The 1,125,117-nt window shown below is 57.6% G+C and overlaps 14 protein-coding genes and 6 long non-coding RNA genes across 39 annotated transcripts in view; 11 read left to right on the top strand and 9 right to left on the bottom strand.

The window, feature by feature from the left end:
• The window catches only part of RBBP8NL (RBBP8 N-terminal like), a 14,925-nt gene extending 7,879 nt beyond the window's left edge, over positions 1-7,046 (top strand). Inside the window, exons 6-14 of the mRNA XM_086702656.1 lie at positions 303-375; positions 768-898; positions 1,045-1,127; positions 1,344-1,510; positions 1,898-2,582; positions 2,834-2,960; positions 3,435-3,505; positions 3,891-4,020; positions 5,657-7,046. Coding sequence (XP_086558782.1) covers positions 303-375; positions 768-898; positions 1,045-1,127; positions 1,344-1,510; positions 1,898-2,582; positions 2,834-2,960; positions 3,435-3,505; positions 3,891-4,020; positions 5,657-5,787 — 1,598 coding nt within the window. The 3' untranslated portion in view covers positions 5,788-7,046. The remainder of the gene's footprint in view (positions 1-302; positions 376-767; positions 899-1,044; positions 1,128-1,343; positions 1,511-1,897; positions 2,583-2,833; positions 2,961-3,434; positions 3,506-3,890; positions 4,021-5,656) is intronic.
• Positions 7,047-8,880: 1,834 nt separating this feature from the next.
• CABLES2 (Cdk5 and Abl enzyme substrate 2) lies at positions 8,881-22,776 on the top strand. Of its 2 annotated transcripts, XM_086702653.1 has the most exons (11): positions 8,881-9,377; positions 13,139-13,183; positions 16,769-16,840; positions 16,945-17,037; positions 18,227-18,304; positions 18,902-19,010; positions 19,550-19,715; positions 20,108-20,211; positions 20,572-20,678; positions 21,477-21,681; positions 21,836-22,776. In XM_086702653.1, exons 1-11 carry the CDS (start codon positions 8,896-8,898, stop codon positions 21,974-21,976), a joined length of 1,602 nt encoding a protein of 533 aa, XP_086558779.1. In that variant the 5' UTR covers positions 8,881-8,895; the 3' UTR covers positions 21,977-22,776. The 2 variants fall into 2 exon arrangements, with proteins under 2 accessions (XP_086558779.1, XP_086558780.1); XM_086702654.1 differs by lacking the exon at positions 13,139-13,183.
• Positions 22,777-24,091: 1,315 nt separating this feature from the next.
• RPS21 (ribosomal protein S21) lies at positions 24,092-25,256 on the bottom strand. Of its 2 annotated transcripts, XM_025932258.2 has the most exons (6): positions 25,167-25,254; positions 24,953-25,015; positions 24,812-24,875; positions 24,604-24,675; positions 24,246-24,301; positions 24,092-24,159 (listed from the first exon to the last, which is right to left on the bottom strand). In XM_025932258.2, the coding sequence occupies exons 2-6, from the start codon at positions 25,000-25,002 to the stop codon at positions 24,150-24,152; spliced, it is 252 nt and encodes an 83-aa protein (XP_025788043.1). In that variant the 5' UTR covers positions 25,003-25,015; positions 25,167-25,254; the 3' UTR covers positions 24,092-24,149. The 2 variants fall into 2 exon arrangements, with proteins under 2 accessions (XP_025788043.1, XP_086558781.1); XM_086702655.1 differs by lacking the exon at positions 24,092-24,159 and having other exon boundaries at positions 24,242-24,301; positions 25,167-25,256.
• Positions 25,257-42,520: 17,264 nt separating this feature from the next.
• LAMA5 (laminin subunit alpha 5) lies at positions 42,521-93,111 on the top strand. Its single transcript, XM_086702652.1, has 80 exons — positions 42,521-43,079; positions 47,364-47,516; positions 56,939-57,056; positions 57,757-57,875; positions 57,964-58,134; positions 58,225-58,322; positions 62,467-62,582; positions 62,793-62,911; positions 63,052-63,142; positions 63,324-63,458; positions 63,626-63,685; positions 67,594-67,734; positions 67,819-67,956; positions 68,053-68,187; positions 68,273-68,407; positions 68,482-68,619; positions 69,094-69,146; positions 69,380-69,485; positions 69,602-69,654; positions 69,744-69,849; positions 70,172-70,271; positions 70,374-70,530; positions 70,669-70,807; positions 71,127-71,269; positions 71,347-71,453; positions 71,555-71,708; positions 72,239-72,399; positions 72,488-72,596; positions 73,791-73,888; positions 73,971-74,172; positions 74,260-74,386; positions 74,915-75,054; positions 75,714-75,829; positions 75,904-76,115; positions 76,454-76,658; positions 76,856-77,000; positions 77,215-77,355; positions 77,498-77,659; positions 77,870-77,971; positions 78,076-78,159; positions 78,822-79,052; positions 79,524-79,637; positions 79,878-80,005; positions 80,197-80,277; positions 80,417-80,631; positions 80,828-80,928; positions 81,041-81,221; positions 81,306-81,455; positions 81,990-82,141; positions 82,210-82,320; positions 82,504-82,615; positions 83,248-83,418; positions 83,598-83,794; positions 83,909-84,025; positions 84,164-84,318; positions 84,615-84,756; positions 84,861-84,963; positions 85,546-85,656; positions 86,391-86,570; positions 86,662-86,810; positions 86,891-87,061; positions 87,192-87,328; positions 87,403-87,556; positions 87,693-87,826; positions 87,902-88,064; positions 88,955-89,089; positions 89,380-89,528; positions 89,598-89,730; positions 89,817-89,960; positions 90,064-90,194; positions 90,297-90,467; positions 90,564-90,702; positions 90,814-90,959; positions 91,029-91,221; positions 91,298-91,462; positions 91,592-91,748; positions 91,838-91,971; positions 92,069-92,162; positions 92,323-92,445; positions 92,627-93,111. The coding sequence occupies exons 1-80, from the start codon at positions 42,774-42,776 to the stop codon at positions 92,764-92,766; spliced, it is 11,109 nt and encodes a 3,702-aa protein (XP_086558778.1). The 5' UTR covers positions 42,521-42,773; the 3' UTR covers positions 92,767-93,111.
• Positions 59,072-62,460, top strand: LOC147582865 (uncharacterized). Its single transcript, XM_086699884.1, has 3 exons — positions 59,072-59,128; positions 59,227-59,869; positions 59,928-62,460. Exons 1-3 carry the CDS (start codon positions 59,072-59,074, stop codon positions 60,335-60,337), a joined length of 1,110 nt encoding a protein of 369 aa, XP_086556010.1. The 3' UTR covers positions 60,338-62,460.
• A 202-nt stretch (positions 93,112-93,313) lies between the features above and the next one.
• On the bottom strand, positions 93,314-99,655 carry ADRM1 (ADRM1 26S proteasome ubiquitin receptor). The gene is made up of 10 exons (XM_086702651.1): positions 99,525-99,655; positions 98,595-98,808; positions 97,884-98,000; positions 95,804-95,927; positions 95,398-95,484; positions 94,877-94,958; positions 94,398-94,630; positions 94,009-94,166; positions 93,748-93,850; positions 93,314-93,542 (listed from the first exon to the last, which is right to left on the bottom strand). The coding sequence occupies exons 2-10, from the start codon at positions 98,805-98,807 to the stop codon at positions 93,439-93,441; spliced, it is 1,221 nt and encodes a 406-aa protein (XP_086558777.1). The 5' UTR covers position 98,808; positions 99,525-99,655; the 3' UTR covers positions 93,314-93,438.
• Positions 99,656-99,768: 113 nt separating this feature from the next.
• LOC147582863 (uncharacterized) lies at positions 99,769-106,483 on the top strand. Its single transcript, XR_015249584.1, has 2 exons — positions 99,769-99,964; positions 100,933-106,483. It is a non-coding gene; the product is annotated as an uncharacterized LOC147582863 (long non-coding RNA).
• Positions 105,875-143,238, bottom strand: OSBPL2 (oxysterol binding protein like 2). Of its 7 annotated transcripts, XR_015249582.1 has the most exons (15): positions 143,118-143,237; positions 130,154-130,326; positions 126,694-126,838; positions 124,885-124,960; positions 120,969-121,103; positions 120,409-120,506; positions 117,543-117,725; positions 115,829-115,936; positions 115,127-115,216; positions 112,709-112,832; positions 111,170-111,298; positions 110,053-110,176; positions 109,055-109,145; positions 106,692-107,083; positions 105,875-106,042 (listed from the first exon to the last, which is right to left on the bottom strand). XR_015249582.1 is itself a non-coding variant. In XM_086702644.1 (14 exons), exons 2-14 carry the CDS (start codon positions 130,188-130,190, stop codon positions 106,981-106,983), a joined length of 1,443 nt encoding a protein of 480 aa, XP_086558770.1. In that variant the 5' UTR covers positions 130,191-130,326; positions 143,118-143,237; the 3' UTR covers positions 105,875-106,980. The 7 variants fall into 7 exon arrangements, 6 of the variants coding, with proteins under 6 accessions (XP_086558770.1, XP_086558771.1, XP_086558772.1 ...); XM_086702644.1 differs by having other exon boundaries at positions 105,875-107,083; XM_086702645.1 differs by lacking the exon at positions 143,118-143,237 and adding an exon at positions 142,566-142,754 and having other exon boundaries at positions 105,875-107,083.
• Positions 141,897-145,265, top strand: LOC147582862 (uncharacterized). Its single transcript, XR_015249583.1, has 2 exons — positions 141,897-142,515; positions 144,110-145,265. It is a non-coding gene; the product is annotated as an uncharacterized LOC147582862 (long non-coding RNA).
• Positions 145,266-161,244: 15,979 nt separating this feature from the next.
• Positions 161,245-165,920, top strand: HRH3 (histamine receptor H3). 2 transcript variants are annotated; one of them, XM_086702642.1, is made up of 4 exons: positions 161,245-161,509; positions 162,587-162,753; positions 163,913-164,829; positions 165,470-165,920. In XM_086702642.1, the coding sequence occupies exons 1-4, from the start codon at positions 161,260-161,262 to the stop codon at positions 165,495-165,497; spliced, it is 1,362 nt and encodes a 453-aa protein (XP_086558768.1). In that variant the 5' UTR covers positions 161,245-161,259; the 3' UTR covers positions 165,498-165,920. The 2 variants fall into 2 exon arrangements, with proteins under 2 accessions (XP_086558768.1, XP_086558769.1); XM_086702643.1 differs by lacking the exon at positions 165,470-165,920 and having other exon boundaries at positions 163,913-164,833.
• A 10,204-nt stretch (positions 165,921-176,124) lies between these two features.
• On the bottom strand, positions 176,125-191,135 carry MTG2 (mitochondrial ribosome associated GTPase 2). 3 transcript variants are annotated; one of them, XM_086702638.1, is made up of 7 exons: positions 191,018-191,135; positions 182,827-183,017; positions 180,769-180,916; positions 179,762-179,877; positions 178,820-179,038; positions 178,557-178,695; positions 176,125-177,964 (listed from the first exon to the last, which is right to left on the bottom strand). In XM_086702638.1, exons 2-7 carry the CDS (start codon positions 183,010-183,012, stop codon positions 177,570-177,572), a joined length of 1,203 nt encoding a protein of 400 aa, XP_086558764.1. In that variant the 5' UTR covers positions 183,013-183,017; positions 191,018-191,135; the 3' UTR covers positions 176,125-177,569. The 3 variants fall into 3 exon arrangements, with proteins under 3 accessions (XP_086558764.1, XP_086558767.1, XP_086558765.1); XM_086702641.1 differs by lacking the exon at positions 191,018-191,135 and adding an exon at positions 190,467-190,809; XM_086702639.1 differs by lacking the exon at positions 191,018-191,135 and adding an exon at positions 190,461-190,587.
• Positions 191,136-192,221: 1,086 nt separating this feature from the next.
• Positions 192,222-221,934, bottom strand: SS18L1 (SS18L1 subunit of BAF chromatin remodeling complex). Of its 5 annotated transcripts, XM_086702634.1 has the most exons (12): positions 221,754-221,911; positions 221,302-221,374; positions 212,446-212,522; positions 211,660-211,744; positions 210,181-210,325; positions 209,489-209,686; positions 208,140-208,304; positions 207,703-207,807; positions 206,708-206,797; positions 198,653-198,772; positions 195,627-195,754; positions 192,222-195,080 (listed from the first exon to the last, which is right to left on the bottom strand). In XM_086702634.1, exons 3-12 carry the CDS (start codon positions 212,520-212,522, stop codon positions 195,054-195,056), a joined length of 1,140 nt encoding a protein of 379 aa, XP_086558760.1. In that variant the 5' UTR covers positions 221,302-221,374; positions 221,754-221,911; the 3' UTR covers positions 192,222-195,053. The 5 variants fall into 5 exon arrangements, with proteins under 5 accessions (XP_086558760.1, XP_086558758.1, XP_086558759.1 ...); XM_086702632.1 differs by lacking the exon at positions 221,302-221,374 and having other exon boundaries at positions 221,754-221,932; XM_086702633.1 differs by lacking the exons at positions 221,302-221,374; positions 221,754-221,911 and adding an exon at positions 212,838-215,195.
• Positions 221,935-222,210: 276 nt separating this feature from the next.
• Positions 222,211-228,048, top strand: PSMA7 (proteasome 20S subunit alpha 7). Its single transcript, XM_086702637.1, has 7 exons — positions 222,211-222,437; positions 224,595-224,721; positions 225,274-225,398; positions 226,109-226,231; positions 226,691-226,810; positions 227,366-227,428; positions 227,838-228,048. Exons 1-7 carry the CDS (start codon positions 222,342-222,344, stop codon positions 227,928-227,930), a joined length of 747 nt encoding a protein of 248 aa, XP_086558763.1. The 5' UTR covers positions 222,211-222,341; the 3' UTR covers positions 227,931-228,048.
• A 2,645-nt stretch (positions 228,049-230,693) lies between these two features.
• LSM14B (LSM family member 14B) lies at positions 230,694-241,007 on the bottom strand. 3 transcript variants are annotated; one of them, XM_086702629.1, is made up of 10 exons: positions 240,690-241,004; positions 238,805-238,968; positions 237,590-237,725; positions 236,716-236,832; positions 234,582-234,749; positions 234,255-234,332; positions 233,871-234,032; positions 233,390-233,540; positions 231,432-231,617; positions 230,694-230,831 (listed from the first exon to the last, which is right to left on the bottom strand). In XM_086702629.1, the coding sequence occupies exons 1-9, from the start codon at positions 240,814-240,816 to the stop codon at positions 231,446-231,448; spliced, it is 1,275 nt and encodes a 424-aa protein (XP_086558755.1). In that variant the 5' UTR covers positions 240,817-241,004; the 3' UTR covers positions 230,694-230,831; positions 231,432-231,445. The 3 variants fall into 3 exon arrangements, with proteins under 3 accessions (XP_086558755.1, XP_086558757.1, XP_086558756.1); XM_086702631.1 differs by lacking the exon at positions 236,716-236,832 and having other exon boundaries at positions 240,690-241,007; XM_086702630.1 differs by lacking the exon at positions 234,255-234,332 and having other exon boundaries at positions 240,690-241,006.
• A 316-nt stretch (positions 241,008-241,323) lies between these two features.
• LOC147582860 (uncharacterized) lies at positions 241,324-255,736 on the top strand. Its single transcript, XR_015249581.1, has 4 exons — positions 241,324-249,975; positions 251,188-251,278; positions 251,922-251,994; positions 252,958-255,736. It is a non-coding gene; the product is annotated as an uncharacterized LOC147582860 (long non-coding RNA).
• Positions 255,737-265,929: 10,193 nt separating this feature from the next.
• Positions 265,930-267,778, bottom strand: LOC147582859 (uncharacterized). The gene is made up of 2 exons (XR_015249580.1): positions 266,942-267,778; positions 265,930-266,362 (listed from the first exon to the last, which is right to left on the bottom strand). It is a non-coding gene; the product is annotated as an uncharacterized LOC147582859 (long non-coding RNA).
• Positions 267,779-267,931: 153 nt separating this feature from the next.
• On the top strand, positions 267,932-334,409 carry TAF4 (TATA-box binding protein associated factor 4). 2 transcript variants are annotated; one of them, XM_086702626.1, is made up of 16 exons: positions 267,933-268,216; positions 268,298-269,293; positions 304,502-304,668; positions 305,877-305,996; positions 309,312-309,431; positions 310,198-310,320; positions 311,749-311,838; positions 312,409-312,654; positions 314,890-315,037; positions 315,449-315,563; positions 317,697-317,866; positions 318,191-318,321; positions 318,987-319,112; positions 319,548-319,604; positions 320,028-320,147; positions 332,924-334,409. In XM_086702626.1, the coding sequence occupies exons 1-16, from the start codon at positions 267,967-267,969 to the stop codon at positions 333,089-333,091; spliced, it is 3,147 nt and encodes a 1,048-aa protein (XP_086558752.1). In that variant the 5' UTR covers positions 267,933-267,966; the 3' UTR covers positions 333,092-334,409. The 2 variants fall into 2 exon arrangements, with proteins under 2 accessions (XP_086558751.1, XP_086558752.1); XM_086702625.1 differs by having other exon boundaries at positions 267,932-269,293.
• A 13,643-nt stretch (positions 334,410-348,052) lies between these two features.
• Positions 348,053-888,978, bottom strand: CDH4 (cadherin 4). Of its 2 annotated transcripts, none has more exons than XM_086702623.1 (17): positions 888,666-888,978; positions 886,000-886,111; positions 499,615-499,841; positions 477,877-478,050; positions 414,235-414,390; positions 406,841-406,985; positions 396,289-396,461; positions 376,244-376,381; positions 363,732-363,917; positions 357,575-357,828; positions 356,958-357,100; positions 353,481-353,714; positions 352,153-352,386; positions 351,930-352,069; positions 351,381-351,545; positions 349,938-350,119; positions 348,053-349,161 (listed from the first exon to the last, which is right to left on the bottom strand). In XM_086702623.1, the coding sequence occupies exons 1-17, from the start codon at positions 888,720-888,722 to the stop codon at positions 348,969-348,971; spliced, it is 2,913 nt and encodes a 970-aa protein (XP_086558749.1). In that variant the 5' UTR covers positions 888,723-888,978; the 3' UTR covers positions 348,053-348,968. The 2 variants fall into 2 exon arrangements, with proteins under 2 accessions (XP_086558749.1, XP_086558750.1); XM_086702624.1 differs by having other exon boundaries at positions 349,056-349,161; positions 349,849-350,119.
• On the bottom strand, positions 770,733-771,757 carry LOC147582858 (uncharacterized). The gene is made up of 2 exons (XR_015249579.1): positions 771,539-771,757; positions 770,733-771,238 (listed from the first exon to the last, which is right to left on the bottom strand). It is a non-coding gene; the product is annotated as an uncharacterized LOC147582858 (long non-coding RNA).
• Positions 888,979-1,117,858: 228,880 nt separating the features above from the next.
• Positions 1,117,859-1,123,713, top strand: LOC147582857 (uncharacterized). Its single transcript, XR_015249578.1, has 2 exons — positions 1,117,859-1,118,158; positions 1,118,605-1,123,713. It is a non-coding gene; the product is annotated as an uncharacterized LOC147582857 (long non-coding RNA).
• Positions 1,123,714-1,125,117: the final 1,404 nt, after the last annotated feature.

Below are 1,125,117 nucleotides of genomic sequence, written 5' to 3'. Positions count from 1 at the left end.
GACAAGCCGCCTGTCCCCCAGGGGGCGCCCCAGGGACAAGCTTCGTTGCGGGGGGCGGGAGGGGGGGTCCCCAGCACTTTTGACGGCCTCCACAGCCTGGTGCTGTTTACTCAGTAGCGTGCAACCACGCACTCACACAGCAAGCACTTACGGGGCGCCTGTGGGCTGCCAGACCCCGGGCCGAGTGCTGGAGTCACAGCTGGGAGACAGGCCAAGGAGGGGGACTTCCCTGGTGTTGTGGGGACCCTGCCTCTGCCCTGCCTCTCCTCCCCCAGTTCTTCACCGATAAACGCATTTTGCAGCCAACGAGTTGAACCGGCTGCAGGGGGAAAACGAGACGTTGAAGGAGGAGATAAAGCGGCTTCGGGGCCCACGGTGAGTGGGGGAGGTGAGCACCCACACTCCCCAACCCCCCCATGGGAGGCCCCCGCCACTGGTGCAGAGAGGAGGGCACAGGACCCCGGGGGGTCCCCACAGGCCATCCCCACGGCACAGACTTCTAACCTCTCACAGTCCAACAAGTGGGGGCCTGGGGGACACCCTAGAAACTGAGCTGGGTCCCCAACACCCGCGGCAGCCATCAAGGTCTTAGCCCTGCGGAGCCACGGACGGCGGAGTCTCAGGCAATGTCAAGAGTGAGGGCTTTCCTGGCCACCTGAGCGTCCCCGCAGGGGTGGCTTGTCCCCCAGGAGGGTGCGCCCTGGCCTTCCTGGTCCTGGCACCGCCCTTGCTCACCCTCCCTGTCTTTGCCTCCCCTCCGGAGTCAGGCTCAAGCCCCAATACAGGGAGGGCGCCTCAGACCCCCCCTCGCCCCTACTACTCCCCTCCCCGGGCGCTCGGAAGGCCGCCATCGAGAAGACATCGGGAGGCCACGAGGAGGCCGAGGACGACCATCCAGGTGGGAGTCCCCAGAGGGGAGGTGCTGTGAGGGACAAGAGGCCAGAAAGTTGGGCACCACTGGGGAGCCCTCTGGCCGGAGGACGGAGCTGCCCACCCCTCTGAGTGCCTCCTAACCGGCCCTGCCCACTGCTTCTCCTCCCACAGAAAAGTCCACGGGGTACAGGACGCCTCCAGTAGCCAAAATCTCCCCAAGCGTCAGCCTGCCCGAGACGCGGGCCCCAGACACGGTGAGCACGAAGGCCCCCGAGCCTGCTCCCTCTTCCAGGCAGCCCCAGGCTCTGTGCCGGGCACGGCGCCCAGCCGCACGCGGCAGGTGGGCCAGCCAGGGACTGCCGGGTGGAGGCGAGGCTCAGAGCGGGCGGCTAACTTGCCCAAAGTCACAGAGAACAAGGGCAGAGGCTGGCAGCCGCCCCCGCCCAGGCTGACGCGTCCACCCGGCGCAGAGCCCCCAGCGGATCTCCAACCAGCTGCACGGGACCATTGCCGTGGTGCGGCCTGGGTCCCAGGCATGCTCCGCCGACCGGGGCTCCACCAACGGGACACCCGCACTGCCGCTCACCGGGAGCAGCCCCCCCAGCCCACCCAACGAGCACAGCCTCCCCCTGGACAGGTGAGGCCCTGCCCGCCACCGCCACCCCAGCAGAGCGCCCGGTCTCCAAATCTGGTCCCGCTTTTCAGGAGGCGGCCAGGGCAAGGGGAGGGGGGTGTGGGGGTAGCAGATGGGGACTGAGCCGCGGGAACCCTCTCGGAAGTGGTCTAAGACCGACCATCCTCAGTGTGTGAGAGCATCGTGTGGTCGGGACACAGGGGCTGGGGCCGGAGCAGGCAGCTAAGGCCGGGAAGAGAGAAAGATCTCCGTGTGCAGCTCCTTCCTCAGAGCCCCGGGCCCCAGGTCACTTCTGGCCCCTCCACGACCGTGCGCGCGGGCCTGCCCTGCGAGCTGGGGCAGCTGGGCTGTGAAATGGGGGCTAACCCAGGGCTTCTCCTCTCCCTGCAGCTTTCTGCGGGCCGCCCGGCACCCGGTCACGACCTACGAGTCCCTGAAGCGCTCCCTCCGGGCTGACCGCCTCTGCCTCCTGAACCGCCACCTGGCCCTGCACCTTCAGAGCCCCCACGGCGGCCCCCAAGTCCCCGCCTCAGCCCCCAGCGGCCCCCGGACCCAGGGCCTGAAGGCTGGAGAGGCAGAGGCCTGGGAGGAGCCCATGGGCCCGCTGGGCCTCCCGGGGGGCCCAGTGGACATGCGACACCCTCGGCTGGAGGGACAGCAGCTGCGGGCGCAGGGGCGGATGGGCGGTGCCAGGCTGAGGGGCCCGGCCCCGCCGGGGGGCACCCCACCCTCCCCACCAGTCAGCTCTGACTCAGAAGGCCCCCAGGGCAAGGCAGCCCTGTGCGGAGGGGGACACACACAGCCCACCGGCCCAGGTAGCCCCAGGGGAAAGGAAGCCACAGCCACACAGGACTATGTCCCAGACAAGCCCCTGGACCTCTCGGAGCGCGGCCGGGGCCGGGATGCCCCCAAGCCTCCTGACCAGCCGGGGTCACTCAGCCCCCCAGCTGCCCACACTCCCAGCCCAGAGCCGCCCCACGGAGCGGAGCCTCCTGCCCAGCCTGTACCCTGGGGACTCAGCAATGGCACCAAGGGAGCCAGAGCTCCAGAGGCAGAAGGACCCCCAAGTCCTGCGGTAAGGGGCCCACCCCTGTTCTCGGCTTCCACGCGCCTCCAACCCAGGCCCGGCATCCAGCCAGGCCCAGGCCGTGCTCCCCCCTCTTTCCGTCAGGTCGGTCCCCAGTGGCACAGCCTGGCTGCCTGATTCACGCTTAGAGGCGATGCTACCCTCCAGCTGCCGTCAGCCAGAGCCTGCTGGGCTGTGCCCAAGGCTGGGCTGGGGGCAGGGCTCAGATGAACTCAGCTGCTTCCTCGCTTCCCCCCCAGGATCCCTCCCAAGCTCTTCCAGGGCCCCACCCCAACGTGCCCTCTCCAAGCGGGACGGGAGATGAAGCTAGGGGGAGACCAAAACCTCCCCCCCACCCACACGGGCCCGATGCTGATGGCCACCCAGGTAGGATGAGTGCCTGGGGTCAGGAGCACCTGGGCGCGGTAGTGGGACGGGAGGGGCCGTGGTCAGTGGCCGCCGAGGAAGCCCGTCCTAGGGCCCAGCTCAGCCCCCTGGACCTGCTCTGCCAAACCCTGGGTCTAGGGCTTGGCACCCCAGCTGCAGTCCCAGAAAAGAGTTGGGGGCCCAGGGCAGGCACATCTCTGATCATAGGCAGTGAAGGGAAGACCATCCTAGCAATTAGGGCTGCAGGGCAGTTTCCAAGCTCCCCGTCACACAGCTACCAAGCCTGGGGATAGCCCAGCAGGTGGGGCCGCGGCAGAGGGTCCCGGAGACGCTGGGAAGGTTACTCGGCCCCTCGGTGCCTCAGTGTCCTCGTCTGCAGTTGCCACTCTTAGTCTGGCCTGCTAGAAAGGCCTGTGCATCCGCTAGACTCCAGGGCCCCCCACCCCGGCCTGACCCACACCCTGCGTCCTGCAGAGCTCAGCAAGGCCCAAGTGCAGTGGCTGGAGTCGGACGACCTGGACGAGTCAGACACCTCGGACGATGAGGTGAGGTGGATCCCCAGCCGCACGCTCCGTGGGGCGGGGCCGCTGAGCCGCCTGGGCTGCCCCAGGCTCGGGGGAGGGCCCTCGTCCTGACCACACCCCCAGGCCCTCAGGTGCGCCCAGGCTCGGGGGAGGGCCCTCGTCCTGACCACACCCCCAGGCCCTCAGGTGCGCCCAGGCTCGGGGGAGGGCCCTCGTCCTGACCACACCCCCAGGCCCTCAGGTGCGCCCAGGCTCGGGGGAGGGCCCTCGTCCTGACCACACCCCCAGGCCCTCAGGTGCGCCCAGGCTCGGGGGAGGGCCCTCGTCCTGACCACACCCCCAGGCCCTCAGGTGCACCCAGGATCGGGGGAGGGCCCTCGTCCTGACCACACCCCCACACCCCTAGGTGGGCCGGAGCTGCGAGGTGGGGGCCAAGCCGAGCACACCGCGGGAGGGGCCCAGGTGCTTCTGCACCAAGGAGCGCGGGCAGAGCCTGCAGCAGAAGAGGAAGCGAGCCGCGGGCCCCTGGTGCAGAGGTACCGCGGGGACCGGGCCGTCGGGACGGGGTGGGGGGCAGCCGAAGCACAGCGCCCCCATCCCACCTTTGTGGCCGCTCAGAACAGAAACCAGCCCTGGCACCTCCCCCTGGCACAGGCCCCTTTGAGCAGGGACCCAGGTCAGGACAGTGTGGATCCTGGCTCTTCTCGGCCTCACTGTCCCGCCTGAGCCAGTCCCGTCACCCCGAACCTCAGTTTCCCCCCAGAACCGGCAGTTGTTGGGGGGGGGGGGTGTGGCAGTAGCAGAGTGAGTGTGAGACTTCCGTGGGATAAGGCTGAGGACAGTTGTTATCACCGTCTTTGGCATCAGGGCGAAGGGGCTTCCTGGGCCACAGCAGCCCCCAAGCCCGGTGGCCCGGAAGTCCTGCTCCTCTCCTGGCCCCTCATGGCGGGGGTCTCCCGGACCCTCCTGTCCACCTTCAGAGAGGGGCATCACAGAGGGTGCGGGCCTCTGGGTGCGGAGTGTGTCTGTTCCCACTGAGGCGGTGGGGGCTGCTGGAATGTTTGCCGGGGGCGGTGCTGGGGGCCCCTCCCAGGAGAGCGCCGGAGCCGGCCGGAGGGTATCAGAATGACCTTTCACTTCCTGCTCGGGCCACAAAGGCAGCTGGGCTGAGAGCCTGTGAAAGCCTGAGCTAATAACACAGGCCGCCCTGGTGTTTGTGCAAGCAGACCGGCAGTAGGCAGGCTGGGCTGTGGCGGCCACAATGTGCCATTGTTGCCTGGAAAGTGACAGTGGCCTGTGTTTGCTCGGGCGAGCCATGGAGGAGGCCAGCACACCTGTCATATTCCAAGGCACTTCCTGCTCGGCATATTCGGAGACTGTCCTGGTGGCCACAGTCCACAGGGGTTCTTGGGTATCCACCGCGCCCTCCGCTCTGAGCCAAGTCCCATCCCCGGTCTCCTCCCTGGGCGAACCCAGGGGCTCCCAAGCCGACACCCACCCAAACCCTGCAACGCACACACTGCCCGTCAGCGAGAACGGCGGCGTCGCCCAGCTTGTGGCGGGCACCGCTTGGCTCCAGGGGCAGCGCCCTTGGGTCCCGTGCCCACGCGGAGGTTCAAGGTGGCAGATGGAATCGACTGCCTGGGGGCCTCACCACCCCGCCCAGTGACGGGGCATCACTGTTGCACAGGTGGGAAAACCAAGACCCCCAAGAGTTAATCTGCCCAAGGCCACAGGGCTGGTACGTGGGGCCAGGATTCCAACGTGGCCTATCCAACCCAGAGCCCTCGTTCCCTTAGGGCCCAGCATCTTGGCAGGACCTACCTGCGAGGGTCCCGAGGAGAGACCAACTGCGCCCTAGGCCCATGGAGGCACCCCACCAGTGTCTCGGGGATTCTGAGAGCATTTCCCGAGAAGCAGGATTTCTCTAGAAGGTCCTGGGCCTTCAGCAAGGCATCGAGGCACTGGGGCCAAATGGTCTTGAGTCACACGCCTGGGGGGAGAGCCCGCCCTCCAATCAGACCAGCCCCGCGCCGGTGTCTGGTGCCTCCAGGAACGCATCAGCTCCCCTTGCCCAAACGCTGCCCACAGGGCCCTGGGCAAGAAGCCAGCATCACTGCGAGGGGGACACAGACTGCTGCCTGCCGCCTAACCTCGGTCTACTCTCCACAGCCTCCAAGAAGCCACCCCCAGGGAGAAGGAATCCGGGGGAGCCCCTGACAGCACATGAGGGGTCCGGGAGCCCAAGGGACCCTGAGGACGGCAGCCCCCCACCAAGCAACGGCAGCTGGGAGGAGACTTAGCTGCTCCCGGGGGCACCACACCCAACTGACAGCCCAGCACAGGGCAGGAGGGGACCGGGACCTGGACCATCTCCACAGGGGCTGGAAAGGCCAAGAGGGGGTCTTTGGCTGGCCACTTGCACCCCTCCATCTCCACCCATCTCAGAAATGACCAGCTAGTCCTGGCGCTCGACCCTCACCCCAGCATCTGCTCCTTTGGGGGGCAGTAGGGTTCTCAGAGGCAGGGGAGGTAGGGGTGACTCAGACTCCGGCCCAGCGCAGTCCCCACCCCTGCTGCACGTAGGCAACCCTTCCTGGGCAGTGCCCCCACTTCTGACGGTCTCAGACTCCACTGGCATCCCTGACCCCCAGGGCCCTGCGCGCCCGGCCACCCCCTCCCTGACTGGGCGGAGTGCGAGTGGTGGTCTCGGGCGCCCCCTTGTGGAAGCCTGCAAACGTGCCGGCAGTCAGGGTGTCGGGAGGCCAGCGGGCGGCAGTGGGCGCCCCACTGGAGAGGGTAACCAAGAACAAAGGTGTAAGGGATGGCATGTGCCGCTGGCTGAGTCAGGGGGTCAGCTGGGTCTCCAACTGCCTGGGCTCTTGAATGCATCCAGGCCTGGGAACAAAACCAGCCCCGTTTGCAGAGGGTACAGGGACCAGGGCAAACTCTGGGGAGGGCTGCAGGGAACAGAACAGAAAATGTGCCCCAGCCCCCACACAGAGTACCCTCCTCACTGACCGACTACTCCTGTGTCCCCAAACCACACCTGCAGGACCCCAGGGCGGCTGGGCCAGGATTGCACCCTTAGCCCTCAGGGGTACCCTGCTCCTTCAGCCATTGTCACTTTCGGAGGGTGTGTCTCAGTACCCTCTGGGGGAGGAGCTTAAACAGGCTCCCAGGCCCCATCCCAGACCCACTGAACTGGGGTCTTGGGAGCAGGCCTGCACGCGAAGTCTGAGAAGTTTGAGAGCTGCTCATTCTGGGCAAAGGCAGGATACAGGGCAATGGCTGGGCCGGGTAAGGCCTGCGACAAATTGAGGGTGCAGGTCTGACAACGGGGGCACCACTCCCCCTCACTCACTGGCCTTCCCGCCTGCTGGCCCCAGAGACCAGAGGGACTAAATGCCCAAGAGGGAAGCTGGGGCGGGAGGTGCACGTCTGTGTGTGTGTGTGCGTGTGTGTGCGTGTGTGCGTGTGTGTGTGTGTGTGAAAACTCCTATTGTTAAAAGTTGCTCTGATCTGTCTGACATCAAATAAAAGCTGTGTGCAGACAAGCATGGATGGGGCTGGGGAGCAAAAGATAACAGTCCTCCATCGCTCCGCCCCCCCATCACCCCCTTCTCATCTTCCTCGTCTGACATCAGCTCAACTGTTAGCTACCCGTTTGTCAGCTGCCCACCTGCCAGGGCCCCCCCTCTAGTACCACCTGGGCAGGACTGAGGGTCCACTCTGTGTCTAGGCACACCACTTCACAGCTCTGGTCTCACTCCTTCCAGGAGCCCCGCCAGTCACACACAGCGCCCCCACTTTACAGACAGAGGGGCTGAAGGTCGGGGAGGGTAAGCAGCTGACCCAGGGTGGCCCAGCTGGCAGGTGGCAGAGGAGGCCGAATCCGGAGCTCAGCCTCTTGGCTGCCCCAGTCGCCATGCTGCCCACTCCCCGCGCACCGGCAGGCAGCAGCAGCAGTGGGCACCACCCATGGGCACAGGGACTCCCCAAGAGGGACCTTCACAGGGCAGTTCTGCTGCCCGTGAGTGCCTGGCGGCCCGCGTTCGGTCCTCATTACACATTTGGTCAAGCCCCACTTTCTGCCTGACGGGAAACTGTCCGCTCCCTCCCAAGCACAGGAGAGGCCTTGAAGGCCAACTTGGTAGGGCATCGGGAAGAGGAAAGAGGACAGGCCGGATGCTGGGAGAGCCTACCTGTGATGGCAAATGAAAATCAGTGGGAGGGGACACGGCCACGGTGGGAGGTGGGTACGGGGACTGAAGGGGGAGTGGCCGTGCAGCAGGCCCCGGCTGGGACAGGAGACTCCCTCACTCATCCTGCCCTCACACAGAAGCGCACAGCCAGGTTGCGTCTGCCCCGCCCCGCCCCTCGCCCTCCCCAGCAGGGGCTCAGAAGATTCCCTGGATCAGGGTGTGTGCCCAGCAGCTACACGCAGAGGCACTACTGGGCCAACCCACCAGCAGGTGCCCGGATCTGCAGCAGCACTGCTGACCCCGTGCTGGGATGTCCGTCGCTGAGCCTGAGTAATCCTGACAAGTACCCTGAAGTCGTTGTCCCAGGCAGAAAGTTGGACAGAGCAGACGAGGTGGTGGCGGGACCCTGTCCCCCCGCCTCAAAGACACAGATGGGCTCCTGGGGGCTCCAGAGGGCAGTACCCGAGCACGAAGCCACCTGCTCTGAGGTCAGGGGCACCTGGGTACAGAATGGGAAAGTGAGGCCGAGGCACCACGAAGGCTCAGGTCACGTTGCTGCTGAGGGAACTGCAAGACCCTGCCTGAGACTGAAGGCCCAGCACTGCCCCCATCTGCGCGTGATCCCAGGCAAGTGCCTTCTCCCTTCAGACCCTCAGTGTCTTCCTCAGTCAGTGAGGGAAGCCAGGTGGCACCACCTGCCATTCCAAGGAGCCTTGGGGCTCCTCGAGGAGATGACCCTTTGCAAGCTGAAGCCCCCTCTCCTGCAGAGGGCAGGCGGCACAGCTTCGGCCCCCAGACCCCAGCTCCCAGCACCGACACACACCCCAGAGGAGACAAGCGCTGGAGCCTAAAGACTCAGGCTCAACGGAGGCTGACCACGAAATCCGCAACCCAGCAAGAAGAACAGGGCGCCAGCGCCCCGAAGCTCCTGCTTCCGAAGCGGGGATTCGAACCTTAGGTGACACGGCTGCCTTGCCCGCCGCAGCAGAATTGCCTCTAGGACCCAGGGGAGCCGCCCACCGTCCTCCTCCCCCTCCCCCCAAGCCAGAGAACTCCGCGGTCCGCCCACCACGCCGTGCGGGCCAATGAAAAAGCACGACAGCGGCTCATTTGCATGCGGGGCGCCTCGGCCAATGGGCGGCGTTCGCGGGCGCGTGCGCGCAGGTGGGGCGGCAGCGGCGGGCGGCCGGCGGGCTCAGTCCGAGGATGGCCGCGGCCGCGGCGGGTGGAGCCCCGGGCCCGGCCCCCGGCCCCGCCAGGGCCCCGCCGCCCGCCGGCCCCGGCCCCGCCGCCAGGGTCCCGCCGCAGGCGCCCCGGAGGCGCGGGGACTCGCGGCGCCGCCAGGCCGCGCTCTTCTTCCTCAACAACATCTCCCTGGACGGCCGGCCCCCGAGCCTGGGCCCGGGCGGAGAGAAAGCCCCGCCGCCGCCGCCCCCGCCGCCGCCGCCGCCCGCCGAGGCCCACGAGCCGCCCGCGCCGCCGCCGGGACCCCCGGGACCCGAGCCCTCCTCCCGCGGGGCCCCGCCGCCTCCGCCGCCGCCGCCCGCGCCCCCCGCCAGCCTGCCCGGGCTGCCCGGGATCGCGGGCAGGGCGTCGGCGCCCCAGGGCCTGCTCAGCCCCGCGCCCGCCCCCGCACCCGCCGGCCTCGGCCTCGGCCTGGGGCTCGGGCTGGACGGGCAACGCCAGAGGTGAGTGCGGGCCCTGAGCTGCAGCAGCGCGGGGCTGGGGTGACCTGGGGACGTCGACCCAGGAGTGGAGGTGGGCCGGCGACCTGACAGCCCAGGACACTGGGTCAGGGTGACCTGGGCGGGGAGCGTCGGTCCAAGGCATGGGGGCACAGTGGGCCAGGCCCCCTCTGCACAGGACTTGGGGATCGGAGTCACCTGGGGCCCTGTCGGCACAGGACTTGGGGATCAGAAGGTGACCCTGATCTCCTGTGAGCCGCAGACACAGGGTTGGGGTGCCCTGGTTTTGCCAGCCTGAGAAAGAGTCTTGCTTGGGCCTGGTCAGTCTAAGATGTGGGGGTCAGCGTCCTCGGGGCTTGTCCCCAGACACCGGGGCCACGGTCCCCTTAATTCTTCCAGCTCCTCAGCCCTCATCAGCCCCCAGACACACAGCCCTGCCAGCTCTGGACACGCCCCTCCCCAGCCCGCCTTTATCCTGGACTCTGGATTCTGGAGCACTCTTGTGTGGCCCCTTGCATTCCCTAGCTGGGCGACCCCTCCATGTGGGCCAGGGTTCTTCCTGCACCGGGACATCCAGTTTCTGAGTCTTCTGTACCAGGGCCAATCTCCCAGCCTGCCATCCCACAGCTCCCGCTCCCTGGTACCCCCCCTACCTCTGTGCAGACTCCCAGCCCTCCCCCCCTCCCCGGTCCCCTCTGGGTTCAGTGTCCCTGGCCCTGTCACACCCCAGCTTGCACTCACTCCGCCTGCTCGAATTCCATTTCTAGGAAGCCCTCGGCTCATTTCGAGGAAGCCAGATCAGCCCCCACCCTTGAGCCCTGCCCCTCCAGTGTGCCTGTGCCCAGAAAGGCCTGGCTGCCAGACGCCCTGCCTCCTGCCCCGGAGACCCTTGCCCAGCCTCCTGCATAGCTGCAGCTTTGGGTGCCCCTTCAGTACTGCTGCCACTACCCTGCCTCCTCGCCCCTTCCTCCAGGTTCCGGGGCTATCCCATGCCCTCCCACTGCCCACCTGCACCTTGAGGACCCATTTGGGGCCTGGCACTGAGGATGGGCTGCGGTCACAGTCCCTCTGGAAGGCCACTGTGTGCAGGACAGAGCTGCGGGGTGTGCGGAAGGGCCCCAGTGCGGAGCCCCGCAGCCCAGGGCCCTGCAGAGGCGGGCCACTCCTGGGGTCCAGAGGCGGCTCTTCTCAGCTGGGGGTCATCACAGCTGCGCACGCCATGGTGCCTCCCACCCCCGGCCCTCAGACGGGGGTCACGGCATCGGGGTCTTTTCTAGCACTGTTTTGGTTGGGAAGGTTCAGTCCAGAATACAACGCTTGGCTCTCACTTTAGGGTCAGAGCTCTTGTGTGTGGCCCGTGGAGAAGCGCTTGCTGAGGTCACTGTCCCACCACAGACGGAAGTATTTCTAACCATACAGAGGAGCGGCTGCCTCCTGGGCAGGCCGGAAGGACACCCTGGACCCCTTCCACAAACAAGCCTGGCTGCGCTCCGGAGGCGCTTGGGGGGCTGACTGGGGCCAGGGGATCAGAATCCCCAACACGCGGCAGCTCGGCAGCCCACGTCCGGTCCCCTGGGGGGTGACATGGGGGTGCTTGTGCGAGAGGAGGCTGACACCGAGAACCAGCTAGTTCCCTAGCAGGAGTCCGTCCGTTTTAAAAACAGAGCCCCGAAGCACACTTGCCCTCGGCCTCGAAGTGGTCGAGGACGGTCCCCCCTTGCGCCGGGCGGATGGCAAAGCCCGTCTGTCGTGGGAGGAGTCGTGGGGTTTCGGGGGGGAAAGCGGCTCACCTGGAGACGGGCCCCAGCTGGAGAGCGATGCGTGTGCTCCCCGCCGTGTGACGCCGGCCGCCCCCTGCCCCTTCCGTGTGCGTGTGCATGTGCGGACCACGTGTCTGCTCAGCAAGCAGGCCACCCTGCTGTGGGCCAGGCCCTGCGAACCAGCCTGGCCAGCAGCCTGCCAGGGAGGGGCTTGGGGGCCGTGGATGCTGGATGCGACGCCATAATCAGGAGCCCTGTGAGGCCGTGTGGCCCGTGGTGTCACCGCGTGGCCCATTCCTGCGGCGGGGGGGGCGGGCGGGGGGTGCAGGGGCCTGAGCTCAGGAGAAGGCTGGCTCGGGATGGGGTATGGTGTAGGCCCGGGTGCCCTTCGGTCTTCCTGCTGCGTCCACCCCCGTCCCGTGTCCCTTCACCCCTGGCGTGAGCCCGGGCCGTGAACTCACTGTCCCTCCCAGCGGACAGATAGCGGGCCCCCCGTGTGGGGACTGTCCATGTCACTCTGAGTTCCCCAGGCCCAGAGACGGGCCCACAGAGGGAGTCGCTGCGGAGTGCGTGAGGGGCGGCCGGCCTAGCAAAGGGGGCTCCTGGCTGCAGACTCAGTCGAGAATCTGTTGTTTTCCAGGAGCAGGAGGGGGGAGGGCCTCTTCCAGAAGTCTGTACCAGTGTGGTGCTTCGACCCAGGCCTGCAGAACAGACCTGTGCCCGTCAGGGGCTCTGTGACCACTGGCAGGAAGCACGGCCCCACTGAGCCTCAGTTTACTCCTCTGTGAAGTGCTTCTGCCGTACATACTATGAACCCGAGGGGCTGTGTGAGGCCAGGGGAGGTCACGGGCTCGGCGAGGGGAGGCAGTGGCCAGGGCCAGGCGAGCAGACGCTTGTCACAACCAGGTTACCAGCGAGTGCTCACACGCAGTCCACAGCAGGAAAGCTGTGTTTCACACTCAGGGTTGAGTCTGGCGTGGTTTTTCCTGCTAAGCCGGTGAGCAAGTCACTGGAATCCCTGTTCCTCTCGAGCCCCCAACTTGGCATTTATTTTCATTTCAACACTGCAGTCGCTTACCACGAGCAGGCAGGACGCTGGGCTCCTCCAGCCGGCAGAAACAGGTGGCCCCCGCCGGGCCCTGCGCCCTCCTCTCTGGCTGCCAAAACAAAGCACCGTCAGCTGGGCGGCTTTGAACAACACAGGGCTTCCTCGCACCGTCTCAGAGCTCATAGGTCTGAGGTCCCGTCTGGAGGCTCCAGGGAAGGGGCCTTCCTGCCTCCCGCAGCTCCTGGTGGCCCCAGGCGTCCCTTGGCTCGTGCGTGGCCTCAGCCCCCCAGTGTCGGCCTCCATCTGCACGTGGCTTCTCCTGGGTGTCTCTGTCTGCACCTGGCGTTTTCCCCTCCTTAGAGGGACACCAGTCATTGCCCGCCCTAATGGCCATATCTTAACTTGGTCACATCTGCAAAGATCCTACTTCCAAATATGGTCACGGTCACAGATATCAGGGGTTAGGACTTCAATGTAACTTTTGGGGAGCCCAGCTGAGCCCACCACAGTCCACGTTAGTGTCCAAGGCACTCGTGACCAGGAAGGTGAGCCGGGGCACGGGGGAGCCCAAGGACATTGCTGTGTCAGCTGGGAACGCAGACTCTCGCGATCCTGGAGGGTTCACGACGGAACGGTCCTGAGAAGGGGCTGAGCATTTTAGCCGCCATGTTGGCCAGGAGCCACCTCGTGTTCCAGAAGCTGCCAAGCTCCTGTCCAAATTGAGCCAATTTCAGTGGCGCATCTGGCAGTGTGCTTACAACTCTGATTCGGGGGCTTCTTGCTGGAGGACAGCCAGAGGTGGCAGCCAAGGTTAGAGCCTAGAGGCGCTGCCCCAGGGTGGCTCAGAGGCCTGAGACCTGAACCCCAGAGACCACACCCTGGGTCCCATGGCCAAGGGGTCTTCAAGCCTCCCTGAGCGGTTGGCTGGAATTTGGGGTTTGTGCTTTGCCTGGCAGGGACTTGGCGAGATGGGGCACCCAGGACCACCACTCCCTGGACAGGTGTGCACCAAGGGTCTGCGAGGTCGGCCGCTGCGCTCGGATGGGCACGGAGCAGGAGAGCGTCTCAGGTCATTGGCACTGGTACCTGTCAGCAGCCTGCTCTCAGCTGGCCTGACCCCTTCCCTGGGCCCCTCGCTCGGTTTGGGTGGTCCTCGGCCCTCAAACAGACCTCAGGTGGGCACCCCTGCTCCGTTGGGCATTTCTGTAGTTACAAAGTAAAGGACGTCCATCAGGTGCTAGAAACTAACCAATAGCAATTTCTCTTCCTGTTTGTGTTCCACGTTTTGTGTTTCGGGGGCAGGTGGGGGGTAATTCTGAGAGCAAGCCGGAGAGCGAGCAAGCCGTGGTCAGTGCGGTGGGCACCTGTGCCCTCGACAGCCTCTCCCACACCCCTGACCTCTGGCCCCTTCTTCCCCAGAGAGTCAGATGGCGAGTGGACACCATCCCGCATACACTGACCTGGGCGCCACGGAGAGGCTTCTGGGCAGGGGAGACCCGTGTTTGCCCGGACATCCAGGGCTGGGGGGTGAGGCACTGCAGGGGGCAGAAAGCCCGAGCTGTGTTCTCTGTAGCTTGTTCGTGGGTGGTGTTTTTCAATGGGGTGTAAAATGCAGGCCCAGCTCTGGGGGCAGCACACGCCCCCCCCCCCCCCCCCGCCCAGAAGCTCTCGGCAGCCAGTACCCCTCGCACACCAAGACCCCCACTTTGTCACCGCCATCACGGCAGCATGTGATGTGCAGGCACAGGGAGGCGACCGCACGCGGTGAGCACGGCCTCCTGCTGACCGCGCCCGCTGCCCCCAGCGGGGAGTGTGCTTCCGCTCGAGCTGCCACAGGGCTTCTGTCCTGCCTGCTGGCCAGACGGACGCCTTTCTGGGTGGCTGTGTCCAGAGAGGCTGAGCCGGAGCACCCTCGGCCAGAACCCGCCCATACTGGGTGGCCCATCCTGCCGGAGCTGTGTGTGAGACCCTGGTGGTCTCACCTTGGGAGTCCCCGGAGGGCTCCACATTCCTCCAGAGGAAGCCACCAAAAGACCGGCCAGCAGGTTCTTTGAAAGGGGGCGCTGCGTAACGGACGGCTGGCGCTGCTCCGTGTCCTGGGAAGGGCGAGCCCCTCCTGACCACCAGGGGAGGCCCTGGGAAGGTCCTCCGTGTCCACCACCAGGGCTCTGGCCTCGCCTGTGGCTTGACCTCCGGCTGTCCTGCTGCCTTTGCCGCCCACGACGCGGTCACCTCCACACCCAAGGATGTTGAGATCCCTGGGAGCCTGCAGGCTGCTCCTCTCCTGCCCACAGACTCACTTGCGGAACGTTCTGCAGCTCACTCCGCCCCCTGCGGACAGATGCGCCCAGTAACACCGGGGAAGCCGGAAGCGGCACACCCGGGCCTCCCGTGTCCCAGGTGCCCACCCAGACCCACGGCTCGGGGTGCCCTGATCGGGGGCCACAGGTGTTCATCCACGCGCTAATGGCATCTCTGGAATGGAGGCCAAGTTCAGCAAGGGAGCACCTGAGGAAATGTCTGGGGGGGCGGCCTCGATTCCAGCCACCCCGGCCAGCGCTGCAGCGGTAGTGGTCGCACAGACCGCCTGCGGGGGTGCAGGGCCCAGTACCGCCTTACAAGCTGCGTGATCTCGGGCAAGTGGCTCGCCGGCTCTGTGCCTCCGTTTCCCCACCTGAGAACTGAGAGTGAGGGCACGGCCCGTCACGTGCCGTTGTTGCGAGGACCGAGCTTATATGTAAAATGCTCACGAGGAGAGACGAGTGGAAGAAAACCACAGATGTCTGCAAAAGCAACTGGGAACAGATCTTAACAGCTTGGTGAGCTGACTGCCTCAACCCGGAACCCACGGGAGGAGTGAGCCAGGCAGCAGAGCGCCGTGACGCGCCTGCCGCTCCAACGGGCACCGGGCCAGAGGCCGCGTGTGGGGCCGGCGTCCACGGAGATGGCTGTTGGCTCCGGGCACGCGAGCTCCCAGGCGTGCAGGAGCCACTGGAGCATCGCCTGGGAAATTAGCCGAGGAAATGAGTCTGAGGAAGCCACACGGGGCTGCTCCGTGGGGCCTCTGAGCCAGCCCTGCAAAGCAGCACACAGACACCCCCGGGGACGGTCGGGCTGTGCCTAAGCCGGTAGGTCCCGCACATCCACCTGCTCACCTGGCGCGGGGACGGTGCTCACCTGCACCCACCCCAGGCTTCTCGGGACGCCGGGTTATGCCCAACACACCCCTCCTGCTGCCTCGTGAGCAGTCAGCGCACCTGCCTGCGGAGGCCCCTGCCGCACATCCCCCCGCCACCCTGGGCAGGCCTCAGCCCCCCCCCCCCCACCGGACTCCCCTCGCACTGACGTCCCCCACCCCGGGCACTCTCCTCCGGCAGGCGGGTGTCCTCCACCGCCACCAGCCCCGTCTCCGGAGGTGGGGCCGCTCTGGGACACCCGGCGTTTCACCGGAGTTTCCACTGTGTTCAATTCTCATTTCTTTTCAATAAGCTTCTGCTGTCTTTGTCATTGTAAAGAAGTAAGTGGAGTGTGGGCTGTGGCTTCGTGGTGACAGCCTTGGGGCCCCCCAGACTGCCCTGCTCGTGTGACCTCGGGCAGGTGCCGAGTTGCCGCAGGCGCTCGATCCGGCACTCGATCCGTGGCAGGCGGGGGTGGCTGAGCCCCTAGGGCCCGACGGCTCCCCGGGGACTCACGGGCTCATAGCGACCTGGATTCCAGGCTGGCTCCACCTGGTGAGGTGGCCTGACCACACCGGGCCTGGATCGTAAGCCAGGGGTCCTGCCGGGGGACCGTGTTGCTCCCAGGCAGGCTGCAGCTCCCAGGAGTGGCGTCCTCTGCCCTGTGCCGCCCCCCACACCGGTCCCCTCCCCAGGAGCCCGCCCTCAGCTCACGTTTGGAGTGAAATAGTGCCACGGACACCGGGGCACCCACCCGACACGTGCCGGCCCAGGCTGAGCTCAGGACCCGTGTAGCTTCATTTCACAGAACACACGGCCTCGGCCCCCCGGAGCCTCCCTCTTTTGGGGAGGTGTGGGGGCTCGGGGCTCACCTGTGAGATGTGCTTGTGACCCCCACGAGGACTAGGAAGTCGACGAGTGACCAGGTGGTGGTCTTGGTGCCAGTAACCCGGGTGCATGATCTTGACCTGGAGGTGCAGCCCACACAGGGTCTGAACCTTCCCCCTCGAGAAGCCCCCTGACGTGGGGGAGGGGGGAGGTTGGGAGCCCTCCAGGAGTGATTCCTCCAATCCTGGAAGACTTCCAGAAGCCCCTCCCTGCCTTCAGCCTGCTGTGGCTGAGCGGGAGCTGCCGTGCCCGTCCTGGGCCAGAGAGGGCTCTCAGGACCTGCTGGCCTGAGCTCCGGGAGGCAGTGGGCAGCGGTGGACCAGGGTGCTGGTCCCCCTTGCGTTGTTCTGGCACAGTCTGGTCCTGAGTCTTGCCCGAGACTCAGAGGTGGCCACAGACGGGCTCCTGACACCGTGGCTGTGCGCTGCTGTCCAGCGGGGAGAAGGCCGCCAGCGCGCCTCCAGGTCCGACAGCAGCCGTCTCCCCGGTCTGTTGCTGAGGCCCTGCCCTGTCTTTTTACAGACGGCGAGTTGCCTCCCAGCGCTGCTCTCTCGAGTTCCTGGAAGATGCTGTGGGATGTGCCTCCGTTCAGAGGTGAGGGTCCGCTGGCTCTGAGACCCCGCGCGCCCCAGCCACCAGGCTCTGGGGCCAGAGGGGCTCTAGAGGGAGGGGAGAGTGACCTGGGGTTTACATTGCAGAACCAAACACATATCTGGCTCCCCAAGACATAAAGGCCTAAAGAAGACTCACTTCATCAAGAACATGCGACAGTACGACACGAGGAACAGCAGGTACGCATGTGCCACGGGAGCAAGCGTGTGGCCGCCCAGAGGCAGAGCTGGAGTCCGATCCCCGGCCCACGCGTGCAGCCGCGGCGCTGCCCGGCACGTCCACCCTCGAACCCCATGTCGGCGAGTGGCTCCTGCTTCCCCCAGTGTTCAAGCTCGGGTCCACCGCCCCCTTCCTCTCCGGTGTCCCAGGTGAAGGGCCACCTGGTGGACACCAGCTTGAGTAGGAGCGCTGAAGTGAAGGGACATCGGAAACAGAGCAGGTGTGGCGACGGAACGTGGCCGGGAGAGGAGGGCAGCGGCCGGGAGGTTACACTAAAAGCCGAGATCTGGCTGCCCCAGACCAGGGTGTAGACGGGCAGCCGGGAGGAGGTCCTGGGTCTGTGGGTGCTGTGTGGGTGCCCTGAAGGCGTTCCCGTCGCCCGTCCCTCATGCCCTGTCCTGCCAACCCTGGGGCATCTGAGCTCAGCGCCCTTCCTGTTGGAGGCCGTGCTGCCTGGCATCCACCCAGTGGCCTTGTCGGGGAGCTCTGTGTTCTAGCAGTGGCCTGGACCCCCCAGCGTGAACCCCAGTGTGACAGGCCCGTGCTGGTGCTGAGGAACAGGCCCAAGCGCTGGGCTGGCTCCCGGGAGCCCAGGGGGGCCAGCAGTCACAGCCAGAAAAGAGGGGAGTCTCCTGCTGCTGGAGCCAGGCCGGGCCGGGCAGGGTAGATCCCAGCCCAGAGTGGGGGGAAGGGCTGGCCTTCCTGCCACACGCCCCACGTGGGGCGCCTCCTGGCCAGCTTGGCTCAGGACGTAGAAGTAGGTGCTTCTTGGCTCTATCAGCCCCTCCAGGTAGGCTGAGGACAGGCCCCCTGAGCGGGACAGTCCTCTGGGTACACACCTCTGCTCTCGTGTCCTCCAAAGCCTGGCCTCTCCTGGGTGAGCAGCCCCGACCACTGGCCTCCCGCTGCCTGCACGGGCCAGGCCAGACCTTCCTGTGCTGCACATCCTGTGGAGGGGACGCACCTGCCAGCGGGACCGAGCACCCTCGCTAAGCACCTGCAGGGAACGGGCGAGAGCTGGGACAGCCAGACCGACTGGCTCTCCTGTCCCCTGGACACCCCAGGCAGTTTGCGTGACCCAAGTCTAGGCGGGAAGGAACTTTCTCCTGGAAACACCTGCCACCTGCTCTGACCAACCCTTCCCCCCAGGATCGTGCTGATCTGTGCCAAGCGGTCCCTGTGTGCAGCCTTCTCGGTCCTGCCCTATGGAGAAGGCCTGCGGGTCAGGTGAGTGACCAGGGGGCCATGGGCTAGGCCCCCCCGCCCCCCGGCTTGCAGTGGCCTCACGCCGAGGCCAGCAGACCCGCTTCTGCCAGAGCGCCTCGGGAGCACTGAAGGCCATTTGGGTCCTGGTTCCCTGGGAGGGGTGTGTCCGCATGTTACTTACACGCAGTTGCCTTGGGACGGTCCTCCTCATGGGGATGCGTCCTGTGGCCGACCCTGGCGAGTGCATCCGGCATAGCTCCAGGAAGGTGACCGTCAGGGCGGAGATAGCACCACAGGACCTGCCGTGAAACAGCAGTAGAGAAACCTGCCAGGCGAGGGGCCTGGGTGAAGCTGGCCCAGGGGGAGGCCTAGGGAGAGGCTGGTGCCACCCCATTACTGCCAGCCTGCAGGTGTTCTCACAGGAAGTATGTGGGGCTGGGAAGGGGCAGGACTGGGCAGCGCGGGGCCCGGGGTCCTTCCCCTGTGCCCGAGGCAGTGCTGGTACCGTTCCCGTCCCCCAGCTCTGGGCCTGGCGGGCGCAGAGCGGGGGCCCCTGCTCCCCTGCCACCTCTGGGGACAGAGGAAGGCCCGGCAGCCGCCTCCCCCCGTGCATTGCAGTGACCTGCGGGTGGACGGCCAGAAGCAGAGGCATCCGTCAGGCGGCGTCTCCGTGTCTTCCGAGATGGTCTTTGAGCTGGAGGGCGTCGAGCTGGGAGCAGATGGGAAGGCAAGAGTGGAGGCCGTGCTCAGTCCGGGCTGGTGGGTGGGCTGGGAGCTTGTGCTCGCCCAGGCGATCGACACGGAGCTGGGTTTTTCTTGACTCCTAAAGTGCAAGGTGTCGGGAGGAAGCCACACAGCCCTGTGAAGATAGGCCCCTCACCTCGCTCAGCAGCGAGCTGATGGGAAATGGCGTGAGTTGGGCGGGGGCCCAGGTGCTGCCTCCGTGCTGGAAGTCAGAGGTCAAGGGCTTCAGAGGCAGCAAGAAGGTTCCTGTGCTGCAGATCCCACGTGGGGGATGGCGCAGGTGGCATTCTGGGACGTTCTTGTTACTGATAACACTAGCGTCAAGTGTTGGTGTAACAGGGAGGGATGCCCGGGAGCGTTAGCTCTCAGTGGGTCCTTCCTTGTCCCCATGAGGGTGGCGTTCGTGTGGGGGCTGCCTGCAGCAGAAGGAGTAAGGCACAGCTTGCTTGGACTTCTGGTCTTACGAGGGGCTGTGGACCTGGGGATGACTGGGACTGAGCCCTGACACCCATTCCCCTCCAGGTGGTGTCTTATGCCAAGTTCTTGTACCCTACCAACGCCCTGGTCACTCACAAGACAGACAGCCACGGCCTGCCACCCCAGCCCCGGCCCAGCATCCCCCGGGCTCTGCCAGGGTCAAGATACAAACCTACCCCAGCCAAGTCAGCACCAGCCGGCACGGATCTAGGTACCCCACGTGCCCTAACCGGGTGCCGGGCAGGCAGCCACACCAGCTGGGCAAGGGACACACTGTGGCGGGCAGACCAGAATCACACTGAAGCCCATAGCCCCTGGTCCAGACGGGGAGCCAGGCTTGGGAGAAGGGAGCAGACGGCCTGTGCTTCATCCACCCAGGAACTGGAGAGATCCCGTGTCCACACACGGCTCCGGGGCAGGGGCAGGGATCTCTCGGTCAGGACATCCTTCCACCCAGCCCTCAGGGACAGGGAACCGTGGCCTAGAGTCCCTCCCAGACCCCAGAAGCATTGTTCCCCAGGGGCTAGTCCAGGGTTCCAGCTGAGGCTTGGGTTGGCCAGAGCCCTGGGCTCATGGTCGGTCAGGGCTGTCCTCTGCACACAGGGACTGACGCAGGGGACACGCTGGAGTATAACCCCAACCTCCTGGACGACCCACAATGGCCCTGTGGCAAGCACAAGCGGGTCCTCATCTTCGCGTCTTACATGGTACGGGGGGCACCGGCGCAGGCCCGGTCCACACGCCTCTGGGTGTTCGGGGGCAGGCTGAGGGCGAGCCGCCGGGGCAGGGCCACTGGGCCCCCCACCCCAGGGCACCAGCACCTTGGGGCAGCAGGGGGTGTGCAGCAGGCCAGAGGCTGCGCTGACCACACCGCCCTGGCAGCCTGGGTCACCACTCTGCATCCCAGGCTCTGGGACCCTCTGTCCTGAGACGTGTCCTCCTCTGATCTGCTGCCTGAAGCCATTTGCAGACCCAGGCCAGCGTGAAATCAGCCCCCAGGGTCTCGGGTGGGTGGCCCCCAGGGCTGTGCGGGGCCGACCCCTACCCTGCGGCCTTCTCGCACACAGACCACGGTAATAGAGTACGTGAAGCCCTCTGACCTCAAGAAGGACATGAATGAGACCTTCCGGGAGAAGTTCCCACACATCAAACTGACACTGAGCAAAATCAGGAGGTAAGGGGACTGAGGAGAGATCTCTGGGCCCCGCCACCGTGATGAGGCCGTTCCTCTCCTCTCCTGTTTCTAGTAGGTTCTTGAGCTTGATAAATCCAGATGTGCCCTGCCCAAGTCCCCTCCTGCTATCTGACCAGGCCAATGTCAGCAGTTCCCCACCCCCCCCACCGCCCGCCACCTCCATGGGTCAGGCCGCCTCAGTGCTGCTTGCACCCACACCTGCTAGCCCTGCTCCCTGATGCCCGTAACCACACAGGAGGTGGGCACTGTGGTGACCCCATCTGACAGACGGGATCGAGGGCCGAGGAGGTTTGCCCAAGACCTCAGCGAGTTAAGTGGTGGACCGCCCAGAGCCCAGGCAGCCTGGCCTAGTTGGGACTCCTGGGGATCACCCTTCCCTGGGCCCTCCTCGCCCCACTGTCTCACTGTCCCCCCTCACCAGCACCAACGGGCTTCGCTGAAGGTCCGGACACTGCTCCAGGGCCTTTCCACGGTGCTATTTCTCCCCACATCGTCCCTTTTGCAGCCACAGGGGAGCAGGGACTCTGTCCTCTGTGGTGGCCCCTGGAGGGCAGCATGGGCTACCCAGTACACTTCGGGGGGGGGGGGGGAGGGGGCACGGCCCGGCCCGAGGGGCAAGGGGAAGCCAACATCCGCCTGCTTGTCCAGCAAGCTGCGGACCCTAGCGCCAGCCGTGCCCACCTGGAGGAAATGGTGCCCTCCGGGCCACTCTGGAGCAGGGAGAGGTGCGGCCACTTCCACTGCCCGTCAGCACCCGGCTTCCGTGTAAACCCGCAGTTTAAAACGGGAGATGCGGAACCTCTCTGAGGAGTGCAGCCTGGAGCCTGTGACGGTGTCCATGGCCTACGTGTACTTCGAGAAGCTCGTCCTGCAGGGCAAACTCAACAAGCAGAACCGCAAGCTATGCGCCGGGGCGTGCGTGCTGCTCGCCGCCAAGATCAGCAGCGACCTCCGCAGGAGCGAGGTGAAGCAGCTCATCGACGTGAGTGCGCCCAGCCCCGCCCCGGCTCCGCCCCCGACCTGCTCTGGACCAGGGTGGGGGGTGGCTTGTGCAGAACCCGGTTGGGGCGGAGCGGCTGGTGCAGAGCTGGGGCTCCACATAACCTCCCTCCTCCCTCCTCCCTCCTCCCGTGCAGAAGCTGGAGGAAAGGTTTCGGTTCAACAGAAGGGATCTGATCGGGTTTGAGTTCACGGTGCTGGTGGCCTTGGAACTCGCGCTCTACCTTCCCGAGGGCCAGGTGTTACCTCACTACAGACGCCTCACGCAGCAGTTCTAGCCCAGCCTGGCCTCTGCCCGGAGGGCGGCCACCCCTCCCACACCGCCCAGACGCCCTGGCGCTCAGGGCCCCAGGGATGTGTCCGGGTGAGCAGCCGCCCGGCAGGGACGCGCCTGCCCCTCAACTGATGCCGCTGTCCCTGCACACCTGCTCCCTTGGAGGGACACCGCTTTCATTCCAAAGCACACCACCCGCCATGGTACATTCCTGAGAATCTTCTCGCATTTTTACGCGAGCGAAACGTGAGGTTTTACTTTTTTCATGTGCCTGAGACCGACCCGATCCTCAAGTGGTCATTTCGGCATCTTTCCTTTGCACCGCCTGGTCTTCCGCAAACCACCACAGCCACTGCGCTCGCATCGCAGAGATCTGGGTTTCTGGAGCCTGCCGAACACTCTGGAATTGCAGAAGTTGGCGTATCGAAACATTAGTCTTGGCTCTTTCCGGTTTCCGTTGGTGGACACAGCTCCCTCCCGGCCCAGCTGAGCCCCTCGGGGATGCCCACTGGCCTCCCCCGGCATCCTTCCACAGGCGGAGCTCTGGCATCAGTGCAACTAGGGCAGACTCCGGTTTCTCTCACTTTTTACTCCAAGCATCGTGTCACTGTGAAATCCTGATGCCCGAGCGTCACACGTGCCAGCAGGCCTCCGCGCAGACACTAGCCCACCCCAGGGGGGACCCACCCTTCACCTCTCACCGGGAACCCCTGCTTGCCTGCGACACTCTGGACCTTCAGGATGTTTGTTGGACTGCTTGCTCCTGGCTCTTGATCTTTCTAAGCAATATCGTGATGGAGAAAACCGGTGTATTTATTGTTACTTGGGATTTGGTTTGATGGGTCTTAAGGGAACAAAATCTGGTCGGGAGCAGTTGAGGCCGTGACTTGGAACACCACACTTGACTCTCAAGCAGGCGGGAGGGGGACGGCCCCATCTCCCTGGAAGGTGGGTGCACACGCCTTTCTTCGTAGGCAGGACGCAGTCTTGGCTGTCACACGAAGCCCAGGGAGTGGTGGTTGTCACCTGTGTGCGGGCCTGTGCCCCTTCTCTCAACAGGGCCCGTGTTCGGCTTTCCCAGGTCTGCGTGTCCTTCCTGCACGTTCTGTGACCCGGTTCTCCAGCTCACTGTCCCGTCAAACACTGAAGAACCAAGGATGATTTCCCTCCCTGGGTCAGCTGGGGTTAAAAATGACCACGTTGGCTGGGCCATTAAGCTGCTTCCCTGCCGTCCTACAAACCTGTCAGTCTCTGCGACAGCCCCACCCTGTATTGTGTGTAAACTGATGCTTTTGCCAAAAGGAGACACCGGTTCTGCTCATCACAACGCTCAGGCACCAGCGGCTCAGCCTGGACCCCAGCACCCGTGTCTGCGTGCAGGCCAGCTGTTCCTCTTCCCCCGGGGGATGGAGCCCAAGCCTGTATTCCAACCCTATTTATTGCGGGATAAACTCCCTGTCCCCCTCGACGGCCCCTAATGCACATGTGTCCCAGACGGACGAGGGTGGGAGGGAGCTGAGATACAGGTGCTTTTCTCCTGGACAGCAACGTGTGCAACCCTCGTATCTCAAGGACACTCTAGTGTTCCAAGCACTGGAAGGGACGGGTTCCCAGACTTCACCTCAAGAGGGCATGCGTCCTGGTCCTCGACAATTTCCACACAGGTGTTCGAACAGCTGACAGCAGTTTAGGTTTCTGTGTTCCCATAGTAAGATTTAGTCCTTCACAGACCTGTAACTCTCCCTTTGGTGTGTCCTGTCCTCGACGCCAAAAGCTGCTCGTGTGGCGGTCAGTGATCACTGCAGCAAAGCCAGTATTGAAGCCAAACGTGTCTGAGCCCCTCACTCTCTAGATCGAGCCCAGACATCTAAGAGGCGGCTCCGAAAGCAGCTGTGCATTTAAAAGTGCGCTAAGCGACTATCTGACCTCAATGTCAAGTCACATGTCATTTGTTTGCAAACGGTAATGTATTTGTGGTTCAAAGTAAAATGTGATTTTGCAAAGTGTGCCACAGGTTGCCTCCTTTCAGCTGACCGGCCGCGTCCAGCTTTACAGCAGCCCTCACACTGATGCCCAGAGGAACGCATCCACACTCCCAGAATGAACCAACACAGGTGGCTTTTGCTATTTTTGTTATTTATTTACGACAAACATCTCACATCTGTAATCCTCTCTGGTCAGAAGTTCCTAGGACAAAAGTAAAGACGACGTTAAAACCTCATTTCAGGAAAGGTCCCGGGCCTCTGTGCCCAAACACAGGCCATCTTACTTACTTTGAAACGATGCCATCGGCCTTGGCCAGTCGTAGAATGGAGTCATCAGACTCACCCTGGAAAAAAGTGCTCGACTATCACCCCTGCTAAACCCGGCTGGCAGGAGGTCCAGTGGAGAGGCCTGGCATAGGGCCTCATACCTGATTATGGGGGGCGGGGGGGGGGTACCTGAGTGCTTTCTCGGGGGTTCCTATCTTGGGCCCCTTAGCACCCCTATTCCGCGGCAGGAAGGGGCAGGCGGCTAGCACAGCCCCACAAGTTCACCCACTCTGCCCACGAATCTACTCGAGCCTCCAGAAAGAAAGACCCCCTTCCCCACTCGACCGCCCACCCGGTGCGCAAGGCCAGGGAAACTCACCATCCTCCGGATAGCCCCGCAGATCGCATAGGTTTTAAACTGGCCGTTAAACCTACCCGTCACCTTGTCAACCTGCAAATCGTCAACGCGAATCATAAAGATGTGGGGTCCGGGAGTGCTCAGCCCGCTAGGCCACCCCGACCTGGCTTCGGCCGCCCTGGGGGCTTTCCCCCGGGCGGGACGGGCCCGTTGCCTCCGCCCGGCTCACCTCGGCCACGTTCATCTGGATGGACGCGTGGTCCTTGGCGCCGATGATGCGGTTGCTGGCGGAGCTGCGGGGGGGGGGGGGGGGGCGGTAAGCGCAGTGAGCGGGAGGGGGGAGCGGGGGCGGGTGGAAGGGCTCGCTCACCATTTCCGCGGCACGTACAGGTCCACGAACTCTCCGGCGTCGTTCTGCATGTCGACGGCAAGCCTGCGAGACCCCGAGGCGCCGTGAGGCCGGGCTGCGTCTCCGCTGCAGCCGCCCCGGCCCCCGCGCCGTCTCCCCAAGCCGCCCCGGCCCTCGGGTGTCGGCTCCCGCCCGGAGACCCCTCCCGAAGCCCCCGCCCGGCCGCGCGACCCACCTGCTGCTACCACCACCACGAGCGCGAGCGCAGAAAGGAAGCACTTCCTCCGCCGGCGGCGGTATTGGAGGACGGGGCGGGGCCTCGGCGAGTGCTTCCGGGTCCCGACGCGACGCGGGGCGCCGCCTGTTGCCCTGACGCACTTCCGCTTCCGGCGGACGGGGCGGGACCTGCGGGTGGCGGCGCCCGGCGGATTCGGCGGGATCCGGTGGCGGGCCCAGGCAGGCGTCGCCGGGCTGGGGGACGCCCGGGCCTCCGCGGCTTCTGCTTCCGCTGTCAGCCCCGCGTGGGCGGGCGGGGGCCGTGCAGACCCCTCCTGGGACTTCGTCCGCGACAGTGGCCGAGCGGGAGGAAGCCTCGAACAGGCTGGGAGGCGGCGGGCGGACTTGGGGTCCTCTCTAGGGCGCGGGGACACCGCTGTCGGGAAATCGAGGTCGGGGCAGGGAGGGGACGCTGCCAAGCTCCCGGGGCAGGACCCGCTGAGACCTGCCTGTGTCTGCATGTGGGTCAACCCAGCTAGTCCTGGTGATCAAAAGATTCTGTAGCTGGAAGGTGGGAGAGGCAGCTAGACTACCAGAGTGCCAGGAAGGAGAGAGTAGCAGAGAGAGGTCTGCAGAGGGATCTTCCTCGAGTGGTCAGCGGAATAAGGACCCCGGAAATAAACCACATATGTGGTCAAATGATGTTCTGCAAGGCTGCCAAGACCACTGTTGGGGGGGGGGGGGGGGAAGGACTGTCTTTTCCACAAACGGTGCTGGGAAAATGGGATATCTGCATACAAAAGAAGGAAGCTGAACCCTTACCTCAACACCTTATGTAAAAACGATGTGGATCAAGGACCTAAAACAAAATTCTTTTTTTTTTTTTAATTTTTTTTAACGTTTATTTATTTTTGAGATAGAGACAGCATGAATGGGGGAGGGTCAGAGAGAGGGAGACACAGAATCCGAAACAGGCTCAGGCTCTGAGCTGTCAGCACAGAGCCCGACGCGGGGCTCGAACTCACAGACCGCGAGATCATGACCTGAGCCGAAGTCGGCCGCCCAACCGACTGAGCCACCCAGGCGCCCCTAAAACAAAATTCTTAGAAGAAAACCTAGGGCACAGGCTTTACGACATTGGACCCGCCATGATTTTGAAATGAGACCAAAGGCATGGACAAAAACGACAAATCGCGCCTCATGAAAATGTTTAGGATTTGTGCATCAAAAGACACCATCAGCAGGGTAAAAAAGCAACCTGCAGAATGGGAGAATATGTTGCAAATCATACACCTGGTGAGGGATCAATATCAGGATATAGAGAGAACTAAAACTAAACAAAACCTGTTTTAAAAGTAGGCAAAGGACCCCAGTAGACATTTCTCCAAAGACGTATAAATGGTCGGTAAGTACATTTAAAAGATGCTCAACAGCACTAGTCCTTAAGGAAATGCAAATCAGGGGCGCCTGGGTGGCTCAGTTGGTTGAGCGTCTGACTCGATTTGGGCTCAGGTCATGATGTCCGTGCTGACAGCACAGAGCCTGCTTGGGATTCTCTCTCTTCTCAGTTTCTCTCTCTGTGCCTCTCTTTCTCAAGATGAATGTATCAACTAAAAAGAAGGAGGAGGCGAAGAGGGAGAGAAAGAAGTAGAAAAGAGGAGGAAGAAGAGAAAACTTTAAAAAGAGGCAACTGTTGGCATGGTTGTGGGAAATTGGAGCTTTTGCTCATTGTTGGTAGAAATCTGAACCGTGCAGCCATCGTGGGAGAGAGTATAGTGGTTCCTCAATTAAAGATAGAATTCCCGTATCCAATAACTCCACTCCTGAGTGGAGTTTCAAAAGAATTGAAAACGGTGTCTCCAACAGATACTCGCACACCCATCTGCAGCCGTATTATCTACAACAGCCAAACGGCAGAAGCGACCCGTATGTCCGTCGGTGGATGAACGGGTGAACGAAATGGTCTACACGTACAAGGGAATGTTATTCGGCCTTAAAAAGGACGTTCTGACACAACGGGTATAGTTAAACCTTGAGGACATTATGCTGAGAGAAATTAGCCAATCGCACGAAGACAAATGCTACACAATGACACACGAGGTACCTAGAGTCGTGGAAATCCGAGAATACGATGGTAGTTGCCATTGTGTGGGAGAGGGAACCAGAGCTGGCGTTGAATAGGGAGAGTTTCAGTTTTGCAAAGTGAGTTCTGGAGTTGGATGGTGGTGATGCTAATGCATTACTAGAGTATTTAATACCATCGAGCTGTACGCTTGCAGATGGTTAAAGTGGTGGGTTTTACATCTGCGTGTGTGTTTTAATGTTTGTTTTTGAGGAAGAGAGAGTGTGAGTGGGGGAGGGGCAGGCGGAGGGAGGGGGAGAAAGAATCTTAAGCAGTCTTCACGCTCAGCTTGGAGATATCCAGATATCTTTATTTATTTTAGTGTTTATTAATTTTTGAGAGAGAAACAGAGCAGGGGAGGGACAGGGAGAGAGGGAGACAGAATCAGAACCAGGCTCTGGGCTCCAAGCTGTCAGCACAGAGCCCAATGCAGGGCTCGAACCCACGAACCGTGAGATCGTGACCTGAGCCAAAGTCGCACACTTAGCTGACTGAGCTACTCAGGCGTCCCAATATTTATTTATTTTAAAGACTTTATTTTTAAGTAATCTCTACACCCAACATGGGTCTCAAACGCACAGCCCCAAGACCGAGAGTTGCATGGCTCCACCAACGAGCCAGCCAGGTGCCCCATGTTACGTGTATTTTAACACAATATTTACACATTTTTTTAATGTTTATGTAATTATTTTGAGAGAGTGAGCAAGCGGGGGAGGGGCAGAGAGAGAGAAGGAGAGAGAATCCCAGGCAGGCTCCACACAGAGCCTGAGGGTGGGGCTCGATGTCATGAACTGTGAGATCATGACCTGAGCTGAAATCAAGAGTCAGACGCTCAACTGATGGAGCCCCCCAGGCACCCCCAAAACAATTTTTAAAAATGTAAGATGATAGGATGCACACACATGGGTGTGCACATCCTTTCCTCTAGGGCAGAGTCTCAAGGCCAAGTTCTTCAAGGGGAAGAAACTTGTGCCCCCCACCCTGTGGCCCAGGAAATCTGGATCTTACTCTCTTAAGAAACGTTGCCGTCCAAGGTCCCAGGTCCCACTTTGGAGCAAGTCCCTGACGGCAGCCAGGTACCGGGGGAGGGAGGGCTGCAGACAAGATCCTAGGTAGGGATGGCCTCGTTGTGCCTGTGCTGTCACCGGCAGCCACTATGGGGCGTCCGAGAGCTGTGTCTGCACTGCCTACAGCTGCGCTGGGGCCCTAGGGCAGAGGCTCACCTGTTTGTTCCCGGCCCACTTCTCTGGAACTGAAGGGGGCTGAGTCATCTCCCTCAGGCCCCTGGTCCCTTGTCCGCGGGGTAAATTGTTTACTGAGCTTCCTCTGGGGTCTCCAGGTTGGGCAAGGGCCAGAGGCCGGGTGGAACAAAGGCAGTGGGGGGCAGGAGGACCTGGCACTTGAAGACAATCAGGCTGAGCCCTTTTTGTAGATCCCAAGGCAGCCTCTAGGAAGGAGCTCAGCAGCAGCTGTCCGGCAGGGTGGTGCCGTCCAGGGTTCCTGAGTGCACCCGTTTCTACTCAAGAGTATATGCCTGTGGGGTGCCTGGGTGGCTCTGTTGAGTGTCTGACTTCGGCTCAGGTCGTGATCTCATGGTTTGTGAGTTCGAGCCCCGCATCGGGCTGAGAACCTGGAGCCTGCTTTGGATTCTGTGTCTCTGTCTCTCTCTGCCCCTCCCCTACTCACGACCTCTCTCTCTCTCTCTCTCTCTCTCTCTCAAAAATAAACATTTAAAAAAATTGATAAGAAAATTAAAAGAAAAAAGTATACACCTGTGCTCTCGATAACCTTGACTTGTCAATATCACATCAGGATCACAAGTCAAGCTTGCACTGTCCCTCTAAATTACTCAGCTGCCTCCTTCTGGCCATGAAGTAGGGACAACGGTAGAGCCACCCCACAGGGCTGGGGTGGTCTGCATTCAACTAGTTAACACATGCAGTGCTCAGAACGAGTGCGGCACTCAGGAAACCCCCAGCCTGCTAGTGTTCATCACCATCACCATCATCACCACTACTGTTGTCATAATGTGGTTCCAGGTCATACGGTTGGGTTTGAATCGTAGGCTGGTGACTGGCAGCTTGCACCAAAGACAGCCCGATCTCATACGGGTCCCCGTTCAGGCTGCCCGGGGAGGGCGATGGCAGCCAACAGCAGCTGGTTGGTGTCTGTGCAGCAGCCAAGTCCTGCAGGCACCCCCCCCCCCCCCGCCCCCCGCATGCACAGGTAAACGAGGCCCTGAGATGTGGGGCAGCTCAACCTTCCAGGGGAGCCTCCCCCTCCTCCTCCCAGAGCAGCTGTTTCTGGGCCAGGCGCGGCCAGGCCGGTCTGAAATGCATTGTGTGTGGAAGGGAACCGGCCAGAACCAGGAAACCCTCCTTCCGGGCCCGGGGCGGGGGCCAGGGTGAGCGGCAGGTCAGGGCCGACCAGACCTGCCCAGGAGTTACAGCCACCAGCCCCTCCGGCCTGCCCTCCATTCCCTTGAGAGCAGGCCTGTCCCTGGGGCTTGGGGGGGGGGGGGGCAGGGAGTGTGCAAGCCAGTGAGCCACCAACCAGGGCCTGGCCCCACAGCCTCCCAGGCTTTGGGATCATCGTCTGACCTCAGAGAGACACAGGCAGTCACCGGCTCTCCCTGGTCTTGATGAGGGTTAAGGGAGGTCACAGTGGGTGTGCGGCACCCCCCATATGGGTCAACATAACTGGCCCAGAGCTTAGGGCATCTGGCATCGTTACTCAGCCTATCGGGGCCCCAGGGAGCGTGGAGGGGCCAGGCCAGCGCCCCGTCCGTTCTATTTTACCTTGTTTTATTTTTTCATTTTGTCATTTACTATTTCGCTTTCTTTTACGTATGTGTCATTTTGTTTTTCTATTTGATTTTTTTCATTCGCTCTGCTGTTCACCTAGGCAGGCAGAGCTCCCCATGACCATGCAGGATGGAGTCAGGCTCTGGGTGGGGCCAGTCCCCTTCCCCCCCCCCCCCACCGCCCCCACCGCCCCTGCCCCGGCTCCCAGGAGGCTCATGCAGGCCTTCTCAGGACACAGGTGATGTGCTGGGGAGTCCAGTGGGGGCTGAGCTAGGCGCTTGGGGCGCATCTGTGCACTGGGTCCACCTGGAGGGGCCAGCTGACAGCAGGGGGGTACTGAGGTCGGACACCCAAGACTGTCCCGCCTCCTGGCCCCACCCCTCCTGTGGGGGCTGGCCACAGAGGTCTGAGCCAAGTGACAGGAAAGGAGGCCCTTCCGTCCGAAGCACACACAGGGCGTCCAGCTGGCTCGTCCCCGCGGACACACAGGGTTTTCCAGGCTGGCCGGAGGCCAGTGCGTCCCAGCCCAACCGGGTGGGGATCCAGATTCAATGGGAAAGCACGGCAAAGCGCAGGCAGCAGAGCCCCCCGGGGCCCAGGCCAGGGTCCGACCCCAGGCACAGACGGAGCCCCCACGTCCAGGCAGTGACTCGGGCGGGGGGACCTGGGAAAGGCCTGGGTTCTGGCGCCATCCCCCTGCCCCTAGGCCTTCTCCCCTTCTGCTTCCCCATCAGGAGGTTGGAGCTATTGTCCCCACACCCATGGGTGGAGGTCAGGGCTCAACAGGAAAGGGGCGGCTGGGAGCCCGGTGAGCGGGGCAGAGATGGAACGGTGCCACACCTGGGGCAGCACTCTGGTCAGGGAGATGGAGAGCTGCTGTCCCCGTGGGAAGTGGGCCCGAGGGTGACCCTGCAGCACTGCCCAGGTCCCAGCCCGCCTGTGCCCAGGCTCCGCAGGAGTGGGTGTCCCCGGCGCCCGGCCAGGCAGCCAGGACAGGGAGCTCTCGGCCTGGCACTTTTGAGGGAGGTTCACGCTTCCTGCCTGTGAACCAGCAGCTGGGGAAGGCCCCACAGAAGCCCCATGACAATCCTGTGAGCCCATTTTACAGAGCAGGAAGCTGAGACCGAGGGAGAGGACGTTTCCCCCACCCCCAGCGTCACATGGCTGGGGCCACGCGGGCTGACGGGTGAGATGATCACAGCCAGGACCCGGCCTCTGTGCTGGAGAGGAGCTTGGACAGTGGGGTCTCAGGCGCAGGCACCTTCAGAACATCCCTTACCTTCGTCTGTGCCCCAGCGACACGCCCCGTGGGCCTGAGCTGGACGAGACAGGTAGATGGGCAGGTCCCCTGCCCTGGGCGCTGAGCTGGGCCCTGCCCCCAGCAGGGCGCATCAGCAGCTGCCGAAACAGGCCCAGAGGCAAGGTGGAAAGTGACGGAATCCAAATTCCTGTCCCAGGCATGTGGGTCTGGCCCGGGCTTGTCCGGCTGGCTTGGCCAGCCGCCAGCTCCCGCCCCTCCCCACCCCCAGCTCAGCAGGCGCTCTGGGCCTCTGCGGCCCCTCCACCCGCCAGGACCTCCACCCGCCAGGACCTCGTGTGAGTGGCAGTGGGAAGGCAGTGGTGCCGGGAGCTGTCCTGGGCCCAGGCTGGGCACTGGGCACTACAGTGTGCGAGACCGATGGTCCCTGTCCCCAGAGAGCTCGTGACCCAAGGAAGAAGGCCATAAGCATCTCATCTCAGGTGTAGGACAGTGGGTCCCACCCAGGAGCTGTCCCCCCCACCAGGATCCCTGCCAGGACATCACACCTGGGGGAGGAGAGGTGCTCCTGGCCACCAGTGGGTGCGGGCCAGGGGCGCTGCTCAGCCAGCCGCCTGTGGTGCCCACGACGGCCCCTTCGGGAGGCCTCGGGCCAGAATGCCTGGTCTAGGGTTTTGAAGGGCTACATAGGCTGGGCGGTCAGGGAAGGGATGTCCGAGGAGGGACAGTGCCACGTAGTGACCAGCCCTGAGAGGTGCCGCGCCTTTAACACCGGTCACCCCAGTGCCCCTGCGGACAAGGACTGAGTGATGGGCGCCCTGGAGTGGGGGCGGGAAGAGGTGCTGGGCTGGGGAATTCCAGAAGGCAGAGGCTCTCCTGCCAGGTTCTCAGCTCCCTGCAGCCCCTGCCACGTTCCTCCCCTGGGTGGGCAGGCGATGGGGCTCAGTGCACTCCCGGCAGAGATACAGCGGGCCCGGGAGCAGCCCGCACCAGCCTCCTGAGTGACCCAGATCACCGTGCAGGCCCCAGGGGCCTGCTTCCTGGGGCTGGGGCCACAGGGCCTTGCCAGGACTCAGGTTTGCCGTCGCTGGAGAGCAGCGGGCCATACCGTCTGCCGTGAGCAAACCTCCCAGGTGGGGAATGAGTCCCTTGCAGACAGGGTCAGGACTTACCAGCGTGGTGTGGTCAGCGGGGCCCGAGCCTCAACAGGCAGGGTCACACATGGCCTCTCCGATCGTTGGTGCCCCCCCTCTGTAAAATGGGCTTTTGTGGGCATCAGATCAGATGGCGCACGTTAGGCACTTGCCCGGCACCAGGCACGAGGGCACCAGCCAGCAGCTGCCTAATGGCCCCCTGGGTGCTGGGCGCAGGGTGGCTTGGTGCTGCTGAGGGGCTGGCCCGACAACAAGGCAGGAAAACACAATCGGCCCCATTTACACAGGAGTCCGGTGGGGCGGGGACGCCTCTGACCTCAGGGCGCACCGCAAGCTCAGGACAGAGCTAGGAGGGTGGGCTGCGGGAGACCTGGGCCCCGAGGGAGGGGTGGCTCTTAGCTCCCAGCCTTCACCCCCCTCACTGCCACTCGCAGGTTCCAAGAGGGGGCCCAGACCGCTTTCGAGGAGACTGGACTCCCAGTGGATACCCCCCACCCCCCCACCCCCGCCCTGCAGTGGCCTGACGGGAGCCCCGCACGTCTCCCTGTGTTTACATTCCCCCAGAGGAGCAGGACACATGTTTGTAAATGTCTGCCGGAGGCAGACAGGCCTGGAGCTGAGCCCAGCCACCTTCATTTCACCCCTGGGGCAGAGGACAGCCCCAGAGGATCCTGGAGGGGCTCTCAGCAGCCCACCCCTCTCTGCCAGGCCAGACCCGAGCCGGAGGCTTCAGACACTGGCTGGGTGTGCACCTCCAAGCCTCCCCCACCTACTGGGCATCCTGGAGGGCCCCCTGAATGAGATCAGGATGACAGTGGAGGGACGCGGTTGGGGGTCAGCTGCATTTGAAACACTGGTGACCCTAGGGGAGCCCCGGGTCAGGCCACCTATAGGATGTGCAGGGGTGAGGCCCAGTGCCTCTGGGGCGCCAGCCCACAGGCCCCCTGCACGGTGACCAAGGCCTGCACAGGGGACAGGGCAGGAGGGGCTGTGACTCAGCATCTCTGCAGACGGGACCCAGTGGCATCACACACTCAGGCTGAGTCAGTCCACTGTTTGGGGTTGGTGTCTCTGGTTCACCGCGGCCCTAAACACGGGCCCGCGTGTCACCAGAAGCACGGGACCGGCAGGCCATGCGGTGGCGGGTCCGCAGGCACCCTGACGCATCCCTGCCCCCACCATCTCTGCTGGAGGCCCGATGGGCGCTGTTCCTGCGTATGCTGTGCCTTCATGGCCCCCACTTGGCATCCACGCTCCTCCTGATGCCTGGGAAAGGCCAGCCGTCAAGCCATGCCCCAAGCCCTCTCCCAGTCCCTGCGCAGCCCCTGCAAAGAAGCCATCTCCCAGGAATCATCCGTGGTGTAGCAGCACCGAGACTTTGCGCCTCTCTGGGCTGATGCGTGCGCCACAGCACGTGGAGCCACACCTGGTCCCCCACTCGCCACGCGTGGACGTCGGGACTGTCGTGCACAGCGCGGCCCTCGATGTTTGTGGACAGGAGCTGTGTAGATTCGTGCCGGCATCCCTCCTGGCACATCTGCGCAACGGAAGGGCCGGGTCACCCGGTGGCTGCACTGCCACCGTCTGGTGTTTCCGTTCTGCGTGGTGGCCGTAGAGCAGGGACTGCTGGAGACGTGCGTCAGGTCAGGTGCTGAGCCCTGACCCCCTTGGCCTGCCTGCTGCGGGGCCTCCAGGCCAGAGTGAAGGCTGTGGCCACAGGGTCACCTGCTCAGCACGGGACTCCAGACACAAGATAAATAACAAAATGATGAAATGAAAGAAATAAAATTTTTTTAAAGAGTTGAGTGAACAAAGGAAAAATGTGCAACAGAAAGGGGCGGGTCCTGGGGCCGTGGTCTGCAGGTGGGTGAGAGCGGGTGGGGAGAGGCGCTCCTGGCCGCAGGAACTCCTTCGTCACAGCGGCTGGGGTGCTGGGGGTCATGTGGGGTGGCTTGAGGTGGGGCCGTGGTACAGGGCCATGGTGCAGAGCGCGGTGCAGGGGCTGTGGTTCAGGGGCGTGGTGCAGGGGTGTGGTGCAGGGGCTGTGGTTCAGGGGCGTGGTGCAGGGGCGTGGTGCAGGGGCATGGTGCAGGGGTGTGGCACAGGGTGTGGTGCAGGGGCGTGGTGCAAGGTGTGGTGCAGGGGTGTGGTACAGGGTATGGTGCAGGGGCGTGGTGCAAGGTGTGGTGCAGGGGTGTGGTGCAGGGGTGTGGTGCAGGGTGTGGTGCAGGGGTGTGGCGCAGGGGCGTGGTGCAGGGACCATGGTGCAGGGGCGTGTTGCAGGAACCATGGTGCAGGGGTGTGGTGCAGGGCGTGGTGCAGGGGTGTGGTGCAGGGACATGGTGCAGGGGTGTGGTAGAGGGTGTGGTGCAGGGGCGTGGTGCAAGGTGTGGTGCAGGGGTGTGGTGCAGGGGCGTGGTGCAGGGGTGTGGTACAGGGTGTGGTGCAGGGGCGTGGTGCAAGGTGTGGTGCAGGGGCGTGGTGCAGGGGTCATGGTGCAGGGGTGTGGTGCAGGAACCATGGTGCAGGGGTGTGGTGCAGGGTGTGGTGCAGGGGCGTGTTGCAGGGACCATGGTGCAGGGGTGTGGTGCAGGGGCCGTGGTGCAGGGGTGTGGTGCAAGGTGTGGTGCAGGGGTGTGGTGCAGGGACCATGGTGCAGGGGTGTGGTGCAGGGTGTGGTGCAGGGGCGTGTTGCAGGGACCATGGTGCAGGGGTGTGGTGCGGGGTGTGGTGCAGGGGCGTGGTGCAGGGGCTGTGGTGCAGGGACCATGGTGCAGGGACCATGGTGCAGGGGTGTGGTGCAGGGGCCATGGTGCAGGGGTGTGGTGCAGGGGTGTGGTGCAGGGGTGTGGTGCAGGGGCATGGGGCAGGGGCATGGTGCAGGGGCCATGGTGCAGGGGCCGTGGTGCAGGGGCGTGGTGAAGGGGCCGGCTCCAGGCTTGAGGGCTGATGGCTTCCCAACAGGGGCCACAGGGCTGCTCGCCTCTGAAAAGCCACCTGAGCTGACAGGCCCAGAGGCCTCTCGGTGGAGGCGGGCAGAGAGGGGACCCCGTTTCTCAGTGGGGGCCACAGGGCAGGTGGGCCTGAGCCCCCGGACAGCGCCCAGGCCAGGGCTCCCCGATGTCTGAGAGGCACCAGGACAGATGGGCACGTACCGCCCAAGGCCTCCCACCGCTGCACCGACCCCGGCCAGCCCGTGGCCCTGCCGCTGCGACCCCTTCAGAGCACCTCCCAGACGGACGGCTGTCGACACCGCGGGTGTGCGCCTCTCCGGCCCTTCCTGGCTCCTTTCCTCCCCAAGCCTCGGTTTCCCTTCTGGGAAACGGAACGGTGATTCCCAGCGGCCACCCCAGAGCCTGCCTGCGAGGTGCAGGCACTTGGCGGACCCAGGGGCCCCCCCATCATTCTCAGGAAACGCACCCAAGTCAGTGACTTGGGGGAGGCCTAGAGGTGCCGTGGCTCCGGGTCCCTGCCTCGGTCAGCTTACCCAGACAGCAGGGGAGGGGACAAGAGTCCCGGTCTCCACAGCCGGCCCGGAAAATGGCTGCCGCCAAACACAGCGGTGGGTGCCATTACCACCGGTCTCCCTCTGCCCTCGGCCCAGGGCCTCCCTGGGGGTCTGCCCTGTGGGCTGGCAGGTGGCCTGCGGGTGGGAGATGACAAGGTGGAAATCGCCCCTACTTGTTGCGTCCTGGGGCCGCATGGGGGCGTGGGGTCTGTCAGCTCAGGGTCCCAGGGGAGCCGTGACCTTGGCAGCCAGCTGCTGGGACCCTGTGACTAGAGCTGCGCAGGCAGGCAGGAGTGGCCCTGTCACCACCACTGCTGTCCCTTGTTAGAAACGAGCCCTCTCCAAAGGCTTCAGGAGACCCCAGCACTCTGAGACCAGACATGGGGGTGGGAGTGCCCAGGGCTGCCCGAGTGGCTGAGCTTGGCCGACCTAGGGCATCGGGCGGGGAGGAGAGAGAGACAGAGACAGATAGTGACAGAGGAAGGGACAGAGACACAGAGAGCTCAGCCACAGCCTGGGAATGAGAAGCCTGGAGAGGGAGAAAAGACAGAGGAGCGGGCCATGATGAGGAAAGGGATGGAGGGTGAGGGAGGTGAGGCCTGGCTCCGGGGTGGGGGGTGGGGGGCCCACTGCTCTGAGAGGGGCCGGGCCCAGGCCGGGCCGGAGGAGGGGGCTGGGGGGGGCGGGGGGCGTGTGCCTGGCTGGTCGAGGCCTGGGGCAGGGCTGCTGGTCCCAGGCCAGTCCCTCGAAGGGAGAGGGCCCCACCTGTCGGGGGCTGCTGTGGTTTCTGCCCCAGGAGGGGTGCAGACCCAGAGGGGTTCAGGGGACTCTGCTTCCTGCCTGTGACCAGACGCCATGGGGAGCTGCAGGTGCGCCCCTCTATCTCTGGGCCCCCGACCAGATGTTGCAAAGTTGGGAAGGCATCCGGGCGAATCTGGCTCCCTTCGAAGGCTCACGGGCCCAGGAGGCTGGGGTCTGGGGGCTGCTGGAGGCGCTCCCAGCCGTTGGCTCACGGCAGCCCTGGCCCTGCCCTTCCCGGGGGATCAGATTCCTCCTGGGCTGAGGACTCCTGGCCATATAAGGCCGTCTGCGGGCACCTCCTGGAGAAGCGGCAGAGCCCTCACCCTCGCCCGCCCCCCATGGGAACCAGAGCTTGGCCAGGCCCCCAAGGATGGAGGGGGGAAGGAGCTTGCCGGAGTCCGGTCCTGCGAGGGAGGGGGGCAGGGGCAGGCCCCGTCCTGGGCTGGGGCTCGGGGCCCCCGGGCGCCACCCTTCCCTCCGTGCCCCTCACCTGTTCCCCCGGGGCTGCCCAGTCTGCGCTGTGAAGGAGGGAGGTGGTGCGGATGGGGTGGCGGAGCACTGGGGCCAAAGGTCAGATAGGATAAAAACGGCCCCACGGAAGTGTTGGCGCCCTGGGTGCCCGATGTGGCCGCTGCGGTGGTCTGTGCTCCCCACGGCCTGGACCCCAACCTCACACCCCAGCAAGGTGCTAGGAGGTGCCCTGATGGGGGCCCCCCCGGAGAAAGCTGCACGGGGCTGGGGTGCCAAGAGCAACCTCATCACCGGCCCAGGCTCTTGTTTCGCCTCCCAGACAGTGATGCTGGGGCTCAGCCCTGTCCTCCCCTTCCCCCGAGGCTGGGGCCTGGGGCTTGTTGTAGAAGCTCGTTCTGCAGGCCAAGGGGGGTCCTCAAGTGGAGGGGTGTCTTGCCAAGATGCAGACTCCTGGCCCATCACAGGTGCCACCCTCCCCTACTAGCCCTGGCTTCCGGCTCACAGACCCCGGGCCTCGAGGGGGTGCAGGACGGGGGGCAGGAGTGCGGTCACTGGAGCCATGAGGGGTTCTTCCCAGGAGCCTGAGCCTTCCGCTGGGAGCCGCAGCCTGGCCGGCTCGGGGGAGGCAAACCCGAGAGGGCAGTTCATGCCGTGGCCGCTCTCTGGCACCTGCCCTCTGCCAGGCCTGGAGATACGGCTGGACTGACAGGCAGGACACAGCTGCGATTTAATTTAATAAAATGAACGAGTCCAAGAAATGAGACGGGGCCAACGCCCACTGGCTCTCTGGGGTGGTGCCTGGAGGGGCCAGACCCGAGGCCAGACAAAGGGGTGGGGGGGGGGTTCTGTGGTGTCCCAGGTGGAGGTAACGAGGCCAAAGTCCCACGAGAGGGGCGAGGACCAAGGACGGCTGGACGGAGGGGCGTAGCCGGGAGGCTCCTGGCTCCACAGGGCCCGGTGGGCTGTGGTGAGGGGGGGACGGGTACAGCGCAGGGCCAGCCCAGGGCCCAGCACCCAGCGGCCAGCAGGCGCCTGGAGCCTATAGACGTCATCACAAGAGTTCCAACCCACGAAAAGCGGCCTCTGACAACGCTGACCTTTCTGGTTCCTTCCAGCTCTCGGTGCATTTCACAAAACCAGGCAGCTCCACGTCGTTGTGGGAAGGGCTCTCCCACACCCACCCAGAGTCACTAAGGCTGCGGGAGGGGGACGTCCAGGCTAGACCCCGGACTCTGACCCCCTGGTCCAGGACTCTCTGTACACTGAATGTACATCATTCTGCGGAGAGCCACGAAGTCCCTGATTTGAGCAGCCCCGGCCAGCAAGTTTTTTATAGGGCAGCCTGCCTGTCCAGGGCACCAGCTGGGGAGAAGGCAAGCCTAATTGGGGACGCTCCTGGGGGAGCCCAGGATGGGGGGGACTGGCCGGCCCTGGTCTCCTGGCCCCTGGGCACACCCTAGCCTGTCTGTGCCCCCTCCGGGGCACCTCCCACCTCCCACCATGAGGACGCCTGCAGGTCAGGCCTGCAGTGGGCAGTGTGAGGGGCATGGCCTGAGGGCTGGGCACACAGCAGGCAGAGAGGGACCCCTCCTGGAGATCTGGGGTCAGAAGGCTCCCGGAGTAGGGGCCTTGGCCGGGCAGCCCAGGGTGATCGATCCCAGAACCACGTGTCCTCAAAGCCAGGGAGAGCAAAGCGATGGCCGGCTGGGGCCACAGGCTGGGAGGACAGGGTACCACTCCTTCTGGAACAACCAGAGGCGTGCCCCGGGCCCTCCTCCCGCCAGGAATGCCAGGGCTGTCACCTGGCTCTGTCCTTCGGGGAGGGGTTGGACCCAGGTGGTAGCCCAGGAGGTAAGCGGTGCCCCTAGCTAAGGGGAGGGGCTCAGCTGCGGCTCTGGCCCTCTCTCCAGCCCCCCGGGGTCCTGGCCCCCACGCCTCCAGGCCTGTCCTCTGCCCACTGGCCTTCAACGCCCCAAGCTCTGGGCCCGCTGCCACTGTGACAGCCAAAGGCCACGGGAAGGCTCTGGGCTGAGCAATGGCCAAGAGGGCACCGGGAACTCTCCCAGTCCTGCTGGGTCTACAACCCTCCGCCGAGGCCTTCTCCCAGCTGGGAGTCCTCAGAATGCCCATCTGGTCTGCGTCCCTCCTCCCACTCGACTGGGTTCGACCAGGGCCGACGGTGGCCATTCAGCTCGGTGCCTGCGCCCAGCCTCTCTGCCCGAGGACGGGGTGCACGTTCTCGCCAGCTGGGCTCCCTGGAAGGGCCTCAGAGCAGGCCTCCCAAGGCAGCGCCCCGCGACATTCCCGACCACAGCGCCGGCTGCTCCAGGAGCCCTCTTCCTGCTGAGACAAACTCTCCCAGCGACGGAGCAGAGCCTGGCCGCCTGGCCGCCTCCTCCTCACACAGCGAGGCGGGGACACCCCTCGGTGCAGCTTCTTCCAAGGGTGCAGGGCCCAGTGGGTACTGGCAGGGGGGCGTCCAGCACCGCCGTCTGTTAGTGATTGTGGCCACGATGATGCGGCCTGCATGAGGAGCCAGTGGGCACCCGGGGCCCCTGCTTCCCGGAGAGGCTTCCTGAGTTTACTAGGCTCAGGTTGAGTCAGGTGTGCCCGGCCTGCCCCTCCCCTCCCCCACAGCTGCTCTGCGGATGGGGCTGAGCAGGGGGCTCTGTGTGGGGGAGGGGCTCGGGTGGGGCAATTCGGCCCAGGGAGGAGGAGGAGTCTGCCGGGCCGGACATACCCCCTCCGGCTGCCACCTGCCCCCACCTCCCCGCCAGGGCCCAGTTACCGCACAGTTGGGGGCTGGGTGGGGAGGGCTCTGGTTTGGGACCTCCCATCCGGTGGTGGCCAGAATCTCTCGCAGGAGGAGGAAGACAGGCTGCGTCCGTCTGTGCCCCTCCAGCCTGAAGCGCACCCTGGGATGCCCACCCTGGACTGAGTGACACAATGCTAGGGCAGTGGGACAAGGGGGCACTTCGTTAGGGACTAGTGCCCAAAAGGTGCCCAGTAAACGGGGGGGCAGAAAATGAATGACCAAATTCCTCCTCCTTGCTAACTTGCCCTCCTGGCTGACCCCCGGACTTTTTGGGCTCAGTTTCCCCACTCGTAAGTAGGAAAAGTGGCTGGCTGGCCTGCGAGTCAGAGGAAGACGGGAGACATGGGTGGGCCACCTGGGGGTGACTTGCCAGAAGCGTGACATGGGTATCAGAGGTAGAGGCGGGTAGAGGTGGGCAGAGCTGGACCTCCCCTCCCCTGCCCTGCCCACCTCCCCCCAGAGGTGCCCTGGAAGAAGCCAGTGTGTAGCCTGGCGGGGGTGACACCTCCATCCTCCGTGCTGCTCCCCTCCCTGGGCACACCAGCTGGCACACGGTGGGGGCAGAGGGTGGGCACCTCCCCCAGCCCCTTTCACCACATTCTCCTCCGCCCACGTCACCCCCGACCCTCCCAGCCACCAGATGCTCCCGGGGCAGCTGTCTGCCGGGAAGCAGCTAGCCCCGGGTTAACCCTCCCTGCGCTGGGTGCCTTGGCTGACTCAGCACATTCTCTGGCAGCCACCCTCCGGGCTGCTCGATGCCCTCGGACTGGGAGGCCCGGCCGCTAGGCTCAGAGGGCTCCCACTCACCACCTCTGCCCGCCGGCCCCTCCAGCGACGTTGGGAAGCTGACCTGGGGTGGGGGTGGGTTCCCAGCCTCCCGCGCCCAGACCACCAGGACCCCCAGCTATCGAGGGGGTGCCACGGGCCAGGGTGCGGTGCAGTGATGTCTGCAATGGGGGGTGGACCCGGGGTGGGGGCAGCTCAAATTCCCCATCTGGGAACTCTGCTACTGCCCGGGGGTGGCTTTCTGTCCTTCACAACGGACCAGAAATTAGCTCATGAGCTGGCCTGCCTGCTTGGGGACCCCAGAAATCTCCGCATACCCCCGCCCACCCGGCCGCCCTCTGGGCCGGCTCCTCCCCCACTCAGAATTTCTCCTACAAAGGTACCCGCCTCTTCTTACCCTCCCCCAGGTGGAAGGACAAAACTATGGCGGACTGAGGGGGCGGAGGAGGCTCATCCCCCTTGCCTGTTTCCCAACTTGGAAGACAAGGGGCCTCCCAGCTCCCTTGGGATACAGGGTCTGCGGGAGGCCGGGGACAGCTAGAAAGATGTGGATGATAGTGCGACCTTCCGGAACAGCTGTGGCTGCAGGACCCCCACGAGGACCGGCTGCCCGCCACCGAGGACCGTCCAGGGGGTCCCACGTGGGACATACACCCAGCTGGCGTGGCTCAGAGAATGGGGGGAGCTGCCAGCTCAGCAGCTGCGCAACACCCCCCCCCCCAATCCCCCAGGCTCCCCATGAGGCCGATTTGGGCCAGGAGCCCGAGGGGAGGAGACCCAGCGGCCACAGCCACCCAAACCCAGAAACAGCTGGGACCGAAACTGAGTTCTGGCCTCTAGACCCCGTCTCATTTCCCAGGCATCTTCCAGAGAGCGAGCGCCTGCCCAGCGCGAGGGAGTGGCCCCGAGCAGAAGATGGCGGAGGCCACAGGCACCTCCCGGGCACAAGGGTGGGATCGCAGCCGGCCCGGGACACCACAGGTGCTCAATACATGTCCTTTACAGCCAATCTTCGCCGCACCCTCAGGGCTCTGAGCACCCTCCCTTTGCCACAGGGGCCCACAGTGGGCACCTGTGCCCTGTGCCTCTTGGTCCATTTCCCTATTCCAGAATATCTCGAAGCCAAGCCTGGTGCAGGTGGGAGCTAGCCAGGGGCGCCTGGGGTCTCCGGTCCGGGTCTTCCTATCCCTCTCTGCAGTTGGGACTTCCTTACGGCCCCCACTCATGGCCAGTCATGGCCGGTAAGAGCGCACTTTCTCCACCTGCAGAATGACGCAGACACGGGGGGCAGTAGGAGGGGAGAAAAGCCAAAACTCCAGCGACAGAGGGTGAGGTTGCAAGGGGTCTCAGGGGAACCAAGAGTCCGGGCTCCTGCGGGGCAGTCGCTCTGGACGGTGTGCCGGTTCTGGGGTGGGGGGCGTGGACGGGCTGGGCCGCTGTTGGGACAGACCGCGAGGGCTGGCCGCTGGGCGAGCGCGCCTGACTCTCCGCGCAGCGCCTGCCCCCGGTCCGCCGGGGGCGCTCGGCCGCCAAGAGGTGCCCAAAGTTAGGGAAACCAAGAGCGGAGCCGCCGGGCTGGGAGGAGCGGGCCGGGCGCCGCGGCCGAGGGGGCGCCGCTCGGGACCGGGAGCCAGGCCCCGGGGCGGGTGGGGGTGGAGCCGCGGTCGGGCCGCGTCCCCACGGCCTGGCCCCGGGCCAGCAGGTGCCCCTTCCGGGAGGCCGGCCGGGCCGGGGTCCGAAGGGTTAAGGCCACCGGCCGCCCCTCCCCCGCCCCTTCCCCGGGGCGCGGGACGCGGGCGCCCGGGCGGGCCGGGGCGGGGCCTGACGTCCGCGGGCGGGGCGAGCCGCCGGCCGCCGCCGCACTCCCGCCGGGCTCCCGCGGCGCCGTGGTCCCCCGGAGCTGGAAGATGGCGAGGCCGGACGCGCGGCTCTGCGCGGGGTGCGCACGGGGGCCCCGGGGGTCCCGGGGCCCCGTGCCGCTGCTCCTGGCCGGGCTGGCGCTGCTGGGCGCAGCGCGGGCGCGGGAGGCGGCGGGCGGCGGCTTCAGCCTGCACCCGCCCTACTTCAACCTGGCCGAGGGAGCCCGCATCACCGCGTCGGCCACCTGCGGCGAGGAGGCCCCAGCGCGCGGCGCCCCGCGCCCCACCGAGGACCTCTACTGCAAGCTGGTGGGCGGCCCCGTGGCCGGCGGAGACCCTAACCAGACCATCCAGGTGCGCGCGGGCCGGGACTGGGTCGCCGCCGGGCGGCGCGGGGTGGCGGGGGCCCGGGCGCCGGGGCGGGCTTGGCGGGGAGCGCCCAGGTGCGGACCGAAGCCCGCACGTCTAGTACGGACGCCCAGGTTCCGCATTTCGGGAAACGGAAGGGACCCCAGCTCGGCCATTCGGGCCCGGCCAGAGAAGTGTGCGTCCCTCTCCGTCAAGGCGGGACGCAGCGTGCCCGGGGCGGGCCGTGGCAGGGCGGGAGGGGGCCCGGTGCCCGGTCCCCGGTGTCCCCAAGTCCCGGGATCCCGGCGAGGGCGGGACTTGGCCTCCACAGCGGCTGCCTGTGGGGAGGGGGTGGGCCCGCTCTGCCTTCCCCCAGGACAGGCTGGAACCTGCTGGGTGGGGGTGGGGCTGGGGTGCGGGTGGATCGGCGGGTGTTCCTAGAGTTTGGGGCCAGACCCAGGAGGCCATCACTGCGGATTACAGAGGGTTGAAGTTCTCTCTGGGGGTCTAGGGACTTGGTGGGACCCTTGGCGGGGGCGGGGGGGGGGGGCGGGCAAGCAAACAATGGTATTTGGAGCTGAGCATGGGAAATGCAGACTCAATCCGGGGCAGCGTCCCTGCCCTGCAGGTGCTGAGTCTGTGGGCTTCGGTCTCCCTGGGGAGACGTGGCCTCAACCCTGAAGACCCCCTGGAGGCATGCCCACCCCGCCACAAGTGTGTAGGTGGAAAATGGGCCAAGCGGTTCCACCTGACCAGGGAAGCAGGGCCGTTAAGACGCTCTGGACTTCAGCTGAGGGCTGGGGTCCTGGGTTACCCTTGCGGGGGCGGGGGCGGGTAGGGTCTGCTCCTGGGGCCCCTTGACACCCCTGCTGAACCTTAGGGAGAGTGGGGGCCCGGGGCTGGTGTAACCTGAGTCGTTCAGTCCGGGGAGGAGAGGTTGGGGGAGGGGAGGAGGGCAGTTGGAGAGTGGATTAGCTGGGGTGGGTGATGAATGGAGGAGCCTCAGCTGGGCCCCCTGCACTTCCTGCCTGCCCACTGCCCTTGGCCCAGGGGAGGGAGGGGCTGAGAGGGGGCTCTGGTGCCACAGAGCCCTCCTGGGACAGAAGCGTCACCTCCCTTGGGCTCCTGGGCTCACCTTGTGCTCTCCTCTGAGCCCAGCACAGCTGATATAAGAGATGTCAAGCCCACATTTCAGGTAGGGAAACTGAGGCCTGGAAAACCTGCTGGAAGCCCCACAGCCAGGCCAGGATCGGGCTGGGGTGGGCAGTGGAAACCTGGGTCCCTGCTGCAGCGCCCCCACCCCCCCGCCCCTGCCACATCCGGTTGATGTCAAAGAGGCTGGGTCTCAGGGAGCTTGTGTGTGGATCTCCAGAGCTGCCCCAGAGTGCCTGGCTGAGCCCTCGCTGCTGTCCCTCTAGAGCATCTGCCTGCCCCCTTACAACTCCTCGCTGCGCACCTGGGGGTGGGGGGGGGCGGCAGAGTGGCAGCTGCCAGACCCCTGAAGGGAGGGGCCTTTATTGCTTAAAGGAGCAGCTTGGGGGCCCCTGGTCAAAGCCTCTTTCCTCTGCTTCTCTTAGCTGTGCAGTTTCTCTCCCTGGGCCTCAGGCTTCTCATCTGCAAAATGGGCACAGTGCGAGAGCCTTCTTCACCTGAGTTTGTGAGCTTAGCCTGAGGACCCTGGGAAGCCATCAGTTACGGTGACTTCTGACAAACGTGGTGTCACACGGGAGGGAGCAGGCCCTGAATGAGCCCCCACAGTGCATGGTCAGGCGAGAAAGAGGAGGAAGCTTCTCTTTGAACGACCGTGGCACTTGTTGGTTAGCGTCCCGGTTCTGAGGCTGCCAGGTGCACTGGGAAGATCACTTGGCCTGGCAGACACAGGCTGAACAGCCGTGTGGCCTTGGACCAGTCCCCGGCCCGGCCGGTGCCTCTGCCCTCTCCTCTAAGGGCAGAGGGTCTGCTCACCTCCCTGGCCTTCAAACGGGCTGGTGATAGGGCCTCGCCCACAGGCCCCAACTGGAGCCGAGGGCCTGGGGTAGGAGGTGCCAGGGAGGCGACCCCCACCTTCTGTCCATCCCGAGAGCTCAGTCTTGTGCCAGCATGGGTGCTGGGTCACGGAGGACGTGAGGCCCGAGGATGGGGGCTGGCTGGCAGCCCCCAGGGCCCCTGGTGGGGGCGTCCCATCTGGGGCCCGGGGTGGGGGCTGCTGTCCGGGCAGGACGGGCACTGGGGCGGGCAGAGGGCAACTTGGCATTCAGGCCCTTGTGGCCTCAGGTGGGCATTGCAGGGATTCCGGGCTGGCCCTGGGCCCCGCAGGGGAAGTCGGGGGCTCAGCTGCCGGCGTGGTGACTCACGGGGAGGGGCGTGTTACTCCTGTTTCCTCACTGTGTTCCCGGCAGGACCCTCCGTGGGAGGGAGCCTGGTTTCCCCAGCGCTGCCCACTGTGAGCCAGAGCTGGGCTGGCAGGCCGGCCGGGAGAGCCTCTTGTGGGGACTAGAGAGAGTCAGCTCTCCTTGACCCTCTGGGTGGGCCTGAGCAGAAACTTTCCTCACCTGCCTTGACCCTTGACCCAGCTTCCACATGGTGCTCCCAGGCTTGGTTGGGGGCGGGGGGTCTAACCACAGGCAGCCTTCTCTGGGAGGCCCACCGACCCACCAGGTGGCCCTGCCCACCTCCCTGGCTTCGGGTGTGGGGTCACCACGTGAGCTTGGCGGTGGAGCCACCCACAGACATGACACCCACCGTTCTGGGTGGCCGCTGCTCCAGCCCCTAGGTGTGGCCGCTCTGGGCGGCGGGCTCAGGGGCACAGTCAAGAGCTGGGCGGTGGTCCCGCCACCACTGAGCTCTGGGCCCCTGAGCAGGGGACAGTGACCAGAGAGTCGCTAGTAGCCAGAGAATTTCAGGCCCTGCGATAGGACGAAGAGGCGGGTGATGTACGGGGCTTGGCTGGTTGGCTGCCTGGGTGGTCTAGAGCTCTGGGGCCCTGCAGAGGGGGCGACATCTGAGCTGAGACAGGACAGGAGATGAGGGTCCAGAGCCCACAGGCGGGAACAAGGTCTGAGACAGGGTGACCTGGAGCACCTGGCACCGGGGGTCCTGGAGGCTGCTGGGTAGAAGGCTGGGTGCCCAGGCTCCGTTGCATTTTGGTCTCACTGTCCCGGGCCCGGGGCAGACGGGTCCAGGAGAGGCAGGGGCCCGCCTTGAATTTGTGGAGGCTTGGGGGCTCTCTTGGCTGCCAGGCCTGGGAGTGGGGGAGCTGGGGATCTCCCACGCTCCTACCTCCAACTCCTAGGACAAGGTCTGGCCCCCGGGGAGGTTGGGAGGGGTGGGGCAGCCACATTTCCCAGACACAGCCTCTGGGGCCTCAGTCAATGCCAAGTCCCAGAGGGCGGCCTTTGTGTGCGGAGGGATGGCAGGTCTGGTTTCCTCTGGGGTGGGGGTTGGGTCTCCACTCGGCCTGAGGCCAGTGCCTAGCTGCCCCCCCCCCCCCCGCACCCCCAGGCTCCCAGCACCTGCTCCTCCCTGACAGGGACGCCTCTGTCCCCCCCCAGAGGATAGGCCCCCGGCAGGTGGCTGGGCCGTGGCAGAAGCAGCTGCTGGGCCCCACGTGGGATCCGTTAATCGTGCTGTGGCCGAGGCAGGTGCTAGTGTTATCCCCACTCTTCGGATGGGGACACTGAGGCTCACGGTGCTGTGACCTGGCTTCGTCCCAGGGGCTCAGAGGCGGCAGAGCCTGGAGGTCTAGGCCTCTCCTGCCGGCTGCCCACACGCCTCCACTCTGGGCCTCTCCCCACAGGCCGCCGGAATGGCTTAATTCCGTCTCTCTGGAGACCCTAATCCAGGCTCTGGGTGAGAGCCCGACTTGGGGGGAGCTGCTGACAGAGCCGGGGAGGCAGCCTGAGTCTGGCCATCCTGGCCACCTGGACCCCTGCCTCCCTGCTGTGGGGGGAGGTAGTGGTGACATCCCCCGCCTGGCCTTCTTTCCCCTCGGCTCTGGCCGCGTCCTCCTTTTTTGTCCTCCTTTTTCCCGTTTCTCCTTGCTTCTTCCCGGCCTGGGGCCTGGGGCGCACACTCCACTCGCCTCCTCGGGGAGGCCCACGCTGGTTTTCCCACCTCAGGAGGGTGCCGCTCTCCCGCTTCCTCCGGGAGGGGTGTGACCGTGTCTCGACGAGCCAGGTGCCCTGAGTCCAGCCCATCGCAGGCGCTCCGTGTGTGTTTGCCGGGCGGACGAGGGTTGGCAGGTCGGTGGGCGGGAGGGAGACCGGCCGTCTGAGCACCCCGTCCCCGCAGGGCCAGTACTGCGACATCTGCACCGCCGCACACAGCAACAGGGCACACCCGGTGAGCAACGCCATCGACGGCACGGAGCGCTGGTGGCAGAGTCCGCCGCTGTCCCGGGGACTGCACTACAATGAGGTCAACGTCACCCTGGACCTGGGCCAGGTAGGGCCCCTCTTTTGCCCCCGCAACCCCCACCGCTGCAGCTGCGGCTGGAGAACTCACCGTGGGGCCCCGGGAGAGCCCTGGGGACCGGGGGGGGGGGGGGGGGGGGGGAGGGGCTGGGCACAGGTGGCTGCTGGCCACAGGCCCCTTGCCGACGGAGGCGTGGGGTGGGGGTGGGGGCCTTCTGTGTGTTTGTCAACATCCCTGCTGCACTCCTGCACTCCGGGAGGGAGGAGGGGGGAGGGGGCTCACCAGGGGTCATGGGGTGAGGGGACAGCTCGGAGGAGGGCCTGGTGTTTACTCAGAGGAATTCCTCTGCCTGGAGCCTGGCTCCGGCTGGCGGCTGTGGGAGGAGGCCCTGGAAGTGGACATTCCTGGAATAGCTGCGTTGCAGTGAGGCCACCTTGGGGTTAGGTGTGCGTGCTCAGGCCAGGCCCTGTGCTCTCCTTGGCCTTTGAGGTCTCTGTGCAGGAGGAAGGGTGGGGCCGGGCATTTCTCAGTGACACACGAACCCCACTTGCTGGCTCTGGGCTGCGTCAGACTCCCCCAGGCTGCGTCCTGCTCTACGTGTGGCTTTGCCAGGTGCCTGGCCTTGGGGTCCTGCCTGTGAAATGGGCCAGCAGTCCTGTTGCCTCTGCCGCTGGGACTTCAGTGGGGGCAGGTGGATGAGCCCAAGCCCGGAAGCAGCCAACACTGGGTCTTCTTGGGGTCTGGGTCCCAAGGCCGATCCTGCCAGACCCCTGCCTGTTCACGGCGGTGGCTTGGCCACCGTCCTGGTGTGTGACCTGGTGGGTCTCTGCTCCAGGTTGAGCCTCCGTCCCGCTGTCACCCTGATGGTGTTCGGAGAGGTGGTGAGGTGGCCAGAAGGGCGGGCCCCATGGGCAGATTTAGGGTACGTTGTTGGGATACCTTCTGCCCCTAGCCGGGAGGCCTGCAGGCCCGGCCCAGGGGAAGGTGGGCAGCGAAGGGGTGGGTTCAGGCCCCAACATGTGGCCTGGCATTTCCAGTGGGAGAAGCAGCCGACGTGCAGGGGCAGGAGTTGGGCCGGAACAGGGGTGGGTTGGGGGCGGCCGCCTTTAATGGGCTCCCTGCCAGGGTCTCCTCTGGGCTGGTGGTGGTAGCCGGCCCGAGTCTGCAGGGGGCTTGCTCTGTTTCCCTTCAGCTCACTGGGTTTTTACCACATCTGTGCTCTCCTGTCCTCTGGAAGGGGTCTGGGAGGGGCCTGTGGGACCCTGGGGTCCTCCTCTCTCTGGCACCGCCTTGGGGGTTCATGGGAGGGAGGGCGGGTGGGGAAGTGGAGCCCACTCCTGCTCCGCTCCGCGGTCAGCCGGGGGGACCTGTGCTGAGCTGGCATACTCTTGCCTCCTCACCTCCTCCGGGGGATAAGCTCGGCCGCGGGGGGGAGGGAGGGAGGCCCCTAGCTGGGTGCACAGTGGCCCAGTCTCCATGGCCACCCCAGGGTGGCCGCAGAGCAGGTGGGCACGATGTCTACCTGAGGCGCAGTGAGTGGGGCCAAGGAGGAACTTGGACGGTGCCCCACACCCTGCAGCTCTGGCCCCTTTGGGCTCCGTGGCCCCTGAGCCGTGGCCTCCATATCTGTGAAACGGGCCAGAGTTGATGAGGCTGGTGGTACATTTGCTTTGTGGACTGGCTCCAGGCCAGCAAGAGGGTTTGCCGCATGTGTATCCGGACCCTCCAAACCTCGGTTTCCCCAACTGTAAAGTGACGCAGAGGGGAGAGGGGTCATTTCTAGCTGTGTTTGGGGGAGATTGACTCACCCATCCACCTAGCCATTCTTCTCTCTCTTTCTCTCCTCCCCTTCCTTCCTATTTTCTACCCATCCATCCATCCACCCGCCCGCCCACCACCCACCCATCACCAACCCATCCATCCATTCACCCACTAATATCTCTTCTTATCCACTCATTCTTCCCTCCTTCCTCCCTCCTTCCTCCCCCCGACTTTACTGACTGCAGACAGATCCCCCAAAGCCCCAGTCTCGGTTGGGCCAAAGGGCTGCCAGCCTGGATTGGGTTGGGGGACAGAGGAGGACAGATGCTGCCTGATAAAGTGCTTTGGAGTTGGATGGGGCACACGGACCCAGTTTCTAACTTTGTGGGGAAGAGAGATGTCTTTCCTGGGGATACTTCCCAGTCATGATGGAATTCTGGAGGAAATTCCCGAGTTCGCCACCTTCCCTCTTGGAAAGGGAGCTCATTGCTTGTTCTTCCCTGAGCCACTGAGCAGTGACTGGGTCCCTCCGGGGTGCCCTGCTTGCTGGGGCTGGGGATGGAAAGCAGGTCCTGACATCAGGGAGGGGGGAGTTCAGCGAGGGCTCGGAGGGCGGAGCAACAGCGGCCGCGCATGGTGGGGAGGTGTTTTAGGGAGTGGCCCTAGAACGCGGCCCTCACAGTGACCTAGGTCTGAGCCCTCGAGGCCCCCCCTGGCCTGGTGATGGAGTGGCTGATGCCCAGTCAGACTGGGGATGTCCCCAGGGCAGGGCCCTCCGAGCGCACTCCCTGGGGCGGATGGGGTGACAGGCTCGGCCCGAGGGGCAGCCGCTTCCAGGTTTTCCGCCGTGGGGGCTAGGCGGTCCCGCGAGGCGTGGGCCCTGGGGTGGGGCTGGGCTTCTGTCAGGAAGCCGGGCTGAGCGGGCAGTGGGGCTGGGCACACCCCCCGTGGCGGGCTGCCAGCAGCCTTTGTTCTGGGATCTGGAGCGGATACCCTGGGAAGGGGGAGGGGGCAGCTGGCATCGGGCATCGGAGGCCTTCCTGCCTCTGGAGAACTGGGCAAGGGGGCGGGCGGGCACAGGACAGCTCCTAGCCATGGTGGGTGGGCCCGGGGCTGGTGGGGCTTGATCCCTGCAGCGTCTGTGTGTCTGGAGGCAGTGGGGCCCGTGGGGCCTCATGAGCCTGACCCTTCTTTTTCTGAGTCACTCACATCCTTGTGTGGTCTTTCCCGTCTCACAGTGGAGGGGGAGCCGTTGGACCCTCCTCCTTCCCGTTTTGCAGATGGAGAAACTGAGGCTATGAGAGCCCAGCCCTGGCTGCAAAGGGCATGGGGAGCCCAGGCCTTGGCTCCCTGCCCTGCTCGCCTTGTGGACCTTGGCTGGGAACCCTCAGACCTGAGAGAGCCAAGCTGCTGGTCTGACCAGCCTCAGAACTGGGCCTCCTCCGGAGGGGTACAGGAAGACTCTACAGCTGGCACTTTCCTGGGTCCCAGTGACCGGCCTGGGGGTCTTCCCGGGAGCCTCCTGCCAGCCTGAGGCTCCCCCTTCCCCCAGGGCAGGGTGGGTGTTGTTCTGACTGCCCTGGCTCAGGCCCGCACCGCAGGGTAGGTCCTGGCTCAGATGACCTGCCCCCTTCAGGGGTTCGGCTGTGGGGTCCCGGCCTTCCCCCTGAGCCCAGTGGTGTTTTTTTTTGCTTGTTTTTTTTTTTAATGTTTATTATTTTTCTTCAGAGAGACAGAGACAGAATGAGAGTGGGTTAGGGGCAGAGAGAGAGGGAGACGGAATAAGCAGGCTCCAGGCTCCGAGCTGTCAGCACAGAGCCCGACACGGGGTTCGAACCCACAAACTATGAGATCATGACCTGGGCTGAAGTCGGATGCTCAACCGACTGAGCCACCCGGGTGCCCCCAAGCCCAGTGGTCTTAAGGAGCTGGGCACAGATAGCTGGGGCTCGCTGTGGGGTGGACCCCCTCCCTTTCCAGACACCCCCTGGGGCCTGGCCACGGAGGAGGGGCTCCCCTCAGTGGTGCTCTCCCTTACCTGCCCACTGCCACCAACTCCCCAGCTCATCCCCTCCCAGCTGCGTTCTTGCCCTGTGGCAGGGGCAGGTCAGCCCTTTGTCCCAGCCCTGCGAGGTATGGCCAGGTCACGGTACAGAGGGACCGGGGCCAGCATCAGGGTGTGAGGCCAGGGTGAGGAGTCTGCCCTCCGCGGGGGACAGTGGGGAGACAGGGCGCCAGCAGCCACCCCCCACCCGATGAGGGTGCCGAGGAACAAAGCCTTGGCACAGCTGGTAGCCACTGGTGGGTGAGCCCCCCGTGGGCCCTTGGGGAAACTGAGCCAGTGTGGACGGACCAGGACCCTGGTACTGGTTTCTAGATGAGTTGTCGGGCTTGGTCCCAGCTGGGCCACGTGGCCTCTGTGCCTCCTGGGCTGTTCCCTCCTCTAGAGTGGGGACAAGAGCACCTCCCTGTGGACTTTGGGCCCCAGAACCCACTGGCTGCTTTAGCTGTTGGGGTCCCCCGTGTGGCTCTGCCCTGCCAGCCCCGGTTCTGGGCAGAATGCCCTCAGAGGCCGGCCGGCTCGGGGCTCCCCTGGCAGGCCTCCTGGTCCCCGGGTGCCTGCTGGCCTGGCTTTCTGGCCCAGCTGGGCACTCGGCCATGCGGCCAGCACCCTGGGAGTGTCATCGGGGTTGTTCAAGGGAAGTGGCAGGAAGTATGACTGAGGCTGGTGGCCGGGCTCTGGTTACGGAGCCCAGCAGCCAGGACAGGTGCGGGGGCTGGTCCGGACATGGCCCCTTGAGCTGGGCTCCCTGGGGGAGGACAGTGAGGGGGTCCTGGTGGCATCCCTGGCGTAGACATCCCCCCTCTCCCGAGAATGAGCGAGACCCTTTACTCAGAGGACACAGGGCCAGAGGGGCCACCATGCTCACACGAGCCACCCAGCACAAGGCACACACACCTCCCTGCCACCTCACAGGCCTCCCCTCCCAGGCCCCGATGGCCCCCAAAGCCTCCTGTTTTCTGTCTGTAAACAAACCCCATGCATCGGTGACTAGCAGCCCCACTCACCGAGACTAAACTGTTTAGGTTTGGGCACCCCCCCGCCAGGATAAACTCTACTTCCTGTGGCTCGGGATTGACCATCTGGCCTGACCTGGGCCAGGCTGCAGGGAGGAGGGGACGGGGGGCAGTGAGCTTTGGGCTGGGGCTGGGCCCGAAACCCTCCTTCAAGGCCTCGGTGGTTGGGGTCTCTGAACACCCCCGGGGCCGAGCTCTGTCGGGGTGCCGACCCACGTGGGACACTCCATTCTAGCCGTTGGGCTCCTACACACCTGTCGGAGGCCCTTCCACGCCCCCCGTTCCCTGAAAGTCTCCCCGTGCCGCTCTGCCCACCGGGTGCCCTGACCAGCCGTGTTGAGGCCCTGACGCCTCTGCGTATCCTCCGTTTCCGTGTCCTGCCTCCGTCCCGACAGTGGCTTTCCAGTCCTTGCCTCTCCTGGAACTGGTCCACGTGTAGCCTGTTTTCAGGCTCCCTGTTCCCGCTGTGTGGACGGCCATGCTTATTTACCCAGCTGGGGGCTTGGGTAGACACGCCCGGCCCAGCCTCGCCGGCCCGTGCCGCGGCATTGATCGTCATGGATGTTTCCAGATGGGGTCCCTGCTTAGAGGGGTGCAGACCCGGGGGTGCTGGGCCCTGAAGGTGGGGGGATCCAGGAGGTCAGGGAGCTAGCCCGGACGCCTGGTCTAGGAGGGACTTCCTGCCTCCACCGGGCCACAGTTTGGGACCCTGGCCCATCCCGGGAATGTCCCAGGCATCGGCCTGGGGCCTTGCTTCCTTCAGGGCCAGGGCTGAGTCACACACTGAGGGGTGATTCACACCGCCCAGCCCAGCAGGGGAGGAGGGGGCTGGGCTTCCCCCCCCGCCCCCCCATGGACCCTGGTACTGGTTTCTAGATGAGTTATCGGGCTTGGTCCCAGCCAGGCCCAGCCGGGCCCACGCCACACAGGGACGTGAGGGCCGGCCTGGGTCTTTCCAGCTCCGAGATGAGCCGCGACGGAGGTGGCCACGCTGGCCGTGAGCACCTCGCACTCCCATGTTCCAGCCGTGGCCCTGCCTTTAGTGATATGGGCGCTTTAACCGAAGAGGTGGCTGACCAGCTGTCACCCTCTGCCCCCCTCCCATCCCTGGGGGTGTCAGGGGCCCCTGGTGGGGTCTGGAGTCCCTCCCTATGTTGTCCGGACCCCAGCCCTGGCCCCTGCACATTCCCCTCCCCCCACCGCTGCCTTGGCACCGAGCATGTGTTGGGCACCGGGTGCCCTGTGCACCCTCCCCGCCACCTCCAGGGACAGGTGGTGTCTTCCCGTTCGGAGCTTTTGGAGAGACACCGCGCCCTGACCCGCACCTTTGCCATGGTTGTCTTCCGACTGTGCTGTGTCCAGGGAGGGGACGCACAGCCACCGCGGTCTCTAGGCCTCCTGTCCTGGCCCCAGCCCCCCTCAGGCAGTGGTCACCACCGGGGCACGTGCCCTCCCGGGTCAGGAGGGCGTGGGGGCCGGGGGGTGCGGCGGCCGAGAGGCAGGTCTGGCTGCCGTCCTGGAGACGTGCCTGCCCCGGAATAGCCAGATTTTTAAAAATAACTCGGAGGCTTTTGTTTGGCTCTCGCTTTAAAAGACATTTTTTTCCTTTTGCACAGAACTTCGCGGCAGCGGGAAAGGTCAGCCCCAGCTGGCAGCGGAGCCCCGCAGGCGGGTGGGCGGGGGGAGGGCCGTGTCCAGGGAGGCCAGGGGTCTGCTCCTGCTCCCAGGTCACATCCAGGGCAGCTGTGCGGTCCTGGCAGCCGGAACCGGTTGGGGACAGATGGGGAAGGCTGGGTGCACGGCTACGTCCCCTCCAGCCTGGGGCCGTGGGCACAGCTGTCTGGGGCCCCCTGGGTGACAGGCTGGTGACGAGGTGGCAAACAGACGGAGGCAGGGGTCTTGCTCGCGTCTGGGGCGCTGCGCACGGGGTGGAAGTTTCCGTGCTGCCCTCGTCCCGCCTGCTCCGTGCGTTCGAATCAATATTTGTGCAAGTGCCCTCAGCTGGGAAAAATGCGACCGGCCGCCGACCTGGGGGAGGGACAGAGCCGGCCAGCGGAGGGCGCAGCCTGGTGGCCTCGCTCAGGGAAAGGCGGGGGTGGGTCCCAGGGGGCTTGGCGGGAACCTTTCATTTCCTCGGGGCCTCTGCTGGGGGCCGAGCTGCCGCCCCCACCCAAGAGCAGCCTGTGGGCACCTTACATACACCCAGGGCCCCCCCTCCACCTGCCATGCCCCCCTCCTCCCTCACAAAGACCCCTCCTGCAGTAGGGGCCATTTGAGGTCCCCGGGGCTTCCTGGAGTGCCTGAGGGCTGGCCAAGGTGTCAGTCTGGGTGTGGGGTCTGTGCCCCAGAGACTCAGCCCCTCCCCCGCGGGCGGCACTGAACGGACGATGACCTCAGAGCCCGGCTGTGGGTGAAGAAGCCCGCGCCCCCACCCCCCTCCCCAGGGAAAGGTGGCTCTTGGCTTCAGCTGGGCCTGTCTCTGAAAACTCCAGGCCTTCTGGGAATGACAGGACTCGGAACGGGTGTGTCCCAGGGGCCTGGGACTTTCCCGTCCCCCTCCCCCCATCCTTAGCGGCCCGTGCCCACCTTCCCTCACAGGATCACCACAGCGGCCTCAGTTGATGGGGGTTGACTGTGGGCCTTGGGCAGCCTTGAAGTGGCCCCTGCCTCGTCGTGGGGCCCCAGTGCTCTGTTCCGGGGCAACAGGCGCTGGCGGGGCCCTGTTGAGGGCACGGTGGGGGGCCTGATGGGTGACGTCACCTCTGAGGCTGGTGCGCCGTCCACTGCCTACCTGGGGGGGCCCTGGGAGTGCGGCGGGGGTGGGGATGTGGGCGCCCCACGCGGCCTGTCTGCACACTCTGCTCTTGTGTGGGACCCCCCGCCCCTCCTGAGTGCCCAGCCTTCCCTGTGCAGATTAGGGGCCGTCCGAGTCCCACTGCCCGCCCTGCCCATGTCTCCTTGGAGCCCAAACACACCCTGCACGGGCAGAGCCTGCACAGTGGCCCTGCCGGCTTTGTTGTTCCCTTAGCGGCGGGGCAGAGGGCTGGGGGAGGGGGAGGCGCTCACTGGCCCTCAGAGCTTCGAGGCCTGGAAAACACTGTCCCTCCCCCATCCCGTCAGCACATAGGGGAGGCTGAGGCCGGGTGGGTGCGGGGACACCACCCCCCCAGAAGCGTGTGTGCAGGGGCGGGGCAGTCACGCCCGGCTGGTGTGCGAGGGTGGGCATCCTCAGCCACCCTTGCCTCTCAGGGGTCTCGGTGGCCCAGCCTTGTCATCCAGGCCACGGCCGGGCAGGTGCCTGAGCCTCCTGGCTGTTCTCAGTGAACCAGAGCCCTTTCCTGGGAACTGTGGCCCAGAGTTGGGGGCTCTGGATGCTGATGTGGGGACCCCCTGCCATGCGCCGCACCCCCAAGGAGCTGGGTCCACAACCTGTAAGGGTCCTCCAGCCTCCGTGGGGCGCTGCCTCTTGAAAGGGGCTCCTTCATTACCTCGCCCTATGTGTCTGCATACCGGGGGCTCTGGAGCCAGCATGGGTGGACTGCAGTCAGGAGGGCTTCCCCGAGGAGGTGTCCCGATTGCCCTGTGGATCCCGTGTCGGATGGGGCTGGGGGATCAAGGCTAACACCTGCTAGGCTGCAGGGCCGGGGAAGCAGTCGACAGAGGAGGGACCCCACCAAGCCCCTGGAGGCACAAGACATTTAGGGACATCCAGGGATGCTGTCCTCCGGTGAGGAAGAGGTGAGAGGCATACCTCCCTGGAATGAGGTTGTGCTGGGGCAGAGCAGGAGAGGTGCCCCTGTGCTGCCTGCCGGCGCTTGAGGGATTCTAGGTGCCTCTGCGGGAACAGCTTTGCCCTTCCCGGGCTGGGTGCCGCCCTGACGTGCCCCGGGCCCTGTGAAGTACCAGCTCCTGGGCTGGCGAGGCTTCCTTGGCCCAGATCTGAGAGGGCTTATGGTCCAGCCCCTCTGCCCCACTGGGGTCTCCTGATGAGCACAGGGACCTGCCGTCGGGGCCTCTGGGGCCGTGGGCCGGTCAGTGGGAGAGGGAGCTGGTCCTGAGTCAGCTCTGAGAGTGCCATGGGGGTGACCGGGGTGAGGCTGGAGAGGGGCCCCGTTCCGGGAGCTGCTGGCTGTTTGAGGAGGCCAGGCTCATTTGGGAGCTGGGGCTACTGTCTGGCCACCTGCCCAGGCCGGCCACCAGAGCCTTGGGGACAGTGGAATGAGCACCTGACTTGGCCGGCCAGCCTCGCTGCCTGGGCACTGTGGACAGACTGCCCCTGTGCCCCTTCTACCCCGGCCCCCAGGCCTGCCTGCAGACTCTGAGCCTGACCCATGTGCCGCTGGGGCAGAGGTGGAGGGAGGCACCCCAGGCCCAGGAGGGGAGATGTCAGAAATGGGGGTTCCCACCCTCAGTCTCTGTGTCCCCGGCATGGGCCTCGGCAGCCACAGGCCTGAGCCAAGGGGCTGTGCCCCGAGCCGGCTGGCCCTCGTGGGCCAAGCCCACAGACGTCCAGCGTGGGAAAAGAGAGCCCCCCCTTACGGGGTGGGGTGGCCGTCCAGGCCCTGAGCTGAGGGGAGGGGGCCTGGGGGCGTCAACACCTCACCCTCCCGCAGGTTTTCCACGTGGCCTATGTGCTCATCAAGTTCGCCAACTCGCCGAGACCGGACCTCTGGGTGCTGGAGCGGTCCACGGACTTCGGCCACACCTACCAGCCGTGGCAGTTCTTCGCCTGTGAGTCTCCCGGCCGGGGCTGGCCAGGGGCGTCCCCTGGGGTGGGCCGCCATCCCCGTGCTCTCTCAGGGGCCCCGAGTGCCAGGCCTGCCCTCACGCCCGGCTTCCGCGCATCAGGGCCGTCGGGCGTGAGGTCCCAAGTGCAGGTGCGTGTTCAGCAGTTCCTTTCCCTGACGTGGGCCCGGGCTGGGTCCAGGCGCTGGTGCTGCCAGGATCTCTGGTGCCACATCTTGGCCCTCACGAGACCGGCTTCGTGGCCCAGCAGCTCCAGGAGCAACAAGGGGAGCCGGTCAGGAGCCCTGACGTCTCCCTGGCGCACCTGTCCAGCACCACCGTGACCGGCCACGTTGATGGGGACGCTCCTGCTGGGTGGGCCTGGGCCACGGGTCCCTCAGAACTCCGGGGGCGAGAGTGAGGGCGGGGAGTCCTCCACAGGGCAGTTGGGAATGGTCCCCCAAGCACGGGATGAGGAGGGCCACTGCGGGGGGGGGGGGGGGGGGGGCGGGTACTTGTTCTCTGCAGAGAGAGGCCGGCGTGGCGAGGGCCACACCCTCCTGGGGCAGCTCCCTTCTCAGCAGGTGCCTCGCTCCTTCAGCAACTCCCTGTGGGGCCGGCGGGGCGGCCCCTCGAGGCGCAGCAGTGTCGGGGAGTGCCGCTGGGGCCCCGCGCCCTCACCTTCCCGCCCGGTTCCCACACACAGCCTCCAAGAGGGACTGCTTTGAGCGGTTCGGGCCACAGACGCTGGAGCGCATCACGCGGGACGACCACGTCGTTTGCTCCACCGAGTACTCCCGGATCGTGCCCCTGGAGAACGGCGAGGTGGGCTCTGGGGCAGCACGGTGGCCGGTCCCTGCTGGTCTGGTGGAGGCGGCCCACACCCTGGCCTGACCCTTTGCCCTGTGTGCAGATTGTGGTCTCCCTGGTGAACGGGCGCCCGGGGGCCATGAACTTCTCCTACTCACCCCTGCTGCGTGACTTCACCAAAGCTACCAACATCCGTCTGCGCTTCCTGCGCACAAACACGCTGCTGGGCCACCTCATGGGCAAGGCGCTGCGGGACCCCACCGTCACCCGCCGGGTGAGACGCCGACCGGTGGGCCCCAGGGGCGGTCTGGCCGGGCTGGGGCTGGTGTGGGTGGGCCGTGGCGCTCACCGCCCGCGGGTGCAGTATTATTATAGCATCAAGGACATCAGCATCGGTGGCCGCTGCGTCTGCCATGGCCACGCGGACGTCTGTGACGCCCAAGACCCCACGGACCCCTTCAGGTGAGGCCCGCCTCTCCCCGCCAGTCCTCATCCCCTTCCCAGCTCCGGGGCTTGGAGACCCGGTGCCGCTGCCCGCCGCGTCCCGGATGACGCGCCCTGGCTGCCGTCCCACGGCCTCGGTTTGCTCACATGCGCGGCGAAGCAGGGGGCAGCGTGCGTGCGGCTCCCCGGGGGGCCCTGGGCCTGGCTCGCACCCGTCTGCCCAGAGGCCGGCAGCGAGGGGGTTCTTGTCCGGCCCTCCGGGCTGGCTGCTTCTCCCACCCCAGCAGGGGAGTCGGGCGGGCGTGGGGACATGCCTGACACTGCACGTCCTTGTTCTCTAGTCCCCTCCCTTCCCTCGGGACACAAATAATACCTGCTCTGCTGTCCCCGTGCCTGACCTCGTCCCCCACCACAGGCACGGGCCCAGGAGCATCTGTTCTGGGGAGACCGGAACGTGCGAACCTGTACCCAGTGTGGGGTCCCTGCGGGGCTGATGCTGCAGGGCCAGGCGGGTCTGGGGCGGACAGAGGTGCCAAGAGATGTAGCCGAGTCTGGATGGGGGTGCCCGTGGAGACCCCTGCCCGCTACGGGGAGCTAGCAGGCCGCCCCTGCCGCTTCCCTGGCCTTGAAATCCTGCAGCCCCCACCTCATGCATTTGGGGTGGGGGCCTGCACTGTGCTCTCTGCAGGCCATTGTCCACACCCCCACTTATGGGGGGGGGCAGATGAAGCCCGGACAGCAGGGGAGGTCACCCCGTTCGTGGCCTCATGAGCGGCGAGCCCCAGGCCTCCTCAGATACGGCCGATGGGTCTGAGGAGGGAAGGGTACGTTCACCTGGCCGGAGGACGCAGGCTGGCTGCCCGCCTCCCGGTGGCCCTCCGGACCCATCCGGCCCGTCCTGAGGCCCTGTGGCCCCGACTAGGGCCTTGGCCGGCAGCGTCGGCTGCTGAGCTCGGGCCCCGCTAGTTGCTCTGGGAGATCGGGTGCCAAGCCAAGTGGGAACACGTGCCAGCTGGCAGAGGCGCCTGCTGGGCGCCAGACCGGCCTCAGAGGAGACGCAGGCCTGCCCTTGCCTGCCGGGAAGGCGTCGGTATCTGCTCTGACTCACCTGCACACGGGTGTGGACGGGGCTCAACTCACCCTGTGGGGCACGAGGGGTGGTGCCCACGGGGCGGCTGCCCCAGACCACAGACGCCGACCCCCCCCATGCCACGTCCCAGAGCTCCAGCTTGCCCTGCTCTCCCTGTTCCCATCTCCCACACCTCTGCCCTCCTCCGGGGGGGGCTCTGCCCCTTACAGCCCCCGACCCACCATCTCCCGTGGGTCTCTGCCTCCTCCCCCGCCTTGGCCTGCACCATCCCCACCTCCTCCACCTGGAGCACCCTCACCTCCTCCTTCACCTGGAGCACCCACACCTCCTCCTCCTCCTTCACCTGGAGCACCCGCACTTCCTCCTCCTCCATCTGGAGCACCCGCACCTCCTCCACCTCCACCTGGAACACCTACACCTCCTCCTCCTCCACCTGGAACACCCTCACTCCTCCTCCTCCTCCACCTGGAGCACCCTCACCTCCTCCTTCACCTGCAGCACCTGCACTTCCTCCTCCTTTCCACCTGGAATACCCTCACTCCTCCTCCTCCACCTGGAGTACCCACACCTCCTCCTCCTCCACCTGGAGCACTCTCACCTCCTCCTCCTCCTTCACCTGGAGCACCTGCACCTCCTCCTCCTCCTCCACCTGGAGCACCTGCACCTCCTCCTCTTCTTCCACCTGGAGTACCCGCACCTCCTCCTCCTCTACCTGGAGCACCCGCACCTCCTCCTTCTCCACCTGCACCACCACCATCACCACTATCTCCAAGCCCCCTGCACCCTCTCCCCCATCTCCGTCACCACCACCACTACCCGCCTGGCTCTGTTCAGAACCCCTCACTCACTCTCCTGCTTTCCTTTGATTTGGAAGTTACACGTTTTCTTTCTGTTGCTGTGTCACTGTGTCAGTCGCCTGGGTCGCTGTGACGAGATACCATAGACACGTGGCTTATCAACAACAGAAACACACTTCTCACTGTTCTGGAGGCCACGACGGCCCACTTCCTGGTTCTTGGTGTGTCTTCACATGACGGGGGGGTGATGGAGGTCCTTTCATAAGGACACTAATCCCACTAACGGGGGCTCCACCCTCAAGACCTAATCACCCCCCGAAGGCCCCACCTCCCAGTACTGTCACCTTGGCCGCTAGGTTCCGTGCGTGAGTTCTGGGGGGACGCAGACATTCGGCCGGTGGCCGTGCTGTTCACTGTAGCGGTGAGACCCTTGCTTAGCGTCGGGCATACGTGACCAGATCGAAGCGTAACCAGCTGCTCTGTGGCCCTGATGACACAGCGCCCAAGAGCTCTGACCCCGTGCATGGTGCTTCCATCCAACGGGAATGTGTGGTCTGTGATGACGGCTGTTGTCTGTGGCTGTTCTGTCCCCGCTCTTGGGTGGGGGGGGGTAGCTTGGCCGACTAGAATTCTGGTTGATGGCTGTGTCTCTCACACTTCAGAGAAAGCATTTCGCTGTCACTTGGTGTCCTCAGTGGGTGGGAGAGTCACTGTCACATGCACTGTTGCCCCTCTGTTTGTCTGCCCCTTCTGGATGGTTCTGTGACCTTCTCTGCAGAATATCTCTGGTGTCAAGGAGTGGTTCTGTCTTCTCTTGCTCAAACTCATGCTTTCTGAATCTGAGAGAGTGTTTTTGTTGGTTCGGGACCATTCCTGGCCATCGGCTCTGACCTTGCCCCTGACACCTCTTTCCTTTTTCCCGAATTCTCTTCCATAGACGGGAACTTCTTACGGTTTCCTTCTGTCTCCGGACTTCACCTGTGCTTCCCTATCAGTTTTCTGAGCTGCCTTTAGGTGATTAGTTTAGGTCACTGAACCTCCAGCTGAGAGTAGCCTGTCCATTATCTGGAATTTTGGTGATTGAATTTTTTGTTTATAGAAGTTCTGATTGGTTCTTTGGCTACACCTGCCTGGTTTTCATAGCGTTGCAGTTTTGTTTTAGGTTCCTTTGGTTGTAACTTTAAACGTTTGTGTTTTTGGTTTCTTCCCATTTGCCCCCAAGTTGCTGGGGTCGTGTCCTGCTGATCTGCTGTGTTGGCTGCGTGTTGTGTCGCTGCTGGGCCCCAGCCTGGGAACGATCACTCCAGAGTAGTTTTGTGAGGGCCTTTGCCAAACACCCAGGGTATCACTAGCCCAGTACCACTTTTTACATTAATTTTTGGTGCCCTGACCGTGTAGACCATGGAAGAACCAAACAACAGGTGTGGACTCTACGTTACGGACCCTCAGAGCTGGGGTGGAGACAGACCGGCTTCCTGGGGCCACCTCTCTGTGGCAGCCACTCCTGCTTCCTCTTCCACGGAGGCTTCCCAGACGTCCCCTGGCCCTGAGGGCGAGCAGTGTTGATTCCCAAGGCCCTGCAGACACTCTGGGGGGAGGGGCTGGATCCGTGTGATCTGAGGCCTGGGTCTCCGTGGACCAGCTTCTGAGGTCCTGCTCAGGACACGCACAGTGCCTGCAGCTGCGGTGCTGGCCCGGGACCAGAGTCAGCAGCCCCGAGCTGTGGTTCCTGCCCCCGCCTCGGTTGAGTGACGGAGGTGTGTGTCGGGTGGGGCTTGGGCATGGGTGTTCTGCAAACTCAGTCCTCAGCTGCGGCCAGCTGTCCCCCTGACCACTGAGCCAACAGGAGCTGCTCTCCAGCACAGCAGGCAGGCTTCCAGCCGTCTGGTGTCCACCCCCGCTGGAAGAGGAAGCAGTTCCTGGCCACTTGCCCCTGGGGCGGCGCCCTGGATGCCTGGGGGTATCTGGCTGAGTTCATACTGCTGAGTGAGACCTGGGCCTTGGAGCTGGCCCAGGGAGGCTGTGGGCTCGGCCTGAGGGCCCGGCCACAGGGAGGAGGGCTTAGCTCCATCAAGAAGGACCCGGGGCTCCAGGCTGACCTGAAGGCAGGGGCCACCTACACTGGCCACTGAGTGCCCTGTCCCAGCCGCCCTGACACGCATCCTGGGCCCTCCTCCCATCCTCCGTGGGGGCTGTGCACAGCCCCTGCCATCTTTCTCCTCGTGTCCCTTTGGGTCCATGGTGGGGCCCCTCCTGTCTCACGTGTCCCCCACAGGCTTCAGTGTGCCTGTCAGCACAACACATGTGGGGGCTCCTGTGACCGCTGCTGCCCAGGCTTCAACCAGCAGCCGTGGAAGCCGGCAACCACCGAAAGCGCCAACGAGTGCCAGTGTGAGTGCCCTGCACGTGCCTGCGTGTGCACACACACGTGCTCACACGCCTTTTCCGTCGGCGTGCTCTGGCCACGTGGCGGGCTCCCCCCCACCCCCACCCCAGCCGGGCCACACCCGGGGTCACCCGTGTTCTGTGAGGTATGCCCTGGGGGTTCCCGCGAGAGGGGGTCAGGGAGGGCCTGTGAACAGCCACGCCCCTTCTCTCCAGCCTGCAACTGCCACGGCCACGCCCACGACTGCTTCTACGACCCGGAGGTGGACCGGCGCAACGCCAGCCAGAACCTGGACGGCGCGTACCAGGGCGGGGGCGTGTGCATCGACTGCCAGGTGGGATGGGGGCGTGATGGGAACTAGGGCGTGGGCGGGGCTGTAGGGGGCTGTGCGCAGGGCCCCACGCAGTCTGCTCACCCAGGGCGGGGGGCGGGGGAGCACGCCCGGGCTCAGGGGCCCCGTATCCGCCACCCCAGCATCACACGACCGGCATCAACTGTGAACGCTGCCTGCCCGGCTTCTTCCGTGCCCCGGACCAGCCCCTTGACTCTCCCCACGCTTGCCGCCGTGAGTGGGGTTGGCCCGGGTGGGGCCTTCCGGGGGCGGGGGCGTCCGGGGTCTCCGGCCCCTTGCTCCGCTGGGGTCCCCGCTCCGCCGTGGGAGGCCCGGCCGGGGTCTCGCCCGGCTTCCCCGGGGCCGGCCCAGTGGCCCCGGGCCTGCCGTCTCACGACGCCTCGGCCCCGTCCAGGCTGCAACTGCGAGTCGGACTTCACGGACGGGACGTGCGAAGATCTGACCGGCCGCTGCTACTGCCGGCCCAACTTCACCGGGGAGCGCTGCGACGCGTGTGCCGAGGGCTTCGCCGGCTTCCCGCGCTGCTACCGTGAGGAAGCACGGGCTGCGTCTGCGTGGGGAGGGGGGCGGGGGGGACCAGGGCTCGGTCCCCAGAGCCCTGGGAGGTGGGGGGACCCAGGGTGGAGTCTCTGGTCCTGCCTGCGTGGCCAGTGGTGCTGAGCCGACCTGGCTGACCCGCAGCGTGTCCTCCCTCAGCAGCGTCCTCCTCCCCCAACCACACCGGGGAACAGGTGCTGCCAGCCGGACAGATCGTGAGTAAGTGTCGCCCGAGGTCCCTGTCCTGCCCTGGGCTCCGCTAGAGCAGTGGGGCGGGGGGAGCCCCGTGAAGGACCCCACGGGAGTGGGGGTTCACTGTGCTCACCTTACTTTTGGTTCTTGTGTATTTTTTAAGTTTATTTTGAGAGACAGAGTGGAGCAGAGGAGGGGCAGAGAGAGGGGGAGAGGATCCAAGCAGGCTCCACGTGGTCAGTGCTCAGAGCCTGACCTGGGACTTGAACCCACGAACTGTGAGATTGTGACCTGAGATGGAATCAGAGGTCAGACACTTAACTGACCGAGCCACCCGGGTGCCCTTTGGTTCTTGTATTTTTATGCAAATAATGCATATTCGTGCTAAAAAAAAAAAAAAAAAAAAAACAACAAAACTTTCCAGAAGGATGGGTAAGTATAAAGCAGAAAAAAAAAGATAACCGAGATTGCGCCGTTTACAAATAAGCCCTCTTCCTACAGCCAGGACCTCTCTGTGTGCCTGCACACTTCTGCAGACAGCCACGTGTACATGAGCTTTGTAACTGTGTTTCCACCCGCTGTGGCCGCTGTGGTCCTGCAGACGTGTCCCTCCGTGTTCCGTGTCATCCCAACAGATGTAGCGTTTACTTCACTCCCAATTGTTAGAAATTTAGGTTCTTTCCAATTAAAAAAAAAAATGCTACGATAAACATCCCTGTAGCTAAAACTTTCCATGAATTCTCAATCATTTCTGCAGAACGATTTCCTAGAAGGTTCTGAGTCACTAGACATGCATGTTCGGGGACATTTTTGGCTGCAGGTTGCCAAACCGCTCTCTGAAACGAAATAGTGTCCGGTGCGGTCACGTTAGCGGCATCAGCGGCCGCTCAGGGCATCACCGCAGCGACACAAGCTGCTTGCGACCGTCAGCCCAGCTGGCAGGACACTCACCTGTCAGAGATTGCCTCCCCCTTGTCTTTCTGGAATCAGGCGCGCCTTTCAGCAGATGGTGTGTCCCAGTCTGATGGGCAGGCGTTTTTCTTCCGTAACGGCATCCACGTTGCTGGCGGGGCTGAGCTCTCTGCACGCTCAGCAAATGATGTGTGGCTCACATGCCGGTGTCTCCACCGGCAGGGTCCTCTGCCTTGTGTCTTGGGGACTCTTCTCTCCTGTGCTGCCGTTTCAACCCTCCGGTGGTTCTGTCGACACTTCTTGCCTCTGACTCAGTCGTATGGAGGTGGTGCGCCCTAAACTCACTTATTCTTGTGTCGCTTGGTCTTTGACGGTCCCTTCTTTACATTTAAATGTCTGTTCTTCGTCAGTGGCATAAACAGCGGTCAACAGACTTCTTCCAGAAAGGACCAGACAGGGCCTGCCTTTGATTTTGAGGGCCAGGTGTCCTTTCGTGACTCGTGAACCCCGCTGTCGTGTGCCATAGCTGGAAAGCGGTGTGGACTGTGTGAACGTGAATGGGCCTGGCTGTGTTCCAATAAAGCTTTATTTGCAAAGCAGGCAGGGGAGCCAAGCCCTTGGACTACAGTTTGCTGAGCCCCAGCATAACTCCCAAAAGCCCTCCGGTCCCTGTGGCCCAGGGTTGGTGCTCCATGAAGGCCATGCTGGTGGGGTATTCAGGGCAGTCTGCTCCTTGTCCAAGGAATTCCGTTGTGTCTTTCCTAAATTTTTTTTTAACGTTTATTTATTATCGAGAGAGAGCGTGAGACAGGGGAAGGGCAGAGAGAGAGGGAGACAGAATCCAAAGCCGTCTCCAGGCTCCGAGCTGTCAGCACAGAGCCCGACGCGGGGCTCGAACTCACAGAGTGTGAGATCATGACCTGAGCCGAAGTCGGACGCTTGACCCGACTGAGTCACCCAGGCGCCCCTATTGTGTCTTTCCTAACGCAGACCTTTGTGTCTGTATCTGTCGGGGAGACCGGTTGAGGGTTTTCTTGGTGTTTTTCTCTGGTGTGTGTGCCATCTTGTTTTCATTTTGTAATTCATTTTGTAAAATACTTGGGAAATGACCCTCGCTTGGGCGGTTTAAATATCACGGGAATTACCCATTTCTTAAAAGTTTGATAGGGCTTCTGAGAGCACGGGCCCTGACACCTGTTGTTTACTGGAAGTCTTCGACTGTGGTTCTTGTTCCTCCCGTGGTTTTGTATCTGTTGATTTCCTGCCTCAGCCTAAGTCCATTCTGGTCATTTATATTTCTTAGCAAATTGCTTATGTCATTTGGTTTTGTTTTGTTTTTTATTAAAGATGTTTTAAGTTTATTTTTTTTTGAGAGAGACAGACTGTGAGCAGGGGAGGGGCAGAGAGAGACAGAAAGAGAATCCCAAGCACGATCAGCACTGTCAGTATAGACCTGAGCCGAAATCAAGAGTTGGATGCTTAACCAACTGAGCCACCCAGGTGCCCCTGGATTTTAAAACGTAGTGGTATAGAGCCACACACAGCGGTCTGTCATGATTTCTACCTTCCCTTTCGTTTCTCTCATTGTCTGTTTTCATTTTCTTTCTTTTCCTTTCTTCCTCTCCTGGAAGTTTGCTTAATTTATTGGCGTTTCCAAAACACAGCTTAAGATTCCACCTATGAGACCTGCTGGAGTTTTTTTCTTTGTAGTTTGGGGGAGAGATTTTGTTTCCTAATATTGAAAACCTTGAATTAAAATCTTTCGTTCCTTCTACTTCTTTTTAAAAAAAAATTGAAGTGTAGTTAATGTTCAACATCCGGGGAGTTTCAGGTGGACAACGTCTTCGTTTGATATTTGCACATATTGCGAAACGATGACCACGGTAAGCGTGCTTAGCGTCTTGTCACTACACAATTACAGAATTACTTTTTCCTCATGATGAGACCTTTTCAGATCTTTTAGCAAATTTCCAATATGCCATCCAGCACAGTGAACTGCACATCACAGCCCCACAGCTTTGTCATTTTCACACCTGGAAGCTTATGCCTTTGGACACCTTCACACCTTTCTCCCACCCCTGGCCCGGCAGCCGCCATCGTGTTCTCCGTATCTGTGAGCTTGGTTTTTTGTTTCTGTTCTAGATTCCACGTATAAGTGAGATCACACGGTATTTTGGTTTTTTTTTACTTTCTTTTGTTGCTGTTTGAATCACTTCTTGAACTTCTTATTTTCATTCTGTCTTAGTTACAGCAAGATGTGCAGCATTGGGTCTCAACCAGGGGTGGTTTTGATTCACGGGAACGCGTCTAGGGCAGGCTGTTGCTGCGACTGCACTGTGCCAGTGGCCCTTGGCTTTATTCAGGAGCCGAACGGAGGCCTCTGAGCTTTATCTCGTGAAAGGAGACGTGGCCGGCAGGGACGTGGCCTCGGTCGGGGCTGCTGCTCTTGGCTGTGTCCCCTCTCCTCCCGCGGGGTCTTTCCTTCCCGCGTTTGGCCAGATTGGGCAACAGAACGTGTTTTGGTTTTGCACGGTTTGTGTTTCCTTCTCGGGGGTCACAAGCTCCGTTTTTGTCTCCTCATCTGGCCCGGGGTCACCCTTCCATTTCTGACAAGTATCAAACTATTATCTTCTACAAGCGACAAAAATTAAATAGTATTTACGACCTTTTCTCAGACGTAAGTTGAGACGTTTGGCTCACTTTTCTTCCTTCTCTCCAACCCACAGAGTTACTTATAAAGACTACAGCGTTCTCTATGATTTTGTTTGTACGTTTTCTCTGGTGGGGCGAATGCCTGCGGTTGACTTAGCTGTGTCAGCGACGACTACTTACCCGGACTACAGCCGTCCTGATCTCCTTGCTTGCAGTTTTCCAGAAACGTGGGCTTTGCCTTCTTGGGATTTTTGTCCTTTCGTTCTTGTATGAGCGCATGAGGCGTAAGGAGAGTTTGCTGAGAGAAGAGGTTTTCCGGCGGGGAGGGGTGGGGTCTGCGAGGCGCCTGAGACTCCCCTCTCACCCCCCAGACTGTGACTGCAGCGCCGCCGGGACCCAGGGCAACGCCTGCCGGAAGGACCCGCGGGTGGGACGCTGCGTGTGCAAACCCGCCTTCCAGGGCGTCCACTGCGAGCTCTGTGCCCCGGGGTTCTACGGCCCGAGCTGCCAGCGTGAGTGTGGCCCCGTGTCTGTCCTCGTGCGGGCCCCCGGAGCCTGCGCCCTCTCTGACTGAGTGTGGCCACCCCTCCCTGCAGCCTGCCGGTGTTCCAGCCCCGGAGTGGTGAATGGGGACTGCGACCCTGACTCGGGCCACTGCGTGTGCCGGGAGGGCTTCGAGGGGGCCGCGTGTGACCGCTGTGCCCCGGGATACTTCCACTTTCCTCTCTGCCAGCGTGAGCGAGGCCACCCCAGCGGGCGCGGGGGTGTGTGGGGCCCAGGGTGTGGCCTGCCTGGCTCAGGGGGCCCCCATGTGCTCCTTCCCTCTATAGTGTGTGGCTGCAGCCCCGTGGGGACCCTGCCGGAGGGCTGTGATGAGGCCGGCCGCTGCCCGTGCCGGCCAGGGTTCGACGGCCCTCACTGTGACCGCTGCAGCCCGGGCCACCATGGCTACCCCGACTGCCACGGTGAGCGGAGGGCCAGGGCGGGGCCCCGGGTGGAGCGGGAGGGCCACCCGCAGGCGCCCCGGGCCTAACCCCGTGTCACCTGCAGCCTGCACCTGCGACCCCCGGGGTGCCCTGGACCAGCTCTGCGGGGCAGGGGGCGTGTGCCTCTGTCGCCCCGGCTACACGGGCGCTACCTGCCAGGAATGCAGCCCCGGCTTCCACGGCTTCCCCCACTGTGCCCGTGAGTGTCCTCGCGGGGGGAGGGTGGGCGGCCACGTCCCTCCTGCCCGCCCACACCCTGCCTTTCTCACCCAGCCTGCCGCTGCTCCGCCGAGGGCTCCCTGCACGTGGCCTGTGACCCCCGCAGCGGGCAGTGCAGCTGCCGGCCCCACGTGACGGGGCTGCGATGTGACGCCTGCGTGCCCGGCGCCTACAACTTCCCCTCCTGTGAAGGTGAGGCCGGCGCGGGTGCGTGGTCCGTGCAGTTGCCCCTTCGTTCCTGCGTGCCCACGCCCGTCCACGCGCTGTGTGTGTTCACGCGTGCGTTCGTGTGGCCGTTCACGCACTGTGCTCACGTCGGGGCCCGCGTGCCACGTATGTGCGTCTGTGGGCCTCGTGAGTGCGCGCACACGTTTTCACGTGATTGTTCTTGGAAGCGCGTGCTCCCTCACCGTGTTCACGTGCTCTGTGCGCCTACAGCGTGTGTTCACACGTTTGCATGTTCCCTGTGGCAGGGGAGGGCACGTGTCTTTGTAGCCGAGGGAACCAGAGCACAGAGGCACCCTGCACGTGTTTGCACGCCTGTTCACATGAGTGGGAGGCACGTGTGCTGGCTCCCACGGAGCCGTGGGTCCTGGCCGGGCCCGGGGAAGCCCTCGGCCCTGAGTCAGTGACTGAGAAGTGACCAGAGCCCGTGTCTCCCCACAGCCGGGTCCTGCCACCCTGCCGGCCTGGCCCCGGCCGATCACACTCGTCCTGAGGTGAGCCCAGGTCAGCCCTCAGTGGAGTTCAGCCTGTCACCTCCAGGGAGACCGTCGCTTCCCCTGCTGCCCTGTCGCCTTGGCAACCTCAGGGCCCGTTTGTTCCCTTGGCTGGTCCTCAGTCTGCATCCCAGGGACATGCCCGAGATGGGGCAGGGTCGGGGCTCCAGGGCCAAGGGTTTCGGGTAGAAGGGCAGGGACCCATTCCGACCCTCAGTCTCATCTTCTCCCAGGCACAGGCCCCTTGCACGTGCCGGGCTCATGTGGAGGGGCCGAGCTGCGATCGCTGTAAACCCGGGTTCTGGGGGCTGAGTCCCAGCAACCCCGAGGGCTGCACCCGTGAGTCTGGGGGTGGGTGGGTGTCGGAGTGTTGGGGAGGCTCTGGGGCACGGGAGCGGTGTAGGGAGGCGAGTGCTAGCCCCGCAGGGTCCAGGCCCGCTCTGCCTCTCCCCTAGGCTGCAGCTGTGATCCCCGGGGCACGCTGGGTGGAGTCGCCGAATGCCGGCCGGTGAGTCTGGGGGCCGAGGTGCCTGGGGGCTGTGGGGCAGGCGCATCCCGACCCTCCCTGCTCGGTCTCACCTTTTCGCCCGGCCACAGGGCGACGGCCAGTGCTCCTGCAAGCCTCACGTGTGTGGCCAGGCCTGCGCAGCGTGCCGGGACGGCTTCTTCGGGCTGGACCGAGCTGACTACTTTGGCTGCCGCAGTGAGTGACTGCGTCCCGCGGGGAGGGCCTGGCTGTCGTGCGGGCACTTGTCGGGCAGCCTCCGAAAGCCTGGCCAGGCCTGTGCTGGGCACGGGGGCCGCCCTCTCTCTCCTGTGCCCCTGGCAGAAGTCACTAGTCGGCCCCAGGGTCTCATCACTGTCCGGAGCCCCAGGCGACCCCTGTGGGTCGTGGGAGTGGACTTTGTGGCCCCGTTGCTCTCTGCAGATGGTAGACCGAGCCCCAGGGGCCCGGGCCCCGTGTGGGAAAAGCGCCAAGGCCGGCTGGGGGTGGGCAGCACTGACTTGGCTCCCTCCCATCGCAGGCTGCCGGTGTGACGTTGGCGGTGCGCTGGGACAGGGCTGTGACTCGCGGACGGGCGCCTGCCGGTGCCGCCCCAACACCCAGGGCCTCACCTGTGCCGAGTGGGTGCCCCACCCCGGGGGCTGGAGGGCAGGGGGCCGGAGAGGCAGCTCGTCCGGTAGGGGCCCCGGGGGACTGCCCTTGACCGCCCCTGTCGTGGCCAGGCCGGCGCGGGACCACTACCTCCCTGACCTACATGACCTACGCCTGGAGCTGGAGGAGGCAGCCACGCCCGAGGGCCGCACCGCGCGCTTCGGCTTCAACCCCCTCGAGTTCGAGAGCTTCGGCTGGAGGGGCTACGCGCAAATGTCGCCCATCCAGGTGGGTGGGGAGCTGCCCGGCCCAGGTCTCAGCGTCGAGTCCTCACTGCAGCCGGCAGACGGGGTCGGGGGGGGGGGACCAGGCTGGGAATGGCCAGGGTGGGGCGACCCCGACTCTCCGTGCCCTCGTTCCCCCCAGCCCAGGATCGTGGTGAGGCTGAACGTGACCTCCCCCGACCTCTTCCGGCTCGTCTTCCGGTTCGTCAACCGCGGGCCCAGCAGTGTGAGCGGGCGAGTCTCTGTGCAGGAGGAGGGCAAGTTTGCCACCTGCACCAACTGTGAGTGCCTGGGGGCCTCTCGCCGCCTGTCCCGCTGCCCGCCCCGCCCCAGCCCCGCTGCCTGCCCCACCCCAGCCCCGCTGCCTGCCCCACCCCAGCCCTGTTGCTCACTCCGCTGCCCCCCCCCCCCCCCCCCCCCCCCGCCAGCCCTGCCCAGCCCCGCCCCAGCTGCTCCTGCCCCACCCCCTACCCTCCCACTTCTGCTCCAGCCCCACTGGGGGCCCATGTGTGGGTGGGGGGCCGGTCTGTGCCCTGGAGGAGCTGCAGCCCGGGGTGGCCCGTGGGCTGAGACTAGGAGTCTCACGGTCCACGTCCCCAGGTACGGAGCAGAGCCAGCCTGTCACCTTCCCACCCAGCACGGAGCCTGCCTTTGTCACCGTGCCCCAGAGGGGCTTTGGGGAGCCCTTTGTGCTGAACCCCGGCGCCTGGGCCCTGCTCGTGGAGGCTGAGGGGGTGCTCCTGGTGAGGCGGGGGCTGAGCGGGGTGGATCAGGGCCCGCGGACGGGGCCCTAGTACCTACCTCTCCCCCCGCCCGCCAGGACTATGTGGTCCTTCTACCCAGCACCTACTACGAGGCGGCCGTCCTGCAGCTGCGGGTGACCGAGGCCTGCACGTTCCGGCCTGCTGAGCAGCGCTTCAGGGAGAAGTGAGGGCCGGCCTGGTGGGGGTGGAGGCCTGACCCTCACTGTGCCCACTGCGTGTCCCTGCTGACGGCATTCTGTGTCCCCCGCCCTCCTCCCAATCCAGCTGCCTCCTCTACACGCACCTGCCCCTGGATGGCTTCCCCTCAGCTGCAGGAACCGAGGCCCTGTGTCGCCGTGACAACAGCTTGCCCTGGCCGTGCCCCACGGAGCAGCTCAGCCCTTCGCACCCGCCCCTGGCCGCCTGCCTGGGCAGTGACGTGCGTGTCCCTGGGACCCCACAGAGGGGCAGGCAGGGTCAAGATCCGGGGAAGGCGTGCCCTTGGCTGGAGGTTGGGGGAGGGAGGGCCCGTGCCGCGGTGACGGCACACAGGTGCAGGCAAGGCCACAGGTTTGACGTCGGGAGTCAGAACAGCCTTGGAGCCTCATTTGTAAATGGGGTGTCGCTGACCCCCCCACCCCCCCACCCCTCCAGCTTATCGCGAGGAGGCAGAGAGTCATTTGTTCTCTCTGAAGACCCAGGCTGGGCCTCCGGGCAGCAAGCACTCAGCAGCACTGAGGCCAAGAGGCCTTGGGAAGGCAGGGGAGGCTTGGAGTGAGCAGAGGTTGGAGGCCAAGTGGCCATGGGGGTGTCTTGGGAGGAGTGCCCCGGGCAAGGACAGCAGGTGCAGACTCAGACCTGGGGGGGGGGGGGGAGGCTGTAAGGGCTGTGCCCAGGGGTGTCCAGGGAGTGCACGGGGTCTCGTTCTGCCGGTGGGGCCTCTGATCCCTCTGTTCCCCCCACTCCCAGGTGGACGTTCAGCTTCAGGTGGCTGTGCCACAGCCGGGCCGCTACGTCCTGGTGGTGGAGTATGCCAATGAGGACGCCCGCCAGGAGGTGGGCGTAGGCGTGCACGTCCCGCGGCGGGCCCCTCAGCAGGGGGCACTCACTTTGCACCCCTGCCTCTACAGGTCTGTGGGAGTGGGAGAGGATTCGGGTCTGGGGGGGACGTGTGGGAGGGCTTGGGCCCCCCGCTGACCACCCCGCCCCCGTCCCCAGCACCCTGTGCCGGGGCGCCGCCCTGGACACGCAGCACCACCTGGCGGTCTTCCACCTGGACACGGAGGCCAGCGTCCGGCTCACGGCCAAGCAGGCACGCTTCTTCCTGGTGAGGCCCTGACCCCTGACCTGCATAGGCCCCAGGGCCCCCCTGTGGCTTCAGGCCTTTCGGAAGATTTCAGACGGCATAGAAGTAGAAGAGTGTGGGGAGCCCAGGTGCCCAGCAGCCGCCCCACCGTTAGTGCGCGCACGGCTCGTGGGGAGGGGGTGCGTGGGGGGATTGGAGAGGAGGAGAAAGTAACTATGTTAACAAAAAACCGCCTCCTGGTATGATTTGCAAGAACATCGCGGTGTGAAGGGGTCTGTTCGGCGGGGTCATTGGCTCCTGGTCGTCCTCCGTGCTCTGAGAACGAGGACGACCTTGCCGCGACACGGGCCCCTGCACCTGCCTGGGCACGAAGCATCACGCTGTGCTAACGTCGCGGACGCCCAGGAGCGAGCGGAGACGTGCCCTCGATAAAGCTCAGGGCGGGTGACGCTCGCTCTCCCAAGACCAGTGTTACGTTTCCCGCCCTTTAGAAAATGGATCTTCTCCTGCACGTGCTGTTGTAAAAGCGTCGCATGTCGGGAAAGACTCACAAAGGGAAAGGGAGCCCCGTGGCTGCCCGCCGCACCCCCTCCGTGCGCTTTCTGGGGCTGGTGTGTTTCATGCGTGTTGCTGAAGACACGGCCGCAGGGCTCCCGCCGGACCAGCTGACGTCAGGGCGCCTGCGTCTATGCTCAGCCCTGTGGCGGGGACCCAGACCTGCCTCGCGTGCACAGCCCAGCGTGGCTCTCCCTCACCCCCCACACCCAGGCCGGGAAGCAGCACGCCCCCCGCCCTGACGCCCCTCGGCCCCCGTGGCCACCCCCCCGGCACTGACCGCGCCATCCCATCAGTGCGTTCTGGAGCTTTGTTACCGGAATCGCACAGGGCAGGTGTCCCCGCCTCCGCTGTGGGGTTTCCTGGGCAGCTTTGGTGTCTCGCGTTTGTTGTATTTGCCACACAAAATACTGTCGCTGGAGCTGAGGGGGAGGTCGCGGTCGAGGAGCCGCAGAGAGTGACAGGATGGATGGCGGAGGGGAGACAGGAGGGTGGCCCCGAGGAGAGCTGAGAAGGGCTCTGGTCTAGACTGTGCAGTCGAGGGCCAGTGTTCGTGCAGCCAGAGGAACCAGGGACTAGGCGCGGAGAGCGGGACGCGGGGCCGACGCGGGGTGTGGGAGGGTCCCACGCGCACGTCCACGCCTGGCTCTCTGTCCACAGCACAGCGTCACCCTGGTGCCCGCGGAGACATTCAGCTTGGAGTTCGTGGAGCCCCGGGTCCGCTGTGTCAGCAGCCACGGAGCCTTCGAGCCCAGCAGGTGGCGGGGCCGGGAGGGGCCGGGACCGCTGGCGGGGCACACCGGCCGGCCCGCAGGGACTCACTCCCACGCCCCCCTCCAGTGCCACCTGCCTGCCGTCGCGCTTCCCGAAGCCGCCCCAGCCCATCATCCTGCGGGACTGCCGCGTGCTGCCGCTGCCTCCCGGCCTCCCCCTGGCCCGCTCACAGGACTTCACGCCCGGCGCGCTCCCGCCAGGGCCCCAGCCTCGGCCCTCCACTGCCGTGGACCCCGACGTGGAGCCCACCCTGCTGCGCCACCCCCAGGTGAGGGCCCAGGCCGGGAGGACTCCACCCTCCAGCCCGGCTCGCACTCCTACCCCCGCGCCCGCTCAGCGGAGCCTCTCCCTGCAGGGGACTGTGGTCTTCACCACCCACGTGCCTGTGCTGGGCCGCTATGCCTTCCTGCTGCATGGCTACCAGCCGGCGCACCCCACCTTCACCGTGGAAGTCCTCGTCAGCGGGGGCCGAGTCTGGCAGGGTGAGTGGCAGGGGCGGGCCATGGGGGCGGACCCCCGGACGAGGAGCCAGCCCGTCGGGGGTATCTTCACACGGCCCCTCGTGCGGTCATCGCGAGAGGTGTCCGCTCTCAGAGGAAGGGCCCAGGGCCCAGGGCAGGCGGCAGCCCCAGCCTCCGGGCCCCCTTCCCGGATTCCCTTGATTCACTTCCAGAGTCGGGGCTCGCCCTGTCACATAGGCGGGTAATCCCGGGTTCACTGTGGGACACGTGTCGACGGCACCTGTGTTCTCACACGTGTGTCTGCTTCGTTTTTGCTCGGCCGAGCTCGGGCCCCGTGCCTAGAGGCCCAGCCAGAGAGGCCTGACGCGCGGTCACATGTCCGCCTTGTGCATCGCAGATGCACGCCCCTTGGTGGGCAGGGCGCTGTCCCGTGGCCATCTCTTCCTCCCTGGTGGCTCCGGGAGCGACTCCGGAATGAGGCCACGGGGCCACGGCCGGTCTGTGGGGCGTGGAGGGTGTGCGCCGACCTGCCTTTTCATCCCCCTCCAGGCCACGCCAACGCCAGCTTCTGCCCACACGGCTACGGCTGCCGCATCCTGGTGGTGTGTGAGGGCCAGACCGTCCTGGATGTGACCGACAGCGAGCTCACCGTGACCGTGCGTGTGCCCGAGGGCCGGTGGCTCTGGCTGGTGAGTCCTGAGGACGCCACGTCTGCACGTAGATGTCTTGGGGCCTGACGTGGGGCTAGCGTCTCCGGGTATGGATGTCCTGAACGCGTCACACCATCGGTCACCTCAGGCTCAGGCAGGGTGTGTCCATCTGCGTGGCCCAGCCCCACGCCAGGTGCCAGGGAGAGCGGGCTCCACGGACCTCCGGGCCAGGCTGTGAGGCTGGTGGAGGTGGGAGGGTATCTAAGAGCCAAGACGTTGCCTGCTATCCCCCTGGAGCCCTGCTGGTCAGGGTGGCCTTCTTGGAGGAGGAGGCCTAGAGGGATGGAGAGGGAGGGCAGAGGCATGTCTGGCAGACAAGGATGGGAGGGGGGCACCAAGAGGCTGGACGTTTCTTTATCGCTGAGCGTCACAACCCCAAGCGTCCATTAGGCCCCAGAAGCCGACCTCCCTTCAGAGCAGCCCACTGGGCACCCAACACCTGCCAGCCTTGCTGGGGCCCGGGTTGGGTGTGGTGCGGCCACTACTGTGTTAGCTGCCTGGCTGGACCCTGGCCGGTCACAGAGACCCCCCCCCCACCCCCCTTCGTGATGTGCTGCTTCCGGCAGGCTCTGGTATACTTCCCCAACCTGGGTCCTCCCCTGGGCCCACGGGAAGGTGACCAGGCCTTGGTGCTCTAGGAGTATGTGCTGGTGGTCCCCGAGGAGGCCTACAGCTCCAGCTACCTCCGAGAGGAGCCCCTGGACAAATCCTACGACTTCATCAGCCAGTGTGCCAGCCAGGGATACCACATCAGGTGGGCTGGGCGGGGCTGGGGCCGGGGCGGGGCTGGGGCGGGGACTTGGCCTCATCACCTGATTCTCACCCCAGCCCCAGCAGCTCGTCCCAGTTCTGTCGTGATGCAGCCTCCTCTCTCTCTCTCTTCTATAACAACGGGGCTCGGCCTTGTGGCTGCCATGAAATGGGAGCCACGGGCCCCACATGTGAGCCCTTTGGGGGCCAGTGTCCCTGCCGTGCCCATGTCATCGGCCGTGACTGCTCCCGTTGTGCCACTGGCTACTGGGGCTTCCCCAGCTGCAGGCGTGAGTAATTGAGCCCCCGGGGGTGCCGGCGAAGGAGGGTCCTAATCCCAAGGAGGCTTCCCAGTGGAAGGAAGTGTGGGTATGGTGGCCAGGAGAAAGTTCTAGAGCTCTGCTGCCCCGTCTGTAGGACCTCAGGCAGCCCGTGGCTTGGCTGTCAGGCAGGGTCCGGGGACCGGACAGCGATTCTGCGCAACTGACCGCACATCAGAGGAGCCGCCTGGGCCAGGCGGCCTGGAGCTTGGCGAAACCGGGCCAGGGTGGGGTGGGGTGGGGTGTCCTCGGGCCCGGACCCCCGGCCTCTGATGGGGCAGAGGGTTCACCACGCCCGTGCTCTGCAGCCTGTGACTGCCGAGGCCGCCTGTGTGATGAGCTCACCGGCCGCTGTGTCTGCCCGCCTCGCACCGTCCCGCCCGACTGCATCGTCTGTCAGCCCCAGACCTTTGGCTGCCACCCCCTGGTTGGCTGTGAGGAGTGTAACTGCTCGGGGCCTGGTGTCCAGGAGCTCACGGATCCCACCTGTGACATGGACAGTGGCCAGTGCAAGTGAGCTGGGCAGTGGTGCTGTCACCACGGCCCGGGGTCGGTCCTGGGTCAGGGATGGATGGCATTGCCACTGAGAGCACCCCCTGCCAGGTCTGGAGAGGGGGTTACACCTTGGGGATCCGCTGCCTTGGGAGCCACCTGTGGTCTCAGTAAGCGTGGAGGGGAGGCCCGGCCAGCGTCTGAACTTCCTCTGGCAGGTGCAGACCCAATGTGGCCGGGCGCCGCTGTGACACCTGTGCCCCTGGCTTCCACGGCTACCCCAGCTGTCGCCCCTGTGACTGCCACGAAGCGGGCTCCACGCCCGGCGTGTGCGACCCCCTCACGGGCCAGTGCTACTGCAAGGTGAGGGGCCGGGGGGTGGGGCCTACGTGGCCTCCATGGCCTGATGCTCCACCTCCTGTGTTGCCTCAGCCGCTGAAACTCCTCCTCTGGGGGCACTGGGGGCTTCCCGGCCGCTTCTGGGGACTCAGCCCGTCAGCGAGCGGGTGACGGCGAGCCAGGGTGGTCGAGCCCACAGCACGTGGCCGACCGACCTGCCCTGTCCACCCGCCCCCAGGAGAACGTGCAGGGCCTGAGGTGTGACCAGTGCCGCCTGGGGACCTTCTTCCTGGACGCTGCCAACCCAAAAGGCTGCACCCGCTGTTTCTGCTTCGGGGCCACCGAGCGCTGCGGGAGCTCGGCCCACACCCGCCGGGAGGTGTGCAGTCAGCAGGACCTGGACTGGGGCAGGGCCGCCTCTCAGAGGGGACACGTGACCCCCAACCGGCAGGCCCCGGGTGCGGGACGGGCCCCGTGGCACGTGAGGGTGCTCACCCCGCGCCCCTCCTGTGTGCCCACAGCTTGTGGACATGGAGGGCTGGACGCTGCTGAGCAGCGACCGGCAGGTGGTGCCTCACGAGCTGCGGGCGGCCTCGGAGCTGCTCTACGCCGACTTGCGGCTCGGGGCCGAGGCCTTCCCTGAGCTGTACTGGCAGGCCCCACCCTCCTACCTGGGGGACAAGGTGAGCGAGCGAGGTCGGCCCTGGGCACGGCACTGTGAGGGTGTCCAGGAACCCCCTGGAGGCTGGGGGAGGACAGCGGTGAGGTGCCCACGTCCAGGGCGGGATAGGGGCTCTGTGAGGGTGCCCGGGGCCCAGCCCAGCCCCGTTGCTGGTGACCCTGGGCCCGCGGTCAGGGTCTGGCCGGGTCACGTCTCTCTGCCCTGCCTCCAGGTGTCATCCTATGGCGGGACCCTCCGCTACGAACTTCACTCGGAGACCCAGCGGGGAGACGTGTTCATCCCCATGGAAAGCAGGCCGGACGTAGTGCTGCAGGTAGCCGGACGGGGTGGGTGTGGCCGCGCGGGCTGGAGGGCACCGCCGAGCGGGACGGCGGGCGGCCCGGCTGCCGGCCCTCATCTGCCCGTGCGCCTCCCCAGGGCAACCAGATGAGCATCATGTTCCTGGAGCCGGCGTACCCGGCGCCCGGCCACGTCCACCGCGGGCAGCTGCAGCTGGTGGAGGTGAGCAGAGCTGGTCCGGGCACCCGGGGCCATCCTGGATCCTGGCACGGCCCGGGGGAGCCCAGGGGGCCCGAGGCTGCCGTGCCCGCTCTCCGGGACAGAAAACGGGGCCTGGGAGCGGGAGCTCGGCCCCTCCCCCGCACGCATCGCCACCCGCTGCTCTGGCCGCCCGTGCCCGTGGCGCTCCTGGCCGCCTGCCGGCCCGCGGGGCCCTGACCCCCAATGGCCGAGCAGCTGCTGGGGCGCCCGGCGGCCCTGCGGGTCCAACTGCCTTTTGCCCCGCCCCCCCCCCCCCGTGTCTACCTCGGGAGCAGCGGCTCTCTTCCCAGCTCGTGGCCTGTCTGGGTCTCTATCTGAGGTGTCTCCGGGTGAACGGAAATTCAGATGTTTAACGGATTCAGAGTTCTTGATTTTTCACGTGTGGTTAGTGTTTTTGTGTCTCGTTCACGTGTCAGTCTCTGGAATCAGAAAGCGCTCATCTACATTTTGTTCTAAAATTCAAAGCATCTCCTCCATGTGTTTGAATCCTTACCACGTCTGGAGGCGGTGTCTGTGCTCCGTGGGAGGTGGGGGGCCGGGGGCCGGTCCCCCCACGGGTGGTTGGGCTGTTCTGGCCCCGAAGTCACCCGTCCTGCCCCGCTGAGCACCGTCACGGCCCACAGGGGAACTTCCGGCACACGGAGACCCACAGCGCCGTGTCCCGCGAGGAGCTCATGATGGTACTGGCGGGCCTGGAGGAGCTGCACATTCGCGCGCTCTTCTCCCAGACCTCCTCGGCCGTCTCCCTGCGCAGGGTGGCGCTGGAGGTGGCCGGCGAGGCGGGCGGGGGGCCTCCAGCCAGCAACGTGGAGTCGTGCATGTGCCCTGCCAACTACCTTGGGGATTCTTGCCAGGTGAGGTGGGGGCAGGCGGCCACCTTCCGTCTCCCTGTTCACCTCCCTCCCGCCGGCTGATCTGTCTGCCCCTCCCCTGTCACCCGTGTCCCTGCCTGGCCCTCCGTACGCACGGCTGCGCCGTATCCCTTCACTGCCTGGTCCGCCTGCGTCCGCGGGTCCACCCCGGCGTCGCCGCGTCCCACGCCTGCCCTCCCTCCTCCCCTTCACGCATTCGTCCACCTGCTTGTCTGTCCGAGGGGTTCGTCACTGAGCACCCGCCCACTCAGGCATCTGGAGGAGAGAGAGGCGGCCCAGCCCACGTTGGGGGGCTGCTCACCGGAGTCAGGGCGTCCATATGCCTTTGGGGATCTGACTTCATGGCTCCAGCCGGTCGGCGCAGGGTTCCTGAGGGCCTGAGAGCGTGGTCCCTTGTCTGCGCTCTGGGGCTGGCTCTGCTTCCTTTCCTGACCGCTGTGCCTCTGCCCTCAGGAGTGTGCCCCCGGCTATTACCGGGACGTCAAAGGTCTCTTCTTGGGTCGCTGTGTCCCCTGTCAGTGCCACGGCCACTCAGACCGCTGCCTCCCTGGCTCGGGCGTCTGCGAGGTGAGTAGGGCCCAGCAGAGGCCGGGCAGCCCACCGAGACACAAACTCGGGGAGACCAGGGCCCTTGGATCAGCGGTTGTGGCCACACTGGGGTGCGGGTGGAGGGAGGTGTCCTGGGCGGGGCACTGGCTGGTCTTGGGCACAGAGTCCCTAGCACGGCTGGCGGGAGGGCTGGTCAGACCCTGCTGTGAGGAGCAGGGCCTGTGTCGTCAGCGCCCCCACCTGTGCCTTCCGCCCCAGGGCTGCCAGCACAACACCGAGGGCGACCGCTGCGAGCACTGCCAGGCTGGCTTTGTTCGCAGTGGGTCCGAGGACCCGACGGCCCCCTGTGTCAGCTGCCCCTGCCCCCTTGCCGTGCCTTCCAACAAGTAAGCTGGGCCAGCCGGTCCAGGGTCCCCCCAAAGGGCGGCTGGTGGCCACGCTCCCTTACAGCCCAGTGTGGAAGGTCACCATCCCCTACCCGGTTGGGTCAGCACTGCTGGGACAGCTGAGGTGGGCTTTCCCGGTCGGGGCCCCTGGTGGGTGCACCGCGGTAACAAGACCATCTCCGTCCCCACAGCTTCGCAGTGGGCTGCGTCCTGCGAGGTGGCCGCACACAGTGTCTCTGCAAACCCGGCTATGCGGGCGCCTCCTGCGAGCGGTGAGCTAGCTGGGCGTGGGGGCGGGGGCTGTGGGGGGCGCGCGCGAGTCGGCATGCATATGGGTGGGAGTGCGTGTAGGTGGGCATGCGTGCGGGTGGGCGGAGGGACACAGGCTGCTCACCTTGCCACCGTCCCCAGGTGCGCACCGGGCTTCTTCGGGAACCCTATGGTGCTGGGCAGCTCATGCCAGCCGTGCGACTGCAGTGGCAACGGTGACCCCAACCTGCTCTTCAGCGACTGCGACCCCCTGACGGGCGCCTGCCGCGGCTGCCTGCGCCACACCGCTGGGCCCCGCTGCGAGAGCTGCGCCCCCGGCTTCTACGGCAACGCTCTGCTGCCCGGCAACTGCACCCGTAGGCGCGGGGGCCGCGGGGGAGGGCGGGGGGCGGCGAGCAGGCCCCCGCGGGGGCCGCCGTGGGATTGGGGCGGGGGGGGGGGGGGGGGGGACGGCCGGGCGGAGTGAGGGGCTCAGGTCCGAGTGCAGTGGCGAGGAGGAGCCCGGTGAGGGAGGGGGGCTTCAGGGCTCTTGCCGCGGCACTCCTTCTGCAGGGTGTGACTGCTCCCCGTGCGGGACGGAGACCTGTGACCCCCACAGCGGGCACTGCGTGTGCAAGCCAGGCGTGACAGGCCCGCGCTGTGACCGCTGTCAGGTAGGGCTGCCTGGGGGGCGGGGCCTGCGGCTGGGGGCGGGGCCTGCGGCTGAGGGGCGGGGCCTCCCAGCTGGCGGGGGGTGCCCCGCCGTCAAGGTGGTCTGTGCCGCAGGAAGGACACTTCGGCTTCCAGAGCTGTGGGGGCTGCCGCCCGTGTGCCTGCGGACCAGCCGCGGAGGGCTCTGAGTGCCACCCCCAGAGTGGGCAGTGCCACTGCCGGCCAGGGGCGGGAGGGCCCCAGTGCCGTGAGTGCGCCCCCGGCCACTGGGGGCGCCCCGAGCAGGGCTGCAGGCGTGAGTACCAGGGAGCCGTGGGGTGGCCGCCCCCCCCCCCCCCGGGACCTTTTGCCAGCGCTCACCCCGCCCCTCTGTACCTAGGCTGCCGGTGCCAAGGGGGCCACTGTGACCTGCACACCGGCCGCTGCACGTGCCCCCCCGGGCTCAGCGGGGAGCGCTGTGACACCTGCAGTCACCAGCACCAGGTGCCGGTGCCCGACGGGCCTGGGGACCGCGGCGTCCACTGCGAAGGTGCGCCCCTGCGCTCTGGCCCTGCTCCGCCAGCCACGCCCGTCCCCGCATCCTCCCGGGTCTGCCTGTGGGCGTGTGGGTCCCAGCCCCTCGTGACCTGGCAGTCCCTATGCTAACTTCAACTTCCAGAGAAATGCTGTGACCCCAACTCTCTCTCAGTTTTCCAAGGGGTCCCTGAACTTCATGCTGACCCACTGCTTCCTTCTGATCCCCAAGTCCTGGACTCCCCAACCGGCACTTAGCACCCCTGGGCCCACCCTGGCCTTCTACCCAGTTCCTGGCACCTGCCCAGTTCCCCGCTGACTTTCTGAGTCCGCGCCGACCTCTCGGGTGGTCCTGTGATTCCCGTGCTCGCCTCTGACCCTTACTGACTGCGTCACTTTCAGCGTAGCTCAACATTCCTGTGCCAGTTCTGTGATCCTTGGCTGACCCGTCCCCACCACGCCATCCCCCCGATTCCTTCCCTGGCCCCCCGCCAACCCCCGACCCCATACTGACTCCCCCTCCACCGCCCCCCACCCGTGCTGCCTGCAGTGTGTGACCACTGTGTGGTGCTGCTCCTGGACGACCTAGAGCAGGCCGGCGCCCTCCTCCCTGCCATCCGGGAGCAGTTGCACGGAATCAGCGCCAGCTCGGCGGCCTGGGCCCGGCTGCACAGGCTGAATGCCTCCATCACTGACCTGAAGGTACGTGTCAGTCCGGCCTCCCAGCCTGTCCTCCCGGGGCGCAGGTTCTCACTTTCTCTCCTCCCCAGAGCCAGCTCCGGAGTCCGCCGGGCCCCCGCCATGAGACAGCACAGCAGCTGGAGGCCCTGGAACGACAGAGTTCAGGCCTCGGACGGGACACGCAGAGGCTGGACGGCCAGGCAGGACCCTGGGGAACGCCTGCGGGGAGGCCCCTCCCCCAACGCTCCCGGGGATGCTCCTCCCCTGGCACACCCCTTCCCACAGCGGCCTGGACCTCCAAAGGTCCTCCCCCAGGGCCCCCGACTGTCTGCTCTCAGCCCTGATGCTCCGTGCCGTGTTCTGACGGGACGCTGTGTCCACAGGCCACAAGAGCCCTAGCCCGGGCTAGCCGGCTCCTGGACGGCACTGAGGCCTCGCTGGGCCGGGCGCAGACACTGCTGGCATCCATCAGGGCCGTGGACCGCATCCTGAGTGGTAGGGGCGAACCCAGCTGGGCAGGGGATGGCGGGCAAGCAGAATGGTGCTCAGGGTCCGAGCCGGAAGTGCTGCCTCCAGGGGGCTTGGTGCCGAAGAGCCCCGCAGGGTTGGCTGTGTCGACGGGGAGATGGTGCCATGCCTGAGTGGGCCGCAGGGGGCAGGAGGGGATGCAGGTGTGGCCGGAGAGGAGCGGGCAGGTGGATGCTGTGGGGCGTGCCCGCGCTCTCTCTGGGGATACCATGCCGCCTTCTGGCGGTGCCCCATTCCCTGGAAAAACTTACAGACAGATCAGTCACCACAAGAAGAGACTGGGGGGCGCAGGCCTGGCCCAGGGGTCAGGGAGGAGGGGAGATTTCAGCCCACTGCTGTCCTGGAGCAGGAGCTGGCCCGGCAAGGAAGCCGAGGGGACGGGCTGAGCAGATGGGCGGCAGGGTTTGGGGTGGGGGTGAGGAGGTCAGGCGGCCCAGCAGCCGAGCACAGCCGTGGCTTGGAGCCAGGGTCTTTCGACTCATCCAGGGCGTTTCTGGGTCATGTGCTGGTGCCCTGAGCGTGCTCAGGCGGGGTCTAGTGGGCAGAGGTCGGCCTGGGACGCGGGCTGGCCTTGACAGACCCCACCCCTGCCCCTGTAGAGGTTGAGTCCCAGACAGGCCACCTGTTCCCGGCCAACGTCTCAGCCCCGTCGGGTGAGCTCGTGCGCCGGACGCTGGCCGAGGTGGAGCGACTGCTTGGGGAGATGCGGGCCCGAGACCTGGGCGCCCCGAGAGCAGCGGCTGAGGCTGAGCTGGACAAAGCCCGGAGACGTGAGTGGTGTGGGCCCCAGAGAAGGAGGGATGGGGAGGGACTGGTCCGGGAGCCCCAGGGGGTGATGGTCAGCCCAGAATGGCTGAGATCGGCTTGAGATGGGGCATTGGGGACTGGGCGGGACCTGGGCCTCGGGAGTTCCGCCTGAACCCCCGTCCCTGTGTGGGGTCTTGGCCAGTGCTGGCCCGCGTACAGGAACAACTGACCAGCCGCTGGGAGGGGAACCAGGCACTGGCCGAGCGCACCCGAGACCAGCTGGCCCGGCACGAGGCCGGCCTCATGGACCTTCGAGGGGCCCTGAATCGGGCGGTGGGCACCACTCGGGAGGCGGAGGAGCTCAACAGCCAAAATCAGGAGCGCCTGGAGGAGGTCCTGGTGAGGGGCCCTCCTCTCCTTTCCTGTCCCGCTCACCTTCCTGCCCTGCAAGCTCCTTGTTACGTTGTCTCATCTTTTTGTCCCTGCTACCCTCTTCTTCCCCGTGTTCTCCAGCAACGGAAGCAGGAGCTGTCCAGGGACAATGCCACTCTGAGTGCCACCCTGCAGGCGGCCCGGAACATCCTGGCCCAGCTCTCGGAGCGCCTGCACGGCATGGACCAGGCCAGGGAGGTGAGTGCCACTCCTGGGGGCACCCAGGCAGGTCCGGGTGGGGCTTTGCGTGTAGGACACGCCTTTGGGTTCCCACATCACATGAGAGCCAGTAGGGGGTCGGGTTGAAGGTCCCATTTAGCCCTCCCCTCCCCCCAGGAGTACGAGCACCTGGCCGCAAACCTGGACGGGGCCCGGACCCCACTGCTGGAGAAGATGCGGGCCTTCTCCCCGGCGAGCAGCAAGGTGGATCTGGTGGAGGCTGCCGAGGCGCACGCGCGGCAGCTGGACCAGCTGGCCCTCAACCTGACCAGGTGCGAGGCCCGAGAAGCGCCTCGGGCGCTCGCCAGGTCCTCTCTGGGACACGGCGAGTCTGGGAGGGCTCTTGGAGAGGCTGCTGTTTCCCACAAGGTCTGGGCAGAAGCCCTGACCCCAACTGGCCATAAGCTACAGGGAGGGCACACCTGGCAGGGAGCAGGGAAGGGATGAAGGGTGGGGGGCTGGAGGAGGCGGGCGGGCGGGCCTGGCAGCTGTGATGGCAGGAGGGAGGGCCCGAGGATGTCTGGGTCCCCCGGCCGCACAGCCAGTGTCCCTCTCCCACCCCCCACAGCATCATCCAAGGAGTCAACCGGGACCGTTTCATCCAGCGGGCCATCGAGGCCGCTAACGCCTACGGCAGCATCCTCCAAGCTGTGCAGGCCGCGGAGGGCGCTGCTGGCCAGGCGCTGCAGGAGGCGAGCCGCACGTGGGCGGTGAGGCCCCGCCCCTCCCCACAGCCCCGCAGGAGCCCCTGCCCTCCCCCTGCCCCGGCTCCCGCCAGGCAGGTGTGACCCGGGTCCCGTCCCCGTGTCTGCAGACGGTGGTGCAGCGGGGCCTGGAGCCCCGAGCCCGGCAGCTGTTGGCCAACAGCAGCGCCCTGGTGGAGGCCGTCCTCCGGGAGGAGCAGAGGTTGGGCCGTGGTGAGTGCTGGGGGGGGGGGGGGGGGGCGGGGGGACGGGGGCGGCCCTTTGTGCCCGCTCACGTTTGGGGAGCCCGCTCACGTAGGTGACGGCGTGAGGGAGGGGGAGGGCTGCCTGTGGGGGAATCCTGGTCACCGTCCGCGTGCTGCCCTGGCAGCCATGCAGAGGGCCACCACTCCCCTGACCTTGTAACGGGCCCGGGAAGGGTCTTTGCTACTGTCCCGATTTGGGGGCCGTGTGCACACCAGCCTGTGGCATGACAAAAGGTGGCAGGAACACTCCCTCTGCTGCCAGAACCTTGGGGTGTGGGCAGCCCCCAGGCGGTGGCCCGGCTCTTCCGAGGTTCCGTTATCTTATGTACGAGATGGGGATAATTACGCCTGTGGAGGGACCGGGTGGCTGCCACGAGCCCATCACTCCAGCACCTGCCCAAGCTGGGGGCCCTCGTGTCCAGAATTCCCCGTCTGTGTGCATGTCGGCCTGGGTCCATCCCTGCTGGTTGGGCCGGCAGAGAGGGCTGGGCCTGCGTGCCAGGAGTGGGGGAGGAGGGGCTCCCGGGGCTGAGGCTGCCTTCCGCCACAGCGCGGGCTACCCTCCAGGGCACCGGGACCCCGCTCCGAGATGCCCAGGCCAAGAAGGAGCAGCTGGCAGCCCGAGTCCGGGAGGTACAGGCCATGTTGGCCATGGACACAGGTAGGTTGGTCTCCGTCTGGCCTCACCTTCCGCTTGTCCTGGGGTGAACAGACCCCTCCCCCACACGGGCGTCGTGCTGGTCCGTGCTCCCCAGTGGGCCCTGACAGGGGACGTGTTTACACTTGGGTAGCCCCAGCCCTGGGACCCTGCCTCTGGGGCTACCCAAGTGTAACTTGGCTGCATGGGGAGTGTGTAGTGGGGACATTTCACCCCCAGGGGTTTGGGGCATTGGGCAGGACCTGGTTCTCGGGAAAGATGTCCAAGGGAGGACAGGGGTGGTTGGAGGCCATGAGGTGTAGGTGGGACCGACGCGGCCGTTGTGGCCGGAGCCAAGGACGCAGGCAAGGCCTCTGGGCAAGGACCGGTGTGCCCCACCCAGGTCCAACCGTGTGGCTGCCCGCTCGAGGGTAGAACGTGCCAGCAAGCTTGCAAATGGGGGCCGTGGAGACTTACGCAGGGCCCCGGGACAAAGGACGGTGGCCATGGGGAGGCAGGGCCCTGGGACGGAGGACGGTGGCCATGGGGAGTGGGCGTTAGGGTGACCGGGCCGTGGTCTGAGAAGCTGGCGTAAAAGGAACCATCTGGTGGAGGACAGGACAGGACAGACAGTGGTGTTTCCAGTGCTTGTTCTCGTGAGCTCTGGGGGGAGCTGGCGGTCTCCCCGGATGGGAGGTGAAGCCAGGGTGGTCCTTGCCTGCATTGCTCTGAACGTACCTGTCCGCTGCCCACCACAGACGAGACGAGCAGGAAGATCGCTCATGCCAAAGCCGTGGCCGCTGGAGCCCAGGACACGGCCGCCCGTGTGCAGTCCCGGATTCGGAACATGCAGCAGAACTTGGAGCGGTGGCAGGGCCAGTACGGGGACCTGCGGAGCCAGGACCTGGGCCAGGTGGTCCTGGACGCGGGCCGCTCAGGTGGGCGCCTGGGGTGCGGTGCCCCCGACGGGGGGTGGCCCGGGAGCCTGTGAGACGGGGCCATCAGGGTCACCCCCTCTGCTCCCCGCAGTGTCCACCCTGGAGAAGACGCTGCCACGGCTGCTGGCCAAGCTGAGCCTCCTGGAAAACCGTGGGGCGCACAACGCCAGCCTGGCCTTGTCCACCAACATTGGCCGCGTGCGGGAGCTCATTGCCCAAGCCCGGGGGGCTGCCAGCAAGGTGGGCACGAGTGCCGGGGGAGAGCGGGCGTCCGGGGGTTGAGACGGTGGACGCTGATGAGCCACGTACCCCCCGCGTAGGTCAAGGTGCCCATGAAGTTCAATGGGCGCTCGGGGGTGCAGCTGCGTGCCCCTCGGGACCTCTCCGACCTCGCCGCCTACACCGCTCTCAAGTTCTACCTCCAGAGTCCAAAGATGGCGTCTGGCCAGGTCACCGGGGACCGCTTCGTGCTGTACATGGGCAGCCGCCAGGTACTGGGTGGGCACAGCGGGCACGGCGGTCTGGGCGGAGCCAGGCACCAGGTTGGCGGTGGGGGTGGGGTGGGGGGGTGGTGGTGCTGTGCTGGGACCCCCTCCTGCTGATCTCCCGCCACCTCCGCAGGCTGTTGGCGACTACATGGGCGTGGCTCTGCGCGACCAGAAGGTGCACTGGGTGTACCGCCTGGGGGAGGCGGGCCCCGCCACCCTGAGCGTGGACGAGAACATAGGGGAGCAGTTCGCCGCAGTCAGCATCGACAGGTGGGTGGCCGGGCCCCCCGCGCTTCCCCGGCCACCTGGCGGGGTCCACTCCTCACCACCCCCTCTGCCCTCAGGACCCTCCAGTTCGGCCACATGTCCGTCACGGTGGAGAAGCAGACGGTCCATGAGACCAAGGCCGATACGGTGGCCCCTGGGGCCCAGGGGCTGCTTAGCCTGCATCCTGACAACTTCGTCTTCTACGTGGGGGGCTACCCCAGCGACTTCGCGGTGAGCCTGGGCCCGCGCTCCGTCCCGCCAGGCCCTGCTCCGTGTGTGGCTGCGGTCCCGCGTGCTACACCGTGGGCGCCGCAACTGGGGTCTGCGCTGGGTGAGGGGCGCCCTGACTTGTGCCCTGTGCCCACAGCCCCCGGAGCCCCTCCGCTTTCCCGGCTACCTTGGTTGTATCGAGATGGACACGCTCAACGAGGAGGTTTTCAGTCTCTATAACTTCGAGGAGACCTTCCAGCTGGACACGGCCGCGGACAAGCCTTGTGCCCGGTACGTGCAGCAAGGGCCTGGCCCTCCCCTGCGCTCGGCCCACTCTGGGCCGACCCTGTGACCTCTGACCTGCAGCTCCAAGGCGACCGGGGACCCGTGGCTCACTGATGGCTCCTACCTGGACGGCTCGGGCTTCGCTCGCATCAGCGTGGGCAGTCAGATAGGCCACACGAAGCGTTTCGAGCAGGAGCTCCGGCTTGTGTCCTCCAACGGGATCATCTTTTTCCTGCAGCACCAGGCACGTCCGCGGCCCGGCCCCAGCGCGCCCCCTCCCCCCACCACCCTGTACCGACCTTGCGCCCCCGCTCCGTAGTGCCCCCCTGTGTACCGACCCTGCTCTGCTTTCCCTAGCCCCCCCATACCGACCCTGCTCCCCTCTCCCTAGCCCCGCCCCATACCAACCTTTCTCCCCACTCCCTAGCCCCCCACCACACCGACCCTGCTCCCCCCCAGTGCCCCCCCCGTACCAACCCTGCTCCCCCCCAGCGCCCCCCCCGTACCAACCCTGCTCCCCCCCAGTGCCCCCCACCCCGTACCGACCCTGCTCCCCCCCAGCGCCCCCCCCGTACCAACCCTGCTCCCCCCCAGCGCCCCCCCGTACCAACCCTGCTCCCCCCCAGTGCCCCCCACCCCGTACCAACCCTGCTCCCCCCCAGCGCCCCCCCGTACCAACCCTGCTCCCCCCCAGCGCCCCCCCCCGTACCAACCCTGCTCCCCCCCAGCGCCCCCCACCCCGTACCAACCCTGCTCCCCCCCAGCGCCCCCCCCCGTACCAACCCTGCTCCCCCCCAGCGCCCCCCCCGTACCAACCCTGCTCCCCCCCCAGTGCCCCCCACCCCGTACCGACCCTGCTCCCCCCCAGCGCCCCCCCCGTACCAACCCTGCTCCCCCCCAGTGCCCCCCACCCCGTACCGACCCTGCTCCCTGCTCCCTAGCACTCCCACCCCCCACCCCATACTGACCCTGACCCCCCTCCCCAGCCCCGCCCACTTCCTCAACCCTATATGGACTCTGCTCGCCCTCCCCACCCCATACTGACCCCGCTCCTCCTTCCCGGCACCCCCAGCCCATACGGACCCTGCCCCCACCACCCCATACCGACCCTGCCCGTCCCCCCCCACCCCCCAGGACCAGTTCCTGTGCCTGGCAGTGCAGAAGGGCAACCTCACCCTCCTCTATGACTTTGGCACCGGCCTGCAGGAGGCACAACCACCCCACAACCTGGCGCACAAGCTGCAGGCCCTGACCTCCGCCAGCAAGGCGGTGAGGCTGGGGGAGGGCCGGCGGGGGCCCGGGGGTCACCCTCGGCGGTGAGGCTGGGGGAGGGCCGGCGGGGCCCCGGGGTCGCCCTCGCCGGTGAGGCTGGGGGGGCCCCGGGGTCGCCCTCGCCGGTGAGGCTGGGGGAGGGCCGGCGGGGGCCCAGGGGTCGCCCTCACCGGTGAGGCTGGGGGAGGGCCGGCGGGGCCCTGGGGTCGCCCTGGGCGGTGAGGCTGGGGGAGGGCCGGCGGGGCCCCGGGGTCGCCCTGAAGCCCCCGCACGCGGGCGCCTCGCAGATCCAGGTGTTCCTGCTGGCGGAAAACCGCAAGCGCGTGCTGGTGCGCGTGGAGAGGAGCTCCGTGTTCAGCGTGGACCAGGACAACACGCTGGAGCTGGCGGACGCCTACTACCTGGGGGGCGTGCCGCCTGACCAGCTGCCCCCCAGGTGAGCCCGCGGTGCCGGGGCGGGCGGGGCCTCCAGCCGGGCGGTGGCCCTGACACCCCTCCCCCGCAGCCTGCGGCAGCTCTTCCCCTCCGGAGGCTCCATCCGCGGCTGCATCAAGGGCATCAAGGCTCTGGGCAAGTACGTGGACCTCAAGAGGCTGAACACGACCGGCGTGAGCGCGGGCTGCACCGCCGACCTGCTGGTGAGCCCGCCCCCGCCCTGGCCGGCGGCGGCACCCTCTCCGGGCCCGTGTCCAGGGCCCTCACCGTCACCGTCCTCCTCCCGTAGATGCAACGGTCCGTGACTTTCCACGGCGACGGCTTCCTGTCCCTGGAGCTCCCTCACGTTGCTCCCCTCACGGGCCACGTCTACTCGGGATTCGGCTTCCGCAGCACGCGGGACAGCGGTCTGCTCTACCACCGAGGATCCGAGGTGCGTCAGCCCCCGCTCCCGGCAGCGGCCGCATGGGGCTCGGGCGGCTGGAGGGCAGGAGGCGTGCCCCGGCCTGGTCCACTGACCTGGCCGCTGTCCCCAGGATGAGCTATGCCAGGTGTCCCTGAAGCAGGGCCACGTGACGCTCCGGCTGTTGAGGACGGAGGTGAAAACTCGCGACGGCTTTGCTGACGGTGCCCCCCATTATGTCGCTTTCTACAGCAATGACACAGGGTGAGCCCAGCCCGCGGGGCCTCTGGCTGCGGTGTTCGGGGACAGGGTGGCGGCAGGGCCACTGGCAGGGCAGGGTGGGGGAAACGCTGCTGTCCCCTGCAGGGTCTGGCTCTATGTGGATGACCAACTTCAGCAGATGAAGCCCCACCAGGGGCCGTCCCCTGGGCCCCAGCCCCAGCCCCAGCCCCCTCAAGCCCCTGAGCTGTCCTTGGGAGGCAGGCCGGAGCCTGGCGACTTCTTCAGTGGCTGCATCAGCAATGTCTTCGTGCTGCGGTGAGCCTCGGGCGGGGGTGTGGGGCCGCCACCCATCCCCCCCCCGCCCCCCCCCCACCCCCCCCCCCCCGACGCTGACCACACTGCCCCCCTCAGGCTCCTGGGGCCGCAGCGTGTGTTCGACCTGCAGCAGTACTCCAAAAGCGTCAACGTGACCGCAGACTGCGCTCCTGCGCCACGTGCCCAGACCCTTGGGCGGGCACCTCAAGGACCGGGGGCTGCGGCGCTGCGGAAGGTAGGGCGCGGGGAGGGCGGCGTGAGCGAGGCGGAGCTGGGGACTGTCGGAAGGCGGCCCCCACGCATTCCTGCGTCCCATCTGACCACCCCGCCACCCCCCCCCCCCCAGGCTTCCCGACGCAGCCGCCAGCCCCCCCGGGACCCTGCCTGCACACCGCCCCGGCCCCTCAGGAGCCCCCGAGATGCCTACCAGTTTGGGGGGCCCTTGCCCAGTCACCTAGAGTTTGCCCACGTCCCGGCCCCCCCGGGGGACTGGTAAGTCTGGGCCAGGTCGGGTGGGTGTGGGGGGGGCCGCCCAGGCTGATGGCGCCGCTTGGCTTCCAGGTCCCAGGTCTCGATGCTGGTCCGCCCTCGCGCCCCCCGAGGACTCCTGCTCCTCGCCGCCCCTCTCACGGCCGGCGGCCCCTCCCTCCTCCTCCTCCTGAGCCACGGACGCTTTGTCGCTCAGACGGAAGGTCCCGGGCCCCGGCTCCGTGTCCAGAGCCGCCGGCGTTCACGGGCTGGCCGGTGGCACATGGTGAGGCACTGAGGACAGGGGACACGGGCAGGGCCCTGGGAGCTCCCACTCTGACACGCCCCCCTCCCGCCCCCAGGTGTCTGTGCGGTGGGAAAAGACTCGGATCCAGCTGGTGATAGATGGGGTCCGGGCCCAGGACCGGGAGCAGCCTGGCCAGCAGCGCCGGGAGCCAGGGAGCCCCCGGCCCCGAACTCTCTTCGTGGGGGGCCTTCCTGCCAGTGGCTTCAGCCCTAGGCCCCCAGTGAGAAGCACCTCAGTGCCCCCCCCCACACCCCCGAGAACCACCTTGCTCCCCATCCCACCCCCCCAGCTGAACTCCCCTCCCGGGGCTCCGGGGCCCTCCCCACACCAGCCCGTCTGTGCCCCACAGGTGGCCGTCAGCGGCTTCAGCGGCTGTGTGAGGAGACTGAGGCTGGATGGGCGGCCTCTGGGGCCCCCCACACGGGTGGTGGGGGTCACGCCATGCTTCTCAGGCCCCCTGGAGAAGGGCCTATTCTTCGCAGAGAGCGGGGGAGTCGTCACCGCAGGTCTGTAGGGCATCAGTGCGCCCCCAGCCCTCTGGGGCGGGGGGAGGCCAGGCAGCGCTGCCTCTCTCCCTCACAGTGCCTCCCCACAGACACCCTGGGAGTCACCCTTCCTGACGTGAGCCTGGAGCTGGAGGTACGGCCCCGGGCAGCTTCCGGCCTCCTCTTCCACCTGGGCCGGGGCCGGGCGCCCCCCTACCTGCAGCTGCAGCTGCGGGAGAAGGAGGTAGGTCGGGCGGGGGGGCGGTGTGGGGGCACTGTTCCCACACCGCAGTGTGGACCTGGGTTAGCGACGCTCTCCTGACTCACCCGCCCCGCCCCAGGTCCTGCTGCGGGCGGACGACGGTGGCGGGGAGTTCTCCACGTGGGTGACGTGCCCTGCAGCCCTGTGTGACGGGCAGTGGCACCGACTGGCAGGTGAGCCGCCCCCCCCCCCCCCCCCACGGCCGAGCTCCCACCCCGCGCCTTTGTGCTTGGGGGAGTGCCCAGGAGGGGCAGCCGCGGACCCCCAGTGGGACCCCCTGGGCAAACAGCCTGGGCCCCTCCCAGCCCAGTTACAAGGACCCTGTGCCCGCAGTGACCAAAGGTGGGAATACCCTCCGGCTGACGGTGGACACACAGACCAACGGCACCCGAGGCCCCACGGTGGCAGTGGCCTCAGGGGACGCCCTGGCCCCTCTGCACCTTGGCGGCCTGCCCGGTGAGTGTGGCCTCTGCCTGGGGGTGGGAGCGGCCTCTGAAGGACCAGGTGCTGGGATCCCCCCGCTTCCACCCCACCTTCTGGGATGGGGCAGCCGGGGAGACAGGTTTCGGGGGAGGGGGCGCTGCTGGTGGGACATTGGCCTCTGTTCCAACCTGTCCATCTTCCTTTGTGCCCCCAGGGCCCACGAACACACAGGCTGGGCCTCTGGCCTACCATGGCTGCATGAGGAACCTGGTGGTGAACCGGTCCCCCGTCACCTGGCCTCGCTCTGTGGGTGTTCAGGGGGCAGTGGGGGCCAGCGGCTGCCCCACCACCTAGCGCGGCTGCCCCTCCAGTGGCCGTGCAGGACATTCTTCAGGGGCCCGGGCCTGGAGTCCACGGGAGGGCCGCCCCAGGCAGGCGGGCTCTCACCTCGGAGCCCGCAGGCCCTGCCCCCTGCTGTTTCAAAGTCTGTGTCTGGATTCTAGGCTCTAGGGGTGATGAATCTTCTTTCTGGAAATGGCTTTAAGTTATATCTCTTTAAACAAAAGGATAAAATTCTGTAAACTGGGGTTTTTAATACGTTTTATCTTTCAGTTTCGTTGAGATTTTCCTCCACCAATTTTTAGTAACGGGAGAAATCTGCCCTGCTTCTGAAATTAAAAAGTTACTATTTCTGTTTAACGGAGCGTTGACTTTAATTGTGAAAGGAGAAAACCAGTCAGAGGCAATCTAGCCTCCGGATGTGCTCACGGGGGCAGCGCCGGCCCGGGGGCTCCCCTCGCCTGGAGTGGCTGTCCCCCCACCCCCCGAGTCAGAACTGCCAGGGCTGGAGGGGTAGCGCTCAGCCTGGCTCCCTCCTGGGCACACGGGAAGACCAGAGGTGGCAGGTAAAAGACAAGACCTTTATTTCTCAGCAAGCGGAACGGAGGTGAGGGCGCGCTCGGCGCCACAGGCGCCATCGCAGAGGCCGCCGGCCGCGAATCCCGACCCCTTGGGGACAGCGGATGATTAATCTAAGCTCATGTCCTCCTCTTCGTCCTTCTTGTCCTTCCCGTCGCCCTCCTGCTCGGATCTGGCACTGTTCTGCATGGCTTTGGCAAATGCTTCCACATCTAAAATACATTTAAAAACGTGAGGCACCCTTCCTAGACCCCGGCCTGAGACTGCTAACTGGAGGGCACAGGAGATGAAAACATCAACACCAAGGCCCAGGGCCACAGAACCTCCAGGGCCCAGCCGGTCAGCCCTGTGCCGTGCAAACTACAAGGAGAAAAACAAACCCTGCCCTGGGCGCAGGGTGGGGGCGCGGGCACTTACCGCCTTTGTTGGCCGCCTCCACGGCCTCTGCAGGCAGGCCAAACTGGCACATGAGGGGGCCCAGCTGCCCAGAGGCCAGGGCTGCACTGAACATGCCCAGGGCCTGCGAAAGAAAGCCAGACGCCCCCTGAGCACACGCTATTGGTGAAAGCCCGGGAGGGGGGCGGGGACGCTCCGTGACCGGGAGCCACGCTGAAGCTCGGTGAGCTGTGCCCCCTTCCACCGAGCACATGGCAGGGGCACCCAGGCCACAGCGTCTACCTGCTGGAACTGGGGCGAGGTCAGCGTGTTCTGGATCTCCTCTGCCGTCTGTGGCAGTGACTCCCCAGAGGGCAGGTAGGGCAAGAGGCGCTCCTGGACGTCCGCGTTGGCGAGGATAGGGGCCATGATCTCGGGCGTCAGAACACTGGCCAGGTCAACTAAGACATAAGCGCAGGGCCGTCAGCGGCTCGAGGCCGACACAGACACCCACGTAGGAAGCCAGCCGCGGACGCCCAAGCCGCGAAATTGGCGGGTGTGGCAAGGTGAGGGGGGCAGCGGCTCAGCCCGGGGACCCGCTCGGCCCCACGCCTCGGAAAGCCAGCAAGCGAGCAGGCAGGGGGCGGCAGGCACCTTCACCCCCCAGCCTGGACCCGAGGAGCACGTGTTACCTTGCTGGCCGCCTCCTGGCCCTGCCGGCACGTTCATAGTAGCTAGAATGCTCTGAAGGTCGCTCAGCTGGATGGGCTGGGTTGGGCTGGCTGCCGTGCTGGTTCCATTACCTGAACTGGGTGCGGGGCTGGGGCTGGTCACCGAGGCAGCTGCTGGAGCGGAAGGGGCGGGGGTGGCTCGGGTAGAAGAGGTGGTGGAGGACGGGGTGACTGCTGCCGACTGGCTCCGCGAGCTGGGGAGAGCGAGGGCAGCGATGGGACGGCCTCACACCCTGAGGGTGCCCGCATCGGTCCTGCCCCCAACGTCCCGGACGGAACTGCTGGGACTCCGGAAGAGTCTAGGCCCCAAAGGACCCTCCCCGGGGGTGGGGTGATGGGGGGGGGTTCTCTGTCCTTCGCCATCTCCTATGTCCGGTCTCCTTCGAACGAGGGGACGCCTGGGGGCACACAGGCATGGTGGGGCGGAGCACAGGGCTCACCTGGACGAAGAGCTGCTCGCCGGAGGCCCTCCACTCCCCAGTAAGCTGGCCAGGCCCGGCCCGGTCAGGGCCCCCAGTCCCCCTGCGAGCAAAGAGACGTGAGCTCAGATGCCACACCCTCCCGAAGAGCCCACCTCTCCCGGCCAAGCATCCTGCACGAAACCCAAGGGATGAGGGGAAAGCAGTGGCCACAGCGGGCTGAGGTGCCGGACTAGCGACTGCCTCACTCCATTAGGTCCGGGCACCTCCGTCCCGGTCTGCAGACGACGCACTTAGCGCACACTAACACGCGCTGCAAACCTGGCGGAGCAGCGAGTGCTTCCCAGGCGTGCGCGACACACACCCGCCCCGGCACAACAGCAGGGGCAGCAGGGAACGGGGGGCCCTTCCCAGGGAAGCCGGCATGAGGGACACGTGTTCACAGAGACCACTCGGAGCCAACGAGGAACTAAAGGAAGAACTCGAATGGCAAAGCGATCCTAACTACAGCCGTCCGCCCCTAGCGCAGGCCGCAGGGTTACCCAGTCCTCCAAGGCCGGCGGGTCCAATGAGCTGCATGAGCTGGCTGTGGCTCATGTTCCCCAGCAGACTCTGCAAGCCGCCCTCGCCTGTTAAGACAGGAGGTGCTCAGACTCGGGCCTGTCGCCGGGTCAACACCCACGGGGCCCCGGGGAGGCTGGGGGACTCGGGCTGACGCTGAGACGGAGCGCGCGCTGGGACCTCTCCCTCGGCTCTCCCCCAAACCACAAGTGCCACGAGCCGACAGGGTGGAGCTCAGACGTTTTCGCCCCTGGAAGGTGGGGCTGGGGACTGATGGGAACTGGGACGCCTCCGTGTCCCTTTAAAACAACCAGCCTGCGCCATCAGGGATCCAAGACCTCGCCACGTGCTCGGACACCCCAGCGTGTTCTGGGAGGTGACCGTTACCGCCCAGTGCAGAGAGCTCGTGGCCTCCACTCCCACTCGCCCCCAGCGCTCCAGGCATCGGGGGGTTGTTCAGATACTCGTTGACCTTGCGGCAGTGCTCCTCGTCCTGGTCCGTCTTGGGCTCCTGTGGGGGGAGGGGGTACAACCGGAGCTGCCACAGGAGAGCCCACCTGCCACCGAAGGGGCTCACACACGAGGGTGAGGGGCTCAGACAGGTGATGTTTCCTGTCCACAGTCACACAGCACTGAGGACAGGGCCCAGCAGGGCGGACAAGGACAGCAGTCCCACAAGATCGCCGGTGCCGTGGCAACGCTGGTTCTCAGGGTAGCGACACTGAAGCACTAAAAGCGCCCTACGTGCACCCGCAAGGCCCTCTGACCCTCCAGGACCAGACCCTTTACACAACAGTCTAAGAGCCACGAAACCTTCCGGTGACTCGCGTGAAGCCACAAAACCACCGGTTGTGACCCCACGACACACAGAGCAGCCCCAGCCGTGGCCCCTCGGGTCCGCTGGGAGCTCCATAAAGAGGCTCGCAGGCGCTCACCAGCCACAACCTCCCGAAGTGCCCCCCGGCCCACGAGCCAGAGTGCCCACGACCCATTCTTCCGTCCCTGAGCATGCACTGTGGGCCTGCAGGGTGCTAGGGACACAGAAGGGACAGAACAGAGCTCCTCCCCTCCAAGGCAGAAGGGCAAATTCGGGAGAAACAAAAACAGTAGAGCTGGTGAAACGATTTTTTTTTTATTACTCTTACAAGTTTCTATTTTTAAGCGAGCACGCATGTGGTGGAGGAGTGGGGGGTGGGGACAGGATTCCAAGCAGGCTCCCAGCTGTCAGCACAGAGCCGGACACGGGGCTCGAACTCACGGACCGTGAGTTCATGACCTGAGCCGAAGTCGGACGCTTAAGCGACTGAGCCCCCCAGGCACCCTCTGGGGAAACATTTCTCGGCAAAACCGGGGAAACAAGCTCATGGCCCCAGCTCTGTCTGCAGACGAAGTTTTAGCGGAACAGGGCTGCACCCATTCATTCACTTCTCGTCCACAGCGGCTTTCACGCTCCTTTGGCAGAAGCACAGCCTGTCCAGCCCACGGAGAGGAAAACCTTTTCTGCCTTGTTCCGGAAAGTGCTGGGGGGAGGGCAATAGGTTCACCTCTGGGGAAGGAAAGTGGCAACATCTGTCAAAACTGCAAAACCGGGGCCACCTGGGCGGCTCAGTCGACAAAGCGTGGGACTCTCGATGTCAGCTCAGGCCGCAATCTCATGGTCCCCCACTAAGTGTGGAGCCCGCTTGGGATTCTCTCTCCCTTTCTCTCTGCTCCTCCCCTGCTCATGCACACACCTGCGAGCTCGCTCAAGATGTTAAGAAACCCAAAAAGCAAACAAACCCTGCAAATGCACTTGTTTACCCACTTCTACCAAGTCCGCTTCTGGATTAAAACACGGCTATCACCACCACCCCCTGTACGGGAAACAAACCTGGTGGAAAATCACTCTTTCACACGCCGCCTGCAACAAATCGGAGACGCAAACAGGCCCAACGGCCGACAGGTGGGAGAAGGCTGGGCGGCTGTTACGCCCAGTGGGATGCTGCCTGCCGCCGTGGGCACCAGGACGCCCTGCCGCGCTGACCCAAACACCCCAAAGCACACAACTGGGGGGAGGGCGAGGCAGGGCTCAGAAAAGCCTGGGAAAGAACACTCCGGTTCTGTACAAATACACAGCAAGGAGAAAGCGTGTGGTCAACCTTGCTTCCGCCGTGCGTGCTCACAGCCCAGGGGGGCGGGGGGGAAGAGTGTGTGACAAGCACATCATGGGCCAGGTGCCCGTCGACGCATCAAGACCGGGGCCCAGTCCAGAAACCGCTCTGCGTGCCAGGGAGTTCCGGGTCATGAAAGGGCACCGGGAGCCCAGCCACGAGCGTGTGCCCTCTGCAAAGGTCCCCTGCTCCGCTGCCTTTGGCGCTAGGAGCTCCACGGAAATTCTCAGGTTCCGCGGCAGTCACCTTCGGCCAGCACCAGCTCTACCGCCCGGTGAGCCACGCGGGAAGACAACAGGCCAACAAAACCTACCCACCTGCATCCAGAAGAAGAGCCGTTTGGACCCTGCCTTAAACTTGAGCACGTAGACCCTCCCGCTGGGGCACTGCGGCACGCGCTTGAACTCACAGTCGTCAGGAAAGATGATCAAATCCTTCAGAAAGCCACAAGGGAGGAGTTAGCGTCACACAAATACTGCCTCCGCGGGAAACACGCTGGGTCCCGTGGCGGGGGAGGGGCCGGGGTACAGGATGCACCACCGGGTGGAGAGGCCAGGGTCACAGGCACCCCCCCAAGGGCATGAGGGCCGGGAGAGGGGTTCGATGCTCAACGGGGAAGGGGGCCTTTCGGCTTTTCAAGGATTTTGAACAGAGACGTCTTGGGAACGACGTTCCCAGGTGGGTTCAAAGCGGGTCTGCGCTGCTCTCAACAAGGAACACACGAGCCTGGAGAGCAGACAGCGCTAAAAAGGAGAGCTGGTGGAGCGCAGCGTTTACACGGCACCCAAATCCCAGGCACAATGATGGGAGCAGTCTACAGATCCGGGGCGGGAGACCCGAATGCCCGTGAGCAAAGCAGAACAGCTGGTGTGGGCCCCGGGAGCAGCGGCGCCCACATATCCCAGCAGCACACCCCCACCGTAACAGGGCAGCTGCGTGTCCAGAGCCAAGTGAGAGCAGCTACGCGTGCTTCTGGAGAACCGGACGGTCCTGACGACCAGGCGGGCTTCCTAGGACCAGACACTTACGTCCTCCACGTTCCCAGATGTCCTGTCCTTCCAGCAGAAGTGAATGAGGGAGTCATCCGTCTGCTGAATGTACACGAGCCCTTTCCGTTTATCTGGGGTGACAGTAGTTCCTTTTAGCGACATCTTTCCTGCACGAAACTCCACCAGATACTTGTTGGAGGAGCCTCGGGAGCCTGGCACCAGGCTTGGAAACAGAGCGCCTGAAGTCGTCATCCTGGAAGAGCGACCAGCAAGCAAACCCGGTCAGGATCATGAAAGTCCCAGCTTCCTCGTCCAATGTGACACTGGCGGGACAGAGCGAAAGGCCGCCACCAGGCCGGGAGAGAGGGGGCCCCCGCGGCGGCGCAGTCTCCCTGGAGCGCGCAGCCAGCAGGTGCCGGGGCGCGGCCGCAGCTGCTTCTCAGGTTTCTCCACGATCGGAATTAACCTGTGCACCCCAACCGCGCCCCGCTTCCCGCCGAGAACCCCGCTCAGCGCCACTTCTGCGGCCCTGGGCCCCGAACAAGCTCAGCAACGTGAGCTAGGCGGAGACGGCGCCGACACCTCGGACAGGACCGAGACTCCGGCCGGGCTCCGTCGGGGCACGCCCGTTAAGCTGCGACTCGGCAGACCGGCGCCCTTGCACAAACGAGCGCGGTGGGAGGGTGGGGGAGGAGACGGGACAAGCCCCAGGACCGGGGTCGCGCCGCGCCGACCAGGCTCCTCCGCGCGGGGCCCACGGGCCCACCCCGACCTCGCGGCCCCCGCGGCCCCCGCGTCGCGCGGGGCGGTCGGGCCGGCCCGGCCGCCGCCGGCCCGAGCGCCCGAGGCCCCCACAGCCGTCGCCCCGCGCACGGCCCCTGGCCTCCGCCGACCCGACCCCGGCTCGGGGACCCCAACGGCGCAGGCTCCGCCCCCGCAGCCGTCCCCGCCCCCCGGCGACCCCCGCACCTGGCCCGCGCCGCGACTCGGCCGAGAGGCGCCGTCCGGGCTCGCTCTTCCTCCTCAGCGCCTGCCGGGCCCCGCCGGAAGTTCTTTCTCGTTCCGCCCCCTCCCGCCGCTCTCGCCGCCGACTGGGCCGTGTCAGGGGCGGGGCCGACGCTGAACCGCCAGCGATTGGAAAGGGCAGCCGTCCATCGACCCGCCCCGCCCCGCCCCGCGCCCCCTTCCGGCGGAAGCGCGGGCGGGCGGCGCGCGGGCCAGAGCGGCCCCTATTGTTGCTGTGTCATAGGGGTGCGGCGGCGGCCCCTGGCGGCGGCGACCGGAGTGGCGTGGCAGGCGCCGACCCAGCGGTGGGCGTTGGAGCCCACATCCCCACCGTCGCCGGAGAGCGGCGGCACCTGCGAGGCGCGAGGGGGCGTCTCAGGTTCACGGCCAGCGCTGCAAGCCAGGTCCCAGGACGTGGAGGAAACAGTCCCCGAGTCAGGGGAAGGGCGTCTTAGGACCCGGGGGTTGGGGAGGGCCGGCTTCACGACCACAGGGGTATGCGACCGAACCGAAGCCCAGGACTCCGGGGCCTGGACGCAGAGCCCACGACATCAACGATGGTCCTCGGGGGCGACAGAAGTCCCGTGCGGTACCCCCGGCCCCGTTTCCCCCGTAATGGTGCTAAGATGGGTACCCCCTGTTCTCCCCCAGGGGCCCCCCAGTCCAGTGAGGACAGTGCTGGCGTGGCTGCCTCCCTTCTCCTTGGGGGGGCGGGGGGGCGGGGTGCCCCTACTGACCCCATTCTTGTCCAGCCCCCCCCCCCATACCAGCGAAGACAGTGCTGGCACGGCTGTCCCCCACACTCCTCCTGTGCCTGGAGTCCCCAGAGGCTGATGTGTGTGCTCAGAGTGGAGGGCAAGAAGCCCCGTCCTCCATACTCACAATGAGTGACGGGTGGCCCTCCTGCTGGTCTTTGAGCCGCCGTTTCCATCCTGCACTTTGCTTCGAGGCTCCAAGCAGTTAGCAAGGGGGCGCACACGGAGCCCTGCACCCTCCGTGCCCCATGCTAGACCCCCGTCCGCCACCAAAGCAAGGCCACTGTGCGAGCTGCCTGACGATTTACCAGCTAGATGTGTATACACAGGCTTTGTTTGAAAGCTTTTTGTAAAAAGTGTAAAAGTGGAAAGTAGTTTTGTTTTGAAGATCTATTCACGCTGGGACGTGTGGGTCTGGTGCATTATTTTAATTCCTGTATAACCTGTGTAATAATAGTCTGAAGGACAACCGCTTCTGTGTCCATTGTCTTGAGATCTAAAGACTCACCAATTTTGTTTTGGAAAATAGAGCTGCTTTTCATTAAAAATTGTTATTTATGTTAATAATGAGTTATTTTTTTATTAAATACCTTTACTTTTCTTCATTTCGTTTCTAGTAGGGTGAATCCCAACAGATAAGAGCCCCCACACAAACTCCACGGACCTTGATAATTCCTGAGACCACAGGGGAGAGGGGCGCAGCTGTAAGCCTGTGACCGTGACCGCCCTCTCGGAGCTCAGGGGAAGCCAGAAAAGACAACAACGGGAAGATCCGCTCCGGGTGCCCCGAAGATGGGCCAGCGGGCAGGCGGCACTTGTTCAAAGTCAGGAAAAGTTAAAAAGCTGCCACAGGAAGCTGCAGGGAGACCAGCGAACTTTCCAGACCCTGCAGAGCATGGGGCCTCAAAGGGCACTAACCAGAGCGTCTCCTCAAGCAGGGGGTGGAGCCTGGGCCGGCCCGGTGACATGTGAATGAGAAACAGGCATGGCCCAGGCCCCCGCCGCGGGGCGCCGTGGGGAGCACGGCACTGGGGTGTGCCCTGGCAGCCCCAGCAGAGCCGGAAGCCCCCGTGGCTCCTCCTGCGCCAGGCGGCAGGGCCTGGGCACAGCAGCTAGAGAGGGGGCAGGACGTGCCCAGATGCGTCACCAGAGAGGGCACGGCCGGCAAGACACACAGGAAGAGAGCCACACCGTTGTTCCCGCGAGTGCAATTCAAACACGCAGAGTAGAACCGTCAGAGCAGAGGACAGACGGTGCGGCGATAGCAGGCGCCACCGGAGAACACTGTTTGGCGAGTGGGTTTTTGTTTTTCTCTTTCCTTTGAGTGACATGTGCCTTTTCAGAGCAATCACAGGTTCTCACCAAAATGGAGCCCGTCGCTCTCCACATATGCACGGCCTCCTTGCCACGAGCACCCCGCAGAGGGTGTGCCGTGACAGCCCGCGGCCCCCACGGACATGCGGCGTCGCCAAGAGCCCATCTCGGTGCACACAGCCCGCGGGTTTGGACAAACGTATGGTGTGGACCCACCATCTCCCTGCCCGGAAGTGCCCCGCGCCCTCCTGGCCACCGCTCCCTCTTCCCTAAGCCCTGGACGCCACTGGTAACTTTTCTCCAATCTTGTTATATTGTGATAAGATACACGGGACATACGATCTATCTGAACATTTTTGAGTATGCTGTTCGGTGGTGGTAAATACATCGTGATGTTGTAACGTCTCACCACCGTCCACCTCCAGAGCCCCCGTCACCTTGTGAAACACCAGCTGCCCGTCCCGTGTCCCCTGCTCCAGCAGCCACCACCCTACTGCCTCCAGCATTTTGACGACTCTGCCTAATGCGATCAATGGAATCAGACAGCGTCCGTCTTTCTGTGGCTGATTTCAGTGAGCACAACATCCTCAAGGTGGACCCGTGTGGCAGCAGGCGTCAGAACGTCCCTCCTTTTCAAGGCGGAGTAACAGCCCCTGGTCCGGGCGGACTGCATCTTGCTCGTCCGTTCGTCCAATGGGGGGACACGAGGGCTGCTCGCAGGCTTCAGCGATGCTGCCTCACGCTGCTGTCGACATGAATGTCCAAGTCTCTCTCCCAGACCTTGCTTTTAAGTCTTTTGGGCCCGTAACCACAGCGGAATTGCTGGATCATCTGGTAATTCTATTTTTAATTTTTTGAGGAGCTGTTATACCGTCTTCCACAGCAGCTGCCCCGTTTTCTGTTCCCACAGACAGCGCACGAGGGTTCCGATTTCTCCACATTCTCGCCAACACTTGGTTTTTGCTTGTTCTCGACAGCTGCCACCGTAATGGGTGTGAGGCGGGACCTCCGTGTCGTCGTGAGTTGCATTTCCCACAAGATTAGCGATGTTGAGCGTGTTCCCACGGGCTTATTGGCCACTTGTGCGTCTTTGGAGAAATGTCTAGTTTTGAATCAGGTTGTTTTCTGTTTGCCCAGTTTTAGGGCCTGGCTCTGGCAGCACTGAGTGTTCCGTGGTCCCCATCATCAGATACGGCAGAGGCTGGTGGAGCCCCTTGTCCGTGCACCTGGGCATCCTGAAGGCACTGCCATCCTGTGGACCATCTGTCCCTCTGACCAGAGCCACCATGGCTATTTGGATGACCATCTCCACTCAGCTTCTCCTCCTGCGAAGTACGTAGCTGCTGGGCACCTAGGCCAGCAGCCAGGCAGCACGGACCTTCCGGTCAAACTCACACCACATTCTGGGCATTCTGTTGTTGTCACTGGGGGCTCTGATCCCCAGGAGAGAAGAGAGATGGTCAGTCAGAGCTCCCCACTTCCCAGAGAACGCAAGCCCCTTCACCTACCCATTGTGCCCACACAATGGTGTCACGGTGTCCCCGAGCCCCCACCACCATGACAAAGTTTTCTGAAGCAATCTGTGTGCGGGGCCAATCCTACAGAGTGAACAGTCCAATCCGACACCCGTGCGCGGGGACTCGTCTGTAGCCGATCTGCAGTCCTTTCCAGAGAGGCCAGAATGACTGGGACAGTGAAAAATTGCTCAGTGCAGAGCAAGTGTCAGCCACCACCCACTTCCAAGGAAATCTGTATTTGGAGCTGGGGTTGAACATTCATCTTCACGGATCTGCTCGGTCCTCCAAGAAGAACCTCCAAGAGTAGTGGATGCTGTTTACACGGATGGGTACTGACAGTTATGACCTATCATAAAAATAAATCCGTCTCACCAGCCATACTCTTGCTTGACATTTTCGAGCTACACTGACACAGGATAAACAGCGTGGCAGGCCAGCCAAGCACGTGCACAGCACGGAAGGAAGGGCCCGTGTCTGTGTGTCGTCGCCTGCTGCAGAGACCACAGGGCCTTTACGAATTGCCTGACACAGGACCGTTAGGTTCTCAGAGGGGCGACGGAGCTGTGCAGCCAGGGAAGGGCTGACTGTCCAGTAAACTCACACAAGAGACACGAAAAACAGTTTTTACTTTGCAAAACCCTCCCACCACGCACGCAAAAGACAGTGAGGCCCAAAGTAATACAGGTGGAGGGAAGACCACCGGTGTGCCTTGGGTCTGGTTACATGCTCTGATCCGGGACCCCAATCTCTGCACCACTGTGGACCTGAGAAAGTCCTCGGGAAGACGTCTGAAAGTGCAGACATTGAGACGGGAGAAACCAGGACCAGCGGGAACCTCGTGCCGACTGAACTCTCCTCGCCGCCCAGCCCTCCCCTCGGAACGCAGGGGTGATCAGAAGAAGGGCCACTGGTGCTTCCCAACTGGGAACTTTATCAGCACGTCCATGCTCTGTGCTCCTCGTGCGTACGTGAGCCTGGGAAAGCCGGTGAGTCACCAACTCTGTTGGGGAGCACTCTTTCCCAAAGAGCCAGTGTCCCGAGAGGAGGCTTGTGGCCAGGGCCGCCTGGAGGGCTGCCTGCACCTTGGGGAGCCTCCTGGCATTCCTCTCCTGTTCTGATTTCCTGACTCCATGTTCCGACCAGAACCCAGCAAGCAGACGGCACGGCCTCCGCTTCACCGGACGCGCCTCCCCAGCGGGTCGGCGTCACGCTTGGTCAGACACGCGGCCAGCGGCACCGGGCCTGGGCCTGCCCAGTGCCCCCAGAGGCCACCAAGGCTGCACTTGATGCCTCCCCCAGTGCCAGGCCCGCTTGGTCTGACACGGGTCCCCACAGCAGGTCGCGTGTCTGGCAGACCGGTGGGCTGACACTTCCACGCGCTTTGCGGAAGGAGTCTGAAAGGGACGCAGTGGCCAAGCCCTCGGAGCTGCTCCTCAGGGGCGCCCTCCCTGCGGCCGCTCCAGCTCTCCACGCCAACACTCCCACGCGGCTGCTACCCTCCTAGGGCCCGGTGTCTGTGCAGAGCCGTCTGGGCCCTCACGCGTCCCTCCCACCCGTGCCGGGAAGTGGCAACCCGGGGTGGCAAAATGCCGTGATGTCCCCGAGGGCCCGGGGCCTGCTTCTCCGCGGCCTCCTCCTGAGCAGGAGCCACAACCAGGTGCCAGTGACGTCCTGACCCTGGCCGCTTGGGGACAGATTCGTGCCAGCCGCCCCCCGCCCCCAAACAGACAGGACCGTCGGTCTCCAACACCAGGTGGCCTATGAAACCTAGTCAGCGCCAGGGGCCCCGTGACATTAGGTTATATCGCACACGAGACATATTCCAACGTGGTGTCTCTCTGTCCCTGGCTGAACCTCCAGCGGCTCCTGACAACTGTGTGCCCAGTCAAGGACGCGAGACTGGATCCTCACCTCAGAGGGGAGCAAACTCGTCACATCAAGTGCTTAGGGGAGAGTATGCTCCACTGTCCCTGCTGCATGGACGGTCGAAGTTACAAAATTACTCTAGAAAGCCCCTGGGTCCTTACGGCAAAGCCATAATGACATCAACGTGTGGCTGAGAAGCCACCACTTTCCACACAGGCCAAAAGCATCGGTAGCAGGTGCCTGCGTTTTAAGATGCATTTTCTAGTGAAAAAAATCTTTAGTAGAGACAAACCTCTGGCATCTGAAATGACCAAGGGAGACGAAGTTGAGGCAGTCACTTTACACGCTGGCATTTGCAGAGACCGAAGTTTAAAAACCATAAGCCAAGTGAGGACGGCCCCACAAACGCGTATGTTCTGGTGTCCACCGTCCTGCCCTCCTCCTCTGGGGCCTGGGCCCGGTGCGTGCTGAAAACCGGCCTCCCCAGCAGACTCAAAAGTGCAAACCTCGTTGGCCTGTTATCAGTGGCAGCGAGAAACGGCTTCATCTGCAAGAAGTTGTTAAACTGCCCGAAATACTATCCTTTTAAACGTGTCCTAGGACTGTGCCCTTCGACATTTTCAGCTCGCCCTCCCTCATGGACAGCGAACCCGCCCCCGGCCGCAGGTGCATGAGGTCCCCATTCGGACGACCAGATGCGCCACGACCCCGTCTCAGAACAGCGTCAGAACCGTAAAGCCTCGCACACCTCTGCCCGTCGCCAGTGGCTCCGCTCCCGTCTCCGTGGAGCAGACGCTCGGTTGCACCCAGCACCTTGACTTCCGGTTTCCAAAGCTACAGAATCAAGGCTGCAGAACAACTATTCGCTTTTAAAAGTGTTTTAATGACAGATGTGACGTCGAAGCCCGGACACACAATGACGACAGCCTGCCACCGAGAACCCAGCACTCCATGCGGCCGCGTGAGTGCGTGCACGCTCAGCAGACGCTCTCCGTTCAGAGCTCCACTGAGGCCTGTGGTGTTGACACTTCTACAGAAAGACAAGAGCCACCAGAAGGGATGTGTCTAGGATGGACACGCACCTACTTTTTGTTAAGTAGCTTTAATGACACGGCCGTAGCGGCTGCTGCTTCGGAGCCTCCCGCAGGGCGCACCTGCCGTAGGCACGGCGACCCTCTGTGACGCGGGCCTGGCCTGCAGAGGCCACGAAGCCCCGGTGACAGAGGCGGGGCCCCTTTCGAGGCTGGCAGCAGCCTGGGGAGGTCCGTCACGACTCTCGAGGTTTCCGGCCGCCCCAGGCTGTCACGGTAATGCTTCGTTTCGGACAGTATACGATTGGTGATTAATGCAAACCTTGCTCTCCGGCAAAATACTATTCAAGTAGTTTTAACTTAAATATTTTAAAAGTAATCTTTACATTATTGAAGACTGGTAAAAAATACAGAATCTGACAGCTTTTCATTTCATTCCATCTGGCGCTCTGAAAGTCTTCACTTTTGCATTACCGTAATCTAGGAAGCAACCCCTGGCCCCGTAAAGCTCCTCGAAGGGTTACTTTCAAGATCCGTCTTCCCCTGTTACTGGTTCAAATGCACGACAGTCTCAGAAACCCTTTGCCGCTGCGTTAGGAGGAGGGACACGGGGGGGACTTAGAACTAAGACCCTTCCTGGTTACTTACTTCCGTTATGAGCTTTACAATGAAGAGGGCGCTGTAACAAGCCGGGCTGATTCCCGTCACGTGAAGGGACGGCAGAGGATTGTCCTTTTCCGCCCTTAATGAAAACATGATGATCCCATGTGAAGCTTGATGAACAGTAGTAAAATGTTTGGCGATCAGAAGTTAATTAGAATCAAATCCTTGACCGGGGATGGTGCTGTCTCCACGGACACAGTCGCTGGAAAAGCTGGTTTCTGCCGTGACTGCTTGACGGAGTCCGGTCTCCGGTCCTGGGGGCCACTCCGGCCCCTCAGTAGATATCTGGGCAGCGGGAGAAATTCCGCTCAAAGTAGCCCCCCGCATACAACCAGTCGGGAGCCCCCGTGTGCGGGTTGCTGCCTTGATGAAACCACCTGGAACACAGAGGACATGGTCAGGAAGCACGTGGACACAACCTGGCTCGTGTTCCCTGCAGGGAGGCATCACCGCATCAGCACGCGGATTTTTTTTTTTTTTTTTTTTGGGACAGAGAGAGAGCATGAATGGGGGAGGGGCACAGAGAGAGGGAGACACAGAATCGGAAACAGGCTCCAGGCTCCGAGCCATCAGCCCAGAGCCTGACGCGGGGCTCGAACTCACGGACCACGAGATCGTGACCTGGCTGAAGTCGGGCGCTTAACCGACTGCGCCACCCAGGCGCCCCAGCACGCGGCTTTAGATGCAGCCCAGGGCAGCAGCCGCGGCTGAGAGTTATTAACCACGTTTTCTCTCGAACACTGTCCCTGCGAACAGCCCAGAGAGGGCTTCGCCAGCAGACCCTCAAGGCCTTCACAGAAACACGCTAGGCTGTTAGCGGAGAACGGCCACTATCCCTTCCGAGGGAAGGACGGGCACAGTGCTGGTTCCTTCCCTGGAAGCAGGCCTGGCGTGTCTAACTGGAGAAGGGGACGACCTGTGGGCAGGGAGGCAATGGGGCCGCCACCGCGGGCACGTGTGTGGCACGTGCCCTGGGAAGCCCCCCGGACCCTCGACTGCCGGCGCGCATCCTGAAGGCGACGAAGGACCCGGGGCTCACAAAGTAGGAGGAGTCATCTGAAGACCAGATACCGCTACTTCTGCAATGTATTTTTTAAATCGATTCCTTAAAGACAATGAAGGAGGGTGGATGCTTTTCAAGCTTTTTCTGGAATGAAGCCAATTCCAAATATTGGAAAGACTGAAAGCGCAAACTTAAATCAGGTCAGAAGCCCAAGCACAAAGAAATGGTTTTAAAAATGTCAGTCACAAAACAGCCACAGGAGGCGACCGTGACCAGGCCTAAAAAACAATGCCTACAGTGCATCAAGCTTGACTGGAAAAAACACTCAGTGAACAGCTCAAAGCCACCCCAAGATTTTTTTTTTAATTGTTTATGTTTTTTTTTAATTTATTTTCGAGACAGAGAGAGACAGAGCATGAGTGGGGATGGGGCAGAGAGAGGGGGAGACACAGAGTCAGAAGCAGGTTCCAGGCTCTGAGCTGGCAGCACAGAGCCCGATGTGGGGCTTGAACTCACAGAGTGTGAGATCATGACCTGGGCCGAAGTCAGATGCTCCACCGACTGAGCCACCCAGGTGCCCCATGCACCCCAAGATTTTGCTAGGACTAACATTTTAACGGACATATGTTTTTAATTATGCCCAAGTATTACGGTACTTACCCGACTGAATCCTCACCGAATGGGCTGTTTTCACGTAATTACGACCGACCACTGACAAACCAACCGCGCTTTTCCAGTGAGACAGCAGGAGGCCCCGGGCCCACAGGGTCTGCTCCCTGTCTCTATCTGTCTCTGTCTGTCTCTGTGTGTCTGTGACCCTCTCACCTGGTCTGAACACAGGTGTGTCCCCACCTGCGATGCCCCCGGGCGCCGCTCTCCACACCCTCCCTCTCCACGCTACCACGTGGGGCCGGCCGGGGCCTATCCGGCCACCCGTGCCACGTGGCAGGTGACGTGGACAAGAGCAACCTGCAGCAGTGCCAAAGGGCGATGGCTGAACACACCATTCCTTCCACAGCACTGCCTTTCCACAAGCTGTGTCGTCCTCCAGCTGGTGGCCTGGTTCAGACTACGGTTTGTTTTAAACTGTGTCCTATTTGAGAGGAATGCTCAGGGTCAGATGCGCTGTGGGCAGGACTGCCAGGCCCGGGTCGGAGGGGACCTGTCCCTGCACTGGCAGGGTGCCTACTCACCTTCGGGGACACTCGGCCCGTCTGTGTCACGGAACCCGCGCCAGACCCGGGGCTGCGGCCCCACGTTAATGGGACCCCAAAATAGCTTCTGCTCAGCCACAGGTGCACGTGGGGCCCTGGCCACTGCCCTCTCCCAGCCACCGAGGCCTCACCTGGTCTGCCACTCGGCCTCCTGCTTGGCCCGTTCCCTCCGGGCCTCCCGCTGCTTCTCTTCCAGCCGCTCCTTCTCCTGGCTCGCCAGATCTGGGGGCCAAGCACACGGCGTGGGTAAGGACTCAGAGTTGACGGTGAGGCTCCCGGCTTACAACCAACGGAGGCGAGGGTGGAAGGAAACAGACAGATGCGGCAGCGCCCCCACCCCCAGACCCTAGGTGAGAAGTCACGCTGGTCAGAAACGTCGTCGTCTGCAAACCACACCCGGTCACGAGGCTACAGCAGAGCCCCGACCCCAGTGTGGCTGCGGGGAGAGGCAGGCCTTTCCCCCGCACCGCAGGAGGGCGCAGCAGGGCTCGGAAAGGAGCACCATGCAAGGGCAAGCTCAGGCTCACGGGCGACTTGACCCTCAGGGCAGGGCCGGGGCCAGAGGGGGCCGCTTCCCACAGAGGACCGTCCCGCGTAACCTGACCCTCGGGGCTCTGTGGCCCGGTCCCGGGTTTAGGTGCAGACACTGGTCCTGGAGAGTGGGGGTCTCCCTGCCCTGTGCAGTCCCTCCACTCGACACCGACCGTGTCCACAAAACCCAGGACCGCTTGGGACGGCCCTCTGGCCAGTGGCCCACCGCACGGCTGACGTGGACGGGTGAGCCGGCGTGCGGCCGCTCCCTCGTCACGCGGAGACATCCACGGTGCGCGAGCAGCCTGGGCCTGGGATGCGGTCCTACACTGACTTTGGACGGAGAACACGTCCAACCTTGGAAACGTTACCCCAATTTCGCTGGTAAGAAGAACCGGGGGACTCGTGTTTCGCACGCATTGTCCTTCATTTTTCTAGTAACTTAATCGTATCCTACCCACAAGGGGACTGGTCTGCAGCAGGCTGGGATTTCTAAACCTCTTCCACCTCGGAGAGTGCGAGATGCACTGTCCTCGGTCTCCCTGTCTGTCCACCTGCAGCACGGGCGCCCCCCGCCCCCACCGGCCCACGAGCGCACCCATGTCGCCGTTCTCCATGCCGCGGATGTCGGGGCGCAGGCGGCAGTCCGTGGGAGCCAGGGTCTTCTCCATGCCGCTCTGTAGCTCGTTGAGACTGACGGTGAAGCTGGTAAAATTGTACATCTGGGGGGAGAGGCGCGGAGACCCGTCACCACGCTGGCATGTTTCCGCGCTCCGCTCAGCTAGGCCACTCGGGGCGGCTGGGTCCTGGCCACTCCTGCCGGTCCACGCTCTGCCCCACAGTCTGTGCGGACGCAGCCCCACAGCCGCCCCCCCCCCGCCCCGTCAGGTTCTGGGAAGGCCCCCAGCGCCTCCTCACTGTCCCGCACCTGCCGGCCCTCCAGCTCCACTCCTGGGTCCACAGACACGAACCACAGGGAGGAGGAACAAGTGTTGTTTGTAAGAGGAATTTCCTGGCAAGAAGTACACCTTTGCCCTGTTGGGTCGGACTATTTTACACTCTGCTGGGAGCCAGCAGTGGCTGCGTCGAGATGACGTCCGTGTAGGTGGGGGTTCTGTCTCCTTTTTACTGTGGTCTGGTAGGGTGACAGGAGTGAAGGTATACTTCACATGTACTCCGTATTGTTTTACGTATGAACGAGATATTAAAATAAAAGTTACTACACAAAATTATTACATTTATACAGTCACTCTCTATACTGCACCCTATCACACAGGATGTAATAAGCTTATCATGTGCAATATAAATTATAAGCGTATTTTCAAACATAAGTACCAAAAGGCATTTAAGCATCTAAACCGACAAGTCGGGAAAATAATCTCTCAAAAGCAGTCTGGAAGCCCCTTTCAGTGAGACCCAGTCGGTGCAGGCCACCTAGAGAAGGTACCGTGTGCACGCGGGGCACCTGTCTCACCGCGTGTCGGGCACGGCAGCACACCCACACGACATGTTGGTGGAGCACTGCCTTTGCCCCGGGGAGGCCAGGCCGTGGCCAAGGCTTGACTGGGGCTCCGGGAGGGCGGGGAGCCCTCGGAGGCTCACTCTGCGGAAGCAAGATCCTAGGCGGCGCGGACACGGGGCCGGGGAACCGCTGAGGGGTCTGGCCTGGCCAGGGGTCAGGGGTGTGGAGAGGGGCGGGGGTCGGGGGTACGGACCTGGGCAGAGTTGGGGGGCCGAGTGTTGACCCTCCAGAGTAGCTTGCTGCCTGGAATGACCTGCACAGTCTCCTGAACCTCGGGCACGGCATCCGCCACGTCGCCGTCAGCTTTCTGGGAGCTGTCGTCCTGAAACACAGAACACCGTGGGCCGGCCGGCCAGGTGGGACAGCTACTCTCGGAGTGACTGTCATGCAGGGCAAGATGGGCTCTCTGGTAAGGGAGAAGATGCCGTGATGCTCTCTTTGCAGGGGCTCCCCGTGCTGGGGCTCCCCCAGAGGGCAGGAAGTCAGCAGCACGGGAGTGCACCCCCCCCCCGCTCCCCCCCCCCCCCCCGGGGAGAGCACACACCGACACCTAGGGAGCCGCCGCTGGCAGGTGGGGCTGGGGGGCTGGGCCTTCTACAGCGGCGGCCAGGCAGGGTGCGGCCCTCCCCGGCCGGAGCCAGTCCCCACACGCCGCAGCTCGGCCCTCCGCCAGAACCGCTCACGCCGGGCGACCTCATGGACCCTTAGCACCTCTAGACCGAACCCCGCCTGCAGACCACATCTGAAGACGAAACGCAACCACCCTCACATTTCCCAAGCAGCGGGACCCGGAGAAGGAAGCAGTGGCCACCCCCGCAGCTGCTGCGGGAGAACGCGGGGACATGACGACGCGGCCTCGGGACCCTCCCGGCCGACGTCCAACGGGGCTCGGTATTGCTGGCCGCAGGCTACGGGGTTTGGTGCCAGGAGCTACAGAAGGCTGCTCCCGGGCAAGTGCTCACACAAGTCTGTCTCATGTCGAGTCACCCAGAGGACAACGAAGCTAAACTAAGGCACCAAAAGCCACCCCTCCGGGCATTTCACATTCCAAGTCTGTGTGGTCTTCACATGGAACGTTCCTTTTGCTTCTTAAAGTCAAAGAGCACGTTGGAAGGTGTCCAGCAGCACTCAGGCGATGCCACAGGGCCGGACCACTGACACCCTGGGGGAGGCTGGACGCCTTGGGCCCGGCCCACTCTCTCTTCTGACCTCGAACAACCTGACCCTTCCTTTGAGCTACCACTTCTAGTTTTAGCCCTGAGATCATCAGTATTCCAAAGCTCTGGGGGGGAAGTATCCTTGCCAAAACTTCCCAACTGTGGAATATATTACCTGGTGCTCAGAACTGAAAACACAGACATGACAGTCTTGATTTTTTAATAGGTCTAAGCTAACGAGGTGCTGGGAGACAGGAGGTTTACAAAGAAGAACCCGGAGCACGGCGTTCCCAGAAAGAAACGTAGGTGCACTTGGGCTCTGCCAGGCCCGGGGGACATGGCGTACCAAGTGGCCCCCGAGCCCGGCTGACGGCAGCAGCCTCTGCACACAGAGACGCAGGTAAACTGAGGCCCCCCGAGCAGCACACAGACGGACGGGCGGATTCCAGGCCTTCATCCTCTCCAGCTGGGACCCCACAGGCCCAGCAGAGGGAAGGCAGACTCCCCCCACACTCGACTCTGAAGCCCTCCCCGCCTCGGGCCCCCACCCCCCCACCCCGGGGGCAGCACCTTACCGGCTGTGGTTTGCTCAGGTGGTCGCCTCTCCTCTCCTGCTTCTTGAAGGACTCGTACGCAGCAGGGTCTATTCCCCACAAACACTCTGTCCATTTTCCATAGATCATAAAGAGCTTCTTTTTGCTGTAGTCAAAGGGAATTTTTATTTTGCTTAGGTTTTTTTATTTACCTTTAGCAATCTCTACACCCAACGTGGGCTCAAACTCACGACCTGGAGATCAAGAGCCGTGTGCTCTTCTGACTGAGCCAGCCAGGCGTCCCATCAAAGGGAATTTTTAAAACCATGTTTACAGCAATTATAAACCCTTCATCTAAACAGGCAGCACCTCGATTGTGACCGTGACCGTGGAGTACATTCCCATTCTGGTTTGTCTCCTCGTAAATTTTAGAACCTCTCTGGACAGAGGTGCGAAGAGGAAAATCTGCCTTTGAGGGTCCCCCCTTGGGCCTAATTTGCCAAAGCAGAAAGAAGATAAGGGCACAAGCCCCCACGAGTGTGGACAAGAAAAGGTGAGAAAAAGGGAAGGTTTCACTGGAACCCACGTGCTGGTCCGGCCACTGCCCTTGAAATACATGAACCTCCAAGACCGTGTCCTTCCCTTTCCTACAAATCACATCACCAGCCCTCGCGATTTCAGCTGGCATCGTCTGCTTTATCTTCATATCCACAGATCGGATGCCCACATCAGTACCCGTCTGCTTGCTTCATTTCCTAACGACCTCTGGAAACTGTCCAGATCAACCACCAGAGCGCTCTGCCGGACTCCAAAAGGAACAACGCCAACAGCGCTGGGCTGTTTTTTGTTTTTCCTTTTTGTCTTTTTTGTGTCTTCCTGCGGGGAGAGCACGGTGGCCACGCACCCCCTGGAGATGCTGTTCTGCCAGGCGTGTGACATTTCTGGGAGGGCGGGCACCCCTGCCTCGGGCTCAGCCCGGAAAGTGGCCACGCGGGGACTGGTGGGGGACACTCGGCCAGTTCTCACTCAGGACTTAGTCACCTTGGCCGACATATTCTGTCCCCAAGAGGCACGGCGTTAGGCAAGAGCTCACTCCAGTTTGGGATGGAAAATCAAAAAATCAGAACAGGGTTTGCAGACCCTCCGGGACGGTGCGCGTGGCAGTGAGGAGTGGCCCGTTTCTGCAGGCCCGTTTCACGCGGACCACGGTCTCTCTCTGGGTTGTTTCCACCACCAGGGACGGGCTGCTCGGGGCACTGGCCGGTGCCCTTGTCCTGAAGAGGGCTGCTGTTCTGCAAGGTCTCCGAGCTGAGCCCCGGCTCACTTCAGTGGGCACGGCGGTCAGAGTCTAAAGTCTAAAAGCATCTGACAGGCTGTTTGAACAGGTGACTTTCTGGTACTCAGCAGAAGAAGAAACAGCACCCACCGTTTTACACTGGAAACTTGTTTCTAATTAAAACGTAGGTGGGGCACCTGGCTGGCTCAGTGGGTAGAGCACCTGACTCTCGATGTCAGGGTGGTGAGTTCAGGCCCCATGTTCGCATGGAGGCTACTTCAAAAAAAGAAAAAAAGAAGAAGAAGAAGAAAGAAAGAAAGAAAGAAAGAAAATGTCTAGTTTTTAGGAGGTGGAAGGGGTTTCATGACATTATACAAATCCCAATTTCCTGACTGGGGAATAAAAAGTGAGAAATCTGAGGCCAAAAACGTAAGATAAAACAACCCAAAGGTCGGGGCGCCTGGGCGGCTCGGTCGGTCAAGCATCCAACTTCGGCTCAGGTCACGGTCTCGCAGCCCCGAGTCGGGCTCTGTGCTGACAGCTCGCAGCCTGGAGCCTGCTTCGGATTCTGTGTCCCCGCCCGACCCTCCGCCTCTCTTTGCCCCTCCCCTACTCACGCTCTGTCTCTCTCTCAAAAATAAGTAAACATTACAAAAAATGTTTTTTGAAATAACCCAAAGGAGAGAGAACCCCGGAAAATCTACTGGGAACTTCTGACCGTGTCTCTGGTCCAACACTTAAAAAGTCTCTAACTCACAGAGTGCCACGAGCCGGCCCGTGGAACGGAGGCTCCCACCACGGTCTGAGTTGTGTCTGCAACACGAGGCAGACACCGCCACGGAGGAGACGCGTGGTCACGTCTTCCACCTCAGTTCTGTTGGCAAAAGCGCAGCGTTTCCTCCCAGTGAGAGCACCTCATCTCCTCACATCCATTTTAGCAAAAGGAGTCAGACCCAGACCTCTCCCCCTCCGGAGAGGGCGAGACGGACCCCGATCACTCACCGCCCGGAAACGACACTTAAAACTAACCCTTTGTCTCTCTGTATACCCAGCGAGGGAGCGTCTTCTCTAAACCAAACAGAGTCATAATCTTTTCTAGTGTGAACAAACGTCACTGGCACGACTACATCGCCATCAAGGGGCGCACGCGCCGCCCACGGTGAGCCACCCGGACGCAGACCTACTTTTTGTCCTGGATGTGCCCCTCCACTTTGTGAAGTTCTTTTCCAAACAGTCCACATGGTTTAAAATGAAGCACACACTTATCTCCAGTTCTGCGGGAAAAACAAACACAGGCTTCCGTCGTACGACGCGAAATCTCTGGGAAAGGTGGACCGAGACCCCCGGGGTGGCCGGGGCTGGGGCGTCAGGCAGTGACCGCGATGGGCGCGGGGCACCTTTCTGGGGTGACGGAGATGCTCTGACACTGCCTGGGGGCAACGGTACAGTTCAGTAGATACACCGAAACTCACTTAAATGCGTGAATTTTACGGTATGCAAATTGTATCTCAATAAAGCTGCTGCAAAACAAAGCCGCTATGTCACGAACTTCCAGGAGGAAGGTTCGAGGGTGGACGGAGGTCAGTATTTGAGGATGTTTCACGTGGGAAGGAATCCCATCATTCTTTAGTGTCATTTACAATTTCAAAATCAATTCACTCTTGCGACTGAAACCAAAACAAGAGGTAAGCAGGGGCACAAAGATGATGCCACCACCGACCGGCACCGTGGCGGCCACCCCCAGGCCTGGCTCTTCCCACAGGCGCGCCGAACCCCGACAGCCTGAATGGCAGCCCGGAGCAGGCCGGAAGCGTGTCCCCGAGCTCACGGCAAGCGCGTCTAGAGCTCGGCGCGGTGTCCGACTGGCGCACGGCCGGTGCCGTTACCTGTGGTTTACAATCTCCACCGTCCCGTACTGCTCTATCCAGAGCTTCCCGATAATCACGTTGTGCACACAGCAGGTAGGGTTGGTCCAGGTGTAAGCCTCATCGTGTCTGTGAAAGATGCCAGAAAACACGAAGTCAGACGCCAGCAAACAAAAGCACTGCGTGACCCTAAAAAGCAAAATACCAGACAGAATTAAGCCGTAATTGCCTTAAAAGCTGTGCCGGAGCAGAATATCGCTTTGAACTCCCTCGAACAGCGGCTATTTACTTAGCATTTGTTTGAAATTTATTTCTGCTTTCCTTTGTAGCATCAACAAAGCTTTCTACTTAAATGTCAAGACAAGTTAATAAGCAACAGGAGACCACCGAGACAAAGAGAAAAGGCTGTCCCGGGAAGCTGTCCACACAATGGCCTCTTCAGCCGGCGCCTGCGGGAGCCGCACGGCCCGCACCCCGCCCGAGGTCCAGGGAGCAGCTCCGTTCGGAATGCCTTCCCAGACGCCTTTGCTCATATCCCTCATCCTCCCCCAGTGGCCTGACCCAAGGAGAAAAGAACCCCCACGGATGTGATGCAAGTTCATGAGACCCGTGTCTCGAGGGAGGCCGTGTCAAAGAGCCATGATCAAGGGCAGAGACTAGCTCAGAGCAGAAGTATTTCAGGACAAGTATTCGGGGCCCCTCAAATTTCCAGGGGAAACTCAAATGCGTTAATCAATAAGATTTGCCACTTTTCAATTCTGCATGCCCCGCCCCAAGAAAGCACGGACCGCCGCAAGACACACATGCTCCCCAGAAATGGGGTGCCCTCACTGCACCTGGTGACCCCATCAGCCCTGAGGTACACGGGGGTCAGGGGCTGGTATTCTCCGGCAACCAGCCAGGCTGGGCCAACGTGAAACAAAAATCATACCCCGTGCTTCATCACGGCGGGCCACGGTTAGCAAGACGTGCATCTCAGGGAGCCTGCGGCACGCCGTGGCCTAGACCGGGTCTACGCTGGTTTTGCAACGTCCACGCGACTGCTAGAGATTGGGCTTTTGCTTTGCAAGGGGTCCGAACAACACCGCACTGGGGAGCGTTTGGACTGAGATTTCATGGGTGTGCGGGCAGCCTCCACGACGCCCCTCAAAGTCCCCCACCTCCCAGGTTTCATCCGTGTCTCCCTCCCACCCTCAAGCAGCGTGGTCCTCGTGACCAACGAGGGTTTAAGGTCAGGGTGAGGCCACTTCTGCGATGAGGTCCTAAGAGACACCGCGGCTCCATCCCCCCTGGGTCCCCAGCTCTGGTGGATGCCAGCACCCCGCTGTGAGCACCCCCAGGCCTCCCGCCAACGGCCACGGAAGGGGGCCTACAAGCAGATGTCCCACCAGCCGCCTTCGGCCCGCGTCCTGCCCGCCACCTCACGGGACCCTGAGCCAGAGCGCCCGCCACGCCGCCCCCCAGCCCGGCCCTAGCCCTCGGAAACCACGTGGCAGAGGAGAGAGTGGCTGTTGTAAGGTGCTACGTGCGGCTCGTCACCAAGTGGCAGGACCACCACAGGCAGTGACTAAAGCCATCCAGGTCCTCGGGGGCTGTCCCAGACGCCCACATCACACCCAGTCCCGAAGAGGGGTCTGGGGGGCGTTGCCTGTTCGAAAGAGTGTCTGCCGGGGGAAAGACCCTTCCGCTGGAACTTAAGAAAGGCGCCCGCCAGGCCCCCGGCCTCCGCACTCACTTGAGCAGCTCCAGCGTGATGGTGCCCCGGGGCTCGGCCTCCACGCTCTTGCCCCAGAACTTCAGCTTCGGGTAGATGGAGCCGTGAAACAAGAAGTCCTGGTGGAGGCCCTCTGAATAAAATGCACTGATCGGGGGGTGGTGGCTCACCTGCTCGGATATAAATCTGAACCCTAAATCCTCCCTAGGCACAAAAACAAGAGGGAGAGAGCACATCAGTGACAGCGAAATCCGACAAAGGTTGGCTCGGCACACCTCCTGGGGGAGCCCCGCAGCCCCTGGCCACCCTGAGTGACAGAAATATTCAACACTCGCTCTCTGACGCCACCCTTGGCCTGACACTGACCGCACCCCCCGCCACACAGACACTTGCATGTGCACCCACCGCCTCTGGGCAAATCTGAACCCCACATGGAAGGAGGAGAGTGTGAGGGGCCTCCACTCACGCTGCCCCCAGCACGTGCAGGCCTAGAAGAAAACTCCTAGAGCCAGTGATTTAGATGTGGCCACCTCAGCCCTCAAGGGGCACCCAGCGCCCAAGACCCGCGAGAGTGGGGAGCTCGCGGCCTTCCCGAAGGGGGCCCTCCTCTAGTCCCTGCTAGGGCTCCTGGAAGTTCTGTGACATGCCATGTCTGATGCCCCAAGATACTCCTGGGCCAGGAAACAGGATTTTTAGTATATGCTCTTTTTCAATAAAAATGTCAGTTTTTAATTGTTCCGGAACTGTGAATACACCTACAGTTGTAGTCGTTAAAAATTATAAAAGCTAAACCACATAATTACTAACTTAACTGGAATCAGAATTTCCAATCGTTACAGAGGAAGGAAAGTTGAAAAATTAGATTTTAAAAGGTTGCCAACCAAGGTATGTAATTTACAAAATGAATACTTGTCTAAGAAAAGAAAGTGCTATTTTTAGCCGTTGAGGAGCAATCTGTAGGGAAGAAGACACTGGAGAACGACTTGGTTTAGTTACAAAGCTCCTCAGACCGGAAGGGCCCTCGGGGCCCCGCGTGCAGCAGACGCGGCCGCAGTGCGACCTGGACCCGAAGACGGGCCTGCACGCCCGGGAAGATGCTCGTTTCTCGGTCAGTCCGGGGCTTCGCCTCAACCCCTCAGCCGAATCCTGGAAGTGACTGATGATCAGGGGTGGCCGTCAGCACCACGGGTCGTGGATCGTGGGTCATGCTGTCTGTGAACCCACGTGCTCACTTCCCGTCGTCTGGAACTTCTTTCGTATCAGCTTTAATTCCTCTTTTCAAGATATGTTAATGGTGCTTTTTAATAACGAAAACGCCAATAATTTCCTGGTGGCTAGACAAGGTCAGAGCCACCCACCCCAGCACCAGGACACATGCACCGTGGGGAGGCAGCAGAGGCGTGGCTGATAAAGAAAGCGTTCTCTGGGAACTCACAACAAAAGTTCCTCTGAACAGTGAGTCCCGGGGCAGGTCTTTCCCTCACCTGGGCCTCAGGTCCCCCATCTCTGGACTGAAGAAGCAGGGACTTGCCACGGTCACCCAGGGTCGCCTGCACGGACCCCCACGGCAGCACCGTGCCTCTAACCCGCCCGGCTGCCTCAAAGGCAGCGGGGTTCCGAAAGCAGGTGCCCGTGCACCGAGCGGCAGCCAACATCTCCGTCCGTGAGAAAACCAGGCCAGCGGCACGCAGAGGGGCCAGCGGCAGGGCCGCCCCGGGCGGCCAGAAACAGGTCAGAGCCTGGACCCGGACATCTGTGCCACCGTCCCGAGTGGGAGGTGATTTACGCCTGTGTTGCTAACACTGCCGACTCCTCCCGCAAAGGTGTGAAAACAGTGCTGACACACACACCCTGGCACACGCTTCCCTGAGCCGCACGCGCCCGGCGCGCTGACTCAGGCAGACCCACCCCCACCCCCCGTCCACAACCACTTACTCACCTTTGAGAAACTCTCATCATGAACAACTCGGCCATTAAGGGCAATAAACAGCCCGAGAAGCACAACCCGCAGGGCTCCCTCAGATCAAGACGCCGTGACGACACAGCACGCCGCCACGACTCCGCGGCGCAAGGGGGCGGTGCGTGCGTCAAGCTGGGGCGCACGCAAACGCCAGACACAAAACGTGGCAGCGTAACTTAGCAAAAGCCTGTGACACCGTGGGGAAATGACGATGGCACGATGCTAAATGACAGACCACACACGTGCATGCCTCGAGGAAATCGACCACAACCTTCACGGTCTCCCGTGGGATGACATCTCCCTTTTCGCTTTTCTCAACTCACGCGTCTTCTAAAAAGGGTGTGCTCTTATCGCTGAAGTTACGCTTTCATTTACTAAGACACCCCCACAGACTCTCTACAGGACCCGGAGGGAGCCCCGAACGGCCCCGCAGAGGAGCCCCAGCCGGGCTGAGCAGACGGCGGGGAGCACAGCGCCTCCGTCCGCTGATTTACTTGCTGGTCTGGGTGGGCGCCTCACGCGGGCAGCGGGGTCGGGAAAGAGCACCCCAAACAGGCCCGGTCCACCCTCGTGGGGCCCCCGCCAGGACCGCCACAGGCCGTGCCGTTTCTGGGGCGTGCGCGGGGCTCAAAGACCAGGTCAGAAGACCAGGTCGGGGGGACAGCACGGGGAGCCACCCGGCAGAAACCCCACCCGGCCCCTCGCCAGCACACGGGAGCTACTGCCCGCAGCTGCACCTGCCCTGGCGACAGTCACCAGATGCCCTGCTGACGTGGACCGGCCTCACGCACGAGGGCCTGTGTCCACGTGGGTTCCAGGCGAGCCAGCGCCCCTCCGTCACCTGTCGCCTCCCCTCCTCTCCGGAGCCCGGCGCTCCGCTTCACCCCTGCGCAGCCGTGCCGGGCACCCGCGGCCCCGACCCCTTACCTGATCAGCTCGTACGTCTCTCCCAGGAGCGGGTTGAAGGGCTTGCCGGTCCTCTCCCACTGGGAAGCCACCGCCGACACCGCAAAGGCAGCAACGCACTGGGAACAGCGCACAGGACGGTGAGTGGGGGGCCACGGGGTGGGGGGGGACGTGCAGCCTCTCCGCGCCAGATGTGCTCCTGGTGGCACGAGTCTCCCTTGTCACGTGTTTTGAGATATTACAGAACTTCCGGGGAAACGCCCTTCAGCACGAGCACTTCCTCAAACCACACGGGCAGGAACCGTGTGCCCCCCTTCCCCAGCCCGGGCAGCCCCGAGGCCCCGCGCCAGGTCGGCCGGGGTGGCCGCACCCACACGCGGTGGGGGGGAACCGGGGGGGTGGGGGGGCAGGGGGGCCGGTCCCGAGCGGACCTAGGAGGAGCCGAGGCACAGGGCAGGACGGCACCCAGGAGTCAGCGGGAGCCACGCGGGCCGATCACCACGGGGCCACTCACGGGGCGTCATGCTCACTGAACACCACGGTCTCGTGTCTGGCGCCCCCAGAAGGGGCCCACCGCCCACCTGCATCCTTTCCAGGGCCTGGGGCTGGCAGGAGGCTCTGTGAATGAGGTCCACGTGCTCCATGTACTCCGTGATCCGCTGGAGGAAACTCAGAGGCTCGTTGAAGGCGATGGGCATGGTGATCTTGGACAGCTCCTGGAAGGAGCCAGTGAAGACTCGTCACCACGGGACTGTCCCCAGGAACCCGAGCCCACGCCCGCCCCGCTCTGAGCGCAGGGAAGATGCTCGTCTAGCTCGTCAGGAGAAAGGAAGTCAACCCCGTGGAGACCCGGCCCGCTCGCCTGTTCGAGCAGCAGCACTGCACACGGGCCACGGGCAGGGCAGGGCAGGACAGAGAGAGGCCCCCACAGCCGGTGGGGGCGCAGAAGGGGGCCGCCTGGAGACGGGGCACCACGGCAGAAGCGCGTGTGCACCTGCCCTTTGGTCCCGCGGCCCCGTTTCCGGGAGCCCGCCCCACAGATGCTCTGGCAAACACACAGCAGACATCTGACAGGGATAGGCGGCCAGAAGGCACGGCACTGCGAGGTGACCGTAAGCCTAAGCAGTGGCTCCACGTGGCTGTGGCACCACGCAGCGAAACAGAGGCGGAAAAGCCTCTGGTTCGTCTGAAGAAAGAGGGAAGAGATGACACACGGTCCCCTCACGAGGCACGGGAAGACAGACCACGGAGGGTGGAAATGGTCTCCTCGAGGGGAAGGGCCAGTGCAGCGCGAGGGCAGGGACAGGAAGGGAGATTCTTGGAACCTCAGCCCAGAGATCTGACTTTAGGTTTACGATTTTGAACAAAAGTAATTTAGAAAACCAATGTCTAAACATCGAGAACAAAAGAAGCAAATGAGTGCACGCAAGCTCTGGGGGCCCAGCCACGTGGACGGGGACCACGGCAGGTAACTCCAAGCACGGTGACCGGAGACACGCCCTCCGGACAAAACGACCCACAAAAGGCAACCAACTCCCACGTGTCAGCACACACGCTGGTGGCGGCAGAAGTGGTCCTGTCCTCCGGAACCGTCGTGTGTGTGGGATAGAGCAGGTGAGTCATTAATTGAGTGCTGGTCTAAATCGGTCACCTGCACTGTCGTTAGAAACTGGGATCGTCGGCGTGGGGGGGGAAGAGGCACAGACATTCGACCGAGGGGGCTGGAGTAATCCCGTCATCCCAGATTTCAACCGTCGTTGAAACAAATCCAAACAGCTCCTAGCTCTCCCCCCAGAAAGACCTAGAACAGCAATTCATAGCCCACCCCCTACCCCTAGGGCCCAGCTGTGGTCCTGAGTCCTCTCTCTCCCTGCACAAGCGGCCGACTCCAGATCCTGGACGAGAAAGGGACAGAATGAGCCAGAGCTTCGTCTATAAGGGATCACGGCCAAGCCGAAGAGGCTATTAACAGCCAAAGAGGGAGTGGCTCGGGGGCTGGAATGCACCGGGGAGGTCTGACTCCGTGAGTTTGAAAAAAAAGAAACACAGACAAGCTAGTTGGTTACACTGGCCATGCTGGGTCATGCTAGTGAATCACATCACGTGGTGACCGTGATAAAGTGAGAATCACTCACTGACCCTGACTTTCTTCTGCAAACCGCACTGGCGGCCGTAGAAGGGCACGTTCTCGGCACAGAAACGTCCCAGGAAATAAAGGAAGAGTGACAGCACCGGCCCGAGCGCCACGAGCTCTTAGTCGGGAGGGAGGTAACACCACAGACGGCAGAAGCACAGACAGAATGGTGCTCGGACAGCCGGGGACTGGACCCGGTGGGTAGCGGATGGTGCTAACGCGTGGCCTTCTGAAGTGTGAGGGTGGCCGTGCTGGTGGTAAAGAGAATCTGTATCCTTCAGCAACACGAAAAGTATTCACGAGTGGGGTCTGCTTCAAAATACGAGGAGAGGGGCGCCTGGGTGGCGCAGTCGGTTAAGCGTCCGACTTCAGCCAGGTCACGATCTCGCGGTCCGTGAGTTCGAGCCCCGCGTCGGGCTCTGGGCTGATGGCTCAGAGCCTGGAGCCTGTTTCCGATTCTGTGTCTCCCTCTCTCTCTGCCCCTGCCCCATTCATGCTCTGTCTCTCTCTGTCCCAAAATAAATAAACGTTGAAAAAAAATTTAAAAAAAAAAAAAAAAAAAACAAAACAAAATACGAGGAGAGGCGGGCAGTGGCGAGGCGCGGCGGTGTTCCCTGGCCCTGCCTGCCTCAGCGGCCCGTTGGCCAGCCCGGGGCCGCCGTCCCAGTGGGCGAAGGAGGAAGAGGGCCGTGTGCCACCCCAGAGGCGAAGCCCGTGGGTGCCGAGCCGGTGTAGCCCGGGGACGCGCCGACCCACGTGTTAATCCGAATCCACCCTACGGCGGGTCCTTGGGGAAGGCAATGTGATGGTGTCGCTTTATGACAAGAAGCTGCAGGACCAAGGAGCTAGTCAGTGTTTATTATTTGAGAGAGAGAGACAGACAGACAGACAGAACCCGAGCCGGGAAGGGGCAGAGACAGAGGGAGACACAGAATCCGAAGAAGGCTCCGGGCTCCGAGCTGTCAGCACAGAGCCCGATGCGGGGCTCAAACTCACGGACCGTGAGATCATGACCTGAGCCAAAGTTGGACGCTTCACCGACAGAGCCCCCCAGGCGCCCGACCAAGGAGCTAGTCAAGTTCGACACCTATCTTCAGACAGATACACCCGCCTAGACCTGACCTGCTCACACAGCCAGAAATGTAGGAGAAAACACTGCTAAGAGAAAAGAATCCCAAGCGTGCCATTTTAGAAGACAAGAGACGTGTGGGGCGCCTAGCTGGAGTGACTCTTAGTCTCGGGTTGTGAGTTGGAGCCCCATTGCTGGGTGCAGAGGTTACTTGAAAATAAAAATCTTAAAAAATTAAAACATAAAAAAAGCCAAACAGGTGTGTACACGAACCCGTGTGTGCAGAAGCAGGGTCAGAAGGCACGCCTGGGCTTTCCAGCTCTGTCTGCCGAGAGGCCTGGGGCAGGGTCACCCCAGGAGCGCCAAGCACATCCCGCGCCAGCCCTTGGTGCCTAAACACCAGCCGCCAGTACGAAGACAGCAGGGGGTACTAGGAAAGCCAAGTCAAGTGCATGGTGAGCAGTGACGCTCCGACAGGAACGCTGGCGTCTCGCTCACCGAGCCCCGGCTGCTACATGAGACGTCACCACAACGGGAAGCCGGGTGGAGGGCAAACAGCTCAAAGTACCACCCGCAGCCGTCTAGAAGTCCAAAGTTACTTCAAAATAAAAAGTGGGAGAAAAGAAGCAGTTTCCTCTGGGAAAGGGGCTGAAAGAGACGAGGGCAGAAATAAACGGCGGTGGCAGCACGCGTGGGAGGCACGGGGGACAGGGCCGCGTGCCTGTCAACACAACGCTGTTGGTACAACCCACGGCCTGCGGTGCGCCCTGCCCTCCCGAGGGGGGCACAGCTCACATTCCCAGACGGTGACAGTCCCGTCACGCAGGACCACGAGAAAAGAAGCCTGCGGCCCCGGGACACAGATTAGCCAACCACCTCCTCTGAGCAAACCCTGATGCAAACCCTGAGCATCTGAGCTGTGCCCCCGGTCCCGCACTCCTGCCTGTGGCTCGCCCTCAGCCTGTGTCGAGCAGCCCGCGGAAGCTCCCCATGTCGTGCGGACCGTCCAAAGCCAACTGTGAGCCCGTCACAGAACGCCAGGGTCAACGTAAACCCCTGTGATGCGTCTCACATCAGGAGGCTTGCCTGTGGGATCACGTTCCCGCTGGCTGTGAACACCTTAGCCTTCGCGCCTTTTCTCTCCCCCACCCCACGTCTGTCCCTGTCCTCTCTGATCGTCCTCGTGCTACAAATGTGCAGAGCACGTCTCCCTAAACTATCAGCAGTGCAACAGATACCCAGGAATTGAAAATGTTTCAGCTTCAGGCCCTGAAATGAGTCCCTCTGAACTTACCAGGCCGATGCATTTCTTTAATATACTCCACACGCTGAAGTCACTTCTGGTAAACATCGGGGCAGGCAATGACGTCCTATGAAGGAACGACCAGAGTGACACGGGTTGGTCCCTCCAGCACCAGGTTCACTTACAACTGATGATTTTGCCCAGTGACCATTTTTTTTTTTAGTTTTTAGATGCAAACACCGGCCACGTGTCTGCTCTGGCAGCCTGAGTGCTGTTAAGTCCTAAAGAAAGGTTTCTGCACAGGCATCCTGGAGGGTCTCCCGGGAAAGGACGGTGACCACGGCAGAGGCCGGGCCAGGAAGGCACAAGACAGAGCCGCGTTAACAAAACCTTTCGGAAGTCTGCCGGGAGCCTGCCGGGAGTCCCTTTCAAACACAAGTTTGTTCTCCTGAGGCTCATTCCTTTCCAGGCTCTCTTCCTGCCAGCTTCCCGGGGAGGCCTGGCAGTCTCCCTCCCAGGAATTGGGCTGGGATGAGACACTATTCCACCTGGGAGAGAGGGGTGCCTGAGCGGGCCGTGAAGCTAGCGTTGGGGGGAGGTGTGCTGGACCCATGGGCAAGGGTCAGGAGGGAAGAGCAGGAGGAGGGGGCCGGGGGCCAAGGTAGCAGGGCAGATGGGGCTCCACTGTGGGAATGGGCTGGATGCACCTGAGGACTCCAAAGAGGCCCCTGTAGGCTGGGACCAGTGACAACGGGCCCGGGGCCGGAGCCAGAGCAACACAGAGGGCCGGCCCTCATCCCAAGAGGAGAGTGACCCTGCGGTCCCCTCTCCCAGCCAAGGCGCTCTGTTCACCATCACTGGGGACCACGCAGACACTGGCCGAGAGGCAGAGGCAGTGCATTCAGACCTGTCTAGTGCCCGCAGGGTGGAGAGGAGATGGGAGGGTGTGGAGGCAGTTACGGGCGCTACAGGGGCGCAGGAGAGGCGGCCGGACTGGGATGTGACACAGGAGCCGGGAAGGCTGAGGAGCCCAGACGTGCGTAACGGGACCACATGTCAGAGCTGGGCGACGATGTGCGGGGGCAGGAGGTCGGTGTTAGGCCGACGCGCGAACCAGATTCATGGGGCACTGAGCGGAGGACAGCAGAGCATGACCCACTCTAGGACAGGCCATCGGAGCACACGTGCAGAGGTGCTCCGACGCCTGCCGGGAGAACGAGCCGACAGGCAGGGGCGGGACGCCCGAGTCCCCCGCTGCGTGCATCTAGCAGGCGCTGGGGTCTAGGGCCCAGAGCAGGGGCTGCGGTAAGGCTGCAGGGCTCCCTCAAGCTGCAAAGCAAGTCAGTGTGGTGGGGGACAGAGGCCGCCTGCCCACCGCCACCGCCTCGCGGGGCCTGTCTTGCCCTTGTCCTCACTTCTGCTGGGGAAGACTTAGGTCACTGTCTCCAGAATCTAACTCGGAAGGAAAAGGAAATGTGGGGAAAAGGAAAGAGGGATTTGCTGCTCTAAACACCCATTTCCAAACCGTAGGGCAGACAGGCAGTGTGACATTGAGAGGCAGGTGGTCTGCAGGGGGCAACAGGAGGGCGGCCCTCCCCCCGGTCCACCCCGCAAGTCCTGGGGCGGGGACCGGAATCAGCAGTCAAGGAAGTGCCATCACTGACCTCCAGGAGCCAAGGAGAGTGGCGTCGGGTCTCAGAATCTGTGGCTGAACAGGGCACCAGGGGATGCTGTCCGGGGGCACCACGGCTGGGTCACCCCTGGCCTCGGGACTCAGGAGAGCTGAAGGAGCACCCTGTGGCACGGCCAGGGCGTCACAGATACAGCGGAAGATTCTAAAACGCGCGCACGATGACGTACCTGTGCTTCTGAATTCCATTTTCTCGAGGGGGCCTCTCCCCGGCCTTTCCGACCCCGTTACTTCTGCCGGAGTCCACACACATCACCGCAGCGACTCTCTGACTTGCCTCTGAAAATCCCCCGGAAGAGCTCTCAGAATCGAAGCCTGCACACAAGCAGAGTGGTAGTTTTTGCAGGGCCGGGGGGACACGGAAGCCCAGCTCCAGGAGCTCTGAGCGCGGAATACCGGAAGCTCTACTTCATTCCTAACGGGCGCATTTTGCCACAATTCGCTCTGGTCCCCAAGAACCCGAGGCAGAGGCGGAGGTAGGAATGCTTCTGGGGGCTTCCCCAGGAGCTCAGACAGCACGGGTGCCCTGTGCACCCGGTGCAGCCTGGCCGCCACCTGAGGTCTGGCTGGGAGGCCGGGGAGCACGGTGTGCCCGGGTCTCAGGCCGGGCTCACGCCCTTCGGGGCAGGCCGCCTCTCCGGCACTCAGACCCGCCTCTAGGCTGCAGAATGTCCTGTCTCTGCATAAGGTCTGCAGTCAGCCCCGCCTCTTCTAAATGCAAGCCGTGGGGGCGCCTGGGGGGCTCAGTTGGTTAAATGTCCCACTCTTGATTTCAGATCACGTCACGATCTCATGGTTCCGTTCATGAGATCGAGCCTCACACGGGACTCCATCCTGGCAGCGCAGAGCCCGCTTGGGATTCTCTCTCCCTCTTCCTCTGCCCTTCTCCAGCTTGCGAGCCACCGCCCCCCGCCAAAATAAACTTTAAAAATAAAATAAAATACAAGCCACAGCACTGATGGTACAAGAACCTGCGCCACGCAAACACACCGCCACACTCTCACACCCATGAGCAAGAACCCAAGCACGGAACCAGCTGGAGCTCAGAGCACACCCCACGTCCACGTCCACAAAGAGCCACAAAGAGCTCAGTGAGCCGCAGCCACCAGGGAGGGGCTCCTGGACCACGGCGCTTGGCCATGACAGTGACTGTTTCCGGGAGGACGCAGGCTCACAGGGAGCTCGGTGCTCCCGCTGGCCCCTCACTTCACAGACCAGGGGGAGGCCCAGGGCATAAGGCCAGGCGGGTTGAGCACGCCGTCAGGCCCGAAATATAAAGAAACCTGCCGCGACACTTTCCTGAGGATACACAAAAAAGTCCTGTCTTGTACTTTTCCATATTGACAGGTTCCCAAGATGGAGTGTCCACACTCATCACATGGTGGCTTTGAGAGGATACATTAAAAAACAAGCCTCTTTAACGATCAACATTTTCTGAAACAGCCTGTCACCTCTGATCTCACTGAGACAAAAGCAACATCTACTTAATCCCCAGTCCAAACTTGGCTTCTTAAGGAGACCCCCGTGCTGCAGGGCCTGCCCGCCCTCCTCTGTGTGTCCCTGTCCCCACGGACCCCCCCCCCCACCCCCCGTCAACGCTAAGAGGCTGCAGGCGGTAGCTGTGAAGGAAAACATTCACCTAAATCACTGCCCGAACCTGCGCCCGGGAAAACACGGCGACACGTCACTGAGAACCCTGCTGAAGTCTTTTCTCACATTAAGCCGGCGCGACATAAACGGTTTAAACATTTTAACGTACAACACGTGTTTATTACAGAAAAAAATACAGATAAACAAAGGAGAAACTTGAAATCACCTGTCATCTGATCACTCAGAGGTACACGCTATTAACAGGTCTGTTTCCGTAGCCCTTAATCTGTACAAGTTTTCCATGTACTTTGAAAACTTTCCTCTTAATAGTGCCGGTTCTTGGAGGAAGTAACTGCCCACGAAGCCATTCCTCTAAAAACTGCCGGGCGTAGACACTTCCCCTTAGATTACACAGGAAGGTGAGTCCTGTGGCGAAGTGATCGGGATTCTGCGTCCTCCACGGTGCCTCCCTGGGGCCCTGCTGCTTGTCTCCCACTATTTGGTTTAGACCAAAGAGCTGAAGTGAGCCATCATTTCCGTGGACAGCTGCGTCCCGGGTCTCAGAGACGTGCAGAGAAGTGCAGCTGTGCGGGGAGGCGGGGGCAGGGGGAGGGGGGGCGCTTCTCTAAACGGCGGGCTACACAAAGCTCAGGTCCAATCTGGGGAAAAGTCTCCAGGCAGAGTCTGGAGACGCTCAGGGGTCCAGGTCCACTGGTCCCAAGCAGAAGGAAGCTGCCCACAAGAGTCCTAAGGGAAGGGCACGCCAAGGCCGGCTCTCTTGATTAGAGGCCTGGTCGCCCCACAAGGGCCAGGAGGCCCACAGAGCATGTCTCGGACGACGCAAGCGGTCACTGAGGACCGTGCAGGTTAGGCGGACAAGCGCATTTCCTAGGCGCACAGTCTCGAGGAAGACCGCAGCTACGAGACCAGGAAAGACGACTCAAGTAACTGAGCTCGGCCCCTCCTGCTGCCTGCATCTCAAACAAGAATAAGTCAACAGTCGGGCTGTCGGTCCATCAACCTGGTCTGGGAGGAGGTGCCAGTCTGGCCGGTGAGTGACGAACGCCCCGGGCACACTGACCGGGCTCCAGGAGACAGACATTCACACAGCAAAGCGTGTCCAGAGGGGACAGTCACAGCAGTCACTACGGAAGTAGCCCCTTTGGCCACACCTGAAAGACCGTCACTAAAAACCTGGTCTGGAGAAATATTTCAAAGTTGCTATTTTTATACTCCTCCACCTGAGGAGGAGGGAATTGGACTAGAATAGTTTCTCGAAGTCCCTTTCCACCAGTAAGAGTCCTCAACAGATGACAAAGGACGTTCCAATTGTTGACCACAGAGAATGGAGGGCCATCTTGAACTTGAAGAGTCTTCGGGCCCATACGGCTACTTGTCACTTTCCTGCAGGTGCTCAGGGCTCCTTCCCGGTGATGGCGAGCAGCCAAGCTGAGCCAGTGCGGGCTGACCCAGCCCAGCCTCCCCTCCCCTGCCCCTCCCGCCCCCCGCACCCGCACAAATCCCCATGCCCTCAACACACTGTTTTCTGTCAGGCATACACTATCGTCTTTCAGACTACAGGCTGCGCAGCAGTCCTTAAAATGGTCACAGGAAAAGCGAAACGTAGCTGAACTCTGAAACGGTAAGAGGCATCGCGGAAGCACGCACACTCACGAGCCTTGGAACACTTCACGCAGCACTAAACAAGATGTGGTTAGAACAGAGGACAGCGAGGCTTTGATCGTTACGTATAAATAACATAAGAGAACTGCCCGGCTCACTTAGGATCCAAATAACAGTATTTACGCTCCAGGGCAACTCTTTTAAAGACTAAAACCCAGTTGCCCTTTCTTGTTATCACCTGTGGCCCAAAGCTGAGCTTCTCCCCCGCAGCCGGGATAGGGTACATGCGAGTCAACGCCGGGGGACACGTCGGGTCTCTCTCCTGCATGGCCTCACATCCCAAGGCCAAGTCCAGGACCCGGACCCAAGCCCCTGCGCACACACCGTGGCCTCTGAGTCACTTCCTGCCCCGCTCACCTGTGACAGCATCAAAGAATTCTTCCTCGCTGTTCATCCTGCCGTAGCCCGGCTCCCTCGCCACCCAGTCTTGGCTCTTCTACTGAACCATTGTACTGGACCTACGTCGACAGCGTAAGTAATCGTGCGCCGTGAACTTTCCTTCTGGTAAAAACCCAACAGGCACTCAGGCACTGGAAATCTAAGGGGAGAAAACATTTCAGTACACTTAGCTTTCAGAAGTTTTATGGTTCAGAAACATTTAGAAAATACCCATTCACCATTCTTGAAATCAATCTCAATTACAACGTAAGCAAAGAAATAAAATGCGTGATCTAACAAATGCAGGATTTCAAAAAGTATGAAAACATCCATAATATAAATATCCATCAATGAATAATAGATCAAGAAGTAATCATTATTTGAAGTTATTAGTGTTTTTTTAATGTTTATTTATTTTTGAGAGAGAGACAGAGTAAGAGCGGGCAGGGGAGGGGCAGAGAGAGAGGGAGACGCAGGATCCGAAGCAGGCTCCAGGCTCCGAGCTGTCGGCACAGAGCCCGACACGGGGCTCGAACCCACGAACCGTGAGATCGTGACCTGAGCCGAGATCAAGAGTCACACACTTAACCAACTGAGCCACCCAGGCGCCCTTATACAGTACTTCCATTTTTTAAAGATAATTACAAATTTTTAAAAAGAAAACAATGAAATGATAGATTCGGAGAGAGTTACTGTACAGGTGGAAAGGCGGGTCAGTTTCGCTGGGTGTTCACTCACATGTCTGGGGCTCAAACCTGCCCCCAGACGTCCCACTGAAGGTCACCACATACCCACACGGAAGCTACAACAGGTGGTTATAGGCAAATGTGCAGAATGATTTTCAAGTATTTGTTTCATGCCAACTTAAACAATTTTTTTAATGTTTATTTATTTTTGAGAGGAGGGGGAGGGGCAGAGAGAGAGGGAGACACAGAATCCGGAGCAGGCTCCAGGCTCCGAACCGTCAGCACAGAGCCCGACGCGAGGCTGGAACTCACGAACCGCGAGATCGTGACCTGAGCCGAAGTCAGACGCTCAACTGACTGAGCCCCCCAGGCGCCCGGAAGAACAGGATTTTATAAATGGAAGAGACTGAGCAAAAGATTAGCCTTGTCCCAGAAGGTTTGACTTTTTACAAAAACAAGCTGAGTCCATCTCACTATGTTAGTAACACAGATCTGGGCCCCCAGAGCCCTCCTGCGAGTTCTGAGGGTGGTGAAGGAGCAGCCAGTCCCGAGGGAGGGACATGCCCTCTGTCCTTGGAGTGGAGACACAGCACTGGGTGACGTCCCCAGAGCGACTCATCTCTGGCCCCGTCCGGTGCTACACGAGCTCCCACACTAGAAAACAAACTGGCATTAAGTTCCTCCATTCTTCCTGCCTTGAAGGGCTCTCTCAGAGACGCCTTTTCCCTTCCCACCGGCGGAACCAGGCACCAGGCGGCTTCTGGAAACACCCATACAAAGCCTCGCTCACAAGTCCGGGATTCGTTGCCTGTGCACATTAGAGAAGTTATTACTTACTTCCAGTTCCTCTGGGACAAAATGTGTCCCCTCTACAACACGTAGCAACTTGCTCTGCCCCGCTAGAAGCCACCCAAAGGACCCAGGGTCCCTCGAGGAGAAATGGCTGAATCCAGGACTGGGAACCAACCCTCCAGGGCAGCAAGAAGCTGGGGGTCCCGGCACAAGACGCAGGATGGGCCTGCAGAGGCTCCGTCTGCAACAGGAGAACCGTCTGAGCACCAGGATGCTCCAAGACACTGAGACACATCGGGTACAGCTGGGTCCTCGCTCGCGAAGATGCCGGAAGGAGACAGGGCGGCCGTCCCGGATGATGCCGGCTCACCCGGTCGTCCTGGAGCAGGGGCCACGCCGATCTCCTCAGTGTCGCTCTGATGTCGTGCCCGTGCTGCCGCAGCGAGCACAGCCGACTTGCTCTGAAAAACCAGTCAACGACGGGAGCACCAGGAGTCCTCCTGTCTCCTCTTGGGCGCAGCCTCTCTGCACCGCTGGCGGGGGGGGGGGGGGGGGCAGGTAACCAGGGTGGGCGCTGCTACAGAGCAGTTTCCAGCGGGTCCATGGGATGGGATGAGGGTGTGTGAGAGGCGAAGGGGCCGGGAGTCCTGACCCGTCCGTGCGGTGATCCCCCACCACGGGCTGCAGTGGATAGTCACTCCCGGCCTCTCCGGGGGGGACACCAGCCTGGGAGACACCACCAGTCCTCCCGGCTTCCCACAAAACGCCTCCCCTCATTGAGAGGAGTCTCATCCAGCTCTCTCCGAGGGGCGCCCTCTGACTGCCGTCCGTGCATGCAGGACCCCGGCTCAAAACGCAAAATGTTCCTCCACCACTCGTACAAGTACCTGTGCCTAAGCCTTACACATCCATCTGCACGATTCTCTCAGGAAAACAGATCTGCTCGTCTAGGACTGAGTGAGTGGCTAAGGGACCCTGGAGGTTACTCTCCAGGGTCAACTCAAGAGGAGAACTGTGAGTTATCTCTCTTTCTCTATAAACACCAGGCAAGGCCACCCAGAGGTGATCTTCACAGGGAAAGACAGGGACACGAGTAAATGAAAGTGCTGAATCTACTTCTGCAGTTAAATTACAATTCTGGATTTTTAGATTGTTCAAACTAACATAAGTCCTATCTAACACTTTAAAAACGTGCTGGCAGGCACCAACCAGATGGAAGGGAAGGAAGGAAACAGAGGACCTTCCTGACACAGTAAACCAAGCAAAAATACGGCACACACCTGGAACACGCCCCGAAGCAGCAACAGGACACACGGTCTCCAGCAGCGACCGGATGTCAGGCCACAGATTACATCTCAACAGATTTTACCAAAAACTCTCGCGCAAATCACCTCCTCTGCCCATAAGGCAACGAGTTAGAAATCAAGAACAGAAGGAAAACTGGAATACTCACAAACTGTGGAAATCCAACGGCAGGCTCTTAAGCAAGCAACGGGTCAAAGAAGAAATCACAAGGGAAATGAGAAAATACTTAGAAACAAATGAAAATGAAGACACAATATACCCACACGTAGGAGACGCAGTGAAAGTAAATGCTGAGGTGAGGGAAACTTATAGCTGCCAACACCAGCATCAAAAACTCTCAACCTAACTCAAATCAACAACCCGACTTTACAAGCTGAGGAAAAAGAACAACTACCAGGGTTAGCAGAAAGAAGGAACTAACGACAGAAAAACAGAGAAAATCAATGAAACTAAAAGTTGGTTCCCTGATAACATCAACAAAATGATCACCTTCAGCTAGGTAGACTAAGAAAAAGAGAGAGAATACGCAACTAAAATTGGACATTCTTACCGATTCGACATAAATACAAAGGACTCGTAAGAGCCTACGAACTATGAGCAATGATACGCCAACCACCTGGATACCCTAGATTGAAACGGACAAATTCCCAGAAACACAAGACTCACCAAGACGAACTCACAAAGAAACACAAAATCTGTGACTAGTAAGGAGACTGAACCAAGGATCAACTCTCACAGCAGGGGCGCCTGGGTGGCTCAGTCAGTCACGCGTCCAACTCTTGATTTTGGCCCAGGTGATGATCTCCTGGTTCGTGAGATCAAGGCCCGCATCAGGCTCCTCACGGACAGCATGGAGGCTGCTCGGGATTCTCTCTCTCTCTGCCCCTCTCCCTGCTCACATTCTCTCTCTGTCTCTCTCAAAATAAATTTAAAAATTTCACTTAAAAAAATCTCACAGCCAAGAAAAGCCCTAGGCCCGATGGCTTCCCTGGTGTATTCTACCAAACATCCAAGGAAGAACTAAGACCAATTCCTCTCAAACTTTTCCAAAAATTGAAGAGGAGGGAGCATTTCCTAACTCATTCTATGAGGTCAGCATGACCCTGAACCAAGGCCAAACAAAGACACTACAAGAGGAGAAAACTACACTGCAATGTCCCTTAAGAACACAGAGGCAAAAGTCCTCAACAAAATAACAGTAAAATAAACACATTAAAACGCATTCAGCAACACATTAAACGGACCACACACAACGACCAGATGGGATTTCTTCCTGGAGTGCAAGGATGGTTCAACATATGAAAACTGATTGATATAATAGGTCACATCAACAGAATCATGGGGAAAACACACATGACCTTCTCAGTCGATGCATAAAAATCATCTGAGAAAATTCAACACATTTTCGTGATAAAAACTCTAAAAGCTAGCAATAGAAGGACAGTAGCACCCCCTAGGCAGAGCCAAATATGAAACCCAACGGCAAATACGGTCAAAGGCGAAAGACTGAAAGCTTTTCCTCTAAGATCAGGAACGAGGCAAGGATAGCAGTTCCTCAAAAATTAAACACAGAATTATCACATGAGCCAGCAATCCCACCTATAGGCATTTGCCCAAAAGAACGGAACGCAAGGTCCTGGAGAGATGTTTGCACACGCAGGCTGACAGCAGAATTATGCACAACAGCTAAAACGTGGAAGCGAGCCGGTACCCGCTGGCGGGTGAACAGAGAAACCAAGTGTGGTTTATACGTGCAATGGACCATCCCGGCCTCGGAAAGGAGGGAAAGGCTGATACCCGCCACCACGTGGAGGGACCTTGAGGACACTGTGTTCGGTGAAGTGAGCCAGGCACAAAAAGCAAATACTGTCCGATTCCACTTACATGAGGACTTAAGGAGTGGTTAAATTCACAGACACAGATGATGGCTGCCAGGAGCCGGAGGCAGGGGAATGGGGATTAGTGTTTAATGGGGACAGAGTTTCAATTTTACAAGATGACAACGGTGCCAGCGAGGGGTGGCAATCAGGGTTCCACACAGTTATGAATGATTTACTACCACTGAAACGCACGCTTGGAAGAACGGTTAAGATGGGGGCGCCTGGCTGGCTCAGTCAGTGGGACGCGCGACTTTTGATCTTGGGGTTGTGAGTTCCAGCCCCACCGTGGGTATAGAGATTATTTTTTTTAATGGTTAGGATGGTAGATTTTATGTTATTCTACCACAACTGTAAAAATTGCAAAAAGTACATTAGCACTGCAAACAAAAAATAAACGATTATGGACAGAGCTCAAACGCACTGGCTGCTAAGCTTACTCAGCTTTACGCTAAAAGGGAAAAGCTGCCATTATCTGTTTCTCCTTCTGACGGCTCAAAGTGGTGGCTCATTCTCACCAGGAAACCGTGTGGCCGTGTGAAATCGGGGACCTGCAGAGCAAGGTCGGGCGCTGGCACGGGGAGGGAGGTGGACGCGGACCCCAGGCCGGAACGCAGGGCGGTCCCAGAAGATCGCCGGGGCGACTCGGGAGGCCCTGCACGGAGAGCAGCCTCGGGAACTGGGCCCGCGCTCAAGGCGCCGACTGCCTACGGCTGGGTTTCCATCCAGCACAAGTCAGAAGCTGTACCTTCTAGAGCACAGTTCATGGCAAGGCTCTCATGGCCCCAGCTCTTAAGGTCAAGGCCAAACGATCTAGAAACAGATGCCCCGTCCACAGTGCAGAGAACTCGGTGAGCCTCAGGCTAGGGAGGCGACAAACCAAAGCCCCCCCTCTCCCCCTCCCCCGGGTCCCCGTGGGCGTGAGACCCCTGGAGAGACATTACAGTAACACTGAAAGTTACCAGAGTGCTCGGCGGTTCCCCAGGAGCCCCGGAGCAGGAAACACTGTCACTTCCGAGCGTGGAAGCCGCACGGCTCAGCACACACTGGACAATTAGCCGTGGGCGGGAAGTGAGGAACAGGGTGGCAGAGATGGGAGCGAGAAATCAGGAACAGGGAAGCCAAGGCTTCTCGGTGACGCTAACGCGTGGCAAGGGGGACGCTGGCCCTGGCGGAGGGGCGGCCCCCGGCTCGCGGGCTCTCTCCACCAGGCAGCTCCACAGGCTCGAGTGAGGGGCCCCGAGCCACCCCGTCCTGTGCCTCTGGAGACCTCGCCCCTGTGGGGGGACACCGTGCTTGGGGCCGCTCGTGCTTTTCGTGCCTCGAAGCCCACTTTGTGCACGAGGCCCACCTGTCACCGGATGCCTGCAGACCCTTGCCCTACGGATGCCCACTATGCCACAGCCCCACTTCCCTCCTTCGTAAAGCCTCAAAAATTCATGCAGGCACACACCCCACCCGCACAGGCTCCAGCCCGCCAGAAACGCACTCGCGGGCTCCGTCGGGCGCGGGGCCGCTGGCTGCCGGGGACTCTGAGCCCCCAGAATGGGGCTGAGACCACGGGGCAGGGGCCTTTCCCGCTGCCCACCCGGCAGCCCCGGCCAGCTCCCGGGATCCCGCCACACACAAGGAGGCGGTTGGCAGAGCAGGGAGGCGCCGAAGCACCGGGGCCGGTCGGAGCGGCAGGACCTTCCCGAGACCCAGCCGCCGGGTGCGACCCAGTAAGGGTATCAGGCCGAGCCCTCCGTTCGCTCTCCTTTCCAAAACCGCCTGCACCGCTCAACTCGCAGTCACGGAAACACGCCTCGGGCCACCCGCCGAGGGACCCTCCGGCCCGCCCGTTCCCACAGCCGCACAGCCGGGGCGGTCAGTGACCTGCTCGGGGCGCACACAGCCTGTCTCACAAGGTGAGCCTCGCCGACTGTCTGCCTCCCTCCCGGGGAGCGCCGCGCACTCGGGCCTCCGGGACCAGGGGCGGGAGCAGGGACTGACCGCTGGGCTCTGCGTCCTTCCACCCGTGCGGGATGTGATTCCATCCGGTTGTACGCGACGCTCCACCGAGTGCCGTTTCCAGGCCACGGCGGGTGAGCCGTGTGTCCCTGTGTGTGTCCCTGCCCGGGTCTGCGTCATCTTCATCGCAAAAGCCGGCCTCCTGACACTGCAGAATTTACAGCTTCTCCCCCGACGGCCAGCTGTGGGCTCTTTCCAACACACTGGCGCCACCCTCAGAAGGCACCACCTCGCTTCCAGACCGGCCAAGCCGGTTTACCAGCCACTGTGCAAAGGCTGGTGGGTGGGGTTAGGAGTCCACTCAAGAAACGGAGGGCTTCTGGGCTTGAGGAAGGTACACGAACCTCTCATGCTCTGTCAATCGCTAACTGTTTACCACTCTCCGGGCCAACAGGGTGGCCTTGAGAGGCAGGCAGAGGGTGAAGCTGCCTGGCCCGGAGGAGGAGAGCAGGGGACCACACTTCCTGGTGGGACTGGGCCAGCCGGCCGGCCGGCCGGCTCGGCAAGTGGGAGTGAAGCACTCCGCCACCCAGGAGCGCTCCTGGCGCCCTGTGCCCCCTCCAGATCCCCGCCTCCATTGAACCAAACTCCTTCTCATTCAACGAGTGCCAGGAATACATCACACACTTCAAGGAACAAGAGCTTAGAACCCAGCACCAAGTGTTTCCAAACATGCACGAGATGAACGCAAGCTTTTTCACGTACACAAGTTTGTTTTAATCGACCTCGTCATTGCGGAACAGAAAAAAAGCGGTTCCAACGCAGCTCGAGAGAATGCGTGAGAACACTCGGGAACTCTGTCCACGGCCTGTGGTCTGTGTTCACAGAAGACTGCCGAGCAGCCACCACGCCAGAGGGTGCCGTGCAGAACCCTGAGAGTCCGCAGGGCCAGCCCCCCCGCGCTGCCTGGTAGCCTTTGATGAGAACCAAATGCCGCGGACCAGCAAGCAGCGACCGTGGCAGCTGGGATGCGGGGTGCGGGAGCAGCGAAAGGGGGTGCCCCGGCCATCCTCAGGGCCCCCACTCCCACAGAGCCTGCTGCCGGCCTCCGTCCGGCAGGATGCTTCAGATGCCATCTCCGTCACGGCACAGAGTCCCGTCTGCCATACCTGCCCTTCCGTCTGCCTGCTGCCCTTCCCTGTCCCATGTCCTTCCCGCTCATCTCCAGGTATGCCCTTCTCACTGCGCTGATATCAGACCTGCTGGTTACTCCCAGCTACACTTCCTGAACACTAATGGTGGGGACGGGCGGTGTCAGGGATGAATTTGTAACCAACGTCCCAAATACGAGAGAGAAACAAAAAGGGAAAAATCGTAAAACTCTGTGTTCGTTGTTTTTCTTCAGGAAGGTAACTAGGTTCTCCACTAAGTTCTCCAAAGGGCTCTGGACCCAAAACTGGGCTATGACCCCACGCGTGGGCCCCACGTGCCAGTGAGCACACCAGGCACCTGAGAACAATGGGAGCGGGTCACACACACACCCCGGAAGCCCAGATCCAGTAGATCTGGGGCTGGGCCTGGAACCTGCACTTCTCAGAAAATTCCCCAGGTTTTTCTGATGAGAAGCCAGGGTTAAAATCCCTCCGTCGCTAACCAAAGAGCCTTCCGCCCTGACAGGCATCGGCATTCAACCCAAAGCACAGCCAGCACAGACAAGCACCTACAGCACCACTGAGAGGCTGGCTCCCCGCACGGGGACCCCTCCCCCACCCTGCTCCGTCCTGGGGACCTGCCCTGCTCCCCCAACCCGGTCAAGGACTCTGGAAGACAGGTCCTTGGTCCTAACTTATACAGGATTATACAGCATGGCTCCGGCCCTTCTCTCCCCTGTCCAGTGTGTGACAGTGTGACATCTGTCACCACTGTCCTTTTTCCTGGTGCTTCTCTACACACCAAAGGGTTCCAGTGTGGACATCAAATCATACCGTCACCCTGGTTTTAAGGCAATGGCAGAAGTCACTTTCTGGCCAACACAGTGGCTCAATGTGTCAGACTTCAGCTGATCTTTTCTCGCGATCAGCCTTTTGTTTGTCCAATAAAACTCACAGCCTTCCCTGCCCCGTGGCTGCCACAGTTTTTTCCAGAATCTGGATTCAGTACAGCTTCCCTACAGACCATTCTCGTGTATGTCATGCTCTCTCCCAAGAACCTCTGCACCAGCCTGGACCAAGATTTTCTCCGGGCACCTTTTAAGGCCAGTGCCCATCCACCGCTCACCATCAGACAGGCCTGGCCACCCAGGAGCGGCCCAGATGGTTTCCACCGCTGACGGGCCTCAACCCTGGGGACAGCCCCAGACCCTAGCACCCAGGGACCCAGGGTTTCTTGAACAGACTCCCAGGCACGGTGGGATGAGGCCCAGAAGAGCGCCACGCACACGCCCACCCCCCACCCCCATCAGGCCCCAAGGCTGTGGAGCCAGGGGCCGCTCAGCCAGGATTGATCCCAAAGTCTGGGTCTCCAAACAGCGCCTGCAGGCAGTGCCGCCCGGCTCTCAGACGTCTGCTTCTTCAAGACAATCCTTGTTATTTTTTTACTTGTAAGTCTTCTCTACCCCCAATGTGGGGCTCAAACTTACAACCCAAGATGAAGAGTCGCAACGCCCTACCGGCTGGCTCAGTCCAGCCGGGCGCCCCAAGACAGCCCTTTGTAAAGGCTTACTTCTGCTCTGGCTCAACACAAAGATCACGACATTTGCATAACCTGAAGGTCCAGGTGAGAGACCTGGTTTGGGGTTCCGCCCAACGGCCCCAAGTTCTTTTCTGAGTTTGGAAGGGAGAGCAAGAAATGCCGTCAAGTTCGCAGGCCTGCCCGAGTGGCCATCGATCGCACAGTCCCCAAGGAGAGCTGCGGGTACGGGCCGCACTCCACACCGCGTCTCCCAGTCCGGGCTCGACCCGACCCAGGCGTGACGCGGCTGTCGCACCAAGCACTTTGAGAGAAAGAAATGACGGCAGGGACACAAGTTAATCACCGCGCGCGGAAAGCGCATTTCAAGTATCCAAGTGCAACCCAAGATACTAGTGCTTTTTATTGATCAGTCAAGTTCACATACTAACTTCCTTTCGGTCTCACTCCGCTACGACTCAACTGTAAAGTGCGCCAAGCTCAGGGGGAAGCTGCACACGTGACAGCGTGCCAGGCACTAAGTCAGGAGTCAGCCTCCACCGGGAGGACATGGCAGTGGCCCCGACCACGCGCTGGGTGTCCCCACGCCCAGGGCCCTGGGCGGAGGTACGGCGTCTCTGTAAGCACAGGACAACCCGACGCGAACAGTCGGAACTTGAAGGCATCCCCGTGACTCACCTCAGCAGAAGGCAGAGCTGCCCACCAAAGACGTCCTGGCTTCGCTTCGAAACCGCATCTGCGCCTGTCTGCGTCACGGCCAACTTCGGCGCTCTCTGGCCGGGACGGAAGGGGCAGCCGAGGGGCACCCGGCACCCGTCGTGACACTGGACACTCTCCGTCACCTCTGCACAGATAGTCCTCACAGGAGCCTGTGCTGCAGCCACAGACCCCGCACGCGAGAAGAGAGAAGTAACTCTGCCCCCGTCGAAGTCAAGGGGCGGCGGCTGCGGCCTGAGGGCCCCTGCCCGCGCTCTCCCTACTGCCCCCACCGCCTGCGGAACGATTCTTCAACTCTGGAGCACGTCAGCCACCTGGAGCACCGTCCTCCCGGCTCTCACTCCGTGTAAGCCCTACGTGCCTCGTTTCCGCCGCAGCCAAACTCCCAGGAAAAGACGAGGCCGTGGCTTTTCAAAGAAGTACTAAAGAAACCATTTGTACGAGACAGCTAGCCCCGTTTGAAGACAGTACTGAGAGCCTAAGAGGTTGGAAAACCTCCCCACTAAAAAACCAGATGTCCTTCCGTAATCAGCTGAATGTAACAAAGTGTTAAAAGTCCAGCCAGCTTTAAGTGCGCGTCCAAGCCTCATTTGCTAGCATTTTCTGGAGGGCATGGCTGAGGGCACTAGGATGAAAGTCAAGTGGCACTTTTTAAACATTACAATAACCCCATCGGTCAAAACGCTAGACAAAACGGGAGTCTGATGCCCCGAAACGCCTCCGAGACAAGGAATGCCCTGGGCGTGCTTCGCGGTAATGCAGCGAGTCTGCTCAGAACTGAATTGCGAGCCACAACGTCAGACCTGCATGGACCTCCATCATCGCCCCGCTCCTACAATTCAGCCTTCCGCACGGTGAACATCAACCACCTTGCTGCCAACGAAGCAACTGGGCAGCAGGTGGGATATTTCAGGAAAAGCTGGGATAGCCAGATGGAGAATTCCTTTATTTCAGTAGGAATAAAATGGTTCTATGAACACTCGTGCTCACAAAAAAATGAAAATCTCTCAGGTGCATATGCTGTAAGAAATACAATTCTGACACATTGTAATACAGCACATGTAGAATGTTCCAGAAGAAAACGTGAAGGGGCTATTGTAAACAATAATTTTGGTTTTAAAAGGCCATAGGGAGAGGCGCCTGGGTGGCTCAGTCGTTTGAGCGTCCGACTTCGGCTCAGGTCATGATCTCATGGTTGATGAGTTCCAGCCCCGAGTCAGGCTCTGTGCTGACAGCTCAGAGCCTGGAACCTGTTTCAGATTCTGTGTGTGCCTCTCTGTCTGCCCCTCCCCCACTCATGCTCTGTCTCTCTCTCTCTCTCTCTGTCAAAAATAAACAAACATTAAAAAAAAATTTTTTTTTTTTTAAAAGGCCATAGGGAGAGGCACTTTAAGAGTGTAAACTCTGAAGCCAGCCTACTTGGGTTCAAATCCCTGCTCTATCATCCACTACTGTGGGACTCAGAGTTAGTTACCCACCTCTCCGCTCCTCGGCTCACTCATGAACACATTAAGGATGTCAAACACAGGAATAAAGTGAATATAATAGGCTCGCTGCAGTCCTGGGAAGACAACTGTCACACAGTATCACCACCCGAGGTAGGAGCTGTTATTAACATTAAGGGCATGTGACGCAGACAGGAAAAGCAAATCTACCCAGGAGAGTCAGTCCCTGCATGGTCATGTTTTCAGTGACAACACCATGCCAGGCCCCGCGCTGGACAAGGAGGAAGTGGAGCCGGTAAGGTTCCTGTTCTCAACAAGAGGAAAGGGAACTAATAATCTGGAGCACCTACTATGTGCCGGGGACTTGGGGGTGATGGGGTCGTCTGCTCCTCAGCCCTGCAGGTAAATGACATGTGGCACAGAGGAAGGAGCTGAGGCTGGGGGAGATGGGAAAACACCACCCAGCAGACGGTCAGCAAGAGCCTTCTACAAGAGCGTCTACGGACGCCCTCGGGGACACCGTCCTTGCACCAGCCCCCAGGGCTGTCCCTCCCACATCCCCAGTGGGTTGGAGGGGTCAGGCAGCTTGCTGCCTGCATTCCAGAGATGAACGAAGCGAGCGAGGCCAGGTCTCCAGATGTGCCCAGGCAGGCAGTCCCAGAAAAGGGGCTAATGCTGCCGCAGCTGCGGGCCCAGGTGGGCAGCTGGTCCCGGACTGACACTCAGGATACAGACCCGGGACGTGAGCACGGCTTCCCGGGAGGTGACCCTCACACTCAGGAGCACCGGGAACACCGGGCCAGCACCTGGTTTCTCCTCCCGCACACGTGGGGGTACCGACCGGAGACCGCCCCAGGCCCCGTTCGGCGAGGCTGCGCTCGGTAAGTCCGACGGCTTGCGCGGGAGCGGGGAAAGAGGAAACACGTCCGACCTGTGCGACATCGGTGTCCGGTCCAGGGCGCCCCACGGCACGACGGGCAGCGACGGCTGACACACGGACGGCGAGCCAGGCGCGGGCGCACCAGCCCTCTCACAGGTGGTCGCCCGGGGCGGCGGGGTCCCCGGCGGGGACGCTGCCCCTCCGCGCGGCCCGCGTGTGCGACCCGGGGCCGCAGCCCAGCCCGCCCCGGCCCGCAGCCCGCGCCCCCGGCCCTCCCGCCGCCCGGCGGGGCGGGCAGGCGAGCCCAGGCCTCCCAGCCCACCCGACTTCCGGCGCCGCGGTTGCCCGGCGACGCGGGGCCTCCGCCGCCGCCCCCCGCCCGCCGCCGCCAACTTTCCTCCCAAGTTTCCCCGGGGCCGCAGGGCTGACGGGCGGGCGGGCGGCGGGGGTCGGGCCGGGGTCGGGCCGGGTCCAGGCCTGGCCGGCGGGTCGGTGAGCACGGGGCTCCCTCTCCCCACCACCACCCCGCCCCGCCGGGCCTCCCGCCCGCCCGACGCCCGCCCGAGCCCCCGGCGACGCGGGGCCGGGGTCCGGGCCGCTCACCTGGACGGCGGTCCCTCCGGCGCCGGCCGAGCCTCGCCGCCCACCCCGCCCCCGCCCCACAGGCCCGCGACCCGCTGACACCGAGGCGGAAGTGCGGCCGGCCGCCAGGCAGACTGACAGCCGGCGCTCTCCACTCGCCGCGCCCGGCGCCGGAGCGTCAGCGGCCGTCCGCCCAATCCGCGCCCGGCCCGAGGGCCGCGCCGGGAGGCGGGACTATGCTAATCATTTGCGGGAGCGGCAACCCCCGTTGCCCCTCGGGAGTCCCGCCCGCGCGGAGGAGTGACGCCACGGACAGCCAGTCACAGCAGGCAGAGGCGGGGTTATGCAGATATTGACCCTAGGTGGGTGGGAGAGAGGGAGGAAGGGGCGTGGCTGGACGGGTTGAGTTTACAAACAGCGAGTCAGGTGGCGGGGGTGCTGGGCGGTTGGTGGCTCTGCGCTCCGCTGTTCCCGACCCCCAGGGGACGGGCGGCGGCGGGAGTCCTCCTCTCAAAGCTGTCTTCCTCAGTTCAAACATGTTGCGGGCTCCCCCGTGTCCACCCTCCTTGGCATACCATTCATCGCTCACCAGAATCCTGCGCCAATTTACCCTCCGGCCGTATCCCTGGCAGTTAATTCCCCTGTTTAAAACTCACTAATCTGTAGTGGCTCCGCGATTGAGCCCAGAAGCTCTGGAGTCAGACCCCGAGCTTGCATCCTTATCAGCTGTGTGGTCTTGGGCAAGTTAAGTAACCTCTCTGAGCCTATGAGCACCCAGCTTTTCCTTTGCAAACTAGGTTTCTCCCACCCTCATCCCATTTGAATCACAGGTCTGGGTTTGGGTGAGTGGAGTAACAGGAACCAGGCTGGTTGCTCAGAAAGTGATTGATTCAGGGGTGAGCAAGTGACCCTGTCCTGGCCAATGAGGGTCCGCCCTGAGACTTCCGCTGGGGGTCGGAGAGCTCAGGCCAGAAGGAAGGCTGAGGCCAAATGACTCTCCCATCTGCCCGCAGACCTCTCCAGAACTGGGCCGGCTGAGAGAAAGACGCTGTCTGGAGCTACTTACTGGGCGTCTGGCCACCGTGAGGGATGTGGCGCCCGGGAATGAGGCCAGCCCAGAGGGAAGCGAGAGCACACGTCCTGGGTCACCTGGAACAGCTACACCCTAAGCAAGCTCTGTCCTAGACTTTTCAGTTACAGGAGCTACTGTATTTTCTTTTCTGCTGAAGCCAGTTTGAGTACAAAGGAATACTGGGTCTTGCACCCCCAACAGTACTGACAGAGTAGTCGTGACCACATGGCACATGGAGACAGTCCCGCTCACGGCCGCCTCTTCCACAAAGCCGGACCCTAGCCCCACCGTGCCCCACCCGGCCTCCTGTCCCCCAATGCTGGTCTCCGTGCTGCCGCCTCAGAATGTGATTCCCCGTCTCTAGCAAGGAGGAGGTACTGACAGGTCACCCCAGCAGGACTAAGGGTGCCTTGAGGGCAGGGGCCGGCCTCGACTGAGTGGATGGGGTCTCCGGCAGGGGTGGGGCCGGATGACGGGGGATCCCGTCATCCCCCATCCTAGAGACTGGCCCAGCTCACTGGTGGGCCCTGTCACTGCCGCCCGCCGACGTGCTGGGACTGAAAAGGAGCTCTCCCAACCTCTGCTGTAGAGAGAAACCAGGAGGGGGTGGGGCCAAGCCTCCGAAACAAAGGCGTTGCCATGGTTACCCCTGAAGAAACCGACCCCAGCAGAAGAGGGAGGTGTGTGCAGGCCCCCAAGCCAGGACAAGGACAAGGCCTGTTGCCATGGAGATGCTCCAAAGCTTCCCTTGTGGGCCTGGCCAAAGTCCAGTGCAGGGTCCCGAAACCACCACCCCTCATTCGAAGACGGGGCTTTGCGATTCTGACCTAGGGCAAAGGACACGCCCCGAGGGATTCAACCTGCCGGCCCACCCCGTGGCCATGACCTCTGGGGTGAGTGCGGTATCGGGGAGCTAGGGCCAGAGGAGAGGCTGGAATGGACAGAGTCTCCTGTCTGCCCACGGGCCACACCAGGGCTGAGCTTGACCACCTCTGCCCTGGCCTTGGAGTGGGGTAGGGCCTGACCCCAGGTGGGCCCTGCGGCTGGGATATCAGTTTACCCCCTTTTAACAGATGCAATAAACTGAGCTCCAAGGATCAGGTGCTGGTCCTTCCTGGTCCCCGAGGCCAGGACTGAGTGAGAATCCCCTCTTGGCTGATGGCTGGGAAGACGGCACCTGGGACCCAACACAGGAGCATTTTTCCTGATCTTCAGTAGGTCAAGAGGCCGATTCCAGAGGCAAAATTCTCTAAGAATGGGACAGAAGATGGGAGCGGAAAAGGAGACAGAGGGTTTGGGGCCATGCGATGATGGTGGTGGTGGCTGACATCATCCAGTGGGTGACATGTCTTGTCCAGTTTCATGCCTGCGACGGCCAACCGAGTAGATACTATGTGTGATTCCCACTGTGCAGATGAGCAGACTGAGCCTGTGCTGAGGAAGCGGCCCAGGAGCTTGTCAGAAAGACAGAGACCTGCCCAGACCTCCCCACCGGGTCTGCCCCTGAACCAGATGCCCAGCTGTTCCTGGGTGGCTGGGGCCCTGTGGGACTCCATATGGGTCACCATATCAACTACTGTTGACCTACCCACTGGCGGGGGATTGTCACAGAGTCTCCTCCATCCTGAGCGCTCAGGCCTGGCTTGGCTCCCAGGGTCCCCTCGGGATCCCGGGGGTCCATCCACGTATGCTGGGCTGGTACGTAACTTTCAGGGTGCCTGCTCCTGCAGGAACTGCTCTCCGACCAGGCCAACCCCAAGAGTGTCTGTGTGTCCCTCACCGCCCCAGAATTAGAACCTCCCTGTCCCACGTCCCGCACGAGGCTCAGTTGATATCGTGACCCAGCAGCCCTGTGGGTGGCTGCCCAGCCTCCCCTCAGCAGCTGGCCGACCTGTGGGCCCGGTGCCCGGAAGCCCCAAATGTGTGGGAACGCGTGCCCCTGCTGTGCCGTCCGGAGGCACATTCACACGCACTACCCTCCTGGCTGTCTCCCCGAGAGGACGCAGAACACGGATGATGCCTCCTTCAGATGGGGAAACTGAGGCTCAGGCAGCAGAGCAGGCTGTCCGCTCGCTGCAGAGCCGGCCGGCAGCCAGAGCCACCCCGTAAGCCCAACCGGGCTGGGCGTCCAGGAGTGCCGATGCCCGCACTGCTGGCCTGGCCTTTGCCTTGGAAGGGGGCGGGGCGGGGCCCGAGGCTCAGCCCTCTCCCTGCCACCCACGGGCCTTTGCAGAGACACTTTCCGCTCTCTTCTGTGGGATGCTGGGGCGTCTCCTCTGAGGATGCCACCTGGGTGGCCGGAGAGCGCTGGCCACCGCGGCCTGGCCCTGGCCCTCACGTGGCCCAAGCGGATCCTTCCCCATGCAACCTTCTCGTCTCCTCTGCAACGTGACAGCGCTCGGCTTCCCCGTCGTCGGAGGAGGGTATTTTTAGTTTTGAACCCACCACGTGAAGAGAGACAAGTTATCAATAGCAGCGGCAAAGGGCTTTTTCTTTTTTTTCCCCATGGCTTTGGGGCCTGAGCAATCTGCACCCGTTAAATTCTGCCAAAGAAAAAGCAGTGCCTTCCTCTTACCCACTTTCCACTCCGCTGCGGCTCTGCCAGCCAGCTCCTCCCGGCGCGACCCCGCCTGACTCAGCGGCACCCCCATCCCTGGGGGAGGGAGTTGGCCCTGAGGTCAGCGTGTCCCCTGGAGGAACGGGCGGGGGGGGGTGAGCTGACCCCGGGGGCCGAGAGAGAGGGCAAGGCAGGCACGCGGGGGTTGGCGGGGCCCCGCCTTCCACACCCACAGAGGTCACATAGGCCCCACTTCTAGCTTCAGTAGCAGCCCTAGCATTTATTGAGCACTTACTGTGTACCCAGCAGTGGGCTGAGCATCTTTGAGGGCGCTTTCCCAAACCAGGTGCCATGCAATCCCCAGTCCCTTGTGGCTGTTATTAGGTGTTTCTGGAAGAAAGGGTTTCGTGGCCAAGTAGGTTTGTGAAAGCTATGTAAATGAAGCCGACGAGGGGGCACCCAGGTGGCTCAGTCAGTTAAGCGTCTTGATCTCGGCTCAGGTCATGATCTCACGGTCCGTGAGCCCTAAGACCCATGTGGAGCTCAGTGCAGAGAGCAGAGCACAGAGCGTGGAGCCCGCTGGGAACTCTCTCTCCCTCCCTCCCTCTCTCTGCCCCTCCCCTGCTCGTTCGTGTGCGTGTGCACATGCGCACGCATGCTCTCTCTCTCTCAAAATAAATAAATAAATGAAATCATAACTAAATAAATAAACTAGGCCAACAAGTGTCCTCTCCGATGCAGGGCTTCCCAGGGCCCTGCTCACTCTGGTATATGTGGGAGCCTCTGGGATACGGAGGACCCGCCTACAGACCCAGGATTTGCTGGAACTGGGAGCTTTTCTTCCATGGAGTGTCCTGCAAGATGCTGGAGGGACCCCTACCTTGCTGGGGGCAGGGACGTTCGGACCAACGCAGCTGCCTTCCCTTCAGGGTCAGCTGGAGCTGCGTGTATAGAAACTCAGAACGGGGCGCCTGGGTGGCGCAGTCGGTTAAGCGTCCGACTTCAGCCAGGTCACGATCTCGCGGTCCGTGAGTTCGAGCCCCGCGTCGGGCTCTGGGCTGATGGCTCAGAGCCTGGAGCCTGTTTCCGATTCTGTGTCTCCCTCTCTCTCTGACCCTCCCCCGTTCATGCTCTGTCTCTCTCTGTCCCAAAAATAAATAAACGTTGAAAAAAAAAAATTTAAAAAAAAATAAAAAAAAAAGAAACTCAGAACAATAGAGCCTTCCGCAAGGCAGAAGTGTCCTGTCTCACGGGACACAGCCTGAGCTGTCCAGGGCTGGCGGGGAGCCATGGGTCATCGAGGACCACGCCCCGGCCTATCGTGTCGCCGTTCTAGAGTCAGCCTCCGTTCTCAGGTTCACCTCATGGCCCAAGATGGCTGCTGCTACTCCAGGCATCACATGCATACCTGGCCAGGAAGAAGGAGGCAGAGAAGGGCAGAGGTGCTGCCCCACAGTGAGTCGGCCCCATTTGAGGATCGGCCCCTGAAAGCTCCGGGCACTTCTGCTCACTCTTCACTGGCCAGAACTGCGTCCCACGCCATTCTTGGTGGGACAGCAGCATTTTAGCGGAGGGCATGGCCAGCCTGAACAAAACAGAGGACCCATGGCCTGTGCCTGTGCCTGTGCCTGGCGGGATGCTCAGCGTCCCCGGACACCGAAGCGCTCAGCGTGGGCCTGTGGGCTCCCCCTTCCTGGCGGTGCCCTGACTTCAGGCCGGAGGTTCCTTGTGGTACCTGTCGACCACCTGCTGTGCTGGCTCCGTGGTGCCACTGGGAGGCCCTGATTCCAGGAGGCCAGAGGGGACCGCGGGCAAGGGGAGGGGTGGCTGGGCCCTGCCCCTTCTCTCTCCACCCCTCCTAGGGGCCCACGTGGGGCAGGAGGGGTGTGGTGCGTCTGCGTGCGGGGCATCAGCAGGGTGGGCAGAAGCAGGAGAAAGGGGCACCAGCAGCAGGTGGGGGTGGGGGTGTTGGGTAGGAAACACTGGGCATTTGAGGTTCTTCTGGGGGTCAGCGTGCCCCCTCCATGCCATCCCCGGGAAATGAAGGCAGGAGAGGGGAGAGGAGGGGACAGCTGGCCACAGTGTGCCAGGCACGCCCCAGGCCTGCCTTCGTGGCTCATGGAGGACTGTGCCCTGTGCGACCTGTGCAGTCAGGCGGGGCTCCGTGCTCAATTCACTGCCCCGCTGTTGCCGCCTTGAAATTCTTCATTACTGGGGAGGGGCCCACATTTTTCTCTTGCGCGAGGCCCCACAAATTCTGCAGCTGCCCTAGATAAGGTACAGGAATCAGGGCCCACAGGTGCTGCCTCTCCAGTTCATGCACACAGCAGGCTGGGTGGCTCTGTCCCCTCCAGGCAGGGTGGCAGGCTGGGTGAGCAGGTCGGGCTTGTTCTGGGGAAGAGGCAAAGGTGCTGAGAAGAGGCTTCGTGCTGGGGACTTAGCCAGACCTGCCCCAGCTCGGGGAGGGCGGTCTGCCCGCGAGTCCCACAGCCAGGGCACCACCAGAGACAAAGCCATCGGGCACCTCCAGCCACTCACTGGCTACAGGAGTAACATTGCTTTCTGGGCTCCTAGCCGAGCTACGCACAGTAGGTGCTCAATAAATGCCCCTGGATGCTGGCAGGAGGTGGGTGCAGGTGGTCTTGGCAGGCAGCCAGGGTTGCGATGGAGCCTGGAGCCCCCTGCAGTTTGCAAACAGGGGTTCTTTCCAAGCCCGCTTCCCCAGAGCAGGGTGGAGCCCAGAGGAGACAGAGTCGTGCGAAAAGCACCTGTGAAGGCAGGACACAGGCGTGGCCCCAGAGCCGAACAGCCAGCGCTCTCCCCAGCGGCCACCCCTCCCTCCTAGGAGTGGCCAGATTCTCCTGAGGGGCCTCCACCCCGAGGCTGGCCCGATCCCGTACCCCGGGCAGGGCACGGGATGGGACCTGGGGCATCACTGTGTCACTCTGGGGTAATCAGGCAGGCGGGGGGCTCGGTCTCAAGGGCGCACGTTGTGCCACAGGGAGGGGAGCAGAGCTGAACCCGGGGCGGGGAACGCGGGTTCTGAGGAGAAGCCTCCAAGCCCGCTTCTCCACACAGGGAGTCCAGGCCTCTGGAGCGCTCCTCTCCCCATCAGGGCATCACAGGCTGGGACCACCCTTCCGGATGGCGCACTGGTGAGTCACTCAAGACAGACTCCAAGGAGCTCCGAATGTTTCTGGGGGCATTTAGCCACTGGCTTCTCCAGTATTGCACCATTGTACAGATGGGAAAACAGAGCCCAGGGAAGGGATCATTACTTGTCATATGGGTGTTTCCGGCTCTGCATGAGTCAGCAGAGCAAATCTGGAAATGTGAGAGGACTATGTGATGCCAGGGAAAGGTAGATCCAGGCTGGATCTGGCAAGGGCATGAGGAGAGGGCAGGGGCTGGGGGAGAGGGCAGGGACATGGGGGAGAGGGCAGGGGCTGGGGGAGAGGGCAGGAGCATGGGGGAGAGGGCAGGGGCTGGGGGAGAGGGCAGGGGCTGGGGGAGAGGGCAGGAGCATGGGGGAGAGGGCAGGGGCTGGGGGAGAGGGCAGGGGCTGGGGGAGAGGGCAGGGCTGGGGGAGAGGGCAGGGGCATGGGGGAGAGGGCAGGGGCTGGGGGAGAGGGCAGGGGCTGGGGGAGAGGGCAGGGGCTGGGGGAGAGGGCAGGGCTGGGGGAGAGGGCAGGGGCTGGGGGAGAGGGCAGGGGCTGGGGGAGAGGGCAGGAGCATGGGGGAGAGGGCAGGGGCTGGGGGAGAGGGCAGGGCTGGGGGAGAGGGCAGGGGCATGGGGGAGAGGGCAGGGGCTGGGGGAGAGGGCAGGGGCTGGGGGAGAGGGCAGGGGCTGGGGGAGAGGGCAGGAGCATGGGGGAGAGGGCAGGGGCTGGGGGAGAGGGCAGGGGCTGGGGGAGAGGGCAGGGGCATGGGGGAGAGGGCAGGGGCTGGGGGAGAGGGCAGAGGCATGGGGGAGAGGGCAGGGGCTGGGGGAGAGGGCAGGGGCTGGGGGAGAGGGCAGGGGCTGGGGGAGAGGGCAGGGGCATGGGGGAGAGGGCAGGGACATGGGAAGAGGGCAGGGGCATGGGGAGAGGGCAGGGCTGGGGGAGAGGGCAGGGGCATGGGGGAGAGGGCAGGGGCTGGGGGAGAGGGCAGGGGCTGGGGGAGAGGGCAGGGGCTGGGGGAGAGGGCAGGGCTGGGGGAGAGGGCAGGGGCATGGGGGAGAGGGCAGGGGCTGGGGGAGAGGGCAGGAGCATGGGGGAGAGGGCAGGGGCTGGGGGAGAGGGCAGGGCTGGGGGAGAGGGCAGGGACATGGGGGAGAGGGCAGGGGCTGGGGGAGAGGGCAGGGGCTGGGGGAGAGGGCAGGGGCTGGGGGAGAGGGCAGGAGCATGGGGGAGAGGGCAGGGGCTGGGGGAGAGGGCAGGGGCTGGGGGAGAGGGCAGGGGCTGGGGGAGAGGGCAGGGGCATGGGGGAGAGGGCAGGGGCATGGGGGAGAGGGCAGGGACATGGGAAGAGGGCAGGGGCATGGGGAGAGGGCAGGGCTGGGGGAGAGGGCAGGGGCATGGGGGAGAGGGCAGGGGCTGGGGGAGAGGGCAGGAGCATGGGGGAGAGGGCAGGGGCTGGGGGAGAGGGCAGGGCTGGGGGAGAGGGCAGGGACATGGGGGAGAGGGCAGGGGCTGGGGGAGAGGGCAGGGGCTGGGGGAGAGGGCAGGGGCTGGGGGAGAGGGCAGGAGCATGGGGGAGAGGGCAGGGGCTGGGGGAGAGGGCAGGGGCTGGGGGAGAGGGCAGGGGCATGGGGGAGAGGGCAGGGGCTGGGGGAGAGGGCAGAGGCATGGGGGAGAGGGCAGGGGCTGGGGGAGAGGGCAGGGGCTGGGGGAGAGGGCAGGGGCATGGGGGAGAGGGCAGGGACATGGGAAGAGGGCAGGGGCATGGGGAGAGGGCAGGGCTGGGGGAGAGGGCAGGGGCATGGGGGAGAGGGCAGGGGCTGGGGGAGAGGGCTAGGGCTGGGGGAGAGGGCAGGGTGTGGGGGAGAAGGCAGGTGCGTGGTGGAGAGAGCAGGGGCTGGGGGAGAGGGCAGGGGCATGGGGAGAGGGCAAGGGCTGGGGGAGAGGGCAGGGCATCTCCCCGGGTAAGAAGCAGCCCTTCCCCCAGGGCCCTGGGGAGAACTCAGGTGCCCCGTGTGTCCCTGCAGAAGGCAAGTCTCTAGTCTGGGTCTGGGCACTGGGACTTCATTGTCCTCAGTCAAAGCTGAGCCGGCCTCTTTCTGCTGTAGCCTGGGTCACGCCGCTGTTGGAAGCAATCTCCCTCAAGGACTTGGGGACATCTCCCTTATTGGGTCCGGCGCCCCGGCACTGAAGGGACATTGCTATTATTGGGTCCAGCGCCCCCAGCACCGCAGTTGGCTCACTGGTTATCTTCCTGACAGACACAGGCCCCACAAGGAGCCCCCCTGAGCCCCGGGGTTCCCGGAGCACACAGAGGCGCCTCGCCAGGGCCGGGCCCCGTCTCCTCCTGCAGGAGGCAGCTCCGGGTGGTGTGGGCCCCGCGTGCAGGCCCCGTGGGGCCCCCCTGAAGGCCGGCCACCTCAGGGGGGAAGCGGGGCCCGGGGCTGCAGGCAGGGGCAGGGTGACGCTGGTGTGCTGGGGGCTGGGACCGGGCTCACGCGTGCTCGCACCCTCGGGGCCCAGGATCCGCATAGGCAAGATGAGGGCTTCGGGGTGGGGAGGGGGACACGGGGACCCGTGGGGGGTCAGGTGATGGGTCAGGTGTGGGGGTAGGAACAGAAGCTCGGCCAGGCTTCAGGCACCAGGGCCAGGGCTCGGCCTTGGGGGCCCTCACGAGGCCCGAGGCCCGAGATGGGGACCGTTGACCTCTCGGCCTCACCCCTGGAGCAGAGCAGGGCAGCAGCCAGTCAGGGGGAGTGGCCTGCACACAGCAATCAATGTCCCAGGACAGCCCCCAGTGTGCCCAGCCCCGTCCCCTACCCCCGACAGACTCCTCTACCTGTACCGTGCTGACCTCAATGGTGCCGTCCAGGGGCAAGGGCATTGTCGGCCCGTGTGCGGAGCACGTGGCCCCTGCCCAGCCTCAAACCCCAGGCCTGGGGGTCTGCAAATGGACTGCGGTCACCAGGCCCACCCCGCCCGATCATCATAGGAGGGGCCCAGTGGGGGACAGGCACATCGAAGGGAGGGGAAGGTCGGCCCCGGATGACGCACTAGGGAGCTAAGGCGCTGTGGCCGTGCTGCTGCTGGGCAGAGGGCACCGAGCAGAAACACGCTCCGGTCAGGGCAGGGCCTCCAAGGGCAGGCAGCAACTGGCCAGCTGCCAGCCAGGAGTCCAGACAAAGGAGCGGCTCAGGGCAGGGAGTGTTGGGGCCGGAGCGCGGCTTTCAGCGTGGGACAGGACCCTGGGCACCGTCCCCCGCTCACGCAGGCCCACCCCTCCCCACTAGCCCACTGCCACAAGCCCTGGGACTGGGCCCCGGGTCAGCGTGGCCTGTCCCCACCTCTGTCCGGGCTGACGACCCCCAAGTTCTGACATTTACAGGAAAGAGGGAGCTCTGGTCGGTCCGAAGGCCCCAGAGCAGTGGCGGCTGGGGAACCGCGGAGTATGCTCAGCCCAGGTCCCCAGGCCCAGGTGACCTGTGGCAGGGCTGGGTCACCCAACCAAATACTCTTGGGGGTGGCCGGGTCCCGTCCCCCACAAGCCGGATTCAGGTTCAGAGCCCTCCAGCCTCTCACCAGGCCCCGCGACAGCCCCCACGCAGCCTGACCCAGGGCCCTGGAGGAGACACAGCGGATGAGAGCAGAGTTCTCTGTTTTCTCCACGGAGCGTCCAGGCTTTGCCCATGGGGGGAAGCTGCACAGATAAAACACGCCCCATTCTGGGGCGACTGGCGGCTCAGTCGGTTGAGCGTCTGACTTCGGCTCAGGTCATGATCTCACGGCTCGTGGGTTCGAGCCCCGTGTCGGGCTCTGTGCTGACAGCTCGGAGCCTGGAGCCTGCTTCCGATTCTGTGTCTCCTTTTCTCTGTGCCCCTCCCCTGCTAGCGCTCTGTCTGTCTCTCTCAAAAATAAACATTAAAAAAATTAAAAAACAGGCCTCATTCACTCACGGAGTACTCGTCAGCCAGCCGGGGGGTGGGCACAACCAGAGAGAGAGCCTGGGTCTTGCAGAGGGACTTTCTGGAGGTACAGGTGCCTCTTTCCTCAGAGAAGGGCATTTGCTACCCCTCTGGGCCCTCAGCCGTCCCCGCCCTTCCCCCAGGCAGCTGTCCCCATGCCCCTCAGACCACACCTCTCCCAGGCTGCGCCTCTTCCGGGGAGCCCACCAGAGATTACCCTTCTTTTGTGTTTGATAACTCCACCCAGCCCCACCCTTGGGGGAAAGAACCCAAGGTGAGGACGTTTCAGACCCAAGTCAGGTGCCGACTCCCTCTCCACACTCACTGTGCTCTTGGCGGCCTCAGCCTCTGCCCTCGGCCTCTCGTTCCCCCCAGTGGAGACCAAGGCCCCGGAGGGGGTCTCTCCAGCGAGGACGAGGCGGGAGGGGCTGAAGTGGGGTGTGAGCTTTTCTGGGGCCCGCTGACCGGGCTGTGGGCCGGGCTGACCCAGCCTCCGAGCCTGCAGCACCGGCTCCCGGCGAGCAAGAAGTAGGCCAGGAAGGGCTGCGGGCTTCCTTCCCGCCGGCCGAGCCGGAGGCGGCCTCCAGAGCCGCCCTGCCCGGGCTCTTTGCGGTCTGCCGGGCCCGAGCCGCCCTCGCCCCTCACGCCCCTGCACGCTCTTCTCCCCCTGTGCCCCGTGCTCGCAGCGGACGCTCGGGAAGAAGGCGGTCTCGCAGTCCCAGCTGCCCCCAGGGACCCCCACCCAGGGGCTTTGTCCCCGAGGGCCTCCCACCGAGCTCCCGGGGCCCAGGCCCACCCCCAGGAGCATGCCCGGGCTCCCTGGGCCCTGCCGACGAAGGCCGTGCTGGGGGAAGGGCCAGGGGCCCCCCACGGGACCCCCCCCACCCCGCGGCGGGTGCGGGGGGCGACCTCGGCTCGCCGCCTACCACCCTTCCCCCTCCATCCTTCCCCTACCCTCCACAGGGGTGGGGTTCTAATGATGTCAGCCCACGCTGCCGCAAGCTCAGGCACGGCTGCCAGCCACCAGGATTAGGTCTGAGCCAGGCCAGTGGCACTAATTCTGGGTTTCTGTTGGCAGCCCCTCCTTCCTCCCGGGGAGTGAATGAGAGCACAGGAGGGCAGCCCAGCCGCAGGCAGCGATCTCAGGGACACATCCCCTGCTGGGAATGGTGAATACAGGGAAAAGACAGATGGCAAGAAGCTGCTGTTCTTTGAGCTCCTGGATACAGCCGTGTCTGAAACCTACCCCCTGGACCTTCCAGCCACAGGCCACAATCAGTACCCCCTCCCTTAGGGGTATCGAGTCGGTTTTGTCATTTGCAGCCACACTTCAGCAACTATATCCCTGGTCCTCCCGTCCCCTCTCTCCTTCCTGCCACCTGGGCCCTGGGCCCAATTCAGCTCTGTCCCTAAAGGCAGGGAAATCAGACCCAGCTTTTATTCCAAATTGGTGGCGTCCAGAGCCATTCTGGTCACACCCGGACCCTGAACTCATCAGGACGCACCAGGAGCTGGCTCAGAATGTCACCAAGAGAAAAAAAAGAAAAAAAAAAAAAAAAAAGACAAGGAACAAAAAAAGAAAACTCTGCATTCCCCGTATTCAAATGAGCTCCTGCAGAAAGAGAGAAAGCAAACAGCAGTGGTTCCTCTGAAGAAGTGTCACCGCGCTGGACCCAGAGGCCTGACGAGTGCTCTGGCAAATGTGCCGGGGCCGTCACCAGCAGGACAATCGCCCCGCAGCTGGGCCCGGGCAGTTCCACGCCTCCATTATTCCTCATTAGTGGGCACGTCCCACGCGGCAGGGCAGCGCGCTGCGGGAACAGCCGCGGGCACGCGGTTGGTTGAAGGAGAAAGGTTTTTCCAGCACAACGAGGGTGGCTAATGGCAGAGCCCGGTGACAGCGTAGGACGCAAGGGACAGCGGCCTGCTGGTCTGACACGGGCAACACCCAACTTTGTTTCTCCGGCGCGGAGCTCCTCTAACCCAGGACCCAGGAGGAGGGGGGCGGGCTGCCGCGGGGCCCGGCTTCTGATTCCAGAGCTGGGGCTGGGCCCTGGGGGCTTGTCGACGTCTGTTCCAGAATGTCCAACGGGCAGTTGAATCTCGGGCACCCCATTGGCCCCAGTCTGCCCCTCCTGCATGCTCCCTGCCCACCGGTGCCACACCTTCCTCCGAGCCGCTTGAACCCAAAGCCTGAAGTCAGCCTTGACCTCTGCCTTTGTGTCACACGCCTCACGGGTCAGCTTCAAAAGACACCCAGAATCCGGCCAGGTCTTCCGCCCACACTGCCATGCAGGGCGGGGCCACATCACCCTCACCGGGGGCACCTCCCCCGGCCCTGGGCCTCTGCCCTCCACCCCGCCAGACTCTGTGCACCGAGGAGGGGGGCCCGGCACAGCCCGGAGCCCTGCGGGGCCTCCGCCTCCAGGCAGCACGTCTGCCCTCTCCCACGCCGTCCCCTTGCTCTGTGCCCCAGCCACAGACACATGCTCCCACGTCCTGGTCCTCTGCTCCCGCAGTTCCCCCTGCCTGGAAGGCCCTTCCCTCCAGACACCAACCGGGCTGCCCCCTCCCTCCCCAGTCCTCGGTGGGAGGGACAGCTGAGCCCCTCTGAGTGCTGCAGGTGCTGTCCCCTGCACGTGGGGGCCCCCCCGGGGTTGCCCCAGCCTCTCTCCTGAGGGGACAATTGGAGGACAGGGATGGCGGGTGAGGCCCTTTGCCATGGCTGGTCTCGGGGCTCAGCTGGGGCTCAGCCCCTCCCTCCTCCACGGTCCAGCCTACCCGGCCAGCCTCATCCCACCTCTGTGTCACTCTGCAGGTCTTGGGGGCCTGCCTGGGAGGGTGACCCACACTCTCACCCCTGAGGGTCTGAGTCCCTGGTTGCTGTGCCTTCTCAGGCTGGGACAGCTGCCCTGTCCACGCACATGATAGTCACACGGGGGCCCCACGGTGCCAGGAGGGCCCTGCACTCCACACGTGTCCCCACGGCCGCTTTAGGTCCCAGCAGCCCCACCCCTCCTGCTGACGGAGCCCTGACTGCTCCTCCTGTCTGGGCCCAAGGGGCTCGAAGTGCCAGGGAGGCTGAGTTCACCAGGCCCTTGCCCGTGTGTCCGGGTGCCAGTGTGCCTGTGGGAGGGGGCCTGTGACCCTGCAGAGCCCCGGGGGTGGGGGTAAAATTCCTCCGTGGGCCACGGCGTCCGGGCGTTCGTCCTCCCGCCGGGCATGCAGTGCCGCGTACAGACCGGTTCGTTCCGCTGGGTCCCGTGGGGCGGCGCCCGCCCTCTCGGCCGGTTCGTTCCGCTGGGTCCCGTGGGGCGGCGCCCGCCCTCTCGGCCATTGCCCTGCTGTGGTGCCTTGGAAGGCTGTCCCCGTCTGCGTCCTGCGAAGCGCCCCAGTCCAGGCTGGTGCGGCAGGCCGAGCAGGCAGCGGACTCCACGCTGATGGGCCCTGACAAGGCGCCGCCCGGCATGGGTTTCCCTGTCCTCGGGTCAGGCTTCCATGAGGCCCTGGGTCACGGTGACGCGCCCACACCCGAGCCCGTCTGTGAAGACCGGCCAGTGTGGAAGGGGCCCAACGTATCCAATTCGCCACCAGGTGGCGATTTGTTCTCCAGAAGAATGTGCCATTTTGGGGACTCGGCGCTGGTCTCTGTTGCCGGCGGGTCGGACGTTCAGAGGAGGCGGTAGCCAGGTCGTCCTGGGCAGGTGGGAGCCCGTGCTCCTGGCTCACGCGTGGCCCCTGGCGCGACCGCTCTGTGCCATCACGCCATTCCCGGGGAACACTGGGGCCCATAGTCACACGTCCATCCACACGGCCCCAGACCAGAGTCCTTGTCCCCACCTCTGACCTGACCGACCAGCCCCGCAGGCTTTGGACCCTGCCCCTGAACCCACGGATGTTGTCACCTGAGCCGTGTTCTGGCTCACGCGGCACCTGCCACCAGGGGCTGGGAGTCCCACCCACTGGGAAGACGTGCGCCTCGCCTCAGCTCCAGTTCAGCAGCAGACCCCTGTGCCCCACTCTCTTGAAAGGAGAGCTGAGTGGCACACGCCGTGGCCACCCCAGGCCTGTGCCCTGACACCGTCTGTCCCCTGCTTTGCTTCATGTCCTACAACCGTCGGACGGAGGCATTTACTCAGTCACCGCCTTATGCCGGCCTCCCTCCGTTAGGAGAACTTGGCGCGGTGCCTGATATGTAGCAGGTGCTCAGGAAAACCTTGTTGCATGGATGAATGAACGAATCGATCGATCCATCGGTGGGTGAATGATCTCCTCTGTGTGGGGTTTGCAGGAGATTCTGGCTGGAGTTTGTGTGAGTGGGGTGCTTGCTCTATGGCCCCTTTGTGAGACTGGACGTCCGGCACACCAAATGGAGAAACTGGGGCACGAGCCACTCTGCGAGGGTCTCGGTGAGCCAGAGTAGGGCCCTGCTCCTGTCCCCCAACCATCAACCCGACTGTCCCGGGGTCTTGGAGGGTCCATGCCATCCAGGGACCTGGATACTCACTTCTTGGGACAGAACCCCTCGGGCAAGATGTCCTGTGCACAGCCGTATGAGGACCTGCCTCATTCACCCCAAATTGCCTCGGCCCAGTTGGGCCCAGCCCAGCGGACATCAGGCTTCTGTCCAACCAAAGTCAAAACTGGCCTCAAGGGCCTTGATGTCAGAGCCGGGCCAAGAGTGTGGCTGTTAAGTGAGGGGCCTCTGGCCTCGTGTGACCTTGGGCAGGTGGCTTTCCCACTCTGCACAGGGACCTTCGGTCCTATCCACCTTTGAGGGCAAATGGGAGTTAATGAGGTCATGCATGTAAATGCCAGGAGGAGGTGCTCACCAGTCTTGGCCATGGTCACCCTCAAACTTGTGGGTCAGCCCTGGCCCTCCCTCTCCTGATGGCCTCAACTTACAGAGGCCGTCTCCACCTCAGGAAAACACATGACTCCTTTGAGTCATAGAGCTGGCCCCCCGGTGCCAGGGTCTAACTGAGTCCATGACCCCTCCAGCTGCTGTGGGGACAAAGACTGCCAGGGAAGGCTCCAGAATATTGATAGCCACAAGGACAACCACGGCCAGCTTCACCGAGACTTCAGAGGGGCTGCCCTCTACACAGACCTCCCCTTGACTTGTCCCTCCATCCCGTACAGTAAGCAACACGTAGTCCTCATCCCAGGGGGGACACCGAGGCTGGAAAAGGGGCTCCCAGCTAGTGAGAGAGAGCCAAAGCCCCCCTCCAGTCCCCCATCAAACTCCATCTCCCAAGGCCAGGGGTGAAGGGCACCCCCACAGCACCGTCCGGCCAAGGCCAGCCTTGGGCGACTGGGAAAGAGCAGGGCCTGGGGGACCCGCTCAGCAGGGAGCTGCTGGCAGACAGAGCGTGGGGCGCAGAGTCCCGACCCAGGACCAAAGGTGCGGGACAACTTGGGGGATGGCAGTGATGGGGTCCAGCGGCTCTCTGCTCCTCCAGAAACTCTCTGCGTGGCTCGCCTCACCACCAATTAGCTGCCTGGTCCTGGCACAGCCCTGCCCGCCAGGCACACTGGGGTACGGTGAGGAGAAGCCGGGGAGCCTGCAAGAGGAACGGGGCTCGCTGGTGGAGGGGAGTATAGCCAGGTGCTCAGAGAGGGCTTCTGGGAGCACGAGCTGGAGCCCCGCACTCCTCCTCCAGCACGGGCCGGGCCGTGAGAGGCCTCGGAACAGTGGGCCCCCTGGGGCGAAGGTCCGGGGTCTCCTGCTGCACAGCCAGCTCTGAGGAAGGGTTAGAGGGAGCCTAGCCTCCTCCACTTCCCAAAGTTTCTGAAGTTATCTCTTGGGGCTAGGGCCAGAGACGGTCCCCGCGTGCTGAGGAAGCTACGGTAAGTATGGGAGCGCCTGTGTGTGCCGGCGGGACAGCAGCCCCTCCCCCCAGCCTCGCTGCCCCCACCCCCCACATGCAGACTCGCCCATTTCTGTCCTCCTGGAGGCTTCCGCAGATGCGCGCCGCTGGAGACAGAGCAGAGAGAGTCGCTGCTTTTCTCTCCCTCGGGCGCTGTTCCCTGGCTGTCTGCTGTCTGCTGTGTGTGTGTCTAACTGCCGTTCGTGGGTCCCCAGCCTGACGCTGGGTGGCTGTTTCCTTGGTCTGTGGGTGTCTGTGTGTCTGAGTGTGGGCGCATCTGTCTGTCTCGCTGTGTCTCCTGCCGAATCTGTCCTTGACCCTGTCTATCTGAGCATGTGTGTCTGGGGGGGAGGGGGTGCTCCTTCCCGCCGCCTCTCCTCCCACCCCCCCCCCCTGCAGGCGCTAACGCAGCCGCGGCAGCTGCTGCCTTGGCTGCGCCCTCAGCGCAGTGACCTCGCCTGTCCCTGCAGCGGTGACCGCCTCACTCTGCTGTCAGCAGGGGGAGGGGGCCATGGCCAGGCTCTGAACCTCTGGCCTCTCCCTGCTCAACCTGGGGCCGCCGGAGCCCCGGGGGGGTGTGCTCCCTTCCCGGCTGGGCCCACTGGCCCCCTATCTTCCCTTATGTAACTCCACAACCGTCTGCGCCTTGCAGGTCACCCTAGACCCTGCGCTGGGCTCTGCCCAGAGTCCCACGCATATGGGGGCTGGAGCGGACCCCTGGTCGGGGCCCCTGCTCTCGGAGACCCCTCCCCCTCCTTTCTCCTTGGGACGTTCCTTCCCCTGAGACCCGCTTGCCTGAAGCATGACAGGAGGAGGGGTCCCGCGGGGCAAGTTCCCCTGGGCGCAGGAGCAGGTGCACCCCTCCCTGCATTTCAGGTCCCCACAATCGTCCCGACTCCCGACGAGGGCCCGCCAGGGTCGCCGGGGTTGAGGGCGCGGGTTCAGGCCCGGCGGCGCAGGTACCGGCTCCTGTGCGCGCGGGCCGGCTGGCAGCAGGCGCGCCCCCCGCCCCGGCGCCCGCCTGCTCGGGCCGGGCTCTCCGCCAGCCGCCGAGCGCTCCTGGCTGGGGCTCCGGCGGCCCGGCGGGCACGCGGCGCTGTCCGTGGTGCTGCCGGCGCCGGGCGGGGCGGGGGCGGGGCGGGGGCGGGGCGCGGGCGGCAGCCAATGGCGGGGGCGCTGCGCGGGGCGCGGGGGGCGGCGGGCTGCGCGCGGGGCGCACTCGGCTGCGCGCTGCACTCGGGGCGCACCGGCGCTCTGGCGGCGGCTCGGGCTCCCGCTCCGCTCCGGGTCCGCCCGGGCTGCAGCGGTCGTGCCGCTGGCCCCGTTCGGCTCGGATTCCGGCCCGAGCCCCCTCGGCGCCGCCAGCCCCGGCCCCGTCCCGGGTCTCGGCGCCCGCGGACCATGCGCCGGGCACCCCCCGGGGAAGCCGGCCGGGCCGAGAGCCCGCAGACACCAGGCTCCCGGGCCGGGGCCCCTCCCGGCCGCCCGGCCGGCGGTCCGCGCCCTGCCCCGCGCCCCGGCGCCGCCTGAGCCGGCGGGTCATGGAGCGCACGCCGCCCGACGGGCCGCTGAACGCGTCGGGGGCGCTGGCGGGCGAGGCGGCGGCTGCGGGCGGGGCGCGCGGCTTCTCCGCCGCCTGGACCGCGGTGCTGGCCGCGCTCATGGCGCTGCTTATCGTGGCCACGGTGCTCGGCAACGCGCTGGTCATGCTCGCCTTCGTGGCCGACTCGAGCCTCCGCACCCAGAACAACTTCTTTCTGCTCAACCTCGCCATCTCCGACTTCCTCGTGGGTAAAGCCCCCAGCCCCCGCCCGAGCCCAGGAGTGTCCAGCCTGGCCCGGCCAGCAGGGATTGGAGCGTGGACCTAGGGAGCCTTTCTGTTGGGGCACACGGCCCCGCCAGGGAGCCCTGTTTGGGGAGGGGGCGTCCGGGACCCGGGGGAGGGCGGGGGGCGCGGGCGAAGTTCCTTGCCTCCCCCCCCCCCGAGACCGGGGCTGGGGGGTGGGGGGGATGTTCCTCGGGAAGGGGCCCCGGCGGGCGGGCGGGCGCTTGGCCAGGCGCAAGGCGCAGCGGCCGCGAGTGCACCGCTGGCTCCTGCGCCGTAGCCAAACAAAGGCTGCTGGCGGACTCAGGACGTGCGGAGGGCGCTGGGAGAGGTTTGGGGGAGGGGACATGGAAGGGAGTTTTTAGAGCCGTGTTGGGGGAGGGGGGCGTGGGGGAAGCGGGGTGGGGGTGGGGGAGATGCTCGGAGGAGCGCGCGTGAGAACGTGTGCGTGCACTGCTGCCGGCTTGGGGGCGGGGCGCGCAGAGGGGGCCCGAGCGCCAGACACCTGTTGGGGCTGCTAAGTGCGTCTGCCAGACCCTGGGCCGTGGGAGCGGCTGGCGTGGTGGCAGCCAAATGCCCTTTGGGTCGGGAGAAAGGCGTTCTCTCTTTCTGAGCTGAGGAGGAAGGGCTGTCCAAAGGCTGGGTTAGGGGCTGGGGTCCAGCAGGTGGAAGAGGAGGGAGGAAATTTTCCTGCCTCCCTTTGGGGCCTGGGAGGACTGCACAGAAATGTGGACGTACCGAATCAAGGCTTGGGGGGGGGTCTCATCGTGCCCGGAGGTCCCCACCCCTGGATCTTCCCTCCTACCTCCAAGTCCAGGGGACGCCAGCGGGACTGGAAGCTAGGCAGGGGCTGAAGGCCAGTCGCAGGGTAGAGGGTGTGCCTAAGAGACAGGGCGGAGGCAAGGGCAAGGTCAGGGTTCCTGGTCCCAGGAAAGGGGCCGTTGCGCCACCCCCAGGTCCTGCCTGTCTCTCCACTGGGGTGGGTTTGACCCCAGGCCCCTGTCCAGCCATGGCCCACCGTGGCCCTACTCTCTCTCCTACAGGGGCTTTCTGCATCCCACTATATGTGCCCTATGTGCTGACTGGCCGCTGGCCCTTTAGCCGTGGTCTCTGCAAGCTGTGGCTGGTGGTGGACTACCTACTCTGCACCTCGTCCGTTTTCAACATCGTGCTCATCAGCTATGACCGCTTCCTGTCAGTCACCCGCGCTGTGAGTCTGGGAAGCCGGTGCCCCATGTTCGCTCCTGGGAGGGGGGTGGTCAGGAAGTGGCCACAGCAGAGGATGGCCACTTCCAAGTTGTGGGCAGTACCAGGTGGGCTTGGTCTCTGCTGGCCTCACCCCGGACACACTGGGTACTCTATGGCCAGCCGCCCACTCAGTAGCCATTTGCTGCCAGTAGGACGGGTCCTGGGACAGGCAGGAGGCACGTCTGGACCCGGCATCGGGTGTTCCTGAAGGAACTGGGGGGGGGGGGGGGGGCAATTCAGCCTCCGCCCTGGAGCAGGTCCAAAGTCTGGAGGGCTGAGGGAGGATCTGGGCCAGAGGTCGTCGGTGGTACCCTCCCCACCGTGCGCTCGTGTGTGTGTGTGTGTGTGTGTGTGTGTGTGTGTGTGTGTGTATGTGCGCACAAGCGTGCGTGCATGTGTGCACGAGTGTGCCCCCGGAAGTCAGTCATCAGCTTCTGGCTCCACGAGCTTTTCCTGGTGTGAGTAGTCACCGTGAGCCAGGGACGCTGGGCGGCCTGGGCTTCCTGCATCAGGGCCAGGCGGGCACAGGGGCAGCAGCCGGAGTCCCGGTTGGCCCTCTTCTTTGAGATGACTCTGCCAGTCACTCTGAGCGCCCTCTGCTGGGGGCCCCACGTGTCCCCGCCTGGAGAGGCCAGGAGACAGTGCAGAGCAGGGGCTCAGGGTCCCCTTGAGCCAATCCACCTGTGGCCTCCGCCTCTCTCCCTGACCCACCAGGGAAGGGAGGACAACTTCCACCGTGAAGATTGCACGAGACACCCAGCAGGTGCTGGGGGCACGGAGCTCGGCACGGGGGGCGCTCGGTGGGCAGGGGAGGGTGACAGGACCTCCCCCACCCCCCGGGTGCCCACGGCCAGCAGGGGTAGCACCCAAGCAGCCTGGCATGAAGTTAGCGTTTGGGGCTGATCTGAGGGAGGTTGCATGACCGCGGGAGAGTGTGCTGGGGCCTCAGCCGGCCAGACCCACGTGGGGAGCGGGGGAGGGGAGGGAGGCCACGCGCAGAGGCCCAGAGGCTGCGGCGGTGGGGGGGCGGGGGCGCGCGGCGCGGGGTGTTGGGGGAGCTCCCAGTCCCCTGTTGCTGCTGCCCGGGCCCCTTCCCTCCTGACCCAGCGTGTCCCGGGCAGGTCTCCTACCGGGCCCAGCAGGGCGACACGCGGCGGGCGGTGCAGAAGATGGTGATGGTGTGGGTGCTGGCCTTCCTCCTGTACGGGCCGGCCATCCTGAGCTGGGAGTACCTGTCCGGCGGCAGCTCCATCCCGGAGGGCCACTGCTACGCCGAGTTCTTCTACAACTGGTACTTCCTCATCACGGCCTCCACACTCGAGTTCTTCACGCCCTTCCTCAGCGTCACCTTCTTCAACCTCAGCATCTACCTGAACATCCAGAGGCGCACCCGCGTCCGGCTGGACGGGGCGCGGGACCCCGAGCCCCCGCCGGAGGCCCAGCCCTCCCCGCCGCCCGCCGCGCCCGGCTGCTGGGGCTGCTGGCAGAAGGGGCGCGGGGAGGCCGTGCCGCTGCACAGGTACGGGGTCGGGGTGGGCGAGGCGGCCCCTGGCGCCGAGGCGGGGGAGGCGGCCCCCGGGGGCGGCAGCGGTGGGGGCGCCGCGGCCTCGCCCACCTCCAGCTCCGGCAGCTCCTCGCGGGGCACCGAGCGGCCTCGCTCGCTCAAGCGGGGCTCCAAGCCCTCGGCGTCCTCCGCGTCGCTGGAGAAGCGCATGAAGATGGCGTCCCAGAGCATCACCCAGCGCTTCCGGCTGTCCCGGGACAAGAAGGTGGCCAAGTCGCTGGCCGTCATCGTGAGCATCTTCGGGCTCTGCTGGGCCCCGTACACACTCTTGATGATCATCCGGGCCGCCTGCCACGGCCACTGCGTCCCTGACTACTGGTACGAGACGTCCTTCTGGCTGCTGTGGGCCAACTCGGCCGTCAACCCCGTCCTGTACCCGCTGTGCCACTACAGTTTCCGCCGAGCCTTCACCAAGCTGCTCTGCCCCCAGAAGCTCAAGATCCAGCCGCACAGCTCCCTGGAGCACTGCTGGAAGTGAGCCGGCCCTTGGCGGGCACCCGGGGTGCCGGAGGGTGGGGGGAAGGGGGCCTCCCACCGCCGCCCCCACCAGGCTCCGGTTTCCTGGGCAGCCGGCCACACCGCCCCCGACCTGGCCGCCCCCGGGCGTGAGCCACGCCTCGTCTCCAGCCCGCCCTAAATGCCACGGCAGAATCTCTCAGACCGTCCGCCTGCCGCGGGGGCAGCTCGCTGGGCCGGCCAGAGCGGCCCCTGCTGCCTGAACCGGAGCCTGGTCGCCCACCCCGCCGCTCAAACCCTAGCTTCACCCCGGGAGGAACAATCCCAGCCACGCCGCCCGCGCCCCACAGACGGTCCGGTGGCCGGTGGCGTCCACCCTTTTGCCCAAGTGCTGCTTGGTGTCCTTGCCAAAGCGAGTGATCGGCGTGCGCTCCGGGCCTCGTGAGCAGTCTGCCGCTGCACGTGCACACACCTGCGCACACCTGCACACGCCCCGCCCCCCTGCCCTCCCCACAAGCCAGGGCCATGGGCTCTGCTGCTGTCTGTCCCCTGCTTGAGCCCAGGCCCCGGCCCCCTCCAAGTCCCTACGCCCCCAAAGTGCCAAGTGCCCCCCAGGAACCCGCGGCCGTCCTCTGCCCTTCCGTTCTGGGTGTTTCAGGAAGACGAAGAAGAAAACACGTCCGTGAACTCCATGTTCCTTGGCTGTTTAATCAAGAGAGACAAAATTGCTGAGGAGCTCAGGGCTGGATTGGCAGGTGTGGGCTCCCACGCCCTCCTTCCTCGCGCTGCTGCTTCCGGCTGAGCTGCGCCAGCTGCTTCTGCCCACCCCGCCCCCGGGCTCGGGGTGCTGGGCCCTGCCTGGCGGCTCCGAGCACGGCCGGGGCCCCGGACGCGCCTGCTCGTTGGGAAGGCCGCCTCTCTTGCTTCATCCGCTCCGGCCGAGGGGTGGGAGGGGGCCCCCGGGGCTCGCAGGGGCAGCCCCAGGACACCGGGGCCGTCGGCCACGTCCCGTGCACCCCGTCGGCGCTGTGCATGCCCCGCTCCCCGCCTGCCCGCTGCCCTGCAGACTTCGAGGTCCACAGTAAAGTGTATTTTTTTATTGGTGCTGATTCCTGAGGCCTTCCTGGGGGCGGGCTGAGCTCCCCGTACTTTGGTCGGGACCCCAGGGAGACGCAAGGCCACGCGGCAGGGGATGAGGGGCAGGGGGGAGATAAGGCTGGTCTGGCCCGTCCTACGGGTCCGATCCCGATCAGAGACACCGTGCCCCCAGCCACGCACCCCTGTTCAGGAAGGCGGCATGGAGCGAGGAGGGCCTCGCTCCAGCCTCAAGAATATGACCCACGGCCCCGCCCCCTGTGCCACCTGCCCACCACCCAGGACCGGAGTTCTCCTGTGTCACAGGATCTTCCACCTGGGGAGCTGCCAGGGGACCGGCTGAACTCCAGGGGTGGAGGGGAAGGGATGGCCCTGAGGAGGGGAGCCACCTTGGATAGAAGAGGGGCTCCCGGGCAGAGGCGTGGAGGCGGGACTGAGGGTGGCACGTGGGGACGGGGAGAAGAAGAGGGTGGTGCTGGGTGAGCCTGGGTCCAATGAACAATCAGTCCCTGCGTGCTCCACGGAGGGGGCAGACCTTGTTCCCGCCCCAGGGGCTCAGAGTCCCCTGGGAAAGGGGGCGAGGCCAGCACAGCTTAGGGGAGATACAAACTTGGGCGGGCGGTCGGAAGCCACCTCCTCCAGGAAGCCCGCCTTCCTTTCCAGCCACTAGAGCGCTCCCTCCCCCGACCTCATGCTCTCTCCCCACCACGTGGGTTCTACTTGCACAGCACTTCTGACCCCTTCCTTCCTTCCCCACTGCAGGCACGGCCTGTCTCTTACGGCCACGTGCCACCGGGCCCTCGGCACCGGTCAGCAAGCTCTGATTCTCTCCACTGCAGAGCGAGGTTTTTCATAGCAACATTTCAAAGCCTTCCTCCCCCAGACACCTCTCACCCCGCAGCTATACCTGCACCTTCATTTCCCAAATGCCCCAGAAAACTTTCCCAGAGCCCTAAGCTGGCGCCCCTTTCCTCCACACTCTCGAGAGACCCCCCTCCGGCCCAGGCAGGATGCTCTTCTTTCACCCCCTCCTTGGTGCCAGAGGGAGGGCCGAGCCTGGGGGCTGGGCGCTGTCTTGAGCAGAGGTCGGGGCGGGGGGGTGGGGGGTAGGGGGGGCTGCAGGGGGAGTGGTGGCAGAGGCGGTAGGCGCCACCCTCTGCGGGGCCCGGAGCTCAGGGAAGCCCTCGTGCTCTGGGGGCCCCGTGCACTGCCAGCCAAGTGGCCTCCCTGCTGGCCCCGCAGGACCTGCCTGCCAACCCCCCACGGCGGGGGTCTGTCCCTGCAGCCCAGAGCTGTCCGGGGAAAGACAAAGCACCTGTCCTCTGCAGCGGTGGGCGCCTCCGTGCCAGCAGCACAGCCAGAGCCCTCACTGCCCCTCCGCCCAGCCCTGCTAAATGGCTACAAATTGGAGGATAAAAGCGCAGGCTTTCAAGCAATTTTGTCTTCAATCTCTGGAAACTGCTGCTCCCCGAGCTCCTGCGTGAGGCTGGAGGAGGAGAGAAGAAAGACACCGACTTTATTGGGCCTGAGTCCTGCAGCAAACAAACACGCCAAGGGGGCCTTTCTCCTTGGAAGCAGGCGCACCGGGAGGGGACACAAAGCCGGCGGGCCCGGGGCGGGAGAGGCAGCCTCTGCAGGGGCTCGCCCACACCAGCAGCTGTTGTTTATTGAGTACCTACTGTGTGCCAGGCACCGTAAGGGGTGCTGGTCGGCTGGGAGGTGGACAACCAACTAATGGCCATTTCCACGGGGACTGAGGACTGCAGGGGACATCAACAGGGCAGGGGCTGGAGAGGAGGGGCCGCCAGCTCACTAGCCAGGGGCTGGGAGCCTGTGTGAAGGGTGGCGGTTCCCGCGCTCACAACATTGACTGACCCCGGTGGCGGGGCGCTCCAAGACGCCGCAGGGACCAAGCCTGGGGCCCGAAAGAAGGGCGTGCAGGCAAAGGGGTGCCCCTGGGAACAGGCTCCAGGCACCGTCCCTCCCAGGCTGGTGTGGACCCTATGTTTTCAGGGTGCCATGCGGGCACCCCCCACCTTTCTACAAAAGGGAAAGTTACCCGGTGTTTCCTCTGGGGAGCCGGGGCCACGGCAGGGATGGCTGGGGCCCCTCCGGCTCTGGAGCCCTGCCGTTTGGGGGAGCCACGTGGCCGTCTGTCCTCCGCCCCCACCCATCCTCACACCCACGGCTGGGCTTGTGGGTGCAAAGAACCTTTTCCAGCAACACTTGCTGGAGCCCCTCTGTCCTCACAGCCAGCCCACGAGGGGTGCTCACATTCTCCACTCTGCAGATGTGGGAGCCAGGGCTCTGGGTTCCGGGAGACTCACCCCACATCACAAACCCAGTACACATCGGGGGCCAGGACTCCACACTCCCATTCCACTGGGGTCTCCCCTGTGCTCCCCTGAGCACCAGGGGCCTCCGTGTTGTCCAGGAGGGGGCTCTGGGGAGCCTTGGAACCAGAGCTCAGCGCTGTTGATCTTAACACAAGCACGTGTTGGTTATCGGCTGTTTGTGCTCTGTTGTGTTGTGCACAAGGAGCCGGGAAAAGTCACCCCTCCTGAGCCAGCAAGTAGAGGAGAGAAGGGGGAAGAGGCAAGGTGGGCTATGGAGTGGGAAGCCCCAATATCCAATGCCCAGGTCAGGCAGGGAGTGTGTTTGGAGAGGAAACTGAGGCCTGGAAGAGCGGACTGCCCCACCTGCCCAGCAGGTCTGTGGGGAGGCTGCGACTGAAGCCAGGTATCCTAGGGGAACATCTAGCCCTTTCTCCTTCCTGTCCCAGTAAGTCTCAGGGGCCAGGCAGGGGCTCCTGGGCCTCAGTTTCTTCCTCCACAGAATGCGGTCCTGGCTCGGCAGGGTGATGCGGGGGCAGGGATCCCTGAGGCTCTCTCCTGGGCCCCCAGGGGCCGGGGGCGCTGGCTCGGCCCGCCCATCATTACAGAAATGGCCCCGTCGTCCACGCTGTCTGCCCTGTACCCAGCGGGTAGCTTTGTGCTGACCTGTGCCTCCCGCCTGGCAGCAGGCAGGCTGGCTGGCGGGGCTCCAGGAGTCCCCTCTGCACTGGCACCTGGAGGGCTCACCTCTGCCCTGCTTTCCTTCCTTTCTGTGGAAATGAGCATGGGATCTGGGCGTGGCTGGACGGGCAGGTGGTCTGGGCTGTGCCACCTTCCAGCCTCGGCCCCTGCAGATCTCACAGCGTCCTCACAGGGGCTGCAGGTGGCAAAGGACCCCTTGTGCCTGATACTTGGGGGACCGGGCCCGGCCCTCCAGTCCTCAGGGCACATCCGGTGACGGTGACCCACACTGGCGGGGGCCATCCGGGAGCTGGGGATCCTACAGGAGGGGTCGGGGTCAGGGCTCAGGGTCAAGCCCCACAGGAAGAAGGCAGGGACTCGGGTCCAGCAGGTCAGGACCGGGGAAGGGGCGAGGAAGCATGGCCGTGGAACCTGGCACAGGGAATGTTCTCCGGGCAGGAACAACTCCCGGTGTCTAACACTCACTGAGCCCCAGGCCCCATCGTGAACCCGCTTCCCATCTACACTCATCTGGTCGTCAGACAGATGAGGTGCTGCTGTTCCGTTTGACAGGTGAGGACACTGAGGCACAGAGGTTGAATAATGACCTGCTCAAGGTCCCACAGCCAATGAGTGGCTGAATTGGTGCTGGTTCCTCCTGTGACCGCTTTCCCAGCACCCCAGCCCCCAGGGGCCACCTTCTCCGGCTGGTCCCGAGCCCGACACCCCGGGCACCTGGAGCCCCTCGGAAATGCACACAGGCGTCTGGCCCCCTGCCCCTTCTTTGGGGAACCACTCCCCCTTCACTCCAGCGGGTCCGGGGGGCCGGCCCCACCCACAGGCTTCAGGACCGGTGCAGGTCCCAGGCGTGGCTGGTCAGAATCCCCGTGACAGGTTGGGGTAGCGCACACCCCGGGCCCAGCCGGAGAGCAGGAGTGCTGGGACCTTGGCTGGGACTCTGGGAAGCCCGCGTCGCCCTGCAGCTGGTGGCCCCCAGCGCCGCCCTCACCGAGGCTGCCCCCTGGCGGGAGCACAGCTCTGCGGCCAAGGCAGAGGAAGGCCGGTCAAACCCTGGGAAGAGGCAGCTTCCTGGTGCCATTGTCCGAGCGCCTGGATCCAGCCCTGCCTAAAGCTAGCGTCTGGATCTTTCTGTTTCATGAGTCACCAAATACCCTTTTCTTCCTACGGCTGACACAAGATGGGGTTTTGCAGTGTGAGGTGCTGAAAATGTCCTATCCAGCAATACTTGGCCTGGGCTGGCATCCCTCTGTCTCGGGGGGCAACAGAGCCTTCCTGCCCACGGGAGGTCTGTGTCTTTGATTAAGAAAAAATGGGTAAGTGAATCAGCTATTTAGTAAAATAATAATTAGCTGTTTGTAATGGTCATGGGTAGGAAAGCAATCTTTTCTTTTTTTTTTTTTTTTTATTTTTGGGGAGAGAGAGAGTGTGTGTGCACAAGTGGAAAGAAGGGCAGACAGAGAGTGAGAATCCCAAGCCCTGACTTGGGGCTCAATCCCATGACCCTGGGATCATGACCCGAGCTGAAATCAAGAGTCTGATGCTCAACCGACCACCCGAGCCACCCAGGCAGGCGCTCCAGAAAGCAATCTTTTAACGCATTAGACTCTGAGGGTAGAAAAGTCAGGAGGCTGAGGCCACATGCCTGTGACATCTGTCCTGTCCACAGGGTGCCATGCAGGGACCTGACCAGGGCATCCTGTCCGCCCCCCCCCCGCCCCGAGGGAAACAGGCAGCTTGCTGTGAAATCTGCTCAGAAGGGCCCCAAAATACAAGAGCCCCCCCCCCTTACCTGTGGGGACCTCGCTTCAAGACCCCCACGGAAGCCCGAAGGCGTGGGGGCACCAAGCCCTACACGCACCAAGTGTTTTCCTCGACACACACCCGCCCTCGGTCGAGCGCGGTTTATAAACCCTAACCGGGCGCAGCGGGAGATTAACAATAACGGTGAAACAGAACGGTTGTGACAATGTGCTGTGACACACGTCGTGTGACTGTGGTCTCTCTCCGGGGTACCTTCTTGTCCTGGGCTCACCCTCCTCGTGCCCAGGTGACGGGACGAGATGCCCGCGCTGGGGATGGACGTCACGTGAAGGACGCGGCACGTGACGCAGAGCCAGGCTGCACCTGACCTTCCGACCTCGAGTCAAGGGGAGTCAAGTCCTCTGCTTCCCGTGGGGAGCCCGATGGCGGGTTAGGAGGGACTACTGTCTCCTTCAAAAGAAAAAGAGAAGGGAGAGAGGAGATGCTTTTGGGCGTAAGGAGGGGAGGTGACGAACTGTGCTGGGCTGCAAACGCATCTGTGACACACCAAAGTCACACCAGTTTCCAAATTCAAACATGACAAATTTCATGATCTTTAAATGCTTCTACTTTAAATGCTGATGATCTTTAAAGAGTCCAGCAAACCCTGGTTCCTAGCTGCGGTGTAGGAGTTGGGGCAACTCAGTGCATGGGGGAGAGCCTGCCTTTTGCCCTCCTTCCCAGGCCCCGGCCTCGGCTGGCTCCCCAGCTTGGCGGAACCCTGTGCTCCTGGGAAGCCAGGGGGCTGGGCAGGTGGGCAAGCTCCCCCTGGTGCCCCCAGGGCCCACAAGCTTTCTTTGTCAGCTGAGGTTCTGCTCGGTCCTGCTCCTAGGCCCACGAATCTATTAATTCATGCTAAAGTGTGATGGACTACTCAGGGAAAGATGGAGATTCCCACTTGAACAGAGGGCATTCTTTAAGTCCAAGTGAGTCACATTCTAATGCAGGGATTTCAGACAGGGACATACCATGGGTGCATGCAGGGATGGTATCAGTGAACCTTCTCGAGCCCCTGCTACCTGCTGGGCCTTATGCTACACACTGATTTGGTCAAGGGTTCCAGATCTATCCAGCTGGGAGGTCAGAGCCCTTGGACAAAGCCCCTCTGGTGGTGCAGTGGTTCTGTGGGGTCACCAGGCTACAGGAATCTACTGGGGCCACGAGGATATTTCCTGGGATCAGAACTGGGCCCTTTGAGATGCCCCCTTTGGTCATCTGTGGATCCCAGACATTCCTCAGTGGTCCCCGTGAGCCAGCTGGCACTGGGGCAGGCCCAGGCTGGCTCCTCTGAGTCACTTGGGGAAGGCGTCCACTATCTCTGGGAGGGGGTGGCTTCTGCTGGGGCCACCCCGAGTACACCAGGGGGAAGCTGGTTAGAAGTGGTCGGTTAGGGCTGTCCTAACACAGGTGGAGTGCGGAAGTGACTTAGAACACGTGCTTTTGGGGTGGGGGTCCGGGCTACTGGGGGAATTTTCTGACTCTACCCTCCCAACCTGGGGGCCTCCCCTGGATTTTGTCAGCTGAAGGCCTGTCCCTGGGGTTGAAGGGGGCCTCCCTGGAGGACAGTGCGACAGCAGAGTGTGAGCGAGGCAGGCCTGGGGCAGCGTGGGCAGGGCTGAGGCCCGGGGCGGGGTGGGTGGGGGTGCAGTAGGTGAGGGAATCACATGGGGGCGGGGGGTTTGCACCTGCGTCTGGCCCTGGCTGCAAGCCTGCAGCCTCACTCCGCCTGCCAGGGGCTTCCCTCTAAGGGGTTGGAAGAAGGCGGTGCCCTAGGCCAGGGGGTGCCCCCACTCCCCTCCAGCCCTCCCTCCAGGCACTGAGCTTTGTGTTTCCCCGACCCCCCTTCCCACACCTCCTCACTTGAGGCAGGCAGATAAAAGACAGGAGCCCATGCTATCTGGATTTCAGATTTGCAACAGCTAATGCTTTAGCGTAAGTGTGCAGAGCTCTTTGTTGTGGATCTGAAATTCAAATCAACACATCCGGCAACCCTCCCTGTCCCTTCCCAGGGACATGACTCTGTGGGGGAGGGGGTCCAGGGGAGGGCCCAGCTCTAAGAAGCCACCCAGCTGTGTGGAAAGGACAGGGTGGTTGGGTGGGGGCGCTGGAGGGGTGTCGGCCCGAGGCCTGGACCCCTGGGTGTGTTCCCTGGAGTATCCTGGGTGGGGCCGACGTGAACAAGCATAAGACGCCCAGGCCAGGCCAGGGGTGACCCTGCTCCCCCGGCCTTACTGTCCCCACCGTACAGACGAGGGAGACCAGGCTGGAGGCGGGGTTAGCACAACTCCCAGTGCTGAATGTAACAGGCATAGCATACGGGTGTAGTAATGGACCACGGCCAAGGCAGAAATCAGAGTGATTTCCCGGCTCTGGGGGAAATATTGAGCCATTGGTACCCATCAATTTTGGTACCCATCAATTTTTTGCAAAGACTTTTTCTTTAAGGAACCAAATGATCACAGGACGGACACTACCCCTCAGTGCCCCATCTGTGGCCCCCATGGCCCCCAGGAAGCCCTGGCTGTGCCCCGGAAGTTTAGAGGCCTGTGGACTGTGGAATCACTAGGTACTGCGACTCCCCTTAGCCTGTGTGGCACTGTGCACTCTGGGCCAGGTGGCCTGGGGGTCCCCCTGCCCCATCTGGCCTTTCAGAAGCCTGGAGCGATGCTGACATCAGAGCCCCAGTGCAGGCCGTGAGGAGCAGACTGTGCCCGGCGGGTCTCGAGGAATTTCTGCCCACACCCATTCACCCCCATGGTGCCCTGGACTCAGGAAGGATATTCCCTGCAGAAGCCTGATGCGCAGGGGTTGCTTTGTGTCCTTTCAACCTTATGTGTCTGCTTTTAACATTTATCAGGAACGCCAGGCTTGGTGACAGAGGGGACGACGCAGGCCCAATCTCCCCGTCTCCACGGAGTTCATCCCAGAGCAGCGGCTTCTCTGGTGTCTTTCCTGCTTTTCCTTCTCTTTGGAGGCTGTCGTAGATTCACACGCAATCGTAAGAGACAACGCGGACCCCATGCTCCTCACCCAGTTTCCCCGTGGGAGCCGCGTACAGGACCCACAGCGGGACCACAGCACAGGGGCCGCCTGCACTCGCGTGCGAGCGTGGGGCGGGTGCCTAGTTAACGTTCTCATCGCAGTCAAATACACAGAATCTCCCCTTTGACCTTAAGTGACACCAGGCACGGTCACGCTGTGCACCTGTCACTGCCGTCCAGCTCTACCCCTTCACCTTCCCAAACTGAGCTGTGCAACCCGAGAAACACGAAGTTCTAGGAGATTTTACCTAGACACACATACCGTCCTGGCACAGCGCACATCACAGGTGCCTGTTGTCAGAGAACCCCGTGGGGGCAGGAGTCGCTGCACAAGCCAGGTGGCTGCAGGAGCCGAGACAGGCTGACAAGGCCCACAGTGGGCCCCGCGGGGAGGCCTCCCCAATTTCACGGGGTACCTGGGGAAGGGCACGCGGACCACAGGGAGCGCTTAGTGTGGCCCAGAAACAGCTGGCGCGGGGGAGGGGCAGCGCGAGCGGCCAGGCCAGGGGAGGAGGGGCCTTTGCTCCAAGGGAGCAGGTGGCCCGGAGCGGGGAGGGAGGATCTGGGATGTGCAGGGGCCACACCACGCATGCTGCTGGCTGGAGAGAGGAGGGGACTGGCACCCTGCAAAACATACATGATGTCGAGGTAAAAAGGGGGCTATCCTGGCTTGACTGGCCGCTCCCCCGTTCATATACAGCAGAACCTCAGGATGTGACCTTATTTCGACTTGGAAATAGGTCCTTTGCAGATAGAATTAAAGATCTCAGAATGAGGTCGTCCTGGCTCAGCGTGGGCCCAAAGTCCAGTGACTGGTGTCCTCGTAGGATGAGGGGATGCACAGAGAAGCCACGTGACCGTGGAGGCAGACCGGAGGGGCATGGTGCGAGCCCAGGACCCCTGGGGGAGACAGGATCCCCCGACGCCTCCCGAGGGGGCACTGCCCTGCCCGCACCGTGATGCTGGACTTGGGGCCTCCAGAGCTGGGACGGAATGAGGTTCTCGTTGTAAGCCCCCAGCGTATGGACTTTGTCACGGGAACCAACTCTCCCCGTCACGTCCCTGGCCTGCTCCCCTCTCAGGAGGGCACTCGTGTCTGGGTGGAGCAGGTCTGCTGTGGCGCTGCAGGGCCACAGGGAGGGCCTCCGGGCCCCACCACACCTGGGCTGCCTGCCAAGGAGCCTGAGGCCGTTGGCCCCAGATAGCTGAGCTGGGCGCATAGGAGAGATCAGGGTCTCGAGGCGCCCGGATGGAGAAGCCCCATCCCCAGCTCACTCTGCACCTGAGCTACACACCGACATGGACCCCAGCCCCACATTCCTGGCTTGAACCCACAGTGTGGCCCGGACCCTGTGCGGACAGTGTGGACAGCGTGTTTTTGCCTCACCCGGGCCTGGGGAGCTGCAGGCTGGAGGCCTGTCGGTCCCCACCCTACATTCTGCAGGTTAGGACAGGTCACCGGTCAGCCCGGGCTAAAGGCAGGGACAGAGTCACCTCTAGCAGGACAGGACGGGACAGGACAGGCAGCACAAAGCTGTGGTCATCTGCGGTTACCCTCGCATCTCAGGGCAGGTGGCCGACCTCCCCGTCCTCCTCCTGGAACTGCCATGTCCACTCGCACCCACCAGGCTGGGAAAGGCGTGGGGGACAGACAGGCCTCTGCAAAGACAAAGGGAGGGCAGCCAGCTTCCCCAGAGGCCAGCAGAGCAGGGCCACCTCTTGGGGTCGGGTGGGGACAGAGCTGAGGGCAGGGGTGCTGAAGGCACCCTCAGGAGCCATGCCGGAGCCTGGAGATTTGTTCTTTGGAGCAAGTGGGTGCAGGCGCTCTGGAAGTGGGGGTGCCAGGCCTTAGGGCCAAAAGTGAGCGGATTTGGGGAGCGCAGCATCCTGAGGCTCAGGCCCCTGTCGTCACAGCCACTTCCAGAAAGGCCATGAGGAACCAAGTGACAGCCACCTCGACGGGAGGGACTGCAGCAAGGGGCAGAGCCTGGGGGGCAGCCTGCACAGGCCACATGGGAACCGCAGGCGGAGAGCACGGGAGAGGGAATCCTCAGGGCAGAGGGGGACCGGGGGCTAGAGCATCTGGGGAAAGAACCGACAGGGAGGGACAGGGGTTAGTTAGGACAGACAAGGGCAAGTGGCCCAAAGCAGAGGTAAGCTCCAAGGAAAGGATGGGCCACACAGAGGGCTGGACGCCTTGTGTAGGTCCCAGACGGCACGCATCTCCCCTATCCACAATCATGAGAGGTGGCCCTGGTGTGGGGCTGGCACGGGAGGGGGATGGCACCGGGGCCTTGGCCACTCAGCGAGCCCTCCCGCCAACCACGTGCCTTTACGAGATATATTTTTCTTAAACGTCCGTTTATTTTGAGAGTGTGTGCACATAGAAAGGGGAGGGCCAGAAACAGAAGGAGAGAGAACCTCGAGCAGGCTCCTTGCTGTCAGTGCAGAGTCCGATGCTGGGCTCGATCTCGTGACTGTGAGATCGTGGCCTGAGCTGAGATCAAGTCAGATGCTCAAACCCATTGAGCCACCCAGGCGCCCCTCAAGATATTTTCAAACTAAAAGAAACTTAAATGTACCTAACATCGGACACCATTCCTTTCTTCGTTCCATAAATATTTATCAGAGCGTCTTCTGGGTCAGGCCCTGAGGCTGCCGGGGGCCCGGCCGAGAGCAGAGCAGACGCGGGGAGGCAGCCAGTGTCGCCCCTGTGCAGAGTACCGCGTGCCGGGGCCCAGCCAGAGATGAAAGGCCTTGATAATTAATGCCGCTCTACGAAAGCCTTTGTGGTGGCCCCAGAGAGAGCAAAGAGATCGCAAAACCCATCTGTGTTTCCAGAACACAAGGACCTCGGAAATTATCAGACATTAAAATAAAGCTGCAGGCCAAGGACTCTGGTTCCAGCGCAGATGTGACGGAAGTTCAGAACGGAGCTGCTCCTGAGGGCTCAGGTCAAGTTTATCATCTGAGGGGGCGCCCGGAACCCAGCCCCCCAGGTCCAGCAGCCGGCGGCGGGGACCCCCGTGGCTAGTCCCCACAGGATCCAGGGCCCCCTGCTCCCCATCCACTTTGTCCCTAAAGGGTCCTCAGGGCCGTGCCCCAAGCGTCAGACTTTATCTGGGGGGAACACAAGTCTGAGCCCTGAGTTAATAAGCCGCACGCGGCCGGGAGCCAGCCGCGTCCCCGGGTCGGATATTGGGTGCATTCAGTCGTGACGCAAGCGGCTCCGCGCAGCACAGCTCCGTCTGGGAACAACCGGGGAGGCGTCGCCCTTCCTGCTGCTCTCAGACGGGGGCATTCGAGAAGAGCCTCGCGCCTGCAGGCGCACCCGGTCCCCGCGCCCTCCTGTCCCCTCCTAGGGAGTGCGGGCCTCGGGGGCGGCTGCCGGCACTGACGGTTCCGGTGTGGGGGCTCCTGGGCCCGCGCCTCCCGCTCGGGCCCGGGGTGCGGTTTTCCGCTCAGCTCATCCAAGTTCGGGCCGCTCGGCCGCATGTGACGGCCACGGGGTCCTCGCCGATGAGGGCACCGAGCGACACGCATGAGACCCCCTCCGCCCGCCGGCGGGTACGGGAGGCGCGGAGTCTGCCGGAGGGGCGGAGGGGGAGCCCCGGAGGGCGCGGCACCAACGCTGCCGTTTCTTCGCAAGCGACTCTCGTCTCTGCGCCGAGCGGGGGGGGGGGGGGGGGGGGGGGGGGGGGGGGGAGGGGGGGGAGGGGGAGGGGGGGGGGGGGGGGAGGGGGGGGAGGGGGAGGGGGGAGGGGGGGAGGGGGGGGATGGGGGGCGCCTACCACCTGAGCGGCTGGCGGCCGCGCTGCAGCTCGGTGGCCACGTGCTGGCGGTGGAGCTCCTGCAGACGCAGCAGCAGCGCCTCCACGTTCTCCCCGGTGGCCGCCGACAGGGCGACGGCGCTCGGGCCCAGGCGCGCCCGCAGCCGGGGCACGGCAGCCCTGGCCTCGGGGAGGTCGACCTTATTTGCCACGACCACGTGGGGTCGCTGGGACAGGCCGGCCTCGTGCTGCTCCAGCTCCCACTTCAGGTCCTCAAGCTGAGTCCACGGCTCTGGCTCCGAGAGATCCACCACGAACAGGAGGAAGCGGCAGCGCTCGATGTGCCTGAGGAAGGCGCTCCCCAGGCCCCTGTTCCGGTGCGCGCCCCGGACGATGCCCGGGATGTCCGCCACTGCAGGGGGAGACAGAGCAAGGGGGCTGCCTCCGGATTTCCCGCCGGAGCGACCCATCGGGCCTGCTGCCGTCCCGGGCACCGTGGCTCTGAGCTGCCAGAGGCTGAGGTATGCGGGGACAGGCTGGTGGGGGGGGGGGGGGGGGGCGGCGCCCGGTAAGGAACAGTGAACACACGCCAGCCTCTGGCTGTAAAAATGATTCAGAAAAGGGGAAAACGGCCTCCTGTAAACTGTTAGGAACCGGATTGCTGACAAATTATTATAGAGCACTCTGCAGATGCAAAGTGCTATGCGAGTAACGTGAGCGGCGGGCTCACTGCGTTTAATGGGCACCTTCCCTCCAGGGGAAAAAGTTTTCTTCCCTCGAAATGGCACGGGGAAAGCTCTGAGGTCACGTGTCACCTCCGCGACAAATGCCGAGGGGGGAGGCAGGCCTTCCTCGGGCCCGAAAGGAGCACACGACTCTCGAGTGCACTTTGACAGGGGCTGCAGCAAGGCCGCATCTGGGGGGGCGGCTCTGAAGGCCGACAGAAGCACGGCTCCGAAGGACACTGTCTACACCCAACCTCGGAGAGGACTATGAAGTTCCACCTGCTATCTGTTGGTGATCGTCACAGCGAACAATCCCAACGTGGGGCTTTAAGGTGGTGAACGGGTAGGACGCCACGGCAGGCCTCGCGTTCGAAATGGCCCGGAGAAGCGAGGACTTCCCGGCATTGGGGAACCCAACCTGGAAGAGAGGCAGAGATGGGGCGTCACCGCGGGGCGCCTGTGGCAGCACCGGGGACAGAGCGTCTATCGGTCGGCAGTGCCCACACCCCCTCCTCCTGCCTGGGGCCCCACACGATACTCACCATCCCGGCGTGGGCCACCGTCTGGAGCTCCAGGAAGAGGACACGTTCCTGACCGGGCTGCCCGGGGGTACAGGTCACCGGTGCACGGTTGTCATTGGCCAGGAAAAAGCGGTTGCCTTTTCCTCCCGCACCTCCCCGAGCGGCGACGTACTCCGCGCCCGGGCGGGACAGGTCAGCCACGACTTCACTGCCCTCCTTCACTAAGGTGCCCACAGGGACCTGAAAATAATGAAGCACTTGCGGGGCTGGAGGGCAGAAACGTTGAGTGGACCAGACCCCATGCATCTGTCCGTGTCTAGAAGAGGGGGGTGTAGCAGAGGGAGGGAGCACCACTAGGTCCCCCTTCACAGAGCTACGAAGCACCAAGAGAAAAGTCCCGACCTTCACAGGGACTTTATGGGGCTGTCATAATCCCTGCACGGCATTCAGATGGCTTCTTCAGTGTTTCTAAAACATTAGGGTGGATGGAAGCATCCGGAAAACACTGGGATAATCTGAGAGAGAGATGGCCTGGGTCAGGACAGAGGAAGAGCGGACCCCTGGAGTCCCGCTATTTAAAAAAAAAAAAAAAAATTTTTTTTAACGTTTATTTATTTTTGAGACAGAGAGAGACAGAGCATGAACGGGGGAGGGTCAGAGAGAGGCAGACACAGAATCCGAAACAGGCTCCAGGCTCCGAGCTTATTAGCACAGAGCCCGACGCAGGGCTCGAACTCATGGACTGTGAGATCATGACCTGAGCCGAAGTCGGCCGCTCAACCGACTGAGCCACCCAGGCGCCCCTGGAGTCCCACTTTTTAAATACAATAATTTTGTGATTTTTGAGAACGGGTCATACACACGTGTGAGATAAAATTAGGACCAAGTCTCGGTCTCGGGCAGCTGTGTGTCCGAGCCAAGGGGACCCCTGTGAGGCACCCCCCGAGGCCACGACAGGCTTACCCGGATGTAGAGGACAGCGCCGCCTCGCCCGGAGCAGTTCTTCCGGCCGCCGGCTTGCCCGTGGAAACCCTGGTACCGCGACAACACAGAGGACAGCGACTTGACTTGCTGGTCAGCTACAAGTCAGAGCAACGACCTTCACCATTGTTGGCTTAAAAGCAGAATTCTCTGCACACTGTCCACTTCCTCTGGTTGGGTTTAAGGACATTAAGAATGCTCGCGCACGGAAACATGGAATGAAGTCATGGCACAAGTTACCGAGCGAGCAATGGGATATTTTAATTTTTTTTTTTAAACATTTCTTTCTTTTTGAGAGACAGAGTGCGAGCAGGGGAGGGGCAGAGAGAGATGGAGACACAGAATCGGAAGCAGGCTCCAGGCTCTGAGCTGTCAGCACAGAGCCCGATGTAGGGCTTGAATTCACGAACCGTGAGATCATGACCTGAGCCGAAGTTGGACGCCCAACCGACTGAGCCACCCAGGCGCCCCGCAATGTGACATTTTAAAAAGCTAAATTCTCACTTCCTTTCAAAAAAATACAATTTCTGAAAATTCAAAATCACCTATAATACCATCATCGATGTAAAAATAGTTCCACTTTCGGGTTTGCCTGGGCGGCTCCGTCAGTTAAGTGTCTGACCCTTGGTATCGGCTCAGGTCACGATCTCAAGGGTTCATGAGCTCGAGCCCCACAATGTGGTCAACGCAGCCCACAGCCTCCCGGCACGTACCGAGACAGCAACACCGACCTTGTTGTTACGTGCTGGACTAGAACGCTATACTCCCTGAGAGTAAACGCACTTTGTACCTCCTCAAATTTAGAAAAATCCACCACTGAAGTTGGTTCAGGGGCATTAAGTACGGACACACATATAATTTAATAAAAATGATGTCCACACGTCAACATTTGAATTCAAATTCCCACGCGGATAAGAAGCTGGAGACGCTCCGCCCCAAAGAGGAGCAGACACCCCGATCCTTCCCACACGGCCCCTGGGGACACGTGCCTTTCAGGATGACATGGCCACCGTCACCTCCATCACCACCGTCGGGGCCTCCGAACTCCTTCCGGGGCTCACTGTGGAAACAGCTCACCCCATCGCCTCCACATCCCCCTCGGATGAGCACTCGGCGATGGTCCACAAAATGCCTCTTCTGCAGAGAGCACAGCGAGCCGGCTCGTTACTCCCTCCGCGATCCTCGCGAGGACCAGGCAGCCATGTGGAATGTGCCTTTTGTATCTATGACAGGTTTTAAGACTAGAGGTAAATGACGCTAAGGTTACTAATCTCGCCTCCAGTGCAAAAATAGGAAAAGGTTCCCACGAGCCCCGACTACTTGTAGGCCCACGTCAGTCAAGGCACATGTAAAAAGTGGTCAGCACAGAACTCAGTTGGATAACAAAGTCAACATTCCCGAACTAAAGAAAATGAGAGTTGTTTAGAGAACATTCCTTAAACAAAGCATCTTTCCATGTTTTTTCAAATAGAAATACGTTACTGAAATAACAGGTCTTTACTAATGGAAAGACACCATAATGAATGCGAGAGTCCTTGGTGGATTACCAGGCTTCTAACTTTAAAGAAAGAATGTTTTCTGCAGCCCAACTGAAAAGGGCTTATGTTTATTTATTTTTTAATTTTTTAAAAAAAATCTTTATTTTTGAGAGAGAGAGACAGAGAGAGAGAGAGAGACAGAGTGCGAGTGGGGGAGAAAGAGAGAGAGGGAGACACAGAATCTGAAGCAGGCTCCAGGCTGTCAGCACAGAGCCCGACACGGGGCTCGAACTCAAGGACTGCAAGATCATGGAGTGAGCTGATGTCGGACACTTGACCGACTGAGCCACCCAGGCGCCCCTGAAGAGGGCTTAGGTTTAAATGTAGCAATACAAACAGAACTCCTGACCTGAGAGTAAGTGTTGCTCTAGGCCCCTAAGGGAGGCACAATCTAAGAGAAGAACTAGAACTAACTAACTAGGTTCACATTTGATAAACATTAGCTCATCCTGGCCAGCTCTCCAAGGTGCCAGGGCACAGCGCCGGTGTCCCACTAGCGGGGAACCTGCCGCCCTCCTGCACGCGTGTGCGGGTGGACGCAGCCATCCACAAGGCCCCTCCACCAGGACCCAGGGCATCTGCATTTCTGTCCGCTACTGCATAAGCAGATCTTTTTTTTTTTTTTTTTTTTAATACCCAAGTATTTTAAGATTCTCTGGCACCACCACGTGGAAAAACCACGAATTACTATTTCAAAAACTTTGCTGTAGGCCAACATAATCAAGATCAACGTGATGGGAAAAAAGCACAACTGATGAACATTCTAGGGAAAATAAAACTTAGATTCAATTTGTACATTCAGCTACGACCATGCAAAGCTGAGGTATGTGGTAAGTTGTCCAGAGAAAACACTGTTGGCCCAGGTGATGCTTATCTGCCCACACCCCTTTAGGAGGAAACAAAGTGGGTCGTAAGCACCTATCTTCTTAAATTTAATCAAAGGTCATTCACGTTCTTAGTAGGTCTTGAATTTAGAACAAAAACCAGGTAAGGCTTAAAGAAGTATAAAGCTAAAGGCATGCCCCTTCCCCCCCCAGATGTTTTAAACGAAGAACTACTCGTACATACTTAAGAACGTACCTAGTACACACGTCCCAGGGGCGCCTGGGGGCCCAGTCTATGGAGCGTCCGACTCTCGACTCCGGCTCAGGTACTGAGCTCACGGTGGAGGCGGTTTGAGCCCCACGTCGGGCTCCGTGCTGGCCTGCCTGGAATTCTCTCTCCCTCTCTCTGCCCCTCCCCTGTTAGTGTGCACCCTCCCTCCCGGCTGCAGGGAAGGAGCACGGCGCTCCGGCAGCACCCACGCGCCTTCCCCGCTCTTCGTAGTTTCCACGAGCGCAGGACTCGGCGCACACAGACCTTCTTTCCATCTCATCGTGTTCAAGGTGCCACATGTGTAGCATCACACACATCAGAATGAATGAACAGGAAAATGAGATCTCAAAACAGTGTGCCTTGCTTCTGAGAGAGGGAACTGCAGGCAACCTCCTTCAAGGTCAGAAATCTCACCAGCTTCTTCTCGGAGAGCGGTTTCTTTCCGGGGGGCTCCTGGTGCTTGGAGAGGTCCGCACAGCTGGCCGAGAGCAGCCTGGGGGGAGCGTGCCACGGGAGCTGGCCGGGTGCGACCCGAGTCCAGCGCCCCACGCCCCCAAACACGGTCCGCGGTCCTACTGAGAGAAGCCTCGAAGGCACCATGGCTCCTTAACAAAAATCAAATTGGCAAAATCAGACGCCTGGTTTAAACCTGCAAACCGAGGGGCGCCCGGGTGGCTCAGTCGGTTAAGCATCCGACTCTTGATTTCGGTCATGATCTCATAGTTGTGGGATGGAGCCCCAAGTCGGGTTCTGAGCGGACAGAGCGGAGCCTGCTTGGGACTCTCTCTCTCAAAATAAATAAACTTAAAAAAAAAAAAAAAAACAAAAACCCACAACCCTGCAAACTGAAACTAAAGAAAAGGCCTGTGCACAGCAGTTATCTCCACATGTGGTTTTGAAACACGTAAACAAACTCGCTAACAGGACTGTCTTCCATCACCACTGTCAGCTCCGAGCCAGGAAGGGTCACCTGCCCTTCTCAGCCTCTGTCTTACTTGGAGCAAGATGTGTGTACAAAGGATTTAAATTGTTAAACCTCCCGCAGCACTGGATGCACTCCTCTACAGGTTATCAAATATCTGCTCGGTGAGAACATTAAGAAGAAAACCTGAGCCTCAAATAAAAAGTTCTTAAAACACCCAGGGGTGGCTCAGTCAGTTGGTTTCAGCTCAGGTCACGGTGTCACGGTTTGTGGGATCGAGCCCTACGTCAGCACGGGGTCTGCTTGGGATTCTATCTTCCTGCCCCTTCCCCACTTGTGTGTGCACCCTCTCAAAATAAATATTAAAAAATATAATAAAACACTCAATTACTCAAATATTAGTGGGTTATCCTGTGCAGTTCAAAAATAGCCAAACTGGACCAGTGAGAATACGGGCTATGGAGCGTGGTGGTTATGCCCCCAGACTGGAAGCAAATGTCCCCTCTGCCCCTTGTCCCCAGTGTGGACCCGGAAGCACTCTTCCCTGTGCGGCCTCACTCTGTGCATCTGTCAGTGGGACGGGGCTGGCAGGACAGGCCAAGTTAATCCCCGTGAACAGGCTGCCCACGTGCATGCTCAGTGTGAGCCACCTGTCCATAACTGGGGGCTGCTCACACCCTTACCAGTGCCCACACATCCGTAGGTGCCAAGGCCACATGTGAGGCTGCCTGGGACCTGGCCCTCTAGGGGTGACAGCCCCTTCTCCCTTTGCTGTGAGGGCCTGATACCCACCCACTCTCAGATGTCCCTGATGCGTGGGCACGTGTGCGCCACGTAAAAGAAAACTCAGAAAGCTTTCCTCCCGTTTCTAAGTATGAAATATATACGCAAATAGGAAAAGAAATGTACACGTAATGTTTAAAATATAATTAGAGGGGCACCTGGGGGGCTCAGTCGGTTAAGCATCCGACTTCGGCTCAGGTCATGATCTCACAGCTCGTGGGTTCTAGCCCCGCGTCGGGCTGTGCTGACAGCTCAGAGCCTGGAGCCTGCTTGGGATCCTGTGTCTTCCTCTCTCTCTGCCCCTCCCCTGTTCACGGTCTCAAAACTAAATAAATATTAAAAAAAAAAAAAAAATTAGAAAGCCACCAAGTGTGTAACACAGCAGGAGAAGAGACAGAATTTGCTTGGACCTTAGAAGCCCCTCCCGTGAGCCTCCAGCTCCACATTCGGGCTCCGCAGGGAAGGGATACATTCTTTGTAGGAATTCTTCTCCTAGCAAGGCACTGAAGAGTTTTGCTTCTCATTTGGAAACTGTCACAGTCATGGAAAAGGCAGAGTCGGGGGTGAAGGACCCTTTCCTTCCTGAATCGCCTGCGGGGAAGCTGCCGACCTGACGCCCCACACCCCGGATCACCCCACGCGTGCTACCCGTGGAGCCGGCGTCCCCCGCGAGCAGGCCGCCAGCCACACGCACGGCCCTCCCTTCAGCCTCCCTAGCCTGGGACGCTCCTCAGCCTCGCCTTGGCTCTCGTGCCAGTGACGCTTCGAGGCCACGGGCCAGGTGTCCTGCAGCAGGTGTGTGTCCCCCGTCTGACTGACGTCCCCTCCCCTCGTGACAAGAATGTCACACAAGCCCCGCAGAGGGCCAGGTCTCCTTGGTCCTTTCCCGATGCGCTCTGAGCTCCAGCCCTCTGGGGTCCCTGCCGGCTTCCCCCTCGTCATTAGCTCCCCATTTATTCACCGTCATGGGCTCGTGCTTTTCTGTTTTAGTGAGCTACACTTGGATATGCATGCGTTTACTTATTTATGATTTATTTACGTATTTATTGATCTACCTACATACCTATCGTGTTCAAACGGTCCCCAGTTCGGCCAGTGGCGGCCCATCCATCTTTGAGGACTTCCCTGCTTCCGGGTACAAAACGTTCTGGGCTCACTGCGTATTCTCCCTGGACGACCCTGAGATCAGCCTTTACTCAAGAAGCCCCAGTTGCTGTGAGTGGAGAACAGGATCCAGAAGCCCCTGTGCCCGCTGGGCAGGCTGGGGTTTCGCAGCTTGCGGGCTCTCAGGGGGCACCCGGAGGGCAGACGAAGGTACGCACACCCACACACCCACCTGTGCATCGCTGCTACGCCTGTCCACCCACAGCTAGCGAGCAGCGTCTGTCCAAATCCAGGAATTCACACCTACGTGCCCAGTTGCACACCGCAGGACGCACACTCATTTCCTCTTTCTGTCTCGACAACTCCATTCTCTGACTGCCACGTCCCCGCTTCCAGCGTCCTGGACATGTCTGTTCACTGGCTCAATCCTCATGGCAGCCAAACCCTCCCCTCCTCCACCCCCCATGCTGGGCTGAACCCCAACCCCCCCCGCCCCGGGGATACCCTCCTGTTACCTTTCTGTAAGTGCATACTGTTTTTACAAGGAACTTTTATTTGGGAATGATTTTAGACTTACAAGAAAAAGGTGAAAGATACTCCCACATACCTCTTGGCCGGTCTCCCCTAACGTTGGCGTCTTACGTGACCGGGATACGTTTGCCAAAACTAAAAACCCAACTTGGGTTAAACTCCAGGTGGCGTTCGGAGGGCACCGGTTTTTCCACCAACAGCTCCTTCTCTTTTCCAGGGCCAGAGCCAGGGTCCCACACCTCGTGAAGCCATCCTGGAGTGCTACCTTTAAGGCAAGGGCTGTCCGCCCGGCATCACGGGCCCAGCAAGAACGCCCTTCGGGAGGGGAGATCAGACGAGACGGTCTCAGACGGTGAAAAAGCATCTCTGCAAGAGATGCTCGAGAGTTCCTGAGGTGAAGGAAAACGGCGCTAGAGGGACACCCAGATCTTCGGCAACGGGAGGCGGCAACAGAAAAGGTAAATGAGTTACGAGCACAGCCAATTTTCCTGGGAAGATCAGACACGTAAGGTCACAGCAAGACTTACTTATAACACCGTCCAGTGGGTTTTCAATGCAGGCAAAGGTCCTACACCTGACGGCGTCAGATCGCGGGGAGATGAAAGGGACCGTGGGGGGCAAGAGGCCCGCACCAGCCTCAGCGCCGAACAGGCGAGGACAGGCTGGGCATGTGCACCGTGTCCCCCAGAGCCGCCGCTGACACGCAACACAGAGACGGCCCGAGAGCCAACCGACAGGGACAGGGGACGCTTCAAAACGCGCCAACGGTTCAGAAGAACAGGGCTAACGGAAACAGAGAGGACACACAGAAAATAAACAATAGAAGAGTTTAGTTTAACCTAACCAGACGCGTAACTGAGGTAAGACAGACGTCCAGAAACAGCATCACCGGACGCGAGGGAAGACATCTGATAGTGACCCAAGGGCACCGAGCCGCTACAGATGTGCACAAGGACAACTTCAAAACACGTGAAGCAAAATCTGAAAGAACTGAAGCGGGAAACAGACCGCTGCACAGCCATCGTGGGGAATTTTAATACTGCTCTCGCTCTCTCAGGAAGTGATAAAAAGAAAAAAAAAGTAGCTGAAGAGAAAACAAGCAAACAACCGAAAACAGCGACGAAGATGCAGAAAATCTGAGCGATCTTATCAACAGGGTCGATCTGACATGCACAGAGCAGTTCATCCAACGACTACAGAGCAGACGCTATTTTCAGGCGTCTGGAACACTCACTAGACAGACCATCGGACGGGACGCAAAGCGTGAAGCATTGATGCAAGAGGATGGAAACCACGGAGGGTGTGGTGTGTTCTCTGGCTACAAGAAGAGCGAAGTCAGTAAGCATACAGTACTAAGGAAACCCCGATTACCCGGAAGTTATACGGCACGCTTCCATTTTGAAAGGAACGGCAAGGACAGCACAACGTGCCCAGTTCAGGGGACCCTCGGGGCTCTGCGTGCTCACCCTGGCAAAGAAGAACAATCTAAAACCAGCTAAGATCAAGAAACCACAAAGTGCAAAGTGGAAGGAAGGAAATAATAAAGAGTAGAAATAAACCCTAGCAGACGACAGAAAAACACCACAGCCACTGAAAAGATACACTGAAAAGATTCATGGCGCTAACAAAGCTCTCATCAGACTGATCAAGAGTGAACGCAGATCCCCAATGTCAGGAATTTAAAAGGGGTTCTCAGTACCAACTGTCCAGATACGAAAAGGGTAAGAGAATGCTATGAACAAGTTTTTGCCAGCAAATTCAGCAACTTACATGAAATGGACAATTTTTGAAAAATGCAACTTACCCAACTAATACAACAAGTAGAAAATCTAAATAGCTCTGTGTCTACTAAAAAAAGTTAAACTGCTCATAAGAAACATCCCCCAAAAGACTCTAGACTCAGACGATCTTACTGGGAGATTCTAAAGAACATTCAAGGAAGACATAACAGCAATCTTACAGAAACTTTCTCAGAAAAAGGAAGTGAGATCACTACCTAACTCATTTTACAAGGCCAGTGAAACTCTAGTACCAAAGCCTCATATTACAGAGAAAATTACAGTCCAACATCCCTCATGAACACAGACACAAAGAATCCCTAACAACACAGGGTCCAGTTGAGTCTACCGCGTACCAGGGCCAAGCGGGATGACTCCTGGAACACAGGCTTTATTAGCAGTTACAACCCCACCCCCCTTCCCCACTGGCAATCACACACACCTGACCCAAGTCAACAGCCATTTGTGATCAGGAAAAGGAAACGCTGCAGCAAATGAGGAACGGGAGGGTACATCTCCAAGCTGACAAAGGGCATCTGGCCCACGCGGCCATCACACGGGATGGAGAAAGACTGGACTGTTACCCACGATGGAGAAAAAGCCGCTATGCTCACCACTGCTACGCAACACTGTGTTTCAAACACTGCAATAAAGAATTAAAACAAAACAAAAAAGGAGAGGTGACAGCACAGAAGATACGATTGTTTCCACAGAGAGTCCCAGGAAAACCTATAAAACAATGACTAAAATTAGTAAAACGATTAACCAAGTTTGCAGATTACAAGGTTAACGCACAAAAACCAACTGTACTCATACACTAGCGGCAAACAACTGGAAAATGAAGAAAACAGTCTCATCCACGGTAGCGCCATACATAAAAAGTGCCTAGAAATAAGCGTTAACTATCAACATTCAAGACGTCTACCGCGCTGCAAAATACTGAGCTGAGTATTTTTAGGGATCGCCTTATCTGGGCCTCACAACTACTCTGTAAGCAAAGTACTTTCAGTCCCCCGACTGGCAGATGAAGAGGGAAAGTGGCTCACCCGAGGTCTGAGTGGTCAGGCGGCAGCGGCGGAGCGAGGAAACTGGTAAAGGGACAAGTCCTCCAGCATTGCTACCAGCACATCCACGGCAAAGCCCGCTGCAGGGCTGTACCGTGCACCCAGCCCCGGCCGACACCAGGTACAGGGCACCGGTGACACGAAACCCGGAGACCTGTGGCAGAGAAGGTCATCGGCTACAGGGCCAGCCAGAGACCTGCGCTCTGAATCTTGCCTACTGGGCTTACTTCCTCCTTCCGGCCCGTCCAGCGCCGGGTGGAAAAGCCTGCTGATTGCATGCCTGAGTGACAGGGCTTCCCTCGATAAGTAACAAATTCAACTTTGTTTCACACTGCTGTTTGCTGTTTTCCTTCTAATGCCATCCCTGCACCGCCCAATGAGCCAACCACATGGGGCTATTCAACTTAAATTAGTTAAAAATTTAAAAACGGGGCACCTGGGTGGCCTGGTCAGCTGCGTATCCGACTTTGACTCAGATCACGATCTCACCCTTTGTGAGTTCAAGTCCTGCATCGGGCTCCGTGCTGACGGCGCAGAACCGGCTTCAGATCCTCTGTCCCCGTCTCTGCCCCTCCTTTGCTCTCTCTCAAAAACATTTAAAATAAATAAATAAAAATGTAAAAATACTGTCCCTCAGTTACACAAGGCACATTTCAAGTGCTGACAGCCACGTGTGGTCAGCGGGCCCCATACTGGACATCCCACTTCCACTATTACAGAGAGTCCTTCTGGAGAGTGTTGGTCTCTACTGTGGGAACTCAGGAAGTGAGCTCAGATCCCTCCTGGGAGCATCTGTCTACTGGGCCCGTTCAGCAGGTAAAGGCCAGACAGTGATGAAACTCAGGGTCCAGAGTCCAGTGGATGTTATGATTACAGGATGGGGCTTTTACAATTGCTGGAAAGGTACTCAGCACATGGCAAGGGCTCCACTTTATTATTTCTTTAATATTTACTTTTTTTTTTTTTAATTTTTTTTTTCAACGTTTATTTATTTTTGGGACAGAGAGAGACAGAGCATGAATGGCGGAGGGGCAGAGAGAGAGGGAGACACAGAATCGGAAACAGGCTCCAGGCTCTGAGCCATCAGCCCAGAGCCTGATGCGGGGCTCGAACTCCCAGACCGCGAGATCGTGACCTGGCTGAAGTCGGACGCTTAACCGACTGCGCCACCCAGGCGCCCCTTTAATATTTACTTTTGAGAGAGAAAGAGAGCGCGCACGCTGCAGGGTAGGAGGAGAGACAGAAAGGGAGACACAGAATCTGAAGCAGGCTCCAGGCTCTGAGCTACCAGCACAGAGCCGGACGTGGGGCTGGAACCCAGGAGTCTTGAGATCATGACCTGAGCCAAAGTCGGACGATCAACCGACTGAGCCACCCAGGTGTCCCTCCAGTTTGTTTAAAAAAAAATTTTTTTTTAAACGTTTATTTATTTTTGAGACAGAGAGAGACAGAGCATGAACGGGGGAGGGGCAGAGAAAGAGGGAGACACAGAATCGGAAGAAGGCTCCAGGTTCTGAGCCATCAGCCCAGAGCCGGACGCGGGGCTCGAACTCACGGACTGTGAGATCGTGACCTGAGCCGAAGTCGGCCGCCCAACCCAGCCATCCAGGCGCCCCTCCAGTTTGTTTCTTAAATTACTTATTATTGTTTTCCTTCAAGTAGGCTCCCCGTCCAACGTGGGGCTATGAACTCCCCACCCCAGATCAAGAGTCGGATCCTCTACCGACCAACCGAGCCAGCAGGGCCTTGGACACTACTACTTCGCCCTATAAAGCGTTAAGCTCAGTTGTACTGCTGCGCAGAAGTTATTCTTTGCCAGGAACCTCTTCTAAACCTTCTACAGCAATTTCAAAATTCATTCCTTACAACCACCTAAGAGCGTGCGTGCTGTTTGCAGAGCCGGCCTGGAGGCACTTGCTCTCCCTGCCGTCGAGGAAGCTGGTTCCGGGCCGCTCCCGTCTGGTTCTGGTGGCGGCACCCTCCCCACTAAATCCTCTGGGTCCAGGGGCAAAAGCAACTCCACCGTCGCAGCTCCAGGTCGGCGTCCCGACTGTACGGTCTCCGCACACGTTCGCTCCTCGACGGCGCCGTGGCAGTGCCGCCCGCCCCGGACCCGGGAGCACGCCTGCTCGGGGGCCGCAGAGACACCCGCCACACCGGGAGCGCCCGGCGCGGGAAAGCGGGGCAGAGAGCCGCGTTTGCTGCAGCGCTCCGTCTACACGCGCTCCGACATGTTTCGCAGGACGTGTGAGCGCTCGCGCCCTTTCGCGCGGCCGTGCGTCCCCGGCGGTTACGCAGACACGCACGGAAGGACGCGGGGGCGCCCGGGACCCAAGGCCGCTCTCACAAGGCGTGCCCGCCGTCGCCGTCCCCGCGCCCCCGTCCCCCGGGCCGCCCCGACGCCCGCCAGCGCCCGCACTCACCGCTCCTGGACACGTCACTTCCGGGGCCGGACCCGGGCTGTCAGATCACTTCCGGAGCCGGACCCGCCCCCGGCAGGCTGCGCCTGCGCAGGGCCTGCCCAGCGAGCGTGAGCGGAAGATAGGACCCACTCCGGCCCACGTCCTTGGGCTCAGTCCGCGTTGGCTGTGTCGCGGTTGGAGGGGCCCCGGCTGGCGGGCACCCGGCCACTGCGTCAGACACCCGGAGCCCCGTCCGACTGACGCGGGTCATCCCCATCAGAGACCCGCCTCCTCCGTCAGGCACCGGCTGCCCCCTTCGGACAGACATCTGTTTTCCCCGTCATGCAGACATCTGCCTCCGCCTTCAGATGCCGGCCACCCCCATCAGAGACCCGTCTCCCCCGTCAGACACCTGCCTCCCCCGACAGCCACGGGCCGCTCCTGTTAGACCCCTGCCTCCCCCGTCAGACCCCTGTCTCCCCCATCAGACACCCGGTGCCCCTGTCAGACACCGGCCTCCCCCGCGAGGCACCGGCTGCCCCCATCAGACACTCCCCCACCCCGGTCAGGCACCGGCCACCCCCATCAGAGACCTGTTGCCCTGCTCACCCACCCACCTCCCTCTTCAGACACCAGCCGCCCCCATCAGACATCTGCCTCCCCCGACAGCCACGCCCCCCCTCTACCCCTCCCCCCCCCCCTTCCCCGGGACACCTGGCACTCCTGTCCGGCACTGGCTTCCCGGGTCAGACATCTGCCTCCCTCTTCAGACACTGGCTGCCCCCATCAGACACTGCCGCCCCGTCCAACTGATGGCTGTCTGCCTCAGAGACCTGCCTCCCCCATCAGACACCCGCTGCCTCTATCAGGCACTGGCTTCCCCAGTCAGACATCTGCCTGCCTCCCTCTTCAGACACTGGCTGCCCATCAGACACCATCGCCCCGTCCAACTGACGTCAGCAGTCTGCATCAGAGATCCACCTCCCCCACCAGACACCAGCCTCCCCCGTCAGACACCCGCTGCCCCTGTCAGACACCTGCCGCCCCCAACGGCCATGGGCCGCTCCTGCCGGACAGACACTTGCCTCCCTCATCAGACACCAGCTAGCCGGGTCAGACGCCTGTCTCCCGTCAGACAGCTGCCTCCCCCGGCAGTTACCCACCGCCCCTCCCCCATGACCAGGTGCTGGTCCACTGGGTCCGAACACAGAGAGAAACTGCCCTGTTAGGGTGGTTTTGAAGAACCAGTTTATTCATACATTACACCAAATCATAGGCAATTTATACGCACCAAACTCCCGACTGGAAAAAACTGAACTGACAGGATGTTTTTCAGAAAATGTACCGTGCTCACAAATAAGACGAATTTGACCTGTTCCGTTACTAGAAATGAAGTAACAGCGCAACAAATCGAAAGGGGAACAGAAGCATCTTCCTCCTGTGCGGCTCTGAACAGACGCCCGCACTCAGACCACCTGTTCCCGCAAACACCGGCGGCCCTGAGGCTTGGGCCCTCGCAGCCCAGCGGTCCTGAGGCTGCCCCCCCCCCCCCGGAACCTTCCAGCAGCCCAGGTCCCCACCAGCCAGGGGTTGCACGGCAAACTCTAACGGGGGTGAGGTTCTGCGTGCCGCTGTGTTCGCGTGCGCTTCTGGACGCTGCGGGCGTCTCTCGGGTCCGAGACCTGCTGTGGCTCGGGGACAATTGGGAGGAAGAGTGAGCATCACGTTCCAAGCGTCCTTTGCATCGTCACTGGCCTTCTGTGGAAGGAGTCATAAAAAACAAAGCACCATCGACCACACTGCACGAACAACTCACTTTAGCCTAAGCTTTGCAAACATGTTACAGAAGAGAAGATGTAATAGGTTTAATGAAACAGAACTGCTGGCACCACCCCTTCCCCACAACAGCACATAAAAACGGACGAGACGTTAAATAAACATTCTGTTATTAATCATTAAATATATTAATACCCCAAATCATGTATAAATTAGGAAATAAATGTACAAACTATTTCACAAAGTGCTTTTTAAAATATATACACAACATTCAAGCAATTCTTAATGTAAGACATTTCAGATTGAAGTTCTGGGATAAGTGTAAGTGTCCTTTCCTTTCAAAAAGTATTAATACAGCACTTAAAAAACACACACACACATAAAAGGCATATGCGCAGATTGGCAAGGAAGAAAAATGAAACCACTTTCACAGTTATCTAAAATGTGTAACGTTTTCAGTGGGAAATTTTAGTTCCCGATGGAGTTTGCAAATTAGTTCTATGAAAACTGTCAGGGAAGAACAGGACAAAATCGAGGGAGACACCTCCCTAAATGAAATTACTAATGTCTGTGTCGTTTAGCAACTAAGAACTCTCTTTCAGTAATTTAATAGAGTACGTATCTTTAAGCCCTTACCAGCGTTAAGAGTTTTTAAAACCCATATGCCTATAAAATAGACACTCCTATCCCAATGTACGTGTGATTCTGTCCCCACAGAAGAGGGGCAATATGCTAGAACAGGACTGGTACTCATCTGGGGCAATCTTTAATCTGCACCTCAGTTCTTTCTTCATCTGTAAAATGGGAGCAGTAATTGCCTCCGTATTTCCCAGTGTGGACTGTCACGATTCATTCAAGCAACAAAACAAAAGAAAACAAAACAAAAACAGCATAAAATGCCTTGTAAACTGTAAGCCATTCAACACCTCTGGATGAAGGACTATTGTAGACTTCTAAAACGCGAAACTTATCAATTTAAAAACACCATCTTCAGTAGACCTGGTATGTAAAGAATTGGATATTTTCTTGAATTTTCTTGGTTGTTCTTGGAAGTATGTCAGCATTTATCCAAATATGTTTTTAAAGTACTCACATGGATACTATTATCCAGGTAAAAGCTGACAGAATGTTTGTATTACTAATTAGTGAAACAGAGGTTTCCTTTTACTATGCTTTTCCAAGTAAGCTGTGTATAATGCTTGAGAACTTAAATGGGATTTGATGTTCTAGGAATGTAAAATTTACTCAAATTTCCCTACATAAATCCTTTTCCTTGGGAAGAACACAGTCAAATTTGTGGGGTTCTTTTTGAAAATAAGGTGTGAGTTTCAGATATCTCTAAAAGAAAAGGAACACTTGCTTAGAGACCTGGATAAGCAGGTCCTGGAAGAAAAGAATATAAAAGAAAATACTTGCCAACCGTTTGGAAATTTTGGTATAAATATTTTAAATTCTCAATTCGGAATAGGGCAATATCAAATATCCAAATCCCAGAACTGACCGTCAGATAAATAAGGGCCAAGGCCAGTCATTTTAAAGAACTACCCCCTCTCCTTCCCTGGGTCAGGCTAATCGTACGTTTATCTGGAATACACTCGTTGATCCCTCTTTACTCTTTATACAAAAACATAAAACATTTTGGATAAACACAATTGGCGAGAGACACAGGGAGCGCACGAGCCTGGAAAGGGCTATTCGCAGCCTCCCCAGACGAAGCATGTTTATACTTTCCGCTGTGTACCAGAAACTGACCCAAAACACAGAAGATGCCCTCCCCTGCCATCGAGGCACAGGGAGAGGCTGCCACCCAGGGGCTGTGCGCGCGTGTCCGGCTGTGGTGCGGCCAGTGAAAGACAAGTTTACAACCCACATTACGACAACTGCGTGAGGAGGAGCAGACCCGAGGCCTGCTTACGTGAACACACGGACTATGGCATCTGGTAGATGTGTCCCATCGCTGGGCACAGAATACTCTGGTGACAACAGGACCCCTAAAGCTAGCTAGAAACATCAAGGGGGAGGGGGACAAAAGAGACAACCTCCCCGTCGTATGGACGTACAATACTATACACAGCACCGAATATGTCACACCATCAAAGCGCCGTCTCTCGCCAGCGGTGCACCCTTGGCATCGTACCCAGATGAAATGTGCACGCTTCACATGCAGACGCTGCGTGGGGCAGAGGGGCAGTCAAGAGGTCAGAGTTCACCAGAACTGCCACCGGCCCAACCATCCCCAGGGGACATGCCACCACAAGGCTCTACCAAGAACACTTGTCCCTTACTGCTGGTAATTTCCATACTGGCCCTGTAAGAGACCGAGACACGTGTTACACTTCCGTAGTTGAGACAGACCTCCCACCCCGCGCCCCGCAGCCCACACCCAGGACTAGGGACGGAAGCAGGGATGGGAAGCAGGCAAGCAAACAGCTCTCTGCCTAGATCTCGGGCGGGCAACACGATCGCTGGCTTTCTGAAGGCCGTCCATCCAAGCCTGCGGCCAATGATTTAGATCAGAGGGTCAGCGAGGCTCACCCTTACCAGCTGCCCCCCAGTAAGACCCCCCCAAGGGGCCAAGCTCCCACAGGTGACTGGTCAGCAGCAGGGCTGGCTACAAACTTGGGCTGGGACCCAGACGCAGAGCCACTCGGCCAGCCGTGTCTGACCGAGTGAGGGTATGCTATGCGTACAGTAATTCGCAAAAGCCTTAGCAGACCAGAGAAATCACATTCTGGAAGAGACCCTGGCCGCCAATTCCTTCCTCTCCTTATTCCTCACGACCATAAGAGAAACCTTTGTCACGTTTCCACAGACACGACGGATCTGCGCATCTGGAGGCATCCCCAAATCTTGCCTGCTCATAGCCATAAGGCCGCTGCTGCTGGGCGGACGGGCCCGTCTGAGATGCCCTGTAGCTTCCGTACTGCTGGCCTTGTCCTTGTTGGTACCCGGAGTACTGCGAGGCGGCTCCCTGGGCAGGCCCTGTGAGGATACACACCCGAGCCATGAGAACGACCCAACGCCCTCCCCAGCCCTCCGGAAGTGTCTGCCACACCGCTGGATCCAGCGGTGGAAGCTCAGCTGAGTGCTCGAGCAAGGCTGCCGTCGGCTCCTGCGCGGCCCCCCCGGCCGGGGCTAGCGGGCCGCTCCCCGGCGCACCTGCACCGGCTTCCCGGCAGCAGCGTGTCTGCCAGGGTGGTCGCCACAAACCCACGAGTTAAGCACCACAGCAGCTGTTGAAGACTCGCGTGCGAGAGGAAGGAGGTAGGCGTTCCCGTGGAAACTAAGGCAAAAGCTTTGGAAAGAACCGATAAAGGCCAAGGGGGCACCTGGGTGGCTCAGTCCGTTAAGCGCCAACTTCGGCTCGGGTCATGATCTCTCAGTTCGTGAGTTTGAACCCTGAGTCAGGCTCTGTGCTTTCAGCAGGGAGCCCGCTTTGGATCTTCGGTCTCTGCCCCTCTCCCCACTCGCATGTGCTCTCTCTCTCAAAGATAAACCCTTAACAAAAAAATAGATTTTAAGGCCAAATAATTTTTCAAAAAATTGTTATTTAGTCAGTCGTGGCTATAAAAGGTTGAACAAAAATCTTCAACTGGGGCTTACCTTCCTCACCGTGTGCCACGGTCACCTGTGAGCTCAGGAAGACACCTCACGCAAGGGCCCCGCCTGGCAGGTGATCCTGAGGTGCAGCGAAGGCCGAGTCCCGCGGCCTGGACGGGTTCCCTCAGGGAGGCACACGGTTTATGGAGGGGACGGGGCCCAGCTCTGGCTGGATGAGCGAGTGGGGGCTCCTGACTACAGTAAACGAAGACATTTCGGTACAGACGGAGGTTTTATAAAGACTCGCAGACTCACTCTTAAGGAGATAATCACCCACTCATTCAGGTGGCGAGGCCGGTTTTCACTGTATTTTATCTCATTGTATGTATTTATTTATTTAAATGTTTATTTTTGAGAGAGACAGAGCGTGAGCAGGGGAGGGCCAGAGAGACAAGGAGACACAGGATCTGAAGCAGGCTCCAGGCTCCGAGCTGTCAGCACAGAGCCTGACATGGGGCTCGAACTCACGAACTGCGAGATCATGACCTAAGCCTAAGTCGGACGCCCAACCAACGCAGCCACCCAGGTGCCCCTCACGGTGCATTTTACATACTGACGGTTTGCCGGGCCATCACGTGGTGGCCATGTCAGGCAGTGGTCCTCCTGTGACAGCAGCACCTGGGCTCTGGGGAGGGTGGTCCAGATGCGCCTTGGGAGCAGGCAGGGATCCTGGAAGAGCGTCGTGCGGCCTCGGGCTCTTGGCAGACATGACCCGCAGGCAAGAGGCCAGGCCTGCCCTGTTTCAGGTGTACCTGCCTCAGAGGCCGAGGCCCATAGAGGGCTGGGCAGATGGGCGGGCTATGCTCCCGGCAGGACGCTCTGCTGTGCCGGACGGCCTGACCTTGGGGAGACTCCGCTGACCTCCAGTGGACAGGGTGTCTCCCCTTTGTGGCTGCTGCAGCTCAAAAAGCCCACGTTTCTGTCCGACGGGCCTGGAGACCAATGCTTGCCGGCGGGCTCCAAGGCAGAGTGCCCCACCCGGGCCCCTTCGCCGTCTGGGGAACGCTTGTGGGGCGAGCAAAAGCTGACGAACGGGCGAGCCCCTCCGGGAGCTGCTGCGGGACTGACCCACACGTGGAGAGGCTCAGAAGATGCCCACGTGCCCCTGGCTCTCAGTCCCTAACAACGTTCTCTCGTCAGGGAACCAGAGCTCCTGTGAGACCTGGCTACGTCTAGGGCTAGTGCAGGGAGAGCATCACGGTCCCAGAGAATAAGGAAATGCTCAGAAACAAAAGGACGGGGACATGTCAAAGGGACTGGAAGAGCTCCCACGAGGCAAACTGGACATGCTGAACCAAACAGAGAAGTACTGGAATACAACCCAGCGTATAAAACTAATATCCACAGATACACACTAATAAATGATTAAAAGTGGAGTGCGCCTTACAGAGGAACTCCAAACAGTCTACGGTAGACAATCCCCCCCTTGAGTATGGGCTGGACTCAGGGGCTTGCTTCCAATGATTGGGGGAAGGAGAGGAAGATGGGACAGCTCGATGGCGGGGGCACCGGGTGGATGCCTCTAACCAAGCGACCACACCCAGCATCAGAGGCACATCACGTTGATGTGGGATGAGAAGTGTCTTTCGCCCCTGCGAGCTTTCCAAACCCCACAGCCCACGGTCATCCTGAGAAAAAGCTCAGACAAAGCTCACCAAGGCTGTCCAACAAAGCACCCGTCCAGTCTCCCTCACGACTGTCAAGGTCCAGAAAGACCGGGATTTCTGAGACTCTGTCCCAGCCTAAGGAGCCGTGAGACTCAATGTCCTGTGGGACTCCAGAGGGGTCCCAGGACGGAATAGGATACTGGGGGAAACCCCGTGAGATCTGGATAAGCCGGGAGTTCCGTCCACAGCAACGCGCCAGCGGAGTTTCTTAGTCGTGACGATCACGCTGTGCTCGGACGAGGTGAACAAGAGGGGAACTCTGTGCACTAGCCACACAGCTTCGCTGGAAATCTAAAACTATTCCAAAATGGGGCGCCTGGGAGGCTCAGCCGGTTGAGCGTCAGCCTTCGGCTCAGGTCGTGATCTCACGGATCATGGGTCCGAGCCCCACATTGGGCTCTCTGCTGACAGTGTGGAGCCTGCTTTGGATCCCACGTTCCCCTCGTTCTCTGCCCCTCCCCTGCTTGCGCTCTCTCTCTCAGAAATAAATAAAACATTAAAATATAGATAAAACTATTCCCGAATGAGTGTACTAAGTGTCACTGAACGAACAGCAGCGTTACCGCGTGTGGGGCCCGGGTTGGAAGGCATGCCCTCCCCCCGACCCCCTTACCGTAGCCCGGCTGCTGCCCGGGATAACTCTGCTGGTTGGGGTACTGCTGCTGGTACCCGGCCTGCTGCTGGGCTGCGCCCTGCTGGTACCCCGCCTGCTGCTGGCTGTACTGCGAGTTCCCTGTGGGGGGAAGGAGACACGCGGGTCATTCCCAGGGACAAAGGCAGCCCTTCCCGCCACTCAGGACGTGGACGCCTCGGAAAACCCTGGGCCACCTCGACTACCTCGGAATCTTCTCTTTCCCACAAATCTTTTACGACATTTTCTCTTCTTGTTTTAGAAGATTACGAATAAACACCCAAAACGAAAGTGAACCGAAAGCAAAGGTTAATGCAAGTGTTTTGGGTTGAACCGTGTCCCCCCAAAAGGTACGTTGGAGTCCTTACCCACACACCTGTGCACGTGGTCTTATCTGGAATTAGGGTCTCTGCACATGTGATCAGTGAGGGGCAGGCTGGCTGGACTAGAATGAGCCCTAATCCAATGACGGGTGCTGTCGTAAGAGGGAGTGTGGACACAGACGCAGGGAGAGCCATGTGCTGACAGCAGCGTGGAGTGACATGCCTACGAGCAAGGACACCCAGGACGGCCGGAGCCACCGCAAGCGGGGACGGAGGCCGGGGACACACCCCGCGTCGGCTCTCGGACCCCTGGCCCGTTTCGGCAGCACCTGGTCACGGCGGTCCTGGGCCACCACGACAGCCAGAGGCGGCGAGTTGGGACAGTCCATCCCAGCAGCCGCTCAGCTGTGGTGCCGGTTGTGGGAAGGACAAAGCACGAGGACTCGCACAGGCAACTGAACGCACTGCTGCCGATGCAGCCACACGGCGGCCAGTGGGGAGGAAACGGAGAAACTCTAACGGTCTTGGGCGGAGAATCAGTACCGGTCAGTGAGCCTTCGGAATGTTCTACACACGTCCCCCTCCCTTGCTGTCTCTTCTCACCGGTAAGGTGTGTGGGACGGGGCCGCGGGCCAGAGTGGGTCCCAAGCAGGCTACACGGACTACCCCACGTGCTTCCTGTGACACTGGGAGGGGGACACCACCACACCCCCATTTCACACACGGGGCACAGAGAAGGGAGATTCAGAGACGGTCGCTCCTGTGGCTGATGGGAGACGCTGAGGTGAGCGGCAGCTCTAAGGCTGTGTCTCCACGCGGCTCGGAAGGAGCCCTGATGTTTCGGGACACCTTCGGCATGGAGGCGCACGTCCGCGGTGCTGGCTCAGATCCACATTGGGTTTTTCCCTTGACGTTAGGAAATCAGTGCCACAGAGCATTTTTTTTAAGGCAGATATATACTTGTATATATGTATATTTTTTTAACGTTTTTTTCTTTATTCTTGAGACAGAGAGAGAGCGTGAACAGGGGAGGGGCAGAGAGAAAGGGAGACAGAATCTGAAACAGGCTCCAGGCTCCGAACTGTCAGCACAGAGCCCGACATGGGGCTCGAAATCACGGACCACGAGATCATGAGCTGAGCTGAACTCGGATGCTCAACCGACTGAGCCACCCAGGCACCCCAAATACCTATATATTTTTAAACGTTTATTTATTTAACTAATCTACGCCCGACGTGGGGCTCGAAGTCACAGCCCCGAGATCATGAGCTGCACGCTCCCCCGACCGAGCCGGCCTGTATGTTTTTATCTTCACGTTGGTAAAGTCCAAGCACTATTTCAGATTCACTTTTTCTGTTTTTCAGAGAAAATGCCTTAACTCTCATTTTCAAGATTTACCAGGCAGTGTCCACGCTAAAAGCCTCGTTGCAGAAGGAAGCTTGCAGTGAGAAAAGTGAGGGTCCCAGTGAGCGCCTCGCCGGACGTGGGCCGAGAGTTAGATGCAAATCTTCCTAGAGCCTTCCCGCCGCAGGGTCTCCAGAGCTGCCCGTTCAGATTCAGGCTGGAGACGAAATTCCATTCACGGGTCTCCGGATGCTTTTATAAAAAGACCAGCATAGGGGCGCCTGGGTGGCTCAGTCGGTTGAGCGTCCGACTTCAGCTCAGGTCACGATCTCGCGGTCCGTGAGTTCGAGCCCCGCGTCGGGCTCTGGGCTGATGGCTCAGAGCCTGGAGCCTGCTTCCGATTCTGTGTCTCCTTCTCTCTCTGCCCCTCCCCCATTCATGCTCTGTCTCTCTCTGTCTCAAAAATAAATAAAAATGTTTAAAAAAAAAAAATTAAAAAAAAAAAGACCAGCATAAGTGTGGTTCTGTCGTGTTCTTTTGAGGTAGGGCTTCGCTCTTCAAAACCACGCAGAGCGTGCAGCCTTCGTAGTGCGTTCGGTCCTGAGTCTGCAGCGGGGGCTCAGGAGACCCCGGCCCTCACTCGCCAGCGACACCTGCCAGCAGACGAATGGCTGGCCCGGAGAGGATGTGGCAGCCCCCACCTACCCGTGGGGACCCTGCTCCAAGACCCCCATGGACGCCCGAAGGCGTGGGGGCGCCAAGCTCTACACACCCCAAGCGTTTTCCTCGACACACACCCCAAGTGCGGTTTATGAACTCGGCACAATGGGAGATTAACGGTAACGATGAAACAGACCGAGCGTCAGGGAGGGGATCGGCCCCGTCACTGAGACGGCAGGGAGACTGTGGGTGGGGGGAGGGAGGGACTACTGTAGTTGCCTGTTCCTTTTCTTTATAAACAAAACGTGTCCCAGAAAGAAGAAAATAGAGGCCAGATTATGAAAACCCGTATTTGTCGAATCCTGTTTTCTGCTTTATTTTCCCAATTAAAAGTAAGTTTTCCTTTTCTAGGAGCCGTAAAATACAAGTATTTAAAAACCAGATCCTGGTGGCATATTTTTCTAAGCAGCAGCTTTCCCGAGAGCCAATTCACCCCGCGAGGGTGTTAAAACTGTCCGCGGGGACGTCAACAGCAGCCACCAAAGCAGCGTGCTCCAACCCCAGGGCGAGTCCCCCCTACAGGGGCCCTGCAAACCCACCGCATCTGCTCTGACAGCTCCTTCCCCGAGGCCGGCAGGCTGGACAGCCACGGGTGGGCAGCCACGGGGCAGATGCAGGGCAGGACGTGGGGCGGGACGTGGCGGGCTCCACACCTCGCCTCGCTCACCCTGGAAGCACATCTGAGACACGGCGGGTCCTCCACAGGGCTTGAAGTTTTTGCTCAGTCTGCATACCTCAGCCTCACAGCCCCTTCTTACTGGATGGTAACGGAGGAGTTCACTCACAGGCTATCCGGCTGCGGCCTGGCACCCAGTAAGTGCGCCACAAACGTTAGCAGGGACGCCTCTGGGAAGCACACATCCGCCCTCCCACGCCCGGAAAACCTTCCCTCCTCTGGAGTCAAGCCCAGTAGGAAAGGGGCCTGGCTGAGCGTCGTGGACACAAAACCACCACCAGGAACCAGTGACCCATCAGCTCAGTGACGCAGTCTATAAAAACTACGGAGCAAGGGCGCCTGGGTGGCTCAGTCGGTTAAGCGTCCGACCTCGGCTCAGGTCATGATCTCGCAGTCCCTGAGTTTGAGCCGTCAGGCTCTGTGCTGACAGCTCAGAGCCCGGAGCCTGCTTCCGATTCTGTGTCTCCCTCTCTCTGACCCTCCCCTATTCATGCTCTCTGTCTCAAAAATAAATAAACATTAAAAACAACAACAACAAAAACCAGGGAGCAAGGGTGTGCCTCGGGGACACGCATGGGCCACTCTGGGTCTCCTCGGGGCAAGACCCTGAGGACACCCAGGATAACAGCGCCGTGACCATGGGACCAGGGGTGCGATGGGTCTGGACGGCCACAGGGTTGGGCTGCTTTGATTTTCGGAGATAGTCACGTTTAATATTTGTAAATTCACCTTCCGCACAGGCGGATACGTTCGCGAGATCCACAAATGTGAACACGAAGCTAGCCCACCTTCAAGAGGTTCAGGGAAAAAGGCCACCCGCAGCCTGCCCGGTCGCCACCCGGTCCCCTCGCAGCCACTTCTATCGGTGTCCTGACCGTCTTTCCAGAGTTTGTCCGTGGGGTGTGTGTGCATGTGCAAACACGTACCGTGTTCCGCAGAAGGCGGCACCCCAGACACCCTGGTCCTCGGCACCCGGCCTGAGCACCCGGCACCACCCGGATTTTCCACCACGGCAGCCACAGAGGCTTTGCTTCCTTTAATAGCCACTGTTTAACAGACACATGGACCGGTCACAGGGCCACAGACCCTGGCTCTGTCTGCTCTCCGCCACTGCAGATCTCAGTGACAGGGTGCAGCAGGACTTCAAGGCTTCCGTGGACTGCTCGGCGGGGGCCCTGATGGCGCTGTGTCCACCTGGCTCGGCCGAACCCACATCCCCTCATCCCGCTTGGCCTGGAACCAGCCCTCTGCACGTTAGCGCCCTCTCATTGTACGGGACCACCCGGGGCTCCTGTCCCGTGCCACCTCCTGTGAACCCCAGGACCAGCCGCCGCGCCCCACAAGGCTCCCCATCACATGGAATAATGTAATGACTGGAAGACTCTTCATTTTGGCTTCAACCTACCCCCTCATTGCTTCCACTCGGTGCCCTCCGCCTGCACGGGGCCACGGGCCACTCACGCACATCCAGTCTCCTCAGAGCAGAACGCCGCCTGCCTCTCACACCACACCCGGCACTGCCACCCACCGTGGGGTGACCTGGGCCCTGTGACACAAGTACGGGTAGTGCTGGGTCGAGGTCCAGTTAACAAGACGGAACGAAAAGCTTCCAGATTCAGGAGGAAACCATTCCGTCTGCCACACCTGCCTTAAAAAAAGTGACCGTTCTAGCAAACGTCCTGCGGATTATGGGAGGCGAGAACCCGTGAGCCAAACGTAAGGGTATAAAAACGTGCGCTTCGAAGTTCCCAAGGCTGAGCGGCACGTCCTGAACTTGTCTTTGGAGCAGTCATTTCTGCCGGAAGGTTCTTTCCTGAGCACTCTCACCGGGACGCCGCAGAGCAGGCGGTGAGCAGAGGGCCCTCCCAGTGGAGAGGGCCGAGCGCCGGCGTCCCGGGAGGCGGACGGAGGGCCCACGGCCGCGGCCTCTGCGGACAGGCCCCAGTGCTGGCAGAGGAGAGCGTGCAGGGATGAGCCCCAGGTGGCCCCGGGAGCTCACCTCTTCCCGGCAGGCGGAGACCCAGCGGCGCAGACACCTGAGTGCGCCAAACTCGACTTTTTACGCGTCAAGTTGTTTCTATAATGGCCCAAACACGTGGAGTTTTAGCCGTGTAGAGCCCACCAGCTGGTGTACCCTGTGAAGTGTCACCAGCAGCTGCTACCTGGAGGCAGGTCAGTGCTCACAGCTGTCGGCCCCTGGCCCGGAGCCGTGCTGCTGGGCACAGGAACCCTCTCCCCGGGACCCCCGTCTGCAGTGTGGCCTCTGGCCGCGGCCTGTCTGCGGGTCTCCCGCTGCGAGGGGCTCCCCCTCCAGCACCCTGTCCAAGCGCCTCCCGGCGAGGCTGCGTGGGCGCGACTGCCCAGTGTGGGCCCATCTGTTCCCCTGTCAGCCCGCGATCCCTCCACCCTCCCATACCCGTGCCAGTGCCAGTGACACGGGCCGGCCGCCACGGTCAGGAGCCCGCAGAGCTGTCGCTGGGCCAGCGTGCGTCTTGGAAACGTCCAAGGTGAGGGGCATGTGGTGCGCCCCGAGAACGCTCACTCACACCCGCCTTCAACTGGAAGCGAAGAGAAGCAGCTGAGCTTCCGCTGCAGAACAGCGCTTGGGGCGACCGTGTGGATGAGGGGACCGCCTCGGTGGTCTCGGGTGGCGAGTTTACTGTGGTCGTAACGGAAGGCACGACCAAGCGCGACACAGGAACCACCTGAGTTGTGGTGAGGAGGCAGGATAAAGGTGTTGCCCGCAGGGCGCCTGCGTGGCTCAGCCAGCTAAGCGTGCGGCTCAGGTTGGTGAGTTGCTCGTGGCTCAGGTTGGTGAGTTCGAGCCCTGTGTCAGGTCCGCTGCTGTCAGCGCAGAGCCTGCTTTGGATCCTGTCTCCCCCCGCTCTCGGCCCCTCCCCCATTCTCTCTCTCTCAAAAATAAACAAACATTAAAACAAATTTTTTTTAAAAAAGCGTCACCCTTTCCCCATCAATGGCCAACACTCAATCACTTGACTGGTTCGTAAAAACAACGGGGAACATGAAGTTGTCCATAAATAATTTTACTTCAAGGTGGTTGGGATGTTTTGTTCTCTTGTTCTACAACCATCATCAGGTTTCAGATCCAGCCAGGGGTGATGGCCAGGTCACAGCACCTGCTTTGGGAACAGGTGGGGCACCTGCCGGGGTAGGGGTGAGGACCTGCCTGGCTGTGTGATGCACAGGCACGGGCCATCACGGGGCCTGGGGAGCCAGCCTCGCCAGGACAAGAAGGCTGGGTCTGACCCGTGTTCGCAAGCAACACCCAAACGTGGGGACAGGGGGAATCGCTGCGGGGAAGTCCTTCCAACTGGGCGATTCTCCCGTATTCTCCACATGTCCTATAATCTCCTACCGCCGTAACTAAGAAACAAGATCGCGCCACAGAAGACAGAATGCAGTTCTTCAAAAAATTAAACACAGAATTACCGGACCACCCCTCATTCTACTTCTGGGCATAAATGCAAAGGAAAAGAAAGCAGGGACTCAAAGAGACATCTGCACGCTGACGTTCACAGCAGCGTTACTCACGACAGCTGAGAGACGGAGACAACTCAAAAGCGTCCATCGATCGGGGCGCCTGGGGGGTCAGTCGGTCAAGTGGCTGATTTTGGCCCAGGTCACGATCTCACCGTCCACGGGTTCGAGTCCCGCGTCGGGCTCTGGGCTGACAGCTCAGAGCCCAGAGCCCGCTTGGAATTCTGTGTCTCCCTCACTCTCCGCCCCTCCCCCACTCACGTCGTGTCTTTCTCTCCTCCCCTCTCTCAAAAATAGACGTTAAAAAAATTTTAAAACATCGACCGTGAAATGGACGAACAAGATGCTGTGCCCACACACTAGAAAACGATTCCGCCTTTAAAAGGAAGGACGCTCCGATAGCTGCTAACACACGTATGAACCCTGAGGACATTATGCTGACCGAAGTGAGCCACTCACAGAAGGACAAGTGCTGTATGATCCTGCATGATGGACGCAGTCACACGCAGAGACAGAAAGTGGGCGCCGGGGGCTGGGGGCAGGAGATGGGAACCAGTGTCTGATGGGGGCAGAAAATCAGTCTGGAAGATGAACAAGTTCGGGGACGGACGGTCGGGACGGCCGCCCAATGTAAATGTGTTGAACGTCACTGAACTACGCTCAGAAATGGTTCAAGCGGTAAATACTGTTGTGTTTTTAGCTTAATTCTTTTAAAAAGCCACTGTAAACACCTGGACTTGCAAACTGCCTGTTTCATGGTTATAGCTGTGTTTCCTTCCCCAGGGGCCCTGCTACGAAACCTCACGCTGTCTCCCCTTCTGATGTCCTGACCGGGAAGCCTAGGCTATAAACGGGCTGATGTCCCAGTGCCCTGTGGCCTCACGGTTTTCTCTTCCCCTGGGGTCTCGCAAGGGCAGCGAGGTACCTTCACTCTATAGGGGCCCCATCTGAGAGGTTAACGTGCAAATTTCTTCCTAGTTGTGTTTGGTGACACCACATTGGTGGCTGGAAGTCAGTGTGAGTGGGAGTATTCACAGCAGGAAAACGGGTGCGTGCTGCTACTTGGCTCTGTGTTGTCAGAGTCTGCTTCTAGAACGTCACTGCCTCACCCCACCTCTGCGGACAGCTCCCAGCCCAAGCTGCACTTGATCTGGCCAGCAGGTGTTTCAAGAAACGCCCAGGCCAAACCCAAGGAAGCCACGCACCCCATGTGCATTGCCTGCCTGGCTCGGGAGGGACACAGGGTGCCCGGACCCCCCCGACCGAGCCGGCAACTCTTAAGGGAGCCCGTCTGAGCTCCCCCTGCACAGATGGTAGGGTCTGTTCCCCCACAACTCCAGAGCGACCACTCCAACCACCCCGCCCGCGTCATGAGCGCAGCGCCCGCAGCGGCCACAGGTACCCTTGGCCTCACAGAGTGCAGCGCCACCCGGCATAGCACGTGTCTGACTGAAGCGTGGGCCCCGCGCAGCTTACCGCCCTCGTAGTAGTGCTGCGTGGACTCCTCGAAGGACCGGTCGTAGCTCTGCTCCGTGTACGACTGCTGGTAGGCGTAGTCTCCGTGTCCTGCGGGAAAACCCACATGGACCACAGTCAGTGGGGGGTCCAGGCCGCCTGGGCTCGGGGTTCAGTCGTGAACTGAACGGGCAACACGTGGGGTCAGGAGTGCCCGGAGTCAGGCCCGATCCGTCTTTTTCCCGCAGGTTAAGTCTGTGAAGCAGTTTCCCGCCACCTCCTGGCCTCTGTTCCCTTGAGACGCAGGCAGCCACCCTGCTTGGAGGTGAGCGTGAGGAGTCCATCTGTCACAGTTTACAGAGAGGAGACCGTGTACTCAGTGCCCGACACGTGACAAGGCCCAGCGGCCCCTCATCCCGGGCACCGTGAGCCCTCAGGAGGCCTTGTCACCATCATGTGGCGGCGACACAGCTCGCCCTGCCCTGGCCTCGGCCGCCTCCCCACCACCCACCCCACGCGTGCTCCGTGCCCAGGGTCCTTCCCCCTGCAAATCCCACCAATCCTAGGTGACCGCTTTCCACACCACCTCCACAAATCCTGAGACTGTTCAAACGTGACCGAAAGGCGGCACCAAGGGAAAAGAATCCGCAGAAACTGAGCAGCAGATACAAACCGCCGCCTTCGGAAGGCATTTCGTAAGGGCTCCCGTGTCCACCTTCCAAAACAATTACATGCCCTGACTGAGGGGACGGCACATCTCAGCCTCAACCCCCTGCTGCCGTTTGGGAAGGGAGAGAGGAGCCTCAAGTAGGTGAGTGGCTGTGGCCTGAACCGGAAGCTTCTCTCAGCAGAGACCAGACGTGCCCTCACCCCAGTTCCCAAAGGCACTCGGGCGAGGGGGACTCCGGGTGCCCTGCCGGCAGAGGCCGGGGGCGACGGGTCTGCGCCGGGGGCGACCGGAGCACGGCGGTGGGCAGCCACCCCACGGCCGGTGCCGGGGCGGGCGCGGGCCTCACCGTCAGGGTAGTACTGCTGGCTCATGGGCTCCGAGGCGGCCTGGCCGTGTCCGTACTGCTCGCCTCCGTAGTACTCCTCCTGGCCCAGGTACTGCTGGGACGAGCCTGGGGGCAGGACGGTAACTCAGCAACGGTTCTCCCGTGACGTGACAGCCTCCTCGACGGCCTGGTCGGGACCCCCCGCATCCAGCCCCCAGTCCCCGGGACCACACTTACAAACCTGACCGCCCCAGCACCTGCTGTGGACCCTGCGCCTGACTTAACCCCCTACAGCCCCTCAAGCCCGTCCACCTCCAGGAGCGGCACCGGCCCTTGTCCTTCCGTATTTCGTTAGCCCCACGAGGCTCCGGACCATCCACGATCCTTGCTCAATACTAAAGAACTAAAGCCTCACGCCCCCCAGCTTCCCAGGCAGAAAGACGCGGTGCGGGCATTACCTTGCTGGGAGGGCCGGTAGGGCGCCAGGGGCCGCTGCCCCATCATGCTGCTCCCCTGCCCGCCCTGGCCCATCATGGCGATGGACGACTGGCCCTGGTAGTGCTGGCTCCCGCCCTGCGCCGAGTTGTAGTGGGACGAGGCCGCCTGCTGGTGCATCATGGACACTGGGCGACACGACAGACCCGAATAACCCCGAGAAGCTCCCCAGGCGGGCGTCCTCACCCTCACCCCAGACCCCGGCCGCATCCCTGTCTGACTCCAGCTCCCGGGCCACCTCCACGCACAGAGAAACACGAGTCCTGTCCTGTCATCCCTCGTCCCCTGGGCTGGTTGCGAAGGAGCCATGCCCGTGCCCCCGGATGCTCAGGCCTGTGCCCCCTGGCCTGTCCAGTCGTGCCGCCCCTGCTCAGAGCCCGCTAGAGCAGCACTGCCCAGGAGGACGGGAAGTGAGCCATGCCACGACAGTAAAACAAACAGGTGAGATCTATTTTAGTAATATATCTTGGCTCGATATGTCCAGAACATCCTCATCTTGGGGCACCTGGGTGGCTCAGTTAAGTGTCTGACTGTTGATTTCGGCTCGGATCATGATCTCACCGTTTGTAGGTCCGAGCCCCGTGTTGGGCTCTGCGCTGACAGCGTGGAGCCTGCTTAGGTTTCTCTCTTTCTCTGCCCCTCCCCTGCTTGCTCATTCTCCCTCTCTCTCTCTCTCTCTCTCTCTCTCAAAAAAAAAAAAAAAAAAAAAAGGTGTCTGGATGGCTCAGTTGGTTGAGCATCTGACTGGCTCAGGTCGTGATCTCACGGTTTGTGAATTTGAGCCCTGTGTCGGGCTCTGCTCCCCCACCCCCGCCCCTCCCCCTGCTCATGCTCTCCCCCTCCCAAAGAAGCCAGACATTACAAGACGTGAAAGTAAACTAGGGAGAGAGCTCATGATCTCCCTGTCCGTACCAAGCCTCTGAAATTCAGTGTCTGACACTCTGGGACAGCTCGATGGGGACCCAACGTTTCCCAGTGCTCGGCACCCCACTCCCAGCCCACGGGGCTCCCTTGGCCCAGCGTCTATGGCCCTGCTCGCTGCCCACTTCTGCGCTCTGGCCACACCGCCCCCGACCCCGCGTGAGCCTGGTCCCGTCCTCAGATAGGGCACGGACCGCCCCTCGGCACGGCCTCGCCTGACGCTCCCGCGGGGACTGGTGGAAACCCCCTCTCCACAGAGCCAGACCTCACGTGGTCTGTTCCCACGGCCCCCACCCCTTCAGAAGCCCCACAGGACCGCGTGCACGGTCTGCACATATTTCGAAGGGTCACGGGGGCCGGAGGGGTGTCCCAGGGCCGAGCAGGGCGGTACCTGGGTTGGACTGCATGTTGATGTTGGCCCGGGACACGTAGTTGCCGATGGCGCCCTGGCCCTGCAGGGGCACGCTCTGCGAGGCGGGTCCCGAGTGGCTGTAGCCGGGCCCCGTGCCGTGGCCGCTGCCCGACATACTCATGGAGGTGGTGGGCAGTGTGCTCTGTGCCGTCTGCTGCATGGACACGTGGTTCGGACCTGCCAGGAGCACAGGGAGGGGACCTTAAACCCACCAGGGACCGCGTCTGATGGCAGGCCTGGCCCTGCCGCCAGACACCCCACGTTTCCTTCGAGCGATCGTGCGGAGGGAGGCCAGCCCGTGGTCGGCAGCGCCGATGAAGGAAACAAACCGAGCGCGGGAATCGCACGTTAGCTGTGACGGTGACGGTTCCCGGTGGCCAGAGATCGAGCTCTTGATCCGGAGATAACCTTTTTGCTCTCGTTTAAAAAACCCACCCGGAACCCGTGTGGATGTGAAGTCAAAGCAGAGCAGGGGACCTGAAGCGCTTTATCCCCTTTGCATGTTACCCTGCGCACGCGCACCCGGGCACAGCGGCGCCCCCGCAGCCGGGGCCTCTGGGAGGAGGGACGTCCCACGCTCAGCTCTGCAGGGCATGGGGTGCTCTGCCGAGACAGCCAGGCACCGGGGAGCCCGAGGCGGTGACCCTGTCGCCAGTGCTCCGGGTACTCACCGTTGCCGATCTGGCCCTGCATGAGGGAGGACGGGGGCAGGCCCGTGCCAATGGCATCACTGAGGCTGCCCTGGGAGTGCAGGCCCTGGCTGGAGCCGCTCTGGGACAGCGCTCCGGGGCCCAGGTTCATGTTCTGGGTGGGCGGCTGCAGGCGACAAGAAAGTAACAGGAGGCTGGTTAACCCAGAGACGAAGCACCCGAAGCCCTCCAGGGACTCGGCGGTTCGAGAGAGCTACCTCGACGGCTCACGGCCACCTGGCAGATGTCTGTGACCGACTGCCGCTCACACACGTGATCGGTGACTGCGGACTACGAGGCCCAAACACCTCAGGCCAGGAGACGGTACACCGAGCATTCTTGTGAGCGTTCAGACCTTAAGCGAGTACCAAGCTAACCAGCACATACCGGAGGTTCAAAGATGGGCCCTCCTCACTGGGGATGCAAGGGACCACCTCACCGGTCCACCACACTGCCCCTGCCCCTGCCCCTGCACCCTGGCCTCAGCTGGCCAGGATTCGCTGTGTCCCTCATCCACACCACCCCATGCCCCGGGCCTTTGCACAGACTGCCCTGTGCCCTAGCCCTGGCCCTCTCATTGCTCCTCCCGTGCGTGTGCCCTGCCCCGCAGCAAGCCCAACCGTGATCAGGATGTAGAAGGCGACGGGACACACGAGGGACCCCTGCACCCTCACCTCCCGGATCCAGACCAAACAGCAGCTCCGAAGGTTCGGAGGCAGATGCTGTCTACACCTGGCCAAGAAAATGAAGTTCCCCGCAGGATCCACTGCTGTCTCCAGAGCGAGGAATCCCGATTTCATAGACCAATCAATGTCCATTTAACAATTTCGTTGGTAAGACACCCTGGCACCTAGGACATCACTTTCCAGGGCACCAGGGGGCATCGCGTGTGTCCCAGAACGTCCCTGCCCACCACGGTCTACACGGGCGGGTCCTTCTCGCGGCTCTGCCTTCTGGTCCACCTGCGGGAGGCGGCCACTGCTGGACCTTGCCTTTGCAGCAATTATTTGATTTGGGGAAAACGGATTTTAAAAAGTTAAGCAGAAAACAAAGTATGTTAACACTTAAAACCTTCACTGCACCGGCGGCATCTCACAGTTCTGTTGCCGAACCGGAGCGCCGTTTATTCCTGGGCAGCATCTTCAGACTCGCTCAGAAGGGCTCACGATAAAGAGCGAGAATCCCCCACACCACCTCCTGTTCCCCACGGAGACCTGCCGCCCACCGTTTCTAGGTTTGCTTCCTCAGGGTCACCTCCCTTTGCTACAGAAACTGATGTCACAATTCTGACCAGTCCACTTCCGACTCGGGCCAACTGGCCTCCTGCCCCTTTGCGGGCTCCTGTCTGTTCCTTGGCTACTCCACGTAACACGCTCCGACGGCTGCTCCCCGGATCGCAGCAGGCAACTGCACTGGGCGAGGGTGGCCCACTGTCCCCCCCTGCCCCCCGCGGGCACTCACGGCGGGCAGCAGGGACTGCATGTTCTGGTTAGAATCCGCGATCGTGGCCAGGTAGACCAGGTTCCGGTGCAGGATCTGCTGGTACCTGCAGGGGAGGGACACACAGTGAGGCAGCGCCCACGGGCCAGTTGGAAGAAACGAAGTCCACCTGGGACAGCCTCGCAGCCGGGCCCCAGGGGGACACTGACCTTCGGGGACGGGGCAGGCAACACAGCGCTCTGTGCTCTAGCACAGGGCCGGGCAGGGAATAGGACCCGGCCTGAGTCGTGAGCGGGATCCTGTCTGACGAAAACATGCTGAAAGGCCCCCGAGGCGGTGGCCCAAGGGCACGCGCCACCAGGTCTGTTCAGAGCGGCGGGAGGAGGCAGAAGACTGAGGGAGACACCGGAGCGGACGCCAGAGGACAAGCCCTCCTCCATCTGACCGTGACACGCGGCAGACTTGATCTCTCTGCCCCCTGGAAGCGGCCCCCCAAACAGGCCGGGAGGACGTGGGGAAGCCCGGTTCAACCCAGGAAAAGCCCCCAGGCACCTGGCGACCGCTCACACATGCCAGGCCTCCGGTGGCTCTGACAGCCAGCCCCTGCACCTACTCCGCGTCCAGCCCCGGGGGTCACACGAGGTCCCGCCCAGGGGCGCTCATCGTCCCCTGGTGTGTCCCCCAGCAGCCCCCTCCGCCCACCCTTCATTTCCCTCCACGTCGTCTCCCCCTCCTCGGGGAGCGCCCCGGGGTGGGGGGACGAGGCCGTCCTCTGAGGGTGACCTCCGCAGCCCGACGGCCACTTACTGGGTGCACTCGGCCGTCTTGCCCTTGCTCTGGTAGTCCAGGATACACTGGATCAGGTGGTGGTTCTCGTCCAGCATCTGAAGGGGAAGCAGATGGGAACAGGGACACAGATGTGTCTCCGGCGCCCGGCTGGAGGGTCACGGGGCGGAGCTGGAGTCGCTCCATTAGGTGCGCGACAGTAACCATCACCCGTGTGCAGGCGTTCTACGCGCAGAACTGCCACTCTTGCGCATCGCGCCACTCGGCAGAACTGAATACTCTCCACGTCCCTGTGCTAGGCATGTGGCCCTCCATGTGCTAGGGTCAACCCCCCGCCCCCCTGCCCACCAAACCCAGGGGCGGGTCCCAGGACCTCTCACCCGGCAGATGAAGACCCACAGCCGCCAGCTCACCATTTTCTAGGGCCCGTGACCACAGCGCATCTGTCCAGCTAGGGTGGGCCCAGAGTCTACGGTAGGGATGCTGGGCCGCCGGGTCTCTGTCTGGAGAGGCCAGGCAGGCAGTCCCGCCCGGGGGAGGCAGCTCGCAGCCCTGCAGGGCACCACAAAGGCCTACCACAGCCAGCTTTTCAGGACGGCCACGTCGGGGGCAGCGCCCGGGAGAGTCTGGGGAGACCCGGGAGGAGGCGATGGAAGGAAGCACAAGGGGGAGGAGGGCCTAGTGGGAGCAGGGAGGGGTGCGCCGGAGCCGGCGGGGAGGGGAGGGCAGGGCAATGTGCACGGGGCGGTGCCCGCCAAGGTGAGGCCTCCTCCAGCCAGCTGTGAAGAGAAGATCCCGGCTTATTCACCGGGTGCACCCTCGGAAGGAGGGGCAGGACCGCGCCCAAGGCCAACGCTGCTTTCCACGGAAAGGTCTTTACTCGGAAACTCGGCCGAAAGAAAGCTCTGTGACTTTTGTCCTCAACGACTACCGGTCACCACCGGTCACCACGGTGCGGGCTCTTCTGGAGGGCTCAGCGCCACAGGCCCCTGAGCCAGAGGAGGCGCCCCCTGCTCGCCACCGCCCAGAAGGCAGCTCACCTTCCTCCCTGCGCAACGTGGGCTCCTCCCTGCACTCTGACCACGGAGTCCTCCTCCAGAGCTCGGGGCCCGAGCCCGTCCACGGAGGGGAGGCCAAGGCGGCACAAAGGGCCTGACTGGGCCACGCCGCAAGGCCGAGTCGGCCCCGCGGCCCTGCAGCCCTGCTAGGCGACCGTCCCCCAGCCTCTGCGACCTCGGGGTCGGTCTCTCCTGCTCGGTCTTAGTTTACAGCTCTGTCCTGTCTACCCTCCGCCGTTTTCTCCCACGTGGGGGCAGTGGAGGCAGGCACTGCGGGCCCAGGAGCCGCCAGGGGGCTTGCTGAGGGCAGGTGGCGGTGGCTGGGCCCACCACCCTGAGGGCAATCGGGACTCGGCGTCCAGGTTGATTAAGGTAAACGACTAGAATGACCTTCCTCTCCCTCTGAGAGCCACCCCTCTACGGCTTCAGCTTCCTGCCTGAAACTGCCGGGCAGGGATTCTCTCCCAAGGACACACGCCACAGAGCTGAAGTGCTATCAGGAGGTCTGTTTTAGCATCGTCCTTTTTTTTTTTTTTTTTTTTTTTAAATTTACTTCTTTTGAGACGGGCAGTGACGGAGAGAATACCCCAAGAAGGCTACGTGCTGACAGCGCAGAGCCCGACGCAGAACCCGATGTGGGACTTGAGCTGACGAACCGGGAGATCGTGACCTGAGCCGAAACCAAGAGTCGGAGGCTTAGCCGACCGAGCCGCCCAGGCGCCCCACCACATCGTCCTTAACGTTCCAAAAGGGACAGAAGCTAAAGAGTCAAGGCCAGCAACACTTCAGCAGACCGTAGCGTAAGCAGCCATCGCGAACAGTTCGCAGTTTTCCTGCACACGAGGAAACGTACCGTTAAGGGGATCGAGGAAAAGGACACGAAATGGATCACCATCTCAGTTAAGTTACGAACACTTGGGAAAAAAGGCCAGGCCAAAGTGGGTGACAGATGGCGGACTGGAGGCCCCTGACCTCTAAACCCTGACGACCCGGTGAGCAAGGGACGTGAACAGAGCAGAGCTGAGACAGCAGTGCCAGAGTTCTAGAACCGGAGAGCAGATCCTGGAGTGCCGGATGTGACACAGCCACACCGGGAGCCCGGAGACCAGGAAGGCGGAGGCCCCAGGACCTTCCCCACTGCTCAACGGTAGGCTGGGAGGCGGAGAAGGGGGACGAGGCAGAGGGGTAGCACCAGGGCACCGGAGGCAGGGGCGCACCCCCCAGTGTCACCACAGACCAACCTGCCCCGGGCCCTGGCCCTGAGCAAGAGTACTCCCGGGAAGCCTGCCACCTAGAAAGATCTGGACGATCTAGACGATCTAGACAAGCCGAGGCTAGCTGCAGACGCCGAACCTGGGGAAGACGAAGACCATGCAAAAAGGAAGCTTAGAAAAACAAAAGGAGAGAAAAGCGCAACTGTTATCCCCAAAAGACAAAAAAACCGTATTCGTTAAAATATTTTTTTATGTTTGTTTATTTTTGAAAGACAGAGACAAAGCACGAGCAGGGGAGGGGCAGAGAGAGGGAGACAGAATCTAAAGCAGGCTCCAGGCTCTGAGCTGTCAGCACAGAATCCGACGTGGGGCTCAACCTCACAGACTGCAAAATCACGACCTGAGCCGAAGTCGGACGCTCAACCGACTGAGCCACCCAGGTGCCCCAAAAGACTGTACTCGTTAATAAAAGATGCCCTTAAACAAGGCAAAAAGAGCTCTGGAATATCTCTGTATTGACCAGCGCAAAAAAAAATTAACGCAAGGTTGGAACATAACAAAGTATTTTCTCAGAATTGAAAGATGTGAATATCCATATCAGAAGGTTCTCCAAGGGGCCGACTTGCCAAATACATCAAGGACAACACAGAGATCCTAAAAACGAACCAACTGAAAAACTACGGCAGTGAGTTTCTCCACACAGGCCAGAAGTTGGTGGACAGTGGAGAACAACTACCCGATCCCGAGTGAGGCTTCCTGAGGCGGGGCGACCGGATCCCGAGTGAGGCTGAAGAGGGATGACCAGATCCAGAGACTTTCTGAGGAGGGACGACCAGATTCCCAAGTGAGGCTTCCTAAGGAGGGGTGACCGGATCCCGAGTGAGGCTTCCCGAGGAGGGACGACCAGATCCAAAGACTTCCTGAGGAGGGATGACCAGATCCAAGTGAGACTTTCTGAAGGGGGATGATTGGATCCTGAGGGGAGACTTCCTGAGGAGGGACGACCAGATCCCGAGTGAGACTTTCTGAGGAGAAATGATTGGATCCTGAGGGAAGACTTCCTGAGGCGGGGCGACCAGATCCCGAGTGAGGCTGAAGAGGGATGACAATATCCGGAGACTTTCTGAGGAGGGACGACCAGATCCCAAGTGAGGCTTCCTGAGGAGGGACGACCAGATCCAAGTGAGACTTTCTGAAGGGGGATGATTGGATCCCGAGGGGAGGCTTCCCGAGGAGGGATGACCGGATCCCGAGTGAGACTTTCTGAGGAGAGATGATCGGATCCTGAGGGAAGACTTCCTGAGGCGGGGCGACCGGATCCTGAGTGAGGCAGAAGAGGGATGACCAGATCCGGAGACTTTCTGAGGAGGAACGACCAGATCCCGAGTGAGACTTTTTGAGGAGAGATGATTGGATCCTGAGGGGAGACTTCCTGAGGAGGGACGGCCAGATCCCGAGTGAGGCTTCCTAAGGAGGGACGACCAGATCCGAAGACTTCCTGAGGAGGGATGACCAGATCCAAGTGAGACTTTCTGAGGAGAGATGATTGGATCCTGAGGGGAGACTTCCTGAGGAGGGACGACCAAATCCCGAGTGAGACTTTCTGAGGAGAGATGACTGGATCCTGAGGGAAGACTTCCTGAGGCGGGGCGACCGGATCCCAAGTGAGGCTGAAGAGGGATGACAATATCCGGAGACTTTCTGAGGAGGGACGACCAGATCCCAAGTGAGGCTTCCTGAGGAGGGACGACCAGATCCAAGTGAGACTTTCTGAGGAGAGATGATCGGATCCTGAGGGAAGACTTCCCGAGGAGGGACGACCGGATCCCGAGTGAGACTTTCTGAGGAGAGATGATCGGATCCTGAGGGAAGACTTCCTGAGGCGGGGCGACCGGATCCCGAGTGAGGCAGAAGAGGGATGACCAGATCCGGAGACTTTCTGAGGAGGGACGACCAGATCCCGAGTGAGACTTTCTGAAGGGGGATGATTAGATCCTGAGGGGAGACTTCCTGAGGAGGGACGGCCAGATCCCAAGTGAGGCTTCCTAAGGAGGGACGACTAGATCCGAAGACTTCCTGAGGAGGGATGACCAGATCCAAGTGAGACTTTCTGAGGAGAGATGATTGGATCCTGAGGGGAGGCTTCCCGAGGAGAGACAACCGGATCCCGAGTGAGACTTTCCGAGGAGAGATGATTGGATCCTGAGGGGAAGCTTCCTGAGGAGGAACGACCAGATCCCGAGTGAGGCTTCCTGAGGAGGGACGACCAGATCCGGAGACTTCCTGAGGAGGGATGACCGGATCCCAGGTGAGGCTTCCCGAGGAGGGACGACTGGATCCCGAGTGAGACTTTCTGAAGGGGGATGATTGGATCCTGAGGGGAGGCTTCCCGAGGAGAGACGACCGGATCCCGAATGAGACTTCCGAGGAGAGATGATCAGATCCTGAGGGGAAGCTTCCTGAGGAGGGACGACCAGACCCAAGCGAGGCTTCCCGAGGAGGGACGACTCGAAAGGCTGGCAATACCATCGGGACGAGCCGAGGTCAAGGTGGAGCCGTGGCCGGCGAGCCGTGGCGAGACCCTCCGGAGCCGCTCTCCACCCCCCCCCCCCCCCCCCGCCAGCAGGGTGACCGGCCCCCCGCTGTGCGTGCCCGGGGGACACCCGCCTCCTGCCGGCCTCCGCGGTCCCTCCGCACCCCTCTCCGCGGCTCCCGGCTTCCTGAGGCCTCCGCCGGCGCCGCAGCCGGGCCCGCACGCACCGAGAGCCCGCAGCAGGCCGGCCCGTCGTGGGTGGGGGGAAGGGCCCTGGCTCCCCGGACGGGAGCCGAGCCGGTGCCCGTCCGCCGCCGCCTCCTGCTCCGGCCTCGGGTGGGTGGGTGGGGGGGGGGCCGCCGGGGAGTGCGGTCACTCTCCGCACCGACATCCGTCACCTCCTCCCCGGAGCCTCTGGCTTCTGTCACGTCGGCGCCGCAAACGTCACGGTGCCCGCCGCGGCTCGGGCGGGAAAAGACCGGCCCGATCTCTTCACGGGCCCTGAGGGACTCGGGGACATTGGCGCCGGGTCCCCCCACTCCCGCAGCTCGGGCGGGGGGCGGCACTGCCTCGGTCACAGCCCGGGGATCCCGGGACAACCGGCCTCTGACTCCACGCACGCGGGCCAGGTGCTCGGGCCCCGGCCCGCTGGCCGGGGGACAGGTTAGGGGCACGGGGCCAGGGCCACCAGAACGTCCGTGGAGACACCTGCTGGTGTCACGTGGCAGACCCCGGCTGCTGCCCCGTCCCCGGGTCCCGGGCTGCACCGCGAGGGTGGGAGGCCGGCGCGTGCCGGGGGGAGCGCCCGGATGCTTCCTCACCCTCCGGCCCGAGGGGGCCCCCGCGGAGCCCGGGCGGCACCTTCTCCGGAGGAGGGCCCGTGGCCTCGTGTCACGGGGCAGGGGGCCCGGGCCCGGCTCTTCCCTCCCGGAGACGGTGCTTCCTCACACTTCCCCCACGGGGGCGGCACTCAGGGCCTCACGAGCGGACCCACGGCACCCCGCGCCCCGGCCGCCCGCAGCCCCCCGGGGTCCACCGGCCCCGGGACCGGAGGCAGGAGGCATCGCCCCCTCCCGTCCCCGGGGATGGAAAGAGAGACAGGTTCGCTGCCTCCCTTGCCCGGGACCGTGCTCACCGGGGAGAAGGCCTTCGGTGACGACTGCCCAAGACAGTCAATTAGGCAAGTTGGGGGTGGGGGGCTCGGCGTCCGCAAGCCGCTGGCAGCGGTAGGACGGCGAATTGTTAAAAAGGCCGGTTTTACCTTCTCTGCCGAGTCAGCTCACGTGCTTGAAGACGAGTTCCGGGCCTGAGAACGTACGGCACCCACCCCCAACCCAGACAGCCGTCCTTCACCTCTGTGCCCCTGCCCCCCAGCCCCCGGGCACGAAGGGCGGTGGCGCAGGGCTGGTCTGGTGCCGCCCCCTCCCTGACGCGCAGATCCCGAGCATGGCACCTGCCCTCGGGGGTCTCGCTCGTCTGCACTGGACCCGCGCCGGCAGACACGCCAGGTGCCCAGCTCCCGCAGAGCCCGTCTCCCCCCGGACAACGTGCCGGGGGCACAGGGGGACAAGACCCCGTTCCCACCCTCCGGCCCAGAAAACGAATTAAGGAGAACGACACAAGCAGGGACGGTAAAACTCACGTTTATTAAGCGACTACCGTGTGCCAAGAAACTAAGAGGTGCCTGGCCAGCAGCCAAGGCCTGGTGTCCGGGGCCCCCTCCGATGTGCCCAAGCCCAGCCACACGGCCCACGGACGCGACTGCCACGCCACCCTGCGAGCGCAGTGGGAGCGCGGCACTGGGCGGCGGGGATCCCCTGGTCCCGAACCAGCAGAGAGCAGCCCACGCGGGTCCCAGCCTGCAGGCCAGCTAGCCAGCCGCGGGGACACTGCCCGTCTCCACCTCAGGGTCCCTGGCAAAGTCACATTCCCTACGGTCCCCCCCCAAGTGCCGTGCTGCCCTCTGCCCCGGCACCGAAACGGTTTGGTCACCACCGGAGAAACCTCCCGAGCGCTCAGCGCAGGCTTCCCCCAGGCTGGCTCTCCCCGCCCTTCCGGTTTGGGCCCCATGACCTGCTCCGTGTAGACCACCGGCAGGACCGCCCTCGACTCCTTCGATCTCCCGCATCCTTCTGTGCAGACCACGTGCGGGACCACCGCAACTCCCTGGATCTTCCAGAGCCTTCCTAGCCTCGCTCCTTGGTTTTCCTTGTCTGGAATCTCTCTCCCAGACACGTCTTCTGTTACGAGTTAAACCGTGTTCCTCAAAATATTCAATTCGAGTCCCAACCCCCAGAGCCTGCCAACGCAGCCAGATTTGAAAACGACGTCTTTACACCGTATTCGAGTCCAGGCGAGGTCAGACCGCGGTCGAGGGAGCCCTAAATCCTACGAACGGCGTCCTTAGAAGAAAAGGGCGATTCGGACACAGAGATACACGCGGAGAAGAACACCCCGGAAAGGCCGAGACAGGGGTGGGGTGAGGCGTCGACAAGCCCGCAGCACCAGGAGCTCAGAGAAAAACAGCAGAGCCTCCCCGAGAGCCCCCAGAAAGTCACCAGCCCTGCCCACGGCTTCATTTTGGACCTTCTGGCCTCCAGAGGACGAAAAGTAAATTTCTACCGTTCTAAACCACCGAGTTTACGACAACGTCACGGCAGCCACAGGAAACGAACACGTCTGCTTCTCCCCGACGCTTCCACCGGCGGAACCAGGGTCACAGACGCTCTAGTACGTACCGAGCACTAGCTGTGCCAGGCAGCGTGCCAGGCTAGGGACACAGCGAAGAATAATTCGGTAACGTGCAAACTCAGGAGCCCCGGCAACCTGTCAAAGCGCTGCAGTTACCACAGGACTGCCAAGAGAGAACGGGGGAGGGGATGTCTGAGTGGGCCTTGAAGGCCGAGCAGAAGTTTGCCGGGCAAAGTCCTGCTCAAATAGATGCTGAGGGCAAGCCGTGTACTTCCTGCTCTCTCGCCTCCCTCAACGCTCCGAGCGTGGGTGTAAGACCCGCACCTCTCAGCCCCTCACAGCCAGCCAGCAAGACCCCCACCTGTTCCCTGCCACAGCGCCAAGGTAATACGCGCACTGCCAATCCCGTCAGTACAAATCAGGCAAGGGCCTAAACGGAAGACCCGTTTTCCACGGTCAGCGAGTTTCCCTCTTTGCGACCTGATGCCTGGGGACATCAGGCGCTCTGGCACGCGGTTTTGCCCGAAGACTTCCGGGAGCTTTAACGGGGCATGAGCGCAAAGTGCAGATAGCTAGATGGATGCTAAGCCAAAAGAGGCTTTGGAAACAGTGTCTGCGCTCATCACATTCGAGCTCCAAAAAGGCAAGGTGCCAGGAAACCCCCCTGGATTGCCCGAGGGTGCCTCTGAGCCAATCGTTTGACCCCGTGTTTAGCCAGGTGCTCCCAGGGCGACAGTCACTGGCGACAGGTGACCCTGGAGCCACTGTGCGGGTCTGTCTCCCCGAAAGCCACTTAACAGCAACCACGCTTGTCTTCACTATGCCTCAAGTTTCCCTATCTGTAAAACGAACACAGTACCTGCCTGCCACAAAGAGTTAAGATCCGCAAAGCCCGGGCGAGCAGGCAATGCAAAAAGTGCTCGGTGTTTACTAAACAAACGCAAACGTCGCACTTCTGCCCCTTCTCAGGCGCTCTTTCCCGTTCGCAGCTCGCTGACGTCCACTCGCCAAAACCGGCCGCAGCAAAGGCAGTCTGCAGACAGGCAAGAGGCAGAGGACAAGGTCCACAAGGTCCTGGCGAGCCCCTAGGCAAGAGGGGCCGCGGTCGTGAAGGCGAACCCCGCCGGCGAGAAGCAGCCAGTGGGGAACCGAGGCGCACCGATGACCCGAGACTCCCCAGGGCGAAAAAGAAACCAGGGCAGCTGCCAGAGACGCCGAGAAAATGCAAACGGGAATGGCTAACACCGATTTTCTTCTGAACTTGCCTTCTACGGAGAAACAGAAGACTTAAAATCCCAGACCCAAAGCGTAAGGCTTCTGGTAAAGGTGCCCCCACACCCACGTGAGCGTGATCTCGGTAAAACCACAAGGCCAAACTTACAGGACGCGGGGAAAGGCTGTAAAGCGAATCGGTAAAGTTTCTGTTAGGTGAGGAGGCTGGCCGGGGTGTCAGGCTGAAAAACAATGTGACACGCGAGTAAGGGCCGCGGCGCGCGGCGGGCGGGTCGGCCCCGGGGCTGCCGCGCTCCGGGCCGGGCTCCGGGGCCGCGCGGGCTCGGCGTCCCGCGCTCCACGCGCCCCCGCGGGCCTCGCAGGGCCGGGCCCCCGTGCGCCCGGGGCCCCGCCGCCGCCCGCGCCGCCCCGGCCGCCGCCGGCCCGGCCCGGCCGGGCGGGCCCGGGTCCCGTCCCCCCGCCGAGCGGGGCGCGGGCGGCGCGGGGGGCGGCGGGGTCGCGGCCGTCGGCTGCGCCCCGGCTTTGTTCGCGCCCCGCGCCCGCCGGCAGCCCGCGCCTCGGCCCCGCGCGCCCCGGCCCCGCGCGCCCGCCCCGGCCCACCTTCTGGATGGTTTGCTGCGTGACCTCCCCTTTGCCTCGCGGCCGGGCGGACGCGAAGGCCACCGACATGGTCGCGCGCGGGATCTGCCCGAGCTCCTCGGGGCTTCTGCTCCGGCGGCGCTCGGCGGCCCCGGGCGCTCATTCTCCGCAGTCGCTGGGGGGGGGGGCGGGGGCCGCGGGGGGCGCCGCGCCGTGGGCTCGCCCGCCCCGCCGGCCCCTGCGTCGCCCCCGGGCCCGACGCGCCGCCGCCCCCGCGCGCCGTCCGCCCCCCCAGGCCGAGCCCCCGGCGGCGCCCCGCGTCGGCCGCTCTGCGCCCCGCGCCCGGCCCTCCACCACCGAGCCGCCCCCCGCTCTCTGTCGCCGGTGGTTCGGCCCGGCCCCGCCCCGACGCGCGCGCACGTCAGCCGGACGCCGCCTGACGCCGCCCGACGCCGCCGTAAGGCGCCGGACGCCAGCAGCGCAGTGCGCGGCGGCGGGGGCGGGCAGGCGCGCGACGCGGGAGCAGAGGCGTCGTGAATCGCGGGCCGCGCGGCCGTGAGTGTGCGCTTTTCCCCGGCTCCGCCGCCGCCGCCGCGCCGCGCCGCCGGCATGAGCTACGACCGCGCCATCACCGTCTTCTCGCCCGACGGCCACCTTTTCCAAGTGGAGTACGCGCAGGAGGCCGTGAAGAAGGGCTCGACCGCGGTGAGCGGCGGCCGGCGGGGCCTGGCGTGCGGGGCGGGTGGCGAGAGCGGGGCGGCGGAGGCTGGTGCGCGCCGGGCTCCCGGGGTCGGCCCGGCTTCGCCCGTGCTCACGGCCTCCGCCGTAGGGATGCGCTTTGTTCGGGCGGCTCTCGTGGAGCCCCGGGATCGTTGGTGTCGCTGAAGGAAGCGGGGCGGGGGCCAGTCTGGGACCTGCGGATGCTGGGACGGCCGCGCAGGCGGGCGCAGGAGAGTCTGGGGCCACTGCCCTCCTGCCGGTGGGTTCTCACCGAAGGGTGGCAGTGCTACATGTGTGCCAGTGACTTCGCACGGGCGCTCGCGAGGCCGGCGCGCTCGGTGTGAGCGCTGAGCCTTGGAGTACCGGTTTCTCTTTCCCTCGGGCGTCTCCAGGGTGTATGAGCGGCCGTGGGACGGCCATTTTGGCGGGTCACCCTGCAGGGCCCTGCTTGGGCCCTGGGCCGTGGGCGCGGGTGCGGGCGCCTAGCAGCAGGGCTGGGTCGTTGTTGGCTCGATGACTCCTTCACGTCCGTAAGCAACTTAGGTGAGCCGCACCCCTGCGGTCCCGGCCGGGGGACTTCCCCACTGGGGACGGCAGTGGTCCTGGAAGCCCAGGTGCGCTTCAGGAACAAAGGGAAGCAGGCTCTCAGGGGCGGCGGTGCCACCGGGAGCCCTCCACCGGGTCGGGCAGCTTGGCGATCGTTCTCCTGCTGCCATCTGAGCACAGATCTGACGTTTGGGCCACCATTTGAATTTTGGATGGGGGATGCGTTTGAGACACCTGTGGGTCTGTTTCCTGGTGTTACTGGTTTTCCTCTTACCTGCTGCCGTCTCGGAGGTTCGCGGGCACAGAGAAAAAGGACACAGTTCTGGGCGATGAAGTGCTTTCATTTCCTGAATCTCTTCTGAAATTCAGGTCCAAAATCCATCTTCTGGCCCAACTCGGGTTAAAGAGCACTGGGAGAGGAGCTGCTTGGACACTCCCCGGCCCCCGTACTCCCTCGGGCCAGCCAGGGTGGCTTTGCTTAATCCTCCCAGCATCTCTGAGCCTGGCTCCCTTCTCCCAGGGGAACCTGGAGGGTCACCTAAGAGCATGAAGAGCCTTGAAGTCAGAAACACAGATCAGTGTTTTTCCACCATGGCCTGGGGCTGGGGTGGGGGTGGGGGGGCGCAGGCTGGGATTTTGCGCCCCAAGGGGTGTTTGCCAACCGGTGCAGACCTGTTTCTTTGCCTGTGAAGTGCTGCCAGTTGACATCTAGGGGTAGAGGTGGGCAGGGCAGCCCCAGGGCCCGCAGTGCCTCGGCTGAGAGATCTCTGGGCTGAGACGTGTTGCTCCTTGGAGCATTGCCCCATTTCTATCCGCTCCTGCCCTGACGGGGTCGAGGGATCACTTGGCCAGTGGGAGATTTTTCCATGTTTCCGATACGCTCTCTCTCCTGTACAGTATCTGCTATATGCAGAGAGCAAGCTAATTCCTGGGAAGAGTTGCTAAGAGTTGTCCTTCCACTTGAGGGCAAACCAGACCTTCCCCAGAGCTGTGCACAGGTGTGCCATGGTGCGGGGGGGGGGGGGGGGGTGTTGTCGTTTCAATGTTTTTTTACTTTGAGAGAGAGGGAGCATGTGCACACGTGAGCAGGGCAAGGGCAGAATCTCGAGCAGGCTCTGCACTGCCAGCGCAGAGCCCGACTCGGGGGCTCGATCTCACAAGCCACTGGGAGATCATGACCTGAGTGGAAACCAAGAACTGGATGCTTAACTGACTGAGCCACCCAGGTGCCCCCAGCATGGGTTTTAACATGCTTCACAGCTACAGAAACATTGCTTTCGGGGCACTTGTCTCGAATGTCAGGATCTCAGGCTTAAAAGCCTCGCATGTGTCTCTGTGATTCTCCCGGTTGAAGGTATATACACAACAGTTACTGTGTTGTAATTGAGACTTCACGTTCAGTGCACAGGAGTGGGCGCCCAGGTCGTGACACTTGGGCCAGCTCTGCCAGAAATGGGTCAGTATCTGTGATCTGTGAAGCGTGGGGCCCCCACCCCCAGGGTGTTCGCAGGTCCCGGTTACCATCTGCTAAGCGCCCTGAGCCTGATGGCAAAACTCTCGTTGCTTTCTTAAGCACCGTGTTGATTTTTATTGAAGGTCGGCGTGCGAGGGAAGGACATCGTTGTTCTGGGCGTGGAGAAGAAATCAGTGGCCAAACTGCAGGATGAGAGAACCGTCCGCAAGATCTGCGCGTTGGATGACAACGTCTGCATGGCGTTCGCAGGTGAGTGGGGCCGGTGCCCTGGTCCTCAGAGGCCCTTATTAGCACTTTGGAGGCCGTCTCAGTGGGTTGGCTTTTGGAAGATCTAGAAAGTGGGGAAACTAAAGTCATTTAAAAGGAGTCGATTGGGACCTTTGCCAGCTTCACCAAAGCTTTCAGGGGTGGGAGGCTTTGCTGTTGCTGGCGCATGACTGGATCACAGTTACAGTCTGGAGACAGGCTTGGTGAGCCTGGTTTTCCCCGACCACAGTTCCCTGCTGTGGGGCATGCTGTGTGCCCCGGGCACTCTCGTGGCTTCCCGAGCTCCTCCGTGCGGGTCCACTCTAGCAAGATCCCAATTCATGTAAACTAACCTAGGGACTGACGTGTCTTGTCCGAGGCCTCTGTGCACAGCCAGAGGATGATCACCCCGGCGTCCATCACCCAGATGACCTGAGAGCTGGGTTTCAGAGGACTGGCTGGAGTATGTAACTGCCGTGTGGTCGTGTGACCTGTGCCGTCCCCGATGGGAGCCGATGAGGCGTGGCTCCGGTGGCAGTCTTTCTGCTCTTGCAGGGCTCACTGCGGACGCGAGGATAGTCATCAACAGGGCCCGGGTGGAGTGCCAGAGCCACCGGCTGACCGTGGAGGACCCAGTCACCGTGGAGTACATCACCCGCTACATCGCCAGTCTGAAGCAGGTGGGCATCCCCCCACAGTAGTTCATGGTACCTGTGTGTACCTGTTTGCAGAGGTCCCTTCAGGGGAATCAAAAAACTGCTCTAATTCCACGCACAGTCCCGATCTTTGTGCAAATGTAACTTACCGTAGGTTATCCACTTTCGTGGCATTGTTTGCGTTTAGTGGTGTGGGACGGTCCAAATTCACGTTTCTGAAGGGACGTGATAGTCTCTGTCTTGATGTCCTGAACGGTTGGCTTCCAAGCATTTGGGAGGAGCTGAGAGCCACCTCCACCCTCTGGTGACGTGCCGGTCATTTTAAAGTCAAGTGTGTAGCCAAAGCGCGTGTGTTGTCAGAGTGGTTCCAGCGGTCTCAGTTGTGCTCTACGATGCGTTCGGTCGCGGGCAGGTCTTGCACACCTTTCTGAGCCAAACTGCACAAGAGGAGGAGGACCGCTGAGTAGTCCGGGCTCACGTCCCTCATTGTTGGAACTGCAGATAACTTGAATGTCTCCATTCCTTCAGCGAAGGCTCAGCTGTTGGGAACGCCGTGTGTGTGTGTGTGTGTGTGTGTGTGTGTGTGTGTGTGTGTGTGTGTGTGTGTGTGTGTGTGTGTGTGTGTGTGTGTGTGTGAGAGAGAGAGAGAGAGAGAGAGAGAGAGAGAGAGGACTTAGGGTGGGTTCCACGGGGCCTTTCGTGCTGAGGCATTAACGTGTTCCTTCTCCCGCCAGCGCTACACGCAGAGCAATGGGCGCAGGCCGTTCGGCATCTCCGCCCTCATTGTGGGTTTCGACTTTGACGGCACCCCCAGACTCTATCAGACGGACCCCTCGGGGACGTACCATGCCTGGAAGGTGAGGCCCTGACAAAACAGAGGGTCTTCGGGCGGTCTCGCCAGTAAAAAGTTGCAGAGGCCACTGGAAGGTACCGGGTCTCCTGCTGGTGTAAGGAGGCCGTGTCTTGCGGGTGCGCGTGCACGCGTACTCACTACCTGTTTGTTCTGTGACGCTCTTGCTGATAGAGCGAAGGAGTCATTAGACGTTGCTGTTTGAGACCATGTCCAAGGATAGGGAGCAATGGGGGTATGTGGCACGAAGCACAGTCACCCGTGTGTCTTTCAGTAACAAAGGAGAATCCCACTCGTGGCTAAGGATCAGCACCAGTTCCAAATAGCTCTTTGGGAAAGGAGTCCATAGGGCAGGACCAAGGGGCCAGGCTGCCTCTGACACGGCTGGCCCAGGCAGCTGCGGTCTTGTCCTCGGGCCGGTTCTGGATTGTCGTGCCCCGCACTGTAGAACACATTCCTCTTTCAGGCTAATGCTATAGGCCGGGGCGCCAAGTCCGTGCGTGAGTTTCTGGAGAAGAATTACACTGACGAAGCCATCGAGACAGACGACCTGACCATTAAGTTGGTTATCAAGGCCCTCCTGGAAGTACGTTTGCATTTGAAATCTGGTGCTTGGGCTGGGCAGAATGGACAGCACAGAAGTGGGCGGCTGTGTGCAGGCAGCAGGAGCGGGGGCGGTGAGGCCGCCGGCGGTAATGCTGGGCGCCCCAGGGCTTGCTCGGCCGGGCCCTGCCCCGGTGCTGTCAGCTCCCTCATGCGGCTGGGGCTATCAAGGACCGAGTTGCTGGTCCGAGGGCACGCTCAGGTGAGGAGCTGCAGAGGCAGGACGGGAGCCAGCAGGTGTGGAACTTTCCACTCAGAGCACACCGCTGCTAAGATTGGGGGATGAGGAGAATGGGGACTAGTGGCTGGGAGCTGTGGCCTTGGGCTTTGTCAGCACTTGGGAGATGCTGGCAGGTAAAGCCAAAGAGGCAGGGGAGTGGCCAGAAGGCCAGGCTGGCGTCCAGCTGTTGGGCTTTGGGGGGAGGGGGGGCGGGCAGGGGGGCTGGGAGCCTAGCTGCTGTGTGGAAGCAGGGGTGGCGGGGCGGGTGGTGCTGGTGCCATGCAGGTAGGCACCTGGCCTTATTCTTTGCTTTCCAAGGTGGTTCAGTCTGGCGGCAAAAACATTGAATTGGCTGTCATGAGACGTGATCAACCCCTCAAGGTAATCACTGAGGTCGTCTGGTGTCCTTTGCTCTGGAGCATCCCCAGGGATGGGGTGGGGGCGGGGGGGGGGGTGGGAACAGGGACCCTACTCCTGTGGCGCTTGTGCTCCAGGAGATTTCTTCCCAAGGCTCCCCACAAACAAGTGGAAGAGTAAGCATCATCGTGTGGGTCTCCGGGGGAGGCTGGGGCTCGCGTGGCTGCTGGGCACATTGAAAAGCTGCTGCAGACCTGTGGCAAGCTGACCGGTGTCACCCGGATCAGGCGCGCACACCCTAGTTTTTCTGTTAGAAGCTGCTGTGAGGTGCATGTGGCCGGAGCCCCAGAGCTTTCCTCCCCAGGGGAGAGGGGGTGCTGGTTCCCTGGTGCCTTGTGCGCTTTGGAGGCTAACTGTAAACTTTCTTTGGTAGATTTTAAATCCTGAAGAAATTGAGAAGTATGTTGCTGAAATTGAGAAAGAGAAGGAGGAAAACGAAAAGAAGAAACAGAAGAAAGCATCATGATGATGAAATCTTGAATTGATTTTTAAATTCAAATCATGGATTTTCAAAGTGATACATAGGCATTTCCCTCCACTCATCTACTGTCCAAGGGTCCTGCAATAAACTTCCTATTTGTTAACCTTTTCTTCAGAGCGTGTGTCTCTTGGGTGCAATCAGGACGGCTCTGTAGAAAGGGGGTCTTCCCCTCGCTGCGTCTGAGCGCTCTCCTTAGTGTGCGCTCTCCTCTGTGCTCTTGTCGCCAAGCTACTGGTGGCGGGCCAGGGGTGTCCAACTTTTTGGTTTGGGAGTCCAGCAGCGCTAGGAGCGCACGCCAAACGTGACGGCTGCTGTAGACAGGCGCGCGGCATTAGAGACAGACGCCGAGACTCCCGAGTTTCTCTTCCCAGAGGGGCTAGCAGACGGACCTTGTTCCTTCCTGACAGACACACGTGAGGGAACACGTGGCGCCCAGTTGGTTTTCACTCAGAATCCCACAGAGCAGCAGCCGTGTTCAGAACGAGTCGTTTCTGGTTTCCCTAGATCAAGTCTTCGCACTTGTGTGTTCTCCCTTGAGTTCCTGGTGCTGATTGTCCCCTGTGCTTGCTCTCCCGCCAGAGATGGCCCTTCCAGGTTCCAGCCAGCAGCGGCCTCGCCCTCACCCCTGCAGCTTCACAGCTTCACAGGAAGCTCTGCCACCAGTCCCGGTGACAGGACCACCATCGGGCACCCCTGCCCCACTGGGTAATGGCACAAAGGGCTCTTTGAGTCCCTGGGCCGGCTGCCCTGCCAGCTGTACCCTTGGGATTCCAGGGCGCTGCTCCCACCTCCGTCTGCAGCTTCCCTCACTGGGTTCTCACTGAATGGCACGTATATATTCGATCTAGAAAGGAGTAAAAACGCCCAGATACGTTTTGAGCTCGGTGTAAAATGTAGAATTGTCAAAACGTCAGCATAGAGCGTCAGTAGTGAAGTTAGTCATTGTGGTAAACTGTGACGGGACTATATTTAGATCGCCTAAAGGAAATACCTGCCTAGTGCGACCGCTGAGTCACCTACTTCGTGGAGGATTCGTGTTTTGGCTACCTGCATCTGACTATGGAAGATTTTAACTTTTTATTGGCCAAGGATGTTAGTTGTTTTCCCCAAAAAGGAAGGTTGCTGAGAACTTGTTGAAATTGTGAAACTGACCACGGTGCGTGCCGTTGCAGGCCAGCCCCCTGCTGCTTGGGCCTGCTCTGGGCCCAGCGGAACCACAGGCAGGCACCGAGGGAGCAGTGACACGGTGGATGGGGCGGGCCTTTCAAAGACCCCCAGAAACCCATTTCAGTGATGCGGGGCGCTTTCGGTCCAAACAGCCACGTCTGCTGTTCTGGATGGTGCGGGGTCCAGCCCTGGAACAGGGCACAGAGGACACAGGAGGAGCTCCAAGCAGCCTGGGGTGGGGGACAGGCATCTCCCAAGCAGGTTTACTGTGGACAGAGCTTTTAGAACCAGCTCTTGTCCCATGTCTGGAGAGCAGAGCCCCTTGTTCTGGGAAGCTGGCCCGCTGCACACTCGGGCTGGCTCATGCCCTTTACCCAGACCAACCGGGTCAACGTCACTCGAGAGCAGATGTCGCCAAGGAGCCTATTAGCGCGAGGCCTGAACAGCTCCTGCCTCGGGACGGGCACGGCAGACAGGATAGGACTCCAGCAGCACAACCAACAGAACGATTTTACTCTCAGAGCAGAGAAGAAAGTTTTAAAGGTTTGCACGTTTATTTATAATTACAATTTACATTACTCCAACAGAGCAACCCATTGCTAGGTTCTAATTCTTAGCCATTAAGTCCTACAAAAATAAACCCAAGCTTTTACAGTAACTGAATCAATACAGAACTAAAACCTTTATAGCTATTTAAAGGGGTTTAGTTACCAAGGTGCTTATGTTCAACACAATGCCCTGTCCATCAGAAGGGCGCATGCTTATACTAAAGGTCTGACCCATTTACTCATGCAACAAATTTATATTCCCCACCCTCCCTCCACCCACCTGTAAAACAAAAACACAGAACTATTTACAATCAAGAAGAAATATGTTCTCGGTCAACCGACCTTGCAAAAAAGACTGGCTCGTTTCCAAGTGGATGAGACACTGAACGGTGGCCAGAGTCCAACAGTGACTGGCCTGGGTCAGGGGATGGCAGGGACGGGGCAGGAAGGGTAGGGACACCACAGGGCTTTGGTCCCCAACCCTGATTCGTATGGAAGCCAGGCTCTGAGCAACAGTTCCTAGCTCACGTTCAGGACCCCTTCCTAAGCCTCCGGGACTTAGCCCCCACCACCCACCAGCCCTCAACCTTGACATCACGGCTCTGGATGTAAGGGTTGTCTGGTTTGCTTCTACAACATGATCCGTGGGACACCCCCACTCTCCCTGCCCAGGCCCACCCACCCCCGCACGTCCCCAGGCTGGCCCTGCCTGACTCCTGAGACCCCAACCTACGGCACTGGGGGGTGCCAGGCCAGCAGCACCAGAGGCCAGTTGGGTTATAAAGATGCAACTGGCTGCCACGTTTGCCGAATGAGATTTGGCTCCACTTTAAAAAAGTCAAAGCTGTCACACAAAAAAAGTCACAAAGTGAGGATCAAGCTTTTGCTCTAGAAACCTTTTTCCAAAATACCAAAACCTTAGAATTAGGCTGTGTGCAACTAAAGAGGAAAGACAGGCCAAGATACCTCAAAGAGGTTACCCACGAATACTTCCCCCAAACAAGTGGTTCTAACTCAGACCACGTCCAAGTTCAATTAAGTCCAAAACGTAAGTAGTAGTACGGGAATTTTCCAAACTCGGTAAACAAAGTGACCCACGTCTCCCAAGTAAGTGCAGCGTTTTCCGATAACCTCAGACACAGCTTCGTTTCTGTGCTGCTTCCGCAGGCACCTGTGAGAAAGGCACAGGACACTACGTGAGCACGCTCAGCACGTCCCACTCGGCAGCCCCTGCCCCCCCCCCCCCCCCCCCCCCCCCGGCAGGAGCCAGGCACACAGGGTCCTGGGGAGAACGAGGGTGCTCAGCCTCCCTCCCACCCCAGTCAGCCCAGGGCTCCCCAGACTTTCCAGTCCCCATCAACCATGAAAATCACCTTTGTACACACTGGGCACACCTGTAGCCCACTGCCCACCCAGACCCACGGGGCACACAGGTGGATGGGACCTTTTTCATGCGCACCTGGGGGTCCCTGCGGGGCAGGGAGGCCAGCTGGTGACGGCAGTCCTTGCCGACCACACTGCAGTAGCACGCGCCCAGCCCCCACACCCGGACCCGCACTTCAGGGGGCCTGCCGTCCCTAGGAGCCCCCCAGGTGATTCAGAGGGCCAGGGCCCTCATCTCGGCCCCAATTCCTGCAGGCTCCTCCTCTTGCTGGAAGCCAGGGCCGCCAGCTCCAGGGCTCCTAAGCTCTTCCCGAGGAGGGTGCCCACAGGCAGTGCCACCCCAACGCCCTCCCACCACCGGGTCCAGAAGCCCCCTTCCGTCACTCACCTGCGGCCCCATCCTCACACCCTGCCGGTCCCAGCTCGGTGGGAAGTTGGGTTGCGGCGGGTTGTACCGTTGCCCCTGCCCCCTCGAAATCCACCCCTGAAGCTACGGCCACGAAGAAACCTTCCCGATACCCCGAAAGTCTCCGTGTTGAGCTTCCGCTCTTCGGCCCACGTAGTCCGCCTAGAACTGGATCACAGACAGGCGCGTGAGACCGACTGCAGCCGGCATCCGGTCACAGCTTCCTGAGCCAGCACAGGGAGGGGGTGTGGGGAAAGGACCGGCAGGTGGAGCCATCAGAGGGGGTGACCCAGTCAGGACCCCGCAGCCAGAGAGCCCACCCTGCGGGTGCTCCCGGCCACACTGCCAACGGGGTCTGCTGCTCACCGGGCGGGGCTGCCCAGCATGAACTCTCGTGCCTTTATCGACAGGTGAGTGCGTGACACCAGGCAGTGCCCAGGCAGGTTCCGAGACCTGGGGTGTACCACAGACCCCTCCCTCCACAGAGAAGTTTCTAGTATGTGAGGAGGGGGCTGGGCTAGATGGAGTGGGATCTCCAAGAATATGAGGCTTACACCCTGGGGACGGTGGGGCCACGGCAATGACACCACGCACCACCCAGCGCCCTTCGTACTGAGGATGTGGCCAGCACCCACCTCTGTGTCCCAGGTGAGGGCCCCACGTCCGCTTACAGGCACAGAGCTCCCGCTCCACTGCCCTCCTGGCCTCGCTTAGAGAGCCAGCAGCTGCACCCTCCACCCGCCCAGCCCGACAACCCCGACGGTCGTCGTGGTTCCCCTCACAACCTGTCAGCAAACCCGGTCCGCTCCCCCTGCAAAGCAGAGTCAGCAGCCGAGCTCTCCTCCGCCGCCGCCACCCGATTCCGAGGCCCCAGGACTACCGCACAGGCCTCCAGGTGGGCCACCGGCCCCTCTGCCTGCCTTTGGCATCCTCAGCCGAGACAGGGTAGAGGTCAACCGGCACCGCCCCCAGCTCCAACCTGGACAGCCGCCCACAGCTCCCGGCACCCAAGCTGGTCGTCACCGTGACCTACTCGCCCTGCTCGCACGCGCCCCCTTCATCCCTGACCGCCTCTCTTGGGACTCTGGTCCGGCGTGCAGCAGACGCCTGGCAGGCGGCCCGTGTGCGGAAGCTTCCTCCGTCCACCCACGAGCGCTCCCAGCACCACACGGTGTGACACCTCCGTACTCGGTTTACCTTTACCTCCCCCCCCCCCCCCCCCACCAGGCCCTGCCCAGCCTCCTCCTGCCCGTGCCCGGACGCGTTTCTATCCTATCCGCACACGTACTCTCTACTTTCCCTGCCGGGATTGAAACACAGGACAGCAGGGCCCTAGCGTGTGCTGTGCCCTTGATGCCCAGCAGCGTGTCTGGCACTCCATTTGCGGAATGACTGCACACGGGTTTCTGTGCCTGCCCCTTCTATACCGTCTAGCTCGCAGGGTAACCTCTGAGCACCAGTCTCCAGGGGCTCTAACTGCACGCCCAGGTCCCCAGTCTCAAGCAGTCGGGAGCCGAACACGCAGGCCAGCTGCTGCAGGCAGCAAGGGCCTCAGGCCACCGGGTCGGCTGCCAGGACAAGGCGGCGTGTGACCGAACGACCCATCACTCAGCTGGGGAGCATGGTGCCGAACTCAGCCTCAGTGGACAGAAGAGTAGCAGAGCCAAGATGGAAGCGGAGGCCGGACCTCAGTCCGACCCTCAGGTGCCTGTGACTGTCAGGGGTTCCGCGCTGCCACCTGCTGGCGCCACCGGGACCGGTGTACTCACACGGCAGAAACAAGAGGAGGATCTTAGGTTTGTCCTGAACTTAGATGGGAGTCTGGTCTTCAAGAGAGCATGGCCCAGGCTCCGGAGTTTTGAGGCAGAATGAGTTTCTTCCTGCCAGCTCATCCAGGCCTCGCCAGCCCCGAGCCCGGCCCCCTCACCAGGCCCCCTGACCTGGTCTTGAGCTCAGAAGAGATGTTGTCGAAGAAGGACTTGGACTTGTCATAGTAGCAGTTGGGCCCCAGGTGGTCTTCCTCAGCAGGAGCCTCGTCACTCTGGGTCACCACCGCTGGGTCCTTCTCGTCCCCCTTCTCAGCTTTGTCATCTGCAGAGAGAAGCAGAGTACACGGTGATGCCTCCCTCGGCCAGGGCGGGCCCCTGGTCAGCTGTCCTCAGGCCAAGCACATGGGGGGGGGGGGGGGGGGGGAGATGGCTCGTCGTCTGTGTCAGAAGGGCCCCTCCCCGCACCCCCCCGGCCGTGTAGCTTGCTCCTCACCCACGAGCAGTTTGCACATTACCCCAAGCCTCGTCCTCACTCAGGAATTCCTTAGATGGCGCCGCTTCCACACCTGCCCCGCCCCCACCCATCTGTCTTGCACCTGCAGCTACAGACACTCCTTGGTGGGGAGGGCACCCTCTGCATAACGCCAAACACCTTTAAAATTCAGTTTCTTCTTAAACTCTTTGTCCAGCTCCTCTCTGTTGAACTGGGCGTTTGCACTCTCAAAATCAAAGTCGCCTTCAAACTTGATCGTGTTCTCTTTGACGTTAGTCGGGCGGTTTTGCCCTCTGGAGCGATTCCTCGTTCGTCTGTTCCCTGGGGGAAGGAAGGAAAGCCGTGACTGGTGAGCCGCCGAGCTGACATTACTCCAGTGAGACGGGTGACGAAGAGGGGACAAGGCACACGGAAGCGGACACTGAGCCCCAGCACCCCAAAGCCGTCACCCACAGAGGCCAAGCAGAGGGGCGAGCAGAGAAGCGGAGCACAGCCGGGTGGCCCGCGGCTCCCCGGAACTCAGGTGGCAACAACAGCCGTTACCTGATCTCCTCCTCTGAGGTCTTCTGTTCTCGTCGTTCACCTGCCCTTGACTCTGCACGGCTGTCGGCTGAACTACATCTAAGGCGCAAAAGGAAAGAGTAAGGCAAGCGCCCACCGAAGCAGAGCCCAGCGACGGAAGCGGGGTGGCGCTAGCACAGGGGCCACGCAGCAAGGGCAGGCCCTGCGAGAACACGCGGGGTTTACGATGGGGGGCAGGGGGTGCGGGCTTTTGAATGAAAAAGGAAGAAGACAGAAAAGAGAACCCCAGGAAGCAGGGCGCCACTCTGAGGCGCTGAAGCGGACACCAGGACGGGAAGGGACAAGTACCGCTGGTGGTCTTGCCGCCCGGCTGGGCCGGGCGCCCGTTCAGCTGCATCCCCACGGTGGCCTTGCCAGGTAACAGCTTTTTGGCATTCGGGTTATCGACAGAACCAGTCTGGACGGCCTGCTCCACCATGGGGCTCTTGCCGACTGGGACGGATGGAAAACCAGCTCCTGAGATGGGAAGGGAAGGAGCGCTGAAGACCAGAGAGGAGAAAACCTCACGGCCCTCCAGCCCCTCCCTCGGGGTGGCAGGCCGGGCAGTTGAAGGCACCACCTCGAGACTCTCCCAAGTCTGGCAGAGCCTCCCGGACCGTCCCCTCCCGTGACTAGCCCGGCGGCCACAAGGCCAGCTCACCAGGGAGCCCTGAGCCCCCGATCCCCAACCTAGGTAACCCCGAGGAGACAAAAACACCCTGCCAGAAACGAACACTTCCCAGGTGGTTTAGAAAACAGCTTTCCAAAAACCACACAAGCTCTAAGCCCGAGGGGGCTCCTTGGTTCCAAGATGCTGGCAAATTCACGGTCTGGGAATTTGTTCTGTTCTGGTCCACGCTGGACAAGAACCATCCCAGTCTGGGATCTTCTAGTAAACGGTCATTCTTTAAAGTTAAACTCTAGAACGCGGTCGTTTCTGCTTGAGGCATAACAAAACCAAAAAGAATGATGTGATAAGACCCGACTATAGAAAAGCAGTGCATCTTGAAGAAACGAAGGCTCCCAGGCTGCCCTTGGTGGTGGGGCCGTACCAGAGTCTGTCCCTACAACACTGCAGTCTCAGCCCTCGGCGGAGGTCCCAGCTCCCGAGGTGTCCTCTGAGGCAGGAAGGGGGAGAGGGCACGCCACCCACACTGGTCCGTCCCCCTCCCCCCCCCCCCGCCGGTACCGTCTAAACGGGGCACTGTGGGGCTGGGCAGAGGCATACGGAGCTCTGAGGCACAAAACCTGGGCCCTGGGCACGGAGGTCACCATCAGGAGAGACGGCCCATTACGCGTGAAAATTGGCTGTTTCAGCTTTCTGGTTTTTCACGTGAGACAGAAACTAAGGCAGTTACTGTGAAACCTTCCTCACGACCAGATCAAGAGAAGAGCTCCCAAGGCAAGCTGGACGGCCTCGCATACTGGCGCGCGCAGGTGTCCTGTGACGGAACCACGCTGGAGCCCCCTCCCCGGCCTGCCACCTTGCCCAGCAGGGCCCTCCCGGGAACGCAGCCCGGCTGCTCCTGCCACACTCTAACTCGATGGGGGTGAGACTCAGGCTCACCCGTTCTTGATAAAACAAAACCATCAACAAACTACCCTCCCCTGAGAGCAGCTTTACACCAACAATTCAAAGAACGAACCGTCTAACGTAAACTTTAACTGGGCAAAAACACCACTGCTTCTACATCAGGGACACACTGGCATCCGTGTGGGAACGGAAAGCAACACGTGCAAAATAACAGACTGGCACGGATGCTCTGGGTGCGACCCTGGACCGAGCCTCCGCAGCGGGGAGGGCAGGGCATGGCGCTCTACCCAGTCAGGCACGTGAACCTCAGCTCTCAGAGAAACGAGAAGAACATCATGAAAGACCAAGAAGCCCCAACAGGTGCCACGGCCCAGCTGAGACAGGCAGTGCACCCCGGCATTAACAAGCTGGTCACTTGGCCCACGCCGTTCACCTGCTCGAGCGAATCTCCCAATTCTAACGGGGCTTCACGTTAGAAAGACACCCGAGGCCTCTCGGAAGGGTGACGAATATGCCACGCAGCTCCCAGAACAGCATGTGAGTTTCTTAGGGACGCTCCCCTGCAGTGTCACCCAGCAATCTAGAACACATTCTGGGCCAGCTGAAGCCCCAGGGAAAGGCTTTCTGTGCAAAGCTTCCCACATTTGGTAGTCTCGATCCAGGTCCAAGCAGACCCTGGACCCAGGGGGGAGTGAACAAGTTCCGGGTCAGTTCTTTCTAACGCCTTCTTTAAAACCGTGCGAGCTCGTTAGTAAGTCACGACTACGTATTGAACCACATGGAAGCAGCTGAATTGACCCTCGGGCTTGGCAAAGCATCTACTACAGCCACTGTCGCTCTGGGCTACTGGTTTACCCCCTTGCTCTCAGGACGGCAAGACAGCATGCAGCTCTCCCCGACTGCGGTTACCCTTGGAGGTGAGCTGATGTGGCTCTGAGGACACGTCAAGCTCTGAGGCGGGCTGTGGAGACGGAGAAGAGCTAGGGCTGGAAGCTGCGGCCGAGGCTGGAGGGCTCACCAGCTTCTCTAAAGGAAGACAGAGGAGAGCAAAAGAGAAAGTACGCAAGTAAGTAACGAGACACCGGTCCCGTGTCCAGCAAGCTCGGAAGAGCCAAGCAACCTCTCACGGGACACGTGGCTCACACAAACCTATTCTAGAAACACCGTGAGCCAGGCAGAGCAGCAGTCCGGACAGCGTGACTCAGGAGCGGCCCAAGAGCAGGTCTGCAGGGCCTGCCCACAGCCCCAGGCTGGGGTAGGAGCCTGCCGACTCCAGGGTTTGAACGCCTCGCAAAGCTGCGTCCGGGGCCAGGCAGACTGTCACGCTACACGTGCAGAAGAGAACCTCATTCCAGGATCGACCCACCTCGGGGGACGGAACTTTTGAGCAAACCAGGGACAGCAAAATGCCTAACGGATGGGTATCGATTCAGCTTTTTGCGTTTACGGGCTTCCAAGGTGTCAATAGTTAGAGCCCATCCGTAATCACAAAACCAGTTGTTTCTTATTGAAGCAAACGTGCCGTGACTTCCACCCAGACCCAGGCTGACGTTTCAAATGAATTTTGATTTGACTCATCTGTCCCCAAAGTCAGACGAACTCTTTTACTCTCAATTGAAGAGTTAGCCGGCGTTCTAACTGGTTCAAGTTGCACTGAGTGCTGTGTTGAGCGTGCGGAACAAGCAGAACAAGCCAGGAGCAGGGTGTCCCCACGATCAGGGTCTGCGGCCCCGCCTCCTGGAGATCACAGCGCGAGTTTAGCAGACAGAAACAGGTTACTCACCTAGACCCAAGGAAGCGGCGTACTGCTGGCTAAGCAGAGAGCTGGCAGCCAGCTGGCTGTAGGGCGGCATCCCTCTGAAGGGGCTGTAAGGCACGTGTGGCTGGAAGGAGGAGGCCGAGCCCGAGCCCAGGGAAGACTGACCAACGAGACACACAGATGAGAGCAGCACAGAGCAGTCAGACTTGTCTGCCTGTGTTCCTGGAGGCCCGGGGTCGTGGGGCAGAGCCTCCAGAACCACCTAAGCGAGCTCAGAGCTGCCTTTCCCACATCCCGTAGCCAGGTCCGCCCGTCCGGGTCACTCTAACCGGAATTTCCCCTAACTCAGTTAACCCCTCAGATGGCTCCCCACCGGCTGTCGTCCCCTAGTTTAGCCTCTGTAAGCGGGCAGACTTGCCATCCGAGATTTGGCCCTGCCCCCAACACGCAGCAGCCCAGCCACACAGTTCCCACACGTGCGACACCTCTCCGGTCCCCATACCCTCAGGGACGCTGCTGCCTGTTGCTCCCCAAAGACCTCTTTGTGCCCCGAGGCCTGACTCAGGTACTTGCCTCTTCTGAAGTCTCTGAGAAGTCTCCCTCCAGACCTTTCATAGGTCTAGCCCGGGGCTTCTCCACATGTCCCCAGAGCCCCCCCAAGCATGCTACCTTCCAGGGAGCGCCCTCAGTCCCAGAGCCTCCCGCAGAAGCAGCCTCGGAGCGACCAATGAATATTCAGATGTGCAAGTCAAGAAACTATTAAGCTAGGCTCCCCGGTAATCCTGGGCAAATTCTGCCCTAACGCAGGAGGCGCGTATACGGCATAAGAACCGCAAGGTCCATGTCCCACGACACTGGGGTTTAAAATCCAGACGACATCAGGAGAGCAAGTCCTGCTGTCTCGACCCAACAGTAAGGACAAACGTGATTCCCCAAGCCTCCCCAGAAGACTAGAAGCACCACCCCCTTTCCTCTCTCTCTCTCTCTCTCACTCACACACACACACACACACACACACACACTCGCACACACGGAGAGTCTCACTCTACAACACACGACACCGCAAGCTGAGGTTAAGACTTTCTGCAGCAACGGCCTGCGCAGAAATTAAACCACTTTTCATTGAAAGGCTATTCCTCGAGTCGAGCGCTCCCGCCAGACAGAGGACACCAAGTTCCACTTGGAAAGCGGCACCTCTCGGAAAGCGTGCCCACGTCGGGAGGAGGGCAGCACACTTACTTGGACGATAGCAGGGTCCTGCGGGAGCGTGTGCTGGGCTTTCGGAGGCTCACACACGGTGATATCTTTGATATCACTTCCCCGGAAAATGATGTACTCATAGATCTCCTCTCGCGGGGGGGCCGGCCTATCTGTGGGACGGTCTTCGGTACCGAAAGACCTCACTTGGGAGTTGAGAGAGAGAAGGGTTAGGTTGTCGTCCTCGGCCAAGGGCGTTCAATCCATCCTCCTGCACTGCAGCCCTCGGGCACTCTGTGCCCGGCCCTGCCCTGCACACCACCTTCGGTCCACCTCCCAAAGGCTACTCCGCCCCCCAGTTTCCAGAGCACAATGCCTACAAGACCCCGGCTGGCAACGCTCCAGAAGGTTCGGGGCCCAAAGACAAGTTAACAAGTTCTGAGGCCCACGGTCCCCCGAAGTTGACGGTTCTCAAGTGTGAGCACAGGAGGGCCAGCGCCCTGAGCAAACAGTCCACTTTGCAGAACACCCCTCTACACCCGACTTCCGAGATTAAACAGCCCGCCAGCTGCTCTTTGCCTGAAACCTCCCCGCACGTCACCCCTGGGAGTTTGTTTTGTTAGGCGAGAAGCCTGTGGGCTTGTTACCCGCACCCTCCCCGGGAGGGGCTCTCACAGAAACAACGGGAGAATGAGCTCAGAGCCTGGACCCACACCACCGCCAGCCTGGGTCTGCCCGAAGGCCTTCTTGGGGTATGCACCCTTCCCGGCAGGGTTCAGGCTCTGGGGGCAGAGCTGGGCTCGAAGCAGCCTCTATCTAATCTGAGCACAACTCCTGCTAAGGACCAGAGGCTCTGGGCCTCAGTTTCTCCAACGGGGATGGCATGCCAGATACACTCAAGTGCCAAGGGTATACGTCAACACATAACCTTGCAACTCTGGATTCTCTCCTGGAGCCACGCAATTGGTCTCTCCCAGAACTCGGGCGCCAGACTTTAGGAGGTATGCCCGGAGTTTGGAATGACTGCGTCCTGAAGGCCCAAGGCTCCCTCTGACGTGGGAAACAGGGACGCCGTGCCCTGACCCTCACAGGCCCAACGACACCCATCAGACACCCAGGGTTTCTGCAGCCCTGGCTGCACCCGGCACTTCTCTCCAAGAGGCAAGGGAAGGACACTCGCCATCTTCCCCCGGGAGGATGAAGACAAAGAAACTTTGAGCCACCTCCTCCTGCCTCTACAAGCCTGGAAAAGATTCTGGACTCCCCTAGAGCCACATTCCAGCCTCCTGCCTCTACGTCTGGCGGGGGCTTCAGGGTGCTCACGGTGCCTCCAGGGAAGGGTCGGCCACAAAAGGGGAAAGCCACAGACTGAACGTCTGCATTAGGGCAGGAGAGCGCTTTAAGTGGGGGCACCTAGCAGCCGACCGATGCTCCTCTCCCGGCAGGAGGCTCCATTAAGACGTGGTGTTTGTTCAGGCTCAAGGCCCCAGCTGCTTAATAGGTTCCAGAAGGGCTCACAGGAGTAGCGTTCTGGGGAGGCCCCGGGGAGCCTCAGGCCCCTCGCCCCGCCCCTCCTCCGCAGGGACCGGGATCTCGGCGCCCGCCGCCCCCTCCGCCCAGCCCAGCAGCACCGGCCCGCCACCTGCAGAGGTGGGCTGCGCGGAGGAGGGGGCGGCGCAGTGGGAGCTGGACCCGCCCCCACCTCCCCTCCCCACCCTCGGGCTGGGCGGGCCGGCCGCGCACAATAACCAGCCGCCGGGGCCGGGGGAGACCATTGTGCCGGCCGAGCCCGGCGGGGGAGGGGGGGCTTCGCGGGGGAGGAAGCGTCCGAGGAGGTGGGGGGCGCCCGGAGGGGGGGGGGCGACGGCGCCCACCGGCTGTTGGCGCCCGGGGGCCGGGGCGGTTGGGGCGGCCGCGGGGCCGCTACCTTTGGCGAGCGCCACGGTGGAGTTGTCCGTGTCGATGGTGTAGAGGATGCCCTCGTAGCGGATCTGCGCCTTGGAGATGAGGCTGATTTTGCTGCCCAGGTACGGGGTGCCCGAGGAGCCGCTCATGGCGGCGGCCGCCCGGCTGGGCCTGGCCCGCTCGCCTCCGCGCGGTCGCCTCGCCGCCGCCGCCCGCTCCTCCGCCTCGGCGCCTCCTCACCGTCGCCCGACGGGCCTGCGCGGGGACCAGCAAGCAAGCGGCGGCGCGCGGCCGGGGGCTCTGAGGGGAGCGCGGGGGAGGAGGGGCCGCAGCAGCCACATCCGGGGCCTCGCGCCGCCACGCCCCGCCCCCGCACGCTCGCCGCCCATTGGATAGCCGCGCCTGCCTCCCTTTAAATATGGCCGCGCCGCTTGCCTGGGGGCGGGCCCGCTCTCCGCGCCTGCGCAGCACGCGCTGTGAGCCCGGGCGGGCTTCCCCCGGCTCTCCGCCCCCTCCTCGGCCAACTCCCGGCGGGCCCCGCGCGGGGTGGGAGCACGAGACCTGGCTGGCAGGCTCGGGGGGAGGGGTGGGAATCGGGAGGGGCGGAGCGCGCGTGCGCAGGCAGGGGGCGGAGGCCATGCTGGAGGGGCGGGGCCGGGGGCGGAGCGCGGCGACGAAGCCCTGGGCGCCAGTTCCTGAGAGCAGTCTCCAGAGCTCCATAGCGTCTCTGCCGAAGAGACCAGAAGAGCTTCCCGTGTCCTGGGCTGGAAGGCCGCCCGGCCGGGGTGCGCCCCGTCCCTCCCGTTCTAAAGCACCGGCGGGCCGGAGTCCCTGCCCGAGGGGGGGGGGGGGCGGGCGGAGGCGAGGGCCGCGGGTTTCTGCCCGCGACGTGGAGGCGGGGTGCGGGGCCGAGGTCCCTAACCGTGATGTGGAGGCAGGGGCCAGGTTTCCCTGTCCAGCGAGGTGAAGGCGGGGTTCAGGGTCCCTGCCCGGGAGGCGAAGGCGAGGTTTGGGTCCCTGCCTACGAGTGGAGGCGGGGAGACGGGAGTCCCTGTCTCGGAAGGTGAAGGCGGAGTTCAGGGTGTCTGTCCCGCGGGGTGAAGGGGGGGGGGGGTTCGGGGTCCCTGCCTGCGACGTGGAGGCGGGAGCTCGGGAGTCCCTGCCCAGGGAGTTGAAGGCGGGGTTCTGGGTCCCTGCCTGCGACGTGGAGGCGGGGGCTCAGGAGTCCCTGCTCAGGGAGTTGAAGGCGGGGTTCGGGGTCCCTGCCCCAGACGCGGAGGCGGGGGCTGCCCTCTGGGCGCAGTGGCAGCTGCGGGTAACGAGCGCTTCCGGCGCGTCAGCCGCTAAATATAAAGTGCTGAGCGCATCTTCTCTTTTAATCCCTCCCCTCCCCCAAACCTGCGGTAGCTTCGTGTCCCTTAAAATAAATCCCAGCCCGCTACCAGCGCCTCAAAGCCCCGCCTGGCTTGGCCTGGCCCGCCCGGCTCCAGCCCGGAGGCCTCCTGGGCGTCCTCGGTGAGAGGCGGAGAGGGGGGCTCCGACTGTCCCTGCGCGGTCAGCCATTCAGAGCGCGCACGTGTGCGCTGGCTTTTTGTCCGTCTCTCCCTCTGGCCCGGCCCATCAGATCAGGGATTAGTGCTGGGCCCTGGAAGAAACTTGGTGCATGGTGACCAGCATTTTATAAAAATGAAACAGAATAAGACGGAAACTATCAGGGCATCCCACATAGAATATTGTTTTGTGTTGAGGCCATTTACATGTGTGAATATTTATGTGGGTACTGGGTCAAATGTGGGATGTGTTTCTTACCAGAGTGCCAAACAAACGAATGAAAGCCACTGCAGAGAACAACTTGAGCCACCCCACAGACCAGGCGTTCTGACTCCCCTGGTCTTACAGAGGAGGACTGAGATCCAGCACAGGATAGAGGAGCTGCTGGCAGGACAGGTGTCTGCCCGTCACAGAACACTCTGGTCCCACTGGCACTCAGCCATGGCCAGTACCAGAATTTGAGAAAAGGGAGCGGAAGAGATGGAAAAGTCTTCAAAATGTATCTGCCAAGAGCTACCTGTACATTTTAGACCTGGTTCTTGACTTGTGGAAAATTGCAGTGGTGAGGAGAGCAAGGACAGGACGGCCATGGAATTAGTGTAGCCCCACTGAGAGAGATCTCTGGGGATCCGGGCCTCCTGCTCCTGGGACAGAGGTAGGGCTCTCCCTTGCTGTGGCACAGCCTTTCCCTGGGAGCGCACCTGTCTGGAGTAGCTGTCGTCCCCTGTCCCCTGATCATCGCTGCAACCATCTGGCCTGGTTGTCCCCGCATGCAGCCATGCAGCCGCAGCCCTCCCCTCCACTTTCCAGCTCTAGAACATGACTTGCCCAATGTTACAGATTCTGTGCCTCCCAGATCCTGGTTTCTGGGCCACAGGCCTCTGTGTTGGAGGTGGGGAAGGACTCTTCACTAACAGGAGTTGGTTCTGTCTTGGAAAAGAGAGTTAGACCCGAAGCCTCAGGACCAGGGTGTGGTGTCATTCCTGGAGACCTCCAAGAGCCTGCTAGGCTTCTTGGTGTGCAGCTAGGTGGTTCCCTGAGGACATTAGCCACGGGGCAAATGCCCAGGCAGGGCAGAGGCTAAAAATATATGGGGCACACAGGCCCAGGAATGCCAGTCCTACCACCCATTCCTTGGTGTCCTGCCCAGAGCGGAGGGTACTTTGCAGAAGGTTTGAGAAGAGGAACGGTTGTGGCAGTACCTAAACTTGACTCTGGAGGTCATCGGCGTGGTCTGTGTTCCAAGCTGGGGCACACCCATCCAGCACGTCCACCCTAGACAGCTCTTCACGGAGCCTATCTATCGCCAAGCCTTAGACTCCTGGGGTGGGGATGGGGGCGGGGTGGACGGAGAGACTGCTGAGGAGCTGGGAAACCCTGAGCAGTTCGGACTCCCTCTCTCAGTTTCTCCGTTTGTCCAACAGAGATTATAGCTGTGCTGCCCATCTCGTCAGTGCTGGTGAGGAGCCTGGAAGACCGTGCCCGTGGGGGCCTTGGCAGGGGCCAGGAGCCCACCGCCTGGGCCCACCCAATGGGAAGCTGGCTGTGCCGAGGACCACCCACTGCAAACATGAGCCGCTTACCTAAGCACCTGCTGTGTGTATGGAGAAGAGTGAAGCGGGCCCTCATGAGGACAGGTGTGAATATGTGGACGTGGGACGCCTCCCGGGTCCCATCACAGGCTGGCAGCATCACACGGCCAGCGTCCTGCAAGAGGAGGGCACGTTGCCACAGCATATCACCGTGACTCTGATGTCCCCCTGAGGAAGTATGGGCCACGTGACCGTGGGTATGCTAGGTATCACTGCTTGCTAGGAGCAAAACGTAACAGGTGAGTTGATTCAAAGACACGTCAGTGATGGGTGATATACAGAGCAAGTCAAGTCAGTGGCCTGAAGCGTGGGAGCATGCCAGCGGGGCAGGACCTCACCCGTCTCCTGAGGCTGGCACAAGGGAGGCGGGTGCTCGCTTCTGGGGAAGCCCTGGCCCAGCTGCAGGTAGCGCCGCCCGGAGGCAGCCGAGAGTACAGGCGGGCTGGGCGCAGAGATCAGGGCTGGCTTTGAAGGTGCCACCTACTAGGCCTTCCCAGCAGGGAAAGGGGCTGGAGGCCCGGGGTGTTGGGGGTGTTCGGTGGCCGGAGGAGCCGGGAGGGAAAAGACTGGAAGGGGATCTTGTTGTTCTTCCGGAGCCAAGAATTCTGAGGTCTGACCTGCTCTCTGTGAATCCTGTTGAAATCCATTTCCTCCTGCCCAGGGCCCTACAGGGCTGTTTTCCTTAGAGACACGAGGAGCACCAGTAGGTGAGGGCCTGAGGTTCATGCATCTTGTTCCCCCTCTCCCCTCCCCTCCCCCTGCCCTCTCCCCTCCCTCTCCACCCTTTCCCAGTTAAGCACTCTGGTGTGAGGGAGCTAGGGAGTGAGAAGTCCAAGAAAAACATTAGGGCCCCGACCCCAGCAAGCCACAGCCACCTTTCCCGGCTTCCCGCTGGGCAGAGGGCTGAGCAGAGTTGGCTCCCCGAGGGGAGCTGCCCCTCAGAAGTTCAGAGGGAAACGCTTCGAGATTCTGGAAATAGGAGAGGGCACCAGAGGAGGCCCGAGGGGCTTCTCTCCTGATGGCGGTCAACTCCGCTGCTGCTCCCCAAAGCTTGAAGAGTGGGGACAGTGTGGGGGTACATGTTCTTGGGCCTCACCGCTGGAACCCGGCCCGGGGCCTCCTGGCTGTGGGCTCTCCCAGCGTCCGAGACGTCTAGACCCCACCTCAGAGAGACGAGCACTGAATGTGCAAGGAGCTGCTCACGCGGGACCAGCGCACAGAAGAACCCAGTCATGCCCCGTCCCGGATCCCTGCCTGCGGGGCCCTGGCGGTGAGGGTGACAGCCTGGGTGGGGTACGGGCGGCCTCAGGACCGCCGCCGGAGCCATCCTCAGCCACAGGGCCCTGCCACCTCTTCCCTCTGCCTGGGGCCCCTCTCGGCCTTTCCAGGGAAGAAGAGACATCCAGGCCGAGAGGGGCCCGGAGGGACAGCCTCCCGGCAGGTGAGGGGGTGGTTGGGGGTGGCCTGCTGAGGACAGAGCTGGACAGCAAAGTGGCAGATGGCCTGGGGGTGGCTCCTGGTTCCCCCTCCCCTGCTAGTTGGTGGGGGCCCCTGATGGTGTCACCCTGCCCCCCACCAGCCTGAGAGCCCTTGCACGGCCGGCCTGGCTCGAGGGGAGCGTGCCATTGTTGTCTGTCGGGCTCAGCTTACAGGGACCGTGAGAGCAGCCAGCACAGCGAGTCGGTCCGGGCCGCCTGCCGGCCACCTGGACCTTGTCCCCTGACAGTTCCCGAGGGAAGAGGGAAAGGACGACCAAGTGACCAAGGCCACAGCTGAGGGTGAGGAGAGGGGATGTGACGAGCAGGGAAGGGGGGGTGTATGGCCCCGTGCCCCTAAAAGATGGCTCTGAGGACCCAGTGACGGTGCGTCTGCTCACCAGCAGTTGTGCCCCAGAATGCTTTCGCAGTGAAACCGGAAACCCCCGGGCCCGCTGGCAGCAGATTGGACCTTTGATGGCAGCGTGTGCCCTGCTGGAAGATTCTGGGGCACTGAGTGTGAGTGGAACTGGGCTGCAGGGACAGGGTGGCAAGAGAAAGAGATGGAAAACGATGGCCTGAGCCCCTGCACGTAGGCTCAGGGAAGCACGCCCGTGCTGTTACGGTGGCGGTCACTAGGGGCCTAAGGGCTCGAAGGAGCCCCCGTGGCTTTGGGAGCCAGCCACGCATGGGTACTGGTTACACAGGTGCATTACATTTGTGGATATCCGTGGAGCTGAACACACGTGACCTGAGCACTTCTGTGCACATGTCTATCACGCTTGGAAAGAAAGTAAACGGAGAGCCTTGTTGCAGGGCAACCCACTATGCTTTTACTAAGTGCCCACAACGGCCAGTGTTTACTGAGCTGCCCCGTGCCGGCACCGATGCCCGCCCGGTCGTGTGTTCCCCTCCCCTGACCCCGGTCCCGGGCCTCGGATGTGTGACACCGCACCTTCAGTGGGGAGGCGGCCAGCCAGGTGCTCGGCCAGAGGCACACGACCAGCAGATAGCAGGGCCGGGATTCCCTTTGGAGCGTCAGGCTGCTGGCCTGCGCGCCGTGCCCCACAGCCCTCAGCCCTGGGGGTCAGGGACCAGAAGTGACTTTTGTGCTCAAGGAGCTCACCCTTCCAAGGTGTCCCGGATGGGGGCTGCCCTGAGGCTGGAGCTGGGCATTTGGGGAAGCAGTTACTTCTTCAAGGCTCTGTCCTCACCGCACATCCTCGGTAGTTGCCATGGAAACCCACAGGCTTACCCGGAGCGTCCTAGGATGCCTGCTCCGAGTCGACTCCAAGGCTGGGCCCTGTGTGCCGGTGGGGCAGAACTGCAGCCCCAAGAACGAAGTAAAGAGGGAGTGGGAGAGACCGCCCAGGCTCCCAAAGCCTGGACTCCGCTGACAGCGCTCCGTAAGCCAACCTGAGTGCCCCTTGTACACTTACTAAGACATTCTCACGGCCCAGTAAAAGGCTGCAGCACGCGGATGAGCCAGGCACACGGGTATTTTCACTTGCGTTAAGGTCTGGGGTGTTAACCCAATAAGCCTTCCCTTCTGCTGCTGCCTTAAACATCCTGAATGCAAAGGCTGGATTCATGCACCGGGTGGAAAGAAATAATGTGCATGAGGAGCCTGTAGGTGCCCAGGTGGACACAAGGCAGCACGTGGGCCGGGCTGGGAAGAGGGCTCGTACCCCAGGAAGATGGCTCCTCAGTACAAGACCGCTTCCAGCTTTTCCAGTGGGTACCAGCGGCTACACAGAGAGGACGGCGCCGGAAACCACAGCCTGTGGCCCATCTGGTTCCTACAGGCCATCACAGACCTACGTGAATACATACTTGCCTTTCTCAAGCTCTGGGCCAGGAGAGCCACGTTTGCCTTGGGACTCTTGCTGGGTTTGGGGGCAGAGTGTTTTCACAGACAGCATTCAGCATGAACTGCGGGACCTCAGGATGATCACTCCAGAGTCTGGTGTCTCCACCATGGGCTGGACTGGAATTCATGCCTTATTCACTTCCTTATTTAAAAGTTTTATGGACGGGCATCTGGGTAGCTCAGTGGTTGAGCGTCCGTCTTGGCTCAGGTCATGATCTCACGGTTCGTGAGTTCAAGCCCCACATTGGGCTCGCTGCTGTCAGCACAGAGCGTGCTTGGGATCTTCTGTCCCTCTCTCTCTCTCTGCCTCTCCCCTGTGTGTGCATGCACGTGTGCTCGCTCGCTCACTCTCTCTCAAAATAAATCAACAACAAAAAAAATGAAACTAAAAATAAAAATTTTGAAATATTACATATCATAATATTCACCCATTTACAGCATACACTTTAGGGGCGCTTGGGTGGCTCAGTTGGTTAAGAGTCTGACTTAGGCTCAGGTCATGATCTCACAGTTTGTGAATTCTAGTCCCACGTTGGATTCTGTGCTGATAGCTCAGAGCCTGGCACCTGCTTTGGATTGTGTCTTTCTCTCTACCCTCCCCCACTTGTTCTCTCTTTCTCTCTCTCTCAAAAATAAACATAAAAAAATTTTTTTTAACGTACAGTTTAGGGACACGAGGGTGGCTCAGTCAGTTAAGCATCCAACTTCAACCTGGGTTGTGATCTCACAGTCCGTGGATTTGAGCCCCACGTCTGGCTCTGTGCTGACAGTTTGGAGCCTGGAGCCTGCTTCGGATTCTGTGTCTCCCTCCCTCTCTGCCCCTCCCCCACTCATGCTCTGTTTGTCTCTCTCTCAAAAATAAACATTAAGAAAATTCAAAGCATACAGTTTAGTGGGGTTTAGCATAGCACCAGAGGCGTAAAGCCACCTCCAGTGAATTCCTGGATCACTTCATCCAAAACCTCTAGCCACTAGTAATCACTCTACGCTCCACTCTCCCTGAGACTTAGGCAACTACTGTGGGTTTGCCTGTTCTAGAAATTTCACTGCAATGAGATTCTATACTATGTGATCCTTTTTTTTGTTTTGTTTTTGGCTTTTATTTCAGAGAGAGAGAGAGAGAGAGAGCATGCGTGCACGCATGAGCGGGGGAGGGGAGAAAGAATATCAAGCAGGCTCCATGTTCAGCACAGACCCCAATGCAGGGCTCGATCCCACAACCCTAGGATCATGACCTGAGCCAAAATCAAGAGTTGGACTCTCAACCGACTGAGCCAACCAGGTGCCCCTACACTACGTGGTCTTATGTGACGGCTTCTTTCACCTGGCATCCTTTATACACGTTTTCAAGGCTTATCCACATTGCAGTGTTGATTGGTGCTTTCTTGTTATGGCCGAGTCACATTCCACTGTACGAAGTTGCTTGTGTTTTCTCAGGTGATGGCCGTTTGGGTCGTTTCTAATTTTCAGCTACCACGAATAACACGGCTGTGAACATTTGTGTGCAAGTTTTTGTGTGGACTTAATGTTTTTATCTCTCCCAGGTATATACCTAGAAGTAGAATTGCCTGGTCACGTCATCATTCCATATTTAACATTGTGAGAAACGGCCAGACTGTTTTCCAAAGTGGCCTTACCACTCTATATTCCCACAGCAGCATGTGAGGTCAACCGGCCCCGGCCTGATGTTATCTGGGGACAGGGTGTCCGCGTGTCAGTGGTGCTGCTGCTCCATCCGGGAATGAGACTCATTTCCCTGCTTGGGCGAGTGCCTCGGCACCAAGTGTCCACTCCCTGCCAGCATTTGCCTGAGGGGCAGACTTCTGTGCTCAGATGAGCAGGGCAGATAGAACTTTCTTCAAAGCTTGGCATTGGGAGGCGACTGGCCACCCCTGGGAGAAGCCTCTTAGCCTGGCTGGTCACGCAGCACAGTGGACACCGGCATGCAGCCCAGAGACCCTGATCTCCAGTTCCAGGTCTTCAAGCCTGTTGTTTCCATCCCCATCCTGATGCACGCAGACCACGCGTTTTCATTTCTCGGAAAAATAAGGCCCACACGGTAAATACTTTGCAGCAAGTGCTCGAAGGAGAAACCATAGCAGTTGAGATTTGTAATTGTTGAGCGTGTTCCGGGCATCCTGCTAAGCAGCCTGACAGGCACAGCAATGCTCCAGAGTGGTCTCACAAACAGGAGACTGAGGACAAGGACAGGTGGGGAGCGTGCCCACCGTCCGAGCAGAGCCCGAGTGCACACCCAGGCTGGGAAAGCCACGGTCTCCAGTGTGCCGTTACACATCCACCCCACACGTTTGCCGAGTGAATCGATGAGCTGTCCCGGCTGCCCTGCCTGTCATCACACAAAGTCCAAGCGAGAGGGTCCCAGGCTGGCTTCTCCGGCAAGCAGGTGCCGAGACGAGGGATGGTATGGATTATTGGGAGTACACCCATGGGGGAGGTCGGGGAAGTCAGGCTGGGCTGGGAGCTGTCAGCCACTCTGCAGGCCTGGCCAACTCTCTGCCCACCCAGCGGGAGCTGCTGCTGAGGAGAGAGAGTTTGGGGGAGGAGCCCCACACTGGGCAGAAATGGCCAGGCCCTGGTGCCACTGCCTCCCACCATCTCTGCTGGGCTCAACAAAGGCGAGTCAGAGCCTCAGGCCACAGGTGCTCAGCCTCTCACAGTTGGACTGTAAGTTCCTTTAGGAAAAGAGATCTGTGTGGCCGCAGTTCCCTCCTTGTGCCCACAGGTGCCGTCCCCTTGCACGTGGCCGTTCCTCCAGGGCTGCCCCAGCCTCTCTTCCTGGAGGGAGATCTCATAGAGGAGGTAGGCAAACCAGCCTAGTTGGTACATCTGGTCTCGGGGCTCAGCTGGTGCTCACCCCCTCCCTCCTCCGCTGTCCAGCCTTCCCGGCCAGGCCAGCCTCACCCCACCTCTGCTGTCACCTCTGCAGGTCTTGGGGTCCTACCTGGGGCTGTGACCCACATCCTCATTCCTGAGGGGCTCGAAATGCCAGGGACGTTGGTCTTCCACTTGCGGTTTCCACTTCCTTGATGCTCTTCCTCTGGGCTTCCTATGGACCAGCCCTCCCTTCTCTTTCTGATGTCATCCAATCAGACGGGCCATCTGCAGCCACCAGCCACCCTGTGAAAATGGCCAAGCAGCCCCCCCCCCCGCATCCCCTGCATCCCTCCCTGCTTTACCCCCCACATCCTATCTCTATAGGTGCCCTTGGCTCTGCCCCCTAGGATGCCAGCCCTGTGAGGGCAGCCTTGGTCCCCAGTGCCTGCAGCAGGTGTGAGCACCTAGTCCAGATGTGCAGGGCAGACTGCTGCCAGGTGGGTGAAGACAGTCCAAGGCCCTGGTCCCGCCCACTGCTGCCCTACTCTCCAGGCCCGGGGCTCGCACACTCACTGGTGGGGAGAGCTGTGTGGTGGCGGGCGGGGTTTGGACGTCATGTTTCTTGGGGGGGAGGGACGGCCATCGCCCCAGGTGGTTTGTCAAAAGTTTAAAGTCAATTTTTATTTGACAGATAAATACATAGAAACTCAGGAAAATTAAGTGGCCTGTCAAGCACACTTGGCTTTAAGTGCCCGATGCAGTGCTGCCTCCAGAGCTTCCAGGCCCGCCGGTTTTCAAGAGGAGTTAGAAATCTAGATTTTTTTAAATGTTTGTTTATTTTTGAGAGAGAGGGAGCATGCGAGCAGGGTCGGGGGTCAGAAAGAGGGGGAGAGAGAATCCCTCCCTCCAGCAGGGCTGGAACTCACAAACTGTGAGATCATGACCTGAGCTGAGATCAAGAGTCAGATGCTTCATCGACTGAGCCACCCAGGCGCCCCTAGAAATCTGGATTTCATGAGAAACCTGGTTTTATTTGTCAGCAACTCATGTAATTGTGCTATGACACTGTGCCCAGATTCTTCCTGAAGCGGCAGGGTGGGGTGGGGGGGGAGCTGGCAGGTGCTCTTGGCCCCTTCACCACAACCCCTCAGCTTTCAGCTCTTGGGTCAGACACGGCTTTTCTTCCTTCTCTCGCAGACAGGCATTCAAGTGACATTTCTTGATGTTTCCAGAAGACTTCCCCCCCACTGGCCCACCTCTGGCCAGTGTTTCTACTGAGTAGTTGGAGGTACGTATGGTGGTCGTGGGAGATGAGGGACAGCAACAGTGAGAGCTCCTTCCAAAAGTGCCTTTCAGACAAATCCAAATGTAAGGGGGTGACTTCCAGTTCAACCTAGCTTAGCGGGCACACGTACCGTTATCCCCTCCCAGGACCCAGCAGGGACCACAGAAGGACGCTGTGGCACCTCCTCTCCCTCATCTGGAAGACAGGTGCCGCGGAGGCCCTGGCAGTCGGACCAGGGAAAGCCACAGAGGCTCCAGCACGCCAGGGGGCTCTGAGGGTGGGGCGTGGAGGGGGGTTTAGAACAAGCACGAGCAGTTATGACCCCAGACCCAGGCTGCAGAGGCTGGCAGAAGACCGGAGGCCCCGGGTTCTCTCTCGGGGGTCAGGGCCAGGAGGCTCTGGGCTCAGGGGGCCCAGGCACAACCACATGCACCTGCCAGGAGGAACAGGGAGATGAGTTGACAGGCACATCTTGAGAGGCGACCTTGGCCCTGACTCTGCTAATTCCCAGAGTTCTGGCAGCCAGGCTTGCCTCCTGTGCAGGAGATGGGGGGATTCTGCAGAATTGGCCTGGCTTCCCGAGATTTCTGGCCGAGTGTCTGGACCCTGCTGCTTAACTTTAGTGGTCTACCCTCACCCCACCCAGCCACGCTGCTCGTATTAGCACCTAGTGCCTCTCATGAAGACCAGCAAACCTCCAGGATCACCAGCCTCTCGAGGTAAGAGCATCTAACACGAAAGACAGATTCCATACCTACCAAAATAAAGGAGCCCTAAGGAAACAGAAACAATAAGAGTAGCAAAAGATCATATAAAAAAGAAAAAAATCTCTAAGAGAAAATACCACACCCATGACCTAAGAACAAGATGTTATGAAAAAGGAACAGGCAGAGAATAAGTAAGAGCTCATTTGGGGGGCATCTGGGTGGCTCAGTTGGTTAAGTGTCCAGCTTTTGATTTCAGCTCAGGTTGTGATCTCAGGGTTTGTGAGATCGAGCCCTGAATTGGGCTCTGTGCTGACACCATGGAGCCTGCTTGGGATTCTCTCTCTCCCTCTCTGCCCTTTCCCTGCTTGTGCGTGTGTGCGCTCTTTCTCTCTCTCAAAATAAATAAATTTTTTTTTTTAATTTTTTTTTTCAACGTTTATTTATTTTTGGGACAGAGAGAGACAGAGCATGAACGGGCGAGGGGCAGAGAGAGAGGGAGACACAGAATCGGAAACATGCTCCAGGCTCTGAGCCATCAGCCCAGAGCCTGACGCGGGGCTCAAACTCACGGACCGCGAGATCGTGACCTGGCTGAAGTCGGACGCTTAACCGACTGCGCCACCCAGGCGCCCCAAAATAAATAAATTTTTAAAAAGAGCTCTTTTTTAAATTAAAATATAAATAGCAAAAGTGAAAACTCGAAGATAAGTTTCCCGCAAATTAGAAAAAAGCAAAATGAAAAAATACAAGAGAAAATATAAAATTAGACCACTGGTTTAGGCACAATCTAACGTATAATTAGTGAATTAGGAGAACACAGAAGGGAGAGATTCATCAAGGCAGTCATCCACCAGAAAATGTCCTAGAACAGGAGGACGTGAGGCTCTAGGCCAAAGGAATGAAAACCCACCCCAGACAGGGTGTTGCAACATTTCTAGAACCAGGGCACATCAAATTGACTCTTAAATCTTCCAGAGAGCAGGCCAGGTCCCCTGTGAAGAGCCCCGGATCTGACTGGCCCTGGATCTGGCAGCCATCACACATGGGCCCAGGTGACAGCAGCACGGCCTTCGAAGTTCTGAAGAAGCTGCGTTTGGAATCCCAGAAGCTCTACGCAGTGAATCTTGAAAGAGGGCTGCAGAGGGCCACCTGCAGGTGACAAGGGGCCCCACGCACCTGTCCCAGGAAGCTGCCAGAGGATGCACGAAGAGTGGGCAGGGGGCCCGTGGAGGGGTGCACGGAAGCCAAGCAGGGCTCGCTGACACCGGGAGAGCTGGGGCATGGGGTCCCCTTCCAGCACAGGGACATGCACCCCCGGGTGGCCAGTGGAGGAAATGGGGGGTGGAAGGCCCTGGAAAGGGGCAGAGCCCCCACACTCTTGTGTCAACTCCATAAGTAGACGTTAGGAAATTGCCACAGGCAGGCCGCAGATGGGGGTCCTGCCGGGGTGGGAAGGAGGGGGAGGTGGGCTATGCTTCCTTAAGACCGACTTTGCTCCGATGCTAAGTCCGTCCTAAGAGAACTGGGGAGACGGCCTTCTGCCCGCGCCCTGCCCCCACCCGGGAGAGCGGTCGGTGTGTCTGAGGGGAGGCAGTGCTGACGGGACACGCAGGGATGGGTGGGCTGTGCTGTCCAGACATGGCCAGGTGGTGAGAATGGGCCCTCCCGAGGCTGTCACAACCGGTGGCCCTGGACCCTCGGGTCACCACACCATCGATTCTTTCATTAACTGCTTGATTGATTAATCCCCTGGTCACTGATGCATTTGTGCCACCGACGTCCGCTGGGGGCCTTCCACATGTGAGACCCTTGCTGGGTGCCAGGATGGAGCCGGGATCGACACCGGACAGCCACAGGCTGGCCGGAAGGTGGCCTTGGGGGCGGAAGCTGGGAAGCGGGCCAGTGTCCCCAGCAGGGTGTCAGGTCGGTGAGGAAGCCCAGAGAGGCCTTGCGGCAACCGTGCTTTTTGCTCAGGCTCCAAGAGATGCCCATTGCTTCCCCTCCCCCGGGTGGCACGGGCGGGGACGCATGCCATGCCACCGCTGTCAGCGGGCCTGGGCCTAGCAGTGTCCTTGTTGCTGGGACGTTCTCACCCTCCTGACAGGAGGGCGGATTGAGAGCCCTGCAGTCTGCCGGTCGGCCTGGGGGGCCCTGACTCCACACGCCGCTGGCACTGTGTGCCCCGAGGCACCTCGTCCTTGGCCGTGCCGCCCAGGACATTTGCACAGCTGTCCCGCACAGGCTCTGTGTCTCTTTTCACGTGTCCCTCCCGCTCTGTGGATCAGGCCAGGCTGGCTCCTCCCCACGCCCTGGTCCTTGCACACAGAGTGAAGGGCGCAGAGGTGACAAACTTGAGCCCCAGGCCAGCCCGAGGCCATGCAGCAGGAGGGGACAGAGGAGGGACCAAATCCATTCTGGGTGACCATTACCTGCCTGGCCCTGTGTCTACACCACTAGCCAGTGGGACAGTGAGGAGACCAGCCCAGCACAGGTAATACCTAGTGCCCAGCTGCCCTGCCTTTGCAGGAGAACCCCTTGCTGGGCCCTCACCTTGCCATGCCTGAGTAGGCCTGCTCCCACGACACTGCCTCCTGGAAGCCCTCCTGGCTCCCTTCCAAAGCAGCACTTCTGTATCACCCTGCTGACTGTCCTTGTGCTACTCTGGCTCTGACTCCCTGACTCACGGCCTTTCTGATTTCCTGTCACCCTCCCGTGCCGGCACGTGTCCCCGGAGCCCAGCACAGGCCTGGCGCACGGTGGCGTCCGGGAGGCGTCGGCCAAGGAATCGAGGAACACTCTCCCCTCCCCACATCGTGGAAGGAGACGCCTGCGTGTGGAGTCCCTGCCCTGTGGAAGTCTGTCCCTGGACCCATTTCTCTCCTCCCCCCACGTCCGCCCGGGAGGCCCCTGGTGGCCCCTGCCGCAGGCCCCCAGGGCACGGGCTGCGCGCCTGCGTGCCAGCGTCCGCAGCTAGCCGCGTTCCCGGGAGAAGCGTGCGTTTCTGCCCCGCTGTCCGGCAGGGAGTGTTCGCGGCAGCTTTCTTCACTGTGGCCCTGCCACTTGAAGGGCGGGTATCCAGCCGGTGGAGAACCGTCTGCGCACGCGGGCCTCACCTGCCCGGGGAAGGGTTCCCGACACCAAAGAGAAGTCTGGGGCTCCGGGAGCCTGACCCAGCGTCGCCCCACAACCCTGGCGCTCCCCTCCGAGGGGGGTGCCCAAGACAGGCGACAACGAGTGCGCACAGCGGCACCGTTCCAGAGATCGAACAACCCAACATCCGCCAGCCAACGGACGGGTCCAGCAAACGTGGTCTCTCCACCGGCAGAGTGTCACTCGGTCTCAACAAGGAGCGAGGCATGGACACTGCTGCGTGGACGAGCCTTAAAAACACAGTGCAGAGTGAGAGAGGCCGGGCCCGAGAGGACACACGTCATATGATCCCATTTGCAGGAAAATCCACAGGGACAGAAAGCGGCCTCATGGTTGCCAGAGACTGGGGAGACAGTGGGGTAAGGACTGACTGTTTCCAAGTCTCCTTTGGAACGATGGAATGTTCCGGACTGAGAGGGGACAGCTGCACAACAGTGCCAATGTACTCAATGCCACTAAGTCTCATACTTTGACGTGGTTACGGTGGTGGATTTCAGGTGGTGTGCGTTGTATCACAATACAAATCAACCCCTCACAAAAATAAAACATTGGGAGTGGAAGAGTGTGAACTCTGCCTAGTTCCACTGACCAAGTTTCTGTATGAGCTCTAAAAACAGCATATGGGTTCTCAGGGCAGGACCTTAATTTTGCACTGTTTCCGAGTTGAACAACCCCCTTTGATAGACTGGGAATATCAAAACGCCTATTGGCATGGATTTGGGGAAAGGTTTTAACGTGTGAGAAGACAAGCCTTCCTCCCCTAAAGAAGAGATCCACTGGCTTGTCCATGACTTCCAACCTCATACTTTGGACACATGCTACTCTCTTTGGCTTCCCGAGAGAAGGGCAAGTGACTCATCCCAACCATTCCCCCACTTCAGGAATCCTGATGGAAAAGATCGGGAGTGTGGGCATCTCTTGTGTTAGAGCACAGAGTCTTAACCTCAGGGGATGGGCGACTCATCTGAATGAGCTTTTCAGAATGCAGGTAACTGGGTCCCTCTGAAACCTGTGGGTAGAACTCCGAGAGAGGCTGGGTGCACCTGCGTGCCTACCTGTGCGGGAACACACAGCACCTGAGTCTGTGTGTGTTTTTATTTGACTTCTTAGGTGCTTAATGTCTCATGTATATACAAGAATGTATACATCATGGTGTGCCTTTCATAATAAGGAAGCAGGAGCCCACGTGCCCACCTCCCAACCCAAGAAGTAGAGTTTAACCAGCACCTCCGAGCCCTAGAAACCTTCCTTAATGGTGTCCTTCAATGGAGAGACCATCGCTCAGTCCCCTTCCACTGCCGCCTTGCTTGGCTCCTGCCGTTGAGTCTGGGTGTCTTTGGTTTATGCTCTCCAGGGGTGGGGGTAGTGTTGCCTGGCTGTGTGGGATGGGGCTTGGGTAGCAACACGGGGTCCAGCTACACTGGGGACTTCCAGTGCCTTCTTGGTCCGTACACCAAGGAAACTGGCAAATGTTATAAATCAAGGCTCCCCCACCCACTTGGGAAGACAGTTATCAAACATTCACCAACGCCTAACTGGGTAGTTGATCCCTGACTTCTAGGACCTCAAGTTCAGTGCAAGCGGTAAAACCTACAAGCATAAGATAACTTAAGAATGTTGACGAGAACCCCTCTGGGTATATCCCCTAAAGAACCGAGATCGGGGGTCTCGAAGAGACATCTGCACACCCACGTTCACAGAAGCATTATTTACAACGGCCAAGAGAGGGGAGTAACCCAGGTACCCATTGACAGATGAATGGATAAATAAAATGTAGTCCCTCCATACACTGGAGTATGATTCAGCCTTAAAAAGGAAGGACGTTCTGACACCTGCTACAACATGAATGAACTTGAGGACATTATGCTCAGTGAAGTAAGCCCGTCACAAAAGAGACAAACCCTGTATGATTCTACTCACATGAGCGACGCAGAGTCAAGATCATGAAGACAGAACGCAGACTGGTGGTTGCGGGGGGCCAGGGGGAGGGGAAACGGGAAGCTGTTTAATGGGTGTAGAGTTTCAGTTTGAAAAGGTGAAAAAGTTCTGGAGATCTGTTGCACAACAATGCAAATAATTCATTTTTTAATTTTAATGTTTATTTATTTTTGAGAGAGAGAGAGGAAGGGAGGGAGGGAGGGTGAGCAGGGGAGGGGCAGAGAGAGAGGGAGACAGAGGATACGAAGCAGGCTCCAGGCTCTGAGCTGGCAGCACGGAGCCCGACACGGGGCTCGAACTCACCAGCAGTGAGATCGTGACCCGAGCCCGAGCTGGGTGCTTAACCGACTGAGACACCCAGGCGCCCCAACAGTGTAAATAATTCTTAACAGCACTGAACGGTACAGTTAACAATGGTGAAGATGGCAAATTTTATGTTGTTGTCGTTGTTATTGTTTAACCACGACCAGAGAGGAGGAAAGAAGGCATTTTGATGGCAGCAGATTGCTGGTGGGGACAGCCCTGGCTGGGGACGCAGGACACTTGGGTTTGGGTCCGTGTTCTCCTATTTCCTGGTGGCCTTACGCAAGTCACTCACCATCTCCGAGCCCTGACGTCCTTGTCTTACGGGACGAGGGGTTTGTTTTAGGCTTTCCAGCTTAGAAAGCTGAGCATGCACAAATGAGTCTGACACGTTCCCTCATTGACTTTCACTCAAGTGTGACATTTACAAAAAAACTACACGCATCAACACATTCTCTCAAACCGAACACACCCGTTTCATGCCATTGTGTGACTAGACTGCTGTTTATTTACCCATTTTACTGTTGATGGAAATTTGGGTTGTTTCCAGCTTGGGGTGACCATGAACAGTGCTGCTTGGGCCCCTGCAGCACCTTCCGCTGGTGCACACGGGGCCCTGCTGTGGGGCACGTGTGCGGGAGGCCTGCTGGGGGTGCTGAGGCTGCTCAGAGCTCTGTGGAAGTTGCCCAGGATCTTCGCATCGGCAGGTGCTCCTTCTCCTGGCCAACTAGGTAGCGTCAGCCCTTCCGAGTTTGGTCTCTCGGGGTGGGGGAGGTCTGTAGCGGGCCTAACTTGCATTTCCCTGGTGACCGATGAGTCTGAGCACCTCTCATGCCCCAGTTATCCTCTCTGTGAGAGGTGATGTCTTCTGTCCATTTTCCCGTGTTGTTCAGATCTTCTCCCATTCGGTGGGCTGCTTCCCGTTCTTCTGCTGGTGCCTTTTCGTGAGAAATTCTTAACGTGGTCCAATTTATCATTTTTTTCCTTTATAGGTTTTAGTGCTTTTTGCACTTATTAAAAAAAAACCAAAACCGTACTCCAAGATCATAAATATGTTTCCTTCTTTTTAGAATTAAAAACAATATTTATTGAGAGAGAGAGAGCGCGCGCGCACACATGAGCAGGGGAGGGGCGGAGAGAGAGGGACAGGATCCCAGGCAGGCTCCCAGCTGTCAGCACAGAGCACAACTGGGGGCTCGAACTCAGGAACCCTGAGCCAAAGTTGGACACTTACCCGACTGAGCCCCTCAGGCACCCCTAAACATGTTTCATTCCAGAAGTTTTATTTTACCTTTTACATGTAGCTCTTCCAGTTCAGCTGGACTTGATTTTTCTGTATGGTGTGAGGTTTGGATCAAAACTTTTGAATCAAAATTTAAAAAGAAAATTCATTTTTCTTGCTTGTGGGTAGCCAACTGACGAAGTGCTAATTATTGGAAACCAAAAACCATCGTTTCCTCACTGTGGGTGGTTGTCCATTTTGCCGTGAGTAGGCTGACTACGTGCGAGGGTTTTCCTGGACCGTCTATTCCGTTCAGTTGGCCTGTTCAGCCATTGTACCAATACCCCACTGTCTTAAATGCTCCAGTTACAGTGGCTGAATATGTGGTGGGGTAACCCTCCAGCTTTGCTCTTTTTTTTTATAATGATTTTTTAATGTTTTTATTTATTTTTGAGACAGAGAGAGACAGAGCATGAGCAGGGAAGGGGCAGAGAGAGAGGGAGACACAGAATCTGAAGCAGGCTCTGGGCTCTGAGCTGTCCGCACAGAGCCCGACGTGGGGCTCAAACTCACAGACTGTGAGATCATGACCTGGGCTGAAGTCGGATGCTTAACCAACTGAGCCACCCAGGTGCCCCCCCCCCTTTTTTTTCAGCTTTTCTCTTTTTTGCAATTATCTTAGCTATGTTTGACCTTTTGCATTTCTGCATGAATTTTAGAACTAATGTGTCCGTTTCTTTTTTTTATGTTTATTTATTTATTTTTTGAGAGAGAGAGAGAGAGAGCAGCGGAGGGGCAGAGAGGACACAGAGGATCTGAGCCTGATGAGGGGCTCGAACTCATGCAAAGTCAGCCACTCAGCCAACTGAGCTACCCATATTTGAGAGAGAGAGAGAGAGAGAGTGAGAGAGAGAGACAGTGTCTGAGTGGAGGAAAGGCAGAGAGAGAGGGAGACAGAATCTGAAGTAGGCTCCAGGCTCTGAGCTGTCAGCACAGAGCCCGACACAGGACTCGGACTCACGAGCTGTGAGATCGTGACCTGAGCCGAACTGGGAGCTTAACCAACTGAGTCACCCAGGGGTCCCTAACGTGTTAATTTCTTTTTTTTTTTTTTTTTTAAATTTTTTTTCAACGTTTATTTATTTTTGGGACAGAGAGAGACAGAGCATGAACGGGCGAGGGGCAGAGAGAGAGGGAGACACAGAATCGGAAACAGGCTCCAGGCTCTGAGCCATCAGCCCAGAGCCCGACGCGGGGCTCGAACTCACGGACCGCAAGATCGTGACCTGGCTGAAGTCGGATGCTTAACCGACTGTGCCACCCAGGCGCCCCTCTAACGTGTTAATTTCTAATACAAGGATATTATAAATGAAAACCCCCTCTGTGCTTTGCTTTTGTTTGCAACCCACACACTTTGGTAGGTGGTATTTTCAGTAGCATTCAGTTCAAAATATTTTCTTTTTTTTTTTTTAATATATATTCTCTTCTAATTATTTTTTCAACTTTTTTTTATTTTTTTTTTAGTTTTGGGACAGAGAGAGACAGAGCATGAACGGGGGAGGGGCAGAGAGAGAGGGAGACACAGAATCGGAAACAGGCTCCAGGCTCCGAGCCATCAGCCCAGAGCCTGACGCGGGGCTCGAGCTCACGGACCGTGAGATCGTGACCTGGCTGAAGTCGGACGCTTAACCGACTGCGCCACCCAGGCGCCCCTCAAAATATTTTCAAATTTCCCTTGTGATTTTTTTTTCACCCTGGGATTAGTTGGATATTTCCAAATATTTGGGGTTTTTATAGCTATCTTGTTGTTATTGGTTTTAATTTAATTCCAGTATAATCAGAGAACATATTCTGTATGATTTGAGTCCTTTTATATTTATTGAGACTTGTCTTATAGCTCAGCATTTGGTTTATCTTGCTAAACATACTGTATACATGAGAAAAGAATGTGTTAGGTGTGTTTGAAAAATACTAGCTCAAGATAGTTTATATAGTGTTCAGATCAGTTGTGTCCTTCATGAGTTTTTTAGTTCATCTGTTCTATGCAGTGCTGCGAGACCCATGTTAAAATCTGCAACAATGATTGCTGAATTATCTGTTCTCTTCTTAATTTTGTCAATTTTTTCTTTATGTATTTTGAAGCTGTTATGAGGTACATACCGATTTACGATTTTTGTCTTTTTGATAAAGTCACCATTTTTCATGAGGCGGCCTCTCTGTTTATCTCTGACAGTATTCTGTGAAAGCCCATTTTATGTGATGTTAACACGGCTCCTCCAGCGTTGGCAGGCTTACTGTTGGCATGATAGATTTTTAAATTTATGCCTCCTGTGAAAATAGCATATGGTAGAGTCTTGCTTTTATATCCTTTTCATCGAGGTGCTTAATGCCTTACACTTAATATGATTGATTTGGTGGGCTTTAGGTCTCTAATCTATTTGTTTTGTTTGTTTCTTCTAAAATGTCCTCTTCCGCTTTCTTTTGGGTGATCTGAATATTTTTTTTTACTTTTCTGCTTTAGTTATTCGTTGGATTTCGAGGTGTACTCCTTTGTGGTTTGTTTTTTAGTAATGGCTTTGGCGATTGCAGTGCACAGTGTCTGGGAGCCAATATAGCAGAATGTACCCCAGATGTAGAGCCTTCCAATGTCACAGGCCCATTGTCTGCGGTCGTTGTGTGCCTCGCAGCTACATACAGTAAGATCCCCACAATGCAATGTTACAATTGTTGCTTTACACAGACGTATGGATTTTAGAGGAATGAAGAGGAAAGTACTCTTGTATGTGTATTATGTATCCTTTTCATTCTTTCCTGATGATCGAGTTTCTAGCTGGTATCATTTTCCTTCAGCCCGAAGAATTTCCTGTTTAGCATGTCCGGTAATACAGGTCTGCTGGTGAGGATTTCTTTTAATATTCTTTTATGTTAAAATATATTTACGTACTCTCATTCTTGAAAGCTGGTTTGACGTCCTGCAAATGTGTTGACAGGCTTTCTTTCAGCTCTTTGTACATGTAGTTCCACTCTCTTCTGGCATCCATAGTTTCTGATGAGAAGTCATTAGACTCCATGTGTCGTTCCCTGGATGGCTGTGACCGCGTGGCTACTTGTAAGAGTTTTCTCTTTACATGTGCCTTCCAGCAATTTGACTATGCTGGGCCTATGCATGGTTTTCTCTGTGTTTATCTTGGTTGGGGATCATGGAACTTCAAGTATGTAGATTCATGTCTTTTACCACGTATAGAAGATTCTAGAAATTATTTTTTTCAAATACTTTTTCCTGCCCCATTCTTTCTCTCCTCTCGTTTTGTAATTTCAATTACACGTATGTAGACCTTTTGAAATGGTCTCACAGATCCTTGGTCTCTTTTATTTATTCCCCACTCTTTCAGATTGAATAAAGTCTATGGATAGATCTTCAAGCTCACTGATTATTCCTCTGTCATTCACTCTTCTGTTAGGCCCATTTAGTTAACTTTATATTTATGATATTTTAATTTTCAGTTCTACAATTTCCATTTTCTAAAAAGAGTTTCTAAGGGCACCAGGGAGGCTCAGTTGGTTAGGCGTCCAACTTTGGCTCAGGTCATGGTCCTGCAGTCTGTGGGTTCAAGCCCCGCGTCGGGCTCTGTGCTGACAGCTCGGAGCCTGGGGCCTGCTTCAGATTCTGTGTCACCCCCCCCCGCCCCTCCCCCACTCGCACTCGGTCTCTCTCTCACAAATAAACATTAAAACAAATAAAAATAAATAAATAAAAATATACATATAGTTTCTAGTTCTCACTTGTGGTTTTTAAAAAATATTTTCCCCCATTAAAAGCATATTTTTCTTTACATCAGTGATTACAGTTATAACAGTTACTTTAAAATCCTTGTTTGCTAATTCTGCAATACGGGTCACGTCAGGGATCAATCTCCATTACTTACCCTTTTTGGTTTGAGAATGGCTCTGACATTCTCCTTTTCTTTGTATATCAAGTAAATTTGGATTGTATCCTAGACACATTGTTATTTTCTGTTGACTTTGGAGTCATATGTACACATCCCCAGAGTTGGTTTTATTTTGTGTTCGTGTTGTTGTGACGCTAAGACTCGGCAGTGCTCGGGCTACAAACAACGACCCGTGGGCAGCAGCTCTGATCTCATGTTAGACCTCATCTTGGTTCTTTTGTTCTCAGCCTACCTGCCTGGAGTCGGCCCCATGCGTGTGGTCCAGTGTCACCTGGGGATTTAGGCCCTGTTTATAAACAGAACTCAGGCCCCTGCTTCTCTTACTCCTTCCCTTCTGGGATGTCCCTGCATCTCCCAGAGGGTGTCATTGGCCCGGTTCCGTCTCCTAGCCCCTTAGGCAGAAGGACTATAGGTGTTTTGTTGGTGCTTTTTTTTTTATTTTTAATTTTTTAAAATTTACATCCAAATTAGTTAGCGTATAGTGCAACAGCGATTTCAGGAGTATGTTGGTGCTTTATCTGGTCGGTGTGGCATGGGCTGCAGCCTGGCCTTAGGCCAGGAGTGTTGAGACAGGCAGCCCCCCTCCCCAGCATCTGCCTGCCTTTGCTCACTCTGGCGACTCCAGGAAAAGGTGTTTTGTAATTTGTCCCGAGCTCAGAGTGCTGTCTGTGGGAAGGTGAGTTCAATAGGAGGTTACTATTCTACCACACTGGAAATGGAAGCCCAGCTTTCAATTTCTGTGAAAAAAAACCCTGCTGGGATCTTAAAACCTGTTTTGTATTGAATCTGTAGATCACGTTGGGAAGAAAGGACAGGCTCCTAATTCTTGAGCTTTGTATATCCCTCCACATACTTATTTTTTCTGTAATTTCTCTCAATCATGTTTTACAATTTCCTCTTGTTTTTTGTTTGTTTTGTTTTGAGAGAGAGAGTGTGAGAGAGAGTGAAAGAGAGCAAGAGAGAGCACGTGTGCGTGCATGAGCGGAGGAGGGTCCAGGGGGAGGTGAAGAGAGAGAAAGAATCTTAAAACAGGCTCCAAACCCAGCTCGGAGCCTGACATGGGGCTTGATCTTACAACTGTGAGATCTCATAACCGTGAGATCAAGACCTGAGCTGAAATCAAGAGTTGGACGCTGAACTGACTGAGTCACCCAGGTGCCCCTCTGTCTGTCGGTCTTTTGCTTTGTTTTGTTAGTTTTACATTGAGGTGTTTTGTTGGTTGATGCTTTTGTAAATGGTCTAACTTTCAAAGTTTAAATTTTTACATTCTCACTGGCATTTAATGGTCAGTGCCTAAAACCTTAGCTTTACGTATCTTGTGCAAACAGTTAATGCTAATGACACAGGTTCCAGCGACAAAACCTATGGTTTGGTCCATCTCCCAGAGCACCTGCAATGAAGTTTTCAAGAAGGTAACTTTTCAGGAATGGAAGTTGGGGCATTGAGCATTTAAGCTGAATGAGGGGCAAGCTGTGTTAGGAATTAACCAAAGCAATAGGCAGTTCTACCTGAAAAAACCCTCTGAGGGGCCTCATACTCAGAAAATGGAGTTCGGCAGCCTCACCTTTCCAGGGAACGGGGACTCAAGACACCAGCAGACTCCTCGGACTTGATAAGGAAGGCTGTTTCTTGCTTGTACTCTGACGTGGAGAGGGAGACGGCCCAGGAAGGCTGACCTATCGGAGTTCCCACCTAAACTTCGAAATAAGCCCCTCCCTGAGCTAAACTAGTAAAATCCATCCGTGACAGCTGTAGTTAGCTATTTGTGGGAGTCAGCCAAGACACCGTCGTAAATGAGTCATTTGAGAGCTTGTAGACAGCCTGCATCCAGCAGATCCAGGTCAAGCTCCGAGAGGAGGCAGGCCCGACTCTAACTTCAGAGCAGACATCTAATCAGTGTACCGAGGGCTCGGTCCACCTTGCCAGTCTAAAAGGAGCATTGCCAGTGTCTGTCAGCTCTGGGGTCCCAGTCCCAGGTTTCTGTCTACACCGGGAGAGACCTTGGGCTACTAATGACATCCTTCCTGAGCGTCAGTCCCCTCATCTGCCACACAGGCGTGGCCTGGCATGGAGGGAGAGCTCAGTGTGTTGGTGTCGCTTACCTGTGGCCACGGAGCAGACTTCAGCACCACACTTTCTTTCCGAGGCAGGACAGGGAGGGGTGGCCTTGGCTAGTGGATTCCACTCCAGATGCACCAACTCTCAGGCTACCGTTCTGGGGCAAAGGGGCCGGTCGGGCTGATGACGGCCTTCTGATTGATCTGAAATTTCGGTCTTCTTTCCATAAGTGAACAAACTAGTCATCTGTTATATTGGGTTGAAGTGTTCCCCCCCAAATTCACATCCACCCAGAACCTCAGCACATGACAATCTGGAAATGGGGTCTTTGCATATGTAATTGCTTAACAGTGTTGAGATGAAACCATTTTGAATTTATGGTGGGCCCTAAATTCAGTTAGTAGTATCCTCTAAAGATGAAAGGAGGGGCACCTGGGTGGCTCAGTCAGTTGGGCGTCCAACTTTGACTCAGGTCACGAGCTCACAGTTTGTGAGTTCAAGCCCTGCGTTGGGCTCTGTGCTGACATCTTAGAGCCGGGAGTCTGCTTCGGATTCTGTCTCCCTCTCTCTCTGCCCCTCTCCTGCTCATGCTGTCACTCTCAAAAATAAATAAAAATGTTAAAAAATTAAAAAATAAAAAAGATGAAAGAATACACAGGTGCCTGAATGGCTCAGTTGGGTGAGTGTCCAACTTTGGCTCAGGTCATAATCTCACGGTTCGTGAGTTTGAGCCCCACTTCTGGCTCTCTGCTGTCAGAACAGAGCCTGCTTAAGACCCTCTGACCACCCCCCCCATCAAAAACAAATAAACATAAAAAAAAAAAAAAAAAGATGAGAAGACACAGAGATGCAGAGAAGCCGTGTGACCACAGAGGCACAGATTGGTGCAAGCCCAGGGGCCACCAGAGGCAGGAGGTGGGAAGGACCCTGTGCACTTTAATGTTGGACTCCTGGCTTCTGGAACTGTGAGAATGAATTTCTGTCGTTTCTGTAAGTCCCTGTTTATGATGATGCTGACAGCCCTAAGAAGCGGATGTGTCTACATCTATGGGTCAGTTAGGTGTTCCCGCACTTGACCCCGGGTCAGGGATCCATTCTTGATGACCGGCACACCCTGCCAGATCCACGGGGCTGAGGAGCACCATCCGCTGGGGTGGGGAGGTCCCCCAGGTGAATGGGACTCTGGTAGCCTAGGCCTGGGTCTTTAAAAAATGTTTTCTTATGTAGTATTGCAGGTAGACAACAGAAGCAAAGGGAATACAACCAACATCGCGTACCTTTCACACGGCCAGAGCAACGCGGAAATGATTTACTCTCGTGTTTGAGTGTGTCTGATGCTTTCTCTATTTTATTGAAGAGACACTGAAAAGGCGCACAAGGTGGCCCCATGGCTTCCTCACTGCCCCTGTTCACTCTCAAGGTGGGCAGTGCTCCAGGGAGCACTGTGGCTCCCATCTTCCCTGGGGTGGGGGCAGGGGACGGGGACTCCCCCGGCAGGGAAATGGGACCACAGGGGGTGAGGTGGGGTGCAGACTTAACCGCCCACACTTCCTGTAGGACAGTGCCCTGGAGCAGTCTGCGGGTGAGATCAGCGCCCCTGCAGGGCGCAGGCCAGATGCAGAGGAGAGCAGCCATGCTGGCCTGCGTCCAAGAGTGCAGGCTGACGGGAGGCTGGGGGAGGGGGGTCCCGTCAGAGAACGCAGGAAGCCACGGCTGTGTGGAGAAGCAGGGGTGCCCTGAGATGGCACCACCAACCTTCCTTCAGGGAAGACGACACTAATGTAGCAGGGGCGACCTGAGAGTGGGGATCCCCCCTCCCCCGCAGTCACACCGGCCCTCCAGGGTGCAGCGGAACAGAACAGTGGGCTTCACTTTCTACCCCCACCCCAATCGTAATGCTTTGAGGGTGTGGACGATGGCTCACATCTGTTTCCCGGTACAGATGTCCTCACACGGGGCCTGAAATCAGCCTGCCAATGCTGTTGCTTGGCCTACTTTAAGCTTTTCTAATTATTTGTTAGCGTTTAGAGATTACGATTTTATACAGAATTCCACATTTCCGCCATTTGAAAGCCAGACCCCAGCCCGGGCCGGGCTCCAGGGGCTGGAGGAGATGGGCACGGGAGCCGCGGGTCCCAGCCCCCCGCCCCCCGCCCCCACACCCGGCGCGTCCCGTTCCTCCTGCGCGCGGAGGTGCAGGTGCACGGGTCCCCCGCCCCCAGGCGCGCGGGGCTGGGTCACGCTGCCCGGAGACCGCGGTTGTCCTCGCCAAGCGTCCCGGAACACCGTCTGTTGGTAAAAAGCAAACAAGCAAAACCCGGCACGAAGAGCACTGTACCTGAGCTAGTCAGTTCTACAGCGGAGATGCTCGTGCACAGTGTTTAGGTCACGCACTTTGTCAAAGGGAACAGAGCAAACAGGAAGAGGCCGTCCACACAGGACCGCTCCCGACTCGGGACTGCCGGTCGCCACAAGCGCTGTCGGCTCCCCCAGTGATTTATGGATACCCGTGTGCGGGAGCCGTGCCGCCCCAGGCCGGGCGCCACTCCCTCCGGGGAAGCTCGGGCCGCGGCGGGGGGACGGGGACGGGGACGGGGTCGGGGACGCGCGGGGCCCAGGACGCACCGCCTCGCCCGGCAGTCGCGCAACCGACGCCGCGAGGCCAGTCCTCGGCCAGGCCCGGCCCGCCCGCAGCCGTGGCGCCGCCGCCGCCCGCCTGTCCCGGCTCCGGCCCCGCGAAGGCAGCGGCGGACGGGCCTCGGGAGCACGGCCTCCCTCCCATCCTCCCTCCCTCCCTCGACCGCCCGGCGCTCCCGTCAGCTCCGGCCGCAGCCATTTTGGAACGAGTGCAGACAAAGAGCGAGTCACCGTCGTTGCCCCCAGCAGGCCCGGGGTGCGGACCCCGCCTGCCGCGCCTAGCCGTCCGTCTGCCCCAGTCCCTGGCCCTCCCGGCCGCCCGCACCCCCACAGCCCGCCGGCCCGAGGCCGCCCGCTCGCCCACCGAGCCCAGGCCGCCCGCCCGCGCCCCGGCCTCTGCCGCTAGCAGCCATTGGCCGCGCCTTTTAAGCGCGCGCCGCGGCCAATGACGAGGCGCCGAGCGGCCGGGCGGGGGGCGCCGTGACCAATGGCAACGCGCCGGGCGGCGGGCGGGGGCGGGCGCGCCGCCGCGCCTGCGCACCGCGCCGTCACCGCCCTCTACACCCCCCCTACGCCGGCCGCCCCCCGCCCGCCCGGCCGCCGCCCCCGCCCCGCAGGCGCGCGCCGCCCCCCGCCCGCGCCTGCCCGCCCGCCCGCCCGCCCGCGCGGAGCCTCCTCCCCGCCCAGCGCCGGCGAGCGGCGGCGGCGGCGGGCCGAGGAGGAAAGATGGCGGCGGGCTCGGATCTGCTGGACGAGGTCTTCTTCAACAGCGAGGTGGACGAGAAAGTGGTGAGCGACCTGGTGGGCTCGCTCGAGTCGCAGCTGGCGGCCAGCGCGGCCCACCACCACCACCTCGCGCCCCGCGCGCCCGAGGCGCGGGCCGCGGCCGCCGGCGCGCTCGGGAACCATGTCGGAGCCGGAGCGGCCGTGCCGGCCGAGGGCGCGCCCGCAGCGGCGCCGGAGCCGCCCCCCGCAGGTAGAGCGCGGCGCGGCCTGAGCGCGGGCGGGCGCCGGCCGGGCCCGCGTCCTCACCGCGCCATCCCGCTTGTCCCCGCAGGGCCCGCCGCGAAGCTGAGCGCGCTCGAGGCCGGCGCCGGCGCCGGGGCCGGGCCCGGGGCCGGGGCCTGCGCGCCGGGGGCCGCGGCCGCGCCCGCCGCCCAGCCCGCCGCCCGCAACGGCCCGCCCGGCGGCCCCGGCGCCGCGCAAACTTTGAATGGGAGCGCCGCGCTGGGGACCTCGCTCCGCGCCGCCGCCGCACCTGCTGTCAGCCTGCTCCACAACGGGCCCGCGCCCGCGCCGCCGCCCAAGCCCGCCGCTGCCGCCGCCACTGTCATCCAGACGCCGCCCTTCCTCGGCGCCCCCGCCGCGCCCGCGCCCCGCGCCCCCTCGCCGCCCGCGCCCCCCGCGCCCGCCGCGCCCCCCGCCGCCGCCGCCGCCCCGCCGCCTCCGCCGCCGCCGGCCGCCGCCAGCCTGGCCCGGCCGCCCGGCCCCCCGGCCGGAGCCCCGGCGGCGGCGCAGAACGGGGGCAGCGCCGCGCCCGCGCCCGCCCTCGCGCCCGCCCCGGCCCCCGCGCCCGCCCCGGCCCCTGCCCCGGCCCCGGCCCCCGCGCCCGCCCCGACCCCTGCTCCCGCGCCCGCCCCGCCGCCCGCCGCCAACAGTCAGCCCGGGCCCGCCGCCGCCGCCGCCGCCGCCGCGCCCGCGCAGGTGGCCAAGGCCGACTCGCCCAAGACGGCGGTGCAGCCGGCGCCCGCGCCGCCGCAGGCCCTGGCGGCCAGCTGCCCGGCCGGCGCGGGGGCCGGCATGATCCTCGGGCCAACTATGCAAGGGGCGCTGCCCGCCGCCGCCGCCGCCGGACTGCCGCCGCCGCCGGCCCCCGGCACCCCCACCGGGCTGCCCAAAGGCTCGGCCAGCGCGGGGCCCCAGAGCCTGCCCAGGACGCCCTCGGCCACCACCGGCGGGATCCGGGCCACGCTGACGCCCACGGTCCTCGCCCCTCGCCTGCCGCAGCCGCCTCAGAACCCGACCAACATCCAGAACTTCCAGCTGCCCCCAGGTGAGTGGCCGCGCCGGGCGGGCCTGGCTGCCCCCGCGGGGAGTCCAGGAAGTTGTGGGGCTGGCAGGGCGCTGAGGTCACGGGTCTTGCGCGGGCCTGCAGCGAACGAGCCAGGGCGCTCCCCTGCCGGTGCGGGAGAGCTCTCTGCCATGCGTGTGTGTGTGTGTGTGTGTGTGTGTGTGTGTGTGTGTGTCTGCGGGCACGGCCCCCCGGTGCTGTGGCAACAGGGGTCCCCTTTCCTGGGGCATCGCTTGGCCTCAGCCTGCTGTTTGCATTGCAAAGTTTCTGGGCTCCCACCGTGCAGCAGCGGCTCTTCTGCTCTCCCGGCTCCCTGTGCCCCTGTCCCGCTCCTCCCCTCCCCCCGCCGTGCAGCGCTCTGGCTGCCGGCCTCCGCTGGAACGGCTTACTGGGTTATGCAGCCTGGGTCCATGGCTTTCCTGGGTCTGCTGCTTTCCCCTTCTGGTTTTGGGGATCGGTTGTGTTAGGGCTTGTGAACGGAACTCGTCTGCTCCTCTGTTACTCTGGGCTGTGATGGAGGGCTGGGCACTCCCCCCAGCTGGTGAGGTCAGGCAGAGTAGGGACGCCCCTTCCTTGTGGCCGGGCAAGCGTGCATGGAAAGCTTCCGCTTCCCTGCTAGCGGCAGGATGGCAGAGATCCCAGGTGAGCCCTGGAGGGATCCTTGGGCACACACACCCTTCCTGGTCCACGTCCCTGCCTCCCACTGTGTCGTGCACTGCTTCGGCCACAGCGTCCAGCAGTGCCGTGCTGCGGGTTAAAGGATGCTCGGTCGCTCTGGTTAGGGCCATCCGGTGAGATCAGCGGGTCTCTCAGAGGTGCACACGGTGGTGCGTAGTGAGGGGGAGCGGTCGCGGCCACAGCCTGTGCATTTCCCGGGTCTCTTGGGTCATCCCTGGCAGTCGGTTGGGGTTCTTCAGGTCTGACAGTGAAAGGTGCCCCACAGCGTCCCAGCTCATGCTGCTGTGTTTTGGGATTCTTGAGCAGAGAGAAACTTGAGTACTGAGAAGCCCTGTCTCCTCTCGCATCCCCTCCGCCTCGCCCGCGAGGATCGGGAGCTTCTGGAGAGCTCCTCCCTGGCTGTGTAGTAACATGTGCTGCTGTAGCGGCCAACGCGGTGGCGGGAGCGGAAACAGCACCTCCCGTGTCCCCGCGTGCTTTCTGGGAAAGAGCCGTTGGTCACCTTGACAGAATTTCAGCGTCTTAACAAGGGAGGGTTTTCTTGTCAGAGCCCGTGAGGGTGTTCTTAGGCCGGCAGGGGCGGGGGAAGTGGGCAGCCCAGACCCACGTCTCCGGGGTGGGAGTGGGGCTTGCCGTGCTCGGAGGGGACAAGGTGACGCAGAAGAAGTTGCTGGAGAGGTGTCGAGATGCCCCTTAGGACGCGTCTGGTTTGTTTTTTGAGTTTGTAGTGGGCGCTTATTTGAAGGTTCTGCTTTGCTCGTTGTGTGTGTTTTGACTTTTCGGTGGAGAATAGGGCTGATCTTTTAGTAACCTTTGAAAAAGGGAATTCGGGGTTGTGGTGCATTATGTAAAACGTGGGAATATCCTTTCCCTATGTATAAAACTCCCTTTCTGGGGGTCCTGCACAGCTCAGCACCTGCCTTACTCCTGCCAGAGACCATTCCCGTGCCGCACTCGTGTTGTTGGGAACTGGTGTGAGCTGGTCAGTAGTTGGCGAGGCAGGCGCTCGGCCTGACCGGCAGGGCCCGTGTGACGCCTGCAGGTGCGGTGGTCTGGGGATGGCTGGGTCTCCTTGGTCTGCGCCTTGGCGCAGGCGAAACCCCTTCCTTATTTTTGTGCCGGGGGAGGAAGCCATGGTTGGGAAAGGGCGTCTCTGCCACGAGTGACCCTGGACTCACTTTCATCTTTGGTTTTGACGTCGCTGTCACAGAGGTCTTCGTGTGCCAGTGGACCAGTCCTTGAAAAAAGCTGTAAGAGTTGTCACGAGCGTTTGCGTTAAGTCCCCGGGATTTGAGAGCAGAGAGCAGCCCGTGTTGACATTGGGGTGACACATGTCTTCTAGAATATAAAAGATGTGTGTCCGTGTTTTCTTTGACGCTCCCCACACCCCGGCCCCCACCGATTGGGAACTCTGAATAGTTACATCGCCTCCTTTTTACAACAGCGGGAGCAAAAAAAAGTATCACCCCGAAAGAAAGTTCTCGCTTTTAAGTAGTGCAATTTTGTAAACCAAAATGACAGGTTATGAATATTCTAGTTATATAATCGATCAGGAAATACTAAACTCTCTTCCTTGATGTTCCCTCTTCGTTGAAATCTCTCATCCCAAAGACGTATACAGCGGAGGTAGAAGTGACTTATACAAATAACCGTGCTCGGCTAATAGCTCGTTCTTGCTACAACTCAGAGACGCAGACACTTGGGAAGGGATCAGGGGCGGGAGGCCTTTCTAGGCTGCACACAGGTGTCAAGTGAGCGTGTATGAACGAGGCTGGCCCGTCAGCTCCTCCCCTTCCTGCAGGTCGAGCTCCAGATGGGGAGAGGAGGTACGGGGGTCTCACCGGGGCCCCAGGCCTTCTCATCGTGCGCTGGAACCCAGGTGGATTTTGGCTTTAGCGAGTTCCATTTTGATCTTCTTTGTTAGGACAATTTTGTAAAGAAACGCTTACGTTGTTGTAATCGATTTGCTCGTTTGAAGGTACCGGAGTGTCGGTTTTGTCCGCTATGGGGATAGCAAGAACAGATAAGAGATTTTTGCCGCAAAGGCACTTCTCCAAGAACTGCGAAAAGCGCTCGTTTCATACAGCTTGTTAGTCGTAACATCCCGGTAATGTTATGATCATCGTTGAGAGAAGAAAAAGTGATACGACACCAAAATTAGCATGTGCGTAAATGGTTTTAAAAGAGCTTTTCAGGTAGATGCTCATTTCCAAAGGTTATCTCTTGGCGTGGCAAGTTAGTGTTTTTTGCAGTGGACGTCTGTTTGTCCTGCTTTTGCAGAGAATGCTCTCCTGTCACCTGAAGGTTTGGCCAGGGCGTAGGTTCTCATTCCGGGACGTAGCACCGTTTCCTCTCCATCGGCGTAGTTGCTTTGGCCTGGAAACATTTGCGTGCTCCTTACTGGAAGTGAATATTATCACTGTTAATATCCTTGCTCGTAAAAACATGGCTCCCACCACGATGAACGCAGTTATTTGCTGGTAGGGAAGGGAAGAACCCAGCGGTAGCCGACTGGGCTGTTGGGCCGGGTTATTTCCCGGAGGGCTGACCCTGAGCCAGGCGGTAGGGTGTGGAGAGCCCAGCACTGAAGTAAAAGGAACTGGACATTCTGGTGGCCGGTCTTGCCCGCAAGTGCTGTGGCCCGAGGGGTGCGTTTGCACCTTTAGATTTTGTTACTTGAGGGCACTCTTGCCTTCTCTGCTTGGAGTCCCAGTTGCCCCAGCTAGAAAGTGCCGCTGACCATTTTGCAAAGCATTGTGGAATCCTGTCGGGACGAATGGGACACGCCTCCATCGTGTAACGTCTGTTATTTATGTGCTGTCCCAGTGACGTTACGGTTTTTGCGGGTCTTAAGCATTATGTTGCTGTAGATGGTGCCAGGTCTAAAGACAGCTTTATTCTCATCAAAGCCATAGCAGCCTTGGACGCGTTTTCAGTCACCGGGGAACCTGGTGCGGTGGCTGACTCTGGTTGTGTGAGTGGGAAAGTTGCCGGGCTGTCACAGGCCGGTCACAGACCCGGCGGACGTGTCCTGCTGCCGTGGGGGCAGTGGGCGCGGCTGCCTGCTCGGAGTGGGCTTTGGCATGGGGTTTGCTTTAGCCCAAAGGCCTTGGGGTTTTGCTTTTGATGTACTTGTGTAATGGTGATGTTCGTAAAGAGAAAGGGAGAAGAACTCCCGGAGAGCCACATGCGGCCGGCACTGGACAGCTCTGCTTGGCGGGGACAGAGGTAGCTTCTCTGAGCTTCCACACCGTGGGCTTGGAGGGGAGGCCATCCTCTGTCTGCACCTCGCCCCTGACTGTCACCACTACCTTAAGGGAGGACATAGCCGTCTTGGCGCCTGGGGGTGGGGTGGCGTTTCAGGCATACGTGGGGGTCTTTTGGAGCTGGCGGTTCTCACCTTTTGGCAATAACCAGGAAAGGGGTCCCTTAGACCCTCCTGGGGCATCTGTTCTCTCCTGCTGCCTACCGTGCCGGAGGGCAGCGCGTGCTGTGTGCATACGGCACAATTACTGGAGTTTGAAAAGTCAAGACTTCCCGAGTCCTTTGCGTTTGCCGGTCCAGGGTAGATCCGTATTTCTTAGCGCCCCACGAGGAAGTGGTTAGCAAGCGGGATCTTGCTACCTGGGTGGCCGATGAACCCAGGGGCCAAAGGGCCCGACTCCCAGGAGTTCTGTCACCTCCGGGCCATGGCGAGTGAGTGCCCTCGCTTGTGCTGTAGGAGTTGCTGACAAGTGGGCACTGGGTCCCCTCGGGCAGTGGTGTTTGATCAGAACGGGACTGACCCAGTTCAGACCCTGCCCTAGAAACGAAGCAGGTTGGTGGGGCAGAGCAGCGGGGCGCGCACGTGGCTGTTTCCTTGAAATCAAAATAAAGGTAGTTCCTGGTGTGCTCCTAACCCTGACTTCGGCATCGGTGTGTAAACGTAAGCTTTCCTCATCTGAAATGATACATTTGAAGAAAGCTTTTCGGGAAATAGCTGGTCGTGTGTGAGTTGATCAAGACAGAATTAACTGGTTTTAAAATTTTGAAGCAGAGATTTAAAAGGACTCTGGAGCAACTTGCCTTAGGTTTGGGGAGTTTGCAAAGTTCTCAAAAGCACTTTTACTTTTCCTCATGTTGATGATAAGCAGGAGTCTCAGGTTTTCTTGATCGTCCTGGGAAATAGTTACTGTTTAGGGTTCTCATCTCTGAAACTTGTCTTTGACTGGAGGCTGGCAGTCTTTTATGTGATCAGGTCTTTGATAGTAAGAAGACTGAAGGAGAGAGGTCCTTTCTCACCACTGGAGCCTCCGTCCTGGGTGCCGTGCCCCAGCGTGTGAGGGACAGTTGTTTCCAGCTGGGGGTGAGATTGCCACGGCGTGGGGCACTATAGGTTAGAAACACGCGGACTTCAGGGCAGTAGATTGCTGACCAGTGCCTCTTAACACCCTGTGTAGTAGATCAAGTGCTGTAGCCTCGTTTGGAAATTGAGAACTTTATGTTTCTATGCTAGAACCGGGAACCCTTTCGAGTACAATGTTTGATTCTTACACATCCTTAGATGTCTGCACTAAGGGAACGAAATCTTCAAAACACAAAGAGGTATAAACATTGTCCACAATTTAGGCACCCGCCCCCACATTTGAAAAGTGCATGGATACCCCCTCCCTTTTTTTTTTTTTTTTAAGAGAGAGAGAGTGCAGATGAGCGAGGGGGGGGGAGAGAGAGAGAGAGAGAGAGAGAGAGAGAAAGAAAGAGAGAAGCGGGGCTCACCTGAAGCAGGTCTTGAGCTCACCCGAAGCGGGGCTCAAACTCATGAACTGTGAGATCATGACTTGAGTCAAAGTCTGATGCTTAACCGACTGAGCCACCCAGCCGCCTGCCCCCTTCTTGTCCAGCTTTCCTCTGCTTTCCTCTGTGGCCACTTGCCTGGCCACATCCCCCTGCATGTGAGTGGACAGAGGCCCTCCCAGTGTGGGCGTGTGAGTGAGTATAGATTGGGCTGGAGGCTCAGAGCCCCTCTGCAGGCCTTCTCAGCTGGGTCGTCTTTTTTTTTTTAGTTTTTTTTTTTTTTTAACATTTATTTATTTTTGAGACAGAGAGAGAGCATGAGCAGGGGAGGGTCAGAGAAAGAGGGAGTCACAGAATTTGAAACAGGCTCCAGGCTCTGAGCCGCCAGCACAGGGCCCGACGCGGGGCTCGAACCCACGGACCGCGAGATCATGACCTGAGCCGAAGTCGGACGCTTAACCGACTGAGCCACCCAGGCGCCCCTCAGCTGGGTCTTTTATCCCGAAGTTGGAGTCTAATGGGACCTCTTTGCCTCTTGCATGTGGCCTGGGAAGGGGGTGATGGACGTGTGTGGTTCTTTGACCACTGAGCTCCTGAGGAGGGTGTGACCAGGTGGTATGGGACCTCCTCACTGACATCGGGGAACTTGTATCCCGAGGGCATATTTTGAAATGTTTTCCAGCTCTTAAGGTTGGGGAAATCCTAAAACAGGTCTTTATGACCGCGTCGCATTGGACAGCAGATTTTAGCTGAGGAGCAAGCAGTGAGAAGGTTCTGTCGCTGTGCAGTGACTTGTTTTGGGCAGTCAGCGGTCAGAGTGGACACGGAGTGGACAGAGCAGGACACTAGGAGCCAGAACAGCAAGGCCCTCGTCCTCAGTGCTGCACCCTCTGCACTCAGAGTGGCCAGCGTTGGCCTGGACACTGCAGAGGGCAGAGAGGGGCCTTGTGGGGTCAGCGATGAGGCCCGGCGCTTTGGGGAGGGGGGAGGTGCTGGGGCGTGGGGTGGCTATACTGTGTGGACCGTCTTGTGTTGCCACCGCAGCTGGAAGGGGACGGAAGGCAGCGTTTCCACCTCAGTCTTTGTGCCACGGTGTGGGGGCAAGTGCGTCAGGGGAGCTCTCCAAGGGGCCGTCACGCCTTTCACAGAGGAGCTTTGTCGAGTGCTTTTTAATATAATCTGTGTACGGATTTGCGTAGACCGACGCCATGGGTTAGTGAACACAGCAGGTCACGGGCCAGGCCTGGCGTGGTTTGATCTTGTCAGGGCACCCCCGGCGCCCCCACGTCGGGGAAGGGGAGAGGCGGGTGCTGCCGGTGGGTGTTGTAGCAGAACCACAGCGTCGTAACACTACTAGTCCTTTGAAAGGGACTCCTTTCCCACGTTTTTCCTTCTGATACAAAGTTTTATTCATTATGGGAAGTGTGGGCAGAAAAGAAAACCGTGAGGGAGAAAATAAAGTTCCTCATAATCTCGCCTTGCCCGGCTGGTCACCACCTGTATCCGCCTGCATGAAGCACGTGCAGGGGGAGACCTTCGGTCACCCAGGTCCTGCCGCGCCTCCTGCCTTAGCCTGTGTGGGGAGTGCCCCCGCCCTGGTGGCCTTTGAAGTCCCCTCCTTCGGAGCTTCCCCATAGGCCCCTGGGAGGGGCTGCTGTGGCTCACGTCCCGTCCCCTGGTCGGCTGTGAATGACCCTCAGGTGAATGTCTTTGTGCACAGCTCTGCGGGCGTCTGATGGGTCGAGCATTCATGAGTCTTTGATACAAATTGCCTTCTTGAGGACTCGACCATTTACGCTTTTAAAACCGTGGTTTTGAGAGCCATGGCCAAAATGATGACTTTTTAGAAATTGCTACCATTCTACAGGTTTCGTTTAGAAGGTCGTGTCTGGTTCTAGGGTGTATTTCTTTGACCAAGTGAAGGTGAGCCTTTTCCCGTGGATGTGGATGGAGACCGAGGTCCTTTGCTCTAGGATGTACGTCGGCCGGGGAGCCGATCCACGGCGCTGCGAGGACAGGGCATCACGGGGTGGCTGAGATCGAGGACTGCAGTGAAGGGGGACGGGGGCGGAGGGCCGTGGGCCTGTCTGGAATGTGAAGCGTGTGGTGCCGTTTCCGAGGAGGCATCAGGGGTAGTTGAGCGTGAGGTGTGGGCTGGGGGCAGAGGCCGCGAGGGGTCAGAATTTGGGAGTCCCGTGGCATTTGATGGAAGTTTTGGCCGTGAGGGTGAGGCCGCCTCCTGGGGGACTGTCTTGGAGCAGGGGGAGGGCGGCCGGGAGAGCAGGCGGGCCCCCCTGCTGCAGGTAGGGGGGGCGGAGGAGGCCTACGAAGGAGGGGCGACCCTGAACGCCACCTGCCTTTCACCTGCCCTTTGGGGAAGCGGACACGGGGCAGTTGTTGTTTTAGGAGCTTTTTATGAAGTAGGAGTGTTTGTCATTAAGGCAGCAAATTCCCTCCGGCTTCTTTGCCTTTTTATGTGTGGAAATGGCTGGGGAGGGACATTAGCACTTCCGACGAGGTGACGAGGTGCTGCGGTCGAGCAGCCCACGTGGTTTTGCACTTGTGTGCCCGCCCCGGGCTTCCTGCCGTGTGCCGATGGATTCTAGAGCCGGGTGGTCCCAGTGAAGATGCCGAGACCCAAGGAGGTGAGTGGCTTTTCAGAGCCTCCTCAGCCCCTTACCCGAGGGGCTGGGCCCAGAGAGAGGCCAGCCAGGTGGGAGGCCTGGGGCGATCACTCCTTCCTGCCGCATCTCGTCTTCGTGCCTACTTGAGGCAGCTGACACAGGGCCGGGCCTTCTCGCGAGAAGATCCACAGCCTGGCGAGTCCCGAGCACACGGCAAGAGGCTGGCTGACCCCAGGGGCCGACACGCCGCTGGTGCCGTCTGTTCCAGAGACCCGGCTGTAGGAAGGCAGGGGTGTGTCCAGCCGCCGCCGACTCCTGGGGTCAGCGGGGGCTTGTGCCTCGTGCTACCAGACGGCCCCCCGGCCTCCTCTCCGAGTGGCTGCGGGCATTAAGGTTGGGGCCATCCCGACGGCGGGAAGGGGTGAGTGGTCGGGAGGTCCCCTGGTCTCCAGGTGCAAGGCCCTTTCTCCTGACTGCAGAGCTGTGCCCGGGCGGCCACCCATCAGCCCTGCTCGTGGCCTCGGAGGGCAGAGCCACGCTTCGTGAGTTTGATTAGTCGGTCGATGAGCAGACATTGGGCACCAACTTCAGATCAGACTTGTGCTAGAGTAGGGCAGTCCCCGTCCTCAGGAATTACTTTCTGATGGGGCTGTTGGTGGGCCACGGAAGATGGGTTTGCAAGGGGAGGAGGTGGGGATAAATGCAGCATCGTTTCTGAAATGGAATCTCATTAGCCTCTCCTTTTCCTGCAGTAATTGCTGAAAATAAGCTTTCTGTCTGTTATAGTCCATTTTGGACACTCCAGCATTTTCTCTGCTGCTCTGGACTGATTAGATAACAAGTCAGGGTTGCTGCCACTTTGGTACGTATTTAACAGTTGAGAAACTTTGTTCAGAGCGTCTCCCAAGCTCTAGGTGACGTAGTAAAGACAGCCTCCAAGTGGGCCGTGGGAGCCCGGCGCGGAGCTCACTGGGAGTCCTGCGAGTCTGGGCCAGGGTCCCGACCGCTCTGGGCCGGGTGCCCGGTGGGCCAGCCCTGGCTTGCGTTTCATGCTGAGTGGTTTGGACACCGCTCCCTGGGGTCCCGATCCTGGAACTGATGGTGGAGCCAGCCCCTCTCCGACTCTGGGGGCTCCATGGTCCAGACACACCTCCGTAGGGGTCTCTGACCGTACTTGGCTTGGTGACCGCCGGGACAGCTGGCCGTCTCCTGGCGTGGGTAGGGCTGCCGACCTGCTGGGGACACGCCACCCTCGAGGACACTGTTGTGCCGTCAGCTCGGGGAGTTTGCTGGCCTGGCCTTCTTGAGACCGTCAGCCTCAGTCCCTCGGAGGCCCGGTCATGAGCAGCCGCGTGTGACGGTGTGCGGCGGGGGCAGAAGCACGCTCCGTGCTCAGTGCTGGCATGTTGGACGGCAGAGGTGCGCTGTGCACGGAAGGCAGGTTAGGGGTGGCGGAAGGGGGCGCACGCTCTTCAGGTCTGCGTGTCGCGGGCATGTGTGTGTCCAAGTGTGGGAGGTGGCTGGAGGGAGTCCCCTCGTTCCCTGCAGGTGGCTGCTTCTGGGGCGGTGGGGGTACGGGCCTGTGCACGGGACCTCCACTTTTCTCTGTAACGTTTTATTTCTCTTAAAGAGACCCGAGGCCACTATGAGAATTTTTAGTGACTGTTTGTTCTGGGGGGTGGACCCCTAGAGCGTTTCCTCTTGCAGTTGTGTGTAGTTTAGAACTTTCCAGGCAGCTCCTGGATGTCCTCATCAGTAGATGCCCAGTGTGGGGTCGTGGGCAGGCGCCAGGTGGGGCTGCAGGCACGGGAGGGTGTAGTGTCGGTCACTTGGGTGCCTCACTGTCCCCGCCCTGTCGCATTACCTGTTAGTCGCGCCTCGTCATTCCTCACTACGTCCCCTCTGCTTGGGCTGCTGCACACAAGGACCTCCACAGGTCCCTCGTTACTTCTAGAACAAAGCCGGACTCCTGACGGTGGTCTGGCCGTGGGGCGTTCACAACCTCCCCGCCCGCTCTGGCCCCCCCCCCCCGCTTGCTTCCACAGTGGGCAGCGCGCCAGGTCGCGGCTGCACCTCACAGCATTATTTTCTGGGTGCTTCTGCGTGTCGTTCAGGCCCAGGCTGCCGCAGTGCTTCTGGGCGCCGGCCTCATGGACCCCGTGGTAGAGCGGGGCGCTTCCTCGGGACTGGCGTGTCCCACCGAGGCCCGTCTCCGCGGGGCCTGGCAGTGGGCGGGTGGCCGTGAGTCGGTCCAGGCGAGGCTGTACCTGCCGGCGAAGCGGGAGCACCTGAGGTCGGAGAGCGTGGCTTGTGCCGCGTTCATTTTTGAAGCTCGGCATCAGCGCGGCGCTCGTGTGGCGGGGATGCCTGTGGCGTGAGTCAGGGAGTCTTCTGGAGGCGTTTGTGGTCTGTCCGCTTGGTGGACGGGCCACGACTTTGAAAAGCCATTAACTGAGACAGAAGACTAGTGCGGGACAGGATGTTTTGGATCTTAGACGCGCAGAGTTGAGTTAGTCACAGTCTCCGGTCCCCGCGTGACCTGCTGTATGTGACGAGCACCTGCAAACTCCACCCCACAGAACAGCTGGGAGCCTGCCAGCATCCCACGGGACCGTCCAACCCCCGCCGCCCCCAGCCTGTGGCCGCCGTCGTCCTGACCCCACGGCCTCCACGCCTTTGCTTCTCTTTTCCTAACTGCCCGTGGCCTCCCTGAGCATCGTTAAGTGTGTGGGGTTTTTCAGCTTCAAGCGTGTGGAAAGGGTACCGTGCTGTGAGGCGTCCTTTGGGACCTTGGCCGTAAGTGATGCTTCCGTCCTGTGCCGTGTGGTATTTTGTCACGTGGAGACAAGCAGGACTCCTTCATCCTCTCTTGTGTTGTTTGTGAGAAGGGCCCTCACACTGCGCCTGGGTCTCCTGCCTGGGGAGGGGTGGCCAGCCCAGGGGGCACTGGCAGACTCTCGTCGACAGAGCCGCACACAGGAGAGATCTTGAGAACAGGCCGGGTCTCTTTACGGAGATTCACGTTCTTGGTTCTACATGTGTACGCGGGGGTCGTGCACTGGAGGTCCGGGAGGGGGTCAGGGAGACCTGAGATTTGCGTGTGAAATTCAGAGGTGGGTTCCGGGCTGGGGATCGGTGGCGGGGGCCCTGATGATATTTCAGGAGACATGTCTGGCTCAGCTGGTGAGACTCTTGATCTCGGGGTCGTGAGTTCAAGCCCCACATTGGGTGTAGAGTTTACTTTGAAAAAAAAAAAAAAGACTGATGTCATCTTAAACCACGAGGGTGGTGTGCTCACCGGTTTGGAGGAGGGACAGTACAGCCCAGAGAAGAGAAGACAGGCCAGAGACCTGTTGGGGGACATCTGACACCTAGAGGTGGAACAGAGGAGGAACCAGCAGAGGGGAACAGGCCCAAGCAGGGGGCCCATGGGGGGCCCGCGGGGGGGTGGGGCGCAGGGTGCCAGGTCATGGGGTCAGGGGCGTGTCAGGGCGGTGAGTGTCTACCTGTTGTGTGTCGGTGGCCAGCTTAGGAGGTTAGGGGCAGACCTGCTTTTGGATCTGCCCCTGGAGGCCGGGACAGGCCGGGCCTCGGGGGGAAGGTGGGGAGGGGACAGCCTTTGGGGATGCTGGTTTCAGAGGGGGAAGGAACAGAGCCATGTGCTTGGAGTGTAGGGACAGTTCCTTTTGTTGTTTCTGGACTTGTTTCCCGAAGACGGGAGATTGGGAGCTGTGCTCTCCAGGAGGAGTGTGATGCGGGCCACACACAGAGTGTGACGTTTCTGGTAGCGCCTTCAAAAGGACAAGGGATGTGAAAGCGCAACAAGGTGAAGTCCGTGTTAACGCATCGGGTTCAACCCGCCTCCCAGGTGTTGCCAGGTCGACATGCTGCCCCTGGGCACGGTGTCCAGAGCCACTGGCGTCCCGCTTCCTCTGGATGCTGTGCCTGCACGTTGGCTCGCTCAGGTGCCTGCTGGCCGCCCGCGGCTCGTGGCTGCTCTGTATGTACCTGCGCACGGGTCAGCGGTTGCCACAGAGAGAGAAAGTGGGGGGCAGGGCCCAAGGGGCAGCCAGCAGGCTGCAGAGAAGGGGGCTGGTGCCAGCCGCTGGGGGATGCCAGGTGTCCGGTCAGGCATCCGGGGGGGTGGCCGAATGAGAGGACAGGAGCTGGGGAGGAGGGACGCTGAGCCAGCCTCTTGGATGAGGGAGGGTGAGGGGCTGAAGTGGCCCAGCCCCACTTCCACTGGGGGGTGAGAGGGAGAGCTTGCCCTGGTGGGGGCAGCAGGTACAGGTGGGGGCCGCTGGGTGGCAGGGAGGGGACACGCCAGAGGTGGCCTTCCTGCCTCCTTCCTCTGGAGGGCCGGGGGCACGCAGGAGGCTGTCCCCAGGCTTTGTGCTGGGCGGTGTGCCCTGTGGCCCGACCGCCACACAGCACTGCGTGCTCCTGAGAAATCGGCGTCCTGTATCAAACCAGAAGTGGGGTTCTCTTGGAGGAGGGGCACACTTGCCTGATCAGCAGGGCTGGTTGGAGAGTGAAGGGCGGATGTGGGATCACGGAGCCGGGACGGTGTGTAAATGGCTTGTTCTGGCACCGTGGCCCTGGGGCCAGAGGGTGCAGCCGGCAGGCTGGGGAGGCCTCCCGCGGTGCCCCCAAGCCTCCCGCAGCCTGCCTTCCGGGTGCCGACCTGTGCCCGAGCGCTGTCCGTGCGTGGCGAGCACGTGTCCCCATGCCCGAGACACCTGCACCGGCTGGAAAGGAGGCACCTGCGGAGCCCGGCGTTGCCGGGTCCGGTCTGTGCCAGAGGTCCTTTCCTCACCTGATGTTCCAGGTCCCCTCTGGGGGGGTTTCCTCCCTTCTAAGTAATGTCCTGCTGTTCTCTTTCTGAAATTCCTTTGAGTTTGTCAATTTTCTTGTGTCTGGGGGGCTTGTCTCCATGCCCCCCCCCCCCAATCTTGGCACTTTCAGCTCTTCCCCAGGCTGCTTCCTGAGGGAGGAGCCCCACGGATGCCTGGTGCCCAGGATGGTGCCGGTCACACAGCAGTGTGCAGGTCTCTGTCTTGCTGGAGCGTGTTATGAAGGGTCTGCCAGTTCTGGCTCATGTGAGCGCTGTACGGATGGAGAGCCATCGTGGTGCCCTGGCTCCCCTCGTAGCGGTCAGGCGGGACTGGACAGGGGACCCTTGACGCAGGGATGTCCTCTGTTTCTGAGGAAAGGACCTCGTGGCCAAAAATTCTTCTGCCTAGAGCGTGGACATCCTGCCTGAGCCCTGGGGGGTGCCAGAAAGACCCCTCCCGTTCTCTCAGAGTCCGCGTCTCTCTTTCTGCCTCTGTGGGCATCTCGTCCTTCTGTTGGCTCCTCCTGTCGGGGGTGTGGGGCCACGTCCATTCCTTGACTCTCGGCTTAGTGGGCTCTTGGCGGGGGAAGAGGTGTGGCAGATGGGAGAGCTCTGCTGGTCAGCCAGCTGTCCACAGGCCACTTGGACAGGGGTTTGGGGTACCGCGCTTGAGTCTCCAGGTACCAACAAAAGCAGATGAAAAGTGTTTTTTGGGTTTTGTTTTGTTGTTGGTAAAGAGCTTAATTTTTTTTTTTTTTTAAGCGCAGTTTGAAGTTCACAGCAAAATTAGGAGGAAAATACAGAGATTTCCCATATGTCCCCTCCTCCCCCCCAGCACAGCCTCCCCACTGTGGCCGTCTCCCACCGGAGGGTACCTTTGTCACAGGGCATGAGCTGCACTGACACGCATCCCTTAGGGAGCTTACATGAGCTTCATCTCAGAGGTTTGGACACACGGAGAAAGACACGTATCCGCCTTTATGGTGTCAAACAGTATTTTCACTACCCTTAAAATCTTTTGTGCTCCACCTGTTCACCCCTCCCCACCTCCCGACTCCATCTTTTTAATGTCTGTAGTTGTGCCTTTTCCAGAAGGCCCTACAGTTGGTGTCACACAGTGCGGAGCCTTTCAGATTGGTTTCTCTCACTTAGTGATGTGCATTGATGATTCTCCTCCATCTTTTCGTGGTTTGAGAGCTCGTTTCTCCCTATCACTGACTGACAGTCCATATTCTGGATCTACCACAGTTTATTTATCTGTCACCTTTGAGGGACGCCGTGGTCACTCCCAAGCTTTGGCAGCCGCAAGCACAGCCGCGGTAAAAATCCGTGAGCAGGTTTTTGTGTGGACACGAGTTTTCGACTCGTGTAGATAAATCGCAAGGAACACGATTGCCGGCTCGTCCGGTCAGAGTATGGTTCGTTTTGTAGCAAAACACCAAACTCGCCTCCAAAGCGGCCGCGCCGTCCTGCGTTCCCACTGGCAACGACCGAGCGCTCCTGCCGCTCCGCGCCCTCGCCAGCGTCTGGGGTCATCAGGGTCGTGGGTTTGGGCCCTGGTGACAGGCGTGCGTGGTGCCTCGCTGTTGTGATTTGCGTCTCCCTGACGACCTGTGATGCGGAGCGTCTGTCCCCGCGCCCGTCTGCATCTGTGCGTCTTCTCCGGTGAGGGGCCTGCTCGGGTCTCCGGCCCGTTTCTAATTGGGTTGTTTTCTTACTGTGGAGTTTTAAGAGCTCTTTGTATATTTAGGATGACTGTCTTTTATCAAATGTCGTTTGTACCTATTTTCTCCGAGTCTGTGGCTCCTGACAGTCTTTCCGAGAGCAGACGTCTTTAATTCTACCCCAGTCCAGCTTGCCAGCTTTCCTTCTCGGATCCTGTCTGGGTGTTGTGTCTGAAAGCTCATCGCCATCCCCAGGGTCACCGAGACTTTCTCCCGGGTTGTCATCGAGGAGATCAGGGTTCGCATTTTACTTTAAGTCTGTGACCCACTTTGAGTGAATTTTCGGGAAGGGGGTAAGGTCCGTGTCTGGATGCGTTTTTCTGCAGGCGGCCGGCCGGCGGGTTCGGCCCCGGTTGTTGAAGAGACGGTCTCTGCTCCGTCGTGTCGCCTCCGCTCCTTCGTCAGACGTCCGTCGACTGGGTTTCTGGGGCCTGTTTCTGGGCTCTGTTCTGTCCCACGGTCTGTGCCTTCTTCCGCCGGGACACGGCGGCGTGATTGCTGTGGCTTCGCGGTGGGCTTGATGTCGGGCAGTCCCCCTCCAGCTCTTGCGTTGGCTCCTCTGGGTCCGTGGCCTCCCGTCCATTGTCAATATCCATAAAGTGACTTCCTGAGATTTGAGTGGGATTGCAGTGAAGCTACCGACCAAGCTGGCAAGAACTGACATCCCGACGATATCGAGTCTTCCTGTCTGTGAACATGGACTGTCCCTCCATTTATCTGGTTCTTTGATTTAATTCATCAGAGTTTTTAGTTGGCTTTATTTGGTCTTGTATTTCGTTAGATTTATAACTAAGTATTTCATGTTTTTTGGGTGCTAACGTAAATGATAACGTGTTTTAATTCTACTCATTGTTGGTTTATGGGAAAGTGATTGGCTTTTGTAAGTTAACTTTATATGTGGCAACTTTATTGTAATCATTTTTAGTTCCAGGAGTTTATTTTGTCATTAAAAAGAAAAAGCGGGGGCGCCTGGGTGGCGCAGTCGGTTAAGCGTCCGACTTCAGCCAGGTCACGATCTCGCGGTCCGTGAGTTCGAGCCCCGCATCAGGCTCTGGGCTGATGGCTCGGAGCCTGGAGCCTGTTTCCAATTCTGTGTCTCCCTCTCTCTCTGCCCCTCCCCCATTCATGCTCTGTCTCTCTCTGTCCCAAAAATAAATAAAAAAAAAAAAAAAAAAAAGAAAAGAAAAAGCGTACTTAGTTTTTGAGAGAGAGAGAGTGCGGGAGAGAGCAAGCACGTGCAAGTGGGGAGGTGCGGGGGGTGGGGGGTGGGGGCAGAGGATCCGAAGCAGGCTCCGCGCTGACAGCAGCATGCCCAGTGTGGGCTCAAACTCCCAAACCAGAAGATGGTGACCTGAGCCGAAGTCAGGTGCTCAACCAAGTGAGCCATCCAGGCGCCCCTTCTGTCATTTGGGGGGGGGGGTTCTACGTAGATGATCCTGTGAACAAAGACAGTTTTTTATTTTTTCCTTCCCAGTCTGTGTACCTTTTATCTCATCATCTGTGTTGCACCGGCTGGGATGCCTGGTGCCATGTTGACGTGCAGCAGTGAGAAGAGAGACCTCCTTGCCTTGTTCCCTTTTTAGGGAAGCTTTGAGTCTCTCGTCGTGAAGTAGGATGTTAGCTGTAGGTTTTTTGCGGACAGTCTTTATCAGGTCGGGGGAGTTGCCTTTATTCCTAGTTTACTAAGAGTTTTTCTCACGAATGGAGGTATTTTGGGAACAGTTGTCAGTGAGCATCTTCCCTGGGAGGTCAAAGGGGGAGTCAGGCAGGGAGACCTTAGGAGGTTCCTGCCATATCCTGGTCTCAGGAAATGCGTCTTGGTCTAGCCAGGTGGGAATGGGGGCAGTAAGAGACATTGCCTTTGTGAGGGCAGGTGACAGATAAGGGGACAGGGCACAGGAGGAGGATAGGATCGACCCAGAAGGGCGCCCATGAGTTCTCTGCCCACCGGGGGCAGGACGTAGAAGTCAGGCGCCGTGCACGTCTCCTGCACCCCCACTGCCCCCTCGCAGATGGGTGGCTGAGGCTCGGGTTGGTGAGGCACGCTGCTCGGGGCCTCCCTGATCCTGAGCCCGCTTGCCCCTCCCTGGCCTGGGGACCGGTCATGGTGGTGGCCCGATGGGGGTTTGCGTTAGCCCTGCCGTGTCCAGAGGAGCAGCAGCTGTGTCCGGCCTGGTGGGTGGCACAGGTGCGGAGGTGGAGGTCGGACCTGCCGTAGCGGGAGCCGGTGCGATGAGTGTGTGCGGGGCCGAAGAGCCGGCTGCCTGGGGAGGGGGAGTGCGGGAGGGGGACGAGCCCTGGGAACCCTGGGCGGGGGGACGTCCCCTTCGACTCTGCAGGTGGTTCTGGATGTTGCTGTCCTCCCGAGCCAGGGTCAGGCGGGCCCACGCAGCGACAACCAGTAGTGGGACTCCGTGCAGCCAGGCTCCACTGCTGACTGGCTGTGCAGGTCCCCTCGACCCTTGAGTGCCAGCTCTCGGAGCCATAACACGGATGGTTAGCAGCGCCCCTCAGGGGGACAAGGAGGTGTGCCCCAGGGAGTCTTGGTATGGCAACAGATGTCACTCTGCTCAGCCCCCACGCACGATTCAGTGTTTCTACAAAAGCATTTTCGGTACACCAGACTCCTCAAAGGCAAGCCCCCTCTTTGGTCTGGGGTTCAGGTGAACAGGCCCCCGTGTGCTCCAGTACCTGGGAGGAGTTGGCCGTGTCACTGCAGGAGGGAACCCGCTCAGCCCAAGACCTCCTGGGGCTTTAGGGGACTTTCAGGGGTGATTTTTGGTACTTGTGTTGGAAAGCAGCCCGCCGCAGTGAGGGGGCACCTTGGTGGTGGAACAGAGTGGGCGTGGTGATGAGTGCACGTCGGGGTGGTCGGGGTGGACGGGAGACCAGCCTTGGCAGAAAAGGGCGCACGTAGGAGGGAAAAAGGTTTGGGGGCCACCCTGGCCGTGGGGGATCCCGAGGGAACAGCGTCCTGGCTGATGCTTGCTCGCCAGGCAGCCCCTCTGTCTGAGTGTCCTGGCAGGGAGAGGTCTGGGAGCCGGCATTGACACAGGAGATCTCAGGCTCCCTCGGCTGTGTCGTCTTCTACGTGATTGAAACGGGGCAGCATGGGTTTGTAGGTTGTAGGGTACTGCGTTTGTACCGTGGGAACCAGGGGTCGCTTTTCTCACGGCGAAGCCGGACTTGTTCTAAAGCAGAGTGAAGCACTCTGGGGGCGGCTGGCGTGCTCCGTTTTCAGCACAGGATTTAAGATTTTACCCCCCACACTTGTGAGTCAGTTCCCTTAGAACGAGCCTGGCCCTGGCGCTCTGTGGGTGTGGCTTCAGACCGAGTCCGGCCAAGACATGGCCCTGCTCTGCTTTGGTTGGTCCTCACTGTTCTTGCTTCCAGCATCCACCCGCCCCCTTGCGCTTGTAGGGTGCCAGTTTCGGGGGGGGGGGGGAGGTAAGGCGAAGCACAGTGGGTCTCTGCCGAGCAGTCTCACAGACAGACTGTCAGGTGGGAGCGAATAGCGCCCAGCTTCCGTGCGCGCTCCATCACACCTGGTGTGCCGCTCCGGAGAGAAAGGATGTCAGCAGAAGTGGATCATGCATTCTGGGATCGTCCTCTGTCGGGTGCAGACGCTGGCCGCAGAGTTCCCAGAAGTGGCAGTGTGGCCCTCTGGCCGTGACACTGAAATCTCAGGTGGTGATCTTTATGACCGCGGGTTAAGTTAGTATGAAATTTCGTAGGACACAGGTAGCCCCAACCACAGTGGAAAAGATCGATACACCAGACTTCAGAATCAGAAGGAAACTTTTGCTAGGTGATAGTCGTCGTTGATAAACTGGAAGGCAGGCTTCGGAGTGGGGTGGTGCATCTGACGGAGAACTTATGTAGAGCACAGGGAGGCAGGTCAGAGCAGTGGTCAGAAGACCGTTAAGAATGGGCAGAAGAGGGGCGCCTGAGTGGCTCAGTCAGTTAAGTGTCCGACTTCAGCTCAGGTCACGATCTCACGGTTCGTGGGTTCAAGCCCTGCCATCGGGCTCCGTGCTGACAGCTCGGAGCCTGGAGCCTGCTTTAGATTCTGTGTCTCCCTCTCTCTCTGTCCCTCCCCCACTCGTGCTCTGTCTCTCTCTCAAAAATAAATAAAAATACTTAAAATAAAAAAAAAAGGATGGGCAGAAGGTCTGAACAGACACAATAGAAGGTATAAAAATGGCCCTCAAGCATATGAGAAGATGCTCACGTCGTTGGTTATCAGAGAAAGACACGTTAGAGTCCAGTGGGTACCCCATCGCTTCCACGCCCACTAACAGGCTGCATCCCAGCCGGTGGGTGTGGGGGTCATGGAGCCTGCAGGTTGCTGGGGGTGAGTGCCCAGTAGGAGGAAACAGCATGTGGCAGGTGCTCGAACAGCCCTGGGTCCTTGCTGTGTCCAGCAGCCTGTCCAGGAGGAGTGAGGTGAACGTCCGCGAGGGACTCCCTGGCAGTGTTTGCAGCAGCCCTACTCACCAGAGCCCAACTTGGAAATAACCTAAATGTCCGTGAGGTGCACGGCGTGTGGCCCGTCCGCAGTCGGTACTTGGTGACGTGGAGGAAAGGGTGCTGACACCTGCAGCCTTGTGGAGGGGCTCACAGCACTCTGCCGGGTGCAAGAAACCAGGCCCCGGGGACCGGCCGTTGCACGATCCCAGGTCTCTGAGACCCCAGGAGAAGCCGCGTGGTGCCCACAGCGGTGGCCTGCTCTGGGGAGCCTGCCACGTGGTGCCGGGGTGCTTTGTAACTTGATGGAAATGTTTCAGGTCTCGACTGCAGGAGTGACTACTCAAGTGTGTTTATTTGCCCGAGCTCCCAGATTGTGCACTTAAAACAGGTGGACTTTATTCTTTGTAAACTAGATTTCAGTAAAGCTGCACCTAAAAGGTTATGGTGCCTCTTTCTCTGTCTGCCTCGGTGCTGCATCATGTTCTGGAAGGGAGGGTAGTTGTCATTTGTATAAAGTGCCAGCGTCTGCGGTCTCCTGAGGCCAAGAAGCTGGCTCTGGTGTTCAGGGGCTTGTTTGAAATGGCTTCGTTAACGGTCGATCGGGTCTGATATGCGTACACACTTTTTTTATGGCTAAAACAGAGCGCTTGGAAGCGTCTGCATGCGGTGAGGAGAGGTTTGTTGGCTGTGCCTGGAGAAGGGCCGCTGCCCCCCCCCCGGGCACCTGTGTGAGCAGTTACGTGCTGGGGGCCGTGGGCACCACCCGAGTCGGGTCCATCTTGGCTTTGTTCAAACGGAAGCGTCGCGTGGTCTTCGTTAGAGAAAGTTGAGTGTCCGTCAGGGGCTGGCTGTGCACTGAACCCCACGGATGCGTCTGGGGCTTCCCTCCAGGCCTGGCCGTTTCCGTAGTGGCCGCTAGAAGGTGCAGCTCCCCTTGTCCGTAGTTACAAACAACATCTGGTTTTTAAACAGATGTAAATACAGAACGTATTTCCATGTAAATACAGCAGCCCCCCCCCCCGCCCTTATTTGCAGGGGGATCCGCTTCAAGACCCCCAAGGAAGCCCGAAAGCGTGGGGGCACCAAGCCCTACACGCACCAAGTGTTTTCCTCGACACACACTCCGCCCTCGGTCGAGCGCGGTTTATAAACCCTAACCGGGCGCAGCGGGAGATTAACAATAACGGTGAAACAGAACGGTTGTGACAATGTGCTGTGACACACGTCGTGTGACTGTGGTCTCTCTCCGGGGCACCTTCTTGTCCTGGGCTCACCCTCCTCGTGCCCAGGTGACGGGACGAGGTGCCCGCGCCAGGGGATGGACGTCACGTGAAGGACGCGGCACGTGACGCAGAGCCAGGCTGCACCTGACCTTCCGACCTCGAGTCAAGGGGAGGGTCCTCTGCTTCCCACGCGGAAGCGGCGGGAGCCCAGCGTGGATGAGGGGGTAACTGCCGTGATGTATGCTCATCCTGCAAGATTTGATAAGGACAAAAAAATACGGGAAAGATGTGAAGGGTGATCCATATTCTTGTCACCAGGCGATCATTGTGGCTGTCCCTGACGCACCGTTTCCTTTCTAAAAGTTCCCCGGTCCTCCACTACTGTGGGGAGTTACAGACTCCGTGGTTTTAATGGCCATGTCCTTACCGAGTGCCAGCTCTGTGCCGGCACATTACATGTGATGGGGGTCCTTCCGGAAGGGGTGACGGGCCGCGTGCGCCACACGAAGTTCCAGCACGCACACATCGGGGTCTGCTGCACAAGTGAGGCGGGGTAGGAGGTGCTGTTCAGACGGGTGCTCAGGGAGGCCACTCCGAGGAGGGACAGGACAGGGGGCCCCTAGAGCGCCTGCGGAACTTTCCAGACAGCGGGCTGAGCCTGCATTCTGGGAGCAGCCGGTGGGGAGTGGGGTCCCAGGGGTGTGGCTGTGGCAGGTGGCGGGCGCGAGCATGCTGGGTCGCTTGCACGGCGGGCTTACGTGTCGTCCGCGCTGCTCTGCAGTCTCTGTGCCTGTGTGGCTGGGCATGGTCCCCGCCTGCCTGTCCCCAGGTGCTCTCTTGTGTCTTCCTCCACGTGCCCCGAGCATCCTTTTCCTCCCGGCCTCTGCCTGAACCTGGAGTTAACTTCTGTGTGCCGGCGGCGTGGCTGTCAGCGTGCGGGGTTTGTGGACGTGGGAGGAGGCGTTGGGGGATGGCCCCGCGCTGTTGCTCTGTCCCCGTTGGCAGTGAGCGCCCCCTTCCTTCAGCCGGAGAAGTGTCAGCACGTGGCTTGGGCAGGGCCCCGCATCTGGGGTCAGGGAGCCAACCGCAGGGTACTTCCGATTCAGGTTGCTAACCCAGCAGGGGTCCCTTAAATTCTTTGAAATTGTGTTTGTAGCTCTTCCCTGGCTCGGAAAATCACAGGTCTGATAATGCAATCCTGTTTACTCACTTGGCGTATCGTACCATATACTTAGAGCTTCACAATTAAACAGTAAAAGTGGAGTTTAAGGTTTCTTGCAGTTCCTGTGTGTTCAAACTCCATTGAAATAATTCCTTTTTCTGTGTGTTTTGTTACCAGTTTGATGATACACGCTTTAGTTCTCTGCCCGCGGCAGGAGAGCTGGGTCTGCAGAAGCCTTTCCTCTGTCCCCTCTCTCTTGCCTGTCCCCAGAGACAGTTTAAAGTTTTTATTTTCATTGGTTTCTGGGCCATTCATTCAGTTTCTTTCTCTCTCTCTCTTTCTTTCTTTCTTTCTTTCTTTCTTTCTTTCTTTCTTTCTTTCTTTCTTTCTTCCTCTTTCAACAGGCTTTTTTATGGGGAAGGGACTGAAGAAAGAGAATTGGATGAGAACTGATTTATTTTTATTTACTTTACAGCTTTTTATTTTTATTTTGTTTTTTAACGTTTATTTATTTTTTGAGAGACAGAGAGACACAGAGCATGAGCAGGGGAGGGACAGAGAGAGAGGGAGACACAGAATCCGAAGCAGGCTCCGGGCTCCGAGCGGTCAGCACAGAGAGTCCCGTGTGAGGCTGGAATCCACAAACTGCGAGATGATGACCTGAGCCAAAGTCAGACGCTTAACTGACTGAGCCACCCGGGCGCCCCAGTGTTTCTTTTTGTAAGAATAAGCATGTTCATGTTCACACCTGAAGTGCACGTGTGCGGAGTTGCACCCTGTTTTCCTTGATGATGTTACCCTGGAGATCATCTTGTGCTGGCATTCTGTGTTAACTGAGAAACGGACTTTTATATCTGGCCCACTCAGAGAAAAATTACTTTTCCTAGCGACACCTTCCTGCACGGTGCAGGCACTAAAACCTTCAGAATACCTCTGGAAGGAATGGTCCAGAAGGACACCTGAGCTCCTCCTGCCACAGCGACGAGGCCCAGCAGCCCACGCGGCCGAGCCGGGGAGCTCCGGGCTGCAGGTGGGGGCCTGCCGGGCGGTCCCGCCGGCCGAGGTGAGAGGCAGCTCCCCCCGGGCTGCTGTGCTGTCGCCAGCGGGTGACTCAGCCTCCTGGCCACGCGCCAGCCGGGTGTGAGGAGGCTGTCCTTTAAATAGAGCTCAGCACGCGTAAGGCTTTTCTTGGGGGTTAGACGCCCATAAGACACATGCAGCACAGTGCACCCGCTTTGAGAAGTGCGTGCATCTGTCCGGCCCCCTCACACTCCGGACGCACATGCTCCATTCACCCCCAAGGGCCTCTCCTGCCCTCTCGTTGACAGGCACGCGCCCCGCTTCGCGTCTCTGTAGTTTTGTTTGCCGTGTCACGATTTGCGGAAACGTACTTGCACATCGCGATCGTGTCTGGCTGCTTCACGCGGGGTGTTCTGGGTTCGCCCTGGTCGCGCACACACCGTATCCGTCAGTCCACCGGGCGCCGGCGGTTCGGTTTCCTGGTTTGGGCAGTAATGAATCAAGCGTCTCTGAGCGTTCATGGACAGGGCTCGGTGTGGACGTACGCGTGCGTGTTCTTTTCTCCAGGGTAAATACCGGGAGCGGAATTGCTGAGTCACAGGGGAAACCTGTGTTCAGGCTCCTCAGGCTCAGGCCAGACTTTTCCTAAGTGGTTGTGGGAATGTGCTGTTCATCCAACAGGAGAGTTCCTGTCCCCGCACGCCTGTGCTGGCACGTGGCAGGGTCGGCCTCTTGCGTTCTAACTGCCGGTGGGTGTGTGGTGGCGCCCCACCCATCTGGCTTCACGGTCCTTTCTTGAGACTTAGTCTGCATATCGTGACGTCAACCCCGTTGAGCGTCTGACATTGAGTTTTAACAAACACATACGTTACGTGTGACTGCCACCACGGTCAAGGTGTGGACTCCTCCCCAGGCCTGTTGGTGGTTACCCCCGGCGGCCCCTCACTGGCCCTGGCACCCTGTCACTATGATTTGCCTTGTCCGGAGTTCCGTAAATGTGAGCTTGCACAGTGGTGGTCTTGTGTGTCTGGCCTCCTGCACTTAGTGGGACGCTCCTGAGGCTTAGCGGGGTGTCGCACGCACCCCTTTCATCGTGGACGACTGTTCCATGCCGTGGATTTGCTGCATTCTAGCCGTGCTCTGAATCGTCTCTCTCTAATTGGTAAGAGTTAACCTCTATCCCGGTTACGATTCCTTGGAGGTCACGTATGTGGCCGGTGTGCTCCTCGGCTGACGGCCAGCCTTTGCACTTTTCTTCGTGGCGACGAGTGGGTTTCTTGGTTTTCCTGTAGCAGCATTTGTCTGTCTTGTCTTCGTGGTAAACACCTTTGAGTCATGTTTAATACCTTCTTCCTAACCCCAAGGTCCCAGGGATATTCTCCTGTATTTTCTTCTGACATCTTGACATTGGCTTCCGTCCCACAGGATCAGCTGTGTGTGTGTGTGTGTGTGTGTGTGTGTGTGTGTGTGTGTGTGGTGCAGTAGAGCTCGGGGTCACTCTCTCCTCTTTCTCCAGCAGACAGTTGTCCCAGCACTGTTTCTTTGTTCCTTACCCCACTGGTCTGCATGTCCCTCTGCAGTATTTCAAGTTTGTATTGCATAGGGGTCAGTTTCTGGGCTCTCGGTGGCTCTCACTTGGTTTATCTGCCTTTTCCTCGGTAGCATCGTGTCCATAGTGTAGCTCTGTGCTGACACTGGGGCAGTACCTCATTCGTTTCTTCCAGAGAAATTGTCTGTTTTTTGGTATTTTGATCTTGCTTATACATTTTTCAGCCAAATCTTTGAAGCTTGTGAAAGTCCCCAGAGTTGCTTTGATTGGGATTGTATTGGTCCGTGGGTCAGTTCGGGGAGGATTGACATCTACGGTATAGTGCCTATGTATTCATGAATTTGGTTTATCACTCTTTAGATCTTCTGTAAGATCTTTCATTCAAGTGTATGTATTTTTTTCCATGTAGGTCTTGTTAGATTCTTTCTAGGATTCTCTAAATAGTAGTTTTTAAGAATTGCATTTTCTAGTTTTTGGTGATGGTACATTGGATTGTAGTTGAGATTTGGACATTGACCTTGTGTCTACCAATCTTATCAAATGCTTTCATTAAAAAATGTGTGTGCCATTAAAAAAATTTTATTTATTTTGAGATAGAGAGTGAGAGTGTGTGGAAGGATCAGAGAGAGAGAGAGGGGAAGAGAGAGAATCCCAAGCAGGCTCTGCTCTATCAGTGTGGAGCGTGATGTGGGGCTTGAACCCATGAGAACCATGAGATCATGACCTGAGCCGAAGTCAGATGCTCAACCGACTGAGCCACACAGGCACCCCTGTGGGTGCTGGTTTTTTTGGGTGTTACATGTGAAGAATCCAGTTCTGTACAATTAATGACAATTTCATTTCATCAGAGCCTTATGCTCCCACTCCCTGACCTGTCCTCTGGGCTGTCGGCTTGCTGGGACCTTGGGTACGGTGTTGGGTAAAAGAGGTGATGGCTGGCCTCTTTGAATTATTCCTGATTTCAAAGGAAATGCTCCTAAAGATCTGCCATTGGAGATGATAGTTTGTAGATTCCCTTCATCAAGTTAAGGAAGCTCCTTCCCACTGCTAATTCTCCGAAGTTGTTTGCTTTTTTTGGCGGGGATATTTATTCTGTAGTCATGAGTGGATGTTGAGTTTATCAGATGCTTTTTCTGCCAACTGTGGGAATTGCCTTCATGTTACTGAAAACTGCACAGTGTCTCTTGTCAGCACCTTCTTCCTCCCACCTACGCTCTCCTTCCTCGTTCTCCGGCTTTTCCAGCCGCACCCCCACACCCACACTTCCGGAGAGTTCCGAAGCCACCAGCTAGGAGCCCCCGGCTTCTCCTTCCCGAGTGCCGGCCCCTCCTGCCTGGGCCCTTGGGGCCTCGCTCTCCTGTGCTTGGACCTCAGCCTCCTGGGTCCCCTCTCTGTGCCCTTCCCAGCTGTCCCTCGCGGTGTCCTCGCCTGCGTCTCTGGGACAAGGTGTGTTCTCCCTCACCCTCCCGGCAGCGAGGCCCCACTCCTTCCCGCGTCTTTACCGTGTCGCTTCCTCCGTGAAGCCCGTTAGGCCCCTCAGATGAGGTGCGGAGGCCCCCTGGCTCCGGGCTCCTGCGGTGCTGCGTGGCCCCCCTCCACGGCCTGGGTGGACGCGCGCGGGTCCGCTGCTCGGCTCGTGCCCTCCCCCCACCACGCGGGAGGCCCCAGGAGCGGGTGCCGCCTCGTGCCCCTGGTTTTCGTTGGTGCGTGTTGCATGCTGGCACGTAGTAGGTCCTCCGTGGGTGAGTTGCTGGCTGACTGCGGGAAGGGATGGGCTCGGGCCCCTGCTTTGCTTCCTCGACTCCAGTGTTCTGAGAAGCGGGGTTGCCCGGGGCTGACGTTCTGCTGTAAATCACGTAAAGTCACGGCCTCTGCCACCTGACCTCCGTTTCCTTGAACTTGTGCAGCGTTTGCACGAAAACTTCCACAAGAGGCAGGGTGTCCAGGGTTCAGTGTAGCTGCTACGGCCCCAGGCGCTGGACGGGCCTCCAGTCTGGCTCCCCCCGAGTCCGGTCCCGCGGCACGGGCGGCTCTGACTGTTACGGCGCCTTTGACACTTTGAGGTCAGTCCCTCTCCTGCGGCCTCTGTGGCTCACCGGCCAGCTGGACACGTGCGAGGGCACAGACGCTCACCTCAGGGTGGCCAAGTATGCGGATTTGAGGGTACAGTAGATGATACTGACTGTGCGAGGACGTAGACCTTGCTGAGTAGAAGGCCATGGGGATGACCCTGCAAGGGATAGTGCCTTTCTCTCTGCTTACGGATCCTGACAGAGACCCAGAATGTTCTTCCAGAGCATCCTGCGCATTCTCCGCCTCGGTGTTCGTGCAGAGCCACCTGTCCTATTTCCAGAGCTGCTCTTGGGACCCTGGACATCAGCACAGCTTTGTGAGAGAGGCGGTGCAGAGGCGGCTGCTTCGGCACCTGCCTGGGGCTGCTCTGCACGTCTGCTTTGGGACTGCGTTCCTGAGGTTTTGCCGGGAGCATGTGCGCGTTTACTCTTGTCTACGCACGGTTTACACTAGGAAGCACTTAGGGTGAATAACAGCAGTATCCCTCACGGGAGAAGACAAAGTCCAGAGAAGGGGGGTAGCGGAAATGAAGGAAAGGCAGGATGGACTGGGGGCGAGGGCACGAGGGGCCGCGGGCTGTTCCGCTGCTGTGGGAGCGCTGGGGGCACAGGTGGGGAGCAGAGCCTCCCCCGGTCAAGGCTGAGGGAGCACCAGAGGAGTGCATGAACCGCACCCGGAAGAGCGTGGTAACGTGTGTGTGCAGAGGCTCTCGGGTGATGCAGGGCGTTTAGGATTTCAGCCTGAAGAGTAAGAGGTAACTGCGCTCCGTCTCGATCCTGAGAGTTCAGGGAGGTTGAGGGGTTGACCTGGGCCAGTGGGGGTGCTCGCTGCCCACACGGGGAGGCTGCCCGGAGCAGGAGTGCAGGCAAGTCGCCGACGCCCCTGATTTCAGGGGTTTTAGAGAAGTGAGAACATGAGAAGGTGGCACTGGCCGAGCAGAGGAAGGGCCAGGGCGCAGAGCCCACGACTCCTCTCCCAAGCGCCGTGCCCTCCCAGGCAGGGGCAGGGACAGGGACACTGGGTGAAGTGCGGTGGGCAGGTGCTTGTCCACCAGCCAGGCAGGTCGGGCCGCGGCCCCTTGAGAGTGGGGAGGCCTGGGGCCATGATGTCGGAGGGCAGCCTGGCCCTCGGTTAGGGAGGCTGTGTCCTCCATCCTGCCCTGTTGTTGGAGAGCCGGCCGTGTCTTTTCTGGGGACGGTGTCTTCTCTCCACCTTCCGGAAGAGCGGTGACATGTAGACAGTGCTGGAGCCGCAGGGCGGGGCCGCCTGGACCCTCTGGCGCGTTGGTGTTTAGTAAGTGTCTGTTGAGTGCGAGGCCCCGGCCACCCCCGGACACGTGCAGCATGGAGTGTCTGGGACCGGGCTGGGCAGACGTCCATGGGAGAGAGCACCTCGGCTCCCAGGGTTGCAATGGGGCCACAGGGATGGGGACGGTGCGTGGGTCCCGGGGTGAAGTGGTGGTGGACCTTGGGGGGGGGGGCAGAGGTGGCGGCAGGCAGCCCTCCTCACAGCCCATCACCCAGCACTCGCCGGCCCTGTTTTTCTCGCTGTGGATTTAAGTGACGCGGGGACTGTAACACTGACGTAAAGGGCCGTAGATGGTGGGGCACCGTGCAGACACCCTGAGCCGTGTGCAGACCGTGGTTTTCGGCTCTCAGCACACCGCTGAGCACGCCCGCGGCACTGTCACCCGGGTCGGCCCCCTGTGTTGCTCCGCAGGTGTATTTTTACGTCACACATCAAGGACATGCGTCTCTCCCGGCACACAGTCGGAGCACATTCCTCTGGATGATGTGCGGTTCTCGGTGCGCACGTGGCCCGCTGGCTGCACTTGTGCCTCCCGGGCGAGGGACGCGCCTTCCAGCACTGGTGCTGTGAGAAGAGACCCTTGCCCAGAATTTAAGCCCTGCATCCACCCCAGGCTGTGATAGATGTAGGTGAAGAGAGTCATCTAGTAATTTGCCCGTCTTCGTTAGTGAGGCTGAGCTCCTTGCTGCCTGGCCCTTTGTGTTGCTTTTGGGAATCACTTGATACATTTTTTGGCCACTGATATTTACTTAAAAAATGTTTTTAGATTTTATTTTTAAGTAATCTCTATACCCACTGTGGGGCTCGAACTCACAACCCTGAGATCAAGAGTCACATGCTGGATGGACTGAGCCAGCCAGGCGCCCCTTGGGCACTTTCTAAAGTAGATAAGACAGCTGTGATTACGACAATTTAGTCAAGATTTGGACAGAATTTTGTTTTCAGAAATTGTGCTTTAAACACATTCATTACAAAATTTCGACCTGTATGGAAATGTTTGATCCACCCCACCCCCCACCCATGGCCTCTTCCACCGGCCCAGCCCGTGGCAGATGGTTTTGCAGGGTGTGTGTGTGTGTGTGTGTGTGTGTGTGTGCGCGCGCGCGCACGCGCGTGTACATGTGTGTATGTGTGTCTAAAACACAGTGTCTGAAGAGTTCTGGGGACATGCTACTTTAAACTGTTAACGTCCTAAGTTTCATCAGGACTTGGAAAATCCAAGGATGCTGTGAGGAGAGGGAAACGTGATGGGTTGTGGAGTCCTGACTCTGTCTCAGGCCGCCATCCGCTTTGAACCCTGAACTGGCGGGGGATCCACCTGCCCTGAGGCTTTTTTGTGTTTCTTTTTTATTGAAGCGCCGGGGACCCGCAGCGGTATGTTGGTTTCAGTGCATCATGCACGACGTATGACGTGGCGATTGGCATGTCTGTCATGGTCATCCCGAGTTTGGTGTTTTGTTTTCATCAAACATTTCAGATATTTTTTCTAATTTTTCGCATTTGAAAGCATTGACAGCATGGGAAAACAGTTCCCTTTTTTTTTAATATTTATTTTTGAGAGAGAGAGAGAGGGAGAGAGCATGAGCAGGGGAGGGGCAAAGAGAGAGGGGGACACAGAATCCGAAGCAGGCTCCAGGCTCTGAGCCGTCAGCACAGAGCCTGACGTGGGGCTCGAACCCATGGACCGCAAGACCATGACTTGAGCCGAAGTCGGAAACGTAACCCACTGAGCCACCCAGGTGCCCCAGGAAAACAGCTCTTCACATGCATGTCCACCAGATAGCACACTAGCCACTGGTTGTATTTTTCTTGGCTCCTTGTCCTTACGATGGTTGGGCTTGTTTGCAGCTGGCCCGTGGAGTGCGGCTGGAGGTTGTGTTCTCTTTGTCTGCCTCTCCATGCAGACGTTTGAGGGTGTCATTCCTGCACCCAGGGAGCTTGTGCTGAGGGAGGCACCATCCGGGAGCCACAGTCGTAGGATGTGGGCCTCGAGCTGGCTCTGGAGGCAGCAGAGCAGAAGGAATGTTCTAGAACAAGGCCCTATGGTAGGCGGGGGCTCTGTGGCTGGCGTCTTCGAGGTGAGGCTACAGAGGGAGGGCCACCTTATCCCAAAAGCTGTGGGAAGCCCCTGCAGGCTCTTTGGTAGGAGGGTTTCCGAACCATCGCTCCATGGTGAAGGGAGGTTGACCATGCTGCTGGGTGCCAGTAGCTCATCCCTGGTCACCTGTACTTTTCTGTTTTATGGATATTCCAGAGTCACTTGTCCTTTTATGTGCTGGTGTACTTCTGGTTTGTTCCCACCTTGTTACACACAAAGCTGCTGCGGGTGATGTGTGTGTGGGTCTGTGTGTTGAGGTGTCGCCCTGGGGACCTGATGTGCGCTCCCTGATGACTGGTGTGGCGCACCCTCACGTGTGCTCACTCGCCATCTGGTGTCTTTGGTGAGCGGTCTCTTCAAATGTGTTGTTTCTTATGTGTTTTCTTGAATTCTGTGTGTGTTGTGGATGCAGGCCTTTCCTTGTGTGTGGGCCCTGCGAGGACTCCATTCTGCGGCCTCTATTTTCATTCTGAGTGTGGTTTCCAAAGAGCAGAAGTGTTTAGTTTTGATAAAGTCCAGTTTACCAATTTGTTTTTATGGGTTGTATTTCTGGTGTTGTGTCTAGACTATCTTTGCCTAACTCAGGGTCACAAAGATTCCCCTTCCCCCCCCCACATTGTCTTCCAGAAACTTAGAGTGTTAGGGCTCACGTTTAGGTCTGGGATCTGCTTGGAGTTGCTCTTGGTGTATGGTGTGAGGCATGGATCCAAGTGCATGCTTTTTGCGTGTGGATGTCCGCTGGTTCCCCATTTGTCGAAAGGCTGCCCTTCTCCCATCCAGTTGCCTTTGTAGCCACCACTGGTCCGTGTTTGTGCAGGCCTATTTCTGGACTGTTTTGTTCCTTGATCTGTTCGACTTTGCCTCAGTGACCGCAGCTTTCTGATGCCTCTGGAAAAGGTCAGTGTTAGCCTCGACTCGGTCCTTACCCCCGCTTGTTTGGGTTACTCTAGGACCTTGTGTTTGTGGATTGTAGAATCAGCTTGTCTGTTTGCACACAAAAGCCTGCGGGGGTTCGGGTGGGTTTTGTGTTACGTCTGCAGATGGCGTTTGCGGGGAGTTGACATCCTAACCACGCTGGCCTGGTGAAGCTCTTCACGTCACGTGTTCCTTAACGTTTCTCGGCCGTGTTTGTAGCTGGCAGTGTATGCTCAGATGAACTAAAGTTCATGATGAAGGCATGTGTGTTGTGCAGGGAGCTGCACAAGCTGGAACATGAATCGGGTCAGAAGCTTCATCTCCAGCTAAATATTCAGAAATGCGGTGATGCCACTGCTCCCTCCCCCGGAGCAGCAGTGTTTCCTCCTGTGCTGCTCTTGCTTCCAGCCTTGAACTGCCCCCCTGTGCAGATGAAAAAGAAAATATTGAACTTTGCAACAGTAAACAGGTCTTAAAAGAAAGGTGCCCTCGGTGCGCGCTGTTAAACACCGATGCCCCCCGGAAGACGCAGGATGAGCCTTGACGAACAGGGCCCCGCACTCTGGTGGGGACTTCTTCACCCCCGAGCTGGCGCCCCAGCTCAGCTGGCCGGTGGGTCCTGCACCACTGTCTGCTGGCACTTCAGGGGCCCGGGGGGAGTTTTCCAGAAACTGGAAGTTTGCAGTTTATGGACGAGCGTGGTGAGATGTGACATTGACCAGCTGCTCGTGAAGGGTTGAAACCCTGGGACCAGGGCCACGTGTCTGGCCTCACGTGTGAGTCGGGTGTGGATTGGGCTCAGCAGCACCGTTTGGTACAGTTGGTGCGCTGCCCCCTCCCTGCTTGGGCCTGCGTGGCGGGGTGTGGTGCCAGGACACGGGAGCCCCGCCCACGCGCTTGTCTGACCCTGTGCCCCGAATCCTCGTCCCTGTGCGTTTAAGAGGCGGACAGCCATAAGAGTAAAAGGAACACTTGGGCCTTAATTTCCACCAGCTTTACCGGTGTCCCCGTTAGCATCTTGCTTGGTCTGCTGCTCCTCCTGGCGGGGCTGTGGGTGGCGGTGTGGTGGGAGGGCCCCAGGGACGGTCTCCCTTCTACCCCGGCCCTCCCGGCCCTCCCCCTCCGCGGTCTCCTCCTCTTGGCGCGGGAGCGTGGGGTGTGCGGCACTCAGAACTGAACCATCCAGCGAGGTGCAGACAGACTGCGCCCTTTTCTTGGGCTCGTCCTGACTCTGGCTTCTTCAGCATCAGCGTCGGGGCTCGGGGCACAGTCTCATTCTGCACGTGTGTGATCGCGGACGGCTTTGCCTTTCGTGCCGCTGTCTGTGTTGACTCTCACCACGGCCCGGTGGAGACCTCGTGGCGGAAGTCTGGTCCCCCTGACCCCGGCTGCTACTCCCTGCTCCTGTCACTCCAGCTCCCGCTGTTCCCTCGGGGAGGTGCCCCCTATTCCAGGCCTGCGTGTGAAGGGCCGTGGCCCGAGCCCCCTGGCTTCCCCAGAATTGAAACAAATTTGTTTTGCTTTTAAATTTCAGCATGGTTTATTATGAAAGGGACGCTTTGGAGGGAAGCTTACTTAATGGGCAGGTGGGGTTCCCGGCGGAATCCAAAAGTGCCTGTTTAATTTGTAGTGTAGCTTTGACCTACGTTTTGGTTAAAAATACGATAAGGAATGTTGTAGGAGAGGGATCATGACAGCTAACATTGGGTGAAAACCTTGAGTTTATCCTGAACTCTGGTGCTCGAGGAGGGGTCGGATCCGTTCTTAGGAACTGGCGGTCCGCGCAATACTGGGATACTGTGTGTGTGCTCCGCTCTGCTGTGTGGGGCGCCCTGCCTCCCAGGGAGGGGCGGGGTCAGGGTCTCGTGCGGCGAGCACAGGGAGGCCGGTCACTGCTGCATGGCACGGACCTTGGAACTACCGGCAGGGTGTTCATGCCGTGCGCTGTCATTTTAAAATCTGAGCTTTCACAGCAGCAAAAGATAGAGAATAGTCCAGTATCCTCACCAATAAAGAAATCCTAAATACGCTTTGGATGGAATATTACGTAGCTACTGAAAATTGTGTTTTTGAGGAATGTTGAATGACACGGAAACAACTTACGCTACAAGAAGTGAGAAGACGACGCGGGCTGAGTAGCAACGCCATAGCCTCAGTTGTGTTCACAGTGGCCTTGGCGTGTTTTCCACGCACACGGTCACCAGAGGACGCGGGATTTCAGGAGATTTGTTTTCCGTGTGCGTCTCTGAGTTCCTCAAGTTTCCCGTACAAACTCTACTCTGGGAAAGATATTAAAATTGTTAAAAAAAAAAAAAACCCAAGTTCTTTTCTGTCTGCCCGATCAGGGTTGTGGCTTCCGTGGACTGGCTGGTTTTGGCTTTAATGTGTCTGGAGTAGAGGGGAGGCAGCGGCTCCCGGGTGAGGGAGGGGCCGGGCTCCATCAGGAGGCCTGGAAGGCCGGTCCGGGGCTCCCGGCTTGCCTGGTGACTGCCTGTAGGGCTCGGCTGCATGGGCCAGACAGGCTCTGAAGGGTCTCCTGAAGTGGGCGTTGTGTTTTCCGTGTCAGGGCTTTGCCGGGTGGCCCGGGTGTGCGGGGGGCCTTTGGCGGCGTCTGTGGGTGGGGGAGGGGCCCACCTTGCCCCTGCAGAGGGTGGGGAGGGGCGGCCTCCCGGTGTGACTGTGGGCCAGGCCTGTGTGTCTCAGCGTTGGCAGGAGTAGACTCTGTACAGCTGCTTATCTGTTTGAGATGAGTGGTCACAGCCAGAGTTGACGAGATCCAGGGCTGCGATAACGTCATTAAGACGGGGTGTTCGACGCAGCGGTCAGTGTGGTGACCATCCTCGGGCTATTCTGCCTATTGCCCGATCAGTGACCATAGCTGGGGAGACTGGGCGTGAAGTGCGGCCCCAGGACAGCGCCTGCCCTCCTGTGCGCGTAGCCTTCCCTCCGCCTCAGGAGCGAGTGGCTGTTCTCGGGTTCGCGGTCAGTGGGGGTCCCGGGGTCTACGAGCAGCCCGCCTCCCTCGTGTCCAGCTGTGTCCGTCAATCTCACTGCTCCATTTACATTCCCACTTGGACGTGTTTGTAATGCCCGAGTCCAGTTACGTTACCTGCTTAAAGTTACATGGTCACTTCTCCAAATTTTGTTCAAACCACAGGCCTGCTGCGTGGCTCATGGTACCTTTTCTTACGGGTCTGTGGGGCCAGGGCACCACTTCTGTTTTGTTAGCATCTTAACCACGTCACTGGTTCATACATGTCTATCCTTTAAATATTCCTCTAAGTTTCTGTAGGTGTGATTTCTTAAGCAGAAAAGCAGCTGATAGTCAAAGCGCGTTCATGCACTGCCACGTTAACAGGTTTAAAGTTGGGGCACTAAGTCACGGGTGCTGGCGGGCCCTTTACGTGGCTAGGGGCCTGGCCATCCCTCCTCGCTGCTCGGCGACATCAGCAAGTGGCTTCCCAGAACCCTAACGAGGGGGAGGGGGTCTCTAGTGACTAGTGACAGGGGATGGTGGGCTTGAGAGACTGGCATTGGGAGGAGGGCCAGGTTTCCTCTTTTGGGGTCCCCAGTGTGCTAACAGGCTCCAGGGTCTGGGAGAGTTCAGCAGAGTGTTATTTCAGCAGCTGGTTTTTGTTTTGTTTTTACATTTCAGCACGGTTTATTATAACGGGGATGTTTTGGAAGGAAGCTTACTACTTAATGGGGATGAATGTGGTTCTTTGAAATGAGGGATTATAGCTGTGAGCCCGGGAGAGGCCTGTTACTTCTGGATGTCATGCTGGGTGTCGAAGGAGCCGGGACCCGGGGGTTCAGGGGCTCCTCTGGGAGTTACTGGGGTCACTCGAGCTCCCGTTTGGTTCGGGAGGGAAAGCCCTGATGCTGCTCGTTGTGAGGCCGGCCGGCCGTTTCTTCTCGGAGAGGCCACCTTGCGTGCAGCCTGGAAGAGGCCGGGCCGCGCCAGGGTGGCCTCCTGTCCCGGAGCGCCAGGCACCGGGCCTCGTGCGAAGCAGAGCGTTTCTTCCTCGCCCTGTCCCACCGAGTGGGAGACTTATCCCCAGGTGGGGATAGGCTGCTGTTTCTGGTGGAATCGACGACGTAAGTGCTTTGTGGTTCTTGAAGCTACAGTTAATGCTGCGTCTGGCTGATGGCACTTGCTTCCTGGTGATGGAGCTCTGGAGCTGCCAAGCACGGGTGGCCGTCCCTGTCCCTGCGTGTGTGTCGCGGGCGCCCCAGGTTAGCCGCGGGCGTGGCACGGCCCCCGCACCCGAGAGCAGTCCCGGGAGTTGTGTTCCCGAGAGGAGTGCCTGCTTCGGGCCCCCAGGACCCCAGGCCTCCCTCCTCCGAGACGGCCGGTGGGGCTGGGGGCGGTGGCGAGCGCCGGGCCGCCTCGTGGGGCTGGCGTGTGGCCGTGCAGGCGGCCGCGGGGCAGGTGCCGTGGCCGCGGGAGCTTCGCCGCCTGGCTTCCTTTCCAAGACTCAGTTGCTGCTTGAATCCCACGAGGAAAACCTCGTACGTCTTTCTGTCCCGGACGCCGTCTTTCCGTCCCGGACGCCGTCTTTCCGTCCCGAACGCCGTCTTTCCTGGCGAGCGTGCGACCCTGCACTCTCGCAGCTTCTCCTTTTTCCTTCTCAGAGCCGACCGGCTCCCCTCTGGTAGGGTCAGCACCTTCCCCGGCTGTGGCGGAGGGAGGGCGGGGGCGGGCACGTCTCCTGACGCCAGGTCTCCTCTATCCCCAGGTATGGTCCTCGTGCGGAGCGAGAACGGGCAGTTGTTAATGATTCCTCAGCAGGCCTTGGCCCAGATGCAGGCCCAGGCCCACGTGCAGACCCAGCCTCAGACCACCATGGCGCCCCGCCCTGCAACCCCCACAAGTGCCCCTCCCGTCCAGATCTCTACCGTACAGGTGAGTGCACGCGCGCCAGGTGGCAGCAGCCCGAGGGACGTCCTTCCGGCAGGTGTCCCGCGAGGGCGGAGAGGGGCGGCCACGCGCGGCCACCCTCGGGAGGCTCAGGGGAGCCAGCTCCGCGTCCATGCTCAGCGAAACTCTGCCTGGACTCCGTCCTGTCTGTTCCCTCCCCTCCCGTGACTCCACCCCCGGTGCCTCAGTCTCCTCTTCTGCAGAGTGAACCCTGCGTGCGTTAGTGTTATTGTCAGGGAGGCGCGTGAGAGCGTCAGGAGATTGCGTTGAACGGCACCCCCGCCCCACGTGCTTGGGGGTTAGCACCCTGGGCCCGGAGGTTGGCTGGAGGGGGGACGGGACCCCCGTGCTGGCGTGTCTTGTCCGCATCCTGACTTCCGTTCAGCGCGTGCCAGCACGCTACCCGCGTCTTGTCTCCCGATGCCTTTCTGCCCGGTGCCGTGACCCTGCCGTCCTGACTGGCTGGCTGGTTAGTAACTCAAGTGGAGGCTGGAAGGGGCTTGAGGTCTCTTCCTCCTGTGATTTCAGCCGCGTTCCCTCGGGAGGTGAAGGCCTGCACTGTAGACGGAGGACTTGGCTGTGCAGGGAGACACCGTGCCCCTCATCGAATGTCCAGGGCGGCTCAGAGCAGTGTTGTCAAGGCCCGTGGGGCCGTGTGAAGCGAGATGCAGGCAGATGACACCCGTGCTGTCACTGTCACGCGTGCATGTTACCGTCTGGCCGCCAGCGTGGCCGCTGTCAGCCCGCGTCTGCACCAGTGTGCTCAGGACTGGCCCCGTCTTTCTATCCGGATTAGTGTCAGTGGGCCGCTCGGACCGCTGTCTCCTTTACTTCCTGTTCCGCAGCAACGTGACCCATCTTTAGACCCAGGGGACGCACGCTTCTTACCGTTTCAGTGCTTACGAACAAGATGACCAGAAATCCACACAAGGACTGATTTCCCAGATACTCGCGTTCTTTAAAGTCCACGTTTGGTAGACCGGGGTGAAGGAGCCCGGTGGTGGTGTTACCACCGTACGCACAGATTCCGGTCACACGCTCCCCCCTTGAAGTGGGGTGGCTCTGTTGACTGTAGCTCGCGGCCCGATGCGCCCGAGCCCCCCCTTCTGCGGTAGCGGGCGGTTCGGCTGTGTTTGGGGCGGGGAACCGTGTCAGTTGTTGCTCCTTTTAGATGATGCCTGCTTATTTTTCAGGCACCTGGGACCCCTATTATTGCACGGCAGGTGACCCCAACAACCATAATCAAGCAAGTGTCTCAGGCCCAGACGACGGTACAGCCCGCCACGGCACTGCAGCGCTCGCCCGGAGTGCAGGTGAGGAGGCCGTGGGAGCAGCGCCCTCTGCGTGGAGGTCGGGCCTCGCGGGCTGGGAGGTCGGATGCAAAGGTGGGCTTCGGGAGGAAGTGTCCTGAGGACTGTTTTGTCTCTGATGGCCTACCCAGGCTAGGTCAGGCTTTTCTTTTTTTTTTTTTTTTTTTTTTTTTTTTTTTTTTTTTTTTAAATTTTTTTTTTTTCAACGTTTATTTTTTGGGGGGACAGAGAGAGACAGAGCATGAACGGGGGAGGGGCAGAGAGAGAGGGAGACACAGAATCAGAAACAGGCTCCAGGCTCTGAGCCATCAGCCCAGAGCCCGACGCGGGGCTCGAACTCACGGACCGCGAGATCGTGACCTGGCTGAAGTCGGACGCTTAACCGACTGCGCCACCCAGGCGCCCCGGTCAGGCTTTTCTTTAAACCGCATGGGATTGAACACCAGCGGTGGGTTTTTTTTTTTTTTTTTAAATATTTATTTATTTTTGAGAGAGAAACAGAGCATGAGCAGGGGAGGAGCAGAGAGAGGGAGATACACACTCTGAAGCAGGCTCCAGGCTCTGAGCTCTCTGCACAGAGCCCGACGAGGGCTCGAACTCGTCAATCGCGAAATCGTGACCTGAGCCGAAGTCGGTCGCTCAACCAAGCGAGCCACTCAGGCGCCCTGACACCAGCTGTGTTTTTAAAACGTCCCCCTGGGGCGCCTGCCTGGGTGGCTCACTCGGCTGAGCGTCTGACTCTTGGTTTCAGCTTCGATTATGATCTTGTGGTTTACGGGAGCGAGCCCTGTGTCGGACTCTGTGTTGATAGTGTGGAGCCTACTTGGGATTCTCTCTCTCTCTTAAAATAAGTAAATACACTTAAAAAAAAAAAAAAAGCTTCTCCCTGTGCCAGAAGCATAATTACAAATAATCACCTTAATTAAAAAAAAATTTTTTTTTTAATTGAGAGAGAGAGTGCATGCGAGCGGGGGAGGGCAGAGGGAGAGAGAGAATCCTACAACCTCTGGGATCATGACCTGAGCCGAAATCAAGAGTCAGAAGCTCAACCGACTGAACCACCCAGGTGCCCCCCCGCCTTGTTTTTTAAAAAATGTTTATTTATTTTGGGGGAGGATGGGCAGGGAGAGAGAGGGAGAGAGAGAATCCCAAGCAGGCTCCGCACTGTCAGCACAGAGCCAGACACAGGCTCGAACTCAAGATCTGTGAGATCATGACTTGAGCTGAAATTAAGAGTCAGCCGTTTGACCGACTGGGCCACACAGGCGCCCCGGAAACAATCGCCTTATTACTATTTGACCGTAAAGCAGAGGAATCTGTAGCGTGGACGGTTTGGGCGTGGTGCCCGCCGACCTGTAAGTGCGGGGGCGAGGATGCGCGTCTCGTCTGGGAGTGGGGCTCCTGCTGCTCGTGTGCGCTGATGGGTGTGATCTCCACAACCCTCTCCTCCTGGTGAGGCACTGACAGGTGAGGGGTCGGGGGCTTCTGGAACGCACCCCTGGGCCCGTGTGCGGCTGCCCAGCTGCCCTGCGTCCCCGAGGCCTGTGCCCTTTGCCAGGAACCAAGCCCGGTCCCAGAAACGTTCCCCATCAGCCTTCTGGGGTTGGTGTGTGTGTGTGTGTTCTTTCCCGGGTGTCCGAGGCTGTGGTGGGGAGAGTGCCCTGGTGACCCTCCCCTGTCAGCCTGCCTCTGGTCAGTCAAGCCGAGGGCAGGCTGGCCCCTTCCGTCAGCCGGGAGGAAGCCCCCTGGGCAGGGTGGCGGCTGGCGCTGGGCGGCCAGGCTGGGAAGCCGGAAGCAGAGGGGTTCAGAGCTGTTCGGTCCTGAGGTGTTTCGAGCGTCCGTCACGATGCAGGTTGTGCGGCGTTGGCCACTTTGTGTCGGGCGTCTGCCGCGTGCGGGGACCGCGTTTCCGTCGTTGCTGGTTGTCGTGTGACTCCCCCCTGTGCTGCTGTGGGGCGGGCGCTGTTCCGGTTTCCCAGATGAGGAAGCCGAGGCAAGAGTGGTGTGGACGGTTGGCGGGGGGAGGCCCAGGAGCCTCCTGGCGCCGGGCGCCCTGCCCTCTGGCTGCACCTCGTCGTCTTTCCTTCTGCGTCTGCGGCAGGGAGGTTGTTCCTCGAAGCAGCTGGACAGGTGGGAGCAGAGCGGCAGACTCGTGTCCTCGGAGCGCCCGTGAGAGGGTGGCTGTCCTGGGACTCGCTCTCCGCCTGGGTTCATTCCGGTGGGCGTGTTAGAGTTCTGCTCACAGTGAGCGGAGCTGTCCTGAGAAGGCCCTGAAGCTGGCGGGTCAGGTGGAAGGCAGACGCGGTGTCGGCACCACGGGGTGACCTATGCACGCGTCAGGCCCGCAGAAGGGAACGTGGGGAGTGTGGCTTGAGGTGCAGGGGACTTGCACGGGGTGACAAGTGCCCTGGCCGTTTCTGGGCATCCGGAAGCCTCTGAGCGGTCCCCCCAGCTGCCCCGAGACGGTGGCTCCGTGTGTCCTTCCCCGCGGCCTTCCTTCCAAGGGTCATGTGATGTTCTCAGTAATCCCTGTGAGCGAACCTTAGGAGTGAGCGAGCACACTCGGGTTGTAAGGAGAGGGCCCGCCGTCTCTAGCTCCGTCCCCTCGCGGGGTGGGGGGTTGGGGGCTGAGCGAGCCACCGGCATAGCCGCAGATGCTCAGGGGAGGCCTCCCGGCGCGCCGGGCCACAGACAGCAAGGTCTGGAAAACCGGAGAGGGAATGTCGAAGGCTAGACGCATCAACTGGGAGAATGTAATACACAGAGCAGTAACTGTTTGTCGCGACGGTTCGTGTGGAGCCAGGCTCCGGGAGCCCCCAGGGGCTGCCGTGGGGGTCTCCGGCCCCTCCCCACTCACACCCACTCCCTACGGATTGCTCAAATCTGCTCGGAAAGCCCTCGTTTTGTGATGTTTCTCGATGAGGCTTGCTCGTGGAGAGCAGGGAGAGGCTGGCCTGGTGGCGGGGGCGCAGCTGGGGCCCCTGCCAGAGGTGATGTGGGTGGAGACCCTGCGGGAGGACGGTGCTTTCCCGTCACTGGCTTCTGCACAAGCCAGGTGACACGTTTTCAGCTGTAGTTTCTCCGTTTTGCTTCTCATTTCTGGGAGGACAGACACTTCACACTGGTGGCCGTGGGACTCCTGGCTCCGGCCTCCGCCGGCCAGGCTCTGCCCTGCCCAGGCTCCCTGTCCCCAGTTTTCGGCCAGGCTCGCTGTCCGCGGGGTCCAGGGCTCCGCCTGCTGTGGGTCTCGTTCTTTTTGGGGGATGTGAGGGCCGTCTCTGCAGACCCTCTGTTTACCTTGCCTTTGGACTCTCTTAGCCTCAGCTGGTTCTGGGTGGCGCTGCCCAGACAACTTCCCTCGGGACGGCCACGACTGTTCAGACGGGGACACCTCAGCGAACGGTGCCAGGGGCCACCACCACCTCCACGGCTGCCACGGTGAGTGCCACCCGTGGGTGGGAGACGGAAGCCTCGAGGGGCCCTCCGCCCGCCCGCAGCCCTCCTTCCTGCAGGGTAGAGCTGCGCGGGGCAAGCATGGCCTGGGGACCTCGGCCTCTCCCAGGCGGGCTGTGAGCCAGCGGGCTCTGCAGGGCGGCGGGAAGGCCCTGTCCCCCTGCTTGAGGCTCCAGGCCGCACAGAAGTCCACGGTGACAGAAGCCCAAAAGGTGGCATTTGAGGCCGCGGCCTGTGCAGCATACAGGAGCGACTGTCCCCAGAGCAGAGCCACGTCCCTGCTAGGCTTCCAGTGGCTCCCCGCGCACGTGCGCGTCGGTCACCTGCCGGGGTCCTGCTTTATTTAGACTCCCTCTCACGCTGCTCTGCTCAGGCTTTTCCTCACCTCTCGTAGCTGGGTCATAGTTTAATTCCTTTTGTTGCGTGTTTACGTAGACGCCAGCTTTTCTTTATGGTAAAGCCACGTCATGGGGGACGTGCCACAGGTTCCTCACGGTCACGCGTATGGTTGTTCGCCCGGGGACGTAACCCGGCAGTTGAGCTGCTGGCTGAGTCAGGGTGAGCTCTGCTGTGCCCCTCGCTTGGTGTGGCCACATGGCACACGTCCCGGCTTCCACCCCTCAGCAGCCCTGAGAGTCGCTGCATTTTCTGCAAAGGAGTTTCTTGTAGACGTTCCGGTGAACCCAGAGGCTCTGACGGAAACCTGCTTTTTTAAGACTTTTTCACTTGTATCTTTTTAACTTGAATCCAGGAAACCATGGAAAACGTGAAGAAATGTAAAAACTTTCTATCTACATTAATAAAACTGGCCTCATCTGGTAAACAGTCTACAGAGACAGCCGCTAACGTGAAAGAGCTGGTCCAGAACCTACTGGTAAGAGGATGCGGCTCTGAGCACTTGTTTGACACGCGGGGAGGTCCCGCCAGAGGCGCGCGCGGCCTGTGGTGGCCTCCTGGGGACTGACCTGCACCCTTGGGTGGAGGCCGGCGCCCGGCCCGTCCTGCTTCCCACGGCACTCACACGAAGGCCACTTGAAAGCGTTCTGTCCACCTCAGGAGCGTTTGTAAACACACCTGATTGAGAGCGTTTTTGAGGCTTTTTCTTGCATCTCTCTGCGGGCACGGCCGTCTTCTCTGCATCTCCTTTGGTCTCAGGTCCCTCCTCCTTGCCCTTCGCTTTCCTTTTGGTTTCTTTGTTGAGGAAGCCTGGTGGTTTGACATCTGGGCTCTTGGATGCTTTCCGTCCTTCCGCTGGAGGGATGTGTCTGCCCGGGGCCTCCGTTCTCGACGCAGGCAGCCGGGTTGGGGGGAGAGGGGGGACCCCTCCCCCGGGGTGACGGGTGGCGGGACAGCCACTCTCGGAGCCGCCGTCTCCTCCCCAGGGGGCTGGCTCTTGCCCCCCTTGCAGGCCACCCTGGTTTTGGTCTGGAAAGGACAGAAGTCGTGCTCCCGCAGGCAAGCAGTTGCTTGGACCATGCACTTAAGTATTTTCAGGGAGCGTAGAGATTGAAAAACGATCTCCCCTCTCGTGGGAAGCAACAATTCCTAGCTTTTTGTTTTAATTGTAACAGTTCCGCCTTCTCGTGAAAATTGCTGACGAAGTAAATGCCTCTTCTGTTCATCCCCGTGGTCCCTTGTCTGTGGTCTGTCCCTTCTTGCCGAAGGAGCCACTCGGCGCTACGTCCCTCGCTCCCCAAGTGATCTGGCCATACCCCTGCCCCCGCCTGGCTGTGCTCTCGGCAGGGCACCGGGGCCCCTGTTCCACCTTCTCATGGGCCCTCCTGGTCCCCTGGACGCTGTTGCCGCTTCCTCTTTGAACCTGGCATTAGTTAGGGCCTGGCTGCTGGTAACACCCCAAACGAGAGGGCACAGGTTGGACAGGTTGGGCGGAAGCTCGGGTTCCCCTGCGGGATCCCAGACGTCGGCAGCCCTGGCTGAGAGCGCTCCCTCTTAGGGCTTCCTCTCGAGGATGGCCCGTGACATCCCGTCCCTGCCCGCCTCTCTTTGCCTCCCCTACCCTGAGACCACACATGCTTCAGTTTCCAGAACAGGGTTGTGCCCCCTTCTAGTCTGGGTTCTCACTTCCCACCCCGGGCTTCCTCCTGGAGGCTTGGGGGTCTCAATGTGGGTCGCCTCTTCTTGTAAAGGCGTCCCTGACTTGCCCCATGCTGTCACCTGTGCCCCATGCAAGACCTGGCGGAAAGGACGCTGATTCCAACAGGGCACCAGAGCAGTGCTGAATAACCAGAGGAGTGTTAACTTGTGTTCACGAGAGAATTTTTTTGTGGTTTTCGTTTTTAAGGATGGAAAAATCGAAGCGGAAGATTTCACCAGTAGGTTATACCGAGAACTTAATTCTTCACCTCAACCTTACCTTGTGCCTTTCCTGAAGGTAAATGTGGAGACCCCCTGCGGCACTGCACGCCGGCAGCCTGCCGTGGGCCTGGTGGAGGGGAGAGGGGGGCGCCCAGGTGGCCCCGTGGGCTTGTGGGTTTCAGGTACCCTGTGACGCTCCTCACGTTCCCTGTCAGGGGATTTTTCTCTGAGCCCTGAGGCCCCTGGCCTGTGGCCTGGCCGCTGGCACAGAGCAGACAGAAGCACCGGCCGGAAGGCCGATGGACGGGGCTCGCCCGTTGGCGGTGGAGTTCAAAGGCATCAGGCCGGCCCTCTTAAGTAACTTTTGCTGCCGTGACATTCTTAAGAGCCTTTCAGAAATACCGCCCTTTTCTTTTTTCTGAACAAATTCTAGCCGGTTCTTTCGGAGAATAATCCTGCTCGGTGACGGTGGGGCTGCGGGTTAGTGCGCCCGGCTGCCCGCGCCGACGCCCAGAGGCGTGAAGGCGCTGAGACCCGCGCGGTTGAGCTTGAGGGACTTGCTCCTCTGAGCGGGAGGTTTCTGGGTTTGTGAGGAGGGAGCCCGGCCGCGTGCCGCTGCCGACCCTGTGTCTGTCTTCCCGCCCAGAGAAGCTTGCCCGCCTTGAGACAGCTGACCCCCGACTCCGCGGCCTTCATCCAGCAGAGCCAGCAGCAGCCGCCGCCCGCCTCGCAGGCCACCACCGCGCTCACGGCCGTGGTGCTGAGCAGCTCGGTCCAGCGCACGGCCGGGAAGACGGCGGCCACCGTGACCAGCGCTCTCCAGCCCCCTGTCATCAGCCTCACGCAGCCCACACAGGTTGGCGTTGGCAAGCGGGGGCAGCCCACGCCGCTGGTATGAAGGCGAGAGCCTCGCCCGTCACCCCCGTGCCCACCTCTCACGCAGATCGGCCACGGCTCAGGGACGCGTCCCCGCAGGCAGGCGGCAGGGCTCCCGCTGGGGGAGGCCGGGGCGCTAACAGAGTTCAGGCGTGAACTGGGGCCGAGGCCCCGCACGCGTGTTTCCTGGGAAGACGGGATAAGCCCGTTGGCTCTTACCCAGCGGCCTGTCCATTCCCGGTATCGGCCGGGGGTGTTCGTGCCCCCAGTTGAACACCGGGCATTTGTAGTGAATCTTCAGTGGGACGTTATCTTTGATCAGGAGCAGCGGCCCCGGGACAGGAAACTGTGTGCCTGGCGATGGACACATCAGGCAGGCGGTCGGTGGGCCTTTTGTCTCACGGCCTTGAGCCCAGCTCTGCAGCCCCAGTTTGGGTCTCGGTGACACAAAGCTGCAGGCTACCGATTGTTCATTTAAGGTGTGGATCCAGTTTTCTGAGTTCCGTGGCTAGACGAGGGCTGTCTTTGCTGGGAAGGGTTGCATTTCAAATTTTTTTTTTTTTTAAGTTAATTTTGAGAGTGAGACCGCGTGAGTGGGAGAGGGGTAGAGAGAGAGGGAGAGAGAGAATCCCAAGCTGGCTCCGTGCTGTCAGTGCAGAGTCCGATGTGGGCTCAAACTCATGAACTGTGGGATCATGACCTGAGCTGAGATCATGAGTTGGACGCTTAACTGACTGAGTCACCCAGGCGCCCCAGGAGTTGCATTTTAAATGTGCTCCCCAAACCTGGAAGGGCAGTTGGCTTTTTTAATTTCAGAGGGATTTTGTTGCTTTACAGACCATTAAAGCTCCCCCACGGTGCAGGTTCCCTTGTCACCTGATAGTGGGTCGTAGAGTGTGTTTTGTCACAGCGGCCACATAGTAACTGAGTGAGCCACCAGAGTCCGTGGGGCTGTTTGCCCACCTGCTCAGGGAAGCCTTTGTCTCCCGCATTGACCGCTGGTGAGGAAGGTGTGCTGAGATGGTGGGTGAGAGCGTCTGGTCTGCCGGACTGGGCACTGTGCGGTGCTGCGGGCTGAGGGTGCGTGCGAGAGGAGGGCTTTTCGTGCCGAGGGTGCAGGTCTGTACGTACAGGGCCGTCCTACCCCCCTGGCCTAATTTGTGCTAAAGGGGCGTTCCCTTGAGGAGAACCTCGTGGGTCCCAGTCTTTCCTGGAAAGGTCTGACTTGTGGTGCGTAGTTGTGACCTGACCTGTGTTCCTGGTTTGTGGTCAGAGGCTGTGGTGACCCACGGGGTCACTTCTGCACTGCGTTTCCCAGTCCCGCTGGGGGAGGGGGGTGTGTGTGGGGGAGCAGCAGTGGGGTCAGGCCTGAGTCCGGTCCATTCCTGGATCCTGGAAGCCTATGGAGATGAAAACCGTGGCTTTTCCCTTAGTTCGTGGCAAAACCTGACTCTGACTCTAATCACCCTGAGGCAGTTGTTGTCTTGACTCTTCCTTTAGAGGGTGAATTTTCATGGGTTTATTGCAGAAACAGTTTGGTTGTAGGGCACCACCCCGTGTCCCCACCAAGTGTCTCGTAATACCGGGCACGCCCATCAGGTCACCTACGTAATAACCTTCTGGGCTGGGCAGTGTGTCTCCGGCACAGGGAGTGCCACTGTGCGTGGGGCGGGGCGCTGGGCTGGGCCCAGGGTTAGACGGGGCGGGGTGGCGGGGGGGGGGGGGGGGGGCCCTGGAGCAAAGGCAGAGGCAGGAGCTCGCTCTGGCTGATGGAGCTCCAGGCAGTGCAGCCCTGAGCAGGCCTGGGGGCAGCAGGGGACACAGCTGGGGCTGGACTCAGCTCTGGGGTGTCTCCCCAGCTCAGCTTCGGGTGGTGGGCACGGGCAGGCCCCCACGGGGAGGCCCCAGGAGAGGCTCTTCCCTGGAGGCCGAGGGCTGAGTTAAGGGCAGGATGCGGGGAAATCTGCCCGCCCCCGGGGTGGAAGGCGGCGCATCTCTTAGAGACCCTGTGCGGGAGGGAAAACGGCCCTGCAGTCGCTAGCAGCCGTATCCCCTTCTGAGATTTGGGGGGAAGGCACGTGTTCCATGCCGGACCGCCGGGTCAGCCTGCCTCGTCCTGGCACTGACCTCAGGCCCCACGTGCAGATCTGCCCCCAGAGCTCACCTCTTTTGTGGCGCGGACGTGGGCGTCCAGGTCCCGGCAGGGCCCCGGCTGGGCGTGGGTGCTCATGGGCCCGTGGCTCTGCCCCAGGTCATCCAGCAGCCGCCCAAGCCCGGAGCACTGATCCGCCCGCCGCAGGTGACGTTGACGCAGACGCCCATGGTCGCTCTCCGGCAGCCTCACAGCCGCATCGTGCTCACCGCGCCTCAGCAGATCCAGCTGAACCAGCTGCAGCCAGGTGAGGGCCGTGGGCCGCACACCCGGGGCTCCCCGCCACCGCCCCCCAAACGTCCGGGTGCCCTCTGCTGCGTTCACAGCGCCGTGCGGCCATTGCCGCGTCAGGGTGATTTCAGGGGCAACGGGTCCAGTTCGCGCTGCTGGGTTCTCTGTCCCGAGCCCCTCCTGCACCTGACAGGTGCGCTCGTGCCTTTGCCCAGGATTTCGGGCGAGGGGTCCCGCGTGTTGACGGGCGTCACCATGGTGGGTCGGCAGTGATGCCCTGCCCTCAGCCGCCAGGCTCCCGAGCGGTTGGGCCCATGTGTGTGGCGGGGGAGCGGGGGCACGCCCGCATGTCCCGCGGGGAGGGTGCGGTGGGGGGGCGCGCAGGGCACACGTGCAGCGCGTGGACCGCTGCTGTCTTGTGTTGCAGTGCCCGTGGTGAAGCCCGCCGTGCTACCTGGAACCAAAGCGCTCTCTGCCGTCTCGGCTCAAGCAGCTGCCGTGCAGAAAAACAAACTCAAGGAGCCCGGGGGAGGCTCGTTTCGGTACGGGGCGCACTGTCCGCGCTGAGCAGGTGGCGGGGCCAAGGCCTGGGCCTGTGGCAGCCTCGCCCGCGGGGCACCGGCGCTGTGGTTTTGGGACCGCTTTCTTTCCATGCCTTTGACCCCCATGTACGCGTTTTCCCGCAAAGTTAGCGCAGGGAGATTTGCTGCAAACGCATAGCAGGAAGTAAATGAGCAGCTGTTTTCTGTATGAACTGACGGAAAAGCCATCGTTGTGACGCTAGGTCTTGGTGTTCCGAGTGCGTCGTGACCATCACGTAGGACGCCTCACCTGCCCTTCTTTTAACTTCAGACTTTTGGAAATAAATGCTGTGGTTTGGGCTCTTGAGCAGCTGGGTAAAAAGCTGCGTGTCAGGGACGCGCAGCGGGAAGGCCGTGGCGTTGACGTGGATCACGATGAAGCAGCGGGAAAGGACACGTGTCCTCGGGGTGTTCACAGGCCCGCCCCCACCAGACTTCGTCCCTGACACCGTTGGCCGCTGGAGCGGGGCTGGCGTCAGCGGTGCCGAGCCGGGGTCGGCGCCCGAGCGGGGTGAGGAGGGCGCTGTGCCTGGATGGCCCGGTGTGGAGGGCCTGCGTCCGGTGGGGGCGGGGAGGACCGCCCCGAGGGAGGGGCCCGCCTGTACAGCAGAGAAGCGAGGGAATGAGGGCCACGGGGAATCCGGGTATGTCCCACGGAAGGAAACTTTCCTGCGGGCACCAGGCGAGCTAGAAAGGCCCCGTGGTGCCAGGTTAGCTCGTGGGGTCCGTGTCCGTGTCCACGTACAGATTGCGGGGGCTCCTTGCTGTGTGCACCAGAGGCACCTTGGAGTAGCGCCTGGATGGCAGGGAGCCCGCCCAGTGCTCGGACCACGGCTTCCGAAAACCATTGTGGCGCCGTGACCCAGGTGCCCGAGAAAGGCTGGTTTTGGGGTCTTTGCAGGGCAAGCTAGCACATCTCATCAGGTCAGAGAGCGGTGCTGGGGTGGATGGACTCCCTCCCACTGTGCGTGTCTGTAGTGACAGACCGTGTGCCCTGGGTGAGACAGGAAAGCCCGAGCCCGTGACGGTGAATAAATGGGGAGCTAATGACGAGGGGGAAGCCGGCAGGGACCCCAGAGGGGTCAGATGCTCAGAGCGCATCAGGAGAGGACCAAGGAGACCCGGCCCTCTGCGGGGCTTGTGTGACATTCTTGTCACGAGGGGAGGGGACGTCAGTCAGACGGGGGACACACACCTGCTGCAGGACACCTGGCCCGTGGCCTCGAAGCGTCACTGGCACGAGAGCCAAGGCGAGGCTGAGGAGCGTCCCAGGCCAGGGAGGCTGAAGGGAGGGCCGTGCGTGTGGCTGGCGGCCTGCTCGCGGGGGACGCCGGCTCCACGGGGGACACGCGTGGGGTGATCTGGGGCGTGGGGCGTCAGGTCGGCAGCTTCCCCGCAGGCGATTCAGGAAGGAAAGGGCCTTCACCCCCGACTCTGCCTTTTCCACAATTGTGGGACCGTTTTAAGAAAAGAATGCTGTTTGATTTTCTAAGCCAAGTTTCACTGGGAACAAACTCCTTGAAGCCGTGGGTCCTGTGTGGCTGGGTTTGCTCTCTGAGCTTAGTCCTGACCGTGGGGGAGCCCTCTACACGCATCCTCGTGCTGGGACTCCTGTGCAGCTTTAACGCTTAGCTGGTCTTCCTTTAAAAGAACGGACTCCCAGGGCGCCTGGGGGCTCAGTCGGTTGAGCGTCCTACTTTGGCTCCGGTCATGATCTCACGGTTCGTGGGTTCAAGCCCCGCTTCGGGCTCTGTGCCGACAGCTCGGAGCCTGGAGCCTGCTTCGGATTCCGTCTCTCCCTCTCTCTCTGCCCCTCCCCTGCTCGTGCTCTGTCTCTGTCTCTCTCAAAAAATAAACATTCAAAGAAATTAAAAGAAGAAAAAAAAACCAGACTCTTTTTCAAAGAAGACCGCTGGGCTTCCTCGATCAGGTGACGGTGCAGGGCCGGAGGGCGCCGGCGGGACGCTCGCCTGGAGGGGCGTCCGTGCGCTCTCTGCACGGGGTCCCCTGCCCCGCTTGTGGACCGCTGGGTCAGGCCCCCCGAGCGTCTCCCGACGCGCCCCTCGCTCAGTCAGCTTATCTTCCTCTCTGAAGGGATGACGACGACATCAACGACGTGGCCTCGATGGCGGGAGTAAACCTGTCGGAAGAAAGTGCACGAATATTAGCCACGAACTCTGACTTAGTGGGCACCCTGACGCGATCCTGTAAGGATGAAACCTTTCTCCTACCAGCGCCTTTACAGAGAAGAATCCTAGAGATCGGTACGTGGGTGCCGCCGTCACTGGGGGCCCCCGGTGCACACGCGACTCTAGCCCCGCATAGGGCCGTCTTCTGCCCAGCTCCCCGGCGGAGCGCGCTCGGTACCTCGTCCTGCCTGTCACCGGTGCGGTGCTTTCCCCGAGCTCGATGCCGGTGGTTCTCAGGTAGTTGCAGCGGGTGTAGACCGACCCCCCACCCCCACCCCCGCCCCGAGGGCCTGTCCAGGCCGCCCTCCGGTCGCTCTGAGCGGTGAGTCGTGGAAGACAGAACGGTGACTCGGAGAGGAGAGAAGGAGCTTCGGCGGCTAAAGCGTTGCCTACCCCCAGGTAAAAAACACGGCATCACGGAGTTGCATCCGGACGTGGTGAGTTACGTATCACACGCCACGCAGCAGAGGCTACAGAATCTCGTGGAGAAAATATCAGAGACGGCCCAGCAGAAGAACTTCTCGTACAAGGTAACACGCTGCCGTCCTGAAGAGGCCGAGCTGGCCGTGGACTCCGGGTCGGTCCTGCCGGGAAGCCTCTTCCTGCCCCGGGCGCGCGGGGCCGCACAGGTGTCGCGTTGGCTCCGAATTCTCCACGGAGCTGCCTCAGCGCCGTGCGCCCGGCCGGAGGAGGAGGGCAGGCCGGGCCTGCATGAGGCACGGGGCCGGGGCCAGGGTGGGGGTCCCGGAGCCCCTGCCAGTGCCACCGTGGCATGCCCACGGCCCCGAGCCAGCCCTGCTCCCGTGACTCGGGCCGCTGCCCCGTTTGTGTCGTGGAGGGTCACCTGCACCGAGGTCCTGCCTTCAGGGGCAGGTTGCAGGGTGGGATCTGCCTTCCTCTGTCCTCACGTGGGAGCTGTGCAGAGGGGCCCAGCCGCGTGAGGCCCGTGCCCTCGGAGTGGCAGTGAAAATCAAATGATGCACGAGCGTTTGAGGTGGAAACCCCTCATGAGCCCCAGCACGGCTCACTGAGACTCCGTCTGCATGCTGGCCTGCAGACCCGTCCCACGCAGGCCATCCGGGCCGGGGGCGGGTGTGCGGGGCTCCGTAGGACTCGCTCTGGGGAAGCGGGGTGTGCGCAGCCCGTCCAGCCCGGTCCCCAGGTTTATTATGACCGTGTTCTTGCCTTTCTGTAGGATGATGACAGATACGAGCAGGCAAGTGATGTCCGGGCTCAGCTCAAATTTTTTGAGCAGCTTGATCAAATTGAAAAGCAGAGGAAAGACGAGCAAGAGAGAGAGATCCTCATGCGGGCGGCCAAGGCAAGTGTGTGCGCTTCTCGCGGCCGGCCGCTCCCACCCCAGGCCCCGGGAGGCCAGCGTGCTGCTGGGGCCGGCCCGGGCCCGAAGGCGTAATGCATTTGATTTGGAAGGGGGCCTCGGGTGGGCTGCAGACCTGAGCCAGAGCCCCTTGGGCCGACCTGGCCCACCGTCCGTCAGAGCCCTTGACCGGCGGGCATGGTGAAAGCCACGTGTGAGCTCTTCTCCAGGGGGACTGACCTTCGTGATGGCTGTTTTTTTCCCCATGGTGTGCAGCCTAAATTGTTACGTTTGGGCCGTAAAAAAGCATTGAAAAGTGTAACATACGTCCCGTCGTACAATCTGGATGTTATCATATCATGAGTAAGATAGCGTGTCTGTCAGACGATGAACACTTAGGTCCGAGCTTATTTTTCTTTTTACCTCTTTAAAAAATAGTCTCGATCCAGACAAGAAGACCCAGAACAGCTAAGGTTGAAACAGAAGGCAAAAGAGGTAAGTGTCTTCAGCCAGAGAATCTTTGCTCTACACTTGAAAATAGACTCTTACGTAACCTGCTCGTGCCACACAAGAAAGGGTGAGGAAGGGGCGGTGTTTCTGTATGACGGGCACCGACACAGCCGCTCGAGACGGCTGCAGACAGCCCGCGTCCCGCTCCCAGATGCGGCGGTGTTTCCCCCTGGGTGTGCCGTAGCCTTTGTACTTTCAACTTGTTACGTCCTCTGGGCTTTGAGAGGCGCGCATCTGCTTCTGCTTCATTTTTCTGATTGCGGGATAAGCTTACAGTTGAAGCCAAACGTGAGAGAAATTTTAACTTTGACGGTTTCCGAAGACCCGCTGCCGCCTCTGTTTTTTTCGTAGCAAAGCGAGAGCCACGCGTGTGACCTGATGGTCCTTGTTTTCCTTTTCTCAACAAAGATGCAGCAGCAGGAACTGGCGCAGATGAGGCAGCGGGACGCCAACCTCACCGCGCTCGCTGCCATCGGGCCCCGGAAGAAGCGGAAGGTGGACTCTCCGGGACCAGGGTCGGGGACGGAGGTACGGTACCGTGGCGGCGGCGGCGAGGAGGGCTGGAGGGGCCCCGGGGGCGTCTCCGCTGTGTGCGCCAGGTCGGGCAGGTGCCCAGGATCCTCGACCGCCCTGCGTGCCCCCACCCCGCGGGCCTCCCTGGAGTACTTGTGCGCCTGACACCTCACGCTCACGTCAGCTTGTCGTGGACGCTGCGGGAGCCCGGGTTCTCGCCACACGGAGGCTTGGTCCGCGTGCGTGGACGCGGTGAGCGTCGGGCCGCCCGCGGAAGGAGCTGTTGGAAGAGGCCCGTGTGTGGGGCGGGCGAGGAGCCGGGCCGGGAGTCCGGGTGCCGGGGAGAGGGACCCGTGCCGCTTTCCGTGTGTCCAGATTTTGTTGGTTTCTCGTGTTGTTTGTTGTGATACCTTCACACACGGTTATAAACCCAACCTTAGGATTTTGTTATCTTGGTTTACCGTCCGTTGTGTTTTAAGTTACGAGAAGAAAGAGAGCCTGGCGTTTCCCGTTGGCGTGTGTAGTTTCTGCTTCTGGAGGCCACGGTCCGGGCCTGCACGAGCAGCGTTTCCCTCGGCCCACAGGACCTCATCCGGCATTTCTAGTGGGCGGTGCGCTGGTGGGGGCGGGGCGGGGCGGGGTTCGCTCAGCTTCTGTTTACTCGAAAGGGATGGCGTTCCCCCCCCTCAACTTTGAATAGTACTTTCCCTGAATGCAAAAGTCTGGGTAGACAGCCTTTTTTTTTTTTGCATTCTACGCTCCTGAAGGAGCTGAGCGTGTCCAGATGGGTGCCGTGTACTTTAGGTGAGGACGTGCTAAGAGGGATGTGGGAGCCCCACGACCAGGCACCCCTTACGCCCCTGCTCCCCGAGCCCCTCTGTTTCACGGCTGGAGTCCTTCACGCTGCAGAGGGCATCCCCATCCCAATGCTGTGCTGTCTCGTTCCGGATCACAAAAAAGGTGGGAGGTTTCCTGGCGTGTTTTGCAAAATGACAGAACCCTTTTTCCTAACCTGATCAGCAGCTGCGATGGATGTGTGACCGTCTCTCTCCCGTGGAACACGTGGTTCCGGTGTCTTTGGGCCCCACGTGGTTTACGCTTGTGCCGTGCACCTGACGTATCTCCCTTCTCTGGCTGCTTTGACGTTTTCATTGTAAACTTGAGAAGTTTGTCTCGGTTCTTTTTAGGCTTGGTTCTCTTGACATTTGGCCTGCTTGGGGTTCTTTGATCCGTAGAAGAAGTTCCTCAAATTGGGGACGTGGTGGCCTTTATTTCTTCAAAATTTTTTCCGGTTCCGGTTTGCTTTTCCTCTTGGACTTGCCAGCGACACGTGCGCGAGACCTGGTGACGTTGCCCGTGGGTGTCTGGGACTGCTCAGTTTTCTTTCATCTTCAGGCGGGATGATTTCCCCTGTTTGTCCTCAGGCCCCCTGACCACATGGAGCCATGTCACCCGCAGGCAGCCGTGGAGCCCACCCACTGAAGCTCGCGCCCGCCGATGTGTTCACAGTTCTGGGGTTTTCAGTCTTTCGTACGGTTTCTGATTCTTTGCTGAAGTTCCCTGTCTGCTCACGTGTTGAGAGAGACCACAGCCCCCGGGACATCCTGCCTTTGGCCTGTTCATAAAAGCTGCTTTATGGGGCGCCTGGGTGGCTCAGTCGGGTAAGCGTCCGACTTCGGCTCAGGTCACGATCTCGCGGTCCGTGAGTTCGAGCCCCGCATCGGGCTCTGTGCTGACAGCTCAGGGCCTGGAGCCTGTTCGGATTCTGTGTCTCCCTCTCTCTGCCCCTCCCCCGTTCATGCTCTGTCTCTCTCTGTCCCAAAAATAAATAAACGTTAAGAAAAAAAAAATGAAGAAAAAAAAAGCCTGCTTTAACGCCTGTGCGGGTCCAGGGTCTGGGCTCAGGCCGTCTCTGCTGGCTGCCCTTCTCCTCACCTGCGGGTCCCACTTTCCTGTTTCTCTGCGTGTCTAGCGATTGCCACTCGGTGCTGGAGATTGTGGGCGGCAGATGGACTCCCTTCCAGGAGTGCGGGTTCTCGCTTAGCAGACGGTTCATCCTGACTCGGTCGGGCGCTTTGTTTTTCCCTTTGGCGTCAGTAAGGGTCTGTGGAACGCTCCTCTGACCTAGTGCGCCCCCCGTAGACACTGCCTCCCCCGTCCAGGTGGCTCCCAGGGAAGGGCAGGTGGCCTCGCCGCTGGGTGCTGGGGTGGGAGCAGGGTCTTCCCGCTCGGGCAGGCGGGGCTCTGGCCGGGAGCGTCCTGTCGTGCGTGTCGAGCGTGTAGCGGCCTCGCTCGCTGCAGCAGTGCATCGCCCCGCGGTCCCTCTCGTCCTCCCGCAGGGTTCCTCGAGGGACCGTGTGCGTCACACTGATGATTCATCTTGATGTTGGTGTCTGTGTGGTCGTTTCGGTTTTCTGTGATTCCTCTGCCGGGTTGTTTTGGGATGGTTCGTGGGGAGGGCGTCTGCAGGTGCCTACACGCGGAAGCAGCTCGTGCCCTGTGTACTTGAAGGCCCGTTTGCGTAGCTGTGAGATCCTTGTCTCCCATTTGCTTCCCTCGAGAATCTTGAACGTGTTACTCCGGATATTTATTCCTGGCATGAAGTGTTGCTGTTCAGGCCTGATGATAGTCTAATTTTATTTCTCTTATACGTCATGTGTTCTTTTAGCCCAAGTTACCCAAAGAATTTGTTTTTTTTTTCTTACGAGCCTTTAATTTTCCTTGGAACCGGTTGTCTGGGTTGGCGGTCTCGGGTATGGGTGGCGTTCACGCAGCTTCAAGTCTGTTTTCGTTCGGGAACATCTTTGGTGGCTTGTTTCCCCGGCTTCCTCCTTGGAGACCCCGACGGGGACCGTTGTGTCGTCCTTGCCTCTTGAACCCTCTGTCGGCCTCACTTGCGCTCACGTTCTTGTGCTCGTGGTTTCTTGAGTTTTCTGTCTAATGTTTTCTCAACTCTGGCGCCTCGTTTCTGCTAATTCCGGCTTCTCTTGTTCTTTACGACTGTCGTCAGCGTCTCTTAGCTTGTTTTGAGGTAGACCGTTACAGTTTTGGTCTGTTTGTTGATTCCGTCTTCTCGGTGTTTTTCACTGTCTGCAAGGATGTTACCCGTCTTCGTTTTCTCTCTTCCCTGTAGCAACTTGGGGGGGAGGGGTTCAATCCTCGTGCTGTCCGTTGGCTCTTTTCACGTGACTTTCGTTTCCTCGAACTCGATGGGCGTGTGTGTCTGAGGTAGCCTGCGAACCTGGCGGAGCCCCTGTCTCGTGGCCTTCGTGTGCTGGACGCTTGCTCTCAGCATCCACGGCTCCCCTCCCCGCCTCGCCCCTGGGCCATCCCTGTCTCCACCGCCCCGTCCTGCCCACCTCGTTTCCCACCTCCCGACCTCGTCCGCGGGATGCTTCTCTGTGGCCGCTGCCCCCTGAGGCCTCCAGTCCGGCGGTAGCCCGGCCTGCACGGTTCTGGGGGTCCCGTTCGGGCTTGTGGCCGCCTGCGGCTCATCTTCGCGGGGTTTGCTCTAAATAGCTGTTGCTGGTCTTGGGTTTGGCCGCTCAGTTGCCGTGAGTCATACACGGGCCTTTGGGAAGATGAAACTGCTGCCCCCGTTGCTGTCTTCCCAGCAGACGGTGCTTATGTAAAAATACACTTTCTTTTAATTGAAAATCGTTTCCAACCTACAGAAGAGTCGTAGGAGGAGTGCACGCAGCTCTTTGTTTATGCTCTCAGTTCTGAGTGTTGCATGACCCTGACCCCGTCACGGTGTCTCGTGTGTGTGTGTGTGTGTGTTACACATGTGTGTGTATACGTTCCTCTGATGGAGTGTTTTGCACCCCTAGTGCTGCTACCGCCGGGCCCTGTCTGGCACGAGGCTGCACAGACTCCAGGCGGGATGTCTGCCTGTCCTCCGGCCTGCCCCCATGTCACCAGTGGCCCCAGTAGCATCTCCACATCTGTGCAGGGACGTGGGGCATCTGATTGGCTTGCACGTGAGCCTGTTAACGGATCCCTCGTTCTCAACAGCGCTCAGGGGACGGCACTTCCGTCCACGGGATGAGCCTCGGCCTAGGTCTGTGTGACTCTGGCAGAAACGCCTCCATCTCGATGGCACTGTGTCCAGTCTGTCACATGAGGAAGCACCCCGTGTGGTGACCTTCCTACTGATACGGACCGTGGTCACCAGGTTCGGCCACACTGTCCGGCGTGTAGTCACCGCCGTTCGGTTAGTATTTGTTCGCCTTGAGCGAGGAGGTGTTCCAGGACTCCGCGGGCCACCCCAGCCTCAGCGCCATCGCGGCTGCAGGCCGTGACGTCTGTCCCCTTCACGCCTTCTGCTGCAGGAAGACCTTTCCCTGCGTCCTCCGTCCGCCCATTTGTTCGTGCGTTTGTTCGCCACCGTGGCCGGGGCCGTGGTCTCCCGTGGTCTTCAGTGGGTTGTAATCAATCTCTCGTTATTTCTAGATTGGGCAGTGGAAGCTCCTTCAAGCTGTTTCTATATCCTTTTGAAATGTCACCCTTGTTGACACGTCGCGGTTTTACCGGTGGGAGAGGCATCCGGAGCCTCCAGTACTCCTGCGTCCTCGGGCTCCCGGCCAGGAGCCCCGGTCCCCCACGGGGGGCGGCGTGTGGAGGCCGGTTCTGAGCTCTGCGCGCCGGTTCCAGGCCCCTCTGCAGTCCACGCGGGGGAAGGTGCGTGCAGGCACAGCCCTTCTGCATCTGAAGCGGTCCCCGCGCTCCGGCGGTCACCCCGCTTCTGGTCCTCACCCAGGGGCGGCTTCCCGGCCTCCTCCCTGTCCTCACCTGTGAGTCCGAGTCTGTGGGAGATCGAGTGCCGTCATTGCCGATGTGTTTGGTCCTTCGCTCAGCACACCCAGCCTCCCAGACGCTCTGGCTGCCGAGGCCCCGGCGCTGGGGGGAGGGGCGGGCAGGTGGGCAAGGCCCGTGGGTGAAGGTCCGACTGGGTTCAGATGTGTCTGGAGGACATGCCAAGGAGCGGGACGAGCGTGTGTTTCCAAACCCCACGGGGAGGGCCGGGCACGAGGTGGCTGCTTGCGGTGAGCGCGGGGACCCTGAGCGACACGGTGGAGAGACGCAGGTCGCCAGACACTGTTCTGGGAGGTTCTTTCATGCGTTGTTGCTTTTGTCTGTTTTTGAACTTCAGAGGGAGGCTTATGTGTCACATATATAACAATTAACATAAAATCCGTACTTTAAAAAGTTCTCCATATGCCTCTCCGCATCAGTGGTAATGCTTAGTTCTTTTTCTTTTTTAGTTTGGGATTATTTCCTTGGGATATGTCTTTTTAAAGTAACTTTTTTTTTAACTGATTTTGTTTATTCATTTATTTTAAATGTTTATTTTTGAGAGAGAGAGAGAGAGAGAGAGAGAGAGAGAGCGCGCGCGCACGCGCAGGAGCGTGTGAGCGGGGGAAGGGCAGAGGGAGAGCAGGACAGAGGCTCTGAGAGGGGCTCCACGGTGTCAGCACGAACTCACAAACCGTGAGATCATGACCTGAGCCGAAGTCAGATGCTTAACCGGCTGAGCCCCACCGGCGCCCCTGAACTAATTTTAGACCCGTGGAAAAGTTAGGTAAATATTGGAGTATTTCTTTTTTTTAATTTTTTTTTTTTTCAACGTTTATTTATTTTTGGGACAGAGAGAGACAGAGCATGAACGGGGGAGGGGCAGAGAGAGAGGGAGACACAGAATCGGAAACAGGCTCCAGGCTCTGAGCCATCAGCCCAGAGCCCGACGCGGGGCTCGAACTCACAGACCGCGAGATCGTGACCTGGCTGAAGTCGGATGCTTAACCGACTGCGCCACCCAGGCGCCCCATTATTGGAGTATTTCTATACACTCCTCACCCAGCTTCCTGTAGTGAGCCGTCAGTGTGCTTAGATGGTTCATAAGACCTTATTTGATTTGGTTTTTCAGAATTTAATTTTTTAAAATTATAACACACCTTGTTTTTTGGAGGAGTTTTAGGTTCATAGCAAAACTGACTGAAAGTACAGAGATTTCCCGCGTGCTGCCTGCCCCCGAACACGCACAGCCTCCCCACTGTCAATACCCACCGGAGGCTACATTTACGAAAACTGATGAGCCTCCACGGATGCGTCATCACCACTGAGTCCACGTGCGCCTTGGGGTCACTCTCGGCGTCGTGCGTTCTGCGGGTCTGGACAAACGTGCGGTGACGTGCACCTGCCTTCACAGCATCGCGCGCTCTAGTTCCACGGCCCCGAGACCCCCCGAGCTGCGCGTGTTCATCTCCCCGCTGCCGTCACCCCCACCTGCCGCCGCCCCGACGGCCACTGACCCTTTACGTGTCCACGGCTGTGCTTTTCCAGGAAGTCGTGTGGCTGGACTCACGTGTGGGGGCTCCTCAGATCGGCCTCCTGCCTTAGTGACGAGCGTCGGAGCCTCCTCCCTGCGTTTTCGCGGCCGAGAGCTCGTTTCTTGTGAGCACGGAGTCATGGTCCACGTTGTGGATCTGCCACAGTTTATCCGTCACCTTCTGAAGGATGCCGTGGTCGCTCCCAAGCTTTGGCAGCCGCGAGCACAGCCGCTGTAAAAATCCGTGGGCAGGTTTTCGTGTGGACACGAGTTTTCGACTCGTGTAGATAAATTGCAAGGAACACGATTGCCGGCTCGTCCGGTGAGACTATGATTCGTTTTGTAGCAAAACACCAGACTCGCCTCCAAAGCGGCCGCGCCGTCCTGCGTTCCCGCCGGCAACGGCCGAGCGCTCCTGCCGCTCCGCGCCCTCGCCAGCGTCTGGGGTCGTCAGGGTCGTGGGTTTGGGCCCTGGTGACAGGCGTGCGTGGTGCCTCGCTGTTGTGATTTGCGTCTCCCTGACGACCTGTGATGCGGAGCGTCTGTCCCCGCGCCCGTCTGCATCGTGCGTCTTCTCCGGTGAGGGGCCTGCTCGGGTGTCTGGCCCGTTTTTCATTCAGGTTTATTATTGTTGAGTTTTGTGAGTTGTGTGCACAGTTTGTTTGGGGTGATGGTCCCTGACCAGATGTTTCTTTTGCAAATATTTTATCTGTGTTTGATTGTCCCCATCGTCCCCCTGAGGACCTTTTCCTGTTGTCACTCAGGACCCTCTTTGCTCCTTCCTCCGTCGCTCCTTGTTCCCTCCTGATCTCAACACTCACGAAGTGTGGGGGTCACTTATTTGGTGCAGAGTCCCTCAAGTTGGGTTCATCCTGGGTTTCCTCACGATTAAGTGCACGTTCCATAATTTTAGCTAGAATTCATAAAAGGGATAAGGCGCCCTTCTGAGCGCATCACGTTGTGGCCTTTGGCTAAAGTGGCACCTGCCGGGCGATCACGCTGTAAGCCCCTACTTTTCCCGTGTGGCTTGTCTCCTGCAGTGGCGGTGGTGCTGTCTGCCCTCCGTCCTTCCCCCCCCGCCCCGCTTATTCCTTCATTTAACGATGACTTGTGTGCCATTGTGCCATGCCGGATGACCTTGTGCCCGAAGGTCTTTGTGTTCTGGGGCGCACCGCTGAGGGCGCAGCAAAGTTGCCAGGAGGTCTTGTTAGGAATAGCCGGGCTCCCCTCCCGAAGATGGGGTCGCTTTGCCTTCCCCCGTCTCACCAGCACTGCGGGAGATTGTTCAGGATTGTTTAAAATTGTGCCAGTCCGGTGGTGACACGGGGAATCTTGGTGACTGTGCTGTGGGTGCCTGAGAACAGGCCTATTCTCCCGAACGGCGTAGAGCTTAATAGATTTCCACAACATGCACCTGCTGCTCAAGCTGACCAGTCTTCTGAATCCTTGCTTATTCTTGTCCATTCGATGGGTCTCGTACAGACTGTGGCGATGTAAAGTCTGTGTCACTCGTGCGTTTCTGTCTTTGTCTCCTGTGTCTTCTGCAGCTGATGCTTTGTAGCTGGGCTGTGTGTGCCACGTTGTTGGGTACGGAAGTATTCAGAAGTGTCACATCTTCTGTGAATTGGCACTTTTAGCGTTAAAAAATGTCTGCCGTTGTCCAGTGGGCTTGAGCTCTGCTGTGTCCTGAGTTAGGACCATCATTCACCCCGCTCTGTGCACTTCCCTCACCAGAGAGAATCTCTGTCCCTGCTTTGGTCTTATACTTCCTGATTTCAGGTGTGGCTCACATCTATAGCACGTGCCTACGTCTTGTTTTCTGAGCCGAATCGAAAAGCTTTCCCTCTATTAGGTGAATTGAGCCCATTCGCCTTCTTCTGATATGATCAACACGCTTGGTCTCTTCTGTCTCACAGTGTTTTATAACTATGCCTATTTCTTACGTTTGCTACGATTCTTTTCCTCTGAAGTGCATATTCTTTGCTCTTTAATTAAAATGTTTGTATTTAGGAAGGCTTACGGTTGTATTCTGGTGGTTATTTTTGCACATAAACCTTGTTAAATGTCCCCTGGTTTTTCTTAGCTGTTCAGCTTCTTAGTTCCCATAGGGCTTGAGCCCCGCCCACTTTCTCGCAGCAGCCAGTGCACATGCCCCTTGCTCTCCGCCCTCCCGCCGGGCCCCTCCTCAGCTTCAGTAAGCGGTGTGGTTTCCTTACAAGTGCTTCTGCCCGCCCCAGCACCGCGCGTGTCCCTCCCCATTCCTGGCTTGGATGACGACTGCACTGTGGCCCAGCCCGCGGAGGCCTCCATGCAGAATCCCCGACACTTGCATGTTGCAAAAGGTCTTTCTGTGGCTTCGATAGGGAGGATGGTCTGGCTTGGATATAAGATCCTTGGCTCGCACTTTCTTTCAGTCCTTCTGTGAATGAGCGTCCGTGGTCATCCTGCTTTGGAAGCTGGTTTTGAAAAGCCCCGATGCCAGGCTGATTCACTTGCCTTTGTCATTTATTGTCTCTTTTACACGAGGCCTTGTCTTGATCTTTGAAAACTAGCAATTTCACGAGGAGATGTCAGAGTCGGTTTTCATGGGAACTTTCAGTGTGTAGATTTGGTCTTTCTGGTTCCTGGACTCTGGCTTCTGTGTCTGTTGTGTTCTGTCTGCTTCCTTCTTCGGAGGCTCTGTTAACACAGGCCTTTGCCCGCCACCTGCCCTTCCCCAGACCTTCCGCGGCTGCGCCCCTCACGAGCCTGCCTTTCCTCGCGGGTCTGCCCTCGGTGCCTTGCAGTTAATTCATGCACTTCTGAGAGATCTCTGTGTCTCCTTCCCATTTTTTTCTTGCATTTACTCCACTCTCATCCCTTCTGTTTTTTAATCTACTTCTCTTAACGTTAGGGATTTTTCTTTCAGGGCACTTCTCATGTCCTCAAATGTTTCAGGACATCTTTTGGTTGTTGGAAGTGTTGTCTTAATGGTTTTCTTGTTTTTCCAGACAGTCTCCGATGTGCGTGGAATTCTGTTTTCTGATTTTTGCAGTAGATCTTGACGGACTTGCTAATCTTGGGTCACTTTTGCCAGGTTTGGGTGTCTCATCAGACTTGCGGTCTGATGGCGCCCTCTTCTGACCGCGCTGAGCAGTCGGGTAGTGTGGCCGGTTTTCTGTTTGCGTTGCTTGTAGGAGGGTCCTGGAGGGTCCTGTGTCCTTTGGCGGTGACGTCCCGGTCTTGCAGGAGCCTCAGTGTCCCTTTAGTTCCTTCCCTTGTCGGAGGCTCTGTGTTCTGAGGACTCTGGACGCTAGACTGGGGTGGACCGGCCGTTCTGGGTGGCCTCTGTCAGACCGCGGCCCCTTGCTGTCTCCATCCTCTGCCTTTGCCACGTCACCTTGTGGGTTCAGGAGGACCTGCCAGGTGTTCTCATCTGGAGTCTTTCTGGAGCAGGGCGCTCCGTGCCGCCACGTCTGCCGATGGAGCGATGCCTGGGTAGATTGGTGCCTTCTTGTTCTGAGTTGGTTTTGGGGAGACGGAGGGAGGTGTCGGGGTGACTGAGTGGTATGTGTCCTCCTGAGGAGAGTGCCTGCGTGTCTTTGCCGCCGCGTGTACTCCCGGCCGCCTGTCTGCACCGGGTGCTCTGTTGCGTGGACAGGGAAGGCGCAGAGACGGGTGCAGGCGAGTTGGGGAACTGAGGGGAGCGGGGCGAGCCGGTCGGAGGCTGTGCCATTGGGTTCGCTGGAACCGGTTCGGCCCAGGCTCCTGGCTGTCCAGCTGAACGCGGGGCGGGGGCGCAGCCTTGAGGGGCCCCTCGCTCGGGAGCCGCTTGGCCATGCTTCTGGGGGCCCGTGAGTGCAGGGCTCTTGGCTGCTGTGGCCCCGAGGTGGACATTTCCCTGAGACCGTGCCCAAGGGCCCGTGGCACTGGGGCTCACGTGTCGGCACGCATGGCGAGCATCCAGCCACGCTGGGGGCTTCTCTCCCTGTGAGCATTGGCCCCCAACTGAGGTGGCCCCACGAGCCGGGATTTGGACGGAAAGTGGGGTTTTTCCCATTCGGTTTTACATCAGGTGCTCATTGCCTGTCAGATCGATTGTGGCATTTTGCCAATGGCAAGGTTGCCTTCAAAAGAAATAGCTCTTTTTTTTGTCTTGGACCAGTCCCGTGACCGGGCTGACAGGTGTGCGACGTGCCGTTTTCAGGGGAGGACCTGCTGTGTGCAAGCGATACATCCAGGGTCGCCTTGCTCTTAGCCCAGCGCCTGCAGAGCCTGCAGAGACCGGGCAAAGCAGCCCTTTGATGGGGTGTGGGCGTCACCGCTCCCCCTGGGGGCCATCCCCACCCCCACCGGTTGTTCCGTGATTCTGGGCTGGGCGCGGTGTCGGTAGGCTGGTGGTCACGGCCGTCCTCTCTCCCGGGCTCCGGGCTCCTGCGACCCCTCCCGCAGCCAGAATACCCGACGAGCAGTATGACCAGGACCCTGGAGGGAGGACGGTGAACTGCGCCCTTCCGTTTTGGCATGAGATGGGGAAACGGTGCTCGGCCCGTGTAATTAGAAGTAATGTGAGTGTTAAGTAGGATATCTTTGAACATCGGCTTTTTACAACATCCATAGAAACACCAGGAATTGAAGTTTCTCGCTGGCCCTCAGAGCGTGCCGCCTGCACCTGGGGGCGGCACTCCACCGGCTCACTTGCCCGTTAACGCTTTGAGACCAGTTGTGGTTTCTAAGAAATATTGGAATAATATCGCAAGTATTATTTGTCTTGAGTTCTGACCCGGTAATTTCCACCTGAAGTGGGGGCCCTGTCCTACCTGTTTTTGGCTGTTGGCTTTCTGTTTGGAAAGTAGAAACATCAGACCTGGTCCAGAATTGGTCACGCGTGTTGCAGAGATGTTTCGGTCCATTACGTAGGCAGTGCCTTTGCTCTCTGCGTGGCTGCGCCTGTCCCCGTGAGTCTTGGCGTCTGCAGGGGAGGTGCAGAGGGCAGGCCACCGTCCGCGGGCAGCTGTCTTTCCAGAAACTGGCCTCTGCTTGGGCGTGCTGGGCTCTCCCCATGGTGTCTGGGGTGCAGAGCGGCGGGCCCCCGACGGGCCCCCGGGCTCCTGCTGCTCCAACGTCCTCACAAGCCTCTGCAGGGGCGGGGGGGGGGGGTGGCGCGGTGTGTGTCTTGCACAAAATGCTCCTTTAGGGCTGTTACCGAGGCTCAGGAAAGCACGGAGAAACCAGAATTGTTCTTCCAAACAAGGAAAAGTAGCTGCCACGCAACCTGGCCTGGAGGAGGGACCTCAGCCGTGAAGGGTGGTGGAGGGGGTGCAAATTGTAATTGAGGTCAGAGATGGGTGCGTGTGCACAGGGACTCCCCTGGGGGAAAGGGCTCAGGTGGCAGAGGGACCTGGTGCCCGGAGCGTGCCTGGGCCTCGCCCGCCACCTGCTGGCCGGCTCCCGGAACTGCGGCCTGGTCAGGGCAGGGCTCTTCTTCAGCTGTCGGGGAACCCTTTCCTCCCACCTTCCTAAGCTGTGAGAACATGCAGTAAAAATACCCTGTGTTATGTTTGCACTTGAAATATGCACGAGCAACTTTAACCACCAGAACACAGATGCTTAGTTTTCATTCTGAACGGAGAACCAGGCACCACGCAGTTGGGAGTTGTGTGGTCGGACGGAGATGCGGTGCTGGAACCCCAGGACCCAACACGACGCATCCGGGAACACCGCCCCCAGTGACTCCTTGTCCACGTGCAGGCGTCAGAGACTCGCAGAAACTCGGCTGTTCCCCAGCGGTGCAGGCCCTGAGCCCAGTTGCTGCTGTCGGCCCGGAGGTGGCAGTGTCCCGCTGAGACTGGCTGGGAGCAGGGTGCCCCCTGTTGGCCGCGGACGACCGCGGTGACCCCAGAGCTCTGTGGTCCAGCCCACTAACCCGCCCGCCCAGCCTGGGAGTTTAGACTTTGCAGCATTGGGAAAGTGCCTTTGCCGGCGACATGGGGACGACATGATTGCCCCGGGTGTGGCATTGGTCCCACCTGGCCGCCTGGACACATGGAGGTCGGGGACACCAGCTTCAAGCCCAGGAGCTGTCTTGCCATCCCCCTGGGGCAGGAGCCTCCGCCTGTGCCTTCTGCAGGCCCCGAGGGCCGGAGTCTGAGCCCTGGGAATTGCAGGGGTTAGTGCCCATATGGGTGCTTGAGACCACCGGTCCCGGAGGTCAGCGTGGGGGCCGTGCCCCCTGCTCGCACCCCCTCCCTGTTAGGGACCCGTAAAGCACTTCAGCTCCAGGAGCAGGTCTGCAGGAAGGAGCCTGTCCCACATGTGGCTTCCTCCAGCTTCAGGGTTCCTTGGCACACCTGTAGGGAAACTCGAGTGGCTGTGGGCACGTAGCCCTGGGGCCAGCACCTGGCCCTGCCCCTTCCTGCCAGCGCCTTGGGTCCCGCCCACCCGTGCACACCACTAACTCGGCTGTCTTCTTTCTCGTCACCAGGGGTCGGGCCCAGGCTCGGCGGTCCCAGGCAGCTCCGGCGTCGGAACCCCCAGACAGTTCACGCGACAAAGGATCACGCGGGTCAACCTCAGGGACCTCATATTTTGTTTAGAGAATGAGCGTGAGACAAGCCATTCACTGTTGCTCTACAAAGCATTCCTCAAGTAGCACAGGGCGGGCGCGGCGTCGCGGATGGAGACGCCTGGGACGCTTTTATATATTTGCAGATGACGCCTTTTGTAACAAGCAAATGGGATATTGTTTAAAAAACAGCCACCTCTTTACAACGGAACAGTTTTATATTCCTGTTTCTAAGTCAACTCTTCAGTGCGGAAGAAAACACGTTTCTGTAACAGAGAACACAGAGGCCCGTGGGCCCTCTTAAAGGACAATTAACTCTTAACTCATCTTTGATTGAGTGGCCTTCTTGCCAAACAAGCCATATATAAAAACTGATGGAATCGTTTAGCAAATAATTAGTTGCCCTCTGTCACCTCGTAGCGGTTTCTACATTATTTGTGCGTTTTGGTTCATTCAACCCGACTTACTGCGTAGGTGTGTGTCTACAGCGATGACCTCATTTCATTTATTTTATTTTTGTATTAGTCAGTTGGCAAAGCAAACTGATTTTTTAGACTATTTATCTGCCCGTCCCCTCCCTCGCCAGAGTCCCCGAGGAGCCCGGAGCCCACGGCGCGCCCGCGCGGAGCGGAGCCACCTTCCTGCTCAGGAGAGGCCGTGCCGCCGGCTCCTCCCGAGCGCGTGGTCGGCACCTGTACAGACGCAGTTTATTTGCTGTAGTTTGTAAAGCTGTAAAGTTAAAAGAAATGAAAACCTTTTCAGCATAAATATATTTTACTTGCACTGTGTTTTTTAGCTAAAAGTGGAAACTTAGATGAAATAAAATCAAAGTTGAGAAGAATCATCAAAAGACTGTTTCTCAGTGTGAATCAAGTGTTGAAAAATGGTTGGTGTATTTTGTCAGTAATTGTACATAATTTTTGGCACATAACATAAAAATGGCTATGTAAACTATAATTATTTTGCTAAGAGACTGTAAGCAAGCTGTGGGCCGACTTCGCAGATGTCCAGAGCAAAGCCCCTTCTTTGTACCTATTTTTTTATTACAAATATACTAATTGGTTCTTTATATTTTCAGAGGTTATTGTATTAAATTGTCTATTGATAGTACTTTTATGACTGTAAATACTTGGGCTTTCTCCGTGTGAATCCTCACGTCAGACTTTAATTCGCGCGAGTGTGAACCGAATGCTGATCAGTATTTTTTATCGACGCCCGAAAACTGTTACGCCTTTTATTTTGTCTTTTAGGAAATCCCTGTCTTTCCATTTTTTCATGTAAATTTTGCACAGTTACTTGTTCATATGTAAATATTTTACTTTCAAAAATGAAGTTTTTAATTGCTATTGTTTTATATAGGATTGAAAGAAAATTAACTCCTTTATTAAAAACAAATTTATCTGTATCTGTTTTGCCCGTTTTTCCCGGTTTTCCAGTTTTAGATCTGCCGCCAGAGACTCAGCTCTGGTTCCGCTGAGGTGTTTGTTTAGGGGCTCCTTGTTAGCATCAGTGTGTAAACCCCAGCCACTCTGGGAGGAATAGCCTGACCTCCGCAGACGGGACCTCCGCGCTGCAGAGTGAGGCCTGGCAGGAGGGCCCGAAGCCGAGTTGCCTCCCTGCATGCTCGGGCCGTCCAGGCCACCCCGCCTGCCTTCCGTTGCCGGACCGCCCCACCTCGACACAGGTACGCTGGGCACCTGTCCTCGCAGCTGGGCACCTTGGGGAGAGGCGAGGTGAGGCCCTTGTGGGCCCGGGGGGGTTCTGAGCACAGACTCGTGCCCTGGAGAGCCCGGTGCGGACACAGAGTGGCGGAGCCGGATGGGGTCTCCAGGACGCCCGCCTCCTTTCTGCCAGCCAGCGTGGTGGACCGGCCAGCGCCCTGCCTCCCGAGCGCTGCTGGAGCCGGCCGTGGCGCACTCGGGGCTGGCGCCCAGTTTTCACGTTAATTGTAACTAGTCTGACGACACGCAGCGACGTGTGGGCTTCCGTACAAGTTACACTGGAGAACACCGCTCACGTCGGGGTGCCCGTTCCGTGGTCTCCGGGGGTTGCCAGCTGTGTCCCCGAGGCCTGTGTCCCCGTTCTGGAGGCCAGAAACGTGAGGTCAGGGTTTGGCAGGGTTGGGGTTCCCCCGAGGCCGCGAGGGAGTCCGTGCCAGGGCTCTCGCCCAGCTCTGGTCGTTGCTGGCACCTTGGCCGCAACGTTTGTGTGGCGGTTTCCCTGGGCGTGTCCCTCTTCGTGTCTGAATCGCCCCTTGCCACGGGACCACGAGTGACCTCATTTTAACTTGACCTCCGTAAAGACCCTGCCTCCAAGTAAGGTCATGTTCTGAGGTGCCGGGGGTTAGCCTCCACTGATCTCTCTTGGGGGGACACACTTGCCTGTCACACCTGTGGTGGCCGAGGACAGAGCCCGTGCAGGAAGTGCTTTCAGGGTTTCTAAGTCTCCCGCCCATGGGAACAGGCCCGAGGTGACTTAGCGGGCAGGTCACACTGGTGCTTTCTAACCACGACCTCTTTGTTTTCGTGAAGCTGTTGGCCTGAAATAAATCAGGTCAGTCGGTAGAGGACGGTCGTGCTCAGATTTCTATGGGTGTGACTGACTTCCAGCTTGTCTGCACGTCCTACTGGGTCGGGGACGGTCGCAGCCACAGCCGTGACGCCACCAGGAGGCCGCGCACGGCCGAGGTGCTGCCGGCAGCCACGAGGCACAGGTCTGCCCGTCATTTTCCCTCACCAGACCGGTAGCTGTGGGTCGGCGCCCACCATGACACGTTGTTAGTTGCCCGAGGTCGGGTTTGGGTACGTGGGCGGGCTCGAGGGCAGAGGGCTGGCTGGCGTCGTCTGGGACGCCGGCTCTCACCGCTCCACTGCAGCAGAAAGGCAGGAAAAGGAAGTCAGGCATCACGTTTGGAAAGGAGGAAGATGGAGGAAGAATCCCAGATGGCGCCATTGTGCGCACGCACAAGACTCGGACACACGCTGCCCAGATTCGGATTTGGTGAGATTGTAGGAGGGGGGTCAGTGTCCTAAGTGAACCGTGATTCTGCGTCCCAGCAACCCGCGGCCACCAACGACACGACCAAGGTCAGGATACCTAGGGATGCATGCAAGGAACTACAGGGGAGACCCTCGCACCCAGGCGAGAGAGACGAAAGCAGGTCTGAGTGGAGAAGGTGCCACGTTTACGGAGCGGACGGGGTGTTGCGGGGAGTGCTGCCGCGCTCAGAGCCCCAGCGGATGGTCTGCCACGGGACGGTCTGAGTCTGGAGACCTGTACGGAGCTGTAGATGACTTGGAATAGCCAAGGCGGCCTAGAGCGGAATCAAAATGCTCACGCTCCCAGGTTTCAAGACTTGGCGTAAAGCCATGCTAATCGAGCCGGGGTGGTATTGGCGTGTGCGGGCAGACCCGGTCAGCGAACACCACAGAGTCCGGAAGTGGATCCGCGTGTTACAGCCACTGGGTTTTGGACAAAGACACCAACACAGCGAAGGGAGGCCGGACGTTAGTGCAACTCGGGGCCTGAGGGCGGAGGGTGAGTCTTGACCCCGTCCTCACGCACACGCAGCCTCATTTGAGATGGACCGCGGGCCTGAATGTGGAAGCTGAGACTCCAGATCTTCTAGAAGACTGGAGTGGGCAAGGACCCTTATGGACACGGAAGGCACAAGCCATAAAGAGAAAAACGGCAAAGCGCACTTAAGTTCTGCCTGTCAGAAGATGCCCAGTGAAGGCAGACGGGAGGCCATAGGCCGGGAGAGAGCGTGCACGGGGTGTAAACCCGATAGGAACCCGCATGCAAAGTGGTAAAGAGTTCCACAGCTCAGTAAAAAATGTCGGAGACACTTGAATGGGTCCTTTATGAAAGACCTACAGGTGGCCGATGAGTGAAAGAAAAGTTGCCCATCATGACTGGTCATCAGAGAAATGGAAACCAAAACCATGGCGAGACCCGCCACACGCCCACCGTGGTGGCTCAGACTGAAAGAGGCTGACACGAGGCCCCCCGGGGCCTCAGTCAGTTGAGCGTCGGAGACTTTGGCCAGGTCATGATCTCGCGGTTCGTGGGTTCGAGCCCTGCGTCGGGCTCTGTGCTGACAGCTTGGAGCCTGGATCTTGCTTTGGATTCTGTGTCTCCCTCTCTCTCTCTGCCCCTCCCCTGCTTGCATTCTCACTCTCTCAAAAATAAATAAACGTTAAACAAGTTAAAAAAACAAACAAACAAATGGAGTGGGGTGCCTGGGTGGCTCAGTCGGTTAAGCATCCGACTTCACAGTTCGTGAGTTCAAGCCCCGTGTAGGGCTCTGTACTGATGGCTCAGAGCCTGGAGCCTGCTTTGGATTCTGTGTCTCCTTCTCTCTCTGCCCCTCCCCCATCCACGCTCTGTCTCTGTGTCTCTCAAAAATGAATAAACGTTAATAAAAGTTTTTTTAAAAAGAAAGAGGCTGACAGAATCACGTTGAGGGGCAGGACGCCGTTGTGAAACAGTCCAGCCACTTTGGAAAACTGTTGCCCCTTTTTTTTTTTTAATGTTTATTTTTGAGAGAGCGAGCGTGAGTGGGGGAGGGGCAGAGATGGGTGGACAGAGGATGTGAAGCAGGCTCCATGCTGTGAGTGCAGAGCCCCACGCGGGGCTCAAAGTCACCAACTGCGAGATATGACCTGAGCCGAAATCAAGCGTCGGATGCTTATGTGACTGAGCCACAAATGGAGCGCGTGTCTCCCCGTGATCTCGCGGTTCCTGCCTCCGTCGTACCTGTTTGAGAGAACTGAATGCCTTTGTCTGTCAGAGACCGAAGGCGAACGTTCATCGTGGCACCGCTCGCTCATGGGCTGAGGTGGAAACAAGCCGCCGTCCGTCAGGTGGTGAGTGGATCCCAACCGTAGTGTAATTGTCGATGCGATACTGCCCCGGAGGAAAGAGGGATAAACCGCTGATGCTCTCAGCAGTGGAGCTGAATCTCCAAAGAATCATGAAGAAAGAGGCCAGCCCCTCTGGTTCCATTTGGGGGAAGCTCAAGGCCAGGAGAATCCCGGAGGTGATAGGCGTCCGCGTGGTTACCCCGGTGGCTGGCGCGAGGGGCACCAGGACCCTTTGGGCCGGTGGGAATGTTCTGTCTCCACCCGGGTAGCGGTCATGTAGGGGTGCACAGATGTAAACAGGCTGACAGGTGAGGTCTGTGCATTTTGACCCATGCAAAGTGCACCTCAGTGAAGCCTGGGGACACCCCCCTGGGCCGGACCTCAGCTCCACCTGGACAGGTGACCTGGCCCCACGTGATCTGGTGCCGGATGAAGAGGAAGGTGTGTGGATGTCTCGGGACAGGTGACGACTTGTGATCTTGTGGTTGTCCATACTCATTGATCGACTAGTTGATCGTTAACTAGTTTATCCTTCTCTCAGACTGTGATCTCCAAATGTGAGTTTTATCTTAAAAAAAAAAAGTCTACCCGGCCTCCCTCCGTCCCTGAGCTCAGAGCCCCAGCTTGCCCCGGACCTGAGCCTGCCCCTGCCCACCTCGCACAGCCGAGGCCGCCAGGCTGTTCTGGTCTCCTGCTGCGTCTGAGCTGCTTTGGGGACCCACCTGCCACCCGAAGCCTCTGTATCCTTCGTGCCTCGCATACAGCAAGCGCACCACCAGTGCACGCTCTCAGGGTGGAGGCTATGCAGTTAGAAAGACCACAGTCCGCGGGGAGCCTTTCCAAACCCTCCTGTTCCAGCGACGGGCTGGCAGCCTCGTCTGGGCCGTTCTGGGCCATGCCCAGGGCGCGTTTGCCCCAGGAAGACCAGCCCCAGGGAACTTGTCCCTTCTCCTTGAGAGATAAATGACACCTATTTTCCAAGAATCTAATTGTCGGTGCAGGTTGCTTTATCAGGCTTTGTTGTAACTGCAGGATTTCTGTATTTTTGAGAATGGGCACCCACTTAACCTTTATTTCCTAAAACGTATTTAGCAAAGGGGAGCCTGGGTGGCTCAGGTCATGATCTCACGGTTGGGGGGTTCACGGTTGGTGGGTTTGAACCCCACATAGAGGTCACTGCTGGGATTCTGTCTTCCTGTCTCCCTCCCTCTCTGACTGCCCCCCCCCGTGTCTCTCTCAAATAAATATTAAAAATAGAATAAAACGTGTTTGGCGAGTATCAATGAGCACGTCTCCCGCAAGGACGGCTTTTGCAGGGACTGGGGGGTGCGGTCGAGGCCCAGTCCGCAGGGGCGCTCACACAGGGCTCTGGCTGGGAGAAGTGGCCTGGGCACTGGTGGCCACCGAGCGCCATGGAAGAGTGGGGCTCTCTCCTGGACATGTCGGGGGAGGAAGTTGGGAGCGACTTTTCAGGCGCTCGTTTGGAAGTTAAAGCAGGAAGATGCCCGCACACGGCGTCGAACGGGGCGCACCTGCCCCCCCCCCCCCCCGCAGCAGGTCCCTGAGAGTGTGGGCGCCTCATCCTGTCCAGCCCCGTCATCCACGTGCTCCCGTACACACTTCTCCGGGAGACACGGGAGATTCGGCCACGCAAAGACGCGGACACAGGTATTCACAGCCGTTTTATCTGAAGTCGCCAAGACCTGGAAAAGCCCCGGTCGTCCGAGAGCAGGTGACGGACACCCCTCGGTCCGCTCGGCCTGCTCACACAGCGCTCCCGGGGGCTGCGAGAAGCGCCGGACGTGGGCGCCCTGGGCACCGTGGGCACCGTGAAGGGGTCTCCGCGTGAGTGCCACAAGTCTGCGGACTGCGCCTGCGCAGGGGCGAGGAAACTCGGGGTTATCTTGGTTGTGGGGCCGGCTTCGTGCGCGCGTACCAGTGCCGGAAGTTTCCAGATGGCGCGCTGTAAGCATGTGCAGGGTGCCAGACATCAGCGATAGCTCAGAGATGCCAAAATGGGTGGATGAGGATAAAAAGCAAGTTGACGTTCCAGTGCAGACTGGCTTGGCCCGGAAGTGGCCCAGAGGAAGGCACAGGCGGAAGGCACAGGCGGGCGGCGGGTGGCCTTGGAGGGGGCAGTGGAGGTGGTCGTGGCTGGGCCGACCGGATGTGAGGCCGAGGGGCCCCTGGTTCTGGGCCGGATGGGGGGGGGTGAGGCAGAGGGGCTCCCCGGTTCCGGACCAGATGTGAGGCCGAGGGGCCCCTGGTTCTGGGCTGGATGTGTGTGTGTGGGGGGGGGGGGGGTGAGGCAGAGGGGCTCTCCGGTTGTGGACCGGATGTGAGGGGGTGATGCGGAAGGGTCCCCGGTTCTGGCGTTGGCACAGGGTGAACAAAAGGGGGTTTGTGGACTGAAGGGGGAGGTCCAGGCTGCGGCTGTGGCCATGGGGGTCTCTGGGGGTGCCAGGCAACAGGCAAGGGCCAGGACAAGGACTAATGGTGACAGATGGGGACCAGGAACCTGAGAGGTGGGAGGGAATCTGGGGGGCAGCTGCCCGGGGAAGCCAGGGGCACTAGGGTGGGGAGGGTGGTGGGCGTGGCCAGGGCCTGAGGTTGTGGGCTGGAATGTGCCCCTGGTGAGGACCCAGTGGGCTGTTTGAAGGCGGAGATGCCGGAGTCCGTTTGTATCTCGGGGGACAGATCCCGGGATGTGGCAGGGGGGTGGTAGCAGGGCAGGTGTGCTAGGAAGGAGAGCCGTGCAGGGCAGAGAGGGGGTGCAGGCATGGCTCAGAGGGAGCGCCTCGTGGTTGGGGCTGGTAGGACCGGTTGTCTTGTGGGGAGCTGGACTGAGACTCAGCCAGTGCAGAGGCAGGGTGGAGAGTCTTTCTTGCTGGTGTTACTGGAGCACCTGGATACAGCTGTGCCTGCAGGCCCAGCACTGATCCTTTTCTGGAGGTGCGGGGGCAGGCAGTGACTAGATCTTCATCTGTCATTTCAGTTGGGCCTGCACATCCAGCCCAGCCCTGAGAGCTGACTCCTATGGCTCCCCCACATCCCTCTCTCTGGGAAGGGAACCTGCCCAAGTACTGCTCACCCCACCCCGGAAGAACAGGGCCGATGCAGCCAGGCAGGCGGACCGCCACCATGTGGGGAGGGCAGAGGGTAGGGCGGCGTCAGACATAAGAGACAGCGGGGAAGGAGGGAGATGCCGGGCCGTGCGGTCCACGGCTGAGGTTATGTCTGCATGGCCCTGGGGTGCCCGGGCTGAGGGGGACATGACCGGACTGAGGCCCCTCATTTGGGCACCGGCAGGTGGGGAGGGGACCCTCAGCCTGCACCTACCCCGAAGCACCTTGCCGGGTTCCTGCCCAGCTGCCCAGGGTCCCCTGTGCACCCAGGGCCGAATCAGGGCTCACGCCCCCTCCTCTGGGCACATGTGACCTCACCCTCGGAGCCTGTTTCCTCGTGTCTGAAACGGGGACGATGGCAGCATCCCCCTCCCCAAACCCCACCATGGCTTACAGGTTAACCAGAGCCTGCGCAGGGAGCCTGGCCCCGCCCACACTTGGGTATCAGCCCAGGGATACGAGTGTGGGACTTCTGGCTTCCAGATCTGTGAGAAAATCAACCTGAGACCAGCCACCCAGTCTGTGGTCCTCTGTTACGGCAGCCACGGGACACTGGTGCGTCAGTTGAGCATTTTACAGCAAGCCGTGCGGGTCAAACCACTTCTGAAGCTGGGTCGACCTGGGTCTCAGTGCGGACCCTCCAGAGAAGGGGCTCAGGGGTCCTCACCACTGCCGGGAGCCCCACTGTCCGAGCTGGCGTTTCCTCTCCGACACAGCCCCTCCCTCGCGGTGACCTTGGCTACAGGGACTTCCAAGGCCACCAAGGAGCAGGGCTTTGTGTGGCTGGTCATGGCGCAGGCAGCCGGGACAGCAGAAGGGAGGGTGCCGAGAAGGATGTCCACCGGTCTGTGACTGTCCCCACCTGACCCTCCCCGCAGGCCCCATGACCTGTGCCCCCTGCCTCTTCCGCCTGCTCCAGACCTGCTCCTGACCGCCAGCCTCTTGGTTTCCATGACGACCATCCCAGAGATTGAAAGGGAGGGAAAAGCAGGGTGGCGGCTGGCACAGGAGCCTGCTCCGGGTTCGGGGAGCTCACCCCTGCCTGGTCACTTGGCATGCTGCACTGCCACACCCCTTCCTCGGGGGTCTGCCCTGCCCCTCCCTGGGGGCTGCTCTTCCAGGGCCCCTACCAGCTCCGGGTGGGCGTCCCCTCCAAGGGGGCCCGTCAGCCTTGTGCAGTGGGAGGGGGGGAGGCAAGGTCACTCTCCGTGGGATGCGGGTCTAGGGGCCTTGGTGGCCGTACGAAGAGGGAGGGATGGTTTGGGTGGGTGTGGGCCGGCCGGGCTCAACACCGTGGGCAGAAGTCAACGCCAGCCTGCCCTCTGCTGAGCCAACGAAAGCCCTAACCATCCGAGCCAGTCGATGTGGCTTCTCTGCCTCCACCTCGGCCAGTTTCTGCACCCCGAGAGCGGAGATTGATGCCTCCTTCCCGGTGGTGGTGGGTGGAGGTCTGGGCAAAGAAGACCAGCCCCTTCGCAGCTGCCCCCCATGGCCCAGGAGGAACATCCCCACTGGCTACCTGGGGGTTGGGGGGTGTGTGCTCTCTGCACCTCACGCCGCGCACATGCTCTGCTCCTTTGGTAACAGGAGCACACGGCCCTGGACGCCGGGCCATGCGGCTGGGCTCCCAGCCCCCACATACTCCCTGGGCTGTCCTGAGTGCTCGGGGGCGCTTGGCCTCTGTCGCATCTCACTTCGTCTCCCCACCTGCCCACAGTGCAGCTGGTGTGGCCCCGGAGACCTTCAGGGACCTGCCCAGGGTCACGAGCTTCAGGAAGGACAGAACTGGACGAAACCCCGGGTCTTAACTCCAGCCGGGCTCTGGCCACACTCCCGCTGCTGCCCCTGGGTCTTCTCAGCTGGGCCGGGGGCGGGAGGGGGGGTCTCCTCCCAGCCACGCCCTGACAGGTGCTGGGAACTTCTCAGGGACAGCCAGGGAGGTCGCTGCCCTGCTAACGTGGGGGGACAGGCCACAGCATGTAAATGTTAAGTCACTAAGTTGTTGTAAAGACCGAAATACAGACCGTGAGGAGAGACTGAGGGCACAGGAGGAGGGTCCCGCGTGGGAGAGCTTTTCCCACAGAGAAGTCTGAAGATTCAGGGCCACGTGGGCCTTCCCGGGAGGCTGTGCAGATGGAGCCCCCGGGAGCCCACTGCCCGGCACACCAGGGTCCCTGTGGCTGCAGCTCAGGGGGTGGACCTCACCCCTCCCTGTCCCCACGGTGGTCTCTGAGGTAAATGTCCAAGCAGACAGTTCATTCCTAGAATGCGGAATTTCCTACGGACATTTCCAGAAGCCACGCAGCAGGAGTGCCGCCAGTCGGAGGGTCAGCACTGCGGACAGCGCCCTGCGGGAGCCCGGGGACGTGCCTGTGCAGGTGAGGGTGTGGGCCTGGGGGCTCGGCCGGTGAGCTGGTGGGCGTTTGGGGGTGTATGAGGGAGCGTGCGTGTCGGGAGGGTGGAAAAAGAAGCCGGCGACTCAGGCCTGCATGAGCGACCCCTGCCACCCGGCCACATACCACTCCCTCTGCCCTTCAGTGGGCACCCAGAGCCCATGCTCCCTGTCAGTCCCGAGGACCCATATTTGGTGGGGCCTGATGCTGCTGTCCTGATGGCTCACGTGGCCATCGGTCCCCAACGTGCCCCCCCATTCCGATGTGACCCGAGGGCCTCAGGACAAGGTTACTGCCACCCCAGCCTCAGGAGTCCACTGGTCAGGACAGCAGGTGCGGCGCTGTGGGCATTGTGGGACGGGCCCTCTGTGGGAGCCTCTGGGCCTAGGTCCCACTTAAGGAGGGACCCTGCCCCCCACCCAGCGGCTGAGGCCCCTTCCATCTCCGGTGAGGCTGCTGAAAGCCGCAGACTGGAGGGTGTTGAGCCACCACCGTTTGTGCCCACGCACTGGCCCTGGGTCTCAGGTGCCGCAGGGCTGTGCGCAGAGAGGGGCCCTGAGCGCCAAGGGGCAAGGCCCGGGTTAGCTGGCCAGCACTCCCGCTCACGGGGAGGTGCCCGAGAAGGCAGTTAGTTGCCCAAGGCTTGGTGGCATGTGGGAGCAGGGCTCACAGCCCTTCAGGGCCGTTGTGGGGGCACAGGGGACAGTGGGGTCCGTGCTCTGTATGTTCTTTGCTAACAGTAACAGGACTGAAGTGGCCTCATAAGTCAGCCATTGTCGTCCTCCGCGGAGTTGCGCGTCAGAGCGTTTCCTGCACTTCTTACCGTGAGAAGCTGTGTCGAGGCATCTGGCGCCTTGTGAGAGCCCAGCGCCTTCCTCCCGCCCCCAGCCTGGCCTTGGGCTGTCAGGGCACAGGGCAGCTCCTGGGGACACCAGCTTGGACATCAGGTGGGCGGATCGGGGGACCGACTGATCGGGGGACACAAGGAATGTGTGGGAGGAGAGAAGGGTGACCTTTCCCCGGGCTACTCAGGGTCTGGGGTCAGAGGGGAGAGGAGTTGGGGACACCTGCTCTGCACTCCCACGAGGCAGAGCCCAGTCTGTGTTCGTCTGTTAAAATCAGGTTCAGATTAGACGTCTATTTCTCAGGTAAAACAGCTCTAAGGTGGACGTTCCGGGACAGAGGTAATGGTCCCATCGGCCACTGGTCTGTCCGTCAGTGGTATTGTCACTGGGAGGCAGGCAATGGCTCGTGGCACCTTGACCTGGAACGTGAGGGCTTCTCGTTTTGTCCTGCATCTCACGGGCTCTCCCTTCCCCCTTAGGACACACGCCCCAGGGTCCACTCGCAGCCCTGATTACACCCTAGACCCACTCCTGCTGGCCTCATCTTGAGCTCTAGACTGTCCACGTGTGGCTGTGCCACGGGCACAGCCAGCAACATGGCCAGAGCCGAGAGCAAGTCCTCCCCACGCCTGGGGCAGATCCGGGATAGGGGCCCCCACGAGCCCTAGGCTCCTCAGTCCACCATCTGCTCCTGCCCCCTCCCCCCCCGCCGCGTCCATCCTCAAGCCCTGGCCCTAATCGGATCAAGGAGCGTTTCTGCTGCCCTCCCCCAGGCCACAGCATTGACCTCTTGCCAGGAGGGCGGGCTTCGGGTTGGTGGCTGACTGCCCCTGAGGCCGTGGCCCTGTGATGTCCTGGGGGAGGGGGCCTCTCATGGGGCCTCTGGGCAGCTGCCTGTGGCGCCTCTGCCCGTCCCAGGGTCCCCGGCCCTCAGGGTGGGCTGTCAGTGGGGGAGCCAAGACCCCTGGGGCTCTGCCAGTGCACCGTGTGAAGTGACCGAATGCCCCTCCTGGGCCTCCAGGGAAGGGGCCTCCTGGCTTCCCAGAGGCCCCAAGCTGGACTCCTCCGGGATGACCAGCCCTGTGCTGGGGAGCCGGGTGTGGGAGGCTGTTCTTTAGCACAGTCTCCCCCCACCTCCACCCCCCAGGGCCTCACTCCGGGGGTCTGATTATAAGGAGTTTGTGCCCTCCCACCCCCCACTGCCTGTCCCAGGCCCAAAACACTAGCCTAATTATGCATGTAATTAGCTGCTTGCTTGGCACCCTCAAAATTAGCAAGTGGCTAATTGTGCCTGTAATTATGAACTGCACCCGTAATTAACCGTGTGACTTTTTGTTATGCATGTTATTGTGGATGCAAATTTGTGCCTAAGTAAAGGCCGGAGGGAGGTCGGGAGAGTCAGCTCTGCCAGGGGCTGGGGTGCAGGGAGCAGCCCCCTTGGCTCAGGTCTGGCTGGACCACTTGGTAGCAGGCGAGCAGGGTGGCCCCTCGGGCTTTCTGAACTCAGTTTCCTTGAGGAGGGCGGGGCGTCTGCCGGCCCAGCCTGGTCGGGCTGGGGTGCGTGGCCTCTGCCAGCCAGCACTGCGCTAGAGGCCTGGCTGCGGGGCAGGGGAGGTGTGAGCCACCCCTGGGGCAGTGGCAAGCCGGGAGGCAAGGCGCAGGTCATGTGACTGAGCTGGGCCAATCAGAGCGCTTCTGAGGCCCACGCGGCCTGGCTGGGTTCCCAGCAGACGGAGAGCCTCCACGGCGGGGAGGTGGCCAGGGCCTTGAGACGACCCATGGGGCATGAGGACTCTCAAGGTGACCCTGGCCGTCCGTGGCATCACGAAGGCAGGAGAACCTGCGGGCTCGACGTAGAACTTCTAGAACCTGGAAACGTTGGCACCTGCGGCCTGTGGGCTTTCGTTTGTATGCTTTCCCTGGCCTCACAGATGGGAGGATCGTGCCTGGTTTTGTTCACGCGCGTGCTCCCGGAGCCCAGAACCATGCCTGGGACACAGCAGGGGCCCCAGAAACGTCTGCCGGATGAACAGACCCCACTCTCGACACCGAAGCCCCGTATCCGGCCACCTGCTGTCCGGGGGCACCACTGGCTTCTCGAATGCTCGGAGAAACACAAGCCAGGTTGAGCCGACTATTTAAAACGGGGACTTTATTTACTCGTCTGGAGCAGTGCGCCAGGGCCCCGACTCCGCTCCAGCACAGGGCGGCTCCGCAAAGCCGCTACTCAGTTTGGAACCAAGACTGCCGGGCACTAAAAACACATTGAGAAAACATCGACGCTCTTCCCTTTTTTTTTCCCTTGGCTTTTTTTGTTTTTGTTTTTGTTTTTGCTTTTTTGGTACAAAATGATACAAACAACAATACAAAATAGTTGTGCTGTTGACGGTTACAAAAAAAGTTGGGGCGTCTGCCTAACTCCACGGTGCTCAGAGTTGCAGTGGGGACACGTCATACTCTGGTATCTTTCCCCAAAACAACCACAGTCATGCGGGCTGCTACACATTTTGTCCATTTTCAAAAAGAAACATGCAAAAAACAAAAATCAGAATGGAAAAAGGAGAGAAAGGAAAAGCAAAACGCGTTCCAATTATACACAGAGGAGGCTCCCCGCTGGGCAGAACCTGTCTTACGTGCGCGCCGGGCCGTGCGAGCGCTTCCGCAGGACGTGCTGGGTGTGGCGCTGTCTACGCGAGACCTTGCGGGTTTTTTGGTGCCTTTTCTAGCACTGACAAAGAGTGAGACTCCCCTCCCCTAACTTTGTACCTTGGAGAGGACAGAGGCGCCCCGTGCATCAGCCGGTGCTCACGCTAGGGAAACTGAGGCATCGCGAGGCCCTGACGTTTGGCTGTCTGTCTGGGGGGCCCAGACAGATGCGGGGGTCCTCGGCCGGGGTGCCCGCTGACCACGGCCGCGTTCTCACCTCCACCCTACGGTGCAGGTGTGTCCTGTTCCCAGAACGAAATTCCCTACAGAAACGAAACTGTGCCCTGGCACTTTGCCAGTGCCGAGTCTGGGCCTCCGTGGCCCCGATCACGGGCACGTGGGGTCCGTGAGAGAGGCGTCTGACGCTGCTTGCACGCTTAGCTAATGCTAGCTTGACCTCGGAACCTGTTCCGAGGCGGATGTGGGAGGGCAGGGGAACCCCATCTTTCTCTGGCCCCCGAGGACTGCAGGGGCGAGCGAGAGGGGCAGCTGTCTAGACATTTGGAAGCAGGGATGGGTGTGAGAAGTCCCCCATCAACATCCGCCCAGCTGGCGGCCACAGCCTCAGCCTGCAGGATTTAGGCAAACTGCATCAGGGGCCGGGTGGCAGTGAGGGGCAGGGGTGTGGGGCGAGGAGGCAGGGGAGACAGGCACCTGTGCTGGGGTCTACGGGACCGGTGTGCAGGAGGCCGGGTCCTGGGCCAGGCCTGGCACGTCCGTCCCTGAGGAAGCCCAGGGCCCCGGAAACCCGAGAGAGTCGGGATTTCAGAGGAGAATCCACAGCTGCCTCAGTGCCCGGACCGTGTTCACACTTAGTTCAACAGGTGGATGAACTTTCCAAAAACAACAAAACACACAAGATTCCAACTTGCCTCCATCAGTCCTGACCCCACCAGCAATCCCTCGAATGGCCACGTCCCCAGACACAGGGACAGTCCTTGCCTGGCCCCGAGGCATCTGCATAGCTCGGCTTTGGACAGGGGTCCTAGTCCCCCTTTACAGACCCCCCCCCCCCGAGATTGCCGTCTGCATAGACGGGGCTTCCAGCGTGTGACACAGTGACTGTCTTTGTCCCTCCCTTCCTCCCCAGGCAGGGGGAGGGGGTCAGGTCCCTCCCTTCCTCCCCAGGCAGGGGGAGGGGGTCAGGGGCAGAACCCACTTCAGCCTCACCACCAGCCGGCCACACACCAGTGCTCATGGGCCCAGCTCAGCTCTGGGAGAACGGCGGAGTTGGCAAAGAGTTTGGCACGTGGAGGAAGCCTGCCGTCCAGTGGGGACAAACCCAGACCCATTGCACACACACACACACACACACACACACGCCCCCATGTACACCTCTGAGGCCAAAGCTGTTTGGAAAAGAGGGTGACCACAGGCAGGGGGACAGGCCATAGGCTGAGACTGCATCAAAGACAACCAGACGGACAGCACGGACAGCAAGCTGAGCCCTAGCCCTCCCCACCTCCCCAAGCCCTTGAAGCTTTTCCTCGAGGCTCCAGGGTGGGAAACCGAGGCAAGCCATCTTCCCCTAGGGCACCCCAGTGCCAAGTCCCGCCCACAGCCAGTGAACCCTTCGGCCCCTTTCTTAGGGAGCCTGTGAATAGACCAGGGTTCTGCCGCGAGGCTGTCTTCTCCCACTGGGGACCAAGGAGCCTCTTCTCACCCAGAGAACAAACGCGGTGGGGTCTCCCCAGTGGGCCCCGGGGACACGGCGCCTTTCACGTCCTGCGGAACTGACCGAGTCTGGTGTATACGTCGGACCTGCCTGTGCAAAGGGCTGTTGCAACTCTCGGGAGTCTGAGCAGCTGCTCGGGGCTGAGCTGGGTCCAAAGGAAAGGAGATGGGCTGCTGTTTCAGGTGGGTGCCATCCAGACACATCTGCGGGACCCATGGCACAGCAATGTCAGGGCAGCCTGGCCACTTGGAGCAGGTCTTTGCTGTGCACGTGAGCTCAGGAGCATCGGAGACTCCGATGCAGAAGGGCTGTGGCTTGTGCGGGTTCCCGGCCCTGCCTGCCATCCGCACGGCCCTCACGGATGTGTCCGGTTCTCGGGGGCTGGGCCTCTGACGGGGTCCTTCGGGAATCCAGTCGCGAGGGGCGGAGGGCTCATGGCAGGGTTTTCGGGGATGCTGGCTGGTTCGGGCTGTGGCTTCTTGGGACGCTGTATTCTTCCGGACCAAAGGCAACGGGGACTTGGGTGGAGTTTGGGGTGACAGTTGTCTCTGGGGAGGGACCCGGGGACAGCCGAGGGAAGAGATGGTGAGCATCAGAGAAGCCCCTGGGAACCCCACCCGCCCCAGCTATTTACAGCGTCTAGAGTCGGGAGGGCAGCCAAAGACGCGTTGAAAGCCAAGTGCACACAGCGGTGCGTCTGGTGGACAGGCCTGGCCCGCCCCCGGGGAACTTTCTGCGGCTGGGTCTCCTGCAGCCCTCCAGCCTCAAGGACACCTGAGGGCCCAGGAGACCCCCACCGTGTAGAGCAACGCTGGAGGGCTCGGAAGGGCCGTTGGGATTTGGACCCCAAACTGGGTTTTCTTTGTAAATTTTGTGAAGCAAATCACCCACTTAAAAAAAAAAAAAAAAAAAAAAAGGACACTTTCTCCCCGATTCCTTAATTGGTGCCTTCAGAGCTGGGACTGGCTGGGGCTGGGGGGGTTGCTCAGGACTGGGGTTGGGGGGCCGTACGTGGTCTGTCTGCTTGCTTTTAGTCACTCCTGAGTTTGAGGGAATCTGATACATGTACCAAAAGGCACTTTTCTTTTTTTTGTTTTTAAAAACAGTGCTTCTGTTCTAGGAAATTCAAGTTAAGACAGAGTGCCTCGCGCTCTCCTCCAGCGCCAGCCAGCTACTGCGGTGGGCGACGCGCGCCTGTTGGGGGGGCTGGGGCGGGGAGGGACCCCCTAACACACCACTCAAGGACACGTCCGCAGGGAGCCGGGCAGCCCGGCGCCTCCCACAGGCCCCCTCTGCGGCTCAGTCCTCCTCGCCGCCTCCGTACATGTCCGCCAGCTTCTTGAACCTGGGCCCCCAGTCGTTCAGGTAATCGTAGTCTTGGTCCCCGGAGCTGGACGAGTTGAGGGAGCTGACGGAACCCGCGGTGGAGCCGCTGCCTTCGTAGTCGAAGACCAGCAGGGAGTCGTAGGGGGGAGCTGTGGGGTCATTGTCGGCGGCTCGGAGGCCCTGGGTCACAGAGACACGGGGTGAGGGGTGGGGGACACGGGGGCGCCTGGGAGCGTTGGGGAGCAGGCCAGGAGGCTGAGCTTTGCATAGAGTAGGTTCTCAGTTAAGTGCGGCCTTGTCTAACTGAGGGGCCTCAGAGAACGGAGTGGGGCTGGGGTGTAGGGAAGGGGGAACAGGTGGCACGCTAGATGCTGGAGGCCACACCGATACCGTGAGGCGAGAGGGCTGGGTGGGGCCTGCGCCTGGGAGCAGCCCCTCCCCAGGGGGCAGACGGGTCGCGATCCCGTGTCTCTGCCACTTGGAATGTGGCCCTGAGGTGGCCACAAGTCAGAAGTCTCAAGTTGCGCCACGGTCACCGTCCCCGTGAACAAAACCGGGGACGCCCCAGGTGTTGCCAGAGCCCCTCCCCGTGCGCCCTGGCCCTCTCTCCTCCCGCCAGCAGCTGCGCTCTCCGCCCGAGGGGTCCTGTGGCCTCCTCCGGGACCGTGGGGGTGGTGGGTGCACACCCCCGCTCCTGAGCCCGTGGGGAGGGGCTCCCGCTGGCCCCGGGCGGTCCCCTCCCCGTGGGGAAAGGCTCCCGCTGGCCCCGCCCCGGGCCGTCCCCGTGGGGAGGGGCTCCCGCTGGCCCCGGGCGGTCACTGCGGGGTGGCCTGGGTGCCCACAGCGTCCGCTGGCTGCGACACACCTCACTGCCCAGCCCTGTCCTGGGAAGGGCACCCGTATTCACCCCTCCGTAAGGATGGTTTGAAGTTTCCATGTTTACTTTTCTCTAAGAATTATCCGAAATGGGCTTTTAATCCCAGATCAGGGGTTTTGAAATTTCATCACGTCCCGGGGAGTAAGTGCCGCCTGAGGCAGATCAGCTCTGGGGCAGTTAAAGAAATCTGACCTGCGGCTGGGACGTGACGCGTCTCAGGAGCGTCCTGAGACACCTTTGTGTCTCTGCGGAACCACCCCCTGGGCTGCGATCTGTGTAAGTCAGTTATTTGACGGTTAGATTCTGACACGGGCGGGGTACACACGTCGCCGGCCCCCCTTGAGGCGTCAGCGTTAGAGAGCAGACGGGGGGACACGCGGGGCCCCTGCGGTCACAGGGGCGCTGAGGACAGGGTGACTCCTGAGCCCCGGTCTGGATCTGTCCCCTCAGCCCGGCCTGGCCGCCCCACGCGGCGAGGGGCTGCGGCCTGTGCGCGGTGCCGGGGCCTTTTGCTCAGCGGAGCGGCCCTGCTCGGGCGGCCTCGCCCCCGTGCGGAGCACCCACCTCGGTGATGAAGTCCCCGATGTCTCCCGGGTGCGGCACCACGGGCCTGACCGGGTACTGAGGCTCGGCGCCCACGGGCCGCTCGTCCACCCGCCGCACCCCCGGGGCCTTGCTCAGCACGTGCTCCATGGACTCCGGCTGCTGCAGCTGGCTGAGGTCGTAGTCCTGGGGAGGGGCCGGGCGGGGGTACCAGCGGGGGCCGCGGGCAGGGGCGCCCAGCGCGCCTGCCGCCCCGACCCGTCACCCGGCCTGCCCTCCCCGCGAAGCCCGCTCCCCGAATTCATCCCAGTCCTGCCCGTGACCCCAGGCTGCCCTCGCCGGTCTGACGCTCCCCCAGGGCCCCGGGGACCGCACCCCGCCCCTGCCAGGACGCGCCTCCTTTGTTCCCGGGAACAGCCCGGGGCTGGGGCTCCCGTTCACCTGTCTTAAGGGGCCACTGAGCTCTAGTGGGGTGCACAGCCGCCCCAAGTTCCCCACGGCCAGCTCAGACCCAGAGTCCAGCCGGGCAGCTCCCTGGAGTCCACGCTCCCGGGCGCCCACGCGCCTCACCTGGTCCTCCTCGCCGCCCCCTTCCTCGTCGTACTTGAGGATGTTGTCACGCACGTCGTCCTCGGGGTCGATGAGCAGCTGCTTGGTGTGGCGTTCCTTCTCCCTCCGCTTCATCCACACCACGAACAGCAGGACCATGGCTGTGGGGGCAGGGGCCGCGCCGTGAGCAGGGGCGCATGCGCGTGTGAGCACGGGTGCGCATGCGTGGCTCAGCCGTACTCACTGAGCAGGATGGCGACGCAGATGAGGATGGCCACGATGGCGCTGGTGCCCAGACCGGCCGCCGCCACGGCGCCAACCGTGGTGCAGTCGCCGTTCTCGTCGCACGGGCACACCTTGACCTTGATAACGGACGTGTTGGACAGCGGAGGGTTCCCCGAGTCTGTGACGATGATGGGGACATCGTACATTCCAGCCTCCAGGTAGAGGATACGCAGGCTCAGCTGAGCATAGTCACCTGGCAGAGGGACAGGACAGGCTTCGTTCAGTCTGCAGCCAGCACTCCTTTACCCCAGGACTTCGAGGGGACAGAGAGTCCGACAGCACGAAAATCTAAAATATATTTGGTCCATGCACGCACGCACACACGTGCTAGATCGTTCCGTAGAGTGAAAAGATATTGGCAGTTCAAGAAAAGAGCAATTGCAACATGTAGGATGAAGAAATCACTTCCTTAATATATAAAGAGTTCTGCCAAATCAATTAGAAAAAAACCTCAAAGAAAATTAGGCAAGGGCATTGAACAATTAACGGAAGAAACAGCAAATGGCCAATGAATAGATGAAAAGAGGGCACTGGTAGTTAAGACATGAAAACGGAGACAATGATTTTGGCTAATATTGGGAAAATGCTCTTTAAAACTGACATTCGGGGCTCCCGGGTGGCTCAGTCAGTTAAGCGTTCGACTCTTGATTTCGGCTCAGGTCGTGATCTCATGGTTCATGGGATTGAGCCCTGGATTGGGGTCCTTGCTGACAGCATGGAGCCTGCTTGGGATTCTCTCTCTCTCCTCTCTCTCTCTCTCTCTCTGCCCCTCTCCCTATTGACACACTCTCTCTTTCAAAATAAACATAAAACATTTTCTAAAAACCAAAAAATAATGACATTCAGTGTTGGTGAGGGCTTGGGTAAGCAGGTGTTCTCTTGTACTCCTGGTCAAACTACAAATTGGTGTGACTTTTCCAGATGCATCCTCGGTGCTAGAAAATTTCCGAACCTGGATACCCCTTTATACAACAAATCCACGCCTAGGAAACTGCCCTCAGGAAATAGATTGGTCAGGGTCCCGCCAGTCAGTGCCGCGTGCAGGAAGCAGTCACAGACATGAGTGGCTGGGGCTGCAGGATGTTGATGGCCGTGCTCGTTCTAAGAGTGGGACTGCCTTCATGGCCCCCTCAGGGACGGACTGGAGCACGGCCAGCGTCCCCTGCCTCATGGGGGTCCGGTGGGGGGGGGCAGGGCTCCCGTCTCCACCGCTCACTCTTCCGTGGGCCCCCTTGGGGTGCTGCGCCCCAGATGTGTCCACTCTGCTGGTGCCGGAGGCGGGCTCACCGTTCAGGCGGGTGATGGTCCAGTTCTTCCGCACGGCAGCCGGGGCAAAGGGCAGCTCGAAGACATAGGGGCCAATGTTGGGGTCAACGTCGGCATCGGCCGCGGTGATGTTGATGGCGTTCAGGCTGGGCTTCTCACAGATCTGTGCCTCCTTGGGCAGCAGCTCGGGGGCGTTGTCATTGATGTCGATTAGATAGATCTGGAGGGTCCCGGTGCCGCTAGCAGGGGGGATCCCTGTGGGACAGGCACAGGGTGACTGTGCGGGGTTGCTCCTGATTCTCCACGACCACGGGCACACGATGATACACGTGGGACCCGCCCCAACCCCACCGCCCTACCCAGGGATGGATCCCCGGCCACATCCACAGCCCTGAACCTGCACCAACACCTGCTGTACAACACACACAACCACTCAGCTGTGGAGCTGCCAGTGTGTGCGTGCACACACGCAACACGTGTGCGCATGCACACACACGTGTGCACACATGCACGTGCAGTCGCCCACAGTACACACGCGCACGCAACACAACGTGTACACATGCACACGAACACATGCGCACATGCATGCACGCACATGCACACATGCAAACACACCCGTGCACACGTGCAACATGCACGCGCACACGTGTGCACACATGCATGTGCAGTCGCCCACAGCACACATGTGCACGCAACATGTACACATGCACACGCACACATGTGCACGCATGCACACATGCATGCACGTGCACACATGCAAACACACCCGTGCACACGCGCACGCACACACGCAACACGCACGCACACACACACGTATGCACACATGCATGTGCACAGTCGCCCACAGCACACACATGCACGCAACACATGTACACATGCACACACACATGCGCAATGCATGCACGATGTGCACGCGTGCACACACATGCACGTGCACACATGCAAACACCCGTGCACACGCGCTCACACACGCAACACGCATGCGCGCACACACGTGTGCACGCATGCATGTGCACAGTCGCCCACAGCACACAGCTGCATGCACACGCGTCCATGCACGCAACACAACGTGTACACATGTGCACACAACGCATACACGTGCACTCATGGATGCGCACACATGCAAATACACACGCCCATGCACACGTGCACGCACACACACACGTACGCGCACACACAAGTTGCCCACAGCGCTCACGCGCACGCACATGCCTGCACGCGCACGCGCGCGCGCACAGTTGCCCACAGCACTCACACAGTTGTCCACAGCACTCAACACGCACGCACGCGTGCACACGCACACGCGCAATGTGCACACACGCACATGCCCACCGTTGCCCACAGCGCTCACGCAGGGCTCTCCTGATGCGCGGCTGCAGACGGCGCTCACCAGCCGGGACCCACCCCTTCCGGGCCCCGTGCCGCCGGCACCCGCCTTCTCTCTCCCGAGCCTGGGCTCCTTGCGGCCAAGCCCGTCCTCCGTCCTAGGAGGCTGGGTGCAGCCTCCCCTTTTCGGGCTGCCCTCTACTTTCTGCTGCTTTGGCCGCGGGTTCATTTAAAACCACTTTCTAATCCGGCAGCTTGAGCTGCTGGAGGAGGGGCACCACCCCCAGCAGCGGGGCTGGCGCACCTCACGGTCAGCTTCCAGGGCCGGGCTTTCGCAGACCCCGAGGGTCAGGGAAGCCAGGAGGGAGGCCAGCAGGTGGTGACCGGGCCCCAGCTTTCACTTGCTGTGGGACGAGCCTTTGTGCGAGGGCTACTCTCGCTCCTGAAGCCTCAGCGGCACCACCGTCCTAGGACCCACCGGGCGTAGGTCTGCCTCAGGACCTTTGCACATGCTGCTGCCTAACTCTGGGACTCCCCTGAGACCCCATCTTCCCTTGGCTTGTTCCTTCTGGTCCCACAGGTCTTGGCCCCACGGCTCGGGAGCACAGCTGGAAGCCCTGGCCCCTCCCTCCCATGCCCTGCTTTGTTTTCTTCCAGAACTTGCTCCCTGAAATTCTCTGGCTGACTTGTTTCTCATTCGTCTCGTGAGGGCAAGAGACTGCTAAGTTGTCCACTAATATCCACTTCCCTGTTTGTCTTTAAAAGACCTGGAGCCCCAGATTTTATCTGGGATCGTCACTGCCCAGCCAGAAGACATATTTCTCAACATCCCTTGCAATGAAACGTGGCTTCGTGGCTAAGTCCTGGCCTTTACGAGCTGGGGGTGGAAGTCCTTAGAAGGGCAGAAATGTGTCCCTGCCTTTCTTGGTCTTCCTCCTGTCTGCCGGCATGTGGTCGTGACGGCTGGAGCACGGCAGCCATTGTGGACCGTGCTGTAGCTCGCTGAAGACACACAGGTGGCCAGAGTGAGCCTGCTTTCTCAAACCAGACCCCAGACCCACGGCTGCCGGCCTGCCTCCAGTCTTCTTTCACGTGGGAGAAAAGAAACCTCACTCACGCTGCGATTTCTATCACCGTTACGCGGCTGGACCTGGTTCTAGCTGACACACGGGCCCCTGGAATGTCAGCCTTGTCTGTTCGGTCGGCTGACGAGCGCCTGGCACACAGCAGGAGCTCGTGGCAATGTCAGCACTGGCAGTGGCGCTGACCTGGGCTGGGTCCTGTTCCCAGTGCTTCAGGGGGCACCAGCTCATCAATTCTCACAGCCCCAGTGGAGGCGGGAGGGTTATCCCCACTTTGCAGAGGAGGAAACTGGGGCACGGAGCAGTCAGGTCTCTCCCCACCACTAAGTGGTGCCGGACTGATTCCTGGCTCTGGGATCTTTCCTCTCCCCTCCTGTGCAGAGTCGGGTAGACACCCTGGGCTCTGGGCCTTGCCGGCTCCTGGGTGCCCTGGATCCGGGGCGGGGTGGCCACGGGGCCTGGAGTCCCAGCACCCATCTGTCCACACCCCTGGGAGGCCCCAGTGCTCGTGAACCTTCTTCCTGCCCCATCCTGGCTCCACTGCTGCCGCCTTTGCTCAGCCCTCCCTCCCTCACCCCTGCCCAACCCTCCTGCCTCAGCCCAGTTCACCTTCACCCCTACCCGAGGCCCCTTGGGGTTCCCCAGTCTGGCTCAGGGGCCTCGCCGTCACCCTCTCCGGGCTCCCAGGGCTCACGCGGTTGGCATGTGGCTCCTCACGGGTGTCTGCCCTGCCTCTGGGGCCCCTCGTGGGCCCCTGCTCGGACTGAGGCTGCCGGGGTCCGGGTCAGGGGTGGTCAGAGTCACGAGGGGCGGCAGCCCCGGGGCTGCTTGGAGGAGGCCCTTCCCCGGCCCCCTCTGGTGGTCAGGCAGCCCAGAGCTCTGAACGCATCCACAGAGGGGCCTGCCCGAGGGCACTGTAGGACGATGAGGTCCCCTTGCGCCTCCGCACAAGACACCTGGCGTGGCGGGTGCCCCCCTGCTCCCCTCCTCCACCTTCTCCGGGTGCTGGACGGGCCTCACTCGGTCTGCCTGCCATAAAGCGCACGGCAGGGGTGAGCACCCGACAGTCGCCCCCTGGAGTGGGACGCACCGTTGTCAGCTGCCAGGAAGGTGGCCTCATAGACGTTGTTTTTGATGTAGAGGGATTCGCGGTCAAGGACGGCTGCCGTGGTGATCTGACCGTTGGTGGCATTAATGTGCAGCCAGTTTGCTGGGTCCGACAGTTTGGAGTATCTGAGGAGGGAGGAGGTGAGGAGGTGAGGAGGTGAAGGGGGGAGTGACCCCGAGCCCCCGGCCTGCCCTGGCCACCGGGCCCGCCAGCCTGCACTTGGCAGGACGCGGCCCTCGCGGGGTGCCCGCCTGGACCCCGGGGCTTTCCCTGCCGCCCGGGATGGGGTCCCCCCTCAACAGTGGCTCACGGTCGCCGTGGCGGACGGGTTCCCGATCCTCACAAGGACCCCCGGAGGCAGAGACTCTCATTGTCCCCTCTTTACAGACGGGGAGACTGAGGAACTAAGACGGAGAGGCCAGGGGACCCGCAGCGACCTGGACCAGGACCGACCTGACTCGAGATACTGCTGAACGTGTTGAAAACTTTCCACCTTCTTGGGTGAGCGCCTGTATCACACGGGCCGGGTGATCCCCGCCGTCCCCAGCCCGGAGCTCCTGGTGCCCCTGCCCGGACGCACAAGACGGGTCGGGACCCACCTCACGGCCTGCTGCATGAACCGGTCGGGGTCCACTGCCGAAAACGTGGTCAGTACGGTACCGGTGGGCACACCCTCCTCCAGGCGGATCAGCTTGTGGTTCGAGGGGAAGTAGGGCGCCTCGTTGATGTCCACGACGGAGATGGTCACCCCTGCCGTAGACTGGAAGGACATCTGGATCCCACTGGCCAGGGGCGCCTGGTTGGACACCATCACGGTCAGCATGAAGGCTCTGTTCAGCTCGTAGTCGACTGCCTGGAACAAGGGAGGCCCCAGGGGTGAGCCGGCACAGGCACCCACGGGGCCGGCTCAGAGGGTGGGGGCCGTGGGCTGGTTGGTCTGCACCCGCCGCCCCAGTCTGTGCCTGCGCCTCCCGCCCGCTCTGTGCCCGGGAGGCCGGTCCCTAGGGAGGCCGGCCCCTCGTCTCTGGCTTCCCGTGGAGTTTGCCAGTGGGGGGAGAAAGAGTTTGGGGAAAAACTCTTTGGGGCAGAGAGGGAGGGAGACACAGAATCCAAAGCCGGCTCCAGGCTCCCAGCTGTCAGCACAGAGCCCGACACGGGCTTGAACCCATGAACCATGAGATCATGACCTGAGCCGAAGTCAGACGCTCAACTGACTGAGACACCGAGGTGGCCCCTGGGCTTATTTTTAAAGCCTCTGATGTATATTCCAGGATAAGGTAAATAAACGCGTGTAATAACGTGGTTTAGGAAATAAGATTTTCCGGGTACGAGAAAGGAAAGACGAGCATGAAGTCACTGAAGTTAAGTAAAAATCCTCCAGTGTTAAATTCGAATAAAATGGCCATCGGAGTCCGTGAAGTGAATGGAGCCGGGCAGGGTGGGCTCGTGAAGGGTTGTTCCTCGCTCTGCCCCCTGGAACCCCGAGGAGAAACGGCAGGCAGGCAGCAGCGAGCCCCTCCGCCGTCCGGATGCTGGCTTCTAAGTACCCTTCTCACTGGAGAAATGGCCGACCCAGACGGGAGGCAGGCCGGGCCGCGAGATGAACTGGGGGCGTCCGGTTGGGCCACGGTGCAAGGAAGCACTCGGGAAGGGACCCAGGAACCAGCCAGGGGAGTTCCCACCAGCCAGAACCGATCATGACTGCAGCTGACCACACACACATTTTGTTTATTGCTCTGGTGGGATGATTAGTGGTCTCCAAAGACGTCCAGGTCCTGATGTCTGGAATCTGTGACCATGTCGCCCTCCACGGCACAGGGACTTTGTGGACATGATGAAGTTAGGGGTCTTGCAGTGGGAGATGGCCCAGGACTCCCCAGGGGGCCTGAAATGCCATCCAAGGGTCTTTACAAGGGGAGACAGAGGGACACAGCATCAGCTGTGTGAGCACCGAGGTTCTGGCTCTGAGGAGGCAGGAAGGGCCACAGTGTAGGGATGTGGTTTCTAAACTGGAAAAAGCAAATGGAATCCCCAGGGGGAGCCCAGCCTTGCCGGCTCCTCGGTTCCGGCCCAGTGAAGCTGATTTTGGACATCCGACTACCAGACGTGGGAGAGAATAGCGTGTGTGTTGAGCGCCTCCCCCGGGCCGGATGTGATTTGTTACGGCAGCACCAGAAACTCGGAGGGACCGCGGCCAGCCGCCAGGCTGAGAACGGACGAAGAGAAGTAACGCGTACAGGATTGATCTCGCGTGTCCTGTCGGGCCCCGTCCTGGTTTCGTGTTCCTATTTAGTGGCTTCGGGCAACACGATTTGTTATCTTACAGTTCTGGAGGTCGGAAGTCAAAACTCAGCATCGCCGGGCTGAGGTCAAGGTGTGGGCGGGGCCGCGCCCTCCCGGACACTTGCCTTCTGCAGCCCCCGGAGCCCCCGTGCTCCTGGCCCCTCCTCCCCCTTCCGAGCAGCAACCTGCCCCTTGAGGAGCCGTCTGAGCTCTGCCTCCTCCCCAGGGCTCCTCCGAAGCTCACCTCCTGCCCCCATCTCGCAAAGAGGCTGAGTCCAGGGGGCTCACCTGGACTTCCCAGGGAAGCGTCCTCTCCCAGAGCCCCTAGCTGACTGCTATGCACTGGCAGGTTCCGGGGACTCGGGCCCGGGCATCTCTGGGGGGCCGCTGCTCTGACCACCGCGACCTGCCTTTCACCTAAGTGCACAGCCCTTGCTGCTGAGGGCAAGCTCTTTAGTACTGACTCTCGCAGCCAGGGAACGACTGATTCTTAAAAGCACCGTTTTGTACGAGTGGAGACACGTATCCGGACAAGGGCCACCAGCAGATGATAAGACCAGCGGAGGCGGACCGACGGAGGACTGCACGTTTGCGGGTACGAAGCGTCATGCCGCAGCCCGTGTGCTGGTCATAAGGCGGGGGGGGGGGGGGGGAAGAGTCAGGTCTACAAGGACGGAAGGGGCTGTCAGCGCCCGAGCCCAGTGGGCAGGCTTACGTGGCCAGAGAGGGACGGCCAGGGGCTTCCTGATGGGACTTCTCCGCTCCAGCCGCAAAGCTCGTCCCCACGGAGGGACCCTGCAGGTCTAAATCCCAGGGCACAGGAATTGTGGGAGAAGAGGAGCAAGACAGGTCGTGACGAAGTGACTGGACAAATCCGCCACGCGAGGCCAGATTCCGTCGGCCATCCGCCGCTGTGTCTACGACAGGTGGATGGTGGACGGGACGGTGGAATCCTCTAGAGTATGAGAGGTTCGAGAGATGCTACGACCAAAGGCATGCAGGGACCCCGTTCAGATCCAGGTCTGAAAAACCACCGCAGACAGACACTTTCAGGAAGGTTAAGGGGAACGGAGCACAGATTTTGACCGCAGACTCTGAAGGAAACACGGCCCGGGTCTGGTACGTGGTACCGTAAGCGGAACGCGTGTCTGAGGGCGATGCATCCTGACATACTTAGGGGTGGAGAATCACGAGGCCGGGGAGTGAAAAACGCATTTCAGCCACAAGTGTGGATGGCGGGGATACGGAACAGGCTCACTGGAGTCCGCGACTCCTGCCAGTTTCCACGGAAAGCAGTCGAACGCGCTTCTGCTTGGAGAGGAATGTATGTGCTGTGTCAGTTTTCGCTGCGGACCCCCTACTTGCTGGTGGCGGGGCCGCCCGCTGGTCCGACCTGAGCCCCCTCCCCCCCACCCAGGTCCATCCCCAGCAGCTCGTTTGTGAGCATTAGAAACCTTACACGCACTGCATCAAAGCCACGCCTTCTCAGCTACTGCGACAGAGGGGGTATGAAGTAGGACACGAAGGAATTTAAGAGCAGTGAATAATATTACGGGGTGGGCGTGGGGCTTCACGAGACCCCGGGGCCGGCCCCACGGCAGAGACCGGGGCTCTGGCCTGATGTCCCCATCGCCCTCTCCAGGCGTGGTCCCCGCGGGCCTCCGGGAGCCCCGCCCCACCCCCACCACGAGACGCCACGTCGTTCCGTGGCACAGGCCGTGTCACGACTGCCGTCTTCCCCTGCCCCTCACAGCCCTTCGAGGAGGGGCTTCACCTTGTGTCTCAGCACAGAGCCAGCGTGGGTCGGCCTGGGGCAGCGGGGGATGGTCTGACGCCTCCCTGGTCGCCCACCGCTGCCCATCACCTGGCATGCGATGCTGGGTGCTGCGAGGCGTGTGTTTGCGGGAGGGCCTTGATGTCACCCGGGCAGGACCCTCACCGGCCCCAGCGGGCGGCCAGTGTGGTGAGGCACGCTGGCCCGAACCATACCGGGGGACTTCAGGCCAGAGGCCACGAGCCCCTGTCCCTCCCAGGTGTGGGCTTGGTTCCTCTGTCCTGATGTCCAATCGCCTCCAGGCCCACAGCACACACCTGCACCCACGCTGTGTCCAGGGCCCTCCGGGGCCAAACGGCAGCTGGTGTCCTAGTGCCTCCCCCAGGGCCCCCCGAGAGCCGTCTGGGGACGGGGCGACGCCACTTAAGTGTGATGGTTTTGTCCGCGAACGAGCCACCACAGGAAGTAATCTTTCTCCCTGTTTATTGGTTCATGTCCCCGGGGGACACGGAATAACGCTGCGTGTAATGCATTAAGATAGTGTCACCGGTCTGAGTGAGAACGCCTTCTAGAAACACTGTTATGGCCAGTAACCGTCTGTAGGAGGGCGAAATAAAACACACTTGTAATGGGGAAATCGATAGGTAATCTGCCCCTCCAGCTTCCATCAGGGCGGCTGTGTGTGCTCCCTGGTCTCACCGTGGCTGCCTCCCCGGACGTGGCCAAGACCCTTCGCTGAGAGGCGAGGGGCTGGGGGCACCCTGCTGAGGGGGGATTCGCTTCTGGGCGGGAGCTGTCACCTGCAGGGCTGCGGGGCTGGTGGAGGGAGGGGCTTGTGGGGGCCGCACGCCCTGTTCCCCCCGACCCCTGGTCCCCTGCCCCCCTGCGACCCCGCTTCGGCCTCTGGGAGCCTTACTGCTGCCGAGGGGGGGGGGGACAGAAGAGGCCAATTCTTGGCTTTTCTGCTTCAAAAGCTGAGGTCCAGGTGAGGCAGGAGAAAAGGCCTGTGATTGGTCTGCGCCTGTGGTTTTCTCCTTGGAAGAGATTGTGGTTTCATGGTTGGAGGAGGGACAGGAGGGGGACGTGTGGGGAGAGGCCGGGGGCTCTCGAGGAGGCTGGGGATGGTGACAGATGCCCACCGGGGCTGGGGGCCTGGGAGCAGAGCGGCTGTGCCCCAGCTTGGCTACAGCCTGAGAGATAGCAGGCCCAGTGGGGGGCAGGGCAAGACCTGCCCGAGGGGACGGTGTATTTCCTCAGACTTCAGGGCCGAGGGACAACGCAGCCAGCCTGGGCCAGGGGGCTGAGGGCCAGGCTGGCCACACACATCTCTGCAGTGGCCCAGGGATGCTCTCGTCCCCTACCCGGCACCTGGTCAGCCCCGAAGGCAGAGGAGGTCCCAGGACTCTGGGGGGCACAGGGGCTGGAGACAGCAGGTGGGTGGTGTGACAGAAGGCAGGCACACCTGCGGCAAGAACGTCTCCGTGGCTCCTTCTCACGCCCCCCTGCAGACTGTCAACTCCGCAGGCCGGGCAGTGATGTGTACCCAACACAGGGCCCGATGCCTCCAAGGGACCTGGGGACCCCGGTGGGATTGAGGTGACTTTCCTTGAACACTGGGGGATGGGTGGGGAGGCAGCCAGTCCGTGTCATGACAGCAGCTGTTCCTGTCAGGTGAGCTCTCACTGCCTTCCAGGTGCTGTTCCAGGCGCCGCCCTGCCCTTCTCTGTCCAGGATCTACTGCGGGGTCAGCGACAGCCCTGCGCGTCCGGGGCACAGCGAGGGCGACTGGCCCGTGCCCGCGGTAAGGGAGCCAAGAGCCAGCCGCCTCCCCTGACTGCCCCCCACCGCCCGCGCCCCCTCCTGGCCACCCTCCTCTGCAAGACAACGCCTGAAAGGATGCCGTCTTTACCAAAGAACGCAAAATTAAATTAACCCGAACGTGCTTTCCAACACCCATCTTGCCTTAAAAAGACTTTGAACCGGGAGTCTGGAGGAAAGCCCCGGGTGGGTAGCAACGCAAAGAAGGAAAAACGGAGAAGTGTGGTGCGGGTGACGGATGCCATCTGCACACGCGGTCCGGGCTCCGTGGGGACGGTGCGGCTGCCTGTGCGCCCGGCGTTAAGGGCCGTGAAACTCAGTCTTAGGTACACATGTGGTAGGACTCACGTGTGACTTCTGACGAGCGCGCAGTCCTCTCTCCCGGACCGCGCTGGGGACGCAGGAGTCCCCCCAAGCCCCTCACTCTGCCCCCCCAGTCGTCACACCCCCATCCCTAACACCGTTCTTGACATTTGTCTATAAATCGCGACACCAAATCCTGGATCAACACAGCACGGGGAAGGGAAGGCACAGGCCTCAGCTGTTCAGAAAGGTACATGACAAATCTTCAGACATTAGACAAACAAGTCCCGCCATAACGGACGAGGAAACACTCCTTCGTGGCTGAGCTGGATTTATCTCTGGGATCCAGGGATGGGGTTCACCCATTCCTGGACTGAGGCAGCGATGTGGCCTTCAGGGAGGGGACAGGAGAGTGGTCTCTGGGGGGTGGGGGGGGGTGGCAGGTCAGGCCGCCCAGTCCCTGGAGGTCACACGACCAGGTCCTCGGGAGCCCGCCTCCGGTCCAGCAGGTGGGTCCCAGGGTCGCGGCCCCGGGGCAGAGCTCGCCACGGCTGGCAGGAAGCGAGGAGGGCACCCACCTTGACCACGGTGACCATGCCCTCGTTGGTGACGGGGTCCGTGCGGATGCTGAAGTGCCCCGAGGGGTCCCCGCTGATGATGCGGTAGAAGGCATTCCAGTTTGGCGAGTGGGGCTGGTCTCGGTCCATCACAGTCAGGTTTGCAACCACCACCTCCACCTGGTTTTCGGGTACCTCCCCTGCGTACTGCAGAACACAAGGAGACAGTGTTCTCACCCTGTGGGGCCTCTCGACCAGCCCCGGGGATGCACCCCTGTCGCCCGCAAGTGGGCCCATTTGGCGCGCACGGTGGCTGCTGAGAGCCCTCCGGGCCCCCGCCTCCGGCTGGCCCGGGACTCAGAGCCGTACCCACCACCTTCAGACCAAGGCTCACGGGCACCTGCACACACGTGTGCACCGGCCTCCCTCCTGAACCCCCTTCAGACCTTCCCCGTGTGCCCGGAGGCCCGTGTGACAGCTGGGCACACGAGACACCACAGCACGTGCTCGCAGCGTGCAGGGCTTCCCGGGAGAATCCTGCCCGGGCTCCCCGCCCCCCGCCCCCGGTCCCGGCACCGTGCCGGGCGCTGCCCATGCCGTCTCCTCAGGGTAACCCTGTTCTCACCCCCATTTTACAGATGAAGCAAGAGAGGCTGAGAGACCCTGAGGCACCACAAAGTGGGGTGCAGAGTGCCAGTCCTGAGGACCAGCCCCCTGTCACCGTGGGCCGGGTCACCGGCCGGGGAGGAAGGAATCCAGAGACAGTCTTGGGAGTGGCCCCAGGCAGCCTGGCTCCCAGCCCTCGTCCTCCCGGGCCCCCTCCGTGCCTGCCTAGTTTCAGAAGTGGTGCCCGAGCCTCACAGGACTCCCCGTCACCACCACCTCCCGGCCACGCTGCCCTGTGCCCACCCGGGGGCCGCGGCCCCAAAACGCCCTTTCGCCCCCCAGGACAGGCATGGCGCCGCTTTACGCGGAGGACGGTCTTCCTGTGCACCCAGGGAGCGGCGGGCTTTGGCCTCTGCTCCAGAACGAACTCACCACCCCGAGTGCGTTTTGAAACGCCCGGCGGGGGGTGTCAGGCAGCCGGTCACGCGTCCTCCACCACCTGAGTGCGTTCACGGCTCGGACTCTGCAGCTACCATCTGGGTTCTTTGACACTCTGCGTCCGGGGCTGACGGCAGCCCAAGGGCCAGGCCCCTACACACGGCGCCCCCGTGCGGGGCTGGCTGGCTGGCTCTGAGGGGACCCCCTCCCCCCGGGCGACGGACGCCAGCTGGTGGGTGTGGCATCCGGCCTCCTGTTCTCTCCCTCGGGAGCTTGGGTCATCCTGGGAGAGACTGGGCCCCTCCAGCCCGGCTCTGGGCCTGGATTGCCGCACTGGTTTCTGCCCCGGGCACTCGAAGATTCGGGCCTCAGCCGGTCGTTGGCGAGGGGGTTCTGGGTGCAAAGAACAGAAAATTGGGCCACAGTGCCTTGAACACAGGGGTTGACTTCCCAGAACCGGGAGCCTGAAGGCCGAGGGTGGCCATCGGTGGTTCTGTGGGTCAGTGACGTCGGGGCTGGTGGCTCTGCTCTTTCTGGCTTCCTGGAGGTCAGAACCCTGCAGCTCGGCCAGTGTGTGCTTGGTGTGCGGCTCCGGGGACCTGGGGCCTCAGGCCCAGCGAAGGAGGAACTGGAGCCCCGGCAAGGTCGGCTGCCTCCGGGGCTGCAAAGGGCTCTGTTCAACCCAAGGCAAGAGCACAGACCTTCACCTGCACTTCACAGGCTCAGGAGAGGCTCCTGTGTCAGCCTCCTGGACTTTGGGCATCGACGTCCTGCGGGGAACACCACAACCCAGCCGCTCAGGCGCGCACAAAGGGCCCTCGTCACCTGGTCCTCGCAAGTCTTCAAACCCTGATAGCATCACCTTGTCAGCAAGAACAATTGTGAATTTATCCAAGAAGGATCTCTCCCACCAGGCCCTCAGATGCCGTCCCACGCAGCAGCACGAGATCCTATCGTGGGATTCGGGGGTGCTGGCGCCCGTGACCATTCCGAGCTAATGGCCTGCGGCCGCTCCCGTTCCTCCAGCAGGTCCCGGTCGCCGCTGCCCTCCCGAGCCTGCCTCCACCAGCGGGAGCTGCGGCCCCGGAGGCCGGCCTCCGGGAGGCGCACTGGTGGGCGTTCTTCCCTCCATCCCCAGGGCCCCAGGGACTCAGCCCAGAGCAGGGGGGCCGGCCCCTACCCTCGTGGGACTGTGGGGTGCCACAGTGCACAGCATCAAGGTCCTGGCAAGGGACAGCAGGGCTAGTCAGCCCAGTGGCCAGAGACCCAACGTGGAGGGGGGAGGCGGAGCCCTGCCTGACTGGGGTCCCAGGCACTTGTTGTCGGGGAGGGAGCGGCCCTGCCATCGCTGTGGGTGGGGCGGGGTCCTGGGGCGGAGAGGCCTCAGGTAGAGGACCATGGGGGCAGGGCATTCAGAGGGCACTTTGCCGAGGCTTGGCCACGAGGCCTGGAGAGTGCAAGGGAGGGTTGGGGGGCTGGGGGCCAGGAGGCGGGTCGTCCTGGGGGGGCACAGGGCTGCTTCGGGCAGTGTGTGCGTGCGTGTATGCATGCGGGGTGCCCTGGTCCCTGGAGCTCTCAGGAGGAGCACAGGTGTGGGGTGACGTCCCCCAGTGGTCCTCAGGGAGGTGGGAGCCAGGCAGAGGAAGGAGCGGAAGGCCTGGAGCCGGCACAGTGGCCCCCCTGCATTCGTGGGGGGGCGGTGGGGGGAGGGAGACTCAAGGGCCCCTGCTGGGGCCAGTCTGCTAACCGCACTGAGCCAGCAGGCCTAGGTCCCACCGCCTGGTGTCGCTTGAGCCTCCGGAGACACACCTCCCACTGGTGGACGCTCGCCCGGCCTCCCTGCTGCACCCAGGGCCACGCCCTCTGCCGGATGTCACCGTGTCCCCAGTGCAGGAGGCACTCTTGGAGGCTGTGACCACCCGGGGGCTGCCGACCTGGGCTGAATGAGAACCGAGTTTGTCGTCCACAAAACGGGCATGCCGCCTCCCGCGAGGCTCGGGGATGGAGATCGGGCACGAAGGGCCTGGCACACTGCCCGGCCCGGCTCCGGGCCCTGAGCACAGCTCCCTGGCCGCAGAGGGAGGGCCCAGCTCCCCGGGAGCGGCAAAGAGCACCTACCACACCGGGCGAAGCCACTGCCCGAGGGAGCCCGTCCGGGTGGGCGCAGGCCTGGCTTGGCCTCAAGCAGCCGTGGAAGCTTAAGGGGGTCCCTCGGCCCCTCTGAGCGGGTTTCCTCTACTGAAGACCGGGGCCAGGGACGCCCGCTGCCCACCTCCCAGGCGGCGGGGGGGAGCCGGCGAGCAACGTGTGCCCTCCCCGGAACGTCTAGGAATTCAGAGGTAGGGATGACCCAGAGCATCTGTGGTCCTGGGGCCTCGGCGCCCGGACTCTCGTGAGGGGCTTGGTGGGAATGGAGGCCTGGCAAACGACAGGGCCAAGTTCAGGCCATAGCCCGTCTTGTTAATAAAGTTTGATCGGCACACAGCCACGTCCCTTCATTTACACGTTGCGTGTGGCGGAGTCCACTGATTGTGACCTGGAGCTCCCAGACTTGGAAGTGATGGCTTTATTACGCCCTTTACAGAAAAGATCGCGGACCCCTCTCGAGGCCGCGATGCTCCCCACCTCGGTGGTTCAGAAATGGGCACGTGGCCTCCACCAGCCAACCGGGGCTCACCGAGTTCTGGTGCCGTCTCTGGCCTGGGTGTCGCGCCCACACCCGCCTGAAAGCGTCGGGTGCGGTGGGGCCGCCATCGGCAGCCTGAGGATGCCAAGCCCAGAGGAGGCGTGTCCCGAGGGAGGCTCCCGGCGGCTCGTGGGGCCTGGGTCCAGCCGTGCCTGAAGTCAGTGCTTGGTTTTTGGCCTCTGAGACCCGAGGAGTTTTCCTTTCGGTTAAGTCGCCAGAGTCAGTCGCTTTTTGGCTAAGACTGTTAGGCTGCCTGGCTGTCTGGCGCCTTCCGAATCCGTTTTTCTTTATTTCCTACAAACTTGCTTTCGCAGCTTCCTCTACAGCCACGAGCTGGTCAGGTGGCCTAGGACCTGCCGGTCGCATGCGCCTGCCTGGCTGATTCCGAAGCGAGACGGAGAGGCCCCGTGCGCTGGCCCCTACGGGGATGGCACCCAGTTCAGCGTGGGCACCAGGAGGGGCTGCTCCGGCTGGAGCCTCTGTGCCCGACACGGCAGGCCCTCGGGTCTTGTGACCGCTCATGGCCTCTAGCAGCTTCCCTCTCTGTTTAGGTGACTGGGGTGGCTCCGGGCACTGTCACCTAAGAGCCGGGCTTTGGGTGTGCCCCCGCGGGTCACCACAGCTGGCCCGATGGGCACCTCTGTCTGCCCTGCTCTGCCTCTGTCTCCGGGGTGTGGGGTCCGTCCCAGAGCTTCACGGCACAGGCGAGACCTGTGTGTCCCGGAGCCCGATTCCTCCCAGACTCTGGGTGAAGTTTATTCCAAGAGTCTATTTTAATTCATGCGAGTTTAATAAAGGTTCACAAAGAAGGGCCTTAAGCTGATAAATCTGGCTTAGGATTTTCTTATTAACCTTCCCCTAGCCATAATGAGTTTTTAATTTAATTTTTTCAGGTTTTCGGGCACAGGGAAAGCCTCTCCCATGCCTCATGGGATGCGAAGGCAGATATTTGGGAAAGAAGGGATTTTAAGATCACTGGAACACAGTGTCTCGCCTAGATGGTAATCCAGAATTCAAATGTAGCCCCATCCCCGGGGGCGGGGAGGATTTCATCTAGCACAAACACAGCTCCGAGGCAGAAATCCGCGGGGCTCCCAGGGGAAGGTCACATTAGCATAGAGGAGGATTTGGGTGGGGACAGTGAAGCCCAGCAGGATTCAGAGAGGACGGAGAATGCCAGCCTGTCCACACCCCACAGCATAACCCGTGAGGCTGTGTTTTTGTTTCTGTTCCAATCACTTGGAACCACGGCTGGTCCTAAAAGTCCTAAAAGACGCGTGCGTGGGCCGGAGGACTTGACCCTCCCCCAGCCGCCTCTTGGGATGCAGGACACCCCCTCCTCTCCAGTCCGCACCCCCTGCATTGGTGGGGCATCTAACCGGGAAGGAGGGGTGCCCTCCCTGACCTGGAACTCAGGGACGTGCCACAGTCACGAGCAGAGCCTGGAGAGCCGGCCCCGGGAGTCCCCGTCTGGCCAGGACGGGGCTGTGGGTGCTGGGTGGGCACCTGGGGAGGGTTCTCCGTGGACCCCCCCCCCCCCCCCCCCGGGCACACACCAGCACTGCCCCTCCATTTGTCCTTGGCTTCTGCTGGCATATGTAACTACGGATGCGCCTCTGGACATTCCAATGGTTTTATTGTTTAGAATTTACTTTTGTATCCAGTAAAATCATGATGGTTTCTGCTGGGTTCTGAGTTCAGATCAGAATCAGATTGGAGGACCAGTGGCCCTGATCCAGAAGCAACCTGAAGGCTGTCTTTATTCACCCTGCACATCACAGGGGAGGGACTGAGGTCTGGGGGCCAGGATGCCCCCCTGAGCCTCTGTCCCCACCCCGAGGAGCCGTCCCCAGAGAAGGCGGATAGCGCACGGGGGTGCGCCCCACCCCACAAGGGAGGAAGCGGGCGCGGGGCCTCCCGGACCCTGAGGTCAGCGACCTGAGGTCAGCGACTGGTCTGTGTGGGAGACCGGTTAGCAGCCGGGACTCTGGCCCCAGCCTCCGACCCCCACGTCTGCCTGCAGTCCGGCTGGGCGGGGACCCAGGGGGTCGAAGAACGTGTCATCTTTGGGAAGCGGACACCGGCATGGCAGGAAGGGCTTGTGGTGGGATGTGATGTCGGGTGGGGACGGGCGCTCCCGCCTGCCGTCTCTCGGTGCTCGGAGGAGATCCGAGTAACTATTTACGGCAGAACTTTGCACCGAGTGCCCTTGCGCAGTTAAGGGTGTTGAGTCCGTGCCCGTTTTGAGATGCCAAATTCTGATTCTCAGGAACTCACGCTGAGTTGAAATCTCTCCCTTCTCCTGGGTTTGTGGACATAAGTCGAAAAGCTGAGGAGACCTGGGATTCACAGGACCTGGGGGGCCAGAGCGGGCCCACTTTCAGGCGGTGCGGGCCCAGCCAGCCCTGGGGAGGGCGGAGTTCGCTCGGGGCCAAGTGCTGCCTCCACACTCGCTGTCCTCCTGTCCCATCTCCAGAGAACGGGGCGGCGGGGGTGGGGGGGGGGGACCGCCATGATCACATGCCCTTTTGTTTTTAACACTGACTCGAATTTAACTAAATTACTTAATTTAACCACATTAATTGTTTTCACATGTAATCTCATCCATGCTTCTCTGGGGACGGGAAGCAGGCCATGCGGTCACCACGTACAGCGGGGGCGCCGGGGGGGGGGCGGGGCTCAGTCGGTTGAGCATCCGACTCCTGACTTCGGCTCAGGTCATGATATCCCAGGGTCATGGGATCGAGCCCCGAGTCAGGCTCTGTGCCAAGAGTGTGGAGTCTGCTCAGGATTCTCTGTCTCTCCCACTCTCTCTGCCCCTCTCCTGCTCTCTCTCTCAAATAAAGAGAAAAGAGGAAACGCGTCTTAGCTGTCAGGTTTTAAACTGCCATGATAGTGCATCTTAATGGCTTCTATCCACCCCCCCTCCCCCGCCAACAGATGAGGAAACTGGGCTGACAGGGAGAGTTCTAGTGACTTCGCTGTGAGTCCCTCGCCTGCAGAGTGAGAGCTGGGGCAGGACTCCAGCGTGTGAAGGCGGGGGCCTGCTTGTGCTGCCGTGACGGGCTGGCGGCCGCCCGTGGCACGTTCAGAGCGCAGCACGGTTCCAGGCGTAAACCTTCACGGACACCAGTGGATGCTCCTGACATCCCCTTGGGACCGATGACACTTTTGTGTAAAGTGGGGACATTGAGAGAGGTCCGGCTGTCAGCCCAGGTTACAGGGCTAGGAGGGACCAGGCGGGGGGCTCGTGAGGGGCCTCCTGACTCCAGGCGAGTCAGGGGGAGGGTGGCTGAGCTGGTGGCAGGGGCCTGGGACCCCGGCTATCCAGGCTCCACTCCGGGACCTGAGGACGAAGCCAGCAGGAGGTCCTCGGGGCTGAGTGCGTCCTGGGGACCACCAGCCCCCCACCCAGCTGACCCCCACGCTCACCCTCGAGGGGTGCTGAGTGTCCAATGGCCGTACAACCCGCCAGCCCTGCGGCGGGGGCACCAGGCGGCAGCACACGCACAGGGAAAATGACTTTTAATTAACATTTAAGGGTAGGAACTGGATCATGCAAATCCCCCCCCCATCTCCTCAGCTTGTGCTGATTGTTCTTGATTAAGCTTGATAAAAATAGCCTGGCTGTGCGGGGATGCGGCTGGCCCTCGGCCCCGCCCATCACCCCTGTGCCAAGCAGTGTCCTGGGCCCCGCCTGTCACCCGTCTCCAGGGACACACCATGGGCCACCCTGACCCCCGAATCTAACCCACGATTGCCATGTGACCCAGTTACCAGGACGCTGGCACATGGGTGGGTGGGGGGCGCGCACTCCTGCCTGGAAACTGGTTTCCCCCCCACCCCCCGCCGCAGCGGCCTTCGGGTCTGACCATAGCGAGGCCGCCCCCTGAGCGCTGTCCTGGCGGACGTCAGGACCCGAGGTACCGCTGAAGCACTCCGCCTTGACTCTCGGACCCTGCGCCCACTCCAGGCCTGGGGCCTGCCCGAGGCCGGCCGGGGCACAGGAGGGGCAGGCGGGACGTCCCAGGGAGCCAGGCTGTGCCCACCTGCCCTTTGCCTGGACGGGGGTCACGTCTGGGGTCAGATGCACCTTCTCTCCAGGGTCTCCGTGCGCTTCCGTGGCGCCCGCTTCTCAGAGGTGTGTGCGGATCAAGGGGTGCCCTCCTCCTGGTGCGTCCCCCCTCCTGGTGCCCCACACAGCGCTCCCTCCCCTCGCTCCCTCCCCAGCCCTCCCAGGACTGGCACTTGGGGGAGCCCGCGGGGGTTTCAGTGCGGCTGCGTGTGGAGGGGAAGACGGGGTTCCGGCTGGCAGAGCTGGGCTGGGGCTGGGCCGGGGGGGGGGGCAGAGGTGGTCCCCCCGCAGGCCTGCCCGCAGGAGCGGGTGTGGGGCAGCCGGGGGCCCTCGCTGTGGCCGCTGAACGCGCTCCGCCTCAGGAGGGGACAGGACAGCCACGTGGCAGAGGCGGGGCCCGAGGCAGCAGGCGCTCTGGGTTTGACTGTCTCGCTGTGTGACCTCGGGCAGCCCGGAACTAGCCCTCTGGGCCTCAGTCGTCTCTGGTGGAAGAAGGGGCAATGGCCATGTATGTGATGACCACCGTGGCCAGGTCAGGGAAAACCTCTCAGGAAACACAGAAGCTTCTAGGCGTGACCACCAAGGCCACGTCGCGGGGAAAGTCCTCTCAGGAAACACAGAAGCTTCTAGGCATGACCACCGTGGCCACGTCAGGGGTGGGGGGGAATCCTCTTAGGAAACACACAGAAGCTTCTAGGCGTGACAGCCATGATGCTACGGCTCCGTCCCCGGTCCGGGCGGCCATCTGCAGACACAGCAGTGGCACGGGGACATGGAGGACACGTGATGGTGGCCAGTGCACGTGGCTGTTCCGTGTCTCCTTCCCGCTCCGACGACTCTGTGTGAGCCTGACGTTATCCCCAAACGAGCACTGAAAACATCCCAAGGCCACTCAGAATCTACGAACACGGGAGGGTCTCCGAGACACATCGTGAGTGAAAGAACACAAGTCGGAGGACACCAGGTACGGAGCGGGGCGCAAGGTGGAGGCGGCGTGGGGCGGAAGGGGACGCCTTCGTCACGGTGGCTCCCTTGGTAGCTTTTCGGTTGCGCTACCGTGTGTGCGAACTACCTGATTGGAAGCTCAGCCTGGTCTCCACTCTGCCTAGAACTCGTTTGTGGGCCTTGTGCGTAGAGCCGCACACGCAGTCATGGCGGCTCGCTTGGCTCACGCTCCGTATCTGGACTTGGGATCAGAACGGACCCCTCTGTTCCTGACGCCAAGAGGGTTAACTGCCTCGCCTCCTGGAGCCGGACCGGGCTGGCCGCCTGGACTGCATCACGGAGGGAAGAAGGATGCGCAGCCGCCCAGGTTCCTGGGATAGTGATGCCGTAAGAGAAGCAGAGAAGACCCAGCTGGCTGGGGACGGCACCGAGACAAACTTCGTGACCAACCAGGGACCACACACGGGCGGTGTATCCGTCGCCCTGGCGGGAAGAGCTAGCTGGAAGCCTCCCCCGAGGGGAGGACGCTCTGCCCAGGACCCTCAATCGGGACCCCACCCGGGCCGTTCACCGTGGGGCCTCCCCAGCCGGGAGGCTGGATGGGGTGAGCACCCGATGTGATGCGTGAACCCTTCTCCCTCCTTCTCCGTACTCTCTCCCCCTTTATGTTTACTCTGTTTACTTCCATACATTCCCTTTCCCTTATAATCGATACAGTTTTCCTCCATGAAACAGAAAGTTTAGCTGTGGTGAACTACTGTCATTCAGAACAAGCTTTAAAACAGAGAAAACGATTAAACGAAGGAGGGCATCCACGGACGGGGTGCTCACAGATGGTCCAAAGATCTGAGCTGGCCACGGGGGACCCCCAGGGACGCGGGAGATTGTCCGACCGTGCGGGTGCAACCACAGACGTGGGCTCCACGGGCGTTCTGTTGGATGAGAGAAGCCTGGCTCCGCAGAACTGCGCGGCCCGTGTGACTCCATCCACGTGATGTCGTAGGACAAGCAAAGGTCACCTTGGCGATGGACGCAGGGGTGGGGGCTGCCTCTGGGGACGGGCACGGGCCTGTGCTCCTGGCCGGTGGGAACGTTTCCCGGAAGGTCCGTGCGTTATGCCGCATTCCCGTCACACCTCAATAGCATCGGCAAGATCTCCATCCGACTCGAAGCCGGAGACCAAGAGGTCTCTCTGGGAGCGCTTGTCTGGAGCCGATGGGCTGCGTCTACTTTGGCTCCTGGTGTATTAGGCGGCGGCCGACCATCTTGGGCGTAAAAGAATCAGGCTGTTTGGGGGCAGGAGGGTGGGCGCAGGCTCTGGTCTGCCCCATGCCGGAGCCCTCTGCCTTTCCGCCTGCCGCTGCAGCCACCGGTCTGTGCCATCGCCTGCCCTCCCCGGGTGGCGACACCTTCTCCAGGGCACCCGGGTGCAAGTGAGGACCGGGATCTCGAGGCAGGTGGGGGCTCTGAGCACCCTGTCCGGTCTCTGGGAGCTTTTGCCAAACCCCGTGGTGGCTGGAGGTGACCAGGAGGGCTGGGCTGAGTCCTTGACTCCCCGGGTCGCTATGGTGGCCCATGCCCGGAAGCACATCCTTCACTACCAACAGGGACAGCTGGCTTGGTTTCCTTCTGCCCTGTTCCCATGGCGACAGTGGAGGTCCCGAGGCTGTTTCCTGGGGGTCCTGGCGGTCACGAGGGCTGGTGCCACCGCCCCAGCAGACAACAAGGGTTCGCAGTTGGCACCAGGACACGAGCGTATCCCCGGGAACAGTGTCCTCTTGCCTGGGCACCCGCCCGGGACCACCTGAGACCCCTGAGGCGGCAGGTGGGTTCTGAGTGTCCAAGGTGCCCACCCACTCGGCGCAACCGCCAGGGTCGATGTCAGATGCCTGGCGTGGTGCTGGCTCCACTCCTCACTACAAGGTCACCTCTGGGAGGCGTCCTGCTCCCGAGGGTGCTGTGGTCACAGGCGCTAGCGCGGGCCTGGCATGTCCAGAAGACAGGTCTGCCCGGCCAGGTGTGCGCCAGGCCCTACTGGGGCCTGCACCCTGGGCATTATTCTCCTTCCAGGGTCGCTCGGGGCCGCTTCACCCATGTCCAGACTCCCCGGGACATTGGCCCAGGGCCTTTCCCGCCATTGCCCACTGGCCCAGGAGAGCAGGTGGCCGCGGAAGCCAGCCCGCTCCTCGCCAGGTGGGCTGTGTGGATCAGCAGCTCCGCCCGCGTGCAAGCTACCGTCCGCCCGCTAGATGGCGCTGCGCCCCCACAGGCAAGGCCACCCCGCCGGTTCCGGGATGTGGGAAGTTGGGGAGGGGGGTGGAGGTACAGGGGTGTGGGGTCTGGGGACTCTGTGGTTCGGGGACAGGAGCGCTCGGGGCGTGGGGCGTGGGGAAGCAGGAGGAGAGGACGCTTGGACCCCAGGGAGGCTCTCGTCTCTCAGACTCTGGCCTGTGAGATGTCTTCCTGGCGCTGACCGGCCTTCTCGGGGAGGAGGGGTCTCCTCTCTGTTTCCCCACCGCCTTCCCCTCCCCCCCCCCCTCGCTGCACAGCAGGTGCAGCTTCTGGGCTCCAATCCCAGCTGCTCCCACTTATGGGCTAGCAGTGAGGGTCTGGGCAAGTGACTTCGTGTCTCTGAGCCTCTGTCACTGAGGGACTGTCAGGCGAGGGCCCTGACCCTCACAAGGTTGGGGGACCAGAGCCTGGCAGGGGAAGGCTCCCCGCGTGGCTTGTGCTGTCGCCATTACTGTCACTGTTATTGCCGTGGCCCCCTCACCCAGTCGGCCCTCCGGGAGCCTGGACCCCAGCAGAGGCGGTGGCTCTGAGAGGCCATCCTGAGACCTTGGGGTGGCAGCCGCCAGCCAGTACCACTCTGGGGGCCCTTGCTGACCTGACCCTCCCATCCTGGCCCCTGCACCCGCCACACCTGAGGACGGGCGCCTGCCCTCGCGGGGGGGGGGGGGGCACAGCGCTGCTCGCCAAGGACCTGGGCAGTCATCCGGGGAGGGTGTGGACCAGTGAGTGGGGAGAGAGCAGGGCCGGCCCCTGAAGACGGCTGGGTGGCACAGGAGGGGGTCACCAAACGTGCCGGGCACTGAGTGGGCCGGGAGGATTTCCTGGGGAGGGGCTCCTGGCCGGGCAGCGCTGTTGAATCTGTGACCCCGGGGCCCCGCCCCCGGGACGTGCCGGCATGAGCGCAGCTGGTCTCTGTGACTCGTGGGCTTTAGACGCAGAACGGAGGTGCGCGAATGCCCACCAAGTGCATTTGGGCACTCAGGCCGGGAGCAGCCTGGTGTGGGCAGCTCTGCCTGAGGGGGAGGAACGCCCGGCGTGTCCCCACCCTCCACGACGTTCTGCTCACGGCAACGTTCTGCTCCTGCAGGAGCCCCCCCCCCCCCCCCAGCCCCAGGAGGTCGCGTTGCATACACGGCCACACGCAGCCGCACGCGTGCCTCCCAAAGCGACCGGGCCCCAAAACCACAGGTCAACTCCGGAGAGAGTGTCCAGCCCAGTCTGTCCCGGGCACTTCTCAGAGCGTCAGCTGCGGCTCAACATCGGGCCTCGCGGTGCCGGACTGGAGCACACGTCCCCCCGCACCCACCCCCGGAGGCAGAGCCTTGGCAGGCCCTCCCGCCTGTCTCCCGCCGCAGACCCCGGGGAGGCCCCCTCCGCGTCGGCCTCCCGCTGCCCAGGGCCGTGGCGGCCCCGCTGTCCGTCCCTCCATCACACTCAGGGAGGGCAGAAGCGGCACGAGCCGCGCCCGACGGCCGTGAGCTGCGTACTCACCGTGCTCGTGGTGAACTCCGGCGGGTTGTCGTTCACGTCCGTCACCGAGATGATGGCCGTGGCCGTGTTCGACAGGCCGTAGTTGAGGTTCCCTTCCATGTCTGTGGCCTGGACAATGACTGTGTACTGCTGCACTTTCTGGAGGGACAGGGGCGGGAGGGAACAGGCATCAGTTTGGGTTTCGGCCCGTCCTTTCCATCAACACGCACGCTCCCCGTGGCCGGCCCCTGCCGGGTGGGACGCTGCCCGCAGGGGCCCTGGCCGCTCTCCGCTCCTGAGCCGCTGGGAGAACGCCCTCCTCTGCTTGCTGTGGGGCCACCGCGCGGCCCGGAGCGGCCTGGCTGCTCTCGTCTCGGCGTTCCCGGCCTCGGGAGGCGCGGATCATCGGTGCCGGCGCAGCAGGGAGAACGGGGGGCCGAGAGCACCGTGTTGCGTGGGGTTCGGGAAACCAGGGATGGACACTTTGCAGAGAGAGGGGCAATCCCACGGACACGCCAGGGCTCCATGAGCCGCCCTCAGACCGGCCTCCCACATCCGCGGCTCAGAACAGGGTTCTGAGTTTACGGTTTTGTGCCATCGTTTCATCGTTGTCTGTGCTCACCAAACGGAGCTCTGGGAGGCCACGGCTGTCTTACTCGCCACCGTGTCCCCAAAGCCGACTGCAGTGCCCAACACATAGAGCATTAAATGTTCCTAAGCGACCGTTGGTGACAACAGAGATGCTGAGGAGCAGTGAGCTTGTCCACTGAGGTCCCTTGGTGCCTGATAAGGCGTCTGGATATTTGTGGACAGCTGGGAGTCGCTGAGGAGCCTGGAGAGAAATCACGTGATCCAAGAAGCGTATACAGGGGGTCAGCAAACTATGGCCCTCGGGCCAAATCTCCCTACCACTGCTTATTTAATCTGTAAATAAAGTTGTACTGACACAGGGCCACGTCCACTCATTAGCGCGCTGTCTGTGGCTTGTTTCTGCACGACAACAGCTGAGTGGCTGTGACAGAGATCATGTGGCCGGAAAAGCCTACAACGGTCACTGGCCCTTGACAGAAGGCGTGCGTCAGCCCTGGGCTCTGACACCAGACAACATGAGCCGGGTACCCCCGGGGCAGGCTGGGCAGGGACACCACAAGCTTCTCCGGGAGCCAGGGCGGGGGAAACCGGGGGAGGCTTCTGGAAGAGGAGGGATGTGCTGCCCGGAGGTGACAGCGTGGCAGCCCCTCCCCAAGCTGGGAGGAGCGTGTCTGGGCTCACGACGTCCATCTGGCTGGGCCCTGGACTGGGGTGGGGGCTCTGGGGGCTCGGGAGCGTCCACACACTGTTTCCCACCTAGAACCTGCCCTGTCCTCCCACCAGTCAAGGCCACTGTCCCATGCGACCGTGGCCTGGGGGCCCGGTGCAGCCCACTCCAGGGTCAGGACGCGTGTGGGGGTGGGGGTGTGCTGGCTCCTGGCCCCCATCCTCCCCCCACTTCCTCCTCCTGGCTGTCACTCCAGGTGGTGACAGGAGCCCCTGGAGGAGCAGGAAACCGCTCCTCTGTGCACGCCTGGGTCACTCCTTCTAGGGGACAGATCCGTTGGATGGGGGGTGGGGAGGCACAATCAGGGCTCCTCAACAGGCCTTCCAGGGCAACAGGCACGAGGGGAGGGGCCGAGAGGCGCGGCGGCACGGGGGGCCGGCCTGCCAGGCCTCAGTCCCCATCTGTGAGAGGCTGTGTGCCTGGACTCCAGCCTAGTGCCTGGTACACAGCAGACCCTCGATCAGTGTTTGTTAAGTGAATTGAGGAAATGCCTAAAACAGCTGACACCTGTGAAAATGGATAGAACTTGCAACCAAGGAGACGTAAAAAAATAACAGAAATAGCTTCACTCTGGTGCTGTGCCACGTTCGAAAGTTTTCTCACAAAAGATAAACCTTTACTTCCTTCCCTTCTTCCTCTCTGTCATCCATTGACCCATCCACCCACCCACCCATCTCTCCATCATCCATCCCTCCCTTCCTCCCTCCCTCCACCCATTCATCCCTCCATCCCCCCGTCCCACCATCCACCTATCCATCCAGCCCTCCACCCATCTACTCACCCATCCATCCATCCACCCACCCGTCCACCCACCCATCCCTCCATCATCCCTCCCTCCCTCCATCCATCCCTCCATCCACACACCCCATCCCTCCATCCCCCTGTCCCACCATCCACCTATCCATCCAGCCCTCCACCCATCTACTCACCCATCCATCCATCCACCCACCCGTCCACCCACCCGTCCACCCACCCATCCCTCCATCATCCCTCCCTCCCTCCATCCATCCCTCCATCCACACACCCCATCCCTCCATCCCCCTGTCCCACCATCCACCTATCCATCCAGCCCTCCACCCATCTACTCACCCATTCATCCATCCACCCACCCGTCCACCCACCCGTCCACCCACCCATCCCTCCGTCCACACCCCCATTCATCCCTCCACCCACCCATCCATCTATCCCCCATCCATCTATCCCTCATCATCCATCCTGCCCCCTTCCCTCTCTCCTTCTAACCACCTGTCATTCATGTCAGGAGAACCACAACCACCCCATGAGGTGGCTGACATCTTCTCCTCTGTGCTGGGCACAAGGGAACTCTAGAAAGAGGGAGAGGCTTCCCCTTGGAGGTGCATCAGAGATGGTTCTTGAACGAGGAGTGTAGGGCTCACCGGAGAGGGAAGCTTGGACAGGCAGTGTGAACAGCAGGGGCAGGAGGCCCAGTGAAATCAGCCCAGCGCGTGGCCCTGCCCACGCGGCCCTGCGTCTTCTCACAGCTGGGACCACCGAGCGCACCAGGGGCAGGTGGACGTGCCGGTGGGGATTCCGGATACCCGTCGTTGCCTTCTGGCTTTTGTCGTGGACAGAATGCATGTGGAGCCAACGGTGCCCACACGGCAACATCAGAGAAGACACCTAGCGGTCTCTTTCTGAACGGACGGTACACGGAGAGCGTGGCCGGCGCCATCCTCCACGGACTGCCCGCGACAGCAGCACGGTCAGGATTCACCTTCACTGGCGCGGACAAGGCACACGCAGAAACCCGCCAGGCCTGGCCTCGTGGCTCTGCCCGCGGCAGAGGCCGCGTCCCCAGGGCAGAAGGAAGACGCCCTTCCTTCCCGTCCATCAGAGGGGCCACCTGTCTCAGGCAACAGCTCTGCCTTGGCGAGGACTAGGACGCTGGTGCTGGAGGCGGTGCCCGTGCCGGGGGAAGGCCGGCAAACCGATCCTGAATCCCCACACGCTTGAGCCTTGGTCCCTCTGCACCCCACCCCGCGTGCTCCCTGCCCCACCAGGACGCGGGCGCAAAACCCGGTTTCCCGCAGCCTCGCTTTGGAAGGTTCTCTGGTTTAATCTGACTTTCTCCTCCCCCCTGCCTCCGCAGGACCGACTTCCAAGCCGCACAGAATCTCGGCGGAATCCACCCGTGATGGGCAGGGGACACCTCGGGCCTTCCTGCACGCCGGTGTCCCTCATCACGGGGCAGCCCGGCCACCCGGCTGGGTCGGCGTCCCTCTGCCAGTCCTGCCATGTGGCCACACGTGCCCAGGTTGGTGCACACTGACTGTCACATCGCCCCCCATGGCTGGCCTGGCGCTCGGGCTCCGTGGCGAGCACCCTGTGGGCGCCATCGGGGGGAGCAGTGAACGAGTAAGTGGGGCCTAGCAAGCCAGCGCCCGGCGCACGAGTGGGCAAGTGACGTGATGCCTGCAGGATGCGGGTGTGCAGGACCACATCCACCCCGCCCCGGGTTGCTGGCTGCACTCTTCCCCTGGAGCATCATGGAGCCCTGGACTCTGAGACAGCCGGCACGTCCCCGCCCCTGTGCTGGCCTTGCTCAGGGCACACGGCAGCGTCCCCTTCAGTGAGGCTTCCCCCACGACCTCTGCCACTGGGGCTTTGACTGTCTGACCCCCGGGGTGGGAAGGAAGGGGGCCCGGTGGAGCAGACACGGAACGACCAAACCTCCTGCCCCACCTTGCTTCCCAGGGCCACCACCACAAGGGGCCAGAGCAGAGGACCCGAGAGGGCACAGGCTGGAGGCCGAGGGAGAGATCTGGCCAGAGAAGAGAGGAAAAAAGTCTGATTGGAATGTGAAGTCTCTTTTCCACACCGTCCTGTGTCCTCGGTCATTGACTCGCAAGCGACACGGGACCACCTGGGCTACTGGCCTCAGAGACACAGCGACACACATGCATGTGCACGTACGTGTGTACGTGAACGTGCGTGCCTGGTACCTGTATGCGGACGTATGTATGCACGTATATAGATATGTGAATGTGTACAGTTGTGTGCAAGTGTATTTGTGTGTGCACGTGTGCACGTATCCATGTGTACATCCGTGTGTGCATATTTGTATATGCACACGCACGCCCACATATAGGTACATGTACACATAGTGCACACGTGCATGTATCCACATGTACATCCATGTATGTTTGTGCACGCACACATGTGCACACACACAAGTATATGTATGAGTATGCATGATGCACGTATCCATGTGTATATCTGCGTGTATGCACACACACGCATAGAGGTATGTGTACACATATGTGCACACACACATGTATCCATGTGTACATCCATGTGCGCACGTTTGTGTCTGTACACGCGTGCATATAGATATATGTGCATGCGTGTGCACGCGTGAAGGTATCCGTGTGTACATCCATGTGTGTGTGTACGTGTGTGCAGCCCACCACCACTAGAGGGTGTGCTGGTCTTGCTTTTGGAGGGTGGGTGGGGGACTCTCTGGGCCCTGAGTGGGTGGGGGGGAAGACCACCCCCCCCAAGGAAGAAATGTGGGCAAGGCCCCAGCAGAGCTGGGCCTCCCGGTGGGCGGGGCTCTGAGACCCGGGCCAGCTCAGCCCTGATCAGGGTTTGCATCGCTGTGAGGCTCCCCGGCTTGCAGGGGGTGGGAGGCACTCAGCTACTATGCTGCTGCTTATGTTTTAGAAAGGACATTCTCAGACCCAGGAATGTCGTCTTTTTGCGGCACCAAATCCCCTTCTGGAACGGCATTCAGAGGCTGAGGAAGGCGGCCAGTCACCTGGCGTCCTTGGACACGATACCCTTACATAACCATCCCGTCGTTACTTACGGGAAGGCTTTGGCATGGTTAGCGGGTTGATGTATTCATTAAATAAGGCTTCGTGTCATCGTTTCCGTGAGGCCTGGTGTGGGAGCCCTGACACGGCAAGGGACGTTTTTCAGGGCTGTTCTAGTGCCTCCGGCTGGCGACGCCACAGACCACATTTGCCGCGAGGCGCCTACGTTCCAGCGGCCCTGGGGAGCAGGGGTGAAACCCTCCCTACTTTGCAGTGGATCAAACTGAGTCCCGGGAGGGGGGTGCACATGGCTGGTGGATGGTGTGGCCGGGCTCTGGCCGTCTGGAGCCCCCAAAACCTGCCGCCCGGGTCTCCTGGGACAAAGAGATGACCCTGGACCCACAGTGGTCCTTCTCCACGGGCTGAGCTGTGCAGCGGGCCTCTGATCTCCATATCGGCCCCTGATGGAGCTGCAGGGAGGTGGCCGGTGGGGAGTGGGCGGGCCTGGGCCTCCTGAGTCTCCCACCAACCCCCGCCTCTGCTGCCCAGGGGGACCCCTCCTCCTCCGGTGCAGTGAATTCGCTGAAATGGGATCTGGCCATTTTCAAGTTCGAGACGAGGTAAGAAAATCGAAAGTGGGGGGTCCCGGGGGTTTTTGCTTAAGATCCCCATAGCTCAGCATTTAAATTTTGCAGAACATCCGTCAATAATGCCGCTGGCTGACCTGCCCGAGAAAAGCATCAAAGCTTCCTGCGGGCCCCGTGTTACCCACTCCCCGTGCCGGCCACCAGGACTGCACCCTGACCCACGTCAGGCCTGGGCTTGGACCCCCACGTGCCGGAGGGGCCCGGGCCGCCCCCCCCCCCCGGCCCGAGAATGGCCCGTGTCACCCCCCACGCTTGTGTCTGCTGCAGGTGCTCTGCGACGGGCTGGCAGCCGGGGTGCAGGTGTAAGTTCAGGCTGAGAGCCCGGCGTCCACCAGGCAAGCCACAGACCCTCCCAGCATCCCTCCTCCCTGAATGAGGCTGGGGTTCTCCTGCTGTCTGGTCACCGCTGGTGCCCTGATGCTCCCACCCTGGGCCACAGGCCCCCTCGTGCTTCCCTGCCTATCACTGCAGTCACTGCTGGAACTGCCATCCCTCAGACGCTGACCTACGAGTACACTGGGAGCTGGGCCTCCTCCCTGCGCCTGGGGCTTACGTTGCTTAGCACCTGGGTGTCGGATCAGGCCCTGAGGACCAGGCAGGAGAGCTCACGGGATGGACACTGTGGGAGGAGGGCTCACGGGAGGGACGCCGGGGGAGGAGGGGACACGGGAGGGACGCCGGGGGAGGAGGGGACACGGGAGGGACGCCGGGGGAGGAGGGGACACGGGAGGGACGCCGGGGGAGGAGGGGACACGGGAGGGACGCCGGGGGAGGAGGGGACACGGGAGGGACGCCGGGGGAGGAGGGGACACGGGAGGGACGCCGGGGGAGGAGGGGACACGGGAGGGACGCCGGGGGAGGAGGGGACACGGGAGGGACGCCGGGGGAGGAGGGGACACGGGAGGGACGCCGGGGGAGGAGGGGACACGGGAGGGACGCCGGGGGAGGAGGGGACACGGGAGGGACGCCGGGGGAGGAGGGGACACGGGAGGGACGCCGGGGGAGGAGGGGACACGGGAGGGACGCCGGGGGAGGAGGGGACACGGGAGGGACGCCGGGGGAGGAGGGGACACGGGAGGGACGCCGGGGGAGGAGGGGACACGGGAGGGACGCCGGGGGAGGAGGGGACACGGGAGGGACGCCGGGGGAGGAGGGGACACGGGAGGGACGCCGGGGGAGGAGGGGACACGGGAGGGACGCCGGGGGAGGAGGGGACACGGGAGGGACGCCGGGGGAGGAGGGGACACGGGAGGGACGCCGGGGGAGGAGGGGACACGGGAGGGACGCCGGGGGAGGAGGGGACACGGGAGGGACGCCGGGGGAGGAGGGGACACGGGAGGGACGCCGGGGGAGGAGGGGACACGGGAGGGACGCCGGGGGAGGAGGGGACACGGGAGGGACGCCGGGGGAGGAGGGGACACGGGAGGGACGCCGGGGGAGGAGGGGACACGGGAGGGACACTGTGGGAGGTGGCACGGGAGGGACACCACGGGAGGAGGGGACACAGGAGGGACACTGCGGGAAGAGGGGGCACGGGGGGGGGAAGGGGGCACAGGAGGCAGGGGAGGTGGCACGGGCTGCTGCTCCTGTTCACTGGGACTCGTCCCAAGGGGTGCGGGGAGTGTGACCGCCAAGGAACATGGGCTGCGGGTCCTTGAAAGCTCTGTCACCCCACGAGCAGCGATCTCGCGCCTCGGCACATGCCCGGGGGGCTGGGAAGAGTCCAACACAAACGCTTGTCCAGGGCTCGCAGCTGCACTGGCCACGCGGCCACAGGTGGAAACAACCCGGACGCCCATCCACCCGTGATGAATGACCGGCTGCGGTCCACGCACACGCTGCAATATGACTTTGGCAGCTCCGGGAGGAACGGAGCACGGACACGTGCTGCCCCAGGGGCGAATCTTGACGGCACGGCACTGGGCGAAGGGAGCAGAGGCCGCCTGCTCTCGGGCCCCGCTGACGTGACACGTCCTGCCAGGGCCAGCCAGTTGAGACAGACATCGGAACAGTGGCCGCTGGGGGCTGGGGGGCAGGAGGGGCTGCCGGCGGGGACAGCGTTTTGGGGGGGATGACCAGGCGGGGGGGCGTCTCCACTGCCCTCCGCACCCTCGGGGTGTGTGGGGCCGGCCGCCTCCCCCCCAGGCTGTGGCGATGCTGTGGCCGCGACAAGCCTCACCCGGCCCCCGTCTCCTCCCTCTGCACTGCCAAGTTACTCTCTGCAAACGAGAGAACGTTCCAGCACTTCAGGGACGGCGTCCTCCCTCGGCCGCATGGGGAGTGGCCACGCAGTCCCCAGCAGCGGATGAGCAGGGTGCCTGGCTGTGTCCCCATCTCCCTCTGTGGGACCGAGGGGAGAAGAGCTCTCAGGAACGACCACCGAGGATTTCGGGGGTCTGAGACCCTGGGAAGACACAAGCCAGTGGCAGGGGGCGGGGTGGGGGGGCTGTCCCATCCTAGGAGATGCCTTGGTCCCTGAGTCCTGGAGTTTCTCCTCCTCGGGGCCCCTCCCGGCCACCCGCCTGGGTCACAGACACAAGCACCTGCACTGGCGGGAGGTGGGGCAGCCACGGCCACGCACACACAGCTCACGCCTGATCACGGAGGGGCCACGTGCCCTAGCTCCGCAAGTCCAGGATTCCGCGGGGCCTGCAGGGCCCGTGCCCTCCTGCACTGATGCTCTGGGCGTTTCCCACTTGGTGTTGCTGCCATCTGGGGCCACGTCATTCTCTGAGGGGGGGCCGTCCCCAAGTCGCGACGATCAGAACTGTTCGCAGACGTGGGGGAGGGAATCACCCTGGCTGGGAACCATCACTCCAGGGGAGGAGACAGCTGATACGTGAGCAAAACGTGCCACGTCAGGTACTGACAAGGGCTGTAGGAGAATGAAGGGGAAGCAGGCCGAGAGTGGGGGGGGGGGTTCGTGGGGCGCTAGCTTACGCGGGCTGGCCAGACAGGGCTTCTTTGTGAAGGAGTCACTCGATCGGCCAACTGGTGGGTGTCCTGGGGAGGGATGTTTTAGGCAGCGGGAACAGCCAGTGCAAAGGCCCCGAGGAAGGCACTCTGGCGTGGCTGGGAAGGGAGGCCAGCGAGCAGGGGCAAGGTGGACCAGAGGGTGCAGAGGATACAGAAGCTACATTTGGATTTTACTCTGGGGGAGACAGGAAGCCACAGGAAGGTCTGAGAAGGCAGCGGTGGTCGGATCCAGTGTGGACTGGATCCCCTGGCTGTTGAGTGAGGACAGAAGTAGGGCAGGAGCAGAGGCCAGGAGACCAGCTGGGAAGGTGCCATCGAGGTCTGGCGGGCGGAGCAAGCAGGGGTGGGTGAGACAGACTGGAGGGGCCGTGGGGGCAGGGGCCCTGGCTGCCGAGGGCGTGGGGACACAGGCCAGGTGGGGGCGGGGAGGGGGCCGACATGCGTGGTCGGCACAGTGACCACGTCCCTCCCTCTGCCTGGAGACGCTGGCTCTTCCCCCCTCTCTCTTGGGATGGGGTTGCTCTCCCTTCTGCCCCTCACTCTTGCTGGCGGCTTCGTGTGAGAGAACACAGGCACCTGCCTGGGGCCTGTGGCTGCCGGACGATGGGGCTGCAGGGACCCCCGGGCAGAGGCCAGCCTCCCGGCGCCTTGGGAGAGCAGGACCCAGGATCCAGAGCCTCCCAATTTTCAGAGAATCCAGAAACTGGGACATTTGTACAAAAATCTCCCGCTTAAATGCCGTTTTAAAACAACAAACCCTCACTTCTGTGGCCAAACCTGTCTCTGGGCTGCTCGAGACCCTGGATTGGCTGACAAGGTGCCTCGAAGCCGAGGGCACGGGTGAGATCCCTGTTCCACCCCAAGGAACGCGCCAGCTAGGAGTCACCTGAGGTGGGAGCAGCTTTGGGGCCGCCCGGTGTCTGCCCTCGTGCCGGGAGGGCAGCCGCCTACGTAGACGAGTGAGCACGGCTGCCACGCCGGTGCAACTTTAATTACAAAGTTGGATTTATTCACAGGCTGGGTCTGGCCGAGCCCCGGCCAGCACCGCCCTGACATCGCCCTCCTCCGGAGCCCGGGCGAGGGCGAGGGCGAGGGCGGGCCCTGCCCCGCCATCCCGTCAAACCGCACACCTCCAGGAAGAGGGTGGCCTCCCTGCACCCCTGCCCTCCAGCCAGCCTCTGAGGAGGAGGCAGAGATGGGAGATGCCTGTCAGGGCTGAGAAGGCGGGGAGGGCTTCCTGGAGGAGTTGGCAGGTGGTCCTGCCACGACTCCCATCCCAGGGCTGGGACACGGGGCCCGGGCTGTTCCCGTGGGAGGCCCGGGTCCTTGACCTGCCTCCTCTTGCCCCGCACTCACACCTCGGCTCAACAAAAAGATCAAAACCAATGAAAGGTCCACAGCGGGGTACAAGTCGTGCAGATCCCAACGACAGAAAGCGGGGAGGCCGTGGCGGGTGATGCACCGCCAGGCGCCACCGGGGGCCACACCCTTCGGCCGTCGGGACGGCTCTGCTGCAACTGAGGACACAGCGGCCACGGCGAGCGCAGGGAAGGGCACGCGGGTGCGCCCTGGTGTTCGCGTCTCTTCCAGAGCGAGGGTGGCGGACCGCTCTTTTCTTCTTGGTGCTTATTTGTGTTTTCTTTAAAAACATGTTTCTAGGGGCGCCTGGGTGGCTCCGTCGGTTAAGCGGCCGGCTTCGGCTCAGGTCAAGATCTCGAGATCCGTGAGTTCGAGCCCCGCGTCGGGCCCTGGGCTGATGGCTCGGAGGCTGGAGCCTGCTTCCGATTCTGTGTCTCCCTCTCTCTCTGCCCCTCCCCTGTTCATGCTCTGTCTCTCTCTGTCTCAAAAATAAATAAACGTTAAAAAAAATAAAAAAAACCCCATGTTTCTAAATACTTATTTATTTTGAGAGAGAGCGTGGGTGGGGAGGAGCAGAGAGCGAGGGAGAGAGAATCCCAAGCAGGCTCCGAGCTGCCAACACAGAGCCGGACGTGGGGCTCAAGCTCACAAACCGTGAGATCACGACCTGAGCCGAAAGCAAGAGTGTGACACGTAACCGACTGGGCCCCCAGGGGCCCCCTTACTTGCGTTTTCTACCACGGACATGTTGCTTTTGTGATAAGAGAGACCACGAGGCGTTATCGTGGAGAAAGGCCCCAAAGGCTCCAGCCTGGGCTGCGGGGCAGGAGTGGCTGTGACGTCCAGCGCTGGACCCCGTGGCCAGAAACGTGGCTCTGAGGGTTCACAGCATGCGTGGACGGGCCACCGTGTCGGGAGCGGGCAGGGGCGGGCGGCAGGGTCTGGGGTGCAGATCAAAAGCCCCATGACGAGAGCACCTTTGTGTCTCCTCTCCTCCCCTTTCCGGCGAGGAGAGGGGAGGACTTCCCGGGCGACATCCAGGCCACGCGGGGTGAACTTACCCAGGGCTCCATAAACATGCCTGAACACCGGCCGGCGAGGAACGCCCACCTCCACCCCGCCCGGCCCCGCCACTGCCTCCCCTGCAGTGGGCATCTTTGGAGGGCTTACAAGGGGCTCATTTTCTAGGAAAACACAGTTTTGGAATTTCCCGTGTGGCCTGCCACCAGGCTTGTCATGAAGCAAAGGGGACACGCCGACCCTGTGACCACAGGATGCTCCCCCCCGAATCCGAGTAACGGGACGGCGTGGACTGCGGTCGATGGCGGTGATCCACGAGGGTCATCACGCTGGAGCAAAGCTGCGTGGACCCTCCTCCACGAAATCTCTTCGTGTGCCGACAACGCAGGTGCGGCATCCCGGGAACCCCGGGCAGGCGCTGGCTTCGCGTCCCTGCAAGTCCCGTGAGGCCACGAGAGAAATTCCTGGGCCCACCCTCGTGCGGGGAGACACCGCGAATTGGTGAAGGTGACCGGCGAGGGTCAGCACGCGTGGGGACGGAGAGCCTGGGTGGGGTCCGTGGTGACCGAGTGACCTCGCCCAGGGGTAGGTGAAAGCGAGTCCCAGGATGTCCGGGGCTCGGCACCAGCCACACGACACAGCCGTCAGAACAGAAAGCCACCCTTGCCTTTGGAACGGGGCCCGAGTGTCACGTTCGCCGTCCCGTCCGGCCACGGACACTCTAACCGGGGAGGTTCAGGTGAGCGGTGCCTCCCGCTGGGCACACGGGAGACGCTGGGGCCTCTCACACCTTACGAGGCCTCTGCTGACATTTTAATCATGTAAAAACGCTCAATTTACATAGCTCTGCCTAATTAGACACAGTGGCAATTATGTTTGTGGATTTTCCCGTCCATAAAGATGGCTCGCTCTGCCACACGGGAAGCTGGCTCCGAGCGGCGTCTGCGGGGTTTCTCTCCCCAGGATGCTGCCGCTCCCGGGGTGGGGGGACCAATACCCTCACGGAGAGAGAAGGAAAAGGCAGATTTGTGTAGGTGTCTCGTGGAGAAACCACGTCATGTGGCCTGCGTGCCGCCCAAGGGGCAGGGGGAGGGCGCCCTGGCCGGGCAGGGGCGCGGGAGTCACCTGGGGTCCCCGGCCCCTGCCAGCAGCTGCCCGCCGCTGTTACAAAAGCCTGGAAATGGAGCTGTGTTACTGTTTGCCACCGAGCAGCCCGGACCAGGGCGTCCGCTCGACTGCGGGCCTTTAGTCACACTCTCCCGGAGGCCAGCGGGGGAAGCTCAGGGCAGCTGGGACCGAAGCACAAGCAGGAGCTGGGAACATCAGTGAGGGGAGGACCCTCCCGCGGCCACCCCCACCGCGTCCTCTACCCGGAGGCAAAGGCAGACCCCGCGGGGAGCGCCTGTGGGCAAAGCGGGAGTGGGGATCTGGTGCGGGCCACCTGCCACGTCTCACCAAGCGGCTGACGGGAGCCAGGCAGAGCCACAGTCCTGGCATCTCCCCGGGGCACAGAGTCACAAACTCAGAGTGAGCTCCCCCAGGGGGACAGACACGGCGCCCTGAATCCTGACGGCTGGTATCTCACGGTCATCCTCGGAACGTCCCTCTTTCAGCTCCAGGCCCTACTCTCTGATGAAGTGCAAATGCCACCTTGTCCTGCCTCTTATCAACCATTCCCACTTTAGTATAAAGCTCTGGGTACCGTCTCTCGTGGACCGAGTCCAGTAAAAGAGGCCCCAAAGAGCGAGGACGCATAGGTTGGAGCGCTTGGTAGCTGGGAAACAAAAAAGTCCAGGCAAGTACTGATCTCTCCGAGCTTCAGTCAGAGGCAACAGGTGAGAGAGATGGGCTCGCACGGATCCAAGGTCTGACAGCAGGCAGGGATAAGGGTGGGCTGGCTGCAGCCCCGAGGGGTATGGGGCAGGCCGCACAGGGCTCAGGTGGCAGGGGTGACAGATTGCTCAGACCGTGTCGCCGTGGGTCTGCCTCCCTGCTGGTCCCGCCCTCGCCACGTCCACCTTGCTGACGCTTCTACACGTTTCTTGAGCAACCGCAGTGCCCGAGGCACCCAGCCGATCGCCGGGCGGTCAGACCGGGCCTGCCATCCAGAGCTCGTCGGGCAGGGGACTCGCTGTAAAGGAGCCAACAAGCTTGCGCAGTCTCCCTCGAGGGGGGGCCTTGAAGGAAACGCCCGGTTCAGGGGGAGGCGGAGGTCGGGCGCCAGCCCTGTGCAGACTGGTCAGAGACGCCTCCCTGGGGGCGACGTCTGTGGAGACAGGAAGAACCGGGGCCTCAGGTCCCCGGGGACAGGGGAGGGCGTGGTGGGGGGTGAGCCATGAGGCGGCGGTGGAGGGGTGGGCCAGCCCTCAGCACCTGGGGAGTGGGAAGCTAGGCGGGGGCTGTGGGCAGCATGGGCACAGAGGCGGCTCCTGGCACGTCTCAGGCGCCGGCTCCTTCCTCCAGACCCCCTGACGTCCCTTCTGTCCGGGGACCTCCCCCCTTCCCCTACAGAGCTCCCGGGCTTGCCTGGCATCACCACGGCGCCTCGCCCCGCGACGCCGAAGGAGGCAGGGAGTGTCCACCAGCCGCCTCGGGACCACGGCAGCCCGTGGTCTGTGGATGTGCTCATCAGTGCAGACGGCTTGTGTCTAATTATTTCGCTTGACTCGCTTAAGATTCAGAGACCACCTGCTCTGGGCGGGGGGATGGGAAGGGCAGCTGGAGAGGGGCGCTCGGCCGCTGAGCGGACACCCGAGGCGGCCTCCCCAAAGGAGAGGCCCAGCCTCCCGGCGGGACGGGGCCGAGGGGCAGCGGAGGCCGGCGGACCCGGCACGGCCACACTCTACCCAGGCCGAGCGATGTGCGGGCTGGTGCGTTCCCAGCGTCTCCGAGAACACAGGGCAGAGGCCGGACGGCAGCGCCCTCGGCGGTCCCTACGCCAGGGGCACAGTGCCGGCAGCAGGTGCACGGCAGGGGTGTGGAGGATGGGGCCCACGCGGTGCAGGGGCTGAGACAGGACAGGAGGGTTCCTGGGTGGGCCGTCTCCACTCGGGTACAGGGGCTCTCCCCGCTGGACAACACAGCCTTTCTGGGGGGGGCCTTTGCATCTGCAAAGTCGGCTCGAAGATCTGAAGCGTGAGGTCAGGTGGGGGAGGACTTGACTGCAGGGCTTTGTGCCGAAGGCCGGACGACCGTCCAGCACAGGATGTGGACGTGGCTGTAGTGTGTGGGGGTGGGGGGGTCAGGCCAGCACGTCACCGCACGGGACGCTTGTGGGAAGAGCTCGGCTGAGTGGACGGTGAAGACAGAGGGGCCCGGAGACCCTGGGAAAGACTGGATTTTGTCCTGAGAAAGGAGGCCATGGAGGGTGTTCATCTGGAGGGCGACGGGTGACTGGAGACTCAGGGCAGAGGGTCACGGGGCACGGAGGTCATTGTGCTTCACGGTGTTGGGTCACCGGTCACTCTCTCACCAGCCCCCCTGCTCTGCACCCCTCGGCCGTGTCTGTCAAAGGGTGCCCTCCCGGCCTCTGGGCCCCGCGTACAAGGAGCCACCCCCGGTTCGGCCGGTGTCCCTTTAAGGGCGGGCGCGGCTGTCACCGGCTGACGGACGGGGCATCTCACGTCTCCCAGGCAGCGGCGGTCGGTGGAGCTGGGAAGGCCCTGAGCCGTGGGACACACGTCCAGCCCCACTCGAGGGTGCGTCCTGCCACCGGGCTGCCTGTGTCCTCAGAGGTCACGTCCTCTTCCTGTCCCGCCTCTCCTGATCGGCCAAACCCGACTCTCGAGGACCCTGTCGCCTGTCACGGCCGCTCCAGTCCCCCCTCTGTCAGATGTCACCGTGGTGCCCACTGAGGGCGGGAGGTGCGTGAGTGGGCTTCTCAGAGAGCCCTTCCCACGGACTCAACACCGGCCTGCTCGGCCCCCCACCTTGGGCCCAGAACAGGGGTTCGAGGGGGGATGGCCGGTTACTTCAGGGTGGGGTTGTTAGAAAAAGCAAATAAAAATACGGACATACCACCCACTTAAATTGGAACTTCAGACAAATGACTAACTTAGCATAAGTATGTCCCATGCGGTATTCGGGACATACTTACACTAAAAAGGACTTGTTTTTCTGGAGCTCAGGTCTAACTGGGTGTCCTGTGCTCCGTCTGGCAGGGTGGAGCACAGCCCCTCCGCTTGGCTCAGGAGCGTCCCCGGAGTGTCCCCTGGAAGGGCTGGGGGCCAGGCTGGGGTGGGCAGGCACCAGATGAAGACACGCACTTCAGGGGTACCGTCCTCCCTCAGGGCAGCACGAGCCCCCACCCAGGGAGCCCTCACGTTCCCGTTTCTCAGGGGAGGAGAGCAAGGTCCTTGTGACCGGCAGCGCTGGCCGTCATGGGGCTGGGGTGCCCAGAGCTGCCCTAAGGCTGGACGTGGCCCGTACACGTGTTCCGTCTGCCTCGCCTGGGATTTTGAAAAAGGTCGAACCTGGGGCGCCCGGTGGCTCCTCCCGTTAAGCGTCCGACTTCCGCTCAGGTCATGATCCCGAGGTTCGTGGGCTCGAGCCCCGCGTCGGGCTCTGTGCTGACAGCCCGGAGCCTGGCGCCTGCTTCGGATTCTGTGTCTCCCCCGCTCTCTGCCCCTCCCCTGCTTGCATCTGTCTCTCAAAAATAAACATTAAAAAAGAAAAAGAGAAAAATCGAACCTGGAGCCTTCCCTGCTCGAGGTTCCAGTAAGGTCTGGGGTGTGGCAGGTCGTCCCCAGGCCTCTGGCACCCTCCCCCATGCCCCATGTGACCTCCCAGCCCCCTGGGGCAGAGCCTCTCTCCTGCTCTTTGACCTGCGGCCTGAGACCTCCCCCCGCCCCCAGGAACCGTGAGCCGCTCTAGCCTCGCCTCCCTCACTTGGGAAGAAACACGACTGCTGCACCCCTCCTTCTGCTCTCCCACCCCAGGCTGTTTTGAGGACGAAGCGGTGCTGTGTGCACTGCCCGGCCGCGTGCAGCTTCCGTGGGGCCCCCGGAGGGGCCCTGGTGTCCACAGCAGGTGCCGGGTATCTGTTTGCTGGAAGCAAGGACGGGGCCGGAAACGTCCACGCGTCGGCAGTGATCCCTAACTCCCGCCGTCAGGGGGCCTGGCCAGCGTGTCCTTCCCTCCCTGAGCGGGCCTGTTGGTCCACACACAAATTAAAGCCGGGAACAGAGGCCCCGTTCCTCCAGCACGGCAAGGCTGGCCTGGGGAAACGGTAGCACGGTATCCAGAGCCTTCCTCGCGCGGCCTCCCGGAAGGGTCCTCTGGAAAGAGGCTCCGTAGATGCCTCTTTCCTTCCGGAAGAGCCGACCCCGCCAGCCGGAGCTCCCGGTAGGGCCTGTGGTGAGCAGCTCTTGTTATCTGGGGAGGAGCTGAGGGCAGCCGGGCGGGCGGGATGCTCGGCTGGCTGGAGGGCACCAGCCCTCCCGCCCCTCTGTCCCCTGTGCCTCAAGCCCACACCCATCAAATACTGAACAGAACTCCGTGGAGAAGGTCGTGGGACGGCGGGGCCGGGGTCTGCCCGTGTGAGAAATCGACGTGCCCCAGAGCGGGCGCCCCTCCGCCCTGTCGCGGTGGGGGTCTGGGGCGGGGGAGCGGATAGGGCCACCTGCACAGGAACCTGGGGATAGCTCACAGCAGCAGGGCCGAGGCGGTGTGGCCCGGAGCTCTGAGACACAGGGCTGGTGAGAGAGCCCACCCCCACCTCCCGCCCCCTGCAGGCCGCGGACAACACCAAGATGGGGAGCGGGCCTCCTTCGGCCTCTGCGCCGTGGTTTAGGTCAGCTGACGGACGCCTATGTCTCTGGGGGACTGGATGAGGCAGAGGGGCCACGGCGTCTGCCCATGGACACAGGGAGGTCACGGGCGGGCATGAGGGCGGAGCCCGAGATGGGGCTGGCAGCAGTAAGGACCCGGATGCTGCATTCTATTTGGCGTTAAGGATGTCAGTTTCAACGCCGCATGTGGCTGGTGGCTACCTGCAGCCCGCCCTTGGAGGGCCACTTCCTTCCCATCCTTGAGTTCAAAGGACACCTGTTAGGATTTAGGAATCCCAAGAAGAGCAGGTCAGGCCTCAAGAGTCTCTCCCCCAAATTCCTGTCCACCTGGAGGCTCAGAATGTGACCTTATCAGGAAGGAGGGTCTTTGTGGGTGTAACTGGTTCAGATGAGGTCACACTGGATTAGGGTGGGCCTCAAATCCAATGACGGCGTCCTCGTAAGAAGAGGAGACACAGAGAGACACACACAGAAGCCACGTGACCGGAGGCAGAGCCTGGAGCAACGGGGCCACCAGCCAAGCAGTGTCCGCAGCTGCCAGGGGCTGTGACAGGCAGGAAGGGTCCTCCCCTCGGGCCTCCAGAGGGGGCCATGGCCTGTCCACACCGTGGCCGCGGGCTCCTGGCCCCTCGAAGTGTGACACGGGAGTTTTCGGAACTTTGTTACAACATCCCTGGGAGACTCCTCCGATGCCCTTCCCGGAGGCAGCGATGGGGCAGGCCCTGGGGGGGCTTCCTGCCCTCGGCGGAGGCACGTGGGGTTCTCCCTCTATAACCCGTGCCGCTTCCTGGACGTATTTGTTCACTTGGTGATTTCTTCCTTGCCGGCTTCTCCTTCCCGCAAAGCGAGCCCCACACGTGCCGGGAGGCCGCCTGCCCTGGTCACGGCTGTCTCCCCAGCGTCTCTGATAGTTTTTAGCACATACGAGGTACTCAAAGTTTTTGACCAAATGAAGGAACGTGCCTAGTGGGATCTATGATTTCTTGAGGCAAGTTAGCTGTGTGATGCGTAGCATTCAGGAGAAGCGAGTGCTGGTCATTCGTCCCAGAGAGCAGAAAATGTGATTGGTTCTACCAGACCCCAGGGTCCGGAGCAAGGTCACCTCCTCTGAGAAGCCTCCCCGGATTTCTCCATTGTGAGAGCACCTCATCCATACAAGATACTTTGTGCATGCGATCCCTGGCACCCTCCTGCAGCATACTCATTTATTTAGTCCCCCACTCCGCAACCCCCCCCCCACACCTTTGGGGACAGGCCTAATGAGCTCTCCATCCCCTGCGCCTCACCCAGCACCTCTGTCCAAATCTGCTACACAAGAAAGGAAAAGACTGTGTGAATCTCTCCAATGGCCTTCCCATCGGGAATCACCGTCACAGCCTGAGGCTCCACCTCCCCGGCTAATGACAGCAGCCTCCTGGGGGCCGGGGAACAGTCCCTCCCCCCAGTCCCTGACTCCACGGCCTGGTGTGGACGGAGCCGGCGCCTGTCTTGGTCCCTGGGAGGGTGGTGGGGTCTTGACGGGTCCCCCAGTGCACACATCTCCACCGACGCCGGGACAAGAAAACTCTGAACCCGTGCCTCTGCAGCCCCACGAGTCTCCCTGCCAGTTCTCGTCCCGCCGCCACGGCCCGCGCCTCCCCTCCCTGCCCACCAGGCTGGCGTCACTGTGTCCGTGTCTCAGAGGGAGGGCACTGTGGCTGGCGCTCAGGGCTGTCCGCCGACACGCTCACGGCCGTGCGGCTGCGAGGGCCACCCTGCATCCTGCTGAGCCCCGATGCTGCACAAATGACCTCTCGCGTGACCTCTCCGCCCCAGTCCCCCAACCCCACTACGATTTAGGAATTCCAAGGAAGGCGCCTCATGCCTTCCCGGGAGGCGGGGGGCACCTTCCATGCTACAACCTGGCATTCATTGATTAGGAAGGTGCAGGTGGGGTGGCCCGGCTGGACAGGTTCTGTAGCTTTGTCGGGAGGAGGTCTATACTCTAGGTGTTAGGTGTCCCCTCTCCAAACCTGCAGGCTCACCACGTGTGGGGGTCAGTCTGGGACGGGAGAACCTGCTGGGAGAAGCTTGGCCCTGAAAATTGACACTCGGCAGGGCCGCGGCTCACTGTCCCAGTTCAAGATGAGGTCCCCCGGACCCAGAGAACAGGCCCGTGACACTTCCGGGGAGGGGGAGCCATTGGCCACCGAGATGGATGTGGCCAGGAAGCCGTTAATACAGGCAGCGAGCCAGGACCGAGGAGCACAGCCCTGTTTGCTCTGAGCTCAGCCAGGGTCTCCTCCCAGTCCTGGGAGCCGAATGCTTTAGAGGATAAACTGAGTCACGTATCCTTTAGAGGGCATGCCGGCCTGTGGTCACAGAGCGAACAGGAGGTTGTCATCGAGCCCAGAGGCAGGACAAGCAGGTGACAATCCTCTGAGAAGCTTGGAGTACCCGCGGCTGCCACCCGGGGACTTTCAGCCAGGAGCAGCTGCCGAATCTGCCCGGGGCCCCAGAGCCAGGTGACTGGGGCAGTGCCGTCTGTCCACACGGGAACGTGCGGCCCAGCGCCTGCAGACGCACCCGAGTGTGATGGGAAAGTGCCTCTCCGGCGGCAGCAGCAAAGGCTCCTTTTCCCATCCTGTCCTGAGGTGGCCTCCCTCCGGGGTCCGGCCCTTGGCGGGGTCCACACAGTGGGGTGAGGGAGTCTGGGTGTAACCCAGGTGCCAGCCTCGCGGGGTCCCGGGAGGGGCGGGGAAGGTGAGAAGGACCCAGCATTGGCTCTGATTGTGCCTGGCCCGCGCGAAGGGTGCCGCCCCCTCTGTGCGCCTCACTTCATCGCGGGGTACAGCGGATGGCCTGCCACCTGGACGCCAGGGTCAGACGCGGGAGGGAGTTCCAGGTGTGTACGTGCCAGTCCCCAGACCCGGGGACCCGCTGTGCGGCATCCTGAGACCCACAGAGGTTCACCCCCGCTTTTTGGAGCCTGGGCCCCTCGGCCCCACACATCCAGCTGGGCCTGTTCTGGAAACCGCACGTGGGCCCAGCTCCACGATCTACTGGGAACTGCTTTGTGGAGACCCCGGTCCTCCCACCCCCCCCCACCAGGCGCAGTAGGAGATGAGTCTTCTGGGGACACGACCGGGGCCAGGGCGGCCTCTCCCACACGGACTCCCCGGCCCCGCGACGCCCACCTCACCTCTCGGTCCAGGCCAGCTGCCACCGTCACAATGTCCCCCGTCTCGCTGTTGATGGTGAACATGTTCTGGGATGGGCTTTGTGGGGTCTGGGTCACGATCCGGTACCGCACCATCCCGTTGGCCGTGGTGCTGTCGTCAGCGTCATTGGCCGTGACCGTCATCACATAGGTGCCTGCGACGGAGAAAGCATCTCAGGTGGAAATTGCTGGCGACACGTGCGGCTGCGTCCTCGCACACACCCAGGGCAGACATCACCAGCTGATCGCAGATCCGCGTGGAGGCCTCCGGAGCCGCCCATCCCCCCCCCTCCCCCCCCCCCCCCCCCCCCCCCCGCCACGTGCCGGACGCCGGCCAATCGCGGGAGATGGTGCTAGAAGGAAACCTGCTCCCGCACTTCCGCACAGAGACCCTCTGCAGGATTTCTGCTCGAGCTCAAGGCTCAGCCCTTCCTTCTCTCTCAGCTGCGGGAGGGCCGGGGCCCAGAGACCACGCTTCTCATGCTCCGAGCCCAGCGCTCTCCGCCCGCTCGGCTCTCAGCCTCTGCAGGGGCGCGGGCGCGGTGCAGCGGGGCGTGGGGGCGCAGAGTGGCGGGGACCGGGGCGCGGTGGGGACGTGGGGCGCGGCGGGGACCTGCGGCACATAGAGAAGGAACGGGGTCTGGGCGGTCTGCGGAAGGCATGGAAAAGCGCTTGTGGGGCGCAGGGAAAGCGAGCCGAGGGGAGACCCCGCAGGGGGCTGTGCACGCGGGGGTGGAGGTGGGGTGTACGTGCAGGGGTGCCTGCGGGACACGCGGCTGTCTGCGTTTCAGATCCAAGCGGTTGGGGAGCCGCCCCCGCGGCCCCTCGTCTCAGTGCTGGCAGGGAATGGCCCGACCCTGCCTGGTGACTGCAGGTCCTTTTGGTGTCCACCCTCCCCGGGTTGGATCAGCGCATCCCGCCCCCTGGCCACTGTGATGGGTTCAGCCGTGGGCACCTCACCCATCAGAGCCAAAGGCAATAGTTTCCTTTGCTGGGGTTTCTGGGAAACCAAAAGTTGTCCCTGACCCTGGAGCTGCTGGCTCAGTGAGTGAGGTTGGGGGCTATGGGCACTTTGTGGCCACAGAAGGCCAGGGCCATCTCAGGTGACAACTTCTCCCTAGGAAGCCCCTGGATCAAGCTGCACCTGAACCTATCACCTAAAGACTTTTTCGACATCAAGACGTTAAGGAACAGTAGCTTTAGGTTCACAGCAAGACCTGACTAGTCCTTCCGTGTCACTGAGCTCATGCATTTCCATTCTTGTGCCATTTCAGTTTGAGTCTGTGTCACGTGCAGCTGAGTTCCGAGTAGCACCACCCCCAGCCTCGTGCCTGCCACTGGAGCCCTGGGCCCAGTGGCCCCTGTCTTGAGCCGCATGTGTGGACTTCAGTTCCCCACTCCCAGGTTGGGAACAGCGTGCTGTCCAGGGCCCTGCAGGGCAAGGAGGAAGGGGGAAGGGCAAGGAGAGAGGGGCTCTACACCCAGAAGGCCCGTCAGCCGGGCCTCCGTTTCCTCATGAGCTCCTTGACGAGGTCCCTGCTCCCAACACGGCCCCTGACTGGTGACCCGGGGAATCAGTTTCAGGGACCGAGGCGTTCCCAAACCTTTAAAATCCCAGGCTCAGAGTCAAATTTGGTGCCTCGTGAGAGACAGTTCTGGAGGCAGAGGGTGTGCGGGCCGGATGCTGCTAAGGCTCTCGCTGTCTGGGACCCGCCCGGTCAGTCCGTGCCCTCTGGCTGTGCCCCGGCAGCCGCTGGGTGTGGAGCACTCGGTCTGGCTTGTCAGTAGCAAGAGCTGCCCTTTAGTTTGGGCTCGTTATAACACTGTGTTAGATTCAGCAGCCGCATGTTTGCTAAACCCAGGAGCCTGCTCTTTAAACAGATGATATGCTTCTGACAGTTCTTCTCTGACTGCAGAAGGAAAGCCCATCCGGTAACCAGTGCATGTTCTCTGGAAGATATCAGATGGTTCAAGGTAGGAAAAGCCCACCCATGACCCAGTCCCCGACACAACTGCCTAGCACCTGGCTTAGAGTCTCTGGTCAAGGAGCCTGAATTTCACATCTTCACCACCGAGAGCCTTTCTGCCCTTCCTTTTTTTTTTTTTTTTTTTTTTTTAAAGCAACTTTATTACTGATTAAGGAAATGAAAGGAAGGCATTTTTCACATACCAAAAAGGCAAACGCTATTTAAAAATAACGATGACACAGGGACGCCTGGGTGGCTCAGTGGGTGAAGCGTCCGACTTCAGCTCAGGATCTCACGGTTTGTGAGTTTGAGCCCCGCCTTGGGCTCTGTGCCAGCAGCTCCGAGCCTGGAGCCTGTTTTGGATTCTGTGTCTCCCTCTCTCTCTCTCTCTCTTCCAAAAATAAGTAAACATAAAAAAAATATAACGATGATACAGAATAGCAGTGATATATAGAGGACCTGGGACTCCTGCGTCCCCTTCCCTCCAGGGAGCAGACGGCCTCAGCTTCCGGAGGCAGTTCCACTGTCTGTATGCATCCAAATGCCTTTAAAACGTGTCCAGTCAAGGGGCGCCTGGGTGGTGCAGTCGGTTGAGCGTCCGACTTCAGCTCAGGTCACGATCTCGCGGTCCGTGAGTTCGAGCCCCGCGTCGGGCTCTGGGCTGACGGCTCAGAGCCTGGAGCCTGTTTCCGATTCTGTGTCTCCCTCTCTCTCTGCCCCTCCCCCGTTCATGCTCTGTCTCTCTCTGTCCCAAAAATAAATAAACGTTGAAAAAAAAATTAAAAAAAAAAAAAAAGTGTCCAGTCAAGAAATCCACTTGTAGGAATTTGTCCCAAGGGGAAAATCACTGATGTTCAAGAGATGATTGATCCGTGTCCTCGGCTGTCCGTGTGGACATGGCTCCCGATGGCCAAGTGTGAAAATCCTCGACGAAGACTTACCAAACACCCACTACGTGCCAAGCACCGTGTTTGGCATTGCACGTTAGTGAGCAAAACGGGACAAAATCCCTGATGCACAGGGGTGGGTGTGACTATCAAATCCCCCACATGAGGACCCTCGTAGGGATGCAGTGTTCCATACCTTGACTGTAGGGACCCCCAAGTCCTGGCTGTGATATTGTGCTGAGGTTCTGCAAGACTGAACACACAAGCATATGCCAGCCGACCGGACACGAAAATAGAGCTCTAACCCGCCACCCTCAGGGACCAGCCCGGTGGGGGACATGACCCGGCACCTGCAGGGACCAGCCCTGCAAGTACAGCTCTCTACAGGTCAGCATGGAGGAGGTGAGACCCTCTATCTCTGGTGACAATCCAGGAAGCCACACATGAGCCCAGCAGCAAAGAGCCCAGAACGGCCGGGACTTGATCAATACCTGACAACTTCCCAGTTTAAGTCCCCCTGCTTCTGACTCAGGGCTGACCAGGGTATGTCCCCAGTGACACAGGACCCCCCCCCACCCCATCCCCAGGCCCGCAGTCCCATCAGGGACACGTGGACGCTCTCTTAGGTGCACGTTGCACGTGGCTCTACAGCGATCTCCAGTAAAAGTCCAAGTGGTAAGACCCCTGACCCGTGAAGCTCACGTCCAGTGGTGCAGACAAGCAAAGAGCATAATCGATACGTAAATGATATTAGCTGTAGGACAGCAGGGTGCTGGTTAAATAAATCATGATGTTCTTATAATAACATTCCTACGGTGGACTAGCTCAGAGCCATTAAAATGTTGTAGAAGAATATTTAATGATATCTGAAATTTTCATGATACACGTACGGCTCCCTGGAGAAGAATGAGGTTTCTCAACTCTTCAGTATGACCCCGGTCTTTAAAATCTCGTGTTTATGCGAAGGAGAGAAGGCCAGAGGGTGTATGTCAAATGCTCTCGACAGCAATCTCTTGAGTGTGGGACCGCACATGTAATTTGATTTTTGCTTTCTGAGTTTCTCTGTATCTTCCAAGTTTCCTTCAAAGAGTTGATTATCAGAAAATAAAATGTTACTAAAAAAAGCAAAACAGAAAAAGAAATACTCAGCCGAGAAACAGAATATGGGACTGCTTTTTTTTTTAAACCTAAATCACAATTTGGTTTCTCTCAAAAAAAGAGAGATTCTGAAAAATCTGCTGGGTCTGTGGTCACCACTGCACAGTCAGGTGACGGGTGCATGTCACCGGAAAACCCTGCCAAAGGTCGGAAAGGGGCCGGGTTGCTGGGGAACAGAGGAGATGGGGGTAAACCCGGGGCCTTTGGGGCCGCGGAGCTGAGTAGGGTCCAGGAGGTGGGAAGAGGCAGGAGGAATCCCTTTTCGAGAGCTTGGAGGGCCCTCTGGGGGAGGCGGCCTCCCTCCCTGTCTGGGCGTGTTCTCCACCCCAGGTGAGCTTGCCCACCCGGTGGGCACCGGGACTCTGCTGACCCGGGGGCAGGCTCTGACCTGCCACCGTCTACTCCCGACACACGAGGGCTTCTCCTTTCAAACCCTGCCTCCTACCTTGGTCTCGGCTTTCTTTCCCCGAGGCCTGCAGTGAACGCTGTGGCCTGTGGCCTCCTCCGTGTCCTTCTGTCCTGGGGTTTGGAGGGGTGAGCCCGACAGGCAGTGGCTAGTGGCCATGACCTCACTCCCTCCTGCAAGGCTCTGGCAAGGTGGGTGTTCTGGCAAACCTCCACCAGGGAGCTCGAGGCCTTTCCTCGGGCACAGACAAGGTGCTGGGGGGTGGGGGGCTGAGACGGTGCTCCGGCAAACTGGACGGTTTGGAGCAAGAGAACTTTATTATCCCCCAGAAGTGCAAAAACAAAGTGTCGGCAGGGCGGTGCCCCTCTGAAGGTGCTGGGAACAGAGGGGGTCCTTCCTGCCTCTGCCGGCTCTGGGGGCCGCCAGCCACCCTTGGCATTGCTTGGCTCCAAGCTCTCCCCTGCCGTCATGTGGCCTCCTCCTCTGTGCCTCAGTCCTAATCTCCCCTTCTTACAAGGGACTCCAGCCCCAGTGGATCAGGACGCATCCTAATGAATTATGTCTGCAAAGATCGTGTTTCCCAAGAAGGCCACATTCCGAGCTTCCGGGGTGACCCCGGTTTGGGGGGACACCATTCCATCCGGAGCAGGGACTGGGGTGGGGCTGAGGCGGGCAGTTAAGCCGGGCAGTCGGGCTGACCCCTGGGTAACAAGGCACTGGAAGAGAGACCTTTCCAACCAATCGCCTGTGGCCTCGGGCCAAGCTGGGCTCAGGGTCAGACTGTACTCCATCCGGATCAGACCCCGGCCCTGCCGCTCCCGGGGCCTGGTTCTGAACCTCACTGAGCCTCTTGGAGCCTGGGGGTCCTCTTCTGGAAGCTGGACGTTCCTCGTGGGGTCCCGAGGGCATGTGCCGGTGCCTGGGGCGTGAGCAGGGCCGTCCCCATGCGTCTGGAGGCTGTGGCTGCCGGCCTCCAGCCGGGCGGGTCTGAGTCCACGCACAACCACGAGCCCCAGCTACCCCAAGGACAGGCCACGGCCCGGGCATGCCCTCCTCTAAGGAAGCGTTTACACCAGCAGCATCTGCGGTAACGCGGGGAGACGGTGCGTCCTTGTTCCCGGGGCCCAGAGGACGAGAAACGAAGCATCCTTCCAGGGTTTTCTGGGCGCCTCCTTGGGCCTCTCTCCCCGGTAGAAAGGCTTCCATTTTTCTTGGCGAATGAAACAGAACAACGGGATTGTATTTTCATCTACGCGGGGCCGCTGCCTGCTGCCGGGGTGGGGAGCATTTCTCACTGATCGCACCGGCAGGGAAAGGGGAGAAAGCAGAGGGTCGGCTCTTGCAAGAAATTCGTGTACAAACGCGGCCGTCCGCCTTAAAGGATTAATTTCACAAGCCTTAAATTGAAGTTTAATTTGAAAACTAATTCAGCCCCATAATTGGCTTTCTGCTCAAATCACTGAGGCTAAAGATTTAAATTCTTAATATTCAGATGACTTTCAAGTATCTGGTACCATCTGTGCATCAGTCCGTGGCATTAATCTCAGGGAGCCCTCCGCCGGCACAGAAATAAAATAAATAAATAAACGGGCCACTAATAGAATAATCTATTTAAGCAAAAACTCTGCGTTATCAAGATGAGGGTTTCTTTGACTTCATTGGCAGCGTATAGATTTCTCTGCTATTTAATATTTTAAGGCGACATTAATTTCAAAATTTATAATATAGGCCTTCACACAGTTACGAGGGGTTAGGGAAATCAGGAATTCCAATTAAAGCCTTTCTTAGTTAAAAGATAATCACCGCGGAGGCATCTTTTCTTGTGAGGGTCTCGAAGCCTGCCTCGCAGAACTGTCAGCCGAGCAGCTCCGAGCTCCAGGAAGGAGGCCCCGGGCGTGTCCTGAGCCCTGGTTAGCCTCCAGGGCTCCCGGGTAGGGGGGCTGTCGGGCTGGGGCTGGGGTTCACGGCGTCCCACCCTCACCTGGGTGCACAGCGGTGAAGAGAACAGATAGGATCTCTGCCCAGCGCTGTAAGTAAGCCAGCAACAAAGTAAGTAACTCCGTGAGTAATGGAGTATTAATGGAAAGCGGGGGGGCAGACGAGCCCCCCTCACGTGGGCTGAAGAAGCGCCATGTGAGCTGAGGGAGGAAAAGGGGCCAGTGTCACAGCGACTGGGGGCAGGACACCCAGGCTGAGGGCACAGCATGTGCAAAGGCCCCGAGGGAGGAAACTGCTTCCTTTTCCCGAAGGCCTCGGTCCAGGTGAGCATCTCGTACCACTCGTTAGCACGTACATAGCATATAGATTTCGGGGTCCCTCAACTGGACAATGGACACCTTGAGGGTGGGGTTTATATCTTCCTATCCTGGAGAAAGGCACTCTCACGTACAACATGTGTTTTCAGCGGGGGGGTGGTGGGGTAGGGGGGTGGGTGGGAAAATTGCCCACGCTACATTCTGCCCTTCTCCTGTTTCTTTCTCGTCTTTTTGCCTGATAGTGGATGTGATGCTTCGAGGCACGGCAGCCATTTTGTGACCATGTGGCAAGAAACAAGAAGGGGAGGCAAATACTGTGTGCACGGATGGCTTCAAGCTCTCCCCCAAACCCCCACTGGTCCTAGCTGGGTTTTCTGTGACTTGTGGCCAAATGTGTTCCTGACAGAGACCCGGGGAGGGGAAGCAGTCTGTACAATGGTTAGCACTGTGGCTCAGGAGTCAGACTGCCTGGGTTTAAATCTTGCCTCTGCCTGCACTAGCTGTGTGTCCTTATTCACCTCATCTCAAAAGTGGGGAAAACGAAAGTGCCTGTCCCGTAGGGCTGTTGTGGGGAGGTCTTGGAGAGCTGCCTGCGGACATGTGCGTGAGGTCCGTGCACTGCACGAGCGTCAACATCCTGGAGTGATCTCGCACGACAGTTCTGTGAACCGTCCCCCTGGGGGAGACAGCTGGAGGGTTTGTGGGGTATCTCTGTATTCTTACAGCTGCGTAAACCATCTGCTTTTCCTTCGGGGATTCACACCCGCCACCTGCTCAGACCCTATGACTTGAGGGCTCCAGAACCAGACCCTGTCTGTGCCTGCAACACGCTCTCAGTGCACGCCCTGGCCGCGGGGGCTGCCTCAGGCCCGGCACACGACCCCAGCCAGGGCCCGGGGATCTGCTAGGGCTCCTGCTGGACTCCCTCTCCCGGGGCCGCCCGAAGCTCAGAGACGCCTGCAGCTGCTGGGGTGGCTTGTCCACGGGAAGAGAGAGCCTCCCTGGGAGCGAGCAAGCACCGGGGAGGGGACAGTCGGACAGTGGCCAGCAGGGCTCCGGCCGGTCCCACCCTGGACACAGTATCTCGGCATCTGAGGCTGCTGCCCGTCTCTGGACTCTGCAGTTAGATGAGCCGGTGAATCCCCTTCCAGGGGGGCCTCTGAGGTGGGCTTTGGATACCCAGAGATCTAACAGCTGTGATCAGAGCAGAAGACCCTCTTGACCTCAGACCACGATAAGCACTGCTCCAGCCTGCAGGACGGGCCATCCCAAGACCTCCACGCCCTCCCAGCCTGTCTGACCCAGCGATTCCAGGGAGCATTTCATGAATCGAGGGGGCGCCCGGGCTGGGGAAAGAACGCGGGGTGAACGTGGGGCCCGGCTGGGACCCTGGTCCGGAGTCAGCTTGCTAACGTCCTCAAGTGAACTACCCAAACCTTAAAAGGTTTTTACCTAGCTGAGTCAATATTTCATACATTCTTCCGTTTGTTTTCCCTGGCACGTACACCTGAAGCCCTTCATTAGCCCATCACGGCAGAGAATCGTGACGAATTTCCAGTGGTGGTTTTCCTTACCCCACAAAGGCACCGTGGGAAAACTGCCTGTTACCGTGATTCCCTGACGTAAGGGGAGGCATCGCAGAGGCCATTTCCAAGTTCCGCCCGCCTCGGCGATGCGACGGCTTTGTTTGGTGTCAGCCTGCCCTTGACCAGGCGCGTGAGGGCGTCAAGCTGGTCCTTCGCATCGCGGCACCGATGCTCCGCCCCGGGCTTCGCTCTGGGACGTGGTGTCCCCGCTCCCCTCTGAGGGCTGTTCTGCGGTCAGGGACGGACGCTGGGTCCCCCAGGGACTCTGAAAGTCAGCCAACACCTCGTGTAGACAGACTGAGAGGCACGGGAGTGGCCAAAGAGGACCAGTCTTGGGATCCACACCGGCCTCCGGTCTTCCCGGCCACGCTTGGCACGCCACGTGGCCCCGAGGGGCTGGGCTGATGGAGGGGCCGCTCCAGTCTCCAGGCTTAAAGGCTTATTGCCCGTTTGTTATCCTAATGGGTAAAGCCGGTCACACATTTGGGAAGACTGTCTCTATCGATTTAAAAGAAGGCACGGGAGGTTTGAGCTGTGATATCCGGGCACCTTTACAGAGCGTTCTGGGTCTTGGGGCGAGAGGCCCACCGTGTCTGTGGTAACGAGAAAGCCCCCCAGCCCGGCACCCAGTCCCCTGCCTCCGGCTGCATAAGGAGCTGGCGGCTGGCGGCTTTCGTCCGGTCTCTGGCTGCTTGGAGCTGATGTGCCCGTCGGCCGCCTTCCCCTGCCTCTCCAGGGACTGTCCCCTGCCTCTCCAGGGGAGGAGCCGCCCCGGGTGCCGGCAGAAATGACGTCACACCCCGTCCCCTTCACTGACACCAGGCTGGTCTGCGTCTTGAGGTTCTGAGACAATCAATCGAAAATGGCATTCGCCTTGTGGAAACAGCAGCCCCGGGAGACGGAGCTGCGACAACGTCCTCGGGCGGGGAAGGGATGATAAATGCTCGCCCTCGCCGCCCCGTGGTGGCATGCCACCGGCCCCTCCCGGGAGGCCGCCTCCGCTCCGGGCTCCTTGTGCCCGGGCTTCCGCTTGCCCAGGGCCAGGGGCCCCGGAAGGGCCCGGAAGCCCTCCCGGGACGGGGCGTCGCCCACTAACTTACAGACGCCAGTCACGCTGAAGTTCAGATCGGCAAGGCGGCCTCTGGCCCTGGAAGCATGTTCCGACGTTGCGTGGGGCACACGCGTGACAATGGCTACCCTCACACGCAGCTGGGCGTCCTGTGTTTTCGTGGCTACTCCCGGCTCAGCTCCACCCGCCCTGACCCCGCAGGCAGGTGTCCCGGGGACGACACTCCATCCTCGGAGGAGGCAGCGGTTTAGGGCCCCGCCTCTCAAACTTGGGCCTGCGCACAAACCACCGGGGGTTGGGGGGTGGGGCATCGTGCCGAGACTCCAGGCCCCACCTGCAGAGCCTGAATCAGGGGTGCGTGCTGAGAGGTTCTGCATTGCCAGCGTGTTCCCAGCGATGCCGCTGGTCCCCAGGCAAGGTTCCGGAGTCGGCTGGGGATTCCGGCCCGCTACGCTCAGGAGGGCTGCTCGCTTCACCTCCTCGGACCCTGAGCCGTGTCTTTGCTAAAGGGGAGAAGGAGGGCACCCGCTTCTTGGGGGATGCGGATCCAGAGACATATCACATGCTTCGCCAGGGGCCCGGCCCATGATGAAGTCAACATCATTGACGCCAAACTGAAGTCTGTGGGAAGACTGGCTCTTGGGTCAACTCTGAGGGGTGCTGGGCCTCGGGCATGCAACTCTCGGGGCTGGGGGCGTCTGGCCTTCTCGTGGGTTTCCCACGGGGCTTGGAATAAAATGCAAAGTGTGGCGTGGGAGACCTCGAATGGCAGGTCTCCTCTCTGAGCTCGCCTCCTGCGCCGGGACCTTTGCCCGTGCCTTTTCCCTCCCCAGGCCCCCTTTGCCCACACACAGACCGCAGACCTCCTGTCCAGGCGGCTCCTGCTCCGGCTTCAGCTCTCAGCCTATAAGTCACCTCCACAGAGGGGCCCTCCCTGATCTGCAGCCACCTCCAGGACTCTCAGCGCCCCATGGCTTCCTTCTGAGCCTTATCATCAGTGCAATGGCCATATTCACCTGTGGTAGCCTGTCTTGTCTGCACCCCTCTCTGGACCGCTCCCAGACACGCTGTGGGACACGCAGGAGGTGATAAATGGACGCATCAGCAGAAGGGTCCCGTGGGGGCCGCACGGCCTCCCCGGAGCGCGGGGCCTCCTTGCCCACTGGCTCCTGCTGGCCCGCCGGTCGTCAGGGGCTGGGGGCTCACCTGGCTTGGAGCCTTCGTCCACAGAGCCGTTGTAGACCTGGTTGACGAACTCGGGACGGTTGTCATTCATGTCGATGACGTAGATGTACAGGTCGATGGGGTTCTCCACCTTGTTGCCGTTCATGTCCACGGCGTGGGCTCTGAGCTGGAAAGCAACACAGACACCGTCAGCCGTGGGGAACTGCCGGGAGCAGGTTCCCGCAGGCCCTCGGCAGCAGGCCGGGGGTGATGTGAGGGCCTGGGCCCCTCAAGGGAGAGTCTAGGCAGGGGTGTGCAATTGGGACACGTCATGAAACTTCTCTGAGCCTCGGCTCTCGCCTCCGTGGAAACGGGGAAGGGTTGTCAGGAACCCTTAGTTTTTGGATGAGTTCATTCATTCACTCACCGTTCACTCATTAATTTATTCACTCAACCAGTATCTGTCACGGGACTCTGTGCACCAGGCACGGGCTGGACCCGAGATTATTGCCCAGTGGAATAGACGTGGCCCAGCCCTGGGGCTTCTCATCTGGAAGGGAGAGGGACGTCAAGAAGGAAGAGAAGACAGGTAACTTGGGTGTACTGTTAGCGGCTGGCTGGGGTTGGGAGGAGGCCAGGCAGGCTTCCCAGAGGAGGTGATGTTGGAGCTGAGGCCTGACGAAGGAGATGGAGAGGAGAGCAAGGGTGGAGGTCCCCATGGGGGTCCCAGAGTGGCTGAGGCCAGCCGAGGGGGCCGGAGAGGGGCCGTGTGGGGCCTGGGATGTGGGGGAGAACCGGGTCTGCCCAAGGTCTCTCTTCACCAAGGCTCTGAGTGTCACATGTGTCTCTGTGGAAACCGCATCACCCTGCAAGCTGGACACGTCGGACCCCACCATCTTTGCAACAGGACGGCACCAGGCCAAGGGCGTGAGAAGAGCCGTGCTGGAAGCCTGTTGGAGTGTGTGGGGGGTGTCCCCGAGCTGGGCGGGGGGCACACGATCCTCTCCATGGCCTCCTTGGGGCCCCACGCCAGCTTCTGGGAAGGAGGACGCTGTGTGCATTCCACACCTGCCCCACGGAGGCTCGGTTCATCGCGACGGCCCCGAGTGGAATTTCACCCTTGAAGTGTTTAAGGAGCCGGGCGGTGGCCGCAGCCTCTGGGGCGGATGTGAGTCCCCAGCACCCTGGTTAAGGGACGTGAAGCCCCCTTGCCGTGTTAGCCCCCCGCCGGCCCATCCTGCTGCGGAAGCTCTGGGCGGCAGCCAGGTGACCCTCCGCCTCGTCGAACGCGGCCCTGAGCAGCGCACGGGGTCAAGGGTCAGGAAGCCTCTGGACAAGGTAATCCTGAGCTCCGGTTAATGCTGGCATCTCTCAACAGAAGTGGCGGTGCCCGCTTTGGCGCGGGCCTGTAGCAGAAGCGGCCCCCGGCTGTGAGGCCCAGGGTCCTCCTGGTCTCCCCCCATCCCGCCCCCCCAAATGTCCGTCGCATCGCTAGCTTCTGCGGGGGTGTCCGAGGCCCCCTCACCGCTCAGGGGGCCTGTCCTCCTGCGGAGACAGGGAAGCCGTCCGCGCCTTCGGCGACCTGCAACCCCAAGCGTCTCGTCTCGCGTGGAGGGAAGATCCCGCTCCTGCGATGTCGTGTGTGGGACGTGTGTCTCTTCTCGCCATGGGAGGGGGACAGGGAGACGACAACTTGTGAGCTTGGTCTCAGGCCCCAGAGGGGACGGGACGAGGGCGGTGGGTACGATGGGCGCCTGCTGCCTCTCCGGGGCTCGCGCTGCGTCTCCCGCTGGAGCACGGACCACGGAGCACCCCACGTGGGCCCTGAAGTCGCCTGCGGGTGGGCGCTGGGGTGGCACTGGCCGCGCGCCTGCTCAGGTCCGGGCAGAGCCCCAGGAGCCCCACACGGGTCACTCACGCCTCGGGTTTCACAAGAACCCGAGAGACTGCCTGGTCCCGACCGCTAGTTTACGGACGGGGAAAGCGAGGCTCAGGAAGATGGCGGTAGTGGCGGGACTCAGCAGTGGGTCTTACGTGCGGAGCCCTCGAAGGAATCTTCTGGAGAACCATCTTGCAAAGCAAACACGACCCCTCTTCGTTTCGTGCGTTTGAACGCTCGCGTCAGTGACCCGTGGCCACGGACGATCAGCCGGCTCTCAGGTGGGAGGTGTGGCCGAAGGTGCCCGAGGATGGGGTGTGTGGATCCCCAGCTGAGGGAGCGATGGCAGGTCGCCCCCTCGACGGGGCGACGTTTTGTGGCACGGCTGACCGCTACGCAGGGACGCCGTCTGGGCGGGACGCGGTGGCCTCGTGGCTCTGGGATCACGGTGCTTCCCTGGCGGGTGGCCTCAAGGGAGCCGGACGCTAGACAGCGGGATAACGTGCACAGCTTGAAAGTGGAGGGGGCCACGCGCCGAGGGATGCAGGGGCCTTTAGGGGGCGAGAGGGGCCCCGGCTGCCAGCCAGAAGGAAGTGGGGACCTGGGCCCGGCACGGCCTGAACGGGCAGGAAGCAGACACTTGTAGGCCGGCTTCACCTCGACCTGCACCTGGTGAGACCCTGGGGCACAGCTGCCAACTTCTGACCTCCAGAGTGTGAGCCAGGAAGCGGGTGTTATTTGAAGCCACCGAGTTTGTGCTCGTGCTGGGGGGCACCCCGTAAGGTAGGAGTGCCGGGAGGGGCTCGTGCTGGAGCCTTATGGGGGTGTGAGGGCCGCCAGGACCCTGACCTCGGGGGGGACAGCAGAGGGCTTCACGCGGTGGGACAGAGAGTTGAAAAACGGGATGTGAGGGTTCAGTCCAGAATTTGGCAAATGGATCTGGCCGCCCTCCGGTCCGGGTCCCATTGTCTCCGGCCCACTTGTCACCCCGCAGGGAGCAGGGCTGACACTGCTGGAGGTGGCTGCCAGGGGTGGCCCTGGGAGCCCCAGGGCGAGGGCCCACATTGCCCACTTGTGAGATGGGGTCTGAGGAGACTGAAGTCAGCAGCCCCGTGGGGCACATTTCCTAGTTGATGACGAGCGGGAAACAATCATTTCTCCGTCTCCCAAGACGGGACGTCAGGGCCGTGGCCGGAGACGGAAGAGAATATGGGCAAAGTGTCTGGAGGCGAGTGAGTCACCCAGAGACCCGGACACCGAGCCGAGTGTGTGGGGACGGGTGGATGGTCTCCCCCCAGAGTTGCCGGCTTCCTCTCAGCCGGCTTCGGAGAGGAGGGGGTGTGGCGTGGCCTGCCTGCAGGTGTCCTTGGAAAGGACCAAGGGCCCTCGGGGGCATCTCCGCTTCCTCTCGCCCAGCAGCCATCCCGGGGAGCCCAGAATTCCAGGGCTGACTTTGGTGTGAGCTGCAGGGGAGAAACAGTGAACTGGAAACACCAAGAGCGGGTCTTCATTTTGAGCTCAAGGTTTCCAACGTAATTAAAATAAAATGCAAGGGAGAGCCTCCCCGCACGGCGTGTGTTCTCCCAGGAGCGGCTGTGCAGTCGGCAGGCGCTGGGGCCCGCGTCCTCCGGAGCGGGCTTGGCGGACAGCCCCCGGCACAGTCCCCAAGCCCCGCCCACTGCACCTGCTGGCCGCGCCGTGGTGAGAATCTGAGAGAGAGAGATGCGAGCTGTGCCCACGTTTGCATCTGCGGGGCTGGGGCTCTGCTGCTGGCAGGTCGCGCCCCCCCCCCCCCGTCTCTCCCTCTCCCCCTTGTCTCTCTATTTCTGTGTCTCTGTTTCTCCCTCTTGCTCTGTCTCTGGGTCTAGCTGCGTTGTCGGCACGTGAGGGGAGCTGACTCTCCATCTCGAGCCGGGCCACAGATGTGTGTGGACGGCCTGTGCAGCCCGTGGGGGAGTCCACGGGTGCGTGAAGGGGATGCGTCTCGGGCGGCATGGCTGCATGAGTGCCCGTGCTGGCCGAGTGTCGGTTGGCGCTGAGGACCTGCCGCGTAGCGAGCGGTGCACCAAGAACTCGAGAGGAGGTCCCAGGCCGTCGTCGGTCCACCTCCTTTCCCAGATCCCGCCGTCCCAGGGCCCAGCCTGGGGTGTCCACGTGGGGGAGTGCGTGGGCGAAGGTGCTGGCAACACTCGGCCGTGGGAGAAACACAGGTCAACGCGCAGGGGGCAGCTTGCACTGGGGCTGACAGGGCTTGGGAGGCCCAGACAACGACAGGCTGTGAGACCCACCCCTCACAAGCCTCAGTCTCCGTGAAATGGCCTCGCCGTCGATCCCACCTCAGACAGGACCCCAAGCCTGGAGGCTGGCCACGCGGGGTGGGCTCCGTGGCCTGAGACCACGCAGCCTACGGGCCCCGAGCTCAGGAGGACCCACGTGTGGCTGAACGCCCTGCCGTCACTGTCTTGAAATCCTTAGTCCAGATGAGGGTCCCCCATTTCGTTCTACACTGGGACCCGGGATGTGTGGCCATCCTGGACGTCAGAGCTGAGCAGGACCTTGCCCGGGGTGGCCCCTCCCCACCAGGCCAGCCAGGGCTGTGGTCACAGAGCAGCCGTGGGGGGCAGCCGGTCCAGGGCCTATGACAAAGGCTTTCTTTCAGCGGTCTGGACGGTCCGTAAGAAACAGCCAGAGAAGACACCTGCGCTGGGGACAGCAGGGGTCGCTGGAGCCCCAAGGAAGGCAGGAGAGGTGCCCCACAGGGAGCTCCCCCTCCCCAAACCACGAAGCAACCGCGGCCGATGGCTGCAGTACAGAGAGGAGTGACGTTTCAGGGGACACTGAAGAGCCACATGGCGCCAGCCCTACGGTCAGGAGAGGGGTCGCCTGGGGCCAACCCTACCGTCAGGCCTCAAGAGAAGGGTCTGGCACCTCAGGCCCGGGGGAGGGGCTTTCTCTAAGCCAATCTGTCTAATCTTGAAGGAGGTCAGCATGATCACCAGCACGTGGCCTCTTTGTGGGGCTGTTTGGAGACAAAGCTCTCCCATGTCGGCCGAGGCCCTGGATGTCATTGGCCAATCCGGGACGAGGGCCGCAGGGCAGAGGGACACCTGACCAGGTGGGCGACGTAGCGAGCAAGCAGCAACCCCCTGCCTTCTCTTCTCACTCACTGGGAACGCTCACCGGTCCCCGACCACTGGCTGCACATCCCTTTAGACTCGGGGGCACAGACGCCCGGAACAGCGCATTCAGAAGGGGCATGTGCCTCTGGGAGGGTGGACAGACCACAAGGGAGGAGGGAGGGGGGCAGGGAGGAGGGGTGGCGCATCCCCAGCGTCCGGCCCCCGCTGCGTGTTGGGTGTGGGAACAGCCACGCCTTGCTTTTACCAGGGCCTCGGGGGAGCCCCCTGCAAGCCCCTCCCGGGGGAAGGCACCCCTGAAACGGCCTGCCCAGACGCCAGCAGCAAAATGGGCCCGAGTGTCAGCGGCCACCTGCTTCAGGGCTTTCAAGTCTGTGTTTCTGCCTCCACATTCCCTAGCCCCGGGGACGGAATGACCGGTCTGGCTCAGAAAAGATGTAGTGATTTTCTTTGTACCTGCTTCTTCTCCCTGACCCTGGCCCCCACCGTCCGAGGGGCAGTCAGGATGACACCCGGATGCCCATGCCCGGTGGCATCTCCGGGCAGGACACACCCACTCCGTCAAGACCTGTGGTCTGATTGCTGAAGAATCTGGGCACGTGGTCTTTCTCAGGGGTTTCAGGCCAAAAGGCTTTGATGCCTTTTAATCCCAGTGGTATAAGCTCCCCCTGCCCGGGGCCATGTTTGTTCATGTTATCACTGTAGGCCCACTGTCAACCACAAGGCCTAACATGTACTAGGCACTTGAGAACTGTTCCCTGGATGGGTAGATGGATGGATGGAACATATGTATATATGGATGGATGGATGGATGGATGGATCAGTGGATGGTGGGTGGCTGAGTGGGTGTGTAGATGGATGGATGAGTAGATGGATGGATGGATGGATGGGTGGATGGACACATGGGTGGATGGATGGATGGATGGATGGATGGATGGGAGATGAAGTGGTGTACCCAAAGGGAAGAGTCTGGAAGCATGAGCCAAGGTTTCTCTTGGAAGCTTCTCTGAAGAGGGATGTCTGGGTCTAGTGAACTGGGGATTTCTGGAGCCGGGAGCCTGACTTTGATTCCACACCTGTCTCTACTCATGGGCGAAGACCCATGAGTAGAGAGGAACCTTCTCTTCCATGTTGACTAGCTCTGTGAAGCTGAACCCACCTGGGACTTGGGCAGCCAGTCTGAGACCGTGGCTAAGAAGGATGGACCAACCTCCCAACCTGGCTTCCCCAGGTCCAGTCAGCCTCGCACCCTACTTCTCATGCGGCGTCAGGGGTCCCTCGGGGGAGGCCACCATTGTCAATGACAGAGTTAACCTCTCCCACCAATTCCTTCTCTCTGCAAGTGGTTCCTGTGCATCCCCTGAGGGCCAGGCTCTGTTTTCGGGCCTGGCGACGTGGTGTGGATAGCTTGATGGCTCTTTGCCACGTGGAGCCTTCCTGCTAGTGCCAGGAGGTGGACAGTGGGCCCCAAGCAGATAACCAGAGAGTGGCGGCGGTGTTTCGCCATATTCGGCACTGGGGGCTGAAGCCAAGTGAAATCTGGGCTGATTACGTCCACATCAGGGCAAAAGGCTGCGAATACGATGCTCTCCAACGATGGTCTTCATTTCCAAGTTACAAGCGAGGACCTGGACATTCGGACATCGTGATGACAACTACAATGTGCACACCGGCCGTATCGTGCGCGGGGCTCTGTTCTCCGGGCTTCACACATGTGAACCCTGCATCCTCCCACCTGGTGAGGGGCCCGGGGTCCTCACCTCTGCCTCCAGCTCACACTGCCTCCAGCTGGTGCAAACCTGCATCTTGCAGGTGAGGAGGGGGTCCGGACGGGGGACTGGCCATTAGGGTGGAGGCCACGAGACGCTGCTGCTTTCACCTGAGCTCCGGGGTCCCTCCCCTGAGCTACCACGTCAGGGAGGCCAAGCAGGAGAGGAGCCAACAGCCCCCAGAAGCCCGAGCCCTGCAACGTTTGTGGTCACGTCCGTTTCCCCTCTGCGTGCCCCGCTCCGAGGTGGCACCAGCACAGCACTCATCCCGGACCCGCTGCCGGCTCTCAGAGAAGCAGGTGTGTTATTCTAGGGCTGGACAGGATGGAACTGCTCACAGAGGCGCTCCAGAAAAAGGGCCCCACGGTGCCCAGCAGCCACGTGTCCCCTCCCTCCACCAGAACTAATGAGCTCCTGGGAGCACACGTGGATCCAGAGCTTCTACACCAGGGGTCCTTCCAAGGTGGTCCCAGACCTTCCTGTCTTCCCCTGGGAATGTGGCAGAGGTGTCCACCCCGGGCCCGCTGAATGAGAAACCCCAGGGTGGTGCCCAGCGCCGTGGGCTTTACACAGCCCTGCGGGCAATTCCAGCACAGGCTCAGGCTGACAGTCTCCTTCCCAAGTTAGGAACCCAAGGCCCGAGGTACTCACGTGGTAGGAGGCTCGCTCCTCCCGGTCCATGGGCCTAGTGACATACATGCGTCCAGACATGGAGTCGATGCTGAAGACCTCCATGGGGGGCTGGTCGGCACCCACCCCCGTGATGCTGTACCGGATGGGGATGTCGTTGTCTTTGTCGGACCGGATCTGGAAACAGGAGCAAAAGCAGAGGAGAGTCAGCCTGCGGCGGGGGGCAGGGGCCACGCTTCTTAAACGTCCATTCATCCCACCCCTGATTTGCTTGCACTTGGCCAACTCGGGGAACATCAGGTATCCACTCTGGGAACTGGGAGGGCAGCCAGTGATGAGGGGGTCATGGAGTGCCACCAACCACACGTCCGGTGGCCCAGCAGGGGACGGGGAAAGACGAGACCACGGAGCAGCCGCTACAGAGTCCAGAGGGGAGAAAGGCTGGGACACAGCACACACACCTGCTACGTGTTCGTCCGTGTCCCAATATCTTGCGCCTTTGACGGAGGCACCAGAGAACAGGGTCCGGTCCCTGAAGGTGGGAGGCTGTGAGGATGGGTCGGGGCAGAGAGGACCCGCAACCGGGAGGTAGACACAGATTTCACACTGAGGACTGTTGTCACAATGGCTATAGGCTACATGTGAACGTAAAAGTATTTTCACGGAGAACTGTGAACTCTTTCATTTAGAGGAAGCAAAAGCTCTTGTAATGGTAAGGGGCACCTGACGGGAACGGGGGTGCCCGCTGGAAGGTAACTGGTTTCTCTGAGCCCCCGAGACTGAAAAGGTATAATTGATAAGGTCAAAGTAACAGATTGGAATTCAACTTTGAATACAGTTGACTCTTGACCACGGGGTTGAACTGCGCTGGTCCATTTATATAGGGAATTCTTTTGGATAAATACAGTACAGGACTGTAGACGTATTTTCTGTTCCTATGGTTTTCCTAATAACGTTGTCTTTTCTCTGGCTTACTTTATTGTAAGCACACGGCACATAATACACTCAACATAGAAAATATGTGTTAATGGACTGTATGTTGTTGGTGAGGCTGCTGGTGGACGGTAGGCTATGAGTAGTTAAGTTTTTGGAGGTCAAGTTATATGTGGATTCCAGGCGGTGCTGGGGGTGGGTGCTCCAATAACCCTTCATCGTTCACGGGTCCCCAGTATACCTTTACAAAATGCAGTTTTTTCCCTGTAAATCAAAGCTCAGGGATCATAACAACATTTTATAACAAAACGGACACAATGGAAACCTCCAGTTCTACAGAGCAGGGTCGGCTTTGTTGCAAGACTGCAAATAAAATTCATTGCAGAAAAAAAAAAACAACCCCTGAGCTCATGGACACGGAGGACAGGCAGGTAGCTGCCAGAGGTGGGGGCGTAGGGCGGGCGACACGAGCGAAGGCGTCCAGGGTGCACACTTCCTGGTCTAGAATAAGGCAGTCACGGGATGGGGAGGTAGTTAACGGTCCTCTCCCGCCCATGTGCCGGCTGCTACGTCTCCACGTCCTCACGACAAGAGTCGTTTTTGTACCAGGTAGCGACAGATGTTAAGTAGATTTCTCGGGTGGTTGTTTGGGAATGTACCCCCCGCCCCAAATACTCCTGTCCTCCACCCTGTACCCTCCCCCCTCCTCCACAACTCCTCTTCCAACCCCAAAACTCTCGCCTCCCCAGCCCCTCCCCCCTCCACAAACCCCTCCCTGACACCCCGCTCCGTCCCCCTCCACATACCTCTCCCCACCCCTCCCCTCTCTCCACATCTCTCTCTCCCACCCTGCCCTCCCCTCCCCCCCCTCAAACCCCTATCCCACCCCCACCCCCCATTCCTCCCCTCAGTCTACGAGGACTGTCTTTGTTTCCATCTCCCACCTCCTGGCTCTGCCCTGAGCAGCACACACCCGGCAGGGCTCAGGCCAGGCCACGGAAAGAATGGCCGGGGCCAGGGCTGGGGATGCATGTCACCCTGTGCCGTCCCTTGGGCCGTGGGGGTGTCGGAGCTCTGCTGTGCTCATCTTGGCCACAGCCACCCCTGCCTCCCTCCAGGGATGAACACATTGGGTCCCGGGCCTGCCGCCTTCTGCCCGCTCATCGCTCACAGCGCTGGGCGCCCCAGGACACGTGTGTACCCTGTGTTCATCATGGGCCCTCTGCTGCCCACCGAGTAACGTCCTTCAGCCAGGACAGCCGTGTGCGAGCAGCCCAGTGCACAGCCGTGTCCAGGGAGATGAGCCTGTACGGAGGACAGAGGACAGAGGACGGACGCCTTCCTGGCCACCTGGCTCCTTCCCCAGGGCTCCTTTCACAGGACAGCGGCCCTGGCCCTCCGTGGCCGTGAGCCACCTCTTCTCCCCCGAGGGAGTTTGCGCCAAGGTGCCGTCGCCAGGGAAATGGGGCGGCAGTTGCCAGTCTGGGTCCCAGAGAGGAAGACCCCTCTGGCCATCTGCACCTGCGCTGTTTGTCCGCATGTGGGGAACCCGTTAGAGCAGATCAGACCCCGTTGGGGAACTGTGTGATTAGTGTAGAAAGCCCCAGGCTGGCTGCTTATGAAGCACAAGTTCTGTCTTCTGGGAGCCCGGAAAGTTCTAGAAAGTTCTGAGTTCGGCACTTGAGCACACAGAGGGCCCTAGAGAAGCGGCTGAGCTGCGCTGGATGGAGGGGTCGCTGGGTTCGGGCCAGGCAGTCCTCCAGAGGTGGGGGCTCCGGCAGCCGGCCGGCGAGCACAGCGGACGGCCTGGCACGCTTCTACCGCGTTCTCTGGGCCAGACTGCCCATCCTTCATGGGGAAATTTAATTATAAAACCACTGAAAAGAACCCACCACATATTTAAAGAGGTTTTATTTTTTGCAAAGGAATCTCATTACAGTTTGACCACTGGGTGCCTTTGCTTAATTCCCCAGCTGCCGCTCTGTGTGCGCGCCCGGGACTCAGTGCCGGCTCGGGGATGCTCCGCACAGTTTACCACATTAAGAAGAAATACTGTACAAATGAATTCACCAGATCAGGGGAGAGCAGTTTCCCCTTGATTTGTGTCTGGAAAATGAGGAAAACATCACGGCAGCATACGATAGGGCCATGAATAAAGAACACAGACAGGCGTTTCTATCACCACCTCACTTTTACGACGCCACGGAGAATTAGGCTCTTTTGCATTTGTTATTAAAGGACAGAACAGATGGTGAAAGGTTAGTTTAAAGTGACGTCTACATTAAAATAACTTATGGTGCCGGGCGATTGTTTTCACCCAGGGACTTGTGCGTGGAAGGCGGGCTCGCGTCCTTAGGAAAGGCCGGATGAAATGAAGGATTCTGGCAGAATCTTCCCCAAGGAGGAGGTATTTGCCTAATCTCAAATGAACTTGAAACCGGAGAAAAGTCACCATGTGTGGGTTTGAATCGCAAACACCTCGGAAGTTTATTCCCAAAGCATCGAACGGGAGAGAATCACGTCCAGACTCCAGCGGAGAAAGCATCACCCCAGGAGAGGAAGACACCCCAACAAGGAGAGAGGACCTTCAGCTTCAGGCTGGTCCCCTGCTCCCGCCCCGCGTCACTTCAACACCTCCACGTGCCATGGGCCGGGCCCTGCTCTGGGCGGACCCTGCCCTGCCCTCACGTGGCTCGCGTGCCCGGGGAATCAGACACACCTGAAAAAGTGACACCCTCTTAGTCCACAATTAAAAAGCGTGGTAACGACTGGCAGGGAAGGAACAGGGTCCTTGAGAGGCCCCAGGGGAAGAACTCAGGGACAGGTTTGAACTCCACTGCCTTGTATAGTTTCTCCGCACGCACCACGCACGCTCGCACACACACGCACACATGGCTGGATCTCCCCTCCCCTTTTGCACCCAGCGTCCTGGAAGGTGCGGGTTCCGTGTCCTCAGGGTTTCCTTGCCCGCTATGAGGTGTCCCCGGGACCTCCTGCCCTGACATTTGCAAGCTGCTCTCAGGTTCTGAGGACCAAGTTCTTCTGCGAGGATGCAAATAATTCTTCTGTGGCGCCTTCCGGGTGTTCCTCCTCGCCGGGTATTAAGCCTGGAGACCTTCCCAGCAAACAGACTACACACCCTCGTTTTTGTTACCTCCTGGGACTGCTGAGGTGCAGCGGCCGCCGCTCGCCCCCCTCCCGGCCCGGGACCATCGGGACGCAGGACGCGGGTGGACACGCGGCCGTGGCTGCAGCCAGCCAAGAGAGGCAATTTTCTTTCAAACCCTTGACCCCCAGCAGAGCCCAGAGGTAAGAGAAGGGTTTCACCGGACACATTTGTAGCTCCCCTGTGGCCGCAGCGGGGCCCCAGCTCTGACCGCTGGGGCTTCTTGGTTTTCTCAGCGTCACCTCAGGCTTTCTCTGTCTGCTGTCCTGTCTGTGCAAATGCCCGCCTGTCCTCCCTTCTCCCTCCCGCGTGAGCACTAACATGCTCAGCTCCCTTTTCTGGGCCCCAGGAGCACAAGCACCACAGGCTGTGTCTGCAGGGATGGCACGTGCAGTTGTGGGTGAACACAGGAACCATGGACACATGGCCTGGGGACGGGAGCCACGGACACTCGGCCCGGGGACGGGAGCCACGGACACACGGCCCGGGGACGGGAGCCACGGACACTCGGCCCGGGGACGGGAGCCACGGACACTCGGCCCGGGGACGGGAACCACGGACACACGGCCCGGGGACGGGAGCCACGGACACACGGCCCGGGGACGGGAGCCACGGACACTCGGCCCGGGGACGGGAGCCACGGACACACGGCCCGGGGACGGGAGCCACGGACACTCGGCCCGGGGACGGGAGCCACGGACACACGGCCCGGGGACGGGAGCCACGGACACTCGGCCCGGGGACGGGAGCCACGGACACACGGCCCGGGGACGGGAGCCACGGACACTCGGCCCGGGGACGGGAACCACGGACACTCGGCCTGGGGCAGGAACGGGGGGCGGGGCAGGCAGACAGCAAGCAGATGGCCAGTGTCACTTCCACAGCCGCAGGAAAGCCTAAGGCAGTGGGGCTGGGGGGGTGGGCGGCACCAAGGGCTTCTCTGAGCCCTGTGGGAGGAGGAAGTACACAGGGAGAGAAATGTGGGGAGCAGCCAGAGGTGGGAGGAAGCAGGTGCACTCAGAGCCTCACGGGCTGCTGTGTGAGTGAGGAAGTGAACAGAGAAATGAGAAGGGGGAGGGGAGTCGGGGAGAGAAGCAAGGTCTGGCCACCCCTCACCTCCCCCGACGTGGATCCCACAGCAGGAGAGGAGGGGGGTGCTCCTGGGAAGTTCTGCTCCCACCTCTCCTGCCCGTGCAGAGACCTCTGAGGGTCAGAGTAGGGGAGTGGCCTTTGGCAGGAGAGGAAGGGACCGCGGAGGCCGGTGGGCCCTCTCCTCAAGCGCCAGCAGGCCGGACGGGACCCCCCCCCCTCGCGCGCCAGATGGGGCTGGCAAAGGGAAGGCCGGTCCCCCACCCGTTCCGCCCCTGTTGGTCTTGGGCCTCTTTGTCCAAATTGGGGTTTCCTCCTATGTGTCCTCATGCCTCAGAAGCCTCTGTTAGCTCTGAAGGAATCTCCACCCCGTCCCGGAACTCCTTGGGGACCACTAAAGGGGAGCCCCAGAATGTCCAGCCCCACCCCACCACCTTGTCCGGTCCATCTGCATATACGGGCGTGGGGACCAGAGGGGCAAGGAGGGGACAAGTCGTACAAGTAACTGGGGACCGAGAGTGGAGTCACCTGTCTTCCGAAGAAGGCTTTTATACACAGACAGGGAGGCCGAGGACACGGGGCCCCTTGCACAGTCACACCGGGGACAGCCCAGAGGGTCTCTGTGTCCCCCAGAGCGGCTCCCTGGTCGCCACTGTCACTCGGTGTGCGGGGACTGTGGAAGCGCCATGTTTTAAAAAGCCACCACGACTCTGAGCTCTGGGACCAGAGCTTCAGTTCAGCTGCTTTTGAGAGCAGCTGTGACATCGTGACCAGTGTCTGCGTGCGTCCCTTCCAGCTTGCCGCACTCTGAGAGCCCTTTGCCACCGTGCTGAGAACAGCGAGACCCGGTGACGATCAAACTGCTCTCATCGAATTAACGGGCTCAACTTGGGGCCGCGGGCGAGCCAGGGTTCTTCCCTCTCCCAACCCTTGCTGCTCTCTCCCACATCACCGCGAGGGGCTTGACGATGTTTGCCCGTCTTGCATTTTATCCAGTATTTTCCATGGGACAAAATCCAGCCCTCAATTATTTTCAATTAGGTTCTTGTAATGACCAGGAAACCCCAGAATGTGATAGGAAGAGGCATTTGTTGTGTAACATTCACACTGTTACACATTACCATTCACAATTACTTTGAGTTTTAGAAATCATGAAAAAATCCTCAAAGTCATATGAATACTAATGAAAGCCATGAATATGTTCTTCCAGAATTTGCCTGGTGGGGAAGAGTGAATTAGATGCTTCTCAGAAATGGCCTTCGGGCTGCACCGAATTAACAAAGACAGGTAGCTACTTAATTTGTGGTTTGGGATTACAGGCTGCACGACGGCTGGCGGTGGGGGTGACTCAGCACCCGTTCCTGGCTCTTCTAGTAACGGAGGCCCGATTTCCTTTGGGGGGTCATCGTTCCCCATCGTGAGTGGTCTTGGGGAGACAGTCCACACCCCCTGCACCCCCCCGCACCCCTACCAGCCACCAGGCAGGCCTACCAGCCAGGCTGGGCCAATCAGCTTCTCTTTTCCAAACGTGGATCTTGAATCAAGAATGAGACAGGGCCTCAGCCGCAGCAATTTCTTACTCGACCCGGCTCCATAGGCAAGGGAATTAAAAGTAAAAATGAACTATTGGGACCTCATCGAGATAAAAAGCTTCTGCACTGCAAAGGAAACAATCAACAAAACTAAAAGGCGACCGACGGAATGGGAAAAGATATTTGCAAATGACCTATCGGACAAAGGGCCAGTATCCAAAACTTATAAAGAACTCACCAAACTCCACACCCGATAAACAAATAATCCAGTGAAGAAATGGGCAGAAGACATGAATAGACACTTCTCCAAAGAAGACATCCAGATGGCCAACAGGCACATGAAAAGATGCTCAACATCACTCCTCATCAGGGAAATACAAATCAAAACCACACCGAGGTACCACCTCACGCCGGCCAGAGTGGCCAAAGTGAACAAATCAGGAGACTCTAGATGCTGGTGAGGATGTGGAGAAACGGGAACCCTCTCGCACTGCTCGTGGGAATGCAAACTGGTGCAGCTGCTCTGGAAAACAGTGTGGAGGTTCCTCAAAAAATTAAAAATAGAACTACCCTACAACCTAGCAATTGCACTGCTAGGAATTGACCCAAGGGATACAGGAGTGCTGATGCACAGGGGCACTTGTAACCCAATGTTTATAGCAGCACTTTCAACAACAGCCAAATTATGGAAAGAGCCTAAATGTCTACCAACTGATGAATGGATAAAGAAATTGTGGTTTATATACACAATGGAATACTACTTGGCAATGAGAAAGAATGAAATCCTGCCATTTGCAGCAAGGTGGATGGAACCGGAGGGTATTATGCTAAGTGAAATAAGTCAGGCAGAGAAAGACAGATATCGTATGTTTTCACTCATATGTGGATCCTGAGAAACTTAACAGAAGACCATGGGGGAGGGGGAGGGGGAGGGGAGAAAACAGTTCCAGAGAGGGAGAGAGGCAAACCATGAGACTCTTAAATACCGAGAGCACACTGAGGGTTGATGGGGGTGGGGGAGAGGGGAAAGTGGGTGACGGGCCCTGAGGAGGGCGCCTGTTGCGTTGAGCACTGGGTGTTGTATGGAAGCCGATCTGACAATAAATTATGTTACAAAAAGAAAAAGACTGAGTCAGGGTGGAAAATTCTGGCCGGGGTCCCTCCACTAGTACAGAGCCACCTCCTGGGCAAGACCCGGAGCCCGGGCCCCCCCTCCCCGGCTGGCCTGCCCTCCCCTTCCCGTCCGTGGGAGCCCAGGACCCTCCTGGGCACGTTCTTTCCGCTTCGGTAGCTGGACAGCTTCCCACGGCCTTAGGTCAAACCTCCTGACCCCGTGCGGGCCGCAGAGCCCGAGCACAGCGCTGGGCAGGCACGTGCGAAGCACAGGAGAGGTCACTGGGGTGCTCACGTATCTGCGCCTGGCACCTCCCTGCAGAGGCCCCACCCCGACCTCTGGATCCCGGGGTCAGAGTGGCGCTCCCTGTGAGCAGAGCCCGACACAAAGATGCTTCTGGGGGGCGGGGCGGCTGAGCGGGAAAAGGAGAAGACACAAGAGGGAAAAGAGACGTGTTGCCCGGGGTCTGGCTTTAGTCTCATCCCACGGTGGCGGGGGGAGTCCCGGGGTGTGACCTGTGGCAGAGAAGTCCGGCCTTGGGGCGAGGAGGCTGGTTTTTGTGGGCCAGCCCAGGGCGAGGGGGGTCCTCCCGGGCACCTGCCACTGGGGCACGGTCAGCCCTCTGCGGGGGTGTCCGACTCTGAACCGCCAGCAAGACCCCGAGCGGGCGGGGACGGTGCGCCGGCCCCTGGGGACCTGATGGTACCAACGGCACCGGCTGCACCCCGCTTACTTGTCTCCACGGTCCTTGTCACTGCCAGCTTTTTCTGGCCTTTTCTGTGTCGACTGCCTTCTTTCCATCCCCCACTGGGCTGCGCGCTCAGGAGAGAGGGGCACACGGTCACTCACACAGCACGCGGCCTGGAGCGGTGTTCGTTCGGCAGTAGGTACCTGGGAAGCCTGCTGGAGGGACACGGGACCCTGAGCAGAGCAGCCTGGGGCAGCTGTGCGAACATGGTCGCTAACGAGGGCCGTCGTCCGCAGACAAGCCAGAGCGGGCCCACTTCCCCCGTCCAGGACCCGAGCTAGGAATACCCGTGTCCCTCAGGGAGCCCAAGACAGGAAGCTGAGTCCACGGGTGCACTTCCTGCCTCGGTCTGATCAAGTAGGGATCAACGGACCGGATGACGTGACACGGGAGCTTGTGGGCTGAGTGTTCCCTCAGGGTTGTCGTCCACACCCTGGTGGCTGGCATCCTGCTCCTCCAGATGAACAGCGGGGGTCTGGCCGGGAGCTCTGCCTCGTCGGTGTTCGACACGCGTTCCCTGCCTGTGTCTGGAAGGCCCTGCCCACACGGCCTCGGTTTTAACACAACAGCTCCAGTCTGCCATTGCCGTGTGCTGGCCCGGGCTGGGGGTGAGGGATGACACCGGACGGGATCTAGTCCTTGGGAACGTGGGGCAGGGTGGGGGAGACAGAGGCTGTGGTGGCCAGGCCATAGCTCGGGCTGGGGGGAGGCCGCGGGAGGGAGCCCCGAGGGGCAGGACCCGGCGCTGGGATGAGCCCCCAGCCCCTGAGGGACAGGAATGGTGGGGGTGTGGTGTGAGCAGGCATTTGGGGACAGCGAGGGGGGGTGAGGCTGCGAGCAGGGCCGAAATGGGGCACCCAGGCAGCCACCAGCCCTGCTGTGTCTGCTGAGGACCCCCCCCCCCCGCCCACCTTCAGAAACCACTGCCCCCCATGCTTTGCACGGGCCGGTGGGGAGGACCGTCCGTGGGCACCAGGAGCACGTCCCCCAGCCCAGTGACTGGCTCAGGGAGGGGCATGTGACCCAAGCTGGGCCCATGGGGGTGTTTCCTTTTGGGATGAAGGTCTCCTCCTCATTCTCTTGGGAAGGGCACCCCAGGGACTCAGGACAGGTGCCCTCACCTCCTCTCTAGCTCCCCTCCTGGGTCAGGTCACCTGCCGTCTTGCTTCCTCGTCACCACCTGGAAATGGGATCTAATGCCAATCCCTCAGAGCTGTTGTCAAGAGCGCGGGACAGACTGCAGTGGATGGTCTGCAGCATGTCTGAGGGCTGAGTCTTTGGTTTAGTCGGTACCAAGGGCTGAGCACTGTGCTTAGTCAGTACCGAGTACCGTGTTAGTACCAAGGGGTGAGTACTATGCTTAGTCAGTAATGAGTACTGTGCTTAGTACTATGCTGAGTACGTGGCTTAGTCAGCAACGAGGGATAAGTGCTGTGCTTTCTCAGTACTGAGTACTGTGCTTCGTCAGTAGAAAGCAGTATGTTTAGTCAGTACTGAGGGATGAATAGCGAACTCCTTCAGTAAACGATAGCTGAGTATTGCACTTTGTGAACTGCGGGCTGAGTATGACTTAGCGAGGGCCAAGGACTGAGCCTTGCTGAGTTTATGCATTGCCAATAGTGGGGACCGAATACTTTGCTTTGTCATAAGTCTGAGCAGAGTATTCGACTCTGCAGTAACGATGCCTGGGTGCTTTGCTTTGACGTCTCCTCCAGAGAGCCCAGTGTCCCAGTAGATGCACAGAAAATGCTCTGCAAACCAGACGTGGATGACTGAACAAACAAGGGACAGGAGGACACAGAAATACCAGATGAGGCTGAGGTTCCGGGCCACAGTGCAGGGGATCCAGTCTGCCCCCTCGCTACCACAGGGCATTTGACCCCTGTCCTTTGTCAAGTGTCAGAAATCACGCTCACTGGCTCGAGCAAAGAGGCAACGTACTGGCTCTCGTGTGGGAATGGTGTGGGTTGCAGGCACAGCTGGATCATGGCTCAGGTGATGCTCTCAGCACGTGTTCTCTCCCTCTGTGGCCCTTCTCACTTCCGTGGTTACACCCTATCTGCCTAGCAACCAGCAGCCACGGGACAGACCGACAGTCACCGCAGCGCAGCAGTCACACAGCCGCTGTATCCGTGGCACGGACACAGGGGCAACGCAAATGTAATCACGGCCACGACAGCTCACGCTTCTGTACCCAGTCTGCTGGTGCCACGGGTGTTATCTGCCCACCCGCACGGGCTCAGTTACCGCTCAAACTCTACAAGCAGCGTCAAAGCCCCATTACAGACAAAGAAACCGAGGCACAGGGAATGCAGCCACTTTGTCAGGCCAGCTGGTTCCCAAGCACCCGAGCGGGGTCCACACCTAGGCGTCCTCCCCAGAGCCGGCGCTGGCGCCCTGCGCGCTCCGACCCGGGAGATGCCGCCCTCCCGGGGGCTCCATGCAGCTGCCGTCCCGTCCTGGACCCAGCAGCCGCGGCTGGAGACCGGACAGGCAGATTCGCCGGGCGCGGGGATGGTGGCCGAGCCCGGCCTCTCCGTCCGTGCCGCCGAGAGTGGGTGAGGAGGTCCCCCCAGCGAGGTCGAGGTGGGCGGAGGAGAGGGGTGCCAGGCGTGTGCCGGCCCCTGCTGCCAGGCCGGCGGCTCCCAGGCCGGCCCTGCCTGTCGGGGGCTGCATCTCAGTGACCGTCCGGAAGCCACCGCACCCCCAGCCTTCGTGGGGATCGTGATGGCAGAAGCCCGAGGGGCCACAGGGCTCGGGACGGGTGGCACCATGCGCGTCGACACTCTGCTCCCGTTACTGGTGGAGTCCCGGCTACCGCTGTGGCGCAGCAGGACGATGGTTCTCCTTAGTTTTGCTTTGCTCCAGGAGCCTGGAGAGGGGCCATGCTGGGGAGCAGGGGTGGGTGCCGGGTGAGCAGGTGGTCCTGAGGAGGGGGAGGGGAGGGGTGCAGAGTGGGCTGGGGTCCCGAGGAGGGAGGGAAGGTGGGGGGCGATATGGGGTGGGCTGGGGTCCAGAGGTGGGGAGCACGCTGCTGTGGGAGCCCCAGGGATGCCTGCTGTGCGGATGCCCCCAGTGTAAGGAGCGGTGACACGTGAGGTCATTGAGGCACAGGCTGGTAGGACGGGGGAGCAGGTGAGAAGCTGGTATTAATAAAAGTTGCCATGCTGGGAGCCCTGCGACTCGGCTGGCACAGCCCGTTCGGGAGCGTCGGCCTGGCTGCAGGAATGGGGGCAGCCGTTTCTAGAAAGGGGGGCGGCCTCCTCAGATCCAGGGATTTGAGCACAGGTGCTGGAAGCAGGTGCCCTGGGACTCCCCCCCGCCCCCACAAGTTTTTCCTGCCCCCTAAGAGCTGCCAGCCTTTGAACGAGATGCCTGTTACTGGGAATTCAGCCTGAAACGGACGCCAGATCTCCACTGTTCCTAGAAGGGATCCATCACCACGATGCGTCCTTTCAACTGAAGTCCCGCTTTCTCTCTACGCTCGGTTACACGAGGGCAAACATTCCTTGGGGCCACTGGGGCAGGCGATCAGGCCACAGGAAAGAAGTGGCCGGCAGACAGGTTTGTTCGGTGATGTGAGGCCCTGGCAGGGATGGGGAGGATGGGTGTGAAGCGAACCTCATCCACAGAGAGGTCCCCAGAAGAGTGACAACTGCGTCTCTGGAAAGCTCGAGCCTCGATGTCCCTCCCAAGGCTCCTCCCCTCCTGCCCTTCGAAGCCTTCGGGTCTCCCATCAACGCCATGTCCCCAAGCAGCCCTCCAGGACTGCCCTGCCTGAGTGGCCCTATTCAACGGCCGCTTTCAAAGTCCTCTCTCGACGCTCGTGTATGAGCTGGGGTGTGTGTTGGCACCGATGGCCGGTCTCCCCTCCGCTGGTGCCCAACGCGGCCTGGGCCGCAGCCCCTGGGGGAGCTCCCGAGGCAGCCGGAGCTCGGGGAACGCGCGCTGGCTGGGTGGGTGGGCAGTGCCGCAGAGACCCCCTTCCTCCCTCCTCTGGTCCCCAGAGACCCACTCTGTGGACAGGAGCAGGTGCCGGTCCCCAAGGTGATCCTCCGTCCGTGTATGCTGGTGCACCTGGGGTGGCGACTCTGCACCCGGCCCCGCCCTGAGCACCGCACCCGGCCTCCCTGACTCCCCGACTCCCGCTACAGCCCCCAGGCGGACGGTGCCAGCCCCGTGTCAGGTGACGACACCGAGGGTCAGGGAGGCGGGGCTGGGCTGCGGGTCCAGGGCCAACCCCTTCTCCGCTTCGTCTCCACCTGACCACGCCTGGGCTCTCTGGGGCGCTGGACGAATGGGAAGCACTGACATCGGGTCTCGGGGATCCCGGGAAGGCTTTAGTTTCCAGGCCTTCGTCTCCTTGGGGCCACACCCCGTAAGCAGACACGGGTTCTCTGATGTGTGCTTGGCAGGACCAACAGCGAGGAACCTGAGGGCCCCCAGGCAGGATGGCCGGTGACACAAACGGGCCCGTGCCCAGAGGAACACGTGGCCGAGAGTTCCTGGGGAACCGTCCTTCCTGCCGGAAGGGGCCCCGGGGAGCATGGGAGTCTCCATCCTAGAGCAAAGGAGCCCCGTGTCCAAACACATTCTCGGGAGCAAGTGGCCAACATGTTGGTGGCTGAGGAGTGGGGGGGGTCCCCCAAGCCCCAGGGGACGTTTGTTCCTCTCTGGCCCAGTTAACGCTGCCATGAGTCCCTGATCCATGTTCCGAGCCAGGGCCCATGCCTTAGGCATATTTGTACGCTGTTCCCTGCACCGTGTGCCCTGGATCTGCTGACTCCTGCCAGCACATAGGAGAGGCTCAGGGGAGCACACGGGAGCTCAGGGGGAGCACACAGGAGAGGCTCAGGGGAGCACACGGGAGTGGTTCAGGGGAGCACACAGGAGAGGCTCAGGGGAGCACACGGGAACTCAGGGGGAGCACACAGGAGAGGCTCAGGGGAGCACACGGGAGTGGTTCAGGGGAGCACACAGGAGAGGCTCAGGGGAGCACACGGGAACTCAGGGGGAGCACACAGGAGAGGCTCAGGGGAGTACACAGGAGTGGTTCAGGGGAGCACACAGGAGAGGCTCAGGGGAGCACACAGGAGTGGTTCAGGGGAGCACACAAGAGAGGCTCAGGGGAGCACACAGGAGCTCAGGGGGAGCACACAAGAGAGGCTCAGGGGAGCACACAGGAGTGGCCCTCCTCCTGCCCTGCATGTGTGGGACAGAAGCTTTAGAGCCCAGGACTCAGGGCGCCCAGGAGCATGTAGTGGGACTTGTGGTCTGTTTGCCTACCACACGGATCGCCCGGGTGCTCACCGCACCCCTGCCTCGTAGCCCAGGGCGCCCTGTCTCCCCCTCCCCAGCTGGAGCCTGCAGAGAAGGTGGGTTCTGCCCCTGGCCCGACAGAACTGGGTGCAGGGAGAAGGTCATGCTGAGCCCCTGAAGGGCAGAGCCATCAGTCCCCAAACCCGTGAGCATGGCCACTCTCACGGCAGGAGCAAGGCGCCCCTCTCATCCCGCAGCGCATCTGCCGATGGCTGTCCACACTGAGGGCGCTTCCTTGGAGCTCCTGGAGCCCAAGCCCTACCCCGGCGGTTTGTTCACAGAACACGCTTGGTGGCGAAGCACTCACTCAAATGCCATCTCAAGGGGATGCCCACGGACCACCTCCTCAAATGTGAGAGTCACCATGGGACCCAGACTGCACTGGGCACGTGCCCGAGGGACCTAAAAACAGGTGGTCAAGGAGCACTTGGACACGGATGCTCACGGCAGCACCGTGCCCCGTGGCCCAGCAGACACAGCCCTGCTGCCCAAGCGCTGACGACAAGATTAACGAGGTGTGGCCTCTCCACACAAGGAATATTATTTGGCCATAGCAAGCAATGAACACGATTCCTGCTGTAACGCGATGAACCGCACAACCGCGGGGCTCAGGGAAAGACACCAGACACGGGAGCCCACGTGCTGTGTATGTCCGCTTACACAAAAACGTCCCGAATAGGCGAATCCATAGGCACGGAAAGAGGCTTTGTGGTTCCCAGGGACTGGGGGAGGGGAGCGGGGACCGAGTGCTTGAAGAGCGATGGAATGTTCTGGAACTAGGTAGAGTGATGCCTGCATGACATTGCGAACGTATTAAATGCCACTAAAGGTAAATTGTATGTGGTGTGTAAGTCACCACAGTAAAAAAGGGGGGCGGTGTGAGGGCCAGAGAGACCGTTAATGATTCAGAAGCGCTAGCACGGCTCCCTGATTATGTACAAGTCCCCAAACTTCGGGACACCAGGTGGCCTGAGAGCAGGACGGGGGACGCCGACCTGTGAGGAAACCTCCTGTTCACGTACCGAGGGCCAGGGAGGCAGCATGGCCCGTGTCACTTGCCACGCCGTTGGCTGTGAGCACCTGGTGGATGATGGTGACAAGGACCAGATTCCGGCTCGGCATCTCTAGGTTTAAGGCAAAGAGCGGAAGCTGTGCCTTGCCCCTCCAGGGACTCGGTGGTGAAAACTAAGGACCGTCCTGAGGTGCCGCAGGACCTCCCATTTGGACCAGGACCTACCACCCAGGCACTGGATCATTCTCCATTGCAGGGCGGGGTGGGGGTGCGTCCTGGGCACTCAGGGTGCTGAGCAGCGTCCCTGGCTTCCGCCCACTAGATGCCGGTACCCGCTCCCCCTCCCCCCTGAGGTGTGACAACCAAATGTGCCTCCAGATACAGCTCCATGTCCCGGGGGACAGATCTGCCCCTGGTTAGCTCCTGACTTAGCTCATTTTGCACGAGGCTGTCCCACCCCTGAGCTCCCCTGCTCTGCCTGGAGGGGGAGAAGGAAGGGCTCAGGAGCGTCCCCTTTCTCATGTGAGTCGGGGACCCTGATGAGCTGGAGGCGAGGACCGGAGCTATCCCGAAGCCACCTCCGGAAGCCCTGAGAGTGGCTTCTCTGCTCAGGGTGACACGGGGCGGAGACCAGGGTGTGAGCCAGGCTGAGCTCTTGTCTGGATGCTCCGGGAGAGTCGGCTTCCGAGCTCCCATTTTGCTGGTGGGACTCAGTTTCCCGAGGCTGGAGGACGGAGGTTCCCTTTCCCGGCTGACCATCCACCAGGGAAGCTGTCAGCTCCTGGGGGGCACCCGCGCGCCCTCCCACCTGGCCCTCCCCATCTGCAAGCCAGCCGCCACATGTCCCGCCCCCCCGCGCTCCGATTCTCGGACCTCCTCTCCTGTTGGAGAAGGGGCCCTCCTACACGGTCTCCCCGTCCTAAAGCCGCTGGGCCGCGCAGAGTAACGTGACCAGGACGTCCACTATATTCACAGCAGTGTGCACACCAGGGGGCAGGATCCCTGGTCACCTTAGCAGTCTGTCTACACCCACCTTTAGCACACGTGTGACGGGCTGAAGGGTGACGGGTACTGATGTGGGAGGCAGCAGGGGCCGTACTGGGTGGACCCCGGGGCGGGGTAAATAGCAGAGGTTCTGAGGGCCCCAGCCTGAGGGCTACTTCAGCCCCAGGGCAGGCGACCCGGGGGACGGCCGTCCCAGGGCTCCACGTGGGGATGCAGCCCTTGCTGGGGAAAGACAGGAGTGGAGCGTAAGGCTTTGCGTTGAAGAAAAACTGGGCCAAGCTATCGTCACCTCGACAGGGGAGCCCAGTGAAGAAACCTGTCAGGGGACAAGAAAGAAAGGGCAGATGTTCCCTTGAGGCGTAGGGGCCCGCACCCCCACGGCATCACCCGAGGGGGAGGCGTGTCCCCCAGGAAAGGACACTGCTGAGGTCCGCCACCCGCGGAGGGGCCCCAGAGCTGGGCGGGCATGATTTGGGAAGCGGGGCAGGGGCGCGGTTTTCTGGCTGCTGGCTGCCAGGCACCGACCCGTCCACGTGCGAGGGACAGATGGCCCCGGGTGGCCGAGCTCAGGCCCTGGGGGTGCTCCCCTTCCGCAGACTAGTAAGCGGACAGCCCTTCTCTGTTCTCTTGATTCTCTTGCTTGAAGAATACTAAGAAGGCAAAACAGAACTAAGGGATCCACAATGTCACCTGTACAAGGGTCCATGAACAGGGTGGCTTCAAACAACGGTCACTTATCTTCTCACAGATCCGGAGGCCTGAAGTCCCCAACCAGCCCCGCGGGGCTCAGGTCAAGGTGCCGGCGGCTCGTGGGGGTATCTCTTCCTCACCTCCGCCTCTGCTGCCTGTGGCCACGAGGCCACGGGAGTGTCGCCACCTTCCCTCCTGCTCTGTAGCAAATCTCCCTCCTCCTCCCCCTGCTGAGGCGACAGCTGTGTTGAGGGCCCGCCCGGTGATGCTCTCATTCATCCACATGGTCCCTCGTCACCGTGAAGGTGACCCTTCTGGGTTGGGGGGTTGGGACGGGGAGGTTGTCTGGGTGGGGCACTGTTCTGGAGCCCATCGCGCCATCCTTTATAAACGAGAAGCCAGGGGCGCCTGGGTGGCGCAGTCGGTTAAGCGTCCGACTTCAGCCAGGTCACGATCTCGCGGTCCGGGAGTTCGAGCCCCGCGTCAGGCTCTGGGCTGATGGCTCAGAGCCTGGAGCCTGTTTCCGATTCTGTGTCTCCCTCTCTCTCTGCCCCTCCCCCGTTCATGCTCTGTCTCTCTCTGTCCCAAAAATAAATAAACGTTGAAAAAAAAAAAAAAAAATTTAAAAAAAAAAATAAACGAGAAGCCAAAGTTCCCCTTTTACAATAAAAACTGTGTCTCCGTTGTGGAAAAAAATCTTTAATGGCAAAGCCTGCCTTTTCCTGTCTGTCTTAAGTTGAAAAACCTACCCATGTTCATGGAAAACCTTAAAGCCGTGGGATAGGGACCAGGGCGAGTGGCGAAGGGTGGCTTTGACTCCCTTTTTTCCTCTTAGCCCCTCTCCCAGAGACAGGCACAGGTACAGGTGTGAGTGCGGGGACAGGATGGGATGGGTGCACAAGTGCAAGTACATTGCGGGCCGGGTGTAGGCGAGGTGCAGGTGCACATACAGGTGGGGGCGTAGGTGGGCCTCATTCTTTCAAGAGGCACACAGCATTTCGTCGCACGGTTACACTCTGATGTACGTAACCAGGCCGAGAGGACTTGTAAATACAGTCTCTTCACGCCTTCTAGGAGACGTTTTGCCAGGCGAGAGGCAGGCATTCGGGCGGTGCCTTGTTTTCCACAGGGAGAAGCCCTGACGGGGAGGGGCTGCTGCGACTCAGAGTTGGGGTCAGAGGGGGGACATCAAAGTGCCTGCGAGGACTGGCACGCCAGATTTCACTGCGGAGTCCTCCCGGGTGTTTCCCCCTTACTCTGAGTTTATTCTGAGCTCGGAAACAACCGTGGGTGACCAACAGAGGATTATCCTTCGTAGCAATAACGGCCTTGACCCGAATTGGGAGGAGGGAACGAAGTTCTGGAGAGTAACTGTCCTATTTCTGGACGGCGTCACAGGGTTTGCTAGGCCGTGGACGGGATGCTGACTGCCAGGAACCCGCCTGTGCTGCGCTTCCAGCGGGCTGGCCATCACGTACCCCAGCCTCTGCACTCAGGCCCAGACAGGACACGCCGGCCGTCCCCGGCCTCTGCAGGCACAGGGCAGTGCCCCTCACTGGCTGCCTCGGGCCAGCTTTGGCTCTAGGACTGGCCCCTGGCCCCGGCCAGGGGAGCTTGCTTCTTTCTCCGGGACTCGTGTTGGCTGTGAGAACCTAGTGCTGGCTGGGAGGAGGTGGGCAGACCTGAGATTGCCAACAAAGGTTTTCTCACCCTGAACCTGACGCCAACCTGGTTCTGCTTCCTGGACTTGCCGTCCAGCCCACACCGAGTAACTCTGCTCCCCGGCCTCTGCAGATGCCCCACCAGGCCCTCTCGCCTCAGCCTTTCCCACACCCGCCTCCTTCACTCTTTCTGGACACACATCTCAGAGACGCACACTAGGCGGGGGCACGCTACAGGCCTGGAGAAGTCCCACGGGAGGGAGGCCGGCTTCACCGTGGTCAGCCCGGCATCTGCCAAAGCCCTCTGACCAGCCAACATCCCGCCGACCCCACAAAAGCGCCATTACCGTACAGAGCACTGGTGAGATACACTTTCACAGAAAGTGGTCTGTTAGAAATCAGCACGATGCAGTCCCAAATCAAATGTCTATGCATTTTTCCTTATTCACTTTTCCAGTTCTCTGATACTCTCAAAGAGCTGAGAATTGCTTGTATTTCCGTTCTACATAAGCTATTTTAAAAATTTTAATCTTTGTGCTGGCGGTTGTGCATAAAACAAGAAGGTAGACCAATTCCTTTTCCTCCAGACAGTACGAAGACTCATAGAAACGGTGCCTTGTTTAGCCTGTTTATTACTTATGGTAGTGATGATGGCGACGGTGTTGATGGTGTTGATGGTGATGACGATGGTGACGTTGCTTATGGAGATGGTGGTGATGACGGTGGTGACGGTGATAATCGTGGTGATGCTGGTCATGATGATGGTAATTGTGATGGCGGTGACGTTGGTGACGTTGGTGATGGTGCTGGTGATGGTGGGGACAGTGATAATGGTGGTGGCGATGATGGAGATAGCGATACATCAGTATCATGATGATAGAAAAGGTATGTTTGAAAACCAAGTGGGCAGCTGACAATATAATGGAGATGCCACAGAGCGAGTTGGGTAAGAGTCAATTCTGGGTCCAGACCACTTGGGGCTAATTCCTAGGCCTACTATTTCCTCCCTTCTGATCTCGGCCTCGGTTTCCCCATTGGTAAAACAGAGATCCATGTAGTACCTACCACCAAAGTTTGGGTAACTTGGGTAACTTTTAAATGAGGTCTTGTATGTGAAGCACTGTGTCTCGTCCACAGTAAGTGCTCAATAGAATTCTTATCAGTGAGCCCGGAGTTGAGGCGAGAGTCAGAGGCTGGGTTCTACAAATTTTAATGTCAGTATCATCAAAGAGAGAATTTGGGGGGTAAGTCATGGGGTAAAGGAATGAAAGAAGGAAGAAAGGAAAAAGGATTCACCAACTCCAGGATCTGCAGGTCAAGTGATAAAAATCAGCTGTTATGCCATAAACTCAAACACTGTAAGTGCAGCTCCTGGGTAAGAAAATGGCCATGGGGTTCAAGGAGAGTGTGGGGCTTGGAGAGACCCAACCTTTATTTATTTATTTATTTATTTATTTATTTATTTATTTTTAACGTTTATTTATTTTTGAGACAGAGAGAGACAGAGCATGAATGGGGGAGGGTCAGAGAGAGGAGACACAGAATCTGAAACAGGCTCCAGGCCCTGAGCTGTCAGCACAGAGCCCGACGCGGGGCTCGAACTCACAGACCGCGAGATCGTGACCCGAGCCGAAGTCGGCCGCTTAACCGACTGAGCCACCCAGGCGCCCCGAGACCCAACCTTTAAACGTCCTGTTCGAAGAAGCCTCGTGGTTCAACTGCCAACACTCAGAAAATTTAACTCCATCTTGTCACCTTAGGAGGACTAGGCCTGTTTTTATAACGCACGCGGTCCCAGTGACATCGGACGATGCAATGGTTCCTTTACAGAGTAAGTGGGAAAAAGGCTGTAGATGAAAGAAGTCTTCAAATGAAAGGGTTCTTTCCCCCTTCGAAATCTCCCTACAACTGGATTAAACATGACCTGATCCCTTGTTTGGCACCGGCTTACTATTTCTCATCAAGACCTCTTTTCTCCCAAGTTTTCATGCTGGTTAATTCCAAATACATTGACGAGGTCAGTATTAGAAATACGAACACGTGCACACACAGGCTCTCAGAGCAGAGGCAGCTCAGCGTCCGGAAGAAAACGATGGGACACTCCCCTCCTCAGGTAGGACCTGTGGTCTACAATGATATTCCCCAGGAGTCTGTCTGTTTTAAGGCCATCCGGCCTCTCCACCATCATCAATTCACTTAATGCACACGGTGGGAGGTGGGGGGGGGGGGGGGAGACGTCTTTTCTGTATCTTTAGCCATCTCTGTAGGATTCAATGGCCACTACTCATGTCAAGCCATACACGTTATGCACGAATCCAGTTACCCAGCAGCACCCGGCATTTAGCAAGTAGTAGCAGACATGCCTTTGGAGAGCCGGACTTGATGAGACCACCCTGAGGTCTGACGGGAAGCTGGTGTGGAGTAGAGCTGTGATCTTAGAGCCACGGAGGCCGGTGAGATTCTCTCCCTGGGGGAGCTGTTGCTCTAGATATCTGGTGGGAAATTACAATGAAAAGAGAGAAGGAGCCGATGTGTTTAACTACGGCAAACACAAGAGTGGTCCTTAGAGACTCGCCTTCCTCCAGCAATTTCTTCCCTACCCTAAAGACATTGTCTTTTGCAATCTTCTCAACAAAACACACTTTTTACACCTAAGAAAGCTGGCCCCCTACATGGCTTTACTGCAAAGTATTTATCGATTGAGCCATGCTTTGGTGTAAAATTTACTTAGCGGAGAAAAGCATGCCTTACTTTTAAAGACCTTACGTGAACTGGCAACGTAAGTGTGTTACGTTCATTTATTCTTTGCTGCCAAATATTTCAGTGGACAAGGGGTTTAGCAATTCAATTGAGCGCAAACACACAAATGCATGGTGAAGATACCATGTCAGTGACCATGAGCATAGGTTTGGGAAGCAGACAGTTCTGGCTTCGAACCCTCCCCCTGCCACGTGTTAGTACACCGTTGGATAACCTTGACCTGTCTAGCTCTCAGTCCCCTCGTCTATAAAGGGACGTTGATTCCTGCTGCATAAAAACCGTCAAGAGGATCGAAACAAAGATGCTTATAACTCGGAAGACTCCTAGAAATTGCTCAAGACAGGGTGATCACACCTTCCTCCTCCTCTATGACCATCACCGTCACCATCATCATCAAGCTCACCACCGTCATCACCATCACATTCATCACTGCCGTCATTATCGTCACCGTCACTGTCACCGTCACCACCACCATCACCGTCGTCACGAACACCATCCCCAGCATCACCGCCAACATCATCGCTTTCGTTAACCCTATCGGCAGTTGCATCAAGCATCGACATCACCATCAGATTCATCACTGCCATTGTCACCATCACGGTCACCGTCATCATTAGTGCCAGTGCCATCATCACGGTCCAAGGGGCTCGCTTGCCCAGAAGGAGGGAGAGCAAGAGACACAAAAAACATGTCATCTACCCACACTGAAGAAACGGACGAAACCCGAAACAGACATACCCAAGAGTACTTAGGGGGCAGCTCAGAGCATCTGAACATTTCCAGGGCTTCAGCCTTTGCATCTCTCAAGGATTCTAGACATCGTGTCTGATATCACAGGGGGTGCATGTGTGACCCTCCTGCGGTGAATTAAAATTTCCCTTATTTAATACCTTGGGGCAGCGTGTTTGCAACTAGGGGAGCGTCAGGTGGTCCAGAGGAGGAATCCCCCGGGGGGTTGGTTCAGCCAACTGGACTGGACGCCCAGCAGCTCCCTCCCACTTCACTAGGGTCTCACACAAGTGGCAACGAGCCCCAGGAGGTGTCCCTGGATCCATCAGGAGGCCGTGTGGGCTGGGGTCCAAGGCCACGATGCTCACCCACTAACACCTGCCGGGTGACCTGGGCTCACCTTCCTGGGCCCTTCATTTCCTGGCCTGTAAAAGGAGGCTTTGGACCAAACAACCTCTGAACCGCCTCTCCTGCCTCGAAAGCCTGCTTTTATGACGACACAAAGTGCAAAACGCCAAGTGTGTGTTTCTGAAGCAGGAAGTTGAAGACCTGCTTTATTTCTCCCGGTGTCCAAGCGACAGTGTAATCGGGAGTGACCTTCACCGGCTTTAACTCAGACGGCCCGGCCGTAAACCACGTGTGTCACAGAGAGAGACTCCACTCACCCTTTGGGGGAGGTGGTGAGACACAGGCCTTCTCGGGGAGGCGGAGGGACCGAAACCCTACAGAGGACAGCGGTGCGACCGCGCTGGGCTCTCGGCACCTGCTGAGGGGAAGCTGGGCAGACGCTGGCTTCGGAGTCGGGGCGGGTCTGAGGGGAACGCGGCGCCGTGACTGTCCCGAGTGTGTGCCCTATCTCCTGCCTCCCGGGGGGCAGAGCTGTGAAGATCTCAACAGACCCAGCGCTTGGGACACTCCCGTTTCCTGTGGAGGGAAGCCCGGCGCAACACGGGGCCTTCCCACGGGTCTGGCTGCCCACCGCTTTCACCGAAGAATCCGGATTTTCAGCGCCTCTTTAAAAAACTGGGACATCCGGTCATGCCGGGCTCATGGTGACATTCAGGGGGCCTGAGACGGTACTCTCTTTACGGGGGCACCTGCTGTCTTGTCCACTGTGGTCCCCACCACGCGCTCTTGTCTCCTACCCTCACATGACCTCACGACAGGAAGCCCGCAGCCACCTCGGAGCCCCCACGGCACCCGCTCAGGGTCTCGGGTCTTATGGTTCCATCCCAGACCGGTGGCTGCTTCTGTGTGGGAGGCGGGCCTTGAAGGAACTTGTCACACGGGGCCGGTTCCCCGCAAACGCACAACCACCACTGACCCAGCTCCGCTCCCTCTCAAGTTTGGAGGAGCCGTGGGACACACCCCACCCCTCCCGCCCCTGGTGCTCTCGGCTGTGATGCGTCTGAGCCTCAGGATGGGGAGGGGAGAGTGTCTGCGCGGGGCGTCAGGACGGCCGGGTCGCGGCGGCCTTGGCAGGTGCGTCCGACCCCCTGCCCTGCACGCACACCCCTGGACGCTGTCCCTGCCCAGGGTGGCCTGTGTGCCCCACTTGGTCCCTAGAGACAGCCCTTTGCTTCTGCAGACAGCCCGGCCGTCAGGGCCTTGGCCTCCACTTCCTTTCTGCTGATAGCCTGTCAGATGGCGCAGGCGACACCCCGTGACCCCGCCTCCCTTCCACTTGGACCAGCGGCCTCTTTGGGGCTGTGCTGTCACGTCTGACTCCCTCCTGCCCGAGCCCTTCCAGACAGACACCCTCAGCTTACCAGGATCCCCCGACTTGGGCCACACTTGTGTAGGGCCGAGCAGGACAGGCCAGTCGTGGGCTGTCGGGCCAGACGAGGAGGGACGCTCGCCTCCCTCGTTCTAGACCTCATGCCTTTATTAAGGCGGTCTCTGGCGATGTTCAGTTTCCCCAGCACACCGCAGAGCTCTGGGTCAACCGAAACCTCGCGTGTGTTTTATGCCAAACTAGCGGGGCAGGGGTGAGCGACCCAGGGCGGGCTGCTGGAGCCAGCTTCCCGGAGCCTGGGACTCTGCTCCCCACCTGTGATGGCTGATTTCGTGCATCAGCTGGCCTGGGCCACGGGGTGCCCAGTTACGTGGCCCCACATTCTTCTGGGTGAGACTGCCGTTTAAGTCAGTGGACTTCGGGCCGAGCAGACCGTCCTCCCTGAAGCGGGGAGCCTTCCTCAACGGCCTTCCCCAGGCACGGCAGAGTCCCCGCAGGTGGCCCTCAGACCGTGTCTGTGCCATCGAGTCCCCAGCCTGCAGTCCTTATAATCCTGCTGTTTCTCTGGAGAAGCCCTGAAAGGGCACCGGAGTCTCTTCCCGCCCCCGTCCCCCCCCACCCCCCACGGACGGTACCTCGCACGGCGGTGCCGGCTGCCACAAGTGACATCCTCTGTGGGGGACTCAGGGGACACACCCTCTAGTGCTTCCTCAGAGACGTTTCCACTGACCAGCTCCTTCCTCGGGCTCCGCACAGAGGAGGCACCACTGAATACCTCGGCGATGGCTGGCTGGGTCAGACCCCGGCAACTCCAGGGGCGTCAGCGACGTGCCCCCCTTATCAGTTTTCATTTTAGCACCCTAATAAAAATGCTGGTAATCTAAACATGGCAATAACTCTGCTCTATAAAAATGACTGTCTCCTCGTGTTACCGCTGTCATCAGAGGCTCCATAACCCTCGCCACACGAGACAAGATGGTTATTGTATTAGAATGAATAAATGACAAAGGTTTTATTACGTGAGTGATTTTTCTAGGCATCAAGATGCTTTTTATGTTGTACTCGGGTAATGAACACATAATTCACCAACACATTAGAGCGCCGACCTTAGAGTCTGAAGGCACAGTCACTGCAAATAAGTAAATTATTAATGAGACGATATGTAAAAATACAATCGCAAAGTCCCACCTTCCTCCCTAAAGAAAGAAAACCATCTAGTAATCACTGAAGCCCAAGGAGCTAGGAAGGGACCAACCCCCCCCCCCCCCCCCACACCGGGGAGCTTCCTTTGTGGCATGATGGATGCCACGGCCAGTCCGAGCTCCCTTCTCCTGTCTCCCCCCACAGAGGCTAGAATCATGCCTCCCTTGGAGCTGGGGGAGGCCTGTGACCAACCTCTAAGGATGAGGCAAAAGGGAAAGTCTGTGGCAGCGAAGGGATCCTGGTGTGTTTTTGCGTTCCCGACAAGCATGAAAAAATAGTTACTACTGTCACTTCTTGAGGTGGGCAAGATGGCAGGAGCATCAGCAGCCCTCTTGCAACCACGAGGACTCAAAGCCAACCCTTAACAGTGGTGGAGTCAGGAAATAAAGTGTTCGAGTCCTTGAGCGTTGCCGAACCCCTGACCCATCACCGACTTTCCCTTCTCTTCTCAGACGTGGAATAAAGAGCCGGTGCTCAGGCTGCTGTAGGCTGGGTGCTCTGTTTGCAAGGAAAGTGGCTTCAGGGATGCAGACCGTGGGGTGTTCTTGCCACGAGGCGGGGGGCTCCCAAAAGGAAAGCAGGGGCTAGCCGGCCACAGGTCCTGCTTCCAAGACGGACAAGTATCCCTGTGTAAGGAGACCCCCACGGGTCCCCTCGGAAAGCAAGAAGAGTGAGACTGAGCAGGGGGGTGAAGGGACGCGTCTGCTCCCGTCTTGGGTGTGGGACTCGAGGCGGGTGCCTTGGTGCCGCAGGCCCCGGGCGCTGGGACCTGGGGGCACTGTGGGGAGCCCTCTAACACCTCGTGGCTGGAAACAGCCGTCTCCCACCTATAGCCTCTGGCCACCCCATGCGACTTTTGCCGCGTCTTCTCCCAGCCCCCACACAAGCGTGGCTGGTGTGACAGAGGCAGCGGGGGTGGGGGGGCTGCAGAGGGCGGTACTCACAGACCCCCTTTCTCATCTCCCTCGCGGCACACAGGTGTGCGCATCCCCACCAGCCACTTCTTTTGTGCAAGAAATCAGAAAGGTTACAAGCAAGTGGATGGAGGGAGGTCTCCACGTTCCGTTTTGTACAACTTTACAGAAAATTGGAAGATCTTCTAAGTGTGTTCCTGTATCCTGCCTAATATAAAAGGCCAATGATGGTGATGTGGGTGAGGGTCTTGTCTCTTTTCTTTGTTTTCTTTTTCCTTCTCCTTTTCTTTTTCCTTTCCTCTCCTTAGTTTGTTTCTCTGTATTTAAAAAGACCTAAGAAACCTGTCTATTTTTAGAAACACAACCCCTTTGCTGATAGCCTTGCCACGGGTGGCCCCCCTCCCCCCCCCCCCCCAACACACACTAGAGGCTCCGTGAGCTTCTCCCTGGTCAGCTTGAAGGTCAGGGGCCTGTAGCTTCAGGCAAACGTGCAGAGATTCGAGGGCAGTTGTGTTCACGGCATTCGAATCCAGTTCAGGCCAATTGAACAGGCACGGAAGTCAGGATGTGTGGGCTCTGTTTCCAGCCATGTCATTAAGTGTGGCTCCAAGCAGTTCCAGGTGGGGTGGGCTTCGTCTGTCCCCTGGGCTGCGTCCGGGACCCCCGAGCTGAGCCTGGCCTACTCTGGGCAGCGTCCAGCCACCTTTACATCATGACCTCGGCTGTCCCTGTCTGACCCCTGTGGGGACTGAGGCCAGTGTCACCTGCCCTCCATGCTGCCGTTGTGAGGACAGCACACGCTCTGTGCGGTGGCCCCATCTGCGTGGGAAGAGAACGAGGATTGATGTGCGTAAGTCATCGGGCACATGGCCGATGAAGAGCCCAGGGCCACGTCGGTCTGGCCACCTTCCTTCACATTGTCAGTCTGGCCGAGGGACATTGGGCTTTGGCCCAAGGCACCATGGCTGGGGATAAATGCCCAACAACAGTTGGTGGAACCATTCCCTGGGGTGACCAAGGGGACAGGGGCAGGATGGGGGAGGCCAGAGATGGTCCCTCGAGAACGAGAGCAGGTTCCATAAGGAGAAAGGAGAGGCGACCCCAGATTCCAAGAGGCTGTGCCTGAGGAGTCTGACCCGAGGCCTTTGAAAGCAACCTAGCTCAAGGTCACAGAGTGAAATCAGTCACTGGCTCCTCCGCCCTTCCCCCCACCCCCCTCTGTCTGGCCTGGCTTGTCTAGTCCCCGAGAACCCCGTCTGCCGCCCAATAACCGCTAAATACCCGAGCCCCCGCCCCCACCAAATGAATATGCATTTCATCCGTACAACTAAAATAGCTCCTTTAGAAGCGTCTTCCCTCCTCCCAGCACACAAAGCTGGAAGGGAGGGCTGGTAATTATACGGGTAACGCAAGTGGTCCCAGCCTGGCTGGGGGCTTAGAGCCTTCCTATAAATTATACCAATCGGCAGCACAGGGGAAAAACCCCACAAGGATATCGAAAGTGATGCTTTCTCCTGATGTACACAAGCCCTGGGTTGTGGCAAAACAGCATGTGTGTGTGTGTGGGGGGGGGGGGGGAGCAGAACAGCACGTGGGGGGTGTCGTCGTAAAGTGAGTGTGGGGCCCCAGCTCAGCCGCCTTCACAAACACGTATGATCGTCTCGATGATGTATCGGGAGGAGACGTGATAAATCACAGAGTTAAGGGGTCTGCAGAATACAAATGCATCTGGAATTTTCCTCAGGAGAAATGAATGATGTGTTGTAAATGAATCTGAAAACCATCTGCGGATGCAAATATCGATAGGCTCCATCCTGACCCTGGGTCCCCCTCTCTTGGAAGGGGACAGTTTCAAGACCAACGCTGCTTCTGTTGCCCGGGAGTTGCCTCTGACGCTTCTTCATGTCTGTTTCTCTTAGTGCCTTCCCGGCCTGGCCACGATGCTCTCCCAAGCCAGGTGTCCCGGGAGACAGAGGATAAGGCATTGCGGGTCCAAGGTCCCTGGACCTTGGGGATGGGGCTGAGAACAGAGGAGAGAGCCCAGAGACCACTGGCTGGCGCCTCCTTTCTGATGAGGGTGTCCAGGGGCATCAGGCACAGCCACGGGGTTCCTGCCGTGAAGCCAATCTCAGAAAAAGCCAGTGGGCCCCCCAATAGCTCTGTGTCGCTTTGTAAGCAGCCCCCCAGGCCGGGGCCTGGAGAGTGACCAGTAGAAGTTTACAGAACCCACTACAAGTTTGCGTCATTGATTTGGGTGACATGCAAGGCTTCTGTTTGGGTTTTTGGGGGTGGAGACGGGCAGGGAAGCTGCCCAGAGAGCCAGTGGTCCCCAAGAGACACCCCCAGGTCCACGCAGGACCTGCAGGCAACTTCCCAGAGCTTGCAATTCAGACCTGGGACCCTGGAGGGTGGTCCTCACAGACTAAAGCCGGGAGATGGGGAGGGCTGGGGAAGGACAGGGGCCCCGGCCCCCCAGGGAAAGGCAGGCTACTTGGCTCTGGCCCGAGCCCGGAGTCAGGCAAGCCTTCCTCGCCATCCGAGTGAAGTCGGAAGGTGTTTGCAAATTATATAAAAATAATTATATAACGGTCAAACCTCCAATGGTTGAAGGCTGTGGGCTAAAGTCTGTGGGTTCCTGAAGGTCGTGAGTCCTGACGGGGAGCTCAGGTGAGCTCTTCGGCAGCTCAAGAGCCCTCGCTGGCTCCTTACGGCCCATTGGGAGATCGTCCGGGCATCCACGGCTGTGTCTCCCCTTTCGAACCTGACTTGCACTTCAAGCTCTCACTCTGAGTGGCCTTTTTTTTGCGGTGGAGAATGGACTGTCCAGCCAGGCAGCTCTGCCCGTGGCCATGGGTTGGGGCCTGATGAACTCTGTGGGTGGGTCTGTGACCTCTGAGAGCTCACCACCCAGCACAGGAGACAGTGAAAGAGGAAGTGACCAGCTGGGCACAGATGGCTGGTGACAGGCGGGTCGGGACGGGGACATGCCCAGAGGGGCCCACTGATACAGGCAGGGGCTGGGGAGGCTTCCTGGATGCTGCTCAGCCCCAGTGGCAGCACCAGCAAAGGGTCTGGTGAGCAAAGTGGAGAGGGCACCCCAGGCAGAGGGATGGGCCCCTGACATGGCCGGAGGCACATGCGGGGGCCCTGGGGTGGGGAGGCGGGGCCCTGCGGGTGGGGAGGCGGGGCCCTGGGGTATGGAGGCGGGGCCCTGGGGCGGGGAGGCGGGGCCCCGGGGTATGGAGGCGGGGCCCTGGGGCGGGGAGGCGGGGCCCCGTGGTATGGAGGCGGGGCCCCGTGGGGTGGGGAGGCGGGGCCCCGGGGTATGGAGGCGGGGACCTGCGGGTGGGGAGGCGGGGCCCCGGGGGCTCGGTACAGGCCCACTGGTGATGTCTGCCCAGGACTTAGGCCTATTCTGGTTGAGGAGGGCTCACATGGTTCTGCCCCTTAGAGAGCCTCCCCAGAGGACAGGCCATCCCGAGGGGGCTCATTACAGACCCTGGTATCTGCATCACCTACATTTTCCCCAAAATCCCTGGCACAGAACCTTTTGTTGAATAACACCCGCTGACATGTGGGGGGCACCTGCCTGCCCTGGGGTCCTAATCTTGCTCCCTCAAGAACGCACATGAATGAGAAATTCAGGGCTCAGAGTCAAGACTCAGGCTGCCTGGTCCCCCGCCACCTGTTTCGTGACCTCTCTGGGCCAACTTCCTCCCTCCCTGGAAGATTGGGAGAGTGACGGTCCTGACTGTCCAGGCTTCTTGTGAGGAGCGGAGGGCGTGACTCAGGAAACACGCTCAGCGCAGGGCCAGGGCAAGGACTGTCCACTCCTTTGGTTTTTGTTTTCATACTGCCTCTAGAGCCCTCCTCCCTCAAGAAGCCCACCCTGCTTGCCGTGCCCACACCAAGCTCTCCCCTTCCTAGCAACGCAGGCACCTGCACGGTTCTCTCCTTCTCGTTCCCACTGAACCACTGGCTCCCAGGGACACAGATAAGCCTCTCCGTTTTTAAGGGTCTCCCAGGGCCTGGGAGGGGAGGAGGCCACTGTGGGCACGGGTGTCGACAGATTCCGCAGAAGCCTGGAAGGTGGCTGGTGAAACAACGGTCCAGGTGAAGAATCACCCGTGTGACTCAGCAGACCGTGAGCACCGCATTTTAACGCAGGACAGATGCTCTGCCGATGCACAGCAGCCTTTTCTTTAGGCACGAGCTGCAGTGTGGCGTTCTCTGTTCCTTTCTGGGACAAGCTGCTGCCAGAGCGTTGAAGTCAATATGGAAGCAGGTGCACGCGGCAGAAGCGGGGCCGGGAGCAAGCACACATGACCGCCGAGTGCCCAGACTCGGTGTGGGGACAGAGGGGCAGGGGAATCGCAGGGCAGCCTGTGGCTGGCGTGTCCCCCGGGAGACGGAGCGCACCTGCTGGTCCGCCAGGTGACCGAGTGCCGTCTGTTAGGAGAACTTCTGTCCCGGGGGCGAGCTGACGTGACCACAATCGTGCCTGAGATTCTTCCGGACTCCATCGGCCCCCATCCTCATTCCCACCCACCTGGGGACAGATGGCCGGCTTTCACCAACGGCTCACCCGTTGCAAGAAGCCGAGAGGTCCTGTTCGGGGCCCTGCACTCATCTGCCCCTAAGATAGGCAGCTACTTGCCACAACCAGCTTACGCCTCGGGTTGGCAAAACCACGGCCTCTCTTATTACAAAAGTGAACATCTCGTAAGATAAGAGAAAATAAATTTGGTGTTTAAAGAAGTGGAAAATAGAATTTTCCACGCTTTTTCCATAAGAATCTCGGCGGAACTCTGCCACCAGAGTCGTTACTTTTGTATTTAAGAGAATCAGGGAGCAGTTGAGAAAGCTGTTCAGTGTGAAAGCCCACAGCAGCGCGGGGTTTTAGGTTGGGACGGGTGGCCGCCCCTCCCCAAACGACCCCTCGTCTCCCCTCGTTGCCTTTTGCCCGAGGCTGCTGCAGGGACAGGCCTCCAGCTCACAGCCAGGAACCCTGAGGGCCCTCTCGTGGCACATTCGCTCCAGAGCAGAGCCAGCATCTTGGGGGCCCCGCACAAGGGGGCCGCCTTCCAACGCCCCCAGTTGGCTCCCAGATGCAGGAGCCTGAGTTTAGGTGAGTTTAAGCTCCTCAGTGCCAAGTGAGATTGCTTCCTTAAGCCTCCTTTTGTAAACGGAGAGAAGTGGGGGGTTAATAAATAAATACAGGCATCTGAAGCAGCCGGGACAGCCAAGGACAGATAACCCAGCTCCTGGCCCCAAACCTCAGCTTGTCCTGAGCTTTTCATTTCTGGCTGGGGTGTATTTTGCATTTGATAATCTAGGATTAACAGTTTCTAAGATTTAACATCAGAAAACCGGTGTTCCCTGGGTTTGTTTCCATTGTAGCTTGGAATTCCCCGGCTGTGGCCTCTGGGGGCCTGAGAACATAATCCCTACACTTTTAGGAGGTTCCCGTGCTGCCCGCCCCCTTGACAGGAAAGGTGGGTTACAGTCAAGTAGGTTTCCACTTCGGCGGGGCGGCGGGGGGGGGGGGGGGGAGGCCAAAGGGAATCTTCAGGGCTCCTGGGGGCCAAGGAGTTTTTGTTTTTTTTTTTTAAATTTTTTTTTTTCAACGTTTATTTATTTTTGGGACAGAGAGAGACAGAGCATGAACGGGGGAGGGGCAGAGAGAGAGGGAGACACAGAATCGGAAACAGGCTCCAGGCTCCGAGCCATCAGCCCAGAGCCTGACGCGGGGCTCGAACTCACGGACCGCGAGATCGTGACCTGGCTGAAGTCGGACGCTTAACCGACTGCGCCACCCAGGCGCCCCTACCAAGGAGTTTAACTGCAGGCGGGTTAACCCTCTGGAGGTCTGAGTGCAAGGCTGTACCTTCCTGTGGTATCTCAGAGCCTTCCTGGACAAAGGCCGTCAAGGGTCAAGGCCAGGCAGGGAGCTCATACCGTTTGGAAGACAGCAAAAGGGCCACCCACCCTCCCAGCTCATGAGTACAGAAGTTGCCGGAACTCCCAAGCCATTACTGGGCTGGGACAAACGCTTCGTGGTCACAAAGCACAGGGACTGCGGTCCCAAGTGCCACGGCCCTGTGGCCTCTCCTGGGTAGACGTGGCATCATGATGCTTGGGTTAGGACTTCATGGGTCGCAGGGCACAGCCCCTCCTGGCCTGAGTCGTCCTCCCCACGCACGATACGTGCTTTAGCAATTCCAGGGAACTCAAGTGCACTCGGGGCGCAGAATTTTCCAGCATCCTCGTCAGTACTTTCTGAGGTCCTGGGTTACTGCAAAGCCAGGCAGGGAACCCTCAGTTTACAGAGTGGAAGAAACAGAATTGCAGAAGCTTCCTCCCGGTGTCCACAAGGGAGCTTGAACAGGCACTAGAAAGCCTCATGCACTGAGCAGAGCAAAGGGTCCGTGGGCCGCTGGGCTGGCAGAGGGCTGGGCAGGCGGGATTCCTGCCTGGGGGCCTAAGGGAGCACTGACCTTCATGGGGGGGGGCGGGGATGGGCAGACTTAATGCAAAGAAATGGCATTGTTAATACTGCCCAACCCACCCCAGGGCTCCAGAGGTGGGAAGGTGCTCCCTTCTCAGTGCTCACGCAACAGCAGGTGCCTGGCAGCAAGGACGCTCGGAAGCTACCTTCTTAAACACTCCCTGCCCTGACGTACGGGCAGTTTCAGTGCGGGCACGTGAAGGGCCAAGAGTTTATGAAGGTACCAATTACAAACACTCCAGCATCTTAAATCCGTATTTACTGGATGCAGTCTTCTCGTGAGGGCTCGTCTTCGTATCACCACAGAGCAGGGTTTAACTGTGTGCTAGAAGCGTTTTCTCAGAACAGGAGCCCCGCATTTTGTCTCTTGCACAAGTGAGCTTTCTGTGTGTTAGTCCAGGGCCTCCAGGGTGAGAGGTGAGGCAGGTTCCAGCTCACTGGCTGCGAGGATGCGGCTTCCGGGGCGGACCAGCCAGCCTCGTTCCCCTGGGGTGGGCTGCCAGGACCTTTCAGACGGCTCGGGACCCAATCCTGCTCCCACATCCTAGCTGTGTGACCTCGGGCAAGTTACTTACAGTCTCTGTGCCTCACTTCGCTCATCTATACAGTGAAGCGTAAGAGGGTGGAAATGAGAGGAGATCACTCCTGGGATGTTCTCCGGGGGCGTCAGTCATCACACCACCTACGAGGGGGGGCTGTATCATCCCCGACTCGGGTGAGGAAGTGGACCGCGGGAGGGGCACAGTCACACAGCTGGGAGACAGGGGCCCGACCTGAACCCACAGCTCGGGCTCCCAAGGGTGGGCTCTTCTCGGCCGTGTGGCCCTGGCCCAGGTGCCAGGGTGTGTGGGGTCTGGAGCCCCGACAGGCACAGCTGCTCCTAACCTCTGTCGGGTCTATGCAGAGTCTAGGCCCTCCTGAGCCCACGCGGGCTGCTGCTTGAGCCTAGAGCCGTGGTCTGCGTGCTGGGAGTGTGGACGGACCACACGTGCACCGAGCCCCGGCCACAGGCTGGCTTGGGTCCCGGGGCCGGGGAGGTGACTCACAGCCATGCCCGCGTGCACGTGCGGCAGGGGCTGTGACAGAGTGTCAGAAGTGACCGTCATCTGCCATACTGGAGAGGGCAGTCAGCGAGGCTGTGGGGCCCCCAGGCAGCCGGGGCAGCTCCCCGGGGGCAGAGGAAGTCACACTGCTGTCCGGGTGGAGGGAACGAAACACGTGAAGGCTGGCAGCAGCTGCCAGAGGCCGAGCTTGCCCACTCACCATTCTGGGGGTCCCACCAGAGTCTGGGCTGCCCTGTGCTGCCGGGGTGAGGGCACTGGGTGCTCTCGATGCTGTGTTCACACTAAACCTTTGGAAGCAGACAGGCCTGGGTCTGAGGCTGCTGCCTTCCGGCTGTGTGGCCTTGGGCCAGTGACTGAGCCTCTCTGAGCCTCCGTGTCCTCATCTGTGAAAAAAGGAAGATCACGGGGTCTGTGTAGAGACGCTCACTCGGCCCAACCTGGGGCGAGGGGGACGAGGCCAGAGGTACAGGTGAGGCCCAGCTCTAGCCACCTCGGTGCCCAGCCAAGGGCACTGTCGTCACCAACAAAGCTCCTTGGCTGAGAGAGGAACATGGATTCCTGAGGGCACCTGGCCTGGGTGGCAGGGAAGAATCCTGGCTCATTAGCGGATGGGCGGGAACGAGGCGGGGGGCCTCGAAAGTGCTGGAGGGAGCTGGAACCACGTGTTAAACATCCCCTTGCAATGTTGTTTACACTGTTAATGCTCACAACTAAAGGGGTTTGCCAAGGACGTTAGAAATTCTGTTTGAAATCTGCGCAGGAATAATTTACGAGCTACTTTCTGGGAAGGCGGGAGGCAGCATGTGGATCTCCGCGGCTCTCCGACTGCACGAGGACTTCCTGCCCTCGGGACCGGCACCGGCAGCCGCGGGCGGGTGTCCTCACTCCGGGTTGGGGCCTCAGAGCCGTCCCGCTGGGTCAGACCCCAGGTTCTGCTCATGACCAGGCGGCTGTAATTTTTCCTGACCTGTTTCTGTGACTGAAGTCGACCGGTTCCAAGAGGCCCCTGTCTGTTGTTGCCATCCGGGGAGCAAAGCAGCTGCTTAGAGATGAATTGCTCTTCCGAGATATTTGGGGGTACGCTAGTTGGGGCGGGTGCAGGAGGCTGCATGCATCTGGCACAAATCCAAGTCCTGGAAAGTGCTCACGTCCGAGTCCTAACTGCCTCGCCTCTCCCCAAGGGCCCGGGTCAGTAATGAGCCATTTTCTACATGAATTCACTCAGTATCTGTCGGTTGGTGACTGAACTGTGCACCAGGACGGGACAATGTGGTCAAATTTCAAGGCTACGTTTGGGATGGTGTGACTTAAAATCTAGGCTATGTGGGGTCCGGCAAGGTCAGAGGACGAGGGGAGAGGCAGCCGGTGTCCTGCCCAGACCCGCTTCCCTGGGCAGTGAACCATCGTCCAGCTGCCCCCTTCTTCGAGAGCTGCCCTTGGCCAGCGGGAGCCCCGCCACGTGGGAAGCCAGGCCCCACAGCCAGCGACTGTTAGGGGCACAAAGCGGGGCCACGACTCCCCCCCCAGCTCTGGGGACGAGCTGAGACCACATGCTTGCTTACCCTCTTCTCTTTCCTGCCCGCCCCCTCCCTCCCCTGCCCCCAATCACAGCCACTGAAATCCCGGTCTCAGTTCTGCTTTCTGGAAACGGGCGACATGCGGAGACAGCGACCCTTGAGAGCAGATGAATGTGTGGCCCCTGGTCCGAGATCCCCGGAAAATACAAAGGTGGGGTGGGTGCCTCGGGGTGACAGACCTCAGGCCCCACGGCTGCAGGGGAACGGCCCCTCGCGGGCTTGCAGTCGTGACCGTGGGCGCCAGACAGCAAGGCCGGCGAGCGTGGGCACCAGAGACCCCAGCACCTCTCGGGCTGTGCAATGTCCAGCCCTCAGTTCGCTCTTGCATTTGCTTCACTCATCGCTGCACGGCGAGCTTCCCTTCCCCATCGCAAAGGCACACAAGCGATTTACTGAGTTTTCCTCGCTTTGCGTCCTCAAACGTTTTGATCTTTCTTATGGGAGAGTCACGGTCACCGCTCCCCCTGCGGAGGGCGTCGTGCGAGCCGAGCAGGCCGCGCAGCGCACAGCCTGGGTTGGGGCAAGCCTGAGATGCCAGCGTCTGGATCCGGTGTCTCGGGAAAATCTCGTTTCTTGAGCCCGAGTCACTTGGATCTTGCCCCAGCACTCTCTGGCCTCCACCTATATCACGTCCACAGCGGAGTGTTTTTTTCTCCTCCCTAAGAGCTTGGGATGCTTGTGTTTGTTAAAGATGTGGTTTCTGTTGTGTTCTTTCCAGAACAGCACGCCTGACAGGCGGCAACGAGGCTGCTGATGAAGCAGCTGTCAGCACATCCTGCCACGTCTGCAGGGGTGAGGCGCTGAGTTCACACGACGGACCCCCTTCTAGCTCCCACTACAACCGCGCCTGGTTTGCAACAGCAGGATAATGTCAGGATGGCCCAGAGACGGCAAGGGCCACACCCTCGCCCCGCTCCTGCCCGGAGAAGCCTGTGGAAGGGTAGCCGCTCTGCTGAGAAGCTCCGAGACCCTGAGGGTGACCCAGGCACCCGGCGGGTCGGGACCTTCTCAAGGACGGTGGCCCCCCACTTGGTTCTGCCCTGGCTGCAGAGAACCGATTCTTTCGGATATGCTTACAGTTTTTGGTGTTGGCCTTGGCTTGTTGGGGGGCTGGTGGGGGCTTGGTGGAGGGGAAGGAGCGGGGTGGGGGGCACGGGGACCAGGCTGGGGGCACCCAGAGTCTCATCTCGGTGGCTGTGGCTCAGTCTTTAGGATTCCAGATAAACCCCACACGGAGTGAGCAAAATGAGGGCTCCAAAACAGAAATGCAGCCAGCAACATGCCCCAGGGCAGGTTTTTTTTTGGGGGGGGGGAAACAGGATAAAAAAATATTTATTAAATGTCTACTGGATTTCAACCTCAATTAGCAGGATTGTGTCGTAGGCCACTTTATCTTTTTCATTAAAAAAAATAGGTCCAGAGTAAAGGAAAGGCCGCCCGTCAGTGAGCCACTGTAATTCGGAGTTGGGGTGAGAGATACGTGCTAGATAAACTTGCAAGTTACAGAGAAAGCTTCACGTCTGGCTCAGTGTTCCCTATTTAAGAGACAAATTCTTTTTTTTTTTTTTTTTAAATAAAGGGTTTTAGATTTTATTTTGAGGCTAGCTAGCTTTGCATAGCAATTCTTTTTTTATTGTGCTAAAAAACATATAGTGTTAAATTTACCGTCTTAACCATTTTTATGAGCGCAGTTCAGCGGTGAGTGCATTTGCGTTTTGTGCAGTACAGCTCCAGAACTTTTTCATCTTGCAAAGCTGAGCACGAACGAGCCCCCCCCCCCCCCCGCCCCGGAGGGGCAGCAGCGGTGGCGTTAACAGCAACGGCAGCTGCGACACAACCCAGTCCCCCACGCTGCAGGGCGGCGCTGAAGATTCTGCGGACGCCCGAGACCCCTCCCTGTAGCCCCTGCCTCGGGGCCGGCGGTGCCTTGCTTGGCCGGGGGGATCAGCGTGACCGCCTTGCCTGCCCTCGTGCGTCTCTGCCTCTGTCTGGAAAAAAGCCTGGTTCCTGCGGGAGAACCCTCCTGCTGTGAGGGCCTTCGCTCAGGCCACGCCCGCCAAATCCCCGCGCACCGGCAATAAACCCCAGCATTACGAGGTGTCTGTCCTCCAGGGCGGCCTCAGCAACGGACACGGTGCCCTTTCCAAAGGAGACCCAGGTCTCCTCCAGCAGCCCTGTCGGACTCGGAACGGCACCCCCACACCCCTCTGTGGCCGCCAGGCCCCGCACGCTCCGGCCCTGCCCAGGGCTCCCCATCACCACCCTTGCTGCCCTCGACCCTGGACACCTGTCCCGTCCTAGGTGTCTGTCAGTTGTAACACTGGCGCGTGTCCCAGCTTTTGTCCGGTTCCCCAGCCGGCCGGCGACGAGCAATGTCCCCCAGGTTAGAGACCATGAGTTCTGGCTTTGGTTTCCTCATCCATCGTCTCGAGCGGGATCCAGAGACTCCTCCGCGCACGGCCTCCCCAAGTGCAAACGCTAACTAGGCCGGGTGTCACCTACGTGTGGGCACAATCGCACTTAATCACCGGCATGCCGGCACCTCAATGTTTTAACAAGGTGTCACTTGTTTTCAGGTTCCTCGGAACTCGGGATTGGTTCTGGGAAGACGGCAGGTGGGTCTGCCTTCCTGGGTGTCATTTGCGAGTTGCGACAACATTAAACAGCACGGATTAATTTGATCTCTGAGTGCACTGAGGCTCCCAGCCGGCCTCCCCAGAAGCCCCGGGGCTGGTCAGGACGGCACTGGTCCCTAGAGACGCTTCTGCACAGTAACGGGTGGGAGGACCCGCCTCCCCCTGGGAGGAAGGCATCAGGGACGGATCGGTTCCGAGCGAAGGTCTCCAGCCCCCGGGACCACGCACCACACCGCTGCCATCACGGGCATTTTCCGATCTGTGACAGGTGCCTCCTTGCTGGGACCGGAGATGGTTTTCGGAGGTGGATGGATACAGGGTTCCTTTAAACAATAACATCAGTTCTGCTGCCATTCGGGGCAGTGCCATTCTCTGTAGGTCTAGTCACCGGGTTTGTTTTTTTATTAAACAAAGGTCACGTGGAATATGCTTTAAAATACACGCACTTAGTTTCAAAAGCGAGTTGGCTTAACTAACACCATCGGGGAAACAGCAACATACGTGGTGTCCGAGCAGAGGCAGGAAGGGTAAAGGTGGGGCGGCAGCGGACTCGCCCCGGCGGCCCGACCCCGTCAGCGTGCAGACAGTAAACAGCGAGCGTGTGCGGCCGCAGCTCACACATTTGAGAGGCAAACAGGAGGCTGAAAGCATCAGGAGGGAGAAGTGACAATTGCAGAGGCTGCTTGGAGGTGTTGGATCACTCTTCTGTTTCAAATCACATTAGGAATGAATTTTGCATATATTTCCCTTAATGTTCTGAGACGCCGTGAGATCGAGGAGGGAGGGGTAAAGCCGGGACTGGAGAAAAACCCTACACATCATTAAGATCTAGAGTTGGCCCTTAATGTGTCCATAGCCTCAAAATGAGGTCTAAATGGAGGCTTTTTTTCCCCCTGGCTATAGGGTGTAGCGATTATAAATGTGTCTTTGCACGGAGCCTTAGCTCTATCTTTTTGGCAGCTGGCATTGCCACATTTGAAACAAGTCCAAGAAAACAGACGATGTGTCCATTAGGTTCCAAATCAAAGTCCAGATTCTCGAAGTGCAGATTCCTCGGCGACTGGCAGAGGCAGTGTTCTCGCACCCAGAGCGTCGTGGTGAGAACCTTGCAGCTGGGTCCCCCGAGTCCCCAGCGTTGGCAGCTGTCTCCTCGCTCGGACGCGGGTTCCGGCCACTGCAGCTCACAGCCCAGCTGCAGACCCGGCGTTCAGCGGGATGAAATCCGTGCATCCCAAACACGGTGGGAGGACATCTCCCGGCACCCGCCAGGCTCGAGCTCACCAGGCCGGGACTGGGGTGTGCTGGCTTTCTGGCCATTTCCACGCCGGAGACGCGCCCAGGACAGGCTCGCTGCCTCCGTGGCAGGCTTGCCCGAGGCGGTCGGTGCCTGGCCCGAGCCCGCCCAGCCAGGCTCTGGAGCACACCCTGGCCATGCCCACGAGCCCACCACTGGGTGGATGTTACTTAACATAACGACGGATGATGCTGCTGGCTGTGAGCTTTCTGGCTTTGCCGAGCAGCTCGAGACGTGCAGACAAGACTCCTGTCACCTCCCTTCCTGTATTTCACAATCCCAGAGGTATGTGGCCACCCTCTCGACACCAGACGTCTCCCCAGGGCGTTTGCTCCGTTGCATCGTTGGAACCTGAAGAGCCATCAGTAGCTTCTCAGCTTGTCCTCTGGTGCCTGTTTATTTTCTCGAATGCTACTCGGTCCTTACTCTGTGGCTGCTTCACACAAATGACCCCAGCATATGAGACCTGCCCGCAGCCGCCTCCCCCTGCCCCCCCAGATGGCAGCATAGCCATGGCCAGACCTCAGACAGGGGACAGGGGACCGCGGACTCCCCAAGGGAGGACCGGGAGCAGACTGGGGAGGGCGAGGTCTGGATCCAATGGATTTAGCTCCGATAGCCTCACACACAGACGCCTGTCATCAGATGCTCCGAGACTGGTCCACAGCCCAGTCCACCTGAAGACACGGGCTGGGCCTCCAGCAGCAGCCACTCTCTCGGCTAATGTCACTGACACACCCCCAGGGCTCGCCCCACCAGCTACTCCGCAGCCCTGCCGGCCGACCCCCCCAGACACCCCGTGAGCCCCTCCCAGGACGCCCCTCCCCCATCGGCGCTTCTGCTCCGGGCGGGTGGCGGGTGGTGGGTGGTTTCCATGGCCCCGGGAACTCTTACACCAGGGACGAACGAGACGTTTTCAGAATCATCTACTGTGGCGGTTTCTTAGCAACCCATTATTAGAGGGCCTCTCCGTAGTTAAAAAAAGATCTCCCTCTCTTGAAAGTGGGACTGTGGTTTTGAGAAGCCCAAATCGTCTCTGTGCCGGGCGTCGGGTTCACCAGGACAAAGACGGCTCTTCACCGGGTCCTTGGGGCCAGTGTGGTTGCCGCCCAGCCTGGCCTCGTGGAGCACGGACTGACCAGGCGCCGGGCACGCGCCTGGGATGGCACACGCGCGTCACGGATGGTGGCCCTTCCCAGCGGCCTGCGCCGGACTAAGGTTTCCACCTGCATCTCCACCCCTCTCGCCCCAGAAATGGAATGTCCTCCTGAGCAAAACGTGAAGAGGTGTTTTTCTCCAGCAGCCCCCGAGTCTGATTCATATCCCGATGCTGTTATGGCATCGGACCCCCCACGGGAGCGCCCCGCGGCTCTGACGGCGTGCGTGTGCGTGTGTGTTTCTCTGGGGAGGGTGTCTGGAACTTTCCTCGGACTCTCGCCTCTCCCTGCACCCCTGTACCACAGCAGAGCACCCCCTGACCCTGTGGTGCCCCTTCTTCAGGGCAGCGTCCTCCTCCGACTTTTCTAAACCTGCGGGAGGCGCTGGAACCTGGCTGGAGCTGGGCGTGAGATCTGGGGCGCGTTCCCTTGGCGTGGAAACCTCTGTCCTCATCTCTGGAACGGGAACAGGGATGCACCCCTCCTGAGGTCTTTGAAAGAACAAAGGGGGCCACCCCTGCAGAGGGGCCCGCGTCACGCTGGTCCCAGCGGCACTCAGGACCCCGAGCCCACCTGTCCCTTCAACAGAACCGCGGGCTGAGGACGGCAGAGGCAGGCGTGTGGAGCACCGGCCCCGGCCGGTTTATTTATTGAACCGGATGGAGCCACAGCCCATCTGTCTGCTTCCCAGAAAAATATTGTCCAAGATATCCAAGCTTTCTTCTCCGATATGAAAAATGAAACGAAACAGGGCTCAGTGGTTCCACGTGGGTGCCTGCTGGTTTCCGGGGGGAACGTCTTCTCATCCCACATGGGGTGGGTCCTGGTGCATCTCGGTGGGGGGGGGCGCCCGGCCCTTGGCACACCTGCTCATTCACACTCAGCCCCCTGGACGGCACGGGTCCGAGCCCTGACTACTCAACGGCCACAGGTGGTCAGGATGGGTGGGGAGCTTGCCCCGGCATCTGTGCCTCCATACGGGGATCACACGGGCTTGGCGGGCACCGGGGGGCCCTACTCTCCAGGCCGGCGGTTCTCAAGCGTGGCTGCACAATTAGAGTCGCCTGGGCCGCTTCCAGGGGCCACCGGCGCTCGGGCCACCCTGAGACCCTGAGAGCAGCATGTATGGGGCAGGGCTCCAGGGTCTCCCCGAGGGGTTAGAGCAGGCAAGTGCACACCCTTCCCGCTGCCTTCACCGTCAACCCGCAGCTCCCAAAAGTGGCCTCACCCGTGGGCCCCCCCCCCACCCGTCCAAGCCCAGCCCCCTCAGCCCACCGGACGGCGCCCCTCCCCAGCACACGTGCCCTAGCGAGGCTCCTCCGCAGGTGCCTGTGCCTGGGGGGCTTCCTCGTGTCCTCCAGCCTCTCCGCCCGGCGGGACCTCCTCCTCCAAGCCCCGCAGATGCCACACCCCCGCCCCATGCTCACACGCCCGCCCGCCTGCTTGTTCTCCTGTGCGGTGTCTTCAGGGGAGAGATTTGAAAGACACAGGCGAGTACAAGGCTGCAAGATGAGCCCTCGCACTCCCGTCTCCGGGAAGGAAGCCTCTCGTCCGCCTGGCCGTGTCCTGCGGCACCCAAGGGCCACAGGGGAGCTGCGCAGACAGGCTCCCTGGACGCCTCGTGTCGCCCCGTCCTCCTGTGCCCACCATGTGGCGGGAACTGCCCGCCTGGCCGGGCCCCGGGAGGAGCCGCGTCCGGCTGTGCTGACACCTGCGTAAGGCAGCCGGGCAGAGAGCCAAGGCTCTGGCGTCTGGGAAGGTTCAGGGGCACTTCCGGCTCTGGAGGCCAGAGCTGCCCGTCCCACACGTCAGCCCGTCGCACAGGACACAGGCCTGCATGTGGACGTCTTCCCCAAAGCAGTGGCGTCCCCGCCAGCCTAAATGCGCCCCACAGCCCCTGCCGCGTGTGCACCCGTGGCACAGCCGAGGCGGGCCCCGAAGCAGGCTTCCTGCCTTCCCTGCCCCGGGCCACCACGGCCCCCCTCCCAGCTCAGGGCAGCAGGAACTGCGGCAGACCCCTGGCGAACACGAGTGGCTTTCTCGTGGGCGTGCGCCCGCATGACCAGCCTCCCTGCACACTTTCCCACACGACCACCGAGCTGGAGCCTCTCTCCACACACCTGTTCATACCCCCAGGCCCGCCGGGTGGGGTTTAAACACACGACGACCCACTAGTTGAGTGGCACTGGGCCCTGAAGCTTCCCCGGTGATTCTGGTGCAGAGCTGGGTTCTCCCACGCTCCTCACGGGATGGCGGGTGCCTGGGTGCTGAGAGGAGGAGGCGGGTGCCTCCCGGGACCCTGGGACGGCCGTGCCTTCGGGGACGCTGGAGGATGGCTCCACGTGTGGCCCGGGTCCTTGCTGACCTCCCCACGCTTCCTATGCCCAGAGGACGTGGACCACCTCCAGCCACCCCGTCCACAGACCGCCCATCCTGGTCACTTTGAACGCACCCGTCTGTTTTGGTTGCCTATCACCCGCCTCCCTTCTGCTGGGGAGAGCGTCAGATCTGTCCTTCCACGCCGACCGGTTCTCCCGCTCGCGGGCACTGGTTCAGTTCCGTTCATGGCCGGCCTCCCAGCGTCAGCACAGACCCACGGTCAGGGGCTCAGTCCCACGAGCCTGCCCACACTTCACACGCCAGTCGCCAGTCCCAGCTTGTCACCTGAGCTTCTCAACGAGGGCCATAAATCAGGGGTTCCCACAACCCCCCGTCATGTTTGATAGTTTGCTGTAATAGCTCAGATAACTTGGGGAAACGCTTTACTTAGGATCGCGGTTTACGGTGACAGTACACGTGGCTGAGCAGCCAGACCACGTTGCACAGGGTGAGCTCCGGAAAGGTCCTGAGCGCGGGGGCTTCTGTCCCCACGGAGCTGGGGCGAGCCACCCTTCCCGCGAGTGTACTGGAAAGGTCCATGAACCCTGTCATATAGGGGTTTTTACGGAAGTTCCCTCATGTAGCCGCAGGTGATTAAATCATTGGTCCTTGATGACCCTGATGTCAAAGCTACGACCCACAAGTCACGTGGTTGGTCCTTCTGGTGACGGCCCTTCTTGAAGCTGTCAAGGGGGCGGGTGTGAGCGATGACCCTTCAGGGGCAGTGCCTGCCTCTCGATTCACTGCTGCCTGCCTGGGTACCGTCTCCTCGCCTGCACAGCACAGCTGGCCAGGACCAGAGGGGACAAGGCACGAGAGGCATCTTGGCAGGGCCATACCGCAGTCCCATCCTGTCCTCAGCATTGCCCTTGGGGCGGCTCGCACTCACACGCAGTTCGCAAGCTGTGGCTTTCACCTCCCGAGCAAACCACCCCCCCCTTGGTATCTGTTCCATCATCACCCCCGACGAAAATCGAATCTGTTTGGAGAGCATGTGCCTCTGTTTCAGCCAGATAATTCACAAGTCTGGCAACCTCCCTGGATGAGAGGCTTGTGTTACCGACAAAAGGTGTCAGTTGTCTGTAATCCCATGGACCTGGCTGCCTGTGTGACGTCTGCTGGAGACACAGGGCAGAGCGGAGCCCGCAGGCCCTTCCTCGTGGACACTGTCCCTACCGCATGCGGCCCTTCCTCTGGGCTTCCAGCTTTGAGCACTCGCTAAGCTGCAGGGCCACTGGAAACAGAAGCTTTTCTTACAGCGGATTTTCGTTTTGAGAGTTTAATAACCGAGGATTGGACAGAGGCTGGGACATTTGAGATGCACCTTCCTCGGGGACAAAGCAAGGGGCTGGCACGTCCCCCCCATCTGGGGGAACCACGGCTCACAGGGCAGTGAAGCTGTGTTGTCGCCGGAGGATGTCGGCCCCCCGGGAACCAGCAGAGCCAGCGCGGAGGGCGCCCCTGATTTGGGGGGATTTCATCCCCAGGGACAAGCGCCCTCGCGGAGGCAGAGATCACAGCCGCCACCTCTGGCCAAAGCTACTTCCTGTGTATCAAGTTGCGTTTCATGTTCCGAGTACCGTTGAACAGTTGGACGAAAAGGTCTCATTTGGGAACCGAACTTACATTAAAATACTGCCTGCCTCCCGGAATTAGGGGTTTTTAGACTCGGAAATAACCAGCCCAGGGAAACCGGTTTGGACGGAGGCATCGGCTGGGTGTGTCTGTCTGGGGCCCCGTTAACTGCTGGCTTGGCTGGGCCACCGTGAGCCAAGTGCCCGTTGGCTCCTCGCTGGTCCAAAAGCATCGGGACGGAGGCCGGACGGGGCCTGTGCGGGGCCACCCGGAGGGGACCCGGAAGCCCTTCGTGGGCGCGGGGTGAGGCCCGCGCTGTCGGCTGCCTCACTGAGGAGCCGGGATGGCTCTCCCACAGGCGGCCACGTCGCGGATGGACGAGTGAGGCGTGTGCGGGGCGGGGGCGGAGGGCGTGGGCAGTGGAGGCAAGAGGAGGCTCTTTGCTGTCCGGGGACTTGGATTCCGGCCGTGACGACACAGCCCCTCCTCCCCAGCTGCCTCACGCGAGGATGTCAGACTCGGACAGCCAGGGTCATGAAAAAACGCCTCTCGGCTGGAATCGGCCAGAACGTTACACAAAGATGACAACCAGGAGGGGACAGAGTGGGTGAGGAGGGCGCTCAGTGGCCCCCAGCCGCCCCCAGTGCTGGTGCTCGGAGCCCAGATGAGGGCAGGCCTGGGAGGTGGGCAGTCCAGTCACCAGTCCCGTCCCCTCTCCCCCCCCCCAGCAAGGCGGTATCTCTGTCCAGCCAGCTTCTCTCCCCCCACGCTGTCCCGGGTGCGAGGCGCCTCCGTGGACTTCACTTTGCTCGCTCTCCGTCTCTGTCTCATTGGCAGCCGCTCTTGGAGCCGCCGTGGCCGATTAGCTTCGGGCAGCAAATGAAAGGCCGGAGCAGATTCCCAGTTCTCCTTCCCGGTCTTCTCCCCCAGGTAAGTTCTCATTCCCTCCCAAAGAGAAGGCTGGTCTTCTCCCCCAAGTAAGTTTTCTTTCAAAGCAATCTTCTGCAGAAGAAATTAATTTCTTTCTTTCTTTTTTTTAAAGCTTATTGAATTTGAGAGAGAGAGAACAAGTGGGGGAGGGACCGAGAGAGAGAGAGAGAGAGAGAGAGAGAGAGAGAGAGAGAATCCCAAGCAGGCTCTGAACTGCCAGCCCAGAGCCTGATTCGGGGGATGGAACTCACGAACCGTGAGATCACCACTGAGCTACCCAAGGGCCCAGAAATTCATTTCTTTATAACTAACTTGGAGATAGCAGAAGCAGGGATAATGGGGCCATACCCACGAATTTGGGGGACTTTGGTTCCCCCCACAGTTAGCCAGCCATGACCAGCCTGTATGAGGTTCTCGGTTACACTCAGAGGGATGGCTGCAGGGTGGGTTTTTTTTTAAGTTTATTTCTTTTAGGGGGAGGCAGACAGAGAAAGAGAGAGAACCCCGAGCAGGCTCAACACTGTCAGTACAGACCCTGATGGGGGGCTCGATCCCATGAACCGTGAGATCATGACCTGAGCTGAAACCGAGAGCCAGATGCCTAATCGACTGAGCCCCCCCAGGCGTCCCGGGGTTGGAAGCCCAGCTCTGTGCTTTGCGAGGGAACCTTGGGCTCTCTGGGCCGCTGCAGGGATCACAGGCAGCTCAGAGGGTGCCCTTCCTTCCGCAGGGGCTTGAACAGAGCAGGGGTGTGTCGGCAGGGGTCTGGCTCCTCAGAGGGCTAACAGACCTTAGCTCTTGTCGGCATCCTTCTTTTGGGAGGCAGGGTGAAGGGCGTCACCGGTGGGAAGGGGGCAGAGACCAAATCTGAGCCTCTATCTCGCTCCGCTCAGAGGGGTCCCGCGGCATTCCGCTCTGGGCATTTGACGAGCCGCCTGCGGCCCTCATCCAGGCCCTAATCCCTGCCGGTCGCGAATGTCACCTTACATGGCAGAAACCAGTTTGCAGACAAGACACAGTTTAGGACCTTGAGAGAGGAGGTCATGCTGGGTCACCCGGTGGCCCCAGACGCAATCACAGGTCCTACGAAACAGGAAGAGGCGGGTCTGGCTCCAGCGGTGGGGAGATGTGGGGACCAAGCAGAGAAGGGAAGATGGCCTTGACCATGGAGGAGAGGCCATGAGTCGAGGCTCCACGGCGCCTCTAGAGGCTGGAGAAGATAGGGAAACAATTCCCCGAGAGCCTGCAGGGCCACCATCGCCTGCAGGCACCCTGATTTTCACCCATAGAGACGGGGTTCGGACTCCGGCCTCCAGAGCTGTCAGAGGGTAAATGTGGGCTGTTTTAAGTCACTGATTTTGTGGTGGTTACAGCATCCATAGGAAACCAAGGCAGCCAGCGGGGGGGCCTCTTCTGTGTTTCAGAACCATGGGTGGGGTGGGGTGGGCAGGGGAACAGGGTTAAGTCGTCAGGCCTCCGAGGGCTGTAGCTCTGACCGCACCTGCCATGGGTCGCAGCAGACACCCCCAACCCTCTACCAGGAGGACTGTCTGCCCACTCCCCAATCTCCAGGTGCAGGGGTTCTGCTCTGTTCTCTGCCAGCAACTAGGCTGCAGCCTCTGGGGACTCAGAGCCACAGAGAGCGAGGCCCTTGGCAGCCGCCATCTCCCCGGGGCAGGGGCTCCGAGGCCCGACTTCACATGGCAACGTGGGCTTTCCCAGCCCCCGCGGACGACCAGGCCTAGCCCCACGATGCCCAAGTGCCTGGGTGAGAAGACACGGTCAGTGGCCCTCCCGGGTGTCCCAGCAACGATGTGTGGGGGCCGGAGCCAGGCCTGTGCTTACACCCAGGCACACGCAGGCCGGAGGCACAGATGGGCCCTGGAGAGGCCACAGAGGGTACACTGGTGGTTCCCACCTGTGAGCAGTGAGGCTCCCACATGCCAGAAGGTTCTGAGTCCTGGGGTCCCTAAAGGGCTCATTGATCAGGCAAGGTGAGACAGGAAATTCCAGCAGACCTGTGCCCCGTGGGCACACCATGAAACTGTCCACACCCTCGGCCTGCTGAGCCCTTGCCTGGAGGCCCAAGGCTCTGCCAGAACCTTCCGAGCCCCTGCCCACAGGCTCCACTTACACCACAGCCCCAGATGTTCCGCTTGGGTGGATGTGTGCTGGCCGGCCACCCTCCCCAAACCACAAAGGGCCACACACACCAAACGGAGATGCCGGTGGGGTCGCCGGGAACCGGAAGGGAAATCCCCACAAGCCTCCAGAGAATTCTGACTCAGGAACACTGTAGTTCGCTCGAATCCTCCTGATATTCGTGGGAGTATTGGAAATAATCCTCTTACATTTGGACACAGATTTAACTCCACCCCCCACTCCTGAGTGAAACAGCTGTGGATGTCAACCGAATCCACACGGAAACCAGCCCCGCACACGGACCTGCCTCTGTAAAGTTTCCCAGTCTGTAGCTATTTAAATGTGATTTCCAGATCAGAGCAACAAGGCCGTTACTTAGTTTATTTAAGGTATTCGAATATTATCTGATTATTTAGAAACATTTATAGGAGCTAAATATAAAGTAACAGTTGATCATAAATGTAGCAACTCTAAAATTAACCCTCAATCCCACAGCTCTGACGAGACGCTAGTATGCATGGAACATAAGGGGAAAACTTTGAAAATCTCCTTTAAGAGGGCCTGGAGCCCGGCGGGATCCCAGGGGAGGGCCTGGAGCTTCAGTGCGATCTTAGGGGACCCTTGATTGTGACGGAGCGGTTGTCAGCTCTTGGCCTCTGGTTCCAAATGAGACAGGGTCAGCGGGGCTAATTGTCATTGGCTGCGGGCTTCACAAGGAAACGCTGACAGCAGTCAATGACACACAGAGCTGGGCCAGAGGGGGCGGCCCCAGCGCTGTGCAGCGGCCAGACCTGGGAAACACGGCCACCGCCCTGGGAGACTGTGGCCGGCACCCCAGGCCACAGGGGCCTTGCCTCCCTGTCCGGCTCAAGCCTGTCCTCTCCAGGGTCGTCCAGGGCCCCTGGTGTCCGGGCGGCTTACCCGGCCTGCCGTCCAGCCTGCCGGCATCCGCGAACACCCGCCCCCTGGAGCAAGGGGCCCGAATGAAGTGCTCTGGTGTGTGGGGTGCATCCAGTCTGATTTCCAGGTGGTTCCCCTCAGCACCGCCACGCCAGCATTGTCTGATGAGTCACTTTCTTCCCGGGGAACCCGCAGAGGGTCTCAGCGCAGGGGATACTGGGAGCCTGGAGCCCTGTGACCTGTTGCTGTGGAATAGCACCGAGGCACCAGAGAAGGAGCCGTGGGGTCTGAGCAGGAGGAGCACCACCCCATTCCTGGCTGTCTGTGGTGAGAGGTGCTGGGACCCATGCATCCAGGGGAGGCTGAGGCCAGGGAGGGATGCACCCCAGAGCAGGTGGCGGAGGGCGAGTGAGAGGCAGGATCACCTCAAGCGGAAGTGGAGGTTGGGCCGGTGTGGGAGGCGCCCATGGGGCCCAGACTCTGGGCCGGCAGGTGCGTGTGGCTCAGTTGGTCCCAGGGGCCGGCCGGGAGCAGAGCTGCTTGAGCTCAGATCACAGGGGACATTTATGAACCATGTGTCCTGGGCATTCCAAGGGATAAAGGGGCGCTTTGCAGAGAACTCTGGCTGCGGCTGGCTGGGGACCGGCTGCCGGGGAGAACAGGGGAGCGGAAACATGGGCCGTGGACTCCCAAACGCTTTGTCCCCTCCGGCCTCCCAGGTGGACTGACACCCGCAGGGGACGAAGGCAGAGTGGGAGCCCCAGCGTCACCCGCATTCCTCCAGCACAGCCGCGGGGAGGGCACACCGTCCGTCTGGGAGCGAGGGGCCCGCCCGACCTTCCTGATCAGCCGGGGCTCTGCGAGGCCAGCACCGTATCGTTCTTGTCCGGCCCCCGGCCTTTGGTTTTCAGTGCGGTCACAGCTCCGCAGAACTTGCTGGACTGAGAACCGGGCTGTGGAGAAGCAGCACACACGTGTACCTTCTGCCGCAAGGGTCAGGCCTCTTTCCTGACCGCCCCCCCTGCCCCGGGCACGGCCACACTCCGCGGGAAGAACTCCATGTGCCGTGAACCCTTCTAACTGGCACGGTCATTGGCGGCCTTCCAGCGCATGGAGAAGGGACTCGTGTGGCCGACGGTCGGCCAGGGTGGCCGGGCCCTCGGGTCAGCCCTGCACAGGACACACGGGTGGCCCCCGCGGGCCCCTGCTGGGGCCCCACCCCCCCTGCAGCCGGGAGGGAGGGTGGCCCTCCCGTTGGGGACACGCGTTGAGTCGCTAAAGCGGGTACCATATGGCGCTCTTGTGTCAAGCCGGAACAGGCGTGAGGCTCGTCACCGTTGGGAAAGCAGTGTGAAACTCAATTTCTCGGTGAGGCGGAACAGTTTCCACTTTAGCACAAGCCCCTGCAAACGGCGTCTGCCCGGCGGCCCTTTGTTCTCCCGTCCTGACTCAGCTCAGCAGTGGCTGCTCTGAGCCCCTGTGCAGCCCCCACACCCAGCCTGTAACTCAAGCGGTGCCCTCAAGGTCGGCCCCGCCCAGGTTTGACCACCCAGGACTGAGGCTCCCCCCCATGCCTCCCGAGACCCTCCCTTCCCCCAAGCAGGGGCTGCGCGGGGGCCCAGGGAGAGGGGGACCTGGTCCATTCCTGCGGGATTTCCCTTCCAGGGGAACAGGAGGCAAGAATCTGGTGCAGGACGCGGAGCCGAGTGGAGAGCCCACACCAGGAGTCCTCCGGGGCAGCCCCAAGCTGCAGGCAAAGCATCAGGTGACAGTCGGCCGGGCCACCAACAGGGCCTTGTCCACAGGCCGGGACGGGGCGGATTTGAGCCGTCAGTCAGTGCACAGGGGCGGGGCGGGTAGGCGTCCTGCTCTGTTGTCTCATGGCTGTGTGACCTTGGATGAGTCACTCAACCTCTCTGAGCCTCAGTCCCTGCCTCTGGGAGTAAATGGTATTGCTGCTCACTGCATGGTCTGAGGGTCACGTCATCGACGGCATCCCCTGGGGCAAAGCGGAAATCCAGGAGCGCGCGTGTGTGTGCATGCACGTGCCCACAAGTGCACTCGAGCGTGTGCACAGCAGGGCTTTGCTGGACACTTGGGGAGGCCTGTGACTGGAGTCAGGTCAGGCGGGGGCCGGGCTCAGCGGAGCTGGCGGGGTCCCGTCTTGGGGGCAGCTGGCCGGGTCCACCTAGGGAGGGAGGGGCCCGGATGCCAAGTCCCATCAGGCCGATGGCCACCACTCCTTAGGAACAGGAGAAAACCGAAGTAGGGGACCCAGGCAGCCGCCAGGGCCTCAGTGCTCCAGGGCCTGAGCATGGGCTGAGTTGGGATGCGACAAGGGAATGCACCACCCACAGGGCATCCCGGGGGCACTCAGACGCCCACTCAGAGCTTCGAGGCCCCTTGGGCCTGGGAGGGATGTGGGGGCAGCTCGTGGTGCTGGAGCCTCAGGGCCTGCTGAGCCCCTGGTCTGGGTCTGTCTAAATGCTGGTCCTCGTAGGCACAGACCCCACCTGACATGCTCGGGGGTGCAGAGGCCTGAGCGGCTCACATTTCTTCCAGAACAGTGAGGACAGCGGGCCCAGGAGACTGCATGTAACACCCCCACCCCTTCCCCTGCCAAGTGACAGGGGTGTGCCCGGGTGGCTCAGCCTGAAACCCTGGGAACCAGAGAGTGTCCCTGTCTCCACCCCCACTCCCTAATCAAGTCGTGTGGAGTCTTTCTTCCGGCCTGTCTGGGCTCCCTGGCACCCCACTCCTCCCCAGGCACCTCCCCTGCTCTGCCTGGCCCACACCACCGCTCCCCTGGGCCGGCTCCCTCCTCCCGAGGCTCCGCTGCAGCTCTTGTCCTTAACCTTCCATCCCCCACCCAAAGGCACGTCCCAGACCACCACGGGTGGGTTTTTACAGGCTTCTCAACATGTGGGGCAAGGGCTGGATCTCCTGCCTGGTCCAGAGGGCCCGAGGGGCTGCTGGGCTGCTCTCCTCCTGGTCTGCCCTCCCACCTCTCCTCACTCACCATTCTAGCTGCAAAGACTTTTCCAGTCCTTGGGTGTACCGGGCTTGTTCCTACCCCAGGGCCTTTGCACTTGCTGTTTTCCCTGCCTGAGCTTGCCACAGCTGGCTCCTAGTCTTGCAGGAGCTCAACAGCGGCTTCTTGGAGAGGTCTTCACCAACGCGCCCCACCTAAAGCACCTGCTTCCTCCCCACCTTGCCTGTCCCCGTCTGTCTCATCCCTGCATTTCATCTTCTCTGTGGTTCCGTCCATCTTCTGGCAGTTTCCTCTCCTCTTGTCTGTTTCCACCACCAGTGTGTTAGCTCTCGAGGACAGGACAGAACCATGACCATGGAGAGGCCGCTGTACCTCAATGCTGACCAGAGCCAGTGCCCAATGAATACCTCCGTGTCCTCATGATGCGCTATGGGGAAAGGTGATCAGCACGCGGTGGGGCGAGGCGGAGGGACCCTCCCTTCTCCAGCCTGGAGGGCCTGGAAGGCTCCGGACTCTTCTGAGATGCTGGTTAGTTGTCTGCTTAATTTTGCTTTTAACAGACCGAGGACGTAGTCCTTTTCTCGTCTTCATCACCTCACATTTTTGGGAAAATGAGATCAGCCTCTCCACTTGAGAATTACAGCCCGTGAAGCCTCTAAAAGCCAAAACCAAACAGGAAACGCAATCGAATAGCAGCCTGAAGGCCCAAAAACTTTGTGCAGGTGCTCAGAATGTGAGGCCTCTTCCGACGGCTGGTACGGAGATGTCCCCGAGTCCCGGGTGTGTGGCCAGAGACCCAGCCGCTGTGGGAAGGGACTGTCAGCCAGAGGCAAACAAAGCACAGAGGAACTGTGTCACAGCAGACTCACCAGCACTGGCTCTTTCTCCGGCATCATTTGGGGGCAGACGCGTGGCTGTCCCAGCGTCACTGGGGAGGCCAGAAAGCAGCGCACGGTTTTCCGTCGTCTTCTGTGGCCTGGAGTGGGTCTGGTTTCCCAAACACCACCCGTCCGTGGACCCTATCCGTTCCGACTGGCTTGGCTTTCGAGCCTGGTCCCCACACCCTCCTTTCTGTGGGTGGCAGTTGGGTCTTTAAGCCGAGAGCTTGGTGAGGGCAGCTGTCTCCATGCTGGTTGTGTACAAGCCAGAGGAAGTTGCCAGGAAACACCAACAATCATCGTGAGCGTGAGCGGGTCTCCCGCGGGAGAGAATGGCCCGGACCCCCAGGAGGGCACACGCGGCCTTCAGCCCGTCTCCTCCTTGGCTCTAGGGAGCACCTGTTCCAGGCACGCAGGCAGCTCCTGACCCCATGTCTGGGTGGTGCCTGGGACGTGGGAGAAGGACCCAGGGCCCGTGTTTTCACCTGTAGCCGTGCTCCTATGCTGTCTGTTCCCTTCCGAGCACGCAGCCATCTTTGAAAACAAAGCCTGTGTGCTACGCTGTCCCAGCTCTGTCCCTGCAAGGCCCACCCCTGGGGGCTTGGGCTTCTGGAGGGTGCTCTGCGGCTGCCTCCCAACCACGCGCACCGGGGCCCAAAGCCCCACGGCCCTGAGGCCACCGAGTGGACCCCGAGGTCCAAGGGAGGCTCTCACGCCTTGTGAGTCACGAGTGTCTGGGCCAAGGCCCCCACTGCCACCCCCGCATCACCCCTGACGTAGGGCCACTCGAGGAGCAGACACGCCTCGCAGGCGCCGGTCCCAAGGTGACTTTCAGGGAGCCAGCGGGGTGGGCCCCGAGCCGCCCTGGCCGAGCTGCCCCGCAGGGCAGACCGCACAGCGTGAAGAGCCCGGCCTGTCTTGCACGCCCTGCCCAGAAGCAGGGGTCCCTGCGGGACCCTCCAGAACAGTCTCCTCGCCAGGCCCTGTCCTCACCCCTGCCCCCGCCCCCCCCAAACCTAAAGCACGGGTGCCTCGCCCCTGCTCGCCGGCCTCAGCCCCTCATGCTTCCCACTGTGCCATCCTCACGCCCTGACCCCGGAGCCAGGCTCACCACATGGCCACGCGGGCCAATCCGCGGCTTGGCGGGGACGTCACTCCCCGGTGTTCGCAGGCGCTGGCCTGCTCAGGATTGGGGAGCGGCCCGGAGCCCCGGGTCAGACACAGAGCGGGATGTTTCTCCTGCGGCTGCCGGGCGCTCCTGCCCACATCCCTGCACCCCCTCCCCCCCCCCCGGCAGGAAGCGGAGCTGGAATCCACCCCGAGGTGCTGGCTGGCCAGGGCCCCTGCCCACTTGTGTCCTGCCCGCACCTGTGTGTCGCTCCGTGCACACGGGCCTGCCCTGTCCTTCCCAGGAATGTGCTGGCTCCATCGGAGCTGCTCGGTGCACTCTGGCCCCGGGGGACGCGACCCAGATGCTCACAGGGGCCCCACAGGACTGTCGGTGAGCAAAGCAGGGGCAGAGGCTCCCAGTCCCGCTGACGCTTGCACCCAGGACGGGCTCGTGGACGGCGGCTGTCCCGAGCGTTCAAGGAAATACTCTCACGTGTGGTTTTTCTCTAGGGAACGGAAGCCCTACGTTCCACGGCGTAAATGCTGGGAACGAATTCACGTTTCCGCGGAACTCCGCTTACATCACACTACACGCATCTGCAAGGTGACCGGGTTCGGGCTGCTGGTCCACCCACCGTGGGCCAGGCCGGGGGCGCCCTCCGCTGCTCTGGGATCTCAGGGAGGGATGGGGGGGGGGTGGAGAGTCACACAGGGGTGGCCTCTTTCCCTTCAAGCCCAGGCTCAGATCGGGGAGAGCCCAAGGGTCTCGCTACTCCCACAGCAGCAGCAGATCCCAAATCTTGAATTTCACTGAGATGGAAACGTAACAAAGAGGTTTTGTCGAGGTTTTCAACTCCGTTACCGTGCCAAGCAAGGGCAGTGGAACAACGCCCTTCGGTGCTGGCCGTTGCAGGTGCCCCCTCACCAGGCAGTCTCCTTTGGCCGCTGCCACTCTGCCTGGTCCCTGAGCGGCAGCCGGAGGGGTCTTGGCCAATCTAAGCCTCATCCCATCACCCCTTGGGTCTCAGAGTAAAACAAGTCCCCCCCCCCACAGTCACACGCCCCACTCAGGACCTGGACCTCTGGTTCTCCAAGCTGGCTGCTCACCCTCCCCCTCTCTCTGGCTGTCTCCATTCAGCCACTCTGACCTCCTGGCTCTTCCTCTAAGACTTTGCTGTTCCCCCTGCTCAAATCTCTTCCCTTCTGCAGCACCATGATTCTTCTGCTACTGTGCCCCACACCCTCTGGCCCCTAATAGTTGGTTTACTTATCTCTCTCCCCTGAACGTAAACTCCAGGGTGGCTGGACTCTGTCTCATCCATTCTCTGTGTACCCTCTGCACCTGAACAGCACAGAACGGGCGTTCAGGTTGTACGTAAAAGCTTAATGAGCGTGTGATGGATGAACAGATAACCTTCCCCACGACCTACTGTCACCATTTCACACCAGAATGAAGGACACCCTTCTCCAGGAGAGGGCCGCCAGCAGCCTTACCCCAATATACTCTGAGGACTCGACCCCCTCTTGGCACTTGTCGGAGGACCAGCCCCACCCTACGGTAGCCCCAGGGCAGCCAGAGGGGACAGGGGAGTTTCCCTGGTAACAACTAAATTGTCCTGGAGGTAAGTGAGAACAGAAACAGTGAACCAGACCTGCCAGCCAGGTGGGATGCAGCCCTCACCTGCCCAGCCACCTCCTCCCACCATTGCTGGACACTGCTCCTTGAGTTCCAGAATATTCTGAGCCCTGATCGGCCCGACCTCCTCTTTGGCCTCCACAGTGAGGCCCAATGGAACTCCCAGCTCGTGCCCACACTTGCAGATGATGTCTGGTCTGCAGACTCGAGCCTGGTGGCCATGGCAAAAGTCCTACTCGGCGGGAGCCCCGCTGTGACTCTCCGTTTGTGGCAGGTGCTCAGAGCGCCTGCCCCAAACACCCACCCGCACAAGGCGCTACAGCAATTCAACGACTAAATCAAATCTCTGAATATTAAATTAATGATGGAGATCTAAAATATTAATATATTCTAATTAAATATTCTCCAATAAATTATCGGAGCGTTTGCAGTGATTTGATTCTACTTCCGTTTCTTCCAGATCTTTCAGCTGCATAAATATAGCCATTAAAGCAATTCAAGAAAGGGAACATTTTCTGCTCCGACGAGGGAACGGTAGACACAAAGGATCTGCACGGTTCTCTCGCGCGATTGATTAAATCACAGAACCCAAGGCCGCTGAGTCGGTGAACGGCTGCTTTCTTCACGTCCCTCGGGCTTTAGCAAGGACAGTGTGAATTCCCTTCAGGTCTCCACACGATGTGTAATTACAGGGAGGCTGGACGGCTGCTGCGGAAGGGTCTCACGTGGTGTGTTTGTGTTGGAACCCGGGCTGGGCGGGGGGCAGGGCCTGAGCCCCCCCACGGGGGGCTGGGAAAGCGGCAGTTCCCACCGGGACTCACGGCGGGAGGAGTCACAGAGTTTCCAGGAGAACGTCACTCCAGGTCGTTAAGAACTCCCCTGGTGTCACGTCTTTAGTCAACGGCTCCTTCCGTTCTGGTGACAAAGCCGTGGATGCCACCTTCTCTTTAGCTCTTATGAATTATAAACCCCACAATACAGCCCCACACCTTTGCCTTAAACAGTCAGCTGTCTTTTCAGTAAAATATTATCCCCCAAGTGTATCTTTTCCTGTTCTCCCCATCCCTTCCTGCAGATCTAAAAAATTTCCAGCCTTGTCCTTTCTTTTCAGCCTGAAGAACATTCTTTACCACTTCTTGTGGGTCTGCTGGTAATGAATTCCCTCAGTTTGCTTATCAGAAATGTCTTTATTCCACCTTTAATTTTGAAGGACATTTTTTTTTCTGGATACAGAATTCTTGGTTGATAGTTTTCTTCATTCAGCAACTTGAAAATGGCCTTCCATTGCCCAGTGGCCTCCAAAAGAGAAGCCAACCTTCGCTGCCCCTGCCCTCTGACAGACTGTGTCTCTTCCTCTGCTTCCAAGATTTCTCTCGAGTTTTTGAATTTCATCAGTTTGACTATGATCAAAATTGGGCTTGCTCTGTATTTATCCTACTTGTGGTTCAAAGATTTCTTGGATCTGTAAGTTCGCTTCTCTTATCCAGCTGAAATTTTGTGTTTCAGTTTTCTACCATTCTTCAGATTAGGTGATTTCTACTGATCTGTCTTTACTTATTTAATTATTTAAAATGTTTTATTTATTTTTGAGAAAGAGAGAGACTGCGAGTGGGGGAGGGACATAGTGAGACAGGGACAGAGGATCTGAAGCGGGCTCCACGTGGTAACAGCAGAAGGCCACATGTGGGCCTTAAACTCACAAACCGCGAGATCATGACCTGAGCCAAAGTTGGACGCTCAACCGACTGAGCCACCCAAGACCCCCTGGTCTATCTTTAAATGTAGTGACCCTTCTGTCATCTACAATCCACTTGGAAGCCCATCCAGCAAGTTTTTATTAGAGATATTGTACTTTTCAGCTTTACCACTTCGATTTGGTTCTGTTTTTAGTTTTCATTTTTTCTGCTATGGTTCCACATGTATTCGTTCGTTCTGACTGTGTTTTCCTTTGAGTCCTTGAACGTGTCTGTACAAGATATTTCAAAAGTCTTGTTGGTAATTTCAACATAGTAATCCCAGAGTTAGATTCTGTGGGCAGTTTTTCCCTCTTAATTATGGGTTACATTTTGTCTTCTTTCTCTCTTTGCTTTCTATTTTCTGGGGATATGTCTAGTAATTTTTGTTTGTATATTGGTCATTGTTGATGATACATCGTACAGACTGGTTCTGTTACCTTTCTCTGAAGGGTGTTCATTTCTGTTAAGGCAGGGAGTTAACTCGGCTGGACCTAAATCTAAATCTGTTTCCCTTGCAGGAGACAGCAGTTGAAACTTCCGCTCAGTTCTTTCGATCTTCTTGCTGTTGCTTTTTGCTGGGTTCTTTGGAGTCTCCCTCCCACACGCACAGCTCCCTGGCTAGGCAGAAGTTATAAGCAGATGTGAGAGTCTCCATCTGTGGCTACACGTCTTACAGGATTGGTCCCCTCACATTCCGCTGCTTTGTCAGTTCTAAACCCCATCTTCCGACCCCTCTGACCAGCGAGATTGGTTTTCTGTGTGAGAGCTAGCTGCCTGTTGATGGCAGGATGAGAAGTGATCTCAGAGGGAAAGTCACATAAACAAGATCTCGCCCAGTGCTGTTTCCTCCTTTCAGTTCCTGTCGGCTACTGACCACTGTCCAGCAACTTCAAATAGTTGCAGACTTTTTTTTGCCGAGTTTATAACTGTTATTTCAGAAGTGTTAGTCTGACATACGCTACCCTACCATTACCAGAAGCGGAACTTCCGAAGTAATTACTTTCAAGGATTGTATATTAAACCTCACAATCTTCAAAATGATCATGAAAGGCTAACCAGTAGAGGTGGGCACAATAGCTGTGTCATTCACTCATTTGATAAGTCCTTAATGACACCTACTTTGTCCCCAAGGTTGTGCTTGACAGGCGGACTGTCCCTCAAGGACCTTTATGTCTAGTGGGAAAGACAGATCAATAATCACTGACAAAACAGTGTCAAAAACTCTGCCACAGTGGCAGGCAATGGGGCTGCCATGCCCCCTGTGGGAGGGCCTGTGCCGGTCCTGGGAAGCGGGGTATTCTCAGAGGAGGCAGGGAGGGGCCAGGCTGGGGAGCGTCAGGTGCAGCGAGAAAGTCCTCCAGGCTGAGGGAAGGGCTCGTACGCAGGAGTCCAGGTAACCAAGGGTGTGACCAATCTGCACGTAGCCCAGCGTGGCTGTAGTTTGGTGTTCCAAGGAGTGGAGTCAGACCATGAGGTCCTGTGAGACATGCTAAGGAGTGAGACCCTGTCTTGGAGACTGAAGGAACAGAAGAAGGGGCGAAACACACACATGCCACGTTTTAAAGGGCCACCTGACTTTCGTGAGATGGTGAATAATGATCGCTTGGTCACTCACACATGAACGGATGCCTTCCAAGAGCCAGAAACTAGGTTCCTAGGGGAACGCAGTGATGACCACACCACAAGGTTACCCAGCAGACATTTCGCAGGATAACACGGAGTCAGACTTCAGCTGGTCCCATCAAATGCATTCATGCATCTGATCAACATCTATGGAGGGCCTACCCTGGGTCGGATATGGGGTGACTCTCTGTGTCCCTGTCTCACACGTTCACAGTGCCGACCCTGGCCCAGGACACATCGCTCACGGAGCTCCGCAGAGACCCCACCCATCTGCATCCACACAGGTCAGCAAATGTTTGTGGTTGGATATGAAGCAATGTGGCACCTGTGCACAGAACGGGAGCCAAACTTATCCTGGAAAATGCGAACCGGTCCGGTCTTCTCAGCTCTCCTGGGACGTGGATTCTGGCAGTCCTTCTGAGCCCCCTGCAGCCGTGCTCTCGTGAGCTCCCTGCTCTAGAAACCGCCTCCCGCTCATCTCTCACCTTCGCCGCGTGGCTACCCTTTGTGCTAAGCGATTGTGTGACGATCTCCTTTCCAGGCCTTGCTCCGAGGACAGGTTTGCACGAGCTGCTGTCTGTTAAAATACCAACTTCTGAAATTGAAGGGCGCGTCTCCCAGTAGCACAGCCTTCTTCCTCATCATCTTGAGCGGGTTCCTACAGTTGCCCCGGACAACCTCTCAAGTTAACAAGTTCTGAATTTTTATTAGACTCCTTAGAAGTCTGATTTTATCCTCACTCCGAATCTTGCCGGAAGTCAAACCTAACACACACGCTAGAAAAGCAAGGGGCTTTTCAGAACCCTCCACGAAGGTACACATGAGGGAATCCCAACCGCGGTAGCGAAGGGACCAAATTCTGAATGACGGGCAGCAGGCGGCCTGCCCGCAGGCCCTCGGAGCTGGAAAGCGCTCTTGTCCTCTCCCTCTGAATCTCCGGTGCCTGCGCGGTGCTGGGCACCTCAGCTGGCCCCAAACCGTCCCTTCCAGAGCCGGGATTCAGGAGCAGGGAAAACCCCCTCCTGCCCCTTCCCAGAACACAGGGTCTCCGGCTTCCCAGGGGATCAGCCCGCCTGCGAGCGTCCCCCCCTCGGCTCTGAAGCAGGGACAGCCCGGAGCTTCCGAGTGCTGCCTCTGTGATGTGGCTGCTCTCCCCTCCCCACTTAAATTTAGACGGCGGCCTAATTCCGGTGGGCATGCCCGCAGGAGCGCTTCCATACTGTGCCGCAGACACTCCCCGCTCCTGGTGGCCCAGCCCATCGTGGCCAGCCTTCCCTTTTCAGGGTTCTCCTCCACCCAAGTCGCTTATTCATTCTCCCTGCATCGCAGAACTAATGCTAGTCCTTCCAAGGAAAAAGCCTGTAATTAACAGAGGCTTTTGGGGAAGAACGTTCTGCCTGCTTCTCTCCTGCCCAGTTTTTCATTTAGCATATTTTATCAGAATGAAATGCCTTAATGAGCACACAACTGCAGCTGATCCCAGCTGAACCTCAAAGTGCTCCTCGCCTGGCTTCCCGGCCCCATCAAGCTGTATTCACGTTTGCTGGGACTCGGGCTTCTTTCTGGAGCAACTTCCCCCAAAACAGGGACAGGAAACTCATCAACGTCCTGCAGACAGGGACGGGGGCAGGAAGCCTCCCCAAGCCCCTGCCTGGGCTAGGTAAGAGCTGAATGGGGGGAAGGGAGGGAGCGAGAGGAGGAGGGAGGCAGGAAGTGAGCACATGAGAGTGTGGGTGTCATACACGTGTGCTATCACGTGGGATGGCACGGGTGCACACGTGTGTGTGTGCTTCTGCCCCGAGTTCTGACATGATCACTGGGCGTGCACTTGGAAAAGACAAATCTCTTACAGAAACTGTAAGGAGATTCTGTTTTCCATCTGCTGAGGATGCATCTCCCCATAAGATCCCAGCTCGGCTTGGGATTCCGTTCCACGGAAAGTACTCCACCATCAGTCAAGAAACTCTGAAGGCCCACCAGGAGGGGCCGAGATCTCTGCCGGGACCCTGGTGCCCCGGCCTTCACGGTGTGTGAGCCGCTGGGTGCCCAGACAGCGCCCCCCACTGGGCTTTGCTTCCATCACTCATTCAATGAATGTAGTGCCTGCTGTTTACAACACTAGAGGCGCGGGAGGCCTGTGCTCAGATGCGTAAGTAGCAATCATGAAGTCACGTGGTACTAAGTGCTGTGGAGAAAGCAAGGGGGGCCGTGGGGCGAAGACCAGGCTTGGAGGGTCAGGTCTGACCTCTCGTCAGGCCACCCCTCGTCCCATCCCCCTGGCACAGGGGTGGCGTCACAGACGAAAGGACACACGTGCTCTCACAGGGGAACCTTCCGGGGGCAGAGACGCACATCCCCTTCCCCCCCTGCACAGCTGGCCCCTGTTTCTCCGTGTCCCTTGCGATAAGGCACGGCCACACACCTGGTTTTGGCCAGTGGACTTCAGGCAAAATCAGTGCCTGCCACGGCCAGGCCTAGCCAGTCCTGCAGCCCTCATTCCGGGGCCCCGAGTGACCGTGGTACAGAGCCCCCCTCCCCCAAACCACCTTCACAGGAGCAGGAAATAACCCGTCTTGTGTTCAGTTCTGAAATTCCGGGAATGCCCTTGATAGCAGTCAGCTAACACTAACCCACACCCTATCCTTCAGCTCGTGGCCTGTTTTGGATGGCCGTGCCCAGCATGGAGGTGGCCCTCCCTATGGGGGCTGCTGGACACGCCAGGGTGTCCGCGGAGCGGAGGACAAATTTGTTCAAAAGCACAGCCACGGGGCGGGCCAGGGGACAGCGAGGTTGAGCTGGTGCCACCGGTTCCCTGCTTTTGTCAGTGGACACCTGAGGCCCTGTTCCCATTTCCTCCCTCGAGGTCCAGGTTAGACGTGTCAGTGGCAAGGGGGTCCTCGGGATGCTGCGGCCCCCATCAGGGCACACAGATGTCCTTGTGACCAACCCCCTCCCCCATCAATGCATCCACGGGCCGTGTGGGAGCCGAAGGCTCGGCCGGCGGGGGAGACTTGGCTATTCTTGCCTCCAGCTATGACTGACCGGCCCCCGAGACCACGGCGGGTCCCTCGGGTAGAAAGTACAGAAGTGTCTTCTTCTCCATCATCCAGGAGGGGACAGGCCCTGGGGGTCCTCGCGGGTCGGGGGCTCCGCCTTCAGTGGCTTTCTCCACCTACGGTACCTTTCACAGCCTGTGTACGGATGGGCACAGAGGAGGAAAGATTCGTGTGTCCCTACTAGGACCACTAACCTGAGAAACTCTGAAAGCCAGGACAGCAGAACATTCCAGAAGTGCCAGGATGCACGCACAGCATCACGCGTGCACCTGCGGCGCGTGAGCAGACCAGAGCCCTCGGTACCCATCACAAGGTCGCGCACTCACTATAAGGTTCCCGCCAAGTGCCGGGGAGGTGGGCCAGGGTGCTTCCCAGATGCTGGGAGGTAAGCCGGATGTGCGCTTGTCAAACTGGGCTACATCTGGCCCAGTGCCTGTTTCTGTACATAAGGTTTCACCGGAAGACAGACACGGGGATAGTTTACGCATTGCCTACAGCAGCTTTCGTACCGCAAAGAGTTGAGTATTTGAACCCGAACCTGGCTGGCTGCTTAAAATGGCTACTATCTGGCCTTTACAGAAAAAGTCTGGCGACCCCTGAGTCAGAGCAACTGCTTCCTACCAAGCTGGTCTTTGAGCAGTGCAAAGCACGAGGCCGTAAGTAAGACTGAACCACACAACGGCAAGCCGGCTCCCCTTCCACTTGGCTTTCCATCCTGATGACATTCAAGAGGAAGCTGCTGGTACTACGGCCTCTTTGGAAGGCTGATATTTGCTCTTCGCCTCCCTTAGAAACAAGTCCCAGGCGGCCTTCAGGCTCTGAGGCTGACAATTACACAGCCAGACACCAACAGCTGTGTTTTCTCTGTCTTCTGCGAGTCTCGAGTCTCGCGGTCAGCCTTCCTCGCAGCCACCAATGCCAGCTTTCCAACTGTGACCGCAAATAAAGTCTCCTCTTAGCATAATTTACATTAAAAATGAATCCCTGACAAAAAACACTAGGTGGGCAGATGACGAGTGCTAGTCAGACACGGGGGTCCCCGAGGGCAGAGAGGGCGGAGAGGGCGCACGCACGTGGGGGCCACAGAGCTAAGTCATCAGCACCCTCATTCTGTCGGTGGCCGGGGGTTGGCAGACTGACCTTGAACACGGGATCCTGGGACTCCACCCCCGGGTTGGGGTTCACGTCTTGAGTGTTTCTTTCGTTCAAGTCTGTGCCCGCATCACAGGGACCTCCCAACACTCAGGACACTCAAGGGCAGGAGGGGCTCTGGAAAGCTCGAGCTCCCCGTCTCACGGGGGAGGGGGAACTGAGGTCAGAGGGTGGCTTCTCCCCACGAGTGGAAAGACTGTCCCGCGTCCCTCCTGCGCCCTCACGCGCCTGCAACACAGGCCACACTTCTGACCCCTGAGGGTGGGGGACCCCCCCACCAAGCAATCCTGTGACACCGGCGGGGTGTCTGAAGTTTAACTGACACAGTTTATTCTGACGCGGGCTGCGAAAACAGCAGGTGTCCGTCCCACAGGGAGGGGCTCAGTCCCGCATCGCGGCTCCCACCCAGAGGGCCTGCCACGACCCCCTCGTAGCCCAGAGCAAGTCTACTCGCTAGACTGTCATAATGAGTGTAAGTCAGGAACCCCCGATGGGTAAGATGCGGACATGCCAGGCTCCCTGCCCCTCCCCGGGCCGCCAACAGGAGGCTCTCCACACCCTGTCCCTCGGGGGTTTTTATGGAAGCTGCATTACAGACTTGGTTGATTAAGTCACTGGCCACTGGCAACAGACTTGACCTCCAGCCCCTCCCGTCCCAGGCGTTTGGGGGGCAGGGCTGAAAGTAAGGTCTCCCCTCTCGGAGTCGGTTCCCCTGGCAACCGGCAACCAGTCCCCAGTCCTTAGGGGACTCTCCAAAAGTCACCATTAACATGACAAAAGACAACTCCAGCACTCTCAAGGGGCAGGAAATTCTGAGGGTTTTAGGGGCTTGGTGCTTGGGGATGAACAAGGTTCTGTGGCCGGGGCACCGCGGCCATGGCGTGTGTGGAGGGGCATCGGCTGCGTGGGCCCGCTGCCTTGCTCTGCTCCGTGTCTGCATTTGAAACGCACAGCCCAGCTCCCTGCGTGGGTGCAGGAGACAGGACAGGCTCAGCAGCCCCCGGAAGGAAGGCCACCCGTAGCAACACCCCGCCCAGTGGGGTGAGGCGCTCCCCAACGATGGGGCGCTAAACAGGATCCTCACCGTCGTTTTACCAAAGTATTGCCCGCACTGGGTTGCAATTTTCTCCAAAGGGAAGGAGGAAGTGCTAGTTGATGGCCTTGATTTTGAAACACAGATCTGTAGAACCACTTCTTCCCTTCTCCCAGGGAAAGCACCTTTGGGGAGGGGGCCCGGGAGCTCGTGCACTGCAGGAGCCCTACCCCCCACTAGGGATGCAAAGGCCCCGAATTTGGGGTCACAGTCTCCGTCCCAAGTTCCGGAACTTCCCACCGCCACCGTCATCCCCAGCACAGACACACCGTCTTTCCACCATCCAGCGTCTTAGTCGTAATTGGAAAAGAGTGTGAGCAAAGAAGGGTGTCAGAGGACAAAGGCCATGCCCAAGTCGCCACCCTGCCCCCTTCCATCAGCACAGGCGAGCCGACCCAAGTCCGGCCGGACCCCCCTTCCCTGGAGGATGAGGCTGCCCTTCTGATCTCTGTCTCGTGCCGTCTCATTACCACCTTGACCTTCTTGGACACCGAGTGCAGACCATCCCGTGCTCCCGCTCCAGGACAAGCCCGCCAGACTCACCTGCAAGATCCCGGAGGAGAGGACGCACTGAGCTAAGACCCTCCCCAGCCAGCAGGAGGGGTCTCCACTTACCCGCACCAGCTGCTGTGGGAAGGGCCCGCGGGAATTTTCCGGCACGTTGATGGGTGGGATGACCCAGTCTCGTTTCTGTCTCCTCAGCCCGTTGGCATTCTGGTGCTGGGGCCACGGCAACAGCGTGTCATTCGGAGGCTGAGAGGCGTCCAGACCTGCACTCGGCTTCCCTTTCTGCAGCGTTAGTCGGAGGGGGGAGAGAAGAGTCAAAGAAGTCTGGTTAAGTTCTGCGCAGAGGAAAAGGCATCTGTTCAGAGAATCTGTTCTGTCCTAGATCAACACAGAGAGGCTGGATGATGCTTGGGAAAGTGGCTAAGTGTTAGGGGGAAAAAATCAAGCAACGGAAGAATGGGGAAAAAAATCACAAGGGAAAACACAGTTTATTTATTTATTTATTTATTTATTTATTTATTTAAATATTATTTAATGTGTATTCATTTTAAAAAAAATTTTTTTTCAACGTTTATTTATTTTTGGGACAGAGAGAGACAGAGCATGAACGGGGGAGGGGCAGAGAGAGAGGGAGACACAGAATCAGAAACAGGCTCCAGGCTCTGAGCCATCAGCCCAGAGCCCGACGCGGGGCTCAAACTCACGGACTGCGAGATCGTGACCTGGCTGAAGTCGGACGCTTAACCGACTGCGCCACCCAGGCGCCCCTAATGTGTATTCATTTTTGAGAGAGAGAGAGAGAGAGACAGAGTTGGACCAGGGAAAGGGCAGAGAGAGAGGGAGACCTGGAGTCGGAAGCAGGCTCCAGGCTCCGAGCTGTCAGCACAGAGCCCAGCATGGGGCTCCAATTCACAAACCGTGAGATCGTGACCTGAGTGAAGTTGGACGCTTACCTGACTGAGCCACCCAGGCGTCCTGGAAGACACAGTTTAATTTAAAGTTCTTGTTTACGAAAACACACCCTGAACACAGTTGATAACCCCGGTAAACATGATTTACAACAAATCTGTCAAAGGATGGAGAGTCTCACTATATAAAGAGTTCCTACAAATCAATAAAAAATTTAAATCTTTTTGGTAACAGGAAAGGACAGGAATAAAAAGTCATGGCAACATAAAAAATCAGTAAGCTTATTAAAAATGTTCACACCTTCCGTTAATCAAATGAATGCAAACTGAAGTGACGTACTCTCTTCACCTATCAAACTGACAAGATTAAATGAATGGATCTTCAGTCCTGTGCACTGTGCCGTGTTAGTCGGCTCAAGTGGTGTTTGAGGGTGTTGGAGCCGGCGTTAGGCAGACCCGGTGTCTTGTGTCTATGTGCACCCTAAGTTTCACTGACTCTGGGCGACTCGCTCTGTCCCTCCAAACTCCAGCTGCTTTTATAAAACGGGGCTGGCAATAACAACACTGATTTCAGAGGGTTGCTATGGCAACTAAAGCCATCAGAGCCCCTGCCTATGGGGCAGCCACTGGGACTGGATGGGTGGCTGAGCCCTGACCGGATGCTGCTGGGGGCTAACCACAGCCTTCTGCTGCTTTGGGCCAGTCCATCAACAGCCTCAAAAATGCTCCTTGCTGTCAGCTGTACATCAATTAAAAAAAATTAGGAAAAAACCCCCCAGTAGCTCCACAGCTGGAGATCTGTCCCCAAAACACTACATGCAAACAAACATCTCCATATAAAACGTTCACTGCAGATGTTTTTGTAATAATATTATGGATATTATATATACATCAAGTAATGAAAATAATGGGAAAAAAACCTCTGGAGATCTGATAGCCGCAAATAATAGGCAAAAACATTTTTTTAATGTGTATTTATTTTTGAGAGAGAAAGAGAGAGACAGAGGCAGAGCGCGTGTGGGGGAGGGGCAGAGAGAGGGGGAGAGAGAATCCGAAGCAGGCTCCAGGCTCCGAGCTGTGAGCACGGAGCCCGACACGGGGCTCGAACCCACGAACCGTGAGATCATGACCTGAGCCGGAGTCGGACGCTTAACCGACTGAGCCCCCCAGGCGCCCCTAAATTGTAGTCAAATGCAGAATGCTATGTTTGTATCTTGGGATATTACAGAGTCATTAAAAGCTACCCTTTGGAGATGGGGACACGACGAATATCCATCAAATAATGTAAGTGGGGAATGGCAACAGAGTATACACGTAGCACAAGTCCCTATTTGTGTGTGTGTGTGTGTGCGTGTGTGTGTAAGGACACAGAAAAGACCGGAAGGAAACATCAAAATGTAAACTTTTGTTTTCTCTGCTCACCAGGGAGCTTTCCCCAAGTTTACTTTATTCCTTTTACCTTTCTATATTTCTGAATATTGCAACATGTATGACTTTCTATATTAAAAAGTTTCTATATTAATTTCTAAATTAAAGGAGCCACAGCAGAGCTTCACATACACACGCGGTGTCTGCGGACCCTCACGCGTGCGCCCGGCGTCTGTGCGGAGCTTCGAGAACGCACGGTGTCTCTGGGTGTGCCACCTCCTTGCTCCTTTTCCGGGTGCCCCGGCACTGTTTTCATGGCTGGTGCTCCTTTGACTCTGCTTTGGAGCCAGCTGCACGTCACGGCTCGCAAGGCAAAGACAGACCTGGAACAGGACAGCCCACGGCACCTGGCCACGGTCCACCCGCCTCTAGCCACGGCGGGTCCCACCCTCTGCCAGCAAGATGGGCCTGGGTGGTCTGAGCACTGCCGTCTGTGGACCCAGGACCTTGCCCACTTTTTTTTTTGCAAAATAACTGCATAGAAATAAGTTAAGTACATGTGGACAAAACTGCCTACTTGATGAAAAGGTAAACTCTTCCCGAATCCACGGGCAATGCCACGTGGACAAGCCACAGGGGAAGGAGAGACCCCTCTGGGACGCCCCCCAGGCCCCAGCGGACTCCCGGCCCGAGCTCCTGCAGTCGAGTGTTTGAGGCAACTAAAACCACAAGCCTTTCGTCCACCACTCCCCACCTTCATCGGAGAGGGGCCACGCGAGGTGTGCACTTCCCTGGGGGCCTTGACTTCTGTTCACGTCAAACCAATGGCTGCTGTTGACTCACCTTCCGGCTCTCAGGATGACACAGCGATGGGGCCGCATCCTTACTTTCCTCCGTGAGCTTCACAGAGAACCACAGAACCGCTTTCAGAATGGTCCTGGCCACACACGGTCCCCTCACAGCCCGGGCACAGACAACTGCCTTCCCTGCCCACATGAGTAGCTGACGCCTTGTGGGCCGTGAGCGTCCCTCGCGGTCTCTGCCTGAACTCCCCTCGCCGACTCAGCAGGACGTGTCCTCAAGCCCACTTTCCTAGGGAGGCACAGAGGGGGCTTCAGAGAGGCCGAGTCACTTTAGAAGGTCACACAGCTCAGTGGGCAGGGACAGGATCTGAACCTGGGAGTCAGACCTCAAGACCAGAGCCCCTGGCTGAGTGCCACCCCTCACTCGTGGGTCTCGTTGCCTGGAGGTCACATCCCCTTTACCCGTCCTCAAGTCATGTGTGCGGAGGCCCGGCAGGAGTCAGCGTTCCCAGAGAACTGCCTGCAGTCTGTGTTAAGGAGCCGCCAGGTGACTGATGCGTTCCACAGCCCGGTCTGGGGGCTTCTCAGCTCGCAGCTAAATAGTTCGCCTGTCCCCGGGCACCTGACCCGGGAGGAGGGACAGGGTTAGTGTTTGTTCTTAAGCGTGTCGGCTTGAGGGCAGCCTGCCGGACTTGGGAGCCTTGCGCGAGATGCCAGGGAGCCCCGGCCACAAGCACAGCCCTGGGGAGGGGGTGCTGGCCATCTGTGGCTCCCCCGCTGTCTCCCCCAGTGACGGTGCAGAGAACACAGGTCTGCCCCACCGGCAAGGCTTGGGCGCCAGCAGGCAGAATGCTCACCTGAGTCCTTTGTATTTCAGGCTCAGGGTTTTAAAGAGTTTTCATAAAGCTGCTTTTTTTTTTTTTTTTTTTGAACTGCTTTATCTTCATTTGCTGAGGACGAGCTTGCATGGCGTTAATTTCCCTAGTGTTGTTTAAATAAATTGCACATATTTGCTACTATTTTAAAGCTGTGAGACACATATAATAACAAAATCTGGCAAAAATCGATGCCAGACCCGTGCAGCCTCAGCCTGGAAGACACGCCCACGTCTCCGGGCAGAAACGTTGGTGCAGATGATCGGTTGCCCCCCTGGAACAAGCGTGCCGTTCTGACACGCGGTCACCCTGGGCCCACTCGGAACACGGCGCCTAAACACCGATGCACGATTGCGCTAGTTACAAATAATGCTTCCAGTTACTCTCAAAAATATTTCCTAACGGAGGACACCCGCGGATTTTCCCAACGCGCTCCCGAATTCTGTATTTCTGAGTAAATGATGGCCGGGTGCCGGACAGCGGAACGAACGTGACCTCTGTGCCACCGTTACTAGAAATTATATATGTGCGTGTGCACATACAGGTGTGTATAGGTGCGTGCGTGTGTGTGCGTGTATGTGCAATGCACGCAGGTACGTATGTGTGTGCACAAGTACGTGCATACACGTGTACGTGCGTGTGTGTTTGTATGCTGTGTGCGTGTCTGTAACACTACAATTTTCCCAAAACCGACAGCCCGGCATCATGATAGGCTGGCCACACCCCATCACTGGGTCTTTACAGTCTCATCCAAGCTAGAAGGGTCATTACTGGCAGGGATGGGGGGGGGTCCTCTCTGCTGAACTGACCGTTGGATCAGGCCAAGCTCACACCTGCACATCCGGAGAACAAAGAGCCCTGAGGAAATCACTTGGTCCTGCTGTCCTCTTACCGGATGCCCAAGAAGGTGTGGTTAAGACGTTAACTTCCTAGAGGTGCGGACAGCTTGTGGACACACCCTGCCCGCAGGGGGCCGAGGCATTATTTTGGCCCCACGCTGTGGGTGCTGCCCTGCCCGGGAGGTCGTAGGGCTTCACGGCCACTCACTCGGCACAGAGCAAACTCAGTGGACAGATGTAAACGTGGGGTTCCCCATGCTTCCTGAGCGCCGAGTAAGTGACCCTCAACCTCCACCCTCAAGTGCTCGTGTGGAGTGGCAGGCCAGGAGCCCTGATGACAGTGATGGCTGTCACGGGTCATGGGGGCGCCATGGGCCCAGGTAATCTCCGACTTAGTCCTCAGGACAGCCACACTCTCCATGGGACAGTGATCAGCACGAGCCAGGAACAGGCAGGTTCGAGCTGGCACTGCAATTCAGGCCATCTTGGGAAGGCATAGATGCTTCAGGGGGATATTCTGCCTGAGTGGGGTACTGAGGGGTGAATAGGAGTTTGTTGTCGGGAGAATGAGTAGCCAAGAAGGGGGCAGATGTGGAAGCAGGACGGTGTGGGTGCCTCAAAAATCAGGCAGATGCCCTCATGAAATTCAAGGGCTGTTTGGGGCCTAGAAATAAAGTAGAATGGGGGGGCGATGTTGCAGGCTTTCGGGGTCACAGGGCTGGTCTGACACGGGCTGCTCTTCACTGGTCCTGCCGGTATTTGTTTTGACCCCTGCACCCCCAAGCCTTGGTTCCTCTTCTGTGAAACGAGGAGGCCCTTACCGGGGGGCAGTGTGGGTGACAAGGTGACACTGAGGGCATAGGGCAGATGGCGGGGTTTCAGCCCTACTGTCAGGCTCATGGTGGAGAGAAGAAACCCAAGAAGGGTCACGCCGGAGGGGGCTCTGCAGGCTGGACTGGGCTCCCAGGGGTGCAGAGCGAACAGGGTAGGGGGGCTTTAGCCTGGACACCTGGGGGTGGTGGCTTGGCCTGGAATGAGCCCCGAGTGTTCAGAGGGGCAGGTGGGCTTAGGACTGTCCCATAACCTTATATCCCAGTTAAGGAAACTGAGGCACAAGGAGGAGAAGGAATGTGTCCAAATTGCCTAGTAGTGAGGGCGGGGCTGAGCCAGGGGGCAGTGGTGGGTGGGGACGGGGGGGGACAGCCCAGGGAGGAGACTTCCTGGATGCTGGAGGCAGGGTTTGGTGTCCCTGGATGGGCCCATCCCAGAGCCCTGTCCGGACATGGGCAGGCGTGAGTGTCCACCTTGGCATCGAGCTTGGCACGCCATCTGCCACGGTGGCCTCCCCCAGGCGGGCAGGGCACTACCCCCGGCTGCGGGATGGGTGGGTTCCCTGCCCTGGATTAGGGTACGACGGGGCGGGGGGGGACCCCCCACCCCTCACTACCTGGGCTGCTGGTCTCCCTGGCCACACGGATAGAGCCCCACCTGCCTCCCGCCCCACCCTCCCCTCCCCTCCCCTCCCCTCCGAACACCCCAGCCACACCCCTGCTCAAGGCTGCACACTCTTGGTGCCCAGGTGCCCCAGGCACAGCCCACCCGGCCCCGAGCACGTACGGGCATCTCCCAGAAGGGGCAGATGAAGGGTGTGGAGCCCGGCCACCTGGGGAGACGTGTCTCGCGGTGCAGACACACAGAGCCACACTCTCACTCGTGAAACCCTAAATCCGCTATTTCTTAATTAGCTTTATTCACAAAGTGTTTCCCGTTTCCGATCGCCTCTCCCCGCTGAGTCTGAATCAGCAGTGCTCTGGACTGGATTCGTTCTGCTGACGTTGCTCTGGGACCGGGATTTAGGGGGACTTTCTCAGGCGGGCGTCCCAGTGCTGGGAGTGGGGCCTCGGGGGGTCGCTTACAGCCTCTGGGCCTTGGTCTCCAGGCTCATGGGGCTGCATGAGCTCTGTGCTTTGGGGCCACCTGGACAGCTGGGGTGCAGGGTGTGGGCTGAGGCCCTGACCTGGGGGGGTCAGCCTCACTCCACGACTTGGGGAGGGGTCATCCCCCTGCTGGGCTGGAGTCTGGACTCCCTGTGTCAGCGGACACCGACTTCAAGGAGACAGAACGCCATCCTGTGTTTGCACAGGCTGTGGGGCTGGTCCCTTTGCAGACGGTCTGTGGCACCTGGGGGCCCGGGGGACCCAGGACTGGTGGCCTTAAGGTCCCTCCAGGCCAACCTGTGTGGCCCTGGCAGGTCCCTCCCGGCAGGCTCTCTGGGCAAGTTCCAAAGGCAGGTGTCCTCTCTTCCTAGGGATAATGTGACCTGGCTCTTGCACTCAGCACAGGGGTTGTTATTTTAGGGAGAGAGGTGGGAGGTAATGGACCTGAGAACAGAAGGACGGCCCGCCAAGGACCTCAGCCTTCCATTTCAGCGAGACCGAGGCCCCCGAGTTCACGGGCAAGCTGCATGTTAGAAGAAACCATCCTTTCCACCCCCGAGCCCTGCCCGTCCCAACCTGCACCCCAACAGCCACCTGCGAGGCCCTCTCACCAGGCGGGCTTTCCCCCCACCGGCCCCTCAATCGGCACACTATTCTCCCACGCTCCCGGCAGCTCTGTGCCGCCCGGTCCTGCTCTCCGTGCACCAGAGGGCTGTTCTCTATGTCTGACTGTGAGTGTAATTGAGTGTGACCTCCAGGTGAAGTCTTCAGGGATTCCTCAATATGAGGAAGAAGCTGGGTCATTTCCCTCCATCATCAATTCACCAGTGAAAGGTGAATAATGCAAAACTGACCTGAGGCAGGATTTAAATTATCGCCTTTTTTTTTTTGAAAAAGGAGAAAAAAAAAGAAAGAAAAATCGTGCCAGGGGAAGGCTATAATCATCCATACCTCCAATCGACATGCGAAAGGTTATAATTCATCACATTCTTCTATTATCTAACCATTCACCTGTTAGGGGCATAGAATTACTAAGCCGAGCGTGAGCACTGGCTGTAAGTAAACGGGCTGACTCATAAAACATCAGAGGTGAAGGTAAACAGGGGGCATAAATAATCAAGGTCCGCCTTCGGGACAGAATCTCCAGGTGTCTCCCTGGGGTGACTTCCCCGCCATCTTGGCTGGAGGCGGGCATCAAGCGGTGAGTGTGTGAATACGTAACAGCGTCCCTTTTTCCTTGCGACAGGGATGCAGACGGCAGGTCCCGCCACCCCCCCTCCTGACCCAACACAGTGGGCTCTGCAGGGTGGGGTCCAGGGGTCTGCACGGTGGACACGCTCGGCGGGGGGAGGGGGGCATTGGAGTCAAGCACCAGCCCCACAGGGCGTAGAGGTGATGCCCAGCGACACCAGAGAAACAGCAGTGTGTGGGCAAGGCCAAGAGAAGAGCCTCTTGAACAGACAGGCGGGGTGGGAGGCGCCCAGTGCAAAGCCCGGGCTCTGGAGCACAGCCGGGACTGCGCTCCCACGCACGGTCGTCGGGCGGGGACACTTGGCGCTTTTGCAAAGTGCGATGGGTACAGAGAGCGTGGGCCACTGTCCGGAGCCGTGGCTCAGAAGTCACTCCTCCCAGGAGGCGGCACAAACCCGGGAACGGCTTCAACATTCCCACATGCCAGATCCCAAGGGCTGTGTTTCTAAGGGGCGCCCAGCAGCCCCGACCCCTGAGGGTGGGGTCACAGACGACAGACAGCCTGACGTCCCCGACAGCCCAGCCCACCCCGTCCTCAGGTCCTAGGCTGGATGCTCCCTTCACACCTCAAATTCCTTCCACTTTGAGACAAGAGCATGAGCACAAGTCCATCTGATTCGATGAAAAAAATCAATGGAAACATTTTCTGTTAGTTCCTTGTGGGACATGCCACGTGGGTGCAGTGTCTGATGTCCTAGAGACGTCTTCTTAACCAAGGGGGTCCTGGTCGGCATCCTGAGGCGTGCCCGCCCCCTCCCCCTTGGTCTGCATTCCCCGAGTCGCTGCCTCCTGGGGAAGGTCCCCGGGGCCACCTGATGTCTCTGACCGGCAGTGCAGCCCTGCGGACCCCTGTCACCCCCAGCCTCCCGGGACAGGAACATCTGCACTCACGGGACGGAAGGCTCTGGGGGTCCTGGTGAGGCCGCGAGCTTCTCTTTTTCCAAAAATAAACCAGCCCTTCCCTCTCATGACACTGAGCAGTCTCCAGAGAACGCAGAGTTCTTTCCTTTTAGCCAAGGAAAGAACTTGGTACTTCTTTCCTTTTAGCCAAGCTGCCTCCGCCGGGGTCCAGTATGGGCTCCCGGGGCACCTGTGACCTCTCACGCACAGAGTGACCACATGCCTATTTGCACAAGCTCATCCGACCGCTCTCGGGTGGCCCTACTGTTTGGTAAACACGTGGCCAATCTCAGCCATAAACACGAGACTCAGGGGCAGGGGTTCCAAGGTGGCCGGTTACACAGGGGTCTGCGGTCGGGGGCTGAGTGGGGTGTGACGTGCCATCCTGCGCTGTGAACTGGCCCTACCTCTGACGGCACGAGGGCGGTGAGGGTCTATCCCCTGAACCCGAGCGTCGTTTCTGCCTCTGCCTCTGGCTCACCGCCCCCTCCTGATTTCACTGCCTCCCTGCGGCTCTGGGTTACAGGTGCGTCCATAAATAGCGTGCCCCCCACCCAAGTGTCACACGTGGCACTGACTTTCACTGAGGGCAATTAGGTTCCTAACGAAAGAGGCACTCAAGTCTACACCAATCGTTCACTCCTCTCTTCCTACTTCCCTTTCGACGTGCATTTGAAAACCGGTACATGTCCGCCTGCAAGCATGTATGTTTAAAATATTTAAGTAGGGTAGTGTTGGCACCCTTCTGGCTGGTTTCCATGGTAGCTCAGGAGGGACAAAGTAAAGTGGTATTTACCAAACACAAAATGAAACAAGGGAGACGCAACCTGTTCTCCAGCAAAGAGAACACGCAAGCCATTCTAAACACGCATTTGCATGAGGTTGGTTCCGCGAGGTGCTTAGTGGAGTCTCTTTCCGCGACACTGCTGCGTGGAAGAAGGCGCTGTCTCCCCCATGCACCGCTATGGTATTCCTCACTTCCGATCTCTTCTAGGAAGGGGAGGGAGGTCGTTCTGAAAACTCCCACGGAGAGCGTACAAAGAGAGGTCTCCTGAACAGAGCAGCATGGTTGCGCCTTCAAGTATCTATTTGGGAGGAGAGTCTTAGTGACGGTGACAGTGGGGGGCCCCCTGGCCTCGCTCAGGCACGCCCAGGCCACTTAGGGAGGGAGGGGCTGGTGCAGCCCTCGCTCACACCTGGCCAGGTGGGGGTCCCGGCAGGTGCAGTGACCGGTCCCGTCATGCAGCTGCAGCTGGGCCTGGCCCTTGGCCCCTCTCTGCCCTGTGGCCGGTAGGGCGAGTGCAGACACCCCCTCCCACCGGGGTCAAGCAGGCCACCGAGGTCGGGGAGTTGTGAGCGGCCCTGCGGGAAAGAGTTCAGTCACCGCTGCTCAGGGACTTTTCCCGTCGGCGCCGTTTTGTTGGGAAGGTGTCATGCTGTTCCCAAGTGGGGTCCAAACCACGTTTCTCTTCATGAACGCCTCAAAGCTCGCCCTTGTCCCCTTAAGCCTCGTCTCCCCCCCACAATGAAGACACGAGACAAACCCGAGAGCAGGCGAGATGGGCGGTCTGTGTGCAGACATCATGCTCGCGGGCCATGATGAGGATCCCCATCCGAGCACAGAAGAGGACAGGAGACCCCACAACGTCCAGACAGGCCCCTGTGTGCGGGCGTGTGCGTGCGTGCCCTCGGCTCACTGCCGCGTGCCCGGCCAGCCTGCTCACCGTCCCCGCCTCCCCAGCTGGCCCACGGCCCCCAGCGCCCGTCTCCAGACCGGGGCCTGCACACCTCGGCACTGCCGACATCTGGAACTGGGTCATTCTCTGGGGTGTGGCCGTCCTGTGCATTTGTAGGGGGCTGGGTGGCAATCCTGCCCCACCCACTCGATGCCAGAAACACCACCCTCCCCCTGCTGTGACAACCCAAAATGCCTCGAGTCTTCTCTGAACGCCCTGGTAGAGAACTTGCTCTAGAGAATCATGAAAGCTGTTTGGTTACAAACATCTTACATGGGATTATTCTTCCATTTATAGGAAAAAATACGATCGCGGTAAAAAAACCAAACGAAATTAAATCAGCAAGTTAAGCCAAACTGTGTCACTTTTTCTGGGAGCTGTTAGCGGTGGAACCGAATGGACTCTCGCACACGGGCGTCAATTGGTGAGAAAAACGGTCAGTTTCGCCAGCGTCGAGGATTCTGGAAGGCTTGGGTGAGGACGTGGGAAGGGTCTGATGGAGAGCCTTAACTCAAGCCGACTTCCCGTTACGTTCCCCCCGAAAGGCGCCTGGGGACTCTGGGCCTCCAGTCTATTCCCAGTGTCTACCGCGGACGTGGGGCCCACGGGACGGGCTCCAGGCCACGTCGGCGCCCCGCCGACGGGTTTCAGGTTCACAGGTGTCCCTGCCCGTGCTGGGGGCTCTTGTCGTGGTGGAAAGTACCCGTGACCCCGTCGCTGCTGTTTTCACAAACAACTTCAGGACTAAGGATTGTGTATTTAACCAAATACCGAATGGGAGCCCAGGCCTTGGAAGGAACCAGAAACCTGTGCTGGTCTGGAAACCCGGTTCGATTTTCATCTGAAACAGCTACAGGAGGGCAGCGTGGACACCTCACGCCCCACACTTCCGGGGGGGGGGGGTTCTCTGCAAGGCCCCCAACACGCTCACGCACGCACACTGGCCCCATCAAGAGCCATAGGCCCCGGGGTGGGCGAGGGTGAGCAGGGCACACATGGGCATGCGCGTGTCTGCAGGGCTCACGGTCGCAGGCGTGCACGTTGTCTCCGCCCACCTGGTCCCCGGGGAGGCAGCGCACGGAGAAGCGCCCCGAGTGCCGGCGGCCCCGCAGCCCAGGCCTGGTGGGGCCGAGACGGGATTCTGCCAGAGGACGGAGAAGCTGGGGTGGGAGGAGGCCTCGGTCTGGAGCGCCGGCTTCTTCTCGTGTTTTAGGGCTCAGCTCAGACGTCACCTTCCTGAGCCCCGGACACAGCAGCGGCCCCTGCCTGCTGCTCAGCCCCCACCCCCCCAATTCCCGGTGGTGTCCCTGCCTCACAGAACAGAGCCTGCGGCAGGGTGCTGTCTGGTGGGGACGCGGCAGCACTCCGTCGTCCTTCCCCCGGGAAGGGACCTGACCTGGGACCTTTCTGACTGCCTCCCCGGAAGCCTCCTTGCCTGGCCTGGCAGTGGCCTTCCGTGTGGGGTCCACGGTGCCATGCGGATCAGCAGCGAGCCACCCGGACTTCTCCGGCTCACTCCCCATCAAGTCTCGCTGACACGGTGCCTGGGACAGTGTCCCTGCTGGGTCTGGCCGGGCACATCATGGGGGTTCTCGCTGGCTCTGCAGAGGCCCTGTCACCACCGCCCTCCCCCCCCCACCCCCCCTCTGCAAAAGGAAGGGTTGACCCAGGCACCTGTTCAGGGCCGTTCGTAGCCTGAAACATCATCTACGTTTGACCTTCTCCCTGGTGCCTCCCGCTCACCGCAGGCCGGGAGAGGCAGGGTCGGGGACAAGTCACAATTGCCCCAAGGGCCCTTCTCCGAGACCACAGACAGACAAGGAAGCCGAGAGGCACCTTCCACCAATGAGAACAATCGCTGCGCCCTTCATGCCAACAAACGGTTAAAATGCTGTGAGTTTGAGAAGGTTTGCTCACCCCTGGAGACCCACGGGCGTGGGGGCGCTGACCGGGCTGTGGCCGCCAGCTCCGGCTCTGGACGGGGACCAGCCCAGCAGTTTGTGTGGGTCTCGGGTGTGGCGATACACGAGAATCTGCACGTGTGGCTTCCCCGGGGCGGTCCCGCCAGGAGCAGGCCCCGCGTGAGGCAACGTGGGCTGAACCCACGGGAGTGCAGGGCGCGTGAGCACTCGGCTCCCCACGGAGAACTGCGGACCCTGTCTGCACCTCGCTGACCACTGAGGCATCTCCTGGAAGGTTCTTTCTGAAGACACACAGTCCATTCCCTGGGTGCTTTCCCAAGGCGACACCTCGCACGGAAAGCCTCAAGTGGGCCCCCCTTCGGTTGAAACCGCCAAATCTGGGTGTTAGGGTTCAGGCAGGGGCACGACAGCCCCGTGGCGCTCACCTGGGGGCTCTCCTGACCCGGCCGGCCTTACCATCTCTCGGGTGGACGGCAGGAACCGGTTCTCCCCTCCCCTCCACCGGGGACCAACCTGGGTGCCCTTGGTGATGCCGGTAATGGGTTCTGCCCGCTCTCAGGATGCAGGGGTGACAGACTGTGGGTCTGGGGGGCAGACCCTGAGACGGAGAAGTGACGGACCACAGAGAGGAAGGCTGCTGGACCGTGAGGCCTAAAGCACCAAGGTCTTGGCCACGCTTGTCCTCACTGTACTGGGGACCCAGGCGGCTGTGTGAAGGGGACTGGAGGGCATCCGGAGCCCTGGGGGGTTACACGGGGTCTGTCTGCCCTCCGCTCGGCTGGAGGATGAGGCCACACACCTGCTGAAAGCCACTGAACCACGGCCTGGGGGGTGTCGACAGCAGACATTTACCGTCTGGGTTCTGGAGGCCGGTAGTCCGAGGTCAAAGTATCAGCAGGGGTTAGTTCTTCCCAGGGCCGAGGGGGAGAACGCGTCCGGGCCTCGCTCCTGGACTCTGGTGCTTTGCCGGCAACCTCTGGCCCTCCTCGGCTCACAGAAACGTACTTGCTGTCCGTCTCCATCTCCAGAGAGCTCTGCCTGCGTGCACATCTGTGTCCAGACGTCCCCTTTTCCCGAGGACGCCGGTCACTGGATTGGGGCCCCCTTGAAGGACCTCACCCCAACAAAAGCCCGTTCACAGTCTCATTCCCAGCGGCCGAAGGCCAGGACCCCAATATACACTCCTCAGGGGGACGCTTTCGGCCCACACACGTGGGGAAGCAGATACCTCGCGGCAAGATCCGCGCCGGCCTCTGGGCCCGGCTGGGTGTGGGCGCCGCTCGGCTGAGCGTGGCTTTCATAAACGCTGACGTGCGCGTTAAGAGCCAGGATTAGTTTCATAAACAACAGTTTCTTTTTTGCAAACTATACCCACAGGTCCCATATTGCCGCCTCCAAGCGCCACCGCAGCCAGTCAGCTGACAGCCGCACGCGAAACTTTATCTTCAGTATTTACTGTTAGGCCAGAATATTGCTCTGATTCCTCAGGGGCGATTCAGCACTCCGGTGGGAAATATGTGACCTCATTTGCATTTTCTAATTGAATTGCTATCAGCTTTCCTGCAAGACTGCACAGAAAAAAGTTCTTCCAGATTCCAGCACTGCTGGTATTACCCATAAAAAGGCCGCCTTTGAATAGTTGCTAAGAGAGGAGAGGAAAGGAGGAGAAGTGTTGCCAAATTCGTTCGGTTCACGTAGCTGTCAGTGCTGTCCAGCCCCACCGAGTCGCTCAGACACCGGGCACGGAGGCGGGGCTCGGAGAGAGCCGGACGCGAGAGACACGGGATTCACAGAACCGGGAAATTAGGGGGTCCCTGAGGGATGTGCTTCGGAGCTTTTGCAAGAGCTTCTCGGGACTTTGCAGCCTGTGGACTGCTCCCGGAAAAGGGCGCTTTGTGTCTCTCGAACCTTCTGCCGGCCGCACCCCCCACTCACCTTGTCCCCGTCTGAACTCCCCGCTGTACCCAAACCCGGGCAGGAAGCCCTCGGCACACGCTGAAAACGTTCCACCTAGAGCTGGTTTTGGGGTGTGGGGTGGGGTAGGGGCCAGTTCACCTTTTTTCCTGAAGGGCACCCCATCAGTCCAGCATCATCTGCTGGAAGGATGGTCCTTCCTCCATTACCCTAGGGAGGGCTTGGCAAACTTTCTGCCAAGGGGTCAGACGGTGACATGTTTTAGACCCTTCGGGCCAAGAAGTGAAATTGAGGCTATTAATATAGATACTCACACAGCCATTTAAAAACACAGAAACCATTCTTAGCCTGCAGGCCATCAAAAGGCAGGTGGCAGGTCAGCTCTGGCCGCGGGCTGTGGTGCGCTGACCTTGGCCACAGAGCGTTACTCTGCACCGTGCGCATATGACAAGGTTTATCAAGCTGGATACGTGAAGTGGGAGAATTCCGTTGTACAAAAGTGATACCTCCATGAGGATGAATTTTAAAGAAACATTATGGGGCGCCTGGGTGGCGCAGTCGGTTAAGCGTCCGACTTCAGCCAGGTCACGATCTCGCGGTCCGTGAGTTCGAGCCCCGCGTCGGGCTCTGGGCTGATGGCTCAGAGCCTGGAGCCTGTTTCCGATTCTGTGTCTCCCTCTCTCTCTGCCCCTCCCCCGTTCATGCTCTGTCTCTCTCTGTCCCAAAAATAAATAAACGTTGAAAATAAATAAATAAATAAATAAAGAAACATTACCTCTTTTTTTCTGTGCTATTCTGCCCCATTTGTGCATCTGATTGTTTTTGCTCCCAAACCACCCATTTGAATTACTGTAGTTGAGTGGTTCTCAAGTGGGGGCGATTAAAAAAAAAAATTTTTTTTTAAGGTTTATTATTTCTGAGGCAGAGAGAGACAGAGCATGAGCGGGGAGGGAGCAGAGAGAGAGAGGGAGAGACAGAATCCGAAGCAGGCTCCGGGCTCCGAGCTGTCAGCACAGAGCCCGACGCGGGGCTCGAACCCACGAACTGGGAGATCATGACCTGAGCTGTAGTCGGACCTGAACCGACTGAGCCACCCTGGCGCCCCAGGTGTTTCTTCATCTATTTACGAGCAGCCTGGCATACAGCGGCCCACCCTTTCTGCTCCTTTGGGGTTCCGGCTGGTTTGGATGGGGTGCCTGTTTGGCTCTCTGGACAAGTTTATAGGGGTGAGCTTCAACTCGTCCTTACGGCGGGTAGAACTTCCTGTGTGGCCACCACGGGTGCGTGTGCCCTCGGGATAAGGATTTGAATGGAAATTGGCTTGTATTAACGAAACAGCTCAGATTTTCTTCTTACTTCAGTTTTGCTCAGTTGTGCATTTCTGTCATTTCAGGAAGATTTTCAAATATGTTGCTATAAACTGTAGGTAACACACTGGAATGCGGGGTGAGATCGGTCGTGAGGCCGAGTTTTCACTTCTGACGTGGACTGTGGTTTTCCCTCTTGCTCTGTCCGATCAGCTGGGAGTTTAGAGTCAGCTGCTGTCTGGATTAATTCTACCATTTTCATTTCATTACTTTCTCCTCTTGGTTTGACGGTTTCCTCCTTTCTATTTTGCTTCATCTCACTTCTTTGTCTGATTTCTTGAGATGAATGTTCAGACTGCTGGCTTCCTCCCTCCTTCCGCTCTCACGGGCACGTCAGGCTGGACCCCGCATCCCGCGTGGCTGTGGCTCCAGCTGCCGCTTCCCGGGCTCAGCTCAAAATACTCCGTAACCAGCATGGGATTCCTTTCCTACCCGAGGCTCAGTCAGAAGTTCTTACTCAGCTTCCACACCTGTGGGGACTTTTCCTTACTTTCCCCGTGACGGATTTCTAGCTTCACTGCTCGGATTTTCTACCTCTGGAGTGTGGGGCGACCTGGTTGGAGGCTCGGCCTCCGGCCACGTTTCATGCAGGTTTTACGTGTATTTGAAGGTCATGGGCACGCAGCCGTGGTTGGTTTCTGTTTCAGACCCGTCTCAGGGAGGTCAGGCTTGTTGAATCTGTGCGTCTAATCCTCTAGTTCCTTGCTGGCATTCTGTCTCCTTGCTCTAAATGTTCTCAGAGGGGTTCGCTAAATTTTGCCGTTAATTATTTGTTTCTTTCTCCTTTCAGTGCCACTAACTTTTGCCTAGATATTTTGAAGCTGTATTATTAAGTGCACACAAATTTAGGATTCTTTTTTTAAAAGTTTATTTATTTTGAGAGAGACAATGGGGGAGGGGCAGAGAGAGAGGGAGAGAGAGAGAGAATCCCAAGCCCTCCGTGCAGAGCCCAACGCGGGGCTTGATCTCATGAACTTCGAGATGATGACCTGAGCCGAAATCAAGAGTCAGATGCTTAACCAGGCGCCCCTTTTTCTAAGTTAATTTATTTATTTTGAGAGAGAGACAGAGAGAGAGAGAGAGCAAGAAAGAGAGTGAGCAGGGGAGGGGCAGAGAGAGAGAGGGAGAGAGAGAATCCCAAGCAGGCTCTGTGTTTTCAGCGCAGAGCCAGATGCAGGGCTCCATCCCACGAATCACGAGATCATGACCTGAGCCGAAACCGACTGAGCCACCCAGGCGCCCCAGATTCGGGATTCTTATGTTAACAGAGGCCCCCGTTTCCTCCTGACGAGTAACTCCAAGGCTTTTCCCCCACGTCTTTCCACTTGCAGCTTTTCTCCACCCTTACGCTTTTTAGATCTATCTTCTATGACTTGCATGTAGCTGGGGCTTTCCTTTAACCTGTCAATTTGTTTTCCTTTAATTACAGCAGCTTATCTATTTTCATTTGTTATAATGATCAACGTATTTGCAAACCCACCGTTTTACTCACGGAGAAAAATGGGGTTCCTCTATTCTTTCCTTCCATTTCTTTGACATTTTTTGGATTGATGTTTTAGTATTCCATTTTCCCATCTATTACGTTAGAATTTAAGCAACTGTAGGACTCTTTTTTAAGAAAGACTTTTTAAAATGTATTGTTATTATTATTATTATTTTTTGAGAGAGTGCAAGTGAGCAAGGGGCAGAGAGAGAGGGAGAGACAGTGTGGAGCTAGATGCGGGGCTTGAACTCACCAACCGTGAGATCATGACCTGAGCCGAGGTCAGATATGTAACTGACTGAGCCACCCAGGCGCCCCAAGAAAGACCTTTTTTTTAAAAATTCACATTGATAATAGAGGTAAAGGACAAATCATATTTTTAAGGCATTTAAAAAAATGTTGGCTAAGTTTGCAGACTAGAAGAGGTGAAAATATATGCACAGGAAATACCCAGGATGCCTTGCACAGAGCTGGTCATTAAGTTATCCGGCTACAGCCTAATGCTTTCATCTGCAATCACGTTAGAATCCCATGAAAATCCCAAGGGAAAGTAACTATCTGTCACTACGATAGGTATCTTTTTCTCAATTTGATACAAGGTAAGACTGACTCTACGTAGACTTTAGGTAACTCAAGTTAAGATATACTTTATGACCCGAAATACTGTCTACCTTGGTCAGTGCCCCATGTGCCCACCACTGTGACCTTGCAGTGGTTTTCCCGGATCTTCTAACAGGGGTCTTTGTCTTATCCGAGTATTGTATTAGTTTGATTTCCATCATCTTCCAGGACAGAGGGAGCATCCCAGACCCTCCAAGTCCGTGCACCCTGTCTGCAGGTTACCTGTCCTGCATCTTTCACCCCCGCAGTGTCACGCCCTCACTGCTCACAGCTATTTCCGCCTACTTAACCTCATGGCTTTTCATTCTGGGATTCCATCTCGAAGGGTCCTGTTTCTGCCTGTGTCAGAGTCTGTCATGGCGCTGCCTGAAAGGCAGTTTTCCTGGGTCACAGAATTGTCTCTGTTACCACCCGCCACCTTCCGGGCCCTACTGTCCCTGCGAGAAGCCAGCTTCTGTGTCACCACTCCACCTTCCATGGAGCTCGGTCTTCTGTCTGCTTTCGGATCTATGTGGCTCCGGTTTTCAGACATTTTACCATAAAATACCTGTTGGGACTGAAGGTGCGTGTCCCCCGAATTCATACGCCGAATCCCGACCCTCAGGTGTGATGGCGTCAGTAGGTGGGGCTCCCGGGGGGCTGTGATTAGGACCAGAGGAGGAGGTCATGAGGGCTGAGCCCCCATGATGGGATTAGTGCCCATTAGTGACTTTCTAAAGGTCATGAGCAAGGCTGTTTCCTCTATCCGCTCGCTGCCAGCTGAGGATACAAGATGTCTGGAGAAGCAGTCCAAGAGAGGGCCCTCCTGGGAACCTGAGCATGCAGCCACTCTGATCGCAGACCTCCAGCCTCCAGGACTGTGAGGAATACATCTCCGTTGTTTACGAGCTCCCCCGTCTACGCTCTTTCTTTACAGAGGCCTGAATGGACCAGGACTGTGCTAACCCAGAATTTTCTTTGTGTTACCCCGCTTAGAGGTCACGGGGCTTCGAGTCGACGTGTGGATGTCTGCTGTCAGTTTTTGGAATATCTTCTGCCACTGTGTTTTCAAATATTACTCCTGTTCCATTTTATCCCCCCTCGTATTCTGAGCGTGCACATGTCAGAACTCCGTGCTACCTCTCCCATGCCCGTTACTCTCTGTTTACTCTCTTCCTTCTGATATTTTCTGCTTCACTAAACCTCTCTTCAACTGTGTCTAATCTGCAGGAAGATGGGACTCTTTGAGCTCTTTCTTTCGTTTGTTACATTTTTCAGTCATAAACGGCTCAGTTCTTTTTTATTCTTCTAATCCTCTGTCAAAAGCTTGTCTTCAATGTGCTTGAACACAGTGAGTGCAGTTATTATCATATCTGTCTGATAACTCCGTTACCTGGAGCCACTCTGTCACCTGGAGCCATTAAGGGTCATTACTGTCTTCTGTATCTGACTTTTGTGTACCTTGTCCCGTCCCCACGGGTGCCCAGTGACTTTTAGCCGAGTGCTAGACATTGTGTGTAAGAGAAGACGGGGATAATCTGAGGCTTACTGAGATACTTTTCACCAGAGAAGATTTACATTTGCTTCTTGTGGGTGGGGAGGGACATCAGCCACACGGCACGACCTTAATCCATGTATAGAGGGTGACCTTATTCAAAGGTTGGCATTGGTCTCTGTAGGGACTTACCAACTAAGTGACTCAGTGTCTCGCACAGACCCTCCTCCCTGCCCCTGGGAACCCCCCTGAGGAGGGTCCAGTGGCTGTGACGGGCACAGGACCACAGGACTCTGGGGGATGGGGCCATGCTGATGACAGCAATGAGCCCTGTCCTTGTGGCAGGGGCTCTCCAGAGTCTGCAATCTGCATGAACTCACATTATCTCACGTAATACTCATGACAACCCTACTGTTATCCCATTTTCCAGAGTAGGAAACCTCCCAGAGGTCATGTGACTCGTCCCAAAGCATCAGCCAGTAATTGGAGCCTTGATTTAAACCTTTACCCAGGGCAGCCAGGCTCCTTTTGATGCTGAGCTCAGCCGTGCCTAGGAAGCCAGTTTGCACTCCTTTCTGGAACATAATTCTCCCATGCAGCAAAGGGGCTGTGGTTGCACGGCTCGGCGTCCCTATCTGTAAAGTGGGGACAGTGACAGCACCTGCTTCCAGGCGTTTTGAGGGTCAGAGGAGTGGCCACCTCTTAGGGCAGGGCCTGGGTAGGGTCCTAAAACATCAGGACAAGGTACCCTTTGTTTGAATGTGAGAGGAAGTGGGGCACCATCAGGTGACGTGGAATAAATACAGAAGGGCTGGGTTGGGTGAGCTGCAGGGACTCTGCCTGCCACGTTTCACACACTCAGGGGTGCTGTCCCTACAGCACTTTGCAGTTAGACTCCCCAGGATGGTCTGAGCCTGGGACACGGATTCCCCGTCCCCCCTCTGGGCGCTTGTTGGGGGGGCCTGACGTGGGGCCGGAGGGGCTCTACTCTAGTGGCGGGGACTAATTGCAATCACCTTCTGAGAGGAATCGGGATTAATTGCATCAGAAATCGCTTCATTAACACGCCGAACAAAAGGTGTCATTATGTTTTCAATTAGCGCCTTTCATCTGAGGCCTTCCACAGGCTTTGAGGAACTCTACCCTCTGCTCACAGGCTCAGGGTTTCTGCACTGTGATCAGGGACGTGAACCTTGACCCTGCCAGCCCCTCGCCTAGAGGGAAGGGCCGCCCCAGGGCCCGCCTTGCTCACTCCTTTCTCATCGGCACTTCGTCATCATCACTCGGGAAAGAATGGAAAACCACGTCCGTCTGTCTTGGGGTCTGTAGCATCCACATGGTGAGGCTCGCGAGTCTCTAGGGCACCAGTGTTAGAAAACGTTTCCATGCCTGGTTCAGTATACCCACAAGGGCACCTGACCTCCTTCCCAGGCGGATCAGCCCATCACCGAGGGGGGTGAGCTATCTGCCCCGTCACTACTTTCTCTCTCTCTCTAAGTTTATTTATTTTGAGAGAGACCGAGAGAGAGGGTGAGCAGGGGAGGGGCAGAGAGAGAGGGAGACACAGAATCCGAAACAGGCTCCAGGCTCCGAGCCGTCAGCACAGAGCCCGACGCGGGGCTCGAACCCACGGACCGCGAGATCACGACCTGAGGCGGAAATGAGTCAGACTCTTAACCGACAGACCACCCGGGTGCCCTGCTGCTTTCTCTTTCGAAACGTAAACCACCTCCAGTTTGTTTAAAAGACAGGATAAACAACACACAGGTCCCTGTTTTCCCAAAGTGGGTTCCTTGGCCCACCCATCTTGCAAGGTGTTCCAGGAAGAGGGTTCCCTGATCAGCCGGCCTGGGAAGCTCGCAGACGGCCTGCCCCTGGGGCCCTGGGTAAATCTACAGAAAGGCATCTGACCAACTTGGTTTAACCCTCTGCTTCCCAGGGCCTTTTCCTGAGGGACTGCCTGGGAACGCAGTTGAAGGTCTGTTCTTTTCTGCTAACCCGCTGCATACATGGATTGCATCAGGATAATTCGGGGGCTCTGTTAGCTGTGAGGGTCTCGGTCCACGTTCTCCCTCTGCTGGCTGATGCCCGGGTGTCACAGGCCTGTCCCGGGGGCCAAGCAAGCTGGAACTTCCCGCTCACCCAGCAGCCCCAGGCCTGAGGCCAATGCCGCGGGTAGGAGAATTTGGGGCGCCCGGCGAGGCACGGAAATGCGGGGCCTCGGTTTTTAAGGCTGTCAGGAGGGCGAGAGCCACGTATCAAACCAGGCCTGTGCGCCTGCCCGCGAGGCCAGCGTCCCTCGGGAAGGCGGCCGTCCGATGGTCCTCTCGGGCAGACACAGCCGGCCGCATGTCCCATGCTCAGGGGACTCTGCAAATGCTGTGCCACAGTGACCTCAAGGAGAGGAGGGAGGCCGCTCGCCAAGCCCCGCGTGGGGCCACATCTTACCTTGTGTGCCGGGCGCGCAGACGAGGGCTGGGCCACCAGCAGCCGCACCACGGCGTCCCATCGCTTGGCCGTCTGGCCGTCCCACGCGGTCACGGTGAAGGCCACCTGCTCGGAGGGGATCCGCAGCTCCCGGGTGGCAAAGACGGTCCCGTCCGCCCTCACTTTGAAGTCCACGCTGTTGGTCTCATACTGGGTCCCCTTGGTCCCCAGACAGCTGCTGAACGAGACTGCAAGCGGAAAGGAAGACAGGGTCAGGACCAGCCCGGGGCGCAGGGGGGCGTCACGGGCGCTCACGTGGCTGCACCTCAGCAGCGGGTCTCCTGATGCGCAACACGGGGGAAAACAGTGATTTAGCCGACTTCTTGACCTTCAGGGAACGTGCTTTCTCTCTACCCCCAGGGAAGGGGTGGCCGGCCTCAGAAACACCACCTCCCCGTCACCGCGTCTCAGTCCACCCCGAGTCCGGCCGTTAGAGGCGCCACGGGGATGCTCTGCCCGCAAACGCTCCCTCGTCCGACCCCGCTCACTGCCTGCAAACCTCGTGCCCCCAGCACCCTCCGGAGGCCCGACGCGTCCGTTTCCTCAGCCCGAGGGCTCTGGGTTCGGGCAAGGAGTGGGCCAAAGCGGTGTTCTGAGTGAGGCCGCGATCTGCTGTGGTCTCTGGTGCGTGTCTTTCCTCAGGGACCCCACCCGACCCCTGCGCGCTCTGTCAGGGAGGCTGGGCCGGGTCCGGGGCCGGCGGCGGCCTTCGGGTGACCCGGACGCCTGGAGGCTGAAGCAGCCGGCACGCTGACGCTGTGGCCTGTGCACGGCTTTGCTTCCCGACCACGAATCAGGCACCGAGATGCCCGCCCCTCCTAGTGACTCCGTCGCCGGTCATCGTAGCTCCGCGCGGGAAAAGGCACCTCGGGAGCCGTGCGTTCGCTGGGACCATATCGGCGCGGTTTTTTTTTTTTTTTTACACGACTGCTTCTGCCACCGCCACCGACACCACGGTAGGTAAATTATGAGGCGCCAGCAGCCAGTGCCGCGTTCTGCTGATAGAAACGATGGATAAAGTTACGTAGTATTTATAAAAATGTGGGTCTCTCAGCAGTTACGGCCGGAGAAATGCTTTTTAAAGCAATTTCACTGTCACCGCTTACGTGATTTAATTACTATTTATTCCAGAAACTAAAAAACGCATCTCACGGTTACAGTGGATAACGCGTTTCTCCCGCGTTCACCTCGTATTGTCGCTTTGCCTTGAAAGCATAAATAACGCACTCGCTCCGTCATCTCACGTGCTTCACCTGAGACGTCCCCCCAGTCACCACACCTCCCACTGTGGGGTGCGAATAAAAATGTTTTCAAACGGGACGAAGCCAGGCGTTTGCACCCGGTCTGGCCCGAGGGCGGGAGGGTGTGCTTGGGCTCCGGGGGTGGGGGGGGGCACAGAAGGCGAGGGCGCCGGGGGCTTGGGTGGCTCGTGGCTCCCCAGAAGCATGTCCCCCAACGGGGGGATAACGGAATTTCATTCCAAATGACAAGAAAATTCCAGACTGCTCTTACGGTACCATTCGCAAGCAAATTAAAGTCAGTCGCAAACTCAGCTGGATCAATCATTCCTGACACCCAATTGTCACTGACAAGGGTACAAATGACAGCCCTAGGAATGTTGGGAGATTAGCACAAAATACGTAAATAAGCCCCTTTGTTCTCTGAAAGCACATTTGCAGCAACGCTAACGGAACTGGACAGCGACGGAGGGTCGGCATTTCTTCAAGACCGAAGGGCGATGCTGTGGCATCCAAACACCGTCAGAGAGTGTGGGTGAACTCAAGGGAGAGGTGGTGTGGCCCCAACGGGAAACGCAGAGTGCTGTCCCCAGGGGCCCTTCGGATGGCGCGTGTCCCCAGGGGACGGGGGATCCTCTGGGACACCACAGGTGGCGCCACGCAAGGCCCTGTGACGTGCAGCTTGCCAGCAAGCAAGCCCGTGGGGTAAACGGAGGGCTGCCCCACACGGGCGGCCACGCAACGCTCGTGGGTGTTAAAAGTGGATGTGTTTCCGGTCTGTCTGACAGGGCCCCGGCCAGTCCCCACAGAGCAGTGCTGTGGGTCCTGGGGAGGCCGTGCCTTTCCCTGGGCACCCTTCTGGGCACACGGAGAAGCCTGGCTATAGCCATTCGTCACCTGGCCTGCCCTCTGGGAGGGGTCGCCCCCTCGACCACGGTGCTTACGTGGGAAGGGGCACAGCCTGGAACCCCTGGACACCGGCACACAGGGCCGGGAGCCGCAGGGGGTTCGGTCTCCAGACGTCAGGGCTCTGGAGAGGCAGCTCCACATGGCCCGGAGCATCTCTCCTGTCGACCCTCGGGTCAGGGTGCTGCCTGGCGCCTCGTGCCCGTGAGCTCCTGCGCAGGCCAGGCCAGCATTGGGGTCTGAGAATGGCCTCCACCCTGGCTGGGTTTCCAGGCTGGCTCGGGACAGACACCCAAGCTGCAGGTTTCTGGCGGGGTCCTCCCACACCCGCCCACCCCGAAGGCGCCGGACCCCAGGGCCGGGCCAGCCCTCGCCCCCTGCCCCTTGCAGTGCACCACCCCGTTCTGCCTGGGAGAAGCCTTGTGCTTCTTGCCCGTGTCCACCTGGACGGCCACGCATGTGAGGGCAGGGCCGCTGTCCTGGCTTCCCACTGTGTCCCTGGGGCTGAGGACAGTGCGGGCACAGAGTCGCTATGACAGGAGGCGAGGCCTCCCCACAACGCTCCCCCCCCTGCCCCGGGCAGCGAGGGGAACAGCCAGGGTCAGTCCAGAAAAAATTTAAAGTCCCAGGAGATTCTGTCAGAAACGTTTCCCTCGATGTTGATACAACCAACAAACGCAGAGAAACTCCTGCTCGGAGTAGATTCGGGGTGCACATCCATCCTGCTTCAGGCCGGGGCTTTCTGGGAAGGGCCCCCTCAGCTGGACGCCGGGTGGTCTGCTGGACACGGCCGCTCCCGCTCCAGAGGAAGGCACAGCTGGCAGGCGGCATCGTCCCCATTCTGCAGATGGGGACACTGAGGCCCGGAGACGCTTCGCACCTTCTTGAAGCGGCAGGAGGGGGAGATGGGCTCTGCGGGCTCCCGGACGCCGCCCCAGGGAGGCCCTCCTAGTCCGGCTCTGTGTGTATCTCGAGCACCAACTGTGCTGCTGGGGTGGTACCTGCACCTGGTCGCTGGGGCTGCGGCCCCCCCAGGCCCCCGGGAGGCCTGAGATCTGCAGGTGGGAAGGGGGTCTACAGCACTAGCCCCTGTGGGACGGGCGGCCCAGCACTACCTGCGAGGGGAAAGTCGCCCCTGGGGAAAGGGCGCGTTCCCCCCTCCCCCGGAGTCCCCGGGACCCCTGGAGGAGGCCTGCTCTGGAGCTGCATCCTCCTGTCCTGGGCGGCGACGCAGGATCGTCCTCCTCCAGCCCCGACCTGCTGCGCGCGTCTCTCTAGGGCTTGCTAATTACTTCCATTAGTTTTAAACAAACCTGACAAGAGACAGGAGTCCTGAGAGACATGAAAACCGATAATCTAAGTACAGACAGCCACGGCCCCACGGCCGGCTCCCGTGGTGGCAGCCTGGCCTGCACAGCCAGCATGGCGGGGGAGGCCGGGGAGTGGGCCCTGGGGGCAGGACTCGGGGGGGCTGCCTGCCCCAGGATCTTCCCCGGCGAGCGCCTGGCTGACCCTGTGCCACCAGAGATCACCAGTGCCACGTGTGCTGCGGGGAGGCTGTGTGCCATGGCCACGTCCACGCCTGTCCGGGCCCCTCTGGGGTAGGGCCCGAACCCAGGTCTGCGCTTGACAAGCAGCGGCCTCTCTGAGCATCTGGCTCGGTCCCCGCTGTGGCCGGGATGCGCCTCACCAGGCACAGGACAGACCGGTAAACGCCCGCTTGTCTTACGCGGTGGTCCAGGGGAGCAAAGGCTCTCAGCCAAGGACACGCAGGGTCGCCCATCCCATAAACATCCGTGGCCTCCTGGTGCCTGGCACTGGGGCTACCTGGGCACAACAGAGCGGAGGCTCGTGCGCGGGTGGCCAGAAAATGACAGTTTGGCTGGTTGAGGCACACAGGCTGCTGTGCAGGCCAGTAAGGGGGCTCCAGACCAGGCTGGGGGTCCCCAGGGTGCCGATGGGAGCCCAGCAGGATGGGTGGGCTCAGCCAGCAGTTGGGATTCTGACCCCGCGGATCTGCGTCCACACCCGGGGCCCCGCTGCCCCTCCCCAGCCGGAGGTGTGGACGCAGCAGCTCTTGGCGTCTGGCTGTGGAGGCAGGCGGGGCCTGGACAGGACGCATCTGATCTTCAAGCCCATGTTCTGTCCCGAGAAGAGGCCCAGGGAAGAGCGTGAGCTGCTGCGTTCACCGCCCGCCATCGTCCCCCCTGCTCCTGACGTGAGTGTCAACACTTAGCCGGTGGCAGCTGCGTCTGACCCCTGGCTGGACACTGGGGGCGGGCTCAGCACCAGAAAACGCACCGATTTCAGGATTTCATTGCTGTGGCCGCCTCCCTGCTCCCCTCCCCTCGCCAGGAGGTTGGCAGCGCAGAGCGGAGTCTGATCGGCATTCTGGGCTCGTGGTCCCCCCGCTGGGACGCTGCCGGTCCACACAAAGGGCAGGGATGCACCTGCCTGGCCATCTGTCACGGACGCAGGTTCCCGTGTGCCGTGTAAGTGTCAGTATCTGCCGTCCTGGTGTTCTGGCTGACACCCCCTCGGAGGGCCTGTTTGAGTGGTTGGTGGAGATTCCGTGGGCCCCCTGCCTGCCCTACCCTCCCAGGACCCGCGTGGAGTCTATGGGAAGGCGCTGCCCCACGCTAAACGTGGCTCTGCGCACGCGGAGCTCACGAGAGTAACCCCACTCACTCATTCTAGTACCAGAAACAATTCACTTACAGATACAACAGGCACCAAAGCCAAACACAGTCGCTGCCAGGTAGAGGTTAGGGTGTGGGGTGGGTCAGAAACGAACCGAGTCATTACATCAGAAAGTTAACACTCCCAAGGGAAGCATGCCGGTGGCGAAGGAGAGCCTGACCCAGACTTGGTGGGGCAGGGAATGCTTCCCCTACGATTTGAGGGATGAGACAGCTCCTGTGAGGCTTGGGCAGGCCACACCGGCAATATGTGCAAAGATCCTGTGGCAGAGGCAGCGCGGGGTCTCGAGGACCCCAGAACTAGCATGACTGTAGCAGGGGCTGTTGCAGGGTGACCGGAATGAAAACAAGCGGGCAGAGACCAGCACAGGCTGAGGGAGGTGCTTGCAAAGGATGCCCAAAGCCTCTCAGAGTCGGCTGAACTAGGACACCCCTCCTCCATAATCCACGCAGGATCAGTAGAGCTCTGCCCCAGGAAGGAAGGCTGCCACTCAGCAGCCTCTGGAGCTGAGGGAGTGTCCTGAGTGGACGAGACACCCCTTTTGGGGGCCAATGTGAAGAGAGGGTCACAGTGTTTTCTGGCCATAAAAACGGCCCAGTGAACTGAGCTAGGCATCCGCCACTGTGACTTCAGAAGCATGTCCTCAAAATTTAGCCACAGAGTGGATCACAGGACCCCGAGCAGAAGGCCCCAGCACCCACTGCAGACACGTCTGCTTGGGACAAGAATGCCAAGAGCCAGGAACAGAAGGAGCGAAGGAAGAGGGAAAGAGCAAGGACTGTGGGCGAGGGTCCCTCCAGAGGGGACACACGAACCGGGGACACCGTGCAGGGAGGCGCCACAGGGGTGGGAAATGAGGTCGTCCCCACGGGACCTTAGGACCCACCCCACCCTGGTCCTGGGGCCCCCGAGGGGGCCTCTCATGGGTCATCCAACCAGCTTAAATAGCCTGCTGAATACGAGGCCACCTGGGGACCGTGACCACTGGCCTTGCCCGCGGAGGGCTGCCCGCAGAGCCAGAAGGCAGACTGGTGGCGCCCGGGGCTGGGGGAGGAGGGCAGGAGTGGCCGCTAACGGGTGCAGGGTCTCTTTTGGGGCGGTAAAAAGCGTTGGAACTACTTAGAGGTGACGGCCACTCATCACCGTGACCATCCTGAGCGTCACTGTTCACTGTGAAATGGTGAGATGTATGGTCTATGAGTTCTGTGTCAATGAAAACCAGCTCCTGGGGCTCCCTGAGTCCCCAGGTCCTGTCTGTGGGACTGCCATGGAGAAAGACCTCCCTTGACGGGCCCGTCCTTCTCCCACAGAGGCCTGAGGACCAGCCCGAGGCATGTGGCCCTCGCCCACAGCCCTCCCCCTTCCTGGCCCCAGCTCTCACCTTCTCGGCCCCAGGCACAGACCAGGGTGCTCATGGGGGTGCCGGGGGCAGGAGTGCTGACCTCGTGGAGAACGGTGCATGGTGTCACAACTGCACACAAAGTGCAGACACCCGGGTCCCAAGTGAGGGGCAGGGAGGGCACTCGGGGGTTCAGGGACGCTTCCCGAAGGAGGCCACGTCTGAGCTCGAACTCCAGAAGCTCACTGGCATCGCTGCCTAAACAGACAGGAGTGAGCCACGTCTGTCCGCGTGTGGGATGTCTGCACAACGCTGGGAGAGCTCAGGGCTCCAGGTGCTTCTAGAATTTCCTGGGACTGTCACCGACCCACAGAATGTCCGCACCACAAAAACGAACTACTCCGGGCCCTCACCGTAATGCGAAGCGGCTTCGACGTGCCGGAAGACGGTTAATTATGTTTTAGAACGCATTCGTTTATTCGAGTGACCCCGCGAGCCCTACTGACCCCCTTACAAGATGCCCTTGTTCTGCACACGGGCCCCGGGCGCTTTTAGTGCTCCGTTAATCGACGCCCCGACACTCGGTGTGCCGCCTCTCTCACTTCTCCAGGATGGTGCAAAAACCTGAACGGCTCATCCCTCCCCGGCCCCGGCCCCGCTGGCTCACAGCAGACGTGTGCGGCCACGCTCGCCCGGCTGATGCAGAAAACGCGCCGGTGAAAGGAAGCCCGTCACCCCTCCTCGAGAGGCTCCACGTTTAACCCTTTACCCTCATCCCTTTTAATTGCTCCTCCGTGGGAAGAGGGGGGCACGCCGGGAACCGCGGGCGAGGGGCGCGCGGTTCTGCCTCGTCTACGGCAGCGCCCGCCTGACATTTACGGAGAGGCCGTGGGCTGTGCCTCCACTGGAGAACTGCGTTGTGCTGATGAGACGGGGCCCTTTTGATCCTTCTCCTTGTTAGGTGAGCCGAGAGAGATCAAATGAGCCAGAGGCGAGCTCGTAGCTGGGACAGTGCTGAGGATAACTTCACCCGATAGAGTCGGCCTGCCTGCCTCCCTCCCTTCTCTCCTCCCCTCTGCCTACCCACCCACCCCCCCACCCAGGGACCCCTGCCTCAGGGACGTGAGCTGAGGCTGCAGCTAAGGGCTCAGCGAGGACGGCCAAGCAGTCACCCCCAGCCCCACTCGGGGCTCAGCTCCCACCACTTCCTCCAGGTGAAAGCCCTGCCCCACAGGTACGGCACAGAGGTCAGCCGGCTGCTGGCCGAACGCTCCAAGCACTGGGCCTTGGCACACAGGCTCCCCTGGCCCGGAACACCCTTCACCGCCACGTGAGCCTCCTCCAGGGAGTCTTCCCGGATTCATCTCAGCTGCTGACCCCTCTCTCTCAGAGCTTCATGCTCTCCAGTGGCTTCCCAGGGACAGAGGCCGTGCGACGTGCACCTGTCTGCCCCCACGGACGTCTTTAGAGTTGCTGGGGCACAGGGATAGTAAAAAGCAGAGGGATGTTTGGCGGGTTTTGTTAATGTGGGTCATGCATGTTGGCGGTGCCCGAGCGGGACCCCCACTAAGAAGGGGCTGCCTCACAGGCCTCACATCTGCCGCTGCCCCTGCGGCCTCCGAACGCACGGGGGCCTCACTGAAACCTCAGGCAACCGGGACCCTTGCACGTCCTTCCGGGCTGTTTTCTGACCCGTGTTTTTAAACACAGACACGATGCTGCACATGCCCCTTCCTCCGTGGGGCCTTCCGCTGGACACGGGCCCACGACCACGGTGCACAGCAGAAGCGGGGTTCCTGTTTGTGGGGTGCAGGAGGCCGGGTTGTGGAACCTGTGTGTCCACCACTTGCAGTCCGGGAAGCCTGTGCCCCACCGGACTGATGCCCGGGAGCAATCGGCCTGCACGTGGCCACCCGCAGATGTGCCGGAACCTGGCGAGGGTGCCTCGGGGCCAGGACGGAGTCCGGGGACTCGCGGCTGGTCGTCTTGTCCTCTGCCACCGTCTTGCCCCGTCCAGATTCCCGAAGCAGCCATGTGTTCACGGAAATTGGAAAAGTGTCATTTGCAGCAAAGTGCGTATGAACCTGCTGACCTTCTGCACAGCGGGTGCCCCGTGCCAAGCCCTGAACTGTGCGAGGGAGGAAGTGGGGAGACAGGCAGGCCCCCCGTGCAGATGGCTAGCGCACGTCACCCTGGACACGTGAGCTAGGCGTTCATGGGCTAGGTCGTGCCCCTCTCACTGCAGATGTCCTAGTGCCGGGAGTCCCCTGCTGCCCTCCACAATGCCACCTGCGACCTCACGAGCACCAGGAGAACCCACACCTCGGAGGACACGTCCATGAGATGAGCACTGTTGGAATTTCGACGGGGCCTTTTGAACTTTAAATTGATGTGAGGGGCGCCTGGGTGGCTCAGTCGGTTGAGCGTCCGACTTCGGCTCAGGTCATGATCTCACGATTCGTGAGTTCGAGCCCCGCGTCGGGCTCTGTGCCGACCGCTCGGAGCCTGGACCCTGCTTCGGATTCTGTGCCTCCCTCTCTCTGCTCCTCCCCCGCTCACACTTTGTCTCTCTCTCTCTCTGTCTCTCGCTCATTCTCTCTCTCTCTCAAATACAAACAGAAACGTTATTTAAAAACAAAAACTTTGAATTCACGTGCATTCAAACCAAGTGCGACCCTTCCTCCCTGGCCCTTGGCCGTCACAGCTGCAGGCCCCCAGCTGGGTGACGCTCGACCCCTGCACCTGCCGCCCCACATGGGCCGCCCGCCCTCCGCTCCATTTGTAGGGTTCCGACGAGAGCCGGAGCCTCCGCCTGCTCAGAAGACCCTAACCCTCCGCCGCAGACACGGGCCCCGCAGACACGGGCCCCTCCGCCCTCCCGTCCCGTCTCCAAACCAGCAGCTGACAACGCAAAGCCGAGCTGATTCATTCTAAACTGGCTCAGCGCGTTATTCATGTCTGAGCGTGAAAAATAACAGCCAAGCTTCGTCCGGGCACAGAATGTGTACAAGCCTCTGCCTCCAGCTTCGTAGGGGCAAGTGGGGTGCGTGCTCTCAGGGGTCCTGTGTGGGGCAAGCGTCTCCACCATCGGCCACCCGAGCTGCCCCACCTGTCCCGCTCCGTGCCATCCAGGGCTCGGCCACCCCCGGGCGTGTTTCTCCCCACAACACATACCACGTGTCTCCACGCCGTACGCGGGGATGCTCCCTCCCGCCCGGCCTTGGCCACGCTCCAAGTCCCCCCCCCTCCCCTGCAGCTTGTGGGGGGCTGTCCTTTGTGTCCCCACAGCTGGCCACCCTGCTTGCTTCGTCTGGCTCCGGCCACGGCCGCCAGCCTGCGAGCTCGGGCTGTCGGGCACAGGGCCTGCACTCCTCACGGCGACCTCCAGGGCCGTGGCGCCCAGCAGGTGCTTGAGAGATGCTGGGGGATAAATGCACAAATCCCATTTCCAGGAGCTTCAGAAATGAATATCCAATGAACTAAGGAGCCAGGGGGAGACACATCACAAAGTGCAGGAAGCCAGTCTGAACAGGCACCGCGCCGTGTGACTAGGGTTCCACGGCGTTCTGGAAGGGGCAAAATAAGGAGACTGTAAACAGATCAGCGGTGGCCACGGCGGTGCGGACGGCGGATTCGTGGCACTATGCACTCGTCCAAACCCACGGCAAGCACAACTTCAACCACGGGCTTCAGTTAACAATAACCCATCAACACTGCCTCACGCCCACTGTAACGACACCCCCCACGAACGCGAGGTGTGAATCAGGGGGGACACTGTGCGGGGGTGGGGAGAGGGGTGGATGGGAACCCTCCGGGCTTTCTGCTCTGTTTTCCCGTAAATCTAAAACTGCTTAAAAAAACCTATTAAAAATGGATATTCACTATCCATTAGACATACCTTCTCCAGAGAAAACACGCCATCTCAGAAACGTTAAAAATCCCATTTGGAAGCAAAACACTGGAGCCTCTCATGCCGTTTCATTTATGGCTGGTAACATAAAACCTGCCTCTCCCGCTGGGTTTCCTCATAATGAATCGAACGCCATGCCCCAGCCATCACTGACTGTGTCTCTTCTAGGACATTCTTTCTGCCCGAGAAAAACCAGCCAAAGTGGCCACGCACGTGTGCCCTAGTCCGAGTGACCTGTGTCCTCCAGCATGCCCCCAGGCTCCATATTGCCCTCAAGGACTCTTGACGACCTTATTTCATATTTCTGGTGCCGCGTGGAAACTGGAGGCACTTTAGGGAGAGGCAGCAGGGTGTGCGTGCGGCCCTCGCGTGGGGACCCAGGGCGGGGGACCAGTCTCAGCACGGTCCTGAGCTCACGCACGGACAGCGAGTTCTCTAGGTCCAGGTACTAATTAACGGTCCTCTGTTCAAGAAAACAAAGGCGCAGGTGCGTTGGAGATGCCGAAATGGGGTGGCGGAGAAAGGTTCAAGGTCTCAGGGGGGTTATTTATGCCTCAGTGCTTTCCCGGGGAGCCGTCTGAGCTCCTCATTAGTACCTCGCACTGATGCCCCGTCAGAACGAGCATGGAGACGTCTCCAGCAAGTCGGCCCTCCCACCCTCGCAGGGGCCTGAGCTGAACGTGACGTCGGCCGGTCCCCCCACCCCCAGCCAAGCAGGGGACGCGACCGGGCCCCATTAAAACACGCCGCAAGGAGGCCCCCCGGAGGACATTGACCTTAATGGCTATGACCGCTGGTGGCGCCCAGCTAGGCAGGAGGGCTGGGGACAGGTGTTCTGTCCAGCGAGGCCCAGGACCATTGCATGGGCTCTGCCCAGGGTCACCGGAGGGAGGCAGGGGGGGCCGTTCGGTCCAAATCTCCACGTGCAGGGATGTGGGAGTCGTCCTAATGGCCCCAAGTGTTGGGGGTGAGCTCCAGGAAATGGGGGTGCATCAAGAACCTGGGAGGGGTGGCTGCCCCCGTCTGGACCTCTGCTTTCTTGTCCAAGGTTCTGGGAGCCCATGTGGAGAAACAGTGGTGATGTTTTGACCATTAAGAAAAGAAAAGTATGTTTTATTGAACATGTGAAAGCAACGTTTCATGAACTGTCACAAAGGAACATTTTGTGAATATTCATTCGTTCGTTCATTCACTCACTCAGGTCCCTGCCAGGCGCCAGGAGCACGTGACCTCGCCGAACCCTCACAAACCCGTAACGAGTGCTGGCATTTTCCGTTTCACAGGAGTGAAGCTCAGAAACACAGAGGTTCACTGGACCCCGAGGTCCACGGCCAGTGAGTGGCAGGGCCGGGGCTGAGGGGGGCCCCCGGCTTTGCTGCTCACCAGGAGCGCCCCTTCCCTGTCCTTCCAAACGTGATGGAGGTCATTACAACGTTAACGGCAGCTTCTGTGTACCAGAGTTCTTACCGCCTGCCAGGAGATGTGCCAAAGTCAACACCCAGACCACCCCCCTCACGCTGCAAGTGCTGAGGCAGGGACAGTGGTCACCCCAGTTTACAGACAAGTTCCCCAGGGAACAGACACCGGTCATGGCGTCTGCCTTCAGGAGGCGTCCGCTGGGCTGGGTGTCCCGGGACGCGGGGCACAGCTGCCACAGCCCAGGCGGGGCTCGCCGGACAGCTTGGCCCCACCGACGGGAGCCCGGCACCCGGGGCCCACGCAGGCCTGCGGCTGCGAGAGGGGCGGGTTTGGGGCACCCTGCACCCCCCCTCTGGGTTTACGAGCGCCCTTGTGCAGGGCCGGGGGCTGGGCTCTTGTCACACACTGAATGCCACATGCGTGAGGTGGTGAGGAAGACCTGGAGCTGACAGCCAGGGCTCAGGGGAGCCAGGCCCGGGGGTGCCTTTCACAGCCAGGAAACAGGACCGACTATCTTTAGAACCGCCAGCCTCCCTCTCATTAGCACCTTCACATCAGGACTGAGCTAATGAAATCACTCGCCACCGCTAAGGCCCAGGTAGAGAGATGGCCCTCTTTCCTGTCCCCAGAGGCCACCTCCCCCGCCCCGCCCCAAGTCCTCTGTGCAGAGGGGGGAGCCCGCCAGAAGGGGTGCAATTCCCGATGACCTCCAGACCCGCCTTATAATTAATTTTACTCCATTTCACCAAAAGGGCAGTTTGGGGCTCTGGGGTTTTTTTTTAATTTTAATTTTTAAAAAAATTTTTAATGTTTATTTATTTGTGTGTGTGTGAGAGAGAGAGAGAGAGAGAGAGAGCGAGTGCATGAGTGGGCGAGGGGCAGAGACAGAGAGAGACACAGAATCCGAAACAGGCTCCAGGCTCCGAGCTGTCAGCACAGAGCCCGACGCGGGGCTTGAACTCAAAAACGGCGAGATCAGGACCCGAACCGAAGCCGGACGCTCAACCGACTGAGCCACCCAGGCGCCCCTGGGGCTGTGTTTTAAAGGCATTCCTCTCTGGCTGACTCATCCATTCACAATTTAATTCCTTCTTCTCAAAACTCCCACGGAGCTGTTCCAGACACCTGAGGAGGATGTGGTATCTGAGGCCCCTGTGAGGTTTGGGGAGGTGGCCCCACTGACCATTCATGAGGGGCTGTGATCCAGGGGAAAGTCCGGCTCTGAGTGTGGGGCCGGCGTCCTGCCGGGAAGGCCTGCGGCCACCACGGCCCCCGTGGGCCATCTGTGGGACGGGTCCTACCGTCTGTCCACCCTGCCCGTCTGCGTGCTGAGTGGCCTGGCTGGCGTTCCCATGCTGCCTCCTTCCAGAGCCTCTGTTCTCCAAAGTGGGGAGACAGTAGGCAAGGCCACGTCTGATCTCATAGTGCCCCCGTTCTACTGGAGGGGACAGAAAACGGGATGTCATGGGGCAGCTTAGGGGGCGCTCAGAGCTATAGAGAAGAGTAAGACAGGGCACTGAGGGGCGGGGACAGTCAGGAAGGCCCTGGGCTTGGAGACCAGGAGCGGGGGGTGGGGGGGGCAGAGGAACACACACGCACAGGTGCACGTGCACACTTAGGGTTCACATGTGCATGCGTGTGCTCTCCCTGCAGAAAGGGCCCCTCCTGAGCTGGATGTCTGCACGGGACGGACGGGACAGAAGAGAACACGGGACTACTCCCCAACTCATCCACACCCCAGATGCGCCAAAGAGCATTCTCTCCTGGGTCTCTTCACCCCTCTTTTTTTTACATTTATTTATTTGAGAGCAAGAGAGAGCGCGAGCAGACTGGGCAGGGGCAGAGAGAGAGAGAGAGAGAGAGAATCCCAAGCAGGCTCTGGGTCCCCAGTGCACAGCCCGATGCTGGGCCTGAACCCACGAGCCATGAGATCATGACCTGAGTCGAAATCAAGAGTCGGACGCTTAACCGACTGAGCCACCCAGGCGCCCCTGGGCCCTTGTAAATTAAAAACGCACAAATAAACAAAACGTGCTTAACCCTCTGCCCTTGGCTGCAGACGTTCACACCAGGAGGAGAATTTAGAGGCACAAGGGAACCCTCCAGGTCCTGGCCCCACTGTGCACCGCACCAACCACACACAGCCCCCGTGGCGTGGGATAAGCCCACTTGTTCATCCTGTGATGTGTGGGACGCTGGACGTGTGCGTCAGGAAAGGCCACTGCGACTCAGAAACCAGGCTGTGAGGCTGCAGGGGGGCAAGGGCGTCCGGATTTCGCAGGGGTGCGCCCTCCCCCCACCGCCAAGAGCTGGAAGCCGGAGGACTTCTCCCAGTGGCTCTCAGCTCACAAATCCTGAAGCCTCGGGGTTCTGAGTGGGGCCCCGACCGAGTCTGGGCGGGCCACGAGGGTCTGGGCTTCTCCGGGTGCCGGCCGCCGCACTTGCCCGGCACCTCCTGAGGTTGGGCTCGTCGGGGCTGACTGTCACCATGGCCCTGAGCTTCACCGGCCTGCTCCCTCTATAAATACAGCTGGGCCGCTGGCCAACCATTTTCCTAAAGTAAATAAAAAGGAACTCAGGAAAGGCAAACACATTTCTTCCTTCTCTCAATCACGCAGACAGCCTAGACCTCCATCTCCATGTCTCATGTCATCAGACCTTTGTGTCCCAGGTGTATTCACACCATGTGGGCTTTGACGCGTGTGGGGACCCCCTTGGGACGAGCACACCTTGGGGTGGCTGCAGGCCAAGGGCGGAAACATCTGGTCTGTCCCCCGTGCCCATGCCTTCTGCGGGGCTGGGCAGGCCTTCAGAAAAGTGCAGACTTGCTCTCAGGAGTCTCAGGGTGCAGGGGAGGGAGCCAACCACCTCCCCTCAGGCCCACAAATACACTGAAAATGGTGGCCTGTTAGGGGTTCCGTGGTGCCAGGTACCAGGAGAGCCCCAGAAGGGGGCTGATGTCCTCATGGAGGGGGAGCCTGGACGGGAAAGCAAGAGCCAGTCCGACCCTGGGGCAGAGGGGGACAGCCCCGTAGAGGCCAAGGGTCCACCTTGCCCTGGGCCCATCTGGGGCCCCACCAGGCCCTGGGGGTGTCATGAAGGGGTTCTTCAGAAAAAATGGGGCTCCTTCCAGGATGGGCCTCTGACCACACCTGGGGCTCTGCGAGTGACTGGGACTTGGGGACATGTTTACCAGGCTCATGACCAGAACTGCTCAGTGGTAAGGGCTGAATTGCCCCCCAACACGGACTCATGGAAGCATCCTCTTTGTCAGTCAAGGATCACCCCAAAGAAGCAAAGAGGCTCATGTAGCTCGTGGTCCTGATCCAAATCCTGTTTCTAAAGGAAGCAAAGGAAACCACTGCACATTCTTTTTTTTGCCTTAAAAAAAAATATTTCTTTAAAGTAATCTCTACACCCAACGTGGGGCTGGAACTCAGGACCCCGAGATCAAGAGTCATATGCTCTACCGACTGAGCCAGCCGGGTGTCCGGCCACACGCTATGCGTCACATCATTGTCCAAGGCAGGTCTGAGGAACACGGGCCCACGGCTAGTGGGGGAGGGGCAGGGACATAGTTTTGCATCTGTGACAGTGGTCACTCTGTGTCCGTCTGGGACATTTCCAGTGCAGGTTAGAGCAGGCAAGGGTCTGGGAAGTCCTGAAAGGCCAGGAGATCTGCATCCTATGAGAGTTGGGGATTCAGGGTGCATCCGTCAGCAAGAGGCTCCGTTCAGCCGAAGTAACAAACATCTCCCAAATCACGTGACATGGGCCGTCTGGGAGGCCCCGGGCTGGGGAGTCCTCACTGGCTTTCAGGTCCCTCTCAGGAGGGACGAACCTTCTTCTGCTCCCATCGCCACAGCAAATCCTGCGGCCGACCCCCACGCCAAAGTCATGAGGGAGTGAGACCCTGCCATGTGTCCTGAGGACCGAAGAGCAATGCCATGTTGGTAATGTTTAATGTGGACACAGCAAGGTTGGCAACGGCTGCTCGTGTGACCGTCAGCTTTGACTGTGGTGCCTGCCACAGACACGGAGAGGCATGGCTACTCTTTGCAATAAAGAAAATGGCGCTCGGGAAGATTAACGCCCAAAGGAAGTCCTGCATCTAAAGAAACGATTTTAGTGGCTGCCTCCAGCTGCCTGCCACTCCATCCCAGCCGGGCGTCCGCGCCTGTGCGTGGCTCTCAAAGGCCCTCCAGGCTTCTCTGCCTTTCCAGTCCCTTCTCCCACGTTAGCTGCATGTTTCCCGAAGGGGGAGGTTCTGGCATTTCTCCTTTTCTATCCTCGAGCAGCAGTGACATTTGTGCAGCGGTGACCCACGCTGTCACACAGCCTGCTCCTCCGACAGGGGCCAGTCGGTAGCGATGGCCTTTAAGTCCCACTGCCTGGGGAGGGAGTCTTGCGCTGGGTGGGTCCCTGCCCATCTAAGCTCCACTTTGGTGACGTCCTGGCAGGAAAAACAGCCAGTTAACGAAGTCATTTTGGAGGTGATGGATCCTGGCCTCACACGGTCCTTGGCCCGATCCCCAGACCACATCTACGGTCCCTTACAGAGCAACACAGCAATGGCAGACCCTGTCCCTAAGGGAGCCCCGTGTGGAACGTCAGGCAAACGAAGAGTTTATCTCAAGGTAATTATCCCTTGTACAAGTTCGACACGAAATCTTGATAAAGGATTGTTGTGTAATATGGTGGTGAGGCAGCTCAACCAGCTGCATAAAAATTATATGACATTTTACTCCTGAGTGTAAATTAAAATTTGCAGAAAGGTCAATGAAGCAGGAGTGATATTTTTCAGATGATTTAGGCAACAAGAACAGAGGAGGCTGCAGGCGGAGGGGAACCCCACCCACCTGGCCAAGCCGACCGGGCCCAAACTCAGTCTGCGCCCAGCGGGCCTCGCTCCCTCTGGGCACACGCTCCAAGATGGCCAAAGAGGGTTCCCGGACTTTCCCTGGAAAGAAACGACAGCCTTTGGACCAGACTCTTCTGGCTGCTGAGAGAAGAGAGGTTTGTGCAGTCTGCCTCGCTGAGTCCCTACTATGTGATCAGCACCTACTACGTGCATCACAGTGCAAGAGCATGCAGCGTGCCGCCTTGCCAAGAGCTGAGGCCCGGGAGCCAGCAGGGCCAGCTGTGTGGCCTCGGAGAGCGTGCAGACGTCTCTGAGCATCGTATCTGACCCAGCGCCGGCACCCCAAAACCACGTGGCTTGAGCCCGGGGCCCACGGTCAGATTTCTGGATCCTCTGCCACGAAGAGGTTGCCAAGCTAATGGTTACCCTCTCGGAGCCAGCCCTGCCCGGCAGGACGTTTGCCATGATTAAATGAGATAAATCGGGAGAACAAGCCCAGCACAAAGCCCGGCAGGCAGCCGGCTGCCTAGCCTGGAGGCAGCGGAAGCAAGTGGGGGCGGGGATGTAGGGACTCACTGGGGGAGGGGGATGTGGGAGCACCTTCCAGCCCCCAGGGACCGCCCTGGCTCCCAGCCTCCTCCTCCTCCTCGGCGACACAGGGAAGTGAAAAGAAGACGCTGACTTTCACGATAACAAGACGCAAAGTGGCAACGTGGATGTTTAAACTGCAAGTAAGCAACGTCTTATCACCTTCCTTCCTTTTAACAAAGGCAAGGTGCTCCCCCACCAGACGTGTCTTTATCTCAAGAGTCAGGGCTGCAAAGTGTAACTTAATTTAAAAAACAATTATGAGCGAAACACAAGCTCCCAGGAATTATCCATTCTTCAGAAGGAAAGAACAAAGGCGTCCACAGAAAGCCACGAGCCCCTCTTGTCTTACAACATTAGTGCGGATGTTGACACGCACTTCAGGGACGAGAGAACCCCGACTCCCTGCACCTTCCCGTGGTTTCTCTTCTGGGGGACCGGAGAGGGCGGCTTCGTAGGTGTGCACGGTCTAAATACAGCTCTGTGCGGTTTGCATTCACAACGCTCAAGGCTTTGTGATTTAAAGCAGCAATTACATAGGGAAAGAAGATAAAGACTGGGAGAAATTATCTCTCTGCAAGGTTGGGAGGGAAGGAAGCGAAGGAAGGTTAATTCTTTGGTGAAATATTTCCAGTTTTTTCACGCAACCATTTTGCAATATCCCTAATGTTTTCGCACATTACATGCTCTTCCGGGGGAATAACAGCTTGTGTTTTTGAAAGCAGGGAATAAACACCTCACAGGCGTCCGTGGCTGAATCGGACCCCGGAAGATTCTGCAGCCAGACTGCCCACCTTGGAGATGCACTTGTACATCCAGCCACCAAACAGTGGGGCTGAGTCTTTCTCTGTGTTGGTAACGAACAAAAACTGCCAAAGCTTGAAAAAAAATCTCTGATTAGAGCCCACCGAAACTCACAATCACGTGCTGCTCTCAAATGCAAAGCCGTTGGCTGCAGGTAACGTCAGGGGGTTGGATACGATTTTGGTCACTCGCTCCTGCCAGTGCCCCCGTGAGCACCGACGCGGCGGGGAGAGTCCTCTCCGAACCAGGTTCCGAGGACTTAGAGCCACTCGTGACTGCCGAGTGCTGTGTTTCCGTGGCTCAGGGCAGCCAAGTCCCCGGGGCGGCTGTCACTTCACCTGCTGGCCAGCACCCTGGGCATGGAGGTGTGTGAACAAGCAGGAGACGGCGTCCGTCATGGCGAATCACAAAGTCTGAGAGTTAGCCGCTGTTAACTGAGAGTTAACTGTTAGTCTGAGAGTTAGCGTTCAGGGGACAACGGCCTCCAAGACCAGAGTGCGGGTCCGAGTGTGGGGGCAGCAGGCCGTGTGGACTGACGGGCTTCACCAGGACTGTCCGCTGACCCCGGCAGCGGAGGGCACGCTGCTTGGCATTGCCACCCTTTGCACGAATGTGAACGCTCTGCTGGGGTCCTCGCATCTGGCTGTGCCCAGGGCAGGCTGCCGTGAGCGGCTGGGGGTGGGGCGTCCCACACGGCAGAGCAGGATGGGGGGGGGGGTGAGTCAGCCGGGGCGCCGCCCCCAACACGGGGTCTGGGTGTGGCGGAGATGTGCCGCTTGCGACACTTGGTGTGACCCGAGTCCTGCCCTCCAACACCCAGAGGGGCCCCGTTTCACCGGCCCTGCCTTGTAGAAAAGAACAAGGACAAGACTGTGGCTTGGTCTTAGGGAAGGGGACACACGAGGGATCTGGGGAAGGTGCCCCTTCCCCCTGCGCCCCAGACAGGGCAGCAGGACCTAGTGATTCTGCTCAGGCAGCACCTTCTTCTCTGTGACAGGTCAGCGGCCCCAGCTCTGAGAACCCCGCGAACGTCCAGGGGCAGGGACATGGGCCGTTCTGTCAGGTTGAGCACATGGAAAGCATCAGTTTTGCGTGTGCATATTTTGTTTATTTGCCCAGATAGCGTAAAGATCGGGCGCTTCTGAAATGTCGGGGTGAGAAAGGCTGGCTCCGAGAAAACAACTCTGTTCAACCGACCCTGGCTGCATGGAAGCTTCTAGAGCCTTCTCTCAGCCTTCACTGCCCAGTCTCAAGTCCCAGGGCCGTCCCTGGTGAGTCAGGGACAGTTTTGCTATTTGTTCCCACTGGCTTGTTAACATGAATACATACAACTTCTGGGGCGCCCGGGTGGCTCAGGCGGTTGAGCATCTGACTCTTGATATCCGCTCAGGTCACGTTCTCACCTTTCACGAGATCGAGCCTCGCGTCAGGTTCTGTGCTGACAGTGTGGAGCCAGCTTGGAATTCTCTCTCTCTCCCTCTCTCTCTGCCCCTCCCATGCTTGTTGTCTCTCTCAAAATAAATGACATTAAACAAACCATGACTTCCTACCCATTCAAGAAGGAACTCTGGCCACAGCCAAGGGGCTCACTCTGTTGGCGGCCTGGGGACGGATGCCCCGGGCAGCTGGTGATGGGTCGTCCCTGGGAGTGGACGCTCCTGCAGAGCCAGGGATATGCCGGCAGGATTGTTTTCCCCATACACGGATGTGTGACACAGGCTTTAGGCTGGTGAGGAGGGCGGGTGGGGAGAAGGGCGTCAGGAGTAGGGGCTGGGGAGCTTGTACTGCACACGAGGCCAGATACCCTGCACACGACCCCGGCTGCCATCCTGCCCTGTCCGGGCTGCCCTGGATCACTGCTGCCCTAGCCCGGGCCCGTGTGTGCTCCCAAGCACCCTCTCCCAGCACCCACCGCACCTCTCACCACCAAGGCCGGGCAGACCCCCGCCGTCCCCCGCCCCCCGGGCTCCAGGCTGATCCTCACTCCCCAAGGTCCAGGGTCCTTCTCAAACCTCAAGGCTCCCTCCCCTGCCCCTTGCCCTGTAGGTCCCTCGCCCTGGGACCAAGGTCGTACAGGCCACTCGGTCTCATCATCGGCCTCGCCCAGCCTCCCAGCCTGCTGTGCACCAAAGCCCCCTCCACCTTGTGCCTGCACCCCTGCAGCACCTCCTTTCGGCCTGCAGTGTCAGCCCTGTCTGGGCTTCGCCCGCCCGCCCGCCCTCCTGTGCACACCCCTCACTGTGGGGCAGGTGTCTCTGTCGCTCATCTCGGTGTATAAGTATCCACCTTGAGCATCCAGGACGTTGGCACTGGCCGGTCCCCACGTGTCCAAGGCTGGCTGTCTCTTTCCCCGAAGGTGGGATGTCGCTTCTGCAGAGACGCCTCTCCTCATCCTCCCTGCCATACCTCGCTGCGTTTTCTGGCCCAGCACACACGGGCTTTACCCAGGGCTCCACAAATCTGCGGGATGGTAGCTTGTCTCCCTCCACGGGGCGTGGGGGGTGGTGGGCAGAACGACGGCCCCTCAAAGTGGTCACGGGGACGTGGCAGATGTGACTCCGTTACATGTCCTGAGATGGGGCCCTCGCGGTAGTCACAAGGGTCCTACAAGGGGGAGGCAGGCGGTCAGAGCTGGAGGCTCGGCGAGGGGAGCAGGTCAGAGAGAGGCGGGCAGGTGCCGAGCTGTGCAGGGGCCTCCAGGAGCTGGACGAGGCCGGGCGAGGACTCTCCCCCAGAGCCTCCCTTGGGAGCCAGCTCTGCCCACACCTTGGCTGTGGCCTCATTGTGGACTTCTGACCTCAGGACTGTAAGGCAATACGTTTCTATTCTTTGAAGCCACTAAAATCGTGGCTCTTTGCTCCAGCAGCCCAGGACACCCCCTCCCTGGCAGGCACACCCCCTGAGGGTGGGCCTGCCCTCCGGCTCTCCTAGGACGGGGCCCAGCACGTGCTGAGCGAACGAATGGGTGTGAGCCACAGCGGGTCACCTCGCCTGCGGCGCTGCGAGAAGGCGACCCGCGCTGGTTCCGCACAGGGCCCGCCACCCCCCTACTCAGGCTGCCACCTCAGCAGCCTGCCGGCCCCAGAGTGGGGGGCTGTTCGGTTCACTGAGCAAGGTCCCTGCTCATCGATTTGCATCGCTTTAATTACGGATTGCATAAATACATACTTGAAGCTTGCCACGAGGGGTGTTCTGCCACGGAGAGATGACTCAGAAGCAGCATGAAGACGGAGGGCCTGTTGTGGCTGCAGACTCACCGTGCTGTGTGGTTCATCCTCCAGAACCTTCCATCAAAGCTAAATGCCCTCATCATCGCTCCCTAGGACAGGGCGCCCTGAGAGCCCACGAGCCGCAACTTCTCCAGGATGCTGGGGCTCAGAGAGACGAGCTCACTTGCCTGAGGCTGCACAGCCAGCTGGCAGCAGAGCGGTTTCTGGCTACCAATTTTTCTGGAAAGTTCTCTGGCTTCGTTATCACCAGTCTGGGCTGGGGGAACCCGCTGAGTGGAGGGGAGCCAGCCGAGAAGCTCCGAGGCCCAGCCAGCAACGCCTTCTGCATCCCCCAGCCCCTCCCCCACCAACAGGCAGCCAGCAGACAGGTGAAACCCGCCCCCTCAGCTATTGTCTCAAAGTTCTAAACTCGCGGCTGGTGGCAAACTTTTCACTAAATACACAGATGGTCCTGCCCGATCCTGTTAATGAAAATCTCTCACATGGCTACAAAAACAGACGTGATCATCTGTTTTCCAACATTTTGAAAAGAATCTACAGAGGTGTAAGGTGATACACAAATGAGAATAATTAGCTTGTGCCATCTGTGAAAAAGAGGAAAGGAGAAGCCGTCCCTGCCTGCTGCAGCCCCTATTTCTGGCTTTGTGGGCACGGAGAGCCGCCTCGGGGGTCCAGGGGCAACGACGGCTCTGTCCACGGCGTTCTCGTGCTCTCGCCTCCCCGGGAAGTGCACGGTGGCCCGCCACCTCCCGGAGGCCCTGCTGGCCTGGGCCCAGGTCCACACGTTCGCTCACACGCTCCGGGCGGGAGGAGCAGGTGGTCTCTGGGCTCACTATCTGGGCAGCCGGCCACGTGGTCTGGTGCAGGGGTGGCGGGAGGTGGGGAGGCGGGGAGGCGGGGATCGGGGCCCTGGGGCTTCTCTGTGAACTCACTCCCGTGTCTACGCACTTGCTGGGCACCGACCACCAGGCAGGGGCGGTCCTGGGAGGGGTGCCAGCCCAGGCCCGTCTGTCCCGTGGAGCCTGCGTTCGTGGAGGGGGCAGGCCCTGAGCCGTCCAGTCCATCAGCTGAAAGACCAGCATTTTACTTTTTAACCAAATCTCCATCATGCACGGGTACTTTTTAAAAATTTTTTTCTTTTTAATATTTGTTTATTTTTGAGAGAGAGAGGGAAAAAGAGAAAGAGAGAGAGAGAGCATGCAGGGGAGGGGCAGAGATAGAGGGAGGCACAGAATCCGAAGCAGGCTCCAGGCTCTGAGCTGTCAGCACAGAGCCCGACGCGGGGCTTGAACTCACGAACCGCGAAATCATGACCTGAGTCGAAGTGTGACGCTTAACCGACTGAGCCAACCAGGCGCCCCAAATCCAAGAATGTATTTAAAAACATATACCATGACTAAGTGGGTTTATCCCGCGTATGTGTGGCTGGCTCAACATTTGAAAATCAATGAATGTAACCCATCACCTCAACAGACTAACAAAGGAAAATCACAGGATGACATCAACAGGTGCAGGAAAAGCATTTAGCAAAATCCAACACCCATTCATGATAACAACTCTCAGGAAACTAGGAGTGGAGATTATATTCTCAACTTGATAAAGACTATCCACAGAAGCCGTAAAGCTAACATCACACTTAATGGTAAGAAACTCAGAACTTTCCTCCTCAGACCAGGACCAAGGCAGGGATGTCTCTTCTTGCCACTGCTTTTCAACAATACACGTGAGGTCCTTGCTAATGCAATAAGGCAAGAAAATGAAGCGAAAGATACACTGATTGGGAAGGAAGAAAGAAGACTGTCTTCGCAAAACTAGAAGAAGTGATTATGGCAAAGTTACAGGATACAAAGTTAATACACAAAAGCTTATTGCTTTCCTATACACAAGGAACAAGTGGAATTTGAAATTAAAAACAGTACCATTGACATTAGCACCTCCAGAAGTGAAATACTTAAGTACAAATCTAACACAATACATTTCAGATCTGTACGAGGAGAACTCCCAAACTCTGATGAATGAAATCACAGAAGAACTACATAAGGTGGAGATAGTCCATGTTCATGGATAGGGAGGCTCAATATTGTCAGGATGTCGGTTCTTTGCAGCTTGATCAATAGATCCACTGCAGCCCCACTCAAAATCCCAGGAAGCTCCTCTGGGGATTTGCCCAAACTGATACTAAAAAATGTATATGGAAAGGAGGCAAAGGAGCCAGCATAACCACCACAGTATTAAAGAAGGACAAAGTCGGAGAGCTGATGCTACCTGACTACAGACTTGCTAGAAAGCTGCAGTAATCCAGACGGAGTGGACGGGCTCCCCTGGGCAGCAGCCAGTGCAAACCCCACTGCCCACTCCCCAGACCAGGGCCTGGGTCCATTACACAGCCAGCTTCAGTGCTGAGGCCCTCGTCCAGGCGTCCTTTTGCATGATGTCAGGGGTCACCATAGTGGGAGTCAACAGGGCCAACATGTCCTTGAACTGAGATCAGGGCGTACGAGGTGATGGGGCAGGGGGACTGAGGAGCGTGGATGGGACCCCCAGAGGAGGCGTGAAGGCAAAAGGGAACCTCCTACCTCACCGGTCCCCAGGACTGCTGGCAGACACATCCTTGGTTGCCTTCTCCTGATTCTCCTGCCCCACTGTAGCAGTCAATCCTGCAATGGCGGCCACTTTTCCCACACTGAGTAGGGCTGACCTGTGTAGCCACCAGGGATGTGGCAGAAATGAACACGTGGGACTTCTGAGGCTGGGCCATAAGCAGGCTGGGGCTTTCCTTCCGCTCTCTCTCTGGAGGCTACATCTGGGGAACAGCAGCCATGTTGTGGGGATGCCCAAGCATCTGCCTGGAGTCCTGGAGGGAGTCCACCTGGCAGGGAAGGGAGCGTGGCCAGCCCCACTGCAAGTGGGTCCCAGAACCCCACCAAGCCCCTGGAGACCAGCTTGGCTACAACCACACGAGGCATCTTGAGCCGGAACCACCCAACTAAGCTGCTCGCAAGTTCATGAGCCGACGAACCACACGGTGATCAGCGTTCATTCACTCTTTTGGAAGCCACTAAGTTTGGAGGTGATTGGTTACTTTTGTTATGACACCACAGCACTACCCCACGGTCACTTCCCATGGAAAGGAGGAACGATGGCTGAGAAGGGGCCTTGTTGGGTCTGAGTAAGAGAGAGTAGGAAGCAGCCCCCCCACCTACTAGGGAAGGAGCTTTAATTCTCTGCTAAGGTGCTTGAAATACTCCATTCTGGGACTCTTTCTCCACCCAGACAGCACGCCGCCTGCCTCTGACCTGGGCCTCTGGGGCAGGTGGAATGGGTCTTGGCATCCCTGAGGGCTGTGCTGTGGGCCTGGCATGCGGCAGGCAGCAAGGGAGCATCCACAGAGCAGCCTGATGAGATGGCTTGACATGCCTGGGCCTTATCCAAGACAGGCAGCACCCACCAGTAGAGTCTGGGGGAGCAGTCAGCCCCCCGACATCACCCGCGACAGTCCCAGAGCCACAGTCCCACTGAAGCACATCCTCTTCTCAACTTCTCCCTGGAAATCGCCTCTGTTTACGTCATTTCCATCTGTGTTTTGGAGAAAGCTGCCGGACCTGGGTGTGGGGGTGCTGTGGGCACCATCGAAGACGTGGTGGGGGCCCTGGGGACAGATCCGGCCACTGTGACCCTCAGAGGAAGAAGGGGAGTGTCCCCAGGGACAAGCCAGGCAGAGAAGTGCAACCACCCCAGGCAGGCTCATCCTCCCTGCACCCCCACAACCGAGGCCAACCCCAGGCCTGATGTTAGGGTCTCCTGTGGCCTGACCCCGTTCTGGACTCCCAACGCGCCCCTTCACAGACCACCTTCCACTGGGTGCTCCATAATGCAGTGACCTGTCTCACCCACGTCTCCACATTGCCAGCATTTGAACACAAGTGTAGCCACTGCTAAACGGAACTATCTGGAATCTTACAGTGGTGAGCAGACCCTCTGACTTGAGGTGATACCATTTCAGGTGTTATCCATTAAAAACAACTACTCCTGGGGGAATAATCCATCTGTTCTATCAACCATTAACATCTTAGTGAGAATTAGTTTGCCCGATGAATGAAATCATCGTTGTTATGCCTTCCTACTGCGCACAAGCGTGGCATTCCAGAAAGGTTAGAACCTTCTATTATACACATGCCGTTTTCACTGGATTTACCTTTTCCCAGCTTCTGTGTACGTAAGAATTACATGTTTAACTTCTGACTCTCCCGTAGAAAAGAACCAGGGCAGGGACCACACCTGTTCATCTGCGGCTGCAGCCAGTATGCAGCCGTCAGGAGAACCTCTGCAGACGTGGGCCGGAGGAGCGAGCAGGAGGAGTGTTCCGGGCTCTGCTAATTCATCACTGTGACTTCCTCAGGGCGGCTGGCTGAAATGAAGACAGCGCTCAAGGAAGTCTTGGAAAAGACAAGAGAAGGTGGGGAAGGAGAACACGGCGCAGGGGGCTCAGCGCAGGCGGGGAGCTGTGTGCATGGGTGGAGGGTGGGGACCGTCGGGGCTCGGGTCTGGGGGTGGGTGCTGCTGAAGACAGGCCCAGACCCGTGTCCCGGGAGCCTGGTGGGGCCTGACCCCACGAACTACAGACAGCTGCACGCGCTTCACCTGAGAGGAGCCCGGCCCCTGCCCCACCCCCATGCCCCGGGATGCCCCCAGCTCTCAGGAACTGGGGGACCCCGGCAGTGTGCCCGCAGACAGAGTGGCAGGAGCAGGTGTTGTGAGGGAAGGCCTCGGCTTTTCCAAGGGAGCTGCCAGAGAGGGAGAGGGCCTTCCCACTCCTGGAGGGCTGGCTGGGGGCCACGGTGGTCTAGGAGCAGGAAGGCCACAACGGTCCCTGAACCCGTTCTGGGGGTCTCTGGGAGCCCGGGGAGCTGACAGGTCAGGCTGCCTTCTCCCCAGCCTTATCTGCAATCCGAGTTCTAGGGTTTCAAAGCAGAGGCAGGTGATCTCTTGGGGTCCTTTCCCAGGGCCGATACCCCCTATGTGCCTGAAGGAGCACCCCAAGGGCAGCAGAAACACAGGAGAGCAGAACAGGTGCGCAGGAAACGCTGCCATGTCCCGAATGCGGCCGCAGAGCTGGGCACCATGGGCTTGGGCCGGGCCTGGGTTCTGCCGCCTGTGGGGGCCACCCTGGCACCCCAGGGGAGCCGCCCGAGCTGACGTCGCTGTCGGAGCGAGGCTAGGCTTCGGGCGGGCGTGGGCGTGAAGAAGGCTCCACAGACGCTGACGAGGAACATGGGCCGCTATTTCTGGATTCTGCGTCTGTCTCCTCGGGAGGAAGCGCGCACAGCCTGGCCTCCTCTCTACGGGCCGGCGCTGCCGGACTCGCCGCCGGGCTCTTGGAGCCGCAGCGCGGATGTGCGCCAGGAAGGCTCCCCGCAGCCCTGCCAGACGGACGCCCAGAGAGGGGGCTGCCTTCCGCAAAGCCCCCAGCCCGGCACCCCGTGCGGCTGGACTCCATCCCGGCTCTGTCTGCTTGGTGGGTCCTAACCCCTCCCATCACTGATCAGGATGTTACCGACCCCTGCCTCCGGGTCCCCCTTTTACGAGGCCACCTTTTCACGACCTATCAGGACGGGATGCTGTGAGTGACAGGCCCAGGGACGCCTGGGTGGCTCGGTCAGTTAAGCGTCCGACTCTTGATTTCGATTCAGGTCATGATCTCATGGTTTGTCCCTTCCCGGTTTAATACTGTCCTATGGGGTGCCAGGCACATTCCAGCACGGCAGGAGCGCGCCGTGGCACAGGGCCGTGAGAGCTGCACACGGCCCGCCGTCTGGGTTCCGATGGCCTCTCTCTTTGTAAAAGGCCAGGCCGGGCTCCGTTTACCACCATTGAGCACGTGGCTCCAGGGACTGTCTGAGGCCGAGGGCCGAGATTTCTCTCCGAGGCTGAGTCTCGCCATTAACATCCTTCCGGAAGCCCGTTCGCTGAAGCTCACTGCTCAGGCCAAACCACAAGCGTGACGCACAGAGAAGTCAGCCTTGCGCTTTCCAAACGTCAGGAAGTGTGCGGTTTATGTGGGATCGGAGGGAGAATGTGTCCCCCAGCCGATTTGACTGTGGAAACCCAGCTTCCGGCTGGGCCTGTCTTTCTGTTCGTCCTTCCTCCCTCAGGGTCTGCCTGTGGCCCAACTTTCTCTGCTCCTGAGACACCTTCCCCCTCGTCACATCTGTAAAACCCGAGTCCACATGTGTGGCTCTCCCACAAGCGAGGCCACCTGTCGGAGCCTCCGGTGTGGCGCCCCGGCGGCGGGCAGGGTCTTTGGGTCCCTCGTGATGCCCCTGGAATGTGCGGAGCCTCCTCGGCCAGCGGCCCACCTGCCTGCCTCCTTCCAGAGCCGTCGGCACCATGGACGTATCCGTTTCTGTGCTGGTACCATACCGTCCTGATGACTACAGCTTTGTGATACAGCTTCAAGTCCGGGACTGTGATGCCTCCAGCTCTGGTTTTCTTTTTCAGGATTGCTTTGGCTGTTCGGGGGTCTTTTCTGGTTCCGTACAAATTTTAGGATTGCTCGTTCTAGCTCTGTGGAGAATGGCGGTGGCTAAATGGGCAAGGGGCCCTGAGGAAGACACTCGCTGGGATGAGTGCTGGGTGTTATACGCAGGGGCTGAATCGCTGGAATCTACTCCCGAAATCATTCTAGCACTAGATGCTAACTTGGACGTAAATTAAAAAAAAAAAGCGGTCTGCCTGGCTCCCTGGACACTGGGCCTCTATCCCTCCCTCCCTCCCCATCACCCCCAGCTGTGAGCGGGGGTGGGGCACTCGGGCACTGCCCGAGGGGGAGGGGACTCTCAGACCTCAGCTGGGGGCGGGGGTGGGGGCCATCCAGCGCCTTTAAGGGGAGGAGGCGACACTACGGGTTTACGAGGAGCTCTGAGCTCTGCACATCACGTCTGGGAAACCTGACACAATGAGGGTATTTGATCTGGCCGTTAGTGATGCGATTTTTCACTGTTGACACGTGTGTGCAGAAGAACCCAGCAAACCCCTTGCAAATAGAGCCTCCGGGCCGTTCTGCAGGCTTCTGCCTAATTTACAGCTTCACTGAAGTCTCTGCAGTCAGAGGGGACCAGATGCCGGCCTCTGAGCCTGGTCGGGGTGGACAGCCAGGCGACACCATTACTCCTGCTCTCCCCGTCCTGACCCGCGGGGGTCGGAGCAAGCCCCACGATGCTGTCTCCCGACGGAGGGTCCCTTTGAAGTGTCAGGAAAAGGACACGCCGTTGCTTCTATGAACGGCCACTGGCCACAGGCACCGAGATTGGTAGAGGTGGTGCCAGGGGACATCTTCTGAGTGCCACAGTCCTTGCCTCGCCACAGGGTCAGCCCCGGGGTAGGATGCTTTTGCACACCTTAACCCAAATCTGAGGCCGGAGCTTGAGGGCTGCATGTTCTCCCCGCGGGGTGGGGTGAGCCTGGTCCTGCAGATGGCCGGTACCCTGCTGGACTCCCTGGGGGCCGGATGACATTCTGTTCCTTTCAGGTAATTGGTTAACCCTCCTCCCCCAAAGACCGTCTGCAGTGAGCTCAGGCCAGAGGCCGTCACAAAGATGAGAGCAAACATTTCCAAATGAAGCCACTTCCCAGAGCTTGCCGGCCCGTGTGGTTTACAGGGAGCTGGCAGGGACCCATGTGGCACTGAGGAGGGGACGAGACTTCAGGTGGCTGAGATGTGACCCAGGCAAAGGGGACAGAAACCCTAGGTGCTTAAGGGAGCCTGGGAGCCCCGCACGCACTTCTGGGCTTAGCTACTAATTCATCGCGGGTCTTCTGGACCTACTGCAGAACTCCCCAAACGAAGGCTCACGGTCCAGATCCGAATTCTCACCCAGGGGTCACTGAGACCCCCCAGGGGTGCCTGGCACTGTCTGGAGACACCTTCAGTTGTCACGCCGTGGGAGAAGAGCTACTGACTGGCATCTCGTGGGTGGAGGCCAGGAGGTTGCTCAACATCCTTGGACACCCAGGACAGGCCCTCGCCACGATCCATTGACTGGGCCACACGCCAGCAGTGCGGAGACTCGGAACCCCCTGTCTAGGCTGTAGATACTACATATTGGCCAGTTTCACCTTAAAAAAAATCCAGATTTTTAGCTTGTCAGGAAGATTCAGGAGATCTGACGACGTACAGCCCTCTTTATGGCAGCCGTCGGCGGGAGGTCGCATCCACCCGGACGGCCGTGCGTTCACGGCCATGCCCGCTGCTGCCTGCCGCCTGCCTCCCCGCTTGACCCCACGAGCCCCGAACCCGAGGCTGCTGACCCCACGTGCCCTCGCCTTGTGTTCAGGTTGGCTGTGTCTGAGGGCAAGCTGCTACCCTCTCGTGAGACGCGTCAGCCAGGCATCCAGGAAGGTTGGCCCGGCTCTGGGGTGGACGAGCATCCCAGCTTTAACAGAGGCATCCCATATGGCTGGTGGGCATGGTGGACACAGGGACCCTTCATTGCAAACCCCCCAGGAGTGAGGAAGCCCCCACTGAGACTCCTGTTGGAAAGGAGATCGGATCTTGTAGACTTAATAACCCTCCTGGCACCTGTCCAGGCACGAAGGTGGCCACAGAGAGAAGCCAAGGCCCAGGGACACAGTTCAAACGCTTCTGACCCCATGAAAATTAATTTCAGCCACCGACTCCTGTTCCCAGCTGGCTAATTCTCTTGCTTCCAGTGGGCTGAGCTGGGAGGGCTCACAGCTTGGCTTTGCAGGAGGCTGGGGGGAAGGGCCCCGGACTCTAGCCTTGCCATCCAAGGGCCGTCTTTTCTCCCCACTTGTGGCGGAGGCTGGGCTTCCCCGAGCTCAGAGCGTGGCCGCCTGCCTGGCCGCTCCCAGAGGCAGCGGCCCCCTGCTTCTGTCCCCACAGACATGCCACGGCTCCGCCCAGATCTTCAACCTTTTCATTTTATTGGCAAAGTTTACTTGGGAGTTCTGAAAGGTCATAATTAATATTTCCAAATGAAAAATACAAGGTAAAGAGCTCTGAGTAAATACTGTTTAAACCCACAGCCAATCAGTGTGCTTAGAATCAAAACAAAGAGGATGAGACGAAGGGGAAGGGAGGCCATCGAGGACCCCACCTGCGGGAGGGAAGAAAGACCCCCCCCCCAGAGCCTAGCGGAGCCCCGTCTGGGGTCCAGAGGGGATGCTCTCTCGAGGTGGACCGGATGGACGTGTCTGCCGTGCTCTCTGCAGGTTCACGGAGACCCCGGGAAGAGGCGGCGTGGACGGAGAGGACGTAGGGGCTTTGATTCCCACGCCCCAACCTCACTCCTTCCCCACCAATTCGTGGGTGCGGACAGATGACACCTTTTCAGGATTAGGTTAGTTAGCACTCCGCACAGCCGCGTCATAGCGCACTGCCACCGCCGGCCGCAGCCCCTCCTTTATGGGATTCCAGGCCACGGACGCCCCCAGTCGCGCTCAGACAGCAACCACGCCCATGCGTGCCACGTTCATCTTCTCCGTCAACACCTCTGCCACCTTGCATTTGGCCTACGTGCTTGGGTGTAGGGTCTCCTCCAACCAGGAAGGATGCTCTGGTGTTGGGGTCCCCGCGTCTGCATGAAGGAGGGGCTCGTGCACAGGAAGGAGACAGGGGACCGAAGGCTGACGCGCTCGGCTTGCTCAGGGGGCCCTGCTTCTGATCATCAGCTCGGCCTCTGCAGCGTTTATGGTGCCCGAGGGCCCCGGCAGTTCTGTGAGTCCTCTGCGCCACGTGACCGTGAATTCGGCAGAAGGGGTGACCTCTACCGTGTTCATGCTCTACCCCCAAATACGGCACCGCCACGGGACGAGGAACGTGACAAACACAGGTCTGCCGAGGGAGGACACTGAACGCCGTCCTCACGGAACACGCACACGCCTTCCCGTCTAGCACACATCTGTGGGACCCCCCTGCCTCACCACGGGGCAAGCAGGTGGTCGGGCACACCAGGCCCTGCTGGCTTTGTAGGAAAGTGACAGGTGTAGATGAAGAAATCTAAGTTTCTATCGAACGGAACAGCAGATGAGTTGCAAAGTCCTTTGAATCGCTTTGCAAAAACCAATCCGCTAAACCAGGCCCATACACCCTGTGCCTTTTCTACACCCTGTGCGGGTTTACAGAGCACTTGGGAACCCGCAGCTCCCGTACGAGGTCGTTGTGATTTTAAGATGCACACTCAGAGAAATAAAAAGCATATATTATTGGCAGCCGTTCGGACTTGCTTTAACTCCGACGGCCCTGAATCAAGGTCGCGATCAATTCCGCGGACATGAGAGCCGTGAGCCGCATCAGTGAGATGCCCACAAGGACTCGCAGCAAAACACAAAATGCAGAAACACTCTCACCCGTGTTGGCTTCTTCGCCTGCACAGGGGAGGGTGGCCCTTGCTTTCCCTTTGCAAGGCAAGCTCCCGTGGGCTTCTGTCTGGAACATTCCTGGAGGACAGAGCCGTCCATGTGCCCCCTTCCTGCCCTGCTAAATGCAGAGCCCCCGCCCTGGGCTGTGATCCCGCAAGGGTTACAGGAAGGGAATTACAAGCCACTCCGATGTGCCGTCTTTGCGTGGTTCTCAGTAAAACCTACGTTTCCAGGATCGGTGCCCACAAGAAGGCCACGGGGATTTTGCGGGAAGCGGCAGACGATTACGTGCTCCGTGGCAAACTCTCAGATCAGTGACGTCCGGACAGAGCTGAAGGGACAGGAGATGACAATAACAAGGACCCTTTCTTCCCGCTGTCCGACTTGTGTCTGGCAGAATTTGCCTCGCTCGGTGAAGGCAGGATTTCCCCAGGCCTCGCCGTGGCCCGGTGCCACCTTCTGGCCGTCCACTGACCGGCCAACCCGGGCTGGAGGAGTTTCTGTTTCGCCTGAGCAACACTCATTCCCTTGGGATTAGAGTCAAGCTTGCAGCCCAGGAAAGCAGGTTCCTTCCAGGTTCACCGACATATTCCGCATCTGGAAAAGCCTCGCCAGGCAGGGGTGGCCTGTCTGCATCTGCCAGGGCAAGGCCAGCTCTGAGCAGGGCGATCCTTGGGTCGTGCAGGACCTGGGGTCCGTGTGCAGGAGGCCTGGCTTGTCTGTTCGCACATTCTGCTTCCGTTCTGTTTGTCCAGCTGAGCACAGCCGGAACGCAGCCGCCACGTGGGACCGCCGGAGAGGGCCCCACGTCGGATTCTAGACCGACCTGCCGGTGGGCCGGAGCTTACTGGTTTATCCGCACTCAGGCCTGAAACCACTCCCTCTGGGACAGCCAGAGCGACGACACGCATCAGCTCCACGGACCCCTTTGTCATGGGCTGAGTTGGAGGAGGGTGGCCACCGGGGTCCTCCGTGAACACAGGGGTGGACGTGCCCAGAGGGAGCCTCGGGGAGAGCACTGTCTGCAGGTGGAGGACGGGCCGGAGCACGCGCCCCTCATGCCCTCAGAGGGAACCGACTCTGGGCCACAGCGGGACCTTGGACCTGCAGCCTCCAGAACCCAGACGGCGCAGTTCCACTTAAGCCACTTGGGGTTCTTTGTTAGAGCAGATGCTTCCTCTGCCCAAGACGCTGGGTCTCCCTCCGGCCACAGCAAGACAAGGAGCGTGTGGCACGCATTCAGTGAGCGCCCGTGGCACGGACACATGTGCTGCGCTGGGTCCAGGCACTACATCCACGGACGTGATGCCTGTGACCCCAGCAAGCGGAGCTCGCCCGGGCTGTGACGCTCTCCTTCAACACGCGCGTGGCGGGGCTGTCCGCGGGGCAGGTCCTGTGCCGGCTGACAGCGCTGAGCCCTCGGGAGCACACGTTCCAGCAACAGCTGACCCCAAGAGCCGAGGAGAAGCCCTGGGGCCAGACTGGGAGTGTATTCCAGCCTCAGGAAGAGCTCGGAGAGCGCACGTCCTACGGGGAATTAGGATCCTTGCGATAAAACTGCTTCCCTGCGGGTGCTGGGTGGTCTGGCCGGGGGCAGAGCGGGGCCCCACCCGTCTGTGGGTGGAAACGGGGGCATGCAGCCCTGCGACTCGGACACCTGGCCAGGCGGAGCCTGGTGCTCAGGTCTTGGGGGGAGCTCAGGTTTAACACGGCCCTTGGTGCGGCCGGAAGAAGAAAAGCCTCTGTGACCTCTTGCCGAAAGGACACATCCTTCTCCCCAGGAAGGAGGGGGATGAGCGTCGGGCTCAGAACACTTGTCCCGCGGCAGGGGCTTTATCCCAAGGCCTCCCTCGTGCTGCCAACCTGTGCTGGCTCCTTCTGCAGGGAGAAGGTGCGAGCCGGCCCTTCCGGGGCGCGTTCGGCAACGGTGCTCGTCCTCTGGATGCGAGGATCTTGTGACTTCAGGAGAGACCCAGCAGGGAACCTCTCTGCAAGAGGAAGAGAAGTAAAAGCCCAGAAAGTAATTCTCAGGGCGGAGCTCAGCAGGAGCACGGAGTGATGGGATGGCTTCCCGTGGACTTGGTGCAGCAGCATCTCTGGGTCCCCGGCTCCGCCCCCTCGATGGCCTGGTGGCCGCGGGCGGGAGCCGCTGGGCGATGCGTGGACGGATGTTTCTTTCTCCCCCTAAGCACTGTAGTCAGTGAGAGCTGCCAGGCGAGCACACACGGCCCCCAGCTTCCACGTGGCCTTGTGGCCTAGGACGCCGTGCCCACGTGTCTGGCGTGGTTCCTCAGCACCCCCACGTCCACATGGTTCTGCTCTCAGAGCAAACACTGGCTGCAGAGAAGTCCAGGCAGTGGGCTGGTGGTGTGGGGACGTCGGCCTAAATGACCGACGCTGGGCTAGCAGCCTCCCCCTCGGGCCTCCTCAGGACCAGGATGGACGCCGTGGGACCTCCTGGGCGCCATCACGTGGGACAAGAAGGGCCGAGCATCCTCGATCTGTCCAGCTGAGGGGCTCCTCCTTGGGGCGGCACTTGGGGGCCAACTATGACCCCTTGTCCACTTTAGCCTCCCTCCCTCTGACCCCCACCCGCCCTCCATCGCTCCTGCCTGTTTACTCCAGTCTTTCCCCGCAGGAATTTCCACAGGCTTCCTGCCTGCTCCCACGCGTCCTGCCTTCCGGAACCTTCTCTTCCACGCTAGTTTTTCAGCTCTGTGCTCACTGTGACGCCCAACGACGTGGTGACCTGCACTAAGCAAGTGGCATCGGTGACTTGGGATCTGTGGAAAGAACCCCTTCTTGAGGGGACAAAAGCGCCATGGAAGGCGGCCGTGTTATCCTAATTGGCTGCACGGGGCTTTTGAGTGGGGTGCGTGTCGCTCGTGGGCAGGCTGCGGCCAGACCCCCCCCGCCGTGTGTGTGACCCACACACAGGCTGTGTGTGTGAGGCACCGTCGGCCTCCCCGGGCCGCACCCACCCCTCCCCGGGCCGGGCTGCGCTGCCCTGCGCGGGGCGTGCGGTGCTCGGGGACGCCGGTCTCAGCCATGGTGGCGGGGCTTGTGCGCAAACACATTATCCCCAGCAGGCATCTCCAGCCACGATGACCTTTACGCAAGGACGGCACGACCGGCCAACTAAACGGCAAAGAAGTTCAGAGCACCTGAAGGTCACCACGTGTTTCACAGTGAGGCTCTAATAAGTCATGCCCGTGGCCCAGGCTGCCATCTTCCTCCAGGTAAGGACCACGTCAACACGTGTTCCACGGTGGGGCATGGTGGCCATCGTGCGTAATGCGAAGTGGCCCTGGAAACCTCCAGAAAAACCAAAAGAAAAAAAATTCACATAAACCGGACCACGCTAGAACAAACGCTGGAAACCTCAACTCTCCGTCTTCAGTCGTGCCCGCCAGAGCCGGGAGCAGAAGCTGGCCTGGCGGGGGTGTCGGCGCGGGCTCACCTGGCCTTGTGCTCGGCTCCCAGGGCAGCAGCGAGGGCCCCCGAGACACACGGGGGGAGTGCGCGCGGGGCTGAGGACGTCCAGACCCGCACCGCCCAGCACAGCAGCCACGGGCCACTTGTGATGTGGAGTGTAGCACCTGAGTTGCCACGTGTGGCCAAGGCCACGTCTTGGGCGGTGTGGCTCTAGACAACCCTGGTCATTTCACAGGAGGGAAACCGAGGCCGGGAGAGTGGCTGACTTGCACAAGGCCGCATAACCAGTCCGCGGCGGGCCGGGCACCGCCCGTGTCTCCCGGCGTGGTCTCGCGGCTCAGCTGCCCGTCGCTGCCTCCCCAGGGAAGGCGCTCATTCGGCGAAAGAGAAAACCGACCTGGGCCCCGGGGAGGCGTGTCCCAGGCGGGTGGGCAGCAGGACCTCCCAGCCTGGGGCAGGGACGCAGCCTCGGACGTCCTGCGGGGACAGCGCAGGAGCTTAGTTTTCAGACGGCGGGTGGCAGGGTGCTGCGTGGGCTCCAGGACACAGGGAGGCTGTGACGGAAGCTCCTGCCAATGTTGGTGCCACCGGGCGTCCCGTCCCTGGGGTGAGGCTCCCAGCCCCGACCCGGCTGTGAACTGGCAAACTGAGCTCTTCACCATCACACTGTGTGCCCTCCCCTCCCGGCCCCAGGAACCACCTGGAAGCCTTCAGCCACATGCCAGTGAATCTGAAATCAGGTATCACCCTGCACTTCACTCCTGTGATTCCTGTAACAGATGACCCCAGACCCGTGGTTTACCACAACAGAGATTCATTCTCTCGACCTCCGGGAGACCGGAATCCGGAATCCAGGCGGGGCAGGGCCGCACCCCTGCGGGGGGGCCCAGGGAGGTGGCTGCGGGGGCTCCTGGGCTCGGGGCTGCCTCCCTCCCTCTCTGCCTCCGTGCGCGTCTGCAGGAGTGCCGGCTGCACCTGGCTCCTACACCGGCAGAGTAACCCCAGGACCACGTTGTCTCCCGCGAGGCAGGCTCCCGTGGTCTCTGCAGGCTGGAGACCCGTGTGTGTCTACAGCTAATCCCCTCCCTGCCGGCGACCCCCGTGCCTGTGGCGCACAGTGCTAATTACTCTAAGTAGGTATTAGCTCTGTATCAACATTCCCAATCTGGAGGCGTGGCTTCCGAGCATCAGAATTCTGCTCTCAGAAAACACGGCTGTTTTGATCTTTCTACGCAGCCAGGCAGGAAAAACGCTGCGCAGATTTTCTGCACCTATCCGAAGAAATCTATCTTTAACACCCTGCTTCATGCCATGTCAGTCTCTGAAGGCACGGGGGGGCCTGTTTCTGCTCCTCCGCGGTGCGGCGGATCTGAAAATATGACATTTCACTCCAGCTCCTGTCAGCACTACCCGTGGGTGTCGCTGTGCACGGCGGGGCCCTCTGACGGGGGCTCCCGTGCAGAGGAGAAAACCGCGGGCTAATGTCCTCTTTACAGCGTCTCGGGTGGGGGTGGCTCACGGTCTGCAAGGGACGCAGACGACTGGAGGCGCAGGCGCGGGGCTCCCCGGGGGGCACATCTCGGGGCTCCCCAGGGCGCTGCTCCGAGGGCCTCCGCCTGTGTCCCAGGGCTCCGGCTGAGTCCCTGCCCGGCAGCTCATCATCTCGGGGGGCCCTTGGTGCCCCCGAGGAGCACAGCTGGTGGAGAACATTCCCAGTCTCCGCTTTGAAATCCCAATTCACATTTCATCCGGCAAGGAGGATTCAAACGCGCGTACCGCCTCATCTCCCTCCAAGGGTCATCTTCGTATTTTTACCTCGTCCTAAATAAGAACAGCGTTCTCCTCTGTGTCAAAGCTGGGGGGTGAGCAGGCAGGCAGGCTTGACACAGAGCAGACACGTTTAGCTCCCCACTGAAGGAGACAGCGAAAGCCAGCATTACAGTCTCCAAAAATGCGAAACAAATGAGGCCGCCCCTCACTCCTGCCATCACACCCGGCGAGTCTTTCCGACATCTTGTGGGTTCACAGAAGAATGTCGCCGTGGGTGTCGCGGAAGGGTTCTTGGTGGGAGGGTGACTTGGAGAAGCCGAGGCAATGCTGGTGTCTCGAGAACGGCGGCGGACCCCGCGTCCGCGTGCAGTTGGGGGACACCCGCCAGCACGTGACTCCACCCGTGATCTGGAGGGCACCTCTGCCTGTCCGCCAGGTCCTAGGTGTGGCGGGTACCGACACACAGGCAGAGCCGTTGCTCTAGAACATTCTAACTGGAGATACTGAAAATCCCAAGTAAAGAAACGACTGCATGCAGTCCCGGGGAGTGGCATGCTATAAGAGGATGCAGGTCTGTGGACAGACGTGGCAGGTGTGACGTGGCAGGTGGCCGGGCTGGGGGTTTGCCACGGGGAAGGTGCTCTGAGGGGCAGAGAAGGAAAGTGATAGAGGCCTTCACGCTCAGGGGATCTGGGGAGTTTGCGCGCGGCTTCTCGCCACCTTAGCGCCGTGACCCTTGCTCCAAGGGTCCCCAAGCAGCTTCATCAGGACACCCAGAGAGCTTCCCTGAGCGCGGGGCGAGCCCCCCGCTTTGGCTGCCCCCTCCTGCTCACCCTCTGGGCCTCTGGCGAGTTTCCCCCAGTGTCCAGCATGTGACAGGCAATCGATGAAATGTGGGAACACAAGAATGATGGGGTGACAGACCCTGGTGGCCCGTGTGACCTGCCTTCCCTGTGGGAAACCTCCCATGACACTCAGCTGAGCCAGCACAGGACTCGTCCATCTGGGAGCGACCAGGTTAACAGCGGCTGGTCCATCGGGTGAAGGGTTAATAGAGTTCTTCGGGATCCCAAACCAGCCATTCAAAACCCCAACTGCCATTTCTCCTAGGCTCCATCCTGTGGCCGGCTGTCCTAGTGGGTCATTTTAATTGGATAACTGAAAAAAAAAATCCCTTCTTTCGTAATCCTCCTGACACTATTAGCTTCAAGGCCTTCAGGAAAATGTGCTAACTTCTGACCAGTATCCCCAGAGGCATTTCTGAGGCCCCATCTAGCATTTGCAAGACAAAAGACAAAAAAAAGCAAAAACAACAACAAAAAAAAACCCCACTCCCTTGCTCGTAGAAAATGGAGCATTAAAATAGAATCTAAATCCATTTTCTGATCGATTGTTGCTGAAATGTGTGAAAGTGGCAGCAAATTGTGTCACACGGAGCACAGGTGGGCTTTTGCGATGGTGCGCACTTGTTAGAAATGTGCCCCCTGCCCCAGCCCAGCCCGGTGCTCGGGGATTTGCTGGCGCGGGTGCGTATCTGAGAAAATTTCCCGGTGCAGTCAATAGATGTGTACTAGGGAACGAGGCATAAAACACACCCACAGTGAGCAAATCTGTGTGATGTGGCACAGAGCGTCTCCCCCTCTTCTGGCTTTTCTCTCAAGCCTAAAGGGAGATTAGTGTGAGGTCAGTCTATCTATTTAAAACAGATCCTTTCAGGAATATGTTGACCAGAAGGAAAAGAAAATGCCTTTGATGCTTCTGGAAATAAATAAATATTCCTCTGATGAACTCCTTGATTAAACTTGAGGACACAGGTGGTGCAAACAAATGTAAGAAGTTTCACAGACACGTGCACACACGGGCACATCCTTATCCCCCCGTGGCCCTCATGTTCCCTCATGCCTAGAAATTTCTTTGCACCGAGACAAGGTGGAGAATTTTCCTTTCTTGGCAGAAATAAAGGGGCTTATTTCTTTGCAGATTCTCATGCTACTTAGAAATGTTAGGAAGGCTGTAATGGATGCAAATTTATTTTAATGATTCAAGAATTTCTATATTCACACACACACACACACACACACACACACACACACACACACACACTTCTCTTTCCTCTCTCTGACCTGGAGTGGTGGCAAAGCAGGCATTGGTGAGGTCACAGGGCAGAGGGCAGAGGGCAGAGGTGACGCTGCAGAGGGAGAAGAAGCCTGTGGGCCAGTCGGGACCTGGTCCCTTAAACCCCCCCCGCAGCCGATGCAGGTGGAGTCGTTCTTGGGAGGAGGGGGTCACTCAGGAAGTTCATCTCGGGGGAGGGAGGGCTGGATTCCGGAAAGCCCGAGAGGCGGGGCCTGCACTGTGCAGAGCCAGCGGGGAAGGCCCCGGGAACCGTGTCCACTCCCAGAATCTGGGCAAACGCTGCCCCTGGGTCCCGGCTGCTCCCTGAACCTCACAGACCCTGGGAGACCCACAGCCAATTCTCTGGTTTCTCCTGCCAGACCAGACCTGACCCCGGGGCTCCGGCCGCAGCCGTTCACCGCGGGAGCGGGGCCCTGGGGACGGGTGGTCCCCTGGGGATGGGTGGCCCACGGTGGTGATGTTGCTGTTATTCTCTCTGTGCACAGGTGCACCCGGGAACCCTGCCAGGCTCAGGCCCCGAGGTCTGGAACAAGTCTAGGGAGGTGCGATGGACACGCTCATTGAGACAGAGCGAGAGCCACTCAGAAAAACGGCTCAGGCATGTGGACGTGAGCAGCCGAGTGGACGCAGTGGTCCCTCCTCGACCCTCCACTGTCCCCACCTCGGTCCCTGGGGCTGATGCCACATGCCGGGAACCACCCCCCGGCCAGCCCAATCACACACAGCAGCACCTCCTCCAGGAAGCCTCCCAGGAATCAGCCATTGCTGAGGCCCGGCCCCTGCACTGACCCATCCGCTCTCACACTGCTCACGCAGCCACCGGCCGCCGTCCTCGTCCAGTGGGGTTAGCACCACACCCCGCTGCCCCGAGAAGCTGTGCGGGTCAGTCATGGCCCCCCGCACGTGGGCCACCACACGCGGGCTGGACTCAGGGAACACGGGGCGTGGGTGTCTGCCCAGACACCCTGGGGAGAAGCTCGTGGCAGAGTATGTCCAGTCGGGTTTTAATTTCGAGAGAATGAACGCATCATCTTTGTGTGTTTTTACCCTGTGCAAAAGGTGAGGTGTCCGAGGAACGTCACTTAACTCATGGTGATTCTACTAAGTGGTTAAGGTTACAGGGACCTTCCCCACTGATGACACACAGGCTCAGTTCTGAACTTCTGTGCAGAAGAAAATGCAAGAGCAAGGACTCATTGATTCTTCGTGGAAGCCCATGGTCCTGTGGTCACTGCTAAGTTCTAGCTCACAATGGAGGCCCTTGGAAGGCATTTTGGGAGGAAGCAGAGCCGTGCGGTGGTTCGGTCGTGGGCCTGAAGCCCGGCAGTATGGGGCGGGGAGCAAATGAGAGGGAGAGAAGGGGCAGGGGGAGACAAGGAGGCTGGATGGAGAGGGAGGGAGGACAGGGAGGGGGGAGGGGGAGGCTGGATGGAGAGGGAGGGAGGACAGGGAGGGGGAGACAGGGAGGCTGGATGGAGAGGGAGGGAGGACAGGGAGGGGGAGATAGGGAGGCTGGATGGAGACGGAGGGAGGACAGGGAGGGGGAGACAGGGAGGCTGGATGGAGAGGGAGGGAGGACAGGGAGGGGGAGATAGGGAGGCTGGATGGAGAGGGAGGGAGGACAGGGAGGGGGGGAGGGGGAGACAGGGAGGCTGGATGGAGAGGGAGGGAGGACAGGGAGGGGGAGACAGGGAGGCTGGATGGAGAGGGAGGGAGGACAGGGAGGCGGGGAGGGGGAGACAGGGAGGCTGGATGGAGAGGGAGGGAGGACAGGGAGGGGGAGACAGGGAGGCTGGATGGAGAGGGAGGGAGGACAGGGAGGGGGGAGGGGGAGATAGGGAGGCTGGATGGAGAGGGAGGGAGGACAGGGAGGGGGAGACAGGGAGGCTGGATGGAGAGGGAGGGAGGACAGGGAGGGGGGAGGGGGAGACAGGGAGGCTGGATGGAGAGGGAGGGAGGACAGGGAGGGGGGGAGGGGGAGACAGGGAGGCTGGATGGAGAGGGAGGGAGGACAGGGAGGCGGGGAGGGGGAGACAGGGAGGCTGGATGGAGAGGGAGGGAGGACAGGGAGGGGGGAGGGGGAGACAGGGAGGCTGGATGGAGAGGGAGGGAGGACAGGGAGGGGGGAGGGGGAGACAGGGAGGCTGGATGGAGAGGGAGGGAGGACAGGGAGGGGGGAGGGGGAGACAGGGAGGCTGGATGGAGAGGGAGGGAGGACAGGGAGGGGGGAGGGGGAGACAGGGAGGCTGGATGGAGAGGGAGGGAGGACAGGGAGGGGGGGAGGGGGGTCCAGTCAGCATAACTTGATTTGGTGACTATTTGCACGACAACACTTCACCTGGTGCCAGTGGAGACAACAATGCACAGGATAAGAATACTCCAGATCATGTCAACACTACAGGTTAAAGCAATGGTCCAGCTTAGGAGAGGGCATCACAGCTCCCAGGGCAGGTGCCGGGAGGGTGCAGGGTGGGAGGAGGGAAGGTACAGGGCGGGTGCAGATGGGTGCGGGGAGGGGGCATGGAGAGAGGAAGGAGGGTGCGGGGCCGGTACAGGGAGGGGGCCCCTGGGCTGCAGACCAGACCCCTGAGACTCGGGTCCACCTCAGAGGACCCTGGTCTATTGAATTTAAATATTATGTAAGCAAACTGTTAACAATATCACGACTAAAATAATAGCCACACTAACAAATGGGATTTAATTTCCTCCTAGGAAGGCACTTAACACTGAAAACAAGAGACAAAGACTCCCCACCCCAGGACCCAAAAGCCTCACACCCCTGGGGTCTCTCCAGGAGCGCCAGGTTCCCTCCTGGAAAACACCTCTATGCTCTAGACACACGATAACCACAAGCCACATTTCCATTTTTTAAAAATAAATGCGCGCCCCATCAGGTGCTTACTGACGAGCAGGTGCTCCTGGAGATAAATGGTACCTGTCAGGACCTCCCTCCGATCAGACTGTGAGGGAGAAAGGGTTTCCAAGTCACTGACTTGGGAACTTAAGAAAGCTGAAGTGAGTTTGCCCCGAAGGAAGCCTTTGCCTCCTCTGTCCTCAAACCTATTTCTGAAGAGTTCTTCTTTGTGCTTAAACGGCTCCTGCCTCGGTCTGTAGAATCAGAGCAAACTCCCTGACGACGGGGCCGCCTGAGTCTCGAGGGCAGGACGCAGGTGCCTCGGGGACGTTCGCCGCACCTGCGCACCTGGGGGTCATGCCCACGGTCCTCGTGGCACGAGGGCCGCCTCCACGTGCGCACAATCACCCTGGGTTTTGGGAGAAACTATCTTCAAGGACTCACATCCGCAGGGGAAAAGCGGGGGAACAGCCGCTGTCCGGTGAATGGGCCGGGGGCAGGCAGGGGACCCCGTGTGTCCACCGTAGGGGTGGGCCCTCTGAACAGGGGCTCCCGGGGAGGGCTCTGTCCGCTGTGCGCTTGGGTCACAGGACGGTAGGACCAAGGGTGCCCTTGCTGGCGAGGGGGCAGAATGGCCGGCGGACCAGCTCTACGGAGCTTCAGGGTGACTCGAGGGGCGTAGGGAGTGAACCACCCCTTGGTGTGAGCACACGCGCACTCACGCTCACGGACCGTCTCCTCCCTAAACCGTTGGAACCCACGCTCTGTCTGGGTCTGTTCCGGCTGCTAGAGCTAATATTTCAGGCTGTGTGGCCTGTTTCTTGCAACTCGGAGGTGATGCCTTCCCACTGGGTCCTCAGAGGACGGGGAGGGTGAGGGAGCTTTCTGGGGTCTCCTTCCACGGGGGCCCCGCTCTCAGGACCCCATCGCCTCCCAGGGTCCCCCTCCTAACACCGCCTCCCTGGGGGTTAGGATTCAGCATGCACATTTCGGGGGGCGGGGGAATGCTGTCTAGAGTGAGCTGGCGGGCGTCCTGGGCCAAGCAGGCGTAGGACAGGGGAACACTTAGCCGGGGACGGGGCCACGGCTCTGCGGCAAACCGACCGCCATCAAATTCAGCAACGGTTTGTGCAGATCCAGGACTTTCACAGAAATCCCGATTCTTTTAGGAAAAACTGGCAAGACCTCCATTCTCTTGGCAGAAAAATATGCAAAACGATCGGTACAGACGCCACTGGGCTATTTTCACTGGGGAAAGAAAAAAAAATCCCGCCACCTCGGCTAGTGCTAGAACGGATCTTATTTTTGCCTTCTGTATTTATCGGAATTTTCAAGAACTGCAAAATGTCCTCCGGTAAAGGAGGGAGAGGGGTCTGGAAGGGAGAGCCTTTCCTTCCTGAATGTTGCCACCCAGAATGTCAAAGGCATTTGGCAGGTCAAAGGCGCCAGGACGGTCAAAGGCGCCGTCCTGCAGGGATCCGTGGGCTGGTCTGTGCCGCCCGCGGTAACGTGTAGGTTCATGCACGGGGCACTTTCCGGTGGGTGGGGGAAGATATGGGACGAGGGTGTGGGACCCCTCTGAGGGCTGGGACCCTGGAACTCCGAGAGGTGCCCCAGGTGCCCAACGTCAGGACGGTGGAAGGGGCCCGAGGGCCAGCTGGCCTCATGCTAAGCGTGGAGAGCCCGAGCTAGGGAGGGAAGCAGACGATGTGCAGGGCACCGTCAGGGCAGGTGCAGAGCTAAGGCGCGTCCTCTACAACGTGGAGATCTCTGGGGCCGGCAGAGGGGGCCTAGTTTGCCAGGAGAGCTAACACGTCCCAGGTTTGTCTCCGGGCCGGCAGGTGAGACGGGGTGGGGAGGGGGGTGGTATCCAGACTTGTCATTCAATCCCCGTATTGCGCCAGCCGGAGACGGACCCCCGGTTCACCCACGGGGTGACCGAAGCTTTAACAGATGAGTAAGGGGAAGCAGGTTTGAAGCCGGGCCGTATATGAATGGCTCCCAAGAAATGATAGAAGCTAAAAAATAGATTAAAACCCGTTGTACTGAGTGAAAGAAGCCAGGGATAACAGCCACGTGGCGGATGAGTCCGTTCACGTGAACCGTGCAGAGCGGGCGAAGCCATGGGACAGAAAGGCAGGGGGCATATTAGCGGTGGTCACATCCCCTTTTGGGGTGATGAAATGTCTTGTATAAACTGTATTGTACGAAAAGGTCTGAGACCCTGCCCTCCCCACCCAGCTCCACCCCTGCACCACACACATCATATCTGACCTACTTGATCCGCGTGAGTAAGACAGGGAGGCTCAGAGCTACAAGCTCTGGGTCCGCTCTTCCCCTAACTAGAAAGTTCCATCAGGCAGAGCCCCGTGGCCATGTCCATGGTGCCACCTCCCTGGCCCCGCTTCTGGGCAATCCCCACCCTCACTGGCAGCATTCCTGACGGTATCCTTTTTTTCCAAAGCCAGTGGTTTCATTCATTTGTTTCTTTGGTGGTTTCTGGAATGTTCTGTGCCCTCAGGGCAGGGCCTCCTCTAGATGAACTCTACCTACATCCCTGCCGCCCAGTGGGTGCCAATCACCCTGGTTAAACGAATCCACAGACAGGGCCTGAAGTATAAACATCCTGCTCTGGCCCCCACCTCCCCAGAGGTCCACCACCAGGAAAAACCTGTCTCCTGTCTGTCTGTCTGTGTCCACTGTCGATGGCTGAAAACAGGGCTTTAGATCAGGATGGTTCATGACCACAGGGCCTGGCTCAGAGCAAGAGGAGCTGGGACCACGTGATCAGTCTTCCCAAGACAGATTTACGGTGCGCAAGGAAACGTATTTAAATATTTGATCTGAAGATGAAATTTCATTCCGTAAAGCATGTGTTTCACTCCACCGGCAGCCGGTAGGCTACAAGCAAAGGTTCAGAACTGCTGGCCCATCTGCAGAGAAAGCCGACAGAGCTCATCGCGTGGGCCATCGTCCCGCCCGCTGGAAGGCAGGTGTCTGCCCCTCCCCAGCTGGCCCTCCCTCCTGAGGCACCTGCCCACTGGCTTCCCCTGGTGGGGTCTCAGGATGCGTGGGGAGAACCCCAAGAAAGCCAGCACACGCTGGTCATCACGGGGCCCGAGAGGAGATCTGCCAGGCCCGTCTTCTGTGTTGCGGAAACAGCGTCTGGAGCGGATTATTTTCTCTTGTCCTGGAGTCCCCTCCACTGTCCTAATATCTACTCCTTACTACTTTCAAAGACCGGGATTTTATAAGACAAACATATGGATCTCAAGATTTATCATATGCCTTCCACCACATAGACGTGGGAAATACAGCTGTGTGTACTTATTCATATTCTGAACATTTATTACGCGGCATATAAATTCACATAAACACATTCCGGGGAGAAAAGAGCGTCAAAATCGTGTGAGGTGAGTCCAGCTGCCAGGCCTGAATGGCATGGTGACTTTGTATTTATTTTAATAGACTCTTGTCTGTCATTTCCAGCTTCATAAAAATACAGCCGATTTTTAGGAAACCAGCCAAGAGAGAACCATTCGCAATTTGTTCTTACGCATCTTTTCCCTCGATGCATTTTCCTAAAGCAAGAGTAACGCTAGCTGAGTGAGCAGGTAATATACCTACTTGTAGTATGTTTGTTTATGGACATATTGCCTCACAGGTAAAAAAAAAGTTCCCACAACAAATGCCATAATCCTACACACTTGAGAGGAATACAGTGTTACACAGATTAGAATCATCTGGAATTTTGCAAGATGCCTCTCCACTAGGCCAAAAATGTCAGGTGTTCCCTCGGGGGCTAAAATCCACACTTCTTTCAGCCATTGTTTTATCCTTAATGAAATTTTCATGCCTGATTCTCTCCTTTTCCTTCCATCCATTCAATCACTATCTATCCATCCATCCATCCATCCATCCATCATGTATCCATCACCCATCCATCCACCACCATCCGTCATTATCCATCACCCATTCATTCATCCATCCATCCACCCACCCTTCCCTCCATCCACACATCCATCCGTCCATCCATCCATCCAACCATCCATCATGTATCCATCACACATCCATTCACCACCCATCCATCTATCCAACTATCTACCCATCCCTCCATCCATCCCTCTGTCCATCCATCCACCCACCCATCCATCCACACATCCATCCATCCATTCATCCATCACCATCCATCACGTATCCATCACCCATTCATTCATCCATCCATCCACCCACACTTCCCTCCATCCACACATCCATCCGTCCATCCATCCATCCATCCATCCAACCATCCATCCATCCAACCATCCATCACGTATCCATCACCCATCCATTCACCATCCCTCCATCCATCCCTCTGTCCATCCCACCATCCATCCATCCACCACCATCCGTCATTATCCATCACCCATTCATTCATCCATCCATCCACCCACCCTTCCCTCCATCCACACATCCATCCGTCCATCCATCCATCCAACCATCCATCATGTATCCATCACACATCCATTCACCACCCATCCATCTATCCAACTATCTACCCATCCCTCCATCCATCCCTCTGTCCATCCATCCACCCACCCATCCATCCACACATCCATCCATCCATTCATCCATCACCATCCATCACGTATCCATCACCCATTCATTCATCCATCCATCCACCCACACTTCCCTCCATCCACACATCCATCCGTCCATCCATCCATCCATCCAACCATCCATCCATCCAACCATCCATCACGTATCCATCACCCATCCATTCACCATCCCTCCATCCATCCCTCTGTCCATCCCACCATCCATCCATCCACCACCATCCATCATTATCCATCACCCATTCATTCATCCATCCATCCACCCACCCTTCCCTCCATCCACACATCCATCCATCCATCCATCCATCCATCCATCCATCCATCCAACCATCCATCATGTATCCATCACCCATCCATTCACCATCCATCTATCCAACTATCTACCCATCCCTCCATCCATCCCTCTGTCCGTCCATCCATCCATCCATCCATCCATCCATCCATCCATCCATCCATCCACCCATCCATCCAGCCACCTTCTTCTGCTCCCTGAAGGTAAGTGCTGTAAAGGTAGGAATGCCTGGCTGTAGATGCCCAGGAGTTGCATGTTTACTGGCAGTGCTAAAGCCACCAGTACTCTAGTAGCATCTCCGACGCACTGGACCACTTCCTGCCTCCCTATCCCTACTGTGCCTTTCATGCTCTGCTTTGAAACTGCCCTGATCCCTCATTTCTCCAGTGGGATTACACTGGATGACATGGGATTTGCTGAGGAGAAGCCTCGGGATTTGAATCGCACTGGGAACCCTGAAGTGACAGAGACCCAGGAGGGTCGGGTTGGCTCAGGGACGTGCTCAAACCGGGAAGGGCACTGAGTGGTGCCATCAAAGCACAGGGTTAGGGGTGTGACTGACAGACACCTTTCCATTCTGTACCCTTTGACTCGCCTTCATCTTGCTGGGGGCTCGGGCATCCTGGCTTTCCTGCCTCGTGGGGGCCTGTGGCTCAGAGAGCGTTAGGGCTGGACCTGTTTGTGGCTGTCCTAATAATCTGGGCAGTCCCACACTGCTGCTGGTATGGTAAACACACCCCAGCACAGAGCCTTATCCAGAGACAGCACTGGCCTGGGGCAGCCAGAGCAGAATGCACCGCCTTATACCTCAAGGCCACAGAGTCTGTGTCTCAAGTGGATGAAAACAGCCCCTGGAGAGAAGGTAAGTGCCAAAGAAGAAGCAGCTGTGGAGTCCCTGCTTCAGAGAGGGGGCTGACCGTGAACTTCTGGTGGTGGGAGGGGCCTGGATGCCCCGTTCGCATGGCCACCTGACCAGTGAACTGCACCACCCAGGATGGGACCAGTATCACATCAAGGGAACGTGACCTGAGTTTAGGTCCTCCTGATTCAGGAGCTCAATGTGTCCCCAGACCGGCAGCAGCAGCATCCGTTGGTGGGAGTGGCGGAATCCACAGGCCCTACAGAAATGTCAACGTTCTGAACCCCCAAACCTGTAAATCTATCGCCATCCACGGCCAGAGGGACTTCGGGGATGTGGTTGGTTAAGGGTCTGGAGATGGTCCTGGAGTATCAGGACGGCCCAATGTCATCATAGGGTTCTTCCAGATGGAAGGAGGAGGTCAGAGTCAGAGAGATGGGCAGGTGCTGGCTTTGGAGGGGGAGGAAGGGCCAGGAGCCAAGGCATGCGGGGGCCTCTGGAAGCTGGGAGAGGCCAGAGCAGAGCCTCCAGAACGAACACGGCCCTGCCGACAGGCTGACCTCAGCCCCGTGAGACCCGCTGTGGACTCCTGACCTCCAGCACCGTAAGATGATGGCCTCTTAAGTCCCTGGTTTGTCATAGCAGCCACGGAAGGCTAACCCACTGGGGACTGTTTACAGGGAGAGTTCCCAGGCTCTACCTCAGACCTGCTAGATTGGAAACTGTAGGGATGGTGCCCCCAAATCTGTGTTCTAATGAGCCCCAGGGGCCCAGTGACCCTCATGCCCTTTCTCTGTCCCAGAACCCCACTGAGGCACGGCTGGCCAGATGGTTTCAGACAGGAACTCTGCCTCTCTCTCTCTCGTTTACCTATGGTTTGAGCCCCTGGGGTGGGTGGGTGCTGGTGGGGATTTGCAGGCCTGGTCCTCAGCCCCTCCATGCAGGGCACTGCAAACAGCTCACGGAGCTGGGGATGCTGAGTCGCCCCCAACAGCAGGGACACGAAGGACCCCTGTCACGCAGGGTCACTGGTGGCTCACACAGGGACATAGCCGTAGGCTTAATTAAGCATCACATTTTCTACTCCTGCCCCGATGCACCACATACACCCTGAAAAGACAAACTGTGAAGCACTGTGCCCGCTCCCTAACCAGGAAACCAAAGGTATCGTAACTCAGCAACCATTTGCAAACTCAGACACGGAGCTTGGTCCTGCGGGAGCTCCAAATGCACCCCTATGCCCAGCTGCAGAGGGCACCCCGACTTTCCATGTGCCTGGGAAGCTCTTTTTGGGGGTCTGCAAAGGCAATCACAGCCCTGTGCCTGGGCCTGATCTCTCCAGAAGGACTATGATTTCCTCCCGACCACTGGCTGGTGCCCCATTTTCTCACTGCCCCCTGGGAACGAGGGCCAGGGGGAATAACAGATTCCTTCAAATGTATACGCAGTTATACAGTTCCAAGAATTTTCGAATGCATTTTTGTCACCTTTTGGGTGATTGAAGCCTTATTTTTATGCATGGCAAAAAATCTTAACAATTCACAAAGAGTATTTTGTAGGATTTGGACAAAAGAGAAAATTCATACTGAGCCCTGCAAAAAGCTCCTTAGCGGCGAAGTACTGTGTACAATTTGTAGGTAATTCACATCAAATTACGTCTCCAATTTGCCGGTGTGTGGTTGGAAGACGGGAGTGCGGGTGTGCAGAGTCCTGAATGATGTTAGCGGGTCCACATCCTCTCCCTCTGGTCACACCGTCAAATCATCAGAAGTGGGGTCAGACACAGAGGGCAGGAGAAAGGTCACCGCCCCTACTCCTCGGTTCCCAGCAGACGAGGCCCCTCAGAAGTATCTGAATGGCCCCCGGGAGAGAGGTGACCTCCCCCCGGCTGGCCTTCAGAGGGTGCAGGATAGTGAGGAGCCAGAGACAGGGCAGGGGCCCCAGGGCCTTTGCTGGCAGTGTCGGACACCCTGTGCGGGGCTGGGGGGGGGGGGGGGAGGATGGCCTCACCAGGGTGGTCTACGTCCTGCGATCCCCACCAGGGATGCACTGACCACTGTTTTAGAAATGAGACACTGCCACCATTTCTGGTGCCCTGACCGTCACAGGCGTGAGCGGGCCTGGCGTGGGCTAGCGCTTCTCCATGCCTGCCCCCTCGGCCGCCTGCCCGTCCTCCCTCTCTGCCTTTCCTCCTGATTTCACGGCCTCTGCCTTCGGGGAGGCGATCTCCCCCCACAGCTGGCCTGCTCCAGCAGCCTGGAGTGACGGTCGCTGCTCTCCCCACACCCGGACCCGGGAGGTGGCTCCTGCGGGTGTTCCCTCCCATCCCTGGCCTTTGTCAGAGGAGGCCCTGACTTAGCTCAGTGCAGGACCGGGCACTGGCCTTGGCCTCACCAGGCCCCACGTCTCCGGCAGAAGGAGGCCCCCAGCCCCGTTAGGTGCCCACGTCCCTCAGCCTGGCTCATGCACACGCCTGCACCCAGCACCCTTGCAGCCCCTTGGTCCATCTTGCTGTCAGCCTGGCCAGGCCCACCGCCCTCCCTCAAAGTCCAGGTCAAGGTCTGGCTCTGGCTATGCCACCTGACATTCTGTGTGGCCAGGAGGGGCCACGACCGGCCTGTGATGGGGAGGCCCCTCCTCCAGCCTCAGGCAGGGTAGGGGTGGCGGGGGCCTCCGGGGAGGTGGCACTGAGCTCCCTGGGGGCCAGCTCAGCGTGGTGCTCCACAGCCAGCGTGACACAGTGCTGTCACCTGCTCACTCTCGGGGGCGGCCCTCGAGGGCAGGGGTCCTGCTTCTGTTTCCCTCCTCCCTCCGCCTCTCAGACCGGCACCGTGCGGTGCTCCAGCCAGGAGGGGGCTCCCCAGTGTCTTTCCTTCCCGCTCTTTTAGGGGCCCTACCCAGGGCCTCCCCCTGCTGTGCTTCCCTCCCGGCCACAGTATCGGCCTCCCCTGAGATCTGGATCTAAGTTGTTCAAACACCTGGGCCCTGCTCCCAACAGGGGCCCCAGCAGTGTCTGTGAGGCACCCTCCCATCTGAGACGTGCCGGGGACACACTTGGGGGGTGGAGAACGGTGTGTGGGTGGGGGGCGCCCCGAGGCGCAGAGGGGGCAGGAGTGAGAATCCAGCCCCTCCAGGGCAGGGTACAGCAGGAGCACAAGGCAGGGGGCCCTCCCCTTAGGAGTCTTCAAGGACGCGTGTTCAACCCACAGGACAAGAGTTACGGATGCGTGTGCTTGCTCCCTTGGGCACCAGCGTGGGCTGAATGGTGTCCCCCAGATTCAAGTCTGTGTGGAGCCTCAGAATGTGACCTTATTTGGAAATGGGACTTCGCAGGGTAGAATTAAGGTGGGGACAAACATGTGCTTGCACCGGGACGCACCCGAGTGGCTCAGTCGGTTAAGCGTCTGACTCTTGATTTTGGCTCAGGTCATGATCTCACGGCTCGTGGGTTCGGGCCGCCATCAGGCTCCGGGCTGACAGCCCGGAGCCCTCTTGGGGTTCTGTCTTTCTCTCTCTGCCCCTCCCCACTCATGCTCTCTCTGTCTCTCAAAATAAATAAATAAACTCAGAATTAAAAAAGAAAAAAGACGGGCTCCTACAGGATTAGGGTGGGCCCTAAAACCAACGGCAGGTTGCTCACGGGAGACAGTGAGCCCACACAGGGCTACGGAGAAGAGGCCACACGGCGGTGGAGAAGGAATCGGTGGCATCCACGAGCTGAGGAACACAGAGGACCACTGGCCACCCCGGGAGCGGGGAGGGAGGCGCCGAGCGGACTCCCCCACAGAGGCCGCGAAGCAACCAGCCGCGCGGCACCTCGGTCCCAGACTTCCGGCCTCCAGAGCTGTGGCAGAAGAAACCTCTGTTGTGCAAGCGTCACATCTGCAGTCATCTGCACGGCAGCCCAGAAACTCCTACAGACCCCAGACAAGCGCCCGGCTGAGCAGCCGGCTCTTGTGGTTCCTGACGTCCAGGTGGCTGCTGGCCACACTTCGCTCCTGGGTGCTCACCTGCGTTGTTTATGGCTCCGGTATCTTACTTTTTTTTTTTTTTTTTAACGTTTATTCATCTTTGAGAGATAGAGTGCAAGCACGGGAGGGGCAGAGAGAGAGAGAGAGAGACACAGAAGAGGAAGCAGGCTCCAGGCTCCAAGCTGTCAGCACAGAGCCCGATGCGGGGCTCGAACCCACGGACCGTGAGATCATGACCTGAGCCGAAGTCGGATGCTCCGCTGACCGAGCCACCCAGGCGCCCTACTTACTTCTCATTTGAAGATTCTGAACTAATTAACCAGTTAACACATTTAGAAAATACCGTGTCTGTCTGCCTGTCCGTCCATCTGTCGGTCCGTCGTCTTCCTCTGTCCTTAGGTGGTATCGAGCTAAGCCCGCTTCACTGAGATCTGGCCGGAAGGGGATCCGTCAGGAAAGGAGGGTCCCAACTAGCGAAAGAGTGTGAAGCGTGAAGTCCTGTTGGTTTTTTTGGAAGTAGATGGTTTTATTTCTTTCGAGTCTGAGCGTTCACGCGGACGGCAGCACGTTAGCGAGGATTGCAGTGAACTGGGGTCGTCAAGCAGAGGCCGGGCTGGAAGTGTCCTAGTGAGGGGGCACCCGTGTTTCTCTCCGTGCTTCGTGTCCCTGTCGTGCATTTAGCACGTCTGCTGCCCGCCAGTGGCGGGCGGTGCCGCTAACGTGTCTGATGCCGGTTGTCAGCCTCGGCAGGTTAAGTGCCGTCCCCGTAATTGAATCTCTCCCGGAAGTCGGCCCTCTTCCCCAGGCTCTGTGCCAGCGGCCTGATGGGCAGCCTGTCCCGCCCAGCAGCCGGGCCCCAGCACACCGAGGGAGTCCGCAGTCCACCCTGGGGACTGAGCCGTGGGTGTGATGTGCCCCGTCAATGCCCCTCCTGTCCCAGGTCCCCCGGTCACCTGGCCCTGCTCTCCTCTTCCAACGGTGGGAGCTGGCACGAGGCTCCGCTCGGTTCCCGGGGGGCACAGGGGCACATTTGCTTGTCAACTCAGGGTACATGGAAGGATCTAGAACGCTGCCGGGCATGCTCCCTGCATCCCCTTAGAAGAACAGGCAGACTGCTGAGGACAGCGCAGCCCGAGCCTCCCGGCAGACCTTGGGGCTCAAGCGTCCTCTGCTTGCTCGTCTGCCCCCACCCCATGCCCTGCGCTGAAAGGGAGTCCATCCTGGGCGGGGGGAGCCCCAGGACCCCCACCATTTGTACTGCCCTCCCCACCCTCCTTCCAGGCCTCTGTATGCCCTCCTTCTCAGGTGACGGGGGATTCCCCAGCAGACTCGAGTCAGAATGAGCTCTGCCTCCTTTCAGGGCCACATTAGCCCACGGCCTGCTTCCCGAGCTGACCCCATGGCCCCGCTTCTCCATCTGAGTTCTTGTACCGAGACTGTCTTGTGGTCGCTGAACGGACCGCGGTGAGGTACAGCCCAGCACCCCTGACTCCGGGCGACATGAGCCACACCAGCACCCCTGTGCTCTAGGGAGCCGTCACCCACGCCCACCCTGCCTGCACGGTACTGCGGCCTCCACCGTGTCCTGACACACGGGGGGCCGGTGCTTCCGGGCTCTGTGCGTGGGGAGGGCCAGGTGAGAGCCGGGCCAGCCCGGGTGTGCAGGCGGGCGGCATGCAAGGCACCGGCTCACAGTGGCACTGGGCCTGTCGTGAAGCGCTCTGATCTCAAACCCCGCGGGGCTCGGGCCTGTCCCCTCCCCCCCGAAGTGGGAGGGGGCCCGCTGCTGCCCGAACCTGTGTCAGAGTGGGCCCCCGGCCAGACCCCACACACAGCCCACGCGGCAGCCACGAGGATCCTGGCAAAGAGGCAGCAGGCCCCTCACGCTCAGACCCCTCACGGCCCCGCCTTTGCTCTTAGAGAGACCATCTCCGTCAGGAGCCAGTCAGCAACGTTTTCCACAAGGGGCTGCACAGTAAATCCTGGGCTTGGTGGGACGTACGGTCCCCTTTGGCCACTCCACTGGGACATCCAAGTGCAAAAGCAGACACAGGCAACATGTCAATGACGGGCGTGTGTGCCAAGAAAACTTCACTTACAAACACAGGCAGGGGGCCCAGGTCTGGCTCCAGGACCCCAGTGCGCTGACCCGGGCCTAGGGTCCAGGGCCTCGCCGTCTGGTGAGACAGCCACCAGCCACGTGTGGCCACAGCGCCCGCGAAACCCGGCCAGTGTTAACTGAGCTGAGCAGTCAATGTGAAACGTGACTGGAGTTCGAAGCATTGGCATGAAAAGAGAACGAAGTTTCTCATGGATAAACTCTTCCGCTGACCACGTGTTGAAATGCTGGTTTGGGTACATCGGGTGGATTAAAATTCATTTCACTTGCTTATTTCTACTTTTTAAATGTAGCTCCTCGAAACTTAAAAACTTCACAGGCAACCTCCTGTGCGGCTCTGGTTTGCTTCCAGTTCTGATGCCCCCGCCCCCAGGCCCTGAGGGGAGGGCTCTGCCCTGAGGATGGCTTCTCCTGTTCCCTGTGACTGTCACACGCTCCTCCCATGTGGAAACGCGTGTCTGCCCCGTGTCTCCAGCTTCCTCCTTGGCATCGCTCTCTTTAGCTCAGCTCACTCTTCTGGAAGGCGGCCGCGTGGCCGCCCACTGACCGGCACAGCTGCCCCGCCACTCTTGCCCCTTGTGCTACACACCTCCCTTCTGCGCCCTTCGGCTTCCGCGGGGTCCCCGAGCTCACGTGCGTCTGTCCCCAGCTGACCCGGGACAGCCCGAGGGTGGGGACCCTGTGCCAGGCCCGGAAAGAACGCCTGAGGAATCTCTGTGGGACAGATTTGGAGTCTGCAGGGGACAGTGCGAGAATCGGGCAGCGCTCACGTGTCCACCCGTGCCGGACGGTCCTTTCTGGGGGCTGGAGACACAGCTCTGTCCCTTTATCAAGCCCCTCCGAGGTCTTCCTTTCGTTCCTACTACGATAAACGTTACATTCGGAGCATGGGATCTTTCGGCCCGTGCCATTTGGAAGGGGACCCTCACATGACACAGAACGTAAGCGCCTTCACTTCTTGAAGGACATCCTCCCTGACCGCTGTCTCATTCTGTCACATTGTCTGGAAGAGACACGAGACTTTGATTTCCCCCTTAGCAGCAAGGTAATTTGCGCATGTTATTTGCTCTGTGGGCATCTCCATAACCCGTTCGGAATTTATTTCATGATGTCTCTTGAAACCACTGTGGACCCAAGACACGCGGAATCAAACTAATGACCTCCGTGCGGATCGGCGGCCTCCCCCTCCTGCGAGAGGCTGGGGGAAGACGGGTAAATATTAAGGAGCAGGGTTCTTCTGGGCCCTGGCCACGTGTCCTCGAGACAAAGAGGCCTTAACAGAGTTGCAGATGTTCGCATGCACTATGGGACCTGCCATTTCATCGGAGGCAGAATCGTCAAGCTCTGTAAGAGCCTCTTCTCTCCAGGTACACGGGGTAAAGAGACCCACGCGCTCAATCTCAGGTTTGCACGGTGGCGTTCAGGGTCCCCCACCCCCCTTCACTGGGGAGTTTTAAAAGGATATGGTGGAAAGATAGCTGGAGAAAGGGAGGCCGGTTTTGAGCTGTCTGTCCTCCTTTCTGCAAGGTTAGAGACCCCATCCGGAGCTGCGGGCCCGTGGCTGACAGGCGCGGAGGCCCCGGGGCGGCCGTGATCAACCACATCGTCCACAGCATCGTCCTACAGTTGTCTGGGGCGGGCAGGGCTGCGTCCCCTCTGGACGCTCGGGAGGCCGCCTGCCTTCCTCGGCTCCTGGCCCCTCCCTCCATTTTCAAGGTCGGCAGCACGGCACCTGCCTCTCTGACCTCTGTCTCTTCTGCCTCTTTTTCCCATCCAGACCCTCCTGCCCCACCCCCCCGCCCCCGTACAAGGACACGTGAGGTTGCATTTAGGGCTCACCCAGGTCATCCCAGTCACTCCCCCCTCAGCATCCTTTGCTCACATCAGCAAAGTCCCCTTTACCATGTTAAGGTGACACTTCACAAATACTGGGGAGTGGGACGTGGACGTCTTTGAGGGCCACGCTTCTGTTCCCCACGTGTGGCTTCTCAGACCCGAAGAGTCTGGGTGCCATACCGAGGTGTCCCAACAGGGAAGCCCGTTTGCTCTGCAAAGTGGAGGACGGTCACCTCCCCCTCTCTCAGAGCCCCCTGTGTTTCCCAAGCCCCTCCCTCCTCCTTCAGCACCGATGGCTGGCTGCAGACTCACAAGGGCCCCACCACACCTGAGCTTCCTCATTTCTCCTCTCGGCTCCCCTGCAAGGGCTGCTGTGTCCAGCTGGAGAAGACGGCCAGCTTGGTGGGGTCACCGGGCACCGTCCTCTGAGTCTACCGGATTCTCAGGGGGCTCTGCCATCTTCTTGCTTGTCCTCCACTGGATCCTCTCCAATTCCGCTCAAAAAATACTCCAGTCTTCACCACTGACCCCAAAGGCCTGCTCTGGGCCACCCTCACCCTTGGCAGGTGGCCTTGCCGTTCACCTCCAGAGACCATCAGCTCTGAGCTTTCACCTCTCCCATAGTCTCATATGTTGCCTTGCCTATGGCTATTTTGAGCCATGACTCCTTTTTTCCACAGAGCCCCTACTGCGGTGGGCATGTACTAGATGCTGAAGTGACACCTGTGAAGACACTGTGCAGATATGTGTCACCCTCATGCGAAGTATAGATCCCTGACTGGGAACTCTGTCTGACTTGGAGAAGGGTGCATAAGGAATGGGCCTTTAATTCATCCTGGAATCCCAGTTCAGACACCGAGCATGGTACACATTCTTAGTACATACAGAGCACTTGGGAGGCTCTGGGATGAATATTCCACCCATCCTTCATCCATCCACCCAAGCCATATACCTATCCATCAATCTACCCATCATCAATCTATCCATCCATCCATCCATCCATGCATCCATCCATCATCCACTCATTCATCCACTGACCCACCCACCCAACCATTCATTCACTGATTCATTCATCCATGCATCATTCATCCAGCCACCACCCATCCACCCACCCACCCATCCATCCATCATCCATCCATCCATCCATCCATCCACCCGAGCCATATACCTATCCATTAATGTATCCATCATCCATCCATCCACCTATCCAACTCTCCACTACCACCCATATACCTATCCATCAATCTACCCATCATCAATCTATCCATCCATCCATCCACTTATCCACCCATCCATCATCCACTCATTCATCCATTGACCCACCCACCCAACCATTCATTCATCCATCCATCCATCATCCAGCCAGCCACCACATATCCACCCACCCATCCATCCATTCACCCATCCATCCACCCGCCATGCATCCATCCATCCATCCATCCACCCACTGTCCATCATCCATCCACCATCCACCCACCACCCATCCATCCACCCACCATCCATCCATCCATCTATCCATCCATCCATCCATCCATCCCTCCGCCTATCCACCCACCCATCCACCCACCACCCATCCATCCACCCGCCATGCATCCATCCATCCATCCACCCGCCATCCACCCATCCATCCACACACCCACACACCGTCCATCATCCATCCATCATCCATTCACTAATCCATTAATCCATGTATTCATCCCTTCCTTAATTGAGTACTGACTGTGGGTCAGCATTTGATAAGTATACGTAATTCTTTAAGGGCAAGGACCACAGCTTAAACTTGGACCATCACAGGATTTTTAAGACTGGTCCATTTACTTCTGTCTAACCTTCCAGAGGCCCCTTGTTTGGTGGAGAGGGTCCCAGAGCTCAGTTGCTGTAAAACCCGCTTATAGGCCATTATCCTACTGACCCTCATCCCTTGTCCACTTTCTTTGTCCTCACTGACACCCTGGGTCCACCTATTGGGAGTGGCTGAGAAGTCCTGGGAATCCCGACAAGCCATGCAGTTTTGTTCTTCCTGAGTGGATCCAGCAGCCTCCAAGCACTAAAGCAACCGTTTCCTTGGATAAACGTTCCCCCACCTTCTAGCAACAGTGCCTTGTTGTGCAGGGAGTCACCCCTCCCTCTCCTGGTCCATTTCCGTGGTGGGAGTAACGGCCTCACCATAGCTCCAAAAGAGGGCACGTGATCCTGGTCCAACCCCACTGCCCACATGTTCACGGCCTGGGTCAGGGACGGACCCACCACTGAGGCTGAGTCAATGACAGTCATTCCCAATATTTTCTTGGAAATACAGAGGGAAGGAGAAAGTCTGTCTCTTCATGCTGAAAACTTCCATCCTGAGCTACAAAGATGGAGACCCGGAGGGCGGCAACCGGCCTGGGTGGGAACCTGCGTCGGGACAGAGGTAACCAAGAGAGAAGCACCACCGAACACACGTCTAGCCGTTCCTGCGGCCGGATCTGCCCGATGTTGCTGCGGGAGCCACACTGTTTGTCAGGGTGCTTCAAGCTGTTTTGCCGCGTGCAGTCGAGCAGCCCTGCCTCCCGCCAGCGCCGTGTTTCGGCCACGCGCTCCTATCGTTAGGTCCGTTCCTTCTAGAAAGGGTGTTGCTGCGGTGGGGTGGGCAGAGACCCCCGAGCCTTCCCACGCTGAGCGGCGCTGGCCTCTTGAGTGCACAAGCCTGGCTCAGGCCACTCTGCTCCCGCTGCTCAGGTGCGCCGGCGGCCTTGCCGTGGTGGGGCCCGGAGCCCCTGTTCTGCAGCTAGAGCCGCGTCCTGCATGCATTTATACGCTTTATTTATACTAAGATGTCACAACCATCCTACAGCAGGCGCTGGTAAACACAGCTGCCAGAAATTATTTTCATTAAAGCCTTTTGTGGCTGAGGGGGAAGGAGAGAGGGAGAACACTCTTTGCCATGCAAAAGGAAGGCCATTTAATGGGAAAATGATCACTTTGGCTAGCAGCAGATTCGAATTCCGGGAAAGAGCTTTTCTCCGGGAACCTGAGGCACACGGGGTGACTTTCTGGTGGGGACTTGGGGCTTCTGTTCTGCACTTTCTCACTGCTCCTTGATTCCTCTGGGCTTGAGAAGACGCGCTACAGCATAGGACACTCAAGTTCTACCCAATCTGTGTCCCAGCCTCCTGCTAGAGCCCTCAGTGGCTCCCCAGTGGCCTTGGAGTCAAACCGAAGTCTGCGCCATGGCCTCTAAGGCCGGCGGTGGCCTGTGGCTCAACTGTGATTCTTGCTGAATGTCTCCTGTCGTGGTGCCACCGGCCCCTCAGTGTGGGGACACGCCAAGCCTTGTCCTTCACTGGCCTCTGCACTCGCTGCACCTTCTGCAAGAGCCACCGGCACGGCAGGGATCCACACGACCGGCTGACTCTCTGGCCTCCAGCCACACGTCCTGGGGATGCCTGTCCTAGGGCTATGGGGGGGGGGGACTTGTCTGTGCTCCTTACCTTGTTGCCTGAGAACATGGGTTCCATGAGGCAGGGCCTGTGGCAGGTGCATAATTACCCCAGAACGAAGGAAGGGCCCGCCTGACGGTGTTGCCGGCTCTGGGGACCCGGGGGCGGCCCTGGACCTGGCAGGATAGGGCTCTTCCTGGAGCACCTACCCCGGCTTCCCAGCACGGCCTGCAGGGCAGGTGGGGGGAAGGGCTCGTGCGCAGTGCCGACGGGTCCGGGGGGGCTGCCGGTAGAAGGGACCCAGGTGTGCCGGTGGGCGACCCACATTCTAATTATGTGTTTTCCTCGAAGCCTTTACTTTCTCTCTGGAAGAAACCTCAATCGCAGCAGGCAGTTAGGGAGGGAAAAGTGGTCTGTTGAGGGCCAGCTTGGCCTGGGGACCGGTATCCTGCCTGGGGTATCCTGCCAGTATGGAGCCAGCGGGAGCCTCTCCGAAGCCCCGGGTTTTAACTGGGGCAGTGACACCTGCTTGACTGGGCCTCTCTGACCCCCGCTCTTCTCCCCGCTGTGGTGGGGAGACCACACACGGCCTCGGGGGAGACTCCCCTGGACGCGGAGCCCTCAGTGTGCCGGCGGCTGGGGTACCCTGACATGATGCACATCACAGGACACGCGTGTGCCGGTGTGAGCCCGGCCCCGTGACAACCTCCAGGGCGGGGGTGCACGTTCCACAGGGTGCCTCTGCTTCCAGAAGCCGAAGGCCCTCCCTGCCTCCCGTGGCCACTTTCTGAGGATCATGTACTTTTCTTTCCAGGCTAGTGCATCTTCCGCAGCTCCTGGGGCTTCCCGGGGCTGAAGTCCACACGCCTGTACACACGTGTGCGTGGCTGTCTGTCGACACTGGGACAGACACGCACCTGCACGTCCACAGCCATTTGCACACTCGCACTCACAGCTGCTCTCCCTGCACACTCACAGGCACGGCCCAGAAGTGAGGCTTCCCCAGGATGACAGCCAGCGGACAGCATCTTGAAGGACACGGGGCTTCCCCTCCCAGAGGGCCGGAGAACGTGAACACTGCAAGGACCCACCAGCCCAGGAACGCTGCTCTGGTCGGCACCTGTCTGGCACTAGAAGTTTCCCGTAAACCACCCGAGGCGATCAGCCGGCCGGTGCGCAAGGCAGACGTGCTCCCGGTGCAGCCTCCAGAGAGCACACGGGGTGCACGGCAGCCCCCCCAGGCGGCGTCCCCCCTGTCCCCAGCCCTGCTCACCGCCGGGGTCTCCTTCCCGAGACACAGCTTCCTCCCACCCCCTTCCCATGCTCCTGCTTCTCACATGCCCTTTGAAGCACCTGCTTGGCCAGCAAACGTGTTTGGGACCCGGGGGGGGGGGGTGAGGCCATGGGGCTGAGGGCAGGGGTGCGGGGACGTAGAGCCGGCCCAGAGTCTCGTGCGTCACCCTGACTGTGTCACCCCTGAGCTTGGGCACGTCAGGTGCTGTGGCGGCCACCCCTGCTCCATCGGAGCCGATGGGCATCTCAGCGGAACTCATGGGACCACGGCTCGCACACCCCAAACGTGACAGGTTGTACGTCTGAGGACAGAAGGGTTCCTCGGGGCTCATGCGGTGAGACCCCTCCCCCGGGTGCGCTGGCTGCAGCCGCTGGTGCTCAGACAGTTGGCCCCCTCGGATGGATTCCAGGTCGGTCCGTGGAGTAGCCGCCAGCTCCCAGCCTCTGGTCCTCACCGGGGCACTGACTTCTGGGGACCGTGTGCCACCGCGACTGCCTTCTTTTTGGCCAAGGGCACCAGGAACAGCTTGGCTAGGAGGGCGGGAAGCTGGCCAGCCAGCCGAGGTTAGGAGAGGGCTCCTGGCTCCTGTCTGCACGGTTCGGGAAAAGGCGCCTGGTACGTAGGCCTGGCATCCACCTCGGACGGGCGGGCACGGTTCCCGTACTAACAAGACTCCCCAGCCCTTCTGCCGTCTCAGCCTCCGCCCTGACTTGCGCGAACCGGCCTTGCAGGGTGCCACCTCAGTACGCGGCCGCCGGGGACCCCTCACTGCCGTGTTCTCTGCTCCCCGCCATCAGCCGAGACCAAGCAGATGTTCAGACAGTCCAGGGGAGCGGGGCCGCGGTCCGCGTCGGGAGGACTGTGTAAACCTTGCCCGCAGCTGTCGCCAGCCTGCACATCAGACGCTCAAAGGTCAGGGATAAATGTGATGTTGTGTGACCCGCGTGGACCATTAGAGAGCCCGGCTGCCCTCGGCTCCGCCCACACCTCATCAAAAACGAATACACAGGAAGCCGCCCGGGAGCGCCCGCTTGCTTCCTTGCAACCGTGAGGAACTGTTTGCGCATCTTTCCAGACCCCCTCAGCCCTTGGAATGCACACTTCACGGGAGCATTTGTCATTCGGTGAGCAGACCCAACAGGGATCCTGCATCGCAGAGGACGGGGAGGCAGAGCCCGGGGGAAGGGGCTCACCGTACGCGCGCAGGCCAACACGCAATGCGAAATCGCCCTGGGCCGCTTGCGGACAGGCTTGTCGTTCAGACTCGACCTGAAGACCGAGGCTGGTTTTTGGTCCGTTTTCCTTTAGCATCATCTAGCCGATCACAGATCAGATAGGCGCGTGCGCCATTTGGGGAGTGAGCATTCCCGCTCGGGCCCGGCCAGCGACCGTGTGAGAAACAGCTGCCCGATCACAGGCGTGATGCTGGCACTTACTGGGCTTGGAATCCAAGCCCACCACAAGCCACTGGGATGGCTCCTGCCTTCTTCTTCACGATGTGCGAGCAAGACATTGTCATCAGCTCAACAGAGCACATGCCCCTCAGGCGCTCACATGTGCCGATTCCAGCACTCGGACCCCGCCAGGACTACCCCGAATGCGTTCCACCCCCCGACAGACTTGGCGAACGGCCACCCACCTACCTCGGCGGCGTCTCTGCCTGGCGGTCCCCATCTCTTAGCAACCAGAGATTTGTATTTACTCAACCCCAGACTGATGGGCTGGCAGAAATAATTTCAATTATTGGGCTTGTTTTCTGGGGAGGAGTTCCGTTCACATATGATGGAGACTGTTAATTTCAAGAAACTTCATTTGACTCATGCTGCTGTGGTCTTCCGACCGAGCGCTGCAACGATGAGTCTTAACTGTGGAATGCAATACCCAATGTTGCAACAACAAAGATTCTGAGTTCATGGGTGTCTGCTGATCTCCTGGAAGGCAGTGCCCCCTGGAATGAAGGGACAGGAACCCGGATGTGGAGCTGAAAGCCTGGCCCCGAGCAGATACCTTGTGGATCTCATGGGAAGATCCGAGGGAGATGCCCTTTCCTGTCTGTGCACCAGGGTTGATCTGGGCAGGTGTATTTCGGGGAGGAGTGTGCCAGTCAGATACAGGAAAAGCTGCTCTCTGGTTTCCTGCCTGGTGTGGCTTGGGGTTCAGCCACTCTCCACCTACACTCACTGGCTTCCTGAATCACCTGGGCCTGGCCCTCTGCTCGTGCAGGCAGCTGCATGTTTAACAAGCTGGTTAGGGGAGACGTACAGACATGTGACATTCAGCCAGCACGGGGCGGCAGGTCAGCTCACCCTGTGGCTGTGGCCAGAGCTGTGGTCTCTGCCTCCCTGCTCCGTGCCCCGGCCTGGTGGGCCCCTGGCCGCTCTCATCCTGCTTTTGACTCACATCCAACAGGAATAAACACCTGGGGTCAAGTCAACGGCCCAAGTGCCTGCTGGATCAAGAGGCAAGAGGAACACAGCTCCGGGAGGGAAGGCAGACAGATGAAGGTCCTTTCTGGGCCCTGCTCTCCCTAACGTGCGTCTGTGTGGGGAAGGCACCTCCATCGGGCAGAGGTCCCGTGCTGTGAGGCTGGGAGAAACCACTGCTCGGGCTCCAGACGGGCCCCTGCCGGCTCCCCGTCATCCGTGCCAGTTCACCAGGTGGGCACCACACCAGCACTCTGTGTGCACTGTCCCGCCTTGTCTCGTGCATGGTGCGCCCCTGTGGTCTGTGCTCTGATAGGCCCGGTTCGCAGGTGAGGGCTGGCGATGCGGGGGACAGGGGCTCTGGGTCAGCAGTCACCCGGCAGAGCCCGGTCCTGGCTGTTAGGTCGGGAGGGGCCCCAAGGAGTCAAGGAGGAGCGTGTAGGGCTAAATTGCAAACTGGAGGCTCCAGGTGAGTGGGACTGGCCTCTCGGAAAAGGGGCTGGAGGGGAGGTCAGGGCCCCGTGGGCGGGGGGTGGGACCGCGGTTTCTGGGCCTCCCTGGCATCAGTACCCCACTTTCCTGAGGCAGTGTCCTCCTGCCCTGGCCTTGGTGGAGGCGACACGGACCAGTGGGGCACAGGAAAGGGACGGTGTGTGGTCAGCAGTGAGGCAGGAGGGGGCGGGAGGGCCCAGGGTGGGAACGATGTGTTTGCTCCTGGGTTCAGTGGCATACCAGCGCCCAGATGCTCAGCCGGGAGGGGTCCTCGCCTGACCCGACCCCCACCCCCCCGGGCCATCAGCACGTCCTTCCAGCCTCACCATCTCCAGAGACACCAGCTATGTCCAGGCCACCATCGCCTCCGGCCTGGACGAAGACCAGTCTCCCTGTTGGTCTCCCGGGGCGGCCAGAACAGCTCCCGACAAACATAAGCCTGGCCGGGCACCAGACGCTTCCCCATTTGCGACACGTCCCCATAGTGACAGTTGGTCTGAGCCTCGTCTGCCTCTTCGGGCTGCACGTCCCCAGTTGTCCGGAGCCGCCCCTCCGGCTGGCCCGGTGGTCCTGCCTCTCAGGGTCTTAGTTCCCACGTGGCTCCTTCGTTAACTTTCGGTGCAATGTCACCTCCTTGGAGAGGCCGCTTCTGACCCCTGCGCCGGGAACCTCATTCCCCCCACGAGTTCACTCACTGTGTGTGCTGTCGTGCCCTCCCTGGAGATAGAGCCGGCCATGCGGCATTCATTCACCCGTGCCTCATGGATGGAGGGTGGCATCCAGTGTCCCTTTGTCCCGAGTACACGCTTTAGTAGAGAACCCGCCGTGTGTCTGTGCCATCTGTGTTGGCCTGTAGCAGTCAGTGTCATGTGAGCATGATTGGGGACAGGCTTCAACCGCAGGCTGGCTGGTGGCAGGCTTCCTGGAGGAGGAGGAGGAGGATGGCAGGGCCCTGAAGGATGAGCAGAATCCCCAGCCAGGTGGGTGTTTCTGCCTGAACATGGGAGGCGGAGAGGAGGCCTGAGGGGCTGCACGAGCATGTGATCCGGGGTGGCCACTGGAGAAAGCTGCCACGCCTGAATCACAACACTGGCCCCTCCCTCTGCACAGTTACGTGGTGGATGAACGGACGTTCTGCACAGGGAACGGCACCCTGTTCCCCCCCACCTCGTGCTCCCGCTAGGCCAGCCCTGGCCTGACTGTGCTCTCTTCCCTGTTGACCCTCCCCCAGGCCCCTCCGCGTGTGCACCTCTGTCTCACTTCACTGCGCTGGCTTCTGTCCCCAAGTCTTTGTGCAGCCCCAGCCCCAGTCGTTGGCCTCTCTTCCGAGCGTGAGGCCCACACTCGATGCTACGAACGTGGGCGACAGATTGTTTCATAATTAATTGAATAGCACAGCCTGGACGTTTTCAATCACCTGCTGACAACGGTTACTTTGTGCGGCTCCAGGACGCCGGCAGTGAGCTCTGGAAGCTTCCAGCTCACGCCTTAACCACCTGTCATTTCCACGCGCTCTAAACATGCAATTTGAATCAGGTCTGATTTGGAAGAACCGTTTCCACAGCTTCCCTGAAGGTGAGTGATGACAGTCGTAGGGTGCAAAGCACCAGTTAGGTTGGCAGACGCACAGCATGAAGCCTGCCCGTGTGACCTCCTCCCACGGACGGCATGTGGCACGGACGCCTGGGGCCGGAGAGTGCCCGTCACCCGTCCCGGGGCCGAGAGAGACTCACTGGGACGTGGTCCGCCTGACCCAGCAGGAGCCCCGCCTCCGTACTTTCCCGATGGCCCACAGAAACAGGGGTGGCCACAGAAGTTTCTGGAAAGGTTTCCTAACCCCTCAGACGGCTCAGCTTTTTCTACTGCCCTCAGCACTTCACCGTGCCAACACATCCAATGCCACCTGGGTGCTATTTTTCTTCAAACCAACTCACTTTATTATTGTCTACGCATATAGACACGTGACCCACGTGCGCACACACGTGTCTATACACGTGTGCATGTTTACATATCTGTGCACCCCCCACACCCCCCCTTTCCATCACTTCCTTAAATCTCCCTTAGGTGGAAAATCAGTCTCATCACTTGCTATGAAAAACAGGCCATTTTAGAAAGAAGAGAATGTCATACTGTTCTGGCCAGAGGGGCTCGGAGGCAGGGCGGCATGACGGTCACACACAGCAGCTCCGGGGACAGACGGCCTGGCTGAAATTCCACTCTGGAGATTTGCTGCTGTGTGACCTTGTGCAAGTTACTTAACCTGTCTGAGTCTTGGTTTCGTCGTCTGTAATGAAAAAAAAAAACCCCGGGACATCGAGTCCTGCAAATACATGGGTTTGTCCCCAAAGGACAGACAGTAAGGACATAAAAGTGTTGCTGATTATTTGAACTGCCCCCCTGATCACCTCCGGGCTGGAGCTCTGTGCCCGAGGCCGTCTTGAGAGGCGTCACGGGCACGTTTGTCAACTGGCATTTTCTCCTTGAGGTTGTCAGAACAGGCGGGAGAGCCTTAAACAGAAAGCATTTTCTTCCCGGCGTGATTTGGCTTTTTCACGCAGTGTCCCTGTGCTGCTGTGCGCCCCGGAGTCCCCTCGGGTCCTTGTCCCTCCCCCTCCCCGCCCCCCACTGGGGGGCCATCTGCCTGGAGCCTGAGGGCCGTGAGCTTCCTCGTGGGTCGGTGGGGGGGGGGGTTCCAGAACTTCTGCCATTCTTGGAGCGGCTAGCAGTCAGCGCTCCCTGGACAGGCGCGGGCGGAGAAAGGCCCCTGCGCCTTGCCTTCCTGGCCCTGGTGCAGACGTGGGAGCCTGCAAATGGGGTTCTACCTCCAGATGATAATCTCGCAGGGGCTGGAGCTCCAGCTTCAGGAGCCCCTGTGTGACGTCACGCGAAACGAAATGCCCAACGGGGTGGCTGTTGCAGGTGGGAGGTTCCATGACCTCCCTGTCGTCGGGTATTGTTCCCTGGGAGCCCGGGCGCTGGGTGTCCCCAGAGGGAGGGGACCCTTTGCCCCAGCCTGGGCACCAAGGCTGCCTGGCCAGAAGGCCAGGATACAAAGACAGCTCAAGACTTAAGTTTTGGTTTTTTTTTGTTTAAGATCTGTGACGGCTGCTTTTCACGCCTGCGTCCGGGGACCCTGCGGCAGGGTACGCGGAAGGAAACAAATTAAAACGGCTCGAACTGAGCAGGCGTCTCCTGAATGAAACATCAAAGCCAGCCCCGGGCGGGAGGCGGGTGCTGTTTTATTTATGGTGAGGCCCTATTTACAGACTCTGAGAACTTCCTCAGGCCGTGGGCATCCTCTCTGCGCGTGCACCCGCCGTGCCCTGCACCGAGCCCTCCGGTGTCTCCACACGGGCAGAAGGTGGATGTAGCCGCCCCTCCCTGGACCTGCTCAAGCCCCCGTTGGATGGGCAGTCACCGCAGCGGCAGACTTGGGAGGGGGGTGAGACGGGAATGCTGAGCACCTCTAAGTACTTTACATCCCTGGGTACTAAGCACCGAGCACCCTAGCGAAGGACATAGGCACCCTTAAGTACTAAGTACTGAGCACCTATGCTAGTACTCAGGCACCCTAAGTACTAAGAACCACACACCTCTTCTAAGTACTCAGGCACCTCGAAGTGCTAAGTACAGATGGTCCCTGACCTACGACTATTCAACTTACGATTTTTTGCCTTTACGATGGTGCAAAAGCCATATGCATTCAGTAGAAACTACTCTCAAGTTTGACTTTGGATCTTTTTGCGGGTCAGTGCTGTGCGATCTGATGGTTTCTCATGACGCCAGGCAGCGGCAGCTCCCAGTCACCCACGTGACCAGGAGGGGGAGCGGCCCCCAGGGTACCTATGACCACCCTGCACCCAGACATCCCGTCTGCTTCTCACTCCAGGATGGTATTCAGTACGCTACACGTCAGCACTTTATTATAACGCAGGCCTGGTGTGAGAGGGTCCTGCCCAGCCATGGGCTCAGCTCACACGAGTGTCCTTGCACGGGGAAGGCAGGCGGGGCTGAGCTCTGACGTGCGGGAGGCCAGGCATATGCCTGCATTTTCGGCTGGATGATATTTTCCACTTGGGACGGGTTTATCAGGACATCTCCCCATCGTGAGTCCGGGAAGATCTGTGCCAAGCATCTCTGTGAAGCTCTCAGGCTCCTGAGCAGACAGGTGGTCGGCAACCAGGCAGGACCCCGTTTCACCTCTGGGTGTGACTAATTGTCAGTGGTTGGCCCCGATCTCACTCCACGTGGCTCCGTGGGATGACCTTCCTTCCCCTTCGGACGTCTGTCCCCAGCTCCTGACGCGTGTGCGGACTCAGTCAACGGCCATCTGCCAGCATGGACCACAGCGGACTTAGGGTGAGGGTGGGGAATGGCCGGGGTCCTCCCGGGAGCTCTTGGTAGAAGACGCACAGAGACAGGGCACACAGACACGGCTCTGCACCGAGCAAGACGGGGAACAGGGGGGCGCAGGAGAAGCAGGCTACATGTGTGTGTGCTTGTGCATGTGTGTATGTGCCCGTGCGTGTGTGTCGTGGGGGGGCTGTTCATGGAAGAAAATTTCCTGGAGGTAAGTCCCAGGGAACCAGCTTGGCGAGACAGGTAGGGTGGGACCTTCCAGCACACCTGGGTTTATCAGATTCAGTCTTATTTTTAAAAAGTTTTAATTTTGAAATAATCGTAGATTCAAAGTTGCAAAGACAGTAGAGAGAGGTCCCAAGTGTCATTCACCCAATTTCCTACAAGAGTCGACCTTAGGTAACAGCGGGACAGTAGCAGACAAATCAGATCTCTTACGTGGGAATGACTACGAGGTGTATATCCCCCCCTCGGTGCCTCGCCAAAGACCTGGCCTCTCATAAGGGCTAAATCCGTGTCCCGTGAACAGCCTGCCGACGTCACACATGGTCAGTGCAGACGAGTTCTGTGGCTGGGACATCTCTGCCATAACTTGCTACAAGATCACTATCACAGAAGGCTCCTGAGACCCCTTTCGAAATAGGAAATTGAGGGGCACCTGGGTGGCTCGTCGGTTAAGTGTCCAACTCTTGGTTTCAGCCCAGGTCATGATCTCACGGTTCATGGGTTCGAGCCGCATGTCGGGCTCTGTGCTGCCAGCTCAGAGCTTGGAGCCTGCTTCGGATTCTGTGTGTGTCTCTCTCTGCCCCTGCCCCACTCACGCTCTGTCTCTCAAAAATGAATAAATGTCAAAAAAAAATTAAGGAAAGACTCTGTCTCTCTCAAATAAATAAACTTAAAAAAATAAATTGGAAATTGATTTGGGGGCACATGTGGGACCACACTCCGTGATGTAGATGGTGCTTCTCTCCAGCTGGTCCTTCTCTCCAGCTACTGAAAGAGAATTTCTTCCTAGACCCAACTCTAACATTCATGAAGGTATCACAGCACATCAGAAGCCAAGTTGATGTAAGGTCCAATGAAAGTGCATCGTTTTGTCCTAAAACAGAACTTGGGTTTGTGTGGTGAATCTTTCTCTCCCTCTGGTTTGTGGGGCATGATGGCGTCCTTGCTCCCACACACCGAACGGAAAACACGAGGCTTGTGAAGTCAGGCGTTCCTGCCCAGCTGCCCTGGCCCCCCAGAGGTGGCTCCCTGACCCCTGGGCCAGCCTGGACCCGGACACCCTACCCTGGCTGTCCCTCTCCTTGGCTCCCCCCCAGCCCCGTCTTCTCTTTGGCAGCGGTCTCATAAAAAACACTCTCAGAGTTTTTAGAACTCACCTTCGGATTTTAGGAATCTGCTCTCAGGCAGTCTGAGGAGGACAGGACAGGGGGCCTAGCAGGGCACTCACTGGTCTGGAGCGGGGTCACGAGGCCTTCTGGGCCCCACACAGGGGCCTCCTGTGGTTGCCGCTGGCAAAAATCCAGGGGTTTTGTGAGACCCCTGATTCTTAAATGTTGGCGACTAGTTAAAAAAACCAACTTTTCCAGGCAATCAAGAGTTACTGGTTGCTATTAATATTTTAAACGAAGGTTTCTCTTAAATCAGTCAAAACTGAGAACAGTAAGGGACTTTATTTGACCTCCATCAGTTCCTTCTCTGATCCGAGTGTCCGACCTACAAACCCTCTTCCTTTGCCGTGAAGAACTCGCCAGGCAGGCCTACCGCTGACAGGTTCTCCGGTTTTGTTCGAGAAAGTCTTCAATTTTCTTCACTCTTCAAGGATCTTTGTGCTGGATACAGAATGCCGGGGGTGGATTTCTCTTTCAAACCTCCAGTGCTGGCCCGGTTCCTGAGGGGATGGCCACTGTGGCTCTCACCCCGTGCCTCTGTCCGGAAGGTGCGGACTTTCTCTCTACGGCTCTTCTGTCGCTCCTGACTCCTGTCCCAGGGCCCCGTCGGCACCTTCCTGGCTCTGCAGGTCCCACCCTGGGGGGCCACCCTGTCCCCGGGACTCTGCACGTGGAACCAGCACTCCAAGTGCTGTGCCAGAAGCTTCTGCGTGTTACCGTGCTCACCCTTCACTTGGCAAAGAGAGTCACACGCTCGTCCTCAAAGCGACGCCAAGGCCGGCCGCAGCCCCTGGGAACTTGTCACATGTGACACCTGCAGACTCAGAGGCCCGGGCGCGGGTGGGCGGGTGTCTCTCCCCTCGACATGCCTGAAGATCACACGGGGCAAGCCACAGATAGGCACATTGGCATGATCTTTATAGCATTCGGGTCTCCCACCAGCACGGATTTCACACTATTGATTTTTGGTCTATCTCAAATCCCACTCGGCGCCCCGTTTCACTACGAGGTGAATGCTGTGTTTACATTATTAAGTGTTCTGCAAATATCTTCATTTTGAGACCCTCTCTCTGATCAATGTTCCTCAGTAAAACCCAGAGCGTCAAGTAACCAGCCCGAGACAAGGTGGAGAAGTCTTCCTGTGGTTCCCTCCAAGGAGTGGCTTCTGTTTCCTGTTTTCTGTGACCTTGAACAAGTCACAGAGTCCCTGCCCTGCGTGTTCCTAATCTGGGGACCTGGAAACCACCTCAACCTGCACCTGGTCACAGGTGCTTGAGAAGAGCTTTTTGATAAACAAGAAGAAAGGTCCTAAAACGGTAGTGTGAGACAGGCACTCACGAGCCGCTTAAAAACGGTCTCGTGGGTGTGTGTTTATAGCCCCAACCCCCAGAAGCCACTGAAACGCACCCACGGGAAGTGCACCCATGGAGAACTTCCTTCTCATGGCTCAGGGCCTGCACGGGCACTGGCCTCGCGTTGGCAGTGCTGAGGTTGCGTTCACGCATCAAACACTCACACGGTCCGAGACAGAGACCGGAGGCCCTCTAGTCGGAGGCATGGACGCTCTCCCTACTCAGCCTGCTCGGATCCCCACAGACAACTCGCAGGTGAGACACGGGCCCTGTCATCAGATCCACGCAGACGCAGTCAGGTCCTGCTCGGGCCTGAGAACGTTCTAGGTGCTGGGGACGTGTCCCTGGTGGCCTCAGCCACGTGCTCAGGAGAGGGGCTGCGGGCTCCCAAAAACCTTGGAGGTCCAGGCTGGACAAACATACCAGCACCTAGGCCCAGCGCACGTGAGAGGAACCCGCTCCCCCAGCCTGCCAGTCACCCGCGTCCGGCCTGGGGGTGACACCAGCAAGTTCTTCCTTCATCCACCCGCTCCCTCCCAACCTCCCAGACTCGTGTTCTCCGCTGCAGGGCTGAGCTCTGAGGGCTCATTCCTCCGGGCAGTCCGCCTACCCGTCTTCTGTGACTGCCCGTGAGGGCTGAAGCCTCGCCCTCGTCTCTCCACGCTTCCACAGCAGGGTCACCTCGAGGCTGCGTCTTGCCACCCTCAATGCCTGGTGGCTCTTCACCAGCCGACGGTGTTCACCTGGGCAGTGCCACGTACCCACTGTGTGCCGGGACTGAACCCGAGACTGAACCCACTGTGCGTTGAGACTGAGGCTGCGTACCCACTGTGCGCCGGGACTGAGTCCATGTACCTGCTGTGTGCTGGGACTGAGCCAGCGTACCCACTATGTGCCAGGACTGAGCCAGCGTACCCACTGTGTGCCGGGACTGAACCTGAGGCTGAACCCACTGTGCATTGAGACTGAGACTGCGTACCCACTGTGTGCCAGGACTGAGCCTGTGTACCTGCTGTGTGCTGGGACTGAGCCAGTGTACCCACTGTGTGCCAAGACTGAGGCCACGTACCCACTGTGTGCCGGGACTGAACCTGAGACTGAACCCCCTGTGCGTCGAGACTGAGGCCGCGTACCCACTGTGTGCCAGGACTGAGCCCGTGTACCTGCTGTGTGCTGGGACTGAGCCAGCGTACCCACTATGTGCCAGGACTGAGCCAGCGTATCCACTGTGTGCTGGGACTGAACCTGAGACTGAACCCCCTGTGCGTCGAGACTGAAGCCGCATACCCACTGTGTGCTGGGACTGAGCCAGCGTACCCACTATGTGCCAGGACTGACCCCGAGACTGAACCCCCTGTGCATTGAGACTGAGGCCGCGTACCCACTGTGTGCCAGGACTGAGCCCGTGTACCTGCTGTGTGCTGGGACTGAGCCAGTGTACCCACTGTGTGCCAAGACTGAGGCCACATACCCACTGTGTGCCGGGACTGAACCCGAGACTGAACCCACTGTGCATCGAGACTGAGACTGCATACCCACTGTGTGCCAGGACTGAGCCCGTGTACCTGCTGTGTGCTGGGACTGAGCCAGCGTACCCACTGTGTGCCAGGACTGAGCCAGCATACCCACTGTGTGCTGGGACTGAACCCGAGGCTGAACCCCCTGTGCGTCGAGACTGAGGCCGCGTACCCACTGTGCGCCAGGACTGAGCCCGTGTACCTGTTTTGCTGGGACTGAACTGGGGTGCGGGCCCCAGGGACCCCAGCTCCCTGTCGGGCGAGGCGCTCCGGTGTCTAGGACGAAGCCTGGCGCCTGAACGAGTGAGTGCACGAATGAATGAGCACATGTGACCTGCCTTCGGAGCCAACGCGCTAGTGGAAAGGCCGTGATCTGCTTGGCTAGCGTGTTCCCATCTGCCAAAGCTGGGCCAGCGGGACGTGGCCTCTCCTCCCCAGAGAGGGGGACGAGCCCCTGGTCAGAGGAGCCGGGCCGGGCCTGGAACAGCGGCCGTGTCTCTGAACTGGATCCCATCTGCCATTTCATCCTCCAAAAGGCCAAACAAAAGAGGTGTGCGTGCGTGCATGCTTTTAAAACCGGTCACACGTATACATTTCTTCTGCTAGGGAAGTAACGTATCTATTAAGAAATGAAGGGCACGTCCAGCTGTAAAGCAGACCAACCCCAGGAAGGAGCCTCAGGCGTACTTTCACTTTTGCTTCCAACCCTTCCTCTGCGTTCATACACATGTAAGAACCTGCACAGGTCCGTATGCACACGGTTTCAACCAACTACAGATACAACATATGGAATAAAAGTGACAGTCCCTCCTGGTGTCCCTGTCCCCTGCCTCCCCCCCACCCCCACCGCCATCTTTCCCAAGGAGGCGGGGGGGGGGCGTATCTCTACAAGGACCACGGCTGGGACAGTCCCCGTTGTGTGACCACCACTCTGCACGTCCAGAGCCCCGTCCTCCGTGTGTGATGGCCACTCTCTCAAGGTTCACCAAATGGTGAGACTGTGCTCCCCCAAACTGCACATACTGCTTTTGGTCTAACCTAATTTCACACCGTTTCATGGCATTTTGCTCTTCTGTAAACACTTTCAGTGTTATTAATGCCAAATGAACCTGAGAAATGGATTAAGACACATCCAGGGGCAGCTGGGTGGCTCAGTGGGTTAAGCATCCGACTTTGGCTCAGGTCATGATCTCACAGCTCGTGAGTTCGAGCCCCGCATCGGGCTCTGTGCTGACAGCTCGGAGCCTGGAGCCTGTTCGGATTCTGTGCCTCCCTCTCTCTCTACCCCTCCCCTGCTTGCACTCTCTCTCTCTCTCTCTCAAAAAAAAAAATAAACATTACAAAAAATTAAAAAAAAAAAAACAGAAATGGAGTGGAGCGCCTGGGTGGCTCAGTCGGTTAAGCATCAGAGTTTAGCTCAGGTCGTTCATGGGTTCGAGCCCCATGTCGGGCTCTGTGCTGACAGCTCAGAGCCTGCTTCAGATTCTGTGTCTCCCTCTCTCTCTGTGCCCTGCCTCCTTCCCTCACCCCCCTGCTCACGCGCTCTCTCTCTCTCAAAATAATAAACATGAATAAAATAAAAAAATTTTAAAAAGACCCATCCAATAAATAAAATGAAATAAATTATAAAACTCAAAGTGAAAACATAAAACAATATTGCATATGGATGTTTTGTTAAAAATTTACACTGTTTCCCATACAATGTAAATACACAGCTAATGAACAATTAAAGTTTCTTTTAAATTCTTGACACTTTCTCTGGCATAATTATAGGAAGCGGAATTTTTTTTTCCCCAAATGAAAAATCACCCCACGAATTAATGTCCCAAGCATTACCCTGGGGGCCACAATCAGGTAAAACTGTATTTCAAGGTTTTATGAATTTGAATGGATTTTGGATTTTTCCCAAATGCTAATGGTGGGGAAGCATACAGCGAACGTTTTTCTGAAGGATAATACAGCAGTATTTAATAAAAGCAGTACAGGTGACCCCCCCACCCCCATCATGACCTGATAACTCTTGTTTCACAGCGTATCCTAAGTAGTAAGCAAATGCAAAAATGATGAAGCATGCTCATTACCATGCGGTTTACAACTTTGAAAATCGGAAGTGACCCAAACATCAGTCTTAAGTGCTGGTTAAATCACGGTTTCCCCATAATTGTGGAGTTACTCACTTAAAACGATGTAATTTACAACAGGGAGGGACGTGCGTGGTTTTGTAAGTAAGCAGGCACCCTGCCCTTGACTGAGGGCAGCACGATCCCGCTGTGGTGAACGAGTCTGTCCACCGTGTGCACAGGTGTGAACAGGAGCGTGCATGGCGGGACCGTGTGAACTAGCATGGAATTCTGTGCGGATACTGCGGTTCTGGAGTTTGCTTTTCTGCATTTTGTACTGTTTTCTACCACGAAGGTGTATCGTGTACCTCGAAAAGGTTGAAGAGATGGTGACGTCGATTCGAACCCCGTCCTGTCCAGCCCGCTTTCCCTCCTTCCCATGACTACAGCTCTGGTCCCAGGCAGGGACGTCCTCGAAGGGCATCCCGGAGGACCAGCTGCTGTCTTTGCCCCCCAGAGCCCACCGCTCCTCCTTATGGGGGGTCTCCTCTCTCCGCAGGGCGTCCTCTAGGCAGCAGGAGCTGCCTAGAGCTTTGGTAGAGCTATCGTGGTAGCCGTGCATAGAAATCAGTATGAGGACCATTTAAGAACATCATCATGTGGACAAACAACGTGTGGATGTGTTCATTAAAACCCTTGCCGATGTCTGAATGAAATGCATTTCACGCCAGTGAGGGAGGCTTAGCTAATTGTTAGGTCTCGGAAAAACTAACAAAGTCCTACCAATTTCTGGATTAGCAGCACTGAAGACCTGTAATTATTATTACCTTTGAGTATGGAAATAAATCACTTAAAATACAGTACAAATACAGCATATAAGTGCTCATATGTCGATGTTAAAAGATAGTTTTTCTAAAGGTGAGAACTTGTCTTATTCAAAACTATATCCTGTTGCTTAGTACAGAGCCTGACGTACGGTAGACGCTCGGTAAGTATTTTTGGGGGGTGAAAAGATGACATTTAATCATAGATAAGAAACACAGCATTCATTCGGCAAGTGTATATTGTATATATTGGCCGCTGAGGTGTGCAAGGCGTCCTGGTGAGCGTTAGGAATTCAGCTTGAGCCAAACAGTCCCTATCCTCGTGTGGTGCACACACTCCTGGGGAAATTCGTCTTGAATAAGTGTATAATTACAGAACAGGAAAGGGCATGGAGAGAGAAGGACCAGGCTGCAAGAGAATAATGGATGGGGGGGGGGTCTCATCCCCACTGAGGTGATGGGGCAAGGCTCTCAGAGGAGGTGAGCTCCCCAAAGGTAGGAGAGGACCTTTCCAGGTGAGGGACAGTGGCACTCGAGCAGCAAGGAGCTCTAGACTCTGAGGCTGGAGAGCACATGGCCCAGGGACACCAGGGAAGGTCTCCTGAGGCCCAGATGCAGGGCCCCAGTGGGAACGTAGCCCCAGGCGCAGAGGTCAGCGGCTGCCTGCCGACAGGGGGTCTGGGGGCCACGCCAAAGAGTTCTGATCATGCTACATGTGGCAAAGCCTGTGACGGGTTCTAAGCAAAGCAGCAGCATGATCTAATTTTTGAGCAACCCAAGAGGACAGTGCTGGGGGACCACTTCCTCTGGAACTAGTGGGCCCGAAGACCTGTGGCCGTTACTACCTTGAGTCTGGAGACAAACCCTGGGACTCTGCTGCCCCAGCACAGACAAGGAAGGAAACCGTCCCCCGCGGAGAGCTTCATGGGCGCAACTCAAAGAGCTTCCCCCAGATGCTGTGTGCCCTCCCTCAGCCCCACCGGCCGTCGCTCAGCATGTGGGGGATGAGGCCACCAAGCCAAGGTCCTCAGTCATCCAGGTGTCAAGGTTCCGAACGTAACAACAAGCGAGTCCGAAGCCAAGGGAGCGTCCAGGGAACAAGGGATCACAGCGGCTGCTTACGGCCTGCGTGCCTTCCCCGTAAACAAATCACAGACCCAGGCGCTTCCTTCGAGTGACCCTACATGTCGTTTCCAGATATCCAGTCTCCCCGTGTCGACAGCGAGGCCCCCGTTCAGAGGCGCTGGCGGGAGCTGAAGACTGAGCCCTCCCTGGCAGGTGCCAAGCCGGCACGTCGCCTCTGCCGGCAGGAAGCAAAGCTTTGTCATGAATGCCGAACTCCCTGGTTCCTGGTTCCACTGCCGCAGAAAGTGTCAGCTCTTCACCTCCAAGAGAGGTTTTGTGACAACTTACACACTGGGACCTGGATGTACAACTTCTAGAATCTCAAAAATGAGTTCAATGAAGCGGCATGTGGGAGGAAGATTTTTACACAAGAAGTTAGAAAGGGAGCCAAAAATACAGAATGAAATCTAGGCTGCACACCTCGCCTACAGGGCCGCGTCTCAGCCTCACCTCCCACCCGCCCCTGACCTTGGGCTCCGGCCTCGAGATGGAACGGCCAGTGCAACAGGTGAGCGCACGTGTCCCGTGGACTCTGCCAACAGCCAGTCTCGGGGACAGAAGGCTGCAGGTCCCAATGGCAGACAGACGTGTGTGAGCAGGGGGGCTACCTGGGGCGGGACCAGCCACGTCTGTGACTCTGGTTACGATGGGACCGTCCTGGGGGGGAGGTGGGTTCCACACCCCAGTGTGAGCTCCTTCCGGGAAGACCCCTGAATGGTAACACATGAACAGCAAATACGGGTCTGGCAATTACGGGGCAGGCAGGATGCAAGCACTTCGCACGTGAACTCGCCGGCCCTTCCCAACTCGTACGATCCCTCTTTGACACAGGTAGGAGCTGAGACACCGGTGCTGTGACCTTGGACCCTGGGAGCGTGGCCCGTAGCTACCTTTCTACAGGTGCTACAGGGGCCCTGCCCCTGGTTCCCTAGTTGTAAAGGGAAAACGAGATACTCGCCCGAATGGAGACTAAAGAAGGACTGGAAAACATGGGCTTCTAGCAGCCCCCACGACACCCCCGCCTGGTGGGCGTCACCCTGTCTCTACCATACAGACCAGGGAGCAGAGCGTCAGTGCTGGGATTCGAATGCAGGTCCGCCAGCCCGGGGGCCCGGGTCCTCAGGTTAGTGCCACATCGTGTCTGCAGAGGAGGGTCCTGTCATCACAGTGCCACCAGAGCAGGCTGTGACAATGCAGAGCGGTGGGCAGCCTGCTGACCCTGCTCTGCCCGCCCAGCGCCCACGGTGGGGGGGGGGGCAGCACCTCAGTTCTGAAAGCCCACTCCTGCTCCCACACTGTCAGAAAGACCCAGATAACGAACAGGCACGTGGAACGTATCATCTCCCCTCTGTGCCACGTGAGCTGCTCAGCCAACAGGTGGTGTGGAGGTGGCCAGCGTTTCCTGTCCTTGTGTCCTCAGAAGGGATTACGGCGTCGGCTGGAGCCTGCAGAGCCTCGGCCGCCGTGAACGCAGGCTAATCGGGGTGCTTGTCCTCTGTACCCTGGTGGCCACCAACAGGCTTCCTGTTGGCCAACCTGTGCCCCTCCCGTACACGCCCAGCAGGTGGCAGGGCCAGCACCCTCTGCAGGGGAGCTCCAGCGAAGCCCAGTGGGTGGTGCGGCCGAGCCAGTGACGGGGACATCCCCGGTTTCCCGTTTAACGGTGCACCAGGGCGCTCGCCGTGGTTCTGGCCACATGGCTGAGGTGTCCTGAGCGAAAGCCTCTCCAGGAACAACAGGCAGGGGGGGCACTGGTGGCAGATTCCCCACGAAGCCCCGAGCAACGCCCGGCGCTGTGTGCGCGCGCGCATGCGTGTGGATGTCCGCACACACAGGTGTGTGTGCAAGGGTGTGCGTGTGCACGGGTTAAATGCCTCCACTCTGTCCCATTGAGGTAAGGAAACAGAGTGTGCCCTTCTGGCATTTGACAGTTTATTCACTTAGCAAATCACCCCTCGCGCTTGACTTTTCACAGTACCGGGTGAGTCATGTTTTCGGAGCCCTTGCTCTGCTGACACAGTGGATTTGGAATAAATATTTTGTGCTGGAGAAGAGAAGCTGTATTAGGGCTCAGCACAAGGACGTGGGTCGGCTGGGTGACCAAGGTGCCACTTGAAGCCAAGGGCACTACCAGGGCCGCTCTGGTGGCTCAGGATTTCGTCACATGTGGAATCGAACCCGGGCGCTGCACCCCAAGGCTGAGCCGGACCAGCAGGGAGTTTATCGGGGCCCCTGCTTACAGGGGAGACACCTGCTCGGGGACATATACCGGGGCTCTGCCGGAACTGGATGAAGCCCCTCCCTCCCCCCCCACCCCAGGGGACGGCAAGGGCAGGCTGGGCCGCAGCTGGAGTGTCATCCGCTCTCCCTCTCAGCCTCTCCGTGCCCAGTTTTGCATCGTCGCCTAGAACAACAGGATGCTGTGCGAACTCATGGGAGGTCACACCACGTGGGCGTCCTCATTTCCCAGGTTCCTCCACAGACACTTTCGCAGCCACACCCGCAGTTTTGAGCGGCATGAGTTAATACGCATTCCAGTGATTCAGAATCAGAGAACGTTCTAGCATCATGTGTAAGGCTGGAGATGCCTTGAAATCTGTAGAAACGCATTTCTTCCTTAATTTAATTCACGGCCCTTGGCTGAAGCGCTGTTGCAGAATTTTATAACGCTCTGGGCCTTGGCGAATCCAGGGAGACCTGCCCAGGGACAGGCGGCGGCTGCCTCCCCCACCTTGGTGGGGCGGAGCAGGGAGGGGCCTCGCGGAGTGGGGACACTGGGGCTGGGCACACACCTGCCGCCCTTGCCTGTGTGCACGTAGCAAGTGAACGGGCTCAGACGCCACCCCATTCCTCCGCTAGCCCCACGGCGAGACGCGGACAGACTGGGCGACTCTGCCTGCGGGCACAGCCGGGTGAGCCCAGGGGGGCCTGGTGCCCACGCCTGCACCCGTCAAGCACAGCCCGGCCCGCCGCATGGTGGCCTCACGGGATGGCCCGGCCATGGTGTGCAGATGCCTGACCAGGGCCCCACACGGGATGCTGAGTCCCTGCAGGCTGGCTGGACACACACACCCGGAGGGCCCTGTGGCCCGGGGACCCGAACGACCAGGGGGTTCGAGCCCATCCGGGGCCAGGTGGGGGTGCAGCAGCGTGAGGACGACCCTGCCTTAGGTGACAGTTTCTCGAATGAGCCGACTTCTCAGCGCAAACACTGCAGGTGTGCTGGGCCCTCTGGGGTCCTGAAAAGGAAGAAGATATAATCTGACCCGCCCAGGGGCGACGACACGGCCGCGGGAGGAGGCCCGGCACAGGGAAGGCCTGCCGTAGAACAGAGCTCCTCTGCCCAGCCTTGCCAGGACGGCCAAGCCAGCCTGGCAGCATTGCTTGAGAGGGAGAAAGAGGTACCCATGCCATAAATAACAACCAGAAAGCACAAATCACAAAATGGGAAAAAGCCAGAAATGCCCCCACAGCCACGGGTGGCGGGTTCCAGGGGGGCTCTGCCCTTCCCTGCCCCCACGTCAAGCCGCCCTCCTTCTCAGGCGTCCCTTCTGATCCCGAAGACGTCCCTGACCCCGTGCAGGGCCTCGGACACAGAGAAGAGGCAGGCCTCCTGCTACGGCCTGCGCCCCGGGCATTTCTCGGGTGCTGACATCACACCCGGGGCAAGAGGAGGGGCCTGGACCACGGGTGCAGAGCTAGGACAGCCACGGGTGGGGGTTGGTCACCAACAACCTTCCTGTGGACACGGAAACACAGCCCAGACGCGCTGCTGACTGCTCTGCCCGGCACCCAGCCTGGACGGTCGCTTGTGTCCCCCACGTCGGAGCTGAGCCTCACGGCCCTAAGGGGTTGTTGGTAGAAAGGGACCGAGAGTCACCCAGACACAGACCAACAGCGCAGCGCAAACTCCCACGTCGCTTCGAACATTAATCAGTGCCTCATGTTTAATTAATCTTTGCTGAGTTTGCTGAGTGATGAAAGTAGAATTTTCCATCGGTAGGAACAACACGTATGTATTCAGGGCCCTTCTATAATTCTCTGCCAGAGAGTTTCTGCCAACTCTTAAAGATCCCTCTCCAACCTCCCCCTCTCTTTAATTTTTTTAAGTTTTATTTTAGACAGAGAGAGAGAGGGTGGGAGAGAAAAGCAGAGGAAGAGAGAGAATCTTGAAAAAAAAATTTTTTTTTTTAATGTTTGTTTATTTTTGAGACAGAGAGAGACAGAGCATGAATGGGGGAGGGGCAGAGAGAGGGAGACACAGAATCCGAAACAGGCTCCAGGCTCTGAGCTGTCAGCACAGAGCCCGACGCGGGGCTTGAACTCAGGGACTGCAAGATCGTGACCTGAGCCGAAGTCGGACGCTTAACCGACTGAGCCACCCAGGCGCCCCGAGAGAGAGAATCTTAAGTAGGTCCCACAGTCAGCGTGGAGCCTGACTCAGGGCTCGGTCCCAAGACTTGAGCTGAAATCCAGAGTTGGACGCTCAACCGACTGAGCCACCCAGGTGCCCCATCCAATGCCACCCCCACCCCCACCCCCACTTTTTTTAATGTTTATTTTTGAGAGAGACAGACCCTGAGTGGGGACGGGCGGAGAGAGAGGGAGACACAGAATCCGAAGCAGGTTCCAGGCTCCGAGCTGTCAGCACAGAGCCCGACGCGGGGCTCAAACTCACGAACCGTGATATCATGACCTGAGCCGAAGCCGGATGCTTCACCGACTGAGCCTCCCAGGCGCCCCAAACCCTCCCACTCTCGATGCCTCTCGCCTCCTCCCCATGGGGCGTGACCGGGACTCACAGGTAGAGACTTACTTTCATCTTTCGGCCATAGCAGCACCCCTGTGTTATACTGGCCAATACACCTGTCTACACTCACAGACAGGCCCCCTGGATGGTGACAGGTCTGCCCCACCAGTCAGGTCCGCCCCCAGTAAACACCTGGCTGACCGCATACTTGTCTTCTGAGTTGTATCTGCACCTGCCCAGGGCACGCTCCCACACCACCCCCAGAGGCAGGCCCCCATGCACCCTGGACGGGAGCAGGGCCACGTGGGTCACGGGCGCTTGGCCGCAGACACACACACGAAGCCACTCTGGGTGCCCTCGATGAGCTGGTGTAAACTCTTCCGTGCAGGAAGGCTGACCTGGCTGTACTGTCTGAGCGTCACAAAAACCCAGCAGAGCAAACGATGTCGAGCACACGGCTTCCTTCAGCTAGAGAGAGGCCTTGCTGTTTTCTCTGGGATTCTCTCTCTGGATGTACCACTAAACACCAAAGCGGCAAGGTTTCACGAGGAAGGGCGATCTCTGGCCTTCTTCCTCCCATCAGCTCTCCCCAGTGGACCATCCACGGAGAGAACACAGTAAGACGGCCTATAAGAAAGTAATCGCTTCAAAACAGAACAGAAGGCAACGGTGACAAAACAGAGCTGCGTCTGGGTTCAGCCTCTGCCAAAACAGTTCCGAGGTGACAAAGACGGGCATTTTCACTGCCAGATAGCCAGACCGTTCTCTGTTCACGATGGTATTCTTAATGGAAAAAAAGGACATAAAGTAATTGGCCAGCTGACCTGAAGTCCACCAAGAAATAAAGACGCGGCTCACAGCCCTGAGAGTTACCGAAGCTCGTGCCTTCAGCTCTGCGTTCAGAATATAAATGGCCAGAGGAGACGGAGATGGATCTTTCCGGAAAACAGCCCTTCCTTTTAGAACTTTGCGGGGTTGTGACCCATTTGTGGACAAGCACAACCTTGATTTACCCTGGACTCCCAACCGCCATGTGAAAGCCCAGCACTAATCAGGGTGACCTATCGCCCAATGCCTCTCCCATGACCTTCAAGGAGGTCATGTGTCGAAATTACTATCGAGAACGGTTTCTATTTCAGGTGGAGAAGGGCGGGCACGGTAGGAACGGTGAGCGAGCGCACGACGGAAACGACAGGGCAGCAACGCGACACGATCAGAGAAAGACGTCGGTCCATTCAACGGCACTCGCCATGCTGAACGGCCGAGCTCGGGGAGGGGGGAAGCCCGACGCTGGCCCCCTCCGGAGCACGACAGGGGGGAACGCTCTGGGAGGCGGGCGACAACTGTGGGCACTTAACCACACTGACCATAATTGCACTGATGACCACAATTGAAGCAGCTCAGGTACCTGCATTAGAAACTCATGGGGCGCCTGGGTGGCGCAGTCGGTTGAGCGTCCGACTTCAGCCAGGTCACGATCTCGCGGTCCGTGAGTTCGAGCCCCGCGTCGGGCTCTGGGCTGATGGCTCAGAGCCTGGAGCCTGTTTCCGATTCTGTGTCTCCCTCTCTCTCTGCCCCTCCCCCATCCATGCTCTGTCTCTCTCTGTCCCAAAAATAAATAAACGTTGAAAAAAAAAAATTTTTAAAAAAGAAACTCATGCTCCCCGAGCATCTTCAGTTTACTGCCTGGCACGAGCTTCAGACGGCTGCCAAATACCGTAGAACATCACCTGTCCTGGCCAGACACGTTATCCAGGTGGACGCAGCTGTTTTCCTTCTCACCGTCATTCATTCGTGATTGCGCTCATTCATTCGTTCCCGCGGCGGTAGGGACAGCGGCTGGTGTTTGACGAACACCATGCCGTGAGCTGTGCTCCGCACGAGAGGCCATCCTACTGCCATGACAATGCCACGAGGCGCTTCCTGTCTCATGAACGTGAGGCCTCTCTACGCGCCCCCCCGTCCTTCAGCCAACACCGTGGGAGCTACCAGGAGCCCTTCTCCCCGGACAGCCCACATCACCCCTGGCACCCCTCTCTGGCTCTCCATCACCACTTCCCTTCCAAATGCCCTCAAAGCTCAAACACTTCGTCATATCACGGGCCCCAGTGGTTCCCCTGGCTTCTCACGCCAGGCCCACCCCCCATATGCAAACCCACTGGGTGCTCCACAGAATTCAAGGCTTCCTGTGTGCACGGACGCACTCTCCTTAGAAAGCATATCACAGACCGTGGGTCCTCACCGTGTAGTGGGGAGTAAATATTCGGCACAGCACCGGGCATCGTGAGGTCAGCAGGCAGTCTGCACACCAACAGCTTATACGGGAGGCTTGACCTTTCTATTCATCCGCGGGGGACACTGTTCTCTCCTCATGTCTCTGGCTGCCTTGCAAGCCCCCCAGCCTTGAGCCTCTGGTGGGACCCCCTCCCCTGTCCTTCCACCCATCCATCCCTACGTTCACGGTCTTTCTCCTTGCTCCACGGAGAGCTCCACGAGAGCGCCACGGAAGGGTCTTTGAGGCCATCAGTGATTAAGACTCATGCAACCTCCATGGGTTCCTCTCTGTAACTGTGCCCTCCTGAAGGCTCTGGGTCTACCCAGCACACGCACCCAGACACCTTCTGCCCTGTCACCTGACTTCCAGTCCACTTTCCAAGAAGCCAGAGACACCCCACTCCCAGCTGGGACACAGTAAGCTGTCTTCTGGAAGTTTCTGGAACCTTGATGCTCTCACACCCATCTGAGGTCAGGCCTCCATGTGCCAACTTTCTGAGTGAAACCTCTTCGGGTTTTTTTTTTTTTTTTTTTTTTTTTTTTGCTGCACTTGACCATGTGTCTTGAAGATCCTACTCAAATGCTGGCTACTAAGACGGCCATGCAAGGAGACGAGGAAGTTAGGGGAAAACCAAACACGACTGCCGCTGGCAGGGGGAGGCTGGCCCCCACGGGATGGAGGCAAGAGCTGCTGATGGGCACGTTCCAGAACTGTCTTCATAACCCAGCGAGCGGCGAGCTGAGTGGTTGGACAGCACTGTTACTTGGGCAACCGAGCCGCACATACACGGAGCCAGCCAAGTCTGCGCGACAACGCTCCCATCGCCAAGTTGGCCTGTGAGCTCGGGCGCCTGGCTGGGAGCGAGATGGAGGGTCCGCGGTGAGCAGAGAGGGTGTGGCCAGAGCTGAAGCCACCCCACTGACAGCCTGAGAAACGATCCTCTCTCTGGCCCCCCCGCGTTTTCACGTGCCCTGTGGCCCTGAGGACTTGCCAGAGGATAAACCAGAGAAGCACCTTACGGAGCCTTCCTAACTGTGCAAAGCAAACTTGATCCAGAATCCGTTTCAACGGCGAGCCTCAGAGGAAGCCAGGAAAGGCACGGACGGAGTGGGCCTGGAATTATAAACGGGTGGCAGAGTCCGGATCCTCAGCAGGACTCCCAGCTCCGAGGTGGGAAGGCTGTTCTGGCCAGACTTACAGAAACCAGTTTTAAGGGAAAAAACAAGCAAACAAAACTCTTCACGGTTCACACAGGGAAAAACAAACCTAACTGAAGCCAGATCCGCTGACGCTCAGCCTGAGACGTCATTCTTGCCATGTACACGTTACAGGGGATTCAGGGTCAGCGAGGGACACGGCGGGGAGTTCGGAGACTCGGAGAAGCCGTGAAGTGGACCACGCACTCCCGGGTTTTACAGCCGCAAATCCGGAGGGGACTACTCCCCCAGGGTCCGCCCCGTGTCCCCGTGCACAGGGCAGCCGACTTCTGCAACGGTGCAGGTCTCGTCAACGCGCAGGTTATTCTTATAAAGCCACAGATGCCTTGCGCTGGAGAACAAGGCTGGCATGAGGGTGGAAAGGAGAAGGAAGAGAAAACGAGGACAGGAAGACAAGTCCACACACAGCTGCGAGGGGGCAGGCTCTGAGTCACCACAAACCACTGAGAGTCAGGGCCGGGGAACCTCCGGGGACAGCCCAGCAGGGGCTTCCCCAGGGGACGGATCAGAGGCTGTGTGCCCGCCACCCGCATGGCCCGCGTCAGCCCTGGGACGGAGCTGAGGCCCTGAGCTGAGCGGGAGCCCCCGGAACGGTCCAACGACCGGAGTCGAGATGAAGCTTGCGTTTCAGCTGGCAAAGGAGCAAACTCATTTTTCAAACTAAGATCCTCCTTTAAAACCCCCTGCACTTGCCTTGTTAACGTAACAAGAGTCCTAGCAAATCTCTCTTAAAAGGAAACTTTCTCACTTATTTCTGATGCTTGGAGTCAAATTCTCCTAGATTAAACAGAACTCTACTTACTGCCTTTTCGCTAAGGTTCTGACTTCCCCACGTTTAATTTTGGGGTTTCCGGGGGCCGCTTCTTACTTAGGGGACACACAACGCGAGGTCTAAAGAGAAGTGTGCAGGCGGAGTCTGAACGCCTGCAGCGTCCTGCCACCAGCACAAGCTCTGCGAGGGGCCGCCGAGCTCCTCGTACTGGGAACAGATGGGGCAAGACTCACGAGAGACCCGGGGGTGCACGCCCACGGGCGAGAACGCAGCGCTGACCAGCGGGGACGGCGGGGGTCTTGTGGGCACGTCGGCCGCGCCGGGTCCGCTGATGGGAGCAGAGGGCTCCAGAGGGGGCTTCTCAGAGTCGGAGCCACCTGGGAGCACCCCCGAATGCAGATTCCCCGTGAAGCAGGCACCACGTGCTATGGAACTTGGAAGCGGTTTCTTCCCCACACAGGGTCCGTCCCAGGTGCCAAAGCGCGGGTGGACATCGATGCAAATGCCTGAACACCGTCACTACGGGAGAACCACGGGCGAGGGGCTGTCTTACGTGTCTGCTCATCCCCAGTCCCTGGCTGAGGGTCTCACACACAGCAGGTGTACAAGACAGAACCGCCAGAAGGAGCCGTCAGAGCTCCTTCTCACTACTTGCTGTGGCTTGAATGTCACCTCCTCAGGGAGGGCTTCCGGGCTCTCCTGACCTCTGCCCCTCTCCCATTCCTGCTCACTTCCTTCTTAGCCCTGTCAGCCTCACTGTGGGGCTCGTGTGCCTGCCGCCCCACGGGCATGGACGTGTGAGAGCGACCAGTTTGGTGCTGTAGCCCCAACACCCGGCTCAATGCCCACCTGCTGGGGGAGCAGGCAGTGTTTTCTAAGAGAATAATAGGGCTTAGTTTTCCAGCCACTGCCACCCACTCGTGCTTTAGCTGGGCTTCCAGGAGTACTCGGACCCGGCCACAGAACTGGGATCAAGAGGCGGGTTCTTGCCCATGCTAACCGGAGTTCCTGGGAAGCGTCGTGGGGTCTTGAGGAATTTTAAATCAGAATATAAACTTGTTTCCGGCCAAACGTGAATCCTCGCGCACGGAGATGGGAGAGCATCAAGGCCCCATCAAGGGTAATGCCAAACGGAGGGCTTTGGGACCCACAGGCGGACACCCCGAGGTGTGAGCGGGGGCGTCTTTGGGGACGTGAGGATCCCCTCGAGGGCCAACACGAATCCACACCCGCCTTGGCCGCATGGAGTTTCCCGTCTATGGATCCAGGCTGCCCAGTACTTTCCCTTCAATAGCAGCTCTGCTCATGGCGAGTCTGGAGCACAGCGGCTGGGTGGGTGGGCGTCCGGGCAGAGTGTCCAAGTTCCAACCTGCTCGGTGTACCGGTCACGGCCGCGACGCCCAAGCACATTAGGAGAACCCGGGGCACACCGCACCAGTGCTGAGGTGTGACTGTGGCCAGCGGGGGCTGGAGAAAGTTCCGGGCTGGGGTTGGTGGCCAGGGTTCTCCGGGGTCTGTGGTCAATCCACCTCCAGAGCTCAGCTCTGGGGGGATGTCCCAGGGTGGGGGCTGCCCCCTTCTAGGCCTCTGGGGGCACCAGGAACTTTGCCAGAGCCTCTCACCCGCCTCAGAGCCCGTATCCCTGATTCCGTGTCCCTGATTCCATGCCAGGGCAACCACTGGTGCCCCTGACCCTTACCCCCTGCCTCCATCTGCCCAATAAGAGAGGCAGCGTCCCATCTAAAGACCTGAGGCCATCTAACAGAGAAGCTCGGGCGGCCCACTTGGCTGTGATGAGGAAGGGGACTCGGGGACACAGCACCTTCACTGGGCAGGGCCTGGGGGGTGGGCAGTGTGGCAGATTTTGGCAAGGCCGCGGCCCCCCGGTGCTCCCCCACGGCTCCTGCGGCCGCCTCCAGTGATCATTATTAACAGGGCTCCCTGTAATTGGAAGATAAACCTTCCAAGTTCATAGCTGTCTCAAATTCATCTTTAACTTAAAAAGAAACATCAATAATTAAAGCCAACCGCATGTGCTGCGGCAGCACGTGTGGGGGACAGATAAGGACCCGCCAAGCCTTTGATTATGGCTCCTTCTGCCTCAGGGGATTTAGACCCTGGAGTCCCAGCTCTGAATTATTTGTTTTAATTTCATTTCTGGCATCGGTGAGTGCCGAGAGCCTCCTCTTCCCTATGCCCCCGGCGGCTGCTGGGAGGGACTCGGGCCAGAGGTCAGAGCCTCGGTCAGGCCGGGCGGCCGCAGCCAGAGGGTTCGTCACCTCTTGGTGGCCGCTGCTGTCCCGCTTCCCACACTCCTGGGTACCGCACGTCTGCAAAGGAGCCCCGTGCCCCAGCGTCTGCAGAGAAGCCGTTGGGGCCCCGAGGGACTCTGTCCACTGGGTCAGGAGCAGAGGCGCCCCAGACGGAGCCCCGACTCGTCTGTGAGATGCCTGAGCTGAGAAGCGCACGCAGGTGCACGCTCATTAAGCATTTATCAAGCCCCACTGTATGCAGCGCACCACCAGAGACAAGGCTGGGAGATGAAGGAAATCCCACCACCCTGCCCTGCCGTCGGACCGCGAGAGGGGAGCAGGGCCCCGCCGTCCGCTCAGCGGATGCCGTTACGGGCCAGCACCGAGGGTCAGGGCGCCTCTCCCAGCGTGCTCACTTGCCCCTGTGCTGTCACGCGTGAGTGTGCTCAGTGTGGAGGTGGGGCCGGCCCTGCTGCCCCACGGACGGCTTCCCCTGTACGTGAGGACTGGCCAGGCCCCAGGCAGGAGCACTCGCTGGAACCTTCCGCCGTAGCCAGCGCCACGATGCAGGAATTCCTGAAGGGTGCCTGATGTGTGGACGCACCCAGGCCTGATGTCCCAGGGAAGGCAGAACGCAGATGAGCCTGTCCCCAGGGCTCCCTGGTTGGGGGCGGGGCCCAACCTGGAGCGCACCAGGGGCCCAGAACCTGCGGCATTTTCCGCCTGACACGTGGTCAGGGGTCACGGGCAGAGGGCACAGAGAGGGGCTGGGGGCCTGTGGGAGGGTCCTCGGCAGTATGGGAAGGAAGTCAGCCCCCCAGGGCTAGTGCCATGAGTCCCTGAACTACACACCAGCTGAGGACCATGGAAGGGTCCTGAAAATTCCCAGTGACTTTGTGCTGCATGAGGAAGGGGGACTGAGACTCCTGGGTGGGGGGGTGAGGAGAAGCCTGGGAGGCTGTGGGCCTAAAGGTGCCATGAGGGGAGAGGCGAGTCCACTGGGGGGGGGCACTGATGGAAAAGGGAGAAAACTAGAATATCTGCTCCCCACCCGCTCCCCGGCCGGCGGGGCTGCCCCCCCATTGGCTCCAAGAGCTGCTGTCCACACCTCTGTGTGACCACAGACACCTGGCTGCAAGCGTGGGCTCCGTGGTCGACAGCCTGGGTGTTCCCCAAAGGCCACCACCCACAGATGACCTTCACGGGGTGGTGGCCCTCACGGATGTCAGCTTTCCCACTTGTAAAAAAACAAAGACAGCCGGAGGTGCCTGGTGCTCGCTGGGTTGGGCATCCAATCCCTGATCTCGGCTCAGGGCACGATCTCACGGTTCATGGGTTCAACCCCCACGCTGGGCTCTGTGCTGGTGGTATGGAGCCTGCTTGGGATTCTCTCTCCCCTCCCCTGCTCTCTCTCTTTCTCAAAATAAATAAACATTAAAAAACACACAATAAAGAAAGATGGACATTATCTACCAATAGTTCTCCTCCACGGGGGAGATTCTGTCCCAGGAACATGTGGCAATGTCTGGGTACATTTGTGGTGTCACAGCTGGGAGAGGGTATAACTGGAATTTGGTGGGTGGAGGAGGGGAGGCTGTTGAACGCGCCCCCCCCCCCCGCCCCCCATACTGCACTGTGCCCAGGGCAGCCCACAGCTGTCAACGGTCCCCGGGCTGGAGGCCTCAGTGTTCCCCGAGGACCAGCACACCTGCTCACAGCACCAAGTCAGCGGGACCAGAGGGGGCCTAGCAGGTGCACGGGGCACAGGAACGACCCCACACCTTGGGCTCAGGGACACAGTGCACAGGAGCCATCATCAGCCTAGAGAGAGACGACCACCACGGCCACGCTTACAGGGATCACGGCCCTGCTGTCCCCCTGGCGTGCGTCCTGAGGGAGGCGGTCACCCCCAGACCAAAGAGCAGCCTCTCCGAAGCTCCGTGACCGCCAGGCCAACGGGTGGGGGAAAGCGGCCCCACTCCCTTCTCTGCTCCCGCCCTGGGGGCCGAGGACTTGGCTCTCACCCTTGTCTGAGATACACTTGCCTCTGAGCGGTCATGCCGCCCCCCAAACCCTCTCCTCCTCACGTCATCGGGGGCTGTGTCAGCCTTGGCCCTTGCTGTGGGACGCTTTCCTCTCTGCTCCTCAGGCCACTCAGGCCTCAGTGACCTTCCGGAATGTTCACCACCCTTAACGCACTCCGGCATCAATCCAATCTCATCTGAAGTGCTCTGTAGGGGTTTACCGGGCTCCCCAAGGACCCACTAGAATTCCTGATGAACTCCTGGATGAAGAGCCCTCGTCGCCCCCCCCCCCCCCCCACCTCAGCGAGCAGCATGTCCTTGGAATGGAGTCTGGGGCGAGAGGGAGGGGAGGCTCCCGGCCAGGGCAACGGCATCGCCCCAGCACCCCTGCACCACACCATGGACTCTGCCCCTCGGCACCCAGGTGGGCATCTGTCTCAGTGTCTCAGGGCAGTCTCAGACCTGATGCCCCAGGATCCCTGGAGGCTAAAGAAACAAGTGGGCAGCGCAGGGGACGCCCTGCTGGGATGGGGCAGCACCTGCGTCACCTGCGAGATGTGGGCTCGAGGGGCCCAGGCACGCCACAAACCTTGTGTGACAGAGGCGGGGCGGAAGGAGGTGGGGAGGCAGGGAGCAGGAAGGAGGGGGTGCTGATAATTAATAAGGAAACTTCTGGGATCCCGAGAAGGAACCAGAATCCCAGAGCCCGGGCAAATCTCGAAACAGGGTCCAGACAGGACGTTCAAGTAACAAGACGTTACCCCTTCCCTGGGACTGGATCTGAAGCCAGCTCCCACAGGAGCAGGAGGTGGCACGGGGGGCTGTGGGACGCTTCGAAGTCTTGGGATACCAGGTGTCTAGATCGACTTCTCTTTTTAAAATTCGCTGCAGCAAATGAGGCAGTGTTGAACGGACGCCGGCAAGAGGAGGCAGGGAAAGGGAGTCGTCACAAAGCAGCAGAGGCTGGGAGGCACTGGACAGACCCGGGCGCACAGTCGGGTTCTCCAGCCCAGAACATTCCCCCAGGTGTGCACCACCCTGAGAGGACACAGCCCTGTCACGGGCGCCGTGACTGGCATCTTGGCAGAGTCAGTCCCCCTCCCTAACTGTGAGGGGCCGCCGCGTGGTTAGGCATCTCTTAGGAGCCGCTGACCCTCTGCCCGAAGCAACGAGCTGATCCGAACCGCTTTCCCCTGAGGTGTCCAGTTCTGCCCACCGGTGCCGAGTCCCCCTGTGTGAGCCGCTGTAGGGGTGCAGTGACTTCTCTCCCCACGGGGTCATGAAGACGATTCAGAATGTGACTTCAGGGTTATCACCGACCCGTCTAGGAAGAGAGGTTTGCAAACGGCGTGTTTTTCTACTCATTTCCCGGCCTGCATTTAATTTTTCTGAACTGTTTTTCTTTTTTTAAAAATTAAAGAAAAAATGTGTATTTATTACTGAGAGACAGAGACAGAGCATGAGCATGGGAGGGGCAGAATCTGAAGCAGGCTCCAGGCTCTGAGCTGTCAGCACAGAGCCTGACGCGGGGCTGGAACTCACAAACCGTGAGATCATGAACCGAGCCAAACTGGGACGCTTAACCGACTGAGCCCCCCAGGCGCCCCTAATTTTTCTGAACTTCAAAATTTTTCTTCAAGTGCCCTTAAAAGAATTCAGGATGCTCTGAAAATACCTGACTCTCTATAGTTCTACACACAGGATAAGGGCAACGGGTTACACATTCTTTCCCACTCTCTTAATGAGAGCAGCCAAACCCTCTATGGTTCACAGAGCCACCTGGGGGCGGGCTAGCTTGGAGTCCCCTCCTTCCTGACCACAGAAGGGATATTCCAGCTCGCGAAGAACTGGAATGGCAGAGCTCTCAGCCAATCAGAATGGAGGGGCGTGGCCAGACACCTGCAAACCCCGGGAGAGCATCGGTCCTGGGGTTCCGCCTCCCCAGCGAGAGGGCGCTTCCCCGGTTCCGTCACTGAGTGTTCAACCATGTGCACACGCCTCCAGAAAGCCTCTGTCCCCCTTCACTTTCCACACCTACGTGCTGACTTTGGGGACACGAGGGTTTCTCCTTCCCGTTAGTGAAACTCACCTATGTGGTGCTCGCACCTGCACACACGCTCTGCTCGTGAGCCCAGGTCGAATGTCAGTAATGTTCTCATGTCAAAGCAAAACAAAAAAAACATGAAGAGTGCACGGAGTGAAGACAGCTGGCATCTTCCAACCGAGATGGGCTTGAAAGGGAGCAGCGTTTTTCTCCTCTGCTCCGACCTCTCCATTTAAAATTGAACCCCTCCCTGACCCACGCTACTTCCCACAGCCCTGCTTCCCTGATATCCTAAGGTTTACTGATTGTGTCCAGCCCTTCCACCTCTACAATGGCCACCTCCCAAGGGGAGGGATCATTGGCTCCTTCTGTCTCCTGCCCCACCCCCCACCTGCCACATGGCAAGTGCTCAAAACACAAGCTGAACGAAGTAATGTCCCTCAGGGTGCAGAGGCTCTGCAAGACCATCCCGCCCCCAGACAGCGTGTCACCAGGCAGGGAATGGTTGACCCACGCGTAGCAGGTGCACAAACACGTCACAGTGCTTTCTGGCCAGCCAAGCGCATTCACGCACACAGTCCTCTGAATCCTCTCTACAAGGTGGGGACAGACATCAGGACCATGCGACTTAGGATCAGAAAACTTGGGGCCAAGACACGGCTCAGCCCCGGGACCACACAGGTCACGAGTCTCCTCTGAGAGGTGGGGGTGATGATCCGGAAGCCTCCCTACTCCGGGGAGGCTCACGAGGCACTCTGCAGTCTGTGACATCATCTGTTCTGAGGTACAAAGGCCCTGAGCCTCTCAACAGTGTCTGCCTCTGTGGCCAAGTCTAAAAAAAAAAAAAAATCCCCGAAAAGCAAACAAAATCCTTGTTTTTTTCCTCTTTAAAATGATGTTGTTTTCACTGCTTTCAGATTTGTTTTCGTTGATCTGCTGATACTTGGTTCTCACAATGAGTAGATGATCATTATTTCTGACCTTAATATAGCCTTGTGTTTCTCATGCTTCCTCCTCCCACACGGTCTTTTTGGAACAAACTATCACACAGGCTGCTCAAACCTGTGGACGCCTCACACACAAATCCTTAATAAAGATGCCAAGTTGGTTCAGCAAATGTCAGAGATTTCTCATGTCATGGGGGAGGAAAAAGTTCTCATTAAATATTTGAAAGTGGAATGAATGTATTAATTAAATACTCAGAGAAACGCGATCTTGTTCAAAATGGTCCTTCCCTCCCCACCACGGAGGGGGCAGAACATCACCACACCACCCGCGCCCGGTGTAGACGCCTCGGGGTCCTGGGCACCGTCACAGGAATCCTGACAGAGGCTCTGGGCGCCACTCGGGAGAGACACGCCCCCTGGCCCCGCGCCCGTGGGTCCCCTTACCGGCATTCGCGCTTCCTGTCAAGGACCTGCCACCCTCAAAAGGCAACGTGAGCGGCCCGGGAAGGCCTCCACGACTCAGGAACAAAAGCTCCCTCAACGTGGGTTCTGAGCCTCACAGCTGATTTACGATTACAGGGAGCGGGACTCAACTCGTCCACTCGGTCGTCGTGTGGCCCTGGCCACCGGGTAGACCCCCTGGGCTTCAGACGCACGGGCTTGGCTCGCCCCCATCTTGCAGATGAGGAAATGCATCCCCAGGAAGAAGAGACCGTGTCCCAGGGACACGGAGGAGGAGGCGTGGAGTCCGGGTGTGAGCCCTGGCCGTCCGCGCTGCGGTGGGGACGCGTCGGCGCCGGTCCCCTCCGGGCTGGGTTTCTCCCAAGAGGGCACAGGTGTCTCCGTCTCTGCTCAGATGCTGCGTGCGTACTGTTTCCTGTTTGCAAAAATAACCTTATGCTCAGTGACTTGTTCAAACAGCACTTACTGTTGATGGCTGGTCCCCAGGGCCACACAGTGACAGGCCAGGGCCTCAGTAAAGATCAGCGCTGGCGCACTCTCAACAAGTGACGCGGATGCCTGGCCGCTGGGGGTGCCCCTCGGATGGCGGAAGTAGGGCGCAACTGCCTTGTTTTAGGTGTTTGCTTTGTTCTAAACCTGCTTCCGTTGAGGTGGTATTTCTGCAAGTTCTCACGGAGGCGTGGTCTGAACCAAGAAGACACAGGTGAACCCGGCACCTTCACTATCTGCCCCACAAGGGGGCTCCACCTGGGACAGGAGCACAAAATGGCCAGGTTTCTCCACGGCGGCGGCCGCAGAACACAGCTTCTGCCTGCTGACCGCAGGACATCCCCAGCGTCCCACTGCCCGCAGGACCACGTGGGCTCGGAGAGACATGCTCCCACTGATCCCCACGTCGACTCGGCGAGGGGCTGCGAGAGCCCCTCATCTTGCAGACGGAGAAACCGAGTCTCAGAAGGATGTTCACTCCCCTCCCCGGGGCCACCCAGCGGGCGCACCGTAGGCTCAGAGCTGGAGCACGGACCCATTTCACCCCGAGTCCAAGCTCTGACCTCGTCCTCCCCGCCCCTGCACTGTCATCACCTCATATGACAGTTGGTGTCAAAGGCTTCCCCAGGCTGTTTGACTGATTTCCTGAGTCACGCGCCGTGGTCCAGGTTCATCATGCAGGTTCATCCCAGGGGTTCACTGTGACAGCTTCCTGGGCCGAGGGGCACCGGCCCTGACGAACCCCACCCCCGCTGCTCGGCCCCTCATTTCTCCGACCTGCGGCATCTGTGCAAGCAGCCGAGCCGACCGTCGTGTCTGGGGTCCGTGTGTGAGACTGAGCAGGACCCACGCCCGAGACTGGTGTTCGCAGAACATGCTTTCCTTCCTTCCTTCCTGGCTGGGGGGGGGGGGGGGGGGGTGGTGCGTGGAGCTTTGATGGGAAGCCGGTTTCAGTAATTACTAGTTTAAACACTTAACCTATTTTTATTTTTAAATTAAACACCTGTGTGTGTTAGGGATCTTTAGACAGAAGCACACACATTTCATTTCAAAGTGGGTTTTCATCTGTGGCAAATTCAATAAAATATGAAATTAACAAATGTAAATAATATCAACAGTCCAAATTAAATATCAAAGCCATCTTGTACCTCAGTGACTAAATGCTACTTCCAAAACAAAGTCCCTGAACTATCAGCCACCCTTACCAGTGCGACGCCCAGCTGTTGGGCGCTCCGCACCGGAATGACGTTTCCCCACGCGGCCGCCGGCGTGTACGAGCCGGGGGAGGGCCCGGATGGAACCCCGTTTGACAGATGCGGGCGTCAACAACTTTGTTACTCTGATTGACTGCATGGTATTTTAGGCAAATTAACCTGTCCAAAAAAATTCTTTATTACTGCGCTCATGCACAGATGGAAATATGAACTTGACAATTCTGGTTACCAGCTTAGCAATTAACTGAAATGTTTCAATAGACTAATGAACTTTCATTCGAGGCATGTTCCCTGTCAGCAGAGGAGACAGGCTGTTGTCTGGGCAGGAGCTGCGGAATGTCAAACAGAGCCCAGAAACCACGCTCCGCACAGAGGGGCAGGCGGGGCAAGTGCAGGAGGACCTGATGGGTAGGAGGTTCCGGAAGGCCCGGGAACTGAGCACCCCAGCCTGGGATGTGGTCCTCTCGAGAGTTCCTTTATCATGTTCCAACTCCACCTGATGGTTGGGTTTTCTACAGAAACCTAGGTTCACGATGCTGACCTTTGATGGAAGAATGTGGATGGTGCCATTTTAAGAAACGCACAAGAGCAAATATTAACAGTATGTCTGGAAAACAGGAACAGAAGCTAAGGATTCCTTGAACTCTTGCAAACAAGTACATTTACAGAGGTGATGGAGTGACCACCCTGAGCTGGGATGAACCCAGGGACGCAGGGAATGAACCCTCCTCTGTGGGACAAGGGCCTCCCACCAGCACATGGTTGGGGAAACAGGGCGAGGTTCCTGTTTGCTAAATCAGGACGGCACACCCAGGAAGGTGCTTTAATTTTGTATCTGGTCCTTATTACAACACTTAAGGCCACTCTCTGCAAACAGATAAACAAACACCTCTCTCCGGGGGGCCTAACAGAAAAGGAGAGAAGTTGGTATCAATGAAACGGACTAAAATTAAAATAACTTAAACATTTTGTTAACGAATTATGGAACACGTTGGTAAATAGCAACCTCATCTGTAGTCTTCTAGCTATACTTTGTGTGTGTACAAATCTTCAACAGGTAAATCTGTGATAGATGCTGTTTATGTGTTGAAGATTTGTACATCTGTCTATCATCTACCTATCCATCCGTCCATCTGTCCGTCCATCCATGTATCCATCCATCCACCCACCCACCTATCCCCATATTCATGTATTCATCCATCTGTCATCTACTTATCTATCATCTATCCAACCATCCGTCCATCCATCTGTCTGTCCATCAGTCTATCCATCCATCCATCCATCCACCCACCCACCCACCCACCCACCCACCCATGTATCCGTCCATCTCTCTATCCATCCGTCTGTCCATCCATTCACCCATCCGTCCATCTATCCATCCGTCCATCCATCTGTCTATCCATCCATCCATCACCCACCCACGTATCTATCTATCATCTATCTATCCATCTATCTATCCATCCATCCACGTATCCATCCATCCACCCATCCATTCTAATGTGATCATGGCACAAAGCACTACATGCCCAAGCCCATGAGGATGCTCTCCCTCTTGAGTATGCCCTCTTGACCCTACCTCTGAGTTGACTCAGCCACGAGCAAGCCCAGGAAGACACACACTGACAGCAGCTGGGATTCCCAGCCTGTCCCCTCTAGGATTCTGGGCTAGAGATGCCACCACCTGCAGTCTCCCTTCTACAGGCATCTCCCAGAAGCTCAGGGGCGGATGTGCCCCACTTGGGAGCTGCCAGCAGGCTCCCCAGCAGCCACACCCCAGCACCTCACTGCCTGCTGTCATCTAGCACCTACAGCAGTGTCCTCCCTGGACACAGTCCTTGAGTGTCACTTGTTCTCCCTTGCCTGTGTGACATCAATGCCCTCGCGACATGCCCAAGCGCCTTCCCATCCTGTGCACACTTGCAAACTCACGTGCAAGATTCCACCCTGTGCACCAATGCCCCAGTTGTGACACAGGTCGCAAATAGTGGACGTGTTCACGGTAAAGACTAAAACCTGATGTGGGACTCTACGCCCTCTGAGATTCAAAGAGCCCCCGCAGGCTTCACGCGGATACCACCATGTTCTGGGGACCAGGGCAGAGTGCCACCCGAGTAGGTGTGAAACGTGGTCCGGGACTGACAGTGAGTCGTCAGCATTCGGTAGAGCTTTTGCTCTGGGGTGAACCCGGAGTTACAATCATCATTTTGTTTTTAGAGACGGTTTTGGTAACGAAAAATAGCTTCGGGTCTGTACAAAAATAGATTGTACAAGCTGGACACAACTTCAAGAAAGCATTTACTTGACAGATACCGTCCTACTTTGGGAGAGTCCAAAGGCTACAGCAGGGAGTATGGCAGCCAGGGCGGTGCTGGGGGGGATGTGGAGGGGGAGGGAAAGGGGATCCTGGGGGGGGTCCGTTCTTGTCCCACGAGTGACGCTGCGGGTTAACCAGTACACATCTCCCCTCCTGCTTGGCAACAGCGCGAAGGCACAGACGTTTGTGCGCAGAAGTGTCAGTGACCACGCCTCACACACGCTCGGCCAGGCCTGCTGGCTTGAGCCCACCATAAGCCGGGGAGGGGCCACGGTGTGCACTTGCTACTCAGAGAGAAGAAGGTGTGTGAATCTGATCCCCCACCCTAGCCTGTGCCGTCCTCTGTCGAGTTAGCCCCACCCCTGCCTTGGTGATGTGTGTGCACTCCGAGCCCAGACCTCCGGGATGAAGGGAGGCTGGCGTGCTATCTGGTCCCCTGGTCTCTGTCCCCTCCCTGCCCCTTGAGGGCAGTTCACCACGTGCCCTCAAGCCTCAGTCTTCAGGACAGAATGGACAATTTGCCCCAGTGGTGCCGGTCTAGTTGGGGCAACAGCAACTGCCCAGCGCCCAGGATGCTCCCAGCTGCCCTGCCCCGGCCCTCCGCTGCAGCCAGCACCTCCCGCCACCCGCCCTGAAGCCCCCTCCGTCCCAGGTGGACATTCCATTGCATGAGTGGGGCACGAGTGCCCCGGGACGAAGGTGGGTCACCACACGTGTGGGGAGGGAGCCCCTTCCGGGAGTTGCTAAGGCACACAGTGTGCACGGGTACAGACACACCCACCCTGGGTCACAGCAGTGGGAAACCGCAGTCCCCACTGGCGAGGTGGCAGGGCAGGATGACACCATCCAAGCCCTGAAGCCTTGTCTCAGGGCGGCTGGTGGGCTTGGTTTGAAGAAAATGAAGAAGCAGATAGGTGTTAAGTCCTGAAGTTCACCTTCTCTGCTCTTGAGAAACGTAACAGTTTGCTAGTTCTGAGTCGCAGGTGGGGGGTTATCCAGCCTGCAGATGGCGGGAGGGCTCTGATGCACACACGTACCTCCCCCTGAAATGCCTTCACCTTGCTCCTTCTGTCCGCTCAGCCACTGGACACGGTCTCTTCCCTGCCCTCTGGCAGCTTCCCGAGGCCCACTGTGCCCCAAAGACAGGGAGGCATGTGGAGGATGCACAGTGGGGTCCCCACCCGCTCCAGATGCATGGCTTAGGCCGTCACAGAGGTGGGTTTCGGGTCTGGGTCTTTGTGCAGAGGCCCCCGAAAGGTCAGCCCCTCAACGGAGCACACTCCGGGCTGCGGGCGAGGACCGCATGATCACCGCGGTTTTGGTCGCAAACACGCCGCGGCAGAACAGCAGGGGGAAGGAGCCCCCCGCGGGTCTGCACAGACGCCACCGGATGCTCTCTCTGTAACAGGGACATTTCTCTCATGTAACCTGCACACCTGCCTGCTGCTTTCTCTTACGCCGGAGGAAAACAGAGTTAAATACGCCTGATGACTATCTGGCCACCCCACCCCAAACCCCCGCAAGGTGGGTTTCTTCTGGGGAGATCTGAGAGCGGAAGCCACTCTCCTGTTACACGGTCCCTCCTCCAGCCTGGTTCGTACTGGGGTTCCAAGACTCACCCAAAGACAGGTGTGCCCGACTCCACGACACCGAGGGAGTGAAGACGTGGGCTCACAGATGAAGTGTCCCACCCCTCGCCCGCCCAGCTGGCACAAAGGCAGGGTGGGGCACATGGCTACCTCCTCGTCCCTGATGAAAGGCCGCAAGTGACCAGCTATCATTTTGGAGATGTTGAAGCCAGGGGGGCTGCCCTCTCCTCCCAACCCATTACCTTCTCCATCAGAGATGACTGTGCAGACCCTTGGTGGCCAGGGAGGAGGTTCGTGGGCTCCGTGGCCTCTCTTGCCCTAGCCTTTCCTAGTTTTAGGTTCGGCCCTGCACCTACTGGCTCAAGCCCGTACGGCTAGAGGGTCCTCATCTGTACAGCAGGGTTGGTATGAGTCCCCACCCGAAAGACCAGCAGGGCAGCGTGTGCGGGGCCATGGCCACGGGGCGGTGCGTGCAGGGCCGTGGTCACGGGGCAGTGTGTGCAGGGCCGTGGCTGTAGGGGCAGTGTGGGCAGTGCGTGCAGGGCCGTGGCCACAGGAAAATGCGTGCAGGGCCATGGCCGTGGGGAAGTGCGTGCAGGGCCGTGGCCACGGGGAAGTGTGTGCAGGGCCGTGGCTGTAGGGGCAGTGTGGGCAGTGTGTGCAGGGCCGTGGCCGTGGGGGCAGTGTGTGCAGGGCCGTGGCCATGGGGGCAGTGTGTGCAGGGCCGTGGCCGTGGGGAAGTGTGTTCAGGGCCATGGCCACGGGGCAGTGTGTGCAGGGCCGTGGCTGTAGGGGCAGTGTGGGCAGTGTGTGCAGGGCTGTGGCCGTGGGGGCAGTATGTGCAGGGCCGTGGCCATGGGGAAGTGTGTTCAGGGCCATGGCCACGGGGCAGTGTGTGCAGGGCCGTGGCTGTAGGGGCAGTGTGGGCATTGTGTGCAGGGCCGTGGCCGTGGGGGCAGTATGTGCAGGGCCATGGCCATGGGGAAGTGTGTGCAGGGCCGTGGCCGTGGGGAAGTGCGTGCAGGGCCGTGGCCATGGGGGCAGTGTGTGCAGGGCCGTGGCCGTGGGGCCAGTGTGTGCAGGGCCGTGGCCATGGGGGCAGTGTGTGCAGGGCCGTGGCCGTGGGGAAGTGTGTTCAGGGCCATGGCCACGGGGCAGTGTGTGCAGGGCCGTGGCTGTAGGGGCAGTGTGGGCAGTGTGTGCAGGGCTGTGGCTGTGGGGCAGTGTGTTCAGGGCCATGGCCACGGGGCAGTGTGTGCAGGGCTGTGGCTGTAGGGGCAGTGTGTGCAGGGCTGTGGCCGTGGGGGCAGTGTGTGCAGGGCCGTGGCCATGGGGAAGTGTGTGCAGGGCCGTGGCCGTGGGGAAGTGCGTGCAGGGCTGTGGCCATGGGGGCAGTGTGTGCAGGGCCATGGCCATGGGGGCAGTGTGTGCAGGGCCATGGCCATGGGGGCAGTGTGTGCAGGGCCATGGCCGTGGGGAAGTGTGTTCAGGGCCATGGCCACGGGGCAGTGTGTGCAGGGCCGTGGCTGTGGGGCAGTGTGTGGTGTGCTCCCTTCCTCCCCGGTGGATGTGCACCAGAGACCAGCTCTGCACGGGTTCTCGAGAACTCCAATTCATCTGGAGAAGGGGGGGGGATTACCATGGAAACCGTGATACCAGCAGAAGAACTTACACAACCTGGTGAACTGTCCCTGTCTGCAATTGCCCTCGCCAGTGGCCTACATCTAGAAATGCAAGATTCACTTGGCCCTGTTTTCGTACATGCTGGTTTTTACAGAAATTGTTAATTCTGCTCTCTCTGTCAAATCCTTCCATTAATAAATAATTATGAGGTCTGTTGGGAAACACAGAGCTAGCTGGGCCCAGATACATACGTTTCCCTTAAGACACTACAAAGAAATGGGGCGCCTGGGTGGCGCAGTCGGTTAAGCGTCCGACTTCAGCCAGGTCACGATCTCACGGTCTGTGAGTTCAAGCCCCTCGTCAGGCTCTGGGCTGATGGCTCAGAGCCTGGAGCCTGTTTCCGATTCTGTGTCTCCCTCTCTCTCTGCCCCTCGCCCGTTCATGCTCTGTCTCTCTCTGTCTCAAAAATAAATAAACGTTGAAAAAAAAATTAAAAAAAAAAAAAGACACTACAAAGAGAGAAGAGAAAAATGCCAAACCGTGAATCGTCAGAGTCAACAGGCAGAGTACGTAACACCAAGTTTCCAACCACCTGCTCTCTGTTAATTTATTTTTCTCTACCTGTTATTAAGGCCAAAAACTTAAAAGTTCGTAACTAACTTACACGGGATCACTTTGAGGTTTAACTGATTACAAATGTTTTCCATTATGGGAAGCTCAAGTTGTTCACTCAAAAAAAAAAAAAAAAAATCCAACAACAAAAACTCACATGAACTACAAGCCTACGTTTCAAGGGCATAAATTCCAACACAGCTGGAAACGCAATCTTGCCGTGAGGGATGGCCACCGGTGCAACTTCTGGTCTTCTCTGGGCGGGCAGAGTCCACTGTCCTCCCACCATGGGTGTCGTGCCCACGAGGGGCTGCCATGGCTCCTGCAGAAGGGCCGGGCTGGGGGCGGGATTGTGCCACGAGCTCCCTCGCTGACACGTGAAGGGGCAGGGGTTCGGCTCTGGTCACCCACAGACACAGGAGGCACTCATTTTCCCGGTGCTCTTCGCTCACATCCTCTGGGGTGTTTTCTCTGGCACCGACCAGTTCTCGAATTCTCTGACACCCGGGTGTCCACCAGCTGGGCCAAGGACACCAACCACGTGGAGTCGGTGCAGGCCCCACGGGTTAGGGGCTCAGTCCCACGAGACTGCGCCCACTTCAGACACCAGTCACCAGTCCCGGGTCGTCTCTGCCCTCCCTGCATGCCACCCCCACCCCCGTCCCCCAGCCCCGTACTTCTCATTGGCTGGGGTTTCCCACGATCCCCTCCTCGGGCTCAATAATTTGCCAGAATGGCTCACAGAACTCAGGAGAACAGTCAGTTCACTTATGTGTATGGTTTATTATAACGGACAGAACTCGGGAACAGCCAGATGGAAGCTACGTGTGGGGTGACGTTTCCTCGCCCTCCCTGGGTGCACGGTTGTCCAGCACCTCCTGTGCTCACAGCCCGGAAGCTCCCGAATCTCACCGTCAAGAGGGTTTATAGAGTTCCATCTCTAGCCCCATCATCTCCTCTTCCCGGAGGAGGGCAGGTGGGGCTCAAAGTTCCAGTCCTGCAGTCACTACATTGTTCTGGTGACCAGCAGCATCCCCAGGCTGCCGGGGGACCCAGGGGACCTCACTAGCTCAGGGGGGTGGCAGAGGCTCACGATGGGTAAGGGACACACAGGAAATTCCCGTCACACAGGAAATTTCAAGAGCGTTAGGAGCCCTGTGCCAGGAAACAGGGACAAAGACCAGATACATTTCTTACTGTACTGCCCATCCCTTCCGGCCGCCTCAGTTGCCTCCACCTCCCTGCGCTGTCCCGCCTCTGCAGGCTGAACAGCTGCACGGGAGGCTTGGTCACCTTGGCAATCACAGGGGCCCTAGAACAGGCACACGCTTAAGCCGCGGCGCATCTGGAAAAGCAAGCACCAGCAACTGCCGTGGGGAAACAAACAAGCTCCTGAAACCGCTAACCTGAGCTTCAAGGATGTTGGAAACAAACATCCTTGTGCAGTGACCACAAGGCTGCAGAGTCCGCTGCTCCCCGGAGCCCGCTGACCGCCAGCCCCAGGATGAGGCCCAAGATACACAGAGAGAAAGGGATGAAGGCAGACGCAGACGCCCCTCGTACAAGCTTTCCTCTCCTTCATTTAATCTCCTGGAGTTAATTATTTCCCTGGGGGTTTAGGTATCCAGCTCACTAGATTTATTTTCTTTTGAAGCCCTTTCTCCCAGACTTTTTTTTTTAGTATCACATCCTGGATTCTGCTCAGAGAAGGACAGTTTATAAATGACTATTACCAACACCAATGTGGAGGTGATGAAAAGCAATGTGTGTTTAACACGGAGGCAAGCGTGTTTCTAGGGAAATATTAAGGGGTGAGAACACTGCCACGTGGCGCTGGAGGTTGGTGGCACTGGAGGGTGCTCCCGCTGGCTGACACATGCAAACGGGTGTCTGGTTGGATCCGTCACGAAGGAGGAGGTCTGCCCCACTTCTAGATGAGCTGCTCTGGAATAAAGCCTCTGGCTTGCTCTGCCTGGAGGGCAGTACTGGCTCCCTCTTCAGGCGCGTGTGCTTTCTGAAGCAGCGGGGCGGAGACAGGGGAGACAGAAAGAAGGAAAACCCCGTTTCTTTCCCCAAGGAAGCACTGGGAGCTAAAGTGAGATGATAAAGAGATGTGAGAAGCTCCTCTCCCTGGGCCAGCAGGACCGGGAGCCACACCTTTACTCGCCCTCCTGGAGGTGTGACGGGCTGTTTTCAGGTCATTTTCCACTCTACACACAACAGAGATACAGGTAAAGCTCCTGGCGAACCGAGTTCTCTGCAGTAGCAATTAGGCAGAAAAGATGGCCCAGGGCCAGAGACTGAGGGGGAGAAGTGAGGCTCCAGAAACAGACCCATGTGGGTATAGTCCCTACCTCACACCAAATGCGAAAGCAGAGTTCTCACAAGTTACAGAGCTCTGTGAAACATGTAAAACCACAGCATTAATGGAAAATGTAGGGGGCTGTTAGTGATTTGGAGGTAGCGGGAGATTCCCTACATAAGACCCAAGAGTCTAAACCATGGCATGAGAATGAAGGATTTCCCTTCCACTAAGTCTGTAACTGACAGAGTCAACCAACAAGTGCCCGCTTGGAGACATCTCACTTTGCAAAATCAACAATGGGTATGATACCCCAAAAAACCTTTGCAAAACCACAAGAAAAAGTCAGGAAAATATATGTATTTTTTAAAGACTGCAAAGGATATGTGTGGGCAGAATTCACGGGTGAGGTAACTCAAATGGCACTGAGGTATGTGAAAAGATGCGAATTCAGGAAAATGCTCAACAAAGCACAAAGAAGCCAACTTTAAGCCCACTGGATTCGAGAACACAAGAGGTAACCAGCACGCCCACTGGTTTGCTTATTCCACATCCTGTTTGAACAGTAATCATTAAGAAAGACAAAATGACACGTCATCCCTGTGAAGGCTTGATGCCACTGACGTTAAGTATGTTTGCCTGCCCCAGACACATGCCCTGAAGCCTGAGAAAGGAAGCCGGCCTGGGATTCAGGCTGGACACGGCTCTTGGTGTTCAGCACTGCCCTGAGACATGTGCGGCACAGCCTGGCCCCACAGCAGCATCTTCATGGAGGGGCCACGGTGCAAATGCCACAGTGGTGGCCTGCGAGGAACGTGGACATCTGCTCTCTGAAGCAGGGGGTCATGCCTGTATCCCAGTTTGGTTGGGGGCATGACGACTTCATTGGCTAGTACTTCCAGTAGTAATCCTGGGACCTGCTGACCACACCCAGCAGCCACAGAACGATGATGATTAAGGGAACATGTTGGACCAGTGACTGGGAGAGCAGCTCATCTGGCACCCAGGTCTGCAGAATCAACTCTCCGAATAAAATAGGGGGAAGTGAGGAAAGCTTCAATGGACCATGTCAGTGACTGGGTCGAACATTCCTAGGCCACAAAGCAAAACTGTGAGCATAAAAGGCAAAGAACAACGTGCTCCAGAGTCAGGCCACAGCTCCAGTGCTGGGTGGGAGGGAAGGGGTTCTCCAGACAGGAGTCCAGAGACCCTGGCTCCAGGCCGGGGGCTCTGTCCAGGGTGCTGCTGGCTCCCGGCCGGGGACTCTGTCCAGGGTGCTGCTGGCTCCCGGCCGGGGACTCTGTCCAGGGTGCTGCCGGTGACCACTGACCAGAGTTCATGGCAGCCCCATCTGGATGATCAAAGAGCCAGCATATTGGCCAGGGAGGGTGCCCCATGGGTTGTGTCCACTGACAGGTTTTCTCTGTTCTCAAAATGACAGCTGCAACTTCCCATTTGACAGAAGCCACTGGGTAAATTTACTGTTAGCACTTTCCAGACATGATCAAGACACCGCCCTGTCAACACACATGGCTTAAAAATAAACCTGCCCTCACCCAAATTATGTGTGCTTGTGGGACTGAGCATCCAGCGTTCTAGAAAGCTGAACACATCAGGGCTGCATGCTGCAGCCCAGGACCCGGCCAGAACATAGCACCCCACGCTCCAGGGGTGGGGGGTGGGGGTGGACTGGGCCAGTGTGGGGGCAGGGGGACAGAGAGGTGCAGGAGGACAAGGCCCATTTTTGGGAAACTCAGTTTCAAGGTGGAGCTCAAAAATTTGCAAGGGAGGAAGACTTCCCTGAATGAGGAGCAGTAGGAGGAAAGGAAGGAGCAGGTGTCGATCCGGGTCTGGAGTTGACAGAGGGGGAGAGACCCAGCACGTCAGACCCAGGACAGAACCAGTCAGACTATGGTCTCCGAGGTGAGATGGAAACTCAGCCAGGGGCTGCCTGGGTTCGAGGGCAACCTGTCCAGGTGAGGAGAACTCTGACCCCAGAGAGGGCCCATATGCTGATGTTCCCGTGCCTCTAGCCTCACAGAGGCTGACAGGAGTCCACGTGACAGAAAAAGCCCTTTAAAAAAAGTCACACATTTCCGCTTGATCTTATTACATTAGCACCGACTTCATGGTTGCCAACCATTTTGTGTGTTCGCCCGCTTTTTCGCACTGCTGGGCTAGGTTTTATGTCCATTTTTAAAAAGTCCACGAGAAAAATAATTTATGAGAAAATCATAAATAATGGGTGTGGGCCATCAAATGTGTTTTCAAAATAGAGCTTTTTCTTCTTAAATGGAATCAAAAAGCTTTTTGGATTAAAAAAAAAATCTTTTCGCATTCCAGAAGGTCATGGTATTACTTAGTGCTTTTATGAAAGGAAAAAAAAAGCAAACAAACATTAAAAAGAAAACTATCTCAGATCATGCATCCGGGGCCCAGGAGAAAATTCCACCTTTATATATGTGTGTATTAAAAACCCATTTGGCCCTCACTTGAGGGGTGTGTTTGTTTTCCATCACGCTCGTATATGTAGCCGAGCATCTGGGTTTCAGTTCATGCGGTGGAGGCAGATTCAAACAGCAACGGCGTTAAGACAAGACCGCGAAGGTTAACAGACCAGGAAATGGACAAATCACTGCTGTGGCCGCGCTAGGTTTGTGGCTCCACCTGGTCCTGGTCCCACCTCACGTGAGACCTCTGGCCCAGTTTCCCGTGGGCCAGTTAGTAGTTTCTGGACGCTGTGGCCCCCACAGAATCACAGCTGGGACCCTCAAAGCAATTTCGGGATGATGGCATCCGGGCGTGCCCTCTTTCCCACACAGCTCTTCAAATAAGGTCACCCAGGGTCACTCAACTGCAGTCCATTAGAAATCCATTTCTCAGGGGCGCCTGGGTGGCGCAGTCGGTTAAGCGTCCGACTTCAGCCAGGTCACGATCTCGCGGTCCGGGAGTTCGAGCCCCGCGTCGGGCTCTGGGCTGATGGCTCAGAGCCTGGAGCCTGTTTCCGATTCTGTGTCTCCCTCTCTCTCTGCCCCTCCCCCGTTCATGCTCTGTCTCTCTCTGTCCCAAAAATAAATGTTGAAAAAAAAAAATTTAAAAAAAAAAAAAAAAAAAAAAAAAAAAAAAAAAAAGAAATAGAAATCCATTTCTCTCCCTTCATGACGCATGGGGCACAGGCATGACACTGGACACGTGCACGTGCGACGGGAGAGGAGGGGAAGCCCCCGGAGACAGCGGGCCCTCCCGCTCCTCGGTGCATCACGTCTCCTCCTCAGTAACAACCGTGAAGATACATAGGACACTCAAAGGAGCAGAGACCCCTCAGCGAACACCCAGGACAGGATGCCTGTGAACTCCGTGAGCCGTGGAGGGAGAGCGTCAGGCTTTGCAAGAGGAGGTGAGCTCGATGGAGAGGCTCGGATCCTGACTCAGACTTTTGCTGCTGTGTGACTCTGGGGGAATTGCTCAGTGTCTCTGTGTCACAGCCCCGCACAGGGTTGCTGAGGCAGAGCACAGGCCGAGTAGCCACTCTTCACCCTCCATCTGCCCTGTGGTTGCATCACCTGGGCTTGTTTCTTCGTCTGTCAAGTGTCTGTGCAGGACCCTCACAGGGAGACACCACGTGGATGGGCTCTGGGCAAGGGAGGGCCATGCAGAGCTTTGGCAGTGCGTTGGATGTGAGGCTGGCCTCAGCCATCGGGGTCTCAGCTTTGGCTGGGGCGGGAGATGGGGCCATTCCTACCTTGCACATAGTGGCACTGGCCTCAGCGGGTTCCAAACGGCCCTCCTGTCCTGGTACCAGCCCCCCTCCCCTAACAAGAGGTGCGTTTGGTCCCAGACATGGTTCATCCTGGACGGCAGATCATGCCCAAGTCCTTGGCAGCACTGGCTCCCTCCCCTCCCCTGCACTTGCTGCTTCGTCTCCACAGAGTGGGGCGTGTGTTTTCACCTCCTGTGCTGACTCCCTCTGTACAGGGATCGTCAAGCTGGTACAACGATGCTTTATCTGTGTGCAAAAGCTGCATCCTGTGTGCAGAACCTGCCAGGTAATAGGTTCTAATGGCATCCTGCTGTTCCATGGGGCAGAGAAGTAAGGAGAAGGCAGCTGGGAGAGAAGTGTGCACATGTGTGTGCGTGTGTGCATCACTGTGCATGTGTCTATGTGTGTTCGTGTGTGCATGCATGGGTGGATGTGTGTGTGTGTGCACTGTGCATCTGTGTGTTTGTGTGTGCATGTGTTCGTGTGTGCATGCATGGGTGCATGTATGTGTGCACTGTGCATGTGTGTATGTGTTCGTGTGTGCACGCATGGATGCATGTGTGTGCACTGTGCATGTGTGTCTTCATGTGTGCACGCATGGATGCGTGTGTGTGCACACTGTGTGCATGTATTTGTGTGTGCAAGCATGGGTGCACATGTATGTGTGCACTGTGCACGTGTGTATGTGTTCTTGTGTGCATGCATGGGAATGCACATGTGTGTGTGCGGGTGGGACAGAGGGAGGGAGAGAGACAGAGAGAGGGAAGGAGAGGAGGAGCACACAGGAAGACAGGGACAAAGACGGAGAATTAACAACACCGAACACCATCCAGGTGGCAGCAGAGGTTTGTGCCTTGCTTTGTGGAGGGGCCTTTGTGACCTGAGCCCCAGGGGCCTCCATCAAAAGCTGAATTTGCTCAGTAGCCAGCGCCTGGCTGCCTACCCATGCCCAGTGGCGGGCAGGACTCATTACTTCCAATAACAGTAACTCAAGCTCATCACCTGACCTGAAGGCTGACATCTTCCCGACCGTGTGGAATTGCATTTCACGGAGAAGTGCAAATAGGCAGGCACGCCCCGGCCTTCCACACGGTTCACACCAGAATTTCTAGCACAAAGCACTCTGGAACCTCACTCGGAACCGACAGGCCCGAGCCCGGCTCCGATTCACAGAAGTGGGGGTGCTGGGGAGCAGGACCTGCCCTGCCAGGGCCAGACCTCTCTCTTCCAGTGCCCATTTCCCCCCAAATTACCCAAGGACCCCTTGTTTATTTCCATTTCTCCCCAAGTGATGCCCAGAGCAACGCTCGCCAGGAGCTTGGTAATTAGGCCATTACTGCAAGCTGCTGGATTGGGAAGCAGCACATTTGTGAAATGCCTCATCTAGAAAAATGGTAGTGAAGAACGCACACACGTGCGCTGGGAGGGGTGGGGGCGCACACGCGCTCTCAAGTTCGCACACTGTGGCTCCTCCCCCACCACATGTACCCCAGGGCAGGGGGACGCTATTCCTACGGGACCCGAAGGCTGGCGATGCTGCACGAGAACCGTCACCGCTCCCGGCTGGCCTCTGGCCCGGGAGCGTGTCCACAGGAGAGGCCACAAAAGCACTTCTTCAGCTGCCAAACGTTCCCCATCCCGGATCCTGTGCTCTCCCCACAGTTACTTAGGCTGCGTCGACGTCCAGGAAGGCTCATTAGGCACCAAGAGGAGCTGCTGCCGCCTGGGGAGACGCTACCATTAAGTCTGCATCGCATCCTCCACGCAGGGGCCTCTCTCCGAGTCTCAGGATGCTGCCTCCCAGCCCTAAACATGCTGTGTTCTTGGCTTCAGACACAGAGGGCATTGGGGAGACAAGACATCAGCACAGGGCCTGGGAGTTAATTCTGTCTAAACATACAGTCTAGAATGTGCAGGTGCGGGGGTGGGGGGGGAGGGGCGCAATGGGACGTGTCCTGTCGGTTGTGGCTGGGTTTTAGGAAAGATTCTGACACACGTATGTGTGCACATACGCATATGCACATGCGCACTGCACGCCCACAGGGATATATGAACACGTCCCGGGGCTTATTATGGGCCCAGTGCTTTTCCCGTGTTGTCTGTGGTCTGATTCAAGCGTCCAGGCAGTTAGGGAGCTGAGTTCTTCACTTCTCCCTCTGGAGAAGTCAGCAGGCCTCCTGGCCCAGCTCAAATGTCCCCTGGACATTTGGGAAGTCTCATGGCGTCCTCTGCACCTTGCACTCAGAACTGCTCTGGGGGCATGGGGACACAGAGGGATCGTGGAGGGGAGAGGGAGGACAAACCCTGGGGGGGGCGTGGCCTCCTTGGGGAGGGGCTGGGGGACGGGATTTCTTGGAGGGAGGGGTGGGAGGCGGGACCTCCTGGGGGGAGGGAGCTGGTGGTTGGGACTTCTTGGGGGTAGGCCATAGGACCTCCTGGGGGAGGGGCTGGAAGACGGGACCTCCTGGGGCGGAGGGGCTGAGGGGATGGGAACTTCTGGGGGGAGGAACTGGGAAGGCCTTTCAGCTTGCAGTCCTTGGAGGCTCCCCCTTGTGTCCCTGCAGACACACGTGTTCCCAGGACGGCCCTGCCACCTCTTCGGTGCACGGCTGGCTTCTCTTGGCTCTTGCAACACCTGCCTCGGGGTTCTCCATATCCAACCGTGCCTCCCTCTCTGTGGGCTTCCTCGCCCAGGTCTGGGTGTGGACATTCCCTCGGGTGACCTCACAGAGGGACCATCGGGAGTGGTGTGGGGCCTGGGGCTGCCCCACTCCAGGACTCTCTGCCCCTTTCTGTGGCTTGATTTTTTTCCCTGGCCCTCTTCACCACCAGATGGAAACACTTCTGCGGCTGCCCGTGGTTTCCTCTTCTCTCTGTGCTCAATCCCAGACCCGTGGAATCAGGGGCTTGCCTGTCCCATTCAAGGTCACATCCAGTGCCCGGCAGGGTCTCAGGCACAGGAGGGCTCAGACAGTTCTCTGTTGCCTCAAAGAACGAAGAGGTGGATAGACCACACTGAGCTTTTTTTTTTTTTTTTTTTTTTTTTTTTTTTTTTTTTATAGATTTGTTTTTTTTTTTCAACGTTTATTTATTTTTGGGACACAGAGAGACAGAGCATGAACGGGGGAGGGGCAGAGAGAGAGGGAGACACAGAATCGGAAACAAGCTCCAGGCTCTGAGCCATCAGCCCAGAGCCCGACGCGGGGCTCGAACCCACGGACCGCGAGATCGTGACCTGGCTGAAGTCGGACGCTCAACCGACTGCGCCACCCAGGCGCCCCCACACTGAGCTTTTAACTTATCTGTCCTTCATACCAGACAGAACTTCCCAGGAGCCCCACTGGGCACTTCTGGTCCCCGGTAACCACACAACCTGTGGTGAAAAATGGTTGGTCCGTCCAGAGCTTCCCTAGTGTCCATGCCCGCGGATCACCTGGGATGTGCGGGACCAGGGCGGGGCCCCGGAGTCTGCATTCCCAACAGGCCCCAGCTGCTGCTAAATCTGGGAACTGTACTTGGACCTTGAAGGCTAACATGTGCTGTTAAGTCAGTGAGCCCGAAGGGTCGGTGGGGGCCCCAGCAGCTCTCTGCACAAGTGCCCACCATGCCGGGCACAGTTTACCATCTGAACGCTGCCCCTGGCCCACCTCTGCACCCCAAATTTTCTGAATAAATGACCGTATGAACGACACAGAGAATGGGGTGCTGCGCACCTCGGGGGATTTTCGTGTTAAAGCACGGGAACGAATCTCCCCTCCCCTCCTTCCTGCTCACCCGGAACGTCCATGAACACTGAAGCTTGCGAAGTCCAACGGTGGCGTCTGTTATCATTGTTGTTCATACTACTCACTTTGTTTTTTGCTAGGCCCCTTTCCCCTGAGCATCTGTCCTGCCTGTCTGTCCATCCTCTGTCCGAGCCCAGGACCCAAGGTTCCGGGCTTCCTTCTGAGGACCCCGACATCCGCCCAGAGCGAGCTGCTTCTGGACAAGCGGGAACGTCCATTTTCCACTGGGGGTGGATCAGGGGTCTGTCTCTTGCTGCACAGGGGCCGTGCTTGAAAGGCAGCGAAGAGAAACCCTGTGATCCAACCAGTGCTTTAGCGTGTCAGTGATGCCACTGGCCGCGTCCACAGCAACCTGCTTCTCCACTAACTGGGAGGACTGCGGTCAGATGGCACCGGGAGTCACAGCCATGATCCGGGCCCAAGGTTGTCAGGCGTGTTTACTCAGAAGCACCCCGTGTGGGCCGGGTGGCCGGGCCTGTGCCGTCTGCCTGCCGGGGAGCCTTGTTCGGGGGAGACGCGGTGAGGTGGGACAGGCAGGGCAGTCAGATGTCCTGCCACTGTCCCTCCCATGACGTGCTCTTGTATCTAGTATTTAAGAAAGAGCTTTCTCGACAACTGTGTTTCCAGCCCAGGTTATGTGGCTGCTGTGGGCTTAGCGTGCGCTGGGGCCACGCCGCTGAACTTGGGCGTAGGCTCACCGAAAGGTGGGGGCGTCTGTCTCCTGCAAAGACTCAGTGGCCGTGAGTGGGACACCGGCAACACACCGGCAAAAATCAGCTGCTGCCGGCGAGGTGCTCCGATGTCTGCTTTCAGCCCCGCCCCTGGCTTGGCTGGCTTTGTCGTGGGGACAGGCGTGGAGGGGGTGCCTGGGGAGGCACAGGGAGGCAGGCAGCAGCAGGGGTGACTCTGAACAGGCCACAGGAAGGGCACAGCCGAGGTGCTTCCCCTTCTGCACCGTTAGCGCTGGCCGGGTGACAGGCCACACGCCCCGGAGGTGCGTCGGAGGGCAAGACAGAGACCAGGGCCGCGTCAGGGCTGTGCAGGTATGGGGCAGCAGAGCAGAGGGGGTCGGGAGACCTGCCTTGAGGAGGGACAAACAAGCAAGGTGTTGAAGGTAAGCATCGGCTCACTGGAGAGCAAGCGGGGCTGAAAGAAAAAAGCCCAGGACGTTATGCTGACTAATGGCTGAAGCTGGCCAAGTGCTTCTTTGGGGGGAACACCATGCCGGGGGCTTCCTGGCATTTGTGTGGCGTATTCTCACTGCAGCTCAGTGGTTCCCGTGACAGAGACAGGGGAACGGAGGCTCAGCCCCGGCCCCGCAGCGAAGAGGCAGAAGATCTCTGCCTGGCACCAGAGTCCTTCCTGCCCTAAGACAGCTGAGCCTTTGCAGTGTGGAGGCTGGCATCCAGCCACTGCCTGTCAAACCTGTCAGCTGCCTGCACCCCAACATCCTTCCCCAAAATTAAACGCCGTAACGCCTGTGGTTTCGCGCAACTCCTGCCTCTCACCACGCCCTCTGCTGTGCATGTCGGCTGTGCGTCCCCGGGCCTGGGCCGAATTCTACATCTTGTCCAATCGTTTTCTTCGTGGCATTCTGGGAGCCAGCCGGTTCTGAGAAGCATCTCAGCACAGTCAGACAGTCTGTTCACACAGAAAGCATTCTTAAATTATAATAAACCCTTCACGCTTTCCCCGTCATTAAAACGGTGTACCTGTCACTTCGACTCAGGAACCGGTGGCATCTCCTCGGAAAGGCTGCTTCTCTATCCTGTGGCTAAGACTCCTTCCTTTCTTTATTTTTGAAGCAAGAGCACAGCAGTGCAAGACTGCTCCTGTGTTATGCATGGTGAACTGAAGCAGGTTTCTGCTTCAACCAGGATCAGGGAGAGGAAGTGTCATCGACAGAAAAGGAGGAGACAGTGGCGGTGAGAGGGAGAGACAGAGCGCCTTTAGGAGCAAGACAAGCACAGAGAAGTTTCTAGATGCTTCTCCACTGCCATATTTGTCACCAGGACGGGGCGCACATTCACAGAAGTCTATGGTCTTGCAGGGACACGCGGTCAGTAGTCATGCCCCGTGTGTCCTGTGGGCGCCTGGGTGAGGCTGCACCCCCGGTTTCCAGAAGCCCCTGCCCGCGTGGGGGTGGAGGGGGCTGCAGGCTCTGGTCGTTTCCCAGTTAACACAGTGCAGCTCTCCACGGAAGAATCAGGAGGGGAGGCCTTTCAAAAGCACTCATCAAACACCTGTGGGGTGCACAGGGCAGGGCACTGATGCATTAACTCAAACGGTGGTCTGCACAGCACCGGAGAGAAGGGCAGAGCCCAGGGCCCGGCGGATATGCCCGCCCTCTGCCCCCTCTGCAGCCCGCGGGGCCCCCCAAGAGAAAGGGAAGCCACAGCTCCACACGCAGCACCTCGGGCCCCTCACCGGGCACATGAGGCTTCCCCGGCCTTCCTCCAGCAGCCCCTGCCCCGGGCTCAGGAAGCGGCATCATCTCATGCTCCTGCTGGAGCTGGGGGACGTCCGAATACCCAACTCCGAAGTCTGTGGCTACTGCCGGGCGAGAACCCGGCGTAAGTGACGGCACGGGCTGCTAAGGTCCCCCCTCCCTGGAAACACCTCAGCTCTTCCAACAGAAGACAGGAGCGAAGCTGGTCTTCGCACAGTACCTCTGAGGGCGCCAGGGGGTGGGTCACACTGGCCCGGAGGGTGGGTGCAAACAGAAAGAAAGGGGCTTCAGGTGATGCCACGCTGAACATGTCAGCACGGTCACGTCAGCTGAAGCGGACACGGGGACACTGGGGCATCCTTCAGCTTCTCCTGTCCCCAGCCGCCTCTGAACACGTGCTCAGTGGCCCCAACATGCTTCGTAGCCTTTCCTGACGGCAACAGATGCTGGAACCACAGGTGCAGGGTCCCCCAGGAACAGCTGGTGCCAGGAGCTGGTATTAGCTGGTGACCCCAGAACCAATCCACCCAGCCGGGAAGGTGCTGGCCACGGACAACCAGCTCAGGCCACTTTGCATCAGAGGTCATTGCGGGCCGGCACAGGACCCCCAGGGAACCAAGTACACATTGGGGCGAGTGTGGAAGAAATGCAGGAATGTGCCCAGATGTTCTGAGCTCCCCAGCCCCCTGCTCAGAGCAGCTCCTGTGCACCCGAGTCACGGATGTACAGACCCCACCCCAGGCTACGTGAAACCGAAGGCAGGGGCCAGCTGGGAGCCCCATGTCCTCCTGACCCAGGTTTCCACGTGAAAGCCCTTCTCACCCCACTGCCCAGTGGCTGCAGGGGCCATCCCACCCTTCGTGGCCACTCAGCTCACCCCTTCCCCTCTGAGGGGGTATGGGTCCAGCAGAAGGGAGATACGGAGGCTTCAGACAGGAGGCAGCCCGAGGTGGGAGGAATGGGGTCCTGGGGTGGGAGAGTCTTAGGGGTGCATGACCTCCAGAGGGGCTCCTGAGGGGACGGTGCCACAGGTCACTCATGTGGCCACAAGGGGAGCCACGTGGCACAGCCCGTGATTCCCCATGGCACACCGCGGTTGAAGACCATCCGAAAGAGCATTTTGTCAGCGCCCCTGGGAGATCCAGCATTTCCTGGCCCACCGCCGGGTCTTGTTACTTAACACGCTAATGAAAACGCGCTTCTACGTCACAGATTTTTTTTCACGTTTCGATAACTACCTGCCAGTGTGATCGCTGGCCTTGTCATGCTGGCCTCAGGTTTTGCATGTGAAGGCACGGCTCCGCTGGGGGGAGAGGCACAGGCTGCACTAGCCGTCCAACAGGGTCAAGGGCAGAAAACGGCCTCAGAACGAGAGGCGCCGAGGCCGGAGAGCGTTGGCGATGCGGGCGGTGGGGGGCTGGGAGGGGGAAGCCTGGGTGGCCCCACGGAGAGTCACCGTCCCCATCCACAGTGTCATTCTGCGTCACTATTACTAAGCAGGGGAGGTCCTGGCACCTGCTCCATCCAGGTCACAACTGCGTCCCCAAACCCTGACCAGAGCTGGTGCTCGAGGCCCAAGAAATGTTTGTGACTTTAATGCTCTCAAGTTAAATGTTAAATGACTTTAATTAAATGTTATCCACTGTTTTTATCACAGCAGCACTATTATGCTCTCTCCTCCTCCACCCACCCCCTTCCCTGCTGACACTTGGGCAGAGTCGATGGACCAGCCCTCCTTCCCTTGATGAGACCCCGCCCGCAGCTCCCGAGACCGGTCGCTTCAGCCTGCACCTCCCCGCACACCCCTCCTCTCTTCAGGCCAGGGGTCGGGGCATAGGTGTCAGGCACCGTTGTAGCGAAGCACCCCCCCACCCCCACCCCGCCTCCAGGGCCGCATGAGCGCAGCACATGCCCTGGACAAGCACCGAGCGCGCTCTGCGCCTGGCTCCTGGGAAGCCCGCTCTCACGTGTCAGCACACAACCCTCTCTTTGCTTGTGGTGCTGGGAAGTAGTCCCAGGGAGCAAAAAAAACCAAAAAAAAAAAAAAAAACCAAAAAACATCATAGGGGCTGAGGTCAAAACTACTTTGTCCCGGTGCTTAATGCCATCTGTTCCCCAGAGACTGCCCAGCGCCACCCACTCAGACCTTCCCGTGCACACTGCAGGATTCGTTTGCTCTGGGGCTGAACTCTGTAATGGAGAGGCCATGGGCTCCCGGAGGACCATTCCCCTGCAAGCTCACACATTCCGGTCGGGAGCGCATGGCCTCTCCTTGCCCTGGGCCAGTGGAGATTGGATTTTTATGGGCAGACGTTATATGGGGGAGGGTTTTATGGGAAGCCATTATGGGGACATTCATAACAACCAAGCCCACGGTCGACTTCTCAAGTCAGAGGCTGGGCCAGGTCCTCGAACGTTCAATCTTTCTCACCAACGCGCTCCTCAAATGCAGTCCCCAGAGTTAATCCACATGGCGTGGTTTTGCTGTGTATAATACACCACGTAGGTTGGACGGTCAGGGACGTCTTTAACATCTAAATGAGCCCCCGCTTCTTCCACTCTCCACGGTGCCTCTTCTAATGCTTTTAAACACTAAAGAAGAACCTACAGAAACATCTTCCTGAGAAAGAAAGGCTAACTCTCGGGTGGCCCCCGTCATTTGCTCTACGGGAGACGCAAAGGAGGACTGGAGTTCCCACCACTTGGCAGGGTCACCATGGAGCCCCTTTATCCCTCCTACAGGCTTCTCTGTGGGGAAGGGGATCTGGACTCAATGCAGGCAGTGTGAGAAGCCTTGGGAAAGGCAGCCCGGCACACACTCAATGTGAGCGCACCTGCTCGGGGAACCTCCTGGGGCTTTAAGGAGACCCAACACTGGGGTCTGGGCTGAGGCTACCCCTGAAGGCCGCCCCGAGTCTTGTCCTTCCCATGTGCATGGCGTGGAGGGCGGGCGAGCTTGTGGCACACAGCTGGGGGCACACCCGGATGGACGCTGGCACCAGGGTCAGTGAACGCAGGAATGCTTTAAGGTTGACCATGACGTCGGGTCTAGGTGTGGCCAAGGTTTAGGGTGGTGGGCGGGCTCTCCCTGGAGAGGCAGGTGGGGCTCCAGCATCTCTCTCACACACCACCCCCCGTGCTCTGTGCTGCATCCATGTTGTTCCAGGCCAGAGCGGCCGTAGGTGTGGGCTCCCTCCTCGCCACCGTGCAGGGCACAGAAAGAAAGTATCTGCACATGATGTATCTGATAAGGGATGTGTATCTAGAATGTACAAAGAATTCTTACAATCCAATAAGAAAAGATAAATAACCCAATTAAAACAGGGCCAAGGACTTGAATAAATATTTCTGCAAAGAAGAGAACCAAATGGCCACTAAGCACATGAAAAGATGCTCACTGTCCTTAGTCATTATGGACCCATCCAGAGCAAAGCAAATCAAAACCCGAGATACTATTCATACCTGTGAGGAATGGGTATGGTCATAATAACAATAAAAAACCCAGAAAATAACAAGTGTTGGTGACTGTGTGGAAGAGTTAGAACGCTCATATGTCCCTAGTGGGCTATAAAATGGTGCAGCTGCTTTGGAGAATATTTGGCAGTTCTTTGAAATGTTAAACACGGAGTTGCCATACATGCCAGCAATTTCACTCCCAGGTATCTGCCCCTAAGAACTGAAAATGTATGCCCACACAAACACTTTGTACACGAATGTTCCTAATAGCGCTACTCATAGTAGCCCAAAAATGGGAGCAACCTAAATGCTCATCCCCAGAATGGATTGGCAGGATGGGATATATTCGTTCTGAATGGCTGTAACAAACGACCAGAAACTTATGGTTCTGTAGGTCAGAAGTCTGAACCAGGTCAGCAGATTCCTCATGGAGGCTCCAGGGGAGAATGTTTCCTTGCTTTCCCAGCTTCTAGGGGTCACCTGTGTCCATTAGCTTGTGGCCCTACATCCCTCTGGCCTCTGCTTCCAATGTCCTATTTCTCTCTCTGACTCTGACCTTCAGCTTCCTTCTTATGAGGACACCTGTGGTTACACTGGACCCACCTGGCTAGTCCCAGATAATCTCCCCATCTCAAGGTCCTCACTTGAATCTCATCTCTAAAGTCCCTTTCACCATGTAAGGTGACATAGACACAGCTCTAGGTGTTAGGCCGTGGACCTCATGGGGGGCCGTTATTCTGTTTACTACTCATCCAATGAGTGTACAATGAAATACTCTTCTTCAGTAAAAAAACAATGAAGTATGGACACACTCTTCAATGCACATGGACCTTGACAACAGTATGCTAACTGAAAGAAGCCAATCACAAAAGACCACATATTTTATGATTCTATTTACATAAGACATCCAGACTAGGCAAATATACAGAGACAGAAAATATACTGGTGGTTGTGTAGAGCATGTGTGTGTGTGTGTGTGTGTGTGTGTGTGTGTGTGTGTGTGTGGTGTGTGAACGGGCAGTGAGAGGGTGGTTAGAAGGAGGATGGGCAGTGGCTGCTAACAGGTGTGGGGTCTGCTTTGGGGTGATCAAAAGGTTCTGAAGTTATATTGATGATGATTGCCCAACTCTGCATACACCAAAAACTGTGAATTTTACATTTTGAAAAGGTAAATTTTTTGGTATGTGAATTTTATTATAACAAAGCTGACAAAAAAGAGGTTATTTGTCTTTTTCACCATGATGCCTTTGCACTGATGGTAGAATGGTGGATGCCATGGCAAAACCCAGGCTAGGGGCTCCAAACAGTAATTGGCACTCAGTATGTTCTTCATCACCGAGTCTTTACCGGGGTGGGGGGTGGGGCGGTGGATCATTTCACTAAAGAATGTCCTGGATGAAACAGACCAGCAGAAATTAGTTTTGCTAAATCTTGACTCAAACACATTCCTTTCCATTATTCAGTGAGATGAATGGGGAAGCAGAGGTGAAGGACATACCAAAGTGTGGTGGGTCAAGGTGCAAAGCACTTGTGTGACTTTTGAGTTACAAGCTGAACTAGCCACTCTTCTCGCAGAAAATTATTTTTACTTAAAAGAACAACTGACAGACAAACCATAGTTAGTCACATTTGAATGTTTGGCAGACATTTGCTTGGAAATTAACAAAGTGAGTCTGTCACTTCAAGGAAAACAACTGACAATATTTATTGCCAATGATAAAATTAGAGCTTTCAAGCAAAAATGAGAGTTTTGGAAAACTGGTGTCTGCCATTGTGAGCCTGAACAGCTTCCCGGCAATTAAATATTTTTCTCATGATACTGATGGTGATATTAATGAGTGAATTTTTAAAAATATTACAAGATGGAAGATATGAGAACTCAGAAAACCAACAATTTCAGAAGACTGAATCCATGTAATCCATGGATTTTGTAATCCATGATGTGACAAAATTATGCATGCCTTAGAGATCCATTCAAAGTACAAGATAAAACAAAGTAGGAAAAGTAATGTGATGGTTTTAGCTTCCATATTGTAGCTAAGCTTTAGGAAACTAACACTTGTTAACTTTTGGTGTAATATCAAAGAAAAGAACCCATCGTTATCTGAAAAGGGCATTAAAATACCTCTCCTTTTCCATTTACACATCTACGGGAAGCTGCTGGGTTTTTTTTTTTTCCCCAACCCAAACAACATACCACAACAGAGTGGATACAGAAGCCAGACATTAAAGAGATTTGCAAAAATGTAAAATACTGCCACTTTTCTCACTAAAATGGTTTTGTTTTTCACAAAATGTGGTTAGTTTTCATAAAATACGCTGTTTATGTTAGCATATATGTGGTTTATTCTATGTTTAAAAATTTTTTTTCATGTTTATTTAGATGGGAAGGGGCAGAGAGAGGGAGACACAGAATCCGAAGCAGGCTCCAGGCTCCGAGCTGTCAGCACAGAGTCTGACACAGGGCTTGAACCCACGAACCGCAAGATCATGACCTGAGCTGAAGTCGGATGCTTAACTGACTGAGCCACCCAGGCACCTCTATTCTTCTTACCTTTAAATGAATTAATTAATAACTATTTTTCAAATGTCTTAGTCTTAATGTCTACTATGGTAAATACCAAAAAATGTCACCCGTATATGCAAAAGGTCTTTGGGCCTTCAAAAATTTTTAAGACTATAAAGGAGCCCAGAGAACATGACGTTGGGGAGGCGCTGGCATGTCTTGTGGGATGTCAGCAGAGATGGAGCCAAGCAGGAAAGAGTAGAAGGAGAGCATCCGGAGCACTGGGCTGAGGAGATGGGCTGCCAGCCAAACAGGGAGGTCAGCGTGGGCCTCAGAGGGAGTGCTGTGGGCTGAAGCATGTCCCTCAAATCTATATGTTAAAGCCCCGACCTCCAGCACACAGGACATGACTGTGTTTGGAAATGGGCCCTTTACAGAGGTGATTAAGGTTAAATGAAGTCATATGAGTCAGCCCTAGTCCGAATGACTGGTGTCCTCATAAGAAGCAGATATTAGGACACAGGTACACACACACAGAAGGATGACCACGTGAGGACACAGGGAGAAGATGGCTGTCTATATGCCAAGGAGAGGGGCCAGGAGGAACCAACCTGCCCACACCTTGATCTTGGACTTCCAGACTCCTGACCATGAGAGAACTCACCTCTGTCATTTAAGAACCCCATCTGTTAAGGGGACCTGAGCAGAGTGATATGGGGAGAGTCACAGAGTGTTCAAAGGGACTGAAGAAGTTAATCAGGTAGATAGGAGGAGGAAAGGTGTCTCAAGTGCTGGGAACAGTGAAGGCAAAGACCCTAACACGGGAACAGCACATGTGACTAAGCTCCAGAGAGGCGGGTGGAACAGAGTGATGGCAAGAGCAGGGGGCAGAGTATGAGGTGAGTCGGAGCCGCTACAAAGACCACACTCTGCTTTGAGTTAAATGTGGACCCTCTGCATGACTGGAGCTGACCAGTGAGGTAACCTGGCTTGAGCTTTGGTAGGATCCCTCAGTCTGCCATGCTGGGCAAGGACCAGGGTCAGCAAACTTCAGCATGCCCACCACCATCTGATTTTGTAAAGTTTTATTGGAACTCAGCCACACCATTCATTTCCATGTTGTCTGTGGGTGCTTCACACTCCAATGGCAGACCTGAGCAGCTGCAACAGAGTCTTATGGGCACCAAAGCTGAATATATTTATTATGGGCCTTTGATGCGACCAGTCTGCTGATCCCTGGTATTGACCATGGGGATGAGTGTGGAGTCTGGGAGATCTGTCAGAAGATGATTTTATCCCTCACGCATAGCGTGCTAAGAACTGCTCTTGGGGAGTGACCGCAGCAAAGTGGTAGAACAGGAAGCCCCGATCCTTCTTTTCCTATGGTGACAATGACTGTACAACAGTACATAGGTAAATCTCCTTTGAGAAAAATCCAAACACCAGTAGGGTAAGAGGTTCTTGCATCCCAGACGAGCCAAGAAGTACTACATCAAAAGTGGTAGGAAAATTCACGGTATTTATTCTTCACAATCCCTCCCCTAGCACAGAGCGATGTGATGGAAAGAAAACTGCCAACTCCTGGGTTGGGAGGGGAGAAGAAGAATGGAACGTAATTCAAGATTCTGAGTTTGGGGGGCGCCTGGGTGGCGCAGTCGGTTAAGCGTCCGACTTCAGCCAGGTCACGATCTCGCGGTCCGTGAGTTCGAGCCCCGCGTCGGGCTCTGGGCTGATGGCTCAGAGCCTGGAGCCTGTTTCCGATTCTGTGTCTCCCTCTCTCTCTGCCCCTCCCCCGTTCATGCTCTGTCTCTCTCTGTCCCAAAAATAAATAAAAAAAAAAGTTGAAAAAAAAATTAAAAAAAAAAAAAGATTCTGAGTTTGGGGTGTATGTGTGGCCGAGAGAATGGTTTTTGTCTTCCCTGAATCTAAACGCTGACATGTATGGGAGCCAGGTTGGAAGGCACTGAGAAGAAAAGAGATCCCAAGGCAGTCTGGCACCAGAGAGGCTTAAGTGCTACAGACAGAATGGGGGGGGGGGGCACATGCTGAGTAGAAATAGATAAACCTCAACTAGGAAATTACATATAGCAGCCCAGAGAAGATGCCCTCCCAGAAAAGGCTTGAGAGGCCTCCAGAATCTCTCTAGCAACCTACACTGGTGAAAGTCTTCTATGTACTAAACCAGATTGTAAAGACTGAGGAAGGTGGTTTTTTTCTCCAAATGCTGAAGTCCCAACGAATGATAACAAAATAAACAACAGAGGGAGGGAGGGAGAGAGAGAGAGAAAGAGAGAGAGAGAGAGAGAGATAAATGTGGCCCAATAAAAGTAACAAGTTAAATCTCAGAAAATTAGCCTTAAAGAACTGAAAATATATAAATTAACAAAGAATGCAAGAAAAAAAACCCCATCATTATCAAGAATAGTCAACGAAGCAGAAGATAGCACAGAAGAACAACTAAATGGAAGCAGGAAAATGATGCATGAGTAAAATGAAATATCAACAAAGAGACAAAAACAGGGAAGAAACAAACAGAAATTCTGGAGCTGAAGAATACGATAACCAAACTGGAAAATTCAATGGAGGCGTTCAGCATCAAACTTGAGAAGGACAGAAGAAAGAGTCAGTGAACTTAAAGACAGGGTATATTCAAAACTATCAACCAGGAGAACGGAAATAAAGCAGAATGCAGAAAAGTGAAGAAACCCAAAAAACTTGACACCATCAAGTGGACGATGACTTATGAGAGCCCCAGGAGGAGAAGCAAGAGGGAAAGGGGTTAGAGAGCCGATCTGAAGAGACAATGGCTGAAAATTGTGAGGGGAGAAATGGACAGGCAAATTCAAGAAACTTAAAGAACTCCAACTAGGATGAATCCTGAAGAACCCTACACTGAGGCACATTGTAATCAAACTCAAAAGCCACAAAGAATCTTGAAAGTAGCAAGAGAAAAGTGACTTGTTGCCTACAAGGGAGCTCCCATAAGATTACCAGTGATTTCTCCGCAGAAACCTTGCAGACTGGAAGGGAGGGGTGTGATATATGCGAAGTGATAAAGGAAAGAACCTGCCAGTTTAATCAAGAAAACTGTTATCTGGCAAAACTGTCCTTCAAATATGAAGGAAAAACTAAGACTTTCTCAGACAAAATTAAGACTTTAGCAGATAAACAAAAGCTGAGGGAGTTCGTCCCCACTGCAAGAAACACTAAAGGGAGTCTTTCCAATTAAAATAAAAAGATACAGTGATACAAATTCACACGAAAATACAAAACTACCTGGTAACGGTGCATGTAGAGACAAATGAAGAAACCCATATACTGTAACGTAGGAGCACAATTCTAGCCTATTATTAAAAAAAACAAAAGCATACAAGGTAACTATAAATCTATGTCAATGGGTGTGCAATATTGAAAAGGGTAATTTGTGCCATGGTCACATAAATTGGGGGGTAGAGATGTAAAAGAGCTTTTATATGTGGCTGAACCGTTACGCTCTTATCAGTTTAAATTAGATTGTTACAACTTTGTGTTGTCTTATGCAATTGAGATAGTAACCACAAAGAAAACACCTATAGAATGAACCAACAGGCAAAGAAGAAGGCAATTTAAGCAGGCCACTACAAAAACTGGGCCCACGGGTGTCTCAGGTCCTATGTGAGTCTCCTAGGGAAGGCATGCAGCTGGATTCTGGTGTTTTCTCTGGTTTTACTCACTCAGCCCATCTGTGTGTTCTCACTCGGGAGTTCCCACCTGATGTGGCTACTGATGGAGAAGGACTGATTAGCGCCATTTTGTGAACTGTTTTCTGAACATCTTGGAGCTTTTTTGTCTCTTCTTTCCTCCCTTGCTGCCTTCTTTTGTGTTTTCCTGATTTTTCTGTAGTGACACATCCTTAGCTAGGCCAAGAATAAAATGAGAAAAGACTCACATAACTAAAATTAGAAGTGGGAGGGGGCGTCACCACTCATGTCGCAGGATTGAAAAGGGTAGTGAGAGAACATGATGAACAGCAGAGCGGATTGCCTGGGGGAAATGAGCGTCTTCCTGGAAACAGCCAACCTACCGAAGCTGAATCACGAAGAGATCTTACAAGGCTCTGAACCGACCTACGACCAGGAAGCAGAAACGTACTCAGGAGAGAGGCGGACCCCCGGCGCCGGCCCGAGGATCCCACTTGAACGCCGCCTTCTTCGAGCTGCTACTCTGACAGAGGAATGATCCGTCATTTCCCAGAGAAGGGCTGTGGGCACAGGTCTGTGTTCAGTCAGAAGGCATCACGTGATGCCAGCCTCCTCCAGGAGCCGGCTGTTGCCGGCGGCCCGGTGCTGTCTGGACGCATGCGCAGCAGTGAGGGGAGATCAAGTTTAGCGTGCTCCTCTCAGGGACTAGGTCTCCAGGCTGCAAGATCTGTCCTTCCAGAACATTCCCTGCTCTGACACCACCAGGGCCACCTGCTGCTAAGAGAATGACGTGATGGCTGCCCTCACTCTGACCCTGGGTTCTGGCCAGCGTGGGGTACTTGCTGTCCCCTCCTGGCCTGCCCCCTTCAGCCCCTGAATTATAAGTGTTGGCTCAGACTCAGTTCCCCATGGAGCTCCAGGGAGTCTAAATGTGTAGCTTCCCGCTTCTGCCCCTTCCCCCCCAGCCACCCTCTCCCCTGGTCGCACCCCATCTCCCCCCCGCCCCCTGCAGCCCTGCTCTCTGGCTCCCACCTTCTGCCATAGAGAGAGTTCTCACTTCTTGGGTTTCCAGCCAGCTCCCTATTGGCACCCATGGGCTCTGTCTGGTTCTTTCTGCTCCTGGAACTGGCCCCCTGCCTACGTCAGTCCTCCCTCCAGGCTGTTTTCCTGGACGTGGAATGCTTTTTGCTTTGCGAAAGCCTCCCTTTCCTTCTGGTCTCAAATTCAATGCTGCTTCCCGTGGGTGCCTCCCCAGGACAGTCACCCCTTCGTCACGCCCTCCTTGCACTAATTTTCCCTGGAGTTTGTCGAGTGGAGCCATTTGCTGAACAACCATCAGAAGCTGCAGGCTTTGGGGAAGGCAGGGAGCCACAGCAGAGTCCCGTACTGGGACCACCCCCCTCCCCCCCCAGCACCAGCCCAGCAGCACAGGAAGACCCCACGTGGCCAACTGCTCTGACAGATTCTTCAGTGAGCAAGTGCTGGGTGCCAGGCAACCCCCTGGGGATAGGAGACACAGCACACCCTCTTGCAGAAGGAGGGGCCAACCGCAAACACACAGGGTCGTCTAAACCTTCAGATCGTGCTGGGCAACACGAGACAGAGCAGGCTGTCCCAGAGCAGGCTGGAGCAGGGGAGGGGGCACCCCCAGGACACAGCCCGGGGGCCCCGGGAGGACTCCAGCTTTTATCCTCAGCAAAGGGAGATGCCGTGGAACCCTGGTCAGAGCCGGGCTTTCCGAGCGGACACCCTGCCCCACCTGCTCTGATGCGCACAGATGTGAACACACATCACGTGGGAGCAGGGCCACGGACGCGGCCGGGTGGAAAGGCAGAGGGGAACAGGGTCCCGGAAGGGCTGGAAGCAGGTCCGCTGAGTGTGTGAGTGTGGAGGGGTAAGTGAGGGACGGTCGCCCCAGAGCAGAAGGGCCGTGTCCCTGGGACTCTGGAGGACGCTGTCCAGGAGCACTTCTGTGTTCAGCAGAGGCAGGGCAGACCTCGACGTTGGGGCGTCACAGAGCCGTGACCGGCCTCATTCCTCAGACTGGGGCCTGGAGACCCTGAGACTCCCAGCCGTCAGGCCTCGGACAGGCTCAGCACACACGGATTTGTTTAAAATGCCACATTTTTAAAGACAAAATACTGGAGACGTATTCCAACAACGTGACAGGACACCATCTGGACGGCGGATGGCGTGTTAACCAGAGTCTGCCTCTGACTCCGGCCGACTGAGCGGAATGTGGAACACGCTTCCCCGGCCCCTCCCCCATATATTAACGTGAACAGAGTCCCTTAGGTAAACGGTGGAGGGGCCGCCCCGAGTTGGCGTGGGTCCGAACGACCGCGGCTGCTGACGCTGCGGAGCCTCTCCTCAGGGTGTGAGTGGAGGTCCCTCGCCCTTCTGCCTGCACCCTCCTGCCCCGGGTGCTGGAAGGCCTGTGGGAACCACCCGCACTCCCCTGCCCATGGGCCGCACCCCTCCTGCCATCACACACAAAGCCAACCTAAACCAGCCTGCAGGACACCCCGCTCGGGACCACCTTCTGGCCTCCATGTTCACCGTCATGTCTGCCCACGTCCTTGAACAGCGGCCGGCCTCCCCACTCCCCCCTACTCCCCCCACACCAGTCTCCCGCAGCAGCCAGATGACCACAGTCACCAAAACCATCAGATCACCAAATTAAGTGTGCTCAAAGCCCCCACGCCTGTGCCTCACCCCGCTGTCCTCTGTCCATGGAGCCCACCGAGCTCCCGCCCGCCCCACTGCACCTGCCTCTCCCCTGCCTGACGCCCTCGTTCTCAGCCCGCACGACCAGCTCTCCCACCTGTAGGAATGTCTGGCCTCCCCTTCAGGGAGCCCTGTTCACCCCACTGGCCGTCTCAGCTCCCGGGAGCCCTCGGTGCCGTGGACCGAAGTTCCTGTTCATGGAGCTGGCTGGCCCGTGGCCCATTTCTCTCCCCCAAGTTCTGGAGTCCCTAGGGCTGGAAGTTCCGTCTTTCCACTTGACCCCTGGATTCTTATGATCTAGCACTTGACCTGTCATCCCACAGACAGCTGTGAAAGAACAAAGTAAGTTCTGGATCATTCTGGTGGGCTCACCTCTGTTCCTGTACATTACCTACTGAATTACATACGCCACAGGCATATTGTCACCAAGAGAAATTTCCCAGCAGCAAAAAAAGAATCTGGGAGTATCTACATTGGAAACAGTTCAACGAGCAGGATGAAAGGAGGCCAGCTACATACGTCCCTTCCCCGAACATTTGAAAACTCAGATGAAGAAATCACTTTGGATTCTCAAATCCAACTTGAACCTCTTTGTTTTAACGTCCCTTGCTGCTTGGGCAGGAGGCTTTGTTCCTAAGACACGATTCGAGTTTTATGTATGCCTCCATGTGAGTACAGGTAACTCCAGGAAGCCTGTTCGGCAAAAGTTAATCGGAAATCAGAGATTACGTTTCCCTTTATGTTATGCACACATTTAAAGTCATGAAGGAAAATTCTAAGCAAATAAATCATGTTTTACAAATTACTAATACCCAAGGAACAGATTAAGATGTGCAATGAAATTACGTTCAAGTCTCAGACGTACCGGTACACACACATCTCTGATCTATTGTCAAACGCTCGAAATAAAACAATTATAGATGTTCGCGTATATTCATCTTCTCCTGTGTTTTCAGAGCCGAATGCCAAGAGTCTGCTCGGAGCCGCACAAAAGATAAAACAGGACGAGGTCTCAGCCCTCGGGGCGCACAATCAAAGTGAGACAGATAAAACAATTCAGACATGAAATACATCAGCTGAAAAGCCTGTTAAAATTTATGAGGTGCGAGGTTTTGTTGGCTTTTCCAGGGAAAGGCAGACCCGCGAGGGGAGCCAAATGACGGAAAGCCGCCGTGGACCAGGGTGATGCAGGGGAGGGCCTAGTGAGAGACGCCGGGCACCTGGGGCCGTGGCAGAGAAAGGGCGCTGGGCCAGCGTGCGGGGCGGCCCGTGTCTGGAAGAGCAGGGACCCCAGGTCAGAGCGGATGACTCGGTTTCCCCGTGGGGAACGTGCCTCGCTCAGATTTATACACAGAGGCACTTGTACCTGGAACTGGCCGCTCCACGCTGAGTTCACGCTCTCCGCTTTTCGTGTCCCCTCCACAGGGCCTGAGTACAGGCTGGTGCTCCGCGTGGGTGCAAATGAACAGGGAAAGAGTCCCTGCTGCCTGGCCCCTCACCCTCACTCTCTGCCCAGACTCTGCTTCTGGAATTCCCGATCGTGGGGCCTGAGACCAAGGCGGCCGTAGGAAGAGGTCTGTCCTCCTCCCAACGGGTCAGCGTTAACGAGTTTAGACCATCTCCGAGAGCCACCTAAAAATCTGGACTTTTCCCAGTTTCCTGGGTCAGCATCTCCCCCGATTGTGGCTGCAATTAATAGGAATGAAAGGCAGCACCTGCAGAACGGCCACGGCACGCACGACGCGTGGCAAAGCGCTTCCCCGTGCGTGTCCCGGAAGGATGCCCGGCGCGTACCGCCATGGACAAGCAAGTTCTGCGTGACGGCAGTACTTGGGTTTCTCAAATGGAAAACAAATCTGCACACTTTCACGTGTGTTTGTACCTGTACAGGAAAGCGAGCACACGAGACTGAAAACACCGGCCGACTCCAGGAGCAATCGATCGCGGGTTGGGTGGGTGTGTGGCGGGGCTTGTGGGTTGCTCAACAATGGGAAATCACTCAAGTGTTACTTGTGCAATTAAAAACGAATTTAAAACAATAAATATCAATGAAAGCAGCTGCTTTCTGCTGCTTAATCTTCCTTCAGAAAAGGTGCTGAGCACCAGGTGGGTGGTGAGGCCGGGTCTCCCACGCCAGGCCCTGCTGGCCGGGGGGTCACAGAACCACCGCCCCCGCTGGCCCCCCTCCCCCCCCCCCCCCCCCCCCCGCTCTCTGCCAGCACTCACTTCTGACAAGATGACTTAAGACCAAGGGCTCGATGGGAAGACGGGAGCCCTCTTCCCAGGTCTCAGAGTCAGTGTTATCTTGGTTAAACTGATTTGGAAATCAATACAAAACTCCAGCAGGGGAAGCACTGTGCCCAGCGGGGCAGGCGTCCCCGGGCCTCTGCAGGCGGGGATGTGAGCAGGAATGAAAGGGGCAGAGTTAGGTGCACCTGCCTGGGCTCTGCCCGGTCGTTTGGTGCCCCCACTTCAGGCTGCCTGGCCTCCCTCACCTTCCTGGAGGATTGCTCACTCTGCCCTCGTCGGGGGACCTGCGTCCAGGTCTCCCCAGGGGCGCCTCTCCTCCCTGTCCCCCCTCCGCTCTCTCCCAATCTCAGTCTTCCTTCAGCAATCAGATGAAGACCCCTGATGCCCAGAAGCTGAGAAGCCATGTCTACCTTCTCCAGTCCCCGTGGACACCCCTCCCTGCACCTCCTTCCTTGGTCGTGGGGCACGTGGAACGGAGGGAGAGTGGATTCTCCCTCCTGCACTCGAGTTCCTCGGAGGATGCCTGCTTTGTCCACTCTTATCCCTAGGGTTATTAGCACACAGTAGGCACTCAGGTCTGTTCAACAAATAAACTAATTACCGCAGCACAGCAGATGATTTTAGTAGTATTTAATTGCTTTGTGTGTTTCTTGTCTCCCATAACCTGGTGAGTTTCCCAGTGGTGGGGTGGTGGGGGACGGAACATGACCTGTGGTCCCAGGCAGCCTGGGTTCAGATTCCGGTGCTGCCACTCACTGGCTGGGCAACTCTGGAAAAGTCACTCTGACTTCCCATGCCCCTGGTTCCCTATCTCAGAAGGTAGATGCTTCATAGGGCTCATCTGTGAGCATCAAGCACATTCACGTGTGGGAAGGGCTTTGGATTGTGCCAAGGGACCCATCAGTTCTGAAGAGTGTTCGCTGTAGTCTTCATCACCATCAATGCCATCATCAACATCGGCATCGTCACCGTCTTCCTCATCACCATCATCACCACCACCATCACCAACATTATCACCATCATCGCCATCACCACCACCACTATCATCATCACCACCATCATCGCCATCACCATCAACATCACCACCATCATCACCATCACCACCATTATCATCATCAACATCTCTAATGTTCCACCAAGTTCCAGAAGGATCCCACAGTTGATCTTCAATAAAATCCTATTGAGTTGAATTTGACCAAACAATCAGAAAGACAAAACTTCCTCCGAATATGAAAACTGAAAATTAAGGAGGAAGCGATACCTAAGTAACGTACGCTTTGCAAAATATAAATGACCTCGTATCAAAAAAGAAGCCGGCACCAAAACAAGACCCTGAAAAACAGAGGTGATTTGGCTGCTGGGTTTATCATCGAGACGACAGACAAAGAAGAAGCGGAGGGAAGGCAAGGGCAAGGGGTATTTCTGCAAGGTCAAAGGAGAGGCGGCTAAAGGCACTCCGACCCGCGATCCGGGCCTCAGCGGCCCCACACAGCATTGGCTCGGGCAGACGGTGTTTTCCAGCAGAATCATTTTGTTGGAATGTTTCAGAGCAGACCCGTGGCTGGGTTCCAGCCCTGCTGCTTACCACACCGGTCACCCTGGGCCAAGATTCCCGAGCTCCGGGCCGTTTTCCTTATCTGAGCCGTGCAGGCAGAGCAGTGGAGGGAGCCCAGTGCCGGCACGTGACGAGCTCTCAGCACTGGGACGGCTGTCCGCAGGTGAGGGAGGGGACAGAGGGTGCTCAGAGGTGACCCCCCAGGGAGACACCATCACTCCTTCCAGGGAAGCTCCGGCCTCACTCAGTGCTCTTCTCACCAAATCTCGCGGTGACCCAAGGGCAGGCAAGTGCGAGAGCCGGAGGCCGGGACATAGCACCTCTGTGCCATTTGCCTTGGAACGCGGGGCCGTCTGGGGGCACGGCGGCCTGTACGGGCTCTGGGTCACTGCTGCCACTGTCTTGGGGTTGTGTTCCCAAACCCATTCCCGCAGCCCCTGTCCCGATCCAAGAGGCCCACCTCTGCCCCCACACACATTCCCACAGGCATCTATCTGGCTTAGCCCACATTTTACTACTGTCTTAGTGAAAATCTACGAGTGCATCTGTTCAAACGCAACACCTCACCACCTTCCCCTTGCAGTGGCCAGGCCACGTGCTATCGCCGGAGACAGAACCACAGGTGACATAGGACCTGTCACTCCCCCTGAGTGGCCATTCTAGCAGGAGAAACAGACTATATCAATCTGCTAACAGGCCAGACAATTAGTGTGAGAAGAGCCTGGGACAAAACGGATGGTGTGACAGGGCCGGGGTGGGCCAGCGGGCATACCAGCCTAGACCTGCAGGGTCTGGTGCAGCTTGGGTGCCCAGAGCCCAGGACAGAACATTCCAGGCCCCGGGAAGCCTAGCTAGAGGGCTGGCTGAAGCTGGACCATTTAGAGCCCTGACAAGGAGTTCACGGCTTTATACTGGGAGCACGGAGGACGCTGCTGGGAGGGCTGAAGCAGGGGCATGTTGTGAGCTGGTGCATATTTAAAAGGTCGCTCTATTATTCTGAAGGCCTCTGTGGTCATATGGTCATTCTGTGCTGCATGTGGGGCTGGGAAAACGAGGAGGGGGCGGACGTATAAGGTGGGTATCACGGCAAGGAGGGGTCGGGCCACCGGGGAGGCAGAACCCCTCGAAAACCAATTCTCGTCTGCTCGTGTTGTCTGAGCGGAGGCTGTGGGTGCAGGCACCAGACCGGAAACGTGATGTGAGCATAAGGCCAGAGGGTTAGGCCTGTGGGAGGAAGCTGCCCTGCATCAGGCGAACCACCCTGATTTGGACAGTAAAGTGCCAGGAGGGTCCGGGGGTCCCTGGGGGGCGGGTGTGGCCACGTTCCACTCGGGTATTTTTAAGGAGCCCCAGAGCATGCAAGACAGAGCCTGTACATGGGAAGATGTTTAAAGAAAGGAAACTGGATGCGAACAGCAGCCCCAGAGTTGACGCTGGCTGCAGGAAGGTTCTAGAATACGTCACTGGCCAGATGGGATGGCCCAGAATGGAGACACATTTGTTTGAAAAGGAAAATACTACACCATTCTACATACTTTTTTGTTCTCTGTGAGATGTTTCCACCGACCTCCCCAGAGTCCCTGGAGACCAGAGTCCCGCAGGTGTGTGGGTTGGAAGCTGCCACGTTAACATAAATGTCATGGGAGAAGGTCTGCGTCCCCAAGTGACCCCCCGTACATGCAGACGTGCCCACAAGGGTCTTCCCTAGAGGGGCCTCAGCGTTTTTTTTTTTTTAAGTTTATGTATTTATTTTTAGATAGAGAGGGAGCACAGTGGGAGAGAGGCAGAGAGAGAACCCCAAGCAGGCTCCGTACTGTCAGCACAGAGCCTGATGTGGGGCTCAAACCCACCAACCGTGAGATCACGACCTGAGTGGAAATCAGGAGTCTGACGCTTAACTGACTGAGCCACCCAGGCGCTCCTGGTCTCAGCTTGTAATCCTGAGATCAGGAAGGTCCACAGAAAGGTTATCAGAGGGATGGTAACAAGTCCAACATGATTCCCAAAGTAAGGAGTCACTGAAGCTCCGTGTCTCCTACCCCAAGCTCGTTCCCCTGTCCTGCCAGGGTGCCCACGGGCCCAGCCTCCCAGCAGATGTCCACGGTGCTGCTGAACCCTGGGCAGACGCTCTACAGGGCAGGGCAGGGTGGGAATGAGGTCCAGACGGGGCACCTGCTGACTACTGCCCTGGGAAAGCTGACGTGCCCTGTCCTGATTTTCCAGGGAACAGGTATCATTTGTCACATGAGAGGCACCCTTCCCTCGTCGCAGGGATTTTTTTTTTACAGCAGGTGCGGTGGCCCACGCGCCCGTCACTCAGGTGCCACGCCTACTCATGAAGCGGTAATAACGCATGCAGGGTTTGTTTGTTTGTTTGTTTGTTTTTTTAATAGCATTTGCCTTGACTTCATACAGATTCCTTTCTTGCCGACATAAGAGTGCGTAAATCAAGGCCTTTACCCTGGGTCGCGTTCTAGCCCAAAAGGGTACGCTCCAGCAAATCAGCTGCTTTCTAGCTGATAACGACGCCGCGAGCACGGAAATTGCGGGATGAACGTCAAGAGCACAGATGCCCATTTCACAGTTTTCTTTATAATGAAAGTGCATGCAATTTAATTAGCCATTTTATTTTACCAAAAAAAAAAAAAAAAAAGTACATTTTGGCTCTAAGAGCTTCTGAAGGTCTCCTAACGAGGAGGGACGCTTGCATTCAGGACGAGCCGCCAGCCTCACACTCCAAGTTTCCACGTGAAGGCAAACGCCACCAGCTCGGCACCGAGGTCTGCAGCCCGGCCCGGCCGGCATCTCCAGGGGCCTGAGCTCTGCCTTGGGCGCCCCGGGAGGAGGGTGTGGGGAGTAGGCCACACGCAGGGGACCTCGCACCTCTGGAAGGGTGGACGTTACCGCGTGATCCGGGAGACAAGGGGAGGCAACGCCCGGTGCAGCTGGCCAGCCGTGGGTCCTCCCGGTGGGTCCGGCGGCCCGGGGCGGGGGTCCCGTAAGCATGAGCCTGAGGCCAGAAGGAGCGTGCTTTTCTCATTTTGTGGCCTCGCACCCCCTCTGGGAAGCCCCCACCCCTATTCTCAGGTGTGGGGTTTGAGCAGGGAAGACCCCCGTGTGGTTGGGCGGGGGGCTCAGACTGGTTCAGGGACCGGGGGATTCGGGGAAAGAGAACCAGTTGCTGGAGGTGTTGTCCTGTCATCCCCTGTGTGGGCGGGACCACCACCTGCCCGGGGACAGGTGTGTGGAACCCCAAACCGAGGACCGGAAACACACTATAACGGGGAGGATGAGGGAGACCGTGTCTGGTGACATCACCTATTGTGCACGGACCTTGAGTTTGGTCTCGTGTCCCTCACACCGCAGACTTCCAGCCGCACGGCAAGTGCGAGCAGGGTGTGCGGAGAGAGGGGTCCCCGCAGGACCCTGGGACGGCCGGCACCGCCTCCTCGGGCCCTGGGCTATGGTGGCAGGTCCAGAGCCACAGAAACGTCCTGCCCTCGATGAGCTACCGTTCGCTCACTGCGCAAAGTTCAACCAGTGGGAAGCGCGCACATCCCCGGGGAGTTTGCATTAATTTACAGGGAGAGCCCGCGGCTACACCCAGTGCGCTCTCAGAATGCTGTAGCACAGAGTGTCTCGCAAGGCCCAGCCTCAAATCTTGTAGAAAACCCGGATCTGCTCGTTTCCGCACAGCGCCCACATTCACCCCGCCCGGACCGGCGCCCAGGACAGTGGGGACACAGTGTCTGTCTGGGGATGGGACCTCGGTCCTCCCCTGCGTGTGGTGTTCCATGTGGGGCGTCAGACTGGGAGTCGCTCGGCGGAGGGGCCGGGATGCGGAGGGAGGAGGACCGGGGTCGCCGGGCTGGACAGGATGCCCCACGGTCCAGAGGGGCCCGTGCAGGGAGAGGCCGTGGGAGGACAGGAGCCGGCAGGGAGAGAGGCTGGAGGGAGGAAAGGAAATTACAGGGGAGGAGACGGGAGAGGAAGGAGGGCCTGCTTTGCAGGCTCCCAGCTTCGCCTCAGGCTAGCTTGCTGCTAAGACGATACAGGGAGGGAAGCCAGTGATCAGAAATGTTAATTATGTCAGGACGCAGGCCTCCTCTAGAGCAACTTCTCGTTCTCCCGGGGGCCGCCCAGAGCCACCACCAGGACGGTTTAATCAACCACGGTGGGCGCCTCCTCCCACCCACATTGTAGGCTTCCCGAGCCCGCTAGAACAATAGAACAATAGGCTGCTTTTTGGAAGGCCGCCTGCCGAGTCTGTCCGCCCTCCCTGGGGACCCAGACCCCAGGCCCGTGGCTGCTTCCTAGGAGGCGAGAGTCCTCTCAGCCCCTGTAGACGACGGTGAAGTATCTTCCCGGCACAGGTCCGTCCACACCCAGGACACAGGTGTGGACGGCACAGGTAATGGTGTGCACCTGCTTCTCACGGCATCCACTGCATTTTCCGCGATGACTTTTAATTTCCTACCTCACTTTATGGCTCTTGCAATGATGTCCTTGTCTGGCATTAAAAGTAAATACACCTCAGGGTGCCTGGGTGGCTCAGTCGGTTAAGCGTCCGACTTCAGCTCAGGTCATGATCTCACGGTGCGTGGGTTCGAGCCCCGTGTCAGGCTCTGTGCTGACAGCTCGGAGCCTGGAGCCTGCTTTGGATTCTGTGTCTCCCTCTCCCTCTGCCTCTCCCCTGCTCACACTCTGTCTCCGTCTCAAAATAAATAAACATTAACAAAAAAAATACACCTCCCAAGACCCTAGAGTCCCCAGGCTTAACGAAGTTCATTGTGGATGCACGTTTTCAAGCTTCCAGAGGGAGTGCTGAGGGGCACCCTTGCTTCTACAGAGAGGTGGGTTCCCTCCGCACAAGCCGTCCTGTGCAGCCGGTCCTGGGGAGGCCCGTGGCCAGCGGGGTTCTCCTGGGTGCCGATGCTGGCTGCACTCCCCCGGCAGGGATGGATTAGTGATGCCTGCCTCAGGTGAGGGCTGGGGAGACGGCTTCCCCACTCGCAGCTCTGTCCAGGAGCCCGGCTGGTCCGCAGGAAGTAGGGAAGCCCAGAATGGGGAATTATGGTGGATGGCTGATGCGTTCTGGGCTCAGTACTGTCAGCACCGAGGGGTTCTTTATTCTCTACCGACCCTGACCTGCCAGCTATGAACACTATCAGCCAGAAGAAGGACTGGGGTGGACAGAGTTACCACCACGGGCACAAGACCCAGTGAGGACGAATCCAAGGCGCTGTCTTGCGGGAAGAAGCTGTGTTTTATGTCCACATACGCACACAAAATAAAAGCCAAAGTAAAACCCACACCGAGGAGCCCAGCTCCCTGCGCAGCTTTGGCAGAGAGCCCGCACCCACCCGCCCTGGGCTGGGACCCACCAATCCTGGGGGTCCGCCTTTTATCTTGTCTCCCACTGTCGCTTCTCCTTCTGCCCTCCCTCCCTTTCCAGTCCTGACGGTGCTCCTAACACGGGCACCAATTCTCAGAGCCAAAACCCCTCACCAGAAGGGCGGGTCGCCCAGGGGTGGTGGCCCCCACCTGTCCACCACCCCGCCCCTGCCCCACCTCTTTGCGGGAGTAAATCCCATTCCTTCCTGAGATCTCAGGTCAGGAGCCCCCAGGGACGCGTGTACCAGTCTCCCGTCGGGGTCACTTCCTTTACCATATGCTCTACGGGAATCAGCAAACGCTTCCTGTAAAGGGCCAGACCGTACAGCGGGGCACGCGGTCACTATGGCAATCACTCCACTGTTGTCCTGTGAAGGCAGCTTAGCCAATGAGACCTGCACAAAACAGGCAGAGGAGCGTGATGTGCAGACCCCCTGCTCTGTAAAATCCATGGGGCTCTCTTTCTTCATTCCAACATTTTATTAATGGCAGAGTCTCTCACAAACAGATTTAAACTCCATGAGAACAAATTCATGTCTTTCTACCACCATTACAGCCCATCTGATACATGCTGGTGCCATGTGGCCCTGAGCCTGGCACTAGAGCAGTGTGCAACCCAGAAGCATGTATCCTGGTTAACACTGCCAGGGAAAACCTTTCTCCTTCGCCCTCTACTTAAAACTTGGGGATATGTAGGCTTGAATTGATCACTGCCAGCTTGCTTCCATGAGGGGAGAGCCTGACTGAAAGGAGCCAACCTGGAGGTGGTGGACATAATCATGAGGACCGCCTCAGCCCCTGGATCAAGCCGTACCTGAAGCCGTCCCCAGGATTTCTCTGTTATACTTAAGATTTTGTGCCAGCCATTGGAGTTGAGTGTGGCCACTTCAAATGGAAAGAGCCCTAAATGAAGAACTTGATGAGTAAAACACAGATCTCTGACCCCACTTCAATGCTTTTCCAGTGCCTCATTTTTTAACTTGTAGAACTCTCCATGAGTTCCTTATTACGTTATAAGCCGCGAAGGTTGTCCCTACTCTATCCTGAGAAGATCTTTGCCCAACAAACTCTCCGCCATGTTAGTTTATCCCTCGCTGGAAGGCTGCCCAGGGCGTTTAACTAGCTACTGCTCGGGCATATGGCAGTTGACGCATCTATAAGAATCCTGGACTGGGTCCAAGGCCTTTATGGGTGAGGCCAGAGCCCACAGAGAAGAGCATACAATCTAGTTCTAGAACAGGGATGTGAATACACCCCTCCAGGGAACAGCTGGGCCTTCATTCACAGATTCCTGGCCCCGGGAAAAATGAATGAGACTTTCTCACCTGACCAGAATTTACCGCTTCTCTTGTCTGGTTCAATGACTGGAGCTCTCGGAAATGCTTTTTTTCGTTTTTGACTTAAACTGAAGATTATTTTTCTCTCTAATTAAATAAGATGCACAGATTTCGGTGGCATTCTCAACTGGGAAGAAAGGCAGGAGAAGGGAAGGAGGGGGCGGTGGGGCCAGGCTGAACGCGACAGCGTGAACTGTGTAGAAAATTTATCTCCCGGCAGCGATTTACCGGCTGTGGCTGCCGTTCCCGATGTGCTCCGTGGTTTCCCCCATCACATTAAAATACCTGCATCCATTTTCATTTCATTTGCTCCTCGGGGCTCACGTGCCTTCTCCCCAGCACATCCTCGCGTGCAGAAAGGCAGGCACATGCGTTTGCCGACTCAGAGGGTGAGCGCACAAGATCCCCACAGAAAATATTGACCTTGGCGTGGTTACAAGTGAGGAGATGCTCTTTTGAGTCTAACGTGTGGGCTGGGCTCCTGCCACGAGGAGCAGGGAAGGCACCTTCGCGGCTGCTGCCAGGGCTCCGAGCCCGCGGGCGGCTGGCACGGGGCACCGGGCTGGTGAGAGGCGGATCCTGGAGCGCGGGCCCAGGGCGGTGGTGCTAATGGGCTGCGGGTCCAGCTGTAGCCGGCCGGCTCCCCGGGCCCCCTGACCCGTCAGGAGCTGCGGCAATTAAAGCCACGCCTGCTGCTTCTGCAGAGCGAGGGCGAGGCGGGGAGGCGGGCAGAGCAGCCGCGGGGAGGGGAAGGGCTCCTGGCAGTGCGCGAGATGCTATCGGCACACAGCCTTCCCTCCCATCTGTGCGGGATGTGAGTTCCCCGAGATCGTGTCTGTGTGCAGTTTACCTACGTGCACAGCCGTGGTTGTGCTGTGAGGGGGCCTCTGCCTTACGAGGGCCCGGAACACACAGGCGGCTGCCGCTCCCCCTTTGCTAGTAACACAGGAATCGCACTAACGGCAGCGAATGAACGTGGGGTGTGCGGAGGGCTGGCTCCCGGCTGCCGACTTGGGCTCATGCCGCTCAGCAAACACCAGCGGCCGGGGGGCCCCTTGAACGGTGCGCGCCAGAGGCTCCCTGCCTGGCCGTGGGGGTGCTCACCGCTGCTCACAGCGCCCGGGGCCCCACCCACCTGGCTCCGCATCTGTGATACAGGGCCTGCGGGGTCGGGCTCGCATCCCGAGGACCCCTCGAGTGTGCCCACACGCTCGCCAGACCGAAGCCCCGGCCCTCCTCAGTGGGTCGGGTCCAGCAGCAGCGATGATCTTCCTCTCCCAGAAGTGCCACGCCAGGGGACATGTCTTTGCACAGGGGTCTCCAGATGCTCAAACTTTTTTTGGTTTCTGAAAGGAGCCAATCCCAAGGCAAATGGCAAAATAGTCACGAGCACCGCCTGGGGCCAGGGGCTGCAGCGACGGGGACTTTTCACCCCTCCTCCGGGAGGCTAACAGGTGATGCTCCGTGGGCTCCTCTCTGGTGGTTTCTTGCTTCCCGGGGCCCAGGGCTCAGCTGGAACCAGAAACCCTCCCCTGGACCAGCTCACTCTCCCTGATTCTGCACAACGTCAGGACCCGCAAAGGGCTCCCCCAGCGTGCTGTCTGCCCTGCCTGCCGAACTTCCTTCTTCCTCGGGGCTCTTTAGAAGGTGGTACCCCAGGCAGCGGCCCTCCATCCTCACCGTGTTTAACTGCACGGGACTGTTGTGCTAACCGACGCGCACTGGTCTTCTAGCACCTTCTCACTGTGCAAAACTGGAACTCGGTGCCCACCGGGCACTCCCACCCCACCTCCCAGGGCCTGGCACCCCCTCTGTTCTCTGTCGCTGTGGTTTGGGCTCCTCCGGGGACTTCGGACGAGTGGAATCACACGGTATTTGTCCTTCGATGTCTGGCTTATCTCGCTGAGCATAACATGAGCAAGGTTCACGTGTGTCGCAGCCCCTATCAGAATCCCCTAACTTTTTAAGGCCGGGTAATACCACAACGCGTGAAAACACCACACTTGGTCGATCTACTCAGTGGCCGACGGAGCAGCACTGTGCATTTCTCTGCGAGGGATTTTCACCAGACCCACCCTTCTGGTTCACACGTGGTTTAGGCTCAATCTTCCCCGAGCTCCCGTTCATGTCATGCACAGAAATGACTGCTCTTGGCTGTGTGATGCAGACTGAATAGGGACGAGGGACATACGCAGCCTTTACGGCTAAGAGCTGCCCCCCCCCCCCCGCCCGAGGCATCGTGTGTGAGAGGGGAGGGGCAGCACCCGCCAGGAACCGGCCTGCGAGCGGATGGATGCTTCCAACGGAGGCGGGCAGGACCTGGGGAGCCTCCTGCCCAGGGAGTGGGGGACAGGCTCACTCGGCCGCCCCTTCCGCCACAGCCCTCAGGCCGGGTCAGCGGCACCCATCCAGCCCAGGTGCCCATTCCCAGGTGCTCCCTCCCAGGTACCTGCTCATTCATATTCCCACAACAGCAATGCTAACACACGCTCCCATCTGAGAGGCTCAGCGTTACTCCACGTGGAGGAAACCCGCAGATTTACCACTGCCCGCCGTCCCCTTTACCTCTGGGAACTTGACTGTTTAATTCCAGGAGGGGCACTGCGTCTGCCCTGGGCCTGCCTTCGATGCCTTTCTGGATCGCTCCGAGGGTCTCAAAGGTGAGTGTGCTTGCAGGGGGCTGCACACGGAAGGATGTGCGCTGTGCTCAACGGGCCTAAGGGGTGAAGAGTCCCCAGACTGTGTGCACATTTGGAACCTCAGAACGTGACTGGGGTAAGGGTCTTTGCAGAGGGACTTGAACCAAGAATCTCAGGGCGAGGTCGCCTGGATCAGAATGGCCAACGTCTGGAAAGCAGAGATCTGGAGACAGACATGGGCACCCTCCTCTGAGGCCACTGGGGACAGGTGGCCACGCGAGGTGGGGGAATGGGACGCAGAAGGTGAGGGCAGAAGGAACGTCACCTTGCGCAGGTAGGGGGGCTGAGGAAGGAGCTGAGCTCGGTCCCCAACAGGTCGGGCTGCATGTAGGACCCGCATCGTCTTGACAGGTGCTGAACCTGCCTGGCTTCAGCTTCACATCTGCCCGATGCTACGGCTGCAAAGTGCCTTAGACGGAGGTCATTATGGGGCAAGAGCACACGATTCCACGGCGCCGAGGTGCCTGGGACACAGCTGGGGCTCGGCAAGTGCATTGCCATCGCTCCCCGAAGGAGGGGGCTTCAGGAAGCACTGCATTTGCACTCAGGCGGGGGCGGCCTGGGCTGGGAACTACGGACATCCAGGTTTGTGGCAGCGAGACTGGGCCACGGTTACTCGACCCATCAGGGCCGGGAGAGGACCTGTGGGTCAGATGTGAGGATGGAGTGTGGTGGCGCCCCTAAGGCCCCAGAGCAGACCCTCCGGCCTGCCCTGCTGTGCCCGAAAGGCAGAGAGCAACCAGGAGCGGATGTGTCCTAAGTGCTGACAGCAAGATCCGGGACAAGGCAGGGAGAGGCAGGAGGTACCAGCTGGAGCCTGGAATCTGCAGACTTGCCCCCTGTGGCCTTCCGTGCCCACGGGGACCCCCTTCCTACAGCGTGCCAAGGAACCGAAAGCTGACCCGTAACTCCACAAGCGTCTGCGTTTTGAATGCGGCTGCTTCGCTTGAAGGAGCAAGGGGGCGTCGGGGGTAAAAACAGCTCCACGAGGCCACTAGACAGTGCCAGCCTTGGGTGCCCACAAGGTCACGCCCAGATGTCGCAGGTCAGGAGAGGCTGTGCCTGGGGCAAGGGGGGCACGGCTCTCAGCAAAGCAGGCTGGGCCTGGCCACCCCAGGGAAGGCATCTCCGCTCGGAGCCGAGATGCCCACGCGTGGAGTTACGGCATCGGGCCACGGGGATTCGGCGACTGGGGTCCTGCCGGGAGAGTGCTATCTCGTCAGAGCCTGCATCGGCCACTGGGTGATAACTCGCTCTGCTGCAATTTACATACAAAGACAGCTTATTTAACTTTTTAAATTAAAGCTTAAAAGCCCTTAATTAAAATAATAAATCACAGAACCATTCCCATGGCAAGGTGGCAGTAGCTGGGTGGATTCTAGATTCCTCTCATCAACCACGCAAGGTCTGGATCGCAGCATCATGTGGCCACTCTCCCCGCCCTGCAGCCTGGACCCCGAGCGCTGATCCGAGTTCAGGTCCCGCCGGGATGCCCCTGCTACACAGGGCGCACGTGGCCGGCTCCCCTCTGCCCCTCTGGGTTTCTCGGACAGCCACTGTCCCAATAGTCAAGAAGCCCCAGGACACTGCCCACGGCCAGGCACACCCAGTCTCTCTCCCCCGGCAGCCGGTGGGCCAGCACCTCGGGAGACGGCATTGCCACCACCCTGGTCCCGGCCACTTGGCAGAAAGAGGGAGCTTCAGCAGCCAGAACCCGGAGAAGGGCTGATTCTGGAGCACAGGGAAGGCAGTGTAAGCGTTTGTGGGGTTCTGTGTGTCTGCTCCTCTCTTCCCGCCCACGTGATAGGAGCAGGATCCACACAGGGCGGGCTGCAAACTCTGAAGCACGATTCACCTCTGCTGTACTCGTGGAAGAGACGATGAGGACAGTCTGCTGTGCTCCAAGACCATTTTGTTTGTAAGAACAGACAGCAGGGCAGGTCTGGCTCCCGGGCCGCAGCCAGTGGGCAGAGCCCGTCAGGATAAGGTGCACCTGCCCACCATTCGGTTTCGTGGGAAACACCCAAGGAACGGACCCCCTTCCGTAATTCTGCTGCACACGGGACACGGGGGGATGGGGGTGTGTGTGGGCACCGGAGCCTGAAGCTCTGGGTTTGCATCCCTCTAGCTGTGTGGCCCGGGGCAATTGCACACCTGAGCTGTGACTTAGCTTCTCGGCTGTAAGATGTGGGGCTGCGGAGGGGACCCCAGCGGGCTAAGCCCAGGGGAGCGCTTAGCATAGCTTCGGCTCAATCCCCACCGTACAGGAGTGGTTTACGTACCGTCTCAGGGTCTTTCTCTCTGGTGTCACAGCACACACAGGGGATCAGGATGGGAAGGGAATTGGTACGATTCCCCATATGTACTGTGACATCAGAGACAGAGAATTGTTCGCTGATGAGTCCGAACGCACCCAGGGTCTCAGGGCAGAGGAACAACTGTGTCTGGAAGCAAAGGAAAGTAGGAGTCTTGAAATGCTCGGATACTTCCAGCGACTAACCCCTCGGGGATCTGGGGAAGGGGATGGACAAGTGCCCACAAGTCCCACGGTCCCACAGGTGGGCGGCCTTGCCGTCCCCACCTTCCAAATCAGAAAGTTAAAGCACAGAAGCAGTAGGACCGGCTAGCCAGGGGCGGGCAGCAGCGTGGACCCAGGCAGCGGGGGCCACCCCTTCTGGACGGACGACATCTAGAAACACCCACGGAACAACTTTTACTACAACGGTTACGCGCACTTACACATTTAAAAAAATGCCTGCATTGATTAAGCGTTGCTCCCAAAATACTATGTATTTTTTAAAAAGGCACCCGCTCTTAAAATTTTGTTTTTAGTTTACTTATTTTGAGAGAAAGACAGAGAGAGCGAGTGGGGGAGGGGTAGAGAGAAACAGAGAGAGAATCCCAAGCAGGCTCCGCACTGTCATCGGGGAGCCCAGGACGGGGCTCGAACCTACGAATTACAAGATCATGACCTGAGCCAAAACCAAGAGTCGATGCCTAACCGACTGAGCCCCCCCCCCCAGGTGCCCCAGGCACCTGTCCTTTAAACCTGTTACCCCAGACTTGGTAGAGCACCCAGGGGAGAAGGGGCCCTGTCTGCTGTGTGGATGCCCGTGGGCTCCCAGGCTGCAGCCACATGGAGGTCTTCTGCCGTCTGGGTGATGGGGTCACAAGCACACGGTGTGTGGGGCCGGGCACCTCTTCCCTCAGGCACCGCCGGGGGCTCGGCTGCCAACAGGTGACGGCAGTGCAGGTGAGTCAGGCTGGGAAGCCAGTCAGAAGACGCCACCAGACGACAGGTGCGCTGGTTCAGATGTGCGGGGCCCGAGGGTCTCGGCTCTCCCGGGCGGGCCAGCGTCTGCCCACCAGCACTGCTCTGGCAGGCAGGAGGATCCTGGGAGGCCAGCTACGCGGCCCACGCGCGGCACGGATGACTACGGGGACCGTTAACTGTCCCGTGGGACAGCGACCACACCCCCTCCTCCCTCACACATGCTCCCTCGTGCCGGTGACACACAGGGGTCCTCCCTCCTCTCAGCTCAGGCTGTCAGCGTCCCAGCGCACAACCATGTTTTGTTTCCCTCTCGTTTCCAGGCTGCCCAACAGGGAGAAAAGCATTTAATCTTTAAAGCCACTTAGCACAGCTGGTGACTCATCAGTGAGGGGACTTGAGGCTGGGCCAGCTGGCAGCTGACACACCCATCCAGGCTGCGGCCACCCCCTCCACGGGTCCCCCCGCCCCGTCCACACGCACCCCCGCCCGCTTCATGGGGACTCCCGTCCTCTCCACGGGTCCCCCACCCCGTCCACAGGGACCCCCACCCTCTCCACTGGGACCATCACCTTCTCCACAGGGGCCTCCGCTCCCCCCATGGGGACCCCCACCTTCTCCACGGGGACCCCTGCCTTCTTCCCCGCCCCCGTAGAGACCCTCCCACCCCCTTCATGGGGACCCCTGCCAGCAGGAGACCCTAGAGGTTAGAGGGCCGCTGCTGTGCGTGTGACAGGGAACCTCTATGGGGTGCAGGTCGGTAGGAGTTTCTCTAACCACCTTTACATAGTCAATACTGACTCCAGGTTTCTTCATGGTGGTCTTCCTTCTTTGTGCCTCAGTTTCCTCATTTGTGAAAGGGGAACAGTAATAGTATCTGCCTCCCAGGTGAGGTGAGGATTTGATGAGTTAATGCCGCTCGTAGAATCATGAAAGACATTCAGCGCCGGCTGGCAATGACCTTTCGTTATGAGGGAGTGTTGACATCTGGTGAGGGAAGCGGGAGGGGGGGGCGTGACTCTGGTCCTGTGGCCATGGCACGCTCAGGGCTCCCCAGCGCACAAACGACGCAGGACCTTCATTCATTTGGCACACGTTCACGGACCACCTACCACACTGTGCACGGCACGGTGGGTGGAACAGACCAATCCCGGGGTTACAGCAATGAGGCCTCAGGGGATGGTCGTCCGGTCACAGAGCATACAGTGCCTGCTTCTGTGCCTTCGGCCTCAGAGCAAGAGAGAGGGTCTAAGGGGGAATCTGATTCCCACACTCTGTCCCCCCCCAGGGCCCTGTTTGCACTGAAAATGGGTATGGGGAACAGAAATCGGGCTTTGGGAGCAAGGCACGGCCAGTGTGACCATCTCTGAGAGATGGTCCTGGATTCGGGTCAACTCTTCTCAGGGACATGATTCCTGGCGGGAGTTACTGAGCATCCCTGTGAATCCTGGACACCGCAGAGAACCGGGTAATCTTACGCCAGAAACCACCACCAGCTAGACGGAGTGAGAGAGATTCCGTTTTGTTATTAGCCGATCATCACAGGTGGCCTGAGTATGCTATTACCACACTGGTAAAATTCTGTTCCGAATTTCACAAAAACCAAAATTCCAATCTGGAAACATAACTGTTCTCATCGAACCGGCAATTTCCGAACAAGCCCCGACCCACTCCAAGAGCCACTTTATGGTCACGGCTTGAAATCTGGTTGGAATTACCTTGATAATAATACAGCCATTCGTTTAGCAATGGTGCACCACGTAGCTAATGGATCTCGGAGGCCTAATTTCTAGAATCCGGTGCCGCACTGTTATCGTACGGCGGGAATTAGCGACGCTTCGCCAGAACGGAACGGCCCGAGTTTGTCTCTGTGTGATTAAAACACAGGTAGTCGCGCATTAGTGTTGTTAACAAGACCGTCCATTCCAGCCGGGTGATCCGTCCAGGAAGGGCAATCCGCCAGAGCTCAGCGCTTACCGCCACCTGGAAATCCACGCGCGTCTAGACGTGGGGAGGCTCGATCTGGAATAAGTCTCTACGTGGCGGCTGTCTGGCCCACGGATCCCCGCGAATGTGCCCTCTCCTGTGCTCCTGTGAGCTGTCGAGAAGCTCACCTCCAGCACCGAGCCGAAGTCTAGCGTAAGCAGGCCGCGGTCACGGAGCACGTGAGCCTTGCGTGACCCAGGGCCGTCGTGCTGAAGTCACACAGGACTAAAGGGCTCGTATTCCAAACGTGGAACGGTAGCCCTCAAGCTGCATCAGACCGCCACCCGGCCTGGGGGAAGGGGTCACGCCCACTTGCGAGCTGCTGTCCCCGGCTGCCTCTGTGCCACAGGCCTGAAGTGCTTCCTGTCCGGCCTCTTTCAGAAAACATGCCTCGTCCCCTGTCTCAGACCGCAGCCCCCCCCCCCCCCCCCCCCCCCCCCCCGGGAGAGCTGCCTGGTGAAGGCAGAGCCGGGAAGGAAGGAGGGAAGGGCCTTCGCCGGCCCATCCGCTTGCCCTGTGAAGGCACAACTGTGACTTTTACGGATATTAGCTCACCGAGGGTGTCTGCTCACCCGTGAACACGACACCCAGAGACAGCCAACAGGAAGGTTGAGACTTGATAAAAATTCTCACCAACTCATCAAAGGACGACCTTGCATTTGGAAAGACCCAGAAATAAGTTTCGATTAAATGGAAAATCAATTTCCAGTGACATTTCTGTTCATCAGGCCCCAAATTGAGGCAGAGGGCATGAGGAGGGTGTGGCTGCCTGGTCGGGCCGGCCGCGACTCCCCCCCTCCCCCCCCCCGCACCGCTGCTCCGCGTCTGTGACCCCCGGCCGGCCGCGTCGACCCACCACCCACCGTCCCGGGGCTGACGCACCCGAGGCGCGTGCAACCGCGAAGACCGGTGCTCTGATGGGCAAGCTGCAGACTGCTTGTTCTCAGAGGGGGTGCTACCCACACGCGGGCCTGTCAGATGGCGGCAATGCCGTGTGCCGGACCAGGGGGCTCCCATGCCCGTTTGCTCGCAGTCGTGGCTCAGCTGAGAGAACATTCAAGTTCACGCTTGGACTCCGGCCGTTTCGCTGTAGGGGCCCTGCTCGTATCGAACAGAAGTCTGTGGGAGGAGTGCCCAGGTGCACCGGTGGTGATGACGACAATCTCCGCACGGAGGACCGCATCACACCCTGCCGCCCAGAGTCTCTCTCCAGGGCACCTTTCTTCCCCATCCTAAAAACTTTTGGGTGATTCTCCACCTCCTTCTGGATCCTGCTGTCACAGGAACTTCTAAGAGACCAGGGCTGGCATCTGCCCAGATCTTTCTACACGTATTCATGGAAGAGACCCGATTTCAAAGACTCAGTGACCCCCAAATACACGTTCTTGACCCCAAAGCTCAAGCCATCCCTGGTGAACCGCTGTGGTCCCCTGTCGAAAAGAGAGGGAGGAACATACACTTCCCTCCGGGCAGGGGGGCCGGGGCGAACCCACCGCGGGCGCGACATCCGAGCGAGGGAGCGGGAGGTGCACGCAGAGCCACAGGCAGGAAGAGACACAGGCTGTGTCCCTCTCTAATACCATCTGTAATGTGTAATCGATCTTTACGGGCTGTCCCCACGGGGAAGGAATAATGGCATCAACTCACCACACAACCGCAAGCCATGTGCATCCCGTTAAAAACGGGATTGCATCACATTTCCTGGAGCGGTACTGACGATTCCTTGAGGTGGGTGGGAATTGTTTCTAAAAACGAACGCTCTGTGTGATTTAAAGAAACCTAATATGATAAAGGCATGTGCCCTGCCACTCTAACGAGCCCATAACTCATCGTGCGGGCCCAATCCATCCCAAACGGCATGGCCGTTTATGTGGAGTTTTTGAATAAAGGGTGTGATTTTGTGATTCATCACATCAAACCCGCTTAAGTCTCTGCACAAATGGCTCCAGAGGTGAACATAATAGAAAGGTGGAGAGTGACAGGCTGCTGCCCCTCCAGGTGTGGGGCGGGTGCGGGCCCCGGAGGACCAGCCGAGCCGCCAGGGCGTCTGTTCCAGCCAGCAGCAGGGCTCGTGCTGCCGGAGGTCACCGGGCAGGGGTGCGCCCAGCTACCTGCCCCAGCACCCGCAGCCAGGAGGGCGAGGCTCGCGTCACGTGCCCCATCACTCTGGCTCCTACAAAGCGGACTCAAGGCCCCGAGTTCCTCACCCCGTGAAACATACGTACAGCTTCGTGGACTGACCTCCATTCATACTCATGGAGTCACTGGGGGGTGTCACATGGAGTCCCCTGGGGACTGCCTGGGGCTGGGGAAGCAGAGGAAGGAGCTGCTCACAACGTGCTCCGTGAGAGCACCTCCCCCATGCATGTGCCCTGTGCACACACACATGCACACACACACAGCCCCCTCCATGTGTACATCACACGCACACATGCACACACATGCATACACTCACAGTGCATGTTTGTACACCTGCACGTGAACCCACGTACATGTGTTTGCACACACAACTGCTCCTGGAAGAACAGCCCATGTGCATTGCTACATGCACACATCCTCACTTACACACACACACACACACACACACACACACACACACACACACACACACGTCAGGCCCATGGTGGCTCCTCTGCTCTGCTGGGGGGCAGGTGCAGGACAGGTGGCAGCTTCCAAGCCTCCTGCTTTCCAGGCAGTCGCAGTGGGAAGCTGGTCGGTCACCTGTTACCAGCCAGGGCTGGGTTCTTGCAAAATTCCCTGTTTTTTTTTTGGTTGAGGACCCCCCCCCCCCCTCCGATGGCTGACCTCCACACAGAAAGGTTCCTTCTGGGTCCATCTGACTTTAGGGGGAAGTCAAGACTGATTGGCAGTGGTGATGAGCACTGAGGTGCTGCCCTGTGGCTCCGTGTTCCTCACCACGCCATGCCCGTGTGACAGGGGTCACAGGACAGCTCATCCACTGGCCGCCATGGAAGGCGGGTGTCCAGCCAAGACGTGTGTCCGAAGGAGATGCAGGTCGGGGCTTTGTCCCGAGGAAACAGAGGACACCAGAAATGGGCAGGGGTGTGGTCTGGGGACAGACCCCAGTCTCTCCTGAAGGCCAAGCGGATACAGAGGACTCCATTCCTGGGACCCAAACGGAGATGGGCCGGGCTGCTCCGAGCAACGGACAGGGGAGAGCCCACCCTTGTGCTGGGGAGGGGACCCCTGGCCTGGGCGCGTGCAGGGGCGGCTTCAAAGACACAAGGCAACTGACCCCCCCCACCTGGCTGCCCCGGGACGGGGTTCCCTACAAGCCGTGTCCGAGCCTGGCACTCATCTCGGAGGAACGCGTCTTGGGGCCCCGGCCGCCAGCACTGGATGCACGTGTCCACACGGTGTGATACGGCAACAGCAGCTCAGCATGGGGAGCTGTGGCGAGGAGGGGGAGAGAATGTGAAAAATTCAGTCTCCGCCACAGTGGTTACAACGGAAAGGGAGGTGACACCAAGTGCCAGCGACGCTGTGGAGCAAGCAGGACGTGGATGGCGCTTGAGAACGTCCCCTCCGGAGCCTGAGCGCGTCAGCCTCCGAGGAAGGGGCGCTTGTTACAGATGAGGGGCCGGGGCTCAGACAGGCTAGGCCACCCGCCCAGAATCACGCAGCAAATACGCAGAAAGGCGGTGATTTGAAGGTCCTCAGTGAACCAAGAGAGACCCGTGTGCGCCCTCCGTGTCCCCCTAACACCATCCAGATGCCAGGGACGCGGACGACGTCTTTCCAGTGAGAAGGACGAAGGCGGGAATCAAAAGCCTGCCTTAAAATACACGATGGAAGTTCTGGATTTATAAGTTTGGGAAGAAATCAAGCTGCAGTTGGTGTCTCCCTGGGAGCCTGCTGCACCCCCCCACCCCCACTTCCTTCAAAGCACTGTAGCATTTTTGAAAAAGAATTGCCCACGTTTGCATTTCCAAAGGTTTTCAAAGCGCATTCCTTGAGCTGGGAGCTGGTTCTTGGAGGGACGCCAGGAAGACGCCTGTGGTTTCAGAGAGCCTTCCTGACTCCTTTCCAGCCACTCAAGGCTGGAGATCCCCTGCCTGTGGTGGGGCGTTTGTGATGGGACAGGTGGGAGGGGCCCCCTCTGTCACCGACCGCCCTGCCCATTGGCTCAGCCTTGGGGTCCCAAACGTGTTTTTCAAGATGGAAGGGAAACGACTTCCCATCGGGACCCTGGAAAGCAGGGAAGGACAGAGCTCATCTCTGAGCTGAGGTGTCTCTGCAGAGTCGGGATCCGGCATAACCAAGGATGCTGCCTGGACCCTATCTGTGGGCCTCGCTCTGGCCCCCAAATCTCCATCCCGCCATTGTGACCCCACGAAACGAGGCACGCAGCACCCTCCCGAGGTTTCAGCCCCGTGCTCTTACCAAAGAGCCGTCTCTTCCCGTCAGGTTGAGGATGATATTCCAACCACCTGCCAGTGGCTCCCCTTACCACCTCCTCATTGGGATGCTTCTCCCCAGAACAGGCTTCATGGGGTAAATCTTGCAGTCGGGCTGCGTAATCAGAAGGCACTAAGTCTGCCCTTTGAATTGCTTAAAAACAGGCGCAATTTATTTGCTATACCGTAAGAATTTATTTTTTTCCACCCTAAGAATTTAAATTTATGTAATCATGCTTTAATTTTTTTTTTTAATTTTTTTTTCAACGTTTTTATTTATTTTTGGGACAGAGAGAGACAGAACATGAATGGGGGAGGGGCAGAGAGAGAGGGAGACACAGAATCGGAAACAGGCTCCAGGCTCCGAGCCATCAGCCCAGAGCCTGACGCGGGGCTCGGACTCACGGACCGCGAGATCGCGAGATCCCGCGAGATCGTGACCTGGCTGAAGTCGGACGCCCAACCGACCGCGCCACCCAGGCGCCCCAAGCTTTAATTTTTTTAATAGACATTTCAAGCCACTAAAATGGAACCAGTCCGAATAAAATGATGCCCCAAGAAGTTGGCCCGGCGGTTAAAAAAAATTAAATTTGAAAACATCCTAGAGCAGGTGACGGGGTGGGAATGATGTCAACATCTTAGGCAAACACCTTCGCCCCTCTCCTGGGGTCTCCTGGTGATTTATGTACCGTTTCTCCTCCTCAGCCCGGAGCCTCGGCCTGTGGCCCTCCGGGAGCCCCCCACACCCAGTCCTCACGCCGTACCTCTGGCCGTCCACCCAGTGCACACCTGTCTCCCACCATTTTCTAACTTTACAAGTGCACGGGAGATCCGACCTGGCCTCCTCAGAAAATACGACTTTTCCACAAAACAAACGGTCTGTGAACCTGGCCAGAACAAAGCTGATCTGGGTCCCCTCCCCACGCCGGCCACGTCGGGGAGAGGAGCCCATCCAACCCCAGCCGGGTACCAGCTGCAAATCCGGGTGGGGGCCTTCGGGTCCGACCACCATTTTCTGGCCAGCAAACCAGACAAACAAAACAAGGGAAACCCACAGGTCAGCAGACCGGCCCGTAAGCATCCGCAAGGGGCTGAGACAGGAGAGACGCAAACTGGATGCTCTTTGTTCCCACTGGGCTCCCTCTGGGCTCATCCTGTCTTGTCAGGGAGGGAGGGGGCAGTGCCCGGTGCCCCTCGTGTCGGCCCCCTGCGTCTGAAGTCCAGCCAAGCAACAAGTTACCCAGGAGAGCTGAGTGTGACCTTCGAGGGGCCACGGTTTCTGGATGCCAGCGTCGGGCCCGGGGCCCCTCACCCCGCCAAAGCCCAGCTGTTAACCGCAGTCTGGCCGGTCTCCTGCCAGTCTCGTTTGCAGATGCAATTCATCCACAAGCTGCATTCAAAGCCTTCGTCCTGTGTCCTGCATCTTCCCCGAGCGGCCCAGAGACGCCACTCTGCCAGCGCTGACACAGCCCCCCAGCCACACTCCAACAGCTTCCCTCCACGGCCACTGCCATCAGCCTGTGATACGGTTCTCGCTGCTCACCTGGCCGCGTGGGCCCGGCCACAGGCTCCGCAAGGGGCGGCCGCCCTTGCCGTCTGCAGGCGTGTGAGCTGGGGTGCTCCTCTCACCTCCAGCGGCCTCTTCATCCACGACGGTGGCCCCAGGATGCAGACACAGAGGGGCTGTCCAACCCCAGGCCCCACGGCCGACACACACAGCCACACCATGTCCACTGGGTACATGCAGCGTGCGAGGAACTAACAGAATTCGGGCTGTCGGCGCTGGGGGTTCAGGATCTGGGGCGTCCCTCACCTATCCTGGCAGGGTCAGGGCTTGGGGCGGCGAGCACGTCTGTCCTGCCATGTCTGTGGCCAGGAGCCTCGGAGACGCCCTCCCACAGGTGTCCGTGCAGTGAATCCATGAAACAGTAAATGACGACACGGGGAAGCTAGGATGTGTGTGTGTGGGGGGGGGGGGGGACGGGGGGGCAGCTGGTTTCCCAGCAGCATCGCAGCAGGTGCCCGTCTGCCGTCCCCCAGACCCGCCCCACCCGCCCCGTGTGCCCTGAGCCGGGACTGGGAAACGCCCGGCTCCGAGCTTCGGGGCACCTCTCCGGCCCCCGAGCGCTCCCTGAGGGATGTCCGGCCAGCCCTCCCGTGGCACCTCTTCCTGCAGGGGCGCCTCCTCCGGAGAGGAAAGGCCTGGGTCCCGTGGTGGATTCATCATCAGAGTTTCAGTCTTCTCAACAGGCCGACTTGTCACGTCTGGGACGGGTCTCCAGGCGGCACGCAAACGCTCCCCCAGCTCAGCTTGCACACAGTTGGCGTCCTCGCTCTTGGAGCCAAGAGGAACACACCGCCGCCCATTAGACTCCAGTGGGAAACATCACCCACGAAAGGAGGGGACCCGGAGCCCTCTACGGAACCGCCGAGCGGGTACCGGCCGAGACTGGAAAACGCTGCACACGCGGCAGGTCACGTGTGCCGGCGGCACTGGGAGGCCGAGGGCTCTGGTATCTGGGCAGTGAGGGCTGATGGGAAAGGAGTCCGCACCGTGACTGCGCAAAGCAAACCCTGGTCGCCAGCTGGGTCTTTCCGGAAAGCGGGGGCGGGGGAAAGCGTGGCCCCAGGAAGCCGGGGTGGGGAGTCTGCGTGGCGGTCGTCACCCCTCCCGTGCCGTGCCCGTGACAGACCAACGCCCGTGACCCCGAGGCGAGACGACACTTCGCTGGGACCGGCTGTCACAGTTTAGGACACTTCCGGCAGTGTTCTGAAATGTTCATTGGCCTTTCGCGGAATTTACCGCCACTTCCCAAGTGTACACTTTTTGGACACGGCCTCACTTTTCGCATTTTAAAGGTAATTTTCAATGTAACTTAAGGGAGAACTGCTTGGCCTTTCAGAAAGGCTGCGTTTGTCCCCAGGGTGGTCGGCAAAGTGTGAGGCTCGCGGGGGCGGGGCCTTCCACCTGGTGGCCCCGGGGGCCGCCCGCCAGGACGGGCCCTCGGAGGCGGGGGCCCCGTGTCCCCCAAGCCCACCCACACACAAATCATTTCCTAAGGGCCCCGCCTCGCTCACCTGGAGGTTTAATTCCTTCTTCACGTAAACGTGACTTTACCCAGCGAGCGTATTTGCCAAATTCCAAGATCCCAGTACTAAGTCCTTCCCTAAATGTGAAGTTCGGTTTTATAATTAATAAAAACTCTCCTTCCTCAGGAGCAGGGAGACTGACCAGCTCCCGCGGGTGAGCTGTCGGGGAGTAGGGAAGACGGCCCATGGCCCACGCCTCAACCACCCAGGCTGCACTCCAGCGTCCAACACAGAGAGACACTGTGCCGCCCACCACACCTCCTGCCTGGATGGACACGCACCCCACACGCTTCCCTGCGGGGATCCGATGCCCTGTTTCCCAGACGGTGGCAGAGTGCTCACGGGGACCACAGCAGAAGGTGGCACACGCCCCCTGTCCCGGCAGGCCGGCCAACAGCAGCCTTTCTCTTCTGGGGGGCTATGGACACCTGGGGCTGGGTCCCTCTCTGCTGGGGACACGGGGCAGCGTCCCCCCGGGGGGAGGTCCCACCGTCTGCAGAGACGCAGGCCAGCTGTGGGTCTTGGAGGAAGAGGCCACCTTGCCGACGTGGCACCTGCCACATTCTTTTTAGCTCAGCTGAAACGGCTTCTTGCTGGCGACACAAAGAACCCAGGTCAGAATCTCAGCACCTTCCAGAGCACCTTCCAGAACGCCGAGGGGGCGAAGGTTACTGGAAAGCTGTTCCGTCAGCAGCTCCAGCCAGATAAACAGATTTCTAGTCACCCGCCGCCCCCCCCCGCCCCGCCCCCTGGGCAGCGTTAGGGCAAGGAAGGTACCAACCCTGTCAAATAAACATTACAAAAGGCCCATTTACCCTTGCAGAGACACTTGTAACGGGCACCATTTAGGAGGGGGGCCGCAGCTGCGGTCTGGGAGTGGACGCCTCAGCCCCTCTAGTGTGACCACACCCGACCACGGCCACACCACGTCACGTCTCAGCACCAACACGCCCAGGTGCACCATCCGCGTTTTGCTTTTGACACATTCTTATAACCAAAGTTAGAAAGAAAATATTGCTCAGTTTGGCAATGTTGTAAGTGACAAACGAAACCTATTACGGCTGAGAAATTAGCAGAGCTAAGTGACATTTGCGAATTTAGCAACAGTTTTATTGCTCGACCAAACTTTTACTAACAAAAGAAACTGTCGCTTCTCCAAATCACGGGCACCTGGAAGATGGTTTCTGGAGTCCGTCAGAAGCATCCGAGGGCCCCTGCCAGGTGCTGATGAGTATCCTGGAACCCCCAGTGCACACCCTTCCTGATGCCAGAGCTGTTTACCAAGAGGAACAGAAAAGCCCTTTTAAGATGTTGTGCTTACATAATACGCCTCATGTGTTTCCAAAAATCCACACGGTTGGCGGTTGGTGAGGGCTTTTTTTCCTCTTATGCCAACATGGAAAATTCCCCAATATTGTGCAAAATATGAATTTTCCATGAAAAGGATTGTTACTTGCGTGATCATGGAAAATAATACTTTGGAGCCTCACAACTAACTCTGTATCGTAAAGAGGGTACCTACTGCAAATTAAAGCAATGAGATAATTAACTTCACGCTCCTCCGTCTGGCAAATGTGCAACGTCTCAAAAGCGCTGGGGGGGAGGGAAGGACTCTCCCACCACGGCTGGGACGGCAGGCTGGAACGGCCTTTCTGGAGAGTAAGCGAGCGACAGCAAGGGAATTAAAAACACAACTGCCCTCTGATGCACAAATCCGGGTTCTTCCGGAGTCACACGTGATGCTCTGCGTCACCGCACTGTTCGTAATGACACAGAGTCAGAACCGGCTTCTGTCAGTCAGGACGGGGTGTATTTTGCCGCACTAACAACCAGCCCACAAACCTCAGGAACTCAACCCCAAACGATTCCATTTCCAGCTGGGGCAGCCCTCCGACCGGCTGCCCTGTGGGTGTTGGCTCGGCGTCCCAAGCTGCTTTGAGTTGATGAATTGCCATATGGGAAAGGGCCCCGAATGGTCTCACGTGGGCGGCTGGATGTTTTGACATTTGGTGGTAGACACCACTGCCACTCAGATTCCATCGCCCAAAGCGAGCAGCGTGGCCACACCTGATCTAAGGGGCACCCCCGCCAGGCGCCCTGCAGGGGAGCAGAGGTGGGAAACTGGGGAGAAGCAGCCACGGCCCTGCACCCCACCTCCCCGGGAGAACGGAGAGTGTCCTGTGGCATGTTGGTGGGTGGGCAGCGGCTAAAGGGCACTGGGTTACTACGTGCCAACGAAGAGAGATCTCCAAACAATATTACGTAAAACAGGTCCCCTTCTAGTAGGACGCGGCACGGTCCCATTCACACACTTTTTAGATAAGTCTGTGCAAAATTTAGCATGGCTTCTGTACCGTACGTCATGGAGAACAGAGAAGGTACAAAAACACGGATGGAGAGATGCCACAGGTAAAAGTGTTGCTTCTGGTAAAGAAGGAGATGTCACTTATGGTGTAGTGATCTTCTTTCCGTAGAAGTCTATTAACGTCTGCTGATTCTGGATGGCGGCCACCCCAGTGTTTACTAGGTCACTGGCACTTTTCAGTGCTTTATGGAGTTTTTTAAAGATACAGAACTGGGGGCACCTGGGTGGCCGGTCGATGGAGCGTCCTACTCTGGACTTTGGCTCAGGTCATGATCTCATCGTTTGTGGGATCGAGCCCCGAGTCAGGCTCTGTGCTGACAGCATGGAGCCTGCTTGGGATCCTCTCTCCCTCTCTCTCTCTGCCCCTCTCTTGTTCACACGCATACACACACTCTCTCTCTCAGAAAAATAAAAGTGAAAATAAATAAAGATACAAAAAGTAGGCGGTACGTGCACTGCAAAGAGGAACGCACCCCAGACGGTGGCACGCAAGTGAAGAAACAGCAGAGAGCGATGGCGGCCAGGACCCTCCGATGCTGGTGAGTCCCCGACGGCTCGGTCGCTGGTCTGAGCGGTGGCCTCTCGGGCCCGGCTTTCCTCCCAGTGCTCCATTGATACACATTCAGTGCACGTTAACTCACTCGCACGAGGTATCGACTCCACTGCTATGGCAGCAGATGATGGAGAATTCCACATTTTGATTAATAACCTGAGCAAATACACACAGAATTCATGATGACTGCAGTGTTTAATTATTTTCTGGAGAGGGCGGGAAAGACATTAAGTTTCCCTGAGACACCTTCTGGGCACACGGGGAAAATAGCAGAGAATACGCTATTTTAGGCAGCAACGGGGAACCGTCAAATTTGTCCTCCCACCCATCCTTCCGCTTTTGACAGTCTGTGATGAACACACTGCGGGAGAAACCTGAGGGTGTGCCGAGCCGGTGCGCCGAGCCTCAGCGCCGGGGAGGGCTGGCGGGGGGTTCCAACTGCACACACCTTTGTGCCATGACCGCCTTAGTGGAACGGGTCAGGGCCAACCGCGTCACAGGAAGCCGCCCAATTCTAGTGCTGCCGAGGGAATCAGGATTCCTAACGCTGCCTCCGGCCAGCCTCGAAGACGCCTAAATAAGCCGGCACCCAGCCGTACCACACGATCCCATCGAGGTTCTGGAAAACACCCCAGAGTCAGACACAGGAGTGGGAAGCACCTACTGAGAGCTGTGGCGGCTCTGAGCTCATCTGTCATTACGGGGGACTTGTAAGGTCCTGCCGCCCGTTCCCCTTGTTACAGCCACAGCACCCAGCACTTGGGAGGGTGCGCTGAGCACCGCCTGATATGAGCTTGTGAAGACTGAAAGCCCAGGACCAGAAGCTGACATTATGTGTCGCAAAGCACATTCTCCTGACTCACCCATCACAGGGGTGGGAATTTTCCGTGATTAGATATCAACATCTGGGGTATTCGTTCTTGTGTGCTGTTCTTTTTTCTTTTAAATGTTTATTTTGATACATATATATGTCTACGTCTATGTCTATGTCTATGTCTATGTCTATGTCTATGTCTATGTCTATGTCTATGTCTATATCTATATCTATATCTATATCTATATCTATATCTATATCTATATCGAGAGAAAGCATGAGCAGGGGAGGGGCAGACAGAGAGGGAGACACAGAATCCAAAGCAGGCTCCAGGCTCTGAGCTGTCAGCACAGAGCACGACGCGGGGCTCAAACTCATCAACTGCGAGATCATGACCTGAGCTGAAGTCGGATGCTTAACTGACTTAGCCACCCAGGTGTCCATCACCTTTTTTAAAAAATTTTTTAAAAATATTTATTTATTTTTGGAAGAGACAGAGAGAGACAGAGCACGAGCAGGGGAGGGGCAGAGAGAGAGGAAGACAGAATCCGAAGCAGGCTCCAGGCTGAGCTGTCAGCACAGAGCCCGACGCGGGGCTCAAACCCACGGACCGCGAGATCATGACCTGAGCCGAAGTCGGACGCTCACCCCACTGAGCCCCCAGGCGCCTCCTATATTCTGTTTCAAACGTGGCTCTCAGTGGTTTTGTGACTATTTCTTGGTGCTTCCCAATTTCCAGAGCACAAGCACCGCATTAACTGGCATTTTTTGCTGGGTTTTACACATCTTTTCATAGAACTCTTTGCCTTTCAATAAAGTCAATTTCTTAAATGTGCTACCACATGCAGGATCTTTCTAACTGCAGTTTCTAAAGCTGGATAAGCAATATGTCGCTGTTCATTCGTGTTCCGCCCACTTCCTGAGCACCTGCCCCGTGAGGCCATGTTTGAGGCGCCAGCACGGCAGGGGTGCCAGACCCACACACGTGTGTCAGCTTGGCCTCTGAGGTCCCGCTCGGTCTGTTACCTGCCCTTCCTCTGTCCTCACATCCTCATCTGACCACAAGCCCATCGGTCTCCCATCCTGGCTGAGGTTGCTGGGCAGCAGGGGAGGAGGGGGAGGGGAGGAAACGGCAGGGGACGTACTGAGCCTGTGGCTGCTCTTGGGGTGCCGTTCCCCTTGGCCCCCCAGGGCACGGACGCCCCCCCCCCCGCCCCTGGAAGGAGGTATGGCACGGGAGCAGCTCTGGCCAATGGGATGTGTGCGGAGGAGGCTGTGGCTGGGAGCAGGTGTGGTCTGCTCCCTCCTTCCCTGCGGGACAATCACAGGCACAGGTGACAGGGGGTGGGGGCTGCGGGATGGAACCCACCGAGAACCAGGAGCCAACTCAAGACTGACAGTGGCCTGGGATAGTTTTCTGCACTTCTGGGCGGAATTGTGTCCCCCCCAGATTCACGTGTTGGAGTCGTGACCCCCAGCCCCTCAGAAAGGGACCGCACTTGGAGACAGAATCTTTAAGGAGGTGATTATGTTAATGGGGTCATGGAGTGGCCCTGATCCAATAGGACTGGGGTCCTCACAAGAGGAGGAGATGGGGACACAGAGGAAGACCATGTGAGGACAGGGGAGAGGACGACATCTACATGCTCAGGAGGGAGGCCCCTGGAGGAACCCACCCATGACACCTGATCCTGGACCCCCAACCTCCTGATCGCAAGAGAGAAAACTGGGCTGTGCCCGGTGCCCGGATACCTGGCCCGGCAGCCACCGAGGCCCACGTGGGGAGTGAGCTGCGGCATGGAGCTTGGACGTGGGGAGAAAGGCGAGCAGCAGACACGGGGAAGGAGGTGGTGGGCATTCGCAGGGCCTGGGGTGCAGGGCTTAGGAGCCCGGACTGCATCCCACCTGGGGGGCTGTGGCACGGAGATCAGGACCCTTCCCTGGTCCTCCCCGCACCCCAACAAAATTGGACGGGAGCAAGCTTCACGACGTCGAGGGCCAAGCACCCCGTGCCCAGGCAGGAAGCCGAAGCATCACGGCCCTCGGCATGGGGCAAGTTCAGGGCCTCTTGTGGGCCAGACCCTGTGTTCCAGCCCAGCCCAGCCCGGAGCCCCCGCTCAGCAAATACATGCTGGGTCAATGAGAAGTGGTGTGTCTGCACGGGGGGCTTCCCCCAGTCACGGTTTGACCCAGGCCTGGTGAGTCACTCGTGGTGGATATCAGGGCAACTGCAGTCCTTGTCAGGGCGTGCCAATGCAGCGGGGGAGGGCCTTTGGTTCCCTGCACACAGGCAGACGGGTCGTGTTCACTCTCCCAGCGACGGGCTGGGGCTGACCCGGTGCCCTGAGGACGGCAGGAGGAGCCAGCGACCCAGAAATCCTAGCTGGCCTGGGTGCACCACGCGCAGGGGTCCTGCCCGAGGGGCACGGACAGGGGTGTCCTGGGGGTGAGCTGTCTCCCTGGCTCCCAGGAGGTCAAGGCCACTGAGAACCAAGAGGGCAAGAGGGAGAAGGGATGGGGCCAGAGCTGGGCTGGGCTGGGTTTGGCCTCCAGGTTGGAGCTCGGACTATTAATTCTATCCTTTCATATCCATGCAGAACAAAACTCTGTCTGTCTGTGAAAACACCTCTCAACTCGATTGCTTAGGGGCCTCCCTGGAGGCGGCTGGGTGCACTTGGAGGGTGTTGTCCTCCCAGACGAGCAGGCACGGCCGTAGGTTGGTGGGGGTGAAGGTAACGAGATTAAACCCTCCGCCAGAGAAAAGACTGCTCCAACAAGAGATCCGAAGGAAAATTTGCAGAAGAGCACGGTGCCCACCGGATGCCTTGATACATGGATGTGCCAGTTCTCCCGACACATGGGCCCCGGGTTTATCTTGGCCCACTTGGCCACCCCCCCTCACCCCCGCTGACACGGCCCCCGCAGCCCTCAGCTGGGCGCCAGCTGGGTGCCCAGCTGAGGGCTGCCTCTGTGTCCGTGACCGTGGCCAGCGGCAGGGAGGCACTCGCTGTTGCTTCGGCAGTGGGGGCGGGGGGGCGGGCAGTGAGTTCAGTCTTCAGAGCAAAGCAGTGAGGGGCGCGACCCCGAAAGACCTGGCGGCGGTGACTGGGGCGCAGACACTGCCTCTGAAGGGCTGGTAAGAACAGGCAGGTCTGACAAAAACTCTGCCCCTTTCACGGCCCCGCGATGTCCGCGTCGCTCGCGGGGACGTTCTCCCCGAGTCCAAGTCCAGGGCTGCCCGGCTTCCACCCGGTGAGGCCCTGTTTCATCCTTTGCTTTGACAGGCCGGGCTCACTGTTCCCCACGAGGCTCTGGCTTTTGAGTTTCCGTGCAGAGGAGAGGGGTCTGCGGATACACGGTGGGGACGCCTCACGGAGGGGAGGGCGCGTGGCTGTGCAAAGCCCATAGGCCTCTGCTCCCCTCAGTTCTGGAGAATTCTCCGTTGCTCCAGCCTTCCCTCCTCGGGCTGGCTGGCTCTGCTTAGCAGCGTCCCTGACGTCCACCCACGCGGTGCCGGGGGACCCTCCCAGGTGCTGCAAGTGTCTGCAGGTGCGGGTATGACACACACCTACAATCACCCGCACATATACACAGAAGTCTGTGGTTGGGTATTTTAATGACGCTGTTACTTGTTTTTTAATGGCGTTCACCAAGGAGGTCTGGTGTTTCCCTACTGCACTTAGGCACAGGACTCGGGGAGGCAGGAGGAGACAGTATTTGAGGGGCGAGGGCCAGTCCTGATTTTTGTGGACTGTCAATGCACAAGAGCCCTTCCTCCCCTGTGGGAGCCGCCCTGTCAGTGAAGCCGTGTCCTGGCCTCAGGACAGTCACCCCCACCCCCACCGGAGGAGGGCCCCGTGCTGCGGGGGGAGGGGCGGTGCTGTGGCTGTGGGGGTCCTCTCCCCGGGGAGGCTACATCCCTTGAGTGAATGAATGAAGACTGGCACGAATGCTGCCCTGAGCAGGACTCCCCTCGGGTCCAGTTCTAGCTCTGGCCGGTCTGGCGGTCTGCACCTGTGGGGAGCCCCGGCCGCTTGCTGAGACACCGCTGTGATTTTCCAGGCTCGTGTGGGATGGAAGGTTGCTGTATCTTCTCTCAACAGAATAAGGAGAAAGTGGGAGCATTCACTGGGGGGGGGGGTCCTTTGAGGCAGAAATACCCTGATCCTTCAGGATGTGGCTCAAAGTCCTGGCAGGAATCAGCCTGCTTCCCAGCCTTGAACCCACAGAGGGGCAGGGGTTCTCTGACCAGCAGCAGGTGCAAGGGAAGTTCAAGTGGCCATGTGCAGGGCTCCCAGGAACTCCTTCTCAAGTGCCCCAAGCACTTCACCTGGGCCCACTCAGCCGCAGCTGAGGTCTGTGCACCGGGCCGGTGCTCAGAAGGGCTTCATATGTGTTCACCGCTCTCTGTCACTGTCCTGAAATTCTCAACTCTTTGTGAACAAGGGACTCTGCGTTTTAGTTTGCACTGGGCCCCACAAACTATGTCACTAGTTTTAGACTTTCCTCACATATAATTTATTTCTACAACATTTTACTTAAAAGTTTTTTTGGACAACTATGCATTGATCTTTCTTCTAAGCCTGATATTACGACCATTAGTTTAAATCCAGTTCTGTCTTCTCTGCATCAGCAGAGATGAGCAAATGCACCTGTGGTCCTGTTTCATGGGCCCGTGGATTCAATTTGTACACATGAGGTCGAGCCACGTGGGCCCCTCCAGGGGTGTCCCCGTGGCCAGTGCCCCCACCTGACTCTGCTTACTTCTCTACAGGTTGCTGGGGATCCAGGTGAGTCGACCGGACCCATTTCTTGTCTAACTGGCACTAATTTGCCACTCAGGTCAGTAAACCGTTAGATCATGCTTCTGAGCCTCAGCTTCCTCATCTGTGAAATGGGAATAATTATAACCGCCCAGCCTGGGTCACAAGGTTTCTGGGAGATCAACTAGGGTTGGGGCTTAAGCAATGTGAGCGATGGATGACCCTTCCTTGGAGGAAATTCTCAGACTTGAAGGGCAGAAGCTCTGTGTGTATAAGGCTGTGGTTGTTGGCATCCAAGGGGTGGATGGGATTCATGTCTTCGACTGGCCAACTTCTGGATGAATCCGGGATAAATGCTCCCTTCCTGCCACGGCCACGGTGCAGGCTGCCACATGCGTCCTCTATGGTATTTCGACGACAGAGGCTAGAAAAAGGCCCAAGTGTAGGGAAGGACCTCAAAAGCAGCAGAACCTGATCAGTGTGGAAGCACAGGGCTGTTTCCCCAGCTCCAGACCCCAAGCCCAACCGAACAACAGCCTTGGGGGCTCCCCTCGCTCGCCTGCAGACAGATGGCCAGGAGCTTGGCGGGGTGCCTGGCCTTGGGGTAAGTCTGAGAGCCTGCTGTTTGCTATTTACCAGCTTTTAAACAACCGTATTAACATAGAACACATATGCCAAAACACACACATGGTCACAGAAACCAAGCAAGCAAACACAATTTTCTCCCCGCCTCTCCCATGGGCCACAGTCCAGCCCCACGTGGTTTTCATTCGGCCCCTTTCGCTCCCAGATCTACAGCAAAGTCCCTTAGTGCCCCTGTCTGTACAAGATGCAAGTGGAAAATGAGAAAAAAAAAAATGGAACAATCTCACTAATATTTTAAGCCACAAAGTAATATTTCTATAGCAGAGTGCAAATAGAATTTTACATAATGCACAGAATAAATGCCTCTGAAAATCAATATTTCCAGCTGGATGTACAAATTAAATGATGATATTCAAGTGCAAGATTAAAACAATGATTTAAGATAGAAATTGAGTTATATTATCTCATGCCTGCCTACTGCTGAATATGTTAATAGAACAAATTTGTTAGCATTCAGTCAATTTATCTCCCTAAACAGGAGGAGGTGGGGATTCCTGTCTGAAAAGCAAAAAGCATGGGGAGAAACACCTCCCAGAGTACATTCTGGAGAAAATACTGCCCAACCAGAGGCTTATTTGGGAATTGGGAGGCCGGATGTGGCTTGTCCTCCCCTGTCAGGGAGACTCGGGGTTAATTTTCCAGAAGCATCCTTGGTTCCATCCCTGCAGGTCCAAAGGCCTCGTGAGGCTCCTGCCTCTCCACTAATGCGGAGGGTAATTAGGCCTGGCACATTCGAGGTCTGCAGGGCCCACGCTCCCCACAGTTAACACCCACGGTCACGTCCTCACCCTATTTATTCCCTTTGAAGAGTGGGAGCTGGCTCCGGCCCCTCGGGATGTCTGCTCAATAATGCAGCAGGAGGCACAGCGTTAATGGTCCCTGCACACGAGGCATCTCTAATTGCAGAGAAAGGCGGCAGAAACGAGGGAGCGGCCAGGAGCCCCCCGCCTGGCGTCGGCCCTCTCAGGTCCCTAGGTCTTCTAACACCTGCGGGACAACGGGCCACTTAGTCGGGGCACAGCTTGCCAAGCTGTCCATGCTGCAGGGTCCTGGCACTCTTGGCGATGACGTTGCTGACGACGGCTGAAGCAGCAGGCATACCTGCTCAACCCAGGCCCCCCGTGACCGGCAGCCCCCGGTGTGGGCTTCCTCCCCCCACAGCAGCCTCAGGCAGCGCTGGCCCCAGAGCTGCTCTGGGTCGCCGCGGACCTCGCATTCTTCAGCTGCTTTGCAGAGTTTGCTGCCATGGGGCCTTCTTCCTCCTTAAAACTCCCTTCCCCTTGAGCTCAGTGACAGAGGGTCCCCACTCATCCCCCTGCTGTCTGACCACTCCTCCTTGGAGCTCCTCCTCTTCCGCAGCTGCGGGCTCTCCACAATCTCCAGGGTCCTCACCCTGGGGCTGTCTTTCCCTCGCCCCACCTTGCCTGGGTGGCCTTCCTTGTGGAAGAAGCTACGTGGAAGGTGTGAGAAGGAACTTGGTTCTGCTGCACCAGGAAAGCCTGGGTGAGAACAGGGCGCAGCCCCAGCCGGCACCTGGCTTCACTAACAGAACACCAACACGGGAGCAAACTGCACTGGCATTCCCACGAGCACCACGCTAGGGGACCCTGTGTCCCCAGAGCCTTGACAATGACAGCAAACTTTTGGATTTCAACAGATTGGCAAGCGTGGCCCTCTGGTTTGCTTTAAACGGACTGCAGGTCTTTCTAGAGATGAGTTGCATTTGACACGAGGTTGGGGGAAGTCTGAGGTTTAGGGACCCACTGTAATTCCTGGCTCAGACTCCGTGCATCTAGCTTGGCGTTTGCTCTCATGTTGGTCAGGGCTCAAGGGCCCCTCAGGACAACTTATGGAGCATCCCTTATGTGTTAAGTCCCAGGAAGAGCAGAGAAAGCGGCACATGGTTTAGTCGGGGCACCATCCTTTCTGGAGTGGTGGTGGTGGTGGGGGGGGGACAGAGAGAAAAGCCCAGCGTGCTGTGGCGCTGGTGGAATTGGATTGCCCGTGTGGAACCTTCCACGGGGTCTGGGCTCTGTGAACCGTCCGAGGGGGCAGAGGGTTTTCTGTGACAAGGGATCAGAGTTGGCGAAGTGTCTTCGTTTTGCTCACACACATTTTTATCAGCATCTCCTCCCCGATGGCAGCAAGCCTCAGGACCAGCGGCAGGTGACACTTCTGAGAATCCATCTGACGTTTTTATGGCTGAAGATCCCAGCCAGGGGCCGAAATCCCCTCAAGTTCCCACACTTGAGCAGCGAGGAAGATAAGACCAAACTTTTAAATCCTGGATAATCCTCACTTTACTAATAAGCAGTTTTTATCTAAATCCTGCATTTAAAATTGTGCTTTCCCAACTGATGCTGGTAAAATCAAGTTCCCACATCCAATTTCCAGTCTGCACTCAGAAAGCGCTAACCCCTCCAAAGGCTTGTTGCCGTGCCTCCTCTCAAACAGATCCTTGGTCCCCATGAGCTGGGACTCAGCCAGTGCCGCCTCCACTGTCCACATGCCTAGAAGAACCATGAGGTCCCTCAGTTTCTTGTGGATGGAATTCACTCTTGTCCTCCCACCATGACCCCACCCTCAAGGATGGCCCATGAATCCCTTTTAAAAAATCTATTTAATTCCGAAAATATTTTTTACAGCACACATCGTTGTGTGCCAGACGCTTAGGTCTTTAATACTGATTCTTTCATCCCTGTTAAAACATCAAGGTAGATCCTTTGCCAGGCCCATTTTACAGAATGGGAAAGTGAAGCAAGAAGGAAGGAGGCCACCGAGATGGTCAGTTTGGGAACCTGAACTCAGACACGGCAGTCTGGGTCAGGGTCTTCCTACGTAGCAGCTGTGGGTAGTGAATCCCAATGATGTTAAGATAGGTCGGTCCTATTTCTTCCTTGAGCCACACAGGTGGGGTTCTAGAAACGCACCTTGAGAGTGACTACGTGCCAGCCCGGTGCTGTCCACCAAGGGAGGTGCTGAATATCTGTCTGAAAGATGGAGCTGCTCCCATGTCGTTCAAAGGCAGATTCAGTTCCCCTTGGTGGACAGCACCAGGCCAGCGCCGAAGGATCCAAAAGAAGAAAAAGTTGCAAGATGCTTCCACTGTCACTACCTGTTAGATCAAGCTGAGTCTTGTTCTTAGCCCAGGCGCATATGCTCCTGGGCTCTGCCTTCCCGATATGGTGGAACAGATCTGACTATTTCATGACATTAGACACTCCCAGTGCATTTTCTTCCCATCCAAAAGCATCCTCATTGCCAGTCTGTTTTCAGAGAGGCTCCCCGCCTTCCCCTTGATCGTTCTTGCTGTCTTGCTTTGGCTCTTGTCCAGTCTTCAAAGATCTTTCTGGAGATGCCAGGGCAAAAGGACTGCTTTGCCGGTTCCCAGCTGTGTGGGTTCCAGTCAGTAAATGGCTGTGTCCTCCACCGCACGGACGGTGTTCACTCAGCTCTACTCCACCTGCCATGGGCAGCTTTAATCAGCACAAGAAGACCCCAGATGCTGTCAGAATGAGATTCAAAGAAAAGGGCCACCTTGGGGGCAACTTCCACAGCAGCTAACGACGAAAAATGACGCTATGAACATATTCCACCCAGCAAAACATTTCTTCTACTGAAAGAATCTAGAATAAGAACAAGAAGTTCTGAAAGTAAGCTACAAATTATCAAGGAATCATGCTATAGATTTCCTGCAGATGGATCCCATGTCATGTTATAACACATTTGTATGAGATTATAAAAACCAATATTCACCCCGGGATTGTGCAATAAATAGAATTTATTAAAGTACTTGTGAAATGCCTCCAGTGAGAAATTCATCTTTGATCCAGATTTTAATAAGGATTATATAATCATAATGAGACTGTAATAAAACAGCATTACCTGAATAATCCACTTTATTACCAATTTTATTATGAGTTCTCATTTATTACAATTCACTGGATATTTAAAGCACATGTAAATGATGTGATATAAAATATATGAAGAACCAGAATTATGGTATGTGTCTATGTAAATTTATCTTCCTGATATCTAAGATCTCCAGATTTCCAAAGATTATATAATCAGAAAGGCTCTCAACAAAAGGTTAAAAATGTGGCTTTGGGTCTCAGGAATCAAATATGAATGCCTCGGGGCGCCTGGGTGGCGCAGTCGGTCGAGCGTCCGACTTCAGCTCAGGTCCCGATCTCGCGGGATCTCGCGATCTCGCGGGATCTCGCGATCTCGCGGTCCGTGAGTCCGAGCCCCGCGTCGGGCTCTGGGCTGATGGCTCAGAGCCTGGAGCCTGTTTCCGATTCTGTGTCTCCCTGTCTCTCTGCCCCTCCCCCGTTCATGCTCTGGCTCTCTCTGTCCCAAAAATAAATAAACGTTGAGAAAAAAAAAAAATATATGAAGAACCAGAATTATGGTATGTGTCCATGTAAATTTATCTTCCTGATATCTAAGATCTCCAGATTTCCAAAGATTATATAATCAGAAAGGCTCTCAACAAAAGGTTAAAAATGTGGCTTTGGGTCTCAGGAATCAAATATGAATGCCTCGGGGCGCCTGGGTGGCGCAGTCGGTCGAGCGTCCGACTTCAGCTCAGGTCCCGATCTCGCGGGATCTCGCGATCTCGCGGGATCTCGCGATCTCGCGGTCCGTGAGTCCGAGCCCCGCGTCGGGCTCTGGGCTGATGGCTCAGAGCCTGGAGCCTGTTTCCGATTCTGTGTCTCCCTCTCTCTCTGCCCCTCCCCCGTTCATGCTCTGTCTCTCTCTGTCCCAAAAATAAAATAAACGTTGAAAAAAAAATTTAAAAAAAAAAACAACAAATATGAATGCCTCACCATGGAAATGGCCATTCCGTCCCGCAGATATGAAATCCAAAGTCTGCGGGATTAAATCTTTACTAGGCGCAGAATGTACTCTGGCTAACAGATACTGAAAACGTCACCAGAAAACTCCTTTTACCTTACTCCTGCAATTATGAGTGTGATTCGTGGACACGCGTAATCTTCAACAACCAAGATCAAGATCACGCCTTTGTAAAAACAAAACAAATCAAAAAACAAGGCCAACGCCAACTCCCTTTCCAGAAACAAGGACACTGGGGTAAACGACACCTGCCTTGCCCACATCACATGTCCCGATTGCATCCTGGCTTTGACTGTCTACGTAACCTGCCTTCCATCTCTCGATCTCCTGGCTCTGGCCTCCTCTTCTCTCTCACATTTAGGAGAGAACTCCTCCTTAGCTCCTCCTGCCCTCCCTGATCCTTGCTTTTTGGGTGTGCCCTGTTCCCAGCTAATCGATAAAACCCTTAAGAAAGGGGCGACTCCAGGCTCCACTGTGTCCAACTCGCAGAATAACACCCCGGAGACTGCCAGCATGCCTGATGGCCCAGAGAGGCGTCATCCCTCTCTCCAAAATCCAAGGTGCCACAAAGCAAAAGCAAGATGGCGGCGGAACACGTTTGCTGAGCCGGTTCTAGTGAGTAGCTAATGATGCTCTTCTGCCTTGTTCCACGCCCATGATAAAATGCCACGTCCTACTGATGCGGCCCTCAAGTGTCCAGCACACAGAACGGAATGCCTTGTGTAAGAGAGGGAGCCAGGAACCACGGTGATATATCCTCAGAGCTCTCACTCACTGGAGACAATGGGGCCAGGAGTCTCTCCCTGTTCTTTCACAGACACACGCAGAGCACCATGGGGATGCTGGGACAGGAGAGGACACACGCAGAGCACCATGGGGATGCTGGGACAGGAGAGGAGACACGCAGATGTCACAGTGCCTCTCCGCTCACTGCACATATGCGCCTGTCCTCCGGGAAGGGAAGAACGGATCCCCGCCTGGAAAGCTCTGATTCCTCTTCTGTGAGGACGGAAGGACGTCAAGGATGTGGAACTAGACAGAATGTACACAGTCACGGTGTGCCCCAGAGGCCTGCCTGCAACATGGGGCCTAGAGTTCATTATAAGGCTTCACAGACTCTAAAAGTCTTTGCGAGGGTAGAGCTCATGTTAGTGTTCTCGCCACAGTCACAGGCACACAAAACAACCACAAAGGGACAGAGGGAAGCTTTTGGAGGTGAAGGATATTCACTTCACGATGGATATCGTGACGAAGGTAACACGAGTGTGTACACGTGGGCCAGAACTGAGCAGACCACACATTAATTGTGTGCAGCAGTCTTTGCACCAATTGCACAGTAAGGCTCCGAGGGGGGAGAGCCAAGATCCTGTGCTTTCAAAAGTCGACTCGGGAGGGGCACTAGGGGGGCATCTGCGTGCTGGGCACGTGGTTGTGACTCCCGTGAAAATTCAGAGAGATGTACAGTTTGTCTGCTTTTCTGTTCGTATGTTGTCCTTTCCGCCAAGTCTGAGAAAATGAGCAGAGGGCTCCGAAATTTGGAAATACTGTCAAGGGCAAAGAGCCCCCCCCGAGTGCCCAGGGGGCCCCACACACTGTGGCTGTGGCCTCGGTGGCAGGCATTTGACAATCAAACTTGAGTCAATTTTCAAAGAGCTTTCTGGAAGAACATAATTAGATTAGAACATTACATTTGTTAATTTTTCAGTTGCTCATTAAAATTGACACATCATTTGATTTTGACAGAAACCTTTTTATCTTGATGTAAAGCTGTAGGCATTTTTTTTTTAAAAATAAAGCTATATTTAGGAAGTTCTGAAATACGACAACCACAATCATGAAATCGAACCGCTCTCTCCATCACTCACATCCGAGAATCACAAAATAAATCATCTTGCCCCCATAACATCGGAAAAGAAAAACAAACAGGGCTGCAGCCTTTATTTAAACTTTTGCAGAGATGAGTCCGTTATGGGGCGGGGGCGGGGGCACGTTCCTGACTCGGGGGAGCCGTTCAGGGTGCCAATGGTTAGCCCGCTCCGCAGACGAGTGCCCACAGGACGTGGGTTCTAGAAAGGTCTTTGCTTTCTGTGTCACAACATGGCCCTGCTAGGCCCTCCCTAACACGGAAGCTGAGAGAAGAAAAAGATCCTCCTGCCTGTGTTCAGTGAGGATTCCTGACGAGTCGGAGCAGAACCACCAGGGTCAGCAACTTCCAGAAAGAGGGGGTGGGTGGTAGGAGGCACGGAAGCCTTTGGGGAGAGGCAGGCATGGGTCCAGTCCCCCCTCCCACAGATGAGCCACATGCTCATGGACCTTCTGGTCCCGCATCAATAAAGTGGGAGTAATAAAAGCAGTAACCTTGTGGCAAAGCCAGGAAGCTGACCACCAACGCAGGTGCCTGTCCATGGGAACAGGTGGCTGCTGGGGAGCAGATGCCCAAGGGGGGAGGCTTTCACCTGAGCGGCGCCTTGGGACTCCCCACTACGTGTGTGAGGGGGACAGATGTGCCTTCCCTCGTCTCTCGCAAGCCCGCTGCCAGGTGGACGGGGCTCCCAGGACTCAGAGACATTGGAGGCTGACACAGGGTTCTTCATCTCTGAGCGAGGGTGGGACACCTGCAGTGGTCTGTGACTCAGAGCGAGAAAGGGACGTGTGGAGACCCCGGGAACCACGGAGGCCACAGCGCAGAGAAGGTGAGATGCGGGTCTGGCCATCGCATGGAGCCAAGCACAGAGCACAGATGTTTGTTTCCTCCCTCGTTCTTCCTTCTAAGCAAGTCGCCGGCTCCTGCACAGGGAGAGGCTTTAGCTGAAGCCTGTGGACCCTTGCGATGTATCCTCGGTACGTCCCCGAGGAGCCGGCTGGGGGTGGCCAGATCCTGGCGTTCGGGGCCGCACGCCAGCCCGGGATGCACCAGGCGAGCCCGAATGGGGCAAAGGAAGCAAGCCCTCCACCCTTCTCACTCCCACGAAACTCCCTAAATCTCCCACGAAAGCTCGGCCCAAAACGCAGCTGCGGCCGCCCCACCCCGCCCCCCAAACGTCTGTTGTTCCAGTTTGGTCTCCAGTCACCGGAAACTTCCAACTGCGTTAAATTACACGGGAGACGGCTGAGCAAATGGGCACAGGATGAAACCAGGGAATTCACCCCCTGTGAGGTCTGTCCAAGGTACCACTTGAGCTTTACGACGACAGGGCTATCATTCAGAGACTGACACGCCCTAAGTCACTTCTGACCCGGAATAAAAGGATAAAGAGCTGGCTCTGAAAGCAGCCTTGTAATTTCAACGCACATTTCAACGTTCCCATTAGAAAGAAGGATTTTTTGTTTGTTTGGTTTTTACGAAGGATGCCGGGGGTGGGGAGGATAAGGAGAGGCAGTCGCTTGGTGTGCAAGATTCTGGTTTCTCTTTGTTAAAGAATAGACTGGACAATCTGTTTACAGATACTCCTGTAACGGAATGCTCTATGAATATGGCTTTTTTAATTTTAATTTTGAAGTTATTTGTGACTCACAGCAGTTGCAAGATCAGTGCAGAGTCCCTGAGGATTCCTCCCCCAGACTCCCTGCGGACAGCACCTTACAGAACCCACGTCCTGGACTGCGAGTGGGGATGCGACGTCGGCACGATGCTGGGGACACGGCGCAGCCCTCGTTCAGTCAACACCGTTTCACACACGCTCTTTTAGACCTTGCTGTGAACGTATTCCTCCACCGGCAGGCGTGCGAGGTGGGGACACGGCTCTTCCCAGTGACACTCCAACCCCAGCAGCGTCAACAGAAGCAGCACAGCGACCACAAGGAGCTACTGGATGTATGTTTTCTCCGCAGCCGTAATAAACGTGCTCAGAGTGGCGGGAGGGGTGTTTAGAGACGGGCTGGTGCGCGGTCGCTGGGCTCTGGGGAAGTCCCAGGCTCCTCAGTGCAGGGCACATCATGCCCCATGCTGTCACTCAGGAGGGACAGACGGAACGCCCCTAGCACGGCGGATCCACGCAGCCCCCTAGCGCCAGCCTCCCAGGGACTGTCCCCTACGGCAGGGCCCGGGAGACGCTCAGGGAAGCCGATAGCACCTTCTCACTGAACTGCTCAGCTGCACGGATCCCCAGCCTTTCCGGCCTCCGCACCCTGCTTCTCAGAGCTTTGTCTTTTTGAAGCAAGGAGCCGCCTATGGGAATGCTGCCCACTTCGGGGGTGTGGGTGGGAAGAAAAGCCCTCCCAAACTTAAAACTTTGGTGCTAGTTCTGGAAAACCAGTAAAACCGCGCAATCCACAAACGGTAACCGGGATCCCGCTGCACTTGCTGACCCTGTGCACAGTGGTCTTTGCCTGCTCCCCTCTGCCCTCCAGGTCTCAGCAGCTCCGCTGGCCGCAGGGGGTCCGCAGGGGTCTTTCTGGGCTCTGGGCGAGGCAGACACCCGTCCCTGCCTGGCCCTTCAGCCTCTGAACACAGTTCACCATCTGGAATGGAGCGATTCCATACCTTGCAGGATCTGACAAAGATCCTGCCAGCAGACTTCTGTGTGTGTGTGTGTGTGTGTGCACCCTGTGCACGTGTGAGTGCATCATGTGTGCATCTGTGCGAGTGAATGTGTGTGGAGCACGTATGTGCTCATGCGTGCACACCGCATGCACCTTTGTGTGCAGGTCCGTGTACAGACACGTGCATGCATTTATGCGTACTAGTGCACACACGTGTGAGCACACCGTATGCACGTGTGTGAGTGCACTCTGTGTGTGGGCATGTGCGTGTCCACAACCCTTTGCACCAGAGTTCTGGAGACGCTCTCGGGTCGACCTGCTCTTGTAAGGTGGACAAGTCGGGTCCCCCCTCCCTCTGGCCCAGGGCCCTAAGGTGGGAATTCTTGGTGCCTCTGTCATCGCTCAGAGTGCGGACTGGAAGGTCGAGTCTCCATCGGCTGTACTTAGGCTCTGAGAAGTTCCTGCCGCACCAGTAAACATCTCTGAGCTTCCCTGGGACTGTGCACAGGACACACCTCCTTGCGCAGGGCTGCAGCACCGGGAGGGAGGGCTCTTTCTGCCCCCGGGGCCTCCACCTGAAGGAAGTGCCCTTGCCTCAGGTCCACCTCTCAGGGGGCATTTCAATTAAAATGGCTAAAAGTCACCCCCCACCCCCACCCCAGGCACAAGAAGCAGAGGAGAAGGCTGAGCTCACCAGAGCTGAGAGCTCAAGGTCTGGGCCCCGGGGCCTGTACAGCTTCTTCCTGAATGGAGGAGGGGCCGGTGGGGGCCGGGAGCTGGCAGACAAACCTCCCAGAAGCAAGCAAGTTCTAGATGTTGCTCCTCGGACGCTGGAACTTTTGGAAAATGAAGGCCTGCGGGGACCAGGGCGTTGTCCCTGCCCCTGGGACCACCAGCCCTGTTTCCCCCGCTGAAAACGGGGGTGGCCATCAAGGGTCATAAGGGGCAGGGGGCGGGAGCTGACATGAAGATCCAGGTGACGGCCGCTGCTCCAACCCAAGGATGTGGGTCCTGCGACTCTGTGCCTGCTTCCCGGACGTGGGTGCGGCGCCTTCCTATGGACGGGTCAGATGCTTCACAGCCATGCTGCCCCTTCATGAACCGTTCTCACCCGGGGACGGTTTGTCCAGCCCGCTCGCACCCCAGGGGTGCTGGGCAGTCATGTCCGGGGACATTTCTGGATGTCACAACCGCGGGGGCTGCTCCTGCATCGAGCAGGCAGAGCCTCGGACGCTGCATCCTACGATGCATGGTCCACTGCAAAGATGCTCAGCTCCAATGTCGGTGATGCCCGGGCGAGAAATGCTGACCTATGCCTTCTGTCTCAGACTCTCCTGTGCAAAGATTTCTTAAAAAAAATTTTTTTAACATTTATTTTTGAGAGAGAGAGAGAGAGAGAGAGAGAGAGAGAGAGAGAGAGAGAGCATGAGCAGGGGAGGGGCAGAGAGAGAGAGAGGGAGAGCATGAGCAGGGGAGGGGCAGAGAGAGAGAGAGGGAGACAGAATCTGAAGCAGGCTCCAGGCTCTGAGCTGTTAACATGGCGGAGCCTGACGCGGGGCTCGAACTCACGGACTGTGAGATCATGACCTGAGCTGAAGTAGGCCACTCAACCGACGGAGCCACCCAGGAGCCCCATCTATGCAAAGATGTCTTATCATTACAGCTTCTCACAAAAAATTCCTATTGCAAAACTTTTAGAAATATATATTTTTTGAGTCGTGGTGGTGGGAGGGTCAGAGAAAAGAAGGAAAACAATGAACACGTGTTTCACCTCAAATATTTCCTATTACAGTAGGAATCCAATTTCTTTCCAGTGTTTTTTTTTTTTTTCATTTCTGAAACAGGGAGGGGTGTAGACTATATTTTCCCCCCTTATTTTCTCCCCACGTTTTTTAATAGGCACCCACAAACCCACTGTGACCCAGCTGTGTTTCTCTCCCCTCCTGCCCCCACAAAAGGGTGGGATTTAATTAATTTCTCAATGTGCTTTTTTGTTCCAATTCAAGTTCAATTAGTTGGATGAAATGACATAATGGGTATGAAACAGCTCCGAGAAGAGTTTAAGGCCCTACACACATAGAAAGTGTCATCACCGAAACCATGGAAAACAATTTGTCCATTGTAATTATGTGGCATTTGCACGGGTAAGTAACAACAGCCCGCGTGTTCGTACAACGCCTCAGACTTCGTGGACCCCTTGTGTGCGCGGAGAGAGGAGCAGCGAGTGGTACGCAGCCCTGCAGCCCTCCAGAAGCACCGTGTCTCAAAATGCTTCTCCCTCAGCAGGGAGACTGAGTGCAATGAATCAAGTACCTTCCCCTCTCTCCGTGAGAAAATCCAAGCACAGTGGCTTGGCACGTGTTCATCGGTGGCAATCAGGTATCAATGCTTCCCCCCAACACTAACCATCTTCAATTTTATTTTTTAAAATGTTTATGTATGTATTTTGAGAGAGAGAGAGAGAGAGAGAGAGAGCGAGCAGGGGAGGGGCAGAGGCAGAGGGAGAGAGAGAATCCCAAGCAGGCTCCACACTGTCAACCCAGAGCCCAACACAGAGCTCAAAACTCACGAACCACGAGATCACAACCTGGGCTGAAATCAAGAGTCGGAAGCTCAACTGACTAAGCCCCCCGGGGGCCCCTGATTTTACTTCCGGCATGAAGGTTCCCAGTGATGAAAGGAACCCGCTGCTCACAGGTGACGAGAGTGCTCGGACGCTGTCTCTTCCCCCAGTGGATGGCAGAACCTTGCCCGTCCTGAACACCAGGTGACGGGTGGCCTTGGGGCCCGAGGTGGGGGGGCAACTGCTCTGCACGCGTCCCCCCCAGGGTCCCCACAGCCTGCCTGACCAGAGGGGGAGAATGAATCAATTAATAAAAGCAAATTACCTTTTACCAAGTTAAATAAAAGCTAATATAAATGAAACACTGCGTGTGTGGCAGATTTATACGCGCTATAACCATTCCATTCCAGGATGGAAACGTTTTAATGTGATATTAAAAAAGATCAAATTAAACTTTAATGCACGCAACCCTTGGTGTCAGAAGCGGCAAGACGCCTCTCTCACGTTTGCACGGAGCCCACGGACTGCGGGTCCACTCGCATCAACTTTCCAGAGGTGGGGAGGGGTGTCCGGCCTGCAGCCCAGTGCACCTGCTACCTCCTCCCCCAGTCTGGGAGCAGAGACCCCAGGTCTGCCCCAGCGCCCCGTTACTGGTACACGAGGGCTCAGGTGGGGACAGGAGGTGGCACTGAGGCGAAGCTCGGGCAGAGCTCAAGGAGGACTGCAGGGGACGCAGGTAAACGGGCAGGGAGCACGCATGCTGAGGAGCAGGACAGGCTCTCCCAGCAGGAGACCCCGGCTGGCATTCGGGGGGGAAAGGCCCGGAACCCCTTCCACTCCTGGGACTCAGGTCAAATCCCCCCACAGGCCCGGGAAGCCCACTGCACGCCGCAAAACACAGGCCTTGGCGCTCTTTCGGGAAAAGGATCGCAACTGACGAACTGTCCTCGAACCAGTGGTATCAAGATCTATGCTCCCCCTTCCCAGGAAGACAAACTTCCCGGATGCTCAAGGGGCCACAGTGCTGCAATGTTCCCGCTGGAGAAGGTCCGGGCCCGGCTCTGGGTGGCTCCGCATGGCTCTCTGGGACCTGGGTGGGGTCAGCCCAGTAAAGCCGCGTCTAGTGGGTAGAGATGCCGTTAAGGTCTGGGCTCAGGAACTAGGTACTCCCGGTTCGCGTCCTGGCCCCCTGAGACCTGGTGACTTTGCCTGCTGAGTGTGCCTCATGTCCCCCCTTTGTGACACGGGAAGGTACCTGTTTTTTCAGAAGCCCACCGGAGATCAATGAGCGAGTGCACGCCACGTGCTCGCCGACACCACTCACAGGGATGCGTCTGCCAGAAACTCCACTCGGACCGTCTCAGGACAAGGAGCCGCGGGGGGCTGATGCCCCCTGCGTCTTTGCTGTCCCGCAGACTCACGGTCTCTTCCTCCCCAAGTGCGGATCCTGAGAGATGCATCTGGTCATGCTTTAGAGAACCCCGGTTGTTTTCCGGTCAGGTGGGGTACCGAGGACACGCAAATGGGCCAGGCTGTCCTTGTCCAGCAGGAACGCAGCCGGGCAGGACATGCGGGCACACGCGGGTGGCCCCCGCACACACGGTGCTGACCGCAGAGGGCAGGGAACGAGCCTGACTCCGCTGGATCACAAGTCTTTCCCGGCGACAAGCGCTGTGAGGGCACCATCCTGAAAAGCGTCAGTGAGGGTCACGTTTAATTCCCGATGGCGGCACCGGCCCTTCTCTGCCCTGAGAGATCCGCCCACGTCGCCAGCACGGTGTCCGCCCCACGTGCCCCGCGAGGCCCTGTGGGAGCTGTGCCCTCGTGGATCCTTGCTGACCCCCAGCGCAGGTGAGTATCCCCAGCCCACGTGAACATTTCATTACCCTCGCCATTTTCATGCCACAGTTTGGGTGATCATAATCCTATTTTCCCAACGAGGCTGAAAGCTCTTTCAAGTCAACGAGTTCGAACACGCACAACAGCAGAGTCATTAAGCCTTCAGGATCCGGGGCCGGGAGGCCTGCTGGTACATTCTGTCTCAAAGCTCAGCTCCTGGGCCGGAGAAGGTGGCAAAGATCCGCGTCCCCCCCAGGGCCACTCAGAGGATCGAAGAAGGAAACGCAGGTCGAACACCGATCTCTCGGTGCCTGACCCACGGGAAGGGCCGTGCCAACCGGTCAACTTTACCAGGAGCAGTGGGGACCGGCGGCATATGTGTGGTGCCCATTCCCCGCTGGGCATCGTCCTGAGTGCTTCGCCTTGAGGTGTCTACGCGGAAGGAGCCATTATTGCCTCCATGTCGCAGCCGAGGACACTGAGCCCAGAGAGGTGAGCTAACTTCCTGAGGCCACACAGACATCAAGGGATGGACGTGTGGGCTCTGGAGCCAGGCTCCTAACCCTCATTGGGGGCTGATCCCACCCAACCACCCCGGGAGACACCCCACTCTACAGATGGGAAGAGTGAGACCAGGCGGTCGTGTCTCCACTGACGTGGGCATTTCTGTGGGTGACTGCCACCCGCCAGCTCCCGGCAGGACTACGGAGAAGATCCTTGGCAGAAATGTGTGGCTGGACTGGTGGACGTGCACGCGCGTCCTGAGACCCAATAGTGTAAAACTGTGCCGCGTGGGTCTCTGCTGTCAGGGTCGCGGGATCTCACAGAATGGATGTGGATCTTCCAGGGAAAGGTGGCGGGTGGCACAGCCAGATGCTGGGCAGGTGGGGCAGGCGCTGCTGGTGTGCGTCAGGGGCCTCTAAAACGGGACCGCGAAGCCCTTCGGAGGCGCCTGCTCAGGGGGCGTGAGCACAGCTGGGACCGGCCGCATCAGCTACTGGGTCAAAGAGGCGCCTGCAAAGAATGGCCATCAGCCTGCTGTGACCTGCGCGTCTTCCAGCAGCAGCCGCTGGACTGTTGGCCAGGGGAGTGGAATCAAAGCTCCGGAGGCTAGAAACAGGGGCGGGAGTGCCCAGAGGCAATGGCTTCGTGTCCAGAACGGAGGCATCCCATTTCCCCAAGAGTCACGATGTGTTAGGAGGGGTGAGGTCAGCTTTCGAAGCAGAGAAATGCCACTAAACGTGAAGCCCTGTCCGCTAAGGAATGTGAGAGAAAGTCTAAGAGCCCAGAATCTTGCAGTGGAAACCTCCAGTCCAGCATCACACCTGCGGGGTGATGCCCACACTCAGCCACTTCAGGAAGGTCCAGTGGGAGGCAGTAGGGTTCTAGGAGCATGTGTGCCATGAATGGGTGGATGGTTGGATGGATGGATAGATGGATAGATGGATAGATGGACAGATAGATTCCAGTCTGTCCTTCAAGGGTACTTTTCCTATTGGGGGAGAATTACCAGAGGGAGTGGTTAGGGACTGTCCTCTGCACCTCAGACCGCTCTGATATAATAACACCAGCCACGCGGCTGGCTGTGGAGGCTCCATGGGCTTCTTGGGCTTGGGAACTAGGGATGGTCAATAAAGGGACGATGGTGGTCTGAGCACCTGCCTGGTGCCTGGGACACGTGAGTGAAGAATGAGCACTAGACGCTCGGAGTGACAATCGTTACTTCTTGGAACCCAAAGGCCATATCTGATGGTCCCTGAGAGTGAACAGGTGACAGGTGACATGGGCCATGCCCTCCTGGTGATGGAGAGGGGCCTCAGGCCCCCATCACTGGGGGGCCTGGCCACAGGAAGCCCCACCCTTGAAGCTGTGGTGGCCACACCTGTGCATTCATAGGGAGGAGACCCAGAAAGGTGCCCAGGCTTTCAACTCTGCACAGACCAGAACTGAAGACATACGGAACAGGACTGTCCTGAGCCACGACGGTGGACACGCGGCTGGCAGCACGATGCTCAGGACCAGACACGGGAGGGTCCTGTTCAAGCGCTTTGCTTTCATGGTCTTGTCTGTTCCATTCCCCCCACAGTCCTTTGGGGGGGCATGTTCATTACCCGAACTCTGTAGTCCAGGGGGCTTAGCCACTTGCCACGTTCCAAGGTCAGGAGTGGCAAAGGAGCGAATCACTGTGGAGGCTCGTCCCCCTCCCACGGGCTGCAAATAGGCAGCTCTGGGAAACTGTGTGCAGGCTTCTGCCAACACCGGGCACACACCTGCGCCAGCCCCAGCTGTCCCAGCAGGTGTGCGGGCACAGAAACGCACCAACGCCCACGCCTACGGATGGCCGTTGCAGCCCTACCTCCTGACCCTGGAAATCTCCCCAGCGCCGTCAGCGGGTGGAGGGAAAAATGATCCTGTCTCTTTCTGCAGGGGACAAGCAAATGCACAGCGGACCGGCTACGGCACACAGGACACCGCCGATGGACTCAAAACCCCACGTCCCGCTAAAGGATCGAGCCACAAAAGATCCCGCGTACCTCAAGTTCAGAGTCAGGCAAACTAGTCCAGAGGGTTGGGCTTGGGCATCTGGTCACCCGTCGGGCATGGGATGGTAGCCCTGAGAGAGCTTCCCAGGGGGGTGGGAGATACACGTGATTGGCTCCACGTCCCGGCTGCACTGGGGTCTCGTTTGTGAAAAGTCATCCGGCCGTGTGCTTATCATTCATGAATTTTTTAGGGAGGTGTATCCCAATACGTTGAAGAAGTCCTGAATTATACCAATAGGACTTGCTGTAGGTGTTGAAAGGGTGACCAGCCTTGTGCCCCAGATGGGGAGGCAGGCACGCCCAGGGCAAACTTCTAAGGAGGAGCTGGGCGTGAGCACGGCACTCACCCTTGGGGACCTGGGAACGGGGCCCAGGTGGGAAGACCGAGGTTTGACGTTCCATCCGAGGTCGCGTCGGGCCCTGTGCTGTCACCATCCATCCGGGCTCTCCACTATTCTGACATCTTGCTTTAAAACAGCCCAGCCGCCGGGGCGCCTGGGTGGCTCAGTCGGTTGAGCGTCCGACTTTGGCTCAGGTCATGATCTCGCGGTTTGTGGGTTCAAGTCCCGCGTGGGGCTCTGTGCTGACGGCTCAGAGCCTGGACCCTGTTTTGGATTCTGTGTCTCCCTCTCTCTCTCTGCCTCTTCCCCCACTCACACTGTGTCTGTCTCTCAAAAACGAATGTTAAAAAAAAATTAAAAAAAAAAAAAAAAAACAGCCCAGCTGCCGAGTCGTGTGCCAAATGACCTTGTAAACCGTTTTTCGTGATGCCGGGACTCAGGGACATGCTGGGGGCAGATGCCCTTCCAGGGTGGCGAGAATATAGATCCTGCCTGCCAAGTGCGGTGCAGCATAGCCACTGTGCCTCGGTTTCCCCACCTGTAAAGTAGAGGCTGTTAGCATATCTCCGGGGAGTCCAAGAGACGAGGGGCAGGACGTGATGCCCAGGTCGTGTCTGACGTGGGCTCCACAAACGACAGGTGTTGTCCTGGGGAGCGAGGGCGGTGGCAGAGAAGGGGCGGAGCGCTGAACGGGCTGCTTGGTCAGAGCAGGACGTGTGGGTCTGCGGGCCTGTCCCTGTTGCACTGAGGGCCCAGGGCTGCGGGAAGAGGAGGCCGGAGTCCACTGCCCAGCGCAGGGCCTGGCAGGCTGGCCGGGAGAGTGGGGACAGCATCCGGGCAAGAGAGCAGCTCTTGGAGGCATCACGTCAGGGAGGGCCAGGGGCCCGGCTGGCAGAGAAAGGGACTCTGGGTCTCGCCCGGGAGCAGGTGGGAGGTGCACGGGGTGGCGTCTCTGTGAAAACTGGACAAGCCAGAGGGGGGGAGGGGAAGGGAGGGAGGCTGTTCGATTAGCCTTCCGAGAGGACGAATACGTCCGAGACAATGATTTGGTCTGCATCTGTCACTGTGCGCGGTGCTCTCTGTTCCCGGCTGTGGTTCAAAGAGAGGTAGGGCCCTTCAGCGGGAGGATGGCAGTGTGGCGCGGAACCCGGGATTTGCTGTGCGTCTGTTCCTGGGATCTCCATGCAGAGTGACGCTCCGTGTGATGGCAACCACAGCTCAATCACGTCCTCAGGAAGGACACCTGGGATGGAGCAGGGACCCCCCCCCCAACTCCTGACAGACAGTGTGTGCAGCTCTAAGAGAGGCCTTGTGAGGAGGGTCCCACCTGCTGGAAAAGCATAATCTAACTGGCTGGCTGTGTGGGGGCGGCCAGGGGACTCCGTGGGCCTTCATGCGTCCCGAGTCCTTCTGTGCTGACCCTGCAGGCTTGAGGTGGGGGTCCCAGGCCATGCCATGAGAAGTGATCGCCCTGGACCCAGGAGGGGGACAGCAGGCTGGGGCACCTGAGATTTTAAACCTTTTCATTGGTTGCTGGATGTAAAACTAAGCAAATTCCACATTGAACAAAACCTCCTTTTTTTGTCACCCGAACACAATTCTGAACCCTGTGCTGTGCCTGACACTTTGAGGGAAGCGTGGGGACAATGGTGTCTTGATTCCAGGGGTAGGGTGGGGCCCAGGGTGTCCACCGGCCCCCTGTCCCCAAGGCTCAAGGCCACGCAGTGGCCAAGGCAAGTTGTTCCGAGGCCTCCACAGGACCTGGCCCTTCCCACCAGCCCACAGCGGCCGCCTGTGGCCTCTCGTCCCCACGTCCAGAAAACAGCATATTTACGACCATCTAAATCCTCTGGGCCACAATATTCCAGACCTGCTCTTGAGATGATGAATATCTGGGCCAAAATTCCATCTGTGTTTCCCGAGGCAAAATAAATCTATCACTCTTAATTCGGCGAGGCTCATGTCAATATATCACCAGTCAACCTCGGGCCCAGGAAATATGTGGCTTCAGTAAACGTCTGGTCACTCAATTAATGCCCTTGCCCCTGCTTGGATGGAAGCAGATGGAGCCTGGGAGGGCACAGGGGTGAGCGGGATGGAGGCAGCTTCTGAGCAGCAGGGGCCTCATCCCAGCTGTATAGATGCCCACCGGTGCCGTTCTCAGAGCCCGCCTGGGGCCAGCTCTCAGGATCTGCCTTCCGCCTGGAGGGAGCCCACATCTAGGGAAGATTCATGCAGGAGGTCTGGACAACAGTCACTGGGATTCAAATGACACGTGAGCCCTGAAAGAAGCGGCAAGGGCTGATCGGAGATTCAGCTATCTGTGCGTGGGCAGAGGGGAGGGGGAGGTAATCAAGTATGGCTTCCTGGAGGAGGTGACATTCGCAGTGAGCTTTGAAGGGAGATGTGAGTGACAGGTGCTGGGGACAGGAAGGCAGGAGGTGGGACAGAGGGTGTAGGAGGCACTGGGGAGAGAAGGGGGGGTGGGGAGGGGGAAGGGCTGAGCGCTGGCCCCCGTGGTGTCACGTCTTGCACTTGAGACGTAAGGACATCCTATTGCCATTCACAGATGCTGATAGACAGCAAGTTTTTCACGCACAGCTGGTATCTCAGGATGTTATGGAGCAAGCATCATATTTTAGGGGTAAGAAAGGAGGGAGAGAGAGAAGGGGCGGGGGGATTTTTCCATATGGTGAAGGTTCTCATTAAAATCAATTGTAAACTTTGCTAATGGCTGGGTTAACATCATTTGGAAATCATTGTAAATATCAGCTGCATCTATATTCAGCATTTGAAATTTCCTTATTGAAAGCCTGGGTAGCTTTGTGTGTGGTTTTCAGTGGAGCGTTATTCATTTAAAGTTGTTTGAAAATCCGATCAGAAAGATCTTCAACCCAGAAATTTAGTGATTTGAAATATGCTGTCTTCTATACTCTCGGGTGCTCCTTTTGAGGGGTGTTCAGAAAGAGGACAACTCCAGGAGTGGTATATGGGGTGCATGCGGGGTTTCCGGATGGGTCTGGACCTTGTGCTCCGTGAGGCTCTGATCTGTCCTTGGGGATCCTGATTTAAGGCATGAGGGGCTGCTTCAGAGGGTTTGCAGGGACGCTGAGTTTCACCTCCATCAAAGGGGGGCGATGGGACACTTATTACCTGAATGTCCTGATCTGCCAGGTGGGCTGGTGAGTCCCTCCTGGAGAGACAGGTCTGTCCCCCATAGGTCCCACTGCTGCCTGGTGTGAAGGCTGGCCACCCTGGTGCTACTACCCATCAGTGCCACGTGATCGGATACCCACCGCTGAATATCTGGGGGATCACGGCAGTGCTAGAAACGCGTGTCCTAAGCTATTTTCGGGAAGGTGGGTTCTAAGAGTGCGAGGCGGCCGAAGATACCGACGGGTGGCGCATGTTATCGAGTGGGCTAGAAGTTTCCTCCGTCTGGGACGATCACCGACCTACACCGTGGCTGGTGGGTGGGTGTACATCCGAATCGCCTGGGGGGCACAGAGACTCCCCGCCCTGGTCCACACTGCCAGCTGGTTTTCTGAGGCAGGGCCTGGAAATCCACATTTGGGGACCCCGGACCTAGATGACATCCTGTATTTTCTTCCATTCCCCTCCCTCCGTCTATTTCCATGCCTTTACTGGGATTCTGCACTGACACACTAAGTGGTGAAGCTCGGGTGTTCTTTTTCTTTTTTTCATGGATACACTGTAGAGTAATATCTGGAAAATTCCTACATGCCTGATAAGATGCTCACAGAGAATGAGTTTCTTTTATCTGCTCTTGAGAACTGCCACGTGTGCCCGCTGGGATGCTGAAATTCACAAAGACACCCTTCGCCGCACTCGTTTATTCTTGTTCCCACCCGTCCAGAGTCTGCAGTCAGGCCCACTGTGTTTGCTGACGCGGAGGTGAGGTCTCCGGTTTCTAAGGACGCGAAGCACTAAATCAGAGCCAGACTCTGCCCCGTGGCCTGGCCGCGCGGGCTGTCACGGTCTGGTCAGCGGAGGCCAGTGCTCTCTCGCGTCTACGATCATCGGGCCGCACCTCTTTCGTGCTCCCTCCGTGGTGGCTGGGCTTGTGCGTGCGTGTGTGCGTGTGAGAGCTCGGAAGGCCCCGTGGGCTTTTACGGCCAGGCCCGCCAAAGAGATTCTCGAACGCAGGGAGAAATGAGCCCGATCACTTAAATTGACCATCCTCTGCTCCGAGCTGCTGCCCATTTGCAGTTTGAATAATAAGCTTCCGCGCATCTCGGGCCCGCAGAACGGCACGTAAAATGGCTGAGTCCGTGAAAACATACATCGCGGAGCCTGCCTCCTCTCATGACCCAGTTCTGCCAGTGCTGGAAACGGAGACCAAAAGTAGGTCATCAGAAGGAGAGGACGTGGGTGAGGGGGAGAGCATTTCACGAGCAATCGCTGAAAAACGCTCCGGTGTCGGCTTCGCGAGAGTAACGAAACACCGGGGCCCTGTTTTCAAGACACGTCGGCTCCTCAATTAGCAGGAAGTGCTGTGCCCCCATCCTGAGCCCTCGCGTGCGGTGCCGCAGAGCCCAGGTCAGCTGCGCCTGCGGTGGCTCCGGGACGCTCATGGTCCTCCCACACGGCGCTCCAGCCTCCCTTGAGTGGGGGCCAGCTCCTCGCCCGCCAGCGTGCAGGGACTCAGCTGCACGAGCACCGACTGGCCGGATGTGGCCGAGGACCAGCTCCCAACAGGTGAGGGCGGCTTCTCCAGGCCCGGGTCTCCGCCTTGGAGCATCAAGACCCCTCAGCGGGGGCCCCTCAGGCTGCGTGGGGCGTGAGGGGTGTGCCACACCGAATCCATTTCTGAGCTCACTTCCACTTTCAGGAGGAGGCGATGTTCTTCCAGAAGGCATTTACTTACATACGGATCTCCCTATTGGTGGACTGATCGGCCACATCGTTTTTAGAGACGCGGGCACGATGCTGTGTTCCCACAACAAGAAGGGGAAACAGGATACGAACTTGTACCCCCCACGTGGTTTCCCCCGGCGAACCCCGGGGCACAGAGATGGCAGAATATACCAGAATATTGCACTGGCCGCGGTTTTGCTCCAGGGGTAGAAGCGGGTGTTCTAATTGATCTTGTTTATGAGTTTTTAAAACGGCCTTTGAAGTTTAGGAAAGTTTTGCATTTACAGAAAAGTTGCAAAGATGGGACAGAGAGGCCCCCCCCCCCCCCACTGCACCTCACTGTGGCGCCTGCCGCTGTTATCACAGCAAGCAAATGCTGACCCACGGTTACAAACTGAAGTCTGTTCACTATTCATTTTTTTAACTTTTTAAATGTTTATTACTTTTGAGAGAGAGAGTGCAAGCAGGGGAGGGGCAGAGAGAGAGGGAGACACAGAATCCGAAGCAGGCTCCAGGCTCTGAGCCGTCAGCACAGAGCCCGATGCGGGGCTCGAACTCACAAACTGTGAGATCATGACCTGAGCCAAGGTCGGACACTCACCCGACTGAGCCCCCCAGGCGCCCCAAGTCTGTTCACTATTCTGACACCCTTGGGACCCCGCCCAGGACCCCACATGACACTTAATCCTCATGTCTCCTTGGGATCCACAGGGCTGGGCTGTCACAGTTTCTCAGACTTGCCTTGTTTTGGGTGACCTTGGCAATTTGGGAATCGTGGCCACATGTTTGCAGGCTGTGCTGTTTTCTGTGAGCGCATCATTTCTTTTTCTTCGAGTGGAAGCTTGTCTCTGAGGCACAGCGAAGCCTGCCTGTGCTGATGGCTTTTCTTCAAACTTCCTCCCGGAAAGCACGGAACTGCTCGGAGGCGCTGCCCTGCTAAGCCCCCGGGCACCGTCCCCATGGTCTCACAAGCTCGCTGAAACCCTTCTCCTCCATTTGGATTCCTGGCTTCAAATAAGAACTAAAAATAAACCAAATCTACTTACAAAATAGATGTTGAGTGAGCTAATTTAACAGCGCATTATCTGAAGACGGTTATTATAATCAAGATGGCTCTGCGTTGTTCTACAATCTCCTAATTAGATGTGGTACCAAAAGCTATTCTGGCTTTTAGAAAAATTACCTTTGGAGAAAATGTCTGTATTTATAAACGTCTGTGTATGTGTGTGTATATATATTTATTTTTAGTTGTTGCATCTGACTTAAGAAACTATATTCTACTGAAAAACTCACACAACATGTTGCAAACTCACTCAGGCAGATAAGAAAACCCAACACCCTCGCAATGGGGTGCGTGTCACTGAAGCCGCGTCGTAGGGAAACTGCATGGTTATAGGACAGAGTCGTGGTTACAGGTGACCTCGCGTCTGCGTGGTCGGACCTCGACGTTCTCTGCGTGTCCGGGGCTTTCTGGACACCGGTCGCCCTGCACCGGTTCCGCCCGAGTGAGAAGAGCGGCCCCCGATGGGTTGATGGGTGGACGGACGGATGGACATTCCTCACTCTGGGGACGCTGGGCAGGAGGTCGGTCGTGGGCCGCCCGCATCGCCACACGCGGGTCTGCCTTGTACCCTGTGCCCTTCCTCTCCCAAACCCTGCAGGCAGGTGTGTCTCCTTCCCCTCGAGGCATACACATGTTCCCGGATTAACGCTTTGATTGGCCAAGTCGCGGAGCAGAAAGATGGAGGGTGTGTCCTCGAGGGGGAAGGAAGGAGTCACGTGGACACGTTCAAGGCCTTGGCAGTTTTCCGCCACATTCCCTTCACTCAAAACACCCCCGCAGGCCCGCCGCGCTCCGGAACCCGGCCGGCAGTGGTAGGAAGCATGGGGCGGAAACAGCCCTGCTACCCAGGGACTTCACTCTTCCCGCATTCAGAGGACCCAGAGGCAAAGGCACAGGTCCCGCGGTGACGGCGTGTGGGAAGGACGGAGAGGGGCCGCGAGCTGTTTCTCGCTTGCACCACGTGTGAGCTGCCTGGCCCCTCCGGGCCTCAGTTTCCCCATCTGCAAAGAGGGCTCGTCCACTGAAGGTGCAGGTTCCTCACTCAGGATTCTGGAAAAGACTCACGTCCGGGACAGCACGTCACACACTGCTTGCTCCCTCCCACACTCGATTTGGACACTCAGCACCGACCGGAAGTCGTTCTCTCTTGGTTCTTATTCGCATTCAGGACGCTGACGGGGAGGGAGCAGGGAGCCCCACAGCCCGCCCTACGGTGGGTCTTTGACACTCCACCCTCATCTGCCTCCGACCCCCCATGTGGATGCCGCATCCGGTCCTCCGTGCATGATTCTTTCCCGACACGTCACTTGCTCGTAGGGAATACGTAACAACGAATTGAAAGGACAGACGGGGGAGCCCGTGTGGGGCCGTGGACTGAGCAGCAGTCCCGCCATGTGCGAGCAGGCAGACGCGGAGCCCGGCCCCCCCGTGGCCCCCGACACCCTGGCCCGTGGGAGGGAGGATACACTCACGTGCTGTTCCCTCCATCTCGCTGTTCCCGCGACAGCTACTTAGCACCTATCCCGTACGGGCTGGATGCCAGGGTCGTGACTCAGGCAACAGCCCCATCCCGGCCCCCAGCCCCGTTAGCACTGACCCTTGAGAGCCACGAACAAGTCAGAGTCAGCTGCCCAGACCCAAAGTCCGTGTTGGGCTCCTCCGGCCGTGGGGTTACCTTCTTTCTGTCCCTGGGGTCACAGGAACGAAGGCAGAAAGTGAGTCACGCCTGAGTTCCTGGCTCCCGGGACCGTGGACTGGATCCCAGAGCTGCTCCCCGCAGGGACAGCGCACTCCCGGCGAGCCAGGGGACGCGGGGCCAGTTCCCGCGTGTTCAGGACCGGCTTAGAGCCTCCCTCCCCCCCGCCAGCCCGCCACCAGTCAGGGCGACAGCGGCCCCTGCCCCTTCCTGCCCAAATTCACCTCTTTCTCACCCTCACCTTGCGGCAGCCGCTGGGACGCCCCCCACACCTCACATCACAGACCTTCCTTCCAGACGTGAATGAAAGCAGGCGCGAACTTAAGAGTAATTTCCTCAAGAAATATAGCCTCAAGCCCTACACCTTCAGCAAAACCTTGCCAGCGAAGCCATGAGTGCTGAGCTGTGTTCTGGAACAGGAGCGCTGTCCCTGCTCCGCGCTCTGAGCACCCGCCCTGTGCATCTCTCCCTCCTTAAACCAGACGCGTCTCCCAAATCCAGGCCTCGGTGGACCTGGAAAGCACCGAGCAGGCACCGTGCGGGGCTGAGGCGGGGCGTGCACTTCCCTCCCGCTGACTCTGGGCCCAGATCAAGGACCACGTTGCCACACACGGCCATCAGGAAAGGAGCCATGTCACCGTGTTTCAGATCAGTCAGATTTACACGTGACGAGGACACCTGGCTGCATCGTCCACGGCGCCCGGCATGCAGGTGACCCTGCGGGTCAGGATGGCTCATCACCAGGTGCTGTGTGGTCCTGAATAGCTGCCCAGCCTCTCTGGGCCTCAGTTTCCCCATCTGCAGACAGCACGCAGGAACCACACAGACCTCCCAGAGTCGAGGCACTGAGCGCCAAGCCCCAGGGACTCCAGAGCACCTCCAGACAGCTGTAAGTAGTGAGGTCCCCGTTCCAAGGACAGCAGTGCCCTGATCCAGGGTGGGACACGAGGCCACAGGGAGCTGGACGCATCCGCCCCAGAGCCCAGGGCAAGGAAGGGGGATTTCCGTAAAAAGCACGCTGCCAGCCCTGGCGTCCTCAGTGGGACCGCGGTATCTCCCTGTGGCGTGAGCCAAAGACACATGAGAATAAGTGGTGATACTCAAAGGGAAGTGGAAGGGTTGGGTCCATTTTCCACAGACCTACCTGGCCTGTTGAATCACATCAAGCAGACGACACGGAAGAAATTTCCCACTTTGTTCAGCATGTGGGTAGTTGGACCCTCGACTCAATCCCCCCACGGTCAAATGCCACATCGGGACTCCAGGTAAAGTGTGACCTACGCCCTCATATGACCCGTGACCTTTGTCCTTCTACAGATGCGGGGCGAGTCCCGCCGACACGGAGCCTGCACAGCACAGTCCGGCGTTCACGATCCCGCGAACGTGCTCACCCGAGGAAACATCCGGGCCGCGTCTTCAAAACAGCTTTTACATTCACTTTTACTGGAATCATTCTTTAGGACCTTTTGTTCTGTTTCTTTCATCCTCTTTCAAAAGAAAGTCCCTCGCATTCACAATTAGGCCTGCACCCTGGGTCCGCCAGCTGCCCACGCTCCGTGAGATCTCCGGCCATGCCCTCCTCCTGGGTCCGCGATGGGCCCCTTCTCCCCAGAGGTCCTCCCCCCGACCGTGCGTCCCATTTCTCAGGCTGGTTACTCCACTCACAACCAACACCCCAGGCCGCCGCAGCCCGGTCCAGCCTTTCCCTGTGCTTCCCAGGGCGCGTACCCCCCCGCTGCGATCCCAGGTTCTCCCTGGGATCCAATCAAACCACTGCTGGAATGTTCATTCGGACAAATCATCTTTGGCCTACACGACATCGGTGAGTTGGATTCTACTGTTATTGCCGCTGTTTTATTAAGTGAAATGGCCAAACAACCACACAAAACCTGGGTCTTTGGTCTAGAAATGTTCCGAATATTGTCTGAAAGGAACTAACTTTCGTAGAAGTCTTTTCCACCGGGAGCAAAAAGGAAGGAAGAATGTTTCCGGCTCATGATGTCGCATTTCCCTGCACTCGCTGGACGCCAGGAAGCTCACAGCCAAACGTGAGGCTCCCCGTAGCACTCAGGAAGACGTTCCCAGCACGCAGGACTGCGCGAGCTCGGACAACGACAACCATCACCCCTGGCGTGTTTCTACTTTGCGCTTGGCCTTGACCTCTTCCCCACTGCTGACACCCCCGCGCGACGCGGGGTGGGTATGGACGCAGGTCACCGCAGGTGCGGGAGTGCCCACTGCCCGGCTTCGCTCTTTTCTTTCTAACAACAGTAACGCGCGTAAACTTCCACGTAAGCTTAGAGCGATAAATCCCTCTCTAAGAGAGCGCACGGCTCAGGCGCAAAGAGAGCGTCTCCTGACCACACCGATTCACGCCACACCCGCATCGGTCTGGATTCCAGGGAGCAGGAGACACCTTCAGCTATTTACCGTTAACATTTCCCGAACCCGAAAACACCTCTGAACTGGTTGCCACAAACAGAAGGACAACCCGAGCCTCGAAGAAGCAGCCCAAGGGGACCCCGCGAAGCAGAAAACGGGGTCCCAGCAGGAGCCCGCACCTCCGGGTCACACAGAACAGACCAGACCGCCGGGCTGCTACGGTGCGAGCGGGTCTGATGCTCTCCCTGGAATCCTGCGCTCTCTCGATTGGACCTCGCAGATTGCACCCCGGTGGAGTCTACCCGCTTTCTACACTGGCTTCTCAAGTCAGAGCGTCCACACCAACTGCTCGTTGGTTCACGGCTTCGCTGCCTCCTCTGCACCCCTCCCCTACGCGCGCAAGTTAGCGACGCCCCCGCAGACCCGGACACGTGACCGGTGTCGCCCACGCACGGCCGCAGCGGCAGATGCGCTCACCACCGGTCTTCGCGGTCCACGCAGGACCTTCGCGCGGCACCCACGGGGGAGCCCCGGGAGCGGAGACACGTCCTTGCGGGCGAGGCGGGTGGATATGGGCACGCGTGTCCAAGCGGGATCACTTACCTAGGAAGAAGAGAACAGAGAAGTTTCGTTAGTGGGGTCTGGCCGAGCTCCCCTGCGGTGCCCTAATGGAAGGCGGTAACACCCACCGGTGTCTCTGCTTGTGACGAGTATTCTGGAACCCCCGTTTAATCTGCATGGCACACATGCTTTCCAGAACACGCTCCTCTCCAGCTGCCGAGCCCCTCTCGAGTCGGGCGGCCAGGGTGGCTCTCTGCGGCACGGAGAGCGTGTGCACAGAGGCGGTGGGGTCAGCGGGTTGAAGGGGGCTCCTGACCTCTCAGCCAGGATTCTTCCCACCTGCATTACAATTATTCCTAACTGACTCTCAGTGCCCGGACAGGGAGCTTGGTAAACAGCAATAATCAGCAGCATTTCCTTGGGGGGCCTTGACTCCGTCTCAATTTCCCTGGGTCCCCCTATGCCATCCATTTATAACGGCTCTTTTGCACAGAAGCCGGACAGAATAACATATTTTCTACATTGTCCTAAGCTGCACGCTGGAAGGAGCCATGGACGCTGGAACTACGAAGCTTTAACATCAGATACGGAGAAACAGCTTGAATCAAGACGCTGGACTGTGGTACCACCTCCCGACTCTGGCTTTCCTCTTGCCCCCAGCATGAGCACCTACGACCCATCTAGGGCACCAAGAAAAACGCGGTTCTGGCACCGACCAGAAAAGACCTTGGAGATCATCCACTACCTACAGGAGAAGACAGTTCTTTCTCCCGATCGTGTTAGTGCCGCCCGCTGTGGACGCAGAGCCTGGCTCCTGGAGAGGCTGGCTCAGCACCCTACTGCAGAGACAGTTAGCTGTTCCAGATGTGCAAACATAAGGAATTGGCACTTCCTGTCTCCACGGCAAGAGGGTTCCAATGGACACCTGAACGTGCCCGCGTCGGGGCCTGAAATTCCCAGGGCACCTCTTGCGCCCAGGACCTCTCAGGACCCCGGGCCATGAGGCCGTAGGACGGGGTGCTTGACTGGCTAATGGTTTTAAACACAACTCGCAAAGATGAAATATGAACATTGACTTTAACAGGAAATGCTCCCGCCTAACCCCACAGAGAGCCTGTCAGAGGGTCAAACTTTTCACGGTAGGCGGGTGCAGGCGCCTCCTGGGGCAGGAACACAAGTTGCAAAATGCAGCCCCTTCTCTCGCTCTGTGCCTTCCACTCCTGTGCGAGCACACAGTCTGTGCTTCCCCCTGGGGACGTCGCGGTCTGAGGGCGAACCTGACGGCCGGGTGAGGTGGGAGACTCGGACAACACGTTTTCTTTCTTTTTTTAAGTTTATTTATTTATTTTGAAAGGGAGAGTGAGCACGAGCAGAGGAAGGGCAGAGAGAGAGAGAGAGAGAGAGAGAGAGAGAGAGAGAGAGAACCCCAAATGGGCTCCGTGCTGTCAGCATGGAGCCTGACGTGGGGCTCAAACCCGCAAACTGCGAGATCACGACCTGAGCTGAAATCGAGAGTCGGATGCTTAACCGGCTGAGCCACCCAGGTGCTCCTGACGCATGGTTGTTATGAGCGAGTCCTGCCTGTGGGCTCGCTCCCATGTGAGCATCTGAGCCCACTCTGGGCCCCCAAGGCAAGTGTGAGTAATGACTCCGTCATCTGTGGCCATCAAGCTGGGGCCTCTAGTGCCCTCCTGTCTTTGTAACTACCGGAGAGCCTATTAAAAATTTAATTTCCATTTCTGAGCACAGCCCGTGCCGTGTCCGTTATCTGAGAAACACAATGGTAATGCAGACAGATTACCGACCCCTCCCCCATGCTGCCGCCAAAGAGGTCCCACGCAGCTGGGAGACCCCACATCACCAACGAGGACACCCTGGTGGCTCCCGGCAGGGAAGTGACGGTCCTCACGCTGCCAGCCATCGTCACAGCAACAAGAGCCATCGTAAAACTAACAGTAATAGTCATGAGGGCCCAGTGACGACTCGGTGACACTTGAGACGGGCCGGTGCCCATCTAACAGCTCTGGATGGACTACCCTGCTGACCCTGCCAACCACCCTGGGGCAGACAGAACCGTCACCCACATTCTGGGGACGAGCACGTGACATGCAGGGGTGCTGCGGGAGCCAGGATCAATCAGAGGCGTCTGGCCCTGGGCCCAGATGAACGGAAAGCAGCCCCTTACCTGGGATCTCACTCACAACCTCCACTCCCTGGGGAAACTGAGGGCGGGCTCTCAGCGCAATGTCTGGGGGTCCCTGCACAAGTGGCAGGGCTGTGGGATGGCGGGCCACCCTCCAGCCACATTGGGCAACCCGAGGACCCTTTCCTGTGCAGCCTGAGACTTGGCTCCTGAGTCCGATCCTCGCTCACCCGTACGCCCAACTCTGCTGTTCCCGGCCCGTGGCCCCCAGGCTTCCATCCACATGGGGAGGAGGTTCCTCCAGAGGAGTGGGGAGTCCTAGGGCCTTAGCTCAGCTGAACTCCACTCACAGAGGAGATACAGCCAGCGGGATGCGTAGGGCTTCCACAGATCCTGGGGAACAACTGGGTCAGTTTTGGGGGACGACCTCCTGGGACCGTCCGAGACTCACCTGCAAAGTGGGGCAGGTGAGGAGGCTCTGAGTTTATCCTAACATTCAACGCTTTTTATATTAAGGGGATTCAAAAATTCAGCAGTTATTAAACTGAATGATTTCCAAAGAGCTAATAAAAACGGGAGCCATGCTGTCCCCCGAGTTTGCTTACCATTAATTATTGAAGCGTCGATATTTACACAGTAAGGAGAGTGACAGTGTACATTTGTGGTCACTTGAGCCAGAACACTCTGAAAGTCCTCTTTCACTGCGCTGTGGACGAGCCAACCAGTGTCTGCTGAGCCCTGACCCCCCGTCCCCTGTGCCCCCAAGGCTCTGCCTCAGCCTCCTTCTAAATGAAACTTCAAGTAGATGGTGTGCACTTTAATCCCCACAGCAGCCCTAAACATAACGTAAAGGGTAGAAGTAAGAATCCAAGAAGTAACGTAAAATTCTAAAAAAAAAAAAAAAATCAATTTATATAAGAGGGAAAAATGAGAAAAAGAAAAGTCACAAAGGGAGACAGACGTTTGACTGCAAGCACATCAGTAATAAAACTGAGAGGATGCACACATCCCATCACAGGGTGCGAACTGTCAGAACTCACAGAGAAACATCGGCACCCAGATACGCACCATCCACGGAGATGCACTTAACACAGAGAGAGGCGTGTGGAGGGGAGATCGAAACACGCCCGCCCCACGGACGGTAAGCGCACGGAGGCCTGGGCCGCTGTCTTGATGTCACATAAAGAGACAACGACCGGGGCACCTGGGTGGCTCAGTCGGTGGAGCGTCCGACTTTGGCTCAGGTCGTGATCTCGCGGTTCGTGGGTTCGAGCCCCACGTCGGGCTCTGTGCTGACAGCTTGGAGCCTGGAGCCTGCTTCGGATTCTGTGTCTCCTCCTCTCTCTGCCCCTCCCCTGCTCTCGCTCTGTCTCTGTCTCTCTCTCAAAAATAAAACAAAAGACAAGACCAAGAGTGCTCACCAGGGAAACGCAGAAAACACCTGCCCACAGCAGGATGTCTGAACGGCCCCAAACGGCCAGCAGCTTCCCACTGCTAAAAGGCAGAACCCAAACCGAGCCTGAGGTGCACCCCAAACAGGTGCACTAATGGACGCACCACGGGCAAGCGGTAGTGAGAAGTCAGAGCAGCGATCGCCTCTGGGGCCGGGCACAAGAGGACTTTCTGGAACGTTCCGTGCCTCGATGGCAGTTTTGGTTTGTCACACTTGCCACGTGTGCATTTTTCTCTCTGGGAACGTCTGCCTCAAGACCGCCAACAAATACTGACGTCTGTTCCGTGAGGTGCACGTGGAGTGTCGGGGCTGTGGCCCCCGTTCATCCGTTCTGGAGTCCAGGCAGCGACGGGAGGGAGGGCTGGGCGAGCGAAGGAGCCCGCGCGGCGACACGTGAAGCGCGGAACTTACGTGGGGGCCGTACGGGTGTTCCTGGCTCAGCTGCTCTGTAAGTTTGAAAGATTTCACAGCAAACACCCGGGAAAGTCCCGCGGCGGGTTTCCCTTACGCGCCAGGTGTCTGGAATGCTCTCTTCCTCTGCCTCCTGCTCTCCGCCCCTGGTTCCCTCGAGTCCCTCTCACCTTCTTTCAGCCTCTAAGTGGCCGTTCCCACCTGAATGAGAATGTCTCTGTGTATTAAAACAGCGAGTGTACCCCCGTGTGGGCCTCCGCCCCTGGCCTCTTGAGTTCGAGTCTCTGCCTGCTGCTCCTGCTGTTCAAGGCTGGCTACCTGAGGACAGCCTCTCAGTGCCTCGGTTTCCCCAGTGCAGACACTCCACTGGCAGGCACACCCCCCCCAGAGAACGTGGATTAAGTGAATACACGTTGACTCCCTTACTTATCGTGTTAGCCGCGCACAAAACGTCCCATGCTTGAACCACGGCCTAGAGCGCTCCACCTTCTAGAAGGCAACAGTAGCCCCAGAGCAAGGTAACGAATTCCCCACGAAGGGAAGAATGCCAGTTTTCAGTAAGTCCCTTTCTCTCCCGTGCCTGTTACCCAAGATTGATGCCTTTGACTAGATGTCTCCAGAAAAATTCTTAACTGCTATGTAATAAAATCTATTAGTGGATAATTCAGGTTCTCCCACATATAGATTTTTGTAGATACAGAATGTTTTAGGAGAATTATTCTCTCACACATGTTTTATTAAAAAGCCTGGCGCTAAACATCGTTCTTCTTAAAACAAAATTACTACCTGCAAGGAAATAGCTGTTTTGGAAAGAAAGGAAGGGGAAAAAAGCCCTTTCCCATTGTGCCTTCCTGTGTTTCATTACGAGCTGTTTATTAAGTATTGAAGGGATAATGGATAACAATGCATTTGTTAAATGACAAAACTTCAAATACAAAGACTCATTTATGGGTCTCTTTCATAGCAGCGTATGATTTTCTACATCTATTCAAGGCTTATAGATTTTAGTGATTTGCACACAGCATGTGAGGGCAGAGACGGGAGTTCGTTATCCAGTTTAGAAAAAGTGAGGAAGACCAAGGCAGCAATTTATGCAAATCTCTCAACTTTCAGGATGAAACGGAGGCAATAATTTTTAAAACAACCGCGAGCGGGGATGAACCTCTGGGCCCCCGGGGCCTCGTGGGCGGAGTCCCGGGAGACCATCCCCGAGGCGGTGGGCTCCCGGGGACCCTGCCCCAGTGACGGGCTCCTCGGTGCAGCCGCGGGGACGGAGCTCGGCCAAATGTCTGTTTTCCGGCCACCCGCTGTGATGCCCGGGGAGTTTTGCCGGTGGCCTATCACAGCGACAGGAGCCCGGAGTCTCACTTCGCTGGGTTTTAGGTCTTGCTTCCGGGGGACACCGAGGGCCACAGGGCGGGACCGGAGGGGCCACCCCCACCTCCACAGCCCACCTGAGCCGGCTCACCTGTAGAGGAGCGCAGGCCGGATCTGCTCTCTCCCCGGAGGGGGGTTCAACCTCCCGGGCAGGAGTGGGGCGGGAGGGGCCGTGAACAAGGAGACGGGCTTAGTGGAGTGGGGGCGGGGGGGGGGGTAGACAGAGCCGGCTAGACTAGTGGTCTGTCACCGGCTCCGTGGACGGGGTGGGGAGCCAGCCTCTACACTGCCGTGGGTGTGCGGGCCCACCGCTCGCGGGAGGCACAGACACGCTCGTGCTGTTCCTTCTGTGCTGGCCGCCTCTGCCGTCACCAACGAGAACAGATGACGGGGCGCACAGGCTTGCGGCCACGGAGGCACTTTCTGCGGCAGTTCATCGGCTCTCGGTATCCAGCTTGTTTTTCCAAAAAAATATTTTCATGGGGGGCAGCAGAGGCCATGACCCCCAGGAGGGAAGATTGCTCTGTGAGAAACACAGACTTCAGAGAACCACAAGGTACTTCTGGGAATCACCCAGGAGTGGGGGAGGACAGATCTATAACCTGAGCAGGGTGCAGGCCGTCTGGGGACCGTGGGCTCCGGAAGGGTCCACGTGGAGTGTGTGCTGCTGGTTTGGAGTGGATCGTAATCAGCTTCCTCTAGAGAAAGGTCAAGAGCTGGGAAGATCCATTCTGGTGAATTTCCAGGAAAGATCTCGAGCTAAAAGTAAATGGGTTTCAACGATCTGCTTGTGTCTCTGGGTGAATTCACATACTTCATCCAATCCTGCGGGGCTCAGGGCTGAATCCAAGCCCTTGGACGACCTCCCAGCTGACGACTGCCAGCGCTCAATGCCGGAAATGATGCTCCATTCCTGTGCATCACACCCCGACGCTCTCCTGCCCCTGCGCTCAGCGAGGGGGTCTGTCCTGATGCAGCCGCCAGCTGCTTCGCTCATTCGTGCGCTCTGATGACCTTCCCTGTTGCTCACCGTAACGTAGCCCAGCTCTGTACCAATCTACCGATGGTTATCACTTTTATTGTGTCCACACACTCCCTGCTTTCTGATACCATCTCTGTGTGGGGACTTGTTCGTCACATGGGTGCCCTGCTCAGATGGGGAGTGGCCTGCACGAGAAGAGGCATCTCAGGGGACCTCTTCGCCATGGCACCTCCGATCCCAGTGATACTTGGCATCCGGTAGACAGCAGTCTCTCCGACAGAGCCTTCCACTGGGAAAACGAGAACTCACAAAGAAGCCCACCCACACCACCACCACCTCCGGTGTCACCACCAGTATACCAAGACCACATCACCAACACTGCCACCACCAATCCCAACACCATCACCACTACCGCCAGCACCACCACACCAACATTACCAACATCATCGCCACCACCACCAACACCACCAACGTCACCAACATCACCAGCGCCAACACCAACGTCGACACTACCACCACCAACACCACCACACCAACATTACCAACATCATCGCCACCACCGTCAACGCATCACCAACACCACATCACCAACATCACCGACACCACCAACACAATCAACACTACCAATGTCAACACCACCACACCAACATTACCAACATCATCACCACCACCGTCAATGCATCACCAACACATCACCAACATCACCAACACCACCAACACAATCAACACTACCAATGTCAACACCACCACACCGACATGACTGTCAGCAAAACTAACACCACCAACACCAACATCCCAATACTGCTGTTGCCAACATGAACACCACCAATACAAACACCAACATGGACACCACCAACACCACCAGCGTCACTAATATGAACACCAGCATCAACACCACCAGCATCGACGCCATCATCACTGACAGAAACGCTGCCAATATCATACCATCAACACCACCATCACCGACATTAACCACACCCCTGCCAGCAGCACCACAGCAACCAGTATCAACACCACCATCACCAACACCAACACTACCACCACCGACATCAACACCGCCAACAAAACAGAGGAAGGACACGCCCATGGGGTCGAAACAACAGAGAAAGTAGCACATTTGTCTTAAAATTGCCCCCAAAGAAGTTCTTTCTCTGTTCTTTAAGATCAAATCACGGTTTTTAACATCTTTAACATTCCGTCCACTATTCGAACTCCATACGTCACTCTGTGCTGTCCCTGTCCTGTCCCTCTTTTTTGCATTTTCTGCTTTTCACCAGCCTGTGGTGGTGGAGTGTGCCAGTGTCAGGAGAGTCACAAACACCCATCCTGTGAGAGGGCTGGGGCAGGAGCTCTACAAACGCGACAAACGTGAGGGTCAGGCCCTACAGTAAACCACACAGGACGGGGCTGCTGGGTCTCAGCCGCCATGGTCCGCCCTGTCGCACGGCAAACACTCCTGGCAGGTGCTGTGCTACCTGTGGGCTTATTCACAGGACGCACACGCGGTGGTTGGGAGACTCGGCGTAAAACCGCTGTGAGGTAACACGCATCTGGTTACAGCCTGTGCCATATGTTGTACGACAAGGAGTCAGCAATAAAATTATGCTACTGTTCTCCAAGGCACTCCATTCCCGAAGACTTGAGGCCGACGGAGTTTGGTAAATAGTCATCCGGCGCAGGCAAGGATTTCTGCCTAGTCCGACGTATCTTGAATGTGACCGTACAAATCTTATGCGAAATGCCTGTTACTGGGCAATTAAAGTACAGTCAACCATCCCTGTTGGCGCTGTGATTATCCTGAGTGTCGTTTTATATTTCTTTAACAGTCAGGGGTATTTTAAGATCCCTGCATTGGACCAGTCACCTGACCAACTGTGCACAGTAGCAGGAAAAGGCCCACTTAGTCCAGAAACACGTGAGAGTGTGATCTCATCATCGCAAGTATAAACACGTGTAGATTCGGGTCACAGGTACAGAAACAATACCGAAAACGTTGAAAATAAATATACCAGAATTTTTGTTGTGCTCATTCCCGGGTGATGACATCCAGCCAATGGCTCCTTCCAGATGGGACGGCCGCAGCCACAGACAGCCCTGTGTTCCTGCTCAGACAAGCAACGAACGTTCTCCTGAAGACTTGTCTCCCAGAACACAATGCCCCCTGATGTCACCTAGTGGCTCTCCTGAAGTGCCATCGGGGAGTGAGCCTACATCAGATATGCCTCGCGGACCATGGGGATGCGGCGAGTGGGGCGCTCCTTGAGCGTCCGGCACGGAAGAGTCACCTGGGCCCAGGTTAAAGAGGGCACTGGTGCCCGTTCTACCCGGAGGCAGGTGTGCTCTATGAGTGGGGGCATGCAAATGCCCCCGAGCAGGTTATAGGACAAGCACAGCGGAACCGGCCAGCAGGCATCCTCACTCTACAGTTACCTAGTCACAGGAAACCGCACTTGGCCTCGCCATCCGTGAAAACTGCTACAGTGACAACATGGGGAGCAACAGCATGCACGAGCTCGATGGACCCAAACCGCACTCATGAGAGTTGTCGTCTGAGCCAGGGCACTGGAGTCCTGGGATCACCCAGCCCCGCCCCCGCCATCTGTTGTTGTTGTTAAAACAGTTGTGGGGCGCCTGGGTGGCGCAGTCGGTTAAGCGTCCGGCTTCAGCCAGGTCACGATCTCGCGGTCCGTGAGTTCGAGCCCCGCGTCGGGCTCTGGGTTGATGGCTCGGAGCCTGGAGCCTGCTTCCGATTCTGTGTCTCCCTCTCTCTCTGCCCCCCCCCCCCCCCCCGTTCATGCTCTGTCTCTCTCTGTCCCAAAAATAAATAAAAACGTTGAAAAAAAAATTTAAAAAAAAAAACAGTTGTATTCACGCCCCAGCGTACACCTCACCGAAGCCCGAGTCACGGCCAGTCTTTGTGGGACGGTCTGTGAGGACTTCCCTCCACCCAGGAATAAGCCGCTTTGGAGGCAACTTCCGTAGCAAGGACTGGGGCTGAAGTGCCCCGCTGGCAGGCCTCAACCGAGAGAGGAGAAGTGAGCCGTTCACCGGGTTCTTGCTGGGGCCCGTTCGCTGCCCCGAACCGGCCAGATGAACCTAAGGCCCCCGTGGCCTCCTAGGGCGGCACCTGCCTCTTGGATCTGGGAGAATTCCAGCTGGCAGCTTCCCGCCCGCACCCAAGTCTAGACTCCACAGGGAAGGCAGGGGGCCCCGATTTCCAGTCCAGCCTCACGGGTGACGAAGCGGCCAGTCTGATCCCCGCCGGGCTCCTGTATCCCAGCGATGGCTGGAAACCTCAGAAGATGGCTCTGGTGCATGGGCACCCGTCAGATTTCTGGCAAGCGGGTGACCATAAGTGACCACCTTGCATCACGGGGCAGCCAACACCTCCCGAATCACCCAGGCACCCACCCCCGAAGAGAGTATTTTAAATGCATGCTCCTAAGAATCTCCCTGTGGGGGCCCAGGGAGCTGTATTTTTCAGCAGTTTCCCCAAATAATGCTGCCGAGGGGCTGCCTTTGGAGACCATTGGGTTCTGACTCCCAGCCCTGGCGGATTAGGTTCCAAAAGTCAGTTGCTCAACCGCCTGCACAGTGTGCTAACCTCTAAATGGGAGTCACGGCAGCAGCAGCCACGTCCTAGGGTTGCCGAGAAAGTAAAAAAGCTTAACACGCACGTGGCGCTTAGTGTCCAACCCTGAAGCACAGGACACACGTTAGGTGTCGGCAGCAGAATCAACTGGCCTGTCGAATGGACCCTGGTGGAGAGCCCCGCTCACCCTTGGCTGTGACTCTTGGCACCTGGAGCTCAGCCCTGGGGGAGCAGGGACGGACAAGTCAGGCCGCTTCAAGTTCAACGCCACTCTGTCCCAACTCTGTCCGTGGCGCAGTCAGTGTGCTGAGCCTGGTCTCGCCCCGTGTCCATCACAGGTGATGTCGGGGGTTCCGCCGAGTATGGCGGTCAAGCCCCCGGAGACGTGCACGAGGGGCGATCACAGCACACAAGACCCCTTTCTCAGTTCTCCTGACCAGGGTGGCCCGTGTTAGCGAGACTGGAAGGGAAGGACAGGAGATGGAGGGATGCCCGGAAGCTTCCAGGCCGGGAGCTGGGAAGTCCCGATTCCACGTGGTGGAGACGGCCAGGGATGATGTCAGGCAACACATAAAAGCACGGAGTGAGGACGGACACTGGTTTTCCAAACTGATGGATGAATAAAAAATAAATAAACTTGACTGGTATAGAACAGCTAGACCCACCGATTCCCTGTCTTTGCATCTCTGGACATGAGAAACGCTTTCAGGTCATGCTGGACCCAGGACATGCCGTGGAAGGCAAGGCCCACGGTCCGTGTTCTGTGTGCACCTACAAATGCTCACGGTCTTTTAGAAAACGCTCCAGGGACAGAGGACAGCGGCAGGAGAATGACCTCTAATTTCTAACGACGTTAAAAACCACTTTCGGCCTTAAGACTCGGGAGACCGAGGAACAGGGTCGAGAAGCGACAGCGCCTGAACCCCATTTGTATTTCTGCCTTCGTCACTCAGCCCTCCAGCTGCCACTCAGGCCCCAGGACACTTTTTACAGACTAGGCACTTCTCGTGCTTTAGAACTTATCCTGCAATTTAAGATAAATCAGCCCCGTACAGATCCTAGCACAGGCATAATTCACTCCAACGGAAACAATCGTAGAGCAATCACCACCGCGGGATGCCTTTTAGCCAAAGCCACTCAGAAGGACCGTTCCACGGGGACCCTTGGGAACTCTAGGCGTTTGTTTACGGAGGCTCTCGACAAACGAGTTAATCTGGAATGCTCTCTTAAGAAATTAGAAATGGCTCTGTTCTGTTAAACAAGCAGGTGTCTCTGTGACAGGGACTGGCGTCTCCCGTCCCCCCGAGGCTCGTCCACACGGGAGCTGACCCCCTGAAACCTTGCTACCACGTGTTCCAGGGCTGGAGCCTGGGGTGTGTGTGGACGCAGAGGAGGCCCCACTGCTAAGGCCGAGGAAACGCAGATGAGGGCTGGACTCACAAGGATTCGTCAGCGGTCACACGCAAACGTGGGGGAAAGTCCTGCCCCGGCCCCGTGCCTCCTGCCACGTCCAGGCCAGGAGTGATCCAAGCCCTTCCTGATGCCATGAGTCCCCACACCCGGCAGGTGATGCAGCCCAGAACTCCCCCCCGCCCCCCACTTCTCTCCTTATTGGTCAGAGGGCATATCCTGGCTTCCTGGCACTCCGAATCCAGGAAAATAATCGTTCAAGTGTGTGAGCGATGCATCCATGGGTTTGTTGGTCTCCACTCAGAGGCGGGTGTAGGAGAGGAAATGTGCTGGAGGGAGAACCAGGAGGAGCCTGGGGACCGGGACCAGAGTGAAGGGACTCAGTGTCTGCTCCCGGGCGCCCCGCCGGCAGGAGGCTGTGTGTCGGCTGAAGCCTGTACTGGGCACCGCGGCAGGCACAGCTCTGTGTCCGGGCACCGTCTGGGCAGCGGCCCGTAGCCTGTGCTCGCTCATTCCACGGTCACTCTGCCTTTTGCCGGCGAGCAGGGGCGTCCCTGACCGTTGCCGCAAGGGCGCTTCACTGAGGCCACGGGGGTGGCCAGTGAGCCCTCCCGCTGCCACCCTGCATGTCCCCAGGGGCCCACCTGGATTGCGTCTGGCGGCCTGTCACGGGGTCTCCCCCAAATGTGGCCACTCTGCAAAGCCGGGGGTCTGTCTCCCGCAGCTGCACGGCCCCAGGACCTCACGCCGTCCTCGCCGAGTGGACGGGCTCAGTGCACATTTGCTGACGGGATCCCCAAATCCCCGTTCGTGATGTGGAAGGCTCTGGGGGAGAGTGTGCTGCTGGGGTCCACACGAGCCGCTCGACACCTGGCCAGAGAGGGTGGAGTGAAGCAGGAGTCAGGCAGGTTTCCCCGACACCCTGCACTTCCATTAAGAAGGTAAACGGAGCAAAGTCCTCTGTCAGGGAGACGTGTCGAAGCCCGTGGCTGCCAAGCCCGTCCCACGAGGAAGCAGGGGCACTGACCTCAGTTCTGAAGGGCCCAACGCGCTGGCCTAGAGCATCGACACGAAGCGTGGTGTGCCCGTTCATCCCGGGGGCCGCGGGCGGCTGGGGGGGCCACCTTCCCGCCTCTTGGCAGGGAATCTGCGCCACACCCACGTCCTCGTCCCCAATGCACAGGTGCTCCCTGCCGGTGCCTCCTTCCCGGCCCCGGGGGAAGGCCCGGACCGCTTCAGGCTCCGGTCTTATCACACCTGCTCCCCAGACAGAGGGGGATAAACACGCGCACGAGGGGGCAGTGGGGTAGCGGTCGGGGGAGGTCGGGAGCTGGCCGCACACACTCACGACGCAGGTTCAAACCCGGCTGGGCTATTCGGGAAGTCGCGTCACCTCTCTGCGCTCCAGGCGAACGGGGTCACGACGGCTCTCCCGCGCCGTTCGTGTGACGAGAACGGACACACAAGTTCCCGGGATGCCCGCCAGGGTGGGCGCACTCCACGAACAGCTTCCGAAGCGCAGCGAGGACAGCTATCACCTGGGAAGCTGTTGGGGCTCTCGGGCTGCTTGTCACCCGGTCGTGGTGACAAAAGGGCAGAGAGCCAGACGGCTGCCGGGCATCTAACGTGGCCCGTTAGCAGGAGACCGGCGGTACGGATGCGGCGGTGAGCAGGATGGAGGGACGGGGACGCACCCCAGCCACCGTGCCCTCTCATGGCAGACGCTCCACCAGAAAACACGCCGCCCAGCAGCGTGGCCTTTGGAGGCTTCGTGGAGAAGCCAGGAGTGGAACCTCAGGACGGACAGAAGCGCACAATTCTGAGGAGTGTTAGGGGCACGAGAGTGAGACCTGGGGATGTAGCCGGCACGGTGGCAAGTCTTTGTTCTGGGAGAGGATGGAAATGGGGGCCTGGCACGTGGCAAGTCTGGGAGGCCGGGCGAGACCGGGCTTTGGGACCTCAAGAGTGTTCTGGGCATCTGCCTCGTGTCCCTGAGGCCCGGGGGACCTACAGGGTAGGACAAGGTGAAGGCTGTGTTTTAGGAACGTGGGTCTGCAGCAGAGAAAGGGGAGAAACATCCAGAAGCAGGTCTGGAACACGGAGGATGCCAGGGGAGGGAAGTGCCTGAACACGAGCAGCCAGGAGGCGAGCGGGGCATCAGAACGAACGAACGAGGGAGTAAAGACGAGACGCGGCAGGACGAAAGCAGGGCTCAGATGCTTTGGTTTGCGTGGGCTGCTCCCCTAGACCCTCGTGGGCCAGAAACCCCGAGGGGCCTTCAGCAGCTCTTGCCTGGGGCCACCTGAGAAGCAATCAGACACCCGGTCGCTCGGCCGCACGCACCCAGCGGTGAGCTGTTGGGGGCGGCCTGGGTTCTCCTTCGCAAGGCTTCCGGTCGGCTTGGGCTCCTTCACACCCCGATCTTAGGCCCCCACCACAGTCAAGGAGCTCCCAGGCTCAGCCCGCTTTCAGCCTCAGCTCACGGTGTGTGCCCTGACGTCCCACTGGCTGAGGCCACCCTTGGAGGGAGGAGCACCATCACAGTCAATAGGGTGCATGGGGTGGGGGATTTCTTGTAACCGTCTCTGAAAGCAGCTGGCAAGATGGAGACAAAGGTAACGACAGGTGGGGACAAAGCCATGGTCTTGCACTTCTTGATTAGATTTGAACCGTTTGCCAGGAAAGCCACAAATGCAGTGCGAATGGCTTCAGCTACATTACTGAAGGGGGCAGTAATGTCTGGGGTACCTTCAGGTACAGCTGGATCCAGGCACGCAACTGTTCCATCAAAGATCCAGCTCTCACTTTGTACCTCTCAGCTCTGCCTTCCTCTGCCTGAGCTTCACTTCCTGTTCCACCTTCCTACCTGGCTGGCCCCCAGCAGTGGGCTCCCAGATCCAGAGAAAAGAAGGCCACTCTCTCCCAAAAGTCTGTGGCGGCAGGAAAGGAGTGCTTCGGAGCAGCTCGGTGCTGGGGCTGACTGACCGGTTTCGTATCCTGGCTCTACCGGTCCCTAGCTGTCTAAGTCCCGTGCCTCAGTTTCTTCATCTGGAAAATGGGGATGGTGATAGCATGACCCATCTCAGGGGGTGGACTTGGGGACAGTGTTTGGCATGGGATGGGTGCTGCATGGGCGGCTGCTGTTGTCCTCAAATCAACCACGTAGGCAATGGCCCATCCCTCCAGAGAGAGCTGTCAGTGCAATGGTCACGTGCACTGGATGGCTCCAGGTCACATGACATGTGCCCCCAGCGTCTGACCACATGGGCGGATGGTCAGCTGAGCAACGTCCAGGCCCTGTTTGCAGAAGGGCGGGGAGAGCGTGAGTGGCAGGCTGTGAAGAGAGCTGAGTCCTGGCCGAGAAACCAGCCGTGGCCCGCCGCCTGCCCCCAGAATGCACGAAGGCTGCGCTGACCACAGTCCGTGCTGCTGAAATGGGCCGTTTGCTTCCAGAAGCATCTCCTTATGGGTAACAGAAACGCACACTGGAGACAGACATTGCCAGCATCTTGAAGAACACTGGTACAAGTGCGTTTCGGCATCGTTCTGCCTCCAACTCTCTGATGACACCTGGCATTTTCGGGGCCCTGCAGAATCCTTCCTCTGGGAATCCGCATTTTGCAGAGAATTCACGTATTTGGAACGAGCAGGAGCGATGGAGCCAAAGGAGAGGGAAGTCCCATGTGGCGGCTTCCGGAAGCAACAGGGCACATCTGTGCCCAGTGTGAACACACGCACACTTCATCCTGAAAGATGAAGCCGTGGGCCCCTGGCTCAGGACCGTCCAGCTGAGCCCGGCAGGGAGGAGTGGAGAGAAACAGGAGGGCCATGGATGTGAGGTGGAAAACTTATCATGAGGGACGTCGCACGAATAAAAATTTAGAAGCATTTTACTGCATGTGAAAATCATTTTCTGAAGCAGTTTCCTGGAAAAAAAATCTCACATATTCTGATGATCTTTTCTATGCAGAGAAGCACCAGGAGCTAGAGAATGAGAGACAGGGTGACTTCTAACTCGTTCTTGCATTTTTCACATCAAGTTAGCGCTGCCTGTGGGTCTGGTACTGGGCCCTGGAAGGACAGGCGCCTCGGGAGGGAGTGCTTGCTCACCCCAGCCCTGCACACCCTCGAGAAGTCTGTGCTGGGACTCACCTGTTTGAGTGCACAGGTGACAGAGGGGTTTAAAGGCATGCATTCTTCTTACACTCACGGAGACACAGGCGGGAATGAGACCGCCAGCACACGGTTGTGCCCTGGGAGCGGACAGGAGGCCCTCCGGCGTTTCCAGACTCATGCACGGACAAGGGCGGGCTAAAGGATTTCCACCTTGGGCCCATTTCCCTGACGTGTGTGGCCAGACTGTGCTTTCCTGCCGTGGGGCCACCCTGGGCACTGCAGGGTGTAAGCAGCATCCCTCGCCTCCAGCCGTTAGGGGTCAACCGCATTCCGTCCCCTCCCCAAGCTGTAACAAAGCGTCTCCTGATCTTGCCTGGTGCTCCCAGGGGCAGCATTTCCCTGCAGGACGCCGAGCGCAGGGGAGAGGGGACTCAACCTGCCATCAAGTGACTTGAGTTCCAGACCAAGGATGGTCACTGCCCAGTTGTGCGGCCGATGGTAATGGTGTTGACTGTGTGCTCCACTCATTCATCTGTAGAACAGAGTAGACGCTCCCTGCTTCCCTCTCCTTTGCCTCTCCCAGAAGTCCTCTGAGAAACAGGCAGAAAGACAGATGTGAACACGCTCATGGTCCTCTGAGAACCGAGCGGAGAGATCAGTGTGAACACGCTCACAGCCCTCAGAAAACTGGGAAGACTGGTGTGCACACACTCACAGTCCTCTGAGAACCGGGCAGAGAAGTCAGTGTGAACGTGCTCATAGTCTTCTGAGAACCGGGAGGGAAGATCGGGTATGAACATGCTCACAGTCCTCTGAGAACTGGGCGGAAAGATCAGTGTGAATCCACTTACAGTCCTCTGAGAACTGGCAGAGAGGTCAGTGTGAACACACTCACAGTCCTCTGAGAACCGGGAGGGAAGACCGGGTGTGAACACATTCACAGTCCTCTGAGAACCAGGCAGAGAGGTCAGTGTGAACATGCTCACAGTCCTCTGAGAACCGGTGGGAAGACTGGTGTGCACAGGCTTGCAGTCAGCAGCATCTGAGCTGCATTCACTTTGCGACTCCATGTGTGCACAGTGTGCAGGATTTGCCCCAACATACAGGCCACCAAACTGAGGTTCAGAGAGGAGAGGCGTGACCTCCTTAAATTCAACAAGTCGGTTCCAGCACTAGACGACTGAGCTCACAGTGCTGTCCGTGGTCTTGGGGTGGTGCAGGGAAGAAATGGCAGGCAGGCAGACCTGATGTCCTTACGTGTCCCCATGGCACAGCCCGACACCCGCACAGAACACTCCTGGGGACCCTGCCAGGGAGCAGCTCCTGCCTGCCCCCACAGGGCTCTGTCCTCCCCACAACATGGCCCTGCCTCCTGCACCTTCACCACCCCGGTGCCCAGTCAACCCCCAAGATCTGATCACTACATGGATCTCTTGCTCTTGGGGAGAGTATGGCGAGGCCCCCGAGGATCTAGAAGATGGGCACCAACTCTACACTTGCCTCTACATGGCACATCACTCCAATAGGGGTCTTCCCACTGAGATGGGGTCACAGGGCCCAGACTGACCCACCACCCAGCTCAGTGATCCGTGGAGAGGAGAAATACCGGGCAAGCCCAGGACTGCCCCCTGCTCACTGCCTGGAGAGAGTTTCCAGCATGGGGTTCTGGGTTCAAAAAGCCAGGGGTTCCCTGGGCTGAGAAGATGGAGTGAGGGTCTGGGAGGGGACGGGGCTTAGAAGTAATGAGGCAGAATATACACCCGAGAGAGAGCTATAGAGCTGTGGAGGGAATTCCCTCAATCTTGGGCTGAACAGGATCAGAGGACACATGTGAGAAAGCACTGTGGTCTGGAAGCATCAGGGGAGCTCACCTAGGGCTGGAAATGGTGTGTGTCCCCACCAGCGGGGAGGGGTTTCAGGCTTCACGGCACGCTGAGCAGACAGTCAAAACAGGAGCAAAAAGAAAAACTGCCCCAGTCCTGGGACACACTTAGCCCTGGGCTGAATACTGCTCTGATCTTCCATTAACAACACAGAAGAGCGAGATCCAAATGCATCAGTTTCCAAGTAACTTCCCCATGTCCTAGAGCAGAGATCAAGAATATTAACAGGAATACAGAAATGCTTACGCACACAGAAGCAAAATTCCCAGTATCTGGCACTGCATAAAAAATGCCAGGCGCACAAAGAAGCAGAAAGATATGACCCATAATGAGAAAAAGTGATCAATAAAAAAGATCAGGAGGAGAGAATTAGCGGACAAGGACACTGGGAAATTACTACACCTCTATCCACATGTTCACGATGGCGGGGGAGCAGGATCGTGTCCTGCATCAAACTTGTGTGGGGGAAAGCCACAGCACCTGAGATGCGGAGTGAACTGGGGTCGCTAGCAGACCAGCCGCTGCAGGAGAAAAGAAGCTCCCAGACTGGCAGACACATCAACAGCAGGTGTCCCGATGAAGTACACAGAAAAAACATAATTTGAAAGAACAAAGAATCGGTGAGGTGCTGGACGCCTTGAAGTGACCCATTAAATTTGTAATTAGAATTTCCACAGGGGATGGGGGCAGGGGAGCAAATGTGTTTGAAGTAATGACTACAATTTTCCAAAGGTGATGAAAACTATAAATCCAAAGACTCAAGAACCCAAACAAAAGAAACAACAAGAAAACCAGGCCAACACAGTTTAGGATTAGATTGCTTAAAACCAGTGATAAAAAGAATTCAGGGGTGTCTGGGTGGCTCAGTCAGTTGAGAGTCTGACTCTGGACTTTGGCTCAGGTCATGATCTCATGGTTCACGAGTTCAAGCCCTGAGTCAGGCTCTTCGTTGAGAGCGCGGAACCTGTTTGGAATTCTCTCTCTCCTTCTCTCTCTGCCCCTCCCACATGCATGTACATGCATGCTCTCTCTCTCAGAATAAATAAACTTAAAAAAAAGAAAGTCTTAAAACCAGCCAGAGTTGGTGGGCAGTGGGGGATCCATTATGTACAGATGAACAAAGTTAAAGACAACAGATTTCGTCTCAGAAATGATGCAAACCAGGAAATGCTTGTGCCGTATTTTTAAATCTTGAAAGACAAAACAAACAAACAAAACCCCAAACCAAAAATTTTATACCCAGCAAAACTATCTGTCAAAAAATGGCAAAATAAAGACTTTCTCACAACACAAAAGCAGAAAGAATTCATCACCAGCAGATCTGCCCAATAAGGCATGTTAAAGATCTTCCAGATAGAAGGAAAATACAACCAGATGGAAGTCTGGTTCTACACAAGGGAATTACAAAATTCGGAAATGGCTGAGGGAAGACAGAGCTTTCTCTTACATCATTTCTATGAAGTGGTAAATGAAACATAGCTAATCTCTGTTATGCATTTATCACATCACGACAGCTTGTTGTTTCTCTGTCTTCTTTTTTTTTTACATTTATTTATTTTTGAGAGACAGACTGAGACAGAGCAAAAGTCAGGGAGGGGCAGAGATAGAAGGAAACACAGGCTCTGAGTAGGCTCCAGGCTCTGAGCTGTCAGCACAGAGCCCGATGTGGGGCTTGAACTCACAAACTGTGAGATCATGACCTGAGCCGAAGTTGGATGCTTAACCAACTGAGCTACCCAGGCGCCCCTGTTTCTGTCTTCTATGTTCTGGTCTTTGACCTTGACAGATGGAAGTAATGCGTATTCACTTTGTATCCTCAGGACACACATGGCACTTAATAAATGCCTGATGCATTAGCACACACTTGTTGTAGGCTACATGTACATCCTGGTGGGCAATAGTAAGTTGTGTCACACCTGGGTCATCTGCTGGATGGAAACCAGATTCAGCTCTGGGTACTCATCAATCATGTTGTTATGGACCGAATGTTTGTGTCCCTCAAAATATACATGTTGAAGCCCTAACTCCCAATGTGATGGTATTTATAGGTGAGCCTTTGGGAGGTGATTAGGAATAGAGGAGGTCAAGAGGATGGAGCCCCCGTGACAGAATTAGTGTCTTCCTTTTAAGAAGAGGAAGAGACACCAGAGCTTCCTCGGTGCCATGTGAGGAAGCAGCCAGAATGTGGCCACCTGTAAGCCGGGAAGACATCCCCCCTCAGGACCCAGATCTGCTGGTGCCCGGACCTTGGGCTTCCCAGCTTCCAGAACTATGAGGAACAAGTGTCTGTTATTTCAGCCCCCGAGTCTGTGACAGCAGCCCAAACAGACTCACACACAGGAAAGTAGGTCCGCTGTTGTGAATCAGGATTGGGTCACTCTTAAAACACAGCAGAGTCCCCAAGCTGCTCTGATGTGTCCACAGCTGTCCCCAAATCAGGGGCCACTAGGTAAGCTCGTTTTGAGGGTGAATGCCCATGCCTGGCCTGGCTGCCCACATTTTTCCATCCTGGCACCCCTTCTCCTCCAGGCTGCACCCCTGGGCACACACATGCTTGTGGTCCAGCAGCGTGCACGGCATCTGGACCCAGGCTCTCTGGGTGAGCCCCCTGTTGTCTGGGGTGCCAGTTACTGTTCCCGATTTAGAGGCATATTCTTGTACTCAGAACAGCCACGGTCCCTGCCAATAGGCTGAAGGAAATGTCACTGCTCACACAATTACAGACAGCTCCAGCTCTTCTCTTACAGAAGTTCTATTTACATCTCATAAACTATGTTGGTGCCTTTTTTTAAACAACGAAAGCTCTATGTCTGTGTATAAGATTGGGAGGAAGGGATTATTTCCCAGCCTGTGAAACCTTCCTCAGGACGGAAAGGTTCTGCTTCGGAATACGACCCCCTAAAGCGCTCACCCAGCAACAGGGTCGCGAACGGCTCCAGGAGGGGTCGTCCTTCCCCCAGGGGGATACGCACGATCTTCTTAGGGACCAACGGGCTGGAAGCAGGGACCGCCGCTCCTGGCAGTCCTGCTGGGGGAGAGCAAAGTTTCCCCCCGGGCAGCTCGGGGCCGTCGTTCACCGTGTGTTAAATGCAGGGTAACAGGGGTCCCGCCAAGAAACACAGGAGCTCAATGTGAGGCTCCGTGTGAGCGCTCCAGTGCCTGGAGGTCTCTAAGTTCACCCCAAAAGTCGTAATCTGATTGTAAAAACTAGGTGAGGGTCATTTTGGAGAAGCACTGAACTGGAAATCCTTTTTTGTAACAGGCTATTTTTCAGAGCAGTTTCAGGTGCAGAGCAAAATGGAGGGGAAGGTGCAGAGGGTTCCGGAATGCCCCCTACCTCCACCCATGCACCGTCTCCCCACCGTCGACACCCCTCCGGAGCTAAGCATTTGCCACAGTCCATGAACCTACGTGGGCACGTCGTCAGCACCCCAAGTCCCTGCTTTATCTTAGGGCCACTCTCAGTGCTGGGCATCCCGTGGGGCTGGACACACGCCCCAGGACATGAAGCACCCACACAGCATCCCACAGAAGAGTTTCACGCCCGGTAAGTCTCCCGCGCTCCACCTGCCCCTCCCCCTCCCCAGCCCCTGGCAAACACTGATCTTTTACAGTCTCCATAGTTTCATCTTTTGCAGAATGTCATATGGTTGGAATCACACAGTGTGTAGCCTTTCCAGACTGGTTCCTTTCACTTAGTAATTTGAATTTAAGTTCCCCCCATGCCTTTTTATGGTTTGGTAGCTCATTTCTTGTTAGTGCTGACTGATATTCCATTGTCTGGATGGACCAGACAATGACCCTCCCACCCGCCAAACGACACCTTGGTTGCTTCCAAATTTTGACAACAACAGATAAAGCTGCCGTAAACACCGGGGCAGGTTGTTTCGTGCGGACATTAAGTTTTCCATTCCTGTGGGTAAATACCAAGAAACATGACTGATGGAAATCCTGTTTTTATATTAGAAACTTCCTCCTAATTGAAAAGCATTGAATGCCACTATCAAAGTCACCTGCCCAGCACCCCTCCGGGGGCCAGCAAGAAGTAGAAGGGACATCTGAACGTTGTCCTGTCCAACAGAAACTTCTGCGGTGACAGGAGTATTTTGTAGTTGCCGCGTCCAGTATGGCAGCCAGCAGCCACATGTGGGTACTTGAAACGTGGCTGAGGAGTCAACGGTTTCCTCGTATTTGATTTTACTTTACTTAAATGGCTACATGTGACGAGTGGTTGTGATGAGGGACAGAGGTGAGCTCAGGTGTGCTCGAGGTCTCCCGAGGCATCAGGCGTGGGTTCTGTCACCCAGGGATTCCTGCCTCCTGAGCATCATGGCCATCACGTGGGCCTCTTCCCCTTTCCAGTGGTCTCAGGACACAGTGGGTTTCCCACACTCTCTGAAGCCCCTCATCTGCCTGTCCTGTCCCTGACCCGCACTCTGTCCTCTGCCCCTGACCCGCACTCTGTCCTCTGCCCCTGACCCGCACTCTGTCCTCTGTCCCGGACCCGCACTCTGTCCTCTGCCCCGACCCGCACTCTGTCCTCTGTCCCGGACCCGCACTCTGTCCTCTGTCCTGGACCCGCACTCTGTCCTCTGCCCCTGACGTGCACGCTGTCCTCTGTCCCGGACCCGCACTCTGTCCTCTGCCCCTGACCCGCACTCTGTCCTCTGCCCCTGACCCGCACTCTGTCCTCTGTCCCGGACCCGCACTCTGCCCTCTGCCCCTGACCCGCACTCTGTCCTCTGCCCTGGACCCGCACTCTGTCCTCTGCCCCTGACCCGCACTCTGTCCTCTGTCCCGGACCCGCACTCTGTCCTCTGTCCCGGACCCGCACTCTGTCCTCTGCCCCTGACCCGCACTCTGTCCTCTGCCCCTGACCCGCACTCTGTCCTCTGTCCTGGACCCGCACTCTGTCCTCTGCCCCTGACCCGCACTCTGTCCTCTTTCCTGGACCCGCACTCTGTCCTCTGTCCCGGACCCGCACTCTGCCCTCTGCCCCTGACCCGCACTCTGTCCTCTGCCCCGGACCCGCACTCTGTCCTCTGCCCCTGACCTGCACTCTGTCCTCTGTCCCGGACCCGCACTCTGTCCTCTGTCCCGGACCCGCACTCTGTCCTCTGCCCCGACCCGCACTCTGTCCTCTGCCCCTGACCCGCACTCTGTCCTCTGTCCCGGACCCGCACTCTGTCCTCTGCCCCTGACCCGCACTCTGTCCTCTGCCCCTGACCTGCACTCTGTCCTCTGCCCCGACCCGCACTCTGTCCTCTGCCCCTGACCCGCACTCTGTCCTCTGTCCCGGACCCGCACTCTGTCCTCTGTCCCGGACCCGCACTCTGTCCTCTGCCCCGACCCGCACTCTGTCCTCTGCCCCTGACCCGCACTCTGTCCTCTGTCCCGGACCCGCACTCTGTCCTCTGTCCCGGACCCGCACTCTGTCCTCTGCCCCTGACCTGCACTCTGTCCTCTGTCCCGGACCCGCACTCTGTCCTCTGTCCCGGACCCGCACTCTGTCCTCTGTCCCGGACCCGCACTCTGTCCTCTGCCCCTGACCCGCACTCTGTCCTCTGCCCCTGACCCGCACGCTGTCCTCTGCCCCTGACCCGCACGCTGTCCTCTGCCCCTGACCCGCACTCTGTCCTCTGCCCCTGACCCGCACTCTGTCCTCTGTCCCAGACCCGCACTCTGTCCTCTGTCCCGGACCCGCACTCTGTCCTCTGCCCCTGACCCACACTCACCCCCCTCGTGGCATGTGCAACCCCCATCTCCCTGGCACAGCTGCCCCCCGGACCATCGCCCTCTTGTCTCCTCTGCCTCTTTCTACTCAACCCGTGAAGCCTGGTCCACGTCCCCTTTGTGGACAAAATCTGGCCAGAACTTCTTCCCACTCCCTCGTGCCGCATCTCCCTGTCTGCCCTGCGGCCCCATCCCTGCCCTCTCTCGCCCTGGACCGTAGTGCAAGGAGCTGACGTTCCAAGCCCTCTCAGACTGACGGCCAACAAGACTTGGCCAGTGGAAGGAGGTGCGGGGGCAGCGGCTGGGGCACCTGTCCCTCACCAGGGCCCAGCACCCCGCCCTGCTTGGGCCCCGGCCTCCAGCTGAGAACAGGTATGTCTTCGGGCCTTCACTCACCTCTAGCTGCCCCTCCCCCTGCTTCCCTCGATGCTGCTCAGGTCTTCTAACACGTGGGTCCAGGTTCTGCATTCTTTCCTCTAGGAGGGCCCAGCTGTGTTTCTGTTCTGAGACTCAACTTGGCCCGTGACCTCACCTTAGTGGCCCTGAGCATGGTCCCGCCCGTGCCAGTGAGCAGACCCAATCTTGTCCCCAACGGCATCTCCTCAACCACCCTCTGAAATGTTGTTTTGTTTTGGAAAAAGCTTCTGAACACACGGCTTAAACTCACGGTCGGTCTCACCCTGCCTAGTACCTCACCACGGAGCCTTCACCTCACACAGAGCCCTGAAGGGGGCGTTAGGGCAGCGCTGGTGCCCGGCGGGCGGGGTGGGGGTCGCGGTCACCACCGTGTCTCACTTCATCTCTGAGCCTCAGTTTCCTCGGCCGTGAGACGAGGAAAGTAAAGAGCCCACCCGGTAGTGTTGCCGCGAGAATTAAATCTGTACATGTAGGAATTTGCATATATACACGTGTGCGCAGGGTCCACGCCTAGAGGCACACACACAGCTGTACGTTTAGGACACACGATCAGAGCACACACACACGCTCTCTCGACTGGTCTGGCAGGCAGGGACGTCCTGCAAATTGTGATTTTGACTTCCATCCTCCCACGCACAGGAACCAGCACTCCACCCCCCCTGCTTTTCTGGAACTTTCCTATTTCAGGACTCAACGCAGGGCTGAGATTAACAAAACATTTGTGGATTAAGAGCTTAAAGAAACTCCAACAAAATGTTGAGACCTGAGTCAGAATCACATCTGCTGTAAAAATTGTGTGTTTGGTCTTTAACTCCGATTAATAGTCCAGCGAAGAACATCAAGGGTCCTCATTAACCAGAAAGCGTTTCGAGTTTTCTCACATCACTTCCAGGGGCTGTAGCACTGTCCACCCAGCAATGCTAATTACCACCAGTGCCACTGCCCCAGTGGTGACGACACCAGGCCCCCTCCTGCCCCCGAGGGGCTGGCTCTTCCTCACCTGGACCACATTCGGCGTCGGTACCGAGGCATTACCTGGAATTCTGTCTCTGGCCATGACACCCACAGGCAGACGCAGGAGCGGTGCCAAAAGGAAGATTTCCTGCAAAGTCAGTAAGCCAACACGATGCAAATTTATCTCACAGTGGTGTTCGTTTGCAGTCCATGGCAAAATAGCAAGTGTGCAAACATTTCTAGACCGCCATGAAAGCAGAGGTGAGGTTTACTGTGAAGCATGAAGCTTCAGGGGAGGAAGAGGGAGGGAGGGAGGGAGGGGAAGGGAGAAAGGGGAAGGGAGGGGGAAGGAGGGGAGAGAGAGGGAGGGGAAGGGAGGGAGGAAGGGAGAAAGGGGAAGGGAGGGGAAGGGAGGGTAAGGGAGGGAGAGAGGGAGGGAGAAAGGGGAAGGGAGAAAGGGGAAGGGAGGGGGAGGGAGGGGGAGGGAGGGGGAGGGAGGGGGAGGGAGGGAGAGGGACAGAAGTCCTACAGCAAAGAAGGGGAAGGCAGGAGGGGCCGGGGGCACCGACCCAGAACACCATGTTTCCGGGAACATCCCCTTTTGGTGGAATGGGATTTCAGATTTCAGATCTGGGTTTCTCAGGGTGTGCAAGTCCGAGGGAGGCTCGGGACACGTCTAATTTCTCCCCAGACGCTCCGCATCTTCCCTGGCACTTTTTAGCTCACAGTAGTCGGGGTGGGGGGGGGGGTGGCTGTGCATTACCGACCTCATAACACACACATCCCCTGTCTGGTGAGTTTCGTAGGTGGTTCATATTTGCAGGCTTTGCAAACAGAGCGCCTCCTGCAAGACGTGGGACGGCTCCAGTCACAAGCATCACAAATGACAGGGGGGAACGGGCAGATTCTCCTCGTGCAGTGTTTGCCTGGAGTATTTAATACTTTCAGAGATCCTGGCAACAAATGATACTAGGAAGCAGATTGCCTAGTGGCAATGAAAACCCCAAAGTTGACAAGCAAACCCTGCAGCCTGCACTCCAGATAGAATGTTCTGAAGTCCTCAATAATATGCTCTAAAACCTCATCCAAGGCGGAAACAACAGAGTGCTGGTACCATCAGCCACAGCAGGAACTTTCTTAATAGAATATATAAAAATGCCCCAGGCAGTAAAAAAAAAAAAAAAAAAAAAGGAAAAAAGAAAAAAAGGAGGATATTTCCAGAAAGAAGAATGTTGAAAGCAATCATAATTATGTCTTAAAGAGAGGGTTTGATTGCTTCACCCACGTCACCCAGGGCATAGTGATTATAAAACTCATCTCTCTTCCCATCGGAGGTAAGAGAAGCCTTCTTAATAATCTAAAAAATATTGCGGACTCTCTCCCAACCTGTGGGAATTGATGATATTTACGATCCCTAAGGCACTGCATTTCTTTCGTATCAAGGAACACCAATAATAATGTACTATTCCATTACAGAAGAATGTCTCACTGGGTGGATGTGTTCCAAGGATCCAGAAAATGGAGGAAGTTAAAAAGTCATCCTCTGTGACCCTCGACAAAGCAGCCTGGATCTATACAGAGAACCAGGGTGGTCCGATACTCTCCGATGCTTTTTCCAACAGAATCCAGAAGACGCGCCGTGAAAGCATGAACTGGTACACAGTGAAGCAGACGAGAGAAAAAAAGGACACAGGGAGCAGCCATGCATTCAGAGCTGGGCACCAAAATCAGCAGCGTTCCCTCCTCCCGGCACGGGTGTAAGAGAACATGTGTGCGTGTGTGTGCAAGCCACTCGGTGCTCAGTGCCTTATTAAAGTTGCTTTAAGAAAACCATACAGACATGATGGGCTTTTTTACCCACAATGTATTTTATTACAAGTGCACAGAACCAAGAACTGTAAGCAATTTGCTAAGTGAACCGGAAATTCAACTCTCTGCTTATGAATTAAGTTATGGGGCCCGTTGGTTAAAACGCGAGCTCCTAAAATAGGTTATTTCTGCAAATAAAGACTTCGGCATGGAGAAAACAACATGCTGGCAGAGACGACGTGGGAGACGCTTGGCTCCTCAAGGGAGGGACTGGCAACCCCTCGGATCACGGCCCTCTCGGCTGCGGCGGACTCCTATTGGCTCGATAGAGCCTGTTCCTAAATACCCAGAAAACGGGTCCTCCTGCTGTTAAACACAGACACTGTTAAAAACTAAACAATACAGGGGCGCCTGGGGGGCTCAGTCGGTTAAAGGTCCGACTTGAGCTCAGGTTATGATCTCACAGTTCATGGGTTTGAGCCCCACATCAGGCTCACTGCTGTCAGCACAGAGCCTGCTTGGAATCCTCTGTTCTCCCCTTTGTGTCTCTGTCCCTCCCCAGCTCTCCTTGAGCACTCTCACTCTCTACGTATGTAAATAAACTTAAAAAAAAAACACTAAATGGATTACACTCACAATTAATATATTATATTAAAAACGTGCGTAATGAATACTCAAAATTTCTCACTTCCTAATTATTTCACCACGTTCTACTAACTTGAATGCTGTCGGGTTATTCAGGCCTCTTGATGCCCAAAGGCAGAAATCCCATACGATGAGGTGCGATTTTCATCTCTCCCGAGCCCACGGTCAGTGCCGTCACGTTGCAGCTCGAAACAGGCCACGGGATGCAGCCCAGTAATCGGCAAACGCCAGGATCGAGGCTCTGCGCCCCCCACTCTGTGCCGTGAGGTCAAGGCCTGGTGTGAAGCTGCCGGGCACAGACCACCGGTTTCATACCGTGTCATACTTTTGTATTCGAAGAACGTTCAGTAAGAACAACGTTTTACCACGTGACCTAACTGTGTGGGGAAGTAGCTACGTCCCTTTCCCAGCAAAAGGGAAACAGGGGATTCCCATTAGGTCACAAAGCAGATATGCGTTCAATTCTGCCTCCTGCAAAAATGTAGGCCAGCGGCAGTGTTTGCCGAAGAAACTCATCAGTAGATGCCGCGGACGTCACGGAACCGACCACAAGCTACCGAAATTACAACAGCTTCCCGCGAAGTGGCCGAAGGCAGACCGCGGAAGTCTTGCACTCACTTGTGAAAGTCAAGCCGGCCTTGGCCCTCCGCCCCGGGGGGACGTCCTGCCTGATGGTGTCTTTCTTTGCTGGTGAGGAACTCTGCGATGTGGACTGGGGGCTCTGGGCCGTGCTGTCGGGTGGACCCCCAGAGGGGCTGCAGGCGGGGTCAGCCATGGGCTGGTCTGCGATGCCTCAGTGACAGAACTCACACCAAGATTCTGGACGCCTGAGGGAGCCCATTTGGTGCCACTCTATGCATGCCGTCACACAACGGTGCTGCCGTGCCCAACAGGAGAGGACAGTGGACACTACCCCGTAGCGGTGCCTCCTGGGCTCCCCCCGTGCGTCTACCCACGCAGTCCCTCCTGGGCTCCCCCTTGACTGATTTTAGTCTGGGTCCTTTTGCTGGAAGAAGACTTCTCCATCACTCATGGGTTTTAGTGAGTTCTGGGAGTCTCCGCGAGTTATCGAACCCTGAGGGTGGTCCTAGGGACCCCTGAGCTCTGCAGCCGACCTCAGAAGGGAGGGTGGTCTTGAGGCCGGTCCTCAAACTTCGAGCTGCGTGCGCACCAACGGCTGATACGCGTCTCCTGGCAGACACCCTGCGTCCTGCACACGCGTGGGCTGCTGCTCTTGGCGGTGCCACAGCAGGGCTAGCGCGAGCGGTGAGGGCAAGCTCGTGGTTTCTCAGTGCACTCGAGACGAGGCCTCAGAGACTCGGCCACAAGAATGGCACGTGGGGAGAGTCACCAGCGCATACACATAAGCTTTCAAAAAACAAGCAGCAGAAACGGAAGGCGGTCTTAGCGTTTAACAAATGTTGGCTTGGTAACAGCACACGAGACGTTCTTTGTTGGTCGTCAGCGTCTCGGTCGGGCCTGATTTAGGTCAACTGGCCGTGGCCTCGAGAACGAAGAGAGCGTGGCCTTGGGTGGCAGGGCGCCTCCCGTCTCCCCCGCAAACCAGACAGGTGGCCCCCGCGTCCCCGCAGGCTGGGTGTGGGAAGCGGACGGAGAACTCACTAAAGAGCCCGCCACACTGTAGGCACTCGCAGAATGGCAGATATTATTAAAATACCCGAAAATATCACTGCTTACGGGGAGAAGAGAGGTACAGATGAGAATTTCAATCTTGAATGAACGTCTTCAGCAACTTTAAGAAAGGACAGGGTGACTGGGGAGCCATCCGGGCCACTCTAACCAGGGAAGGACTGACCCTGAACTCATCGCCCTGTAGCTGGGACCCTGTGGCATCTCATTTGGGGAGCAAGCACGTTGGCCCCCACAGTGGTCCTGGGACCGGCCTGAGTCCTGCCTCCCGCACGGTTCTTCCTCTCCGTGGCTCTCTGCTCCCTACTACAGCCCAGGCTTCCCCTTCGTAGCCATTTTTATGAAAGGAAAAAAACAAAACAGGGAGGAGAATGATATCTGATAGGACTGCAGCAAAATCAACTATTTTGGTCAAGATAATACAGCTGTGTTCACATATTGTCAAACATCTGGAGAGAAGCTTAAAAAAACCCACTTGAATCTAGTCGTCTTATGCTGGGGCCTCGATGCGTATAGGCGGCCTGTTCTTAGCAAGTGTCCAATTTCCCCCGTCAGTCGGCTGCTGTGGTGGCAGAACGCTGGCCACGGCGGAGAGAAGGAAGTGGAAATTCAGGTCTCCTTTGGTGGATGACACGTACTACATGCGATTCACATGCTGAGCTATATGCGATGAACTCAAAACGCAAGCCCATCCCAGGGGAGGATTTGATTTTATCTCCCTGCCCGTCCCACATAGACACTTCCTTCATCAGCGAGCTCACACAGGCAAAGTAATTTGGAAGGTAGTCTATGGAGAACACAGGAAAGTCCAAATTTGTCCTAAATAAATAAATAAATAAATAAATAAATAAATAAGGCTGTATTTTAGTCCCCATAAACTAGTACACCAGACTTGAGAATCTGTTTTTCTGGCTTACAGTTATTTTTTTTTTTTTGTCTATTTATTTTTGAGACAGAGAGAGATAGAGCATGAGAGAGAGAGGGAGACACAGAATCCGAGCAGGCTCCAGGCTCCGAGCTGTCAGCACAGAGCCCGATGCGGGGCTCGAACTCACGAACCGTGAGATCATGACCTGAGCCGAGGTGGGACACTTAACCGACTGAGCCACCCAGGTGCCCCATGGGAATAGGAGAGTGTAAAAAAAAAAAAAACCCTGGTTTGATATCCACCAGCCCCTCCCCGTTATCGGGTCTCCCTGAAAAGTCTTTTTCTAGTGCATAATCCCACATAAATCCCATTCTTCCTGGATGCTCGGATAAACACTGGAAAGCAGCAGGTAAGCTATGCCCAAAAATCAAAATGCAGACTCTCCAGCAAATTCTATGATGAGCCCCTTCCTCGTTCCCAGAGGGACAGAAAACACACACCGCGCTGCCCCTTCAAGAACTCCACACGCCTGACCCAAGTCCCCACTGACAGTCACCGCGGATGTTCGGACACATCTTTTAAGTGTGTGGGCATATAAAACTCACACACACTCTAAAGAAACTCGACATTTTCAGACTTTTAGCTTATTAAACAGGAAAGATGTTAAGAAGCGTGACCTGGAAAGGAGAGTCCTCCTTCGCGCTGAGCCTCTGGTTTGCAAGCGGCCTCTTTGTTCTAGTGAAAATTAGTTTGGTAACAGCTCGGAGCCCACAGTGAGTGGCGAGCCCATCCCCCACCAGCGGCGGGTCCTGGCACGAATGCCCACTCGCTCGGGAGAGGATCTGGGCTCAGCACATGAAGGCTGAATTGCTTCTCACCCCAAGGACAGCAGAGACGTCCAAGTTAGTTATTGGACTGTTAATAAAGCCCATCCGAGGGACCCCTTGGTCCAGCTGGCTCCTCCAACCTCCACTCCAGGATCCAGGGAAGCCATTTGTGTCCAAAATTGCCCAAATCAATTAACCTTCTCTGGTATTACTCACCACTCAGGGACAGAATTCTGTGTGCAAAAGCAAAATGATGTCTTGGCCCATCATCAGGCCGGGCCCTCCGAGGTAATAACAAATGAGGATATTCTGGTCAACTGCCCAATGTCGGACTGTCATCTCTCAACTAAATTACAGGGGTGGCATTAACTTCTTTTACTACAACCTGAAAACGGCCCAGAACATACTCCAAACACTCGCTCCTTATATTTGTTCCGGGTTCCAAGTGGAAGTCAGTAAGATCCCATCTGTAATAATTACAGCTGGAAACAAGCCTACTGGGACTGTTTAAAAAACATAATACGCAGGGACGGCATTAACTGAATACTGCTTTTCTCTGTTTGACCGTAACAGGGCTTACCCGTCCTTCTGGGACTGTCTTTCTGACACCAGTCGAGGCCCCAACGTACCAAGTTCCCCAAAGAGTGACGTGTCTCAAAGGAACAAGTTTTATGAGAAGAGGCAGCACTGGCCCCACTAACTTCTAAGCTCGTGGACAGGGGTGGCGTCAGCATGGAAATCAACCACCAAGAGGAGGGCCACCTGTCCCGGCTTCCTGCCAGCCGGCTTGAGCTCCAACCACACCTTGCCATTCCCCGCTGACCATGGTCGCGCTCCGCTCAGCTCGGCAACTTTGGGGCAGGAGTGTCGTCCTGACTACGGGCCCGACCTCCCTTTCTTAGAGCATCTGTTTTGGAACATCGCACTTGTGAATCCTGCCTCTACCCAACCAGGAAGGACTCCCACCAGGCTCCACGGAGCAGGCGGGGCCCCCGCCTCCCAGTCTCTGTGGGCGGGTAGGAGCCTACCTGCGGTGAGCTTCGATCAACAAACGCCAGTGGCCCAACTCACAGCACCGCCCGCCCCGCTTCTTCCAGTTCCTTCCTGGCGCTCACCCCCGTGTGAACGTCTTCGGTTCTAGCGGAGCTAGGCGCGCTCTCTGGTCCCCGTTACGGGGATGTTAAGATCTTGCTTGCCTGCTTCGGGGTCTCTTTCACGGTTCTGGTGCCGTGACTCAGACAGCTTCATTGCTGGGCCCTCAGACTCCTCACCTGGGACCCCAGGTGTGCACGGTGGAAGCCTCTGTCTTCACTCCGGGCCGACTGGAGGGGTCCCCTGGTGAGCCCCACCCCGGAGCAGCCGCTTGAAGCTCGGTCGGGACACCTGGGAGCTCGGGCGGGGTTGGGGTCCCGGGCCGCTGTGTGGGCGAGGCGTCACTGGCGTCGAGCACGGGTTATGTTGCCGAGATCTCGCCGGGCGGGGCTCTGGCTCTCCAGTACTTGGCGTGTGCTTCTTTCGTGGACGAAAGAAGCTGTGACCCCGGTGCCCGCGTCCCCCCAGGGAATTCTCACCCGTCTGACTCTCCTCCCCTGAAGACTCCTGCTCTGTCACCAGCCGTCCGCTTCCATCCCCAGTGGTGTGATTTCACTGAGCACGACCTGGAGCTTCAACAGAGAACGGAAGTTCTTTTCAACAGCAGAGAAGAGGCCTGTTCCGTCTGGGCTTTGGAAAGTCAGCCCACGACAAGGACGGTGGCCAGAGCTGAAGCCGTGGTCCCGGCTGGCGCGGGGCTGCCTTCATGCAGTTCGGTCGCCCGCCCAGGCAGGTGCTTCCTGCCGGCGGAGGGAGGGGTCCACGTGGCACCCGGAGCCCTGGGCTCAGAGGGAGCAGGTGGAGGGTGTGACAATCGTTAGGACCTAGCTCTGCTTGGGAGCCAGGGACGAGCTCAACAGGGAGGAAATCTACGTACGGATTTACTTAAAGTGAACTTATTACTGTCAGGGTCCTGGGGGGCTCAGTCGTTAAGTGTCCGACTCTTGATTTCTGCTCAGGTCATGATCTCAAGGGTTTGTGGGACTGAGCCCCATGTCAGGCTCTGTGCTGAGTATGGAGGCTGCTTGGGATTCTCTCTCCCTTCCTCTCTCTCTCTCTCAAAATAAATAAACTTAAAAAAAATGTGATTTTACTACCTTTAGAATATAGAAGCAGGAAAAGATTAAGGAATCCTTAGCCAGAACTGCAGGGCCCCCTTATTTAACAAACAGGTAAAGGGGCGCCTGGGTGGCTCAGTCGGTTGAGCGTCCGACTTCGGCTAAGGTCACGATCTCACGGCTCGTGGGTTCTAGCCCCACGTCGGGCTCTGTGCTGACAGCTCGGAGCCTGGGCCCTGCTTTGGATTCTGTGTCTCCCTCTCTCGCTGCCCTTCCCCTGCTCATGTTCTGTCTCTCTCTCTCGAAAATAAAATAAAAATTACAAAAAACCCAAATAGGTAAGAAAAATTTTACTAAAAATACCAACTGTTTGCATAAAAATGACTCTCCTCCACCTTGGAAGACCCACAGCTACTTTGAGGAGTCCTTGGCCACGGAGGACACAGAGGAAACCCCAGCAGGTCATGTTTGCAATCAGGCAAAACCTTTTTGTGCTGCTCAGCAGGGATTCGGAGGGAGTGGTGTCCAAAGTACGGAGTCCTCAGGGTGTTTCTGTCCCAGAGGACCCAGTGAAGCGAGGCACAATCCCCACAGAAAGTTCTAATCTGCAAGGAGGTTTTGGAAAGGCGGACACGGAGATGCCCAAACACCCTTCCCGTCACGGGTTTCATCAGCTGGTGCTGCAGGGCCATAGCACTTTCCGGTCCTGGGTTGATCTGGGGACTTGCTCATGAGTCCAGCTCACCCCTCCTCCTCAACAACTTCCTGGTCAAAGAGCCTCACTGTCGCATCATGACCTCTCGTGCACACGGGTGCCACCCTGGGGCCTGAGCCGGGAGGGCCGGACGCACCAATCCTTTGTGTTAACTCGATGTTTAGCGGGCATCTTAATTTTTCATGGATTTGCCACTGGGTTTCACGTTGACCTCCGGCCCTGGGAGCTCACGCGGCTTCCAGCACCTTGGGCAGCAGATGCCAGTCAAGTGCAAGGGCCGTGTGCTCGTTCCGTAAGATTCCTCTGCAAACGGTGTGCATCCTGGCGGGACGACTCCAGGTCGGTGCACAGGGTAAGCGAACAAATGCAGAAACGACACAGGAGGACACGACACCAAGTGCAGGGGAGCAGGAGTTTAGGGAAAAAGCAGCCAAGCCCCCACCCCCACGGCAGGTGCCTCCCCTCCCACCCGGGGTGGCGGGGGGGCCTCTGTGCTTCCCAGGCCTCCACCCCTGCCCTCAGGAGCCGGCGCCTTCCCTCCGCCTGGAGCCAGCCACTTCCACGAAGACTGTTGGAAAAGATGCCTCGTCACCGGGCCTGCAGTCTCCCCATCCTTCCCGAGCAGGGAAGTCACCTGCAATTTCTCCGAAGATCATCTATGAAGGTGCTTTCCCACCGCCGAGGCGTCAAGTCTTGACCGTCCGCATGTTATGTTTCGGCGAAGGAATGTAGTTCATTAATCCCGCAAACTGACAATTAAGAGGCAGTGCTTGCCAAGTGCTGCTTTGCTTCGTGCCCCTTTTAATTGCGGGGGAAGCGGAGGGGCTGTAGCAAGGCTGTCTCCCTCCCCGCTGAAGTCCCGGCTTAGGGATTTTGTGCTTTTCTAATCCAATTTGCTCCTGACATTGCCAATATTCCCTTCCTAACAACTGGCACAAAACCGGGGTAAAGAGGGGAGATAACGACACTCACTGTTCAAAGTCGGGGGTCTACACAGTAGGTCCGGTTCTGCGTTAGGAACCTGGTCCTCCCCCAGTGTGCACTGGTAACGACTCGGGAAAAAGCTGCAAACAGATCGGGGCAGGACCACCGAGGCGCAGGGGCCCGTCCCCCGGGGGGTGTCGGGAGAGCCGAGGCAGCGGGCCCAGCTGCCAAGCAGGCCAGCAGGGAGCAACAATGCTGTGTTTCATAGTAACAGTAATAGGTGACCATGGCCATTTATTGAGTCGGTGGTGAAACAGAAGACCTCATCGGTCTCCCCAGCTCTGAGACGTGCACCGCCGCCTTGAAGCCAAGTTCAGCACCCCCTGCTCCCTTCCGCGGCGAGACCCCCTCTCTAGGAGAGACAGCCAGCTCAGCCACCCCTCAAGGGCCCCAGGGTCACCCACTCAACACGTTCCCCTCCCACAGGGGCCGCCTCACCACCTGCTCCTGGGAACAGCTCCATTCACACCCGGATCGGGGTGGCCTGGCCACTTCCATCCTAACCCCCACGTGCAGACCCTATAAAACCAGGCCCCCCAATGGCAGGTGAGTCTAGGGCTCTGAGCCCCCTACTGCACCCTGTCAGAGCAAAAAGCTGAGACCCAGATCTCCCAATCACATCATAAGGCCAAACATCAGAAGAACCGGCTGGCTCCCGGGCCCAAGTGAAGGAAGCAGGTTTCACCTCCGATCGCCTGGGCTCACCTTGTTCCTTGCAGGACAAGACGCACCCCTTCTCTGCTCCAGAGCCTTGCTACATCGATCACAGGCTTCCCTTCCTTGGCAACGGAGCTGGGGTGCCAATGAGCAAAGACAGAGCTAACAGCAGGGCGTGTGGTCACTCAGTGCTTATTACACACCTGCATGGGTGACGTGCTCCTGACCCCTCTTCTCCTTGAGATTTACACCCATGCACATTCATCCAGCAAACGTTTATTGACTTCCTACTAATGGAGAATATCGACTGACTGGCACAGCGCCCTCTCGGGCCCTGGTGTCGGCCACCTGCCTGATACGTGGGCGGCTTCCTGACCTCCACTCGCCCAGCGCTTCTAGACTTTGCAGGTGGTTGCTGGCCTAGAGATCCCCAGAGGGAGGTCCCTGTGGGCCCCGGGGTCAGCGTGCGCCGAAAACCCAAAGTTGAAACTTTCGGCAGACCACTAAGGTTCTGTGTGTCCCTCTCCCCACCTCAGCGGTGTGACGTTCAAAGAGGTGATTTCAGACAAGGGCACAACACGGTCTCTGAAGGCACACACATGCGGGAGTCAGGGACATTATTTCTGCCTCACAGACAAACGAGAAGGGAGCTTTGACACATTCTTGGTTCATAAACATGAAAACACAGGCTCCACTGTGTGCCCCAAAAGGAGTCGCTGCTGAAATGAGATGGGCACCCCCAGGATGGGGTCCCGGGATTGCCGCTTCATGATGCCCATTCCTTGTTGGGGACCTAACAGCCCCTCAAACCCTGACCCCATCCTACAAGTACACACAAAACTCTGGTTCAGGGATTCTCAGTGGTGACTTCCCACTAGACCTGCACAGGCCAGGAACTAGGGGACAGCGATGCCTAGTGCCCGTATCTGCTCTCACGTGGCTGACCTAGAGAGGGTGATGGCTGAACAGGCCAGAGAGAAGCTAAGCCTGTGCATCAGGCAATACAAGTGTAAAAGGGCACTGAGATGGCGAAGGGGCACTGGGGAGGCTCCAGGGGACAGTTTGGGCTGCAAACTGACTGACCAAAAGGAGACAGCCAGAGGGAGATCTGGGTGAAAGACTTCCAGAGAGAATAAAAAATGTAAAGTCCCAGGTGCTGGGCCAAGCTTGCTGGTCCCCAGGATGGATGGACTATGGGACTGGCCAGAGCTCAGAGGCAGGAGGTGCAGGGGAGGAGCAGGGGGAGCTGAGGCCAAGAGGTGTGTGAGATCACTGGTGGGGGGCAAGTAGGGCCAGAGGCCTGCTCTGCCGACCCTGATACGGCTTCGGTCATCACCACCACCACCATCACCATCATCACCATCATCGCCACCACATCATCATCGTCACCTCCACTGTCACCACCATCATCACTACCGTCACCACTGCCACCTCCACTGACATCATCACCTCCAGCACCATCATCATCACCATCACTGCTACCTCCATTGTCACCACCATCATCACCTCCATCACCTCCATCACCATCGCTTCCACCTCCACTGTCACCATCATCGTCACCACCATCACCATCATCATCACCACCACCAACATCATCAACATCATCACCACCACCATCATAACTGCCGCTTTCATCGTCAGACCACAGTCACCAACACCACTGTATCAATACCATCACCAAATTTTGGCTGCGTTGCTGGTCAACTTTCTCAGAATAACCGTATATCCTAATGTCTCCAGCTCTATGTTTGGGTTACCCTTACCAGAGTTACTTGAGGGAGGATAAAACAAGTCACTCCCTCACTCCGGAGATGCTGCGGGGCGATGTGAAGCTCTAGTGAACAAAGAAACTAATCGGAGGTTTTGCCCACCTCTAAGGTACACAGAGAAACTGGCTGCGGCGGCCATAGCGGCAGATGTCGGCAACAACTAATTGTTTCCAAAATGGCCCGTGTGGTTACTGCAACAAGGCGGCTGTCTGTGAACTCCATGTAGGTCCTCATTGTTTTCAAATGGCTCTGTCCAACAGAGACAGTAAACACAGGTTCGCTCTCTTTTAAGGAAAATTCATGCTCTGAAAGGAGAGCTCTGGTACAAAGCACCTCTCGCCAGTCAGTAATTTTCTGACAAATTAAAACACCGAGTTTTCTTTGTGCGGCAAGTTTCCGTTTATTACCCATTGTGAATCCAGGCTTCTCGTTCTCTGTCTGTTAACTTGCTCACCCCCAGGAGAAGTTTTCCTATTATTCTCAGAAGCATCACTGCATTTATAGAACAACTGTGTCTCCACGTAAGTATATATAATCACACTAATGACACATCTAACATACAGGGCGCACCCTCTGCTCTGAAGACACCCGGAGAAACGTCCTTACAGAGCTCATCCCTGGAGCTCCTCCCCCACGTCTCTCGTCTTCTGTAGGTGCTCTTTGTGCATCCATTTTGTTCAAGGCTGTCTTCGATATTCCAAAAATCAATTAATTCGCATTCCAGTAGCTTAAACGTAGTACAGCCGATCACCTGGGGCAGAGTTTCTCAATCCCAGCACTTTGACAGCCTGGCTGGATCCTTCTTTGTTACGGGGGCTGTCCTGGGCAGGTGGGATGTTTCCTGCACACGCAGGGCGTTTGGCAGCATCCCTGGCATCTACCCACTAGATGCCAGCACAATCTCTGAGGCTGTGACAACCAAAACTGTTCTCAGGAATTGCTAAATGAGCCCCGGAGAAAAAGCAAAACCAGCTTTGGGAACCACTGACGGACAGTAAAACCTCAGATGCTTACATAACTTAGTGTTCTCATGACAGCAAAATATGGTTTTTACTCACCAAGTTCCCAACATATTCTACTTAGGGGTGGAGCGGTCCACTCATGCTAATGGCCAGAGATGGTGAGCTCAGCACATATGCTGGAGAGCAGGCTCCTGAGGGTACTTCAAGGACAGTGATATTTAAGAGCCATCCCCCTACCCATCTCTCCATTCATCCATCCATTCATCGATCTATCTGTATCAGCTATCTATCCATCCATCCACCCATCCACCCATCCATCCATATTCTCTCTCTATCCATCCATCCATCCATCCATCCATCCATCCATCCATCATGCTTCCTTCTTTCCTTCCTTCCATCCATCCATCCATCCATCCATCCATCTCTCCATCTTCCTTCCTTCCTCCCTCCCTCCCTCCCTCCCTCCCTTCCTTCCGTATTATCCATCCATCCATCCATCCATCATGCTTCCTTCTTTCCTTCCTTCCTTCCTTCTGTCCTTCCTTCCATCCATCCATCCATCCATCTCTCCATCTTCCTTCCTTCCTTCCTCCCTCCCTTCCTTCCTTCCGTATTATCCATCCATCCATCCATCCATCCATGTTTATTTGGCTACTTCACACGAGCCAGGGCCCATACTACAGATGAAGTGTAAGGACTAGCTACAGGGTCCATGAGGAACTCCTAGTTGATCACAGTGGCTCTCATGGGGATGGCACCATCCCAAGGAGTGGTTTTGACAATAAGGGGGGTACATTGTTGTTATCACCACGTCTGAGTGCCTTTAGCATCTTGTGGGCAAGGACTAGGGATGCCAAGTCATCCTGCAAAGCATGAGAAGTTCCATGTGCACAGCTGATGTGGCTTGTCCTGTAAGCTTAGAATTATTTGGGCCCAGACCTTAATTGTGTCTTACATGTAAACATCACCTGATCTGGCAAGGATTCAATCTGCAGTGAATTTTCCCAGGAGGGACATTATCACATGAAGAGAGGGGGTGTCGTCCCTTGTGTTGTTCAGCACTTTCCAACAGCTCTTCATCGTTTCGGAGAGTCAGGTCCCCAACTGTCCCCAACCTCAATGCCCACCTGAGCCACTGAAGTCACCAACCTAGCTGCGTCCGACACAGCAGCTGCCACCCACCCAGGGGGCCCAGCGATGGGCCACAGGCCCCCGGCTGGGTCTTCTAGTGGAGTCCTGCCCGGGTGTGGGAACCCTGTGGGTGGCGCATGCCGTCCTTGTGACACTCCTTTATGTCACAGGGATGCCAGAGAGTCATTTTAAGTGTATGCCTTGGGACACGAACCACTCTTCGGTTTTGATTGTGGTGGTAAAATAACCTACATGAGATAAAACTACAGACAACCTTTGGGGGTGATGAAGTTGCCCTGAACCTGGACAGTGGTGGTGACCGCGAGAGTCTGAGAACACTAAACGCCACTGACCTGCGTTGAAAGGTGTGTGCGTTATGTCACGGCGAAGCTGTTCCGTGTACGTGGTACGTATACAGCCCCAACTCCATCCAAGTCCGAGCTTCCTGCCCTGCCCGCAGCCTTCCTGATGTGGGCCCCGCCCCGGCACGCTCCTGAGCCACCGCCCCACTCACACTGGGGGCACCCAACCAGCCTCGTTCAGGTTCTGACCGGGCCACAGACCTCTGGGCTCCGGGCGGCCTAAACGCCCCTCCCTCCCACCTGTGCCCAGCGAGCCTTGGCCTCCGCATCAAGGGATTTTCACTAACACCCGCCACGCCCGACTTCCACACAGGTGGCATCTGACCATTTCCTTGCCGGCTCCCGTTCTGGGCCACCAACTCCACCTCCACCTTGGTCACCTCTGTGTCCCCAGCAGCCAGCACAGAGGCCGGAAGAAAGGGCGGGCACTCTCAGTGACCACTGGTTGAGTGAGTGTTTGGGCGTATTTCTCATCAGAGGCAGAAGCTGATGTGAAGCCGTCAGGAGCTAGGTGAAGAGCAGGCTGGTCGGTTCACCTTGCGCTAAACAAGCGATCACACGCTTTAAAAACCGCGTGGAACCGCACACACGCACGCCCAGGTGCAGGACTGACGGCTGACGGGACAGGCTTGGGCGTGGTACCGACTGTGATACCATCCCACGACGTCACTACTGGAGGCAAGTGGATGAAAGGTGGACGGAACCTCTCTGTACGGAGCTGTGACTCTCTCTTTATTGACAAAAACCTTTTGAGCACGTCCCACGGGTGCGCCCTGACCCCCAATGGTGCTCGCGGTCTAGACGTGTAGAAAGCATCACACAAGATAGGAAGTCTGATACATGTGCAATGGGGCAGCGTGGGGGGTGCCACTGAGAACGGAGACCCCACCCCGGGGGGGGGGGGGACAGGCGAGCGGACGGAGGGTCCACGGCTCCCGAAGAAACAGCAGGGTGCTCCCCACAGGGTGGCCCTCATTCTCTGCCCCACGGCCGCCAAGCTCGGTGCCTTCTTGCACTCATTGTGCGAGAAGGCAGAACCTTCCGCCCCCAAGATGTGAGCTCCGCGGACAGTCTGCCTGTTCGGCCCCCACAACAGCCGGTACATGGTTTTTATTTGATGGAAGCTCTTTTACAAACTTCTGAGGGATGGATGAGCGCTCTGCACGCGGCCACAGGCAACGCATTCCAGAACACTGGAGAGGCGCATGCAACCCCGGGGCCTGGCGATTAGGCATCTGCGGACAAAGACGGCGGGGGTCACACAGGCCACCCAGCCCGGGCAGAGGGCCTGGCTGCCAGGTGTGGGATCCCTGAGGCAAGGTCAGGGGCCGCATGCAGGCCCAACGGCTCCCGGAAAAGGCCTCCTGCTGTATACAGAGTTTCCTTGGGGCCTACGATGGGTGACGGGAAAGCCTACGATGCACCTGCTGAGCCCATCACCGCTCCACCCTCTCCAGCTGTGTAAAATACATGTCCCCGGACATGACCAGGCTCGAGAGAGCAGCTGCCTCAGGGGCCAAACACCTGGCTGCGCCTCAGAGGTGCCCTCCACCCTCTGCCCCCCCCCACCCCCCACTGGGGTGTCAGGTGGCCCCACAACAGAGACAGATTCTCTCGCCAAGGACCATGCATGGTGCTGACAGTGACTATGTGGCCCTGGCTCCCAGAGAGCACGTGTCCTCTTACCTGCTGGTGAAGCCCAAAGTCTAGTTAAGGGTGGGGCTTAAACTCTAGTGCCCTGGAAGGAAGTCGCTGCTGATTCACATTTGGCGGGGATTCTGAATGGAGGGTCTGAGCCCCCCGAGGGTCCCCAGGGGACAGACGAGGAGGAAGGGAGCTGAGGCCCTGCACACATGCTTGCCACAGGCCAGGCCCGCAGAGGCGTCTGTGGCCCGGAGGATGGGATCTCTTCTGCAAGGGTGACTGGCCTGTGTGTGGGGAAGGGAAGCATTCCCTTGGTGTCATTAGCCCCACGCTGTAAACGGAGGCAGGACCATTCAGGTGAAGGTCGTGGGACCGCATGCAGGGCAGTGACGGACATTTGGTGTTCCAGATGGCACCCTGTGACTCTACTAAGGAAGATACGCCAAAGTTTGGGTTTTAAATAAATGAAAACAAATCTGCCGCCCACACCACCTTTTCTGTGTGGTGCTGAGCGCCTCCCGAGACCCGGCCCCCACAGAACACATTCCACACTCTCCCAACGGCCGGGGAAGTGGGCGCCGTGGATACCTCTCTCTGCAGGGACCCCACACCGACCCGGGCTGACAGAGGTCCAGCCACTTGCCAGGGCCTGGTGGTGAGCCAGCTGGGGAGGTGTGTGGGCGGAGACCCCCGTGTGGGGCGCTCTCCCCTCCCCAACTGCATTTCCAGAAAGAAACTCGAGCTCCTTCCGGGAATACCTGGAGACACCTGGATAGGAGTCATCAACACCACCACCCGCCACGTGTGACAGTGCTGAGACCCACACACTGTTCGTCTTCCCAGGTATCAAATGACGACGTTAAAATTACTTAATTGCTTCCCAGAAGTTCGGTTTTCACTTTTACATGTGCTTCATTTTTAAAAAATTGTTTTACTTTAATGTTTATTTTTTTATTTTTTATTTATTTTTTTTTTAATTTTTTTTTTTCAACGTTTATTTATTTTTGGGACAGAGAGAGACAGAGCATGAACAGGAGAGGGGCAGAGAGAGAGGGAGACACAGAATCGGAAACAGGCTCCAGGCTCTGAGCCATCAGCCCAGAGCCCGACGCGGGGCTCGAACCCACGGACCGCGAGATCGTGACCTGGCTGAAGTCGGACGCTTAACCGACTGCGCCACCCAGGCGCCCCAATGTTTATTTTTTTTTTAAACTTTTTTTTTTTTTTTCAACGTTTATTTATTTTTGGGACAGAGAGAGACAGAGCATGAACGGGGGAGGGGCAGAGAGAGAGGGAGACACAGAATTGGAAACAGGCTCCAGGCTCTGAGCCATCAGCCCAGAGCCTGACGCGGGGCTCGAACTCACGGACCGCGAGATCGTGACCTGGCTGAAGCCGGACGCTTAACCGACTGCGCCACCCAGGCGCCCCCCCAATGTTTATTTTTGAGAGAGGGAGGGACAGAGAGAAAGAGAGAGAGAGGAGGGGCAGAGAGACAGGGAGACACAGAATCCAGGGTCCGAGCTGTCAGCACAGAGCCCGACGTGGGGCTCGAGTTCACAAACCGAGAGATCATGACCTGAGCCGACGTCGGACGCTTAACCGACTGAGCCCCCCAGGCGCCCCGCATCTGCCTCTTATTAAAACCTTTTTCTATGCAGTGAGCTTGGGAGGAGACATGGCACTGGTCTGACTTTCAAGAAGTTGCCAAGATTAAATGACACACTAGCTACGCTGTTTCCGAAGTGTGTTATTACAGGGTGCTGGGCGGGGGGTGGGGGAGGCTGGGTGAAGACTGGGGCCCGGTGGGGCTGGCTGGGAAGAAAGGCAAGGGACAGAGGAACGGTCGCTGTTTTTCTCTTTTCCTTGAACCTTGAACTCAACACCCACCTTGGCTGCCAGGGACTGCCTGTTCATGGGGTTACCTCCCCCTGGGGCTTATCCACTACAAGGCCTTTGCTCGTATTAAAGAACGCGTCCAGAGGATTAACGGCAAAAAAATCAAATAACGTATCTCTTGCTTTCCCTGCCTTACTTCTTACAAAATGTAGGAAAACTCTCCAACAATCCTGGAAATTTAAAAGCCGAATAACAAAACTCCAACAGCAAGCCCACCAGATAAGACGCTTCAACAACCATCTGTACCTTTGAAATTCATTAACGAAGGCAATTTACTGAGCCTGCCCCGGAATGCATTATTCACGCGAGAACAGCGGCACTTGATAAATATGGAAGGCTTGACTGTTCTGCAGGGTCTGAATGCTTTTACATAAATTCCCGCTGGGATTAGCAATCTTTCCAGAAATCAAACGACACCTGTAAAGCTACTTAAAGTTGGCTTTTCTTCCCCATCAGGTGGGGTAAGGAAACCTTTCAGTGAAGGACGAAGATCCATTACGGGCGGAATCAGGCATCATCTCAAATAATTTTCTGACACGTGACAGTGACTCCGAAGTTGCCGGGAGCGCCCCCTGTGAATCTGCCGCCCGACTGCAGGCGGGACCGGGAGGACAGAACGCTATTACCTGATCACAGCCCGAGCGCCACACACGACAGCCACGGAACTCGCGATCAACCGGCCAACCCGCCAGCAAACAGACGGAAGCAGGTGCGGGAACGGCCGGTGCCAGGTTCTGAGGCCAGGGCCAAGGCCGTTTCCCACGAGCGGGGCCGACCGTCAAGCTGACGTTTTGTAAAGTGAACTTAAGTGGTAGACAATTATCTGGATAATTAATTTTCAAATGGTTTCTGCCTAGACCATCTGAACGCCTGTGAATGAGGGAGCAGCCGGGGGAGAAGTCCAAACTCCCTCTGGATCTCAGCCGGGCCGGTTTGTTCCTCAGAAACAAACGGCAGCACGTGTCACCGTCCCCTGACCACGTGATCACGGAGCCTAATCTGAAGACACACGTGGCCAGAAGCCCTTCACGTTCAAAAGTGAAGAGTGAACGTCTTTCTTTTTGGTCAGACCAGTGCCGGTGGCTCCAGTCGGCCGGGCCGGGGTGGGGGCCGCTCACTGTCTCGGCCACGCCCCAGTGGGCAGACCAAGCTCACGGGGAGAAGGCGGCCCCGAACAGATCCTGCTTGTGAAGTGTCTTTGCTGTGCTGGGGGATCTTGGACAAGGGTCCTGTCTGTCCCTCTGATCCCCTCATTACCCGTCTGCAAACTGGGGGTGGGACGCTAATGTCTCCTACACGCAGCACAAGGACGGGGATTCACACGGAACCCACTCACTCCAGGTTCCTGTTATTTCTTTTAATTTTTTTTTTTTCAACGTTTATTTATTTTTGGGACAGAGAGAGACAGAGCATGAACGGGGGAGGGGCAGAGAGAGAGGGAGACACAGAATCGGAAACAGGCTCCAGGCTCTGAGCCATCAGCCCAGAGCCCGACGCGGGGCTCGAACTCACGGACCGCGAGATCGTGACCTGGCTGAAGTCGGACGCTTAACTGACTGAGCCACCCAGGCGCCCCTTTTTTTTTTTTTTAATTTTTTTTTTTTTTTCAGGTTCCTGTTATTTCTACTGATGGAGCAGAGCAACCCTGTTGGGGGGGCACCCAACCTCCTGACCAGCCCAGGGGCCGAGGAGCCCCCTTCTGCAGGCTCCCACCCCCAAGTCGTCTGGGTCATCCTGTCCTGACACCCTCTTGCATCCTGCAGGTGTCTGCACCCCAGGCCTGGAATGGGGGGCCCTGTCAGGGGCCACGAGGGTACGTGTCTCAGAACCCCAGGTTCACCGGGCCTGGGGGTTGGGGGGCATCGGGGAGGGTGAGAACCGAGTGGCCACGGTGCTGCTGTCACCCCTGTAAGGGGCCCTCCCTTCCCTGCTAGGTGACAGCCCAGACCGCCCGACTTCCAAACAGCGGGGGCGCCCAGGTTTTGATGTGAAGTCTCGCGATGGTTAACGGCGGGCGGCCCGCTCTGTCCCACAGACGCTGCAGGAGTGGAGCAGAATAAACCCGGGGGAAGCTCCTGGTTCCTCTTACCTTCCCAGCCTCACACCCTTTGCCGCCACCTGTCCGCTCACCTGTCCAGGTGGACAGGTCAGGGACACGATGCAAAACCGGCCCTCAGGGCCAGGCCAGGAGCCACCCCGTCCACAGCCGCCTGGGTCCTGAGCCGACCTCGTGAGACCCCCCTCCAGGGCCTCTCGCTCTGGGACAGGGGTGGGGGCAGGCCCCGCCTCAGGCCTCACGGGTATGGTGACCCGACTCTGTGACTCTGTCTGTAAGTCGGGAAGTGACTGTGGTTTCGGGACTGCTTTACAACCAACAGCACAGAGCAGCGAAGACCACGGTGTTGCGTACAGGAGCTCGCTAACGTGCCCGCCTCGGCCCTGTCCCCACCTTGCTGTCCTCCATCTGGGGCTGAGCTCCCAGGACCCAGGCTCAGGTGATGACTGTCCCTGCCCAGTGGCAGCAGGGTGGGCAGGAAGGAAGGGGCTGTCTGGGCTCACCGCCCTCCTCTCTGCCTGGACACCACCTTCCCAGCCCCCTCTCCTCTCCTCTCCTCTCCTCCCCTCCCCTCCCCTCCCCTCCCCTCCCCTCGGTGGAGCCCTACACCTCCCCCACTTCCGGATCCTTCCCCCAGGAAGCCCCCTCAGCCTCTCAGTGCTCGGGGCGACTCTCCTCGACTCAGTACCCAGTTCGGGCCACCGGGTCCTGGGTTCTCCCTCCAGGCGAGCAGGAGCCCCCTGGGAGGGCAGGAGAGAGAAGTGTGAATGCAGGTGCGCATGCTCCCTAAAGCTGCTAGCTCCCCTGTGTCCCAGGAGCTATGACTACAGCTTTTGTGCAGGTCAGGAAACGGGGGCTTTATAGGGATTATACAGTTTAGCTTCTACGACATGGTCACACTGGGATCTTCACTATGTCGCGGGGCAGAGGCGGGTGAGACGCCGCGATGTGGCTCAGGGGGGCCCTTTCCACGGCTCCCACCCTGAATCTGTGGCCTCCAAAGGCAGGTGCCACACACGTACCTGCCCGGCACGGAGCGTGTGGGTGAAAGTGCACCGAGGGCCCAGGAAAAGGCAGGTGGGGTGGGGAGGAGTGGGGAGGGAAGAATCTCAGAAGACGTGCGGTGTCTCTTGATGCAAACCCGCTTCTCTGCTGACCACGCCAGTCCCCTCTCTGCGGGGGCTTGTGACCCTGATACGTGGAACGTGTCCTAAGTGAGCTGTGTGGGATCGAATACAGATACAGGTCTGCCCGGCACTTCCCAGCGGCTGGGTGGCGGTCAGGACACTGGGGCGATGCCAGGGAGAACCCCACTGCCCTTCAGGGGTGGGGAGGCATTCATGCAGCCAAAGCCCGCTGCTCTGGACAACTGTGCCCAAATAACCTCCACCAAAGCACCTTCAGACACCGCCATGGTTTGCTTGGCACAATGATCAGGGCACTGAGATACTGACACTAACAGACCTGCTCACGTTCCGGCCGTGTTTTCACAACTAACTGTATTTCCGTGTAAAAGTTGGCCTTGAGTCTGAAGCCCCCCAAGCAAATCCTCTGTCGAGTGAAGAGTCAGCTGACGTGAATCAGGTCTCCAGACGTTAGAAGCTGGTGTGACCCGCAAAGCGTCCTGTCCCCGCTGCAGGGAAAACTGACGTAGATGGACAGTCCGGGTGCAGATCCGGCCCTTGGTCCTTGGCCCAGGGTGGCAGGGGAGGGTGCTGCCACGGGCCCTGCACGTGTGTGTGCCTCCTGCCTCCGGGTCCTGTTAGCCCCCCCTGGGAAGCATCTTTCCCCAGCCCCAGCTGGCCCAGAGGCCTGCAGCTTGGGGTTCCCCCAAGGCCCCGTCCTGGGGGATGCCCCCCTGAAGGGGGGCTCATCCCGAGACAGCCCTGACCCACAGACTGGGGTTTCACATCCACAAACAGGGTCCACGGAGGATCATCCAGGAAGACTTCCAAGCATCCACCTAGACAGCTTTGATCATCATGCGCTCATCATCAACACCGTAGAAACAAACACGCCCTCACTCCCATTCCGGGTAAGGGTCCCGGTCAGTGACAGGTGCAGAGAGCCGCCTGGCTGCTGCAAGCTGCCCAGTCCCCTCACACGGGACCCAAGCCTCCTGCTGGAACTGTCTTCCCTTTAACGACAGGAAAACTGAAATCAAGCACGCTCTGAACTGGCTACGAAAACTCCTGAATAAACAGAGTACCGCGAGTCCGTGCACCTCTAAAACCAGCGCAGAAAACTACATATGACACAGAAAGTAGCTACAGTCTCTGGATGAGGCGGGGGCCAGCCAAGATTATTTGGCATAGTTTCATTTTTGCAGGCTTAACAAGAAAGGGTAGAAGGGATACGCGTAGCTCAAAATACCTAGAGTGGCAATTTGACGTTCTTAATCTTCGCCCACCTTCATTAAAATCTTCTATCAACGTACGCTGTGAAAGTAATGTTTAGAAAGCAATGAACGTTGAAATCCCTTCTTCTGGTCCTATTAGGGGACTGTGCAAAGCCATCATTTCTGCAAGATGGGCTGTACATTTGGTGAAAAAACGTCCTCTGTGTCTCGTGACAGGCAGCGCGTGCAAAACAAAGAGGACGGGAGGGCCTGGGGGGCAGACAGGAGCACAGGAGAACACGGGCAGCAGAGAATACGTAAGGAGCGGCTTTAATTCCCCCCTGCCTGGCCGTCCACGTGGCCCTTGCTGCCAGGTCCTGCCCGGAGCGGACAGGGGGCCATACTGCGGGCCTCCCCAGCCAGCCTTCGCCAGGTTGGTGCCGTGCCCTTGAAGCATCACTGTCCCCGGCCATGGGGCAATGCCACAGTTGACAGACGCACCCCAGTCCCCATCCCCGCGCACCTCCTGGGGACTGTGAGGGCAGTGACACAAGTTAATGTGAACCGGGTTTTTAAACCGGTAGAGAAATCCTCGCGGGCTGAAGACCTATAGCAGTGCCTGAAGCCATGTGACTGCTGCGTCCTCCTGATCAAACTTTAAATGCTTCAGGGCCTTTAGATTTTGTTTTTTGTGTGTGTGCCATTATTGGTATTCCTCCATCACTAAACTCGAAGATTGGCTTAAGAAAGAAAGACAGAATAGCCTTTTCAGAGCATCAAAAAGAAGTCCTCGGATGTGCAGGCCTATTTGTAGATTCATTGTACGGAGCTGTGCGTCCACGCGCGGAGAAGCTCACCATCACCAGGTTCGACACAATTGCGATTTCTGAGGCTTGGTCTATTTCGGTCATTTCCTGCAGCGGGGCGCGATAACGCAGGCCGCGGAGGCCCTCCTGCGCCTATCAGAGCCCAGAGCTGGCTGAATCAGAGATGCCTTTGTCCATTTAAAGGCACCCATTATCTCTCCGGAGAACACAATATGTGTTTATTTTACAAAAACCCCCAGCACAAATGGAAATTAAAAAAAAACACACACACATTATGGAGGAGATTAGAGGGACCTGCTCCATGGTGTACGATTAACCACATTCCGTCAGGTGCGAGCAGCAAACATCGCTAAACAATCCAACTTTCTAGCATCTTTTTTCTCCATTGATTTCTACATTCTGCTCATAAAACGTTCGCATGATACCTTTCTGGTCTGGCGGAGTGCGGGTTTGCTTAATAAAAATCTCTAATGGAAACTATAAAAAGTCCTTTCAGTCAACAGGAGGTAAAACAAATCACTCAGCACCCACGACTCCGGGGACACCGAAGGATCAGGTGCAGACTTGTCCAGGCGTGGCTGCTAGGGGCCCAGCCAGCTTGTCCCCGCGGCCACTTTTAAGATCCTTCCGGTCCCGGCCCTGAACTGCTCCAGGGGGGACGGAAGGGCCCCAGTGCAGGAAAGGGAGGTCACAGCAGGCCCGCACGGGGACCTGGGGAAGCCTGGGAGTTTACTCCAGCGGCGGCAGCAAAACCAGGGTGAAGAAAAAGGAAGGGAGAAAGGAATCGGGGAAACACAGTGGGAGATGGTAAGGAGTCCGGGAAGAAGGTGGGTCACAGAGAAAGGCAGCGGGTCACGAAGGGCAAATAAGGGAAACGCATCGGGGGAAAGACAGACGTGGTAACAAAAGCAAAGACGTCTTCAAGTCGGCCGGCACTGCGGAGATCTCCGAAAGGCAAGACAAAAACGAGGGATATGTCTGCAGAGAGAACGGGGCAGGCAGAAAGCTTCACAAATGGCACGCAAGGAAGTCTTCCAAGTTGGAGAGCAGAATTTCAGTGGGAAGAAGGGAGCGAACAAGAAAACAAACCCCTGAAGATAACAAATTCAGCAAGAAAAAGCGAAGGGTCCATAAATTAGGGGCAAGAAAAGTTCAGCTTCACTGACTAAAAGTGTAAAGAGCCAACAACAGATTTTCCCCCAACAAGCTGTACTCATTAGCGCAGGTGCGTAAGCGTCTTCCAGTCCCACCTCCACACCGGGTGACCTCACAGGTCCCCACAATTCGTGAACATGCCACACGGCAGGGCTTCCGGGAGGGTGGAGGGGCGGTGCATCTACAAGCCTGAGACGTACCCCGAATCTTCACTCCTGACTGGCCCTGCGGGCAGTGTCAGAAGGTGCAAGGGACACACGCACACGAACGCCCCCTTCAGAGCCACCTCCTGCGACAAGAAATGGAAACCAGCTGACCTTTCAACATGAGACGTCACAGTTCAACAGCCATCAGCCAGCCCTGTGATGGAACATTTACGTGGCCGTGAATGACGGCCGTGACCGATGACGGAAAAGACTGTACGTGTGAGGGGCATATTCATAGCTTTTGTTCAAAAGCATGGCCACCAATTTGGCTTAAAACTGTTTTCATCGAAGACACGGCTGATTGAAGTGCAACATCTTTTTGGGTTGGAAAGTAACTTCCGTAGGCTGAACAATCAAACATACTGAGGAGGGCACCTGTTGGGATGAGCACAGGGTACGTAGGGAAGCGACGAATCACGGGAATCTACCCCCGAAACCGAGAGGCACGCTGTATGCCCTGTATGTTCACCGACTTGACAATGAATTATATTACAAAAAATAAATAAATATATAAGACACCAAAGTAAATTTATGGAAATAAGTTTTGTAGAAAAATAGTTGGCCGTTTGCTCTAAGAAGTGTATGTGAAATGATCATCTTTGGGGGCGCCTGGGTGCCTGAGCTGGTTGAGCGTCTGACTCTTGATTTCACCCTGTTTATCATGGTTCGTGAATTTGAGCCCCGTGTCGGACTCTGTGCTGACGGTGCGGGATTCTCTCCCTTTCTCTCTCTGTGCCTCCCTTGTTCTCTCTCTCTCTCAAAATGAGTAAACTTAAAATAATATATATGTTTAAATGATCATTAAAAAATTTTTTTTAACGTTTATTTATTTTTGAAGGAGAGAGAGATAGAGCATGAGTGGCAGAGGGGAAGTGAGAGAAGGAGACACAGAATCCAAAGCAGGCTCCACACTGTCAGGGTAGAGCCCAACTTGATCTCAGGGACCATGAGATCATGACTTGAGCTGAAACCAAGAGAATGTTCGACTATTTTTTTAAGTTCAAAAAATTAAAGCTAAATAATGTTTAGTAAAGGAGAAACACGAGGTAATATTTTAAAGCAAGGGAATGATAAACATTAATTCAGGGTAATGTATACGGGGAGAGCACAAGGTTATTGGTAATCTTCAAACTTTTATTTTATTTATTTATTTTTCATATTTATTTTTGAGAGACAGAGAGAGAGGGGGGCAGAGCATGAATGGGGGAGGGGCAGAGAGAGAGAGGATGACACAGAATCTGAAGCAGGATCCAGGCTCCGAGCTGTCAGCACAGAGCCAGACGTGGGGCTTGAACTCACGAACTGTGAGATCATGACCTGAGCCAAAGTCAGACGCTCAACCGACTGAGCCACCCGAGCGCCCCAAATGATCTTTGGCCGGTGGCACCGTCTTCTCAGCTAGACCAAAGAAGTCTGGGTTTCGGATAATCTCAGTAAAACTCTCCCTTCTGAAGGATCACCCCCACATACCTCCGGTCTTTCTGGGAGTGCTGAACATTGCAAGCTTTGTGTTCTGCAAGCACATATCTGATTAATTGTTTTGCCTATGAAAATTACTTCCCCAGTCTAAAGACCTCTAAATGGTAATCGTCTTTATGTGGGCAAAAAGAGCTTCATCATTAAAAAAGTCTGAGAATTTGTGAGCTTTCATTTATTATTAGTCTCTCTTTTTTATAATCCAGAATGCAATGGCAAAACGGCATTAAATGTATCTGCCTCTTTCATATTTTATTTAGGTACATGGAGTCCACTGTTTTTATGTTACTTGTCTATTACCTTCTGTTAAAAGAATTTGAGAAGTAACTGGGAATAACTGACAAATTGTATATATTTAAGGAGTTAACAGTCCTTCTGAGAGCAGACTTATGACCCAGTGTGTTTAAATTAGGTGCCCGAGGTCCCGTCTGGTTTCAGTCCTCCTGCCCCTCTACTGCATCGAGAACGGTCACCGGAGCCCGTGGGGACCAGACACGTGACATCAGGGTTCTTCTGGAGGAGAAAGATGCCAGCATTTGCCCAGACTCCCTCCGCGGGGGACGAGGGGCACGGGGATCCACCCCACCCCCACGCCAAATTGGGAACGTGTGGCTTTAACACTGGACCCAGGGAACATAAACACTGCAAGGAAAGGAAACATCCTGCAGTTTGCAGGAACTGAATTCTGCAGTATCTCCCCACCCTGATTGGGAGCACAGGAGCCCGGCTAAATATAACAGAACCAGGCGGATTTAAAGCTGGTGACAAAACCACATCTCTACAGCGAAAGGTAACACTGCCATGGTCCCTGAGCCCGCTGACTTGCAGGAGGCGGGGAAGAGGGAACGGAGGGCATTTTCGGCCCTCCTGAATTCCGCCCCTCCTGTTGTTAGCACTCGCTCTGTCTTTTAGGGATCCCTCACTGCGTTCAGTCTTGGCATGGGGCCCACTTTGGGGGACATGCCCCCCCCCCCCACCCCCGCCCGGCAGCCGTGCAGAGCTCAACTTGGGCTTGGCCGACCGGACCCTTCCTGCAGAGACAGAGTCTTGCACACTGATGCTGGTCCCCGGTGGGGGCACGACGTGAGGCTCCAGGCGGGCCCCCTTGCTTCCCGCCGGTTGTCCAACTGGGTCCTCCAACTCCATTGATACACGGGGCCTCCCTGATGGGCTTTGCACATACGTTCCTGTGTGCCAGGGATGGCCGGAGTTGGGCTGTGACTGTCGCGGTCAGGAGCAGAGAAGGGACAGCAGGACGACAGTGGCGAGAAGCGTTCCCGATGCCTTCCGCACGCGCGCACGCACGCACATGCAGCCCAGTCCTGCCGCCAGCCCGTGATATAAAGGAAATGAGTTGTAGCCTTCAGATCCGTTCATTTTAATAACTTAGCCGGCAGTCTTCTCTGGAAACGAATATCTGCTCCAACGGCTTCCAGCTTTCCTTGTAAAAATAATGGCAGTTAATAGGGAAAGGCTGTCATGTGTTCCGACTCCAGGTACCGCCGGCATGACAGCTGTGTGATCAGACGGAAGGTACGCTGAGACAAAAGGAATAATTAAAATGAGCCACCAGAACCAGCCCTGGATTTAAATGTTTAAATGTTTTAATTTAAAAGAACAATGGCACCGGGAAAGTCTCCTCGCATCCGGTACTGACAACCTGCCATTTATTAATCAGTGTTAAATACCAGCAGCTCTGGGTTTGACACCAAACAGCAGATGATGTGTGACGATCCCTAAAATAGCAGCCGTGTCTCAAAGCTGATTTCCCAATGACTCTGGCGTAACAAGAAGGCTCTGGAATATTTACTGTACCAATTAAACAGCATTAACCACCCCTGCGGCAAACTGAGAGTCCCGGGCACCGATACTAAACGCGCAGAGCCCTCCGGGCAAACCGAGGTGCTTTTGCATGTGGCTCACGGTGTCAAGTCCGCTCAAAAAAAGCAAAAAGCCTATTACGAGGGCAGTGGCTGTCCACCAGGGGCCCCTTGGTCTGCGGGAGACACTTGGCAATGTGTGCAGACACGTCTGATGTTCATAACTGACACTCAGGGAGGCGGGTGCTATTGGCATCTCGTGGGCATGGTCACGGCTGCTGCCGGACATCCTCGCGCACAGGACGCGCCCCCCCTCCCCCCCCAGAACGATCTGGCCCCGACGTCAACAGCACCGAGCTTTAGGGACCCTCGGAGTAAAAACATCTACTTCTGGGGAAACAGGGCTCAAGTTGAAGAAATGTGTACTCACACACGTACGTTGCTTTTCAATCAGCAAACAGAGGGTCAAAGATCTGCTTGTTACTTACTTTATACAAGGAGCTGCATCTCAGGAGTCCGGGAGCCTTCCCGACTGGCTGACTTGACTTCCGTCTGGAGCCGAGGCCCCACCAAACGCGGGTCAGTGTCTAGCCTGTTGTATCTTACTTCCTGGAATGCAAACTCCCGCTCAGGACCGCGGGCGCCAGAGACAGTCTGACGTGTGACCCCCCCAGGGCAGCCCCGACACACCCCAGCGGGCCGGTCAGAAATGCCACGTCTACTTAAAACGGTGGTTAGCTCTGCGTTTTCTTGGAGTTCCCCACACCTGCTATAATTTCTTTAACCACAAACATTTTCACAGCAGGATGTTAACCGTAGAGATGGTTCACTTCGATCCGACAATGCTGATGCTGGTTTAAAACTACGTCCTGAAGGTGATGTGCTCAAAGGTCCCCCTCTCGGGGAGACCCGGCCCCACCCCACACACTGGCTTTCAACCCCAGCCCAGCCAGCGTTCCCGGTGTCAGAGCGCCCCGACCTGCCTTTAGTGCCTCTGGGATGAACGCTCGCGAACTCGCTCGGCTCAGCAGAGCCTGAGGAAAGCCGTCCTGCCGACTGCGGGCAGCAAAGACGACACTAACGGTCCTGGAAGGCAGCTTGGGGCTCTTTGGTCGGATTCAGGCTGGTTACCGTCACCAGGAGGACGCGCAGGTACACAAACGGGGTTTCTGAAACCCTGCGGGACTTTCTACCTCGGCGGGGCCTGAGCCCGGTTAGTCAAGAGAGGCGCCTGTGGGGGGGGGGGGGGGGCCTCGAACAAACACGCCCTGCAAAGCGAGTAGTCAGTGCCACCTGCCTCTTCCTTCTCGTGGACCAGACGGTGGTGCACGGCAGTGGTAAGAGGGCGTGGCTGGTGCCAGCGACTGGAGTCCCAGCCCCAGCCGGCAGTGTGGCCTGGCTGGCTCTGTCCCGGTGCCCACTCTCGGGTCAAAAGGCTGGTGAGTGTGTGTGTGTGTGTGTGTGGGGGGGGGGGGGGCGTCCCTTCCTTCAAAAACCCCCCTTTCTAACGCTTAGTCCCGTCTCCTTTCAGTTGTCCCAGAGAATGGGCCCTTAGGCTCCCGTGGTGGGCAGGACACCGGTGGGGCTGAAGCTTCGACGCGGCATCACAAGTCTGAGACCGCGGGAGAGCCCCGCGGAAGCTGGCACAAAGCTTGCCAACTCCAAGTCGCTCCCGACTCGGAAACGTGTGAAGAACTGTGTCTTTGTCACCCTGAGAATGAAGCCAGAGAGAGGAGATGTCTTTGAAGTTCTATCTGAACTCAGCGGAAACTTCTACCTCAGACCCGGGTCTCAGTGCTGATCGTTCTGACGCCTTTGCCCACGGGCAGCCTGCCTGCAGATGTGCTCCTGGGGCCTCCCGGTGACTACATCCCCGTGAGCAGCCGCGCTCAGGCTCCTGACACGGATACCAGGCCTCTCCCGCTCCTCCGCCCATGTCAGCACAGCACCGTGGCGAGCAGGGGCGCCAGGACACCTGCTGGAGGGCGCCCGCGTGAGGGCGTGCTCCCCGAGCTTGACAGGCGAGTGGGAAGCTGCACTCTCAACCCTAAGCACCTGCGTTTAAGCCTCAGGAGATCCTTGTCAAAGCAGACGATCCAAACTCTCGGACAGACACAGAGTACAGCCGCCGAACGCCGGAGCGAGTGACGCGAGTGAAATACTTGATTAGCGCTGTATGTCGGGAAACAAAACCAGAACTTACTGAAGGTACGTTTATTTTTCCTAGTGTTTAATAAAGTTTCGGTTCTAACGGCGACTGCACGCTAGCGTTTAGAGCGAAAGACCGAGTCAAGCAGCCTGTACCTGCACACCTTCTTACGAACCAAACACCCTGAAGCCCCGATAGGATGTTCCTTTTACAGGTGACTTTAGAGCCCTTTTCTACACAGTGATTTTTACCTTTTTTTTTTTTTTTTTTAAATTTTTTTCAACGTTTTTATTTATTTTTGGGACAGAGAGAGAGACAGAGCATGAACGGGGGAGGGGCAGAGAGAGAGGGAGACACAGAATCGGAAACAGGCTCCAGGCTCCGAGCCATCAGCCAGAGCCTGACGCGGGGCTCGAACTCACAGACCGCGAGATCGTGACCTGGCTGAAGTCGGACGCTTAACCGACTGCGCCACCCAGGCGCCCCTACACAGTGATTTTTATAAAACATAGTCTAGAATTCCATGGATTCTCAGAAGGTGTTCTCTTAACTATCGGGCGTCTTAATAGTTCTCTCGGGTGAACGTACGTTATCATCGGCGAAACGCTGATTTCTGCCTCTTTGATGACTGTCTGCCTGAGCCCCGCCCTGCTCTGCATCTGTCAGGATGCCTGGGCGGGATTCCTGCCATCGTCCAGCAAGGCGCTCATCGTCTGCACGGAATTCTGTATTTGTGCACTATTTGCACCTCCACTTTGCAATCATTTGACACGGCATTCGGGGTTTACCGCGGGCCCGCGGCAACACTGGACGATCCGCGGAGAGTGAGCCAAAGAGGCGCGGTGTGCTGGGCTGAGATGCGCCAAGCAGTGAGCAGAGAGGCAGGGGCCACTGGGAACTCCGTATATGGGTGGTCTGTGCACAGCCACGCAGTGGGAGTGATACAGAGAGTCACAGTGTGAGGAGCCACCCCTGGGGCTGTGGTGGGGGGGGGTGTCTCCAACGATGGTGTCACTGATTCCTTCCTTCTCTGTACTTACGGGCTCCTCTTCCCACCAGAGGGAGACGCCAATCTCCCCCCCCCCCCCCCCCCCCCCCGTGAGTGTGGACTGGCTGATGACCACATTGACCAATAGACTGCAGTGGACAGATGTTCTGGGACTTCTACCGATGGGTCACACGACCCTCTGGCTTCCATCTGGGCCCTTGGAATGCTCTCTTTCGGGAGAGGCATGTGTTTCGGGACACATGCCTCAGAACTGGTCCCCGAGCTCTGGGAAGCCCAAACCACGTCTAGTCTGCAGTCTCGACCAACCTCCCGGCTGATGGCCGCCATCTACTGCCAGCCACGAAGTGCGCCATCTTGGATGTCCAGGCTGCTCATGGCCTGGGATGACTCCAACCCCAACCACTACCAGACCACAGGTGCATGGAAACCCCAAGACGAACCACCCAGCTGAGCCCATCTTTGTTTCCACAGAACTGAACAGAAGTATCGTACTGGTGTCTTACTCCTCTGAGTGTTGGGGTTTGTCATACAGCGACAGGCAAGTGAAACATGTATGCCAACACCCTTCTTGGGGGCTGGCTTTTAAAAGACAGGCCCACATCTTCCAATAACACAACTTCCAACGCCGAGATTGTTTTGACCATTTTGACAAAAAGTCAAACTATTTTCCAGCTAAGAGACAAGTCTTTTAAAAGTTAAAAATGCAATCAGTCAGAACAGTCAACAGAGAAGACATATGCCTCTCGGAGAGGAAAAATACAGGAAGTGATGACAAGCCACACCCGGTGATTTCAAGGCATACATGTAACAATGGGACTTCACTGTTTCGATGTTTTTAAATGAGTTGAACCTTTTCACTAAGTTTTTACCATTTGGGATGCTGAAAACGCATTGGGCTTTTTCTCAAGGACTTCTGGGGATGTTATCGATTTAATAAGATGGCAAGACTTGGTTTCTGTCAAGGATCTATTTCAGGACACTCTGGGGGGTGCTTTCTGTGGGTAGAATCCTATCAATACAGCGTTGCAAAGTTTTTGCAGAAGTTTTTTTGAAGCATATATATGCTTCTTTTTCATATATAATGTCTTCAGGGAAGCTTTTCCCCACCTTATCCACTTAAATAAAGTTCTGACATGCAAATAAATTTTGCATAAGCAGAGATATACGACACCCACAGTTAAGGACTATGGCCAACCAATTATACCCATGTGTCATTTTCGCTTTTACAAACCCCTGATAAAAGAGAAAATCTTAAAGAAAGTACTTCACACGTAAAATATTTCTTTTATAGCAAAATGTGTCCAATTGATTTATGAGGTCCTCTCAAGGAGAACAAAACACACACTATAAAACTGAAGCTCGCAGAAAGGTTTCTTGGCTTCTCTAGAAGAAACACTCAAATTGTACGGGGTACGGATTTTCATACTTCCTAATGTGAATTCTTCACGGAAGCCGCGGGGCCCTACTGGTGGGTGTGTTATTTTTATGATAGTAGACGTTTTCAAAAACAGTAGAGCTTCTCAAGCACTGGGCCTTTCATTCAGGACATAATTGGTCAAATTTGGTCCATGGGTTAGGGAGATGTGGGGTACAGCCTGCCTGGTTTAGGACTTTGAGCCAAGACCGTCGAAGGGGATGAGCTTGGTGCCCACCGGCCAAGTGTGGCCCCGCCGTGGAGAGATGTCGTCGGGGTCCAGACGGCTCATCATGGCGGCTCTCCTGCTGTGAAGGCAGAGCCGTATGGGTGCAATGGAAGGACGGAGCACAAAGCCGAGGACATTCGGCGTCTGGCCCTCAACAGAGCCAGTGCGGTGACTTCGGGACTGGCTGAAAATGGCCAGTCCCTTTGGGATGATCAGTGTGGTTTTGCAGGTCACCGAAGATGGCCCCTTTGGCGTGAAGGTTATTCTCAGCGGAAGGCAGCTGAGACCCTGCGGGCTCAGAAGGAACGTCTGCCCCTCCCTTAACTCCATCAAAGAATCTAAATTGCAGGTTTTTCCCAAAAGAAAGGTTACTGGCAGAGATGCATTTTATCTGGGCGACCCATCTGTGTGGCAGGACCGATATCTAGTTCCCTGCTCTTATCTCCATGTGAAGGGCACTGCTTCCCTCTCAAGTCCCAGACCCCGTCCCCCTAGTTCAGGTCACGTATGCCTCATTTTGCCTGACTGTCTTTGGAGTTCCTGTCTGCGTGGATTCCCGGTACGCATGCCATTAAATGTGATTTTCTCCTGTTACTCTGCCTCATGTCAATTCGATTCTTACTCCAACTAGAACAACCTTTGAAGGGGACCGGAGTCCTTGGTCCCTGATGGCTTCTGCTAAGGAGACAGGTGCAGGGCTGGTGGACCCCCTACTGGCCTCGTGGGGCCATCAACCCTGCACCTGTCCCTACAGGATCCCGGTGACCTCCCGCCTCTTAAATGCAGCGCAAAGGACCTGAGTTACACAGCAGAAGCCGCCAGGCAGTGATGCTCAGGAGCGACAGGAAATCCCTCGTTTCCTTGCAGCCTGAGCGCGTGGATGGCCCGCTTGTAAGGGCACCGTGGGGTCACGGCACGGGCTGTGCGGGAGGAAGGAACCCGAGAGCCCGGCTCTGCCATCGGCACCCGCACCCCCGCTGGCTGAGAACGCCAGGCTTCCAGCTTCCGGAAGGAAGCGAGCGGCCACCTGACCGGCTAAGTGCCACGGTTTGACACACGTTCCACAGGAGACAGGGATCCGACCGGAGAGAGTAACACACACCGAGGGGGAGAAGCACATCAAGGTCAAGAGATTCCTCCTGCGAGCCCAGGATGTGCCGCGAGAGCCACGGCTGCGGAAGCTGGCGGACGGAGCCAGGGTCCGGGAAAGGCGTGGGGCCCCTGCTCCTCACACGCACAGATGGGCCGGGGCCCGGCTCTCCTCCAGCCTCCTCCGAGCCCAGCCTCGCTCACACGACTCCCTCCTCCAAGCATGGCTACTGCGGGAGCCCCCACCCCGAGTTCCAGGCACGGTGCTGGGTGCTGGGTGTTGGGCAGGCGGGCCCCCCCCAGGCGGGCCGGGAATCGGGTCTTTGTCATGGCCCCTGACACCGAGCACCTAACAACCCTCAGGGTTTCCTGAATGTGGGGAGTTTCTGTCATGCTCGTGAGGCCCCTCGTTTCAGGGGGGGGGCGGCTGTCACTTGAAGCCTCAACTGCATACCTGGAGAGTTGGGGATTGACCCAGCCTGACCTCCAGGGGCCAGGGACAGGAGGGGCGGTGACACAGCCAGTGCCCGAACCAGCCGTGCCTAGTGACGGGCGCTCAGGAAAAACAGCACGCAGAAGCACAGGGGACGTCCCGATGCCACTCTGCTGCCCCCGGGGACAGGAGCGCCGCCCCGCTGCCCAGGCCTCTAGGGACACTAATCAGAACTGTGGCCTTTTGGGGCCCTGTGGGTCCTTCTCCCAAAGTATCGAATCTGAGGGGGGTCACGGGGAAATCTGGAGCCTGTAACCCGTTGGTCAGAAGTACGGCGGTAGTTTGGAGGAATTTGCCTGTAGCCTGTGGGGCCTGAGCTAACACTGGGCAGCCAGTGTCCGAGTGGAACAGCAGAAGCCTCGGCTGGTGTGGGACGGGGTTGAGGGGAAGTGGAATCCACGGGGACCTGTGTGAAGGGCACGTTGCCTATCACCGTGTTTAACAGAGGGACGGGGTAGGTCAAGGCTGACGCCAGGAGGGCCTGATGCGGCCGGGGAGGTCAGGGGCGGCTTCCTCGAGGATCTAACCAGGCCACGAAAGGCTGAGGAACAGCACGTGCAAAGGCCTGTGGTGAGACCAAGTGTGGCCAGAGAACAGAGAGCTCGGGGAGGCCTTATCACAGTGGCTTCGTGGTCACGGAGGACCTGTGGTCCAAAGCCCTGGGAGCCCCCTTACCAGTACCACGGGCCCAGAAGGCCCCTCCTGACATGACGGCGGCTGGGGCTCTCATCCCCACCATAAGAGCCTGCAGCCGGTCCCTGGGACTCATCAGAGAGCACAGGGCTCTGCCAGCCCCTCCTGGGCACACCTTCAGGGGCTGCCGAGGGCTGTGAACACATCCCTGGGGTGGAAGCCTCTAGAATCAAAGTGGCTGATCCATTTAAATGACTGGGCTCAGCATCTAAGGCCCTGACAGGGGTGAGGAAGCCATCAGTCACCGGGATAACAGAGCGGCTAGTTCAGAGCAAGACGGACAGAGGCCAAGTGCGGCCTAGGCAGCGGATGCCCCCGTGTCCTGTGGGTTGAGCCGCAGGAGGTCGCCTGGGCAGCGTCAGGCTCCACACCCGGCAGCTGGGTCTCCCGGGCGTAAGAGGGCCCAGGGGCCATGTATGGTGAGGGCTCGGCCCTGCGTCAGCTGCACACAACTCGGGGCACCCCTCCTCGCGGCGCCTGGTCCCGGGTCCCTCGGTCTCCCCTCCCCTGCCCACTCGGTTGAGAGCTCTGTTCTGGGCTGCACCTTCTGCAGCCTTCCGTGCACCCAGGCGGGGCCGCCAGAAGAGGCTGCGTATCCCCAGAGCCGGTGGGCCCCCAGGGCCTGCTGGGGTCTCCGCCCCAGTGAGAGCCTCACAAACAAATTCCCTGGAACAGCTCGGGCAGGACGCAATCCTCCTTGCTACGCTTCCGCCTGCCTGTCGAGGGGCAGCCTCGGTTTCCTGTCAATGAGCCCAACACGGAATCCAAACCCGCAGGCATTCTGCAGATTCACAGATCACGCACACGCAGTAAGTCACGGCAACTACGAGGCCGATCGCCGTGAATTTGTGGCTTAACGGTCTCAGAAGGAAAGCCAGGTTTGCCTACACAACCCGGCCTGAGCACAGAGCCAGTGACTTCAGCTTCCTATGTGTGGGTGGGGCTGGCTAAGGCTGCAGATCTGAGATCCAGGCGCTAAGAAAGAGAGAGAAAGGAAAACACAAGGGGTTCCACCCCTTTACGTCGCGGTGGGGGTCCGCAAAGGTAGAAGGATCAAGTGCCAGAGTCACTAACAATCAAGGCTTAGGAAGAAAGGGACGGGGGAGAGAGCAGGGGGGGGGGGGGAGAGGGGCACAGGGGTGGGTGGGGAAGGACCCCGGGGCAAAACGGGCGGTGGGCAGCTGGGGGGGAGCACCGGCCCGCACAGCGCATGCTGATCACAAGCTGCCACTGGCCCGGCACTGCCCTCCTGCCCGTCAGTCCGGGGAGACTGTGCTTTCTGGTGGCCTCCGTGTGACAGCGGAGGAGGTGGGGCTGGGCCTGGAAATTAAGCACACTGGGAGGCACTTCAGTCCTTATGAAGTTCTCTGATGCGCCCACAGGAGCAAGAAGCAGGCGCTTACTCCCAGGACCACTGCGACGGAAGCGATTTCCACTGTGGCTTCTCATACTTAGCACTCAGTAAAGCTTGCGTTCTCTCCCCAAAGGAGAGCCAGATTAGGTAGGGAAGAGCCTGACGTCTCTAATGCAACCTGATCTGGCCTCGCCGTGCGCAGGGAACGTGCAATCTATCTCATAAATGCATCGCAATGTTCCACAAATCACCCACGTTTATCCCCCGAGACGTCTTTAACTCGGGGCTTAGAGTTACAAATGAATTCTCCTATGGATCTATTATTCTCTCAAATAGCAGAGAGAGAGGGGATGGGGTTGCACAGCGCTTTCACAGAGCTGGGCTAAATTAGATCATGCAAAACCTAATGAGGATCATTCAGAAAAACGATGGAACTAGGGCAGCCATGAACTGCAAGCCGACTCCTAATTGGGCACTTAGCCAAGGATCAGATGTCACTGGTGTGTCCGCTCCGTGGGCCACGTGCCGATCTGATCCCTGACACTCGGAGGCGGAAGTCACCGAAGAGTGGTCGTGTGGCATGAGCCCCTACTTGGAAGTGGCTGGCGAGTGCCATGTTCCAGCGGGTACAACCTCCTTTCCAGAAGACACCGCACCTCCCACAGGGTGGGACAGCCATGGCTGGGGCAGGAGAAACACCCACTCAGACAGGTGGGTGGGTGGGTCAACAGCCGGGCGGAGATTTAAACCCACCAGCACTGCGGCCCACGTGCTAGGTGCCATGGTTCGTTCCAACCCCTCAACAATCAACAGCTCTTTCTACACTTATCAAAGTTGACGAGGCCGCCAACAGCGTTGTGCTACCTGCCCCGCAGGAGCATCCCGGACCCCTCCATCCACGGCTCACTCCTGGCCAGCTACAGCCGTGGACGGAGGTGTGCATGGCCGTGGCCGGTGTCGAGATGTCCTGCAAGGGCACGGACATCAGGGCACAGTGTGCAGGCAGGGGGACAGAATCTGACAAACAGAACCACACACAGGGGGTCAACTAGTATTTGACAAAACGGAGCGATTTAACAGGAAACGGAAAGGCTTTCCAAGAAACGGTGCTGGAATAACTGGACCCCCGCGTGGAAAACACACTGATCCCTACCTCACTCCACACACAGAGGTTAACTCAAAACCGCGCACAGATCTGAATACAGAAATGAAACTCTAAAACATGCCAAAGACCCAGGGGAAACCACTGCTGGGGCTCTGGACTAAGAAGAGATTTTGGAGACAGAACGTACAGAGCGTGACCTGTAAAAGGAAACATCGACGAACTAGCTTCTTGCTCTTTGAATGATATTCGCACGAAAACAAGGCAAAAGCCACCGATGGCAGAGAACGTTTTCATTATAGCCATCTGACGAAAACCTGCATGCAGAATATACCAAGATCGCTTGCAACTCAACAATAAGATAAACAACAACAATATCCCAGAATCAATAAACGATTTAAACAGCGGCTGTGCAAAGGAAGACACACCAATGAGCAATGAGAGTGTCCAATGCCATCAGCCTGTAGGGAATGGATATGAAACCACAGTGAGGTTTACACACTCACCCAGGGGCCACAGTTCCAAGCACTGGGCACACCACCTGCAGGAAAGGAAGTGGGGTTCTCACACGGCTGGTTTGGAAAGCTGTCCGGCAATGTCTAGGAAGTTAAGCACCTGCGTCCCAGCCGCTCACGCCAGACAGCTGACACACGAAGGACGCGGGCACAAACGTTACGGCAGCTTATTCACAGCAGCAAAAACCTAGAGAAGATCCAGAATGCCCACCAGTGGGGGCACAGAATGCATGTCTCCGTTCAGGGGAATACCAGCAGGCAACAGTATAGTGACACACACACAATAACGCGGACGATCTCTGAAACGTTCAACAGGGCAACCGAAGAGTATGTGCCCCTTGACCCCGTTTCTTCAGAGCTGCAGAAAATGCCAAGTGATTCACGGTGACGGTAGCCTGATCACTGGTGCCAGGGGTCAGCAGGAGGAGGGTCCACTGCACAGAAGCAGAGAAAGCTTTCCAGGGGAGACGGGATACTTGGAATCTTGCCCTGGTGCAGGTGTCATGAGTGTATGTATCGGTCAAAACTCACGGAGGGGTGCCAGGCTGGCTCAGTTGGTTAAGCCTCTGACTCTTGGTTTTAGCTTAGGTCATGGTCTCACGGTTCGGGGGCCTGAGCCCCAAGTCGGGTTCTGTGCTGACAGTGCAGAGCCTGCTTGGGATTCTCTCTCTCTCTCTCTCTCTGCCCCTCCCTGACTTGTGGTCTCTCCCGCTCAAAATAAATAAACATTACAAAATATTTTAAGAGCTCATGGAAGTATACACTTTAAAGGGGGTACAGTGTATTGTACATAAGTTTTACCTGATAGACTTGATTTAAAAAAAACAAACAAACAGTAATCTTGACCAAGCGAGATTTTCTCCTACACGGGAACTTCAGAAGCCAAGATTCGTTGAACCGAACTTCCCCATAGAATGTTTATGATTTGAAATGGGGGCGAGGTGAGGGGAGTTTTGTTTGCTTGGGTAAAAGAAATGATTTCAGCGACGCTTTAAATACAAGGTCCCCTCTATCCCTCACTGACGCGCTGCCCCTGGGTCGGTGGGGCCCAGCACGTGTCCAACACGGCCTCGGTCCATGGAGGCAGCGCACTCCGGCCGAGCAGGGAAACCCACCCCAGAGCACCTCTCGATCCACGCCGAGGGCAGCGCCTCTTCAGGAGGTGGCATCTCGGGCGCCGTGGAGCGTGGGCAGCCCACATCACCCAGCTGCCAAGGCGGCTTAAAACCCGGTTCTGCAGGGGGGGCTGGGGCCGGGGGCCGTAAGCACAAATGAATACCCGGGCTTCCTTCTCTGTCTCTCGGTCAGTAGGAAATAAAGAATACACCTTCAGCTAAATGAGAGCTGAAGTGTACTGGAGGAATGCTATAAATTATATGCAGGCCACCAAATAAAATTCAATTTTCAGGTAATGGGAAGGTGTAATGCGTCTGGAGAAGCTGTTTTGCATATCACACCAGACAGCAGGTAATAAGGAGGGAGGCCGGGTTCGCGACTGATCTGTCACAGGGCCGCCGCGATTGTCCCAGTCCCTCCCTCCTCTAATCACACCATTGCAGTGTTGATTCAGAACACCACGGCCCATGAAAAATGTCACCGTTCTGTCGATGGCGCGGATCTGCTGGCAATTCCGGCGAGCAGCCGCTGCACATGAAGGTGATAAGGCGCTCTATCCTGCCATGCTCAGCAGGTTTCTCGTTTCCTCCTGCAATTACACATCAAACTGTTTTAGCTTCACACGCTCTGGCACTATAAATGGCCTCGAGGCAGAAGGCCGCCTGGCGCACTGAGGAGCGGGCTTCAAAGCCGAGTGCAGACTCCCGATCCGGGGAGGCTCTCCACACCCTCTCGGCCCCTTCCCTGCGTGCACACACCCACTCTGCAGAGCCCTGAAGACATGCCCCAGAAATCATCCTCTCATTATCTCTGTGTAGTCCAATTAACAGAGGGCTCGGGGAAACATTATTAAGTGTCAGTGCAGGAGACACGGCCCCAACGGAACTGGAGCGCACTTCATGCCCTGGCCTCTCCAGCGTGGTCCACGGTCTAGCAGAGCAGCACGTCCTGGGAGCCTGTTAGAAATCCAGCGTCCCAAGATCCCTCGGGGACCTGCTGGCTCATAATCTCTAGAGGTGGGGCCAGGAATCTATATTGATGGGGCATCTCCAGGTACGAAGCCCAGCCCCAAGCTATAATCATTCAAGCCTGCCTGTATCCCTGGTGCTTTTCTCAGGAATCACTTACCTGGTCTCTGATCAGACACCACACAGGCTCAGAGGGGGTCTTCATAGGGCATACTTTTTGGAAATTCTATTCATCTACCCACCCATTCATCCATCCATCCATCCATCCAGACACCCACTCGTCCATCAATTCACACATCTATCTATCCATCCACCCATCCACCCATCCAAACATCCATCCATCCATCCATCCATCCACCCACCCATCCATCCATCCACCCATCCATTCACCCAACCATTCATCCATCCATCCATCCACCCACCATCCATCCATCCATCCACCCACCCACCCACCCACTCACCCATCCACCCATCCACCCATCCACACATCCATCCATCCATCCATCCATCCATCCATCCATCCAACAAACAGATACTGGGCACTGCCTCATACTGGAAACACAGGGATGAGAAGCTGTCCCGGGTGCTGAGCTCCGTATGTATCAAGCACATAGCTGGCCTTAAACAAACTGACACCTTCATCACTAGGAGAGGCAAGAGAGCCTGACGGCTGGAGTACATGTGGGTGCTAGAGGCTGGGAATGCTGCCTCTGCCCCTGACCAGCTGTGTGACTCTGGGAAGCAGGATAGTCTCTCCGAGGCTCAACTGTGTTGGGTCTGTGAGATGGAGATAATAATGGTCTCTGCCTTGAGGGCTGTTTGTAAAGATTAAATGAGTTAATAAATGGAGACCAGCATCTGGAAAGAGGAGTCAAACATAAGTGGCCACTATTATCATCATGTTATTGTCACCCCCGAGAACAAGGAACCCACAATCTGGAAAATGCAAACAAGTACATTATAATTTCTTTCGAAGGGATAGAAAAATACGGACTGAGAACAGGGGAGGAATAGACCTGTCTATGTAGGACTGTCCCCAGGACATAGTAAACAATCTTCCTCATTCATTTACTCTCTGTCTCTCTCTCTCTGTCCCCACCTACCCTCCTGCCCATCCATCATCCACCTACTCAGCTAAGATTAATATTACGGTATACATATGGCAACACGTACAAATCACAAGTGCACAGCTTGATGGGTTTTCAAAGTGAGCACCCCCAGCATGTGGCCAGTGTCCAGACTGGACTGAGAACATCGTCAGGACCAGAGAAGCCGCTCTCATGCCCCAACCCATCGCCCACCTCCAAAGGCGACCACTCCTCTGCCTTCAGTCGACATCTGATCTGTGATGGTCACCTTTGGTGTGCATTCTTCAGGAGGCTGGATAGTATTCTGCTGTACAGATATCTCATGATCTACTTATATATTCTATTATTGATGTCTCGATGGTTTCTAGTTTGGGGGACATAACGGGTGACGTGGTTAAGACATTCCTGCGTTTGTCTCCTGGTGCCCATCTGTATGCGTCCCGTTAGGGATCTGTCTCACGGTGGAGCTACCGGGACACAGGACACGCCCACATTCAGCTTTGGCGGGAACTGCTGACACTTTTCCTAGCGGTCGGGCCAGTGTCCATCCCGCCACCAGCATCCCAGGAGCTGCTCCATGGCTCCCCTTCAGGGGACTTGGAATAGCCTGTCTTCTCGGCATTGAGAATCAACACACCACATGCCTTCCCACTCCGTGCCCTTTCTCAGCCCCCGCAGGTGCTTTCTGCCCAGTGTCTCCTCTCGCCCGAGTGTCTCCTCCATCACAGCCTGAATGTCAGCACCCACTCCAGCGACCGTGCCCCCCCGTGAGACACCGGCCTCTGTGCCCTGTAGGTCTCTTTTCTCTGGGATTTTGGCCTCTCAAGTCCTAGCTGCCTTGGGTGTTTTCTGGTGTTTTCGAGTCTTTCCTTCTTCCTCTGTTTTTCCCTTGTCCCTCCCCCCTCCCTCCTATCTACGCAGGGCAGCCATTGGTTCCAGACCAGTCTGAAACCACCCACTCTGCCCCACTGAAACTAGAGGTTCCGGTCGGCATGTGTCAACAGATAGATGGCCTGGTGGGGCCGTCCTGGCGGGGGACAGCTGCTGGCAGAGACGTGAATAATGACCGTCATGAAAACCGGGGGTCTGGAGGTGGCATTGTGGGCAGAAGACAGAGCAGGGGCTGCAGGCCCCCGGGGCTCCAAGTACGTGCTCCTGCTCGGGAAACGGGAAGAAGGCGCTTTGTTGTGGTGGAGAATGAATGATGTGCAGGGGAGGAAAGGGTGCGGGAAGGTGACACGGCCAGAATGACCTCGGCTGGGGGACAGTTCTGATGAATGCAGGGTGGCGGGAGGCGGAGACTCAGAGAAGATGGCGTTCTGGTTCCTTGAAACAGAACCTGAAGCCCCTGCAGGAAAACGACTCACGCTCCTGGCCTTGGACGTGTCTGTGCTGGAACTGAAACACAGCCTCTACCCTGGCCCACCGAGAAACGGGCCGCCGAGCCCCATCCGCGCGCGACAGGGCCCCGCCGATCAGGGTCAGCTGTCCACACGCAGGACGGCGCCCCTCACATGCTCAGAGCCCGTGGTCTCTGCAGCGCTGGGGACACGGAGCCACAAGGAAGGGCTCAGCAAACACGCGTGCATCAGGCTCCGTGTTTAAACACGCAGCGGGGGAGGGAGGGGAGGGTGGGTGATGGGCATTGAGGAGGGCACCTTTTGGGATGAGCACTGGGTGTTGTATGGAAACCAGTTTGACAATAAATTTCATATATTGAAAAAAAATTAAAAAAAAAACACGCAGCAGGGAGCCACACTCTTGGCTTCAAGGTTGTTTTTAATTAACTGCTTGTTCCAAAGACGCCAGCCTGCGAATCACTTTCTGACTCTTCTCCTCCCTCATTAGACCCTGAGTTGCTGTCCTACACGCGCTGCTCACTTGAGTGGTAAGTGAGTGACACAAACATTGCGAAAGAAAACACCACCTACCGGGAACACGATACACGATTACAGAAAAATTAGCAACAATTAGCCCGGACTCCGCGCTGGTGTTCCATAAAAGGTCACAGGCAAGAAGTTCGTTTAGAAGAACATCCTGAGCGTCCAAATGGAGCCCATACACCCTGTGCTCCTGAGACAACCTGCGAAGACAGCACGGAGGGAAACACAGCCTCAAGGGTCTCCGGGAGTTGCCGTGACCGGTGCCCTCTGCCACGTGCACTGGCGCCCACGGCCCAGGTCCCCTTGACCACGAGGCACCGCTGTGGTCTCAGTGTCCAGGACCCTCCTGCCCCACACGCCCACGCCACAGCACCACCAGCATTTCTACAGCAATCACGACTGGGGGCTATGAGTCACACACACACACAGACCGGGGACGGACGGGAGGGGGCCAGAAGGCCAACGATTCCTGCAGCCTTTGATGCTCAGAGCCGAGAACCCGACCCGAGATTCCGCCGTTTTCCACGAAGAACAGCGGAGTCCACCCTGCCCCCCATCCTACCAACGCCGTGTGAACGTGCGCTCCCTGAACTTAGTCACATGACAACGTGCGTGTGGGTCCCAGATAACACGCTACAGCACGTTAACGCCACTCACTGTAACTTTCCTGTGTTTCTCATCTTTCATATACAAAGCCAGGGTATTTTCCAAGCAAAACCGCTATCGTAATCAGCCCGATTAAAACACCTGCTGTCAAAAACGGAGATTATTCCTTCACCTGCCAGATTAAAAAAAAAAAACCAAAACGAGCCATCTCCACTAAATACATTATGCATTCCTCTGTCCTATTTATTTCACTGCTTTTCCCCCCGTAACACGAACACCTCTTCATCACTTTTTAAACAGCAAAGACTGCAGAGTAAACCCCGCAGGGTCTCTCTCCAGATGGACCGTTGCTAATTGTGGTGTGGTTTCGCCGCATTAGCGGAGAGCGGATGCGCACAGGCTTTGGTTCTAGGGATGGCCCAAGGCCACCGATGACATCAGCGGCTGACATCTCCGCCTGGGCAGTGCCCCTGCGCTGGAACAGGGAGGCTTCCTGAGGCTCGTTGGACGGCCTTTCTGGAAGGCATGGACCCCCACCTCACCTCCCAGCAATCACCGCAGCGTCGACCCTGGTCAGCCGGTCCCTCCTCCCTGGCTTGGCCTCGAGGACCACGTCCCACTCAGGTGCCGGCTGCAGACCTGGATTCTGCTTCCTGCCCTGTGTTCACCCGGGAGCCCCCATCCCCGGTCCTGAGGCTCCCTGAGCTGCTCCCTGCCCCGTCCTGGGTGCTCCACCCAGGCCCTCGCTGACCCTCCCTCGGCAGACCCCCCCCCCCCGAGTGCCCAAAGCGGGCTGCTCGGGGTTCAGCTCAGGCTGTTGTCCCAGCCGCCCTCCTCCAGCCCCTCACCTGCCCGCAGTGAGCGTGGCGCTCAAGGGACAGGTGTGCCGCCCGTCCGCGGGGGCTGGCGCGAGCTCCGCTCTGCCGTCCAGGCGTTGCAGACCTCACTGTAAGACGGGGCTGCCTGCAGGACCACAGGGGCGGCTGAGGGTCCGGCTGAACCGTGTGCTGGGTGTCCCCTCCCAGCCAGCCCTCCGGAAAAGCAAGACAGCTATGGCTCCCATCACGGTAGACCGCTTCTGAGCTCCGGACGATGGGAAGACGGGGCCGTACTCTTGCTGGCGGCGGCTCTCGGGGATGCTGTGCTCACATCTGTCCACACCTCGGGCTGGGGCAGCACAATCGCCCTTCATCCTTGCTGTATGCATACCTCACGTGTGTGAGCGTGCCCTGATTTGTTTCCCCATCCCACTGCAGATGGACATCCGGGTCGTTCCCAACTCTGGACCGCCGCGAACCTTCTAGAACATGGCTTTGAGGCACACCGTGCCCTTCTGTAGGGTGTAATCCTACAAGGGGAGCAGCTGGGCCACAGGGAATGCATGAGCAGCTCTAAAAGACCTGCCGTGTGGTCTCCTGAAATGATTGGGGCTGTTTATTTTATCTTTGGTGCCCCCCCACCCTGCCCTGGCAAAAATCACTGTAAACAGAAGCAGCAGTGAGACTTTCATCGTCTCATCACGTCCCACGCGGGGCCGGCTGCCCTGCACTCTGGTGCTGTCAGGACAGAGGTGACACCTCTCCCTGCTGAGACCTCTCATTCCACAGTTCTGGCGATGACGTCATGCCTCCAGAGTGAGGGGGCACCTGCACACAGTCACGGCCTCCCCTCTGGCTCTCACCCCCTTTCAGCTCCAGCCCCACCAGGCCTGGTCCTGACCCTGCCCTGCTGGGTCCTCCGTGCAGGGGGAGGGGCTGACTGCAGAGGGAGGCTTTTTCTCAGAGACCGGGATTCCCGTGGCCGCCCGCACTCCTGTGACCCGCGCTGGCCGAGGCTGGTGCTCCTGGACTGGGCGTCAGACACTCCTGGGTTAGTGCCCGGAACCTCCTCTCCAGCAGTGGGTCTGGACAACTCTTCACCTGTCTACACTCTCTGGTAAAATGGGGCCCACCGACACCCCCTCGGAGGGCCATGGTTAGAATGTGAGAATACACAGGCTTTGCCAACAGCCTTCAGCCTGTGCCTCCTGCACGGGTGCCTGTCGTGAAGCTATGGACAGTCATGTCCTCACCATGGGGATGGGTGACACCGTGGCCGTGTAACTCAGAGCCCGACGATGGCACGCATGTGGAGAACACACAGTAGGGCATCGGTCAGGCACAGGGTGCTGGGCAGACCTCCACAGGGTGACCCTTCAGCTGAATCAGCCAGAAAAGAGAAAGTGCTCATGCGTAGAAGGAACAGGATGGCAAGGGCCCAGAGGGGTGAGCCTTGGCGCGGGAGGAGAGGGACAGCCAGGACGGCCCAAGTGAAGCAGAAGCAAGGACAGCAGGAGGGGAGCCCAGGGGTCAGCAGGGCCACACGTGTGTGGCTGGGAACCGTCAATATCCCTGGGCTGAGCGTGCCCCTCCCTTAGCGCTGTGCTGGGCCTGGTGAACAGCCATCCGCCGACGCACAGTCTGGGATCTCCCCTTCATCTCAACGGCCCCCGGGTCTTCACGTCCCCCGGGTTTGGGCTCCAAGGCACCGCTGACCAGTCTAGGTTGTACCAGTTATGAGGCAGGAGGCCCTAAGGGCCCCAGCGAGGACCGTCGGGGAGGCCATCATCAGGGCACAAGAGAAATCAGAAGTCGACAGGTGAGGGCAAGAACCGACCCACAATGTGCTGCCCTCTGGGCACAAGGTGGCCTCGGCTGTACCTGCCACGGGGGACGGTGGTCCAAGCTCAAGGCACTTCTGTACTGAGCCCTCGCTGTGGCCAGCAGCCCCGCCAAGCTGCATGCGAGGTCCTTCTCCGGCGACAAAGTGTGGATCCACTGCGGGGGACTGAATGGTGCTCCCCCCAAAACACAGGTCCCCTGGGACTGTGAGCGTGACCTCGTTCATTAAAAGGGTCTTGGCAGATGTAAGTAAGGATATGGGCCCTTGATGAAATAGGGCCCTGGATCCAGGGACAGGAGAAGAGACAGGGAGGAGGCACACACGACCCACAGAGAGGCCACGTGATGGCTGAGCAGAGACGGGGCGTTAGGACACTGAGGGTGCTGGCGGGGCAGAGAGCAGAGCACGGCCTCTCCCTCGCCACCCGCACAAGGAGCCAGCCTGCCGACACCACGACCCCAGCCTCCCGGCTCCCAGACCGTGGGGAACCACATTCGGTTGCTCTGAGCCCCCGGTGGCCCATCCTTACAGCAACGGGGCCAGTGACACACACATACACGGTCTCACTTGGCTGTCACACGCGTGCTGTTCTTGGCCCACTTTATAGACGGGAAATCAGAGGTTCAGGGAACCTGACCGGGGTCATCTAATAACCTCTCCTAGTTAAAAAAGAAAAAAAAAAGCCAGGGGGTACCTGGGGGGCTCAGTCGTTGAGCGTCTGACTTTGGTTTAGGTCATGATCTCACGGTTCTTGAGTTCAAGCCCCACGTCGGGCTCTGTGCCGACAGCTTGGAGCCTAGAGTCTGTTTCAGATTCTGTGTCTCCCTCTCTCTCTGCCTCTCTCCTGCTTGCACTCTGCCTCTCTCTCTCTCAAAAGTAAATAAATGTTAAAAAAATTTTAAATGCCAGGGTTTAAACTTGAACCATGATGTTCACTTCAATCTGATGCCTACGATAAGCCTCGAGACCAAACGGTCAGTAAGAAGCCAATGGCATCTTCATTTTCCTGATCAGCATTTACTATTTCACAGCAAAACAGCAGAAGCAGGTGAGTTCTCCGTGTGCTCTGTGAGCGGATGCGGCTCCCTTCTGCACACGTCTTGAGAGCCAAGTACAGCCCCGCGAACAGACAGACGTGTGCGGACAGGAAACCTAATGGATCGACGGCGTTCTTTCCCCACACGTTTTGACTGTGAAGACGGCCTGGCTGCCAGGCTGCTGACCAGAAGCTCTGTGCACAGGAAGGTAACACCCCCGACCTGGGTCTGGCCTCTGGGGCCCAGTCAGCTGGATGCCGGTGCCACTGTCCTGCCCCTGCCCTCCCTGTGCAGCTCTGGTTGTTTACTGGGGTCTGCAGATCAGTCATTCTGAGCCACAAACAGCTAGAGAGTTCTCCCAAATCTCCGCGCTACTTATCAATATATAAACACACTCCAGCCGGAGATGGGCTGGGGTGTGTTGACAGTTGTTGATGATAATCAACTCAGGAGGGAAAATGTTCTGCTGGCCTGACTCCTTGCACCGGAAGGTGCTGTGCACACTGGCGATATTTTTAGAGGTAGCACCTGGCACTTCGACGTGGGGCCCACACCCCACAGCTGGCTCAAGGTGGAAGAAACAACCTCAGCAGATTTGCAGGTACAGAGAGAGGGAGGGAGGGAGGGAGGGGGGAGAGGTAGAGACAGAGAGGGAGGGAGAGAGGGAGGAGAAAGGGGAGGGGTAGGAGGAGAGGGGATGGGGAGAGAAACAGAGAGGGAGGGGGAGTGAGGGAGGGGAGAGGAGGAGGGGGGAAGAAGGGGGAGAGATAGGGAGAGAGATAAAGAGGGAGGGGGAGAGAGAGGGAATAGCAAGACAGGGGAAGGGGAGGGGTGAAAGACAGGGAGGGAGATAGAGGGAGGGGGAGGCAGGGGAGGAGGTGAAGGGAGGCAGGGGAGGAGGTGGAGAGAGAACACAGGAGACTTAGTGTCTTTGGATACCTGGACGGTGTGGCCCCTGACAGAGGGCTTTTCCTATAAAGGAGACAGGCCACAGGATCTGGGTCTCATCTGAAAGGCCCCTGGTCAGCTCCGAGGGCCATGCTGTTTACCGAGAACTAAGGTCAGGCCGGTCCTGCTGTATTCTGAGTGAGTGTTTGCACACACCTCCCCAGAGCAGCCCCTCCTTGGGTGCACGGTCATGTCCATCCAACACCTGGGCCAACCACCCCCCACATGCACCCCTATGATTGTGTACAGACATCCAATGCTTCCCAAGGGCAGGGAGTCAGGAAAACACTGTCCAAAGACTTTATCGCTTCAAAAAGACTGCCTTTTATTAAAAAGCATAAGCCCCCAGTCCCCAAAATGGCACTCGGTAAACTTTCCGTCCAACATCCATTCATGATAAAACCTCTCCACGAAGTGGGTGTAGACAGGACGCACTTCAGCACAATAGAGGCCACAGCCACCATCGTGCTCGCCGCTGGCAGACGGGGAGCTTTCCCCGAAGATCAGGAATGAGACAAGGTGCCCACTCCCCCCATTCCCCTCCACACAGCGCCCCAAGTCCTCGCCCGAGCAAGCAGGCAAGAGAAAGAAATAACAGGCATCCAAAGCGGGAAAGAGGATGTAAAACTGTCTCTGTTAGCACATGACATGAAATTGTACCTGGAAACACTAAAGACTCCATCAGAAAACTTCGAATAAACGAGTCCAGTCAAGTTGCAGAATACAAAATCAATGCGCAAAAATATCTGTTGTGTTTCTACATACGGATAACGAACCATCAGAAAGAGAAATTGAGGAAACTATCCCATTCACGATTGCATCAAAATGAATAAAACAGCTGCTAATAAAAAAGCGCCGAAAATCACGAGGTATCCGTGAAAGAAATGGAAGGCGACACACACGAATGGAGAGATGCTCCATGCTCCTGGACTGGAAGAATAAAGACCGTTAAAATGTCCAGCCCGCCCAAAGCAATCCACAGGTCAGTACAATCCTTCTCAAAGCCCAATGGCATTGTTCACAGAACTAGAAAAAGCAATCCTAAAGTCTGTATGAAACCAAAAAGGACCCCAAACACATGGTGTGGACAAGTCTGGACGGCCTCATGCAAGAGTATGAACCTGGTCCCCTCTCTTACACCACCCACAAAAATCAACTCAAAGGAGATTACAGACTTGAACATAAGACTTGAAAACATGAAACTCCTAGAAGTCAACACATACGGTAAGCTCTCTGACATCAGTTTTAGCAATAAATTTTTTGATTTGTCAGCAAAAGCGAAAATGAACAAGTGGGGGGCTCAGTCGGTTAAGTGTCCAACCCTTGATTTTGGCTCAGGTCATGATCTCCCTGTACATGGGATCAAGCCCCGCATCGGGCTCTGTGCGGACGGCACGGAGCCTGCTTCGGGTTCTCTCTCTCTATCCCTCTCTTCCTGCCCCTTTCCCCAATAAATAAACTTAAACAAATAAGCAAGTGGGAGCACATCACACTAAAAAGCTTCTGCACAGCAAAGGAAACCATTAACAACATGAAAAGACAACATGCAGAATAGGAGAGAATATCTGCAAACCATCTGATAAGGGGCTAAGATCCAAAATATGTAAAGAACTCCTGCAACTCAATAGCAGAAAACCACAAACAATCCAATTTAAAAATGGGCAGAGGAAGGGGGCGCCTGGGTGGCTCAGTTGGTTAGGCGTCTGACTCCGGGTTTTGGCTCAGCTCATGACCTCACAGGTCATGGGTTCAAGCCCCACATCGGGCTGTGCACCGGCAGTGCAGAGCCCGCTTGAGATGCTCTCGCTCTTCCTGTCTCTCTGCCCCTCCCCTGCTCATGCTCGCTTTCTCTTCCTTTCAAAATAAGTAAATAAACTTAAAAAAAAATTAAAAGGCGGGCAGAGGGTCTGAATCGATGTTTTTCTAAGGAAGATATGTAGGCGGCTAACAGGTATATGAAAATATGCTCCACACCGCCCCTCATCAGAAATGCAAATCACAACCACGACGAGATCCCATCTCACCCCTGTCACAGGACCATCAAGAAGAAGACAGCACGTAACTAATGCTGGGGAGGGTGTGGAGAGAAGGGAGCCCTGTTCCCACTGGTGGGAATGCAAGTTGTTGCGGCCACGACAGAGAGCAGGACGGCAGTTCCTCAAAAGATTAAAATGGAACGACCGTATGATCCGGCAATCCCACTTCTTGGTATACATCCCAAAGAGTGAAAACAGAATCTCAGAGAAATACCTGCTCTCCCAAGTTCGGTGCGGCCTTATTCACAACAGCCTGGCGCCCCGCATCACATAAATGGGTCTGACCATGCGTAGAGTAAGATTCAGCCTGAAAAAGAAAGGGCGTGCCGACAGCTGCTACCACGGGGGTGAACCTTGAGGACACTACTCTGAGGGAAGTGAGCCAGTCCCAAAAGAACAAATACTGTGCGAGCCCGCTTACACAAGGGACCTAGAGCCGTCACATTCACAGGGACAGAAGGTCGGATGGTGGCTGCCAGTGGGGGTGGGGGAGGGAGGGAGAACTGGTGTTTCGTGGGGACAGAATTTCATCTTGGGAAGATGAACAGGTTCTGGAGATGGACGGTGGGGACGGCTGCCCAACAGTGTGAATGTTCTCCGTGCCACAGAGCCTACACTGAAAAATGGTTAAGATGGAAAATTCTATGTCATGTGCATTGACCGCATTAAAAATCATCCTCAACTTTTTCTTAATACCTTTTCTAATGTTTTTTTTTTTTTAATTTTTTTTTTTTTTTTAATTTTTTTTTTTCCCAACGTTTATTTATTTTTGGGACAGAGAGAGACAGAGCATGAACGGGGGAGGGGCAGAGAGAGAGGGAGACACAGAATCGGAAACAGGCTCCAGGCTCTGAGCCATCAGCCCAGAGCCTGACGCGGGGCTCGAACTCACGGACCGCGAGATCGTGACCTGGCTGAAGTCGGACGCTTAACCGACTGCGCCACCCAGGCGCCCCTTTTTTTTTAAGTTTATTTAAGAGAGACAGAGACAGCACGAGGGGGGGGGAGGAGCAGAGAGAGAAGTAGAGAGAGAGAATCCCAAGCAGGCTCCACACTGTCAGTACAGAGCCCGACGTGGGGCTTGAACCCATGAAGCCATGAGATCACGACCTCAGCTGAAACCAAGAGTCAGACACTCAACTGACCGAGCCGCCCAGGCGCCCCTCGCCTGATCGGACAGTTCTGCAGGCCTACGTGACGCACACCTCCGTGCCCCGAGGGTTCTGATTCAGCCGGTCTGGGGGTGGGCTGACCGTGTGTCTCCAACACTTTCTGGGGAGATGTGGATGCCACTGGCCTGGGGATTTGGGGGCCTGGAGTAGACCCCACTTCCAGATGGAAGTCCTGAAACTTGTGGATGGCAGAGGGCCCAGCCTCTCCCTGGCTGAGCTGGCAGAGCTCGAGGAGGGACACAGGACATCAGTCCCCACCTGGTCTCGGCTGCTGGAAGACACCTGAGCACTGGGTGCAGGTGCGATGGGCGTGGTCTCCTGCTGGGAGACCTTCGTTGATGGGGCGTTGGGTCCAGCCTGGCCGCCCAGCCTCATTTCCACAAGGAGGTGAGTGGACTTCAGCAGGAGGCCAGCAACCGGCTTTCCGAAGGGCTTCAAATTCCTCTCCCGCTGGGGAAACCACCCGACTGCGGCTCTGGTCGGAATTCCAATCCTGGGAACCGACACTCCCTTCTGTCGCTCGCTCCCGTGCTTGCAAGGACCGTCATCAACAGCGCTGCCAGGAGGACCACGAAGAAGCACAAGGATGCCGTGGGGCTCCGTTCGCTACAGCCTGCTGGCCCCGCGGCAGGACTGGCCTCTGCAGGAGCGCGGGCTACACAGGCAGCCGCAGGCTGGCCGCCCTCCAGAGACGGCCCGGCCCGAGCAGCCTGCACCGACCGAGGGCGGGGGAAGCGCACCGGCCCTGCCTCTGGCGTGCCCACGGCCCACTGGCATCAGGGCCTGCCCCCCCCCCCCCCCGCCACCCAGGGCGCGGTGCCTTCACGCGCAGGTGACATGTCTGCATTAAGCCGGCCACTGGGGAGCGTCATGTCAGACTTCTGGCCCCAGGACCTCAGGATGTGGCTGTACGTGGAGACGGCATCTTTTGAGAGGTGAGTACATTTAACGAGGTCACCCGATCCGACAGGCACCTTCACAAGAGATTAGGACAGAGACGGAGGGACAAACACATGAAGATACCGTCCACAAGCCAAGGAGAGAGGCCCCAGGAGAAGGCCTGCCCCTACCTTGACCTCTGACCGCGAGAAATCTCCCAGCTGGAGCCCAACAGCACAGGAAGGGCTCCCGGGAAGACCCACTTGGACCTGGGGCGCTCACATGGACGTGGGGACCAGGGACAACACCTGTCACAAATGAGGGACCTCGGTGAGAACCTGTGGCAGACAGGCCCTGGCGCCGGGGACGTGCTCAATCAGTGACGACTGGAGCACTGACTGTGCCGGCCATGATCGCACGAGAGCCGCAACATCACGGCAGTGACAGCCACGATGGGGGCTCTGCTGTGACGCGGGCGTGGGGCAGCCTCCATCCGATCCCCGCCGTGGTGCTGTTATGTCCCCAACCTCCAGGTGAGGACACAGCCTGCCCACAGACCCAGGTTGCTGAGAAAGTGAGGAGAGGCCAGCCCCCTCCCAGCCCAGGTGCTCCCCACCCCGGGGCACGGAGGTCAGGTGCTGTGCTCCCTCTCTTGCTCACCCCCTCGCCCCAGGACCACGGCCTGCGCTGGCAGCTGAGGGGCAGGTTGAACAACTTCGCAGTCGCCCGCAGCCTGGCAGAAGGGAGGCAGGGGGGAGGATGCTGTCAGTGGGGGTGCAGGGCAGGCAGGAGGGGCAGGGGGGTCAGCTGCAAAGGAAGGAGGGGGAAGGCGCTTGAGAATGATGGCTTAAAACCATGGTCGACACAGAGGGCACCCTGCATGGAAGTCACGTACAGACAAACAGCCAGGAGCACCGAACCGAGAAGGGGTGGGTTCAACGCAGTCATTCTTAGAGGCAGAGGGGCACTGCCAGCACGCGTGTCCTGTCCTTGGGGATCAGGCCCCAGCGTCCCTCTGCCCTGGCTCCCGAGGTTTGGGGGGGCTGCCTCTGCCCCTCCAGCTCAAAGGATGTCACAGGGCCCAGGCCTGACCAACCAGAATGTTCTATTTATTTTCTTCTCTTTTCTTGTTATTTTTCTTAAGAGAGATAGTATGTGAGCAGCCAGGAGGGGCAGAGGGAGAGAGAGTATCCAAAGCAGGTTCCATGCCCAGTGTGGAGCCTGATGTGGGACTTGATCCCACAACGCCAGGATCATGACCTGAGCTGAAATCAAGAGTCAGATGCTTAACCAACTGAGCCACCCAGGTGTCCCACAGAACATTCCATTTAGAGCCACTGCTTCAAGGGGAAAAGAAGAGGTAGATTAAGCCAACCAGATGCAACCCAAAGCTCTTGCTAGAGCTCCTAGCTAAGAAAAGCTGTTTTGCTGGGTTTGCTGATTCCGTGGACCCTGTCGGAGCTGATAAGGCGGCGGGAGAGGGAGCCAGCCTCGTTCGAGGACACAGTCCTCAGTCCCTGGACGTATCTCTACCAAGACATGCCATGGAAACTTCAGTTATATGAGCCAGTCAATCCCCACCCCAGCCTTCTCTCTTGTTCTGAAGCCACTTTGAGCTGAGTTGGGAAAACAGGAGGGGCCTCGAATGCCGTGCTAAGGAATCTAGACTTCAGGATTCCAAGCCAGTGGGGCGCCGGTAAACGCGGAAAACCGGCTCTCTGGGAAGGACACTAATCTGTAGCATTTGCCAAGTTCCAAGGCCACTCTCAAGCCCCCACACGCCAAGACTGATGGTGCCACTGGGGGCAGACCGCTCAGTTGGCTCGGGCAGCAGTCAGGAGCCAGTTCCAGCCATCCTGGGTCATGTCTGGGGGCCCAGATCTCAGCAACATTCACTGAGATTCCCCTTGGTCTGTCTCGGTGTAGATTAGACTGAGACAGACATTCATCTACCTACCAGGATTCAGTAATGAACCAGACACGGGCAGTCCCAGAGGAGGACATGGCTGCTGCCTGCAGGGGACAGCAGATTGTATCAGTGGCCAAAAGGCATCCTTCATCGCTCTCAAGGGCCTGCCATAGCCAGGCACCCCTGCTTTAAGGGTGGGGAGACTGCATTCACCTCTTTCTAGAGGAGGCGGCTCAGTACTCACGGTCCCATGCTGAGACGTGGCGTGGCCCCCATCGTGGCCCCCCTACAGGACCACGCTGAGGAGTGAGCATGGTGACAGGCGCACATCCTGCGGGCACCAGCAGGTGCCTGGCCTGAGGCTTTTCTGTCCAGCCTGTCCACACCAGCGGGCCGCCTGCCACGCTCTGCCCACGGTGCCGACACATCTCCACCCCCACGCATCCCCCAACGCACACACAGTCCTTCCTTTCTGGCACACATTTGCTCCCTTTATTTTTATTTTTTTGAGCTCCAAACTTGCTCTGTATCAGACAGAGCTCAATGAAATGAGCTGTTCAATGTAGCTGCTGAGCATATGGTGGGCCACATCTAAGGCATGACTGTGGTGGCGTCTTTGAAGTGGGTGACACAGTGCAGCCCAGCTGGTGGCTGAGCCTCCATGTTGATGCTCGGCTGTCTGGCCCTGTGGGACGCTGCCCACTTGAAAAGTAATACAAGAAAGACAAGGAAGTCTTACTTGAGGTTGTGCCAGCCAGTCATCCAGGCGCCGTCTCTGCTGAGGTTGTTACATTGAGAACGCAGCTTTTCCTTGTGTGAGGGAGTGACTAATGTGGTTCTGAAATCAGACCCCCTAGACGGGCCCCAAGGCGGATGCTTGGGGCGGGGAACTCCTGAGGACACAGCGTGGTTCCCCATTTTGATGACAGTGTGGGACGGTGAAGAAGAATATCTGATCTATGAAAGCAGGGACCTCATCAGCTTCGTTGGTCATGGAATCCCCAATATCTAGGAAGGAGGGATGCATGCGTGGGTAGGTAGGTGGACATATGGATGAGTGGGTGAATGAACAGGTGAGCGCATGCGTGTGTGAATGGGTAGGTGAATGGATGGGTGGCTGATGGATGGACGGACAGGTGGATGGATGAACAGGTGGATGGATGAACGGATGGATGGATGGATAGATGAGTGGAAGGACAGATGGATGGACGGATGGATGGATGGATGGATGGATGGATGGATGGATGGATGAGTGGATGGACAGAGGGATGGATGGATGAGTGGAAGGACAGATGGATGGACGGATGGATGGATGGATAGATGAGTGGGTGGATGGATGGATGGATGGATGGATGGATGGATGGATGGACAGATGAGTGGATGGACAGATGGATGGACGGACGGATGGATGGATAGATGAGTGGGTGGATGGATGGATGGATGGATGGATGGATGGATGGATGGACAGATGAGTGGATGGACAGAGGGATGGATGGATGAGTGGATGGATGGATGAAAAATGGATGGACAAGTGGATGGACGGGTGAGTGGGTGGATGGATGGATGGATGGATGAGTGGATGGACAGAGGGATGGATGGATGAGTGGAAGGACAGATGGATGGACAGATGGATGGATGGATAGATGAGTGGGTGGGTGGATGGATGGATGGATGGATGGATGGATGGATGGACAGATGAGTGGATGGACGGAGGGATGGATGGATGGATGGATGGATGGATGGATGGATGGACAGATGAGTGGATGGACAGATGGATGGATGGATGGATGGATGGATGGATGGATGGACAGATGAGTGGATGGACGGAGGGATGGATGGATGGATGGATGGACGGATGAGTGGATGGACAGATGGATGGACGGATGAGTGGATGGACAGAGGGATGGATGGATGAGTGGATGGACAGAGGGATGGATGGATGAGTGGATGGACAGAGGGATGGATGGATGAGTGGATGGATGGATGAAAAATGGATGGACAAGTGGATGGATGGGTGAGTGGATACAGGATCACAAGATATTCTTCTTTTCCTTAATAACTTACAGGAAAGGCATTAAAGTGTCACTGGACTTTCCTACAGCTCCAGCCTGTCTGGTCTCAGTATAAAAACCAACACTCCTGAGGTGCAGCTGGCTGTTCTCAGGACTTTGACTGGTTTGGATCCCTGCTGAACCCTGAGCTGTGCACCCTCGGGCAAGTCCCTTCCCTCCCCTGAGCTCATTAGCTCTCATCTGGGAAAAGAAGTGAAACTACATTCACTATCGGGTCTGGTCCAGGATGCCCCGTGGCGCTGCAGGCCCCCCGACGTTAAGTATGACGATCAGATTTCTAAAACTTTGAGTAATCTCAGCCACCAAACGGTATATTGTTAGTAGCTGTGACTGAGCCTCTTTCAAAGTTTCCACGCTGGGAATATTAAAAAATGAGTGACATTTCAGGGCGACAGTGAGGATGCAGGGTTAAAGGCTTGCCCACGTCTTCCTGGAATGATCCTGGGGACTTGCTTCTCTCACTTACAGCAGCTTCCACCTGCTTAAGATATGCTTAATAGTCCTTATCCTATTTCCTCTTTAAAATAATTCTAAACCACACAAAGTGAGACAACAATACAGAGTCAGATTCCCTGCCTGTTGGTAGGGACTGTGGGCCCGATTTCCAACCATGCACCAGCTCTAAAGAGCATCCAAGCCGCTCCTGGAGGCCCCAGTGAACCCTCGCGTTTTGATGTTTAATTTTCAATTTGCATCTTTAAAAAGGTAACATTTGATCCAGATGAGTTGGTCTGGTCTGAAATGTTTATCTATGAAGAACACATTTTAGTTCCTTCTGGAGAAGGAGGAAACCCCTTTTCACGTCGTAGTTATTTAAAGAGTGTTAGGGAGGCGTAGTGTGTCTGTCTCCGAGGCCCAGCTGTGTTGATGCGTCTTTGGCGGTTCTGATTCTGGTACCAAATGAGGGAGAAGCTCAAGGTCAGGGACGCCGCCTTGCTGGCCGCGAGCCCTCACCACTGCTCCAGGGGTTAGGAGGCAATTCCGAGCCCAGGAACGGGGGGCGTGGTGGGGGGGGGTTGCTGAGCAGGCCTCTGTATCTGTGCCAGCCCACGCGGGGCCTTGGAAGGCAAGAGCATCTAGAAAACGTTGCTGCCTTCCTTTTGGCAAAATTACCGGCAGCTTCCCGAACTGCTCAGTTTCCAGAGCCTTCAAGTGAATAAGCCTACAAGAGCCAGACACACGCTGACAGCACCCGAGGACAGAGCGACCTGGGGCCACAGCAAGCAGCGTGGGCGCCTCCAGAAACCGGGAACAGCCAGGAGACAGATTCTCCCCCAGAGCCCCCCTGGGGGAAATGACCCTGCTGAGAATACACCTACGCTGTTTAGGGCACTGAGTGTGTGCTGATTTGCCACAGTGGCCGTAAGAAACCGGTGTTCGTCTGGCCTGTTCGCAAACCTCACAGAAACGCAAACGAAAATGGAATGACGCGGCGTGCAGCCTTTGCAGTCCGGCTTCTCGTGCTCAACAGAACGTGTGTGACTGTCATCTATGTCGTGCTGGCTCCTTCCCACTGTCACCATGTGTCACCCTGCAGGGCCGAGCTGCGGCCCTCTTCACCCATCTTCCCGGGCGTGTGGGCTCAGGAAGCTGCCTTGTGGAGCAGGTCAGCCTGAAGCTTCTAGGAAGAACATTCCTGAACATTTTTTTTATTATTTTTATTGTGACATGTGTCTTGGGAATATACCCGGGGGCAGAGTTTCCGGAGAAACGTCAGAAAGAAGTTTCTGTCTAGCTTTGTGAAGAGACAGAAAGTTGTGCAAAGGGATGAAGTGCAGCCCACCGCTGTCCACGAGCCACGAAGACGAGATCAGTGGCTCCCCACCTTCCCCATGGCCTCCCCGTGCTTCAGTTAAAATTCTACCGCCAGCCCCCTGAAAACGGTGTATCTGAACAGTGGCCAACTGCTGGGGTCCGGGTGCTGGGATTCGGGGCCCTCGCGGGTCCGCCGGCCACCAGATGAAAGGGCCCCGCCACACAGGCCACCAATGGTGAGCACAGGAAGCTGTGCACGTGGGGAGGGGACGGGCGTTCCCATCGCAGGGTCGCAACAGGGGGTGGCCTCTCGAGGGAGCTGCCGTTAGGGTGGAGTACTGAATAGTGGAACGGGGCCAGCTGTGTGAGACAAGGGGGGAAGAACCTTCTAGAAGGAGGGAGAAGTAACTGGTGATGGCAACTACTTTTTGTTGTAGGCGTGTTCACGAGGGTCTCGGGGAGCCGGGGAGGGGCGCCCCTCTGGGAGTGAGCACCGTGGACGGTGTGTCCAGGCAGAGGGCAGGGGCCCCAGGATGAAGCCGGATATTACTGGGGAACCGGGGCCGGGGGAGCGGGGACATCTGACCCTGGAGGCTGAGGACAGAACCGCCCTGCTGAACCCCAGTGATGGTAATGCAGGTGGGGCCTCTGGGAGATGATTAGTAGTAGACGAGGTCATGGGGCCCATGACCCCATGATGGGATTCGCGCCCTTAAGAACAGAGGAAGATCCTACCTTCCCCCATGTGAGAACGCAGCCGGGGCAGGGAGGGGGCAGGGCGGGGCAGGGACAGGTGCTCACCAGGAACCAAAGCTGACAGCTCCCTCACCTGGCACTTCCAGCCCCTGTAAACGTCTGATGCTCGACCGCATCTTCGTACAGCAGCTGGAGTGAACACTGCCTTCAACACGCCTTCCCACCCCTTTGCTGGAATATTCCGTCGCTGTCTCCTCCAGGCTGGCTCCTGGATGCTGTCCAGCCTCAGCTCAAATTTTTCTCCCGGTCAGAGAAGCTGGCGGTGGCCCCTCAACATACAGTGACACCCCCTCCTGTCAACGTCCCCAGCCCCCCCCAATACATCGTCTTCTGACAGCAAAGGGTGTGTTCCCCCAGATCAGCCCCGGCACGAATCCACAAGCCAACCGTCTCCTGTGCTCTCCACACTGCCAAACACCAAACCACCTAAGATCCTCCCCGAGAACTTGGAGCCCTGGAGGCAAAGTGCACTGTGTTTTTTTTCTCCAGGTGAGGATTTGGGAGATTTGCTGCAAGCCCGGGGGGGGGGGGGGGGGGGGGTGCGGTTTAAGTGATGAGGGACAAGTGCTCGCAGTGCAACCTCATGTTCATCACAGAGAAGATCTGTTGGAGAGACCCTTGGATTAAATCCACATTTCAGCCTCGGCTTTATTTCCCCCTCGGTGCGGACGTGAGGATACTGACCAGTTAAACAATGTGAACGCGGGGGATTGGGGCCATGGCTGAACCGTGTGTGGTCCTGCCACACGGACTCCGTGAGCGGCTATCGTTTCCCGTTCTTTACCAGCGTGGGGGAGTCCCGGCCCCGAGGTCGGATGTGGGCACCAGGGTCCGTCTCATAGACCAGGGGCTGCCCCCACGCCTGAAGCATCGGTACCACGGGGACGAGCAGTTTCTAGAGTGTCTCCCAGCACAGGCACAGTGTGGATGCGGCATGGTGTCTCACGGGGAATTGCCAGCCCCCGGCGGGCGGGGAGGAGGCCGGCTGTGGCTTCCGAGGGGTGGGAGGGCTGAGGCGAGACGACAGGGTGATGGACAGCTTTCAGTGTAATCTCGAGGCCCCCCCCCCAAAGTCAGCAAGGTGATGTAACTGACATCATCCAAAAGAATGCACGGTCTTCTTAACAATGTTCATCCTACAAAGAACAAAACAGCCATCTCACCTCCAAATCCTGGGAGCCCCTGGGAAATTGGCATCATCCCCAAGAAATGACTCCGATTCAGGGGAGGTGTGACTGAAAGAAAACGGTGCCGTGTCCCCTCGCCGGCCCTGCCGTGAGGTCCCCGTCCCACCAGCTGAGCCACGCCGGGAACGCCATGCCCCCTCGGCCGTCACGATCCCAGTTAAGTCCCGCAGCCCCGGGTCTGAGCCAGGTGCGTGGGCCGCTTTCAACGCCACGGGCAGTTTCAGGGAAGGCAAGAAGCATGAAATCTACCTGACGCTCTGACGCGAAAGCACTCCACCGCCGGGAGCAGAGTGAAAGGTGTAAAATTAGACAAATTAACCCAACTTCCCAGAGAAGCGTGGTGTTCAGGACTGGAGCAGCTGTTGCCGCTGTTTCTGGAAATTCAAACAAAGACAAGGAAGCCGAGGGATGTGCCGAGGGGCCTCCTTTCCCTGGCGGGAGGGGCACTGTGCGCGAACAGGTGGCAGCTGGCGGGGGGCGGGGAACGGCTGCCCACCCGTCTGCCCATCCCCCCCAATGCCGTGCCTTCCCGGTGCCAGCCCCTGGGACGCCCGGCCACCCCGTCTGATCAGTAGCACGTGAAAAGACATGGTCTTCTCGTTATCACTTAACTGAGGTTGTCAGTCTCCTAATTGCTTCAATAAAATATAATTAATTAAGAATAACATGTGGAGATACTTACATGAGCTGGAGATTGCACATGGCAATTTCTAGATTTTTCCTGATACTCTGTGTCCTGCTGCTGCATTCAGACAAAGGGGGAAGCTCTCCAAGATCAGAGACGATGCTTTCCCGTTTGCCCTTTGGGTTTAGGAATAAAGGCAACTGAAACGGCATCCCATGAGGCATGGGGAGCGTGAGCTCGAGTTGCTGGTAGGAAGATGCAGACACGGGAAGGTGTCAAGTCGGCCCAAGTGGCTGCACGGCCACCAGCAGAATAGCTCAGAAGATGACACACCCTGAGGTGCAGGCGGAACCGAGTGATGTGCACGGGGACCCCTTCTCTTTCTCTGGGTCCAACTTACACGTTTCCCGTGAGAGGCAGTGTTTGGAGCCACTGCCCCCATGTGGAAGTAGGGGTACAAAGTGGTCACTTTCCAGAGTGTCCTGACTTCTAGGGAGGTAGCCACATACCTCAGAGTATGACAGCAGCCGATGAGTGAGGCCACACCTGGGGGCACCCCACCCCCCAGCACACACACTCGTCATGTCTCTGGTCTGTGTACCCGTGGCTTCTACCTTCAAGGTCACCTCGTGGACCCAAGGTAGCTGCTGGACCTCCAGCCATCACTTCTGTGTTCCACATAGGAAAAAGGAGGAAGGAAGAAAGCCGAGAGGGAGGCAGAAGGGAAAGTTTGCAAAAAGAAAAAAAAATTTCCAGAAGTCCCCCAAATAATTCCATGTATTTGCACTGGGTCAGAACTTAGTCATGTGGTAACACCTAGCAGCAAGGGAGCCCGGGCAACAAGCCTTTTGTTGAGGAGATTGCTTATCCCGAGTAAACGTGTGGATCTGTGAAGAAAGAAGAAAGGGGGAACAGGAATTTCTCCAACAGATTCCACTGTGGTGACCAGTGGGAACATCGCTAACCCTTCCGTTTTCTCATCTGTAAATTGGTCTAACACTTCCGGTCAGACACGCATGTGCTTTAAGAGTAAAGCTCCATGCAAATATTCATTAGGATGAAAATGCATTCTGCGCTAAAGAGCTAAACAACTGGGCAGATGTTAGGGCAGGTTTCCAGTCGTGCAGGCGAGCAGGGCCCCCAGCTGAGACCCTCGCTCCACCCCTCACGCGTGGAAGGCCGACGAGGAGCCATGTGAGAACCACGGGCTCAGGGGACACTGGGTACACTCGCTGCTCCCGCACCCTGGGCGACACCGGGTGAGCCTGGCCCCCAGCCCCTGCCTGGAAGGTCCACGCACCCTGGAGGGCAGGGTCAGTCTCTCCAAGACAACAGCACGCACGTTAAGACCAGCTAAAACATCAGCTTACAAGCTGGCGATGCTTAGGGACGATGCCAGATGTGAGCCAGGGGCACGCTGGCCTGTGCCAGTGCCCACAGCGATGCCCCCCAGAAAATGACGACCAGTCTGATGCCCTGTGCTGCTTCTACAAGGAAGACAGGCTGTTTTGGGGACAGATGCAAAGAACCCATGTGGGTGGACAGAAGCTGGTGGGGGGAGATCTGGAGGGGTTGGGATTCAAAAGTTCTCTCTACTTTTGAATATGTTTGGCATTTTCGATTAATAATCTATTTTTTAAAAAGGTTTATTTATTTATTTTGAGAGAGAGAATGAATGAATGAATGAGTGGGAGAGGAGTAGAGAGAATCCCAAGCAGGCTCTGCACGGTTAGCGCAGAGCCTGATGCAGGGCTCAAACTCAGGAACCATAAGATCAGGACCTGAGCCGAGATCGAGAGGCGGACACTTCATCGACTGAGCCACCCAGGAGCCCCAAACTTCCATTTTTTAAAAAAGATCATTAATGAGGGTGCCTGGGTGGCTCAGTCGGTGAAGTGTCCTCCTCTCGATCTCGGTTCAGGTCATGATCTCCCGGTTCCTGAGTTTGAGCCCCGCGTTGGGTCCAGACTGACATCACCAGAGCCTCCTTGGGGTTCTCTCTCTCTGCTCCTCCTCTGCTCACGCTGTCTCTCTTCCTCAAAATAAATAAACATAAAAAAACCACAACAAACTCTGTTTTGCTTTTAAATAATTGAAGATACTGTTTGAAGAGTCTGGTGTTTGAAGAGGTTAGTGTGCATAAAGATTTGGGGTTCAGTTTACAGCAAACTCAGCCCAGCCAAGCCCAGTGCGATGCCCTCACAAGAGGCCGCACAAGCTAGAAACGCCAGCTCCCGGGAGGCAGCTTCACCAGGCCGGGCCCTGCTCGGTCACAGTGTGAGGGCTGCTCTGTTGTGGGGTCTGTTCCTGTGGCGCGTGTTCCAATCTGGGCGCTCTGCTTACAACTGTGGGCTTGACTGAAGGGACACCCAATGGCTGATGCAAGCCGATTACTTTTCCCAGACACGAGGAAGTCACGGAGTGGAGGGGAAGGTTTCCCCCGTTGCACAAGGCTAGCCCGACTGAGATACAAACACGGCCCCTCTTCCCTGTTCAGAAAAAAGGCCGGTGTGGGGTGGCGGGGGGGAAGGGAAGGGGTTGGGGCTCAAAGTCCAACAGTGGACCCTGTTTTCCTGCAGCTCCTGGTTCGGGGTCGGGGGGCGGGGCGGGGGGACAGCCGAGCTGAGGCGGTCTGGTTAGGACCCAGAGTGAGTGACAAACCATCTCGAACGCCCTTGCCGTGTGACTCAGAGGACCTGACTTCACCACCCAAACCCATCGCGCTCGGGAACCACGGCTGCGGATCCAGGGCTCACTCGCAAACACAAGTGTGTGCAACAAGTTCATGACAAGAGAACCAAACAAGGAAATGGACGGCTTCCAAGCCTGTCCAAGAGCGGGACGTCACGCGGCAGGAATGGTCATCAGGAACATGTCCAAACCCAGTGTTTTTCTGGAACCTGTGTCTGAGTTCATCGGGACAGAATGTACGATGCCCAAGAAATACGTCAAAATAAATCCCCACTCAGCTGGGTTCCACTGGCCCAAGGCACGGTGCCCAGCCCGCGTGGGGCATGTCTCTCCTGTGTGCGTCACCGGGGTCACCGCTTGGGGGCATGGTGACACTCCTTGGTGCCAACCCTCCTTTGGGAGGCTCAGAGTGCATGAGTCCCAAGAGGAAGCAGGGCAGAGGAGGAAGGACATGCGCATGTTTCTAATTTCTTGCTTACTCCCCACGGAGAAACTACGGGGCGGACAGTAACAAATGGCGAGTGCCACTCTCCCCCGACCCAGCGGGTAAGATTCATTCCATTAAATCTAGTCGCATTGGCTCACGTAGAACACCACTGCCTGCTTCTCTCAAGAGGGAGGTGGTTCCCCCAATGGTGCCCATCAGCGAAGCCATGGAATGACCCCACAGAGCCCACGGGACCCAGATACTTGCTCAAATACCAACCTACCGGTGCCTAAAGGCCCTTGAGTGATAAAGTTGGTATTTAAACGAGTAGACTTTCAGTAAAGGAGATCGCCTTTCACGATGCGGTGGGCCTTGCCTAATCACTTGAAGTCACAACAGAAAAAAGTCCGAGATGCCCCGAAGGAGAGGAGATTCTGCCAGCAGGCTTTCTTCCTACTCAACTGCGATATCCACTCCTCCCCGAGCCTCCAGCCGGCCGCCCGCCCTGCAGATTTCAGACATGCCAGCCGCACAAAGTGTGGGGCCTGTTCCTTCCGGTGCATCGGTCTCAGTATGCACACAACCTATGGGTTCTGTTTCTCCGGACGGCCAGGGCCAACACAAGGTCCCTCCCGCTCCCCTTCCCCTTATAGGCGATAAGTCTCAAATAGCGTTATTCTGTTCTTGTTCTTATTCTTTTGTGTGCAAGCATGACTCCTAAGAACCTCATCTCTTGACTCCATAAGTTGTAGAGACCCAGAGTGCAAACCTATCCTAATGCAAAATCAGGCCTCCGTAAATATTTAACCCTCAGAATCTTTCAAGTGACATCATCAATGCCAAGGTAAATAATCAGGACTGATAACACTTCAATGTTCACTCAATGCTAACGTGAGAATGTAAGTGAACGAACGCAGAAGGGGAGTCCCACAGAAATACGGTCAGCTCGTGCCCTGACGACCTTCCTTCCACTCTGCAGTAAACAGCATACACAGCTCGCCATGTGCTCCCCACGCTCGCTGCTCAGCGCCTGGGTCTCTAGCACACAAGTGAGCCCTGCCCCCCGGCAAACGTCCATCCTGTGGACGGGGCGTGCTTAAGAGACAGTAATGCAGAGCAAGCAGGTATTTAAGGCCAAGTCGCAGAAACGCTGGTGGTTCCTGGACTCGTGGGGAGAATCACATCTGTTCATCTGTTCACTCCACAGGCCCTTCCCCTCCCCACGTACAGGTGCTTTGCTAGGAGTGGGCACCCCAGACACCAGTAAGAAGTGGGGTCCCTACCCAAGTGGAAATTGTTTGTTTTTCTAACAAAAACTCTGACATAACTTAAATGTTTATATCTCATTTGCCAACACTTTATTTTGAATTTATTTTTAATGTTTATTTTTGAGAGAGAGAGAGAGTGAGAGCATAAGTGGGGGAGGGGCAGAGAGAGAGGGAGACACGGAATCCGAAGCAGGCTCCGGGCTCCGAGCTGTCAGCACGGAGCGCGACGTAGGACTTGAACCCACGAACCGCGAGATCATGACCTGAGCCGAAGTCAGAAGCTCAACCGACCGAGCCGCCCGGGCGCCCCAACAACGTGACTGTGTCATTCTGAAGAAAACGACAGGATTTACGAAAGTACTGACGCACACACGGCAGGGGCCTCCCCCAGGAACGGGACACAGGTTTCAAGTTCCATCTTGTCAGCTTTTCAAGGTGACTCTGGGTCACCTGGGTCCACCCTCAAAAGCCAATGCTTAAAAATATACATGTTTAGGGAATCATACAATCCCTGCAGAAAAGCTGAGAAGTCACAGGCATACAGTCTGATAGATTTTCACAAAGCGAACCCCCCCTGTAAACCTCCACCTGGACGGAGGAAAGGACGCGGACAGCCTCCTAGGACCACCCCTCCTTCTCCTCCCTCTTCCCAAAGCAAACACCCCGGGAGAGGCCTCGTTTTCACAGACTTCTTCGTTGTTCCCTTCGTTGTTGAGTAAGTATTTTTATCGAAATAATTTTCCCGTAAGGATTTAAGTAGAACTAAAAAGTGTATCACAAAACCCACCAGACGTCTGTCACACCTTCCCTCTCTGTAGGGGCGTCCAGTCCGATCCCAGGGCTGACACAGGGTTACAGGTGCCTCCGTGTGGACCTCAGGGCTCTGAGCCTGGAAAACTGGGAAGGGCCGGGGCTCAGGTGTCAGAGGAGTGAGAAGGCAGGCCGTTCCAAGTGGGTGGTGTGGACACTCGGGCCTCGGCCGCAAAGGTCCGAGTGCACACTGGCCATTGCCACGGTCAGCGGGATCCACCACGAGACCAGAGCATTTTCTAGATTCGTGCTAAACCTGCTCTTGGCCATCACAGTGACCCAAGGAGCTCATTAAAATACAGACTGGGTCCCTGCCTGCCAGATTTCCAAAGGAGGAGTTAGCCTCTGGATCCTCAAAAAAGTCCCCTGGTGGTTCTGGGATGGGGCGTCCTGTGTTTGAGAACCATTACTTTTTCTAGAAAGGCCCGGTTGATGGATATTTTAGGCTTTGAGGGCCCCATGGTTTCTGTGTCAACTACTCAACTCTGCTTTTATATGAAAGCGGCCACAAAGGAAATCTAAGGAACAGGTAAGGAACAGGTGTGGCCGTGTGAGGATAAAATCCTATTTAGAAAACAAGCAGAGGGCCAGACACGGAGGCCCCGCCTCTAGTCCTAATCCAAACGGTCTGTCAGACACATTATGAGATTAAAGACCATGGGGGCCCTAAGTCGCTCTGATGAAATCATCCAGCGCATCTGATGTTACTGAGGCTACGCGAAATGTGGGTCTGTCCACACTCTCACTAGTGAAGGAGCTCATTCTACGAGATCACTGTGCCTTGAGATCGCAGCACAACAAGAGAGAGAGTTAGCGAGGCCTTTAAAAATTAAGTGTTTAGGGTTTGAATAACGTTATTAATAACACCAGATGTGTATTAGTAATGCCATATATATGAGCACGAAAGCTCTTTTAATGCTAACAAATTAAGTAAACATTTATTTGTTTCACCTCCTAACACACCCACGTATGTTCACTGTGTGTCCTCACTCAGTCGCAGCAAGACGGGGGCCCCTGTGCATAATTTAAAGGATAACAAATGTCCGCCTTCTGGGATTAAGCGGTCAAATCTTTTTTCTCTGGGGTTTGGAACCACGGATGGAGGGATGCGGTCCCCAGAAACTTCTCTCCTCTCACAAAGCCTGGAGATTTCCGGCCTCGGAAGGGGTGAGGGCCAAAGGCCTGGCCTCCCAAGAGGAGAGCCAGCGTCCGATCAGGGGCTGCCGCGCCTAGCGCTCTGGGGTGTCTGCCCTCCGGCCTTGGGGCCCATGGCTGGGCGGCCAGGCAGGTGGCTCGGGCCTACTGGGCAGATCTTCGTGCCAGGCACGGAAGCTTCTAGAACATGGTGGGTGTGCAGGAAGGCCGGACATGGGCGTGCGGGCACTCACGGTCTGATGGCTGTGGAGACGTCCTAACTGCACACGTGCCTGATTTGGCCTACGTGCCGGCTGAGGAGCTCTCTTTGTGTTTTAACATGACGCTTCTGACGTGTAAAAATGGAAAGATTTCACATAAAAGTCTGGGTTTGACTCCTTTTGGGAAGTTGGCAGGTGTGGCCTCTCTGGCTCAACAGGCCGAGGGCCGGGCGCGGCCTGACTGCTGTGGGGGGAGCCCGGTCACCACTTTGCCGCGTCCTCGCCCCTCTCCGCTGCCCAGCACCCGACCCCTCCTCACGGCAGCGTCCGGAGGTGCCTCCTCCCTCTTCCCTCCTCCCTCCTCCCTCCGCATCTCCATCAAGGTGCGGGCGCGGAGAATATGCTCTTCCTTATGGAGGTGACGTAGTTCCCAGAATGGGGCTTTGTCCCTCCCTGTCCTGAGAGACGATGGGGGCGGGACGGCCTTCCGGGGGGGGGGGAAAAACGCCGGAGCGGAGACTTAACACGGGGAAGCCGTCAGGGAGGAAGGACACGTCTGAGATGGAGGGGGACGGAGGTCAAGGGCAGGGGTGGGTGGGGGGCCCAGAGGAGGGAACACCCTCCAGGAAGTGTGGCTCCTCCCGAGACGCAAAGCCGAGGTGACCGGGGTGTCCCTCGGGCGAGACGACCCCCGTCCTCTCCCCCGTGAAACAACAGCCAGCACTGTCCCAGGCGGCCGGCACGATGACAGTGCAGTACCTGCAGGAGGGCTTCACGTAACGCGTGTGAGGGACAAAGGCCACCAGGTCACACGGACACAGTCCAACAGGTGCAACCGCTGTTACCAGCGAGGACGCCGATGACAACGGACCCATTTTCCGGGAGAAGTGAGCTCCGTGAGGCTTGGCAGCAACGGTGGAAGCCGCGGGCACTGCGGCACAACGGATCTCGGCACAATCCACAGGTTTAGACAGGCTGGTTTTGAATCCCAGCGCGGCTGCCCCTTAGCTGTGGAACCCTTGGGCAAGTCACTTAGCTTCTCCGGGCCCAACGCTCTCTGTTACGGGTACCATGCGAGTACCTACGATGCTCTGGACACTGTACGTGCTAATACCAGAGAAGCGTTGCTTGGATCCCTGCCTGGCACGTGCAAGGATTTAATAAACCTTGGCATTTGCCGTTGGTGGCGGTGATGATGATTATTAATTATCGAGCACTTATCCCTGCCATGACGCTCAGCTCAATACGTGCAGTATCTCATTTAATCCTCAAAAGAACGCAGCAAACTGCACACTCTTATTCCCCTGATACCACGGAGGAGTTTGAAGCCTGGAGTGATCGGGCACACGGCCAGGAAGTCCCCTGAAATCCACGCCGGCACGGTGATGCCGTGGGTCTCTGCTGCTCGCAGCTGGACGGCCGAGCCCTAACACGGGGCTCGGTGGTGGGAGCAGCAAACGTCTGCTAAGTGACAGAGGGGCTCGACAAAGACTTCCGGGCCGGGCAGTAATGCAGAATGACTTTCGCCAGAACAGCGTGTTTCAGGATGTTCCTCGACCCTGCTAATTAAAGCGTCCCGGTTCGATCGTGCCAACGCCTGGGGGTCCTCAACATCAGAGGGCTGGTGGCCGTTTATCTGTGCATCAGACACTCAGGAAGGAAGGCTTCTCACAGGCCCCCCACACTGATGGAAGACCGAAGGCTTGCCCCGCGTTTCTTTCCAGAAACACGGGGTCCACCATCGGACCTCTTCGCGGTGAAGGGAAGACAGGGCTCCACCCCCGCCCAGGCCAGCCTGTGTGAGGACCCATTAGCAGCACGGTCACTGCCACCAGGACTGTGCTGCAGGATCCGGCAAAGGCCCTCAGTCAAATCAGGTGACAGAAAGGATATTCCTATAGAGATCCAGAAGGAAATGAGAAGTGGAAAAGAAACAGCTTTGATCACAGACCGGGCCAGCAGGTGGCACACGGGCCGCTGTCCCCACGCTCCCTGCCCGGTGGGTCCTGTGCCAGGGGGCCCCCCACAAGCTCCTGCTGCACTGGGGAGGCTTTGTGTCGGTCAGCTGGTTATTAGAAGTCAGGTGACACGGGAAAACAGCATGGGGAGAAAGGAAGGCTGATGCATTTGACATTTCTAGAGAACCGTGGGGGGCAAGCGTTCCTCCCCCAGGAAATAGATGTGCCGTACTGGCAAGTGCTGCGAACAACGGTCCGAGGTCCTTTGAAAATGTCAAATTTAACAGCACGGGAAAATGTCTTTTGATTCGGAAGATGAGAACTCAGGGGAGTTGAATTAACAACGGAGCAAACATTTTACCAAGTAATAGGGCCTTAGTGCCCTGGCACGGGGCACCGCGAGGGGCAGCCTTTAATCTCTGGAGTTTAATGAACTTTGAAAACTACTCAGTAAATACTCCAGGCCTGGCAAGCGCCCTGGCAAGATAACACCAGCCCCACTTCAACGGCCTGTGTCATTTTTGTTATTAAAGAAGGTTAGTTTTCATATGCAAGGAACTCAGTTCCCTGGAAAGGAACGTCAGGGCGGCACGTTCCGTCCCGGAGGTCCCTGTGCTGCCTGTGCCTCGCGGAACCGGGTTCTAGAGACAGTTCTGGGTGAGCACCTGCCTGCACGCGGGTTGGACCCGGGAGCAGCAGCCACGTTCCGCAGAGGCAGTGGCCCCGGCTCAGTGGGCCCGCCAACCGCAGGGGGCACGCCCGGCCTGTCCTGGGGGCGTCACACTCCCCACCGAACACAGGGAAGGGGGCCTTGGAGACACGGCGCTGTGTTCATCCGGCAGCCCCGCCCCCCACCGCATCCACGTCCTGCAGCACGACCTGGTCACCACCCAGAGTAAACGGGCATTTGTCAAAGCCCAGCACGAGTTTACTGCGGCGCTCGCCCGAGCCTCGCACCGGGCTCCCACGCATGAGAGAAGTTCGCACGACAGCTTCCTCGCCAGCCAGGCCTGGACAAGCCCTCCCAGCCGGCTCGCCCCGATCTCGTCCCCGCCCTGGTCACCGAGAGCTGCTGCCCCCCACACGCTCGTCACTAGCTCTCTGCTCGGCGCCGGGAGGGGAAGGGTGCCCGACAGACCCGCCCGATGCGGCGGCCGATGCCCTCCTCCCGCACCTCCAGGGCCGTGCACCCACGGGCGTGCCTTAGGAGCGCTGCCCAGCGAGGGCAGAATGGAGGCACGGCCATAATTAGGGACAGACGGTGTCCTCAGAGGACAACGTGCCAATGCAAAAATACACTTCCCCTAGGTTTTTTTTTTTTTTCCTAAGGGTCATTCTGCTTCTACCCCCGAGGCAGAGAGGAAGAAAGTCGGACCAACCACTCTTACGGCCCAAGCACAGACACGCCAGACCCAGGGAGCGTCCCCGGAAGGAACACGGGCGGGAATAAACACACCTCTTTGCTGCTCAGGAATGAGCCTCTGCTCAGGTAACCCCAGAGCCCTCACGCCAAATGGGGATTCCCCCAAAAGGCTGTGGGAATGGCGTTCAGAGGGACAGGGGCACAGGTGCGGTCCAGACGGCGTTCCTCTGCCCATAAAGCGCTTCAGCGGGGTGCACGGGCCACGACAGGAGCCGCTGACGGGACACCAGTGAAAAGCGGCTGTCCTAGACCTCTGTCTGCTGTCAGGGTCATGTCTAGGGTGACCCCAGGCCCGACCCAGTCCCAGCCAACGGCTTCCAGGCCCCCCGACACAGCAACACGGCGGCTCAGCCCCCCTGTCCCTAAATGACGCTGAGTCTGTCCGTTTGGGTAAATTGTTCCTTCCTGGGCTCACCTACCTGGCAGATCACAGAGTGGACACATCCCAGGGGTGTTTTCTAGAACACCCCCTGAGCTTCCGAGGATTCTGAGGCCCGAGGGCACGTGCAGCTACCCAAGCCGGCACCAGAAGTTTCCCCAGGGACAAAAGCTAGCAGGGAGGAACGGCGTGCTGTGGCCACACCACTCCCACGAGCCACACTGCCTCTTCATCCCCAGTCTGCGCTAATTAAAAATACCTCTTTAACCAGCGATTTTTAATTACAAAGTTACATCAGAGAATTTGCAAAACTGATACAGGGAAAAGGAAGGATCTCCCGAACACGACCAGGTTTCTCACACTTGGCACTCCCAACGGGAGGACCATTCTCGGCCGCGGGGGCCGTCCTGTGTCTTGCAGGGTTGTTCGGCAGGGTCCCTGGCCCCCAGCAGATGCCAATAGCACCCCCCCCCCCACCAACCTGTGGGAAACCAGAATGTCTCCAGACGCCGCTGAGTGTCCCCTGAGCCCAGGTGAGAAGTCCGGACCACAGCCCCATGCGGACACTCTGCCCACACTCTTTCTACACACGCATCAAGTCAGGTATTCATCCCACGGGTACTTGCGAGGCACCTACTATGCGCCGGGCATCGGGATGAGGGGAGACGGATGTTGTGGTGAATAAGAACGGCAAGGTCACATTTTTAAGGGAACAAACAGATGCTGACAAGTTGTGCAAAGCCCTCAGCGCTCATCCGACACAGACGGGGCCATGTGATCACGAGGGGCTGGGACGGGCCAGCCTGGTGACCGGACGGAGAAGCCCAGCACTGAGGGAACGAGGCTTGCACCTCCCCGGTCCCACCAAACGCCACCCTCGCACGCCACGGCATGTGCGCGAGACCTGGGGCCGACCGCTCTGCCCTCCTCCGAATGATCTCTGTGGCTGCTTTCTTCCTCAGGAAACAAAACAAATGTGGGGGGAGAGGGGGGCACGCCGTTTTCTCACGTTAGTCCTTCCCTCCGAAAACTAAAAATTCTCACTAAGTGGATGTTTTCGTTTGTCGTAAACTGCTGGGTTGAGTGCGATGGGCTAATTATTTCCGCACGGTCTAAAAGAGGCCCAGAATAATCGTCTACAATTTTCTGCATTTGCTTTCTCCCAAAGAACGTATTTTTCTTCCTTAAATCTCAGAGCCTGAGCTCCTGATTGGGCCCTGGTGATATCATCTGTAAATCAAGGAGGCGCTCCAATCAAACGTCCATCACAAAGCGTCCCAGCGACCCTTCAGGGCACAAGCTGGCAGCCTCTCGGACAGACAGATCAGGGAGGGCACCGGCCTCCGACACCTCACACCGGCCCCGGCGTGAGCAGGGCTCTTGCCTCCCCTCCCTCCAAATCTGAGATGCCGCCTGCCGAGTCCCACCTAAGCCTCCCCTTGCAAAGCACCCTTCTGAGTCCCCATCTGCCACGCTCAGATGGTGACCGTGTCACCCGGTGCGGCTTGTCGTTTTCAAGAACTTGCGAGATCGTAAAGGATGACCCTCCAGCGTTTCCACCGCATCCGCGTTTGCGCCCGTCTTTCCCTCGTCGGGAGAGGCCTCTCGAGCAGGTACAGGGCGCTCAATTCTGAGGTCACAGAGCCCAGACGCTGCAGGTCTTTGCAGAACCCCAACCTTTCCCTTTGCCAAAGCAGTAGTAGGCCTCACACCCCCTTCTCTCACCGCTAAAAATCTCCAAGTCGTAATAACCATGCGGGCTGCCCATATTGAGCCACTTAACAGTTCATATGGTCTTTAAAATGCATATCGTGTGACAGGCGATCTGGACTTGTGAATGACAGCTTTTTATTAGAACTGCCTTGCATCCTCAGGAAAGATATTATCTTCCTGTCTTTGCAACTTGCCAACAACATCTTGAAGGATTCAGGGAGGGGCACAAATGGCGGGGGGGGGGGGGGGAGGAGGCTTTGCAGGCTCCCGCGGTTGTGGACGGGAGAAAGGGAGGGCGGCCAAGAGGGCTCCAGCCGAATTGCTGGAGTTTGTGCGAAACAGGACGCGCACCTGTGCACAGATTCCCCATCGGGGGCGGTGATGGCGACGCTACCGAGAGGTGACCCGGGACCGGGACGAAACGGAGACAGGTGCGACCAAAGCACGCACGGTGTCCAATCCACCACGGAGGCGGTAGCAAAGGCATTAAGTTAGCTGCAAACATTAAATGTGTACAGCAAAATGGATTTTCTTAACAGTTCAGCGTGGCATAACCTTAACGCAGTACATTAAAATCATTCATTACAACGAAGAAATAGCTTCATGAGACTGGAGGATCGAGCCGTCTCCGTGTAAGCGGGTGATGAAGTAAAGCAGGTGATAGCTGTCACCGAGCATAAATTATGCAAAAATAATACCCTTAATATCATCTCTCCAGCGCATTGTTGCTTTTGTTGAATATTCAAAGGGACGGCTTCCCAGGACAATATCAAATTAGTCTGTGTAATTAAAAAAAAAAAAAAAAAGTCTGCAACAAAATTATTTACCCAACCCGCATCACACTCCACCTTAAACACCAGCCAATTACCGTCTGATTTTCTCTGAACGATCTGTCCGGGCTCCACGCATACCACCCGACTCCGAGTGAGTTTCTTTTTGTTTCAAATTCCTGAAGTTAACGTTTCCCTTCTGAAACTTGCAACGGGAATTTAAACAAAGAACGTTCAGGCACAGAGGTGGTTCGGCAGCGGGAACGGGAGGAAACGGCACCATGATTTCTCACTTGCCCTTCAAAGGGTTCTTACTCGACGCAGTGCCTTTACATGACACATTCCAATAGCCCCCCCTCCCTTCTATTTTAGGTTACAAAATGTGGCAGCCATCCCGTAAAACGGGGGCAGCGGGGTCGACACAAAGTACCGGTACTCAAAGCATTACCACTGCTCTCAGCCAGGAGGATGAGGTTCCAAATTTCCTCAGTGACCCGTGCAGGATTTTGCCACACAGGCTCCCATGCTGAATGATCTTCCATGACTATAAAAACCACGGCTCTAGGGGCGCCTGGGTGGCACAGTCGGTTAAGCGTCCGACTTCAGCCAGGTCACGATCTCGCGGTCCGTGAGTTCGAGCCCCGCGTCGGGCTCTGGGCTGACGGCTCAGAGCCTGGAGCCTGTTTCCGATTCTGTGTCTCCCTCTCTCTCTGCCCCTCCCCCGTTCATGCTCTGTCTCTCTCTGTCCCAAAAATAAATAAACGTTGAAAAAAAAAAAAATTTAAAAACCACGGCTCTAACCATTCCCTCCTGTTGGGCGCTGGTGGTGAGGAGCGCAGCGTGACTTTGCCCGGCTGACGGCCGATGAAGGCCGCTGCATGCTGTGGGCTCACCCATCGGTGCCCGGGCGCACAGCGCTCCGCCCGGACCCCACCGAGACCCGCCAAGGGGCTCACTCCAAGCCCTTTGCGTGTTCCGCGTCTCATCTCCAGACCCTTCCCAGGAGCGGACCCAGCAGCTTATCCTGTGCCCGAGCCCCAGCTTGAATCTATTGAAAGGAGCAGTGCTCACCACGCGGGGGGAACGCGCCCGGTGCTCCAAGCACTCACTGTCGCGGCCACCATGTCTGTGGTTCTCAAGCTTCCCTTTCCGTGGTGGAAGGCGGAACCCTGGGCGGATGGTGAGATCCGGCCTGAATCAAACGGCTTTGAAGGGGGCCTGTGCTGTATACACACCTCTCCAACTTGAAATCAGACCCTCAAAAGACAATTATGCCTAAAATCTGTGGACTGTATCGAGGTCAGTTTGCTGGGGGTAACTTCTGGGAGTTAGACCGGGAGGGGATGGGGTCAGGGGGCCTTTCTGTACTATGCTGCAACTTCTTTGTAAATCTTTGTTTCAAACTAAAAAGTTCGTAAATTATGCTAAACCATACAGAACGGTGCAAGGAGGGTTGAATGGTGACCCCCAAAAAGAGAAGTTCACGTCAAATCCCTGGAACCTGTGTGCGTCACTCTATTTGGAAGAAGGAAGTTTGCAGAAGTAACCGGGTGGAGATCTTGAGATAAAGAGATCAATCATCCTGTTGGATGGTCTGCTGGGTCCCTAAATCCAGTGACCAGGGTCCCTAGAAGATGGGTCCCTAAATCCACTGACCAGTGTCCCTAGAAGAAAAGGAGAGAACCGTGGGAGAAGGGCAGGTGATGTGTAAGTGGGACAGAGACGAGGGACGTGGCCCCCAGCCAGGGAGCACCCACAGTGTCAGGACCGGGAGGAGGCCGAAGGGTCCTCTCGCTAGAGCGTCCGGAGCGAGCGCAACCCTGCCCACACTTTGATCTCAGACCGAGTTGTTAAAGCAGCCACAAGATCCCAATATGCTATCCTTTCAAACTTTTCAAGGAACAAAACCTGCATCCCAAGGAAACCATTAGAACTGCTTTTCCGGAATATGTTTATCAGATGAAGCAAAATCAACACCACGTTAAAAAATCTAAAAGGACAAAGTGGTCACGTTATTCGTTATAATTGGGGGACGCGAGAAGATGTTGGGACTGCCCGCCCGCTCATCACAGGGGCCGCGTGGGTTTGCTATTCAGCCCGTCACAGGAGTTGACCTTACAAGGTCCAAAAAGCCTACGACGTCAACACGGGGGAAGACGGGGAGCCCCTCACCTGGCGCTGAGGCCCATCCCATCACTTTGAACTGTGGTTCTGACGTTGTAGCGGCCTGGGACAGCCTGGTTCTGAAGGGGACTTGACCTGAGCCTAACGCTGACGTTCTCCCTGGGAATCCAGTTCACGCCCTTCGGACCACATTGAAGACGCGGAGGCCGCCTCCCCGCTAACGTGGTTGGTGGACTTCAGAAAGCCACGGTACATGGGGTTTGTGTTTCACATCTGAGAGGCAGAAGACCCGCTTCCCTCCGTTCCCGACTGAAGGGTTCAGACGCTCTCAGAATCTGCGGGATGTCAGGTTTTCCCAAACCGTCACGGGGCCTCGGGGCTCTCGGATGCGGATGGAGTCGGTCCCTGCACGTGCTGGAGGACCAGAACGACAGGCTCTCTGTGCAGGGCATGGAGTGCGCGGCCCGCGGTGTGGACGGGTCGGCTCGGAGCTGGGAAGGGGCCCCCGGGCCGCATACCAGCTCAGCGTCCCCAAACCCCCAGTCTCAGTGACACTCGAAGGTCACCTAACGACCACTTCTCGTGCGGGCCGTGCGCGGCAGGCCTGGCCCCCAGAGGGTTTCGCACTCAGGCCAGGGACAGGAGTGGAAAAGAGAGGGTGGCAGAGTGGAGCCCAGGAGGGGAGGCCCCACAGAAACCCTCAGCCACGCAGCCACACAACTCCTCGGCCACCGGCTGATGCTCACACGTGGCACACGATCCTCTGGATCTGTCACGGGCCGGGAGCACCCAGAGTGGCATTTTCCAAGGGGACCAGAGCTCCTCGCCCGTCACGCCATGAGACGCGGCCACATTCCCTGGAGCCCCTCAAGCTCCGGACCTCCGTCATTCTAGACTGAGCCACAAAGTCTTCCATGATTGCAGAGTACTGCTGGCAAAACGTGTCACTGGGCGGTCCCTTCCGAATCCCCCGTTACCGTGGCAACGCAGACGTGCTGGACAACCTCCCATCACGTTTCGGTGGTGGGAGCGCATTCGTAGTTTGATCCTCCTGCAGCTCCCAGCTCGCCTCACCGGTGCTCACGGCCTGGGATGAGAGAGGTGTCCCCGATGGCGCACGGAGTGGGCTTTCGCCCCAAGAGATCCGCCCATCCTGTCGGAACTAAGAAAGACTGTCAACGGGATCTTGGCCCAGGGAACTTCCAGCGAGGAGAGGCGGTGTGAATGGGGCCTCACACTGCGTGGGATCCTGGACACCCTCACCTGGGAGGCTCCAAGCGGTCCCGCCACAACCCTAAGCCCATGTCCTTCACCCGTGAAATGGAAATATGAGTATCCCTCCCAGGACTTCCCTGTGGGTCTGTGCTGAGACACATGGTAGGAAGGGCAACAGTCCTAGAAGGGGCCAGAAGGAGGGGCTCATGCCAGCCACACACCAGGGGGAAGAACACAGAGGAAGTGGCAGGTTCCAAGGCTGGCCTTCGCCCCACTCCCCGCTGATCTAACCTCTGCTCTGGGTATGGCTCTTCCAGGACCAGAATGTTCCACGTGCAAGCGTCCACTCGAACCCCACGTTCTCGCTCCGTGCCCTTCCCCAGGTTCCTCCTGCTTCCACTGCTGTGAAGTTGCCATTTCTCCAACCTGGGAAAGCTGGCCCGAGGCTGGCTTCCTCCAAAAGGGTCCCAGCTACCCACGAGCTCCCTCTCCTGAGATCTTTGCCAGTAGCACTCACATTCCACACCATAGCATTCTGGGGTGATTCACTCCGTGGCCACTTTCTCACGTCACACAGTCCATGCTCATGTTGCCGACACCAATGGGGCCCAGGTGACAGACATCATCACCGCCCTCTCTGCTGTCAATGTTGGAGGTTTCACTGCTGATACCACCGTCACCACCACCATCATCACTACCTTTTCCATCACCACCTCCATCACCACCTCCATCACCACCATCTCATCATCACCATCATCACCACCATCTCCATCACCACCATCATCTCACCATCACCACCACCATCATCACTACCTTTTCCATCACCACCTCCATCACCACCTCCATCACCACCATCTCACCATCACCATCATCACCACCATCTCCATCACCACCATCATCTCACCATCACCACCACCATCATCACTACCTTTTCCATCCTACCATCATCACCACCTCCATCATCACCATCATCACTGTCACCATCATCACCACTACCTTTTCCATCACCACCTCCATCACCACCACCTCACCATCACCATCATCAACACCATCTCCATCGCCACCATCACCGTCATCATCCCCATCATCTCACCATCATCACCACCATCACCACCATCCCACCACCTCACCATCACCATCATCACCACCATCACCACCATCTCACCATCACCATCACCATCATCACCATCACCACCACCTCTAACACCATCTGATCATCTCCATCACCACTATCACCATCACCATCATCACCATCACCATCATCATCACCACCACCACCACCATCACCATCTAACTGTACTGAGCACCTAGTGGGTGCCAAGCACTCTTCTAAGCACCAGCCTTAAAAAGCCCCTCTGAGCTAGGCACTACTGTTATCCCGCTTTACAGCTGAGAGAACGGAGGCCCAGACAACATAAGCAATTTGTCCGAGGCCACAGGGAAAGCGCACAGAGGAGCCAGCACCCGAGCCCAGGCAGTGTGACTCGAGTCGGCTCTCCTAACCACACCCCAGACTGTCCCCCGACCCTTCTCAGGACCCCCTGGGAACTCTGTAGGCACACCACACATGCCATACATGAAGGGATGGCCCAGTTGACCTCCTCTCTCACCCCCTCCCTACCCTGGCCATCTCTTCCCCTGTGCAGCCTTCCTGGATTCTGTGTAGGGGTGGGGGTGGGGGGGGTCCCGCATCCCCACCACGTCACACGCACCGCGCTCACGTTCCCACATCTTTGTCCCCTATGAACACGGGATCCCCTAAGGAGCGACCACGTTTCACTGCTGTCGCCCCACCAGCACCAAGCTCCGTGCCTGATCCCTGACGGCTGTTTGACAAGCGTTTAAAAACTCAGAGTAGCTGATCTGCCAAAGCTTGTTGACTCACTACCGTCAAGGAGCCCACGCCCTCTGTAGCTGTAAACTCTCCCCGAGCCGCATGTGAGCCACCTCCCGCACCCCGGCCACCCTCCTGCTCCGTGTGCGGCAGCTTCCGCGCCACTCTGTGTCATTTCTGAAGAGGACGGAGTGTCCTAGACGCTAAAGGTGAGCGAGTCCAGAGTTCACGCGGCCACGCACGTGTTTCCGTTTTCACATCACCACACACCCGAACGAGTCACACTTCGCGTTTATGCGACCCTCAGCGCTTTCGGGTCACTTTACGGTGTGTTCAAGAGCTGATCCAACGGTGTCCAGAAGTGAAGCATGAGCACAGCGAGGTCACAGTTCACAAAATGGCCCAGCGCCCGCACCCGCCGGGCCGCGGTGGCAGGACGATTCGGGGTAAATCTGGTACCGGGTTTCAGGGTTTTTCGGGGCGGGGGGTCAGACACAGCGAGGGACGTCTACAGCTCTCCCTGCTGCTCTCCCTCCGCTAAGCCCCAGCGTCCCGAGAGGCCCCGGACGGCATTCGTCACAAGAAATGCAGCGGGAGAGTGCGCGTCACGTTATCTGCAATGAACACAGAAGATGATCGCTGGTTTCAGAATAAAATGCGCCTTGAGCGAGGCGCCGGGCACCGAGAGCGAGCAGTCAGAAGGCACAGCCCACTGCACTCAGGTCTTGCGGGACCGCAAAACCTGCCTCCCGCTCGCGGACCTGAGCGGCTGTGGGGCCGGGAGCTCGGAACTGTCTTGGGCCCCGGCGGGGCTGCTGATGGCGGCCACGTGCAGGAAGGCACGCGATTTTCTCTCAGGCTTCGGGGCCAGACGGGAAAGACGGGTGCAGGGTCCCCGGCAGGAGAATGTGCCAGAAGGAATGGGCTCCGGGCAGCCAGAGCCTTCGGTTTGTTAGGAATCGAGGCGGAAATCGCGATTTTTAAGCAAGATAGGAGTGAGCACTGACACATAAAGAAGACAGAAGTGGGAAGCATCGTGTGGGACGGATAAGAACGTGTGGCCGGCATCTGGGCTGTAGGCTGGTTTATGATGGCCCCCGTGGCTGCAGGTTTGACGCCGTTAACCCCACTTCCCGGCATCACCAGCATGCACGTCCGGCCTTCCCACGGATGTGGAATCAAACTTTCCGATCCGGTGAACACGTTCTGTCACCACCGAGGTGGCCGTCCTTCCACCTGGGTGAGCGTGACCGTCACCTGGCTGGCTCATGGGTGGGGGGGGGCGGGGCAGTCTGGCCGGGGCTCCCCAGGGGTGGTCGCCGCTCCCCCCCCCCCACTGCCACCCGGGTGTGTGAGAGCGCCGGCAAGGCTTGGGAGCTGCTCCTGGTGCCGCTTTGTCATTGACGAGGATACCTCGGTGCACCTGCGAACAGGTGTCCACAGCTAAGGCAGCACCACGGAGCCCTGCAGCCCAGCACGGACGTGCTGGGTGGGAGCGACGGGCAAGCGTGCGCTCAGAGACGGTGCCTCGCTGGTCTTCTCTGGTCGTCACACCGGGTGGGAAGGGCTGGGGTACCGCCCCCCATGCCGCCGCCCCCGTGTCCACGTGTGACACGGGCCGCGGCACCACTGCGTGACTTCAGGACCAGCGGCCGGGTCGCACGTGCGGGACAGGCCAGGGACGGTCGGGCATCCGAGGTGGTCACGTGCTTACTCCGGGGCCAAGACGGCCGCCCGGCAAGAGGGGCCAGAGGGCGAGACGGGGTCCCGGACGTGGAACAGACGTGTCGAATTCAAACAGGATTCACTTCAGCGGTATTTCCTGGAACCCGAAATGGGCAGTGTCTGCAAACACAAGCTGCCCGCCTGTCGTGCGACCAAACCCCACTTCTGAGTCATCCTCACGAGGCCGGGCTTGGTATGAGCTCCCCAGACGACAACAACACATGTCTGGCCGGGGCGAGGGGCGCAGGGGGGCCAGGAGGAGCAGATGACAGATCCGCCCTGCGGAAGGGCCCGCCCCCTGCTCTCCCGGCCCTTCAGCCAGGCTCGGCTCAGGGCTGCCCTGGGCAGGACCGGGGGGTCCCATGGGAACGCAGCAGGCCCTCTCCTGGGCCAAACGCAGCGACAGAGCTGGACCCAAGGGGCGACGAAGGTCTGCCCGGCCCTCTGGCGGTGAGGGCAGGGGCCGAGGGGGTGCTGTTGTTTAAGGGCAGCATGAGCCGGGGGCTGGGAGCCCCAGGGAGAAAAGTGTGGTTTGGAGAACAACCAGATGGGCCTGCCCACACGACCACCAGCTTGACGGCCTTTCCCGCCTGGCCCAGAGCCGACAGGATGAACGCACATCCACGGGGTCTCCCGGTTCCTGGGTGGAAGGGAACAGCCTTTACTAAGTGCCTCCTGGACACCAGAGGCCATCCCAGGAGGAGCCCCCGCGTCTCCAGCTGCCCCCAGAACCACAGGGCCCCAACGCGGTCTGCCTGGAAGACGCCGCGGGACCACAAACGATGGCCATGACCTCACGCCCAGAGTGGAGGAGGCCCGCCAGTGCCCAGGGCGCCGGCCTCCTCTCCCACTTTCCCACCCTCTGCTGCCTCACTTCTGCCAAGCCCTGTGCAGCCCGGGGCCAAACCAATCAGGGCAGCTCCAGAGGCTTCTGCGGGGCTCAGAGCACAAGCTGCAATCAGATTACACGCTCCAGCGCCCAGCCCTGCTCGCTCCCAGCAGAACGGAGCCATTCATCAACACTAAGGCCAATTAAAAAGTAGGCAGGCTCCCAGATAAAACCGTCCCCAAGCTGTGCGTTCCCACCACCCCAAGAATCCCACGGGGTGACCACTGCCCGTGCAGCTTGCGCCCTCGAGGGATGGACCGGACTCAGGACAGGGAGGAAGGACCGAGGCGCCACTGGCTTCCCACGCTGCCAAGAGGGTCGTCCCTCGGGGGCTGGAGCCCCTCGACTTGAACACAGCGCTGAGCCCACCGCAGCCTGCTCCACATTTTGTGTGCTTTTCATGGAGTCATTTTGTGTACTTCCATTAAAGACCTTAATATCCAAATGACGGGGGGGAAAAAACCCAGCCTTCTCATTATAGTCTCTGTAAAAACAATATTGTAAAAATTTACCACTGAGTTATTTACAAAGCAAGAGATGTAATCAGTATTTAAGCACCCGCTGGAACGATGGGTCTTTCGCTGAGAGTCGCAAGCCCCGGCTGGCAGCGAGTGTTTGAATCCTTTTCCGGGACTTAGAACCGAGCGATGGTCTGTCCTTTGAGGCGGACACATGCCTGTTCGTGGTGGAAGCCACGACCCATACGAGGCCCTGGCTTTGGAGAAGGCCTCTGCGTATGCCACGGGCATCACCATGCGTACTTATCTCAGAGCCAGGGGCCCCCTGGGGGCACGGAGAGGCGTCCGGCCCGGCCCTCCACCCCCCTGAATCCGGTGACACCACAGCCACCCAGGTGCTCAAGGTGGAAGAACCGGGCCACCTTGGAGCTCCCCAGGTCCCGCCAGGTCCACCACTACCCTCCATGCCCGCGCCCCTGCTGGAGGCTGTCTCCACGGACGGAAGGGTACCTCTAGCTGTACAGTGGCAATGGCCTCGGCTAGGGGGGCACCTCCAGCCCTGCCTCATCAGCAGCGGGGAGGTGACGGACCAGCGCACAGAGCTGGCTGCGGGCCGTGCTGCTCGGGAACCTTCCCACAGGCTCCCGACACCTAGAATGGCATCCACGCCCTCGCTGCCCTGCAAGCCCCCGGTGTCCCGTCCCTGCCCCCTTCCCACCGCTCCCCCCGCTCCTGCGTGCGGCCCCACGACACCGAAGCCTTCCTGCTGTGGCGCCTGCACCTCTGCTCTCACCGACCCCACTGTGCGCGGCCAGCTGCTTCTCTTCCTCCACGTCTCAACTCAAATGACATCTCTGCAGGGGTCTTCTCTGACCACCTGATCTCAGCAAAGTGCTCCCTGGACTCCCACCTCTTTGGGCTTGCACTGCTCACTCGTTCTGTAATTCTTGTTTTAATAGCCTCCCAGACTCACAGAGAAGTTGCAAGACCATGCATGACCAGTCATGCCTGCAGGTGGATTTCCTCAACCCCACATGCTTGACTGCTAACACATCCCCCAGTATGTATGTCCTAAAGCCAAGGACATCCTCCTTCGTATCCCAGCTCAAACATCAAGATCAGGGCAGGAACAACTGACACGATGCTACGATCTCATCTACAGACCTTTCCCAGATTTTTCTAACCACCCCAGGAACGTCTTTTAGCAAAAGAAATTCCCAGATCAGGCACGGAACTCCGCTGTCCCCACTCAGGTTTTCTTTCGTCAGGTTTGTGACCTGCGCATTATTTCTTAAGTTTATTTATTTATTTTGAGAAAGAGAGAGCAGGATAGGAGCAGAGAGAGAGGCAGAGAGAAAGAATCCCAAGCAGGACCCACATTATTAGCACAGAGCCCGATGTGGGGCTCGAACCCAAGAACCGTGAGATCGTGACCTGAGCTGAGATCAAGAGTGGGACGCTGAACTGAGCCTCCCCCCCTTTTTCTATACAGTTTATTTATTTCGTGACTTGGGCATCTTTGAGGAGTGCACTTTGAGGAGTGCAGACTGCTCCTCGGTTTGGGTTTGTCTGAGGTCTCTCGGGAACAGATCCGGGATCCCTGGGGATCAAGGGCTGTGTGCCAGCAGGCACGCAGTTTCCACGTGTCCTGCTACCGCAGGTGCCGTGGCTTTGACGGCTTCACAAGGACGCATCTGCCCCACGCCCCACGTGGAAACTCACCTTTATTTTCCCCTTTATAACTGTTAGGAATCTTTAGGAAGATGTTTTGGGTCCGTCTGCCTCTCTACCCTCCTTAACTCTCGCCGACCAGACTCACCACCTACGGAGGCTTCTCGCCTGCATCACCTGCCGTCAACGCTGCGTCGAACGGCGCATTCCTGGTTCCGTCGGTCACGCCTCACGTGCCAGCTGCCTTTCTTTCTGCTGCAAGGATGCCCCGCCCCTTCCTCACCCCCAGTCTTTTCTGTTTTCTGTCAACGTGGACTCACACATTCTTGCTCTACTCCCCAGGCTACGAGCCCCACCGTCTTACTTATTTCTGACTCTCGCACTTCCCCAGATCGGGCTGGTGGGGGCCAGTCAGGCTGCTTCCTGGGTCTCTATGCCATGTCTCCACCATGGCTGGGCACTCCCTTTCCACACTGTTCTTCTCCTCACCGTCTTCACTCTGAACTCGCTCAAATTCTGAGGCTTCCTCGTGTGTCAGTCTCATTCACTCACCCCTGTCCTGCTGTTGGGCTCCATCACTGCTGTCTCTTCAGCTCCAGAATGCATCTGGCACAGGGCAAGCCCTTAGCCAGAGACAAACACCAGACGTGTCAGGACACGGTGAGCCCGGGGGAGCAGGTGTCCGAAGGAACCCGGTGGACACGTTGGTGCCCTGCCCACGGCCCCTCGGCCCCCGGTGGGGCTGGCGTCTTTGATGGCCAGTTCCTGCCTATGTGGCTCTCCCGGCCACGAGCAGTTACCAGCCGGCCCCAGGCAGTGAGAGGCGGGCACTGATGGGTGAATGCCTGCCTCCTCCTTCCTCGCGGTGGGTTCCCCGTGGTCTTGCAGGGGGTCCCCAGAGGGACTGAGCTACACTTGCCCGAGGCCGTGACCTCCTTCACAGGCCCTTTTCTGGTTTTCCTCCTTAGACTGTCTCCCCTCATCAGCTTTCCTGGCATCATTTTCTCAAAGAGCTGCTTGCAGCCCTTCCTGGCAAGGTCAACTGTTAGGGCACTCGGAGCTAAGACAGCAACCTCGTCCTGGGATGAGCCCCAGGGCTGCAGAGGCCAGCTGGAAGCGAACTAAATGCAGGAGCTCAGGAACATCTCTTTGGAGGTTCAGCCTTCAAACCTGGAGGAGTGCAAAATGCAGACGCAGGCATTTCCCCAGCAAAGCCCGCGCTCCAGTTCTGACAATCTGTCCCCACAGGGAGCCCACACTCGCCCTCCATGCTGCGACGCCAGGGAAGCCGGGAACGGCGAGAAACCCTCTTGTCCGGATCTCTGACGCCCGGGCTCGTGCCCGCGTGCCCACCCGAATCCTGCACGAAGGCAGCTTGCCGGTTTCGGTTTTATCGCAGCTCACGTCTGAGTGGTCGTTAGAAAATAGCATCTAATCCCTCCCGGCTCAGTAGAATTTGGTCTCGTTTAGTTATTTGGGGTCTGCCTTGGATCTGTTAAATAAAAATTATGCTGACACTCGTTAGAGATGGTTAAGGAGGACGTCATTAAATGGGGACCACTGGAGTGGGGCTCTGCAGGGGGAGGGAAGTGGCTCAAATCTCTGAATGCAAGGACAAGCGGGTACCTGTAGCCAAGGGGCAGGGATATGTTGCCCGCAAGTCCCCAGGGCTCAGTTCTGATCTGATGGCTCTCAAAAGCCACCTGCAGGCGCCTGACAACTGTCTTTCCAAAAGCGGATGCAGGCACGCCCTCAACGCAGCACAGTCGATGAGCCTCAGTCTCCCTGACGCTCTCAACATCGCTGCGTCAGGTCGAGTTCATCTTCAAAGACACACAGGCCTTGATGGGGTCCAGGTGCTGCTTCCGTCCCAGCTACGCCCCCTTCTTGCTCCCCCACCCCTAGCCTACCCTCCAGACTCAGCTCCGCCCCTTCCCCCTGACTCCAGCCAGGAAGACTTTCCACTCATCGGACCAAGGGGATGCTGTCTCTACGACCCCGCGGCCCTTGCGCTCCTCCACAGCGTGGAGCTCATCGCCATCTGCCTCTTGTCGAACAGGAGCGGCTCGTGAGCAGGGGCTGTCCGCTTCCTGGCAGGCCCCGCCACCGCCCCGCACTTGACGGCGTCCTAGCAGGTGCCTGCAAGTTCCAGAGAGATGCTGAGCCCTGGAAAAGACCCTGTTGGGATGACGATTATTTGCAAGAACTCACAGAAAAGTTGGGAATCCTACCCAAAGGATACAGAGACGAAGAGACAGTCCCCAGACTGGAGGACGCCGTTGTGCAGAGGCTATCAGCGTGAACGAGGAGGACAGACGCACAGCCCCCAGTGGAAGCTGTGACAACCGCCGTCACCAAATTCCCCAGGCGGCCCCAGACGCTCCTCCAGTTCTCACTGGCCACGCTGTCCTGGAAGTACCCCCGGAGGTGGGGACGGTACTCAGACTTGGAGACCACACGTGGCCATGCCAGGACTGGAGCCCAGGGACACTGCTGCCTTTCAGGACACCAGGGGACCCGCCTAGGGGCTTACCACAGTCACAGTGAGCTAGAACTCAGGAAAGGGACTTGCCAGCTGGAGGGGCGGCACAGGGTGTCTAAGCAGGGAGAACAAAAGGATCCTGGGGTTCCTCACAAGCCACATCCAGGGCCGGGCCCAGCTGGGACCTCGAGCTTCTGGGGCTGCTGGCAGATCTGAGGGAGACGCTCAGCAGAACAAGTGCCTCCGAGGCATTCCTTTGTCATTCCAAGACGCTCACTGAGCCAGAGTGAGCGAGCCAGTGAGTCACGTTTCGGCACTGGTACACTCTGGTGGGGAAGATAAAGGAATGAAACCCCGATCGACTGGGACGGTGCTCGGCCAGAAACCAGCAAAACGCAAAAGTGGAGACCCTAGTGGCGGGGGCGGGGGAACCTCCCACGAGCAGGTGGTCAGTGCAGGTCTGTCTGAAGAAGTGACGTTTTTACCCATAGCTGAGGGACGAGAAGGTCTTGGCATGCAAATAGAGGACAATGTCGTGGGCGGCCAAAACTACGTGCAAAGGTCCTGGGGCAGGAAAGCGGTCCACGGATTTAAAAGTTAAAGGCTGTGAAGCTGAGGCTTAGTGGACACTGTGATTAGCAGAGGCCAGGCCCTCCTCTAGCCTGGGTTTCAGAAGAAAGGTCTCAAGCAATTGTGACCTGGTTTGTATTTTCTCACATCCCTCAGGCTGGTGAGTGAGCAAGGGAGAGGCTGGGATCATTAAGAGGTGACTGCAATCGTCGAGGTCTAATTGCTTATTATCTGGGGCTCAGCACAGTGGATTTACCTAAGTTGCTGGGGAAAAAAGTCACAATCAAGGAGACTTTAGCTCTAACAAGGTGGATGAGAATATCTTCCTGGATCATCACAGGGTTTAACAACAACAACAACAACAACAACAACAACAACAACAACAACAACAACAACAGGAAACCCACGCTTGCCCGTAGCCCACAAGTGAGTTGCCCGTCGTATACTGCTCATCCTGGAAGATTTAGTTCCTCATAGTTCCTGAGCAGCAACTCCCTGCGTGGTCACGTATGCATCCGAGACAAGGTGAATGCCTCACAAACGAAGAAAGTTTCTGCGTGGAGCGCAGGGCTTGCCATCACAAACCACAAATGTCACCCAAGAAGTGGGATGTTCAGGGAAAGAAATCCCCGTCGTATAGATGACCTTATAAAAAGTAAAGATTTCTATTTTTTTAATATAATTTATGGTCAAACTGGCTTACATACAACACCCAGTGCTCAGCCCAACAAGTGCCCTCCTCAATGCCCATCCCCCATTTTCCCCTCCCCCCCACCCCCCATCCACCCTCAGTTTGTTCTCTGTATTTAAGAGTCTTCTGTGGTTTGCCTCCCTCCCTCTCTGTTTGTAACTCTTTTCCCCCTCCCCCATGGTCTTGTGTTCAGTTTCTCAAGATCCACATATAAGTGAAAACATACGATATCTGTCCTCTGACTGACTTCACTCAGCTTTTAAAAAGTACGTAAATAACCAAAATCAACTTGGTAATAAGTAGGACACCCTATGGTTCTCTAATCATCTAAGAAAACAGTGTACTTAATGTTCATACATACAGGCACACACATATGCACACACGTGCGCATGCATGTATGCGCACGCGCGCACACACACACACACACACACACACACACACACGGCCTGGGAGATGTACAGGTAAGTTCCACCCAACAGTCAACAGAAGATTTTCATTTTGTTCAATTTCTCCCAGAGATTAGAACAAGAAGGGCCAACCCCCGTCCCCATTTGGTTTTATGAACCTAGTGTAACCTCAATGCCAAAATCAAGCCAGAAAAGTACAAGGAAAAATTATAGGTAATCTTACTTTGGAAGATATAAAAATTACTAATTATAAAAATCAGTAAAATAAATCCAGCAAGGCATACTAAGGTTGTGTCTCATGACCCAGCAAAGTTTATCTCAACAACGCAAGTTTGTTTATTAATGCAATTTCCTATGTGAACAGATTAAAGAGAAAAATTATGAGACTGTCTCAATAGAAGAAAAAAATTGCAAAACAAAGTCATGGTAAACTAAGAATGAAAGAGAACTTTCTAAACCTCATAAAGAGTATCTTTTAAATCTACAGCAAACATCGTACTTAATGACGAATTATTAGAGCCACTGCCTTTTAAATCAGGAACAAGACAAAGTTATCTGATATTAACATCTCTATTTAACACTGACTAATTAGCAAGAAAAGAGAATCCAAGGTACAAAGAAATAATTAAAAATGGCATTATTCATAGATGACAGGATTATCTACATGCTAGAACCCCAAAGAATCTATAATTTATTAGAAATCAGAAACTGAACAGATTGCTAGATACAAGATAAATTTACGAATGTGCATGGCACTTCGATACTCTAGAATGTGTGGAACATGTAATTTAATAAAAGATGGCATTACTGATCATGCACGAAATATCAAGTACTGTAAGTAACTCTAACAAGAAGTGTGCAAAAATTTATGGAGAAAATTGTGTATTACATCATCCATTTGCGCAATGGAGCAATAAATCTTAGGGGTAAATATATCAGGTTCTCTCCCCATTGGGCAGTAGGTTGAAAAGAATTCTAATGAAAATTCCAGAATATTTTTGTGTTTTCTGGAAGGCGTTTCCAAATTTCTATGGAGGAACAAAGGATAAAGGACAGGCAAGGAAGTCTTGGTGAGAACCAGGTGGGAAACTGCCCCGTCTACACCCCAGGCTTAGAACAAAGCCGAATCAGCATAGGGTACTCCTACAGGTTTTGACAAACAGAAATCCAGAAACACACTTGCACGCGTGAGAAATTCCTATATGAAGGACTTAAGTGTTAATCAGCAGAGACTAGAAGGGTTACCTGAGGCACCATCTCAAACAGTCAGCCTTCCACACGGAATGAATGAAGTGAAACTGTATTTGTATCCCACTCCATTTACAAAATCAGCTCCCAGAGGTTGGAGGACTCAAATGTGAACTTCTGGAAACATCTGAGAAGCAAATGTACCAGAGTGCGCTTATGGAGGCACTTCCTAATGCACACGAACAATCCATAGTTGCAGGAAACAAGCGGTAAGCTCCCAGCACTCAGAAACTTGTGTTTACCAACGATGGCACGAAGAAAGCTGAAAGAAAAGATGCTAATTGGGAGAAGATATCTGCTCCCTTCAAATCTAATAAGGAATTCACAGCTAAGGTACCTAAGTAACTTTTACAGATCAGTAAGAAATGACAACTTAACAGAAAACTGAGTGAAAGACTCAAACTGAAGTTTAACAATAGAAAACCAAAAAAAAAAAAAAAAGAATGTCAAACACATGAAAAGACGTTCCACGTCATTAAGAATTTTGGAAATGGAAGTAAAATCATATCCGCAAGCCAGAAGTTTTTTTGTTTGTTTCTTGTTTTGTTTTGTTTTTTTTTAATCTGCTCCAAACCTTTGAAAAGCATTTGAAGCCATAGAAATTCTTAGACGTCACTCACAGGAAGGTGAACTTTTCCAAGCACTTAGAGGAGCATGAGATGTTTCCCCTTAAAAGGTGAAACAGTCCTATTCCAGCAGGCAGCAACTGCACGTGGACCTGTGCACCGGGGACACCCTTGCACACGGAATCAACAAGTTCGCAGAGGTCGCCTCCGTAACAGGAGAAAACTGGAAACAAGTCCACATCCGTCCGTGGCAGGTGCATAAATTCTGCTACGTCCCTCCGACAGAACCGTGCGCCAGGGAAGGAACACACGGCAGCCACGGGGCAGCCCCACGAACGGAGCCCAGAAACACAACGCATTTGTGAATGTGAGAGACTGCGCGCCCAGCCAGAGGCACAGCACTGTCCCCGACACCGCGGAAACTCACCAGGGAAGGAGGCCGTACAGGCGAGGAAGCTCGGGCACAAAGGGTTTCACGGGCTCGCTCCGGACCGCAGGCTCAGGGCCGGGTCTCGAACCCGACAGCCGGCTCGGGGGTCGACATCGCTAGCCCTGTCGGTGCCGGTTCTCGGTTCAGAGGGCGCATCATAGGACTTCCCGTTTCCAAAAAGCTCAGTCAACACACAGACACCAAACAGCGCGTTGGAGGAAATGATGGAGACACAGTTCAGCAGAGCGCCTGCCTCTGGGGGGGCTGGGGGGGGGGGCTGCGATGGGCAGGGTAGCCGGGGCTTCCCCTGCCTGGATGGGGAAGGTGCGGTCTTTGTGTTGGGAGCTCCTTTTCTTAGGTCTTAACACATAACTGTTTGTGTTAATATTTTACCTATTGTTTAGAAACTATCGCAGGGAAGATAAAAAAAAAAACCTAAAGTAAAAACACAAACCACAACAAATCGAAGGAGAAAAGACCCCAGCCGGCTCCCTGATCTACGTGGACTGCAGCCCAGCCGAGGCGGAGGACGTGGCAGGTCTGGTGCGAGGGGTCATGTGGCTCCTTGCCTTACTGGGCATCAGGAACCCCCGGAGGGCTAGTAAAGACACCACCTCCGGTGTCTGAACCCCTAGAGTTCCGGATTCAGCAGGTCTACCCAAGAATCTGTGTTTCCAACGGGCGGTGCTGATGACGGTGGTCTGGGGCCACGCTCTGAGAACCACTGGGGATCACAGAAGCCCCTGCTCCTCATGATCTCCATGGAAACAGGCTCACTGTGGCCTGGGGTTGAATGGGAGATGCGTCCCTCATTCAAAGTCACTCAACTGGAAGCAAGACAGAGGCTACGTCTTCATCCGGGGATTCTAGAAAAGCAACTTTTTTTAAACTTATTTATTTTTTTTATCTTAAAAACAGTGGGGTGGGGGGGGGCAGAAAGAGAGAGAGAGAGGGAGGGAGAGAATCCCAAGCAGGATCCACACTGTCGGCACAGAGCCTGACATGGGGCTCGATTCCACGACCCTGACAGCACGACCTGAGCCAAAATCAGAAGTCGGACACTTAACCAACTGAGCCGCTGAGGCGTCCCAACAACTCCCACTCTGGGGCCTGAGCACATGTTCACGGCAGGCATGTGCGCCACGTGGATGTGCACACGGGCCTGGAAGCCGGGGAGAGGGTGGGCCCCAAGCCCCCCCGGGAGCCCCTTCTGAGTGTAGAACACGGTCGTGTGAGCTCGGGCTGAGCTCTGCACGAGCAGCGGCCCCGCAGAAACAGCCACGTGAGCCTCCCGGAGGCCAGGCCGCGAGGCGCCTGGAGCTTCAGTGGCCTGTGAACGAACAGTCACGCACCTTGTGGAAGGTGTGGGGGGCCCACCGCCGCTGGCTGGGTCCAGGGGTGCTGCTGCGTGGCATCCTGGGATGCACCACTCGGGGGTGCCCGCCACCAACAGAAAGCCCCCGCGAACCAGGCGGAACCCTTCTTTCCCAGGCCCTGCTCCAGGGGGGTAATTCACGGTGAGTGTGGAAGGTCACGTGGAAAGGCCGGCCACGGGCAACTCAGAAGTCACGGTTCCAGATCTGGTTGTTCTGATTCACTCACCCGAGAAACATTCACATTCTGAGCTCCGGCCACGTGGTCCCCATGCGGCTCAGGAGCTGCCTCGGGCACCGGCAAGGAGCTGCTCTGCCCTCGGGCCCCGCCTGGCCACCGGCTTGGCCACGAACCCCCGAATTACCCGCCTGTGGGCCCGGGATCTCTTCATTACATTTGTCAGGATTTTACTTCTGCGGCTGCGTGTGTGCATGGGCACGTGTGGGTGAGCACGCGGCGAGAGGGGGTCTCTGATGCTTCTTGAAAGACTGAAGCCCCACAGGCGGAGGGGCCGTCTGTCCTTGGCCAGCGCGTCCCCGTCACCCAGCTCAGCACTTGGCAAATGCCAGACGCTGGGCGAGACATGTCTCATGCACGAATGAATGAGCGAGCTAATGAACGTGTGGGCGGGTCGGGGGAGTGAGGAAACGCAGGTCACACCGGCTGGAGCAGTGGGCGCCTGGAGCCCCAGGGACCCCAGGAAGGAATTGGGGGCCCCGCACCCCCTCACTTCATGGATGAGACCATCAGAGCCCCCAGCCACTCCTGCACTCAGGCAGGCCACGTATCCAATGTGTGACCAGCAAAGGGACACGTGAGGCAGGTCAAAAGGCTTCCCGATCAGTTTTGAAAACTTCCCGGCGAGGCCCTTCCAGTCTGTTCCGTTGGCCAGTCGCGCACGGTCTCGGTAACTTCCTCCTCCTTGACGGCATCTTGAGCCAGCGCAACCTCGTGATCCCGCCCCTCCTGCCCCAGAGCTGTCCCGGGCACCCCTCGGGGTGGGCCCCACACCCAGCCGGGCTCCACCGTCCAGACCCACGCTGAGCCCGCGGACCAGGGTCCCCTTCCCCACCGGCAGCTTTCCTCGCTCCAGCCCGTGGCCCGAGTACCCAGCGCATCCCTGCCAGGCCCTGCACCCGCCGTGCCCTCGACCTGGACGCTCCCCTCCCGACACACTGCCTGCCTGGCTCCTTCCTGCCTCTCAGGACTCGGCCCAAATGGCTCCTCCTCGGGGACCCTGTTTCCCTAGCACCCGCCCGAATGGGCTCCGAGCTGCTCCTACTGGCCAGAGCACTGTAACCCTCACTGCTTGCCGCCGGTGCCCTCACCGGCCCCTGCAGACTGCGCCCGTGCTGTGCGGGAATCCCCCGTGCCCGGGCCATGACGGGCAGCCGGATGCTGGGCTCACCTCGCTGAGGGCAGACGCCACCAGTGACACGTCACGGTGTCCCTCCGGGTGCCCCGGGCACACGGACGAGTGGACGGATGGAAGCCCCTGCCCCCTGACCTCATGCCTGCTCCGCTCCCCGGCCCTGGACGTTGGCTCCCTGTCCCCGCACCCTGTGCTGTGTGGGCTCGTCACTGCCGTTTAGCAGATGTCCGTTCGAGGAAGGAATCGGAGCGAGCCCCCCCCCCCCCCAACACGGTCGTCAGAAACCGAATCACAAGGGCAGCCTTCTCCTTCTCGGAGCGACAGACGCCGTGCGGATTAGAAGGAGGTCCAAGCGGCGTGTCCGACTCACGTGCTGTGCTCGCAGCAGCTGCGTGGCCTGCCCCCGGAAAACCACAAACACTCCCAAGGACTCAGCAGCCCCGATCACCTGCGCTTGTCCCCGGGCTCGCTTTTCTCTTTTTGACACGCGTCGTCACGAAAGCTAAGGAGTGATTTTTCTCCTCCTTCGCCCCGACCCACCAAGGTCAGGTGAGCACGTGTCTTGGCAAAGGGAGGTGTCCCCTGTTGTGGCTGGAAGAGTCTCGAAGGTCTAGAAGGGTCTCCGGAGCCCAGGCGGCCCCACGCTGCACACAGATGGAGATGTAAACTCTCAGTGGCCTCCTGTCTGTAATTTATCAGCAGGACAAACACCCCGCGAGCTCCTGGACAGAGCTTCTCCACTGCTACCTCCTGAACTCTGACGCTGGCCGCTCCCCGGCCTGTGTTCTCGGAGCAGCCAGCCCACAATGGTGGAGCAGAGGTCCTGTTCCCGGGATCCGAGTTCCCTGTGTCTTTCCCCAAACTCCTCCTGCTGCATTTTTAAAAATTATTTTTATTTTTTGAGAGAGAGAGAGAGAATGCAGTGGAGAGACAGAGGAAAGGAGGGGGGAAGGGAGAGAGAGGGAGAGAGGGAGAAAGAGGGAGAGAGAGACGGAGGAAGGGTGGGAGGGAGAGAGAGAGGGAGAGAGAGGGAGAGAGAGGGAGAGAGGGAGGGGGGGGAGAGAGAGAGAGAGAGAGAGAGAATCTCAAGCAGTCTCCATGAACAGTGCAGAGCCGGACATGGGGCTCGATCCCACGACCCTGGGATCATGACCTGAGCCAAAATCAAGAGAGGCACGCTCAACCGAGGCGCCCCCTGCTGCACCATCCTGCTGTGCCTTCGCCTAGCCTTCTGCCGAGATGGGAGGAGCCAGGCTGCACTCTGCTTGGGCGCAGGCTTGGAGCCTCAGTTCACGTGTCCACAGCCCTTACCGATCAAAACCATCTTCCCAAAGTTGGGGTTTACATGCCTCTGAGTATTCTGGCCATTTGTCAACAGATTCTGTAAAGTGGTGGTGGTGGTGGTGGGTTTTTTTTTTTCTATTTCGTGCTAAGTGTAGAAACCCTCATGATTCCCAGGGCCCGATATCTGGTCCAGAACTGAGCCCTAAGGTCTATCTTTGTGCCCTGACTTCCCTCTTCCTGGAGACCCTCTCCAGGTGGCCTCTTTCTGCCCCAGTGACATCCCGCCTGGGCCTTCCTCACTGTGGTCACCATCCCCTGCATTTGAATCACGGCACCCTTGACCGTGGGCTCCTGGGCAGGGCCCTGTGCCTGGCTCACGGTGAACAGGAACAAACGGCAACCACTGAGAATGAGCGGCTGGCGGAAGGGCTCGTAACTGAGACGCAGCCCTGAGCTCCCTCCAGCCCCACTGGCATCTTCTGCTTCCTGTTTCTGCCTCCCACCCGGCACCCTTCTCTCTGAAAGCCCCTCAAGGGTAAGGAGCTCACTCGTTCCCCAGAGCACAGCCCCGGGGGCGCCCGGCAGCACACTCGGGGTACACGTGAGCATCGTCCGCTCTTCCCAAGCCCAGAGCCCATCTGCCTGGCTGTGGCCGCTTCTGCAAGGTACTGACATCCAGAGACGGCCTCACAGGCAGCCTGGCTCGGGCTTTAACGACGCCGGTTATAATGTGGGTTCAACGAGAAGAGAAAGCTGTGTGTGGCAATTACTTCCCTTTAGAACCAGGATCTTGCCAAGAGTCCCAGATTTCAGCTTGTGGATGTTATTTGTTATTCCTTCCAGAAAGTCATCGTCTCTGTTCACTTTCCTTCCGAGGATTTGTTTGATCTGTTGTCTTATCTGAGCTTATTATGGCTAATTACTCAATAAAGAACTTCCTTCCTAGGCCTTTCCCTTTAAAGTGTCATCTCGTGGGGGCGAAGTCACTGTCTGCCTCTTTTGATTTCGCTCCATCAGAACCCGGCTTTCATCAAGACGCTCCACAGACTCTGATGGGAGCAGTTAGTGCAAAACGCAGCCTTTAGATTCCTCCTTCCCTCTCGCCTCTCTCCCTAACGCTGAGAGATGAAACGTGGGAACGGAGAGGGTGGCTCTAAATCCCCCCCCCCCCCACTGAAGGCACCGAGGGCCTGCACTGCTGGGGACGCATGCCTCATTGACTACTTTGTGGGACAGAACAAAGACCCCAGCCCAGCCCCCTGGAGCCCTTCGAACCCCCCGCGCTGGGGCGGCGAGAACAAATCAGCCTCCGTTCACGGGCCATCCGTGTGCCGGGAACCAGGCACTCTCAAGGGAGATGTTTCTAGAGCGCACGTGGCCTGCGTGCATTTAACTGCAGAATTTCCCTGGAAAGGGAAGGGGGGAGCGCGTGCACACGGACCCTCGGACACGCGTAAACACGGACGCACGCGCGGAACACAGGATTCTGGGGGCAGGTGCGGAAGTGACCCTCGTGACGAGCCTCCTCTCGTCCCACAGAAAGGGCGCATAAGACACAGAGTAAGGAACTCACCGGGCTTAAGAGGGCCCTTCCCAGGGTGGTGATGTGTGAGTTCATTGTTTCTTTACGAAAAGAAAGCCAAGATGAGAAGTCACTGACCCAGAAACTTCCCTTGGAATTAATGAACTCAGGCTGCCAGCACGTAAAATACGGCACGTCTCCTTGCTGGCTGATTTCTGGGCACCTTTGCCTTGCGGCCTCCACATCCCGACTTCCCCTCCTGACCTTGACGGGTTTAAGGATGTACATGTGGTGAACACTCTGATTAGAAACGCCCGCCTCCCCCCCCCCCCACGTTTCCATGTGGGGTGTCCCGCAGCCCAGGGCTGGGTGCACCACGGAGGAAACGTTCTCCCTCCCGCCGACCCCCGGGCGGAGATTTATGGGGAGCACTTGGTGGCAGAACTCCCTGCCGGGCAAATGGTTTTATGTGTCTTCCTCTCCTTCAGCTCCCGCATTAATGGGATTGTTCCCTCTGGTAAGAATTACTGTCTTCGGCCCCAGGCCAGGCTCGCTGTTGCCTTAAGCCTCCAGCACCCGGCCCTCCAAACCCCCAGCGAAAGTGTTCTCAAGGCAAAGTCTGCACAAGCGAGGGTTCCAAGGGGAAACAGAGTCTGACCCTCTCCCAGGGGAACACTGGGGCATCTGTTCACAAGGGACTGGACGGACTTCAGATCTCGCTAATTGACAGTATAATGCTGCGGATTGAGAATGCCCTCGCTCGGGCGGCGGAGAAACGGGAAGGGAGCTGTTGAGAAAGCCACAGTTGGCTCTGCCTTCATTCACGGAGTATTCATGGGGCGCCTGCTCTGAACGGCCCTTCGGGAGGCCTTAGCGCAGGGAAATCGCGGGTTCCCGCCGCCCTCCTGGAGGGCACAGTGAACAGGAAACACCTGGGGGCTGTGGGGACAGCCTGACCGGTGTCCTGGTGCGGCGGGCGCAGGCCTGGGGCTGCGGGGACAAAAAGGCGGCAGGATCGAGTCCCCGGGAGCCCTGTTTGGTGGGTTGTGAAGATGGAAACAGACACCCCTTATTGTCCCAGCTGATCGTCCAAGGAGAGACTTCAGCCGTGGTTTTGAGGCCTTCGCACGGGAAACACTGGCCCCGGCTCGGCTCACGGCCCATCTGTCACCCCGGCGGAAGACAAGAGGACAATTCCCAGGCATTGACATTAGCACGTCTTATTGTAAGTGGCAGTTAGAGCACATACGTTTGGGAAAAACCAAGCACGAGGTAGAACTGTTCTAAATTTTGAACCTGACAAAAACAAACACCATTTTTCTTTCCAAAAAAAAAAAAAAGATTCATAAGCAACTACCAAGTGGCCAGTTATGTCCGTGTTGCAGGGGGGTTCCAGGGAACAAAAACTCGAAACAAGGAGTCCTAGGTCCTGCCCTTGGGGACCACAAGATCAAGGTTGGAAATGACTCAGTGGCTTGTAGTGCTTGTTGGTTGTTGGCAGAGGGATCTGCGCGGCGGGGCCCGCGCTGCGTGTCGGCAAAACATTTTAATTAGCTGTCGATATTTGAAAACGGGAGATTGCACATTTCATTCCGGCTTCCTGGCTTCTTGTGGAAAATCTGAAGGTCTGGCCGCACTGGGCCTTCATTCTGAGCTGCCGTGAGCTCGCGCTGGTCCCCTACTCTGGGTCACGAGCTGCCCGCTTTGTCTGGTTCCTCCCAGGGGACTGTCCGGCCCCTGTATGGATGGGAACACGGGGCCATGACAAGTGGGTAAGAAGAGACGTGAAGAGATCATCACCACCGGGGTGGAGAAGAACCCACACAGGAGGCCCCGCGGAGGGGAGGGACGGCCGTGGGGATCGGAGAAGCCGAGGGGTTTCCTGACCGTCCACCTGTGTGGTGGCAACATGGCAAGACTTAGCTTTAGACCTTAGCCAGCCACCTTCCGTCCTTCTGTCTCACTCAAGCTCTCGGACAAAGCCACGAGAGACGCTCAATGTCCAAGGGGAGGCACAACGTGAGGGGATGAGGCGAGAGGGCAGGTCACAGCTCAGCACAGGGAGGATTTCTAACGGAGCGGCCCAACATGGCGGTCTCGGCCATGCCTCCAGTCGCTGGGGGTGCGCAACCTGGGGATGAGGGCCACGTGCTGAAAAGGCACCCCAGCATCTCCCTGGGCGGAGAGCCCTTCGCCTCTATGGAGGGTCCTAAGTCAAGACACCTTGAGGAATCTGGACCTGCCAGCAACCTCCTTCCTTTCTTAGAAACACGTGGTCCTGTCAGAACTGTCTCTCCCTTCCAAGCAGCTGCCAAAGGGAAGAGTGAAAACCCGAACAACCTCTTTGAACTAAATTTCACATTTTTCAAATGTGTACAGTTAACCCCAACCGAGATCCAATCTGCTGACTTTAAAGAAGTATCCCAAACTGGCTGATTTTCAGTTGGTTTGGCTTGATTTTTCTTTTTTTAAGGGATATTTTCTAATAGATGAAAAAAAAATTCCTTTTCATGCTTCACTAATGCAAAAACAGCTGAACCAATTTAGCTCAAAGTTTCTCAATAGCTTGTTACAATCCTAATTAAAATATTCACATACGGCACAAGCTTTGGGGAACATAAGATTGCACTGTCAGTCAAATTCTGGCTGAATATTTACAACCAGCCGAACAGAAGCAACTGCTTGGATTTTACTCTTTGTTACCTCTTGAAGAAAATGCAGCCAGACAATTAATGGTGAGGGGATTAGAGCGAGTGAGGGGCACTGCGTTTCTCCGCTTGGCCGGACTCGTAAACAATTGGGTATAAAGACTCTCAGGGCTCTTGGCGGAGCTGGGGTGGGGTCAATGCCAAAGACCTCATTTCCCCAAGTCTCCTGGGAGACGGTGGCTCTCAGCTCAGGGAATGGCCGTGAGGGTAGGCGGGAGGGTGTAAGTGCCCGAAGAGAACAGAACAGAACACATTAGCACCCAGATGTACCACCTTCCAACTGCAGGACCCCGGGCAAAATGCTAAACCCTCTACCTAGATAGGTTCCCCATCAATTCAGCGGGAAGGACGATACCCCCAGGGCGAGAACGCATGCAGAAGTCTTAGCTCACCATTGGGCACACAAGGGATGCTCTATAAATGCCGTTGCTATATTTTATCAATCTGCCTCAGCAGCGCGCCCAGGCAAAGACAAATTCTTCAAGTACAAAATTCTGAGGAAAAAAAAAAGGTATAGCCATCCTGGAAACAAACTTTTAGCAAGTGCATGATAAGCTTCATTCCTTCTGAAACACCAGGATGCTCTCCTGACAACCCGATCATTTCCAGAACAATCCATCAACGTCTTATCCCATAGACGTCAGTGTCCTTTTGGGCTGTGAAGAACACAGGGGATTTCCCAAACTCCCTAACACTTTCCAGTTCTTATGAATGCTGTGTATGTGTATGTACTGATGCATACGTAGATGGATGGATGGATGGATAGATGTGTAGATGACAGACACACAGATGATGGATGGATGGATGGTGGAAGACCGACAGAGGTGGAAGACGATACATACATATACACATACATATACATATACATATACACATACATATACACATACATATACACATACATATACATAACACGCATGGGTAGATGGGTAGATAGAAGACACATGTGCAGACCATGTGTGTGCTCGCACACATATGTACATGTCTAGGGGATTTTTCCCCATCTTAGCTATCAGCTACTACTCCTCAGTGTCCTCTGTAGGCCTGTCTCTATCAGTCCCCATTGTTTCTTCTCTTAAACCGGAGCAGATGGCTGACGTGTGTGCAAGACAACAGTCTTGAGAGGGCTCGTGCAAGAGCTCAGGCTGGACTCTGTCATTCCCACTCTGGAGGCACCTGTTCTTTTGCTTCGCTCTTTGTGTTTGTCTTAGACCCAGAAGCCTCCACAAGAGGAACACTATGTGCACCCTGCCCCACCCGCCTTGGTCCTGCCGGGGTCACTGCTGAGCCCCGAGGGTAAGGAAAGGCCCCAGAATGGCTGACTGTACCTCGGTTCCATCCAAACACCCACTTTTCATGTTGGCAAAGGCAGAACGGACTACAGCCTTCCGAACTTCCCCTGTGTTGGCCATCTCCCGACTCAGAGCTCCGTTCGGGGCCTTCAGTCCTCCAGGGAAGGTTTGCTCACTCTTTATTGCCTGGACATTAAAGGATTTGGGGGTCTCTCCTCAAAGAACTGAAATGGAGCGTTTTCCTCGCTACTCGATGATACGGCAACATTTGGGGAATTTTATCCCCACAGTGGCTGCGTCAGATGTGCTGAGCGTGAAGCCAAAACCCCAAAGCCAGCAAGAAGTACGTTGGCTTCGCTTTTCTTTATGAGAAAATGGCCTATAAAATGTTAACGTGCGACTCCCGATGTGGCCAACGACGCCTAGTTAACAGGGCCTCCGTAGGTAAGGGAGCCAGGCACGGACAGCCAGTGGGGGACGGAGGCTCTGTTGTCCCCACAAAGGCCCGTCCTCACCTCCGTAGCATACTTCTGGCCAGCTTCACGGAGACTAGGAGCGGGGTGGTCAAGTGGGGACAACGGGTTGACCGAGGCCGGAAAAGCCCGGCGCTGGCGGGAGTCGAGGTCAGCTGTCCCGGCTGCCCCCGCTTGTAGCCAGGCCAGAAAGGAGGGTCTAGCAGAGGGCAGACGGGGATGAGCAGCAGGCTGGGGTAGACGATGTGTCACATCTGGGCCCCGGGGCAGGCAGAGGTCGGAAAGCCGCCCTCTCTTCTCCCTGAATTCTGATCTTTGACTTATGTCAACAACAGCAGTGTTGGCAACTGCCTCCTGGGCCCTGGCCACTTGCAGGCGTCTGTTGAACTCAACCACGCATTCTGATGACGTTCGCAAAGACCCAGCTTGGTGGGTACTCCTCTCCAGCTGGGGTACCAGGGAGCAGGCTCAGGTGCTGATGTGACGGAGGCTTGGAACTCAAGCGACAAGGGTGTGGCCCCCTGGAGCCCCTTCCGGCCAAGCTCGTGCTCTCCCCCGCCCACCACTATCTGGAGAACACCCCAGTTCCACGGAGCAGTGGGGTGCCCACGCCCCGTCCTGCTGACCTCGGGGTCTCGGCTGGGGGGTGGGGGGCTTCCGCAGCCCTGGAAAATGTTCACCAGCACCCCTGGCCCGTGTGCACTTGATGCTGGTGATGACACCCAAAAATGTCCCCAGACACGGCCAAACGTCCCTCGAGGGCACGATCATCCCCGGGGGGGAAACCAGCGTCACAGAATCTTCGGTTACCACCGTCGCCGTGAATTCTTTACTCCCCACACCCAAAAGCAGGAAGACAAAGTCTTCCAACAGTAAAACTGAAAATGAGCCCCCTAAACACACGGCGGGGCTGACATCACTGACATTCTCTACCATCCTCAAAGAGAAGCTCCCCAAAAGCAGCCTAGCTAAGTCGCAACCTCCTTTTCAGATGTTTCTGAAGTGGCCCATCCCGCGCCCCGGTCTGCAGGGCCGCCCGTCCAGCGGGAGGCGAATCAGGACACAGCGTCAGCTTTTACAGGCCAATCAAAAGTTCTTTTAAGAAATGAGAAGAAGAAGAAGGTGGAACCGCCCTGAATGCAAAGCCGGACGGCAGGAGGAGTGGCAGGTGGGAACGGCGTCCACGCTCACCCCCAGGGAACAGCATCCAGCTTCATGTGAAGACTAGTCCGTGAGGCCCTGGCGTGCGGAATTAATTTTACCGGAGGGAGTGACGCTCGCTTCAGGGAGAGAGCCAGTGGCTGCGTGGTCCAGGCCTGGGTGCCTTCAAACCCCCAGGGGCCACACCCCAACTGTGAGCAAGCCCCTCCCACCAGCTGACCAGGCTTTGCTTCCACTCGTAGGAGAAGCAGGTTTGTCACTTACGGGCTGGAGAAACCCACCAAGAATGAGGGCAAAGTCCAGACGTAGAGCTCGGTGGGGCAGAAAACCAGAGAGACCCAAGCAGGTTAAGAAGCAGGGGAGCTCCAAACGTCTGGCCCTTCATTTACTCGGAGTTGGGTGAGAAAAGGCAGTGCTCTGTCCCAGAAGCAGTGGGAGAGCATGAGAACACAGTCGGGGTCCCCAGGGGCCCGAGTCGAGCCTGAGCACCTGGCAGTCCAGCAGGACACAGGGAGACAACTCCTCTCCTTGGCAGGTTGCTCTGTGAAGTTTCGAGGTTTCCAGGGTCCTCCGACATGTGTGTCTGAGTGGAAAATAGGCCCCGTTTCTTGCCCTCAGCATTTCACACATTCATAGGGTGTCAGGTTACTCGCTGAGCTGTTCAGAAGAACGGAGAAGACCAGAAAAAAGCCAGGCAACAGACTGCCAGAAAACAAACATAACATGTGTAACAAATAAGGAATCAATGTCTAGCATATATAAAGAGCTCCTACGAATCAATAAGAAAAAGCCAAACCGCCCCAAGGAATATATTCACCTATGCAGAATTACAAATGGGCCATATAAAACGTGACATGTTCACACCTACTAGTTATCAGGGAACCAGAAATTTTAAATAATATAATGCTTTAGTTACCAGATGGCCAGAAACGAAAAGGGCTGAAAGTACCAAGTACTGGAGAGGCTTCCCAGAATGAACACATTCATGTATTCTCAGTGGGCATTTAAATGAGTGAAGTCATTTTTAAGGGCAATTTAGCACGTGTCTCCCATTTTTAGAGGAGTTCACCACAACGGAGAAAGACATCAGTCTAATAAGGAACAAGGAAGGCAACAGCCTTCCTATCGATGTCCTCAATACTAGTTAATAAATTAGCAGGATACTCGACCGATGGGATACCCTGCAATTTTTAAAAAAAAGTAAACCCGTATGTTCTGATAACGCATGTTCTCCAAGGAGATTTAAAAAGCAGCTTGCGGAAACGCACGTATAACAAATGCCATTTGCGCTAAAATATTTACCTAGGGTGATGTACCTGTGGAATACCCTACCCTGGAAAGGTGCCAAGGGGAGCCGATGGGGGACACGGGGAGGCCTTAGGGTCTGCCTGACTGCATGTCTGACAATGACGATTCAGTCTCCTACTACTTGTGGGGTGCACCAGCGAGAGAACAGAATTATTCCATATCCTACAGGTCAAACCCCCGTGGGGGGTCACATGTCTTCATCCTGGGATGGGAACCCCCTGAAAGGACACGTACTGTGCCCGGACACCAGCCAGGGACGTGTCACCGAACTGAGGCCACAAACGGCCGATCTACACCCTTCTCAGGTCTCATTTCAACTGCGTGCTGTTTCTTTGTTTTTAAAGAAGCTGTAGTCACCCTTTGGATAAAGTGGGGGAGACGTCACTTCTCACAATGTCCAGAAACTCCCAGACAGGCCTGCTCCACATCTGTCTGCTTCTTCAGAGTTTAGCGACTGTGCGTGGTTTTGCAGCAAGCCTTCGAGAGGCGGCTGTTCAGCCCGCGGCCCTGAGGACGACCAGGAGGCTGAGCCCACGCCGGCGACCCAGGTGGCGGGCAGACAGGGCAGCTCGAGCCCAGATTCCACCCGCGTGTGGCCTGGCCCCTCCTGTGTCTGAAACGGACGTGACCACAGTCCCTGTCATGGGGCTGCCGGGGGACGGAGGGGACGGGAGGCGGCAGGCTTACTCACGTCGGACCCCCGGAGCCCCTCCACCAGCAGGGCCACCACCACGGCCACCACAGCAGGCCCGGCCCAGGTGTACCGATGTCTCTCAAGGGAACAGGGTCTATGCAGGGAACACCTCAGGCTTGAAGCATGTTCTCTGCCTTCTGTGACTCACTCCCCGGTTCAAACAGAGTTTCCTGTCAAAGTTACTTCTAGAAAATACAGAAGACCAACAGGCAGGTTCCCAACGTCACATCTCCTATGAGGACCACAGGTTTGTGCACTCGAGACAGGGCCTCTCCTGAGGCCACATGAAGGGAGCCCCTCAGCAGAGGGCGAGGGCAGTGGCCTGGGGCAGGGCTCTGCTGACCTCGGGTGGAGACAGCATGGGGCGCGGCTGTCCCGGCTCAGAGGTCCCCATCTCCTCTCTTAGACCACGGTCCCCAGACAGGGCAGACAGGTGGTCAGGTCGACTCCCAGCACAGGGGGCGTCCCACGCGGGGCCGGGTGACGGCTCTGCCGGGCTGTGTGTGCTGCGTCCCACTGCAAAGTGCCCTGATGCGGTGGCCCTGTCCTTAGCACGTGCTTCATTTTGTTTTTCCCAATTCCAAAGGGAACGTTTATTAGAACAACAGGCTCAAGAGTAACCGTCAAGCTGATCTTTCTCAAGCTTAGCACGCGTAAATTACTACGACGAGGATATCAGCCACATACTAACAGAACTCGCTAGAACAAGTTCTGATGTAGGCAAGTCCGCCACCTGGGACGCATCTGCTGTTTGCTCTTTTATACAGGATACTCGTCAACTACCTTGTTACCAACACGCGTCTCTAAGTTTCAGTTCTCACCTGCATTCCAGAACAATGATAAAATAATGCCGTTACTTCAATTACAAACATTAAGAAGCACGTTTATTGACAGTTACCACTTGTGAAGATCAGAATGCGCTTCGCCGAAAAAGAAAAGGAGAAGAAAGTCCAGACAGGCGACGATGGGGAAACCGACTCTACTGTTGGGCAGCGGGAGCGAGAGGCCAAAAAAGTCACCAGGTTCCGTGATGTCAGTCAGGTAAAGGGGAGGCAGACCTCCGTTTACTGCCTGAAGTAGAATTACATCACCCAAGAGGTGACCCGAAGAGGCCTCCTACGCTGGCTTTTATTCCAGCACGTGCTTCGTGTTGGAGGGTCTCACCGCGCAGTCCGGTCGGCAAGGCTGCCCCACTGAGTCGTGCACGAATGTGACTGCGGTGCTCCCCCCGACGGGGCTCCCCGTCGTGGAGCTCGGAGAGCCGCAGCTCCTCACCCCGCACCCCCCCGGCGGAGGTGTCCGCACCCCGAGTCTGCCAGCCAGCCAGCCAGCCAGCCCAGCACCCAGCCAACACCGCGGCTCCCCACGGCCAACGGAGAGGTGCGACGGCCTGGAGGGATCTGTCCTCACCCACTGTGCAAATTAACTGGCTCACACCTCAAGAGGGTGTCTCGTCCCTGCGACTCAGTTCACAGCAACCATGAGCCAGCGCTCAAGATGGTGCTACCTCGGGACACGGGACACGGTACGTCCCACGCGTGGCGGGAGCCTGCGAGGCGCTGCTCTGAAGACAGGAAGGATGGGTGCATGCTTAGCTCTTTATCCCCAGAGCCACCAACTGCACCCGTCACTGTCTGCAATGACAACACTTTGTCCCTTTGGACCCAGGCGGCTTCCAGAGAGGTGGTGCATGTTCCGTGCAAGAGGCACCCTGCCCCGTGACACAGTATGACTTTTTATGCACAAAATCCTGGAAATCCTGGATCCTGGATGCCAGGGTTACACCACACGAACGAAATATGCAACAGAAAGACTGTGATAAAGTGTGGCCCTCCTTCTCCCCTCCTCATTCACGGAAGGGCCTGGGCAGCCAGGCCCTGTCGTCCCAGGGAGGCGTGGGCCCCACATCTCTGTGCCTTTTCTCCAAAAATGCCGCTTGGAAACAAAAAGTAAAAACAAAAAACAGGAGTTTTTAGGACCCCGTGTCAATTATATAAAAAAATCCAAACTGTTTGCCCTTCCGCACCAGAAACGAGAGGCAGTTACTAGCTGTCGTCCGCCGGCTTATTTGAAAGCTGGGACTGTCACCTCTGAAATGACACGTCCTTCTCTATTTCCTGAAGTCTCACCCCACACTCGTCCACCCTGCCCCGGGGGAGTCAGTCTCCAACCAAAAAACAAAAACAAAAACAAAACCAAAAAAACAAAAACCACCATGAGGTGCAAACGGATTCTGGATTATTTAAATACAGGAGGTAAAAGGAAACAAAAGAGAACCAAAATGATGCTGTCACCGGAAGGTCTGTTACAGAAAGTCTGGGCAGAATTCAATCTTCCTACATTTGGCAAGAGAGGACAGTTGTTAGTAACTCCTCTGTGGTGAGGACAACCAGCTTCCTGCTGACTCAGTCGCTTCAGATGCACAAATATTTAGCATTAAGGTGGAAAAATGGGGCAGTGGGAGGCCACCATACCAGAGGGTCAGCCGTACACAGAGGAAGGTTCTCCACAATAAGCACGTACGTGGGCGTCCAGACTCCTCTTTAACCACGTGAGGGGTGACCTCTAGTTACGGGATAGCCGCGGGATAATCCGATGACCGTGTGCACAATGTGAACACCCGTGCCCACACACCGCAGATACCTAGGTCCCAGCTCCCAATCGGCCAAGTCAGCCGCAGCGGAGGAGACCGGCGGCTTCTTCCCAAACCAAGAGGCTTTCTTGGGTCCCAGGGCTACACGGCATAAAGCAAATACCTAACAGAAAGACTGTGATAAGGCATGAGCCCTCCCTTCTCCCCAAGAGACTTTCTCAGTTTGGAAAGGGCCCCCATTCTCCTGTGTTTGCACAGCATATACAACTGTGCTAAGACAAAGCGAGGTGAGCAGATGCTTCACGGACACCCAAGCAGGGTTCGCTTTGCCCTGTGAGCACCTGTGGGTCTCAACTTGGACGAGCGGCGGACTGGCAGGTGAATGACCGGTGGGAGCAACCCTCAGGGCCTCTCTCAGAGCTCATACCGCAGGAGACTGGAAAGCTCTAGTTCATCTTAAATAACACTGACAGCTGCCATTAACACTCCCTTCTGAGATTTGTCATCATCCTGAGTCACCACAGGAAAAATCGTGGGAGTAGATATCCTGTTACATTTTCTTCCTCTTTGGTAAAGTATGGAAAAGGAAAAATGTGTTGATAGTTGGTGTTTTTTCCTTCTTTTAAGCAAAATCCAAGTAAGAACATTTAGAACAATCTGAAAAAGGCGGCTGCTCACCTGATCACACGTATACTGCTAAAAACAGGTAAGCTATCACACACGGACCCCACTGGCACCACTGAGGTGGGCCCACGGAGCTGCGAGGTCATGACTGGTTTGCCAAAGGGCCCTTCTACACTAAAGAGAGGGTGCTGGGGCCACGCAGGGGATGAAGCTTTGGGGTTGGCCCCAATAATGTCGGGGTCCAATAACCAGAGTCAGTGAGTCAGGGGTGCTGTGGGTTCCTACCACGAGGCCAGGATGAAACGGGGTCCTGGAGATGAAATGTTAGGTAAACAACCATGTGATACGTGGTTTTTTACATGCACGTGCCCATCTTTGGGGCAACAAGAAAAGCTGGTGAATTACTCCGTCTGGGACGTGTGATGGAGAGGAGGGGGGCAGGCTGGCCAGCCACCTGGCTACGGAATGAACAGGACTTCCGTCCTCTCCCAATGCACTCACCATGCCTCCCACCTGCACGAGACTCTGCTGGTGAGCCTGGCTCCCTGCTCCACTCCCGCTCCTACAACCCAATTCTCTGCAGGCAGTGGAGGCATTGACATGCCTCCCAACTAAGCGTGGACCCCAAACTCCTTGTCGGTCTCTCTATCTGTGGACAGGCTCCTTCCTCTGACTCACTGTGCCCAGCCGCTGGGACCGCCTTGTCCCTCTAGGACTTCTGGTGCACCCTCTGCCTCTGTTCCCTCCTCCAGAAACGCTCAGCCCCAAGGCCTGACCCCGCCCCCCTGTCCGGACCTCAGGTCCTGTCCGGACCTGTCCGGAGCTCAGTCCTTGGCAGCAAAGCAGTCCCCATCACACCGTCCTGCTTTATTTTCTGCATAGCGCTCTCCTACATGAAATCATCTTGCCTGTGTATTTACTTGAGGGCTTTTGCCTCTCCTTCTGGAAGGTGACTCCACGAGCAAAGGAGAATACAAGCAGAAAAGCCTAGGGAAGTCCTGGGTCCAAAGCAGGAGCTCAGTAAACTTTTGTTGGATGGAAGCTCAAAGCTTGCTGAACGGTGACCCTGAAGAAACAAGTACCTTGGAGAGCACCTCGCTCAGTTCCCAGGTCTTTCTTTCCAGCCTGGAGCCCACCCTTCCCTACACACAGAGCTGACCCAGAGTGCAGGGGCCCCTCCTCCAGAAGGAGACGCCAATGCTTGAGGCTCTGGCGGCCGTCTTTCTTGCTCTCCAGTTAACTCCCAAGCATACGGATGACTACTGAAACCCTTCATGTAATTGCAGTGCAAGCTGAAAGTGAATCGGGCAGAGTGGGCTCTCGGTCGAATGAGATGTGTGAATTATCAGCAGTGTCCCAGTGAGGATGCCTTACGTTGCTGTTACAGATCTGACACCTGGGGACTCCATCAGTAATGGCTTCTTCGATGACGCAGACCTCTTTCAGCCCGTACTACATTAAGCTGAGTAAAAATTAAACGCTGACCATTCAGTGACACTTTATATTCCCAAGGAAACATGGCTAGTGAATTGTAGGGGCTAACACTGTGTTTAAAAACTGGAGACTTCGGGTTTCACTATGTTAGAAATCACAAGGTGGTGTCACTGGCAGTGTTAAAGCTAGAAACAAAAGAAGAAAATGATGCACCTGTCGCCCACTGTCCGTTTCACTGGGGTAGAAATGCCACCTGGATGGACGAATGCATCCACTAATGTGTCAACAAGAAGGGTAACAAATTAGGACCGGTACACAATGCACACACAAATCTACTTATGTTTCTCATCAGGAGAATGTTAATTCTCAGAAGAATTTGATTGTTCACCAAGACGTGGGTAGGAATCAGAAAGGACAGAGAAAGCACTTCTGCTCCCAGCATCACTAAGCCAAAGGCGTTCTAGCCTCGACCCTTAGTCTAAACAGTCTTTCTCGTTACCCAGCAGAATCTTACACTAACTCGTGCTGGGTCCCTGTCCTACCCGTAAATTAGTAGTGATTACTACCAGTGATTAAGTGTCCCATAATTCCCCTGGTTTTGTCCCTGACTTCGTATTACCAATTTTAAACTTACAGAAAGCCTTATTCTGAGGGGGTGTCTATGAATTTGTGTTAGCACTGTAGACATAACCAAGAAATTAAAATATTAAAATTGAACACAAGACGCTAGGAAGCAAGGACTCAGCCAAAAACGACAATGAAAACCTAACACGAGAAATGTCAGGACATATAAAACTTTATAAATTAATGAGCCACAGGAGAAGCAACCCCTTCCTTCTTCGTGAATTGGCAGAGTGGCCCCTGGCTACCTTGTCACTGGGAAAAATGGCAAACCTAAAACCAAGAACACTGGAGGACATTCACAAGAAAGGAACAGACACAGAATTTCCCTGAGTTGTGTCTTCTCTCTCTTTCTCTCTCTCTCTCTCTCTCTCTCTCTCTCTCTCTCTCTCTCCATTTTAACAACCTCAACATATATCTGTGTTTTATAGCAAATTACATCAAATCCTTTTGGAATGTGGACAGAAGACTGACAAACAAATATGGAAACCCGACAGACTAGCTAAGCAATTCCCAAAGCAGGACAGACGTGCACATTGAGAGCGTAATCAGTGGGCTCTCCCTCGCTGTGATCCTGGGGAGGGGGGGACCCTGAGAGCAGGACCCTTCAAAGAAGAGCACAAAACACGGACAAAGAGCAAGGCACCATTTGGCGGGTGCACCCCCTGTCCTACGAGGCCAGCATGATCTCCTCTCCCTCTGTCAGGCCCTCCCTCTGCCTCCCGTTTCTGCTCTCACAGAACTTTGGGGAAGTCCTTGTCACCCGCTAAGGTCTGTCATGCGTCCATGGCTTCGCCCAGAGTCGTTCTTCCTCCCGGACTCTGCTGTCTTCGCTCTCCACACAGACACACTGCTTTACATCTGAGTCGAGTCTGTGTCTCAGGGAGCCTCTTGCCGTTGGGGTATTTTTCATCTCTGCCCCTACAGAGTCTAGCCTTGGGCACTCTTCCAGCCAGTGTGACTGTCACGGCAGTGATGGGCACTCTGCCACGTGACGTGGACACAATGGCACATGCCATCTTGGGTCATAAAGCCTAGGGATCATGCATCCAAAATCAATCCTCAGCAAGTCATAGTTACAAGAACAACGAACAACTTCGGCCAGGATGCCACAGTGGAGACGACACGAAGCGGACCCACAACAAGTCTGCGAGCAAGACAGACACCTTCTCCTCGGGACCGAGTGGGGTCACGTGGTGGTCAGCCCCAACTCACTGACGCCGAGCGATACGGGAGCGATCGAAGGTTTTTATGCTGGAATGGGGCGCAGGGGGCAGGGAGACTGGGGAATAATTACGCAAGCTCCTGCCGCAGGGTCTTACACGCACGTATTAGCTCCCTGAACAAGTCCCACCTGTTGGATGCGATCAGTCTAGGTTCTCACACAGACACACGGCATCCGTACGCGCACACCTGCACACGCGTTTTCCCACAGAACCGTTCAAGAGTTCTAGTTAAATATTGCTCTTCTCATGTTCTTGGCTCCCAGCCAAGCTCTTGATACAATCTGAATGAAGATTCGTTTTTGGCAAGGACGGCTAACCTGAAGTTTCTTTTACCTTAATTCATAACCATTTTGGGTCTCACGTTCCAGCCTAGACCAGACACTCAGCTACTTTTCCACGTTACACTTGCCGACAGAAAACACTCCTCGAGAGCACCGTGCCTTCCAGACAAGCACAGTCCGCCCCCGCCCCCCAGCAGAGCCCTACGATGACACCACACCCCAGTCTGTGTGCCCCCCAAGGAAGCAGGCAGGGCAGCACTCCCGTTTTCTGAGGGGTCAGTGAGGTCCTTTGTGAGGGCCAGAGAAAACGCAAATCTGACAGCGTTGGGTCAAGGAGGGAGGACTTCAAATATTCAGGATCCTTAAATTCCTTTAAAAAAAAAAAAAGGCTAACTGTACAGTTGGGTAAATTTCACTTTACATCTGGCCAGGAATGCCAGGCAGAATTTATCCACCCGGGAATTTATCCGCTGCTCCTAACCGGGCGCCCACAGGCCCCGTGGTTGTGAGGGAAGTGCTTTCAAGTTCAGAGATGACCAGAGGGGTGGTCGTGCGGGGCCGTCCTCCCTCCCCGTCCATCCTTCCACCACGGCAGAGCAAACAGTCTGAACCGCACCGCCCGATGGTTACAATCCGCGCTCTCCCGGGAAGCTGAGGCTCGCCGTCCCTCAGACCCGAGGCGCCTAGCTGGTAGTAATCCGTAATCCTACACAACGTCACCACTGCCAGCAGGCCTCACAGACGGCGGCCTTATGCATTTTGAAGAGTTTTATGAATTCCAGATCCTTGGATTAAGCAATCAGGCTTCAGTGTGCACCCTGCCATCCACCAGCACCCCAGGCAGGAAAAGGCACCGCTCGTCCCTAGAAAACACTTACCCCGGAGCCTGCTCGGATGAGGCTGGCGTGTCCAAGCCTTGCACGCTTGGTCTCCGGTCCGTCGCTATACAGCCTTCTCCCTCTCGCCTTGAAGACGCCGTGCATGAAAAATGGCCCTGAACACGCAAGCAACGTATGGGTTTACGAGACCTCTGCCAGCCACTTCTGATTACTCGGCCTCCTGTTAACAGCACACAGCCATCAGCCCACAACCGTGTTCACCGTCGTAGAAGAAAGCGCGTCGGCTGTGGAATGATATATTTGCCAGCGGACTCATCAGCCAGTGTCCAAGACGGCTGAGAGTCCCGATCTCCTTCCTTAACCTAAGTTTACGTTCGACAAGATACATCGCGCCCAAGCGCGTGCAGCCTTCTCCTGACAGGTCACACACAGCAGCAAGGCCATGTTTTGGCTGTTCCCCAGCTCTCTGATTTGGTCAGTATTTCGCCGGAAGATCGTTTTCTTGGTCACCGGGGTCATGGATGTCTCCAGTTATACAGCTGAAGTTAAAGCTCGATAAAAACAGTGACAATGACTGACATTTACGGGGCACAGCGATGTGCCCCATTTCGTGCTGAGCACTGCCCCCCACCGATCAATCACTGCCAACGGCAGCACCTCCCAGCGAGGTCCTTCCTCGGAAACATGGGAATGTGCACGGAGGCGCCCGTAATACCAGCCACTCAACGGGGAGCGTCCGCCTGGTGCTTCCCCCGCGTCACCCTGAGCACAGACGCGTGTCAAGGGATCCTGCCTTTCTGGAGAAGGGGGCGGACAGACCCGGGGTTTACCCCACTCCCCTTCACGGGACCACCTCAGGCTGCTGCCGCCCGATGGGAAACTCTCTGGTCCCATGGAAGACACAAGAAGCATCTCAGAGTTCACAGTCTAAACCCGATCACGCAGCTTTGGCCAGTGCAGCCCTCACAGGGCCACGCACTAGACGGGATGATTTGTACCCAGTGTGCAGGGCTTTATAAGGAAACAGCAGCAAACATAACCAAAAAGGGCAAGGAACCATGGTTTCCTTGATGGCATATTCTAAATTCCTGGCCCAGCAGTTACCAAAGGATGAGTAACTTCAATACACAAGTCTGCGTAGAATCAGTTCTAGAAAATCCAAAATGCCATCCCGCGGACAGACCCCTCTCACGATATCCCCAACAGATGGGCGCCCGGCCTTGGCTCACAAGCCCAAGTGAGTTCCTTGGTTCCTTGTGCGGTCGACTGGAGCGTTGGCGTGTGGCCCACACCGGAAGGCTCTGGTGTGAGTGACTTCTCTGTACGTTCGTGGAAAACCATCTCCTGGACGTCGACTGCTGGCTTCCACGACCTCGGGGCCAGAATGGGTCTGTGCCAACCTCCCACCCTCCTCCACAAGCGGCTGGCCTCCCTCCCTCGCTCACTCTTCCTCCTTGCCCCTGGACCCTCTCGTTGGGATTACTCGTATTGTACAGTCACATAGTATTTTCCAGTCTCCCATTCAATTTCAGGTTTTAATGATGGGATTACACTTACCTGGGATTTTAAATTATGTCAAAGAGGCTTTCTGGGAATTATGACTTCTTAATTAACTCATCTTCTTAAACTCGGTTAATACTCTTTATATTCATAAAATGAACTCAGAAGCAATGAGATGGCATTTAAAATCTGCAAGCAAATAACTCTTTAAAGGTTGTGACTAATTCAGAGGGCTTTTCCCCTCAAACATCCTGCATTGGTTGCTCTAGATTCACTGCTCTGATCCAGCCTGGGGAGGGGCCCTTCTCAAATGCTGCATCAGATGATAAATCCCCGAGCCGTACGATGCCCAGCTATGCCTGGCAGGAAAGGGGTCTGAGCTCGAGGAAGCCCCAGGGTGTCCCCGTAACAGGTGTGGGGAGAGGCAAGGACCCGCAACGCGTGTGTCCCAATCTGCTTTGGAATCCTTTGCGAATTCCCACAGTCTGCCTTGTGGAGTTCAACATGAGCCAGTTTTTATCTAGACCACTTCTTCTGAGAGGGCCTCTTGTTCAAGACCAGTTACATAAAATCTCTTCAAGTCCGTATCGTTTAACGATGAAACACTTCAAAACCAAAAAAAAAGTGTAAGAAATAATCACACACACGCACACACACTCACCCCACCTAATTGAACAAATGAGGGCACAGGCCATATGCACTTCAGATCTCCAGGAACGATCACACATCCCAGCGGGAGCTCCCTGGGCCCACCCTCCTCCGTCCTGGCCTCTTCTGGCAAGGCAGAAACCACCACTTGGAAATTGGTTTGTGTCTCCTCTCTTCATTCCCATGCTTTTGTTCCGCATGGACATATAATCCGAACATATTTGATTGAATAGATCAAATATATTTGAGGGTATTTCAAAACATCATCTAAATGGTACCATTTAGTCAATATCATTCTGCAATTGTCGTATGCCATTATGTCAGACATTTATCCACGGGGACACGGATACACAGTTTATCACAGAATCACACTGTTTGAATGTATCACAGTTTACGTATTTATTCTCCTATCATCAGACATTTTGGTTTTCTTCTGTTTGCTTTTGTTCCCCCCCCCCCCACCATTTTGAACAATACAGCAGTAAATACCCTGTGTGTTCTCCGTGGGATGTGTTCAAGAATGTCTCCAGGGGATACACCTGGAAGCAGCGAATTCGCTTTAGGACTTCCGTGCACATAAAACGAAGGATGAGATTTCCTCTAAGATGCTCAGTCTTCCGATGCTGTTATGTTGGCCCTAAGGATAGCTTAATGGTTAAAGAACAAACACTTTCTGGAGAACCGTTAGTGTAACTAAAAAGTCTCCCTCCAATTTCAACTAAAACCTTTGGTGTTGTGCAACTCTTGAAATGATTATTAAAAATGAACAGTAATGGTCAGTGAGTGTGGAGAGGCACAGATGACTCAGCACTGGGCAGACACGCCGGGGTCTGCGGGGGAGGGGCAAATGAAACCGGAAGAGCCCAGCCCTGAAGCCCTGTGGTGGCCTGGCCAATTCTCCGGTCCCCATTCTTCAGGAGGGACACGAATTCACGGTGAGAAGACCTATCATCCTCGACCTCCTACTTTATTTCTTGCCCGAGTCTTACAACCATTCCATCCGTCAAGACCGAATGTTCTCCTCTGAGGTCCTAGGTGCACAGACTTTTCTGGTTCTAAACCTCTGATTTTCTTCTCCTCGACCTTTCCCCGACATCTCTCCTTGAAGTATCTCGATAGCTTGAACTTTTGAATGAGTTTTGAAGCAAAGTGCATAGAAAGGCAATGGTTGAACCACTGCTCTGCAAAATGGCTGGTGTTCTTCTCCTCGGTCAAACCAAAAGGGTGAACCTAGCCCCGTGGCGTTCTTGGGGACAGCCAGAGGTGATCCCAACGATCAAATCTCTCCTTGTCCGTGGCTGCCCTGCAAGCCCACCACCCTCTCGCCCAGCCCTGTGACCAAAACCTTGCAAAAGACCCCAACGAGGAATAGGAGTCCTTGGATATTTGCCCAGTTAATAAGAAAACTATAATGGTATTATGAGATAACCAAACTAATTAACCCCCTGCAGTTTGAGAAAACTAAAAACTCCGGGGCAGAAACTCACACACACACTGCAAAATTACCAGAGGAAGGAAGGAAGGAAGAAGGAAGTGCCATTCCTACCCTCACAGCAGTGCAAGTCATCGATGCAGCATGGGTTGAGAGAGGAGGAGAAAGCACACACAGGAAGGGAAAACTCACAGCTCAAAGAAACAGAAATATCCAAGATGACAGAAGTCACGGAATGGGACGTCAGGCCTTCCAAACGGGGAGCACGTGGTGTGAAAGAGTGGAAGGGACACCCTTCTATCTATACACTGTCATCCCCATCCCCATCCCCATCGTTATCATTAGCGTCTTCTTTGTCATCGTTACCATTATTCTCTTCGTCACCCTCCTCATTATCATTTTCCTTCTCATCCTCACCTATATCATCATCACCATCACCACCCCCACCACCACCCGGCAAAGCAGTGCGCCGGCCATAGCCAGGAAACGACGCATCAGCCTCTCAGGCATCCCTGGGAGGCATTTTCCTGGACCACCCCCCCTCACAGTGGAGCCCTGGCCGCTCAGAGAGCAACGGTGGCTCACCCAGGGCAAGGAGAGTGGAGCCGGGATTCCACCCCTCACCCGTTTTCTCAAGCTGTCAGCCTCAGAGACCGAAGGGGCGTGGCTGCTTCCCATCGGCCCGACTGAGGCCAGAATCTCCGTGCCCCCCAGACCACTTGCCCTCACCTCCACGTGTGAGTGGATTCACCGCTACAGGGTTTTGTTGCCACGGGAGGAAGGGAAGAGAGACCTTTACCTACAAGGTCTCATAGTGAACACAGGGCAATCAGGCCCTGGGACCTCAGAGTCAGCTGAGTGTCAGTGACTCGGGGCCACCTGCCCTCTGCAGAAAGGAGTGGAGATTCCACACCGACAGCCTCCCCTGGTCCCTGTTAAAAAAGAAGCCGGTCTCCGCATGGACAGAATCCCGGGAGGCGCTCCCTCCTCCCCCGCAATACTCAGTGAGGACCTACCAGGCACGCAGGATGGGCACCACCAAGGGAGACGGGAAGAGGCCCGTGCAAAGGCCTTCCTGGAAGGGGACCAAGAAGGGACCCAAGAAAGACCACGTGCTGTGCTGGGGAACAGGTGCCAGGAGGTAACAGACCCCGAAGGAGACAGGGTGGAGCACTCGGATTTCGCCACACCACTGCTGATGCTGGAGGAGGCAGGGGAGGAAGCACACCTACTGTGTGCCGGGCACGGTGCCATGTGTGATGCACACGTCACCACACCGCATCTGCAAGCTGACCAGTGAGTGAGGCGGGTCCTGCTCTAACCCCACCAGAGAGAGAACACAAGGCTCGGTGAGCTGACACGATCCTCTGGACCTCACAGCCGGGAAGGGTGTCCGTTTGGGTCTCGTGGGATTGAGGCAGGTGGCGACGGGGGGGGGGAGGTTTCCCGAAAAGGAGATGCCCCCAGTGGGGGTGATCGACAGAGCAGGACCTCCTCCCAGGACGGCATCAGAACTGGGCCAGATAACGAGGAAAAGGCAGACCTCCTCACTGGCAGGCAAGTTGCTCGGGGGCAACCGTGCTGGGGGCGGGATGGAGTGGCTGCTTTTATCAGAAGACAGATTGACAGACTGAGTCGGAGCCGTCTGTCCACAGACACCTGCATCTACCTCGAGGACTCTAACCAGATCGGAGAGGTAGAGACAGAGTCACCAGCAGGGAGAGACAGTGGCCGGTGGCCAGCCACTACCAAGGTCACCCTTTAAGGAACCAGACACAAGAACACTTTACAGCTTACCCCAAACGCTGCCAGGAGCAAGCCGTGAGCCCCGGGCTCCGGGCCCGGGAGGAGGCGCAGGTGAGACTCACTGTGCCCTCCAGGAACCACACCTTGTACATCACAGAGAAACTGCGATTAAAATTTCTCAATATCAAACCAATCGATTCGTCTGGAATCTTAAAGAGCTTCGTACGCGCCTTACTCCTAAGTTTTCGAACAAAGTGAACGTAATTACCTTCGATCTCCCTTGGACCAGATAGCGGCAACTCAACCGTCACGGGGACCACAGACAAAATCGCTGACCCGGCCCTGCTCGTCTTGGCACGCTGGCTGGGCCGCTAGGGGGAGAATCGATAGAAATACGTCGACATCTGTCCACAGCCACGCGGCCTCTGCTCTCGGCCCTCACGGAGGTGTCACCCCCACGCGAGAGGGCATCTTCAGATATGCTTGATCTCATCAGCTTCCCGCGGCAGCACTGTCGCGGCCACCGTGCTTATTAAGAAGACGCGGAACGCCTCTCGCCTCTGTTGACAGGTCTTTGAGACTTAACGGCGACTGAAGGCTCGGGCAGCCCCTGAGCGGACTTCACGCGGGGAGGGCGGTCTGGGGGACCCTCCTCCTTGTCCTCCGGGAGTGTTTCCTGGACGCCGTGCGGTCTTTCGCCCTGCACCAGGAAGGCACGTCTCCTGCCACACCCCAAGGTGCGCGCCCCGTGGGCAGCCTCAGAATCCTGTCCGAGGCGAGACAGGCACGTCCAATGCTGCCACTCGGTGCCCATTTATCCAGCACGGTTTGGGTACCTGCTGTGCGCCAGGCACTGGGTGCGGAGCCGCGAGCCAACAGATGCCTGTCTGCTGCAGAGTGTCCCCTCCCGTGGAGGGAGCAGACAGCAAACTAGTCAACGAAGGGGGCAGTTTCAGAGGCTATCTGTGCAGGGAGCAGAGCAGGGTGACCGCTTCAGACAACTGATACCCGGAGAGGTGGCTCCTGAGCTGAGACCCGAGAGGAAGCCAGCTTGGTGGGGGCGGGGGCCAAGGGGGAGGGCACACAGGCGCCATGCAGAATCACCGGGCAGGGCGCCAGGGGAGGAGAGCAGGGGCGAGACGGGCAGGGGTGTGAACGTGAAGGGGCCTGGGGGTCCCCTCCTCATGCAGTGGGAGCTGGGGGCCTGGACACCAGGCTTTCTTCCCAATGGCTTAATCGAAATATAATTTATATACCAGACAGCCCATCCATTGCAAGCACAAGCCACGGTGGTTTTTAGTTCATTTCTAGAGCTATGCCACCATCACCCCCACCTAATTCCAGAACATTCCACCATCAGAGTCACTCGCCATCTCCCCACACCCCAGCACTGGTGACCACTGAGCTGCCTTCCATCTCTACACGTCGCCTGTTCCGGACCTTTCGCAGGAACGGGACCCTGAACTGCTGTGACGCCTGCCCGCACTGAGCCTAGTGTTCTCAACTACAGCCGTGCTGGGGCGTCTATCGGACTCATCCTTTTTATGACCAAATCACGTCCCCCTGTATGGACTTGCCACCTGTTGTCCACCCGTTCACCTGCTGACAGGCGTCTGGGTGGTTTGCACTTGAGCTGATGTGACCATCATGCCCAAGTCTTTGCCCGCCCTTGGGCCTCCTCCCCTCGGGAGCACACAGGGGTCACAGGGGCTCCGGATCTGCCCTTACTAAGCCACGTTGGAACAGGAGCTCTGGCTGCTGGGTGGAGACCAGCTGTGGGCAGCGCACAGGGGGCGGGGGGGCCAGAGCCCTGCTCAGAGGCTGAGAGGGTGTGGCTCTCAAATGCATTCTGGGTGTGACGCAGTTTGCGGGGGGGAGGGGGGGAGATGAGGGAGAGTGAGGCATCGGGACTGTCCTCATGTGTGAGCCAGCGGGTCCTGGAGGCTGTCCCACCTCCTGCTTCTCTAGTCCAGATGGGCAATTCCAGGGGGCATCCAGGGTGCACGTGTGTGTGCACACACATACACGTGCACGTTTATACACACACGTGATGGGCACGTGCACACACTTATACACACACATGTGCACATACACAAATACACAGCATATAACACACATACACATAGATATCCACGTACACATATACACGTGCACATGCACACACACACGTTTACACACACACACACGATGGACATGTGCACACACATACACACACAACCATACACACATATACACACATATGTGCATATACACACATACACACAGATACCCATATACACATGTACACATACACACAGGCGCACACACACACAGACGCATAAAGATGTACATACCCACAAGCACACACACAGAACACACACACACACACAAACACACACGTGCACACACGCACCCAGATCCACCCCTAAAGATCTCGGACCCGGAGGCTGTGTGAGCATCCTGAAGTGCACGCCGTTGGCTTGTGAAGCCCAGCCCCGCATGGGAGTCACGTGCCATCTCTCAGGCAAGGACACTGATGCTCTGGGGCCATGGGACGTCCCCAGACCGCCCCCGTCCCTGTGACGTGCTGGGTGAATGGGCCGTCCAGTCAGCCGAGCCTTTCCCTAACGAGCCCACAGCCTTTAGGACATTACAGCTGGCAGCTTGGCCGCAGAGCCAGGCGGGGTGAGCACACGGTGTGTCATCGGGCAGGGGGCGTGTAGAGGCACGGGGGCATCCTGAGGAGAGGAGGGGAAAACTGAGGGAGATGGCAGCGAACGGGGGCTCCCGCCGGGCTCATCTGCCCGAGGCTCTGGGAGAGAGGTCACCCCCGCAGCCACGCGAGGCAGGCCTCCCGGTCACGGGACACATGGTCACACTCACGAATGGAGCCGCCGGCCCCCGGCCCATCAGGCGGGAGCAGCCGGCCGGGGGCTCTGTCAGCAGAGAGCACAAGCCTTGAGCGCAATCTTAAACGCGTTTGTGCCGGTCAAAAAATACTGGCAGTCAAGAGGTAGGACTGATTTTACTAGAGTGTTTTATTCAGCCCAACGCAGCCAACGTGGTATCGTTCACACACGTCCTGTATACGGTGCTGTTAGCGGAGGCCCTTCCCTCTCTCCTGCTGCGTCTCAGACGCCAGCCTGCACGGCGCTGACCCGGTGCTCCGGGAGCGTCCCTGGAGGCTGGGCCCCCTGGTCCGGGAAGACGAAGGTTTCGAGCTCGGGTGCAGAAGACTCCACTGTAAAGCGAACGAGGGAGGGGAGAGTAGCCCTTCTCGGCAAATCTGAGCGTTATCGGCCCCGGTGCCTCCCCGGAGCTGCAGGAAGGGGGCTGAGGTCACGAAACGCGAACGCCGATGCCCGTTACCGGCCGTAAGGAGCGCACGCGTCATGGGTTACCCGAGCAAGGGCAGGAACGTGCCACTGTGTGACCTCGCGTGGGGATTTGACCCTCGGAGCCTGAATGTCACCTGCAAAGTAGGGATGACAGCTGTGCCCATCTCTCAGGGTGGCAAGGCTCACGTAAGATTACCTGTGACACAGCCAGGGCCAGACGGGCTTTGATAATGAGCAGGACGCGGTTTCAGCAAGGGAGGGCAACAGGAGGGAGGCTGGGCTGGCTGGACAAAGGCTCGGGGGGGGGGGGGGTGGTGGCCCCAAAGGGCGCAGTCCAGAGCACGTCTTGGGGTCAGGCCCATCCTGGGGGAGTTTTGCCTCCCCTGCCCCTACCTTCCCTCTGGAGCCCACCTGTGCCCTGAGCTGTGGCCGGAGCCCCACCCCCAACCCAGGCTGCCCCACCCCCTGGCCAGGTCGGGCAGGCGGAGTCCTCCAGAAGGGGCACGTCCAGGGGCAGCGGCCAGGAGGCTGCCCTCCCGCCTAGCAAGGGGCCCCGCGTCCAGCCACTCATTCCCAAACGGCAGCGCTGCAGCTTCTATACCGAGACCACCCCAGAAACAGCAGGCAAGGTGCCTGCCCCCGGCACTTGCCATCTAGGGGAAGAGGACCCCAGAGAGGAAACGGTGACCACAGCAACTGCTCCAGGGCCGAGGACGGTGCCCTGCCTGCAGGTGCCAGTGTCTGGGGATGAGGGGGGCCAGCCGGAGGGCACGGCTGTGGGCGGCATTCCAGAAGAAGGGAACAGGGAATAGAGCGGGTGCAACGGCAGCAAAGGCGGGAACGTTCCACCTGCAAGGGAGGGGTGGGAGGCCTGCCCCCTCGCAACGCTCCCCCAAACGCAACCAGAGGACAAGCAACCCAAGGGCCTGTGGAAGGGCAAGGGCCCCCGAGCTGGGCGCAGTGAACCCAAGCCCCATTCGGTCTCTTCAGGTCTCAGGGGCCGCACGTGCTGAGCGGTGGTTCAGGAGCCGTGTGGAGTTATGTTTGTTTTCGCAGCAGGCCGTCCAGACAGCACAGACTTTAATTCTGAGCCACTCCGACTCAGGGGCAATAAACCACGTTATTACACGCCTCGCCTGAAATGTCAACGCAGGGCTTTGGCAGACACACCAGGCATCTGAGCCACGGAAGGTGGCTCCGCTCACTGCAGTGCCACGCAGTGGCCCCCTTCCCGTCCCACCACGGGCCCCGGACGCCCCAGGCCGCCTCCACCCGCACACAGGCCCACGTACATGGGCAGGGCCACTTTGGGCCACGCTGATCTCCTCCCTAACTGGCCGCAAGCGGCCTGGCCCGGCTGTCTGGCCGCCTGTGCAGTAAAAAAGCCACTGCTGGGGTCTCCTGGAGCCAGAGTCTCAGGAGCGCCCCTTACGGCCGCACCCCTGCAACGCCCACCCTGGGGGACCGTAACTTTGACTCTGCGAACGTTCAGTGTGCGAATGCAAATGGTGACCACGCCTGTGCCCGTTTCTCTTCATCAGAGTTGTGCGACGCCCCTTAAAATAACCCCCGCTCTCGGAGGGCCGGCCAGCAGTCTCTGCCCCGGGAGGCTCGTGGGAGTGAAGCACCAACACCCTTTACAAGTACATGTCCAGCCTGGGCCAAAAATAAAGACACCCCAGCGCGCAGAGGGAGAGGCCGAGGCTTTGTTTCAGGATAACACTGGGCAGGATCGAGGCCTGGGAAGGGAAGAAAATCTCAGATCTGTGTGGCAAAGAGCACTGAGATCGCAGGCTCGTCCCGAAGTAGCTGGGCATCTGAGAGCACGGGGGAGGGGGCCCAGGAGGGCTGGGGCCACCGGGGGAGGGGGAGGGACAGCCCCTGAGACAGGGCATCTCTCACGGCAAGATGCACAAGAGCAGAGCCCAGAGCATACAAGAGGCACGCAGGGGCGACAGGTCAGAGTGCCCAAGTTAGCCACAGACGGAGCCTGTGCGGGTGAAGAGCCTCTGGGGGCGACCCCACCCGGCGGCCTGAGGGTACGCAGCCTGGGCAGACAACGCAAAGACACACGGACCACTGGTGGCCCAAGGGACCCACCAGGAATCGCCCCGTTGCCGGCGAGACGGGAAGGAGACCCAGGGGTGGTGCCCCCCTCATGGCTCAGGGAGGCGCACCATGCTGCGGCCACGACGGGGACATCTGACCCCCACGCAGGTGCTCTGGGTACTCTGCTGTCTTCCCCGCCCAGGGCACAGGAGGGAGCACCTGGCATCGGGAACCCCGCCTGGCGGGCCAGCATCGCGGGAGGGGTCTCGGATCCTGTGTGGACACAGCTGGCACTCCCAAGCCACCACCACGGTGCAAACCCGGTGCCGCCCCGCAAACACGGGGTCCCCCTCGGCCACCAGACATGCATTTCCCAGGCTTCTCGCCAGAGAAGCCCTAAGACAGGCCCACCTTCCGTCGGGCTCTGCTGTGATGAGAACAGTTACGGAAACAGGGCCGGTGGAGGGGGGTGCGGTCGGAAAGGGCTGGTGCCTGTTCAGCGCGTGTCCATCTTACCAGCCACGACTGGCCCCTGCCACTGGTCATGAGCTCCTCGGGGCCGGCCCGCGCCCGGGCCTGGCCTTGGTGCTGCAGATGCGTGGCAGGGAAGCAGACAGATAGCAGCACCTTCCCACGTGGGGCTTCTAGTCTCGCTTCTCTCTGAAGAGTCTCTTCGGGCCCTCCACAAATGCTTACCAAGGGCTCCTGGAGCCGGGCACCATTCAGCGCCAAGGACGACAGCCAGGGCTCACGGTCCAGGGGGATGAGAGAAATAATTAAGCCAGACGGTTTCTGGCAGGGATTACTGTCAGAAATGAAACCACGTGGCGAGCCAACACCTGCTGTCATCTGGGGCTGGGGCGTCGGCCGAGATACGAACAACAAGGACCACCCGTGGCCAGAGTGGGGGGGGGGCATTCCAGTTCTTGAGGACAAGCTGGACAAGTGTGGGGAACAGACAGGACCAGGTGGCGGGCACGCAGCGGCTGCGGGGAAATGTGCCAGGGCCGGGCCAGGTGGCAAATGTGTGCACGTGTTTGCCAAGCACGGTGGGGCTGGGCAGGGCAGGAACAGGATGGGATTCAGGCTTTTTAAATGACCCCTCAGACCAGTGTGGGCAATGGATTCGGGGGGCAAGACGGGATGTGCTGAGGGGTGTGTGGTCGTCCCAGGGGAGGGGAAGCGGAGACAGTGTAGAAGTGGCCACGGCAGGATGCAGCCCGCGGTAAGCTGGGAGGGACGGGGGCACAGATCTCTCCTGCAGCGTGCCTCTGGAGACTGTGGGGAGATCGGCCCTTACACACATGTTGCTGACAGTGTAAACCACACAGTACAGCCACAGACAACATCCACCCAGACATAAAAGGCACAGGCCCTGGGACTCAGCCGTTCCAATTCTGGGAAGTGATTCTGTGAGATGTTCCTGGATGCGCAGGATTATTTCTACAAGAAAACTGGTAATAAACGACTCCCTGTCTGGCAGGAGCCGCCTCAGGCACGGGCAGAGCACCCGCAGGACCGGATGCCAGGCAGCTACTGAAGAGAATGAGGCAGAGGGGCGCTTGGGGGGCTCAGTCAGTTAAGTGTCAGACCAGCTTAGGTCATGATCTCACGGTTCATGAGTTCAAGACCCGCGTCGGGCTCTGTGCTGACAGCTCGAAGCCCGGAGCTGGCTTCTGATTCTCTGTCTCCCTCCCTCTCTGCCCCTCCCCCACTCGCACGCATGCGCGCGCGCTCTCTCTCAAAAATAAATAAATATTTTTTAAAAATTAAAAAAATTAAAAAAAAAAAAAGAATGAGGGATAATTGTATGAACGGCCGTGGAACTCTGATCAATAACTCATCTTAAGTGAAAATGGCAAACTCACAAGATGACGCATGTCGTGACCCCGACTGTGGGGACGGCGGGGGGGGGGGGGGGATGTTCTGCCGGAGGGTGTTTGTCCTGTCCACACAGGGGTTTGTCCAGGCAGCACCATGCGGCTACAGCATAACCACGGGACCCCACCCCAGGCAGGCAGGCTGAACTGAGCGATCGGGCATTCTTCCTGCTCTGGTGACAATCAGATGGTCACAAGTGACAGTCCGGGGTGCGTGGAGTGTGAGTAGATGATTTCCAGGAGGTTCTGACACCTCAGGAAGAGCTGCCATTGGAAGAGGGACCATGGGTGCAGGGGACAGAGGGGTCTCACTGTCCCCTACACGGGGGCTGCACATGCACGGGGTGCCAGGAAGCACTGTGACCACTCACCCCACAAGCTCGAGGCCACGGAGGGCGTTTGGGAGCAGCACGCTGTGACACATGTGGATGCACTGGAAGCAGAACACACGAGGTATGCGGAGACTTTTATTACGCACAAAGTATAACAGGAATTCTGTTCGTTTGCACCTGACACAAAAGGCTAACTTCCCCTTTAAGCAAACTGTCGTTTAAATTAGCAATTTTATTAAAAAGCAATTTAAGGCCACCACAGATATCTCGTGACAAGAAGTAAAAACCCCGCCTCACACTGCTCCCCGCCCCCAAGCCAGAGGCAATGTCACCTTTCCCCACATCCCCCTAAAAATGCTCTATGAGGGGTGCCTGGGGGCTCAGTCGGTTAGGCGTCTGACTCGGGCTCAGGTCATGATCTCACGGTTCGTGGGTTCGAGCCCCACGTCAGGCTCTGTGCTGACAGCTCGGAGCCTGGAGCCTGCTTTGGACTCTGTGCCTCCCTCTCTGTCTCTGCCCCTGCCCCATTCCCCCCCCCCCTCAAAAATAAACATAAAAATTTTTTTAAATGTTCTATGAATATATATAAGCACAAATATTACCTAACATAGAGTCCCTAACAGATATGTTATCTCGCAAATTTGCTTTTTCACCTAAGAGTAGCTATTACTCAAAATTCCGTGGCCATTCGTAGAATTATACCTCATGCTTTGTAAAGGATGCCTGGTTTTCTGTTCTGCACTTGGCTGAGACAGCTCTCGGCCGATCGACAGGGGTGGCGTCTCATTATAAATAACCGTCCGGTGAGTGCACGTGTACACCGGGAGCAAACGCCAGAGTGAGTTTCTAGAGATGGAAATGCTGGATGGAGGGGTGAGTGGACGTTGTCAAATGACCGTCCAGAATGTCGGCTATAAATCCCACCCCCACCCCCGCCAGCCACATGCACGAGCATGGATTTCGCCGCACATCCCAACACCGAGCGTCACACCTCTTCACAACTGCCAACCTAATTAATAAGAAAGTTTTATTTTCCATCGAAGTGAGCGTGAGCACCTTGAAATGCCTCTCCGGCACCTAAAATCCTTCTCCTGTCAACTGCGTGTTCACCGAACGCGGCCACTGTTTCTTCACACCCCCCGCCATCCACGCCAATTTGAGCTCTTCTCATTGATTTCCAAAAACTCTTTACTTATGAAAAGAACTGTCAAATGTAATAAAAACGTTTTCCCCAGGTGTCTTTTTTCTGTGAAGTTTAAACCGTCTGCTTTTGACAGGAACTTTAATTGTTACACCCTCAGACATAATTGTCTTTCCTACGTGGCTTTCGGGCACACGAATTTCTCGGATAAAATAGGAGGCTTCCCGGGGACCATGCCAGGCGGCACCCACAGAACCGCTCAGGGAGAGGGGAGGGGCACGGCAGCCCCCTCTCGCCTGGCCGAAACGAGCCCTACGCTTTCCGGCCAATAAAAATGCACCCGACCGGCCAGCTGTTTGGAAGTGACCCCCAGGAAGGCAATGCCAGAAACGGTTATGTTGTGCGCCTCGAGACACCGCGAGGCCGAGCCCGTCTCGGTCCTTCAGATGCTCTCGGATGACGGAGATGAAAAGTCCTAAGAAGCAGCACATCTTGCATTTAGGGCCTTCTCACCTCCGGAGGTCAAGTAAAAGTTTCCTCTTTGGCTTCCAGCTGACAGAAAAGGCCGTCCTGTGGATCCTCGCCCTGAAGCGCTCCCAGGAAGCCCGTCCGCCCACCCCACAGGCAGCAACCCCTGCCCCCCTGCGCCGGAGGCTTCCAGAATGCCCATGAGGCCTCGGGATCAGAAACTTCACTTTATACGGTGCAACCTGAACACGAGTTCTGCTTTCTCATACGGAACCTTAGAAAGATGGTCACTGATGGGTCAGGACGTGCTCGTGCCCCCCCACCCCACCCCCCCGGAGCAGCTGAAACCCCACACCCTCCAGGCTGGCCACACAACAAACACACCTGCATTTCCGCGGGCTTCCGAAGCCACACAGCACACGAGAGAGGTAAGTGTGTATTTCACAAGAATAACCCTTTTTCTCCCTCAGCTGGCTTCCTCTTACGCGAGGAATTTCGTACGAGTGAGCCGAAATAGCTCAAAACCTGCCACTCACTCACTCATTCATTCAGTATGTATTCATGGAAGCTTCCGTGAGCTCAACTTTGGGCTAAGCCCTTTCTAAAACAAGTCACGTAAGTGAGGCGTCTGGAAGGGGACTACTAATTACCTGCCTAAGTAGAGACTCCTACAAAGAGACGCTAAGGGGAAACGCCACAGAAACACTATATTTGTCACCTAAAGTTAGTGTCTGGAGACAGAAGGGAACAGGAGGGGACAGCTTAACTATGGCAAGTTTCCTTCAACTCCTTTTCTCTCCAGGATCTGTCCACTCGGAGCGGCAGCCTCTACTTTCCTGATGGGTTTGCAATGGCGTCACCGGCACAGGGGGAGTGGGACGTGTGGGGACCGGCACTGCGTTTGAGGCCAACCCGGTGGAAGAGGAGACCCGGCCCATTCGATTAAGCAGCCGCCACAGCGGCACAGATCTTGTCCGGGTTTTCCGATAACCCCCTGACCAAGACGGCTGACGTTCTGGGAGGCAGCTGGCCATGGAACGCTCTCCGGAAGGAACCACGTGGACAAGAGAAGACCAGCACCGACGACGCCCTGCGGGCACCGATGACACCCGCCTTCCTGGGCACGCACCCCTCCCCCAGCCCGAGCCAGCCGGCCTGGGCGTCTGCCTTTACTGCACGGAGCACAGACTCCGTCCATAACTGCCTCTTCTCTCCCAGCCCCAGCTTGTGTGAAAGGCTGCGTCCCACCTGCAGCGTCCTCTCCCTCCCAAAATACACGCCTCCCCGGGGCGCCTGGGTGGCTCAGTCGGTTAAGCGTCCAATTCTTGATTTCGGCTCAGGTCACGATCTCGCAGGTCGTGGGATCGAGCCCCGCGACGGGCTCTGAGCTGACGGTGCGGAGTCTGCTTGGGATTCTCTGTCTCCCTCTCTCTCTCTGCCCCTCCCCCCGCTCAGTCTGTCTCTCAAAAATAAATAAATATTTTTAAAAAACACACACCTCCCATGCTGACACAGCTCAGGAAAGACACAGGTCCTAGTTTTCTTTCACCTTTTGTTGGAAAAATGAGAAATTTCGAGGCCCTGCTCTCTACAGATAAGGGAACATTAGCGGAATTTAAAATAGCAAATTCACACCTGAAGGGGAGGATACCTTGGAGACCCAAGATTTCTATTTAAGGCGAACACTTACTTACGACCCACACAGGACAGCAGGGTTACAGAAGCCAAAACACAAACCTGCTATCTCTTTGCTGACAGTTGACTCTGGGCCAGGCACCAGGCGAAGCCCCGGCCAAGAACGACTCCTTTATCGGTGGGGGCGGGGGGGGGGGGGGAAGGACGGTGCTCCTGCGGCTGCGCCCCTGCCCTGTACCGCGTGAGCAGGTGGGGGGAGCCAGCACTCACCACTGTGACCCCAGGGACTTCCTCCAAGTTTAAGAGAAGAGCTCTGTGATGCTCCTGCCGGCCTGTGCCCACCTGCTGGCCTCCAGAGAGTTTTCCGCCCCAGAGCTCTGCCCGCAGGAGCAGCCTCGACAGCGAATGCGTAGACCCCGTCTGGGCGCGAGCCGTGCTCCCTCCACCCCTCTTCTGCCTGCCCCAAGGATCAGGGCGCAGGGTTAACAAAACCCCCCTAAGTTCACGTGTGCCTGAAGACTCAGGACGTCTCTCATCTGTAAACACAGCCTTTGGAGACGTCATAAGTGACGATGAGGCCACACCAGATCAGGGTGAGCCTGAATCTGGAGACAGAGGGAGATGTGGACGCAGGGTCTCCTCAGACACACAGGGAGGAGGCCGTGTGATGAGGGAGGCAGGGACTGGAGTCGTGGTCACCAGCCCAGGGCCTCCTCCGGCAGCACAGGAAGCCAGAAGAGACAGGGAGGACCCTCCCCCGCAGCTCCGGGAACGTGGCCCTGCACACACCTTGATTTCGGATGTCTGGCCTCCAGAGCCCTGAGACAGAACACGTCGGTCGTCGGAAGCTACCCAATTCGTAGGGATTTGTTATGGCAGCCCGAGGACACTCATGTGATCAGTTCCAATTTAGCACCCAGACTCCTCCAGGAAGGCCTCCTGGGTTGACAGCACAGACAGAGCCCCCATCAGGTTCCCGGCAAGGCTTGGTGCACAACCGCCCCTCCGTATCCATCCCCCGGGACTGGCACCTGGAGGTCAGGGTCACGTGGGGACATCCTAGAGCCTCGCACGGTCTCACAGGTATGGATTTCCATGCAAAGGTAAACGGAACCGCTTCCAGGTCAAGTCCCAGAGTCCCGGAAATGACCTCTGTGATCTCCCCTCAACGCGCTGACATCAGAGCAAATACTGTCCTGTAATTTCAGGAACGAGGGCCTCGTCTGGGGGCAAGTCACACCCTAACCTCCTCTCTCTGCCTCAACATCACAGAGCCTTGAGTTCATCATTTCCCCAGCAAAGAGGAATTAATTCCAACAAGCCTCTTCGATGCTCCGAAGATCTACAACAGCCACAGTGTGCGTGTAGCAAAGGTCACCACGTCTCGTTACCACGTGACAGGCAGACCGCGCCTTCCCGCCAGAGCCCCTTTCTGGGACGGGGACCCCACGACCTCACCGTATCAACTCAGCCATCCAGAACGTGCTCGGATCGCTTCCCAGAGTTGGCGGCTTGGCCCGCCTGCACACCGGCTAGTTCAGCAAAGTAGCACACGAGGCGCGGGGGGCGTCGGGGCCCCGGGAGGTGGGACCGATGTCGACGGGAGCCAAGCGCCGCTGGTCCGCACTCAGAAACGTTGCAGTATTGTGCCTTCCAGGTGTCACCTTCCCCGCGTGGGCTCGGACGGCAGGACAGACCTCTCCTGGCCGAGTCCGCAAGTGCAGAGGGTGTGGGTATCACGGCTGTCGCTGCGCGAGGAGCCCCCGTGGCGTCAGGCTGACGAGCTCAAGCGGAGGCCAAGCTGAGGAGGGGGGCTGACCTTGCCGTCCGCTCGGGTCCCCAGACCTGCGGCCAGGGATCCCGCAGGAGACCCGGGGATCGCAGTCTAGCCTCAGACAACCCAGCGTTGCCAGGAACCTTCGCCCAGTCCTGGCACCTGCTTCCACTGCCGACTGTTGTTGACATTTGAATTCGGGGAGGCGAGGGGCACACTGGGCGGCGGGCGGGGGCGGACGAGCTGGGCTCCACGACACGGCTTTCAACCCCACCCCCCGCACTCGCAGGATGGCCACGAGGGCCCCAAACGACGGAGCTCCGTTTCTGTGAGCCGAACAACATGAGGAGACCTCCCGGCAGCCTGGGGGGCGCAGAGAGGGTGACGTCCACTTCCCGGTGCGTGGAGCACACTCAGGAAACACTCTGAGCGTCTACAAGCCTCACCGTCACGCCTGCCAACGGCCTTCCCAGCCTCCTGTGGGCACGTGCACTGGGAGCTCACCGGGGCAACCCCCCTCCTCGTGCTGTCCTGTCTCTCTCTGCAGGTGAGTGCTCTGTTCCAGAACCCTACCCTGGGTAGCTGCGGGGGCGAAGGCAGCATCCTGTGTGGCTGGCACACCGCCACGTCTGGAAGGGATGTGGGGACTCTGGGAACCAAAGCCACTCCATGCACAGCTCCGTGCTGCCTCAGCACACACCAGCATCTTACCTACTGCAGGGACACACGGTGGGGAGCCAGGTGTGCAGCGGGGGGGGCCAGCATGCACCCCAGGACTCACCCTGAGGTTGCAAAGGAGAGGAGGGAACCCCCCCTTTCCCATCCAAGCAAAGAAGGGAGAAAAGGGAGGGGAAGGGAGAAAGGGTAGGTGGGCAGGGGGAGAAAGGAAGGAGAGGAGGGGGAGGAGAGAGAGGAAGTGGGAGAGGAGGAGGGAGAGGAGGAGGGAGGGGAGGGGAAGGGGGAGGGGAAAAGGGAGGGGAAGGGGGAGGGGAGGGGGAGGGGGAGGGGAAGGGGGAGGGGAAGGGGAGGGGAAGGGAGAGGGGAAGGGGGAGGGGAAGGGGGAGGGGGAAGAGGGGGAAGAGGGGAAGGGAAAGCAGGTGAAATGTCCCATGTGTAATAAACATCCGGCCTTTCTCTGTCCTGTGTGTCGTTGCGGTCCGTGGAGGTGAGGCCCGGACCCGGAAAGCGGGAACACAGCAGGTGTCGACTGCATGCACCTGGGAGGACCACACGCCGTCCCGTACCTGAGGGAGTTCAAGGACCCAGAGGAGGTCCTGGCTCGACCTCTGACTAGCCAGGAACCTCAGGCCAGTGACTTACTTCTCTGTGCCTCGGTTTCCCCATCTGTAAAGTGGGGGGACTGCTGCTGCTGCTGACAGACCCCCACCAGGTCACAGAGAGGACTGGGTGAGTACCACGGGGGAGCCTCCCTGCCGGTACAGACCGCTGTAACCGAGGTCATGACAAGTCCCCGGCACATCGAGTCACCAGGGCGTATTGCACGTGGACCAGAATTTGCCAGGGGCCACCAGGGAGGGGGCTCTGCCATCAGAAAGTGGCGACGGCTGGACGCAGCAGAGCCAGGGGGCCCCAGCTCGCAGCTCTGTAAATGCCCAAGAGGGAGATGACGTCACGCACGGTCTCCCGAATCTACTCACCCTCGGGTGGAAATCCCTACATTCACAGACACACACGCACACACACGCACACGCTCACACCTGAATGCACGCACACACACATGCACACACACTCAGACACACACATGCACACACACTCAGACACACGCATGCACACACACACGTGCACACACATACAACTATTCGTGTTTTTAAAGCATTAGCATTCCAAAGCCCCCATCTTAGAAGACATCGGAAACAGCCACAAAAGCAGCGACGATCCTGGAGCTTCTGGGTCAAAAGGTGCCCTCACCTTCAGAATTCACAATATCGGCTTTGCTTCCTCTCCGCGCTCCTCGGGGAAGGCGCGGTTCCCTAGATCGACGAGCAGACTGTATTCATTTCCCAGGGAACTAACTGGTCTAATTTGCAGAGTTAACCAAATATTGGAGCTCTCTGACCTCGATCAACTGCTAATGAGACCACAGAGCCCCCCCACCCCCACTCCTCTCTCTTTCTCGGAAAATATGCAGGGTGGCTAGCTTTATTTTTTTGACCACTGGCCAAAGGTGAGACCAGCCGGGTCACACTGCCCTGTGGAGAGCCTTAGTGTCAGATTATCTTGGAGGACCCAGTGGTCAGAAAGCTGGAGGCACACAAGACGAGCACGCTGGGCAGACCACAGGCCACGTCCCCAAAGGCAGGCAGTAACAAGCCCCCACCCCCGTGCCTTTCTCAAACCACAGTCTGCCCACCCCTCCAGCCACCTGGCCATTTCTCCTGTTCCCGTTCAGCCACGTTCCCCTGACCACAGGACCTTTGCACAGGTTGCTCCCTTTTCCAAGATACTTGCTTCCTTCTTCACTTGGTTGGCTCCACTCATCTCTTGGATCTCAGCTAAAGCCAGGCTTTCTGAACCCCACGAACACTTTGTGCTGGATAATTCTGTGTTGAGGGGCATCCCGGCGCTGCAGGATGTCAACCAGCAACCCTGGCTTCCACCCACAAGATGCTCACAGCCACCCTCCCCCACTTTGACAAACAAATGTCTCTAGGTGTTGCCAAGTGTCCCCGGGGGCAGGCCAGGCCCTGAGCCCCTGGAAGAGGCCATACCCTCCAGGTCCACTCTTCCTCCCATCTGTTCCAGCCCCAAGGTCTCCGTGGTCCACTCGCCAAGCTCAAATCTACCTTGAGCTGGTGGTAGGTGATCAGTGCTCACCCAGCCTCTGGGCTGTAAGCTCCCAGGACAAGAACCACCCAGTTAGTCCCTGCGCCGAGCACAGTCTGACTCGTAGGAGCTCAGAAATGCTGGCTGAACGAATACATGAACGACCACAAAACAGAACAAAACAACAACACAAAATACAGGGAACCAGAAGGACACCTGTGGCGGCCCCCAAGAGGCTCAGGAGCTGTCTCAGGGCCCCTTCTGGAGCCCTCCGGTGCTGTCCTATCAGCTACACAGGGGTCCCAACCCAATCCAGGGATTCCCCTTGCCCCATCCCGGGGCGCCCCCAAATCACCCCAAAACATTCAGCACGAGGTCTACTCTCCCACAGGTTTGTAAGCGGATGACAGTGCTGACCACAGGCACAACGTTGTGCGGCAGAGTTCCAGAATATCACCGTCCTGCGCAACTGTGCTCTCTACCTGCGGACAAGGGCTCCGCACCTGTGGACAGGAGCTCCTCACTTCGCCTCTCCCCCGCCCCTGCGAGCACCTACCATATGATCCAGCAACCCCACGTCTGGGTATGCGTCCAAAAGAACTGAAGTCAGGATCTCAAAAGACATCCACACTCCCAACGTCCCCTGCTGCCTTATTCACAACAGCCAAGACCTGAGAACCACCCAAGTCTGGCCCTGGCTGGATGGCGAGGGCAACTTAAAGGCTGCCGCTGTGACACTAATATTGAGATTGCAATCTAGCCCTACCTCCCGGCCGGGCATGGGGAGAAACCTGTAACGGCAGAACTCCCCGACTCGGATCATCCTGTTGACCCTACGCATGTGTCCATATGTGCATGCAGATCCAGCTGTGGCTAAATGAATGACCGTGACCTGGAAGGGGTCTGTTGCTCTGCCCTCCGCCTTACTGCCCGCGTCCAGGGGCAGGCACACGGACGTGTGCCCCCAGTAATTGAGGGTATAGAGGAAAACAGGTCGGACACGTTTCTCGACCTTAGGGGGCTCACAGGTTCCTGATCAGGGGCTACGCACTGAGTAGCACCCTAACTCAGTGATCACGGACCCCAATTCCCCCCTGGGCTCGGGAAAGTCTCCTGCCGCCCTGGATCCCCTACACCATCCGTCCCTGCCACACCCATCCATACCCGCTGCCCGACTCACCATCCATAAAGCTTCGAGGACAGGACTGATTCCTCAGGAGAGAGTCGACATTAATTCTAAGAGATAAAAAAATGGGCAAAGAGGAAGGAAGAGCGTCTGTCTGGGTAATCTTCACACACCTAGGTTTTTTACGGTTCACAGCAGGAAATCTGGACAGAATCGGACTCGGGGCAAGGCTGCTTCCCTCTGCGGTCACTGCTGGTCACTTCAGAGCTGAGTCCTGGAGCTTCACCCCGACGAGCGGGACAAAGTCCGAGGCCGACGGAGAACCACTCTCTGAACAGCAGCTGGTGTTTTCACCTTCATTAGGGCATCAGGCGCTGGTTTCTAGGGCGGGCAGAGGAGCCCTCAGCCCACACTCAAGGTTTCGACAAAAACTGCAGCGAAGAGGGCGAGGGTCCTCCTGCGGGGCAGCCCCAGGCCTCTCAGACTCGCGGGGAACAAACCAACCGGCAAGGTGCCCCCCGCATGACCCCCAAGGGTGCCAGACCGGCCTACTTTTTCCCAAACGCCACGGGGCATTCCACTTCTCCCTGCCTTCTGACGGGTTCCCTTGCAGAAGAACCACGCAAATTCACCCTTGCAGCTGGACAGACACCCACAAGCAGACACGGAAAGCGCCCTCCATGACCGGCCGTTGGAGGAGGTCACCTAGCCCGCCGGCCGAGTGGGGGAATCGGCGGCTCCTGACCCCTTCCTTGTCCCTGGGAGGTGGATCTGCCCACCCTTCCCCCACGGAGAGTCCTTCCAAGGAGTCAACCTCGAGAGGGCGCGAGGCCCAGAGGCCATGGGGGCCGAGCAGTGATGGAGACCAGTTGCGGCCTCTCTGTCAACACGAGGTTCCACAGGCAGGGGCAGGATCTCCTCAACTCCCGGCCGCCCCACTGGCCTCACAGGGAGGTCCCCTTGCTTACGAACCCTGCCGCCTACCCAACCACAGGGGCCTGCACCTGCCATCTTCCCTTACTTTGCACAGATGGGGCCAGTTTCCGAACCAGCACTGGTCCTGCATCTAGAGCTGTGGTTCCCGACCAGGGGGATCTCCTACCCCCCAGGGGACCCGGGGCAACGTCTGGAGGCATTTCTGGTTGTCACACCGGGGGAGGGGCTGCCACGGGCACGGGGCGGGAGGAGGCCAGGGATGCTGCTGGGCGTCCTACAGAGGCACACCCACAACAAGCACCATCCCGGGGCCGCCGGGTGGACAAGCCCGGTCTAGAGCAAAGACAGGGGCCTGGGCCGCGGGGTGGGCTAGTGGGAACACACTGCGGCCGCAGCCTCCCCCTGCAGGTCAAGCACGAGTTGACAGGATCCACAGGGAAGGCGCCTGGACACTCGGCCACGTGGCCACCTCCTTCTAGAAGAACGGGCTCCCCGAGACACTTACAGCTGTGAAGGTGCAGGGGAGGCTCCGTGCCCACCGGAGGGAGGCCTGAGGACCCGCGTCCAGGCCCCGTGGGCGTGGTGGCCGTGACCTTCCCGCTCAACATTGGCCGTGGGAGACGCGGGCGGTGGTGCCCGGGCCCAGCAGCAGCTCAGAGAGCCGCCCGCGTGTGGAGTGGAGCCAGGGCGCTCCAGCGACAGCGGCTCTCCCATCCCCTTCCACGCGGTCGGCGCCCGCTCGGCTCCCATTAGCCCATCTGTCTGATCAAGCCCCACTCCCGGCAGGCAGCCACGTTTGTGGCCTACTAAATTAATTGCACTGAAAAGCATCCACTCTCCCTTTAACAGACAAAGCGATGCCGCTCAGAGGACGCGGCATAGGGCAGACGGCCAAGGGAGAGGGGCGGAAACCCGATAAGGCGGTGCTGACAGCTCTACTCCCCCTCGAAGCCCAAGGTTCATCCTGCCCCCTGGAACAGCACGTGTGTTTCGCTGCCTGAACCTGATTTAGGGGGACAAGTGGACTTTTTCAAACTCCTCCGAGCCTCCAAATTATAAACTTGGTGAAGCACGGGCTCCATCTGCAAGGGGCAAGGTCTTTTCCATCGCCGATGTTCCAGAAAATTAGATTTTCCCGTTCTTAACCTCTCCCGATGGAATGGATTTTGAAAAATGCACATGCGTCAAAAAGCCTATCTGAAAACACCTTCCATTTGGAAGCTGAGCCCCGTTTCGTTTCACGGCTTTCCTGAAATCCGCCAGCCCCCACCCACCAAAACCCGCTGGCGGGAGGAGAGAGCGTGAGGACAGGAGCGGCGTGGCCTTCACCGCCTCCGATAACCCCCCGCTGTCCGTGGCCTCTCTCCTGAAAGCGTCCGGCCTTTCCCAAGCACTGACGACAGCGAACTAGGAACAGGCCCAGCACGCGGCTCCCTCGGCCGGACCCCCGCCGCCTGGCCCCCCGGGAAGCTGCAGGCATCCTTCGCTGTCCACCCCCTGGCGTCTGTTTCTGCAGCAGGAACGGAGAAACCAGACTCCGGCTAGCTTCGCGGGGCCGGTGTGCTTCTGCGAGCCCGGAGTCAGGCTGCTTCCATCTGAGGTGGCCACCTGTCCCCAGGGCCAGCTTTCTCTGTCACCTTGAGCTCTGTGCTCCCCGAAAGCACCTGTTCCCGGGGCTTCTCTCCTGCCTGGCGTCCGGCAAGAGCTTCTTACCCAGGAATCCGGAAGCTGGAGCCCCTCGACGGTCCTGTCCCATCACAGGCCCACCCCCACACCACCCCGTGGCCCCAGGGAGACAGACACTGCTGCACGCGGGCGCATCCCATCGGCCCTGTGAGCACCCGAGCTGGGGGACCCTCCACAGAGCACATGGGCCGGGCCTGGGGGCTTCCCTCAGACACAAGCCGAGGCTCTGTGACCAAAGACTGGCAAACGGGCCAGGGACAAACAAACCAGGTCCCCCCGGTCCCCAAGGAGCACTCAAATTCCTTGGGGTCCAAGAGCTAAGTTCACTGCCCTCCACGGAGCACGGCCGCTACAGCCAGGGCATCGGTACCTCCTGGCTCCCTCCCTCTGTGGTCTTTCCGGAGAAAACCAGGGACTGTTAGGTTTTCAAGAGCGTCCTCTGGGGCCCCCAGAATAAATGCCCTCCTCCCACACACAAGCGGTCAGCTGGCACTCATCACCTGTTGTGTCTGGAAGGAAGAGACTCATCTACTTAAACACCACCTCCCAGATCTGCCACGGCCTGATGGGGGGGGGGGATCTCACGTGGCTGCAACGGTCCTCCCTCAATTTGCATGTGGAATTAACAGCTCCCTCTGTCTGGTTCTAAAAACATAATTACATAGAGGTTTATGCCCGTGACAAGTGACTGGTGGCGGCCCAGCAGGGTCTGTCTGTACGAAGCACAGTGTGCCGGGGGCAATCCGGCAGCAAGCTAACAAATCCGAGCGAAGGGCGCCCCTCGATGAAGGCGCTCAGGCGGCTGTGCAACCACCTGGGACTGTCCCTTCAACCCCCTCCCCAGCCCAGCCCCCAGCCTCCGGGCCCTGAGCCCTCGCTGGTGCCCTGGGTGGTGGGGGCTGAGTCACCACCAAGCACCAGGAACGGGGACGCCTTAGCAGGCCTCTTAACTGACCCTCGGGCTGAGCCAGGCCCCATGCAGGACACGGGATTAAGAAGGATGAAACGAACAGATTTTAGCCACGACCGGGCCTCGATAGGCCACAACACGAAAGGCATCCTGGGCAGGGCCAAGCCTGGAACGTGGATTTCCTCCTCACGTGATTAGGGTCCCGTCCCTTGAGCGTGGGCCCTGCGTTCTGTCCTCCCCAGGTCTCAGTGCAGCTGGAGGGGGGGAGACAGGACGCAGGGGACCCAAAGGAACGCCAGGCGTCCCTCGGGCCACGCTGGGGTAGGGTCAGGTGCAGGAGAGGCCACGGTGAGCACAGAAGGCCTGCGCCGTGCAGTGCCTACTCCCCTGCCTGGTGGGGGGTGGGGGGGGAGGCGCATCCTACCCACACCCCCGATGTCTCTCTTTAGGACTGACTAGATCCGGAGTCGCTGAGTAAAAGCGCATGACCATTTCTCCGGAGCTTGACGGATTCTGTCACTTTCCTTTGTATCTCAATTTAACATCTCTCGCGACCATGTAAAAATGCCAACTCAACAGGTGATTGGCTGGTTTTAGGTAACACCGCTCTAAAGGGGAAGGAAAAGTTTATTTAATTGGTAGGACAAAAGTGGAAAAGTCCCATGTTCGGGTCATTTCCTTGGTTACCAGTAGGAGCACATGTTTTCCCCGCATTAGTCGATATGGGCTGCTTACACTCAACGGGTTCCCACCAACCTGCATCACCTCTTTGTATTTAAACGTGAGAAATTCTCCATCACATGTATCACAATTCCTTCTCTCAATCTGTTTGCCTTTCCATGTGAAAACATTTCGTTAATAAAAGGATTTTTTTAGGGGCGCCTGGGTGGCACAGTCGGTTAAGCGTCCGACTTCAGCCAGGTCACGATCTCGCGGTCCGGGAGTTCGAGCCCCGCGTCAGGCTCTGGGCTGATGGCTCGGAGGCTGGAGCCTGTTTCCGATGCTGTGTCTCCCTCTCTCTCTGCCCCTCCCCCATTCATGCTCTGTCTCTCTCTGTCCCAAAAATAAATAAAAAACGTTGAAAAAAAAATTTAAAAAAAAAAAAAAAAGGATTTTTTTAATCTTTTTTTTTTTTTTTTCTGACCCAAGCCTCTTTTCCTTTCTGGTTCCATCCCAGGCTTTTCTGTTCAGCAGGGATGTTTCCCACCCTATTCAGACAAACACGCGTCCCTCCTATTTCCTGGGTGTTGGTTTTTTCAGGAGCCAACTTGAAGTGTCTAACGGTCCATCTACAACTCAAATAAATATTCATCTGATCCGGGGCATCATCTGGCCCTGAGCCCCCGCAAAGCTGCTTCGCCGTGAGTCTGAGTCTGACGGACACAGGACAGGTGCCCAGACCCCGGCTGGGAAGTCGAGACACTCTCTCCCATCCCTGTCGGGCGGTAGGTACCTCGGGAGAGCCATCGCGAGCTGAACCGTCCTTCCCCCTGAAAAACTGAAGCGCTACCCCTCAGCACCTATGACTGTCTTTACGTGTAGAACCTTTAAAAAGTAACATAGGTAAAGTGAGGCCCTAGAAATGGCCTTCACGCAAGGGTGGCAGGTGTCCTTGTAAGAAGAGATCAGGACACAGACACGCACAGAGGGAGGACACGGGGAGAAGACGGCTGCCTACACACCAAGGGGAGGGGCTCGGAAGAAACCAGCCTGCCCACACCGTGGTTTTCAACTCCTAGCCTCCGGACTGCGAGAGAAAAGGTTTCTGTCGTGTGAGCCCCCGGCCTGTGGTCCTTTGTGGCGGCCGCCGAGCAGACTCCCCACCTGGCTTGCAGGACGTGAACCTGGCTCCCTAGCGAAGAGCCCGGACTGCCAGCAGGCTTGGGGCTGCCCCACCGCTCTGGGCCCCACTGGTTCAAGGACGGGGCCGTCCTGCAGGCTGAGCTCCATGAACAGTCGGGGTTCGGAGGCGGGCAGGTGGCCTAAGCCATCCGGCTGGCATGAGCCTTAGGGTCTTTGCACAGCTGGTCCCGGACAGTGACCGCGGCCTCTCAGCCACACTGAGATGGCCCCTCAGGGGACCTCCCTTACACACCTCAGCCCCACTCTTCTCTCCAGGGGACGCCGAAAAGCCGGTCTGTAGTCACCACACTCAACCCCAGGATTGCTACGTGGAGTACTCATCGTGGGCAAATACCAGAGATCTTTCTTGGATTTGTTTTTTGTTTTAAATGTTTACTTATTTTTGAGAGAGACAGAGAGAGACACAGAATCTGAAGCAGGCACCATCCAGGCTCCAAGCCGTCAGCACAGAACCCGACGCGGGGCTCGAACCCACGAACCGCAAGATCGTGACCTGCGCTGAAGTCGGACGCTTAATCGACCGAGCCACCCAGGGGTCCTGAAGCTCTTCCTCATTTTCCAACCAGGGACCCCAAGTTTGTTACCAGGCCCACAGATTTGCAGCCAATCCTGGGCCAGCAAGGGCTGTCAGAAGGGGGCAGTCTGGGCGTCCACTCACCCACCGGAATCCAGATCCAGCAGGCATCGGTCCTCCTGCCACCAGTGGGCTGCAAGCCGGCTCCCGTGGCCCGCTCCCGTGGCCCAGCCTCCGGCTGGGTTCTGAGCACCTTCCGACGTACAGAGGGCCTGTTTCAGGCCTGGGGACAGGAGTCTGGCAGCGAAGTCTCACCTCCACACGTCGGAGGGCCAGCCTCTCCTCCACCAGCAATCATCAAATTCACTTTCAAGTCAAGTGCCTGACCTGGTCCCCGTTAGGCAATGACAACCAGGCACTGGGTAACTGTCCGCCTCGCGCCACGCGGAGAGCCCTGGCCCTCCCCGCTGCCGCCTGCCCACCACCCCCCCCCCCCCCCCCGGCAATTATTCCAGTGAACAAAAGCGGCAGCCGCTTCCCCAGAAAAATCTCGGAGGCCGCTGGCGTGTCTGGCTTTTGCCAGGATGTGCAGGTGGACAAAGATCAGCCGTGCAGCTTTCCTGCAAAACGGGGCGGGAAGGGGGGTGTCAGGGACGCCACCGCTCCCCGCCCCCTCCTCCCCACAAGGACACTGGATCCCACTAGCTCAGCCCGCACAAGACCAGTTCCGCCCACCCACCCCTGCGGCTCAGAGCGGTTCTGTGACAGCTTTGCTTGAGCGTCTGCACACATAGGAGTGTTGAACATTAAAGAACCCGTCTGCAGCGTCCTTGAACGTCACACGCCCCTGGTGGGGTCCGTACCTGTGGAAAACACGCCGCATACACTTAAAACCAAGAGGTTTGTGGAACACCAGCTGAAAGGTGCAGAAGACGTTGGCATTTCGTTTCCCCCCAGGGAACCGAAGTTCAACCCCGACACACTCCACTGTCTCAACCCGTATCGTGCTCCCAGAATTCCGGTCATCCCACCAGCACATGGGATGTGTTCCCAAAGGCCAAAGGCCACCGCAGAGACGCGGCACGAGCCATTCAGGGGGCACCAGCAGTGTAGACAGGGCGCGAGCACCTGCGGGGAGCAGGCTGCCTGTCGACGGGAAGGAAATCAGAGCGCACACGGATGACCATCCGAATGACTCCGAGGTGGACCAGAGAAGCAGATCCAAGAGCTTAGAGGCCACGGGTTTCCACTGACCTGAAGTTCACCATCAGGTAAAACGGGGGTGGGGCAGACGCCTGCTGGAGCAGTAATCCTAGCAGAGGGCCCAGAGGAGGCTTCTCACTCTGCCCCTCCGTAAGCTGGTGCTACGGCAGGCTCCATTTGGGAGGCTTCGTCATTTGCACACACTCAGGACTCACATCCCTTGTTTTTGTTTTTTTTTTTTTTTTTACCTTGCACATAGTTACACGGCAATCAAACATTTAAAAAAAATTTTTTTTCAACGTTTATTTATTTTTGGGACAGAGAGAGACAGAGCATGAACGGGGGAGGGGCAGAGAGAGAGGGGGACACAGAATCGGAAACAGGCTCCAGGCTCTGAGCCATCAGTCCAGAGCCGGACGCGGGGCTCGAACTCACGGACCGCGAGATCGTGACCTGGCTGAAGTCGGACGCTTAACCGACTGCACCACCCAGGCGCCCCGGCAATCAAACATTTTAAAAGCGTAATGGCGTCACGGCAACAGAGCAAATGAAACCCTTCCTGTAAACTGCAGTTCTGAAGGAACCTAGGACGTTTTGCCTACAGTATTGTACGGCAACTTGCTTCGTCCAGATGCACAATAATCATCCTTCCCGATAACTCTGAAAGACTCTCAAGATCAACAGGTGGAAGGAAACCTAAGCAATACTCTGAAAGAGTGACAGCCAGGGACGAGCAGACACACAGCACCCCCGCCTTGGGCCTGGAGTCGTATCAGAGCGGTGGCTGTGTCACAAAACCATCAAATGGCCAGAGAAACAGAAGGGGTGCCGTTAGATACGGCTCAGCGGTAATTACAGGCGGGTCTATTTCTTGCCCCGTGGGACCGGTCTGTGGCCCCAGTTTCCACACCTGAGGCCAGACGCAGACGCACATCTTCAGCTCTGGCCTCCAGGCATCTCCCTGCTGGAACGTTTGCCAAACCCACGTGGGATGGGGACGCACCCTTCGTTCATTTGTTTCCGTCTTCCTGACAAGCGGAAATGACGACGCCAGACCGTAGCGGCTTGTTCCAATCCTGACGTGACATCAGCCACACCGTTGGTTCTGAGCAATCCGACGGCCATTCAAAGCGGGTGCCAACGCATGCCACCAACACCCTGAGACGCTCACCGACCAAAGGGAAGAGAAAAACTGGTAAACAGGAGGCAGGAGAGTTGGAGGGAACCGAAGGGTTTAGTCACAAGCTCCTAGAAACCGCCGTGGGGGCTCGGGATGACACAAGGAGGTTCGCGTGCGGGACCCTTGCTCCACACAGTGTGGTCCTGAGTCCGTTAGCTACAGCGTGGGGGCCTGCAGACCCTCGGGCCCCAGCCAAGACCCTTGCGATCAGAATCAACACTTCACACAGGATTCTCATGTGATCCGTGGGCACACGACCTCCGAGAAGCCTAAGAAAGTACGGTTGTGGCACTGGATGTCCACACTCAACAAGGGTCACGGATACAACGCTCCTCTCCCCCCGGGACGAAGGGGAAGCCTCGCGAATGAAAAGACAAGTTCACGTGCAAAACGCAACGCATACTCATGGGCGGTCAGGCTCAACGGCACACGTTGCTGGAAAACACACACGTACGAACCACGCCCATTTAACACGCGCACCCCTGCGCGCACACACAGATCGCCTCCTGCCCTCCAGGGGCTTGTGGTTCAGAGGGGAGACAGGCAGTAAAAAGACGTAAATCTAAGGTAATAAAGTGTCACAGGCTCAGTTCCAGAGTGATTTAAGGGGAAGGAGGAGACTGCACAGGTCACAGTCATGACCTGGGGAAGCTGTCACACAAGCACCCTCGCTGAAGGCAGACTGAGCTGTGTGCTCGACTCCATCCCAAATCCTGACTTGTAAGAGATGGGGCCTCGGGCTTCCCGGGGAAAGTTAAAGGAAGGGCGGGGCTGACCGGATAGTTCCTGACCGACCTGCAGCTGACTCGTTTCTGGAGAGACGCGCTTCCCTGAGTGGCTCCCACGACGGGGGTGGGGGTTGGGGGCGGCACCCTGCTCGGAAACAGAGCAGGGCCCTGGCTGAAGGCCTCCAGGACCAGCGGGGAGCCAGGGTTCTCTTAAAGTTCTGGAAGGACAGCCAATAGGCTCGGTGCCAGAGCGGCCTCTTTGTTACTGAAGGCGGATGAACAGCCGCCCAGGTTAACAGAACAGAAACGGCAGCGCGTCCATCTGAACTCGCGAGATCAGGACCTCCTCCTCCAGGCAGGTGCCCTGAACACCCGCGTCGCACCATGCCACTCCCGAGAACTTCCGCCCGGCCCCTCGACACCCCCGTAGGCAGCCGCGGAGCCAGGGTCAGGGGGACGGGGGACAGACGGAACTGGCGAGGGAAAGGAGGGACGTCAGGTGGCCGATGCCTGGCACAGCTGGCTCGCCGTCCCCGCCGCTGCCCAGGCGCTGGGAAGGAGCCCGAGCCCCTCTCACGGGACAGCTGGCCGGGCTCTCGTCCTGCCCGGGTGTCCCGCCGGGCATCCTCCCCCCCACTTCCCAGAACGCAGGAAGAAGCAGCAGGGTGAGGACTCGGGCAGAGGGAGGAGGGAAGGGTGCGGCCAGAGACGCGGAGAGACGTGAGCCTGAGCAGAGATGCCTCCCCTGGCTCCCCCGGGGGCCCTGCGGCGGCTCGCAGGGAAGGGGCCTGCATCACCTCAGCGGACCCTCCTCCCCCGCGCCCATTTCACAGGCGAGGACACGGGTCTCAGAGAGGCACAGCGGCTTGCTCGAGGCCACACAGCTGCCCGGCTCCCCGTGACTGCGTCACACATGCTGCGGCTGTAGGCGACACGCACAAACTACCCTGTCCATCGCAGCTCCCGGGGAGATGCTGTTCCTGGCCTCTTCCAGCCTCTGGAGGCGCCTGCACCCCACCTCCATCACCTCGACCTCTGCTGTGGGCGCCTACCCCCCCACCGCGGACACCGCCTCCCTCAGCGTCTCACCTCCGTGTTCTTGACGGAGTCCCATCTGTCAAGTCCCTTCTGCCCTATGGGTGGAGAAGCAGGTGTGTCCCACATGGAGCCCAAATCGTAGGCTGATCCCTCAGGGTGCACAGGGCATGACACGGGGGCGCGTTAGTAACGCAGATGCCCGGTCCCTGCCCCACGCTCAGTCAGACCCTCCCAATGGGGACGGAGGGATCCTCCCACGCTTGGGGGAAGAACAGGGCTGGTGACGCCCCCGGGTCAAGGGAACACAGGCACGTGAACATCCTGCCCCCGTCGTGCCTAATCTGAAGTCATACCTGAAGCTGCCTCATCACTCTGGCTGGCTTAGTTTCAGAAAGGCCTGCTCGCAAAGTCGGGGAAATGCGTAATGAACCGACAGACCGCAGGCACATCCACATGTGACGATCAGCCGTGAGCCGCACGTGCACTTACAAGTCCCCAGAGCAAGCTGTGTGCTCCTTAACTGAACCCGTCCCCTGGCCGAGGGTCCCCGGGCTGGGGGGCGCCCAGCCAGCGGCCCCCTCTGCATCCCTCCCTCCCCCCCGAAAGGTGCGCTGACTTTGGTGGGCTCTACTTCTGTCAATTGGATCTGACGGGAAAGACGAACCAAATCTTCTCTTCCCTCTGCGTTATCCTCTAAGTACTTAAGTTTTAATTATACCTAAATCTACCTGAAGATGTTCGGTGAAACTTCCAATCCTGGGCATCAGCAGTGGAATGCGGTGTAAAAGCACATGTAATTTCCAAACCCCTCGTTGTTAATGAAATCCCAAACATTCAGATTTTAATTGAACTAGATAAAGATTAAGCAGCTTAGCCCAGCTGGCATCACGAGTTAGTTCTCAGCAGAGTTTTATGTTGTACGCTAAATCATTGCTTTTGTAATCGTCCTAAATTGTCCTTTATCTTGCTAATGCAGATATGATTCTCAGGGAGCATCAGGCTTCCCTGTGTCCCCGCCGCCTGAAATATTTTGATGTGTAAAGTCTTAATAGTAATTTTAATAATATTGTGATCTATATGTGTGATGTATATTCAATAAATTCTTACACTAATTAGAAAAATACTCAAGCCTTTTATGTGACCTATTTTTAGAGAGGAGGTTTATTGTCTGAGAATAATCCCTGGAAAGAAGGGGCCAGAACTCTCGGGGGGGGGGGGGGGGGGTCGCGTGTCCAAGGTGAGGGGTGCGTCCGGAGCCGCAGGGATCAGCCGCCAGGTCTGCCCCCGGTGTCAGCGTCGTGCACACCCCTGGGCAGAGGGCACCCGTGGTCCCACTTGAACTAAGCTGGCAAGTGTTTCCGGACGTCGCTGCTGTTCTCGCACGTGGCCCGGTCTGTGCACTGCGGGCACGCAGATGCTGTAAAGGCGCCACTTTCTCCCCATTCCCACGTACCCATGTCCCGAAGCACTTGCAGGATCATCGACAGAGACGGGCAGGCTCAGTGTTGTTCCGTCACAGTCTAGCGGTCACAGAACCCTGTCTGTAAAGTGGGCTGGGGGCGGTGGGCTTGGGACCCTCTGGTGACACACCACAAGTGTCGCCCTGGGGGCCACGGCCACGATGAGGCCACGGTGGCCGGCTGCCGTCACCTTCCTCCTCCCCGTGGAAACCTTCCAGGGAGGTTAGCGGGGTTAAGAGCTGCAGGAAGTCCGTGGCTTCCCAGTGGCTTATGTGTGCAGGTGGGAGGGCCCTGCCATCAGTCAGCCAGAAAATGTTCTAGAAAGAAGGGCACGAAGAGGGGGGGTTGTTTCCCTGGGGAACCCGCCTTCCCGGAGGTCCTGCCAGAAAACCAGGGCTTTTCCGCCTGAACGAAATGGTACGTAGGCACCGGAGGACGGCCTGCCTCACCCCTGCAGGGGTCCCTGGGTCTTGGGGGAGAGAGGCAGGGGCCCTGAACCAGGCCAAGAGCTGGGCATTCTCCCCATCCAGGTAGGCACTGCTGCAGAGAGAACCCACAGGGGCCGGAACCCAGGCGTGGCCCATTCAGCCAAGGCCCCTGCTCTTAGGCACCGAGGGCTCTTGGCTGCGGACTGAGGGAGAGCTGGGTCTGGGGCAGAGGAGGCCTTTGGCTCAGCGCTCCCCACCTGCATGGGTCCACCATAAGAGGCTCTCTGCCTGTCCCCTCTCCTCTTGTAACTCCTTTTGTCCTGACCACTTGGGGCTTCCTTCTGTTCCTGGAACATGCCCAGCTCAGGCCTGCCTCAGGGCCTTTGCACGTGCAACTCTCTCTGCCCAGGACACTCTCCCCTTAGATCCTCATGTGGCTGGCTCCTCTCCTCCTCATCACTCAGTTGTTCCCCCCCCCCCCGCCTTTTTTTAATGTTTATTTTTTGAGAGAGAGAGAGAGAAAGAGACAGAGAGGGACAGAGAATGAGTGGGGGAGGGGCAGAGAGAGAGGGAGACACAGAATCCGAAGCAGGCTCCAGGCTCCGAGCCGTCAGCACAGAGCCAGACGCGGGGCTCGAACCCATGAACCGTGAGATCATGACCTGAGCTGAAGTCGGACACTTAGCCAAATGAGCCACCTAGGTGCCCCTCAGTTGTCCCCTTAATGTCACTTCCTCTGACAGGTGCCCCCTACCTCCAACCTCTCCGGTTGTCTGGCTTTGGAGCACCAGACTCTCTCCCTGAAGCTTTTTTTTTTTTTTTTTTCTTTCTTCCATATTGAGATGTTATTATTAGGGCAAGTGTGTCCATGGTCTGTAACTGATTTCACCCACCAGCATGACTTCTCTCTCACAGATTCGTGTCATTGTCAGCCCTGCCCTTCTGCACTCCGTGTGTGCTCCGAGCAGGCAGGAACAGAACATCCCCGTCACCAACTGTCCACGCCTGGACCCGCCCATGCTTGTTTGGTGCTTGAATACACACGCGTTTCCCTAAAACAAATGATTTTTAGTAACGTCCCTTTTTAGTAACGTCTCTTTGTAAGAACCAGTCCCAACCCGGTCATCCTTCTCAAACTTCATCTCGAACATTCACACGGATGCTCGCTACAAGCCAAGCCCCAGGGGGATGATGCTGGCCGACGTACTGCTGATTTCCAAAGGGCCCCTGACACTTTCCATAGGCTGTTTTTGTCTTTACCCCTCGCTCCTAGAGCACGGTTTTACGAGCCTCCTGCAAGGCAGGGTAAGAAGGTACAAAGCTGAGGAGGGCAGGGTGGGGTGCTGTGGGTGTCTGAGGGGCTTTGGGGAATAACCTGCATCTCGTTGGGACGCCGGGAAAACCCCACGCAGGTCCTGGACGGTAACCCTGCGGCTCTGGGCTGGGCAACCGCTGCGTCCTCACGGGAGCTGGTGACAGAACAGTCACCCAGGGTCACTGTGGGACTTGCTGAGGAGGCAAGTCAGCAGTGCACGTTGGGACCAACACCCTTGTTCTTGGCTTTCCCCAACCGCCACGTTCCTCAGCGTCTCGGCGCCCTGGCACCGTGTAACCAAATACCACCGCGAACACGGCGGCTTCAAACAACAGAAAGCCACCGTCTCCCAGCTCCGGAGGCCCGAAGCCCGTATCCGGCCACGTCCCCTCTGACGCCCGGAGCGGGGTCCCTCCTGCCCCTGCTGGGGCTCCCGGGGTTCCCTGGTTTGCGGACACCTTACTCTGGTCTCAGCGTCCACTCCGACCTGCCCTTTCCCTGTGGGTCTCTTCCAACCAGACTGGGCGTCACCTTCCCCTCTCACTGGGGCACCACTCACAGTTCCAGGGCCCATCCGAATCCAGCAGGACTTCATCTTAACTTGAATAAGTTTGCACAGATCCTTCTCCCCCCAGATAAACCTCGCTCACAGGGGGTTAAGACTGACACAGCTTTCTGGAAGCCTGGGTTCGACCCACCGTCCTCAGGGACGCTCATTCAAATTCCCGCCAGCACGACTAAGATTCTGCTGTTGTCAGAACCAACTCTGTCCTTCCCGAGCATTTTTAGTCCCAGAATTTCAACGGGCTGTCATGTTAGCACATGCTGTTTCTGTCGTTATCATGAACACAGGGGACTCTCACCACCTATAATCTCAGACTCCTCTGCAGCTTGACTCGTTAACAATTTTCTTTAGTGCAGGTTCTTGTAAATGTGTTTAAAAACAATTTTTTTTTTAGCGTTTATTTATTTTTGAGAGAGGGAGAGAGACAGAGTGCGAGCAGGGGAGGGGCAGAGAGAGAGGGAGACACAGAATCTGAAGCGGGTTCCGGGCTCTGAGATGTCAGCCCAGAGCCCGACACGGGGCTCGAACCTATGAACTGTGAGATCGTGACCTGAGCCGAAGTCGGACGCTCAAACAACTGAGCCCCCCAGGTGCTCCATAAATGTCTTTTTAATTAATGCTTTGTTTTGGTTTTTGGCAACACACAAGGACGATGTTTCCTGCAGGATTTGAGGGCAAGGTGGCTGCCAGAGGCTCACGGTGTCTGTCGTAAGTAACGTGTGATTTTTCAAAGAAGTGATGAACACCAGAACCTGACCCCCAGACGGTCTGCGGCAGGCAGGCCTGTAAGGCTCGTGAGGGCAGAGAGGGACCTGCTGGATGACAGTGTTCCAGAAACACAGTCCGGGGGGGGGGGGGGTGGCAAGGAAGGGGCGAGTCCGGGGAAGGGGAGGGTGGTGGGGAAGGGGCGAGCCCAGGGAAGGGGAGGGTGGGAAAGGGGCGAGTCCGGGGAAGGGGAGGGTGGTGGGGAAGGGGCGAGTCCGGGGAAGGGGAGGGTGGTGGGGAAGGGGCGAGTCCGGGGAAGGGGAGGGTGGTGGGGAAGGGGCGAGTCCAGGGAAGGGGAGGGTGGGAAAGGGGCGAGTCCGGGGAAGGGGAGGGTGGTGGGGAAGGGGCGAGTCCGGGGAAGGGGAGGGTGGTGGGGAAGGGGCGAGTCCAGGGAAGGGGAGGGTGGGAAAGGGGCGAGTCCGGGGAAGGGGAGGGTGGTGGGGAAGGGGCGAGTCCGGGGAAGGGGAGGGTGGTGGGGAAGGGGCGAGTCCGGGGAAGGGGAGGGTGGGAAAGGGGCGAGTCCGGGGAAGGGGAGGGTGGTGGGGAAGGGGCGAGTCCGGGGAAGGGGAGGGTGGTGGGGAAGGGGCGAGTCCAGGGAAGGGGAGGGTGGGAAAGGGGCGAGTCCGGGGAAGGGGAGGGTGGTGGGGAAGGGGCGAGTCCGGGGAAGGGGAGGGTGGTGGGGAAGGGGCGAGTCGGGGAAGGGGAGGGTGGTGGGGAAGGGGTGAGTCCAGGGAAAGGGAGGGTGGCAGGGAAGGGGCGAGGGAGGGAGGCGAGCCAGGCCTCGGGCTGGGCCGCGGATCCATGGTTCTCCGGGGGAGAGCTGACTGTCTAGGGCAACTGATCAATGAAGCCACGGGCTTCAGTCTAATCCTTGTAACTCACACACAGTCAACTTAATTGATCTCGCTGCCCAATCAGGGCCGGCAGCGGGGAGGCCTGCGGTGGCCCGGGGCTGAGATGCCGCTGTGCTGCTGTCCCAGGCCAGGCCGCCACCCAGCATGGGCCGGGAGCGCGGCTCTGGGACAGACCGCCCTGCTCCAGGCCGCCTTCTTCCACTTCTCCGAGCTCCAGCGAGGACCGGAGTTCCTGGCCTCACCTCGGGAGAGCCAAAGCCGTCGGGGATTCCCACACGGGCATCTCTGTGCCCCCGGCGCTGGCCTGACACCCCAAGCCCAGGAAACCCAGAAGGAGGCGGGGCACTCTGCCAGAGCCAAGACCCTCACAGCCACGAGTAGCACCTCCTGATTGTCATTCCAAGTGCAGCACCGCAAAACCCTCCCCGGTCTCCCCACAGACTCATCAAAGTCCAGCCGGGGGCACGCACTTACTGGATTAAAGGAACATTCTAAAACAATAGGAGAGCCCTGGCAAAGGGTCTGACGTGCACTAACATCTCCATCACACGCGAGGAGGGAAGGGAGCACGTACTGGAGGGCTTCCGGAATCTAGCCTTCACAGGGGGGCAGGGAAGACACGTTCCTTCACCGGATGGACAAATACTCAAGTGTATGCTGGGCGCCAGGCGCTGACCTTGGCACCGGGAATATCAGCCACCAAGGCTGACAAACCCCTGTCCTCAGGGGCTGGCCTGCCCGTGGGATGCCACGCATCTGCCCAGTGACCCAACCTGATCACTGAAGATCACCTCCTAAGTGACGCTTTACGGTGAGCAAGGCCTCCGCCCACAGGGCTATTTGTTCGACATGCACACAGGACGCCCTCCACGGTACAAGGTCAGTGCTTCTCTGAGTTTTTAAAGAGAAGGACCCCCGTCAGGAGCCCCACAGCGCACCGCACGTGAACAGAGAGGAAGATGCTTCAGCTGACGCTCGGGGGGCTTTCTGGTCCTGCCCACCTGACTCAGTACCCCAACGTGCCATCCCAGCAGCTCCAGAAAAATCTGAATAACCATCAGGAAGAAGCTCAAATTAATCCATCCCACCCTCCCTTCCTCTACGCATCCCTCCACCTCCTCGCCCATCTATCCATCCATGCGTGTACCTATCCACCTACCCACCTGTCCCCCTTCCTTCCTTCCTTCCTTCCATCCATATTTCCTACCCACCCACTCACCCTTCCTTCCATCCACCCACCCATCCATTCATCCTTCCTCCCTCCCACCTATACCCACTCACCCACCCATCCACCTGCCCATCCCCCCACCCACTCACCATCCATTCATTTCATCCACTCATCCTTCCCCCTGACTTAGCCTGAAACCGCTTAGCTTAGCCGCGTGGAGTGGCCCAGGGAGAAGGAAGCATCTGGAGTGTGTGCACATAGGTCCAGCCCCAAAGCAGACTTAGTCCTTCCTGGGCTGGGGGACCTTGGGCAAGGTTCTAGTGCCTCCCCAGACCACCTTACTCACTCACAGAAGGAGTGCAGCTGGCAGGGGAGAGGTATAAGGGCAGCGATTTCCCCCTGGAGCACTTGGAAAGATGCGCCAAGCGGGCTGTGGAGGGTACAGGGCCCTGCGGGACTCTGCTGGCTACGGGGATATCCCAGTGCCACTTGTGGTCTCACAGGACATCACCAAGCAAGTCTCAGACGTCTGTTAAGGCAAACGCCGAGAACACACAGGTCCCTCTCCAGGCACCCTCAGCCCCCCAGCACCACCCCCGCACCCCAAAGCGCTGCTGGCTGGTGAGACCCTTGTGCCCTGTGCTGTAGGCGTGCACGGGCAAAGCCACAGGCAAAAGAGGCTGAGAATCAGCCTGCCCCCGAGGAGAGGGAGGCCTGCGGGGGGTGCAGAGCTCAGCCAGAGTCACCCCAGAGACTGGAGTCCCCACCCCCAGCGCCCTGAGCTGCGTGGAGGAAATGAGAAGGCAGCCCTGGGCACGCTCACGGCTCAGTATGTTCCAGACCCCACTGGGACCAGCCGCTGCTAGGACTGGACAAGGCCGGGCAGGCAGGACAGGGTGCAGGGGGTCACCCCTCCTCCTCCCTTTCCCCCATCACCCCAACACTGCTGGGGCCTCCGTGAATTCTCCATTTGGCCTGGGAGCAAACCCCCCCCCCCCAGAAAGGGGCTGTCCATAAACCCCGCTCCCACTACAATGGCTGGGAGAAAGGAGTTCCCCGCTTTTTAAATGTTTTTTGTCCTTTCCTAATAGGATCTGGATAAGCCATTTTCCTTTTAAGCCCAGTTTGCTTGCAAGGAGCCAGAGTCTGTGACTTTCGCCGCAGAACCTGATGATTTTATTATCGCCTGAAGACCGTGAATCCCCTTGAACGGCCGACACAGATAAAAGCCGTGTGTTGTGGGGGCCGCGCTGCGTCCCGCGAGGGGCAGCCCCTAATGTCAGCGCCAGGCGGGCGTGCTTCAGTCGTCAGCGCCTTCACCCGCGGTGGCCGCCGAGTCCTGCTTCCGCGTCACCTGTCCCTGCGGCCCCCGGGCCCGCGGTGATCACAGCTGCACCTGTCGCCGGGCCGAGGGCAGCAGGGGGTTGCTGGACCAGCAGGATCATTAATTAGGAGCCGCTAAGCGCCCACCCCCTTTTGCAGGGGCTCCTGGCCGCTCTGGGCGGATGATGTGATCAGCGGGCAGCTCGCCTCCCCCCACCCAGGCCCCTGTGAGACCTGCCTAAGTGCCTGAGGGTCACCCAGGTCACCCCACAGTGCATGGCCACAACCTCCGACACCGGTGGGCAAGAGAATCAGGCTGTCAGTCAAGGGGGACAAATGTGATTTTTTCTGCTAAAAGAGGTTACACAGTTCAACTCTGGGGGCCTGAACCAAAGATCAGGAAAATCCCATTTTCACGGATCAGCTAGGAACTGTGGCCACTCCACGCAAGGGGGTTTTTGCGGGAACACGTAACCAGAGAACTCCACCGAGGAACGCATTCTATTTGGGGAAAACAAAATCACGAGAATAAAAATATGCCCGAGGCTTCTCTCAACAAATGGATTTGGATAAATAGATTTTTTTTTTTTTTTTTAAGGCTGATCACTGTCCTTCCAATTCCTATTGGCTGCGATTTTCTTTGATCCTGTGAAACCCGATCTCATTGAAAACATGTGGCGCCCAAATGGTGTTTCCCCACGGCTGGAGGAGCAACTGTGCACTCGTTTCCAGACAGACATGGCTCAGTGCCAAGTCACCTGCCCGTCCGGGCACCCGGGCATCTCAGCACAGCTCAGCTGCTGGACCGTCTTTCCGAGCAGGTCGGGAAACCAAGGTCTGTCCCACGGTCACGCTTTCCTTGTGGGCTGCTGTGGGGCGGGGTGGGGGGGGGTTTACCCAGTAAGCCTCACCTGCCGGGGCAGGGGGGTGCTGGACGCAAGGACAGACACGCAGGCCCAGAGGCACGCCCAGGTACCCAACGCACAGTTCTGGAAGCCGCCCCAGCGAGCGTGGGGAGGATGTGCAGGGAAGGCAGCTTCTCAAGCAACCTGGGAACCAAGCCCGTGGCGTCCACCCAACTCCAAGCTCTGACACGCACCAGATGCCCCGCAAGGGGGGGATTGCGCTGGGCGTCCCCGAGACTGCAGGCTGCTGTGGGAAGCGAGCACAGCTCACAACCCCCATCAGTCCCCTCAAGTGTCTTCGTTTTCACGAGCTACCGGGGGCTGAGCGACGACCATCCACCAGCAGGTGCGTGGCGAGGGCACACATTTCACTTCTGGACACCGAGGCCACTGTGGCTCTCCCCCCAGGGTGCAGCTGAGAAGGCAGACTCCCAGAGGGTACACGGCATCAGGGCCACGGAGCGGGGGGTGGAGGACCCCGGCATCCACGGCACGTGTGCAGATTCTGTGTCCCATCTAAAGTGGCCGTCTTACCACACACGCATCCAGTGTTCTGAGAGGCACCGTGGAGAAGTCTGACGTCAGCCGTGTTTAAAATGACAGGGCTGAACTTTCCCATCCTCCCAACTGGGCTGGCGGACGGTAAGCCTTGGGCAGATGTCAGTCACAGAGTGCAAGAAAACAAGCCCAGAGGACGTCTGAGTGTTCACAAAGCAGTAACAGATGCAGTTCTGAAACTTGCCCGTAAACCAGTGAGAATGAACCCGTCAGATCCTTCCCTGCAAGCTGGCACACACATCCTTTCTCATTGTTTTATTTTAGGGTTTCAGTGTCTTGTGAACCAGACCAACATGCAGGGCTGTTAAGAAGCGTTTATACTGTCATATGTTTGTTTTCACAAAGTTGCCGAGCAGAAGTGTTTGCTCATAATTTCCCTCCTTGAGGAAAAGCATTAGCTACCAACCGCTCTTGGCTTGTGAACTGTAACCAGCAGCCCCTCCCACCTCAAGTGGGAAGGTTCTATCCGATCTGGAAGGTTCTATCAAGTCGTGCGCAGAATGGCTGGAAAGGCTGGCCTCGTAAAGTACCGCCGTGGGATGTCCAAGCGTCATTGGCCGCTGCACCCCTGCAGCAGGGCTGGAGGCCTGGGGGGAGCGCGCCCTCCCCGAGGGGCCCTGGGGCAACACAACCCAGGCGGCTCCCACCCCCTGCTCTCCACGCAAAAGCCCTGGGAAGGAGACCACGGGCCACACGCACACAATCTGGTCAACATGCCATCAACCTGAACACCGGTCTCTAATCTCTCGGCGCCCTGCCGGGATGGTGGGCGGGTAAGGCGCCCACATCACTGCCAGGAACGGCTCCCTCGGGCTCCGTACGGCCGCCCCACTCTGCCCCCAGGCACGTGCGACCCCACCGGCCGGGATGCACTAGTTGTGCAAGTTCACGGCCTTGGGAAGAGGAGCCGAGAGAAGGGGTGAGGGCGCGGGAGGGGAGCAGGCTTCCAGCCCCGGGGACGCCCTCCCCGTGAGGGCGCACAGGGCCCTGCGAGCACCTCCCGAGCAGGTGAGCTGAACAACAGCACCCCAGCCGTGCAGGCTTTCAGGGGAGTCGCACCCGTTTTTCTCTAATGAGGCAGAACATTGACATTTGGATTCCACGTCTCTGGAGTAATCCTGTCCTTTCCTTATCTGGGATGAACAGAGCAAAAAGGAAGTGGGAAATTGGTTCATTCTTAACCCTAGATTTGCAGTTACAGGTCATTAAATTGGAAACTGAATACACTATCCATCAGCGGTTAATAATGTTTCATTTCCTTTATCTTTCACCGTTACGGCCGTCGTTATGGGTGTCATTACCATCTGCCCAGCAGCGAGCGCTGGGCGGCGGGGCTGAGGGGGCAGGCCGGGCTCTCCACAGCTGCGTCCCCGTGTCCTCTGCGTCCTCTCCAGCCGCTCGGGCCTTGGGGGCTGTGGCTTGCAGGCACGCGCCCCAGCCTCTGGCCCCAACGCCGGACCCACGCCGAGCTGCACTTAGGCGGGCAGCCGTGCGTTCAGCGTGACCTTGGCGACGCCGTCTCCGCTTGTTGGCCTCGGTTTCCTCATCTGTCCAAATGGGCGGACAACACCACGGGTCATGTGCTTGCACGAACGCTACGGATCGATGCATTGGGAGCAAGAGGCCTCACCCAGGGCCCGTTCTCTCCCGCATGTTACAGAGAAGAGCAAAGCGGAAGCGGGGGGATCTGGCAGAGGAGTAGAAGATGAGGCTGTGTGCTGCGTGGAATCCGGCCCACAGCCTGGAGTTGGGGCACACAGCACCCCTCTCCTCGCCAACTGTCCATGGCTGCTTTTGTGTAACAAGGGCAGAGTCCGGCACGTCCCGCCGTCCTCTGCCTACGCAGCCTCGATGATGACTGTGTCAGGCCCTCTACAGGTGGACGCCCTGGCTCCCCAAGCCGTCTAAACCCTGGACTCCAGGCCTTAGAAAGTTCCGCTGACTTTCAAGGAACCCGTGTGGGGGCTTCAGCCAATTTGGATGGGTTTTGCGCGCTCGTTAATACAAACAAATGGCCCCTGGACAGACCGCATTCCAGCAGCCACGCACCTCAGCACCCGGGCAGGGCACACATTAGGGACACGTTAGCACCTGCTAAGCACTTAGGGATGACTATCACCGGGCACCTGCTAAGCACTTAGGGATGTTGGGAGGAAGTGATGAATCACTGAATTCGGCTCTGCTGTATGCTAACGAACTAGAATTTAAATAAGAATTAAAAAAAAAAAAAAAAAGAATGCACCAAAACTACCTGAAAAAAAATCACAAAATTCCCCAGAGGGGCGTCAGCAGCAACTGGGCTCGCAGAAGTGCACGGCCCTGTCGGCTGAAGACAGATGTCGGATTTCCCTGATGAATCTGCAGTTTGCATAGACCACACCTATCGCCCCTGCTAGGAACGCTAACAGGCTCCAACGTGCAGTTTGCAAGAGAAAAAGAGGAGGGTGAGGCACATTTTTTGAACACCCAGCCTCTCGACGGAGGACGCCGGTCACCCCGGAACATGGCTTTAAAGGAACGGCCGCGGAAGGGCCCCTGGGCGTGAGGCGCAGGGACACGCGCATCCCCAGCATCCTCACCGGGATGCAAATCAGCGCCACCTCCTAAATGAGCGGATCCTGAGCCGCCCAAGGAACACGGCCTCTGAATCAGCAGTTCTGAGTTCCGCCCCTAGGGATTCGTCGTGAGAAGTAACGAGAGACGGTCCGTAAGCTGGGTTCACAAAGACTCACCACGGCACGGATTCCAGCAGCAAAGATCCAGGGAAGTCCTGTCCCAGCACACGCACGTCACATCCACACGTGTGCAAACACATAAGCACACCACACAACCACATGCTTGGGCACCTGCACACGGACACGTCACACGTGGACACCCACTTACACACCCACACAAAGCACGTGTGTGCACATACGAACACAAGCTACAGGTCTGCATTAGATCGCACCCACGTGTGTGGTTGTGCACACACACAGGAGTCCCGTGCACACTCACACACACTGCATACATGCACGTGCACCTGGTATAAACAAAAACCTTTTAAAGGTCACGTAAAGTCAACAGTAAGTATATCTAGGGGTGCCTGGGGGGGTCAGTCAGTTAAGCCTCTGACTTCGGCTCAGGTCATGATCTCACGGTTCATGAGTTCGAGCCCTGCGTCGGGCTCTGTGCTGACAGTTTGGAGCCTGGAGCCTGCTTCGGATTCTGTGTCTCCCTCTCTCTCTCTCTGCCCCTCCCCTGCTCAAGCTCTGTCTCTCTCTCTCTCTCTCTCTCTCTCAAAACAAACAATAAAAAAATAAAAAAGAAACCACCTTGTCTAAAGTGTGTTTGCAGAGGTGAATCCTTGCTCTGTTTCATCACTAATTATGCTCCCAAGTGGCCCCCACGCCAACCGTCTCAACTCCTCTGAAGCCTCTCTGCAGAGCAGCTGGGATTCTCGAAGGAACAAACACCAGAAGCGTGGCCGGAACCTGCTCAATCAAGATGCAGCACGTCTGTCGCGTTTATCGTGTCGGCAGTCTGCCTGGCGGAGCTGACGGGGGGCAGGGGGGCCCGTGGCGGGTGCACAGGTCCGGGGTCAGTTCCCTTACGTGGGCTCCAAGCACACGGCCCCTTCGGCTTCGGCGCTGGCTGCATGGACGCTCCTCCCCCACGCGATTTATGGGGCCCACGTCCCGGAGGGGGTGACCGGGCACCCGAGGCTGCACACCGCTGCCTGGAACCCGGGGCGTGAGGGAGAACCCTGCCCGCCACAAACCCGGAGCAGGGAGGCCGACGGCTTGGAGCCACGTGTCCGAGGGGTGAGGATAGCGTGCGTCCTGGGTCCGCCCCATCTGCAGACCCTCGGGACCGTCGTCGCTTTTCTTGAAAACTCATGACTTGAGCGGGAAACATTTCATCAGCACGGGACAGGCAGCCAGTGGCACTTACCGTCCAGAGCGATGGAACCACAGCCGCATGAGACGGGGCCCGGACGCCGCCGCCCCCCACCCCTCGCTCAGGGGAAGGGAGAGGAGGTCGCACACTCGGGAAGGTCGTCCAGGCCCCCGGCCGCAGGCAGAGCGACGGGCGCACGCCTCAGGCACGGACGCCACGCGCTGTGGTCTCCCCTCGGCCCCCTCGCGAGTCAGACCTCCGCTTCTGTTTTAATGGACTCCTTGATTTTACGGAAGCACGTGTACTTAACAGGCAAATTTATATCAATGCCCAACATGGCGCTTATAAATAAGCACAGTAAAAGCGAAGCAACGCCACTAAATCTCTGCTTCATACCTGCTGCTTGCTTTCTCGGTGAAATATCGAGATTTGCGAGAACTGGGGCGTCCTGGTTCCATCCTGAGGCCTGGGAGACAGCATAACAGGGTCTCTGTCACTGCAGGACCCCCGGCCCAAACGCCGCGTGGGCCCTGGGAACCCCGAAGTCCTCCAGACCTACCGCAGACACCCTACCGCAGGAGACCATGCGGGGCCTGACTCCCTGGTCCTCAGGCACCGACAGCCCGCGTTTGGACAAAGTGCCGTTAAAACCCACTTGCCCACCTTCGTGGGCATTCCGTCTCCAAGTAAGGTTCCTTCTGCCCTGCTCACCTGCACCTTCCTGCACCTTCCCCCCACACCCCCTTCTCACACCCAGCCCCAGGGAACGGCCACCCCACCCCACCCAGCCCCAGCCCCAGCAGTCAAGGCTCATGGCCAGTGGGAGGGTGGGGCCGTCGCCAGACCTGCCTCGCCAGTGGCTACCGATAGGCGTGGAGGTCTATTCTTTTACACCAGGCCCAGCCTTGACCTCCTGGAGCTTCGCCCTTGCAGCCACGGGCCCTGACTAAGATGCCCCCCTTCCTTCCGACTACCTGTCTGCAAGGAGTGTCTGAACCTCCTGTTAGCGTGGGCCTCCACACAGCCGCCCTGTTACTGGAAACGGCCTTAACCCGCCATCAAACTCGGAGTCCAGCCTGGCAACCGGGGTGCTGGACTCACAGAAGGTCACAAGACTGGAGTTTTCACATCAGGGTTTGCACTGCTCACGTTTCTTGGGCACTAGGGGTGCAGGCCGAGTCTGCGTCCCCACAGGGCTTAGGCAAAGGCACCGCCCTCGCGGGACGCAGGCTCCCCGGTTCTCAGACCCCTCCCACAGTCTCCCTCCACCATCAGGGCGCCCCGGTCTAGTCTCAGGGGCAGGCTCTTTCTTCCACCCAGGAATCCAGCAACCGTGGGTGCCTGGCCCCTGCAGGTGCACGGGGAGGAGGGGAGGAGATCCAGCCGCTGACCTTCCCAGGCTGAGTCCCAAGGCAGCCCCATGGCAGCCGAAGCACCCTCCCCACGGGCAAGGGATCCTAGCCTCCGGTGGGGGCTCTGGAGAAGACCGGCCACCAGGGGTGAGGGGAGGTGGGAACCACTCAGGGAAGGAAAGCAGAGAAGAGGGATAAAGGGCCGAGCAGTGCTGGCCGAGAGGGAGGGAGGGAGTCAGGGAAAGTGGGACAGTCACACAGGCCCCACTGGGCAGGACACGCCCCATCACCTGGTCAGCGACCAGCCCCAACTGGTCCCTCTGGGCCCAGCCTGCTCCAGGCCTGGGGGCACAGCAAGAGGCAGGTCTGGGAGCCCACGGGGCGGTGGAGGGAGGGCGCCAGGCAAGAAAACACTGCCGTCGGCTCTGGACAGCAGGGGAGAAGCAGAGGGGCTGGAGCACAGCTGGTCGCAGAGGCAGGGTGCCCAGCCCAGGAGGCGGCCCCGCAGAGGCCCCAGCACAACGGGAAGCGGGAGGTGCCGGGCGCTCGCTTTTGCAGAGTCTCGGGCAGGGCAGGGTGAGGAGCGCGCGGGGCTTTGTGGCAGCCGCAGAGCACTGGGCCCTCCAGCTCGGCTTCCGAAGCTGGTTGTGGTGTTTCAGCAAAGGGTGCGTTTGAGAGCGACAGCTGAGAGGCAACAAGGCCCTGGGAGGCCACGCCCACCCGTGCCAGCCCCTGCCCACCTCCTGGAACGTTCCCGGACCTGCTCCTGGCCACAGTGTCTTAACTTTGGAGGGACAGCTCTTGGGAACAGCAGTCACGGCCTCGTGACTTCTCACCCTAGATGTAAAGGAACATGAGGCGGTCCTCCGAGGGAGGCAGGGGGCCAGAAAAGAGATCCCTGCCCGGGCCTCGACCCCGGGCTTTTGCAAGTGGCAGCATATCCACCGGCCTCGGCTGCTCCCAGGAAAGCTGCCGGTCGATCTTGAACCTCCACCAGGAAGGGTCCCTGCCGCCGGGATCTGAAGCCAACCCCCGCTTGGGAAGTGAAGTTCATCCCATCAGCACCTCTTTGATCACTGACCATGAGACTCTGGGGTACCGCTCTTTCCCGGGGGCCTCTGGCTCCCCACAGGCCCATCATCAGAGACCCCGCAAAGCCTCAACTCCATGCTTCTGAAGGAGACAGAACACGCTTCGCGGCCTGTCCCCACTCCCTCCCAAATTCCCTTCCAAACTGCCTCCGTCTCTGATTCTGAACTCCTCCTCTGGAAACAATGATTACGCCTTGCATGTTTCCCTGAGGGCTGGGCATCCCCTGCCCAGGAGCCGCCACCCGCGAGTAACTGCAGGAGGTGATAACACACACACCCCTGGCCCACGAGGAACACATCGTATCATTTCAACATCTACAGCGAGAACCTCCACAGCGCCAAAATACCGAAGCATCACCACCTCACCTGGGGAGGCCTCCAGCTCGCCAAGACCGGGAGGAGAGTTGAATCAATAAAATGTTATCAGCCAAGCAGCTTGACTCCTGCACGTTGAGGCACGCAGACACCTCCAGATCGCCATTCCCTGAGGTCAACATAACTCTACAGACCTACCCAAAGCTCAGCAGCGGAAGGATCCTGGCAGACAGGGCGCCCTGGTGAAGGGTGGTGGTGGCAGGGAGGGAGACAAAGTCAAGTAATTTAAAAAATGAAGCCCCCTGGCCCCCAGGTGAGAGACCACCGCGTGCCTTGCCCATGCCGGGACCAGCCAAACAAACCGGGAGTTAAAATTTACCAAAGGGCAGAGCCCATGTGCCTTTCTGCCGGGTTGTAACACAGGCCCTGAGTCAGAGGGGCACCAGGGGCTGAAATGTGCGGACCAGAGCTGGAGGAGTCATTCACCCCTGCCCCTCGTCCGCCAAGACTCTCGTGAGCCGTGCTGTGCACACAGCACACAAAGAGAGAGGCTGTCCGGCCCTAATGCTCCCGATGCAATCATCACCACCGTCACCCAATTATACTCCGGACACCTGAAGCTAATGCGGTCCACAGAGGGCCGATTTCATTAGACTAAGACCCACTTGCCTTACTTTGCTTTGATAACGCCTCAATAAATACACCAAGCGCGGGGCGCCTGGGTGGTGCAGTTGGTTAAGCGTCCGACTTCAGCCAGGTCACGATCTCACGGTCCGTGAGTTCGAGCCCCGCGTCAGGCTCTGGGCGGATGGCTCGGAGCCTGGAGCCTGTTTCCGATTCTGTGTCTCCCTCTCTTTCTGCCCCTCCCCCGTTCATGCTCTGTCTCTGTCTGTCCCATAAATAAATAAAAACGTTGAAAAAAAAAATTAAAAAAAAAAAACAAATAAATACACCGAGCGAGCCCCAATACAGAGGTGCAGAATGAAAATACTTTGACTCTTCCATTTTATGTCTGTTCTTCTCTGGTTTTCATGCTTTCAAATTCTCATGCTTGTCAGTTCCAGCCTCTGCCCTTCCAAGAGGTGGGAGAAAGCTCATCTCCTTTCCCTGCAAAGATTCCTTCCCGGGAGGGAGGCTTCACGGGTGACCCGGGCGTCAGCCTCGCCCTCCAGCTCCCTAGCACACATGCTCCCTCACCTCTAGCTGTAACGCCATGCACACGCACACGGTGCAACCACACTCGGGCAGACGTGGAGGAGAGTACAGTAAACACTACATCATCACACACTTTAATAAAGCGGTGAGACAATGGAAGCAATTAATCTCACTTAGCTCAGGCAAAGGGATGGGAGTAGGCAGCAGAAGGGGGCTCCACAAAGAAACAGCGCTTGAGGCGGGAGGCCCTGGAAGGTTCCCACCGATCACAGGGCAGCTGGAGGGGCAGCCAAAACAGAGGGGCAGAGGGAGGAAGGAAGGGCTGGCAAGTACTCGTTTCGGCACGTGGCTCAGTGCCCGCCAGAGGAAGGGGTGGGCGTGGCATGGGGGAAAAGGGGAAAGGGCACTGGGAACGTGCCATGGAGGGCTTAAGACCCTCTGGGATTTGTGGCCGACGGGCCAAAGAGTGCCGCAGCCGCTCTGGTATCTAGGAATCTGAAGACTCACAAGCGCTTCCGAAGCAAGACGTCACCACCAAGCGCTAAACAGTTAACGGGGTGTCTTAACGCAGCGTGGCGTCTGGCTGGACCCCACGACTTTCTCTGTCCAACAGCCCCTGACCCCACTGCTGTCTCTGAGACGCTGTGACAGAGTATTAGGCCCAGCCTCCGTTATCCAGCATCCTGGGCCTCCACGGACGCCCACCCCATCAAAACAGACGTGGCCACAAGGGAAACAGCGGTGAGCGAGAGGGCCGGCGTGGACACCAGCCCCGTCACTGTCTGGCTGGCGAGAGGAAGATGGCAGAATTATGGGATCACTCCGATCCACGGCGCAAGTGTGGCCTCTGGTTCTCCCTCCCTCAGTTCCCAGGCAGGACACCAGGATTAGCGCCTGGATCAGGAAAGCGCCCTACAGAGCAAGCTACTTACGCCGAGTCTAACCAAACACGTCCAATCTCAAAATCTGAGATCCCTGAAAAGCAAAAGGCAGAAGCACCTTGTCGGTACAGAGCGTCTGGAAATACGTTTAGTGCCCAACTGCACACACGCACCTCTGCCCCACGGTCCGGCCTAAGAGTTCAAACAGAAACGAGGCTTTGATTCACGCTCAGGAAAATAAAAAATACGTTAATAGGAGGCGAGTCGAGCCGCTGGGAGAGGTTGGCTTTTCTGTGCCAAAAGACAGACACTGCGAGTTTCCCTAAACAGGTTATCATTTTAACATTGTATAGCACTAGACTTCGTTTTTAAATAGCAGAACCACAATTATCTCCGCACGCCCGTATCGCCACTCTGCAGAGCTCCTATGTAACGAAGCAACTGTCAGTGATACGGGCAGGACGCACATGTCTGTGCCACGCTAGACGGCCAGCCTTATCAAAACCCAACTGCATTAATCCTTTCCTTACATCAAAAATCAAATAACTTTCTGGAGAGAGGCTCCAGTCTCACGAAGAGCAGTTCCACTGGGAGACGGTGAGTGGAGATTAACCGCACAATATGGTCAGAAATACATAGATAAGCACCTGCCTCCTCCCCAGCGCCTGCTGAACACTCGGAACCCGGGACTCTTTCAGAAAGACACACACAAGTGTCCGCAGCCACACGCGGCCTCCCCGTCCCATCTGTCCTCCTCGAGACCGACCAAGAACTCTGGCAATAAATGAGACACCCGTCCGTGGCGCCATTTCCAACAACAGCAGTTTTAACCCGCGTGGCATTTAAGCAAGAAGGAAATAATATTATTTCAAAACTGATAAGGGAGAAACGCAATAAAACAATTCCTAGATAACCGCGGGGAGGGGATGCCTTCCTGATAAAATACCTTTCAGAGTGAGGGAACAATGTGCTTTTCTGCCTGCACAGAGGGCACACTTCTGTCCTCCTCATCTTGGGAGTCGCCCCTGCTCCCCTGTGCTCACAGGAAGTGATTAATTAGAGCCTCCTTGAAGCGGCAACCTTAGAAAGCCACTGGGGAACTTCATCTGCACGTCACAGGATGCCATCCTCCCAGAATCCTCCTTTTGGAGCCCGACAACGGGGCCTATCTCCGGCAGTCCCGGGCACCCGCTCCAGGGCTCCCAGAGGACAGAGGCCTGGCTTAGAAAGGCCTCTCCTCTCGGTGCCTCTTCCGTAAAGGGAGGAGAGATGCCACCCGTGACACAATTCCAAACACAAGTGTGATGTCCTGCTCCCAGCTCCCCGTGCTCTCAGGCCGCCGCCGTCTTCCGCCCGCCCCCGGCCGTCAGCTCACGCAAAGAAACCCAGGAGGGCCGGTCCCACAGTCCCCACCTGCCTCGGCCCAAACCCTGGCTTGTCGGTGTGAGACCCCAGCTCCCCTTTACTGTCATGTTTCCACTGGGGAGAGGCACGAGTAAGATCCCCTCACACCGTGACAGAGCCGTCCAGCTCGCATGGCACCTTCGCTCAGGCCCCTGGGGGGCGCGGGGAGCGGACGACCTCCAGGCCGAGGGTGCCGGAAACTCACATCCCTATTTTAGGTTCGCGTGGCCTCACGCACCGGACGAGGGGGACAGGTGAGAGGCACTGATGCAACATCGGGTGAGCAGGGGAGACTTTCAGAATCCACACACAGGCACATGAGTCTCTTTGCTGCAGCCCGTTGTTATGAGACGCCAGAGCCAAGCCCGCGGCCCCGTACCAGCCCCAAGGGGAATTTAATCCTGCTCACCAAGAAATTAGGAAGGCAGCCCGCTGGCCCCTCCATCACGCTGACTCAGCACAGCTGGGCGTAAGGACGGTCTTCTGTCACTTAGGAGGAAGGGGTGTCCTTGTCAAGGGGCTCAACTTAATACAGAAGGTGCAGGATCCAAAGGGCACGGGGACAGTAACACACCAGGAGCGCTTCCTTCCCAGGCCGGCCCTACGGGTTTTCTCTAACTGCTCGGTCACCTGCTCTGCACACTCAGACTCGCATCCAAAGAAGGCACGCAGGACGGGAGAGGCGGGCAGACTAACCTGAGGAGGCCCTTGTTTTCCAGTCCCCCAATTTATCCCTGTGGAGCTCTAGAAAGCTCCCGAGTCTCTGTGCCCTGGAATTCCTACCTAAAAAGCGGAGACAGGCCCATTCTAGTTTTAGGGGCTGCCACAAAAGGCTGCCACTGTCACCGTGTTTAAAACCCAGAGACTTGTAGGCAATACCACGCTTAACAGCATTTTCCAATGCAAATCCCCAGAGCAGGGCCGGCTCAATGACCCACAAACACAGGGCAGGTTTAGCGAGGACTGAACTACCGCAGTAAAAATTCACCTGCAGTTTCCGGGACTAGGAGTCCGGGGCATTTGTTCAACGTTTGAGCCAAAAATACCCGGGAGAAAGACTCCTCCTCTCTGGAGAAGCTTGTACCTGCCTTCTCCATCGCTCAACCACCAAGGAAAACACTTGAAGCTCCCACTACACTCCCCCCCCCACCCCCATTTTCAAAGGATCCGAGACTTTAAATGGATTTCAAAGGCCCCTGTAATTCTGCCAGCATGACATTTTATGTCTCATAAGGTACTTTTATTAGCCAGGATTGTAGAAAATTGTCGTTTACCAGCCATTAACCTTTCAAGCATGTAACTATTTTTTTTCCCCACGTGGAAGTCTAGCTCACACTTCTCTGCAGATCAATCCTGAAGCTGTCCAGCTCCTTTAAGGAAAAAAAAAAAAAATTCATCGAAAAGCCTCCCTGTTCTGAAGAAAACATTAAGTTCTGTAATTTCACAGACGTCTGATCGCAATTTTATCACCTTCAGCCCTTCCTGGCATTCTGGTTTTTATCTTAAGATATTAAGAGCTAGTTAAGACAAGTGATCTAACCCCTCCTTCGCACTGAGGGAAGGTGGGAAAGAACGTCCAGCTTTCCAGAGGGGGAACTGGCACCACGGCCACACTCGACGTAGCCTCTGACCCCGCGGGCGCGTCCCTGCTCCAGCGTCAAACGCGACCTGACACCATCCGATCACCCCACAGCCCTGTTCCTAAACAACCACGGCGAATAACTCACATTCCCACCTGCCTCTCCAGGAGCCCACAGAGCTTGAAGGAAGCCACGCCTTTACTGACTGCATCGGAAACACACGCCCTCCACCAACAGGTCTCTGGCCACACGTGACAACGCCAAGAAGTCCCCACACAAAACCGCAAAAGCCCACCGGATGGAGCTGCCATCTCACAGAAAAGCTCCCGCCTCGAAGGCCGGCTGCCCGCATCTCGGGGCTCGACGCTCAAGGGGAGCGTCCGAGGTCCTCCGCCGCCGACCGAGGCGCCTGGAGAAGACAGGGGCCCGCGGCCCACCCCCCCCCCCCCGCCGCTCACGCATGGGAATGAGTCCACTTCCTGCTGGGGCCTGGACGTGGACTGCACCCCCCCAGCCTGGGGAAGGGAGAGAAGCAGGGCAGGGGGGGGGATACCGTGGGGCTGAGCAGGGCCAGCTGCACTGGCTGAGGCAGTAGCACCGTGACCCGGTGACCCGGGGCAGCTCAGCCGCGCCCTCAACAGGCCAGTCTGCCTCCCGCTCGCTGTACGTCCGCCTGCAGGGCCACCCAGACTGCCCCGCGAGCCCAGGGCTCCCGTTCATCTCCTCCCACGGCCAGTGCGACAGAAGGCCACACAGGTCACAACATGCACCTGGGGTCACAGAGCCGCGACGGGGCACTGGGTCTGGACACCCCGAAGCCGAACAGTCCCGGCCCTCCCACCCGGAAGATCCGGGACGGCGGTGATGGTCGGGGCAGGGGGACGGCGACAGGCGCCAGTCGGGGAGCGTGGACGCGGGACCCCGAAGAGTCATGCGTCAGCAGCCCTTGCTTGGTAAAGAGGGGCTGGTGACGCGCCTGCCTCTTGGGGTCGGTTGCGCAGATGCACGCGGTTGGCCCCGGGGAGGCGCCCAGCACAGAGCCCAGCTCAGAAGAGCCGCGGTCACCACACGAGAACGACCGTCCCACCGTGGCGTGCCGGTGCTCGCCGAAGGGGGCTGCACACGTGGCCCATCCTGTTCACGGCGCTCAGTAATCAAACGCCCGCGGGCGTCCATCCGACGGGCCAGCCCAGGCCCGCTCTCAGTACCTCGCTGAAGAATAAAAAAGAAAGGAAGAAGGGGGTCTTTCTCCCGGAAGTCCCCTCCGAGTACAAAGCAGCCCGAGCGTCAGGACCGAGCCACCAAGTGGCTTACCCAGCAGCTCCGGCCACCAGAGGCAAACGCGGCCCCAGGGCCCAGCTGGGGCGCGACTTGGGGACCCCAGGCATCCTGCGTCCTCCCCTGGCAGAAACAGGCTGCCCACCCAGACCCTGGAGGAGTCAGGACGGCCGGGCTGTGGGACCTGCGGCAGCAGACTCCCCGCGAGGTACCCGGGGCTCCCCGGCAACCGCTCAGGGTACCCTGCGACCATCCCCGGGGACACGTGAGGCTGCCCCCAACGCAGCTGCAAAGGAGCAACGGCGACAGGGGCTGGGCCCTTGCAAACCGCCGAGCGGCTGCTCCAGGGCAAGCCGGCTCCCTCTGCTTTCGGAGGCGCCGAGCAGCCGGGCGGGAACACCCTCGGAACGCGAGGAACGAGACACTCGGAGACGGAACTCACGCCTTTTTGCACCGGCTTCGCAAAGCAGCCCTGGGGGGAGGACAGGCACCTTGTACCCACGCCTCCCTGCCCGAGAGCAGGGGGAGCGAGTGGAGACATGCGCCATTCCCAAATGCACACCTGGAGAGTAACACGATATTTACGACGCATCTACGCAATATCACCTGAGCTATCATCCTTGTTAAGATGGCATCTGACAAGGAAAGATAACAGGAGGAGAGCCAACGTCCCACATACATTTTAATTCCAATGGAACCCTCTGTGTCACGCTCTGGAACACGGAATGCTGTGTCACCGTGCTGAGGGGCCTCATCTGCCGTCCTGGAGACACGGATGCTCACGGCCTTGTTCCAACCACCCCACCCCCCCGAGGCACGCCTTCCGATGCTACCCCCCCCACCCCCCCCCCCACACACACCCCCTCAGGGAGAACACGGTTCCTCATGAGGGATGCTGACCCCTGGGGTCCTGAACCCTCTAGACCCAAGGCCCTCAGGCTTTAATGAACATCAGCTTCCCCACGAGACACATCAAACAGGCAGAGGCCCAGGCCGCATCCCCAGGATTTCTGATGCGGTGGGTGTGGCAGTGTCCCAGGGCACCTGTAACAAATGATCACCAACTTGGTGGCTTCAAGTGACAAAAATTTATCCTCTTGGAGTTCTAGAAGCTAGAGTCCAAAGTCAAGGTGTGGGAAGGGCCCTTCCTGCCTCCCCTCCTGTGGCTTCTCCCCTGTGTCTCCTAAGGACGCCTGTCACTGGATATAGCCCCCCTCCCCCCGGATCATCCAGGAAAATCTCATCTCAAGATCCTTACTTAATTATACCTGCGAGAGCCTTTCTCCAAACAAAATCAGCCACAGGTTCCAGGGAGATGTAGCTTGTGGGCCCCCACCATTCAACCCAGGCCGGAGGGTCTGGGGGGGGACCCGGGGCCTGCCAGGTTTCACAAGTGCCCCCCAGGCAGGTGGTTCCTCGGCCACAGGTGGACGTGCTAGGTCTCTGCTCTCCAGGTAAGGAAACTGAGGCCCAGGGAAGGGAGGGCACCCCAGCTCAGCCCCCCTCCCAAGAATGCCCCTGACTCTGAGCCTGTGCTCTTCTATGAGCCCTGCTATGAGCAGGAGCCCGGGGCCATGTGTTCAGCAAACAAGGGGTCCCCCCTCAGCTTTCCAGGCAGGTCAGTGTCAACAGTGTTCAAACTCACACTTGGGTGGAAAAACCAAAGCAAGACAAAAACCCGATTTTCTTCCGAGTCAGGTGCACAGGCACACGCACGCGGTCCTGAGGGAAGACCCAGAAGGAAAGCCTCTCTCTGGTTCGGAGACAGAGAGAGAAGGATCCTTCCCGGCAGACACAGGTCTGCACACGCCCCACCCCGGGGCTGGAACTCAACTGAACTGTATCCAGACCAGGCCAGGAACACCTCCCTCCGCACCCGTGGCTCCCTCTGGTCCCCTCCCATCCTCCGGGAGGACCGTCCTCCTAGAGACAAGGCGGGGACTGGCACTCTTCCGCCCGTGGATGTTTATCTGTCGCTGAAGGCTTACCTTAATCCTTCCCAAATCCCCACACACTGTCAGCGAGAAAACAGTGAAACCAAACAAGGCAACGTTGGCAGCAGCCAGACCGGAAGCTGCTCTGGGCTTGGGAGCCTCCGCTTACCCTTCACACCCTCGAGTGGCAAATCACATCTCAGGACCCACGAGGAAGCTGCCAAACAGGGTCCCAACTACAGACACAGCTACGGCAGGTGGGGGCCCCTGCCAAGAGGCAGGACTGGATGAGGGCTGCGTGGGGCGTCCAAGAGCCGGACCTCTTCACCCTGCCGCGTACCGGGTTTCCTCGGTCACCCTGGGCCCCCGCTTCCCCCGCGGTGAACTGCTGAGGACCCCTCGGAACCGCACGAAGGAACATGAGGAGGGGATACACGTGGGAGCAGGAAACGACCGTGTGTCCCTCCTTTATAACGCCTGCAGGAGGCCCCAGGGATGCCTGGAGTGTCGCCTCACATGCACACGGGTCTGCGCAGAAGCAACCTGGGGATGATTATGGATCTCGGGTCATTTTCCGGGTGAGCCCAAAGCCGTCACAAGGGTCCTCCTAAGCAGAGGCGGGAGGCAGCCAGGTCAGAGGTGGTGATGGGAGCACAGGAGAAGGTACGGGCAGAGGTACCAGGGTGGCCGTGAGGTCAGAGCCTCCAGATGGAATCAGCCCTGCCCAACCGCCCCCCTGCAGACTGAAGCCCAGAGGACCGGCCCCTGTTGGAGTTCTGGTGTCCAGAACAGCGAGAAGATAAATTTGTGTCCGTTAAGCCACCAAATACGCGGATCACTGGGCTACACTAAACTAACACGGTCCACGACCTAAGCGGACTCCTCCCTGGAAAAGTCGTGCGGGGGATGGAAAGTCACAGAGACCCTTGCACAGAACCTGGTGGGCCGGGGCGTGACCTACCAACACCCTGAGCCCGCAGGTGTCTCGAGGGCATTAAGTGAGAGGGCAGGTTAGCACGTGGCGAGGACACCGGGTTGAGGATAATCAACTAGGTTTGCTTTGTTTTGTCTTCTTTCCTGTAAGAATGGAAGCCAGGGAGCCAACCTGAAACAGTGCCAGAGGCCACCAGGAGAGGGCAGCCTAGAGCGCGGGCAAAAAGTCCCCCAAATTCTGAGCCTTCTGACAAAAGGAAAGGATGGCACCACCCCCGCTTGCAACAGGCCAGGCCCCCCTCTGAGGACGAAAACTCAGAGGCAAGTGCCCTGAGGTTTCACAAGAACACACGCGGGAGAACTTTGGACTCTCGACGCAAAGAAACTCACATTAGGGTATTGTTTTCTTTTTTTATGGTGAAATCCATTTTAAGTAAAGATTGTTCCTTCAGAAAGTCAGAATAATCAGGACATTCTCTGGAAAGACGAATGCTTGCTTGTCCACTTGTTCTCAAGTTCTCAAGTCATGATTAGTTCTGGCATCTACTTCAGTATGCCGCAAAGAAAGGTTGGGGAGGAGGAGGAGAGGGGGGAGGGGAAGGGGGAGGGAGAAGGAGGGGAGGGGGGAGGGGAAGGGGAGGGAGAAGGAGGGGAGGGGGAGAGAGGGAAAAGGAGAGAGGGGAGGGGAAGGGGGAGAGAAGAGAAGAGGCGAGGGGGAGGTGAGGGAGAGAGACGGGAAGGGGATGGGGGGGAGGGAGGGGAGGGGAGGGGAGGGGAGGGGATAGACCTGGAAACCTAAAATGGGAGGCCCCTGCAAACACCTGGGACCCCAGACCCAGGGTAGAAAGGACCACGGCAGATGGAAGGCACACACATCCGGCCAGGAGAAAGTGCCAGAAACCTCCTTCAAGCCATGGTCTGTGGCCCCCCTGGCGGTCCACGATCCTAGGCCTCCTCACTGTCCCCAGTGCCCGGGTCACCCATGTCCAGCTTCCAGGCTGCAGGCCTCGCCTGGGGGGTTTCTCCCGGCCTCCCCCAGCGCTGGCAGGGCTCAGAGCCCCCTGAGCACATGCCCTAGGCCGTCTGCTACGTGCCCAGAATTGAAGACTCCCGTTGGCCTCACGGAATCCTGGCTCTGCTGATCCTGGGGCCGGTTCTGCAAACCCAAGGTGTCCACAGAGTTTGGGCCCACTTCAGATGAGCCCTCACACATCAGTGATGCCCATCCAGCACCTCCTGATACACTGGGCTTCTGTTTGTTGCAAACGTCCAAAACGGGAAACAATTAGCACGTCTGAATGCTTGATAATTACTAATTTTCTGACGGTGCCCGGAACATCTGGGCTATCCTATGTGCACGTGACTTTAGCGCTCCGGAACCATCTTTGCGCACGGCACGTGAGAGATGTCAGTGAGCTACAAGTGTGGGTCTGGTCAGACAGGGAAGGCACAGCAGATCAGTGCTTTCTAGCCAAGCTCCCGACTTGGGTCTTTGGCTTCTGATCCACGAAACGGGACCAGCGCTACTCATGGGCAGAGCTTTCGCGAGGATCACAAGGGCGGTGTCCACGGGGGCCGGCAGGCAGCGTGGCCCGAACTCCGTGTTGTTACGGGACAATCACGCAAGGCCTCCCGTTTCTTGAGAGGCCGCTAGAATACGCGGTTCTGAACAGCAAAACCTTCACCTTTTCTTTTTTTTTTTTTAATTTTTTTAATGTTTGTTTGAGACAGAGAGAGACAGAGCATGAACAGGGGAGGGGCAGAGAGAGAGGGAGACACAGAATCCAGAGCAGGCTCCAGGCTCCGAGCCGTCAGCACAGAGCCTGACGCAGGGCTCGAACTCACGGACCGCGAGATCATGACCTGAGCCGAAGTCGGACGCTCAACCGACTGAGCCACCCGGGCGCCCCTAAAACCTTCACCTTTAAGCCACAGCTTCCACGAGTGCATCATCCTCACGTCTAACTGGCGTGTGAGCTCTCGGCACTGAGGGTTTTGATTTGGTGACAGGTGATTATACACACGGGGTAGAAGTCAGAAGACGGGCACTCCCGACACACTGCCTCAGGGACCCGGTGCGCAGCACCCAGTCGGGCCACGAGGGCCGCGCCCACGGGGGCGGAGCTCACCGTCGGGGCGCGGTCCTGCTCTGCGCCCACTCACCTCCACCTAGTGGAGACCAAGGTTCCCCAGAGCCGGTCGATATCGCGGACAGAGACGAAGTCCCAATGCCCGCTCTCCTGGATGAGGACGGCTAAGAGAGCCCACGGAGACTGTGCACTCCACGATGGGAGGGGCAGACACGTAAGGACTCATCCACATCCTGGCCACGGACTCGAACGTGGTGCCCGTTCATTTCATCTGCCCAGCAAACACTTACTGAGTGCCCACGGCGTGCTCTCGGCTAGGCGTGGGTACTAGCCAGGCCACTAAAGAGAGACGGAAATCAGGGCCCAAGGAACAAAAACTGAGCAGAAGGACCCCCAAACCTGGGCACAAGTCAGAGGATGAAATGTACTCCAAGCTTCCAGAGACAAGGACAGGCACTAGCTAGGGTGCACTGTTTCCCTAAATCAGGAACTGCGTTCGGTCACGTACGGCAAGAAACTCAACTGCGGTGTGTTAGCCTCATTCTTCTCATCTCTTGGGGGACAACGAGCCCACGGGTTATCTGGATGCCCTTCAAGGACGCCACCTAGGATCCAGTTCCTGCTCTGCCGTCCTCACAGTCACAAGATGGTTGCTCTGCCTCAGACGTCGCATCTGTCTTCCAGGCAGGAGAAGGAGGTAAAAAGCAAAAGGCAGAAGGCGCGGCCAGCCGAATCTGTTCCTCTTTACCAGGAAGAAAAGCGAACAGAGCCACACAAGACCCCCTTCCCAGAAGCGTCATCTAGCAGCATACCCTAATGAGGCCCCACGGCTTGAACCGCCACCTTGGTGTGAGGGCGTCCACCTGCCGTGTAAGCATCTTAAGCAGGACTCCGCGTACGCCAGGCGGGTGGGTACAGAAGGGGCGTCACCGAGGAAGAGGGCGAGGCGGTGCTGGCCGGGCAGCCGCTCCTGCCGCTTCGAAGCGCACGTGGCCAGGGGTCACCAGCGCCATTTACCCGCTCGCTCACGGCAGCTCCCGCTCCCCCGCGACTTAACCAGGGCGCCCCAGACGCACCAGGGCGTCAGCGCTCTCGGGCTCCTTTGTTACTTCTTCATCCGAGACGAAAGCCCGCGTGCGGCCCGCATGCACACCGGGCACGAAGCCGGGGGCGGGAGGGCTCGCTTACCTTCTCGCGCGCGCCTGGGGCTGCCTTCTGCCCCGGCAGGAGCGACCTGTCCACACGGAGGGGACAGGGCGGCTATTTTCCACGTCCTCGTCCAGAGAAGGGTACTCGTGGCCGCGCCGATCACATCGTGGCAAATGCTCGCTTGCTGACCGCAAACGCCTGCACTTGGACGGTCTGGGACCGTCCCGCCCTCTCCCGCCTGGTACGCAAAGGAGTCGCTCATCCCACGACGCGGCAGGTAGGGCGCCGGCAGCGGATGTCGCTGCTTGTCTCCCTGCGTCCACCCCTCCCTTCCTCCTTCCGAAAACAGAATCCCACTCGCTCCGAGGACACGGCTCTACCAGGTGGGGGATCGTAACAGCGCTAACCCAGATACGGCGACACAGCCCTCTCCTTCCCAGCGTCCCCACCCCTCACGGCTGGGAGCGGCGGGTGACCAAGCTCCAGCCGACCAGAACAGCGAGCCACCTGACAAAGTGCTTGCTTTCCCGGTACAGGGAAGGGATGCGGACGGTGCTACCCCCTCCTCGCTTCATCCTGCTCCAAACTCACGTGCGATGCCCGGAGCTGCAGCAGCCAGTTTACAACGATGAGGCAATAAACCGAACTGACAAAGTAAAGACGGCAGGGTTAAACCAGGCAAGTGATGACGCCGCTGATAAGCCGCCGCCCCAGCCCTCGACCACCTCTCTCCTCCTTCTGAACATCCTGAAATGATCTAAAATAGTAAACTGGAGTGACAGGCTGCGGTCCTCATGAAATTTCCGGTTTACGTAAGAGAGATGACTGAGCAGAGAACAGAAGTCCTCCGATGAGGGAGCAGAGTGTGGCCCGGGGTGCACACAACGGCCCCACGCTCACGCAGGAGGGGAACACAACGGCTCGTCATCGAAGCAGGCTCCTCTTTTCCGTGTCACTTGAGCCCGCTTCCCCTAGGTAAGGCCCAGACCCCTCCGGAGGTTTCTACACACACACCGCCTCCTTTCCAGCACCCGGAGGAGACAGGACCCGTGCGTCGTGGGTCCCTGCCACACATCCTGTCACCCTCCCATCCTCGGGCGGAGCCGCTCTGGGTTTTCCAGAACTCTGCCCGCCACAACAGAGCAATGCAGGTCACCGCATCAGCTGCGGCCTCCTCAGCAGGGCTGACCGTTAATTATTAACAAAGCAGAGAAAAAGACACCGGCTCGGCAACCGGCCCCCGCTCAACCAGGGCTCCCAGAACGTTCCATCTGGGCCCAGGGAGAAACCGCTTAACCAACCTACTGTGGGTATTACCATGCACCGGTGATGGCGGCCGTAGTGAACTACCCTGAAAACAAAACCGCAGCTAAGAGCCCATGTGACCACACGCATGTGCTTGCCGGAAAAAGCAGACACAGGAGACAGAACTCGGAGGAGATCTAGGGATCTGGGAACCAGCGGGGCACTCGTCCCACAGCACGTTCCGCTGGTCCAAAGGTCCACAGTACCATAGTATTTGCTATCCTATTGGGGAAAACTATTTTAAGCCTAATTAGCATCAAATTTTTAGAACGGAAATGCTTTTCATTTAGACATAAAACAAAATGCCACGACATTTCTTCCATCCACTTATCATAAATAAGTTAATTACCATGTAACAAATCGCTCCTTCTGGAATCTGGAGGTTCGGGGCTGCTGGTAAGCTGACTCAGGCGGAGAAGGAGCCACCGAGCAGTCGTTAATGGCTTACGGCGTACTTACAATAAAATGGGGACGCCGTGAAGCTTTGCTCGTCAAATGAAGGTTAAGCTCTCTCCGTTGGAGTAACTCAATTATAAGGAGTCATTATCAGCTTAACCTGATTCCTACCAGAATAACAGAAGTGTTGTGCCATTATCTTATCTTGGACCCACACATCTTCACTGCAGTCTTGTCACTTGCAAAGTTTGTACACAGAGACATTTTTATCTGTCCTGGTTTGAATGTATGTCAGCGTTGGCTTTTGCTTCCGTATCTGCAACAATTATTTCTGAGATAGAAAACATCTCTCTGTCCCTGAGAACGGCATGGTGGAGGGGGACGGAGGCAGGTGCAGGAGAAGCAGGGGGGCTCCAGCCTACCCCAGAGGAGGGGAGGAGCAGGCCCCAGTGACTGGGACACAGCTCCCCTCAACCTGGGCTGCGCTGGGCCACATCTCAGGTACAAGTAAGGGCCCAGAAAATGAGTCCCGCATCCTCAAAGCCTGTCTGCTGGTCCCAGTTCGCCCACCATGGTGGGCTCTTCGCCCCACGCTGGGTAAAAACCATCTGGGCTCACGGGCCAGGCCAACATTCAGCCAGCGATTGTGACTTCCCCACCACGCAGGCCAAGAGCGGAGGGGCCAGCTCTCCACCAGGGGGGAGACCAGACGCCTATTAGAAATCCCACGTTTCATCATAAGAGGTCTGAGATTCTGCCACTCTTCTGTGGTAGGTAGTACTTATTACTAAAACAGAGGCCTTTTTTCTGAAATTCCAAGATCCCATCAGGTGTGGCTCCTTGCCCAGAGAGGCACAAGAAGCCAGCTTCCAGATCAGCACACGGGGGCACCACAGCGTCCCTGTTGTGTGCAACAGGACAATGCACTGAGAGTAGAAGAATGTTCCAGGCCTTCCCTGAGGGCACACAGGGATGCTCGGGAGACCAATCCATCCTGAAAGAGGGTCTACCCTCTCGAATTCTGAAATGACACGCACGGCACATTCACAGAGCATCTCCTAAGGCTCTCACCACATATGCCTACTCATGCAACACGCCCATTCTGCTTCCGGGCAACTGCCGCGGATTTTTGGGGGGAGGGAGGGTGGGTAATCCATGGAAAGGCTCCACAGATGATGCCCTTAGCAGGTCAACGCAGATGACAACAAACAGGTGAGGGAAGCTGCACTCAGCCCCAAATAAAAATCCCGTTCACGTAACCAAGAACAAACAAGATAAGTGACCGAGCTCTGTCCCCGAGGAAGAGAATCCGAAAAACCCCCACCACCGCCCCCCTAAGGAGCTGCTGTCAGCTCTTGAGAATCTGAGATTCCCTGAAACCCAAAGCTGGGGAGAAAGTCAGCGCTATGAGGATTATTTAGTCGTGAGTGCTGAAATTTAGCTCTGAAGCCTTATCCAAAGTTTGCTCCCTCCGTCACTCCGAAACCGGCTAAAAGCTGCTGCTTCTGGGAAGGCGCTCAGCCACGGTGTTCGCGGTAGGACTTGGAAACCTCACAAGGAAGGCCTGATTGATCTCCCCTCCCGTACACATGGGAAGTTTAATTAGTTTGTCTCGAAAGGGAAACGGATCAACATACAGAATGATCTCCTGTCTCTTGACTTTTGAAGCTGCCTCTGACGTTCCCATCACAAACGCGGATATAATCCTACAATTACGATAAAGCTAATTGGTAGTTCCCTCCTGCATGTGTGTTTTCGTGTTATCAGTGGGGTAGTAATGAAAATGAATACCACATTTGTGAACAGAACGTCTGTGGGTTTATTTACCGCATTTCCAACAACATCGTCTGCTTTATCATGCATTTCAAAGCAGGGATAATTTAAGAATCCAGAATTTCATACATAAAAATACTTAGCAAGAAAGTCTCTCTCTCTCTGCACATTATTTGGGTGACGTTACATCCGAATTCCAATTTGTTGCCCAGGAAATGATTCACCTCGCTCAAAAATGACAGGCATTCTGAATCATTCACCTGGGATGCAAAATGCCTTTGAGGTCCACGGAGGGACACCTCATTGACCTCACAACCATCATTTGGAAGACAGCCTGCCTCAAAGACAGCCCCGACCCGCCTTTTCCACAGAAAGGTCTCCCCAGTCCAGAACACAATGTGCAATTTCTTCCCACCCCCCACGCCCCCCTACCTTTGAGAAGCTTCTCTCCTTCCAGAATATTCTCCGAGATTAGTGCCGTGTAGTCTTCTTCAGAGAATCCAGCCTTGCAGGTCTCCCGGGCTGTAAGATCCCCATTATGGGCCTGAGAACAGAAAGAAAAGAGGTCGGGACAAATGCGAAGTTGGCAGAAATTTAATCCAACCCCTTGTTTCTCAGTGGCTGCCGCAGGCAGGGTCTGGCCTCTGGCTATGACAGAACCACCTGAGCCACAGCCTTCCCCCCTAAGCTCCCCTGCTTCCGTGCTCTCAGGGACTCACCTGGTCCAACAGCACCCTCCTGGGGGGATTCCGTCCCAGACCCCACGGAAGCCCGGAACCGCCCAGCACCCAACCCTGTATAAAGTCGGTATAAACCGCTTTTTCCTCGACACACACCCCCCCACCCCCGTGGAGCGCGGTTTATAAACCGGCGCAGTGGGAGATTAACAATAACGATGAAACAGAACACTTGTGACGTGTCCTGTGACTGTGGTCTCTCTCCGGGGCACCTTCTTGTCCTGGGCTCACCCTCCTCGTGCCCAGGTGACGGGAGGAGATGCCCTGCGCCATGGGATGGACGTCACGTGAAGGACGCGGCACGTGACGCAGCGCCAGGCTGCACCTGACCTTCTGACCTCGAGTCAAGGGGAGGGTCCTCTGCTTCCCGCGCGGAAGCTGCGGGAGCCCAGCGCGGGTGAGGGGGTAACTGCTGGCTCGGCCTGGGCACGGAGGTGCAGGTGGGGAGAATGGCTCGGCCTGGGCACGGGGGTGCAGGCGGGGAGGAGGGCCAGAGGATGGCAGGGCTGCGGGCCTCGGAGGGCCTCTCTGTCCCCGCAGGAAGCAACGTCTGAGGAGTGTCCGAAGACAGCCGAGGAAGCCACAGAGAGGAGGGAGGTGCAGCCAGCCGAGGCCCTCTCGGCCACCGCCCCTCGGGGCCCCAGAGCTGGGCTTCTGTCTTCTCTGTGGGTCCCCAGGGAGGGAGGCGGCGGCAGAGCAAGAGAGGAGGTCCTCCCAGAGGCGGCTCAGCGCTGGGCAAGGAGGGAGGCTCCCGACGACGCGGCTCCACCCTCCAGCCCTGGCACCTCCACTGGGCTGGACACTTGTCCGCCCGTGGAGCCCCCATCTCTGGCCCAAACGGGCGAGACAGCTGCCCTGACTGACCTGAAAGGGTGGGTGTTCTCGGGTCTTGCCCAGCGGGAGGGGCTGGGGGACGAGCGGGGAGCCCCCCGGCCAGGCTGCGGGGGGGCAGCAGCTACAGGTCAGCCTCGAGCGGAGGGGAACCGTCGAAGAGACAGCGCGCGCGGCAGGACGCTGGGCCGAGACGTCGGAGCGCAGCGGCCCCTCTCCCCCGGCCAGCGCTCGCCGGCAGCAGGGGCGCAGCCCGCGGTCGTGGCTTCGCGGGGCCGCCGAGCGGAACGCGCCTCCCGCCGCGGCGCCCGCTCCAGACCCGCGCGCCGCCGCCGCCGCCCGCCCGCCGGGCCCCGGCACCGCGCCGCCGGCCCGGACGCGGACGCCCTCCCCACAAAGCGCCAAGGGGAGAGCGAGGGGCGCGGGCTCGTTCCTTGGGAAAGCTCCAAGCCGCGGCTCCGCTCCTCGGGAACCGAGCTCCACAGAGGACCGGAACCCCGGGGGCGAACTCGCCCGGGAAAGTTTCGCCCCGCCCGGGCGAGTGGCGAGCGCAGTCGGAGCGCCCCGCAGCCTCCGAGCGGGCCTGGGGGCGCCGCACTTGTTTATTTCGGAGGCTGCAACCGCGCTGCCCGGAGGAGCAGCGAGGCCGATCGGCCACGAGAGGGGGTTCCTGCAACTCCCGCGGCCCCGCCGCCTCCCCAGGGGCGCCACCCGGCGCAGCCCCGCACGCCGCCCCCGGGGCCTGCACCCGCCGCGCACAGCCGGTCTGGGGGCCGAGCTCGCGGACTCGGAGGGAAGGAGGCGGGCGCCCGGACCGCGCTCCCGGGCACGCTCACCCCGCGCCCGCCTGACTTCCCGGCCCCGCTCCGAGCGGCGAGGGCCCCGCCGGACACCGGCTCCAGCCGCGCCTGGGGGACTCCGCGGCGAAGGTGCCCCGCGGTCCACATCCGCCGCCCACCCGCAGCCGCGGTCTGGGTCAGCACCCGGAAGCCCAGCACGGAGGAGGCGCCGCGCCGCGAGACCCCGGCCCCCGGCACGGGGCGGCGAGACCGGGTGTCCCCAGCACCCTGGTTCTTCGCCTGCTGCCGCCGGCTCCCCCGCCCGCAGTCCCGGCCCGGGCTGGGCTCGCCAACTCCGGAGGCGCGCGGCTCCCGGGCGATGGAGGGCGCGCCGGCTCCGCCAGCGGGCAGCCTGCCCAGGCGCGGGAGAGCCGAGCTCCGAGCGGCGGCCGCGGACCTGGGGCGGCCGAGGGATGCTTGGAGGGTCCCGCTTCGGGCAGAGCTCTCTGGGCCCTCCACCCACCCGCACCGCACCGCGCTCCGCACCACGGCTCGCCTCTGCCCCGGCGGCTCCCCGCTCCTGCCGACCGCGGGCGGCTTCGCGGAGCGCGGGAGCCTCTGGATGCAGCGGTGCGCGCGGCGGGGGCGCCCGGGAGAGCCCCTCCGGGCGAGTGCGCGCCCCGCCGGCTCCGGGGGCGGCCCCGCGGTGCCCGGGGCTTCCGAGCAGCCGGGACGCCAGGCGGCAACTTACCCGGAGCGCGCCGGAGAGCGAGAGCAGCACGAGGAGCACGCCGGAGCCCGCGGTCATCTTCCCGCCGCGCCGCGCCCCGGCGCCCGCCCGGAGCCCGGCGCCCGGAGCCCGCTCCCGGCCGCCGCCGCCGCCGCTGCCGCCGCCGCTGCCGCCGCCCCGATCGCGCAGCTCCGATGGCCGCCGCCGCCGCCGCCGCTCGATCGGGCCCCGCGCCTCCAGCCCGGCCGCGCCGCCGCGATCGCCGCCCGGCTCCGGGAGCCAGGCCAAGTCGGCCGGCGGCGCGCTCCCTCGGGCCGGTGCGTCCGCCGGCCTCGCAGCCGCCCGCGCCTCTGTTCCGCGCGCTCCGAACTGCAGGTGAAGCCGCGCGGCCGCCCCGCCGAGGCCCCGCCCCGAGCCCGGCCCCTGCGCTCGCTCGGCCTGACGCGGGCCTTAAAGGCGCCGCGCCCCCCGCGCCGCGCCCGCGCCCGGCGCCTCCTCCCCGGGCCCCCGCCCCCCACGGCGGGGCGTCCGAGCCCGGGTCGGGGGAGGGGAGGAGGGCGGGGACCTGAGGACTGAAGGAGGCACAGAGTCTCCCCTCGCCCCACCCCCACATACCCTGGGCGCCCCCTCTGGATCGGGAGCCCCTGCTGCTCAGGCCAACTTCCTGCCCGGCCCACGGTGGGAGGGCGCTCCCCTTCTGTTCTCCACGTTTAGGGTGTCTTCGCACCGACTCCCGCGGCCCGGGCCCACCTCACGAGGGGGCCTTGCACCTACGCTCGGCGGGCAGGAGTCAGCCCCGAGAGACCAGGCGGGCCGTAGCGAGGGCGCAGCGCGGACGGGCTGTGGTTCCGCCTGCAGGCTGTGCTGACCCTCCAGCGCAGTGCAGAGCCCTGGCCGCGCTGCGCCCCTAAGGACTGGGGACGGGACTGATTCCTGGTCGTGCATCAAAACACGCTGCTAGGCCTGAGAGGCCGGGAAAGAAATGAGAGGCCCCGGGAAAGAAAAGGAAGAAATTTTCCGACAGGAGAGCTGTGTCAGGAATGTCCGCGCCGCCTGTCCAGGCCGGCTGCGTTTGCTCTGCTTGGGTGATCTGTGAGCCGGGGTGGGGGGGGGGGGGGGGGACGACACTTCTTTCAGGGATCCTCGAGTGAAAATATGTGCGGCTTGGAAAGTGAGTAAATGCCTCTTGCACGTTTCCTTTTGGCTTGGAGATTGAGAGAAAGTGGTTTTGTTTGCTCAGATATTTGAAATTTCTTTGTCTTGGTTTGGAGAAGCTCTGTGTCCAGAATACATTAGTTCTGGTTTAAGAAATGCGCCGCAAAGGAGGGAGAAGAGGACTGAGTGCAAGTGTGGAGCCCCAAGGTCAGAGCCAACTTGGGCAGGTGCGCGAAGAGCTGAAGAGCCGCAGAACCGCCTTTTCTTCTCCCGCAGGGGCCCTCCCACCTGGGCAGGGCGGTCTGTTGGTTAGTGCGCTGCACGTTTCAGACCCCAGGTGATCAGATAAGCCAGGAGGAGCCGGGTTAGGCCTAGATGCCGCCCCACAAGGTGGCGTGCATTTTCTCGCCCTGCAAGCGTGTGCAGCTAGTAAAGGAGACGGCACATCTGTACCAGCCTGCCACTGAACCTCGCCCTGCATCTGGGCACATTCCTAACCTGATGGGGAACGAACATCCCCGAACGTGCCTGGTTTATCAGGGTCACACTTGCACAGAGGTCCTGCGTCACCAGTGAGGTTTCAGGGATAAATCTACCGGAAATCCACACGGGGGGGGGGGGGTTGCATTCCTCGGCCATGTGCTCACACCTCTGAAAGACCCCTGCTCCTGCCCCCCCCCCCAATGTACCCCGTCACTGCCTAGAGAGCCCACACAGGCCGTCCTGAAATGTGCATCCCGGGCCCTGCCTTTGTCTCTGGAAGACCAGAGCTTGATAACAAGTGTTCCTCAGGGGACGAGTTCCAGAGCAGAGCATTTGCTCTCCTGGCTCTGTAACCCACTGGATTGCAAACAGGCATGGCCACTTGAACTGCAAGAACGGGGGTGTTGGGTGGGGGTCCCGAGGCCCAAACACTGGAGGATACGCCGGCCACTGAGCGCCTGGGAGTCATGAGCCACCAGAGCTGCCTCCACTTGCAGATGGGGTATGCGCATCCTGAGAATACCCGCCTTGAGTCAGGCACAGACGGACTGACGAGCTTCGTGGCAATTAACTCCTGGGGTTGTCCTCACTCCGTAACTGGGCTCTGTTCACACCCCCATCCCACGGCGGGGCGAGGGGACTTAGAGAGATGCTTCCGGCTAGCCCAGGCCCCGCAACCCCCACAGCGCTTCCCCAACTCGTTTGATGGAGGCAGCCCTTCCACACGGCGTCTGATGTCTTATGGGAACTCACATTTTCAGGAAGACAGCTTCAGAGGCCCTGCAGTAGCTGGTGTGAGTCCAGTAGAGAGCATTGGTTTATCAGGCTTGCCGCGAACGAAGCAGTGAGGATACATTAAGAGAGGAAGGAAAACTGTGATCTAAGATACACGGCAGTGGAGTGAGTCTAAAGGATGGTCTCCAGCCAGGTCGCTTGAAGTGTGACCCCAGACCAGCAGCACCAACAGCCCTTGGGAGCTCGTTTGAAATGCAGAACCTTGGGCCACGCTCCAGATCCACCACCTAGGGATCTGCGTGGTAACCACCTCCCCTTCCTCTCTGCCTCGGCCCTCAGATCATCTGCTTCAGAATCCGAGAGAGGCTCGTGAGAAGCTCAGCTCCTGGGCCCCACCTCCCAGCTGGGGCTTTGGGGATCGGGGCCTGGGACCCGGCCCCTTGCCAGCCTCTTGGGTCAGTGTTCATGTACCCTAGCATTTGAGAACCACCGGCCGATCCCGCAGGTAAATAAGCTTGTCCTGGGAGCCTCATCAAAATGCTACTTCCTGGGCCCTGCCTTGGATCTACTGAAGCCGGACAGCTGGGGGGCAGAGCCTGGGAATCAGCAGGAGGAAGTTGGCCAAACCCTGTCCCAGGGGCCCTGAGGGAGGACTGCAGCCAGCCCTGCTCTGCCTGACCTCCATCCTTCCTCTGGGGGCTCCAGCCCACCTGCAGGAGAAGCTGTGCTCTCTACCTGCCAGATAAAGAACCCTAGAGAAAAGTGGGCTTTTGTTTCCAAGAGAGATTAGGAAAACTCATTTGGGGGGGGGGGTAGCATGTGAGTGACTGCTTCCTCTCGACACCTGTAAACTGTTGACTGTAATTGGTCCACAGATGTTTGCTGAGCACCCTTGCTGAGGTGGGTCTGGGAAGGGGCTCGTCTTTAGAAGCAAATCAGATGCTTGTGTCAGGGCCGCGTTTCCCCGCGTTTTTGTCTGCTGCTGATTTGCTTTTCCCCAGTTACCGTTATTTTCGAGGCACGTCAGTGTTAGATAAAAGCTGTTTTGTAAAGAAAGCAGGGTCATGCTATTAAAAGGTGTGTTCCTAGAATAGGACGGAACCCTTGTGGGCAGCTGAAGGTATTCCAGGCACAGTAGAAGTGAATGAAACAATGCCGACACCCAGCCCGAGAAACCCTTCCTGCGCGGAGCAGAGAACAATCCTGAGGGAAAAAGCAGGCGAGAGACGGGCTGGGACACAAAGCTCTGTGCTTCAGTTCCAGCGACGCTCAGCCACGAAGCCCGTTGCCTGTCCCTGTTGTCACCAACATCATCATGGCTCCCTTTTAGCATTTTCTGATATTTACTGTGTACCAGACCTTGCCCCAAAGGTTGTGAATCATCATCTCACGTCCAAAAGACGCAGCGGTTCCTGCGGACGGAAGGCGGGCCCGAGCTGGCGTGTGGCCAGGCTGTGAGGCTGCACTGGGCAGCGTGACTGAGAACCTGGGGGCCACCTCCAGACTCTGCTGCAGAAGCCTAGGAGGAAAGCTACAACTGCCCCTGCCCAGCCCGCACCCACCTCCTTCCTTTTCCAGCCTTCCCCAGGTCAGGCCGGCCCACCCCCCGCCCCACCCAGGAGCCTGACCTCCGACCCCACCAGGCTGGCGCATCCCTCCCGGCTCCTGTGTGTCTGCCCTCCTGCCCTCTGCCAGGACACCGTCAGCCTTGGGGGAGGTGGCGCTGCTCTGTCACTCACATCTCCCTCTCTTCGGGGTCAGCACCTGGCTTTGGCTGCTCTGGGACTTCCTGCACATGTCCGTCTTCTCACTGTCACACCGCCCTGGCACTGTGCTCTGCACGCTTTCCCTGGGACACTCGGAGAGCCTTGCGGGCAGCGGTGTAGTATTCACCCCCCTCCACGGAGCCCGGTGTCCAGTGGGCGGACGGGCAGGGCCACGGCAACAGTGGTGGCCGCCAGGGCAGATCCCATGACCGTCTGGGCTGCACCCCGCACCCCTCCCGGACCCAGGGCAGAACACTGAGGAGCCTGACCCGGAACCCGGGGCTGCCTGAGTCCGGACCCACACCCTCGCCTGAGCCAGTGCCCCCAAGCACGGGTCCCGCCCGTGCTCTCAGGGCCACTGCTCCTCTGGGGCTGGGGTTGGGGACAGGGGCTAAGTAGGAGAGCAGCTGGGAAGGGAAAGGGATCAGGACAGCACAGTGTAAGGGCGCAGCTGTCCGCGGCCTGGGACCTGCTGGAGGAAGAGGTGCGTCCCGGCCACGGGAGGGGAAGGGCTGCCTCGGGACCCCAGCAGTTCTTTTCTGTGCTCATTTGTTTCCTGTCTGCTGTAGGAAGAGGGGGAGCTCCGGTGCTGGGAGCAGGGACACATGTCACCAGTAACAGAGTGCTCACTCACGACCTTGCATGGTGTCGACTTGTCGGCTGCGTTTTAGAAGCAGCTGACAAAGGAGGAAGGGAGGTCAGGTGACCTCGGCTGACGCGGGCAGGCTGGTGAATGTCAGCGACAGAGCCGCTGCGCACCCGTCCGTGCGTCCCCGGGATGCCCGGGAACGTGGGTGCCCCGCGCCCCTGCTCCCTGGCACCTCCTAAGCTGGGACGGAGCTGTGCCCGTCCGTCTCTTGGGTGCCCTGCATCCCCGGGTGGGATCAGGGAAGTGAGTGCGTTTTTTATCCATTTACTTTCTCCTTGTCTGGTGGTCCTTCTCCCGAATCGTATTGCACGTGTGTCTTCTCCCCTCTACCCGGGGACTGAGGCCTGTCACCTCTCACCCCTACAGCCACCTCCTCCCCTCTGCTCTCCCTGCAAACCAGGCCCTGCAGGGCCCCCGCTGGAAACATGAATCCGAGAATGTCACATCACGCCCCCGCTTCAAGCCCTCAGGTTGGACCCTCGATGACGTGTCTGTGGCTCACCAGGACCTATGCCGTCTGGTCCCCGGCCCGACTCCACTCCTCAGAGCTGCTTCTTGCATCCAGGTCTCTGTGCTTTCTGTTTGGAACATTCTACCCCCGCACCTCTGCATGGCTGACTTCCGCTCAGGGGAGAGGCCGTGCAGACCCCCGCCCCCCACAGGCCTGCTCACGCACCTGCCACTCAGCCAGGACACCTCGCTCCTGTCACTCTGATTCTCGGCTTGTCTGAGGTGTGTGTGCAGTGGGACAGGGGCAGCCCACTGTGCCCCTGCTGTCTCCCAGTGCCAGGGACAGTGCGTGCCCCGCCCAGCACTGAGCAGATGAACAAGAAAGGTGGGGATAAGGCGGGTCTCCTGAAACTTAACCTTGGAAGAGTGAAGAGGGCCCCTCGATGCTGCAACCACCTGAACCCTTGCCTACACCTGGAAGAGGCTTTTCTTGTCTGTTCTGGAAAACTCCAGGACAGAATCACAAGAACTGGGGCCAGAGGAGGCAGCTTGAGCAGAACAAGCTGATGACAGGAGGTTCCAGAAGGCAGGGGCTGGGGGGTGGGGGGGGGGGGGGTGGGTTGGAAGCAGGATGATGAAAACAAATGTCTGAGGAGAAGGAAAGAGATGATACAGGATTTAAGGGAGGGAGAGCGGGCAGGGGGACGTTGGAAATCTGAGCAGACCAAGAGTGGCGATAAAACACAACAGAGACCAGGAACACGGAAAGCAGGTGAACGCAGGCTTCGGGTGTCAAATCAGCGCCCAGGCTGTGACACTGCGCTGGGATGACACCCCGTGGCTTCAGTGCCCCGCCGCCCCCACGCCTGGCGTCCCCGGGGCCACGGCTGCCACCTGCTGAGTGGCTGGCTGGATCCTTTCAGGTTACAGTCACCCGGGTTTTGTTATCCAGCTTTGGGGGATTAGTGCCCATCAACTCCCCCAGGGCACAGGACGCAGGCCCCGGGGCTGCTGGGAGGTGGCCGGACTCCTTGGGCAGTGGCAGGAGATCCCAGCCCCGTCCACTCTGCTCAGGTACAGCTGTGGAATGGGCAGCGAAAGCCTGAGCGTGGCGCTGTGCTGAGTGTGGGGGCCAGAGACGCACGTCCTTCAAGAAGCAAGCCCTCGTGTTGCCTTCCGAGCAGTGCCTCTGTCTCCTTCCCCTTTCCGGGTCTGTGGTTGAATGAAGCTTTACCCGGAACAAGCCTCAGAGGCAGATGGGGGAAGCCTCCTCCCTAAAAACATGACCCTTACCCGTTACAGATTCACTTCTTTGGGGTAAGGATGCTTGGACCCCAGCCCAGCCCAGCCCCGTAGATTCAGGTGCAGCGAATATCAGTCAGTGCCTGATCAATCTGTTCTCAGGGTTTCCGGGGTGACTCAGAAAGCACACCAGTGGCTAAGGCATTAAGTCGCCTCCAAAGCCTTCCATCTTGAATGTCCTGTTGTGGCTTAATGTTTGGTACTTCCCCAGTAAGCGGGCTGCCTTGGGTTGAGCGAACAAATTCCCTGTTTGACGGGCGAAACCGTGGCGGGTGGCCAGAGTGGCGGTGATATCCCGTGTCCCGGTGGACCATGAGAGTGCGATTCTCGGGACTGCTGGCAGGGCCCTCGAGGCTGCTGGGCGCTGTGTGTGGGAAGGGGAGCCTTGTGGAAAGGAAGCGGGGAGGAGACGTGGTCGTCCAGTCTGCTCGACAGGCCATCCAGCCCTCAAGCTAACACTTGTGGAATTGGTGATTCCTACGAACAGGAATCCCCCCCCCGCCAACACACACACATAGCAAATGGCCTAGACCTGGGTCTCCAGCCGCAGAAGAGGTGAGTCCTGGTGAACAAGTAGAAGCAGGTGCTGGGGCATCAGGAAGGAGGCAGGAGGGCGCGAAATAACCCAGTGGGTGCAGAGCCCTCTGCCCCCAAGGCTGCAGAAAGGATCGCCCCGGGGCCCCCACGGAACGTCTCCAGCCAAGGCTGGGTGCTGCAGAGCAGCTTTGAGCTGCTTGCTGGGGGCACCGCGTGGACCCTCGGGCAGCACCCTTGTCTCCCGAGCAGGGTCTCGGGCAGCACCCCATCTGCTTGTTGCAGCCCCGTTTCACTGGGGCTCCGGGAGGGACGTGGCTTGCTTCACATTGTGAAGCTCACCCAGAACAGAACAGGGAGGTGAGCACAGGTCTGTCCACAGGTCCTGGGGCCTCTCTGGGGAGCATTTTAATTTAAAAAAAAATTTTTTTTAGTGTTTATTTTTGAGAGAGAGAGACAGAGCACGAGTAGGAGAGGGGCAGAGAGAGAAGGAGACACAGAATCCGAAGCAGGCTCCAGGCTCCGAGCTGTCAGCACAGAGCCCAACGCGGGGCTCGAACCCACAAACCTCGGGATCATGACCTGAGCGGAAGTCGGATGCTTAACCGACTGAGCCCCCAGGGGCCCCTCTCTGGGGGGCATTTTAGCTCCATAGCTACAGCACAGAAAGCAGCTCCTTCCGGAGTGTTCCCAAACTGAGGAAGAAGAAGAGAGACAGCGGGAGGTCTAATCCTGATCACAGCTGTTTCCGGGAGACCGTGTGGGCGGTGCTCCCGGACCGCAGGTGGCCACCCCATGAGACGGGTGAGGAAGGCCTGTTCGCTCCAGAAGCCGGGGTCCTCGCTTAACGAGCTTGGGCTCGAGCGCACGGACTCCCTGACTGATTCGGGTTGAACAGGTACTGTGCTGCGTCCCAGGAGACCCGCCCCTGTCCCCGCGGGTCTCACCGTCCCACGGGGAGGTTAGGTCTCACACCAGGGCCGGGCCAAGGCCGGGGGGCTCCGTGAGGCGCGCACAGCAGCAGTGTCTCATCTCACCCCTGTACACCTGCCGTTCCAGCTCGTCCTGGCCGCCTCCCTGCTCCGGAAGTGGGACTGGCAGCATCGGCCTCCATTTACAGGTGAGAAAACGCAAACGCTTCCCTGGGGTTAGGACACAGGTGCCATCCTCTTCCCGGAGCCCCTGTATTCGGGGTTCTGGGGGCTGTTGTTCCAGGACAGAGCCAACTGGGGCTTGTCGTGCCAAATGCATCCACTGTCACACGTCGTACGAGCACTCGCACTGCCCTCAAATCCCCCCATGCCCTGCCTGCCTGTCCTCAGCTCCCCAAGCCCCTGGCAACCACCGGTCTTTGAGTCTCCATAGTTTTGCCTTTTCCAGAACATCATACAGTTGGAACCGTGTAGTGTGAAGTCTGTTCAGACCGGCTTCTCTCAGCAGCACACACTGAAGATTCCCATGTCTGTTTAGCACCGAATGACGTTCCATCGTCTGGATGGACCACGGTGTATTTGTCCATCCACCTATTTAAGGACTTCCTGTTTGCTTCCAATATGCCTGTTTTATTTATGTTTATTTATTTTTAATTATTTTTAATTTTTTCAATGTTTATTTTTGAGAGAGAGAGAGAGAGAGCGAGCACTTGGGGGAGGGGCAGAGAGAGAGAGGGAGGCACAGAATCCGAAGCAGGCTCCAGGCCCTGAGCTGTCAGCACAGAGCCCGACACGGGGCTCGAACTCGCGAACTGTGAGATCATGACCTGAGCCGGAGTCAGACGCTTAACCGACTGAGCCCCCCAGGCGCCCCCTGTGCCTGTGTTTTTAAACAGTAAAGACTACAGGCTCTTGCCCTAAATGAATTTCAGGTAAGTTGATGGCCTCTCTCCTGACTTCCATGGTTCTTCTTCTTCTTAATAGAATTTATTGTCAGGTTGGCTAAATACAGCGTATACAGTGTGCTCTAGGTTTCGGGAGTAGATTCCTGTGATTCATGACTTATGTACAACACCCAGTGCTCATCCCAACAGGTGCCCTCCTCAATGCCCATCCCCCATTTTCCCCTCTCCCCCACCCCTCCATCCACTCTGTTTGTTCTCTGTATTTAAGAGTCTCTTATGGTTCGCCTCCCTCCCTCTCTGTTTGAAACTATTTTTTCCCCTTCCCTTCCCCCATGGTTTTCTGTTAAGTTTCTCAAGATGCACATATGAGTGAAAACGTATGATATCTGTCCTTGTCTGACTGACTTATTTCACTCAGCACAATACCCTCCAGTTCCATCCACGTTGCTGCAAATGGCAGGATTTCATTCTCGCTCACTACCGAGTGGCCCGGGATCCCAATCTCGGAGCCTCCGACCCAGGCCCCGTCAGGTGGGTTGGGTTAGTGCCCCAGCCTCTGGCTGCGAGGCACTGCTCAGGGCGTCTCCCCCCCACCACTGCCGCCTCTGTGCCGACAGCCCCCCCTCCTCGCTGTCCTGGAGCCGAGCTGGCCGCCTTCCTGGCCTCTTCTGAGTCCTGGGGAACACCTTTCACAACAGGATTGTTAGATGCCAATTAACCAAGTTGCCCTCACTCTCTCCCACTTAGGTACTCAGGATTCTGGAATTGGCAAGGATGAAGCACTCTGCATTTATAAATAGTCTCCTGCTTTTTGGGATTTCAATGACTATTATGATTGTTCTCCCTCATTTATAAATTATTGCTGGGAAAGGCACATTCTCAAATGCTCATTGCTCTTAAGAGATAATGATCTGTGCTGAGCGCCACAGCCTTCCCCGTGCAGGAGCCGCTTTATTGCACTCGAGAGTCAGCGTTGAGAGGAATGTGGTGGAAGGTGCCAGAGAGATACGGCAGCTGGAAGAGGGCGGGCTGGCGTCGCCGGGTGGCTCTGGCCCACGTGCTCCGGAAGCGCCTCTCCAGGTTGGACCAAGGGAGAAACAGCCACCTTCCCCACTGACCTGTTCAAGGGACGGAGACGCAGCTTTGGGGCGTGATCCCACTTTATTCTCAGGCCCGTGTTCAAAAGTGGGGCCCATTACTATCGCCATCGGCTCAGGAAGAATCGAGACTTGGGCAAGAGGTAGCAGCCGGGCCTGCGGCAGAGGAAGGATGGCTGAAGATCCTTTGTGCCTCTTCCCGCAGGGCGCTGAGGCTCCTTGTCCTCCCGGAGTGAGGGGGGTGAGGCTCCAGGCTGGCCTCAGCGACTCGCTTGGCCAAATGTGACAGAAATGACGTTTGGGGAGACATACCAGGTCACAGGAGGCCGTGCAGCCCCCAGGGGGTGCCTCCTCTCGCAGCATACTCACCGGACCCCTGAGTGGCCAGGTGCACAGTCTCACCACGCTGAGGCCACCATGCGGGAGTGGCCGGGCACAGGGTGCCTTCCGCTGTCATCGTGCACGTCTACCTTGAGAGTGAAGGTCTCCAGGACCCTCCAGACCACTGAGTCACCTTCACTGGCATGTGTGGAACAGAAGAATCACCCGGCTGAGTCCTGTCCAAATTCCTGAGCCACAAAACTGTGAGATACAATTGGAAGTGGATGTTTTGGACACCAGGCTGTGGGACAGTTTGTACACAGATAACTGTTACCTTGCCCGGCTTAGGAGGCAAGAGCAGACTCAGACCCGCACGACTGTCTCTGCAGCCTGCTCGCGTAGCTAGTCACGGCTAAGACACAGGACGGAAACCCCTTCTCACTTCCATGGTGCCTTTGATACTGACGAGCTGTTCTGGGCAGCCCCCGGTTTTGCAGGGGTGAGAGGAGGTGTGTTCCCGCAGGTGCCCCTGGGGAACCAGCCGACCCCCGGCAGCTGGCTTGGCCCAACATCTAGTTGATTTCAGCGCTAAACACAGAGCTTGGGGCTGGAAATCCCAACCGTGTCCTGACAGGTTTGCCTCTCACCCAGCTGGAAGGCAGGGGCGTCCCCAGGAGGCCCCGGCTCAGCGTGCAAGGCCCTTCCACGCCCTCCCTTCACACACGGAATGCGTTATTCTGCTCACACTCCCAGTTTGCAGGGGAAAGCAAGACAGGAATCGGGCATCTCAACTCATGTTTTCTCCAACGCCAGAAGGAGGCAGGGGGAAGGGAAAGACAGAACAAAACCAGAAGAGTGCAATAATGCATCTCCGGGGACGTCCTTCCTCGGGCTGCGTGGCCTGGGCTGCCGCGGGAGGGCTCCTGGCAGACGCGGTCGGCTGCGCGTGCGTTAGGTTCACCGCCGTCACGCGAAGGGATGGTGCCTGGCGCCGCGCATGCGTACACGGAGCTCCGCAGGGGAAGTCGGCGGGGAAAGGGAGGGGAACTGAGGCCAGGCACGATGACGCCGGCCCCGGGCCTCCGCCGAGTGACGCTGCATTGCAGGGGTGGCCTCTGCGAGGCTTGCTCCTGGATGGTCCAGATGTACACGGAGAGCCCTCTCCCCGTGAAGACGGAACAAAAGAACAAACCTTCCAAGTCTTCTTGGTGGAGGGGACTTGCCACCCTCACCCCCCAGCAGGAAGCTTCCCGGTCTGGCCCTGCTCCACAAGCTCATTTTGCAAATGGTTTGGGATGTGCGATTTGCTAAACGCAGCCCCAGGGCCTGGAGGAGTAGCTGACGCACCTCTCCAGCCCAGGCCAGGGCCCCCTTGTGGCCCCAGGGCGGGTTCTGCTCTGAGGTTGTGGCTCCCGCTGGGTCACATCTCTAGCAGGCACTGAGCACCCAGGTGGCTGCCTGCATCAAGCCCCGGAGGTCCCTCCTTCTGCCTCCAGGGCATCCTCCACCCCTGCACAGGCTGAACCCAAAGCACATGTGTGTGTGTGCGCAGGGAGGGAGGTCAGGGTGCGGATCTCGCCTGGGGTCAGCCTGCCTCCGGTGGTGGGTGGGAGTGAGCGGGTTAGTACCCCGGCTCCTCACTCTGGTAAAGCCAATCTCTCAGGTTGTCAGAGTGCAAAAGTTTCCGCTTGTATGGCAGAAATCTGTCGTTTAAAAGCGAACGGAGGGCGGCACTTTTCTGGGCCGAACCCCAGGTGCCCGGTCAGTAACCAGCTGGTAAGTCACCCTCCACCCTCCCTGTCTCCCACCTCCTGAGAGCATCTGTACGGTTTTATGAGTGAGAATGCCTTCATTCATTTATTCTTTTACTCTGGTAAGAACGGTTGACATGAGATCTACCCGCGTCACAAAGCTGTAGGAGTGCAGTTCGGGATCGTTAACTATGGGCTCTAAGCGGTACGGCACATCTCTAGAACTTACCAAACTTTACACCCGTTGAAGGACAGCTCCCCATCCCCCCCGCCACAGCCCTCGGAAACCACCATTCTGCTCTCGTTTCTAACTCTATTTTACCTACCTCACATAACAGGGATTACACATTTTTCATCCTTCTGTGTCTGGCTTGTTCGCTCAGCACAATGTCCTTCAGGTTCATCCCTGTCGTTGCAAATGGCAGTTTTTCCTCCTTAAAGCTGAACAATGTCATGTTGTTTACATACACCACGCTCTCTCCATCCACCATCAATGGACGTTGAGATTTTTTCCCACCTCTTGGCTCTTGTGAATAACACAGCAACGAGAGGGGACTGTGTGTGCCTTGTTCTGAAGCACATGGGCTGTTCCTCAAGACAGATCCCATCGTAGGTGACAGAACTAGTCTTAGCACATTTAAGGAGAATTCAGATTGTATCGAGTATCTTTTCCCGTCACAACCAAAAGGAACCACAAGTAAAATAGCAGAAAGAATGGGAGAAAATTCACAAATACATGGAAATTAACCCCCTCTTGCACAACCAACAGGTCAAAAGAGAAACCAAAAGGGATTTTAGAAAATATCTTGAGACAAATAAAATAAAAACACACCATAAAATTTGCAGGATGCAGCCAAGGCAGTTTATAGTGATGCAGCCAAGAGGGAGGTTTATAGTGATAAGACGCCTACATCAGGAAGGAAGAAAGATCGCAAACAAACGACCTGATGTTACACCTCCAGGAACTAGAAGAAGAACAAATTAAACTCAAAGTTAGCGGAAGTCTCGAAGTTAGCAGAGGGAAGGCTTGGAGTTAGCGGAAGGAAGGAAATAGTAATGATTAGAGCAGAAATAAATGAAGTAGAGAATTCAAAAAAATAGAAAAAAAATCAACAAAACTGAGCTGATTTTTCTGAAATATAAAAAGATTGGCACGACTTTAGATAGACTAAGAAAAATCTAAGAAAAAGAGACTCGAATCAGAAAGAGAAGACGTTACAACTGATTCCACAGAAAACAAAGGATCTTAAGAGGCTGTGGGCAATTTTATGCCAACAAGTTGGACAACCCCAAAAAAATGAATAAATTCCTAGAAACACACAACCCACTGAGACTGAATCATGAGCAAAGAGAAAATATGGACGGACCAATCATGACTAAGGAGAGTGATCAATCAGAATCCCTCCCAAGGAAGAATATTCCAGGACCAGATGGCTTCCCTGGCGAATTCTATCAAAACTTAAAGGAAAATCTGCACACCCATCCTTCTCAAACCTTTCCAAAAAATTGAAGAGATCAGAACCCTCCCAAACTCATTTTATGAGGCCAGCGTTACCTTGACACCAAAACCAGAGAAAGACACAGGAAAATTACCTTCACCGGGTGATATCCCTGATGAACGTGGATTAGCAGACTGAACGCGACACCACGACCAGGTGGGGTTTATCCCTGGGAGGCAAGGTGGTTCAGCAAACACACATCAAGGAGTGTGACGCCACATTAACAGAACAGAGGGTAAAAAAGTCGTAGGATCATCTCAATAGATTTGGAAAGAGCATTTGACAAAATTCAAGTGTCTTCATCAGAAAACACTCTCAACAGGGGCGCCTGGGTGGCGCAGTCGGTTAGGCGTCCGACTTCAGCTCAGGTCCCGATCTCGCGGGATCTCGCGATCTCACGGGATCTCGCGATCTCGCGGTCCGTGAGTTCGAGCCCCGCGTCAGGCTCTGGGCTGACGGCTCAGAGCCTGGAGCCTGTTTCCGATTCTGTGTCTCCCTCTCTCTCTGCCCCTCCCCCGTTCATGCTCTGTCTCTCTCTGTCCCAAAAATGGATAAACGTTGGAAAAAAAAAAAAAATTAAAAAAAAAAGAAAACAGTCTCAACAGGCTCGAAATAGAAAGAAACACAGCTCAACACGACAGAGACCACACAGGACAAGCGTCCAGCTCACATCACACTCAGTGGTGGACAGCTGAGGGCTTTTCCGTGAAGCTCAGGAACAAGATGGGGACGATCGCTGTTGCTGCTTCTACTCAACATAGCACTGGGAGTCAAAGTCAGAGCGATTGGGCAAAACACAAAAAGATAAAGTCATCCAAATTGGAAGAAAAGAAGTAAATTGTCTCCCTGTGCATATGACATGATCTCCTATGACGAAAGCCCCAAGGACTTCACACACACACACACACACACACACACACACACACACACGTAAAGGTTGCAGGATAAAAAAAAAATCCACATGCAGAAATCAGTTGAGATATCCTTAAATACACTGTCGCACCCAAGGCCCTGTCTCATGCTCTACTTTCAGGAAGTCCATCTGAGACCAGAGGACCCGTGGATTTTCAGACGGGACCTCCTCCCAGAAGCACGCCTGCATCAGGAGAGACGGGCCGGGGTCTTGCACAACCACGTGGAGGGGCTCCGGAAAACCATGTGCGCCGGCTGCCCCGGGAGTCACTGGAACACGGCACCGGGGCAGGAGGCAGACAGAAAGTTTTAGCCACATTTATATACAATCAGAAACCAAGTCCTGGCTTCCGACCTTGCCGCTGACACTGGGCTTTTCCCTTCCAGCATCGTCCGAATCGTGGAAAGGTCCCGTGCAAAGGGGAGTCCCGGGGTCTCCAGCCCAGACAGTGTTTTCCACTGTGAGCAGAAATCCAAGGATCTTCAGAGCATTGGCCGTTTTCCCAAGGTCTAGAACAAAGTCAGGGCTCGGGTCACCCGCGTTACACGATTCAGTGGGGTCCAGCCACATCGAGGGGGACAGGTTTGCATAGCCTTCTCGATAATTGTGTGTATTCATTTACATAGATTTTCCTGTTGCGTTCAAAATGCCATTGACTCCAGCTGTGCAAAATAAAGTAACGTTAATAGTTCAACGTAAGTCAAGTGCATGCACACATGTTACTCAGGGCCACTGGGAGAGGGGGCCTGTGGCAGCCCAGCTGGGAAGAGGGCTCAGCCATCTGCCCCATGTCTGAATCCAGGGGCGGGAGTCGGAATAGCTGGGACTAACGGCTGGCTGGAAGCCGGAGGAATCTCTGGCTGCCTCTAAAGCAGTAAAAATGTGGGCTGGGGGCACCACAAATGCTGGAGCGGGCGACACGCAGTTTCAAAGAAAAGACCTTGGAGAAAACCCGCCTTTCCGTTTTCATTTTAAAATGATACATTTCCTCCGTACAATCGGATCACTTCGCACTCTGACAACCTGAGAGATTGCTTTTACAAAGGATAGCACTTGAAGGAATTCAAAGACTACTATTAACTTAGAATCCGACTCTTGTGGTTGCAAGGAAAGGCGAACAATTGCAGAAGGCGATGGGGAGACTGGCTCTTAGTATTTGGGGTCCAAGTTGTATTATCAGGATATTGTTTTCCACTTAGAAGAGGGTGAATTCCAAGTCGTACTGGCTTATGTTAAAAAAAACAGAATACTGTATATTGGCTCAGGTAACCCCAAAGCCAGGACCTACGTTGGCTTCAGGCATGGCTGGACCCAGGTGCTGAACAGATTTCTTTTGACCGCTGGCCTTGGTCCCCTTCTGTATTGTACATGTTAGCTTCGTCCTGAAGTAGCTTTCTCCTTCTACTAGTGAGATGGCCGCTAGCAGCACTTTTAGACCTGCCTTGTCAGTAACACAAGTGATAGGAGACTTGACCTTACTGGTCATCCGAGTAGAAGGCCTGGAAGGAGCCTCATCGGGCCAACCTGGTCCCTGCAGCCTTCTGAACTAGTGGCTGTGCTGGGATGATTCAGTGCTCCGATTGGCCATGCCTGGGTCACATGACCACTCAGGCATGGAGTCCATGAACTTGCGTCTCACTGAGGAGGGAGTGGAATCCCCCAGTGAGAACTGAGGGTCTGTTACCAGGAGGAAGGGCTGGGTTGGGTTCCGGGAAGGCGGAAGCCACAGAGATCCATGAAACAGGTAACGCTGAGCCTAGCACTGCAGCCTGGGCCTGGGGTCTTTCCTTCAGAGGCAGGGAGCTCCTTCCCTTGAACGGATGTCATCGCTGAGTGCAATGTCATCTCCCTTGAACGGATGTCATCGCAGGTACACCTGCAGGGTCATCTTCGGGAAACGGTGCCATTGTCAAAGGGTCGGTGTATAATGTTCCTGGGTTCCGCTTTCCCTTCTTTAGATGCAGCCTTAAAGAGAAATAAAAGGTTTGCTCTATGCGAGCAGCTTGCCTCTTTAATTATCCAGACTGGGGGCGCCTGGGTGGCGCAGTCGGTTAAGCGTCCGACTTCAGCCAGGTCACGATCTCGCGGTCCGTGAGTTCGAGCCCCGCGTCGGGCTCTGGGCTGATGGCTCAGAGCCTGGAGCCTGTTTCCGATTCTGTGTCTCCCTCTCTCTCTGCCCCTCCCCTGTTCATGCTGTGTCTCTCTCTGTCCCAAAAATAAATAAAAAACGTTGAAAAAAAAATAAAAAAAAAAATAAAAAAAAAAAATTATCCAGACTGTCATGACCCCAGGTCACCTTGGGGCGCAGCGTGGGAGTGGGGTGCCTCCTGTCCAGGGCTGCCGCTGGGCCTCCTCCGGGGGTAGCCCTGCCTCTGTTGACTCACCTTGCGCGGGGTGAAGCGAGTCCTCCCCACGTCGCCGAGCAGGACCCCACAGGAGCCAGAGGCTTACAGGCGACGCTTCTAAATCAATGTGACAATGACGCGGTGACATTTCACCTTCACGCGGCGCGGCTCCAACAGAGCCGGCTTTGAGCAGTAAGATTGAAACTAAATGGAATTTCAGGGGTGATGGTGGCAGGGGCCGGGGGTGGCGAGGCTGTCTTTGTGGCGTAAATTCATATGCATTCTAAAAAATATTGCCCGAATCGAAAGAACTCGGCACGGGTCCAGGAGACGAGCAGACAGCAGATTCGTGTTTACCCAGCATGCTTCAGTAAACTTCCAATCTATTTACAGGTATGCATGACAAAGTGCCTTGAATGTATGAGTTATTGGTTCTGCTATAAATGAAATTAATAATATGAGGTGATGGAACTGTAGTAATAACACATCACTGAAGCCGGCTAAGCTCGGAGACCAGAGATCAGCTTTCAAGTGAGAGGGGCCTCCAGCCAACTGTGGTGCATCGACAATTGACCTGGACACCCGTGGGTTATCTAAGCGGGACGAAAAGGCACTGTCTCGCACAGGTGATTAGCTAGTAAATAAATCCGGGAGGACGGGGGGGAGGTTGTAAAACAGAATCACATCCCTCCATCGCGGTGCCGTCGGAGGTCCTCCATGCCCCGTCCTCTTGCCAAGGGGGCTCTCGCAAAGCCAGGAGGTCGCCCGTGATTTACAGACAGACAGTCACAGAGACGCTGACGGTGGGACGCGGGCCCGCCCGGTCTTGCTCCGTATTGCAGATGGTCTCCCGGCCGCGCCACCGTCGGGGCTTGGTCCGAGACTGAGCGAACGGCGCATCGTGGTCTGACCAGCCCTTGAGAGCAGGCAGATCTCCGCCCCCCACGCTCAGGGCAGTCGGTGTTATCATGACTGTTACTGACACTGATGATACGGATGAGGCTCGGAGAGATGGGCAGGTGTCTCCCGGGGAGCTGGGTCCCGCCACCCGGCGCTCTGCCCCGCGCACGGAAGGCCCGCAGGAGATGCTGCACAGGAAGTACAAGTGGGGATTAGCAAAGGGGATGTGTGTTTTCCTGAAACACAAACACACACACGTAGTTCTGTGTTCTCCACAGGCATTTTTTCCCCATTCATCAAAACGCGAAACCTGAATAATTCACCCCAAACTCACATCCAATAATGTAAAACCTCACCGAGATTGACGGGGCTGGAAAGTGAGTAACAGCCTGCCAGCCTCTGGATTTCCCATCGCTCTGGGCAAACACAAATTAGGAAGAGCAGAACCCACCAGGGAGGGCGAGGCCCGGCTCTGATGCCATTCTCTTTCCCGGCTCTGTCGGCACGTGGGAAGGCTTTCCGTTCATTTGTCAGAGGCCAGGGAGCTTTATAATCATTGGAATAGAGCCGTGGTTTGAAAGTGATGGGGAGTAGTGAGGCCTTGGCCTCACCACCTGCTGTTAGCCGAGCTCGTGCGCCCCGGGCACGGCTTTCGTCCGGGAGGCTCCTGGGTGCTGGAACAGACTTGTGTGCTTCTCACGAGCCTCCAGAGGCCCCAGGACAGGAGAGGGCTGGGCCGAAGCTGCAGCTCGTGTGTCTGGACATCAGCAACCCATTTCCCAGACGGCAGCGTGGCCGACGCCCAGGCAGGGTGCACTGAACCAGGTGTGGCCGGATGTGGCCTGGGCTGGTCTGGGGTGACCTGGGCTGGCCTGGCTTTGACTGCTCGCCCTGGCCTAGCCTCCCTCGACAAGGTGGCTCAGAGGATGAGCCAGGGACCGGCCAGGGGGCCACACACCCTTCTCTGAACACACCTTGAAAAGCTTTTTGGGTGTGCATGGGAGACGTTGGGGGGTCAAGCACGGCCACTGGCATAAATATGAATCTGAGGGCTGTAGGGGCAAGGCTCAGAGTGAGGGCTGGGACCAGCTGGGGCATAGGAGGTGCCCCGGGGAGGCGTGGGGGGAGGGGAGGGGGCACCCAGGGCACACACGTGGAGCGGCCTAACTCTTGAGCCTGGACGAGCAGGGGCTTGGCCCTGAGCGGGTCAAGAGCACCCTTAGGTGCCTGGCCTGCCTCACCCTCTTCTCGGGCCGCCCAACACCTGCCTCACAACTCATGAGAAATGACGAGCGGTATGGCCGTGCGGCAACCCTCCCCTCCCCTCTGCAAATCTTCGATTGCTCCAGAAGGAGATTCTAGGTGGACCCGAGCCAGGCTCGAAGCCCCTCACCAGCGACCCACGTGCTCACCTGCCCGCCTGCTGACCTGGGCCAGCGTCACGGCTTCTCTCAGCATCAGGGTCCCTTCCCATCTGCACTTGGACACGTCCTGACTGGGTGTGGGTCCTCCCAGTTCCTGCGGTCGAGACACTGACGGCTTCAGTGACAGTGTTGTCCACAGGAGGGGAGGCACGTATTTGTCCTTCTGGAGACTTCCAGAAAGGCTAAGGCATGAGTTCAGTTTTCTGCCCCTTGGCTTACTGGCTGTGTGACCTTGAGCAAGTGTGTTAACCTCTCTGAGCTCAGCTTCCCGTTCTGTAAAGAGATAACGACAGCCCCCCTCGCGGGCAGATGGGGAGGAATGGAGAATTTGATACATAGGAGGCAGTGGTGAGTGTGCCCCGGGGGACATTTGGCGAAGTCGGGGGCTATTTCTGTTGTCGCAACTGTGGTGAGGGTGGGGACAGGTGGGAACGGGTGGGGACGCTACTGGTATCTTGTGACTAGAGGCCAGAGGTATTGCCGGACATCCCACGGTCCCCAGGACGCGGCCCCACCCGAGACGCTGGCTGGGCTCCAAACGCCAAAGTGTCAAAGCGCGGGGGTTGGGAACCGCTGCTGAACAGCACACGTGTGGGCGTCACCCACGCGGGCAGAGGTGATCGGAGCTGGAATAGCTGCCTCACCGCCAGCTAAGGGCCCAGGGTGATGGGACGTGCCCAGCCCGGAAGGGAGTGGTCCCGCAGCCACTGGACAGTGGGGACTACGCTAAGAGCCCCCTTTCCCCAGTTCAACACAGGCCACTTAGGCCTGCGATGCATCTGGCGTGTAGGGAGACAGCAGATAAGGCCCGGGGGGCTCACTCGGAGCTCCGTTCCAGGGAGGATGCAGCGCAGGCAGGGGCACATGCGCCTGGCGATTTCCTAGTCGGAGTGCCCACGGAGTGCAGAGAGGACGGGACTGCGGGTGCAGATGGGCAAGGAGGAGACTCAGAGCATCTCAGGCAGGAGGAGCGCCCAGGGCCAAGGCCCGCACGGACCGCACGAGGAGACTGGAGCCCACTCCTCTGACCACGTGACCCGCAGGAGCACTCCCATTGGCCGCGAGCAGCCGTCGCTGTCCTGTCAGGGGCTGGAATGAGACCGGCCTCAGCGGCTGGAAGCCCGCAGGGCACGTGACGGGCATGGGGCAGAGATCTGTCCCGTCTGGACCAGGGGTGACCAGGGAGGAAGCAGATGTGAGCCAGCGGAGAGAGCAGGGGCCTGACACTGAAGAGAGAGGAGAAGCGTGGGTGTGACGGTCAAATCCGGGGCTGGAGAGAAGACAGTGGTCCAGCGCCTCCTGAGAAGCGGGATGGCCGCCGTCGGCCCGCCGTTCACAGCCAACCGCTTCCAGGCCCACTGGACCACCTGCCTGGGAAGAGGTGAGTCTCTGTCCCCACGGCACGGGGACGTTCCCCACCCCCACCCTTGTCAATGCCTCGGGTTGTCTCCGGACACTGAGGCTCTCCACACTGACTCTGCCAAAGCGTCCTAAATGGAAAATTCATGCAGCTAGACTCTGAATGTGATACACACTCTGGGATAAGTTCAAGAGGGTGAGGTTTTACTTTTTCTCAAATACGTGATCGGTATTTCTGTGAAGCGTGTGCATGTGTGAATACGGACAGGGACAGACAGGCAGATGATAGACCATAGCTAGGTGGACAGAAGATAGACAGGTGATGCCAGACGGAGCTTACTTCCGCCCCCAGGTCCCCATGCACAAATATTAGGTTGAACACCAGACCATTTCATCCCGTCATATGGCTCTGTTGAATGCATCGATATGCGTACGCATCCCTTAATTCACTCACAGATTGCTGCTTTCTGCAAATTCCAACAGAGCTCTCAGATCCAGAGAGCTCTCGGGACAAAGCGGAAACGTGACTTCTGTGAAACCCAAGTTTTTCCTTATCACCCAAACTCCTGCGGACTCCCAGCAGGGCGCGCCTGTGGCTCACGGCCACTAAGTGGCGCTGTGTGGCAGCTTGGCTTCCGGCCTGCGGGGCTCAGAGGGGCCACCACGCCCGCCCTCAGGGGGATGACAGGTCCAGTGGGCAGCGGTCCATCCAGCCCTTCCCCAGGCCAGGCCAGCAAGGAGCAGGGGGCATGCCCTCCAAAAGGAAACCGAGACACCACGAGATGTGCACGGGCAGCGGACGGCCCGGAATCTGAAAAGAGGCAGGAATTTTCTTGCACAAACAGTGAAGGCTAAATCAAGTATTGAGATGGTGCGGTGTGAATACAAAGCCTTTGGTTTTCTCCCTGGGAAGCAAGAAGGAAATGGAACAGTTCACATTTCAGAAGGCTCGGGCGTGTGGGAATGAAACCTCTTTCCGGCGGGGGTGACGGAAGAATGCCACCGTTCCCAGCACCGTCAAGGGACGGCACGGGGCGAAGCGGGACCAGAGGTCCAGGACTGTCTTGTCATTTGGTTGCTCCCTACACTCAGCTTCTCCTCCGTCAGCAGAGCCCCTGCCAGCGTGACCTGCGTGCCACTCGCCAAGATGCCTCCCCGGGGTCCAAGCCGGTGCAGCCTCCGGGGCTCACGAGGCTGACAGAGCTATGGGGTCATGAAGAAGGGGCACCTGGAAACCATCCGGTCCACTTGCAAGCAGACGCTCTAACCTGCAGGCCCGTAACTCTGGCGAATACTCTGTAGTAAAGCCTTCCGCCTGCACGGCCACGCTTTGTGTCCTCGCCACCCTCGTGAATTCTCCATTGTGCATTGCGTGGCACATGGCCCCTTCCTTCCTCTCATCCAACCGTGGCTCACGCACGTCGGGTACCGGCAAGGAGCCGGTATTTCTCTGTGCAGGACCTCATTTAACCCCTAAAGCAATGGTGTGGAGCAGACTCACCAATGCCCCCGGCCGCAGGGCTCGGGGAGTAGGCATGGGGGGCAGCGGGGACTCCAGAATGGTCTGTGCTTCCTGCGGTCGCTGTAGCAAATCAGCACAGACTTGTGGCTTAACACAAGCGTACCCCCTCACAGTTCTGGAGGTCAGAAGTCTGAATCGGGTCTCACCGGGCTCCCTGCGGCCATGGTCCCTTTGGAGGCCCCAGGGGAGAACGCCTTTCGCGCCTTTCCCGGCGTCTGGAGGTGCCACACTGCTCGATTCAAAGCCAGCGACAGCGGGTGAGGCCTTTCTCGCGTCCGTCTCTCTGACATGCCCTCCAACTTTCCGTGCCTCTTTCTGACCACAGCTGGGGAAGGCTCTCTGCTTGTAAGGACTCATGGGATCAAAGTGGCCTGACCCAGACGATCAAGGGAGACCTCTCCTCTCAAGGTTCTAACCGTAGTCACAGCTGCAAAGTCGCTTTTGCCGCGGAAGGTCGTGTGTTCTGAGGTTTGGGGCACTGGGAGGTGGAGGTCCCGGGGGCATTATTCTACCAACCACAGGAGCCCACAGCCGCCCTGCGTTGTCTGCGCAAGCCCTCCCACCATCATTTCCGGTGCCAATGTCCCTTCCTTTCCTCTTTGCCCAGTGTGCCCCTCACCCCCTCCCACCGGCATCCGAGTGTCTTCTAACTTCTGGCTACAAAACAGATGCCTCCAAACACTGCACACATTTTTCACATTCTGAACAGACAGCATCCTAAACCCATCCGCTCATTCAGTCTCTTGACGTTGTTGAACCGCTTTGGTGAGCGGCTCGTCTCTATCACGAACTGAAATCCAGAGCGATAAGGTGAGTGGGACTTCTCAGGGCCAGTGCTGAAAAGACAGCCCAGGGGCCACCGGCTTCCTCAGTGATCTGACCCACACGACAGGTTACGTGTGGCTGAGCCAGTTAGCGTGGCTACTTGAAGCAGGAATTTACTTACGATGTTAACTCCCTTTAAGGCAATTTCTGCCTGATCTGATTTAATTTGCTCTGAGTATGCGCGAGATAGATTTTTAAACAGGAACTGCCGCATGGATCCTGAACACGTTCTGAGCGGTAGACGGCACGGCCTGGGAGTGGCGGGCAGGGGCCCATGGTGACGTGAAAAGGGACCCGCTTCTGCTAGGACCTGGTACTCCCCTCTGAAGGTGGATGCTGAAATGAGAGGTTGTCTGAAACGCTGCCCCAGGGGATCGGGGCAGACGTCGTCGTTGTGGGCAGGAAAGAGCTTGGGCTGGATTCTGTCTGTGGGCAGTTCTGGCGGAATGTACCAGCAGGTCAGCGTGTCCCTAAGAGGGAGCCTTTGTTAGGGATGCGGATTCCTGGGCCTCTCCCTCCAGGGGCGTGGCTTCCAGCTGGGTGGCGCCCAGCCGGTTCTGATGAGCGGGAGACCAGATGGCCCTCACCTCCTGGTCAGGCTCATGCTCAATGCTTTCAGCCAACCTACAACCTGCTGAATTCTGCAGGTGGCTGCCCAGTGCCCGATCTGCCAGGAGCACTGGGTTCTGGGGGTATGAAGGTTCTGGGTATGAGGGCCGCAGGAAAGGCTGGTCCTGCAGAGAGAGACGCAAAAAAGATACGGAGGATCGTCCTCTCTCTTTCCCCCACGGACACACACACACACACACACACACACACAGTAATGAATCCTTTCTCCCCTGAACACCAACACATGTGCACACACAGACACAGTCTCATGAATGAATTGTTTTGGCTTTAAGAGCGTAACATCTTGCAGAAGAAAAAAAGGAAAAAGGTAGTTCCTTGCAATAATGAAAGTGATCAGACTTACTGTTTCCACATGTTTATTTAGCGTTTGTCCAGTTGTTAGACCTTGTGTCAGAATGAAGGATGCGTCAGTAATCAAAATGGACACGTCTGCTCACCTCCTGGCACCTTGCGAGTTCATTAATTTAATTAACCCTCCCAGGCAGCCTGCGATGTGCAAACCTCCCCATCTCCTAGGTGAGATTCCTCTGCACTGAGACAACAGGTGTGTAAATAGGCCTAGAACCCAGGCCAGCTGGACTCGTCTCTCCCCTCCCCCAGAAGCTCATCACTGAGCAGCGTGCACATGAATTGCCCCACAACCTACCCTGACCTTGGCTGTACCCAAAAACGAAGCCACAAGTTCTAACAGTGAACGAGGTCACCCACCAACTTCAAGAGACAGAGGAGCCCGGGTGGGAACGGCCGCTGTCCTGGCCACAGCCCTGGGGAGATGGGCGGATGCTCTGGGACGCTCCGGGACGCACCCGCCCTCCTGGGCTCCTGGTGTCTTGGGCGGGGCTTGGCTATGGCACACCTTCTATAGACAACGATTGAATGAACGAGATTTGTGGTTTCCTGGTGATGGAGAGACTCAAATTGGGACTCTGGCAAGGGGTGGCTGCAGCCTTTATTTCTTTCCGTCTTTCATGCCCACCTCTTCCGTGCCAGGAAGGATCGCGAAACAGCAGTGATGACCGGCACCGGACGGTGTGCCAGTCCCCAGGCTCAGTCCTTGCGGACACGGACTGTCCCATCATACCACAGTCCCGGGAAGAGGTCCCACAACACCACGGCCCCGGGAAGTGCTCCCACCGGCCATGGCCCTGGGAAGTGCTCCCACCACACCATGGTCCTGGGAAGAGTTCCCATGGCACCACTGTCCCGGGAAGTGCTTACCTTCCCATTTAAAGGTGAGCCAAGTGAGGCCCAGGGGAATTAAGTGACCTGTCTCGGGATACACGGCTGGCATGTGGTCAAAGCAGCTGGACCCCAGACTGAGACCCGATCCCACCTCTCAACCCTATGCCCCTGCGCCTACCTTGCACGCATCGTCCACATTTCAGACCAGCTCCGTCCAATCAAAATGTAACGAGAGCCACGTGTGAAATTTAAGCTTCGCTAACAGACGCATTAAAAACAACAGGTGAGCACTGACATGGTATGTAAGTGATGAATCACTGAATTCTACACCTGAAACCAATTTTTACCATATATGTTGACTAGAATTTAGATAAAAACTTGAAGTCAAAAAATACACAATTATTTATAAATTTAAAAAGGTGAAATTGACTTTAATGATATATATGCAAAACATTATCATTTCGGGGCACCTGGGTGGCTCAGTCAGCTAAGCATCTCACTCTCGATAATCGGCTCGCGGTTCGTGAGTTCAAGCTCAGCGTCAGGCTCTGTGGTGACAGTGTGGAGCCTGCTTGGGCTCTCTCTCCCTTTCTCTCTGCCCCTGCCCTGCTCTCTCTCTCTCTCTCTCTCTCTCTCCCTCCCTCCCTCTCTCTCTCCAAATAAATAACCTTGTGAAAACATCCTCATTTCAACGTATTATTGATACAAATACCATCCAGTAGGCATTTCTGTGCCTTTTCTGACACAAAGTCTGTGAACTGGTGTGTGTTGTGCCCTTGAGGCCCAGCTGGGCTCGGACCTGCCACGCTTCAGGGGCTCCCCAGCTCTGTGTGGCCCGAGTCTGTGCAGGACGGGCACAGGTGTTTTCCTGGTCTGCACAGGCGATGACACAGGCCACCCAGAGATTCATCTCTCTTTTCCCAAAAGGCTTAAATGAGGCCAAGGAAGGGCTTTGAAGCGGAGCAGAGTAAGCGAACACTTTTTGTTATCACCAAGGCTACCAAAACATCAGGCCGCCAGGCACAGACAAAGGTCCTGTGGTCTCTGAGCCCCGGGAGACATAATTTTGTCTGCAGAGCATCTCGCCTTGTGCCCGGCCCACATCTGGGGCTTTTTCTCCTGGTCCCACACAGGGGTTTCCTCTGGGAAATCAGTCCACGCCCAATCCCCGGTAATGTGGGGCCGAGGACGCCCTGATTCTGGGAAAGCACATGTCAGGTCAGCCCTGTGACCACCAGGGAAGTGTCAGTGACACTCAGGGCCTTGGGGCCGAGGGGAACACAGGACCCTGTAGATAGTTGTGTAAAGTGTGCTTGATCTGTTTTTTTTTTTTAATTAAAAATAATTTTAATGTTTATTTATTTATGAGAGAGAAAGAGAGAGAGTGTGTGAGCTGGGGAGGGGCAGAGAGAGAGGGAGACACAGAATCCGAGGCAGGCTCCAGGCTCCGAGCTGTCAGCACAGAGCCCGACGTGGGGCTCAGACTCACAAATAGCGAGATCATGACCTGAGCCGAAGTCGGCCGCTCAACCGACTGAGCCACCCAGGGGCCCTACCTGGTCTGTTTTCTTATCTCCAGCTCTGGAAAACCGGCAGGTAGCCCCTGCCAGATGCTCCTCTTAGGAAAACATTCCGTCCACACGTGTGGACATGCCACACGTGTGCATCCGTGGAAGGACAAACACGGACGTGGCTACACCCTGGAAACACCACAAAAACATGATGCTGAGTGAGGGAAGGCAGACACAAAGGCCAGGCGTGGAGGTTTCCCTTGACAGGAAGCGTCCAGGGCAGGCCAATCCTCAGAGACAGAAGCAGACTAGTGGTGGCTGGGGGCTGGGGGCCGGGGGCCGGGGGGCGGGGGGGGGGGGCCCACGGGGTGTGGGATTTCCCTCTGGGTGACCCACACATCTTGGGACTAGATGGAGGTGCTGTTGCAGAGCATCCTATGTGCCGAATGCCACTGAGTTGCATTTTTAAAAATGATGAAAACGGTAATGAGAAAAGAAACCATGGTGGGGAGACTGGCTTTGTGGTTATAAAACATACTTTGGAAAAAGTGAAGTATATCTTCTCCTGCATTCAAAGAGGTTGCATATTTTTTCTAACCCGTAGACTTTTGACTAATATCCATTATTTTCATTCTGTAGCACACAGCTGTCGCTCGCCAGAGAAGACAGTGGTTCGGGTCATTCTGGGTCCTTCCTCCGGCTTCCTTCCAGAGAACCCGCCTGGCCTCGCGTGGAGCCGTGGCTGGAGGGAGCGTCAGCGCCTGTCTCCTTCGAGAAGTTGGGCAGAGGAGGGCAGCTCCCCCCTCCCTGCCCCGCTCCTCCGTATTGCCAGCCCGCTCTCTGGGAATTCTGACCTTCCAGCCTGTGGCTTGAAGGTGGCAGAGACCGGGCATCTCTTCATTCCCTCAGACAGACCTGGCTGTGGACCATCCTCACGGCTCTCAGGGGCTCCCTTGTCTAAGCTGCTTCCCCAGCCACCTCCGACAGGGAACTTTCTAGACCCACAGTCATTGGTGTCCAGCCCTCGTACCTGAAACCCGTAACCTCCACCCAGAAAGTATTAGATAATTGAATCTGTGCTCCAGGTGGTGGAATTTTTTTTTTTTTTTTTTTAAAGCACAATGTGGGGCTTGAACTCATGACCCTGAGGTCAAGACCTGAGCTGAGATCAAAAGTTGAATGCTCAGGGCATCTGGGTGGCTCATTCCACTAAGTGTCCTACTTCAGCTCAGGTCATGATCTCAAATTTAAGATTTGAATAGTTAACCACACCATAGAAAATATATGAATGAGGGGCGCCTGGGTGGCTTAGTCAGTTAAGCATCCGACCTTGGCTCAGGTCATGATCTCACGGTCCGTGAGTTCAAGTCCCACATCGGGCTCTGTGCTGACAGCCTGGAGCCTGAAGCCTGCTTCGGATTCTGTGTCTCCCCCTCACTCTGCCCCTCCCCTGCTCACGTTCTCTCTGTCTCTCTCTCTCTCTCTCTCTTTCTCTCTCTCAAAAGTAAACAAACAAACAAACAAAAAGAGTTCAATGCTCAACTGACTGAGCCACCCTGGTGCCTCCAGGCACTGGGATTTTTTTTTTTTTTTTTTTAACGTTTATTTATTTTTTTGGGACAGAGAGAGACAGAGCATGAACGGGGGAGGGCCAGAGAGAGAGGGAGACACAGAATCGGAAACAGGCTCCAGGCTCTGAGCCATCAGCCCAGAGCCCAACGCGGGGCTCGAACTCACGGACCGCGAGATCGTGACCTGGCTGAAGTCGGCCGCTTAACCGACTGCGCCACCCAGGCGCCCCGGCACTGGGATTTTTGAAAAATTTCCATGGTGTTTCTAATATACAGCCAGGGTTGAGACTACTCCAAAAAACTTCTCCCCCACCCCCTCCTTTTTTTTTTTTTTTTTTTTTTTTTTAATGTCGTTGGAATCAGCGTCTGTTGACTTGTGAACGACGAACCATCGGGCTTGGAGCAGTGTGCCCAGGAGCACACAGTGGGAACCCTCGTTGTACCTAAATGTGAGCACCTTGGAAAGCACTGATTCCTTCTTGTTTCTTTGTTTTCCCTTGGGAGTGATTGATGTTGACTTACTCATGCCCGTAATTCACAGCGAGTGGCCTCCTGTGCCTGTGCAGAGGCCCCTGGTTGCCTTCCGCAGTCTCGGGGAGCCCGTGTGACGGGCCGCAGTGTTTGCTCTGTGCCCTTTAACTGGCTTTAAGAGCAGAGGCGGCTTTAGCCGAACAAATATTTAAGAGCTGTGTATGCTGCATGTGCAGGGGCTCACTTCGAGAGATCACGTTTCACCAGGACCTCCAATCCCCAGTGATCGATAAAATAACTTCCTAGCAAGTACGCGGACGGGCATAGGAGCTCTCAAGGAGAAAAGGCGATATTCTCCTATGATTTCAGGCGGCTAATTTCGGCGATCCCGTAGCTGGGACAGGATCCCACCGGCTGTCATTTTCCCAGGAAGCCCAATCAGCCAGCATTCCTACAGAACACTTGTCAAATGTACAGTTCTTAGTATGAGGATCAAAATGCTGAAACTGGCAAGTTAATCTATAAATCTTGTTTTCCTCGTTTAAAAATGTCACTCAATCTGGATTATGGTCTGGGAGTTCTGAGGCATCTGGAGGTATCTGTGACTGCTGAAGGGAAGTTGGAAAACGTCATCTCGAATGGTCTTTATCGGGCCCAAACGGCAGGGCTACGAGGATCTTTCGTCAGAGGATTCTGAGAGTGGGCTGTGAGGACCAGTCCTCCCAGAGCACCAGTCCGGACAGCAACACCCAGGACCGTCCTTCCTCAGCAAGACATGTGTCTACGTGTGGTTTTGTTAACTCCAAAAAGTTCAAGGGCATTGTTTTTATTGTGCACAATATTTTTCATTGGTGGCTACAATGAGCCCTTTATTAATTTTGCATGTGCAATAAAAAAGCACCAAGAGCGGGCCACCCCAGGGCATGCACTTCGGTTGAGGGACAACGTGTAACTTAAATCGACAGGTACAGTAACCAAAGAAATAGATACAAGACATGCAGACTAGAGGTCTTTTTCAGAAATGGCAGGATGATGGATGAGCGAGCATGGCTTTTCAGGGAAGGATTGTATTTCTAGATTCTGGAGGCTGGGATGCGCCTGTCCACAAGGCTGCCCATTCCAAAGCCAATGGCTGCCAGAATGTCATAGACACATGGACACGTTCACAAATGTGTCTTCAGTTCTCTACCATCCGAGACAAGAGCCACCAGCCAGATGAGAGCATTTAAATTTCTTGAAATGAACTAAACGTAGATATTCAGTCGCCCAGTTGCGCGAGCCACATTACACGTGCCCGGTAGCTGCCTGTCCCTAGAGGCGGCCGTATCGCACAGGGCAGATACAGAGTCCTTCCAGCAGCACAGAAAGTTCTACTGGACGGTGAGAGCTAACTGCCCCCTCCGTGCCATCATGCCCTTTTATCTTCCCTTTGAATCTTTGTACTTTTATCTTCCCCCAGGGTCATAAAACGGGCAACCGCCGACACAGGGGAGAATTTCTCATCTGTACATACCACTGTTTTGGGTACGCTCAAGACCCGACCGAAGCCTCCCGGCGAGCTAGGAGCCGTGGGCCACTGGGTAATGAGTGGGTTGCACAATCGTTTGCACCAGAAAGGCTGCTCTAACAACCGAGACCCCCTCTCGGCTTTACCACATTGGTGACTCTTTGCGACCACGAGCCCGGCGAAGTGATCCAGAGGCCTCGTGTTTATTCTTCTGCGCCAGAGATGGATTTTGATACAAATTCCAGACCTCCTTTGTAAGAGCCGTTACCAGGGATGGTGCGAGAAGCAAACCGCGAGTCGAGATGGGTGCTCGCCACACAGAAGGCTGATGTTCAGTCGCTTTGCAGCTTAACTGGCAATCCGGGACTCCTGGGACTGCGGGACAGTGGGCAGAATGTGGCTTTGGGTTTGCACCCTGCTCTCGAGGGCCCTCCCGAGGAAGGGCTCTGAGCCTGTATTTAACCCGCTAAGTACCCGTTTTCTCAGCTCTAAAGTCAGGCAAAACCTTCCTCAAAATCAAGCCGGGGCGAGGAGAGAGAGATGGTCTATGAGAGGGCCCAGGAACACGCCCTGCACCTACAGTGTTGGCCTCTGCTCCTGACTCTTTTTCTCTGACACGGACCTCCCCCTTCTGCCTCCTCCTTCCACTTCCCAGATCACGGTGATGACACCAGGGCAAGCTCCTTATCTTAGGGTCAGCGATTAGCCACCTCTGTGCCACCTGTGACCTTAGTTTCCAGGGCCACGTGGCCTCATCTTCATGGGCTCGGGGGACCTGGGTGGCCATGTTTTAGGAGAGCGTAACCCCACTGATCACCACTGAGAACAGCATAGCGAAAGTCAGGAGACAATTGCACCATTTCCCTTTACGGTGCTGCAGCTTCGACTGCTAACGTAGAGCGTCCTGACAGGGAAAGGGGGAATCGTCGAGATACTCCCTTGCGTTTTCCATGGTTTCCTACGACGAGGGAGGAGGGACAACTGGTAAATCTCCCTTCCCCCTTCTCTCCCCAACAGAACATCAGGGTAATGCTTCTCCCAGAGTTCACGTCCCTCCCCCTGCCTGAAGGACCCAAGGTGGGTGCTTATGGGTGTCTCCTCTTTCTGCTTTCCTTGGCTTCTGAATTCTCTCTCCTGAGGTATCTTCCAGACCTGTTCACTCTCGACTTTGCACCCTTTAGGGGCACCGTATATGTGGTGCCTTGTTTATCAATTAATTCCTTCTGCGACAATTACATCATGGCCGATGACAAACCACATTTGTTTAATGATCGTTTTCCAGTATGATAGTTAAGGAGATGATTTAATGAGGCTGAAGTCAATGGTACTTACCATTGCATTACTTACCATAACATTACAGCGTTATTTAATAAAACAAATTTTAAAACGATGCTGGGGAATTAGGTGCATAACTCTCATTATTGTTAATGGTTGTTGCATACCTAATTCCCTGCTCGGTGCGCTAAAATCTTGGCTTCGGCTCCTCCTCCTATGGAAATGAGCTGACGAGCATCTGCACAGAACATACCGGCCCCAGGTATAAATAACCGCGGTGATGTTTCTTGGTGTGTGCAGAAATTAGCCCTGACCCCAATAGAGGCAGAGCCCGCATATGGATTCAGTTCAACAATCAGTGCCGTGGAAGGGTCATTACCAAGGAAATGAGGTAAACATCTAATTAGTTTTTATTGACTTACACACTCAGAATGTAAATCTTGGGAATAGGTAGGACTCACTGCCTTCTGGGGTCTTAGTACTGGCATTTATGCATTTTAACAAGACGGTTTGTTCATTGAGTGGGCAGCTGGAGAATGGGCAGGCCCGTGGGTGGTGCCAGAGGACGGTGAAAGTGGGCAGGGGCCCGGGGGAAACGTGGCCGTGTTCTTTCAGACAGACCAAGGGCATGGCCGTGTGCCCTGCCCTCTGAAGAGACAGTTACGGAGGCCGCCCAAAGAACTGGCTCGTTGGGATTCAGACCTTAGGTAGGAGCACGTCTGGATCAGAGTACAGCTTTGTGAACATTCCCCCAGACCGGGCAGCACAGGATGGCTGTGGCGGGCTGAATTTGACCATTAAAATCATCCCTGTGGGAACAGGGGGCATGCTTACCTTGTCTGTGCTGGGGCTCTGTGCTGGCTATATGGCCGGAATATAGCAAGTGCTCAATAAATAACCGTCAAACTTCTGTCCAGGACAGTTTTCCAAAGATTGAAGTTGAGGGGTTCCTGGGTGGCTCAGTAGGTTGAGCGTCCGACTCTTGATCTCGGCTCAGCTCATGACCTCGCGGTTTGTGAGTTTGAGCCCCACGTCACACTCTGTGCTGACAGCACGCGGAGCCTGCTTGGGATTCCTCCTCTCCTTCTCCCTGCCCCTCTCTCCCTCAAAAATAAATAAATGATCTTTGAAAATAAAGATTGAAATTTAAATGTGAAAGTAGGTGTTCAGACCCCTTTTGCTGGCAAGTGGCAGAGAGATACAACTAACACCGGGTTGAGCAAAAACAGTGAGCATTGGTTCACGTACAACTGTGGAGGCCCTTAGACTTCAGGCACGGCGGTTTAGGTATTCAAGTTACTTTTCGGGATTCGCTTCCTCTTTCTTTCTTTCCTTTCTTTCCTTTATGATGGCTCACCAAAGTGGAACTGCCCCAAACAGAGTTCTCTTTCCCAGTGATTAATTTCCAGCCAAAGTCCTGTGATCATGTCTCATGGGTCTGTCTTAGGTGTGCAAGGAGCTAGTACGGCCAGAGTCTCCCTGCCGGGGTCTGGGACCAGGCTCACCCGAACACATGGACCCAGGATGGGGCGAAGTACCTTCCCAAAGGAAAAGAGTGTCCCAGTGAAGCAGGCACAAGTTGCCGCCTTCTGTGGGAAGGGTCACCTATCCCACAGCAAAGCCATGGACACGGGTAAAGCCAAAGCCTTTATTTTTTTTTCATTTTTTTTTTTAATTTTTTTTTCAATGTTTATTTATTTTTGGGACAGAGAGAGACAGAGCATGAACGGGGGAGGGGCAGAGAGAGAGGAAGACACAGAATCGGAAATAGGCTCCAGGCTCTGAGCCATCAGCCCAGAGCCCGACGCGGGGCTCGAACTCCCGGACCGCGAGATCGCGAGATCCCGCGAGATCGCGAGATCCCGCGAGATCGGGACCTGGCTGAAGTCGGACGCTCAACCGACTGCGCCACCCAGGCGCCCCTTTTCATTTTTTTTTAACGTTTATTTATTTTTGAGACAGAGAGAGACCGAGCATGAACGGGGGAGGGTCAGAGAGAGAGAGGGAGACACAGAATCCAAAACAGGCTCCAGGCTCCGAGCCATCAGCCCAGAGCCTGACGCGGGGCTCGAACTCACGGACCGCGAGATCGTGACCTGGCTGAAGTCGGACGCTTAACCGACTGCGCCACCCAGGCGCCCCTTTTCATTTTTTTTTAACGTTTATTTATTTTTGAGACAGAGAGAGACCGAGCATGAACGGGGGAGGGTCAGAGAGAGAGAGGGAGACACAGAATCCAAAACAGGCTCCAGGTTCTGAGCTGTCAGCACAGAGCCCGACGCAGGGCTCAAACTCACGAACCGTGAGATCATGACCTGAGCCGAAGTCGGACGCTTAACCGACTGAGCCACCCAGGTGCCCCAAGTCAAAGCCTTTAAAGACGGGTAGGAGCTTGGTCAAAGTTTTACCACCGGATGTTGTGATTTTTTTTTTTAAACCGTCTTCATTTCAATGCAGCTGATGACATTTGCTCTGCCTACATCAGCAGGCTTCTGGGAGGAGTAAGGGGGCTGATATTGTCCAAGATGGTATTTTTCACTGCAGGACACAAGAAACACAAAATGTGCTGGCGGGCCCCATAAACAAAGCAAGACAAATTTGAATTTCAGATAAACAATGAGTGATTTTCTAATACAATTATGTTTCCTGTAATATTTGGGACATATTAACACGAAAAAATTATTTATCACACGAGACACACATGTGCCAACGCTTCCTGTGATTATCTGACATTCAAGTAACTAGCTTGTTTTTTTGTTTTGTTTTGTTTTTTTTGCTGAACCTGACAACCTTCCTATAGTCATTACATAAGTCCAACACATTTAATTTTTTTAGTGTTTATTTATTTTTGAGAGATAGAGAGAGAGCGTGAGTGCGGGAGGGGCAGAGAGAGGAAGAAGACACAGAATCCGAAGCAGGTTCCAGGCTCTGAGCTGGCAGCACAGAGCCCGATGTGGGGCTCGAACTCACAAACCGGGAGATCGTGACCTGAGCCGAAGTCGGATGCTTCACCGACTGAGCCACCCAGGCGCCCCCCCCCCCAAACATTTAATTCTTATGCACAATGAGTCTCCTTTCTTGTCCTAGTGTCCAAGAGGGTGTGGTCTGTACATCTGGACACTGTCTGCAGTGCTGGCCCCCAGGGCCCAGGGAATCCTCAAAGCCGTTACCCCAAAAGGGAGCAGAGAGAGGGCCGCTGCAAGAGACGGGCCCAAGGGATGAGTCACTTTCCAAATGAAAAGGTCAAGGGGACATGAACTAAATGTATTTAGTCAGGAAGCAAATGGAGAGGAGGGAGAAAGGAGAGTTTGTTTTCAAAATCCCAATCCCCAAATTCCGGAGGTATTTTTGTGCAATCTCAAGAAAATTGTCTTAGATTAAATAAAGGAAGTATGATTTTATGCAATTGGAGTTAGACGTGTGGAAGCCATTTCTTAAGGGCCCTAAACACACATATGTGCACGAAGAATTCCAACTCACTGGTGTGTTCATAAATATTTATTGAGTGCTTCAGGCGTATCCCTGTGTGGCTGGACCCGGGGAGGTAGACGCTTCCTGGCCTGTTGAGGACGCCACTGAGTTCCAGGTAAGGAGGAAGCTGTGGAATGCCCGGGACACGAGCCAAGTGCCGATGCTCTCTGAGACCCGTGAGGACCGAGATTACATCTACACCTGTCTGCACCTTCACCTCCACCTCCACCTGCACCTGCACCTAATCTGCACTGACACCCACACCCACATACACCTGTACCACTTCTACTTCTGCGCTTATATCTACGGCGACATCTACGTCCACACCTACACCTATACCTACACGACTTTACGGCACGCCTTCTTTATGCACATAAATAGATATCAAAGCATAAAGACCCTAAAGAGAGAACTTCTTCCGACGAATACATGCTTGCAACCGTTATCTGTACAGATGCAGAACATGATCGGCACCCAGAAGCCTCTCCTCTCTTAGGAGGACAATTGACTTACAGATCGAAGCATTGGTCGAAATTGACCACTAAAGATGAATCAAAAAGGGCACGCTTGGTGAAGGAAACAGTGAATCTTTGAGCAATTATGTAAGTTGATGAAAGCCTTGCAGCTAATTCTAAGGGCAGCTGGAGGCTCGTCCCCACGGGGATGTGCTGTGTGTTGTCAGGGGCTAGGGGTGGCTGCTGATAAGAGAAATACCCTCCCCCTACCCAGAAGCAGTGGTTCCAAAGGGGTCAAAGTCGGAATCTCCCAGGTAGAAGCCTGGAGGGAGGCATCCGGGGTGTGGTGGAAAATAGTTCCATAGGGTCGTCTGGGATTCTGGCTCCCATCTTTCCGCCCATCAACCCAGCACAGGGTTTTCATCTCCCACATCGGCTCCTGGTCCAGAATGATGCTGGAGCAGCCACTGCCAGACCGAGCTGGAGGCTGGAGGAAAGGGAAGGCCCTCGGGGCACCGGCTGTCATCAAAGTCCCACATCACACCTTTGTTCCTCTCATTAGTGAGAACACAGACAGGTGCGGGGTGGGGGGGTTGCTGACAGCCGTCAGGTTTTCCCCAGGAAGGAGGTGGGCAATGGCTGCCTCGTCCTCTTGGGGGAGTAATTCTTGCGTAAGAAGTCGGCGGGTGGGAAGAATCGTGGAGTGGGAGACAGCTCAGCGAGAGTGGACGTTCACACAGCAGGGAGGGCGAAGGGAAGAATGCAGTGTATAAGGCATCTCTGGAGTCGACTGGGCAGAATCCGGTGACCAGAGACACTGGGTGACCGAGAAAGCAGGTGGCACGTTCGAGTCTGGGAAGCGGGTGGCGCTGACGTCTTCAAGTAAAGGGGTGGATGCCCCACGTCCGCAGGGCTGGGAGGGTGGCCGTGTCTCCAGGCGTCAACGGCCGGGCCAGAGCTCGGGAGACAGGCTAGCATGGGAGGTGCTGGCGTGGAACTGAGAGTAGGGATGATCACTGGGGCCTTGGGAGCGGGTGACGTCATCCACGGAGACACTGGAGGAGAATTGCGTTGGCGTCCCGGGAAGGACCAACATCAAGGGACGCATTCAACACAAGCTCAGAGGCAGGAGCAGAGCTGGGGGAAGTGGCGGGAAGTCAAGGGGGCAGAGTGTTTCAGAGAGTGAGGGCAGGCTCCAGATCGCATCCTGGTAAGTGGAACCGGCCCGTGGGACCCCGTGGACCGGAGGGCTGGGCCAGAAGGAGGAGCTGGAAACCTCTTCCTCGTGTGTCCGCACTTAGCATCTTTGCTGAGACGGAGCCAAAGAGCCCTGTGGCTTGAGGGCACCATTGGCCAGGCCCAGGGAAACCTTAGCATCAAGGTGAAAACGACAGGGACGGGTTACAGCACATCAAGCATAAGAACCCATGAATCCACACTCCCATCAATGACAGAATGAATGATGGTTTCAAAAGTTAGGGTACACGAGAAAGCTATTCTTTACAGAAAAATGTCAATTACTCAATGTAGAGAAATAAAATGGGGAAATCATCACTTTACAGCCTCTGTAGTAATGACTGATTCAGGCGGGAACCATCAACGGTCACTCACATCACTGGATAAAAGGCCGTTGGTAAAGAGGGTGTCCACATTGTCTCAAAGTCTAGGATCGCTTACGAATCGCTGTGGGCACGTGATAGCTTAACGAGACAGAAACCGGCAGACACATCTCAACCAAAAGCTCAAACCTAACGAAGTGAAGGGTGGGGAAAAGCGATTCCGTGTAACCCCCCAATGTGATGCACCCGGAAGGATACATTTCCTCCGGGGTGGTTTGGCCAGAAGTGATTATCCTGAACCAAATCAGGAGGGAATGATCAGATAAACACATCAGAGGGATTCTCTGCGAAATAACTGCCCAGCATTCATCGGAAGATCCATGCCACGAAAGACAAAAATAAAAATAAAGTCTGTTCCAGATTAAGAAGGGATTAAGGGAATTTTAGGAAACGCACACTGATACGTTTAGTGATGAAGTGTCCTGACGGCTGCATGATTCACACGGTTCAGTCAGTACATACTGTAAATATATAGATCACTGTCCCTTGGTGTGTGTGTGTGTGTGTGTGTGTGTGTGTGTGTGTGTGTGTGTGTGTGTGTCTGAGGGCACACGATCACCTTACTAGTTTGCAACTATTTATTTTCCAAAATAAAAAGTCAGGGGGAAAAAGAAGGGGCAAATGTCCCCACTATGAGACATGGCAGGTGTGTTTGTGAATCAAACTGCCTGCGTGTCTATAAACACACACACACGCACACACATGCACACACACACACACACACACATGAACACAGCCGTTCTGATATTTTGAACCCATGCTACAGAAATGAAAGCACGCTCATAAAGATGCACACTTAAGGAGTCTTTCTACACCAGAAACAAACAAAAACATTCAGAAACTGACTATCCATCCATTAATGACTTAAAAGTGGGACATTTATAATGTGGGATTTTATGCAACTATTAAAAAGAATGCCTTCTGGCAGAGTCGTACGATGGATATACAAACTCCCCCAGTGACACAAAAAATGCTGGATTAAAAAAAAAAAAAGCTTTAAAATGCATGATGTGCTGGCAAGAAAGCAAATTCTCCTTGGAGGCCAGCAATTGATTATTGCTGGGAGCCCCGAGAGGTGATAGAGCGGGGAAGCGGATCCTCCCTTGAGGGTGCCTGACCGCCACGCGTGTCTGAGCTTCAGTGTTACGGCCTGCCGATGCAGGGACCCAAAGCCAAGCTCACGATCCGTCCAAGGAGCCAAGCCTGCTACTGCTCCCCCTCTTAAAGCTGGGCCCGTGCTCCCCGATATAAGGGGGAAGAAACAGATCCCCCCCGAGGGGCTGCACGGACACTGTCCTCTCAAACCTTGAGGCAGATTTGAGACCTGAAACTGATACCCGAGAGTTCAGAGTCGTGGCCTGAGTTTCCATCAGCACCTCGCCTGCAAAACCCGAAGCCTAGTTGAAGGCAGTCCTCGCTGGTCATGTTCTTGGAAGCCTACAGAAGCAGAAGAAATAGTCTCCCCTTCAACAAAGGCTGAAAGCAATTTCAAAGATGAAGTTCCAAGTAGACAGAAGTTTCATTCAAAAATCATAAACTCATTGGGGCTCCTTGTTGCGGGGGGGGGGGCTCCGTCGGTTAAGTGTCCGACTTTGGCTCAGGTCATGATCTCACAGTTGGTGGGTTCGAGCCCCGTGTCGGGCTCTGTGCTGACAGCTCGGAGCCTGGAGCCTGTGTCTCCCTCTCTCTCTGCCCCTCCCCCGCTCACGCTCTGTCCCTCTCTCTCTCAAAAATAAATAAACACTAAAAAAAAAAAAAAGATGTAAACTCACAAGGACACATGTGTCCAAAGGCTAGAATTTTCCAGAACCGATGAAAGACTCCAGTTCATGGATTCAGAAAGTGCAGTTAATCTTAAGCAGAATAAAAATAAATCCACACATAATACATACCACCCTCCTCCCCCAACGAACTCACACATCTACACACATTTTGGTGAAACTACAGAAACTAAAAATAAGACCCAGTCCTCAAGCAGAAGGAGAAGAGGGGCAGCTCGCAAGTTTATGACAATTAGATAAGCGATTAATTGGCTTATCAATAGTGACGCCACAGTCTCCTCCACAATTTCCTACATCTACAGAAGGAAGTGCCTCACACATTTATCTCTGTAACCCACATTGAGCGGGTTGCTGCGAATGATGTGAGTTACACACGTAATTCTTTTTTCCTGCAGGAAAACCGGGTTACTCCGTCATCCTTTACTGAGAACTGCACCTGTCTCCCCTGGTCCGCTCTGCCCTGCCAGCTTGGTGGCAGATGAAGTGTCCACGGACATCCGGTTCTGATTGTTTCCCCTTTCACTGGTCTATTGGGTGATTCTCAGGGCCCTTAATTACTGCAGGAAGAGCTCTCCCTCCTCACATCTTCTTCCCCGTGTAGACGAAGACGTCCGTGTCCTTGTGCGCGGCTGTTTACGTGGTGCAGGATCTTACCAGGTCACCCGCACACGTTGCTATATCGGGGTCTTGGCTGTAACTGCTGTAGCAGCACGGACTCTCTACGTCAGTTTGGAGAGAATCGACGTATTTAATTATAGTGAAGCTTCAGATCCATTGATATTGTGTATCTTTTTATTTACTTGAGTTTTCTTCGTGCATCAGTGAAATTTAATAATCCTGCGTCATATAGGTGTTGCCGAGCTCTTGTTAGATTATCCCTGGGTCTCAGCATTTGGGTGCCTTTGTAATTAACGTGCACTCGACTTTCATTTCTGTTTGCGGCTTGTATGGCGATAGGAAATTAATTTCGTGGAGGTATATATTTTTTCCGGATCTCTGAATAAACTGTCTTATTATTTCAAATAATTTACCCAGAAATTCTATTCACAATTATGGGTAGTTTTTTGTTGTTGTTGTTGTTTTCAAACTTTTCACATGTACTATTTCTTCTCGTTTTAATACTTTCTGTTACATGATAGCATCCCTTTTTATTTATTTCATTAATTTCTGTTCTGACATGTATTATCTCTTCCTTCCTTCTCCTGAATTTCAATTGAGCCTGTAATCTTTTGATAATGTGCCTGATAGCTTATTTATTTTCAGCCTTCCTTCCCTGCTAGTGTGACAATTTAAGGCTAATGTAGCCTTGCTGCCTCCATCTTTTTGAGGTAGGATTTTTGTTACTATTCAGTTCTAAGTGGTTTTTAATTTTAAGGTTTAAAACTTTTGCTTTTTAATTTTTATCATGACTTATTCTTTGTCAAAGAAAGAGTGAAAGTTTGTCAAAAATTCTTTGTCAGTGAATTACATTCAAAATATTATACATTCAAAAATATATAGGCATATGACATTTTAGTTATCTTTCAAAATTGCCGATTTCTATTTTAATTGCAGATAATTTGATGTGTGCAATACCCATCCTTTGAAATACATCAAGGATGTACCCTCAATGTATTTCATGTCGCATGAGCCTCAGCAGAGCTATGGCTCAGGGTGTGGTCACTTCGTATAAATGTTCTTTGCGTCTCTGGAAAGACTACGTGTCCGTGACAGTTGCACACGGTGTGCCCAGGGAGGCACGAGGACATCTGGTTGATACGACATCCCCCGTGGATGGCGATGTGGACAGTGTTGGGAAACCCAATCGTACCAAACCGCCCCAAACAGCCTCAAAAGTGGGACACAGAATTCGCAACACATCAAACTGAAAGGTTCAGTGTTTAAGATATATAAATAACTCCCACGACACACTTTTCAATAAAATAAAGATAATCCAACACGACCTGAAAAGACATTACAGGAGAGGAATTGTGAATGGCCAATAACTACAAGGTAAGTGTTGGGAGTTGTGAACCACAACCCACCAGACCGACTAGCGTTCCAGCCGCGACAAAGCCTCTGACGAGAGTGCAGCCCTGTGTGGATGTGGACCCATGGGTGACCCGGGAATCCAATGGAGGCAGCATGAGTGGACACTAACACTCTGGGAAAGTACTTGGTGTTACTCAGTAACTTCGGAGATGCACGTAGCCACGGGCCCAAAACTCCCCTCCCAGCCCCTCACCCCAGAGAAGCTCCGGGCCCACGGCAACAGGACGGGCCAGCACGTTCACAGCGGCGTTGTGTGTGATACAGAACAATGGTGGAAACAACCCAAATCCACCGAGGGTGGAACAGAATCAACGTGCGGGGTGCTCCCGGAATGGAACATCACGTGACACTGGAAAGGACGACTTAGAACTGCACGCGGTCAGACAGATAAAGCCCAGGAATAGACTGTTCAGTGGAAAGACAGGTGAGAGGAAAATACATATGGTGTGTTTGGTTTAAAACGTGGAAAACTCAAAACACGGGAAAGCTGAGGATATATTGGTGGAGACGCAAACATTTACGCAAGAGTGCGAGAGCACAAATTAGGGGTGACTTCCGAGGGGAAGGGTTGGGGGGGCAGGCTGGCGGGACGCCTCCAGTGTCTTCAAAGTTCATGAGTTTTTTGGGAGGGGGGGATGGGATAAATGGGTAAGGGGGATTAAGGAATCTACTCCTGAAATCATTGTTGTACTAGCTGCTAACTAATTTGGATGTAAATTAAAAAGAAAATTAAAAAGAAAAGTTCATGGTTTTTTTTTCTTAATCTGTTGCTGGGATCTGGAATAGTGGTTTTGCGATCCTTTACATCTTGTAATCACATTACAAATAACCTTTTGTAGACGCCTGTAGACTGTCTCTTCCAAATCCATTCTCCAACAGCATCCAGAAAGTTCTTGCCAACATGAAGATTTGATCAGAACGTGCCTGTGAAGGTTAATTTTATGTGTCAACTTGATGGGCTGCAGGCACCCACCTATTTGGTCAAACATTTTTCTGGGTGCTTCTGTGAAGGGGGTTTTGGAAGAGGCTACCATTTTAATTGGTAGGGTAGAGGAGATTGTTCTCCCCAATGTGGGTGGGGCTCACCCAATCAGTTGAAAGCCTACAAAGAACAGACTCACCCTCTCCCAAGCAAGAGAAAATTTCTCCAGCAGGCGGCCTGCAGCCCTCCCCCAGTGCCTCTCCTGGGTCTGGAGCCCACCTGCTCTTAGAAGAATCTCTTTCCGTGTGTATATACACCCTATTGGTCCTGTTTCTCTGGAAAATCCTAAAACAACCCCTTTTAAGAAAATCTTCCTTTGGCACCATTTTATCTCCGGATCACTGTCGGTCCCCGACACATCACACAGGTGCTTAGGTAGACTCATCTCTGCCACCTCTTGCTAGGACCTGGGCTCTACTCTGAGCTACGGCCCTGCCAAGGCCCAACACTGATCTGATCTGATCTTTCTGCTTGAAGGATATGTCCCCCGTCCCCAACACTCCGTCCTCAAGATTCACCTCCAATGTGTCGCCTTTGTGAAAACTTCCTCTCTCCTCCAGGCCACACAATGTATATCTCATACCTTGTAAGTTATACTATCATATCATGTTTTACTTCCGTAAAGACCTGTGCACGATAATGTCTTTGGAGCCAGACAGACCAAGACTTGAACCTTAGCCTTGCATCTTCCAACTTTGTGAGTCTGGCAGCCAGTAGGAGTCTGAGGGAACCAGACAGACATTATTCAATTGGAGAAAGACACCACTGTTGGGGCATCTGGGTGACTCAGTCAGTTCAAAGTCCGGCTTCAGCTCAGGTCATGATCCCACAGTTCGTGAGTTCGAGCCCCGTGTCGGGCTCTGTGCTGACAGCTCGGAGCCTGGAGCTGTTTCAGATTCTGCGTCTCCCTCTCTCTCTGCCCCTCCCCTGTTCACACTCTGTCTCTCTCTGTCTCTCAAAAAGAAATAAATATTAAAAACATTTAAACAAAATAAAGGAGAAAGACCCTACTGTCCTCTCAGGCTGGAGCTGGACGGCCACATGTCAAGGGACACATCAACAGAACCAACCGATACTGAACCGTGGCTTTATCCACAGTAGTGGAAGGACTGGATGAAACCACTGTCATTTAACAGCCACGCCTGTGGCACCAGAATTAGTGCCCATGTGTGCCTTCTGATGTTGGCCGAAACCCGGGGATGAGGATGTGCCATGGCCTTTCCCAAGCGGTCTGACTTCACGGGTGTGGGTGGGCCCAGCACTGGGGTGTTTTCAGAGCTCCACACCGAAGACCCCTTCTAGGTACCCACCCGTGCCCGTAATTTTGCATACGTAGGCGATCGTGACAGAAACTAGCTCAGTTTAGACAACTCCCCAGGTATCACCCGTTTCACATCCTGCAGCAAGTGTCACTTCAATGTCTGCTGGTGACAGCCCTGAGTCCCCCCAGGTGCTCAGCAGGGTGAGGGAATGAGCTCTCCAGCAAGAAACGAACAGAGATGGCATCTGCGGGGTTTTCTGAAGCGTGGAATTTTCTCAGTGTGCACGCCTTACAGAACCAGAGCCCCGTCACTGCCCACTTTTCTCCAGAACCTGAGGTTTGTTTTTCTGCTTCATTTTGCTGTGGTTGGGGACTGTCATTTTGCTAACTTTTCTCTTACGACGTGTCGGGGGGCTGTGGGGGGGGGATTCCTATAGGCCACGAGTCCCCTTCCCTCCTAAAGGAGGCCCACTAAAGTGGCACCTTGGCCAATGAATTCGTAACTAGAGTGTTCTGTGGCTTCCTGGAGGTAAAGGAGAGGCTTTTCCAAGGCTGGGAGACTTTGGGGGTGTGTTAGGCTTTTGTGAGAACACTGCCTCTCAGCTCAAGTCCCGAGGGTAGCTTTCAAAAATAGACTCACGTGCGGGCCTGTCCCTGGAGATTCGGGTTTGGTTATTCCATGTGGTATTTCCACAAGCTTCCAGGTCGCTCTTACATTGTCCACCCCTCTACCTCATGTTTTGAACACACGAAACATAGTTAAATAACTATATTCATGTCTTTTTCTGGTACTTAATGAATTGCTTTTTATGTGTATTCTTGTGGTTGAACTGAATCGTAGGCTTGGCAAACAGGCACGCACTGGTTTTCGCCCCCTCCCCAAAATGTGATGCTGCCTTGAAATCAACAGGTGCTTATTACGGTGTCTGTGGTTCTTGACCAAGGGAGAAATGTGACATCAAAACATAGGGACACATGGAGTCTCTTCCTAGCTTTTGATTTTCTTTTTCTTTCTTTCTTTTTTAATGTTTATTTATTTTTGACAGAGAGAGAGACAGAGTGAGAGAGAGAGAGAGAGAGAGAGCGCGCGCGCGCATGAGTGGGGGAGGGGCAGAGAGAGAGGGAGACACAAAATCTGAAGCAGGCTCCAGGCTCTGAGCTGTCAGCACAGAGCCTGACGCGGGGCTCAAACTCACGAACCGCAAGATTATGACCAGGGCTGAAGTTGGACACTCAACCGACTGAGCCACCCAGGTGCCCCCCTAGCTTTTAAATTTCAATTGCGTAGATCCCTGGGCAAACAAAAGACCTGGGAATAGTCTGTAGACTTGGGAGGAAGCCAAGGGCAGACTCTGTTACCCTTGGACGAGGCAGGCATCCTTGGGCGGATGGGGAGTGGGTGGTGGATGGTCTGAGGGTCTAGTCACTAGCGGGCATTGTGGAAATGGGCCCTGCTTCCTGAACTAAGCACCAGGGAAGGAAGCCAAGCCCAGAGAGGCATGTTCGGTCCCAGAATACAGAGAAACGATGCCTTTCTTCTGGGGATAACTTAGAAAGAATGTGGCTGTTCTAGGGAGTGGGGAAGTTCCGAGAGAACCCTACAGCATATCTGTGGTCCTAGCCCACGGCAGGAACTAAAGAACATCCCCATGTGATGGGCCTGGTGGTGCAAAGGAGGGTGTCTCCAGGGTGGCCCCTGGGGCCAGGACGAGGGACGTCTCAGTATCAGGCTGTCGGCCCGGCGTCGAGAAGCATGTGAGTCCTTGCCTTCTCTCTGTCTTCCCACTCGGTAGACTTGTAGGACTCGCATCCACGGGGCGAAGGAGGTGTTCAGAGTTACGCAGGCTGAGACTGAATTTCGCCCACCTCTGTGGAATGGAGTTTGGGGGGTGGGCTGAGTTGTAAATAAATGAAGACAGTTTCACGTTAAAATATCTGTATCGGTCGGCTGATTTTCATACCTGCCCCACTCATTTTGCCACATGCCACGGATCGCCACGTGAGGCCACGAAATCTCAGCTGCATGTAAATTAAGCATTGGTTTCTCGTGCGTCTGTGTGTGGGCCGGGGCGGGGGCGGTTCGTGGACCCTCGTGGGCTTGGCTTGGCGGCTGGAAGCTCCCATCCACGGCCTGACACCAGCAACCCTGTCCCTCCTGCCCACGTTGCATCGGCCGGAAGGAGTGTCCCGCCCACACAGCAGCCTCGGCTTATGCCAGTCGCCTCTCTGTTAGCGAGAGTTGCTGAAGAGCTACTGGGCACGGGCACAGATTTGGGACAGGTGGGAAGGAGGCCAATTTGCCCACCGGCCACGGAGGTCCACGGGCAGAGAGAAGCCCATGCACACGGAAGTCTGGAAGGACATTCACAAAGTCGAGCAAGACTGGACATTGACGAAAGAACAGAGAGAGCCGCACGGAATGGCGTCCCGCGGGGGGGGGGGGGGGGTGGCCCCGACAAAGTGTCGGCGTGAGACACCTCGAAGCCACGCGTGAGCAGCAGCGACTGTGGCTGCACCCTTGTTGTTCTGGAAGTGATGGGCAGAACCTGAGCTCTGTGGACCCAATGGCAATTGACACTTTTCCATCAGGACGGGCGAAAACGGCCGCTTGATCTTTAAGCGAATATAATTTTCCAGAGCCCATAAGGTATTATTGGTTAAACAGAATAAAGGGGCAGTAAATTTCCCAGCAGGAAGCACTACACTTCTTCTTTTCGGTGGGAAATAAATACCAATCCTAAGTGGTATTTTCGGATGCATCCCTTGAGAAGCTAAGTCAGCTATCCCCCCCCTCCACTGTGTCTCGCGTGGCTGATAGACAAGCGCTGGGTGACCGTGTGCCACGGGTCGTTTGGCCACCCACAGCCTCGCTCTGCTCATTGAGCATTGGGAAATCTGCACACTTTTGCAAATGACTTAGAATCTTGGCGTGCGTGTGTCGGCCCCTCGGACACTGTGGAGGTCGTGGAAAGAAATCTTTGTTAAAACTGAGCTGAGGAGCCCTGAGCGAGGAGCTCCAGAGCGAAGGGAAGACACGCCAAGTAACCAGCGCAGAAAACTAGCGCGGGCCTGTTTGTCCGGGTGCAGCCAGTCTGGCATCGCACAGCTGGACGCAGGTCTGGAGATAATGACGTCATGCCCTCGCTCCCTCGTAGCAGATAACACTGCTAACACTGCCACATATCCCAATCATCATTGGGATATGTGATGCCACCATCTCCACCAATGGTTCCAATGCAAGTCCAGCGGAATTCATGGCAATGTGACCAAGACAGGGCCAGATGCCACTGGTTCTGCACACTGTTCCATTCCAAATGACGCATGACCTTGTGCCAGCCGGTTTAGGGTTTGAGACGTGAGGTAACAGCCTGAGAACCGGCCAAGGAGGGCTGGAAAGGGACACACTGAGGATTCTGAGGCTGAGATCCCAGACGCGTTCCTCAAGAATGTTGGAGAATGGGAAACCTGCCTGGAAGCCGAGACAAAAGGAAGGAAGACCCAATGACCAACAGCGTCCCCTCCCGTGCAGTCCTGCCCCGGACCACAGTGGCTGCCCCGCCCCCCCCCCCAGCTGGTTTCCTCTCTCTGTGGGTAAAGCCAACTGGAGACGCAGCTCCATATTTGCTAAAGGCACAGGCAATCCAGCTCCCTTAGGCAGATTTTGGTCATGGTTCCAGGAGACGGAGGTTCTCGGAGTTTGCTCACTGACCAGGAAGGCGGGAGGATGACCTTTCTCCGGAGTCCCCAGTCATGTATTGGGCTCTTTAGTTACTTGCTGAGTCTTAACCTCTTTCACACGAAAAATCAACTCAAACTGGGTTAAACAATAAAGGAAATATGCCGGCTCATAACTGAGAAGTCTGAATGAGGCGCTGACTTCTGGGAGAGGGTGATCCTCCCATGACATTCTCTCCTATTAACCAGCAATCGTCTGGGGGGGTCACAACATGGCACCACCAGTCTTCCACACCTCGTCAATCTTTCACAGAAGGCTTCGAAGACTTCCGCCATTTTGAGGGTCATTCTGGGTCAGTGGTTTTCCGTTGAATTGGCTGGTTCCCATTACCTATAATGATCACTTTCTCGGTGATGGTTACCTGTCAGTGTCTACCAACACCCCCTTTGGTTAGCTTTCAGTTTTTGTCCTTTTAATACTATTATCAAACTTTTAAAGAAAGGATTCTTGCTTTCTGGCAACAAGATGTTCCAGGATCATCTGTACTTTGCCCTTCCCTGGACATCAAATCAATTGCTCTGCGAGGAGCTAAGATTCCTTGTAGGGGAGACTGGTTTTCAGAATCAAAACCTAGATGTGCCAGGATGCCTCACATGAATCCCCAGGGCTCCTTTGCTGACATGGAGAAAGTACTTACTGTTTAAAACGTAAGTTCACAATTTAATAATCCCATCTATTAAACACATTATATTCTAATGTGGAAAAGGGTGGGTGTTTTTGCTGACATATGCCCTATAACTGTACTTATAATTCTTATGTGGGCCATCGGCCCCCGTGCTGTGGTCACCTTGTTGACCTGGTCTGCTCCTTTCTCATTGGCCCAAAGCTCCCTCATTGTTTCTTCTGGAAGCCCTTTGTTGCAGGCATAGAGCTACATCCTGGGAACAAACACTGAACGAGACAGACACAGGCTGGACGTTGCAGAGTTTATGATTCAGAGGGGGACGCACAAAAAAGTGCTTACGGAGAACCACGAGTAGCACAGTGACGTGTGGCTGTATCCTGGCTCTGAGCAGAAGTAGGAAGTCAGGAAACAGAGCCATTCCTCAGGCTCCCTGAGACCCCACTGTCACCCACACACGTACTGCTTTCTGAACCCCCGGTTCTGTCACCTATGGTGAGCGTGAGGTCCAGTGTTATGTGGGTGGCCCTTCAGGGCTGAACGGAGACAGGTTCTCCAAGACAGGACTGTGGTGGCTGAGGAGCCGATGGCTCGTGCGTCCACCATGACCCCGCCAGGGGTGCCGTGGTCTGCAGTCACAGGTGCTCGGGAAGATCACCCGTGTTTTTCCGTCTGCCGCCCGTTCACGCCCCAGCCTGATCGAGGCCTCCTGGTTGTGTTAGGACAGTGCCCTGACCTCACACAGGGGACCCTTCTTTAAGAGGGGCCCATTCCCCCACAAAGACGGTTAGAAGCTGGGGACCTCGAAGAAAGGCCCAGGATTCAGGTGAGATGATAGAAATGTCCCTAGACATTTTCAAGAGGGCAATAGCTACCTCCCAGACACTTTTAGTGATGGACTAAATATGTATAAGAGTATGAAATGTAGCCCCTGGAGTCCATGGAACTGATTGACACATGGCTCCAGAGCTTTAAAATTTTTTTAAATGTTTATTTATTTTTGAGACAGAGCGAGACAGAGCATGAACGGGGGAGGGGCAGAGAGAGAGGGAGACGCAGAATCCGAAACAGGCTGCAGGCTCTGAGCGGTCAGCACAGAGCCCGACGCGGGGCTCGAACTCACAGACCGTGAGATCATGACCTGAGCAGAAGTCGGACGCTCAACCGACTGAGCCACCCAGGCGCCCCAACATGGCTCCAGAGCATTTAAAGGTGGTCTTCAAACATTTGAGACAGATTGGCTTCTCTCTGAAACATAGGCTTTGTCAGTTAATGGACTCATGTCAATTTTTCAGGATGTTTTATTGACATGTTAAATTTTAAAATAAGTTTAAGACAAAACTTTCTTAAACTATTTGTCAGGAATACAATAAAGCAAAAAATAACTCCCCCCCAAAAAATCTTAAAGTGCACAACCCCCCCCCCCCAACTGAGGGAACCAAACAACACAGAACCACAATAAAAGGAGAGAAAGAAGTCAAGCCATAAATATGCCAGGCAGTAGATGGTCTTCTAACAACTGGGTAGCTACAGCTGCAGAGAGGAAGAAACAAGATGTTTGTCGGGAACAATTACCCTTCAAGCAACTTGATTCTGGAGGATTTGCTCAAAGAGTCAATCAGAAATGAAACAGCTGCTTTCAATGGTGGGGGGAGGGCGTCGTTGCCTCGTGGAATAAGTCATGTGGGGGGGGGGGGACCAGAGCGGGGACCAGAGGAGAGCAGAAGGAGCCGGGATGCTCAGTGAGGCGCAGGGCCCCGGGCGGCCCGACCACACTCCAGGGAAGCAGCTGGCAAGCTCCCCACATTCTGATGCGACAACAGACTCCGGATAATGTATTTTCCGGAAGGTGTTAAGTCTAAGCGTACACACGGAAAGCTTTCCCATGAGTACCCTTGACTTTCCTTCAGAAGCTCCTGCTAGGAACAGGATTCCAGAGAGTTTGAATTATCTGGGGCATTTCTTTTTTTTCCCCTTCTTTCCTTTTTTTTTTTTTTTTTGGGGGGGGGAGGACAAGAAGGACAGAGAGAGAATCTTTTTTTTTTTAGTTCATTTATTTATTTTGAGAGAGAAAGTGCATGAGTGGGGGAGGAGCAGAGAGAGGGGGAGAGAGAGAATCCCAAGCAGGCTCTGTGCTGCAGCAGAGAGCCCAACATGGGGCTCATAGTCACGAACGGTGAGATCATGACCTGAGCCGAAGTCAAGAGTCAGGTAGATGCTCAACCGACTGAGCCCCCCGGGGGCCCCATGCTGGGCCGTTTCTTAGTTTGGCAACAGGAGGCTGAATCCCATTGAATACATACTATTTTGATTGAAGGTGACCTATTAATTTCTGCTTCATTCCAGAAAGGCCTGACTGTTTGATGGGATCTGAGCATCTAAGCACCAAATGTCACCGCGGGAGCCACATCCTTGATTTTCAGTGAGCACCGATGTGTCGGGCACTTTGCTAATCTCATTTTATCTTCAACCCCAGGAGGGAGCCATCCACGTTGCAGGGGTGAGGAGATCAGAGCTCAGGAAGGTTACAAAACCCGTTAGGATTCAGAGCAAGTCAGCGGCAGAGGAGAGATGGAGTGAGAGGGTCTGATCCGGAGCCATCTTCCCAACCGGGGGGCTCCCAGGCCGTCTGAACCCCTCCCCCGGAGCGTGAGTGTTTGCTCACACTGGCCAACGTCTCTGAATTCGCGGCTGCTCCCTGTAGGGCAGTTAACTTGCTCAGCGCGCTGGATTTTTTCCTCCGGGTAAAAACAGTCCGTGCCAAAATCTCCGGAGAACTGAGTCTCCTTACCTGTGGGTGCCGCATCCTGGCCTGTTTGCCGGAGCGCACACATCCCCAGTGGGACCCGCAGAGTCCTTCAGCGGCTTCTGGAATGGGGGCGGGACTTGGTGCTTCGCAGCGCCCACACCCAGGGGTTTGACGGCAGGGGGGTCCCATTTCCGTCCAGGAGACGTGGCGTGCGGGCTACGTGACGCGGGGTCCCCGGTGTTTCCTCACCTGGTCAATGACCTGCTTCTTCAGATGGTGCACTTGCCAAGTTCCGATATTAACTACGCGCACGTTCCTTTCGGGCCACAGGGTAATTTTATCTGTTTAGAATTTATCACCATTGTTTCGACGACGCTTGTCTCCCGTTAAGTGTTTTGCCTTGAGCACAAAGAAGCTAAACAATGAATTTCAAAATGTTGGCAAGAGGCCCCCGGCTAAGAACATATGATACGAAAACCATAATGTCTGCGTGCGCGGTGCTCACGTTCCGTCTCACGGCACTTGGAGGGAGCGGTCTGTCTGTCTGTCAGGTCCCATGCCAGGTGGCAGTGATGGAGGTCGGGGAACCGGCCCTCCCACCCCACCCCTCCTCGGAGCGCCCGAGTTCCGGTTCAGGAGCTGAGTCCCTACGCTGTGCCAGGCTCCGTGCCGGGTGCTGGGAACCCACAGGTGACAGAGACCCCCCCCCCCCCCCCCGCCCGCAAGAGCTGGGACTACGTGGCGGTCCGCGGACGCGGGCGAGCGAATGAGTGGACGAGGCCCCGTGTGACCACAGGCACGGATGCCGGGAAAACCTGAGCCGGAGGTGGGGGTGGTGAGGTGGTGGTCACGCCGGAGGGCGTGAGCGGGTGTGGGTGCACGTGTGCGTGTGCAGGAACAGGTGTGAGTTCGTGCACCGGTGTGTGGCTGGGGAATGCTGCCCTTGGAGCTTGGCCTTGGTGAGGGACAGCGGGAGGCCTGGAGCATTGGAGGGCCAGGTGCAGGGGAGGGACCTCACATCAGCCCGGCGGCCTGCGAGCTGCGACCGTGGACGTGGGAGGAAGGGGTCCTGCCTCCTGCAGGACGCAGCATGGGGCCGTTGGGGGTGGTGACGCGCGTCCTTGCCTTGTCCCCAGGCTTAGGGGGTAGCACCAACTGTGTCCCTGTCAGTGCAGGGTTGGCGGGAATTCCCATTCGGCGTAGATAGATGTCCTCCGTCGGTCAGAGACGTCCCTTCTATTTCCTGGTTTGCCAAGACCTTTCACCATGAATCGGGGCTGAGTTTCATCTGGCTGATTTTTCGGCGTCTATTAAAGTAGCCTTATCTTTTTCTTGTTTATACCATTAATATGGTGAATGATATTATGTTACTTGGACGGTTGAGCCAGACTCGCATCCCTTGGATAAACCCCGTCTAATCATGATGGACGAGCTGCCTCACACACTGCTGGGTTCACACTGCATCATTTTGTCGAGAAGTTTTGCAGAGATGTTTATAAGGCATAGTGGTCCGTTTCTTCCTTTCTTTTCTTCCTTTCTCTCTTTCTCTCTGTCTTTCTCTCTGTGTTTCTCTCTCCCTCTCTCTTTTTCTCTTTCTCTCTCTCTCCTCCCCCTCCTTCTCTCTCCCCCCCCTTCTCTCTCTCTTTCTTTCTTGTAATGTCTTTATTTGGTAGTAGTATTAAAATAAACCTGGCCTCTACATAAATTGAGAAGCATTGTCTTTTCCCATATTCCCTAGAGGATATTGTGAACATTTGACATGCTTCTTTCTTACGTGTTTCATACAATTTGCCAGTGAAGTTGCCTGGGCCGGGAAGTTTCTCTTCTGGAAGGTTTTTAACTAATAACCTCTTTAATATACGTGCCACCATTCAGGTTACCTACCCAGAGTACGTTTCAGGGGCTTGTGCCTTCCAAGGAGTTGGTGGAGCTCATTTATGTTGCTGCATTTATCAGCATGGCGTCGTTCGTAAAATCTCCTTATTGTCCTCGATATTTGGGGGTACCAGAAGTTTCCAATTTTATTGATTTTCTATCCTCAACTTTATTATTTCCTCCCTTCTGCTTGCCTTGGGATCAAGTGACTTCCCTGCTTGAATTCCTCAGGGTGGAATTTTATTCTGTTTATTATTATTATTAGCATGTCATATTACAAATTGTCCTATAAACTGTTTTATCTGCATTCCACACATTTTGATACGTTGTACTTTTATTGTCGCTGAGCTCAGAATCATTTTAATTTCCTCAGAAAATTCCTTTCTATCCGTGCCTAATGGAGAAGTATATTATTTAGTTCCCAAATACGTAGAGGTTTTCCGGATATTTTTATTATCTGGATAGATATCTGGATAAACATCCCTCTTTATCTCTGATGATATTCTTTGTTCCAAATTCTGCTCTGCCTAAAGTTGATATATTTCTTGCAGCTTTCTATCATTTGTGTTTGCGTGGTGTAGAGCATTCACTAGCTTCTGACCTTCATTGCATGTGTGTCTTTGTGTTTAAATCGATATCCCCTGGACCACATGTAGCTGTATTCCTTTCTCTGAACCCAACCTGACAATCTCTGCTTTTTAACTGTTGTATTGAGACCATCCACATTTAAAATGATTATTGATGTAACTGGATTAAAACACATCATTTTGTGCGGCACCTGGGTGGCTCAGTCGGCTAAGCGTCCGACTTCGTCTCAGATCGTGATCTCTTGGTTTGTGAGTTTGAGCCCCGCGTCGGGCTCCGTGCTGACCGCTCAGAGCCTGGAGCCTGCTTCGGATTCTGCGTCTCCCTCCCTTTCTGCCCCTTCCCTGCTCACGCTTTGTCTCCCTTTCTCTCAAAAATAAACATTAAAAAAAATAATACATTAAAAAATTAATTAATTAAAAATCCCGCCATCATTTTGTTACTTGTTTTCTAGTTTCTAAAAACTCCCCTCTTTCTGCTGTGCCTTCTCTAGGTATGAGGGACCACGGTATGATTCTACTTTACTTCTTCTATTACTTATACCTCTTAATTTTGTGAGTGTTTTTCCTCGCATGTACCAAGCACATTTGAAAAAACCTAAGTTCACCTTCAGATGGCATTGTCCCACCTCGACGCAGGGTAAGGGACTTACAAGTATGTCCCTAATTCCCTCCCATCCTTTATGCCACGGTTGACGTGCATCCCAGCAGCACATGTGATACACACAACACCTGGTGTGTTTGACGAGGACGCACCCCCCACCTGGCGGGTAGTAGCCCCCATGCACTTGACTCTCCTGTTGCCCTTGTTTGGCCTTTGTTAACCAGTTAACAGTTTACAGATGAGATTCCTACCAGTGCCAGTGAAATCAGGCAACATCTGCCCTGTGTCAGCAAATGCTTGGGTTTTCTTCTTCCCTGCAAGCATCTGTTTCTCCCCAGGTTTGGGTGCTTTTTTTTGCCTGCTCTGCAGCCTTGGTTCTTCGGTGGGTTCAGAAAAAGCCCGTGGCTTGCAGTTTGTCCAACTCTTCACTTGCGGTAAAGGCGAAAGCCATGATCTGTCCAGGACTCTCCGACACGACACGGAAGGAACGTGTCAAGTGTCTGACTCCACTTTGCTTAAACTGTATCTCAGCCTCTCGCAAAGCACAAAGTTCCATTATAGAAACTTGATCGTATCTGCCTATCTGGCTGGTGCATCTTCTACCAACATGTCCACGTGCCTGCCAAGGCTTGTGGACACCTGCCCGTTGTATCTCACGCTGGAAATCTGCAAGGTGTTATCTCACGTTTTCATCACTTGCAACATTTCTTTCTTTCAATCTCCACAGAAGAGCTCTCAGGGAATCTTGCAAGGTGCACTTCGAGTGGCAAAAACACCTGGAACCGGGCGGACCTGGGTTCGGATTCATGTTCCAACACTCCTGGTTGCACCAAAAAAGGCGACTTTCTCAATCTCTCTAGGTCATCTCTTTTTTTTAAGTTGATTTATTTATTTTGAGAGAGAGAGAGAGAGCACAAGGAGGGGAGGGGCAGAGAGGGAGAAAGAGAATCCCAAGCAGCCTCTGCACTGTCAGCACAGAGCCTGCTATGGACTCGAACCCACGAACCGAGAGATCGTGACCTGAACCGAAACCAAGAGTCGGACGCTGAACCGACTGAGCCACCCAGGTGCCCGGTCCAAAACTTATCTTCCTGTCTCCTGAGTTACTGCCCTTCCTTCCAGAACTTCCATCATCCGTTTGTTGGGAATATGCTCCACCTGGGAACCGCTGCCTTCTGCTCTCTTCGACTCTGCTGCTGAACTCTGTTTCTGGAACGGAGTCCTGGCTCACCGCGGCCCCAAGCCATTGCTGGTTCCCCTGGGGGCGGTTCTCTTGGTGAGCGCTCCACGCCGTCTGCACCTTCACATCGCCCCTCTCTGCTCCCCGACTCAAGTCTGCTCTGTTCACTGCAACTAGCTGAGGTCCTGCCATCGGCTCATAGCCGCACGCAGTAAATTTTGGTCCCAGAGATGAATGAGTGGGGTTGTATACTGTGAAAAAGCAGGGGTGGGGCGTCTGGATGGCTCAGCCGGTGAACCATCCGACTTCGGCTCAGGTCATGATCTCACGGTTCATGGGTTTGAGCCCCACCTCGGGATCTGTGCTGATGGCTCGGAGCCTGGAGCCTGCTTCAGATTCTGGGTCTCCCTCTGTCTCTGCCCCTCCCCAGCTCACACTCTGTCTCTGTCTCTGTCTCTGTCTCTCTCTCTCTCTCTCAAAAATAAATAAATATTTAAAAAATTATTATGTTCTGGAAAAGGGCATCAAACTTGAGAGAGAAATTATAGAGTCCCCACGGCCATGTGATCAGCAGTTTCCAACAGTGATTTCATACATGCCAAGCCCACAGGAGTATTGAGGTGCAGAGATGAGCACAGGGTATCCCATTGTACGGATGCCCCCAAATCAAACAGATCCCTCCAGGTAAGTATTAGGTTCATGACTCCCCACTGTGCATCTTTGTTCATTTGTGCTGTTATTTTCACAGATAGATTTAGTCAATGGTCGTGCACATTTTAATTTCTAAATGATACTGTGCAACTGCCCTCCAAAATTAAAAAAAAAAAATCAAACAAAACGAACCAGAAACAACGTAAAGATGTTCGTAGATACGCTCTCTCATCAGCAGCGGGCGGGGTGGGGCTCATTTCCCCACACCTTCGGCAAACACTGCAGTCAGATGACGGGGCTGATGCCCTCTAGATCTGCGAGGATGACGGGATGGCTGACCCATCATCCTAAGAAGACAAGCTGCCGTGTGGACAGGTCCTGGGGGATCCATGCAGAGAAGGGGAGGGTGGCGACATCGTGCATTTAAAAAGTAGCTCGATTTATAAAGGCACAAGTAGGAATTACCACCATCAAGGAGGGTCTATTTGCAGATCGATGCGCACACGGTCGGGCAGGGGGCCCGCGTCTGCTCCAAAGCTGCACACGCCAGGGTGCTGAGCGTCAGAGGTGACGGTGGCCCGAGATGCTGGGCTGCGTGACTCTGTGGCCATACCTGCCCTTTGACTCAATTTACAAATGTAAATTTGTAGACGCAGCCGCTCACACTTGGATTACAGCTCATCAAAGACCCAGCTCGTCCCCGTTGGCAGCCAGGTCTCTTCCTCTCTCTCTCTCTCCCCCATTCTCTCTCTGCCTCTCTGTTCTCTCTCTCCCCTCTCCTCTCTCACCTGCACACATCCCCATAACAAAACCCAGGCTCCTCTCCCTTCCGCTATCCACCAAGCCCTTCGGTTCTGCTCTTCAAGGCAAAACCCAAGGCAAAGGGCGAAGCTGGCCGCCGTGCTCGCGGGCGGAGTAAGTCAGGCCTTGCGAGGCCCCGGGGTCAACAGCTGCGAACGCTCGCGATTCGAGGTTTCTTATGTGTTTACGTCCCTCTTCTACATGTTTACATTTTGCCATTATTCTTATTTTAGAAAATGATTTTCAGGCAGATATTCTAGAATCTTGCTTATGTTTTGAATTGGAATTTTTTAAAGTTTATTTATCTTGAGAGAGAGAGAGAGAGAGAGAGAGAAAGCGCACGTGCAGGTGCGAGTGGGGGGAGGGGTGGAGAGAGAGAGAGGGAGAGAGAGAATCCCAAGCAGCCTCCGGGTGTTGTCAGTGCAGAGCCCGACGTGAGGCTCGAATTCACAACCCCGAGACCATGACCTGAGCCGAAATCAAGAGCCGGGCACTTAACCGACTGAGCCACCCAGGCGCCCCTGGAATGGAAGTTTTTAAGCCTGCAGGGAGGTCTTCTGTCAAATGTCCGAGGTGGGTGTGCGGGCTCTTAAAATCTACTTCATTAGGCGGTCGGGTGGGCATTTCCAAATCCTGGCAAAGACTTCCGAGAGCAACAGAGGCTCCTGAGCACTTGGGAGAGAGACTCTTTTCTGTCCCTCTCTCAGGGTCTGGCAGCTGGAGACGCGACCCGTCTTCCACGGAAGGAGGGAAGAAGGACAAAGCTGTCAGGCAGGCCCGCAGGGTCAGGCAGCAGCCCGGCCTTCTTCAGAAGCCCACCCCTCCCCAAGTTCACTCTGGGGACATCACGCTGGTGGCTCTCACTCGGCTACGGTGAGTGTTTACCCCGTGGAAATTGGCAGGTTCTATATACACCAGGACCTTCCCGCCCTTTGCTCCTGAAAGCTGGTTGCTAACCACTTGCCAACCTGTCCCCAGCTCCTCTGCCCCTGATGGATGGAGCTGCTGGCTGACGGGGGTCTGGCTTTCCAGTTGAGACCAGGCGGGTGGTCCCCCTACGTGTCTACAGGTGCCCCGGCAGCTGGGTGCCATCCACGGCCACCTTCTCAGGGAGCACAGGGCTCCCACTGACCCCTCCAGTCAGAGCTAGCAGAGGAAGCCGGGGTGGGGGTCGGGAACGAGGACACCTGCAGAGAGGGGCCCATCCGGGCTGTTCTCAGGCGGGCGCTTGCCTGGGCTACACGGCCCGTGGCACTGGAGAGAGACGTGTCTGCTCTGCCTCCAGAGCAGCCCCAGGAAAGAAACAGACACCCAGACAACGAAGGAGGATTGGTCCAAGTACTGGGGGAGAGGAGTCCAATGTCTCCCGGGTACATAGTGATGGGGGAGGGGATTTGAAAATCTTAACGGATGGAATAAAAGGAGAATAAGGGAAGAATATGGAAGTTAATGAACACGAAGTAACTTGGAGTTGAAGAAGCACTGGCTTATGGGAAGAATAAGAAAAACAGCTTGACTAAAACGCTTATTTATTTTTAGGCTCCACGGAATTAGCAAAGTAAGACATCGATTGATTGATTCACTCATTCATTCAATCAGAAGCTTAGGGAGAAGCATACTGTGTGCTGGGCAAAAACATGTGCAGGGGTTTGATATCGAACAGATTAGGTAAGGCGGCTGACTGCCTATCTGGAGACACACGTTAATCCAGTGATGACTTAAATAATTAGATAATTACAAAGGATGGCGTGTGTGAGTGTGAGGGTTATAGAGTGCAGCATGTGCAAAGGTCCTGAGGTGTAAGTGGGACTGGAAATCAAGGCGTGCCAAGGAGGCACGTCGTGCGGAGGCCCGCCGGCCCTCACCTTGTTGCTGTTGGTGCTGATGGCAGAGCGACAGGCGGGCCCTGAAGGTGTAAAGCCAGGCAGGTGTGTGCTCGGATGTGCCGTGTTAAGGCCCACTCGCCAGAACGCCGTATGGAGGACAGACTGGCCGGCGGCAGGGCCTCTCGGGAAGGAACGGAAGTGTGGCTGTGGGCACGAAGCTTTTCCTGCCCCCGCACTTCCTGATTCTGCAACTCCGGGTTTCCCACGGCTTAGGATGGAGACACAATGGCACCTGTTTCCCGTGCTTACTTTTTGATTTTCATAAATGCAAATTAAAATACTTATCTGCTCTGTAAAGACTTGACATGTTTAAATAACCATTATCCCTTCAATGTATTCCAGGCCTGTCGGAGTCATTATTCTCAGGATAGAATAGGCATTAAACCCACAGGGGAGTCATTAAAACATGGCTCTCTCTCTCCGTTTGACCGAAACGGCAGTTGTAATGTATTTATTCAGGATTTAGAAAATGGAATTCAATTAGCACTGAAACGGGGTTAAATTAAGTAATTCCTATTGTATTTGTCTGACAGACAGGGGTGGCCTGACCTGGGAGGGAAGGGACCCCTCCCACGGCCCGGGTTCCCTTGTGCTGGGAGACAGATGTCACTAACGGGGTGAATGCCGCTTAACCCCTTAATCGCCCACTTAGCTCTGTTGGTGACATCGGAGAACCAGGCAGGTCTGCGGGTCCGACGTGATACCTTAACAGGAACCCTCCTTATTCGTGGTGACTGGTAAGGGCTTCGCTTCTGCAGTCTCAGCGTCAGGTACCAGTCATGTGGCCTGATCGTGCTCCCTTTAAGTAACAAGGTATAATGAGAGTGTAAAACAGATGGAAAGGAATATGCCTGTTACTTTGTATTTTACTTTTTTACGGTGATAGAGTTTGAGATTTCGATGACAAGGAGACTTCAAGCTGTCTGGGAAGGAGCTGCTCTGACACTTGCCTGGTTGCAGCAAGATTCTCGATTGCTTCTACCCGCGAGGGAGGACTTCAGACGATTATTATGGACCCAAAGACAGAACTTTCTAGCTGGCGGAGAAGCAAAATGAGAAAGAATAATGATTGGACAAAGAACAAAACGCCCCAAGAGAGAAAGACAACCCACGGATCTTAGGTTTGAAACCAAGTGACTGTCTCACGTCGCTATTCGGTCGCCCCCCCTTGGCCGCACGAGCCCCGGCTGACGTGCATCTCTGGACACCGCCCTGGGGCAGACCCAGGGTGGGAGCTGCATGACAACTACCGTGACAATCACGCGTGCAAATGCATTTTCGGAAGACGCAAAGGGCATCGTGGAGAGCAGACCGCCTTTTGAGGTTATAGCCGCAAGGGCTGCGGTAAACTTCCCCTGGCAAAAATCGTGCCCCATCCCCCCAGGTTGCACAATCCTTTCTCGAGACCCAGAGCCAACACGGCGACAGCTTTTCTGTTCTTACAAAGTACACGCCGGACCGTTCGGCTTGGGGAAGAAAGGGAAGGAGGACGCGGGGCTTAAAGCAACAGCGACTGTAGGTTTCCCAGATGGGTGTTGGAATTCAAGCATGAATTGAGACAAATCGGAGGAAATTCTTCGCGTCTCTTGACGAGCAGCAGCGTCAGTGAATTTTTCGCACCTGCAGAATGAGGAAGGTAGATGTGGCAACTTGCGAGGAACTTGCCCTCACAGAAGTGGCTAACGTGATAAACAGCCTAGAGGACATGGGCTGTGCCTCTGGACTGTCTCGAAGCAGACGCTGTGTCTTTGTGGGAACGAGAAAAAGTCATGAAGGGGCTTAGGCGGGGGGCCGGGGGGGGGGGCGGCCTCGGAGTTTCGGCTCAGCAGGATGCTCTTTACCCAGAAGCCCGACGCCAACTCTGCTGATCAGGAGAAAAATTCTGGAGTTCAAACGAAAGGTTACTTCTCAAATACACCGAGGAAGCAATAACTCATGACATGAACTTTTGTTGCTCTAACATACACGTTCTCACTTTCCACTTCAGGCAACTTCCAGAAAAGCTCAAAGCAGTTAGTGTTCACTCTGGAGGAATGAAGTCATCAGCTGGAAAATCGGATCAAAACCTCATTGTGCCGAACAACCGGAGGAAGCCTCAGCGCTTGTGGATGAGACGGAGAACGGCAAGGACAGAACTCAGCATCCGGCGCGCCCGGCTTGGGTGGGTGGCCGTTCGCCTGGACGCGTGTGAGTGCCGAGTCCCGCGGGGTTGATTGCGTGCGATGCGTTCAGAATATACAGCCGGGCGCTCAGCGAAGTGAGTATCTCATTTCATAAGAGACGGATCTCGGCTTCCTGAGGGATGCTGTATGCCTTGAATCCCAAACAGAAAGCCACAGCTCCCTCCCCTCTCCGGAGTCACCTGCGAGCCCCCATGCACCTCCCTCCGCGGCTCGGCGTCCCTGGAGCTCCCCCGACTTTATGACCATTCGGTGCACTTGATATCCCTGTTCGTGGCCTGTGGTCTGTTCCAAAGAAAACCCCAATAGCTCCAGCTGTTCTTGCTCTGAATCGCGGGCCTGCCCGAAATGGGGTGCAAGTTCACGACCGCGTGGTCAAGCAGGTGCAAGGACTCCAGGCTGCAGCACTGTGGATCTCGATGGGAAATACCAAGAACACGCACGCCTTAATTGTGTCCTCGCAGCATTATCTCCAAGGGGCTTTCTTACCTTGGTTAAATCTGCATGACTCTCCTCAAGAGTGAGGATGATGACAAATAGCCAAGTCTACGCATGAACCATGGAGCACGTCACTTCACTGGCCAGAAGCAAAGGGCGCTTGTGGCAAGAGAGTGCAATAAGCCATTTGTCCTCTGGAATCATGGCAGGCGCACCTTGGGACAAGGACTGGACTTCGTGTTCCTGTTGCCAGCACACCGAGTGGACACTCGGAAGCAGCCGATGCAGGGGGCAGACAGTGGATACTTCGCAGGACGTTTCTGAATCACTGTTTGAGAAATGTTGTTCTCAGTCATCGGTGCAAGTTCCAGTAGCTGTCCAAATCATCTGGCCTCGTCCGATCAGTTCCTGAAATACGGGTCCTAGCAAAGCATAGGTGCTACAGAATAGTATCTAATAATGCATTTGTTTGCCTCGAGCTGTATTTTCAATGTCGCCTTGTGGAGTTCGTACAAAGTAGGAGTTATTATTCTACCTTCAGAGATGAAGCTTAGCAGCCAGATAACTTCCCCAGACAGCAAAAGGGGACACCACCTTGTGGGGGGACACTGGGGTTCGGGCTCCCCCCACCCCTTAACTGTCAGCGTATACACCACCCTCTCAGCCCCCGTAGCCAGTATGCGTGCGTCATTTGCTCCGCGGGCACCGTGTTGAGCACGTTGTGTGCGTTGCCACCGCACCCGAATGTTCGGCATGACCTGGCTGTGTTGTGCCCGTCGCACATGAATGGCCTAGAGTGACCATGGCAGCAAGGTGGTTTCTGAAGCCCGTCTTGTCCTGGATGTAGGCAAACCTTGAGGGGGGCTCGTTGGAGCAGAGATGGGCTCCAGGCTACCATGGGACGCTGTCCTAGGCTTCCAGCGTAAGGACTTTGCACCTCTCGCCCAGGAACACCTTCCGTATTCTGCCCTAGGTCTATACCCGGGGGGGACAGAAGGCTTGTTTCCATGACCTTGGCAAGCCCAAGGTCACTCATTCCCTTCTCTGTTGCTTTACCTGCCCTGCGATGAGACAGTCAGACTCAGGAGCAAATGCTGGGTCGGCTGCACTTTTCAAGGAAAATAAATGGAAAAAAAAAAAAATCACATCTTCCCAGTCGCTAGGCTTCAATCTTTCACCAGTGATTTAAATTTTAAAATGTCTCTATTATAAAGCCGGAAGCATGGTTTCTGCAAGGTTCATCGTGAAGTCGCCCTGTAACAATCCCATCCCTGGAAAAAAATCAGTCAAACTTAGGTAATAATAGGAGAGTTGAAATAGAATGATAAAGTCTTTTTCTAACACCTCCCCCCTCCCCCCCACATTCAAGGGGGATGACAATTCTGTTTACTCGGTTCTGGTAAATTCCAGTCACATTGTAAGCTTTTTAGGAGAATGAGAAATTGATTTTCTCACCGGACAGCACGGAGCACAGACTCTTATCATCCTTACATGATCTTTGCGGCGATCTATGAAGAAGGCCATCGCCAAACTCGGACCCAGGTGGGCCAGGGCGGCCTGCGCTTGCCAGCTCCCGGACCGAGTGAGACCGGAAGTCCAACGGGTCTGTTAGGGGAGGGGACTTGGCTCACACTCGCGTGGCCGGGGCGTGGGTCACGTGGCAGGTGCATGGCAGGGGTGCGTGGGTGCGTGTGACACTGGTGTGCACAGTGGGGAGAGGGGTTCCTCCCTCCCTGTAGCTAGAGCGCGTTCCGTCCCACGGGAAGGTGGCCGCGGTGCGGTCGGGTCTCGATTTTCCATGAAAAGCCGGGAATCAGACTTTTTATGTGAAATTTCCCAAGTCTGACATATCGGCAGTCGTTCCAAAGGCAAAGTGAAAAGCACCACAAAAGCCAGAGGAAACAAACCTGCAGCCCGCGCACACCGGCCAAGGGCAGCCTGGCCGTGGCCTCAGTCCCAAGGGCAGGTCGGGTCCACGCGCTGCGGTGAGCTGCGCCCCTGACAGGTTAATTACTCTGAGCGCCTGTTCTGGACATCACGGCTTTTACGTTGACGCATTTTCCCCATGTTTCTATTAATACGTCTAATTACGCAGTTTATGGCTTTTCCTCGGGGTCCATTGTCACTCACACATTTCTATCAGCAGCCTGATTGCACAGGTTCCCTCAGTTTAGAGCCCACGTTACCATTCTACTCAATTTTTTTTTTTTTTCTGTTTCCTGTTTTGCTCTGCTTTACACATCCATGAAGACATATTGGGAGCTTCAAACGCATTCAGCACCTACCGGTTTATTTAATAGAGTGATTGCTTAGTGCCCGTTGCAACAATTGCATTTAAAATGTATCATTGTTTTATTTACTGGTCTGGTCGGCCCTCTCTACTTGACGCCTAACATTACTTGACTTCTCCCTCGATCAATAATGCCAGAGAGCAATTGGTTTCCCCGAGCGCCTTCACAAATGTCCTTAATTACCTGGCTGTAATTCCCAGAGTCGTGTGTATTAACTCTCCCGTCTAGTGGGGCTGCAGCTATGTGGCATCCCACGGTGGTTGAGGGGGACCCGTTCGAAATGCTAGTGATGATCCAAGCCTGGGTTTTTCCAGTAGGTCTGTGGCTCCTTCTCCTTCTGCCTTTCATTTTTAATCCTTTAGCTCACGTTATCTAATTTATGCACCCTAAAGTAACCTCATTTTAAATTCACATGGGTTGTCACTTAAAAAAAATAATCAAGTCACATAGGTATCTAAATGTATGATAAACACCCGTGCTACATAGGCTATGGAGAAATTTAGAAACTATTTCCTATAAATTTTCCATGAAGATTCGTGCTGGAGCTAGAAACACAGGATGCCAGTGGCAATCGCTTTTTCTAGCAATTTGCTTTTACAAATAAAAGATGTGCTCTCGAAATTGGATATTAACAGTGGTACACTGGAAATTGACATGAGCAATGTTTTCGCAGTGTTGTTAGGCATCTCTGTGCCAGAGAGAAGTTGGCTCAGGGAAAATCGATGATTTTATTAATATATACAGGACCCAGATCCTCATCCTGCTTACAGGCTTTTTAATGAGGTCGATGCTGCAAACATGGGGTTTTGAAAAAAGTTGGGAAAAATGGCATGTCAGTTCTGTTAAGTCACGGCTGGTTATGTATTTTTTCCTTTATCTTCTCAAACGTAGCGGGCTAAATGACCACAGCGCGTGGACGCCGTGTGGTCTTGTTAAAACCGGCTGCTGGCTCCCGAATTAAGTCGCAGAAACAAGGCAGAGGCAAAGCTGTATCCCGAAACCACGCGAGTGTCTGGATCCCCAGTCCCTGCCAAGACCCTTGTCTCCATCACTCCCAAGATCACAGAGCTCATTAGTGTCACAATTGGTGTGATATTAATTTTCAGAGCTACTGAAGATCTAATTAAATGGAATGACCGATTTTTAAACACTTCAGGCTGTGGATGACACTCGCTTCACAAAATGTATCAAGCTTCCCCATGATCGGGCCTGGGCCTAGTGGGTTGGAAGACAGAGCGCCATCCTGTCTTCCTGAGTGGGAGCAACGCTCACCGCTAAGGGTCCGGGTGCATATCGGTGTCGTAAAGGGTGAGCTCACGTATAGTTCCTCAGGCAATGCTACTTAGTTGCCAAGTCTTAACATTTTTTTTTTAAATGTTTATTCATTTTTGAGAGACAGAGAAAGAGAGAGAGAGAGAGAGAGAGACAGAACCCGAGTGGGGGAGGGGCGGAGGAGAGAGAGAGAGACACGGAATCCGAAGCCGGCTCCAGGCTCCGAGCTGTCGGCACAGAGCCCGACGCGGGGCTCGAACCCACGAACCGCGAGATCGTGACCTGAGCCGAAGTCAGATGCTCAACCGACCGAGCCACCCGGGGGGCCCCAGTTGCCAAGTCTTAATTGGAATATTTTATTCCTTAGAGGAGGAAGAACCATCTACCTTTTGGGAAAGCCGGCTTTAATCCCCTTCTGTCTGTACTTCTAACTGGATTTTTTTTTTTTTTGAATATGAAATTTATTGTCGGATTGGTTTCCGTACGACACCCGGTGCTCATGCCAACAGGTGCCCTCCTCGATGCCCATCCCCCACCCTCCCCTCCCTCCAAGCCCTCCTAACTGGATATTTCAAAGGCAAGACGTGTCACACTGTTCACAAAGGCGGCGAGGTGGGAAGGAACGTGGTTTAGCGTCTCCCTTAAAACCGCAGCCACGCCCGAGGAGAGCGATCTGTCTCCGGCAGAGACGGTGCCGTGTGCGGGGCTTCGGGGTGGCTGGGAACCCGCGACCTTCGGCGTGCACTGGTTATTAAGATTTCATAAGTGTTACAGTACGTTGTCACAATATTATGTCACCTCCTCCCAAAGTATCGAGGAAACAATGGCAACATGTGGCTTGTCAAACAATTATCCGTTGAGGCTGATTACTGCAGGCAGCCTGTGGGGATATTTCAGGTAAATGCTGGCGCTGGGAGGAGAAGCAGGAGGGCATTCTGTGCTGCTTCCCTCGGAAGAATTCAGGCAGAGAGAAGAGAACACTTTGTTTCTCCCACGGTAGATTTTCCCACGTTCCTTCTTATCCCGTGGCCATTCCTCACCTTCCGGGATCGGTTCCATTCTGCAGAAACAGCAGCGTGAGTGTGCAACGTTGTGTTAAAAAGAAGGTTCAGCGCAGCGTGCTTGGTGCTAGGCAATCATTGGGAGTCACCTTCTGCACGTGTGCGGGGGTGGGGACACCATTCAGTCCGCTGTGGCGCATTCCGGGGGCGGAGTAGGACGCGGCCCTGGGAACAAGGTGGTTCATCTGTGCTGACGTCCCGGTTTTGTTAGGAAACAGTACGAAAACTGAAATTTCTACGTGAGCGTGTGTGTGTGTGCCTCTCTCTGTGTGCAAGTGCGTGTTTGTGCACACGTGTGTTTCTCTGCATGCGCACGTGTGCATTTATGTTTGTGCACCTCTGTATGTGCGCACACACGTACGCATGCTTGTGCGTGTGTCTCTGTGTGTACGTAGGACTGTGTGCACTCACGTGTGTATGTGTGCACACACATCGCAGAACGTAACATACCCAGAAGACCACACGTGCGTCAGTTTTCCGCTCCTGCTTCTGTAGACAGTATTCCCTGCAGGTGAGTTTTCCTTTCCATACGTCTATCGTATCTATTGTATCTCCTTCATCGCAGCTGACGTGGGCTACTTTGTATTAACTCCAAACCACAGAGAGCCTACAGCAGGAAAAAGAAACCTTCGTCTGGACTGGACGCAAACTCTACACGACACGGGCCATGAGGGAAAGCCAGCAACCTGGGAGTGACTGTGACATCCAGTTCTGTCATGAAGTGTGCCTGGAGGAAGTGGAGGGATCTTTCTGGAAGGCAGTGACAGTGCTCTGCCGGACTCCCTTGGGCTATGACCCTCCTACACGCGTAGTGGCCCACAGGCGCAGAAACCAAAGGAGAACACAGGCGGGGCACGTCTCCTGCAGAAATGCCCCCTTCCCTTAAGGATGCAAAGCAGAGGACGGCCATTCAGACTCTGTAATGCAACTAATAACGACGACGATCGTCTTAACAACAGTCGTGGGTCTTTTCTAAGTACTCCCCAAGTAGTATCTCATTCAATCTTCAAAGCAACGGTTTGGGGGAGATATTATTATTAAGAATCTGTGGATGAGAACAGCAAACTCAGCAGCACGGACCAGTTCATGAAAACTAGTTTATTTGTAGGTAATTTCGGGGGAGGGGACACCTGCCGGTCTCCCTCTGCCCTTTGGAAGGAGTTTAGTGGCAGGAAAAGCTGGCCTAGGGCCCGGCCCCCACCCCCCCCCCCCGGGGATTTGGTCTTGTCTCATAAACACCCAGCTTTGTTTCCTGCCCTGTTAAGTGGGGACAATGACACTGGCCTCACGGGGCTCTGGGCAGCCTTGAGGAGTGGAGAATCGAGTGGGGACGCTGGGTGCAGTGAAAGACTGTGTCCCCCGTGGCTGCTGACTACTCCCTGAGAGTTCCGGAGATGAGCACAGAGCTGGGCCTGCTCACAGCTTTCCTACTTGTAACAGCCTCAGGGGAGGGATCTGGGCCCTGGAGCCCCTGGCTCTCTACGCTCCCTGTCCTGTCCCATGCGCGTCACAGCTGTCTGCGGAGAAGTTCCCAGGCTCCGGCTTGCACTGGGGACCGGGTGGGTTGGAAGCCTGGAGCCCAGGAGCCCAGACACGTAGCTTGTTTGCAGGGGCAGAGGTGTCCTCCCCGGGGGACAGGGGGCCAGGCTGGGCAGAGCAGAAAGGGACTCTCCACCTGACTCTCCCAGGACGAATGGCCGACTTAGCTTGTGCCCCCCTCTGATGAGGCTGTGGCGGGCTGGCCCGGGGCACGAGGTCGGATGAGTTCCAGCCCGAGAGGGGTTTCTACGAAGCGTTCATGTTCTGCTGGGACATCCATCTGTCATTCCGACCCTGTGTTGAACTGGTGGGGAAACTTGACCTGACACCTGGCCCCAGGTCGGGGGAATCAGAGTGAATCGTTACCCTGGGGGACAGGTAGCACGTGGGGCTGAGTCCCTGCAGCCCCCAAGGGCGTCCCAGCGCGCAGTGACAATGCCCTGTGCTGTCCCCACACACAAGGATGTCCCCTTCCTGAGACATGGAAGGGGGGGTGGGCTCTGCAGGACTGTCCTGAGCTCTCAGAACCATCCGTGTCACTTGCCTGCTGCTCTGGGCCACATTTCCCTTGGGTGGGAAAGGTTTGTCAGGGCGAGGGTGGGTTCTTACAGCACATTCAGAGACAGACAGAGCCTCTCAAGCACAGGAGGACCATTATGATGTGAGTTGGGGGTATGGGAAACATAACAATCCTTTCTTTGGTATTATTGGTGAAAATTGTCTTGAATGTCACAAGTAACTACATGCTTATTTAAAAAAAAATTCAAGGGGCGCCTGGGTAGCTCAGTTGGTTGAATGTCTGACATCGGCATGGGTCATGATCCCGCAGTTTGTGGGTTTGAGCCCCACACTGGGCTCATGGCTGTCAGTGTAGAGCCTGCTTCGGATCTTCTGTTCCCCTCTCTCTGTCCCTCCCCCACTCCCGCTAGTGCTCTCTCTCAAAAATAAATACAACATAAAAAAATAAAATAAAAATAAGAAAATGAAAACGAAAGATGAGGCAGAGTTCCTTGGACTCTCAGCCAAACCCACTTCAGAGGTAACAGCCGTCGATGGCTTTGCGTCTGTCCAGAGTTCTCTGTGCTCACAAGCAGATACACACGTAAAGAAATCGTGGTTTCAGGGTATCCGGGTGGCTCAGTCGGCTAAGCGTCTGATCTTGGTTACAGCTCAGGTGGTGATCTTGTGTTTTGTGGGACCGGCCCTGGGCCGGGCTCTGTGCTGACAGCCGGGAACCTACTTGGGATTCTCTCTCCCTCTCCCTCTGCTCCTCCCCCAATTGAGTTCTCTCTCTCTCTCTCAAAAACAAACAAACAAACAAAAAAGATACACTTTTTTTTAAGGTTTGTTTATTCATTTTGAGAGAGAAAGAACAAGTGGGGGAAGGGCAGAGACAGAGAAGAGGGCGGGGCGTCAGAAGCTGGCTCCACGCCGACAGCACAGAGCCTGAGGTGAGCCTCAAACCTATGAACCGTGAGATCATGACCTGAGCCAAAGTCAGAGGCTTAACCGACTGAGCCACCCAGGTGCCTGTCACCTTCTTGTAAAATTTTTTTTAATATTTATTTATTTTTGGGAGAGACAGAGAGACAGCGCGCGAGCAGGGCGGGGAGCAGACAGAGAGGGAGACAGAATCCGAAGCAGGCTCCAGGCTCTGAGCTGTCAGCACATGGCCGACACGGGGCTCGAACTCACAAACCTCAAGAGTATGACCTGAGCCAAAGTCAGACGCTTAACCGACTGAGCCACCCAGATGCCCAGAAACACGTGGTTTTGTTTCTCCGTAAACATAATCATACCACACTATCTCGCTTTGCAAATTGTTTCTATTGTAACACATTTTGAAATCTCTCAGTGCTAATAAAAATAAAATAAAAGTAGTTATTTCCTTGTAAAATACGTCATGTTTATGTTCATAGCAAAGACCGGAGGTTCAGCAACCTGCAGCCCAGAGGCCGAATTTGGCCCGCAGCCCGTTTTGCACAGCCTGTAAGCTGAGAATGGTGTTTACAATTCATGTGGTTGTAAAAGAAAAAAAAAATACAAGAGGAAGAGGAGACCAAGACTGAATGGCCCACGAAACCTCATGCGTGTTACCCGACCCTCCACAGAAAATGCCTGCTGACTCTGGTCCAGATGCACCGGAACTTAGCAACAGATTCCCTCCTGGTAGACTTTCTGGGCAGTTCGAGCACCTTTTGTTTATTGCGTTAAGTGCATAATGCAAAGCTTGCCATGGTCACCAACTCAAGTGCACATTTCAGGGGGTTAAGCACACTCACAGAGTGGGGTGACCATCCCACTATTTCCAGAATGTTCTCATCTTCCCAGGCATAGGCTCTGTGCCCTATAAACCGTGAGTCCCCGTGGTGCCCCCATCCCCGCCCTGTAGGCTCTCTTCCACTCGCTTCCTGTCTCAGAATTTCCTTATTCCAGGCACTTCCTGTAAGCCAGTCCCGCTGTGTTTGTACCTTGTGTCTGGTTTCTGTCTCTCAGCACGTCCTAGGTCCCTCTGCGGTAGCAGGTGTTGGGACGCCGTTGCCTTCAATGGCTGAATGCCATCACGCTGTACGGATAGACCCCGTTTTGTTTATCCGCTCGCCTGTCGATGGACACTGGGGTTGTTTCCGTGGTTTGGCAGTTGTGACGAAGGCTGCAGGAACATTTGTGTGCGACGTCTGGGTTCGGGTTTTCGATTCTTTGGGGCACATACCCCTCGAGGGCCCGACCCCGTGCCCCGTGGCATGTGGGTTCTGCAGGCCCCCACGCGGCTAACAGAGCTGGGGCAGGTGTCTGTGTGGTCCGGAAGCTTCCGCTGGACGTCAAGATGCCGGGTCTGTGGCGGCTCAAACTCCTGAAGGCAGGGGTGGAGGAAACTGACGGTTGAAATCAGTGCAGAGTTGCTGTGGACGTCCTTTGACTTTTCCAAAGGTGTTGTAGCCCCGGAGGCCTCTCCGGGGAGGCGGCGCCTCTGAGGTCCCAGGGAGCCCCGACGGGTCAGCGCACCCCCTTCCAAGGGTCCGGGTCTGTTGTGGCGTCAACACAAGGCACCATGACCATCCTTACCCCCATCCCCGACTTCCTCCTGAGCCCCAGCCCAGCAGCTGGGAAGAGGGGCGGGAGGACGGCCCACGCGGCTCCCGCGGGATCCCTGGTTCTGACACACACCGCGGAGGCCCAGATGTTGCGACTCCCCGGCCCCTCCCGACTGTTGCTTCGTCCTGCCGCGTCAGCACGTTTGTAAGGGAAGCAGAACCGGCCTCTGGGTGTGCAGCTGGGGATCCGCTCTTCTGGTTCTGGGGCCTGCCCGGAGGGCTGGGCGAGGCCCGGAGAAGCCTGGCTCATCCATCAAGGGCTCCGGGGGCGCTGGGGGAGTGGAGTGGGGCTGCTTCTGCCTCCCCTGGTGCGGAGAGAACACGCTCCACCCGAGACCTTCGGTCCCAGAAGGGGGGGCCTGTCTCTGCTCCAGCCCTGCGCTGAGCAGCTGCTTACAAGGAGGCCCGCCTGCCCGCGGGCCACCGCCCTGCCTCTCTGTTTAAAGGAGAGCACGCCACCCCAGGCCCCTGCACGCACAGAGCCGGGGTGGGGACCGCAGGGGTGCTGACACCCTGTGATCCTGCCTCTCCCAGCCATGCTGACCGGTGCAGGGTGAGCCCCTGACTCAGGAGCATCCAGTCCTTGGCGGGGTCTGGGACAAACCCCATGTGGTCCGGGCTGAGACATAAACAGAGCCAGCAAGGCTCCTGATTACACATTTGAATCAGAGACACGGACGGATCTGCCGGTGTAGGCGCTGTGGCAGAAACCAGGGGCCCGTCTGCACCTGCTTCTGGGGCTGCGTGTGGGGATGAGCCCTCCGGATGCAAGGCTAACCTCCCTGAGCCTTGCACCTCAGTCTCCCTGGGATTCCTCCTGTGGCTTTCTGTGCAATTTCCCTACCAGGACCCTATGCCCAGAGCGGCCGGGGCGGAGTCTCTGATCTTCCCACCGAAAAACTAGACTAAAACACGATGCTTTTAAGTGCCTGGTCATAGTAATGGGTGGCCATGATCTGAGTGCTTAGTAGTGATAACGGGGTGACCCTGAGCTCTGATAGGGCGCTGAGCACTCCACTCAAACCTTCACTCGAATCAACTCATTGAGGACACCGTCCTGGGCACATCACGCGTTTGGGCACCAAGTGCAGGCGCGATGACCTCCTGGGCACCAGGGAGCCCGGCCTGGGCAGCGTGCAGCACAGGGTGAGCATGCGGGTAAAGCGAGAATCTTTGGAACCCGTGGCTGTGACCTTATTGGGAAAAGGGTCTTGGAAGCTGTGACTGAGTTAAGGAGCCTGAGATGAGGGGTCATCCTGGATGACCCGGGTGGGCCCTGACCCCACGCCAAGTGCCCTGTGGGAGGGAAGCGGAGAGGTCCGATGGATGGGGGAGTGGGGGGGTGGGACCTCAGCAGTTAGACATGGGAGTGCCAGAGGCCCCCAGAGCTGCACGGGCAGGCCAGGACGGATTCCTCCAGAGCCTCCGGAGGGAATGAAGCTGCCAACACCTTCGTTTGGATCTCTAGCATCTACACCGTGAGAGAGGAAGCCACAGAGAGGGAGAAAAGGGAACGCGGTTTCCCAAAGGAAGTCCGGGCACCGCCATCCCCAGAGGGACACAGGTGGAGAATGACCTTGGGGCCCTTTCCGCTCGGCAGCTTGCCCCCTGGATGGACCCGCTCTTGGCTCCCAAAGGCACGTGCTACCCAGGAACTTGAGACCCCAGGGCCGGTTTCTTTCCGCCCCCAAACATGGTGGCCTCCCCAGGCACCTGCGGTGGGGAGCTGGCTCACTCCCCCCGCCCCCGCCCCCTGCCAGACGGTAGTGCGAGGACACCTCTGTCACCGATCTGCAGGGTGTTTAAGACACTTTGGACGTTGGTCCAGCCAAAGCGCACCCTTTAATTAGGATCCCTTTTTGTGAATCATGCTAATCATCGTCCCTGTGGTGATTTCTCGGCCGTCCAGGGCCTTGCCTCAGCAAGGTGCTCAGACCTGCTCCGACAGCCCGAGCAGGGCCTGCCAGACAGCCGGGACACTGTTTCATTTTAATTACGGAGGAAAACAATGTTTACGAAGGAGACAGCTTCATTTCCTCCCGCGGTAGATGAAGAGGTTCTGTGCTCAGACCAAGAGCGTCCCGTGCAGAAGCTGGGAATTAGGTGTCGGCTAAAGGAGGGCAAAGCGGTTTTAATGTCCCCAGCGGAGGGCTGGATCTGCCCAAGCTCTGGCCTGGAGTCTGTGCTTGTGGCCAGCGGGGAAAATGTGTATCCCAGCCACCTGCAGCCTGGCCCCTGGCCCCGAGCTTGGTTGAAGGGGGCAGTGGCTTGGGAGGAAGTGTGTTTCTAGGAGTGGCCTGATTCCCTTTTAGTGCATCCTGCTCAAAAACACCACCCCCAACAGTGTTGCACGTAAGCTGAGCTGGCTTTTCGCAGAAACGCCATCGGGCAGGTATTTCCTTGTGCAGATGGATGCGTTCAAAGCATCCCCAGGCTCACGGCCGCTGAGGGCGTGACACGGGCCACGCACTGCTCAGAGGGGGCCCAGGCTTCGGGATGTCTGGTGGGGGCACGGCAATGAGTTAGGACACCCACAGTCCCTTTGGGGAACACTTCGTCTTGTGAAACCACGACCCTGTGCGCACGCTGGGAAGGACCACCCCGAAGTCACTTCTGGGGATCCCAGTTACTGAAAGGCCCGAGGTCCGTCTCCTGCAAGGACAGGAAAGCAGAGGAAGCAGAAGGACGAAACTGGAGGCCACTCCGTTGCAGCGTGTCACGTGGACCCGGGGAAGGAGCGGCTGCCACTCAGGACTTGTGACCAAAGCGCTCTGGGAGCAAGTGTGGGTGACGGACCGTCCGTGTTGTGGGGGCCTGGGTCGTGGGCGGGGCTGCCTTTCATGGGCTGGACACATGAGGAGAAGGGCTCAAGACCCTGGGGGCTCGGCGCCCGTGACAGTACGGGCCCCTGGGCCCCAGATCCACGCAGGTGGCTGGCACCGTTGTCCCCGTAGACACTGGTGGCAAGACCAGTGTCATGCAATTGTCTGGAGCTCTGACCGTGGACCAGGGCCTGCTCTTTGGGAGGCAGGGCTTCAGTCCAGAGGCCTCGTGGACACCTTGTCTTCCCACTCCACTCGAGTCCTGTGAGCCCACGCCAGGCCCCGGGGGTTCTAGATGCATTGGGGTGGGACCCCGGGGCTGCAGGGAGGAGAGATGGGACTCCAGCGTCCGGACTTGGCAGAGCTCCTGGCGGGATCGAGGGGACACGGGAAGGGGACAGGACACCGGGCCCACTGTCATTAGCTCCCAGGGAGACAGACATTTCTGCTTTTGTTCAACTCGCCCGGTGCTAGGAGCGTGTCTATTACTGAACAGTCACTGAATAAATGAAAGATTTCATAAGTGGGTGGGTGGACATGATCCCACACAGCTCCCTGGGCCCGTCCTTCCTAGACCCACTCCGGGGCCCTGCAGAGAGCATCTGAAAATGAAAGAGAAGCCTCTGGCCATTCATCAGGCTGGCTCAGCGCCCTGCCGCTAATGGTCATCAACAGAGAGTGATCCAGAACTCCGGCAGGCAGCTCCGACCCACTCCACAAGCAGCCTTGTGTTATGCTTACGATTCTTACAAAGAGCAAATGATCTAGCATCAGAATTTTGTCTAGCTGGGGGCTAAACACTCCCACAGCATCCTGGGCCTGGTGGTTCGCAAAGCGCAAGGCTGTTTTTGTGACTGTTGTCTTCTCGCACAGGAAAGCGGGTCCCAGGGAGTGGATCGTACAAGGGACAGCCTGGAGGAGGAGGGGGCAGGCACACGCAGGAGGGAGGAGGGGCACAGATTCCACATTTGGTGACGTCTGAGGAAGCTGGCCGCTGCTCCCCTACACCCGCTCGCTGCTGTGAAAGGGCTCATCCTCCTTTGCAAATGAAGGCAGGTGAGATACAGCACTTCCTTTACTGGACACAGGAGATTATTAATGGGCTCTGTGCTGGTTCATCTTATGTGTCAACTTGATGGGCCACACGGAATGCCCAGAGGTCTGGTGAAAACGTGATTCTGGGTGTGTCCGTGAGGATGTTTCTGTGTGAGATGGACCTTGGTGGACGGGGGAAGGCAGGTGATCTCCCCAGTGGGGTGGGCCTTGTCTAAGCAGTTGAAGGCCTGAATGAACAGAAGGGCTGAGTTGAAGGCATGCTCCTGCCTGACTGTGGACCTGGGACCCTGGTTTATCCTGCTTCCAGATTTGAACCGAAACATCGGCTCTTCTGGGTCTCCAGCTTGCCAGCTGTCGATCTTGGGACTTTTCAGCCTCCCTTATCATGTGAGTCAATTCCCTGTAATAAATCTCTCTCTATCCTACTGGGTCCGTTTCTTGGGGGAACCATGAGGAACACAAGCCCCCGTGGTGGGAAACTCGGTGGTGTCACTGCAGAGGCTCCCCCTCTATGCTGACTCACTGCTCAGGCGTGAGTGCGGTGGGGGGCCTACAGTGCCCGACCTGGCGCTGCCTCCTGACATTGGCCTCCATCAGTCACTGTGGAGGCACCCTTGTCTGGGGGCCACGGTCCCTGGAACGGAGGCTCTCTGAACTCCCACCCCAAGCTCAGGTGCACGCATGCCAGCTCATGAGCTCCGTGGCTCCCGTGACGTCGCTAAGATGCGGGAGGGCTCCGTGGCACAGCACGGTCTGGTGGACCACCGCCCCCGATCCCAAGTTCTGAATTAGTGAATACTTATTGTAAGGCAGCCGTATTACTCCCAAGTTGACCTCAGTTTGAGTTCAGCCAACAGGAAAGTGCCCATTGGAACCTACTTGTTAAAAACAGGTGTGGACAGTGGCAAGGCATGTTCACCATCCGAGAAGCACAACGAGAGAACATTTCACGTTTTATTTTATATACTTTGGAGCCAGTTTCCTATTGTAAGAAGCCATATTATTTCATAATAAAAATTAAGCACAGGTTAATATGGTTTATAATTAGCATATGATAAGAATTCGCAGGGAAACAAAGGTCCCAAGCCTCTTAGAAGCAGCACGTGCTCGTAAGCATGGTGGGCATGTCCCTGGTAGTTGTATTTACATGAAGGCTTGTCTACTAAATAGATTTTTTCCCCATAAAGATTATAGAGATATTTAAACACATTTTTTAATGTTTATTTTATTTTTGAGAGAGAGACAGAGTGGGAGTGGGAGGAGGGGAAGAGAGAGAGGGAGACACAGAACCGGAAGCGGGCTCCAGGCTCCGAGCCGTCAGCCCAGAGCCTGACGTGGGGCTCGAACCCACGAACCGCGAGATCATGACCCGAGCCGAAGTCGGATGCTTAACCCACCGAGCCACCTAGCTGCTTCTATAAAGATGTTTTTCAAGCAGAGCCCTTCTGCATCGCAAGTTCTAAAGTAGCAGAGTCCAAATTCATGAAATTTCCTACAATCAGCGTTGTTACCGGTCAACCAACCAGTCACGATTGCTGGCTGTGTCCTGTGTGCTGCAAATAGGGGAACATTCTTGTTGCCGAATACGCAGCTACAATGCTGCGTGAGCACTGACTTCTATTTTCCCTTAGGGTTATAATATCCTGTTCTGCGTCTATGCAGAAAGGAAAAAAACACATTTTTGTCTTTTGATTCATAATTCATACGCTTGGTACATAGGTCTGCTTATGATCTCAATTGTTAATGTTTTCCCTTTGTAAGACAGGGTTGGAGCAAAGTCAATATTTTAGTGTTGACAGTTCATGCTTGCTTGACGTTATTCGTGTATTGCTTTCTTTAGAAACCGAAAAGTGAAGAAAACACCCCTCCCGGAATAAAGTTTTCGGGCACGAACGAGACTGCCACATTCAACATTCAGAACCCGTGTATCTTAGGATTTTTAAAGAAATATTAGCAATATTCTCAGCGGCAAGATATCCCTAGAGCAGTCCACAAGATAAATTAGAAACGGGGGCATCTTGCTTTTGATTTATTACAGAGAAAATGTAAATGCGATCCTATGAATATTACTCACAGAGAGAAAAATGCCAAGGGTGGTTTATCGTGATCCTTCGACGCTGGAATCCCGTCCAGCTGTTCTATCAGCAGACCGGTTGCTAGGGACTGGAGTCTGTGTGACATCCTTCTGGGGAAGAGCGCTGGACGTTATCCCTCCTCTCTGGCAGCGGTGAGGGGCCAGGGCTCTATGCCTACGCGCTCGACTGCCAACAGGAGGCTAAGATTTCTTGGCTGCGTGGCTTTGCAAGGCAAGCGACTGCCACGGCGGCACAGATTATGAGAAAATGTTGGGCGCCTCACCCAAGCTCAGTCCTCACCGTGATGGTGTTTACCTGGGTGGTGAGCTTTGTTACGCTGCTATTGCTCGATGCACGTAGCCCCCCCCCCCCCGCCCCCCCGCCGCGGACTCGCGCTCCCCTTGTCGAACGTGAGGCTTGGGCTCCAGGACACTCACTCTGTCAGCAATTATCACGAGATTGGCTGGAGAGGCCAACCGGAGTGAGTGCCTTGTGTGCAAAAGTAAAGATTTTACAAGAAAGGTCAGGGCGCCAGTGCCTGCTCAGCGGTGGGTCGTGAAATCCCGCACCGCCTGCACCACAGAGGCTCATCACGTCCACAGGCTGCCGACGACTCACGATGTGTCACTGCGGGCGAGGGCGCCCCAGCCCTGCTCCTCAATGCTCCCAGAAATGTCTGGCAGGGAGAACCTGAGGTTTAAAAGCTTGGAACCACTGGTCTGACGTCACAGCTCCGAAGTCAGGGGCTAGAACAGGTGCAGAGTGGAGGACCAGGTACACATCAATGACGCACCTGCAGTGTTCTGGGCGGGTGTAAACACGGGTGAAATCCATCGGGTCCTGAGTTCCGCTTCTGAGATGTAATTATCATCAGCTCCATGTTAGGACATGGAATCTGAGGACCCGGGAGGTGGCCCACCTGTCCACGGTGCCACCCACTTGTCCACGGTGCTGTAGCTGCTGAGGCAGATGCCCACACCGCCCCCAAGCCTTGGAGGGGGGTGGCTTTTCCAGCTGTGTCACAGCGGGAGGCACGGCTTGGGTCACTCCGTCCTGGCCAGTCGCCCTAGACCGCAAGTGTTCCTTCACAAGGAAGTAGCTGGTGAGTCTGCCCCTTTCTGAAGCCCGTCACGTTCTCGCTGATTCCTAAAGCGAGCTTCACCTGCGTGCCCGTGACCCTCAGCTGGCTGCGTGACTAGCCCATGGCTCTGAACTGTCCTGTCCAGCTGGCCTGGGTCCCTCGGCTTTTCCTTCTCGGCTGCCTTAGGAGGCCACGATCAAATGCCGAGAAGCAGCAAGGAAGAGCCGTGATGCGACACGAGAGAGAGCGGCACCCAGTCCAGCAGCGCTGAGTCGGCAGCCTTTGAAAACAGACCAAGAAAGATAAGTAAGGATACACATCTCCTGAAGCCATAAAGGAAACTTCGACATCTTAGAGCCAATCTGGTATCAGAAATAGATTTCTCCTCTCTATTTTTCATGTGCCCTTTGGTCTATAGATCACAATTCGGTAAAGCAAATAAAAGGACTGATGTTACTGGCTCTGTATTTTACGCATGATGGAGACATCACGGTAAAGCCTTCTCTTATACGTCGGTAAATAAAAGAATACTATTACAAGGGGTAATCAAAGAAATAAGAAATATAATCGCCATTGAGGAAACAGACTGCCACTCTGGGCATTCTCTCAGGAAAGAATAGATATCAGCACAGGATGAATTTATATTTTCCTCTCCCTGGTTTGTTATGTCTCTTGCTGACACAAATAGAAACCCAGTGCTCTGTGTCCATGGGACCGAGCACAGCACAAATCACAGAACACAGCGTGGTTTCTGCTCCGCTGTTGCATAATAAAAATGCTGACTCCTGGGACTGTCAGCCAGAGCTCCCTCTCGGGCTCTCGGAGCGTCCAGGGACAGGTGATGACCAGCACCTAGCGGGAGAGAACGTCAGGGCCGGGACTTGCGGAAGCAGAGCGGGGGGTTGGGGGGGGGGAGGGGAGTGACGAAGGCAGATGTGCATTCGTGGCGACCTACTTACTGAAATGAATCCATGTTGGATGAACACTAGCAGGAAGCACCGTTCGGCCTCCACTCCAGGGTGGCGGCTGGATCCTTGGTTTCTGGAGCACCCCTCACACGTTAGCTCCTTGGCCACCTCCCTGCGCACGATGGCCTAGATACATCAGGGAGCTGCTCTTTGCTTCTTTTCTGGTAACCCACGATTACCCTCCCGCTTCATCCATCCCCCAGATTAACCTACCCAGTGCAGTTCAAAGGGGCACGTCATCGTCTTGTGCTGTTACCCTTTGGGGGCCGAAATTCTGGGGGACTCAGGACCTGTTCGGATCCAGCCTCACGTGGAAAAGAGGCTGAGCTGCCGTGGCCTCCCGCTTCCTTTTTCTGAAACGTACACTGGGTTCTCCTTGCCTGTTGGAATCCAGCCTCTGGCAAAAAGGAATTCAGAATGGCAGGATATAGACACCGTGATTTGGTGACAATTAAGAGACCAACAAAGGAGCAGCGGACGTTCAAGGAGTCACCCCTCAGAGAAGGGCTTGCTTCTTGCCAGGTGCGGAAGCCTGGGTTTATGATGAGCGTTTGGGACACCGCCCCTTCCCCTCGCGGCTCCGTCCGTGACGGTCTGCGTGCCGGCTCGTTCTGTCGGGTAGGTGGCCTGGTGGTTTTGCCGCAGCTTTCGTAAATCTCAATATGTTGTGCAGAAGTAAAGGCTGGCATAATTTATCACAGTTGAACATGTGCTTTGTTCAATGACAGGGTAATTAGACATTCTTTCAGCAGACACATTAAATATATACTTATGCATTAAAGCTCTGTGTCTCGGATCGGCTCTGTTGATTTATTCTTTATGCTTGGATCTTTGCCTGTTGATAGCCATATAAAACTAAACTTCCATGCCAAAAAATAAAAGTGGCAGGAAAAAAGAAATGGCTTCCATATGCTCACTCAGTCAAGTGGGGGGTGGGAGGTGGTGGGGGGGGGACGGGGAAATGCACGCACGCACACGCGGGCACACACACAAGTATATACACGCACGCGCTTAGCGCTCCGGGACAGGCCGGGGCTCGATTCTCCGTTCCCTAGCCCGGTAAACATTAATTATGCAGTGATGACAGTAATTTTGCATGCATAATGCTGACCTCTTTCACTAGAGGGCAACAGAAGCCCAGCGTAAGGAACCTCCACCTTCTGCTGCCAGTGACAAGAAACGTTAATAAGATGCCGCGTGGATTTTATAACGAACACCCTATTAATTTTACATAAGAGTAACGTTACTTTTGAAAATCCAGTTACGCTCCTGAATATACATGATCCAGCCTTCTCAACAGGTGGCACGGAGCACTCTGCGCGTTCCTGTCACCGCCGCGCAGGGTGCCGCCGGGCTTTCGTGTGGCTGGCGTCTTTGTGCGGGTGGAGGTTCTCCAAGCAGGTACGCTTAGAATCACTCCGGAGCTGAGCGCCACCTGGGCAGGAAACAACTCCGCGGACTGACCTGCAGACCCAACAGCCCCTGCAGGGCGGCCACGTGTCGTGAGCGTCTCTTGGTCCCCAGACAAGGCTTGCTTCCGGAGCATGTGCCTGGCTTCCGGAGGCATCCTCCCCTCCCTCCTGCCTGAGGAGGGATGTTGGGGTGGGGGCTGCAGCTCATGAGGGGCATCCGTCTCTGGGTCTCTTTCACGAGGCTCGGAGCTTGAGCTGTGAGGAGTGGAACCGGTTCTCATCTCTGCCCCCAAATGTCGAATGTAACTCGTCCACCACCAGAGCCTGTATCCTCTGTGCTGATTTAATGTTTCGAAGCCCACTCGCTTTAACAAACGGGGTTCCTGGGTCTTCTTTCTACCTTGTGAGTGGGAAGGACTCACTGGATGCCGTGCTCTGTTGCTGAGGAGGGAGAATCTTTAAACAGCCCGAGAAATTGATGGCACAGATTCGGCCAATGGAAAGCTAATTACATAAATCTGTCGTTTGTTCCTAAATATGTTGAAAATATCAGGAATCATTAGGGAAATGCAACGAAGCTTCAAGTTTCGAGAGTCTCTGGACCAATTATCGCGTATGAAAACAACACTGAACTTCTTCTACGAGAAGCGTTTCAGGCCAAGATGTATAATGAGGGACCTCCTTCCCTCTGGAGGGGAAGCATGACATTCTATAAACACCCTGACTCAGCATTTACAGGTTTTGCTTCCAAAAATAACCATGGCCTTTTCTTTGAAATGAGGTCTTTGAAATCGGTGCTCGGCTGGCTCTCCAGAGTGGCTTAATTTCCACAGGAGGGTGGACGTGTGTGTTGTGCGGGCTGGGGGGCGAGGAGGGGCAAAAACATACAACTCTTGTTTTTCACCGTATAGCTGACAGCCCTTTGGGAACCAGGGGGTGGGGGTGGGGAGATGTAGCCAAGAACTGCTCAGAGCATCCAGGGTGTTTTCATGGTGAACTTGGCATCCTGCGTTCCAAGTCCTTAATCCTGGGTGGCAGGGGCTGAAAGTCTTTTCCAGAAGCCTCCTTGGTGCCCTTCACATTGTCCCGTCTGGTGGGGAAGCTCTGCTGTGGTCCAGCCAAGCCTGGGGCTGGGAGGGAAGTCACTGGCGTGGTGCCTCGATCTCCCATTTGCCGGGCTCCGACGCGGCTCGGCCGTGCCGCAGTGTTCCACAATTTCCTTTGAAATGTAACTCATTATACAAAAGCAGAACTAAATAAAAAATACTCCAGAGAGGGAACAGATTGTTAGCTATAGATTAGAAGAGCAGCCTAATCCTTCACAAGCATTAAATATTTAACATAATCACACCACAGGTGCCAAGAAGATGTCGGCGTTGTTTAATTAGACTTAATTAAACATAAGGAAAAATCTAATACTAATTCAGGTCGAGTTTTTTAATCGATTACAACCCCCACTCCCCCTTAGAGGTCCCCATGTATTAGCTGTATCGTTCCTTACCTTCTTATTAACCAGAAACCTCGCCTGGGTAAGAGTTGAAAAGTCATGCAGAAAGGAAGGAGGTGCTGTCTATGAGCAACCAGACTGTATAAATGGATCACGGAAGAGAATATTTCTGTGGTCAAGAAATGGCACGAACACGTGGTCACTTCCAACATCTGTAAGGTGGGCACAGGACTTTTATCTGACCCACGTTGCTTTATTGATGTGAAATGTCTTAGCCGGGAACGCGTCCACTCGAAGCTTTAATCCGTTCATATATTCGTGCGCGCGCGCGCGCGTGTGTGTGTGTGTGTGTGTGTGTGTGTGTGTACAGGATAGCCTTCAGACTGTAATGTCCACAACAGAAAGCAAACACAAAATGTGACAAATTATACCTTGACCACGTGTTTGCAATACAAACTCCAAGACCCATTAAAGCACAGGCAAATACATTTGCTGCACATACGAAATGTTTGAACATTTAGTTTTTATCGTTGAAATAATAACCTTTCTTGATACTGACACTGGGTGTGAAATTGTTGTTTCAGTTTCCCGTACTCTGGGTCTCCAAAATGAAGACAGAACACAGGTGCCGGCATGTAGCCGTGAGAAACACTATGTTTAACAAATCAACGTTTTAAAAAACTTTTACTGCTGCTCATAGAATTATAAATGTGCACTCTTCACGGGCACGTATGTTGGCTACAGGAACGCTGGGGGCCGTGTCCCGGTTAATGACGCAAGGTGTGCGACACAGAACAAAAGAACACTTGGGTTTTTGTAACACCGTGGGTCCAGACACTGAGAATTTTATCTTAAAGAAACTATCACAGATGTGCCCAACAATTTAACGATGTAGGGAGACAGATGTTCATTGCAGTGTTGACTAAAATAACAGCAACAACAGAGAAAATAGAAATGACCTAAATGTTGCATCTGCTGGAGGAAGTTAGGGAAATTTACATTGTAGAGAAACCTAGCTCTTTCAACTGCTGTCTGGTCCATTACCCCGGTGGAGGACCTTACACGGAATCCTGAGCAGGGGAACGGCAGGGGTGCGGAGAGGCGAGAGGCTCCTTCCCCATCCTGGCTGAGCGAGCCAGCCCCGCATGGGGGGAAAGCCAGGGAGAGTGGACTCCAGGCAGAGACAGTGAGGGCACGGGGTCTGTTACCGGGGGTCTGGGGCAGCTGCCAGGAGGGACAGAGGCCCCCGGAGTGAGGGTCCTGGGGCGCCAGTTCTGGCGCTGGGTTCGGGGCACTTGTGTGGCCAGGCCTTGTCTGCGCAGAGGCTGGTTCTGCAGAGCACCAGGCGACTTTGCGAGCCCTTTTGGGAGATGCCCGTCTTAGTTTTCAGTCTTGCTGTAACAAACCATCACAACCTAGAGCCTTAATGTAACATAAACATGTTATCGCAGAGTTCTGGGGGTCAGAAGTCCAAAATGGGTTTCATGGGCTAAAGCCAAGGTGTTCGCAGGGCTGGTTTCTTTGGGACATCCTGGGGCGCGGTGGGGGGGGCCCATCTCCTGGCCTTTCCAGCTTCAAGGCCCATGTGCATTCCTTGGCCCGACCCCTGCCTCTCTTGTTGCCTCTGGCCTCCTGCCTCCCTCCTATAGGACCTTTGTGATGATATCGCAGATCATCTCCCATCTGAAAATCCCTGACGTGATTCTGTCCATTTGCCGTGTAAAGTGACACACTCGTAGGTTATGGGCATTAGAATGGGGGCGTCCTCGGGGGCAAGGATCCCGTCATCCACAATGCCTTTCCTGCTAAGGTTAGCTTTTTGTAACCAAGCATCATGATGAGCCGGTCGGTTTCCTGGTTATGGTGCTCACAATGGTCCCCTTCGTGGGCGTGGGGGCATAAATACTCCATCCTTGTGTGTGAGTGTGCGACTCTGAGTGTGTGCACGTAAGTATTAACAGAGACACAACACTGGAATTGGAAATGTTGGAATCTGAACGTGGTTATGCTGGCTGAGAGATTACCAGTGACTTAATTTTCTTTTTCCTTTGAGAGAGAGAGAGAGTGAGAAAGAGGGCGCCTGTGTGGGCAAGAGAGGCAGAGAAAGGGGGGGAGGAGAGAGCACAAGGGAGGGGCAGAGAGAGAGGGAGAGAGAGAGAATCCCAAGTAGGCTCCACACTCACCACGACCCTGGGATTGTGACCTGAGCTGAAATCAAGAGTCGGACACTCACCTGCTGAGCCCCCAGGTGCCCCTGAGTGACCTGATTTTCTTCTCTTTGTTCACGTCTACTTTCCACGCTTCCTACTTTTGTGTATGTTTACATTTTGTGTCACTTGCGTCGCAAATTTTAAAATCCTATCAACCACAAAGTCAAGTACAAGAACAGGATTAACCTGTTCGTCTCCGCAGGAAACTGCCCAATGTGGAAATGAACGTTACATTCATCTCTGGCAAAATGCTCTAGAACTTTCAATTTAATTACCAAAAGTCAAAACATTTTCCTGTCTACAATGTCATTAGATACTTCTCCCTACGCTGGCAGTATTATTTGCAAAAACTGCAGAAATTGTGGTTTTCTCTAAAAGCTAAGAGGGCTATTTTTTGGAAAGTTAAACTTCCCCTGACAGCTTCTCGACCCTGTTGAACACCAGAATCTCTTGTCCAAGCATTAGAAGTTCCATCTCCTCCTGCCCCACTGTCACCTTTTCTGGGAGACAGGCCTGGATATTATGGTTAAAAACAGTCCCAGGGTGATTGCAGGGTGGACACTTCACTTTTTGTCTTTGGACAATGGTTTGGAAAGCACTGCTCTCATCTGTAGAGATGATGCTTCCTTTGTGGCCAGCCCAGCAGGATCCACATCTGCCCAAGGCCACAGACCAGCCCGGAAATGGTGTCTGTGTTCACGCCGTGCTGGTAGGAGAAGCTAACAAGCGTGCTTTTTCCTGGACGGACTTCCCAGTGCTTACTTTACCTGTCTGTCCCCACTCTTGTTCAGTGGCCTCAGGATTGGCTCTTTTTTTTTTTTTAATGTTTATTTATTTATTTTGAGAGAGCGAGCGAGCAGGGGAGGGGCAGAGAGAGGGAGGGAGAGAATCCCAAGCACGCTCCATGATGTCAGCCCAGAGCCCGATATGGGGATCAATCCCACGAACCAAGAGACCATGACCAGACCCGAAATCAAGAGTCAGGCACTTAACTGAGTCGCTCAGGCACCCCTGGATCAGCCTTTACAGCAGTAACGTGGAGAACAAGGAAGGGGGGAAACCGGATGGTTGAGCTTCAGGGCAGACCTTGGAAACCCAAGACAGAGCTCACAGGCTGCTGGAAAAGCCATCTTGAACCCAAGAATAGACACTCCGGCTTGACAAATAGGCACAGAGAAACGCATCATCAACTGGGTGGAACTGTTTTCCCCAATTGCCCAGACTAGACAAGCCCTCCCCATGCTTGGAGGTGGGAGAGAGTCTAAGAGGGAAGTTATATGACGCTGGATGGCCCCCCTCAAGAGTGGTCCTGCGCTCTGCCTGCTGTTGAGCCCCAGTGGAATGCTCTAGCAGCTTGGGGATGAAGACAGAAGGGCAGTCTCCTCCTTCCCACCCAGAACTCTGGGAGGCAACAGGGTCCCATTGAGTTGCTATTAGCCAGCAGGGCGTGTTAAGGGAGGCAGGATGCGGGCCAGGCACCTGAATTCCTCTCAGCTGCAGACTTCGGTGGAGGAGTGTGGAGCCTGGGTAATCCCAGGATGCACAGCGACCAGTAGAGGCCGATGGCCAGAGGAGGAGCCAGAGCCATGCTCACCTGGGTGTGCGTGGAAGAAGGGACCAGAAACCAGCCCGTGTACCATGGAGAGAGATGTCAGTGACTCCTGCCGCATCATGTCCCCCACCCTCCCCCCCAAGGCTGTGGCACTGGGGTCCCTAAAAGCCAGTGGCAGCTCCTGGGAGAAACAGGGAGGGAGAACCCTGTACCCTTTGAGACAAAGACGGGTGGGTGAGCCCTGGAGTGAGTGACGTGGTCATTTACTAGGAGTTTAAATGTCTCAGGGGGGCCACAGGGCACAGGACAGCTCCCATTAGTTCTTCATTCATTAAGATGAGAGATTACCAGCCAGATCCTCCCATCACCCAATTATTTGGATTCACCTAAACGTTTCACACACTTAGAAAAATTAAACAAAACACAGATTAAGACCCTCCTGAAACCTATGAGGGCATTAGTCTCTACCCCTAGCTCAGAGGGTCACCTCCAGGATGTGGTTCATTTTCCTCTTTCTGTCCCCTGCCTGGGGTTGTGGCCCCACCTGCCCCCTGAGGGGGTAGAAGGGCCGTCCTGGGGGGTCTGGGGTCTGGGGTCTCAGCACGTGATCCTCTGATAAAAGACAACTGGCTTTCCCGAGGTGACCGCGGCCCAGGCTGGTCAGTGATAGGCTGGGTGTCCCCCTGGCCATTCCAGTGGGATGTCCCATGGGCTTGGTCAATCTCACACATCTTCCTTTCTTGCTACACTGTGTTACCTTCTGAGAATCACTGTGCCTTCTGTTCGTTTTGACGGCTTTACTTGACTTTACACAACTCTTCACCCCTTATACCTACCCGTCTGGTCTTTTAGGTGTAACTTTTAAATCTGATGTTATGGAATCTGTCCACTATTTTCTAGGGCTCTACCAACCACCTAGAGCTGTCAGTGGTGGTGTAGGTTCTGGGAGATAAGTCCCCTTCCTTGACACCTGCCTGGGGGTATTGGGAGGTGTGCCCTCAGTGATGCTGCCCCTTTACTGGGCACCTTGTACAAAGATGAGGTCTTGTATGCAATGGTCCCCTGCAGTGTATTCACCCACTTCGAGTGTCTCCAGGTTATCGGCGGGGAAACTGAGGTCACTCAGCTGGTGAGAGGTGAATTCAAGAACTGACCTGTCTCTGACCAAGTCTGTCTTCTCTTGGCGTCCTTATCCGCTTTCATTCAGGAGCCCAGCCCGTGCACCTCTCTTTGTGCCCCCCTCCCCCCCATGCCTTCTCTCCCTCCACCTGCTGGCCACCCGCCCAGCTCCCTGGCTCCCGGGGCAGGCCTCCCATCAGCACCCTGGAGAGCTCCACTCACCCTCCCCAGGCAACGCCAGATTCTCAGCCTTCACATCACTTCCCTCCCCTAACATCCGCCCACAGAGCTTCCCTGGCTGCAGGATGAAGTCCTAACACCTACTGTGGGATGGAAACTTCAAAACCCAATGCAGCCCAAGCCAGCGAGAATCAGCTTCTGTATTCATCCTCTGGATCATCAAGCATCCCAGCAGCGTCTGCCCAGAAGAGATCAGCCTCATTTTCATCTCCGAGCCTTTCCCGTCATGTTCCTCTTCCCGGAGACACTGATCTTTCTCTCTGTCTGCGTCCTGTTCCCCTTCACGGAAGACGTCCTTTCCCTGTCTTGTCCACACTGGTTGCCCCTTCTCCGAGGTCCTGCCCCAGGGCAGTTCTCTGTGAACCACTCACTTGTATGCCATCTACCCCCGTCAAGACCTATTTCCCTGAGTATCTGGTCCTCCCCCACTGGGCTGAAGTTCCTGCTGGGCCAAGGCTAATTTACATCCTTGCGTCCCCCACCCCCACATGCTATCACAGCACCTTGAAATACAGCAACTGACGGACATTTGTGGGGTGAACAAACTTGCTACAGACCCAACACTGTGGCACTGACACCAATTGTAGCTCCTGGGATGGGATCCTAAGAGAAACAGACAAAGTCGAAATAAGTCACACAGACAGGCATAGGGAAACATACAAACATAACACGCACAACAACAAGATGATGTTCTCCACTGCCCTTGACATGGATTTGCTTGTCGCTGGGGTGTGATGGTCTGGGAGAGAGACACAGACGAACAGCCAGAGGGAAGCGTGGCTTTGTGGGTCGGGGCTCGGGGCTCAGGCTCCAACTCTGGCCCCACAGTCTGTGCACTGGCTGACCCACGTCTGGACGTGCGCTGTCCCCTCCGTGGTTCTCATCCACTCCTCCCACCTCACAAAGTCTCTGCAGCCAAATTAAGGTAAAACTCAAGAAGCAGCTTTGGGATTATTTAAGGATCTCTCCAACGTGTTAATGAAACATGTTGAAGTGATGCTCTTTCCGGTACATTCCTTAGGATTGATTCAAAGATCCACACTTTTTTATGTTTTCCTGAAATTGGGCTGAGTCATAAAAGTAAAAATGTACAATAAGTACAGTGCCCCTCCCCCGAGGTTGGTTTGAATTTACAATTTCTTGTTTGCAGTTCTTGGTGGCAGAGGGCCGAGGAGGTACAGAGCAGTTACGGCCACTTCAATGTTTAGCACGATAGTGGGAAAGCATCCTGTGACTCTGGACAGCCCAGGTGTGGCACACGGTGCCGTCTGCAGTCACCCCAGTGACAGCTTCCGGGGGAAGGCAGGAAACAATTGTGTTCTCCCTCTTTCTAATGAGGACAGGCGCCCCCAACAGAGGGGAGTATGAATAGCCAGCCTCAGGGGGATCTGGCTGCAAAGGTTGGGGTTCCGTCACCTGGCCTGTGGGACGTGCCAGAGCCCCCGACAAAGGGGGTTCCATTAGCCGTCTCGTTTCTGCTTTCTATCAAGGGTGTGGGCTCATCTCCCAAGTAAATTTCTTCGGCTTTTCTGGAAATACAGATGTTGGCCGCAATTGCAAGAAATAGCCCAATAGTAAGGACAAGGAGGCTGTCGGAAGGGACGCTGTCTGGCAAGACTCACTTCTCAGAGCCAGGGGGGCCTCTTGTTCATGCGTGCACTTGAAGGAGGCACAGGGTGTGGCCACCTCCAGCATCACTGGGGTCGCTGAGGACCGGCAGCCTTCAGCAGCCGTGGGGGTGGGGAGGGGAGTGGAGCAGGGTGGTTGTGGGACGTGAGGATGTGCTCAGCTGCCAGAGCTGGTGACCTGTCCCTGCCGGCCGCCTCCCCACAGCCCAGAGGCCCACTCTGCCCGGCCCGGCCGCTGGCTCACCAGCCTTGGATTCGGGACAGGGCCTCTCTGATGGAGCTCTGTGACCAGAGAAGTGCCTTTCCTTCATATTAAGAATGTCCTGCCCTCCTCCAGTCACTTCCGGTCTTACCCACCCGTGAGCATGGATTCGAAGAAGCTCGTGGGACCTGGGATGTCGCAGGAGACAACGCTGTCAGAATCACCTGCGTCTTAACTCCCGATTCATGCAAGTCTGGCACCATGAGCCGCTCTCCAGGGCCGGGAAAATTGCTGAATTTCTGAGTCCCGGCCCGTCATCTGTGAAACGTGCAGGGACGCCCTTGTGCTCCGAAGTCGCCGTCTGCATCTATCTCTTAGGAGCTTAAGAGGCTGGTCGGTATTCCTGGCCCAACAATCCTGGGTTCAAAACCCTGCTCTGCCCAAATAGCTGGATGGCGTGAGGCAAATGTTCATACTCTGATACTTAGTATTCTCGCGAAAGGCAGGCAATCACATCTATCTTGCAGGTTGTTTTGAAGATTAAATTAAATGAGACTTTGTAGATGAAGCCTTTGGCATCATGCCTAAGCAAACTATCAACGATAGATCTTAGGATCGTTATTTTATATGCTCCCCAAACCCCAAATGAGTTATTTTTAACATCATTTTTAAAGACGGAGAAACTGATTTGACACATTAGTTTTTATAGAAGCCTCGAGAAAACTGCCAGCTGTCCCCACCCCAGCCTAGAGGGTGAAGTTTCTGAGTGTTAAATCTGATCATGGCAGCTGGTGTTGGATTCCCACCACCTTTGGAAGAGAGTCCAAGAGCTTTAACCTGAGAAACACGTGGCCACAGGACCAGGGCTCAGCACTCCTCCAGCCGCGGGACATCTCGGGGTTTCCCCCTCTGGCCACACGGTGCACCCCGACCGCTGAGCCCTGATAGGCACACACGTCTGTTCCTTGTGGAACGTCCTCACCTCCATCACCCCGTCTGCTCAAGGATCTGCACCACCACGTCCCCATCAGCTCACGTAATCATCCGTTCGAAGATGTGTGTGACCTGATTGCCCCCAGCACACCCCCTGCTCTCCGGGTCTTCCGGACGCAGCCAGACCACCGGGCATCTAGTGAGTGCCCAGAACCCGTGGCCCCGGTGTGCTCACCATCACCACCGTGGCCTGGCTGAGCCCAGTTCTGGCATATGCGAGAGATTGTGCTCTGAGATGCTCCCAGTGCGGTAGGAAGGGGTGCAAGCCCCAGGAAGCATTTCCAGTCTTGCGGTCTGTGGGTCTCCATCCTGCGAGGGAGGCTGTCCCCCTCTATAGGTGCTGAGGATTAAGAGTGCAGCAGGCTCTAGGCTGGCAGCTTAGAATCACAAAGGACACCACCCACAGAGGGGGGATGTGACCCCTGGGGCCACTGACCAAGGCTGTGTGATCTTGGCAACCCTAGGTTCCCTCCCCAGGAGAAGATGCCACAGCCCAGGACCTCCTGGAACCTTCTCAGAAAAGGCACTTGGGAAGACTGGCCTTGTTCATCATGATAGAGGATTCTTAAAATGTAGGTAACACACACACACACACACGCACACGTGCACACACACGCACACACTTAATACGGAAGAACCACAATCCACGGGCCGCAGAGACGCGGGCACTGGTGGCCTCCTGTTCTGGAGACAGTAACTTTCCACAGTGAAGAGCTCCCCTTGAACTTGTGAGATCCCCTTGAACTTGTCACACAGGCCACGTGGGGAAACGCACTTACCCTGTGGTGGCTGATGTACTCTGGAGGTGACGTTGTCGAAGAAGTTTTCTTTATGTGCCAACACTTTAGCGTTTCCTTGAACCATTAGTGAGGACAGCGGGACGCCTGGCGAGTGAGACATCATGACGGGCCACGTGGCGTGGGGCGGAGCCACGGCGGGAGCCACCTGGGGAGCCTGGGTCCTCAGGTGCTCACTGTCATCTCCTTTATCTTTTTACCCACTGATGTGCTTTTGGTTAAAAAAAAATGTTTTCTGGGGCGCCTGGGTGGATCAGTCGGTTGAGTGTCTGACTTCGGCTCAGCTCATGATCTCACCGTCTGTGAGTTCAAGCTCCACGTCAGGTTCGGTGCTGACAGCTTAGAGCCTGGAGCTTACTTCCAATTCTGTGCCTCCCTCTCTCTGTCCCTGCCACGCTTGTGCTCTGTCTCTCTCTCTCTCCCAAAAATAAATAAACATTAAGAAAAATGTTTGCTTAAAAGAGAAGGTAGATTCTGTTCCGGCAGCTCTAGCTAAATACCCAGGCTGAGTCGCTCAAGAAGCAGACAGCCCCACGCCGAGCGGGCAGGTGCAGGGAGCCAGGCCCCGGGACACCCCAGGGTGGGCAAACCGCCCTCCCCGTCCACGCACCGAGTTCTCCCCTCTCAGCCCTGTTGCTTTTGTGCAGGTTTCTGCTCCTTTTACGGGGGACGGTCCCACCTGTTCAACCGGGCACCTCAGGGAAAGGCTGGGCTGTGCTCCCCAATCATAACCGTGCTTTGGGGAATTGATACGGAGTCATAATTTCTTTACCTTTTTTCTTTTCTTTCTTTTTTTTCCCGCAGCATTGGTATTATACATAATACATACTGCTGTTATACTTCGTAGCCTGTGGCTCATTCATCAAAGTCTCGTCCTATTAGGAAATGCTCTCTGAAATTGTGTTTTTAAATGGCTGGATGCTATTCTATCATATCAATGCACCGCACTTAACTAAATTTTAATATTTAAATTATTTAAAGTATTTTGCAACTATAGGTAGTGCTGTGATGGATTTCCTTAGAAACAAATTTTTGTGTGACTCTGATCATTTCTCGTGAATAAATTCCCAGAAGAGCTTCAGAAGTTCTAACTGGTTTTAAGTATTTACATCCACGTTGACAAATTCCCTCGAGAAATCTTCACCAATTTACATTCTTGATGCTAGTGTCAGAAAATATCCATTTCTCTTGTTTCCTCCTAAACCGATATGATCGATTATTGGGTATTTGCCAATGTGTCAGGCAAGGAACCAGAGAGGATCTCACTGTCATTTAAATCTAATTGGTTATTGGTGACATTAAATAGCTATACATTTTTCCTTTGAGTATCCGTTGGGCCCCATCTCTCCTTTGTTTAGAATATTTTATTTATTTATTTATTTTTATTTTAAAAAAAAAATTTTTTTTTTCAACGTTTATTTATTTTTGGGACAGAGAGAGACAGAGCATGAACGGGGGAGGGGCAGAGAGAGAGGGAGACACAGAACCGGAAACAGGCTCCAGGCTCTGAGCCATCAGCCCAGAGCCCGACGCGGGGCTCGAACTCGCGGACCGCAAGATCGTGACCTGGCTGAAGTCAGACGCTTAACCGACTGCGCCACCCAGGCGCCCCTGTTTAGAATATTTTAGATGTTTAAACCCATTGCTCTTGAACTGAAATCTGGGAGACTCCCTGTGATCTCTGATGCCCTGGGGGACCCAGCCCTGCCTCCTGTTTCCAGCCGCACCTGATGCCGCCCTCCGCTCCCCAGCTCCTCGGCCCCTCCTGTCCTGGGAGCGGCTGTCACCCAGCCCTGTCTAGCAGAGCCTCCAGGACCATGTGAAGCTCCCCCCTTATTTCCGCAGAATATCTCTGCCACCTGCAATTCTCTTATTGATTTAATTTTCTTCTTCCCGAAATGGGTGCTTCTTGACCCCGGGGCTCACGGGACGGTTCCCAGAGGACGGCAGATGCCCTCACACGAGGGGTGCTCCACATAGTTGTTGATTGGACACGTACCGGCCAGAGTGGAAGGTGATGGATTATGGGAAGCACGTGGATCGCAGTGGTAACGCCCACTCAAGGCCACAGCATTTCGGAACTGGCAGGAACCAGCTGTGCTCCCAGGAGAACGGGGAGTTTTCCTAGCTTTGTGCCAAGTCCCCGTAAAGGACGCCCCAGGTCGGGTGGATTGGGGCGCATCTGTGGACGCGATGGGAGTATGGGGGGTGCTGCCTGGTAGAGCTGCAGGGGGAGGCGGCCAAGCCCGTGGAGGCGCTGACACTGCCTCTCCCTCCTTTCCAGGTGAACGACTGTGGCCTCGGGGAGAAGCAGATCTGGCTCTCGAGGAGGTGGTGGCCCGGGGAGGACCACCGGTGTCTGTGCTCAGTCAGTGCTCACCGATTCCCACAGGACTTCTCCCTGTTCGTTCTACAATTTTCTTATTTTATTTTATTTATTTATTTTTTTAAATTTTTTTTCAACGTTTTTATTTATTTTTGGGACAGAGAGAGACACAGCATGAACAGGGGAGGGGCAGAGAGAGAGGGAGACACAAAATCGGAAACAGGCTCCAGGCTCCGAGCCATCAGCCCAGAGCCCGACGCGGGGCTCGAACTCACGGACCGCGAGATCGTGACCTGGCTGAAGTCGGACGCTTAACCGACTGCGCCACCCAGGCGCCCCAACAATTTTCTTATTTTAAAACACATGTTTGAAAATGAACAAAGAATGCAAAATTATAGGTAAATTTAACGTGATTTGGGGGGGTCATTCTTCCTTGTACAATTTGCCACTTGTTTAATGGACTATGTACTTTAAAAAAATTTTTTTTAATGTTTTATTTATTTTTGAGACAGAGACAGAGCACAAGTGGGGGAGGGGCAGAGAGAGAGGGAGACACATAATCAGAAGCAGGCTCCAGGCTCCGAGCCGTCAGCACAGAGCCTGACCCCAGGCTCAAATTCACGAGGTGTGAGATCATGACCTGAGCCAAAGTCTGACGCTCAACTGACAGCCACCCAGGCGCCCTGCTGTTTGCTTATTTTTGAGAGAGAAAGAGAGAAAGAGAGAGAGACACAGAGTGTGCATGGGGGAGGGGCAGAGAGAGAGGGAGACAAAATCCGAAGCAGGCTCCAGGCTCTGAGATGTCAGCACAGAGCTTGACGCGGGGCTTGAACTCACGAACCGTGAGATCATGACCTGAGCTGAAGCCGGATGCTCAACTGACTGAGCCCCCCAGCCGCCCCTAATGGGCTATGTACTTTTTTAAAAATTCAGGCAAAATGCACATAAAATTACCCATTTTTTAAGTGAATAAATAATTCAGTGGCATTTAGTACATTTTTCGTGCTGTGCAACCACCAACTCCATCCTGGTCTAGAACATTTTCATCACCCAAAAGGAGGCTTCATATCCAACAAAGAGCTTCTTGCAAAGCATAGAGCCCTGGCCCCTCACCGCTGCCAGAGAGGAGGGATAACGTCCAGCGCTCTTCCCCAGAAGGATGTCACACAGACTCCAGTCCCTAGCAACCGGTCAAACAACCAGCAAAGCTTCTTGCAAAGCCACGCAGCCAAGAAATCTTAGCCTCCTGTTGGCAGTTGAGCATCAACACTTGTTATTTTCCAATTTTTAAAAATTATAGCCATCCCAGTGGGTGTGAAGTGGCCTCTCATTGTGTTTTGATTTGCATTTGCCTCAAGACCAATGATTCTGAGTACCTTTCATGTCTTCTACACATACGTGTCTATTCAAGTCCCTTGCACATTCTCTGATTGGGTTGTTTGGGTTGTTGTTGTTACATTGTAGGAACTCTTTGTCTATTCTAGGTAGAAGACTCATATCAGATAGATGATGTACAAATATTTTCCCTCATTCTGTGGGCTGCCATTTCACATCCTTGATACTGTCCTTCAATACACAAAATTATTAATTTTGATTAAATCCAATTTATCTATTTTTTCCTTTGTTGCTCATTTTTGGTGTCATAGTAAAGATACCAGTGCTAAATCCTAGGGTTTTAAGATTTCTCCCTATATTTTCTTCAAAGAGATTTATGAGTTTTAGCTCTTTTATTTAGATCTTTGATTCATTTTTGAGTCAATCATTGTATATGGTGTGAGGTAGGGGTTCAACTTTACTCTTTTGCACATGGACATCCAGTCTTCCCAACACCATTTGTTGAAGGTGTGCTATGCACTTTTGCACCAATATTTATTTGTCTCTGCAGTTAAGCAGTCATTTGCTGGGCAGTGGACAAGGTAAAACAACCAGATCCAGTTTCCAGTGGGGTAGGACCCTTGTGTCACCAAATACCCTGTCTGAGTGTGGACGTCTTCCTATACACACATCTCATTGATGTCAACAATCCGGGTACATGTCTGGCTGTCATGAAAGTTGAGCTCATACGCGGCTTTCTTATATGTACACATATCCTTAAATAAAAAGGAAGAGTTTTACAGCGGTCAAATTTTCTATAGGGATGGTGTCAGTGGGTGATGGAAAACAGGAAGAAAAGTTTTAGATGATTTTGGTGTATGTTTTCTAAAGAGTCAACAAAACACACACACACACACACACACATTGCAGATCACCTGGTTCTGTACCAGCTTTCAAAAGGAGTTTCAAGCCTCTGCCCATCCACACACACTTCTTTACTAAGTACAAAATGATCACGTGTATCCACCGATCAAGCCTGTGGTGACCATGTGTACCTGCTGATCAGGCATGAGATGACCCCATGCACCCTCTCCCTATCAGGCACGAGGTGACCCTGTGTACACCTCAATAAGGCACGAGGTGACCACATGTACCCACCAATATTGCACAAGGTGACCCTGTGTACGTGTCCCCCCACCCCATCAAGCATGAGGTGACCCCATGTACCTGCTGGTCAGGTACAAGGTGACCACGGTGATCAATCAAGTCTCCTAGGCTTCATATACATCTGTATTCCCTTAGCATCCATCAGTCTGGGCGCTGTAGTCAGGAAAGTGGCCACGGCTGTAGTGGGACACCCTCACTGTGATCACATCCAGTGCGCCTCTGTCCTCTCATGGCAGCTGTGAACCCCAGCTTCAGACTCAGGGTCACTCACAGCCGAGCCTGTCCTAAACGGACAGTGTTTCACTTTTGCTTCTCTTGCAGTTTGGTGACCTCTCCGAGCCTCAGTGTGATGCATCTGTAACTCCTCCCTCGTAGGGCTACCGAGAGGCATGGGGTGCACATGGTCATGGGTTCACGGGAAGTGCTGTGCACGGTCCCGGTCCTCGGTTTGAGCCCAACAGGTAAGCCCAAGCTGTCCCTTCTCAGTCACCATTTGGAAATTGGATTATGTGAGGGGATGAGAGCGGGTTTTCAGAGGAAACGTTCTTACTGAGTCTGAAGGATATAAGTCTGTCTGCCAACCCGTACTGCTCAGAACTGGGAATCGTATTTAGGGAGGATTGAGTGTGTGGTCCCATAAACACCTTCCAAGTGTCATCAGATGCACGGACAGAAGGTCTGAGTGTCACTCTGCTGGAAGTATGGCGTCTTCCTAACTTTCTTTTATTTTTAAGTAGGCTTCACGCCTAGTGCATAGCCTAATGTGGGGCTTAAACTCACGACCCTGAGGTCAAGACCTGAGTTGAGATCAAGAGTCAGATGCTTAACTGACTGAGCCACCCAGGCTCCCTGTGTCTTCTTAACTTTGAAATAAAAGATAGGAGAAACTAAGTGGAAAAAAATCAATTACAAGTTAAAAGTCCACATTCCATAAGAAACAACTGAAACAGAAGTTAAAGGAACATTCTGGAAAACGTTTCAGACCCATGTGAAGGGCCGTGGCACTGACAGCATTTGTAAAGTGACCAAGACCAGCGTCGAGGGGGTGACACTTGGTTGCCTACCTGGGACCTGGGACAGCATCTGGTACATGGAAAATCTGCCGTAGATACTCTCTTAGGTGGGGTTGGCACATGAAATACAGGAAGCCCAGTGAAATTTGAGTTCCTGAAGGACAACAAATAGCTCTTCAGTATATGTATGTCCCAAATATTGCACAGGACATACTAATCTAAAAATGTATGTGCTGTTTATGTGAAATCCCAATTTAACTGGGTGCCTGGTATTATCACATGCAACACTGGACAGCTCTCTTGTATTTATTTATTTTAATTTTTTAAAGTTTCTTTATTTATTTTGGGAGAGAAAGAGAGAGGGAAAGAGAAAATCCCAAGCAGGCTCTGCTCTGTCTGCCCTGAACCCCACATGGGGCTCGAATCCATGAACCAGATCATGTCCTGAGCCAAAGTTGGAGGCTTAATCGATTCAACCACCCAGGTGCCCCAATTTTTTTTTAGAGAAAGAGCACACGAGCAGGGGAGATGGGAAGAGGGAGAGAGAGAAAGAATCTTTTTTTTAATTAAAGTTGATTTATTTATTTTGAGAGACACAGAGAGAGAGTAGGGAGAGGTGGAGAGAGAGAGAGAGAGATTGAGAGAGAGAGAGAGAGAGAGAGAGAGAGAGAGAGAGAGAATCCCAAGCAGGCTCTAAGCTGTCAGCATAGAGCCCCATGCAGGGCTGTATCCCATGAACTGTGAGATCATGACCTGAGCCAAAATCAAGAGTTGGATGCTTCACCAACTGAGCCACCCAGGTGCCCCAAGAGAGAGAGTATCTGAAGCAGGCTCCATGCTGAGCATGGCTCCAATGCAAGGCTCGATCCCACACCCCTGGGATCATGACCTGAGCTGAAATCAAGAGTCAGACACTCATCCGACTGAGGCACTGGTTCGTCCTTGGACAATCCTCTTTTAAATAAGTGAACTGATGATAGTTCAAGGAATTGGAGAGGAATTGTGAATGGCTGGGTGACACAATACCGTAATGTGGGTAAGGATGGGAAAATGTTCAGTCTCCCGAATGTCGAGCAAAATAACGAGGAGCAGTACTGAAGTCTGGTCAATTAACATAGTAAGGAAACCATAATCGTTAGCACTGTTGGGTGTCCTGTGTGTCGCCATCACAAGTTGCTGAGGGCAGCACGGGCTGGGAATAATCGGACTGCATGTAAAAATAGCCGTACAAATGTAAACAGCCTCAGACACGATGAATGTTGCTCCCCGGAATCTACCCCGAGGAAGAAGCTGCATCACTAACAGAAATTAGGAATGACCCGCTGTCCGTTGTCTACACGGCGGCAGGAAGACCGAGTTGTAACAGAATCCCCACAGAGCCCGTGCTGCTTCCCAGATAAAGGCGGGAGCAGGGAATGACAGAGTCAGGAGAGGGAACGGAACACGAACTCCTACCTGAGCCAGCAATGTGCCTGAGTGTCGTTATTTATCCTCACAAATCAGGGTCAAAAGGAAACCCCAAAAAGGGGGCAGTAGTCGTGAAATTGTCAGCGATCAAAAATGAAAAGAACAAGTTAATGTTGTCCTGTCTTTAATTTTGTTTGAAGTGTAAGTTTAAAACGTAAGTAACGGGAGAGGAAACAGGCCTTCAAGCAAACAGAAACAATAACCGACCCGGACAGGGCCTCCCAAGGAAGCTCTGGGTGGCAGGGTTATTGTGAACCAAAGCCCCTCCAGAGCTGCGTTGGCGCCCCCTAAGACAATTGAACAGGGGCGCCCGGGGGGCTCAGTCGGTCAAGCGTCCAGCTCTTGATTTCGGCTCAGGTCATGATCTCACTGTGTCATGAGTTGGAGCCCCACATCGGGCTCTGCGCCGACAGCGTGCAGCCTGCTTAGGATTCTCTCTCCCTGCCCCTCTGCCCCTCCGCCCTTCTCTTTCTCTCAAAATGAGTGAACTTTAAAAATAAAATAAAATATTTGAACAGATTCTATTCCTCCCAGCGGCCGCCTCACGCTGGGCTCTCAGCTGCCCAGTCCCGTCCGGAGGTCGGTGGGCTCGTGCTCAGCTGGGTCTGAGGCTTTCCTCCCTCCCCAGCCTCACCACTGCCGTGTCGCCAGCCGCGAGCACTGACTCTTCCGAAGCATTTCACTGTTGGGATTCTTTGAGCCCAAAAGGTGTCACATGGACCCAAATTGCTTTCTTCCCGTTTTATAAAACGTCTTCTGATTTCCCTGTCACTCCACTCTGAAGGGAACACAATGAACGCCTTCAGGCCCTCTCCACGTGGACTCCCGCGTAAATATATCGTAAACGGTGTGCTTTGTTCGAAAGAGTTGACAGCTATCTTATGGGGAACGTAACCGGGAGAGATTCATGCTGACTGAATATCCCCTAAGTCAGGCTTCAAGGAGCCGATCCTTTCAAAGGCAGACAAGCATCCGATCCTTTTGTGAGAGCCCTGGTCTAATAGCTGCTGCACTTATTATGGGCATTTAACTATTGCGTTTAAGAATTACGCACCGCTTGGGTTTTCACTTGAATTCTGCCTCCCGGCTTCCTTTGACTGTGGAAGAAGAGGAGTGAAATGGGGAAACACAGCCACTGAATCTCTGATTCTGCTTCCACGTTCCGCACCAACACTCATCAGCTTCGTACAACGCCCTCCGACGCCCAATAAAAGACTGGAATTGCCAAGAGCCCAGAATAAGGCGGCTAATAAAAACCAACCCTCCTGGTAGCCTGAGTTCTGAGCGAAGTCTTTAGAGACACAAGGACAGTTCATTAATTTGCCGTCCCTGAGAACAAGCTTGGAACCAAGTTCTGATTTTTTTTTTTGTAAGCGGATTCAAAGAAGTCAGCCAGAGAAAGCTGCCTTTGAAATTCCTTTTCATCCATGGCAAGCTGAATTACACCTTTGATGGCACGGCTGTGTTAATCACAGGGTTCAGGGTGAGCACCAGCACCGCACTTTTTGTGGGGCTCTATTATTGGGCGTGAGTGTCCAGGCAGTAACGAAAGCAGCCATAGGCTTGTTCCTAAGGTGGGTAACAGAGCCCCCGAGGGGCGTCACGGGGCCCTCAGGTAAGGCGGGGATCTCAGAGACAAAGGGACCGTGCGTGGCCTCCCGGGCACAAGTCAGAAGCCATCTTCATGGCTCAGCCACACGTGGACCACTGTGCAGGCCAGGGATGCCTGGGTTTTCACTTCCTTGGTGAGGACAGTCTCTGGGACCAACGGCCACAGTTCACGTCTGGCGTGACTGTGTCCCTCGTGGGTAAGTGGCTTCCAGTGTCCGTGTGTGAGCCATCAGCTATGGATTGCCCAGTGGTGACTCGAAGGTCGATGGAGCCCTTGTCCACACTCGCAGTGACCTAACCGTGTGCATGCACTGGCCTCAGGTGAAGTTAGAGAGGGGAGGAAGGGCAGGGGGACAGAAAACGGGCCCCAGGAATTGAAACGTAGCAAAAAGATGTTGAGATCGTTTCCCCGATGATCCAGAGCCACGCGGCAGAGCCCGTGCAGAGCCCACCAAGGCCACGTTGCCACCTCCAAGCCTGGGGGCACAGCCAGGGTGCACCCTGTCCAGCACGAGGGGGGAGCCCTCTCCCTGCACAGGCTGGCGCGGGTCCTTATGTTCTAGAATAGCATGTCTTTGGAAACAAAAGCCTTACAATAGGTGCCCAGGTCCTGAAAAGAGTGGGAAACACTGGATCTTGTCACACGGCCCCCCGAGTGCCCCGAGCAGGAGCTGGCAGGGTGCCCGGGAGACAAGGGGATGGCCGCAAAGGGAGGCCGACCTTGGAACCCATGAGGTGCTTGAGGAACGAAGCAGGTACTCACGGGACAGATGCCTGGGGACATCACAAGACATTTACGGCAGCCTGTCAGCTGTGTCACTGAGGAGAAAACGCTCACCCTGAGGAGAATCAGTGACAAGAGGTGAAGTGACGTCCCGTCCTGGAGATGTGTGTGGGGTGAGTTCCAGATCGTACGGGGAGCCAGAAACAGCCAGGCAGCGGAGGGCATCTGGAGAGCGGGGTTGTGGGCACTGCTAGCCGAGGACTCAGTCGCTGGGACCGGGGTGGGCTACCTGGGTGGGCTCCTCGGGGGCGGACCTCTCCTCCGCGGGCTCCCCTCCTGGACTCAAGATTGCTGCCACAGCACCAACCATTCTTCTGGTCCCCCCGGGGCAGGGCCTGAAGGACCGATCCTGGGGATCCTCTGGCCTGTGAAGCCCCGTCTGGCTGGAACACTGCACCCGTCCTGGGTTAATTACTAATCAAGTCTCTGACCCCCAAGGCCCCCAGGCCGTGAGCCCCAACTCTGATGGGTCAAGGGGCAGGCACACGGAGTGAGGCTTGTGGGTTCAGGCCACTTGAGACCGGGGCGAGGCCCGCATCCTTCCCGGGTCGCAAGGCGCCGTGAGTCTCCCTGTCGGGAGGCTGAAGGATATGGAGAGCAAGGATGTGGCCCGTGAGCCCCGGGGAAGGCACCGTGAGACTGTCCTACACCTCTGTCCTGACAGTGGGGCTGGCAGAACTGGGTCAGTGGGAGGTTCGTCTCAGCCATGACTGAGGATGGTTCCAGAAGTCATGGCCAGGCTCCCATAGTCCTCTTAGTGATTTCACAGGCTCTTAAATCGTCCTCTACAAATTACTTTGCTTGGTGACCATTTCCGCCATTCCCACAAATAGAAGGGTACCAGGAGCACCCCCACACCCGTCCCCCAGAGTCAATGACCACGGTCACCGGCCCCTCTTCTTGCCCCCTCCTCCACCAGCCCTCCCTCCTTGGATCCACTAGGAGGAATGTCGGATGCTGGGTTCTGTCTTGACTTTTTTAAATACCAACATTTTAGCCTCTGAGAATTAGTGGATATTATTTTCCCTCTGGCCTGTGAACTTTCGAATTCTATGTGCTAACGTTGTGGTTTATAGCTTCTGTGTAAGCTTATTAATGGGCACTGGTTTATTCTCTCTCTGGGCAGCCCTGCCCGCCTGCTCTGTAGGGAGAGAAACCTGGTGTGAGGGAAGCAGAGTTAGTCTGTGACACCCGTGCATTTAGACCGAGTGCCCCCTGAATCAGTCAGCCGTCCCCTCCTCACCACGCGGCTGCTCTCCATCTGGCGGCACGGAGGTCCCCACTCGTGTTTCGCGTCCTCTGACGGGCATAGCGGGGCGGCTTCCCGAGCAAGGCCTGAGATGCTGTCAGCCTCCAAGGGTGGCAGAAGCCAGGTGAACACGGGGCCTCTGTGCCCGGTGTGATGAGCCAAAGCTACCAGGGCCCAGCCTGCTCCAGGCCCAGAGGGAAAGGTGCTGTGGGCTTGGTCCAGTCCCGGGGCAGGGAAGCGAGGTGCCCGTGGAGCACGCGGTTTCCATTGGCAGCTGTGTGGGCTCCCAGCACCTCCCCCTGCTCCGTGGCTCCGGAGGGATGTGTCTGCTGTGGCATTACGTCTCGCCACTACGGCCGGGCCCTGAGCTGCAGAACGGGGAGTGACCTCCGACCGGTGGCCCAGCACAGACGGTGGGCCTGGGGCCCCGAGTGGCGGCTGGCCAGCCTCCCTCACTTTGAGGCAGGGTTCTCCCCCCACCCGAAGCCCCATTTTGCTGGCCAAGTCTTCTTGTTTGGACCAGAGATGGAATTATCCCAACGACTGATCTCTTCTGGGTAAATGTTTTCTTTGTATTTCCAGTCTATGGGGACCTGCTGAAGTCTCAAGGAACAGAAAGGGATATTTAAAAAAAATTTTTTTTAATGTTTATTCATTTTTGAGAGACAGAGAGTGCGCGCGCATGAGCGGGGAAGGGGCAGGGAGAGGGAGACACAGAATCCGAAGCAGGCTCCAGGCTCCGAGCTGTCCGCACAAAGCCCGATGCGGGGCTCAAACTCACGAGCTATGAGATCATGACCTGACTCAAAGTCAGATGCTCAACGGACTGAGCCACCCAGGCGCCCCATACAAAGGGATATTTAAAGGGGGGGGGTTGTGGCTATTGGAGAGAAGCAGCCACGGAGAAGGAACGTGGCTTGGAATCTGGCTGTGCGGAGCGCTGCCCGGGTCCGTCACTCAGATGCTTTCCCAGCACAGAGGAGGCCCACGGAAGGCGCCCGAATCATTCCCAGCCTTCCACGGATCCCCACGGGGGTTTGGCAGAGAGTGCTGCGGGCTGATGGCAGGGAAGCGGGCACAGGGAGACGGATTTGCTTCTGCCGATTTCCCTTTGCCCGGCCATCGGAGAGGCTTCCCTCCCGTTCCGGAGCGTGTGAATGGGTGGGCACGGATGCACACCCGGGACTCCGTAGCCACTCAGAGGACAGTTGTCCCAGGAACCCAGCTTTGCAGAAGCCCAGAGAGGACGGGGCGCCCTGCGCGCCCTCACGCTCCCGGAGCAAATCCGTGCAGCCGTGGGGTTGGGCCTTGCACACTTCTCACTGCTCTATTTCCGCTGCAGGCCGCTCTCAGGGCCACGTCCCCGGGGCTCATGCCTGAGGGAGGCTGGTTGAAAATGAGTTGCGAGTTCCTTCTCTCCCGGCTTACAGCTGTATGACCCCCTGTCCTCTTTCAGAAAGATTGGGTGGCCACAACTGTGCTCATTCCAGAGCGTTCTCTAAAGCAGCTGTTTATTGAAGTGCCAACAGCAGTGATTAATCTCCGGTGCTCTGCAGGACATCTGTTTGCGGCCTGACACGCCCCGCTCGAGCTGGAGCCCGGGTTCCCCCGGAGCCCCCACCCACGCTGCTCCCGAAGACGCATTTGTTTTAGTCAAGGGAGGCCTGTCCGTAAGCCCAGTGTCCACGTATTTGGTGCCAGTGTCTGGCATCTTCACAGACAACTGGCACCTTCTTAAAAAACAAACCGATAAACAGCCCAAGAGAGGTGGGGGTTAACAGTCTGCATTAGAATCTCTGAAGAGGACATCTGTTAGCTAGAATTCCAAAAGTGGTGATGGATTCGCGATGCCCGAAATCGCATCTGTATGGGCACAGAGGGTGGATGGGCTGTGAACTCTGGCGGAAAACAGCTGTCAGCAGCCAAATGCCGATCCGAGTTTACGCAGCACGGCATGAAAAACCACGTCTGAGGGCGAGTCTCAGGGGTGTGAGGTGGGGGAGGGCAGAGCAGCAGGCTTCACGTCTCATTGGGCTCCTCAACCACGTCTTTCTCGACCCTGGCACGCTGGCAACAGTGTTTCGCAGTGGTTCACGCGGCCAGCCCCTGGATCCGTCAAGTCGAAGCAGCGAGATGAGGTTCAGAAGAGAACGCTGCGTGTCTGCAGACAGCGGAAGGCAAGCTCCTTGCAGAAGGGTACTCTCGAGAGCGTCTACGGCTGAGCGGGGGGTAAGCTCTGGACCTAAAAGCTTGGTTGGCAGAACTAACTCGTGGTCGCTCAGTTCACCAGATGAACGCCTGGCTGCGGGATGAAATGCCTGAGATCTAACACAGTGCCACCCGCTGCAATCAATTTGCAAGCGTGTCGACTGGGTGAACGACGTAGGTGCTAAAAACGTGCTTCTATTAACTGCTAATAAAACGCGTACAAGTCCAGTCGCTAGCCTTTGAGGCTAAAAGATCGCAGAGAACAGCAACACGCCGAGCATTTTGGGTGTCAGGCGTGGTGCGTGCCAGGAACGCACACACTGTGAGTGTTGGGAGGATCCCCCTCCCCGTGCGTTTTCCCCTGGACTTTGGTCTTAATTTGCGGATTTGATTCTCGGAAGGGAAGAGAAAGTTTCGCAGCACTGGAAGGGCAGCCTGGGAAAATGCTACACATTCGGAAGGCCCGTGCATATTTCGTTGGATTATCCTGGGAATCAGGAGGGACCGTGTGCCAGAGGGCCCAGCATACAGTGGGAGCTGGGTCAGCGTCCGCGCATTCCTTCTTCAGCGGGGTGTTCAGCAACACCGTCCAAGGTCTCCTGGCTTCACTACCAACATTGTCCTGAATTTTCCGTGCTCTGCATTTGGCCTTCACGGGGCATTCCAGGCCTGCTGTTTATCACTTGCGGAAGCCATGCGCCCTCTCTTTGAAATATGATCAGGGCACCTGGGGGGCCCAGTTGGTTGAGCATCCGACTCTTGGTTTTGGCTCAGGTTATGATCTCATGGTTCGTGAGATCAAGCCCCGAGCTGGGCTCCTCGCCGACGGCACAAAGCCTGCTTAGGGTTCTCTCCTCTCTCTCCTCTTCCCCTGTGCACACATTCATGTGCTCTCTCTCTCTCTCTCTCTCAGAATAAATAAACATGCAAAAGCAAAACAAAAAATAAAGTAATGAAGATTGCAGGAATCAGACTGGAGAGCAGGCCAGACTTTGACCCCCCGGGCCTTGGTCTCTGGGTCAGCATACGCTTACGCTTAGGGGGGCCTTGGGGATCCGAAGCCTGCTCTGAAGCAGTGAATCAACCACGGCTGATGCTGGGCCACGGGGAACAGGACCAGGGCTCTCCCTGGAAGGTGCACAGTTCCCCAGGACACCCTCTTTCTCCTGTATCGAGTCCCCAGCAGCGTCGCGGCACTCGTGTGCTCATCTGTGTGCACTCATCCGGTGCGCATCCACGGAGCTCTCTGTGCGCGTTAGCGCTGCGCCGGGAGGAGGGGGCAGGAGAGACACTTCATGGTTGCTCCCCGTGTGGACCCAATGTCGCCGTGTTGGTGAGCCGTCCAGATGGACAACACACACACCAGCCAACAGAGGAGCCTCTTCCAAATCAGCGTGAGGGACAAAAGAGAAACAAAGACACCACACAGAGTCCAGTGCCCCTGGCTCTGAGAGTCAGGTGGCTGCTGTGGTGAGGCGCTCCGTGAGACATCCCTGGGACACTGGCCTTGGGGTGCGTCCCAGCTGACGGGAGCCCAGCCACGCAAAACCGCTGTGGGACAGAAAGAAGTGATGCCGAGGAGGCTGTGACGCGTGGCAAGGTCGACCCTGCAGGGCCTTTGAGACAAGCATTTAAATCGTATCTTAAGGCAAGATATGTGTGTGGACACAACGGGGAGCTAGCTCAAAGCCTGTCCCCTCCCTGGCATGCATCTGCTTCTTAGGGGGCACTTCACGTCGGCCAGCCTGCCCCTGGCAGCTCCCTGAGACTGGGGCCAAGATCCAGTGAGTACGGAGGGATGGGGGGACAGTGCCCACGGGGTAGGAGGCACAGGGTTTGGAGACACTCCCGTCCAGGGCTGACCTCAAGGACCCTGCTCTTCCCCAGAGGGCCAGCTGTGAGCGATGGCACTGGCTTCGAACAATCCTATGAGCTGGTTTCCTCGATGGCTCCTTGTCGTCCTCCACGGGTGTTTTCTTCAGACGCGGTGTAGTTATCCGAAGAGCGTCCTGTGGCATCCACAAACAAACCCACGGATGCGGTAACTAGCTGGAAGATGTGTCTCTGTTTAGGGAAAGTCTCCCTCCAGCACCTGGCTGTCTTCCACGGCTGCACGTAGTTTAGTTGAACACTTTTTTGAAGATGAAACGAGCACACAGTAGACTTTACATCAGTAATCTGCACATTCGCCTGGGCAGCTACGCGTTCGCAGGAGGTCACCGGGAAAACTGTGAGTGGTTAGAATATGGAAGTTCCTACTGGAGGGAACATTCCAGGTCCCAGCTGGGGTACTGGCCAGGCGAGAACTGAGCATTTATCTCCCTGATGCGGAGTGTGGTGGGGGGTGTCCCTGGAGAACACTTTGTGGTCTGTATCATCTAAGCCATTCGGCTAATATCACTGCAGGGAGAGGAGTTGGTGTCATTTAAAGATGTCCTTGGGTGGCTTTAAGTTTCACACTGTTTTTATTGCTTCATTAGGAGAGTGTCTTACGATGCCATCAGAAGATGACACGGGCAGAGCTGAGAAATGCCAGCGAGCTCCCTTCCTGCCGCTGTAGTTTCAATGTGCAAATTGGGCTTCCGAGATAATTAGACTGGCTGGTTTGGCATCTGCCTACGCCGTCCCCAGGCCACCATTGGTCCTGTAGGGCCGGACCTCGGGGTGTGGGGGCTTTGGGTTGGGAGGCACTGGTGGGGTAGGGAACGCATGCCTGGGGCTGCTTTCCTTTTGCAAATTTAGTGGAAGCTATTAGCTTCTGCTTAACCGTGAAGGTCGCGGAAAGGCTGCTCTTCGGGGCTGTGTTCCTGGTCGGGGTTTGTGCGGTGGCTAAAACGTGGCCCTATTTTCACATATGTATTTCTAAAAATGTAGGGCTCATCACTGACAGCCGTGTGTGAATTCCTCAGGTCACCACGACGTTCTCAGGGTCCGGAGGAAGGACAGAGCACAGGTGGATTCCTGCCTGTGGCCTGGGATTGTGGCGGGTGTTGGTTCTGCCACCTCCGAGCGCACAAAGGCCGCTTTCAAGGGCCCCGGCCCACGCGTCTGTGCGAGGTCACCTGCTGAGGTACGCACATGTGATGGGGGCGCTCCAGCGCTCGGGGCTGCTGACTGTTCTGTCCCCATCAGGAGCCCCATCCCAGAGGGCCCTCAGGGGCCTGAATCTGCCCTGCTGTGCTCACAACGTGGACCCAGAGCCCGGCCTAACGTGTGACATTGAATGTGGCCCCCAAGAGGTTCTGAATGATTGCATGAATACAGGATTTAGGAATGAACGTGTATGTGCAAGCAGAGGCCCGCCATCTAACTCAGCCTGGGTCGTGGTGTCCGCACGGAGGCCTCAGGACGCCTGGGAATGTGGCTCTGGTCAGTCTTGCGTGGCTTCTGCAACAAAGCACCGGAAACTGGAGGCTTATATCAGGGATGCACTCGCTCTCAGTTCTGGGAACCAGGGGTCGCTCCAGGGGAGGGTGCTTCCTGCCTCTCCCAGATTCTGGGGGCTCCACTTGTTTGTGGGCTCGTGGCCTCTTCCCTCCACCCTCTGCCTCCCCCTTCACATGACCTCTCCCTGCCCAAGTGTCTCTCTGTTCTTTTTTTAGGGTCACCCTAAACCCAGGATGATCTTTCTTTGAGATCTTTGATTGGATCACAACGGCAAAGAGGCTATTTTCACATAAAGTCACATCCACAGGCTCTGGGGTTAGGATTTGGACATACTTTTCGGGGTGCACTCTTGGCCCCTAACCTGGGAGGGGGCTGCCGGCCATGGGATGTGCACTCAGGGGGTGCACGGTGCCAGGACCCGCTGCAGAGGAGTCCGGGAAGGAGGTGGGTCAGCGTCCTGGGTACGTGGGGCCAGCACGTGGGGCTGACCCTACTTGGCAGAGCGTGTCCTCTCACTGGGGACTGGTGTCCGGGAAGGTCGGAACCGGGAAGGTCGAGTGGTCTTAATAAGCGTGATTTCTCGTTACCTCATCTACTGCACACGGATGACCGATTGGCAAGGAGTTAGAATAAAATACACTTAACACTAATGCTATTTTAAACTTAATTACAATTAAGTTCCTCGTGAATATCAATTATCACCGTGTTGTATGATCGCTAGTTAATAGGGAGTTCCGAACGGTAAAATGCCAGATTAAGCGACTTTACTGCACGCGGGGCTGAGCCACACTGAAAGGCCTGCTACTCCTTGTTTTTACCTGAAGGTCGCTGGACAAAGATCCACGAGCGGCTTCCAGCTGAGGGCTGGCCACAAACTCTGCTTGGGGGCCTCAGGGCAAGCCTCTGCCTACCCCCGGGCCTCCGTTTCTTCATCTGGAACTCAGGGAAGTGGTGACAGCCACGCCAGACAAGGCGGAGGTCACGATCAAACATTACGTGGCAACATTAGCTAATGCTCACATAGCGCTTCCCGTGGGCCGGTCCACGATGCGTTCTTCCTGTTCCCAATTTACAGGTGCAGCATCTCTGAGGTGTCAGGAGGTGGGGGCCCCAGGATGCAGCAGAAGCCAGCTTTCATGCACAGCCTGGGGCGGGGTCGGGCGGCCCCGTCTCCCCAGCTGTCTGTGGTGTTTCTCTAGCTGGAGGCACACGTGGGGCCCCACCTCCACGCCTGCCCAGGGCACAGACCTTCGAGGTGTGAGCAAAGCGTCCTGCACAACATGCACAACACTGGGTCTCCACCTGCTGGCTCCTTGCTCAGGGGACCCGGCCCTCACAGGTGGCCCCTCAACCCCAGCCCCCCCCTCCCCCGGGGACATCACCTGGGCCCGTCACCGGTGAAGACCGGGAGGCCACAGGGAGCTCGCCGGCTGCCTCACCTGCCTGCTGTTTCCACCGTTTCCACGGCCAAGGCCCTGAGTTGTGAACTGAGAACCTTTATTTCAGAGGTCCTGCTTTCTGCTCTTTATGCTTGTATCTTTTTGATTTTGTTCTTTTTTTTTTTTTTTAAATTTTTTTTTTCAACGTTTATTTATTTTTGGGACAGAGAGAGACAGAGCATGAACAGGGGAGGGGCAGAGAGAGGGAGACATAGAATCGGAAACAGGCTCCAGGCTCTGAGCCATCAGCCCAGAGCCTGACGCGGGGCTCGAACTCACGGACCGCGAGATCGCGAGATCCCGCGAGATCGCGAGATCCCGCGAGATCGTGACCTGGCTGAAGCCGGACGCTTAACCGACTGCGCCACCCAGGCGCCCCTGATTTTGTTCTTAAGAAACAAATATTTTGTGATTTTATGGAACAAGCTGACTTTTGAAATTCTATCTCAATATTTCTTCTAGGGTTGGGGCAGGGCCCAAGGACATCGCTGGGGACCCAGGACCCTGAGGACGGACCCGGCTGTGTCGGGAGGGCCGGTGGGGCGGCCAAGCGGGATCCCGCGCAGGGAGGGGGAGGGACGTGCAGAGTGTGGACGCCCCCTCCCAACGTAAGGGAGATTTTACCGGCCAACTCTGACTTACGCTTTTCTATTTTATTCTTTCTCTTCTTTTTCAGTCACTGCTTCTTCCACGTCTTTTGGGTTTAGGGGTTGTGCTGGGGAGGGGTCCTGGGGCAAGGTTGTGGACACAGGCCTGGACGCGCAGCCGGGGGGCCCCGGCACCCTCAGTCAGGCCGAGGGGCCCTGGGCAGGTCACCTGTGACCCCGAGCCGGGCTCCCCGTGGCTACAAATGAGGGTGACGAGCCCCCGAGTCCAAGCAGTCACTGCGAAGTCTGCAGGAAACAACGCCTGGCAGGGAGTGAGAGCATTTTAGGCCTGATTTTTTTGAATTAAAAGCTTAATTCTTTGCTTTTTTTTAAAAAAAGTACTTTATAGGGGCGCCTGGGTGGCGCAGTCGGTTAAGCGTCCGACTTCAAACAGGTCACGATCTCGCGGTCCGTGAGTTCGAGCCCCGCGTCGGGCTCTGGGCTGATGGCTCGGAGCCTGGAGCCTGTTTCCGATTCTGTGTCTCCCTCTCTCTCTGCCCCTCCCCCGTTCATGCTCTGTCTCTCTCTGTCCCAAAAATTAAAAAAAAAAAAAAAAAAAAAAAAAAAAAGTTGAAAAAAAAAAGTACTTTATAGTTTAGATCAGTTTTAGGTTCACAACAACGTGGGGGGGGGGGGCACAGAGATTCCCTGCAGCCCCCGCCCCTGCACATGCACAGCCTCCTGATGTCCACATCGCTCACCAGGACGGTGTGTATCACACCAAGGATGAGCCTCCACGGACACGTCATCACCACCGAGTCCACGCGCGCCTTGGGGTCACTCTCGGCGTCGTGCGTTCTGCGGGTCTGGACAAATGTGCAGTGACGTGCACCTGCCTTCACAGCATCGCGCGCTCTAGTTCCACGGCCCGAAACCCCCCGAGCTGCGCGTGTTCATCTCCCCGCTGCCCTCACCCCCACCTGCCGCCGCCCCGACGGCCACTGACCCTTTACGTGTCCACGGCTGTGCTTTTCCAGGAAGTCGTGTGGCTGGACTCACGTGTGGGGGCTCCTCAGATCGGCCTCCTGCCTTAGTGATGAGCGTCGGAGCCTCTTCCCTGCGTTTTCGCGGCCGAGAGCTCGTTTCTTGTGAGCACGGAGTCATGGTCCACATTGTGGATCTGCCACAGTTTATCCGTCACCTTCTGAAGGATGCCGTGGTCGCTCCCAAGTTTTGGCAGCCGCGAGCACAGCCGCTGTAAATATCCGTGAGCAGGTTTTTGTGTGGGCACGAGTTTTCGACTCGTGTAGATAAATCGCAAGGAACACGATTGCCGGCTTGTCCGGTCAGAGTATGATTCGTTTTGTAGCAAAACACCAGACTCGCCTCCAAAGCGGCCGCGCCGTCCTGCGTTCCCGCCGGCAACGACCGAGCGCTCCTGCCGCTCCGCGCCCTCGCCAGCGTCTGGGGTCGTCAGGGTCGTGGGTTTGGGCCCTGGTGACAGGCGTGCGTGGTGCCTCGCTGTTGTGATTTGCGTCTCCCTGACGACCTGTGATGCGGAGCGTCTGTCCCCGCGCCCGTCTGCATCTGTGCGTCTTCTCCGGTGAGGGGCCTGCTCGGGTCTCCGGCCCGTTTCTAATTGGGTTGTTTTCTTACTGTGGAGTTTTAAGAGCTCTTTGTATATTTAGGATGACTGTCTTTTATCAAATGTCGTTTGTACCTATTTTCTCCGAGTCTGTGGCTCCTGACAGTCTTTCCGAGAGCAGACGTCTTTAATTCTACCCCAGTCCAGCTTGCCAGCTTTCCTTCTCGGATCCTGTCTGGGTGTTGTGTCTGAAAGCTCATCGCCATCCCCAGGGTCACCGAGACTTTCTCCCGGGTTGTCATCGAGGAGATCAGGGTTCGCATTTTACTTTAAGTCTGTGACCCACTTTGAGTGAATTTTCGGGAAGGGGGTAAGGTCCGTGTCTGGATGCGTTTTTCTGCAGGCGGCCGGCCGGCGGGTTCGGCCCCGGTTGTTGAAGAGACGGTCTCTGCTCCGTCGTGTCGCCTCCGCTCCTTTGTCAGATGTCCGTCGACTGGGTTTCTGGGGCCTGTTTCTGGGCTCTGTTCTGTCCCACGGTCTGTGCCTTCTTCCGCCGGGACACGGCGGCGCGATTGCTGTGGCTTCGCGGTGGGCTTGACGTTGGGCAGTCCCCCTCCAGCTCTTGCGTTGGCTCCTCTCGGTCCGTGGCCTCCCATCCGTTGTCAATATCCATAAATTGACTTCCTGAGATTTGAGTGGGATTGCAGTGAAGCTACCGACCAAGCTGGCAAGAACTGACATCCCAACGATATCGAGTCAACTAATTTAGGTCCGCTTTTTAGTAACACTATCCTGCTTCACGGGCAGTGTGGGTACCTCCTAATAACAAAACGATCCTAATTCTTCCCTCCTGTCCCTGTGTCTCCTGCCTGTCTGTCTCCAGTCTTGGGGGCAGTGACTTGCCCTGGGTGCCCCTCTCCCATGAAGCCGAGAAGAGTTGCTGAGTCTTTCAGTCTGTTCACCTTTCACTTGTTAGGTACGTGCGGCAACTTCCAAAGTCCTTACATGTGGAATCAGAAAATGACAAGCTCTTTTTACATTTTTTTCCCCTGATAAATGCATGTGAAGCTGTGTCCTTGACCCTGGACACCATGTAGACAAATCCATGGGTCCTGGTGGGGCCACGCTCCCTTTGTTGTTTACTGTGTGTTGTGAGTAGCTGCTGTCCTCAGTCTCTGACCCTCCAGAGGCTCCCTCTGTCTCTGCACTGTGTAAAACATGTAGAGTCACCCGTGAGCGAACTACTGTGTTCTCAGTTTCCAGAGAAGCAAACTGAGCCTCAGAGAAGCTTCTGGACTCGTCAAGGTCACCTGGAGCTCACACCAGGCTGTGCACAAGTTCACAGTTTGAGCAGGGACCCTGAGCCCTGACTGACCCCCTTCCTGCAGCAGCCACCTGGTGTGGCCCAGCTGCCCGGGGCCAGCGAAGCTGACCTGCCTGTGAGGAAGCATGTGCAAAAATCGAGGTATTTCTACTGTGGCATTTCATCATCTAATCTATGAAGGGCTGCGTACGCAAGTTTCCAGAGTAACAGTTTAGATGTCTTGTTTGGAATTAATATCTTGCAGCTCTTAAAGCCCTGGAAAAATGGAATATTAGTCAGGTATTTAGTTGCTAAGAAACCAGTACAGAAGCAGGCGGCCCCATTTAGAGCCGACCGCGGAGCCTGAAAAGCTTGATTTGTGGAAAGCATAGCTCCTCCCACACCCGGTTTCCTGTTTAAACAAAGCAGATGTCTACAAATTCTTACCGCGGTCCCCTTATGTCTAAACCCAGTCCCTGGAAAAATGAAAACCAAGCCCAGACTTTCTCGCGTTGGCCCACGGGGAGGAAGGCCCTCTGGGGAGTCTTTGCTCATGGCACGCGTCCCTCCACCCACCCTTCCCGGGTACCCAGGCTGGCCCCAGATCCATACCGCGTGACCTTGCTTCTGGCCACAGCTGGATGCACCATGATGTGGACCCTTGCACTGAGATGGGCAGTCAGAGTATGTGTCCTGGGAATTTGGACCCTGGAGACTCTTTTTTTTTTTTTTTTTTTTTACTCCGCACCCAGCACAAAGTCCAAAGTGGCACTTGAACCCACGACCCTGAGATCAAGAGCTGAGCTGAGATCAAGAGTCAGATGCTTAACTGGCTGAGCCACACAGGTGTCCCTGGACCTGGGAGGGTTTGGGGTGAGTGTCTCCAATGCGAGAAGACATAAACTGGGGCCCAGGGGTGACTGTGTGCACTGCCATTGGTAGGGGCAGCAGGAGGTGTGCAGAAACCCAGAGCACTTGGGGGTGTTGCCGTTCTGGCCTCAGCCCTGCATGGGCCTGCCTGCCCCTCGGCCCGGGCCTCGGGAGACCTGGGATTCTCAGCCAGTCCTTTCTCTTCTGGCTTATGTGAGATCAGGTTCCTCTCCATTTCTTGCGACCAAAAAAATCCTAATTAATCCCCTTCTGCTGTTGGACCACATTCAGAACCACATTTACATCTCCCGCGCTCTCCCTGAGGACTTTGATATTTGCAGTCTTTGTTTTCAACCATTTTCTGAGTCTTACGTCTTGGACACGCGGCCTCGACGCTGCTGGGCTGCTGGGCTGCAGGGCTCCTGAATCCAGGGCGATCCCCCGGCTTCTGCAGTCACCTGGCACCCCTGTCCCGGCCGCCCCGCAAAGCGTGAAGGTGGGGTGCACTGTCCTCACCCCACCAAAGACGGGACACACCTGCTGTTCTCCACGCATGCGGGTGACTGTAACCCCGTGTTCTGATGTTAAGGGGAGTCGAGTGAGAGTTTAAGGATGTGTTGGTGACGAGCTGGCTGGGCCTGAGTCCTGGTTCCCTGTTTACAAGGCCTGTGGCCTTGGGCAGATTATTTAAGCCTTTTAAGCCTCACTTGCAACATTTGTAGGTTGGAGAAACTGATGCTATGTGGTCTTGAGAATCAAATAAGATTTTGTTCATTATCTTCCGGAGTTGAATTGTGTCCCCCACCCATTTCGTACATTGGAGTCCTGCCCCCTAGTACCAAGAATGTGACCTTATTTGAAGATGGGTTGTCTTTACAGAGGAGATGATGCTAAAATACGGCTCACGGCGTGGGGGGGGGGGGGGGGCCTGATCCAGTATGTCCTGGTCCCAAAGGGGGACCTGGACACAGAGGGGCACGCAGCGAGAACGGCACGTGGAGTGGAGGCAGAGAGCAGGAGGCACACCCACGAGTCCCGGCCCAGCGAAGATGCCCCCGGAACCCAGCGGGAGAGGCTGGGGCGGATTCCGCCTCTGGGTCCTCAGAAGGCGCCAGACCTGCTGACACGTCCATCTCGGACGTCCAGCCTCCAGCCTGGAGACAGCCCGTTTCTGTTGTTGAGGCCCTGGGTCCCAGTTGCAGCCGTCTGGGCAGACCCGGGCCTGGGGGGGAAGCGTCCTGCAGGGAGGCACGGAGCCAGGCCCACCGTGTGCTCCTGGCTGTCATTCCCTGGTTTCCACGGGCCACGAAGGCCGCCTTCTCAGTCAGATCCCTGCGGCTGATCTGGGTTCCTGCCAGGAACTGGTCTTTCCTTCCTGGGGAAGTGATTCATGGAGCCCGCAAGCCCCGGGGCCAGGAGACACCCCTCATTTAGCTCAGGGGCACTGAGCTCTCTGCACCTGCAAACACAGAATTACCAGATCCCTGGGGCGACTGGGGGGCTCAGTCAGTTGGGCGTCCAACTTGGGATCGGGTCACGACCTCATGGTTTGTGAGTTTGAGCCCCGTGTCGGGCTCTGTGCTGACAGCTCAGAGCCTGGAGCCTGCTTTGGATTCTGTGTCTCCCTCTCTCTCTGCCCCTCCCCTGTGCGCGATCTTTCTCTCTCAAAAATAAAAAAGAATTACCAAATCCTCAAATAAGGCTGTCAGAGGACAGTCTGGGCCAGAGACCAAAAGAATAAGAGGTCATCTCTGGAGGCCGCAGGACGTAGGACGACAGGAGAGAAATCCAGCCCCCTGACAGCCTGGTGACCCAAGAGAAACAGACAAGTGACAAAACCACCCTCTGGACACCGGGTCTGCTCATCTGGTCCCGAGACTCACTCCTGCTTTGCCTGCCAATGGATCAACCTTTTCATCCTTTCCGGTCTGGGCGGCCACAGGGAGGCTTGCTGGGGGGAAGCCTGTCCCCAGCTCACATGGGACTTCGAGAGTCCACGGGGAGAGGTCAGGGAGGAGGAGCAGACAGCTCCCGGTGGGATGCATGCCCCCTGTGGCCTGCCGTGGGGGCAGGACCACGGGGCACCCTTGCGGGTCTGAGGTCCGAACCACACGGTCTCCTGGGTCAAATGCATCTTGGCTCAAGTCTCCCTGCTGAGCAGCAAGGGACACGAGGCTTAGCATTGCAGGGCCTGCAAACCGTCTCTGCCCCCGGGTTAGGGAGGGTCAGCCCAGTGTCCTCCACACTGGCCTTGACCCGTCAGCTGAGCTCTCGGGGGCTCCTGAGGTCTCTGCGTCATCAGGTGCACCCCAGATGGCCTGCTCTACACCCACTGGAGACAGATGTCGCTGCGGCCGGTGATGGCCGCTCTGGTGAAGGCGGAGGGAGCTGGCGGGACACGTGCCACCTTGGCCCGTCGGGCCCGGACCGGTTCTTCTTTTCAAAACTTGTCACTCGGGCCACGTGGGTGCAGTGACATGACGGACTGAAGGGCGCCCTGGGGGCCCGTCCAGTCCCTCCTTCCCCTTCCCAGCCAGCTCCCAGCCGCTCGTTTCCAGCAGAGAAAGCTGTGGCCCCTGCACCCGCCTCCCTGCTTCCCTTCTCTCCATCCCTGCGGCCCGGCAGCTGCTGATTTCCGCCTCGCGCCACACACGGAGTTGCGAACAGGTTAAGATGCTTTGTGAAAATGTTTCCCGTTCCTGAGAGTCAACACCGCGGCGCTCAGGCTGTTCCCATGGAGACGGCATAAACAAGGTGGGCTCTCCAGGTGATTGGTGTTGATCAATGATGCACGCAGAGTGAACTCGCACACATCCTCCCCCCTCGACCCGTGCGGGTGGCCCTTGTCTAAGCAATCTGTTTCAGAAACCTTCCTGGAGAGAGGACTCTAGAAAGTTCTAAACCCAAAAGGATTCACCGGCTTCAAAAAGAGCAAAACTGAGCGCCACCGTGTCAAAGGACCCAGTCTCCCTGTTGTGAAAACAAGCAGATCCTGAGCCATTGCGTTTTTTTTTTTTTTTTTTTTAACTTTTTAGCAAGATGAACAACAAAACCCCTGAATAATGTGTTTCTTCCTGCCACGGGGTGGGGGGGGAGGGGCAGAAACGTGTGCACATCATGATATTTGCAGATGTGAAATCTCAGTTAACTGGAGAGGACCCTCTTTGCTGTGTGGTTGGCTGAGTCACGGCCCCCCGAAGACGCCCACATCCTCACCCCCAGAACCCGGGCCTCGGTCACCTCCTAGAGGGATTCCACAGGTGGAATGTCAGGGTCCTTGAAGGGGGGTGTTCCCCGGGTCGGCGGGCAGACCAGAGGGTCATGAGGGGCAGACAGGGGGCTCGGAGTCACAGGGACATGGGAAGGCGCTCTGAGTGGCTCTGAAGACGGGGCGGTCCCTGGAAGCTGGAGGAAGTGACTCTCCCCTGGAGCCTCCAACTGCACGCACCCGTGTGCACCCCCACCTTGGGCTTCTGGCCACCACAGCCAGGAGAGCAGAAGTTCGTATTGATCTCAGGCACGAGGTTTGTGGTCGTTGCTGGTGGGGCCCCGGGAGGCGGTGTCCTCCCCAGTCCTCCTGTCCCTCACGCCCCCTAGAACACCCTGGGGCAGACTTAGGGCTGCAGGCGAGGGGGCAGATGGCGGGAAGCAGAGCCAGGCCAGGTGACAGCCCCCGGGCTGGTCCCCACCGGCTTCACGGTCCCCGAGGCACACTGAGCCACGTGCCAGACCAGGCATTTGTGCTGGGCTTTCCGGAAGCACACAAGCTCTGTGAGAGCAGAGACTCGGTCTGTTTGCTGCAGAACGCACCCCTGCCCGGCCCGGCCCTGCCCTGTGCACTCCTGCCGAGAACATAGCAATCGCTCAGTAAATATTTGTCGATGAGGACACAGCATCTGCCAAGTCTCCAAGGAGAGCCAGACTCCTGGCCGTGTCGGGTCAGCAGTTTCGTTTGCATCTAGATCAAAGAGAAATAAAATGAAGGGGAGTGAAACACCTCCTGTGCCCGCCCCTCCCCCACCCCCACCCCCAGGATGCCAGACTCCCGCCCACCCCCTCTCGCCCCGTGTTTTCCTTCTGCAGCCCCCAGCACAGTGGGACCTGCTGTCCTGCGGGTGCCCAGGCTGAACCCCACAACCCGAACATTTTCATCAAGGGCATTCGCTTAGCTACCCATTATCACCCCTGGTAGCAAGTGCCAGGTTTCTCTGGCGTGAATTGCTATGGTTAGCTCCCGGGATCTCCACGGCCTTGAGCACAGTTCAAATCATTTCGGGCACTGGGAGAGGCCTGGGCCTCCGGAGTCCCCCAGGGCTGTCACTCAGCGTGAGCCGGTGGGCCTGGGCCTTGATCGGAGACACAGCAGCCTGCCCAGGGTGGGGCTCGTGGTGTTGCTGTTCAATAGAAGCGGCTTATAGACCCTCCCTGGCGACAGTGTAGACCGTGGTGGTGGCCGTTCTAAATCCCCACAAGCAATGGTCTGGATTTAGCCAAAACGTGATCAGGAAAATGTTGAGAAGGTGTGTTGATGCTCATGCCTCGTGCTGAACCACAGCAGCATTGTTCTTTTCTCAGAACCTGACTCCCCCCGGGGAAGGCTCTTCTCTGATGCTCAGCCAGTGCTGGGTCTAACTGCTCCACCTCTGTTTCAAGAGTAGGCACTGAGAAGCACACTCCATCCCCACGGACACAAGAACAGTTAGAAAATTCGCATGCCAGGATGTGAGGTCCACAGCTACGCGGTCTGAGTGGGCTGGGGTCATTCTGTTGCCACCAGGGAACGCCAGCTGGGGGATATGCCCAGTGCACAGGTGGCCATGAGCTGGGGGACGCCAGAACCAGAGGCAGAGCCCTGGGGGCGTCCTTTGTGTCCTGGATCAAACAGGACCTGAAAGCGGCCCCACCCCTGTAAGCCAAGACCTTGCCTTTGTGTCACCTAACACAAAGGATCTAAACTGATGTGACACTTCCAGCATCAAACTTTCTCCGCTACTCCGTGAGGAGATGGAAACTGAGGCAGGTCGCATGTGTTCCCCCCGTTCCAGCTAGCTGCCGTAAGCTGCCTCGACCCCGCAGGCTGAGGCTTCAAGGTTTCAGCTCCAGCTATGCCTTTTCCTCCTACGTGTCACCAGAGAGTTTACAGATGTAAACTCAACACAGAGAAAAGCTTGCCTCAGATGGGGCAGCATGCCCTGTTAGGTAGTGAGTTCCAGGTCTGTAGAGGCATTCAAGTGGGGGGTGGACGAAATGCCTTTGTCAGTAAGCAGATGCCCTGCACCCTGGAGCAGGTGTTTTGATTTCGGGCTGTTGGAGTCAATGACATGATCTGAAATAGCAAAGGAGTGTCTTACGGAAAAACTGTGGTGTAGACTGAGCCCAGTTTCAGGGCCCCCCACCTACTTTCCTGCTTCTCCCAATCTCCCCACGTGTGCACAGGGCCTTCATTAAACACCGCGGCCCTCACCGTCTCCTTGACTCCCGTGGCGGCTCTGAGACGTGGCAGAACGGACGCCACTTCTCTGTCTCTGCGCTCGGGGGAGGACACTGAGGCTCAGGAGGGCCCGGGAGTTGCACAGACGGCAAGTGGTGGTGTAGGAACCACAACGGAACTGGTGCTGTCTGGGTGCAAAGCCCTGAGAAGGCGGCTGCCCCGCGCGGTCCTGCTCACATTCCGTGATCGCACAGCCAGCTGAGCACGTGGTCCTGGGCACCCACGGCCGTGCGTCCGGCGGGCTTTCTCTCCCCCTGGGCAGAACGGTGCCGTTCTGCGACAAGCCGGCTGTGGCCCCTCTGTCCTTCAGAACCAGGCCCTGTCATGTGGGGCCTTCCAGGAGCACCTGAGAGGGGCTGCGGGGGAGGCTGGGAAGGCTCTGCTCTCAGACGTGCGTCCCCGGAAATGCCCCCGGTGAGCCCGGGGTCCTCGATGGATACCTGCACCCTCAGTGACCGAGTGCACTCTCCATCGTGCAGCCGGAGGCCCTCGAGGTGCCGGGAAGATGCTGAGGATGTGTTACGAAAGGTGCATTTTGATTGGAAGAGGAGGCCGGGTTTTTGGCGGAAATGTGGACAGCCTGGCCGTCTGTCCTCACGCCTGTGTCCCCTTGGCTAAGCTGGGGATGTGGGTCAGTCCTCAGGAAGCAGAGGGGAAGGGGCTCTCTCCAGGGCAGCTCTGTCCAGTGGGATGGTGTTGGGGCCCCGGCAGGAGCGCACTGGCCCTTTCTACTGAAAGTCTCTGGGGAATGCCCGGTGGTGGGCTAACCCCTCCCCGATGGGCCCCCGGGACTAGGCTCCGGCCTCCTTTCTTCCAGGAGCACAGAATTCGGCCCTCGTGGCCAAGCCTATGTCCTCTGGGAGAAGTCCTTCCCACCTCCCCACCAGAACAGCACAGTTACCAGGGATCAAAATCATTTCCAAAGTGTTCTTTCCCCAGCTCTGGGGAGAGGGCACCAGAGGGATTCGGGCTGACAGCTCGTCCTTGTAGATCGTTCACCGGTATCTGAGGGTCCCAGTGGTCGGGGCTCCAGGCGGTCGGGCTGGGCCACATCCACCGGAGCAGGTGTGCGCGGGGCCGCTCTCTGGAGACCCCGGGGCTTTCAGCAGCCTAGCTTGCACAGCGGTGTTCTGGGACCGGCTGCGGTGGCTGTGCCTGCAGAGGCCGGGATGCAGAAGGGCCTTCGGCAGAGTCAGAAAGGTGGAGATCCGAGTACAGTGTGGCCGACGGCGGGAAACAGAGCAGTGGAAGGCTGGCAGCCTGGGTGAAAATACTTCTGGAAAGTCGTGTCCCGGTCTGGAAGAGCCCACGGAGCTGGAATGGTCTGCATTAATTTGCACAGGATGATGGAGAGCGGGCGCCCGTTCCTTCATCAGGCAGGTATTTCTTGAGCACCGTGTGGTGCTGGGGCCCATGACACCCTGGGAGCAACAAGAGAAATTCATGTGCCTAAACGGGACTTTGGGACGATGAGCGGAGTGGATAATGGAATAGAGATCACGTCGGGAGCCCCATGGGCGACAGTCTCCTGCGAGAAGGAAAGCCTCAGCGGATCCTTGGGCAGCTCCCCCTTATCTACAGACACGGGGGTGCGGGGACAGTGCTGGGGACCGCCGTGAAGTCAGCGGGATGGCAAACACTCGGCCAGTGCCTGGCACACGGCGGATGCTCACACTCTACCCCACCCGGTTATCACCCACCCGTGTTTCGTCCCTGCCACCTTCGCGGCACACACATAGACCATGCATTTTGCGCTGGGTGATGGCAAAGTAATAAAGCACGGTTTTGGTTCTCAGCGGAGGGGCCAAGCGCACCCCTCGACCAATTTCCGTGTTTCTGGCATCTGTGAGTAGCATCTGGCGAGCCGTTCTAAATATATCCCACCTTTCCACGTTGACTGCAGAGAGGGGACCCTGCGTCATTCCAAAGCTCCGGGCGGGGGTGACGCATCTCAGGCTCCTCCTGTACTGGGGGGCGGGGGTCTGCCCCATATTCCGAAGATGCTGGCCCACGTCTAACACCGTTCGTGTGCGCTGAGGATGGGGAGATACGCGGCTACTTTTGAAAATGGGAAATCAGACGGGGTGGTTTCATAATTATCCAATTAGTGTTCCCCCATCCCCAGCAAACTGCATGTATAACTCCAAAATTAAAGCAGGAGTGTAAAACAAGGAAATACATTATTTTGCTCCCTTAAGCACCCACTGCCATATGTACATGTTTGCAAAGATTTTGCTTCACCGAGCTTTCCTGGCAACCCATCATTTCTCGGATCCTGTGGGTTCCCCAGAGGAGCCCTTGGGGGTCGCTGTTTAAATGAGGAGAAAATTGGTTATAAATCAAGTTAATTTTCAAAGATATTAATCCAAGGAGAACCCGATTTTGTGTGAGACGGTGGCTCCATTAAGGGGTACCAGAACTCGTAAGAAAAAGAAAGAAATGTGTCTCTTCAGTCGGAGTCAGAGAAACATTTTAAATCGTGGCAATATTACATTTTTAAAACTGTTTTCCCCAAACCCACTCCCTTCTAGGTTTTCATTTATTATATCAGCTTGGCATCCCAAAGTATCGCACGCTGGAGGAATATGGCAGAAGCCGGCTTTATGTGTCACCCAAACCTTGAATGCCTCTGATCCTCTGCCCCCCTCCATCCACCAGGGTAGGCCGCCGTCCCCAGGGTGGGCTCTCGGGCAGAGGGTATGTGACGGGTCACGGTCACCCTGAGTGGGGTCCCGCACTGTCCTGGAGGCACCTTTACCGCCTGACCTCGCCTCGTGGTGGGGACTCCGAGGCCCCCAGGTTCCTCCCCCAGGGAGCTGTGGGGTGGCCACCTGGGCCCCCCTCCTGATGGACGAGCCCCGTCCTGGGTGGGGGCAGGGGGCCATGCGCAGCGGGACAGTGAGAAGCATGTTGGGGGCATGACCTCTGATCCGAGGTTTTGAGTCTGAAATTTGTTAATTATGTACACGGCTTTCCAAGATGTGGTTTCGGTGTCTGCTCTGAGCTCTTCATGGCAATCCCAAGGCGAGTCCCAATGTCTGGGTAGCCTGGCCTTTCCTATTGTTTAATTTACTTGTAAGAATATGACCTTTCTTCTAATTACAAAAGAAATTCACCCTTGTGCAGACATTTTGGGAAATGCAGGAAGTTCTTTGGAAGAAAATTAAAGTCTCTGACGATCCCAGCCTTCCCGCATGCCTCCTTTCAGCGACGCCCACCAGGCGTTGGGTCACTCGTGTGTGTCTGTGAGCGTGCGACACAACCCTTTACTCACAAATTTCTGTCTGGCTCTTTCCCTTGTGTTCATACAGCACGAGCATTTCCTGCATCCTCAAAATATTTGTTGAGAATGAAGTCGCTAATTGTTTCATTTTTCATCATGTGGCTGTTGTAGTCGTGGCTTACAACTGGCGTCTTGTGGTAGAACATGTCGGCTGCACGGAACTTTCCACTGTAATTAACCCGTGTTGTAATGCACATCCTCGTACGTCCACCCCTGGCCATGTCCTTTGGGTCAATCCATTGACGCTTCAGAAGGAGGGACATTGGCTGTGACTCCGGGCTCAGGGGCTGGGCTCTGGCAGACGCTGCCCGAACTCTCAGCTTTGGCAGATGTCACCCCCCTCTGAGTGGGGTCTCACTCCCGGCAGAAGGTGGGCGCCGTGGCTTAGCCCACGAATGAGGCTGGGTGGAGAGAGGGGGGATTTCTGAAAGGGTCCCGGTGGCCTTTGGTTTCAGACAGTCCAAGCAGGAGGAATGCAGTGCTGGCTTCCAGGTCAACAGAAGTGTTGTCAGAGACGTAACGCCAGACAGAACAGGTTAGGAAGGGCACCGTCCACTTTTAACCGAAAGGGGAGAAAATGATCCAGGATAGTATGTATATCATTCAAAAAGCTAGTTTTCTCTTCCGGCTTCGTGCTGTGTCCTAGTATTTGGACTGAGAGATTTCGGGACAGAGGGTCGGGAAAGTCTCATTAAAATCACTTAAAATCCATCATGAGAGGCAAAGGCCCCAGTGTGGCCAAGCCTCAAGCCCGGCGGGGCGCCTGGCTCAGCGATGTGTGACGGGAGGGTGGGATCCTAGCCCCTCCAGACCTGCCCGAGGATCACCGGCCATTCAGGGGTGTTCCCTGAACACCCCTCGTTCAGACGAGGCAAATGGTTGGGCAGAACAGACCCTGAAGCTAAGGGCAGAGGATCTTGGTTAGCAGGGGTGGGCATTTCTGGACGGTGTGCTTCCCGGGACTAGATTTTGAAAGAGCGCTTTCCCGGGACCCACGGCTGGCGTCACAAGGACGGGTCTCTGAGGTTGGGGTCCGATGTTTGCCAACAGCTCAGGAAAGAAGGTTGAATTTGTGATAGGGACCCAAAGAGACACGACGAATCCCAAAATTGGCGGTGTTAGTGTCTCGTGGGGGTGAAGCCGGGAGTGGGGCTCAGGGGGCGGGGCCCCAAGCTTCTACCCCTCCTTCCCTCTCTCCAATGTCCGATGCTTTGCTCCTCCCATGTGTGGGGCCAACACGGCTCCCTCCAAGTTCTTCTCACTATCTGCCATCAGATTAAGCCACTGGCAGGGATGAACTTCCTTTGTCTCAGTTACAGGGTCTGCAGAGGGACACGCGGAGGGCTCAGCTTGGAAGGGGATCACCCGTGCTCCCGTGTCCCGTGGCCAGGACCACGGACCCAAACCCTGCCGCTCCTCTGTGTCTCTCGAGACCTGCTCACCCCACAGTTCTCATCTGCAGGATGCATGGGAGTAACCGAGACGCCTGCTGGCCTGGTGGCCTTGGTCTCCGCTTCCCGCGTGCCTTCCCCTCCCCCAGTGCCCGGCAGCCAGAGTGGAAAATGAGGACCGCAGGAGGCTTCGGAATCCACAGGGCCCACTTGAAGCATCGGCCGTGACAGTTACCTGCCCTCTTCGTTCCGGCTCTAACTGCAAGAGACGATGCTGCTTTCCTTGGAACCTTGCCTGACGATATGGCCCCTTGGCCCCTCCACCCCCTCCCCGCCTGTGTCCCTCCACCTGTGATGGCCTCTTTGAACACGTTGGCCTCTCTGGGTGTGAGTTGCACAAAAGGTGTCATTAAGTGTGATTGAAAATCAAACTGCTATTTCATTAATGGACCATTATCAGGAAATACAGTGGCGTTCGAATTCCCACATGCTGGTGCCACGCACACTCCGTTTCCTTCGTGCACTTCAAGACAAATAGTCTGCTCACTGCTCCCTGGGCCTTGTGCACTGGTGAGTGTTCTCTGATAGACGTAATTATCCCGGGGGTGCTGGATGATCTTTATTTGAATTCTTTGAATTGATGAAACATGCTGTAAATGCAGATTGTCGACGGGAAAAAAAGAACAGTGCAATTCATATCCTACCAGGTAATATTATTCCTTGAAAATTAAAATCAACTGTACATTATCTGTCCCTGATTCACAGAGGTGGCATTGTGTCATGAGGAAGGAGCTCCACAGAGAGGCTGGACTCGCTTCCCTGAAAATGCCAGGGGTCGAGACACCCTGGGACGGGCGGGCAGTGCCCTGGGAGTAACCAGGGCGGTGCAGGCACGGAACGAGGCCGAATGCACGATGGGGAACAAAATGCCCCAAACGAGAAGCTGAAGGTACAGAGCTGGACTAATGTAAAATATTTATGGAATAAATTACTTCTTAATGTTCTCTCTTTCCAAGTCTGCAGAAAAGAAGCCAAGTCAGGCCCAGAAATGTAGATGAGGAGGTCCCACCGTGATGGGACACAAAGGCAATTATCCACAAAGCCTGTCCCCAGAGTTCCACCTCTGACTGAGTTGTGTGGAACTGGGGGCTCTGCTCTCTCACACTGGCGGGGAATACTGGGCCGGCCAAAGGGAGAGAAAGTGGGGGGAGTGTCCTTCTCCCTATCGAGTTTTAAAGTCAAAGTTGCACGTCCACATAGGAGCTTGTTCCGTGGCTCCCGCGGACCCCACAGGCGGCAGGTGGTTCTAACGGGAGGCGAGGAGGACCCTCTGTGGGCCGGTGGCGATGGTGGTCCCCTGACGATGGTGTACCAGGAGTGACCTCTGAACTGGGCACACAGAATATGGTGCTAATGGCTTGGTGTCCCCCCACCCCGCCCCCATGCCCACCAGAGAGCAGGTGGGATGACTCGAACTCACGTTAAATGTATTCTGATGGCCTGAAGTTTAGCATAAATAACGAGGAGATCAGCAACCAGCCGATGTGTTGGCCTCCCCGAGTAGAGAACTTGGATATTTTACTTCTGACAGCTTTGGGGCCCCCAGTCGTGGGCTGTGATGCCCAGGCTCCAGTCTGTGAAAATGGGGGGAAGACACAGAACCTTTGAACTGCCCCCGGGACAGCGTTATGTGGAGGGAGTGGGGTGACAGCTAACGGGAGGGACCCCAGGAAATGTGGACACCAGTACAATTCCTGAAGTCTCTCAAGAACCTGCTGAAACGGGAACTCTTTTCTAATGTTTATTTATTTTTGAGAGAGAGAGAGAGAGAGGGAGCACAAGCAGGGGAGGGCAGACAGAGAGGGAAACCCAGAATTCCAAGCAGGCTCCAGGCTCTGAGCTGTCAGCACAGAGCCCGACGCGGGGCTCGAACCCACGAGATGTGAGATCATGACCTGAGCCGAAGTCAGACGCTCAACCGACTGAGCCCCCCAGGTGCCCCCAAAGTGGGAACTTTTGCAGCTTGTGTTGGGACTGGCGGCTTCTCTTCTGCTCTGGGTTCATGACGGCCTGGCGATGGCCTCAAGTCCGCCGTGCCAGGGGCCCCGACAGCTCTGTGACTGGCGAAGGCTGCAAATGGGAGCTTGTTCCCGACGGCCCAGAGCTGTCGCCATTGACCCTTCACCGGCACACCGCTGACCGTGGGGACCGAGCGACGTCTGAAACTACTCTTCTGGGGAGTGAGTGCTCTACAGGCAGGCACTGTGCTTGCTTTTCACAAACTGCACCCCTTAATCCCGACGCTGGCTGCAGTCCGAGAGGCACGTGTGAGCGTCTCCACGTGTCGGGTGAGGAAGCTGAGGCTCGGAGGAGGCGGGTCAGCTGTGTGGGCTGCGGCCGGGAGGATTCAGGGTCGGAACGAAGGCCTGGTGGTGAGCCTGGGCAGGGGGACCCTTCGCTCCAGCCTGAGGGCTCTTTCCAGGGGTTCCCCTTTTCACTGCCACTTCGGGGGTCCTCGCTGTCTCCCCACCGGCCCACGGTTGTGCCTGGACGTCAGCTTCAACGCAGTAGCTTCTTTCGCTCTCAGTGTTCTTTGCTGATCTATCAATGTTCACCTGCGGCCAACTTTCCCCCTAAAGGACCAGATAGCACATGTTTTCAGATTTGAGGCCCAGAGGCCCGTGTTGCAACGCATCCACCCGACCCCAGCGTGAGAGCAGCCGTCGCTGTAAACAAACACGTGCCCAAAAAACTTACAATTTGCGAAACCGCAGGGCAGCTGAATCTCACTTGCAGGCCCTGAATCGCCAAATCCTCTTTTCGTCAAAAATGTAGGCTACCAAAACTTGAAAGTATACATTGAGTGCATGGAGTTCAATAAAGTTTCTATTTTTTTTTTTTTTTTTCATTTTGAATGAAAGCAGGGGACGGGTGAATCATTTTTTTTTCTTGAAATTTCTTCCCCTTCCTGTCAAATGCCGAAATCAATGATGCTGAAAGTGATGTCTCCTCTAATGTATACAGTTGATTGGGACTTTTTCAATCATTTATTCAGCAAACGTGGGCTCAGGGCCCGTGCTGTGCTAGGCTCTGTGCTGGGCCCGGAGGACAAGGCCGCAAACAGGATTCAGAGCAGAGGCTGGGATGGGGTGCAGGTGCCATCTGGTGACCCTGGGAGACGCCCGTGCAGGCTAATTCTCTCTGCGGGTATGAATACCCAGCGTCCCCCACACACGGGCTGCAGAAACACAGGGATGCCCCGGGTTCCAGCTCTAGACCCCAGCTCTGCCCGGGTTTCTGTTCTGGGACCTGAGTGTTGGCTTTTCTCCTCCGTCACTCTCTGAGCGAGCACACAGCCTCTTGGTCCATTCCATCCGTCTTCCCATATTTTTGGATGACAGCAGGCAGCTTTTACTTCCATGGTTTGCATGACCACCAGGGAGCCCCACGCTGAACGAGGGACCGCCTTCTAGATCCTTCATTCCAGCTGCACTGAGCACGTTAAGACTTGCTCGCCCAATTCTTCTGCAGTGACTGAAGGGTACTAACTAAGGATTTTCAGGAGCAGGAGAAAATCATCAGTGACGCACCAACCCCTGGCTCCCTGACTACTGCGCGCGGTGCTGTTGCCTTTTTATCGTGTCTCCCAGTACAAAACAAGTACCGCAGTGTGGCTTCCATGGTAGGTGGGCCGGTGGCATCTCAGGGGTGGCCGGCCGGTCACCAGGGGCCGGTTCGGGGCATCAGCTCACACCCCTGGTAAACTGCCGTCTTCTCTGGTGTGGGGGAGCGCATGGCGGTATTTCTCTGATAGATGCAGGGATGGGAACGAAAACATGCCGTTGGCCCACTTCCCGAAGCCCTGGAGGTTGAACTTCGGCGGCGGAGAAGGGGGAAGAGAATAACACCATGTTCGGAACAGAGTTGCTAGGCTGGATCCTGCTCCAACTGTCATTTTAAAAATAAAGTTGGTGTCTGGGAGGTGAGTTTGGCTGAGATCGAGCTGGCAGCTGCCTTTGAGAGTCAGAGAACACGCGGGGAAGGCGGATTAGCAGCTAAGCCTCGGCGTCAGATGGCTGTTTTTTAAGGAAGGTGTGGAAGTGGAGTTTTCGGTCTCATCTGTGGCGTCAGCTCTGTCCTCCTCTTGCAGAGCGGCCTGGGTCCCCAGCGGGCAGGTGCCCAGCTGCACGGCCAAGCCCATCACACTGGCTGGCCGCCCTTCTCCCTCACGTTCCCAAACGGTGCCGGGATCCCGTCTTTTCAGCCTCAGCTGACGCCTACAGCTCAGAAAACGATACCACCAATGGATTTGACTGATCCTCCCCCCCAAAGTCACCACTGCCCGGCAGCCCTCAGCCCCCCATCGCCCAGTCGTCTCCAGAGCTCTTGCCACAGCCACCTACCTGCCTCCTTGACTCCACGCTGCCCCTCACACAACACCCAGAGGGTGTTTCCAAGCACCAAATTGACAGTATCGCTCTTTCTTAAATTTCCTCCCCAGCACCCCCTGTTGGTTGTGGCCCCCCCCATGTCGGGACCCCGGCGCTCTGGTCTGCTTCATCTCCCTCTCTGCCGTGGCCCTGGGGAGACCCCACTCCCTGTGGGCTCGTGAGGCCACCCCTGTCTATATTCCTCCTGGGCCCATGCAACGCAGCCCTCCTCCGTGGACAGCACTGACTCACTTTCCAGGCTCAGCCCAGACATCCCTTCCCTTCACTAGGAAACCTCCTGGCTCTGCCCCGATGGTGCCCCAACTCCTGGCCCCCCTTGGTGACCAGAGTGGATATTGTTGGTGCTGCACCCACATCTCCCCCTTGCCTGCACCAGCACCTGTAACCCTTTGTCCAGGCCCTTCTCTGGCCGCACAGCCCCTGCCTCTGGGCCCAGCAGACCCAAAGTGCCGGAGAATTAGAGCTGCCCAGGACAGCGCCCCATCAGTCGGTCTTGGGAGACCGTTCAGAAATACTCCCTCAGGCGGGAATGCTCCGAGGGGCACCCTCTCTGCTGGCTCTTGGGGGTCCCCTTGTGGGATTAGCTCCAGTGTCCCATAGTGGCAGCTGGCTTAATGACTCACTTTGTCCTCCTTCCCCTCCCTGTCTCACTTCTCCACTCCCCTGCTGGGCTTTCTTGGGCTTCCCTCCTAACTAAACCTCTTATGCTTGAATCCTTGCTTCAGGCTCTGCGTCTGGGGAAACTAACCGAAGGCAGAGTCCCTTGTCCTAGCGTTGTGGTTCCCGTGCTAATCCTCACCAGGCGGGCGGGCTCCGCCCGGGCTCTGCCAGGCTCTCGCCTACCAAGTTAACGGTTGCGTCCTCGAGTGTGCTGCCTGGCACGCGGCAAAGCTTCGGTAACAACGCGGTGAACGGGAGGAAGGCAGGCACGCTCACCCACATCATTGTTCAGCCAACCAGAGTGTGGAAAGGTGTCGGTTGTCCTCTGGGGGCCCCAACGCGCTTGATGGTTTGACTCTCGGGGAAACAGCAGCCACTGCGGAGGTGGCCGTATCGTCTTCTCTTCCCTCAGGACTGTGTGTGATGCGCTGAGCCGTTCACAGGACTTACAAACAGTAGAAGGTGGATGGGGCAAAACACACTTGCTTTGTCTTGAAAACACACGGCTGATCTTTCCCCTCCTCTGCTGGAGAAATTCACAAGCTCCTTGGCATTTGGGATTGCTGCTGGTAATATAGCCTTGTTGTATATTCCTCCTGACTTTAATTAAATAGGGAATGATATCTCACCTGCAAGATAAAAGAGAGAGAGAGAGAAAGAGAGAGAGAGAGACTATGAGATGCTCTTTACTTGTTTCTTTCTGCTTTAGATCTCTATTGTGAGCACTTTTTAAAAAAAAAGAAAAAAAATTAAGGCTCTTTCTTGACTGAAATCCATAGCACAACTTTCTTCCTTTATTAATAATTACTTTTATTACTATAGAAACGGTACCCAAACAAACAGAAATTACCCACAATTTTCTGCTGTCAAAGTTCACTCATAAGATTGGGCAGTTGAAGTGAGTCCCCAGGAATTCTCGAAAAATTATATAATTATGTACAAAGTGTACTAATGATGCTGAAGCAAATGGCTTTTCATTTCTCTTGCCATCTCCTTGACCTCTTCGCACAAATGATTCCAGAGAGGGAGGCAGTGGCCACTCTCTCACTAATGGGTGGGGGTCACTGCTGTGAGGTCTGAGGCTATCTCGGGCAAGTCCAGATAATTAATTTCTTGCAACAGAAAAGAGTGGCACCATGTAGAAGGAGGGTGGGCGGATAAACTGTAGCAGACAGATAATGGTTGCCGTCTACATTCAGCTGAGGGAGGAACACTTATCGGGGCGGGCGCAAGGGCCCCACATGCAGGGCTGTCTCCTTTCTCTTCCCGGGGAAGCTGGCTGGAGGTGTAGCGGCCGATGGCAGGTTCTGGGAGGGGACTCCGCCTGGAAGGCTGTGTGACTGGGTGGGACCCAGAAAGTGCCAGCAACCAGAGGCCACCCTCAGCGAGCACAATTCGGGGAGAAATGAGTTCAGTGGAGCATAATGGGAGAATTCGTGCACACTGAAGACAGAAAAGGAAAGAAAAAGACAACGTTCTCCATTGATCAATCTGTATTGGAGAACACCTCCCCACTCACAACTCCATCTGTAACTCATGCTGAGTTAAGTGATCTCCATGGTCAGCTGGGTGATTACGATGTTCCAGAAGCTGGAAGTTAATGGGTATCATTTCAGGTTGTTGGTAATGGTGATGGCGGTGATAACAATCGCCTTCGACGTGGGCCCATCCAGCCCGCGAGGCACCCCCCTGTCCTCTGGCACCCCGCTGTCAGTGAGGAAGCTCATTCTAGAGGCGACGAGGGGAATAATGGCCTGAAGATAATTCAGCCTTTAGTCTATTGTCATCAATCAAAACTTGATACTCTGTTATTCATAGCTAGGAAGTCTCTTTTCACATCACACGACGTTCTTACTAATTGCATATACCAATTTTGGATCACTTTCAAATTTGGGAAGTATTTTATGAAGCTGATTTCATATATGAACTATACGATTCAGAGGAAGTTTCCACAGACCCGCTCCCGGCTCCTTGAAGCTCCCCACCGTTGGCGCTAGGCTTCTGATGTCCAGTGCCAGAGCGGCTGTTTATATCACAGTCCAACTTCTGGACGTGCTGTGTTGTGTCCCAATGTCGGATGCCTTGATGTGGGGGAGGACGGAAGTGTTCCTGAAAGACAACCTACGCTAGAATGGCTGGCAGTAACTGTGGGGTGCCTGGGTGGCTCAGTCGGTGAAGCATCTGACTTTGGCTCGCGTCATGATCTCGAGGTTCACAAGTTCGAGGCCCGCGTCGGGCTCTGTGCTGACAGCTGGAGCCTGGAGCCCGCTTCGGATTCTGCATCTCCCTTTCTCTCTGCCCCTCCCCTGCTTATGCTCTGTCTGTCTGTCTGTCTCTCTCTCTCTCAAAAAAAAAAAATGGCTTGCAGTAACTTAATGGGAGGGGAAGACTGTCAAACTGTATTATTTTTGCCACTTCTACAAAATTGGTTGAGCGTCCAGACATATTGCTAGGGTTCCTCGTGGGGCTCTGGAAGTGGCCTGTGCGAGTGAGGGTCCTCAGCCCCCCACCGCCAGACCCACGGACACCCCCTTCTCCGGGGATGGTCGTGGTTCCGGGAAGGAGAAGGGAAGGCAGGCCTGGCCTGCAGCCAAGCGAGGCATATTGTTGCTTCTTGAGTGCAGGCAGGTGGATTTGAAGGAAAACAGATCATTATTGCCCCTTGCCTAAGAAACGGCGGCAATTTTTGGCTGCGCATAAGAAACCAGGTGCAATCTGCTGTCCCTCAAGGACGTACATATGAACTGTGATTTTTCCATTTCAAGAATTTGAGGAGATGTCTGGGTCTGGGGGTGGAAATGGGGAATAATTACAAAAGGGCTCACGGGCTCTTTCTGGAGGAGGATGGAAATGCTCGAAAGCTGGTTTGGACGGATGTTCACACAACTCCGTGTGTTCGGTCGAAGTCACGCAGTCAGACATTTAACACGGGTGAGCCGTATGGTGAATCTTACCCCAATAAAGCAGTTCCAAACAATCTGAGGGAAGATAACGCTGGACATCCCAACCCCTCGTCATTTCTCCAAGTTTGCAGGGACCCCCAGGGTGTTCTGCCTCTGTGTCCTGCCCCCGCCCTGGCTCGCTGAGCAGAGGTGTGGAGCCAGGCTCTGGGTGGTTTCCCACTGCCTGAGACCATACGGGTTTGCACCAACGTGTGCTGGCTGGCTCTGCTCCCGTCAGTCGGCCCAGGTGGCTGCAACCCGCAACCGATGCCAAGTCCCCCACCCAGCTTTGTCACCTGTCATCTCTCCAGCCTTGTCACCTGTTACCTCTCCAGCTCTGGGGCAGGAGGGGCTCCTTCTGAAGGCCACCTGCGCTTGGACCATCTTGTGAGCACCTCCACAAGCTTTGGGAACTTGGGCACCATCTGTATACGGCCCGAGGACGACTCCCCGTGCCTGTCCCTACTCCTCAAGTCCTAGAAGACGCTGCTCTTAACTGCATGCTTCTTTGGCAACTTGGACCCCAAATCAAGGAATTGTTGTATTTTAACAGACGTTGCCAATTTCCTGGGAGAAACATGTTCCTTTCAAAGTGAGCCAAGAGGAGGAGAGAGCACCAGTGGGAGGGTTTCGACACTTTCCTGCAGACACATGGGGCCGAAAACCCTTGCCAAGCGGGCCAGGTTGGTTGTGATGGGCTGGACACCTTACAGTAAACAGCTCGGACAAGTCGGAGAGGAAGCTCGCTTCTCCTGCTGCTGGAGCGCTGTGCCAGCCTGGGGGCTCCTTTTCTCTCAACCCCTGGGAAGCGGGAGGGGGCAGAAGCAGGAGGCCTTCGTGAGGGCCCTGCCGCGGGTGGGGTCCTCTGCGCCCAGAGGGATGGAAGGAGTCCATGTGGCGGGGCACCTTCTTGCCACGTACCCCGCAGCCATTCTATGTGGCAGATGGCTCTGTTTTATCTCCCATTTCTCTGCTGGCTCGAAATTCTGGGTACTTAGTGGGTGAGTGAGATTTTGCGGGGCATTAGGTACAAGAGGGAAATGAGGTGGGACACGGGGAGGTGGGGCGCAGCAGGCGTTTCTCCGTCTGGGGTCTCGGGCAGCTGCTGGGACGAAGCTGCTGGCCTCTGGGGCCAAGGGGACGTAGGATGGGCTCGGGATGGCCTCGGAGCTGGTCAGAGCATGCATCCGGGCGCCCGGCCTCCCTCGGGCCCCTCAGTGCTCTGGTTCCGCCTTCAGATAACCCTGGACATTAGCGGCAGTGTGGCTTAGCTTGTTATTTCCTCTCTTGATAAACAAGGAGAGGTTGCCCCGGGGCTTTGTGAGCAGGAGTCAGAAGAAACTCCCAACGCACTGAGCCTGGTGCTGGCCCGAGGGCGGCGCAGGATGCAAGGTCTGGATCATGACTATTACTTGTGTTATTATTACTATGATTATTACCAGTGCATTCTAGTTCTTAACAGGTAGTGAGCCCTCCATCAATGTCGGATGTTAGCGTTCTCACTAATTAGCATTTCCCTGCGGTCAAGCACGCAGGATCTGTGGGAGGCGGGTGAGGCCAGCGCTGCAGGAACGGGGCTGGTCCTGGGGGAGTAAGCGCACAGAAGACACAATGCAGGCCTCGCTGCTCTCGCCCTTACCTGGACTCAAACCCCTCTCTGTCTCCAGGAGGCAGAGCAGCCTTTAATACGCTCCTCAGTGGTTCTCCAAGTGTGGGCTGGCATTGCCAGTGACTTCTTAGAAATGCAAGTCATCAGACCCCACTCCAGACCCCGTGAATCAGAAACTCTGGAAACCCTCCTGGGGATTCGGGTGTTCGCTGAGGCTGGGACCCTGTGCTCTGTGTCCACCTGGGCCCCTGATAAGCACACGCCTGGGGGATCGTCTCCGAGACGACCCGGGGAGGGAGGACAGGAGGACAGGAGGACAAAGACGCCTTCGCATCGCAGGTGGTGACTTCAGTTACATAAAGAATAGTTAGGGGCGCCTGGGTGGCGCAGTCGGTTGAGCGTCCGACTTCGGCCAGGTCACGATCTCGCGGTCCGTGGGTTCGAGCCCCGCGTCGGGCTCTGGGCTGACGGCTCAGAGCCTGGAGCCTGTTTCCGATTCTGTGTCTCCCTCTCTCTCTGCCCCTCCCCCGTTCATGCCCTGTCTCTCTCTGTCCCAAAAATAAATAAACGTTGAAAAAAAAATTAAAAAAAAAAAAAAAAAGAATAGTTAGATCTTCCAGGAGATGGTGAGAATGAGAAAAGAAGCAGAAAGGCCCCCGCCCAGTGTCGATGACTCACGAATCGATGGCAGGTCCGTGCTGCTTTGCCGGGAGGCAGCACGGGCATCGCAGGAGGTGACTCGGGGAAGCGGAGTTTGCCCAGCGAGCGTCGGACTCCAGGTGGGAGAGCGTGACTTCCTCCTAGCCTTTTCTTCTCCTTTCTTTTGTTCATTTTTTTCTTTCTTTATTCCTCAAAAAAAAAACAAAACAAAACTCTGATGGTTTGTTTACTTTTCTTTTTGCCATGTGAAAGAGTGGGGAACCAGCCTGTAAGTATGGCAGAAACGGATTTCTTCGATTTTCAGCCTCGGATCTTTGTCAATTAACCCGGCCTCGAACACAAATACTGAGTTATGGGAGTAAAAAAACCCAAAGTAGTCACTAGACACACTTCTGCCATTTGTCAAGTATATGTTTCTTGGGGCTTGGGGGAGGGGTGCAGGCCAGCAGAACCCTCCCCCCTCCCCCACCCTTCCCCCTCCCCCCCCAAGGCGATCTTATCAGTATTCAGAGATCAGTGAAAAATCAGGACACTGTACTACACTAGAATTTAGGGAGATACCACGTCAGCAAAAAAAAAAAAAAAAAAAAAAAGGATCACCATTTCATACCAATCACACTTGCAAAAAGCGAAGAAAAAGTCTGAATGCTTCGCATGATGCCAAGGATGTGAGGAGGCAGGAAGTCACACAGCGGGCGGGGCGTTTACCCCTTGGAGAGAATTTGCAATTTGAGCACCTAAGAAAGCTGGAGAAACAAATCTGTTCCCAACGGCTCTGCACCTAACACCTACCCTACTGGGGAGTTTATGCCTCTCCCCCTGGAGTGTGGCCAAGGCTGTCTGCCCACGGCTGCCTGGTCAGCGGGAGGGAGATGGTGGGAAAATGAAGTATCCTCACAAGCAGAGGGAACAGAGTCTGGTTTAACACGAGCGGAGGGAACAGAGTCTGGTCTCACACGAGTGGAGGGAACAGAGTCTGGTCTCACACGAGCAGAGGGAACAGAGTCTGGTCTACCAGACAACCCTTGACGCGGGTGAGGCATTGTGCGTAGCTCTACAAACTGCACAGTGTACTGACTCAAGATACAGATTCCCACGGTACAACGCACTTTGTGCGAATCTCAGCACGCCCCATAGAAGGCATGGGCCTCAGCATAGTTCTACAGTCTTGCTGGGTGCAGTTTGAGCCAAAGAGAAGCCTGGAAATGGGGTGGGGGATTTTTAATATGAAACTGGGATGCCCCCATCTTTCTGCAAGTTTGAATCTGTCACCAAAACATCCCGTTTTACAGGTTGAAATTAATCAGAGTTATGACCCACCTCTGCATGGGAACCAGCCGGTCATGAGCAAAGGGGGCATTTACTGAGAATGCTTTATGGGCAGAAGACTTCCCAGGGCTTCATGAAGAGGGAATAAGCCCCCACTGTTGCTGCCCCTGGGGAGTTGTGACTAGCTGAGGATGGTCATGTGTGGACCAGCCCATCAGCATGTTAGCAGGTGCTGGCTGGTAGCTAGCCCACAGGGGCAGGTGCCGGGCGAGGCAGGCAGGGCTGCAGTCCCTCCTTGGGGCTGGGGTCTCTGTGTGTGTGTGGGATGGCTGCCTCCCGCTCACCACCAGCTCTGAAGCCGAGGGCAAGTCCAAAGCCAGTTGGAAGGGAGCTGCTGTCCTCGGTGGCTGCCGTCCCTTCTGCGAAGATGCTCGGGGGTGCTGGGTGTGGAGCCGTGCTGGGTGGAGCGGGAAACCCGCTTAAGGAACAATAAAACTACTGACTGAATGGGAGGCTTGCGTGTGTTGGTGTCTGAGATGAAAGCAGTGGTCTGGCTTCCCTGTAATTGCTGTCAGGTTTTAAGCGCTCCTCTGTTCAGAACTCTCCTTTTAACGCAGCCGTGAAAATTGTTACCAGGCAACGGAGCGGTCCGAGCTCCGAGAATCCAGGAGTAGCTGTTGCAGAGAAGGAGTGGCTGGTGCGGGGAGCCCCCAGCCGGAGCTGCGGCCACCGGGCCCCCAAAGCCCGTGTGGGCTCGCCTGCGCCACTGGCCAGCAGCCGGGGTGGTGTGTGGGCCGGGGGAGCCTGCGGGGTCAAGCATAAAGAGGTGGACAGATGTGTCCGGGTGCCACGGCGCCCCGTGGGGCTCACCTGCTGCAGGGCGAGGGCCTGGGAGGCTGTGTGTGTGCTCCGCTGGGAGAGATGTGAGTGCGCCAGCCTCGCCACCAGGAAGAAGTCCTGTCCTGGGGCTCCCCAGACTCATTCACCCACGGTGGACCCAAACCTCCAATTCAAGCCCAGCAGAGAACCCACCGCTGGGGACCTTGGTCCAGCTAAACCGCCCTTAACTGTCCCTGCAAAGTCAATCAGCTGGTCAGGTTTCCTCACATCAGCTTGTCCTCTCTCAGCTCCGTGGTTCTGACTTGAACATCTCTGCACCTTTAAGGTCCTAGCAGGTGCGATTTACCTCCTGGACAGCACTGGTGTCTGTCTGGGGGAGTTTATGGACCCCTTCTTGGTCTCAGTCAGTCTCGTACGTATATACATATATATATGTAAAATTTTAATGACTGTGTTTTATATATAAAATACATCATATATGTAAAATATTTTAATGACTGTCAATATATGATTTAGATTATGATATGTATCTATATACGCAAAAATTTTAACAACTGTTTTGTAGATAGATACATAGATAAGTAGCTGATAGATATATAGACAGATCTATGGACGGAAGGAAGGAAGGATGGATGGATGGATATATAGACAGGTAGGTCAGTAGATTAGATGATGATGATAGATAAATAGATAGATAGATAGATAGATAGATAGATAACGTTTATGTATTTAGTTACAGAGAGAGAGGGAGAGAGAGACAGCAAGGGAGGGTCAGAGACAGAGGGAGAAAGAGAATCCCAAGCAGGCTCTCAGCCCAGAGCCCGACCCAGGGCTTGATTTCACAACTGTGAAATTTTGACTGAGCTGAAATCAGAAGTTGGCCACTTAACCAACTGAACCACCCAGGCACCCCAAGATAGATAGATGATATAGATAATCAACGAATGGATGGATAGATAGGTAGGTAGGTAGATAGAGATAGATAGATAGATAGATAGAGATAAGTGATATAAATAGATCGATGACTGGATGGATGGATGGATGGATGGATGATACAGATAGACGAGTGGATGGGTAGATAGATAGATAGATACATACATACATACATGCATGATACAGGTAGATTAATGAATGGATGGATGGATCAAAGAATGGGTGGTTAGCATAGTTAGCAAGCTAGCTAGCTAAAATTGAAGAAAGGCCCATAGAGGCACACATGATTGATTAGAGCCCATGACAGACCTGCATCTCTGACTGCAATTGACCTGGCCAAGGGTGATGGGGGCCTGGGACTAGGAAGTGACGGAACAAGTGGGGAGAGGGCTCGGATTCCCCATACATTTTGCAGACAGCGCTGGCCAGTTTGGAGGTGAATGTGGAGAAAGGACTGCCAGTGCTGACTTCCAGAGCTTTGCTGGGCAGTGGGGACCCATTCCTTTTCATCCAGCATCATGTGCCTCAGAGATTCCAAGCCCGCTGGACACAGCTGTCCCCAGACAGACAGAGAGAAAGAGAGAGAGAGAGAGAGAGAGAGAGCTCCTGGAGACTGGGACGAGCAGACAGGCAGGCGAGCTCAGGGAGAGGGAGGCCGTCTCACGTTTCTAAGGGGAGCTGTCACAATTCAAGCTGTCCCTTGGGGATAGAGATCATGCCCCCTGGATGCCGCCAATGTGTAAAGGTGGCCCTTTTGACACCGGTTCTCTGCAGCAGCTGCAGGGAGGAGGGGGTGGGGGGCCCCATTCTGCGGCGGGGGTTGTCTTCCCCGGCATCAGCTTCTCGGGAGCATTGACACCAGGGCGCTGCTTGCAGAGAGCCTTGATTGAGATCAAAGTGTGTGTGTGCATCATGTTATCGGGGCCTGTTTCCCTCCTGCCACTTTGAACGAGATTCCTGGCTGTTCCGGGCACCTTCAGAGGCAGCATCCCTCTCGCTCTGGCTGCCTTGTTCGGAGCAGCTCAAAGAGAAGTCACTTAAAAAGCCTTCTCGCCTGTGCACTGCTTCTGTGAGTGCATCTTGCTTCCCTGGGCTCCTGGCTCTGGCCTGCGACTCTCTGATGCGTCTCGTTCCCAAGCCCTTTGTGGAGACTTCCAGCAGCCAGCTCGAACAGGAGCAATTAGCTCCGACGGGTAATTAGGCTTGTTTGCTTGTGCTGGGCTTGGGCTCTGGGGTGTGACCGGCTTTTATTTCAAGTCCACTCTGCATTGCCCCCTCCGAGCGTGAGGCAGACGAGATGGCAAGGTGTTTAGAAAACACAATTATGTTCCACTGGCTTCCAAAATGTTCACGGCATGTTCCGACGCGGCTTATTGCCATTTGCTTTCAAGATGACTCTCTTTCCCATCTTTGGTATTCAACATTTGCCTGGTTGTGAGAAAAAAAAAAAATGTCTCCGGGCCTACCTGTCTCCCAGCACAGGTGGGCTGCAAGGTGACATCTTTAGTAGCTCGTGTGTGTGCGTCTACAGTGGAACAAATGCAGATGAGGAAAATTATTCCCAAAAGTCTGCTCCACCGGTGATCACTGGGACTGCACTGCAAGTGGTCCTAGGGGTCAAGGAAGAGGAGTGTGGAAGGATCTCATGACATCAGTACCAAGATTCCGCCTCCTGGAGAGGTCACGGCAGCCCCCTCCTGAACCGTCAGGTGGTCCAGACCCCCCTCCTCCCCCGGCCACCTCCAGAGACAGGGGCCCTGCCAGTTTTAGAGGAGGGACTTTGCCGAGGGCTTGAATAACGCCTCCCGTCTGTCTCCCAGACGCTTTGCACTGATTGTTCTTACCTCTGGTCTCTACGACACTCGGGCTAGGAGTGAGCTCTCTGCCAGAGCCAGTGTTTGGGCTCATGATCCTCACTTGATCCTGACCTTCCGTGACCTTGGGAAGCCTTCTTGTTGCCAGTCGTACACCCTCAGGACCCCCCAAAGGACCCAGTTCACACCCGCATCCCCAGCTTGGACAGGGCTGCCCCTGGTTGAGACAGTCAGTGCCTTGGTGCCAACTAGAGGAAAGCATCCGCCTGGACGAATGCAGTTGGAGGAAGTCACTTCCTCCGGGAAAGCACAGACCCAGGAGTCTCAGGCTGAGCTAACGGATGACATTTCTGTGCAAAGAAAGAAGGGAAGTGAGGGAGCGTGGGGATCTTTCAACCCCCGTTCTCCCCACTGGTCAGGGTCTTTGGACGGTCCCTGATCCGGCCAGTAACAGGCACTCACGTTTTGGAAATTGGCGAATGAATGAGCGGGTTGTCAGGGTTTTTTTTACCCACTGGGCGGAGCATTCGAGTGCCGTGGGAGCGGATTTGAGAGAAGAGTCTAATGGACATTTTCACCGTGCAGTTTGTGTTTGTAGAAAGCGGAGACTTCGAGAGTGCTGGAATTCAGCAAGTCACGAGCACAGGAAATCGTAGGAAGGAAGGACTAAAGCTGGTGCAGAGCCTGGATGGAGTCCTGGCTCCGCCCCTGGGACACCGCCTGGGTCTCAGCTTCCCCGTCCATAAGATGTGACAGGTTGGGGGCGTACCTGCCTCAGAGAGTTGCTGTGAGGTGTGAAGGAAATTATTTCCGCGGCGTAGGTTGCTACACCGCAAGGCCCCGTACGTGCTTGAGGTAGGATTATGTCGTCTAACTCGTGTTTGGCCAAGATGCAAAGAATCTCGAATTCGCACGCAGCAGAAGCATGCCGGCACACGGCAAGAAAACTGAAGGACTTTCTTCTCTTTCCAGGAAACGATCCAGATGCCGGGTGGACCTGTGAGGGCTCAGTGCAGGAAACAGAAACCCCTCAAAGTGGCAAAGGCGGAAAGTGACCCCCCATACGGGGAAAGGGATCTGGTGAAAGCTCTGGGTGGGCAGGAGCCGTGGGCGCTGGAGAGTCGCAGACGGGCCAGCCTGCACAGACGACATGGTCTGCAGCAATGGCCCGCCAGGCAGAGGCCACTTCGACCCTCGAGGAGGTGGGAAGTCAGGAGACCACCACAGAACTGTTGATCCCAATGACATGTGGAGACTGCGATCCTTTGGTTGGGCATTGGGGTCAAGAACGTGCTGCCTCCGTCATAACTAAGACACTCAGACTATGTCCTGACCTCCTGCGTTGTCGCAGCCGCAAGCCGGCTACCTGACACGGGCTCCTGCTGACACCAGCCGAGGGAAGCCTGCAGACGGCCCCCCTCCTGTCTTCCCCCTCTCGACGAGAACATCTAACTGGGAACTCTGGGTGCGAGGTGAATTCGTTCTCCGTCGCTGCTTAACAAATTACCACGTGGTTCCTGTGGGGCAACGGTCCATTCCAGGTGGGTGTGGCTTCGCTCCCGACTAGGGCGGGGTCTCAGGGACAGGCTCACCTGTGGAAGGATCTGCTCCCAAACGTACTTAATCACCGGTGGAATTCATTCCCCCAGGCGGTTGGGCTGAGGTCCTGGTTCCTCGCAGACTTTCACACCCTCAAGGGGGTCACTGGAGGCCACTTAGCATCAACTCACTGCACAACAGATTCCGGAAAATGTAGTTTTCAGCCTGTCAACCTTGGCAGGACAGGAGGCACTCAAGGAGGAATGGATAGAGGCTAAGTGCCAGTTGACCACATCCAGGGGTCGAGAGGAAATTAAAGACACGCGGTGTCTCGAGAAAGACCCTGGATGTGGTAAAGGCCGTGATGGTCTGTCCACGTGTGTCTGCTGACAGGCAGGCCTTTGTGGGCTGGGAGACAGCTCAGACGATACTTTCTACAAATGCCGCCAAAGAGGAGCCATCAATAGTGAGCAGGTTATGAAGTGACAGACTGTCAACCTCAGAGCCACAGCATCCTATAGCGGGAAGGGTCTTCGGCTTTCGGACGGAGGCAGAATGATGGAGTCATGAACAATCCTTCGGGTCTGGAAGTCTCCACTGGCACATTGCATAGATCACTTCTCTGACCCCAGTGCCCTAATCTGATAAATGGGGTAATGATAGTCCTTACCTTCTAGTGTTGTGAGGGGTTAATAATTGCTTTTATCCATGAAATGCTTTCCAAATAACCACTCACGTGGCATGTTGCTCAAAGACGTGGGATGTTGCAGCCCCATACCTTCTTTTCCCAGATGGCTAATGTGACACAGATTTTCAACGACCCAACGGTCCTGTAAGAAGTTCGTGGCAACGGTGGGCCTAGAAGCTGGGTCCCTCGGCACCTAATCGAGAAAGAGGAAGAGATTCCCAGTAAAACAGACAATCCTTTCTCCTATTTAGGCTGAAACGTGAAATTGCTGTTTTATGGTTTAAAACGGCTGCTTGTCGACTGGTTCCGTGGCGGAGCCGAGCCCCCCCCCCCCGCCGAAGGCGGATTTGCCTGGGCACAGGTGGGGTCGGCCACCCCGGGTCCACAGATGCCTGTGGCCTCTTGGCCGGGGATACAGCTGTGCATCTAGCTCAGGCCAAGTGTCCGCTGATTTCACATTATGAGTCTGCACTAGCCACTGGTTCTGGTTTCCTGATTTACATGAAGTTCATGCTTCAAAGCAGGGTTTGGCTTGGCCTCTCTACCCTGCCTGCTGCTGTTTGTCTGACAGACGAAAGCTGGCATGACTTGCATGCTTCATTAACCGGGCTGGAAGGGACAGCGTTCACGGTCTACGCACTGCCAGAGGCGGATACGTCCCGCCGGCTGCGGCTCTGCTCTGAGACCAACAGTCCTGCAAGCTTGCCGAGGCCGGCTGGGCTGGGTCGGTGGCCCTTGTGTTTGGGGGTCTGCAAGCCAGCCCCGTGAGGTGTGCTTTGGGGTCGGTGAGAACCCAAGTCAAGGTGTGACCTGCTGGGGAATGCGCTCCGGCTGAGAGGTGGGTTTGGAACGCCCCTTCCCGAGCCCGGCTCACCTGTCACCCGAAAGTCCTTATGTGTGGGAACAGCTGCATGGCAGGTGTGGATCGGGGTTCACTTCTACTCACAGGACGTTGCTGGATCCTCTTGTGGGGACACCATACAAGATCTCCCCGGGGAGATGACATCACACCACGAGTGTCAGGAAAGAGCTGGCTGAAACTCCCTCTTTAACCTGAAATCATAGGACAGGGCATCTGGGTGGCTCAGTCGGTTAAGAGCGTCCGACTTCAGCTCAGGTCATGATCTCGCAGTTCGTGAGTTCGAGCCCCGCGTTGGGCTCTGTGCTGACGGCTCAGAGCCTGGAGCCTGCTTCCGATTCTGGGTCTCCCTCTCTCTCTGCCCCTCCCCTGCTCTGTCTGTCTGTCTGTCTCTCTCTCTCTCAAAAATAAAATAAACATTGAAAAAAATTTTTTTAAACTGAAATCATAGGGGAAGGGATGTCAATTCTGGCTGCACATTCAGTTCACCCAGACCTCATCCTGGATGATGGTCCTGGATGGGGACTGGTCATGTGTGTTTTTCTGAACACCCCGGATGATTCCAATGTGCAGCCGAAGTGAGGAAGCACTGATATATGCAAATACGTGCATGCCTGGAAAATCTCCCCGCACGAACATGTTTTTATTCATTCATCAACCCATATTCACTTACCGTATTTGTCACCATGCCTGATGTGGTGACAGGGAACACTGCCCAGCCTCTGGCCCTGGCGTGGGTGGCTTCCAGGCCATTGTCACGCTGGGAAACATGTCCTTCCTCAGCTCAAAGTGGCCGGACTCTGCCTGGGAAGCTGTTTTGAACAAAAGGAACTGGGTGAACCTGACCCATCAGAGGCACACTGTGGACTCCACAAGGCGGGTGATCTCAGCTTGGAGACTTGCAGTGGAGGGTGACAGCCACTCCCCCACAGTCGGGGATCCTGTAATCCCCAAGGATGCGCGGGGGGTGGAATTTGGTATCTGATGCGTGGGGTTGTTTGGAGAGATCCCATCACATGGTGGAAGATGAGCCAAGATGATGAAACATGGGCGGGCGGCTACAAATAGCTTAGCCCGTGTGTCTGCTTTTAGACACTCAAAGTGCATTTTGTTCATAGAGCATTTCCAGGGAATGTTTCCAGGGCGTGACGTGGTGATAGTTTGGAGGCATGGCTCGGAGTCTGTGGAGTTGAATGGGTAGGGATTGGCCGGCCTGCGTGTGCTCAGAGTGAGTGCCTGTCTGTGTGGAGGCCGGTGCCTGGGGAGGAGGGACTTTGGCGACAGACTGCTCTGGGTTCACACCTAGCTTCCCCTATTTGTGGGCTCTACCGTGCAAGGCACACACCTTCGTCCATGAAAATAGGGGCAATGACACCTGCATCTTGGCATTCCTGGGAAGACCAGAGTTGAGCCAGTAAAGAACCAGGCACCACGCTGACACACGACAGGTGCCTAAGGAGCGGTTACCGTGTTGGGTTTGTATCAGCTGCAACCTTGACACTGGGCAACAGACCAGCACAACGCCTAAGGGCTGGAGGGAAGTAATGTGAGTCATGAGTGTGGGCTGTGGGGCTGTTACGCTGATCCCAGGCAGGCTCAGCTGTCTCCAGTGGGGGCTCCTGTCTGCAGCCAGCTGAGGGGCGTCCACTCTCCTCTAGGGGTCGCTCACATGGTTTCCCTGGTAGGCAACTCTGCATATCTGTGCAAGGCGCTGGTAGCGGTCACAGAGTGAAGGGAAATGCTCGACACTCGTCAAGTTTTGGCTGGAGTCACAGTTGCTGACATCCTGCCGGCCGACGCAAGTGACCTGGCTGAGCCCCGAGTCAGGCGGTGGGACCACCAAATTGTGGGCAGAGGATGGGAAGGGGCACCAGGAGGCCACCAAGGGGGCTAGCAAGGCAACCACGTTACCACGCATTCTCGGGAAAAAGGACTCCGAACTGGAAGATATTCTGCAAATTCCGCTTGTCATTTCTCGTCCAGATTTGCTGCCTGACTTGGTGACGGTGGACCGTGGGGCAGGACCTCACTGCACTGGCGATAAAGCAGCTGCTCGGACCAGATGGGCGGGACCTATGGGGAGGGTCTACAGGGGCAGAAACGAAAATGAGACACCACCTCCAGTGGGTTGCAACGATGAACAAACAGCATGATGGGACGTGCTTTCGATGGCGGAATGGCAGAGAAGCCTCATGTTTATAAGACTTTTCAGAATGTGTCTGTTGACTGCACGCTTTCGCTTGCAGATTTCGCAACAGTAAACACTGAAATAATTGAATGTTTGCTGTTCAGAGATGCCCTTTGTGTGAACTAATAAATGTCTTCCAGCCGCGCATTTGGGGAGAAGTTAAATAAAAATGGTCACGCATGGTTGATTCTGCCCACTGCCGAGACGTTAACTGCCTCTCTCCCCCCCATTTCGGAGTCTGAACAATGGGTCCTCGTGAGCAGCGCCTCCCTCGCTGGGGAGAGTGGTGGATGAGGGAATGCGTGGGGCGGAGGGGCACACGCTCGGAGGGGAGGACCCTCCGCTGGAGATTGGGATCCTGAGGAGGGGGGCCCTCCAGCTCATCCGGACCCCCAAGCCTCCCTCCATCTGGAGACACTCCCAGGCGTCTCTAACCTGCAGGCCATTTTTGGGGGGCAATGCGTTTTCTGTTCCCCATAAATCAGCCCCACTGATCACTTCGGGCATCGTTAGGCTTTATTGTGACGCGTTGCTGCCTTTGGGGGAATAATTGCCCAGTTTGGCCAACATGGGACCTGCGTCTTTTATCTTTATTTCCTCTCTGGGGATGCCCTAATTAGTATTTACTTTCACTTAAAAGAGGGAAATTTCTTCTGATGAAATCAACAGTTTCCTCTGCGTGCCAAGCTTGTTTCATGATATTAAGCGTTTAAATAAAAAATTATAAATGTAGCATGAAATGCTGATGGGGGTGATTAATTTATTTTTATTTTGCATATTTTAAGGCAGTGGGGATTGCTGTTTTGACGCAGACCTAATTACAGTCTTTGAGTTCCGCGTAGACGCGAGAGAATTAGCCCCCGACAGCGGCTGTGAGTGGGCGGCTGGGCGTCCCGCGCAGGCGGGGCCCACAGGCTGAGCCGCTGTGGCCCCTAGAAATAGCAAAGAAAGACATTGGGGACAGAAGGAGATTTTCAGTGCAAGCAGGGGGCTGGGCGGAAGGGAATCACCTTCCCTGTTCCCTCCCTCTTCTTCAGTCAACGAGCCTCCCAGGACCGGCCACTTCCTTCCAACCCCCACCTGCACCATCCGTCAGGGTCAGCTGACGCTGTGGCCACTCTGAGTCAGGAGGCCTGGGTCTGAGCTGTTACCCTGCTGCTCCTGGTCGCTTCTAGCTGAGTGACGCCGAGCTTCATGCAAACTCCGTGAGCCTCAGTTTCAGCATCTGTGAAACGGACAGCTCCCCTGCCTAACCCGCTGGGGATGCTTGGAAGACCAGACAGTGACCCCGAGAACGTGAGGGTGTCTGTGGACTCTGTGAGCACTTAACACCCATCAGCGTGGGCCCATGCCAACTTCCCTGCCTGGGGCCCCCTTCGCCGGTCTTCCGAATATGCTGAGTGGTTCCATGACAACACTAAAGGAGCAAGAATTCCTTTACGGTGGCCAAAGCTGAGGCTCTCGTCAGTGAAGCCCCTTGTCAAAGGTCAAAGGCAGAAGTTGAAAGCGAGCTGGTCAAAGGCCGGATTTAGGGTTTGTGTGTAGACTTTTAGCCCATGCGGTGGTCCGCTGAGCCTGCCTGGGCTTACCTTTGAAGCAGGCCAGTGGGCCCATCGTTTCTTCCCCGGATGTTGACAGATCGCCCACCCAGCCCGCCAGCCACCTGAGAAATGCCAACCTGTGGTTTAAACGACAGCTCCTCACGTGCGGGGAGGGTGGGCGACACAACAAAACGCAGGTGAACACAACCCAAAACAATCTGTTTTGCTTCGTGTGTGATGCTGTAGACCAGTATCAGGTTCGGGCTTCGCCACGATGTTCCCCGACGCCTGGCTCTCAGCCCGGAAGGCCATCCCGCGGTCCCCCGACACCCCTTCCCCGCGATGTGGGCAGCGGGGCCGACACAGGCGCCAGGACTCGCGTGGTGGGTGAAAGATGCAGAGCTGGGTCCTGGAAGTCATATTCCTGTTTGGTTGCTGTGTGATGAGTGTGTTCTCAGAGGATTATCACTTTGTGTGAGGAACGGACCCAAAGACCAGCCCATCCTTGGAGTAATAGGAGACCTTGTTCATAAACAATCATTCTGAAAAATTAAAACAAAACATAAGAAGTAACACATTAGCCGACAAATGTGTGACACTATAGATTCTTTTATTCCAAACAACATGGTTTTCAGGTTTTTCAGTTCAAAGCTTGTGTTAGGGGGAAAAAAAATGAAAGCCATCGTAACAAAAGAACAAAAAGGGGAAATTTAATGAGAAACATGACAGAAGAGCAGGGAAAACACAAAAGTTGAAATACAGCAGATAACAGAGCAGAAAAACATTAAATGGCTTTTAATGAAAGGATTACCCTGGAAAAATTGCAAGTGTAGAGCAAAAAGTATTTTAATGATTGTATTACAAGGAGAAAGCAGATTAGCTGTCACCCCTAAACAAAATTAATCCGTACAATAAACTCAATTTGGAAAGAAAAGTTTTCAGTGGAGACTGCCTTGGACAGAAGCGCCGTGGGTGCGAGCCGATTTGCAGGAAAGAAAGTTGAATATTCCTCACCGACCGTATCAGATTCTTAAGGGATGTGAATGATCTAACCTCAGTTAAGCATCTGGTATAAACAAAAGCCTTTTAAGGTCATGTGAAGTCAAGAGTAAGTATATCTAGGGGCGCTTGGGGGGCTCAGTCGGTTGAGCGTCTGACTTCGGCTCAGGTCATGATCTCACGGTTCATGAGTTTGAGCCCTGTGTCGGGTTCTGTGCTGACAGCTTGGACCCTGGAGCTGCTTCGGATTCCGTGTCTCCCTCTTTCTCTCTGCCCCTCCCTGCTCGTGCTCTCTCTCTCTCTCTCAAAAATAAATAAAAAAGATTAAAAACAAAACAAAAAAAAAAGAACAGCAACTTCATCATAGAGCTATTCTGATTATTACATGAAAAAAAATATATATAAGGAACAGTCTCTGGGGCGCTCAGGTGGCTCAGTCAGTTAAGCATCTGACTTCCACTCAGGTCATGGTCTCACAGTTCATGGGTTCCAGTCCTGAGTCAGGCTCTGTGCTGACCGCTGGGAGCCTGGAGCCTGCTTCCGATCTGTGTCTCCCTTTCTCTCTGTCCCTCCCCCACTCATGCTCTCTCTCTTTCTCTCAGAAATAAATAACAAACATTAAAAAAATAAAAAAAAGAACAAGCGTATTTGCATTCGCTCTGGTGTCATGTGCCGTGTGGGAGACTCTATTTCATCTTTGGCGCCTTCTCAAATTTGAAGGTCTCTAAGTGTTTTCGTAAATTTTTTTTAATGTTTATCTATTTTTGAGAGAGACAGAGACAGAATGCGAGTGGGTTAGGGGCAGAGAGAGAGGGAGACACAGAATCTGAAGCAGCTCCAGGCTCTGAGCTGTCAGCACAGAGCCCGACACGGGGCTCGAACCCATGAACGGCAAGATCCTGAGCCGAAGTCAGATGCTCAACCAACTGAGCCCCCAGGTGCCCCACTGAATGTCCCTTTAAACTGTAAAGAGCTGGCTTGAGTTTTGGTTTCTAGTTGGCCTTGAGCCATCTATTGGGGATTTCCCGTCACGCTCTCTTTCTGGATCGGACAGCGTCCTTCCATTCACGGCACTCTCGAGGAATATTCCATATTTGTTAACCCTCCGAGCTGAGACCTGTCTGTGCCAGTCAGCTGCTGCTGGAATAATGGTCATTAACAAACTGCCCTCAAACCCAGAGCCTTGGAACAAGAAGACTTTCTTTCCTGAGTCAGCAGATCAGCCTCTGCTTATGTCCCTTCAACCTAAACGAGCAACATGCTCAAGCTTCAGCAGGGCCCAGGAGCCACCTGGCCCCAAGGGGCACAGGGGTGGGGGGATGTTTGTGGAACTGCCACCGCTGTTTGGTGCCATCTGACCCCGAGGTTGTCCGGGTGCCTCGAGCCCCTCAGGAGGCAGCAGCTCTGAAGAGCCTGGATGGCAAGTAATGGGATTTAAGCTCTGCGTCCGCTGCTTGTCAGACACGAGCCTCGGCCCCCTTGTTTCCAGAGTGGCTCCAGTGGGAAGGAGCAGGGCCTGGGAGCCACACAGATGTGGGTCATGTGTTACTTGTCCAGATGAAAACAGCAAAAAGAACTGTTACAGGACACCTGGAGGAACCCCCTCCCTGATTTCATCTTCCCTCGCCACTTCAGGAAAGAAGGGGTGACGGGTTCCTGGGGGGCTCAGTCAGGTGAGCATCTGACTCTTGATTTCGGCTCAGGTCATGATCCCAGGGTCGTGGGTTCGAGCCCTGTGTCAGACTCTGTGCTGAGTGTGGAACCTGCTTAAGATTCTCCCCACCTCTCTCTCTCTCTCTCTCTGTCTCTCTCTCTGTCTCTCTCTCTGTCTCTTCTCCCCCACTCTCACTCTCTCTTCTCTCAAAATAAAGAAATAAGTATTTTTTAAAAAGGAAAAAAAAAAGAAACACTGGGCTAGGTGGAAAGTCACCTTTGCTTGACCCTGGGCAGGTGAGACATACATGAAAGTCCCACTGACTTCTGACCACAGCAGGCCATGGTGGGGGTTACTCTCACCCTCGTGTTCTTGGTGCCAGAATGGAGGCTCCAAGAGGCTCTGCACCTTGTCAGAGTTCACCAGACTACCAGGTGTTGCTTGCAGAGAATCCTGTCTCTTCCAGGCAGGTGTCTGGCCTGCTCAGGGTAAGGTACCACCCAAGAGATGCTTAGCTGGCAAGAGATGCTCAGGGGCACTTGGCCCCTATGGCCAGTGGCAGGGCGGTGAGGGGGACTCGCTTTGACAAACCCAAGCTGGTATCTTGCTGACCAACCACTTTTTCAACTCAGCCACAGGTTGCTCATGAATGTCAAACAGAAGGGAAGGATGTGATCACACAGCACCTGTCTTCTCCAAGTGGTGGCTCCCCTGTGGCTCCCCTGTGGCTCCTCTGTGGCTCCTGTGTGGCTCCCCTGTGACTCCTCTGTGGTTCTTCTGTGGCTCCCCTGTGGCTCCTCTGTGGCTTCCCTGTGACTCCTCTGTGGCTCCCCTTGTGACTCCTCTGTGGCTAGAGGTCCAAGGTCAGGGTCCCTTTCCAGCAAATCCTCCAGAACACGTCCTCTGCTTCCCGGGCTCCCGGGGATCTATAGGATTGCATCTGGGACAACCTCTGTGGTCTGAGGCCTGGGGTTTGCCGCCAGGCTCACCCGGCCAAGGCTGCCCACGGAGCTCAGAGTGCGGCTGTGACAGGCTGCTTTCCCGGGGAAGCATGGGTAGTGCGGCTGGGGAACGGGGAAGGTTGCTGAAGAGAAAGCAACCCACACATCACGCTCTGCGGGAGACAAGCGAGCAAAGGCACAGGGGAGCAGGGTATGAGCACACGAGCTCTAAGTGGCCTTCCGACGCCACAGTGATTACATGGTAATTATTTATGAAGGCTCGACTGTAATTCGGGGACAGGGATGGGGTGCCGTGAGCCTTTTGGCACAAACCATTCTGTGCTGTGGGTGCTCGTGGAATCTCAAAGAGATTTAGGAACTTGCCTCAAGTCACAGAGCAAAGAGAGCAGGAGAACCCAGGAACCGAACCCTGATCTTTCTGATGCTCTTAACCACCGTCCCGTGCTGTCAGGCTGCTAGGGGGACAGACGGAGAGGAATGGGCTGTCCTGTCGCTCCCTGTGGTTGTCATCGTGACGGCTTCCCAAAGATGCCCACGTCCCAGTGCTGGAACAGTGACCCTCCTACGTTACAGTCATGAAGGCGAAGGGGAAGGCTGGAGGCGGAGCAGAGGCTGCTGGTCAGCTGACCTTGAGACAGAGAGGTGGTCCTGGAGCCTATGCGCAGGCGGGCAGACTCATCAGCTCCCTCAGAAGCCAGGAGGGCGGCAGGAGGGTCGGTGTGAGGGGCGTCGGGGACACGTGCCCACGGAGAACGGCACCGTGAGATCGACCAGCACTTCAGCTTCAATGACGATGACGGCCTCCGAGCTGAGAGGGGTCCCCCCTCGCCAGACCCTCCAGATGGAACATCTGCACCCACACCTGACCTCTGCGAGGGGACAGGGCAGACTTCTGAACCCCCTGCACTGTGGGGTCACGAATCTGCGCTGTTGGCACTCAGGCTTGTGGTTATTTGTCAAGGATGCCACGGGAGGGATTCAGCCCCGGCCCCTGTCCACAGATGGCTCACGTCTGCCAGTGAGAGAGACACGTGGGACCGCGGACTTTGGGAGGCGGGATGGGCACACGCCTGCCCCAGGGGCTCCCTGCCTGGAAACGCTGGAAGGTCACACACAGACCGGCGTATCCTCTCTCTCTCTGGACTTCCAGAACCCCGTCTTGCAGTTCCCTGGGCCGCCTCCCGCCGTCTGAGGGTTCCAGGCCTGCTGTGGGGTTTCTGAACCAGCCGATGTGGAGTGTGGCCCGGGAATATGCGTCTCTAGCTGCTGGTCGCCCTCAAGAACCGGTTATCAGAACTTCTCTTTGCGGCTTGAATGCATCCTTACTCCGTTGGCTGGGGTCATCTGTGGGCCCGTCTTCCTTAATTAACTCAGCATTTATTGAATACGTAGTCTGGTGGCAACGTGCTGGACTGGGCTTTTCATGCGAGATGATCTCCTGGAGTCGACACAACCGCGAGAGCCACAGAATGGCCCTTTCCCCATCTCACAGATGAAGAAACTGAGGCTCGGATGCCCTGTCCAGATGCAAGGACAGTGAGTTGCATTCGAGAAGGTTCCGTATCCACTGTCTTATCAGTTGAACGGCTCCCCTGGGATCTTCCCCAGCTCCAGCCCCTGCGGCCCCTCCTGCCGCTCTGTGCGTACAGCAGGCGCTTACTGAGCACTTACGGAAAGAGTAAATCCTACCTGAGTTTCAGTGGATCTCCCCATTTTGTTTCCAAGGAGTATTCCTACAATATAAGACGGAGCTACGTCCAAGGGACATGTAACCCAGGAGGCACAGCTGAAGCAGCAATGCTTGGGGAAGGTCTGGTGCCTCGAAACGCAGGCCTCCCTCCCCCTCCGCCTACCCGGCCATTGAGATTTGACTCTGGTCCTTCCTCTGGGGTCCAGGAAACCCGCTCCCACGAACAGGCAGTCCGATACAAGACCTTTCCTTCTTGGCTGAGGCCACCCGAGTGCAGGAGGCCCGTCTAGAAAGCGGCCTCCGAGATCACCACGGCAGAGCTCTGCCTCCGTGCGTCGGGTTCTGGGGGAAGGCGCCACGGCGGATCCGGGTTCCTCTTCTGGAGCCCGAGGTCTCTGCATCAGCAGGGAGGCCTGCAGCCCAGCCTGCTGAGATCTGGCGCGGAAGCAACACCCCCCCCCAGCCCCCCCCAGAGGAGATCTACTCGGGTGCGCCGTGAAAGTCATTTTGTTCATCGTCTAATCGACTGTAATTAACTGAGGACGAGAAACGGGCCCAGCGGAAGAAGAGACACAAGGGACACAAAGACAGATTGTCAGGCGGAGCACGCGGGAGGCCGTGCGGACATCCCATTTCCCTTTTCTAAGGACCTTCGTTAGCGTGCAGCGATCACTCACGCCATCACCGGCATTTTTAGCTCGCCAGCTTATCGATACGGGGTGGTTCCGTGTCGATGGGCTGACGTGTTCCCACTACAGCCTGGAGAGGGGACGGTGGATATTCATCTCTGCGTGCCTGTGACTGTGACGGCAGATCGATGTGTGTCCGCATACCCCCGTCCTCTGCGAAACCACACTCTGATGACAGTAATTAAGCTGTGAGAGGAGGTCTGGCTGAACCCAGCACCGCTCTGCTACAAACGTTGCTCATTGATCAAACATATTCTATTTTTAATATCCACAGATTAGCCACACTCTCAAAACACTGCATTGCCACGGGCATGTGAAATGAGCCCTCGCCGCGATCCCAGGACTGTGCTCCTTCGGATCTGCCGCTGGACCGGGAGGGAGGGAGGGGTTCCGTGCAGGGAGGACTGCTGGCCGGAGGGGCCCCGCGTGTGGAGGTGCAGCCCTGAGACACAAGAGGGGCTTGGCCGGGGGCACGGGGGGCTCCCGGCTGTGGTCCCGACCCCACCCTCTCCTGTGAGAGCCAGACCCGGGGTGGAGGAAGGCCGCTTCCGCGTGGGGACCGCGTGGCGACACCTGAGAGGCTCTGCGCTGTCTTCCACTCACACCTGCTCCATCCACACGGACCCGTCAGTCTCTGGAGCAGAGCATCTAAGTAGTGATGAGAGGGGGGTGGGTGCCCCGGGGTCTCTGCCCCCTGCACCCCTTCCTCTTCTGGAGCGGGGGACCAGGACAGCCCCTGGATGCTGCGACGGCTCAGGATGATGATGGGACCTCACCCTCACAGCTTTGCTTGGATCCTGGAAAGAGGGGCACTCGCTTTGAGCTTTGTAGGCTTTCATAGGTGGGTTCACCTGGGGCAGGTGACTCTGGAGCTGCAGACCCCAGGTGTGCCCCCAGGCCCGTTGGCATCTCTGGGGCCCCGGACCCACCGCGCGGAGCCCAGCCAGCCAGCGGGCCCCCAGAGCCCCTCAGTGACCAGGGCCGGCGGCCCCCACCCACCCTCCTGTTTCCCCGTGAGCTGGTGTTGGGTTCTCTTGCCACAGGCAGTGGAGCCACCCCTGGACTGCGATGCCCACCGGGCTCTGTGCTGAGAGGAGGGACTGGGAGGCCGTCCCGGGCCCCGAGGTCCAGATTTTCATGCGTGATAAACGAGAGTCACCCTGGTGACTGCGGGGTTTGAGGCCCGTGGAGCCTGGTGTCAGGACTGGACTTGCCTGTGTGCCCGCTGGTGGGGCCGGAGGAGCTGGGCACTGGGGGTTCCGTGGCAGGCCAGCCACGAGCTCTGGGTCTGGCTGGATCCGTGAAAATACGTCAGAGCGTTCTGGAATGGCAGGATGTGGGGTGGGGGGGAGGGGATTTTGGCAAACTGTCCCCGTCATTCCCGAGGAATGCCACTGTGTGCTTCTTGTCACTTTCTTTTTAAAAAGGTTTAGCATTTATTTTGAGAGAGAGAGAGCACAAGCAGGGAGCAGGGGAGAGGCAGAGAGAGGGAGAGACAGAATCTGAAGCAGGCTCCAGGCTCTGAACTGTCAGCACAGAGCCCGACATGGGGCTCGAAACCGTGAACTGTGAGATCATGACCTGAGCTGAAGTCGGACGCTCCACCAACTGAGCCATCCAGGCACCCTCATAACACAAATTTTTTAACAGTTCTATGGATTTTTTGTAAAGAACAATTAAAAAAATTTTTTTTACTTATTTGACAGAGAGAGAAAGCATGAGTGGGGGGAGGGCAGAGAGAGAGGGAGAGAGAGAATCCCAAGCAGGCTCTGAGCTGTCAGCACAGAGCCTGATGCAGAACTCAAACTCAGGAGCCGTGAGATCATGACCTGAGCCGAAGCCTGGGATTTAACCGACTGAGTCACCCAGGCACCCCTGTTGATTGATGATTGACTGATTGATTTTGAGAGAGAGAGAGAGAGAGAGTGAGCACAAGCAGGGGAGGGCAGAGAGGGGGGAAAGAGAATCCCAGGCAAGCTCCACACTCTCAGCACAAAGCCTGACATGGGGCTCAAACCCACAAACGGTGAGATCCTGCCTGAGTGGAAATCAGGAGTCAGAGGTTTAACTGACTGAGCCACCCAGGTGCCCACTTCTTGCCATTTTCTGAGATATTTGTGCCATTAGGTGTGATGTCCTGTGTCACTGTGATGGAGTCACCATTACCCTCACCCTTGGGGAGCAGCTGGCCGGGCAGGGGTGCATCCCGAGGCCAGGGTGCCAACTCCACAGAAGGTCTGCGTGTCCTTGCAGGGTGAGGACAGAACCCCCCCCCCCCCCCCCCGCCGGTGACTCTGAGGCTGTCTGTGCCCCGGGGCCCCAGCTCTAGCCCCGGTCACCACATCAACCCCGTGGTACCTGATGGGGTCCCTTAAAAACATGTCTGCTCTCCGAACACTGCGGCTCGGGGCTGCCCTGTCGGGAGATTTCAAACCGCATTCTTGCCTGTGGAGATTAGACACGTGTACCTTTGTATATCTTACTTGCTGAGAACTGCCTGGTCCTCTAACACTGAGATTGATTTCCAAAATCTCAGTTGGAAAAATCAGAGAGATTATTTCTTGGGGAAATAATACAAATTACAATGTGAGAGCATTTTACTTCAAAGGAGTGCTTCTTTCTCATTTGCTCTGCCTTTAAAGTACACCCCCCGACACATCTGGGATCATGCCCGACAACTCTCATCAGTTCGGTCTCCGCCAGCCACGTAGGCTGTCAGGCGCCATAAATCACTGCGCGTCTTCAAGACTCGGCTGGCTGCAGGGGGACACGCCCCCTTTTCCCTCGAACGGAAGCGTGGCATTGGGGTGTGGCCGTGGATGTGCAGAGGGCTTGTGCGTGTGTGCAAATGTGTGTATGTCTTTTTTTTTTTTAATTTTTTTTTTACCGTTTATTTATTACTGAGAGACAGAGAGAGACAGAGCACGAGCGGGGGAGGGGCAGAGAGAGAGGGAGACACAGGCTCCAGGCTCCGAGCCGGCAGCACGGAGCCCGACGCGGGGCTGGAACTCACGAGCGTGAGAGCATGACCTGAGCAGAAGCCGGACGCTCAACCGACTGAGCCACCCAGGTGCCCCAATGGGTGTATGTCTTCACGTGTGCACATGCGTGTGAGTTTGTGTGCGCGTGCACGCCTGTGTGTGCAGGGGGTGGCAGTGCGCTCGGGGCAAAATGTCTTTGGCTCCAGGACAAATGCAGGAGCACTTGGCCCCCCAGCTCCTTCCTCTGAGCCCCTGGCCCCCTCTGCTGTGCCACCCAGTGTCGTCCTGGCACCATGAAAAGAACGAGGAACGTGGAGCCACCAGGCACCTGACCTGGTGTCCTGGCCCAGCCCCTCCCGTCTGCGAGGTGGACAAGGGCCCTCGGTCGTCACTTGTGACGTGGCTCTCAGGTCCTGTGCTGCCGGGGGGGCGTGTAAGGGCTTCAGGAAGGGCCCGAACGCAAGCGTCTACAGTGATGGTAAGGAGGTGCTGTCCGGAGCGGCTCTGAGTCGTTACTCATTCACACAAGAGGCCTGTTTGGGAGAAGCTAGCGTCCCCTGGAGGGGCCTGGGGGCGGGGAGAGGACAAGGCTGGTTCAGGGACTCTGAGGGCACAGCGCCACTGGGAACGGCCCCACTGCCGTGGTGATGTGGCCAAGCCCCTGCCCTCTGCAGCCACCCTCTGCCTCCATGCCCAGGACGCGCTCTAGCCTCCCACCCGCCTCCCGCCTGCCGGGCGGTCCCGGATCGTGGCGGACTCCTAACCCGGGCTGGCCAGCAGTCACATCCTGACCGCACCTCTGCTCAAGTCTAAACCCCGTCCCCCACGCTCTGGCCCCAACAGCCTGTTACCACCACACTGTCCCCCCCAAGCTCGTGCACAGGCCGCTCACGCCCGTTCTCGAAATGCCATAAACAGAGCCTGGTCACTGTGGTCAGTTCGGGACCCCGCGGCCCTCAGCATGGCCCAGGGAATCGGCGCACCGCGGTCCGGCCGCCACACGTCCCGGCCTCGACTCCACCCCGGTGCGTTCACCACCCGCCTCTCCCTGCAGCCCGATCTGGCCTGTGCTGTCGGGCTCCTGCCCGTCAAGACCCTTCTCCCACCTTCACTTTCTCTTGGGCTCTGGGACACACACACACATTGTCAGCGGCCAAGAGGCCTCAACCTTGATGGCCTCTCGGGCTCAACCTGACTTCATGTGTCTCAGCCTCTCCATGGAGATGGTTCTGGGGCCTTTCCTTCCACAGCTAAAAGGTCCATTTACAACACATCCTAAATTTAAAAAAAAATCTACAGTGGAGATTAATTCATCCGCTTTCTAAAATGAATAAGCAGATGTAATCAGCTTTATTATTTTTTTGAAATTGCATTTTTCCCCACCGTGCAGGGAATAAGTGTTCCTCAAGCCAAAGCGATTTGGCAAAAGCTTACGAGGGTTGAAAAAAACAAAACAGCAACAAAGCTTCTCCCACAGCAACCTTATCACAGCGGCCTCGCAGGGCCGGCTTCCCACTGCTGTGACAACCTCAATCCCTTATTCCACGACCGGCGGTGGGCGAGGCAGCCCGTGGAACCCACTCCCCCAAACTGGGGATGTTTGCCTGTGCCGGTGTCTGGGGTCACCAGCGATCTCGTCCTCTCCTGTGTTCTCTCGGTTCTTGCCGTTTACAGCACCTGCTGCCGCAGTGGAGACATTTCCAGAGATCTCTTCTACTGAACCAGACTTTGTCACTGAGCTCTGCATGTGTCATCCCTGGCAGCCAACTGTCGAACAGAGGCATGGAAAACTTACAGGCATCCTGCCTAAACCCTTGGTTAAAACCTGAGCCTGAGCTCCAGGTCCCAGAGAATTCCGATCTCCAGCAGGGACTCTAGTTCCAGGCGAGGGAACGAAGGGCGTTCGAGGATGACGAGAGGGTCGAAGTTACTGTGTGGCCATTTGAACAGACACACCAGGAGAGATCATAGAAGGTGAGAGCACACGACAAGATGCTTGGTATCACAAACCAGGAGGGAAAAGCAAATCAGGGCTGTGATTGCACACTGTTAAAACCATCTATTGGAGTGGAGAAAATGCAAAAGACCGGTCACACCAAGCGTTGGTGAGGATGTGCGGCACCCGGGACGCCCACTTGTTGCTGATGGGAGGGCAGAACGGTGCAGCCAGTCTGGAAAGCAGCTCGAAGCTTTCGTAAAAACGTTACCCAGACAATTACCACGGGATCCAGGGTTCCTACTTCTTGGCATTGCCCGAGACAAATAAACACTCACGTTCACGGAAAAGCTGCACGTGAATGTTTGTGGCAGTATCGTTCATGATCACGCCAGACTAGAAAAAGCCCAAATACTCTCCAGGGAGCGCCGACTGGATGAACGCGTATGAGCAGCAGAAAGGCTCTACTCCTGATGCACGCGACGACGTGAGTGAATCTCAGACGTGTCATGGGGAGTGAAGGCAGCCAGACACAAAAGGCTCCATACCCTATGAGCCACCTATGTGGCGTTCTTGGCAACGCAGGACTTTAGGAAGGAAATGTAGGTAGTGGTTGCCATAGAACGAGTGCCCCTGAGTGTGGAGGGGGCTGAGGTTGCCCCACACCCAGACTGTGGGGGTGGCTATGAGCGGCCCATCGAAGTGCACACCTAAAAATGTGAATTTTACTGTATGTAAATTTAAAAAATTACCTAGAGGACAGCGGGGAAAGAAAAATTTCTTATGGTTTGTTTCTTACAGTTTGTCCAACTCCTTCCGCTTAAGCAGCACGACCAGTAGAGAATTCCACACTTGGGTACGAGCCTCCTCGTGGGTGGGCATAACCATCCTGCTAGGTTGTTGAGTGGACACTGAGATTGTTCAGAGGATTGTGGTCAGCAAGGAGTGATGACTCATGATGAAAGCAGAGGTCCGGGCAGACAGACGTCCTTGCACAGGGTCGAGGCGTGAGCTTCTAACACGGACCTCTCAGCGTGGGGGTTCCAGGGATGAGAAAACAGTGTGTGGGTTCCTGCGGGTTAGGAATCAGGGCTGCAACATTCCCCTATAAAATGAAACAGATGTTAAAAATATAAGATAAAATTATGATTCACTAGGACCAGGCTACATAGAATGTCTAATTAACCAGACTGTGTCTTTCCTCTTTATTTTCTGCTGTCCTCTCCTTGGAGACCAGAAAGTGGTAAAGAGTTTTACAAATCAGTTAAGGTTTCAGCCCTAAGTCGCGGAACGACTGACCTAACAACCTGAAACAAAATGGAACATTTCAGAGGTTTCAGGATCACTGATCTAGCAATCAGTGACGCACTTAGGACTCTCACATTTTCTGTTCCCCCATCCTGTTGGCGTTAGTTCCCTCATGGTCACAAGGTGGTTGCGACAGCACCGAACATCTCACTCTTAGACATCATCCCAGGGCAGAGAGAGACGACAGTCTTGTGTCTCCTTTTAAGAGGTAGGAAGCCTTCTCCAGGAGCCCCTCAGCAGACTGTCCATGCCTCAGTCCCGATTTGTGTGGTCCACATGCCAATTGTTTTAGGAATACCTAAACTGATCACTGTCCAGAGGACTGGGTTCAACTAATCAAGATTTCTTGCCCTCCTGCGGCTGGAGAGTGGCCCCAGCTCCTCTAAATTACATGGTTACTTGATACGTGGACGAAATAGGTGTTTGTTCTCCAAGCAAGGAGGAAGAGGGGGGGCGTGTTTGCATCCACGGTACCTGCCAGCTTCTTTTGGGGGTTTCTTACAAAGTCAATTCCATAGACTTTTTTTGGTCTTTAGTGTGGCACCCGGCTCTACATCGTCACAGAGCTTCGGATTCAAGTGGGGAAATGACTGTTGATTTACACGTAGGATGAAAAGTGCCTGACAGCCGTACGATGTTTAGGAGACAATTGCAGGAGGTGGGTGCCCATGACATTGGGGTGAGGGGGGCAGGGCAGCCTGGAGAGCCACCTGTCAGGAGAAATCAAGATCATATAACGATCTCTAACCAACAAGAAGTCCGGTTATGTTCATTGTATGACGGTTCCTAAGACAGATGGGCACTTCTATATTTAGCAATATGTTCGACAATAGGGATTTTCAGAGCAACGAGAAAAATGTTTGCTGATTACTCTTCAGTTAACTTTAATCATTCATTCATTTGGTTAACTAGAACATCTTGGCCAAGCCCAGCCGTTAATTGAGACTTTCCGCCGTGGTTCTTGCAAAGCCAGTAAAGAAAATGAGGGACAGGATGGGAGAGAGGGAGTCCACGAAGCCCGAGAGGCTCAGACTGAACCCATTACAGGGCGGGGGCCATGCCCGCAGGGATAGCTACTCAATGGCTCTGATTCATTCTTTCAACAAATGGTTTTGAATTTCTCCTTTGCTTAGGGCTGTGTGCTGGGTACTTCTGGGAGATAGAAAGAAAACTCTAATCTAGGGGCGCCTGGGTGTCTCAGTCAGTTGAGCCTCGAGTCTCGGTTTTGGCTCAAGAAGCGATCTCACGGTTTTGTGAGTTCGAGCCCCGCCTCAGGCTCTGCGCCGACAACACGGAGCCTGCTCGGGATTCTCTCTCTCCCTCTCTCTCTCTGCCCTTCCCCTGCTCAGGCTGTTTCTGTCTTTCCCAAAATAAAAACAAATAAACTTAAAAAATTTTAAAAATCGAATCTAGCTGGAGGGCTAATAGAAGCATGCGCAAAATTATGATGCACGGATTTGTGCTGTGTGGCTGAAAAGGTTGGGAAAGCACGACTAGCAGGTTCAAAGAACTGAGGACGCGTCCCTGCTGGGCCTGGGGCTCCGGGGTCAGCTCGGTGCACACCTCTCTGACTGACGCCCCACAGCTGATGTGTGAGTTTCTGGACATTTCCCGGATGGAGGGAATGGAGACACAAGTTAACAGCAAGAAGCAAGACGTGAACCGTTTGTGGCCTCATGATTCAGGCTGGGTTCTATAATGACACAGGCCGTTCACAAATTTGATGGCCAACCGGTGACCAGCCGATCATCATGGTGAAATGCGCCCGCTCTAGCTCGCCTGGGGTTGCTCTTCCCCAGGAAGCAGAGGTGGCTTAACAGACTGTGATGGTGACGTGTGTGGGCTTTGCCATCACAAACCAGGAAAGATCGAGGTCAAGCCTGAAGGTTGACGTGTGTGGGCTTTGCCATCACAAACCAGGAAAGATCGAGGTCAAGCCTGAAGGTTGAGGGGGTGTCATCCAGCAGGAGTACTTTCTGCTTTTCTGGAAAATTCTTTAGCTGGTAGGCCATCACAACTGACATGTGGCTTGACCCCACACCTGGGAACGAGCTGGTCCAGATCAACCCAGGATTGGCCGGCGGGAGGAGGGGCCCACGTACTCACCTTGTCTCGTCTTCCGTGCTCCTGATTGCTTTCGACTAGCTGGCCACATAAAACTCTCACATTCTTGAATTTCACTTTGGGTTTAATTAAAAACACCAAGGTCATTCACTGACTATTCCAGCTTGTTCTGATGTCTGTTCAATTTTTATGGAATCCCATTAAAGTTCACTGCAGACATGTTAAAAACGTTAAGTGTTCTACAGAAAGTTTTAAACCACTTTATAATGACTTTTGCCTGAGGAACAAAGGGCATCGGAACCTTCCTCTGTGACCCAAACTGAAGAGGGAGCAGCGAGTCTGGGGTGGGGTCCCAGGTCACTTGCATGAGGTAGGCAATTCCTACGGGAGACCCAACCCCTCGGGCCCCTGTAGCCGCAGCCCCACGCTCAGCCTGTGTGCCTTTTCTTACAGGCAGGTGGGGTCCAGGGTGCTGTGCCCACCTGTGCTGCCTAGATGGTGGCCAACGGTCACGGGTGACCACGGAAGTGGCACATTTGGGTTGAGAGATGCTATAAGTATAAAGCACACACCAGATTTTGAAGGCTTAGCCCAGAAAAGAGCATGCAAAGTATCTCATTAATAGTTTTGCATTGATTACGTGTGGAAGTACTTTAGCATTTGGATATAGCTGGCTAGATACAATACATTATTAAAATTAATGTTGCCTGTTTCTTTTTCCTGTTATATTTTTAAAAATTTTTTAATGTTTATTCATTTTTGAGAGACAGAGAGATACAGAATGTGAGCAGGGGAAGGGCAGAGAGAGAGAGACACACACAATCCGAAGCAGGCTCCAGGCTCTGAGCTGTCAGCCCAGAGCCTGACAGGGGGCTCGAACTCACGAACCGTGAGGCCATGACCTGAGCTGAGCTTGACCAACTGAGCCCCCCAGGGACTCCTCTTTTTCCTGTTTTAATGTGGCCACTGGAAAATTAATCTCACGTGGCGTTGCTGTTCTATGGGTGGGGGGTGGGGTCTCACCTTCTCCCACGACCCCCTGTCTCCCTTCCTCTCTCCAGCCCAGACTTTCCTGGTTGGAATGGGCTGGAAGGTGCTTCTCTGGGACTCCTCTGTGCCCCTCTGTGGTGGCCTCGGGAAACAATGGGACAGAAGCTCCCAGCCCCACATGTTTGTGTCTCCCCACGGATGGTGCCCTTAGCTCCTTCAAGCGGACAGTGGGCCTGGCCCTTCCAAGCAGGGCGAGGTCCGCCTCCACCCTGCCACACTGCTCCATCAGCATCATTAATTCCCCTGCACAGATGACCAGGGGCACAGACACAGGAGATGAGACCGTCAGCCAAATGTCAGAGACTGACCCCAAGCCCATCTCTTGAGTGTTAGGAAGACGGTATTAGAGACCGCCTCACTGATGAGCCCGGTTAGTTGTGTTTTCCTTGCGTTCCTGATGAATTCCCAGCCCCTGGGACAGGGGCCAAGCCGGTGGCCTCCTCTGAGCACCAGGCCCCGTGGGGAATGACAACAGCCAAGCCTTATTCGCGTCCCCTATTGCCCTTCGCCCCTTCTTTCCTTTTCTGTCCTTTTCTTTTTTTTTTTTTTTCTTTTTTTTAATTTTTTTTAATTTTTTTTTTCAACGTTTATTTATTTTTGGGACAGAGAGAGACAGAGCATGAACGGGGGAGGGGCAGAGAGAGAGGGAGACACAGAATCGGAAACAGGCTCCAGGCTCTGAGCCATCAGCCCAGAGCCTGACGCGGGGCTCGAACTCACGGACCGCGAGATCGTGACCTGGCTGAAGTCGGACGCTTAACCGACTGCACCACCCAGGCGCCCCTCCTTTTCTGTCCTTTTCAAGATGACAAATGACGGCTGCACATCAGTGCCCCCCAAATCTCTAGGGGTTCATGTCTCCCAGGCCCTCTCAGGCTCTCTTCTGTCCCTGCCCTGCTTCTGAGCGTGGGCTTGGGGCAGCCGTGCTCACGGCTGGTGGCCTCCGCTCCTGCCCGCAGCCCAGCACCTGCTGGCCCAGCAGGCCCTTCCGCAGCACTTTCCGGACGGAGCCGCACAGCTGGGTCCCTCGGTGCCGCTCCTCGTGACCGGGTAGTGGTGCTGCTTCCGGGCGGGTGGAGAGGGAGGCCGTGCACCAGGGGGAAGCGCACACCACCAGGCGAGGGCCTGATGACAGAGCAGGTGGGTCTGGGACTCAGCTCCCATTTCTGGCATCTGGCTCCCTGTGCCGTGAGCTGGCCACCTGGGCGGGGCGGGGGGGTGGGAGGGGGTTGGTTGATCCAGCAACCCTCTGCGGCCACCACGTTCTGGTGGCTCCTAGTCTCCTGCTCTGCAGAGTCCAGGCCTGGCTGTGGTGCCTGCGGCCGAAGCTGCTCTGGCTGGAGACCCTGAAGGGTGGCCCTTGTTTGGGACGCCCCGACCACAGTCCGCCGAGGGCCCTCCTGTTCTGGCAAGGTGGCCATCGGCCAGGCCCCTGAGGGTCCTGAGTGCGAAGCACGTCTTCCTGGTGCTGCAGGGCTTGGGGTCCGTTCTGCTGGTGGCTGTGCCCCAGGGGTGAGCTCGGCCGGGGAAGGGTCCCGGTGTGGGTTCAGCGCCTGTCCCTGCCGCCACGTCCCCGGCTCTAAAACCGCTCTGCTGTGCTGACCAATGACTGATGCTCCCAGCTCCAGCCGTACCCGGGGTATTTTTGGAGATGCCCCGCAGTGGGCATCTGAGGACCTGAGAAGCCGGGGTGGGAGGCGTGAAAAGCCGTGGGGAGGGAGCAGGAAGCTGGGGTGGGGGGGCGTCGGAAGCCGGGGTGTGTGTGTGTGAGAGAAGCCAGGGAGAGGGAGTGAGAAGCCGGTGGCAGGTGGGGGGGGAGTGTGAGAAGCCGGTGGGGGGGGGTGTGAGAAGCCGGTGGGGGGGCAATGCTTTAGCTCTGCTCTGGTTCTCCATCTGAGATGTGGGAGGGACCAGTCTCTTCCGGGTTCGTGCAGGGATCCAGGGATGGACAGGTGAGCCTGCGGGCTTCCGATGTGCACAGGGGTTCAAGTTCCAGGTGCTCCGCCCTGGTACCTGCCTGATCGCGGACAAGCGGTGGGGCCACACTAGGCCTCAGTTTCCACTGTGAGGTGGTGACTGTCCTCACCCCAGAGGGACGTCCAGAGGGGTAGATGAGTAGTGAGAGCAGGGTCCACACTGAGCCGGGGTGGGTGTGGAACTCATGGCAGAGCTCACGGACAGTGTCACAGCCCCGTGTCACAACCTCATAACCACAATACGCAGTGGGGTTCCCGAGAACAGCCACCTAAGGTCTTGACTGCCCCCTGTGTTCCAGAACATCGCTCCCCAAACCTTTCCAGTCGTGCTGTGGACAGACCGTGACAACCCTTCTTTGGCTCACTTAATTGAAAGGCTGAGTCTGCTGGGAGCCGTCATGATCGGCCGGGGAGCTCCAACCTCCCAGCCCTGGATGGCCCCCCGGGGGCCCAGGAGCTCGGTGGGTCAGCCACCGTCACCCACTGGGGGTCCACCTCTATACTGTGCTCTCCGGGGCGGTTTCCCCATCTTGGCACATTTGGCATGGGGGAGGGGGCTGTCCTGCCCGTGCCTGTAGGCGGTTTCGCAGCAACCCCAGCCTCCGCCCAGCTGTGACAACCACGTGAATACAGCTACATGTGCCCTGGGGGGCAAACCACCCCCCTGAGGAGTGCCCGTCAGGCTGGTTCATGGGTATCATCCTTTCTCAGTCGGGAACAATCAGCCGCGGGGCGGGGAGGGCCCACTCACTCTACATTTCCGACTGGGTCCCAGCAAGGCAACCAGGGCCGCTGAGCTCAGGCCACCCCTGGGGGGCTGTGGTCTCACCCCGCCCCGTGCCTCCCTCCGGGCAGGTGTCTGCAAAGACCTCTGCTGTCTCTTCTGTCCCCAGCACGATGTCCTGGATCCCACCGCGGGAGATAAACCTCATCATCTCCCAATAAATGACCCAAGATCCCTGTTATCGATGTGAGAGACGGCCAGGTGCAGCTGGGGGCACCAGGCAGGAGCGGGGGGAGGCGCCAGCCAGTGCCATCCATGGCACAGCCTCTCCCGTTCCCGTCCCATCTGGATTTGCTTTTAACTCCATTGCAGTCTGGGGGCCAAAGTAAAACATCTTGCTTCCCTAAAAATAACTAAGGCTTGGTAATCCTGAAAAGAGCCATTTGCATGTTTACTGTTGAGACCACATGGAAATTAAAGTTCTATCAATTATAACATAGAGACTCTCCTTCAACGTAAACACCCACATGCAACTTACTCTGTCTGGGCGTGTGTGCCCACAACGGGTACCAAACAGTATTAAACGATCATTAGCGACAGAACGCCAGGGCTTTCAGGCTGGGGCCTCTTCTTCAGGCTGAGCCGTCAAAATACCTGGCACCGAGTTCCACGCCCGCTCACGCTGTGTCTGGATCCGCATGGTTGGCCGGAAGTGAGTTGGAGTGACCGGCCGGCAGAGGAGGCCCTGGTCAGCCTGACGGGAAGCACCCTGGCCACACCCGGCGCAGCCCCGGGACTGTTCCCCCGCAGACCCGAAGCTCCCGCCTCCTGGAGCACCAGGCTCCCTCCCCCACCTGTCTGGCTGCCTCTCAAACCCTGAGCGCCTCCAGGCTGGGGTTCCCCTGCATCCGCCCCTGTGATCCCAATCAGACCCTGACCTTCCCCTTTGTCACGTGCACCGTAGTTCTAGACTTGGACATCTTCCAGTAGCCACGTCCCCAGCGTGTGGTCTGACACAGGGTTTCCATCACTCGTCCATTCGTTCGTTCATTCATTCAACAAGTGCTGCCAATACACCCATCATTGGTCTGCCAGCTTCCGTCACTCATTAAAACTGAACTGAGTCAGGGAGGTAGACAGGGAACAACGGAAAATGAAAGCGTCTGTGAAAAGCAGCACGAATAGAGGAGCGGGGGTCATGGTGTGGGTTCCGGCTCAGGGATGGGCCTGGCTACTTCCCAGGCTGGTCAGCGAAGGCCCGTCTGAGCAGTGGATGAGGCGGGGCTTCGGGAGGCTGGGCGAGGGCTCCGGGGCCTGCTGAGACCCCCAGGGACGCAGGCTCTCGACTGCTCACGTCCAAGCGTGCGTTTCTGCGCCTCCTTCTCTGTCTGGGGAGCCCTGCCGGCCTGGCTGCAGGGAGGCCGCCAGTGCTGGTGGAGGCAGGTGAACCACTTGAGATGGCCCGGTCCTGCCGTCCACGCTCGGGGTGGGCTCAGGGCTCGGCCCCGGTTTCCTCGTCAAAATGGCCCCATGCACGATGGCCTGGGTGAAGAAATAGTGTCCCTACTGCCCACAGCAAGGGGTGAGGGAGGTGTCCCCGGGGGGACACGGGGTCTCAGGTTTTTTGGGTCAGATGCGTGTCATGCTATCACTCCAAGAATTTTCTATGAAAACTTGGTGAAATGATGATAACGTGGAGCCTCCGGAAATGCAACCAAAGACAGAGTCCAGGATGGCTGCTTAGGAAAGTGCACACCTGTTTTGTTTTTTTAAATCATTTATTTATTATTGAGAAACAGAGAGAGACGGAGTGTGAGTGGGGGAGGGGCAGAGAGAGGAGGAGACACAGAATCCGAGGCAGGCTCCAGGCTCTGAGCTGTCAGCACAGGGCCTGACGCGGGGCTCGAACCCATGAACCGTGAGATTATGCTGAGCTGAAGTCAGTCACTCAAGCGACTGAGCCACACAGGTGCCCCTTTAATGTTTATTTTTGAGAGAGAGAGACAGAGCACAAGCGGGGGAGGGGCAGAGAGAGAGGGAGACACAGAATCTGAAGCAGCTCCAGGCTCTGAGCTGTCAGCACAGAGCCTGATGCAGGGCTCGAACCCACAGACCGCGAGACCATGACCTGAGCCGAAGTCGGACGCCCAACCGACTGGGCCCCACAGGCACCCCTACCTGTTTGGTTTTTGAAGCATCAGGGCGGGGGGGAGGGGTGCAGGCTCCCAGCTGCTGCACGTCCACGGGCCGACGCGCGCCTCCCAGTGGCCGTGGCCCGCACCCCCGTGGAGCAGGAGAAGGCCCTGTGGTTGTCACTCCCTCCCTGCAGGCTGGCGGGTGGAGGGGAGGCACCCATCTTTTATATTTTAATTTGAGGGAGCCGTATCCACTTCCGTGCCTTCCCCGACCTGCCTTCTAGGGGGTCATCATTCTTTTCTTGAGCATTATTTTGATAAACAAACAAAAACAATAAAAAAGGCCATTCCAGACAAGCAATTCCCCCTTTTATTGATTTGCCCTGTCAGGTCCTTTTATGCAGACATACATTTTATGATAAAACTTCAGTCTTGCCTTTTATGACAATAAATAATGCATTGCCTTTTGAGCGTTCCTGTGTCCACGTGAGTTCTGCGCCGGCCCGCGGCCTGGTGTCCCCCTGCAGGCCCCAATCCTTTTTGTCACCTGCTTCCACGGTTACTGTCAGCTTTCTCTTCCTGAAAGACGGTATCCAGATGGCCAGCTGGAAACCACCATCTCTAATTGCCAATTAAATTCCACCGGGTGCTGTTTGTACCGTCTCCTCTCTCGGTTTAAGGAGCCCCGTCCTCGGGGTAGAGCAGCCGACGCCTTGACCGGAAGGTTGCACACGCTCTCCAGCTCGGAACGCCCTTCCTCCCACCCCCAATGGCCCTCAGACCGGAGGCGATGGTCCCTGCAAGGGCAGGTCATGCCCCTCGAGCTTCCCGGAGGGAGAAACTACGACAGAGCAGAGGACACACAGGCACAGCTCACTCCGCCGTCTGCGGCCCCGTGAGGCGCTGGGGTTCTGGAACGGACGGTTCTTTTCCTGCCCGGCCCAGCAGCACTGCCTCCGGCAGCGACCCGGATGCCTGTGTGTCTCCCATCATGAGGTGTGGAGAACCCACACGTGGGTCCCTTGGGGAGGAAGGCGGGAGGGGGTGGCTGCTGGCCGGGCCTACCCAGCGTCCTGTGCAGGGTCCATGCACACAGGGGTGGGCGGGAGAGGGGCGGCGGGAGGGACACGCATAACTGGACGGGGCAGCCTTTCTCTCCCGGGCCACCGCCCCCCTCCAGAAGGCGTCACATGGACCACGAGGGACTACAAAGCCCCAATCAGTCTACACTGCCACGTAGCAGTGACCCTATTAAAGCTAATGATGACTCCCTGGAGAAGCTGGTCCCACCCCAAGGCCAGGGAAGATAGGATCGGGTCTTGGCCGCTTGGCGGACTAGGCATGGGGCTGGGGGTCACTGCTGCGGGGATGGCTGAGCAGCCGCTGAGAACCCTCTTGGCTGAGAGCGAGTTCTTTGTCAATGGTCACGACCCGGGTGGCTCCCTGGACGGACTGATGACTTGCTGTGGTAGTAGAATGAATAGTTCATCGTAGATTCTTTGAAGGCAAATTACTTTAAGTGTAAGAAATAAAAGGACACATTGGCAGTTGGGTTTTGTGTGAGGACTTAAGTGCATGATTGGCATTGGCCAGAGCGTTAGGAAGGCAGTGTCCTGGGGGAGAAAACGATGAGGCGGGGCTGGGCAGACACACTCATCTGGGGGCCTCTAAGCTTAACCCCAGAAGACCCCGGGCCAGAGGTCTGGGCTCCTTTGCCGAGCGGTTTGCCAGAGAGAATGACCGGGTTTCCTAACCTGATTAGCCTGGGAAGGACCTGAAAAGCATTGTCAACAACGCAACTGATTTTTAGGCTACACTTTTTAATGGGAAAAATATTGATGTTGTCCGGAATAAGTCTTTCTTGGATTGTATCCAGGTCCCCAGAGCTCCCTCGATGGAGACCGTGGCTCTATTAGTTCCAATTTTGCAGGGTGAGCCCAAGAAGCAATTGCTTCTTTAAATTGTCAAGGTCTCCTGGGACAGGACGTGCACGCCAGAGCTCTGTTGGAAAACACTCACGGATAGCCAGCCCCATCCACAGCGGGGGACGCTCCTCTATGATATTCCACTGTACGGAAAAGAGGCTCTGGGAACCGGGGATGGAGCTGCTCCCTTGTCTCCCCATTCTTTCTTCAACACACATTTTCTTAATTTTACACTCAGCTTGGTGCTGGAGGGTTAGCTACATTCACCAGCCTTGTGCCGTTTATGGTTGAGCAGGAGACGTATGCTTACTGGATGTGCGCATCTGGAGGGAGGGTTGAGATGGGGAGACGCTGGACATGAGGACGGCTAGGAGGTGACGGGCCGGTCATGCTCAGTCCCTGCAAACACTGCATTCCATGGGGCGCCTGGGGGACTCAGTCGGTTGAGCGTCCGACTTCGGCTCAGGTCATGATCTCGCGGTTTGTGGATTCAGGTCCCACGTCGGGCTCTGTGCTGTCAGTTCAGAGCCTGGAGCCTGCTTCGGATTCTGTGTCTCCCTCTCTCTCTCTGCCCCTCCCTCACTCGTGCTTTGACTCTCAAAAATAAATAAACGTTAAAAGAAACACTGCGTCGCAAATGGATATTGCAATCACCAGTGCTTTGAGATGGAAAGAGAGAGTCCATCTTTTTAAAAAAAAAAAGTGTTTTGGTCAAATATATTTGGGAGCGTAAACTGAGGAAGGCAGGTGTGTTGATCGCAGGACTTTCCAGAGCCTTTCTCAAGGTGCTAATCTTCCAGGGCGGGCACAGGAGGTAGTGTTTCCCAGGGATGTCACTTACCAGGAAGCCCATTTTTCACGCACGTTCACGAACACCTGCGATAGTCGATCTGTGACACACAAACACAAATGCACGAGTGAACACACCCCTCTTCTGATGCTCCCTGGTGGCCCCCACCTCTGGTGACAGGGCACACACCATTTGCCAATGTCACCCAGGGCCAAACGCTTTCCATGCTTCCCTCTCTGTACATCACGCTAAACACCGTCCCCCTGAAGCTTCTTGCGCCCAGCCCCGCCTGCCTCCTGCCTCCTGAAGAGCTGTCCTACTTTTTCTGCAGAATCTCTCTTGCAGAGCACAGGCACTTTCTTTTACCGCCCTCATGTCACCTGGCCCAAGTCCCCATGCTGCCCCAGCCATGCCACTTAGGACACTGGCCAGCTCGTTGCACCATCACGGGGATCATCCCACACGGACATTTGCGGAGTGTTCTAGGGGGATTTAGCAAGCACTCCGCACCATTGGCCCATCATCTCCAGCTCTCCCAAGCTTATGCTTCTGTTAATGAAGCCCAACATCCATTAAATAATTTTCTGGCATCTGTATCATGTTGGTGACTTGAATAAAACTCAGAAGGTGCTTCTCAAACGCCCATCCTTGGCCACGAATTCTTGTGTCTGCTCTTGGCTGGCCGGGATTTCTCAGGCTCGGACTCAGGCTCTTCCAGTCTATTTCTGTTCGTCACTGACCTGCAAGGATGATGTGGTTGTTGTGGTCCTGAGCTGCCATCCCGCTCACCCGTGCTTTGCTCGCAAACTTGACAGGCGCTCTTTCGGAGTCCACGCCCAGGCAAGCGACAGGGAACGGGACGGGCTGGTGGAGCCTCGGAGCGTGTTCTAGAGACACAGCCTTTGGCGAGTAGGAAGGCCACCAAGGCCCCACGGAACACAGCTGCTGTCATCCAGGAGCATCAAGGTGAGTGTAGGCACCTCGCACCTCCCCACCTGCTAAACACGATCTGCAGACGGTTACAGCTCCAGCGCTGAGGCCCCGCCCAGAGAAGACCGACCGCCAGCCTGTGCGTGACACCACCTGTGGTCCTCACCTTGCCCACGAGGCTACCTGGGGCATCTCTGCAATCCCGGGGTGGGACCCCGGTCCCACACGAAGAGGGTATTTACTGCGGGAGCCTCCGGGCCAAGCACCGAGCTGGGAGCCTGGCAATGTGCACGGCCCTCCCTGGGAGGTGCGACGGGAAAGCCCTTTCTGAGAGGGGACAGGTTTGAGCTCTGACAGGTCTGAACGGAAGCTCAGTTAACGGCATTCCAAGACACGCCCATTCATGTTTTCCAACCCGTCGCTGCTCGGGTGTAGTGTGTCAGCTACCCGGGGGTGGGGGCCGGGGGCTGGGGACGCAGAGGCACCCTGTGCCCAAGGAGCGCACGACCGGACAGCCAAGTCTCAGGACCTCTGTCCCCCAGGCCCCCGGCAGAGGTGGAATGACTCTGCTAAGCGAGCCGGCATCTCCGGACGGGCTCTCCGATCCAGAGTGCTGACGTGAGGCCACAGGGCGTGTCGCGGTCGAGGCCGGCAGGCCAGAGACTGGGGTCGAGAAGACTCTCCACGAACAGAAGATGGTGCATCCTTCATTCACTCCTTCATTCATTCACGCTGCATTTGCCAGGTGCCCAGAGCCCTCACGGCACCTCCCTTCCCTGGTGCCACGTCTCTGTCTTCAGATCTTCCTGCCGCAACAAATTTTGGAGAACGTGACATAGCGCCTGCCCCTGCTGACAGCGGAGACGATGAGGAATCTGGGGGAAGAGATCTGCCTTGTGACACAAAAGTGGGTGCTTACGCGTGGAATAAAAAAACCAGAAAACAGTTCATAGTCTTTGTGTCAGAAGTGGGCTGGGTTGCTCACAGACTGGGAATCTGTTTAGACACCGGGGGCCCAGGGGTTCACAGGGTCTTGACCCGGTTCCAGGTCTCCCCGCTGGGGCCTCCCCGGCTCGGGGTCGACTCTCCAGCAGACTCTCCTCTCAGTCTGGGCAAGATGTCCGGACAGGTCGCGGCTCCCAGCCAGCCCGCTCTTCAGGTCTCCCTGGGACCTCAGATGGGCCACCGCGGTCCAGGCGCCTGCCCCGGCCCCCACCCAGGATGGGTCAGCCCCCTCAGCAGCACGGACATGGTGTGTGGGGCTGGGGGGGGGGCGGGTTTCTCAGTGAAAAACTGGGCTGTTGTCACCGGGTTGGGGGCAACAGGCACCGGGCAGTGGAGGAGCCACCGTCCACTGAGACGGGCAAGTGGACAGCGCCAGGCCACACCGGCTGACCCCCCCGCCCCCGCCCCGGGCTATCCCATCGAGTCCTCAGACCGCCCCTGCGGGTCGAAGGCACAGTGTTACCCCTTGGCGATGAGCAGTCAGAGCCAGTCAATGCCCAGACCCAGCCGGCCCGCGGGGTGGGGCAGGTGGGGCACGGGCTGCCGTCCTTTGCGTCGGGTGTTCTTGGGGAGCCACCCCGACAGCTGCATTTCATTAGGGAGCATCGTCCTCGCCGAGACCCACGGGTGAAGCAGAGGGACGACCGGGTTATTCAGAGATTCCCACGCGGGCGTGACCTTGGCGATCCACCTGAGACACACAGACCGTGACATCTCCGTGATCCCTCAGGGCTCCAGTGAGGGGCACACGTCGCCAGGCTGGGGACAGTGCTGGGCCAGCCCAGGTGACAGCGGAGTGACTCAGGGGCCTCTGTGCCTGTCACAGAGGCAATGGGAAGCAGCACGTGGCAGCCCAGCGGGTGCTGTCTCCTGGCCCCTTAGTCTCACGTAGGACAAAGGACCACGGTCTGCAGTCTACGGACGGAGTTGATCTACGCAGAAGAACACAACTGTGGTGTCACCTGCGGTCATGCTGGCTGGTGCTGGGCCCTTTAACATAGATTCACTCCGAGAAATATTTTCCAGAGACCTTGCAGGTGGCAGGAGTTGCCTGTGGGTGGGACGACAGGGGAGCAGCTGAAATTCGTTTCCTGAGCAGCCAGGGGACCGTCCCATTGACGGCAAATCCAGGGGCGTCCCTCCCCCAGGCAGGCTGTGTGCTGGGCCCTGCCCCCACCCGGGGGCTCTGCTGTATCCAGCCTGGCCCCACCCCATGTCGGCAACAGCCCCGCTTCGGCGCCGAGGCTCCGAGAGCCTCTTCCCTCTCCCCGCCCGCCCCCTCCTCCCGGAGTTCACCTGGGAGCCTTTTCGAGATGCACATACAGATGGTCCCCATGCGTGTCTGGACGTCTTCTGTCCCCAAGTCCCCACGAGTGCCTCGACGTCTTCTGTCCCCAACACCTAACAGCATGTGCTTTAGAAAAGGCATCCTGATGGATCGTCACGTAGTGCAGTGGTTCCCACTATTGCAACTGGGTCCCCAGGGGACATCTGGACATGTCAGGAGACACTTTTAGTTGTCACAACCGAGGGGTGTGGCAGGTCTGCAGTGGGGGCCGGGGTGCCGCTAAGCATTGGATAGTGTCCAGGGCAGCCCCACGACGAACTCCTGTCCCCAAACGCCGCAGTGTGGAGGTGAAGAAAGTCGGCTGCCCTGACCCATGGGCGCATCTGCGTCCGCGAGACCCCGTCAGTGCGGCTGAACAGCAGGGAGCTGGGGCAGTGAAGGGAGAGGGGAGGCCGCAGGGGACCAGGGCAGGGGGCAGCACTGGGGGCGGGGCAGAGCCAGTCAAAGGCGAGGGTGAGAGGGTGGGAGGCCTGGCTGCCGGGGGGGCTTGGGGGCTTGGGCAGCAGCTTCTACCCCCTTGTAGGACAGTGGATGCTGGCTGTCCATCCGTCCAGGCAGCAGCCGGAGGGCGCAGGGGCTCCTGGTACTCTGCCGTCCGTGCACACCTGCCTGCACCTGCCATGATCCCCTCCCCGCAGTCAGGGCTGCCTTCCACCTCCTTTGAGATGCCTGGGAGTCCGGGGCTGAGCAGTGCGGCCCCTCGGGACGGGCAGGGGTCTTTTCCAGTCGTGCCAAGGGATTTGAATGAGCAGAGAAGCGGTACTCAGGGCGCACGTGCGCGGCAGCTCTTGCGAGGCTGGGGGCCAGCCCGTGCCTGCAGCGGGTGGCGGCTGCTCCTGCGTCCCCTGGTTGGTTTTCCTTCCACCAGGCACTGGGGGCTTTGATGGTTCTGGGCCCTCGCCGCCCTCCTGGCCCCCGCGTCACCGCCCGCCACTTCACAGGCTTTTCAGGAGCAAGTTTTTGATCAGATCTTGTGCAAGCTTCACACAGAAGCGAGGACGGACCCTGCTGGGCCCCCCAGACCTTGGTGCTGGTGCCACGGACAGAGCAGGCGATTCGCTGTCTCTGTGATCCGTAGCCAGGGAGAAAGGCTTTGAATCTCTGTTGGTCTCAGGCGGCCCTGCAGCGAAAGCCCCAAAAAAGAAGTGGCCGGGTCCCAGGCACCGTGCTCATTAGGGGAGGGGAGCAAGCGTGCGGTCTCCCCAGCTGACATCTGCCGGGCGCGTATGCAACCGGCTTCTTATCACAGCCCTACAGCCAAGTTCAAACCTGCCCCTGCCCGCCGTCCCCGGAGTCCCCAGTGGGGTTGGTTTCTCCAGGTTTCCTGATCCGCAGCGAATGTGCAGGGGCTCCCGCAGCCCCGACCTCCCCAGCACAGGCCTCCCCGTGCCCCATTGTGACTCCCTCCTTCCTTGGTCTGCACTGAGCTCCAGGAGGGTGGCCGATGTTCGTCCTGATGAGGCTGCATTTCCTGCTTCAAGTCCGGCAGGTCGGAGGAGGCCATCCGCACAAGTGCAGAGAACTCGAGCAGCTAACGCCCTAACGGTGCTGGTGGCCGGCCCCTCCTCCCCGCACGTGGGCCGTCTGGGCGAGGCCTCGGTTGTGGTCACTCTGTAAGCTGGGTGCTCACCGCCACCCCTGACCCAGCCCCTGCAGCCACAGGCATGATTCGTGTGCGATCTACACTCCCCATCAGCTCCTATAAAGGCCTTGAGTGGATGACAGCTGGACCCAGTGCGAGAAGAGAGGAGACAGGGCCGAGCACAGGGAAGGAGGCAGTAATGGCCGCAGGCCGGGCCCTGAGCTGATCGGAGGACACGGGAGAGCACAGGCCGCCTAGTTTCTGGCAGCTACAGCACATAGTTTTTGTTTTCAGACAAGAGAAAACACTTGTGGAGGCGAAATGCTCCCAGGCCTCAGCTCCTACAAGAGGGGCTCCTCCTGTCTGCAAGGGATCAGGGCCCCACGGGAAAACCAGCGCCCTGGCAGGTGCATGTCCGACTGCAGAGCTGGGCCAGCGGGGCTTGTCCATTTTGTGAGCAGCGGGTCCTTTTCACTCAGTGGCAGGTGTCCTGGGCCCCGGAGCACCTCGAGGCACTGGCTAGGTGCTCAGCAAACATCTCCTGAGTGAATAACATGAAAAGCGCCAGCCCTGACTTCGAGAACCGACCGTGTGACTCTGTCCACAGAGGATAGTTGGTGAATGTGGAAGGACACCAGCAGCCGTGGCCGGTTGTGTGATGTTCTGCTGTGGAACCTGGTGCCTGTGCCGCCTCTGGCCGCGGTGACATAGAGGGGGCAGAGTCAGCAGCAGACGCCCATCTCTCGTGGTCTGGAGTCCGGAAGTCCACGATCAAGGTGTCGGCCGAGTTATTTCTCCCAAGGGCTCTCTCCTTGGTGCGTAGACGGCCGTCTTCTCCCCATGTCTTCATGTGGTCGTCCTTCTGCGCATGTCTGGGTCCTGATCTCCTCTTCTTGTAAGGGTACCTGTCGTATTAGGTCGAGACCCACACTAGTGACCTCATCTGACTTAATCACCTCTCTGAAGACCATCTCCACATCCGGCCTAGCCCTATGGCACAGGAGGCTAGCATTGCCACGTGTGGATTTGGGGGCACACGTCGGCTCACAGCTGTGCTCTATGGGAACCATCACATCCAGTCTTCCAGCCACGGCTCTGTGGCAGGCCCTGCTACGGCTGATGGAATTAATGTGTGTCGTGTCACAGTGTCAGATTGAGGCTCAGACTCAAATGTGCACAGTTCAGGTGTGCCACACACGCAGTGAAGACACGGCCAGTGGACCAGCCCACTCTCCAGCCATAGGACCCCCTCCTCCCTCTTTGCGTCCCTGCATCCTGACCTTTGGGACAGACGATGTGCTGAGCCAGGGGTGGGCTATGCCCCTCGGGAGGGTGGCCACTCTTCCCCAGACTCCAGCCGACCGGACCTGCTGCTAAATTGTGGGTTTGGGCTCCTGGGGGGGTCCCACCGGGGAGGCTGTAGCCTGGCCGGGTGACTGTGAGGACAGACAAGATTCCTTTCAGGATGTGCAAAGCCTGCGTCCCCACTGGGCACTGAGCTAGGCTTCGCAGGGTGTCTGAAACACTGACACACGGGGGCCAGCTCATCTGCCCATGTCGGGTGAGCTGGGCTGAACCAAGCAGAGGCAGATGCTCTGCTTTCCTCCATATAATGCGTGCATGCAGACACTTTCTCCTTTCAGACTCTGCGTTTGCTTTATTGACCTGGAGCTTGCCCAGCCGGGAGGAATGTGTACATATAAATGTGCTGCTCGATGCAGTCTCTTATTATCGAGGAATAAATCAACTCTGATTTGGCTGTTTTCCCAACCGGGTTTAAACAAATAACCACATAGTTCAACCCCAGTGTTTTCGACCGATGACTCCAAACTGATGCTGGGGGCGCTGGCTCACCTGGGCGTCATGCTGTCCCCAAGGAGCTCAGGTCCCCATCGGACAACAGTGCTCGAGGGTGGACTTGTCCTGTCACTGCTGGGAAGGGTGGCCGGCCCACCACACCCGGGGAAATGGAGGTGCCTCCCTTGGGGGAGTTTGTGGCCCTGTAAGCCCGTGCTGGAAAAGAAGGAAGATTGGAAATCAATCAGACGTTTCCATCTTAAGAAATGAGTCCAAAAGAGCAATTTAAGCTTAAAGCAAGCAGGAGAAAGCAAATAATAGCTAGAGTAGATATTAATACAATTTAAAACAGAAAAACAATAGAGAAAATCAAGGAAACCCAAAGCTGTTTCTTTGGAAGCATTACTAAAGCAGATGAATCTGTAACCAGCCTGCCCTGGTGGACGTAAACTCACAAATGACCGACCTCAGGGAGAAGTGAGGGGCCATCATTACTGAGCCTACGGCCAATGAGCAAATACTACAAACAGCTCTGTCCACAAATTTGATAGTTCAGATGAAATGGACCAGTTTCTCAGGACACACGACCACCCAAACTCACACAAGGAGGGAGAGATGATATGAACAGGCCTACATTTATAAAAGAAAGTGAATCAATAATTAGCTTTCCAAGAAAACAAGCACCGAGATGGGTTCATTAGTGCATGCTACCGAATATTTACGGAAGAAATGGTAGCAATTCTCCCCAATCTCTTGTGGAAGCAGAGAGAACAGTTCCTAATTCATTCTGTGTGGCCAGCATTATCCTAATACCAAAACCAGATAAAGACATTACGAAAAAGGAAAACTCTAGGCCAATATCTGTCGTGAACATAGACACAACAATTCTCAGCAAAATATTAGCAGACAGAATCCAACAATGTACCAAAAGAACCCTACACCATGACCAAGTGGGATTTATCTCAGCTATGCAGGAGGTCAGCATTCAAAACCAATTAATGGAAGCCATCCCATCAACAGGCTGAAGAAGAAAAAGTGCAGAAAAAAACCTTTGACAAAACCCTGCATCCGTTGGTGTAAATAAAGCCAGGCCTAGAGTAATCCATCGCCCAAAGGCCATTTAAAGTTGTGATTTTAAATGTATAGTACATGGCCTTCTATTTTAAAAGTCCACTGAGAATCTACCCGGTTAATACTCCGGTGGGTTTAAAATTCCGCTGAGTGATGCGTAGACCGCTTCCCACAGCCCCACAGAGCTCGCTGTCACTCCTGGACCCACCGGTGCACACTGGGGTGGGGTGGGTCTGGGGGTGAGTGCATGGGCGTCAGGGCCCCGGGCGAGTCTCATGATCAGTCCCAGTTGGGACGCACAAGAACGCAGAGGGAATGAAGTCCGGATCAAAACCACGTCAAGAACAAAGGTGCAAAGAGGCATCCAGATAAAGGTGTACGGATGTGAGACAGAAAAGCAAAAGCAAAAGCAGTTTCTGAGCAGTCATCCACCGTCACCTGTAATGATGGGTCTGGGGCACATTCGCGTTGTAATTGTCACATGGATAAAGCAGCAGGGTAACACCACAGGTGAATCCGTTGTCCTGACACCAAAGACCTTCCCTGTTTCCAGTCATTCTGAAACTCCCACTCCTTGAACATCCATTGAGTGCCGTTGGTGTCCGCGGTGCCCACTCGGAGAGGGGACAAAAACGAGGATGCCAGCCTGGGCTGGCCAGGTTCTCATGGCAGTGACGATATACTATTACACGGATTGCAACGGTTACGACTGTCCATCCCGGCGGCAGAAGTATGGCAATAGATAGACTGTCTCTCTGATTAGACGGACAAGCACGGTCCTGGTTCGGAATTTTCCTGGGCACCTTTGACTTTGTTTCCCCCTTAGTAGAATGGGTGCCCTGGGCCCAAGGGGGTGCGGCATGCGCTCTGCAGGGTCTCCGCGGACGCCTGTGCTCCCCTGGCCGCATCTGAGTCTGTGGACGGGCCCGGCCCTCCCGGAGGGGCTGCGGGGCCATCGTTGATGCCGAGCACACATCTCCCCTCATTTCCAACGGCAGATTAATGATCCGAAGTCGGAGGAAGCTTCCTCCCCTGGGCTCACATCTAGTTGATCTCGTCGTTCAAAATGACTTTCTCTGTCTCTGTCCCTGTCTTCCCTCCCCCTGCACCTCCTTCTTCCTCCCTCCCTCCTCCCTATATTTGTGCCTACACGTCTATACATGATTTTATCTTTCTGTCCGTCTTTCTCAGGCCTTATTGGCATTTTCGAAGAAAGGTCCAGAGAAAGAGTCAGGCAGAGGTTGCCATTGTGGATCCCTGGCCCACGGCTGGCCTCGCTGCCCACGGTCGCGCTGCAGGGTAGCCGGGTCCTGGGTCCCCGACGTTCCATTCTGAAGGTGGTGCTGGCAGTGCGGGAGCTGGGGTCCTGCCCGGGCCCACGCTCAACCTGTGGGGGTGAAGGACTGAGGCCACGGGGCTTGGGCAGACCCGGACGCTCATGGGAGACCCCAGTGCTCCCCACTCTCAGGCTCCCAGGAGCCTTGTCCTTTATAGGTAACGAGCTGCTTTCTTTTCCTGCTCTGGAACATTCTGTTGCGTAAAAACAAGTATGGGGACTTAACAGGACCACTGCTCACTCGTCCTCGACAGACGAAGCGGTTAACAGAGTAGACGCGTCAGGGAATCTCAGTGAGATGTTAATGTGTGTTTTAGTTTTTGAAAATTTCCTTCTTGCATCTGAAAAAGGATACAACAGCAGCTGCTGAGGTCCCGGGGCTGATCTGACCTCAAAGTTATGACAAACTGTTGCGATGCTCACAGAGAAGCCGCGTTGCTCTCTGTTGACCATGAACATAAACAACCTGGGGCCAGGTCCACGGCCCACGCAGGCGCTGTGCATCCACAAGCAGGCCCCCCCCCCACCGCAGGCGCTGCCTTGCTGGCGAAGCTCTATCCCCCTCCTCTCCTTCCCGCTCATGGACGTGACTGCCGGCTGCCCCCAGACAGAGAACCGCCCCCCTTTCCGACCACACCCAGGCCTCCTTCCTCAGGCCCCCCTCGAGCCCCCAGCCCCACAGTGGTTCTTTCTGTCCCCTTCTCATGGAGGTGTCCTGACTCCCCAGGGTGGCCGTGTCCCCTCGCAACCTGCACGCAACCTTGCTTGTCTGGGTCCTTGGCTGGTTGGACGTGGCCATCACCTGGACATCACGTGGACGGGGCCAAGGACAGAGCTGGGCCCATGTGTCTCCTTCAGCCCCTGCAGGGCTGGGGCAAATAGAGATAGTCTGAGGATGATTTTGTTTCTGATTCAGCATCAAAGTCTAAGCAGCTTATCAGCTTCTGTGGTGGTGACCCAGAAAGAAGGGGACAGAGACCATCTGAGGGGAGAGGGGAAGGGAGACAGAAAGAAGGGAGGAAGAGACAAGGAGATAGGAGAGAGAAAGACACAGAGGCAGGGAAGAAGGGTTGCAGGCCTGGGGTTCTGGGCCATAGCTCCCGGACAGCAGAGGCACAGGGGCCTCTAGGGCACGTGGGAGCTCCCTGGCTTGGTGGCTCCCATCCTGGGCCAACGTACCGTGCGTCCATGTGGCCCAGAGGCAGTGGTGCCCAGGATTTGATTTACCTGCTTAGACAGAGAGCACACCAGCTGTGGGTGGCAAATCCTGAAGACCAGGGGGGTGTCTCTGCTATTTGTTTTGCTTTTTCTAAGATCCCCTGTGTTCTTTGCAGGACCCCGGGGATTGGAGAGAGACCCGGAAAAGGCTGGGCTTTAACTTGATTACATATCACACACATCCGAGTTTGCAAGTACACGGCGTTTACTGCTGCCCACGGCTGGGCCTTGCGAGCAGCTTCAGTGGGAGAGGGACCCCGTCATCCCCACGGCTAGCGTCTTGCAGAATAGAAACCCTGGCTCTCCATTGCAGAGTGGGGAAGACTGACTCTTCCTGACTTGTGGAAGCTGTTTTGACTCGATCATTAAATCTCACAATGAGCGCATCTTCTGAGCAAACATTTTGTGCCAGCTGCAAATTGTCTGTTGCTGGGAGCGAGAAGCCTATGGCTGCGGCATGGCCAGCGGTGGTACTCTTCATTGGTTGTTCAACAAGCCTTCCCTGTCAGCGAGAGCCCTGCCTTGTTAAAAAGAGGCACACAGCTGGCTCTCATACCCCCAAACACTTTGAAAGCTGCAAATTCATAAATAAAGCCCAAAATAGAATTTGAACATGAACTGCCTTACCCAAGGTGTGAAACACTTAGCACTAAACAAATCCGCTCTCTCCTAACTGTTGCATAAACAATGGGATTAAATATAAGACCGGATACATCGGGCCCCGGGAAACAGTTGTGGGGATTTGTTAATGCAAAGCACTTACGGTTCCTGCTCAACCACTCGTGTCCGAGGACAATCACCTTCGTATTTCGGGTGTGAGTTTTCTCCTCTCTGCCTGAATTTACAAAGCAGCGATGGCAAATGTAATTTGATGGGTGGATTTAGGGGGATCCAGTCTAAGCTCGCGGTGCCTTCAGCGTGAGCGGGAAAGGGGCAGCAGGATCCGAGCGTGGCTCAGTGAGTTTGAGAGATACACCGCACGCCCCCGGAGGTGCTGTCGGCGACCGACAGCGGCAGGCGGCCTGGAAGGTCTCTGTCCCCAGCAAAACGGACTAACAAGAGCCCTTGTAAATCATTCCACTATACAGCTATACATAGAATCAAATCCTGAAAAGCACAAGCATGTTTATTATTTTGGGGGGATGGAGGGAGAGGGAGAGAGAGAGAAGAAGGGGCGTCAGCTGAGTCCCAAAGGCCTGACTTAGATTAGAATTCCCTTAGTTCCCCATAAATAACTTACATGCAAGTCACATTTTTTTTTTTTTTTTATAGCAAAGGAATAAATTTACAGCTCGGCTTTCGGGTTCTCCCTGGAAATTCATCTCCATAAAAAGAGTAAGCATGTGTATAATATTAAACATGTCGTTAAAAGGTATTTAGAATTGCCATTTTGAATCCAAAGGCTTGCCAGAACATTTTGCCCATGCTCGCCCTCACCGGGAGCCTGAAAAGCAGGCGTCCCTTTATCTCTCCCACCCCCGCCCCTGCGGCGGCGCGCCCGGCCCATTGAGGATTTTATCACACGCCAAGTTAGAAAGCACAATTTGCTAACATTCGGTTCTTTTGTGTTGCGTCCAACTTTGCACCTCAGAAAAGCATTACTGGGTTTATGTGTCTGGAAGTGTTTTTCATTATTCATATTTAAATTATGTCCCTTTGAGAAGCAGATAAAGGCTGGAAATTTTTATCAAGAGACAAATGATGTAGGTAGGGAAGGATCTCAGCCTTTTATTGTCAACGGCGTAAAGCGTTCCAAGAGTAACGAAAATACTTGAATAACTTGAGGTCTGAGTAAAACACATTTAATGATGGAAGTAAGTGCAGGGTTAGCTGGAAGAAGCCTGTTCTTTTAAAACTTTCTTACTTCATCAGGTGGACCAGATGGCCGGCTCTGACTCGGGAAGCGTTTGGCTCTAGGTCTTTTGGGGAAATTCTCAGGTGCACCTGTCTCTTAGGCACAGGGTGGGCCTCACCTGCCTGAAGGTCGCCCAAACCCAGAGCACACACATCAGAGACAGTGTGGCTTTTTTACACGGAAAAATTTCCCCTGGGGAAGGGAAAGATAGTTCCAGCTAATGCATCCATTACTGACTAGGCACTTTCAACTCAGAAAGGATTTAATAAGGAATAAAAGCAAATAAACATATCTTTTTAATCCTTATAAAAGTCATAACTCAGAATAAGCTCTTCTTTTTTTATTAAAAGCTTTTTTTTTAAGTTTATTTATTTATTTTTGAGAGAGAGAGAGAGAGAGAAAGCGGGGGGGGGTGTGCAGAGAAAGTGGGAGACAGAGAATATCAAGCGGGCTCTGCACTGAGTAGAGCCCAATGAGGGGCTCGAACTCGCAAACCGCAAGATCATGACCTGAGTGAAACCAAGAGTCGGACCCTTAACCGACTGAGCCACACAGATGCCTCCAGAATAAGCTCTTCCTTAAGAGAAGTTTTAAAAGTAGTTGAGTTTGTTCTCCCCCCGAAAAATGACAGCCGTAGAAGAATCCATCCGGTGGCTCTGTGTGGGGACGGTGGCTTCATCGATTTGCTTTGGTTAAGTGGCGAATCTCCAGGATGACTAGAATCCTTTGTGGAAGTGTCATAGGACAGAAGCCAGTGGTTTGAGTGTTCACTAGGTGCCTGGCCCACTGTTCCCACATGTTGGGGTGCATCAGAGCCACCTGGCGCCTTGTTAACATGGGGGTCCTGGGGGCGCCTGCGTGGCTCAGTCGGTTAAGCGTCCAACTTCGCCTCAGGTCATGATCTCACAGTTCGTGAGTTCGAGCCCCGCATCAGGCTCTGTGCTGACAGCTTGGCGCCTAGAGCTGCTTTGGATTCTGGGTCTCCCTCTCTCTCTGCCCCTCTCCTGCTTGCACTCTGTCTCTGTCGCTCTCTCTCAAAAATAAATAAATGTTTTTAAAAAATGGGGGTTCTGATTCGGCACATCTGGAGCTGGTTGAAGGCTGTCTTCCTACCAGGCTCCCAGCTGAGGCAGAACCTCCTTGTCTTCCAACCACACCCTGGAGAACGACATTCTAAGGCTTTACAAGCAAGATCTCTTACAGACTTTAGTAGACTCCGTGAGGAGAGCAACGTTACGCTTCCACTTTCAAAATGCAGAAACTGAGTCTCAGAGAGGTGAAGAAACCTTCTGCTGGGGGTGATGGCACCCCTCCCCAAAAAGATAGGTTCACCTGGAAAAATAAGTCTTTGTGTATGTGATTTTTAAAAACATTAAAAAAAATTTTTATAACGTTTATTTATTTTTGAGAGAGAGAGAGAGAGCGAGCATTGAGCGGGGGAGGGGCACAGAGAGAGGGAGACACAGAATCCGAATCGGGCTCCGGGTTCCGAGCTGTCAGCACAGAGCCTGACGCAGGGCTTGAACCCGTGAACGATGGAGATCATGAGGTCATGACCTGAGCCAAAGTCAGACGCTTAACCGACTGAGCCACCAGGGAGCCCCAATGTATGTGATTACATTAAAGATCTCAAGGTGAGACTATCCTGGACTAACCAGGTGGACCCTAAGTCCAATAACTGGTGACCTTGGAAAGACAGAAGAGGAGAGACACGTGGGGAAAAGCCACGTGGAGACAGAGGCAGGGGTGGGAGCTGAGAAACCCCAAGCCAACGAGCACTGCAGCCGCCAGAAGCCGGAGGAGGCAGGAAGGAGCCTTCCCTGGAGCCTTTGGGGGGAAGCAGCTCTGTGACACCCTGATTTCTGACTTCTGCTCTCTGTGCCGTGAAAGAATCCATTTCTACTCCTTTAAGCCACCTCGTCTCTGGTACTTTGGGTTGGCAGCTCCGGGAGACCAGCAAACCCCAGAGGTGCCAGCATAGCAAACGCTGTCCCGGGTCCTGCCCTCCTGCCTGTGGGGGTGGGGCCCTCCTGGCCATCCCGGGTCCCGCAGGACCCCTCCCCGTGCTTCACAGGCACCCACGGCCTCACCGCGCGCCCCTTCTGCAGGCAGCCCCCCCCCACCTGCCGCCTCCAGGCTCTCCCCAGCTGCCAGCCCTCCCGGCTCCCCTCCTGCAAGTCTGCTGGGCGGGGAGCAGAAAGGTGATGGTTCATCTCTGCACTGGGAGTGAGGTCATTGCCTCCTCTGATTGCTGAGATCTTGCTGTCTTCCTTGTAAAAGGCGACGCTCCTCGGGTTTGAATCACCTGGGAGATCAGATAGGTGGAAGTGGGGAACGGTACAAAAGAGATGTTCAGCCAACTCCACGCCTTATCTGGCAGTCCCAGCCGAGGCTGTGACAGCGTGAGGCGGGGACGGAGGAAGGGCTCGTCCCTTCTCAGAGGCCTGCTGGTGGCTCTGGGCTGCAGAGCCCCCTCGACCAGCCATCCCAGGCTTCCAGCCCGGAGCCTGCAAAGTGCCCAGAATTTCGGAGCGCACTCCCACCTTCTCTCTGGCGGGGAGGATCTTCCTTCTGTGGGGGGACGCCGCTGCATCCTGTGAAGCATGCGGGGAGCTCGCGGGACTCCTCAACCCGGGACTTTGCTATTTTCCAATCCCACTGCCCTGCAAAGCTGCGATGCCAATGGAAGGGCCGTGTCCTAGTGCCCGGTGATGCCTGTCGCATTCTGGCCACATCGCAGTCAGCCATACGACGCAGGTGCTGTCCTATCGCCCATTTCATAGATGCAGACACAGAGGCCCAGGGAGGCGAAGTCCATCCTCCAGGTATTTCCCAGCCGGCACGAGGAAGCCTCCAGACACGCACCACGCTGGCCAACCGCTGAGCCCGTGGTCGGCCCCACATGACTCCCTCCGGGGCTTGATTCCAAACAGGAACTCGGGGGTTATTTACCGGTGATCGTTCAGGAACTGCAGGTGAAGAAAGAATTCTTCAGTGACATAAACAGACCAGACGTGTGCCTGTCAGAGGGGTTCAGGCCAGAGCCACTCGAGGGGACTCACTGATGAACCAACCGCCTGGATCAGCCAGATGCCTGGGGAGCAGGCTAACAGTGTTGCTTCTGGTATCACCCCAGACTCGCTTGGGCAACGCGCCCCGTCTGCGGACAGGACCCAGTGACTGCCGTTTTGCCGGGGTCCCGGGACGCTGAGCCCACTGCATCGTCTCCGTCATTGCCTGGAGGTAGGGGCCCTGCGTCCCTCCAGGAAAGAAGTTACATCCCAGGTACGCCAACGTTGGAGGACAGAAGGTACGAGAAGCCCAGAAGATGAGTAAAATCTCTGGAGATAAAATGTGAAAAGCCAACATTTTTATGAAATAGCACTTAGCGGCAGCGTGAAAGATAAAATGCAAATTGTACGGGGGATGGGGTGGGGGCCGGGCTCCTTCTAGAAGGTACAGGCAGTTCCAGGTTGGCCTCCTTAGACCCTCCTCCCCTGAGAGAAGCCTCCAGCGGATAAATAACCCCTCCAAGGTAACGGATCAAAAGCACTTGAGTGCAGATAAAAGCACAAAATACACCTGCCATTCTTTGTTACGGGATTTTGCAGGGAGACTAAGAGCCCAAGGTTAAATTATTTGAAAAGAGCCAAAGGAGAGAAAAAGAAATAGATGATGGAAGCCCAGCGGTAAATAAAACTGTGGCCTCTGAGAACAGGCACTGTCGTGTGATGCGGTTTCTTTCTGATTTTTACAACAACGCCTAGAACGGCGTTCAGGGTCACCGCGGGCTGTTTGACTTCTCCATCGGCCAAGACGTGACATTGCCCGGAGCCTCCCACATTCCCCACGTGAGAGCATGTGCCACCAGAGAGCGGTGGGCACCCAGGGCTGCCCGGGAACGCCCGCAGGCCAGGGGATGTCGCGGCCGCTGCACTAGTGCCCGGAGAGAGGTGCCATTGGAAATCGAATCTTATTCCTTGTTGGGAGATGATCAACTTCACCTTGATGCCACTGTCTGCCCCCCTCCCCCGCCCCAGCCACGTGGCTCACCATCCACCAAAGACGGCCAGTGAGATGAGCGTCTCCGAGCTCTGCGTTTGAGCCTCTCCTCCGTGGGTTTGCCGGCTGGTTCTGTGCATTCAGGGACTCATGCCAAGGGGAGCTTCACGTCAGCTTAGGGCCACTGGCTCTTGCGAATCTGGTCTGCCTCAACAACAGAGGAAATTCTCACACACCCAGACTTTTCCTCTCTGCTGGGAGAGCTCCCGATTTTGTTGCCTCACATCCTTTATTTCCCACTGGCTGGGCAGGTGCACGTGGGATCCAGAAAAGCTGTCCCCATGAAGACAGATGGCCCAGGCTGTCCACTGTCCTCCAAGTGAACTGTTTTACTTGTCACGAATCTTTTCTCCAAGTCCTTTTTCTGCCTATTTCTGTCTGTAAATAAGGGTGGAAATGGAACTTGTTTGAGAATTAAATGGGATCAGTCAAGTTAAGGTTCAAGGATAAGGTACAGGTCCAGCAAGTCTGATAGTGGAGGAGATTTTCTGTGTGTGCACCTGTGTCTGTGTTTCCAACCATCTGGATGTAGATTCCTCGTTCATAATCTGTCCTGGATAGATCATAGAAGGAGGCAATCAGTTGCTCTCAAAAACATCCTATTTTAATTTTAATTTCATTTAAAAAATCAGTTCACTGAAATAAAGCCTGAAATAAAGATTATGTGAATGAGCAAAGCAAGTCTTAAATTATGAAACGTTTTATATTTTCTATGGGAACCATAGTAAGACAACTTTGAAGTTAGATGAGGGCGGTGCCCCTTAGTCCTTCCGACCCTTTCTGCCTTCCCTTCCCTTCCGTCCCCTCCCTTGGTCACTTGGTCTTCATAGAGCATGGGGAAAGACACCCTGGCCTCCAGGTGACCATCTGTCTCTGGGCTCCTGTACCAGAGTGAGTGAGAAAGGGCATAGGTGGGTTTCCCTGTTCCCTGGGCCTGGATGTGAAGCCGAGGACTCTGTCCTACATTTTGTGCTAATTCTATGTTTTGTTTTCTACCGTGTCTACCTCTCCAGAGCCTCCAAATAGATATGGGAAAGTGGACAAAGACAGCACCCACTTGAGGCCCATCCATCAGAGGGGTCGCCAGTCAATGAGCACATCAACAAAACTGGCTTTGTGAGTGTTTACAACACATGTATAACGAAAAAACACTTGTCTCCCCCCTGAAAGGAAGCAGCCCAGACACCCCACGGAGCAGTCCGTTCTCAACCCTCTACAGATGTGCCATCCTCTTTATATTAAACTTTGATTCTTCGGAACGCACTACTCATCGAAGAGAAGCACATGTCAGAAGTGAACCAGTGGCTTCATCTGAAGGGAGGCATCATGGATGTGCTGGCAGGTGGATCCACTGGGATGTTCATCCCAACACCGCTTATAATGGAGACAAAGGGAACAACGTGGATAAGGTAATGGAAGGATGCTCTGACCCCATGATTCCAAAATAGTGCGTGCAATGTTTCATTTTATTTTTTTTTCAATATTCATCCTTCTATCTGAGAGAGGGGAGGGAAGCATGCAAGGTACCAACAATGAAAATCTTCTGGGTGATGGCTCATCACCCATTTTCACTTGACCCCATTTTGAAATCATTGTAGATTCAGGTGTAGTACGAGATCCCATGGGCCCTTCGCCTAAATTCCCCAACGGGAACATCTTGCAAAATGAGGTCACACCAGGATGTTGACGTTAAGCGATCCTTATTCAGATTTCACCACTTTTGCACGTGCTGTGTGAGCATGTGCATGCTCACTTTTCTGAAATTTTATCACACATGAATCCCTTTGACCACAGTCAAGAAACAGAACCATCCATCACAGGGATCCCTGGTGCTGTTTTTTATAGCCACACCTCCCTCCCTCTCACCCTCTTCCATAATCTCTAGCAACCACTAATCTGTTCTCCACCCCATACTCTTGTGATTTCAAGAAAGCTTTATAGACAGAATCGACATTAGCTAACCTTTGGGGACTGACATTTTTTCCTTAGCGTAATTCCCTTGAGCCCCATCCAAGTTGGTGACTGCATCAAGATTCCACGCCTTTTGATTGTTGAGTCACGTTCCACGGTGTGGATCTCTGTGCTTACGGTTTGCTCAACCATGTGCTCATGAAGGACCTTGAGGTGGTTTCAGTTTGGGGACATCGCATCCAAGATTCCTTTGGCAATTGATGTGTGGATTTTGGTGTGAGCTTAAATTTCCATTTCTCTGGGATAAATGCCTAAGAGTGCCATTGTTGGGTCATATGTTAGAGCACATGGTTAGTTCTAGAAAACAAACAGATAGCAAAAACCCCACAAACTTTTCCAGAGAGGCTGTACCACTTCACGTTTCCACCAGCAATAGGTAAGAGAGCCAGCTTCTCCACATCCTAACCGCCCTTGGCTTATCATCATTATTAGTTTTAAATCAGCCCTTCCGATAGGAACCTACTCCTTTCTCCCTGTGGCTGTGTTCAGCATCTCCTTGATGGCCAGCCGTGCTGAACATGGTTCTGAGCGCCCTTCCCCATCTGAATGTCCTCTTCAGAGACAGCTTCTTCATGTCTTTTGCTCACCTTCTAGCTGGTTTGTGTGTGAGGGTGTGTTCTACTGTTGAATTTTGAGTTACTCGTACATTCTAGGCGGGAGTCCTCTCCCAGCTGTGCGGCTGGCACGTGGGGTTTTCCAGCCTGCAGCCTGTCACTATGTCCTCTTCCCGGGGACTTTCTTAGAGCAAATTTTAATGTGAGGAGGTCCAATTTACAGTCTATCCCGTTGTGGAACGTGCTTTTGGTGTCAAATCTAACCTCAGGTCCAACTTTCTCTCACGCTGTTGCTTTCTTGTAGCTCATGTTGTACCCTGATGTTCCACACCGACGTCCACGACCCACTTGAGCTGAGTTGTGCACACGGTGGGGCTTCGGTCACGCTTGCGTGTCTGTCTGTGGCACCCACTTGTCCAGTTGCTGAAGCACCATTTGCTGGAAAGGTCATCCTCCCGCCATCGAATTATGTCTGTACGTTTTCCCAAAATCCGTTTGGGCATATTTATGTGGCTCTACTCTGGGCTTCCCTTTTCTGTTCTCTTGATCTGTGTGCGTCTGTTCCCCGGCCGAATCCACAAGTCCTGATCACCACAGCTCCGTAGTGGGTCTTAGTGAGTAGGGTGATTCCTCCCACTTTGTGCTTCTCTTATGAGATTGTTTTTAGCTCTTTTAGGTTCTGCATTTCATGTTTCTTAAGTGGTGAAAAGCTTTTGCTAGCATGAACCAGGTGTTATGGAAAAAGAAAATCAAAGAAAGTATTCTATATCCAAAAAAACCTCTTCAGTGTATAATGGTATTAGCTGGAACATGAAGGGTTGCTAGAAAGTCTGACAACAAATTAATCCTGAGAAGTAAGTGAGCCCCAAGCTGGTGTTTCCTCTAGGATTACACCTGCCGCTGAGGCCCAGAGCCCTGATGGAGAGTCCCCGGCAAAGGGGACAGGTGCCAATCTTGACCGCCCCCCCCCCCAGAGTGGACATGTCAGCTGGGGGACTCAGCCTAACATCAGACTCTGGAGGGCAACCAGAGGAGACGAGGCGAGGACTCGCTTCATCCAGGGAGACACCTGTCCCGGCCTCAGCTCTGAGCAGAGGGGGTGCAAGGAAAGGGCCACCAAGAATCCTGGCCACACTCCATCCGCAGGTGCTCTCGGGGCTCAGCCGTGGCGCAAGGGGTCACTGCACTGCTTTCTTACTGTCTTTTCAATCTGCATTGTGCCTCTTGCTCCGTCTCTTGGTTAGCTAATTAATGTTAATGTTGTTAATGATCTCACTGTGGCCCCTTGTTCTTCATCAATCTTGCTGTCTTTCATACAGCAAATTTCTTTTTATCTTTTCGAAATTCTAAAGATCAGAAAAATGCCCAGGAAAAGGATCTATTACTAAAAAATAGCTCAAAAAGAAATGCAAAACGAGACTATAGAGAAATCCTATTTCGCATCCTGTTCCCCAATTGTCGCTGGCCGTGACAGGTCATTTTGGCCAGGCTATGTGACAGCCTGTGTCCTCACAGACAGCTGGCGGGCGTGTGAACAGAAACGACCCCTTTGGAAACAAGTCAGTGCTACCTGGTCAGGTAGAAGCACCCACGCGTGACCCTGTACTTCCACTCCCACGTGAGCACCTGGTGAAACACTCGTTCACGCGTGGCGGGAGAGGTACGACCCCCCTTGATAACCGTGCGGTGTGGAGAGCAGAAATCTGGGCACAACCCAGACGTTCAGCAGCGTCCGAATGGACATTTAAATCGTGGGGGTCACAGTGCAAACGAGTGAACACACCTGTCCCTGAGCCACAGCTGACCGTCAGAAAGACACCGTTGAGGGCAACAAGTTACCCAGGAGATGACGATGTTTTCTCAATAGATTGTTCAATGATGCACAAGACAAAATCAACATGGACAGATGCACGTAGTTGTAGTAAGGCGAAAAAGTGGACCGTGTTTTATATTTTATTTATTTTTATATTATGTTATTTTTATTTTTTCTTATTGTTACTATTATTTATGTATTATTATTTACTGTTATTTACTATTGTTATTATTTATTACATTCTTGCACATTAAGAGGAAGTGGAGCCTTGCCTGTGTTTGGCGGAGACACTAGGAGGAGGTAAGGCAGCTACGGTTCCCATGGACTCTCTCCACTTGCACGGGGTTCCCTGTGCCTTGACTCTGGGACAACTGCAGCTGGGACACACTGTCCCTGAAGAAGTCTTTGTTGTCCACTTGAAATTCAGATTTAACTGGGTGCCTCGTATTTTCATTTGCTCATCCAGCAGGCTTAGTGCCAAGGCGGGTTCATGGTGCCCCAACAAGCAGCTGGCAGGGTGGGGGGCACTCTTACCGCTTTCTCCAAAAGATAGACCCTCTCCCCCCCACCCGCTGCCCCAGCCTGACACCCCCCGGCCCCGCCTGACATCGCGCAGAGGGCAGGAGACCACCCTCAAGACGAAATATCCGGCTATGAACAGGTTACCCCCTCCATGAAAGTCGGGCTGACGTGGGACAATCTGGGCTGGTTTTGGAGCTGTCGGGTGGCCGCTACTCAGTCTGTTCCGACCAAGTTATATCTTGCAACAAATATTTTAGGGGCAGCATCTGCCACCGAACTGTGAGCATGGGGGTGGCAGACGGGTCTGTGGGGATCTGCTGGGAGGCTGTCAGGACTGTAAAATGTTTAAAAGGCAGGTGCGATTCAAGGTTATCTCTCTGATAAGGAACATAGCTCATGGAAGACACAAATCATGAAGCCCTCGTAAAAATGACTCGGCCGGCGGGGGTGGGGGGGGCGCTTTTGCCTTCTTGCTCAGCTGACCCTGGGGAAGCATGGGGTGCCCGGCTTCCAGAAGGCACCCCTGGCTGGCAAAGCCGGGCTGCACAGAGCTGGGAAGTGATCGCTGGGGCTGCAGGAAGCTCTCAGCTTGGTGCCGAGTGGGGAGAAACCCAGGACAGGTGCCGGGGTCGCCCCTCCAAAGGTGTGCGTGATAGAGAAGGCTCCTCGGCTTTCTGGGGATCAGCTTCCAAGGCTGTGCCAGCTGGGGGGCAGACGCCCGCACGCGTCCCACGGAAAGGTAAGCATGTTCCACAGCAATGTTTGCAAGACCGTCCTCCTCGCTGCCTGCCCGCCATTCTTACCTGATTTTGCACAGAAGGTCGTTAACACCCGGCGCTAGGGTGACCAGGAGTGGCACTGGCAGTGTTTTGCAAGGCTGGCCGGGCAGCTTGTGAGGATGCGTGTTCTTCCCAGAGAACGGAGCTGGTGCGCAAGTGTGCTTCGGATACAGGCAAGTTGGACTCACCACGTGATTCGAGAGCTGGTTTATCGTATTTCCAGAACATACATAGACTCATTAGTCAGTTATCACCTTAAAAGACAAAAGACAAGATTGAGAAAAAAAATGGCACAGTAAAGTGGGAATATGTTTCTAAAAGATAAACGTGTTTGTCCTCAGCAGGGACCAGCATTGCCTTGTGGGTCTCACCCGGGGGTGGCACTCAGTCACTAGAGAGTGTTTGCAAATATCTTCGCGGTGGCTGGGGGGTGCTCTCTTTGACAGCAGGGAGGCTCGGCATTCCAGCCTGCAACCGAGAGAGAAACACCCTACCACAAAGCCCATAGGGCCCCCGCCGCAGAGCCCAGGAGGGCAGGGCAGAAATCTGCACACACACTCTGTGGCTTTGCTGCCACCAGCCCCAGCAAGCTCTCTAACAAAAGCTGTGGCTCTGACCACAGGCAGCCAGTCGGTTAAAGTATGTCTGTGATTCTGATGTGTATTTTCCATTGGTTGATCCCACATTGCACAATTGAGAGGCAGACGCTCTGGAGAGGGCGGGAAATCTCATGTAAATAGTTATAAGCTAGAAACCCAGGTGTAGAGGGGAAGGGCGTTTGCTAATTAGACTTTCCTGCAGGGCTGACTGGGGACCAGGTGCCGTCCAAGCCGTGACTTTGGGGGACACTTCCCTGGTTCTTAGCCCAGCAGGTTTGAACGACTTCTCCCCCAGCGCATCGGTCGGCCACCTGTGCGGTCGATCATAGAAGCTCTCAAGGGCTAATCAGAGAAGAAGCGAAAAGCCGTGAACCAGTCAAGGAGGTCCGTAACCACAAGGGAGGAGTGGAGCAGAGATTCCAAAGCAGCGCACTGATCTCTCCTAATCAAAGGGATTTTGGAAGGAGAAGGAAAACTCAAAATCTAGTGGGGGATGCCAGTATCTCCCTGGTAGTAATATACAAGAATAATGACAATCATAGCAAAAACTGCCATTTATGGAGCACCTGTTATGTGTGCAACGTGATAGTGTTTTTTTTTTTAAATGAAGGCAACATCAGTTTTCATTACACCAATCCACCCAACTCAGAATACATATCCTCATTTTAAGATAAAGAAACTGAGGCTCGGAGAGGTCCGTACACTTACCCAAGGCCACACACTGCAAAGTGTGGAAGCAGGGATTCTAACCCAGAACCTCGGGAAGGCATAGCTCTTGTCTCATCCACACTCTTCACTGCCACCGTCCTGATGTGTTTGTGCTTCATGAGAGAGCTCAGGCGCAGAGGCCCCAGGCTGCCAGTGTCAGAGTGTCTGGTGCCCCCTTTATAGGAATCGCAGGGTCTACAGCCTGGTTTATCATTTTCGTATTGTCAGCCATCAATGCATCAAAAACAAAAAAGTGATCAGAGACAGCACAGCACTCCATCACCCTCCAAAGCCTCATCTGGTTTGACTACAGGGCTGGGGGGAACCTGGTGTGAGCTCTCCTTCCAGCAGATGGACGGGGAAGTCTCATTTCCTGTAATGTCTACCCATGAAGACGAACGTCTGTCTCCACGGCAGCAGGCATAAACACATTTATCTTCATGGTAGAAGGGGCTTCACTGTGGCTGGCGTTTAGACATAGTAGAAGTGGGACGTACCGTGTACGCTCCTCGGCAGGGGGTCATGGCATGGAGAAAAGTCGTAGATGTCTCCTCTCAAGTGGAAAAAAAAAACAAAAACAGAGCATTTGGAATGTTTGCAATATTTCTTTTTCATTTTTGTGCTCTAGAAACACAAGCTATCAAAGCTCCTAGTTGATAGATAACAAACACTAAACCCTCTGAGGGTGTTAACTGACAACTAGATAATTTGAATAGCATTTCATATCAGACCAAGATAACCTTAAGGTCGTTTATCCAGCACACATACTTTGAGTGTTTACTGTGGCCAGGCTTTGATCTAGGCTCTAGAGATATAATGATGAGCCAAAATTGGCATGGTTCCTGTGCTTCTGAGGCTTTCAGCCTTGTGATCAATTATTAATCAGATAGCCGCACAGATGAACGTTGGACACTTTCCCTCTGTGATTGGGAACGAGGGTATGGTGTGCCGCCCTTACCACTTCTATTAACACTGGTCTGGAAGCCCTAGCCAGTGTTATAAGGCAAGAAAAAGAAATGCAAGGCACACAGAATGGAAACAAAGAAGCAAAGCTGTTGCTATTTGCAACGGACATGATTGTGTACATACAAAACAGTACAACGTGTGCAAAAATAGCCATTAGAACTAATATGTGGTTTAATGAGGCTCAAGATACAAGGCCAACATGGGGACTTGTTCTTGCTGTGAGATGTGGCCGCTATCAATGTCTTTCCTTCCGCACTGGTCCCGCTGAGAGGAAAGTCTATTGATCCCCATCCTTGAATCTAGGTTGGCCTTAGTGGTTAACTTGGCCAATAAAGTGTGGAAGTGACATCCTAGAGCTGGGTCATAAGAAGAGCCCTTTCTCTGGGGGTGCGGGGGGTGTCCAACCACCATAGAAAGGCCAGACACCCTGAGACCGCTGTGCTATGAGAAGACTATACCACATGCGAAAGCACCAGAAGATGACACAGAGAAAGAGACAGAAGGGATGTCAAAGAGCCCCCAAATGCCATGCGAGTGAGGAGGCCCAAACTGGGCCCAGGTGGATCAGAGCTGAGTCACCCAGGTAAGCCCTTCTTGAATTTGTGGTATACAAAACCAGGAGTAGACTGTAGCGGTTGCGTTAAGCCACGAAATTTGGAGCCCTACCTGTGGCTAGTGGCTGCCATGTTGGATAGCACAGCTCTAGAGAACACAGAGGAAAAAATCTCCAGGACGCAATCAGGCAAAGATTCTTTAAGCAGGACACAAGCAGCATTGGCCATAAAAGAAAAACTTGATTGTTAAAAAATTTCATCAAAGTGAGAAAAAAAAAATGCCCACCGAAAGAGACCCTTAAGATGATAAATAGGTCACAAACAGAGAAAAAAACATTTGTATCATATACACTTGACAAAGGACGATTATCTGGGCTATACATAGAACTTTTGTAGATCGACAACCACAAGGAGAACAGCTCAACATCAAAAGGGCATAACAGCGTCCAAGCAACTTCATGACAAAAGCTGCATAGATGGCCAATAAGCACAGAAGGAGGGGTGTTCAGTGTCATCAGCCATCGGCAAAATGCAAATTAAAACCACAGTGAGATGTCATTTCACATTCATTGGAAGGGTTAAAGTTAAACACCAAGCCACCAAGCCAAGCCAAACCCTGATCTGGTGAATACGAATCAGACGGAAGTCTGCTGGTAGGAGAGCAAAATAACACAACCCTTTGGAGAATGGTTTGGCAGTTTCTTGTAAAGTTAAATACACGTCAGCCCTATGACCCAGCCATTTCACTTGTAGACATTTGCCCACAAGGAATGAAATCGTATGTCCAGAAAATGACTTGGACAGCAATTCCCAGAACTGTGCTGTTCCTGGTGGCCAGGGGCGAGGAACAAGGAACACCCCCGTTGGAGGACGGGTGCAGGGGTCCCGCTGCGCTCCTCCCGTGGGCCACCCCTCACGCACTCGCGAGGAGAAGCTGCTAGGACCTGCGGCAGCATGGGGACGGGTCCACGAATCAGAATGTGTGTTGCGTGGTTCCGTGGAATTCGAGCGAGAGTAGGTAAAACTGATCCGTGGTGATAGAAATCAAGAAGGTAACTGCTGTTGGGCAGGGGTGGGGCCTGTCTTTCAGAAAGAGGGAACTTTCTGGGGGATAAAGTCATTCCAAAGCTTGTTTGGGGAGGGTGGCTTTATGGGTTCGTGCAATGATCAAAAGTTAGTGAAGGAAACACACTTTAATGTGTTCAATGTATACCTTGATTAAAAAGAGAGTCACATGGGGAGCCCGGGTGGCTCAGTCGGTTGAGTGTCTGACTTTGGCTCAGGTCAATCTCATGGTTCGTGAGTTCGAGTCCGCGTTGGGCTCTGTGCTGACAGCTCGGAGCCTGGAGCCTGCTTCGGATTCTGTGTCTCCCTCTCTCTCTCTGCCCCTCCCCTGCTCACGCTCTGTCTGTCTGTCTCTCTCTCAAATTTTTTTTTTTTTAAAGAGTCATCTAAACGAATGGACCTGGCAGCACTGGGAAGGGAAGGAATGTGTTTCTGGAAGCCTACAGTGGGGAATCAGCCAGTGTTCCCTGAGCAGCAACCTGGTGCTGAGATGTCAGAAGGTCTGGGCAGCAGCTCAGACAGGTGCCCAGGGGAGGGGTTGCTGGGGGGGGGGTTGCTGCCCGGGGAGGGGTAACACGTCTAAAGTCCTGCACAGGGGAGCTTGGTATGTTTGGTGGTAACAATAGATGGCACAGGGCTGCCTTTGACCATCCAGGGTTTTGGTGAAGATTCTGTTCCTAAGAGTACGGGAAGGCAATGCTTCTGGCACAGAGGGGCTGTGGCCAGCTTTATATTTTTAAAAGATCATCCTGGCTGCTGACAGCAGAACAGGCTTGGGAGACTCGTCCAGGGAGGAGGAGGTTCCTGCAGCCGGCAGGGTGGGAGGTGATGGATGCCTCTGGATGGAGAGAGGCAGACGTGGACCCGTGTAAGGGATGCACACGGGCAAGAGTATGAAAGATTTCTCCGGGATTTGTAATGGGGATTGAATGAGGGAGACAGAGGGATGACCTTGGCTTTCCGGCTTGTGGGAAGGAAGATGTCGCCTTTCTGAAGGAGGGAGCAAGCACAGAGGACCAGGTTTGGAAGAAATATACAAGGACTAAATCCTTTTTAGAATGTGTGGCCATCTGACTTGTTAATCTGAGGGAAAAAAATGCATTTCCCCCAAAGTATTAGAATTATTATTAATCTTGTCAAAGAGTTGATATTTTGCCAAAAAAATGTGCACTGCTTCATACATACATTTTTAAATGTGTTCAGATGCAGAGTAAGAAATAACACCAAGATGAGGTGCCTGGATGGCTCAGTCGGTTGAGCGTCCGACTTCGGCTCAGGTCACGATCTCATGGCTCGTGGGGGTTTGAGCCCCGCGTCGGGCTCTGACAGCTTGGAGCCTGGAGCCTGCTTGGGATTCTGTGTCTCCCTCTCTCTCTGCCTGCCCCCCTCCCCTGCTCATGCTCTCTGTCTCTCTCAAAAATAAATAAACATTAAGAAAAAAATTTTTTAAAAATAACACTAAAAGATCCCCTATGTCCTCACTCGGTTTCCCCCATGGTACCATTTTGCACAATCATAGGACAAGATCGCAAGCAAGATGTCAGTGTGGATGTGATTCACCCATCTTTCCACATTCCCCCTGAGCTTACTCGCTCATTTGTGTGTGTATGTGTGTGTGTATTTGATCTATACAATTTTGTTCTTTATGCTTGTAAATGTTCTGTCTCTATTTGAATTTTCCTCTTTTCTTAATAATTTTACAAATTAAAGGAGAGGGATCGACAAAGAAATTGCAAGTGCATATAGGCCATCCCGTTAAATTAATGATGTGGTACACACCCATCGATCTATTGTAAAACTTGAAATTTCTTAATTGAAATGGGGACTAGGGGAAAAAATATAAAATTCCACCGTAAAAGCTAATGGTATAAATGGATTTCTAACGTCCAAATTATTTACGGCTGTAATTAAATGAACTCTGGAAGGATGAACTTTGCTGTCGCAAATGCAAAGCCACCACGAAAATGGCTTCCCCTGACGCAGAGGACCAATACCCAAATTCCCTGTCTTAGCAAAGCCATTCATGTGGGCGATGCCTCCAGGGCTGGGAGGCTGGAGGGGGAGCCAGCACCTTATTTCAAGAACAATATGTCTTCTCTGGAGACACAATCCTAAGGTACAATATTTTCTCAGGAATAAAATTTCAATGGTGATATTGATGAAGATGTTTGACAATCTCCCTTTTTAGGGCCCCACTGAGCACTCTGTGCTCACATAAGGAATCTTCTGTCGCATCCAAACAACCTTACCATGAAGAAAACCAAGGCCAGTGAGGGGCAGTAATTCCCAGAGTACCCGGTTGGGAACAGACAACGTCACATTTTAAACCCAAGTCCACTGAGCTCTTGGGTCCGACTTTTTAGTTAATATGGCATTTACCTCTATTGTGTTAGCGTAATTAATACGCAAATTAATTCAAGACTGTTTGGCCGCTGACAGCGTGGCTAACTGATGTCGAAATAATACCCCAAGTCTGAAGGTGGGTAAGTTCCTATGCCTGCATAAAATTGCCATGGAAAAATGTAAATCAAGAGGTGTTTGTTCTTTCTCTCACACTGACTTTAAAAAAAATTTAAAAAGTTTATTTATTTTGAGAGAGAGAACAGGCATGCCAGTGGGAGAGGGGCCGAGAGACAGGGAGGGAGGGAGAGAATCCCAAGCAGGTCCCACACTCAGCACAGAACCTGATGCGGAGCTCGATCCCATGACCCTGGGATCATGACCTGAGCTGAAATCAAGAGTTGCACGCTTAACTGACGGAGCCACCCAGGCTCCTCTCTCTCACACTGATTTTCAATCCATAAATATATTGTGACAGGCATGGAACTGACTACTGTTTCCACCCACACTGCTGCAGAGACCCCTGGACTGGTCAGTGGCGTCCACATTGTCCCTGTGTCTGCTCTCCGCAGCTGGCAGGGGGAGGCTCCCGAAGGCAGTCCACACACCCCTGCTCTCCAGACCCTGTGGTGTCCCCACCCCACTCAGAGTCAGAACTGGAGTCCTGGCCAGAGAGCACAAGGCCCTGAAGGGTCTGGCCTCCTCCCTGTGTCCTTGGCTGCCCCCTTCCCTCCTTCACGAAGCATCCGGCCTCTTGGCTCTTTCCCACACAGGCAGGCACAAGGCTCTCCCAGGGCACAGGAGTCTGCCCTTCCCTCCGCTGGGAGCACTCCTTTCCAGACCCCCCTCAGGGCTCACCCTGTCACCTGTCCTGGGTTTCTACTTTGATATCACCTCCTGGACCTCGGACAACACCCCTCCCGGGCCACTGCCTCCCCACTCAGGCGGGTGCATTGGCTTCTGGACACCCTATCTTTCCACCCTATGGCACTGCCCACTGGCTTTCAGGAGTCTGTTTCCTGGAGGCAAGCTGGGTTTTCTGTGGTGGTGGGGGTGTCACTCCTGCCCTCAGCAGCTCAGCATCTGGGGAGACCAGCTTGGATAAGCAGGCGAAGCAGGCTGATTCATGTTCTTTCTGCCCAGGGTCATCAGTACCGTCAGGCCTTCGTCACTGAGGTGCAGAAAGTCCCCTCAGAGAGGGCGGTGGTGATCAGCACAAGTTTGCCTGCCAGGGTCCAGGGGCTGATACTGATAGAACATTCCAGTGGGACACGGGGATGCTGTGGACAGGCTTGCAGATGGCCTCCTCCCACTGTTAACTTTTCAGTAAAATTCAGAAAAAATGCAGGCCGTCAAGAGGAATCTTGACTCAACCTCTTGAGCTCCCATATTTATGGCTGATTGCTCCCACCCTCCTCTCCTCTTCTGCTTCCCAGGATTCACATTGGTCTTCCTGTCCAGGGTCAGGTCCCTGCCTTTGTGTGCAGAGCCTGGTTCCCTCCAAGGACCAGGGTCACCCTGTCTGCAAACCCCATCTCTACTGACTCTGTCTCAGCCAGAAACTGTGTCCCCTGCCCCACCGTGTGTGTGTGTGTGTGTGTGTGTGTGTGTGTGTGTGTGTGCATATGCAGGTGACATGTTTATGCGTGTGCACCTGTGGGTGTGTGCAGGTGTGCATGAGTGTGTGGGGGTGTGCATATGTGTGCATGGGTGTGAGGCTAGGCATTGAAGCAGGTTCGACATCCCTAATTCTTAACCCATCTGCTGCATTGCACAGAGTCTCTTAAAAAGGTTAATTCTGCCCCAAACCCTCCCCTAGGAAACCACCCAGCGGTGGGCACGGCCATGATTTCCTCCAAATTCTAAGATGACCGGGCTCCTGTTTAAAATCTTCTGGGGGTGCTTGGGTGGCTCGATTGGTTAAGCATCTGACTCTCGATCTCGGCTCAGGTCTTGATCTCAGGGTCTTGAATCAAGCCCCAAGTTGGGCTCCACACTGGGTGGGAAGCCTTCTTAAAAAATAAAAAATGAAAACTAACTAAATAAATAAATATAACCTTCTGATATTCCATGTAGCACAAAGCTCTGGTCCCAACATTTCTGTCTCAAGATCCAGCTACACTCCTGGGAATTATTTAAGACCCAGAGAGATTTTGTTTATACGGGTTATATCTTTTTCTCAGTTTATGTGGACTCTGTATTTTGGTATTTATGATATTATAAGTTAAAGCTGTGGCATTAATATTTATTTATTTAAAAATAAAAGTAAGAATCCCAGTACAGTTTAACACAACCTTTGTTTGTTTTTTTTCATGAAGAAAAAAGCCTAAGTTCTAAGACAAAACATAATGAGGATGTGTACTCAAGGGTTGAGGTTTAATAAAAGTAACATGTTTTTTCCGGCTACATCAAGGGCATTTCAAAGTGAAATTGGCATTTCTTTGCGAGTATGTGTGCTCACCTGCAGGGTTCGTCCAGGCCGCCTCCACACATACCACTGGTGTCTGGAAAGGCAAGTAAACACTTTTGCAGTAACTGTGCAAATAGCCTTGACTTCGGGGTCCAGGTTTCACATTTGGGGAACCATATTTGGAGACCGCTGACCGAGAATGATAGCGTCTAAGCCATCATGGTATTTCTGGCCCGTGGCCACGCCCCTGCCAGATTCTGCCACTCCGTGGCCTGAGGGGTGACGTGGCGCTGAGGTCTTACCCACTTCCTGCCGTGGCTTCGTGCACGTGGCTGTTCCTACCCCAGCAGCCCCCCAAGCCCGTCCCTGTGCCTGGCTACCACTCCCCGTCTTCATCATCACCTCATTTGCCAGTCGCCCATTTGCTGTGAAGCAAACCACCCGTATCTTAGGGGCTTTAGGTGACACCAGTCATTTACTGTGTACATGAACTTTCTATGTGGGAGGACGCGGAGGGGACAGTTTGTCTCTGCTGCACGTGGCATCAGCAGAGGTGGCTGGAGGACTCACTTCTAAGATGGCTTCTCATGTGGCAGGTGAGCGGGGCTGGCTGATGCCCCCTCACCCCAGCGTCTCCACGGGGCGACCTGGGTGCCTTCCCCGCATGGCGGCCGGGTGCCGAGAGGGGGCATCTCCAGAGACCTGTGTGGAGGCGGCCTCACGTTCTGGGGCCTATCTCTGGAGTCATCCCTTCCTTGGCTGTCACCCTCTGAGCAGATTCAGAGGGAGGAAACAGAGACCCTCCTCCTTGCTGGAAGGAGCTTGGAAGTCACCTTATAAGAAGAGCCTGTGGAGTATCGTTGCAGCCAATTCTGGAAAGTGCCATCTGCTACATTCCTCCGTGAAGCCTCACCCACCTCCACAGCCAGATGACTGCGCCTTCTTGGGGCTCCCGGGAGACCCAGCGCGTCTCCGGAGGACACCCACCACATGCCAATGAGATCCTCTCCACAGGTCAGCGCCTCACACCCCGGTCTGCCCGCCCCCACCTGTGAGCAGTCCTGCCTGGCGGGACAGGTAAGCCACATGGTTTCTATCAGCGAGTGAGTACTTGAGAAAGTGAGTGACACACATCTTCTCTGTCTTCTTTTCTATTTGCCTCGTTTTGAGCAGGTTGTTCAATGGCTTTGGTTGGCAGCTTCCTCATATTATGCACGAGAGTGATGAAGGAAGTGCCCAAGTCACGGGTGTGGTGAGGAGCCAACGCCATGACCAACGGAAAGGCAGGTGGAACAGAGCAGAGACTCGATGGATGCGTCTGAACTTGAGGAGGTGGCGATGGGCGGAGAGTTTACTTGATAACAAAGAGGTCCAAAGAGCTGGATGAGGCACCGAAGGAGCCCCGTGGGGCTCCCTGGGAGCGACACCTGGCCTTGCACCTTGGCCGGAAGAAAACGACGGAAGCTTTTTAGACAAGAATCACTTAGAAAGGGCAGGAGCTACTTTATTTTAGATCTGAATATGCTTCCCATAATTAGTTCTCCGCTTAGCTCAATAATTCCCCTGTAAGCATGTAATTCATTATAAATAAATATTACCATGGAGATGCAAGGATTATAATAATTTTAGAGTGTTTACTCTATATGAATGCTTTGTAACCATATGCACTTACCATTGTGGAGTAAAGCTCTGAGCCTTCTAATGAGCGGGCCGTGTAATGTTTGTATTCTGACTAGTTTCTTCATAAGCAAAGTTGTGCAGACCGGGGTGGAGTGCGGCATTGGGATCGTGGGGACATCTGGGACAATGGTCCAGCTGATTCTTTGATTTCCATCTAGGCCCCGGATTCTCAGGATCGGTGAGGACAAACTTACTTTCACAACAAAACCAAAGGTCATCTACCTTCCTCTCATGTTTTAAACGAGTGCACAGTGGAGTTTTCTGGAGGCCTCGTCAGCTCGTATGACATCATCACTCCGACGCTTAAGGGCAGGTGTGCTTGCAATTCTCTCAAGTTTTAAACTCTTCTCAGCTTTAATGTGGTAAATGTTGACAGACAAAAACAGAAGCTCTTCGGAGTTCTCCCTAACTGTGAGAGTGAAAACAGGTCCTGAGGACATGAGCCAAGTTGTATCTGCTGCGCTCTTGCCCAGATACCATCCATTCTCTCCCTGGAAGGGCAGCCGCAGACCAGGGCCTCCTTGGCTGGATTTAGGACACTGTGTGGAGAGATGGAGACAGAGACAGAGACAGAGAGTCAGAGATGAAGAAGGGGGAGATCAGGGGCTGTTATGGGGTCTTCCCTAGCTAACCCTTCCTGTATAACAAACCATTCCCACACTTCATGGCTTAAAACGACCACCTCAGACAATTGAAAAATGGGCAGAAGACATGAACAGACACTTCTCCAAAGAAGACATCCAGGTGGCCGACAGACCCATGAAAAGAAGTTCAACATCACTCATCATCAGGGAAATGCAAATCGAAACTACAATGAGATACCACATCACACCTGTCGGAATGGCTACAATCGACAACACAGGAAGCAACAGGTGCTGGCGAGGATGTGGGGGAGAAGGGAACCCACGTGCATCGTTGGCGAGAATGCAAACTGGTGCAGCCACTCTGGAGAACAGCGTGGAGGCTCCTCAAAAAGTTAAACATAGAAACACCCTGGTGCCAGTAATTCCACTACTGGGTATTTACCCAAAGAATCTGAAGACACTAATTCAAAAAGATACATGCACCCCCATGTTTATAGCAGCATTAGCTACAGCAGCCAAGTTATGGAAACAGCCCAAGGGTCCATCGACTGATGAATGGGGAAGGACAGTGTGGTGGATATATTCACTGGAATACTGCTCAGCCACCAAAAGGAATGAAATTTTGCCACTCATAACAACACGGATGGATGCAGTGGGTATAATGCTAAGTGAAATAAATAAGACAAAGGCAAATACCGTATGATCTCACACATGTTTGGAATGTAGGAAACAAAACAAAAGAACAAAGAAAAAAGAGACAAACAAAGGAACCCAGCCTCTTAAATACAGAGAACAAATTGGTGGTTGCCAGAGGGGAGGTGAGTAGGGGTTGGATGAAATTATTTTTTTTTCTTAAAGACAAAAGACACAGTTGCCTCAGATGCTTAAAAACGATTTATCTAACTCTTGATTCTGAGGCTTGGTGGTTGAACTTAGCTGGGTGGCTCGTGTGGTCACAGCCGGGCTGTCTTCCCTCTGAGGTCCACCGCCGGGACCTTGGCAGCTCTGTCCTCAGGGGTTGGCTGGCATTGGCCACGTACCTCGGCTCTCCTCCTCCAGCAGGGCAGCCAGGCTTACTCCCATGGACAGCGCTGGGGTCCAGGAGAGTGAGCAGAGTCTCTCAAGGCTCTTAAGGCTTTGGAGTCGCCCCAGCCAGTCACGAGTCCAGTCCACTGTCAAGGGCTGAGGGTGTAGACTCCACCTGACATGGCGGGGCTGCAAGTTCACACAGCAAAGAGCATCTTTATAGCACCCAGTGAAGCCATCTTTGCAGACTGTCCGCCTCCCTCTGAGCCACTGTCACACAGGCCCCTCTGTTTGTCACTCAGGTCTCACACCTGTCCTCCGCCCAAGAGGCACAGACCGGCGATCATCACCACTGATGGCCGTTTTCTGAGTAGAGCAATTGTTTTAGGCAAACATCAGACTTCATCTGCACAACATGAACTCTGTACTTCTCACTTAAGTGGTGTTATTTGTTAAGAAGCAGATGTTTGGAATTATAACCTATTTTTCTCGGAATCAAGGACAATTCAGGTTCTTTAGATTGCTCTCTGAGACGTGCATCGTGCTGACAGAATTTGAACATTTCCCATATGTTCCAATTCATAACATTCTGCAGGAGGGTCCACAGAGCCCCAGCAGTGTTAAGTTTGAGTGGCACCAGTCAGCTTCAAATAATTTTTGATACATGGATGCACCTGTAAAAATGGTTAAGGAAAGGTAAAAGCTTTGAAAAGGGAGACAGCTCTTTTCTCAGTGACAAAGCGGGCATTTAACAGTAATGTCCATGTGACCAGCTGCCTTTGTTCTAAACTAGATTGTTCTAAACTAGATTGTAAAACCCACAGTGCCGTGGTGATACCGTAGGCAGGGAATATAGAATCTTGAGGAAAGAAAAGGCACTGATTTAATGGTCATTATTTTCATACATTCTTTTTGGAAATTGGAACGTTTGAGTTTAAAATAAATGTTAGCGTCTGTAAAGGTACCATATTGTCAGCTCTCACTAAACCGCTTTCCCCAATTCCAGAATTTCTGAGGGTCTAAATCTCAGAGCCACTCTGCATTCGTTCAGTTAGCTCTGACACACACCCAGTGTGCCAATGATAGCAACTTCGATGCCAGTCGCTGGAGTATCATTAGGAGAGTCCACACAAATATCCTGGAGATGAACCACTTCTCAAATCCGGGAGTCAAGGAAAATTCCCCAAAGGATGTTAGTGCCCAGAAATTACAAGTCTGTTCAAAAAGAGCATCATCATACCTGTGCTTTCCAGAAGGCTCTCCCTGACTCGTGAGTTATGCTGAGGTTAAGACAGATTAGCTGCATCAAGCTGGAAGTGGAATGAAATACGCTTTTGCACCTTCAGGAACCATCCATTTGACTTACCACTTGTCCGATCCATGGCTCTGGGTGAATTTATCACACCAGCATGGAATCCAGCAGGAGCCTGTCTCCCACTACCTGGCTTGTAATCAACAACCCACTCTTGGAGATTTTGGGCTGCCTCACCTGGTTATGCCAATAAATCTGGGTGTATAGCTCCTTGATTTGTTATTGATTTCCCCACGGACGAATCTGAGGCTGCATTTTCAGTGATAGGTCTTCAGACCGGGAATGCGGTGCAAAGGAACCACTCTGCCAATATCGGGAGGCTCACGGGGTGACCTCCTCTTTGTGATCGAAGCTCAGCATCGGGGCTGAGCGAATGCTGTGGGTGCAACTCGCTGGCACTTAAGTGGAAGGACGGGGTGGAGCAGGCGGGCCAGAACGTGGTCATGCTTGACCATGGCGTTGGGAGCCTCCGGACACCAGTCAAAGACGGCGTCCATACAGCTTTTTCTGTATTATTCATGACTGTTATTGATTTTGCTTAAAAATACTCCATTGCATTCCAAAGACCTGTTGGTGAAAAATTTCAACATGTAAACACTCTGTACCGTGTGGATTGAAAGGCTAGAATGTAAAGGGTTGAGTCAGCTTTTCTGGGATCCTGGCTTTGAGAAACACTCTGGTTGGAATTCTCAGACTGTTGTCAGGGGGTATTAGTCTTTAGATCCTGTTTGGAAATGGGTCGTGTTGTAAAATTGGAGGAGAATGAAACAGATCTGCCAACCGTAATAGAGACTCAGCGTCCTGCCAGCGGGTGCGTGGGCACAACATCATCAGTCAAAGTGAACCTCCCTCCTTCCAGGGAAAAACCAACCTGCCCACTCTGGCGGGTTTTGCTCAGCAAACCTTTCCACTCCCAATCATTGCTGTTTATCCGAATCGCACTGGCTTCCAACGCAGTTTTCTCTGTCTCCTCTATTTTTATTAAACAGATTCTCATGCCGTCTTCTAGTTCATACGTATAAAAGCAAATGTTCATTGGAAGAAGCTTGAACATGTGAACAGAGGGCTGAAGAACTGTTTAAAAAAAAATCCTTTGAGCAGGGAGGTGTTGGAGTTTCATGCCGAGTTTCTGAGGCCGCCTTAGACTGCGTTGTTTATGGAGTGTACATGACCGGCCTCAGATTTCTGAGGCTCCCAGAGCGTGTGTGCTCCTCTGTGGTGCACATGTCCTCTGCCTGCTTCCTCTGCCCAGAGGTCCTCCTGGAAAACTCCTCTTATGGGTGATGTCGCCGAGTGCACTCTAAGAGCCCACTAGATCTAAAAGGAAACATTCGTGTAGTTGGAGTTTTTCATATCTACTATTAGATACCCACGGGGTATTCTGGGAACACATATTTAAAAAAATCACTGCTCAGACATCAGGGTTTCAGACGTGAGCTCCTAAGTTCTGGCAACGTGGAAGAAATGGGAATTTGAAGCTCGGTGGCCCCCTTGGCGAGTGCCCACGGAGGCAGCCTGTAACCCTTCTCAGCGCTAAGGAGTTTTTAGCAGCCAGCACGCGCTTCTAGAGGAAGTGCTCTACAAACCTCTCTCTCTGCAGAGCAACCTCACCAAAAGAACCTGCAGGAAGGAAGAGCCTGGTGAACCTTAATTCACCTGGTGGCGATTTCCAGGATTTCCCCCATATTATTATTATTTTTTTTTTTAATTTTTTTTTCAACTTTTTTTTTATTTTTTTATTTTTTTATTTTTGGGAGAGAGAGAGACAGAGCATGAATGGGGGAGGGGCAGAGAGAGAGGGAGACACAGAATCGGAAACAGGCTCCAGGCTCCGAGCCATCAGCCCAGAGCCCGATGCGGGGCTCGAACTCACGGACCGCGAGATCGCGACCTGGCTGAAGTCAGACGCTTAACAGACTGCGCCACCCAGGCGCCCCTCCCCCATATTATTAAGGAGCTCTCCAGCACAGGCCCTGGGAAGGAGAGCAGGGGAGGGGTGCGGAACCCACATTTGCATACCAAAGGAGCCACAGGAAGCTCAGTCATTTTTGCAAATCGCTTATTAGATGTTCTGTTTGTAAATAGTGAAGCCGGTCTGGTCTTTGATTTGGGTTGCTCCAGTAGTCTGAACACCCCTATTCTTTTGAAGATAGAACCCGGAGTTTTCTTTACTTATGTGCTAGATAATGTCTGCCTGGCCCAGAGCAGCGTGAAAATATCACTCCCTGCCCCTCATGTACCATCCTCTCCCGTCCCCTTGCCAATCCTCTTTCTTTCGCAGAAATAAGCAAGCTCGGTCAAAATGCGTGGAAAGCCAGTACTGAAGGTGGTTTTTAAAGTTTAAAGAAAAAGTTGTAGTGTCCACTACTCCCTTCACATGGACACAATGGCAGAAAGAGTGTGGTTTTGAGAAGAAAACAAATCTCGTTGTGAAAGCCAACGATTCTGTGACCATCGGCAGCTGCTTCGAGCCCTGTGAGAGATGGGAGCCTTGGTTTTCTAGCCGGTTCTCTCGCGAGAGAGGACTGGGACTACACTGCAGGGCCACCGTGCAGGTTACGATGAGACCTGTCCTCCCAACGAGCCAGTGACACGGAGAGAAAGGCAGGCACTTTTCTCGAGTAAGAGATACTCAAGTGACCTGACAAACAGATGTGACTTGTGCATGTTGTCTGACTTGGATGTGGACAGACCAGTGACAAGAAGACATTTTGGTGGGGGTGGGGGAAATTTGGACATGGATGTGCTTTGGATGAGATGAAGGAAGGATGTTGATTTTGTTAAGTCTAATAATAGCGTTGTGGTTCATGAGCAAATGTCTGTTTCTGTAAGGGAGGTGCCCTGAAGGCTTCAAGTACAGCCAAAATGTCATCCTGTCAGTAATTCATTTCTTTAATCTAAATTTTAGTTAGTTAACGTAAGTGCAATATTGGAGAATTTAAGTGATTGATCGCTTACATATGACACCCAGTGCTCATCCCAACAAGCGTCCTCCTCAATGCCCATCCCCCATTTAGCCCATCCCCCACCCCTCCCTCCATCAACCCTGAGTTTGTTCTCTGCATTTAAGAGTCTCTTATGGTTTGTTTCCCTTTCTTCTCTTTTGTCCTCCCCTTGCCATGTGTTCATCTGTTTTGTTTCTTAAATTACACGTATGAGAGAAACCATACGGTATTTGTCTTTCTCTGACTGACTTAGTTTGCCTAGCATAATACATTCTAGCTCTAACCATGTAGTTGCAGATGGCAAGATTTCATTCTTTTTCATAGCTTATTAATATTCTGTTGTGTGTATGTATGTGTATATATATATATATATACATATAGTTTAGCTATTGGTGATAGTGCTGTTATAAACACGGGTGCATGTACCCCTTTGAGTCTGTAATTTTGATCTTTTGGGTAAATACCTAATAGTGCAGTTGCTGGATTGTAGGGTAGTTCTACTTTTAGTTTTCTGAAGAACCTCCATACTGTGTTCCAGAGTGGCTGCCCCAGTTTACATTTCCACCATCATTGCACAAGGGTCCCCACCAACACCAGTTGTTTCTTGCGTTGTTAATTGTAGCCATTCTGACAGGTGTGAGGTGGTATCTCAATGTGGTTTTGATTCGCATTTCCCTGATGATGAGTGATGTGGAGCATCTTTTCATATGTCTGTTGGCCATCTGGATGTCTTCTTTGGAGAAGTGCCTGTTCATTTCTTCTGCCCATTTCTTAACGGGCTTGTTTATTTTTTTTTTTTTTGCTGTCGCGTTTGGTAAGTTCTTTATAGATTTTGGATACTAACCTTTTATCCTATATGTCGTTCGCAAATATTTTCTCCCTTTCCGTCGGTGGCCTTTTAGTTTAGTTGATTGTTTCCTTCGTCGTGCAGAAGCTTTTTATCTTGATGAGGTCCCAATATGAGACAGGAAACCATCAAACTCCTAGAGGACAACACAGGCAGCAACCTCGTTGACCTCGGCCAGAGCGGCTCTTACTGGACACGTCACCGAGGGCAAGGGAAACCAAAGCAAAAATGTCAATAAGTCATTTTTAAAATGCTTAAGCAAAAAGCAGTGGAGGAAACATGGCTGAATAGTAATACTCAATCCGAGTGGCATGTGGAGGTTCATCGTGCTACGCTGTCTTCTTTAGTGTCTGTTACCATCTTCACTGTGAACCTTGACATCATCCCAAAGGCCCTAGCGTGGGCCTAGGACGTGACAGGTGCTTGGGGTGCTTCTGACAATCAGTGGGTGCATCTTGCCCTCTCTTCCCCTTGCCGAACAGAGGGAAATGGGCAGGATGGGCAGGCCTGCGCCCTCCAGGACTTAGCTCCTGTGTGGAAGGCAGGCATCCGTGCTGAAGTTGACAAACGGGATGGGGAGACACGCCCCTTGGCTAAATTCTCTGCAGTTTTCCCAAGAGCGAAGTGTATGTGGGTCTAATCGAGCGAGATGTAGGTTTGAAGTGAGTACAGGTTTTACCGAGCCTCCCTGCGCATCAGGGCGGACAGAGTGGCTCCCGACTCCTGGTCCCTGCCGTGGCCTGACTCCCCACCTTGGACGGGTCACTTCGCAGTGCCCGGCCCGGACTCGGATCCAGAGAGTGAGCCCAAAGCACGTGGAAGCTGGGAAGGGCACGGCGGGGGGCGGGGCGGGCCTGCTGCCTGCTGTGGATGGAGAGGCGAGGGGCGGACCTCAGCCACCTGCCGCTCCAGGCTGAAGCCGACCCAATGGCCGGCCCAATGGCCCAATGGCCGGCCCGATGGCCAGCAGACACCCAGGTCCAACCCACGCCTGAGTGTCTAGGCGGCCACTCCCGGCAGGTGGCTGGGGCTGGGAGGCCGTGGGTTCTGCTTCTTCCTACGAGTAACTTCACTACCTTCGTAACACACACATCCATGAAGGTACTAGAGACAAAGAGACTCACAAGCCAACGAAAGGATGAGGATTTTACAGGCCGGGAGGCCTTCGGGAACTCTCCCCTAGGGCCTCCCGCTTGCTTTGGGCAGGGTGGTCTGAACACCCCGGTGTCTGCGTGTAGCGGGGGCTCCCTCCTGGAGGCGGGTGAGCGAAAGGCCCGCGCAGGGGCCGTCTGTCCTACTGGTCCATCGCGAACAGTTTGGCTGAGCTTCAAGGACGGTTTCGCCCGCACAGGATTTTCAGCCTCGCAACCACCGCAAGTCAGAAGTAAGACCCCACCCCCGGCACACGAGACGGGGAGTGGGGCTGAGTCCTTTCCAAGGGGAACGTGACCGGGAGGAAACGGCCAGAGGCAGGGTCCCGTCCGGACTGCACCTCTGCAGCGGTCATAGCTGAGCTGGTACCTCCTTGCTGAAAACGAGGCCTCGCTTGGGGACAAGTGGCCTGAGCTCACGGGGGACAAGGTGCCCCAGGTCTGTGCACGCCCCTTGGAACGCGAGTCCTCACGGGAGGCCTGCTGGAGCGGGCGCTGTGGGGTGGAAATGTGTTGTGAGGGCCAGTCCAGCGGCCCCTGTCCTGTCCCTTTGGTGACAGTATCCACGTGTCCCAAGAAAGAGCCCCTGTCCCCATTCTCCGTGTGGGTTGGAAGGAGGCATATCCTCACCCTGACCCCAGAGTCGTCACAGCACAGGAGTGGGTGTGGCATGGGGACCTGGCCCTCGTCGGCTTGACTGAAGCCCGGGAAGACCCGGCACCCTCTGGCCTCTCGGAGGAAAGCAGAGCTGCTCAGGCCCCCTCTGTCCTGGTGGCCGCCTTGCCCAAGCCCGGCAGGTGGTGTGGGGAGACCAGAGGGAGGATGGCTGTCAGGGACCGGGCCTCTGCCGCACACCCTGCATCTCAGAGGCCCCGGCCAGAGTCTCTGTGCTGTGGTGTCTGTCACCAGCCCCTGGCTGCATTTGGACCCACCCCGAGGTTTTCCTTCTCTAGGGTGCAAATGGCAGGACTTCTGCTGCCTCAGAGACCAGCAGGGGTGCGGAGCTCAGACCAAGGCAGCATCCTATGTCCCTCAGCTACCCGCATGCACCAGCCAGCCAGAGCTGCGGCTGAGGGGCCCCTCGACATCCCTCCGTGTGTCTTAAAGCTCTCCCGGGTGGGGCAGTCTTGTGGCCTCATCCCTGCAAAGGCAACGTCTGGGGCCCGCTGGAGAGTCAGAGGCCGAACCTCCTTCCACGGCTCTGTGGTCTGGGCAAACCCACGTGCCCCGGGCTCTGGTTTCTTTGTATCCACTGTCATTTATTCCTTCACCTACCCCCAACTTCCTGAGGGATGACACATCCTGGGCCCAGATGTGTGAGCAGACTCACCCTCTTGGTGGCTCCCGAGCAGCTCACAGCCTGGGGACAAGCGAGCAGATCAGTGCATGCAAGGGGGGGCCGTAGGGGGTGGGGTTAGAACCAGGGCTGGGGGCTGTTTCTGGACGGGCCTAGAAGAGGGGGGTCTCCGGTGTGTGGCTCGCTCGGGGCAGCGGGGCCGGGCAGAGGCTCAGGCCCTCTCTGGGAGCATTGGAGGAACCAGGGACCAGGGTGGCTGGAAGGCCCTGAGCAGGTGGGAGCGAGGTCCACCTGAGGGCAGGAGGTAGGCGGGGCTGGACCCAACAGGGCCTCACGAGTGAGGATTGGATTTCTGCTAAGTGCTCCAGGAAGCCTCTGGAAGCTGGTAAGAAGTGAAGCGTGTATGCACTTGCGTGAGTGTGCACGCATGTGCACAGGTGTGTGAGTGTGTGCACTGTGTGTGTGTGCACGTGCGTGCCAGCACCGAGTGTTCCTGGGGCCTCTCTCGGCTCTACAATTCCACACTCTCCATGAAAGCATTCGCCACGTCACTGGGCTCCGTCCGCGTCCCCTGGCTTTGTGCAAAGGGGGGACGTGGGCAGCAGAGAGGGGAGTCTGAAGGCGCCGGGGTGTGGATGGGTCTGTGTGTGCGTGGCTATGACTCCACAGAAGTAATTATTACACTTCCTGGATGTTAGTTCCATGCCGGGGCAATACTTTACATGGCTTTTGTCATCCAGCCACCCAAAATGGCCCTGAAGTTATCACCTGCTGATTTTACAAATGGGGAAACTGAGGTTCCAAGATACGAAGAAGCCTCCTCCAGGCTGCACGGACAGCGAGCCGTGGCGCCTGCGGTGGATCCGGGCCGCTATCCGCTCTTCTCGTTACTGTGCCTCCCGATTGGGGCCTTAAGTCTTCAGCCATTAAATGACTTAAATCAGCTTTGCACTCCTGGAGAACCTGACGAAGGGGCTTTGTCACCGTGTGTAGGGTAGCTGTGGAGGCCGCAGGAGATGCGAGGAGACCCGTCGCCTGTATCCCGCTCTGCGCCCCACGCCATGGGGAGGCCTCACGCCCAGCGGGTCACCTGGGAGCCCGCGTAGGTGGGAGGACGGCCCTATGTTCTGCGTGGAGTTGCAATTGTGTATGCCGGTGAGAAAGGCCACTTTCCTCCTTTCAAACCCTCCCTGAGGGGGTGGAAGCCACAGCTCATAGAAGGAGAAGGGGGACGAGACCCCCAGGACCTCCAGCCGCAGTCTCTGGGACACCCGACACTTGGCTGCACGGTCCCCCCATGAGCCTCGGTCCCCGGGTGCTGGCCCTGTGCCCCAGGGCGTCGGCTGGAAGGTGAAGAGGGAGAATCAAGTGACCCCAAGACCGGAGGGTAGGACTTCCTGGAGATGGCATTTTCTTCACGTAGAAGAGAAGGTGAATGCTGGCGTCCGAATGCTCCGAGCTTCTGCCTGGAGCTGGAGACACGAAGAGCCGGAGGGATCTCCGAGTTTCTCAGTTCTTGAGCTTACAAGAGCATTTTTATTACAAAAAATTTCACACATACGGAAGAGAAGAGAGGATAGCGTCGCGAACCTCAGCACACGGGCCCCCATGTCCCCTGTCCCCGCCCCCTCCCCTGCTCCCTCCCTGCGGTTATCGAGGTGTGCCACAGACACCTCGGCATTTTCTCTTTAAATGCTGCTGAAGTACGGGATGCTTCTACAATAAATGCAGTAACCTGTTCAGTCTACGGACCTACGGCCGCGTGAGGGCCGCTGGGTGACTGACTAACACACCGCTTCCAGGGCCCCCGGCTGGACCCACCGATCCCGAATTTCTGTCGCCAGTCCTGGAATATGCATTGAACGCGTCACCCCCAGAATCTGGGGCACCTTCTAGTTCAAGACCCCCGGAACCCCTTGCTCTCAGCCCCCAAGGGAGGAGCCCCCGTTCCCAGGACCTGCAGCCGTGCGTGGCTGGAAGCTGCTCGTCGCTTTGGAGCCTGAGAGATGGAGCTTGCAGCCGGGTGGTGGGGCATTTGTGGCTGTGGTCATCCCAAGCCCTAATGACCCTGCGTGTCATTAGTTAACATGTTTCCAAGCCTTGCCTGGGCCTGGGCTGCTCTCCTGGGAGGGAGTGAGGACGGCAGCCGGTGTCTCCCACCGCCCCGTGATCAGCAGGTGTCTTCAAGGAAGCTAGACCGAGCCACGGAGGCGGATGTGGGAAGAAGCAGCCTGCCGGACAGCGGAGAGCGGCCCGGAGAGCCCGTCTCCACTTTGTGTGCTTCTCCAGCAGCAGCCGGCACCTCCGGGGAGCATCACGGAGCCGCGGACAAGCGGCAGACGGCAGACCAGCTTGCAGCAGCCGCCGGGAGCCACAGACCTCAGGCTGAGACTCGTAACGTCCTCCGTGGTCAACTGTTACCACTAATGAGGGAAGAGGCTTGCGTGAGGCGAGCGCGAGTTAGTGTTTACTTAGTGCTTAATGAATGCCAGACACAGAACTCTGCTCCTTACATGATGTCTGTCGTTTAATCCTTCCAACAGCCCCGCGAGGTAGAACATTATAATTTCCGATTTCCAGGTGAAGAAACTCAAGTTCAGAAAGGTTCAATAAATGTCTCAGAATCAGCCGGCCGGGAGGCGGGGAGGTACGGGTGCCCTGTCTGTAACCATTAGCAGGGAGCGTCCGCCGATGGGGCAGAGGGGGGTGATTTTCGGCCTACGATTATTTTCCTTTTCTAAAAAACCGTACATCGTGCGCACGGCAGAGCCGCTGACTTCAGAAAGCCGGCATCAGCTTCTGCAGCACAAGGTACAAAAATTTAAATCAGATTAGGAAGCACGGTTGCTATGGTACCAGGAAGGTACACTTTCATGCAAAGCAATTTAATGGATGTGGAAATGTGTACCTTTTAACAGGAACACTATACTTTAGAGATAAAATCCTCCAGCAGGCAGAGGGCTGATAGACAGGCCTCTCCCTCGTCGGAGGCCCGGGCCTCGCCTGCCATCCCGGCTCCTGCCAGGGAGGGGCCCGGGGTCGACGGGAACGCCTTCCCGGGGCGCCTCCGTCTGCTTCCCAACAGGAGTCAAGAAAAAAGATGCCACGCTCACCCTGCCCATCTGCGTTATGTGTTTAGACTGGTGTCAGTCCGGCTCTCTGGGGCCCGAGGAACGAGCCATTCAACTGTGGAATCTTAACCACCTCCCTGCTGCCCTTTTCCCCACTGCCCTGCCTGCACGGCCGCCTCGGGGGCTCTGAGAAGGAGCGTCACCTCTCACTTCTCCGTCCCCAGCGGCATCGATGCCCGGGCATGTGGAATTGGGGCACCCAGTCTGTGATGGGGGCTTTCACTCGTGCCCAGAGTCGGCTACGTTCCGTCTGTGAAAACTTGGATGGGACACTCACCTTGGGTCTCCGTTCCCTCGTCTGTAAAATGAATCCAATAATTAACGTGCCTTTGCCCCTGGTTTTGTTGGGATGTAATTGACATATAGAGTATAATTAATAGTTTTAGGTGCACGCCACGGTGGTTCGATATTTGTATGTATTTCAAAACGATTGCCACAGCAAGTTTAGTTGATCCAAGATCTATCACCTCGTGTACATAGTTACATTTTTTTTCCCTTGTGATGAAAACTTTCAGGATGTAATCTGTAAGCACCTTTCAAACACTTCAGTCGCCGTGCGGTGCCCGAATCTGCTGGTAAGACGGTTGAAACACACCAAACTCTGGCCTCGGTTCCGGGCGTGTGGGACGGACTCACTGAAGGGCGAGGTCGCGGTTTCGGTGCCCCGGGTGTGTTCGATGTTTGAGGAATAAAGGCGGCCACGCGTCCTCTCTGCCGCCCCCCTCTGCCTGCCCAACACCATCTCTCTGGCTCCGTGGTCACTCCACGACACGCCGGCACAAGCCTGCCCACCCACCAGCTGTGTCCCCTGCCCAGAACCTCCCCCACCCCAGATGCCCACGTGCCCGTCTCCCTGTCCTCCAGATGTTTGCTCTCCCGCTGCCACCTTTTCAAAGAGGCCTCCTGGCCCCACCCACCGCCCATCCCGGACCCTCTCTGCCCCTCGCCCTGCCCTCCGTCTACCACGTGGCTCTCCTTGCATTTCAGGGAGGCTTCTGACTGTGTCTATGGCTTTCTGTCTGTCCACACGGGAACTGTCTGCCCAGGCTGTGAGAGTCAGACATCTTTGCTTCGATGGATCTTAAGTACCCAAAACAAAGCAGATACGCAAGAAGTATTCCATTGAATGAATACCCAGCAGTTGGAATAAATTTCCTTCTCCAATAGCCTGAATGTGACTCGTGCCGGAAATCGCCCTATGTAGGGAAGAAATCCCAATGAACACACGCTCACCTTCACAGGGAGGCCCTCCCTCCCCACCCAGCCCACCTGCTCGAGCTCCTACCTTGGACTTCCTGCCATCCTGGGGGCCGTGTATTTCACTTACGTGTTGAGTTTCTTGATGCGTCCCCTGAAACCATGATTTCCCAGAGAACAGGACTTTTTATGGGGTTTATTGTCATCTGTATCTCCGGGGCCTAACACGTAGTCAGAGCACAGTAAATACTTGCCCGAGGGATGAGCTCCCGCGTGAATGGCTGGGCCAGCCTGGCAGTCGTGCCCACAGCCACGTGGGAAAGCTGAAGCCAGAGAAGGTATCACTTCTCATCTGAGGCTCCAGAAGCCACGTGAAGCTGCACATTCCTGTTCAAGGCGCTCACTGTGACCCCAGGTCCACATGCGTCCCAGACACTCACTCATCTGCACGTTCATTGGTGGGGAACACCTGATGGTTACCTTTTCTGGAATTATATATTCCATGCACGCCTTTGCAAGACCACAGGCTGGAATGATCAGGGAATTCAGAGGGATGACCCAGGCCGATGGGAGGAAACTGAAGGAGCAAACAGTGTGTGCAGTGAATGGTCTAGGTCACTAGACCATTGCTCCAGAAGGAAGCTCCCCTTCTAGCCACGGCCTTAGTCAGCCCCTCCTTTACTCCTGCCACAGAGCCTTTGAATAAGTGTTCCCTCAAGGGAATGTTCCTTCTTTTCTTCACCTGTTCAGGCCTACCAACTCTTCAAATCTCAACTCAAATGCCACTTCCTCCAGGAAGCCCTCCCTGACCTCCCTGACTAGGTCAAGTCCCCATTAAGTGTCCTCAGGGCTCGATGTCTCTCTCCTTGGTAGCTCTTGTCACAGTCATTGTGTCTTTTGTTGTTAGACTCATGTTCGTCTTCCCCATCTAACTTGTCTGCTCTGTGAGTGCACAATTTGAGTCTGGTGTTTGTCCGCATCTCCTTGCAGAGCTGAGCACAACAGACACCCATGACTATTGCCGAATGGGTGGTTGGATGGTGGGATGGATGGATGGATGGATGGACAGATAGAAGGAAAGCTGAATATAAGGTGAGGACTGTGTTTATCATGGTTCTCCAGAGAAACAGAGTCAATAGGATCTATTGATCTATCCGTCTATCTATCTATTTATCTATCTATCTATCTATCTATCTATCATCTATCAATCATCTATCTATCATCTAAGAGATTTATGATGAGGCATTGGCTCACATCACTGTGAGGGCAGGGAAGTCCCCACGGGCTGCTGTCTGTAAGATGGGGCCCCAGGAGAGCCAGGGGGTCGGGTTCAGCCTGGGGGCAGCTCATGGTCAGATCGAAGGGATGGACCCCACCCCCCGCCGCCTCCTGTCCTACCCAGGCCCTCAGCTGAGTGGACGGGGCCCACTCACACAGGGGAGGGCCAGCTACTCTCCTGAGTCCACAAGTTCCAGGGCTAACCTCTGTGGGAGACACCCTCACAGACTCCCAGTACATTTAATCTGGGCACCCCTGGCCAGTCAGGTGACATACATATGAGATCAGCCGTCCAAGATATAGATTGCAAAGTGCTCTGCTGGTCCTCGAGGTCGTGAGCATGAACAATATCAAACATGTGGACCTGAGCGCAGACAGCCAGTGTGGAGAATGTGTCCACTGTGAGTGGACGTGTCCCCGAGAGGCGATGGGCTGGCGGCCTCTCTGCGGAAATCTGCCATTTCTGCTGAGCCCCTGCCCCTCACGCACCTTTTCCAGGAATCGGGCTGCGGACTGTCCCTCTGACCTCGGGCTCCAGGGGCTCGTGAGGGAGGCCAGCTCATCTGGGCTCATCCAGGAGGGAGGTAACACCTGTTCCGGCTGGTGGACAGATTCAGGACGGAAGCGCAATGTGCTTTCTCCCCTGGCTCTGACTGTCCCTGCGGGAGGCCTCGCAAACCCCCTGAAGAGGGCAGAGAGTAGAGTGAGGCTCCTCTCCCGCCCTGGAGGGATCAGTTAATTCTGCTTCGGTCCGTGGGAGTCTGTGTGACGGGGATACAAAATGAGTTGGGTCATGCAAGGTCAGCCAGCACCCCCAGGCCCAGATGGCTCATCTCTGACGGGAAAGCCACCGTGCGCGGCTTCCAGAGCTCAGGACCCCGGCTCTGTGTGTAACGGCCTCTCTTACGGAGCAGACTCCACGGAGGCACCTGTCACTCGGGCGCTCTCTCTCACCAGGTAAACACGCCTCGGAAAGGGTCAGCCCCGAATGTGCTCCACGCAAGGGACAGGAAGATAATAAACAACAAGGACTAATGTCGTGTAAGCGTGTGCTCTGTGCCCGGCGATGCACGCTTTACCCTTTTAATTTTTATCACAGCAATTTTTACCCACATCAGAAGGGTGGTTTCTCCAGCTTCTTCCATTTCATAGATAAGGAAATGGAGTTTCAGAGGGATGCTGTTCCTAGCCCAAGGTCACCTATCTCAGACATGTGACTGTGATGTCCCCAGGGCTCCCGATGGATACGATCAGTCATGATGGGTCTGCAAGAGAATGAAGAACTACCAATGATGGGAGCTGCAGGCCGTCCTGAGCAGGCCTATGGTCGCAGGCTGAACGCAGAGGAGAAAAGCAAAGGGCACGGGGGGACGGAGCCCGGCTTCTCTGGGGCGGGGTGGGGCGGGAGGCCACAGGCAGGGCCTTTCTGGCCAGACCAGACCCGCCTCTGCCTCCCCCCACCCCCACCAGGGGGCCGGCTCCTGCCACCGTGAAGCCGGCCGTTGCTCTGCGTGGTGACTGGGGCAGGGACTGTCACCGTGTCCAGCATTGCAGAGCATGGGACATACAGTATGTACATTGGGGGGTGGAGGGATGGACGGATGGACAGCAAGGGTGAAGTGTGGGGGGATCTGGAGGCCGTGGGAGGAGTGTGGACTTGGGGGTCAGTTCAGTGTCCTCCCGGGGGACCGGGGTTGAAAGAGCAGTGGGAATCCAAGAAGGCTGGGGTTCAAGGTCGGGGTAACTGGAGGTGGAGCCGGTGGGTTTTTGTTGGCTCCTGGCAGGTCTCCAAATCTTTCCAGCCTATTTCACTGCCCGCCCCCCCCCACTCACCCAAACCCCAGTTCCTCCCCATCTGCTTCCCAGAGGGATCGTGTCACTGTTTCCTCCCTCCCTCGGTCCTGCTGGCCACCCCCCCTCCTCCACTCTCATCCACTGCCTCCCCCCTGCACAGGCACCTGCGGGATGTCCGTGGTCCCCCTGCTCCGTGCAGAGCCCACGAGGGCCTGGGTGGCCTCAGTTGTCCGTGAGGTGCCCCCAGCAGCACGCTGGCTCTCGTGGGAAGGGAAGAAAGCTGTACCGAATGAGCAGACGTTGGTGATGGTGTGAGAGGCGCCCTGCTCCCATTCTGCGGTCTGGCTCTTTAAAGGGGTGACCACGAGCCTAACCCCTGATCCAAAGTTCCTGGTGCAAACCTGAGCTCCCCACTCACCACTCGGTTTCAATTTTCTCTCTATAAAAGGGGATCCTAATAATAACATTGACCCGAGGGCCTGACCCGAGGAATACTGCGGCTCTGGCACAAAGACACCTTCCAGGGAGCATGGGTTCGGCAAAAGGACGGACAAGACAACGGTGGGAAGTGATGAGCGGTTCCCACGGAGGTGGGGTACTGCTTATGCTTTAAGTGAAATTATTAAAAACAATTTTTTTTAATGTTTATTCATTTTTGAGACAAAAGCATGAGCAGCTGAGAGTCAGAGAGAGAGGGAGACACACAGAATCTGAAGTAGGCTCCAGGCTCTGAGCCATCAGGACAGAGCCCGATGTGGGGCTTGAACCCAGGAACCACGAGATCATGACCCAAGCCGAAGTTGGACGCTTAACCAACGGAGTCACCAGGCGCCCCATAAGCGAAATTAACTTCAGCACGAAATCACCATTTCTGATTGAATGCACACGTATTGTGTGCTGCCTTTTGGTCTGTCCCATGTAGTATTTATTTCATGTGTGCTCTTTTAATTAAGATCAGAAAACAATCTAGGTGAAAAACTTGCAACATAAATACTTTCCGACAAAAGCTGACATTTCCCGTCTAGCAGGAGTGAGAAGGCCGGCCAGCTGGTGGGTCTTTGGAATGTTTGCAGGATTCCGGATGATAGAAAGGTCCACACGTGTCTGTGAGGCCTGTAGGCTGCGGGCTGGGACGGCTGCACCGTGATGCTGTGTGACTTTGGGCAGATTCTTCAACCTCTGGGCCTTGGCATCTTCATCTGTAAGATGGGAATGATACCAGCCCGTGTCTCCGTGTTGTAGGGTGACCATGAATGCAGTCCTTCCAATAGTTGTGGCACACAAGTTTTCGCTTTTGTTTTTGTTTTTGTTTTTCTCGTCATTGCTGAGAAATGAGAAGCTTCTGATTTATTTGGGGCCGAAAACACATTTCTGTGGGTCTGAGAGTTCAGGGTTGAGGGTCAAAGAAAGCTCCTCGATTCAATGTTCCCATTTATCGGTTCTTCCCCTCCACTCTCTGTGGGTCAGCCCCATCAAGTGAATCTGGAATGTGAAATTATAAGATCTAAGTGTATTGGTTTTGTATGAAGTATTGTTTTTGACACTAGATAGAGGTTGCAATTCAGTTACATAGGATTGAAAAAAAAAAAAAAGAAGGGGAAGCCAGGCATTCTCTGGCAGGAGACAGAAAAGCAGGAGAAACAGCAGCACACAGAAGAAACAGGGTTTCTTGGGCTTGTGTCACCGAGGTTGCAAGACGGGTGTCAGCACAGGGGGTAAGTCACACAAAGTGACAGGTGACAACAGACAAAGGGGTCCTGCTGGAGGAACTGGGGGTGACCCTGGAGCCCCGGGGCCGCAGGTGGAGCCAGGGTTGTGGAGTGTCGAGGGATGAACACGGGCGGGGCCCCAGGACGCACGTGTTAGGGGGAGACTGGACCCCTGCTCCGTGATGAGCAAAGCAGGACCGTGAGCTCTTACCTGGAGGGTGAAGTCAGGCCCTTCTGCTGCCCCAGCAGGCCGCTTACTTGCACGTGGAGCTCCATAGAAGGTTCTACAGGGTGAGGACGCAGGTGTGGACACTGACCCAAACCACCCCCCCACCCCACCCCACCCCACCCCCGGTGCAGCTGGTTCTCGTGACGGGCTCGTGTCCTGGGTGCTTGCTGTGGGGTCAGGTGCTGGGCACTAGGACACGTTCATCCGCATTCTCTCCACAGGGAGCCTGAGCCAGGGGCCCTGTTATCACCCCATCTGACAGATGGTGACTCTGAGGTCCAGAAGGCTTATAGGACTGGCTTGAGTGGAGACCTGCCTGAAAGTGACCCAGCCAGGGCTCAGACTGAGAACGTGTGCTCAGAACTTTGCACACTGTATGGATGTAGGGGGCAAAGACACAAGCCACTGAGTTTGTATGACCCACTCAGCAGCTCCAGTCCTTGGTACCTGCTCAAGAGAAACAAAAACGAGCCTATCTATGCAAAGACTTGCTTACAAACCTACAGTAACCCCACACTGGAAACAACTCAGGCGGCCATCAGCTGGTGAACGGGTAGACAAAATGTAGCATGTCCACGCCAGGGAACATGGTTCTTTCATAAACAGGGATGAAATTCTTTTTAAAAATTTTGTATTATTGTTTTTTTAACATTTACTTACTTTTGAGAAACAGAGAGAGACAGAGCACAAGTGGAGGGGGGGCAGAGAGACAAGGAGACACAGAATCTGAAGCAGGCTCCAAGCTCCGAGCTGTCAGCACAGAGCCCGACGTGGGCTCGAACCCACGAACTGTGAGATCATGACCTGAGCTGAAGTCAGATGCTTAACTGACTGAGCCACCTGAGCACCCCCCTTTCTTATTTTAGAGAGAGAGAGAGACAGAGAGAGAGAACAAGCATGAGTGGGGGAGAGGCAGAGAGAGAGGGAGGGAGAGAATCCCAAGCAGTTTCCATGCTTGGCATGGAGCTCGATCCCATGACCCTGGAATCATGACCTGAGCCAAAATCAAGAGTCAGACGCTTAACCAACTGAGTCACTCAGGCACCCCCAGGAACCAAGTTCTAATACATGGGTGGACCCTCAAAAGATGGGGTGGATGAAAGAAGCCAGACACCAGGACCACACATCGTACGATTCTGTTGATAGGACGTGTCCAGAGAGGGCAAATCTACAGAGACACAAACCACATTGTTGGCTGCCTGGAGGGTGGGGTTGACCACGAGGGTCTTCTGTGGGATGGACACGTCTGAAACTGATTCGGGGTGACGGTCCCACCACTTGCTAACATCACAGCCAATCACTGAATTGTACCCTTGAATGTTACAATATGTGAGATTCAGCTCAACAACGTCGTGTCGGGAAAATAAAAGCAACCCTGTGTGTTGCATTGGACGATTCCCTCCCTTCATTCAAAAAACGAGGTGCGCTGGCTACTGGCACATCCCCGATGTTTCAGAGAATGTTCCAGAAAATGAATAAAACATAGCGTTCCCTTCACATGGTGTTCTCGGATGACATTTCCTGGGAAGCAGAGCGCCAGAGACCCACGCGACAAGACAGCCTGCAGAAGGAAGTGTGGCGTGGGTGCGGGCGGGCGCGAGGGGGTGCCCGCTGCTCCGTGTTCACGCTCGCTGCCGTCAGGAGCCGCGACTCCAGCTTCAGGCGGGTCGGCCCCGTAGCTGGACGCACAGGCGTCGCGTTGGCCTGGTCTGAGTTTGTGTTCTCCCGACCGGCCCCCCGCCTGTTTATAGAGTGAGGGTGGCACTCGACTCCCGGCAGGTCTGGCTAACCGCCATCTAGGTGTCGCTGGGCCTGTAGGCGGTCGCCTGAAATAGTCGGAGAGGCACAAATAAGGGAGCGCTCCAGCCGCACTTGGCTGAAAGGGGTCAGCAGCCGCCTTCCTGCACCCTCCTACCCCCTCCCGGCTCTCTGCCATGCCCACGGCCCTGGCAGGGGGGACGGAGGAGGGCTGTGGGGTCCCCCGGGGCCGTGGGCATTGCCGGGGGTGCCGCTGCTCTGTCGACATGATGCCGTCCCTCTGCAGGAAATGTCCAGACCGTGGACCTCACGTCCTCTCTTCTGCTCAGCAGACGGCTGGCAGGTCGCCGTGGTGACACCATTAACCGCAAACCTGTCGGACAGCCAGGCCCGAAGACGGCCGTGTCCCCACTGATCGGACCAGACAGGGCTCTTTCAGTTGTGAGTGACAGTGGAGACCAGGAGACAATCACAGGAGTTTGTAGACTCACATAACTGAAAAATCCAAACTGAAAAGCCCCTGGCCGCACGGTACCTGGGGGCTCCAAGATGTCACAGTGCCGCTAAGCTCTGTTTCCTGTTGGTGGACTTCGTCCTCAGTCACGCTGTCCCCCTGGGGCCACAGGCCGATGCACGATGCCAGGACATGTGGAAAGGTGGGGAATCTTCTCTCGGAGACCGATGTCTGGTGCGGGTCGCAGGAGGGCCCTCTCTGGAACCAGGGGGGCTGCGGGCCCCAGAGGGCCAGGCTCAGAAGGGGGGAACAGGGTGTTCAGGTCCACCAGGATCAGCAGAGGCCACGAGAGCAAGCAGGGCAGTTCCTGCCGGGACCTTCCAGAAAGAAAGTGGAAGGGGTACCGGGTGGTGAAATACCACTAAGCCCACGGGGGGCCATCTTCCACGGACGGGCACGAGTCTCACGTGGCACCACGTGCAATGTCTTGGCGGGACCTCCTTTGGCCGAGTGTGGGTCCCCGGCCCTCCTGGGATCCGCCGTGGCCTGGGGGTCAGGACCCGTGTTTGTCAGGGAGACGAGCTGATGGGCAGCAAGCCTCAGTCCTCCAGGAAGCACAGCACCTGGGGTGACCCCAGCACTTGGACATACCTCGATGGGGGTCAAGCTGACGGTCGCCATCCCGAAGCAGAAAGCACTCTGTTATACGGCACACGCTGAGTCTCTGTCCCCGTCCGCACGTCCCCACCCCTCTCACCCGCTCCCGGATCGAAATACGTTCACACTGGCTGGCAAGAGGCCTCTGCTGCGAGCCCCTCGCGTGCCCACACCCCACTCTGCTGCCCTCGTTCCCTCCGGACCCACAGTCACTTGGGATCCACAGCTAAGTGCCCAGATTTGATGCTATTCTGGGTTCTAACAGGTGTTCCGTGTGACCTGCATTCGACCTCCATTCCGGACATGAGCACGTGTGGTCCCTGCCCCACTGTCCCTGGATGCCATGCACAGCCTCCGCTCACGGCTAGTCTCCCCACTGATGCCCTTTCCACACGCAGGATGCCCTCCCTGGAAAACACAGACCCATGAGCGTGCATCTCAATCACGAAGCAGAAGGTAAATCAAAACTCAGGTTGAGCTGATGTGAAGACAGACACGGGGGGTGCAGGGCGGGGCCTCTCACCGGCTGGTGGGTCTGAGCGCCATTTCTGACCTTGACAAGGAGGTCGGGCTGGAGGGAGATTTTTCAGGGTGTTCGTTTCAACCAGAAACCGATTTGGCAGCTAGCTCCTTATTGTGTGTGGGTAGGGGGTGGTTTTTGTTTTTGTCTTGTTTTGCTTTTCCCTTTAAAAGATCTGGTAATGCTACCATTTGGTTCCAAGTGTGCCACAGACATTTGGAAACATTTGGAGACCCGTCTTTCTGTTCTGCCTGTATCTCCAGCCCAAACAGCTGTTCTAGACTTCAATTACCTCTTGAAAAGCTATACATCAAAGATGCAAACAATGATATGCTGAAGGTCTTTTGCTCAGAAGAGCCGCCCTGGGCCTTGGGGCGCTCCACTCACTGGACATCTGTGCCCTCGTTACACGTAATCCTTACGTTTTGAGGGCAAGTGGGGTCTCTGAAGTCGTCTGTGACATAGCCCTGTTTATTAGCTGAGGAAATCCGACTGAACGTGTATTTCTATCTGGCACAATTTAACCAGCCCTCACTGGGTAGATCTCTCGCAGGGTGGCATTGCTGTGTTCAACCGTGTCACAAAGGCTGTGACCAGGTTCTATTTGGGGGTCACCGAGGAGCAAGAAGAAATTGTTCTTTGGCTATTTGTCTGCAACATTGAAAAGGATGTCCTAGCTCATCGAGAACTAACGGGCTTTCCTGGAGCCCTGGGCTACAGACTGGGGGATGGAAGGCACAGAGGTAGAGGGGGACGCGGCCCCCGTGTCCTGGGGCTCTTGGTTTTGAGTGGAGAACAGTTCTGTGAGCGTGGGTCAGGAAAGCAAAGTTGACTGGAGCTTAGACAGGCAAGACTCTGCCCTCTCTGTTCCGAGTGCGTTCAGTTCATTGAGGACCCGGTCCCCCAGCCCCTGAGGACTGGACCCAGCTGCAGGCGGTGGCCTCTGTGGTGTGCTCCGAGGTCACTGGATGGAGTCACACGGCCATGTCCGGGTGTGCCTGGGGGGCAGCCATGCCTACCCATTTACAGTTGTCTGTGGCTGCTTTCAGAGTGAGCAGTCGTGACAGAGGTCCACAAAGATGAAAATATTCACTTCCTGGCCCTCGACACAAAAATGTTGTCAACTTCCACTTTTTTTTTAATGTTTATTTTTTGAGAGAGAGAGAGAGTGCGCACGAGAGAGAGAGAGAGAGAGAGAGAATGTGAGTGGGAGAAGGGCAGAGAGAGGGAGGGAGACACAGAATCCAAAGCAGGCTCCGGGCTCTGAGCTGTCAGCATGGAGCCCGACGCGGGGCTTGAACTCACGGACTGTGAGATCATGACCTGAGCCCAAGTCGGACACTCAATGGACTGAACCACCCAGGCGCCCCTGCCAACCTCCATTCTAAATGAGCCCGCTCTCGCCCCTTCCTCTGGCCTCACATCATGTTACTCTCAGATTGCCTGAGAGCTCAGTAAACCACACGGAGATGCCGATGTCTTGAGACAAGGGGTGCAACTCTCTGGACAAGGATGTTTAATCCGGAAGGAGCATTTGCCTATTAGGTAAATGTGATTGCTCTGTGCTCTTGACTTATGAGAAAGTAAAGTGTCTGTCGAGCAAAGACAAGACAAGAGTTATGACATCCGTGTTTCAGAGAACTTCCAATTTACGGCCTGCACGTCAATTTGGTTCTAGCTTACTTAACACCCGTGGGTTGTCATTACTATTAATGTGAAAAGTCGAGTCCCAGGTTGTGATTCCCATAGGTCTTCCCAGTGGAAATACCGAGCAGCAGCAGACAGCATCTGGGTGGAGAGAATACGGAGTCTTGAATGGGAAGTCCACACAGACTAACAGACCATTTCTCTTGCTGTCTCTGCGACTCGGTAGTGTCTCCCGTGGAAACCCCATCCTTGTCTCCACCCAGACGCGGGGCCTCCTGGCCGCAGCCGCCTCCCAGCCGCCGCCCGGGGCTGCGTGGGGGGCTGCTTCTCCCCAGCAGAGCCAAGATGTGGGTCTACTCGCAGAGCCATACGGGCTTTGGGAGAGCAAGCAGGGGAGGGTTCGCACGTCATTCGCCCTGTCTCTCTCAATGTGCACGCAGCTGGAGGCACACAGAATGGTTTTAGGGAGTCCGTGAACACACAGCTGGGCTCTTTTCTCCCGATGATCAAATAATGACTCCTTAAATGTATCTTTAAAAAATATTTTTTTAACATTTATTTATTTTTGAGAGACAGAACATGAGCGGGGGAGGGGCAGAGAGAGAGAGGGAGACACAGAATCCACAGTGGGATCCAGGCTCTGAGCTGTCAGCACAGAGCCCGACGCAGGGCTTGAACCCACGAACCGTGAGATCATGACCTGAGCCGAAGTCAGAAGCTCAACTGACTGAGCCGGCCAGGCGCCCCCTCCTTAAATGTATCTTAGAAAAAACTTCTAATGAACAAATCAAACCCTTAATTTGATTCATATTATAATTTAGGATGAGGCTATATATATTCGAGTTAAAAAACACAAGTTGATTTAAAGGAAAATATTCAGCAAATAATAAAATATGTGCAGTGTGGACAAGGCAAAAATGGAGAAAGAGGTCCACAAAGAGTTGCAATTTGACCTCATTTGGCAGGTGGGGAGAAAGAGTCAAGGCACATAGCTTTCCTAAGCCTGCCCGATGGGCCATTAGCAGAATTGAGGGTAGAGCCCCAGTCACCTGGCCCCAAGTTCATCGCTGTTCCTTTGAATCCTGCTGATGTCTGTTAGAACATCAGCCTTCCGAAGGCCAATGGGGGAAGGGCACACAGACCACAGAATGTGCTTGCTCCCTGCTGAAGGTGCTTTACATGTATCAACACTTTGAATCCTTCAAGCAACCGTCTGTGAAGCAGGGATTGCCATCATACCCACTTTACAGATGAGGAAACTGGGGCAGGAGAACATTGAGTGACTTATCCATAGTTGCCAAGCTGATGAATGGTAAAGCCAGGGAAAGAACCCAGGGTCCCGAGTTCAAATCTTTAACGACTAGGAAGTACCACGTCTTACTTGTAACGAACGTTTGCCTTGAAATGGTTATACTTTCATCAACTTTATTGAGGTGTAATTTACGTTCCAAAAAAGGCACAGATTTCAAGTGAGCAGTTGTATGAGTTTCAGCAAACATACATACCCTGAACAAGACCCAGAACATTTCCATCCATCCAGAATTTCCCCTCATGCTCCTTGGCTGGCAGTTCCTGTCCCCCAGGCCCATAAGAAGTCAGGTCTGCTTCCGATTGTCCTGGCCCGGTGGTGTTCCTTCCAGACTCTCGCACACGCGGAATCAGACGGAAGGTACTTTTTTGCGCCTGGCATCTTTCACACAGCTTGGTGCTGATTACTTCCTTTTGCTACAGGTACCAGAGGATGGGTCCCTTCTGCTGATGCATCATATTCCTTTTATTTTTTTTTATTTTTTATTTTTAAAAATTTTTTTTTCAACGTTTTTTATTTATTTTTGGGACAGAGAGAGACAGAGCATGAACGGGGGAGGGGCAGAGAGAGAGGGAGACACAGAATCGGAAACAGGCTCCAGGCTCCGAGCCGTCAGCCCAGAGCCCGACGCGGGGCTCGAACTCACGGACCGCGAGATCGTGACCTGGCTGAAGTTGGACGCTTAACCGACTGCGCCACCCAGGCGCCCCTCATATTCCATGGGTGGTACATTCACCTGTTGATGCTGGGGTTGTTTCCAGTTTTTGGCGATGAATAAAACAAGTCTGTTTGGGGGCATATTTTATTTTCAGTTCTCTTGGGTAAAACGGAAGAGTTGGGTGAGGGGATAGCTTTTTTTAGACCTGCAAAAAACCGCCAATCTGTGTTTCAAGAGGTTTTGTCAGTTTGTGTTTCCATCTGCAGTGCAGGGGGTTCTGGTGACTCCATCCGTGGCCACCACGGAAGAGCCACTCCGGTGGGGGGAACAGGCTTTTCTGTGTGGACCAGATGTGTTTTTCCCTGATCACTGACTACACTGAGCACCACCTCGTGTACTTCTTAGCTATTTGTACACATCGTTTTGTAAAATGCTTAGTCAGGTCTTTACCTATAAAAGTTGCACTCTTTGTCTTTTTATGATTGATTTAGAGAAGATTTTTTTTTTTTTTAATCCGTACAGGCTTTTTCTCAGGTATGTGTGCTGTGAATATTTCCGAAGCAGTCTTTGGCTCATCTTTTCACTTTCTCAACAATCTCTTTTAAAGAGCAGACGTTTTTCACCCCCGAGGAGGTCTGATTTATTAATTATTGTAGCTTTCAGATGATGTTGAGGAAATCGGCACTTCTCCCCAGCTCACGAAGCTAATCTCTGCTGTTTTCCTCTACAAGATTTATAGTTTTAGCGTTTTTGATAGTGTATAATCTGTCTTGTGTGTATTTCTGTGTATGGTGTGAGGCAGGGGTTGAGGTCATGGTGCCGATGATGATGGTGATGATGATGATGTCTTGTGAGAAAAATAACCCATTCTCTCTACATGGGTGGGCCTCCTTCTGGTCTCTGTTCTCTTGCATCAACCAGTTTATCTCTTTAGGCGCATATCACACAGTCTTGGTTATTACAGGATAATAAATGATGAAGGGGGATAGACTGAGATCGCCAACATTTTCTCTCTCTTCTTCCTCTCCTCCTCCTCCTCCTCCTCCTCCTCCTTTTCCTCCTGTTCTATTTCTTTGGCTATTCCAAGTTCTTTGCATTTCCATATATATTTTAGAATCAGCTTCTCAGTTTCTACAAAATGGACAGCTAGGGTTTTATAAAGATTTCATGGGCTGTAATCAATCTAGGGGGACCTGTGGTCTTCACGGAATTGATCACAGCATATTTTCCCATTTACTTCAGGCTACCGTAGTCTCTCTGTAATGTTTTCTAGTTTGGGGGGGAGAGTTCTTGCACCTTAATTAAATTTATGCCTAAGCATTTCTGAAGCTATTATAAATGGTATTTTTAAAATATTTTGTCACGCCTGATTTGTTGCTCAGGCGTAGAAACGCCATTGATTTCTGCATATCGACAGCAGCGGGTACGGCGGTGCACCACCCAGACCCTCCCCCGTGAATTAGGAGTAGAAGCACTGATCCCCTGGGTGCTGGAGCGTTTGCACCGAGAGCTCTCAGCCGGGTCTCTTGCCTTCACCTCCTTCTTCCCGCACCCAGAGGCCCAGCGTGGGTTCAGTCTGCCCGCGTTCGTGTGGGAGAGCCTTGGGAGCCGCGTGTCCAGCCGCTCCGATCTCAGTGCATCTCCGCACCTCCCTGGCCATGTCACCTGGAGGCAGAGCACGCCCCCTCGCTTTTCCTCAGCTGGAGAAGGGGTGAAGGACCTTCAGATGACTAAATGCAACCATCTGAAGAAAGCTGTGAACCAAGTACCTGGCAAACAGTGAGCCCTAGGTGAACAGCATTATTAACACTAAGAGCCTCCCATGCAAAGAGACCCTGCACTTGACCCTGAAGAATGGGAGGAAGCAGAGGAGGATCTGGGCCCCAGAGCCCTTGGTGCCCAAGGCCCGACAGAGAATAGGCTTCCATGGGGAGCTCCCAGCCGCACCTTGGGAAAGGTCGTTTGTCTGGTTTGTCCTTTGGTGCCTTCTCTTTACCCTGCACACATGGGGCTCAGAGGAAGCACCCATCCTTGATTGGAGGCACCGTGCTGGAAACTTCCTGTCCAGGAAGGAATGCGGGCCACTGTCTCTATGCCTTGGACCATATTCTTTTTTTGAATCTCTGCTTAATTCCTCTTTTCCCCCCTGCTTAACTCTTTTGAATGTAAAGGCCCTTTAAAGCTATTTTTGAATCTAATTTTATATTAATCTTTAATGGGATCCAATTTAATCACAAGTCTTAAATCTCTCACACTGACTGTGCGAGTGTCCATCAAATCCTACTCTGAAACGTCGTTAGGTGAGTTTAAAGAGACGTGCGTCTTTGTGCTCTGAGAGCTGACCTTGTCAACCAGCTCCGGCCGTCACTCTCTGCCTGGCACTGAGCGGCTCTCACCCTGGCCAGCACCTGCCTCTGCGGGAAGGGGGAGCCTGCACCCTGACGCCACTGTGAAGGTGAGCAGGGGGACCGCGTGAGCCACACCGTCCACTCTCCTGGGTCTCTGCACACAGGTGCTGAGAAGCCTTCCTGACCCGGAGCTGGGAAGTGTCCAGAGCAGTATCCGTGGTGTCCCCGCTTGTCTCTAACGGCACATACGGCCCATTGTCCCCATTAAGCTGTGGCAAAATCAGAAGCCAGCCCTGCGTGGTTCGGAGTGCTCCCTTCTGAGCACGTGGTCCCACCTCCGCAGGGAGAGGTTTGTCTCTCAGGGGACACCTGTCAGTGCTGGTTGTCAAAACGGGGGGGACACCTAGCAAGGAGGCCAGGGATGCTGCTCAACACTCCGCAGATCACAAGATACCCCACAACCGAGGGTCCTCTGCCCCGGAGTGTCACTGGTGCCACAGTGGAGGAGTGCTGACTTACGTAAGTCACTGATTTTGATTTTCATTTTGATTTTTGAAAGAGAGTGAGAGCGAGAGCAGGGGAGGGGGCAGAGAGAGAGGGAGACACAGAATCCGAAGCAGGCTCCAGGCTCCGAGCTGACAGCACAGAGCCTGACATGGGGCTTGAACCCACAAGCCCTGAGATTAGGCTGAAGTTGGACATTTAACCGACTGAGCCACCCAGGCACCCCAAATTCCATAGATTTCCATAGCAGGAAGCTTTTCGCTCCCATGGATACAGTCTGTGACTATAATTTTATGTGTTGGGACGGTTGAGCTGATGTGTCAACTTGACTGAGTCACAGGGTGCCCAGATATTTGTCGAACGTGTCACCGGTTGTGTCTGTAAAGGGACTTCAGATAAGACTGACCTTCGAAGTGGTTGACTGACTGAAGCAGATTGCCCTCCCCGTGTGGGTGGGCCTTGCCCAATCAGCTGAAGGGCTGGATGAGCAGAGCAGCTGAACTTCCCTTAGAAAGAGGTGGCTCCTCTCTTGCCTGACTCCTTTCAGACTCGGACACCATTCTTCTGGCCTTCGGTCTCAAACAGAATTGCCAGTTCTCCCTGGGCATCACGCCGGCTGGCTCTCGGACTGGAGCCACACCGTCCACTCTCCTGGGCCTCCAGCTTGCTGACGACAACCGTGGGACTTCGGCTTTTATAACCGTGGGAGCCAATTCCTTGTAATAGATCTCTTTCCGTATGTATTTATGTCCTGTAGGGTCTGTTTCTCTGTAGAACCCCGACTAATACACATGCATTGATTTTTTGAATCCACATTTATTTCTGAACATGCTTCTATTTTTTCACGGCATTTTCTCTCTGACTATGTGTAGTAGGTGTGGCTTCCAGGGTTTGTTGTTGTTGTTTTGACAACCAGGATTCCGTCTGTGGGGGACCCAACCCCTGTCCACTCTCTGTGGCTTGGGGAGGGGGCTCGATCATTTCCCACCCACATCTCATCTGGGTCATGCCATGGCGATTAGTCAAGGGTATATGTTGCTCCCCAAATGAAATACTAGAACCTACCTACACACATAATTTAATAAGAAATCAATTTTATGCCCTCGCTGTACCATAAAGGTCAACAGGAAGGAAAGTTATTTATAATAAAATACGTATTTTAAAATGTAAATGTTCGGGAACAGCCACCCGGGAACACTCAAGGTCCTTCCCAGGGCAGACCCCAGGCAGAACGGATGCAGACTGGTTACCTGGGAACCCAAACCCGCCAGCCCTGCTGCTGCTGGAGATGTGAGTCCAAAACAGCAACACCTCGGTGAAGCCCCACTGCCACGGAACATTGCAGTCTTTCCCACATTCACCCAGAGGTTATGTTCCCGGAAAATTCTGCGTGTATCGCAGATGTTCTGTGTTATCTGAAAACCGGCATCAGGACACGAGGCTCAGACAATCATTAGCAAGCTGCTTCCTACACGATTGTCCGGCTGGATGTGTGAATGAGGCAGAAGGGTGCAGGGCTTGTGCTGGGCACCCCTGCACAGGGCCGGACAGCAGGTGTCCGTGAGTCCCCCACTCCTCTAGCCGATGCCAGAAGCAACCTGCTGGTTATTGTGATGCAAGAGATGCGAAATGCCTCCAAGGGTCCAGACACCCTGCTGAAAACCACAGAGTGGGTACCTCCCCTGGGCTGGAAGTGGAGGCTGCATTTCCTGCTGGGCCCATAAGCGGGAGGCTGCAGGGCTTGGGCTGCTGTCGCTTACTTTGTCCTGCACGTTGGAAGTCTGAAAGCCTGCAGGGTTAACGACAGCAAGCTGAGACCTGAGCTGAGACACGCAGAGAGGAGAGCATACCAATATAGCAGCCCCTGGATCCAGCTGTACCTGAAGCTGGACCCATCCGTACACCTAGAGCTTTACGAGCCAAATGATTCCTTCCACTTCTGTCAGTGCAAACAAAGGAGTTAACCAGCAGCAGCGTGACAATGACATTCCTACCAACATAAAGAATATTAAGACATACGCATTTAGACCCTGGAACCAAAGCTTCCTCCTCTGAACCCCCCATTGCGCACTCACACCCCACACACGGACACGTTTCAGATACAACTACCTGGCCACACTGAAAACTCCCATTTTGATCTTAGTGATTTGTTGTCATGCTTTCCCGGGGCCGCATTTCCATCCCCAACACCAATTAGTCTTAACAGTTATTTTCACAAAACCTTCACGCATAAATCCAGGGGTAGGTGTGATCTAGGATCAGGCGGTTATTTTTGAAGTCATAAGGAATACCCATTTCATTCTGGAATGTAGACATCATCAACCCTTCCTTCGGAGGATGTGTATTAATCTTTCAACGTGCAGAGGAGACACAGGGTCTGTGGTCTCTGCCTTGGGGTGGAAACATCCCCACGAGCAAATGGACTCTGCAGCCGTGACAGCTGTTTGCAGGATGAAGAGGCGTCAGAGGGCCGAGGCAGCGGGGCGGCGGGCGTGCACCGTCACCGTGTCTGTTGGCACAGCACTCGTGTTTGTTTCTCAGGAAGATTATTCTAAATCCCAATACTCCTCTGCATCTCTGCATCGGAAAAAAAAAAAAGGCGAATTCCTCTTTAAAGAAAATCAGCATTCTCGGTTTAACCTTCTAGCGTGATGTGCGTGCAGAAGCCACATCTGTCCCTCCCGAAAGAAGGCCGCGTTCTTCCCCATAACGCGGTAATGAGAGGTCGTGCCACAGAGTCGCTGGAAGCTGCAGGAGGGAAGGCTACATTTTCTATTCCTTCCACCAGAACCAGGCAAGAGATGATGAGGATTTTCTCCAGGTTGTCTCTGCTGATAATTAACCATGGCACAGAAAACTGGAGGCAAGTGAGCATTTTGTAATTTTTGTTTGAAGTGAAATGCAATTTTCAAAACTCCTCATAAGAAATTGGAGTCGTTAGTGTCCACACATCATTTTGTACATACAATCAGCATCAGGAAGGAACAATACAATCAGACCGCTCGATTGTGTGTGTGCGTGTGTGTGTGTGTGTGTGTGTGTGTGTGTTGGAACTGGATTGACAAGAGCTGCCTTTTCTTAGGAAATGTTCTAACATTTAAAAATCATAACAGCAAACCTCCCACGTACACAGGCAGACCATAAGATACCTGGAAATCACACAACCCGTTTTCAGCAATGTAAATAGTACTTATGAATCTGTGTGCGTTGCTTAACAAGACAAATACAGTGGGTATATTTTAATTCTGTAATAAACGTCTCCATAAGAGAAGGGTTCTCGATAAAGAATAATTCTCTCTCTCTTCCCAGGACCAGAATCCAAACATATCACCAGAACCGGGTGGGAAATTTTCATGCTGTCAACAAACTTGCAGGGAGACAATTTGCAGCTGAGAAAACGGCTCCGAGTTTTCCCAGAAAAGTTTAAACGGAAGCATTTGAATCAGGCGTTTTGTCACTTTCCAGAGGACAGTTTGGATGTGCTCCTCACAAATAAGTTGAATCCGGTATTTCTCCAGATGTCTCCATACCTGTTTGCTTACAGCAGAGCCCCTGCTTGACTTCTTGTTTTAAGGGTGTTTTTCGTTGGGTTTATCATGAACCAGTGGCTTTTCTCAACACTCCCACTTTCTGGCACGGCGTGGTATCCAAAAATATTTGAAGCTCCTTACTGTAACTGTCATGAATACGTCTTTTTTTATACTGAGTCACTGGGTGCATTGCAGGGACGGGAGAGCCTAGAAAAACTTTTTTTTTTTCCCTTGTTACTGGCTTTTAGGAAATGATGGTATCTGTAGAGAATCTGAGACCAAGAGAGGAAAAAGTCTTCTCCGGCCTTAAATTAGATCCTTTATCTTAACAAGTTACACAGAACTTGCTGACGCCTCAGTTTGGGGCCGTGCAGTAACCCCCCAGCCGCCGTGGCGTTAACTGACTTCGGTCCTCATGTTGCAAGTGAGTTACTTTCCCCAAATCTCATGTCTGCCCTTCCTTTGGAGAGCCCTCCTCAGACCTGCTCCAGAGAACCTCTTTATTATGAAAATCACCAGCTTCATTATGGAGGCTCCGTCCATCTCCGGAGCCGGGTGAGAGCCAGGCTGTGGTTGATACGGAGGAGAGGCTGGTTTGGGGGCTGCTGCTGTTTCCACCCCGCTGCCCCTGGAAGGAGCCTCAGGCTCCCCCTCACCCCCACCCCCCGGCCCAAGGGAGGAGCACCACTGGGATTCTGCACCCAGGCTCCTGGATGCGGAAGGAGGAGGTCGTCTGCTCCCGGGAGGATGCGAGCAGCCCGGAGAGTGAGAGAAATGTTGGCGGAGGCCCCCGAAGCCGCACAGGGTTGGCTGGACGGGAAGGACGCTTGCCGGGGAATCTCCTCGTCAGGTGAGGACTGGGAGCCCGGCCACTGTCCTTCCTGAGTTACAGCCCTCCATCCATGTAGATGACAAGGGGGCTGGACCAGGGCACGTGGAAGCCACTCTTCCCTGCACGCACTTTGTAATCCTGGATGAACTGACCGGACTGGGTTTGAGCCCTTGCTTGCACACACCTGCTGGGGAGCCCCAGCACATTTCCTGATGCCCCCGGTCCTCAGTTTGCTCATCTGAGAAATGGGGATGACAAATACCGTTAGCTGCCAAGAGAGTGCCAGTAGTTTTTTTTTTCTCCTGTTGCCATCCACTCCCGTGGTTTCCTCTGATGCATCTCATGCCCTCCACTCTCTGTCCACGTGGGTCTTGGTGAGCACCTGTCCTTACTCTAGCCAGTTGATCAATGAATGGCCCTGAGCACCTGGATCCAGCTGAGCCTGAAGCTAGACTCTCTCTGCATTTCTCTATTAGTCACACCGATGGACTCCCCATTGTGTGCCTAAGCAGGTATGGGTTTGGTTCTCATCACTTGCATTTAGAGAGTGGTTCTCACACTTGAGCACGCCTCAGTGTCACTTGCAGGGTTTGCTAAAATACAGATTGCAGGCCCCAGATCCGGTGGTTCTGATTCAGCAGGTCTGGGGTGGGGCCTGCAAATTTTCATCTCGCAAAAGTTCCCTGGTGCTGCCGCTGTGGGTGGCCTGGGGACCGCACTTTGAGAACCACTGCATTGTTCCAAGCTGTCTTGTGTGGTTGCTGGGAGGGTTAGATGACTGGGCTAGTTCTCCCCGACCCTCGAGGGCAGGGCTGACACGCTGGGTGTCACCTTGGGGTCCTCCGTCTGCTCTCGGTCTGCTCATAACAGCAGCGGGCGATAGGCGTCACCAGTAGGAATCAGGTTGGTGACAAAATCGTTCTAAGGCTTTGCTATTTGGGGAAGGGGGTCCAGCACAGAGAGCACAGGACCCTGTAGGGCAGCCCCACCTTCTCACAGGTGCACCTGAGGAGCGCAGTGTTGGGTGGCCGGGGGTGCCGCAGCCACAAGGCTCTCCAGAGGAACAGAACCGATAGGATACATATGTATATGTGTACTTTATGTGCAAATATATTTTAACACAAGTTTTTATGTGAGAGATTTACCTACAAGACACACACACATATATATACATATACATATAGGAGATTTGTATCTAAAGGGATTTGTATATAAAGGAGTTTATCATGAGAAACTGGCTCACGTGATTATGGAAGCAGAGAAGCTGATTCTATGTCTTCTACGAGCTGGAGACCCAGGAGAGGCAGGGGGTCCTTCAGTCTGAGTCTGAAGGCCTGGGGCCTGGGGGAGCTGACGGGGTGCATCTCAGTCCTGGGGCAGGAGATGACCAACATCCCGCTCAAGTCACACAGTGAGGTGACCTCCCCCTCCCCCCACCCTTTTGTTCTATCTGGGCCGCAAAGGGCTAGGGGAGGCGGCTCCACACTGGGGAAGGCTCATCTGCTTTACTCAGCTGCAGATTCAAATGCTGAAATAACTTTTAACCAGATACCTGGGCGCCTGGGAGCCCCACCAAGTTGGCAGGTGAGTTGCGCCTTCACACCTGCGGGTGAGGAGCCGGGTTGCCTCGTACGGAGACCAGGGGCGCCCCTGCCGGAGGGGGGTCAGAGGTGTGGGCGCAGGGCTGGGAGCGGGGGCACCAGAGCAGCGGCCGAAGCCCGGTCCACGTGCCGGGATCGGGATGAGGATAGTGTTCTAGGGGATGCAGAACAAAAGGCCAGTTTTTCAAACAATTCCTCACTTGAGGCCAAGTGTGAATGCTTGATAATAAGTGCATGAGGTGAGAAAGTAAGAGTCATACGCAGTCTTCCGCTTCTCTCTCTGTCCTTCCGTTTCTACGCAAGCAAGGTCCCAGAAATTATTGACCATGTAACAAGCCGGGAATGTTTCCAGTCCCCTGCGTGGTTTCTGAGGCCACAGGAACGAACGTGTCAGATTGCACTTTTTTCTTCCTCTCCTTCTTAGGCGGCGATTTGCTAAAAAGCTCAGAGGTTGTTACTTCTCCCCCAGCGGAGCTAGCGACTAAAGGGTGGTCTCCTGGCAGCGGCCCCTCTGGGGGACACGCTCTGTGTGCAGACGTGCACGACTGTGGCCCCCGGGTTCCAAGCGGCCTCTTCAGCTGGAGGAGCCTGAGCGTGAGCAGGCTTAGTTCCATTCACGTTTGCAGATTAAAATGTCCACTCACATTCGGTGCCATTGTTCTTGGCCTTTCAAACCAGGTTGGAGACTCTAAGTGACCTAGAACCTTCCTGGTGAGCTGACCTAAGGAAACCCCTCACAGGGACGTGGCGTTGCCAGCTTTCCCGACGGCCTGGCTTTCCCTCTAAATGTTATTCTTGTTGTTCAAGTTCACGAGCTGCTACATATGAGTGGGGCTGTGCTCTGTGCATCTGTATCCATCCACTCTCTATCCAGCTAACCTAGGCTATCACCAACGTGGCTATCCAAGTCATAAAGCACTTTGTTACAATATGAAGATCTCCTTGGTGGGAAATTTGATTCAACCCCTTGCCTCATGTTCAAAAATGACCACTTCTGGGCCATGAGCCCTTTCTCCCTTTACCCTCAACAATGATGTGAATTTGTTTAAACTATTATGTCCTACAACTAAAGTCTTTTCTTCTTTGCTGTACATTGTATCTCTCTTCAAAGTACTCGGCGCCCTCTGTGTCCACTTATCCAGCTGAGTGACCCAGGAAGGACAGTGAATAAATGCATTCTATTTTTGTGTCATGAAAGCTGGTAGGTGTAATCACATTTCAGGGATGGGACCGCCAGCCTACTGCCCCCATTCTCTTATTTTCTCCTTGACACTCTCAGTGGAAAGGACGGGCTAAGAGTGTAGATGTTGGTTCTGGGAGGACCCGGTTTTGAACCTTGGCTGGTGACGGAGGAAAGTCCCTTTCTCTCTCTGGGACTCCTTCATCGCTTGGATGGAGTTGAAAGCAGTCCCTTACTGGCAGGGAACATGGGTGACTGTTGGCCTTCAGGGTACTGCTCACGACAGCCGGTGTGCTGGGAGCCTGATGCTGCTGGAGAAGCGGCCTCCTTGACTGACACAGCTGCACACTGGTGGTTGCCGCCCCGACTCAGGAAACTCCACTCTTGTTCCAGTGGTGACGCGTCCAGGACGTGCCCCTGATCAACCAAGCCTCCCCATCTTCCTACCACGGTTCCCCTTTGCCACGTGTTGGCTTTTTGGAGGGCATGAAATGACTTGCAGCTGACAGTGCACAATGAGGAGAGAGATTCCAGGGAAGGTTGAAAGGGGTCTGCTCCCTGGTGGAGAAAGACTGAGACACTGCACCCTGCTCCTCCCCATCTAAGCATGGTTGTGGGTGGATGGGTCACTCGAAGCTGTGAAAACACAGAGCAGCACAGCAGGACCAGCTGCCGACCCGCTGAACAAGGCAGAGAAAGAGCAGAGGAAGAGGCTGCGTCCTTGGTGGACCACTGCACCATACCCCGGACTCTCCTCGCAAACTTCTTGGTATAGGAGATGGTTACACGTCTTTTGTGTTTGACGACCTCTTAGCTGGCGATTCCGCTTCCCTCAACTGAATACATATCCCTAATGGATAGAACTACACAACCAGACTTTCATTCTCTAACCATCCAGCCTTTTTTCCTTTCTGCCCGCTCTCTCCCAGAATTACTTGTATGCTCAGAGCCTGACAGGCATGACTGAGACTCCTCCAGAGCGGGTCCCTCTCCATCCGCAGCGACAGGGCTTGGGAACACGAAAGAGTGAGTCAAGGGTGACAGAGTAAATTAAGAAGAGCTCGGCCATCCAGCTCCCTCAGGCAAGTTCTTCTCCTGCTGAGCTCCCTGCGTTCTTTTGAGTTTTCCTTGGTTCTTAATGAAGTACTTACTTGGGCAAACTGCCTAGAAACTTCAGTTGGAAACTTGACCCTGGAAAAATTCCTTAATTAGAAATGATGTGATTAATGACGGGGCTTGTGTTTGCTAATAAATAAACTCCGGCTTCAGATACAACTTTTGGATTCAGGGGAGAGGGTTAATGGCTTTGCTTGCCTGGGAAGGTCGGACACTCCCCTCCCTTCGGTCTGAAGAGGAAGAGACTAAACGTAAGTGGTCCAGGGGTTAGCTCCTGGGGGTGGGGGTGCTTAGTAAAGGTTTCAGGGATTAGTAAATAACAAGGCAGATGACTTTTCGCAATATGAAGCAATTAATAAAACACGGAAATGGAGGAGGACAGTAGGGTTCCCTGACTTGGGAGCCTGGGAGGTGGGATTGGCTCCTCTGGTGTGGACTCAGGGCCCAGAACAGGAAAGCAGTGGACATGGGGGGCAGCTGGGGCCGAGCCGGGAGGGGGGGGCAGCAGGAATGTGGGGGGACAGCAGGCAGGTGGCCTGAGGCCTCTCCCACAGAGTCGGGAGTCAGGTGAACCTGGCCGGGAGGAAGTGAAGTGTTCACCTTGTAGCAATGGTTCTCCGTGGGCGCCCCACGGGCCTCTAAGGGACCCCTGGTCTCTTTTGAGGGGTCCCTGAGGTCAACACTGTTTTCATAATCCCACTGACACACGACTGGTCTTTCTCACGGGGCCGACCCGGGCGCCGATGGGCGGAAGCCTCCACGCTGACCCCACCAGAGGTTTCACGCGGATCCGGGTGGCGGTGCCGTGCTGGCGGCCGCTGTATGCTTCACGGTCGTGCGCGTGAGTGAAGCTAAAGCATGCCAAGTGCACTGAGGACTTTCCTTGCTGAAGGTGGTAAAACATGCTAATTTCATTAAGTCTTGACCTTTGCGCGCTCTTGAACAAACATTTTGAGTGGTGCTACGGGAAACAGGCACAGAGCACTTCGACCTACCGCAGGGCGTCCGTCTCCAGGAAGACTCGGTGGGGTTGTTCGAGTTGTGAGCCAAATCGTCCTGTTTCCAAACAGCACGTTTAGAGGGTGTCTGACGGATAAACTGTGGTTATTTAGACCTGGGTATTTTGCAGCGATCTTCCCCCACATGAACTAAGTCAAATCTCCTGTGCAGAAGAATTGTAAACCACATACGCAGACACCTGAGCCTCAAGTAGGCAGAACCTAACGCCCTGCAAGGTGTGGACCGTGTAGGGAGTTTCTTCCCAAGGACGCAGTGTGGATGGAGGCAGAACACAGGGAAGGGACTTGACAGTGAAGCTGACAAGACAAGTGCTCCTTCCGTCAGGTGATCAGAGTCAAGGCCCACAGGTGACACTCTGGACCCAGGATGTGATGCACTGGAGACAGGAATGTACCTCTGTGGTCTTCCTTCCAAACCCCCAGTCTGATCACGAGAAAAAAATACCAGACAGATACCGGCAGGAAGACATTCCATGAAGCACCTGACTGGTGCTCCCGACACCGTCAAGGTCACCAAAAACAAGGAGAATCCGAGCATCAAGCA

This window comes from Puma concolor, chromosome A3, assembly GCF_028749965.1.
Source record: "Puma concolor isolate L17-30 chromosome A3, mPumCon1.1.hap2, whole genome shotgun sequence".
Classification (NCBI taxonomy): domain Eukaryota; kingdom Metazoa; phylum Chordata; class Mammalia; order Carnivora; family Felidae; genus Puma; species Puma concolor.
This window is presented reverse-complemented; position numbering and strand designations above follow the sequence as displayed.

Bases quoted from the DNA above. Each gene is read 5' to 3' on its own strand.
- CABLES2 (XM_086702653.1), top strand. From the start codon at position 8,896: ATGGCCGCGGCCGCGGCGGGTGGAGCCCCGGGCCCGGCCCCCGGCCCC. The intron at 9,378-13,138 runs GTGAGTGCGGGC...TTTGCCTGGCAG, and splicing joins CTGGACGGGCAACGCCAGAG to GGACTTGGCGAGATGGGGCA. The intron at 20,212-20,571 runs GTACGGGGGGCA...TCTCGCACACAG, and splicing joins TCATCTTCGCGTCTTACATG to ACCACGGTAATAGAGTACGT.
- RPS21 (XM_025932258.2), bottom strand. From the start codon at position 25,002: ATGCAGAACGACGCCGGAGAGTTCGTGGACCTGTACGTGCCGCGGAAA. The intron at 24,876-24,952 runs GTGAGCGAGCCC...CCCCCCCCGCAG, and splicing joins CTGTACGTGCCGCGGAAATG to CTCCGCCAGCAACCGCATCA. The intron at 24,302-24,603 runs GTGAGTTTCCCT...ACTTTTTTCCAG, and splicing joins GCGGGGCTATCCGGAGGATG to GGTGAGTCTGATGACTCCAT.
- LAMA5 (XM_086702652.1), top strand. From the start codon at position 42,774: ATGGCGAGGCCGGACGCGCGGCTCTGCGCGGGGTGCGCACGGGGGCCC. The intron at 68,620-69,093 runs GTGAGGCCGGCG...GTCTCCCCACAG, and splicing joins CAACTTCCCCTCCTGTGAAG to CCGGGTCCTGCCACCCTGCC. The intron at 88,065-88,954 runs GCACGTCCGCGG...CCCACCCCCCAG, and splicing joins TCTTTTTCCTGCAGCACCAG to GACCAGTTCCTGTGCCTGGC.
- LOC147582865 (XM_086699884.1), top strand. From the start codon at position 59,072: ATGAGCGGCGAGCCCCAGGCCTCCTCAGATACGGCCGATGGGTCTGAG. The intron at 59,129-59,226 runs GTACGTTCACCT...GGCCCCGACTAG, and splicing joins ATGGGTCTGAGGAGGGAAGG to GGCCTTGGCCGGCAGCGTCG. The intron at 59,870-59,927 runs CTCACCTCCTCC...CACCTGGAATAC, and splicing joins CCTCCTCCACCTGGAGCACC to CCTCACTCCTCCTCCTCCAC.
- ADRM1 (XM_086702651.1), bottom strand. From the start codon at position 98,807: ATGACGACTTCAGGCGCTCTGTTTCCAAGCCTGGTGCCAGGCTCCCGA. The intron at 98,001-98,594 runs GTAAGTGTCTGG...GGCTTTCTGAAG, and splicing joins CATCTGGGAACGTGGAGGAC to GATTTGATCATCTTTCCTGA. The intron at 95,485-95,803 runs GTAACGGTCACC...CTGTCTTAACAG, and splicing joins CGAGCTCTCTGCACTGGGCG to GCGAGGGCGGCTTGCAGAGT.
- OSBPL2 (XM_086702644.1), bottom strand. From the start codon at position 130,190: ATGAACAGCGAGGAAGAATTCTTTGATGCTGTCACAG. The intron at 124,961-126,693 runs GTACGTCATCGT...GTTCCTTCATAG, and splicing joins AATGGAATTCAGAAGCACAG to GACGTCATTGCCTGCCCCGA. The intron at 111,299-112,708 runs GTAAGGTGCTGC...TCTGTGTTTCAG, and splicing joins ACCTGAGCAAACCACAGCCG to GACGACAGCTCCCAGAAAGC.
- HRH3 (XM_086702642.1), top strand. From the start codon at position 161,260: ATGGAGCGCACGCCGCCCGACGGGCCGCTGAACGCGTCGGGGGCGCTG. The intron at 161,510-162,586 runs GTAAAGCCCCCA...TCTCTCCTACAG, and splicing joins CATCTCCGACTTCCTCGTGG to GGGCTTTCTGCATCCCACTA. The intron at 162,754-163,912 runs GTGAGTCTGGGA...TGTCCCGGGCAG, and splicing joins TCCTGTCAGTCACCCGCGCT to GTCTCCTACCGGGCCCAGCA.
- MTG2 (XM_086702638.1), bottom strand. From the start codon at position 183,012: ATGGTGCCTTCGAGGCTTCTCTCAGTAGGACCGCGGACCGTGTTTGGG. The intron at 180,917-182,826 runs GTGAGATTTCTG...TGCTCTCTGCAG, and splicing joins CGCTCTCCGAGAAGAAGCTG to AAGAGGCATTTTGTGGACCA. The intron at 178,696-178,819 runs GTGAGTATCGTG...CCTCTCTTCCAG, and splicing joins CGGTGGCCCACGCCGGGATG to GTTGGGTTCCCCAATGCCGG.
- SS18L1 (XM_086702632.1), bottom strand. From the start codon at position 221,822: ATGTCGGTGGCCTTCGCGTCCGCCCGGCCGCGAGGCAAAGGGGAGGTC. The intron at 211,745-212,445 runs GTAAGTGGCCGT...CCTCCCCTGCAG, and splicing joins AAGACGGCCGAGTGCACCCA to GTACCAGCAGATCCTGCACC. The intron at 209,687-210,180 runs GTGAGTACCCGG...TGCTCCTGGCAG, and splicing joins GCAGGGCCAGATCGGCAACG to GTCCGAACCACGTGTCCATG.
- PSMA7 (XM_086702637.1), top strand. From the start codon at position 222,342: ATGAGCTACGACCGCGCCATCACCGTCTTCTCGCCCGACGGCCACCTT. The intron at 224,722-225,273 runs GTGAGTGGGGCC...CTGCTCTTGCAG, and splicing joins CGTCTGCATGGCGTTCGCAG to GGCTCACTGCGGACGCGAGG. The intron at 226,811-227,365 runs GTACGTTTGCAT...TTGCTTTCCAAG, and splicing joins TTATCAAGGCCCTCCTGGAA to GTGGTTCAGTCTGGCGGCAA.
- LSM14B (XM_086702629.1), bottom strand. From the start codon at position 240,816: ATGAGCGGCTCCTCGGGCACCCCGTACCTGGGCAGCAAAATCAGCCTC. The intron at 236,833-237,589 runs GTGAGTAACCTG...GTCTTCCTTTAG, and splicing joins CGCCGCTTCCTTGGGTCTAG to AGAAGCTGGTGAGCCCTCCA. The intron at 234,033-234,254 runs GTAACGGCTGTT...TCCTTCCCCCAG, and splicing joins ACCTCAGAGGAGGAGATCAG to GGAACAGACGAACGAGGAAT.
- TAF4 (XM_086702625.1), top strand. From the start codon at position 267,967: ATGGCGGCGGGCTCGGATCTGCTGGACGAGGTCTTCTTCAACAGCGAG. The intron at 319,113-319,547 runs GCAAGTGTGTGC...TTTAAAAAATAG, and splicing joins TCCTCATGCGGGCGGCCAAG to TCTCGATCCAGACAAGAAGA. The intron at 319,605-320,027 runs GTAAGTGTCTTC...TTCTCAACAAAG, and splicing joins TGAAACAGAAGGCAAAAGAG to ATGCAGCAGCAGGAACTGGC.
- CDH4 (XM_086702623.1), bottom strand. From the start codon at position 888,722: ATGACCGCGGGCTCCGGCGTGCTCCTCGTGCTGCTCTCGCTCTCCGGC. The intron at 357,101-357,574 runs GTGGGTCCCGAC...CTCCCTCCTCAG, and splicing joins TTCATGCAGCAGGCCGTGAG to ATACTCCAAACTGTCGGACC. The intron at 352,070-352,152 runs GTGAGTACGGCT...CTGCCCCCACAG, and splicing joins CTGCGTCGCCATCCTGCTCA to CCATGGTCCTGCTGTTCGTG.